General features: G+C 41.8%; 6 protein-coding genes, 3 long non-coding RNA genes and 4 pseudogenes across 78 annotated transcripts in view; 6 read left to right on the top strand and 7 right to left on the bottom strand.

Annotated features, from left to right (window-relative positions):
- The window catches only part of Tcf7l2 (transcription factor 7 like 2), a 188,100-nt gene extending 81,726 nt beyond the window's left edge, over positions 1-106,374 (bottom strand). For 7 of the 45 annotated variants that reach the window (XM_046449744.2, XM_046449751.2, XM_046449749.2 and 4 more), the window contains exons 1-5: positions 105,648-106,374; positions 105,320-105,386; positions 104,998-105,122; positions 93,062-93,130; positions 30,111-30,212 (exon numbers count right to left, since the gene is read on the bottom strand). In XM_046449744.2, coding sequence (XP_046305700.1) covers positions 30,111-30,212; positions 93,062-93,130; positions 104,998-105,122; positions 105,320-105,386; positions 105,648-105,836 — 552 coding nt within the window. In that variant the 5' untranslated portion in view covers positions 105,837-106,374. The remainder of the gene's footprint in view (positions 1-30,110; positions 30,213-93,061; positions 93,131-104,997; positions 105,123-105,319; positions 105,387-105,647) is intronic. The other 38 variants (XM_046449753.2, XM_058581310.1, XM_046449756.2 and 35 more) reach the window with 9 other exon arrangements.
- A 39,219-nt stretch (positions 106,375-145,593) lies between these two features.
- On the bottom strand, positions 145,594-175,378 carry LOC124096556 (uncharacterized). Of its 2 annotated transcripts, none has more exons than XR_006852889.2 (3): positions 175,019-175,378; positions 153,952-154,093; positions 145,594-145,786 (listed from the first exon to the last, which is right to left on the bottom strand). It is a non-coding gene; the product is annotated as an uncharacterized LOC124096556 (long non-coding RNA). The 2 variants fall into 2 exon arrangements; XR_006852890.2 differs by lacking the exon at positions 145,594-145,786 and adding an exon at positions 152,125-152,356.
- An 18,829-nt stretch (positions 175,379-194,207) lies between these two features.
- LOC124096159 (large ribosomal subunit protein uL22-like) lies at positions 194,208-200,257 on the bottom strand (annotated as a pseudogene).
- A 28,886-nt stretch (positions 200,258-229,143) lies between these two features.
- Vti1a (vesicle transport through interaction with t-SNAREs 1A) lies at positions 229,144-572,443 on the bottom strand. 6 transcript variants are annotated; one of them, XM_058581306.1, is made up of 10 exons: positions 571,953-572,443; positions 561,084-561,142; positions 557,106-557,216; positions 506,321-506,398; positions 499,916-499,936; positions 495,203-495,287; positions 375,156-375,226; positions 374,423-374,484; positions 295,013-295,172; positions 229,144-230,364 (listed from the first exon to the last, which is right to left on the bottom strand). In XM_058581306.1, exons 1-9 carry the CDS (start codon positions 572,044-572,046, stop codon positions 295,031-295,033), a joined length of 723 nt encoding a protein of 240 aa, XP_058437289.1. In that variant the 5' UTR covers positions 572,047-572,443; the 3' UTR covers positions 229,144-230,364; positions 295,013-295,030. The 6 variants fall into 6 exon arrangements, with proteins under 6 accessions (XP_058437289.1, XP_058437291.1, XP_046305771.1 ...); XM_058581308.1 differs by lacking the exon at positions 295,013-295,172 and having other exon boundaries at positions 374,412-374,484; positions 571,953-572,434; XM_046449815.2 differs by lacking the exon at positions 499,916-499,936 and having other exon boundaries at positions 571,953-572,432.
- LOC124096201 (uncharacterized) lies at positions 319,041-321,939 on the top strand. The gene is made up of 3 exons (XR_006852807.2): positions 319,041-319,218; positions 320,689-320,795; positions 320,929-321,939. It is a non-coding gene; the product is annotated as an uncharacterized LOC124096201 (long non-coding RNA).
- On the top strand, positions 429,635-430,277 carry LOC124096324 (phosphatidylinositol-glycan biosynthesis class F protein-like; annotated as a pseudogene).
- A 1-nt stretch (position 572,444) lies between the features above and the next one.
- Zdhhc6 (zinc finger DHHC-type palmitoyltransferase 6) lies at positions 572,445-588,991 on the top strand. 6 transcript variants are annotated; one of them, XM_046449810.2, is made up of 11 exons: positions 572,445-572,625; positions 573,676-574,156; positions 575,781-575,872; positions 576,933-577,092; positions 578,596-578,757; positions 580,800-580,853; positions 585,071-585,238; positions 586,174-586,215; positions 586,900-587,045; positions 587,137-587,183; positions 588,382-588,991. In XM_046449810.2, the coding sequence occupies exons 2-11, from the start codon at positions 573,890-573,892 to the stop codon at positions 588,483-588,485; spliced, it is 1,242 nt and encodes a 413-aa protein (XP_046305766.1). In that variant the 5' UTR covers positions 572,445-572,625; positions 573,676-573,889; the 3' UTR covers positions 588,486-588,991. The 6 variants fall into 6 exon arrangements, with proteins under 6 accessions (XP_046305766.1, XP_046305765.1, XP_046305767.1 ...); XM_046449809.2 differs by having other exon boundaries at positions 572,445-572,687; XM_046449811.2 differs by having other exon boundaries at positions 572,445-572,765.
- Positions 588,992-590,403: 1,412 nt separating this feature from the next.
- Acsl5 (acyl-CoA synthetase long chain family member 5) lies at positions 590,404-631,560 on the bottom strand. Of its 7 annotated transcripts, XM_058581304.1 has the most exons (25): positions 631,406-631,548; positions 616,618-616,706; positions 616,094-616,189; positions 615,112-615,167; positions 614,739-614,923; positions 612,309-612,417; positions 608,263-608,327; positions 608,046-608,147; positions 606,051-606,150; positions 605,096-605,274; positions 604,262-604,294; positions 604,122-604,173; positions 603,288-603,361; positions 602,880-602,957; positions 601,626-601,760; positions 599,121-599,255; positions 598,563-598,658; positions 596,500-596,572; positions 596,141-596,229; positions 595,734-595,850; positions 593,432-593,575; positions 592,495-592,596; positions 591,919-591,990; positions 591,399-591,545; positions 590,404-590,690 (listed from the first exon to the last, which is right to left on the bottom strand). In XM_058581304.1, exons 5-24 carry the CDS (start codon positions 614,892-614,894, stop codon positions 591,405-591,407), a joined length of 2,052 nt encoding a protein of 683 aa, XP_058437287.1. In that variant the 5' UTR covers positions 614,895-614,923; positions 615,112-615,167; positions 616,094-616,189; positions 616,618-616,706; positions 631,406-631,548; the 3' UTR covers positions 590,404-590,690; positions 591,399-591,404. The 7 variants fall into 7 exon arrangements, with proteins under 7 accessions (XP_058437287.1, XP_046306519.1, XP_046306513.1 ...); XM_046450563.2 differs by lacking the exon at positions 615,112-615,167 and having other exon boundaries at positions 614,739-614,793; positions 616,099-616,189; XM_046450557.2 differs by lacking the exons at positions 616,094-616,189; positions 616,618-616,706 and having other exon boundaries at positions 631,406-631,557.
- Positions 631,561-643,352: 11,792 nt separating this feature from the next.
- On the top strand, positions 643,353-708,613 carry LOC124096368 (guanylate cyclase 2G-like; annotated as a pseudogene).
- Positions 662,270-662,905, bottom strand: LOC124096592 (methyltransferase N6AMT1-like; annotated as a pseudogene).
- Positions 708,614-711,237: 2,624 nt separating the features above from the next.
- Tectb (tectorin beta) lies at positions 711,238-725,875 on the bottom strand. The gene is made up of 10 exons (XM_046449708.1): positions 725,800-725,875; positions 725,008-725,198; positions 723,706-723,848; positions 723,529-723,601; positions 718,144-718,247; positions 717,928-718,011; positions 716,543-716,705; positions 715,069-715,141; positions 713,943-713,975; positions 711,238-712,910 (listed from the first exon to the last, which is right to left on the bottom strand). The coding sequence occupies exons 1-10, from the start codon at positions 725,873-725,875 to the stop codon at positions 712,861-712,863; spliced, it is 990 nt and encodes a 329-aa protein (XP_046305664.1). The 3' UTR covers positions 711,238-712,860.
- Positions 714,990-760,553, top strand: LOC124096152 (uncharacterized). 2 transcript variants are annotated; one of them, XR_006852791.2, is made up of 4 exons: positions 714,990-715,409; positions 745,643-745,959; positions 748,465-748,603; positions 759,691-760,553. It is a non-coding gene; the product is annotated as an uncharacterized LOC124096152 (long non-coding RNA). The 2 variants fall into 2 exon arrangements; XR_006852792.2 differs by lacking the exon at positions 714,990-715,409 and adding an exon at positions 740,355-740,608.
- Positions 760,554-771,270: 10,717 nt separating this feature from the next.
- On the top strand, positions 771,271-841,793 carry Gpam (glycerol-3-phosphate acyltransferase, mitochondrial). 8 transcript variants are annotated; one of them, XM_046449876.2, is made up of 23 exons: positions 771,271-771,506; positions 785,320-785,693; positions 807,329-807,428; positions 808,406-808,536; positions 810,489-810,611; positions 812,942-813,015; positions 815,230-815,343; positions 817,881-818,027; positions 818,833-818,929; positions 819,544-819,680; positions 822,761-822,860; positions 823,172-823,384; positions 825,180-825,293; positions 826,413-826,498; positions 827,235-827,350; positions 830,057-830,127; positions 831,056-831,320; positions 831,855-831,997; positions 833,153-833,230; positions 833,872-834,012; positions 834,950-835,139; positions 837,390-837,448; positions 838,086-841,793. In XM_046449876.2, the coding sequence occupies exons 4-23, from the start codon at positions 808,435-808,437 to the stop codon at positions 838,200-838,202; spliced, it is 2,487 nt and encodes an 828-aa protein (XP_046305832.1). In that variant the 5' UTR covers positions 771,271-771,506; positions 785,320-785,693; positions 807,329-807,428; positions 808,406-808,434; the 3' UTR covers positions 838,203-841,793. The 8 variants fall into 8 exon arrangements, with proteins under 8 accessions (XP_046305832.1, XP_046305831.1, XP_046305836.1 ...); XM_058581302.1 differs by lacking the exon at positions 771,271-771,506 and adding an exon at positions 784,015-784,168; XM_046449875.2 differs by lacking the exon at positions 785,320-785,693.
- Positions 841,794-1,153,433: the final 311,640 nt, after the last annotated feature.

Below are 1,153,433 nucleotides of genomic sequence, written 5' to 3'. Positions count from 1 at the left end.
TATCCCAAGGCCAGGATGTGTGTTGGTACCTTCTGCTTAAGCAGTGCAGAAACAAGCGCGTTAACGGGGAGTGCTTCCCCGCGTTTATTCACAGCGGGTTCTCTGAACACTCGTCCTCCTTGGAGAAGGTTTCTGAAGAAGATAAGACTGCGAGGAAGACTCCACCTCCTCCAGCGTCCTCAGCCCCAGTCTGCCCCCTGACCCAGAGGAACCCACACATGTTGGGTCTGCACTGGGGTGACCCAGCCCCGTTGTCAGGGTCCCCCGGGGTGCCAGGCTGACCAGGACATCTCCATAGGGTGAGCCAATAAGCTTGGTGGCAGCCAGCTCACTCAGGATCCATTTTGCTGTCTTGGGCCCAGTTCAGTTTAAGTCCAGGCACCAGCAGGGTCTGGTCCTGTGCCCACTTCCAACACTGATTCCGTTCTTGACTACTGGGGCCCTGGATGGGGAAAGTGAGATGCTCCTTCCTCCGGTGAGCGAGCCAGGGACAGTGGACAGCCAGCGAGAATAAAGCCAAGGATTGGAGCTCCCCTGGCATGGCTGTCAGCATCAAGGAAACATCAGTGCCAAGCTGCCCTAATGCACCCCCACAGCAGGAAGTGCCCATGGGGTGAACATCCACTTAACCCTTTCCCTACCAACACGGGGCACCAGGCAAAAGGAAGGAAGCCCTCCGCCCAGTGCTAGGTCCAATCCACCATGCATCCTGCTACCCATGCTAACAGGGCTCGCGGCTCCTCAAAGGGCCAGCATGGGGGAGGGGGATTCGATCTTCTGGCTTCTTGTAGCAACCCAGGGTAGTAAAAGAAAGCAAAAGGACACTGAGCCCCAGAAGGCCAAACAAAGAAGACAGCTTGGTCAGAATTCCCTCAAAAGTCCCTCACTGTGCTAAGAGAAAGAAGCCACACCCTGTAGGCCACACACCTGTGGTTCTGTTGATATGTAAGATAAGGACACACAAAGCCAAGGGGACAGAAACTGTTAGCAGTGCCTAGGACTGGGGGTGTCAGGATGCGGAAATGAGTGCTAATGGACACAGCCGGGCTTGTGGGAGGATGGAATGTTCCAGCATTGACTGGGGGATGGCTGCACCTCCCAAGTACTATAGCCAGCAAATTGCATGCTTCCAACCGGTAAACTGTACAGCATGTGAATCACATCTCAATAAATCTGTTGTTTATTCATTCATGGACATTTTTAAAGCCACATCCAGCTTTAGCCACAGCACATAGCACTTTCACCCTCCCAAGGCTGAGTCACCTTTAAATATCATCTCTTGGACTATAGTAAAGATCACCTAGAAGGTAACTGGGTAAGTAGGAGACTCCAGGGCACAGAGAGATAGTAGTATCTACTCCAACATGTCCCAGGATTACCCTGAAGGACACACATAATGAGCCCAGCCCACAGCAGGTGCTGCGGAGCACAGATCTCTCTCCAACACCGTCCCATGTAGGGAGCACCAGGCAGCAGGACTGACAGACTCACCACTGTCCAACTGAACCCTGCTGCTCCTTTCGGCATCCTTTCTCATCTTCAATATCAAAACACTGATCAGAAGTTTGACAGATTATTTAAAAAAAAAAAAAAAAAACAAGATTTGGGAACATTACAGAAGCTGCCTCTTCAAGGGACTGTCCTGGAAATATGCCACATAACCATCCCTGGGGTGCTGCCCTGGGCCAGGGGCCTTGTTCTCCAGGTGGGCCAGAGCAAGCAGCTGGAGGAAGATGCTCAGAACTGCATCAGACCCAGGGGAAAGCGGTGTTCATGATGAGGAAGGAAATACTGAGAATCCATTACACCAGAGGAAGGCCCAGAATACTACATCACTCACTGATGACTACTGAATCAACTGGATTCCTGCTAATTCCCCTACTGATCTCCTGGACACCACCCTGTTATGTGATCCAGTAGGATCCCTCCCTCCTAGCCCCACTGGCCCAGGCAGAAATGGCACCCAACTCAGCAGGGCCAATTAGAATTCTGCCCTGGAATTTTTGCTGAGTGAACAAATGTTGGTTTCTGCCAACTCCCAGCTGAGGTAGCCCATGACCCTACCTAAGAGCTATACTAAGAAAAAATAAAGACAACGTGGAGAGAGAGGACACACGCTTAGCCACTACCAGGCCTGATGTCCCTAAAGGGGACAGCATTTCAAGTGACCCTGAGGGAACATCCACCTCTCTCTACCCTTCCCAGTAGCTAGTTATCAGAAGCAATAAACTCCCCTGTTCTATTTAACCTTGCCCAGGTTGGGTTTCCGACTCCTGGCACCATACAGTTTCATTAGAAGAGTTTTTTTTTTCAGGTTTTAAAGAAGAGCGGAGGGGCCGCCACATACAGTAACTATTTCTTGTCATACAGATAATAAGCAATGGGGCCAAAACCCTTGGCCTTCCTACACCTCCAAAGCCTTGGCTGGTCCATTCCACTATTCTACACCAACCCACCACTCCTACTAAAACCCTGTGCCCCAGGACAGGACCCGGGGCATTCAGTGAGACCCTAAGCTGGCCTCTTACAAGACTGCACAGATGTCCCCAAAATATGCAGGTGCAGATTCAAGCAAGTCAACTGCAAACATGGCCCCTCTGCCAAGTAAGCACCAAAATGAGTGAGCATGGACTCCTTGTGGCCTATGTGACAATGGATGTACCTATCTCCCCCAACCAGGCTCCTCACATATGCTTTTATCAGTAGATGTGATGGAACACAGTCTCTACACTGTGGAACTGAATGCCAAAGACAAGGGAATACCACGCCCTTTCATTTCAGCAGAGTTCAAGCTCAGAACCTAAGTGACCACCCAGCAAACAGACCTCTCCAGCACAAGGAAGGTCACCAGAGCGTCCCATCTGGAGTTCAGAAAGACCTGGTTTAATAAGGGAATCTCACTGGGCTGACCAACTGGCCCTTGCAGAGTGAACAAATAGGCATGAGACCCCGGCAGGGACGAGTGGCCGCCAATACCATGGCCCACCGCCCCCAGTGAACGGACTCCGTGCCCGCTGCATGTCGACCTCTTCTGAACATTTCCTAACTCGGCCTCTAAATAACATCTGGATGTCGGTGGCTGTTCATATCCTCCTGGAAGGCTTGACTGAGGCAAGCAGAGAGAAATACTTTCTGTTCTAGACACAGTTATGGTTTAAAGCTAGGAATGTCCCCTGAAAAGCTCATGTGTTAAAAGCATGGTTCCTAATGCAGCAAGGTCTAGAGGCCAGGTTTTAGGCAATGATGAGAGTTGTAACCTCAACGGTGAGTTAATTCATTTGATGGATTAAAAATCTAAATTGACTACTAGATGGAAACTATAATCAGGTGGGGAGTAGCCGGAAGTAGGTACTGGGGCCATGTGCAGATGGGTCACATTGTCCCAACGTCTCTTTGGCTTCTTAGCTGCCATGTACTGAGCAACTCTCCTCTGCCACACCATTCCACCATGATAGCCTCAATTCACCTTGGAATGAAATCTCTGAAACCATGAGACAAGTAAAACTTTTCCTCCTTCGTTCAAGTTGTTCTCGTCAGGTATTTTGGTCAGAGTGATGCAAGGTTCACTAACACAGAAATGCTTGCTCCTGAGCTGCACAGTGCACACAGAACCACGACCCCTTTCTAAGGGCGATCTGCCCACCTGGGGCCCTCCAAGAAGCAGTCAGCCCAGGTTCCTTTCTCAACCAGGTGACAGCCCTACGTGCTCACAGGACCTCATCCAAGGAAAGCCAGCCCAAGGCTTCCCGGTGGTTGTGACTCTGCCTGGCCAACAGAGATGAGGGGGACCAAATTCTAATCCTTAGTTTATTTTTTAAATTAGAAACTACAGAAAAAAATTGCAAGCCCAAGGTAAGAGATATCTTGAGGGAATCCGTGACGTAAAAAGGGCCAAGGCAGAGCATGAGTGGCCACAAGGGTGCACAGAGACAGGAAGTGAGGACAGAGCACAGCAGGTGACCTGCAGGCAGGGAGGTGGCGAGCAGAGAAGGCAAGAAGTGAAGAGCCCAGCAAAACCCAGTCAGGCATGGACGGGAGAGTGAGTAGTAACTGCCTTCTCCTGCTGCAGGCACAGTCCCTGCCTCTGGGCCTGCCGGGGCCAACGTGCCATGGCCCCTGCTCTGAATTCTTCCTGCATCTGTCTGTGAGAGGACTAGCACAGTGGCTGAGAGTCTCTTTCCCTGATTCCTATGCACCGTATGATAAACTCCTCGTGACCGTCAGGAACTCATTTACATCCCTCTCTCCCAAAGGCCCATCTTGCATCCCCTTTCCCAGAATCCTGGATCATCTGCAGAGGCTTCTGGGTAACCACCTTTCAGGTGGGCCATCTTTGGCTAATTAATTCCCTGAGTGGGGTGTCTGCAAGAAGCAAACGAGTGGACAGAGTCCTTATGTACTAGAGTTGTTACGTATCATCCGGTCAAAGCACTTAGGCCAATATGGGAGCTGGTATGAGCATCACGAGGCATCTTTTTATTTAAAGGATGGCTATATCTAAAATGTTTTCATATGGGAGATTTAAAAAAATAGGTCTAACAAGGAACTTAATACTTTAAAAAACAACAATCTCTTAAAAGGGACTTCAGGGTCCAACTGAAGTTCATAAAGATATATTAAATGTCACGGAGGAAGACTGTACCCAGTTCAAGAGGTAATTTTTAATGGATACCAAGAGAAGGAAAATCCTTCTCTTAAGAAAATCACACTCAACAATTTTAACGCTCTATTCATTCTATTTTCCACCTTGTGGTCATTGCCCAAAAACAAGGGTGAAAATTTCTCTAAGTTCTAAGGGACCAAAAAAGATCATACCATGCCTTCTTCCCTTTTCAAAATATTTTTCTCCTGAGGGGAAACATGCCAAGACTTGTCCAAGGTCATACGGTGTTTCCAACAGCTCTAACAAGGGCTCTGGCTCTTGGGGTCTGAGCCCAGGACTCACTCCTTTTTGCCCTGGAATTCAACTTCCAAGACACCAAAAGTTTTTGTAAAATCTAAACATAGTTATATCAAAGGCTAGCACTATTCCTCATGAAATCTAATAGAAAAACACACTGCTTCTCAGAAGCTGCACCAGAGAGCCTTGGCAACAGAGAAAAAATTATGGCTGAGTGTTTCTAGGGGGAAGGAGGTACCAAGAGGTCTGTGGATAATAAAATCACTTCCAACCCAAACTGACCCACATTTAGAAGTCCAGATCCAATTAATCTGACATCAGTCAATTCTGTGCTGCATTCCAAGCATTTGAGAACTTACTTGGGTTGAGTATTACTAGAAAATTCTGCCAGTGAGTGGTCTGCAGTTCATTTCTTCATATGACAGCCTCAATGCCCAGAATCCCAGTCCTCTGGAAACCATCCTACAGGCTCTTAGCTGGTGGATTTAGTTCAAGGTCCTCAAAGTATATATCATTGTCCAATTCATATAATGTGTTAATGACCATATGCTATTATGTTGATTTATTCAAAACCGCTCATAGCAGGAATGCAATTCTTTGGACAGTTTTCAGCTATGGAGTTGAAATTCAAATGCATCACGCTTTACAGTGAGGTTAATGTGTGGTGCCCATTCTTCCCAACAGAATACACAGGAATAGCAGTTCATTAAATGCTCAAATATCGCCTTCCAGTGAAGACGCTGTATTCATTGTTCCCATTCACCAGCGGCCTAGCTTCCTCCTGATGGGAGATGGGCTAAGGAGAGGCTGCAATGGGGCATGTTTTCAATGGTGTGCATCCACCAGGACCAGCAATCTTCTGAAGGGTCGAAGACAATGTGAAAATTGGACTGGCAGAAGAATCTCGGGCTGAAAAGTTGGTCAGTGTGATCTCAGTGCTCAGATCTAACCACACCATGCCTTCTGACTCTGGTTTGCTATTCCACTTTCAAAAGCTGAAGAATCTGGTCCATTTGGATCCTGATCCCATGTGGGCTCCAAAGTGAGTTTGGGAGCTTCTTGCGTAGCATCCTTTTGAAATCTAAAGCTCCAAACAACATGGCTTTTAATCAAAGTCTGCGTTCACGCAAGCATTACCTCTGCCATTCCAAGACTCACATTACCTCTATGAACTTACCTTTCTTAAATTTAGATGCAGAAGTGGATAAAATTTGACATTGCCGTAGGGTTTTTTTTCTCCCTAAAAATTTGTTATCGGATTAAAGGAATATTGTACAGTTCATGATATTAAGAAAATGTAGTGTTTTTACACCCCTGGCTGCTTCTTGCCTTTATGTACTGAAACAAACTAAATAAGAATGATCATAGCCTTCTGTTGGTGCAAAAGACATATCGTTTGCAAAGCACTCCAAGTATTCACAACAAACCCCTCCTAAACATTGAGCAAGCAAAATGAAAAGCAGTTCTAGAAGGAGTATCTGGTACCAAGGTGGCCGCAGCATCTAGAAGCTAAAGCTCTGCCCCTTCTAAGCAGCAGGTCAGGGAATCTGCTGGACTTTTCTTTCTGTACAATGGGATGATGAGGCCATCTTTCCAAAAGCCCCTCCAGTCACTGCATGAACATGTGAGGACATACGAAGGCAGAGCAATGGCAAGAGCCATGCGCATGGCGGGGCCTGCTGCTCAGCAAGTCTGGCTACACACTGGCACCTCAGCAGAACAATCCATGCGCCTGCCTCGGGAAGAGAAGAAATTTCATTTTAAGAAATGACAAAATATTTTCCCAGGCCCTCAGCTGCTTCATTAATGCTTGCCTTATTTGGGGAAAAAGAAAACTGGCTGAAGCATCCATGGTAGTTTTATATGCCGTGAACTGGCAATGTTTTGGAACAAAAAACAACTTTTGCACAAGGGTACTTACAGCATCATTATCGCATTTTCCAAGCCCAGCTACAGTGTGTGCCAGGGACAGGAGAGAGCAGAGGAACAGTAGTACCTTCACTGACGGCAGGGCTGAAACAAGGGGGCTTTAGACTAAATCTTGGTCCGTGTGCACATTTATGGCAAAATAACCCACGTGCATTTACCTTATAAAAGTGTTACAGGTAGGCATACTTATGTAATTTATTTAATGTTCTTTAACATCCATGCTTACTTGGGTTTCATACAATTTATTAAGTTTTCAGTCTGGCCTGCAGAAAGGGGAAAAATAGAAGCAGATGTGAGCCTACTGCCCCCATTTAAATATTCACCAACCTCCTGCAAAGAGTGGAACAGGCTGGAAACTACCTCTGCGGCCACCCTTCAGAGCCAGCCCTGGTCTGGGCCCTTTTTCTCACTGAGGAGGCCCATTTCTGACAGGTATTAGAGTCCTTGCAGCCAGTAACCAAAGAACAAAAAATCCTCAAGTACAAAAATCTTGGTGTCTAATTAGAAGCCCGCTACACATTCCAAAGGACACAGTCCCTCTTGCAAAGCAAAAAGGGACAGGCCCAGCCAGACTCCAATAAGCCCTTAACAATCTCCCCATATAGCAATAAACACCTCCCCTTCCTCCCAGGTGTTCCCTAGATTTGTCTATTCCAGGAGCCCCCCCTCGGCCTTTCAGGAATCTGAACCCCTCTAACCTGCCTGGATGACTGACACACATGCCCCCATCCAGCAAAACACAGGCACATGCAAGAGTGCACACACACGGGCGCCCATGAAGGGACACACCTACCCCAGGTATACACTCATGCAGAGGTGGGCTCACATGCACACTCATGCAGGGACATGCTTTTCCTCCACTCTCATCTCTAATGCTCGACCCTTCTATTTAATATTTACCAAATCTCTTGGCATATTTCCCTTTTCCTAAATAAAAACTCTTTCATTGCTCTTTTCTTGGCAACTTTTTCTTCCTATTTCTTTCTCCACCCTCTGGCCCCTTGGAAGAGAATCAGAATCAGCCAACTGAGGGGTCTCCTGAGAAGCCACCCAGGAGAAGGTAGGGGGTGAGGATGGGGGGCAAATTCAATAGCTTCAAATGACGTTACCAAAATGATGCCCCATCCAGGGTCGAGTTTCCTTCAGCCCGAGCCAGTGCTTCCCCCCTCGCCCAGGGCTCCCATCTCGTCCTCTCTCTCCCTCACTCCCTCCAGCCAGAGCAATGGCCCTCCCAGGGCTACAACAATCCATTCACCAATACACACAGCACTGGAAAATGCTGTTGCCTCACTGTTGAAGAAAGAAACCGGGAGGAAACGAGGAGCATGTTTTTTGGCTCAACATGAAAGCAGTCAAATAGCTTGGTTTGGGCCCCTGACGCCAATGACTGTCAAACAGAAGGATTATTAGTGAATATAAGCACTAAGCTTATCATCTAAGGTCAAATTTACACCCACAAATACTACCACCCTAACATAACACAGGTAGACCCCTGGTGGGGCAGAGAACGGAGTCGTGAGCTTAGAGCCTCATCTTGAAGTACAACTTAGGAAGGCCACCTCCAGAGAGAGGAGAGAACTGTCTTTACCATGAAACACTGTCCTGTCTGCAGGCTCCATAGTGGAGGAGGGGAGAGGCCGGAGATGCAAAGTTCACAGGTCAGAATTTGCGGGTGCACCCGTCTTCCTGGCGGTCAATGAGAAATTTTATGTAAAGTCTCTAACAAGTTCCGCATGGCTGACAAGTGTCTATCTACAAACGCACACACACATTCTTTCTCTACCTTTGTGGCTGCTGGTGCTTAGGAAAAAAAGCATCACATACAGTTTATTACTCAGTAAAGACTAAACATGAAACCCCCATTCATTTATTAAGACCCCAAACTGTCCCAGGCAGAGGTTCCAGGGGGGCCATACAGACAACAAAGGCCTGGCCTCCGGGCCTCGGTTCGACTCCTTCCCCGTCTTCTACACACACCTAACGTGCGCTGCACTGGGTTGAGTTTTACCAGATGGCAAAAACGACATAACCTGGCCTGGAAAAATTGGACTTTCTGAACCATTATCTGCTGTTGTCACTTCCTCCCCACTCACACACCTCCCCCAAAGAAAGGGGAGATGAACGACCACAAAACAAAGCACTTTGGCCAAGAGAAAGCCACACACAGAGGATTGTGGTTGGGGCATCGAAACAGCCCCCCATCAGGACACTGTCCACTGTGATTCTGCTGGGTCTGGCGCAGGCTGGGGTTTGTAGGGAAACACACGTGCTCCTTCCTGAACCTAACACGAGGCAGTGGTAAGCCCTTCAGGGCAGAGAGGCAGGTTGAAAGTAGCTGAGCGCAGCACTCCGCAGGCCGCCTGGCTTCTGGTCCAGAGGGGAGGCAGCCAGTTTCAAGATGTGGCACACTGAGGGAGGAGGGCTGGGCGAGCACATGCACCCAGCAGGGCCTCCGGGTGGTGGCTCTGGACTTCAGCCTTGAAAGAGGCAATAAATAATGACCGACCGAGAGGCTTGGTGTCAGTCCCTGCTTTCTTCCCTGTCCGTCCCAGCTCCGTTTCAGCAGTGGCGTTTATTTAAACTCCCCGTCTCCACGCCCTCCTCTCCCCCTAGCAAAAGTTTGCTAAGAGAAATCTCGTCACCTTTTGTTAGCAACAAAACAGACAGATGTAGAAGGACAGTGTTTGCCTTCTCCCTCTTATTTCCTCATGTCATACTTCTGAAGCTCTCTCCACTTCTAAGTCACCAAAGAGTCTTTGAGAAGCATCTTCTTGCTCTTGTGAGGGAGAGACTGGAAACACTGGGACTCTCGAGAGGGCGAGCACGGCCAACTTTTAACTCCTGAGCAGCTAGTGCGAGCGCCAGCTAACAAACTGGGGATTCCCTTTGCCGAGAGAAAGATCAGAACGTGAACTGTGCAGTTCCAGGGGAGGATCAATAACCGTCAGAGGGAAAAAGGGAGAAAAAGCAGGCACTTAATTCACTGCCCTTTCATCTCCAAAGAAGAGCAAATTTCCTAGTGGCACAGCCTTCCTGCTCCTCCACAGTCTTGTCCATCTACGAACGCGGGAAACATTTATGACTTGGACCCCTTCTCCCTAATACCTGAGTATATTACGAACATAACCATTAGTACCTAGATACAAGAGGGAAACAGGAGACTGAGTTGGACAAGTCCTGGTGCTGACCCACCGTGTTGGCAAAGTGCATGCTGCTCCCCGAGATGAGGGAGCAACAGAGGAAAGCAGTCGTTTATCTGCTGAGCAACCCACAGAGAGAACGAGCAGGCTTCAGTGCAAAGAGGACCCCAGGGCACACTCTGTCCCGGAGGGGCGGACAACACTTCTGTAACCCAGGAGTCCTCTATGAAATGACTGACAGTCACAAGCCCCTACTCCACTGGGGACCATGCCAAGCTTCAGCCAGGTAAGAATTTGGCCATGAGGTAGAGAACTTTCCAGAAGGATGAAGGTGGAGATAAAGCAAAGACAAGGTGGTGGTGGTGGGGGGGGGCGAGATTGAGTGCTGGAGTGGAGTGGGTAAAAGAAATGGAGAAGGAGGGCAAACAGGTAATAGAGCTGACAACCGAGCCCAAGACCTCTAGAGTTTGTAAAGCAACCAAGGAGCTTCAGGCTGCCGCCATCAAGACCTCCCAAGCAAGGGGAGACCTCGCCAAGCCATGGCTCCCCAAGGGCAGTACTACACCATCTTCACAGAACAGCAAGCAGCAACGGCCCAGCACAGGGCCGGGAGCAGCCAGACCCTGACATTCTGGGTGGCGGATTTGCCTGGGGACTCAGCTCCCTTCGGTGACACTCTTCCCTGTGTATTTTGGGTACTTTGTGATCACACAGCGTACCAATTTACGCTTCCGCATCTAGAAACACAGTCTTCTGGGAAAAACATGCTCTTTTCGGTATGGCTGGGGAGTTCTGCCATAGCTTGTAATTTTGGCTAAGGAAGTGACTTCCTGTCTGACAGGAAGCAGGAGCCAAAGCTGACTTCAGCTGCCTGCAAACCTCTTGCTTAAAAGCTAAACGGAGAGAAAGCCTGAGTTCCCCGAGAGAAGACAGTTCTTTATCAGGAAGCCAAAGCCCAAGTCTTCCAAGAAGCCAACCTCTCCCCTGACCCCTATTTATTAAAACGAGTTTATCTAACAAACAACCCAAGTGCATTCTGTCCTGAAGAAGTAAGCCTGGTCTCTGCTTTTGAAACAACACAGCCCTTTTAAAGCTTCTAAGGACATAATTACAGTTGAGTTTTGAACTTTGCCCAGATAAAGGCTGATAGAGCAGGCTGCGCTGTTTGTTTCTCTAATCGACCAAGTTCAAGTGTGAATAGAGTCCTGGCCTTCCTTTGTGCCTCCAGTTCCCTTTAAGACAAAGTTGCTCTTCCCCCTTCCCTTAGCACCAAGTGTCTCTCTACAGGCGGAGCAGAACCCTGTTCTGTTTCGTAAAATTCCAACCACTTGATTTTCATTCCATTGGGGCATTTTTTCAAAGGAACAAACACTAGCGGGATTCATCAGCTCAAGCTAAAACTTAAAAGTGTTATTGGACCTCCCCCCTCTCCACTTCCTTTCCTAAGCCCCAGTGTCCTATCCACCAGGGCCAGATGACCCATGCACAGCGATCTTTAAAAACTGACGAAATGCAAAGCTAACATCCAAATTTCAAAAGCAATGTCTTGCCGCCCCTTACACTCACATACACACCCCAGAAATAGTGTCCAGGAACAGGGAGTTTATAGAACATAATTAAGGAGCAAGCAATCTGCTCTTCTCTTATCACTCACAGACATGTTTAATAGTGTCTGAATTTAAAAAAAAAAAAAAATGCAATTTTCTGTCTTTCTTTTTCCCTCTTGAAGCAATTTCCCAGCCAGCCTCGGGCAGTAAACAGTTAATATTCCACTCTCCCCTGCTGCCTTGAAAACCAAGGAAACAATTGAGACATTGTCCAGTGAACAAGACTCCCAGGGACTGACATTTTTGTTTATGTCCCAGTTCTCAGACTGTCAATTTCCACCAGGCACGTTAAAGCCTGACCCGCACCAACACGGTCCACCGTGAGCTGAAAGGGCTCCGCTTCATTTATTTTATTAAAGCTTCGGTGTCTGTTTTTGATTCAAACTCCAAATCTCCCCGCCCCCGCCTTTTCCCCGGAAAGTTGCCTCCTAACTCTGAGACTGTGTTGCAATTCCTTCTTGGAACGGGTTGCCAAGAAAAGTAACAAAATATTTTTGAATACCAATGTTTGCATGGTTCAGCCAAAAAGGGTGGGGGGTGGGAGGAGGTCCTGGACAAGTGGCCCAGCCTTGAAAGTCGTGTGTTTTTACAGAGTCTCGAAAATATTCCTCTGAAAAGCATATAGGCGAGTGGGCACCTACGGTGACCGAATGTCCAAACTCTGGCACTCGGGAAGCATTTCAAAATCCACAGCTGACTCAAAAAAAAAAAAAAAAAAAAAATCCAAACTTCAGGATTAAAAACAAAAAGGGCACATCAATATTTTCCTCCCAGTGATGCCACTGCCCGATGACCCGTATGGACCACAGCCCCAAAGCTCCCTCCACATCCTGTTTCCCCATTCCTCGCCATCGCCCCCCCCCCACCACACACACACACCCTTTTTGGGTGTGGGCAGCAGCATGACTTTGCAAGTTTGGGGCCCCACTCTGACATTTCACCTCCATGAAAAGCATCACCAGGGGTGAGCAGTGTCCCGTGCAGAGTGGGCGTTAACTAAATCACACCCTCAGTGGCGTCCACGGGCAAAGACCCCTGCAAGCGAGCACCTGAGGGACAGGCAGCAGTGCTCTCCCGCTGCTCCTGTCCAGCCCTGTCCCTCTGTGCTTGGGGTCTCTCTTCCCCCTGGTGAAGCCCACCTCAAGGAAGGAAGGGAGGGACAGAGAGAGGAAGGGAGGGAGGGAGGGAGGACTGATGCGCTCTTCACAAGGTCCCCCACATCTAACACCTGGGACTCTCACAGGTAAGAGGACTTGAAAGCCATGTGGTCCAGCCCTTTCACATGACCTGGCCAGCACGCCAAAGGATGCAGCAGTACTCCGCTGCCCTGGAGGACCAAATTCAAGTCCATGCCTCGCCAGGACTTACAGCCAAACTGTAAGCCCTGTTTTCCAGCCAGCCATCTCCATCTTTCTTCCCCCTCGCCGCCTCGGTGCTTGGCCCCCCTTCCCACTGTCTTTGTTTGGAACTTAGGATCCCTCCACCCCCTCAGACCCCCTCAGAGCCTCCTCAGGCTCCCCCAGCCCAAGGCCCTCAGACTCTGACACAAATGGCGATACTTTTATGCCATATTTGAATGCACCAAGGCATTCTCTTCCCTTTCCTAAAAGGAAGCCCCGTTGGGTAGGCAGAAGTTGTTCCTGACCCGGACTAGAAGGAATCTGAGGACCAAAGCTAAGACTGGAACATTACAGCCCGGGCCTTCTTCCCCCTTCAAGTCCCTAACAAGCCAGCGGGGGGCTCACTGGAGCATCAGCTCCTTCCTGCAAGTGTCCCCTTCACTGAGGGTCACATCACACCTCAGGCACCTGCCATGGACACTGGCTTCTCAGGTGACCCTACCTAACTGCCCAAGTAAAACAGACCCCGGGCCAGCATCCCTGGTCTTACTGTCCACTCTTTTCTCAGTTGCTCGTATCATGTCTAAAATGGCCTTGTCCACTTTCTGGTGGCAGAGAACACAGGCCACTCACTGAACCATACAGCCAAGGTCTAACTTTCCACCTCTATCTTTCTGGGCCTCAGTTTCTTTGTCTCTAAAATGGGAATGATGCCTACACTCTAAAGAGCGTAAGGATTAACAGCTCTACGTAGAGTCCAGCACACGTGTCAGTGGTCAAAACATTACTTTTACTTTATTATGTATTAATTTATGAGTTTTTTCATGTTATTTTTCTGCTTGCTGGTTTCAATCTCAGTACCATCCTTCCCCTCTCTGCCTCCCAAAGAATGGAAACTCCATGAGGACAAGAATGTTTCTTTTGCCCACTCATCTACTCCCATCCTGACTCCTCCTGGGGAGGAGGGCAGGAGGCCAAGGGGAATGCCGGCTTTGCAGTTGGGGTGACCAGTATAATCCCTCCACTGTGATCACCCGTCACAGCAGCCTTCCTCAGCAGACAAATAAAACAGATGTGCATTGCAAGGAGTGCTCAGTGGTCCTCGGACCAGGGCCTCTGCAGCCCTGGTGGCCTCCTTCCTGGAGGCTGCAGAGTTGGGGAGATACTGGGAACCGCGGCCAGGCAAACAGCCCCTGCCTGCCCACCAAGCGTCCTCTCCTGGCCTGCCCATCTGAAGTGACGACGCTCTGCCAAGTGGCAAATGAATCATGTCAGACCAAAAGCCATTTTAAAGTACACTTCGTAAAAAACCCGAGCTAGAGCACATTTCATTTATTAATTATGCCATGGATTAGGGATCAAAGTGGTAGAAATCTCCGTGTACTCAAAATAAATGGCTTTTGTGGTTACCTAAATCCTCGGAGTCCCCTGGAATGTAACTCCTTAGGCAAAAGCAGCTCCCCAGGCTCCTTGCCTCCCTGTCAGTGACACAGGGGAGGCTGATTACTCAGCATCAGACCCGCATGATGCAATTATTTGTGCTTTTAACGTTCTAGTTCCGTGGAATATAGAACTGCTCCTTTGAACTACCCTCCTAGTGATGGGTCTTTGGTTTCTATTTTTGAATCTCAAACTCAAGCCCTTCCCCTTCTCCTTGTCCTCCACCCTCACCTCTCTTCCTTGCCAATTAGATTTGAATTATAATTAACAGAGAAAGATGTTGGACTCAAATTCCAAATAACTTTCAAGAAGGATCTGGGGCCTGGTTCTAAGCACATGGGCTTTGTGGTCAAAAGACACGGATTTCTATCTTGGCTCTGCCAGTTGCCTCCTAAGTTATATCTGGCTTCGTTAAGCTCTGGTTTTCTTATCTCTAAAATGGGGATAAAGTCACTTACTTCAAGAGGGACTGTTGGAAAGAATGATGAGATAAAACACAGAAAACTGTCCCTGAGTCAGGGACTCAGTACCTCTTCCATAACATCCAGGAGTGATGTATTATCCCTGCACTTCCAAATTTTCTAGCTCTATTTCTGCATCTTACTCTAGGTGGATTGTTTATAAACATATTTAAATCCTAGTTTAAAACTAACACCCTGGCTTAGATTTCTACCAAAGAAAACCAATCTACACATGTGGCTATTACAGAACAGATGTACAAAGTCAGGTTCCTACACCAGATGTTTGCAGAATCTGGAGCCACTCAGAGTAGGTACCAAATGAAAGCACAGAGGAAAATATTGATGGTTTTGAGTTCATTAAAATCCCAAACTGCTTTACTCAAAAACCCATCTATGCAAAGTTGAAAACCATCATAGACTAGGAGAAAGTATTTCCAACACATATAACCAAGTCTCCGACATTTTTGGCCAAAGAAATGTAAATGAGATGCCACTGCACACCTATCAGACTGGTAAAAAAAACTTAGGTCTGGCAGGACCAAGTGTTGGGGTGATTATGGAAGAGTTTAAACATGGGCAACACTAGTACTCGTTGATCAAACTGTCCTGCGGAGCTCTGAGGATGCGGGCTAAAACTTGCAAGCTATGCCCTACCAATTCCTCTCCCTAGAACAGATCCTACAGAAACACACATGCATACACACACCTGCCCAAGGACGGTTACTGTAGCACAGTTTGCACTCTTACAACTGTAAGCAACCAAAGAACCATCAATACAGAACTGGAAACTTGGTCTATTCACACGACGGAATAGTACATACCAGTTAGGTGGGTAAACTAGCACTGAAGAAGAAAAGCAAGCTGCAGGATGTACAAAACATGAACCCTCTGCCATAAAAACATCATTAACATGAACTAGAGTATGTTATACATTCATGCACCCCCACACACACAAACACGTATGTGAATAAAAACCTGAACTGAGGAGACACCAAAATTGTACATAATAATTGCTTGGGAAGGAAAACCATGGATGCACTAAGGAGAAGATGAATAACTGTTATGTGAGATGTGTTATGTTGTCCTTGGTGCCTTCTTGTGTTTTTTAATTTTAAAAAGAGCTAGACAACAGTCTCACCTGTCCAGGAGGATAAAAAGAACACGCCAACATAACCATCTACTAAACTCAGGAATCCCACCTTGAACCTCTCTCACCAAAGCTGCTGGAGAGACCAGGATACAGACCCTGTGAAGGGGAACCACCAAGCATCCAAATCTGTTTGCTTCCAGGTCAAGGAGTGAGAGGCACAGCACACATGGTTGGTGATCTGAGAAAAAAGCTCACAAAAACCTCAGTCCATTGTGACTTACCAAAAAGATTTGTAACTTGCCCACAAGTCCGCAGACAGGGACCCACAGGCGAAGGGGGAGGTATAATTTGGGGTAAGTGGAAGCCTGCAGTTGATAAGAACCTCCCTCCACTGTTCCCGTCCATTGCTGGGAGTTCACACCTTTTCCTCCTAGGAACCCACAAAGCCTCACGCCCTCAACAGGAACTAACAGCATCACAAAAGGCAGGTCTCCAACATGGGCAGCCCCAGGGCCACCCATCTGCTGTGATGCCCAGGAACTACCCCTCGCTGCCTGTGTGCTCCCCATGAGGCGCCGGGAAGCCGTGGCCCTGGCCTCTGCCTCCCTGCAGTGTGACCTGCACGATCTCCCCAGCTACACCTGGGTCTCCTCATCTGTGGAGCGGGAGTGACAGGAGCTAACTCAGTGTGGTGAGGATTCAGCTGGTGGTTATTTGAACTGCTTAGAAACGAGCCTGGATCCAGGGGCTGCTCAGTGAACAGCCGGCATGACCATGATCTTGCAGTTACCTCTCTTCATTTGTCAATGCAGCACTTCAGCTACCATTTACAATGAGGGCTTTCTACCTCGAGATCTTCCAACACGCAAATTCTGGGATGAAGTCTAATAGAAAGGAAAAATCAAGAACTGCAGATTTAGCACAAGCAAGAACAGGTCTTGAATCTGCAATCTGGTGGTAAATGAGGCTCCGGGACAAAGCACAACAGAAAATTCTATGAGACCTTTAGATTCTGTTCTGACCTCTGGTATCACGGGCCTGGGCCCAGCAAGATCCCGACAGTCCACACCCTTGCTCCGTATCCAGCAGGTTCTACTCTGCCAACTGAAAACCTGGGGAGGAAATTCACACAGGCATCCAGACACCAGAACGCCTGGCCAAGCCCAACCCTGCTGGCCTGTGCACGCGGTGCGGGCCATCCCCGGAGCCCCAGCCCAGCTCCCCAGGGCCAGTGGCCCGCCCTCCCTCTCCCTGACCAACGTCCTCCCTGCCCACTCACTCATTCCACACAGACGTCCAAGCACACACTGGCTCACTGTGTACCCCGTCGCCTCTCCACGGGCTGCAGTTTTAAATTATTTTCTTGAAACTTAACCATGATATTGTTGGCATGATTCCTGCGCTTGTGTCTCACATCGTGTGATAAATAAATAAATCAGGTCAAGAATCGCCACACTTATGTACCAAACACAATGGAGGAAAAAAATAGTTGGCTTTTATTATAGGGGGGGGGGAAGCCCTGCCATTCCAAATTAAAAATGTTCAGATGACATTAAAGTCACCACCCTCTTTAGAAACACCTTAATTTATATATATATATATATATATATATATATATATATATAAAATGAATTTTAATTGAAGGGTGGGAGGAAAGGAGAAATCACTCCTGAGACCCGAACTGGCAGAAATGTGTACACCATGGGCGTCCACAGGAGCAACGAAGTGGACTATGACTGCATGTCACACCTGGCTCACAGGTCAGGTCCCCAAGACACATCTCACACGGAGAGTAAGGAGACACCCTGCCCCAGAGGAACCGAGGGAGAAATCAAGACCGCATGTCTCGATCCTGCTGCTTATGAACCAGGTTCCTCTTTCTCAGCACTTCGTTTGGGACAAGTTTTAAAATGGCAAGTGACGTCTCTCGTTCACGGGGATGGCTTCATGAGACAGGACTCTTACAGACCCAGTAGGGGGCTCAGTTCCTGACATTTTTCACAAAAAGATGAACAACCCGAAACAAAAACGACTGCTGTGAAACCTCCACTGTCCCTCATGCTCCTCCTTTACCCTGGGCAGAAATGACTCTGTTGATGCATCCTTTCCTGGGGAGCTCTGACAAGGCCTCAGAATCTCTCTCCACACACAGCTCCAAGCAGACATGAACCAGTGTACAGTCTAGGTGCAGATGCTGGATCAGCTCAAAGTCCTTGGGCAGCCCCTTGTAGTTGCAGGACCATTCCCATTTACGTGGGCTTTCATGGAAAATGGGTAGACTCTTCATCAAATAGTAAAGTGGTGATAACAAGTCAAATAGAAACGACTGCATCTCAGCCTGCCACCGATTATTCATGATAAGAAAACAACGCTTCTAAAATAATACAAGTAAATGTTCCCAAGGAACAAAAATAAGAGCTTTAGGGCAAAGACGAGTATGTTATGTGGGATCCAGAAAAGAAAACTACAAGAAACTAAAAATATGAAAACAGGAATTTCATGAAAATACCTAAAGTTCATTTTCAAAATTCCCCATGACCGCAGAAGCAAATCATGGAAACTCCTTTTTTCACACAAGCCTCCCTTTACAGATGATTCCTGGGAGAGGATTATATGCTATGTACCCTCCTTACAGCAGATTCTCAAGACTAGCAGGAATCAGCCCATTCTTAAAGAAGGTGAGTGTCTTCTGCCCATGCCGACCCCATTTATAGTGGCAGAAGACTCCGTTCACGCCTTAGCACTTTTAGATAAAGAGAATTAAAAATCCAAAGGAAAAAACGATTCTTTTTTAAATTTTATTTTACTATATAAGCCTAAGGCTAGGAAAACTGTACTAGTTAGAACTCCTTTGGTTGTGACAGAAACCACTTCCAACTATTCACAGTATTGGCTTCCTTGCTGGATGGTCCAGGACGGGAGCTGGCTACACAGAGATCAATGATGCTATCAAGGCTTCCTTTTAAATCCTCTGCAAAGGAGGGTCCTCTGTTGAGGGGTGAGGGGCATGTGTCCACAGAGACTAGCAGACGTATCTGTGTGTGCATATGAAGGTAGTTCAAAAGACCCCTCCACATAAAGACTCGAAAGTTTATATCATATGTCTGCCCCTTGCCCAATCACAGGCCCATCAGAACCAAAGAGAACTGGGGGGGTGGGGGGGCCGCCACACATCATCACAGTGAAGTGGGGAGGGGAGGTTGCTATTAGCAGGGGGTTAAAAAAAAATGGTGCAGTGATAACAGAAATGCTTCTACCAGTCAAATTTTCAACCTCTGAGTGGTCACTTCTATTCAGCCTTGGTCCTGTTGATACTGCGTTTAAACATTCCCTTATCTGTGGGCTTTGGTTGAAGGGGGCTGTTACCTCTTTCAAAAACACCCTTCTTTTTCATGAGCTCCAACTGAACCACCCTAAAGGCTTCCCCAGAAGCCCTTCTGCCCAGCCATATTCTCCTTCCATTTAGAGAATTTTTTCAAATTTTATTTTCTGTCTCCACCCACATCCCTGAGGAGTTTGAACTGGCTGGGGAAATACACCACTCTCAGACCTCAAGGCCATCTGAGTCACGCCTAGGAGCCACAGAAAGGGGAGGAATTAGAAAGGGTCCCAGCCACAGGCCTTGATAAGGGGGCCCACATGGCCCAGGGACCAGAGAACGGGCCAGGCCCAAGACTGTGCTGCAGGCTTTCTCCACCTCCTTCCTCCTGCAGCCTGTTCAAAGGCACCTGGGCAACAGGTACCTTGTGCTCTCAGAGGAAGAAGGACAAGAGGCCTTTGCCCCACTGAACTTGGACACAGGGTGACCCCTAGCTCCTTCGTGCCTGCTACACAGCTGCAGTGACGCAGCTGATCACTGGCCAGATCCACCCGCTATGCGGGCTTGAGCTGGAGAATAGATTACATCACTCCGCCCAGAGCTTGCAGCAGCCGGACACTGATGATGGACAGTGGTGGGGGCGGGGGGACGGCTCAGATGTGAACACTCAGGACACCTGGGTACTGCTCAAGGTATGATGGCCAAGACGCTGGCCACATCTCACGCAGTCTGCAGGGCTCCAGCCCACACCAAACTCCAAGCATGACCAGTTTCTGGACTTAACTGACCTGCCTGCTCTCCATCGCAGCCCTGGAACCTCAGAGTCCCACCTGTCAATCAGGTGACAGGGCGGTGTCTGTTCATAGCTGCTCTGGGTCTCTTTCAAGACAGAATTTCAGTAGACGATACACCTGTCTAAGGCTTTCAAGGTTCACCACGAGTGAGGGAACAAACTGTAGGGACCAAGGATGAACGGTGGGAATTTATAAAAGTAGAAGTAAGTAGACTCACAGAGAAATCTAGTCCCACACTGAAGTAAGAGAGGAGGTGAAAGGTCAGATCAAGAATGAACTCCAAGGGGCTGGGGCTCGGTGGCAAAGCGCTCACCTCGCACATGTGAGGCACTGGGTTCGATCCTTAGCACCACATAAAAATAAACAAATAAAATAAAGGTATTGTATCCATCTAAAACTAAAATATTTTTTTAAAAAAATGAATTTCAAGGTTTGGGGCCCGGGCAACTGGTAAATGCTGTTCATCTTTCCTGAAGTGCTGAGCACAGGAGGTTACAGGTTTGGAGGTGTGGAGAAGGTGGACATAAAGAATTTGATTCTGGACATGCCAAGTTTCCCATCTGTTTGGCATCCAAAGGAGAGTGGACCTGGATCTCAAGGGAGTGTGTGGTTGCAATGAAGACCCAAGTAATTACCAAAATACGGTCAGTCTATAAATAAAGACATTTAAAAAAAAAAAAATACGGTCAGTCTTACCTGGAAATTCCTGGGCAACTTGGCCAACTGGTTAGGCATTAATAAACTTCACCATAAAAGAACCCACAAGTCCCTCCCATTGTAGTTTCCAGTTTACCAAGAAACAAGCCTAAAATCCAGTAGTTTTCACCTTCTATATTAACTTATTAAAAGAAATGAGAATCTGACCTTCAAGCCATTGATAAGGCAAATACAAAACAATTCTATAAACCCTACTACATTGGTTAAATATAGCCATTTCCCATAATCAATAACCAAGTTCTGAATTTCCCATTGAGTACCCTCTCTAAAAAAGAGTCCAGAGATCTTAGGAGGCTGAGGCAGGAGGATTGTGAGTTCAAAGCCAGCCTCAGCAACTTAGCAAAGCCCTAAGCAACTCAGCAAGACCCTGTCTCTAAATAAAATATAAAAAAGGGCTGGGGATGTGGCTCAATGGTTACATGCCCCTGAGTTCAATCCCCAGTACAAAAAACAAAGACTCCAGAGGTCTCATCCCAGAAGTCCCAAAGACCAAGCTACAGTGGCCTCCCCAGAGTCTCTGTGACCACCTCCACACAACACAGCACTGCTGCCCTGACTGGACATGCTAGGCAGTGTGCAGGAATGGATAAGGCGGGTTATCAGGTTACTGGCAAACCATGCCCAATGTCATAACCCCAAATCAAGCTTCTCCAAAACACTATACCACAGCAAGAAGGGGACCGACACGTGTCCACAGACTCACGTCGATGAAGCTGAGTGAGAGCACAATACGGTCATCATGGAGCCACACTCATTCCAAACAACAAAGTTAGCTCCAGTCCCTTGCCACAAACGGGCGGGGGGCACATGCAGAGACATCAACTGGGGTTCCTTGGCTTCAAGAAACTTCCACTCGGGTTGGAGAAACAAGTGAGCCCCAAACCCAACTAACAGGCAAGACAAGAAACAACAAGCAGGACAGAAGGAACACTTTTGTTTTATTTACTGGAAAGATAAACACAGTGGAAACCATGAGTTTAGCTCTAAGCAGATCCATGTTAATTTAAACCAGGCTCCCACGCTTGGTAAACAGAGCAGGTGCTGAAACTCAAACAACTTTCCAGAGTGGGTTCCAACATTGTCGCTCAGCTGCAAAGACTGCAGGGAGGTTGCTCCTCCTCTGGGAAAGGAAGGGCTGCAAACCAGAGGTGGAGACTCCTCTGCTGGGCCCCACCCAGGCTATGTTAGGCGAGATCCCTCCTGGCCAGCATCTCATTAAACACTCAGTGAAACAAACCTCGGTGACTCCCCGAGGCACACAGGACAAGCACCAGGAAAGGGTGGGGAGAGGCTGATGTGAAGCTGAGGTCTCTTCTTCAACACAGGAAGGAGCCAGTGGCTCTCTGCATAGTGGGCACTCTGCCCCAGACGCCTAATCCGGGTCACATTCCTGACCTCGCTCACACACAATAAGAAAAAAATATTTTATCTGAAAAAAACTTTTATCCGAAATTATTTGCAGTTTTTAAACAAAGGGTACACTCAGTATCTAAAATAACCCTACAAGTACTGAGTACATTCAGGGTCTAGGGTACATCCAAAGCATGCTGCTATGCTATGAGTTACCTAAACTGAATATGGTTAATTCTGTGAAACAGCAGAACATCAGCCGACTTTAAAACCTGCTAATCATTTAGGAAACAAGCATTTTGTTTGCCTACCTTGCAGGTGAAAGGCCTGGGGAGGCTGACCAGATCAGCTGGGTGGCAATGGGTTGGGTCTCTGTTGGGGGGGGGGGGGGGCAAAGTAGAATTAAGGGCTCACCTCTCCAGGGAAGTTTGATCTTTTTCTCTTGTTAATGCCCCAGAAATTCACTGTCTTTTGTTAAGATTATTCCAATCATGGTAAATCTCGCGTACTACCGACAGTTATAAAAATGGAAACATTTCAGCAGGAAGAGGCTTGCGTGGAGACAACACCTGTAATCCCAGAGGCTGGGGAAGCTGAGGCAGGAAGATCACAAGTTAGAGGCCAACCTCAGCAACTTAGTGAGGCCCTTTGCAAAATTAAAAATAAAAAGGACTGCAGGTATAGTTCACTGGTGAATGAACAATCCCTAGTACCATGGGGGTGAACTTTCCGGAAATAGTTTGCGACTATGTATTTAAAAAAAAAAAAAAAAAATCCGACTCTGTTCTTCACCTTTTTTCCTGGGAAGCTATCCCAAGAGAATAACAAAAGGCAAGAGGGAGAGAAAGATTTATGCACAAAGAGATGATCAGCGCAGGATTATCCAGAACAGCAACAAAGGCAGATAATCTAAAGGCCAACAATATGGCATTGATTAAGTAAATTGGGGTGTAATCATATTATGGACTGTTAGTGGTCATTAAAGAGCCTTAAGAATTTTAATGACTCGGGGAAGTGCTTATTAACTACAGTGATTTTCATTTTAAATAAATTCAAGACTAGAAATATTGAGCACAATTATGAGTTCAAGTATGTTAAAAACAAATAAATATTAATATATTCAAAGGAAAAGGCCTAGAAGGAAATTTACCAAATTATTCCTAATGTAATCTGAGTAGTGAGATTATGGGCTGTTTTCCAAACTGTCCACAATGAACAAAGTTTATGAATGAAGAACACCATGTTGATTTAAAAATTAGTTTCACCTACCTTAGAGGTAGAATGTCTTAATCAAAAAATCTGCTATTCCACTGCTGAGCTAGTTTCAGGTATTACAATCGCGGATGACTCTCTGCAGACAACTTGGCGATGGAGGGGTGGGTGTACAATAGCCACCTTCAAACAGTCAAGACATGTAAGGGGAACACAGAAAGGCGGAAGAGAACACCAACCCACGAGCACCCACTTCCAGGAGCGCCATCTCAGCTCACTACAAAGGCAGAACTCCAACAATCCACACAGCGGCCCCTGACCCCACAGTGGTCTCCACAGAGACAGGCTCCCCTGTTCTAGAAGCTTCCAAGAACAGCCAGAATGACGGTCAACTGCCTAAGAGTGATGAGACATAGGAGGGATGCAGGGAAAAGAGATGGTGTGGGGCTTTAAGGCCCTGCAGATGTGGGTCTGATCAAGAGGGGACACAACCAAGGTGACAGTCCTTCTTGACAAGGTCCTGCCACCACCCCAGGAGCTCAGACCTCAAGAACCCCAGAACCTCGCCAGAACAGAGCTACTGTGGGGACAGGACACTACGGACCACTGACTCTGGACCCCACAATGGTCTAGAGTCCACTTTGGGGTTTACATTATACAATGATTCCATCATCACTTTCTCCTCTCCCCACCACCCCCCCCCAAAAAAAAAAAAAAAAAAAACTCAACCTGGTTGACTGACTCTCCATATTAGGACAACTAGCTCTACTTACAACAGTAATAATATTTTCACAGTGCTCACAGGCTGGCTTTATGTCCTTAAACAAAACAGACAACCTCGCCACAGCCCTGTCCGTGAAGTGAGAAAGTTCTGACTCAGCTGCCACCAGGAAACACACGCTGAGAAAGTCCGCCTGAGTCACGGAGAAATGAATTTTTAAAAAATAAAGAAATATATAAAAACAAGGAGAGTTCATACATATGTGGCAGTGGTGATGGAGACAGGCCATGCATGCACGCACAGCATTCAGGATGTCCAGTATAGGTTTACACTCTCAAGCCCTGCCCCTCACCGAGGATGACACTCCGCCTTCCCACAATGTGTCCCTGAGCCATTTGTAGAGTCACAACACCTACAACCCAGAAACCAAATCCCAGCGAATCTTGGGGATATCCCAGAAGCTACCGTCTTCTTAAGCCACGTGGGGCCTGGATGGGTGGAGACTCCCTCTGAAGACCCGCTGGCAGCACAGGGCACGCCACACACACTTGGCTCTAGAATCCCACCTACTTGTCTACCAGCCATCATGGCGGTGGGTGAGGGGGGGTGCTCAGAGCCATCAGGCTGAACCCCACTGCACCCAGCTCCTCCTCTGCAGAGTGGCAATAATGCAACATCCATGAAGCCCCCAGAACAATGCCTGCCTTGGAGGAAATGTCACAGGCCCCCTCACTACCATTGGGATTACTGCCTTCACTTTCCCTCAATGTCCAGGAGAGGTTTTGCACACCATAAGGAATCACTATTTGCAGAATCCATGAATGAATCTATAATCAATCCATGCAAATACCACAAAAGCACTCCTACTCCAGCATTCCCCCTTGGGCAACGGCAGGCTCCCATCACTTGGCTTGCTCCCTCAGTGCCAATACCTAAGGCACCCATGGGTTCTGCTGATGGTCCCCAATGTGCTCACCTTCACCTCCCCCTCACCCCACCAGGAGCTCAATATAGCCACTAAGACAGGTTTGACAGCCAAACCCCGCCATGACTCCCCAGTGGTTAGGATCAGATGCCAGGTCCTTGCCATATCGCACCTCCACCCACTCTCCCACCCCACCCACCCTGGCCATCCCACCTGACACTGCTTATCACTAAGCCAACTCTTTCCTTTAGAACCTTCATATGCATTTTTCATTTGGCCTAGAACAGTCTTCCACTCTTACCCCTTCTCTGGCCAACTTCAACAATCATTCAAATACCATTTCTAACTTTTGTTTTTAACTTTTAGTTGACACATAATAATTATCTATATGTATGTTGTACAATGTGACATTTCAACACATGTATACAATGTGAGGTGATGAGATAAGGGGAACAGCATATCCATCATCTCAAATGTTCATCCTCTATTTGTGTTGGGAACATTCACAACCCTGTTTTTGAAAACTGTTTTGAAATATACAATTAGTTCTTGTCAATCATCATTAGCCCACTGTGCCATAGAACACCAGAAGACCCACCAACCCCCCTCTCTGAAACATCCCTTTCTCATGTAGCCACCAAGGCACAAAATCCCCACGTACATCCCAGTCACAATTAAGTCTCCCTGGTCACCTTGGACAGCCCTCTACTCCTTCATGGCACCTGGCACAGCACCTCCCACTCCAGGAGGGGCTGCCCTGGCTTCGCCAGCCCTAAAGCAGAGCCACCGGCACATACCAGGTCCACACAAGCATCCAGTGGGGCAGCACTGCATGCATCTAACTCTTCAGAAACAAAAATGAGAGGTTCCTCCTGCCCTGAGCTTACTTGAAAACGCTCAGCAGGCAGCAGAGCCCCATCCCGGGTCTTATTCAGCAAGCTGTTTCCTAAGAGCCTTCCCCTGGCGTTCAGCATTTAAGCAATAACAACAAAAAACTTGCACCATCGCCGTCTGCGGCTATCTTCCTCAGGATTCGGTCTGCTCTCCTATCCCACACTTCGATGCTCATTACACAACAAAATGCCCGAGACAGAAATTCTAGAAATCCACCCCAAGGTGAAATTTCACATCGACTTCAAAAGGAAACCCCCAAGATAAATTGTAAAAACTTTTGAAGCCTTTTGCTGGTTTGTAAGATACATACTATTCCAAAATACCACCATTTTTGGTCCAGAATCTTTTTTTGCCAAGTACAAAGGAAGTTAAATGAAAAGTCTTTGTACACCAAAGACACCAGAGGTGGTACCCAGGGAGCAGCTCCTAGCCCGCAGCTTACCAGCCGCTGGAGGTGGGTCAGCCAGGTTCCCACCACCACTCAGCACAAGCCAGGCCTGGCCCTCAGTGAGTGAGAGGCAAATGGGTCAAGAATTAAAAACACAAGTTTTGAAATACCACAAAGAAATGGGCTAGTTAGGGGCTGGGGATGTGGCTCAAGCTGTAGCGCGCTTGCCTGCCATGCGTGCGGCCAGGGTTCGATCCTCAGCACCACATACAAACAAAGATGTTGTGTCCGCCGAAAACTAAAAAATAAATATTAAAAAATTAAAAAAAAAAAAAAAAGAAATGGGCTAGTTATATGAAGTAGAAAATGGGATGGGGCAAGAAGAGGGATTTGGTGGACACAATATCTTTATTTTTTTTTTTTTTAAGTGGTGCTGAGGATGGAACCCAGTGCCTCACGCATGGTAGGAAAGTGCTCTACCTCTGAGCCACAACCCCAGCCCCTTGAGAAGAGGGATTTGAAATGTGATGCCAGAGGGTGGCGACTTCCCATGCAAATGCTCTTTTCTTAGCCAGCCAATCAAGACATCATCCATCCCCAGGGAATGATTTCCTCTCTCCCCTGAACACAGATCAGCAGTCCCCAGATTACAACAACCAGTTTCTTAATTTAAACACTGTTGATGGGGCTGATGATGCAGCTCAAGTGGTAAGGTACTTGCCTAGCATATGCAAGGCCCTGGGGCACATCCCCATGTCTGCTAAACAAGCAAACTGCACTTGTTGAAAACATTTATTGTACATATCAATTTTTTACAATGAGGTGGCCCACATATCACATGGAAAAAAATCCAATCAGATTAAAATATTCCAACAAAATGTTTTGAATTCCCATGAGGATTCTGCCCTGTACCGGGTACTGGAGAAAGTTATTTTGTTAGCCTGTAATGATTACTAACAAACCCCGAACACTTCCTTATTTTCAAAAAGAAACATTAGAAATAATTATGAAACAACTTGGCTCAAAAGTTACAATAAATCCAAATTTCATAGAAATTAGGAAGCAACCCTTAGATGATTATTTTGAAACAACTCTGGCAAAACACTGTGATGTGACAACATTCTGCTTAACAGAATAGAACCCAACAAGTGAAGAAGAACCCTGTGTGTCTGGAGAAAACTTAACCAATTGTGACTGAACCTCAACCTGAACCAGACCTGAAACTGCGCAGACTCCACTGCGGCAGAAGCCGTGCTTCAGAGAGATCCCTTCACAGACAGACATTCTGTACCTGCCCAGGTACGCTAATGACTCCCTCCCCTATGTCCAGAGAAAAAGTAATTATATAATCATGTAGTCCCAAGGAAAATGGATTCCCCAATCCCAAAAATTACAGGTAAGCAGAGAGATGAGGAGGACAACACCCCCAGTCTCTTCTGCACACTGCTTTCCCATCTCCCTCTAACTCTCCTTGCCCAGAACTCCCTCTTCTAGTCTTCCGTTGTCGGGTGAAGATTGCACAAACACAGACAAGGGTGACTCTTGGGGCAATAGTCACCTTTCACTGTCACAACAAGCATTACAATCTCACAAATCGTCTTTTGTCCAAACTTATGGCTTTTCTCCTCTCCCCAGGTCCCAGAGTACACTATCCTACATCAACGCATACCCCTACACAATGGCTGGTCCTCAAGTCCCCAAGGGCACAGCAGGAATCATGCAAGATCCTGTACCCGCTGCCAGCTGTGGCTCCTTTGGACAAAGGTCCCCATCTCAAAGGTGATGTGCGCTCCAAAGTGGTTGCTATGGTAAATGTGCCCTGCGTTAAACAGCAGAGTTGAAAAGGGCACCTGAGTCTCCACTCTGCTCCCCTTGCCAAAATCTACATTAGTTCTGGAAAAAATGTCCTACCATCTTGTCCAGATCGTTAATTTCCACATGAGAAAACCAGGTTCTGAGGACCTAAGTAAGCTGCAGCAACTGTGGTGGGACTGGGGGAGACCGGGGGCCACCGGCCCTCTCCAAGCAAACAACCCCCACTCTCACACAGTGGGCTGCCCACCACAGAAGCTTCCCACGGACCTGCGACAACCACAAGGGGCTGCGTCCACTCTGAAACCACTCCTAAGACCTGAATCTCCTTTGCACACTCAAAGACACAAAGGCCCCGGAGAGATTATAAAGATAAGGTCGTTTCTCTAAAGTTAAAATAGGTGGGAAAGATCCAGTGAGCATTTCTGAAAGCAGAGAAATAAATTCCAAAGCCTGGTACCACGCTGGGAAGCCCAGGGAGGCAGGAGAGGGGGAATGGGCAGGCCTCCTCGCCCCGCCTCTAAGACTCTAGGACGGTCACACTTTGAAATCTCTGTACCTTAATTCTTTTTTTTTTTTTTCTTAAAACATGGTATTCCATTTTCCAGGAGAAACCTGCACCAGTACCCCAAGCCATTGACTTCTTTACACCTCTGTCACTGTCCCTGCTGATGATCCAACTTAGAGTAAGTGCAACAGGGCCAGCCACGGAGACTGACTTTTCCCTCTCCCTGAAGGGAATGCACCACAAAGCCCAGCCAAGGAGCCGAGACCTGGATTTGGTTCTCGCTCTGCTCCTAACTCGGTGTGTGACGTTGGGCAGTTCACTTAAGGCATCTCTGGCCTCAGTTTCCTCTTCTAAGGTCAGGCAGGGCCTAAAATGATCCAAGGTCTCCTCTAGCCCTGAAATCTGGACATTCTAGGAGCATCCGTCACTGTTGGAGGGAGAAGGGAGAATCTGGCAAACGTCATCCTTCTTCCTGCATGAGGAGCTGACGTTCTCACTAATTGTGACTCAACATGCAGCTTTAAAAAAACTGTTGTGATGGACACCCACACCACAGAGGTATAACTAATTAAATAAGATATACTCCAGCACAGCAAGCCACAAAATAAGGAGGCGGTTGGCCTGCAATTTGACACAATGCATGGTAAGATTCTACGACTCAAGAAAATTATTTTGCAATTTTTAGAAATTACAAGAAATAGAGAGGCAGAATATAGTAATGAGTAACATTTTGCAATGCTTTAATAAAAAATACATGAATTGTTTCATGATTTGCCTAACTCTACCTGTCGTGGATTCATTACAAAAATATGTCTTTCATTAATTATTTCAAAAGTCTGAAGTCCAGCTCATGATATAAATACATAGAAGGGAATAAATATTCTAATAAGGCTGCACTATCTTCTCAAGAGGTTAATTTACAAACTTTCAGAGCCTACAAAATTCTAAGAAAGTGCATTAAAAATACATGTAGACACACACTGTATGTTGTAGTCTCTTAGTACTAAAAACAAATGTTCTCCATGTCAAACCCACACGCTTTCCAAGCCATGAATTAAATTTAATTTTAGCCTAAGTTCATTCCTGCTCTGGGGTCACCATCAGCCAGACAGCTGAAATTTCCTAATGCTAGTACAGAATGTTACTTTTCAACAAATGTTAAGATAAATCATGGGGCACTGGGATTGGAGAGCCTCAGGCCCAGGGTACCTATCCTGATGCCCTCGTACCTACCCTGCCTCCCACACTGGCCTTCCTTTAGACTGCTGATGCCATTTCCAGTTTCCCCAACCATGGTGACTGTGTCCTACTAACTGGAGCCCACGAGACTATCCTAACCCAATACGTGGAGAAAAGGGTAAGGAAAGGACTTGGGAAATTTCCACGTAGGTTACGATCAATAAGAGCCATCAGCAAAACTAGGTACTTCATAAATTTAAACCATAGCCATTAAAAAAAAAAAAAATTAAAGGAAGAACTGACAAACAAGGCCTGTTACCACCAAGAGACTTTTCGTCTTTGTCCCCCAGTAACGGAGGCAACTGTCTTTGGGGGATTACTTACAACGATGTGTGCTGGTGACGGTGAGCGGGCGTCCTTGAGGGCCTGTCTGCTCTGAAGGCTCCCTGCCTGGACATCAAGCAGTGGCCATTTCATCTGGAGATACTGGAAAACCAGAAACCATGAATTAAAACAAAGAAATGCAAAACAGCTCACATGAGCAATAGCTGTTCTTCCATAGGTCAGAAACTGAGGAACTTTTAAACACATGCAAATTACAACAAAAGAAAAAGCATGCAGTATCAGAAAGGTCTTCCCTGGAGCTGAAGGTTCAAATACTGATCACTATTGCTATAAACAACTGGAGTTTATCTTTGCAGTCAAACTACACGGTGGCTTTGGATAAAATGGGTCCACTGATACCACCTTAATTGGGGGGCTGGTGAGGGGAAGAGGAAAGAAAGGAAGGAACACAGAGTTATCCCAGAAGAAAAAAGCAAATCTCAAGCCAGAAATGTCCTAGGACATTTCAATTCCAAATCCATTCTTTCAGTGACCTTCATCATTCAAAGACCCCATCTCCTTCAATTTAAAGAAAAGCTGAGCACATATGTACAACTGTCCTTCCTGTCGTAGAAGCTGCTTCCTAAGAGTGACACAGAGTTCCTCAACCAATCCAAAAGCTTGTAAGACAAAAAATATTTCTCGGCAACAGATTCACACCCAGAGAACAATGTAATTTACATGCCCATTTCAACTGACTGCCTAAACAGGCACAGGTTCACCAGAGAGAAAAATAAAGTGATGAGCCCATTATGTCCCTCCCTGCCTTTTTCTGAACTATGAAACGGATAAATATACTGCACAAGCAAACCGTTTCTGTCAGGGTGACCTGAGTGATCAACTGACTCCATTCCTAGATTTGTTTTACAGTAAGGGAAACAAAGTGAGATGCCTGCCCAGTCCCAGAGATACTTAGCACATGTTTAAGTAATTCCCAGGCACTTGACTTGTCCATCTCGACAGTTTCACTCAGGAAAACTTGACAACCCAACAAAACTTATACATGATGCTTATAAGGACATTGGGATCAGCCTCTAAGGGTTCAAAGGCCAATTGGCCAATGTGTCAGATAATGTGAGCATATAATGAGCCACCTTTAACACTTCACAGACCCAAAGCAAAATAAGGAGCTTTTTTAAATATTCACTGCCCAGCAACTTTTTTTTTTTTAAAGAGGAGAGAGACAGAGAGAATGAGAATTTTTTAATATTTATTTTTCAGTTTTCGGTGGACATAACATCTTTATTTTATGTGGTGCTGAGGATCGAACCCAACGCCCCATCCATGCCAGGCGAACGCGTTACCGCTTGAGCCACATCCCCAGCCCAACCCAGCAACTTTTATTCAATGACACTGGTGACTGGTGTTCAATCCAGCCTTCATCTAGGCATTACGGGGATACAAAGACGCCTGCCCCCAGGGAGTTTATCCTGCCTGAGGGAGCCACAGCTCATGGGTAAGTCGAGGCAGATCACTGGGAAGCTGCTCGAGTATCACCAAGAGGAATGACAGAATTTCTGAGAAGAGACATAGGAAGGCTGCACAGAACGAATCTTGATAAGAGAAGGAACAGCATAGAACAGTCCAGCAAGAAAGGACTACACAAACCCCATGAGAGAGAGAAGGGTGAAAATTATCCACAGGCCAATCCAAGACTTCTCAGAAATACAACTGTGGGGCAAATTAACACTGAACCCAGTAATCCTTGGTGCTGAAGATCCTAGACTTGAGCCACCTGCGTGAATGCAGTTGATTTATCCTGCTGACACCTACACAGGGTAACTGCATCTTCTACAACTTCTACCGAGAAGCCTCGGCTGTGAAGGAACCTGGCTCTGTGGGTAACTTGACTCCAGACCTTGCACTAAATCCCTGGTACAGGTCTCTAATGTTGGTCTGCAAGGGGCTGACCTGTCTGTGATGGCAGAGTGGGTGGACGTCCGCCCTGAACACTGACTGTAGGATTCCAGTCCCCCAGACAGTGAGTCCCAGCAGGACCCTCCCACTTGTCCTTACAGTCCAACCATTTCCACATGCCAGTGTCTTTGGGACCAGTATCACCCGAGGAGAGAACCACTGAAGCAAATGTTCCCAAGGTCCTTCAGCCTATACCGGAGCCAGAGGCGCTGGGAATCTGCTGTGCCCTGTCTCACCCCCACTGCTTCCCATTCTCACTTGCCACATAAACACACAGGCTGCACTGGTCAAAACCACTCAATAGAGTCATTTCCTTGAGGCCAACCAAAATGCACACCCGCCGACACTCACCTCTCCATCTCACAAAAGCCTGTGAGCCCAAATGCAAAGCTGGGCGGACCCACCTACACCCACACCTCCTGCTTCTCTCCACAGAGAAGGTGAAGTGGGTGGACAAGCTTCAGGGTCCACCATCTGCAAAACTGATTAGATTGCATTCTAATACGGGCTCCACAGCATCAGGAAATTCAGGCTTGGTTTAGGTGACAGACCTGCCCCAAAGACCCCACCCAGGAACTGTCATGCCCATAATGCAATATTAACGCGGAGACTCACAATTCTTATTTTACATAAAAGCTTCATTGTGTGCCATATCCAATCTCCATAGGCTACCTGCACCACATATTTTTATGAGCCTGCATTTCAGCGCTCTGAGCCTACAACACACATAATTTTCAATTATGTTAGGGCAGCCCAGGATCACTGCCTATATAACATTACTGGTTGGAGGAAATGAGACTCGGCCCTGCTGCCCAGAGAGAGCTAACCGAATCCAGATGGTGGAGGAAGACAGCCCTGGTCCCGCCGACTTGCAGGGACTCCACAATGACAGCCCCAAACTCTCCTACCCGGTGCAATTTGATGCCACAGAACAGCTGGGCACCCACAAATCCCTGATCCTCCCTTGACTCTTAACTGGCATTCGGGCTGACAATGCTCCTTTTGGGGAAGTAAGGGGTACAACAGGAGTCTTTAAAGGAAGTTATTATTAACCTCCTCCAAAAGGAATGGGTTCCCCAGGTTCCTTCATCTTCTACAATTGGTCCTTATTAATGGGGAAAATAAATAAATAAAGGGAAGAAAAAGGAAATTAGGTACGATTACAGCCTAGAGGAAAATCTCTTCCTTCCTGGAGACATTAAACAGCAGGAAATTCTATTCTGTTGGGTCCTAGAGGAAGACCTGGAGGAGGAGGCATCTCAGATTTACAAAAGGACTGGAACGTTATGCTACATTTTCCCCAAAGCTCGGCTTCAGTTTTACATCCTTTTGGGAAGGTTTTTAAAAAAAGGGAAAAAAAAGTTCCCACCATCCCACTATAAAAACAACACCGGGCTCCAGCGCTCTTTCTCTTAGGCTGCTCAACGTGGAAATTATGAATTGCCTACAAAAACATTAAGCTTTTCAACAAACGGCAATCAAATGGGGCTGTGGGAATTCTGACATTGAAAACTGTTGAAATGGAGTCTGCTCGGCTTTCATTTCTTTTTTTTTTTTTTTAAAGTCCATCCTGGCTTAAGCATTTCATCCTTTGTTTAATAATCATGTTCTGATCATAGCCCATTAGGGTTTTCCCCCAAATCATATTTTATGATATGTCTCAGGGAGCTTAAGTTAAGCTTTGGACCTGTGGGCAAAGTCTCCAAATATATACAACACCCAGGGCCTGACAAGAATCAAAGTGGTGGAAAAGCCTGTTAAATTGTCAGCAAAAGAAAAAGGTGAGCGTCTGATTTCTTCCCCGCCACCTCCCCCAGTTAAAGGGAAAGTGAAGGCGGAGGAGGCCGGCCTTCAGAATGGAGGCTCACTGGGGGAACAGGTTAGCAGCAGTCAGCGCCTACTCGGGCTGCCTGACCCAGCCTGTCCCCACACGGCACCTGTGTCCTTTGGAATCCTCCGTTCCTGGAACCTGGAACCTGCCACCTGCAGGTGCTACTGAGGGTTTCAGGCTTTTGTGCAAATTTCTTCTCTAAACAAACAGAAGAACTCAAAGAACACGGATGGCGGTGGCAATGACAATGACAAGGCTGCCGGGAAACTTGATTGAACATCAGCAAGGCTTCCCGGCACAACCCTTTCAGTCAGTCCGTTCCACAGATGGACAGGCCAGTGGGGACTGCCCTGTGTTTGCTCAGGGCAGGGCTGGCACACTTCTCCTGTGAAGCGCCGATAGTCCATATCTTGGGTTTTGAGGTCCACGCCACCTCTGCCATGACCACTAGGCTCTGCCACTGGTAACTCAAATGCGCCCCCAGGCAAGGCATGGGTGTGCTGTGTGGTGGCTGTGCTCCAATCAACGTACTTAAGGACACTGAAATCTGAATTGCATATAATTTTCCTGTGTCAGGAAATACTATGCCTCACTTGATTTCTTCAACCATTTTTAAAGTAATAAAAATCGCTCTTCCCTCGCAGGCCATGCAAAAACAGGTGGCCAGCCGGCTCTGGCCTGTGGGCTGGGGCTGGCCATCCCTGGCTTAGAGAAGGAGTCCTGCCAGAGAGGCTACGGCCCTCGCTGGTCCTTCCGTTCAGACAGCCGAACCCAAATGAGTAGGAAAGTGGGTTCAACGGCCTGAAAGCAACATTTTGGACTCAACCACCCCTGGCAAAAAGGTTTGGGGGAATAGCCTGGAAGATTCCAAGCCCTCTGGCCGAGACAACCAGTCACAAGGTCTAACCACTAGACCACAATCTCACCGAAATAACTACTCCTCCTTTCCAAAATGGAAGTTTTAGAAACCCCTGAGCAATTCTGACTGGAAAGGTTCACGTGTTCAACAGCTCTCATCCACTTTCCCAGGGGACAGTGGTGACATGACATCAGATCACCCCAAAACAATGGCAAACCAGACTTCCTCAAGTCTCGGGGGAAGCAATCCCAGAGTTGTGGGACCAACTGTCTAGGCTCAGAAGCGCCTCCCTCCAGAACTCTCCGATAGGCTGGGTTAAAGTCAGCCACCCACAGAGGGCATCATCGGCCAAGGGCTCGTGGCCAAAGGCAAGCAGAGTTCAAGGTGGGAAGAGGGACAGCATGGGGTCTGAACAGACTGTTCGATGCAGGTAGGGCTGGTCTCTTCCAGAAAACCAGGTCCTCCAGGCAGCCTCCCAGCCAGGGAGAGTGAGCTCCTAACCTGCCAAGGACAAACATCAGTGCCTCTTCCACCCGCTGTTTCTGACCAGGGTGCTTTTTCCTAGGAAAATTCATTTTACAGGAAATCAAATTACTTGGATGCATCCTCATGATGGATTTCCACCACTGAGTCTTCCTAACGCACTAGTGCCAGAAAGTTGCTTCATTTCTAATAACGGGAAGTAAAGCCTCTGCCTATACACCTAGCCATGGCCCACTGTGTCCAGTCTTTGGAATTCTTTCCCCTTTGAATTGGCTTGTTCCTGCTTCACTGAGGGCCACTCACACCAACTCTGGTTCAAATACCCAGCACAGAGGGAAGAACTAGATTACGCTTTTCACATCACTCCACAGCACCTAATACAGGGCACGAGAAGAAGCCACTCACTGCAGGGAGGAAAAAGTAAGAAAGTAGTGTGCTCACGTACCCAACCCAAGAGCAGTCACACACTGTTGGGACCTCTGATTGGAGGAGCACCCAAGAGACAGCACACTCACCGGACTGCAGGGAACAGGCCCGTCTCTTTCTGAACCAACTTCATTTCTCAGAAATAGGACACAGAAAATCCAGCCCATCTCCTTATAAACAAGTAGTTTTGCTCTCAGGGATCATGAAAAACCCAACTTATACACAATAGATTAAGGAATTGTGGTCGATTTAATATTCTGTTCTACTCTCTTTCCAAAAGTTAGCACTGATCAAATATACTAATGCTGAAACTATGTGGCACTACTGCAAAAGTCCTTTCAGAGTCCTGCAGGATCCTCAGGGGCATCATCACAAAATCTATCTGACCAACCTCCCTGCAGATGCAGAAGGTACAGGAGACCAGGCTGCCTTGTCCTAGGTGAAAATATACTCCAAAGAAGAAAAATTATTCTTTGGAAAAATCCAGATAGGTTCTATTTTAAAAGGCTTTATTTGCCCATGTTGCATGACTGCAGCTTAGAAAAGGGAATATATGATTTCTGGTTGTTAGGATTTAGCTTAAAAGAGTATGTACTACCAGTTACCCAGGAACAAAAAACCATGGGGTGGGGGTGGGGGGGATCAGTATGATCTAAGGGTTAGGTGCTGCTTATTTGTTTGGACTTTTTTTTTTTTTTCTTAAAGAAAGCACGATGTATAGGAATCCAGAAAAAGTCGCCTTTAAAGTCCCTATCCTATTTCTCATATAAAAAGAATATGGTGGCAGGGTGGGGGTGGGGGTGGGATCAGGTATCTGGGTAAAACAATTGAATGGCCTCATCCTGTCTTCAGGGTCTCTCATTCTAAGTTTTAAGTGAAATACCATATTAACCTTTTTCTCATAAGCCTTTTTCATCATAAGGATCTAAAGGGCCCTGACAGTAACACTTCATATTTTGAGAGCATCTTCGAGTTGGAAACTACATTCACAATTAACTCTATGAAATCACTGAGTAGAAAGTAGAACTAACGGTCCAGCAAGGAAGAAACTGAGGCCAGTGGAGCAGGACATGGTCTGCCTGAGGTGGCAGCCCAGTGCCCAGGGTTCTGCCACCCCCCACCCCTTCCTACCTCTCCTGGTTAGGTATGGTGGCCTGAACACATCCAGTGAAAGTGACTCTAGAGTGAGTGAAGGGCAGGTCCCGCAGGATCCCCAAGGTAGTATACATCCCTCTCCCACATCTATCATCTCTGCCTCCCTGGTCTGTGGGAAAACACTGAATTATTTTCTGCTAAGGAAATTTTTCCACCAGAGCTACTGAGGCAACTAGTAGGAAAGAGGAGACAAAGCAAAACGAGCCCATCACTAATAAACAAAAAAATCCAGTGACCAAAATGTGGAATTCGCCGTTCTTTACCCTGCCTACCATTCCCCAGTCCTGGCCCTGAGCTAGCTTCAGGTCAGGGAAGCTAAGGTATGGCTACAGAAGGGCAATCTGCACAGAACTTCCACTCACGCCAAACTGGGTCCCAGACCTGCCTCCCTCCTTCTCTTGAAATGATGACCATGTGGGCCAGGTGTGGTGGCTTTCATCCCAGGGACTCAGGAAGCTGAGGCAGGAGGATCACAAGTTGGAGGCCAGCCTCAGCAACTTAGGGAGGCCCTGTCTCAAAATTAAAAATAAAACAGGGCTGAGGTGTAACTCAGTGGCAAAGCATCCCTGGGTCAATCCCTAGTACCGCCCCCCCCCCAGCAAAAAAAATTTATTCCTTGTCCTGGGACAGCACAGTGGGGGTCTAGAGACCTATTTTCCAGGCCCAGCACCGCCACTAACTGGGCCCATTACTCCTTGTCTTCACTGTGCAATCTCTTCCCCGCTCTGCACCCAGGCCTACAGCAGGAAATGGGGGAGCATGATCTGAAAATCCCTTTCTACTCTGACACAGGGGTCCCCGCGGTACTTTCTTTTTCGTTTTCGAGAAAAAGGAAAAAGAAGTTCTATTGCTTTGCTAGCAAAGGAGAAATAGAGGGAACCTCCTGTCCCAAAGGCTGTGACTCTCTGGATCAGGAGGGACACGGAATTTTTCTAGGGTTACATTCCAACAAGGGGTCCCAGGGCGCCCTGAAGGCTGTTAGGATTCACTGGTTAATTTGGGGGACATTCACTTCCCAGTCCTCCTTCCTCTAGTGGGTGTGTTCAAGGGCAGTTAACTAGGGGAGGAAAGATGACACTGTCTCCATAAACTGGCTGGGGCAAGGGCTGGGGTTGGGCTCAGAGGTAGAGCACTTGCCTTGCATATGTGAGGCACTGGGTTCGATTCTCAGCACCACACAGAAATAAATGAATAAAATAAAGGTCTGTCAATAACTAAAAATTTAAAAAAAATAAATAAATAAACTTGTTAGGGGGAGAGAAGAGAGGAAAAAAAAAACTTTTTTTAAATAATCCTTAGAGCAATGAGGGCAACATTCAGAAGGTGAAGGGACCACTATTACATTTCCCCACTGTCAACTTCCACCTTCCACTTCTATGGAAAAGTAGGGGATGGTATCTCCAAGTTACTTCGTGCTGAGAGAGGGTAAAGTTGGGGGAAATCGACCCAAAGTCCTTGTTTTCTGTCAGGTGGGGCATGGACAGTTAAGGGTACTCAGCATCACAACAATCCAGAGGTCCATGGTGGCAGTCGGCAGTGACTGGACACGATATACATAAGGCAAGGTTTATGCTTTAATTACTGAGCTGAAGTCTAGCCTCATTTGGAGCCATTCTAACATGGAATAAGGTGGGGGGCAGAGCCTTCTCTCAGGTAAAGTGGGGTTCTTCACAATAACACATGACATCATTACATCTTAGCAGGTCCAAGTGCAGCCAGAATTAGACAGGCAGTCAGTATCCTCCGTGGCACTTTCTAATAAGCAGATGTTCTGCACAGGGGAGGCCAAGGCCTAGAAAAGTCACCTAAGACACAGTCAATGGGACAAGAAGCTAATGAATGGTACGGGGACACAAACCAGGGAGGCAGAGACAGTGTAAAGAATGATTTAATTCACAATGATGACATGATCCCACAGCTCCCAAACCTCGCTGGCTGGTTTACAAGACTTTTATCCTCATCAGCTCCGAAACTGCTTAATCAAAATATCTGAGAGTGGGCCCACCTGGCGGGTGGGTGGTGTCTATTCCCCTCCACCCCCCACCTCACCAGGCAACCCTGAGGACGGCTCATTACCATCAGCCACCAGGGCTGGGGCAGTCATAATGAGTCCGTGGAGTTTGTGTGGATGCCATCTTACTTTCTCAGACTCTTTTCAACGTCTAGACTGACTGTTGAGACATCCTTTAGAGGTGGTCTGAGACAATTAGCTCCAAACCCATCTTAAAACAGAAGAAAGTGAAGAAGAAGAAAAGTGGCTTAGCCACACACACAGTCACTGCTGCTTCTGAACCAGAATGTAGGACTTGGGTATGTCTACGTGGACCTTTTTCATCTACCAGCTTTCTGAGAGTTCCTGCTCACTCCATGTGAACCCAGAAGAGTCTGAGAGGGACACACAAAGGGTGCCCAAGCAGGAGATCACAAGAGCAGGGCAAAGAGGAGCACAGGGCCTTCTCTAAAGAACAGGGTGGCTGCTAGGAAGCTAGCCTCACAGTTCCACTCCATGGTGACCAAAGCAGCCCGAGACCAGCCATCTAGGTGTCTTCAGGCAGCCCCAAGTCTGGGCCCAACACAGAGGCCCGGGTGTCCAAGTCCCTAAGCCAGGGGTCAGAAGACATGAAGCCACGGAAGAACCGGAAGGAGGAGCCCTGCTTCCCATCTTGTGCCAACAGTGACCCTCTTCAGCCTCCAGACAGAGCCACGCAAGCCCATGCCCCAGGGCCCCCTAGCTGGTGACAGACAATGAACATCTGTAAGGTACTATAGGAGTCTCCCATGAAGAGGTGGACTAGAGACCATCTACCTTTAGGAAGAGAAGAATTTATAATCTTTCATTCTAAAATCAACCATTGCAGTCAGCATACTTATGAAAAGGCCCATGCAGTCAATCTAACTGGAATGTTTTAGCTGTTACTGGTGTCTCCACGGCCTCTGGAGGTAGAACAAGGTATCCACAAACCTGAGATGAGCTGGAACACAGAGCAGCCTGGGGAACAAGCATGAGAACCACCCAGGGCTTAGCTGAATATGGGGTGTTCTTGGATAAGAAAGCCCAAGTCTTAACTGATGGCAGATAAATTAAATGTGGCACTTCCACAAAATGGAATATTATTCAGTTAATAAAATGAATGAAATATTGACACAGCTACATCATGGATGAGCCTTGAAAACACTAGGCTATCTTTTTATTTATTTATTTTTTCCCCTTGGTACTGGGGATTGAACCCAGGGGTGCTTAACCACGGAGCCACATCCCAGCCCTTTTTTATATTTTATTTAGAGACAGGATCTCTCTGAGTTGATTAGGGCCTCACTAAGTTCTGAGGCTGGCTTTGAACTCACGATCATCCTACCTGACCCTCTAGAGTAGCTGAGATTATAGGCACGTGCCACCGTGCCCGGCTCACTATGCTGTCTTAAAGAAGGCAGACGAAAAACCTCATGTCATGATTCCTTTTAAATAAAATATCTAAAATAAGCAAATCCATAGAAGTAAATTGGTGATTGCCAGGACCTGAGGGAAAGTGATGGAGAGTGCCCACTTTTGGGAAATGAGTGATGAAGTTGTACTGGGAATAGATAATGGTGATTTTGCACAATCTTAAAAATATTTGAAAAAAAACAAATCACTGAATTTACATGTCAACTGGGTAAATTTTATGGTCTGAATTATATCTCAATTAAAAATGACTTTTCTTAAAAAGAAGGCACCAAGTCACCAGAAGGTTACCACATTCACTTAGGAGAGGAACACCACATATACATAATTCCATCTGGAATGTCACGATGCACAGAGAACCCAGGCACTGTTCTTCACAGAACTGCCCTCCACGGCTTCATGGGAAACGAGCAATTTCCAAACGTGGTTCTGGATCTCGGGGAGGAATAGCTACAAAGGCAGGGGAACTCTAGGACCTCAGGAAGGGAAAAAGAGTGTGGTGCCCCCTGGATTAATGGTACTGAGGAGGGACTAGAAGTGTTACGACTGCTGTCAGGGCCCACGGCCAACAGCACACAGAAGGCCCATGGCCCTGAATCAACCGAACCACAGCCAAATCTGAATCCCAAATCCTAGAGTCCCCTCCCCTGTCGGCACCCCAGTTCCTCCATCTAAAAACTGGGCATGAAAACCCACTTCCCTGCAGCCTCTCAACTGACTTCCTCACCATTTATTCAACCTCAAAGAATAAACCACGCAAATGAAATAAATGAGAAACTCGGAGGAGGCTGAAGGTAGTTGCCATCTGCTGTTTCTTCCTTCAACTACTTGGGGGATTTAAAAGTCAGAAACTTCAGGTCTGTCTTGGAAGTGGGTAGGGATGCAGCCACCAGGTGACCTTTCAGAGGTACGAAGTCTGCAAGTAACGGGGTCCTGACGACCTAGAAGGGTTATTTTCAATGCAGGAATTATCTGAGGCAACTGACTTTCCAAATTCCTTCCCATCTCCATGGCTGGGAGCTCTCAAGATTGGACTCTCCCTCCCCACTCCATGTTTCCCCCCTTCCCAGACAAAAGACGAGCGCCGGCCCGCAGTCCAGAGCAAGTCCAGCTCCAGCTCCAGCCACGACCCCAGCTGCATCTTGCTTTTATTTCTTCTCCCTTGTCACATCTGAAAGAGGTCAGTGGCTCCAGCAAGGTCTCCCTGGCCAAATTTTTATTGTCAGACTCTAGCTGTGACAAGCAGGTGGAGATGCCTCATCACGCTGCACCCGGGAAGCCGAGGGGTCAGCAGCGCCTCTGGTTAATTTTGCTCGGGGAGAAGAACCCCCAACCCGGGTGAAGGTCTCTGCGCCGCTGACCTCCGCGGGCCCCACCACGACCCCCACCACGACCCCCCTGAACACTCGTCTTGCGGCCTCAGCCAGAAGCGGCCTGCCACTCAAGTATCATCTTGCTGTAACAAATTACTCCTAACCCAGGATTATGGCTCTTTCCAAATCCCTCCTAGAGAGCAAGGAAATAAACATTCTCTCCCAGGACTCTGCCCCAGTTGTTCCCCCTGTTGGTAATCCCTGTCTCTATTTGCTTCTGCTACAAGCTTCGTCTGGGAGGTCTGCTAGACCATTCCGGCCCACTTTGCTTTCAGGCGTAAGCTGAATGTCTCAATTGTCCATTAGGCACAGTAAAAGATGAAGGCCGGCTTTCTGTCCCAAGCAGCCTCGCACAATGGTCCCCTTTGCCCGCACGCTCCGCTCCTCGTCTGACTGCAGACTCCACTGCCCTAATCCTAGTCACTCAAGAAAGTCCACACCCCGAATTCCTTCCCACTGTTGCAGAGGGACCAGCGAGGACAGGTCAGAGGGAGTTGGGCAGCGCAGGCTTGGGGCTTCCCTGGGACATGGGGCTGCCCCCAAGGGGTGGCATAACATCTGGGGGGAGTCACACCAGGAGTGGCATACATCTGGGGGGAGTCACACCAGGGGTGGCATAACATCTGCAGCAGAGACACTGCTCTGCCCCCAGATCACAGCTTCCCTTAATAAACTAGCAGGAGATATTTCGAGCACAATAAGATCATTTGGGGAAGGAAATACAGTTCCGTCCACTTCCCAAGTCTCCTCTGAAATACTTCGGAAACACAGGGCTGTTTTGTTATTTTTTAACTGTATACACAGCCTGACAATATAGGCCAAGAAGCAAGAAGCAGAACAATGGATGTTATAATCAAAGAGGGTGATTTAAGGAGATAAGATCTCAGGTCTGTTTTAAGCAAGACTTTCTCCCTAGAGAGAGAGAATGGTGGCCAGCACACTCCCTGACTCCTGACAGGCTGAAAGAGAAACTTCCTGAAATAACCAAGACTTTGGAAGAAAAAAGACACCACCTATCAAAATGCAGACACCAACTCAAATGTCTGCTTAATGAAGCAAAAAAGGAATAGCCGGGTGAAGGCATCGAGCTGGCCGACACCACTAACCGGGTGCAGGGTGCGACCCTCCTTGCTCCTCTCAACTGTGGGCCCCGGCTGACCAGTCTCTCTTCTCTTCTCTTGCCCAGGCCCCAGTGCCTCTCTAAACCAACTTGTTCTCTGCTGCTGTGGTTTTGGTCTTTACTAGAACTTGGCCCGGGAAGGAACAGTAATGATCTGAAGCTAACCACGCAGTCATTAGTATGTCATCCGGACAGGCAAAATCAATTCCAACAGCATCAAGTTGGGTTGCTCCCTCCCCCCAGGCCTGCTCTATTAATAGCAAGAAAGTTTCCCAGGCTTCAGTTTATTTGTAATCCCAACCAGCCCTGACCACAGGACCTGGCCATCTGCACTTCTAGAGCTCCCAGGGATTTGGGAGACAGAATCTCAGCTCTCCATTTTTTGATAGTAGTGAAAGATGTGGAAAGAAGCCTGGGCTTACAGGAGAGGAGATGACTCAGCCCGAACAGGGCCTGATCCCAGGAAAGGCCTGGGTGGCAAAGGCCAAGAACCAGCTGGTCTCTTTACTTTACCCATCTGACCCCAGCTCCTGACGCTCTTCCAGCCTGAGCCAATCCCACAGGTCACCACCTTCTCTGCCTCATAGAGCTGGCCGAAGGAAAGTTCTACAAGGAGCAGATTGCTTACAAATAAAGGTGAAAGCTCCCTAATTTTGACCCTGGTGACACAGTAGAGTACTCAAGAGCACACACTAGGGGCAAGAATGATTGGGGTCAAATCCAAGATCTGCAGCTTGGCACTTGGACAAATGGTGGCACTTCTCTGTGCCTCTGGACTCTTGCCTATAAAATGAGGCTGATAACATGGGGATAGTAACAGTATACCCTGCAGACTGCAGCAGTCAGGGATCAGGGGTCTCCCCACTATCACTTAAGCCCTGGGATGTATGGGCTAAAAAAAAAGGCTTACCTGACGGGGTTTATGTTCAAAAGCAAGCCACCTCCTTGCAAGGAGTTAAGAGGGAGAAGGTAAACGCAGCATCAGAGGCTGCCAGGTGGGGCACCCAATGACCCACCATTCTCGTTCACATGCAAGTGGGCAAGTTGGAAACCATTCCTTTGGGCATTTTAAACAGATCCTTCTTCCTGTCTTTCTGTACCCTGGAAGGGGCTTTGCCGTGAGAATTCAACTCCAACTGCCTGAAGTTTCCCAAATGCCTGAATGAGGAAAGTCAATTTAATGAGGTCTCTGCTGGAGAAAAACGGCATGTGAAGCCCAATCCCTCCTCAGGCACAGGTGAGCATCAACACCCCAACCGAAAGGGCTTCTGGAGTCAGACCGGCTCACTCTACAGACACAGGGCACAAAGGAAAGCACATGCTGCTGCGACAGGAAATCGCCACCTCAGCACATTCCTGAGTGACAGTTCACACCAGCGTGCCCAGGAAATGCCCCAGAAGGTCTCTTCGCTCAGTTTCCTTGGACCACTGAGCCCCTTCTGGGTTAATGAGATTCAATGCCAGGAGGACCCAAAGCGGCACATTGAGCTCTGTGGGCCCCGGGCACTCCGGGCCAGCTCAGACCTGATTCCCATCTCAAGCTCCGCAACTCCATTCACTCAACAAGATATTTATGGAGGGTCTAACACAGGCCAAGTGCTAACTTCCAAAAGAGCTGGGTTCTTCCAGAGAAGATACGAACAGTCCAGAGAGGTAGGTAAGCTTGGATAAACGACCTCACCTCCTTAAGCACTGGTTTGCTTGTCTGTAAAATGGGAATATAAACAAAGAGCCGTCTCTGAGTCCTTGTAAGGATCAAAGGCCTGGCGTGGCGCCTGGCATATGGTAAGTGCTTAGTAAATGCTAGCTATTATATTATTAGCTAGCTATTATATTGTTATTAATATAATGAGTATCATCAGAATAAAAAACCCCTTGAGTTATTGTAAGATTCTAAATCATCCAAAGAGTAAATCCCTAGATAGGTACATTGTATAGTGCTTAAAAGGAAATGAACACTTCGGGCTAAGTAAAGCAAAGTGACCAAACACATTCCTACTTAACCAGCCTCGGGTTCGTCCAGCCCGCTCACCCCCTAGCCTTCTGGTTAAGTGGAATTTTCCTGTTACTCCATTTGGGCTCCTCCCAGGTGCTCAGCCACTCAGTGGCCGGCCCAGGGTTCTGAGTTCTGCCTTCCCCCACAATGGGTTCCTACCTTAGAGATGTGTTTTAAATGCCCTTAAGGTTGGCCCTTAGGTTTGCACACAGCAGAGAAGCTGGCCATGAGCACACAGTAGGGGGCACACATTGGCCCCCAGAGCAGGGTGCTGCAGTGCCCTGGGTCACACCTGGCAGCATCTGCTCATAGGCTACCCAGAAACCACACAAAATCATTGTCCACAGGAGGTTTTGCAATGGGCACAAAATAAAAATGAAAAAGAAAACAAAAATCTTGGAGAAAACCTGCTGTTTTTCTCCCAAGCCAGTGTTGATTTTTTTTTTACTCCTCCTCCTTCAGAAAGGCCAATAAGACTTAAACCTAAACTCTAGAATCTGTTAGAAAGATCGCCTAAAAAAGGGTGAAAAGTTGGGAAAAAGGAATTCAGAAAACTCCCCGGTGCCCCTCGCTTACCACTGTAAGGCACAAAAACAAGGGTCAGCCATCTGGCACCGGATCAGCCCTCAGTTCAGGCCAAAGACACCGTGGGTTTCCCCGGCGCTGGCCCTGTTCTCCCAAAATGAGGAAAGACAAGCCAGGCTGAAAACCAGCCAGGAGATAGGAAAGGGCCCAGAGTGAACAAACACACATGGGGACCTCGGACGGAAGAGTGGGGAGGCAGACCAATTTTTGTGTTTGAATCCCAGGCACTAAGTACTTCCTAAGAGAGCTGGGCAGGTTACTTAACCTCTCTGAGCCTCAGTTTTCTCTACGACAAATGGGAGATAGCAACAACTCGGGTTGTTGGAAGAAGCTGAGCCATGACTGCAGGTAGCAGTGCACATAGAACCCAGCATTTGTCAAGAGCTCGGGAAATGTCAGCTCTTAGGACACTGTCACTGTTATGATTAAGTTGATCTTTGCTGCGTTTGGTGACTTTGACTATAATGTCAGGAAACGCCTTTTGTCATTATCCAACAATGCAGCATGTCACCACAGATTTATTTTCTAGGAGGCAGACATAAGAAGAGAAGCTCAGCAGTTGAATCATCTACTATTTTATACTTCATATAGAATATTTTATATTTTAATTTTAATTTAATTTTAATTTTAATTTACTTTAATGTTAATTTTATATTTTATTTGCCCTCTGATATTCCACCCATTTTTCAGATGCGCTTTCAGGAAACTTCATTAGGCAAGAGCTCAGACAACTAGCCCAAGGTCACAGGGGTTAGAAGTGAAAGGTATCAGCTCAGGACATAAGCTCACCTCTCTGTGCCTGTGCCAAGCACCTATGGTTTCTTTGAGCATCACTGAAAATTTGACAAGTATATATTGATGCCAGCAAGTTGCTGGGTACCAGAGACAGAAGGAAACGATCACAGGACCTAAGAGGCAGATGACCTGGATGAAAGACCCCCAGGTCTCACCCAACTTGCTCCATGAAAATGAGCAGAGCTTTGGTCTCAGTGACCCTCAGTTACTGTAGAAGGATGTCCTGTCACTCCACCCCAATAAGGTGGACGGGAAAAGTCCACTAACCCACATCTAGCTAAGTGGCAACCTGTGACAGGGCCTCAGGCGTCCACACTATTTCCCTCCCGTGTCCCCTACACCATCCCCCACTATTACCCAGAATAAAGGTAATAGTGACTTCCCTTCAGAGGGCTGTGGTGACGGCTAAATGCAGGAAGGTGTCTGAAAATCACTTCAACTGTAAAATATCGTGAAAATCCAGTTGCTGTTATTACAGGGATGCCCGCCTCTGCAGGCCAGGCCAGGCATGCCCGCTCCAGAGGAGTGCTCCAGCCTGCGGTGGGAGGGAGCACCGGGCAGGGGCTGGAGGAAGGCGCAGCGGGGAGCTGAGCCTTGGCAGGAGGGAGGACCACACGGCACAAACCAGAGCCCACACACGCGGCAAGGGGACGGGGCCTTGTGCATGCTCCCAAGATGGCGCCTCAGCCTCCTCAGCAGCCGGCCCTCTGCTGCCACCCTGCTCCTCCCAACCCTGCCCTACCAGAGGCCTCCCCACTGCCCGGGGCCTTACGGTAGGGTGACCAGGACCCAACGGTGAGCAGAAAAGCGACATTGCTGCCCTCGCTGACCTCATTATCTTCAGGCCCAGAGGATTCATTAATTAAGACAACAGCACACACACTGACTTCTAAAAAGCTTCCCCTCCGGCCACAGCATTTCTCAATAAGAGGCATCCATCCACTCTCCACCTGTTACTCCTGCTTTTAAAGAAGGGCAAAGGTGACATTTCTGCACGCCATCAGCTCAAAGGTTACAACAAAGAAAGCAATGGAGGGTTCTGGGTTGTCAAGTTTCTGACATAACGAAAGCCCACTCCCCTGGTGCCGTCCATAACCAAACTGTCAGGCCAAGACAGTGATGGTTGACTTTCATTAAAGGGCAGGTGTCTGGCTAATGTTCACGTGACCAAAAAAAATGCCAACATGACCTCATGGCACCTGAAAAATCAGTACGTCCAAAACACTCACCTGTTTACTGCTTCAGAAAAGGAAGCCAAACAAATCTTGAACAGTGCTTTTCCCTGGGTGGTGGGATTACAGACAACTCCTTTGTTTACTTTCTAAAACAATATTCTAATTGGGGGGTGGGGAAATGGTTGAATTTACTTTTCAGTAATGGGATAAGCATAATCTACACAGGACAAAACAGGTGAAAGGGGGCTACATTTAACTTTGGCTACAGACACCGGATGGGCCAGTCAGTTGGGTGGAGGAAGCCCTCTGATCAAGGGGCACCTGCTTGCCCAAAAGGACCCACGGGCCACCAAACCCTCACGTGAGGCTTTCACACAGGGCACATCCCTAACAGAGACCTGGTTTGACTTTATTTGACTTATTCCCATCAGGCAAGCAGAGCCCACTGCAAACCTGGCCCCGCCCTGAACCCCACAAGAACCACAGCCCAGGCATGTTAAGAGACTCCTGCTCTGTCACCACAGCATGCCCCAAATATTTCCTTCACACCACTGGTCCACAGTCGAAGGCGTATCATGTTCCTACCCTCATGGGAACTTTCAGAGAGGAGAATGAGGACGCTCTGCCAGCCGGCACCACCTTGCTTTGGCCAAGACAGCTGCAATTTCACATGCTGGGTCCCACAGGCACCAAAACCTACCAGGATTTGTCCTCCCTCTTTTCCCCGCCACTGGACACTGCTCCCAAGTCCGCCACTCACCTGTAATGCCTTTATTCTCTTCCATTCTCACATCTGCCCCCCAGAGCCATGTCTAGCTCCCCTCTTTCAGTTCCCAGCAGTGTACCTGGAAAACACTGGGTGCACAGGAGTACACAGAGACCCCAGCCGTCCATCCCCGTAAGAGGGTGCCAACATAGGCTCCAATAAAAGAAGTCAAGGAAATGCCTTATAGTGGAATCTGCTCTGTCTCTGGCCAGTGGCCCTGTCACCCATCCTCATTACCAAAAATGCCACCACAGGCTTGAGAACACCTTTTGTTATCCATCCTAGCATTCTCTAAGCCCAAAGGACAAAAATAATGCAGCCATACTGAGCAATGTCTCATGCCTGGAGGCCCAGAGACTCGGGAGGCTGAGGCAGGAGGATCCCAATTCTGAAGCCAACCTCAGCAACTTAGCAAGAATATCTCAAGATAAAAAAACAAAAAAAGTCTGTGGGGACAGTTCCATGGTACAGTGAGTGCTTGCCTAGTATACATGAGGCCCTGGATTAGATCCCCAGCACCGCAAAAAAGAACACAGCAGAGAACAGGCAACAGACCCCACAGAGGCAACTTCCACCCTAATAAAGGGCAGTCTTTACTGTGTGCCAAGCTCTGGTCAAATGTTCTGCAGAGTTCATGTCATCTTCACAACCACTGGCAACATAAATATGCATTAGTTGTGGCACATGCCTGTAACCCCAGCAGCTCAGGAGGCTGAGGCAGGAGGATGGCTAGTTCAAAGCCAGCTTCAAGAAAAGTGAGGTACTAAGCAACTCAGTGAGACCCTGTCTCTAAAGAAAATACAAAATAGGGCTGGGATGTGGCTCAGTGGTCGAGTGCCCCTGAGTTCAATCCTTGGTATGTGTGTGTGTGTGTATCTCATACTGTTAACTCAACAGTCAGGAGATGAACTCGGGAGATAAATTACTCAATGTCTCTTAATGGCCATAGTTCCTCTGTCATCCAGCAATCTGCCCACTCTGCAGTGAGCACCTCAGGCGATGGCTGCCTAAGTATTCCCTTCTCAGCTCTCACCAGTCTTCTCAAACACTAAATCTCTTCGTTAGCACAGAAATGCATTTTAAAGACCACAGGTCTACATTTTAACCTCTCTGGACCTCAGTTTTCCCATCTGTAAAATGAATATTTCAGCAGCGTTTGCACAGCTGCTGTGAAAAGAGACCCAATTAATAAGCCCAGCATAGGAGTCAAAAAAAAGGTGTTTTCTGTCCATTTTCTGAAAAATGGTGACCCGGTCACGAATGCTTAGACATCCCAATAACTCTACATTTTCTTAAGAGGTTCTCTCTGCAAGGACCAGAGAGTTTCTCCAGGGGCCAGCATCCCCCTCAGGTTAACTGCAATGGACCACATCCAAGAGTCCCCTACACCCTCATTCCCAGCCTGACTCCAGTCAGGAGCAAAGTCCCTGCAAAATTTTGCATGCAGACCTCAGTCACCACAGTAGGGCTCACAGAGGAGACAGTGTGGGTGGCTGGAAAGTACACCGAGGAGGAACTAGGAACAAGCACGCTCAGCCCTTGCTCCACTGCTGGGTAATTCCGCTTCCCCGTGGGTGAAATGGGGTCACGCTGCTCCGCCGACCACACGGGATCCCGACCACACGGGATCCCTTGCTGGATCAGTGGCTCCTGGCTGGGGAATGAAATCACCAGGAGATTTCAGGCCTCTCCCAGGTATTACTGCTGAGCGGGGCTAGAATGGAACTCTTCACAGTTCAGGAAAGTATTGCAACCAAAATCCAGGGTGACCAGGAGAAATGGCTGGGGACAGTAGACATACAGCAATTTTTGGCTTCAGGGCAGGAAAAGGATATAGTGTCACGGGCTATTCCACATTAAGAGGGGACAGAGAGTAGAAGGTGATATGCTGGTGTAGGGGGAGGACAGGGACATCACTGGTACAAAAATCCCCTCTACTTGCTGGGACTCCTTACAATCTGGAGGAGGCCTTGGGAAGGGGTCAGTGGTCCCGGTTTCTAGCCTTGGGGCGAGGACACCATCACACCTATAGGGCAGGTTGTCGTGGGCTGCGGGCAGCACTGCAGCTCCTGCGCCCAGGCTGTGGAGACCCAGTTTGCAGCAATGACACTGAGGGTGCGACTGTTTCTGATGAGCTTGTGAGTGGGGAGTGGCCTGGCCCCACTGCTTCCTGTCCTCCCTCTCACCACGAGGGCCAATAAAATAGACCCCTGGCAGCTGTGGGTTCAATTCCAGGAAGGAGCAGAGAGCTGCCGCTGCGTCTCCTGGCTCTGCCAGAGCTTCGCGGCACCCTCCTTGGATGCCAGGCTTTATAGAGAGATGGAAGAGCGCGTGCTGAGACCAATGTGAACCAATCCGGAAAAGTCCAGAGGACTCTCCAGGACATTTGGGTCCTCGGGAAGCACATTCATTAAATTTAGTAAAATTTATGTTAAAAGCAAATACACAAAGTTTGGTTTTATTGTGTGGTGCGTAACCGTCAGGTGAGCAGGACTGACCATAAACCCCTAAGCCCAGTCCCACTGGTCACCACGGCATGACACTGGTCAGTCGTGGCTCTGACATTTCACTGATTCCACTCCTTACCCTTTCCTCAGTCTTGAATTTTAATAAAGAAAGCCCATCAGGCAGAAAAAGACCGGCAGAGGCAGGACGTGCTCACTGCCAGGGCCCTGCACTCCTCCACTCTGGCCGGGGCTAATAACAAGTAATAATACTTTGCGCTTCTCTGGTGCCTTTCATCTGAGGATTTCAAAGTGGTCTGCAAACATTAGCTAATTATTCCTCACAGAATCCTGGGAGGTAGCAGAGGAAAGGGACAGACACCAGGAAAAAAAAAAAATTCAGAATCACTGATGCCCAAGGATTCCGAACTCTGGAGAACCAAGCCACTCACCAGGGTCCAGGGGAGAATGTACTCAAGTCAGGAGTAAGGCTTAGCACTGGGCATCCTCAACTCTCCACTGACATCATCAGCAAATGCAACTCCAAGTGCCAAGCACAAACTTCTGTTCTACAAGCATCACTGGCCTTGAAATTCAGCCTTGCACAACTACCATAAGACAGTCCCGGTCGGGTAGATGACCTTATCATGGCACCACCCTGGTCCCAAAGTCCCAGACTGGGCCAAAGGTAGGAAGCTTTATAGTTATGGGGTCACAGAGCTTTGGGAAGAGGATGCAGAGTATGGATATACTTCAAGATTTCATCACCCACATTTCAGCTGGATGCCAACCCAGAAACGAACCGTTCCCTGTCTCACCACCCTCCCCACCAAGCCCAGGCTCTTGCTGGTGCAGCCCCTCTGTGCACACGTCCGTCCTCACATGCTGACTCAACTCATTTTTGCATCCCAGTTTCAGCAACACATTTACAAGTACCAGAAAGAGCTGAACGTACAGGGAGCTTTGGTGGGTCAGCACTTGCCAATTCTCACAAATTAGTCGAAATTAATGACTAAGCAATGAATTGTAGAATTTTAGGAAGAAGGTTTTGCTCCCTTCCAACACTTAAAGTAACCCCAAAATATGCACAGCAAATATTCCCTACATAGACTCTCAAGGAAGTGCAGAAATGAAGAGTTCAGCCAGGCAGGGGGGGCTTGTATGGAAATGACAGGGTTTCCAAAGACCTGGATACAGGTTGATGGACCTCTGCTGGCTCAACACCAAGCATCACAGAAAAGAGAAATTTCAGTTCTAGGTTCTGAACAAATTACCTGTAATTCCAAAGTTCTGGGTCTTTCCTAAAGGGCTCTACACTCAGAATCCTGACTTTGTTCCCTTTCCACGGCCTCCCAACCCCAGACCAGCCCTTGGCCCACTGCAGGCGCTCAACAAATACCACTCACTCAACGAATTAAAGAAACGGTTGCAACGCTTTCTCAGCCGGGTTAAAATCTGTCTAAGATTTATGAATAAACCAGTTGATCTCAGGGTGAAAATTCCACCAGCCCTACTCCACCCCTGAAGGCAGCACTGGAATCCCCTAGGGACCCTTTAAAACTACTGGTGCCTGGTTCCCCGTCCCCCAGACAGTGTGACCTCAGTGGAATGGGGTGCAACCTGGGCATTAGGCTTCAAACTATTCCCAGTGATTCTGATGTAGAACATAGTTTGGGAACCACGGAAAAGCCTCATACTCAAAGTGGAGCTGCAAAGAGCTTGGGAGAAATGTGGGCTCTCTCAACTTGAGAACCTGACTCTTGGCCAAAGCCCAGAGAGGCATCTGCAGCGCACTGAAGTCAAGGCCCTTCACAAGAGAGCCTCGGACACCTTTCCAGCTTCAGAAACATCTGGTCACCCGCCAGAACTCAGCCTTTGCCCACACAACTTCCTCTACCAGACACCCATTCCTACACTCTGAATGAAAATGGGTTACTCATTTGACAAGGCAGGAGCACACAGGTACCAAGTGTTGTCCAGTCTCCCAGGAGCAACAGATCTTCCCAGAACCCCCTTCCAAGCACTCAACCACTAAGCACTCCCAACCAAAACTGGGTTCCTCACGGTGGACAATGACAATGACTCCATAAGCAGATACACCCAAGTTCAAAGGTGACTTCCGCCATTGACTAATTCAATGGCCCTGGTCAAAGGACTTAAACCTCTCTGGGTTTCAGGTGTGTGAGCTATAAAATGGGGACAGGACCTTCCATCTCCCTGTGTGGGAAGAGGTGATATATGCGGCACCATCGGAGGACACCTGCCGGGGAATTAGCACAAGAGCCTTGGAAAGCAAATGGCTCAGGTCTTGCGATCCTACACTGTAGGCAACTCAGACTATGGAGTCACTTAGGGATCTTTTAAAATTACTGATGCCTGGGCTCTAGGACTGTTATTAAAGCTTTCCAGGTGACTCTAAAGTGCCACAAGTGGGAGGAACCTCTGTCCTAACTCACGGCACGTAGGAGACATCCATGAGCAGGAGCCACGGTCATAAAGAACAATTCCTAAGAGACACACCCTTCACACCAGAACCCCTGACCCTTTACCTGGCTGCCCCACCCCAGACAACCTCCCTGCCCAGCAACCCAGAAGTCAGCTTCTGGAGGACACTGTAGGAACATTCCATGCTCTAGCCCCCAGCCAGCTAGGAAGAACATAATGGCCCACGGGTGACACACAGAGATATGGTCAGATAGTCAGCCAAAGGTTTAAAGCTCCCAAGCTAAGCTCATCCTTTATGGTCTCCTTCATTATCCCCCACCCAATCCAAAAAAAAAAAAAAAAAAGTCAATCCCAAAGAGCTGGTCTGGGGAAAAATCTTTCATCTCTCCCTCAAGGCTCCCCCAGGGAGACTCAACAGGTTTTCTTAAATGTATGAAAGGCTCTGTCCAGGAATGCTCTCTCTAATTTACCATCCTCTAAGGAACATGAAGGGAGAAACTAAACAAATTTGACAATAGCCCTTTACCGCTTTAAGCATGGACAAAAAGAAGCCCACGCCAGGAGTGTCACCTGAGCACCCAGCTCAAAGGTTGGGTACACGCTTACACTCCTCCCTGGGAGCATTTTAAGGGGGTCACTGACTCAAGGCCCGTGGGTCTGCCCAGAAGCTTTGGTGGCCCCTACCCAAAGACTGGCATCTTGTGTTTCCCAAGAATTTCCAGAAGCCCACGCCCCTTGGTGGCAAGAGCAGCCTTTCCCACAAGGCACCAAATGGACACGTCTAATGAAGGCAGTCAAGGCTGCAGGGCAGAAAGCCTAGAACCACAGAGCTCAGCACCAGCCACTCTGATCAGGAGGTAGCAGGTATTTGCTGAGAACTTTAAGGAAGTAACTACACTCAGGAAGAAGTGCCCAGTCTAGGTTCACCACCCCAATGCCAGACCAGTGAGAACCAGGAAAACGGGGGAGACTCTGGGGAGGCAGGTGCAGACCCACAAGGTCCACAAGGGTGGACTCATCAAACGTCACCATAAAACAAGGTTTCCTCCAGTCGAAGACCACTCTGGGAGCTGGGATTTGAGGCCACTCACAGTTTGAGCAGTGGCTTACTGGGCTTAGTGGTCAGTTTGCCTCAGGAAGATGAGCAAGACATCACCAGGAGGCATCAGAGTCCCAAACATAGGTCCAAAGAAGGCAAAGTCATTTACCCACTTGAGAAGCTGCCAAGCACCTACTTTAAATGGTATAAGGAGTTGCTCAACTAGTTTCAAGATTATACGAATGTACATTAGGGGGAAAAAATTGCACAGACCAATGGTTTCACAGGTATTAAGGCTTACAGCAACACTGAGTAAAAATAAATGAATGAGAGTTAGGCATGGTAGGGGCCAACTCTACAGTACCAGCTACTCAGGAGGCTGAGGCAGAATGATATCATGTTGGAGGCTGGTCTGGGCAATGCAGTAAGACCCCATCTCAAAATGAAAAATAAAAAAGGGGTTGGGAATGTAGCTCAATGGTAGAGCTGCCTGACCAATGTTCAATCCCAGAATAACAACAACAACAAAAAGAATCAGGGTTTGCCAGTTGGCTCAGGGGTAGAAAGCTGGTCTAGCACATATGAAGTATCAAGCACTGGGTTTGATCCCCAGTACTACAAAAATGAATGAATGAATGAATGTTTGAATGCAAACATTCAAATAAATAATAAATAATAGCACAAGTGGTATTCAGTTATGCCAAAGACCACAAAGAGGGATGCTGGAGAAACCTCACTCAAGAAATCCAGCGGGAATTTTGACCACGCACTACTGACACCATCAGGTCCAAAGACCCTGCAGAAAGGAGAGCCCAAAAGCTGTGGCAGAGACACAGGTGAATCGGGCCTAGAGCAACGGAGCGCAGATCTCCATGCTGCTCAGAGATGGGGCAGGTGCCCAAGGACACTCTGGAAGCACACCCAAAAAATGCTCATGGCAGGTGTGGCAAGATGGCCATCCCTAATGAGTCGTAAGCCCCGCAATGTTGGAGCTGACACTCGAACGCAGCTTTGGAGGAAATTCTAGAGCAAGAGCACTACGGAAAATGTTAAATTAAACCACAAAGCTCAGCAGAGACCAAGGAGAGAGGGCTGGTGGCTCATTTTCACTTTCACTTCCGATGCAATTGGCTTTCCAGCTCCGAGGCCTGAGGCCCTCCCCGTTGCTGCACACAACTGCACACGACTTCCCGAAGCCCCGAGCCAGGCTGCCCGCCCGCCCCACCTTCTTCGATTCCATCACAATTCAGCAACACCCAGCTAAATCAGAACGGTGGATGGCACAGTCTCCAGAAGAAAGGCGGCGCGCGGCAAGCTGCAAAGTGCCCATCACACGGGGATCCCTCCCTTCTCAGAGCCGCTCTCTGGGCTCCGTCTCTCCTCCCTACACCCAACACACACCTTCTCCTTCACACCTGGAGGGAAGGGCAGAAGGGGAAAGACTGGGCAAATTCATTGCAAATGTAAATGAAGCCTGATTCCAAAGTTGGGGTGCATTTCCAGGAAAACAGGCCAGAATGGCCATGTTTACCCCGGCCTCGGTGATGCTGCCGCAACCCAGCACAACCTCCAGTCAAGCTATTAACTTGAACGTTGAACTTCACAGCCTGGCTGTCTTCCTCAGCCTTCCTTTTGATGTTACCTCCAAAGCAAAAGATCAAAGGCTTTGAGTGTGGTGAGGGGAAGTCCCAAGCTCTTAGCCTAGCAGCCTGTGATATATGTTAAAATCCTGGCCAAAAGAGAGCAGGCAGGAGTGGGAACAGCTCCTGAGAGGCCTGAGGCAGGCAGGCAGCATGGAGAATGAGGCCAGGAAGGAATGAGGTCACCTAGGTCACCGGTGACAGAGACATCAGGGGCACACAAGGTGCAGGCTTGCAACACACAGAACCCCCAGAAAGGAACCGCCTTGGTAGGCATCGCATGCCCCCACAAACCTCAAAAGAGGCAAGTGGTACTCCATTCGGCCCTTCTCCTTTACAATGAACCCCAATCTATCCTCCAAGAAACCTGGACTGGGCATCCACTAGGTCACTGGCACTGACCCTCCACTCTAGGGAGAAAGCACTTGTTAGACAAATAATCACACCAGATGATGCAAATGACAGAGGTGCCAATGCTGCTGGGAAAGTCGGGGGGGGGTTAAGCACAGACCCAGCCCCCGGCTGCAGCTGGGAAAGAAGCTGTCCCCTGGAGGTTGTGGATGAGAAGAAAAAGAGTAGAGGGAGCATATGTGTGCAGGGGCCAGCATACAAGAGACAGGAGGAACAGGAAAGGAAGGGTCAGTGTGGCCAGGGACCCCACAGGGCTTCCAGCTACCTGCTTTTGTGGCCTTTCCACCTACAATTCTTTGGCACCCAAACAAGCTATAAAAGCATTCTTATGAAGAAACATCCAAAGACTCCAAAAGATTGTGCCTTGAGGGGGGTGGGAGGTGGGGGCTTGGAGCATGTAATTAAAATGCCTGTGATGATTCCATGTACCCCAGGCTCCAGAAGAGGAAAAACCAGCCTCTGGCAAGGGGCAGGAAGGTCCTTTAACCTGACCTGGTACTGGTTTCCCGAGGGTAGAGTAGAGGTGTGACAGTCACCGGGCGGGGCCCTCAGGTCCATGCACTCTGCTGTAAGTTGGCCTCAATAAACCAAGAGGAAAGAGAGAGAAAGCATTCCGTTGCTGGCACCCTGCTCCCCTGTGCTGAGCTGCAGAGCTGGCTCCAGAACACCACACGGAACCAACCCTCGGGCCCTGCTTGTTCTCACCCTGGAGAATGGACTGAGATACAAAAACTGAGGTTTCAACTAAGCAAACAAACAAGCCTATCTCTAGCCCCTTTTAGAAACAAAAATTTGGCTAGAGGGATAAAACACAGAAATTCTTGTGGGACTCTCATTATGGACAGAATGTGCTGTTTTCCCAAGTTGCTGGCTCTCCTGAGTTCTATTTTATTTTTTTACAAGAAAACTCTCTAAGAGGAATCAGAGACCCTGAGGGCCAAATTTATCCTCACTCTGCAAATCCAGCCAATTCTGTCTCTAGGTCACTAACAGCTGGACTCCCCACCTGTCAGGGCACCACATCCCCGTTGGGCCCCTTTTCTTCCTATCTTGCCCCTTTTCTTCCCATCTCTGTGGATGCCCTGGAACAGTATTTGGTTGTTACTTTGCAAACTGTAACAACTACATTCTGCATTTAGAGAATTACAATGGGGGGGGGGGGGAACCTCTGACACTTAAAAGAACAATTCAGAGAAAAGAGCCACCAAATCATCGAAAATCCTTCCCATCCCTCTGCATGATTTTCCTTTCTTTCCTTCTCAGTCCAGGCAGGTGCCCAGGTCCCATTGCAGACCACTGCTCTGATCTCACTCCAGTATAAGAGTAGCAATTCCATCCCAGACCCTTGAGCAAAAACGGGGGAGAGGTGGGCAGGGAAGGGGAGATCACCAAAGCAGGATCTCAGGACCAGCAGTTCAGAGGCACCTAGGAACCAGTGCATTCAGTTGGAAGGTCACCAATTGAATGTTGATGCAACATGTCCTCACATTTTCAGAAGGCAGACCTGAGCCCTGTAGACCATACCCAAGATGAACCTTGAAGTAGAAAAGGACATGGATCTGGCTGGTGCACTAATCCTCTTCCCCAGTTACCCACCAGCGGCTGGAAGCAGAGACAGATCTCCAGTCCATCCTGAGACCCAAGATTGCCTGGGACATCACCAGGAACTGAACTGTGCCGTGACACCTGGGTAGCAGAAGGGTCCTGTAACTCACACACTCACAGTGCACCACCAGAATGATCAAGCGGTGCACTGATCAAGCCGTGCACAGTGCCCACCTGAGTGCTACCAATCTCATTTGCCCATCCAGTCATTCATCCATTCATATGTGTTTGACCCAATGCGGGCCAGGTGCTAGAACTGTGTCCCCTGCACACACCCCCTGCACCCGCCGCAAGATGGCATTCTCAGGGATCCAAGGGGAAATTAAAGCACAGAGCTGTGCCAAGACCCAATCCCAAGAACATGCTTGGATTCAGCATGAGAAATTGCATGTGAACTGTCCAAAATACCTGGTGAATCACAGCTAGAAGAGAAACACCATCTCAGGATAGGAGCTCCTGTTAAAAGGCAGGACTTTGCAAAGGGGAATTCTTTCACTGCATCCAGCTGCCATCTCTGGGTGGCGACCTACTGGGACCCTATTAATCTCTTGGTCTGAAGAATGATGCAGGGGCCTTAAAGTATTACCGTCCATTGAGCTTCACATCCTGCAGCAGAACGACTGATTAATGAGCCAGTTTAAACTTCCATATCATCAGCAGCTCTGTCACAGCTTCCCAAAATATTAAGGCAGCACCCCCCCACACTGTGGGTTCACTTTCCAGTTTCAATTACCTGCAGCCAACCAGTGTCTGAAATATTAAATGAAAAATACCAGAAATAAACAATTCATAAGTTTTAAATATCTTTTATTATAGTATATTATTAGTTATTATTACTAGTTATTGTTAATTATTAGTTATTGTTCTTAATCTCTTACTGTACCCTAATTTATAAACTGAACATTATTATGGGTGTGTATGTGTAAGGGAAAAAAACAGTACAATCTAAATATACGGAGTTTAGTACTACGGATGGATTCAGGCACCCCACTAAGGGTCTTGGGACATCCTTCACAGATCAGAGGAGCAGCTGCAGAGCTCATCTGGAATCTACAGGCTCCATATATCCTCTGGCCCTAGGTGCACTGTGCTCCTTCCTTCCAGGACTCCTTGGTTTTACTCCCACAGTGGGTCCCACTGTACTTCCTTGCCACAGCACCCTGCCAAGAGCCTTTCCTTCCTACAAGCAAAAGGCCACCTTCTCTCCAAGGAACTGATGAGATCTCTTATTCATGAAGGACAAACTCCCAGGCTGATCTTGGGCCACCAACCTGTCCCCACAGGCCTCTCCATCTTCCATCTGGAAGTCCCATGGTCAACTCAGCTTGGCTTCAGTCTTTCAGCCACAGGGAACCTAAACTGCATCCGAAGGTGGACATTCTCCAGGTTCCCCACACAAAAAGTGCTCATCCATGGTGCCTGTCACCTGCCCATATGATGGGGTCCTCCAGCTTTGCCCCTCCAAGTACAACCTAAAAGGAGGTACTTCACCGCCATCTTTTGGGAGTGTCCCAGTCAAGCCCTGACACCAGCTGCCTATGGGATCTCAAGCAAGTTCCTAACAGAAACCCAGGTTCCTCGCCTGACTGTAGAGGCTGAAGAAGGGACGGCTGCTGGGCTCAGGGGCTGACACAAAGTAGGCCCCCTTGACAGATGAGCCCCTTTCCTTTCCTTTGCCCTCCCCCCGCTTTCCCATAAAGCATGTGCAAGTAACAAGAAGCAAGGCTAGGGCTGGGGATGTGGCTCAAGTGGTAGCATGCTCGCCTAGCATGCGTGGGGCACTGGGTTCGATTCACAGCACCACATAAAAGCAAAATAAAGATATTGTGTCCACCTAAAATTAAAAAATAAAAAAAAAAAGAAGAAGAAGCAGCAAGGCTAAGAACAATGGCTGGGAAAGGGAGCTGGGAGGGGAAAGAGGGCAGCCATTATTTTAAGCCCAAAAGTATCTCCAGGAGAGACTCAAGTGCAATCAATCACAGAGACCGTTCCCCAAGCCAGGCTTTGGCTCTGGAGACAGCTCGCCACCAAGCAGTCACTACTGGTCCCACAGGGGTGATTGGAAACCAAGAGTCCCAGCAACCAAAGGGTCTACGGGGGCAGGTAGGTGAGAGCCACCAAGTAAGAACACCAGAAAGAAGCTCCAAGTCAAGACCTGATCACACACGGGCCTCAAGAAACAAATGTGTGCTCAAAGAGTAAAGGAGAGGGGCGGCAGAGACAGGCCCTCCTTGGAGAAGGCCGACGTGCACATCCAATGTGGAAGAAAAGCTTGTTTTGTAGATTACACAGTAGAGACATTGTTCACAAACGCTGTGCCCACACATAACCAGGGCCTGCCTCTGGAGATTACATGAGTCTCCCGTGAATTGAGATTCTAAATATCAATTAATTTCTACATTTACTCATAAGAACCACTACAGATTTTAATTTATATATAAATACATACACATAAACTGAAGAACACAGGCTCTAACATGAAATTTACAAACTTGAAAAAATGTATAGGTTTATTTAAAGGCAGTTACCTGATGGGATGGTGAACTCTCAATTTCTCCAACATACTCTCTTCCACCAACACAAAGGGAAGGCAGAATGTGATTTCTATTTTCTTTTATATTTGTTTTCCAAACAGAAGGTCTCAAAACAGAAGAGGAAACAATTTAACTGAATTTCTAAATAAATCAGACAAAATCCTTTCTTCTGGTGGCTCTGAGATGTGTTCCCCAGGCTGACTTGAGTCCTGATGCTCCCAGGAACCAGGATCCGGGCATCCCCCCAGGGATCACGGGGCAGCCAGAGGAAGTTTCTTTACCAGATGAAGAACAGAGAGATGCACACCCCAGCAAAGCACTAAGCCAGGCACCATAGCACTGGCTGCATCTGGGGCTGGATAACTCAGTATCTTTATCTTGGGGGCCTGTCCTATACACAGTCCTGGTCTGTGCCCACTAGACCCAGGAGCAGTGCACAAAGACTGACCACACTAATGATGGTCTCCAGACATAGCCAAATCACCTCCATGTGAAAACCACTGAACTTGGACCAGAAGCCCCAAGGAACACCAGCGTCCCCAGCCAGCTCCCCTGATGGCCAGCTCATCTGGCACACAACAGGCGCTCAAGGACCAGTAACAGAACTGAAAACATCTGGCTGGGGCTGCCACCTGGATGCCGTCCCGGACCCCATCCAAGGCTGAGTGCAGCTGATGGGTTTCGTAAGCCAGGCATTCTTCGTCCTAAACACAGGAAGTCAGGCAGTGGAACCTGTCATCCCATTTAATTCTCCCCCACATCCTCAGTGGTAGTACTGTCGTGCCACCTTACAGGTGAAGAAACTGAGGCTCAGAGAGATGCCAGGGCTCCCCTCAAGTCTCCTAGCTTCTAAACTGCTGGGGTCCGACCTCAGACCCCAGTGGCACACCAACAATCACAAACCAGGCAAAGCAAGTGGAGAACACAGATTTGGAGGAGGAGAAACAGGACTCAAAGGGTCTGGAATTCTACAGTAAATTCCTTGAGAGTAGAAAAAACAAACTAACAAAAATACTTCAGTGAAGTCCATCTCAGATTCAAACCTCTTCTGTTTAGTCTTCACTCAACACTCAGAAGACAATAAAAACTCCTTTGCTAACAACTAGTACCCTGGAGAGTGACTTGGTCCTCAGTGAGGGTGCACCCCCACCGTACCCTATATACACTCCTCCAAGTTTTTTTGGTGGCACAAACCAAGAAGGCTACAGGGACTCTTTCAGGATCTGCTAACGTGCTGCAGAGAAGCATTTAGATCCCTCCTCCCTGCACAGCAAAAGAAATAGGGGAGAAAACACTGAATGATTGAAAACTCAGCGCTGGAGACTGCGCTCGCTGGCCCAGCCAGCCTCTTCCCAGAATAACCCACCAGCCAACAGCACTGACTCCCAGCTGGCCGGCTGGGGTGCTACTTACCCTGCAGGCATTTTTCTTCTTTCAAAGTTTCTATTAACTCCCCACTGATGTGCCCTAAAAGAATTTTTAAGGGCCTGGAAACACATAAATAAAATAGTCTTTGTTGGAGCAGCACAGCCAAATGAAAGCCTTTCACCTGTAGCAGTGGTGATAAAAGTTTCAGGCCTCACTTTCAGAGGAGCCATCCGAAGAGCATGGAGAGCCCGAGTCCTCAAAGCGCCTACAGCAACCCTGCCCTCCAGCTGGCACGTTCCACATCCAAGGACAGGGACACCCACCTATGCGCAGGCTGCTGGGCACCTTCTGCCACCACACCTGCCCTCTAGGGCACGCTGAGTCCCACCCAGCCCTCCAAAAATACCAGTCCGTCACACTTGCCAAAACCCAATTCACATGGAGTCGAAGATGAAGCCGAATCCTCAGAGACCATGGCTGAGGGGCCTGGTGGAAGGCCAGGAAGCAAGTGGAGAACCCAGACGGATTTGGAGCAGGAGAAATAGGACCCAACCACACTGAATACCCAGAAAGAAAGCAGAGGTGCCTATCCAACCGAAGGCAGTGCAGTCAGCCTGCAGGTAACTGCATGGGCAGAGGCGGGCATCCATGCGGCACGCCCGTGTACTCAGCCTTCTAACAGAGGACTTCCTGCCTCCCCTCCGGGCCCGAGAGATGGTTTGCCACTGGTAAGACAACAACGGCACTGCCAAAGGCCATCCTGAGCAAACAGCACGCTTACACTGTCCAGGAAAGCCATCATCCTCACACCATTTGGCAGATTAAATAGCTCTGGCGTCTTGCTATGAGCTATTCATCAAATCCAGGCCACCGGGTAACTGCAGGATCTCAGGCATATCACTATGCTCTCTGGGCCTAAAGATTTCTCGCCTTTAAAAAGAAGAGACTGGCTAGATTATGACGGATTCCCTCCCAGTCACACAACTGTGTACAGGTGCTCCTTGACTTACATGATGTCTAAAATGATTTCATGCTTCACTAAACATCATGGCTAGGCCTCGCCTACCTTAAACACGCTCACAACACTTACATTACCTATAGTTGGGCAAAAATCACAAAGCTTATTTTATAATCAAGCTTATTTTATAAAACAGAGCTGAGTATCTCGTGTCATTTATTGAACACTAGACGCAAAGCTAAAACGGTTTGCCAGTGGCAAAGGCCTATAGTTCTAGTGACCCACAAAGTAGAGGCAGGAGGATCCCAAGATTAAGGCCAACCTAGGCAAATTAGGGAGACCTCGTCTCAAAATAAATAAAAGGGCTGGTGTTGTAGCTTAGTGATAGAGCACTTGCCTAGCATGTGGCTTCAATCCCTAGTGCCACCAAAGGAAGGAAGGAAGGAAGGAAGGAAGGAAGGAGGGAGGGAAGGAAGGAAGGAAGGAAGGAAGGAAGGAAGGAAGGAAGGAGAGAGAGAGAAAGTAAGTTAGTTGAATGGGTATGCTTTTGCACCACTGAAAAGTCGAAAATACCCAACCCTAACCATCAGAACCCTGGTGGGTCTGCTTTCTCTTCTTCTTACCAGAGCTCAGCTACCATGCTCTGCAGGCAGCCAATGAAATAAGCAATGTGGCCACCCTCTTACTGAGCAAATGCCCATGGCCCATCCCAGAGCTTTCAATATCCTAAAGAGCATGTGAATTTTTCTAAGAGGTGACCATTTGAAGCATCCACTGAAAATACTTAGTGACAGAACTTCTGGAGAAAACCCTCAGGACTAGTATTCTGGAGGACATATACAATGACTCCCTACCTCATTTTACGGATGAAAAAACAGGCCACAGGGAAGGGATTCCAGCCAGCCAGGAGTAGGTCCCACATCTCCTAACTCCAGGCCAGCTTCTCCTGAATCCAGCCTGATGCCTTTTGAATTTAACAAATACAGACAGGTACTTTTAGACCGACAGGCCATGGCACATGCATACAGTCATCTGGCGTTTCCCAGAATCCCCACAGTTCCCCAGATTTGCAGTCAACATCCATCAGGTAGAACATTCTAGAAATGGAGAACCCCTGAGGCCAGGACATTTTCTACAAATGCCTTACTGATGTGTCAAGTTATCAAAATATTCAGTCCACTCAATTTTTCATCTTTACCGAGAGAATAACTAACCAACAATCCCATTTACCCATAGTCAAGCCTCCTCCTCCTCCCAGGAAGGGAACGGAGATGAAGCTCCCTGAGAAGAAAGGCACCAAGCTTCTCCAAGGTACCGTTATTATACAATAACGAGGGCTTGTCACCTTGCCACAAAGACAGCAGCAGCCCGCTGACTTGCTGAGGCCCTGTCTCATCCACAAATCAGGGCATGGGGCTTCCAAACAAGCCACAAGTCACCGAGTCACCAAAAGGCCACCTACGCAGCCATGTAGAACACTGCCAACAGTCCATCAAGCTAGTCTGGAAAGAGGGCTCCCGGGCAGCAAGGACCCCATTGCCTGGAAAGTTCCACATAAACACAGAAAGACCAAAGCTCACTTTGAGCTAACAGAGGACCCAGAATCCATCCCAAGCAGCTACCAATGGAGGGGGCCTGGGAAATAATCCCGCACTGCTGAATCTCTTCATTTGATGGAGATGCTACAGTTAATGACACGAAGCTATTCAAAGGCATTACCAAATTTGAACATTTTTGTCACTGGGTATTGTTCCCAGTCTGCAGACAGAAAAAGGAAAAATGTATACTGGTGAGAGAAAGTGCAGCAATAAGCTTTCAAGCTTCTTCTCAAACAGGCCTGAGTCCAAAGCACTTCTCACCTCTCCTAGCTGTGTGACCACGACTAAGGCCCTGGCCTTCCCTGGACCTGTGACACCTCATGTGGAAAACAAGCAGGCCTCGCGCCCCAGTTAGATTGCATCATGTCTGCAAAGCACTTAGTCCGGTAACTGCTCCATAAATGACACTTGTTTTAATGTGGAAGCAGGGAAAGTCCACAAAATTTTCACAATAAAAAAAAATGAGTCTTCCCATGGGATTGGCAGAGACTTCAAATCGGCACTGCTACCTGATGGCTGCCCCTGCTCAATCCCTTTTCCCTTTCCTTTCACTAGTGTGACTTTCCAATAAAACCTGTATGTGTCTTAAAAGGAAAGGGAGTCTTTACACTTTTTTTAAAAAAATAACTGGAAAGTTTCAGTCCAACTCCATTCAAAAGAAAAACTGAGGTCCCCCCTCAGTGTGCCCAACCAAGAACAGGACTTGAGCTCTGGTCTCCTAGGCCGAGGTTATTTCCACCACCAAAGACTCTTCCCCACTCCCACCCCACCCCCAGCCCTGCCCTCTGCTCTTCTAAGGTAAATCAGGAGTATCATCACAATATCTCTCCTTTTTTTATAAACTGTCAAAGCAACTGATTCATTGTCTCCTCCTTGGCGAACTGCAATAACTGGAAATTAGAATAAACTGACAGAAGGATCATGTCAGGTCTCATTGGATTATTGTAATATAACAACAATAAAAAGTCTCTGATAAAATCATTCAGCCCAAGAGGTCACCCCACACCTTCAGGGCAGCACTAAAATTCATCAAGTAGGGACCTAGCCTCAACAGGACACACAGCTCTAAAGCAAAGAAACGGACATGCACTGATTCCGCTTGGCCCCAGTCCTGAGAAGTGAAATGCTGGAGGGTAGCAGGCACCTCCCTGAGGAGATGAGGCAGGCACCCTGGGTGGCGATCATTTGATGGACTCTCCCCTCTGGTCTCTAGGGAGAGGGCTGATGTCAACACTTTCACGGGAAGGCAGCAGCCAAGGAGCCTCTTGTCCCTTTTCTGCCCTTTTCCGCCTATCAATAGATGGCATCTGTGACTCCCACTCAGCCTGGTGTTTCTCAGCCTTCAACCTGCTGCCCTTCAGCTGATCAGGAGACCTCTCAAACCCTCCAGTAATGCTCTCTGAAATTTCAAAACCAATGATCACGGCTCCAATCAAGACTTGCCCAAGTTCTCCGTCTGCCTTTTCCGATGCTGATGATGCACCTGCAGTCTGCCTGCCCTGACGCCTTCAGGAGACTCAGACTCGCACCGAGGCCAGAAATGCCCTCCCCAGCTGTGGTGGTCGGATGGAAGATTCTCAGACTTCTAAAGCTAAGGCTAAGTCACCCCACACAATGGGGGACGCGGGGGTGGCCGTTTAACTACAAAAGCCCTGACAAATATTCTTCCAGACCCTGAGACACCCACGGCTTCCCTGCTTTATGGGGAACTGGACACTTGAGCAGGAGGGTCGCCAAGCTCCTCGGAACCTCCTGAAATTCAGCTCTGCTCACCACCACCACCCACAATCATCACAGCAAGATCTTCCTGTTTTTTGTGTTTTATCTTTCCCCAAGCTGAATATCTCTGAGGAACCCAGGGTCTTTCCTTCAGTAGGAAGACAATGCCCTCAAATTGCCCCTGCAGCTGCAGAAATTCCTAGGTCCAATCTGGACCTAGGAATTCCAGGTCCACTCTGTGGGACTTTCCTAGCCCTGGCTCAGCTTCTAGGCAGCCATGACCTTTGCCTGTCTCAGTCTTGAGTCCCTGACCTGAAGGCAACTGTCTCTCAGGCCCCCGTCAAATGAAAGTTTTGGACACAGCATGCTGAACACATAGTACCTACTGTCTTGCAGCTCCGGAAGGGAAAGGTGGGTAACCAGGGTCACCAGTGAGCACGGTGGCCTCCACCAAGGTCCTGACCAAAGCTTATGTGGTTGTATCCCGCTCAACACTAAAGGCTGCAGCTAGTACACCCTGGTTAGCCATGGAGGCATCAACATTGAGGCCCCTAGGGCCCTGAAGGTTGGTTCTCCACAGAGGGCCTCCACTGGCATCTGGGGCACGTGCACCACTATGATGCCCCTTTGCCAGGCTTCAGGTGCACATGGCTGCAGGATTTCCCTGGGTATCACTGGAAACAGCATCTTTTCTTGGTGCTGTAAGAGCTACCCTTGACAAAGGCCCAAATCATTTTGGGTGTCATGTCCCAAAGGGTCACCCTCCTCCCAGTGCCATGATTCCCCACACAGCTTACTCCTTCCCTGTGGGGGGTGGAGCCCTGTGGGCTCCAGAGCCAGGCTCACCCCTGCCTGGCCCACTTCCACGCCAGCAGAATGGGAGTCCGTGAAATGAATGCCTACCTCAGAGGACTGCTGTGAGGTGTAGATGAGGTCATGAATACGAAGTCCTCAGTGCCCTGTGCTGGGCACTAAGTTTTCAAGGTGTTTAACTATTTCTTCTTGAATTCAGGGGGAGGAAGAGGAGGAAGAAGAGGAGGAATCTCAGCTCACAGACATTCCCCGCTACATCGCCACTTAAGTTAAAGACTCAATAACTCATTCAATTACTCACAAATGTTCCTGGAACCCTGAGATAACAAGGATCAAGTCATGAAGAGACGATCCCTCCCCTCATGCAGCCAATGTCTGCGTGGGGAAAGGGAAGAGACCGTTGAAGGGCGATGTCAGGCACCATCAGTCCTCTGAAGGAAACCCAGGAAGCCCAGGCAAGGTGTGACTCAAGAGCAGGATGTTTCTGAGCCAACTTAACTAACACATCAGGCAGTGGAGGGCTTAGGAGAGAGCAGCCCACACGTGGACACAGCACTCTAGCTCACCGCTCATTTTGAACTGCCGGGCTGCCCCGTGATTTGCCCAAGGTCACGTGGGCACTCAGCAGGAGCCAGCACAGGCATGGTCTCTGCACTCCCAGGTTATTCCTCCTCCTGCCAGCGCCCAGGGAACAGCACCAACTAGGACAGCCTCACTCCCGCTGCCATCTCCAGGGCTGAGAAACAACCACAAAACAGCCAAACTCCTGCCACTGTCAGGGGACCAGAAATCTCTCCGCCCCGGCCTCTGTGGGTAACCATGAGCTTCTGCTTGGAAAGAAATCTTAAGGTCAAACTCGGCCTACATTAGGAGGGTCTTCTGCATCCCACCCTCAAGTCCAACCTCTCACGAGCCTCCCACTTACCTGCCGAGCCTGGGTCTCTATCTACATCCACACAGAAGCCCAGGCTTCCCAAGCAGAGCGAATACGATGCCCATGAATTATTTCTGGTCCACTAGACCAATCCCACACGTCCCTTGTCTTTTTTCCCCCCTCAGCCATGGGGAAAAAGGAGAGAAACGGGAAACACCAGTTCATGAAAGAGCAGGTTGAGATCCCGTAGCCCGACTGAACGACTCTGAGCAGAACCTTCTCTTTCCTAAAAGCTACTAGGTAGCCAGTGATGGATCCCAAGCAGGAGAAGCTGAGACAGAAGGATGGCATGTTCTCAAGGCCAGCCTCAGCAATCTAAGGAGACCCTCAGCAACTCAGCAAGACCTTGTCTCAAAAAAATAAGAAGGACTGGGGGTGTGCCCCTCGGTTCAATCCCCAGTGCAAAACATAAGCAGCAGCAGCAGCAGGTCCCAAGAAATGTGGTTCACTATGGGAGGGAGGTACGCAGGAGGTGGGGGATCTGCCCAGTTAGAACAATGGGGAGGGTGACATTTCACACATCACTTTTTTTCTTTTCCTTTTTTGTTTTTAAGTTGCAGATGGACAGGATACCTTTATTTTTTTGTTTTTGTTTTTTTAATGTGGCACTGGGGTTTGAACCCAGTGCCTCACACATGGTAGGCAAGTGCTCTACCACTGAGCCACAACCCCAGCCCATGTGATCACTTTTTTGTAACCCACAATCTTAACACTGTCTCCAGCAAACCAAGTCATCCTTTGCTTTTTTGCCTAATACAATTGTGCATCGCAGATTCCGCGATTTCAAGTTTGGTGGCTCCTCAAAAAGTTAAACATAGTTCTCATCACCAGCAATTCCACTCCCAGAAGATATGAAAACATTTGCAATATAAAACGCTGAGCACAATGTTCACAGCAGCACTGTCCATAACAGCCAAACGATGAATAAAGAGCACACAGTATATCCAGATAACGGAGTATCATTTGGTAATAAAAGGAAACCCAGGGCGGATACATGCTACCACATGCATCAACTTTGAAAACAAATGTTTAAGTTGAGTAAAAGAAGCCACACACAAAAGACTACATGTTGGATGATTGCATTCAAATGAAATGTCAAGAACAAGCAAATGCACAGTGACTGCCAAGGGTTGGGGGCGGGAGGGATGAGAAGCCAGGTAGTACTGCCCGCCGCACATGCTGAATACACCGGGAATCACTAAGGTGTGTACTTCAAATAGGTGAACTCTGTGGTTTCTAAACACCTCAACAAAGCTTTGACTTTACAAAAGAATAAACCTGAAGTTGTGTTTATGCAGAGGTAGGCATGGTTCTTGCTGGTCCCCCCCACCACCACACACTTTTACTGTAGCATCAATACACGAACCAGGTTTAAAGGGCTTGGTGGGACAACTTGGTGAGTTAGTTCCCAGGGAACCTCACCATCTAGATCCAGAGGCCAATGCGAAGCAGAGGCAGGAGACTGTCCCTAGAAAGAGCATCCTGATGTTGATAAAAGACACTTCCCACAAGGCTCTGCCTCACTGCATGGGTGGGGACAGGACTCAGGGTAAATCTCAATTTGGAGGGACATGACCCAGAAAGGCAGAGAACACAGGAAACACCACAACCCAGGATCTCCAGAGGGCTTAGCTTTGGGCTCTGGTCTTCAGCAGAGGCTCCCAGGGCCATGCAGGGAGCCTTCCGTCAAGTCTTCCTGCTTATCCTGAGCCTCAGACTCTTCCAGAAGCTCCAAGCACTGGCAGGGATCACGCAGCATTAGCACCCGGCGCCTCCAGCCCCTGCAGGCCTTGCTGGGCGGGCTGCGCTCCTTTTGGTTCCAGAAATGTTCGCCCAGCGCTCAGGCAACCGGCAGTGAGCTGGAACTCGAACCCAGGAATCCCAACACCCACAGATTCTCACCTCCAGCTCCAACAAAGGTCCCTTTGTCCTGTCTGGGTGTCTCCCAGAGGGCAGGAGCGGAGGCGAGGCTGGTGTGTGGAATGGTATCCACGCTACCGACGTGCACTTTCTGCCTTCCAGGTTGCTCAATCCCACTGCCCAAGGGACAGAAGACACAGCATTCCCTGGGCTTGGCGTGGGGTGTCCTGCGGGGAGTCGGGCCCTCACCAGTCACACGCCTGCCCCCTCCCCAGGCCTCAGCTCTCTGAATCCAAGGCCTGAGCAACAAGGCTGCTGGGAGTCTGCATCCTGCCCAGGCAACAGCACTGGGAATGAACAACGGAGCTCTTGTTCAGACACGCTTTCAAGCCCGTGAGGTTACCCTCTAGAAATACGGCTCCATAAATCCTAAGCCAGCCCCTGTGGAGGTCTATATGCAGCCCAGCTTCCGGCACCATGCGCACCATGGCGCACCCCACCCCTCCCGGGCCCTCATCAACACCCCTCTTCTGAGCAGTTCACTCCACCTTCACCCTGAGGTTTCCTCAGGAATCAGACACACAGCCCACAGGCCACTAGTGTGGGTTGGGAGGCAGAGCCCAGGGGTGCCCTTCTCCCTCTAAACCCCCTCCCCAAAGAGCACAGGGAGGGAAGGCGGGCGGTGGCTGAACTGACAGAGGCCTTCAGCTGGAAAATGGCATCCTGCACCAGCTCTGCTTCAGAGGTAACTCGGGCTGGGGCACAGGCCACCCTGAACAGAGACCACGGCCCTATGACAGCGGGCATCTGAGCCTGACCCCCTGTGGCAGAGGGAGAGACTTGCTTGGGGCTCTCTTCACCCTGCCGGAGGGGCTTGCCATCTTCTGGGGCACACACTCACACCACACTCAGGATGTGCAGCACCATGCAAGCAACGTCTCTGTAGCACCCAGAGAGGGAAACAGAGTCCCAAAGGGGTTGTGGAAGGGGGTGTGCCTCAGTGGTAGAACACTTGCCTAGCATGCATGACGCACTAGGTGTCATCCTCATCACTGGAAAAGTAAGAAAAATGCTGGTGTTTTGAGTCTCAAGGTGCTAAGGGAAGCCAGGGGCCACAGACTTGACCCTCAACTTGGCACATACCGTCCACCTAGCAAGAAGGAACCCAGATGGTTCCTAAGGGTTTCCAGAGAAGGCCGCAGAGCTCACCCTGGAGGGGAGGCTCAAAAGGAGAGAGACAGCACCAAGCCATCAAAATGTGGGACTCGGAATCCTACTGACCAACACACAATCTGAGCAGTCGCACACTGAAAAGCCCGTCTCTGGAACATTTCCCCCTAGAAGGCTTCCATCCAACTTTTTCCCACTAGGCACTCAAAACTATCCACGAAAATAAGTAAGGAAACATCACCCCATGTTAAAGGTGAGAAACCAACTTGGAAACGTGGGAGACCTTGAAGCAGATTTACAATCACCTTGAGGATACAGAGACGGTGGGCTGGCGGTACAGGGTCGGGGAGAAGAGGGGCAGAACATGAGTTTTACAAACCTGAACTGCTCTAATACCTGATGGATGTATTAAAAGTTAGAGGAAAAAATATGTGAATGTGTCTAATCTAAGTTATCCTGGGACTTGGCAGGAGGACAATCAGTAATAAAGCATTCCCTTCCCCATTGCTGTGTGTCCAATTCCATGGAGAAAGAACTCTGTTAGCCACATGCAGGAGTCCTGAGAGACAGGCGATTGTTTTTACATTATTAACAGTAATGGGGACGTACGGCCAGGAATAATCATCTCTGCATCATGCCAACCTGGACTTTCATTTCACTGTATGAGCTGCTGGGCATCAAAGCCAACAGTCACAGAAACGCTCAGGGAAAGAAGGAGGGGGGAGGAGAAAGCCTGGCCTCATGCCCACCCCCAACCCCCCACCCCATCCATTAGAAAACATATTTCTAAATAAATCATGAGGAAACCCAATCTGCAAAATATTCTGTCCTGCTAAGGAAGCTGAAACACCCCCCCCCCACAAAAGACATCATCACACACACAAAAAAAAAAATTTAGATCTCCATCTCACCAGTTCATCTACCCCACCTTGGTCCAAATTAAATGAAATGCTATCACACTGCTGTGTTTTAAAACAGTGTCCGAGAAGGTAGGAAAGGTTACCCACAGCAAGCTAGGACTGCCATCCTCACCATAGCAACGCGCCTATTTATAATATGGTCTACCTGCATCAAAGGCTCTGCAGACACTCAAGGCAGGCCTAGCGCTGCAGCCGAGCCCAAGATGAAGCCGCCAACTCTCATGAGCATGTGAATGAAGCACTGCCAATTACATTACATGCCACAATTATTAGCATTGACTATCAATTTTTTTTTCTTTCTACTCAAGTTAGAGTAGAGGAGAAGATGAATTAAGACAGTTTCTAGGACATAGTGGAAACCCAACATGTGACTTCCTAAGTGCTTTGGCCATTTTTTTTTTTTAAACTGGTAATCCAAATGCAGAGATGGAAAGGAAAGGATGCTAAAGAGAGCCAGACCCGAGGCTGCAAATCCTCACCAATGTCAGCCTGACAAGGCCTGGTGAGGCGCCACGGGTTGACATGTAAGGCCTCAGTCATTCCCGCCAAGAGGGAGAAGTTTTAGAGGACCCCAGAACCAGACCCACACACTAGGCCTGGGAAAAGAGAGGCTTTTGTTTCACCCTCTGGGAGACACCAGAACCCTCATCTGATTACTGACTTGCAAAAATATTACTCTTCAGAGTCCCTAATTTGGAAGGACAAACCAAATTTCCAACAAGTCCCAACTGCAGTCTCCCCTTCCCACTTGCCTTCCCGGATCAGTGAAGCGACCACACAGCACAAGAGGGCCAGCATCAGACAAGGCCCAGGTGAACCTCAAGGTATCCATCTACTAGTGATGTATCCTGGGGCCAATTCCCCCACGCTTTTGAAATTCACGTTGTTTATCTGTATAATTGGGTTTTAAGTTGTTTTGAGCATTAAGCTGAAAAATATATGGAACGATATAGAAACTGACACATAGTGAGAGCTCAAAAAAAATACCTTTTCTTCTTGGTTTTTTTTTTTCTTGTTTTTTTTTTTTTTTTTTTTTGTGGTGGTGGTAGTACTGGGGATTAGAACCCAGGGCCTTGTGCATATAAGGCAAGTACCCTACCAACTGAGCTATAATCCCTAGCCCTACTTTTTTTTCTTGTTCTTAAGATTATTTCTGGAGTAATAATGATTGCTGAATAAACAACGCCTAAAATCCTACATACAACAGAACTACAAGAGAATCTCAAAATTATGAGACTCCCCCACTCGCAACACACACTTTCAAATCTGGTGAGCCTCCAGGAGAGTAAGCAACTCAACTGGACTACCCAAAACGGAATCATTAATGGTAAGCAGGCAGAGAGTGAACCATTATTTTCATTTAGTGAAACAGAACAAAGACCAAACGCATCCCTTGAACCAAAATGATTGATACAAAAGACAGAGCTTTAAAAAAAAAAAAGGCCATGGGATTCATAGTTCAAGACACCCTCCTCTGCCCAGTGTTTCTTCTCCCAACAGACTATACATTCCTAAAGGACAGGTATTGTGTCACTGTACCTAGGCATCCCCAGGACAACCAATACACTTCAGACCCTGAGCAAATATTCCTTGCTAGTAGGGGTTTTTCCCCACTGAGGCATTCTATTTGTACATGTGTATTGCATCCCTAGAAAAAGAATCCTGGGCTTGTTCCTCCTGTGTATCTTCATCTAGCTTCTTTGTGGCCCATGATGCCAGCTGGGGTCAGTACAATGGAGCCTAACTGCCTGGACAACAGCAGAATATTCTGCCATTTTACTAGATTTTTGAACAGCACATCAAATCTGCAGCTGATCATTTCACACCTGTTTAATCTGCCCACGAGGTTCACAACAACCTTCCCAGCTCCATGACCATCTATGATTTCAAATTGACCAATGTACCCAGGCTTCATTATCACAGTTAGAAACCAGAGGATGATTCTGGCACACAATCCAGTAAGAACCTGGCACTTGCCTCTCTATTTCTTTTCTCATTTGTCCAGAGTACCAGGCATTGCTGATACACTTGTGAGCCTGAGCCAGAACACTCAGGTGCACCATCACATGGGACGGAAAGATGGCGAAAAGATGTGTCTGTTGAACGCATTTGAACAAAGTTTCAGCTTCCTGGAAACTTCCCCATAGTGGCTTTAGTTTTTTTTAAATAAAAGCAAAGGATACAGTACTATTTCATTTCATTGTCACAACAAGCCTTGCAGACAGTTTCACAATGCCCATTTTATAGACAAGGAAACTGAGGTTTAAGTAGTATCCGCTCAAAGTCATATGCAGACACTAAGCAGCAAAGCCAGAATTCAAAAATGGGTCTGACTCTGGAGTCAAGTTCTTAGCCAATTCCTTATTCTTGTACATGTGTATTGCATCCCTAGAAAAAGAATCCTGGGCTTGTCCCTCCTGTGTATCCCATGATGCCAGCTGGGGTCAGTTGATATTTCTCTTGGTATATGAAATGTGTCTGGAATAGTTCTTACCTATTAGTAGAAGCTCGGGAAGTATTTTAGTAGAAACACATAAGAATAAGCAGCTCAGGTTGTAGCTGCCAAGGCTCACAAACACCTGGGTCTACCATAGCAGAGAATGCTTCCACCTTTAAACTTTGCAAACTATGTAATTCTTCACTTCAAACATCATGTGTTTAAAAAAAAAATTTTTTTTCAATGCACCAATACCCGTAAGAGGAAGCCTATAAGCAAAAATCGTGACATGAACAAGGCTGGACTTGTTCATCTCCAGGTATTAAATTATACTGAACTAGAAATTTCCAATCCAGGGATCCAGCACCCTCAAACCAAGGGAGCAGGAACAGGAGGTTGATGCAGCTCCCTCCCATCTGAGCCAAGCTTTCAGACATGACACTTCCTCAAAATCTTCTGGGGGAGGTAAGGGGAGGAACGCAGAAAACGCTCTAATACATCCTGTTAGCCATAGCCAGAGCATTTTCCACCAGAGAAACACCAAGTGCAACAACAGTGACTTATAAGTGTGCAGACCGATTATAGCTTTACTTTCAAAAGAGCTTTGATTGATCTTTTTTGATAGACCTGAAATAAATTAAACTAGATTGACTCACTTGAGAATGGACTCTAATCCCTTAGTCAGATCCCGGAGAACTCAAACCAAACCAGCTGTTAATTTAGGCTTTATAAGATAAAGCATGAGAAATCCAAGTTGATGTACCCCAGAGCAAAGCTTACATCATCTCTGCAAGCAATCAACCCACCGCTTCTTTCAGGAACTAATCAGTTCTTGGGTAAGTGGGTGCCAAGCTTGTGCCCTCAGTGAAACCAGCTCAGAGAAAAGAGGGAAGACAGAACATCTCCTGACTCACTCCCCTGAGCAAGCCCGGATCCAGCCCAAGACATTTCCATTTTGCTTTCTGCGAATCATCTGTCTCCTGTTCCATAAAGAGCCTGATGGCTCCAGAGCCCAAGTACCCAGAAATCTGTCAAACAAGAGGAAGCCACTGACGCTCTCGATGTTTCTTAAAAAAAGGGGAAGGTAGAATTACCCAGGAAAATATTCCCCACTACTATTTTATTCCCTCATCTTTGAAGATCACACTGTACACTTTATCATTTCTTCTGGGTGCCTTTGATTTGAATGTAGGAATCCCAATGCTTCCAAGAGACAGCTGCCCCCGGCACTAATAGAGTTAATAAGAATACACACACCCACGTGCACACACACCCACAGGCCTCTTCCAAGCCAAACCCCGCTCACAACCAGATACCCAGCCCAACTTGCGCCAACGTTTTTCCAAAAGGAATTAATGCTTCCACCCCAAGTGAAGGTGAGCATTCTTCTCTAAGGGGACCCCACCCACCGCCTCAGCCCAGGAGGCTGCAGCACTTGGGGGAACGGCGAGGCTGCTAGCCTCCTGCTTCTCAACAATGATGTCTCATAGAGCACTGCTTACTGAACATAAGGGGATCAAGAACCGAAATCCAATTTAAGGAATTATGGTGCCTTCAGACTGTTTTTCCTCAACGATGAAAAAAGACAGGCATGTTGTTTCTGGAATTAAGCCAGAAGAAACTGATCCTTGTAGTAATACAAGAAAAAAGAAAGAAATCAATGTATGTGTTTATGTTGGGGGAGGGTACAGCTCAAACACGAGTTAAAACCTGAGTAGTAAATGAATTTGTTTCATTCCATGGAAGGATCCTGAAGCTCATTTCAAAGCGCTATTATGATATCCACCTGACGAGCAGAATGTGGCTCACCCCCGCTTCTGAAAAGCAGAAGAAATTTAAACCAAAAAGGTGGACATAACAAAATCAACCACAAACCGTGCCCACTTGTCCTTCATTAGTACAAGGATGGTCAGAGGTACCCAAGCCACTGTGGGAACCAGCCAGGCTCACAGCCATCTGTCCTTCCTTTAAATAAAACAATCTACTGCTGTCTGGGCATGCAGGGCACTGCGCCACGGCTGTACACGTTGTCCACTTAATCCTGAGGTTTCACCCCCATTTTACAGGTAACACTGAGGCTCAAGGAGGTTAAACAACAGGCCAAGGACCACACGCCATCAGTGGACAGCACAGCCTCAAGTCCCCAGGCCTATCAGACTTCAGTGCCAAGGGGGTACCTCCATCCCAGAATGCCTCTGTCACAGCAGAAACTTTTTTTTTGGGCGGGGAGGGTCACCCAGTGATACCACTGAGCCACATCCTAGCCCTTTTTTACATTTTATTTAGAGACAAGGACTCGATGAGTTGCTTTAGGACCTCTCTAATTTGCTGAGGCTGACTTTGAACTCACAATACTCCTGCCTCAGCCTCCTGAGCCACTGGGATTTACAGGCAAGCACCATCGCTCCCAGCATACAGCAAAAACTCTCAACACCACATGGGCCACTTTTCTGGCTACTAATTGGTCTTGCCACCACATACATCCTGTGGGGGCATTTCACAGATGAGCAAACCTAGACCTGGAGAATAATCTCTCCACAGCCACAACTGGCAGATGTAGGCATGTTCAGCGCTCCTGGGCCCTAACTCCAATTATTAAGCCTCATCCTCTCCCGTAATTAATTCTTCCCTACGCCATACACAAAGGAGAGGTTCTCCCCGGAGAAAAATATCTCGCCTCACCGAGTGCTGCCTGGGGAAATACTTTTGTTGGGGTGTTAATTGGAGGGGGGGTGGCTATTAGATTAAGTAAATTAAGACATTTCTGATAGGTAGGGAATAAATCAGCACTTAGAGGAACTAACCAATTAAAAAGGTACATCGGCCCTGGCTGAATAGCATCCCCCAGGCCAGGACAAACCAGTGTTAGAAGGAAGGGAACCGCAAGCAACTTCCTTAGCCTAAGGCCCCGGACACTACAGGACAGCCAAGGCCCCCTCCCAGCCGCAGCTCTCTGATTAACAAACCCTGCGGAAGTGCAAGTCCTTTTGCAATGAGGGGGCGAGGAGGGATGGGAAGGTGGAATCACATTCGTCTATTATTTTATGCCTCCCCAGGCCAAGAGCGGGAGCGTGGGGGAGAGTCCACAGCATGACGGCTTGCTGACACCTCACATTTCACTCCTGCTCTTTTTTATTGTGGCCTCTGAAAAGCTAAAGAAAGATAGCAATAAACCCACAGATCTCAAGGCACTGTGTTTTAATTCAGCCTTCTGCAAATGAGGAGGGTTGAAGGCTACCTTCTGGAGCCAGGAGGTGGTAAAGAAACAACGGCTGCCTTCAAGTCACTGGGAGAATCGATGTCGCTTCTTAACTGGGAATCCATCATTAGGGACAAGCTCCCCGTGCACCGTGCACCGCCTGAGTTGGCTGGACACTCACTTCTTGCTCAGGAGAGCCCCATCCAGCTGACAGGCCAGCGCTTCCTCCCCTCAGGGGGCAGCACCCGGAGACCCCGAGACAGCCAGCTTCCAATCACAAGTCCCCAAGGTCTCTTGGCCCTGGTAACCAACTAGCAGGCTCCTCTCTGAGGCAAATTGGAGGAGGATGGGGCAGTTACACGCTTATTACTGACTGAGACAAACGAGAGCCTGACCATGGCGGCCCAAGGAAAAGTCCCCTAAAGAAGTAGTGTCACCAAACTCACGACTCTGCCTTTTAGATGGGAAAGGATGACATTTTAAGTTTTTTGTTTAATGAAGTTCTAAGCAATAGAAATTGGACCAAAGAAGACAGCAGACACTATGACCAAAAGGCCACAAATTCCTGTCTTGCTGTCACTAATTTCATGCCCATCAGAGGCTGAATAATTCCAAGTCCAGTCTCCCCTCTAGGTTTTTTGTTTTTGTTTTCTCCCCTCCATGGGGAGATAAATTGTCACAACGGGACCTCTTTTGCCATCACTCTCTTCAAAAGGTCTTCCGGCCTCCTCTCCTGCAGGAGAAATAACTCAGGATTGGATTCCTTTGTGAGGTTGGGGACGCGGGCAGGAGAGGATATGCAGTACCATGTCACCAACCTGCCACGGAAGTTTTCATGAAAACGGTGCCACTGGGACACCCACCGTAAACCTTCCTTACGTGCCAGGCACCAGCCTAGGCCCCCGACTCCATCTCACAATGACCTGCAAAACAGCCAAGTCCCTGGTGGAACCCATTTCTCACAGGTGTGAAATGGAGGCGCAGAAGAGTGCAGCGATTGGCCCCCTTTGAAATGTTCGGCATGATGTGTGTTTTTTTAAAAGCGATGAAAATGAAATACAGAGTAAAGAAAGTTCATGCTTCCCGGGGAAATTCTGACCTGGAAACCAGTTAATAAGGAAAAGCCAAAGGAGACCACAGGAGAGCAGAGGACTGGGCGCGGTGTACAGAACAGGAAGATCAATCGGAGCTGTTCTAGATGTTTTCACATCAGTCCTTAGAGCTGTTACATAAGGAATGCTGAAAGACAGAAGAAGCCCCGTGGAGAGGCGTGTGACAGCCGGTGGCTCTGCTGCCACTTGCCAGGGTCCCCAGGCCCCTGGGGAACACCATGCCTGGACTGGCTTGCCTCGGTCCTCCACTGGCCAGCAGCCCTGGTCAGCCTGGTTCCAAAGCACACACATCCACGGGCTGCAAAGGGCAAGTGGGAACCACAACCCTAACGGAACCAGAAGTCAGACCGAGAGATAAAAAATGCACTCTCAGGCGAAAGCAGCGATAACACAACCACGAAGGCCGAAACCAAAGCCATCGCTGCTTTGCATGTGGTGTGTGGTTTTGAGTGTGCACTGCTTACGTGTCAGGTCACGGGCTCCGGTCCCACTGAGAGTCACTGCCCTGCTCCTCGAACTATGCAAACCAGGGTGGCTGGGGGTTGCCACTCCCCCAAATTGCATTAGGGACCACCTAATGACTGTTGCCTTCTCAGAGACCAGGTGGGATGGCGGGTACCCAACCCAACCTGCAGGAACAACTCTCTGGGTGCTCTTCCTGAGCCACCCTAAAATGACAAAAATCACAGAAGCAAAACTGTAGGATTTATTTTCTAGTGGATATAAATTGGCAAATTTGAACAAGTGAAAAGGGACCCCGGCAGGCCAGGCATGGTGGCACACACCTGTATTACCAGCAGCTGGGGAGGCTGAGGCAGGAGGATAGCAAATTCAAAGCCAGCCTCAGCAAAAGCAAGGCAATAAACACCTCAGTGAGACCCTGTCTGTAAATAAAATACAAAATAGGGCTGGGAATGTGGCCCAGTGGTCAAGTGCCCCTAAGTTCAATCCCCGGGTACCCCCTCAAAAAAAACGGGGGAGGGGATCCCAGCAAAGCAGCTTTTTCCTCCTTTTTGTTTGGGGGGGGGGGTGGCAGGGTGGGGGCTGAAATTCTGCTCCAAGGAAAGAGGCCCCCACATCCCTGAGGCTTTTTCCAAGTCAAGCCTGAGCCCAGTTCCAATACAAATTCTAATACACATGGCTTCACACTTTGGTCTTCTGCAGGGAGACGTCTATCATCTGGTTTCATTATGACACTGTGGCTAGTGACAAGTTTCAAGACAACACAAACCAAATAAGGGTGCCTAAGACACACTGGTGGCTTGGTAAACAAGTCCTTCGCTTAAGGACATTTTTAAACCACACTTAAGTCTCCTTTCAAGGGAAAAAAGGTCTAAACACATTAATTAACAGGCTGCTCTAGGAATCATGAAGAAATAAATGCTGCTGGATTCCAGAATAAAAACTAAGCAACTGAAAACCAGAAGGAGGAAGCGGGGGAGGTTTGTTTTTTGATTTTAAGGATAAGAATCAAGTTCAGAACTTGGTGACTCCTGGAACAATTCTGCATTCAGCCTCATGCATTCCACACATCAGTCAAGTCCCCATTTAGATACCTCACTGTTTTATGTCTGCATCTCACTCCGTCCTAGGTCTTGATACATGTCTATATCCTAAGGATTAATCCAAAGAACAAAGGTTCCTCTTTGCATATGACAGCAAGATTTCAGCTTGGCGATAGTTCCAGAAGGCAGGAAGCTAACCAGGAAAGACACCCAAAGGGCCCTAAGACTCACCCCCAACACACAGAGCCCATTCCAAGCTGCAAGGTGGGGAGTCACCACCTGCCCAATTCCCATGTCTGACCCCACCCTCAGGAGTATAAATCTGACATCCACTTTTTTTTTTAGATATTTATTTTTTAGGTATAAGTGAACACAGTACCTTTATTTTATTTTTATGTGGTGCTGAGGATGGAACCCAGTGCCTCACGCATGCCAGGCAAGTGCTCTGCCTCTGAGCCACTGACACCCACTTTTGAAGCAAAGCAGACAACAATCTCTCATCAAACTCACTAAACACTAGGGCTGCTGTTTCCTTCAGTGCAAACATCTTCAGATTCCAAAATGCATCCCTGTATGTTCCTTCCCAGTTCATTTAATGACCCTACTTTCTTGTTCCTAAGGGATTCAGGGGTCTACCATGGGGCAGCACAAACTGAGGGGCATTTTAGTGCACATGTTAAGTAGATTTTCTCAAAGTGCTTTACCTACATTCTACTGGTAAGTAGACTAGGATATCCCAATTCATCCCAAAGTTCTGAAATGTTATCGTTGGGTCTCACATTTTTTTTTATTATTATTATTATTAACCCCTTAGTGCTTCTTCAACTGAATTTAACCCCGAGAAAATTAGAAAGTAAAATCCCACCAAATTTTGCCTCTAGGAGAAAAGATTTGCCCAGAACGGGCACTCACTGTACACCATGTCCCCCTTCATACGATGAACAGTCCCCCAGTGGCAGAATTCTCAGGGCTTCAACCTCCACTTACATCGTGAGATTTATGGGGGCTGAGGCGAGAGTGCAGAGCCATGAACCTCCCAACCGCCCATTGCCAAGCTCCTGACACATGCTGGTCTTTAAAGTTCTCCTTTCAACAGCAGTTTCCAAGTCCAGCCCATTCCACAAAGAAAAGAAAGAAGAAAACCCCCAAACTAAAAGAAAAAAAGCAAACAATGACCACTCACACTGGGTGCTTCATCAAGCTCCTCCCCAAAATAAAAGGAGGCTACCGTCATCTAAGGACATCCTTGGTAAAAATCATAAATCTTTATGTGAAAATCACAGAAGTCCTGAGAACGCAAGCCAGGAACGAGCGCTACGTGACACTGCGATACGAGGTCCTTCCATACCCCAATGAGCTGGAATGTGGGAACACACTGGGTCCAGGCAGGAAAGCTCCCTGACTTCAGGCCCCTCTTTTCATTTACCTCACCCATAATGCACCTACTGTGTACAAGGCTGAGCCACCAGTCCCTAGCTATTCTAAAACTAGAATTTTCAATTAGACGAGACCTTCCAAACTCTTGCAAATATGCATAATAGACGTGTCAGAATAACCATCGTACCTTCCTGCTTTCCAAGAGAGAATCAAGTATCCCAGGACATCAACTTAAATTGAGCTACCCTCTGTCTTTTAAATCACTCTTTTGCTTTCTAGGCAGAGCTTTGCTAGGCCTGTTCCAAGACCCAGAAGAGCCCACAAGGGTTACCAGGGGCTGGAAACACCAGGAACCTCAAGTTTCCTGTGCGCCTCAGACTGTGCCTGGCATCTGGGAGCAGCGCCTCTTCTCCTTCCTGCTTCACATGTTTCCCTTATTGGTTCATTTACACAACACGCTCCCTGCGTGGCAGTCAGTACATCGTTTTGTCATTTCTGCCTTTCCCCGCCATTAGTGCAGGCTGCCTCCCCAGAGTGGCTGCAGCACCGGCACATCCCTTTCCCCCAGTGGTCGCCCCTTTGACTAATGTTCACCAACACTCATACATCATTCCCAAATTGGTCCAAATGAATTAAACACAGCTCTGCTTAACATTACGAGATTTAAATGGATTTTCTCTCTACAGGTCTGCCCCATAATTGGGTTTATCCATCTTGTTGAAGTACAGTTTACACTTGCTAACATCACGCCAATTCAAGCTACATTTTCTGCTCCAGTGGCAGGAGCAAGGCAGATTTGTCATCGGATCATAACAGGTAATTCAAACAACAATTAGTTTGATGACGGCCCGTATGTCAATGTCTGCTCCCAGCAGCCTGGCTCACACCGATGCTCTCTGTTCCTCAAGATGAATTGTCTTCACAATTCTTCAATTTCAATCATCAACAATGCTTACTGAATCAACTGAGCGACTCCTGACACAGGCTGTCTTCCCTGCAGGGCAGTCCTACCAAAGCCACAGTGGGAAGGATCTCCTGCTCCCTTAGGATGGGCCACAGCCACACCACATCCATTCTCAAGCCTTGGAAAATTTCCCAATTTTCAACTAAAGCCATTTAGGCTGGTGCTTCATCGCAACATCAAAATTCAGAAAGGCACAGAGTTCGGGAACAGAAAGCAATGACTTGGTGCAGGCTCATCCATCCACAAGTCGGAAAACCCTTGTTTACACGTTTTGAAGTCCTCTGCAGGAATGATAGATAATCACATCAAAGTCTAAAACATGTGCTGGGTGTGGTGGCGCATGGTCACAATCCCAGCTACTCAGGAGGATCAGAAGTTCAAGGCCAGACTGGGCAACTTAGCAAGACCCTGTCTTAAATCAAAAACCCAGTGGTAGAGCATCTCTGGGTTTAATCCCCCAAACCAATGGACAATACTATTTGCTATTTAAAAAAAGAATAAGAATAAGAATATCACCTTTAAAAGCCAAATAACCTCTGAGCATTATGAAAGCTGGAAGGCAATCATACAAATATAAAGCAGTTCAACCACGTCCACTGGTTGTTTGAGCAATGCCACAGGCATTAAGACAGACTGCAAACGCTCAAACCCTGAAACCTGGAAAACAACATCAAGTTGACAAAAGAATAGAACATCCTTCTCAAATAATTTGGTGGAGTGCCCAAAAAACAAACAACAACAACAAAAAAAAAAAAAAAAAAAAAAACAATTATTATTACTGACCTTTTATGTTGTGAAAGGAGCTGGGGTTTTTGTTTTTGTTTTTGTTTTTGTATCTTGTTTTGTTTTGGGAGAAGGGGGGTACCAGGAGTTGAACACAGGGGCACTTGAGTCACATCCCCAGCCCTATCTCAGATTTTATTTAGAGACAGGGTCTCACTGAGTTGCTTAGCACCTCATTGCTGAGGCTGCCTTTAAACTCACCATCCTCCTGCCTCAGCCTCCAGAGCCGCTGGGATTACAGGTGTGTGCCACTGAACCTGGCAGCTACTTTGTGTGTGTGTGTGTATGTGTGTGTGTGTGTGTGTGTGTTTGTATGTTGCTAGGGATTGAACCCATGGCCTTGTGCATGCAAAGCAAACATTCTACCAACTCCAGCTATATCCCCAGCCCAGGAGCTGTTTTTTAAAAAATTCAAAAAGAACTTTCTAGTTGTTGCCTCTGATACACCCCACTCAACCTCTCTTCTGCCTACAGTCATGTATTTAAACACACACCACTTGATGAACAGCTACTATGTCCTAGAAACCACCGCATGTGCTACAGGGACATGAAAAGCACATACATGAGCTATCTCAGCCCTTCAGAAGAGCATACATTTTATTTTAATGTAACAAGAAGCCAGTCTCAGTGGTACTTAGGAAATCGAGGCACAAGGATATCAAACTCAAGGCCAACATGGACAACTTAGCAAGACCTGTATTTTTTTGGTTTTGTTTTTTAGGGGGGTGTACCAGGGATTGAACTCAGGGGCACTAAGCCACTGAGCCACATCCCCCAGCTCCATTTTGGGTCTTATGTAGAGACAGGGTCTCAACTGAGCTGCTCAGTGCCTCGCCGTTGCTGAGGTTGGCTTTGAAATCAAGATCCTCCTGTCTCAGCCTTCCCAGCTGCTGGGATTACAGGCGAGCACCACTGTGCCCAGCAAGACCTGTATCTTAAAAAAAGAGGGGTGGGTGGGACTGAGGATGGAGCTCAGTGGTAAAGCACCCCTGGGTTAAACCCTAGCAGAGCAAAAATAAATAAATAAAAGTAACAAGGACCAGGCAGACATTTCTAAGTGACATGAGAGAAATGCAAACAGCTACCAACAGTAGTCATAAATCTTTGTTACCCAGCAAAGATAGTCCAGGTTATCAAATTTATCATGTGTGATGTTCCTGACAGCAAATAAAAACTACACAATGCATATCAGGATAAGGCATGCTCTAAACCTGCAAGCCAGCACTTCACAGTCCCCGCAGGGAAAGCGGCCACTAAGCTCTTCCCTGCACCATGGCCCTGCCCAGCTCATTACACCTTGTCTCATCTACCCACGACCCCTCCCCATCTGAAAACAGGCACTACCCTTCTCCCCATTTTGCAGATTACGAAACAAACTCAGCAGAACTAAGCCAGAAACCCAGGCTATCTCCATGAAAACAGACGCAAAAACTGAACCACCCACCTGGGTCCAGGAAATGCAAAGGTACCACCACCACACCATTGGGGGCAGGGCAACTCCTGACACTGTTCTACAAAGCCCGCAGCTCCCATCCAGGGGTCATTGTGACCCCCAGAGGAACTGGACAATTTCTAAAGGCAATTTTGGTTGTCACACTTCTGTTGGGTGCTAGTAGAATCAAGAGGGCAGAGGTCAGGGATAGGGCTACACACACCTCCTTTAGTGAACAGGACAGTTAGTTCCCTGCGATAAAGAACTTACTCAGTCCTAAACAGCACTGAGTAAGTATTGAGGCCGAGAAACTTCCATCAAGCCATCCCACCCACCCACAGCTCTACCAACCAATGCAAACACACATCACTCGACAGAGAATCACGGTGCATGTACCTAATGCACCAGTGGTTTTAGTGAAACCCTCAGGAATAATGTGGTCTGCTGCCATTTTTATTTAATTGAAGAGTATGCTGAGATTTCAAGGTAAACCGGTTTTTAAAAAAGAAGAAGAAAAATTGCAGCCACTTATCTGTTTGATCAGGGTTTGATACCATCCAACCAAATCAAACTCCAGAAACAAATTAAGTGCTAAGCCTGATAAGCCTCCAAATGTCAGTCATAACCCATTTAGAAATTTCTGTGCTCAGCTAAACAGCCCCATGATTTTCAGGGACTTAATAAAAAGTAAATATTATAAAGTGGAACTTACAAGTTCTACTAAGAAAACACAACCAGCTGACTGCCACTCAGCACTATGGCCCAGGAGGGGCACACAGATGGCGGACAGACACTCCCCCTGACCCTTACCAGCCCTCTCCCAAACCAGGCAGGCTGGTTCCCACCAAGCCTTAACATGTGGAAAATGAAGAGATACCTCTCAATACATGCAAATACAAAGGTACAATTAGAGCAGATTTATGTTTTAAAATGACATGAGCAAAAAACGGTAAAAACTAGATTGCTTTATTTCATCTTGCCAATGCAAGACAACTGCTGGTGGCTTAGACAAGACACTAACTTCTACTTAAAAGATGGAAATGACCAGGAGGTGGACTCCTGGATTCTCAGCCTGCCCTATTTCCGCCAAGATGTGGGACCTTTGACAAACCAATCCACTTCCCTGACCACTTCCCTGCGCCCCAGTCAGTTTCCTGGCCTAGCAAAATGCATTATCTTTGCTGCACTCCAGAGGAGTCTGGGGCATATGCATCCGCACCTCCTGGGAAGCTTGTCACCTGGGAAGCTTGTCAAGAAATGCAGAAGCCCAGGCCCCACCCCAGATCGGCTGACCCTGGATCTGCGATTAGGCATGACCTGCAAATCTGAGCCACAGACTCCCAGGCTCCCTCCCACTTCGGGCTCCTACCCTGGCCTGAATGATACCAGATCCCACTGTCACTCACCGGTACTAACCTAGGCCACCGGGGTGTCATCCACTACCTGTTCATAAGTGTTCTACCACCTGAACAGACACAAGCCATCCTTCAGAACAACGGCCTCTTTTGACCCCTTAGCAAAGAAAATTAAAGAAACCAACAAAAAAAAAAGGCCTTGCAACAACTGCCCTCTAAGGAGACACTGAGCAGGGAAGGGTGCAGACTCCCGGATGCCCCAAACTGGAGTTCCCCAGGATCACCGGGAAAGCATTGGCCAACCAGGGACGCAAGGACCAGCCCCCAGGCACGGTGAGCCAGTTTTCTGGGGCAGGGCCTGGCCCTGGGCATTGCTCAACCTTCCCAGGTGACTCACACACAGCCAGAGGTGGGAACCACGGTCCTCATCGAGTGGTCCTCCAAGTGCTGTCCCCAGAAAAGGGTCCTTAGCTTTACCCAAAAACTCGCTAAAACCACAACCATGGAGACCTACCCTAGGCCTACAGAACATGAAAGAGCATGGGACAGCTACATGCATCTTAAACTCCCAGGTGCCTCTGGGTTCAGAAGAGGCTGACCTACAGGATCCCCCTGAATGGAAATTTCCAAGGAGAAGAACCAGGATTCTCTATCTTTGAGCAGTTACCAGGTGATTGCTAGTATATAGTCCAGAAAGCTGGGTAGCAGCCTCTGCCTAGGCCCCCCTGAGCACTCTCACTCGGAGCCAGGGATGGAACCCAAGATCTCAGGGATACTAGGCAAGTGCTCTGCCGCTGAGCCACACCCAGCCTTGAGCTGGCAGTCCCTCTCCACTCACAGGCCTCCTCTGAATCCTAACTGACCTTGGACAAAACAGGTTTCTTCATTTACAAAACTGAGGATAATGGTGATGATAACAGTAACTACCCTTTCAGATTTCCCTGTGTGTCATAAAGAATCAATAAATAATTCACATAAAGTACTTAATATCAGACCCAATGCATCAGAAGGATTCAATAAACATAAGCTGCTATCATTAACGGTTGCTATCGCCTCTGACCCCGAGAAACCAAACGCTCTGTCCACGCTGCTCCTCACCAACAAACGCCTCCTCTTCAGCTCTGCAGAGTAGCTGGCCGCTGCACATGAGCACAGAGAAAAGGCCTCAGAAAGCCCAGCAGTCACTTTCCCATTCAAAATGAGAAAATGTCATCCCAATCCAGGACCTGCCAGGCCTCAATTTTGATTCAGCAACTGAAAATGGATGAGCAGTCAATAAACGATCAATTGATTGATTTCAGAAAACTCTAAGGAGGCCATGCGCAACCTTGAGCCGGCTGAAAAATCAAAACCGTGAATCACAAAATACCACTCTTGGACTGTGCCAGAGACCTAGAGACTGAAGGGGTGGGGTGTTTAAAACTGGTATTTGATGGGCTGGGGCTGAAACTCAGTGGAAGAGCACTCGCCTAGCATGTGGGGGGCACTGGGTTCAATTCTCAGCACCACATATAATAAATAAAATAAATAAGGGGCTGAGGTTGTGGCTCAGTGGTAGAGCTCTCGCCTAGCACCTGCTTGCCTAGTACCTGTGGGGCCCTGGGTTCAATCCTCAGCACCACATGGAAATAAATAAACAAAATAAAGGTATTTGTCCATTCACAACTAAAAAAATTTTTTAATAAATAAATATGAAGGGCCAGGGGTGTAGCTCAGCGGTAGAGTGCTTGCCTAGTACGTGTAAGGCACTGGGTTCGATCCTCAGTACTGTGTAATTATAAGTAAATAAAATAAAGATATCACGTCCATCTTAAAGAAGTGAAGTGTGCTGGGCATGGTGGTGCATGACTTGAATCCCAGCAACTCAGGAGGCTCAGGCAGGAGGATCACAAGTTCAAGGCCAACCTCAAAGAGCTGGGGATGTGTCTCAGTGGCTAAGTGCCCTGGGTTCAATTCCCCATACTCCTCTACAAACAGAAGTGAAAGTTATATATATGGTGGTTGTTACCCTTCACTAGAGAAGCTGGACAAAGCCCGTGGATGCCAGTAACTCACTCAGGAGGTTCACTCAATTCAGCAGCAGTGACTTTGTGCCTAATTGTTAAATCCATATTCAGAACCCTCATTCACTAAAAATATGTAGTGTCCGTATGTGTGCCAGGCCCCTGGAGATTCATCAGTGAGCAAAACAGGTGGAAATCCCTTTTCTCTCAAAATCCAGCGATGTTTCAAATGCCAGTTTTATTTATTTTTATTTTTAAAAATATTTTTTAGTTGTTGTTTAGTGCCTCACCATTGCTGAGGCTGTCTTTGAACTCGCGATCCTCCCGTCTCGAACTCCCGAGTTGCTGGGATTATAGGTGTGCACAACTGGGCCCAGCACTCTTCAGTTCTTTAGGGAACGTGGGAGTGTAACCTCAGAGCCAGAGCCTAAAGGGAAAGCATGGGGGCGACCACACCTAGAACTGAACTCATTCCTGGGAGTCCCCCATTCAGCCCAGATCTGCAAATCCTCATGAACCCAGAAAGGCCAGAACTTGGGGTGGGTGAGAAGACAGGCCCAGAACACAGAGACCACCATCATCAGAAACCCAAAGTATGACGCAGCCTGGCAAACACTGCCACCTCTTAATTAAATTTTGGTCAAATCTTCTGGTACTAATCTCTGGCCCTATCCATCCTATTGGCAAAGAGAGGAACTCAGCTGTAGCACCTCTCAAGTCTTAATGACTTTAAGATGTGAACAAGACATCCTGGTCATGTCAGGAATAAGGGATCAACATGGCACAATATTTACCCTCCAGTTTGTACCTCCTCTCCCTGGCTCCAAAAACCACTCAGTCTCCAGAGGAGAATCCTGGTGGCCCTGGCGTTGGAGTTCTAGGACCAAGCAGGAATCTTACAGGCATAAGGACAAGAAAGCAAGCAACACCCACTGCAGAGCTGCAGAGTCTCCACCGCTCAGCTGTGTAAACAAATAAAACGGTCCATTTCTTCTGGATCCTCTCCTGGTTGTCTTTGCACACACACACGAGCACGCATATGCACACGCGCACACACAAACCACATCACATCTTAGAAGAGAAACAACTAAGAAAGGTCTACACAGTTTGTTTTTGCTGCTTGAAGTTTCTCCCTCCCTAAATCACATCTGACTTAGTGTTAAAATATCAACCTCTGGCCAAAATACTCTTAAAACAAAGGCTTAATTGGTTGAAGTAGCCCTTCTGAAAACCAGGGGAAACATCTTCTGTGGCTCTTGACCTTGATTACAACACTTCTCTTGGGGTGGGAATCATGATGATAGCAGGAGCTTTGGAAGAGCTCCCTTGGGGCAGGCAACAGAAATGCCTAAACACTGAGCTACAGTCACCTGCAAGGCCTCCCCTGGGGAGCTGTTCTATGGTGTCTGCAACCCAGCCTGCTCCTCCTCTTCCCAGTGAAGGGCGATGGCGGGAGGAGGTCCTGAGGGCTGGAACCAGAGGCCAAACTACGTGAAGGGCCAGCAGTGAAACGTGGGCAAACTGGCCTCCGATCACAACTAGATACTTCTATTTCCCCCCCCACCACATTCCACTCGCATACCTAATAACTCTGCTAGTGCGTCTCAATGACAACTGTCCAGTGTTCAGACCTCTCTCAAAAGATAAAACTCAAAAAAGCTAAACACATATACACCCCTCCATCTTTCCAAATCCACTCCTGGTGATTGGTGATTGGTGACTGGTGGAAAGGAGGCACGGGGCGGGGTGGGGGGTGTTTCTAGACTTTATTCATACTAGCAAAAGCCTGGAAGTAAACCAAATATACAAAAACAGAGAAAGGACAGACGCATGGGGCATGTTTGTACATGGAACGCTACGTGGCAATGCAAAAGGGCAAGTCATTGCCACCCACAATGATAGGGGTGTAACTCCCAGGCACAATGCTGCGTAGGCACAGGCACCAAACACTATGTTCTGAATGACTCCATGTACATGAAGTCAAAAACCAGGAGAGACTAATCCACCATTAGAATTTTCACAAGGGGCGGGCACCGTGGTGCATGCCTGTGATCCCAGAGGCTCGGGAGGCTGAGACAGGAGAACCCCAAGCTAGAAGCCAGCCTCAGCAATGGCAAGGCATTAAGCAACTCAGTGAGACCCTGTCTCTAAATAAAATTCAAAATAGGGCTGGGGATGTGGCTCAGTGGTCGAGTGCCCCTGAGTTCAATCAGGAACCCTCTCCCCCCCACCCCCCACCCCCCAAAAAAAAGAATTTTCACTGGAAGCAGGAAAAAGGAAGAAGACAGATGACTGGGAAGAGAAGGGAAGAAGGAGACTTCTAGGGATTTTCTTTACCAGATGTCAGAAAACCCAGCCAATGTTTGCTTTTATAAATAAAGTTTTATTGGCACATGGCCAGACTTCATCCTTTATGTCTATCTTCAGATGTTTTCAAACAACAAGAGCTCAACTGAACAGTTGCAACAGAGACCATATGGCCCAAAAAGCCTAAAATATTTTTTTACATGGCTCCCTACAGGAAAGATGTTCCAACTCCAATCTATATATTGATCTGGATGTTAATCTCGTGGACATTCACATGTGAAAGTCTGTCTACCACTCTATGAAGATCTGTGTATGTGCTGTATTCATATTCCCCTTCAGTGATACTTCCAGAAAGTCAGGGGGGCTGAGAATGCAGGTTAGCATGCACAAGGTCCTGGGTCCAAACCCAAACCCACACACACACACACACACACACACATACACACAAAGGCGACAAAATTAAATAGCAGTCTTCTTTAAAAGCCCTTTTAATTTTCATTCCAGTTACATTTGTTATTCTTTTGGGAGAATGTGCTCGTTTATATTGCCCTTGTCTTTTCAAACCTAAAGGGAACTAGGAGATTGTCAAAAATGGGGGGATCCCAACAAGGCAACTGAGATCAGCTCCAAACCTATGAGCGCGCCAGGTCTACCGAATCACTCAGAGGCCATTCATACAAACGGTGGACTTGGCCAGTCCTGAGATTACAGGAGGGACAGGAGGGAGAGGGGGTGAATCTCATGTGATGCACGGTGTCATACTAGGAGGCTATTTTAGGATACAGCTTAGGAGAGCAGCATGCCCAGCTCCAGCTGAAATACAGTATGTATTAAGGTGAGACAGTTCAAAGTTTCCAGGGAAGAAAATTCCTCCTGACAATCACATTGCATTTAAGCCCTTAAGTGAAGAATGGGGTGCGGGGAAGAAGTATGCAAGGGGTGCCCGGGAGGGGCGCCACTCTGTCTTCTCCCCACCCACCCTGCGACCAAGCTGCCCTGCGACCAAGCTGCCCGGTGTACTCTGGGAACAATTTCGATTTGTCTGAGGTTTCCCCTTTATTTTTCCCTTTGCTTCTTTTGTTTGGTTTTGGCCATTTATCCTTTGATGATCACACTAAAATTACAGCTCGATGCCATTTGGCTGGGCCTCGTGCTGGTCTAGCAGACACTGAGGGAGAATGAACACTGAAAGCATGGTGCTGGGTCTCTAATAAAACGTCCCTCTGTTTGCCCACATGGGCATCAAGCCTCAGCAAATAGAAGCAGGGGAGAACAATACTACCTGTTCATGGAGGAATAGTGATGGTTTCAGTCCTCCAAACAATGAGCTCTGTAATTTACTCCATCTTCCTCCTGAGAAAGAGCTTCACATGGCCTGCACCGTGCCAGGTGGTTTGGAGAAAGACGAACTGCTCGGCCAAACAAGGGGCACTTCAGCTCCGGGTGTAAAGATTCAACAGCTGGTCTGGTCTCGGCTGGTCTCCCAGTGACATGGCCCCAGCCAGCCTTTCCACACCAAGATAAGGATCACTATCCTATTGGGCCTCCACAATTCGTAACCCCCCGGGGAACAGGATTTTCCAGCAATCCCAGAGATGTAGTAGGCCTCAGGCCACCATGGGTTCACCCAGTCACCAAGAGTTAGGGTCTGGGCTTGTTCTCCAACCAAGCCTGCCTCTAAGCCATTTTCTGAGCGCAAGACGTACTAGGCCTTAATCAAGAGAGAGGAGGGTCCAACAGGAAGTGTGCCAGCAAGAACAACTGTACCATCGCCTTCGTGCCAGTCTTGAAAGTATCTGCGGGTGGAGGGGTAAAATCAAGAGTCGCAATTTCCCCCTAAAACACACAAACAGAAGATCAGCAGCACCACCACAGAAGTAATCAAAATATTTTTAAACTAAGTTACTGCAGCCTTGAAAGAAGTACAAAAAAGACCAGGAATCCACCAAATAAAAATGTCTGCTGACTCATACTTTCCACTGGGGGAAGAAGTCCATGTACCTGGGGCAAATGGCTGAAGTCTTATCGAGGAAGATGCAGAACTTGAAATAGCAAAGCTACAAAGAGGTGATGTGGTAGGAGGTGGGAAAGGCCACACACACCCCACACACAAGCAAGCAGACACACACACGCACATGCACACACACAATCTGCAAAAGCTTGCTGTGGGAACAGGGGCAGCGGGGCCACGTGGCTGATCCGCCACACCACATCAACTTACAAGCAGAGGAAAACCCAGACACAGCCTTCCAACTCCACACAAATGGCTCCGAAAGCCTCCCTTCCAAGGGTTAAAACAGAACCCTCGAGAAGTTTTGGTACAGCCAGTTACACCATGAGGACATCCACCCTAGCAAGGCCAGGCAGACAGACGAAAATCCTATTAGTCTGCCCCCCCCCCAACTACTGCTGTTGGCTTCAGTTCAGCCCCGAGTCTATATTAGTCTGTGATTTGTTTAGCCTTTGGATTTAAGAGAATGGAAGTACTACGTGAGCAGGAAACAGGACACTCATCAGAAGCTGGGATCTGTCGCCTCTCCCTCCCGGCACTTTCAGTGTCATATATCAACAGGCCCAAGAGAAATCAACATTTCAGGATGATCAGGTCAAAAGTGATATTCTTAGCAGCACTTAACATGATTTTGATCCCCCGGAAACAACTCTCTCTGGCTGTCACACGGCCTCCTCTCCCATCTCCCCACTGAACTCTTCCCGTTCACATTCTGTCATCCCATTTCACTCTCAGTTCAGGATCCCTCCCCTGTGCAAAAAGCAGTAACCAAGTTGGGGGGTCCAGGTGCCCACCATGGCTTATCAGGACATCTTAACAATAAACACAGGCTTCTCTTTCTTCCCATATCTTTAAATCATTTTAGCAGCATTTCTTCTATTCTTCTTTCTTCTTTGCTTCCCACCTCCCCCAGGGATACAGCCACCGCCACCACCACCACCACCACCAGTACCACCACCACCACCACCACCACCACCACCATCATCATCATCATCATCATCTAGGTGGGGGAGGGACAGAGAATAAAACACACAAGAGACCTCCATATTGACAATTCAAGCTTCAGAATCTCTTGCATTTCCTACCTGAATTGCAATCTGGTGCTCAATCGTTTTGTACGCAGAGTAATGTGTGCTGCCGGACTGAAAATGGAGCTGTAGAAAGAAACCAAATCAAAGCGTTCTGCTTATGTCACAAACTACAAGAAAACATCTTAAGCAGTTTATGAATAGCAGACAAACCTTCCTAGATTGAACTGAAGCCTTGGCATTCAATCAAGACCTGTGTACTTTTATTTGTTGCTATGGATAAGATGATCATACTAATCTAAGGTAAAGTTTAAAAAAAAAAAAAAAAAAGCGCCTATTCAATAAGCAAAAAGGGGAGGAGGGGGCAGGAGTGAGAATCAATGACATGAAAAGGGAAAACTGATGCCCATTAAGACATAAAGGAAGCCAGTGTGCTGAGCAGGAGGCTGCAGAAAAATTGACTGTGTGCTGCAAAAAGTCGTCAGGATTGCGACACAGAGGCAAGAACACAGACAGGAGAGAAAGGATCAGAAGCCACAGACTGCAGCAGGTGGGAGCCCCTTCCCTACTTCCAATAACCGGGCCCTGGCTCTCCAGCACAGTTCTCTTTCTGGGGAAACAAACGTGTCCAACAGAATCAGGGGCCACCTGATGACGCCTTGCACATTCCTTCACAGTGACTAGGCCATCCAGGCCATCCCTGCAGCCTCCGCTCTAGTAATCCACACTCCCCAAGAGGGAACCAAGCCTGCCCAAGAGCCACTGCATTCTAAGGACCACCTACTGGTAAGTCACTGGCTCATTCAGATCCTCCAAGGCACAAGGCTCAAGAGGGGCCCCAGCCTCTCTCTCCCTTTACAGCCCTGCAGACCACCCATCACAGAAGGGGGTTATCCCAAACAGAAAGGAATACCAAGATTCCTCACCCAATTCCCATGTTCCCAAATAATACTTGTTTATCTCAGGATCCAACCAACTGAGAAAACAAACAGCATCTGCCGATTTATTTTATAAACAACACAATAATCACTAAAGGATCAACAGTTATCTAAAAATGCACTTTAATTTGCCATAAACAAACAGGAATCAGATGATCTCCTGAAATCACCATCACCAAGAGGCAAATCAGTTGCATCTCCAAAGAGACCTGCATTAATCACAGACCAGCCCTATCCACAGCCATCCCTGGCCACAACAGTGTTACTATTGCCAGAGGGCTTCCACCTCACTGGAACAAAAGGTGGGTTTCAGGCTCAATTAATTTGTCATCTTGCTCCCTGAGAAGGGGGGTGGGGGGGGAACCCAGAGTCCACAGTTTATTTTTTTTAAGAGGAAAAAGAATTCACGTAAGAACTTTTGAGCTCAAAAATATATACAACATACTAGTGATCAAATAAAAAATAGTGTTCAGTCCATACTGCTCATGTGATAAGGCTGATAAGTATCCATTTTAGGATAGAGCACTCTTCAATATATACAACATACTAGTGATCAAATAAAAAATAGTGTTCAGTCCATACTGCTCATGTGATAAGGCTGATAAGTATCCATTTTAGGATAGAGCACTCTTGAGAAAACTTTATCTGCTTCAAATAAACAAACAAAAACACTACATATATAGTTCTCTCTCAGAGTGTGTGTACCAATGCAGATTAATCAAAATTTTTAAAGGCACGAGACAGAAAAATAAAAGGGGAAAAAAAAATCCCTATACCTGTCAAAGCAGAGCAAGAAAACATACTCCCCAAAACAACTAAAGGTGAACAATGAGCAAATAAATGAAGACAAGCCCCACAAGCACAGAGCCCCCCCCCCCAGACAGTCCATCCAAAGAGGACTGCTAGAAGAGAAAGATGAATCTGCACCCTTTGTCCCCCTGCCCTTTTTTGTAAAAGCTGCCAGTCAGTAAGCGGAGATTGCACTAATTACTGTGACAATTCTGCACCATGTTAAAACAACTTTTGTGACTGGGACAGGTCTCTCTCTGCGAGTTTGGAATTCTTGGCCAGAGAGCCGCGCTGTCTGAGGAGGTGCTCCTTCCTAAGCAGGGCGAGCAACACTAACAACCTGTCCCTCTTTACAGTCGGTTTTATTCTCCTCCTTTCCAAATGCCTGATTCAGAGCTTAATGGAAACTTGTCCAAGCTTTTCTTCCCACAAATCCTGCGGAGCCCTAGGCAATCTGTACTCAGGGTAACCACAGGAATCTTATATTGTCAATTAAAATTGAATGGACACCTGATAACTACGGGTATGTCGTGGAAAATAATTTCATACAGTCACAGTCTTATGAATAAATTAATGAAACTGTGGCTAAGCCAAATTCAATTTTCACTTGTCCAGTGCTGTTCTTAATCCTGGCGCTCATCACCATCCAAGTAGCTCCAACCATCCTGCAGAGAATGCAGCAATTAAAAGAGTAAAAATGCAGCTCCAAGTTTCTTAAAGCTCTAGCAGGGAACACACAGGACCAAGTTAAGTTCACCTTCAACTACACACACAACCAGAACCCCACCCCTCCCGAGCAATGCACCTTCCCTGGGGTGTCCAGCAACAGAGAAAGCCCTAGATCAGCTCACTCTGTGTGTCTAAGTCAGGTCTTCAACTCCCAGCCGAGCTACACCCCCTGCAGCCACTGCACAGCAAAGAGGGCTTCACATTTTCTCCTTCTCCTTTGGGTTCCCACCCGCTTTCCCCCAAAGACACTTTTGTGCAATGTACCCTTGAGCTGTTTTTGCCTTCCCTGTGCAACAAAAAGATGTTACAGACCAGCTTTTTAAGACAGAATATAAATGATGTAAGTATAAAAGATAAAGACCCAGTTAAAAACCTGGCACTTAAAACCGGCCTGATCCTTTCTACCCCTCTAGAAGCCACCATTAAGGAGAAAGCAAGAGCTGGTCGTGGAAGATGAGGAGAGGTGGAGAGATCCAGAACAAGAGGCCTAAGGTCTCACCTCCTGGGACCCACCTGGGCAGCAAACCTGGAGGGCCCCAGTCATGTCCTCCTCATCCAGCAACTGTGGCCACTCTAATCTGGGCACGCCCCACACATCCTCACCATGTGCCTCCCTGAAGTGCTCAGGAGTCACCAAGGAGAACTCCGGGGCACTTTCCTTTCAGCCCTGCACTCCCATTGGGCTCTCCCTTCCTCAGCCCTGGTTTTCAGGGGCCAAGCCCCTCCTCCCCATTCTACCCACCCAGCAGCCCCAGACTCCCTCCACCTGTGCACAGGAAGAGCCATGAAGAGCTGGCCACATCTCCCGACGAAGGGCTTCTCTCCTTATTAACAAATCTTGATTCCTCTCATTTTACTTCCAACCACTACTACTGCCTCTAGATTTGATGTTTCAGATACAGGACATCAGAGCTATGGAGATGGGGGAAGAGGAAGCAGCTTCTTCAACCACAGGAATCTCATTCTCCAAGGCACCACAAGAAAAACTGAAATCCTACTCTAGTTTTTCCAGCACTGAGTTAACTTCCAGAGGGAGTGAAGATTACTTTTTGATGCCTATTCATTCCACCAAATTGGTATGAGGTGGAACATGTGCTTTATTTTTTGGTTTTATGAATCACCTAGCTTTCTCCTCCATATGAAAAAATTAATAGATCCATTTCCCAAGCAGATTTGGTTTTCTTGGCGTTTTTTCATCTAACTTTCCTCTTCTACCCTCTATGAGCCACTTGAGGTCTAATTTCCATGGCATTAGCTTCAAGGAAAAAAAAAATACTTCTATTAGTATATCTTCAGACCTTTTCTAGGCTATCAGGACATTTCAGGGGGAGCTGTGTGGGCACAGGCACCCTAGTCCTGTGCTGAGAGCTTTTTTCCATGTAATGGGAAGTAAACTTTTGACCAGGACTTTGTGACTGACTGTGCCAAGGGAGACTCTAACTTCAAGAGGGAAGAATGCGAAACCGGGATTTCTCATGGGTCCTTAGGTTTAAATATTCCTGCAAAGATCTAGGCACAAGAACATTTGCAGCATCCTAACACAACCAGGGAACAATGGCACCTCCTTCTCCCCCGGCCCCATTCTCCCTTCAGAAATTCTGCTTCAACAAAATGCATGCCCTCAGACACAAGAACAATCTCTCCTACTGTCTCAGTGTTCCATCAAATGTCTATTTACCCTCATTAATTTTTTTTTTTTCTTTTCCTCAACCTGAAACCATCAGCTATGAGTCAGAGAATGATCATTAACTTTTACAGCATCCATACATATCCACCTACTCACATTTGGGGAAAAGAAGTATTGACTTGCAACACTGCCTGAGACCAAAATCCTCTAAGAAGCAAAAAGGGATGGGGGGGGGTTGGGGGGGAATCACTTCAAGAAAGTTTTATCTACAGGTCTACAGGGGATGTTACATTCATTGTTTCTCCACTTTGTGCTGCAATCCTTGGCAAAAAGAAAAAGAAAAGGAAAAGCTGAGATTGAACCAAGCAAGGGCGGTAGGCATCTCTGGGTTAGTTTTTGAGAAAAAACAATGGTTTTCTTTAAACATCAAAACAAAATTAAAAGTTCTGAAAATTGGGAGGAAAAAAAAATAAAGTGAATTGAGTTTCCTGCTCTTGTATGAAACACATTTCTAGCATATAAAAACACGTGGGCTGAAGTGCTGAGACATGTTCTTAACACAGCATTTTCCATTAAAAGTTGCTACACTAACACTCTTAAAATGATGCCCCATCATTACTCCACTTAGCAGTCACAGCCCTGCAACTCATAACGAATTAATTTGCATTAATGTGGGTTTCATGTGTCCTTCCCTGGGCATGCCATTGTGATTCAGGCTCAGTAAAACTGACATGACAATAACACAGTGCCTTTCATTTCACTTTCCAAAACAAACCAACCCACCCAAAGACCTACACAACTCCTCTCGATTTTTTTAAAGCATTTTACTAATATATTTAGTACATCATAATTGGCCCAGCACGCAGGAACCTAGTTATCTTCTCAGTAAATATTTATAGCATCACTCTTTCCCATTCATTCTGCATTTTCTTAGAGAATCTCACTGTAGCCTACATCTGCAATTCATTGACTTTACAATTTACCACATGTTGGGATGGGAGAGGTCTTAGCTCCATTTGAATCACTACACAAATATGCAAGTGATTTATCGGTTTCAAACTGAAGACTGCAAGAAAGGGACTCCACTTTTCCTGAACATTACTTCTTCTGGCAGACCATGAACAATTACAGTTCGTACTAATTAAGCTCTGTAAATGTGCTGTGCCCTGCTAATGCCTACCAGGCCTCAAATTTATTTTCATGATGCCAAACTTTAGCGAGCAACGTTAACTCCTTCGGAGCTGATGCCATGTGCAGCCAGCCACCCCTTCCCCTACAGTCCGCGCTGTCTGGGGCCACTTCATGATAAAAATAATAAAATATAATGCGCTGAATTACCGACCCAAAATCAGATGTGCCTAAGGAAGAAAAACCTATCCTGGGAAAACCAAGAACACCGTGGCTGATAACCCGTTCAAAGATCCCACAGCCTCATCTTTGTAATGAGCTGTTAAGGGATTCACATCTATCCCTGAGGGCTAGTAAGTTTCTGCATTCCATTGATTAGAAAATAAAACCTTTCAGCCTGGGTCTTTAAGTTTGGGTTGGATGGAGGGGAAGGATCCGGCCAGGAATGACAGGGCCAGCAGCTCCCCTCGCTGCTCAAGTCACACATACACCCGATTCCCAGGCCCCCCTCCACCGTGTTGGTCTATTTGCGACACACACACCAGAACAGCCCACTTCTAAAACCTAAGTTAAAATCGGCAGGACAATCAGCCTTCTCTCTTAGCCGGCTCTCACAGATAATGCCCCAGCCGGACCCCCCACCTCCAGACGCTGGGGGCAAGTGATAGGAAACATATTTATTGCCAGTGAGAACACTCTGGGTGGGGAGGGGATTGGAACCAATCTCTGCTGAGCAAAGCAATATAGTTTTTAAGAGCGCCTCCCATGGTTCCTCCAGCCCCTAAGAAAACTTTTAGCCCCCCATTTCCAACAAGCCATTCCCCCATGCCCTGAGTCTTTGCCCTACCTCCTAGCCCTTTTTTAATCAAGTCAAGCCACCCCCGGCTACAGTTACTTGCCTCCTCCTCCAGATACCAGCACACCCCCCACCCCCGAGTGGCCCTCCTATGCCCAGCGTAAACTAGGATTTTTTTTCCTTGCCTATTAAATTCTTTTAATCCACTCTCCTCACCCCCCCGACTCACTTTGCTGAAACCCTCGCATTCACTTAGAGCGCTTTGCAATGTGTGTCTTTTCCTTCCAGCTTGGTGGAACATCATATAAATTAAAATGCAGTCTCCTATATCAGGTTTCCTTAAGTATTCTGGGAAATATGCACGATATAGGCAAAGGAGTCTCCAAAAAAACTGGGGGAGAGGGGATTAAGAAAGAAAAAGAAAGGAAAAAGAGGGGTAAAACCAAAGAAAGGGGGGGAGGCAAACACGCAGAGAACTTTGCTTTTGGAAAAAAAGCATTTGTACAGAGCCCCCCAGTGAATTTCCATCCCTCAAAGTCCTCTTTATAAACGTGTATAACAATAGCCTAGAGGGAAAGTACAGGTCAGCTGCCAAGTGGGGGGGGGGGGGTCTTGTGTCCGGGAAACTCAGATTGCAGGGGTGGGGGTTGGGAGGGGGAGGGCGGCCTTTGTGATGCCCCCCCCCATCTCGTTGCTTATAATTAGTGAGAGAAATTTGAGCCACTGCCAATGTCTGTGGACCTTGAATATTATAAGGCCAACGTGGCGTCAAATATCTTAACATTCATAAGTGTTATGGGCTGTAAATAAAGCCTGTGGATTTATGACCCGGTGTGCTTGCCAGCAAAGGACTGGGGCACATTTCTTTCAGCAGACCTGTCGAGGTGCGAGTTTGCCTTTGGTTGTAAAATTAACCATTTCCTTCACAAATGTGCTCAATTATAAGTCCAACTTGAAGATTTATTCACATGATTTCCAATATTTACTCCCAGAAGAAACTCAGACACCCACGTCTCCCACCACCACCACCCCCCTTCAAAATGTAAAGCCCTGGAAGAATCTGGTTCATCCTCCCCTCCCTTTCAAAAAGCTGAAATGTGTCACCTCCAAAGAGATATACATGCGGTCAAAGATATTATCTAGTTCCACTTACCAAGACTAAAAAGCCTACACCTACTTCCTTGGAAAGGGCTTATTTATTTGGCAACTCCACAATTTAAAAAAAAAAAAAAAAATCAACAGTATATCGCTCTCTGCCTGAAGTCTCCTCCTCTCCCTCAATATAATGTCATCTACTTCCTGTGTTGGAGAGAGCATTTGCTAAATCCAGGTTGTCCCATACTTAACTGCCAATAAACCAACTTCCACATAACTTCCAGACAGCTGGGGAAAAGGTCCTCGGAGTTTTAGTCATGGTCCAGAAACACGCGTCCACACAAAAATTTGCAGCTGTCCTTTCTCTACAGTGCATTTTTAATGTGATTCGGAGGCCCCTGTTGTGAAACATCTGACAAAATGCAAAATCCTCTTAAGATACCTTCCAGTTTACCCACTGCGAGTGTGTAACAGAACTTGCACCAGGATTTCTCAATCGAGAAATCTAGGCACTTTTTACACACACTCGGGCACCCCGTGGGATGTTAGGAGGCATTCAAATCCTGGAAAGACTGGGACTATAATCTTTAAAGCGCAGCCTCTGGTGCAACTATTAAAATGCTAGCTTTCTAAAGCAAATATTTTTTTTAATGGCGTGCAGAACTGCGGCGCTCCTGCACCGCTAACAGAACAGCATTCTTGATCTGTAAGCTCCCGGAAACCTTCCTGTAACTTTTTCACAGCTGGCTAAGAAACAGCTGACCGACTTCCAGCAGGGACTCTAAATGAAATCCCTATCAGTAAAATTAAAATCCAGGTGAAAAATTCCTAGCAAGAACCAGGATTGTTTTCCTCAAAATCTCTTCATCAGAGATGGGGGCATCAGCCAAAGCTCCTGGCCCCTAAGCAGTGGGTCAAGTTTCCCAACACTTCTCCCAGATAAGCACTGTCAGGCTCCCAACTGCTCTCAGAGTTTGTTGCTGGGGTTTCAGAAAGCCCGAGTATCCACAAACTGCACAGCGCTGGCACATTAAATTTATAATCATTCAAATATGACTTATTGGGTGAATGTTGAGCCCATAATCCATACTGCAGACATTAAACCCCAACCTATAAAGATTAGCACAGAATTAATACTGTTGCATTGAGATTGAAATCTAAACATGTTCGCCATAAATATTTCTGAAGGAGATGAAAAACAATTAGCATAAATACCAAAGAAGGGCAAGAACACCTGTTCTTTTTCAGGGCGATAAGCATTTTATTGTTCTCTATTTAAAATGTAATGACCTGTGTAATTACAGTAATATTACATTGTTATGTAGGGGCTTGGAATGTCACACTTTGAAAAGTGTTGTCAAAACAATCAGGGGTGAAGGTGGGGGGCAGGAAGACAACAGGGAAGGACCAAAATTAACCCTTCACACTCCTAGGTCTCAATCTTTTGTATCAGGAAGGATTATGTTGTTTGGGCGAGGAGAAAACATCCATTTTTCACAAGCCAGAAAGAGAACTTGCCCAGCTAAATAAAACCCCAATGAATAGGCCCCTCTTGGTTTCCTTTAAATGCTGAATCCCAAGTTCAAAAATGAATTCAAGATAAATAAAGCAGCAGCTTATTTATCTGCTCAACCTAGTAGCAAATAGCTCAGCTGAAAAGCAAATAAGTTTGGATAAAAGAAGATGCAAGAGTTCTAATAATCGAATCCTTCAAAAGAAATCTCAAACCTAACCGGAATTTCCACTACTATAGCCCTATTTCTTGTTGGCCAGGAGGGAAAAAGAAATGGAAAACTCTTTCCTACCAACTCTACTGTGGTAACAGCATTCTTATCTGTAGTACACAAATGTCACCACAGTTCTAATATTTGCAGTTCTAACCCTTCCCGGCTCCTTAACTAGACCTCTCCTTAATGCATTTCTGTATCTGAATCTGTCTTTTTAAAAGCCATTCCTATTACTGTATCAAAGACTAAATTAATGTTATGAGGAAATCTTTGTCCTTTTAAAATAAAATTATTACTATCAAGCTTTATGGCGTCGTCAGCAATTAAAGCATTATTCTTGAGATAATGTATTATTCATCATAAGCCGATTTAATGGTACTCCTAATTCTTTACATTCTTAAACAGAAAAACAGAAATCAGAGTTCCAGAGAGTGTGCTTTTTAAAGGATGCAGTTGCTTTACAGGTATGCTCCTAACTAATAGAAAGTGTAGTTAAAAAAAAAAAAAAAAGAAAGAAACACCACCAACGAGGAGGAAGGGAAAGAGGATCAAATATATCGCTAATTTGTCTTTACACCTTGCCCTCAAAAACAGACCCTATGTAAAGCGCCGGAGAATTTCAGATGAGCATGGAATGACCACTCTCTTGCCTATAGATTCCTCCGCAGCTGTATCAAATCTGGAATTGCAAGCTGGCCCTCTGATCGAAGATGTCAAGAGTGACACACAACAGCCTCCCGTCCTCACTTCCACTGCTCCCCTTACCGGCCTAAATAAATAACTTTAATTTTGGAGCACATAATCTAACCCAGGTAACAGAGAGGAAGGAGGAAGAGGCAGTGTACACAAAGATGTCTGCTGGTGTTTGACATGCAAATACTAAAACTGCCTACTGAGTTCAGAAATGTCCTCTCAGACTCAATCTGATGTCACAGCACAAGGCCACCCGCTATGTCCACAATTAAAATGACTAGATGTGTCTATTCCTATAATGCCCACAAAGGGGACCAAGGTTTGGGAGCCTTCCTTTTCTCACCGGGAAATAATTTATTTGCCTTTAACAATTTCCCCGTTTCCTAATTACAGCACTACATCACTCTTCAAGTTTTAGGCAATGGCATGGCAAGATTGCCAGGGGTCACAGACATGGAGTTTGAAAAGAAAGCCAACAAGCGCGCCATCAAGGCTCAACATTCAGATGGTCCTTCAGATGGCTAAGTGGATTTTAAAATAATACGAAGGAGGTTTCCATCCTCGGGAGGAGGGGAGGAGAGGAAGAAATTCCCAGGATTACTTTGGAATGTTGCTTGGTCCAGTTTGTTAGCACAGGACACTCCGATTCTGAGCTGAATAGTCCCTTTTAAGATGCCACAAGCTCCCAAGAAAAATACCAAATAACCTGACTGTGTTTCCCCTACATTGCAAGCCAGAGCCTGGCCCAGCAGCCTGAAAGAGCGGGCCCTACAGGAGGAGGTCGGGCTGAACCACGCTCCCAGCTTCCCAAGCATGCAGAAGCCTGGGCGTAAGAGAGGGGCAGGTAATTATTTCTTTCCTAGCCATAAAAAATGACCGGTCTAGCATGCCCTTGCCATTCTGCCAGGGCCCCCCCCCCCCAAAAAAAAAGAAAGAAAAGAAACAAGCCAAACCCGATAGTTAATATTTTAATGCTTAAAAACACTTGTAGATCTGATCAACTCCAGCCCGGCAAACCCTGGGCCATGAGCACCATATCCACTACTGCTCAACAGTGGGTGCATTATTTCAAATTGCCATCTCGAGTTACCGAAAAAGAAAAAAAACAAAAGTACTGTGTGTAAATAAGGGGTGGGGGACCAAACCAGAAAAGGTGCAAAATGACAATTCCGCGAAGCCGGGAATAAACACATCTTGCGTGTCTAGAGATGATTCCTAATCCAGGCTTTTTAACAGAGTGGGATGGGGGAGGGGCTCGGGATGAGGGCAGGGGGACAGAGGCCCAGTGGGGGAGGGGATGAGCCTTTCGAACAAATGTCAGCGGTGAGTGCCCGACGCACGCTGCAGGAAGCGCCCCGGGAGCCTGGCACCCCGCGCTGCTCCGGGGCCCCCTAAGTTGGACGGCAGGCCATCAGCGGCCCACTGTCTAGAAAGAGACACACCCCTGGCCTCTCACCCCCTGCACCCCTTGAGCCCGCGCACACAGGTCTCTGGCCCCCCGAGGCCCACCGAGGGCCTTTTCAGAAGCTGTCGAGAGCAGACCACACTCCACACCTCAACCCACCAGATTTCCCTAGAAACACATCAGGTCCACCCAGAGGAGGCCATCTAGGCTACACACAAACCAAGTACCCTGGCCACAAGGGCCTCCCCACCCCGCACTGCCCAGTCACCCGCGCGGCCCGGGAGAGTCGCAGCCAGTGCGCCCTTCAGCCGAGCCCGCCTCGGCACCCAGAGCGCTCGCGGCCCTACGGGTGGCCAAAAAAAAGGATGCCCAGAGCCCCCAAGTGTGCGAGGGGACCAGCCTAGTGTGACCTTCCAGGGAAAGGGGGAAGGAGGGCAGAAAGTCAGTGATCTCCACTAGAAAGCTAAATAAACAACAGCCCGAAAGAGAAAGCCGAGGCGCCTCTCCAGGGCCACGGGCACTGCGCGCTCGCTAGTTCTCAAGTGCAACGCCTGGAGGAAAATGCACTCGCTACCCCGCGCTGCGGGCACAGCCCGGTCACGCCGGGCCCACCAGCAGCAGCAGCCAAAGGGTTAACCGGGGAAAGCCCAAGACACCACAGAAGAGGGAAGAGAGAGAGAGAGAGAGAGAGAGAGAGAGAGAGAGAGAGAGAGAGAAAAGAAAGAGCCACACAGTCAGTCATCTTCCCAGGGTGAAGAAACAAACACCACCACCAAAGGGGGGGGATCAGAGCGCACAAAAAAGTTCTTCTGATTTTTCCCCCCCAGCCAAGCCCTGCTTGGAAAGAAAGGGCTCCCCAACATCGCGAGGCAGCAAACTGAAAGCAAGAACATGGCGAAGTGCAAACAAATCCAGTCCACAAAAGGCAGAAAAGTTTGGAGAGTTTCGGGCTGCCTGGGCCACGAGCGGGGGAGGGGAGGAGGCGGGAGGAGGGGGAGGGGAGGAGGGGGCAGGGCAGGGCCGCATGCGGGGCCGGAGGGCGGGGGCCGGGCGCGGAGGCACTTACGGTTCGGGCGGTGGGCGAGAGCGATCCGTTGGGGAGGTAGGGGCTCGTCAGGTCGGGGATCATGATGAAGGGGTAGCCGGGATACGGTGGCCCCTTAAAGAGCCCTCCATCTTGCCTCTTGGCGGCTAACATGGCGGGGCGGCGAGGGGACGGCGGCGGCCGCGCGGAGCGGGAGAGAGCGAGGAGAAACTTTTTAGAAAGTGCCCCCAGGGGCCGGGCGCCCCGGCAGGGCCGGCGCGGGGCCGGACCGAGCGGGGCGCGGGGCCCGGCGCGCAGGGCGGCCGGCCCGGGGGCGGCTGCGGGGCGCGCGGGGCGTACTCACCTTCTTCCAAACTTTCCCGGGATTTATCTCGGAAACTTTCGGAGCGAGGCGGAGGCCGTCTTTCCGCCTTCCCGGAGGGGTGGAGGTGGGGAGGGCGAGGGGCAAACGCCACGCAGAGGGGGGACGGGGGGAAGAACCGGCGGGGTGGGGGGGGGGGCAGAAAAACAGGGTTACAAGTTTTTGCAATGGTGGCACCGCACGCCCAGCCGCCCGCCCGGCCCGCGGCGCCCCGCCGCCGCCCCCGGCCCCGCGTTCTCCCCTTCCAGCCACCTCTGCCCAGCCCAGGAAAGAGAGAAAAAGCCCCACCAGCCCGAGGGGCTTTTCCTACCTCGGAATCGGAGGAGCTGTTTTGATTCGTTTCTGATTCATTGACTAGAGACGATTTGACATCAGCTAAATCCCTCTCTGCCGACGAGTTTTCGGAGCTCTTCTCCTCCTGTTCGCCCTCGTCTTTGAAGGAAATCAGTTCGTCGTTGGCGCCTAGGTCATCTCCTCCACCGCCGTTCAGCTGCGGCATTTTTTTCACCCACCAGCAGCAATTTTGGAAGAAAAATGAAGGAGGAAGAAAATCCAAAAAAAAAAAAAAAAAAAAGACCCAAAAAAGTTTTGCCCCCCCCCAAAAAAAAAATATTGCAAGAAAAAGACGAGTCCAAGGTGAACTTTTTTTCTGCTTTGGGGTCTTTCTCTCCTGGGGAGGGGAAAAGAGGGAGGAGGGGAGGGGAAGGGGGGGAGATCTTCTGCACGCGTGAGTTTGGGTTTCTTTTTTCTCTCGTTCCCAAGGATCCGATCAATGTGCAAAAAAATAATAAATAAAAAAGGGGGGTAAAAAAAAAACACCAACAACAACAAGAAGTCAGATATAAAGAGCAAAGGGGGGGGAAGCCGAAGATACAGGAGGAGCTCGTGCCGCTCGGATTTGAGTGAGTTGAAGTTAGACTGAGAGCTTTTCAGTTCAAAGGCGGCGCTGATTGACAGATAGAAAAAGGGGGATCGAAATCCGGAGGAACGGAGTAGTCTGGGAGCGGAGATTATTGACAGGGCGAGAGGAACACACTCGCCTTAATGAGATGCCGGGGGCGGGGCCGTGCCGGTGACGTGTGCATAAATAAACAGCCGGGGTGGGCGGGGCGGGGGCGGCCAACAATGATCCTTTCGGGCGCCGGGAGAGGGAGGAGGGAGAGGAGCGGGAGGAGAGGGGCGGGGGCGAGGGCTGCGCGGGAGGCGCGCAAGGGGGGAGCGGCCTGCGCGCACTGCGCGAGCCCGGGAGTCTGGAGGGTGCGGGCGCTCGCTCCGGGAGGGGGCGGTTGCAGAAAGACAATGCGGAGCGAGAGAGGAGGGGAAGGGGGTGGCGACCAAGGCAGGAATCCGAGCCGAGCAAGGCGGAAGGAAAGCCCACTTGGGGGGCGGGGATGGGGAAAGGCCCAGAAAAAGTGCACTTTAGAAATAGTAGAAATAAGTCTTAGGGAAGGGGCGAAGGAGGCGAGTGCTGTGGGCAAGGAGAGGGGGGTTCTTCGTGATTAATCCAGCAGTGAAGTCAGCTGCCCCGGGAAGGCATGTAACTGAAGTGGTCAAAAGCAAGGATCACCCCTCCAGTTGGAGAGAGCTTGGGGAGGCAGAGGGGCTGGGCAAAGTTCCTGGTCATCTACAGTGAAAGAAACTATTAACCCACGACGCCACCCCCCTCTTTTTTGTTTATTAATAGTGAATCATTTTGTTACATGCAAAGTCCCACTGGGATAGAGATGCCAACATGACTTCTTATCCAAAAAACAAATAATGTAGGGTTTGTCAAGAGCATTAAAAAATATCCTTAAGGAAAATAATATGATTCTTTTAAATGTAAAGTGCCGTTCTTTTTTCGACTGACGTTGGAGGTGGTAGGAAATGAGCTAGGATTCAAAGTCCTTTCTGACTTGGGAGGTGAAAAGTTTGGGCGTTAACAGCGCCAGGGAAAATAAAACTGAAAGTTCACCAAGCCCTGGGGTTAGTGGGGCTGGAGTCCTTCTCCAAGGGGGTCTGAAATGAAGTCCCTAACGACTGACGGAATAATCAAGATGTAGATAGTCCTGGCAGGAAATTGCTCACCAAACCCATGCTGGAAGACCTCAGGGAGGAGGTGGGAAACCTGGGAAGAGAGACCGGTATTTGTTGATTGTTCGGCTCTCTCCAGGGGAGCAAGTTGATTTGCTACAAAATGGGGAAAGGAATTATGTTAAAGGGGAAGGCCCAGCTCCCTTAGCAGTGTTCCTGGATGATGGAACAGAAACATTGGTTTTCTTGCAAGTATCCAATGAGAAGTGGACCGGAAACTACAGCATGAAAAGGGAACAAAAAAGGAAATAAATAAATAAATCCATAGGAATTAGCAAATTGCCCATTAGGAGCAACCTTGTTCTGGAGTCCATAGTGTATTAAATTATCACACCCTTCCCTAAAATAAAAAATAAATAAATAAACTCACCTGTTCTTCAGTTGGCCCATCAGCACCTACATTTCCAAAAGAAAGCAAAATTCACCATGTAATATTTAGAGAGTTGGGGTTTCAGCAAAACTGTTTTATAGGCTAAGGTCTCAGGAAGAAGACTACTAAAAATAATGATACCAAGATTGACAAGGCCAACGAATTCCCCTGCACTGGAAAAAAAATTCACAACCACATTTGCACACGAAAGAGTAAGATGCTGGCAAAATAAAAATGGGTTGGGGGGAGGCAGAGGAGAATCACTGTAACTCCCAACTTTAATATTAATCAGAAAATCAGAAGTAGAGTGAGAAGGAGTCTGAAAAGAAGTAAAACAAATGTGTACATTTAATCAGACAGGATTGCATAGGATACAAAGCACAGGGCTAATTAGTCTCAGCAGGTAGGAGTAACCTTCAGAGTTCATAAATAAATAAGGCAGGCACAGTGTCTAAGAGGGAGAGTGGAGACAGAAAGGGGATTATTTCAAGACACCAAGTAAAAACATGAAGAATGAAATGCTTCACTGTTAAATCCATGTACAAATGGATTTAACAGTTTCCTTTTTTAGGTCTTTTCAGGTGGGTTGCCTTTAGATTTACACATTTAGCAAAATGACCATAGCTTTGCACACTTGGTAATTGTCACCTGTATGCTTGTTGTGCTAAGTCTGTCTATATACAGTGTAGACTTTCCTAAGGCCTGGTTTAGGGGCTTATTTACTTGAACTGGAACACATTTATAGTAACTCAGTTTTATGGCAATTTCTTTGTCCTGTGGGGTAGGTTTGTTGTTGTTGTTTTACTCTAACCCTGATCTGAATTAAGTTGGATAATGAGGTCTTCTGTGTCCCTTACGGGACTACCTGTATAATAAAAACTCATAAATATATTGAATAGAAATTTTAAAGAGTATCTTGATTGTTTCTAATGTACTGGCCTGCATTTTTATCACATGTAAATACTAAGGGCTTTTTTCCAGTGATTAGAAATCTCATCCTTTTTGGCATATCCTTATTTTTTTTCATTCAAAAAGAACTCTTGAGTCTTGCCTTCCTTAAATCTCTGATTTAATTAAGCAATTAAAAGTTATTCTATGATAGCACATGTGCCACATTTAATTTTATTGCTTTGTGCTATAAAAAGGCGTGGGGAGACCAGCAAGATCTCAGAGGGTCAATAACCCCTGATCTCTGGAAGGGCTTATGGGGATGCCCAGATGGAGGAGGAGGGGGGCAGGATTGGAACTGCAATTGGCAGGAAACAAGGTAATACAATATTTAAAAGAAAAAGAAAAAAAAAAGGGTCAGGTTGGCCCACAATGTAGACATGTAATTTATAGATTTGGTGCGAAATCTTAAACAACAGTTGACTTTTATCCAAGTGTTGAGGCAACTTCTCTCTCTAGGCACTGACAATTCTTGGTTTATGAGACCAAAAGTTCTGCCCAAGTGGCAGAAATTCTAAAAACAGAAGGGGGAAAACAGAGTGGTTCTGATGTTAGCCTGGGCCTCTCAAGGGATTCTGGCACCTTGGCTTTTGCATATGGGAAATGGACAATAGCCTGTGAAGCAGCTGTACCTTTCTCCCATGGAGCCCCTTCCTGGGGAGCCCAGGTCCCTCCGCCCCCTTTTCTCCTCTTCTTCGTCCACTACCCCTTTTTGCTTCTTCACTTCTGTAGACTCTTCCCCATCAACCTCCTTCCCTTAAATCTCCCTCTGTGGAGGTGTGTTGCTATTAGTAACCTGCATTTTACCTTCAAAGGTAAGGGAACAGGTCACTGTCCCAGGGTGTATGTCCTTCCTCATCCCTATTGGTGAGTCTGAAAAGGAAGTTAGTTCATATCGGTCCCCTTTCAGGTATTGGTCCCCTATGAAGGACATTATGGTGGATATTCAAGGCCCATTGAAATACTGGAATGGGTTTGCTGGGGACTGTGGAGATAGGCTGCCGTGTGCCGTGTGTCCCGTGGCCCTTGGTCTGGTCTTACCTGGAGGGGAGAGTGGTTGGACTGGATATTTTCTTGGGTGCTTTTGAACGTTCAAGGAGTCTGATTCCATAGTCTCCTCCCACACCCCAGTTATGTCTGAGAGCTTCACAGCACACCAGCAAACAAGACAAACCATATTGAGAGGTTGGCTTTGGAATTTAGGAAGAACAAGGAGACTCTGCTTAGATTTATCAGAAGGAGGGAGCACGTGTTGACAGCCATATTCAGCTCCCCCCAACCACTCGGCAAGAGTCTCCTAAATTACCCTTGACTGTGATGTGTACATGCATGCTAAGTGTGTGTTTGTGTTCCTGTGTGATTTCCCTTTAAAGATCCAGGTTCCAAGATGGATGATCTGTTACCCACTGTGTTAGACTTATCTGTGCAGGGAGCGAGCCTGGCTGAGGGAAGCCAAAAAAAGAATCCAAAAACACAAGGAAGCTATAAAATGGGGAAATGTTTAGAACCCAAAGTCCTGATTCCACTGGGAGATTTTCTGTTTGCTTTTTGTTCTGCGTGGGTGATGGTTCCTTATTTGGACTTTGAGGAAAGCTCCTCCCTTAACCAACAAAGCAACATTACAAATTAGACACCCAAGAGTTTTTAGTTTTAGCCAGAGGGAGGGGTCGGCAAAAGGGCCCACTACATAGGCGTCCTTTTCCTCCCCTCCCCAAAAGATTCCATCAAGAGACTTGAAAAGGCACACACCCACCCGTGGAAACCCTGAGGAACAATCGTGGGTTCTGATGCTTCTCTGAAGCACCTGGCTTGATCCTGTTGCTCAGCTAACAGCAGGTCCAGGCATTAAAGTGACAATAATGCCTGATGATCCAAGGGTTAATGGGGAGATGTACACATCTGTGCAGGCTTCGTCACCTGCTTTCATAAGCCGATCACTACTGCAATAGGCATTTGTGACAGGAACAGCATTCGGAAGACATAAGTCCCCCGTAAATATACTTTTTCCTATTGACAAGATGTCTTTTAACCCTAATGGTAATGGAAGAAGGCCAATAAATGAAACATTTACTGCATAACTTGCCTTATTTTGGGGTGGTGTACGATTCCTTTCTTGCTGTCTCTAGAAGATGTTTTCAGCCTAATTTGCTCCCTAGAAATTTCCTTGCTACAGTTATACATCTATGACATTTTATTGCCTGAAGCCAAGTCTGCATAAGAACTTTCTTAAGATATACTTATCCTAATGCCAGGCTACAGGATCCCGGCTGCTTTTTTGCTGAATTATTTGTGCTACCCTGATATACAGGGCAGAGACTTCCTGATAGTCATTGCCATGGGGTAGGTCTAAATGTTTCTGAGAAAGGGGAAAAGGCAGGAAAAAGGTGAAAAAAGTTTCATCTAGGTTGATTTGTAGAAGTCTTTAGAATTAATAATGGGGTATTATTTAACATATTAAAATGCCGGAGGTTTTCCTTTCTTTCCTTTTTTAAAGTATCTTCAGTGACCCCCTCCTGTATTACAGAGCATCTTTGCCTACTCAGGACCCATTGCTATGTTCAAAAACATCATGCATACCAATGCACCTTACACAAAAGCAGGGGCACTTTAAATTGAGGTAAAGACCATGTCAGCCAGCATTGAGCAATCTCACAAGGTGGCTTATGTGTGTTCAAGGGACAGAGCAGGTGAAATTTCAGGAGAGGACAATGCCATTGTTCCCTCTTGTAATTTATCTAGGTGTGGGCTGACACACCTGCTTCAGACCAAAAGCATTATGGGATGGAGGAGGCGAAGGATCCAAGGAGACTCCCAGGTCCAGAGTGGGAAGAATTCAGGTTTGGTCACCCTAGGAACCCACAGCTGTGTGAGTCCCTGTGTTCTGAGGAAGGACTCCCTCTATGCTGATCAAATCAATTGAGACTGGATTAAAATCAATAGCTCTTCCCTCCTCCCTTGCAAAACCCCAATTATTTCTGTCAATTCCAGTGGTGGGAGTGGATTATGTTTCCTAAGGAACACTCATTTGGATGGGGCAAAGGAAGCAGGTTAAGTGAATCAGTTCTGGAGTCCAGAGTGAGTCTGGATCTCAGTGTAGACAACAGCCTGCAGCGCCAGGTTCAGCAACAGAGAGATGCTTCCAGTTGACTGTCATCTTGAGCAAACTCAGCTTCTTGGTAGCCTCAGGGCGCACTGTAAATACCTAGAGCAGGAGAGAAATCATTAATCGTTATTTCTTAAAGGCTCCAGGATGCTGAGAGTGAGAGGTTATAATGACCCCAAAACCTCATAAGGAACAGAGGTACCCTCGTGGAAACCTGAGGTCTGAACGTGTGCGCTCACCCAGATTCAGCCATGCTTCCTAGGGATGGCTGAGGTTCCCCGGGGTCCCACGCCCTGAATGGAGAAGAACCCAAAGAGGTCCCACTGCACCCCTCTCCTTTCAGCCAGCCCACCCTCAACCCCTGGTGGCAAGGGCTGTGGCCCTATCAGGAAGGGACAGGGCATTCCTTAGGGAAGGCCTGGACAGTCCACCTTCCAGCTTTTCTTCTTTGAAGGATCTCACACCCTCTTTTACCCAAGAAGTCTCTTTCTAGGGGCTGGGGCTATACCTCAGCGGTAGAACACTTGCCTCACACATGTGAGGTACTGGGTTCGATTCTCAGCACCACATAAAAATAAAGAAAGATATTGTGTCCATCTACAAAAAAAAATTGAAAAAAAAATCTATAATATGATCTGGCTTCGAGTCAAGTTGTTGCTTGTTATAAAATAACATGTACTTCAGGGCTCTCTGATAGGAAAAGGTAATTGTTCATTAAATACATTTGAAAGGATATATTCTAAAATATCAACAGCACTTTTTTTCTCCCCAGATGATAGAATTTGGGGGAATTTTTACTACCATTTTCATATTTTCTGTGTGTGTGTGTTTTGTTTTTGTTTTACAACTAGGCATGAGTTATTTGGTTATCAAAATGACAACAATGTATTTAAAGAAAGAAATTCTTTCTTCCACCTTCTCTCTTGTATCCATACCTACTCAGGCTGGGGATATTTCAAGGAGCCATTGCTAATGGGGCACCTACTATGTAATTTTAACCTCTTTTTGTCAAACTGGCTTATACTTGATTTTCTAAGCACATGGATTGGTTGGGGTAGCTCAGTAGAGCATGTTTGTAGCAGGCTGAAAGCCCTGGGTTCAATCCCCAGCACAAGAATGTGCCCATGTGCACACACACACGAATGACAAAAGATTCAATTTCATTCCTTCAGTATAAAATAAGCAATGGCCAGGCACAGTGGCACACACCTGTAATCCCAGCAGCTTGGGAGGCTGAGGCAGGAGGATCGCAAGTTAAAGTCAGCCTCAGGAACAGCAAGGTGCTAAGCAACTCAGTGAGACCCTGCCTCTAAACGAAATACGAAACAGCGCTGGGGATGTGGCTCAGTGGTCAAGTGTCCCTGAGTTCAATCCCTAGTACCAAAAAAATAAAATAAAATAAGCAAAGAACCTCACCCATGGAAAATATGCTTGGAAATCTGCAGGCAGATTTCACACAGGAACATCCACCATCCTGCAAGGGACTGTCCTACAGAGCCCTTTTGCACATATATTGTCTGCTTGCTATTGCAACACCTTATGAAGTAGAAAGCAAATATATTTATCCTCGTTTTTGAAAGTAAGGAAAGTGAGGTTCTTTTTTTTTTTTTTTTTGGTACCAGAGCTTGAACCCAGGGGTGCTCAATCACTGAGCCACATCTCCAGCCCCTTTTTATATTTTATTTAGAGATAGCTCTTGCTGAGTTGCTTAGGGCCTCACTCAGTTGCTGAGGCTGGCTTTGAACTTGTGATCCTCCTGCTTCAGCCTTCTGAGCTGCTGGGATTATAGGCGTGCGCCACCGGACCCAGAGGAAACTGAGGTTCTAACGGTTCTCGTGTCCCATAGCTGGGATGTGGCCAGGCCAGGACTAGAATTCAAGTTTACTGACTCCACCTCCAGGTCTTTTGAAGAAGTTACTGGATCCTAGTCAAGTTGACCACAGAACCAGACTTGTGATTTTTCTGTGGCATTCTGGGAAAAAAATATTAATATATTCCTTTAAAGAAACTCACACCCAGCCCCAGCTACATTGAAGAGTGATAACATTGGTCTTCTAAGTGCATCTGCTCCTCCCCACCACTTACTGCTTCTGGGATATCCTGGGCTCTTCCCCAACTTACTCCCTGTCATACCCCGCCCCCTGAAACAGTCCCCTCTACACCAGTTTCTCAATCTCTATGCTTATTGATATATTTTTATTGTAGATAATCACAATACTTTATTTACTTATTTTTCCTGTGGTGCTGAGGATCTACCCCAGTGCCTCACACGTGCTAGGTGAGTGCTCTACCACTGAGCCCCAGCCCCAGCACTATTGATATTTTGAATTGAAGAAATCTGTGACATGAGGACTGCACTGGACCTTGTTGGACACCAAGCAGGGTCCCACCTGTCAGTGGGAAGCCCCCCTTTGCTCATGACACTAAGAAATGTCTCTGGAGGTTGAAGACATTGTCCTCTCTGGGAGACACTGCTCTCTGTCCCCACCTCTTGGAGAAGTCTTTGGACTTACTCTGGTGACTCAGTTCTGTAATAATGAGGGACCCTCATCCCTTCTCCCCAGCCCCTGAGGTGCTGTATTGGAACCTGCTGGGGAGTTTCCTTCCATGATGCCCCCACACCCCTTGTTGAAAACCTCTGCCCCATGAAAGGGGCATCTTGACCTCACCAGAGGGTTTAAATCTTAGGTTCCCTTTGTGCGGATATGTGCCCTTGTGTCCCTTCATAAACATTCTCTCTTCTCTCATCTGTAAAATGGGGATGTGGTATCTACATGTGAATGGTGTTAAGAGTCAGGAAAGAACCCTTGGAAGGAATTGTCTTGATCATGCCGTGCATTTCAGTAGGGTAGGTGCCCTTTCTTGCCTTTCTTGCTTTCCAGGGGTGGGGGATGGGATACCAGGATTTAACCCAGCCCTGCACCCTGAATGGCCCAATGAGCTTTGGCTTTTACCACTTTTTCTTCCTCCTACTTGTTCCATCCAGAGGTAAAATTTTTCCTTATAAAAAGGAAAGAAGAAAAAAAAAAATCCATAATAGTGACTACCAAGTCCCAAAGACAAGCTGAGCAGTTGTTCCAAGGATCCTTTAGGATCTCTTTGAGGTGCTGTCCTTCATGAAGGGGACCACCCAGCCAAAGAGGGCTCTATCCCCTTCCTCCCTCAATCCCCAAAGGCAGCACACAGAATTCAAAAGCCCCAAGGCTTCCTCTTGATAAAGCCCTTTGCAAACACTGATTAAGCAAGAGCACCTTCCTGGCTTTCAAAAAAGAGACAACTCAGTGGCAGAGTGATTTGCCTCTGGCTAAAGGGGAAGGAAAGAAGGAAGACTGGGTCAAAACCAAGAGCAGAATTCCAGGTAACAGTAGTCCAGTTGAGGCCACCACTGCTGAGTGCGCTGGGCCAGATGGCCTCCTTCGGACCAGACATCATCTACTTTTACACTTTGAGGGGAGGGGGTCAGAAAGTCTTTGAGACTCTAAACCGGGCAAGGTGGCACATGCCTGTAATCCCAGTGGCTCAGGAGGCTGAGATGGCGAGTTCAAAGCCAGCTTCTGCAAAAATAAGTGAGGAACTAAGCAACTCAGTGAGACCCTGTCTCTAAATAAAATACAAATTAGGTCTGGGATGTGGTTCAGTGGTCGAGTGCCCCTGAGTTCAATCCCCAGTACGAAACAAATAAACAAAACAGCAACAACAAAAAAAGGAAGCCTTTGGAGAATTTGAGCTGGGTGGAGCCTAATTCACCAGGAAAATGCACGGATGCCTATTTTTTTTTCTTTCTTTCTTCTTTTTTTTTTTGTGTGTGTGTGGTGCTGGGTATCAAACCCAGTGCCTTATGCATGCACTCTACCAACTGAGCTATATCCCCAGCCCCCAGATGCTTACATTTTTGCAAATAATTTCTAGAATCTTTATGAAAATTTCCCCCTTAAATAGTCACAAGTGAAGTCTTACGTGTGTGGAGTCTTTTACAATTTAAGAAGTACATTCCATTACCAAAGACATGGGGCGTGGTGATCAAAGGCAATGGAAGGATATGCCTTTGAACCTGTCAAACCCTCTCCCCAGCTGGGTCATCTATCTGCAAGGTTTCTAAACTCCCAACACTTCTGCTTTTGTTTGCATAGAATGCTATTAGTATGAGCTGGGGCTATAGCTCAGTTGGTAAAGTGCTTCTTTCACATGCACAAGGCCCTGGGTTCAATCCCCAGCACCACAAAAAAATAAATAAATAAAATGCTATTAGTAGAAGTAGCTCTTACTAAAATTATTTCCATTACACAGATGGAAAAACTGAGACTTGAAGAACCTGACCAAAGTCACTCAAGTCCATAAGAGTTGGAAGTTGAACCCAGGACTCATGATTCTTCCTATATTGCTCTACTTAAGTTCTAACACTTTTTGTTGAAGTATAACATTCAGGTTGTAAAGTGCTAAATTTCAAACACTCACCTTGGTGAATGTTTACAAATAGACACACCCATGTAACTACAATCTCTAGCATCAGGGTCACAGAAGCTATGCTCATGTCCCCTGAAAGACAATATTCCCTTAAACTGGGGTTGCCAGATTTAGCAAATAGTGATGAGTCTTGCTTATTCTTGTCTAGCGTAGGAGTGAGTCAGTCATAAGGTATTTTGGTTCTAACTTTTCTATGTAACATTAGGTCTTTGAGGTTCGACAAAGTAATGGTAGTTCTTTTTCATTGCTGTATAGTATTTTGCTGCATAAAATGGTTACATAAAGGTATAAATATATATGTATGTTTGTGTATACAAATACACACATATATACAATGAATGTAAATTCACTTATGCACACTGCTGTAGGCAAAACTCCAGGTTGTTTTTAGCCAACACTAACAGGGCTACTATGAATAGTCTTGTACTTGTCTCTGTTAATAATGAATGCATTTCTTTTTTTAAAAAAAAAATATTTTCCTTTTTTTTTTTAAAGAGAGAGTGTGAGAGAGAGAGGGAGAAGAGAGAGAGAGAGAATTTTTCAATATTTATTTTCTAGTTTTCGGCAGACACAACATCTTTGTTTGTATGTGGTGCTGAGGATCGAACCCGGGCCGCACGCATGCCAGGCGAGCACGCTACCACTTGAGCCACATCCCCAGCCCCCAAAAAGCAATTTTCTAAACAATTTAGTATCCTGAAAAGAATTAGATATAATGAAAAGGAAAGGTGAAAGTAAACAAACAGATCTGTTAACCACATTTTAAAACAACCCTCAACAGCTGTTTACTTAATTTAAATTAAATCGTTTAAATCATGTGAATAATTTAAAAAAATATTTGGATCCATTTTTTCATGAGCGCTCCTCATATATGATATATGGACGTACGCACATACAGACATACAACACATAACACAAGTGTGCACACATAAGACAATACATACAACACATAATAGTAAAGGCCTTGTAGCTTTTCACAGGTGAAATCTCCATTGCAATGTTTAAAAACTCCACAGTCAAAAAATAGAACTGATCAGAAAAACATTAACCTAGGTCTGTATGAGCTCAAAAAACAAAATAGAACTTCATGATGTGGGAGAGGGCAATAATAAAATAGATATTGAAAAAAGCATCCTGGTTACCTCCTGAATTTGACTCTTCTTTTGATATCCCATCCTTCTTTCTGTAACTTGCATATGGGTCTGAAGGTATTCCCACAAGCAAGCCCCAAGGTTTTTTACATTTGAAATAGGCCTTAATGGTGTTCATTATTCATTAGCCTCCAGGTGTGGGAGAACCACTGTTGCAAATGTAAGGATAGCCAAACTGGAGTTCTGGATATCAGCTGTTATGGATTTGAGCCAAATCATCTTCTTTTTGGTCTGTAGAAATAGCATTTGTTAGTCTCTCTGGAATCCAAATCGGCTGTTCTCCCTGTGGAAACAGACCCCCGACTCCAGACAATCACTGGATCAGGACCTTTCCATTGTCCTGTTAGAATATCCTTCCAAAGTACCTTGGGCTTATGTACATTTTTTGGACACATATGCCTTTCCTCAGCACTAAGCCCTGATGAATCCAAATTTAAAAAGTTTAGAGTAAAAAGTGTTATTTTAAGTTTATCTTTGGGGGATATATACCTCTTCCCAATTCCCTCTTTTTGCTTTAATAAGTACATTTTAATAGTTTGATGAGCTCTTTCAACTATGCCTTGTCCCTGTGGATTGTATGGAATTCCTGTTAAATGAGTAATGCCAAATAATGAGCAAAATTGTTTAAAAGAGGTAGAAGTATAGCCAGGGCCATTATCTGTTTTTAACTGTTTTGGAATGCCCACAGTGGCAAAATTTTGTAAACAATGAGCTATAATGTCTTTAGTTTTTTCTCCGGCATGAAGGGAGCCCATCAAAAATCCAGAAGAAGTATCAACTGTAACATGCAAATATTTTAATTTTCCAAATTCTGGCAAGTGTGTGATGTCCATCTGCCAAATATGGTTAGGTATCAATCCTCTAGGATTGACTCCAAGATTAACTTGTGGTAAAAAGGTCACACAATTTTGACATTGTTTTATTATTTGTCTAGCTTGTTCCTTAGTTATTTTAAAATGCTTTTTTAAAGTATTTGCATTGACATGGAAGGATTTATGAAAATTTGTAGCTTCTTCTAGCTTAGAAAAAAATATGTATGTCATGTAGTTTTATCTGCTAAATCATTGCCCAAACTAAGGGCTCCAGGCAATCCTGTATGTGCCCTGATATGTCCTGTAAAGAATGGATCTTTTCTGTCCCAGATTAGACTTTGTATAGTGGAAAACAAAGAGAAAAACAGTAGAGGAAGGGGAAATCCTACCAGCATCTTCAAGGGATACTATAGCATTAACTATATACTGACTATCGGAAAATAAATTAAATACAGAATCTTTAAACATCACAAAAGCTTGTAATACTGCATTAAGCTCTATCTTTTGAGCTGATTGTTTGGGTACTAAAAATGTAAAAGTTTGATCAGGGGTAACTACTGCTGCTGTACCATTATTTGACCCATCAGTGAATATATTTGGAGCATTCATGATAGGTGTTTTTCTTGTCATTTTTGGAAAAACTACAGGATGCGAAGACCAAAAATACAACAAAGGATTAGATCATAAGTGGTTATCAAATGAAACATTAGATTTGCACATGATTATTGCCCAAGTATTTAACTCATTAGCTAACTCATCAATTTGATCCATAGTATATGGAGTAATAATTTTATTGGGAGAAATTCCAAACACTCCCTTTGCTGCTTTTATTCCTTTGAGTATTAATTGTCCTATAGCCTCAGGATATCTAGTAAGAATAGTGTTAGGAGAATAAGATAAATGTATCCATAATAATGGACCTTCTTGCCAAAATACTCCTGTAGGAATATTTTTATTGGTAGTACAATAAATAATAAAGGCAAACTTATATCAATTCTATCCAAATGCATATTTTCCATATATGTTTCAATGATTTTTAATGTCTTTCTTGCGTTAACATGCGGGGTGAATTTGGATCTGATGGACCTTTTAGGATATCAAATAAAGGTCCCAACTCTCCTGTTGGTATGCCTATATAAGGCCTTATCCAATTTATGTCTCCTAATAACTTTTGAAAGTCATTAAGTGATTTGAGTTGATCTACTCGTATTTGAATTTTTGGTGGATAGACCATGGTTGAGGATAATAGAACTCCTAAATAATTAATTGGAAAATTTAATTGTACTTTATCTATTGCTAACTCTAGATTATAATTTTTTAATAAGTTTGTAAGTGTGGCATAACATTCTAGCAATGTGTTTTTATCTTTGTGTGCTAACAATACATCATCCATATAGTGAAATATTTGTACTTGAGGATTTTGATTTTTAAGTGGCTGGATTGCTTTGTTAACATAAATTTGACACATAGTTGGGCTGTTAGCCATCCCTTGAGGGAGTACTTTCCATTCATATGTCTGATCAGGACCTTCATGATTCAATGCAGGGACAGTAAATGCAAAATGTGGACTATCCTCAGGATGAATTAGAATTGAAAAAAAAAACAATCTTTAATATCTATAACTAAAACATACCAGGTTTTTGGCAAAGCAGACAATTGAGGAATCCCTGATTGAGCAGGTCCCATAATAACCATCTCGTTATTAATAGCTCTTAAATCTTGCAATAATCTCCATTTACCAGATTTTTTTTTTGATGACAAAAATGGGAGTATTATAGGGAGATACAGAAGGTTGTATATGTCCCTCTGCTAATTGTTGTTTGACCAGGTCATGGGTTGCTTGTATCTTTTCTTGAGTCAGGGGCCACTGAGGAACCCATACTGGTCTTTCTGATTTCCAAGTAATTTTTATTGTCTCAGTGACCTCTCCTGAAAACCCAATCCATGTCTATCTATTTCTTGATCTATTTGTATTGGTGCCACTATACTTTGTCCTTTTTCTCTTAATCCTTTTCCTTTCCTAAAACCTTGTCTAGCCATATTAGTGGGCACATTTGAATTGATGTTATTTGTTAATGTCAAACCTAATTGATCTAGGACATCTCGTCCCCATAAATTTATAGGAAGATGATCCAATACATATGGCTGTATAGTTCCTTCACATCCTTCAGGATCCTTCCAATCTAATACCATTGCACTTCTATGGGGATTAGTTGCCACTCCTAGGCCTCGAAGCATTTGAGTGGCCTGTTGTAACGGCCAATGTTTTGCCCATTCTTGATGAGAGATAATGCTAAGGTCTGTACCTGTATCCAGTAGCCCATTAAATTCATGTCCTTGAATATTTAGTTTTAGCATGGGGCGAGAATCTAAATTTAAAGAAAGCATAGCCCAATCTACACCTGTGGAGCCTAATCCCTGGAACCTCTTTCTGTAGTACAACTGGAAAATTTATCATGTAGGCTGGGCATTATTAATAACTGTGCTATTCTATCTCCTGGTGAAATTACTGATATACCTCTTGGAGAACTGGCTATAAATTTTTATTTCACTTTCATAATCAGGATCAATTACCCCAGGACTTATCATAAGTCCTTTTAGAGTAGAAGAACTGCGTCCTAATAAAAAGCCTACTGTTCCTTGGGGAAGAGGTCCTTTGACTCCTGTGGGAATGATTTGAACTCCCATCTCTGGAGTTAGTACTGTTCTGGTGGAGGCGCAGATGTCCAACCCTGTGCTCCCTCTGGTTTGTCTAATGAGGGATCTAATGGATAATGTATCCTGGGCACTACCCTAATGGTGTTGCTGGGTTCCTCCATTGCCCTGTATATTTGTGGTCGTGGGCCCCAGAGCATTGGGCACCCCTGTCCGTTTTTTCGCAATGGAGCCCAATGTTTTTCTCCACGATATCGTGGGTAAACACCTGGTCTTTGTCCATTTTTTGATAACGGAGTACCCTCTATAGTGGTTTGAGAACAGCATTCATTAGCCCAATGTCTCCCTCTATGGCATCGTGGGCAAATACCCGGTATTCTACCCCTTTGATCATATCCAGTTTTGTTAAACCCTCCTCCTATGGAGCAACTCCTTCTAAAATGTCTGTTTGTCCACAATTGTAGCATGTTTTTGGCCTGGTACCTAAAGCCTGTTGTGCTGCAGCTGCCAAGGCTTGCCCTTGTTCATTAATGTCTCTGCATAATTTAATATATGTGTTTAAATCTTCATGTTTCCATGGTCTAATGGCCTCCCTGCACCATCTGTTTGCTTGTTCGTAGGCTAGTTTTTTTATTAATGGCATCGCTTGTTCTACATCCCCAAAGATTCTGGTAGCTGTTTGTATAAGCCTATCTACAAATTCAGTGTAAGGTTCATTAGCTCCTTGTATTACCTTAGATAATTGACCTTGTAAATCTCCATGCTCCTGTAAAGTTTTCCATGCCCTAACCACAGCTGAAGCGATTTGTGAGTTCATGGCAGGATCATATCTAATTTGTTGCGGCTGACCCTCATAAGGTCCCTCTCCTGATAACATATCTAGATTTCTCTGAGGATAACTGGCTGGTGCATTTCACCTAGCCGTCTCCATGCAAAATTCCTGATTGGCAACCTTCCATAACAGATATTGTCCTCCATTTAGCACAGCTTTGCACATACTAGCCCAATCTGCTGGTGTCATGTTCAAGTTGGTAATGGATTTGACCATACTTACAGTGAAGGGTGCTTGAGGACCATAGGTTGTTGCAGCCTCTTTCAGCTGCTTCACTGTTTTGAAATATAAAGCATGGTAAATTCGATGCCCTCCTGCCTCCTCAATTACAGGGCATGCTAATCTTTGAGGTCCTGAATCAGGATCCCATCTATCAACTACAAGGGTTGAGGGCCACTCAGCATATGTTGTCTCCATATACATAGATGGAGCTGTTGGTTGGACACCCACGCCCTCCCGTGATAGAAAGGTGTTAGTAGCAACCTCCCATTGTAACTTCTCCCCTGATAGCCCTTCCTTCTCTAAACTTTCTTCCCCTGTCTGAGTTAACTTGAGAGACTTCCTCTTTTAAGATGTCTTCTCCTAGACTAAGCAAACAAGATCATACCAACGTCCATAATGGTAATGTGCCAACTGGCAGAGTTCCTGGGCTTTCCTTTTCTATCTTTTTTAAATCTTCACCATGATGGTTCCATTGTGATATATTTAACAACCCCTCCTTAAGAAACCATGGGCTACTTTTGTATCGTATCAACGTATGCCCTGACTGTTCTTGGTTTTACTGGAGTGCCTCCTTCCTCTAGCAATTTACTTAAAACTCTTTTGGTTTGTTTTTTAGTAATTTCTGATCCCATATTTCTGCTATAAAGATAATGCAACCCAACAAGATAACACAAAACAAAACCAGAACAAAAATTCGTTGTATCAGTTTTTATATTTTCTTGACATGTGTGTCCGTGGTCTATCTCTATCTCTTCCTCAGGGCCAAACAACTTTTCTAGCATCCTATTTATTTCTAGGGGCAGGCAGCTTGAAACAGAAATGTAACAAATCAAAAGAAAAATACACTATCTCTTAAAATGGTCACCCATCCTCTCGCCCTGCCCTCAGGGGCGAGCAGTTTACCTTATCACTTATCCTCAGGCGTTCCCCTCACTGGCCACCAAATGCCACAGTCTGGGTGGGCACAAATAACTGGGAGGTCATGAGCCACTTCTAGGTTCAAACAGGAACTACTTTATTGCCCGAACCCAACGGGAACTCTCTAGAACCCCACGGAAACTCCACAAGAACTCAACAGGAACTCAAAAGTAGCGGGCACCTGAGGTAGCAGGAGCCGCCTTATTGCTGGACCACAGAGGTTTATATACACAACTGAATACACAGCTTGTTTCAACTTAGCATCATCCAATTACAGCAATCAGTCATTATCTTAATAATTATTCACAGCTTAACTTAATTATCATCATCTTAATGGCTCACTCCCAAACACTCCTTCTGGCAAAATGCCAGGCGCCATCCCGACTTGGCTGTGGCTCTCAACAGAGGCTGGCTTGGTGCGGTGGTGCACACCTGTTAACCCAGCTTTCTCAGGAGGCTGAGGCAGGAGGATTGCAAGTTCAAGGCCATCCTCGGCAATTCAGTGATACAGTCACAACTTGGCAAAACCCTGTGTCAAAATTAAAAAGGCCAGGGGCGGGGGGTGGCTCAGTGGTGGAGCAACCCAGGTCCTGTCCCCAGTAAGCAGGGGGTGGGGGTGGCAGAGGCTGGATTACTTGTGAGATGCAGGTCCCTGTGCCAGGTTAGAACCTACATTCCAGTCAAGTCAGAGGTAGAAAAGATGCCATTGCCCAGTCACTTGGAATGACAGCAAAATGTCAATAATAGGGTAAATAATAAATTAAGAAGACCTGATTATATCATAACTGTCCTGCTTTTGGGCCTTCTCTACCTCTTCCAATCAATCATCAATTACCTCAGTAACACTCAGCTACTGATTCTGCAGGCTGGGAAAGTGGTGTAGATTTTGAGCAAAGGAACAGCAAACTGGGTTTCAATGTCCAGCATCGGTCCTCTGGAGACCCTGGGTGCTGATTCTAGATCATTCAGCAAGCCCTTGGGCTCTTGAAGGCCGCCGGCCTCTTTCCTGGCTGCCAGCTCCCCTGTTGTTGGCAAAACCAGGCCTCTCAGGACTTCTGTAAGAGAGATGCCCCACATGGGGCCTGGCAGCCCATGTCTGTAATCCCAGCAGTTTGGGAGGCTGAGGCAGGAGGATTGTAAATTCAAAGCCAGCCTCAGAAATTTAGTGAGGCACTCAGTGAGACCTTGCCTCTAAATAAAATATAAAAAAAGGTCTGAGGATGTGACTCAGTGGTTAAGCACCCCTGGGTTCAATCCTCAGTACCAAAAAAAAAAGGTGAGAGGTGCCCTAGCCGGTGCGGTGGCACAATCTAATCCACCATTAGAATTTTCACAAAGGGCCAGGCACTGTGGCACATGCCTGTATTCCCAGCAGCCCAGGAGGCTGAGGCAGGAGGATCTCAAGTTCAAGGCCAGACTTAGTCATGGTGAGGCACTAAGCAACTCAGAGAGACCCTGTCTCTAAATAAAATACTAAATAGGGCTGGGATGTGGCTCAGTGGTCCAATGTCTGGGAATTCAATCCCTGGTACTAAAAAAGAAGAAAGAGAGATGCCCTAAGCTCTGCAGGAGATCTCCGGGGCTCTAGCAAGGGCTTGAGCTACCTACTTCACTGGCTCTGCTTGATTTCTACAAGATAAAGACCTCACCTGGGGGGAGACTGCTCTCCCTGGAGGCAGCAGGGTGTGGCTTTTGCTATGCCTCCTCCCTGACACTTCTAGGTGTCCTCTACTGGGAGGAAAGGAAGGCTTGAGATCTGCTTTGAAGAGAAGGTCAAGTGCCGGAGTGTGCATACCCCCTTCATCCTACTGAGTCACCCCAATACTTACTCCCAGGGCCCCTTGTTTTGTTTAATAAATTTGGAACAGTTCACCCACTAAAGTACCAAAGGGAAAATAGGTAATTTTTTTTTTCCAGTGCTGAGGATCTAACCCAGGCCTGTGCCTGCTAGATAAGCCGAGTATCAGTGTGTATCAGGGTTCCACTGTGTTACATCCCCAGATCTTTTAAATTTTTATTTTGACAGGGTCTCACTCAGTTGCCCAAACTGGTCTCAAATTTGATTTTTTTTTTTTTTTTTTTTGTGCTGGGGATCAAAACCTGGGGCCTCATTCATGGTAGGCAAGCATTCCACCACTGAGTCCTAGTCCCAGCCTTAAAATCAGATTTTTTTTTTTGGAGGGGGGGTTAGGGAGGAGTACAGGGGACTGAACCCAGAGGTTTATGCACACTAGGCAAATACTCTCCAAACTTGAGATCGCATTGCTTCAACCTCCCGAGTACCCGGGAGATCTGCACCATCATGCCCAGCTCTGAGTGCCATTTTTGAGAAATTAACTGAGGACCCTCTACCACAGATTGCTCCAAAAGGGCTTCCAAGGTATCCCAACCCGATTGTGACAAAAATGTTGCCTCTGTTTTTATTGAGCTCTCAGTGAAATGTATCATTCCCTGTTGTTATAAATGTGGACCACAAATCACAGTGAGTTTAATATGGCTAGAAATTACAGCTATTTTCATGTCACTTTGTAAAAGTTATGGATACCTCAAAATAGCATTTACAAGCTGGGCACGATGGTGCACACCTGTTATCCCAGCAGCTCAGGAGGCTGAGGCAGGAGGATCATAAGTTCAAAGTCAGCCTCAGGAAAAGTGAGGCGCTAAGCAACTCAGTGAGACCCTGCCTCTAAATAAAATACAAAATAGGGCTGGGGATGTTGCTCAGTGGTCGAGAGCCCCTGAGTTCAATCCCCAGTACCAAGAAAGAAAATAATAGTAATAATAATAATAATAATAATAATAATAATAATAATAATAAATTAGGGACTGGGATTGTGGCTCAGTGGTAGAGCAATTGCCTAGCACATGTAAGGCACTGGGTTCAATCTTCAGCATCACATAAAAGTAAATAAATAAAATAAAGGTTAAAAAAAAGAATGCTTTTTCTTTAAAATAAATAAATAAAAAGGGCTGGGGACATGGCTCAGTAGTAAAGCACCTCTTTACTCAATCCCCAGAGACTGAAAAAATGATAAAGAAACATGTAGATTATTATATCACAACTTCAGTTTTTAAAAATATGTTGATAGTTACATTTCAATAGAATTGGGCTCTTTCAGGGCCTGGAGTATAGCTCAGTCGTAGATCACTGACCTATCACACTTGAGGCCCCATAAGGCCTGGGTTTAATCCCCAGGGTGTGGGGTCAGGGGGAGAATTGGGCTCTTTTGTAATTCCTTTTTCTTAAAAAAAATATTTTTGCTGTTATCATCTTTATTGAAATATAACTGATATACAACAAACTATCAGCTATTTAAAGTTGTTATGGACCCAATTAAGTTTTCCTCAAATTCAAGGACTGATGCTCTGACTTCCAATATGACTATATTTGGAGATAGGGTCTTTACGGAGGGCATTAAGGCAAATTAGTTGAGCCCTACCCAAAGAACTAATATCCTTATAAGAGGAAGAGACACTAGGAAGGCACACACACAGGAAGGGTCACCTGCAGATCCAGCAGGAAGGAGGCTGTCCACAAGTCAAGAAGAGAGGCCTCAGGTGGGGATATAACTCAGTTAGTAGAGAGCTTGTCTCACTGAGGTTCACAAGGCCCTGGGTTCAATCCCCAGCCGCTGCCTCTCAAAAAAATTTTAAAAAGAGAGAGAGAGAGGCCTCACCAGAATCGGATCCTGCTGTCACTCTGATCTTGGTCTTCTAGCCTCTTCAACTATAAGAAGATACATTTCTGATTTTTTTTGGCATGGGGGCCGGGGGCGGGGTGGGTTCCAGGGATTGAACTCAGGGGCACTCACTTAACCACTGAGCCACATCCCCAGCCCCATTTTATATTTTATTTAGAGACAGGGTCTCACTGAGTTGCTTAGCGCCTTGCTTTTGCTGAGGCTGGCTTTGAACTTGTGATCCTCCTGCCTCAGGTTCCCAAGCCACTGGGATTACAGGTGTGCACCACAGCAGCAGGTACATTTCTTTTTTAATCTTTCTTTTTAATTTTATTTATTTTTTTAGCCAGTTCATTTCTAATATTTAAGGAAATCAGTTTGAGGGTTTTTTTTTTAATAGCAGCCTGAACTGACTAATACAAAATGTCCAATTTGGTGAATGTAGACTGAGCATGCACCTGTGAAATCATGACTACAATCAAGATAAGGAACATTTTCCTCACCCTCCAAAGCTTCCACCTTTGCCCTTTGTAATTCCTCCTCCTACTTCTCCTTAGACACCAACCCCCAGGAAGCCACTGAGCTGACTTTTGTCACCAAAGCAGAGTTTCCGTTTTCTGGAACTTCATATAAATAAAATCAAACTGGATATACTCTTAAAAAAAAAATCTGGGGTCTGGCGCCCTGGTGCACACCTGTAATCCCAGCAGCTAGAGGCTGAGGTGGGAGGATCACGAGTTCAAAGCCAGCCTCACTCAGTGAGGCTCCGTCTCTAAATAAAATACAAAATAGGGCTGGGGATTTGGTTCTGTGGTGGAGTGCCCCTGAGAACAATCCCTGGTAGCAAAAAAATAAAACAAAATTTTAAAATCTAGGGCTGGGGATGTAGCTCATCAGTAGAATGCTTGCTTAACATAAGCCACGCCTTGGGTTCAATCTCTGGCAAAGGTATGCACACACACAAACCTGAATTATTTCAGCATTATGATGATGATGATGATGCTGCTGCTGCTGCTGCTGCTGCTGCCAGGGATTAAACTCAAGGGCACTCAACCACAGAGCCACATCCCCAGCCCTATTTTGTATTTTATTTATTTATGTATCTATCTATTTATTTTGTGCTGGGGATTGAACCCAGAGCCTTGTGCATGCTCAGCAAACACTCTACCAACTGAGCTGCCCTTGTATTTTATTTAGAGACAGCGTTTCACTGAGTTGCTTAGCGCCTTGGCGTTGCTGAAGCTGGCTTGGAACTTTCGATCCTCCTGCCTCAGCCTCCAAGCCGCCGTGCTTAGCATTTTCGGCATAATTATTATGACATTCACTCATATTGCTATGAGAATTAATAGTCTATTTCTTTTTTTCCTGAGGGATATTCTATCATATGGATAAGCATCGATTTGCTTATCCTTTCACCTGTTGATAGACATTTATGTTGTTTCCAGTTTCTGGTTATTATAAATAAAGCTGCAGGGAGTCAGCCTGTATGTCTTGTGTGGACACATGCTTTCACTTCTCCTGGGTAATTACCTAGACTTGGAGTGAGTAGGTCAGATCGTCATTCCCTAGCCCAAAGAATGTAGCTTAGTGGTAGAATACTTAGACCCTGGTTCAATCCTCAGCACTAGGGGGAAAGGGGAGGGGGGAGTTTGGTTTTAGCTTTTTAAAAAACTGCCCAACTTTTTTTTCCAAAGCAGGTAACACTGCCATTCCCATGAGTGAGCAGTACCTATGAGCTGCCATATCTTAGTAGCTTTGGCGTAGTCAGCCTTCTTTGTCTTAGACGTTCTAATAGGTGTGAGGTGGCAACTTATTCTCTTTGGGTTTTGCATTTCCCTAACGCCTAGTGACTTTTTTTTTTCAATTTTTTTAATATTTATTTTTTTTTAGTTTTCAGCGGACACAACATCTTTGTTTGTACGTGGTGCTGAGGATCGAACCCGGGCCGCACGCATGCCAGGCAAGGGCGCTACCGCTTGAGCCACATCCCCAGCCCCCTAACCCTAGTGATTTTAAATTTCTTTTCATGTGCTTTTGTACGATCTACAAATCTTCTTTGGTGCTATGGTTGTTCCAATCTATTCATTGTCAATTAGATTGCTTGTTTTCTTATCATTGGGTTTGGGAGTTTTTTAAGGTGTTCTGGAGAGAAATCCTTTATCAGAGGTGTGACTTGAACGTATTTCTTCCCATGTGTGGTTTATCCTTTCATTATTTATCTTTTCACTGTTAAAAGATGGTATTTTGGTTTTTTGCAGGACTGGGGTTTTAACCCAGAAGTGCTCTACCACTAAGCCACATCCCCAACCCTTTTAATTTAATTTTTATTTATTTATTTATTTTTGGTACTAGGGATTAAACTTAGGGGCACTCAACCACACAGCCAAATCCCCAGCCCTATTTTGTATTTTATTTAGAGACAGGGTCTCACTGAGTTGCTTAGTGCCTCACCATTGCTGAGGCTGGCTTTGAATTCGTGATCCTCCTGCCTCAGCCTCCTGAGCCACTGGGATTATAGGTGTGCACCGCTGTACCTGGCCCCTTTTTATTTTTATTGTGAGACAGGGTTTTGCTAACTCACCCAGGCTGGACTCAAACTTGGGATCCTCCTGCCTCAGCCTCCTAAGTGGCTGGGATTATACAGACATGTGCCACTGGCTTAACTGTGTGGTTTTTTGTTTGCTTGGTTTTTTTTTTTTGTTTTTAAGAGCAGAAATTCTTTATTGAAGTTCAGTTTATTAATTTTTTTTCTTTTGTGGATTGCCTTTTTCATATCAGATCTAAGAAATCTTTGCCCAACCAACACAAACATAGTTTCCTATGTCTTTAGAAGTTCTGTAGTTTTAGCTTTAACATTTAGGTCTGTGACCAATTTTGAATTATTTTTTTGCATATCATACAAACATAGTATGGATTTATTAAGCTATTTGCCCCTTCATACAGATATCCAGTTGTTCCAGCATCATTTATTATAATTTCCCTTCTGAATTGCCCTTGGTTTTATGTGGGAAATTAATTAGTCATATATGTGTGAGTCTATTTCTAACTGTTGATTTTCTTCTATTGGATTATTTATCTGCCTTCACACCAACACCATACTGTTTTGATGTATGTGGTTTTAAAATAAGTGGTGCACGCCTGTAATCCCAGCAGCTCAGGAGGCAGGAGGATTGCAAGTTCAAAGCCAGCCTCAGCAACTTAGAGAGGTGCTAAGCAACTCAGTGAGACCCTGTTTCTAATAAAATGCAAAATAGGGATGGGGATGAAGAGTGTCAGTGGTCCTTGTACCCCCCCCCCCCGCAAAAAAAGAAGAGAAGTCTTGAAGTCAGGTGGTACAACTACTTTAACTTTGTTGTTCTTTTTAAAAGTCATTTTTGTTTTTCTTGGTCTTTGCATTTTCGTGTGCATTAAGAATCAGCTTGTCAATTTCTGCAGAGCAGTGTCATGGGATTTTTTTTTTTTTTTTTTTTTTAGTCGTAGGTGAACACAATACCTTTATTTTAATTTTATGTGGTGCTGAGGATTGATCCCAGTGCCGCACATGTGCTAGGCGAGCGAGCGCTCTACCACTGAGCCACAACCCCAGCCTCCATCATGGGATTTTAATGGGATTGCATTAGATTAGGATTCAGCAAAAATTTTTCCAAAAATGGACCAGATAGTAAATATTTTAGATTTTTTTTGGAACCATACAGTCCCTGTTTCAATTACTCTTCTCTGACACTGTAGCAAGAAAACAGCCCTGGGCGACACAGAGACATGAGTGTGACTGTGTTCCCGTAGAACACTATTTGTAAAAACAGGTTGCAGTGGGGATTTGGCCTCCAGGCCCTATCCCTTGCCTGTCCCTGATATAGTTTGGTTTGGGGAGACCTGACCATCTTAACAAAATTTAGTCTCTTTATACATTAGCCTGGTAAACCTCATTACACTCACACCTGCTTTCTTTTCTTTTCTGAGAATTGAAGTCAGGGGTGCTTTACCACTGAGGTATGTTCCCAACCCTTTTAATTATTTTATTTCAAGACAGGGTCTCCCTAAATTGCCCAGGCTGGACTCAAACTTCCAATCCTCCTGAGTCTCTGGGATTACAGGCATGTGCCACCATGCCCGTCTCCTCACCCACCCTTTGTGTATTGTAGTTTACCACCACAAATTTTACAAATCCACAATACATTGTTAGTAGTTTCACTTGAAATATCCAAAAATATTTTAAAGATATTTATATAATAAGGGAAAAGTCACATAGCTATCCATGAATTATTGTTTTGTTATTTTCAAAAATTTTTTTTAGGTTTTTGGTACTGAGGATTGAACCCAGGGGTGCTTCACCACTGAGCCACATCCCCAGCCCTTTTTTGTATTTTATTTAGAGACAGGGTCTCACTCAGTTGCTAAGTCCCTCACTAAGTTGCTGAGGCTAGCTTAGAACTCAGGATCCTCCTGCCTCAGCCTCCAGAGCCACTGGGATTCCAGATGTGTGCCACTTTGCCCAGCTCATTATGTAGATCCAGATTTCCAACTGATAAAAATTTCCTTTTGCCTGAAGGACTTCCTTTACCTTTTCTTGTAGTATGAATCTATAGATGAGGAATTCTTTTAACTTGTATGTCTGAAAAAGTATTTATTTCATTTTCGTTAAAAAATACACCTTTCGGGCTGGGGTTACGGCTCAACAGTAGTGTGCTCACCTAGCACGTGCGAGGCCCTGGGTTCAATCCTCAGCACCACATTAAATAAATTAAATAAATAAATTAATTAAATAAAGGTAATGTGTAAACTAAAGAATAAACATTTAAAAACCCACACCTTTCTTTTTAGAGCTGTGTCAGTACATAGCCAACTCAAGCAAAGGTACAGATGTTGGACCTCCTGCCCGCCAGGCATAGCCTCTGGCGCTATCAACATCCTGTAACACAGTGCTACATTTGTTACAATTCACCAACCAACGTTGACACATCATTACCGCCCTGAGTTGGAGTGTAGGGTTAGGATGCACTCTCCCCATTCAATGGGACTTGACATATATAATTACATGTATCCACTATTAGAGTTTCAAGTAGAATACTCTCACTGCCCTAAAAAGCTTCTGTGTATCACCTAGTCATCCTTCCCCCCTCCTCATCCCTGGTCCTTTTACTAAAACTGCAGTTTTACCTTTTCCTGAATGTCATATAGTTGGGATCATATCTAGGTAGGCTTTTTAAATTGTCTTCTTTCACTTAATAATACACATTTAAGTTTCTTCCATGCTTCTTCATGGCTTCAGAACTCTGTTTTTTGTTTGTTTGTTTGTTTTTGTTTTTTTGGTACCGTGGATTGAACTCAGGTGCACTCAACCACTGAGCCATATCCCCAGCCCTATTTTGTATTTTATTTAGAGACAGGGTCTCCCTCAGTTGCTTAGCACCTCTCTGTTGCTGAGGCTGAACTTGTCTGTCTCGGCCTCCAGAGATGCTAGGATTATAGGCGTGTGTCACTGCGCCTAGCCAGAACTTTGTTCCTTTTGGTGAGGAATAGCATTCTGTTGTCTCACTGTACCATAGTTTACCTATTCACTTTCTAAAGGGCATCTTGATTGCTTTAAAGTTTTGCAATTTGATCAAAGCTACTCTAAACATTTATGTGCAGGTTTTGGTGTGGACTAAAGTTTTCAACTCGTTTGGGCAAATGCCAAGGAACATGATTACTGGGTTGGATAGTAAGAATATGTTTGAGGGCAGTGGTGCACATCTGTAATTCCAGCAGCTTGGGAGTCTGGGACAGGAGGATCACAAATTCAAGGCCATCCTCAGCGATTTATCGAGGTCGTAAGCAATTTAGTCAGGTCCTGTCTCAAAATTAAAAAAATAAAAAGGGTGGGGTGGCTGGGGACATATCTCAGTTGGTAGAGTGCTTGCTTCACATGCACAGGCCTGGATTCAATCCTCAGCACCACCAAAAATAAATAGATAGATAGATAGATAGATAGATAGATAGATAGATAGATAGATAGATAGATAGATAGATAAATGGAAAGGGCTGGGAATGTAATTCCATGGTAAATTGCCACCAGGTTAAATCCCCAATGCCCCTCCCCATCCCCAGCAAGAGTTCTGTGAGATCCAGGGCTGTAACCTAGTGGCTCAGGAGACTGAGACAGGAGAATTGTGAGTTCAAAGCCAGCCTCAGCAATGGTGGGGCACTAAGCAACTCAGTGAAACCCTGTCTCTAAGTAAAATAGAAGTGCTGGTGATATAGTTCATTTGGTAGGGTGCTTGCCTTGCATGTTCAAGGCCCTGGATTCAATCCCCAGCATCACAAAAATAAATAAAACACAAAATAGGGCTGGAAATGTGGCTTAGTGGCCTTGAGTTCAAGTGAGAACTGAGTTCCATTTAGTACCAGTAATGAATTAGAGCTCCTGTTGCTCCACAGCCAACATGTTGTTTATTTTATTTATTTTAATGGTGCTGCAGATAGAACTCAGAGCCTCCTGAGTTCTCATGCTCTACCACTGATTGCATCCCTAGCTCCTAGAATTTATATCTCAATCTATAATTCCCTAATGACATATGATGCGGAGCATCTTTTCATGTGCTTCTTTCACCACATTTGATATTGTCGAGCTTTGAATGTCAGCCATTCTAATAGATGTGTAGTGGTACGTCACTGTTCTCACTTTGCTGATCCTGGGGCTCAATCCCAGGGCCTGTACACACTAGGCATGCACTCTACCACTGAGCTATACCCCCAACCCTGTATTACTGCTTTAAAGCAATTTTATTAGGATGTGCCTTAGTGTGATTTTATTATTATTTCTTATAATTGGGGTTTATTGAGCATCGTGAATCTTTGAGTTTATATTTTTTAATCAAATTTGAAAAAGGTTTTTTTTTTTTTTTTTTTTTTTTTTTTTTGGTACTGGGGATTGAGCCCAGGGAGGGGCTCTCAACCACTGAGTTGCATCCTAGCCCTTTTTTATATTTTATTTAGAGACAGGGTCTAGCTGAGTTGCTTAGGGCCCTTGCTAAATTACTGAGGCTCTGTTTGGACTCATGATTTCCTGCCCCAGCTGGGATTACAGGTGTGCACCACCATGCCCAGCTTTAAACGGGTTTTTTTGTTTTTGTTTTTGTTTTTGTTTTTTTAGCTGTACATGGATACAATACCTTTATTTATTTGTTTACTTTTATGTGGTGCTGGGATTCAAACCCAGTGCCTCACACATGTTAGGCAATCAGGCAAGCACTCTATCACTGAGTCACAACCCTAGCCCCTTGAAAAGGTTTTGACCATTACTTTTTTCAAATATTTTGTTATTTGAGAACTCTAACTACACATATTGTAATTGGAAGCTGAAGTTGTCCTAGAGCTGAATTTTTTTTTCTCTGTGATACTGGTAGTTGAAGCCAGGACCTCACACATGCTAGACCAGCACTCTACTACTGAGCTACATCCCCAATCCCTTTTATTTTATTAGGGTCTTGATAAATTGCCCAGGATGACCTCAAATTTACAATCCTCCTGCCTCAGCTTTCATAGTTACTGGGATTACAGGGATGCTCCACCATGCCCAGAATCCAGGGCCTTGAGCATGCGAGGCCTTTTTCTCGTTGTGTTTTATTTTCTAGAATGTTACTGCAGCATTTATGAGTTTATCGATCATTCCCTGCAGTGTGTAATTTGCTGTTAATGATACCTAATGTATTTTTCATCTTAGACATTATAGTTTTCATCTTTATTTATATGAAACTTTTAAAAATCTCTGACGGTCTACCTAATATATTCCCTCTAACTTCTTGACTATAACTGTTTCAGTGTCCTTATTTATGGTTTCTATCATTTGGGAGTCAGTTTTGATTGAGTGATTTTCATATATATCAGTTTGGGTTGTGTTTTCCCGATTTTTTGCATGCCTGTTTTTTTTGTTTGTTTGTTTGTTTGTTTTGTTTGCTTGGGATCAGGATTTCATGATTTGGCCCTGGCTAGTCTTGAACTTGTGGGCTCAGTTGATCCTCCCTCTTCAGCCTCCTGAGTGCTGGGACTGCAGACATGTGCCATCAGGCCCCACAGGACTCATGATTTTTTATCACATGGCACACATTATAAATTTTACCTTTCGGGTGCTGGATATTTTTGTATCCTTACAAATATCCTAAGTACTCTTGAGCTTTGTTCTGGGACATGTTTAAGTTACTTGGAATCAGTGTGGGGTTCAGACTTATTTTTAAGCCTTGTTGGGTATAGACTACAACAGCATTTAATTTGGCGCTAAATTTTTCCAACAATCAAGATAAAATCGTTCTCAGTACTTTACCTGGTACACTGTGGATGACGAGGCTTTCTACTCTGCTTGAGGAGAACAGGAACTATCTGTCCCCTCCCCCCCAGCCCTTGTGAGCTCCAGGAATTGTCCACCATTCCTTTCAGATGCAGCTTGTCCTGCCTTTGAACCGTTTCCTCACCAGCCCTTGCTGATCTGAACTCAGCTGAAGAAGGCCAGGGAGCTTCCCAGATCTCCAGGGCTCTCTTTGTGAGCATCTCTCTTCTTTGGTATCCTGTTTTGCAAATTCCAGTTACTTGGGTTCCCCTTCTCCCCAGGTTTCCCCCCTCATCAGCAAGACTGCCAGTGTCCTTTCCTTGAGCCTCAGTTTGGAAAAATCCTCCAGGCAGTAAGCTAAGCAATATCAAACCTAGTTTCTTTCTCATCTCTTCGGATCACTTCTTTTTGATAACCCGTAGACAATGCTTTGGAAGCCATTGTTTATAATTGCTTTATATGCTTTGTCAGACTTCTTTGTGGTGTATGTTTGGTACGGGGGGGTGTTGAACCCACGGCCTTCTGCAAGTGCTCTACCACTGACCTGTAACCTCATTCTTTTTATTTTGAGACAGAGTCTTGCTAAGGTACCCAGACTGGCCTTGAATTTGCCATCCTCCTCAGGCTCCTGACTAGCTGGGATTACAGGAATGGGCCACCACACCAGGCTCTGCCTGACTTTTTAGTTGTTTCTGGCAGGAGGGTAAATCTGAGCCCTCCTGCTCCATCTTGGTTAGTAGTAAGTCTGCAGACAATCCTGTCTTACAACACGACACTCCACTTATCTTATGGAAATTCTATTGAATGCATTTAAAACAAAATATGGACCCTGAGGACTCTGAGAAGGTGTCCATACCTTCACCAGAGGGGACCGTGACATGCACAAAAAAGCTCAAGCACCCCACTCTTTTCCAGAATGCACAGATTTTCCCTGGGGCAGACAGGACAAGGCCTGTGCTACTTTTGGGCAGTGGCAGAAACTGTGGTCGGTTGTGGTATGGACAAGAACATAAGGTGGTCACTGGGAGCCTGGGCTCCGGGGTTTTCCTCTGAAGGAGACACAGTAGGAATCCGTCTCCAGGCGGCACCCTCTCTTGTTGGTTGCTTCTTGCAGAGAGGTGAGCAGATCTGCAGGTTGTGGCAAATGTGTCGCGCAGTTTTAATCTCACAGTGAACCTAATTATTAACCTTTTTGTTTCTTTCTCCAGGCCCTTCTTGGAAAGCCTTCCCACCCCCACTGCAGACTCTGCCCCACTTCCCTCTCCTCCATAATTAGGGTTTACACTTCCTGAACCTGAATGCCTTTGCCCAAGCGGGAATCTGCACCCCCGCCGAGCACGTTTGTTAATCCGGGTGCAAAGTCACAACAGGTTGGAGGTCCCTGCCTCCTGGGACTGACAAAGGAGCTGGGGGTGGCTCCACCTGGAAACTCTCATTAGTCCCATATTTTCCCTAGTATTCCAAGTTTTCCCTAATTCCTTTTGTCAACTGGAACTACCTGGGCTGCTAGGGAAAGCAAATGAAATAAACTCATTAGCATTTGTGAGCAGGTCCTCGGGAGGGGAGGTGGGAGGCCGGAGAGGGAGAGGGTCGGATCCTGCCCTAGGGAAAGCAGGGCCACAGGCCCCGAGGCCTCCAAAGCCAGCCCTGGGCTTACGTGCATTTTTCCATTCAGTGAATAGGAAACCTGCTGCATCTCAGCCTCTAAAAAGGCACTGAGGGGAGACACAGTAAAACCGAAAACTCTGTAGAAGCCTTTCTTTCTTTTTTTTTTTTTTGCCTTGGTACTGGGGATTGAACCCAGGGGCGGCTCTACCACTGATCCACATCCCCAGAGCCCCACTCCCACTTTATTTTTTACTTTGAGATGGGGTCTGGTTAAATTGCCCAAGCTGGCCTCAAACTTGGGATCTTCCTTCTGCTCCAGGCTCCTGAGTTGCTAGAGGCAAGAATGCACCCCTGTTCCTCCTTACTGAGCCTCTTTTTAGGAAACTTATTACCTAATTGAGATATTGATTGTGTGTGTGTGTGCGCGCGTGTGTGTGCGTGTGTGTGTAAAAGAACACAAAACTACACGCAACTATGTATATACACATATATATGTAAAATATAGCTTTTTTTAATAACGTTAAAAAATTTTTTTTAGTTGCAAGTGGACACAATACTTTTTTATTTTATTTCTTGTGGTGCTGAGGATTGAACCCCAGTGCCTCACACATGCTAGGCGAGCACTCTTCCTCTGAGCCACAACCCCTGCCCCTAAAATATAGCTTTGATAAGCTTTGAGAAAAAACCAGAAAGCATAAACTAAGGGGCACTTGCCTGGTTAGGGAGCTCAGAAAACTTTGCAGGGGAAATGACAACTTGGCTGAGGTGTGTGGGATAAGAAGATTTTAATTTAATTAGAGGAGGAAGAGAAGGAGTGTTCCAGGTAGAGGAAACAGAACATACAAAGGCCCTGTGGTGTAGCAAAGGTATGTGTAACAGACTGGGTTTTCCAACGATGGCTGCATCGCTGTGAATACCCCGTGGCTCTTCTTACAACAGACGCTACACTGATTCATGGAAAGGTGAAGGTCTATGTTTTCTTCCTTTTGACCTAGGTGGACCTAAGTCTGCAGATACGATGCTAAATCTGAATATCTTCTGCTAGGTCTTCTTGGACCCTGCCACCTTGCCGTGAGGCAGCCACACAGCCATGTGGAGAAGCCCCAGCTGACAAAGGGCATGCCCTCCAGACACTTGCAGGAAAGGGCCTTCGCATGACTCCAGCCGCAGCCCGTGAGCCACAGCAGCAGACGCCAAGCGCAGCAAACGGTGCCCAAATTGCAGATTAGTGAACAAAATAAATAATGTCATCGTCGTTTTAAGCCATTAATTATTGGCACGGTTTGTTCTGTAGCCACAGATAACAGTGCTGTGGGAAACCACGAGATGGCCAGTGGACCCCAGCAGAGACTCCGGAAGTGAAAGGGGCAAGGGCTGACCCAGAACTTGTAAGCCCCTGGAAAAGGCACCCCTCAGGGCAAACAAGGACCCCAGGCACACATCTTGGCTGTTGGAGTGATGCAGGGTTTCAGCCCTCACTATGTCCTAACCCAGGACTCTCCACCACCATGCTTAGGGTCCTTGCTGGATCACACAAAGCTCAGAAGTGAAGTTGGGATTTTGCTTTTCCAGGAGCCATGGGGGCCCAAGGAAAGGGACCAAGCCTGTGAATCTTAAAAATTTGGGGGGATTCTGGGGTTGAGCCCAGGGGTGCTTTACTGCTGAGCCACACGCCCAGCCCTTTTTATTTTTTATTTTGAGACAGGGTCTCCTCTAGCTAAGTTGCTGAGGTTGGTCTTGAACTTGTGATCCTCCAGATGTGTGCCACTGTGCCCAGCTTCATGTTATTTTGAATTGACAAATAATAACTTTGTGTATGTGTAGTTATTATATATATATATATATATATATATATATATATATATATATATATATATATGGCATGATGTGATATTTTACTAAATATATACATTGCAGAATGTCAAATCAGGCTAATTAGCATATCTAGTCTCAAATATTTATCATTTCTTTGTGGTGAGAACATTTAGAATCCTCTCTATTAGCTATTTTGAAATATATGTTACATTGTGGTTAATTATTTTCACCTTGGCCTACAATAGAACCAGAGCTTAACAACAGCTAATCTAATGGAAATTCTTTTTTCACAGAATATCCAACCCTTCCCTCTCTCCACTCTACCCCCAGCTTTTGGTAACCACTTTTTTTACCCCATGAGTTCACTTTTTTTTTTTTTAAGATTTTATATATAAGTGAGATCGTGCAATATTATTTGTCTTTCTATGTCTGGCTTATCTTACTTAACATAATATTTTCTAAGCTTATTCCTATCATCACCAAAACCAGAATTTTCTATTTTTTTTTTTTTAATTTTATATATTTTGGTACTAGGGATTGGACCCAGGGAAGCTTTATCACTGATCCACATCCCCAGCTCTTTTTATTTTATTTTTTTTATTTTGAGACAGGGTCTTGCTCAATTGCTTAAGGCCTTGGTAAATGGCTGAGGCTGGCCTTGAACTTGCAATCCTTCTGCCTCAGCCTGTGGAGTCACTGGGATTACAGGTGTGAACCACTGCACCTGGCTGATTTTTCTTTTTAAGGCTGAACAGTATTCTATTGTATATATAAAGCCACATTGAAAATCCATTCATCTGGCTCTGGGCACGTGGGCACATGCCTATAATCTCAGCAACCCAGGAGGCTGAGGCAAGAAGATCATAAGTTTGAGGCCAGCCTGGGCAATACAGTAAGACCCTGTCTCAGAATTAAAAAAAAAAAAAAAAGTTGTGAGGATTTAGCTCAATGATAGATCATCTCTGGTTAAATCCTTAATACCAAAGGACAAAACAAAAGGAAAACAATCTACTCATTTCCATCCGTGGGTGAACATGGAGGTTGAGTCTGTATCGTCTATTGTGAAGGATTCTGCCTTGAATGTGTCTTCTGTGTTTCTGCTGCTGTGAATGATGTTGCAGACATCTCTTTGACAGGTTGATTCCAGTTCCTTTGAGTATCTACCCAGAAGTGGGATTGCTGGATCATATGATGATTCCACTTTTAGTACTTTTGTTTTGTTTGTGGCGCTAGGGATCTGACCAGGTGCCTAGCACATGCTGGGCAAGCCTTCCACCACAGGGCTACCTTCCCAGCCCCCAAATTCTAGTTTTAGTTCTTTGAGGAACTTTCATTTTATTTTCCAAAATGGCTGTGGCTTTGCCTTTTCAAGCCCTGGTCTGAGGCAGGGTTCTAACTGAGTGGCCCAGATACCGTGGGCTCAGGTTTCAACAGTTCCGTTTGCACCTCCTCCTGGCATCCTCTCTTCCAGGCACCTGAACAGGTACCAAGGATGCAGACGGAGTCTTCCACCTCCAGCAGCGTGGAACCTGGAGGTCTTGTGTTGGATTCGTTAACAGAGACACCCAAGGTATGCATCCAGGCAGACACTGAGTCTTTTCAATGGAGGGCAGAGGTTCATTCCAGAATGCTGCCATGCTCCTAGCTTCCTGAAAACCCATCAGTTGTCATTACGTTTTGTTTTGTTTCATTCTAACACTGAGAGGCCTTCCTCACCCCTGTCCCCAGCCTGGCTCACTGCACTGGGCTATCCCACACAGGTGGCCCTCCTCTTGCAGAAAGTAAGAAGCAGTGCTGGGTCTGGGGTTGTGGCTCAATGCTAGAGGGCTTGTCTAGCATGTGTGAGGCCCTGGGTTCGATCCTCAGCACCACATAAAGACAAATAAATAAAATAAAGGTATCGTGTCCATCTACAACTAAAAAATACATACATTAAGGACATTTCTTTTTTATTTAAATAGTTTATTAGTTGTTGATGGACCTTTATTTATTTATAGGTGGTGCTGAGAGTTGAACCCAGTGCTTCACACATGCTAGGCGAGCTCTCTACTGTGTCACAATCCCAGCCCCAAGAATTTGCTTAAAAATAAAAAAAAGCAGCATGCTTGTACTTAGGCCCACTGTCCCTCTCCTTGGCTCTCCTGTGTCCTTTGTCCTTCCACCTCTGTTCTTGCTTCTTCTCCCCTCCCTGTCACTCAGTGCCTTGTGTTTACTCCGTTGGGATCTTTAGTCCCTGGGTATTCAGGGCTGAGGAGGCAGCTGGTCCTTGGGTGGCCTCAAGACCCTGGCCGGAGGAATCCTGCGGCTCCCATATCCTTGAGTTCTTCCTTACTCTGCAGTAACAGAAATCTGAGGATGTCCAGGACCAAGAAAGTCTAATCAGAGCAGACTGTGCCACACCAACAACTCCCAGCTGATGGGACACAGAAAAGCATAGTCGGCGAGCTCCAGGGAGCACTTTAAAAGAAGTGAGCCCAGATTATTTTATAATCCCACACAGGACCAGTGGAACAGAGAAAGAAGCAAGCAGACGCTGTAACTCCACTCCTACTAGCTGTGTGACTTTGAACAACATTCTTAACTTTTCTGACCCTCAGTTTTTTTTTTTTCCTGAAAGGAAGGTGATAGCTGTGCTCAGACCATGGAGAAGAAGAAATGAAATGATACCAGTAAATGCAAGCACAGTGCCCACCCAGCAGTACAGTTCCAATAAACAGGAACCATCTAGCATCATAATCGCCACCACCATCACAGGATTATCATCCTTTTCAAGTTCATATGTTGTGAACTTGCACCCACCACTATTGATGAAAGGCTTGCACCCTACCACTGTTGATGAAAGGGTTAACACCCTGGAATTGCCTTCCTGTTCCTGGTAGAAAGCAGCTTGGAGAGCTGGATCAAATGATTTTTCTTTCCAAGCTTGAGGTTAGGGACTCTGCCTGGCCCCACCTGCCCCAGAAAGGGGTGGGGAGCCCATTCAAGGAGGAGCCAGGTGGAACTGGGGTTTCTTTCCTTTGCTTTAGCCCAGTTTGTTTTGTAGTCCTTTGTTTTCCCAAACAAAGCAAGAGCAAAACTTGTAAATACTACAGCTGCCAACTCAGGCTACGGTGATGGGCCTAGCAACTTCCACCCCAGAGGGCACAGCTCTCCATCCCCCCAGGACCATGGCAGCTTGGCCTCCATTGCAGTAACTAGTGCCCAACAAATTAAAGGAATGAATGAGTGAGTGGGTGAGGGAATGAAGGAAAGGGCTCCTTTCAGCTCAGACAATCAATTGTTTGATTCTATTCTTTTCCCTTTTCCGGTTCTCTTCCTGCTCCACCAGACTTTCCTCCTTCTCTCCTGGGGCTAGGTAAGGGCTTTTATGAATTGTGTCATCAAGGGCTATTTGCCCCAGGCCTGGAAAACCAATCTATTCAAAGAAAATGGTTGGACAGGCACCCACAGGATCATGCCAAAGAAACGATACTAAATATGAACAGCTCTATACACAACTCTTCATGCACGACTCAGTCTCTGTCCACTGAAAATGTCAAGGAACATACCTCGTGAGGGAGACAACCTCCTTTCTTAGGCTGCAGCCTCCGACAGATTATTTAAGGTGGATATAGAAGGTTCTAATAGAGCAACTAAATTCAGGATTTGTCTTTCTACCTCTATTGAGGACTCATGTCTGGGGCCTAAGAGATTAGAACATTAGGAAAGATCTGTCATGAAGTACATCAAGCTGCCTTGTTCGACAGCCAGATTTGATTTTTCTTTTCTTTTTTTTTTTTTTTTTTTGCCTGAAAAAGGGAAAAAAAAAAATCTCAGCAGGCAAGCAGTCAAATGTAGTGGACATGGCTCTGGTTCCTGAAAGCTCTGGCTTAAGCAGCTTCCTGGATGTGGAATAATGTGCTTTGGGGAATGTATTAGGCTGCTCCCCTTGTTCCTTGGTAGCTGCTCTAGATGTGAATTATGCAATTCACAATTGATATGTTAAGGGTGTTAATGACCCCTGTCTGCTCCTTTGCAACATCTGAACCATCTTCTTTATGCTCAGGGCTACATGGCTCATTGTGTATGGAAATATCCTCCTCCCTTAGAATGAATATAAAAACAGCCAAATTAAGTAGTCTACATAACATTTAGCCAGGAATAACACAAACTGGGAATCTGGACCTGCATATCCTTCATATATAAAATGACTGTAATGATAGAAACAGGTATTTTTAGTTTTCAAAGTATTTTCACATTTCATCTTTGAGTGGTAGAGTGCTTGACTAGCCTCCATGAGGGTGGATCCCCAGCATTGCAAATAAAATAGTAATAATGATAATAGTAGTAGTAATAATAATAAATGATGACACATATTGCCAATTAGGGAAAAGAAAACTGATGTCTAAAAAATGCAAAGGACTTGTCCGTGAGAACTGGCAAAAGAGCAGGAACAGAAATGGGCCACTCCAGATGTCATGCTCTTAGCTCTTAATCTGATTTTTTTTTTTTAATCTAAATGCAGAAATAGAATTCTTTTGGGGCAAAACATGAGTGTAAGGTGGGTGTGACTACCACCTGAGAAGCTTTGGCTCTGGCCTCTAGAAATTCAGAATACTGGGCCAGGAATCTGCATGTTTAATGATCCCCCAGAAGATTCTTTGGACCACATTTGGAGAGGGTTAGATAGTAGGTCTTTTCTTTTTCTGGAATTATTTAGGCCATATCAAGAATGTTTAGCTACCTCTTAGTCTAGCTCCAGAACAACAAAATCAACTTTGAAAATCAAAGCTTGCTTACTCCTGAGATTTTTCCAGCAATTCATAGGTAATGATATCCCCAAGAAAAAAGTAGGCAAATGCCAGCTTTCACCTTATTATTGTACTGGATTGTCTTACAGGAAGGGAGGTAAATCAGAGACAAGGCTGAACTCCAGCCTGAACTCCCTCCCTGGGAAAAACATTTACAAACATACTCTTCAGAATTCCACTGCAAACCACTGAAATTTCAGACTGTCCATTGAAATATTGAGACTTTTGGTGAGAAAATGCCTGAGGTTTTTTTTTTTTTTTTTTTTCCCCTCTAGTTATGCTGGAAAATCTATGGCCAGATGTCTGTTTTCAGCAAGCAATGGTGAACCCTAGAAAGTTGAAGCTGCTGTGGATAGGAGTTACTAATTTACTAGATCAATTACCAACGGGTGGTGATGGTCAGTCAAGAGAAATATGACAGCTAAATTCCACTCTGACTCAAGCCAGACATTTTTACAGGCATCATTTCGAGGAGCCTGAGAAATTTTGCAGTTCCACTTTTACTGACTCATAACTCCCTTCTCAGTTACCCACCAAGATGCCTTGCACATCATCAGCACAGGGTTCCAACTCTGTTCAATAGTTATCTTAAATCAGGTTACTGTGTTCTCTTAAGGTACTTAAAGTGGCAGCTATACATATGTAAATAAGCCCCTGTTTGCTGGGTAGAGGTAATTCTCAGCCCTGGCCTGTATCAGAATCACCTATGGAGCTTTTAAGAAAATCCAGATGCTAGGGACCCACCCAGACCTGATGACTCAGGACCTCCTGGGATGAAGCCTGACTATTTGTCCTTCTTTTGTGTGTGTGTGTTTAAAGCTTCCTGGGAGTCCCCACCCTCCCCCACCCCTGCCCTTAACCTCTTGATAATGTTTCTGTTCTTCCTTTAGAGTAATAAAATTTGTCGTTTGTGGGGACCTTTCATGGGCTGGGGGCTTTGTCTACAACACACCTAATCTTTCTGGCAATTCTGTCCGGGCGGTGATTATCTTGCACATATTAGGAATGAGGCAACTGAGGCTTAGAAAAGTTTCAGCCGATTATCCTACATCACTAAGTCCAAGTCTATGTTCTTTCTATACAAAAATCCATCATTACTTAAGAGGCTCTGTGTTCAGCAAAACGAGTTACTTTGCTCAACAGAGTAGCAGAAACACCTGTGGATATTTTTCTTTTTGAGAAAAGTCCCAACCCTCCTCCTCTTTCTTGTCCTTTGGGGGCTCAGATCGCATTTCTGTAAGGGCATGTTCTTGGAGTCGCTAGCTCTGGCCAGCTTCCCCTCCTTTGTGTCCCCAGTCCACTCCATGCTCAACAGGACACGGTTCTGTAATTGTCTAAATCCTCCCAGAGCCTGGGGAGCCACACTCCCTGCTCCTTCCCTAGCTAGCCAGCTGGTTGAGGACTTGGGTCATATAAATGCTTAATAAATATTTGTTGAATGAATGGATGAATGGACAAACAGATGGACAGATGGATGGATGATCGATTGTAGTTTGAATTAACTGGCAATGGCGAACAGGAGGATAAGATGAAAGATTTTGGAATAGAAGAGTCATTTTAAAAAGTCTATGGAATCCTGTTAGTAAAGTGAGTCAAGACTCACAGCAAACAAAATTTAGGGCATACATAGGCAGGATGCCTCTGATGTGCCCAGGAGAACATCTAGTTAGGAATGAATGAATGATCGCCATATCTTGTTACAGGACCACAGAAGTAACAATGCTACCTTGGTTTTATACAGTCACCCCCCCAACCCCGCCCCAAAGAGGCTAAATCACTCAGCAAAGGACAGAGTTCGTCACTTCTCATTTCAAAGAACTTTCTCAACGATCTGGTTATGTGGAGTCTGAAAAGCAAGCAAGCAAATGGGAGAATAAAGACTATCTGTTTGACAGAGTCGGAAGGTCCCTCACCCTATTGCTCCACGGTGGTTGATATAAAGAGAAAAGGTTTTGAAATCGTGGCTGGTCTTCAAGAGCAACAAAGGGCATCTTACAACACAAAGCAGAGCATCAACAGCACAACCCAACCAGGAAGGTAGCATGCGTGGAGACAGGGAACATCAAGGGGTCTGAAGGGTAGCGGAGGAGGAAGCTTCTTGGCGTTGTCCTCCAGGACGCGGGTAACCTGTGTACAAAGAGGAGCCTCATGATATTATGGGCTGGTCTTCAGGAGCAATAAAAAGCAGTCGAAGAAAGTTTCGAACACAGTACACCCCTCCCACCCACACACCCTCTTGTACCACACCATTCTTCTTTCTCTCCTTCTTTCCTCCATACTGCAGAGCCAGGAGTCTGATGTAAGATTAAACCCATTTTGAACATCAGAGGGAACCAGGCCCCCCCAAACCCAGAACATTTTTTCCCTCATTACCACCTCATTAAGATGCCCCTAAGGTCCTTACTCTTTATATGACGATATCATGCAAAGAACAGGTCCCGTATGCCTGCGATGAAGCATGACTGATATTTAAGACCAACAACTCAAGAGCAGTTGATGGCTTTTGTGTTTATTCAGAGTGGCACTTTTACGTGAGACCGTAAAGTGGCGAATTTCCTACACAGAGCCGTGAGTGTGCGCGTAGGGGCAGGTGGTGTGGAGGCCAAGGTAGCACAGGGGAGCTCTGAGCTGGCCCCCAGCCGGGCAGCAGTCTTCTAGGACTTCCCTGTCCACGGTGGAGCTCCTGTTGCCAGATCCCATGGCCGCCTGGGAGAGAAGGAGGAAGTGAGGTCAATGAGGAAAATAGTCAGATAGAAAAGCAAATTGTCCCTGACAAATGAGTCACATGCACTCTAACCAGCTTGTTCTGAGAAAAGGAAGCCTTCGTTACTTGAATTTAACCTCTGAGATTCCAAGCACTGGGATATTTAGCGGATGACCCTTGGTGTAGTAGTGGAAATATTCCCATCCACAGAGGTATACTTTGCACCCAGATTTATTAACCTCCAACTCATCTGCCATTTTGATCTTTGGAAGGGAAGAAAAAGGATGATTGTGGCCAGGTGTGGTGGTGCATGCCTGTCATCCCAGCGGCTTGGGAGGCTGAGGCAGAGGGATCGAGAGTTCAAAGCCAGTTTCAGCAACTCAATGAGACACTGTCTCTAAATAAAACATAAAAAGGCTGGGGATGTGGTTCAGTGGTTAAGCTCCCTTGGGTTCAATAGCCTGTACCGAATAATAATAGTAAAAACAATAATAATAATGTGGCTCAAGTGGAGTGAATGTACCACTTAATTTCCATCCACTTTAGCCTATTTCCAGATGTGGGTAGTTCGAGGTTCCTTAGTCTTATTAACCGCGCTACATAAATGTAGCTTCAGTCTCCCGTCTAACTGGATTATGGTTCTTAGATTTTCTTCTTCTTTTAAACAGTTTTATTGAGATATGATTTACACACCACCTAATTCGCCCATTTAAAGTGTACAATTCATGGTTTGGGGTGCTCTGTTACTAATTTCAAGAAATCGTTTCTATATTTTCTGGTAGAAATGTTAGTATTGCTATTGAAGAAGGAAATCAAATTGAAATACAGAAGGAAATGTTAGAAAGACAAAAGGAGAAAGTATGACAGGGACAGAAGGAAGACTGTCTCTGGATTTCTCAATCTTTTAGGATTCAGATACCAGCAGGGCTGGGCTCAGGGGTGGAGTGCTTGCTGGTGTGTGCAGGGCTCTGGATTCAATCCCCAGCACCGCCCCCCCCCCCCCCAGCCAAAAGACACCCCGAGTGTGGTGCTGGAGGAAGAGAGCAGAATAGGCTGTATGGATGGGGGCTAAGAAAAGCCTTGTGATTGGCCCTAGGAATCTCAGACACCAGGGTTTCCTGTCACCCTGCGGAGCCCTCTCCTGGGGGAACCAGGCAACACGGTGACCTGAACCAGGGGCCAATTTTCAAGTCAGTCCTTTTCCTGCTTCTCAAATGGCAGCATTTAATGAAGTAAACTTTTTACGGAGAACTTTTTTTTTTTTAATGAGAATTCAGAGAAGTTTCTGGATTAGCTGAGAAGTATGAAAGTATTTAACCTCCACTCAGCAAAATGCCTTTTATTAACATTTTTCCTTCTACTGTTGCTCACAAAATCGCACTTTCTCCAACATGCTCTCCATCTGGTGTTTGGACCTGGTTATAGGTTATAGATTATAGGCAGACGGTATGGATCACGGGTACAGCGTACCCATTGGCCTGGAGCTTGATTTAAGGACCAGAGGATTTTTCAGGGCGAATGACTGTGGGAAGGAAGAAGAGCAAAAGGTCCTTGCTCCATGAGTGACACAGTGGCTGCTCAGATGGCAGCAGAGGTTGAGGTTGTGACCCTCTCCACAACCTCCACCCTTTGGGAGGTGTGATCCAGAATGTCTTCCATGAATGCCACTGATAAGGGGCTTTTTGAGGAGTGGAGGAAGGGAGGAGAGTCAGACAGAGACACTGCAAGTCACCAGCATTGGTCTGGACCTTGATGTCTATTTCTGAAGTCAAGGAGATGCATGGAATAGACAGGCCGGGGAGAAGCGAGCCCTTGAGATGGGGTCTTTGGCCTTCATTTCAGGCCTGATTCATGCTCTGGGGTTATAACACCCACAGGGCCTGATGTCCTGTCTGTTCTCAGAGCCTCTGGTGACTGGGGCATGCCCACCACACCCCCACCTGCTACCCTCCACTCCTGGAGGTGGGGCTAGCTCCATATTAATAGTCCCGGGTGGCTACTCCGCCCAGGAGGACAGCGTGTACCCAGGCCTTGGAGCACACTGAGTGCTGTCTGACTAGATGTTCCTGGAACATTCTGCCACAGTCAGGCAGTGCAGGAGAGAAAACCAAAAACACCCTGAGCTCTCCGAGGAAGAGGGAAAACCAGATCCGAAATGGAGGCTCCCATGAAGTCACGGTGGGTGGAAGGGCCAACCTAATCAGAGGACAGAGGAGCCCAGTGGAGCCTTAAGTCATCCTGGGAGCGTGCTGCTGGTGCCCACCTGAGGGCTGTTCCTCAGAGGCTCCACATCTGCGAGGCCCTCTATCTACACGCCACAGCCTTTCACAGTTAGTAAAGTTGGTTAGTGAGACTTTCCCAGTAGGTACAGGCTGCCTGCTGCGATGTGAGTGGGTTGTCTTAGCCACCATCTGCCTCAGTTTCACTACTTGCTAAGTTGGGGAAATGCGAAATAATACGACTCACCTATTAAGCACCCGACTTTTCTTCCATTATGCTTAATAACATGGTAATGAAGAGCATGTTTTTCTTTTTCTTTTTTTTTTGGTACTAGGGATTGAACCAGGAGCATTTAATCACTGAACCATATCCCCAGACCTTTTTTTATATTTCATCTAGAGACAGGGTCTTGCTGAGTTGCTTAGGGCCTTGCTAAGTTGTTGAGGCTGGCCTCGAACTTGCAATCTTCCTGCCCTAGTCTCCCGAGTCCCTGGGATAACAGACGTGTGTCACCGCGTCTGGAAAGAGCATGGGTTTTTTTAAGGTAGACGAGTTTGAATTCTGGCTTTGCGGCTTACTTTGTGCTTTGGGGCAAGTGTGTTGTTAACCTCTCTATTCTTTAGATTCCTTAGCTGAAAAGGGGACCAGCTCACACCTCTGGCTTCACTGCCTCTTTGATAGGAGTCAGCCGACCTGTGTTCAGGTTGGCTGCCTTGTGGAGAGTTCCTTGAAGGAGTCAGCATGACACTGGGTTCTCCTCCCCTACAAGTGCTCCATCAGTAGTGGCTCTGATGGCTTTCTGAGCACTCTCAGGGCACCTGGAAGCTCAGGTGAAACAGATTCAGTTGACAGTATTTCATACCTTCCAGGGTTTTGCAATTTGGTTGAGAAGACAGACTATTAAATCATTAGGGAGAATGATACACATACTTTCCTGCAATTAAACCTCACAGTGTGTGGTTCCATATGTAAATACTGTGGCCCTGGATCTTCATGGAAGGAAAGAAGATAACAGAGAGGGAATGGGTGGTGGCACTGGGAGGATGATAGGCATAATCTGTTGATGGAGGGACCTTAATGATGATGCTCAATCGGTGGCTGGAGAAGAAATCCTTGTCTATAAAACAAGTGCCCCTTATCTTCTTTAGATGAGCATTTTTTTTCTTTCTGGCACTGGGGATGGAGCCCAGGTGTGCTCTATGACTGAGCTACTCGTCCAGCCCTTTCTATTTTTTATTTTGAAGGAGGGTCTTGCTAAATTGCCCAGCTGGCCTTGAACTTTCGATCCTCCTCCTTTTTTTGGCACCAGGAGATGAACTCAGGGACACTCGACCACTTGACCATATCCCCAGCCCTATTTTGTATTTTATTCAGAGACAGGGTCTCACTGAATTGCTTAGCACCTCGCTTTTTTGCTGAGGCTGGCTTTGAACTAGTGATCCTCCTGCCTCAGCCTCCCAAGCTGCTGGGATTACAGGCGTGCACCACCACACCAGCCAGCCTTTGACATGAACTTGCAGTAGCCATTCCACCTCACCTGCAAGGACTTTCCATTCCATCATTCAAATTCCAACAAAACCCTGATACCAGGGATTGGAGAAGACAAACCTTTCTCTGCTTCCCACCATGAGTATAGCTTTGCTGGGGGTACCCCAAACTCCCCTCCAAGCCTTCTTCCTTGCTCATCTGTTCATTCACTAGGATCACAGTCCTGTGTCCTGCTGCAGAGAAGTGTAGACAGGGCCACGCTGTCAAACTGCTTCCAGTCTAATCAGGGGAGTGACCCTGGGATGTGGCTTGTCTTGCTTCTCTTCTGTTCACCGGGCAGATCCTCTGTGTGGTTGCATTTATTCTTGGTATACTTATGGGACATTCTCACGCTTTCCAGACGTTTCTTTGATGATTGAGACACAGAGTATAGATCACAATGAGTTTCCTATCATTTACATCATTTCTGGGGGTCCTCTGATTGATCTAGTTTGACAGGCAGGGAGGGGGCTGAGGCTGTAGCTCAGTGGTAAAGTGCTTGCCTCTTGTGTGTGAGGCACTGGGTTCAATCCTTGGCACCACATAAAAATAAATAAAGATACTGTGTGTTTATCTACAACTAAATAAATATTAAAAAAAGAAAGAAAGAAAGGGAGGTATTTCTGTGACTCCCGTTTGGCAGACAGAGTCTCACAGAAGGATGCTACCTTGCTGGAACGTGAACTTTTATTTCCTGGCTATAAGTCAGTGACACTGGCTACATTGTCACCCTCTAGCGTGCTATGAAGCTCCTTGAAGGCAGGGCCTGTTTTTACCAACCCTCTCTTGTGTTACCTACATTTAGGCAGGGTGTGCTGGTAGATGGCTAACAGAGGAACTCAATCCCTGATTTGTAGTGTTTGCCAACTTCTGTTGTGTCAATACCCACATTGGGGCTGATTTCAAGCTACCAATGTGACGTCGGTCACTTGCAAAAACCTCACAGCTTGTATAATGTAACATTTGGGGTCTGCTTTTGCTTGGACTAGTGTAACTCCTTCATGAAATAAACTGAAAAAAAAAAATCCATAAAAAGTTCCTGGAAATATAATAATGGGCACTTCTGAGCTGATATAAGCTTGTTCCACACACCAGTTTGCTAAATGCCTTAAATATACTGCAGAGATATTTGATCAATCCAGAGGTTATGATATTCCTCCATCCAAATTCATGTCCCCTGGGGGTAGAAGAAGCCTGTCCCAGTTGACACTGTTGGATGGAAGGATCTACAGGACTCAGTTCCTTCCGGACCTGCAGCTCCCCAGAGGCCAAGCAATGTTGTTGGTGGAGGTTTCTGGTTCTGGCAGACGCAGAACGGGGAAAAGAGATTTAGACTAGAAGGATTTGAAGACTATGGACGAGAAAAGGAAGGAGAAAGGAGAAAGGGAGGAAAGAGAGGGTGGAAAGAAAGAAGGGAGAAAGGAAGAGAAGTAGGCTCATAGGATGGGTGTTGATGGAGGGAGCCTCTCCTGTGGTGGGCACCTCCAGTCCGGTGCCTAGCACATAGTAGGTGCTTGGTAAGTATTGGTGGTAAAGACCCAGTCATACCCTACTTCTGCATCTGTGCCTGATCTTTCCTCTCAATGAGATTCTGAGATCTCTGAAAGCAGGAAACCACATCACTCATTTCTGTGCCCAGGATATCACTGCCTCATTCTAAAGTTCACAGATATTATTTCTGACTCTTACTATGACAATGTTGCAAGGAAGAAACAGGCTCATCAAAATCAAGTACCTTGTTCAGACTTGCCTAGCTATTAAGGGCTGGGGCCAGGATTCAAGGCCTCTCCGCTCTCCCACGCCACCTCTGAAGGGATCAGGAATCTTTCTGACAAGTAAAGTGTGAATTTGTCTTCTTACCCAGAGAACTCCACTTCCCTTCTTTTCTTCAGTAGCCGTTTTTCACAGGGGCTCAAAGATAAATGTAAGAACATTGATACAAGCATAAAACACGCATTCTGCAAACCTCAGCCTTTGTGCCTTGAATATTAACCCAGAGAGATCATGAAATAATGAGGCTTCATAACTATCTACTCAATTCCAGAGAGCACGTCTCAGGGAGACAGCAAATGCATTTTCAAATTTTGCCATGGTGAAGATTATGACATATTGTTACTTATCAACAACTCTAGGAATTTGGTTGTAGTGGTGCGTGCCTGTAATCCCAGTGGCTGTGGAGGCTGAGGCAGGAGGATTGCAAGTTCTCAGCCAGCCTCAGCAATTTAGCAAGGACTTAAGCAACTTAGCGAGACTCTGTCTAGAAATCAAAAATAAAAAGGGCTGGGGATGTGCAGTGGGAAAGTACCCCTGGGTTCAATCCCCAGTACAAAAAAAAAAAAAATTCTGGGAGGGGGCTATTGCCAACCCCTCCTTACCAGGGGGGAGAAAAACCTTGAAGCTCATGGAGGGTAAGTCATTTGCTTTACCAATGGAGTACCCCCTTATCCTAAATGTTTGATAGCAAAACTGTTCTGAATTTCATATTTTTTTCTTGAGAAAAAATTTTTGGAATATTTGCATATATGGACTAAGATACCTTGGAGGTGGGGCCCAAGTCTGAACACAAAAGTTTATGTTCTATACACACCTTATTCAGGTAAACTCAAGGTAATTTTATCCAACGCTTTCAGTGAACCTGCATTTTGCCTGTGACCCAGTGCATTGGGGCAGCTGGCAGATAGGAATTTTCAATTTGTGGCTCCTGTTGGTGCTCAAAGAGGTCCACATTTTGGAGCATTTCTGATTTTGGATCAGGGATCCTCAACCTGTATTTGCAGATCCCATGACGAGGACTTGGGAAGAGTTAGCTCATCTGGGAAGTGATCCTGGAAGAACAGGGAGGGAGTAGGGAAGGGAGAGACCTTGCAGGCTCCGCCTGTGGACTAGTGTTGCTTAATCCTGCTGGACGTTTTGTGAGGCTCCTGTCGGGGTGCCATCTCTCTCCCACAAAGGGATGAGGAAGCTGAACTGCTTATCCACCGGTCACTTCCCTCTTGGGGGGAATGTCTTCTCTGGGGAACTCAGGTTGCCCTGCTCAAGGGCTGAGCAAGCTCCCTGAGTCCCAGAGAAAGTCTGGGTCACAAAGCAGAAACCTGGGTGCTTGATGGGAGATGTGTCAGCAGAAACAGGGAACTGTAGGTGCACTTGAAGGTGAGCCACGGCAATATGGGGCACGTTTGCCCAAAGTCAGGCTGAGAGTTGGAGGAGCCAAAACTGAGATTCTAATGCATGTTGATTTCATGCCAAGACTCATTTCCTTCCTATGATATCAGACACTTAAGACAAATTAAGGAGGTAGAATCCGTAGACCTTGGAGGTAGAATGGGTGGTCTGGTGAGAAGGAGCAATGGTCCAAGATGGGGCCCAAGGTTCAGGCTGATTTCATTTGGTGGATGGGGTTCAGTTATTGCCTGAGAAAAAGAGTACAGACCCCAGGGGCAAGTGACTCTGTGTTTGTAGGAATCTACTTTAACTACCCAGAGCACCACCATCTTGGCCACATTTATTTCTTTTTAAGAACCCAATCTCTTTATTTCATAGCCCAAATCCATGGACAAGAACAATAAGCCCAACAGGAGGAGCTAGTCCCCAAAAGCCTCATGGGAGGGAAATGAACTAAGAATACAGGCCTTCCTGGGCCACCCAAGCCTCTTTTGAAGTGCTCAGAATAGCCAATTATGCAAAACAAAACAAAACCTAGCACACACACACAGTAGAAGTCCAGGACTCTGTTTCTTAGGGCTCCTTAGCCAAAGATGTCGCCTTACTGTTTTAAATGGCGCTGTTTGTTTAAGAGAAGAGCAGGTGTTCTCCTCATTCACACCAAACAAAGCCGAGCCCTGGCCTAGGCCACTGGGGGCGGCCATTAGTGCTGGAGAACGGGGAAGGCAAGGCTGGGCGACCTTCAGTGTGGAAATAGTTCTGTTTGTTTGTTTCTTCTTCTTCCCCCCCCCCTTTTTTTTTTTTTAGTCATTTCTTTTTAGCAAATCCATTGGATCGGAATCTCGGTATCCAGATTAAAAAAAGGGAAAACTGAAATCGGAGGAAAAGCCATAAACATGTGACAGCTCCTTTGACCTCCTTGCCCCATCCCCGCTGACCCCTTGGTCATTGTCCTCATCTGCCGTCACCTGTCATTGCAGGCTGGCACTTTGAGCTCTGGGCCTGGAGAAGCCCAGCTGGAAAGGGGCCACCTAAGGGAACATTTGCCTCACCTTATTTGGATGAGCAGACAACAGGCCCACCTCGGGCACCCCGAGAGTCAGGACCCCCACTCCAGAGTGACCCGTTCAGACAAGAGCTGATGCAAAGAGCTTGTCCTTGGCCCCACACAGAACCAGCCTCCCATCGCAGCTCAGCAGCTGCCTAGCTGTGTGGCCTAGGGTGGTCACTCCCCCTCCTACTGCCTCAGTTTCCTTACCTGTTAACCAGTGACGATAGCATCTACCTCCCAGGGGTTGTTGTGACCGAGGAAGCTCAGCACTTCTCAAACAACTTCATCTCAGGATTCCTGGACACTCATGAAAGTTTTGAGTGTGCCAAAGACCTCACCTTGGAAAATTCTAGAAAAGATATTCATGGGTCATCAAAGTGATGACATCGCCATGGGTCATATATCCTCTAGAAAATTCTATTGTACACTTAAGAAAGAATAAGTGGGCTGGGGATATAGCTCAGTTGGTAGAGTGCTTGCCTCATATGCACAAGGCCCTGGGTTCAATCCCCACCAACCCGCCCCCCCCCCACACACACAAAGAAATAAGTGAAAAAGCAAATAATGCCTTAGTAATATTATGAAGAATCATGAAAAAAATATTTTCAGTGCTGGGGATATAACTCAGGACCTTTTGCATGCCGGGTAAGTGCTGTATCATTGAGCTACATCCCCAGTCCCTAACACTTTTGACATTGCAGACACACTGAAAGGGTCTCAGGGACTTTGAGAACCAGTGTACCAATGCATGCGAGGTCCTTAATGCCTAATGCATGGTAGGTACTCAGTTCAGTGGGAAGGGTCGAGGGAGCTGGCATTTCTGGCTGTGTCTTGGGTCAGGTGCATGGGTCTTGCAGACTTGAAGTTGTTGGGTAAATACCAGGTGGAGCACATGTCAGAAGGTTGGCTAGCTGGATCCTCAGAGTGCAGCCATGGGGAAGACCAGCTAGAAGCCGGACAGGCCATGAGGGCCAGTGGGAGGTGACAGTGGGCAGCACTTGCCAGCCTATTCTCAAGTTCCTGTTGTCACTCAGAAGATGGCGATTCATGCAGTTTAAGCCAGTGCATGTGAGTCACATGAAGCAAGTTGGAAAGAAAAGAAAGAAAAAGAGAAAGAAAGGAAGAAAGGTAGGCAGCTAGCTGCAGGATTGGAGGGCCTCTGGCAGAACCCCATTCCCTTGTCCTGGACAGCAGAGATTTCATCTGTGTTTCCTCGAGTGTAAAGCAGGGACAATGTTACCTCGGATTGGCTGTGAGGGCCAAATGACACAGCATCCTTAAGAGGGCAAATCATGCAAAGGAGGGGTGCCGTCGATCAACCCCTGTTTATAGAGAGAGTCTCTGTCTGTCTGCCAAATTCAACAGGATGCTTCGTAAACATTCACTGCTGTGTCACTGCGGATGCCTTCTGGAGGGCACAAGTAAAGGGATGGACCCTGGCCCCGAATCCGTCTTGCTGCCTTGTGGGGAGGGGTCTGTGCTGTCCCCTGCAGCCGAGGCGGCTCCTGGATTCCAGGGCTTTCCTCCCTGTCCCTCATGCAGAGGCCAATGCTGGCTCCCAAGAGGGGTTGGGCCACAGCAATGTTAGGCCACCGGTCTTTGTCATCAGTCAAGTGACTTGGTGGTCCCCAAGGGCAGAAGCCCACTGGTCCTAGCAAGGGTGAGAAGTGCTGTCATTAGCACCTGATGCAGGCTCAGCAGCACAGGGAAAGGCCCAGCCAAGGGCACCGCTGGCTGTTAGGTTGTGGATGGAAGTAGGAAAATAGAAAGAGGAGCAAGAGCCCAACTTCCAAGACCCAGAGTGACCATGCTGGTGTGCAACGGCCCCTCCTCCATGGGCCACGCTTCTGTGAAGCACCAGGCTGCATATCCCAGTGGTCAGCACAATTGTCTGCAAAGGTCTAATGCGCAAGGATTCTAGGTTTTGCAGGCCACAGGGTCTTTGCACCTCAGCTCCTCATTTATAGCACAAAACATCCAGGGATGATAAATAATTCAATGAGGGTAGCTGTTTTCCAATAAAACTTAGGCCTGTATTTTTCAGATAGAGGTCCACAATTCACAGTTTGCCGAACCCTGACATATGCTATCCTGGTGACAGTGGTGCAACAGCAGTTTCATTGACTCCAAACTATAGTGAAAAAACCTGGCTCAGAAAGGTTAAGTAATTTGTATGAGGTTACACAGCAGCTAATAAGCAAACCAACATGGAAACCCTGGTTTGACTTCAAAACTGATGCTTCCGTCATCCCGACAGGCCATCAGGCTGAGAACATACTTGTGGTTCGGGGAAGCCCTGCAGAGCAATTCTCAACTCTCCCATGAGGCCTGAGAGCCCTGTCTTCCTGTCCAGGACTCTAAAGGAAAGCTAGAGGCCACAAACTGTTGTCACTCAGGCTCCATGTCTTCCAGGGGAGGTGGCCTGAGCCGAGGTGACAGCCCAGGCACAGCCAGCATGACTGGGCTGGAAACTGGCCTTGGCACCAGCTCCCTGGCGCCCAGTTAAACTTTTGACTTTCCAAATTAGAGAAGTTGAAAGTTCTGCTGGGCAGTTCTATTTATTTATTTATTTTTTTAATGGGAAACTTTTGTTGTTGTTGTTGTTAATTATTTACCAGAAATGGCTCTCCCTGCCCCCATCACCCGAAATTATCTTCCCTTCCATTTCCCCTCTCCCAAGAGGTCTCCAGAGCTCCTCCTCCACACAAAGGAAGGTAAAGTGTGCTGAGGGACAGAGAGGGGGGACTCCAGACAGCTTGAAGGCTGTCCCCTGCAGGAGTGGCTTCCCATTGGCCAGCCCGGCTCCCGGGCATCTGATCTATAATTCAGCCACGGTCTCCTCCCACCCAGTCCATCTGTTATCTCCCTGTATATATTGACTCTTTTACCCCAGAAGCTGCCTGGGATCCGGGTGGGGAGCCTGGCAATCCCATTGTCAGAGAGGTTAAATATTAAGTTGGGCTCAAAGTTTGCTCCTGCCCCCACCCTCCCTCCCTTGAATTCCCTTCTGGCCACACCTCCTTGCCAAAGCAGGAGGTGCTAATGACCTGATTTACATCTGTGTAAATCTGAGCCGGGACACTAATGAGGCCTGAAGTGGCTGGAAACACCAGGGTGAGCTGGCGGGGGCCTGGTGTTGGGACACTGTGAGCGGAAGTCCTGCTGCCGATTGCCCAACACAAGCCCTGGCAGAGACACAGGAGCAGAACTCCAAACCCAAGCCCTGCCACCGGGACGGAGGTGGCAGGAAAGGGTTAAGTGAGGGGTAGGAGACCCCTGTGCCACCCCTGTTCCCTGGAAACACCTTTCTCTTCCTTCCCAGGGTGCAGGCGCTTAGCCAGTGCCATACATAACTGATAGAATCAGGAGGCCCTGTTTCCGAGCTGGTAATGACTGTGAATACTCACCTCATCACTGGCAAGGGCAGAGGACACTGGTCTGGGGTCACCGAGCGTCCACCTTTGTCCCCACTTCAGAAGCCGGTTGTGGAGCAGTGGCACCCCAGACTGATGGGGACTGAGTTTCTGTGGCACAGCTTGCTTAGTCACTGTGTGGCCCTGAGTGTCAGCCTGCCTTCCCAAGCTTGCTTTGCCATAGGGATGGTTATAATTCTCTCTCTCTCTCCAAGTACAGGGAGGGTCCCAGGAGCTAGTACATGTGGGTGCTTTGCGTGATACCTGGCACCCAGATGCTCAATCTTTGTTTTAAATTAAAAAAATTTAGGCTGGGTGCAGTAGCACATGCCTATAATCCCAGTGGCTTCGGAGGCCGAGGCAGGAGGATCACGAATTCAAAGCCAGCTTCAGCAAAAGCCAGGTGCTAAGCAACTCAGTGAGACAGACCCTGTCTCTAAATAAAATATAAAATAGGGCTGGGGATGTGGCTCAGTGGTCAAAGGGCCCCCAAGTTCAATTCCTGGTACCCCCACCAAAAAAATCATAATTGAAGCATCTCAATAGAAAATATTTGTGGGATATAGTGTGATTGTGTGATTGTGTGTGTGTGTGTGTGTGTGTGTGTGTGTGTTACTGAACCCAGGGCCTCATGCATGCTAGGCAAACACTCTACCACTGAGCCACATCCCCAGACCACAGTGTGATGTTTTGACACATGTATACTATGTTTAATACTCTTGTTCATTTATTGCTAAGTTGATGGCTCTAAAAGAAAAAAGGCAGGAGAAGGAAAGGATTTGAGTGAAAAGGGACTTGAGAATTTAATACCACCCAGTCCCAGGCCCACGCAGTCTGGAAGCCATCAACAGCAGCCAGATTTGGGGCATGCTCTTAGTTTAACCTCTTGAGCTCAGTTTCCTCATCTGCTAAAGGGGACTGTGGGAGATGCTTATTTCCCGCCCTGTAGGCTGGAGGTGAGCTTCCTTTGAGGTAAGGAATGTGAAAGAACTTTGGAACCCATAATCCCTTTATGTGGTAGTTAATTTCATTTGTCAACATGACTGGGCTAGGAGATGCCCAGATAGCTGGTAAAACATTAGTTCTGGGTGTGTCTGTGAAGGAAGGTGTTTCCAGAAGAGATCAGCGCTGAGTCAGACTTGGCTGGTGAAGTGAGGCACGTTCACCCTCTTCTCTGTTTTTGTACATTGGAGCTCTTGGTTCTTGGGCTTCCAGTTTCTGACCAGTACTTACACATTAGCTCTTCAGTCTCGGCCTTTGGACTCACACAAAAACAATACCCCTGGTTTTGCTGGTTCTCCAGTTTGCAGACAGCAGATTGTGAGATTTCTCAGCCCCCAGAATTGGGTGAGCCAAGGCTCATGGTCCTCAGTCAACCTCTCCCCACCATCTTCCACATATACATCTCCTACATTTCTGAGTCCCTGACTAATACATTCTACAAATGCCATTTGTAGGGCTGTTAAGGACATTAAGGCGGCACATTCCTGACAATGATGATGGTGGTGACGCTAATAACAGCACAAAGTCAAATTTCTCCAGGGACAAGAACTGCACCGTCCCTGTCACCCTCAGTTCCTTCCCCAGGCAAGCACAGGTGGAGGGCTTGGGACTGGGGTTCACACGCACATCTGAACCAGCTCTGTGTAGTGGGCCGGCACCAGCTTACAGCCACACGACAGGCCAACCCAAAGCCAGCAAAGACCTGTGCTCCTTTCCCAGGTGGAACTGCTCCTCTCACTGACCATCTGTCATTCCAGTCCCTCTGCCGAGGACCTGTGCCTCGGACGTGCTCACAGAGGATGGCTGAATGAACGAACGAACGAACGAATGAATTTGCCGTTACCAATTCAGCTCCCCCACAGAACCCTCAGCCACATATTGTCCTAAAATAAGCTTCCTTTCTACTATAGAAGAAATATTGTTATTATTTGTCATCAAGTTTTTAAAAACAGCCACCAATGGGCTGGGGATATGGCTCAGTTGGTAGAGTGCTTGCCTCGCAGGCACAAGGCCCTGGGTTCAATCCCCAGCACCAAAAACAAAACAAAAAAACAACAACAAACAGCCACAAAAACTGTGATACTCCTTCCATGGAGAGGGAAGGCTCTGTCCCATCCTCTTAAACTAGCAGCTACTCAGACCAGAAGAAGTGACATAAATGAAACCTTGTGACTCTGTCCCCTCGCTCTCTGCAGAGACAAGGCATGCCCCCTGAGTCTCTCTGAATTCTTGGCCACAGACTCTTAGTAGGTGTGGTTTTACAGTCCTACGTTGGACCGTAATGGTGACTGGAATGTCCTTAGCTTCTCTGCAGCCAGCCGATCTGAGCTGGAGTCAGTCTGGGGGCAGAGTTCAGGTGTGGATCGCTCACCACCCATCAGGGCTGGGACTAGGGTGATGAAGGCCCAGTGCTTCAGGCACAGCGCTGAAGGAGGCAAGCACTCTCAGGGTCATGGAGTGCAGGGTGAACCTTGGGCACCAGCGCCTTCCTCACATTTGCACCTTGGATGCTCTTCCTACATCAACTTAGCCCCAGCCTTGATTCTTGGAGACCAGTAGAGTGCCAGGTCCATGGTAGGCACCCAGTCAGTATTAAATGGATGAATGAATGAAGGTTATCAAATAGACCCAGAGTTGGGCATGATGGTACAAGTCTGTAATCCCAGCCATTTGGGAGGCTGAGGCAGGAGGATCACATGTTGGAGGACCATGTGGGCAACTTAGCAAGACCCTGTCTCAAAAAAAGGGGAGGGGCTGAGGATGTAGTGCAGGGTTAGAGCACCCCAGGTTTGATCCCCAGTACTTAAAAAAAAAAAAAAAGAAAAAATTCCCTGACATGCTCTCCTTCTTGGGATGGTGATGGAGTGACTAGTCCTAGATTGGAGGCAGAGGGGTGTGGTGGATCTGAGTCCTCCTGCCGTAGCTCGGTTGCCACGGAACCTGGAGCAGGTTGCTGAGCATCTCTGAGCCTGCAGTAATAATACCCGCCCAGAGGGTCATTGTGAAGAGTAAAGGGGACGCACCCACATGAAGGACCGGTGCTGGCACCCCGGACATGTCCTTTCTCTTCTCCCTCCCTCTTTCCTTAAACTAGGTGACAATTCAGCAATTTCACCAAAACCACTCCAGGGGAGTCATGGTTTGGGGAGCCTTGGTTTTGCCCAGTAAGAACTTTACTTCCACTTGTTCAACTTGTTCACAATTTTTCCTTTGCAGAAGAGAGGCAGGATGCTCTAGTCATTTGAATGACAGGAAGCAGAGGCAGTTAGGTATGGGTTAAAGTCCTAGTCCTCTGCCACTAACTTACTTAAACTTCCTAACTTGCCTAAAGTGATGTGAGCAGAACCTCATACAACAGTTGCAAGCAAGAACCCCAAATCTCAGGGGCTTAACAGAGTGGAGATTTAGTTCATGATCATGTTACCCGTTCAATACAGGCAGATTCAGCATGTGACCTTCTGTGTAGTGCCACCATCTTCTAGGCTTCAGGGTCATTGGGCAGAACCCAGACGAGAGGCATTGAAGAGGAGGTTTTTTTGTTTTGCAGTACAGGGTATTTAACCCAGGGGCACTCTACCACTGGTTTACATTCCCAGGCCTGTGTTTAAAACAATCTTAAAATTATTTGGAGACACAGTCTCATTAAGTTGCTGAGGCAGGCCTCAAACTTGCAATCCTCCTGCCTCAGCCTCTTGAGTAGCTGGGATTACACCCGTGAGCCACTGTGCCTGGCATGAAGGGGAGATTTCTGGGGCCTTGGCGTGGAAGAGGCACAAGTATTTCCCCTTCAGTTCCATTGAGAGGAAGCCCGCCACATGGTTTTGCCAAACTGCAAGAGAGCGTGGTTCAATTGGATACTCAGGAAAAAAATATGACAGTCTCTGCCATATTGCCCCAGGCAGATGAGGATGTCTTAGACACAACAGGGGGTCTGCTGGGAGATTTAAGTGAGATGATGTGTACACAGTGCTTGGCACAGATGCTGCCCCAGAATAAGGGTTCAATACATTGGCAGCCACTTGGGTCACCTCTGGTGTGTGTGTCACGTGCTCCCTCTTTGCTGTGGAGGAGAGTCAAGCACACAGGGTGGAGGGTGGTTTGCTTCCTGGGCTGGGCAGAGGCACCAAGCACTGAGCGAGTATGTGGTACTTCACGAGCTAGAGAACACGGAGAGGGGAACAAGAACCGGTCCTGCTCTCAGAGTTCTTGCTCTTACTCCATATGGCGGAAGGACCTGGGCCCAGTGCCTGTCACTCAAGTAGAATTTGCCGTGTCCAGAAGGAACTCCTACTTAACTTTTGCTAAAGAGACTGGGTTGCCATTTGGAGGGTGTGACATCTGGGCTACCCCAGGAGGGTTCCAAAAGGTGCGACAGAGGGGAAAGGTGTTGCCAGGGGAGGGGCCGCGTGAGGAGAGAAACTCAGAAACAGACTGGGGACAGCAAATGGGTCGCATGTGAGCATCAGGAGGAATAAAGTGGTTACCAGCAGCAAGGGACGTGGGAGATTTGTGTGCCATGAGGAGAAATTCTGGCCTTATTTTGTGGGCAATGGGGAGCCATCAATGGTTTGGGGTTCACATCTGTGTTATTGTGGATGTGACACTGGGTACGGGTACCGCCGACGTCCTGATCAGATCCCTAGGAGCTAGGGGAGACAGGTCTACGTTTCCATTTTACAGATGGAAGAAGTGAGGCCAGAAGTGGTCTAGCCCATATCGGAGATACTTCCTGGCCCTGTGTCACGGAGGCAGTAAATAATCTCACCTGCAAAATCAGCGGATGGGATTAGGTACCCTTCAACACCTGCCTCGGAGTTGCTTGGGTTTTCATTCAACAACGCTGTGTAACAAGGTCTCCTAGGACCCAGCGGCACCCACACAGGTGTGTCTATTTCCAGCTCACATGTTTGTAGCCAGGGTTGTGTGAGTTGGCTGAGGCAGCCCTGCGTCAGGCAATGACCGACTGGACCTGGTTGTCCCTAATGGGTTGCTGTCACAGAGAAAACAGTGTTCCCTGCCTACACACACACACACACACACACACACACAGTACTTGGCCAAGACACAGCTTAAACTCCTGGACCCACCCGACACACACATTAACTGGGATTATTGTATTTCAAGTCTCGCCCTGGTCCCTACTGGCGTCAGCAGGAAAGACTAGCTCTGCCATTTGAAACGCCCAACTGCTACCTTCCCTCGGAAATCAAAAGGCAAATTACCTTCCTTTCATTAATCATCTCTTTTCTTACAAGATTTCACCTTTTGTTTTTGTGCACTTTACAAGGAAAAGGTGTGTTTTATGCTGTGTGTGGACTGCGGCAGCTAAGGGAGCCCTTTGATTTTTAAGTAAGAAAGTGAGTCTCGCGTGTGCAGAGAAGGCTCCAAGAGGCTGGGGACAGTACCTTGAGGTTCAGGCCTTCCCCCAGCGCTGGATCGGAAGGATTGGACTGAAACTTTAAACATTTTGAGCAATACCTAGAATATGTATAATTTATAAGCCACACACCGTTGGCTGTCAAATAGGCGATTGATCTGACTCGGATCTTGTTAATTATCTTCCACATACATTATGCCTTAACAGATCTTCAGTATACTGTATATCAATATTAATAAGATTATAAAACACTATTGATAATTAGGAACAGAAAGAGACCAGGCCTTTGATTCTGGCTCTTACAAATGCTCCTGCCTCTCTCCAGATTAGAACGCGGCCACTTTCCATTTAATAATATCAGATCAGAACAGCCATGTCCTAAAGAGGGTCATTAGAAGACCGCTAGGATTTGCACCAGGATGCAAGGGGCTATTTGAAAGCGAATATGGCAGCATCGCTGATGTGTGAGAAATTTGTGTCTCTTGTCCACAGGAGGCCTAATGGGGTGGGTGGAGTTTAAGGGGGAGCGGAGCCCACTTTGATCAGCCAAATTCCTCATTTTCTTTGTCCAGACTAATCAGATTGGTTTGGTTGTGCAGGATATTCACCGGGATGGCATTTTATCTTGATTTCTTCAATTGATGAAAGGGGGCCCCGTGGGGAAGACAGAAAAAGGGGCTGGGTGAGATTCAAGGCAGATTCTGAGCCCATCCCATTTTGGATGGCACTTTATTTTCTATTTTCCTTCTTCGGAAGGGCCTTGTCTTTTATGTTTTTGTTGGGTTCACAAACTCATTAACATCAAACAGGCAGATCTGCCACTAACTAAGAAAACGCAAGCAATCTCCCATTATAAACAGAAAGCTTGAAGCCCGGGTGCTTCCTCCCTGGGGCCCCTCACCTGGCTGAGGAGGGAGGAGGACGGAGGGAGAAGGGACACCTCAGGACCTCTGAGTGGCCAGGCCTGCAGTGTTCGAGTAGGGATCAGTGGCTTCAGGCCTGCGTGTGCATCAGAGTCTCTGGGGGTGTTTAAATGAAACCCACAGAATGCCTGGGCTATCTTTTCGTGTGTCCAGTTTTCACATTTATCTCTCTTTCCTTTGCAAATGAAAAAAAAAAAAAAGTACCCAAACTGTTTTAATAAAAAATGGCAACTCTCTGGCTCACGCAACCGCAGTCCAGGAGGAGATCATCTGGCTTCTGAGGGCGCAACATACAGCTAGGACCGCATTTCCACTTCTCAGCTCAGCTCTCTGGTTCAGGCTCCCTCGCAGGCTGACTCAGTCACGAGATCACAGGTGGCTGACACACCACCCACCTCACGCCTCTGACTCCATCATTGAGGGAAGGCAGAACGTCTCTTCCATGAACTCACATGGAGGATACGAGGGGGAGTCCCAGGAGCTGGCTGTCATGTCTCTGGCTCTGAGTTTGTTATCTGCCTGTCACCCGACCAGTCATTCTGGCTGGGGATGGAGGAAGCTGATTGGCTTAATCCCCACCCCCCCACTAGCTGCAGGTGGATTCAGTTTACCCTGACCATGTGTCTGAGAGCAGAGGAGAGACACAGTTCTAAATTTCAGACACCCTTCCCAGGAGGAGGAAAAATAGATTGTGGGGAGCCAATCCCAGAGGTCTACTGTCCCCCTCTCCCAAGTGACACTGGCATGCCCACAGTAGCCCTTCTATCTGGTCTTCTGGAAGGAGACCCAGAACAATCCATTTAGAGTTTCATCTTAAGGATGCACAGGGCATCATCAAAAATGGTTCCTCATGGGGCTGGGGCTGGGGCTGGGGCTCAGTGGTGGTGCACTTGTCTGGCATGCGTGGAGCACTGGGTTCAATTCTCAGCGTTGCATATAAATAAATAAAATGAAGGTCTATCAACAACTAAAAGGAGGGGAGATCCTTTTGCAGCCAAATTAAAAAAAAAAAAAAGGTTCCTCACTTGCTGGGCATGGTGGCACCCACCTGTAATCCCGACTTCCCAGGAGGCTGAGGCAGGAGGATTGCAAGTTCAAGGTCAGCCTTAGCAATTTAGTAAGACCCTGTCCCAAAATAAAGGGGAGGGGGTAAGAGCTAGAGGTGGAGCTCAGTGGTAGAGTACTTGCCTAGCATGCACAAGGCCCTGTGTTCAAACTCTAGTAAAAGAAAAACCACACACACACATACATACAAGGCTAGGCATTTAGCCCCTGGTAACCCTATCTGGATACCCTCATTTATTGGAAGCCACAGAGAGGAAGCACGTGTTTCAAAACACCAAGCATGGTAACACATGCCTGTAATCGCAGGGATTCAGAAGTCCGAGGCAGGAGGATTGCAAGTTTGAGGCCAGTCTTGGCAACTTATCGAGACCCTTTCTTAAAATGAAAAAAATAAAAAGAACCAGGGGTGTAGCTTTGTAATAGAGTTCCTGAGTTCAATCCCCAGTACTCAAGTAACAAAACAAAATGTGGGAAAAGCAAGTGTGTGTTTCTAAATTTTTTTTTTTTTTGTAGTGCTGAGGATTGAACCCAGGGCCTTGAGCATGAAGGCAAGCACTCTACTAATGGAGCTGTATCCCCAGCCCAGTTTCTAAATATTTTATGAGTTTGTCCAGTTGGACAAGTCTTGAAGACAAATCCATGGCCACCACAGTCAGCAAACAATCTTTCAGTAACCAAAGTGATTCATTTAAAAATTAATTAAAACCTTCCATGTCCTAGCCTCAGCAATGTGCTTATTTATCATTAAATTTCTCTCTAAAAAGGATTTAAAGTAATTAAAAAATATATAAAACTGATCAAAAAAATAAAAACATAATAAAGACGTGGGAGCAAAAGAGGAATAAGATACAATAAGAGGATGTCAGAGCAAATTTTGCATACTGGAAGGACTAGCAGTATGTCTAAAGGTGGTATTATTAAATTTACTGCAATTTGAACTTCCTAGTAATAAAAGCAAAGAGGTAACCATGCAAAGTTCCAAAATTTACATTCGCAGGAAAAAATATCTTTTAAGTACCCAGATGGCCCAAGATTAAATCCTGGTTTTCTCTCATCCTTGCTTTGTGGCTTGGGCTCATTGTTGTTGTTATTTTTATTATTAATCTGCAGTACTAGAGATTGAACCCAGAGCCACTCTACCACTGAGCTGCATCCCCAGCCCTTTTTATTTTTTATCTGGAGACAGAATTTTGCTAAATTGCTGAGGCTGGGCTTGAACTTGCCATCCTCATACTTCAGCCTCCTGAGTTGCTTGATTATAGGTGGTCACCACCAAACTGGTCACGGGACCTTATCTAACAGCTCTCAGCTTCAGTTTTCTTACCTAAAAAATGGGATTAAGAGCCTATGAGTTCACAGTGGTGTAAACAAACAATTATAAAAGGGAGAGGATGCAAGCCCTTCCTTACAGCTCAATTCCAGGTCTCAGTGTTGAAGGAGAGATGGAAATAGAGCCAGCATTTGCAAAACAGGAGTGGTCCAGCAAGGCACATCAATCCCTGCCAGAACTGGGGGGTGAAAGCAAGGTGAGAAATAGGATATATAGGTGGTCTCCAAGAATTTTCCCACAAGTTACTTATCAGTTACAAAGGGAAAAACAGTAACTCTAGAGAGAGCTGGCAAACACCACTTTAATCAAATGATCAAAGCTGACATTCCCAGTAATGATCTCTATTGACATCTTGTACTGACTGATAGGATGCTCTGAAAAGGTCAGAGCATGACTCTGTTGGTATCCTTGCCAAAAATGCATAACCTGAACCTACTCTTAGGAAACATTGGACATCTCCAAATGGAAGGATATTCTACAAATTTCCAGTTGGCCAATACTCTTTAAAATGTCTTGAAAGGAACCTAGATGTCAACTGTATGCCGCAGGAAACACTGAATTCTGTCTTGGAAAGAGTAGTACAGAAGCGATATAATCGGTGAATTTTGGGTAAGATTATCCAAATTATTATTAGTTATAATAATAATTCTATTCTAATTAGATTAGAATTAATACAGAATAGAATAGAATTATTCTATAGATTAACTAAGTATTGCCTCCGTGTTAATTTCCTGGTTTTGACCAGGAAATTATTGTGATTGGGCAGGATATTGACATTTATGGATTTTTTTGGGCAGCAATTTCGCAACTTTTCTGAAAGCCTGAATTTATTTAAAAAATGAAAGGTTAAATAATGATTTAAATGGGGTATAATAGATGGTCCTGCAGAGCACTGCAAGGGACACAGGCAGAGAGGGTGCCTCCCTGCATCCTCAGGGCGGTGAGCTCAGAGCAGGCTCACTCTGGTGGGGCATGAGGGTGAATTATTGAAGGCCACGCCCTCGTAGTGTGAGGAGGACTAGTGGGTCTGCAAACAATAAGGGCATTATTATTGCCAAGGGGAGCTCAGGTAGGATGTGCACAGCACGAGGGAGAGGAGTTGGTTCCACTCCAGGAATCCAGAGCTGCCCCAGGTGATCCAGCGCTGCCTTTCTCACCCGCAAGTTCCGTATCACCCTGAATCCAGCTCTTTGGGACAAGTGACTTCGTCTATACTGATGGCACCATGGTGAGAAAACTCGAGGCTATGGGTAGGGAATACCTCAGTGCACACCTGGGACAGGGACATCTTCTGGATCCTTGAGCGTGGTTTCCCAGAGCTGAATGGGACAGATGCCAGAGACCTGGGCTGGCTTGCTGTGCCTGTCAGATCCCCAGATTGAAGAGATGAATGAATTAGCGTGATAACTGTAGACACCACCTGGATCCAAAGCTTCCCTAGGGCCAGGGCCTGAAATGTGTGCTAGGGAGAGACTGGAGGGGAGAGGTGGGAGGTGAGGCTGGTGTGTGGGTTCTGACAGGGGAAGAAGGCAGTAAACCGTTCCTTGACCAATCCCAGAAGGCCGGAGGAGAAGGCTGGGGTCCCAGGAGTTATGGGCAGGAAGAACAGGCTAGTTTGGTGGGTTCAAATCTTTTACTTGGTGGAACAAGACCCCAGTGAGGGGAACTCTGACTCAGTAGAGCTCACAAATGGTGGAATCTTGGGCAGCACCCCACCTAGCTGGAAGGCTGGCTCCAGAGGATTCATGAAGCCATAGAAACAGGTACAGAATTGGGGGCATTTTCTTTCTGAGGGAGATGGCTTAGAATTTTTGTTTTTGCAGTTCCAGAGATTCAATCCAGGGCTTTGCACATGCTAGGCAAGTGCTCTGGTACTGAGCTACAACCCAGCCTTTAAAAAAAATAATTTATTTTGAGATGATTTCTCACCAAGTTGTTTGGGCTGACCTTGAACTTGCCTCAGGCTCCTCAGTCACTGGGATTACAGGCATGCACCACCCCGCCTGGTGATGTTTCATAGTTTTTCTCTAATTCTCCATGGGCTCTGAGGCTCCCTGCTCTCAAAATGGTAAGACGCAGTAACTACCTTGAGGGAGAAAGACCAAAACTTAATCCAATCAGTCAGTTGCCAAGGAGACTTCTCCGGTTCACTCTAACTCCTGACTCATATGAAGTTAAACTTTCAGAACAGCACAGAATCTCTGGGGGAATGTCTTGATGGATGGTGGGACAAGACAATGTTCAAAATTTTTATGACAACAGAGACCATGGATTGCTTGTGTCCCTCAAAGTACAGTCAAAGATCCATGGTTTAAGTGGTCCTCTGCCTACTTGAAGGTACAACAGAAACCTGCATAGGGTTCTCCCTGCCATCCCAATCCCCTCTATTAAAACTGATCTTGCAGCTGGGGTTGGTGGTGCATACTTATAATCCCAGCAACTCAGGAGGCGAAGGCGGGAGCAGGATCACAAGTTTGAGGCCAGCCTGGATAACTTAAGAGAGACCCTGTCTCAAAATAAAATAAAAAGGGTTGAGGAGGTAGCTCAGAAGTAGAGTGCCTCTGAGTTCAATCCCTAGCACTGCAGAAACAAGCAAGAAGCTCACCTTGCACTGGGTGCGGTTGTAGATGCCTGTGATTCCAATGGCTCAGGAGGCTGAGGCATGAGTTCAAAGCCAGCCTCAGCAACTGTGAGGCGCTTAGCAACTCAGTGAGACCCTGTATTTTGTATTTTATTTAGAAACAGGGGATGTGGCTCAGTGGTTAAGTGCCCCTGAGTTCAATCCCTACTACCAAAAAACCTCAAAACAACAACAACAACAAGAAACAAAAAATTGACCTTGCCTAGGCACAAATGACCTCCATGTTGTTAAATCAATGGACATTTTTGTCTTTGTCTTTGACATGCTGCTGTTGAGGTACTGGTACTTGTTCCCTCTTAAACTACTCTTTCCTTGTGTATTAGTTAGAATAATTCATTAAAAATGTAGAACGCTCAGCTCAATCTGGGTTAAAAAGCAGAGGGGATTGATCAGTTCATGTCAGTGAAAAGCCCAGTGGTTAGTAAGCCTGGGGTCTTGGTTCTGCAACCCCTGGACTGGCCTCTGGGAGGTACTGGCTTTGTCTGTAATCTGCTTCCCCTTTTGGTTGTTCAGTGACTGCCAATAGCAAATCAGCTTTTTTAAAAAAATTTTTAATATTTATTTTTCAGTTTTCGGTGGACACAACATCTTTGTTTGTATGTGGTGCTGAGGATCGAACCCGGGCCGCACGCATGCCAGGCGAGTGCGCTACCGCTTGAGCCACATCCTCAGCCCAGCAAATCAGCTTTTTAAGTCCTATGCAAGGGGAGAAACAATCTTTATCTTTGGACTAATTGGACCATCCTAAAACAATTCCTTTGGCCAGAGGAATACCATATGCTGTTTGGGTTAGATCTGGACTATCTCAATTAATTGATATGAAAGGGGCTGGAATTACCCCTGCAGCGAGGAATGAGAGGGATTCCATCCAAATCACAAGGCTGAGAGACAGAACAGATGTTGGAGAGATGGTCACAATGTTCCACTCCATGGCTCCTTTCATTTATTTTTCCATTTTGCTCTCTGCTTCTTATCAGTGCTTCAACCCCTCCTTCTCTTCTACTCAACCCCTAGATGCTTAACCTGTGTTGAACTTCCCATTTTAAGTTCTTAAGTTCCTTGTTCTTCCTCTATCAAATTACTCACCTTCTTTTATTAGAATTTGTGGACTGATAACTCTCTTCCTTCTTAGTCTAAGGTCCATGAGGGTAGAGTGCCTGAGTGTATTATTCACCCTGCCATGTATCAGAAGGCCTGTGAGACAGACCAGGCTCCACAAGCAGCTTTGTGGTGTTGAATAATGATTCAACAATCCACTATACTAGGTAGTTTCCTTATTGAAGCTAGTAATATAACCTCCATTTTACATATGAGGAAATTGAGGCTCATAACTGTTGAAATGTTGTGAAGAACCACAGCTGGACTTTTTTCTTTTTCTTTTGTAAGAGTTGGAAAGAGATTGAAACTTGGGCCTCAGACATGCTAGGCAAATGCTCTACCACAAAGCTATAACCCTGGCCCAGAGCTGGACATTGAACCATCAGTTGATCTCTCCCTAGAACTCACATTCTTTCTGCTATGTCCCCCTCTGTGGTGAACAGAAGATTCCAGTCTCAGAATGTCAGGTCATTCCTGGTAGAGGTTATCTGCAGTTATGGGAATCTCAGATCTTTGTTACTTGCAGAGGGTGCTTTTCCTCTGGCCAAGCTTCTCCCAACTTTCACATTATCCTTATCCTTTTTTTTTTGCACTAGGGATCATATCAGGGGTGCTTAACCACTGAGCCACATCCCCAGTCCTTTTTATATTTTAAGACAAGAGCCTTGCTAAATTACTTAGGTCCTCACTAAGTTGCTGAGGCTGGCTTTGGACTTGCGATCCTCCTGCCTCAGCCTCCCAAGCCACTGAGATTATAGGCGTGCACCACCATTTCCGGCTTCCCCATCCTTTTTCTTACTGCATGGACTGGCCCCAGTGTCCTGTGTAGGATGCCTTAGGAAAGGCTGACAGGTTCAGATGAGGGGAGATGTTGGCATTTTGAGAATTTTAATAATATTATCGGCCTTTTCTAAAGTAAGACATAGCTCATTTAATCTTCAAAGCAACCCAAGAGATAGATAATATTATTTTTCCCATTTGAAAAAAATTGGGATCAGAAAGACTACCTTGTCTAAGGACATAAGAGTTTACAAATGACAAAATATTGATTTGAGGCCAGGCAACCTAAACTTGAGCCCATGGTCTAAATCAAAAAGCCATAATTCAGAATGAAAGGAGTGAAGGGTAGGGAAATAAATGAAAGCAGCCTGGGCTATAAGCTGCCTCTCAACCTTATATCACTAGGTGAGAAACGACAAACCACTATGGTTGGCTTGGTTTTCATTAAGCAAAAATTTCTGTTTCTGAACTGGCTGACCTAGCATATTTTCCTCTCTATCAGCAGTAACTATTTATGAAGCACTTACTATATATATGCGAAGCACTGTGCTTTGCCAGAGAGGGAATGAATGTCAAGGTAAATAAGGCGCGATCCCTGCCGGCAAAGAACCCTACTGCAAGTGAGGAACCCACACTGGCTCATGGAGAGGAGGAATTTTCAGGATTCGATGCCACAAAAGTCCAACAGATAATTTTCACTCGATGTGCAAATGAATTCAGGGGCTTGGACCTTGTCATCGTCTCTGTTTCTGTCCTGTCTCTGACTCTGCTGCCACTCTTTCCTTCCTCAGCTATTCTCTGGTGTGGCTCGGCTCCTGGCTGGGTCACTTCCGTATGGTGGTGGCCCTGACCGATTCAGAACCAAACCTCTGATCAGAATGGAAGGCCTGATTGGCACAGGTTACACGTGCTCTTCCGAAGACAGGGGAGAGGTGAGACAGAGGTGGTGCCTTCAAGCCAAACCCTTTACCAGAGAAAGGAGTGAAACCTGGTCTGGAAACAGTGCCACATGCCCTCCATTACAGTCCATGTAGCAAGAAAGGATAGAGTGAAAGAACTCTGTCGTGATGAGGCTGTGACCTATCTGGACGGGGGCAGTGACACCTGCCTGTGATTGCAACGACTCCAGAGGCAGGAGGATCGCAAGTTCCAGACAAGCCCTGAATGGAATCCAGAGGGGGGTTTTCTTGGCTTGAGCCTTTCAAGGGTGAGAAATACTCTGAGTCACTTCCATTTTTGAGTTTTTTTTTTTTTTTTTGGTTGTTGTTTGTTGAAAAATATGAAACAATGGCAAATAAGCACAAAAAATTCTTTTCTCTTTTAATTCTTTACATTTAGCAAAGAAACACTTGGACACCCTGTCTCCAACACAACCCAGGCAACTGTGCCATTCTCAGACAATCAGAGGGTCAATATGCTCCTGCATTTCGCTCAGGCTGAGTGGTCCAGCCACAGCCACAAAGGGAAAACGTAGATGCAATCTCTCCTTCCCCTGGCCAGAGTATCTTCATGACTGTCTACGGAGGTGAGTTTAGATTAATACTAACAGCTTGTGCTAGTGTCCCTCCTGCTCCACACCAGCACTGCTCTGAGCCTGTTAGAGATCTCAACCCTGGGTGAGCTTTGGGGTGAGCTTAGGAGAGGTCTCTGCGGGGTGGGGGACAGGGTCTCCATGCTGCTGAACTCTGGGAAACATCCTCCACATCAGAGTCCCAGGAGATGATGCCCTTGAGTTGTTCAAGACAAAAAGCCTGTGCTCCCAGACATGTGGCCCACCACAGCAGTGTGATTCCCAAAGAAACGGAAGAAAATGTCCAATCCCAGCAGGCTTATCTACTCCCAGAAAAACAGTTCATCAGCCCTGGTTTTTGCTGAAATCACCAAACTGCAGTCCTCCGGGGATTTAGTTTTTGCTAGTGTCAAGTGTCAGAAACACAAGTTGGCCAGGAGTCGCCTCTAGTAAACTAGTCAACCTCCAAAGATGTGGAATAATTACCATAGTTGACAACTCTAACACAATTCTTCACCATAAACAGAAACAGAACACATTCTATGCAGTAGAGAGACTCTGTTCAGAAGTATTTGCACGAAGATAGTGTGTATTTTGGAAGGAATTCCTAGAACCCCTTGGTTTAAGCAAATCCAATAAGCAAAAAGCTGACTTTATACAAAAAAAAAAAAAAAAAAAGGCTAATTCAGGGGAATTATCCACTTTGCAAAATAATGCTTCACTTTACAAAAACATTTCCCTGTGGTATTTCTGTCTACAGGAGGCTCTTGTTAGCATGTTTATAACTTGAGACCCTTTTATAAGAATAGTGATAGCCTCATCACTTTTGGGGGCACTCCTGGAATGGGGAGGATAGCAGCAGGACTGGGAAGTGCTCACAGACCAGGCCTGGGACCCCAGCTGCTGTCAACAAGGACCTTTTGTCTCCCTGCAGATCCACACTCCAGAGTGTTACCAGCCAACTCCCCCTGGCTCCTGGGAGACAGCTGTGGGGCAGGGATACCATTATGGATTTCATAAGAGGGAGGGAAATCCCAGCTCTGGGAGATGGAGTGACTCATCCAAGGTTACCAGCAAGTCAGCGGGCAGGCGGGGGCCCTCCCTGCTCCTGGCAGCCCTGCCTAAAGTGCTGTGTATTTTTAAATGCCTAGAGGATCCTCCCTCCAAAGCTCAATTCCCATCTCTTTGAATGTGAGCTGGACTTTAGGGACCTGCTTCTAACAAACACAGAATGGAAATGCAGTGACTTATAGTGGAGAGACCCCACAAATACCACCTTGACTAAGACTGGCATCAAGGTTAACATCATCAGTAATAAGACAGGTTGATGCCACGTGCCCCTGATTGGATGCAAAGAGCAAGACGCACTGCCTTCATGATATGCTTCCCAGACTCCTTAGTCTCAGTTTAATGATGAAACATCGGTCAACCCAAGATGAGGGACGTTCTACAAAACACCTGGCCACTCCTTTTCAAAAGCTGTCAAGGAAATGAAAGGTAATCAGAGTCTTCATTATACAATAACTACACAATAGCTGAGGATATGCTTTATTACCCAGTTGAGTATGAAACCTATGTTCTGTATGGTTGAAGTAAGTATGCATATGATTTGCATTGTCCCTAATCTTAAGAAAAATTATGCATTCTATCTCCAGTATTTCTAAATAGATTATTCACATTGAGAAATTTCAAAAAGAAAAAAAAAAAGCTGTCAAGGTCATGGCAGTCCAAGAACTTGTCACAGATGGGAGGAGATTAAGAAGACAGGACAACTAAATGTCATGTGGGGTCCTGGATGGGATCTTGGAACAGAAGAGGGACATTGGTGGAGAAACTGGGGAAATCTGAATGTCTGTAGTTTGGTGAGTAGTTTGCACTCATGGTCAATGTCAGTTTTGACAAATAGACCATGGCTATGGAAGGCTGAAGGTATGTGGGAAGTCTGTGTGCTGTCCTCCTGACTCTTTTGCAAATGTGAAATTGTCTTCAGCACAAGCGTCTGCTTTTAAGCAATCCTCTACTCCTCTTCTGTTTGGGAAGGTGGGGCAGCATCGGGGCTGGGCTGCACATTTGGCCAGTCTGGGTAGTTTCTGAGGAAAGAACAATGACATATTCCCCAAATTCTGCAGAATGCGACCCCATTGCCCCTTTTCTGAGATCACTCCTACTGGAGTGTGACAATACCCAGGAATGGAACTGTGTCAAACAAGGCCAGCCAGACAGCTTGGTCTGCAGACTGGGAGGGAAGCATACGTAGGCTATGGGAGCTGGCATACAGGGTGCAGGGAACTTCCCAGAATGATTTCCAGGACTTTGAAATGAATGACTTGAGAATATAAAGTTAATCAATTATAGCCCACCCATCAAACTTATCAACATTATGTACACAGCATAGCCAAAAAGAAACGCCGAGATTATATGGGAGGGAAAATCTGCGTTTCTCCCCTACTCTGGCAGTCTCCAAGGAGGGCCACCATAGATTTCTTCTCTCCAAGAACATGCACACATCAAACAATCATCACTAGGGGGATTGTCTTTCTCCTGTCTTTGAATCTGGGTTGGCCTTTGACTTCCTTTGATGGATGCAGTATGACGAAAGCAATGTCATGCCAGTTCTGCGTCCAGCCTGTAAGAGTTCTGGCAGCTTCTGTGTTCTCTTTTAAAGTCAGCTTTCACAGAAGAAAGTCCAGAACCCCGAGACCACCATATTGTAAGGAAGCCTGAGGTAGCCCTAGGGAGAGGCCACGTGGAGGAACAACCCAGTTCCAGGTAAGTACGGGAAGTCCTGGACTTGCCAGGCCAGCTTAGCTGCCATTGGAACTCGGCTGAATGAGTGACCTCTGCTAATGCAAACAAACACAACCAAAGCAAAACTAGAAGACTCATCCCACTGGTCTATCGAACCCACACAATCATGAAAAAGAAAGACTAAAGCATTGCTCTTGTAAGCCACCAAGCTTTGGGTTGGTTTGTTACATGGCAATGGGTAACAGAAGCACCCACTGACTTGCTGTCTCCTGTTATTCAACTTCTTATACATTGCCTCATACATTTTAATATTTTAACCTTAACACATCAAAAGGAGTTGTAGAATATTTCAGACAGATATTAAAGGAATTGGAAATCAGACTTACTTTACTTCTCTGTCTGCTCTTAAACTCTATCTGCTTCCCAGGTCACTCAGAATAGAAGACAAGCCATCAATATAGCCTGTAAGACCCACATGATCTGTTCTCCACTTGTTGCCTCCCTGATCTCAAGGCCTACTTCTCTTGGCTTTTGGTTCTATTTGAATATGCTGGGCACAGGTCACCTCAGGACCTTTGTATTTGCTGTTCTCTGTGCCTGGAATGTTCTTTCTGTAGAGAATTTCATGACTTGCTTTCTTACCTCCTCATCTTCACTCACTTGTTACCTTGTCAATGAAGTCTTCCCTAACCTGGTTTAAAATTGCTCTTCCCTCCTTCCCTAACCCTCTGTATATCTTGCCTTAATTTTTCTCCATAGCCCTATTATTAATTAACATGTAGTGTGTTATGATTCATCTTATTTGGGGGTCATCTTGCTTTAGTAGAACTAAGATAGCAGAGTTGGTTGGTACTTTTTTTTTTTTCTTTTTTAGTATTGCCATAAATCTAGAGTTAGAATGGTGTGTGGCAAAGTTGGTGTTCAGTAAGTCTTTTTTTTTTTTTTTTTTTTAAGGTGCTAGGGATTGAACCCAGGGCCTTGTGCATGTGTGGCAATCACTCTATCAACTGAGTTCTATCCCCAGCCCTGGGTAAGTCTTTATTGAATGGGTGAACAAGTTTTCTCAAACCCAAACCCTTAGATCTGGTGGTTTCAGGCATGATGCATGGACAGCCTCCCCTACTGGTAGTGTGTGGCATTGCAGTTCATTTCTACTGGACCACAGGAAGCATCACCCAGTGCACTAAAGGAAAACGGTGCCTGTAGGCTGGAGGTCCACCAACTCAATGTTTTAGGCTATGTGGGTCATATGATCTCTATCACAACTGTTCGACTCTGTCACTCTAGCGTGAAGGCAGCTGTTAGCACACATAAGCAAATAAGTATGTTTGTGTTTCCATGAAACTGTGTTTATGAACACTGAAATTTGAATTTCATATCATGGTACATGTAACAAAAACATTTTATTTTTTTTCCTCACCATTAAAAAATATTAAAGCCACTCTTGGCTTGTAAGCCATATAAAACAGATGGTGGACCATCTTTGGCCTATGAGTTGTGGTTTGCTGGACACTGCTATTGACAATCTCCAAGTGACCCAAAGTATGGGAGAAGAATTCAATTTCCAGGGCAAATAGCCACAAGACTATCCATTTTTAAGGAAGTATTATTCATAATGTGAGTTGATGAATATTCATAGTGATTTCTGCATTCCAGGCACTTTTATAGCCAATGCATGGGTGGAAAGTGTCAGGCAGGGGCCAAGTGAAAAGAACTAGTCCTTAAAATCAGAATGCCAAATGCAGTAACCGATTCATGCTTCCTCCCTGCGAGAAAGAGACAGCAATCGTGTGCGGGATCAGAGGCATGCCATCCCAGGTGGGGGACACACAGGAATCAGACTGATGGGGTGCTGAAAAGGGAAAGATTGTGAGTTTATTCCTTAATAGGTCAATTTTTTTGGAGGGGTGGGTGGCTAATGGGGATTGAATTCAGGGGCACTCAACCACTGAGCCACATCCCCAGCCCTATTTTGTATTTTATTTAGAGACAGTGTCTCACTGAGTTGCTTAGTGCCTCACTTTTGCTGAGGCTGGTGTGGAACTCATGATCTTCCTGCCTCAGCCTCCTGAGCTGATAGGATTACAGGCATGTGCCACAGTGCCCAGCTGCCAATTAGCTTTGCTGGATCTCATGGTTGAAGTCTGTGCCCTTGGACAGAGAGTTATTGTATGAGTCAGGGTTCTCCAGAAACAAACAAACAAACAAAAAACCCAAAAGGATATGTATTAATTATAAGGAAATGGCTCACATGGTTGTGGAGGCTAAGCTAAGTCCCATGATCTGCTGTCAATAAGCTGGAGATCCAGGAAAGCTGGTGACAAAAATTCCAAATCCAAGTCCAAAGGTCTGGGAACCAGAAGAGCTGATACTGTAATTCTATCCAAGGATAGAAGATGAATGTCCCAGATCAAGCAGTCAGGCAGAGAGAGTAACTCAACCTTTTTCTACTTCTGTTCTATTCAGGCCGTCAATGGATTGGATGATGCCCAGCTACACTGGAAAGAACATGCTGCTTTACTGAGACCAATTCAAATGCTAATTTCTTCCACATATACCCTCACATACAGAGATACTGTTTAACAAGCTATCTGGGCATCCCATAGCCCAGTCAAGTTGACACCTAAAATTAACCCTTGCAGGTACAAGTAAAAACCTAGTGCCTTTCTGACCACAGGGGAGGCAAGCCAATTTAGGAATCCAAATCAGATAGTGTTCATGTCTCTGGATATGATGCTTATTTGTATCAACTTGCATATTTAGTGTGTGTGTGTGTGTTTTGAGAACATTTAAGATCTACTCTCTTGGCAAAGGTAATTTTGATTTTATAAAAATGCAAAAATGGCTCAAAATCATTTGGGGAAAAAAGAAAAAAAAAGATAAGTACAAGCTCCCCTACATCTTTGCCGCCTCCCTTTGCTCTTTATATCGACTTCTTGTTCTTAGTGCTGCTTTAATTTTAGCCCCCTTTTAAAAGAAAATTATTATTTTGCACATTGATCAGATCCTTGGGAGTGAAAGAAAAAAAGAGCCCCAAACTCACATGTAACCTCTTCCCCTCCATTCTCAGGAGAAAAAGACCTCAAAGCAGAAAAACAAATAATAATAAAGTTAACAAAAGAAAGATAATCAAAATAATCCATGTCCTCACCATCAAGTATCATTGTTAAAAAGTTTTTCCTCCCACATTTTAAAAATCAAAGAGTGTCTTACTATATACCACCTCTGATATTTGATTATTCCGTTTGTTAATATCTCTCTGACACATCTTCCTATGCTAACAAATACAAATCCGCATAGTAGCTTTTAATGTTGCTGTATGTCACACACACACACACACACACACACACACCCCTTTGTATTAAAACCATTTCCTCCTTGGTGTACACTGAGGTCATTTGTTGCTGTTATAATTATACAATAAACAGGTATCTCATGCTTTTATTTGATTGCTTCCTTTGGATAAATTACTAGAGGTAGCATTTCTGAGGCAGAGTATAGTTTGGGCTTTTTATTTATATTCTCACATATTTAAGGCTTTTTGTGTATATTGGCAGGATGCTCTGTGGTCAGGTGACAGAAACTAAGGCTGTGTCCAGTACACCAGGAACACATGGGTGCCTGTCACTCTATTCCTCACCAATGTCCGGTCTTCACTTTTCTCTTTGTGGTACTAGAGATTTAACCCAGGGACACCCCACCACTGAGCTACATTCTCAGTTACCTCCCTGTTATTTATTTTTTTGGTACTGAGGATTGAACCCAGGGGTGCTCAACCACTGGGCCACATCTCCAGCCCCTTTTAAAAATATTTTATTTAGAGAAAGGGTCTCATGGAGTTGCTAAGTGCCTCATTAAGTTTCTGAGACTGGCTTTGAACTCGCAATCCTCCTGCCTCAGCCTCCCAAGCAGCTGCGATTATAGATATGGGTCACTCTGCCCAGCTAGTTGCCTCCCTTTAAAAAAAATTTTGAGTGGGCGAGGTGGAAGGGGGTAGGAAAGATGGTGGAATGAGATGGATATCATTGCCCTACGTACATGTATGATTACACAAATGGTGTGACTCTACTTCATGAACAACCAGAGAAGTGAAAAATTCTGCTCCATTTGTGTACAATGATTGAAGAGCTTTTTACTGCTATGTATAACTGATAAGAACTAATAAAAATTTTTTTTGAGACAGGGTCTTGCTAAGTTGCTGAGGCTAGCCTTGAACTTATGATCCTCCTGTCTCAGCTACACAAGTTACTGAGATTACAGGTGTGCGCCATCCCACCTGGCAGAATATTAACATTTTTATTACCTTTGCCAATCTGATAGGTAGAAAATCCAAGTCTTGTCATTTGATTTGTATTTCCTTGATCGCTAGGGAGGTTAACTATTTTTAAAATGTTGGTTGACCAGTTTTGTGAATTTATTTTTTAACTTCATTATGGAAGATTTTTTTAAAAAAATCACAAAAGTAGAAGAGATCCCTGTGGTCACCCACACCTCAACATTTATTAACACATGGGCAATTTTTTTCACTTAGCTCTTCCTACTTCCTCCTCTCACACATAAAACCACTAGATTATTTTTAAACAGATTCCAGAGATCATATCAAGGGTATATTTTCAGTATATATTTTAAAAACAAAAGGCTTCTTTTCCTGTGATAGTATAACCAATAACATTATCCAACATGAAAAATACAAGGACTTATTAAAATATCAGCAAACACACAGTCAGTGTTAAAATGTATCTGATCGTCTTTCCTTTTTGGTGCTGGGGCTTGAGCCAGGATCTCATGCATGCTGTGCTATGCTTGTATCCTACCACTGAGCTGCACCCCCAGCCCAGCTCATGTTATTAAAATTTTTTAACAGTTGCTTGTTTGAATCAGAATTTATATGAGGTCCACATGTTTGCATGTGGTTGGTACATCTCTTAATTCTCTCTTTGTGTTGAGGTGAAATTCATATATAATGTAATTACTATTTTAAAGGGTACAATTCAGGGGCATTTAGTGCATTCACAATATTGGGTTGGCACCACGCTCTCTAGTTTCAAAACTTTGTCATCACCCCAGAAGGATACTGTGCTAGTAGTTATTCCCTACATCCCCCCTCCCTCCCGCCCTTGACAACCATGGATCTATTTTCTGTCTCTGTGAATTTACTTATTCTGTGCACAGGTAGCTTAAAGTTTCAGCAGCTGAAACAAGGCTCTGAAGTAACAGTGACAGAAGTGCATCTCTCCCCTGTACAGCCATGAGGGCCTAAGCAGTCCATGGCATGTACAGGTGATGTTGTGCCAGAGCCCTTTCCCTTTAAGGCCACAGACTGGCTGTTCTCGCATCACTCTGCTCACCTCCTGTTGACCAGAACTTATCACAGGGTCACACCTAGCTGCAAGGGAGTCTGGGAAATGCAAAGTCATGGTTCTATGGAAGATGGTGGGGGGGGGGGGAAGGTAATGAAAGCTAGCAGGTAAGCCCTGTTAAGGTCCCTTGGGTAACTGAAAATTTTTGTGGTATTAGGGATTGAACTAGGGACACTCTACCATTGAACCCAGGGACACTCTACCACTAAGCTCTACCCCTAGACCTTTCCCTTTTTAAAAATTTATATATATATTCACACACATTCCCTTCCAGGTACCTGTTTATTTATATATATTAAAATATATAATTATTATATATATAATAATTATATATATAATTTTTTTCAAATAAGATTATATAATAAATATAAAATATAGCAAATTTTTCCTAGAGCAATTTGGCTTTTCACATTTCAATCTATCATGGACATCTGATGTCAGAATATAGTATCATTCCACCATATGAATAAATCTTAATTTATCTAAACATTCTTTATCGAAGGACTTTTTAGAAAACTACTGTGGTATAAAATTTGACCTTGTTGAAATAAATATCTAAGTGAAATTGATGAGCTCTCAGCTCTGACTGGATACAAAATAGCAAATCCAATGGTGGCCATACTACGTGACCAAAGTCGTCATCTATGTTCCTGGAGGCGGGGGTGGGACAGTTGATTTAACTAAAGAATCTCAACTTTCTCAGAGAGGGATCCAGTTAATAATCAAATTGCTCACATTTGTCTTGCACACTCTGACCTTTCTCAGCATTTGTGATATTATTAAATCCTTCTATAGTCTTGGAAGAAAGTAGGGCATCTTTTATCATCCCCAAAATACAGATGAAAGCAGAGTCCAGAGTGGGAAACGCAGATGGGAGGCTGGCTGGTCAGGGCAGACCTCGGAGAGACCCGGAGTGCCCCTGCTTCACCCTCATGTTCATGGGGGGTCTGGCTCACCACTGGTGGATTGGACTTAGGCAGCCAGCCCTGGATTTTGGATCCTAAAGACAGTAACATAGACACTCGTGAGCCACTCAGTTATCTTGTGGCCCTTGAAGAATAATGCACACTGGCTAAGAAGAAGGGACTCCATCTGATGTGTTAGTCAGATTTTTGTCACTGAGATCAAAACACCCGAGAACCATTTAGAGGAGGAAAAGTTTATTTTGGCTCCTGGTTTTAGAGGTTTAGCTCAGGTTAGCTGACTCTAGTGCTCTGGGCCCAAGTTGACGCAGAACATCATGGTGGAAGGGTGTGGTAGAGGGAAGTGGCTCAGCTCCTGGTGGCCAGGAATCCAGGATACTTGGTGAACTAAGCTCCATGGCTTTCCCACCTCTGCACTGCACATGGGTGACCCAGCCTGGACACGAACTGGACAAGAACCAAGCCTTCTGTTCCAGGACTCCTGGCTGCGTGTCACTGATGCATCACAGAGGTGTGATGGAAGGGAGAATCCACAGGAGCAATGTGTTCAGCAGGCACGTAACCTGGCATAACCCAGCAGCCCTTTGGGGAGGAGATTGGAAACAAAACTGTGTGCCTTCTGATCTAGAGAAAACCACAAAAGAGAGGGGCAAGTCTACTCTGAGACTCCTCCCTTCCACCTCACCCCCAAATCATGCCCAGACACAGGGTTTCTGTGGCTCAGTGGAGGTGTGTGTTCATCACTTGGAGGCAGGTGGCATGGTAATGGGTGCAAAGCCTGAGGAATTAGAGACGCAGGGTTCAAGTTCCTTCTTCTCAAATTCCAAATGCTCTAGGTGATCCTGGACAGGTGTTGAAACTATGTCTCAGTGACCCCTTCTCTAAAGTAGGAGCCATCGCTTAGTTGGGAATATTGCATGAGAGAGCACAGTCCAAGAACTGAGCCCAGAGCGGGGGGCAGAATTAGGGCTCCACAATGGTGTGGTGTTTATTAGCCATAAACCTTTACTGAGAACCTACAGGGTGCAAGCTATAGTGCAGGTCCCAGTGGGTGACATAAAAATGAGAAAGATACAGTCACACCTTGTAGGAACTCACAAACTAGTTGGGGAGGGATGGGCAAGGCAGAAACTACTTAAAAAAATTTAATTCAGAAGTCTTGTACATGAGGGCTGGAGCTCTGGTTGGAATAGATACCTCGTATTTCACATAAGCGTCTTCTGATGTACAGAAAAACACAGCCATGATATTCATCACCCTGCAAACACCTTCAGGGATTAAAGAGAGTGATGTACCAGAAACACCACACACACACACACACACACAAACACACACACAAAGAAAACTCGGTAAAAACCAGCAAACCAAACCATCTAACCCAAACTGTTTCCTAACAGTAACATTGACAAATTAGATTTGCAGATTGCAGATAGATAGAGCCCTTCAAAGCCCCAGTCTCTTAAAGGGCTCTTTGGATTAGACAAACTCTTCTCAGGCCACATCCTGTGAGGCCATGAAGGCCAATTATGACATTCATACTATCTGGGATCATTCTTCTTCTTCTTTTTTTTTTTGGTACTGGGCATTGAACTCAGGGGCACTCAACCACTGAGCCACACCCCCAGCCCTTTTTATATTTTATTTAGAGACAGGGTCTTGCTAAGTTGCTTAGAGCCTTGCTAAATTGCTGAGGCTGGCTTTGAACTCGCGAGGATCATTCTTTTTTTTTTTTTTTTTTTTAATATTTATTATTTAGTTATAGTGGGCACAATATCTTTATTTTGTTATTTTATTTCTATGTGGTGCTGAGGATCAAGCCCAGTGCCTTATGCGTGCTAGGTGAGCTCTCTACCACTGAGCCATGGCCCCAGCCCAAAGGATCATTCTTGATTTTGGATTTAGTGGCAAAGATTGATCCAATCAATGTCCCACATATCGTTAGGCGCAATGAAATTAAAAACAACAAAACTCCAACATCATCCTCAAATATAGGGCTCTCCCTCCATTAGTAAAGCACATCCCCCGTCCATGCTCAGCTTCAATAGTCTACCTACGAAAATGAGGCTTCTCCTTGCCCGCCTTGCTTTCATTATACATTTATTTATTTCCTTATTTACAGTTCTGAAGATTAAATTTTGCATGTCTTAGGCCCTTTTTGAAGTTTTATTTTGAGACGGGGTCTTGCCAAGTTGCCCAGTCTGGCCTGGACCTTGTGATCCTCCTGCTTCAGCCTCCTGAGTAGCTGGGATTACAGGGGTGCACCACTGTGCTCAGCCCATTCCACATTTAATCCTGAATTTGGAGGTGTGGTGTCTGGACCGTGGGGTCCTGTTGCGTTCTCTAGAGGTGCCCTGGTTCTCGAAGGGGAGACGACGGCTGTGCCTCCCTGTGTCTCCCTCCATCCGCTCCTGACTGCACACTGTCTGGCTGCAGGGGCCCTCTTTCCCCTTTCTCTGGAAAGCCAGCTCCACAGGGCAGGAGTTGAGCCATCTTTTACTTACAGACACGCCCCTGTTATCCTGTTCATAGATTTCCAGTGACCACCTTGCTCATGTGACTTAGGGCTATCGTCACAGAAACACACTTCTAAGCTCCTGATCAGAGCTCCAGAGCTGATGTGGTCTGGGAAGAGGAAAGAGACCTTGTGGAATGCAGCCGTGCCTGGGGGAATGGGGGATGGATGGGTACAAATGCAGGCTTGAGACATTCAGCTTTTGGAAAACAGGGGCAGGAGCAGATTGTTTTGAGAAAAGCTGAAAACCAGTAAACCCATCTAACCCAGATAGGTTCCTAAGAACTCACGAAGATAAATGGACCAGTTAGGGTGAAAGTGGGGTCCTGGAGCAGCTGTGGGATTCCCAGAGTTGCCGAATGGGAGAATGGATTTTTCTAGTACATTAGCCAGGACTTGCTCTCCCGTGACAGTGGCCATTTGCTCAGGACTCTATGTCAGGCCTGCTCTAAGGGTTCTGTGTGCTCTATCCTACTGAATTATTGATTCTGAGATGTCAAAACATTTTATCTATCATTAGTCTGTCTGTCCATCCATCCATTCAGCAAACATTTACTGAGCAAGTACTAGGTCTCTGGGAGACTGTGATTAGACTCTCCTCCTCATCCCCTGTAAACAAGCAGTCCCCGCCCAATGTGATAACGTAAAGGGGACTGACTTTTCCAGGAATGTGCCAACAAAGGGTCCCCAGTTCCAGTCCCACCTCCCACCTCGTGAGTCAGAAATTAAAACTCCTTCATTAATCCCATCTTAAAGTCCCAAACAGTTCTCTGCTTCACGTGGTAATAAATATTTCATGCCCAATTGTGCCGCGTTTCTCGCTGTGTTTATTAAATGGAGTTTCTCATAATTCCAGTTATTCATTTTAATAGGTCAGGCCTTGGCTGTGATTTAAACAGACCGCTGAGGAAACAGCCGTGGTTAAACATTGTAACAATATGGATTATTAATTTAATTGGCCGGCTATTACTTGTTTGGACTCTGAGCTAACACATTTAGTTCAGTCTCCAGTGGCCCATAAACCGCAAAGGTCGTGACTTTAACATTCAGAAGAATGGGAAAAAGGAATGGAGGCTGAGATGAGGAGGAAAAGTTCCAGCCCAGCCCCGGAAGGCGGCGCGGGCAGCGCGGGCTTGCTGGAGGCAGAGCAGGGCAGAGGGGATTCATCTGCTGACTTCTCATTAAAGCTTCCTCAGCAACCGCTGTCTGGGCTGGTGACTGCCAGGAGCCAGAATTGCACTTGGATTTCTGAAAGGGCCCAACCCGTAGCTATGGCGATGGGACACCCCACCCCGGGCAGGCCTCGTCTCTCTGGAAGTCCCAGCCACATGGCAGGGGTGTGCGGTGGAAGGAGAAGTGAGCCGGCAGGGAGCTCCCGGTGCAGCTGGATCCACAGCCTCCCAAACACAGCAGCTACGGATGACGGCCTTCCTCCTGTGCGAAAGGTCCTGTGAATTTCCAGACACCACCCAGTGTCTGCAGGGGTCTCCAGGACCCCGAGATCTAGAGGAGACCAACCCAGACCTGAACTCCATGACCTGTGGCTGTCCACAGCCCTCCCTTGAGGGTCTGCATGTTCCCAGGTGAGCTTCCATCTCTAAGCCAGGTTCCTGTTTCTGCTGAATGGTTCCATTTATAGATGGAGTTCAATCCTGCTGGATGCACCAACCACGAAATCCAGCCCCTGTGCTGATCTAACACAGCCCGGGCTCACTGTAGGCGCACTTGAGAGGGAGGGGCACTGGACGGAGGGCCCCGGGCCCCGTGGAGAGCAGAGGGCTGCCTCCCTGCAGTGCAATGGGAAGGAGGATGTTCAGGTTCACTGATGGCTCCCCGGGCTCCTGGGTTCCCCCTGCACAGGTCATTCCCTGGGCTGCCCTGCGTTTGGATCTTCCAGTTCCCTGCTGTCTGGCTTTTACCTCTGTTCCCACGTCTCCCTCTAGAACAGCTGTTCTTAATCACGATCCGTAGACTTCCAAGATGATCCACAGGGTCTGTGAACTTGGATGGGAGGAAATTACTTCTTGATTTTTGGTAGCCTCCAACTGGATTTAGTATTTCCTCTTGTGAATGGAGGGGAAAAAACACAGGAGTGTTAGCTGTACCTGTGATTTTTGTCACCACGAGAAAACTGTTTTTTTTTTGTTTTTTTTTTTAAATTTTCTTTTTGGGAATGAGTCCGGGGGTGCTCTACCACTGCGCTATATCCCAGTCCTCTTTTTTTAAAAATTTTGAGACCCCTGCCTCAGCCTTTAGAGCTTCTTGATCACAGGTGTGCGTTCTCAAGTTTGCTCCAGTGAGTTTCTCTTGGCATTACTGTTATTGCAGATCTTGGAATATCATGAACTTTGCTTTGGAACATCATGAAGCCCTGCTTTGACATTACGCTAGTTCTCTGCTGGCCCCGGATTGCCATATTTCTTCCTGCCTGCAGGCGCTTTCTGGACCTATCTTGCCAATTCTGGAGAAACCCTGGGCCTCCAAGGTCTGCCACCAAAAGGTGAAGCTGCAAATTCCCACAATTGAGGGTCAAGACCAAAACCTTGGGGGGTTGGGGTTCCTTGTAAAACAAGCTGTGGACTTTTAAAATGAATTTGCAATAATTTATCTCTGTGAATCAGGATTCCCAACCCTTGAAGTCATTAAAATAAAAACAAAACCCAGTGTCCAGGGGCTGGGGATGTGGCTCAAGTGGTAGGTAGCGTGCTCACCTAGCATGCATGAAGCACTGGGTTCGATTCTCAGCACCACATAAAAATAAAACAAAGAAATAAATTAAAAAAAAAAAAGAAAAAAAAGGACACTTCTCAGAAGAGGAAATACAATCAATCAACAAGTATAAGAAAAAATGCCCATCATCTCTAGCAATCAGAGAAATGCTAATCAAAACTACTCTAAGATAGCATCTCACTCCAGTAAGATTGGCAGCCATTATGAAGACAAACAACAACAAGTGCTAGAGAGGATGTGGGGAAAAGGGTACACTTGTACATTGCTGGTGGGACTGCAAATTAGTGCAGCCAATTTGGAAAGCAGTATGCAGATTCTTTGGAAAGCTGGGAATGGAACCTCCATTTGACCCAGCTATTCTTCTTCTCGAACTATACCCAAAAGACTTAACAACAGCATACTACAGGGACACAGCCACATCAATGTTTTTAGCAGCACAATTCACAATAGCTAAACTGTGGAGCCAACCTAGATGTCCTTTAGTGGATGATTGGATAAAAAAAATGTGGCATTTTTACACAATGGAATATTACTCAGTACTAAAAAACAATAAGATCATGGCATTTGCAGGGAAATGGATGGCATTAGAGCAGATTATGCTAAGTGAAGTCAGCCAATCCCTAAAAAACAAATGCCAAATGTCTTCTCTGATATAAGGGGGGTGACTCAAAGTGGGGTAGGGAGGGAGAGCATGGGAGGAAAATTACCTCTAGATAGGGAATAGGGGTGGGAGGGAAAGGGAGGGAGAAAGGGAACAGCTAGGATGGTGGAAGGAGAGGGTCATCATTATACAAAATACATGTATGAAGATGTGAATTTGGGATCAACATACCTTATATACAAACAGAGATAAATAGTGATATAAAGGTGTATTAAGAATTGTATACAAAAAATAAGAGAGCTCATGTATAATGGCATAATTTGGTGTAAACATACTTTATATACAGAGTTACAAAAAATTGTGTGTGAATGGATAGTTATGAATGTAATGCACTCCACTATTGTCATGTATGTAAGAAATAAATAAAAAAGGAAAAATAAATAAAACAAAGATATTGTGTCCACCGAAAAAACTAAAAAATAAATAAAAAAAACCCCCTAGGGTCCAATATTACAAGCGCTGCCTTTTCCAAGACAAGCATGTTGTGTTGACCATGACCAAGTTAAGAAGCAACCATTTTCACGTGGATGTGTCTTTTGAAAATGAAAGTTAAAGTCCCTTATGTTTTAAATGTATTGATTTGTTACTTAAATTAGTTTTTAAGTAGTACACAAATTACAATTATTAGCCGGGTGTGAGGGCACACACCTGTGATTCCAGTGGCTTGGGAGGCTAAGACAGGAGAATTGTGAGTTCAAAGCCAGCCTCAGCAACGGTGAGGTGCTAAGCAACTCAGTGAGACTCTGTGTCTAAATAAAATATAAAATAGGGCTGGGAATGTGACTCAGTGGTAAGTACACCTGAGTTCAATCCGAAGTACAAAAAAAAATCACAATTAAAAAATTTTTCAAAATAACAGCATTCTAACATAATCCACATTATGTGTAACATACATACGTGTGTGTCACATAATGATGTTTTGGTCAATGATGGACTGCATATATCCTAGTGGTCACATAAAATTGGATTGCCTGGTGATGTTGTAATCATTTTAGCTTGTGTAAGCACACTCTGTGATATCTGTACAACAATGAAATCGCCTAGCCACGCACTTCTCAGAACATGACCCCATCGATATGTGACTTATGACTGTATACACACCTTTCATACAGTGAGTGTGTGTACATACATGTACACACATATACATGTATACTATTGGAGAACCTTGACTAATATAAAGGATTCATATAAATTATGGAGGAAAGTTGGAAATTGGCAGGAATGCTGTAGGCAGCATTATTTCTAAGAATTTAGGGACCCATGCCGTCTTTTCATGTGTGTATGTGTGGACAAAGTCAGATTACAGCAAACATCCCAAATATCCTGGAGAGGAAAAAGAAGTCCCAGATATGTTGCATAATGGAAACCCTACAGAGTTCTGAGGGCACGAGCATTTTGTGCTACTTACCTGTTGCGGGTTTCCTTGCTCCTGCTTGCTGTCCACACGCCCGCACAGTCCCAAGGGGAAGGAGAGGACTTTGACTCCAGGACAGAGACCAATGGCCAGTATCCTGGCTCTCCAGGGTGGAGATGGCAACTGAGCAGAGAGAAGCCTTCAGACTCAGCTGAGATTCCAGTTGGAGGAAGAGGAGGAGCAGGTGGAATGAATGGGGGCCTCTCTGCACTTTATATGGAAAAACTAGATGCAGCTGGCATACCCATGGATGCAGACTCCGGAACAAATCCTAGCAAGATGTGTGAAATGATTTCAGACTCCCTTGAGAAAGACGGAGGGAGACCCCTTTCCCTGAGACCCCATCCATACCTTACTAAGTGCTAGGGTCTAGAAGGTGGGACTGTCTGGCAAAACCAAGCCTGGCCCCTTGCTTCTCAGAAATTGTCCACCCCTAGAAATCCTTCCAGAGAGAGCTGGAGTCAGTGTTGATAAAAGGCAAGCCATTCCTAAATTCATGATTCTCGCCAGGGGTGGTGGCACATGCTTGTAATCCCAGCGGCTCTGGAGGCTGAGGCAGGAGGATTGCGAATTAAAAACCAGCCTTAGCAACAGCGAGGTGCTAAGCAACTCAGTGAGACCCTGTCACTAAGTAAAATACTTAGGTGGGGGTGAGTTCTGGGTCTAAGCATAGAAACGTGTGGGCTAGCAAATTGGAGAAACTAGAGTATCGGTTAGTTTCAGCACAGAATTGCTGACACAGGGCATTTCTAAAAGTGAAGGAGCCAGGTGTGGTAGCATCCACCTGTAATCCTAAGGGCTCAGGAGGCTGAGGCAGAAAGTTCAAAGCCAGCCTCTGCAACTTAGCAAGGCACTTAGCAACTCAGTGATACCCTCTGTCTAAAGAAAATATACAAAAAGGGCTGGGGTTGTGGCTCAGTGGTTAAGCACCCCTCAGTACCAAAAAAAAAAAAAAAAAGCAAAGGAAACTCGCCTTCTAGGCAAGCCTGGTCTGTCCTCAGTGCATCCTTTAGCCTGTTGTAAGAGGAACCTGACCAAAGCAAAGGTCTCTTTGGGCAGTGGCTCAATAAGGAGCTACAGGCAGCGGAGAAAGCAGAATGTGGTAAAGCCCAGTGAGGTCTTCATGCTCCCCGAGACTGGGAGTTGCTGAGGCTCACTGCATAGGAAAGGTTTGATGCTGAGGCTGCATTAGGAAGGTGGACTTAAGAGAGGTGGATAGTGGGGGAAAGACCCCCCCAGTGAAGTGGGGCAACTGTGAGTCCAAGATAATGAGTGGGTGTGAGCTGATAGAGACTGGCTGAGTGTGGGCCACTGAGGCAGATGCTATGGATGTTTCTAGTGTGAGTGTTTGGCAAATGGCAGAATATTGAAGGAATCAGGAAAGCTGGAGAGGAGACAGGGTTCAGGAATTTTGAATACACCGAGTTTGAGATAAGGGCTGGGGATGTGGCTCAGTGGCCAAGTGCCCCTGAGTTCCATCCCCTGTACCTCCTCCAAAAAATTCGCAATTCTCCATATCATCCCTTTCCACTTGTGTGATGTGACGGTGTGCGCACACGTGCTGTGGCACACACTGGTTAGAAGAACAAGCCAGGGCAACGAACGACTGAGTTCCTGCTCTGTGCCAGGCAGAGAGGGGGACACAAAGATGAACAAGCAATACCCTCGCCCTGCGGAGGGAGGCCCCAGGCGGACCAGAGAAATGGGCGTTTCAATAGGTGTTTCAACCTTGAGCCGCCATTTTGTGGGGCCTATTGCCTGGTGTCTCTCAGACAGTGACCGCCACTTCCTATGGCCTGTACTGTTGGCATGGCCACGCACGTCCTGCCCATAACAAGCTTCAGAAAGACTCTGGGTTTGGCCATCTCCAGGTGTTTATTTGGTTTTTCCTAGTTCTTGTTTTTTAATTGGTTTCAGATGTGAGTACCCAATAGAGGCCCTGAATAAATAAAACAGATCATAAAATATGGCCAAGCAAAATGGGCACGAGTAATCCCGAGTGCATGGAATGCACTTCCAGAAGGGCTCATAAATAATGAGGTGGAAACAGTAGTCTATTTTCTCTTTAATGGAAAGCCAATTAGGGACCCTCTCTGGACCGGTGGCGGGAAGGAGCCAGATCCCTTTGTTCTGTAATGAGGAGGTGGGGGCGGGGAAGCCTCTGGTCACTGGGCCTGAGGAGAGTGGGGGAGCAGGAGCTCGGGGCTTGGCCTTCCACACTGGTGGGGTTTCCTGGTTGGTGCAGGAAGGTCTTGAAGCCTGAGCTGGCTTGGGACTAAAAGCTAGCAGAACTCTTTGGAGGCCCAAAGCGGGAAGACTCCCCGGGGAATCACAGAATCCTGTTGTTGCTGATCGATTATTGGCTCCTGTCCTGCCTTCAAGGAGGCCCGAGGGAGCACCCTGCCGGTACCATTAAGGCACCGGGTCCCATCAGCCCAGTGAATCTTGTCCCTCCTATGCCTCCGGCTTGCCCGTCCACTTGCCTTCTCAGGGTTGCAGCGTCCTTCATGTCCCTCCCTGCAGAAGGTTCTCCTTCCCCTGGCAAGGGAGAGTGCCCTCCACCCTGTGAAGGCGGGAAGTGGGAGACAAAGAGGGAAGGTGACTTTTCAGAGTCACGGAGCTGCTACGCAGCAGTTTCAGAAATCAGTTCTCTTCCCTCCCCCGTGCCCACCTGGAGACTCTAAGTGGTTCCTGGTGGCCTCAGAAGCATTAGCGATGCTCAGAATAGAGTAGAGTAGAATGGTTAGGGGCTTTGGAGTCTGGGGGGCCTGGATGAGTTGTTTTCTTTTTCTTTCTTCTTCTTCTTCTTTTTTTTTTTTTTTTTTTTTTGCAGTACCAGAGATTGAACCCAGGGCCTTGTGCTGAGCTACATACTCAGCCCATTTTTTTTTTTTTTTTGGTACTGGGGGTTGAACCCAGGGGTGCTTAACCACTGAGCTGCATCCCAGCCCTATTTTGTATTTTATTTAGAGAGTCTCACTGAGCTGCTTAGCACCTTGCCATTGCTGAGGCTGGCTTTGAACTCGCCATCTTCCTGTCTCAGCCTCCTGAGCTGCTGGGATTATAGGCATGTGCCACTGCACCTGGCTCCTCAGCCCTTTTTTATATTTTATTTAGAGACAGGGTCTCCCTAAGTTGCTTTGGCCTCACTAAGTTGCTGAGGCTAATCTTGAACTCTTGATCCTCCTGCCTCAGCCTCCGCAGGCACCACCAACCCCGGAGTCTAGTCCTTTTAAATTTTATTTTGAGACACAGTCTGGGTTGCCCATGGTGGCCTCGAACTTGCGAGCCTCTTGCCAGAGCCTCCTGAGGAGCTGAGATTACAGATATGAACCACCCACCATGCCTGGCTTGGATGAGATTCTTGACCTCCTCCCTTCGAGGCTGTGTGATCTTGGTCAAATTTCTTAATTTCTAAACCTGTGTCTGCATTGGTAAGATAGGGCTGCTGAACTTCCTCTCTGATAGGGATCAATAAAGGGCAGTGGGACCCCAGGTAGTTGTTATGAGAAGACTGACAGCCAGCCCTTTGGAAGGAAGAGCCCCTTGGTTCCTCATGGAGCCACCGTGGGCTTAGGAGCGTCACTGTTTCTGCTCCCTAAGTGGGAACAGTGCTCTCTGGAGACGGGGCTCCATGGAGTGTGAGGGGGACAGGCAGGTCCAGCCACATCCATCTCCAGGTCCATGCTGCCCCTGGTGGAGGGGAGGCTTGAACCTGAGGATGCAGCCGAGCCTCCCTGGGGGATCCGCGGATCTTCTGTACTCTCCAGGGGCAGGTCTTCTCTTGCCCATCTTTCTAAGGTGGAGTTGGTGGCACTCTCACAGAGAGGGGAGGCCAAGCAGGGCACCAGCAAAGGGCCACAGCTGGAGTATGTGCTGCTTTTGACCCTCGCGGTGAGTTTCATAGACGTGCTGCTTCTCCTCCGTTGACAAGGACAAGCCATCCCTCACCCTCCCGGGGGGCCCCAGGAAGTTCTTGAAAAGCAGAGATCTGAGGGGGAGAAGAGGAGGTCTCAAGGGACTTGACCCCCTGGGGCCTGTCCCTGCCACCAGTGTAATGTGGGCACATTTGGTCAACATTTGCATGACAGGGCTGGGGATAGAGCTCAGCTGGTAGAGTGCTGGCCTCGCAGGCCCAAGGCTGTGGGTTCAATCCCCAGCACCACGAGGCAAAAAAAAAAAAAATAAAAAGTAGTGCAGGTCCCTTGCTCAGCAGGGCAAGGAAGGAGGGGTGGAGTGTCTGTGAACTCAGCACGTCACCCCTCATTCCACAAGGTTTGTCCTGCTCTCTCCTTTTACAGATGCAGAACCTGGGTCCAGAGGCCACGGAACACACCCGCTCTCGCACCCTGCAGCTCTAGGAGTTTACTTGCAGAAACACACTCAGAAAGACCCAAGAGTAGCAGAGCAGCAGGCCTTGCAAGACCAGGATGTGGTCAGTTTGGGGCTAGGGGGTGGCAGGAGCTCACAGACAAGCTCACGGAGAGGACTGTGGGCAGCATGAATGAGCTTGAACTTGTCACCCCTCCTGGAGGAGAGCCGATGGGTCTGGCTGGGCCGCCTGGCCTTACCCTGGGCAGGGGACATGGCTCTGGGAAAATCAGTCCTTTCCAGTCAATGCAGTGGGAGAGGAGCAATTCCCATAGAAAACCTGGGGCACTGTTACCAAAACCAGGGGGAGGGACCCTGTGCTAGCCAACGGGTAAGTAAAGGAGATGAACACTGGTCCCAGCAGGTGAGTGGCACAGCTGGATTCAAGCCCAGGTGAGTGACCCAAAGCCCATCTGGGCCCCACTGGTGCCCACACGTGGACCCTCTGCCTCCAGGAGTCCTGACTTCTCTGCCCAGTCTGGCAGCTTCCTCCTCAGTGGGCCCCGTGATTCTGGCACAGCGTGGGAAGGGTCATGCCCTGCTGGAGAGGAAATCTCTGAAGGGGGCAGAGGAAGGGGAAGCGAAAGAGATACAGAGACGATTTAAGAGCAAGAGAATGCCATGGAGAAGTGGGAAGGTTCTGCGGCTTTCTCAACGTGGGAAAATGATAGATCACTAGGAAGTTTTCTGGGGGAGAGGAACAGACAGGGACCAAACGTAGGGAAGAATGAGAGAGAGGATCTTCTTTTTTTCTTTCTTTTTGTTCCTGGGGACTGAACCCAGGGGTGCCTTACCCCTGAGTGACATCCCTAGCCTTTTTTATTTTGACACAGGGTCTCGCCAAGTTGTTTAGGGCCTAAGTTTCTGAGGCTGGCTTTGAACTTGTGATCCTCCTGCCTCAGCTTCCCCAGCTGCTGGATTACAGGTTTGTATCACCTTGCCCAGCCACTGGGGTCACCTTAATCAAAAAAAGCTGAGTGGGTAGGGATGCAGCTCTGTGGTAGAGCACTTACCTACCATGCTTGGGGTGCTGGGTGTGATCTCCAGCACACACACCAAGAAAATAACAACAACAACCACAACAAACAACCCCAAAATACTAAAACCCAGGTATACTTTCTCTATTACTCAAAAGAATTTGAGGTGTCTTAGGTTATAGACATTTAACCAGTGAGAGGGTTAAACTACAAATAAAGGATTTATTTTATTTTATTAAATAACTTTATTTTATTTATTTATTTTTATGTGGTGCTGAGGATCAAACCCAGAACCTCACACATGCTAGGTGAGCGCTCTATCGCTGAGCCCCAGCCCCAGCCCTAGAAATAATGGATTTAAAGAAATGTAATGAAATATAATTAAAAACCTGCATTTGGGAAGCTTGAAGTTTAGCTTAGAGCTTCCTAGCAGCTGTGAAAAGGGAAATATGATGGATTTATAATTTTCATTGTTTCATAAAAAGAAGTGAATCTACAAGTCAGAAAACATAACTTTTTCCCCTAAATTATTTAAAAAATCAATTCCGCTGGACATTAAATAACCAATGGAAAGATTTTTCCTCTCTAATTTTATTAAGCATGAGAAACATCATATTTAAGGCCAATGTCATGTGAATTTTGTGGAAAGTAAAGCGTTTCCTATCAAGTGCCCCCCAGGGCTGAGAAGGCCAGCCCATCTCTCCCATTGCACCCCTATTATGCAGCCTGGGCCTACTTGCCCTGAGACCCCGTCCATGCCCCGCATCTCTTGGCCTCCTTTGTGGACTGGCTTTGGCTGGTTGGGGCCAATTCGTGGCCCTGGAGGGAGAGGGAATGTCATGAAGAAGGGGTCCTGGGTCTTCTTCCCCATCCTCTTCTCCCCGGGCAGAAGCTCAGTGGCATCCTGTTTCCTCTGTGGCTTCAGTTCTTTTTTTAAATGTATTACTACTTTTATTTATTTATTTATTTTTAGTTGTTGGTGGACCTTTATTTTATTTATTTATATGTGGTGCTGAGACTCGAACCCAGTGCCTCACACATGCCAGGAAAGTGCGCCACCCCCGAGCCCCAGCCCTAGCCCGGCTTCAGATCCTGTGGTCCTGCTTTGCTGGGGTCCCGGGTTCACCCTGGTAACCCGCCTCTTCCTGTTGGCCTCCCAGCCCAGGGTGCTGATGGCTGCCGACAGGGCCCATCCTTCCGTGTCTCGGTGCCCCGCTGTCCTCTCCGCTCCTGCATGTTCTGCAAAGCCGACCACTGCACTCAGGTCCCTTGGTTTCCAACCCTCCTGGTAGAGTCACCCGGACACACTCCAGGATTGGAGTTCAGCCTGAGCCCAAGGAGCCCAGGTTGATGCTTCTTACTCCCCAGTGAGAGCAGCCACGTTCAGCTCCCAGGCAGGCCCACCTGAAGGCAAGGCCAAAGCATGGACACACAGACCGGCCTGCGTGAAGGACAGACAAGGAAGTCCTTTCTGGGCAGGAGACAGAGCGTTCCAAGGTTTGCCATTTGCTGGGAGGAGGGCAGGTCAGAGGCTCATCGGGACGCTGCCTTAGGACTCAGCTCTTAGGACTTACTGTGGCCTCGAATCCTGGGGGACTGAGAAAAGTGGCCTATTTGACCCTGGCCTTCAGGGCCACCTGAAATGGTTCTGGGGAACACCTGGGGCTTTCAGGATTGACACAACATCTCCCAAGTGCTGCTGCAATCCGAATCCCTGGTTTATTGTAGTTTCTGTTTGCAAATGCAGTCATTCATCTTAAAAACTTTCTCCCACTAAAAGCAGAGGGTGAGGGAAGGGTGCCCCGAGTCTGGGAGGAGCCCTTACTTGCAGGGCTGGGAGGGAGTCTGACTCACCAGGATACAAAACAGACTCAGGGAAGGTGGAAGGTTATTTGAATCTATTGGTGCTTCTTTGGAAAGCTGAGGAAAGAGGCAGATCCAGGTTTTGTAGCTGGCTTTGTGGTTGTGTGACCAGAGTCCAGGGCTGGCTTTGTGGTTGTGTGACCAGAGCCGTCCCCCAGGGCCCTGCACTGAGAAGGGCCCTGGACTTGGTTTAAGGCTCTGCTGTCGCCACTTTGAAATTCTTAATTGTTTTTGAACAAAGGGCTCCAAGTTTTTATTTTGCACTTGGCTGCACAAATTATATAACTTATCCTGAATGAAACACATTAAAAACAACACAACATGATAGATATAAAATTAGGTACCAAGCCTTGGAATTGCTACCTAGGGCAATGAGGTCCCTGCAGAAACTAAAGTTTCAATAACTCCATAGAAAATTTGCCTGTGGGGGTGGGAGCAAGTCACTTCCATGGTGGTTTTCAAACTGCAGTGAGGGAGTCCTGGGGGCTTAGTGGATGGGGGTGTCAAGTGGACCCATTGCTGTCCCTCCCTCATCCCTGACCTTTGCCATAGCTCCACTTTGTTCTGAATTAGAAATTGTGCTTTGGCTTTTTTTTTTTTAAGTGTCCCATGACTCACATAGTTTGAAAACCACTAGTCAGACAAACCACATCACATCAACCTTTTTGTTGTAGAGAATTTCTTATTTCAGAGGGCCCCAGGTGACCTGCTGACCTAGGGTGTCTCCAAAACCAGGTAATAATAGGCCATGCTCTAATCTAAGGAGACTCCACTGTATTTGTAGAGAGCTTTGAAATGTTCTGGGAAAATAGCTGATCAGATGTGCAAGGTATTATATTCACGGAGAGAGAAACCCTCCCAACTCTTTATAAAATGGATTAAGCCAGTTTCTAAGGGCTGCAGGTTTGTGTGATCTTAATCCTGCTCCTTACTCCTGATCTACCACCCTCCTCTTTGTTACCAGGCTGAGCACCTTCCCCGGCAAGGGCCAGGACTCCTTCCGGGCAGCCCCTGCTCTTCCCTGCTCTGCCCTGGGGGAGAACTAAGGGATGCCCTTGCCTTGGTGCCCACCCCACCAGAGCTTGCCTCTTACGTGGGCACAGTGCACATCGACAGGCGAACTCTGAGGACAATATGGTAATGAAGCCGTGGTGCATTCCAACTCGGGCTGGAGCAGCAGATGGGCGGAGTGGTGGATCACAACCCCACTCGATAGGTGACAGCGTATCAGTCAAATACAGTCCACCCAGGTCTGTGTTTCTGTCAGTCCCTCTTAGCTGAAGTTAAAGTGACAGGAAAGACCCCAGCTCTTTGCAGAGAGGTAATGTCTACCTCAGGGCTGCCCCCTTCAGTGGTCACTCAGAGCCCACCATAATCAGCAGGTGGGTTTCTAAGAGAGGGCTGGCCCTGGTGGCAGGTGTTGCCATCCTCGCCCGTGTTGGTCAGTGCTGGAGGGTTGGTCCATCTCACCTGCTGAGGAAGGAAAGGGATTGCATGGGCACTAGCACCCAGAGGGGCCATCTCCATGATGGACCTCAGGACTGACACCCTTGCTGGGTGTTCAGGTGCAGAGAGCTTTACTCAGTTTTTTCATGTGCGAAGATGGTTAGAAACATTTTAGTGGGGAGCGGGCCCTGGTTGGGCACTGCCCCCTCATCCTTGCTGATGCACAGCTTTGGGGGGGTTGATTTCTGTTTGTCCTTCCTTGGTTCTGTCTTGCCACACTGTGTACAAAGACTCACAGAAATCCACCAACTTTGTGACAGGTCCCTTACGGCAGGCCTCGTGACTCTAAGCCCCAGTTATCATAGCCGAAGAGGATCAAGAGTCCTGGCTTCCATTCCCCATTAAGCCCAGGCGCCTGCTGTCAGGAACTGCATGCAGCAGGTCAGCTTTGCTCTCTCTCTGTAAGGAGAGTGGACTACGGGCTGCCAACGTTGAAAAATGAGCGCTCGCTCTGCGGTGGCGAGTGAACTCTTATTTACCCTTCAAGACGCATCTCCCTGGTCACCTTCTCCTGGAAGCCTTCCTGAAACTCCCAGAAATTCTCATTTCCCTCTTCTCTAGGGCAGTCCCTGGGCTCCATATGTACTTCTGTTTCTGCATGTATCACAAGGCATCAGTATCATTTTTTCTGCTTACCTGATGTCCCTCTCTGTGACCACAAAGCTTTCAAAAACATTCACTGAGTCGAATAAATGACTTGCCTATGGAATGAGGTCATAGCTCATGTCTTCATCTACAGAAAATGTACGATTTCCTACAACTGCCGTATCTGTTTCTCAGCTTATGGTACTGAAGACGGGTACATCTCTCGTTTCCTCTTTACGTCTCATGAGACTCCCCGAGTGATGGAACTCTCCTCTCTCCAGGGTCTGGCCAGGGTACCCCCTCCCTTCACGTTGACCTCTCCAGGGCCTCGTCTTCTCTTGCCTTTCCTGCTCACTGACTTACCTGGGACCTTGAGATACAGCAGAGAGATGCATGGAATGGTGGTCTTCAAAAGGAAAATGGTTGGATTCTAGGTCTTTCTCCTTCCAGAAGGTCCCTTGGTTCTTGTTCAGATTTGCCTACTTCATCCCCAGAAATCTTCTCCGGATGCGAGAGGAATGGAGGGGTAAATCCTCTGAGGGTTCATATGACCCCTGTTCCCCTTCCCTGCGGGACAGTGGGTGCCTACTTGACTTATATGTACCTTTGAACTTATTTTTTCCTGAGTAAGTCCTGCCCCAGGAGGATTTGCCCTGTTCATTTCCAGTCACATGAACAGCTGGTAAGAATTTTAACTTCCTCCCTGCTGTTCATCCAAGGTGAAGGCATCCGGTCTCTGCCCTCATGGAGCCGCTACTCTGGCGTGGGGAAGATCTGGCGAGATGGAGACGGTCATTCTTTCTGCTTGCTTTTGCCCCACTCTTTGCAATTTGAGGCCTTCTGCTCTTCGGAACGCATGGGGTGTGAACAGATTGCTTGGCCTGTGTGGTTTTTTTGGATGAGTAAGTAGCTCTGTTGTCATGGCGACAGCGTCATCAGGGCACTGACAGGGATGGCCCCAGTCATCCTTGCTCAACCCTTCATGGCTCCAGCTCCAAGGGTTCTTGATGGAAGGAGGAGACTGAAGATCAATGGCGTCCCTTGTCTAGGGTTCACAATAGCTAATTAATTAATTACACCTGGCCACACAAAGGGCTGGTGGGGCAGGTGCTCCCAGTGCTACTCCTGCCAGTTACAGAACACAAGCAGCTGACAGGGAAGGGGTTGGAGGGCCAGGTCACAGTCAGGAAGAGCCTCTGCAGAGAGCCAAGTCACAGGTCGGGGCCAGGTATGGGAGTGCCGCGGTTATCTCTTGTTGTGAACAAAACTACCCCAAACTGTAGTCATCTGCCACGAGCACTCTTTCTCAGATGTGGCCCTCTGAGCTGGGCTTGGCTGGTGGTTCTTCCACTCTGCCCTGTGTCTTCTGTGGGAACATCAAGATGGCGGCTTTACTCAGAGGCCTGAGGCCTCCACTGGAGGACAGGCTTAGTGTCAGTGTCCAGGAGATTCCTGGGAAATGTTTAACGGTAGAATGGATAACTGAGTGTCCATAGAAGCCTGGAGTCTGTAAGAGAGAACAGCTAAGATACCCATTGTAGGTCTGGGTCCCTGGCTTGGTGAATGGTGGGTGTTATGCTGGGAAGAAGTGTCTCAGGAGAATTAGGACAGAATGGCCCCCCAAGGACATCTAGATGAGGTCTGGGGCCTGGTCTTCTTTCCTGGCAGCAAGTGGGCACAGTTGGGTAAAGTGATCCGGTGTCTCTTGTCATCTCAGGCACGTGAGATAGGCCCTCCTTAGACCTGCTTCTTAATTACAACAGGGATTTCATTCCTGTTTTTCCTTGCATTTCTGGTTTTGCCTATAGGACTTTCAAAATTTTATTTATATTTATTTTTATGCTGAAATTGATTCCTGTGCCCTTAGTTTTTGTTTCTTCAGTTTCTTCTGGGATATCTTTCTCTTCTTGACAACCTCATCTTCTGGCTTCAGGAAAACTTGTTCCTTTTCAGTGAGGATCATCTCTATGTGGCAGGGGGAGCTCCCAGAGGGATCAAGTGTGGGGGCACTTCTGCTTGGTTCACCCAGGTGTGTTCAATGACCAGAGTCTCTATCGGGAAACCCTTAAGTTTCAGCATGACTCTCTTCATTTTTCAGTGAAAAACGTACAGTGAAAATTGAGCACTCTTTTAGGGCCTCTGATTCTGTCACCAGCCCCACTGTGTGGACTGGGCACACCTACCAACTCCACCACTGTAATGCCAGAACGGCACACATTGTTTCTTTAAAGTGACATTTTTCAGTCACTTGATGGCTTTTTAGATAGGCACGCCCCCCCCCCCCCCATAGCCTGGAAAGTTTCATGGGTGTTCTTAAAGTGAACACCAAGATGTGAACCTCTGGATTTGCATGATTTTGTGGGGTTTTCTGGGTCCAGAGAGTAGCGAACCATTGTCACAGATCACTTCTGACCCTTTAGAGGGAGAGGAAGGAAGTAATTGAAATCTGGAAGGGATGGAGGGAAGAGATGACAAAGAAGAGAATCCAAGGTTTGAAGAGAAGTCCTGGGGCTTCTGGGCTGCCTGAAGAGCCCGAGGCCACTTGGGAGAAAGGCAAAGACCGCAGCTCCCTGGAGCGTCAGGGGAGAGAGAGGAAGGCTGCCCCAACTGCCGGGAGGCTCCATGAACAGTCAAGCCTGCCGAGGCGGGCAGACCCTCAGCTGTGAAACAGAAGGAGGAAAATGGATCTGGAGGAAATAAATTGCTGTCAGCCATTCCTCTTAAGTCTGTGGGATCCTTGGAAGCAGAAGGAACCACCCCCAGGATGGTGGCTTCATCAAGTGCCTATTGCTGTTGTAACAAAATTCGCCATAAATTTACTGGATTAATACAACCCAGGTTGTAAGGTCATGATTCTGCAGGTCAGAAGTCTAGGTGAAGGTGTCTGCAGGGTGGACCCTCTGGAGGCTTCAGGGCACCACCCCATTCCTTCCCCTTCTCAGCTGCGAGAGCTGGTCCCCTGTTTCCTTCCACGAGAACTCTCGAGATTATACTGGGTTCAGCCAGATAATCCAGGATGATCTCTGGTTCTCAAGATACTTCATGTCTGTGGGGGCATGGTGATGCACCCCTCTAATCCCAGCTGCCCGGGAGGCTGAGGTGGGAGGATCCAAAGTTCGAAGCCAGCCCAGGCAAGTTAGCGAGACCCTGTCTCAAAATTTTAGAAAGGGCTGGGGATGCAGCTCAGAAGTACAGTGCTCATGGATTTAGTGCCACAATAACAACAACAACAACAAAAATCCTTCACTTAATTATACCTGCAGAGTCCCTCTTCCCATATAAGGTAACATATTCACTGGTTTCAGGGATCTGGGTATTTTGAAGAGACCATTATTCTATCTACCACAGCAGCATGGAAGTGGGTGGCTGCCCCAGCCTTGAAAGGGCCAGACCGTGAGCATCAGGGCCCTCTGGGAACCTGAGAAGACTCAGGATGGAGCTCAGGTCCCCAGGTGCCACACTGAATGGGACTCAGTCAATCACCATTATCATTATCCCCATCCTTCTGTGTTCCTAAGACAGGAGGACACCAGTGTTGTGTTCGGGAGCCTGATATCTAGCAGCTTCCACTCCTCCTGATCTGCTGGGATGAGGGCAGACAACCCCAGAGAAATCAGTATTGCTGCAAGACCTTGAACCGTCTCCCTGGGGCTCAGCCTTCAGATGAAAGGGCAGAAAAAGTTTTGTTACTTTTATTCCTCTTTCCAGTCTTGGGTTTGAATCCAGAGCCTGGCACATGCCAGGCAAGCAGTCGACCACTGAGTTACAACCCCAGCCCTTTTTATTTTATTTTGAGACAGGGTCTGAATAAGTTCGCTCAGGCTGAGTTCAAACTTGCAATCCTCCTGCCTCAGCCTCCAGGGTAGTTGGGATTATAGGTGCTTGCCACTGCACCCTGCAAGGTTTTGTTACTTTTGATAAACATAAAACCCTAACCCTACAGAATGTTTGCATTATGCAAAACCATAATGTTTCTGTTTTTAAATACACAGTTACAAGACATAGGCTTTTGCAATACTATCCTTCCCAGAAGGTCCAACAACATGTCATCTGGTGGATCTCCCTGAACCAAAGGCCATCTAGGGTCTCTTCCTTATCTTTTCTAGAACTGCACTATTCAATATGATAGCCACTAGCCAATGTGGCTACTTAGGTTTAAATTAGACGTTTTGTTGCTCATAGTTGCCACATTGCAGATGCTCAGTTGCTTATAGTATTACACAGTGCAAATTATTCCATCCGGCACCATAAGGAAAGTTCCATCGGACAGTGTTGTTCTTGTAGTGAGTGTGTTGGTGCCCACCCTCCTGGCTGTCCAGCTGGTGTATACCTCAGTTACTTCCCCACCCTTCAGGCCATGAAGTCTCCCTTTCCCTAAGATGTTCCTAATTAGAGAACTTCTGGGGAGATGGCATGTCAACAGGAGCACCAACTGGACAGAAAGTTCTAGAAACAGGATTCGTGCCTCAATACCTGGGGAAAAAGACCTCAAAGGAAACGGAAAACACATGAAAGATGCCATACTTATCGAGGGTAAACTCTTCTGTCTGCCAGGTACATTCCCAACATGCCAGGCTCTGGCCCTCTTCTCTAGAAAGGACATCAAGGTCTCCACTTCTGCCCTTGGAAGCAGCTCTGCCCTGGGGGAACCTGTACTAAGTGCAATGGCCCTGACTTTACTCACCTCCTCACTAAGGCACCTCCTCCAACCCCTCCCTCAGTGTCCTAAGAGCTCCGTCCCCAAGCAGCTCTCAGGAAAGGGGAGGCCACCCCGTCTCTCATATGCTGGTCATTGTGTCTCCTAGGGCGGGGTGGTTAACGCGCAGGTCAGTTCTGAAGGCATTCCTCTGGAGCTGGGCTTTGGTGAAGTGCACGCAGCCTCCTTACACGCGGGAGGACAGGTGGATTTGCTAGTCACACACTCCGCCCTCTCCAGCTACCTATGCCAATCCGGACCAACCGAAGGGAGAAGGCTCTGCCCCTCGAGCTTCAGCTGATTGGCAGGTGAGGTTCGCGCATGCTCCTTGCCAGCCTGGCCGGGGCCTTCCTGTGCTGAGGCCGCAGTTGGGTTGCTCCTTATAGCGCTATGGAATGATCTCACTAGTGCCCCATCTGCCACCAGAGAAAGGCCCAGGCATGGGCTTCCAGCCAATTCCTTCTCAGGAAGCCCGGAGGGCCCAGCAAGACCCGAGGAGCAGAATGGCGTATTCTGATGTCCACTCTTCAGATATGCTCCTGTGGAATCTGTCCCTTCCCTCCAGCAGGGAATAATGGAAGTGAACTTGTCATTTCCCTGACTGGTCATATTTTACGCCTGACTCAGAGTCTTCAAGCTAGTATCATAGGGAACCAAGTGAAATTGCAGCAGGAAGAGGAACAGAAAGGTCCTGATCCCCCAAGATGGAACTCCAAAGAACATTTTGAGCAGAAAAGTCTATTTGAATGGTTCCTCCTGTCTTAAAAAAAAAAGCAGCAATAAAAACACCATACAGTCATTGCAATATCATTAGAAACAAAACAGTGACAACTCAAAACAGCATGTTCCCATGTCCCAAAATGTGCTGTGTAGCCCTGGTGAGTGGAAAGTGTGAATACCTCTCCACTCCAAGATGTCACCATCTAGATTTTCTGTGGCTCAATGTGCTTTTCAAACACACTGCTATAAAGCAAGTAACCCAAGGTTTTTGTAAAATGGGGAGATTTACATATACTTTGTCTCCCTCTTCTCCTTTATATGACCCCACAGCCTCTCATCCTACAAGAATGAGGCTTTAAGCTTAATGTTCGAGTTCAACTCAAGTTTGGAAGTTAAGATGGAGACTTTGCAACTTATTGCTGTGGAAGACAGGATGGAGACAGGAAGGGCAGAGGGAGTGGAGAGAGAGGGAGGGAAAGGGAAGGTGGGAGGAGAGCGACAGAGACAGGGAGGGAAGAAGAGGCTTATGAACCAGAGGGGGCACAGTAAGCAGTACCAGGAGTGCTACATCTGGAAGTAACCACAGAGAACCATCTTTTTCTTTTCTTTTCTTTTCTTTCTTCCCCCTCTCCTCTCCTCCTCTCCTTTCCTTTCTTCCTCTCTCCTTGCCCGCCTTCCTCTCCAGGACCCCACTGTACCACATACCCAATCCAAGGATCTTTCCTTTATCCAGAGGTTCTCTGCCTTTTATTTGTTGATTTACAGATGCTCTTTGTCTTATTTGGTGTCACATTGCACTGGACCCATTGTAAGTTAGAATATTGTAAAATGAGAATGTATAAAACACTCACTGCCAACTTACCAAACATTCGAGCTTAGCCCTGCAGTACTTTGTAGAGTTTCAGTTGTTTACCCTCAGGATCAGGGGATCACGTGGCTGACTGGGAGGTGGGGCTTCTGTCACTCTCCAGTGTTGTGTTGTACTGCATGTTTTTTTTTTTTTTTTTTTTTGAAACAGGGTCTTGATATGTGGCCCAGGCTGACCTTGAATTCCTGGGCTCACATGATCTTCCTGCCTCAACCCCTCAAGTCACTGGGACTACAGGCATGTGCTACTGTGCTCAGCTTTCATACTGCATATTGCTATCCTGGGGATAAAACATCAAAAGTGAAAGCAGAGTTACTCCTGAATATGTATCACTTTTGCATCATTGTGAAGCTGAAAAAATTGGAAGTCGGATCATCCCCGAGTCAGGGGTTTGTCTATATTTATTTTTGTAGAAGCAGAACAAGTGACATCTTAAGCAGGAACACAATATCTTAAACAGATAACGTGGGGCCTCCCAGAGCCCCTGCCTTGGTATTCTCTCACCTTCCCTCTCCAAACACCCCAGAGCTCCACAATATACAGCTTCAAACCACAGATCTAACCCAACTCCCCATTATGCCAATGAGGAAACTGAGGTCCAGAAAGGGGAAGTAATTCATGGAGAAGGGGTGGAAGGTTTCTCCAAGATCATGTGCTGTGGCCTGGCAGAGACGGCCCTAGGAACTTAGAAGTGAAATGAGGTGAAAGGCAAGGAACCATGGTGATGGTTGTGAAAGAGATGATCATGAGACGACCTTGAGGAATGTGAATAGATGGATTGTGAAGAGCATGGTACCAGGAGAGGCTGGAGACCCTGCAGTCTCCCCAATGTCTTTTCCCTGCTTCTCACCAGCTGTTCCACTTTTGGGGTGCTTTCTCAGCTCAAGACTTGTAGGGATAATACCCATGAATACTCCACCTATGAATGATTACAACTTACACACTTGGCTCAGGGGCAAAAGGAACAAATGCAAATAGCAATCACTTTAATCATCAGCTTAGGGCACCAGAACAAATTTATTGCATACCATTCCCCACTCTTATTCCATACCCAGGACAGGCATTACTAATCAATTGCGGCACTTTTCCCTGCTGGATCTAAACAGTCTCAAAATTATTTTTAGGCAATCATTATTAGTTAATTAAGAGCTGGTCCTTAAGATGAAATCTCCTTGTTCTTCCTGGTTTGTGGCCTGCTGATTGATTGTCTGTTGTCCCTTGGCACTGCGGCTGCATGCTTATACAGACTATAGCTTAAGGGAGAAGACTGAAACTACATTTCCCAGAATCCCTTTCCCTGTACAGCTCCAAGCAAGATTCTGCCAATAAGAAGCATTGCTGAGAAAACTGGGAGGTGGAGGAAGAGAACCCAGGCAGCTCAGTGCCTGGGCAAAATTCAAGCCTTTGAAAATTGCATGGTGTGGTGCCTTGGCGGCTGAGGTTGGTGGCTGCAGTGATCGCTGAGATTATGGGTCCTCTGCAGCATCCACCTGAACTATAAATCACCTGCCTCTGGTGGCTGCTGGCCTGAACCCTGCTCTCCCAGCCGTCCTAAGCAGTCATTCAAGTGTCCAATTCTCTGGATCTTCTGGAACCCTTCCTACCTGAAACACCTAGAATGGCTTCTGTTTTCATGACCAGCTCTCCTGATGGCTACAGGAAGGCAGGGAATGAACTTAGCTGCAAAATGGATATCTCCCACCTTGCTGAACAGGAAAGGTGGTTTGTTTTTGCTCTTCTTGTTTTTCTTTTTTAAAAAATATATTTATTTTTTAGTTGTAGTTGGACATAATACCTTTGTTTTATTTATTTATTTTTATGCAGTGCTGAGAATTGAACCTAGGGCCTCACACTAGCTAGGCGAGTGCTCTACCACTGAGCCACAACCCTAGCCGGCTCTTCCCGTTTCTTATGTTACTTCTGTGGTCCACCTAGGGACGGATTCCCAAAGAATCAGAATAATGGCATCATAGAATTTGGAACTGGGAGGACCTTTGTACAGAAACAAGTTGGTTCTTTCCATTTTTTTTTTTTTAAAGTGGGAAAAACTGAGGCCTAGAGAGAAGAATTATTTTAGTTAGTTCCAGAGCTGGGGCTAGAAGCCAGGCCAGCTGACATGGACCCAGGGTCTCAAATAAGGGAATTCAAGTGAGCTTGTGAGGCACAGCCATGCTGAAATGTGCCCCATAGCAAGCTGACTGCTTCAGTGTGAGATGATAGATACCTGGTCGTAAAGGGAGACTGAGGTGAGTGGGGTGATAAAATGTGAGTGGGGGATGCAGAGAGGGCAGGTCTCATGAAAACCCGAGACTCTGAAAACCACATTGCACTATTTTTTTTTTTCAGTATTGGGGATGGAACTCGGGTGTTCTACCACTGAGCTGCGTCCCCAGCCCTTTTTATTTTGAGACAGCATCTTGCTAAGTTGCCAGGCTGGCCTTGAACTTGTGATCCTCCTGCCCTAACCTCCAGAGTAACTGGGATTACTGGTGTGCACCACCACACCTGGCTCCAATGCCCTCTTCTCAGCTCTACGATGGAAACCCCATCACTTCTCTCCATCTGGTAACAGCCCGTTCATCTGAAGTCCTTGTTTCTGTATCCAATTATTGAGAAACATGTCATGAAATTGAAATCAACTGTGTTGTTTTTTTCCTTACTGTAATCATCCCTTGTTTCCATGGGCCTTGTGGGCTGCATCAGATCAGCTTCCTGGTGGCAAGGCACTGATGGGGGGGAGGAGGAGGGACTGGGAGACTATTGGGGAGCGACAGGATTGCCAGGATGGCAGGGAACTACGCTTGGGAGCTGTGCTCTGGACAGTGGATGCTTCCGAGTCTGGGGGCCCACTCCCACTGCCCCACTATGGGGTCCGGAACCCCTGCTGGTGCTGCTGCCTTAGAAGTGGCTGTGGCTGCTGTGGGCACCACCAGAATCACCTCCGCACTGCCTTCCTAGGTCTACGTGGGCATCTGGAGACCAAATGCCTGCTTTCTCTGATCTCTGGCAGCTAGAGGGTCCTCTAGAGGGCTCTGCTGGGCAGTCACATGGCCCAGGCCCATCGCAGGTGCCATGTTGGAGGTGTGGCGTCAGAGGCCCCTCTTCTCTGTCAAGTCTCACCTCCTTTTCTTTTTTTTTTTTTTTTTTTTTCAGAGTAGAAATTAGAAGTTTATTAAAGGACAGCAGAAAAGACTTCTCCCGGAGGAAGAAGGGGACCCAAGAGGTGGAATCCTCACCTCCTTTTCTCCAAATGCCTGAAAGCCCACATTAAGGTGGTTTCTCTGGACTCAGCGCTTTGCTCCTGTTAAAGGATAGAGATGACGTCTTTGCCGGCTTTCTCTCTAGTGTGGGTGAACAGCAGTTGGGTTCTGGTACAGAACACCCCAGTGCAGCCGTCTTACACGAAACGCTTCACTAGCATCTTTGGGAACCACACCTTCTGGCGGAATGTCATCTACCCTGTCAGCCCCTGGGGTAGTAACCCTTGCTTCCAATCAGGTGGGAGCCTTCTGGGGGACAGGGTCATAGCCACGGGTCCCTGAGTCCCCCAGTTTACATCTCCTGTCTCCTAGGAAAGCTAAGGTGAAGATCATGCCGCTGAAGAGCCACAGCACATCCGCCCCAACTGTTTTCTGAGCCTTTGGCAGCTTGAGGTGGTGCTGGCTGAGGCGGGCACACACTCCTGTGTCACCTCAACTGGCTGCCAGTTCCTGTTTCAGGCACCTTTCCTAGATGCCAGGCATCTAACCCAAATTAGCTCCTTCAGTCATCTCTACTAGCCAATCAGACAACTGCTGCCCATGGCCCCCAAAGCCAGTGCGGGGCTGGGATCTGAACTCAAGACGAAGCTAGGCCCCTCCCCCATGCCACACCCAGGAAATAAAGTTCCTCAGGGGTCCAGGTGTCCCCAGAACATCCAGTTCTCAGGGCACCTCTACCTGGCCGACCGCTCAGGGGTCAGACACTCGTGGGCAAGCAGGCTGCCCAGGGGGTCCGTCAGTGGGCAGGATGGAGGCACATGACCTCACTGGAATGAACTGGGAGCTCTGGGACACAGGGAGCTTCTCACCCCCTGAGCTGTGAACATAAACGAAGACTCCAATGGCTGCCAGGAGCAGAGGCTGTTCACTCTGAGCTTGTCACAGGGGGAGGAGGGGAAGCTCCGCAGTGGGGGAAGGGAGCCTCAGGTGACGGTGGAGGTGCTGGCCTGGGAGCTGTGGGTGGGCTGGCCAGAAGCAGGCAGACCACCCGGTTGGTTATGCACCCATATCTGGCTTTTTCGGGTTGCCCTGGGTTGGAAGTAGTGGCCGGATTTGGGAAGCTGTCAGTTATTCGTCAATCAGTTATTAATCAAGGTCGTCAGTTATTCATCAAGTCCTGGCTATTTTGAGCCAATTCTTCCAGAAGTTGTTGTTTGGTTCCCTGGATTGTCACTGACCATGGCAGACTGGTCTCCCGGAAGTCGGCCAGCAGACTGGCTTCCTGGCTGTTTGTTGAGATAGAAGTTTGCTGCAGGACTTGGGTCAAAGATCTGTTCTTACGCCAGGTCTGGCCACTGTCGCTGGTGTACTCGGCCTCAGCGTGCAATCCCCAGGGCAGCCCATTTGGCAGATGAGGCAACGGAAGCCCGAGGAAGTCAAGTCATTTGGCCTGAGCGCCTCAGCTGGACTGGGTTGGAGAAGCTAGGCTGGCCTCATCCATGCCAGGCAGCCTCTCACTTCCAGGCCCATCCCTGCCGCTCTCCCCCTTCCCAGCCAAGAGGATGACGGCATGGTCCCCATCCACAAAACAGTGCCCGCAGCGTGATGGGAAGATTCCTGGGTCTGCCCAGCCAGCAGTTGGGCCCTGATCTCAGGTCACCCTCTGGGGAAGAAGGGGCATGTGGGCTCATCCCCAAGAGCCTAGCTGTGACTCTGATTTGGCCCCTGGTAGGCACTCATGAGTAATCTGGACCTGCCCTCCTGTGGCTGCTGCTCCTCCTCTGAGACGGTGCTCCTGCTTCTTCCCTGACCCATGAGCCAGGGACAAGGTGACCTGCTGAGCTTCTGTGGGGTGAGCTGGGTAGTGACTCAGCAAGTAGCCATTAGCTGAGAAGTTGGGGCGCTCTCAATAACATGTTCCCAAAGCAACCACAGGTCAGATACAAGATGAACAGGTCGCCTGTCCTTGCGGCCCCTGGTGCAACCCTCAAAATCTGCATTCCCATGGTCCACGTGCCAGAGATGCCAAAGTGAGGCTCAGGGTTTGAAGGAACTTGTCTGAAGCCCTAACCAGTGAGAGGCCCAGTGGGGACGGCCCCCAGATCTGCCTGTCTCTGGCTCAACATGCTTCCATGGCTCCGGATCCCTGTGTGCAGGGAGCGGCCCAGGACCCGAGGCCTGCCCTCCTCTGCCCTGCCTGTCCCCCAGCATGGCCCCGTGCCCTCATTCTGCCCTGGGAGTCCCTTTTAACATGATGTCACCTGATACCCACGGGCAAGCAGCAATGAGAATGGTCTCTGGGCTCCTCCCTTCCTGTCCACCTCCCCTCCTGCCCTGTTACTGTGAAGGGGGAATTCCCAAGTGTCCCCCACACAATATCGGACACACTAAATACCCATTAGTCAGGGAATAAAAATCTGGATTGTTCTCAGCTGTAATTTCTACAACATGTGTGACATAACACTGTGCTGTTTATAAGCATTTTTTTTTTCAATAACTCGATTTGCTTCCTAGCAGGCAGCATGTCCTGGTTGGGCAGCGTGACCTGTCAGGGCAGAAGGCTCTGTCCCAGATCTCTATGGCTCCTGGCAGCTACCAGGAGGCCTGCAGTCCTGTCCCAACGGCTCCCTGGGCTTGAGCTTCACCCCTTCCTGCTAGACCTGGGAGTGGAATGGCAGGGCACAGAGGGGCTCTCATGGGGTCTGCCCCAGCCCTCTAGAGGTCTGTCCCTACCCACTCTAGGCTGGTCCAGCCCCCTGACTGCGATGTTCAGCCCCGTGCCTGGGCTTGGCATCTGCAAGGCTTGTTCCTCAGAGCGGCAGGACTCCCGGGTCCTGGCCTTAGTTTCCCTGTCTGAAAACGGGGAAGGGGAGTTCCACTTTGAGAATTAATGGGATGATGCAGGCCAAACCCTTGTCCCCAGCTAGATGGGCTCTCCACACCCTGCACCCACCATCCAAGGTGCTCCCTCCCTTCCGCTCTCCACCGCCACCCTCAGATGGTTTATTCCATGACTACACTGGAGCACCCCAAATTTGGATGGTTGACTTGCCCCGACTGCTTCAAAGACAAAACACCTGCAAGTTCCTCCAAAGCCCCCAAATGCGGGTTCAGCATAATCTGTGGCAGGGAATTATCTGAATGTGTCTAGGAACAGGGTTGCCCTATGTCCCCAAGACTAGCAATTGCTCCTGGGGAGCCCTCCTGCCCTCACCCTTCCAGGCAAAACCTCTCCTTTTGCAGATCAGCAAACAGGCCCAGTGGGGACAGGAACTTCTCAGTGTCACACTGCTAGGACAGAGCCAGGAGCAGAACCCCAGGTTCCTGAGGCCCAGGGCGGACTCTGAGTCAGCTGCAGCTCTGATTCAGGTTGTGGAGGACAGTCCCCTCCAACACCACCCGGAGACCAGGCAGCTGAGGAAGCACAGGGCTTGAGGCCTTCGGGACCTACCTTAGTGGGACAGAAATGGAGAGGTGTCTTTGTGATGTCTTCAGTCGCCCCTTGGCCCAGTTCTTGGTCTCTTTCCCTCCCACAGCAACTTTTATGAGACCATCCACCCGCGTGGAGGTAGCAACTGATAGCAGCTACAAGTGTGGTGTCCCCTTTAACCGAGGGGACAAAGTCAGCAGGGTGGCGTTCTCTCCCCTCCATGTCCCCTCTACACACATCAACAACATTTCATTTCATAGCTGAAATTTGACTCCTATTTTTAAATTTTTGTGGTGCTGGGGATTGAACCCAGGGCCTTGTGCATGCGAGGCAAGCACTCGACCAACTGAGCTACGTCCCCAGCCCTGACTCCATTTTTAGCCAACCAGATGAAGAGGGGAGTTTGAGCCATACCACCTGCAATCTGACTCCAGTCCTGAAGCTGCCTTAGTTACAACAGAAAGTTGTGAAGAGCTGGCCGTGGGGGCAGAAGGAGGAAGGCCGGAGTTCTCTTCTAGGATATCCGGGAGGGGAGCATGTGAGGCACGTGAAGCGTGAGAGAGAACAAGAGAGGAATCAGGAGATTGCCCTTCTATTCTTGGCTCTGCAGTGAGCTGGCTGGGTGTCTTTGGGCAGGTCACTTCCCCTCTCTGAGCCTCGGTTTCCTCATTTTCTATAACCAAATGCAGAATCTTCAAAGCTTTCCGTTTCAGTACCAAAGAACCCACACAATTCTAGCTGGGTTTCTGGTTGTGAGTGAAGAAATCGAAGACTGGGTTTCATTTCGTAACTTGGGCCTCTCAGAGCTTCCTAGCTGGGAAGCTTCCTAGCTTCCTTCACTGATGAAGCCACACTGCGAGTTTCGGGGAGGTGGCCAGCAGCCCGGGCTACCAAAACCTCACTGGAGAAGAGGACAGGGCCCGAACAGGCCAGGCCAGAGGACAGCTTCCTTCTCCCACCTGAGGGCTGTGATTGGTGGCCCACTTCTGAGGTTTACTGGGAGTGGGCTTCAGCCTTTGCAGCTCCAGTGTCATCAGCTGCTGTTTTTGATCAATGGGAAACAGTGAAAGCAACAAATAAGAAGTCCATTTGCTAGCAATTTCAGTCGTTTGTGGCATTTAATTAGCATAATTGACCTGCACTGGAACTTTTTCTCCACCTGAATTTAAAAACACATCGTGCCCTTCCCCCACCCCCAATACATCTGAGAAATTTTCTTTTTTTAATGAGGTTTTAACTAAAGCCCAATATCAAAACACCATATAATACTTTTATCTCATTGAAGACATTTGATGCTTATTAAAATATTATTGCTTTAAGGCTTATTTTGATTTTTTGCCCAAGAGTGTGTGCCGAGCCTCGCTACTCGGATAATAACAAAGAAACCTTAAACATGAAAAAACACATGAAAGGTAATATGTTCCCCATTAGTCCCAGTATCATTTCCCCAGGATTACTGCTTTCCAAATATAGCATTAGTTTAAAAATAAAAGGCCGTTTACAGTAAGGGGACACTTGGTACTACTTTGGAGCACGTGGGCTCTCTAAGGGGCTTGTTCACCAGCTTCATTACGCAGGAACTGCAGGGGAGAGGGCTGACTTAAAACTCCCAGCATGCCTCCTCCGAGGCCCCCCAGACGGGCCACCTACCCTGACCCAGGGCCCGTGTCTAACAGGCTCTTAATTCCTCTTTCAGAACTGCTTTTCCATGCACTGTTTCTTTCAGAGATGAAAACATTTTGGAAACTGACAAGTAATCAATCGGGCGCCACCAGGGAAGAGAAGCGACATCTGAACTCTGCATTCTGGCCTCACAGGTGGGAGGGGGTGTGGCTGCCACCCATGCCAAGGGGGTCCTCTTGGGTCTGGGAGGTCTCTTTTGTCCTGGGAGATCCAGGGACAGCAAACCCCAGAGGACATTTCTGCTGGTCAGGAAGTGCAGGGGCCCTAGGTACCAGCTTGGTTTATTTGAACCAGATGTGCAAAAAAAAAAAAAATATATATATATATATATATTCTTACAGATAGCTAAAGTCCACTTGCAGTTGGATGAACCAATCTAGCTAGGGGACAGTGCAGGCACGTACATAGAAGGGCTCTCTCAAGTGGCAGCGAGGGCCACTCTGTTTGCTTCCACGGGCTGGCCTGTGTTGAGCACCCACCGGAAGCTGCCAGCCGGCTGAGGGCCCCTGAAGAGACTCATGTTGCACGTTTGCTATTTTGGTTCAGCAATGCAGGCCCCTTCCGATTTCGGGAGCTGGCCTCCTGGAACTCACCAAACGCCCAGCTCCATGAGGCCCTGGAGAGCCAGGCAGGGAGTCCAGCCTGAAGGGAGGGACGAGCTCCCCTGGTTTCAAATCCCCAGCTGAATGCCAACCATACCTTGTTGTCAGCGGGAAGAGGAAGATCAAGAGGGAGGCATGGACCAGAATGGAGGGCCCAGCATGGAGACGGTAACAAGAGCAGAAATTTATTGCCCTGAGGTTTGTGTTCTCCCCAGAGGCAGGTGGCACTGTGTCCTGGACCGAGCCTGCCTCCCCAGCCTTGCCTTTGCTCCCAGGGAGGCTGCCTGGCCTGGGGCCAACCACGAGTTGCTCAGGGCTGGGGATGGAGTCCGTGCTGGTTTAGGGAAGCATCCCATTGGAGGGTCAGAATTTGGACCTAATTATCTGACCTCATTCGGTTATTGCTTTGGATGCTCTCAACTCCCTCAAGCCATGAACTGCTCGCCCTCCTTGGTAGTCCTGGCTGGCGCAGTGGTGGCTCGGGGGACGAAGCCGCTCACTTGGATGGAAGGATTAGACCCTCTGGATCACTTGGAAAGATTGGAGGCCAGAAGAGCGGGGCATTCGTAGGTGGCTGTCCCTGGGAGAACTGTGAGAGATGCTCCCATTTAGCAAGAGCTTCCTACCGCCCAGGTTCCCAGCAAAGAGCATCAGGGGGATTCTGTCTCTCACTGCAGCCCAGACTGGGTACATGAGCAAGGAAGGCTAACGGGGGCGGGGAGCTCGGCTGCGGGGCTCTCCCGTCTGCTGAGGCTCCATTGGCTGTTGAGGAGACTCTGGCAGGCTCATGGGTCTCAGCCTCAGCTTGAGTGCAGGACCTCGGCTCCCACCGCTCACTGGCTCAGGGGCCTAAGTTGTCTACTGAGTCAAAGCCCCTTGCAGGGGGCGGAGGTGGAGTTGGCCCTTTGGGACAGTGCTTCCCTTGGAGTCACTGTGATTCCTTGGGAGACGAAGATCAGCATGACAGCGACTAAACAAGGCACCACAGGTTCAGAGTCCTCTGCCCCAGCACTTGTCCCCAGGAGAGATGGAAGGCAGCCTCAGGCGTGATTCCTGCCCTTGGGGGACACAGATGGCTCAATGGTTCAGAGAGCAATGATTGCAAAGGAACCTCATCTGAAGGAGTTGAGATTCCCCTTGAGCCTGCGTCATTCATCCACGTGAAGGAAGGCACCGTGTCCAGTGCATCCTGCGGGCTCAGAAGCAGAGCTGGGGCCAGAACGCAGAGGTCTCCATTCTCGGGCCTCCCACTGACTCCTCTACCCTACTCTGAAGTGGCTGGTGAGACCGAGAGGACAATAGTGGTCTAGGAGACGCCTTGGGGATCTGGGATGTGGGTGGCTCTCGGGGGAGCAGAAGCAGCTCCTGGGAGTGGAAGTGAGCAGCAGGGACGGGGAGGCTGGGTGGAGAGTGGATGTCACCCCCAGTCCCCCAAGTCAGCCCTGCCTGAGGAGGAGAGGCCACAGGGAATGCTGGGTGGAGGGGATTCTGAGGACTGAAGAGAGCCGGGCCCAGTGAGCAAGTCTGTCAGGAGCAGGGAACGAAGTGGTCTCCTGCTGCCTAAGGGTTTGTCCCCCTGACAGACTGAAGGAGGGCTCTGGTCTTCCTGAGCTTTTCATGCTTACGCAGGCTCAACTGGTGCCGATGTCAGCAGATTTCTGCATCTGTTGCAGGGACCCATCACCTGCCAACGCCCCGCTATCCGTCCTGTGTGGGGGGCAGTGGGCCTGGGAGGGGGACAGCAGAGCTGCAGAGTTCCACAGGCCCACAGAAGAGCCTAGGGTCTCTTGAGTTGAGAATGGGCTCCAGTGACCACTGCGTGGGGACCCACGTTTCCACTGAGTCATGCTGTTTCAGACTACTCACCATAATGAGTGAGGGCTTGGGACACTACCCACCCAGGATAGCGAAGAGGACCACCTAAAAGTCAGAGGTCATGGCTTCTGACCTAAGCTTTGGCTTTAAAAATATTAAAAATTCCCCTGGAATTTCAGGTTAGTGTTGTCCTTCATTCTGAGAATGAGAGAAGGCGAGAGGGGCCTGGCTGAACCCCCGGGCCGCTCAGCAGGCGGGCAGATGGCAGCCAGGCTTTTGGTGAACCGAATGGGGCACAGGCACCGCCGGAATGCAGGGGTCACCTGGGCTCAGGCAGCGTAGGCGCCCCTACTTCTAAATTCCATCCAGGTCCTCTCCAGCCAAACCCAAACCAGAGGCCCTGGTGGCTGGTGGCAGAATTCCGCTTCCCCTGGTGGAGGTCCTTTCCAGGTCTGTGACTGTAATCTGACCTACCAGCGGGCAAGGCTTTTGGGGTTTTGAACTTGCCCTACATCAAACACGCCCCCTCCTCCACTAGGGAGAAAACCCCAGCCACTCGGCCGCAGACTCGGCGGGCATTTGATTGTCTAGAACACATCAAACGGCCTAAGTCTCCCCTTGTAAAAGTTTTACAAGAAAATCATTGAAGACCAGCCGAGCTATCCTTTTTCTCTCCTCCTCCTTAAATTCCAAACCTGAGCCGATATTCTCGATTCCCACACTTTGGTGTTGGCCAGCGAGAGCACTGGGCCGGTGAGCGGGCAGCGGCAGGAACCTCAGCCCCTGGATCATTAGACTTGCAGGCCACGGCTTGTGGGATCTAGTGATTTGGACATATTTTATTTAACCAGCTTAGTAAAAGGTAATATTCAGCAGCTGTGATCTATAGCAGAATTACAATTTTCAGGGTCAAGGAGGGATTTTGATATTAGGAGGTTGGGCAGAATTGCTATGAAATCTCATGAGCTGTCTTTAAAAATAAATGAGAAAATAGGTTATCCAAGAGTCATTGTAAGGGAAAAATCAATAGGCAGTGTCTATTCACTTGGGCTATCAAAATCCTTGAAATTTGAACAAAAGTTTCACGTTTAGTGTAGTGTAGGTTTTGAAATATCAGCGCTGGAGCTCGGTGGGTACAAATTCATTGTGCTGTGCATTCAAACGAGGTGAGCCCTGGGAAGTTGTTCTGCTCCCTCTTAAAAGGGGGAAGGTCTTGGTGGCCAAATAAGATGGGTAAAAAGAGACTCCTGGAGAGAACCATGTCATCCAAGGCGGCAGTCTGGCCACAAACAGGTGAGATGCACCAAGTGCCAGGGTCACCGTGCAGGTGTGCCCATGGCTCAGCACCTCTTCACCACCCTTCCTCTTGCCCAGGAGGATGGGGCAGCCCATGTGCCTCCCTCATTGGGTGGGAATAAATAATAATCAATGCAGAACCTCCTGGTGGTGAAATTTTGGCTGAGCAAGTTGACTGGAAAGACAGAAGAAGTCGCACATTTATTTACTCGTTTGTTCACCTATTTATGAAAAGTGTCCATATTAAAAAATGCATATGAGCTGGGCATGGTGGCACTGGCTTGTATCCCAGCTACTTGGGAGGCTGAGGCAGCAGGATTGCAAGTTTAAGGTCAGACTGCAATTTAGGGAGACCCTGTTTCTGAATAAAATTCAAAAGGCTGTGGATGTAGTTCAGAAGCAGAGTACTCCTGGATTCGATCTCAAGTACACAGAGCAAAAAAAATACCCGGGTGAACGCGTTAGTATGTGCTGTGATAAGAAAAAGCGAAGGCTGACAAAGAATCAGGTGGGTCTTCCTGAGGTTGGGGGAGGGCTTCCGTGAGGCTTTCCTCATGGTGTCATTCAACCCGAGACAGGAAGGACCGGCAAGAGTCAGCCAGGGAGAGGAAAAGGGTGTGAATCTTCCAGGTAGAGATTCTGGGGTGGAAAAGAGCTTGGAGTGTTAGGGAAGGAAAGGAGGTGAGGGGTCTGGGTCTGGAGACTGGGACAGGTGTGTCAGGCTGTGGCGGGGTGCTGGGAGGTTGTGGAAGGAAATCCAATTAGAAGGGTTAAGCCAAGTCAAAGGATTTTGAACCAGAAGTTTCTATGATCTGACTTTTATTTTCAATTTGTCACCCTGGCTATTGTGAGCTTGGACAACCTGCTGAGTGTACCTGGGGACCCGGTGAAAAGGCTCTTCAGTGGCCCAGGTGTGGACTAGGTGAGTGGTGGGAATGGAGCAGAGTGGGCTAGGACCCCACCTGTTCCTGGGGGGAGTGCAGGAAAGTTGCTCCTTCTGTGCTTTCCTTTCACTTGGCAGTGGGCTGGGGACACAAGACGCCGTTTTTATTCACTGGTGGGCTTTCTCATACGACCCCTGGTCTAGAGCCTAAGGCCGCAGCACCCGTCATCACTACGGTAATGGATTACGCTGAGACCACTCAGTTATGCTGGGGTCAGGTTCCATACTAAGTCGAGTGCTGTGTGCAGACCCAGTAGATACTCTTACACATCTCGTTTTCCAAATTTCGGTGGAGGCTAATATAAATTCACTTGGAAAACATTATATCATAGCATTTATCATTTCTCATAGTCTCCATTTTCTCAACCGACAGATTGTTTAAAATGTTTCAAGTGGTCCTAGAACGTCCTTCAGGGTGCCATAGGTTTGGCATGGAGAAGGCCAACGCCAGTCCAAACACTCAGAGCAACTCCCCCCCCCCCCCCCCCCCCCACCCACCCAGGACTCTGAACTCCTGGGGCCGTTAAGTGCCAGGTGACTTCTGGGCCTTTCTCTGCAGCCTTGAGCATTGGGAAGGGCAGGGATTCTCTCCTGTGGTTCCCCATTGCCTCCTGATCCCTGATGCCACATGTGACATTTAGTGTAAAAAATAGTTTAAAAGCATTCTTAGAGGGGCTGAGGTTGTGGCTCAGAGGTAGAGTGCTCGCCTAGTGCGTGCGAGGTCCTGGGTTGGATCCTCAGCACCACATAAAAATAAATAAATAAAGTAAAGGTATTGTGTCCAACTACAACTAAAAAATAAATATTAAAAAGAAATTCTTAGGGGCTGGGATGTGGCTCAAGCGGTAGCGCGCTTGCCTGGCATGCACGTAGCGCTGGGTTCAATCCTCAGCACAACATACAAATAAAGATGTTGTGTCTACCGAAAACTAAAAAATAAATATTAAAAAATTCTCTCTCTCTCTCTTTCTCTCTCTCTTAAAAAAAGAAATTCTTAGAATGTATATTTTAGATGAATAAATAAATGAGAATTTTGTTCCTATTTGTACATCCTTGAGATATATGAAGCCCATCATCATGAGAAATCTTTTCAGAACTTCATTCAAAACCTTCCTAAACATCAATGCCTCCCTCTGACAATGTGTGCTGCCATGTTGTGATCAACAGACTCAGTCACAATGCATGTGATGGGGATAGGTTAGCACATGCTCGGTGGGGCTCTCCCTGGGCTTCCTCATGGAACCTTTCTATTGGTCTTTGGGTTGAGTGATATTTTCTCTGCAGCCAAGGAAACTGAGCTTCAGGGAGGAGACTGGTAGGTAGATGATCCAACCTCACCAGAGAGAGACTCGGAGCTCAAAGCCAGTCTGTCTTCTCTCTGGACATGCAGTGCCATCTCTCTGGACAGTTAACAGAAAACAAACAACAAAACCTGTATTCAAAACCAATCTTGGCTGGTGTGGGAAACTGAGGCAGGAGGATTGCTTGAGTGCTGGATATTGAGGGCTGCCAGGGCAACATCATGAGACCTTGTCTCATAAAGAGAACAAAACAAAACCTTGAACATGATCCTTCAGAGTTTTGTTATTTAAAGAAGTGACAATGTCTCCATTCACAGTAGAGAAACTGTGGCAGAACACTGAACTGAAGATTTATAACTACCCTTGGATTAGAAAGGGAATGGAAGTAAGATAAATAATTCAAATGCAAAAGATGGGCTCAGCAGACTTTGGAGTTAGGCATTTTATTTAACTGATCCAATAATACAAGGTAGTTCAGGAAACAACCATCAAAATGTATTACTTGTACTAACAACATGTAGAACCACATTTCCAAGAAATCTAATGAAAATAAATGCTGAAATAAATTACTTTGTGGAATATAGCAAATAAATAGATTTTTACAAACAATCTCCCTGGGAATACTAGAAAAAATGTGAGGGTTCTGGGGCAAAAGGCATTGTGGAGCTGAGAGACAATGGAACTCGAGGCTAATGTCTGAGCGAGATGTGAGCAAGAAGCGCACATTAATGAAAACCAGCAACAGAAATTCCAGCTTCCCTCCTTCCACCCCCTGGGTTTGCGGAGTGATTTCTCCCATCCCTGCGACAGGCTCTGGGCACGGCTCCTGACACCCCAGGCCTAAGCGGTCCAGATAATGTAATCGCAGCATCATTAGGAACCATGAAATTGCAATTCCCTGGGGAAGAAGCGCTATCACCAGTTACACAGAGAAGAGCGATTAATTAGCGGATCTCAGTTTAACGTGACTGTGTCCTACACGGGTTCTAATCCCACGCTGGAGCAGCTCTCAAGCCTAATGAATTATCTTTAGGAAGCTGAGCTGGAGTTAGGAGATATTACGCAAAATGTAATATGGGAAAGAAGATAAAAACCCCAACACATTAACGAGAGACAGAAGGAGGGAGAAGGGGGGGAGGGAGAGATAGAGAGAGAGAGGGAGGGAAAAAGAGAGAGACTGACCATCTGATATTGGGGAAGAGCCAAAGAAACCAAATAGGGATCACTGAATTTTTCCTGATCCTGTAATGACACTGCTGAGTAGGTAATGCTGTATTTGGACTCCACTGGAGGCAACTTGGTCTACACTGACTCATTCACTCATTCCATAAAGCAGCAGAACTTTCTGCAGAATGACACGATGCTACTTCAGACCCATTTAACCTTGGGCAGTTGCATCCTTGAGTGTCACATGAAGCGGACTGAAAGCTGCACTTGAAACCCTAATGAATGATAGCTTAGAAAACAGCTCCACATTGGGGACACGTTCTTCTGGGAAGTGGAAGTGGAATCAAAACCTGCACCACTCCCAAGCGGATGACACCTGCCAACACACACCTGGCCGGCACCCAGCCTCTTTCATGTTGGCAACCTTGGATCGAGCTCCAACATCCTGACATCATCTGGAAACTGAATGGATGGGTGTGGAGATCAAGGATGGGGTTTGCAAATTGTAAGGCCTCAGTTTTTGGACCAGATGAGGACTTGATTTCATAACTCTCTTGGATTTCTGAGTTAAATTGAATCTCTGAGTGCTTCATACCTCTATTCTGAGGTACCTGAAAAGACGGGGGCCTCAGTTTTAGAACATATTTTCCAGGGGGAACACCTTGGGTAGAGACTGACTTATCAACGGTGGTTGGATCTTCATGAGCAGGCTGAACTTTCTCTGGATTCCAGTCCAGATCTCCTTTTAAGAAAAAGGGCCTTAACCCAACTATTGTGTCTAACTATAATGCACTAATACCAGCACAAAAAAGGAAAACGGAGAGAGGCCTGGTGACTCCAAGGTGGAGGACTGGCCCCATAGACTACTTCCCCGATCTCTTCCATGGGTCTTTCCATGAGCATGTTCCTAATGTGCCCAGTTGCAAGGAAGGGACAAGGACAACATAAGGGTCAGGCCTACTGATAGGGAAATGTATGCCCAAGAGGGAAAGTGACTCATCCAGGAAGGACTGGCTACGTAATTTGTGGGACACGCTGCAAAATGAAAATGTGGGGCCTCCTGTAAAACAGCAAGAACCTCAGCGCCTTCCTGCTTTTCCCTGGGCTCTTTAGACTCGTCATGGTGTTTTTAATTTGCTTGTTAAAGCTCTAAGTTAAAATTTTAAGTTATTAGCATGACTCTTACCGCTCTTCTTTACATTGTGCAATGCCTGTTTTAAGTGGAAATCTTGGAATATTTAACACCCGATGGAGTTGCATGCTGTCTCCAGAGGGTGCCAGGGGCTGGCCAGAAGAAACATGCTAGACCCAGGAAGGTAGGTCCTCTCAGGTATGGAGCTGGCGAATGGGGTCCATGAAGAGCCTTCCAGGGGGACTGCAGGCCCTCACAGGGGCTGAGCTAATTTGGGCATGCATAGCATTTGAGCCCGGTTGCTGATTCTTTCCTGCCCATCTCTGGACCAACATGTTGTACCCCACACCTAGGGCAGGAGGTTGAACCTAGCATCTGCCCCTTTCACAAGACCCCTGCCCAACCCACCTCAGATGGGCAATCCACAGGGACTCTGAGGACACACTGGCTCACTTCCATCTGGTCATCCTGTTGAATGTGCCATGACAGTGACAGCTAGGGTGGTGACAGCGGCCACAGTGCCTCACTCCAAGATCCCAGGGCTGTGCATGCCCGACTTGATCTTTCACCCTCTCTGTGCCTGTTGGAAACAGTTGCTGGGCAGGCGCAGGAAGACAGAGGCTGAGCAGCACTGGGGCTTCAGGGAGCAGAAAAATGAGACACTGAGACCTGGACCCCAGAAGTGAGATGGTAGGAGGCTTCAAGTCCCCGTTTCCTGGCCCACTGTCCCACTGGACATCACTTACAAGCACAATTACAAAGACAAAATTATTAGGAATTTTTGGATGGGACTGCAGAACATTAACCCCCAAGCTCAGAAGGGGCCCCTCTGAGCACGGGTCATGTGACTGCACTGATCACACAGCTGTGACACCAGTCCTACATCCAAGACCACACAGAAGCTCAGCATGTCAGGTTTCCTCATCTTCTGGAGGGGTTTGCACACCAGAGGCTGCTGTGTGGATCCTTCCGTCCCTACTGGGTCAGGAGCTTCCCCTTTTTTCTTCTACCATGGGTGATGGGGACCTGGCAGAGACCTACCTTCCTGGGAGTCTTTCCAGTCTAGCTTTCCCATTTGTGGGAGGGGAAACCCGCCCAGAGCAGGGTGTGACCTGCAGAGTCCACATGTCAGAGACCTGGGACCTGAGGCTGACTTGTTTTGGCAAAGACCAAGGCCTCATGAGACTCTCTGCCAAGCTACTCCTGGGTGAAGTCATCTTCAGCCACAACCACCAGGGGCCGAGAGTCTTCTCAGGGCTCCACAGTTCTAAAGCAGCATCCCCTTAGCATAGGTGGCCCAGAGTCTCTGGGAGTCCCCAGGGGCTCAGTGTTGGGGTGGGGGGTGTTTATTACTTAATCATTTCTCACAGTGTCTCCTGGGGGAGTAGAGAGCTAGCGATGGTGGCTGAGAAGATATCACAAGAAATGTTTTCCCAGGATGAACCTGGGAGCTCAGCCAAGGAGAGACCCAGGGCATCCCTTGCTCCCTCAAGGACTTGACATTCAGGGGGAAAGGAGCCACGGCAGACAGGGATGGAGCTGAGCTTCCCCGTGGCTGTGGGGAACTTCAGCACCAGGGGTGCAGAAGCCAGCACTACCCAGGCCACCAGCCCTGTGGCCCTTGTAAGCCTGAGAAGGGTGGGTGCCCTGACCTGGGGTTGCTGGGAGGATGGGCGCAGGAGGGAAGAAGCTTCCTGGAGCTGAAGGCCCGGAGTCCACTGGTGGCTGAGTCACCGATTTGCTGAGAGGTCTTTGGCAAGCCTCGTTCCCTCCCTGAGCCCATTTTTCTATCTGAAAACAAGTAAGTTGACTAACATGACCCCTGGTGCCTGCCTGCGCCGGGTTCTGTGCATCTGCGCTCCTCCCACGTGAGAACTGTTGTCAGGGTGGCTGGGAAGACGGGGATCATTTCCCCATTTCAGAACCCTGCTGCAGCCAGCCCCGTGGGCCTCATCTCTCACACTGGGGTTCAGACAGGCCCAGCGGAGACTGCAGCACGCGGCTGCATGGCTGGGATGTCCAGCTCCTCCCTGCTCCCAAGCCACGTGCTCAGACATCAAAGTTTCTCTACCGTCTTGGGGGAGGGTGTGTGTGGGACAAACCAGCCCCACACCCAGATCTGGATTTGGCTTCAATTTCCCCTTTTGGTATGGGGACCAGGGAGGAGAAGAAGGAGAGAAAAGCCTTTGAAAATGTCTCTGGCTGCATTTCCTCCCCCTCGCTGCTTGCTGCTCAGCATCCACCTTGCCGGCTGCGCCCCGCGCGACACTCCCGTGGTGCACCTCTTAGCCACTCGGCAACTTTTTTCCCTTTTATGATATTTTGGGCTTCTGATTGCCCGCCAAGTCAGACCTTTATCATTTAACAAGAAGGAGAAGAAAAAAAAAAAAAAAGCCCTGTTCCTCGGCATCTCGTGGGCCAGTCCTGAGTGTGGGCCAGTGCTGATGAGAACCTATGTACTCGCGGCCACCGTCACTGCTATCATCCCTATTCATATCCTCTTTTGCAAAGGCAGTCCTGGGAATTGCAAAGAGAAAGGGACACTGAGCACTGTGTCTGGAAAGGGCTTTGTATTGACCTCAGGGGCAGCCGTGGAGGGCAGCAGAAGCAGGGTCTCTCAACCTGATTTTGAGACCGAGAGTGACCTGTCCAAGATCAGAAAGCAAGTCAGGACACCAGGAGTGAAAAGGCTTTCTGACTTCCGCACCCCAGTGCAGCGAGCCTCTGACTTCCTATTTAATTTCTTCGTTGTGTGTCCTTGGGGCCTGGAACACAGTAGATGCTCAGTAAATATTTATTGACTGGATGAATAAATCTGAATACACCTCTCCTCCACCTAGGGAAAGGTCTGATGATTTTGAAGTCTTATCAGGACTGTGGTGAGCTCACTAAAGCCACCTGGTTCTCCTCACTCTAGTGCCTTCCCCTTTTAGAAATGCAGAGGAAGTGGGAGCCAGGAGGGGTGGGGTGAATGAGAGGAGATGCAGAGAGAGGTTCTGTTCACCAGGATGTCCCCTGTACCAAGACACTTGAGGGAACAGTGTGGGAGGGTCTGTTCAGGGCATAAAAAAATCCGTTTGGGGCCTTTCCCAAATGCCAATTTATGTAGCACAGTGACCTTGGGCTTCCCTCTCTCAGCAGGGCTGGGGCCAGACAAGGCTGGAACAGCTCAGTGGGAATGATGTGCAGGACCCAGGGTTACCTGCCTATCTCCACTCTGACCTCCCTGCCTGCCCCCAACCCTGCTCCACAAGGACACTGTGGTGGGACCTGCCCAGGGGACCTCTGCTGCTTGGCAGAGCCCATTTTCTGACCCTGTGATTGTCCAAATGCAGCCCTGGGCACAGCACAGTCCTTAATAACTGGGCCTGATCAGGAGTACGTGGACCTGTAGTGCAAGGTCCCGGTGACCCTCCATTACCTAAGGCCGCTGAGACCCAGAAACCTCCAGGGAGCTCGTCCCAGGGAGCAAGGATGCTTCTCCCAGAAACCACCAAGTGCTCCCTCAGGTGGTGGGTCCCCCCTTCCCCAAACTCATAATCAGCTCCCAAGGAAGGGTCAGATGTTTCACCCAAAGAAATCTGCAGCTGGTGGGATGGGAGCCGCCCAGGGAAAAATGAACCTGCATTTCTCTAGCATTAAAAGCCAGAAACTAAGCTGGGCTCAGTGGTGCACGGCTGTAATCCCAGCAGCTTGGGGGGGCTGAGAAGAGAGAATTGTGAGTTCAAAGTCGGCCTCAGCAATGGCGAGGTGCTAAGCAACTCTGTGAGACCCTGTCTTTAAAAAAAATACAAAATAGGTCTGGGGATGTGGCTCAGTGGTTGAGTGCCCCTGAGTTCAATCCCCTGTACTAAAAACAAAACAAAACAAAAAAACTGGAAACCAGAGGAATGGATCTTTAGGGGTGAGATTTCAGGTGTCACTGTGCTGGGGCCTGCTGACCTCACGACTGTGTCCCTCAAGGGGCTAAGGCCTTGATGACTTCCTGTGTCCAGAAGAGATGCAGAGAGGGCAGGGGACGGTTGGGTCAGTATTAGTTAGGGAATGGGGTGGCAGGATGCAGTCTCTGCTGGTCATGGGCCATGGCAGGCACTTCTCCACTGAATTCAGCAACAGTCCCCCAGCCCCCCAGGTGATGGCTGCACCACTTGCTTGGCCCTCTCCCTCCTGATTGCGGAGGGCAGGGAAAATAACTGGGAATTGCAGCACGATAGGCCCAAGGGCTTAGTCCAAAGCTGAGTGCCCAGAAGGGCCCCTGGAAGTGTCAGCTGACCATGCCTCTGTGGCCTGGGTCCTTGGCAGAATCTTCTGGAGAGAAGCTGCAGCCGGAGGTTGTGTTCATTCTCAACTCCGTGGGGCCTCGTCATGAAAAAACATTTCTAACTTGGGTACCTTTCCTGCCAAAATAAGTTAAAAACAAAAAAGTTGCGGCAATGAAGCCGTGCTGAGCCAGAGCAGGGCCTGGCTCCCCCCACCCCCACCTTCCCGGTGCTGTCCCCTCCTGAGCACACCTGCAGGGGGCGGGGAGGGGCGGGGCGGCTGGCTCCAGCAGTCCTGGCCCCAGGAAAAGCCCAGGCACCAGCCGATCAATACGGCTGCGGAGCCGCTGAGCTGTTATTCACGCCAAAGGGCCTTGTTTGGATGGAGGGAAGGAGGGGGCACGGGTTCACGGAATCAGAGTCCAGAGCTCTGCTTCCCGCATCTCCCCCTCTCGCTGGGCCGCCTTCGTTATTTATGTAGCAGGAGTAAGAGGCGATTCAGGAAGAGGAAGTGCTTTCCCCACAGCTCTTCAGGAGCTCCTGCAGCTGCAGACAGGGGTGGTGTGTGACCTGGGTGGGGACCCTGTCATTCCCCTTCTCTGGCTTCTTCTCAGGTGCAACAAGGTGAGGCCAACCTGCCTGGGCCCCTCCCTCTGGGCTCTTCACTGGGATGAGCCTACAGCCACCTTCTACCCCCTGGTGGTGAGGAGTCCCTTGTCTTCACCTGTACACCCTCTGGTCTCACCCCATTTGTCCTGCCATCTTGGTTTTGCCCTACCTGTCCCTGGTAAACTGGCTCTGCAAAGTTCCCATTGCCACTGACCTTGGACCCCAAGGGAGCTGGTAGCTTCTCAGTGTCTTTCCACAGCACTTCCCTGTCTATGTCACTGGGGACTGCTCACCAGAGAGCCTCCTGTCTTCTGGAAGAACGGTTTCTGCTAAAGTGTGGAGGTCGTCCTGAGGGAGGTGGGTCATCATGCGGTTAATTGGTCTGGACTAAAATGGAGCTTCCAGGTGCTCCAGACCCCAGCAAGTCCACCCTTTCTGTCTCTGTAGAGATCAGGCCTCACCTGGCTGCTGCCTGCTGGGCTGGCCCAGGGCTCCTGCAGGACTCTCTGTCCTCAGGTGAGTGGTGCTGAGACGCTGTACTGAGCAGGAACACGCACCCCTCATGTAGTCACCTAAGGGTTCTGGGGATGGAGAGTGTGATCAGAAATAGGATGGGGAAAAGGCATTCCCTGATCCCGAGCAGAGCAGTCTACCCTGAAGTGCCCATGGACCAGGCCTCTGCGACTGGCTCTGTGCTTGATGTCAACTCATGGAAGCTAGCAGTTATGGCACGAAGAATTGCCACTGCCTTCTGCTTCGGAGACCATGATGGAGCTTTGTCCCTTCTGGGCCCTCAAGCTCACAGCCCATGGAAGAGCCAATCAGTTCAGCAAGGGTGAGTCACAGAAAGAAAAAAGGGTGGAAGGTCAATCCCTGCAAAGTGCTGCTCCCGTGCCTGTTAGGGAAGCAGTGTTTGTAATGAGCTCGGGTTGACTAGACAGAGGCGCCAGGACTCCCCACCACGGCCTCACTGCGCGGGCCACGGAACACACACAAGTCCTCCTGTAAGACCGCTCTACTCGGTCTCACTGTAGGCCACAGTCCTCCAACCACACACTCAGCTAAAAGGGAAGGCAAGTGGCCCACGGACTCACAGCAGTTCTTTTGAAACTGGCGCTGGCCACAACCAGCCGGCCATCCTTGGTGCTGGACTTCCCCTCCAAGCACACGTTTCTCCCAAGAAAGCCACGCTGGCTCCCAAGCACAGAGTGGCCCGCTAGGCTAGCAGTGCACACCAAAGAGACAAGGAAATCATCGCTTGTAGTTAATTCTCAACTACGTAGACAAACCGCCATAAATATTTATGATGGGAAATTTCATTATTTAAAAATTCTACTCTAAATTTCCAGCTAACTCCATGAAGAATGCCTGCTGACCAGGTTGCAAATTAAGAACAATTATTTTTCTCTTCTGCATTTAAATATAACTTACAGCTAAAGTCATTTAAAGGGGGTTAACATCAACCTTAATTAAATATTAAAGTGTGCCTGGACCTGCCGCTATTGTTGCCCCTTCGAATAAGATATAACCTATTTTTGACAAGTTTTCATCTTTCTCTGTGGAAGACGCTACATGAAACCAAATCAGTGGCAAAGAGGAGAGTAATGAATAATCTATTTCATATTCCAACAGTACCCAGAGCTCGGAGTGGAAAAATATTCAGTCAGATGATGGCAAGAGGCTGCTGAGGTACCACATGACACAGCTAATGTTTAAATAATAATAATAAAAAAAGCGATAAACAAATCATTAGCCCTTAACAGTTGTTTAATGCAATTTGTTAATGAACGTAATGTGGGGACTAATAATGAAAGAAAATAAAAACGTCTAAACAGGCGCCAAGTTGCTGGCGATGCGCAATTATTTCCTTGTCAAGTTTTTATGATTTAATGAGCCCCTCTGGGACTGACGGCTGTCAGTCAGTCGTGACTTTTTGACACCATTACAACTTCAAATACAGCAGCAGGCAGGCTGTTTTCCTCGGATTTGAAATACTGAAATGATCTGACAGTTTTAAAGAAAAGATGTGCAGGGAAAAAAAACGGAGAGAGAGAGGGGGAGAAAGACAGTGGCTTTTCCTTTCTTTCTCCCCCCCCCCCCTTCTTCCACGGGTTGGTAATCTCTGGTTGCTGTTTGGTAATGAAAACCCAATCACCGAGGTCATTATCTGATGAGGTTTTTGGAACAGGCAGCCTTTTTCCCCCTCTTTATTTCTTTACTTAATGATAACCCTCAATGGGCCTGCCCCGCATGGGACGGCCAGAGCCGCACAATTTTGTTCACCATTAATTTCAGCCTTTGAAGCTCAGGGCTCAGAAGCAGTAGCAAAGCAAACCCCCCACCAAGCTGGTTCCAAAATAAGACAATCCAGCCTGCCTGAAACAGAATAGCAAATGGCCTCCCAGCCCAGGCCCGGCCGCTGACGTCAGCCGGCTGCATTTGTAGGCTTTCGCCTTCAACACGGAACATTTAAAACTCTTTACAACTTAAGAGACTTTAATTAAATTGCTTTTGATTCTGGAGCAGGGTAGCATCCGCTTTATTTATTCTGCCAGGGAAACTGTTTAGTCTGCATGAATTTTATATGGCCAGGGCTTCCTTCTCTTCTTCCTCCTCCACGCCTTCATCTTCATCTCCCCTCCACCCTCCCGTCAAGCATCATTTTTAACAAAGGCTGCCAACTTTGGGAGTATTCAACAATCACAGTCTACATATTAGGTGCCTAGAACCTGACCTGCTTCAAACGTGTGGACTGTCTTCCTTCCCCAGTGTAGCAGGAGGGAGGGCATGCACCTGGCCTCCCTTGGGGCCCTTTGAGTCTCCCTTGCAGCATCCAGGAGGGCCAAGAATGGGCACAAGGGACCTTCACCAGCTTCCTCACCAAGCGCTCGCTGGCCTGGTCTAGGTGGTTGCTGTGGAGGGGGTTTGGTGGAGCTAATAGGTCGAGGGTTCTCTGTTTATATCAATCCCAAGATTGATCTGGGGCAGACATAGGACATGGTAGGGAAAAAACATTGAGAAGTGAGCAGGGAATGAGCTCCTTCTTTCTCATCTGCTTCAACAGGAACACAGGGATTCAGTGAAATACCTAGGAGCCAGCGAGTAGAGGTCATCAGCTCAATCTTGCTCGCTAGGTGGCTGTGGCCAGGGTGCACGGAGTGTGAAGGGTGGGGGCAGAGGCGCAGCTCAGACAGGTCACGCCCTTCATTAAGGTCAAGTGGAGTCACCAAAGGGTCCGTGCACTTCCCAATGATCCCTGTTCCAGAATGAGAAGGGGTTGTGTTTCCTTGCTCTCAATAGTTTCTTCCATGTGTTGGGAACATCCAGAATTGGGATGTCAGGATGAGAGATCCTCGCTGAGATGGGTCCCTTGAGCTGACAGGAACAGCAGCACAGCTTCCTGCTCCTTTGCTGTCCTACTTTGCTCAGCCAAAATCCCATCCCATCCCTGACATGGAGGCTGCAGCTTTATTTACACAATACTAAATGATTTATCCGAACACATGCAGGCCCTGGCCCGTTTTGATAAATATGATTCCTCTGGTGGGTTGTGAAGTCTGCATTTCCTCTCCAACTAATAGCTCTCTTCCGAATTGGGGAAAAATATCAAGTGCCGCCTTCGGATGATCTTGATCCACGAGCACAGGCGGTTAGCATGTTTTATGAGGAGAACAGGTTTGCTTTTCGAGGATTCAAAGCGTCCAATTATATTCAAAAGATAGTAGGGACCCCATAAGTGCCTATGAAGTCTTAAGAAAAACACATTTTGCTTTATGACTAGGGGGAAAATGACCTCAGCTTGGGCAACTTTTAAGCTCGATCACAAATGAACTCATTTTGAACGCAATTCCCGGTTACCTCAGAGAGAAAGAAAAATCACAGAGCATGTTGGAGGTTGGCATACAGTGAATTCAGGAAAGGCTTTACTAACATTTGTTGGTAAAAAAACCCAAGTGGTCCTTTTGTAACTCTCCGCAATCCCTCATTCTTTGAAAGGAGGTTAGTGAACATTTTCCACAAAGTTTATTTCTAGTGGATCCTCCTATAGGACTCCCCCAGATTTATAACACATTGGAAATTTCACACCGACAGTCATGTTCTTGCTCTTACTGAAATATTCATGTTCTCTTTACATACTGGAATGGATGTGGAGAGAACCTTGTCAGACCTTTTGCATGTTTGAGGGCTGCTTTTGGCAGAGCAGATATTAAAACTGAAAGGATACAGAGATGCTTACACGGGTCAGGGAAGATGAGGTCACCATTAAATACTGTGCCAGGGTTCCTTTTGCCAGCAAATTCTGGGGGTCAGTGTGATTTGGGGAAGGCAGGGAAATATTTCTTGTGGCTAGTAACCAAAGTTGAGAAAAGTAGATATTGGGCAGGTTCAGCAAAAATATTCTTGGGTTAAAAAAATTATGCAATAGAAAAACAGGGAAAGTGCTAAGTCAATTTCCTGTACAAGTGACATTAAATACCTTCCTTTGCAATAAAAGTGCTCAGGCAGGTTGACTGTATTTGTTAAGCCTGAGAAGGGACAGGGCTGGCTTGCAGGAGCTGGGCCCTGGCCCTGGCCCCTGGTTTTCTTTGCATTTTTATCCTTGGACATCATAGAAGGACTTTTTGGTGACAAGAGATATGTGACAGACAGAAACTCTAGTGACTGACTCATCATGCCCTCTTCCAAACCATGACCCCTCACATGTCCGCAGGGTAAGGAAGACTGTCACCAAGGTTATTTTGGACAACAGATGACATTACCCAAAGGCAAATAAACATTCACCTTTGCCTATAAAAGCAAATCTGGGTGAAGACAAATCTAGAAAAGGAAACCAACCCACATGCAAACAGGAATAGAAAATATTTTTACACTCTTTGCACTTTAGCTGAACAGTGGTGAGGGAGAGAGAGGGTCACCCAGGGCCTGTCAGCGCAAAAGAATGATTCATGTGACCATTTTGTCTTAATTACTCAGAACAAGCCTCGGTTGCTGTTTATCAAGGGAGAGCTGATACATCAGTGTCCTCGGACAAAAAAAGTGACCGCTGTCAGGATGGTGACGACCACGATGATTCCCAGGAGGACGAGCAGGATGCGGTTCTGGATGATTCTGGGAGAAAGAAAAGAAAAACAACGTGGCAGATGAACGGAGGGCATTCCGACAACCATCAGTCAAAGACCAAGTTGGCTAATGAAACCGTAGCCTCGCAGGTCAGGGGCTGTGTGTGTGTGTGTGTGTGTGTGTGTGAGAGAGAGAGAGAGAGAGAGAGAGAGAGAGAGACAGAGAGAGATCAGGCAGCTTTGGTTCTAGGAACAGCTCCAGAGCGCTTGTCACACGGCACTCTGAGAAACACGGCAAAGTTAACGCGAGTCAAATGGCTTTCTAGGCTCCGAGAACCATGTAGTCTCTTTAAGTGATCAAGGGCCCCAGGTGAGCTTCTCTTTTTAATTTAAAATGTGAGACAAGCCTCATTTTTTTTTGCACTGTTTCTCGTGAAAGGAAGAGATTCCAAGGAAACATATGTCAGTAAGGCACTTACCTGTGCAAAAATACCTGGGGAAAAGGAAAAGAGAGACTTTGCAAGAAAGGACAGGATTAAGAAGCAAGTGTCAAACTTGCAGCTGAGGCTGTGAAACCGGCAGCTGAGGCTGTGAAACAGGCACCTGTCACCGTGGCTCGCGCTCCATCGAGCCAGGAGGAAACCTTACGTTGGCTCCACAGCGAGCAGAGGCGGAAATGAAAAATAATACAAAGTCCTTGAGGTGCCTGCCGCGTGTCTGTGGGTGGCCCTCACCTCCCGGGATCGTCAGCTGCCTCGGTCTGGCCCTGCTGAGCTGACCTCAGAAGGAGCAGCGAGGACGTGGCTCCCGCAAGCCTGCAGAGAGCTTCCGATGAGGTTGTTTCATAATTTGTTACCTCATTCGGAGAAAAGAGGTCGCACATCAGAATGCTTTGTTGAGACTTTCAAAGGGAACCTAGGTCAACCAGCCTCGCCCACGCTTGCTCGCACAGAGCCACACAGAAATAGAAACCCAGAGTGGCAGCCGTCTAGCGGGCCACCCACCCTGCTTGAAGCCCCACGCCAACTCTGCCCAGCAGTCCCGCAGCTCCAGGGGTGGGAAGGAGGGCTGTGCCTCATTCCAGATGCCGGACACTGGACAAGGGTCCTCTGCAGGGAGGACCGTGGTGGGACCAGGCCAGGCCTCCAACTGAAAGGGACCTACTCTTGCTTTGTGTCATCACAAAGAAATCCTGGCAGGACATCTGCAGTCTTTTCTAGCATCTGGAGGTTTTTCTTGGAAGAAGGATGACCCCAGGTTGGAGCACGGGCAGGAGTCCTGCTCACCACCCCCTGCCTCCCCACATCTAAACGGACGGATGGAAACTGTCACATCAGAGCGACCTGCTCCCTTGTGGCCCCTAACAGGACCAGCTCCCACTCCTCCTGACAGGTTACAAAATGATCACATTTGCTGACACGTCTTCCGCAAAACTGCCTTAGTACCTCTGTCCGCTTTCCTCGCAGGAGATGAATGGTCTGCTCTGTCCTCATTTATCACGCGAGGCTCGCTAAGATCTGTCTCCCTCATTTCTTCCCTTCCCCACAAGAAAGTCTGCGCCCCGACATTAATTCTTCTGTGATGACAGCTAATTCGGACTTAACAGGCCATGTTTACTCACGAGGAGGGAAGATTCTCCGTCCCCCAAATAAGTAAATAAAAGCAGGGCTCCGCGACTTATTGAAGTGAGGCTAATTATGAACACTGATCGGCGCTACTTGGTGGCTTCATTTAAGACTCAAAGTGATTTTTCCCCCTTTTCTCTGCAAGGGACAGAAGCCTTCAGAACAGTCCCTCCACATCCCATTTGCCCGAGCTGCTGTCAAAATCTCTATTTACCACCGTCACCCGCATCAGACTTGCAAAGGAAATCAGCAAAATTGAAACTCAGCAGTGAAACAGATTAAAAACATGAAAACTCTTTTTAAATTCTGCCGTAAGTAATATACAGTAGTGTCTCTGGTACGGCTTGGTTGACAACCATTTTATTTGTGGGTTGAGGGCCCCAAGGCATCCATGATGCTAATTTATAAAGGATTAACTGTGGGTGCTACTTGTTTAATCTGAGGCATGGTTAGGAACCTGAACACAAAGCAATCCCTAACTTCTCAGCTCCTCCTGGCCTTCCTAATTGGGCTTCTCCACTGCTTGTGCATCCACAGGGACTGCCGGCTTCCTGTCACCACCCTCTCTGCTGCTTCTGTGGACCTACCTGCAGAATTCACCTCTGAAGCCTCAGCACACCACACGGTGGTTGATACTCAGGGATTCAAAAGAGAACTGTCCAAAGAATGCTGGTGGAAGGAAGCTGCCCCTGGTGATCATGATGATCATTCCAGGGCAGTGGAGAAGGGAGCTGAGCTCCTTCAATAGGCAGGAAAATGTAATGACGTCTGCATGGAAATGGTACGACCAGCTCCGCAGATGGGACTGTAACCATGGCGCCTTCTCAGAGACAACTGGGTCTTTTCCCTGAGCCCAGGAGAAGGCCTGGTCCTTAGGACCACAGGTGTGTGCTGCTGAGGAGGTTTCTTCCCAGGGAAAGGATTCCAGATACTGGGGACAAGGGGGACCAAGGGGCAGAGAGAGTTGGAACAGAGAGGGTGGTTAAGGGAGCATGACTGGCCGGTCATCAACCCAGCTTTGGACCTCGAAAGGGCTGGGCCTCCTGAAAGACCAGAAAAGTGAGCTGTGAGGGCACTTGAGAGGACACATCTGAGCCAGCTGTGAGGGAGGAAGCAAAGGTTGGCAGTGGTGGCCCCATTGGTGACCGAAGCCCAGAGTAATTACAGCCGTGAGCAAAGCAGAAAGGAACAGTTTGGAGAGAATCCGAAAAACAAGCCAGGAGAGGGGCTCCAGCTAGAGAGATCGAGAAACTTCCTCCTAACTTTGGGCAACGGGGCCTTGATGTTCAACTAGGTCTGCAGCAAGCAGTCTTAATCTCCCTTTTGAAAATGCAAAGTGTGTTTACCCAGTAAATAATTTAAGAAAGAGTATACACTTGAAAGAAGACATCCATTGAAACAGCCAGGCTAAATGCCTCCAGGCAAAAACTTGTGCATTTGCATGCTGCATTCTATTAAGTGAGCACACTGTGGCTTTAAAAGAATGCAGAGCCAAATTAAAAGGAATGTGGGCCCGAAACATCAAAAATTCTCCAAGTTTACATTATGAATCACAGTGCTGTTGATATAAGATGAATTAACCATTTACTTTGAGGCTGAACTCACAAAGTACTATTGAAAATACTGATCCCCGTGTGGAACCCAAGGAGCGGTTAATCTTTCCATTGCCAGTCTCCTCCCCTTCTGGAAAAAGGCTCCTGCGTGTGGCAGCCGGAATCAGAGACTGCTGCTTCAAGCGGAGGAGGCAGGCGGGCCACCTGACACGTGGCCCTGCTCGAGGAGCGAGGAGCGCAGGGATCCCGATCCCACTGTAGCGGGTGCTCCTCACAGTCCCCAGTCCCCCTCCACTTGAACCAGACGCTGACCTGTTCCTTGGTGCGAGGTGTGGCATGGGACTTGCTTTGGTCAATAAAACGTGGGCAAAAGTGCAGAGCATCACTCTCAGGAGGCACCGGAGTTACTGTAGGGCTGGGCCCTCCAGTGGCTCTCCCCTTGTCTTCTGGTTTGGGGGTGCTATATGCTCCAGAGAGCGCAGTTGCATGTTGGTGAGATCCCTTTTGCCCAGGATCCCCAGTCTTCACATGCAGGAGCACCAGTGAGATGTGGGGGTTGTTTGTTACTGCAGCATAACATCAACTATCCCAAGTGCTCCTCTCCTCAGATGAGAGGAGCCTCTAGCCAAGCCCGGTGAGGCTCTTGCTAATGTATTCCAGAAGCTAGGAATGATGAGGGTTGACTTTTCTTTCCCTGAAAGATAGGTTTTTGCTTCTCGGTTTTCAAAAGCTGGGATCCTTTTCTATCCACTTGGTCACAACATTTCCCACATGAGGTTTTCACAAGCCCCACTGGGCATTCTGCTTCCTGCGGGTGGCAGGTATACACTGACTGCATTCATCTCTTCTCTCCATTCCAAACATCCGATGCCATCCTTGGCTCCTGGACTGGAGCTGGACCTCCCTAAAAATGGCAGTACACTCCATGCCCCTGGCCACAGCCAACTAGACAAGGAGTAGGCTCGTGACCTAAGCCAGGCCAACAGAGTGAAGCTCAGCATTCCCTTGCTGGGAATGCTAGGTCATCTGGGCAGTTTGGTGTGTGGATGTTAGGTCTGGTTCTGCGGCAGCTATTTTGTTCCCATGAGGGAAGTCAACCTACGAAAGAAGTTGACTCATAGAGGGCAAGAGAAACAGAATTCCATCCATGAAGACACGGTGACCCTCATGGTAAGACAATGGTAAGCCATCCTTCCTTTGAACTTTGACTCACATGAGAAATTTAATTTCATTTTTTCAAGATTGCTTGATTTGGGTCTTCTATCATTTGTGACCAAAAATCATTTTTAGGTTGAGTCTCCCTAATTCCAAAATCAAGTCTTTTATCTGTGGCATATTTTCCCTACCTTTTCCAAGAACAGCCCAATCCTGACCCTCTCTCTTATATTGCATCTGTCTTACCACTAAGCTAACCCCATGGTGTTATGATTTCTGCTTCTGTAAAGTTTTCCCCAGTAAGAAGTGAGTCTTGCATGGGTTGGCATACATACTCTCAAAAACAAAAACAAAAACAAAAACAAACAAAAAAAAGCTTGTGTTGGCACCATGACACATGCCAGTAGATGCCAGTAGTCCCACCTATTTGGGAGGCTGAGGCAGGCAGATTGAGGCTAGCTTGGGCAACATAGAGAGACCTGCTCTATGTGGAAATTGGGAAGGGAGTCTAACTGTCCAGCTGCATACGCTCATCCGGAGGTCACGTAGCCAGCGCTCTCCGGGTTCCTAAGGGCTGCAGGCCCAGCATCAGGATTTAGCCTCCCTCCCTTCCATTGAATATTTTAGCTCTTTCACAAGCTGCATCCACTCACTGGAGAGAGCACGTGCTGTATGGCAGCATCCTGTCCTGCCGCTGCCTCTGGCCTGGCTGATAGGCCTTGAACTATGATGCCCTCGCTTTGGGGTCTGCTAGCACAGCAATAGCAACTGGGACAGCCAGGGATATATTCTGCGAAGAGAAGCCTACAGCCACCTCTCTGGTACTTTCCAAGACAAAGTGCTCTAGGTCTAATTCCACATCAGTATTTGCCAGAGAGAAATGAAGAGAGGAGTGGCAGGAAACGGCCCATTGCCATAAGCCTTGAATGCCAACGTCTACTTCAGCATTATTTTCAGGCTGGGCACTTGAGTTAGGTGGTCACCATGCCACTGGTAATGTCCGCGGGGTCTTCTGTGTCTGTGTCCGGGAGGTGTCCTGGATCGCCCAAGAACTCAGGTAGGGCCGACTCTGCTCTGGTTCCACAGGTGGACACAGGATCCAGGTAGGCCCTGCCAATTACGGCTCTCTTCTTGCAAAACCATTTGTTCAAAAATTGGCCTGCCACCCAAGCCACAGATTCCCCTGGGGAGTTTTCCTGGAAAATCAAGAAAAAAGGTACAGTAGTCTCTTCACGGGGTCTGACCGTGGGAGAAGTGGAAGCCTGGAGCTTCTGAGGGCTGTGCCTACCCCCAGGCAAGGGGGAAGCTGCCTCCTGCCAGGGAACTGCAAAGCTGAGGGAGGAAGAAAAAGAGACCGAGTCCTGAAAGTGTCATTTGAACTCTTGGGTCCTGCCATGTGCCTGACACCTGAGGAGTCACATTTGAACTTCCCAGTTACAGGAGTCTGACAATTCCCTTTTGATTAGAGCGGGTTTGGTTGGGAATTCTCTCACTTTCAACCGCACTGATTAGACTGGGTTGAACAGTGTCTCTCCAGTTGTCCACATGGAACCTCAGAATGTGACCGCATTTGGAAGCAGGGTCTTTGTGATATGATTCACTAAGTCTTGAGAAGAAATCAGCTTGAATTTAGTCTGGCCCTAAATCCAACGACTGGTGTCCCTATAACCAGAGAGGGCACAGACACAGGCAAGAAGGCTTTGAGAAGATGAGAGCTTGGAGTCACATTGCCTCTAGCCAAGGAGTGCCTTGGGACAGGAGACCCTTAAGAGGCAAGGAAGGATTCTTCTCCTTGGAGAGAGCATGGCCCTGCCAGCTCCTTGCCATCAGACCTCTGGGCTCCAGGACTGTAAGAGAAAAAATCCATGTCTGTTGTTTTAAGCCACTTGGTTTGTGTGCCTGGTTATGGAGGTGCCGGGAAATGATCCACGGAATTCCTGGAATCAGACCAGCTCATCAACCTGGTGATTTTGTCTTGGGCTTCATGGTGACTGTTTTTCATATCTCCACTCTCTTCCCCATTGCTGCATTGTACCTGAACAGCAGATCTGTACAAAGTCCTCCTCCAAAGGACAGGACAGTCCCACTTTGATCCCTGGAAGCTTTGCAGACAGCCGAGGGGCTCACAGTCTCCAGGAGCTGTTGGATCTTTCATCTCCAAGTAAGAATTTCCACTCATGAGCCTGGCATAAGTGGAGCACATTTGTAGTACCAGCTACCTGGGAGGCTGAGGCAGGAGGATTGCAAGTTTGAGGCCAGCCTGGGCAACTTAGTGAGACCCTGTCTCAAAATACAAAATAAAAAGGGCTGAGGATGTAGCTCAGTGGTCGAGTTCCCCTGGGATTAATCCCTAGTATTGGGGGGAACAAGAAGAGGGCAGAGCTTCCATTCATAAGCAGAGCAGGCAGCTTCCCAAAGCCAGGAGAGAGAGAATGGAGGGGGCATAGTCCTCACACTCACCCCACAAGACTCCTTCCCTGGAATAAGCCATTAAAATAGGAAGGAACCAGATGTAACTCTGGGCCAGTGTTTGAAACCACCATTAGCCATTAACAGTCTACACTTGCTGACACCAACTGAGATGCAGTCAGTGATCCTGAAGCTGGGGTGGCGGGGGGCAAGTGTGGGTAGGTGGTGTCATGGCAAGCTCTTCAGCAGGGAACTGAGCAGCCAGGTGACTGTACCTAAGCCCCGGCACAGCTAGGTCAGGGGTCAGGTGAGGACTGCAGCAGCTTTACCCTGTTTCCAAATCCCTACTTGGTTTAACTTTTCCTGGGAATAGATAGAGTAATATCTTAGTTTGCTGCACTGCCATAGAAAATTCCACAAACCGGGTGGTTTAAGCAATAGAAAGGTCCTGCCTCTCAGTTCTGGAGGCCTCAGGTCTGAGATCAAGGTGATGGTGGGTCATCCCTCACAAGGGTGGAGAGGGGAACCTGTTCCAGGCCTCTGCCTCCGCTCCTGGTGGTGTGGCAGCCACCTCTGGGGCTCCTTGGCTTGTGGGTGCATCTCCCAGACCCAGCTTTCCTCTTCACCTGGTGTTCCCTCTGTGTGAGCGCCCGTGTTCATAAGGAGAGCAGAGGTCCTGGATTAGGGCCCCTCCCTATTCTAGTATGATCTGATCTTAACAAAGAGCCTAAGAAAAGTCCCTCGTTCCAAATAAAGATGTGGTGATGGAAATCAGGACTTCAGCACATGAACTGAGGGCAGGGGGGAGACACAGTGCAACCCTAATAAAAAACACTTGGGCTTCGTGGACCGTCTGTTGTATCACTTGCCTCTGCCCGTGCGGTAGGAAAGCAGCCTTGACAATATGTAAATAATAAGCACGGCTGTGTTCCAATTAAACTTCACTTACAGACACTGGAATTTGAATTTCATGTAATTTTCACATGTCAAAAATTTTTTCTTTTGAATTCTTTTCAAGCATTTAAGACTGCACAATCAATAGCTTGAGGACCACACAGACACAGGCGTTGGGCTAGATGTGGCCTGCTATCTGCGATCTGCCCACTCCTAGTCCACGCCTCAAGCTCCTAGGGGCAGGCCCTCCTCAGTGAAGAACGTGGTGGTCCCTGGACACCGCACAAGCAGCAGGAGCAGTGCAGAAGGTCTGGCCATGTCCTTCTGAAGAAAAAAGGAAACCCAGAGTCCCTGTCTTATGGGAACTTATGGTGTCACAATGAGCAATCGATGACAGAGCCTGACAACAAAGGCCGTATTTTGGGTAATGCCAGGGCCAGGGCAATTGGTTGTGTGCCCACCAGCCTGGGTTTGCCTGGGCTGACCTGGAGCAAGTCACTCTGTGACACTTAGGTTTCAGTTTCTTCCCAAATAATATCAGCCAACTCACCAGCACCCCAGGGAGAACAGAAGTAGCTCATTAAAGGTGTTAAAGCCCCCTCAAAGGCAAAGCCTTTTCCAGGGTGTGGTGGGGAAGTGAGTCTGTGAAAGGAGATGTCATTTCAGGGAAGGTGAGAGGCACCAGCTGCCAGAAGCCGGAAAGCTGCCTGGGAAACTTCCAGTGCTGGTGGGGAAGGTGGAGGCAGGAATCCAGGAAGCCACAGCCTTCCCCACCCCGCCAGACTCCTCTCCCCCACAGGCTGGTGTCTATCTGGGCCTCGTGTTGACAGTCTCCCCAGCAGGGCTAAGCCTGCCCTCCAAGGTGGTAGCATGAACATCAAAAGGGAAGGGAGGGCGTCCCATTGGCTGGCTCAGGGACACCTCCCCGGCCTGGGAAGGCAGCCAGCGAGTACCTGTCAGAGCCCACTGATAAGTCCGATGGGTTTTGATCAGTGATGTGTAGTTACATTGCACTCTGCGTTGCCAAATGTGTACATCAAATTTCAGCCTGGGCACCATGGCCACTGCCATTCTTAAATATGGACTCCACAACAGCAGGGGGCCTGGAGAGCGGCTTTGCTGGCTACCGCTCTCAGATAGGATCAAGGCAGCTCGCTTCCATCAAAGGACTTGGAAAGAACTTGAAGAGAATTCAGTAACGATGCTCTAGAAATGCAAGGTGGACTTGGAAATCCCTCACAGGCTTGCAATTGCTACAGCTGGAAAGGTCTTCATGCCCAAGCCCAGATTCTTCATGTTAGGGTTAAGGACACTGAGGCCCTGGGAGGTGAAGGGATGGGGCCCAAGGCCAACTGTTTGGGGGTGCTGCCAGGTGTTCTGGCCTGCTCTTGGGTCACTGTGACACTCATTTTTATCCGAGTGGCCAGTTCCACTCTGAATGCCTGTATCTGATGGCAATTGGAAGCTGATCCACAGTCCCCACCTCTTATTGAGCTCAACCCAATCCCACTTCTGTGTACCAGGAAGAGGGGGCATGGCATGGCTGGGAAGAGTGGTCCCCAGAACACAGAAATTCTCCTTTTTCACGAAGGCAGGTTATTTAGTCTAAGGATGCCCCTCTTCTCTGCAATGACCTCTTTCCTCCTGTTTTAGTGCTAACATGTCCTTTGTTTTATGAAGTGATGGTGATAGCAGGTGGCAGGTTTCTTTTTCCATATCCTCGCTCGCACATGAGAAATGTACGTATTCCTTGGAAATCACTCTTTCTTACTTGGCAAAATAAAAAGCGGACAATCTGCCATCAGTCTCCTATCTTAAAAAAAAAAATCCCAATGTAGGAAATCTGGAAGTTTGTGAACCATAGAACTAGATCATCCCACTCGGCTCCACTACTTCTGTGACTCCTTGGGCTCATCCAGTGTGGCGCCCATGCATGATGGCAGTGTCAGCTACAGTGACAGCCATGGCAGGGGCAGCAGCTCCTATTCCCTGGGCTCTGTGCCGAGCCGGGCTCTGTTCTGGCACTTTGTGCGCTGTGCTTCACTGAACCTGACCAGGTGTTTACAGAAAGGTAGCGGAGGCCCCAACCTCCCTCTCCAGCCTTATCACCCCTGCAGGGAACACAGGTCAGTATCTGTGTAACCCACGGTCCTGGGCTTTCCACCAGACTCTCCTTGGTTCTCTGAAGGATGAGTCTTTGGCATCTTTCTATTCTTCTCCATAGACGACATGATTGGGCAAGGATGTCTGTTGGGTGGTATAGGTTGAGTATCCCTCACATGAAACGCTTAGGACCAGAAGCATTTCAGATCTTGGAATATTTGCATGGATTTTATGGTTGGGCATCCCCAAATCCAAAATGCTCCCAAGCCTGACACTATGTGAGTCGGCACTCAAGTTTTGGAGCACTTTGGATTTCAGACGGGGGAGGCTCAGCCTCTAGTATGGTACCCTTGTTATCCAAAGCCAGCCAACTCTGCTCAGCGCCTCACGAAAACACAATATCAGTATTCACTTTTTTCATAGCTTTGGCTGTGTCCTTTCAGCTTTCTAAGGCTGATCTTAATTCTAACCTTAATTGATCTCTTGCAAATGAATCAAGGGCACTTGAGAGTCAGGACAGGTATGTTGAAGACTTAATTTAATGTATCTGCTACACAAAAAAAGAAAAGTGGATGAGAGAAGTGAGCAGCCTTGCCTCGCTGTGCGCTCTTAGGAAAAGACCAGGTCTCTGCTCTCATTTCCCCATCTAGGAAATCGCTCCCCAGCCTGTCAGCGTGCATGTGGGGAGCAGTGCAGCTTCTAGGCAGTCTTAGCAAGGGACTGTCCCTTGGTTTGGGATGTTGATTGCACAATGATGTTATGTAACCTTCACAATGATCCTTATTTATTAGGACCCAGATTTGGTGGCTCAGGCCCACCCAGGGAGAAGGCGAAGCCCACCCTGGGGGTGGCCCTGGTTCAGCTGTTAGCCAGGTCAGACTGTCGGGGTGTCTAGGCCAAAATAAGCGCTACCTTGCCCCCAGTTCAGGAGCTTTTCACCCTCCCAGCTCTGCTGGGTGTTCCCTGAGGGTCTGACCGAGGGGCTCCCCACCCCCACCAGGTCCCAAACCTTTATGTGGAGCAAACCTTTTGTCCTCCTGAAGTAGCAACCTCCACACTCCTCCCTGGCTGAGGATCCTTCACCTTCCAGAGGGGCCATGGAGTTCATTGGGTGCAGGTGACTGCTGCCCTCACTGGGGGTGACAGACTGCCTGAATTCAAGTCCAGGGTCTGTCTGTCACACACAGCCATGTAACCTTGAGCAAGTTATTTTATTATTTCTCTGACATTATGTCCTTTTGACTGCTTTGGTGTGAAAATGCTGTCTGATTTATGGAGTGATGGCAATAATAGATGGCAGTGTCCCCTGATGGCCTTACATGGATGTTGGAAATGCATTTTTATTGGAAGTTGCTCTTTATTATTTTGCAAAATGAAATTGGATTATCTTCCATTAGTCTTCTATTTTAGAAAAATATTAATACAGGAACCTGAGAGTTCCAAAGAGCCCATGTTGAGTGCCTGGCGATAGTAGCTGCTCAATGAATGACTACAATAATGATTATTACTCCATTACTATTACTATTTACCAATCTCCCCACGGCAGTCCCTGAAACTCTGTCACACTTGCAATAGCTCCTTCACAATCTTAGATTGACTTTGCACACCCTGGCAGCACCAATCAGTTCTGTGCAGGTGAACCCCAGGTTAACGCCTCCTGGGAAGGCTCATTACCGACAGAAAAGTCAAATGGCTGACTCAATAGTTCTTGAGTGGGGGTTGGGGGTGTATCAATCAGACAGTAAGGTCCCCAGGTTTGTGCAGGTGAATCCATGTCACCTGCTGGCCTGGGAAGGGCCATGCTCCTTCTCTATGCAAGGAGAAAGCCCTGTGAGGGTGCACAGATCTAGCCTGCGGGTTGTAGGCAGCAGGAGAGCAGATGGGGAGAAGTAGGGTGCTTGCCCTTTTTAGTTATTTATTAAAGAATGTTTTAATGTATCTTTTTTGATTGTTGATGGACCTTTATTTTATTTTATATGCGATGTTGAGAATCGAACCCAGTGCCTCACACATGCTAGGCAAGTGCACTACCACTGAGCCCCAGCCCCCGCCTGCTTGCCTTCTTCCAACCATGGGGCTGCTCCTAACTGCTGCTGGGACTCAGAGCAGGCTCAGAGCCTGAGATATGATTTGCCAAGAGAAGCAAGAAATTGTTTTCCCTCTGAAATCTCCTGTTTTAAATGCTGGTAATTAAGTCAAAGTTTTCCAAAACACTGGGTGGCCAAGCAAAGCTCATCTGCAGTGCAGCCTCACCCTGAGGCCTTGTCTGTGACCTCTGACTGAAAGAGAAATTAAAAGAAAAGGGAGGTGGGGTGTGCATCCCTGCCCTACCCGACCCGGGACTTGGAGCCCAGTTCTCCCGACCCTGCGGTTCTCAGAAGTCTAAGGTTTGGCCTCTGCGTGGGCATCAATAACCAGGGTCCACACCCAGAACATCCAACTTAGCCCATAACTGATTCCTAACCACAAGGTCAAAGGCCAGCTAGAGGTCAACACGGTCACAAACCAGCTTATGCTTGCATTCAAGGATGTTCACAAAGCCACGAGAAGCACAAGCACAGGTCAGGACTGGACTGCACATCTGCAGCCCCCTGACCTTCGCACAGTCTGAGGCTGGAGAAGCCTGGCTGGGGATTCCTGAGGAGGATGCTGTATGTTTTGTATGTAATGCATTGAAAGCCAGGAGGCCTGTAACGGGAAACAAAGAGGTCTCTGTTGCGGGTGAGTGGCAAAGAGAGGATTGTGGGATTGCCTCTACCCACGCTGGTCGAGATCACGGGAAACCCAAGGGAACGTGCCTCAGTTTCTCCATCTCTGAGATGGTAGTAAACATATGAGCCCCAGGCACCTTAGAGGATGGATCCCAGGACCAGGCCTGTGGGCTTGTTAAAAATTACAAAAAAATCAGCTGACAGGCGCACAGAGGCCCTGAACACTCTCTTCAGTCCTTTACTTACTGCAGTGAATAGGAAAACCAACCACAAATTAGGAGGGATCTTTATAGGGGCTACGGCAAAAGGCAGCCTGAGTCTTGCAAAAAAGGAGCCTTTACTACCCCTTTCCTGGGGCATTGTCCTCAGACTGACTATGGGTGGTGAAATTTGACCCCCTACTGGCTACTGGATGACAAGATGGCCCCTTGCTACTAATGTAAGATGGCTGCACTTTGGGCAGTGGGTGGGGAGAACAGCCTCCAGCTGCCTCCTGCTACAGACTTGTCCAAAGTCCAGCTGAGAGAAACAGTGTGGGCGAGGAGCCTGAGAGCTGGCCATCCATCTCACCTCCCAGAGAGGCTGGCGTCTCCCTGGAGCAGGGAACCTGGAGCGTCACACCTGATACTTGTCTTGTTGTGCTCTCAGCTGGCCTGGCTAATACCACTGGCTAGACGGGAAGAGGCCACCCCGTGGAATTCGTGTCTTCTGCAGGGATGCTCCTGGGCACACCTTTTATTACCCTGCAGTCAGGTCTCATGGGAAGGCCTTCTCTCTTCAGGCAGGAGGAGGAGCCGAGTTTTGATCTCAGGGACACTGGCTCATGCAGCTGGGCCCACTTTCCTCTTCAGGTCGGCTGCAAGAATGCTGGAGATGAACTCGTGGTACATGTTTCATAAATGCAGACTATTGCACAGTGAGCGCTGGTGGCCTCTGACTTCATTTTGGGTATATACAATCTCACTGTGTTGTAAATGTTTAGGGAAATTGCCGTAAGTCCTTTTAGGACCAAGTAGGTGCATACATAGGCACTAAGAGAACAAAAGCAATTCCTATTTTCCTGGGTTGCCTGCTTTCATCACTCAGGCCTCAGTTTCCCCCATACCCTGAACAATTCTGTGCCATGGGATACTTAGAAGATGTTTGCACATTTACCAAAACAAAAGGGCATGTCCACTTTTTTTCTTGAATCTCCTTTCATGGCCAGCACGGGTGATTTCCAGGACAAATTAAACTTGGGACTGGGACTGGGGGCTGGGTTCCTCCCTTGGCCCACTGTGGTGGATGGTGGCCCCTTTGTTTGGGGAACTTACAGCCATCATCCTAGCGCGGCTCTCTCCTGTGGATGCTGAAGGCTTTCCCAGACAACGGTGGCTGCAGATACTCCAGCCGAAGTGTTAGCATGATCATGGCCCCTCCTTGAACAATCTAAAGTCTATTTCTCTCTGTGTATATTTGGTTTTTCAGATGCTTTAAAGCCTGGAAAACAATTGTAGCTGAGGCCATTTCTGAGATGGCACTAAAAGAACCTACTCAGAGACAGATAAAAATAATGAGAATCTTTCTGTCAGGAAAGATTTAGAAAATATCACTGGCATTATTAAAATTTAATTTTTTACTCGGCTTTTTGGTTCCCCTTTCCAGTGATAATGAGCAGGACTGCACACCTCCGCCTCGCTAGGACTTGTTTTGTGCAATAAATTCAGCCTTCCAGTCTGAAGACATTTCAGACAACAGTTTTGACTGCTATAGGCTTATTTTTTACCCTGTGCTGTGCTTTGAGTCTTTCTATAAAAACCAGTTCATGAGATAATTTTCCACAAGGCCAGTGGAACTAATAAAAATCAATTTTGCCCAACTGGTTCAGAGAAATCTTAGGTAGAGCCGAGACAGAACTACAAAAAAGGGGGAAGGGGAAGGATCAACGTATTCACTAATGGTTTACTTGACAGAGAACTATCACATTAGCTGACAGGAGGCTCTTGGCTGTAGGAGTTCTCCTTTCAGTGGGTACAGAACATCTTTAAAGGGTCCAAGAGGAGCACTTCGTCCCAGTGGTTGAAGGTACTCAAATGTAATCATTCTTCCAAAGAGTAGCCCATGCCCCGTGGCAGGGCTGACCTGGAGCTTGAGGGAGAAGCTGGTTTCTGGGCTGGATTTCACGTGAATTGTTCCTGCACTGAAGGATCAGTGGGCCAGGAGCACCTTGTTGCACTTGGGCATCTCAGGCTCCCACCCCCAGGTGCTTGGGAGAAAACCCAGGACCTCGTGCATGCCAGGGAAGTGCTGCTGCTGAGCTCTACCCCAGCCCACACCTCAGGTTCTTGAGACATTCTCACCCCACCAGTCTCATACTGTCTGTCTGATGACAGATGGCTCCTCTTAAAATCAAGAAGTAGGAGCAGAGTGTGGAGGTGGGCAGCACATCTCTGATGCACGCGCCTTGACGGTACATATTCTGTTAGTCTAAAACACTAGTTGGCATGTTTAAGATCAAACAGAAAGCCTTTGCACAGAAAGGAAAAAAGACTGGAAGGAAATGCAGCTGAGTGCTAGTGTTTTTTGGAGGGTAGGGTATTTTTTTTTCTTTCTATCCTTATGTATCTGTATATTTTCTTTACATTGTTACATAAATAATAACGATTCTTCAAACTGAAGCTAAACTAGGAACTGAGTAGACTGAAAAAAGAAAAATAGGTTGATTTACTTATAATGTTATAAGAAAAAGGGAACTTATAGGGAAAAGAAATGCAATGGTAAGAATTTCTTTAAAAATATTTTTTGATACCTTTTACCATCCTAACAACTTCACACAAATTCTTCTTACATTTGATTCTCCTAATGAATCTATGACAAAGGCATCAATGTTCCCACTTTCTGGAGGAGAAAACTGAGACTTAGGGAATTAACTTGCCTAACATCACCAAAACAGAGTGGCAAAGTTGGTCCTCATCTAAAATCAGATCCAATTTCGAATGCCAGGTGATGAGGAGGAGAGAGATCAAGTGCATCCTGCTCTCTAGCTTCTGCTCCAAGTGCTGTCACTCCAGGTAAGGACTTTGTATTGATGAAGGAAGTCAAAGATGACAATATCCGTCCTTTCCTGCACCTCACAGTTCCTGTGATGTTCAAATTAGATCACACACGTGCAAATAGAGGAAATCCAACATTCTGCTTAAGATATGGTGGTATGATAATATTTCATTTAATACTGGTGAGTTGAGATTTGTCACAAATGCCATTTGGGTGCTGATAATTTTCAAAGAAAGAAAGCACTCATTTAACTATAGTAAGATGTTGAACAAATTTGCTCTTAATGATTCTGAAAACATCAGAATCATTAAGGGTCTGACCCTAGCCTAGCCATTATTAAGACCACTTTTCTTGCCCATAATACATTAGGTAAAAAGCAAAGGTTGCAATTAGTATGTACATTATAATCCTATTTTTACCGAAAGAAAAACCTGGAGAGAACACAGCGCACTCGGAGAAAAATAACACACACTTGCCATTGCAGTGACGTCACACGACATCAGCACCTAGCTGAGGATGCCCTGATTGTTTGCACAGTGGCCTGAGAAGAGAGCCGTTGCTTCTACTGGAGCGTACAATCAGTAGCTTAGCAGAAAAGTGCCACCCTGCTTGTAGAAACCAGGCCCAGGTCAGATTTCAAGCAGTGCCACCAAGGAAGCTATTTTAAGTATCTGATTGTATGCGTAGCATCTGGCATTTTGCATACTTCATTTTTATGACTCTAGCGTGATACATGTTCCACAAGACAAACAAACAAAGGAGGGATTAGTATGGTACAGTGCAGTCATGTCGAATATTCCCAGTATAGAAACATTATAATATGCCCTAGAGATTATTCCAGGGCCAAGTAAAACATTACCCAATGCAGAGAACCTTGGAATGGGGACTACTTAGCAGTGAGAACAGGGATTTACTTCATTTATTAGGCCGTACACAGCCTCAGATGCTAACAGGCACTGATAGGAAATGCCAACATTTCAACTTAAATCAGACCGGAGCCCATAACATCGACACTCTGCCTTTCAGCGCAAGATCACAAACAGCACAAATCTGGGCTTCTTCCACTAATTGGGGAGGTTTTCTAATTTGCTTATGATATCTGCCTCATGTCGAGCTAATCTTCCTCCGGTTACCTCCTAACGCTGTCTGAAATAATCCGCTTACTCCTGGTCTGTCTGCAATACTTGATATCAAATAACACTCACTTCCTTAACACAGCCACAGCCAAAGGCAGCCGCAGCCGGCCCTGGGCTTCTGCATCACCGAGTGTGCGACAAGGACTGCAGATGCCTCTGCAGCCCTAAGCCCGGCAAGAAATAAGGGTGCAGCGTAGGCAGCTGAGGAAGTTAGAATATATGCAAAACAGCACTAATTATTTGAAAACATGGAGACAATTTTGCTTTCTCAGAGATGTAAGCAAGTCAAATATTTCAGGGTGTTCACTGGCCTGTGTAATTATTAGTTCAACATCCAAATTCAGTTCAAAAAAATTTTTTTTTCTAAATAGAATCCTTAACCTTCCCTCCTTTTAAAGACATATAAACTGCCTCCGCCAGGAGGCTTAATTGATATAGGTAGACAATGCAATCTCAGTCGTATCATTGCCTTATCTTGATTCAGTTTTAGTTTTTCGGCGGACACAACATCTTTGTTTGTATGTGGTGCTGAGGATCAAACCCAGGCCGCACGCATGCCAGGCGAGCGCGCTACCGCTTGAGCCACATCCCCAGCCCCTTGATTCAGTTTTAATGTGTTAGATTTCTGGAAGGAGTAGGAGAAGCAAATGTTTTAATTTTCACAAAGCAGAATAGCCCAGAATCCTAATGCTCATAAGCATACCATAGGGGTGTGTGTGCTGGAACCCCAACACACAAAAGCAGTGCTGGGGGATCCGAGAGTGGTACCCCAGGAGAGGCAGGCTCTGGTCCTGGGGGATGGTTGCTTGGCTGTTACGAACTTAGGCAGAATGCTTTCTGCTCCTGGGCCCCCACTTCTTATCTGCAAAAATGTTGTGGGTATACACAGATCAGGGGATTTCTAAAACCCCTTCACTGTGAAGGGTCTACTCTTGTTAATAGGGGGGTCCTACTCCTTTCCTTATAAATGTGTTTATTCAAAACAAGCAAAATCCCAGCATCTCTTTTCCCCTTCTATGCAACACATTGTATTTGAAAGCAGTTTCCTCACATTTGCAGAGGTTACTGAAGGGGGAAAAAGTTATATTGTTTAATCCTACTTTACAGGAGTTTGCTCTTTTATTAGAGAACAGACTCAGAACAGTGATCAGTAAGGTTTACGTACCCAAAGTGGGAGGAGGGGTGGGGGGAGGAAAAAAGAGGCTGCCTTCAAGTGCCTTGTGGAAATGTATAAAACAAGCAGCGAGATAGTCCTTTGCCAAACACTGTCATAAATTTTTTATTTGGCAGCTAACATTCTCACTAGTTTTCTTGGCAGCAATTGGGACCTTTAGCAAGAAAGGTGCAGAAGAAAAATACCTTGTTTAGAGATGTTTTCAACACTTTCTGGGATTTTTCAGAACTTCTGCCTGCAGCACATTTTTACAACTACAGTCTCCAATCACCTGATGAGTGGGTGGTGGGGTTTAAACTTTTTTCTTTAAAAAAAAAATAAAAGAATATATATAGAGAAAGAGAACAAGCAGTGCTACCCCCTCTGGCCTTCCACTGAGCATGTCTTTCTTATTTTTCATGGTAGGTATTTCTGATATCCAAGCACTTAGTCTTCTCTGTCTAGACAAAAAACTGAAAATAATATCAGAATGTACCTCTTGTTGGGCCTGATACTATCTATATTGTATTCCCATATGACAGAGATGAATGAAAGCGAAACAGGCTGATGACTAGGGCATTTTTTCTTCAAGAGTTCTGCCAAAAACGGGTCCCACCTGTTGTCCTTGGGTCAGCTAATGGGCAAAGAGCTGCCCTGGATTGGAAGCTGGTGGGAGCACATGCAGAGGAGACCTCACAGCCATGCCTCCACGTGGAAGGGTGGAACAGAAGCCAGTGGAGAAGCGCAGTATTCACCTCCGGGGCACATCTGGGAGGAGGGGGGCGTGGAATTCGGGGAAATAAGGAGCCCAAATCCATAAGGGATGGGGATGAGGTCTTTCATGGCAACTACATCCTAAACAACACATAAATACTTGCTGCAGAACAGCAAAAATCCTTCCCCGAGACTTCCAGCTATGACTGAAGAGGTTGGCAAATTCACTCTCCCCATAAGAAGTGTAAAACTGGATACCTGTCAAAATAACCCTTTCAGGGCTCTGCATAATGACCAAAGGGAAAGAGCAAATTGAGAAGTGTTTATTCGTAGGAAGCTGGCAGAACTTTTGGTAAGAACATCCCCACCTCACCCCTCAGCTGAATTGGCTAGAATGATGGTTTTACCAGGGTGGGGATGCCAGGGGAGGCTGAGCTGATCTGGAGTAGAGGGTAAAACCCACACTCAGCAGCACCCTCAATGTAAGTAGCAAACTCATGGGAAAAGGAATGGGGACATCCCACAACGTTGCTCGCCCCAGGTCGCAGGGCTGGTGGGGGTAAGTGACAGACCAACCAAGAATGTGCTGGGAGGTCCTGGAGGTGAGCGAGCCACACAAGTGCCAAATGTGCTCTCCCATTGACTGGGAAAATGTGACATGATGTGGAGACCTGAGAGTGGCCAGGCCAGACCCCCAGCCGGGCAGGCCAGAGAGCTGGGTGAACTCTGGATCTGCTCCTCAGCTACACAGAGATGGCTTGGCAGAGGATGGAAGCACTGCAGGTTCGAGGTTTTTGAGTACAACCTCCGCCCAGTCCTGGGCTGACCATTCAGCTATGCACACAAAGGGGCTGCCCTCGGAAGCCAGGCTCATACAGGGCAGAAAAAAAAAAAAAAAGGAAAAAGAAAAAAAAGTGACTCATATTCAGGGGAAAAAAGCAGCTAGGAGAAACTGATTCTGTGTGACTGGTGTTGGCGTTAGCAGATAGAGACTTCGAAGCAGCTATTAGAAATTTGTTAAAAGTAAAGGAAACTCTGCTTAAAGAATTTAAAGAGATTACAAGGACAATGCCTCAACATATAGGGAATCTCAACAGGGAAAGAGGAACTATAAAGAAGACTAAACGGAGGTTCCAGAGTTGAAAATACAATAAACCAAATGAAGAGAAATCAGTGAACTTGGAAATGTGGCAGTAGAAATTATCCAATCTTAAGAGGAAAAAAAATGAAAAAAATAAAGAGCCTTCGGTAGAGGCTCCCTGTGACAATATTAGTAAACCAACATATGTGCAGTGAGAGTCCAAGAAGGAGAAGGGAGAGAGTGGCGGGAAAACATCCTTGCTGAAATATGGCCAAAAAAGAAAATCCTGAAAGCAGTAAACTCATCATGTACAGGCAAACAATAGATTGATGGCTGATTCCTCATCACAAACAACAAAGGAGAAGATAGGGGAGAATGACATATTCAAAGTGCTAAAAAGAGTGGGGTGGGGGAACCTGTCAACCAAGAATTCTATGTCCAGCAACACTGTCATCAAAAGTGAAGGCAGAGCTGGGCCTGGGGCTGGGGCTGAGCAGTGGAGCGCTTGCCTAGCATGTGTGAGGCCCTGGGTTTGATCCTCAGCACCGCATATAAATAAATAAAATAAAGGTATTGTGTCCAGCTACAATTAAAAAATATTTTTAAAAAATGCAGGCATTGCTGGGTGCAGTGACTCATGCCTATAATCCCAGCGGCTTGTGAGGCAGGAAGATTGCAAGTTCAAAGCCAGCCTCAGCAATTTAGTGAGGCCCTAAGCAACTCAGTGAGACCCTGACTCTAAATAAAATATAAAAAAGGGTTGGGATGTGGCTCAGTGTTTAAGTGCCCCTGGGTTTAATCCCTGGTTAAAAGGAAAAAAAAAAAGGCATAAAGACTTTTCTAAACAGAGCGAGAGAACTGTTTTGTGAAAGGTTTTGCCTTGTCAGTAACACTAAACAAAGTCCTTGAAGCTTAAAGGAAATAATACTAATGGCAATACAAATCCACAAATAAAGGAAGAACACCAGAAATGGTAAATATATGGATAAATATAAAAAGTTGTACAATAAATATTTTCTCTTTTCTTCCTTTAATTTCTTTGGAAACTCATTAGATTGCATAAATGATGATTATAATTTAGTATTTGGTTTATAACATGTATTTATGAGTCAATCATAGTATTAAAAATGGAGGAAATTGGCTATATTGGAATACAGTTGCTACATTTTATTAAAACTAAGTCAATATTAACTTGAAGTATATTATGAAAATTTAAGGTATACCCTGTAATTTCTAGAGCAAAGATGAAGAAAAAAAAACAACCAGAACTGTAGCTAAAGAATTCAACAGATGAATTAAATTGATAAACAAAATGTGGTATTAAAAAAAAAGAGGGCAGGGGTTGTGGCTCAGAGGTAGCGTGCTTGCCTAGCACGTGTGAGGCACTGGATTTGATCCTCAGCACCACATTAAAAAAAAAAAAGTAAAATAAAGGTATCATGTCCACCTATAACTAAAAACAAATAAACAAATATTAAAAAAAAAGAACAGAAAATGAGAAACAGAAGAACAAAAAAGACCTGAGGCATGAAGGCTGAGTAGGGTTGCACATGCCTGTAATGCCAGCTACTCCAGGGGCTGAGGCAGGCTGAAGTCAGCCCAGGCAATTTAGTGAGACATTGTCTCAAAATAAAATACAAAGGGATGAAGATTTAACTCAGTGGTAGAACTCTTGCCTAGTAGGCAGAGACCCTGGGTTCAATCCCCAGTAGTATAAAAAAGAAAAAAAAATTAAATGATAATGGATTAAATGATCAAATCAAACAGTAGAGATTATGAGACTATAAAAACAGATCCAATTTTATGCTATCTATATAAGACAGATCTCAGATTTAAAAGCACATAAAATTTGAAAGTTACAAGATGGAAAAATATATACCATGTAAACAATAACCCCAAGAGAGCTGAAGTCTTTATATTAACATCAAACATAAACTTTGATGAGAGCTAGGCCAGGTAGCATGTGCACGTAGACCCAGTTACCCAGGAAGCTGAGGTAGGGATATCACTTGAGTCCAGAAGTTCAACACTGGCCTGGTCAACATAGTGAGACCTTGCCACAAATACAAAAACAAATAACAAGAACAAAAAGATCTGTGAACTTTTAGATGAGAAATATTCTTAGAAGAATATTCTTAGAAGGACATTTTGTAAATATAAAAAGTTCAATACATCAGGAAGATATGGCAATTATGAACAACATTTATACACCTAACAAATCTCAAAATATATGAAGCAAAACCTTTCAGATGAAAAGAGAAACAAAGTTCAACGATTGCACTTGCAGAAATATGGCCAAAAAAGAAAATCCTGAGCTGCTGGGATTACAGGCATTTGCCTGTATATTTCAATATCCTATTCTCAGCAATTGACATAATGAGTAGATAGAAAATCAACAAGGCTCTAGAAGACTTCAACACTATCAGTCAACTTGACCTATTCAATATTTATTGGAACTTCCACTTGATGACAGCAGAAAATACATTCTTTTCAAAAGAACATGCAATATGCCCCAGTACTGACCACATAGAGACCAATAAATTAAAAAGAGCTGAAATAATAAAAGTATGTTCTCTAATTATAACAGGATTATATTAGAAACTTATAGTAGAAAGTAATTTTGAAACTTCCAAGCTTTAGAAAATTATGTAACACACTTCCAAAGAACCCATTTGTAAAAACCAATCACAATAAACAATTTGTAAAAAAAATCACAATTAGAAAATATTTTTAAATGAAAAACAAAACAATAATTATCAATATTGTTGGATGCAATTAAAGAAGATCTCAGAGAGAAATTTATTTGCCTAATTACAAAGGTCTCAATCCAATAATCTAAGCTACTGCATTAAGTAATTAGAGTAAATTAAGCCCAACACAAACAAGGGGGAAATAGAGTAGTGAAACGGAAGAAAGAAAGCAATAAAAAAAAAAAACCAATGAAACCCCAAGTTGACTCTTTGAAATGATCAACAAAACTGATAAATTTTTAGCTAGAATGACTAAGAAATAAAGGAAGAAGACCCAAATTACCATCATTGAGAATGAAAGGGGAATGTCACTAGTGACTTAACAAAAAAAAAATTTTTTTTTTTTTTTGGTGGTGCTGGGTATTGAACCCAGGGCCTTATGCATGTGGGGCAAGCACTCTACCAACTAATTTAACAAAACTTAATAAAATTATAACAACTTTATACCAAAAATTCAGGGATTTAGTTGAAATACACAAATTCCTAGATATACCCATATTACCAAAACTGGCTAAAGAAAAACAGAAAATCTGAGTAGAACAATATAAGCAAATAAATTGGATTCATAATTTAAATATTTCCATAAAGAAAAGGCTAGAACTAGATGACTTAAATAATGAATTCCATCACATATTTCAAGAAGTAATCATACTGATCCTATACAAACTCTTTTAGAAAATAAAGTAGAAGAAAATACTCCAACCCATTCTATGAGGCCAACATAACTCTGATATGAAAGCTAAACAAAGAGATCAGAAAAATATCCATCATGAACACAGACATCAAAATCACTTACAAAATATTATTGAATTGAGCTGGGGCACAGTGGCATATGCCTGTAACACCAGTGGCTCAGGAGGCTGAAGCAGGAGGATTTCGAGTTCAAAGAAAGAAAAGTGAGGTGCTAAGCAACTCAGTGAGACCCTGTCTCTAAATAAAATACAATTGGGGTGGGGATGTGACTCAGTGGTCAAGTGCCCCTGAGTTCAATCCCCAGTATTAAAAAAAAGAGTTGTACTAAATCTCAAACTGAATCTAGTAAAAGGTGTATACAACATGAGCAAGTAGGACTTATCTCAGTAATGCACTGGTTGGTTTAACATCTGAAAACCAATTAATGTAACACAACATATTAACAGAATCAAGGACAAAAATCTATGTGATGATCTCATCAGACACAGAAAATATATTTGGCAAAGTTCAACATCTACTTAAGATAGGAACTTTCAACAAACTCAGAATAAAAGGAACCTTCTCAACCTACTAAAGGGCATCTATGAAAAGCCTACAACTAACATCATTTTTAGGAGTAACAGACTGAAAGATTTTACTCCAAGATTAGGAATAAGGCAAGAATATCTGTTCTTACTACTCCTGTTCAACATCACACTAGAGGTACTAGCCAATGTAATCTGGCATGAAAAAGAAATAAAAGGCATCTAGATTAGAAAGTAAGAAATAAAATTGTCATCATTAGCAGATGACATATTCTGTATGCATAAAATCCTAAAGGACCTTAAAAGAAGCTACCTGAGCTAATCAATGAATTTAACAACGTCACAAAATACAAGAATATAAAAATATCAATGATATTTCTACATACTCACAATAAACAGTCTGTGAATGAAATTGAGAAAACAATGTAACTCATAATAGAATAAGAAAATGTAAAATTTAGGAATAACTTTAACAAAATAAGTAGAAGGCCAGCTGGGTACAGTGACATGTGTCTTTAATGCAGAGGCTTGGGAGGTAGAGGCAGGAGGATCACAAGTTCCAGGCCAAACTTGGCAACTGAGTGAGACCTTGTCTCAAAAAAAAAGAAAAAAAAAATGCCTGGGGACGTAGCTTAGTGGAAGTCTCCCTGGGTTCAATCCCTAGTACTAGCACTGCGAGCAACAATGATTAGAAAAAGGTGGTTTGGATCTGAAATCTATAAAATATTACTTAGAACTAAATATCTATCTAAATGGAAAACGATTCTATATTCATAGATTGGAAGATTCAATATTGTTAGGGTAACAATTAACTGTGATCCTTATCAAAATCCAGCAAGCTTTTTTGTTTTAGAATTTGAAAGAGAATTCTCAAACTTATATGTAGATAGAAAGAATATTAGAATGACCAAAATAATTTTTGAAAAAGAGCAAAGCTGGAAGACTTAGTCCACCTGATTTCCAACTTAGCTATTGTAATCAAGACTGTAGTACTGGTGCAAGGACAGATATATAGGTCAAGAGAACAAACAAATTCTAGAAATAAACTTTACATTGATGGACAGTTAATTTTGGACAAAGGAATCAAGATAATTCAATGGTGCTGAAAGAATTGGAAATCCATATTATTTTTTTTTTAGTGTAAATACACACAATACCTTTATTTTATTTATTTTTATGTGGTGCTGAGGATCAAACCCATTGCCTCACATGTGCTAGGCAAGCGCTCTACCACTGAGCCACAACCCCAGCCCCTGGAAATCCATAGTAAAAAAAAAAAACATTTTTTTTTAAGTTCATACTTAGACCTTTATATATAATACAAAGTGAGCTTTGTATTATATTTAAAAATTCAAAATGGAACATAGAACCAAATATAGAGGCTGAAATTACACAACTTCTAGAAGAGAACTTTCTGACCTTGGGGCAGGCAAAGCTTTCTTAAAAACATAAAACATAAAATAAGAAAAATTGATAAAGATAATTTCATTAAAAGTGGAAAGCTTTTGCTTTTTTAAATTCACCATTAAAAAAATAAAAAGCAAACCACAGATTTGGGGAAAATGTTTGAAAACCATATATCCAATAAAAGACTTGTACCCAAAGGCATAAAAATAAAAGCTATCAACATTTGATAACTAAGATGACAAAAAAACCTAAAAGTCCTACAAAGAAGCTACCTGAGCTAATCAATGAATTTAACAAGGTCCCAAAGTATAAGAACATACAAATATCAATAACATTTCTACAAATAACATCTGAAAGAGCTAGACATTTCACTAAAGATTAAACACAAATGGAAAATAAGCATATGAAAAAATCATCAACCTTATTAGTTATTAGAAAAAAGCCAATTAAAATGAGATAGCACAGTACACCCACTAAATGACTACAATACAAATGACTCGTCCTGCTCCATGGGGTCCTTTGACATCACTTGTGAGTATGTAAAGTCACACAGCTGATTTGGAAAATAGTTTGGCAGATTTTAAAAATACTTAAACAAGCATGCATTATAATGACTCAACAATTCTACTCTCAGGTAGAGGTGGGTAGACACACAAGAGAAATGAAAACGTATGTCTTCATGAAGATTGTATGCCCATATTCAGAGCAGCATGCTCACTATTAGCCCCAAACGGGCAACAATCCCAGTGTCCATCAACTGTTGAATGAGTAAATAAGATGTGGTACCTCCAAACAATGACTACTACTCAGCAATAAAAAGTATTACATACTACAGTAGGGATGGACCTTAACAACTTTACTGTAAGGAAAAGGAGGATCACAATCTGCAAACAGGCAGGAGGGAACATTCTGGGATGACATAACTGTTTTAAAATCATATCACAGTGATGATCATATCTCAATAAATTTACTGTAAGTTCTTAAATCGCATGCTTACAATGGGCAAATTTTATGGCACTCAAAAACTTCAATATAGCTGTTGAACAAAAAAATCTGTAGATCAGCAACTGGCCTTAAAAAAAAAAAAAAGAAAGAATGCTTGGATACCTAGAGAAACTGCTAGCAATAAAGTAGTAAATTCACGGTGGGTAGGGCTGGGGCTCAGCAGTACCACACTTGCCTGGCGTGAGTGAGGCACTGGGTTCAATTCTCAGCACTGCATGTAAGTAAATACAATAAAGGTCTATAAACAATGAAAAAAATTATATATAAAGGTCTATGAAACAACTAAAATATATATAGTAGTAAATTCACTCTTCCAGATTGAAGCAATCATCATGCTTCTTCCTCCTCTGGTAATGGCAGTCTGTCTATTTCCTTTAATCTGTAAATATCAGATTTATTTGTTTCCTTGATTGCATCCTCTATGACATGGAGTTGTATAAGGTCAATGCGCAAGTCTGCCTTGGTCTTTGTTATATTCCTTTACCAATCCCAGGCACATTATAGTTATTAATAAACACTTGACGAATTGGGCTGAGGATGCAGCTCAGTGGTAGAGTGCTTGCATAGCATGTGCAAGGCCCTCAGTTCAATTCCCAGCACCATGGAAAGAAAAAATAAATTGGTGAATCATTGAATGATATAAAGAAAGTTGAGAAATGTTTGAATTTTCATAAAAAATTAGCATACTCATATGCCTGGATTATTAATGTAGTGTAGCAAAATTCATATACCATGTGCCAGGGATTATGTGCTTGATAAAGGGAATAAGATCTAACAGACTGGGTTCCTGTCCTGAAGAAGCTCATAGTCTAGTGGAGGAAAAGACATGGTATTGTTCCATCTGATGAGCAAGACTGGTCCGGGCCAGCCTATAGCAAGTCTGAACAGAGGAGGTGAGAGCCGTGGTGTGCGCCCAGAAGAGCACAGGAGATGCTGCTGCAAGGTGAACTCATCTGCAGCCCGGGTCACCATTGCCTTAACACATAACAATCAGCTGCTTCTCCATTCAGATAAGTGTTGTTTTGCAATTATCAGCCATATGTTAAGAAACGGCCTGAAAACATAGTCCAAGGACTCTGGGGATCCCAAGACCCTTTTAGTTACTCATAAACTCAAAATAATTTCTATAATAACAGTAAGATGTTATCTTTTCCATTCCCCTTCTTCCATGTGTGTGCAGGGAATTTTCCAGAGCACGTGGTCATGACATCACAATAGACTGAACGTAGAACCAGATACTGGGTTGGGCTGTCCTCCATAAAGCCAGACACTAATGAAATGAGCAACCAAGTAAAACAGTTTTGTTTTGGAAAATGTAGTAAATTTTCATAGACATGCTTTCATTATCATGATTGAAAACTGAATTAATGTTTAATTTTTTGTTTAAATTTCTAATATGATAAATACTGATGTAATCTACATAAACAAGAGTTCTTTGAAGTTCTCAATTTAAGAGTTCAAAAGAATTATTTAAATTTTCATTAAAATTGAGCATACTCAATGGAGATCCTCAGAAAACTTGGAACAGAACCGCCATTTGACCCAGTTTTCCTATCCAGTTATCCCCTATCAGCACTCTATAATGATGCGGCCACATCAATGTTTATAACAATTTAATAGCTGAACTATGGAACCACCCAGGTGTCATCCAAGAGATAAATGGATAAAGAAAATGTGGTATATATACACAATGGAATATTACTCAGCCATAAGGAAGAATGAAATTGTGGCATTTGCCAATAAATAGATGGAACTGGTGTCTATCATGCTAAGTGAAATAAGCCAATCTCAAAAAAATCCAAGGCAGAATATTATCTCTGATATACAATGCTAACACACAATAAGTGGGGGTGGGGGAGGGAAGAATAGAAGTTCACTGGATTAGACAAAGGGGAATAAAAAGAAGGGAGGGGGATGGGAATAGGAAAGACAGTAGAATGAATCGGATATAACTTTCCTATGTTCATGTATTAAGACACCACCACTCTACTTCCACATCATGTACAATCACAGAAATGGGAAGTTATAGTCCATGTATGTATGATATGTCTAAGTACACTCTATGGCCGTGTATATCTAAAAAGAACAAAAATTAGCAATGCTCATGTGCCTGGATTTTTATTATCTTCAGTGCAGCAAAATTCATGTACCATGTGACAGGCATCATGTGCTTGATAAGGAAATGAGACCTAACAGACTGGGTTCTTGGACAGCACTGACGCGATCCACATCAACAAGAGCTCTTAAACTCAGTTTAAGAGTTCAGAGGGGTGCTGAGACCAAAGTCTGAGAATTGCCCACTGTTCTAGGGCCAGGAAGGAGGAGGCATTTGGGTCCTTCTACCCACAAAATTCATGGCAAAACCCAAGATGCAGGCAGATCCCTTGGACATTGAATGGTATTTATATAGAATAAGCCAAGGCCACAGAGGTCCATGGACACTTTGAAAAATATGTGGGAGGAGTTCACCGTGGAGCAATCTTGGAAAGCTCTAAGTCCTGGGACTGTATGAACTGGGCCAAGTCTCACCTCAGAAAGCAGCAGGGCTACGACGGCACCGGGACACTCCACCTGACCCCAGGTATCAGGGCTGCACAGATGCATGATGGTGACAAGCACCTTGAGACTTTATAAGCAAACCAGGCCAACAGCACAGTGAATTACATGAAGTTAGTAACTAATAAAAAAACTTATTCCCATTGCTAAAATACTGATAGTAGAAGGGAATACGTCCAGGCAGAAAAATTTGGATCAGTTTATGCCAAGAGAAAAGACTGGGCAACCTCCAGAGAGTGGAAAATCAGAGTCTGAAGTCATGCAGGGGGCCAGAGAACTGTGTGACCTTGGACAAACTGCCTACCTCTCTGAGCCTCAGGTACCTTTTCTGTCAAATGGGGGTAATAACCATATCCATCTGAGAGGGTCAGAGAAAGAAGGAAATGAGGTGAACCACAGGAGCTGATTGGCACAAAATGACCACTCTGAAAATAAGCTGCTAGAATTGGGATTTCTGAAACTGCCCCATTGGAGGGCTCTGGGGCAGGGTCTGCCATGCTTCAGAGCTGCCTTTGTTGGGGAAGGGCGCCTGCGCACCAACGAGTCCGGCCACTCCTCTGACCATGCGGCTCCCAGGAAATGGCTGCCTCTGAGAAGGCACTTAGTCTACACGGGGAGCCCCTCACTCCCACCTAAGCCTCTGCCCCTCTTTCTTCCTTCACTCTGGAGGGTCTGGCTTATCTGGAACACTGGCCTCTGTGGGAACACATCATCTCTCTGCTTATATTCTGGGAGCAGAGGTCTTTTCTGTATAACTTTACAGTCAAGAACAATGAAAAGACTAAAATCCAAAGCCAACAGGGGCCAAGGGATCTGCCTGCATCTTGGGTTTTGCCATGACGTGAAAACACATGGCTTCAGACTGTAACATGAACAGCCCTGAAATCTCTCCAGGGTGGAATCCGTGTTTTCAGCAGAAATACTTATGATGGACCTTTTAAAAAATTGGGGGGATTGTGTTAAGTGAAAGTCAAGATAACCTTTCTCAGGCATGCTTTCTCCTAACGCTCCCAAATCTTCTCATTTTGCCTAGGGTAAGAGCTGGATTAATGCCTGAAAACAGGGGAAATGTCTATTTTTCTCCAACCTCACTTGAATTGGGCACTCTTGGGATGAAGGGGAGGTTTGCCATTTGTAGACAAGAATGAAGCCTTTTGTGAACAGTTAAGTACACCACCGACTTGCTTTAAAAAGTGTCAAAGACTATTTTTGGTGAACATGTGGTTGGCTGTGCCAAATTGAAACATTGACTTATCGCCGGATTTAGCATTAAAACATTAGAACTTACAATTAAGACTGCTCTGTTTACTCCAGATGAGTTTGTCAACGTGCTGCAAATATATTTATGTTATCATAATAAAAGCAAGAAATAGGCAGAGTGATTTTTCTCACTGCTGAAGGCCACACTGAAAAGCACTTCAGGATGCTGAAATTTGAGCTGCCCCTATCATATAGGCAACTACTGTCCCCAAAGAGCAGGCGCTGGGCGTAGCTATCTTGGTGCATAATGGGTTTATTCTCATTCACAAAACAGAAATGACTTTATGACTCCAAAGTAAAACTAGGATAAGAAATACTCTGGCAGATTTGCTACAGATGTGGTCTCCGACACGTACACATGGGGAATCTGCTATTAATCACATGTTACGATTTGAACATTATAAAGTACAAGGCAGACAAGCATTAAGTTCAAGGTCTGAATTGATAAAAAAAAAAAAATGAGAAGAGAAAAAAGCTCAGTGTGCCTGTGTCTGCCATTGTGTAGAAACGCATCGCTTGAAAAGATATCATTCATCCCTTTCCCGGTCTTGCCCCATTTTATTTCAAGGTTGGTCTGCCTTTTGTTTGCTCCCTTTCACTCTGACACAGATGACAGCTCTTGGGAAGAGGCAGCCCTTGGGCTGTCCCCCTCGCTCGCCGGACTAGGCCAGGAATGTGCTTGTTCGGCATTTGCTCAGGAGCTCGGAGACCCAAGGGCCCGGGGGACCAGGAGAGCAAGGAGCACATGCCAGAACTGGCGCGGCACCTAGGCACTGCAGGCCTTTGTCACCACCTGCCTCCAGGGTTAAGGTGGCCACGGTAATTATGCCAAGGCCATGCATTACTCTGACAAAGTAATCCATCAAATTATTTCTCACAATTTCAATTCTCCCCTCGAATTTTCCTTACCTCCCAAGCCAGCTGGATATTATATTACTAAAGCTGTTGAAAAGGTGGAACTCTAGCCGTGGAGCCAAAGGCCACGGCAACTATGCGATGCATAAATTTTTATTGTTTGCTCAGTATTGAAATCTCATTAGGGTCCATAATTCATCTGAACACTGTGAACATTTACATCTGTTGATCATGAGAACCTGGAAGGAATGCACACCTTGGCTAACTTGTTTTTGGAGGAGGCTGTGTGTGTGTGTGTGTGTGTGTGTGCTCGCACACATACGCACATATGCTCATATGTTTTCAGCCCTTGAACAGCTATGGTTTAAATGTCTCTTACTCAAACCAATTTCCAACTTGAATTTAAATATCCCAAAGTTGTTTTCATTTGGCAGCTTTCAGACAAAGACTCGGTTCTCTTCGAGTCCAGCTTAATCAATGTTGGAAAATTCCACTCATTGCACGTTGGCCTTAATGCAGTTCTGCTGTGTTAATTACATCAGAATTATCCCAAAGATTACACGCCTTTCATTCAATGTATATATGTTTTTGTCTTCACTTAATTATGGCTTCAGGATCTACTGGAGAGAGGAAATACAACCGTGACTGCTTCTGGGTCCTGGGGATATACAGATTTGGGTCCATATTTGAGTGTGTGTGTGTGTGTTTAAACCTCTTTCCTACTAAGTTCTGCCCTTTGGGACTGGTGGTATTTTAATTTATGGGCCTCTTAGCCATACCATGAACACTGCATTTCAAGGGTGATGATCACCGAATCACAGAACTGGAATTGGAAGGGGAAGGGGCCTTAGGGGCCATCTAGCCTGGCCAGCCCTCTTCCCAGCAGGAATCCCCCTGACAACACCCCCGACAAGTGGTCCTTCAGGAACGTAGCCATTTTTGGAATGAACTATGGCAGCAGCTGAAAGGCTCTTAGCAAACGCTCCCTAGCAGTTCAGCAGAGATGAAGAATACTGTGTCCCAAGGGAAGTCTAGAGGGAATCTAGGTGGACCACATGTCATTACCCAGACTGGCATCTGGTGAGGGCGCCAGCTCTAATGGCCCCACTGTAATTCCGGCTGATGGCAGTGACACCTGCTGATGAGAGTCTTGTCAACTACAAGCTGCTCTTTAGCAGGACTTCACTAATCTGCTGCGACGGGAAAAATCAGATACAGATGTTTTTGCTCAGAAGGCCTTGGAAATGCTGAGGTCCTATCTGCTCCTCAAGGAGACAGGGCACGCCCTTCCCACAGGAAAGAGAAGCCAAAGGGCCTCATCCAAGTGTCATCGCAACATCCTGTCCTCCAAGCTGGCACGTGGTTTTAGTGTTCCACTCTGCCCAGTGCTCTGACGGCCTTGGCACACAGCTGGGACAGCTGGAGATGTGGCTCTGGACACAGGGGGTCAAGTAGGCCCCAGAGCAGGGCCAGGGGAGTGATCTGGCTCCAGATGGGAATGTGTTGAAGAGCAAAATCAGGCAGGTCCCTGTCTTCATGGAGCTTCTAGAACATAACAAAATGGTCACATGCACCTGACTGACACCTTCACGCAGTGCTGAGTGCTGTGAAAGAGGCTGATGTGACCTATCTGTCTAGTAAGACCAGGGAACATCATCTGGAGCCAACAACTTGCCGTGCAGTTGGACAGGTATGATCAGCAGCTGCCAGAGGACTGAACTTGTCTAGGGCACGGAGAGGGCTTCCCTCAGTGCCAATGATGTTGAAGCATGATTGTTTTCTTTAGGTAGGTGGGTGTTCTACCAACGAGTGCCTCAGCCCTTTCTATTTTATTCTGAGGCAGGGTCCCACTCAATTGCCCAGGCTGGCCTTGGACTTGAGAGCCTCCTGCCTCAGCCCTCCAAGTAGCCGGGATTGCAGTCGTGCACCACTATCCTCAGCTTGAACTGAGGTCTGGAGCATGCGCTGCATAGGTAAGAAGGGTGGGAGGGTGATTGGGAATGGGAGAGATTCCAGGCAGATGGCACAGCATGTGCAAAGACCCTTTATTGGAAGTGGCATGTGGGAGGAACAGAGAGTAGGCAGTGAGCCTCGGAGAATGATGGGAGTGGGGTGAACTGCAGAGGAAGCCATGGTCAGGCCTTGCCACCTGGTGAGACTTTATCTTCTATTTAGTAGTCGTGTGGCTTTGAGGAAATTGCTGACTTTACTGATGTTTAGTTTCCTAATCTATAAAATGGGAATGACAATGAATGCTGGCTAAGGCCCACAGAATGGTCTGATGAGATCACACACAGTGAGCTCTTACAGTACTACCTGGGACGTGAGCCACACTTGGGAAATGCTGGCTGTTATAGAAAAGCTCAACCGGAAGTACCTTCTGAAAGAAGGCAAAGGAGAAAACCGGGCTTACAAAGACTTAAAAGTTTGATTATGAAAAGTGTGCACACTACGAGCAAATTACAACAGAATTTGCTTGATTCCTTTTCTGCCAAGATCTCAGTGATACCCAAATCTTCGATTATCAAAATTCCAGGCATACAAATAAGTTTTAAAAACAATTAACACTGCAGTTCAGAACTGAATAAGGAATAAAGAAAGAGCTTGCAACAGAACATTGGTTTATGAGAAATCTAAAGAACAGGGAGCTCTTAGCAACAATAGCACATTGTAAATGAGGAATGCGGTCATACAGGGAATGGGCGTGTCTATAAACTGCTAATATTGAAAAAAATTTCTCTCTCTCTAATCTCACCTGGTGATGGCAGGAATCATTCAAATGCCTATTTTCAGATTATTCCTAGCCATAAAATGTTAGACACACAAAAAAACTCTAAGGTGGGCTGGGATGTAGTTCAGGGGTGGAGAGCTTACCAAGCATGTGCGGAGCCCAGGGTGTGTGATTCCCAGGACCAAAAAAAAAAAAAAGAATTAAAAAGTAGTGATGAAAAGCATGTGCTGGCTGGAATTGCTGGAGCTGACTCGACTATCAAAGACCATGTTTACTGAGATGAACATTTGTTTTGAACAGTGGGTGAGCATGTGCTATCTATCAGACTAAGGGACATTCTCTAAATTCAAGTCTAGACTATTTGAAAAAGCTGAAAAGAGGTCCGGCTCCTATACCCTTGGCCTTCTGCGTATGACCCACAGGGTGAAAAAGAAAGGACAATCTCTCTTTATGTAGATGCATTCACAATAGACTTGTTTTATTGGTCGCAGTTATAAAAAAAAAAAATCACTGTTTACTCCTGCCGTGCTTATCTCTGTGTCAAAATCTAGTCTCCCTTAAAAACGATAACCCAGCGACCACTGTTTTACAAGCTCACACACCACTTCCTTTGACTCCTCAGCATCCAGCAAATACACACAACTATTGTTTTCAACTGCTTATCCCTCGTTTGTTCCATCGTGATGATGCTGACTATCCCCGACACTTAAGAAGAACACATAATACCAGAAATATCTGGCCTTCAGATATTTCAGTCTTGGAAATCCTGAGATGAGATACTCGTAATATCATCCAAAAGAGCTGTGAATGTGTGACTCCCCTTGTCCCTTTTCAAGCTGTGATAGGCAGACGTGAGGTTTCCACAGCCACCCAAACAAAAACATCATCTTTGTGAATGTGAAAATGCTCAACAGATCAACTTAGTGTATCATTTTCTTCTTCTAGGGAACTGTGTTATCCAGTTTCTCAACTTCCCTTGCAAGTTTCTTCCCTCTGCCAAAGCTTATCAACTCTTGGGTCATCTAGATATGTCACAAAGTACTCGATCATGGAGCTGAACCTCAGCAGACCCGACAGGAATTTCTTCATTCAGACAAAAAATGGAGAAAGCCACTTCAGGGTCCCAGCAGCACGAAGGCTCCCACCTTTGCTCATACGGGGATGTTCACACTGACTGAACTCTCAAATATTTCCTTCCCTGGAGGACTGAGAGCTAATGGAACCCTGCCATTCTCCCAAACCTTTCATTACGGTGACTCACACTCCAAGTACTTTTTAAAAAACCCTCCTAGGTTTTCTCTTCTGCCATAGATTTGCCAGAGATTCTTTCCATAAAATAGGAGTGAACAGGGAAAATTCTTAGCACTGTATAGAATAATTCTTTTAAAAATATAATATCTATGGGTCTGGGGCTGTAGCTCAGTGGTAGAGTGCTTTCTAGCATGTGGGAGACACTAGATTTGGTTCTTAGCACTGCATATAAATAAATAAAAGTCCAAGAACAACTGAACAATATATATATTAAAAATATATAATATCTGTGAAAAAATTTGCATTTGGTCTAGATTGGGTCATCTAAGAGTTTGTGGCTGTTACTGGAGAATTGGTTCACAGCTCACATAACCACAATCACCACCATCACTTATCAGTGGGATGAGTAAGGGTGATAGCTAATGGTCTCAGCAAAAGAATCTGAATGAGCGCTCAGAGGCACCAAAGCTACTTTGTGTTTCTCTAGGTCAACAACACGGAAACAATGCCTTTGGTATTATTAAAAATGAGGTGGTGCTGACCCAGGCAACTTGCAATTCCAAGTCATACATCTGAAAGTTTACCTTTGTAGAGCAATGTGAGCTTGACAAGGCTATTATGGGACCTGCTATCATTGATACTGTCTGTTTGCTTCTTTGGAAGTTAAAAGACAATATAGGCAGAATCTGATTTAACTTTAGCACTTCCTGGATAAGGGACCAGAGGACAATGCCACAGTGTTCAGAAAACAGAGACCTGTGGAGACCGGGTAGGAATCCAGAGCTCCCATAATCCTGGTCTCAGGATGGCTGGTCCCTTTCCTCGAAGGAGTCTCTCAGTGATGAATGTCAGGCTTGGGGTCAGAATGAGCTCATCATCAAGAACCACTGGAGACGGTGTCTCTACAGTGCAGGTTTTACATCCAGAATAAATGCTTTGGGTGAAATCTTGTTTTTTACTTTATAGCTCCAGAGATAGCCTTTCCCACAATACTCTATGTCAAAGATTCAAAGAATAAATCTTCTGTGCAATAAAGGGCTTCCCCATGGCTGTTGCCACCCTCCCACCTGAAGAAAAGGCATTTATTTGTTGGTGATCAATTTAGTACCTTAACTGGGGGTCAAAGGTCCTGGAGCTTCCTGTGGTCGACCTGAGAAATCCATCCCACCTCGCAGTCTCAAACACTCGGTGAGGGGTGCAGGGAGGCGGGAGACTGCTCAGCGCCAGTCCCATCCGGGAACCTGTCTCATCATTCTCTGGTCCTCGCCTTACAGAAAACAGGTTTCAACCTTGAGGCATGGCGAGGATTCTTCAAAAGGCAAAAGAGTGACAGGAATTGACATGGGCTTTGATTTTGCTTCCTCTAATTAAGAAACCAATCATGAGGTATATGAAGTCAGGGTACTGAACTTCTACCAATTAAGAAAGAAGAATTTTGAAAGATGGGAGCTTTGGTTTCTCTTTCTAAATGAGACTTAACAACTTTGAGAACTGGGTGCGGTGATGCACGCATGTCATTCTAGCAACATGGGAGGCTGAGGAAGGTGGATCACAAGTTTAAAGCTAGTCTGGGCAACTTAGTGAGGCCCTGGGCAACTTAGTGAGATCCTGTGTCAAAAAATAAAAGAAACTGGTGCTGTAGTTCAGTGGTAAAACATTCCTGGGTTCAATTCCCAGGACAAAAAAAAAATAATAATAAAAATAAAGGAAAGAAACTAGCATTTAAAGTTAATTAAGTTAATTAGTCAGCACTTCTCAGGTTTTAGAAGTGAAAAACAGTAATACTGGCTTGCTTCAAGGTAAGCATTCACCTTTCAGATGCTGTGTGTGGAATGCATTCTGGGTCTGGGGTCCTAGGGACAGTGCCCTGGCCAGCACCTCACACAGCTGCTTGGCCGGATGGATGACAAACAGCAGCTGGGAGGCAATCTCTGTGCTTATAACCATCTTATTTCTGGGACTCAGACCAGAACAGACAGCATAGTGCTGAGGCCCAGAGCCCGTACTCCCTTGCACCGGCCCTGCTCCTGAGCTCCCCAAGGTTGCAGCAGATGTTAAAAACTAAAGTTGAAACCTTTAAGCTGTAATGAAGGAGTTCACAGGGTTCATAATCCCAGTACCCCACCCCGATTCTCCAGCGATCCCGCTGAAAGCTTTCAAATAGTCCTCAGCACTAACACGGCGCAGCGCGTGTTGAACACACTGATCTGCCCATGATTACCCTCGGCTGCTGTAAAACAATCTCACTCCTCCAGCGAATGCAGGCTGCGGCAACAATGCTGTTATTGACTTGTTGCTCCGGCTCTATTTAGTTATTACCCTCGGGGCCACAATCAATAGACTTTGCACCAAGTCAGCCTAATAAATCCCAGGCTCTCACTGGAGGTTTGCCAGGAATGGCAAGAAAATCTATGGCAGGGAAACGCTTAGAGTGCGAAGACAGAGAAAGCTGCACTGACAGCCGTATAAATTAATTAACAAGGAACTGTTTATTCTTCTAAAAGATCAGATTGCACATTTGTCATCATTGAAGAAGGCACAGATAGACTATCACAAAATTATCTGGTGATATTTAACACCCCGCCCCCCGCCCCGCACATTCGGATATACTCACACAAGAGAGAGACCCGCGTTCTAAGGCAAGTGTTTCCTCCTTTATTACATTTTCAGTTACTCAAGATATAAATTTGCCTTCTTAGCACTACTTCTGGCCAGTCTATTATTTCCAGCTTATTTGGACTAATGCAGTCTGCCTTGATAATTCTCCTAAGCTTGTGAGCGAAATCATCAACACGATACAAATAAAATGTCGATCATTAACGTTGTTGGGCTCTGGAATTCTTTTTTTTCCCTGATAGGAATTTGAATCCTGCTCGTAATTCAGCAGTGGAGGGGGAAAATGCTTTAGGTGATAGAAAGAAACACTAAAAGGTCAGAGAAAGTAAAAGTCAGATTATTTCAGATCATTGCAAAGGAATTCTAGGGTAGTTCTTTATTTAATAAGCAGATGGCATGTAGATTCAGTGGCAAAGGGCCCAGGACCCTGCTCTTAAGACTCATTGAACTAAGCGTGGGCAGCTTGGGAACAAGACCATCTTCTACACACTGAGAACAAACTTGAGGGATCTACAGGAGTCTTAAAGTCTATTTGTTAAGCAGTGGTACCTTCTAGAATCTTCGTGCAAAACTTTTTTTATCCTAACTTTACTCATGCAAATACAGAATCTATAATTTGGTGGGAAAAGTTCTTTTGAAATGCTAAGATTCCAGAGGCTGGAGATGTTTGAAACAGTCTTTAAGCAGAATTGCAAGATCCACCTCAATGTCACTCAGCTGATCGGCCAGCATTTGGTGAGAGCTTATTGGGCAGGAGGCCATCCTGGCAGTGACACAGGCATCACTGTCCCCAGCGTGGAAAGTTCCTTTCACTGCTTTGGTCTAGCCTGTGGTATGTCTGCCATACTGCATGCTGACAAACTCCTGGGAACACAGAAGGACATGGAGATCCCCTCCAGCATGTACCCTCAGCTTGGCAGGCCCTGGGGAGGGGGCTCCTACATGCACTTGTGTGAAACCCGTTTTATTATGGGACTGCGAATTGGGTTGACCCGTAACTTCCTGCCTCTTATAAATGGTTTCCAGGTAATAAATTGACTGAGAGACTTTCATCCATTGCTATTATCTCCTAATAGTGTACATTAGGCCTGTGTGCCCTTTCTGCTAATCAGGCCAAATGTATGTCCTGAATAGGTGCATTAAAAATAATGGCAGGACTTAAGATCATCATCCCAAACTTATTTCTAAATCCGTGCCATAAGGTCGTTCATCCTCAGCTCTCCCAAGCGAGACTTGGCCTTCTGCTTGGAGACCGTCATGATCACAAGATGCAGAGTTCATTTCCCAACTCCTATCTAATTTTTGAGGATAAAACCAAGGTTTAGAGGACCAGTGGCAGAGGTAGGCACTGATCAGACATCTTCTGGCCTCCTCATTTCAGCTGGGCTGGAACATACCTGCGGGAAGAACCTTCGACAAGATGCAGAGGCCCCTGCCTCGGCCGCAGCCTGTCTTGGCTTCCCTCTCCCCGCTGGATGGCTCCTGAGCTGCTTTTCTGGGGCCCTGGGCTGCACATCTGGACGCTCGGCCTCTTTTGTGTGATGCTTCCGTGCATCCCCCAGGTCGGATGTCGGCTGAGGCACACAGCGTCAGGGCCCAACAGCATTTGTGCCGTGTGCCCTACTCTGCTGCTGCCTGCTGCCCTGCCCTGGCCAAGTCACTGGGGGTCTCAGATCCCTGGCTGACTTCCCTGCTGCGTGAGGGAACTGGTAGAGGGTTCTGAGAGGACTTGTGCTAGTGGTTCCTCAATGACTCTCCTGCACAGTCATGTTTGCATAGCTCAGCTGGTGCCTCCCGGTGTTTTCATGGCCACCAGCTCTCCATTGCTGTCCCTGGTCGGGCACAGAGGCTGGTGATGACACTGTGCCTCAACCCCAGGGCAGAGCACTGCTGGCAGCAACCTCAGGCCGGGACAAATCTCCAATCCCCTGCATGTCCTCTGGTCCCCCTCCTCCTGCATTTAGGCCGTGCTGGGCAGGCAGTCACTCCATCCCCGGACACGAGCCTTCCTTGCGTCCTTCCTTGTAATCACAGTCTCCCGCCAGGCACCGGAGACACCACTTGTAACACTGAGACACCCTGAGGCCTGGACACCTTCCAAGCACTGTCTCTCGAGTTGCAATCTTTTCTGAATCTTCCTGTGGCTAATGATCTGGATGCAGGTATGGGGTTAGCATGGGACAGTTTATGGGACAGGTGTGGGTCGGAATTTTCTGTTGTGCGGAATTCCAGGGTTCTGGCTTTTAGGATCTGATGCAACCGACACATATTAGCCTTTAGCTTGATGGATGGTAGAATCAGCAACAGAGGTGAATGAGAATGAATGTATTCTGCACAAAAGATACCAGGGGTGTGCTTTCCTGAACCCTGGGAAGCTTTCTTAGGTCCATCTGACAGTACTAGAAACTGGGTATCAGTATCCAGCATTAGAGATAAGAAAACTAAAGGTCCAAGAGGGTAAGTGACTATTCTAAGATCACACGGAGGGCCAAGAATCATCTCTTAGCCTTGTTTTGTGTGTGTGCATGTGTGTGTTTCCTGTGGTAGAGGTGATTGAACTGAGGGCCTCGTGAACACTGGGCAAGTAATTGTCCTACCACCAGCTACATCCCTGGTATTTTTTGTTTGTTTTGTTTTTGAAACAGGGCCTCCCATGTTACCCAGGTTGGCTTCAAACTCCTGAACTCAAGTGATTTTCCTGCCCCAGCCTCCTGGGTGCTGGGACTATGGGCATGCCACTGTGTCTATCCAGCTCTGAGACAAAGTCAATAGATAACAAAGTCAACTCTCTATAACATCCTACTTCTGCCCCAAAGGCCAGGAGGCAGCAGGACAGTAAGAGACAAATTAGGGTAAGTAAACCATTTCCCCATTGGTCATTTCATCTGCTAAATGGGCTTTTAAGAGCTTTTGAACTATGTGCTGAATTCCCAACACATGGAAGTCTAATTAAAGTTTGAAGAGATGGAAGGGCTTATTACCATGTTTTCATCACTACACGCTGAATAGATGTAAATTCTTGTATCATACTCCATAAAGACAATAAAATGTTACATTCCAACCAAAACAAAGAAGAAAAAGGGAACTGGACTTCACAGCTTTGCAGACTGGGGTTTCTGAAAGTGGAAGTGCTTTCCTGCTCCCTGCCAAAGGGCTGCTGAGGTGCGTCTGGATGAATGGCCACTTCAACCCACAGTGACTATTCTTCCTTCAGAAACATGATCGTACAACTAGATGTCCACAAGCAAAAGGAAGAGTGTCAGACCCCTACCTCACACCATAGACAAACACTAACTCAAACCATAAAACTCTGGGGGGAAAACACAGTGATAATTCTTTGTGACCTTGTTTTTAGCAACAGAGTTTTAGATATGACACTAAAAGCACAACAACCAAAGAAAATAAACTGAACTTCATCAAAATTAAAAACTTTTGTGTTTCAGAGAATACTATCAAGAGAGTAAGAAGACAAGGTAGGTACTGTGGTATAGCCATGCAACTTGGGAGGCTGAGGCAGGAGGTTTGCAAGTTTGAGGCCAGCCTGGGTAACTTCATGAAACTCTGTCTCAAAAAATGAAAAGGGCTGGAGATGGAGCTCCACAGTAGAGGGAGCCTGGGTTTAATCCCCAGACCAAAAGAATAAGGAGGAGAAGAAAGAGAAGGAGAAGAAAGTAAGAAGAGCTGATTGGGAGAAAATATCTGCAAATCACATACCTGGTGACCGACACATATCTAGATTATATAAAGGACACTTATAACTTAAAATAAAATGACCTAATTAAAAAGTGGGCAAAGGAACTGAGTAGACATTTCTCTTAAGACAGACAAAGAACCAATATGAAAACATGCTGAATGTTTAATTAGTCATCAGGGAAATGTAAATCAAAGCCACAAGGTGAGATCACTTCTCATCCAGTAGGAGACTGGAATCAAGAAGTCACACCATCATGAAGTGCAGAAACCAAAACCCTCTTACAGTGCTGGTGGGAATATGAAGTAGCACAGCCACTTTAGAAGACAGTCCCTTAAACAGTTAAACATGCAGTTATTTGATCCAGTGATTTTGCTCCTAGGTACACACCCAAAAGGAATGAAAACATATGTCTGTACAAAAACTTATACATAAACCTTCAGAGCAGTAGTATTCACTACTGCCAAGATGGAATAGTCCCAAATGCCTGCCAGTTGATGAACAGATAAACAAAATGTGGATATGGTGTACTCAGACAGTGAAACATTATTCAATCATGAAAAGGAACGAAGTATTCTCCCAGGGAACACTGGGTAGTTTAAAATGGAGAACCTCAGGCACCAACTTCTCTAAGGCCCCTGAGCTACATTATGGGATGGCAGTGTCTGCATTTGAACCCAGGTCTACCTGCCTCCAGAATCTGTTACACATGGTACTGTGCTGGATGTGGCACCACGTGTACTCACAGAAGCTTAGTTTCCTCTGGGGTGGCACACACCTGTGATCCCAGTGGCTTGGGAGACTGAGGCAGGAAGACTGCAAGTTCAATGCCAGCCTCAGCAACTTAGCAAGGCCCTAAACAACTCAGTAAGACACTGTCTCTAAATAAAATATAAAAGAGGACTAGGGGATGTGGCCCAGTGGTTAAGTGCCCTGCAGTTCAATCCCTGGTAGTTTTAAATAAACTACCCACAGTGTTCCTGGGAGAGCCAGAAGTCTCTAGAGAGACGTTAGAAACTTCTTTAGAGCAAGGTCCTGTCTATCTGCTTTATTTCTAAAACAAGTCATTTAAAAACGAGACAGTGCATGATTTCTTCCTGCAGCTGACACTTTGAAGCTCATCTTTAAACCTATTTAGTTATGAAAAACACTTTATGGCAAAGAAACCTACTTGGTGAGTTTTAAGGAGGTATTTCTACAAAGGTGACAGAAATAGGGTGTTATGGTGTCAATATGCATATAAAACATGGCATAATGAATCCCACCATTACATATAATTATAATGCACCAATAAAAATGGCAAATGGTATTTAACCATGAATTACTTTTCTTTTTAAAGAACATTTGGAATTAATCTTTCTGGTTCATGAAGTTACATCTTTTTGCCAAATTTTGTTTTTGCGCCAAACAGGACACACACTATCTAAAGTTAGCACTTTGAAATGGTTAATATGTCTTTCTCTGCTACTAACTTACTGTGTGATCTTAGGCCAGTCACTTGCCCTCTCTGGGTATCAGTGCTCTGTTGGAGTCCAATAACTGTTTGTGGAAGAAAATTGTCAAATGCGTAACATGAGTGGGCTGGATCAGATCAGAGGTTGCCAGCTGGCAGCCCACAGCCGTATTTTGCTTGCAGATGTGTTGGTTTGGCTTGCTCAGTTTTAAATTTTTTTAAAAAATTCTTGCCAACATTTACAAATGAGAGATTTGTAATGCAGAGTGTGGGCATTCTGGAAAACCTGGCAGATCTGACCCCAGCAGGCCCACATTTCCCTAGGCAGCCATGGGATGGATTCTGAGGAGCCTCTTGGTGGGGCACACTCTCTGGTTTCCCTTGACACTTCTTGCCTTGTCTGACTCACCTGCTTCCCCAGGGATCTGAGTGAGCCACCTCTAAACTGATCCTCCCAGATTCCTGCATGTTTTCCCAGGCCATGTTCTGAACTTTGCAGTGTTCCAACAGACAGGTAAAACTGCAGGAAGACATCTGGCTCTTGCCACACATCTTTCCAGATCCTACACAGAGCAACAGGACCTGGGGTTGGTGCCAGGCCAAACAGCAAGCCCTTGTGAATCCACTTTGGATTCAAATCACATGCAGAACAGGATCTAAGGGGGACATCCGAGGGCATCTCCCCACTGCTTCGCCTTGTCCAGGACCCTGGGCTCACGGATGGGTGGGCACCCAGGTATGAGGGAGGAGGTTGAGGCTGGCAAGTCTTCCATGGCTTGAAGACAGGGAAATTCCACGGTTTCATCTAACATTCCAAGTGGACTGACCTCCACATCAACTTGCTTTCTTCCTTACGAGAATGAGGGCGAACAGACCATGCGAATTAAATGGCATAGCCTTCCCTGACTGTCCCAGGGGAAACAGACTACACACCCACCCACCCACACACACACAGCTCAGTCGCCAGCTCCGTCAGCCTTACAGTGAGGCCCTGAGTCAGTCACAGGCTGCGCTCTGGTATGGCCAAGGCCTGGGTTCTGCACACTGAAGTCAGCAGGCTGGGGCTGATCTGGATTCTCATCATGTGGATATATTATATTTAACTGCGATTTTCAGCTTTCCCTACTTCACACAAAAATGATTTGGAGTGTGCACGATGTTTCTGTTTCCCAGCCCTCCCAAGTTTTCTCTTTTCAGAAATGGGTAACTGTCAGTCCTACAAGGTGGAATTACTTCCTAATGTGATATTCAAAAAATTCTTACTTTGAAATAATTTCAAACAACAGGAAAGCTGCAAGAATAATAGAGCGAGCTCCCATCCTCTCCACCGCATCACTGATTGCCATTATTTTGCCCTTAAGCTTTACCATTTGTTCTCGCTGCATAGACACTGATGGCACGGGGCCCGCCAGAGTCAGCGCAGACCTCTCGCCTCTGCCTTACCCTAACACACTCACCAAATCAGGAAATGCAACCATGACCCAGTTCTCACACGGAATCCAGGGCCCTGGTCTAGTGATCTTCATAATGTGCTTTTCTGCTCTCTCCCATCCTTCCCTGTTCCAGGATCCCATCTAGGAGCACGGACTGTTTTGTTTTCTAGTGGTTGTGCCTTTTGACACAACCATTTTATTCTGAAATCGGAATTGATTTTTAAAGATGCTTTCTCTATGGTGTTAGACAACCACAACGGACTGAAGAAGAGCACAGAAACACCCAGAAAAACAAAACAAAAAAAACAACGATATCCTGGCAACGTGGTGGGCGGTCCTGGGGAATACCAGATGTGGCGGGCTCCAGCAGTTGCTCCAGGGATTGCATCATCTGCCTTCAGTTGAGAAGGCACACTTGCGAGGCCAAGAGTCTTCTATTTTGGTGTCCAGCTTTCTTCCAGAGACAACTGCCCTGTCCTGCTCCCTTGCCCCAAGCCTCTCCAGAAAGAGCTTTGTACAGCAGTAATTACATTTCCAGGGTGGCAGAGTGGCTTTCCCCAGCCCTGCGTCTCACAAAGCATCTAAATCATTCCATTATACCCTAACAATGGATCCTCACACTTGGCAAGCAATTTGTTTTAATTATGGAAATCACTTCATTCTCTTTTCAAATATCTGCCAGGGAACTATAAGTCACCACAGGTCAAAATAGGATGTGGGATATGCTGGATGGGGACAGAGCGGCTAGGGAGGCCTGGCTGGTCCTGGAGGTCACCTATCACATGGGGTGGCGGTGGAGAGGGAGGCTGGGGCCCAGAAGTCCAGGGAAGGGGTGGGAATGCAAGTGAGGAGGAATGTTGGACACTGCTATGGCACGTGTCCCCATGGTGTGGCACAGGCATGATGAGATGCTGGGGGACAACAGGCCCCAGCAGACACCTGTCCTCATTCCACTAGATGCCTGCAGCTGCCCTATTTGCTTTCTCCTTTGCTAGACTCAGGAAAAGTACCAAAAAGTCACCCACACACCTGCAAGTCACTTCCCCAAGGTGCCCAATGACAAGACTGCTCCGAGAGCTGGGTGTGGTGCTACATGCTTATAATCCCGGTGACTGGGGAGGCTGAGGAGGATTGTAAGTTTGAGACTAGGCCGGGTAACTTAGGGAGACCCTGTAAAAAGAAAAAAATTAAAACAAGCTAGGGATGCAGTCAGTGGGAAAGTACCCTGGGCTCAGTGTCACACACACACACACACACACACACACAAAGACTGATCCTGGTAAGGGGCCGAGGCCAGATCATTCTGGGTTTTCCACTATCTCACTGCAACTTGCATGGAGTTTGTACTTAAAATAAGTTAATTAAATGTTGCAGATTTTCAAATGATTTTAAAAACTATTACTTTTTCACTGTAACTAAGAAAACTGGGAGAACACAGGGAAACCAGACAAAAGGAAGGGGGGAAGAAAATCAGGGAGGTGGGAAGGCAGGCAGAGGGCAGGGGAGCCCCGGTCGCTGGAAGCCCTCAGCAGACCGACCTGCGCTCAGGGGTTCCCCTGTCTGTGTGCACCATGCGGCTAGCTGATGTCTGCACGTTTCTAGGACGAGGACAATATACTGTGCACAATGTACTAGAACTGTTTCTCTACTTGTGCTTTCGATCTGTCTGATTCTACTTCACACTTAGCACTGAACAGGTGCTTATTTTCTTTTAGGCATAAGTCTACAGTTAGGGTTTGCCCCAGGTAAAGAAGGGACTTGGGGGAGCAAAAGAATCAACTGCTTAAGATATGGTTTCTGAGCTTAGACCACCTAATGCAAATCCCAGAATCCCATGAAGGTGGCCCTCTGTTTTACCACCTATAATAGGAGATGGAAAAATGTGTACTCCAACTGGATGCAGAGGCACATGCATGTAATCCCAGGGATTCAGGAGGCTGAGGCAGGAGGATGATAAGGCAGGAAGACCACAAGTTCAAGGCCAGCCTCAGCAATTTAGAGAGACCCTGTATCAATAATAAAAGGCCTGGGGGATGTGGCTCAGTGGCAGAGCACCCCTGGGTCCAAGCCCTAGCACCATGTACTGTACACACACACACACACACACACACAAATTTGTACCCAAAGATGATTGAAAGAATTAAAACAACATATTCAAAGAGCTTAGTGTAGTTCTTGGCTTATAACAAAGCAATTAATAAATATTAGCTATTGTTACTACTATTATTATTTCGATGTGTATTGAAAAGTCAATTTTAAGCCACATATAAGGAAGCTGATGGAAATAATTTCCCTTTTAAAGACTAAAACTCACATGGCTAAGAAACTAGTAGCTTTTAAACTCTGCTTTGAAGGATATTTAATATATATGGAGCAAGATTTAAAGAACTAACACCTGAATGCAAAATTGCTACATCTTTCGCACTAAATCACAGCTGGTGTGGATCTTGTCTGATTTCATTTTTCCCATCACAGTTTCAAAGAAAGAAACCTTTGGCTTCCATCTCATCCAATTTACCTGCCACTAAGCCAGTCTCACAGGTCTTTAAAATGCTTATGGACACTAGCACATTTGGGCCGTTTCTTCCTCTCCCAGCTGCCTAAGGAAAAGGTTTAAGAAGCAGCACACAGAACATGTTTTCCAACACCCCTCCTCTCTTCCTTACGGTAGGGATCAAATGGGACATTTTAGTTTTATGGATGTCAGGATCCCTCGAGCATTTTTTGTTAACTAGAAGCAAATATTTTTCTCTTTTTGAAGTACACTAATTTTTTTTCCCTTTCAATGAGAATATGCTTCATGATTTTCCTACTGACTATTAATTTGAATGTGATGGTTTCCTCTTCCAGTGAGGTTCCTGAGAGAAACCAGGAAGTGAGAACTACCTGCAGCAAGAACCTCTTTGTAATAATTAAACCTAAAATTATGCTCGAACCTAATTTTATAAGCCAGATCTTAATGGCAAAAATATAAACAATTCTGTAATAGTTATCTTTGTCTTAAGTACTAGCCTCCATCTGTGGAGCTTTTCATTATTTATATACAGTTTATATACTGCATTCATTGCTTATGTGGTAGTTAATTTTTAACTTCTATTTTTGTTTCTTTCTGCAAAAGATTTTCTTTACCGCTCAAGGTCTCCCTTCATGCTTAAACTTGACAAAATGCCTCAGCATTCCTCAGTATGTCATACTCCACCTCCAGGTCTGGCCCTGATCTCACATCACACTCTCCTTCTCCTCCTGCTCTTCCAGACATGCTGGACTGGGCCCCTTGTCCTCTGCACACTCCCTCCCACCACAGGACTCTTGCACAAGCTCTTTTCTAGGGCAGGAAGACCTTCTCTCCCCAGCTTCTTCTGGAAGGCCTTCTCACCCCAGCTCAAGCACCTCTTCTTCCAAGGCCTGCCTCAGCCTCCTTGTGGAGGTGAAGTCCCTCCACCAGAGGGTTCTTACATATGGTCTGTGGGCCAGCATCATCAGCATCATCCAGACAAGATAGAAATGCAAATTCTCAGATCCCACCCAGACCTAAGGAATCAGAAGCTCCAATTTATTTAAACAAGCCCTCTAGGAGATGCTGGTGCCTGTTGAAGTCTGGGCATTACTCACGTCTAGTCCTTCTGCACCATGATGCTCGCCTTTGTGAGATTCCCCACAATCACTCTCAATTTGCCATGATGACTTGATCCATGTCTGTCCCCTTGGCTATACTAAGGGCAGAAATGCTTAGACTGATATTATGTATTTTTTGTTCATTGTTGTTTCTCCATTACCAAGCAGTATTTGCCCATAATAAGTGCTCAATAAGACATTTTCAATAAATTAAAAGTAAACAAATCTAATATTTAAAAGGACAAATATATTGTAATAGAATAAATGGGTTAAAAGTATGAACCAATAATTCATAAAGCAGGCAATAGGAGTGGTAAATATTTTAGCATGCTCAACCTCAACTAGTAAAATAAGGGGGTGTCATTTCCCCTCACTTAACAGGTTAGCAAAGATGAAATGAAATTAGAATACCCACCCAGGGCATGGGGACAATTGTTGTTATAGGAATGTGGGTCTGTGCAGTTTTTCTGGAATGCAGTTTGGCACCGTTTCAAAAATTCAAAATGACCCAGCAATGTCACCCTTAGTTGTCAGCAATAAGGTCATATTAGTCCATGTGCACACAGGTGTATGGATGCACAAGAGTGTATATTACAACACTGTTAGTAGCTATATAGTTTTGAGATAATGTGTGAATATTCAATAGAGATTTATATAAGCAAACTGCATTCACAATACTGAGTACCACATCCTCAACAAAAATGATGTTTAGATGAATAAAGTGATGTGAAGTAATGATTATAATAGTAAAATAAAAAGAACCCTCACCTTAAAACATGTGTATCTATACATGCATACATCCAAAGAAAAATGTCTAGAGATACATTCAGCTAAAGAAAAGTTCATGGTGTGAACATAGGTGATGTTTTTTTCCTTCCCAATTTCCTATACTTTTCTTATTTTTTCAATGCATTACTCTGAATAATGTAAAAAATTAAAATAACATTTTAAACACCAAGCTTAGCTTAAGCAAAATGTAACTAGGATGGGAAAGTACTTGCTAAAAACAAAACCAACTTAAGATAATTTGCAAAATGTGACTCTTACATTATTCACTCATTTGGATTAACCATGCCACAAGTTGTCTCCATTCCCATAGACAATCAAGAATTGCCTGTATGGGGTAGTCACGACACCCCAATTGGAGTAGGGGCAGAGCAGAGCCGCCACCTGTGCCCGAAAGGTGGGCAGATCTGCGACCGACCAGCGGGACAGGCCCAGTGGCCTGCCAGTACGACAGACACGTCACCCCATTTGGAGTAGGGGCAGAGTAGAGCCACCGCCCGCGCCTGCAGGGTAGGCAAACCTGCAACCGACCGGCGGACCAGGCCCGGTGGCCTGCCGGCGTGGTACACTCGTCACCCCAATTGGAGTAGGGGTAGAACAGAGCCGCCGCCAGCGCCCAGAACAGGCCCAGTGACCTGCCGGCATGGTAGCCACGACACCCCAATTGGAATAAGGAGAGAGCAGAGCCGCCGCCCGCGCCTGCAGGAAAGATATGCAAGCAGTATGAAAAGACAAGGAAAGAAAGGACCACAAGCAATGCAGGTCAACGCAACTTTAGAAGAGGTAACAGCTGCAGCAGATGGAATGTCAGATAAAGAATTCAGGATATACATGCTTCAGATGATCTGGAGTATCAAGGAAGACATTAGACAGCAAAATCAGACAATGAAAGATCACTTCGACAATGAATTACGCAAACAAATCCAGGAAGCAAAGGATCAACTATACAGGGAGATAGAGGTTATAAAAAACAAACAAACAGAAATCCTAGAAATGCAGGAAGCAATAAACCAACTTAAAAACTCAATGGAGAATACTACCAGCAGAGTAGAACACTTAGAAGATAGAACATCAGACAATGAAGACAAAGTATTTCAACTGGAAAAGAACATAGCAGCTCAGCAAGACTGTTAAGAAACCATGAGCAGAACATCCAAGAAATATGGGATAACATTAAGAGACCAAACTTAAGAGTCATTGGGATACAGGAAGGTACAGAGCTCCAAACCAAAGGAATGAGCAGTCTATTCAATGAAATAATACGAGAAAACTTCCCAGACTTGAAGAATGAGACAGAATCCCAAATCCTAGAAGCCTACAGGACGCCAAATGTGCAAAATCATAAGAGATCCACACCTAGACACATTATAATGAAGATGCCCAACATACAGAATAAGGAGAGAATTTTAAAAGCTACAAGAGAAAGGAAGCAGATTACATTTAGGGGTAAGCCAATCAGGATAACAGCTGATCTTTCAAAACAGACTCTGAAAGCTAGAAGATCCTGGAATAACATATTTCAAACACTGAAAGAAAATGGGTTCCAACCAAGAATTGTGTATCCAGCGAAATTAAGCTTCAGGATGGAAGATGAAATTAAAACCTTCCACGATAAACAAAAGTTTAAAGAATTCGCAGCTAGAAAACCATCTCTTCAAAACATCCTTGGCAAAACATTACAGGAAGAGGAAATGGAAAATAACAATGAAAACCAACAGTGGGAGGTAGGACAGTAAAGGGGGGGGAAATCAAAGAGGAAAACAAACCATGTTTAGTAACAGAAATAAACAAATATGGCTGGAAGAACAACCCATATCTCAATAATAACCCTAAATGTTAATGGCTTAAACTCACCAATTAAGAGACACAGGCTAGTAGAATGGATCACAAAGCAAGACCCAACAATATGCTGCCTACAGGAGACACATTTGATAGGAAAAGACATACATAGGCTGAAGGTGAAAGGTTGGGAAAAATCATATCACTCATATGGACTTCGGAAACAAGCAGGAGTGTCCATACTCATATCAAATAAAATAGATTTCAAGCCAAAGTTAATCAAAAGGGATAAAGAGGGACACTACATACTGCTTAAGGGAACCATACACCAACAAGACATAACAATCATAAATATTTATGCCCCAAACAATGGTGCAGCTATGTTCGTCAAACAAACTCTTCTCAAGTTCAAGAGTCTAATAGACCACCATACGATAATCATGGGAGACTTCAACACACCTCTCTCGCCACTGGACAGATCTTCCAAACAAAAGTTGAATAAGGAAACTATAGAACTCAATAACACAATTAATAACCTAGACTTAATTGACATATATAGAGTATACCACCCAACATCAAGCAGTTATACTTTTTTCTCAGCAGCACATGGATCCTTCTCAAAAATAGATCATATATTATGTCACAGGGCAACTCTTAGAAAATATAAAGAAGTAGAGATAATACCATGCATCTTATCTGATCATAATGGAATGAAACTGAAAATCAACGATAAAAGAAGGAAGGAAAAAGCATACATCACTTGGAGAATGAACAATAGGTTACTGAATGATCAATGGGTTATAGAAGACATCAAGGAGGAAATTAAAAAATTCTTAGAGATAAATGAAAACACAGACACAACATATCCGAATCTATGGGACACATTTAAAGCAGTTCTAAGAGGAAAATTCATTGCTTGGAGTTCATTCCTTAAAAAAAGAAAAAACCAACAAATAAATGATCGCATACTTCATCTCAAAATCCTTGAAAAAGAAGAGCAAAACAACAGCAAAAGAAGTAGAAGGCAAGAAATAATTAAAATCAGAGCTGAAATTAATGAAATTGAAACAAAAGAAACAATTGAAAAAATTGACAAAACTAAAAGTTGGTTCTTTGAAAAAATAAACAAAATCGACAGACCCTTAGCGATGCTAGCGAAGAGAAGAAGAGAGAGAACTCAAATTACTAGCATACGGGATGAAAAAGGCAATATCACAACAGACACTTCAGAAATACAGAAGATAATCAAAAACTATTTTGAATCCTTATACTCCAATAAATTAGAAGATAGTGAAGGCATAGATAAATTTCTTAAGTCATATGATCTGCCCAGATTGAGTCAGGAGGATATAGAAAACCTAAACAGACCAATATCAATTGAGGAAATAGAAGAAACCATAAAAAGACTACCAAATAAGAAAAGCCCAGGACCGGATGGGTATACAGCAGAATTTTACAAAACCTTTAAAGAAGAACTAATGCCAATACTTTTCAAGCTACTTCAGGAAATAGAAAAAGAGGGAGAACTTCCAAATTCATTCTATGAGGCCAACATCACCCTGATACCTAAACCAGACAAAGACACTTCAAAGAAAGAAAACTACAGACCAATATCTCTAATGAACCTAGATGCAAAAATCCTCAATAAAATTCTGGCGAATCGGATACAAAAACATATCAAAAAAATTGTACACCATGATCAAGTAGGATTCATCCCTGGGATGCAAGGCTGGTTCAATATACGGAAATCAATAAATGTTATTCACCACATCAATAGACTTAAAAATAAGAACCATATGATCATCTCGATAGATGCGGAAAAAGCATTCGACAAAGTACAGCATCCCTTTATGTTCAAAACTCTAGAAAAACTAGGGATAACAGGAACATACCTCAATATTGTAAAAGCAATCTATGCTAAGCCTCAGGCTAGCATCATTCTGAATGGAGAAAAATTGAAGGCATTCCCTCTAAAATCTGGAACAAGACAGGGATGCCCTCTCTCTCCACTTCTCTTCAACATAGTTCTCGAAACACTGGCCAGAGCAATTAGACAGACGAAAGAAATTAAAGGCATAAAAATAGGAAAAGAAGAACTTAAATTATCACTATTTGCAGATGATATGATTCTATACCTAGCAGACCCAAAAGGCTCTACAAAGAAACTAATAGAGCTAATAAATGAATTCAGCAAAGTGGCAGGATATAAAATCAACACGCATAAATCAAAGGCATTCCTGTATATCAGTGACAAATCCTCTGAAATGGAAATGAGGACAACCACTCCATTCACAATATCTTCAAAAAAAATAAAATACTTGGGAATCAACCTAACAAAAGAGGTAAAAGACTTATACAATGAAAACTACAGAACCCTAAAGAGAGAAATAGAAGAAGATCTTAGAAGATGGAAAAATATACCCTGTTCATGGATAGGCAGAACTAACATCATCAAAATGGCGATATTACCAAAAGTTCTCTATAGGTTTAATGCAATGCCAATCAAAATCCCAAAGGCATTTCTTGTAGAAATAGAGAAAGCAATCATGAAATTCATATGGAAAAATAAAAGACCCAGAATAGCAAAAACAATGCTAAGCAGGAAGTGTGAATCAGGCGGTATAGCGATACCAGACTTCAAACTATACTACAGAGCAATAGTAACAAAAACAGCATGGTACTGGTACCAAAACAGGCGGGTGGACCAATGGTACAGAATAGAGGACACAGAAACCAATCCACAAAACTACAACTATCTTATATTTGATAAAGGGGCTAAAAGCATGCAATGGAGGAAGGATAGCATCTTCAACAAATGGTGCTGGGAAAACCGGAAATCCATATGCAACAAAATGAAACTGAATCCCTTTCTCTCGCCATGCACAAAAGTGAATTCAAAATGGATCAAGGAGCTTGATATCAAATCAGAGACGCGCCGTCTGATAGAAGAAAAAGTTGGCCTCGATCTACATTCGGTGGGGTCGGGCTCCAAATTCCTCAATAGGACACCCATGGCACAAAAGTTAATAACTAGAATCAACAAATGGGACTTACTCAAACTAAAAAGTTTTTTCTCAGCAAAAGAAACAATAAGAGAGGTAAATAGGGAGCCTACACCCTGGGAACAAATCTTTACTCCTCACACTTCAGATAGAGCCCTAATATCCAGAGTATACAAAGAACTCAAAAAATTAGACAATAAGAGAACAAACAACCCAATCAACAAATGGGCCAAGGACCTGAACAGACACTTCTCAGAGGAGGACATACAGTCAATCAACAAGTACATGAAAAAATGCTCACCATCTCTAGCTGTCAGAGAAATGCAAATCAAAACCACCCTAAGATACCATCTCACTCCAGTAAGATTGGCAGCCATTATGAAGTCAAACAACAACAAGTGCTGGTGAGGATGTGGGGAAAAGGGTACACTTGTACATTGCTGGTGGGACTGCAGATTGGTGCAGCCAATTTGGAAAGCAGTATGGAGATTTCTTGGAAAGCTGGGAATGGAGCCACCATTTGACCCAGCTATTCCCCTTCTTGGTCTATTCCCTAAAGACCTAAAAAGAGCATGCTACAGGGACACTGCTACATCGATGTTCATAGCAGCACAATTCACAATAGCAAGACTGTGGAACCAACCTAGATGCCCTTCATTAGACGAATGGATAAAAAAAATGTGGCATTTATACACAATGGAGTATTACTCTGCATTAAAAAATGACAAAATCATAGAATTTGCAGGGAAATGGATGGCATTAGAGCAGATTATGCTAAGTGAAGCTAGCCAATCCCTAAAAAACAAATGCCAAATGTCTTCTTTGATATAAGGAGAGTAACTAAGAACAGAGTAGGGCTGAAGAGCAGGAGAAGAAGATTAACATTTAACAGGGATGAGAGGTGGGAGGGAAAGGGAGAGAGAAGGGAAATTGCATGGAAATGGAAGGAGACCCTCAGGGTTATACAGTGGAGGGGGTAGAGAGAGAGGAGGGGAGGGGAGGGGAGAGGTGGGGAGGGGGGAGGGGGGATGATGGGAAAGGCAGCGGAGCACAACAGACACTAGTATGGCAATTTGTAAATCAATGGATGTGTAACTGATGTGAATCTGCAATCTGTGTATGGGGTGAAGGTGGGAGTTCATAACCCACTAGAATCAAAGTGTGGAATATGATATGTCAAGAAATTTGTAATGTTTTCAACAACCCACAATAAAAAATAAAAAAAAAAAAAAAAGAATTGCCTGCAGCTGGCTCGGTGACTGATACATCAAGTACTGCAGGCACTGACTGGGATTAAGTAGCTGGTTACTGATAGCAAGCATGCAAACTGCATCCAAGAATTGCTGTCACAGAAGAGGAAAAATCCCTAGCCTCAACTAAGAATTCTAGAAGGTTCTGTGCCCATGGTGGGGAGCAAAAATCTCCATTGCTGCAGGTTGGGCATCAGTCTATTGGGAGCTTCTAAGTAACTCCCCGGGATGGCAGAAACACTGTCATTGCAGGCATAATTGCAACTATTTAAAATCCTTCCTTCTAATTCTCTCTTTTCCTCTCCCTGAAACCATACACATCCTTGGCGCCGTTTTCCAGAGAGAGTGCCGTGACATGAGTCAAATGGAAAAACCTATGGAGATTACGTGATGGCTGTAAAGGTCAACGTGCTGGCATCTGAATACACATTCTTGGTGTCACATGCAGAAGGTAGTAAAAGGGTGAGGTTGAAGGTCGAAGGCCTCAATGACCTTGTGGCCTAGTTTAATTAGTACCGGAGAGCTATATTGAGATGAAGTTTAAGCATAGAAAGTTGTAAATAAAGAGAATTTGTATCAATGTCATACTCAAAACTCCCAAACACAGGGCTGTACCGTCTTATAACTTGGAGAAGCAGTGTTCCCACAGACACTAAGCCATTAAATTCACTTCTCAGCACAACAAGGCAGGGTGACAGGCTTTTAGCACAAACATGCAGAAAAAGAGCTCATTTCAGCCTCATCGCTTGGCACAGGTGGGCGTGTAAAATTATGCTTGGTGTGAGGTTTGTGACAGTGGCTAATGGTACATTCTAAGACTACCAAGGGGCCACATGCTCAGTCACTGATTCTCTATGCACCAAACTGGCACTGCTAATGGGTTTCTAAACCTGGTGCCAAGTGGCAAGGGATGTCAGGGTACAGAGTTTTCAATGCCTAAAGGCAGGAACTGAGGCTATGCAAAAACATCCTCTAGCTACGACTCTTAGAATCACTCCTTTAAACTAGCCTTGCCCTAGATCTTTTGGTGAGGCTGGGCTGGATCACTGAGATTTAAATGTCTTGGTCCTTTCCATGTGTGTGAAATGTGGCCCTGTCACCTAAAGAGAACTATTGCCTGAACCCTGTACTTAAATCAATTCTGGAGGCAACTAGAAAGCAAAATGAGCCACAATTTTAAGTGAAATTTTTTTTTCATTTTTCAGGCAATAGTGATAGCCTCATCTTCAACAACTCTCTTCCGGGTAGATATTAATGAGAGATTGGAATATAGAAGCTAATGACTGCATATCCCTTGCATAATTACAATGACCCATAGTCCTTTTTAAATGCCAAATTAGCTGATTAAAATTAGTCCCGTTGAAGTTATAACATCCTAATTCAAATCTCCTGCTCAAATACACTTGCAGGGCCTATCTACATTTAAAGATGGATTTGGCAAACTCAAAAAGCACCCAGTTCCTAATACCGGGCCAAAGTCATTTCAAATTCATTTTAAGAAGACTTAACTATAGCTCCCATTCCAATTGGTAGGAATCTCTCTTGTCCTGTTTCTGGACTGCGCTCTGCTTTCCATTCAGGGAAAAAAAGAGTTCTCAGCCTAGTTTTGTCAACTTCACCTCTGATTTCACTGTTGAAGTCTTTTGGGACCCACTTTTCAGACCCTGTAGCTATAGAGGTACCTCTGGGACACTGATTCCAACATTCCTGTGAGCCAACTGCACAGAAGGTGGCTGTAACCCTCGCAGCTGCAAGAAATAGGACCTGCAAAGCATTCTTAGGACAGTGCTTGGCCACCCCTCAGCTGGAAGCACATATCTATAGCTCTGGAACTTCCCAATCCATTTATTTAAGAAAGACAAAAATAAAATCTAAAACTGTAATATACCCAGTGCAAACTGTCAGCGAATAGCCACTGAACTTCTCTGGAAAGGAAAGCAGGAGAAAATACAATACTGTCCGGGCCAGGAAGAGTAGAGCATTCACACTAAGAGTTCCCTGAGATCACAGAGTTGATATTCAGAAAACGAATAAGAAAGTTTCTTATAATAACTAGACTGTTGCATGTGTGCATGTGGAGAGGGTGGGGAAGGAGGAGGAGGAGGAGGAGGGAAAGACGCAAGGAGAGACCAAATGCTGGTAGGAAATAAAGCAAGAGAATGAACAATTTCTAAACTCAATTGTGTAGCACTGAGCTTATTTTTCTAGCTTATAGGATTAAAACTGGATTTCAACCTAGAGGTAACACATTGCGTTGACATTAAGAATAACATTGGGCTGTGTAAATATTTTTTTAAAGAAAATGTGGCATTATTAGTGAGAGTAAGACATAACCGTTATGTTTAAGAAAAGAAAGCCTTTATTTGTTCCCATACAATCATAACTCAATCAGCCAAACAAGCCCCCCCCCCCACCCCACCCCCAGGCCACTGTAATAATGGGAGTTCTGTATAAGCTCCTTGTTTGTACAAAAGCCTGATGATATTGTCTTGGGGGTAATCCTAAAGCTGTTAGACTGAAATTAAAACCTTTCTTACCAGTGGATCTGTGTTTTTAAGACAGCTCTATTTAAGAGGGCCACGCTGATCACACGAAGAGATAAGCCCTGCACAGTCTCCGGGTGGTCGCTTCAGTAAACCTGGGCACGGCATTGTGACTTTCTACTTTTTCACCTTACAGAAGAGCAAAGATCTCGCCATCACTTTGTTAAAAAGCAGCCGATTCCCCATACAGTAATGGTGTGCATAGGCCTGAGTAAGAGGTGGATTTAATTTTTTTCTTGACTTTAAAAAAGATGGGGAGGCTCGGGATGGAGAATGGTGAGTTTGAGCCCAGCCCAGGAACACAGCAAGACCCTAACTCAAAATAAAAAATAATAACTAAAAAAAAAACCCCTTAAAACTCACATACATAATTGGTTCACTTACCACTAAAATAGAAGCGGACAGACAAGGAAGGGTTTTATGGCCTATTTCTGCATTCTTAAATGGAATACAAGCTTAAGAACATGGATTATCAGACATTTGGATTTTCCCCACTTTTTGGTTTTTCTTAAAATCTCATTTCTGTCCCCACCCCAGCACACACACACGGGTAATCCACATATCACACACATGTGTCCTAGTGAGGAGACTTAACACCATGTTTTAGAATAGAACAGGTTAGTTTGAAATTGTCCAAACACCTGTTTCACCTCCCTAGATTTTCTTTCTCTGTGCAGACACTCATGTGTTTCACTCATTTGAATTGTCAAGGTCTCTCCTCTTTATTTCTGGCTCTCTGCAACCCAGGCTCCAATACTGCCCGTGCAGTTCTCATCTGAGCTGTGCCGCCACTTCATTTTGGTTGGTTTGCTTGACTGCAGCATCTACTTCAGTCACCATGTGCTCTCAGAACAGTGGGGTTATCGGACCCCAGGCACCCTGAGTTTTCTGACCTAGGCTGCCTGGGAGTGCAGGAACAGTGAGGAAACTGGGCCATTTGTGGCATGGGTACTAGAGGAAGGGGATGGGCAGGGACAGATGGGACCTTCTGGGGGCGTTGAGAAGCATGAAGTTCCTTGAACAATAAAATAAAATTCCTTCATACCTTGTGCAGGTGTTACGGTTGACCAGGAGGATTCCCTGAAAGCAAATGACTCTTTGCAATCTTAAGACAGGAGAAACAAGTCATCTTTTGGAGAAGTGCTTTGCAGCTGAACTGTGTCTGTTGTCTGTTTCCAACAAAAATACTTTCTAACGCAGTGTCACTGAACATAGGTTTGGCAGTGCATGTGAACTTAATACACTCGGCGAATCAGAAATGGATTTATGAAGTTTATCAGCAGCTCAAAACACCAGACTTCAACAGTGGGAGGAAAGTGATCCACCCGTACGATTTGAGTTGAATGAGCATTTGGCTTTAACCATAGCTAATAAGTGAAATCTAAAACCTAGTTTTCCATCTGAAGATCTTTGGGGTCCATTTTTACACTAGCTTGATCAAACCAGGAATGGAAGTTCAAGCTGCTTCCTCCAGCCCTGAGGGTCCTGGTGTTTCTCAGGTCACACCTCTCCACATCAGTCTCCCTCCCACCTTAGCTTAACTTGGCTCCCAACCAAGGATGCATTTCTACCAATCAGATGCCACTGTACAGCTCCTCTCTGGGGGTTGGCAAGGGGGGCGGAATGGAACGCTTGGGAGGGGACCTGGCAGGAGACCTATCTCTGAGACCACTTTCACAAAACAGGGACTCACTTGTGTGCTCAGCTGCAGCCCAGATGCAAGGCCAAGGGAGATGCCCTGTGCTCTCATGTTTTAGAGAGAAATGGCATATAGGAATGATGAGAACTAACAACTACCAAAAACATTTATTAAAAAGTGGCCCCTCATTCGATGTTCACAACTCCTCCCTGAGGGCTCTTCTATTATTATTTTCCTTTAGAGGAAGCAGACTTAGTAAGCAAAGCATGGGACCAAGGCCACAGTGGGAAGGGCAGGCCAAGGTTTTAGCAACACCTCTACTCCCACTCTCTTGCTCTGGCCCACTGTATGTCCAGCATTGTGGCTGTGACCAGCACTTCCTCTTGCAATACTGGGTCCTGCACACCTTGCCCTGGAATCGCCTTGAGGTATATTTTAAAAATGCAGATGGCTGGATCCTGCCCCACAGGTTTTGACTGAGCAGGTCTGGGATGGGGGCCAGGAAACTGTCTTTTAAATCTGTACCCAGGTGAAATATTTGCAGATAACTGAACTTGAACTTGAGATGTGCAGTAGATGTGGTGATGGAAGATGCCAGGACTGAGCTGGTGGAGAAAAAGGTGCTCCTTACAGATGCTCAGGAGAGAGCGCAGGCTAGGGGTGTTTAGCAATCCTGGTATCATAGGACTAAAGGTTGGACTGCCTGGCTCAAGCCCGGGCCCCCATTCTGCTAATTCCCAGGGAACTCCCTGGTCTCCAGATTTGTTCAGTTAAAGTGCCGTCTCACAGCTGTACTTTGTGTTGCATTATGTAGCTTTTTAAAATTTTACAGTAAGTATTGCATGAATGCTATTTACATATAAGCGATTGTTCTTACATATAAAGATATTTAGAGTAATGTTATTTATGATGGTAAAAAACTGTAAACAAACAAAATATCCAGCAATGTAAGACTAAACTTGAGCTGGGGATGTGCTCAGTGGTGGGGCATGTCCTTAGCATGTATGAGGCCCTGGGTTTGATTCTACGCGTGTGTGCATGCACATGTGTGTATGCATACACATACAGACACACAGGCTGGTTAAACTGTGCAGACATTCTAAACAATGGTTGAAGCATATTTAATGATATGGAAAATGTTCACATTATGTCAAGTGGAACAAGTAAACAATAATTCTATTTATATGATTTTGTAAAGAGCGAAAACAAAAGATTGGAAGGAAATATATCTGAATGTTTGAGTGGGTACTTTTGGGTGGTCAGATTACATATGATTTTTATTTTCTTTCTCTTTTTTTCTGTATGTGACTGATTTTCACCAAGAAACACAATTTTCTTATTAAAAATGTCATTAAAAATGTAGCAACAAAGCAAGAATAAAAACCAAAGCAAAAGAGAGATGCTGCTTTTCCTCTAGGAGCAAGTTGGAAAATGGTCAAGTTGTATGTCAGTAATGACCCTACCCTCCCACCCATGCTCTTGCTGCACCTTGACCTTGCCCCTCCCAGCTCTCATCATGTAGCGATTCTGCATCATTGAAGCTGTGCTCTGACTGCCTCCCTGCTAGATGGTGAGGGAGGGGGCCCTGTCCCTCTTGGTCACGCTCGTACCCACAGCATCTAGCAGGGAGCCTACACTTGGCTGCTTCTCAATAAATATTGGTTGCACGAATGAATGAATGGTTAGGTCTCTCCTCCCCAACTAAGCTAACGGTGCCTATAAGGTGGGGCTCATGTCACACACAGGATTTCTGAATTTTCTTGAACACTAGTGTTGGGCATATCAGAGGTGCTTAATAAAGGCTTGCTTTTCTGAGGGGATCACGTCAAAAGGAAGCATGCCCACTGAGCAGAGCCAGCCTCCTGCACATGCTTCCCCTAGAGTTCAGGTGCGACTCCTGCCTAACTGTAAATGCTGTCTGGAACCGACTCGCTGATTTTATTTGCTGAGAGAAGCAACTGAGATAGCCCCGGATCCTTATCTGCAAAAGCAGTCGTGCTGTAACACACTGCTCCACCCCACCTCTTTTGGAAAAAGATTGATAAGCATAATGATGATGTTTTAATGAGCTTAATTGCACATTCCTTATGTTCTTGCAGAGTTGCCAACCGGCTACTTCAACATCCAGCAGTTTGCTTGTAATAACTTCTCCCCCTTCCTTCTGCCAGGGAGCGTAATTATTCTTGCGGTAATCCCGTACTTCAGCCCTTTCTCCCTTGCCTTCCCCCACCCTCTCTTTTTCTCGCTGTTTTTTTCCCTTTCTGGGAATTACTCTAAATGGGTATCTTTGAAAGGAGGGTGGCAGGCTGCTTTTGGTACAGTACTTACCAAGAACCCTTTCATCAAAGAGGCCCTTGTGAGCATGCTCTGGCTGCGAGCCAATCAGATCATCTCGCTGTCTGTTTCTGAAGAAACTCGGGCCCTGGTATGCAAGTCAGGCCAGGCTGCAGACAGGCTGACTGCACTCCCAGGCCAACCTGTCTTAGTTGACTGAGAAAATGCTGAAGGGAAAATTACCTGTTTGGCTCCAGACGGAATTAACATTTTTTTTATATATATATACACAAGTATGTTTATTATTTTTTGTTTAAAAGCGTTTGCCTATCTAATATAGTCATTAATGCTATCTGGTCAGTACTTGAAACATTTTGAAATATGTGCAAATGCAATAAGGCTACAGGGCCTGGAGGCAAAATAAGATGAATTTTCTAATTAAATGACTGAAAACAGTTTTGGGATTAACAAATGGCGGTTCTGTAATCTGTTTATGGGCACTGTTCTGTGCAGGGACATTCGGTCCATGCACAGGCCCTGGTGGGCTAGCAGGATCTGCATAGCCAGTGTTCCTGGCCCTCACTATCCTTCACATCACACTGCACTTCAAATCAAGCACTGCAGAAGGTCATGTGGCCCCAGCCTTGGCAGAAAATGGCCTCTTCCCAGAGATAAGTCAACTCATCTCTGAACAGAGTCTGGGAAACCTTCTCTTGGAGCCCAGGCCCCCAAATCTTTCTTATGAACACATTTTTGATATTTCCAGAAAAAGGTCATAGTTGAGAAACAGATCTTATAGTTTCTATTTGAGGAAAGTATTATGGTGTGTCCTTTTCCTAAACCATTCTAGATTGTTGCCTTCCTCCTCCTCTGAAACCCAGGTTTGTGGATGCTGCACTTGCAGGGTGTTCCCTGCCTGCACGCCCGGGGCCAGCTGCAGGGGACTGAGAGAAGACATGGCTTTGGTCCTCAAGCACAGGGTCTAGACACCTTGGATCTTCCATCTTAAGTGATTTCCTACAGCTCTTGGTATCTGCAGAATTAGCTTGAATGCTTAAAAACGGCTCTATATATCTGAAGTCCAAAAAATGACACCATGTATAGTAGACGGAATTATTGTGACATGTCCTTTTTCTTGGTACTTTTCAGGATTCTCTAGAATTGTACATTGAACTTCTAGTCTTTTTTTTTTTTAAGTGTTTTTTAATTGTCAATGGACCTTTATTTTATTTATTTATATGTGGTGCTGAGAACCGAACCCAGTGCCTCATGCATGCTAGGCAAGCACGCTACCCCTGAACCTCAACCCCAGCCCTAAACATCTACTCTTAAAGATATAAAATATGCTATTATAAAGAACCTTTCTGGGAGTACTTAAACAGGCACATTCCAGAATTATATACAGAATAAATCAAGGGACAATGGGCCAGACGATCATCAGTAATGGTAGAAAGAAGTTGGAACTGAAAGAGGGGAATTTTAATGAACAGGGTAGCTTGAGAATCACAGCTGGCTTAGGCTAGGTTCCTCGAGTGTTACATCAAGTAATAACAAAAATATAACTATATTTTTACATATGAGATTTCATAACTTCCTGAGAAGTAAACAGTCTCTTCCCCATTATTTGTCCCCTCTCAAGGAACATCTACATTCTTACTTTGGGCTCAATGTTTTTGCAAAGTTTCCTTCTTTATGCAGAAGTGCAATGTCACAAACAATGCCAGCCTGATTTGGTGGTCCAGCTCACATGCTACTAGAGAGCCAGGGGCCACACCCAATTGCAGTGAGGTCCCTCCCAGGCCCCTAGATTCCTGCTTGTGCTGTATACAATGTTCTTACAATTTCAGGCTTGTCTGTGGAAAGGATGCTTGGAAATTCTCTGACGGTTTGATTCACTGTGACCTAAAGGGTTTCTTCCTAGGAGGCTTTTCTTTCTTTTATAAGCCCCACAAAGTCATGGATGTAGGCCGAAATCGAGGCCTTCCTATCCACGGAGAGAAAGAAATTTAAAATTCTTTTCATATAAATATATTCACAGAGAATGATCCTACTTTTCTCCTGGCTACTCCCACTCTGGGCAGGCAGAACATAGACCTGGGGGTGGGGAGAGTCTACTTTTGTCTTTGCAGTCTTTTTTCCCATTCCAGGGGAACACAGCTAATTCTCAGCACCAAATTGTACCTCTGAATGGGCAATGAAAAAAATGATGAAAAAAATTCTTTGCCAGTAGTGCACCTTGCAAGCTAAAAGACCATTAGATAACAGTAATTATAGGTTTCTTCTCAAGAGCAAACAATTACCCTAGTGGGAAAATGTCCACTTTTTAAACACAATAAACTCTTTCAAGGATTTGCATACAGTCCACTACTCTTGAGAAAAGCACCTTTGGGAAAAGACCCAAACCCAAACCAGACGAAATCCCTTTCCAGAGTTGAGCAAAGTGACTTGGGGACATGTGTTCTTTCTGCTTTGGGGATTAAGGGCTCTATTATTATTATTGAACTCAAAAGAGAGAATTTTCTTGGTTATTTCTCTCATGTATACAAACCTGGCAAAGGAATTCATTTTTTATAACTATTTAAAATTTTTTTTAGTTGTAGATGGACACAATATCTTTATTATTTATTTATTTTTTTATGTGGTGCTAAGGATCAAACCCAGTGCCTCACGCGTGTAAGGCAAGGGCTCTTCCACTGAGCTATAACCCAGTCCAAGGAATTCTTTTTGTAAAAATAAGTTGTTGAGTCTAAGAGCTGACAATCTATTGCAATTCTGTGTATTATGTGCACAACGTCCATATATCACCATCTTCTGAGGGCAGCAACTGTTTTATATCATTTTATCCCTTAAAAATGATTTTCCCAATGTATAAATAGCTCTGATTTAATTTGTGAGAAATTTTATGTAAAATACACATAAAATTAGGTTTTGTCTGACTTGATTTATACAACGTGGTTTCAGAGTCTATAAACCATAGAACTCTATCTTACAAAAAAAGGGCAATTGGAAAAAGAAAAGTCCATGTAAGGAACCCAAGGGACCTAAAAGAAGCCTGAGGTGTACCCAAGAGACAGCTGAGCATCAGAACCCCCATGTGGTGGGTTTTAAGGTAAACAGCAGGTCACCAACCAGGCACCAGGGTCCTTTCTTCCCAATACTGTACTGGGATAGAGTAATACAGAAAATAGCCCATGGTTTCTCAAGAGGAGGGACACTGAGTCTGAAAGCTGTTCATCTACCTAAGACAAACGGGTTTTCTGAAACCCCAACAGCCGAAGCAGGGAGAAGATACATTTATTTAAAGCATATTCCCCCCAAAGAAGAATCATACTTTCTGCATTTTCAAAGATTTCTCAAATTGCACAAAGGTCAGAACGAGTGAGAGCAACAGAAATGCAGTGGACAAGACCTTCGAGTTATCCTTTCAGCAACTGTGGCTGGTGAGACAGATTTCTCTGTAATTAGGTATCAGCTCTGCTTCCGAGTAGTCAATAGTGTAATCAAAATAGCACGGCCAGGAAAAGAGCCAGAGGAGGGCGGGAGGGCAAAAGGGAGTTAGAGAAGCAACAAAGCAGGGGGCCCAGTGAGCCAGGCTGGACCCAGCCTGGTGGCTCCTGTCAGCATGGGGGGAGGAACTGCTCATTAACACCTGCAGTCTTTCCTGGCTGCACATTCTCATGGCTTTCCTATGTCTGCTTTCAGTTTACAATTATTTATGTTACCCTTGTACAGTTGTGTCTACACCATGACTTTGGCTATTCTCAACTTGAGATCTACCTTCCCTGAGTTCTGAATTAAAAGAATGCTATTGTTAAGGAGATGCACCCCAACATTTGTCATTACTCTCCTGGAACCTGATCGAATAAGACCAGGTAAGCTGCAACGATGACAGAAAGCTGCTCATTCTACCACCATGAAGGCTCACAGTTGAGCACAAAGGGTCTGCCACCTGTAAGGATTTATGTAGCTCAAAGGGATTGTATCACAAACAAAAGTAGCGTGAGAGCAACACCTTACCTTTGCAGGCATGAGGTATTAGATCCGTCCTCTCCGGTGGCTTGCTTCTTGCCCTATTCTAAAATGCATAATATCTGCTCTGCACGATGGGAGTCCCAGACTCTTACTCCATTGCTTCTCTTCAGTGGAGAGATGTACAGTGCTAGTTCTTTTATTGGTCCTATTTACAAAACAATTATAATTGCCTCTAAATAGACTGTAAATTTTAGAAGAAAGAGATTAACATTTTAATGTCTTAGATACTCCCCTGTGGTGTGCAACAGGGTGCTGAAGAGTTGGTTGGCTTTACAGTGCCTCCTCCCTAGCTCTCATGGATCATGATGATAAATAAGATAACACCTCAGAGGAGAGGTGTGACTTCTATACTTCTACAAGGACATTCAGAGCACACAGGGATAATAAGCCTGTTTCTCTGCCCTCTTGCCACATATCAATATCTCTCTTTACCTCTTAAAAATTTTAAAATTTCTCTCAAGCTGCACCTCTTACTGCTACATAAAAATTCTTAATGTTATTGAAAATTAGCATCAAGGCTTTACCTAATAATTGCAATCACATTGTTAAAGAAATAAAATAAAATAAAATAAAATAAAATATTTCCCCAAATTCAACCTAGGTGTATCTTGGGCACAGCATCTACCAATGTCTGAGGCCATGAGTTCTAACAGGAGATACTTGGGCTAAAAGTTCTTACAGCAACAATCTTGCAAGCAAGGGGATCTGCATAAGCAATGTTAATGTACTACCAAGCAGGCTGTCCTCTAGTGTGTAGGGGATCACTTCAGGGAGGGGTGGACTGGACAGAAGGCAGTGGCTGATCACCTGGTGTTCAAAATGATGGCTTGTAGTTCATGCACCAACAGTGGACCACAAGCCCACAGGTCTTTCCTTCCTCTGACCCTTCCTCTTTAGGTGCAGGCTACTTTGCTGAGTTTTCTTTTCCCTCTCCAGATTGTCCTTGACGGGCATTACAAGTGGACTTAAGAGCAGACACCAATGCTTGTGCAATAAAATAGTAAGAGCTGGCCTCCCCAGGCTTACTACTGAATGGAGTAAAGGGCAAGGCCCTGGCAGAGGTACCTGCTCAAAATTGGTACCTGATAGGTACGGCTCTTAACCTGTTTGGGATTTGATCATTTCACACTGGAAATACAGAACTGCAATGAGTTTTCCTCATAAACTAGGCAGAAATGCAAATTACTGTACTTTGGTACTTTGAAAAGCTTGGATTAGATGCTTTAAGATAGGACATGCACAGGTTGGTTCAGCCGAGGCTGTCTTCTTCCTGCTAGGTGACATCTGGCCATTTTCACCCTGCTCAAATCTGTGACCATCTGCTTCTATAGGCATCCTGGCTTCTGATCTGGAAGCAAAGGTGCCCCTGTGGGGTCTTTTCCTAGTAATTACAGAGCACAGCCATTTTCTCTATGTGAGTAGCTAACCAGTAGGCAGTTAATTATTGAGTACCTACTGTGTGCATGGCAATGCGAGCTGTGAGGCTACAGAGATGACTAAGGTACACTCCCTGTCCTCTGGAAGCTTGTTCTCTGTTCATGCCTGGGCATGACAGCACTCTCTCTGCTGAAACACAGATCACACACACAGCAAAACTATCTTCAGTTCTTAAGCAGAAGGTACCCACTTTATTAATTCATTTGTCCTTCCCACAAAAGATAAGCACTTCATACCCAACACCAGTTTGAACACTGGTATTGTTCTACAGGATATGAGAGCTTCAATAGCCACCATTTACAGTTCAGACAGATAAGGGAGAGGGGAAACAACCCAAATCCAGGAGGCAATATAAAAAGAAGAGAACAAAACACATGTTCATACACTCACCCTTAAGTACAGGGGAAAACCAATTGGGAAACTTTCATTTTCTTCTTGGATGTGTATTTCAACAATCCTGTGTGATACGTGTCTATGGAAACCTTTGTTATCTCAAAGATAGTGAGGTACTAAAGGCCTCTGTTGCCATGGAACAGCAGTATTTGCTTTTTCTTCTATTGCACAATATCTAATTATAGAGACCTTGATAAAATTATGCATTCCTAAACACAAATTAAGGCCATTTTACAGGAGCCTTCACTTTGTCAAATTTCATTAAAAAAAAAAAAAAAAAAGATCAGGATGACTTTGCAGAGTCATAGGGGTAACCAGATAAGATTCTCTAGAACCTCTAGTTGGAGCTGCAGAAGTGTCCTAGGTAAAAGGGGCATGCCCGTTGTTCATTCATCCACTGAAGCCCGAGTTGAAACTGTAAAGCCCTTTTCACCACGGTACTGCTGCTGTAAGATGCATAGTTAAAAATCAGTTTCTTTGTTTGCTCCCCAAACCCAGTGATGGATTTAATAGTGCAGAAGACTGAACAGTTATTTTGAAATAACATGTTGCAAATACAGTTGGTACTTACTTCCCATTTACCCCTAGTTCTAGGTAACCTCTAGCCTGAAGCTGGGGTATGTTCTGTCCCTGATTTTATACTTTTACTTCATATTTATGTCTCTATAAGCCTGCATAATACTCTACATGGAGTGTTTTGAAACTTATCTTTTGAATCAATGCAATAGTTATTTTATAACTTATCCTTTCAATCAATAAAAATAATAGTTTCAAATTGTGCATATGTGCATTTCAGTTGCTTCTACATTTCTGCAACTCCAATGTTGCTATGAACATCTTGGTCTGTGGCATCTTACAGACCAACTGGGACCTGTGGGGATTTTTCTTAAGGTCTTCAGACTAGGATATTGCTGTTGTTTATGAGAATCAATTTCCAGGTCTCTCACTTCTTATGTGTATTATTTGTTAAAGCCAATCTTCCAAGAAGATTTCTGTGCTCCAGGCATGGTAGAGTTCTTCACCCCTCTCCTTCCTCAACTGCCTTCTTCCACTTTACCAAGGTGCTCTGCCCTGAAGTGCAAAAACCTCCACAGAACCAAATGAAAGGACACTCTGAATTACTGCTGCAAGGAGTTGAGGGTCACAGAGCCAGCCCAGAGCCTTCAGCATGCTTCTCTCTCACACAGACTCTCGTCAAGGGAGAAGTGTGGGGTTCAGCCTGGGGTGGGGGTCTGAATTCAGATAGGCAGATGCCCCCTGATTAACAGTGGCTGGCTTAGTAAAAAAGTGATACATATTCAGTACAAACAATACTCTGAATTTTGATCTTTCCCTGGACAAGCACCGTGTGGTCTGCAGCCTCTAGGCAGCCACGTGATCTTGAGGAGCAGTGGCTCACACTCTACCATGCACCAGGTGGCTAAGCCAGGACCTCTGATAGGATAGGTGTGTCGAGTGCATTTTTGACTTAGGGTATTTTCAACTCACAATGAGTTTATTGGGAGGAATTCCATTGTAAGTCCAGGAGGATGTATACTCTAGAATGGCGTGGTGCAAGTTTTGAGAATCCCTGACCATGACTTTTCCATCTCCTGACTTATTTTCAAAGAATGCAGTTTTAGGGAGAGAATCTTGTGAGGATGGAACAGAATGGTAAGAAGTTCTGACCGCAGTGGCACCTATGTCTGACAAGTGACAAATGTGTAGAGTGACTTGAAGCTCTGCACTCCATGCATCTGCTTCAGTCTTCTTTTCTAGCTTCCCACCTATCTTATAACTAGAACAGAGGCGATACCGTTGTCTTCAGGCTGTGAACTAACACATTTATCCAAACAGAAAAAATGAAGTCAGACTTGCTCCGTCAGAAAATCAGTCTCCTTCAGTTGTTTTATTTGACAATGAAGACTGGTTTGACTAATTGAGTCACATGGTGGCTGTTTCCATAAGTTGAATGAGTAATTTATAAGGTCATGATAAGAATTATTTAAAGCATATAAAATCATTTCCTAAAAAATATTCTATAGGCAAAGATGAATCAATGTGAACAGTATTTCTTTTCTCCTTCTTTCCAAATATATTTAGTTAAAGTGCCTCAAAACCCAAAAAGAATAACAGGTATTGTTTGTGGGAGAAGTATGTACAAGTGTCTATTCGTGCAGGGCACTTCCTGCTTTCAGAACAAGCATCAAAGAATCTGTGGGGCGGTCTCCCTGCATCTCTGCAGGGGAATGTGAATCTGCAGAGAGACTTGATTGGCTCAGGTAACACAATCATGTATGTTCTGTAGATGAGTCAGGAGATGTATGAATACAAGAGTAAATTTAAATACCTTTTATTGTCCTACACAGAAAAATGTAACCACCTGAGAGAAAAGGGCACACCCTCTCTAGACGTCAGTCTTCTCAGTATAATGTTCAAATGCAAGCCCGAGTCAGGCAGGATGATTAAACTGACACGGTGTACCTGGGTATACCGGGGGAGGTACCTGTCTGCTTGGGTGACATGGCTCTGAGGGGGGCATGTCAGTGGCCTACAGTGGAAGGAATTCTAGGGCAGGTTCCACAAGTAGCTTAGAGACCTTTGGAGAGTCACTTTTCCCCTGGACTCAGTCTCTCCACCTAAGAAATGAGGGTTGGAGCCCACATTCTCCCGGGTTCCATGTGTACCTCAGCCCACCTCCCCCTTTGCATGTTGCTCTACAAGCCCAATGCAGGGCCTACCCTCCAGTGCCCTTGGTATGGGCACTGGATTGCCACTGTACCTGCCAGCTGGGTCATGTGCATACTGTTAGCCCTCAAGCCGGCAACACCATGGCTCTGGCTACTGAGCAGTAACCTGAGTTTGCCACACTCTTCTCTCCAGTACTTTCTCTTATGCCACCCCAGTCACTAGGCAGGGGAGAAGAATCAAGCCCACATCAAGGGTTTCAGGGACCAATATTTATTTTGCTCTCTGAATAATATTCATGTTTTATTTCTGATACCCTAAGAGACAAACAAAATAAAGCAATTATAGCTCATGGGGGAACTTGTGGCAGAGGATAAAAAATAGCCCTTGTTTGCTTTATACACATTATAGAGGAACATTCAGAGGGCACCTCAGGTCCCGCCTGCCCCCTGCCTTTTATGGGAACTGTTCAAAGGCAGGGTAGAATCCTGTAGAAGCATATGGGATAGGATGCAGGTGGAGCTCTGGATCAGTAGGTGAATGTGCAAGCTTCCAAGCCTGGCTGCCTTGGTTCAAATCTGACCTCTGCCACTTGTTGACCGTGTGACTGGGCAGAGCATATGACCGAGCCTCTCTGAGCCCCACTGTCTTCTTCATCTGTAAATTGAAGCCTCAGAGCTTCTTGGGATTAATTGAGATAAGCAATAGAAACATACTCAACCCAGGAACTGGAGCATAGGAGGAATGAGAATATTGTGATTATTATATTTTTATCATACAACCTTCTATTTCAGGCACATGAGAGCGATTCCATTGACTTCTTTAGTAGGAAAGTCTAGCAGATAAGAAGTCAAATCCATCATTCACGATAGCAGTCAATGTTGAATTTTCTTTCTCTCTAGGATTTTTTCCCATTATAAAATGGGAAGCTAGGTCAAATTTGCTCAGTTAATTTTGGCCTGAGAGGTGCTCTTAGGACCCTCCACATTTGCCTGTAAGGTCAGACTTATCAGTTCACGCTTGTTAGCGTGAAAAACTCCTTTCCTATCACTGCTCCTGCCACTTCCCTTATCCTGTCTTTCTTCTGGAACAAGTGGACTTGCAAGATATTTCACTCCCTGTTTTGGCAAACACACTTGTTCTGTGAGAGAGAGTTCCGCCCATGTGTACAGCCGTGGGCTACAGACATGGGAGGGTTTATCAGACAGAAAGCCTTTCTTCTGCAGGTGCCAGGGCATTGAAAGCAGGGCCCCTGCTGGCTGTCCCCTTCTAATTAGGAGTGCCCCACCATTTCCGAGCTGTGGCTCTTAGGGATACCAGACTAAAGCTAAGAGGACTGTGTGTGTTTACTGGTCCTTGGGGTGGACTGGGAAATTTCCCAGCCAAATGATGAGCAACAGGCATTCTAACATGGGTGGAACTGAGGCAGTAAGCTTTAGTGTAGAATTACCTGAAATTCTGCATCATGATAAATTTATTTCACACAGAAGTTAAATTCCAGAATCTTAAAGTCGTTCCAGCAGTGCTCAGGAACAGAGCAAACCTGTTCGGGGGTTTTGACGTCCATGTCATGTGTGTACGTACTGCCAGTGTTGACCAATGGCCAGTGCTATGGCCATTAGCCAACTTACTAATGACCAATACCTCAGGTCTAAGCTGGGACAGGGAGGGAAAAGGTCTTGTAAAATACGTCATAAATTAGCGACATTAGATAAGAACTAGCTAGGCAGGGTGGCGCACACCTGTGATTCCAGAGACCTGGGAAGCTGAGGCAGGAAAGGCTAACTTTGGCGACTTGTCAAGACCTTGTCTCAAAATAAAAAATAAAAAGGGTTGAGGATGTGGGTCAGTTGTTAAGTGTCCCTGGATTCAATCCTCAGTACCCCCAACCCCTCAAAAAGTCCCCCCAAGACCTAACAAACCTGGGCCTCTAAAGACTGGGTTTAAACCTTAGCTCTGTCACTTGCTACCTGAGTGTAAGGCATTATTAGAACTACTGTTTCTTTCTACTCTGACTCCCCTTTGCCTTACAATTGATAGATCTTATTTTTAGAAAGTATTTGAAAAAATTTTACAAAAATATTTGACCAGTAACACACTTGCTACCTTAGGTGCTTTAGTGTCAGTTCCTCACTTGATGGGTCCTTGGAAGAGGCCCTAGAAATATGTGAACTATCCTTAACTCAATTTCGCCTTAGCTGGGACCCCAAATGCCCCTGGATAGGTAACTCTGAATGTGGTGGGATTCATTTACATGCTCACAGTCATCCCTGTGTTTGATTAAATTACTGCAGCCGTCTTGGGCTGAAAATGGTCACCTCTCCTAGTACAGGGACATGTAGGTGCAGGGATGAAGTCCTTATCATGATGCGAACCCCTCTTGAGTGTGAACCCCTCTTGAGATAAGTGGGTGGCAGAAAAACCAACTATATGAAGCCAGAAACTAGCCTGCAGAAAAAAATTCCAAACCCTATGGTTCACACATGGAAAAAAATTGATGTTTTCATTTGACGACAACCTTAAAAGTTTACATTATAGTAGTTCTTCCTTATCTGCCATTTCAATTATTCAATGGTCTGAAAATATTCCATAGAAAATTCTGGACATAAACAATTTATAAGTTTTAAGTAACTTATTACAGTATATTGTTATAATTGTTCTATTTCATTATTTGTTGTATTATTAGTCTCTTACTGTGTAGGAAAAAACATAGCTTATGTAGGGTTCAGTATTGTTGGGTAATAGGGTTGGTATGAATTGGGGGTCTTAGAATGTGTCCCCCTATTGATATGGGAGTGTACTCAACTAATATGGAACCAAGGAGCAAAACAAGTTTAAAAAAAACTCTAATAAAAACATGTTTTGATCAATCAAATATTTCTCTATTCTATCCATAAACAATTTTATAAAAATCATTGCTATATATGAAGAAATGGTCAAAAATTTTGCAGTCAAAAATATAGAGTTAGGTAGACACAGTATCTATATTTTATTTTATTTTAATGTGGTACTAAGAATCGAATCCAGTGCCTCAGGCATGCTAGATGAGCACTCTACCACCAAGCCACAATGCCAGCCCTTATATGTGTTTTAAGCAATTAATGAAACTATGTCACTTTCTTGGACTTGGTGACGTTTTTAATATTTGCCTGATTCAAAATCTTTGTTGTGCTTCCTTTTCTTGACCTAAATGTCAATTTTCATAACTTTGAATTCTACTTTTTTTTTTTCTCAGAGGGTACCTCTAGCTTTGAGTCCCACAAAACTGGATCTGCCCATGGACAGCTCATCATTTCTTTCTTTTTTAATATATGTATTCTTTAGTTGTCAATGGACCTTTATTTTATTTATTTATATGTGGTGCTGAGACTCGAACCCAGTGCCTCACATGCTAGGCAAGCACGCTACCACTGAGCCCCAGCCCCAGCCCCAGCCCCCATCTCATCCTTTCTTTAGGAAGAAATGAAATAAGATGTGTGCAGTAAGTACCGAGTGGGCTTCTGCACCACAGTTGGCTGGCAGCAAGAGTGCTGCAGGGAACAGTACCGACACACAGTTGTGGGACATGTCCAAAGTGCAGCAGTGGATGGACACAGACCATGTCCAGGCACGGCACGGGAAACTTGGAAGGAGACCAGAACTGAATCTGGATCTTTACCCTTTAGAAGCATCATGGCCAAGAGCATGTGAAAAGCACAAGGCAGCAGGAGCAGGAGGATCTGCGCTGCAAGAGGCCAGGAGAGGGTAGTGAGGTGACAACAGCCATGGCACACAGCCCTGCCTCGGGCCGTTCCAAGACCTCTTTGCCTAACCTCTACCACCAAGCTACCAACCTGCACCACTGTACTTCTGCCACCCCTGACCAACCTTGGGTCTGGACAGGGTCTGGAATTGAGAACTTTGGGGGTTTTAAGAAGGGAGAGCAATGCATATGTTATGTGTTCTAAGTCTCCATTGGGAATATGAGGCAGCACCCATCAAACACTAATGTTTTTAAGGAAATACAAATGTAAATATTTTAAATTTTTAGTCAGATTTAATTGTAACCAGATTTTCTGTATGGCTGTGGCAAGAAGTTGGAGGGTGAAATGGAAGGTATGGGTTCAAGGCAGGGAAGGCAATTCTGAGGCTTATACCAATGGCCCAGACAAAAGAAGTGAGCTGGATTCTGGTTTCCTCTGTAATGCGCAAGAGATATTTGTCTCCCCGTGATGAGGCTGACTCACATAAAACTGTCATTTTTATAGGTTGAAAATAATTGAATATTGGTTATTTCTTATGATTCAGATATTTGGAATGTTAAAAACACAAATAAACAAAGGAAGGCCCATTCTCCCTCCCTGTGAACACATCCCTTTCCTCTCACAGGGGAGGTCCCAATAGTTGGTCTGGATTTCTTCAGGATGCTGCAGACTTGGTCTGATGAACATCTCTGTAGGTGTAATAGGGACTTCATTTGTTTTTGTAAAATATCAATTCAGCTTTTGCTGAAAAGAAGGATGTTCATTATGTGATGTCCTATGTTTTTAATTTATGTATACAACAGGAAAATTTAATTTTTAATGTTTTAAGAAGGTACTGTCTTAATAGAGAAAATTAAAAGGCAGCAAAAACTTTTTCGAAACCTTCACTGAAACCCGGCCAGCTGGGGAGGAAGTGAAATAAGAGGGGGATGTTATTGTTAATAGTTAATGGTTACTGAGTATCGACGACTTGCAGGGAGAAACCGCACTGCAAGAGGGATTAGCTCCGGTCCTTGCCCAAGCACACAGCCAGACAGAAAGTGGAAGGCAAGCCCTTTGTTATGAGCACTACAGACCACTGGGTGAAATAATGAAATAAAGAAAAAGATTACTGCATGAGTCATCTCTGGAAAGTAGTAAACATTTTAGGCTGATGAGTTTCATCTTATGTAAGAGTTAACGTGAATGAAGATGATTTATAATGGGTCTGCACATTGTTTCAGAGGAGCATCCATAGACCTGATGGGGGGGATGCTCCATTTAACCTCTGAGTCCTAACGAGGCTCTGTTTTCCAGATGAGCTCAAGGCTTGTCATACGCTAGACCTGGAAAGCATAAATGGTATTATCTTTGTATATACAAATAAAAATCAATTCATTTTCCAAATGTTTAACTCATTCAGGAAGAGACTCACAAGAATAGATCCCAGCTAAATCAACCATGTTAGCAAATCTCCTTCTGCTTATCAAATCAGGATATATTAGGTTCAATAAAGGTGCTTGACTTATAAATCTACAAATAAACAGCAATTTTCCTGAAGAACATTTTGATTCATCATCTGAAACTGCAATTCCTGTTCATTTTAGTAGCTTTTTTGTAACTTTTCCTTAAATAAAAGGAAATACTACATCTGTAAAATAGAATATCTCAATAAACTATATTCTCAGACTATAAAAGGATTACACTGTCTTCCTGTGAAAATGATCATAGAACAGAAGTGCTGACTAGAAACCTTTTCTCCATTATATTTTTGAAGAAATACCAAGGACTGTATTTTCTTACAGACTGACATCCTGAAAGGAGATCCACCCGAAAGGTAGAATTAAGCCTACTTGTCATTCATGCAAACCATTTAGCAGCCTCTACTCCTGGAATATTTCAAGCCACTTGTGAAACACATTTCAAATCCAGTAGTCTGCTCACAATACAAGAGGGAGGAAAACAGGTTTGGGTTTCTTATATGCCCTGTGAATCCACATCTCCAAGCTGTGTTGCAGTTCCCACAACCACTTCTCCAGCTACCCTGATAATCAGACCTGGCTAGGAAGGTTGGGAAACCGGGGTTCCGTATCAGGCTGTTTACTTAACACGTGTCACATCTAAAATAAGGATTGCTTTAGCTGAAAAAGCAAGTCATTTATAAATGTGCATTTATAAGGGCAAAAGTCAAGGCAACTGTGCAAACCACTTGTCAACGTATTTAGAGGAAATTGTGTAATCAACTTAACATACCAGTTAGCCTTTACCTGCAAGGTCAAGCTCAGAGTTCCTGTATGTCACCACACTAGCCTATTAATCACTCTGCAGGAAATTCCACATTTTTCTTTAGATTAAACTATAGAAAGTGGAGTGGGAACAGAATCTAGAGAGGATTTCCTATTCGTTTCTTTGTTTCCTCTGACTTGCCTGATGTTTCATGATTTAATTTTTTTAAAACTTGTCTGCTACAGAATTTAAAATAGGTTCAAAATGATATATTTCAATATGTACCGCTAACGGGCGTTTTATAACACAAAGGTAAATGTAGATATTTGATGGCTGGATGCCAACTTACTGCTGTAGATCCCTACCAGAGATAGAAAGCATTGACACTGTCAAACAAGTAACAGATCTTTCATTCCAGAAAGAAAGAAAAGGATATGAGCTACTAAATTTAAAACCATTTCCCCTACTTTTTCATGTTGTCAAGAAAGTTCAGAAGAAATATTAATTTCAGGTATTTTTAAAAAAATCATTTTCCAATCGCTTTTTAAATAAAATTACCAGAAAATATCTTCATTTTTAAAACAGCATTATCGAATTATGATACATACACCATGCAATTCACCCATTCAGAAGTTTAAAATTTAGCCTGTTCTGGTGATGCATATCTGCAATCCCATGGACTGGGGAGGCTGAGGCAGGAAGATCACAGGTTCAAGACCAGCCTCAGCAACTTAGCAAGACCCTGTCTCAAAATAAAATAAAAAGAGCTCAGATGCAGCTCAGTGGTAGAGCACTTGCCTAGCATGCCTGAGGTCCTGGGTTCAATTCCCACTATTTGTCCTCTCCATAAAATCAAAACAAAACGAAACCCCATGTCCATTACCAGTCCCTCTCATTTTCCTTCAACCTCTCCAGCTCTAGACAACCACCAATCTGCTTTTTGCCTTTGCAGATTTGCTTGTTCCAGACATTTCATACAAACGGAGTCATACAACCTATGGCCTTTTGGGCCTGTCTTCCTTCACTGAACATATTCCCCAGGTTCATCCACGTTGGATTTCATCCCTTCTTATGGCTGCATAATATGCCACATTTATCCATTCAATAGAAAATGGACATTCAGACTATTTCTACCTTTTGACTATTATAAATAGTGCTGCTATGAATTTTCATGTGTGGACATAGGTTTTCATTTGCCTTAGGAGTAGATAACCTAGGAATAGAAATGTTGGGTCATATAGCAACTCCACATTTAATATTTTAAGGAACTGATGAATTGTTTTCCGAAGTAGCTATTCCATTTTGCATTCTTATCAGTAGCATACGAGGGCTGCCATCTCTGCACATCCTTACCCACACTTGTTTTTGTCAGCCTTTTTTATTTCCTAGTGTGTGAACATGGCAACTCACTGTGGTTCAAACTTTTTTTTTTTTGGTGGTACTGGTTATTAAACCCAAGGGCCCTCTAACCACTGAGCTACATCTTTCCTACCTCCCCATCCTTTACCCTGTTTTTTAATTGAGACAGGATCTTGCTGAGTTGTCCAGGATGGCCTGGAACTTGTGATCCTCCTTCTCAGCCTCCTGAGTTGCTGAGACCAGTAATGAGGGAGGTGGGACCACACTGACTTCAAGTATCTTTTTTTTTTTTTTTTTTTAGTACTGGAGATTGAATCTAGGGGTTCTTAACCACTGACTCATATCCCTAGCACTTTATATTTTACTTTGAGACAAGGTCTTGCTGAGTTGCTTAGGGCCTTGCTGAGTTGCTGAGGCTGGCTTTGAACTTGCAATCCTCTTGCCTCAGCCTCCGGAGCCACTGGGATTGTAGGTATGAACCATTGCACCCAGATCAAATATCTTTTAAGAAAATGTTCATAGGAGGATTTTTGCTCTGCTTTCTATGGTCAGTATTAGGAACAATTACTTAATAGTGTGGCACTGTACAGCAGACAGGATGGAAGTGGGTGAAAGAAATATACACCTGGTAACAAGACATGCAGGGACTTGGGATGATGAGGCCTTATGTTAAACCTCTCTTGTTCTGAATTTTTAGACATTTAAAAGTATAAAACAAACCCTCCCCAAATAGCATTCAAAGTTGTGATTTAGTTTGGTTGTTGTTTGATATTTTCTGTGCATGATTTTACTTTCAGGAGGATACATTCAATCTTAGTTGCAATATGTAATTAAAACAAAAATACTAATCTTGCTTCTGAAGAGGCATTTACTGCTACTGTTCTGTTTGAGTAACTTCCATGCTTATGTTTCTACTTTCTGGGGGCTTGGCCCCAGCAAGGAAAGATAATCCTCCTTTGTGGACATTCCCACAGTTAACTCCACACACATCTGGATGGCAGTTCAATAGTCCACTGTTATTCAAACAATTTGTAATCACACATACTGTGTGTCAACTAACAAGCCAGGGTGTATGGCTTTTCAGTATTCCGTAGCATTCAGCACGCACAATTTACAAATAAAATAAGAATCTACAGTAGAGACAATGGCACATTCTTCCTTGAATCACTGAGTGAAAAGAGCGTCTCTGTTGAAATACAAGACGGCGCTTGTTATTTTGACGGTAAATGAAAAAGAGGTTTGGAAAACCATATTTCATCTGTTAATTCTCTTAGCATGGGAAAGTACCATATCTGTGGCATTGAAGAATCTGGGGCTGCATGTTTCTTTAAGCTGAGCTTGAGTCAGAGATGGCCAAGTAACCACCAACAGCATGTCTGATATGCAGCTGACCAATTCCAACAGCCTTATCCCTCTAGGTCCCAGTGGGCTGCAGAAAACAGGGACGATGGCCAGATTCATCATGGTCATTTGTTTCTCTCATTATTTTCAGCTTGGAAGATGGAGGGGCGGAAGAGTTGAGTTCAAGCCCCCAAGTGGCTGATTAACAATTTTGGAAACAAAGGGTTAGATAAGGCCAGAGGAAGTGCAGTTGAGCTTGTCCTGAGAAGGAGGACTGGGGACAGGCTCTTCACACACCCGTGAGTCCCCAGACTTATGACAAGGTGGCAGAGACAGCAGTGAGGAGTGATCAGTGTGGGACTGGGAGGTGTCAGGAAACGCAGCCAGGCGCAGCTGGACGACATTCCACCTGCCCCGTCTGATTGGCAGCATGGTGGCCTCTGACCCCAAGGGGCTGTGCGCCCCACTGGGGAGCCAGCTCAGGCCCTCGAACGGATCATCTGGCTGGGTTGCTGCTGAATTCCTTAAGATTCAGGGACCAGATGATCTGGCCTTTCTTCTCCATGAGGGCTTCTCCCTAGGCTTTCCCTACTGGCTTTTTGCCCACAACACCATAACTTGACTCTCGGGCTCTGCTGGAAGGTTCTTAACAGAGGACAGCCCTCCTTCCAAGGTAAACACAGTTCTGTCACACTGCAAATGCAACGACGTTGTAAGAAAATAACCATTAAGATCCAGGTGGCTTGTGAGAGGAAGAAACTGTCACTGTATAATAGGTCATACCAGGGAGAAAAGATTAGTTTCACACTGAACTTCATGTCTTCACTTCTCTCCACTCACAAATGATAATATTAATAAATAGTTCAGTGTCTGCTCATTTCTTTTCCAATTTGTCAGGCATTTACGGAGAACCTATTATGTGCCAGGAACTGTGCTAAATCCTGGAGATATAAAGAAAAAGGAAGCAAAGTCCCTTTCCTCAAGGATCTCATGGCCTTGGAGGAGAGCCAAGTCTGTACAGAATAGTCTAGAACATGACTGGTGAATGTGACACAGAGGAGAGTGAGGAAGTGCAGAGGAAAAGATGGCTGCTCTGCCTGAGGGCTTGGAAGAGCCTCACAGAGAAGGTGACGTGCAAGCGGGGCCCCATGAGGTGAGTGGGCTCTGTCCCGACGAAGGACGCCCAGGCTCGGGGACCCTCAGGGAGCTTGTCAGGGACTGCCCACCTCACACGTGGCCCAGTGAGGCCTCCTGTTGAGATGAGGAACCCACTAGCTAGAGACCAGGAGAGGAAACTAAACTCCTTTCTGCCCTCCACTTTCGGTGTGCTGTTCACCTGCACAGTTGACAGGGTCAGATCTGGACCACGCTGCCATGACCCATCCAGACTCCATCAACCAGACAAGTACTAATCTCTGGCTGCCTGTGGACTTGGAGGACCTAGGGGTCCAGCCTGGATCTGCCCACAGGGGTGGAACTCCACCCTGGCTCTCTTCCTCATGCCCACTAGAAGGCACTGAGACCAGGGCTCAAGTAGCAAAGCAACAATGAATTGGAAAAGAAGAAAAAAACTGAAAGAAAAATGACTCAGCAACTGAACAACATCAATTTATAAATATTTTTTGATCCCCAGAAGTATGCCCTAAAATGAAAGGCGGCCATAGCCAGCTTCAGTTTTCCAGATCACTGGGGTCTCGGAGACCTTGACAGTCATCTTCACATGGATGGAGTGCTCTTGTTCTATTTTGGAGGTACCAGGGTGTTTCACACACAGAGGCTTTGCCTTAAGATCACAGGGCTGGATTAAGACCTTACACGCTGTCTCTGCCACCCCCTGGGAATGCAGGCTCCTTGCTCACAATGTACCTAAAATACCACATACCCCATCTGAGGCATCCAGGGAACAGAGGATGGAGAGACTTGTACAATTCAGCCTTATTATCTTGCTAGGACATTTTCATCATTTTTAAAATCTATTTCCTTATGGAACAAAATGAATAATTCACATCTCATTGGAATTTCTCCTTTTAAAAATAACTGTCAACTATTTAGTGGGTTTTTCTCTTGATCATTTGTAGGATAACAGAGTTCTGGGATAGGAAGGGACTACACAAGCCACCTAGAACCACAGCAGCACTGAAGGTTGCACCAGCTCTGAGAGCATCCTGGCAAGTGCTGTGTGTGTAAATACTTTTGCCAACATCAACATCATCTGTCTACTCACTTCCCAACTGAGGCTGCTCTTTTAGTGAGAAGGGTCCAATATGTGTCCAGGTAACTTTCAGCCACTAGCCCTGCATCAGGCCTATGGGTCACAGAGAAAGGTCTCCTTCTTCCACAGAACAACCCTTGTGAAAGTGGAAGAGAAATTGTCACACAGTGCTTCTCACCATCGCTCACCTCTGAATGCGCCCCAATTTGTACAGACGACCCCACTTCTGCAATTTAGATTAGACTTAGGTTTCTTATCAAAAGAGCCACTTTTAAAGTTATGCCTTGTCTTTTTTTAAAATAACTTTTAAAATTTTTTTTAAAATTGAAATATATCATTGTATGTTTTATCTTGTACAATATGATGTTATGGTCTGTCTGTACACACACACACACACACATTGTAGCATGATTAAACAGCTAATTAGCAAATGCATTTTCTCACATGATGTTATGAAGTATGTACAGACATAGAAGAATAGGTAAACTTAACTAATACTTACGTTCTCTTACATAGTCTTGTGATAGCACACAAGTTCCATTTTCTTCACATTTTCAATAATACATTGTCATTAGCTATAGTTACTTTGCTATACAGTATATTTCTTGAAATTGTTCTTTCCACTGACCTGTAGAATCCTTTGACTAACTTCTCCCCATCCCTCACCGCCCATCTCCTCCCCAACTGCCTGAGCCTCTAGTAATTACCATTATACTCCCTACTTCTATTAGATCAATAAAGTTAGGCCTTTTCCTAGCCTCCAGTTCCTGTCCTTCTTGGCTGACTGACCCAAACAACATAACTTTATTCCTTTATCCCATGCCTTTCACCTGCCACCCACCCACCTGCTCACTTGTCAACCTGTCTACTCATCTGACACTCAGTGAGGACTAACTATGTATCAGGCACTATTCCAGGGACCAGGGCAAGAGTAGTGAACAAGATTGGCACAGTGTCTGTCCCTGTATGGCTTATAACCAAGTGGCAGGATCTCGGAATAATCAAATAAATAAAGAGAATAAAGTATAATATTTTAGGAAAGGTAGACTGGGAAACACTTTCTGAGGAGTGACATTAAACTGATAACTGAAGGAAAAGGAACAGCTGGCCAAGTGAAGATCTGGAGGAATAACCTTCCAGGAAAAAAATAATCTTATAAGTATCTCTACCTATCTATACCTTTATACATATAAAATTATATTGTTTTAAACTCAACCATTCTAAATAGAGTTATTTGTAAATTCTACTTTACCTGCTTGGAGCAACCCCAAATCAAATTCATCAATCCCTGTCTCTGCGGTCCATAGAATACGTTGCTTTTCTGCAGAATTTCAATTAAAGAAGGTCTGGTAGTAGTTGCAGTGCCATGGGGGACTCAATGACCATACTGACAGAATATTAATTTCAACTAACTTGCAGGATTTCTGAGTAGTTGAGGAAGAACAGGATATTTAACGAAAAGCCAATTCACATAACTCAAGAATAGGCTTTGTGTGTTCTAACCAATTAAACCTCCTCTAGTTTTTAACAGCTTTGTTTATGAAGCCCATATTGAAAATTAAATGTTTATTACAATTTTTTGAAGGTGAGGTATAGAACTTGGCACAGTATTGATTAATAACTTGTGGATGGCTGGTGTGAGGAAACCAGTTTTGAACCCAACTGTAAACAATGCATGGGGCAGAGTGTTTCAGCTATTTGTATGCTTGGGGCTTGCCAATTTGTAATTAGTTGCAGATTTTCAATTACTTCTCAGCAAACAAAACAGTTTTATTTGCGTTGTTTACTTGGCATTTAATTTAAGAAGAATCCAATTGACTGTTTTTAGAGACAGATGAATTAGGAGGGTTGGGATAAAATAAATAGATACATTTTGAGTAGCCCTACATCTGCATTTTTGTTTTGAGTGAAACAAATGTACAAAACTTGGCCTAAATTCAATCAACTCTATCACACAATCTCAAAATGCCTCCTGTGCAATTTGTCAAAAAGAAGATTTTTGGCAACTGCATATGAAACTCTTGAGATTTGTAATGAAGAACATAATCAGAGAGAGAGGAAAAAAAGCAAAGTTGCATTTTCTGCTAATTGAAACTGGTAAACCACTGTGGGTAACTTAAATTCAAGAGAAGATCAGAATTACTATTTTGAATGTTAGCCCCTGTTCTGTGCTTCACACTCGCTCTGTCCATGACTGGGGGCTCCTTGCAGGCCCTCAGTTTTTTTCTTTGGAGAAGAAAATTCCAATTGCTCAACAAAATATTTACTGAGGACCTACACAGTGGTTAGTGCTAGAGATGGAAATGAAGAAGGAAAGAAATTGACCTTCAAGAAGCTCAGTTTTGGTGGAAAAAGGATAGAAATTTAATTAAAGGTGAGCTACAGGCAACAGGGGTAAGGAAAGCGCTGGAATTAGAAGGGAGGAACTCGCTCTGACCAGTGGTGAGGAAAGAAGGTAAAATGTAAAGGACTTAAGGGAGGAATGGATTCTTGCAGTTGGGGGAAAAGGAAGGATATTTTGTGGTGAGGGAGTAGGATACAAAAAGGGACACCACGTGTCAGAGCCCCAGGTTTGATGTGGCTGGATCTGGCACAGCCAGTCAGATGAGGGATGGGAATGAGGTGGAGGGCGTGGTGCGGGTGCAGGCGAATGGCAGCTGGCAATGGCAAGGAGCCTGCACCCTATCTGAAAGCAGGCAGGAGCCCCTGGAGAGCATGAGGCAGGGCAGGCAGCCATAGGGTCAGATGGGTCTGCACTTGAACAAGACCATCTGGGGAATGAACGGTGTCTGAAAACGGGCAGGAGCAGTGGAGCTGACTGGGTATTTCAGAGGTGGAATCCACATAACTTAAAAAACAACTAGTCAAAGGAGTGAGAGCAGAGAGGAGGCCTGTGATGACATCATTCAAGTCAGAGAATGTATGAAGGAAATAACTGACAGGATGATAAACACACACACACACACACACACACACACACACCCCAGAAATGCCACAGTAAAGTATTACAGCAAAGCTCAAAAACACTATGCTAAATGAAAGAAGTCAGCCACAGAAGGTCCCATGTCATATGACTCCATTGATATGAAATATCCAGTGTGAGTGAATCCACAGAGACGTGGGCTGGGGCACTGGGAACTGCCACTTAACAGGTTCAGAGCTTCCTTTTGGGGTAAGGAGAATGCTTCGGAACTAAATAGTTGGAGGAACTGGTTGGATAACATTGTGAATGTCTTGAAGGACGAGTGGTGCACTTCAAAATGGTTAACTTTGTGTTGTGTGAATTTCGATTTAAAAAAAAAAAGCACAAAACCAAACAAGTAAAATAAAAACAAAAAAACAAAACCAAACCCCCCCCCCCAAAAAACCAAAAATAAAAACAAAACCCTAAAACACCACAGCAGCCCATGGAATCTTGGATTCCAGAGCTGCACAGACCAAGAATTTCCCCTTAAACCCAACTGATATCAGCGCAGAGAGGCCTGGGGAAGGCACGCTAGTGCCCATTTGGTGAGCATGATATCCTTCCCTCGAAGGTCTGGGCTGGTGCCTACTTGGGAATGGGCAAGAACCTCATTCCTTGTAGGTGTACCCTCTAGTTGGGGACCTCCACCTCTGCTGTATCAAACTCTGGCTAACCTAGTAATGTGAGTAGTTGGTCTGGGAGGGAAAGCAGCAAAGCACACAGAGAGGAGAGGGGAGCGGGGCCAGGAAACAGTAAGAAAAACTTTCTGGCATTCATATTGGTCATCAGTAGCCCTGGGGGAATAAAGGGCTCCCTGATGCTCAGTGCATCATCAGGAAGATTAATTAACATTTGTAAAGGCCACACACAATGTGAAAAGCCCAGTAATGGATCTCCAAAAGCTGGAGTCCCTGTTTTCCAGAAGGGTCATGAAACAAGGAGTGGAAAATATTCCCTAGAAGACAGGGCTGGATGACCTCGGCCATGAAGAACATTGCAAAGAAACGACTGGGCTTGTCTGGGATTCTCTTCATTCTCAAGTTGAATCTGATCTGACAGATGTGGTGAGTAATTAAACCCTTGTCCATTCATAGTCTGAATGCCTGCACTGCACAGAGAATGGGGCAGGAATAATGAGAGGCACAGCCCCTCCGGGACTATTCAGGAGTGCTCAAATTTGCATGGTCACATGAACCCGAAGGAAGTGGATTATGCTGGCCCGGCCAGGAAGTGGAGACCGCCAAAGCTTTCTGATTTGCATAAATCATAGGGCTGGAAGGCAGAGAGGCTTAAGGGCTCTTGGAGGAGGCCAGCTGTAGCTGCCTTTCCTTGAATCCAGCACACTGCTGTGGTTAGATGCTGCCTCAGAAAAGCTGTAGAGGTAATTTAACTTGTGATGTCATTTACTCAAAAAGTTTTGTCAATATATACCCTTGCCTTTCCAAACATGTGATTTTTTTTTTTTTAACGAGTTGCTGCATAGTCTCCCAGTGAATGGTTTCCTTTAATTACCTCAAAAAAAAAAAAAAAAAAAAGGTGATCTGGTAAAGGGTAAATTCATTTTATTATGATTACTGCTGTCAAATAATTTCTAATTGTGTGACAAGTTGCTTAAGCAAAGAATTGTCTGTGGCATTAAAAAGTAGTTAATGTCTCTCAGAAAGGATTATTTTCTTTTTAAGTTTCAAGTGAAGGCTACTGATTAATTAATCCATTTACATAAAACTGTCTTAGATGAGTTACCTGCAAAGATAAAGCGTGAAATCTATCCTGTTATGTGGAATGAACATATAGAGGTACTCTACCAAAAGCAAATAGAAGTAATCAATTAAAAACAAATGTCAAAAATTTCATTGTATTCTATGTGATATGGGCGACGTCACTGACACAACTGAGTAATTTCCTTAACTGGGCCTTCCCATCTATACTTGCTAGGGTTTGGATATGAGGTGTTCTCCCAAAACTCTTGTTAATGCAGGAATGTTCAGAGATGAAACGGATTGTGAGAGCTGCAACCCAGTTTGAATGGACTGACTGGGCAGTAACTGTAGGAAGGGGTATGGCTGGAGAAGAGGGTCATGGCGGGGCTGGGGGTCGTGCCCTGGAAGAGTTCATTTTCCTCGAGGCCCCTTCTTCTCCCTCCCTGCTTCCTAGCTGCTGTGAACGGAGCAGCTTTCCTCCACCACACCCTGCACCACGACGCTCTGCCTTATCCTGAGCCCAGAGCAATGGACTTGGCCGACCATGGACTACACCTCTGGAACCATGAACCAAAATAAAATTTCTATCCTCTAAGTTGTTCTTATTTTGGTCACAGCAAAGAAAAACTGTTAAAAACACCAGTTTTATACAATTTTCTTATGGAAAGGCATGTAAAATTACATGGTGATTTTAAGAGATTAGGTGCACATGTCCTTTCCATTTGCCGCCTACATGTGGTTCACTGCATGTTACCTCCCGTGCTGGCAGGTACCAGTTGACCAAGTTGGGCTAAAGTCTTCCAACTTTTGCCCCCTTCAGTTCTGCACGAGTCCTACCCTGACACAGTCATCACAGACCTGGAGTGCAACAAGGGAGGCAGAGACTTACTCGTGAAAAACTGGAATTCCTTGATCACTTTAATATATATAATTAAATGGAAAGTATGCATTACCCAGACTAATTATATATAATTTCTTGGCATTAGGTATAAATTATTCAGACTGTACCCAGGGGGAGGGGAATAAAAGGATTCTTTATAGCAGAATTTTCATTGTAGAACCCATCTCCAGCAAATCCCTTCTTCCTAGCATCTTAAGTTGTCTTCAGTGACTTCAGTCTGTTCCCAAGCCGAAGCTGTGCAGCCATTTCTGCAGTAGGAATTAGTCTTTTCAGAGCTACTGACTGGATTTATCACATAAAGTGGTTAAATGCGATGCTGAGAAGAGTGGAACAGAGAGAGAGAAAAGAGGAGAGAACAAAGATGAGGAGATGGAGAAAGAAGGAAAAAGAGAACTAGGGGGCAGGGGAAAGAGCTTCCGCTCCCCCTGTGTCCCAGCTGTAATAAACAGGAGGAAGAAATGCCTGGTCTCAGTCTCGGGGACTGATAAGAGATGACAGGAGTGCCCACATATCACCTGTCAAAGGGCTCCACGTGTCGGTGAACTGGCAGGAAGTGAGAAACTCTGGTTCGCTGGCCCCTCACCATCCCTCACTGTAAATGAATCAAAAGTCAGAGCAACAGTCTTTATTTTGGACTGACAAGTTCAAGTTGCAAGGTGACTATCAGTTGGCAGGCCCTCTCTCTAGTTCATGAAGGTGGCAGAAAGAAGGGATTATCGATCAACTTTGGGAGGGACATTCTCATTAGCAGAAATGGAAGACTCAAGATCTAACAAAGTCCTTAGGAATGCAGAGAATTGAGAACCACAGCATGAAGGAAATCTCTAGTTTGTGGGTGGCTGTTCTCTCTCTCAAAAGGCCCATTTCCACCTTTAAAATAAAGCAGATTGCTGGTGCCCATGGCACAGGCCTGTAACACCAGCTACTGAGGAGACTGAGGTAAGAGTATCATAAGTTTGTGCCAGGCGCAGTGGCTCACGCCTGTAATTCCAGCAGCTCAGGAGGCTGAGGCAGGAGGATCACGACTTCAAAGCCAGCCTCAGCAAAAGCGAGGCACTAAGGAACTCAGTGAGACCCTGTCTCCAAATAAGATACAAAACAGGGTTAGGGATGTGGCTCAGTGGTTCAGTGCCCCTGAGTTCAATCCCAGGTACCACCTCACCACCAAAAAAACAAAACAAAACAAAAAAACCCAAAATAGTACTGCAAGTTTGAGGCCAGTCTGGGCAACTTAAGAAGACAATGTCTCAAGCTGAGGAAAAAAAAAAATACTGGGATGTAATAGAATGCCCTGAGTCCAATCCCCAGTACCTTAAAAACAAACAACAACAACATCTAAATTACCACCAACAACCTCAGATTGTTCACGTGTTCTGAAGAGCTCAGTGAGATCTGGACAGAGAGCAAGGACCACTTTTACGTCCTTTTGCTAAGGAATCTGCTCTCCTTTCTAGTCAGTGAGACCCAGGTCCAGAGACATCAGAAAGCTAATCTAGGAGATGCTGCTGGGGAGAGAGGTCCTGATGTTGGGGCGTCTGAATTCAAGATTCTTAGGCTTGGCTGTTGGCCTTGGAACTTTCTGGAAGTATCAGGTTTGCAACTCACAGAGTTAGAAGAGTCTCCAGAAACACAGGACATTAGCATGGGTAGTATCACAGTAGCCCTGAAGAAAACTACATTGGCTCATTTTAACTGCAGTTCTTGCTGTGTACATACCACGGGAGGTGCAATTTCTAAACCGCCTGTGATTTGTTCGAGATTCCTTGGAATCCTCATCTATTTGTGCTGTCTCTTGTTACTTTGGTTGTGTATTTTGAATCTACTGAAATTCATGGAGGGAAAGCCCTCCTAAGATTCTCCATGAAGCTACAACTTCTTAACTTCATGTGATCCTAGTTTTTTCAATTGTAAAACTAAGACAGTGATTTCTAGCTTTTGGAATGGTTGATAGTTAATAGGGAGCACATTGCTTGGCACAAAAAATGCCCCCAACAATGGTAATTACAATTACTAATACAGGAAAAGAGGTGAGAGTGTTTAAGGCTGTGAAAACCACTTTATTTTCCAATTTTTCTTCCCAGAGGTTTAAACTGTTCAGATCTGTTTGCATTTGTTTTGGTCTCTGCTGATAGCAACACATTATTTAAGGAAAGTAATCCAAGAGAAACAGACGCTCCATGTCACTGACCTCTTCAAGTGACACCTTTTTCATTAATTATTACCCTTCAGTGACGGCTGTGGCCAGTTTCTACTCCTTCTACAGCTTCTGTGAGTTCTAGGGCAAGGGGTCGTTTGGAAACAGTTCTCATCAAGGAGCACAGGACTACACACACACCCTTCGTAAACTTTTAAGAGAAAAAAAACAAAAAACCTAAAGGACAGTGTGACTGCTGAGAAGTTGGACAGACCTATTTCTCAGGCCAGCACAGCCACTTAAGAGGGGCAGGATCTGAGTCAGCTGCTTCCTGCCTTGCAAAAGAGAATAATAAAAACACTGATCTCTTAGAGCTATTGTGAAGATTTGGGAAAAAAACCCCACTAATATAAAGTGCGCAGTCCCATGCCTGGTACATGGAATGGTTCCCGTAATCAGGGGCCAGCTTATGACTGCGAAACTCCCAGATTGGAGGCGGGGCATTGGTGCACGCTTCATGTTACACATTGGTGGAGAACATCTGGGTTAAGTGGAGCCCCTGCTCACCCCTAAGTATGACTATTTTCTTTTCTTCCACTTCAGGAAATTTGTTTGTACTCAAAAATAGTCATTAAGCTGGGTGTGGTGGCACACACCTATAGTCCCAGTGATTTGGGAGTCTGAGGCAGGAGAATCACAGATTCAAGGCCAGCCTCAGCAACTTAGCAAGACCCTTAAAGGACTGGGGATATAGCTCAGGGATAGAGTGCCCCTGGGCTCCAGCCCCATTTCTGAGGGCAGGGGACAGTCATTAAGCTGAGCCCTTGTGTTCACAGGGGTGGTGACACCTGGGGTTATCAGTCCTTTTGTTTGTGAAGACAAAGGTCACATGGGATTTCAGCAATTGTGCATGTTCTGGGTCCACAGATAGTGGACAGGCTCCATAGTGTCTCAGGTACAGTGAGTTGGACAATGTTCTTTTTATGAGCTCTGCAAGCTGTGTTGATCAGAAGGGATGTTAAAAAGCAGTCGTTTCCAGACATTTCTAGTTCACTTAGTAGTTGTTGATAAATGTAAACCAGTTGTTCTGCAACGGATACCTGCACACCCTCAACTACCAATTTCACCAGCTGTGTAAGACATTCTCAATTTTTCTTCTTTTATTTTTAGCAGATTATGTTTTGAATTGTATTCAATCAAAAAAAAAATAATAATAAAAGAAAAGAAAAAGAAAAAAGAGAACAAAGAAGGAAACCTGTCTTTTCATGCAGGGCTCCAGAGAATCTGAGTTGTCCTGAGGTAAAATCCCTTCCTGTGATAAGTGAGACAGCTGATGACTTTTGAGTGTGCACTGTTATCCTCTCCCCCAGGAGACACACCAAGTTAGTGCAGCCCCAGCTGCTGGGTGGAGCAGGGCATGCTGGGAGTGGGGTATAGACTCACTGGGGCTAGGGCTGCTGAGATAGGGGAGGCAAGGTACAGACTCAATTCCTTATGGCAGTTGTTCCTCCAGCTGCCACAAGTCTCGAGAGCTAAAGGTGACTTTTCCAAAGCCAGTTTTTATTTATTTATATTTTGGTACTGGGAATTAACCCAGGGAAGATATGCCACTGAACTACATCCCCAATCTTTTCATTTTTTTGAGATACTGGGATAGTCTTGCTAAGTTGCTCAGGCTGGCTTCCAACTCGTGATCCTCTTGTCTCAGCCTCCCAAGTCACTGTGGTCATAGGTGTGTGCCATCACACATGGCAGTAGTTTTTTTTTGTGTGTGGGGGGTACCGGGGATTGAACTCGGGGGCACTCAACCACTGAGCCACATTCCAACCCTGTTTTGTATTTTATTAGAGACAGGGTCTCACTGAGTTGCTTAGTGCCCCTCTTTTGCTGAGGCTGGCTTTGAACTCACAATCCTCCTGTCTTAGCCTCCTAAGACCCTGGAATTACAGGCGTGCACCACTGCACCGGGCAAAAGTCCAATTTTTAAAAGACAAGATGTTGGATTCCTTCAAAGAACAAATTTTTATGAACTCTGAATCCTCAGGGAAGGCAGAAAGAGAGGACAGAAAAAGGTGGAAGAAAGGAAAAAACAGAGAGTATATGACACTATCTTTCCCCCCCTTTCATTTATATAATCTTATTTGGAAGATGAAACACATTATTTTCTTCCCAATGGTGTCATGACCACTTTAGTTTTTCTGTTCTGAAAATGGACGATGTTTGTTACTATGCTTTGTTATTTTACACAATGTGTATATGGACTCTTGGAATAAGAGTCTCAGGACACCTATAGTGAGGATCAGCAACTTAATGTTATTCTACTTATTCCCTATTCTATGAGAAACATTTTCTTTTCTTTCTTTCTTTTGGTACTGGGTATTGAATCCAGGGGCACTTTACCACTGAGCTATATCCCAGACCCATTTTTTATAAATTCATTTATTTATTTTTTAGTTGTAGTTGAACATAATACCTTCATTTTATTTATTTATTTTTATGTGGTGCTGAGGATCGAACCCAGGGCCTCGCACGTGCTAGACGAATGCTCTACTGCTTAGGCACAGTCCCAGCCCATTCCTAAAACTTTTTATTTTTTATTTTCAGACAGGGTCTTGCTGAGTTTCTTTGGACCTCACGAAGCCCAAAATGATGAGGCTGGCCTGGAACTTATCATGGTCCTGCCTCAGCCTTCTGAGCTGCTGGGATTACAAGTATGTGCCACCGTGCCTGGCTCTATGAGAATCTTCAGGGAAGGCAATAACTGCTTAGAATTATTTCGTCTCATACTTTCTTTTGTAAGTGACTTCAGCTTCCTAGGAATTATCAGAATTCTTTTTCTTGCAGGCTATCATTTGTGAAACAGTATGGCTCCTCCTTTTGGAGGGCAATCAAGGCTCTGCCTGGATTCAGTGGAGGTTCATGGGATGCCTCCATGTGCCCTGCTCCAGGCGTGCTCTGTGGAGGTGTGCAGTGGAGGAAGCCAGGCAAGACCAACATGGCAGTAGGGTGGATGAAGGCATCCTGGGTTTGACTGCTGCTGCTTCTCAGACCATCTGAATGAAGGACAAGGTTTTGTTTTTTCATTTTTGACTTGTTGAGGGCTGATGAGGGGTGCTGTTTCCATGGCAAGTATGCAGCTCCTACAACATGCACTTCACCAAGAACTTGACAGCACCCTAAATGGCTTGGGCTCTGTTCTATGACAGAAGTCCCCTGACATGTCCTTGGACAATAAGGCAGCATCAAAGTGATAAGCTTTTTAAAAAAATGTTTACTCTTTTTTTTTTTTTAATTTTTAAGGTGTAATTGGACTCAATGCCTTTATTTTATTTACTTGTTTTTAATGTGGTGCTGAGGATCAAACCCAGGGCCTTGCACGTGCTAGGCGAGCGCTCTACCACTGAGCCACAGCCCAGCCCAAAATGTCTACTCTTAATGTGTGTACTGATGATGTCATAGACTGACAGGAAATAGTTGATGGATTGGAATCAGGAGTAGCTCTAAACTGAAGGAGAAAAAATGTTCAGTGCAGTGATCCACAACTGGTACCCTGAAGGGATCAAAGTGGCACTGAAGATCAAAAATAAGAATGACGGGGGCTGGGGCTGTAGCTCAGTGGGAGGGCACCTGACTAGCATGGGTGAGGCGCTGGGTTCGATCCTTAGCACCCCATAAAATGAAACAAATAAATAAAGGCATTCTGTCCATCTATAACTACAGAAGTAATAATAATAATAAAAAAAAGAATGGACAGACACATGAAATGGAGATAAACCAGGTGTTTCTAATGATGTACAAAAACAAACAAGCCTCACTGGTCATTTTTGGAGGTTGCTGGTACAATTTGATGTTCTAAAAATTATTAAATAAATATATAACCACTTATGCTGCTTTTCTTATATGACCTATATTTCAGAGTACCCAAATAGTTGATGATGGTGAGTTTTTTTATATAAAAGAATAACACTGGGCTGGAGCTGTAGCTCAGTGGCAGAGTGCTTGCCAAGCATGTGTAAGGCACTGGGCTTGACCCTTGGCACCACATAAAAATGAAACAAATAAAATAAAGGCACACTGTCCACCTACAGTTACAAGCAATTAAAAAGAAAAATGCTAATAAATGCAGAAAGAATGACAGGAAACAAAAGTCACCACACCACAACCCTCAATGAGCATAGGCATAACCAACACAATGACTACTAAAACTATTTGATGAGCAGGTTGATAGAGAAGGCCATATGGATAGTCAGGCTGACCATAATTAAACCCACTGATCAATGTGTTTGTGTGTGTGTGTATATAGGAGATAGCCAGATGCTGGGGATTAATTCCAGGGTTGCTCTATGACCGAGCTACATCTCCAGTCCTTTTTTGAGACAAGTGTCTCTCTGAGTTGCACAGGACAGCCTCAAAATTTCAATCTTCCTGCCTTAGTCTCCTGAGTAGCTGGGATCACAGCTGAGAGTCAACATGCTTAGCTCTACTGATCAGTCTTTTTTTTTTGGTACTAGGGATTGAACCCAGTGTTCTACCACTGAGCTACTTTCCCAGCTCTTTTATCATCATCATCATCATCATTATTTTTGAGAGAGGGTCCAGCTACGTGGTTTAGGCCTTGCTCATTTGCTGAGACTGGCCTTAAACTTGCCATCCTTCTGCCTCAGCCTTTTGAGTTGCTGGAATTATAGGCATGCACCATTGTTCCCAGTCACTGATCAATTTGATGTAGGTAAAAATGATTCAATCAGACACCATATGCTTCCTGATGAGATAAAACTGAACCTGCCTCTCACTGAGTCATTAGACCTAACCACTAGTGTACAGGAAATATGGAGGAAAGAGGAACATGTTAAATAGCACCATGAAGATGCAACAGGCCAAATCCATAACTTGGAATTTTTTACAGGACAATATGTGATTTATTTAATAAATAAATACAAATAAAAAGGAGGAGAATTTGTAATAGATTAAAAGACACTTTAAGGATAGATCTACCAAATGCAACAAGTACACCTTATTTGGATCCTGACTTATACTACATGTTTATGGACATGTTTAAAATGATTAGGGAAAATTGATCCTGAATGGGTTTGCAACTATTCTTAAATTTAAGAAGTATAATAAAGGTACTATGGTTGAGTTTCTAAAAAGTTATGCCACATGTTTTGGAGACACATACTAAAATATTTATAGGTAAAAATCAGGTATCTGGGACTTAGTTTAAATTACTTCACAAAACAAAACAGAAAGGACAGAGGGAGATAAAACTTTGGTAGGTATTGAAGGTGGGTGTTAAAGAGGTGTGGGGGGGTCACTACACTATTTACTTTTCTCTGTGTGTATGAATTTCTGGGGGGCTGCTTTAAAAAAATGAAAGGATCTCATTTCTGTGAAAAGGGATCTCACAGAAAATAAAGCAACAAGACAGGCCAGCGGATGGAAACATGATGCTTATCTACTGAGTCGCCGATTTAGTGCCCTCTCTTGCTCAGGCATGGGGTCTGAGGGAGGGCAAGCACAGACCACGGGAGGGACTTCCATCTCTCTGAGCTCTGTAGGGTTACTAGGTGCCTGGCAACCCCATAATCCCAAGGGAGGTTGGGAAGCTTTCTGAGATGGAGATTTCCAGGACCTGCCTGGGAGAGGCAAGAAAGAGGATCCCTGCCGCAGCACAGTGTCCTCTTTAACCCCATTCCCAGGGAAAATCCCAAACAAGAACCAACAGAACCATGCCATCTGGGATTCTCTAATGTACATCTGGCAATGTGCCATGGCAAGTACCTTGGAACTGTGGACATGGGGCATATTTCAAGGCCACACACATCTTTTATTCAGTGCTTCATCATCCCACATGTTATTAATTCACTTAAAGAACTATACTAAATTTGACCTTCAAAGGGAGACGGTCAAAAGCAATAATGCCATATTTGATACAAAAATGACCTTATTGGGACCTGTAATATCTCCCTGCCAGCCTTTTTCAATTAAATGACCACAACTAGCAAACAACTATTAACATGGGGACTGTGTGGGATACAAAGATATGCAGTGTCTGCAATGGTGAACCACAAAATGCTTGTAGAGAAAAAAGGGAGGGGGATTCATATAAATTCTTGAGACAAAGATGTTATTCAGTTTTGCAATCCTTTGAGCTGCTGATAGGAATAGTCCACAGTTTCCACAATTGTAGTAAGTGGATGCCTTGATAGGATGTTTGGGCGAAAAACCTTATTCTAGCCTTGTAATGTCCACACTTGGCCCAAGCACAGAGAATCAGGGACTCTTGTTACTGAACCATCAGTGGTTAGGGCAGCTTCAAGCTATTCCTTCATCAACTGAAAGTGAAGTAGAAACTAGGCCTAATTGTGCTCTTTAATTCTCAATTTACTTTTTTTTTGAAAAATTTTTTTTAGATGTTGATGGACCTTTATTTTATTCATTTATTTATATGCGGTCTGAGAATTGGACCTAGTGCCTCTCACATGCTAAGTAAGTGCTCTACCTCTGAGCCACAACCCTAGCCCCTCTCTATTTACTTTTGCACAATTAGCCATTGCTTCCTATTCAATAGCAACCATGCCCTCTGAATCACAGGTCTGGCCAATCAGTGGGGTGGGCCATCTGAAATTGAGATTGGCCTGAAGGCTCAGGAGGTCAGCCTGCCATAGGTAGTGCATGCCTTTCCCAGTTGTTAACCAGAAATCCAGCATTCGACTCTGTGCAGGGACCCTGGCTTGCAGAGCTCTGGCCCAATCTTTCTTTAAAATTAAGTGCTGGAGGAACTTTCGGTTACCTGACTCAAGTCTTGGCTCCTTGAAGAAAATCTGGTTCAACCTTCCCCACTTCACTGGGAAGTTATGAGGAACTGAGCTACTAATGCTGCCAGGTTCTTAGCTTTAAAGTAAGGCCAGGTCTTGTTTGCAGACCATTTTTCCAATACTGTCATCTAGAGCCACCAGACTGTGCAAATAACCAGGATTTCTCTCCTCTATCTAACCCTGTCTGTCCCTAGCCCCTGATCTCTCCAGCTTCCGGCAACCACTAATCTAGTCACTCCTCTAACATCAACTTTTATAGATTCCACACGAATGAGATCATCAAGTATTTTTCTATGAGTCATTTACTTGACTTATAGTGTCCCCTAGTTCCATCCATGTTGCTGCAAATGACAGGATTTCATCCTTTTTATGGCTGAATAGTATTCACAGCCCCACCCTCACATTTTCTCCATCTACTCCTCAGCTGATGGATATTGGGTGTTTCCATTTCTCTGTTCTGTGAACAGCGCTGCAGTGAACATGGGTGTGCAGATGTCTCTTCAATATGCTGATCTTCTTTCCTTTGAACATATATATGCCCAGTGGCAGAACTGCGGAGTCACGAGGTAGTTCTATCTTGGGTTTTCTGAGGAGTCTCCACTCTGTTTTCCGTCATGACTGTCCTACTACCTTCCCACCCACAGGGTGCAAGGGGTCCCTTGGCTTCACATCCTTGCCAGCACTTGTTATCTTCTGTCTTTTTGATAGCAGCCATACTAACTGGAATGAGGTGACATCTCATTGTGGCTTTTATTTGCATTTTCCTGACGATTGAGGATACTGAGCATTTTTTCTTCTATCTATTGACCACTGTGTGTCTTCTTTAGAGAAATGTCTATTTGGGTTTATTGCCCACTTTTAATTAGTTTTTTTTTTTTTTGGCTATAGAGTTGAATTCCTAATATATTCAGGATATTTACTGCTTATTTAGATATAGAGTTTGCAAATATTTCTTCCTGTTCTGTAGGTCGTCTCTTCACACTGTCGATTGTTTTCTTTGCTGTGCAGGAACTTTTCAATTTTATGTAATCCCATTTGTCTATTTTTGCTTTTGTTTCCTGTGATTTTGGGGTCTTACCTAATAAATCCTTGCCTAGTCCAATGTTATAAAGCATTTCTCTTATATTTTCTCCTAGTAGTTTCATAGTTTTGGGTCTTATATTTAAGCCTTTAATCCATTTTGAGTTGTTTTTTGTGTGTGGTGAGACATAGGGGTCTAGTTTCATTCTTCTGGACACTCAATTTTCCCAGCACAATTTATTGAAGAGACAGTCTCTCCCTGATGTATGTTCTTAACACTTCTGAAAATAAGCATCTGCTTTTTTTTTTTTTTTAAAAGCTCCCCAGATAATTCTCATCAGCAACCAGAGCTGAGAACCACTGGGTTAAACTGACAGATGTGCTTCTAAAGTGCTTTGCAAAAATGAGAAGTCAACTTAGAATTGCTGTGTATTTTCTCTGTCTTTTGGATAGTCACAAAGGGCAATGGCATGTTGAAGGCTCATATTCAAATTTATTTGGATATAGAACCCTTGTTGTGCAAACCATCTACAAACAAAGATAGGAAATGTGATCCTAACCATCTGAAAACCAGTAATCCAGGTTGATAAATTTGGTTACTCTCTTTTAAACAGAAAAATCTGTACAGGATGACAGTCTATAGGAGCTAACATCCCTTTCCTCAATAAGGATACAGAGGACCCTTAAGTCAGTGTACTCTCTTAACTAGGAACAAATATCCACAATCTCATGTTGGAAGGAATCTTAAATGCCATCTAGTAGGACTCCTCCCTCCCACCTCCCCCTCCCCCACCCAACGTAGAAATCCCTCCAAAAGCACCCTCCCAGCTGGTCATTCCACCCCAGCTTGAACAGCTGAATGACAAGAGATCTCACTCCTTCACAAGACAACACATTTCATTGTTGGGAGATCAAGTCTTCTTTATATGGGCTCAAAATTAGCCTCCCTGGAACTTCTACTCATCCATAGCTCTGTTGTTGTCTGGAATGGTGGCAGAAAGTCCCCTCTTCTCTCAGATGAGTATCCTTCAGCACATCATTAAGGCAGAGTGTGGTGTACTGGAGGAAATGCAGGACTACACAGAGCCAGAGCCAAGAAACTTGGATTTGAGGTGTATCTCTGTCTCAGACTTTGTGATCATAGCAACGACAGCCCTTCAGGCTTTACTTTCATCATGAGTATTACAAAATACATAAAAACAAAGACAATGAAAAACTGGAATAATTGTGAGCATCAAATTAAAAGTGTGAGTCAAATGCTTTGTAACTGAAAAGTAATCTACAAATGTTAAGTCACCCTATGAGTAGTACTTTAAGGTACAAAATTTTTATATTTGAAAAATTCTTTGGTCAGTTGAAACATATTCTACTTCCAGAAGCTAGATATAGTTCTGTGGCTAAATAAGTGTGCTAATGATGCAAGTGAGTGCTCCATGAGGCCAGCTCTCTGTTGCTTCAGTGACTTAGTAAATCAGAAAGGGAAGTCTTGCAAGCTGGGTGTGAGGGTGCATGCCTATAATCCTAGTGCCTTAGGAGGCTGAGGCAGGAGGATGGCATGTTCCAGGCCAGCCTCAGTAACTTAGTAAGAACTCCTCTCAAAATAAAAAGGGCTGGGGATGTAGCTTAGTAGCAGAGTATTCCTAGGTTCAATCCTCTGTAATAAACAAACAAACAAAGAAAAGAAAAAGAAAAAAGAAAATTTTGCAAGATGGTATGGGTATCAACATGCTGACGCTGCCTTTGGTCTTTAGACAGAAAAAAACAAAAAGACCAAAGGCCTCAGAACCAAGAAGGCATTGGTTTCGAATTTGCCACTCATTATGTAGGTGCCCTTAAACAAGCTAGCTAAAATTACTTTCCCCTACATATGATACTAATCTTACTTGTGCCACTATCAGGATTAAAAAAAACAAAAACAAAAAACAAAACAGCACTAAACACTGAAGAGCAATTTTTTTGTGTGTGTACTAGGGATTGAACCCAGGGCCTTGCGCATATGAGGCAAGCACTCTACCAATTGAGCTATATCCCCAGCCCAGTATTTTTTTTTTTATTTGTTAAACAGTAAATTTTGTTTCAATTGCTGGCCATTTCCACTATATATATATTTTTAAATCTACAAGAACCCATTTGAAAAGTGCTATACTCCCTCTAGATAAACAGTATGTTAGGCACCTAGACTCCATATGGACACTGTTCCAACTCTGTCATTAATTCTCTGTGAAATCCATACATTTCGCCTGTTAGACCCTTGATTTCCTAATTTGTCAACCGAATTAGTCAGACAAGCTGATCTTTAAACCTTTCTCTAAATGAGATTCTGGAACTGTTAATATCCACATGGCTAAGAAAACTGACAGAAGACTTCAGAAGTAATTTGTTTCCTGGGAACAATTCAGTTATTCCATAATCCCAAAATAATACTATTGTAAAAATAATGCCTTCAATTTGTAAATTTGTTTGAAAATTACTCCCTTTAGGAGGATTTATTTGATTCTAACTTAGTTCTGCCAACCACATTCCTGAGGTGAGTGAACCTCAGGAATCTGTAAAAACTGAATAGAAACAAGACATTTCTCCAAAGAGGAAATATAAAGGGCCAATGAGCACATGAAAAGATGTTCTCCCTCATTAACCACGAGGGAAATGCCAATCAAAACCATGATGAGAGGGCCATCCTACTTGGATGACTACAGTAAAAAGACTGACAATAACAAGTGTTGGTGAAGGTCTAAAGAAGCTGGATCCCTACACTTGGCTGGTGGGAGTATAAATTAGCAGCTATGACAGAAAACCGTTGGCAGTTCTTCAAAACTATGCTTTCCAAATGACTGGGCAATTGTATTCCCAGGTATACAGGAAGGAGAAATGAAAACATGTCCACACAAGGAGTTATATATGAATGCTCACAACTGCATTATTCATTATACTCAAAAGGTAGAAACAATACAAATGTCCATCAGTTGACAGATATATGGCTGAATAAAATATGTATATCCATAGAATGAAATATTATTTGTCAATGCAAAGACATGAAGTCCTGATACATACTGCCACACAGTGAACCTTGAAAATATTATGCTAAGTCAAAGAAGCCAGAAACAAAAGACCACATAATACATGACTCTGTAGCTCAACATGGTGGTGCACATCTATAATCCCAGTGGCTCAGGAGGCTGAGGCAGGAGGATGGCAAGTTCAAAGCCAGCCTCAGCAACTTAGAGAGGCACCAAGCAACTTAGTGAGACCCTGTCTCAATATAATAAAATAAAAAAGACTCTGTTTATATGAAATGTCTAGAATAAGCAATTCATAGAGACAGAAGGCAGATTAGTGGTTGTCCCACAGTAAGGAAGTAAGGAATGAATACTAATGGATATTGGACTTCTTTCTGGGATGATGAAATGTTGTAAAATTGATTGTGGTGAAGGTTGCACTTTAAATGGGTGAATATGTCAATCATATCTCAATAAAGCTGTTAAAAAAATCTCAACAGAAGCACATAGTCATTAAACCATAAGGAGCAATGATCAGTTCAATTTAAATTGGGCTGCAAAGAACATATTTGTATAATAGTATTTTGTGTGAATAATTGTTTTTATATGTCCTAATGCTTCAAACTCACTTTTGCATTTGGATCATTTTTCAAGGAGCAGCTGAAATTTAAGGAAGTAAATAATAAACAAGGCTACTGTGGCACACAAAATCTATTTCTTTTATTTTACTACCTGAGGACTGACTTGGCGGTGTAAAATGCCATTTTAAAAAACGAATGACGAAGTCTGAATGAGAAAATGCATTTCATCGTGAAAGATAAAAGTCTTTCCTTCTCTACAGTGAATACAGGTAATTTCAGAAGCAGCAGCTCCTAATTATTCAATGTTGAAAAGCTAAAAAAAGGTTCATATTGAAAACAGTGACCTCCAGTTTGCTCTGTGAATGAAGGCAGACACAAATTCTCATTTCCCTGGAATCCTGCTTGATAAGTGAGTTGGGGAAAGCAAGCATTTCTTCATTACAGCGCAGACGACTGTTCATTTAAATAACAATAACCTGCATAAAAGTCACAAAAGCATTATCTAGCAATTCTTCTGTGTTGAAATGCATTATTAGTGCTAACAATGCCAAATAGAGTAAATAAATGACTGTCTCCTTATTTTCGGCATTCTTCCTGATTACTGAGCCTATGAAAGGAAGCGTTATTATTACTGGTGCATTCAACACCTTGGTCAATACCATGTGCTTGGATAACTTTTGAACTGGAAGGGATTTGAAAATCAAGTTATGTTCTTTTCTAGGCTATCCAAGGAGGGGGGGACTTCCCATATCTTCCTGTCTCTCTCTCTCTCTCTCTCTATGTATGTATATACATATACATATATATTTAAAATATATTTTAGTTGCCAATGGATTTTTTTACTTTATTAGTTTATTTATATGTAGTGCTGAGGATCAAACCCAGGGCCTCACGCATGCCAGGCAAGTGCTGTACCACTGAGCCACAACCCCAGTCCCTTCATATATTTTTAACAGAAAATATTTGAATAACTCAACTTCTGTTCATTATATCTCTGTAAAAACTGAAGTCCCCATTAAAGATAGCACACATGCAAGAGAACTTATTAAAATTGTAGAAGCCAAATCAGTAGTTTAAATCCAAAGATTTCTTACCAGAAACATGAAAATGTTTCAGATTTCAAAGTTCCTTGAGCTCAGAGTTTTAGGTCTTTCTTTAACTTTCTCTTTTTTCACCTCCTGAAGTACCTAGTATTCCATCCAAGGCCATCGACCAACCTGGTTATGAGAGCTCCATCAATCTCCTGATTGAGGGGGAAATGAAAGGTGAACTCATTCATTCCCGGGTCTCTAGTTTGGGGCATGTAGGGTGATGTGTCCTGCAGCAATAGACAAGTGGGAGGAGGCAAAGAGATCTGAGTGGAGACTTGAACCAATAATACGTAGGCCACTTGGAGCCAGTCGTTCACACCATGCCCTCTAGACAAGCAAATAAAATTAATCATGGAGACTCCTATTAATCAACAAGCAATGTCCTTCAGTCATGCTTTGGAGCTTACCACCTCTCAAAGGTGCATCAATGTTCCCTCAGTGAAACCTCTTGATTTTCCCTAGAGCAGAGCTCAGGGCAGCCAGAGGCACCAGGGCACTGTGATGAAGTGGCACTAGGCAAGAGCTGTCCTCTCACTCCCACCACACTGTGTGGATGGCTCTGGCAGTGCAGCCATGAGGGGCTCATGAGAGGGTAGGGAAGCTACACCCTCTCTGGGCACCACCTGGCCCCGCCCCCGGTTCCCCTCGCCTTTGCTGCTTGAGTGTGCAGTTCCTGAGCACCACACTGCTTCAGTTCTTCCAGGTCCCTGTTCTCTTCTCTGGCTAACTCATACTCGCCAAAACTCAGGCCAGGCATCGCCCACTCCAGGAAGCCCAACACAGCTGTGAATTCCTGTGTGCACCTACTGTTAGGTTATATCGAAAGGTTCGATAAAATTTCCAGGAATGTTTTCTCACTCAATTGCATAATGTTGGGAGAGCGACACAAATTGTTTTATTTGCATCTTGACTACTTGGGGCCCACCATATCACAATAGCTGAGGCTCAGTAAAGGTCTGTGGGACAGAAGTGGACAAGTCTAGGCAGGTGGCTTCAGAGGATGAGTTGGTAACAGTGACTGTGTGTATTTCAGATATTCTTTGCTCTGGCATGATCTCAACTGGAGTCTCTGTCCTGTACACTACCAGGAGAATGCTTCATCAGAATTTCTTTCCTGGCACCTTCCATCACCTTGGGCCCTGGGGACCCTGAAGTTCTTTCTTGGACCCAGCTTTTTCTGCCTTGGCCTGTGCTTACTTTTGTTCCTATTAGGTCCCTTTCTGGATGGGCTGCTCCAAGCTGGCAGGTTCCTGGGCTCACTTACATTCTGAGTGCTGAGAACAGCACTATACATCCTTGGAATGCGGTTGGTGGAGAAGGCAGCTTCCACCTGTCTCAGTGCACTTACAAAGTAGTTACTGACTCTGAAATCTCTGCCCCGGGGTGAGTGACTGCCTCCAACGTGTCTATATCACACTAGCTTTAGAGAGTGCAACAGGTGACATGAAGATGCACTCGTGTGATTTAAGGACAACCTGCCAAAGTCCTCAGAAGCTTACTGTGCCCTTGAAGTAGGCCATCCTCAGGAGCTGTCGCATCTCATCTACCCAGCAGGTGTGCACCATCAAATAAATATCATAAAATGTCTTCCAGCCAGGAACAAATATTTGGCAAGGAAAAGAAAGTACACAGGCTCCCTGACCATGGTGTTCTTGATGGAGGGCGTGAGAGGCCGTTTTTTTAACATATGGAAAACAATGCTCTTATGAATCAAGGTTTCCTGCCCCTGTCTATCCATCTGCCGTATTCCCCCTCCACAACCCCAGAAGCTTCTGAAAGAAACTAGTCTCAATTTTACAATTTCACTTACAGAGATTTTAACAAAGAGGATCCCTTAAACATAGCACAACAACAACAAAATTTTTTTTCCATAAAACTGTGATTTTTTAAAAGACAACAGTAATGACAAGTGGGCTAATCTGGTTTGCTGGGGACTCTTCTTCCCACCCCACTGCAAGAGTTTAAATTACTCAGCAGTGCCATCTTCCTTCTGCCTGCCAGAAGGCTTAGGAGACAGAAAAATTTAGTACTTTCAGTATGATTAGGGAGAACTTAATAATATTGGTACAATCTGTTCTTGAATATTTTTTTTTTCTTTTTTTTTGGGTAGAACTAGGGATCAAATCCAGGGCCTTGTACATGCTAGACAGTAGCTCTACTACCAAGCTACATCCTCAGGCCTTTCAATTTTTTTTTTTTTTAAATTTTGAGACAGGGCCTCACTAAGTTGATCAGGCTGGCCTTGAATTTGTGATCCTCCTGCCTCAGCCTCCCAAGTAGCAGAGATTATAGGTATGTTAATAGCACCTGGCTTGAATAATCTGGAGGCTCCACCATCATTACATGTTCAATTACCAGGTATCATTGGACCTAAATATTAAAACAATCATTATAAGGAAACACAAACCTGTGGCTTAACTCTGACTTCAAAGTTATGGGTACAACTTAAAAGAGGAAACATATGGATTCAAACATGGGTAAGTTTTATTTTTAATTTTAAAAACATAACTTATAAACCCTGAAGCCAATGATAATTCTGAGAACCATGAATACAATGCATATCACGAGAGACTGGAAAAGATAGTTCAAACTTATTTCAAATTGTGTATATACTTCTACAATTTTTTACACACATGAAGGTTACCCTCTAAATGTGATGGTGGATTTTGTTAGAACAGTGTTTTCTGATCTAACAGTATTTTCCAGACCCTGAGTGGGCATTTACTTTATGTCAACTTTAAATTGGTCTTTAAAAAAAAAATTCACCTTATTCCAAACAATAATGTCAGTGAAATCATGGTTTCAGGATTTCTTAACTTTGTTCCTTTGGGGAAAAGCTAGTTAAAGGGAAAATTACCCATTTCAGAAGAGACATGACAAGGTTGATCCTCATCTCTGAGAAATGTTGAAATGTTGACTAAGTACCTACTATGTGCCAAGTCCTCTTGTAGTTTCTGGGTTTACAGCAGTGAGGCGAACACAATTCCTGATCCTATGGAGCTTACATTCAAAACAAGGAAATGACAATAAGCCAGGAGGCACATACAGGTGGAGTGTCTCTTACCTGAGCTGTGTGGGATCAGAAGTGTTTTGGATTTGGAAATATGTGCACATATGTAATGAGATATTCTGGAGATGGGACCCAAGTCTAAACAGGAATTCATTTATGTTTCATGTACACATAGACTGAAGGTGATCATATATAATATTTTTAATGATTTTGTGCATAAAACAAAGTTTCTTGGTGTAGAATTTTCCCTTTATGGTTCCATGTTAGTGTTCAAAAAGTTTCAGATTTTGAAGTATTCTAGATTCCAGAATTTCAGATTAGGGATGCTCAACCTATCATATAATCCCAGGTAGCAAAGTCAGTTCCAAGAAAATACAAAACAGGGGAAAGACATCAAGTGATGGGTGGAACATTTGAGCACCACTACATATCATTACATAGCACAGAACACTGTGGACTCTTCTAAGCAGAGGCAAATGGTCTAGAAACCTGTGCTATTTCCACTATTTTTTGTGAGGGGGGGTACAGGTGATTGAACTCGGGGGCGCTCGACCACTAGCCACATCCCCAGCCCTATTTTGTATTTTATTTAGAGACAGGGACTCACTGAGTAGCTTGGGCCTTGCTAAACTGCTGAGGCCAGCTTTGAACTTGTGATCCTCCTGCCTCAACCTCCTCAGTTGCTGGGATTATAAGCATGTGCCACGGCACCCGGCTCATTTCCACTCGTACAACACTTAACTATTCTTCAAGATTATGTCTTCACATGGTTTACTTCCTCAGACTGCTTTCTCAGTAGGAGAGATTACTGCCTCTCCTGGGCTGAGTTTTCACTGGGGAACTCATTTCTGGAGCAGAAAGGCCTGGATGGGGTTCCTGAGGGAGATTTAAATATCAGAATGTGGTTAAATGTAATGGTACATGCCTGTAATCTCAGCAATTCTGGAGGCTAGGCAGGAGGATGGCAAGTTTGAGGCCAGCCTCAACAACTTAGTGAAACCCAGTCTCAAAATAAAAAATCAAAAGGAGGGGGATTGCAGCTCCATGGTAAAGCCCCCTGGGTTTAATCCCCAGCGAGTGCGCGTGCACACACATACACACACACACAAACAAGCTGGGTGCTATGGTGTACACCTGTAATCCCAGAGGCTCTAGGGTGGCTGAGGCAGAAGGATCGTGAGTAGTACAAAGCCTCTGCAGCTTAGTGAGACCGTAAGCAACTTAGTAAGACCATGTCTCAAAATAAAATATAAAAAGGGCTGGTGAAGCATCCCTGGGGTCAATCCCTGGTATAAAGGAAAAAAAAAAAAAAGGCCAGAAGGTGACTAAAAGTGACAAGCTATTTAGGACCACTGTGGCTTTTTCTCCTTATTGAAGGTGGGAGAAACTGGTCAAAATGCTTTTAATGTTTCTTAAAAATCTGATTAAATAGTTGACTGAAAACATCATTGATAATCTAAATGCAACATCAATAGAAGCTCAGTCTGATTCTAGAAAGACTTAATGTGACTTCATATGGGTACCTGTGCTCTTGTTGGCTGAATGTGGGATGAGAACCAGCTGGTATCAGGCAAGGACTGCGGTGCTCTTAAGGCAGAAGGGCCCAAGGAGCTGCAATCCTCGCTCTGAGACTTGATAACCATGTAATTTTGAGCAAGTGATAAACTTTTTTAAGCCTCAGTTTCCTCATCTATAAAAATAGTAATGCCTCCCATATGGGTTTGCTCTGAGGGTCAAATGAAATTAAATGAGATCATAGTGATTACATAGCACTTAGCATTTAGTGCTCTTAAAATAAATGGCAATTAAGATGACGACAGTAATCTTGATAATGATGATTTAGAAATCATATACAAGGTTCTTTAGTTCTGAAACTGAGAAGGAAAGTCCTAGCTTCTAAATCCCTAAAAGGGTTAAGTAATAAACAATAGCTTGGCAAGAGAATATTAGAACTCTAGTGGTGGGTGTCATCCAGCTGAACCAGCAACTCAGCCTCAAGTCTACGAGGTCCAGAATGGGATGGACAGTGGGGGCCACTCTGGGCAGTCTCCATAGACATGAAAATACAAACGGAGGTTCCCCGAAGCTACCATGGGGGTCTTAAGACAGGAATTGAAGGCCCACCAGGAATCAGGCGATGTGAAGTCAGTGAAGTGTGTCCCCAGCGTCCTGGGGCTGGGTTTGGAGGCCTTCCCACATTTGCAGCAGCTTGTGCTCCATGCAATTTTAAAGGTACTCAATATCTGCCAACCCAAATTTAAAAACAACAACAGGAGAGCACATCCTGACAGTCTGAATCCATTAAATCTGCATATAGCACAATGAGATGTTATGTAATCAAAATCCCTTGAACCTGCACCAGTCTCCATGGGCAACAGAAGCAAGTCAGTTCACATGCTTGGGGGGCGGGTGGTGGAGAGTGAAGTGCAAGTGGAAAATCGGGGTGGGCAAGTCAGTCCTGATGCACAATTTTCCTTAATAGGGTATGTGCTGCACGTAAGCAGAGCTTCTTTAGGAAAGGAATGCCTCTCTACCCCTCTGAATTTAACCTATTCTTTTCCCCTTGGGGGTACATATTTAGCTGGATTTGTATAACCAATGTGTGTGTGTGTGTGTGTGTGTGTGTGTGAGAGAGAGAGAGAGAGAGAGAGAGAGAGAGAGAGAACAATTTTTATCAATTACCTGGATTCTATCCTCTAGGCTACATAGAGTTGTTGAGTCCTACTGTGGGTCTACCAGAGTAACAAATCCTCATGAAGATGAGCATTTCCAGGAAAACTGAATTTTTTGACTCCACAGTTTCTACTGCATATACATGTGAGGTCTACAACATCTTTCTGTCCAGGTCCCATAAAAGGAAATTTGCAAGAGTAAATTTTAGATTACTGTCTGGCTAGCCCAATATAATGTGACACCTACAACTTGCTAGCTTGGAGGGAAGGTATGAAGAATGAAGACACCAGGGAAGATGTCCCTGAAGACGACAGGGCAGTGTGTAGGTCACAAACAGAAAAGCTGAGTGGCAATGGGGAGATGTAGGGGTCATGACTAATTCGGGTGCTCATTCAGATATGGGAAGAGCAGTGAGGGGCATGAGATCTGTGCCACAACTTATCTTCCTGGGCAGCTGCGAGGAGCCATCAAGCAAGGCTTGTAAATGATTTTTACTGCCTGAGACTCTCAATGTGTCAGGTGTCTCAGCTGGAGAATGGACAGTGAGCTGATTAGGATAAAGTGGGACAAGGATTAAAATAGAAAACCCACAGAGGAAAACTGGATTGTAGGAAAGACTGAGATGGTGCCTGCTGCGTGGTTTCTCCCAATCTGTAGCCTCGACCTGGTTAGAGTTCATTTTCTGTTCTTGTCCCAGGAGACACAATCTGTGAGCCGTGCGTGGACCACAGAGTAGAAAATAAATGACTCCACCAGTAATCACTTGGTTGGCTTATTCTCCTTGTTGTTCCCCTTGGGATACAAAGTGGTTCACATGAACACACACCCACCATGTGTGGAGGGTCGCTAGTCTTGGACTTGGCTAGCTCTGGTTCTGGTGCTAGCTTTGGCATTACTCCCTGTGTGGCTAGGAAACAACCTTGAAGCTCACCAGACCAGGGACAGTGCATGTGGGAGTGATTTATCAGTAAGAATTTGCCCTTCAAATGCCAGGAGTGATTATTAGTAATAGGAATGCTTTTTATTTGATGGACAAAACACAATAACAAAGACAAGTAGGAATAAAAGCATGAAGTTCATCCTATGTTGACATGACTCCCAAACCTTAACAGTGGAAAGTTATTCTTTTAGTAAGCAAAGCCACAATCAGATCCAAAACGGTACACTTATTAAACTGAAAATGCTCTAAATTGCTCCTTGGTAAGGGCTACTCTGCACAATCTGATCATTTGGGATTTCATCAAATTAATGTCACCAGATATGCCTTATAATTAGGATAAAATATTTGAAAAGTTTAAAAATGAAGCTATTCATTAACTCATTGATTTTTCTAGAGATTGGGAGACTGAATTTAAATGATACCCAAAAATATAACTAGGTGTGTTCAAAGATAGAAGAATGAGTTGCAGGTCTCTAAGTGGAAAGCAGTGGTTTAAAATGCTATTACTATTCAGATTCTCTGAGAACATTAAAACTGCCCATTAAATAAAAATCTAATAATTGGCCCTACTGAGTTGTGACATTTTGTAACCTGTACAGAAATGCAGAAAATTGTGGAAGAAAAGTTCTTTTGAGGCAGAATTTGATTTGCAATGTAAAATTATCCCACAAGCCAAGGTCTTCACACACACATCCACAAAAGAACAACAACACAGCCTGACTAATGAAGCCAAGGAAGCCTCTGGAAATCAGAGCTAAGGCTATGGCTCCAGACTCCTAAGGTAAGTTAGGTTACTGCTCTGGAGAAAATTAGGCAACTTCATGAGCTCAGAGTAAACCCCAGCTTAGAATTGGTCTCTTGTTGGATACTACCTAAAAATACAATCAAGTTAGATCATTCAAGCCATTTGCAGTTTCCACACTTACTCTGTAATATTGCTAAGTGAATAGAATTTAAAGACATTAACTGGAAGACAATCAATGGTTTCAAATCAGAGGACTAAAACTCTCACGGGCCAATGCTGACCAAGCAATTTCTATGTGCATGTGTCTCTGTCAAGGGCCAGTCAAGATTCAGATATGAAAGATGTGCTTCTTGCTGTCAAGCTACTGTGCGTGGGGTGACTGAGACAGGTACCGATAAAACCAGAGTGTAAGGCATCCTGTGTGTCCAACAGGAACAGGACAGTCACAACAAGTGGAGTCCTTCTTGTTGGACGGATTTGGAAAATGTGACCTCTCCTTCGAGCTGTAGAAATGAAATGGGTAGGACTGAGGGAAGACGCAGAGGTAGATGTCCAGGATGGGGGAATGGTAGGAGTGAGATAAGAACAAGCAGCACTCTGGGGCCCGACACAGAGGCACACTCCTGTATTCCCAGCAGCTCGGGGAGCTCAGGCAGGAGGATCGCAAGTTCAAAACCAGCCTCAGCAACCTAGCAAGGACCTAAGCAATTCAGAGAGCCCCTGTCCCTAAATAAAATGTTTAAAAAGGGGCTGTGGATGTGGCTCTGTGGTTAAGAGTCCCTGGTTCAATCCCTGATACAAAAAAAAAAAAAAAAAGAGCAGCACTCTGGGGAACCGGGCAGAGTTTAGTCTGGCTGGGATGCAGGTAAGAGAAAGACCGTGGCAGCAGAGGGCAGAAGAGACTGTGGACACAGGGAACTGAGAGCCAGCAGAGGCTTGCAGAAGGTGCCAGGGCCACCATTCTGTTAAAGACAGACACTGTTAGGGGCGCTAGGTTGAAAATCTTCATGGACATATTATCTATAAAAATATAGGGCTTGAACATTCTACCCCTTTCCTCAGGTGTTTTCCTGAGGTCAAGCAACCAGATCCTGAGAAAAGAGGAGACGTGCACACACATAACGAACCACTCATGAGGAAGAAATGGGGACGATGAAGAAATGAAGGCAGAGAACAGTCAGGAATTAAGGAGAATGGTGAGCAAGATGAAGAGAAGACGCTGGAGAGAGGGTGGCCTAATCCAGAACATGATGCGGGTCGGGAAGGGGATGTACAGGGTCCCTCTCACCACCCTGTCCCAGACTAAGCCCAGGGAAGTCTTATTACAGAGATTTGAGGGCCTACAAGCCATGAACAGGAAGCCACTGGCCACTATGGTAGTGGACAAACTTACTAGCTGTGGACTTCTACCCATAAACCAAGAACTGCTCTTCACGTTCTCAGGAGAAGAAAACTATTAAACAGATACGTAATGTCAAGAGGCAATGTTCACAGCAAGCTGTCAAGTGGGTTCAAGTTTGCATGACTCCATTTTTGTATAAGTGAGTAGCATCTGTTGGTGTATTTGGTCACCAGAAACTGGATTGCTGAATGGCAGAAACATTGAAGTCTGCCATATTAGGCAAAAATTTCCTTAATTCTTTTTTTTTAAAATTTTTTTTGTAGTTGTAGATGGAGAGAATGCCTTTATTTATTTATTTTTATGTGGTGCTAAGGATGGAACCCAGTGCCTCACACCTACCAGGCAAGCTCCCTGACACTGAGCCCGGCCTCATCCCAAATTTTCTCAATTCTTTTCTTTTTTTGTAGAGGGGATTGAACTCATGGGCACTCAACCACTGAGCCACATCCCCAGCCCTATTTTGCATTTTATTTAGAGACAGGGTCTCAATATGTTGCTTAGCACCTCACTGTGGCTGAGGCTGGCTTTGAACTCGTGATCCTCCTGTCTCAGCCTTCCCAGCTGCTGGGATTACAGGCGTGCGCCACTGCGCCCAGCTCCAAATTTCCTCAATTCTTAATGGGAATATATAACTCTTTTCTGTCAAAAATACTGCTTCATGCTTCAATTAGTATGCAGAACACATCCCTTTACAAATGTCTCTGATAAGAAGAATAACTAAAACAAAGAATCTTGTCAAAGATGTAGTTGGCACAGCATAAAACATTAAAGATGAGTGTTCCACTTTATCACTTTTAGGAAACGGTCTTCTATATAAAGAACACAAGGGGCTTTACTTGAAAAAACAGAACACTCCCAATACACAAACATTCCCAAGCTTACATTAGCTCTTGTAATCAATGTAACTTGTTTACACAGACCTGTTACTCCATATATAAATATGCCCAGTATAAACCATGAGTACTGTATAGTGGGGCACAGAGGAGGCCCAGTTTTTTCAAAAAGCAAATTTTATATTTCAAGAAACCCATAATAATATAAGTACCCTAGCTGTAATCCTTTTGACTGGGCAGATGCATGCCTGTAATCCTTTTGACTGGGCAGGCTGAGGCTGGAGGATCTCAAGTTCAAAGCCGGCCTCAGCAACTTAGCAAGGTCCTAAGCAACTCAGCAAGACTCTGTCTCAAAAAAAAAAAAAAAAAAAAATTAAAATGAAAAAAAGAGCTGGGGATGTGGTTCAGTGGTTAAGTGCCTCTGGGTTCAATCCCTGGTTGCAAACAAACAAACAAACAAAAACCTCAGGCAGATTTTATATTTTTTGCTAAAATATACCATCTGCCAAGTTAGGACAATAACTTTAAAGATTTAATTCAAAGTAAGAGTAAATAACAGACAGGTTTCTAAAACTTAAAAACCACTAAAATGTTCAGCTAGCAGTATGTAAACTATGCACAGGAAAAGAGGGAAGAATACACATGAAATTGTTAATAGTGGTTCAATGGGGGATGAGGCTTAAAAGGAGTTTCATTTTGTTTTTTATGCCTTTCTGAATTTTGAAGATATTCAATGTAAATATGAAAGTAATAGTTTTTAAATGTTTGGCTTCTATTTTTTAATTACAAGTAGCTCAACAAACTCACCATAGTTTTGCATAACAAATTATGGAAAACGTAACAAAAATAAAGTCCTCTGAAGCTGACTGAAGTGGGAACAAGATGGCAAACATGGCCATGGGTACACAGGAGACCTTCTCTGAAGAAAGGTGCGTGGCTGCTTGTCTGTTTCCAGGCTGACCCACAGGGCTAGGTGTGGACGTTGCATGACAGGGAGGCGTGAGAACAGGGCTCCCAAGAACACAGGAGCTGAAGTAGCAGGGGGAACGAAAGCCGGGTTTCCTCTGTGCACACTCCAAGGGTCAGAGTGTGACAGAAAGGCCACATGTGGCAAGGTCAGAACCACTCCTGAGCAACTACAAGAGAGAAGCCCCAACCAGATCCTTCCACAGGACCAATATGTGTGCACATAGGGTTCAGTGTCCCCCATGTGAAATGCTTTGGGAACAGAAGTGTTTCAGATTTCTAAGTTTATCAGATCTTGAATCTGCATAGACTCACAGGTTGAGTGCCCTTAATCCAAAAATCCAAAATCCAACATGCTCCAAAATCTGAAACCTTTTGAACATCATACTGGTGCTCAAGAAGTTTCAGATTTGATAACATTGTTGGATTTTGAGTTTTCAGATTAGGGATGCATGCTCACCCTGTAGCTGTCTCTGTCCTACTTTAGAGATTGCTTTCTTTTCATCTAGTCTGTGTGGCAAAATACAGAAAGTACAGAGACCGAGGTAGGTAAGACTTCCTAAGAGCTCTGCACCATCTGAAACAGGCATTAATGGTGAGGCACAACAGTTATTTAATTAGCACACATTGATTAACTTAACCCCATGTAACCACTGTCTTCTGCTACTGCTAATTTTGTTTTTGAAGTCAAATGAAATAAAGTAGCTGAAGAGTAATTAAATGTGTCCAGTCCCTTCATCCCTAGGGCTACAATGACTGGGTTGCCCTCCACTACTGAGGTTTTCTGAGAAGATGTGGGAAAGGCTTTGAAACAACTCAAAGGCATGTTCTCAGGAGGTGGTGACTTCACATTAAAATCTCTGATATGAATGGGCCTGTTAGCACTTTCTCTAACGATGCATGTGGGAGAAGAGTTGAATTTGTAGCTGTTTTCAAATATTAGTAACAAAAATGACAATGTTTAATTGAAAAGCTTATTATGGAAACAAACCCTACTCTATATTTGCAAAAACAGACCTAACACAAAAGGTGGTAGATAGAAGTTTTGTTTGTTTTTTCCAGTACTCAGGTGCGCTACTCACTGAGTCATACCCCTCATCTCTTTTTATTTTTTTTTATGAGACAGGGTCTTGCTGAGTTGTTGTGGCTGGCCCAAAACTTGGGATCCTCCTACCTCAACCTCCTGAGTCACAGGGATTATAGGCATCCGCTGCCACCCCTGGCTGTAGATACAAGATTGAAGCATATAAACTGTAGGTTAGCAGTAGTTTTGAAACTTAAACATTCATGCACACAAACCAAAATACCCCAAACACAAAAACCTAAAAGCAAAAGAAAGAAAACTTTTTAAACAGCAATGATTACAGACATGCCCAACTGATGAACAGATGGCATGCAGCTATACCCTAGATCAAGTCCTGCCTGTGTGGTCTCTTCCTTCTCCTTAGCAACCTATAGGTGGGTGGGCACAATTTTAGGGTTCTGGGAACATAATTTGAGAGTCACTACTTTATGCTTCCCTGGGGAATACTGTGCAATGGCTCATTCCACAGAGATTCTGGTTCTTTTTAGCAGCTTTGACAAGTAACACTAGAGATCTAAGGTCTACGTTCCCAAGATTCTCTCAGAACCAGGTTCTAGATGTGGCCCAGGTTCTGCCAAACAGATGCCTATATAAAATTTGGCAAGTGGATGTGATCAGTGGGAGGCAGCTGTGTGTGTGGGAGGGCTGTATTTGGTTCCTCTGGGACAGCTGTGGCAGAGATTATGGAGTCCAGGTCCTCAAATCATGGGCACCATTCCAGGTATGCCTGAGGCCTCTCAGAAGAGTCTGATGCTGCTGTCATTCAGGGCTGGGTAGCTCCTGGGCTCCCCAGAGAGTCAGCAAGCTACACCAGTAAATCTCTTTCTCATGAGCTAGATGATTCTGTCCCCCTGAATCTAAGAACACTGGCCAAGGCAGAATCTAAAACAGATCCTAGTTATCTCATTACCTCATATGACGCACTTCCCCCGCCCCCCAACCTTTGTATCCCTACAGAACCCAACACCTCTTGTCAGGTGGATACTGAATAAATGTTAATTAAATCATACTATCACACTACTATGACCATAGCAGTATGCTAGATTAACTTTGACTTAATTCATACTTTAATACCTACTAGGTAATGAGACAAGATCTAAATGATATAGGTAACAAACATCTCAATAAGCCAGGGGTTGAATGGCTATAATTTTTGACTATGTTCATTTATCTGGGCAAAGCAAGACATTAAAAAGAACCGTCTCAATTTCTTATATGGAGTGAAGGCAGAAACAAGTCAAAGCTATCTTTAAGATATAATAGAAAGTATAGGAATGGAAATTATTATGATATTTAACAATGAATATAAATTTGACCACTGTAGGGTGACATGCTTAATTTCTATATCTTGATGAAAAATATAGAAAAAGAAAAGAAAAATGAATATTTTATTTTAAAAATAATAAGCTGTGATATATACACACAGACACATATATTTATATATATGTAATTGAATTGGAAGTAGTCAAATATTTAGATTATACATATAACATATATATAATCTAATATTCAGGTTATATAATTAATACTTAGATTATATATAGTTATTAATAGATGATTTATTATACAAGTACTATACATTTATATAACAGTCATATATTAAATGATTATTTTTATAATATACAATGGACAGACCTCATATGCTCCCCTTTCTTTTTCTTTCTATACATTGTAATATACATAACTTAAGTACTTAATTTCTCCTAATACAAGTTTTCTTAATTTAGAAAATACTGTTTAAAAGACATTCTCTTTCTTCTGTTTTGTACACAACTTTTATTTCATTTTCCATAAGTGGTTAGACAAAGGGTCAGATGATAACTTTAAATATTTAAACTGGTCAATGACAGTCAAGTAGCCAGGAATTTCTTGGGTTTATTGTTAAATATTGATTGCCTTAGAGGTAACCTCAAGTACATGGCACAGCTTCCTAATGAGTTATTAGTTATGAAACTATGAAGTAATTCTGAATTTTAAATATGACTGAAGAACAGACTGGTGTATAACAAATTAAAAGCACCATAATTACACAATATCATGCAATGCATTAGACAGTCACACGGTGCACATATCAAAAAATACATTAATAAAACTAACATATTAATAACACTCTAAATCTGGCCCTTCAAGACCTCAACACTAATTGGAAAGAATTTTGACAGAACATCGTGAATAACTTTCATTATCAGTTCTGGCAAGTTATTTTTTTTTTTAGCTACCTAAATAATTCCTAAACTCCACAGTGCATCTAGCAAAATCTAAGATCTGAAAAATACCATTAGTGAGGATGAGTGAAGCAGCAATGCTCAAATGCCACAACATGAACTTGAATTCCTTGGTGTGATGTAAATGGTATGTATGTAGTGTTTCATTTTCCTGTATTTTACTCTCATGTTGTTCACTTAAAATATACCACAGACTTACAATTACATATACATTAATTATAAATATCATGCAGTATATGCCGAATTTAAGGCTGCATAATCTGATCACCTTAAAACCTCTTCCCAAGATGTGATGGTTTGGTGGATTTCATTTCTGAAGAAAACACTTACCAACACATATCAAGGGCAGATCAACCTCACAATGAAAACACACACATTGAGTAGGAAACATCATTGGTTAAAAGCGTAAAAGACATAATTTTGCCTATAAGATATTACTTTGGAAATCAAAACAGATTTATTCATTCTTTTTTCATTGTTATTAGAATTAAAGATACTGATTTAGAAAAAGAACAACAAAATCACTATTACGTTTAAAACAGGAAGTGTTAAGCCAAAAGGGAAGCCCAGAGTTGTCAAGCAGGCACCACAGAAAGCTGGCTGACACACTGATGCCCGTTTTTTTTTTTTTTTTTTTGGCGGGGGGTGGGGGGTGAGGGTGGGGGGACATGCTGGGGATTAAACCCAGGGTCTGGTACATGTGAGGCAAGCATTCTACTAACTGGGCTATACCCCCAGCCCACGATTCCTGGTTTTAATACTGGATTTGGTTCTATTAAAATTCTCCCCTTGAGGTGAAATGTCTGGTACCTGTCTCTTTTTCACAGATGGCCACAGCACCATGTTTGTTGATGGCTATTATTTTGCAAATACCTAGACTTTAACTTTCACTAAAATGGAAGGCTTGCTCAATAAATAAACAACTTGCTTCAGGTCATAAAGTTAAATATTAGAAAAGCAGGAAGATACTACAGCTCAAGTTGGACTGCTCCACCTTTGTCCCCACCCCAATTCCCCTAGACACAGAGGCCTTTGCTTCCTGGTTCTTTTAAGTTGGGGTTTCAATGGACAGACCTCATATGCTCCCCTTTCTTTTTCTTTCTAAATGAAAAATTTCACACAATAAACTCATGAACATGCTGCAACAGTATAAATTAAGTTTATGAAGGATGTCCTTCACTTATTGCCCCTTTCTTTCACACAGTGATATTTGTAACTCACTAGCTGTAGGATTTCCAAAGCTGAGTGATTTGTAATGTAATACTTCTAGAATCTCTTGAGTAATTTCAGCATTAGTTACTAATAAAAGTTGGCTCTCTGCATTGCTTAACCTTGGGAACATGAACCTTTAAGACTTAGAGATCAAATACCAACATTCCCCTGGGACTGCTGTGCACATCTGCATTTCTGGACGTAGGATTTTTTTGTTCCTAATCAAGTATAATCTCACTTCATAACTTCTGCTTTTGGCTCAGTGCTACCTAGATTTTCAGGCAAGCAAAGAAATGAAGGCTGAGGATTTTGTGCTTAGAGGTTTGGAAATTTGGCAAATACTATATTAAAATACAACTATTTGATCTTGAACCTCATCATGGTGAAATTCAGCTAAAAATACAAAGAAACCAAAGTGAGGCTTTATATATTCCAAGTCTGCACCTGCATTTTAATGTTGCCAGGTATTTGTACTAACAATTCTGTTTTCAGGGTAAAACAGACTGAAGAGCCCCCAAATTTCCCTCTGGGATCTTCCAACCATTTGAAGTAATCACCAATTCCCACTTACATCTACCAGTCCGCAGCCAAGGGCTGCTATTCCTGGCTGATTCCGTTATGTGATTAAATGGTCTGACCGTTAGTCTCTGCATTTGGGTCCAAACCAACACAACATGGAAAGTTAGTTGGAGGATTTTAGTCGCCTTTAAGTTCTCTTTAAAGGCAGCTATGAAGGTAGCTTGAGTTATTAAAATACAATTATGAAAAAGGCTATTCAGACTCACCAAATGGATATAGTTTGCTTAATTTTGATCTGTTAGTGTCCAGTCAATGAGGGAGAATTTATTTTCAAATGATTTAGCATCCTCTAAGACTCTATGGAACCTTATAGCCACAGAACAGAAATGATTCTTATAGTCCCATAATTGTGAGCACAAGTTATCTATAAAATAAAAATTCCATGAAGATATAGCCAGGGCAGCACAATTTATGGCCCTGCATTTCACCAAGATGGTGCTGCTGACTAAACCTGGGCTTCATATATAAATGTGTTTATATTATAACTCTTACTTCCTGTTATATTTATTCATTTTAAAATGTTGAGAAAAATCACCAAGTATCAAAACCAAGAATGATTAGGGAAAGGATATCCTTCATCCTAAACTGCCTCATCCAATAGCTGTGGTTTGCCTATGAACTCATTTGTTACTGCTGGTTGGGAGCCAATATGTGTAATGGTTAAAGTATGGCTTTTATTTAGAAATCAGGCTTACATTCAAATTCTAGCTCTGCTATTTATTACTTCTCTGACTCAGAGTGAGTTTATTGTGTTTTTAGGCCTTAGTTTCCTCACCTGTCAGAAGTGATGTTGTGAAGATTAGGAGGGATGATTTAGTGTAAGGTGCCTAGTACATACACAGGCCTCCATGAATGGGAGCTGCTTTCCATTTGTAAGTATCTTTTCTCCTCTGTAAGCGCTTGAGTGGGAAGGGATACTTCTGGTACTCCCTGTATGTCTTATAGGATAGCCATGTAACAGGGCAGGGAAACACTGTTTTAGATGTCAGAGGACCAGTATGCAACATCTAGTCTCATTACCTTTTATGTGATTTTTGACAGAGTTCTTAGCTATCTGGGTTTTATTATGCCTATCCATAAAATGGGGAACAGTGTTTTATTTCCCAGTAGTTCTAATAGGTATCAAAAAAGATATGGATAAGCCGAGCGGGGTGTCACATACCTGTGATCCCAGCAACTTGGGAGGCTGAGGGAGGACTGAAAGCCTGAGGACACCTTGGCAGCTTAGTGAGACCCTTTCTCAAAAACAAATAAATAAATAAATAATAACCACTCATCAGCTCAGCAGCAAAGCACCCTGGGTTCCATTTTCAGTCAAAACACCCCCAACCCCTCCCACAAACATATTTATATAAACATATATATAAATAATATTTTATAAACCAAATAAAGTGCTGTTCAGATTTAGTTTACCATCACCATTTTCTTCTACTTGAGTTAGAGCTGAGGTTTTCCCTGCGCTCGGCCATCTGAAGGTTCGATAAGACAGCTAGCTGTAAACTAGGAGGTGGTCCTTCATCAGACACTGGGTCTGCCAGCACCCTGATCCTGGACTTCCCAACCTCCAGAACTGTGAGAAATAAGTGTCTGTTGTGTGGAGTGACCCAGTCTAGGGTACTCTGTGATAGCGGCCATTGACGGTCATCTAGGAGTCAGAAACAGGAGGCGACAATCACCTTGCCTGATGTGACGGCAGCTGCCATCTGTGCTGAAACTACCAAAGAGGATAGAAGAAAAATGTTAGACCCTCATTCTACATCTGGTGGCAGTGTAGGAAAATACAAGTGGACAGTCATGGTGGAAAACAACACTTTGTGCTGAAATAGCTGAGAAGACCACCGCTTGATGAGGTGGACACAGAAGCCCATGGCCATGGTCACCTCCATGAGGATTCCCTTAGATGTACTAAGGAAACCCAAGAGTGCATGTCACCTAGCAGAAAGAGCTCCGAGTTTCTAAGGCAGCTATCTTTGAATGCCACTAACCAATGAGCCTTTAGAAAATGAGACCCCAGATAATACTCCGCCTGTGTTCACAGAGTCCACAAAGGGTGTCAAAGCATGTGTTCCAGCACATGTGAACAAAGAGCATAAAGATGTGCGAGGCAGTGTTAAAACATCAGTTTGGACATGTGTTTAACCATGTGTGAGCAGAGGGTGCTGAGCCATGTGGTATAGCAAGTGTTAGAGCATATTCCATTACAAATGTTTCTCATTTGGGAGCTTAAATTATTTTCTGCCTAATCCAGTGTTGCTAAGCAATAGCTCTGTGTTATCCTAACTCAACACAATAAGTTTAAAAACTTAACAAAAAAGCTGAAACTAGAATTATTTTTCCTATCTTGATTTCACCATGAAGAATTTACATTATAGATGTAAATTTTCAATAGTGCTCTTCTGTTAGTAAAAGCACAAACTGGGGTAATGCTCCGCATACAGGAAGGCAGCAGAGATGGGTGAACCACTGTCAGCATGGAGAGACAACATGTAGTGTTTTGGAAGACGTGGTGACACACTGCCCCATTTCAAGGTTGACAGTCCACCAACTCAGGGTCCCTTGGCCACAGCTCGGATTCTGCTTTCTGTTTTCAATTTTAAAATATGCATACCACTTCTTCTAGAGAACAGGGATTTCTGAGAGTTCTTATTGATAGTAAAATGTGACAGAGACTGGCTTTAAGGTATAGCTGACATTATTTGCTAAATATTTTAACTTATGAATCTGTATTGCTGCTGGAGGCTTTCATTCCAGAGCAAATGACTCCTCTTAGTTTAAAGTATAAATATACAACTTCAGATATCATTTTTTTAAAAATGAAAGTAGACAAAAATCAAAATGTGTTGTTGATACATTTCTACAGGGTGAAGAAAAGAATATAAAATAAATATGCATATGCTAATATAGAGAAAAATCTTCAGATAGCTGCTTTATTTTCTTGTTATTAAAAAAAGCTATAAAAAATAAACCAGTAAACCTATTTAAGCCCAAACATTTCCCCAGTAGTAGTAGATATATAATCAAACATTTGTTTTAAAGAATATGAAGAACAAAAGAAAAGCAAAAGATCTACAAATCTGTATTTAAATTCCCTTTCTTATGCAGAACTAATATGGTGTTTTTGATTCACTAGAATAATTTATGTATAAATACTATTTAAGCATACCTAGGAAAATACTTTTTATTATTCTGGATTAAAAAAAAACCTGATATGACCACTAGAATAAAAATATTGCCTTCCCAACCACCTTTGCCTTGAGATCATGGGATGCTTTATTGAAAACTGGCAAGAGAGAAACAAACAATTAAAGCCAGTGTCTTCTGCCAACACCCTAGCAGCAGAGGTCACAGGATTTTTGAATACTTATCTCTTTCTGTTCACTTGTGTCACTTAATGATTTGTTCTTGCGCTTCAGTACATACTCCAGAAAATACAATTCCTCAGCAGATAAAGCATGGCTTCTGGCTTCCGTGACCTGACTGTGCTTAAGCAAATCTGGAGTGCACGCTGACAAAGTGGTGATTATTATTGTTGTTTCTTGAAGACTCAGTGCAAATGAAGAAAACCAAGAAAAGAGGTTCTGACCAAGGGAATAATAAAGGAAAACCGCTCAGGGCCTGTGCTACAAAAATTAGAAAACATCCCATACATGCCAAGGTAAAAACTATGAGGATGACAGCGTGTCTGAGCGCTCAGATCCAGCGAGAATGGTTAGTTAGTCAGGTGAGGTTATCAGAAGGCCAGGAGTCTTGAGTGGAACAGCACCCCGGATTAGGGAAAACAGAAGATAAATGGCCCTGATGCAGACACAGACTTTACGATAATACATCTGAATTTCCCTGGATGTGCCTATTTGACTATATGTAATCATCTCCTTTAATTACATTTCTCTCTGGACATGGCATACTCAGTAAACAAAACATTCTGGAGGCATGGAAATGGCTCTTTCTGTAGAAATCCCTCCTGAGAGCATGTTGTACAATGTTATGTAAAGTAACCTGGTACTTAGCAAATCTTGCATAACAATTTGCACTTCTAGTCAAACTTTGCAGAGCACAGCAAGAAATGGTTAGAAACATAATTTTGGCTTCTTCTGCTTTCCATTTTAAGTAACCATCATTAACCTCAGGGGATGGGTCAAACGTGGTGAGAAAGGGCTCCTGAGAGAGTAGATTTCCCAGTTTCACAACCCTGGGTGTTTTGCTCTAGCGCTGCTGGGTGAGGGGCAAGCTGAAAGCAGCCCTTGCCAGTGGGCACATGGTGGACCCCCACAGTGCATCCCCTGCCTCGAGCTTTGAACCTTTCTTGGAATGGTCCTGTCAAAGATTCCAGAGTAAGAAGGAACTGAACATGATAAACAGGCACCATATTTGCCAGTGAGTATGTTTAAAGCAAGCTGGAGAATTTGAACAAGTTGAACATCCCAAATGGAGGCAAGGCAACTGCCTTTTGAAGTTGGCACCCCTTTTCCTTTTTATGAACAAAACCACCATAGCAATTATGTGAAAAAGTAAAATCAATGCAAAGAAACAATTCCTTTTATCTCTTTCACCTAAACATTGCAAAAAGTGTCATTTAAAAGCTCAAGTAAATTAGATGCTTTTTATGTATTTAAACACATATCTTTTTTCTTCTACTGGGCATAGTTTCTTACTAAGCTTACAAAATTAATCAACACCAAAATAAAAAAAAATACAGAATTCTTAAAGTGTTTTATATAATTAAATGCAAATGCTTCAATGTGAAATGAAAACTGTAAACACCATGCAGAAAAGTTCAAGGTAAGCTCTATGTTAAGAGAAATATTTCTCTAAATTGGAACTTTTCATTCTTCAAAATGCATGAAAAGATAGACCTTGGAAAAATTTCATGTGCTACATTTCTTGTATGATTTAAAGGAAATCCAGAAAGTAGAAAATGAGCTTATAACTTTTAGTCAATTGGCTGGGTGTGATGGCTCATGCCTGTAATCCCAGCTGCTAGAGAGGCTGAGGCTGGAGGATTGTGAATTCAAAGCCAGCCTCAGCAACTTAGCGAGGCCCCAAGTAACTCAGTAAGACCCTGTATCTAAATAAAATACAAAATAGGGCGGGGATGTGGTTCAGTGGTTGAGTGCCCCTGAGTTTAATCCCTGGCACCCCCAAATAAATAAATACATAAAAATTACTTTTAGTCAACTGATTTACTCTGGAATGTTGGTTTTCTTTTTCCTTTTTTTGTGGCACTAGGTATTCATTCATCATAGCCTTGCACACGCTAGACAGGGCTGTGCCATTAAGCTATATCTCCAGCCTAGCTCTGGAACCTTTTCTTTCTGAGAGCAATTTCTAATTAAGAATTTTTTTTAAGATTGAATTTTCTTTTAAGAGGGTTGGAAGTAAAACTTTATTTAAAATAATGAGATTAACTTTGCCATTTCCAGACATTAGAAAATTTTCTCCTAAATGTGTTTTTTGCCAGGCTTTTACTAAAATGCATAGAATTGAGTTGGCAAGGTTTACGTAAATCAAAGTCAGTGGGCCACCTGCTCTTTTGTGCATTAGCCTGCCAATCCACCCTTCCATTCATCCTTTATCCATCCACCCATTCCTATACTTCTTGCATGTCCATTCTGTCCCAGGGACTAGCAGGCACAGGGGATCCAAAGCAGAATAAGTTTCAGTTTCTGCCCTTTGTAGTTTACATTGTGAAGGTGATCCAAGATTAGAGTCAGGTCAACTTTTATTTTATTTTCAGTATTGGAGATTAAACCCACAGCCTTGCACGTGCTAGGCAAGAGCTCTACCACTGTGTTATACTCCTAACCCTTATTTAAAAAAAACAAAACAAAAAAACAAAAACTATTGACATTTTGAGTCATTCAACTCCCCACCTCCCACATACTGGGGAATTAAATAAATGAATTCTATTGTATAATAAAAAGTTTCAAGGGCTGGGGTTGTGGCTCAGTGGTAGAGTGCTCGCCTAGCATGCACAAGGCACTGAGTTTGATCCTCAGAACCACATAAATGTAAAATAAAGATATGTGTCCACCTAAAACTAAAAGAAAATAAAAAAAATAAAAAAGTTTCAAGGGGTAGAAAATAGGTCTTGCTTCATTTATGTTTTGGTGCTTAGTTATGTTTTGATTCCATGTTTTTGTGCTTAAAAGTTTATCAGAGGTTAGGAATCAAAGTGAGAGAAAACAGCCAATATTTGTATTTGCTAATGGTATTTTGCTTGTGCTCATGAGGGAGGCATTCATTCATCAAACATTTATTGGATGTATATTCTGCACCAGCTCACTGACAGGGTGATGCAGAGATGAAAGCCAGTCCCTGCCCTCCAGGGTCTCACTGTCTAGTGGGGAGATGGGCAAGGAACCCGACAAGGACAACACAGCCAAAGTTCCCACCGTGCTGTGTGCAGCCACTGGAGGGGCAAGAGCTGATTTCAGGCAGCACGTGGATGGTCACTTTTTATTTAAAATAATCACTAATACCTTAAACAGTTTATTTCAGATACTGAATAGTATATTTATTTTAAGGTATGAAAAAATGCTCAGCTAGTACATTAAAGCCATGATTCCATGGGTACTTCGTGTGATTATAAAACTAAAGAAGATACTTAGATATAGATAAAATAAAGTGTGTCATTTTAAGAAAAAGGACAATGTAAATGTTATGCAGAGATGGCCAAAAAAACAACAAAAAAATTTTATTATTATTATTATTTTTAAAGTTGTACGCCTCAAATTGCTGAAGCTTGGGAAATAAGGCAGCCAATTAAATAACCAAAAGAGATGCCACGTTACAGAGGCTGGAGTCTGGCTGTGTGTCCCAAGGTCAGCACTTCCACGTAGGAGGGAAAGGGAGGGTACACGTGTCCTGGGGGCTCAGGGGTTTCTAGAAAGAGGAGACTAAAGGAGAAGTTGTGCTGAAAAGCAGTCACATCTATTAGGGTCCTTCATGGGCAGAACTAGTGAATGCCAGGTTTGGATTGGACATCAGAAATAATCTGCCACACTGTCCACACCCTAGGGTACTGAGTTTGTGAACCAAGGAGCGTAATGGGCCTGCGCTCTTCCGAGGTGTTCAGTTAACATTTAAAAGACTAATGAAAAGCCATATTCCAGAGGCGGCTAGACATGGCTGTGTTTATCTTATTAATTAGCTACTCTTAATTAGCATATCTAATAATGATTAATTAAGACATTAGAAATGGTATTGGAACTATGTGGACGGGCTAGAAGCAGTGTCCTCAGCACTCCCCCACCATGTCTGGAAGGGGACAGAATCTCAGGCCCCCTCAGCCTCCCTGCAACCGTGTCCTAGACTCAGGGTCTGGCTCTGTCCAGGATCCCTCTGTTTAAAGGAGAATTTTGTCATTAGCTGTGACTAGAAAGTTAGCTGACTCTTGTTGCTAGAATATTCTCACATCAGCCTCAAGTAAGTCTTTCACACAAGTGGCTGTCAATGCACTCTCCCATCAGGAAGGAGGACAGGGACACCACTGTGCCTATGGGACAAGTCGGTGACTGTTCCCACGCCTGCTTATTCACACAAAGTCTATGTGTGGCAGAATTCAGACTGAGATTTGCCTTCATTTTGACACATTACTTGGGAAGCGGGCACAGCCCTCAACTACCTCCAACTCATCTGTCTCCAACTGTCTACCAGGAAGAACCTAACAATTGTGAAAAACCAAATTTGTTTGAGTCAGAGCTCGGCTACATTGCTCCCTTAGAGAGGTTAAGCACTTTGTCCAAAGTCACACAGGTGGGTTTAAAGGAGTTTAAAATCTGTATCTTTCCTGTCCACCAATGGTTGTTGACTATGGAGACTCATTCCAATCATTTATGGGACTTTTAAATAATGCACATGTACACATGTAGCCCAAAAGATTCTGATTTCATAGGAAAGCTAGAGTAAGCTCACAGGGGTAAATGTTTTCTAAAAATTTTCACAGTGACTCTGCTGAGTGTGCATTCACATATATGGAGAATCGCCAGCTACAGCACAGATGTTAGAAGGTACCCTCCACTGCACATTTTCTATGGGCCCAACCTTCTCATAGACGTCTGTTATTTCATTTTTAGAATAAATTATTGAATAAAGTATCCCTAGGATTTCACAGATGAAGAAACTGACACATAGAGAACCCCAATGTGATAACGTACAAATGGCAAGACATTGAGATTTGTTTAGCCTAAATCTTCCTGTGCCCACAGACCTGCTATTATCCATGATATCCTGCTCCATAGAAGGAGACAGAAAGTTGCTCAGAAGAATTTCTATGGCTGAGGCCACAAACCTACAGGTGACAGGTGGAAAACGCAAGCCAGCAAAGTGGATCAAATAGAAACTGGGGTGAGGTGGAGACCAGATGCCCTTTTAAAGGGTTCTGAGTTGTTGGCAGCTATTCGGAATGCTTTAAGAAGAACTCTGCAGATCAACTGAGACTCTAAGAGAAATGTAAAATGGTTCCCCCATTTTGGAAACCACTTGGAATGTTCTTATAAAATGAAACATATACTTGCCATATGATCCAGCAATCCTACTCCTAGATATTTATCTAAGAGACATGAAAACCTATGTCCACAAAAAGACATGTATACAAATGTTCACATCAGCATTATTTGTAAAAGTCCCAAATTGGAAGCAATCTATATGAGCATCAACAAGAGATGGATAAGTCGTTTGCAGTATACCCCAACTCTGGAATATTACTTGGCAATTAAAAGGGATGAAATACTAATGCACGCAACAACATGGATGAATTTCAAAAGCTCTGAAGTAAGTGAAAGAAGTCACACACAAAAGGCTACTGACAAATTCCATTTACAAGAAACTCTACAAAAGGCAAAACTTTATAGTATTAGAAACAGATCAGGGGCTGCTTGAAGTGGGTGGGGGAAGGAAACTGAGTGCAAAGGAAATGGTGAAAATTTTTTAGAGTGAGGGAACTGTTTCAAATCTTGATGTGTCACGGTGATTACACCACTGTATACTATCACCAACATTCTTCTAACTGTACACTTAAATCAAGTGAATTGGATTGTATGTAAATAATACTTTTAAAGAACAAACAAGACTATACAGATCCTTAAGATAAAAAAATTCTGCAGGCTGCTTATGGCCCACAGATTTGTAGTTTTCAACCTCTGGTCTCAGTAGAGAGATTCCATGTTAGCTGTCCCTGAAGAAATGAAAAAGATGACAAGAAGTCATCCATCATCCCCACAGGCTGGGCCAGAAGGATGGTGAAGCTTGTGCTTATCCCCCTCTTCCAACTCCGTCTCCTCCGTCATCAGATGCAAAACGCTCCCATGCTGCCCCCTGGCTGCCCAGCATCCCCTGCCACACACCCTCTTTCTGGAGTCATTCCCAAACCACTGTTCCCCTTAGTCTCCACCCAACCTCCTCCCCTCAGGAGCAGCCCTGCTCTGCTCCACAAGGGGCAGAGCACTTTCACCTGGGTAACATGTGACCAACCAGGTGCTGACACCTGGCAAAGACCTGCATGATCCTCAGCCCAAGTCCAGTCTTGACCTTCCAATCAGGTAGGGAGTACTTTGGGGGAAAGGTGGCTATTGCTGGAACCTACCATAGATATCCCCACTTCAGAGTGACTTTCCTGGTTTGTTTACACATGTATTTCATCATCAATATCATCATTAAATACCTTAAAATTAATATGTGCAAGTGATCTGAATGGAAAGAATGGAATAGTCCAAATAAATCTCAGAGCCTGAGTGTCCAAGCTCAGTGTGTGCTTGAATATATGCTAGAGGCTGCCCGATTTTCTGAAAGACAAATGAACACTAAGCACACACTGTCGGGCTCGCCTGCGACTCTATAAATTAACTGTAATGATTTAAAAAAAGCCAACTAACTACAATATCAAATCGATGATAGTGGTGCAGGCTATAATGCTAAGCTAAAAACAAAAAAAGCAGAATGTAAAACTGTGTTTACACTGCATTTAAAGGTACATAAAGAAAAATGCCAATATGTGAATTAAAATAAAAAGTAAAAGATAATTGCAGGTTTATTGGGTTACGATGTTATGATTTTTTCCCTTTTCTTTCTTCTTCTTTTTAAAAATATAAATATATTTAGTTGTCAATGAACCCATATTTAATTTATTTATTTATATGTGGTGTGGAGAATTGAACCCAGGAAATGCTCTACCACTGAGCCGCAACTCCAGCGCTTTTTTCCTTTTCTTTATAAAATGTTTCCTTTTGCCTTTCCGGTACTATCTGTATAATAAAAATCAGAAGAAGAAAAAGAAATCTCAGCGATCCACCATCAGCCCCCACCAACTACTGGAAGGCCGCCCTTCCTCCTCCAGGTGGACCAGAATGGCTGCCAGCAACATCCGATTTCACCAGCCCTTCCTTTAGTATGCTGCTGGAGACAGCCCCTTCTTCCTCCAAGACTGGCTGTGTCTCCATTTGTAAATGGAAATAAGAAAAGTCAGGGAACCTGATGAAGAAAGCAGGTGCGCCCAGAGAAACAGTTCCAATGCCAAGGATGACTTTCATTCTGAATATTTTTAAAAAGCGGTATCTTGACAAGACATATGGTGAATGCATTTTTCCCCAAAGCAAAACTGGGTTAAAAAATTCAAGTCCTATTAAAGAAAAATTACTGTTAAAAAAAAAAAAAGTCGTGGCACATCCAGGCTAGTTTCATCCCTGTGGCGAAGCTGGATTTGACTCCAGCCCATCCAGGCTCTCTGTTGTGTGGACTCCTACAATTCTCTGTTATGTAGCCCTAGATCCCCCCACCCCAAACCCCCTTCACCAAATGTCAGCAAGCAATCTGAGTATGTTATACTCAGCAGAGCTGAGCGAACTGGAAACAGTGGTGCCCAAACAGTATCTTCAGACAGTGAAGACCGTCAAGAGAACAGGCATTTTGGGATTGCCTCAAAGGTAGAGATAATCCCCCCTTTTAATGGAGGTCTAGTCTGCCTGCACACATAACTTGCAGTGTCCTTCAGAATTCCTAGAAAAACACTCTGAAACCACTGAAGGGCAGGGGAGAACTTGTGAAAGAAACATATCAGTGGCCTACGTGAAAACTACAAAATTACACGAAAACGACGCGGTCCTTTACTAGGGTTCTTCCTGCCCAGAGCACATAGTATTCATTCAAGAAACAATAATGAGGGTGGGAAAAAAAGTGGAACCTATTTAAGCCAGTTTCATTTAGGTAAGCTTTTATCTTCCCAGCGGAGGATGAGATGGAAAGGGGCTGGCAGTTGGGTACAATGGCAAGCATGCCATGAGGTGACCCACATTAACATGGGAACATCTGGGAAAAAAGGCAGAAGTCAGAGAGTTGACAACCAGCTAACCTAAGTCCTGCCGTGCCTGCCTTGCAATACGTGGTCTTCCTTCCTAGTTCATGCTGTTCCCTGGAATCCCTACCAACCTGCCCAGGCAAACCCGACCCCTTCTTAAGGGCTATTACAAAAGCCACATCTTCTTCAAAACCTTACTCTGATTGCTCCACACTGGCAATAATCTCCCAACTTTGGCTTCTGGTCAGCATTTATCCTTAATTAGCATTTTCCTCGACACTCTCTCTGATTAGGATGTGAGTTTCCTGAGGGCCAGCGTACCCTCCATCCCTCCCTAGCCAGCCAAGTGCCCTGCACTTGTTTGTGGAATGAAATACTAATTTCCTAATAAATGCTTCCCAGGATAAGAGCATTAATAGGAGGAAATCAGTTCCTGTAGGTGAGTCACTTTTATTGTTGGAGGTCAGACTTTTTCCCACAAGGAGCAGAGAAGGGAAATGAAGCATACAGAGATGAATGAGGATGCCTGGCCTGCAGGAGTGGGCTTGTGTGAGGCTACTGGGCTTTGAAAAAGAGCAAACATGGCTCATCTTCAAGATCCAACCACAGACTCCATCAGTGAACACAGATGCTGCAGTCGACTCTACCAGGCAGTATTTGGAACGGCCCCCTAAATCCTGGCTCACAATTTTACTTAGAGGGACACTTAAACCTCAAAGAAGACTCATCTGAAGGAACTGGCACATGGGATTTCATTTTCCCTAAGGCTTCCAGGCCTTGTGTCAGTAAACCATCAATAATTAAATAGCAACAGTTATAACAAGACCACCCAGGTATACAGGCCCAAGGGTTGAGCTATAGAAAAGGTTTGTATGGCCCCCTTATCACAGGCACTTTAAAAGATCACCCACAGTCTCTAGTTTAAAATGGTGTCTGGTCCACAACTCTTGATGCTGTTATGTATCAAAGTGCCCATTAAATTTGAATGAAAAAATAGAAGATGATGAAAATTTACACCACCAAAACTTATGCCACAAATTGCAACAGTCTGGAAGGATTTCCTACCACCACAAAAGGTGAACTGGGTTAAAAAGTATAAGCCATCATCTACCTTCCACAAAATCATCTACATAATTAAAAAATGCAAGGTTTGTAATAAGCCCAAATTAACAAGCTTGCTCTCTCCTGAGCAGATACAGCAAACTAGGAGATACTTGGACTGTTGCATTCATTCCTTTTTCTTCATACTCTTCAACTTGTTTCTTTTTTATATGAGTAAGAAACTGGAGTTCCCAGTAAAACAATAAATCGATAATGGGTGGCTGCGGGGTAGGTAATGACAAGATGCACTGAAGTCTGTCTGTGTGCGGTGGTGGTGGAGATGTGAAGGAGATGACAGGTGTATGTACAGAAGTTGGACATTTTTGATGCTAAACTCAAGTTGAATAAAAAGTCTCATTTTATTCCAGTAAAGATAGTCTAAAGACAAAAAATTGGTATAGAGCTCAACATGTAAAACTGACATCCATTTGCAGTTCCAAGGAGAGGTTTTGAAAAGTACCCAAACATCAAACAACAAGAGGATGATGGAAAAAAAGATACTATAGAAAAAGAGAAAGAAAACAACATACTGATTATCTGGGGAAGCACACAATTCTGAAAACAACAGTCACTAGTATGGCAATATGTAAAAACGTGGATGTGTAACCGATGTGATTCTGCAATCTGTATACGGGGTAAAAATGGGAGTTCATAACCCACTTGAATCAAATGTATGAAATATGATATGTCAAGAGCTTTGTAATGTTTTGAACAACCAATTAAAAAAAAAGAAACCCAAAAAATGTTTTTGAAAATTGTTTGACATCCTCAATAAGAATAAAACCTTAAAAAGTGAGGGTATAAAATTGTTAGATGAGAACTTCTGAGATTTAAAAAGGATAAAGATGTAAAGATGAAGCAATGGGTTTAGGGAAACCAGTAGTGCAACAGCAGACTTGATATTCAAGTAACTAGCAATAATGAATAGAACAATGCTGTAAAGAGTGGGATCAAAGACGCTGGAAATAAAACAAAAAGAAAGAAAAAAAAGATTTGAAAATACGACAGATGTGGAAGATTATTTTATAAAAGAGAGGTCTAATGTGAGACTCATAAATGTTAAAGAAATCAAAAAATTCAAAACTGAAAAAGTAATCTAAGACACAATGAAAGAAAACTCTCCTGAGTGGTAGAAGGAAGACTTGAATTTGAAGATTTAAAGTTCTTGTGATGCATGCAAACTGAGGGAAAGACTGTCATATCTAGAAACATTCTGACAGACTGTTCAATTTCAAAGATTCATACAACCCAAATAAATAAACAAAACTAAAAACCCATGATTAGAGTATCATAAATTAGTCTACCCTCTTGCTACTTTGACACGCTATAGGCCTGAAGACAATAGCTCAATATCTATGGATTCTTAAGAAATGAAGGATCTAAAAGTATTATACCCAGCTCAAATACATAGATAGATATGCATACATGTCATGTCTATCCCACATATGCAACTGGTAACAATTCTTACATGTGAACCAGATCACATACAAATTCTTTATTTTGCTTGAAAAAGTCACTCGAAGGTATATCCCAGATGACTATACTCCTAGAAAGCTAAGAACTCAAGAATTGGGAAGTCATATATGAGATAGCAACTATGATCTTCAAGGGTGACACACTAAGAAAATAATATAATCTATGAATGAAGATACATAGCATCAATGAATGTATGGCTGTAAGTTAGGAAAAAACACTTAAATGTTTTAAATAGAATAAATATGTCTATGAGAGGATTTTAAATATCCATTGTAAATAATGATTATAAAAATTTTTGATAGTGTGGGAAAATACTTTCAATATAATATTTTTTTTGGGGGGGTTATATAATGCAAACAGCAGGCTGTAAGGTTATATACAATGTTTATACATACAATACATACAATAAATAGAAAAAAGCCAGATTAGAAATATGCTAAAACTTTATTACTGTCTTTAGCTGGTGTGATTATGAATAATTTTCTCCATAGTTTATGTTTTATAGAACAAATATGATTTTTTTTTACAAATATGATTTTAAAAGAATCTTCCCAAATAAAATAAAATGTTAGGTGTATATTCATGATGATATTGCAGGAAAAGAAATCTTTCTGATGTCAGCACTTTCTGCCCAGTTTCCTAAAGACCACTCTCATGACTTTTGTGTTCCAGCCAATTACCATGATTACAACTTCAGAGAAGCTCCTTGAGGACAGGACCTTTCTATGTCTTATACTCTACCAGCACCTGGTCCACTATTTGGGAAGCTGCAAGAAATACTTGGAATGGACAAATGAATAATAGAGGATGAGACTACCCCACTTTATAGGTACAGTTTTTGTTAAAATGATCTACTGCATTCATCTAATTTTTACAGCATCTCCAATGTTAAAAACTATAAGGATGCTGTGATTCAAGAATTCTCATCACTCATCATAGATCGCATGTTTCATGGAAAGCCAGCCAGAGCCAAAACCTGGTGCCATGTTTTTATTTCTCTTTTTCCATTTCAAAAGAAAAAGCTGTAGTTAATTCTAATTTTCCTGCAGGCAGAGGGAAAGAGAACTTTTTATGTGTGTGAAAGAATGGCACACCCCCCAGCCATCTGAGGACAGTTCCTCCCAGGAACACCTGTTTGCTCCAACTGAAGCCTGTCCAAATTGAGTCCTGGGGATCAGGAGCATGCTCTTCAATGTCCCACTATTCTACAATATTTATTCCCCACCTGTCTGATGGCTGTGATAGCTTGGGAATGCTCCAGCCAGGGAAAGCTGTTTCTTGGCCCTGACATTGCAGAGCTAACAGCAGCTAATGTTCACCCGGAATCAGGTCTGGGTCCAGTTGCCCTTGAGTTAAAAAATGCTTCTTCTTTTCATAGTCTACCAGGCCTAGCAAAAGTTCTTAAAGAGGAAGAGTTAAGTAATTTTTCAGCTTCACATTAATATGTTACAAAAAAAGAGTACAATTTACTTTCAGTCTTTGTTTCTTAAAGCTAATTTACCAGTTTCTCACTCATATTTAATATTCACAATTCCAGTCATATTAAGTAGATGCCTGACACTAAACATAAAGATTGGTAAATTAATTTATCCAACATGAAAACTGTTAAAATCCAGAGATAAAATGCAGTAAGAACAATCTTAGACACATGATTTAACAAATAATGCAGGGAAGGAAAAAGAGATGCCCACATCAAACTCTAGTGATAATAGTAAAATAATGTCTTATTTAAAAAATTCTAGTCATGAGAAAACTGTACATTTGAAAAGCTTACATAAAGCCTTATAAAATAAGAGACCTTTTATCTTCTCCAGATCCATGGGCTTGAAAATACTTTATCTATGCAATTTCAAGGCACATAAAAACCTCAGTGAATAAATAAAATGTTCTTTTTTTCTTTATACAGAAGCTTTAAAAATTATTCATATAAATAGCTTGGCCTTGAACAAACAGATTAAAAGACCTAAAAGGCTATGGCTTCAGATCATGTATATAGAAGAGAAAATGAATGCTTTTCTTTATTGGCTGGGCAAGTTTTCAACTAACTAAATTTCTATAAGCCATTTGAGGAGAAAGATTTAATTGTAATATATAAAATACTTCAGTATTTTAAGTGATATACTTATCAAATAAATAATATGCTTTAATAAAATAATCCACATACTATGCCAATGTTCTTTGTATCTATTTATGAATCATATGTACAGTATGGTCAATATGCAGTATTATTTCAGAGGCCATCAAGTTTTCTAAACATATAATTTTAGTGAAGTGTGTGAAAATTCTCAATATTTTTCGAACACTTGAAAAAAGTTTTTCATAATTGCTTACAATTAGAACTATTAGGTGATTTCAAACCTTTCTAATTTGCTTAACAAAAATTTAAACTCCATCACAAGTTTAAAAATATTCTCAATAAGTTTAATTTAAGGTGAAGGTAAAAGTGAAGCTTTGGCCTCATGCTAAGTTTGGGAGTAAATCAGGTTTCAAGTTGCTAATGTCCTGTGTTTCTTCAACTCAGCTGTAGCCAAACAGCTCTACCACCACCTCCAACAGTCAAAATATTGGGAGCTATTACCTGGAAGCTGCTATGAAAAGGGAAAGGAGAGACTCCATATGTGGGTTAAGAATCAGGTAGTAATTTTCAGGCCTGGTGGCCATCTGCCATCTCACCTGCCTACCTAGGCCCCAGGAATTTCTTCCTGTAATTTCCTAGAGCATTGAGTTCTCACTTATGTAGCACAAGTTTCTATGCACTGCTGTTTCTTAACAATGTATATAAACCAGGGCTGGGGATATAGCTCAGTTGGTAGAGTGCTTGCCTTGCATGCATAAGGCCTTTGGTTCAAGCCCCAGTATCACAAAACAATAACAACAACAAGATGTGTAAACTGAGGCTCCCAAATTAGATATTCAACTACCCAGGAGTGAGATTTTTGAATCTTAGATGCCTACCATATTCCCTTATATACAATAAACATTGAACATTTGCTACTGAAAATGTTAATGCTGTCACTGTTAAGATTCTGCTAAGAACTCAATTTCTATGGCTACAGCCAAGGTAATTGTCCAAAATTTCCCCTACCTAGGGGAAATGGCCTTGGGCATGACGCAACTTCCATAGGTCTCTATAACTGCTATGGTTTCAGCACATCCTTCAAAAGTTTGCGAGTTGGAAGCTCTGTTGTGATATGCTGCAGAAAGAAGACCCTCACAGATGCTGAGTCTGTGCTATGCTCTAAGACTTCTCACCTTCCAGAACCATATGCTAAATAAACTTCTATTCTCATATACCCAGTCTCAAGTATTTTATTATAGTAACAAAAAACAAATAGATAATAACATCAGGTAATCATGACACTACAATTTCACAGTGTTCTTATGAAGATTACCTTAAATGCAACAATGTGTGTTTTGTGACACCATAAGGCCCCATAAACATTTTAATTGCTATGATTGTCTTTAAGGAATTGAACCTTGCACATAGTAGGGCCTTGCATATGGTAGGCAAGCACTCTACCACTGAGCTACATCACCATCCCTTTCAAATTTTGAGACAGGGTTTTGCTATGCTGCCCAGGTTGGTCTTGAACTTGCCATCCTCCTGAGTTACTAGGATTACAGGTACATGCCACTGGGGTGGGTCTTTATTAAAAGTCTTACTTTTAATAAATGATCTGATTTCCCGAGGAAGGCATCCCTGCATTTTTAGTTTTTTATTGAACTTTGTGGACAAATTCAAATTCTTGTATGGTAACACATTTCAGATGAGCTTGGAAATAATTATTTAGCCAGGAAAATGGATACTGTTTTTTATAATGTCTCATTTTTTCCAATTTTTTGGGAGTTGATTATAGATTCTTTTGAAAATGTTATGGAATTTTAATGGAAATTCAGAGACATGCAAATATACATATACACACAAATTTTCAGAAAACTCCAGTGGTTCAGACTCTGTGAAGCCACCCAGGAGAGGAAGCATTGCCTTATGGCTTGAGTCAGAGATGTGGTTTCATGAAAGCACTTGGAGACCTGATTGAGACACTTTTAACTAATTGGGGATTAAAAAGTTGTCAGGTTTTTTTCCTGATCATAAGATCATTAAGGTATTAGTAGATGGAGAATAGCATGACTTTCTCCTAGATAAACTATAACTGTAGAGGAAACTGGTGTGTTTCATAATTTCAAGCCACCTCAACCCTCTTTCTAAAAATGTTGTCAAATTTACTGCTTTGGCATTTTTCCCATTGACATTCCTAAGTTAGTTCTAAACTTCATCACATAACTTTGCAAAAGAAATCACTAGCCTTTTACAAAAGAATATCGGATTAAGACAAATGATTGGGCCTCTTTCTATGTCACTTCTGCCTTGTCAAAAAATGCTAGAGACAATTTCAAATGAAAACAACCTCAATTAGTGCTTGCAATCTAAAACACTTTAATTCTACTTTTGGATATTAAATATGCTCCTTAACAAACGGTGTTGGTAATTTTTTCCCCATAAAAGCAAAGAATTCTTTCTTAATACCTAGATGACAAAGTCTCAAGTATACACAGTTGTTTCCTATTATGGCTTCCCTGGAAAACATTTCTGGGAAAGTACAATTCCCAGCCACTTACTTTGTTTACAACAGACAAAACTGCTTGTGTGGTATAAATAGGAGTCTGTCCTTAAATGCTGCTGAAAAATAAAACACAACCATGAAAAGGAGCCATTTCCTGCCCTAAAGGTGGCTTAAAAAAATTCTTAGCTACTTTAGGAACAGCACCAAAGCATAAATAATAATTATCAATTGCCACATAATAAAAGACTAATTTTATAGAAAAACAAAAACAAAAACAAGCCACATATTCCAGAGATGCCCTCAGATTGTCGGCATTAGGTTCCTTACCCAGCAGGATGATGAAACCCCCCTTTGTCCCCTGCGTTTGTGATGTATATCTATAACTCCTTCTTTGGGCAGATAAGCCTCGCCTTGTCTCTGGAACTGCACTTTTAAAAGCAGATTCACAGTTGTTTGACTTTTGATCTGGGGAGCAGCTAGCCCCGACCACCTGCACTGTGCGGAGCTGTTACTGAGCTTGCTTTGTCCCATCTTATAACACAGCCAGCCTTTTAAAATTGATGTGTGAATACGCTAATTTACAATGTGAGCGTTCAAACAAAAAAATATGGTGGTGGTAGTGGTGGTGGCGGCGGCAGTGGCAGCAGCAGCAGCAGCAGAAGGGGGAGATTTGTGAGGGGAGAAGCCCTAACCCTCAATTTATAAAGTTCAGCTATTGTTCACTGCCTCTGGCATTTAATGAAACAGATGCGAAAGGCCTCCCTCAACTTACAATGGAGCAGACAGTGGTGTGATGGTGCGGGCCTGGAATTGTAAACCGTTGTTTGGTGATGGTGTATGCTAATAAATAGCCATTTACAAGGGGGGCTGAGGGCTCCATTACTTGTTTATAAGGAAGGCCTAAGGCTCCTTGCTTCAGTTAACAGTTCAAGGCTGTGTTCAAAGGAGGCATTGATGGTGAAGGTAAAGTGCTCCCTCTGCACATTAAAGACTGGCATGTATCCTGGGGAAGAAAGGAAGATCATAAAAGAAAGGTAATTCAAGAATTAGGTCAAATTGTGGCTCACAATCAAGAAAACTATAAGATGCTTTTCTATTGTGATTAAATAATGGACAAGAATATTCTCTTATTGTGAAGCAACTTTTTTTTTTTACTTTGTGGTGCTAGGGATGGAACCCAGGGCCTTGCGTATGCTAGGCAAGTGCCACTGAGCTACACTTCTAGCTCAGCCGTATTTTATCCTTGAATGAACATGTTTACCTGTATCCAAACTGTAATAGATAATAACCTGCAGGTTTTCAACTAAATGACATGAATCTAGACAGCAACTTTAAAATTATTCTCAGTCATTCTTCTGAAGATTAGTCACTGATGAGGCTATACTTGGGTAACTTGGTCCTTTATACAGATATTAAAAATCCATCTGGAACATTCCTAAGTAACATCTGTGGTTTTCATTCGCCCAGTGTCTATTCACCTCTCTGGTGAAAGCTCTCAGATTCTTCTGAGGGAATTATGCTTCACCCATTCTAAGTCTATTTGTCCAATCCCAGCACAGGGTCCCTTGTCTACAACATCAGATCATAGATGAATAAGGTTTTTATACAACCTGAACCAATCAGAATCTGTATGACTCCATGCTATAATCTTTGTAGGAACTATTGGGAAGGAAAAAAAAATGCTAAATTCAATGGGTGTCACTGAGAGGCTGGCAAAGCTTTGTTCTGACAAGAAGTCCCTGACAAAGGACAGAACCCATACACAGAGATCCGAGATGAGAGATGAGAAAAACAAGGCCCAGCCCTGATGACATTATTTGAGCCCTCAGATTCCACTGCTTGAAGTCACTGCTATCCTTGGTCTACTTGGTTACATGAGGCAGTATTTATCTCCTTTTATGTATTGCCAGTTTGATATGGGTTTCTGTCACTTGCATTCAGAAGATTTTGAATCACAAGTGGAAAATGGACAGCATTATATGTAGAAGTAAGAGGTGAAGCAAAGTAATAGAATTAGTGAAGAGTCAAACTAGCCTTGGAGATGGGAAGTAGTCGGCCTTGATTGGGGTCTGCTGTCTGTCCAAAGGTAGTAGCAGTCAATAAGGCCAGAAGTCCACAGGCAGACATTGGAAATGGGACCAAGAGGACATACTTGTGTTAGCAGGTGATGGGAGCCATGGGAGGCTCGTAGGCAGGGAAGAAAATGCACTAGTTTTGCACTATGGAAGACAGACTGGCAAACCGTATTTAGAAAGACAAAAGGAGGAGAAGAAGCACAGAGACCAATCAGGATGCTTGTCTCTCTGACAGTCCAAGTGGGAGGGAAAGCATCCATGCTGGAGGATGCTTTGCTCCTGGGGAACTCTGAGTGCTCTGGGGAGTTGCCGCAGAATTGCTGACTGAAGGTCCGAGACAGAGGGAGAATGGTGGGTCCCTTTCAGACACAGAGACATCAGGAAAAAATGGGAGGATTTATTTTTATTATTAATTTTTTGTTACTGGGATTGAACTCAGGGGCACTCTATTGCTGTATATCTCACCTATATCCTCAGCCCTTATTATTATTTTTTAAATTTTTATTTTGAGACAGGGTTTCACTAAGTTGCTGAGGCTGCCCTTGAAATTCCAATCTTTCTGCCTCAGTCTCTCAAATTGCTGGGACTAAAGGAATGTGCCACTACACCTGGCTTAATTTCTCATTTTTTGAAACTTCCTAGGAAACTCTGGAAATGGAAAAAGAATCAACTTAAAATTCACCAACCTAAAATAACTATTAACATTTTTATTTTAGTCCTTGCTCCCAGGCCTTTTTCTTTCTCAAAGTAGTGATGATAATAACTACTGTTCTGTCATTTACTGAAATCTTATTTTGTAGCAGGCACTATCATGTGTACTTTACATGTATTGACTAACTTTTGCGAAAACTTACAAAGTAGGGACTACTATCATCTCCATTTTATAGATAAGGAAATTGAGGTACAGGGAGGTGAGATTCTTACCAAAGGTTAATGGCGAGAAAGCAGGAATGGGGCTCCAGAGCCTACCTCCTACCTATAGGGCATATGCCTCTTGGTGCCCATAGAATGGTGGGCAAAAGAAAACTCCAATGAGGATAAAGCTCCAGGTGAAACAGAGTTAGACATAAAAATGAAATTTCCTAACCATGATACTTGCCAAACACTCGAGGTAAGGATAGTAGAGGCTTTCCAGCTCCTTGCTGGTTTGTTGGTTCCAGTTAATGCTCAAAATCAAGCCATTTCTAAAGGATTCCTCAAGAAGACCCTTCTCGGGACTCTCCTTGCACCCACAGCTGCAGCCCAGGGCCTCCAGCCCATCCTAACAGTGGGTCTCCTCGTGTTTATTCAGCACTTTCTGAACCCATCTCCTGCACCGGCCAATTGGTCCTCTGATACTGTGAGGGGTCTCAGACCAGTATAGCAGGAGAACCAGGCCCTGGGGGTCCTGAGGATACCCAGTGACAGCTCCCTACAGTGCTGCATACAGTCCTCAGGAAGGTGAACTAACACACCAAGAGGCTTGGACCATGGCTACTAGCCAAGAGGAGTCCGAGAGTATACAACAAGTCCTTGGATTCTTGAAGGCCAGAGGACAGTGTGGATTCTGGATCTCCTAGAGCAGTGAATCAGAAGGGGGCATGGGAAGGCACGAACTCTGGCACACATTGCCACTGCTGAACATTTTTTCAAGTACTTATTTTGGACCAGCTTAAGGAAAGTGTTTACTACGCAATTATTTCAGAAGAAAGGGAACTGCATAACAGCATAATAACAGTAGAAGTTAGCAAAAACAAAAACTCCGCAGCTCATCCCCATTCCTCTCCTCACTGGTCAGCGAAAACTACTCTCACTTAAGCAACCTTTGGGAACCTCACGGAGTACGTTTGAAAGAATGTACTGAGTTTGTATTCTGACTCTGTCTTGCTGTGTGGCCAACTCCAGATGGCTTACCTAGCTTCCTTAAGCACAGTTATGCTCATCTGTAAAATGGGGATGACACTGCTTCCTTCATGGGGTTAGGAACTGGGTCATAGGTGTGTAAAGCTTCGCTTGGGGTCAGAAATGCACTGAGAGATCAGTGGAGGCAGATGGTAGTCTTTGGTGGCAGGGAGCTTTAGATACTGCATTTGACTGGTCTATGTTTCTGATTTTTATTATTATATTTTTAGGATGGGGTCTCATAATGTTGTCAAGGCTGGTCTTAAACTTGTGGGCTCTAGTGATCCTCCTGCCTCAGCCTCCCAAGCAGCTGGGACGATAGGCACATGCTGCTTTGCCTAGCCAAAATCCTATGTAGAAAAGCACAAGGATATTATTAAAGAAAAATATAAATAAGGAAGTACAGAATTGTTGTTTAATTTGGCAAAAGCATCATCCGTGTTGGCCTTGAAGAGGTCCAAGGACAAAGGCAATGAGTCAAGGCTCTAGTAATAAATTGAGTCACACAAAGAGGACCAAGATTAAAAAAAAGATTCTCTCTATAGCATTAATCTAGCTTAGCTCCTAACTCTGCTAAGTCCAAAGAATCAACTGCAATTCAACGATTTTACTCTGAAAGAACTGTGCTTGATTAAAAGCTGAAAAATGGTTTAGAGGCTGAGACCTTGCTACACTACCTTCAGGTCAGGACCCGTGCTCAACACTAGTCAGCTATGCAAGCCACGAAGGAGGAACAAGATGAAGAGAAAAGGAAAACAAGGGCTGCAGGGTAGCTCAGTGGTAGAGCGCTTGTCTGACATGCTTGGGGGCCTGGGTTCAGTCCCTGGCACCGGGGGAAAAAAAAGAAGAAAATGTGCACATATGAACACAAGGCTCTGTGAGAGAAGGGGCCTTTTCAAGGCATGAATTCTGAGAGTAAATTTTCAAGGACATTTTTTCACAAATCTTGAAAACTCTGTTGAATTTTAGCCATTGTCATAAGAACAATTAGAATATAATAAAATGTTTCCTGAGCAAAATGGGGTGTGTGTGTGTAGAATGAAGTTTCAAAGAAGCTTAAGCATCTAGTCACGGCCTATTTACGAATAAGTCTGTTTATTTAAAAATATATATTTGTATGGCTTACAGATCTGCTCTGGTATTTCTGTTATACTTTCCCTCTGGAGCCACTGACAGCACATTTCACTTTTCCAGATGTTTTACCTGTCATTCTACCAAAGCAACAAGACCACGTTTAAAACGTAAAATGTGATAGCAATGTTAGCTGGCAATTATTCCCCAGGTTGACTCAGAAGTCACTCTAACAAAAACACACATTAAATAGTATTGTATGAACGGTGCTAGCGAGGCCGACTGCATTTACTACGGTTGGCTTTGTTTGTATCACAGGTTGGTTACAAAAGACCTCTCAGAAGCAACTTATGTTAAGAAGTTACTGCACTCATGCTGCAAGGATAAGCGCTTCATTTCTGAAGGAAACACTCTGATTTTGTGTGTTGAAATAGTTGAGGAAGAGAGAAAATTATTTTACATTGAGGTCACCATTCAGAAAAGTTTTTTTTTCCAAATATATATGCATCATATGCAAAGCAGTCCATAGTGAAGTTCTAATATGCTCTCCCATTTATGTTAATGGAGCTCTCAATTTATGAATTTGTTATATACTTGAGGACTCTTTTAGATACTTCTAGAAAAAAAATACAGGATTACTGATTAATTATTAACTACTACTAGAGTTATTCAGAGGTAAAAGGAAATATAATCATAAATGATTATTTCCGTTTTTTTCTAAGAATTTTGAAAATCTCTATTTTCATTTTCATTGATTGCCAGCCCAATCTGATCTAATAAGGCTTCCTAGTCAGATACGTGGAAACACACACACACACACACACACACGCACATGTGAGTGAACGCAGTACACAGGTGAAGAGAAACTTGGGAGCCTCCCAGGGATCCTTGCAACACTTTATGACAACCAAATGTAATAATCAAGTTTTGTGAGACTCAATGAAAAATCCATTTCTTGGCCCCAGTTACCACACGGATGGTCATTTGTTTCAGAGCCATTTTCATTTGATCTGAATTCCACTCTATTTAAACTGTCTACAGAGTCAGGAAATAAACACTTTGTCCCTAGGTGGCTCTCCTTCTCGTGTCAAGAAGAAAGAAAAATTACTTTCTAGAAAATAAGCTATAGGCTTTATTCTGATGTCAGAATCGACCAATTTTCTCCTTTGCTTTCTTTCTTTTGGTAACATAGTGTAGTTATATAAAAAATAATTTCTTTTTGACTAAACCAGTTGCTATTCAGTAACCTAGATATGGCTCATAGTTTAGTTCCTTTTAAAACTTATTTGTTATGATGCAATAAATAATTTCCTATTTCCCTAATTTTTTCTCAAACATGTGGGTTTCAAAGCCATTCAAATCACATTTTGTTTTGGTTGGTTTTTTTTCCTTATGAAAACAGATGATCAGCAAGGATTAACTGAGGTTGTAGAATCCTTAATAGCTTTCATGAGATTTAGATAATTTTGTGAATTCCCACTGCACACTTTTATACACACATAAGCACTCTGAAGGCAAAGCTAAATGTGGTTTCATCTCAGGATCACTATGCCTTTTATTACAGGCATATGGGAGGAAGGAAGAAGGGAAGGAAGGAAGAAAATGGATTTTTGCCTCATTTGAAGTTAACAATAGATTTAAAAAGCACAAGTGTTAGATGATTATTTAGTGGCTGCTAGATTTTAAAAACTTAATTTTTGTTGCTTTCTTATTTTGGTCAGTGTCACAAATGATCAAGTGGTCATATACACAGACTTTGGCTCAGAGTGAACATGATTTCACTTGTCTTCATAACTGACTGACCACTACAAGTGAAATGAGCCAAAGGAGGGGCTATGAGGTACCTTTTCTGTTCATTTCACAAATTTAAAAACCTTGAAGTCTAAAAAATTTTAAAAATCCCCAAATCTTTCTTTCAAATAAAGTAATTCCTTGCTTTGGTATATTATATTTATTCTCAAACACAGAACTTAGCATATGAAAATAAATAGGCTTATGTTACTTGCAGGTAAATATTTACACTGCACAGAGAGGACACTCAATTCTTTTACACATTTGTGAAGGTGACATAAGCACATGATTCAATATTGTGCTGTTTCTTAAATCATAATCACCTGTTGACACACAATGTAGCTGGACAGTTTGGTAAGAACAAGAATTCTGGGAATGTGGCTTCTTCTTAAATAAAACCCCCACCAGTGCTGGAGTGAATGCCACATGAACAGGAGAGAGGTGACAGAGGGTATAAAATAAATAAAAGAAGTGAAATAGGGCTGGGGCTGTAGCTCAATAATAGAGCATTCACCTAGCATGTGTGAGGCACTGGGTTCAATTCTCAGCACCATATATGAATAAATAAAATAAAGGTCCGTTGACAACTAAAAAATATTTTTAAAAAAATGAAATAAAAGACTTTGGTATATAAGTTCTGGTTCTACTTCTCAAAAGACTATGTTTTCGGGAATAACCCAAATAATAAAGTAAAGAAGCTGGTTAGTTTTTTTCATTTTTCCAAAGTCCTAAATAAATTGTGTCATGTGGGATAGCAACTAGAAACAAAACCAAAACTACCACTATGCAAAGACTCAGTCTGGTTACACCACTGATGAAAAGTACCTGGGAATCTTGGCAGATATCAACATTCTAGCTTGCCTACTGAAAAACATTGTCACACACACACACACACACACACGCTGGTGGACTTAGGAGCTTTGGCTCAGACAGAGCCAGGTGATGTCCATTGGGCATTTTATTCCTGTGAGTTCTCTACAAACATCCTGAGAGGAGATAAGTCTAGATTGACTGAGTCTGCCTACAAAGAGAAGCCCAAGTAGATTTCACCAGAGTAATTTTCTTCTGCAGGCTTCTGAGCCATCGCATTAGTGCCATGTCCCCACAGAAAGCCCAGTTGAAGGTCGCAGAAGTCGTTTGTGCTGCACCCTCTCTAAATGACTTGCAAATTTATTCAAACACAATATGAGGGGATGCTTTATTTGTTGAAATAACTGTCTGCAGTATCCTGCACTAAAGGGTGAGGTACATCAAGCAGAAACATGGACAGAAATACATTGGTTTAGAAACCCATAAATCCTTATTTGAATCTGCCAACCTGAAAGCCACAAAGAGCTTGAATAAACTATTTACCCTAAATGCTACATCTGATTAAGCCATACCATTAAATGACAGCTGAACTTTAACATTAATATGATATTATTTAAATAACCACATGATTTTTTTACACTAAAAATGATGAATGATTTCTGGACAGCTCAATTGACATAAAGCAGGAGGACTCTTTAATGAGATTTGACAAAATGGAGACATATGCAGAATATTCGTTACAGCTCACATCGCAGGGGCCCTCCCAGGAAAGCAGTGAAGGTTTTTTCCCTTTCTTTCTTTTTTATTGTCTTTAGGCACTGAAGCATTCCTTTCAATCACCAGTTCCCTTCTCTGTAGGTTTTGAGCTTTTCTCAAGTCATTTACTAACTATTCTTTTTTTTTTAATATTTATTTTTTTTAGTTGTAATTGGACACAATACTTTATTTTATTTATTTATTTTTATGTGGTGCTGAGGATCGAACCCAGGGCCTCACATGTGCTAGGCGAGCGCTCTATCGCTGAGCTACAGCCCCAGCCCCATTACTTACTATTCTTGATCAGAGAATTTGGTGGTTATGGCTCTGAGTTGGAGCAGTGTGTCCAGGGAAAGAAGGAGCAATGTGGACACTAGGCTGGCAGTGCACAGGGGACTTTGGGCTCATTTCTGATCAGGTTGAGAGATCACATCAACTTTTATGGCAGAACAAATGTACATTGAATAGTTTCTTATACAATAAATCTTCAACACAAGAGATAATTTTAGCAAATTACTGTATATGGATACATGATCAGGGAAGGCTTTGTTATTTTGAAATTGTTGTTTCTTCAGTATCAACTATAATGAAGATTTTCTTCCTTAACATTCCAATCAAGCTCTCCTAGAGATCAGTTACAATATTCGTGACTCACTTTTCCATTCACAGTTCCAAATGGGCATCGTGGTGCCAGATGATACTCTTACCTGGTAGATCTCAAGTGGAAAATCATTCCATGCTGAAAATACTACATAGAACATGACCAACTCTGATTCATTTCTCTTTTTTATACTCTCCCGAATATTTTCCGTCAAAGTTTAGTCACACACAGAAAACATAAAGATTTGTTTGCTAGCACACATGAATTCAGATTATTCAGATAATATTGACATTTTATAAATCATCTTGAATTATATACATTAAATAAAAATGTTTCCCCAAATGGAGTCCTTTTAGAGAAATGAAAACGAGGCAAGAGAGAGCCAGGCTGAGACCAAGTGAGCTCCTGCCGACGCAGGCTGCGCTCCCTCCATCAAAATAGAAAATAAACTCAGGCTGCTCCTGCCATGGGGCCTTCCTCAGGCTATGAAAGCATTCTTCATGTCTAACCCTAATTTTTCCATAGCTTGAGGTAACCCCGCTAGCTCAAGCCTTCTCTCTAATAGGAGTTACTCAGTATGTGTCCCTGTCCAAATAAGAGTTACAATCAGCGCTCTATTATTTCAAAAGTGTCTAGACACAGGGGAAGGGAGTAGAAGCTTGCAAGCCTGTAAAATGCCTGTTTGCAATTAGATAAAAACAGCAAAAGAGACAGGAGAGGAAGGTCGGTCCCTACCTTGCTCTTACCTTCGCAACATCCCCGTCAGAATCCTGGAGCTCTTCCCCAAGTTTGCATCTGTTTCCCGAAGCTAGGAGGAGAAGAGCAGCATTAAAACTCAACTCAACTACAAATGATTAGATTATTTCTAAAGTACATGGCGAGCAATCATTTTCTATCATTTTATTTCACGATATAAAAGCCAAACAATAAAAAATGTTTATATACACAGCACAAATACATTTATGACACTTATGCAAACTCTGAGAATTCTTAGATTTAGAAAGTGACATGTGAGAAGTGATGTCAGGAGCTCTAAACTGGATACTTGAACTGGATATAAAAGCAAATGTCTCAAAAGCTGACAAAGTTTAACATACATCTGGTAATTAATCTCTAATGTACAAAATGTACAAACTCCTAAAAATATAAGTGGGAATAAATGAAGCAAAGAGGGCGGAATCATCAGTATTTTTACTGAAAGAGTGACATATTCCAAAATCCACCTCAATGACCTTCTTCTCAGCCAGAGGGCTAAATAAAATCCCCCTGTGGGCATTCCAGATGGGGAGAGTCAGCTGCTTTGCCCCTATCTGGCACTCTTCCTTTTCCTCCTACTAGACGTTATGTTCCTTTCTCCCTAGTCACTTCTATACGTATGTACTTATGTCTATGTCATGGTTCTGTCTGTGCATGTCCGAAGGACCTTCTATGTCTTCCCATTTATTAGATATGTAGAAGGATAGTGTCATTTGTACTTACTCTTTCCCGTGCTCGTTGTATCTTTTCTCTGTCATGACTGAGGTTTTCCAACATCTCCTGGCCGATTTGTTCTATTGAAAAGAAAATGAAAGTCAGGAAACACAACTTGGGGTGCATGTGAGAATAACCTTCTGTAGTACCAAACTGAAAATGGAGGTAGAATTAAAGCTGAAGCAATGTCCATTATATATCAGACACACATTTTAACTCAGGTAGAGTTGAAAAATATAAATAGTATTTGGTAAATTTACCTATCTGGAGTATGATTAGATACAAGTTATAATTCAACCTACAGGAAGGACATAACCAACACAGCAGTAATGACTTATTGGGGATGCAACTTGCACAAGGCCACTCCAACAAACTACTGGCAAAATTGAGGAGAAACCAGGTACAGTGGTCTATTATTTTGTCACCCGGGAGTTTGGCCTTTGGATTTTATGGGCAAAGGATAATGTTAATGATTCCGCTCCACCTTCCCTTCATCATGGTACTGCTTTGCCTGTGTAAGTCAATGTGTGTTTAGAACAATTTTGATTTCAATGTATTCCCCTGGCATAGGTGGTCATATGCTCACCAACTGTAGCTTGTTGGTAGTGGAACTTTTGCTAGTTTTATACTCACCTAGAGGCAAAGACTTGTTTAATGTGTTATTAGCTACAATATATTCTTTTTTTTAAAAAAATATATTTTTAGTTGTTGATAGACCTTTTTTATTTATATTTATTTATTTATATGTGGTGATGAGAATCGAACCCAGTGCCTCACACATGCCAGGCAAGTGTGCTACTGCTGAGCCACAGCCACAGAACTACAATAGATTCTTGAGTCAAGTCAAAGACAGATGCACTCCTTAACAAGTAATTGAGGAGAGCTTAAGACAGTGTTTTCACCCCAGAACTTCCAAACATTTAGCTAGTACTACAGCTCAGCACATTCATTAAAAGCCACACTGCTAAGTTCCAATGAAATCTTTCCTGGTCACAATCATCTCATTTGGTTGGCACTGCAGTCTCTCCTCTGACTGTAGACCTTTCTATAAGACAGTAGGTGTGTCCTGACCTCACAAATATCCAGCTGCCTTCAATAGATTTTTTTTTTTTCAGAGTCATCCTCTATTAGCTGGGAGCTACCTTATTCTCTAAAAGAATGCCGATCTGCCTTTCTTAGGATCCTGGCAGCCTGTCTGACTTCCTCATCAGTGTCTCGCTCCCACTCACCTTTTTCCCCTCTGGTATTGTCTCTTTACCCTCCCCAACACAGCACTCATCTCTGGCTTATCAACTTACGCAAACGTTCACCAAGCACCTATTACAATAATAGCAAGTAATTTAATAAAGTCATCAGGACATCCCCATGGTACTTAATTTGGCTCATGTATTCTCACTGACAATCATAAGAGCAGTGACCAGGCCAACTGAGAGCCTGGCTGTGAACCTGTGCTGCTGGAGCCTAAATCCCAGTGTTGACACTAACCGCATGGCTTTGCCTTAGCTGGCTAGCTGTGTCATGTCTCAGTTGCTTAATCTCTAAAATGAGAGAAATACCCACAGCATTATATCATAGGGTTAATGCAAGGGTTCGATAAGATAATCAACACAGTGACTGGCCCATAACAACAATAAGCATTTATTGAATGATGATGATATAAAACAATCAATGGCCTGTGGAGACCCGCTTCTACTCTAGTTCTGTTGGAACTACAATTTTATTCATATGATACAATGTTTGTACTTTCTCACAAATTTGATATTATAGTCAAATAAACTAATCTGAGTAAAAATGTGGAAGCTCTAGAGTATCATACCGATGCACGACATTTTAAGATTCAAAGCACTGAACAAATAACCATCGGGTCCCCACCCTGTGCTGGGGTCTGGCCCAAGACAAGTCCTAGCGTCTGTACTCATGAAACTATGCTGGAAATGAAGACAGCACAGAGGAGTGTTTTAGCTGAGTCTGTATTTCATGGCATATCAGAAAAAGACAGTTTAATACTTTCATGACAGAAAATCCAACTAATAATGGTTACATACATAATCATAAATATATTTTTGACACCACACAAACTCTGAAAATTCTTTCCCAGTATATATAGTACATTCCCAGTAAAGTACCTTCTCTTAGATTTTTTTTTCTTTTTAGCTCTTTAGTATTAACTTCATACAAATTTAAGAAGATAACGGAAATAAGAGTTGAACTTTTTTCTTTTTTTTTACAATAAAAACTACAAATTTCAAATTTGTCATGCTGTTTTTTAAAAAATATTTATTTTTTACTTGTAGTTGGACATAATACCTTTATTTTATTTTACTTATTTTTATGCAGTGCTGAAAATAGAACCCAGAACATCACATGTGCTAGGCAAGCACTCTACCGCTGAGCCACAACCCCAGCCCTTGTCATGCTGTTTTTATTGCTACATTGAATTCCTTTAATCAACTTAATATAGCAATTTTAATTACTTTTTAACTTAAAATTTCCAATATCTATGAGCATCATCAATCTTGTCATTATTTCAGCAAGATACCTCCTCTTATCAGGATTGACATAATAATATGTAATTGCAAAGAAATAGAAGACAGATTATTACTATTGTGTCTGTGGCCAGTGTAATGTCCCAAGTAAGTATTCAAGGAAAGAATTAACAAATGAAGTCTATGGAAGGTTTGCAGCCTCTTCCTGCTCTCAATCCATGAGCTAGAGAAGGGATACTGAAAAGTAGATAATAGAGCCACAATTCTATCAGACTTGCTGGGGAAAAGCCCCTAACTGGATCTGCAGTCTAGTGAAGAAATCAATGGAAAAAGAGGATGGCACTGGAGAAGATAATGCTAAGTGAAGTTAGCCAATCCCCAAAAAACAAATGCCAAGAATGTTTTCTCTGATATAAGGAGGCTGACTCATAATGGGGTAGGGAGGGGGAGAATGGGAGGAATAGATGAACTCTAGATAGGGAAGAGGGGTGGGAGGGAGGGGGAGGGGGAGGGGGCAGGGGATTAGCAAGGACGGTGGAATGTGACAGACATCATTATCCAAAGTACATGTATGAAGACACGAATTGGTGTCAACATACTTTATATACAACCAGAGATATGAAAAGTTGAGCTGTATATGTGTAATAAGAATTATAATGCATTCCACTGTCATTTATTTTTTTAAAAAAATCAATAAAAAAGAAATGAAATAAAATAAAATAAAATGACTGATTTGTAAGGAAAAAAAAAAAGAGGCCAAGAGATGAGGCCTGTTAGGAGTCATAAGCTATTCCTACAATTACACTGTTCCCCCAAATGGTGCGGCAATCCCAGTATTCACCTTATCTGGCAAGAGAAGAGATACTGGCAAGACCGGACACATTTTGGTCTTAACACTGAAATACCATGCATTTGTTGGGAATTCTTTTCTCATTTATTCCCTTCTACTTTTCATTTTAATGCTCTAAAAAAGAAAATTATTAAACAGATAGATTAGAAGTGGTCATTCCTATGGAATGAAGAAAAAATTCATATAAAAAGAAAGTTATTACTATTTCCTCATTACATATCAAGCAAAGCAAGATGACAAATGACAGATTTTTTTTGTTTGTTTGTTTGTTTGCTTGTTTTGTGGTGCTGGGGATTGAACCAAGGGCCTCATGCATGCCAGATGGGTGCTCTACCACTGAGCCACATCAGAGGTATGACTTTTATTCAGACTATCATTGGTCAGACTAGAATTCAACATTTAGGGATTATTTCATTAATAAGACAGTTAGTAACATTGTTAGGTTTATTTTTTCTTGAATAATTTAATACATAATCACTACCCAAAACACTCATAAACAAAGAACACAAGCTCACAGGCCTAAACCTACTGAGTCAAAATTTTTAGTTCTTTGAACTTCCATAGGTCCTTTAATGGGAACAGCTCTACTGCATCTTTTGAAATAATCTGAGATATAATAAATTTTACAAATACTATATTTGATGACCATAAGGATCTTACTGTGATTTAGAAACAATGGAAAGCACAAAAGAAAACTAAAACTAATCTTTGTATGCTGGAATTCTACATGTCAGTATGGCATGATAAATGAATTCCTGGAAGGAAGAGTTCCTTCCTGTAGTTCTATCCTTTCCACAGAGGTCCTGGGAATTATCCTGGGAGTACAGCATTCAAACACATAAAATGAACTGTTGTTTTTACAATTACCTACAATCAATCATATCCTTGGTCCATAGCCCTTTTTACAGGGGCACATACTCGAAAAGGGTTTTTGGCCAACATTTCTTCTCTTCCTTCATGTTTTGGAAGGTGTATACAACAGACATTCAATAGTTTCCAGTTCCATAAAGGAATTGAGAAGGGAGCAGGTAACTACCAACCTTGCAAAATGCTTCCTGAAGCACTGGCCTGCCATCATAAAACGAGACAAGACTTAGTTTAAGAAAGTGTGAAGTAATACAAGTTCCCATCATGTTGTACATACACTTATATGAAGGGGAAGGGCCTCAAACCCAGCTCACCAGAAAATGCCCCATCTGACAAATTCAAAACATAAAAACAAATTTTAGCCATGATATTACAAACAATGCACTCTCCACAAGATACTGATTATTCCTCAGCAAAACTGTATTTAACTTTCTTTTTAAAAAACTTGTTAAGAATGTGTTTTCCAGCTGGGTGTGATGGTGCATGCCTGTAATCCCAGTGGCTCAGAAGGCTGAGGCAGGAGGATCACGAGTTCAAAGCCAACTTCAGCAACTGTGAGACGCTAAACAACTCAGTGAGACTCTGTCTCTAAATAAAATACAAAATAGAGCTGGGGATGTGGCTCAGTGGTTGAGTGGTCCTGAGTTCAATCACTGGAATGTGGTTTCCAACAAATTATTTTAGAAGGCGAAGGCAGCCAGTTGAGTCTTCTTTACAATGTTAGGAGAAGATAAGGCACTGGAAAACTTCATAAGAATTTTAGGAGTAGGTGAAAGGTGTTCACAATTACCAAGCTACTGTTTGTATGTGGGGACCTCTTTGAAGTACAGGAGTGCTTGTCAATACCATAAGGAGCTGTTCTGAAGCATGAGTTTTTGTATGTGGATGGCAGAACACCAACCAGATGACAAACATGAGTGATATTTCCTAACAATTTGAAGTACTCAATTCTGGACATGGCTTGGGACCTTTTGACCATTCCCCATCTAATGGGGGTGGGAGGAGGGGCTTGCTGCTTTGGAAAGCAGAGACTGTCACATAATGGCTTTCCCAGGAGGGATCTGCTTGCTGAGTGGCAGGATCAGTCACTGTCATTGAGCACCCCCCTCTGGGCACTGACTCTGGTACCACATCCTAAGTCGACAAGTTCTCCTTAGCAAGTGATGTAGCGCAGGCGTGGAGTCTCTTGAGTCCCTGACAATGGAAAGGTGGGGCAACACAGAGTTCTTTCAGCAGCTTCCATTATTTGAAATGAGACATGTGAGGAACTTCTGCTTCCAGTTAGGATGTAGAAAGCACACAAAAGACCACTCCCATGGAAACGAGAAAAACCCAGACAAAATAATGACCACACTTTTCTGGGGGAAGTCCAGAAGATGCAAAGAAGCTCTGATGAATTCTAGAGACAGACTAGCACTTCAAATGTGGGCAAAGAGTTGGGGCAACTTTTACACCTGAGGGCAAGTGCTGGGTCTGAGCACAGTCTGCCTTAGAGAGAATCTCAGAGGAGCAGGGAGTCAGTCAACCTGCACAACAACATGGGCTGACAGGACTGAAGGGAGTTTAGATAAGGTCTGCAGACAAAACCACACTGCTTGGTCTGAAAATTCTCCCTTCATCCCTGTATAAGCCAACCCAGAGGCAACGGAGGAGAGGCTGGTCCCTAAAGAGAAATCAGATTGCTACCCATTCTTATGAAGCCTGTCTTCCATGACACTGTCAGAGTTGAGTCTAAATGTGAACCAAAAAATACCTGAAACTCCCAGGTCAAACACTGATTTTTTTTTTCCCTTTAACGTAGCACAAACACAGTTGGGAGCATAGTAATCTCAGATAAATGCAATCTAATGAGAGATTCAGCTCAGTACCAACTCAATTTTTGGAAGAATCTGATCATATCATTCTTTGAATACAATATAATATAGTGATTCCAAAGGAAACTAAACCCAATATGCTATATTTCAAATTCTGCTATTCTATTTTTTTCTGTTTGTTATTCTGTTTCTATGTGTATTTGAAAATTTATTTTTTAAATTTGTTCTAATTAGTTATACATGGCAGTAGAATGCTTTTTGACACATTATAAATGGAGTATAGCTTCTCATTTTTGTGGTTGTACATGATGTAGAGTTACACAAGTCGTGTAATCATATATGTACATAGGGTAATAATCTCCGATTCATTCTACCATCATTTCTACCTCCATGACTATTCTTTATACAATGTCTAAAATGTCAAAAATTACAGGACATGTAATAAAGTGTGGGGGGATAATAAAAAGAAAACACCACTTGTACAAACAGATCAACTGACCCTAGTCAATAGAGTTAGCAAATAAATGTTTAAAAATGATGATTCTGTGTTAAAATAATTTATAGGAAAAGGTAAATAAAATGGTAAAGAGATGGATTTTTCAAGAAAGAATACGAAACTCTAAAAAGAAAGCATATGAAATTCTACAATGAAATAAGAACATCTGAAATGAGTTAACTGGATGGACCAAACTGAATAGCATTCACTGTAGTAGAAAAGCTCATGGAACATGAAGAAAGGTTCATAGAAATCTTTCAAACTGAGCTGGGTGTGGTAACGAATGCCTATAATCTCAGCAGCTTGGGAGGCTGAGATAGGAGGATTGAGAATTCAAAGCCAGCCTCAGCAAAAGTGAAGGCACTGAACAACTCAGTGAGACCGGTCCCTAAATAAAATACAAAATAGGGCTGGGGGTGTGGCTCAGTGGTCAAGTGCCCCTGAGCAATCCCTGGTACAAAAAGAAAGAAAGAAAAAAAAAAGAAATATTCGAAATTGGAGAGAAAGGGAAAAACAAAAACAAAAAACACCTAACAAAAAGAACATAGCATCAATTATTGGTTAGTAAGAAGTGGTCTTTCATACACATAATTAGATTCTCAGAAAAAGAGATTATTAGAGACAAAGGTTGAAGTAAATATTTGAAGAACACATAACCAAAACTTTTCAAATTGGACTAATTTTAAAAAAGTCAACCACTGATTAAAGAAGTTTAACAAACTCAGAGCAAGATAAATATAATGAAAACCACAATCAGTCATAGTCAAATTTCTGAAAACTAAAGCTAAATAAAAGTGGGAATGATAAATAAATAAAAGAGGGAAAAGGTGCTATATATAAGAGAACATGGACAAGAAATTTCATCAGAAATAATGTAAGAAGAAAATGGAATGCTTCAAAGTACAAAAAAGGAAGAGGGAAAGAAAAAAAAAAAGATTACCCTTGTATTCCACATCCAGCAAAAATATTCTTCCAAAAAAAAGGTGAAATAGAGATTTTTCTTTTCCTTCCTATATTGGGTATTGAATCTGGGGTCACTCTATCAATGAGCTACATACACAACGCTTTTTACTTTTTTTTAAATTTTGAGACAGGGTCTCACTAAATTGCTGAGGCTGACCTTGAACTTTCAATCTTCCTGTCTCAGCCTCCTGAGTAGCTGGGATTACAGGTGTGCGCCACCATACCTGGCTAGGGATTTTTTACAGTTGAAAAAGAAGAGAATTATCCAGCAGAACTGTTATGGCAAATTTTAAAAGAAATTCTTTAGACTGAAGGAAAATGAAGTATAGTAGATGGAAACATGGATCTACAGAAAAGAATGATTAGCATTAGAAACAGTAAGTCTGTGGGTAAACGTAAAAGTACTTCTTTTTCTGCCAGGTATGGTGGCTTAGGCCTGTAACCCCAGTGACTTGGGAGGCTGAGGCAAGGAGTCTTGCAAGTTTGAGGCCAGCCTCAACAACTTAGTGAGACTCTCAGCAGTTTAGAAAAAAGACTAGGGATATGGCTCAGTGGTAAAGTATCCCTGGGTTGAATACCCAGTACCAAGAAAAAACAGTATTTCTTTTTCTCTTATATTCGTTAAAAACAATTATTTAGCCACAAGTGGTGGTGCATGCCTGTAATTTCAGCGACTCAGGAGGCCGAGGGAAGAGGATTGAAAATTTGAGGCCAGCCTCAGTAACTTAGTGAGGCCCTAAGTAACTTAGTGAGACCTTGTCTGAAAATTAAAAATAAAATAAAAAGAGAGCTGGGGATGTGGTTCAGTAGTAAAGCACCTCTGAGTTCGATCCCTAGTACCAACCTCTCCTCCAAAAAACCCAAACAATGAATTGAGGAATTAATATTAAATTTAAAAATTTTAAAAAGAACATATATAGCAGCAAATATATGAAAACCATAGCACAACAGATGGAGGCACAATAAAGAGAAGTACACAGTCAGCTCTCCACATCCCCAGGTTCCACATCTGCACATCAAAAATACTTGAAATAAAGATTTGTGTCTGTACTGAACATGTACACTACTTTTCTTATCATTGTTTCCCAACAAATAAAGTGCAACAACTATTAAATAGCACTTACCTTGTACCAGGTATCATAAGTAAACAGAGGTTATGTAAAGCATACAGAAGGATGCACAGGGGCCATATGCAAACACTGTATTATATGTAGAAGGCACTTGAGCACTCACAGATTCTGGATCTGTGGGGGTCCTGGAACCAATCCCAGTGAATCCTGGGCACCACAGGGTGACTGTACTGTTGACTGGCACTTAAGTCATATGGAAAACGTCATCATATTTATTCAAGGTAGGCTGGGATGAGTTAGGGATGGAAAGTGTGATCTCTGAGTTTCCTTGCTCAATATAGCATCCACTAGTCACCTGGGAGTATTTAAATTAAAATTAATTAAATAAAATTAAAATTTTAGTTCCTCAGTAGCACTAGCCACATTTTAAGTGTTCAGTAACTATGTGTGGGTATTGGTTGATGAAGAAATACATCCAGAAAGAGAACGAACTCCAAATTTCCCTGATCTTAGGACTCACTTGAAAGAAATGAACTATTCACTTGGGTTAAATATAGAAAAAATACTTCCCTTCTTTAAGCCTCAGTTTCCTTCAGCGTAAAATAAGTCTTAGCAGGGTGATCTGAGGTGCTCATTCCGGCTCTAAAATACCAGGACTCTAAATGCTTAGTGCCTCTTTTTTCTCCATAAAGTATATAAGCCACTAGAACAGGAGGACCAAATCAGGATCACAGATGTATTTTCATTCCCTGTCCCCAAGACAATGTTATAAGAAACCCCCACAGCAATCAAAACTGAGTGCATTTAAGCAGGTCATATAGTTTCTAGTTTGCCTCAGTCTTCAACATTCAACTGTTTCATACAGTAGTGTGCCTGGCCTCTGAGGACATTTGCATTTACTATGTACTATGAAATATTTACAAGCACTCTGATGATGATATTATTAAAGACAATTATACACTCATATAAACTGAAGGTAAATGTATGTATGCTTAGAAAAATTGCAAAAGAGTGTGCAGGGCCTGGGGTGTGCGTGTGTGTGTGTGTGTGTGTGTCTGTGTGTGTATTTAAAAGCAATTATGATTTAACATTACTCCTCAGCAGCTGAGTATGTTTTTTATTTTGCTTTGAGATGATCACATCTATCATTAAGCAATTAAAAAAAATCATCAATGCTACTTTCATCAAAGTCATAGTAGCAGAACCTCCCCTTAGTTACCTGGTTTGCTGCAGATAATTAACAAACACTATTCCCAGAGTGCTCAGACATCAGTCAATGAAGCTGTGCTACCAATAATGATGCTCTGGAATGAGCAGGTACTATGTAAATTGAGGTTGTTAAACAAAAGGAACCATGTTAATTACAGCTCCATTCAAAAATGAGAATGAATCCGTTCTATTCTACGAAAAAGACCAGAACAGCAGGAAGAAACATCCCCTTTTCACAATTCAATAAAGAATGTACAAGCCAGGAGATGAAGTAGTAGAAAACCTGAATGGGCAAAACTGTCAAAACACATTCCAAAGGCTCACTTGTGGAATTTACCAAACACGTATTTACTTAATGGACAAGGGAGATGTGTTCTTCAATGAATCACTCATTCTAAAAAAAACAAAAAGTGCTGCAAAGTATTGACAAGTGACTGGACAGTAATTAGAAAGCCTTTTTAGAAATCATTATGAGCTGAATCAGTCACTGTCTGTGCTCTTAGTGAACTCTGTACACACTTCCATCACTGAACGTATAGCATTCTAATTATATGCATACTCGAGAAGTCACTATTGGGTAGACTCCAGGACTTACGTAGCTAGCAACCATGTTTTGTTTTATGAAACATTATCTAAAGAATTTTTTGAACCAGTTGGCAATAACATAAAAACTTCTTAAGTGGAAGATTTCATACAGAAAGACGAGTTTCCAGTTTCTTTTGAGACTTGGACTCTGGAAACAACGAGTTCCCACTCTTCCTTGGCCAGAGGGCTAGAACTGAGGGCCACCTCTTCTCTTCAGGGCAGTGAGTTACTGACCAGTTGGCCCCTTCCTCCTTGGCTTACTCCACTCATTCTTGCTGCCTGCTTGGCTCTGGAGGACTCAGAGCCTGTGACTCCCTGCTCACATGCCCTTGAATGCAATACTTAGAGAGGCCAGGGCTTCTTCCTCTTAGTGGATGTGCAGCTTTAAGAGGTAGGCCTCACATGCAGGTGCTCAGGAAACTTTGGCTCATGGGAATCACTGAATTTGGAAATATGTCTTCTACAAATTTATAAGAGAATCACAGATTTTTGTTTTGTTTTGTTTTGCTTTTAGAACCAATGTAGACTTCAGAAGTAATTGCACAGATGAGCAAACTGGAATGCAGGAAGTGTGTGTGTGTGTGTGTGTGTGTGTGTGTGTGTGTGTTGGAGGGGAGCACCCAGATTCTGTTGCTAATGACTGACAGAGATGCAATCATGGACTAAGTCTCTGACTCCTTGGTCAGTGATTTTCATAGTTAAAAAAGAAAAAAAACAAACAAAACCCAAAAACAAACCCAGAACCACCACCAAAACCCCCCACAAAGGTGCCTCATTCAAAACTCCTCACAACGTGGGTGCGAAGGCATCCTAATACTACACAGTTAAAACTTCACTGCCCAAGAATGGCCTTTGCAATATCGTAGACAAGAGAGGGACAGGACGCAGCCTCCACATTCCCATGTGAGGATTACAGCCTCTACAGATAGTCTATGATTTCAGGTTCTTGAATAAAACAACTTTCTGTGTCTTAGAAATGATAGAAAGGGCAAAAAAGTGCCAGAAGGACTACAAATCTTATCCAAATTTTGTGACTTTGATATATAACTTTTTTCTTTTAGAAAATGAGTGGTGGGCCCTCATACAGGCTGAAATGCCTATTGTACTGTGACTGTCCATCTGGGCCTTTCTCCACTCTATTCATAGTAGCAAGTCAATCTATTGTTCTTAATAAATGAATCAGAGGAGATAGCAAATTTAATCCATTTGAACTTTAATGTCTGGCTTCTTTTACTTAGCTTAATGCTTTCAAGTTTCATTTACCTTGAAGCATGCATCATCCTTTTTTATGGCTGAATGATATTTCATTGCATAGATACCACATTTTGTTTACAAATTTATTTTGGGTATTTTGGTTGTGTCTGCCTTTTGGCTATTTGAATACTGCTGCTATAAACATTCTTAAGCAAATATTTATCCAATTTAATGTTTTCAATTCTTTGGGCTCTATGTCTAGGAGTGGATTCCTGGTTCATATGGTAGCTCTGTGTTTAATTTTTTGAGGAGCTGCAGAACTACTTCCACAGGGGCTCCACCATTTCCCATTACCACTAGCAATACATGAAGGCTCTAGTTCCTCCACATCCTTGGCAGCATATGCTATTTTTGTGTTGCTTCTAGCCATCCTAGAGGGTGTGAAGTGGAACTTCATTGTGGTTTTGACTTGCATGTCCCTAATGATTAATGATGTTGAACATCTTTTCATGTGATTATTGGCCATTTGTATATCTTTGGAGGAAAAAAAAAAGCTGGGTTTTTGTCATTCAGTTGGAGGAGTTCTATGTATTTAGATATTAGAATATGTGATTTGTAAATATTCCCCTCATTTTGTTAGTTGTCTTTTCACTTTGATAGTATTCTTTGATATGCAAAAGTTTGTGACTTTGATAAAGTTCAATTTATCTATTTTTCTGTTGTTGCCTCCAGTTTTGTTGTCATATCTAAGAATCCCTCACTACTTCCAGGCCTTGACGATTTATGCCTATATTATCTTCTAAGAGTTTTATAGTTTTCTGTTTTAAAAAATTTTTACTTTTTTTCTCTTTTTTTTTGTAGTTGTAAATGGACAAAATGCCTTTATTTTATTTGTTTATTTTTATGTGGTGCTGAGGATCAAACCCAGTGCCTCACGCATGCTAGGCAAGCACTCTGTCACTGAGCTACAGCCACAGTCCTATAGTTTTAGTTTTTACATAAAGGTCTTTGATCTACCTTGATTCAATTTTTGTATGTGAAGTGAGGCAGAGGGCCACAGAGCTATTTTTGATTCATATTAAATATTTAGGAGTGATACATAAGAAGTTATCTTCTTATACTTTTTATATTAAAAAAAAAAGACTGAAGTTTTACCCAACTCAAAGCCTGGACAAACGCTCACATAGATTTATAAAGTAAATAATATTATGTTTCATTAAATATTTCTTCATGTCCTGACATTTCTGAGTATTTCTAGATACCTAGATTAAGACAGGAGGAGGAAGCATGGATAACTGAATAAATGGGGAAAAAGTTGTTGAGCCTGAAGAAACACAGGACTGTGGGTACAGGCAGAGAAGAGTCCTGGTGCCTAAACACTGCTGAATTAGAATGCTAAGAGGCACAAAGTGTTGACCAAAAGGATGGTAAACATTCAAGGAACAGTAGGCAGGACATCTGTTGAAGACAAAAGGATATAATTAAGGAAGTGAGAAGACTGACATTAAGGGTGGCTTAAGAAATTAGAGAAATGATTAAAGTTTGGGGAAAAAATTCAGAGGCACATGTCTGTTTCTTTAATTTCCCAATAAAATGTCATTTCTTCTATGTACTTATCTAAGCCCAACACCAAGGTCAACAGATAATGTGCCATACATGCCACCACGATTAATACAAAGCAGCTCTCAGACACTAACTACTAATTCATCACAGAGCCCAGAACATGTCTTGCAACAGACCCTCTCCTTGAAATGCTCTAGGCAATCAACTCCAATTGACCAGAGTCAGCACAGTGGATAAGACCTATTTGCCATCCTCGATCTGCAGCACTGGGGTAATTTTTTCAATTGACAACAGAAACTTGACAATTGATAATTTCGTCAATCCTTCACTTTTCTGTTTCCAAGTAGTGTTTCTATTCTTGAATTTTCTGCATTTATTTGCTTAAAAAGTATGAGTGAGGGACTGAAATTTGATCACAGTCTATGGCAAAGATTCTCAATTGGTAGAATGAATGCACAAGAATAATTCAAAAAGACTTTATTGTAGCCTGGCTAATAGAATCCCTAGCGGTGGGGTCCACCTCATGTACTCACACTTTTTCTTAAGTCATGTGAAGAACCTTGTCCTGGACCACTGACCTCCATTCCTCTACATTCTCTAGGTCCACATACTTGACTTTGACGCAGAACTTTATCCCTCTAATGCTGGGCCTTTGTATGCAAGAAGTGTTTCTATGCTATTTTAGTCAAGCTGATTTGAAGCATTCATCACATCTCTTAGTTCATTCTAGCCAAAGGCTTCCATCACACTTCTTCCCCTTCCTAATTAAAAAAAATTTTTTTGACAGTACGGGGAATAATTCATATGAATTACAGAACAATGTAATCCATGTAATACACATATATTTTTCTTTGGCCTGAATCCTAGGAAGTCCCAGGTGAATCTGCATCTTGATTAATAAAGTATTTCTTTAGGAGTTCTTCAAACACCTCCCATCACCACTCCTCCCCACGCACACATGTGCACATACATACACATATTCACACACCCCTCTTCTTACTTATTGGCTTCTGTCTTTGGTGCTAGGTTAATTTTTTTTCCCCTGTTCTTGATAGACCACCCTGATATTCTATTACAAGATATTTCAAGACTGTAGAAGTAGGTGGTACATAGGTTAACCAAGAAACAAAAGCAGGCCAGATAGTTAAAACACAGATTGCTGGGCCCCACACTCACATTTCTAATCCGGTAGGTCTGGGGTGAGACCCAAGAAGTTGCATTTCTATCAAGTAGCAGATGCTGCTGCTGCTGCTGTTGCTGCTGGTGGTGGTGGTTCCCTGGGACTAGGCTTTGAGAACCAGTGTTCTGCTGACAAAGTAAGACTGTGAAACCAAATCCAACCAGCAGTCTGTTTTTGTAAATAAAGTTTTATTCACTCTGAAACACACATGCAAGCCAAATAATACTAAAATCTAAGGGAATTTATGCTATATCATAAGACGAAAAGATGAAGACCTTTTATTCCTAAATAACTCAAAAATAGAGAACCTTATGTTTCAGACAATGAAACTTTGAGAAGTAGAAATTAACAAAACCCTCGTGAACAAATGGAGAAAATAATATTAAAAAAGAATGGATGACTTTATGCTATATTTTGGCAGAGTTTTAGGGTGATGTGACTTTAGTATTATTTCTAAATCTGAAATTTTTGGAGGTGAGAGATCCAAACTGAGCCTAAATTATTGTCCTCCTTAAAAAAAGGAGCTATAGATTTCCTAATATTCATGCTATTCTTAAGATATTAAAGAAAAGGCTAAATAAATATGGATTTTGATAATCTAGCTCATCAGATGGGAACTTCTGGTCAATGTCAGGTGAAGCACTTTAAAGAATTATTCAGCTTTGTAAATTGAAATATCAGTGTGACCTTAGAAGGACAGTACATAAGCAAATATGCACTTACAGACTTCTTTTAGTAAAACTCCAAAAATATATTACTATTGTTTGCCTTTCTCAGCAAGCACTATGGCATTGGGAGTTTCTAAAATACAGAATAAAACAAAGCCACTATTGTTTCTAAATACAATAGAGAATTTATTAGACTTCATCAGCAACGCTCTATGTTGAACTTATTAGCATAATTCTAAGAATTTTTAATTATATCTGAATAGGCTCTATTAGGGAATCACTAAAATTGAGTCTTTTACCAAACTTCTGCATAAAAGTATTAACAAGCTGGGATGGGACTTTTTGTAGGGGAAAAAGGCATGCAGGTTTAAACCCTTGGGGATGAAAAAATGAGTTCATTCATTCAATGTATATGCAACAAAAGTTTATTGCTTACAGGCTCTGTATAAAATAATGCCATGAATGTTTCCCTCCAGGGAAAGTGTTTTTTTAAATTGTATTTATTTATATATTTTTAAATAATTTTTGGCTCTGATTTATTGATTGCTTCATTTTATGCCAGTCACTATGCTAAGTACTTAATGGACATTGCATTGAATATTCACAACCACCATATTAAATAAATTATTATTAATCTCAATTTAATACAAGGAATATGAGGTTCATGAAAGATTAAGTGATTTGCCCAAAGTTGGCCAGTATTCTAAACCCAAATCTGATCCCCAAGCAGATGTTTTGGCCACTGGCGTGTTCTAAGTTCTCACCAATGCCCAATATCATGGGCATTCTGGCTTAGCAATTTGGAGCTACTCTTTGGACAAACACTAACAAAAGAGGAAGCTAGGACTTTTATGTCTTCTTAAGTGTTATAAATCAATTACAAGGACAGAAGTACAAGCAAAAATGAAAAAAATAAGAAATAATTCCCTTCTACTTGGAAGAAAGAGAAGCAAGGTGAATTTTCTAAGGCCTGAGACACTCACACATCGTCACCCACCTCCCAAGCCCAGTTGGCCTATTTTCCCACCTCTGTTCTCTAGCTTCGGTTTTAGAGCACCCAGTTCTCTGTCAAGCATTTTCTGCATTTTTCTGAGACCTGCACCAACAGCATACTCACTGAGACAAGGAATAACTGCCCAACGACAAGCACGTAATGGTCATTTCTGAGATCTGCAGTGCTGCTCTGCTCTGCTTTCACTCACCCTGGCTGCACCACCTAGTGAATATCTTCATGGTCAATGTGGGTGGCAGGCTTTGATTTCACTGAGGGTTTGTCTACACTGAAGTTCAGATACTGTTCTAACTAAGCATTGACCCAACCATATCCGAGCCCCTTTACCTTGCTTTTGATTTCCAGAGTTGTATTTCTTTTTCACCTGAAGTAAAGATACCCCATCACTATAGAATTCTTGACATTTTGCTAATGCTCCTCTGTAAACATCCTGTCAGTTGCCATGGCAATTTCTAAATGGTAAGAGACCAATAGAGGACTGTGCTCCTTCCCTGTTCCTGGCCAAGGCCGATGTCCTAGAGAAGTTTCAGATAATATGACAGACAATAGCCCAATGGCTAAAAATTTTCCTGTGATAAAGTAGAAATGAATAAAGTGGAATTTCTTAACTTTCTATTTCAACCTTTTCTTTCCTGGAAGGTCCATCCTTGGAAGTAGGAAGGCAACTTGCTGTTCAAAGTCCATTCACTTCCTCTGTCCTACTCCTCTCACTGTCACTATAATGGAATACCTGAGATAATTACTTTATAAAGAGAAAAGGCTTATTTTCCCTAACTGTTTTGGAGGTTTCAGTTCACAATCAGGGACATGTGTTTTTTTAAGTCTCTGGAGGGGCTGCTGTATTAGCAATGGCAGAGAGTGCACAATGGAGCAAAATACTCAGCTCATGGCCTGGAAGTAAAAGAGGAAGAGGCCCCAGCTCCACAGTCCTTTGAGGGGCACACTCCCAATGACCTAAGGCCCTCCTATAAGGTTCCACCTCCTAAAGGCCACCTCCCTAGTGACCAAACCTTTAACACAATGGCCTTTGGGGACATTCAACATCTGAACTACAGCATCCTCTTAGATATACAATTAGTGTGGGCTCAGTTTTTTAAAGTTAGCATCATTATTATTTTAACATGTCTATCAGTTTAACCTAAAAGGGACAGGGTTCATCAACTCCGAGGGTGGCTACTCCATTAACAGAGATGAAACCAGTATCTTTTCTATCTAATTAAGACATTAAGATATTACGAACTATTCTGTCATAACTAAACTCTCATCCCTAAACCATCTATTAGAACACTTAAGCAAAAAGGAAACTCTGATGACAGGACTGCTCCCCCATGCTAACTTTCTGGAGCCAATAAGGACACCACCTCAGCTCAGTGGAGGAATACAGAACACGCCTTGAATGTTGGTTCAGCCACGGGTAGTACTTCACATTGCTCAACTGGAGAAAGAAAAATAATAACCTCTTCAAATCAAAGAAATAATTTACAAAAGAAAAACTGGGAAAAAGAGTTATTTAACTTATCAAAGCAATGATTCATATAAACCAATGAGAATAATATGAATCATAGGTTAGAAAGTCAGGACTAGCAGAAACACAAGAAAATACCTTCTATGTATTTAATGTAAGTCAAACTTCAGTAAACAGCAAGAGGTAATTTAATCTGAGAACTCTTTACTGGGAGGACATATTCTGTGTAGAGGCAGATGGTCTTTCCTATTGTAGCCATATTTGAATTTATGGAGACAACACTTGAAGAGATCATAAGAAATCATCTGAAACCTCCTCAAGCAGAGAATGTGTCTCATATATCTGTAGGTTCCCCATTGTGTCTAGCATGTTGCAGAGTCCATAGTAGGCATTAAATTAATATTATACATGATATAATAAGCCACACTTCAAATTATTGATGCCAATTCAGTTTGCAGGACTGATACAGCTTGAGGATCCAGATGATAACAAAATAGAACGAAACTTCTTTTTTCACACAAACAGAAAGCTCAGGAAGCTGGTGAACAGCTCAGCAACCTAGAAACCGGCTGTGTGGAGCACTCTTTGAATACGAATTAGCAGTGGGTAATGGCAGCATATTTATGAGGTCTCTTGCCGGGTCCTTTCCTCCTGTGAATGCTGTATAATTCATTGCGCGCGCCCTGACCCCAATGCGCTCCTGTTCTGACAAATCATACTTGATTAAGACAAATCTTTATTAGTTAGCTAGTCAACTTCCCCATTTATCACTGGCAAATCCCATTCTCCTCTTCGGGTTCAGGAAAAGTGACTGAAGCCTTAACTGGAGGGAAAAAACCCCACTCAACTAGACAAAAATAAAATAAAATAAAATATTTCACATATACAGAAAATAAAACCAGAAACCCCAAAGTCTTAATAGATGATTAAACAAATTATGTAGTAGGTATATCTTATACCCACTGACAAACTCAAATTCACTTACTACACATTTCACCCAGGCCCAGGAATTGTTAATTAAGTCACCTATTTAGAAATTTTTATCTCCTGCTAAACTTATGTTCGAAAGTAAAAATGCCACATTTAAAAAAAACTGTGTTACAAAGTTGAAGCCTCACAGTACTGAAATAATAATAATAATTTAAAAAAAGACTGCTGAGTAGATAGAATGTTTAAGGCCCCTACCAAAAACGAAACAACAACAACAACAACAACGACAAAAAAACCCCAAATCTTTAAAAATGGGAAATAAGACAAAATGCATTAAAAATTATTCTTGCATTTTTAGTACCATAGGAAAATAACTATTTTTGAATCATGTGCTATGTATTCACGGATTTCAATGCTGGTTTACCCTAAAGATGATTTAATGTATTTATAATGGTTGATACTCATTTCAGAATTTAGTGGTACCAGAACTGTTCTCAGAAATATGACAATGAAGCTATCAGTAACAAAGAAGCACACCATGTCCTAGGACTGCCACTGACTATAATAAATAGCATCTTCTGACAAGTTTCAGAAATTCTCTAGTTTCATGGAGGTAGGCTTTGGCACAAACCATTAACTTTCATTCCTTAGTGAGAGCAAGAGAGAGCAAGATGGAATAAAAATAAATATTGTTCAAGTTGATTTTCATTTCTCAAATTTTTACTCTGTGTCTTGTTTTAATGGAGAAGGAAAATCCTTTTAGCTTTTTCATAAGAAGCTTCCAAATAACTCAAACATGTAACTAATGTGTAATCTCAATATTCCCTTTTAAATCAATGCAAAAACAACATGTAATTATCTAAAAAAGAAAATTTCTAAGTGAGATCTTATACACTGTACACCGGTGATATACATATCTACATATAGATGAGGGGAAGCCCACTTTTAGTCTTGACAACTTTAATGAAATGTCAGTTAATGCTATATGATATATACATCATATATTACCTTAATGATGTCCTGAAGTATTAAATGGAAGGCAACATTCAAACACATTTTACATGTTGGGGCAGTTTTCCTTTTGCCAAAATTTCCCATTTAGAAAATGTGGATACATCTTGAGAAATGAGGTCGGAGCTTGGTATGACAGACTTCAAAAGAACACCTAGTACAGTGGGAAATGGTGTGTTGATGATTTTATAAGCAGACTGACTATGATTATATCTATGGATTCAGAGGATCACGCCTGCACAATCCCTCCCCACTCTACAGGTCTTTCATCATGATCTCAAAGCACTGAACAATTATTCTGAAAGTGAGAATTGCCATGGTCCTGATGGAAAAATCTTTATTTCATTTCGGGGGTGGCCTGGAGAGTTCAGCAGTTTATAATATGCCCATAGAAGTAAAAGAAAAGTTTTGAAGTCACTTTCAAGAAAGAATCCTATGGATTCTTTACCTATTTTTTCCCCCTTAGAAATTCCCAAGGAGAATGAATCCTCCCCCAAAGTTTAAGCAATCTGCCCATGAAGGCAAAATTTAGGTCATAGGTAGGATTAGAATTCAAGTCAATAAAATAATTTTTGAGAGCCATGTGGAGGAGCTATGAGGATATAATAAAGAAAAAAGTGTGTCCCAACATCTAGCAGCTCAGACCCAAGTGGGATAGAGTGACATGAAAATCACCACCAGCAGGAGAAAGCATGAAACACCTCACAGTGCACACAAGAATATGTCACTGACAGATCAGCTAATGTAATAACACAGTCCTTTTCATAAAATTTCTCATCATCCTTGCTAGCCACTAAGAAGGCACATTTCCTGACCCCCACCCAAGCTTCCTGCCCCCACACTCATGTGAATCTGCTTCACAATGATGTTGACATCTTTTGATATAATTTGAAACCTCAGTGTCTGGGGCTGGGGTTGTGGCTCAGTGGTAAAGTGCTCGCCTAACACATAGGAGGCACTGGGTTTAAACCTCAGCACCATATAAAAATGAAATAAAGATATTGTGTTCACCTATAACCAAAAACAATAAATAAATATTAAAATAAGTAAATAAATAAAACCTCAGTGTCTACTGACAACCTATGGCTGATACACTACTGTGGGCCCACCTTTCTTTTCAAATCTTACAAGACAAAGTGAAGAAACAATGCTTCCTAGTTGGTTTTCTTTCTTTTCCTTTCCATTTCTTCTTCTTCTAGCAAAATTTACTGGTAACAATATTGAAAGGCATCTGATCCAGCTACTCCCAGTTACAAACATACATCTATCAAGTGACACATAAATCAAAGTAAACGGCAAGAAGACAACTCCCCACCCCTGGCAATACTTTGGCATCACTTAACCAAAAAAAAGCAGTGTATTGCTACTTGTTGTTGTTTCTTTTACACCTAATGCCTGGCACATAATATAATAAATACTTCCTGGATGGATGGACGGTGGAAATATCGATTGATAAAAAGTAGAAATGTAAATAAACAAAAGTAAAAGAGGCATAACACGAAAAGCGAGAAAGTCTAAAGGGTGAAGGTCATAGAGAGACTTATTTAGAGGGCTAGGCATGTATCAATAGAATTCTAGAATTGGGAGGGATTCAGAAGTTATTTATTTCACTTGGATTAGGTCATATGGAGAAAAGGGGTTTTTCTAAATGGCATATCTGGAAGAGTGTGGATTAGAATCCAGACTTCCTAACTCCTCATTTTATATCCTATATATCAAACAATACACAAGCAGGTAGTTCAAGACCATGTAATTAGTGTGGACACCTTCTTATTAGTCAATGATGGCCCTGGGGCATGGCTCCTTAAAATAGCCCCCGCACTTCTGCAGTCGTAGTTGAAATGCCAGGGAGGCTGATCTCTACCAAGAAGAATCCTATATATCATTTTAGTGATGCTATCTGAAAGCAGTCAGAAATACCAAATACATACCCATTTATATCCTATAATGAGTAACAGGGTTAAGACAGGTGGCAAAGGAGAAGACAAATGTGCTTTTCCCCCATAGTTCACTTATTTATAATCTCATTGAATTCTGGGAAAAGAATTCAAGCAAGGTATGCACTTAGCCATGGTAAACCGATTCCTTATTCATTCAACCAATATTTACTGAATGCTTACTATGCACCAGGACAGGAATATAAAACCAAATATGACATCAGAGGATCATAGCTGGCTGTAAGACAAACAATGGTTCTTTGAAAAGTGGAAGTTAAAAACATTTATTACAGAATGCATTTGATTGAATTGTTTGAGGTTACTTCCTCATCTATACATTTTAAGAGAACAGGTTCGAAGGAGTGCTGCCAACTCATTCCTAGAAAGCACAACAAATATCAAGTAATTGTTCTGCTTTGTGGCCATGTCTGACTGTGATGGAAGCAAAACCATTCCTTACCACAGTTTAATTTTGTCATTGTGTTGAAGGTTGGAAAATCAGTATAATTTGATATTCTAGTGCAAAACAGTTGGGAGAGAAACCCAATTCTGCTGCAAATTTTCAGAATGTGTTAAAATTGATGTCAATGTCTCAGTAATTTCGCAGTTTAAAAAACAGTTAGAAATGTAATGACTACACTACACTTGATTAAAGCATTTACAGCTCTAATCAAAAACTGACAGCAAGATCAAAGATGTTAACTTAAATCTCTCCTCTAATTATGTTTAAAATGCCACACCTCAGGCCTGTCTCTCCTCTTCTTTTTCAAACCAAATTCTGCTTAAGAAAGATCTAACACTTCTTAACAGTTCATTATCCAATAAAACTATTCAAAGCTTAAAAGCAATCTACACAATTAGTCAGGACCTCAGGGAGTCCACCGGTAGTCTTTATTACAGGACTTCATATTAAAACACCTTAATTATATTTGTCAAATGGATTTCATTAAAACCCATCGTCACTTTAATTTTCATATTTTGACAGTGCTGGCATAGGCATTATTACCACCTGCCAGGCTAGGAACTACAACAAAATTGTCAAATTCCTTCAAATCCTATGCAGTTTCTTTTGTACCTGCTTACAGTTTTCCCTGTGTGGGGAAACTATCACAATTAGGAGAATTAAAATACCCTGACTTAAATTCTACTCTGAATATATATGTTCCTTGCAGGTGCAGGAAAACCAAACTCCATCCGTGCCGGGTTGCCAGGTGCACTTTTGCAGAGAGGATGATGCACACACTTTGCAGTGCATCTGAATAGCAAAGCCGAGACATCAAACAGAATGCACTATGATTCAATCACATCACAACCATCAGGACTTGAAAGCCAGGACATTTTTTTTTTACCTCCTATTCATTATGCTGCCATATTTCATAAAATATACGGTGTTCCTGGCCATTCACTTGAGATTCAATTGTATTTTCATTTGCCACTGCGACTTAGACTATTGAAATAGCAAATGGAAAAAATACATATATCCTTTTCTTTCTTGCTATGCAATCTTCAATGTCAATAGTGTTATGATGTTTACAGCTGTTCCCTAATTCAGTTAGTTATGCAACTTTAGGAAAATGGAGGTGTGTGCACTAATAAGCAAAGCATTTTTGTCTGTTTTCCTCTGGATTTTCTAAGTCTTTGGCAGCATATGTAATACAGAAAGAGAATTTCTCAATAATCCTCCTTTTAGATTGTGTACATAACATTCTATTTTTCAAGTTATCGAACATAGAACAAGAATAGCAAAAAAGATAGACATTTTTTTTTAACCTAAAAGACTCATAAGATATAACAAAGGAGAGAGGTTTCTGGCTTATGTCTAACACACTTCAGGGCTTTGTACAATGGTCTCAAGAGTAATAATCACCTTGCTTTATGAATACTTTAAGTCATGGTAAATGGTCTTGGATTATTTTCAGTAGAGCTGGAATTTTAAAGATTTACTTATAAAATCACAAGACATTCAAAAATCATAAATGATCACTGACTTATATGTTTCAAAATTTAATACAATTGAAATAGGAAACATGCTCAGAGTATCATGTGAAGGGAAAATGCATTTAAATACAGTTTCAGTGTTATTACCGCCTGGAAGCCTTTCATGGTCAGCTCTGAGGGCAACGTTTCTCTCTCCCTTGGACTCAGATCTATTCATCATGTGTATCACCACTGGGGGCACATCTCCCCAGCCTGGTGTTTTCTTCTTCCTTCTATTTCCCAGAGCCTATCAGAGTGCCTAGTACTGTGTATACCATGTCTGTCTACTAAAAAGTGACTGACAGGCCTCATGTGTGCCTTCCCCATTAGACTGTAACAACTCCTCCAAAGCAGGAGATGTCTTATTAATCTCCCTAAACATGAAGCCTCATAGATGGTAGTCATCTGGTGCACACACACACACACACATGCATAGAGTATATTTGTGAGGGTGTGTGTATGTGCTGATATGCTGAATTCTGTGAATCCAAGATTTAGTTTTAAGAGTTCCGGATTTCATAAATTAAAAAACATAAGAATTGTCAACTCCTTTTAAAATTTTTATTAAATGTTACTGTAATCCTGAGCCATGAATTTTTCACATCTGTCCCACCTTTTCCTTGTTGGCCCTTAAGCAACTCTGCCTGGGATGGTGATAATGATGGCACTGATGGAGTAGGGATGTCAGAGGAACACAACCTGGACATTTTGCAAGGAGCTCCTCAGCTGCTGGAAAGTGCATTCCATTGCAACCAGTCAATAATTTATCTGAAACCATTATTATTAATAATCACAGAACACATGGATTTTCCTCATTAGGAAGAAAATTGGAACAATCTACTATTTTAGAAATGTTCCTAGAGGGACACTTCAAAAATGAGGCCAGATGTGGTCTACATTCTGGAATATTTGAAGTTTATTTGACATAAATAGAGGCCTACAGAAACCCTGCTGACACGAAAGTCACAAGGCACATATAAGTTTATGAATACTGCATTTATTATGTTTTAAATGCAATACATGTTAACTTGCGCTCAAAGACTGGTCTTGGTTATTTGAGAATCTTTCTATGTTAATATTGTGCTACCAATTTATGCTCAGTGGCATCCAAGTCCTGAAGGTCACTCACAGAAGCTAGTGCAGTTCCCCTTTTTGTTGCCTATTTGTGTGCAAGTGCAGGAGGTGGCCTGCAGACTGAACACTCAATGTGAGTTACACAGTGGACTAACACAGGCCAAATGTGGTTTGTAAAAGTAAGCACTTTGGGCAGAATGAAAATACAACCGGGCACGGGGCAAATCTAGTAGTCTCACTGAAAATGTGTAATTAGCGAAGGCGGAAAGTGCATCTAGAGGGGACAGGGCTACTGCAGAAGATGGATACAGAAGACATTTAAGAGTGACAATCTGTATGTGGGGCTTTGGTGGTGAGGTTGAGGTCCTTGCCAAATGCTGCTGGAAATTTCTGCACAGGACTGTGTCCACACCACCTACATTGCGGCTCTACTCCTTGATAGGACCAGCTCCCCTCCTGAGCCCATATCATCATGCACATCATCACCTGGTCCTTTGCTATGGCCTCTGCAGTCCCTCCAAATCCCCTATTTTCAGCCCTGGTAGGGGTCCTCAATCTTTCTGCATTGGACAAAATAAGAAAGTGGTTATTCGTATTTTTCTCTTATCAACAGCAAGCTTGGCATGTTGGAGGAATGGGGTAGTAGGGAGGTAAAGTGGGACATGTGGGATCACAGGAGCCTGCAGGAGGACTGGAAGGAGAGTTGCAAAGGCTTTCGAAGTGCATGATCAGAGAGAAAGCCTGAAGTGCCCAACTGACAGCTCAACAAGCCGACTCAGATACTGCTTTTTCCAACTGGAGAGAATCCGTGACTTCTGCCATCTCCGCCCCCACTGCTGCCCAACCCCCCTTTAGGATGATCACCTTGAAAAAAAAAACTATTGCTTTTTCTGTAATAGTCACAAGACAACAGGGCAATATTTACTATACTTTGAAGTTGTATAAAAACAGCCAACCATAAAATGCCTGATTTCACTGTTGCTAGAAATAGCAACTCATTCCTTCATCTTGAGTAATTAGGATGCTAAATCAGTGTTTGTCAACATCTTTCTGGAACCCAGACAATCGATGCCGCCAAGCTCTGTTTCTGGACTGAGCCCTGTATTTTGCATTCAGACTACCCTCAGGGCTACTACTCTCTCATACACAAAAGAATACTGATTCTCTTTAAATAAAACAACACCTGCCTAATTCAATAGTTGCCAAACGATAGGCCAGTATTAAAATGCTTTAGCTATATTTTTCTATTGGGAATCAACACTGAAGCCCTTAACACAGTACATGTCTATATCATTTCAGGGACTAATAAAGGCGAACAAATCACTTACAAAGTGGGACAACCTGATCCACTTAAATATTTATCTATAGAAGCTGACTTTTTTTTTTTTTTGGTTTTTGTTGCTGCTGTTTGTTTTTCTTGAAGTGATGAGATCCTCCTTACTCACCTCCAGGCTCTGAACAGTCTGATCCCCCAGTGAGCTGGTCCACACAGTCTCCATTAGAAGTAGAGGGCGGAGGAGGAGGAGGAAGGGGAAAGCTATGGGCAACATAGGACTTTGGTTGGATTCAAAGCCTGAATGCTGTCGTTTCTCATAAATTGGGCAGTTTCTCCTTTTTTTTTTTTTTTTAACCTCCATGTTTTGTTCCTAAAATAGTAAGATTTTATGCTTCACAGGCAGATAATATTTTAATTGCATTGATAGATACTGCTGTTTGAATATAACATCTCTAGCATGTCTGTAGTATTTTTGCAATATAGACACAAAACAGATTTTAATATGTTGAATTTTAAAATGAACATTTAAAAATTATTTAGAAGACATTCTCATATTCTATCAACTTAATTCTTTGAGTAAAGAAAAACAATTTCATCTTTTAATTTTAATCCCAAATGGCCTTGGATCATTACTCTTCAAAGTCCCCAACAGAAGGTGGAAGGCAAGGCTCATTCCTAATTGCATGGTGAAGAAAAGCTGTACAAAGAAGTTAAATTATTTTTCTACTGTTATAAGTGAGTCATAGTTATGAAATGATATTTTATCTCCTGGTTTATTTTTGTTTTCAAAGCAAAACACTAGCATAAGCCATATGCTTATATTTTTCAGGTATAGGGCCTGAGAGTCAATGAAGATTTCAAATAAACATTTATCTTAATGGCAAAAACATTCTGTTAATACTAAGATGACCTTTGTATTTTAATAAAATTCTCTATATTCCCTACAAATGTTTTCAATGTCAAAAAGCTTCTTATATTCCAATATTAATTCATAGGTAAATGGAATTTTTGTCAGGCCTTCAAAAACTAAGTTGATTATTTTTTCAGGCTGTTCTGGGGCTCTTATGTGTCAAAAAGTTACAAAATGTCAGTTCTTAAACATTTCAATGCATAAGGCAGTTCCTGGCACATGGATTGTTGTTAAATTTCATTAACAGTTCAGTCATGAGAAGCTTCTAGGTCTGAGTATGCTAAAATGATGATGCTAACATGAGGAGGGAAATACAAACATGTTCAAAGACCTACCCATTTTGAGATTTTTGAAAACATCACTGTTACAGAATAACTATCCAATTAGTAATTGTCTATGTGATTCATCAAAAGAATAAACATCAGAATATCAAAGGCTCCTATAAGTCTAAAAGCTCAGTATTTAAATAATATTTTACTTTTTATAATCATGTCAACTTTGATTACTCATTTTACATTGCCAATGAAATTTGGTAATAAAAAGGGAAAGCCTTAATTGAAATGCTTGTAAAATCCTCTTACTTGGAGAGTTTGTGTGAGTTGATTAATTAAGAGACTTTCACAGTTTTCATATTGATTGCCTTTGTGTTTCTGAACTTTCTATCTGTTGTTCATGTGCACAGTGAAAGTAAGAAATTCTCATATTCTAGAACAAAAATGCAGGGTTTGTTTGGCTAGAACAAAATGCAGGGTTTCTCACACAGGTTTCCACTTTGATAAACTCAGTGTTTTCCCCTCCTTTTTTGGAGTATGTCTCTGTTCTCCCATTTTGTAGAGACAAACAAGGCTTTTAATTGCTGATATTTTTGCCTCAATGTCATGTTTTGAGGATGCAAAAATCTATCTAATACTGTTTATTTCATCAAACTGCTTAAAAACACAAATGAAAAAAATAAAGAAAACCAACCTATTTTACTAAGACTAAGCTGAAGGGCGATGTTAACATCTCTATGTTAGATCTCTGTAGTAGAAAATATTAAAGGAATGGGAATTTTCTGCTTACATTTGGCTGTTAAAGTACATTGGTGCTATGATTTTTTCCTAATGATCATGAGAAAGAAAAAGGTTTGAAATAGAGGAGTTCAGTCTACTTTATAACAAAGTTAAATGTTTCTCTATAGTATCACTAAAAAGCATTTTAAGGAACTTTATATAAAAAGTTGCATTTCAAAATGATGAAAATAAAATTGATCTTTAGTGTTTTTGATTAGTCTTTCCTCTTTCTGTTCAGCACTTAGGATGCTATTAAAGGACAAAATAGCTACATATTTAGAGTGTTGCTATAAGATAAAGGAACTAAACTTTTTGGATGCCTTTATAAGATAAAGTTACACATTTCTAGTTTGTTTGTTTGGGAATTTTCCCCTATACCAGACAAGATACTTCTCTCTTCTTTTGAACATTTCAGCATATTTGTCCAGCATTATTTTTTCATTCTCTTTTATCCCCGGGGCTCTCAATGTTTAAATAGCTCCCTCCCATGTAAAGCTTTGCACCGATATCGATCAGCCTAGGCTAGAAGTTACTATGAGGCATTTTCAATAATCAGCCCAGCTGTTCAGAGAGCTTTTTGAATAAAACCCTTAGGTAAACAGCATAATGCACTGAGAACTCTCTGCCAGCACCAGACCTCGAAATCTCAAGGATTGCTCCTAATGCTTCGCCAAACAAAGACCTTAATTCTGATTTTAACAATGGAGGCTATAGGGTAATTCAAACAAATCCCATCTTTGATTCACATATGTAGAGACTGTAAGGGGTCCCCCCCAAACATGCTTGCATATCTGATTAATTCCAGAGCGTTGTGTGCCAAGTAAACCATTTCTATGGGGCCCCAAAAGCAACTGTATGCAGGAAATTTTCCAGTGTTCCCTTTTTACTCCTTAATCCTAACATTCAGATTTCAGTTTATTTACTTAGGTCTTTTAGGCCAATTATATTACCTATGTTAATGTTATATATAATGTGCAACAAGGAAATAAAGGTGTAATTATGTATTTATAATTTCATCTTACTTTATAATTTCATCTTTTCGGAGAATTAAATACTGAAAAAGGAAAGAGACTTGGACACAGCAGTCCTAATGATGACTTCCTGCTGATTCACAGCAAGGAAGCCTTAAGAGAGGCCCTGGAAACACAGATGCCACCGAGGAGGGAGGAACAGCTCCAGGTCTCCTCGAAGTGCATCCCATGACAATGGCACCCTTGATGGGGGAGAATAAGCATTGTGAAAGAAGTGTTTCAAAATAGAAAACAGCTTTGAAATCTGGTGAGCCCCAAGTTGCTTTGCTTTGAGAAAACAGAAAACAAAACCAAATAAAAGTTCAGCTTAAACAATTTCTAATGTTCCTATTGAAAATACTCAAAAAAGTCAGGTCATTTTTTTTTTTAAGTTAAATTAAACATATTTGTTTGGTTAAGACTATCCTGAGATGCAGTGAGTTGATAGAGGTCTCTAGGTGCCTCCAGGACCAGCCTTCCCATAAATAAGAAATGTGAAAAGCTTTCTCTGGTTAATGACCCACTCCAAATTCTATATCCAGGACAGTGAATCGGAGTGAGCTTGTTTTTTTGTTGGTTGGTTTATTTTGCTTTGTATTGCTTGCTTGTTTTTTCCTTTACTTTGGGAGAAAAGAATTGGTCTCCAGTATTCAGTTTACAGTGATGATACCCTGTGGCAAAACCTCAAAGAACAAAAGACATGGTCTCTACCATCCATGGAGTTAGTAACCTATTTGAAATGAGGGGACTCCCCCCACCCCAACACATCGCCCCATGGTATAAGAAAATTAGCAGTGACAATAGGTACAGATAATAATATAAGTAATATTAATTGTAATTGTGTACCCTTATATAAATTATCGATATTAAAAACAAATCTAAGACATGAGTTGATTAGCTCATGATCCTTGGTCTACAAAATGCCCTTACATAAGGCCTTATCACATTGAGAAGATGTTTGCAGTGAGAAAGGCTGGCCTGACCTCTTACATAAATGAGTTTGTGTGGAGAATCCACTGTAAGCAGAACATTTCTATCCTTTATGTCTCTCCCCCTTGCAGATGCCACTGCCTCATCCCACCCCAGAATTATTGGCAGTTCATGTTCTTACTAGTGTTTCCTCCCTCGCTTTTCTAATTTACTTTGAGATCCTCACTCACTATCACAGGCACTTTTCTTTTTTCTTTTTTAAAATTTATTTTAATTTTTTATTGTTGTCCTTTTAATATTGGAGACTGATTCCAGAGGCACTTAACCACTAAGCTACACCCCTAGCCCTTATTTTTTTTATTTTGAGACAGTGTCTCATTAAGTTGTTTAGGGCCTTATTAAGTTGCTAAGGCTGACCTTGAACTTGTGATCTTCCTGCCTCAGTCTCTCCAGTTGCTGGGATTATAGGCGTGTGTCACCATGTTTGGCACTATCATGGTTTTTAAATATTATCCCTGTTCTTATGATTACTCTATTAACCTATTCCAGGCTTTATCCCCTATTTCCTGTTACATGCTCAATATTTCACTCTGGTGGTCTCACAAGTCTCTTAAAATTCAGTAGGTATTAAAAAAAGTTATATGTGTTACTTCTCATACAATAAGAGTGGGCAAATCAAAAGGGGTCTCTTGGGACTGATACAAATCAATTCATTTTGAATCTTCCTTTTACCCTCATTGTTTCTCATTTTAAAACAGTCATCAGGTTTTCTCAAATCAAGGCAAAAGCCTCCTAACTAGCCTCCTGTCATATCTCCAATCATCAATACATCTTGATCACTCAATCCTTTTAAACTCATTCCAAAATAGTACTCTGGCAATGCTTACCAAGAAAAATATAAGCTCTAAGCTAGCCCTCAGAACCTTCCAGAATTTATATCTATGTACTCCTTCAGGCTTCTCTCCTAATTCTCTCTGGCATGCCTTCTAGGCTGCAGTCCAGGGTTTCTCAACATTGGTGCTCACTGAAGTTCTGGGCTAGATAGTTCTCTGGTGCATGAGAAGGTCTGCCTCATGCATGCAAGGATGAATTGCAACATTCTTGGGCTCTACCAGTAAGATCCAGTAGCAGCTTCTCTCCCCCAAGTGTGACAACCAAAACCATCTCCAGACAAGTACTAAGTGTCCCCTGGAGGAAAAACCAACCCTGGCTGAGAACATAACTCTTAGTCAGGTTGCACTTGGCCACCTCTGAGACTCTCTCACGTGGTTTTCTGTCTGAATGACTCTAACAATCTCCACTTCTTATAATCCTGCTCATTGCTCATGGTTCATGAAATGCTGTGTTAGCCATGCATGCTGCATTTGCCTCTGGAAGAAGGATCTCTTTTCCCTCAGATTCCTAAGCATTCCATCTTGTTTTAATAGGATTTAGGTGCATGAGAGCAAAAGCTGCCTGAAAGCAGGAATTGTTTCATCATTTATTGCCCCAAATTGACTGGTATTAGGAATGAGGCCCCCAGCTCAGCCTTTTCCACTTCACAGTCACACACAGCAACAGGGCAATAACAACTGGCAGACTCAGCTTCTCCAATGCACCATGTTTCTCTGCCTATTTTAAAGGGTAAGGAAGACAGAACAAAACTTGACCACCCAATTTAGGGTTCACTGCATCCCGCATAAAAAAGCAGTCAGACTATGAGGGAGGCGATGGGCAGGGATTGCGAGTTGATGGCAAACTTAATGAAAAGCAGACAAAAGAGCATAAGAAGGCTTAAATGCCTTTTCAAACATGGCAGGGATATAAAAAAGTCATAAGAAAGTTTACAATAAAGAAAAGAATGTGGAAGAGTGAGAGTCAAAACAGATAATTACATAGAAGGTTTTAAAATAGCTTGTCTAATGGAGATGCTGAGTGATGAAGACAAACAGCTTGCCAAGCTACCTGGTCACAGGGACATAAATCTAAAAAAGTGGCAGACTCTTGAAAAGGACAGATCAACTTAGGTTTTAAGAAAGAAAACATGAGACCTGTGTATAGTTGTGTGCATGTGTGTATGTAAGGAGTCTGGGAGGGACTTGGATGATACTGATAAACTTTGGAGTAAAAACCATCTGTATTATCAAGTGACTTAAAACTCGAGGCACAATCCAAAGCAAGAATTAAATAGCACAGCAGAGTCTGGTCAACACTAGGCGAGGGGGTGCCTTCAGGGCAACACATGCTACTGCTGGGACACCGACCCAAAAATGGACAATCAGGTTCTCAAAAGAGATGAGTCACCCACAGGGTCTCTGTAGGACCAGTCTAGTTTCTTAGCCTTGAACCAATGTGGTCTTGCCACAGGCAAGGAAAACGTTGCTATTCCACAAAGTCAATTCCCAAACATAAGCCACCGAAGTATTTTCTCAAGCAATAAAGACTGAGGGAAAATAAGACTGAGGAACAAAAGTGAGGACACGACGGAAATCTTTAAGTGGCCCGTCTTGCATAATTATTTTCAATAGAAGAGGAAAAACACCCCATCACTCTGGAATAAAGGTAGCTGGAAACACCACTAAAAATGGAAGCCTGGAAAAAACTATTTTCTAATTCTGAGTTAATTAAACTGCTAAGTGAAAGTGCTTATGCCTGTCAGAGAGTCCATCTTAAAACTCGAGGCTCAATCCAAAACAAGAATTAAATAGCACCGCAGAGTCTGGTCAACACTAGGCGAGCGGGTGCCTTCAGGGCAACACATGCTACTGCTGGGACACCGACCCCAAAACGGACAATCAGGTTCTCAAAAGAGATGATCCACCAGTCCATGGAGGATCTGAGTGTGGTTAAGATGGGAGAGGCATTTGCTAAAGTGTGGCTAAGGAATCAGGGTATCTCTCTCAGGAACACATCTGTGTAATGCCCGTCTTCTCTGGTAGAGGTCTTCCACTGGGGGCAATGGACCTTTCCCCCAGCCCCTCCTCGACTTCCTTTCAGGCTCCCTAAGTATCCTCTTGGTTCCAACCCTTATGTTTTGCCTGCTGTCTCTTTCGATGTCTGAAGACCAATTATCTTTCTCGGTAGGTAATACGGGGTCCCCTTCACACTCACATGTGGCATAGGTGGGGCAGAAATGGGAACTACAGCTTTCCCAACATGCTTAAACGAGTAAGGCAGTGCTCGTGTGCACAATGGAGAATTCAGAGGCTTCCTCGGGGGTTTTTGGTGAGGGTTAAAGCAGGATGAATGAATAAGGCCTAGCACATGGGGAGTGCTCAGTGAGCAAGAGCTCATTCTCTTCTTACTATTTCTCTGTAAGTCATATAGCCCAGGATCTACTATATATTCTGATGATGCTGAAGACCCAGAAAGTGGCTTTCATTTCTATTAGACCCCTTACATTACAGGTATTTCTCAATGTCCCTTGGCTGTGTTAAAATGAAATCCAAATCTACAAATGTATAGAATTTTTAAAAATTCAAAATGATGCCTTAAATGTAATATAAAGAAAAAATATACCAACAGACACACCTAAGTAGGTACATATTTGTACCCAAATGGAAAATCAACATGCAAATTGTTTTAGTCAGCTTTTTTGCTCCTGCAACTAAAGGACTCAACCAGCACAATTATAGAGGAGGAAGAGTTTATGAAGGGCTTATAGTTTCAGAGGTCTTAGTCCTCTAGGTGACGCTGAACATCATGGCAGGAGAGGGTGGCAGAGGGAAGCTGCTCACATCATGGTGATCAGGAAGCAAAGAGAAATTCCACTCTCCAGATACAAATATATACCCAAAGCCATGCCCCAATTCCTACCTCCACCAGCTATATCCTACCACTTCAGTTAATCCCATTAGGGATTAACTCACTGATTAGGCTAAGGATATAACCCAATAATTTCTCCTCTAGACCTTCTTACATTGTCTCATATGAGCTTTTGGGGGACACCTCACATTCAAATCATAACACAAATCAATACCTGAGCATTGAAATGACAACTTGAATGCTGCAAATGGTACTACCATGAACATTGTACTTGCTAAATTTTCTTCTGTCCCTCTTTCCTTCCCAGTCCCCTTACAAGTGGAACCCTGAGTCTAGGTCTAGCCACTGGGCTGTAGTCAAAAGTGAAGTGCCTAATTTTTGGGGTGAAAGCGTATAAGAATAAATGCAGTCTATCCCTGGCTGAGATGGCTGCCAATAACCTCCATGGTGCAGCTCTATCAGTCCAGATCCCTGAGTAACTGAACAGAGTCTATGCCAATGCTAGAATGGATTTTTAACATAAAGAAACAAAAAACATCCTAGTGTTAAGCCACCAGGATTTGTAGGTTAATGTGTCACTGTAGCATAATCCTACCTATTTTATAACAGTAAACAACTCTTTTAGAATATACTCAGCTGGGCATGATGGCACACACCTATAATCCCAGTTATTCAGGGGGCTGAGGCAGGAGGATCGCAAATTTGAGGCCAGCCTGAGTAACTTTTAATTTGAGGTTCTGTCTCAAATTAAATAATAAAAGGGCTAGGAATATAGCTCAGTGTTAGAGCAACTCTGGGTTTCATCCCTAGCACAGGGGACCCCCCCCCCCCAAAAAAAAAAAAACCCAACAAAAACAAAGACACAAAAACAAAGATATACCCTGCTTTTGCACAATTATCACATACTTGAAAAAATCAGAATATGTTAAAACCATGTCAAAAATACTTGGTGTTCACATGGAAAACGAGGCTCACATAAGTATAAACAGAATGTTTGTCTAAGTAAATGACTAGCAGGACATTTGAGAGTCTGTGTAGGACCAGGGACTGTGTAGTAAATGATTGTACAATATATTGCAGATGCCTATTGTCCTTGACTTACCACAGAAATAACCAAAATGTTCAATAAAGGTTCACCAGTTCTCCTAGGGAAAAATAACACCCCAACTGAGATCCACTTACTTAGAGAAAAGATCAACACGGACATGGCTGGCAAAGTTACACATGGTGGGATTTCATCAATAAGTGGTTCATAGATTACAGTGTCTTAGAATGCTGAACTATTTCATATATATTGAAAAATAGGGCTGGGGTTGTGGCTCAATGGTAGAGTGCTTGCCTAGCACATGTGAGGCACTGGGTTTTGTCCTCAGCTCTGCACAAAATAAATAAATTAGTTAAAGGTTTACTAAACTAAATATATTTAAAAAAAAAAAAACAGGTGAAAAAAAAGGGTTCTATGGTGACAAGTTGGGAAACACTGGGCAGAGAGCACAGCAGTATTTTCTTTTCCCTATGCTTTCAAAAATATAAGTGTGTGTGTGTGTGTGTGTGTGTGTGTGTGTGTATAGTTGTTGATAGACTTTTATTTTATTTATTTATATGTGGTGCTGAGAATCGAACCCAGTGCCTCACTCTCACACATGCCAGGCAAGGGTTCTACTACTGAGCCACAGCCTCAGCCCAATGCTTTCTCATATTATTGTTACAAATATCATTTTATTACTTTTCATTTTATGGTATTGTGTAAGGAAGTGAATGCCATAAATCCACAATGAACCGAATTTAGTGGTGACGATTGTGGACTGAAAAAGATAATTCAGTTCCCTTGAATGGGGTAGAGTGATTTTCTATCCATCAGCTAGTACAAATTTGAGTCTATGTTCTGCTGAACAGAAATGTCAGCACACTGGAGTCAGAAGAGCTCATGTTCGAATCCTAACTCCACCACTTAAGAGCTAAACAATTATAGCAAGTGATTAAAATTCTCTCAGCTTTGAATTAATCATGTGAAATACTAAGTAGAAACTAACTGCAGTGATACAGGTAAAACATCTCGAATGAAACTTGATTCCACACTAGTAAATCAACCTAAGCTCCAGTACAGAAATGTTCTATTTTCCTGGAGCACACTGGTGGTACCTAAAATTCCCTTCAGAGGGTTGGAGAGGCGACCCAAAGCAGGCTAGGGTTTTTTTCTCTGAAGCAGAAGACATATTCAGCTCAAGGAAAGAATTTCAGAGTAAAGATTTTCTTTGTTCTGTGACTCCATGGGATGCTCTGTTGTACTGTGCAGATCAGAAAGTGGGAGTGTTGGGCAGAATATATTATGCATATGCATGTGTTTATAAAATAACAAGTTCTCTAGAAGGGAACTCCTACATAATCAAGTCTGTCAGAAGAAAGACTCTCTGGAACCTTCATCTTTTGATCAATTAGGAACTAAGTGGGCATTTCAAGAAAAAACAAACACCTTTAGGCACAATTAATGTGTTTCTTTAATATATTATGGTCCTTCTCACCTCTATTCTCGGTTTTAATAGTATAAAACAGCATTTTTGAAGAAATATTGAAAAAAATTATCTTCATTCGAAAACATCATAGTCACACAACTGTGTACTGTACCACACAGAAGGACTTATGAATTATATATGGCATATTTGGGAGATCTGGCATATATGTGGATGGCATCACATGGGATTTATCTGTATCTTAACCTCCAAACTGGTGAGTTATTCATTTTTTTTTTAAAGCAAAACTGCTGATTGCAGTCACTTGGAGCTCAGAAAACTTAACATAATGTTGCTTCAGCCATTCCTGAAAACTGAGGGCAAGTCAAAAATTTTAATTCTAAATTGCGGGCTGGGGATGTGGCTCAAGTGGTAGCGTGCTCGCCTGGCATGCGTGCGGCCCGGGTTCGATCCTCAGCACCACATACAAACAAAGCTGTTGTGTCCGCCGAAATTAATTCTAAATTGCTGCAGAGTCTTATTTTTGAATATCAATTTCTGCATTAATAGCACCCATTCCTAAATTTGAGACTGTTATGCAGGAATCCAAATATAAGAAACCCTTTCCTAGGGGAAGACTAACTGGAGAGAAAGTTCAACTTTTGTTTTTTGGTACTGGGGATTGAACTCAGGGGCAGTGGACCACTTAGCCACATACCCAGCCCTATTTTGTATTTGATTTAGAGACAGGGTCTCACTGAATTGCTTAGTGCCCCACTTTTGCTGAGACTGGCTTTGAACTCATGATCCTCCTGCCTCAGCCTTGTGAGCTGCTGGGATTACAGGCATGATGCACCACCTCGCCTGGCAAGGTTCGACTATTTATTTATTTATTTATTTTTTAGTTGTAGGTGGACACAATACCTTTATTTTGCTTATTTTTACGTGGTGCTGAGGATCGAACCCAGGGCCTCGAACATGCTAGGCAAGCGCTCTACCACTGAGCCACAACCCCAGCCCCAAGGTTCAACTTTTAAAGATTCTGTTTCCTCTTGATTCCAAGGAGGGAAAAACCCAGATAAGCTTCCACTTAAAAGCCAACAATTCTCCCTGGAGCTCTGTGGTGGTAAAATAGGGAATGGAAAGAATGAAGGGACATGAGAAACAGTGTGGGAGGAAAATCTTTTTCTCTGTGAAAATTCAAAATTCCCTGAGGGGCCTGGTAATAACAAGGGGTGAGAGAACTTTCTGGCAACTTTCCCTAAGAAGGGATGTGAATCCTGAATTCAAATGCTACCCACATAGAATCAAGAACTATCCCAAGGCAGGCACAGATATAGCCAGGATGACAAGCACACACCAAGTGTCCAAGGGTGCTGGAGTTTTCAGGGACACCACTTGTAACCCTAGATGCATTCACTGGGCAAACAGTCTTCATAGCACATGTCAACTCAATTGGCCAAGTGGGGAAAATCTGCTGAGTTGTTTACATAGAGTGGGTAACAAGCAACTGAAGGTGCTACGGGAGGGTTAATGGGCCGGCTTTCAGATGAGAAAGTTGTGTATCAAAGAGGGTCAATAGAACTGGGTAACCCATAATGAAACTCTAAAACTACCGTATTCTATATGTGGTACAAATACGTACACTGAAAAAAATCAACTAATACATCCCAGAAGGTCAATAATAGTTTTCTCTGTATGATATGTGTTTATCTGCCTTTTATAGCTAAGAAAAAAAGGTTTAAATAAGAAGATCTTACATTTGAAAGCAAAAATACAGACTGGATCAAATACTTTTTGATAAAGAATGACATAAAGACAGCAACACAGAAGATTAAATGCATGATCCAATACTAAGAGAGCAGACAACATAAAAATAAATGGACCTAAATTGGTCACAATGCTATGAATGAGAACCAGTGCTTAAGTTGACTGGAATAACTTCTTAAAAGGCAGAAAACAGTAAAATATAATATTGTATAAAGAAGACTTGGTTTAGAATTTTTTGATGGCCCAATTTAAAATTCAAAATGGTTAAGTAAACCTTACCTCTATCTGCATGTGAAATTAATTCATTTTTGAAAAGTGACTCTTTTACTGATACTTAAAATAATTCCACTTTGTAACCAAACTGTAATATTAATCCTATAATACTTAAACATGAACATTATGATCTGTAGAATTTTAATGCAGTATTTATAAATATAAAGTGTCTAGTAATATGTTAATGGTTGCATTATGACATAGCCATAGTATGAAATATAAGTAGTCGCTAAAAAAGAATAATTTAGATGCATATATAGAAATGTATACAGAAATCATAGTTGAATGGAAAATGAAAAGCACAGAACAGTACTCAAAATAAAATTTAGTTTTCTTAAAAGAAAAAAAGCATGGTTTGTATACACAGAGGGCTCATAGCCTCACTTCATTCTGGTCTCTGCCTAGACAACATCTCAGCATCTCACCCTGATCACCACATCTAAAGGAAAAACCCCTGATCTTTTTTTTATACAACTTTATGTCTCTTTATAGTATGTATCAGAACCACATTCCAAACTACAATTTCACTGATTTATTGTCCCACTATTGGAGACAATAGGTTCTACGAGAATAGGGATGTCATCTGTTTGGTCACTGGTGTTTTCTCAGTAGCATGTCCTGGCACAAGAAGATGCACAAATACTTGCCAAATGTATGAATAAGTAATAAATATAAACATGCACACAGACACAAATGTGTTTATGTCTGTACACATTACATATAAATATGTACTTACATATAGGTAAACTATACAAATACATGGGTGAAAATCCCAAAGCATACACACCAACTGTAGCTGTAGTTAGGCAGTGGGAGTGGGAGAGATGGATGTCTAGAGGGAAAGCAGAAGGCCCCTCTACTTTTTATTCTAAATTCTTCTATGTTATCAGAATAATTTTCAATAATTATGATAGAATTAAAAAACAAACAACAAAAAAACCAATTGTCATATAAGGAACAGGGTTTGTTGAATCTATATAATTACTCTAAAATCTGTCTGATGATAATATTTCAGTATTTCCACATTCGTAATCGAATCGATCAACTGAATATACTTTAAACAATTAAAATTTCATTATCATTACGTTAAGCAGTAATTCTTAAACTTTAGTGTGAAGAGAGCATCTGCCCAGCTAAATAAATAGAATCCCCAGAGATTTCAAATAGAAGTTGGATAGCAGGAATTTGTACCAAAAAAACAAACAAACAACAAAACAAAACAAAACAAAACAAAAAAACAAACAAACAACCCAACCAACCAACCAAACAGAAAAAAAAAAAAAACCACACTCAAGGTAATTCAAAGTCTACCATTTGAGAAACTGGCTCAAGATAGAACTGAGACAGAGAAGACAACATATTTAACGAGGACCAATTATCTGCCAGGCAATTATGCGTGATAAACATTAGATAAGTTTAATTAATTGGCTATTAGTGGATGAAGATTTCAGCTAGCTGCATTTGCAATTAATTTGTAAGTTGTTAAACGCTCTAACAGTCTGAACAGAACAAAACACCTTGGAAGTGAACAGTTATGATGCAGGCTTTGTGGGCCCATTTATGTGAAATTTTAAATACTGTTACACTTAATAAAATTATTCCATTATGTCTTCATCTGTTTATATGGGAATGGCGAATACACAGTATCTGAAGACAAAGGTCAGAGCACATCCCTGGTATACATTAAGATGGGTGGACCACCAGCTGAAAACCTTGGTTTTAGTTTCCTTTGGCCATCATGTATGCTGCTTCGCCAGGCCTCAGTTTTCTCCTTTGTAAGCAGCTAGAGTTGGCTTTTAGATCTTTTCTGGCTCTATCAATCTATTTTTCCAACACAGACTCATGTAAGCTTTTCCTGTATATTACACAAGGTACTTCTGATGTGGTGTTTACATATGTAATGGTGGCTGTTGCACTTTCAAAAGTCTTTTTTTTAATATTTATTTTTTAGTTGTAGTTGGACACAATACCTTTACTTCACTTATTTTTATGTGGTGCTGAGGATCAAATCCAGGATCTCGCACGTGCAAGGCAAGTGCTCTATCGCTGATCCACAAACCCCAAACTATCAAAAGTCTTAAACACACATACACACATGCACGTGCACGCTGTCACAAAAGTTACACCCAAGTCCAACATGTATTCAGCCTTATTTTATTATAAAATACTCATTAAAATAAACAATTTCAAGAGTCTAAGTGAAAAAAATTTGGGGATTATTAGGCAGAAAAAGTATCAGATACTGCTGACTCACAGACTTAAAACAACAGCCACAAACTAGGGATAAAAGGCTTCGAGGCTGTCAGTTATTTTAGTTACTCTAAGATTATGTCTGGAACTTTTATCTTTTCTGCTATTATACTCATATTTCACCTATAAACATTTTTCCTAATAAGAACAATTTAAAAAAAAAAAAAACGAGAAAGCATTAAAAAAAAAAAAAAAGCCCTCCCAGGAATCCTAGAAGTCTCTAGGTAAAATGAATTACCAGTAAATATATCACCACCCACGAAGATTTCAAAATAACATCTTGAGAACAAGGAGACACAATGGCTCATTTCAAACATTTTTTCCCTTCACATTTCATTCTAGACTAATCAGGGGGCTCAAACTGCCCTGCTGCCAGAATAATCCATATTCCATTTAGTGTGTCTGATGATGGAGAGGAAGAAAATGAAACAAATGGGATGCCTCAAGAGGACGACAAAGAACAAGATCACAAGGACAGTGACTGCTAATTAGCAACATATTATAAATATGGGTAAATGCACTAGTCTTTCAACTCTCGAGTCCTGAAGTTCAGATCTTAGTCGGAAGTGAAAATGCATTTGTCAGAACCATGCTGGTCTCTTTTCTCAAAAGATGATGGACAACTGGGAGCCGAGGCCAAGGCCTGTGCAGTCAGATCTGCTGCAATGGGTTTCACTGCTTGGCAGTCAAAGCTGCTGCTGACCAGCGCCTCCCCATGTAAACTGTTTATGATCAGATCTCAAAATCTTGAAACAGTCTGTTCTTTCAGCAGAAGCAGCTTGCTCCCTTTCCCCCACATAGTGCCTAGATGGGGAAGCGGAAACTGGGAACCCTCACCAGCAGTTTTTTCAGCCCCTCCTGAAGCATTGAAGATTCTGTCTAGACCAGAGGAATCCTACAGGAATGGATTATAAAACTCCTCCAGGCTTGAGGAGTAAGTCCCAGTGCCTTTTGGGAAGTAGGATATAATTTATAGCCGGGATCTCTTGTTCTAAGACTGTTGGGGAGAACATCCCCTTGGTCACACAGGAGCCAGCCCTGTAGCTGTTTTAAGAGAATGACAGGATCCAAAGAGACTTCTCAGCCAGCAGGCTGAGAATAATGGCGAGGTATCGAGCAGCCCAGAGGAAAAGAGAAGATTCAGTGTTCTGGCCAAAAAAGAGAGTTCTTTTTAATATTGTTTAGAAGAAAGAAAAAACATATCTACACACACACCCTGATTTTTTTTTGGCTACTCTAATAAAATGGGAACATGGTGTTTTTAGCCTTCTCTTAAAAGCCTCTAGCTTGTCTCTTTCCTGTTGGATTTACAATGCTAAAGAGCAAAATCCCAGAAACCTATTTCTGTTTACTTAAGAAGGATAAAGTGTTACCCCAAAACAGAGGGACCTTTTACAGAGATTGGAAAACAAATGGTTTAAGAGCATTAAGATCTACATATCTCTCATGCCAGCACATTTAAAGTCATCAATCAAGCATAATCCTGAGCATACGAGGTGCAAAAGTGCTAAAAAGGCCCCATTAAAATCCAAGCCTTTTCAGGTGTACCACCCAATCCTGAGAATTATATACACAGCAGAAAGAGCTCTAGTTTATACACACAATACCATTAGGGACAATTTATCATGTCTTTAAAAGTGATATATAGTACATTGTGAAATTGCTTATTAACTCCAGAAATAACAAACCAGCTTGTCCAAATGCACTTGAACACCCATAATTGGAATTTTGAAAACTTAAGTTAGAGCCTATTCTTACTTGCACAGCTTAAACTTTTGGCTAATCTACCCCTTAACTTGTGCTTTGGATTTTTTAGTTCAGATTTTTGAACCAGCCTTAAAAACTACAGCTATTTGACAAAAAGTTTCAGGATGTCCGAAAGAGGTATGCTACACCAAACTCTTAAATGAACAGAGAAATTAGAACTAACTAACTTAGGTTAAAAAATCTAAATTATAGGAATCAATCATTTTATCTTTCAATTCTTATTTTGTTTTAGAACATGGCCAGTCTGCACTCATTTCCTGATTTTCCCTTGGTCCCTTAAAAAGAAATATGTGACTATTTTTAGTTGAGACTCTTATACCTGGTTTTATTACACTTCATTTTTTAAGATACTATTTATTCTATAAATATAAAATTTCATACATAAAAATAGCACTGTTGGTCTGCATTAAGATTTTCCAAAGCCAAAGCTAAAAAGTGCATAAATAAAAGGCAGAGGAAGCTGAAGTACAGATCCTGTTGCACGGTTGTGCCTTGTGCCAGGTAGGGTTAAAACCTACAGAAACATCTGTACCTGAAGTCTCTTTCAGAAGCACAGAGCCCAGTTTCCAGTTTGGCTTTTAAATATATTGATTGGCTTTCTGCATTTTGTGGCACATTTCTGTACTTACATTTTGATGGGATAACTGTTTCCCTATCAGTGGATTAACTACCTGCATACAGAAAAAAACCCCACCTTTTTGTTTCTTAGCAAGTTGACCCAGCAGCACAATCAGTACCAGAGCGAGAAAAAGTGCCCAGGTCTCACTCCAGATCCCCACTCCCGAGCAATGCAGCACCGAGAGACACGGTAGGCCAAGAAATGCGTTAGACACAAACCTACTAAATGTACCAGGTATTTAAGGAGCATGAGGCCTGGAGAATGAAGACAAGTGTACAAAAAAAGGTGTGTGGGGAGGCTAACACATAATACTGTGCACTTGGAGTGGTCAGATCCACATGGAAGAGTGCAGACCATGAAAGGTGCTGCACAATGGACAATTAAGGGTGTAGGCTGAGGCCACGACTAGACCAGCTAAGGAAGACACACATAAAAAAGGCTCCTGGGACAGACCCAGAGCCAGGTAAGACACAGGGGTGCTCAGTGAAATGATGTATATGAAAGTAAGAGGTAGTATAATGGGGTGGGATGGCTCTCAGGTCAGGGCAATCTAAGTACAAATTTTGGTTTTCTTTTGGGTCTGTAAACTGGGGAAAGTCATATAATTTCAGGTCTTATTTGAAAGATGGAAAATAATGACGATCTCATTGGGATGTTATAGGAACTATGAGAAACACAAGTAAAAACTATTTAGGAAGTGTACCCTAATCCAACATTTTCCCCAACTTGTTTTGTGAGATGTTAATAAGATGAACAGAATCTGTGACCAAACACATTTGAGCAACTCTTCATTAGACAGTTAAAAAGGACTTTTCTTCTCAGAACCATTTCTATGGTAATGTACAATCTGACCGTCTAAGACAGGAGTGCAATGGCAGCACAGGGACATGTGACCAGGAAGCCCTCTTTTGGTGGGACACCTTCTGCAGGGAAACACACTTTGGGAGACAGTGATGAGTCCTTATATGGTCAGTCTACTTAGAGTTTATTGGTGAATATTGAAACAAATGACAGTTACTGAAAATTACCAAAACAAGACGGAAGAGAAAAGGCCATTCCCAACAAAAAATTTTCATCTTTGAACAATAAATAGCAACCAATAGGGTCTCTGAAGTCTCTGTCCATAAAACAAGGAAAACCTACAGTGCCTTATATAGACCCAAGTCCTGGCCGACAGGCAAGACTTCTGTTGGCCCCAGCCCACCGCACGTGTGGCTCATCTGCTTCCCAAAGCATACTTCCAAAGCACTTCATGTTCCCAGACTGTCTCTTTTCCCAAGCATCTCTGAATTCTCCTATCCCTCATTCCTTGCTTAAAATTCTCAGTTCAAAACTGACCCTCAGCTGAGTGCTGTGGTGCATACCTGTAATCCAAGCGACCTGGGAGACTGAGGCAGGAGGATCACAAAGTCAAGGTCAGTCTAGGCAACTCAGTGAGACCTATCTTAAAAATTATAAAAAGGTCTGGGATGTAGTTTATTGGTACAGTGCCTGTGGGTTTGATCCCCGGTGTCACAAGCACACACATGTGTTTATACACACACACACACACACCCTACGATTTGACCCCAACCAGAAATCCTCCCAGTATTCCTCAACTGAATCCATTTCTTCTTCTCTATGGTCAATAAGTAGTTTGCACTTTTGCTTTAACCATCAGCTTAGCAAGCAAGACTTCTTCTTTTATCCGCTAAACAAAACCCCTGGAGAGCAAAGTCTGTCTTTCCTCTTTATATCTCCACAGTGTCTCCCACCATAGAAGTAATAAAATGCTTGTAGGAATCAAATAGTTTGAATGATCAGTAATGGAAATACTGCAAAGAGCCAGATACTATAGGCCAACAATGAGTTGCAAATTCTATTAAAGTTCAATAATAATTAAGTGAAAGGAACAACATGCACTGTTATTATTACACAAAGTTATTTAGCAGGCCTAAAAACATAGTGTGCTTCTACCTATCACAAAGATTTCCGCACTGTTGCCAGAATTACTTTAGTGGAGAGTTTTAAAGGTCCTGGGAACACTTCCAGATTGTTGCTGAACAGTTTCAAAAATCAAAATACTATTCAAAGGGTCAAGACCTTCCCAGGCACCTGAACAGCTGTATTCTCTGTTCCACAGTCCATTCACTTATGTCCTTCACCAGCTGGGGTCTCCTCCTACTGCACCTTTAACTTCCATCCACCCACAGGATCCATTCTGCTACTCACTAGTTGGCAAACAAATCACTTCCACTGAAGGAAAAAAGGTAGACAGATCCATGTACATTTTATCCCAGACCCTACTCACAAGGAAGGAAGTTCATTAAAGTCTCATCTAGCAGGCATTCTTCCCCCAGCTGTGTCTAGTCATGAGCAGAATGATGATTATGTGCATCTGGGCCAAACATTAAAGTGAAAAGCTCTGTAAAAATTAGGTATGGTTTGGAAATAAGAAACAAACATAGCCTGTATATTCTGCAGGAACGACATTAAAGAAGCACCAGGCCAGCCCTGGAGCTTGGGGGCCTCCCAGGTGGAGGCAGCAAGTGGTTCAAACAAGAGCTGTTGGAAATTCGGTACAGCTCCTAAATGCGATTTGAGATCCTGGGGCCCACATTTTCCCTATCCCGGGAAAGCCCTCCCACCCCCAGCTGCATGTGCTTACGCACACAGGCACTTGGGCTAGAGACCGTCATCATTATCATGTCTCCACTTTCCACATTCATAGTCCCAATAAGTACCCTTTCCACTGCTTCTCCCCAAAGAACCATTTCATTCCAGATGCAATGGGCTGGCTCAGACCATGCATATACTAATTCCTTCAATCATGAGAGTCAATTGGAAAAAAAACCCTAGTTGAGTTTGACATGACATCACCAATAAGACAATTTTTCAGAACCCACTGCACTATAGGCATTAATTATTTTAAAAAACCAAAAACAAAACCCCCAAAGCCCCAAACTGTGTTTACTAATGTGCCAGGCAGTGTTCCAGAGGCTGGATTTACCTTTCCTTAGAGAGTCCTCCAGACATTTTCTTATCTGACAGCTAATTAATACTTGGCTCACTGTCACAATGGGCTGTGCAGAGCAAGCTCACCTGTGTTACCTCAGTGTCTTTCCTCTAACCCATCTTCAACCTCATCTTCTCTCAGTCAGCCAAGCAGAACTGCACCCCTGTTCTTCCTATGCTTCCTATCTCCTTGCTGTTCCTCTGGAATGTCCTGAGAATACTCAGCTAAGGTGGACTCAGGAATGTACACAGTGCCCTCCCAAATCATAGCACGCTTACTCCACTTTACCAGTAGTTTAAAGCTGGGCTCAAAAATCATCTACTTCACAAAGTCTTGTCTGAGGACCCACCCTCTTTTCTCTGGATCAAAATTTTTCTCTTCACAGTTGGTTGATTGTCACCTTCTGTCTTTTACAACTTTTCAAGCTTCTGATAACTATCTGCCTGTTGTATTATCATCACTATTAGACTCTGAGAAGGTGAACACTGGGCCATGGCTTCTCTCATGGCTTTCAGCCTGATGAGGTCGATGGTGACTATGGGGCACTATGCTAAATGTTACTTCTCACTTGATTTTCACCACAGTACAAAGTAAGTACTACTTTTATTGCTATATTACAGATAAGAAATTGAGATTCAGACAAAGTAACTTGCTCATGATCACAGCTGCAAAGTAGAAAAGTTAGATCTTGTACATCTTTTATTAACTATACATATTTTAGTTGTAGATAGACACAGTATCTTTATTTATTTTTATGTGGTGCTGAGGACCGAACCCAGAGCCTCACATGTGCTAGGCAAGTGCTCTACCTCTGAGCCACAACCCCACCCCCAGATCTTGCACATCTTTTGTTATGTTCATTTCCAGGTAACTTCTACAGTTGTATGTGGTGCCCTTTATTCTTTGTTTCAAATTTTTTGACTGTTACATAGAAATGCAAGTAATTTTTTGAATTCAGAAACTTCATTTTTTCTTTTAATGGTTACACTTACAATTTTACCATGCATTGAAACGAGTTTAAAGTTAATGCCTTTCCTGAAAATTACAGGTGCTTAGAATATCTCAACTCTGATCACTCCCCTCTTAACTTCAACAATTAGGCCAAGAGCAAGAACATTTCTATTATTTCAAACATCATCTTTCCTCAAACTAGTTATTACTATTATCTCATTTATTCATTTTTTTATTACTTGGGATCAAACCCAGGGCCTATCACATGCTAGACAAACCCTCTACCACTGAGCTAAACCCAACTCCTATTGGTATTTTTAATCTAAATTATAAGTGTAAATCTTAAAATACTTAAGATTTCATTTGATTTAGTAACTTCTTGTTCACTTTTTAGTCTTACTCTTTTTGTTTCCTTTTGAAGTAATTTCCCTCTTTTATGAAGTACAAGTTTCTTTGGTGAAATATCTATGGATGGCAATATCAGTTTGTATTTCTCTAAAAATGTTGCTTTGCTCTTGTTATTGAAAGACGGTTTGCTGAGAAGACAGTTCTAGGCTGGAAGTTATTTTCTCTTAAATCCTGGGAAGACATCATTCCACTGTCTTTTGTCTTTGATTATTGCTAAGATACTTTTAATTAACTTATTGCTTGCTTCTAGGTGATGAGTCTTTTATTTCTGGCTGCTTTTATTTCTCATTGACTTTGGTGTTCTACAGTTTCAAAACAGTACAACTAGATGTGAACATCTTTGTATTTGTTTTGCTTGGTCCATGTTGTATATCTGGATTTTTGTCTTTTTCCACATTTAAAAAATTCTCAGTTATTATTTTGTTTTCAAATATTGCTCCTCTAAATTTTACCTTCTGGGACTCCAACTGATGTCTTTGGATCTTCTCATTCTTCCTCCATGTCTCAACATGTCTCTCATGTTCTCAATCTAATTTTCTCTCTGTGCTGAATTCTGTATAATACATTTTCCAATTCACTAAGTATCTTTTCAACTTTCTCTTGTTTGCTTACAAACCTACTCATCCAGATTTTAATTTCAAAAAGTTCTATATGGTCATTTTAATAGTCAGCTATTGCTTCATCATTCACAAATTCCTTTCTTATTTTCTGCATACATACATATAATTATATATAATTTTTAAATTTTTTTGATGATTCCAACATCTGAAAATCTTGGGAAATAAAAATGTGTTGTTTGCTGTTAAAGTGAATTCTCATTTATGGTAATTTTCTTCTGTGCACTGTTTGGTAAATTTTTTATAACTTTTCAGTTTAATCTGTGGGAATCCAGAGAGCCTAATTTAGGGAGACTTTCCTCCAGAAAAGCATTTGCTTACTTTTGCTGGAACTCAGTAGGTATGATTTACCCAAGACTATTTTTACCTTCTTCATGTGTACTGGCTAAATAGAAGTTTCAAATTTAGCTGTCCCATTATGTGTGTGTGCACGACGTGCATGGGCACGAATGCAAGTGGGTGTGCACTTCTGTACCTTAGATTCTCAATTGCAGGGCTGAGGGTGGCATTGGTCCCAGAGAACTTAGTCTTTGTATTCGTGTCTAGCTCACGGCTCTCTAGTCTGGCTTTAGCTTATTGTTTCCCTCTTTTTTCCTCTTTTAGATTTCCCTCATTGTCTTGAAAGGCCTCCAGTGCATCAAATAAACATGTTTTAGCTTATCTAATTTCCAGTTATATATAGATTGAGACACCTCTTCCATCTCAACTAATGTAGCATTCATTTGTTTTGGTATGAAAGTTCTAAGATTTTCATATAAAATAAAATAAAATCATTGCCATTATCTTCACTGTTTTCTAGAGTCTACATTTTACTTTTATTTATGGAATAACACACTGTTAGGTGGCAAGCCACTCAAATGACTGTTTAGTACAGTGCCTTCTCTGGAGGCATTATATTGGTATCTTCAGCTGGACAAATCCTTGTCCCTTGGAGCTCTCAAATGCTGAAAGACATTTAACATTCCTGGCCTCTACCTGCTAAAGTCAGGTAACTGAAACAATGAAAAATGTTACTAATTTCCAACAGCTTCCAAGGTTGAGAACTTGAATTCTAACCTTCTCATTTTTCAGATGGAAAATGCCCTTCAGATAAAGAGCAAACCCAGATATGGCCACGAAGAGGCTATGATGGCTGCCTTTCTGTCTCTGGGTGCATACTACCAATTCTACCTCATCCCCTAAGCTCCAGCCACACTGTCTTTTAGTTCCTTAATATGCTATGCTCTTTCCTGCCCCAGTGGTTTTGCATGTTCTTCTTTCTTCTTAGTGGACTCTTCCCATTGCCCAGCATTCCCCACCGGCTTTGTGTACTACACTCCTACACATCACAGATCACCTAGCATATATCACCTATTTGGGAATATTTTCCTGACCCTTAGCCTAGGACCAAGATCCCCGTTACACACTTTAACAAACACCCTTCTCTACTTCAGTCAATCCATTTCATATGGTTTAAAATTGTACATTTTAATGGTTATTTCCACCACTAGGCATGAAAGTCCATGAGGGGTGGGGATGTCTATTTTGTTCAGCACTGACTCATTTGTACCTAACAAGCATCTGCCACTTAGTAGGGGCTCAAAAATATTTACTAAATTGATGAACCTAAAAAGTCACTGGTGTGGGACTTATCCAAATAAGAATGTGGTTGCTAGGAAAGATTAAACTGAATACTCCTTCTATGATGTTCATCAGGACCTGGGGTACAAAAGAAATATTCATAAATATTAATTTATATAGACTCTCTGCTGCCATTTATTCTCCAAATGGAAATCTCTTAAATCTGCAGTATCTCAGGCAAACCCTGCCCTGCTAAACTACTGTGACAGTTGGTTCTTGCAAACAATTTTCACTCAGGACGTTCAATAACTTCACATTTAATACTAATATACATCTCCCAGAAAGCCAATATTGTGGACTGCTACACCATCTTATTGGAAATCCTTAATCTATTGCCAATATGAACTTTGGATAATTATGGATTTTTAAGTTTTTCAATTAATAAAATCAGCAATGATCCTTTGGCCCCATATTTTGGAAGTCTGAATTCCATTATCTGTATACTCCATCCGTTTCCATGGATTGATCATCAATATGATGCTATTTAAAAACTACTTACCTATGCTGGTGGTGTGCTTAGGAAAAAAGAAAAAAATACCTACATACTTTTTGTCTCCATTCTCATCTGTGAAACTGACCTTGCTTTCTGCTGAGAACCTTGTGTCTTGCCACAAACCTCCCAGTATTTACAGTGTTGTGATTTCTGTCACACTGTGCCTTGTGACTGACAACAGCCTCTTGGGTTGGCAGAAGTTCACAAAATGACCAGGCCCATAAAATCTCCACGAATCCTTCAAAACTCCAGCTAGTTCCATACCGACCTATACACTCAAGTACACAAGGAGCTCTTTTGAGTGTTCATTAGTTATCAGAATAAAGAGAAAAATGTCTCCAAAAGCTTCTTGCTGAATTTTTTTTTTTTTTGAGAATTCCCTTCAAAAGGTAATTGCTCATAAGAGACTAACTTGGCTGACAAGCTACCCAGCATGAAGAAGCCACGGGTGGTCTTTTTGTTTTTCCCATAAACTTATGGTAAACCACAAAATAGTGAACCAAATATAAACTGGTGCTGTCTACACTCCCCCCACCAAAAAAAAAAGTAGTACAATTCCATTCTCCTTTCAAAAAAACCACCACCTTAGATGCCAAGGGCATGAGTCAATGACAGACTGTGAAGAAGGAAGCACTTCAACGTTTGATAAAGCTGGACGGCTGCTGCTCCTCTACTCTTAAAAGACCTAATGGCAAACTGCTTTGTAAGACTCAAGACCAAACTTGGCACAGGTACAAAATGTCAGTCGGGCTGCCCATAATTCCCTGTTTTAAATAACACACTCAGGTGTTAACACATTTGGGCATATTTGAGCACATTTCCATGAGTAGAGTCAACGTAGTGGAACCTAAATGAGTTCCTTCCTTTAAAACCCATTTCTCTTTGTAAAAAGTTAAAATAGCATGCACATACTTTTACCAAATGAAACATGGGTTTCTGAAGAGAGGTGAATGAGAAAAAATGGAAAAAGGAGGGGGAAAAAAAAAAACAACAAAAAAATGGTTAACAGGAGGCTGTTGCGTTTCCTAAGCACAGCAATATGAGCTTAATTGAGGCTGACGCATGACAGACTCGCATGTACAGTATCGCCTGGCTCTGACTGAAGCTGCTGACAGAGGGTAAATGGTGCACGGCAGCGGGGCTTGCCCTGGCCTGGCATGGCCACGTAGGGGCACGGAGCCTGTCAGGAGATAGCAGGAGGGCTAATGAAGGGCAGCCCTTGTTTTTAAAATTCTTCTCACTTAGTTTTGGATCAGACTCTACACCATGAAGCCTTCTCAACCTTTTAGTGCTCAGTTAAGGATATGTGACACTTATTTAAAAATTAATGCATTCTAATCAATTTAAAGTTAGACAGGGAAGACTCTGCAAAAGAGGGGAGACAAAAAGAAAAAAAAAGGCAGAAGGAGGTGAGAGAGAAAAAGACCAAGAGAGAATGAGCTCTGTGTATATGGAGGAAGAAGATGGAGGGCATAAGAAACATGGTGGATGAAGTTAAGTATTTCTGGATATCTTTGGAGAAGGAATTTTGTAGAGATGCATGTACCAACATAAGAAGTCAAGGGAGAGCAGAAAATACTCTGTATTGTTTTTTTTTCTAAAACATTCTTTGCATATTCTCTCAATAATATAAAAATTCTAAGAAATAAAGGGTGAGAAGATGAATGCAAAAGGAAATTTTTAGCAATTGTAAAAAGCACATAATTGAAACATTTTGAGACTCTTTCCATCAACAACTACAAGACTATTGTGTATCTCTCATCATTAAAACATTCTTTTTATTTCTCCATTAGGGCCAGCCTTTTAAAAATGACTGAATGAATATGTATACCATGTACGTATACATGTGCTTTACTAGAAAGAAAACCCAATATTTGCTTGTCCTGTTGAATAACTGTTAATACCAAGGAAAATTTATAAAAAAACATCCATTATACATAAAACAGAAAAGAAAATAGTTATTTTTCTACCTCACATCAACATTTGTGAAATGTTCAGCTTAGATATTGGTAAAAACTGAGTACTAAGTGTCTGAACACATAGGCCCAAATATATTATTTAATTTATTTAATTTTTCCTATACATTGTCAATATAGGAAAATGCTTCATTGCAAAATTTTATTCATGTTTTAGGTACCTGAACACTACACATATGACACCCACATTTTATTGGTTATTGTCTACCCAAGGCTTGTTTTAAAAGATGTCATCTTTACTGTAACTAATGGAAAGGAGGAAGAAATCACTCTATGTTAAATGTACAAGGGGCCATTTGCAGGTAAATGGATGGAGTTGGAGAATACCATGCTAAGTAAAGTAAGCCAATCCCCCAAAACCAAATGCTGAATGTTTTCTCTGATATAAGGAGGCTGATTCCTAATGGGGATGGTGGGGCACATGGGAGGAATAGACAAACTCTAGATAGGGCAAAGGGGAGGGAGGGGGAGGGAGAGGGCATGAGGGTAGGAAAGATAATGGAATGAGATGGACATCATTACTCTAAGTACATGTAAAAAGACATGAATGGTGTGACTCTATGTTGTATACAACCAGAGATATGAAAAATTGTGCTATATATGTATATTTTGAATTAAAACACATTCTGCTGTCATATATAACAAATAAGAATAATTTTTTTAAAAAAGATTACAAAAAAAGTACAAGGGGCCAAATTTATATTATGAAAATTCAGTTTAAGTGATACTGAACACTGTTGTCTGTTTCTGTTAACCTTCACTGAAGCCATGTTGATCTTTCTCACCTCTCTGAGGACAAACCTCTCTCTAATATTAGAATGTAAAAGTAGCCATATTTCTAATCACATGAAAATTTTGACATTTGAGTTTTCAAATTTATAATAAAATGTTTTTTCTATTTTAAAATAATTTGAGTTTCTATAAGTTTGTACCCAAATAAGAGTAGCTTTTTGCTGGAATGGTGGTGCACACTTGTAATCCCATTGGCTTGGGAGGCTGAGGCAAGAGGCTTACAAGTTCATATCCAGCCTCAGCAATTTAGCAAGGCCATAAGCAACTGAGTGAGACCCTGTCTTAAAATAAAAATAAATAAATAAACAAACAAATAAATATAAAGAGCTAGAGATTTGGCTCAGTGGTAAAGCACCTCTGGGTACCCCAAAAATGCCCCCCCCCCAAAAAAAAAGTAGGGGAAAAAAGCGCTTTTTAATAATTACCTTTCTGTACAAATTGGCTTTACCAAAGACAACAATCTGTCAGATTTAAGTAAGCTTAAGTTACTCCCACACAGCCCCCAACAGATTTGGCTTTTAGATACCAAAGATATTAATTTGGGTGCTGACATTAAAAATTAAGTGTTTTCTGGTGACATCATTTTGACTACTTCTAAGTAACTTGAAAAACTTTCCACTGTATCTCATATTATTTTTATAACATGTATTGAGAAAGGTCATGCAAAAGTAGATTTCATACAAATAACCACAACAGGCTGCTAAATTACCAGGGAGCTTTCCAGAAATTTACCTACTGCAAGCCTGGACACTCAATCCGAACATCTAATCCTTTTATGAGTTACAGCTCAATAGCATGGTTATGAAAACAATGAAGAACAACAGGGTGCAGACAAAAGGCCCAGAAGATCCATAGCCTGTTCTGCTCCACCTGCGTCTGACAAGACAGGAGGTCTTATTTGCAAGTCACTCCTAGAACCACTGGATTTAGCCAAACCTGGTAACACCATTCCACTATTGTTGCTTGTTGAAGATTGGTGTTTGTCAATGTCACCGTGCTGGGACAGCTCTAATTACAAATGGCTGGGGCTGAAAACAGTTCTGGGTTTCTTGACAGTTAACATAAGGAAATTTAGGAAGTGGGCTCATTTGCCCTATTAAGAAAAATGCAAAAGCCAGTGTGATGACAACTAACATTTTCAGTTTTTTTTTGTTGTTGTTGTTGTTGTTGTTGGACAGTCCAGATGATCTAGATTCATCCTAAAATTCAGAGGAAGAAAAGATCTTACACAGACATTTTGTCACAAGTGCTGGGTGATAATCTACTGAAGCAAAACAAATCTACACAAATTTATTTTTCCTTTTGATTAAAATAATCTTACTCATTATGTTATAAAATTAAAGTCAATTATTTAAAAGAAATTTGGGTAGGAGATAAAAATCAAACTGGAAGACTGCAAACTTCCTTTCCAAATTAAGAATTCTTTGGCTTTATGCCACATTTTGCTTGGGAAATGCTTCTGAAAGGAAAGTGAGATTGTGAGGCTCCTGAGATTATTGATTCGGGAGGCTTTTACCTGGAGCAACGCCAGCTAATCGATGGCCCCTTTAAAACTCTTAGAGATACTACTAGGGCTGCCCATGTTTTCCAGAGGCTTGGCCACAGTGTGGTCCCAAACACATGATCCTGAAAAAGAGAATGACTAGAAAAGTATGCTTTCCACCATTCTCCCGGAACAATGAAGATGACTTTAAGCAGAAAAATATTTCAGCGCACCTCATCTAAAATTTATGCTACATGTGTACTGTAAGTGCTTAGTCTGGCACCTCTCAACCCTATATATGTTTGTGAATTCAGCATCTGTGAGAAAGTCTGGCTTTATTTTTCTTTTCTTGTGTGTTTAACACAACTTTTCTGCAAATATTTTACCTAAAAGCCAGGGTATAGGCAGAGTGCAGTGGCTCATGCCTGTAATCCCAGCTACTTGGGAGGCTGAAGCAGGAGGGTTGCAAGTTTGAAGCAGCCTGGGCAATTTAGTGAGGCCCTGCCTTGAAATACAATAAAGCTGGGATGTAGTTCAGGGATAGAGTGACTGCTTAGCATGCACAAGGACAGGGGTTTAATCCCCAGTATCACAGGATAAAAAGAATCAATCCTGTGAGGGTCATGGCAGCCTGATGCACTTAGAGCGTGAGGCAGTGCCTCCACTTCTCCTGTGCGGTCAGGAGAGTTATCTAATGACCAAAAGAAAAAAAAAAAAAAAAAAAAAACCAACAACAAAAACCAAAAACACCATGAAAAGTACAGATATCAAGAGACTACTGTATACCCATCTTTTATGCATATTTTCAATTATTCTACGCATCTTCATTCCATGAGTGTTCTTGGAGAACTTCTCAATATTGGAAACACACTTGATGTGGTTGTACATCTGTTCTGTTTTTGGAACTGCTGTCAATCTAGTATTATATCTGGTAGTAAAACCAAATGTATCCTCTAAAAGAAGTTCACTATCACATAAGGTTAACCAGAGTTTTGAAATGTTGTGTCTACTTTCTTATGTCTTGCTTTTATTTCATGTGATTTTTGTTCTATATGGATCTATATGGAGCACCAGGAATAGAGTTGGTGTTGGAATCAATTTTTTTTTGCAGTTCTTTTGTCTACTTTTACTACTGTACCTTGTTTATATTTGTTAGGATCAAATCTCAAAGCATGGCTAAAAGTTTTCAGTAAAAATAGAGTTACATCCATTTGGGAGTATAGTCTCCTGATCACTACAATTTCTAGTTTTGTAGGAGCATGGCTTGGAGCATTTCCTATTCCTCTGGACTGGGAAAGACCATGGCAGGCATGGCTCATCTCCTGTATGCTTGGAGAGACCTTTGGCTACATGGCTGGCCTTGTTATTTCACCACTCTAGATATACTGGAATAGAAAGCAACTTATGTACAAGAACAATTTATTAGAGCAAAGGGAGAAGACATTTCTTTGTGCAGATTTCACAAGGACTGTGCAGAAATGTGTGAGGTCAAAGCCAAGTAGTTCCACTTACAGCATTGTTGTTTTATGTGTTTCAACATGATGTGATTGTAGCTTTTAAAATCATGAAACCCCCGAGAGATTGTACCTTCTAATTGAAATAAAAGTATTTATAATAATAATAAAAAATAAATAAACTCAGGGTGTGGCCTTTAATAATGCCTGGGAATAAACTGCCATTACTCTGCGATGGGAAGCCCACACTTCTCCATCCTGTCACGAGTGAGATTCAGGGTCCCATTCAGGTGTGAATTGCTTGAGCGCTTCAGGGCTTTCACTAGTGAGCCCCCTTCCACAGGGATTTGGAACTGTCCACGAGGCACTACTGAATCTGCCAAACAAAACCTAGTGCAGTTGATTCACCAACATGAGGTTCATTTTTTTTAATTGAGGGGTGATGATATGTAGGAAAGATGCACACTAGGTGATTGCTTTAAGCAATTCCATGTCAACAAAGTAGAAGAAAGTCTTTAAGAATTAGAAACACAGGCTCTAAGCCGAAGTAAAAACATAATTAAATTATTAAAATCTGTCATACTATTGAACTATCTAACATTTATTGTCTGTCTACTGTACACAGAGTATTTGATTCAAGGAGGGGACTTCAAAGTCAGTAAGATATGATTCCTGTTCTCAAGAGTTTATACTCTTAAATTATTTTGGAGTTCTTTTCATCATTAGCATAATTGTTCTATTTGATTTTTTGTAGTGCTGGGATCAAACTCAGAGCCTGGTGCTTGCCAGCCAAGTACTCTTCCACTGAGCTACACCCTAGACATCATTAATTTTTAAAACTATTTAACAACCCCCCCTCCCCAAAAAGTTTTTGTATATTTCTAATGATCTTGTTCTAAAGCTGAAGCTACTTTCATTAATTTAATGATTTTAAGTGTTTATTCAATATTATGTACTTCTTTTTCCTAGAGTAAGTTATTATTTTAATGATTTTTCCTTCAAAGAGCAGAAATATACCTCATTATTTAATCCTTCTCCAAAACATGTATGCATCCAGCAGATTAAGCAGCATAGAATAAGAGGAACTTCTTAAAATTCACTGGTATTTAAATAAGATTCACTAGGTCCTAACCTAACCACATATACCATCTTTTTTTTTTTTTTTTTTTTGAGTTAGGGGTCTCAACTGTATTGTCCAGGTGGCCTCAAACTCCTAGGCTCAAGCTACCCTCTGGTCTCATCTTCCTGAGTAGTTGGGACAACTGGCGTGTACCACCACACCAGTTCCGACCCATTTTTACTAGTGAACATTTTGTTAAAATGATTTTCTAAAGTACAAATATTTGAGGGCATAGTAACTGCAAAAGTGTCTACATCTGTTGGTAGGATAGCTACACCAACAGATAAAAGCTAACTAAAGCTGAAGGAGTGAAAAATCATCCTGATCACCCAACATCAGTTCGAGCAACTCAGAAGTAGTAGAACACAAAATAAGAGGTGTTAGAAGAATTTATTTTCCTGACTAAGGAAGGTCAGATATAGTGCATCAGAATGCTGTATCTTGAGAAAATCATTATTTTAAATGCTGAGATTCCAGTGAATAGAATAGTTTTCAAATATTAAAATCTCTGTGGTAGGCTCTGACCTCAGAATAACAAGAAAATGGCAGGCGCTTATTTTTCCACACATAAAAATGACACTTATTGTAAGGTCATTATATAAAAGGCCCATTTCCCCTTCATAAAATAAATAATTATACCACTGTTTCAATATATTTGCCAGCAGGTCTACATGTGGTTTAAGTGGTTATTTCAATGACCTAAATATAGAAAAGAACTAATACCTACAAACTTAAAACTATGGTCCAAGTGGCCCGTAGCTCTTGTGTATCATTTTTCCTTGGCAGATCATTTACTCAGTCTCCTCTAGTGCCCTGTAAGTGTTCTACTTATACACATGGCACTTTTCTGATCACATCTAGAGGACTGCGTGTACTTTGTTTTAAATATTAAACAGGGGTTTTATGTATGCATGTAACTGCATTGTTAATGACATGGGAATCTACTGGAAAGATACCTTCTTTAAGACCCTCTAAGAGGGGTTAAAGTGAAAATTTTGGGGCCAGGAGGTAGAGAGCTCACCTAGCATGTGCAAGGTCCTAGGTTCAATCCCTGGCATCATGGTGGGTGGGAGAGAGGGAAAGTTTCAAGGAAGGAAGACATGGGGAGAGTACTTGCCATTACAGAATGGCTTTACTGTATAGGGCTGCCGCAGTTAACCTACCAGAGGGCCCCCAGTGATCCCCCTCCCTGGGAATTCACACCCTTATACAGACCCTCCCACCTGTATCAGGGTTGTCTATGTAATCGAAAGAGCACTGGGGAAGTAATGGTATGTCTAGAAGCAGCCTGGTGTGCAGAAATGTGCCCAACAGTTCCAGGGAAGGAGGGGTACAGCTCGACTAAGTCTGGAAGCAAAATAAGTGGAGTGTCTAATTGTTTCCAAAAGTTTCAAATCCCGAAGAATACTCAGAGGCATGTCCATGGGCTACAGGTAAACACACATAATTAGCAACCCCTTTCATTCCGAAAGCTAGATTTTTTCTTTTATTGAATCTTCAATTTACCCGTGAATAGTCTATAGGCAATTCCCCACAGTAAAGTACTGTATCTGGTGTGATATTAGGTTAGCAACTCCAATAGGGCTTGTGATCAAATAAACCTGTGAGTACTGCCCCAGTCCTATATTTGTCTGAATGTGAGAACCTATGGAAGATGTGGTTGAAGACATGTTCCACCCCACGGGCATCCTGTTGTGAAGACCCAGAAGAAGAATGACACTCAAAACTTGAGGCTAAGGAAAGCTGTGCTTTTAAAACCAATTTGTGTTTCACCTGTTGGATGTTTTGATGCTTATAACTGACTAGATTTTCCTCTTTGGCCAAAGGAAGTTCAGAGCAAATTTGTTTGGTACTGGGGGTTGAACCAAGAGGCACTTTACCAATGAGCCACATCCTCAGCCCTTTTTATTTTTTGAGACTGGTTCTCACTAAGTTGCTTAGGGCTTCACCAAGTTGTTAAGGCGGTCTTGAACTTGCAATCATCTTGCCTGAGCCTCCCAAGTCTCTGGGATTACAAGTATGCATCACCATACCTGGCTAATTTACTTCTAATTAATGAATAGGGCCTTAGTATATTTCTGACTATTTTTAGTTTTTATTTTTCTCTTTGCCCTGATTTTCTCATATACTTGTTTTAATCCTAATGCACCTTAGATTTGTTCTAGAACCTAGAGAAAGCAAAAGTGTAGAGAGAAGATTACACAGTGAGTCACAGGAAGAAAGAATGGGATAGAGAAACAGAGATAAAATTCATTGAGAGCTAGTTTGTTTAGGTGTTGTTCTAGCCCTGAACATCTACAACCCCTTTGCATGCATCTTCTTAACAACTCAAGGAGTCGTGAAAAATCCTGTTCTATAACCAAGGAAAACTGAAGTATAAAAAGGTTGAATAACTTCCCTAAGCCACCATAGCTAGTTGGAGGAGGCAATGCTTGGATTCAAACCCAGGCAATTTGGCTCCAAAGCACCACTATGCCAAATTAATACGTGGATTATAGGGTTCGGCCTCTGTCTGATATAGTTTACTCTTATCCTTAAAGCAGTAGCTAACCTCCAGACCAAAATAAATAAATAATAAAATAAAGAGTTTATTTCTTAAGCATGTGGGTCTGACACTGGCCGTCCCCATCCTAAATGACAGCACACTGGTCAACAGGCAAAGAGCTCAGAGGCAACTGTGAGCCTAAAGGGTTTGACCAAATTGCTTTTTTTAAGGGGGAAGAAGTCATGAAGTCTTTGTGACTGTTACTGGTGTTGTCATCTACCAACATTGATGGTTTTTCTCCTTTATAGGTAATTAGACACACAGCAATGCTTTATATGCTGACACAGGCTTGGGGGAGGAGGATAAGGTGTTGGGGGGTAGAGGCTGGTAAGATGGGTGACATAAAGCAAGTCTTTGCTACCTATTCAGCTAGTCTGAAGATGTAATGCCCCCTTTCACTGCCTGAGAAATCTGTGAGCATCTCATGCTACAGGAAGGGGTTGGAGAAATTCTCAGGACATGTTTTGAGATTCGAAGTGTGAAGAAGTCAGTTTGAAGTAAAATAGTATTTAGTTCCAGTGGTGGTGTGTGTAGTGGGAGAGGTATCTGAATGAGAAAAATTCTAGCTGGTGCACACCTGGAACCCCAGCAACTCAAGAGGCTGAGACAGGAGGATCACAAGGTGAGGGCAGCCTCAGCAATTTAAGGAAATCCAGTTTCAAAATAAAAAATAAAAAGGACAGTGGGTGTAGCTCAGTAGCAGAGTGCCCCGGGGTTCAATTCCTAGTACTGAGAAAGAGAAAAAGGAAAAAGAAAAATGCTGACAACAAAGAAAAGTACTATTAATAGTGACAGGGCTAAAAACCAAAACACAAAACAAAATAAAATTAAATAAGGACTTCTTATACTCAGAAAAATAGGCAATAAATGTTACTGGAAAATTAAACAAAACCCTTCATACTTCTGTTATACATCAGTGGTCAAGAACAGCTCCGCATCCTTGGAACCAAAAAGACTTCAGTGGGACAAGTGTTCCTCAAAGCCTTTGCAATATAGGAAACAGGCTCTTAATCTTATTACATTGTCAACAAGTTCCCTGTTAATCAGTGTCCCAGTTCTTCTGGGCCTAGCCTGTTATGCTTGAGATTACATTCTACAAGGTCCAAATCAGCTTAAGCAAGTCATTTCCCCCTTGTATGGCTGAGTTTCACAGCCAGCATGACAATGCTCCTGAGGCAGAAGAGAGCCTCATTAATTAGCAGAAGCCTGAAGAAAATACACTGCACATTTATTTATTGGATTAAAAATTTTAAAAACTATTAACAATAAACATTTTTGACTCCAAATAACTATTTAGTTAACATAAAGAATACTCTAATCACGAATTTGGTTTAAAACATGTAAGCAGCACATTTATTTATCAAGCTATCTCGATAATATTGTCAAATAGTTCTTTGTGACCAAATGATTTTTTAAAAAATTGATCCTTGTTTGATATGTTTCCATAAAGGTCTTTCTCTAAAGCCATATCTATCATGAAAAATCATGCAAATAACTGTTTACAAAATTAACATAAATATTGATGTGAACTAGCTTGAACTCTGCTGTTTCACTATTTGACATTTTGACCACAATTTCCCAGTATATGCATCCCTTATAAACATATGTTAGTATCTACTTCTGAAAGCCTGACTGATCGTAAACACTCCTGTCAAGTCCATCAGAATGTCTTATAAATACATTGGTGCCAATATTTCTTTATTAAAAACATAGTCAATTAGAGTTTTTCTTTTACTTGAGGCATTTTAGAATTTATCATCAAAGCAATCAAAACTACTTTAGGGTTTAAATGGTTTGCTTTGATAAGTTTCCATCTTCCTTTATTTTTTGAATTATTATTGTTTAAGCCCTGCATGGTTTTAGTTCAATTTTGTCAAACTTTTGTACGTCAACTGCTCATTTTCAGCAATACTCAGGATATGCTTCTGGCCATTTGTGGACCTGCATAAACAAAAGATTTCAGAAAAAAACAAATTTCATTCATTCATTCAGTGAACATTAAGTCCCGGGCACTGGGCAAGGTTGAGTCAGAAGATGTTCCTCCCATTCTTAATGGACTTTAACCCCAGCGCGCAGAAAAATATGGCCTGGATGTTCACATGTTTTCTTAAGAATTTATGGAAATGCATTGTTTTTAATCTGTATTTGAATAGCCTCAGCCCATCAAAGGACCCTAATTTTGATTATCTAGTTCTCTCAAAATCTAAATCCAATTTCAGATGTGTTTATTCAGTTTCCCAGAGTCCTTCAGAAACATTACTCTTAAAAAAAAGATAAAATGTGACCAGAGCTGACAACTGATAGCGGTACCTTGTGGCACAGGCTGCTTCTCTTTTCTGGCCTTAGTAACAGCATCTGGGGCTGGGGATATAGTTCAGTTGATAGAATGCTTGTCTCATATGCACAAGGCCCTGGGTTCAATCCTCAGCACCACAAAACAACAACAACAACAACAACAACAACAACAACATCGGACACACAGAATCCTTGTTTCATGATAGAACAGGAATTGAATTCTATTGCACTTCAGTTCAAAGGTCAAGGGTTATGCTCTGATGAGGCATGGAACAACTAATGACCGACTGCTTTCCCAAGAAATAGTAAATAGTGTTGACAATCATGGAGTATCTGGTTAGCACCAAATAAACAGAGCAAATGCATTTATAAAATATCCCTATGGAAATAGATGTTTAAATTCTAAAAAATACAGTCAATGGTTTTTGAGTCAGAATTTTAACCTAGAAATTTCTGAATGTTAACAATATTGTTTGTGCATAGCAGACATGCCAACTGTTTTTTTATTGAACTTCAATATTTACTGTCATTGGGGCATTATTGACTCTGGTTTCTCTTTGGTCAATATTTTCCTTCAGAAAAGCACCTTGGACTTTTCTGCCTCTGTACCTTTGTTAAAGTAGTTCCCCTTACCAGAATGCCTTTTCCTTAAGTTTCACAAATCTAAACACTATTCACTGTCCGGAACCCAGACTAACCCTCACCTCCCCACTTCTCAGCATCTACTACAACATGTTGTCAGCCAACATTTACTAAATTTCACCTCTTTTATTAGATTATAAATGTTTTGAGGGCAAGCAAGGATTGCACTTTATTATTTTTGCATTTTCAAAGATTTAGCATGAGGAACTGCACATAGCAGATGAAAGACTTTTAAGTACATATCTACATACGAGTGATTGCAGATAATGGAGATAACTCACACCAAACATTAAATTTAAAACATCTGTAAGATTCATTCATTCATTCATTCACGATTTTTTGAACATTCACTTTTTGTACCAGGCACTGTTTTAGGTGTTAGAGACTAAGTACAGAACAAAACAGACCCGATCTTATAGACTGTAAGGTCAGCTAACGTAAAGTGCAGGGCAAGGGGAGAATGAGTCGGGACACTAGTTTAGGAAGAGCAGTCAGGAGGGAGCTTTCTGAGGAAGTCACACCTGAATGATGCAGTAAGACCCTTATAGATGTGGGGAAAGAGCTTCTGGCAGAGGGAAGAACAAGTACAGATCCTGGGGTGAAGCTGTGCTGGGCATCACGGAGGACTGGTATGGAAGAGTGGTGGGAATTATGGTTGGAGGTATAAGTAGCCAGATAATGAAAGGACTTGTGGTTCACAATAAAAATTGGATTTTTATATTAAGTATGATGGAAAGTCATTGGACAGTTCTGACTGGAGGGTAGTTGATTCAATTCATGCTCACAAACAGAGCACTTTATCTATTAATAAGAATAAAAAGGACTGTACTGGGGGGCAATCATAAAAGAGAGAGCAATTAGAAGACTGGCATAGCACCCAGGGTGGAGGATCAGAGTGGTAACTGGGTGGTAGAGGCACTGATCCAATTTGAATGAATAAGGGCAAAGATTGGCTGTAAGAAATCCAAGATGACTCTAAGGTTTAGGTTTGAGCAAATAAATGGAAGGTGATACTACTAACTGAGATGGAGGACCCTGGAGGAAGAGCAGAGAGTGGGGAAAGCAATCAGCATCAAGTGCACGTGTTCAGTAGGCTGCTAGAGGTTTCCAAAGTAGGAAATAAAAACTTGAGATTTATAAGGTTAAGACTAACTGGTAAACTCTGAAGCCCACTTACGACCTGTTAAAGCATACTATATTTTAAAAATAAAGTTACTGTCAGACCAACAGTGATGCTGTCTATCACACCATTGGTGACCCTAATCCCAGGAGCATAAATATACATGCATATTTTGAGTAAATTTTAATCATAAAAAGGATAAAGTATATTCTACCATGAATTTTTCAGCAAATAGTCATGTGAGAGAACATGTATGTTTAATTTCAATATCACTTCTGCCATTGAGTGTTACATTGCGTGTCTGTGATTTCTTCTTGAAATCCCAAATGCAGTCAAGTTTCCCATGTAACTGAAAGCATTACCTCCTTACTACGTAGCCATACTTCTCTTTATCCCTCATCCCTACTCCTAAGCTATACTGCATAAAATCTTTAAAGAATAAAGACATATTTTATACTATCCTGATCAGCTCTGTGTTTCAGAGTCAATGTAAAAGCCAGTCCAAGATAGGTACCTATTCAATATATGTCAGATGTACACGTGGTAAAGGAAGATCAGGGAGACTTGGTAAATCATCATATTTCCCCCCCGGTAATATAATTATCTAGTCCTACCCAAGTCTACAACTCCCCAGAGATTATCTTAGAGTGAGGCTGTCAACAACAACATCATCATCATTAAAGTGAGTGGGAACTCTGCCTGTCCCAATAGAGATGGGCCAGCCCCAAGCACAACCCTAACACAGTCAAATAAGGAGAGGATACAGTCACAGGTGACCAGAGGGCAGGATGGTAGCAACAGCCTCCTCACTGATCTTATCTTCAGCCTCTCTGTGTTGACACCTTCTATGTGTCACTGTTGGACTGATTTTTGATCTTTGTGAAACACTGTGTATTAGTTTCCTATTGCTGTGGTAACAAATCACCACAAATTTAATGGATTAAAACAACACAAATGTTTTCTCATTTCTCTTTTTCACAGGTAGGAAGTCTGAAATGGGTTTGACTAGGCTGAAAATCAAGCTGTTGCTCAGGCTGCCTTCCTTCTGAGTGCTCTAGAGCCGACTGTTTCCTCTCCATCTTAGGCATCCAGAGTCACCCATGTTCCCTGGCTCAGGGCGCCTTCCTCCATCCTCAAAAATAAGTAGCACAGTGTCTTCAAATTTCTTTCTCTGTCTGATCCCTGCTTCTACTGCCACCTCTACTCTGATTCCCTGGTACTGGGAACTGAACCCAGGGGTGATTTACCACTGAGCTATATCCCTAGCCCTTTTTATTTTGAGATAAGGTCTTGCTAAGTTGCTGAGGCTGGCCTCAAACTTGCAATCCTCCTGCCTCAGCCTCCCAGGTCACTGGGATTATAGACATGTGCCACCATGCCTGGCTTTCTTTTCTTTTATAGGTCCATGAGACTACACTGGGACCACCCAGATAATCCAGGATAATCTTCCTATCTCAAGGTCATTAACAACCATATCTGCAAATCTTTTTTTTTTGCCATGTAGGTAAAATATTTACAGGTTCCAGGGATTAGGATGATTGCTATGTTTGAGGGAGGGATATATTATTCTAGGGACCACACAGTTTTCAAACATTTCATTCTCAGAAATGGTTTGTGACATGGTAATTAATGACTAAGGCTCTGTAGGGTCAGACAGTCCTGGACTTAAAGTCTGCTTCATCATACACCAGCTGTGTGCCCTTGGACATAGTGGTTTTTTTTTTTTTTCTTTCTCTAAACCTTAGTTTCTGATTCTATAAGATGAGGATGATAATAACAGCATTTACTTAACAGATTATGAATGCAAAACATGCAGTGACATTTATTTTAAAAATATTTACTGAGTTGCCCTCTCTGTGTCAGGCCTTGTGCTGGAATATAATCATGCTTTTTATCACAGCAAGTTTCTGATACTGAAGGCTTTCTACAAAAGCCTTCTCCTTTCAGAATTAATATTGTCAAAATGGCCGTACTACCAAAAGCAGCATACACATTCAATGCCAATTCTCATAATACCAATGAGGTTCTTCACAGAACGAGAAAAACCCCCAAAACAGTTCTAAAATTCATTTGGGAGAATAAAAGACCTGGAATCGCCAAAGCAATTCTAAGCCAAAAAAAGCAATGTTGAAGGCACCACAATACCTGACTTCAGATTATACCATAGAGCTACAGTAACAAAAACTGCACGGTCCTGATGTAAAAATAGACACAGAGATCAATGGTACAGAATAGAAGACACACAGACAAACCTACTTATCTACAGTCATCTGACTGTTGACATAGATGCCAAAAACATACACTGGGGAAAAGACAGCCTTTTAAACAAATGGTGCTGGGAAAACTGTTATCCATGTATAAAAGAATGAGTCTAGACCCTTCTCTCTCACCCTGCACAAAAATCAAATAAAAATGAATCAAAGACCTAGGAATTAAGACAGAAACTATGCAACTCCTTGATGAAAACATAGGTCAACACTCCAACATATAGGCATAGGCAAAAACTTTCTCAATAGGATCCCTAAAGCTCAGGAAATAATACCAAAAGTTAATATATGGGATGGCATCAAATCAAAAGTTTCTGCACAGCAAAGAAAACGATTAAGAATATGAAGAAAGAACTTACAGAATGGGAGAAATTCTTTGCTAGCTATTCTTCTGACAGAGAATTAATACCCAGAAAATACAAAGAACTCAATAAATTTAACACCAAAAAAATAAACAAACAAATAATCCAATTAATAATGGCAGTCATCAATAATAATAAATGCTGGAGAGGATGTTGAGAAAAAGGAACACTTTTACACTGTTGGTGGGATTGTAAATTAGTACAACCGCTATGGAAATCAGCATGGAGGTTCCTCAAAAGACTAGGAATAGAACCACCACATGACCCAGCAGTACATTTCCTCAGTATATATCCTTAAGAATTAAAGTCATCATACTTCAGTGATATATGCATACACCCATGTTTGTAGCAGCACAATTCACAGTAGCCAAACTATGGCAGCAGCCTAGGTGTCCATCAAGAGATGAATGGGTAACAGAATGTGTACATATACACAATGGAGTTTTATTCAGCCATCAAGAAGAATGAAATTATGTCATTTGCTGAAAAATGATGAAATAAGTCAAACTCAGAAAGTCAAGGATTGTACATATTCTCTCATGTGTGGATGCTCGAGGGGGAAAAAGGAAAAGAAAGCTATGGGGGAAGGAGATTCCATGAAAACCAAAGGGAGATGGGCAGAGTAGAGGAAAGGGACCACTAGAGGGAGGAGAGGAGAAAGGGGAAATACTGGGAAATGATATTGGCCAAGTTATATTATTATATTGTGTGCATGTATGAACATACAACAACGAATCCCATTATTATACCCTACTTTGTGTAAACCAGAGAAGTAAAAAATTGTGGTCCATTTGTGTACAACAAATTGAAGAGCATTCTTCTGTCATGTATAACTGATTAGAACAAAGAAAAAATAAATTTAAAACTATAAAGAAGCTAATAAAAGTACATGATCAATTAATAAAAAAATCCCACTATCAAGTTCAACTATAATGTACCAATTAAAAAAAAATAGGAGGAGGGGCTGGAGTGGGTAGAGCACTTGCCTTGCAAGTGTGAGGAACTGGGTTCAATCCTAGCACTAACCACATAAAAACTTTAAAAATATTTAAAAAAATAGGGGGAGGGAGCCTCCTTCAATGCTTGACTGCCCATTCATTGGGCTTTCATCATATATTGCTCTGTTCTGATATTTAGCTTCACACACATATATGCCCCAACTATACTGTACTAGAAGATTCGAGAGAGAAAGATCTTCTCTAAGTCTTACCTCTATTTTAAAATGAATAAAAGCAAGTGAGTCCAATCTGCCTACAACCTCTCCATCCAACTCCACAGAGAAGTGCAACCTAGCTGCCAGTTTTCTCTGCCCTAATATCCTCTTAGCCCAATCAGGCCCTATCCTCTGGATTGTTTCCTACCTCGCTCAGCCTCCTCAAGTCCCAAATCCTACTCTCCCAGATGCCTCTCATTTCAGGCCTTTCTCTCACTTTTGTTTCTCAGGAAAGTTTGTGGAACAGTGACTCTTGCTCTGGGTCTAGACCCACAAAACACAAATAGTAACTGGTATGGAGAATGGTGAGTGGAACACTGAATGGGGGAAGGAACAGATTAGAATCTTACTGTAATGTGGCTTCTTGTTATTATTACTGTAAAGTTATGATACAGATGGGATCTTTCCCCTCAAAAATAAAATCACATCACAAAAGAAAACTGTAGGAAAACTGGATAATCCCAATTCACACACGAATGTGCAGCAGGTCTTCCTTTACACACCAGCATTACCCAGGAGTCCTACAGCATATAGAAAATCAATCATGAGTCCAGGATATTTAAAAGAAAGGGATCTTTTCCATCTGACACCTAATGGTGGCAGCAATAACACAAAATCAGCTTTTAAAATTTGTTTCTCCATTGTTCTCCATTATTTGGGTCTTTGATGTATTCTACATTATGAGCTATCAAAGCAAAGTAGTACATCCAAGGTAGGGAACACCTCTAATGAAGGAAGCATTAAAAGGTTATACTTTCCCATTACCTTTGTCTTCTTTGCAAATGGTTTGAAAGGTCATTTTAAAAATAGCCCACAAGGCTACAAAGGCCTCTAAATATTTAAATAACACAATAGTTTATTTTTACATAGTGTTCTAAATGCCTATCACAGAATGCTTCACAGAAATGTCAGTCAAAGGCTAAAGAGTAGAAAGACAGACTGAAGAGTAAAAGAAGAAAAACAATGAGAGATGGTAAGGAGGAGCTCCTTCACTACATGATGCAGAAACTTGCTGCCTGAGGGACAATATAACCATGTGCTTTAGGTAATCAGAGAGACCCATAAGGAAGACAGCCAAAGATCAAGATCACAGAACTTACTGGAAGAGAACTGACTCAGAAATGGTCCTGGACCTTTAAATGCTGGTCTGATATTGTCACTCTGAAAAAAGGAAGCAGAAGAAATCACTTTTTTTTTTTTTTTTTTTTAGCATTTACTGTGTGCCAGGTCCTGTGTTCACTATTTTGTATGACACCTCATTTAGCACTCACAGATAGGATTTTCCTTTTAGTATTTATAGACCAAGAAATAGGGCCCTAAAGAGGCTTAATAAACTTCCTAAGGTGAGGGTAGTGGGGAGGGAGGGAACTAGATCTGTCTGGTTCTCAAGCCTCCAGTTCAAGTTCACTTCAGAGAATGAGAAACAGACAACAACCCAATATGTAAACTATAAATCCCAATGGAATTAGAAGAAAAACATGAGCTGTTTCTGGTAGAAGGCTTTTCTGAGCATAAATCCAAAGGGAAAACAATAAGAAAGGAAAGATTTAATCATATTAAATTAAAAATGTTAATCAATACTTGAAGAACAGAAGAAAAGGTTCACTGACAAACCTGAGAGGAGAATGCCACCAAGAGACAAGCAAATGGGTCACTCAGAAGAGTGCTCACCTTCACCAAGAGGAAAGCAACACAGAAAGGATTGATTTTTAAAGAAAAAAATAAACAAAAGCATCACAACAATGAATAAACATAAGAAAAAGTATCATAGAGAAATGTAATAAATCATACTTTGTGCTCAGTATGAGCAAAGATTTAGGAAAAAGGAAATCAAATTCATGTCTTCTTTTTTTTTTTTGAAGGACAATTTTGTACACTATATTAAAAAATCTTGAAAATATTCATGTGCTTTCCTCAGCAATTCCACTTTGAAGAATTATTAGCGGGTAACCAGAAATTTATGCAAAGAATTATGAACAAGTATCTGCATTGAAACATTAAATAGTTTAAAAAGTTGGTATGTTCAATACTAAGCATTAGAATAGTTAAATTAATAAAGGATTTGATTAAATAAATTTATGATACATTCACAGAATGTTTTTCAAAGCATTTGATAATATGGAAGAGTATTCATACTATACTAATTTTTTAATGTAATCTTTTAAAAAAAGATACACATTTCAGGGGTTGCAAACTTAAATGCTTATAAAGGATGATAGCAAATGTGTGGAATGAAAAACGTTTTAAAAACATTGTAAAAAATGGAGATGAGTGTCATGTATAAATATGCTCACACATGTTTAGAATGGCTGGTTGGACAAGTAACTTCTTATATTCTTTGTGCTTCTCCATTTCCCCTAAATTTTCTAGATTAAAAAAACCTTTACTTTTATAATTAAAAAAAATCCAATAACTGATATGAGATAGGAAATAAAGGGGGAGAGGGAGAGGAGAGAGGGAGAGAGGGGGATGGAGACAACTAGCCCCAGTCTGGGTTGACACAGAACCACTGACACCAACACACTCTAAAGAGGCTCTTAACCAATTTGTAGAGCTCTCTCTGTAGAAAGAGACCTACCTCACTGCCTTCACTTCACAGCCCCGGCTATCTTTTGGCCACTAATTGTAAAAATACATAGAAATGGTAAAGCAGTAGTTTCCAGTCTTCACTGGCATCAGGAATAGCTGGAAGCTTAAAAAAAAAAAAAAGTCAATGCCTATACACTGTCCTTGGAGATTCTGATTCAATTGTTCTGGGATGGGACCCAAACATCACTTATATTTAAAAGCTGCTTGACTGACTCTAATGTTAAACAAGGGTTGGAGATTACTGGTTTAGCTTAAACTCTTGAGTGTAGCTTAATTTCTCCTCTCATTGCATCATTTGGGAAGATGAAGATCATCTTTGCTTTTGGAATAAGATGTGTGTATCTCCTTCTAATATCTCTTTGAAAGTATTCCTAGGCTTTCTCTCGTGTAACCTGAATACTCTCGATTGCAATTGTCTTTCTTCAGATAATACACAGTCCTGTATTCAATACTCTTGATTATAAGCCTTTATAACACCATATTCTTTTCCTTTGTGGCAATGGCCACAGTCTAATTTTCCTTTTTCTGCAGGTACTTAATTAATGTCTTCCTTTCCTCTGGTGAACTATGAGACCTATTAAGGTAAGAACAACATCCAGTTTTATTTGCGGTATATCCTCATAATTTGCAATTGCACAAATGTATACGAGTACTGTGTCTAATCATTTTTAGATTACCTGATGACATTCAGAATGCCATATTTTTGGAATCAGGCACCTTCTATGTGGAAAGCACTACATCAAGTAATAGGTGAATACAAACCAAAGCACAGACAGATCGCAAGTGCTGTAATTTGACTGGGGAGAAACTCATGCAAACAGGTAACCGAAGCACAATGTCTAATGAAGAAGTGACACTTCAGGGGCCTGGTGGTATCAACTGATGGAGGAGTGATTTTTTGCAGAAGGCTTTATGGAGGAAATTTCATTTGAGGTTAGCATGGAGGATGAATAGATGGTGGTTGCTAGAAAGGGTAGAGAAAGAGTGTTATAGACCAATGTACTTATTCCCTGTTGCTGCTGTAACCAGTGACCACAAACTTCATGGCCTTAAACAACACACATTTACTAACTCACCATTCTGGAGGTGAGAAGTCTAGCAGTCACTGTTGCTTCCTCTACTCTGGGTCTTATGAGGCCAGAATCAAGGACCTACCTATGTCATTATTTCTGAAGGTTTTGGGGATAGATCCACTTCTAAATGTATTTAATGGCCAAATTCAGTTCCTTGGGGATGTAGGACTGAGATCTCTGTTTCCCTGCTGCTTTTCGGAGGCTTCTCTCCCTTCTTAGGTGTCTGCATTCCTTATTACTTTGTCTCCTCCATCTTTGAACTAGCAATGGTATGCTGAGTCTTTCTCAGGTTTCAAATTTCTCCACTCCTTCTGCAGAATCTCTTCTGCCTCCAGCCAGAGGAAATTCTGTACATTAAAAGATTCATGTGATCAGATTAGGACCATTTGATCAATTGAAGAAAATCTCCCTATCTTAAGGTCTGTTACCTTAATTACATCTACAAAGTTGATTTTGCTGTGTGATATAAAATATGCACAGGTTCCAGGAATTAGGAGATTTTGCTAACTGTGCTCAGTAATCTGTAGGATAGCCAGCATGAAATAGTTGGAGCAGACTTGGAGGACCTGGGGAGAAGCTTGAGACCCCTGAACAGCAGCCTGAGATGTCTGAATTTTATCTTTGCTAGCAAGAGGAAGTAAAGACTCTAAGAAGGTAAATCCCATACACTAAGAAATACAAATTGTTTTAGAAAGGTATCTTGTGGAACATAGTCTGAAAATTCAATAGGAGGACCATTTCCTGCGCTTTACGCACTGTGCTCCTACCTAGGCAGCCCACAGCGGAGTCATGCCAGCCATGAGTGTGGCTATCTTACTACACTCTAATTATTATCCTGGATAACTCTTCTGTTCTTGTTTTCAATTTGTGCTAAACACACACACACAGAGAAATAGATATTTTTATGTATGCAATCACTATTCTGTTTTCTTCTTTAAAACATTCTTTGATTCACTAAATGTACATTTCCATTATTATCTATGAGTAATAAAAACTGCTTAATATCAACTCAACAATATATATAAACTTTTGTACGGCTATCAACTTTCACCTCTTGCTAAATATCAGGAAACACAGCCAAGACTCAAAATATCCCTAATAGAGATTAGGAGAGAAACATCTGGGTAGAAGAGTAAGCTATGTTCAGTTACTGAGCTCACATTCTGAGTACAAAAATATTGTGTCGTGAAAACTAGAAACCTGCACTTAAATAGCACCCTAACATTAAGGTTTGGCCCTTCAAACCCTGTACACATTAAATCTATAAAAAGGAAGAAAACTATAAATCATCATCTTTAAGGAAATGCACATTGCAATTCTCAAGAAATAAATTCAGGCTTTCTTAGTATAAAATTTTCTCTTGTCTGACTTAATACTTGTATGTGTAGTAATCAATGCCCTTGTCAGGAACTTAAGATTCCTATGTCAGAATACTCGCTTAAATCCCTGTTCTACCATTTTCTAGTAGTTTTACCTTCAGCAAATTATTAAAGTCTCAGTGGTCTCCTTATTACAAATGGGGACAATAAAAATATCTATCCCCAAGAGCTGGTATGAGGACCTAATATGTGTTGCATACTTACAATAGGGTCTGAACATTGTGCATGCTTGACAAGTGTTAGCTATTAATACAGCTATTATTTTTAGATATGTCAGATGTTATTCTCTGCAATTCACTTCTCTTCTCCCTGCCCCCCACCCTTGGCCCCACTTCTTAAGAGGAAAGAAGTTTTAGTTTTATGGAGACACACCAGTTTCCAGACACAAGACAAAGCAACAATGAAGGTACACACGTTGAAGATCTTTGCTTCTTTGGAAGAAGAGCATTTGTATCTTTACTGTAAATACTGGACAAAAGAAAAGCAGGAGCAGCCAAGCGTTGAAACGTGGAGAAAGTGGGGATAGAAAATAATACTGATGCTTTTAACTGAAATAAATACCTCCACCCCTGCCAGAAACTGTGTTCTGCAAGTGAGTCAAGGTGTTGTGAGAAGTAAGAAAGCTAGACAAGGCCTGGAATAAAGGAGCAACGAGATTAAACCGACTCATGACACGGTGATGACGCGCATGAATGTTAATGCTACTTGGTAAGAAAAAGCGGTGGGCACATGTCATACTGCATTAAAGGCCCACACAAGGACAGCCTAGGTGAGGGAGAAGGCCTTGCAGACGTAACAAAACCCACCTTTCCTACACTACTACTCCCCACCATTTGCCACCTATAGCTCTGAGACTAGGGACACAGCCTGCCTTCAAACCTTGTGGAGTGAGACACAAGTCTTGTCCTTTCTACTCTGAATTTCTAAGAGGGTATTATTATTTATTTCAAAAGAAAATGCATGGGAGTGCCAAATCAAATGGATAGACCTAATTTTCAAACGTGCTACAATATATTATTTCCAGACTTCACAGAATGACTTCAAACATTCAACAAGTAGTACTTCCCCTGAATACATAACCCTGATGGGATTTATTATATTTACTGGTTTTTGTACTGACTTGTTTTAGAAGTTAGTCATTTCCAGGTCATTTTTTTTTTCCCAAAAAGGGTAAAAAAAAAAAAAAAACAAAAAAAAAAAACAACTTCATAATGATATAGCCTAAATTATAACCATTTTAGACACTCTAGAAAAACAAACTCTATTTTATTGCTTTTAGCTCCAGGCCACTCATATTTCCTTATATATTGCTGTTGCTTTTGTATCTTTTCCTTTTCATGAAGTTAAGTTCAACGCAGAGACACTGAACTCACAATTGCAGCTCAGTTCAAGTTAAAGACACTGCACAGCTCCTTTAAAAGCCCCATAAAGGTTTCTTTACACATTTTCCCATCTTAATCCACTTCATTTTTCTTTCATGACATCAGAGCAGCAGTGGTTTTTGATTTCACTTCATTGGGGAAGAACTGACTTTTAAACCTTATTTTTCTAAAACCAACAAGCACAACTGAAAGATAGAAAACCTCTTCTTTTGATTAAAACAATTCATTGAGAATGTGAGAAAGCATCAGAAGCACTTAAAACAGTTGAAGAATTTGCAGGGGGGAAAGAAGGAAAGGCAGACGTCATCTTCTGCCCTAACAAGGAAGGGAAAATAACTTCTGGAAAAATTCTGCTGCCGTTCTTGTAATGCTCTGTGAAGTCTAACTACGCCATCTGGATTCTGATTCCGACTCTTAGTTTATCTGTACATTTACTATTTAATATTTAAATTATGGGACGAGGCCTAGATAATATGTCATTTCAATTAGTTCTCCAAGAAAGTGTAATTTAGAGACATAAATGTCCAACATATTCTGTAGAGGAAACTTTTGATATCAAAATTTAGGGAACTCCATGTAACAGTCACTTCACTTACTCTCCATAAAAACTGATTAGCTTTCTCTTTTCCCCCCTTTATTAATGTACAACAGCAGAGCTAGCTCCTTGTCTCTCAATATTCTTGCCAATTTCTTTCTCTTGGTCACAGTCTGTCTGTCTATCTATCTATCTATATAATTTTTTTTTTCTTGTGGTGATGGGGATTGAACCCAGGACATTGTGCATGTGAGAAAAGGACTCTACCAACTGAGCTATAACCCCAGCCCCCATCTTATATATTCTTTATGCCAGTCTGCATCCCAGCCTTTAATCTGGTATTGTTTAACTTTCCTTACCCTATGTTATAAACTCTGGAGGGGCAAAGAACACACAGATTCTATGTGTTCGAAGTCATAGTAACTACTGCCCAGGTACGTGCATGGAAAGTGTACATTTGTTAAGTAAATCTTTGAAAAACAGTGTTTACTCAGAATATTTATAGAGCTAAGGAACCCTAAATATGTTTTTAGAAACACCACAAACAGAAAAATAATAATTTCCCACGAATTTTTATCTAATTCAAGTACTCTTGCAACAAGTGACTTGAATGCCTATTAACAGGAATATGTATCCCATATATAGTGTCAGGACCCATGAAGACATACAAAATGCTGCTCGGATCCTAAATCTAATGTCTAAGGAATGAGAGGCAAAGAAATGAAAATGTGAACTCACATATATAAATGGATGGTGCTAGAACAAGCTAAGTTTATGGATATGGAATTTCTGAGTTTAAATTTCAAGGTCCATGAAAGAATAAAACATGTTTGCTGCTAAAAACCACTGGCCATTTTTAGACAACTAAATCACCAGTGGTTACCCTAAAACTAAGTGCCATAATAATAGGATGTGTAAAAAGGAGATGTTGGAAATGAGAAATTGTGAATTTGTTGACTTTGGTCTTTTTTACCATGGCTATGAGAGTAACTGTTTTGACTTCCGACCTTGTTAACCACAATTGTTTCTAAGGAGATTGGCTAGAGGAGAAAGAGTGGACAGAGAAAAGCAACAGGGACAGAGAAAAAGAAAAGAATTAGAGGGACAGAAAGAGATAAGGAAGTTGATGATAAAAGACTGAAAACAAAATTATTATTTGCTTTTGGGCTTCCAGGTCCTATGCAATCTCAAAACTATCCTTTATTTTATTTAGTTGAAAAACCAGTGTATTTCTATTGGAAATAGGCTTTATTCAGAGCACTGCAGAAAAAACAATAAAGAAAAAGGTTGTTATCTTTTGCACTGATAATGCTCATTTATTGCTATTCATTTTTAACTAATCATTTAAAAACTTCTGCTTCCCACTATGATTATACATTTTATTGGCATTATTAGCACATCTAAAAAACAACTCTGAAGCAGGTTATTTCTCATTTTAAAATAAAATGAGTTTATACCGATAACACAAAAGGTCCAGAATAAATAGCAACCCAGGAGGAATACAGAGAGCTTCCTTGAATGCTTTTTTGGCTGCGAAAAAGAATGTTGCCACAAAAATCTGTTTTGCATCATCTAAATGCTTGAAACAAGAACACATAATTTAGGAGGAGGGAAAAAAAAAAAACAGTGACTGCCACTTAGCCATAAAGAGTAAAGTCGTGTTGGAAATAGCTTTCCTGTGATATTTTGGTACATTTCTGTTTTTTTTCAGCAATCGACGTAATTATGCGGTTTGAGAGGGCAGTGTTTATCCACATTACCATTTATACACCATATACAAACAGAGGACTAGTCTCCAACAGTCTGATGAGCACATGGGTTTGTGGCCACATCCTTGACCTCAGCCTCTGAGGAAGCCCAGGTGGTTTTATCAGAAGTAACTGCAATCTTTCAGCTGGAGAATACCGATCTCTAATTCAGCTCTATTTATCCAAAATAACCAACACTTTTCCTACTGATACTATATTACAATTGTAGAATACTCTTTATGTACACTATGTCAATATGCCAATTCTTTCCAAGGTTACTGACATGATACACAGAGGAAGAGGAGGTATATATTTCATAATTTTTTAAAATTCCACAATCTTGTTTCTTTGTACAACTTGATGCCATATGTAAAACCCTATTTCTTTCCCCATGGTCACTCTGTGAACTTTGGAATAATTGCTGGGAAACAGAAAAGGAAGTCTTATGCCTATAAGAATATTCAAGCTTAGCAAATCATTGCATATGTTAGGATGACTCTAAATGCTAACTTTATTATACAGAAAGTTCTTTCATGAAAATGACATTCTTGCTTCAGTTGAGAATGTTCAGATGTCAAAACTGGTGCAAAGAAAAGTAACAAGCTGTAATAGCTGTTCTGTGCAGCAGAAGTACAAAATCGTGTTTTAAATATCACACAACTGCGTCTATTCAGTTAGCATCTTCCTAAGTGGCACGCCTGTTTCGTCGGGCTGATGGCCAAAGCCGAGCTAAAGTGATTCAGAACAGTGGCACACCTCACCCATTCATGTCTAGTACTGTCTGCAACACTATTTACACAAGTTAAGAGATGTGAACTGACATTGTGCAGCATACATTTTCTTCTGTGTGGCCCTTTATTAAAACTGGGCTGGTTCCCAGTAGCATTATATATTCTACATAAGTTGCTCCACCCTTAATAAAAGACCTAGTCATGCAGTCCTTGCTATTAAAATGATTGGTGGGATAAAATGCAGATACTATTCCATGATAGATTTCTAGAATCTTTTGACTAATTTTCACAATTCTGTTTTTAAAATTCATCAAATAATATTATAAGTATATCATGGTTACTTTGCTCCAAAACACTATAGAATTAAATGTACTAACTTTTTACATGCATATCCATTATCTCCCTCCCACCCTAACCTTTCTCTATATACCTCATTCTAAGTCACTGTGAGAACTATGGAATCTCCAGAGGCTCTGTTTCCTCATCAGTTGACTGGGGATAGACATTCTACAAATTCTCCATGAGAAAATGCTTCTAGCATCTACTGTAGTAGCATCTGGCCCACAAGACATAGTCAACGTCCAACTGGAGAATCTCAGTTTATTGTCAGTCATGATTTAATTGGGACAGAAAATGAAAGCATCAGGACGAGGAAGCTGCCACTGCTAATAACACATGCCTATGTTGTCTGGGCACAGCTGATATCACAGGGGAGTGAATCCCAGTGGTCAGCTTGGCATCTTTCTGGAAATGAACCTGGAATATGTTATTATCTTAGGAAACAAAAATCCATTAGGCATGTTTGGTTCTTTTCCACAGGTTTATACTCATTCTCAAGCATCTCTTGGTAGCACCCTGGGAAATGGCTAGACTTCACAAGTTTGCAGGGAGGCAGAGAGAAAGTATGCATCATAAATTCTTACTACTTATTTCTGTTACCCATCCTGATGCCAAAGTTTAGTCTTAATTACAGAGACTGGTAGTATCCTAGAATTTTCATATCAGTAGCAAAATCACCCAAGATATTAAAATACTACTACTACTACTACTACTGTAAGGAGAGAATAAATAAAGGAAAAGGATATATAAGTATATGTCCCTTCTGAATCTGTGCTTACTTATATGCTCTTTAAATATATTGTACACTCTAAAAGAAATGGTTTGCTCAAATGAGTGCATTTGCCTTTACGCCAGCTAGATCTGAACTTTGACATGGTGTGTTTTACATAGGAGAAGACAAGAGTACATTATATGTGACTACCATATGACAAGGCAACTTTGACTGGGTATTTTGAAAAAAAGCTCTTTTGGCAGTAGGAGAAAGTACTGGCAACGTGCACCAACATAACTCGTCTGTCACTTTAAGAGCTGAAATAGGAAAACCTGTACCATTTTTGCACTTTTGTTCATTCTTTTCAACTCATTCTAAGTTGCCCCCTGGGAGTTAGCCCTCCACCAAAAGTCTCTTTCTGTACACACCAGCTCTCTCTATTAAGCGTACCCACCCCTGCTCTGCTATAACACTGCTTCCTTTGTACTTGCCTGGTGAACTGACCAGCCATACAGTACAATGGCCACAATTACTAAATTACACTGCCTGTCACTGCCTTTTGTATCACACCTCTAACAGGTGCCATTACCATGATAGGCAAATTGTAATAATCCATTCACAGCATCCACAGCCTTAATAATGTATTTTTTTTATTTTACATAATCTGTGTGTGAATACCACAGGCATTTGAATAGTTAGTAAATACATAGGACTGAAAGACTGAACTGCATGGAATGCAGCTACCAACAAAGGCGCTTGGGACAACAGACCTGAATGCAGCCACATTCCTGATAGAGCGGACATACACATAAATACACCCAGTGCAGGAGTGGCCTCCACACTTGAGAGTTTTTTAAATCAAACTTGGGGACCCGAGAGAGTGAAAGACAAGACATTACCAAACTGAAATGGTTATCTACGCTGAGAACTACATATGGCGTGTAGGTGAGCAAAGCCGTACAAATCCTCTGCTGTTATTATCAGCAACCAGGGCCAAAAGCACAAGAAAATCATGAAAGCGCAAGTTGAGCCACGTAAACTCTCCTCTTGATCACTGCTTATCCTTTCATCATTTCCCTTTCCCTCCTTTATCTCCATAAGATGCCTACATGCATAGAGGACATGAAACATGAAACTACTTAAAACGCTTCATGAAGAGTTTACCGACTGCTCCAGCGTTGAATACACATATCAGCCAGACTGCCTCCCATCCAGGGCATCACAGTCAGCAGAAACCTGAGTGGGATACTGATGGAGCTAGAGAGGGCCTTGTTTTTCTGAAGGTTGTCACAGGAAAGACACTCATTGGTATCCTTTAAATTCTGGCCCATGATGGAGGTTTCCAGCTGGACAGCCTCACAGGGATTCATGTTTACAACATGATGATGTCTACACTTTTGAAAAGTGACTAAAAACACTTTCAAGCACAATCATGTGTAAGAAGGCATAACTATTACAGAGAAATGATGCTTAACAAAGTTTAAGTATTGCCTTGTTAAATTATAATAAATGAAAGAGGGTAAGGGTTTCTGAGTTTCTTTTCAATCAAAATCACTTTGGAGCCAAAACTTTTAAAAACCATTACTTCTATACCACTTAAAAGGCAAAGGCATGCCTTCAATGGTTTAAATAAGCAGTAAATAATGTGACCCTGGGCCGGAGATGTAGCTCAGTGGTAGAGCCTTCACCTAACATGTGCAAGGTCCTGGGTTCAATCCTCAGTACCACTAAAATAGTTCTTTTCCTTTTACTACTAGTACTAATATCAAGAGGCTTTGCAATCAAAAGGTCCAGCAATGGCTTCAAAATTTCCATACTTAGCAGTAACTTTGGGGGCTGTCAAGATGGAATTAGTATATTTGGCATATAAGGAGGACAGGAATTTTGGAGGACCAGAGGCAAATTCTATTGACTGAATATTGGTGTCCCCCTAAAATTCATATGTTGAAACTCTAAATCCCCAAATGATGGTATTTGGAGACTGTGCCTTGGGAAGGTAATTAGATCATGTGAGTAGCATCCCCATGATGAGATTAGGGCTTTTATAAGGAAAGATAAGAAAGAGTTTGCTTCCTTTCTCTCTCACTGCCATATGAGGACAGAGAGATTCAATGGCCATCTGCAAGCTAGAAAGAGGGCACTCTGGTCTCAGACTTCTCAACCTCTGGAAATGAGAGAAATTTCTATTGTTTAAGCCCCCTGGTCTGTGGTATTATGTTTCAGTAGCCCAAAGCAACTGAGGCAGAAATTAGTAGTGAGACAGAAAGGTGTGTCACAGAAATAATCTTGAAGCATCATTTACCTATCAAGCTCAGCCTATTTTTTTAGACAGTATACTTTTTAAAAATATTTTTAGTTGTGCATGGACATAATACCTTTATTTTGTTTATTTAGTTTTTTAATTTGGTTCTAAAGAGCGACTCCAGTGCTTCACACATGCTAGGCCAGCGCTCTACCACTGAACCACAACCCCAGTTCCCTTAGACAGTATATTAAAGATACACCAATTGTATTTTTTAAAAATGTGCATATTTGGGTCTGGGGATATAGTTCAGTTGGTAGAGTGCTTGCCTTGCATGCATAAGGCCCTGGGTTCAATCCTCAGCACCACCCCCCCAAAAAAAGAATTGTGCATATTTAACTTCTTCTTTCCACAAATTAAGTTATGAGAACATCAGTGGAGGTGGCTAGTGTTTCTCCCTTTCCAATACGTCCTTTCAATATGGAAACTGACAAAGCTGCACTTTTGCAGTATAGACTCAGCCCCTGATCTGTAAATCTCTGAAGACATACATGGAAATTCCAGTCTATACATCATCATATCATCATTTATCAAGAGCTGACTATGAGCTCTGCACTGTGTAGGGTTTTACATTATCATATCTAATCCTTCCATCAAACTCATAAGGTAGGTACTATTGTTATCTTAAACTTGCAGATTAGAAAAGGGAGGCTGAGAGCCTAAGTAACTTGCCCAACTTATCAAAATCCCAACAGAAAGCAGACCACACACTCAAATTAGCAATTTAAGCAGACTTTAACACAGTATTTAAAAGGCCTAGGAAACCACAAGGCCTGGCACAACAGCTTCGGGCAAGTAACAGTGGGCAAATTACCACTCCTAGGCTTGAAGACAGAAGTAGTTACCAGCACTCTAAAAGAAGGACTATGCAGAAAGAATGAACTCCTTCAGGAGGAGAACAGGGAATTCAGACCTGTACCTCACTTGTCTTCCTCGTGTTCTATATCCTGTCAGTTCTCCTCACTGGGTGAACTGAACTGGAACCTAGAAGTCCTGGGGGGCCTGTTGGTATGGTCCACACAAAGTTGATCTTTCTAAGAACTCAGCAGGGTAGACATGGGGAGAAAAAGTTCCTGTCCAGCATGATCCACAGTGTGTAAATGCCAGTAAGTCCTGGATTCAGGGCCTCATCTATTACTTCAGGCTGAGCTTTCCTAATCAGAAAATCCAAAACCTGAAATGCTCCCCAAACCCAAAACTTTTTGAGCACCAAAATGATGCCTCCAGTGAAAAACTTTATACCTGCTCTCATGTGATGGACTGCAGTCAAAATTCAAGTACACTAAAAATATTATATAAAATTACCTTTGGCAATGTGTCTAAGGTATATATGAAACAAATGAATTTCATGTTTAGACTTGGGTATCATGCCCAAGATACCTCATTATTCATATATAAATATTTCAAAATCTTCAAAAAAAAAAAAATCCAAACTCTACAACTCATTCAAGCTTTTTACACTCTCTTTCAAATAGTTCTGGTCCTGACCATTTTGAATAAGGAATACTGAACCTACAATAACCAACAATAACCAATCAGGCTACATACTTCATTCTAAGAAGTCATGTGCATTTACAATTCCAGTACATAAACTCTTCTTTTTTTTCAAAATGTCTTCAAATTCTCAAAATTTCCATTCAGTCATTTGGATTCCCAAATTCTTTCACTCTCCCCCCTCCGTTCTCTATGCACACTGTGAAATGTCAGTCACCAACCCCTCCCTATTTTCTTCCTGTCCATCTTCTGATCTGGCTTTCCACTGCCTCCCCATCTGGCCCACCTCCCACAGCTAGCCATTTCAACTTCACACTCAGGGCTATCCTACACTCAACTCCCTCTTTGTTCTCCTGTCATTCCTACTCTGCCAGTTCTCAACAGGCATCGACTTTCCACTGTTTGCTTTCTTGGCTCCTACTCCGGGTTGGCCAAGCAATCCTGGGGAGAACTGTGAAACCACGCTATCCAGCCTACTACAAATTCATGCTCCCTAACCTCTACAGGGTCTTTGCAGTGGTTCAGCAATTTCCGATCCAGCTCATGCTGTGCTGCTTTGACATTTGCTATAGCAGGTTCCAAGCTTTTCCCACCCTCTTTCTAAGCCCTTGATCTTGTTCTGCACCTTCAAGGAGTGATCTGGTTTTCTATTTGGAATCCTGATGATCCTCCAGAAGTTCTCCTCTTCTCTATTTCAACATGATTCACAAACTACTCATCTTGCTCTTCCTTCACCTCTGATTCAGAGGAAGTGTTTCTTCTTCTAAGGTTCATTTTCAACCTGTTCTGCTGATTCCATCCCTACACACATCTTCCAGGTCCTGAAGTGATCAATCAGGCTACATTTATGCTGGCACTACTACCTCTGTGCCAGGTCCTACTTCTAGGCTCTCTAGCTTCAAGTGAAGGAAAAAATATTTAGTCCTCATCCTTATCAAGAATCACTTTTTTTCCCCCTAGCCATTTTCCCTAAAAAAGAGAAATAGAGCTAATTTTTCCACAACTTTGACTCCTTAAAGCCACCACTTTTTACCTGTTTGAACCCTCTGCAGGTCTTCCACCATGTTCGATTATTCTAAGTTACTTCTCTTTTCTTGAAAAAATTTCTCCTTTGGTTTCCATGATGCTGCACTGCCTAGAGCCATCTACAAACCCTCTTCAGTTACTTTCTCTGGCTCCTGTTCCTCCTGCAAAATGCAAACTTTTCTCAGGGTTCTGAAGCTTTCTTCTTTCTTTATAAATGTTATCCTTGTGATCTTCTTTATTCCCCTTGCTTAAGTATATTTCCATAAAGTAATATTTATAATGTGACTTTAGGTGGTACATGAACTTGTTTTTTTCTTGGGTACTTTGATTAATCTAACCTCGGGCAGTGTCCATTGAGATGTACCATCTTTTATACAGGAGACAGAAAATGGCTGACAAGACACAATGCTTCATCACTTAAAAAAATGTTTTTAAACTTATTCAAAGAGTTCTTTTGACTCAAAAAGATTTTTCTTATTCATTAGTCTCTGCATATGTAAAAATGAAAATATAAGCAAAAAAATTGATTAAGGTTTTCCTAAAATTTTCTCACATATCAGTGTCCACTTCTGAAGCAATTTTCAACTCAGTCATCAGTGTCTCCTGAACTATCAAGAGCATTAGGGATGTAGCACCTCTCTGGGATTCTTTCCCATGTTGCTGATACCCATTCTGCATGTTTCCACGTTAGTGCTTTCTTGGTTATGCCAGAAGGTAAGATTTTCAAACAACAGTTACAACTCATGTGCTGACACAGCAAAGGCATCACTGGCTAGCAGAGTTTGTAAGATGTCACTAACTGTAAAATACCCTAGTTTCAGAAATGTTGAATTGTGACAAGATATACATCTTCCAACCAGGATGCTGCACTGCCTACAGCCATCTAAAAACCCTCTTCAGTTACTTTTTCTGACTCCTCTTCCTCCTGTGAAATGCAAACTTTTCTTATCCATTTATTTTAGGTGGTACATGAACTTGTTTTTTTCTTGGCTACTTTATTCTTTATCCATTTATTTTAATGGGTATTATAAAACTGTAACCATTGTATAAAATCAAGACTTCATAGATATTGTTCAAGATGTGGCTATGCTTTTAAGAAACATGTTAATTTAAGTATTTTAAAAATATTAATTAGATTAGAGCATAAGTGTTGCTCAAATATGGCAAAAAGCTTACAAGTAGCACTTAAGACGCTAAAGCTTGGAATGCAGAGATCCCAACCCACTGCCAGGATGATTCACGTCTGCATATCCAGTCATCACCTCGTTCCGAAACTTCAACCCCAAACTTCCACCTGCCTGCTCAGTAGCACTCGGGCACTTTGCTGAGGCCTTAAACTCAGTATCTTCCCAGACACATTTCTTCTCTGGATTTTCCTTTACTGTTAATGCACACTGTTAACCAGGAACCCTGGAACTCTTGGCTTTCTGGCCATCCTCCTGTCACATGTGTCCCCCCTGCTCTCACAGCTGAGCTGTGCAGTGCTGGGTCTCCCTCAGCAGTGTCTCTCACTTTGCTTCATTACTGCTTTCATGAACCAAATTCAAGTGCCAATTTCTTCCTCTGTGACCTGCTGCCAGGCTCTTCTTTAGGATTCTTTCTCCTCTGAGCTGTCCTAGGTGTCACTGGCCAGACTCCTCACAATCATTTTCAGGTCACTTCTTTGACTCAAGGTTCAAATAAAATAAGAAGAAAGTTCTTTGACATTTGCATAGTATTTTCAGACCTTTTCTCAGCCAGTCTGAGAGGGAAGATAGGCATTATTAACAGCATTACAGAGAGGGAATAGAGGATGGGAAGAGGATTTGCTGAAAGTCAAACAGTGAATGGATTTGCATTATGCCACTTGTAATCTTGACTGGAAGACAGTTTGGTTGATTCACCAATGCATGTATGATTCTATGTCTAATTTAAATCACAATTTTGATTAAATTATGACTCAGCTTCAGTCTTTTTCTGTTTCTTTCCCTCACTATTGCCAGGTTCATGTTCCTTCAGTACAGGTCTCATGATCTCACCCCCACTTCACAGACCTTTAATCAGAAGCTATTAAAATAAAGTGAGTAAACTTTTTACTAACTGTGCGTTTGTGTACAATGCTGTCTCCACAGGGGATGGCTGCTACTGTAACCTCTTCTGTCTTCAAGGTCCATTCCAAATGTTATCTTCTTTATAACTCCAGTCTTAGTGCCTCAAATTTCTATCACTTTTGTTTCTTTCTTTTTTGGTAATGAGGTTTGAACTCAGGAGTGCTTTGCCAGTGAGCTATCTCCCCAGCCCTTTTTGTTTTTTTATTTTGAGACAGGGTCTTGCTAAGTTGTCCTAGGCTGGCCTTGAACTTGTACCTTAGCCTCCCATTATAGACATGCTCCACCACGCCCCAGATCAAACCTCTGTCACTCAACTCTTTACCAAAGACTATTTGTGTACCACTGGTGGTGGTGCACAAAACATTTTGTTTATACAATTACTTATGTAGTTTGAAATTAGGAAAAACTGAACTGGCACATCTAACTCATGGTTTCACGTAGATCAAGGCTGTATAATGAAAAAAATTTTAAATGTTGTTATTGGTTGAATGTTTTTATCTTCCCCAAATTCACATATTGAGACAGTCACCCTCAATGTGAAGGCATTTTAAGATGGCGACTTCAGAGGTGATTAGGTTTAGATTACACCATGAGGGTGAGGTTTGTATGACAGAATTAGTGCCCTTATAAAAGAGGAAGAGAGAGCAGAGCTCTCTCTCCTCCATGAGAGAAAAGGCCTCTGTCTGCAAGTTGAGGAAGCTCATTACGACCAGGCACTGAATCTGCTGGCACCTTGGTCTTGGATTTCACAGGCTCCTGAACTATGGGAAATAAATGTCCATTGTTTAAACTACTCAGTCTACGTATTTTGTTGTAGTAACCCAAGCTAAGACATATGTTACATAAATAAAGTTACACGGTAGTTCAAAGATGAGAAAAAAATTGTGACTATGGTTCACAAATTATGAATATTTGGAAATTATTGCCTTATAGCATTTACGACGTTATGTCTTAGTAAAGTTCTTTTGCATGTTTTATGTTTCTATTAGAATACACAAGATGGAAGTTAGAGCTAAAACTTATTTGTCTGTGCATTCCTAATAGAAACTATTCTGTGACCTTTAAATAGATTACAAAATCAATTTAGAAATCAAGATTGACATTTCTGTTTTAAAAAACAGGATTAGGACATATTGGTGTACATTACCCATAGTTCAAAAGGGTAAGTATTGTTTTATGAAACATCTCAGTTATGTGTGAGCATATACATATATGTGTGTGTACATGTACATGTGTAATATAGATTGTGATGAGAAAGATATCCTTACTATAGATCATTATAAAAGTTTTTTAAAAATATGGCCCTGACATGTATAGCTTAGTATTGCATATATATTATGCACTAAGATAAAGGGTAAGGAATACTTCTTCATCTAGGTACCAGAAAGCATCTTGTTTTTTAATCTTATTCTGATTATGAAAGTAATGTCACATTAACATTTTCTCATACAACAGGATGTAGGTATACATACTTATTAAGAAGACTTCACCTAAAATAATAAAATTATATTAATTTAACAAAACAGTTTGGGTGTTAATAATATAAACTCTGTCAGGCAAAAATGACTTAAATGGCTTCAGTGCTGCCTATAAAATAAAAAAAAAAGCAATGAAATGATTTAATGAATGTTCCCTCATAAATTATAAAAAGAACAAATACCAGAATGTCATCTGCATGGTTTAGATCTGAAGTGTCCCCCAAAAGCTCCTGTATTAATATAAGAATGTTCAGAGGTGAAAAGATTAGGATATGAGAGTTGTGGCCCTATCAGTTCATCCAAATTTCAATGGACTGACTACGATGAAACTGTAGGCAAGTGGGGCATGGTTGGAGGACATGGATCACTGTGGGTGTGTCCTGGTAGGGTGCATCTTCCCAGTTCCCCTTTCCCCTCCCCTGCTTCCTGGCTACTGTGGATAGAGCAGTCTCCTTTGTCACTCCGTCACAATGGTCTACTTCACCTTGGATCTGGACAATGACGCAATGGAGTTGGCCAATCATGGACTGAACCTCTTAAATCTTAAGCCAAAATAAACTTCCTTCTCTAAGTTGTTCTTGTCAGGTGTCTTGGTCACAGTAATAAAAACTTAATTAACAAACAATTCTTCAAGTTACATATTAAAGACTAATTAATTTCATAAAGTAAAAGGTAATTTGGGTCTGTAAGTACTTAATCAATTGCTAATTTAAACAAAGGTGATATTAATTCAACTGGACTATAAAACAAACCTAGCAGGTTTCCCTATAGAGCACACATGGCAGGGATTAAGAACCACCAAATATTCTCGAAGACACATGATGGACATGAACAAACATTTACTGAAGGAAGCAAAAACCATCGTACCTCTGGTCATTATCAGAATCCACTCTTGTAAAGACAAGATAAATATCATACTATTTAAATACACATGAAGAAAATCTTCATTTGTTCATTTATGACAACACCTACAAAAATGCTAATAAATGACTCACAAATTAGCCCTATCAGTAAATCAGAAACTTAAATGAACTATATAAATACCTAACTTGGTTTCCAGTGCCAGGGAAAATACATCATTAGGTGAGATAAAGAAAAAAGATTTTAAGGCTGTGTAAGCTGAAGAGAAAAACCAATCATTCATTCTATAGATATTTATTTAGTGCCTACTATTAGCACTAAAGGAAAGACCATGGTGAGCAAGGTCCCTGTGGTCTGGAAATTGCATGTTAGCAAAGCAAAGTACAACAATGATTTGGACTCTCAATCTTCCTTTGCTGTTAGCTGATTGTGTAAACATGGTCAAATCACTTACCATATAAGGGTCTGCATTATTTCATGGGTTACAATGAAATAGTTGAGATAAACCATTTCAAAAGAAAATGCAAATGTCAGGGTTCAACAGTGGGGTGGGGTTTACCATTCAAAAACAGAATTGAAGCACACTTGGGAGGCTGAGGTGAAGCAGGATGCTGAGGCAGGAAGATCTTAAATTCAAGGTCAGCTTCAGCAACTTAGCAAGACCTTGCCCTGGGTTCAATTCCCAATACTCCTGCCCACAAAACCTGGAAAATTCAAACAATTCAGTAATAAAGTCTACTACCAGCAAACTCAAATTCATCTAGCATTTTCCTGGTATACTGAGGAATTCGCACAATCAGATCAAGACATTGAAGTGTTCTCTGCCCGATATATCCCTCTACACTGTACTCACTCATTTAGTTTGGTCTTGACCATTAGATTTTTTGTTGTTGTTGTTGGGGAGGTACCAGGAATTAAACTCAGGGGCACTCAACCACTTGACCACATTCCCAGCACTATTTGAATTTTATTTAGAGACAGGGTCTCGCTGAGTTGCTTAGTATCTCACTTTTGCTGAGGCTGGCTTTGGACTCCTCATCCTCATGCCTCAGCCTCTCAAGCTGTTGGGTTGTTCATTAGAGTTTATGCTCTCTTTAAAAAAAAATTAATATTTATTTTAGTTGTAGATGAACATAATACCTTTATTTTACTTACTTTTATGTGGTGCTGAGGATTGAACCCAGTGCCTCATACATGCTAGGCAAGCACTCTACCACTAAGCCACAACCCCAGCCCTAGAGTTTATGCTCTTATCAATACATAATAGAGTACTTGTCACTTGATAGATCCCATCTATCACTTAGTATACAGCAGAAACTTTAAATAATAACCAGCCAAGCAAGGATTTTTAAAAAAATTTTTTCAGGTATAGTTGGACACAATACCTTTATTATTGATTTTTATTTGGTGCTGAGGATCAAACCCAGCACCTAGCAAGTGCTAGGTGAGCACTCTTCCACTGAGCCACATCCCCAGCCCCCCAAGTAAGGTTTTACTGAGTTAATATTATAGATGGAAAAAAAAAAAAAAAAGAAGCTCAGAAAGCTCAGGAAAAAAAATAAAAAAAGAAGCTCAGAAAGGTAATCAGTGATTAGCTCAAAGTTACATAGCTAATGACAAAGGAAGCTAGGATAGAAAGAAGCCCAATATTTGGTTCCAAAACCCAGTCTCAGATGGGTGTTTAATAAATGTTGGTTGAATTAGGAATGAATGAATATTCGGCTTTGTGATAGTGGCTCCAAAACTGTGATCTGTAGAATGATGATGGTTCAAATTCTAAAAATAAGAACAACATAACAGGTTTTTCCTAAAACTAAACATACTCAAATTAGGATAATCATTTATTCTGAGATACAAATGCTCAGTTTGTCATTAAACTATTTTTTCCTTTTAAAGTGATAGAATTAGTAGAGGTCATTTCTTCTGTCCTCTTTATTTGCTTACTTAGAACAAAAAACAGCAACCAATCATGTGCCATTCCTTAAATTCATTTCATTTGATTTTTTAAACTTTACCTGTTTTTGAAATTCAAATATTTAGAACCATTGATTTAGGGTACACAATGAGTACTACATCTTAAGTAACTCAGAAAAAAAATGAAATTAAAACTATAGTATTTACTAGAAACCTGCAGAGATTTATGAGAATGAATAGTTACATTCAGAAAAGAATCTATTATTCTAATAGTATATTTTATCATATGCTGAGGCTTCCAGAGAACATTGTTAAAGGGCAAGACACTCCCTATAGAAGCCAATACTATTAGTCTACTGTTAGACCACTACATTTTCAAATAGGCTATTACTACCTGAACATATAAGGTAATATGTTCTTAAGGATCCCTTCACAACTAGATCTTGGATGTATATACCTCAACTAATACCCATTTTTGTTGCATTACTGGACTTGCTAGAAAAATGGGGATCTCCAGAACTAGGAGAAAGCACAAAATGAATAATTTCCCTAAAGCCTCACAGATAGTAAATGGTGGAGTTGGAAATGAAGTTTGGATCTCTTCAATTTTGTGGTACTTTCTGATATAGTATTGTTTTCTTCATTTTTTTTGGAATCATGTATTTTCACCAAATGTGCAAATATCATTATTCTTTTATATCTAATAATGAATCAGTGGCCACTGTTAGGCATTTTTCCAACAAACATTTCCTGTCATCAGCAAGAGTACCTGACTGTAGGGCACTGGGCAGGGAAAGGGAGATGGAGTTCTAAGCCTTGCTTCTGACATCCAAGAAGTCAAGACCATTTCAGGTAATGGGCCAGATGGCCCACAAGTAGAAGAACACAGGTAGTGAGCATTAAGGACCATGAATGGAAGTTACTCCAGGGGCTAAGAACTTTGAGCTAAATGCAGCCTCTAGTCACACCTGTTTGTGCAATTTTTTTAAACACCAAATATTTTTAGATGGGGGTGTGTTCCCTCAAGGTCAGCAACAACTCACACCACTTGCTACACTGCTGGTGTGGATCATTTAACATTTGAATAAGTCATCCCTGAATAAACCTAAAGCAATGCTGGAGTTGAGTTATTCATTTATCTAGTATCATGATAGTGTTTCAGGAAAGAGAAGTTTCCAGATAACTGAAGCTAATTTAACTCTAAGCAGCAATCATTTATTTGATTAATTGATGAAAATCATCTAAAATAATACCATTAAAATATATTTCATTTGCTCCTTAAATAAAGAATAAATAACATTTCATTTTTTTAATTGACCTAAAGTTATTCATACAAACACTCTGTACTAGCCTGTTTAATGATAAGTCCATGGCTCTTTCTTTAAGGGTAATTCTCTTCCTTACTTGAACCCTTTTGCAGATAGCTGAGAAATAAAGTAAGCAAACAAACAAACAAAACCTTTTTAAGGATTTAAATGTGGAAATAACATCAACATTACCACTAGCACTTAAACCTTTCATTGAGAGCTTATCAGGTACACACAATACATCATTGTCTTCATTTTATTTAATGATAAAACAGAGATGGAGAGATTAATGAGTTTCTCCAAAGTCACAGAGCTAGTAAAGTGGTAGAGCAGGAGGTAAGCTGGGCGCTAACTCTAAAACGCATTTTCCCAAGCACAACCTTCCAATGTTTGCTTTTGCTGTGAGGTTTTCGGTTGGTTGTTTTTTAAAGCACGCTGGGGTACCACGCTGGGATAGCTTTCCAAAGTTAGTGTTGTCTTCAAAAGAGAAACAAGTTTCCTTATGATGGGTCACTGGATACATGGGCTATTACTATTTTTTTCTGAGATTATAAACTTGGAATAAACAACAACAAAAAAAGGTTTTTTGTTTTTTTGGTTTTTTTGGTACCAAGGATTGAACTCAGGGGCATTCGACCACTGAGTCACATCCTCAGCAGTATTTTGTATTTTACTTAGAAATAGGGTCTCACTGAGTTGCTTAGAGCTTCACAGTTGCTGAGGCTGGCTTTGAACTCGCGATCCTCCTACGCCCCCCAATCCCCTCGGCCTTCTGAACTGCTGGGATTACAGGAGTATGCCAGCTAAGAAAAGATTTTTTAAAAAATATTTATTTAAGTTGTTGATAGACCTTTATTTGTTTATTTATTTATTATTTATTCATAAGTGATACTGAGAATTGAACCCAGTGCCTCACATATGCCAGGCAAGTACGCTACCGCTGAGCCCCAGCCCAAGCCCTAAGAAAAAACATTTCAAATGCAGTTTGGAACAAACAAAGCAGAATGGGGAACCCATAGGCTTGGAATTTCTCATATGTATCCATTCAGTGTTTCTGAATCAGCAACTTAGTTTCTCAATTTCAATTTCCTCACATGTGAAATAAAAAATATCCCAAGCCACAAATAGAATATTTGGAAAATAAGACAGGAATAGCCCAGTCCAGTACTCATCACCTTGAAGATGCTCATAAATATGAGCTGAATACTTGCACCCTTGTTGTAAAATGAGAGTAAGAGTGCTCAGGGTCTCAGAGCTAAATGAAGCAATTCATGTAAGCTCTTTAAACGTGGTGCCTGCATCTGTGTTATTAAGGAACTGTCCAATAAATGTTTTCCACTACTGTTATTATTAGCTGTTATTACTCTCTACTCTCTTACCTCAGTTCTTTCACCAGTGAACTAAGAAAAAAGGAAGTTGGAAATATCTGAGACAGATGACAACTTCCATGAGAACTTATATATTGACTTCCTTTATGGACTCTAGACGGTGGTGAGAAAACCAACATGAAAATGTATCTGGTAGGTTTTAGACACAGCTCAGTGGTAGAGCCCTTGTTTAACATGCACTACTAGGTCCTAGGTTTGATTTCTAGCACTGTTTGACCCCCCAGAAAAATAAAACAAAACATGAAAAACAAAAATCCATCTGGTATTTTAGCCTCTTCAGAGAAATGTACTGTTGTATGAATAATATTTTACTTTAAAGTTTAAACATTTTATTTAAATACTCTTGTTTTCTTTCATTAAAGAAGCTTTTTCCCCCCTCCTGTCTCAAAATATAGATCATTTACTGAACTGTTTTTTCTCTTTCTTTTCTTTTTTTTTTTTTGTGATGTGGGGATCCAACCCAGGGCCCTGTACATGTGAGGCAGGTGCTCTTTCCACTGAGCCTCACCCCCAAACCTCACTGAACTTATAATACGTTTTATACTAATTTATCCAACTGGAAATTAGAATATTCTAATATCTAAAGTATTACAAATTCCAGGCTCAAGCTTCATCACTCCTTTACTATTGGAATGGCAATATTAAGTTTATTTCCTTTCTTTCATTTTCTTTTCTAAAGAAAACCTTGCTTTGCTTTTTCACAGGGGAAAAAAAGGAAGGGAACAGGGAAACTGACCTTAAATATGCAACCTTCAGGCAGCTATCAGTTTCCAAACTCAATTTTTTTTTCCTGTTACACAGCCAGAGTATGTTGGATTCCCAGGTGTATGCTTTGACTTCATTTCTTACAAGAGATAAATTCATATTTTAATATGATGCTGTTCAGGGCAACATATGACTTTATAGTTGAAAGAGGATGAATAAAAATTTTTAAAAAGCCACATGACCATGTGAAATACTATGTAGTATAACTCTACAGGAGAAATCCCCTTAATTATATATTTGTGTCTGAGCACTAAAAAATTCAGGGACTTGGTACTAAATGGACATTACAAATAAGAGACTTTTTTTTTTTTTCTAGAGGAAAAAAGACTTTACAGATAGGCAAGTAGAATTTCAAAGTATGGGTTCTCTTGGGTTCTATTAGCTTCATACATGAGAGCAATAACCCTCAGAAGTTCAGGTGCTTCAAAAGCACCTGAGTTACTGCTTTGGAAAGACAATGCCTGAGCCACACTTCCAGAGAGCCTAACCTGGTCCATTAGTGTTGGGACACAAGAAGACTCATTTTTAGTAAGTACTCAGGTGGTACGGATGGAAGGTTTTGTCCACTTTCAGAATTATGTGCTTAGCAACATTATGTCATGACATTTTTCCAAGTTTACCCTGGACACATGCTGTGCTTGTCCATGTCATTCCCACTAATGCACATCTATCTACCTGCAGCACTAGATAACAATGCTTTGGGAGTTGGCTCCACAGAGGGATCAAAACTCCATCCCATCTCCATCTTTTCGAGTGATGTTCCAATTTAACTTTCAGTTCTATTTTCTATACAAGAAGCCATTTGAGATAACTGAACACATCTTTAGCATGTAATAATGCAAAAAAGTAAAGGATTTGACTACATATGGCCCTTCGTTGAAACTGGTAATTTAACCTCTTGGCACCTTGGTATTCTTATTTTTTAAATGGGAACAATAGCACCTACCCACTAAGATAATTGTGAAGATCAAATGAAGTGAATGCCGGGATCACATGAGGTAACAGATGGCTGTCCCCTTTTCAACAAATCTATTTGGGTTTCTAGAAAGCATATAATTAACTTATTTGAGATTTATCTCTTGAGTGGGTCTACTCCATGACAGAGAAGCACAAAGATAAAAAGGTGGTGGAAGGAAAGTTGTAGAAAGCAGGAGGAAAAGCATGAAGCCTTGAAAATCTCCAAGTAGGTAAAATATGACCATTAAATGAATTTCAAAGCAAGAACATAAAATGGTACCTGGTAATTTTTAGCTTTTGGGATAAAATTATATAAGATAAAATTGGGGATCTTATTTAGAACTTTCCAACCTTTCAAAGGAGATTTATTTGCTAAACACTTCTCTGGGAGCATAGCTACACAAGGCAGCTGATATAAAAAGCAGTTCCATCACATCTTGGTGCAAGTCCTCCCAGAACTTGTAATTTGGTGCTTATATTTGAAACCACATACCTTCTTCCTCCTCTGTCCATTGTATCTTAAGATGTATAGCATATTTCTCTTATACCTAATTTCAGCTGCTCTGAAAGAGCAATGATATATCACCTTGGGCTTCAAAATGGATTTTGAGTATGTTACATATCCTTATTTTAAGTAAGATGATCAAAAAGATAATTGCCCTGTTCTGCCTCTGTAGACGTGTGTCCTAAATACTAATTCTTTGTACTCCTCTTCAATTAAAATGGCCCTTTCTACAGAGTTCCAGGTAATTTAAGAGAGATGTGGACTACCATACCCTCGAGAATAACTGTGCTATAAATCAATGGTGACTCGTAGATTTGGACAGGTCACCAATATAGCACTTGCTGAGAACCCCAAATCATACCACACAGGTACTCTACAAATAAGAAACTAACGATGTCAATTATCCCAGTTGGCAGATTCCCAATCTAAAGCAATCACACTGCTAATGCTTTGATATCATTATGAGCTATCAGAAAAAAGACTACATAAAATATACTAAGAACAAATACATATTAGCCTAATGCTATAAATTTCAAATCACTTTGTTAATTCTGACTTATTCTTCTTCATAAAATTAAGGTGATACAACTGTAAGCAATAATAAATCTTCACATCACAGTAGTCTTTGTAATGAAAAATAAAACTGCCTTATACTTATGTGAATTTATAAAAAGGTAAAAACTACACCCCTAACAAACCACACTTTATAAAGTAAATTATATTATAGCATCTGATATAAATATTATAAGCTATAAAAGGGTGTTTTGCCAAAAAAAAAAAAAAAAAAGCTACACTACAGAGAACAGAATTTTATTAGTTCCAAATAGGTTTTTAAATGACAAACTTAGATTGTAAGTAAGGACTGTCAGCAGTAAGGACAACGTGGCCCCAGGATAACAGTTGGGGAAGACCTCCCCAACACACAACTGGTTGATGTCCTTTGTATAAACTGCTCCCTGAAGATTCACATATATAGCAATGGCGTGTTCACGAGGTGGTGTTTATGAGCAGAAGCCAGTGAGGACCTGCGTGCTAGAATCCAAGTGAAGGCACACTTGCCAACAACACCAGTGCCTCAGGAACTTCTGCCACTGGTTAATTATAAATCTCACTCACAGATTTCTTCATTAATAGAGAAATGCTCATATTTCTCAATAAGTTACTCTAAATCAATAAGAAAACAATGATTTACACAAAGTGGATTTATGAAAAGAAATGCTCTCAGAATGATCTGTTTTTAGAATCTGCCAATTTTTAAATCACAAAGATCAAAGAATGGCATTTAAATCTACATAGAAAGTCAAATTTTCTCATATATTTAACAAAAGTATTTGATTATTCTTAAAACTTGTTTTCCTATACACAAAAGCTAAGAAATATTTGAAATGAAATGTAATTGAGCTGGGGTTGTGGCTCAGAGGTAGAGTGCTTGCCTAGCATGCGTGAGGCACTGGCTTTGATCCTCAGCACCACATAAAAATAAAATAAAGATAATTATGTATACCTATAACTAAAAAATAAATATTTAAAAGAAAAAAGGAGAAATGTAATTGAAATGTTATTTTAAATCTATTATTTTAGTATCTGCTTGAGTCAAAGTGTGAAAATGCAATAAAAACATTATTGTAGATTTTTATATGTTAACTAGTCTAATTTTACTTCCAGAATTACACGATGAAAATACAGTGTGTAACAATAGTAACAAACTAGTTCTTACCTAGATTTATTGAAGTTTCAAATCTTCCATGAGATAAGAAACAATACTCATTTCAACTTTACAAATTTCTTATGCAGATAATGTTAAATGGGAGATTTTCATGTAAAATTTGTAAGTACACATTATGTCAACTGTATCTGACACTTTAAGTTATTTTACTATTCATCTTTTAAATGACATTAAATTTTAAATAATCAAAAATACTAAAATAACTTTGCACTCTAAAGTTATAAATTATGTTTTCTAAATGTATGTTTTTCTTATACATTTATTGCTATCTGTAGGGAATATTAAATAGTAAAAACTTAAGTGTGTCGTTTTGAAAGCATTAAATTTAAAATTATAGAATATCTTACAAAGTACAAAAAAGTTTAGTATATCAAAAATGTGCTCTTTTTTGCTAAAATAAGTGTAGTAGTAAACACTTTAAAAACTGATAGTCCTCTTCATTTCCATTTCCTCTACATTTCCATTTCCAGGCACTTACTATAGGCAGCACAAGAAACATTTCCTCGACTAGTGGCTCAATGGCGCAGCCTATGTGTAGAAAAGTATAATACAATGTCAAGTGATGTGGAAAAACTTCTAGTCCTGTGAATAAGGGCTTAAAAATACAATTGTGAAAAATAATCATGAAACAATTTAGTTTCTACTGCATCGTGACTTTCCTGCTGTCTGTACAACCATTTAAAATAAAATAAAATACAAATAAAACATAAATTTAAAAAGTCTTTTTTACCAAACATGAGGCATTATAGTTTTCGATTGGTTTTAAGTGGCCTTGGAGTAAATTTTAAATCTTTCTGTTTCCTCCACTGCCAAAAACCCTGAAGAAGCACAGTGTTTTGTGGCTGAATTAATATTTTCAATAGTTGTCTTCTGTCAAGTTAATACATGACATTGGATATATAATTTCTATAAAATAATCTTTCTGGAAAAATACCAAGTACAGGCCATACTACAAATTCTAAATTGGAAAAATCATTATAATTTAACAACTGTGTTAGGCTGATTAAGTAGGGGCTCACTGTACAGGTGACAGGAAAGCTGAATAAAACCTGCTCTGCTTCCTCATGTCTGAATTGATAAATACATGAGCCTCCATAAACTTCTTCCATCTATACACACCTCTTCAGGAAGTATAGAGGGGGAGCTGTTTCACTTCAAGGCAGCATAGAAGATCATCTCCCACAATTTTTTGAACATTAACATACAATGAGGTTATATAAATATATAAGCATATATATATTTAAAATTTTATACTGGCCCATTTTCTCAAAAAAAATTGAGAAAAATTCATGGACTGTTATAAAATGTGAATAAAAATAAGTGAAAAAAAATGTGTTTTAGAAGTGCAACAAAAACCACCATTCCATTGTATACAATTCACTTTGCTGTTATTTTTTGTAATCGTCCCTTTAAAAAGCCAGCCATCATACAGGGAAGACCTTTCTGCACACCCCAACTTTCCTCCCTTCATGCAGAGCTGGCTACTAATTCTAACAGAGAGGAGAACTGTGTTCAAAATTCACACTCATTCCTCTTCTCCATTATTAAAAAAAGGGTGACCCTGTAAATTTACTCTAGCTGTTTCAACACAGAAGAAGTGCAGTAACTCGGATGGCCTCTGTTGCAAATCGGGTGCAATCAGAAAAACGGCCTTAGTGACGCTACAATTTACCGTTTCAACTTCTCAATATGAGATTTTTAAAAAAATGTACTTCAGTCACACAGTAGAGGTCTGATCAACCTGACACTGACCACAGAAAAATAAACTCTCAGTGAACACAAGCACAATGTGCTGAAAAATTATTTCTGTTTGGTTCACTATTACTTTATCTTTCTGTTGCTTGTGGTATAAAGAAATCAATACAATGTGGACCCAAATTAAAACAAAAGTCACTCAAATGTTTATTTTTCTCTGTCATTTCCAAATGACTTGATTCAAAAAGCTCTTTTCATTCCATAAAAGTTGTAGTTGCAATTTTTTTCTTCTCTCTGAAGTTCAGGTTTGTTGATTGAAAGAAACTCACAGACTATTTTCAGAATGAAATTGGGATTTTTCCACTCACTGTTACTTCATGAACCATAGAAGTTTTACAGTTCTCCACGTTTACAATGAACGTTGATGCCTCTTGCTTTAAAATCACGTTCTAAATGTTGTGTCAACTGACAAAAATCAAATATTGTGAGCAATGAAGTGCTACCTTACACCTAGCCATGAAAAATAAATCTTATTATACAAAACCTACTCATCGATATTCTCATGTAGAATCTATGCCAAGGGATCATTCAGCTTTGAAATAGAGAAACATATATCCTAAGAATAACCCCATGGAACAAATTAAAATTAAATTTGCCAGTGATTTCTACTCCAGTAATTTCTCAACTTAATTGTGTAAAAATATATTGCTGCTAATTTGATGTTAATAAATTAAGACCATTAGAGACAGTCTTTCATTGTTGGCCTTCAACAATTGTCAATGACACTATTTTCTGTTTGCATTTCCTGGAGCGTGTTAATGTATCTTTGTTTAGGCCCACAAGTCGAATGGTCAATGTAAACACAGTCAATGAAACACCAGGTCTGGAAAGCAAGTCTACTGAGAGGACCTATGGAAAGACCATTTGGTCTACTGCCAAGTATGCAATAAGGCTACAGCCCTGAAAGGCTACTTAAAAATTTTTTCATACGATGAATGAATTACTCTTTAAAATTCTCAAAATGCTTTGTTTTGCATACACAGTCTATCAAGGAAGAAGGTGGTCTGCAAGATGAACTCAGTACCATGTGGGTTATAGTCTTTGTTTGCAGTCTTAACTGGGGATTGTACCTTAGCTACCGTAGTTCAAGCGTAAAAATACTTTGTCTGTAATACTATATACTGTTGCCAGTGACCCTCTAAATCCTTGAACCAACTGTGTCTTCTGGTGTCACAGAAGATAATGCCAATTTATTGCAATGTGTGGCTTTTTTAACTGATTAAAATTAAGCCGTAAGCACGTGACAATGGAATTAGCACATTTAGAGGGTCTGTTTTCCCACATCCCATTTTGTGCTGGGGCGGCTGGTCCCTGCAACTCTACGCGGGTGCAATTTTAATGACTTTGCTGGGTTTTGATGTTCTTATGAAAAAAGCACGGCTTGGTGTTTGTGGAGAAGGTAGATATGGGGGCTGAAGAGCTGTGATTGGGAACACAGTGACATCGTTTCTGTTTTCCGATAGGATCGGTGTCATTTTCCTCTCAGCGATAAGACGCTTCCACTGACAGTGCCCGATTAGGGAAAATTTTATTATAAAATTCACTTTTATTGAATGAGGATAGAGTGATAAACAGTTCAGCCTCAGGGAAGGAATAGGAACAGATTTTCCCCCTTTTCAAATTCCACCTTTTCCCTCCTTCTCTCTTCCTCTCCTTTAGAAAGATGATTGTGGTTTAGTTATTATTAATGGTATAAAAGAACTCCCACAACATGTGATTGCTATGATAAAACTATTTGAATTAAGAGACACTTAGATATTGTTATAAAAGAAAATTTATTTATATGCTTTTATATATATATATATATATATGTATATATATATGTATGTATTAATGCATGCACACACAAAACACAATCCCACATGCAGACAGACACACACAAAGTCACACACACACATTTTCTATAAAAGATAATATTGCTTTCTAAACCCTTTCATTTCTGGAAGTTATAGATGGGAAAGTATGACACTAAAAGAAAATCAAACTGAAGTAATATGGATTCAATTACCTTAAATATACTCACATTTCATATCTTAAGAAATAAGCATTTGCCAAGCAGAACTGGAAGGTAAACATTAAAAAAAAAAAAAAAAACAACCCAAAACCCAGAATTGTGGCCCCCTGATTTGAATGCTTCAAGGAAAAATATGGATTGTTTTAACATAATAAGGCAGCACTGCTTCTGAATTTTGGTAGTTTAATAATGATACTTCAAACCTCAGTATAGTAAGTTGTGTCTGTAGATGAGAATATTTAGTGGTGTTGGAAAATTCTACTACATTACAGAGAGAGTTCAATGGTAGATTTCTAAATTTTTGGAGGGTACATGTTGATGATAAAACCAACTCAAAAAATATTTCGCTATTGATGGAAAACCATTCTGAGGGGAAAATAAGAAAGAGGAGTCTTTAGTTTGTAAGTCTTCTGTATATGTTTCTAGGGTCTCCTTAAATTCTCTCTTTAAAGACTTTTTTCCAGAATGGTTTTTCAAATGCTGGTTCTAAGAACATCTATCTTGGCATACAATTCATCTATATTACTTCTAATGGAATTTTTTAGATACCCATCATCAGTGAATCATGTTAAAATAACTTATTTCCATTTGAGTTGAACTTCTAAATTTAAAACAAGGTAACCAAAATTCCAAAAATCAATGTGATGAACTGATGATACTATAACTTAATGTTGATTAATTTAAGTATCGGTTATTATCCTTGCAAGCAACTGAGTATAAATGGTAATATGCTTCACTCATGAGATGATAAAGTGGAAAACAGAGGTTCACACACTGACAAAGCCACCATTAGCAAAGGTCTTTCGTCCAACCACTTCTCCCCATGGCCTTTGTTTCAGGATTTCAGCAAGATAACATTATCATACAGCAACTTCATTTTCACTATTAATTTTATAGCCTAAAAACAATTACGAAGATAAACTTCTGAAACTATAATTACTAAACAGTGAAGAAGAAACAAAAGCTCAACAACTGAAGTATGTAGTAAATTAAACAGGGAATCCAGATTCATTATTGACTTAGAATCCTTACCTCCAAATGCTTATTAGTGAGTATGCACCAGCTGCCTGGTGGACTAGCTTAAGTATTCTTTTCATAATTATAACTCTGCAGAGTAAGATGTAACTGACTTTAAAACAACAATATTTTTAAGAGAATTTCTTGAATGCATTAAGAATTTCAACACAATAAGGAAAGATAAATCAAAATTCTAAAATGTCACAAAGCCACAATATATCTTCTTAAAGGTGGTCTGGGAAACAACTATAATTATTGTAATGTTAAAGGTTAGTGGGAAAGTTTTTGAAATAAGCACTTTTTATCTACAGAAATAGCTGCCTATTTCTTTCAATCATGTAACAAAATGTCCCTCAGGTAGCTTACATTCTTTTGGAGAAGATAGGCAAAAAAATGAGTCATGGATTATCAATGAGGGAGGGGCCTTGATAAGATGGGAAGAGAAGCCAGCTTTAGATAAGAATGGTCACCTCTGAAAGATAACATTAAGCTAGAAACCTGAACACTGAGAAGGATCTGGGCCAGTTCCTTACTTAAAACAAACAAACAAACAAACCAACAAAAAAATCCAAAACAACCAACCAACCAAACAAAAACACATTGTGTATGTATCCACATATCTTTTAAAACAGATATTTCTGGAAAGTTGTATCCTTTTACTAATTAAAGAAAAATGATTAGAATATTAAAGATTTTCTTGCTATTTAGATAACAAGTCCAGTTATAAAATACCTCCAAGCAAAGAACCCTAGTAGAAAATCTCTCTATATTAAAGTACACCTATTACGAAGCATCTCTGACCCTAAACTTTCCAACAACTCAGAAGGCCTTTCAAGGTCAAACACCCAATGGACCAGTCATTGCTGCAGTTATCCCTGTTTTGTCCATGAGAATTACAAGGGACAAACTGGATGGTACCATATCATGTGTCCTAAAAGCAGGACACAGTCACACACGTGCGTGTCCACCTTGGCTGATCAGCACAGTATAAAATGGAACATCTTTTCTAGTTCAGAAAACATTATTAGCCATAAATAAATAAATAAATATTCCCCGTGGAATGGGAAAAAAAGAAAATATTACTGTCTACCTCTCCATAAAGTTTTGTTTTTTTCATAGGACATATCCTGAAGGCATACTCCAAATCTGGGGAGCACTTATACCTTTCTTTCCTGTCACAAGCAGCACCTAGAAAGGCTGTGTGCATCTGTGTGGACAGAATTAACTTGTACTGGAGTGAGCACCAGTCTTCTAAGAGGGCTACCTGATTGGTCAGTGGAAAATGGATGAAGAGAGCAGGGAAGAATAGCTGATGAAGAGATCATCCAGTGGGAAACGGGGCTGAGCAGGACTGCAACACTGGGGGTGCACATAGGGTGAGGGAAGAAGGGGAAGGCCCCTTTCTGTGGTTGCATTTGAAGTGGGAAGGAGGCCTGCAGTGAGCAAACTTCAGAAGTCAAGAACAAAAGGCCAGGTTTTCCCTTACACCAACGCTCTACCTTTTTCTCAATACTGATGAGATGATGAGGTCTCAAGCTGAAGCCCTACAGAATTATATTTTGACAGTCCACATTTATTAGTCAGGTTTATCTTCCAGATATACAAGGCAAGGCATTCATTATTGTGCATAAAACAATGTTGTGAAGTAATGTTACCAATCTGTACCTGGGGAACATTTAGAAGTATCGCTCATTTATTATTCAATCAGTGTATATCTGTAAAACAAATATATATGTCCATAGAAAATCTTGAATCACTTAACAAAATAAAAAATTATGGTCAGTAATCATTAATATAGCGTAAATCAATTTACACATTTTTCCCTATTTTTTAAAAGGAATAATTTGGAGGACGGTAGTTCCTAAGCTGATGGTGGATCTGAGGTTGCCAGTTACGGGAGCACTTAAGCGCCCATTGGCACAGCAAGATTCAAAGCCCTGGTAGGCTTCAAAGAAACACTTTTTTTTCTTCTTCTAGAACTCTTTGCTTTCTAGTAAAGCTGCAACCACAATGTTCTCTCTCTTAATGCCACCATAAAAAATCAAAACACTTTAAAACAAATTGATGTACTCTTTAATACAGTCATCACATCATCACAGGACCCTTGCACCCTGCATGGTGACAACCGTAGGGATGCATACCACACATCTCTGTCTTTGTTGCCTGCTTCAATGCTTAAAGAAAAATTGAGAGTGTGTGTGTCTCTCAATTGAGATATGGGCACCTTTGATTGACAAGACCTAATCAGCTTATCTCTACACTAATAAAGTTGGGGCCTGTGGTGCTGGTCTATGCCCAGCACCAAGTGAACTTTTACTAGCCAAAGCCTCACGGGCTAGGTCGCGGGCTTTGCTTCTCTAAACTGGTTCAGATCAATTCTTAATGGGCTATTTTCATCCTGATAAACCTCCATAGTCTTCATTCATGATGGCCTTAGAGGCGATTTAGCTGGATGAATTGCCTAAAGTAATGGTTACACAATAAGTCTATGGTAAGTATTCATGCACACTGAATCAATAAGCTATCTTTTCTAACTTCTCTGAATGAAGTAAAAAGTAACTTCTGAAATATTATTTTCCTTTTAAGTGATTATTTATTAAAGAGGGTGGCTTTTTAAAAAAAATGAAGAATGACAGGATCTTCTCATATTAGGATAAAATAGATCCTTTTATTAATTTTTGCTGTATAATACTATCAGATTTTAACTCCAAGACTGACATAGCTATATACTGTGGCTCCACTGTCTTCACTACTCTGGCACTTACTTGTACTAGACATGCACTGAATATACCCTGATTGATTGACTGACTGACTGATTGATGGGAATAAAGAACACAAGGCCAGGAAACACACAGGAGTGAAGTTGGCAATGAGGGTGGGGGTTTAGACAAATACATGCACATTTTCTTTTTCAACTTGATTGGTAGGAGGCCCTTTCAAACCAAGGACCTTCCATCTAATTCAAGAACAATGTCTTTGTTCTTATCTGTAATTGCTATGTAAAGACTAAACTCAACAGCTCAGATCTGAATAAAATTATTAAAGTACCAAATGCTTCTTCAACCACATGATGGAACCCTGCAATAGATGGAACCCTCCCTACGCATGTGCCAGAATGAGAGTGAAATACACAGTGGACATTTTGATCTTCCCTTTCATATGCAGTTATCTAAAGAGAGATAGACTGACTGGATAAAGCAAGCTTTATAGAAAGAACTCCAGTAGTAGAGAAAGTTTTTGAAATGATAACAATTGTCCAAGTATGAATGAATACCTATAAGTATATATACCATTTGTACCTCCCACCATATATAAATGGTCCTTAAAACTATTCAGTAAAGCTGCTTTCAAACTGCAATATACTTTGTGTACTATAATCACTTGCATAAAATGAGGCTATTTTAAACACATTCCAAAATGAAGTTTTCCACAGATTATAGGAAACCTTCAGCAATATTTTTCATTCCCATTGTAGTCTTCATGCTGTAATTGCTTTATATAAAATCCACTCCAGCCTTATCACTCAATATTATCTTTACTGCTGAACATCGGAAGATAATTTTGCAATAAAATTTAATTTACAGAGCTTATTTTCCACTAATCTCCTAGCAGAGAAAAAAATGAAACATGCCAAGGTACACACTCCAAGCTATGACCCTAATCGTGTTTTTTTTTTTTTCTGCAATAGCAAGACCCCCAAACATGTCAATTTTATCATACTGAAATGCTGACATATTTTAATTGTCAAAACTTTATATCCCAGAAGAGAAAGTAAAATAGGCTATTAAGAACATGTATAAAAATAAGACTCTTCAAGTGATAAGGGTCTCTTGGGGAAAGCTTTTGTTTTGCAAGATAAGAAAGAAATTAATACAAAATATGGTTCCAGTGAAGGTATTTTATTCAAACTACTAGTATCGTCAATAATATATGAGATTTTAAAATAAAAATTTTAAACCAGTAACGATAATTAGGGACTAAACATTGAGATTCATTTTTCTGTGTAAAATGACAAAGTCAGGTTTGCCATCCCTAAGCCTCATTCAGATTTCAAACTTTAAATTTTAAATATAACCAATGTCATGCAAACTTTGGAAGAGTAAATGAATAGTAGAAGGTCTATTTCTAAAGGTATTTGTTTCTGTTGGTCATTTATGTCCTAGAAAGCATTCATCTCTTGGAAAAAGGTGGCCTTTTTTAAAGACTGAGGTCTCCATGACAATTAACTTGTATCACAAATTAAAGTAAAACAGAAGTCAAAACACTGATGAAAAATGAAATAGTGTCATTTTTGCAATGGTGCAAAAATACTAAAAAGAATTCCCATGAAAACTCAAATTCTTTATTAAAATGGTTATATAATTTCATAAAAATGAACAACCATTAATGGATTGAGACATTTAATGCTTTATGCCTGGACTGAATGAGACCACTACTCTCTCAATCAGATTTAAATAACTCTGACTCTTTTTCAAAGTTACATCATAACAAGGCCAAACTGATACTGAATCATTTATGAGGTTTTTGGAGTTGAAATATCAGAGTCATATATGTGCAGAAGTATTGTTCTGACATTTGAATTTTAGCAACCAGCAATTCTGAGACATTTCAAGTTATGCAAAACTTGACATTTCCACGTTAATGTACAAAACAATGATGATGTGAAAAGCCACTTCTCTACCAATACTTTAAAACTTAAACACTTAATAAAACTTGAGAAGCACAGGCTTCTAAGATTTGGAACCACACAAGAAGTCCTCACCTAAAAAGCTTTCAATGTTCATCCATGTGAATAGTGTGTGCTACACATTCCTCTACTTGGATCTTTTTCATTTACACACAAGAAAAGCAAAACCTTATGAACCCCTTTCAGACCACAACTTTCCAATTTAACTTTCTTTTAATTTCTTATATGCAATGTAAAATTATTCCTGCCTTGAGTTATTATTTAAAATTGTTTTTCGAATGTTAATTGCTACATCAAATAAAATACAATTAAGTATACTTCACATTCCTGAATAGCTTTTCAGACAGATGTACTTTTCTAAGAATCTTTATAAAATAAATCCTTCATGAATGACTGCCTTAAACAATGATTATGTCCTTAAATATCAAAATTTAAATGTTGATCCAGACATGATGTTCTCTAGCAGGAACAGGAAACATTTTTTGTTGTTGTTGTTGTTGTTGTTGTTAAGGCTGAAATAAGTAGGGTAATAATGAAGAACAAACTGTCTAACATTTTCAAGCTGCAAATTAACAAGCAGATATTGACTTTTCTTTGAGGTCAATAAAGCTCTTTATTGATCTAAAAAGTTAATACCAACTAAGGTCAATATAAGATCTCAGGTGTCAACAAATCTGTATTGGAACATCACTTCCTTTCACATATAAATATTGCTGAAATGGGTACAAATGTGTTTGGATAAATCAGAAAATCATCATTATGAAGACAGAACACTCCAAAGATATAGGTCAACAAGTTAAAGACAGAGTGCTTTAAAAATCTGTTGCTATAGAATTTTTGAGACATTGACCTTTAGATATAAATCCTACTATTACAATGTAGGAAGTTAAAGAGAAACAAAAATAATTGATATTGACATATGAAATCTCATGCATGCATGCATGTCTGTGTAGGTGTATTTGAGAAACTATGATCTGAAATAATTTTTGGCACTATTAAACCTAAAGTTCTTTTTTTTAACTGTAAAATTAAACAGTAACATTTTAGAAAATCCAGAAGAAGAAAATTATCTATAACCCCATTATTCTTATATAATAATTTCTATTATTATCATAGGTCTATTATGCTTTTCTAGATCTAAAAAAGGAAAAACATTGTCATTCTTCTGTTAAGTAAAATATTCTATTTATTTCTGCACACCTTGAACATGGGGATGAACCACATGAATGTTGGGACTTGTGTCCCTATATACATCCAATACTTCCTGGAGTCATGAAATTGAGGAATTTATTAGCCTGTTCCTTCCAACAGCCAAATAAAAGTTCATATTGTTTTTTTTTTTAATTAATGGAAGAACATAGGAAAAGAGAGGGAGGCTAGAAGGAAAAGGAAGAAAAGAAGCAAATAAATCTAGAACATCTTCTAGTGCTACACTTCTGGCAAGATGCTTTCACATAGACATAGATCCTATTAGTTACTGAAAAGGACAAGTTATCTACAGGGATAGTAAAAAGTTAAAAAGCAGAGGCCAGGTCTGCAACAAGGACAGTATAATGGTATGTGCACTCAAAATATGAAGAAGGCTGTGACTGCAATGTATTTTTTTTTCTCTCCCTCCCTCCCTCCCTTCCTTTGGTGCTAGGGATTAGACCCAGAGCCTCATACTTGCTAGACAAGTGTTCTCTCAGCTACATCACTAGCCCCTGTAATGTATTTTTTTTTAAATCAACTTTTCATTTTAGAACAATTTGGGATTTATAGAAAAATTATTCTCATAGTACAGGGGGTTACCATTTACCCTTTTTATTAACACCTTAAATTATCATGGTACATTTGCCACAATTAATGAGCCAATATTAATACATTATTAACTAAAATCAATATCTTCCTCATATTTCCTTAGTTGTTGTCTAATGTCCTTTTTCTGTTTCAGGATCCCATTCTCGATAACACATTCTATTTAGTCACCATGTCTCCTTAAGTTCCTGTTGGTTGTGATAGATTGCAATGTACTTTCAGCACATGCTTTAGAAATGGCATGTATAAATTTGTGAAGGTCTAAAGATTGTCAACACTTAGACAAACACATGCAGAAGAATTATCTTTTGTTACAGATCTAAGGAATATAAATAAATATGAGAAGGGAATAAAGATAAATGCCTGGTAGAAAAGAAAGCAAATAATATTAGACTTCTTACTGTGTCTATTAATAGAACATAGACACCAGAGAAATAAAGTCTCATTTGTCACAAATTCTGGAAAATTACAACCTTGCCCTGCCACCCATCTATTTCTTCCTATTATGTTATTAATAGGTGAGGTTTAAACTGATTGCTTATGAGGCAATGAAGTAAGCAAGAAATAAACAGCTTAGGTGGATCAACTCCTCACCTGTATGTGTTCTTCCTCTTATTTAGTACAATACTGAGATTAGAAAGTGGTTGCCCAGTTGACACTATATATTCTCACCCCCTTGCATCTAGGGGGCACCATTAGACTACATAGCCATTACCAGTGGACTGTAGGCAGAATCAAGTCAACCTTTAAAAGTGGGTGTGTCTTCATTCTCTTTTTGCCTGCCTGCTGACCAATGTAGAGACTGCAAAGCCAGTGGAGAGCAGAGCCACAAAGGTGGGAGAAACCTGGGTTTCTGAGTCACTACATGGAAGGCTGGCTGCTTACTTGGAATCCTTGCATAGACTGCTCCCAGACTGATAAATAAATATCACTATGTCAAGCCCCTGGAATAACTGGAGTGTGTTATAGCAGCTAGTCCTACTATGCAAACTAGTACAAGTGGAAATTCATGTTTCCTGAGCGCGGATGATAGACTTAACACTGTGTGGGAGATTTATATATTCACCTCATCTATCTCTCATCATAACTTCCACACAGGAGACCTGTGAGGCTTTTATATATTAGGAAGGTATGAATCAGAAAGGTTATTGATCTTGTCAGAAGTCTCACAGTTATTAAATGGCAAGAGTAAAACCTGGACCTGTTTAAATGCAAAGTTCCAGGCACATTCCATTTTGCTTGACTGCAGGTAAAAAAAAAAAACAGGTGATCTGACTTGACTCATGGATTAAAAAATAATTCCTATGTATTTTATATGTGTAATTTCTTTTTATACTCAAAGAACTGCACAAATTGTACACGTGTTCTCCCAATTTTTTTTAATGTGAAAGACATGAACTCCCAACTTACCAGGGGTGGGTGTGAGACAATTAATTTGTTAGCATTTTTTTTTTCAGATCGAGTCAATGCTATTCAAAAATGAGGAAGAGAAAGATACACTCCACCTTTGTAACCTGCTGATAATCTTACAGTGTTTAATTTGAGCACAGTCCAGCAACTTACCGAGGGCACGAAAGAACTGTTGCTCCACAAGGTTTACAGTTAACAAAGGAGAGAACAGAAAGACTTACTTGTTCTCACAACAGTATGAATTTAAAGAACTATATGGGGTGTGCATTCTACAGGAAGCCCAAGTAGGAAGAAAAATGAAACACTGTACCTTGCACACAGCAATAAAAATGAGGGGATTCATTGTAGTCAGAAAATTCACAGCTGGCAGGCAATATCAGTAAGGCAGTAAGATATCTGGCCCATCTTCATGCTTACCTTTTGGAGTCATAGTGTTAAAAAAAAAAAAAAAAAGGTCTTCTTTTCATATTAACAAAGTCACTCCAGTCAATCTCTTTAACTTACGTACATGAAAAATTTGGATGACTTTGTAAAAGTCTGCACCAGCCAGAAAAATTGGTGCATCCTTTAAATTTGTGCAGCCTTCTTATGACAGAATTTATTTTTTGCTTGTTTGTTTTAATAACAGATCCCTATCATCAGCAGATGTGCATAGAGCTCTGAACATTATAGATCATTCAAAGATATGTTAATGAGGAAGAGAAAAACAAGAAAAAAATCCTGATTCCTTTATGAAACCAAATTAAAACTTAACATCCTTTCTGGTTTGTGAAAATAGATAGCATTTGGGGAAGTATCAGGGGATCAGTTTATTCAACCTGATCAAATAATTTCCATTTCAGACACATTACTCTATTGATAGGATATAGTAAAGATATAAAGACAGTCTGAAAGGGGATCAATAGCTACTTATGCCTCCCATAGGTATTTTGCCAAGATATTCCAACTTTTTAAAGGAACCTTATATTCTAATTGCCTAGGACAATGACAGGATTTGTTCCTTCCTTAATGACGCAAAATCTACTTTCCCTAACAGGTGGGTTGATTTCTCCTCCATCTTACTTCCTCATGCAAATTTTGCTAATAATAATAAGGCAGCATTTTTTGTACTATATCAAAGATGAACTGCTGCCCAGTCCAAGTCTAATGAATGCAATTTGAATTTCTTAGGGCTTAAAAGTTATTTGTTGAATAAATGTTAAGGTTCCACTGTGCTCTATTTAAGTGCCATGCACTGAAAATGGAAATAAAGAAAATTAGCGCCACTGTAAAGGTGTCTTGTGTGAACAAATATCGACCTTTCAACACAGCCCAGTTTCTTAGGCAGTGAAAGCGGCATGGAGAGCCATGGCAGGACTACCCAACAACAGGCTTTCTTTTTCCTCCAAAGGGGACAGTTTTAAAAAGCTTTTTTCCTTGTCTGGCTTTAGGGTGGTTTCTTCCTCTCTTTAAATAAATAGATATTTATTTAACTATGACTTAGAGTTTATATCTTAAGATGCAAAAGGGCAACACAGTGCCATACATGAATGATGGCCCACCACGACAGCCTCTTTGATAATGACTTTACTTGGAAAGACGTCTTCTTCAATAAAAAATTATTTTTTAATGTTAACTTTGTTCTCTTGTGGCAACGTTGGAAAACACTGTAGCCCAACAGGAAATACAGACGAAAGCTTCAAATGTAGAGCACACAAAAAAAAGCCATTTTTAAAGCTCATGCCCATCAAGTTTCCCACTTGATATAAGTCGTACACAAAGTCTTAGTCCAATGCGAACCCATGCTGTGAAAATTCTGAAGCACCCACCTCAGAAAATTCTGTTAAATACATAAACACTGCTGAAAAGAAAACTTCTGGGCACTAGAAGTCAGACTCAAAGGGAAAATAAACCTGATTAAAAAAAAATCCCAAAGAAAGTTATATAAGTACAGTGCAACAAGGTCATAAGCTTAACTGTCCTTCACTGCAATATTTGAAAGTAAATTGGCATTTTAGCCATCTGCTTTGGTCGTCCCTCTTTTTCTCAGCTCACAGAGAGGCAATGGAATAAGGATGGCTTCATGTGTACCTTACAAACCAACTGGAAAAGTGACAGGCATTATGGGGTAAGACACCTTTAAAAATGAGTATAATACTTTTAATGGATTAAAAATGAACCCCATGAATTCCCTTGGACCACCTAAGGAGAGGTTTTCCAAATAAAGTTTAAATGACATCCTTTTCTTACCATTATGGAGCTCACCAATATCTCAGAGAACCTCACAAAGTAAATTTAAGTACAGATTAAATATATTCTTTAAGAGCACCCCAAATGACTACTTCCTCTTTTCTTTCCAGAACAGAATCAGAACTTTTAGAGATAAGACTTTAATAGCTTGTAATTATAAAATAAGTGACAACTACACATTAAAAATGACTTTTTTTTTTCACACAACTGGGCAGACTTAAAAATTTACAGAACATGGTCAAATAATAATTCTTAACATTTAAAAAATACTATTCAAGCAGAGACATCCTTAAAATTCTGAAAACATCCTACTACCCAAAATAATGAACAGAGAAACTTTTGTAGAGGTAATTTTCTGTGTCAAAAATTTTAGGAAATTTCTCCAAAATACCTATGGTTAGATCAAATAGATGGTTAATAGTGACTCAATCATATAAATCCTATTTTCTCCTCCTACATTGAAGAATAACAAAGTGTTGTTATTATTTCTGCAATAATGTGAACATGGCAGATGGCAGTGCCTTTCTGAATTAGGTAAATAAAATTACCTATGCTAATAATCGATCAGTGTTGATGGCCATAACATTCCGTACTTGGATAACCCAGGATTGTGATACTGGACTTGTCTTGCCAAATTTGCACCCTGCATTGCTCAACAGAAGTTTGTTAAATGAGTGAAATGTAATATTTACCTTCTTTCATATCATATTAAACTTCTCTCACCAATATTAGAGAATGGGAAGTTTATTCTTTGCCAACTTACAACAACTCTAAGGGCAAGAAAAACACAATGAATACTTTCTTGGATATATTCTCAAGAGTCTTAAAAATGACTTATTAGTGCATAAAAGGAGGGAAATTCAAACTCTGGTATTTCCTGCAGCAGATGCTGGTTCAGTTTCAAGCTAGCTTACAACTACTAAAATAGTTTTATGCATAAATTTCTATTGTTGTGCACTGTTTTACCCATTAATCCTTTCTGTTGATTCTAGATTTGTATTTTGAATGATTTGTTTTTAATTAAGCTATTACATTGTACCTAACATAGGAAACATTCAAAATATTTCTTAAAGAGGAAAATGAGAGGGGAAAAGAGGAAAAAGAAGAGAAGAAAAAGGCTATAATGAGGAGGAGGCAGGAGAAGACAGTATCAGCATATATGGAGGAACTCCTGAATGGTAAAGAAAATGACTGACTTTAAGTGTGGTAAATATTTTGTCTCAATGAATATTTCCATTCTATAGTGAATTGACTAAAGAAATAATAATTAAGTGAGTTGAAAAAAAGTATTGAGAAGCAAAAGATAAGACAGTGACAAGGTTGCAGTATTGTGCTCTTATATCCATCATCTCTGCATAGTCTTATGAATGGCTCAGGAAAACTCCATCAGCCAAGACTTTGACACAAAAATAAATGAAGTTATTTTAGTCAGCTTTCTGTCATTTGGACAAAATACCTGAGATCAGCAACTTATAAGGAAGAAAGGGGGTTTTGTCATGGTCTCAGTGGTGTTCAGTCCGTGGTTGCTTGGCCCTGTTGCTGTTGGGCCTGTGGCCTGTTAGAACATCAAGGTGGGATTGCCTGGAAAAGAGAGCCGCCCACCTCACAGCAGTCAGGAAGTGGAGAGAGAGATTGGACGTGGTAGGGTCCCCAAATCCCCTTCAAGCGTTTGCTTTCAGGGATCTGACTTCTCTTACTAGGCCCTGCGTCCTGAAGGTTCTACCACCTCTCAATAGTGCCATAGGCTGGAGATTAGGCCTTTAACACAGGAGCCTATGGGGGATGTTCAAGATCAAATTATAGCAGAAGTCACCCCAAATTTTAAAAGTATTTACACAGAGTCTTTAAAAACTTCTGAACATGAAGCACAGTTTAAGTTTTAAAAAAATGATAAGTAGATACCACTACTGATTGCTTTTCCTGTGAAAACTCTTAAAAAAAATAGGTACAAAAAAAGTGATGTAAATGAATTACTCAATTCTCACCAAAATGCTATGATTTAAGAATTATTTGTTTTCCAGAAAAACTCCATGTTTCTCTGGCTAACATTATTAGGTAAAATTAATTCAAATTTTGATAAGCAACCATAAGAACAAAAATAATCTGAACATATCATGTAAAACAGGCAAGCAGAAGTATATTCCTAAAATGGAAAAATATCTAATGCTTAACATTAGATAACTATAACAAAGCACTGAAGTCTTAAAATTAAAGTGAAATTTCTACTTTTACTTTTCAAAAAGAGATAATCTTCACAGAAAAGAAACAGGACACCCAAGGGAACCCTGAGTCAGAGATGTAAAGAAACTCCTCTTATCAATTCTATAACAAAGTTCACGTAGAAAATGTTTTCCTTTATGCAAGGAACTTATAAAATATACAACATTGGTAATATTCTAATTGAGAAATTTTATCTTTCCATTTCCCTAATAAAAACAAGTTATTTAGGAAATTGTAATTAATATGGCCTTAAAAAAAAGTAAATAGTGTTAAACATAGGCATAAAATTTGTTTTAACAAAAATAAAGTGGTAAAATGAGTACCATTACTAGGTAGATTACTAACAATTCTAGGTATCATGTCATGACTATTCATATTTTTCTAAATAAGTAATAAAGCAATTAATACAGTCCCTAAATAAGACCATCATCATATCCAATGTCACAAATATTTAGATTAACAGATACAATATTACATAAATACATATTTATTATTCCATAGGGAGTATAGGTATTAACTGAACCTAGCTAGCTGAATTAGTTGTTTGTTTGTTTGTTTATTTATTTATTTATGATGGGGATTGAACTCAGAGTTGCTTTCCCACTGAGCTACCTCCCCATATCTTTTTATTTTTTATTTTGAGACAGGGTCTCACTAAGTCAAATTGCGGGGCTTTGCTTGGAACTTGGGATCCTCCTGCCTCAGCCTCCCAAATTGCCAGGATCACAGGCGTGCACCAAGGTGCCTGGCCAACCTGCCTAAATTTTTGTGCATATACTTAAATAAATATATTCACATGTATACGCAACTTGATGAAATGATGTCTGTCCAGTTCACATAAACATAGACTAAGTGCTAAGACTGCAAAGTAAGCATCTCACTCATTTCAATGTGCACATGAATCACACTTGATCCTGTTAAAATGCAGACCTGATTCAGTAGATCTAAAGGGGGACCTATATTGTCCACTTCTAACAAATTCCCAGGGGACACCACTGTTGCTGGTCTTGAACCCCACTCTGAGAAGCAAGAAACTAACCTATTTCTTCTTTAGATGGATATAAAGTTAACCAAAATGACAATGTATGTTTATATTCAGAAGCTTCCTGCAGTTAAGATGGTTAGACAAAAACAAAATATTTTTGTGAGGCAATTTGCAAAACCCATATATATAATTTTAGTATGCTTTTCAGAAACTCTAAGAAAAAAGGTATCATTATCAATAATGTATTATCATAAACTTGGTTTCCAACCCATATTTATAATCATAAATGTTCATTACTGCCAGCTTGATGGTTTGGCCACAGTCTATGTGTAAATCCTTCCAAGTACAAAGACTAAAAAGTTTCCATTTGTTTGGGGATATCCTTGAGGAAGAATTTTTTTTTTTGGCAACTCTTGCCAATTATTAAAAGAATCAATAATAAATTTTAAACTCCTTGTTCCTGAGGACCTTTTAAAATGCTTATAATCTCTCTTGCATCTTCCCCACCAAATACCTGCATCAGGAATTTCAATTGGCAAAAGGACCCGGACCCAATCTTGGATTATTATTATAATAAACCTCCTAACCTGTCTTTTTGTTTCCACTTCTCTATCCCTCAACCCGTACAATCCCTTTTCTCCATCATTCAGAAGAGGCCACCTGCCTGCCAAGAGTCCTTCAATGACATCACACTCTTAATAAAATCCAGACTCCCTCCCATGCTTCATCGCTCCACAAACGTGCACACTGATTCTACCCTAACCATGTGTCTCACCTCCTCGCTCCTAACACTCCTGCCATTCTGCTCATCTTTCTGTTGCCTGGAACATCCCAAGAACCTTCTCATTTCAGAGTCCATGTACTTGCTCTGCCTTCATCCTGGAATCATCTGCCCCAGATTTTCTTCCTGATGGCCTCTTTACATTATTCACCACTCAGTTTATACATAGGGCTCTTTTCTGGGGGGGTCCTTCCTGAATAGCTGACCTAAGGAAGCTATACCATCAGTACCCTTTAAGACTCTGCTTTACTTAACCACTACATATAATGGTCTGTATTAATTTTTAAAATGTCTACCTCATCTTGCCCATCCTCTTCCTGCAATATGTAAATTGCCTGAGAACAAAAAACTTACAGTTCTTGTTTACTAGTGTATCCTTAACACATGGCACATGGTTTTTTTTAATAGTTTAACTAAATTATGGAAAAAGAAAATTAATAGATATAAGGACATGATATATTTTGACTACAAGAGATCACTTCAGAAATCTAGATATGTGGAACCCATTCATAGTTTAGTATGGTCTACTGGATAAGAATTAGATGGCCTTATTCCACAGCAGCTGGGGATGGGAGCAGCAGCCTTGTAATCACCAGAGGGAGGGAGGAGGAGATAGTGCTCAGAAACTTCCAAGGCTAAAACACAACTTCATGCTAAACATCAGGCACCACGGTTCCTAGAACATCCAGGGCCAGCACCTCAGGATGTCAGGATGTCCCATACCCACATCAACTCTGCCTTTATGCCCCCTTGTACTACCTCCAAGTTTTCTAAGTGTGGTAAATAGCTTGACCTTTCTGTACTCTGCCTTTCCATCTGTAAAAGGGATGTGCGGAGCATTAAACAGACAATGGGTATGGAGTACCAGGAACAGTGTGGCCCATATTAAGTGTTAAATTATCACTGTATTATTTCTCATATAGCCAGTTGTCATCCCACACAGGGTTCTAGGTGAAGGATGGAACACCTCCTCTTCACAACTAAAAGGCGGGCAGAAGGTTAGCAAATGGCCAAATGGGAAGCTAAGGCTAGATGGCTTGCAATATCTCCCAAGAAAAAGATGCCAACATATGAGGCATAGGTGCTCAGAGATGGCAAGAGCAAGGTCTGTAAATGGTACAGATCACAACTCAGGGATCTGAGACTACTAAAATGTAAATAGACTCTCTCAGAGCCCAGAGATGCACTGCCAGGTGAACCAGGACCCACTAGAGTACAGGACAGGATAGTCATGGGGCACTTCAACTCTCTGTTTACATATTGAAAGGAGACAGAACTGCACTTTTGCCCTCACATAATTTCTCTTTCAGCCTATTCTTTTATGAATCATATGATTAGTTTTGTGCCTATTATAATTATGCAGTATTTACTTCACAGGAGAAAAAGAATTGTAAAACAAAGGGCATATGACCCACAGTTTTAAGTACTAACTCCCTATCTCAAATAAAATGGATATCTCAAGACCTGAAAGTCAGACCTGACTACCACTAACTGAAAAAAGAGCCAGTTTTATACTGAAAGATTATAGGACAAGAACTTACAAGAAATGGCACACTGGATCAAGCCAATGGCTCACATAATCAGCAGAGTATTTGGTCTATGATGGTGGCTCCCAAGGCAGCTTTGTTAATGAGCATGATAGGTCTTCATAATGCCAATTTTATGTTGGAATGTCCTTAGCATCAGATCTTTCATATCATGTACTCTTCTAACTGTCCCTCCTTTATTAAATAAAACTGTTCAATTAACTTGTAATGGCATCAATTTTCTGAAATAGAAAGGGATTTATGAAGGAAATTTGATTGATATTAAACTCGATGCATAACTGGATATAAACTGCACTTAAAAATAATCATGTACTCATTCTGAATGTGTGTTCCACTGCTCAATACCTGTTCTTGAAGAGACAATAACTATTTGTCAAACTCTTAATAAATGTCAACAATGAGCTGGGCATGGTGGCATATGTCCATAATCTCAGGAGGCTAAGGTAGGAAGATGGCAAGTTCAAAGCCAGCCTCAGCAACTTATCAAGGCCCTATCTCAAAATAAAAAATAAAAAGGGCTGGAGATGTGGCTCAGTGGTTAAATGCCACTGGGTTCAATCCTCAGTACAAAAAACAAACAAAAAGACTCAAGAATTTTAGAAGATGAATTTTATCATTTGGTAGGAAGATATCAGTGATCAAAATAACATATTCTGTTATCTTCTAGCCTATCCTATTTCTGTATTACTTCTTTATTTTATTTATTTATATGCGGTGCTGAGAATCAAACCCAGTGCCTCACACATGCTAGGCAAGTACTCTACCACTGAACCACAACCCCAGCTGTATATTACTTTTTTAAAATAAAATTTGTCATGGTTATCAAGTTTTTTAATTGATTTTTTTTAAAAAAAATGACAGCGGAATGCATTACAATTCTTATTACACATATACAGTACAATTTTTCATATTTCTGGTTGTATATAAAGTATGTTGACACCAATTTGTGTCTTCATACATGTACTTTGGATAATTATGTCCATCACATTCCACCATCCTTGCTAACTCCTTGCCCCCTCCGTTTCCTTCCCACCATGGTTATCAAGTTAATAAATAGAAAAGCTTATATAGATTTTTTTTTGTTAAAATCTCTGCCAATTATTTTGAAAAAGTTAATCACTTTGGCTGATAATTTTAAAATGATCAAATTTTTTCAGAGCCCTCTGTACTTTTTAAGAGCAAGGCATGCACAAATACATGAACACACACACATATGACCTTATTTTACTTTATAACTACCTTATGTGGTACACAGAATCTAGTGTCAAGTTTCCATTTTGCAAATATAAGAACAGAGGTTAAGTGATGCACAGAGGTTAAGTGATTTCTCAAAGTCAAGCAGCTGAGGAATGATAGGGTCAGATGATAGGGATTTTCTCTCTCTAATCAGTACAATAATTCTTAGATTTTGTGGTCAAGTAGAATTTCAAAAAGTATCTGAAGAACCCAAAATAGGGTTGCAAACTTAGTTATTTTTCAGGTATTGTGTGTGTGTGTGTGTGTGTGTGTGTGTGTGTGTGTGTATGTAAAAAACTTCTACCTACTATTGCCATCATGTCATAAAACTGTCATTTTTTATTATCTACAATAGGAAAAACATAATTCTAGAAAAAAAGTGTTATTCTTAAACTAATAAAATATGCTGTATGGGCAAGTCACTACATTCTAGTTCTTTTCTCATTTGCTGTGGATTAATGAAGATCCACAGTCTAGAACTAGTTCTCAGACAGCTTACAATACCTATAAACTATTTGCCTTTTGTGCTGTATCCATAGTCATATTAGCTCTTCCATGTCTTTTTCTTCTTGTATTTCATTGTCTTTAAGAAAGGTATCAATAAGCGTTAAAAGTTTTCCTTTTGAGGGTTGGGGGTGTTGCTCAGTGGTAGAGTGCTTATTTAACATGAATGATGCCCTGGGTTTGATCCCCAGCCCAAAACATTAAAAGAAAAAAAAAAAGAAAGAAAGAAAAAGAAAAAGAAAATAAATTAAAAAAGAAGGAAAAAACTTTTTCTTTTGATGAGATTGGGTGTGTACGGCCACAGACAAGCTTTTCCTTTTGAAAGATGCTGCTCTGTACTCTTACTGTAAGAAAGTGATGAGTATCATAAATTTACGTATAATCAAAACAGAGCTGTAGCTTGACTAAGTGTGACGAAGGAGAGGGCTGGCAGCAGGTAGTGTGGATGCTACGTGGTACTCCACACAACGCATGGCTTCCACGTTATTTTAATTTAAAAAAAAACATAGGGAAAGTACTTTATCCAAGTCTTCTCACTTCTCACTCCACTTTCAAATCTATCCAAGGAAATGAATTAACACAGTGACTCCTAGCCAGGCAGAGGCTGTGCCGCATCTGTCCTTACCTCCAAAAGGTCTGCTTCTTACTTCATTCCCAGATTTGGTTTATATTCTACCCCCAATTCCCAAGCCCTATAACAAATAAACTTCTAATCTTATAAAACCTTAAAGTTAATCTACCATTGTACTCTACATACCGTTGTATTCATACTCTACAAGGAATAATTATCAAATCCCATCCAATCTTACATCTATGATAAATGTGTGGTCTTTTGGTATTTGTAGTCTATGATGACTTCCTTCAGCTTTGGGAAGGAACTGCATGAATAGTATAGTGAAAGAGAAAAAGGATACTCAACTATGTATCCAACCAACCAAATCATGCCCTGTGATCAGTGTCACAACAAGACTACTTCCAGTCCCAAACCCAAACCAGTTCCATGGGGAAAGCAGCTCATCAATGTATGTTTTCATCAAGGAAGATCCCCTTACTGATTATAATGTTCAACAGAGGATAGTCAAAGAAGTAGACTTTTTCCCCAATACATTAATATATATAATTTTACTCATAACACGAAATTTATTTACATGGGATAATAACTGTACCCACCAAAAGATGGCACAGTAATAATAACATATTTATATATGCATTTTATGACATATAAAACATTTTATCAAATACCATTATTTCTTAGGAATATTATGAGATGAGTGAGCTGGGGTTGTGGCTCAGTGGCAGAGCACTTGCCTAGCATGTGTGAGGCACTGGGTTCGAGTCTCAGCACCACATATAAATAAACAAATAAATAAAATAAAGGTCCATCAACTAATAAAAATATTTTTAAAAAAGAGAGTATTATGAGATGAGCAATGATATTTACATTTCATTGAGAAACTGAGGCTCAGAAAGGTTATGTGATTTGCTCAGGGTCACACAAGCAAGAGAGCTAGAACCTAAGCCTTATCCTTTGACCTCATGTGCAGGCTCTTTCCATTATTTACATCCTTCCCAAGAAGAGTCATCACTAAAGGTGAGCCCCCAAACCAAAAGAACACACAAAGACTGGCTTTTATTCCAGAGCTGTCAATAAGGACTGTAAGGACAGCCCCTACTATTAAGTATCTGGGGGAAGTGTGGGTTTCTTCAGTTTTCTCACCATTAATACGATGCCAGTGCTATTTGTGTACTTCCTGTTCAGTGCCCTAGGATTCATCACATAAACCAACCAATCTGGCTAAGAGACCCATGAACCCAGGGCAAGAAAAACAATGGTCATTCATAAAAGAAATTATTTGAAATCACTTTCATCATACATGTTCTTCCAACATAAACATTTTGGCAACACCGAATTTTTAAATAATTTACAGAAATATTTACGATCACATATTTTTGTGATTTATATGCTGGCAAGAGCTATTGAAAACATACAAAATAGCTTATTATACAGTCTATCGTTCACAAAATAAAATAAAAAAGGGTAGCCAAATAATAAGAAACCCATAATCACTAAGGTGTTCATGGATATTTATTTACCATGTAAAAATACTCATTGCATGAAACATGCATAATTAAAAAACTTGTCTATTTTAAATAAACTAGTCTTAGAAATCAAATTAGGACTATGATTTCTGAAATTAATAATTACTGTTGATTGAAACCAAAAGTTTAAACAGTATTAACTAATTCTAATAAGATTATCATGAACATTAGCCTTGCTGCTTACTATAAATGTTTTCTTTCATATCTGATTATAGGCTCTGTTTGTGATTAAAAAAAAAAATAGGATCATTAGGAAGCATTTCCAATACCAGGAAAAATAAGCAAAGTAAACTAGGTATCATTATTTCTTTGTCCCAAGTTCACACCATTTAGATTGATTAAAATGTTAATTTTTACATATGTGAATAAAACGTAAAGGAGTAGACAACTGGAGATTGCACGGTGTGCTAGCAATCATTGCGGGTGGGTAAACTGACAACATGTAACTGCATATTAAGACAAATGTAGAATTTAGACAAAGTATTCCATCTCTTTTCAGATGTATACTTTTAAACCTCAGGAACTGTTTTCAGTAGATGTCATGCCTTTTAACTTGAAAAAAGATAAGCGCAAATAAGCTCCCAATTGTCTCCCCAATATGTAAACCACATCTCGGGCTGCTGTCTCTGCTTCTCCTTTGAAGTTTCCCTGAAATGTCATGTGTTGTGAAGACTGCTGTGCATAAGCAAGACAATTTGCTCACTCTCAGAATTCTTACCGGTTTCCACTGCTATTTGGTACCCAGCCTCTAGTCTCCGTGATGACCTTTCCAGCCTCTCTGTGTTATCGAGCAGATGTGCCCTCTGAAAAAGAAAAAGGGGGAAAAATCAGACGGCCGTCTACAATGTTCTTTTTTTGCCTTTAAAAAAAATAATGCTTTTGTATGCCCTAACATTTGCAGGGGGGGCAGTGTGGGAATTGTCACAATCTATTATAGTTAATTTTTGGTAAGTCTTTCATTATAGGAACCACGACAATGGACAAATTTCCAATCAGTCATATATGGACCATCCACTTATTTTGTTTAAAAAGGAGACTCATGTTGAAAGTGGCCACAATGAATCTCATTCCAAAACACTGAGGAATGTTATGAAGACTAGAGTCAACAGGATCTTTTCTGTTTCATCAGAGATGAGACACTTGCACAGATCTATGATCCCAATTTGTTTATTTTTTAATAAAATGCATCATTTCAAAAACCCATTTATTCCTTTGATTCCTGCACACAGTAATTTTTAAGCAAGAACTTTATTTTTAAAGGACTGCTCCTCAATTTTGGATGTGTAGCAAGATGCCATATAGAACAACATATGCTACTAAAACAGAATACTAAACAGCACTTCTAGTTTGAAGACAACTTGGGGCACCCACCAAGAAACAAGAGACACATGTTTCTCCATTGCACACATGTATAAAACTGTGGGTTTATTCCCAAATACATGGCACTAGATTGAAGGTGAACTTTTCATATAGAGTGCTTTAGACTCTGAACTAAAATGACAATAATTACATGCACCTCTTTTATTTATGATAGGGAAACCAGGAAATTTCTCCCAAATTCTCAGCTTTCTACGTTGAAACTGTTATTTTCTTTTTATTTTTTTTAACCATACACTAGATCTATTCAGATTGCCAAAACAGATTTATAAGCTAATGATGGCTGTGAATGAATGAGAATATATACAAGGGACATCAACATATATATGTCTAGACACTTAAGAAATATATGAATATATACCTGTGTATTTGTGTGTGTGTGTTCGTTTATACATGTATTTGTATAAATTAGTACTTTCCCCCTCAAATCAGTTTTAGCGTCTGGTCAAAAAGAAAGCAAAAAAATGCAATCACAACTACAACTTTGTGTTGACAGATGTCACTTAAAATTGAAGAAATGCTTTCTAATAATAATAAAAAAGGAGGTGCCACACACATTATCTGAGTGGCTGTCGAGCGAAATGATCTACCTTGCTCTAATGAGCCCCCATGGATCTTGGAGATGCAAGCTGTATTGACATGCACACTTAAGCTAATACACCTAGACCAGTGCCTCCAAGCTCTAGCAGCCAGGGATGCTGACAGAATATCTCGCTTCCATCTTCAAAGAAAGGAAGTGATTAGTATGTTATCATTACCATTCAAAACGTGATTTCCTTATTCCCTCCCGGCATAGGTGACACATCTGAGATGCGGCCAGACGTTAGAGGCAGCTAAAGCCACATCAAAGCTTTCCTTGAAATTTTTTTTGGGGGAAGGGGGGTGGAGAGAATCATTAAAACAATGCATTTAGAACAGACAGATAGGACCTGATGTGAAGGTCAGGAAGCTGCAATAGCAGTCTATAATAATTAATAGAGTCATCTAATATACCGTGCAGAAATTAAGAGAAATATTGCCCCCTCCCACTGCCAAAAAAAAAAAGGTAAACTAAATAAATAAAATGGAGGATAGAAGGAAAGCTTCTTACATCATGAAATGACAAGTCACCGAAGGCTGTAATTGAGAAAAAGAAGAGCAAGGGAGCTCTATGTGTTTGGCAGTGACGACTATTTTTAAACAAAATTAAACACTTCCAAAGCTTGTTAAAAATAGCTTTATAACTCCTAATTCTCCCTACATGCAGGTTCTGGGAGTAAGGATTGCTCTTCTCTCCTCTGAATATTGTTTTCTACCTTAACAAAAGATTTAACTTCAAACTGGTGATTCTCTAAAAAAGGTATTAATCAGATTTGTGAAAGCAGATATAAGGTTGAATTTTAATCAAGACTAAGAAAAGAGGAACTTTTTTTGTTCATTTTCAAATTAGATGAAATCCTAAATTAAGAGAAAACACACAGCTACTATAGATTAAAAAACTATAGGTCAATACTGGAAATAGACATTCTTACTTATACGCTAATATATAATGTAGGAAATAAAGCATTTAAATGTAGAATGTGTTTAGGATTCTATATCCATCCTGGGAGCAGAATTTCTCAAAGAACTTTAAGAAATGTATATTTCCAAATAATGGGAGTAACTCTTCTTGGGGAGGGTTCAGTTTTATCAGAGTAAATCTGTACTCAGAGGACTATCAGTTTACCAGCTGCTTTCCTGCAGGATCTCACTTGGAGTTTTGGAATCTCTTCACTTAAGTCAAACTAAAACCAAGTTCTTATAACAGCTGTGCTATTTACATTGTTCCCTTAGTTGTACATTGCCCTGGTCGCTGTAAATGAAAGGAAATACACTACAGTGGCAGCTGATGCTTTCAACTTGCCCCCACACTCCATCCCAAACTCATTCTCTCACCCACTTCTTAGCCCTTTTCAAAGCAGGTAAGTGAAGCTGTGCAGGAGCTTCAGACGGAGCTCAACTTGTGTGAGGAGCTGCGCAAAGTGGAGAGCTGGAGAACGCAGGATTCAAATAGCTCGGCACAGCCAACGCCAGATCAGCTCCCTCTATGCTACAGCCCTGCCTCCAAGCATGCCCCGTTCCCAGAAAGAAGCCCAAAAAGAGCATCACAAGGAAGGGATAGGGCATACTTTGCTTCCAAACACAACAAAACATCATATTTTGTAGCAGATGGGTGCCTGTCTTCTTAGCATAGGTGAAAGTAAGAAATCTGGGATAACATTCACTGTACTATTAGAATCCCGACTGGGAGACAATCACTTCTGAGCAAACCATATGCCAATTTAGTGTCATCACCATAGTCTAAGTCTATAAATGTCAGTGCTACATCCATATCAAAGAATTTGTAGAATAATATTTCAGAGTATATTATGCTATTACTTGAACAATCTAATTCTTCTGATTATAATTTTATTATAGAATACAGTTTTTCAAACATGAACTCTATACCATGGCTGATGAAACTGCTGCTTCAGGGACAACAAAAGAAGCCACTAACAATAATATATTTTAAGAGAAATGCAGACTTGATGTTTTTAGCTTTAGGAATTAAGAACTCCAAATACACAGCATTCGAGCTTAACAGAAATAAATCGTCTCTCAAAAATGCTGCTTGTAATAAGACACAAGATTTTATTAATCATATTCATTGCTTAAATTTGGGGGCAAGAGCTTTGTGTAGTTTCTTCATATGGAGGTTTTCAAGTCTATTGGTAGTTCTGTCATCATTTGAAAATTCAGATTCTTTACTTAATCATGAGAATATGCAAATATATACAAATAGATATGCTATCTTGCAGGAAAATAATAATCTTCTACATAATAGTTAATTATATTCCTTTGCTAGATAATCTCCTTTCTTGTAGAAAAAATTTAAAAAAAAAAGCAAGAAAGTTGGTGAGTGTGAGGGTGTATTTTGGGGCATATTTTCCCCCTTCAGTTTATATATCATCATTACTTTTACTAAGAAAGGACAACATTAAGGCAATTTAAATCAGAAGAGCTGTTGAAAACCAGTATCTACAAAATTCCAAGTTAATGTTTGCATCACCCAGAGAATGATGATCTACAAATATAAAGAATTTCTGGGAAAACCTCAATCAATTCAGTCAATCTAAATTTGAAAATAATTCAAAGTACACTGATTATTATAAGGAATTAGGCAATTTCTAAATGGCAAAATGGTCCATTATTTTATGTCTTGATACAAAAATAACAAAATTCAATCTAATTAAATAAAAAAATATAACTACCTTTGAAAAAGAATACCAGAGCATATTTGATATGTTTGGCATAACTGAAAAACAAAAACACCAAGAAATAAACAGAATCATTCAGCATTCCTCATTGATATAAGGATAAAATTATTAACATTGCTGCAAATATCTGCTAGTCCACAAAATAATTTGGGGCTGCATTATGAAACCAACTTACAGAAAAATGAGAACTCATTTAGGTACTATTTCCTATAAAAAGGAAAGTGTTTAACAATGACGTGAGCTCTGACTAGTCTTAGGTATCTATGTATACGGACAAGTAGGGCATTTATAACATGTGTGTTTCCCCAAAAAGGATAATAGATTCATGGTGTCTTATTTTGAACTTAAGAATTTTGGGTGAGGGAAAGAGATTATGTAAGAACAAAGTTTCAGTAAAGTAAATTAGAATATCAGGAAAAAAAATAAATCATATTAACTTCTCTGAGAAGTTAATAAATAAAGCAAACTTGAAGTTGGAGCCTAAAATAAAATTATACTTGGTGCAAATATATTCCTTTATTATTCTTCCTTTTTTGGCCTTTAAAATATTAACTTTTCCCCAATGTCAACAATGATTTTTGTAATAAGCACGATTAGGATATAGTAGATTTTTAGAAGATAGTTAGAAGAGAAGATTTTTGGACAACAAAATCAATAGTGTTGCTATGTATAGATTGCCCAAGAAAAATGAATACAAAGATCTACTTCAGATTTAGAAAATCAATTTTATAAGGAAAAGTAGAATTTAAGAAAAAAAAGGGAAGCTAGAAAGTACTTACCTCTTCACGTAATTTTATCAACTGCAACATGAATGCACAAAAAAAAGATAAAAAGGAAAGAAATGGCAGGAAAGAAAGATCAGTTGTGTGACAGGGTACAGAATTAACATTGACAATTTATCTGTTTACATGTTTAGCATTTAAAAATCACAGACAAACACATTAAAAGAACCTAAACATAGACTACATGCAGAGTTTTTTGAACGAATAAAGATCACTTTCTCACACTGTCACATTAAACAAAGAGAATAGTGTGAAATTCTCTTTTAAAGCACATCTAAGACACCATCATGAAATAAAGGGGAACGACTTCATAGAAGTCTATATTATAAAGAAAGAAAACAAGTTTACTGTTCCTCTCTTCTAAGAATGTACCACTGAAGAGGTTTTGTATATACAAGTTTTCAGGATGTTTCTCTATTTGGAAACTTGACAACTGATTTCAGATTTACCAACAAATGAAAATGATTAATAGTTCATGCTTTGGTTCTAGTAAGGATCTAAAACAACAAACTATGATGTGAATATCATATGTGAACCCACTCTAGTAATAGGATTGTATTTAGAGGTAAAATTATTTTAATTCAGAATAAAGTATGCCAGTATAGATAATACTTATTTAGGACATACATCAGAAAATATTCCACTATCCTAGAACTATTGTATGTATCAGTCAATTTTTAGAATTTCACTTTGCTTAAGAGACTACTGCAATCAAATGGCATGTTTTCATTTTAATTCTTTCTTTCTTTTTTTTCCAATTCTTTTCATCTTGTAAGCTGGGCTTTCTTAAAGTAATGAACTCTCTTACTTCATTTGTAAATGTGGCTTCATTTGTAATGTACTCTGTTTCACTAAAGTATAATAAAAAAAAACCACCCTTCACTTGTTAGAAAATTCTCCTGTGACAACATTTTAATTCTCCTATATAGAACATTTTTCTATCACTTTAAATATAACAGATAAAATTTTACTTAACTTTTTAAAAGCTTGAAAAAAAATATAATTACATGACTGCCTCATTCTGTGTGTGTGTGTGTGTGTGTGTGTGTGTTGCTACTCTAAACCACAATATCACTGTATAGTTGAGATGACAACCTCAGTTTCTGAAATGAACAGAAACTGATACCTATGTTGTTACAGACTATAAACCACATTCTAGGTCTGAAATTTGCATCCTCAGCAATTCAGGTCTATAACTGATAATTTTTAAACATCTAAATATCTGTAACATCTGTTATAACACTTGACATATGCAGGCCAATAAATTAAACTATTGCTTTGGGAGAAACGTGCTATGAATTGCTCACTATAAGTCTCTTAGTCCAAAAGTATCATGTTTACTATAGCCTGGAATTCTCAATGCTTAATGCTGTTTTTGTCTAGAAATCCAGGCAGGCAACATACATTCCAGCTTATTCTGTTATTTTATTTGTTATAGAAAAAGTATTTCAAGTACTAAAGAATGAAATTTCAAAATTGTTGAAACACTTTATAAAGAGGGTAAACGATTTATTATGTAATATCTTACTGTGTATTCAATAAAAATGAAAATTTACTATCATACTTTCAAAATAGACAAGAAGTTGTCATTATTTTTAAATACACTCGTTCTCTCAGCAGCTATCCACTGTGTACCAGTAAAGCATCTCATCATCTCACATGGAAAGTTAAAATTCTTCCACAGAAGAAGGGAAATTTTAAACTAAGACACCTGGCCTATCACATATTGGAATCTTTTTCTTTGCTCCTTGAACATCATGGGAGAAAAAGGCAAACATTAATTCTCAGAAAGGGGCGATCTGGGAATTGATCGCACAGCCCTCTTTTCTTTCTGGGGGCACCATTCTTCAGTTGACTATGATACTTAAAGGGCCAAAGTTTAAAACTACTCCTCAGCAATAGAGACCATTTGGGGCATGCCACCCTGCCATAATCAATGAGTGTTTAAAAATGCTACCCATTTGTTTTTTCAATAGGTTCCAAACAAAAAACGTTCTATCTTGTTTGTGCTGCATGGCTGCATTCAGGCTCCACACCGGATTTGTAGCTAAGCTAGGTAATGGGAAGTTTTTTTTTTTTTTAAATCTTTTTTTTTTCAGTTAGGCCGAGAGTTATGCATTCAAGTAAACAAAAGATGGTCTATTTTTGAAAATTAATAACGAACGCACAGGCTAGAGTGTAAGTACTGATTTCGTATTTTATCGAGCTACTAGCTCCATCATAGGCGACATGAAAGTGTGTAATACCGCAATGTTGAGTTATGATAATCAACATTTTTTTGAAACAAAAGATTTTTTTTTTCCCTCCAATGCAGAATTTGATACAAGAGGTAATCTGTTCCTTTGTGGGCTGAAAAAATCTGGTTTACGCTGGTTTGAACCAGTGGAATCTCTTGTGGTTAAGCCTTCTGCTGTGACTAAAATCAAACCTGCACTGCAGAGCATGCGAGGGTTCATGCGCGCGCGCCTCTGTGTGTGAGGTGCATCACGTGACCTCCAGAACTACCGAATTTTTTTTTTAAAGCTGATAACACGACTGCCGTCTCTGTCCGCATACAGATAACGAATAAATGCTGAACTCTATTAAACGCCCTTTACACATTATCGTGGGTCGAACACACAATTTTCTGAACTTATGATGACAGTCTATTTATTTTGCTATAAACCCTCAGCACGTAACGAACAGATTTGTGCCTGGTAATGATCTGCTCTGCCAGGGCTATATGAAATGATACCGACCTTCTTTAGATCTTGGGAATTAAATTGACCGACTTCACCCCCTGGTATGTAGCTGAAGTTTGACACACTTTATGCACAGCAAGCCCAAATCGGAACTTAAGAGAACCTTGTATTAAAAAATTAAGCAATCATTATCTGCTAAATATTGCTTTACCACAAAATTTCCTCATGTTTAGAGCTGTCCTACTCTTCATATATTTTTGAATCTTCTGCTTCGGATTTACTCAAAATTAACAATCAATATAATTTTGCATACGGTAACTGTGAGACTACTAAGTTCAAAACTAGAACTTAGACGTTTTATTTGCCCCATTATCACACTCCACTATGAAAGGCTTTATGGTTTCATTCTATAAATTGTTTTTTGTCCTTTTTTTGGGACAGGTTCTTAGGAAAGGAAATCAAGTTAAGAAGTATTTAAGGTGTCTCTCTAAATGTAGCATCACTACATTCAAGAACTCAACTCTCAGGGAAAACAACTGTTGTTATATTAGATGGCAAATAGGATATTTTAAAAAGACACAATAATAATGCTTATGACAGAAGCCCTTGGAAAGCTGAGAACCCAACAACACTTCAATTCTGTTCCTTTCTTATAAACCAAAAGAGCTATATTTGATTGAATGAAATAAGTGTAGATCAGAAATGAACTGATATGAGCAATTAATCTGTAAATAAGTGAAAGTGTGCATTGTATGAGGGACTTTAAAGATACATTTGAAAATTTCTGAAATGTTGGCATTTCCAATAATGGCAGAAATGTTTATTATATACTTAAGAGTAAATTAACATAATTTATAGTTAATTGGAAGGTTATAATTATATGCTTAAACAGTCAGGGTCTAGGTGCCTAAAACCCTGCATTACAAATAGCCAGAATGAGAAATGATAGCTTCTGCATTCATGTTTGTCCAAATCTTTACAAAGAACTCACTATGTAGGCAGTATGTGTATGATGCATTGAAAATAACTAGTCAGTATTTCTTTCACCTATTTGCAATCATTGCTATTGCTTCTTATTATATTTTCTGATGTATATATTTTTAAATGACAGATATAACCTAATTTCAATAAACAAATACTTTTTTTGATACTTTTGTTCCATTTTGTTTATCTCTAAATTTTACTGTATATTGAAAGTTTATCATAAATACATGAACAAGAAGTTCTGAAAATCAATTTGTCAACAATTAAAAGTAAATTTATTTCTAAACAGAAACTATTTTCTTACATAAATTATTGGTAATCACTCCTAGAAAAAAAGCTATCTTCGTAGTTTCTGAGATACCAATTTAAAATATTTTTTCTTCAGAAAAAAAGCCTCTATTGTGATTATTCAGCCTAAATAAAAAGTGGCAAATAGGATATTTTAAAAAGACAGAATGATAATGCTTAAGACGAAGCCCTTGGAAAGAATAAAGTTATTTTCAAGTGACCATACCTAGTAAATGATGCGCTTTACTTTCAGAGATTTTAATTCCTATATTATAACAAAGAGCCACAAAACAAAATTGAATGACTTTATCATATGGAAATTTTCCTACAGTTGCCACAAAATATCCCCAAAGCGTGGTCTCTTTGAACTTTCAAGCCTCATTCAAATCTTAAACTTGAAAGTTCACATAAATAATAATCTATCAGTTATATATCCTCATGGTTATAACTTATCATACTCTATTTATTAAAGTGACAGCTCCTTACAACTAAACTCCAGGTTCTCCAAGCACTTTCAGAATTTGTAAGTTTGACTTACACAAGTCCAGGGGAAATCTCTGCATAATCACTTTAAAGTGACAGAAATTTAATTTGCAAAATCCAGAAAAACATTAACTCAAATGTATTTTTGTGGAATATTTTTCTTTAGGCATAAAAATCATACTTATAAGTATGCAAGGCAAATATTTTAGGCACATAAAACGTCCATTAGGAGAAGTGAACATGCTTTAAAAAAAGGGATTCCTGTCACAGAACTACAACATTCATTACAATGAAGGAGTCTGAGCTAGACAGGAACACCCCCTTCCTTTCTATTTCCTCTACTTTAGGCAGTAGTTTCAAATGAGGGAAAGATCTATAGCTTTTTAAAGAACTGACATGGGAACTATGCGTTCACTTTTTTTTGCAAAAAAGATAATGCTTTTTTGCAGTAGGTAGGAGGAAAGTTACTACTCATTCATTTCAAGAGGTATGAGCAATCTAAATCTCACTTTTAAAAAAAGAAGAAAATATTTTTCTCTCATCCTCACATTATTTAATCTATTATGAGTAAAACCCCTTCATCACATCACCCTTTTATGTTTGATGTGCTATTTTTTTTCCTTTAGCTATTCTCACATTTCAATCAGGGAAGCTGAAATCCCAAGTCAAATCTGAATGTGTTTACATGTCTGAACTCAAGCTGATACATCCAAATAGTGGAGGAGTTGAGAAATTCACCAAAACAAACATCATCAGCTCAGTGATTCCTCTCCTGTTTTTCTGGTTTTGTGTGTGTGTGTGTGTGTGTGCACGTGCGTGCACAGAGGTGGGAGTGGGGTTTTCCTCACAAAGCAACATCCCTGTTTACAATATTAACATTACAGTAGCTAGGAATATAGTATCAGCATATATGGTGATATTGTATCAGCAAATATAATCTATTTGAAATGGTAAATACAGTTATGCACTTTTTTATAATGTGTATTGATATGTTGTTTAACTATCTTATTAAAATTTCAGTTTCTCCAGTGAATGATTTATGTTCAGTTTTATTCAGGCAGAGTAGAGATCTTTATCATACTTTCCAAAATAACATTAATAAACACATTCAAGTCTTGCTTGTGAAGTTTCCTGTCATCATTCCGTCTCTAAATCATCTTTACATTCTTTAAATCATCTCTACACTCAAGTTTTGAAACATTTTTAAAAAGTCATATATTATCAATGTAAAATTATGAAGTCTGTAGTATTAACTTAAAGAAAGAAGTAGGACATTAATTAGACTAATGACACTAGAATGTGATCCAATGAGAACTGACAGCCCAAGTTGTAAGGCTCTTTTAAGAAGAAACTATCTTACTTTTTGTCTACACAGATCTTAAACTGCAAAAAAAGACTTATCCTATTATTATTATTATTACTATTATTTGACAGAAGCAAGATAATATTACCATTATCTGGGTATCCAAGTTGGCACTGGTACTTAAAATTTGCATTTTGGTGAATGTATTTTTAAGAAGCTACACAATAGGAGACTGAGCTGCGCTGTTGAATTTTGAAAGCTTACTTTCATTTGTTTTGCTGCAAGTGTTGATTTAATTATACTGCATTATTATCAAAGCTGTATTATGTACTTTTTTATTCCTTTTACATGTGTTTGAGGTGAAGACCTTGGCTTTGTCTGCAAACAGTGTGTTTCAAGTTATTCCTTAAGTACTAAATAATAAAGAAAAGAGAAGAAAAGATTTTTTAAAAGATAGCAGACAGTGATCACAAGGTAAAGGGTTAAATGTAAGATCTCCAAGAAACATTTTGAAGTTGATTAAGACTCCAGCTTTGCATTAAACAGTATCGCTTCCACATGAGTTGCTGCTAATACTGTTAAGGAGCAGCTTGAGAGCCCAGTGTGCCTGTGACCTCCTTCACCCTCCAGCCACCCACCGGGCCTTCCTGATTAGCATTCTACCTGGTTCTCTGAGGAATTCCCATCATCCCCTAGGAGCTCATTCCGAACTTCGTCACTGTAGGCGATCCGTGACCTTTTCTATAAAACAAAACAAAAAGGGAAAGAGGAGAGGAACGTTAGAAAGTAAAGGCTTCGAAGCGTTATGGTATCAAGGCTGATCATCTCAAACCTCGAGAGCCCCCTAATGGAAACCTATCTATTGGCGAAAATCTGCAAACCAAAGTTGCCTAAAGTTCCTGAACTTGAGTAATTTAATGTAAATAAGAAGTTTTAAAAAATGTCAATAATGAAAGAAAACTGCATTGTGCACATATTCTATTAATATTCATAAATGGGTTAGAACTTGTATATCATTCTGTACATCAACATTCAAATAAGACTACTAAACTGAAAGAAATGGAGCTAAATAGCTGAATATTTATAAACCTTAGATTGTAATTTTAAAAAACTGTATATTGTAGCAGGAAATAGACTGTATAATTTAGAGCTTTTAAAATTCTAATTCTATGATAATAATTATATCTCAAATTTTACTCTGGAATCCCTGGCCTCACACATCTATATTTCTTTCTTTATTGTGATGCTACTAACCAGAAAGAGAAGGATTTTAAAACTTATCCCCTATCCAAATAATAATTTAAATATCTCCAACTTCTCTATAAATTATGGCCTAATGAAAAGGAGTATGTGTGTGTGTACACAGCCTGTGTCTGTCTGGTAAAGCAAATTAAAATTTTCAATCCCAGTAAATAAAGGCTAGTAAGCTATGAGTCAACCTTTCACAATCCCAGTAATAAAGACAAGTGGGCTGAGTCAATGTTTCACGCACTGAAACTTTGTTTTACAAGAAATCTACCTGCACTTGTAAAGTTGGAGCGGCATGTCTGCAAGCACATTAATTATCTAAACGTATATACAATTTGGAAAAGGTAAATGACTCTGAAAATTAGTTGTGAAACTATATATGGTCCTCAGTTCCTACAGCATCTTCACTATTTCAGACCCAAATTCAGATTTACAAGTTACTTTGTAAGCTTTTCTGCTTCTGAACTAAACAAAAATGATCAGTTAGAAAACAGAGTCATCTCTTTCTCACTTGAATCTACACTTTGAGACATAAATTTCTTACCTGTTCAATTGTGGTCTGAAAAAGCATTGTAGTTGAAAAGGACTATCCATAATCCATGAGCAGAAGTCAACAATAAGATTTCCATTACATTTTTAGACTAGTGAATAAGTAACACTGCTTGGCCACATAGAGATCATAACACCATAGACATGAAATCATATCATACTGGAATTTAAAAGGACCTTAGACAAGAACAACCAAAGGACTTTTTCTCAATTTTTCCAAGAATGGCACATAAGAGAGAATTTAGTTCATTACATACTATTTAAGACTGGGGGCTTACAGTTCTAGCAGAGCACAATTAAAAAAGGCTCAGTGGAGTATAAATAAAATAAAAAAACCTACAACCCCCCTTTTTAGGGAAAAAAAAAAGTTTCATGGAGTTCTAATAGTATGGTCATGATCAAACTGAGACTAGAATTTAGGAGGCCTGTTTAAAAAAAATAAATTGCTCCCTATTCTATTACCCTATGGAAAGACACAGGGGAAAAAACAGCACAAGAATTGCAAAATGTTTCAGTATAAAGGAGATGGTGGCATCCCCTTCCTGCCCTGAGTCTCTGCTCCAAGACTATCACAAACATACACCTTTGCACTCACAATAAATATGTAAGGAGGTAAACAAAACTACCACAATATTGTGGGGAGGACAAATTAGAGAAGTTGCCATTAGCCTGAGATCAATAAAGACAACTATATCAGATCTCCTGAAAATTAGGAGTGCCCCAACTCATTCATCTATGAACAAACCTGACATTTTTATCACCACAAGCAGCATATATTAAGGTTGTGTCTCTTATTGTATTTACTGAAATTACTATTAATTAGTTATTTCTATTGACTTTATGCAGAATTGCATTTTAAAATGCTAAGTTACAAGGACAATCTACTTCATGGCTTTAATACAACATTTAGACCAAGCTAAAGCTTTCTTTTGCCCATTTGGAGATCTCCAGTATAGTAGTTTCAAACTAGCTAAGCGAAAGTATTTTATGGTATTAAAGGGAATCAGAACCTTTAAACAGGCTGTGGTATCAGAGCTGCCTTTTTAATTATTCATTTCATCACTATGGGGGACTAAAACATTCCGCAGTATGCAAGAATATCATATGGAGATTGTTTTTGTTTTTTTCCTTTTTTCAACAAAATACCAACAAATTGGCATAGATTGTTCAATTACATTATATCTTATTTTGATTTAATATACTAAAAAAGAGGAAGAAAATTACAAGTGTGTATCCCTTAAATATCTAATCTTGTTTTGGTTAGATTGTACTGCAGAATGTACTGCTTTTGAAAACCAGCAATTAAGAGCATGCATGCTTAGCAAGAGGAGACCTAAGGATTATCTGCAGTTGAGGGGTGGTCCCTATCAATGTCATTCTTTACCACTGGGATGGTAAAAACTGGTCATTTGGATGGCTTTTCTAGATGTAATTAAGCAAATGATATGCTGAGTTTAACAAAGTATTCTCGGACAGGATTGACTTTTCTTAAAGAAAAGACAACTCATTTCAAATATCAAAAATAGTTCTACCCCTTGGAAATGGCACAGTAATGCTAAAATAGAACTCTTTTCACTTGAGTTTTGTCTTATAAAAATAAAACAAATCATTACTTTGTTTTATTAATAATTATATTTTAATGCCCAACATTGGTTATTTTCTTATGTTTTCTAATGGTTTAAAATTTTCAGTAAACAGATTGATTGTATGTAATCAGACATAATTTAGCCTGCAAGACCATAACTAAACTAATTGAAAAAAAAAAGGCAAAATTCCTCTGAATGACAGACTGCTTATTTTAGGAATAATTTTCCTTCAAAACATCAATAAGTTCTGCTATCTTTTATGGAATTAAAAAAAAAAACCTCATGCTACACTTCTGAGTATCTAAATAATATTTTAATTTAGAGGATTCAAAGTTAATGAAACTGAAATCTCTGTTGTATCTTGATAAACCTAACTAAAATATTTTTACTTCATTATCAACAGTATAAAATCTGTACTTTAGCCAAATGCAAGCATGAGAATTTGAGCTGGAAATGTCACACATTCAGCTACAGTTTGAAGGAACCCAATTCATAATGCATTTTATAAATAGTTAATGACTTCTATACATAAGCTAACCAGGCAAATCAAGAAATTGTCAACATTTTTAGTCTTAGTTGTCAGTTCCCACTGTCTACTGGTGCTTTATATGTGGCTCTGGAAAAGACAGAAGCTCTATGCAGTTTGTAATCTACTTCAGTTTCTGGTCTATACCATAAGGGTGAAAAAGCTTCAACTGCCAAATCTCTCTCTCTCTCTCTCTCTCTCTCTCTCTCTCTCTCTCTCTCACACACACACACACATACACACACACACACACACACACAGGTGTGCACACACACAGAGTATTAAATACTAGAACATTTAGGTTTTACTTGTATGCTTATGTAAAGCTTATTCTTTCTGACTTTCATGGTGGACTAGATACAGTTGGTTAGAGAATCTACAGATCATATTGGACAAAACTATGAAAAATTAACCATTGATTGTGACCTAACTCTAAGAAGTTAGATGCACAGTTTCAATGACTATTTTAAACCCATGACAAAAGCGAGTCTGTGGTTATAAAAGCAAGAATTTCAGATTCAAAGAGATTGTCAGTTTTTCACCTCATATATGAATAGGATTTTTGCATACCGATTGGCTGATTTTCTTAAAGTCAAGTTCAAATAGATACACTTTTCAGGTCTGACTGGAAATTTGGCTTGAAATAATCTATCTACTTGACCCAAGCCTTAACATTTCCCAATTGAGCTGAATGTGTTCATGGACAGTCACTGCTAAATTAGAGACAAAATGAATTAACTTAGCTTAAATTAATTAAAACTTGTGACCTGTGGTCCTGTCTCTTGTATGATTCTGTATGTGAAACAGGGTATATATAACCAGAATGAGGATTCTAAAGCCCACCACAAGCAAAAACATAACAATGAAGTTGGTTTATTACTAAAGCGTATATGAGAATTTAATTTCCATGGCGTGCACATGGCAAAGCAATTGCTTAAATTGCCTCACCTGGGAATTTAATACAATGTTATCATCAGACCAGCCACATTGTAAATAGATTTATAATGCTTTCCATGTGCTGTTCTCTGTTGCATATGAATTAAGTAATGATCTGGTATTACAATAAAATCAGCTAGTTCCCACACCTGGCAGACAGGATATTTCACTAAATTAATACCCATACAGCCACATCACAAGGCATGGAAAAGGAAAGCATCTCGGAGGCATTTGACTTGAGTTTTACCTGGGAAGTGAATACTCCCTGGCCATGTACAATGTCACTGCACTGACTGGGCTGCTCAAGACAATCTGTTTCTAACATCTGCATCACAGAATTAAGACTTACTCATTCCCATTCAATTTTAGCCTAGTTTCCTTCATTCAGGACTTTAATTAGTAATCAGGGATCTGCAATATTCACAAACACCAAGAATGCCCTTTATTCTAATCTATGTGCTGCAGACAGCCAAATAATTGATACAAAGTGCAGTTTGGTTTTGGTAAGTAATGAAAGAACAGCTTGTCCTACTTCTCAATCAAATTGGTCTATCGAAGAAATGGTTAATAGATTTCTCCGTAGTTCTAAAACAAATTACACAGTCTGGCCAGACTTTTCCATTCCTTCTACCATGTTTTTCAGTCCCCATATATTTAATAATGCCCAAGGTTACCAGGTGATACATCTATTAAAAACTGCTATGCTTTCATAGCCAAAGAATTAAACTGCTCCTGTTATAATTAACACTTTGGGATAACTACAGAATATGGTGAAATTATATTTATTAGCTAGCCATATAATTTCTGGCATTCATTTCTTACCTAATTTTATCTGGTTCTAATTAAATAATATCATAGCACTATAAGACCCAGATGGCATTTTCAAAATGTATCTATCATTGGCACCAAGTATTCCATTTTTAACCTCAAAATGACTTACCAATTCAGACAAGAAACTTACATTTTGGAGAAAAATAAATAAAAAGGAATTTATGAATTCTTGCTCATCACAGTACTCCCTGTACTCTATGAAGTTCTAGCAAAAAGGAATTTAAGTCTAAAACTATAATACTATATCACTTAAGTAAAGGCAAAGTAAACTTTTAGGTAAATGTTTGATGCCTAGAAGTTGTTACAAAGAAAAAACATAAGGCACTGAATGGAAAGAACAGAATAGAGATAACATTTCAGTATGTGATCTTGGTCAAATTGAGATTTTTGAATATCAGTTTTCCTGTCTCTAGAATAGTGGCTAATACTTATTTCCTAGAGTTGTTGTGAGAATGTAAATATTATGAACAAATATAAACCTATCCTATAAATTTGGCTGTTAATCTTACAAATCATGCTCATCTGAATATTAATTGATAATATTGAAAATAATGTAATAAGCCAGTACATATATATATGGATAAGAGTATAAGTGCATCCTTCTTAAAAAATGATTTGCCAATATATACCAAGAATAGCTTTAAAAAGTCCATGTTATTTATTATTTAACCCAGTAATTCTGTAAAATTGTGTCTGTCCAATTCCTTATTTTATGGTGCTGCAATTTTTGGATGGTTTCCAATAGTAAAAACTTCACTGCATTTCTTTAATGTTATCAGAGAAAGTGAGTTCCAACATGTTTCTTCTAAGTATCATTCCACTAAACATGGCTTGCTCTTACTCTAGAGAGACTGTTAAAGGTCAAGTCCATTCGCTGGGAAGTGCACATGCCACATGTCATCAATACTGTAACATTAATAAAGGAAAATATACTTTCTATCTATCATAAGTCTGTGGCCCATGGACCATACCCAAGCCACCTGAGAGAAAATACTAACATGCCCTGCTGCCAAGCTACCACCAGAGATGCAAAAACAGGCTAACATGAGAATACGAAATAATCCATTGTTGTATGTTGTACAAGAAAGAGAGACTTGACATTTTTTTAAAAAAAGTTTTTCCTTATCATAAGCACTGTCATTTATTATTTTTGTTTGTATTTTCAAACACATTTGACATTTTTGAAATGGATATTTATTTTTTGGCTGTAAATAATGAGATAAATCATACCATACTGCCTCTTAATTACTTTAAAAATTTAATTACACATCATATGTGAATATTTATATACATATGATGAGGTTATATGTGTGGACACGCATAGGGACTCTCACAGACCCATGTGCAATCCATATGGAAAAAGAACTCCATTTATGTTGCAAGTGCTAGAACAGATTTTTATTTAGACTAGGAACTCTGACCACATTGCTGCTATATCATTTAATGATTTATAAAACAGAGAGCCAGAAAATCGGGTAACTGCACTTCTTCATTTCCTCTCCCTGAATTTCTAAATTTTAGCCTGAAGTTTAAGTTTAGCATTAGTGTTTCAAAATGCATCATAAGTTAGCTAGTATCATGGCCCCATTTGTCTGCATGTGCTTGTAGTTTATGACTTTTGACACTGCTATTGAACAGTGTGTCTGTGTCTTAAATCATGTTAGTTTGTCAATCAGCAATTAAGTTACTTCATTCAGAAAATCAGCTCATGATAGAATGCCCAGATGTTGTTGTTAGCATCTGGAATAGTGAAAGTATGCTATGGAAGAAATCTAATTCTTTAAAGTCTTGCTGAATGTAAAATAAAATAACTCTACAGACTCTACTTGAAATAATCAAAATGTTTACTATTTTGTTTGTTAATGATATATAAATGTCCTACATACTTCCACTGTAAAAATAATACTCTGATAAATGAATGAATGCTATGTACCAGATGCTTGACTTGTATTTTAAAATTACTGAACTGGAATATATCAATTAATGTAATTAATTCACATAATTCTACTTTCCCTATATAACCGCCTAGTACTGGGAAGGAAAAGTGATAATTCATTGAAAAATCTGTGCATAGCCATAATTTCGAGAACAGATCCTGAGGATTCTGTAACTGACACTGAGGTATCACACGAGTCATCACCTAGATCATGCTACAGATTCATAGATGAAGGGTTCTAAACCAGATGAGTGATCTACTACCTGAGGCCATAGGGTGAGGGAAGAACAAGGACACAAACCCCTTCACAATTCTGTGTTCTTCACTTGACTATGCCACCAAGACAGGCTGGAGTGGTCCTACCTTCATTTTGCAAAGCCAAGGTTGACTATGCCATTCACCCAGTTCTGTGAATGTATCAGCTACAAAGTTAATTAGCTTCTTTTGTTTCTGATCATCCTCCCTCAATAATAATAACAGCAGCAGCAGGAATAATAAACCTTTACTTATACATTATTTTTTGACATTGGAATACTGACTACAATAAATTTTAGAATTCAAGGATGGCAAATGCTTAGGTAAAATGTTTTATTTGATAGAATAAAACGTTTGATTTCAGAGGGTGAGTCATAACCACACCTATGGATGTTAGATGGTTTTCAAGATTAATCTTCAAAGGCTGCACTATAAAGCAACAATAATCTACCTACATGGCTTAGAGAAAAGCCACACAGATTATTAAGAAGGGTTAAGAATTTCCTGCTTACCCACTGGATCTGCTGACTGTCTGTATGGTTAACTTAAAATTCTATACTGGAACCAGCCATTTCATAGGCAAACAATTTTTACAGCTTTATTTACCCCTGAGACTTACTTTTGGACCCATGTTGTGACAGATTAAAAAAAAATTAAGTAGTATACTATGCTACAGTGAAGTTTTAGTGTTCATAATTCAGAGATGTAAGATGTCTTCTAATGCTTTATGGATACAGCCAGTAAAGCTGTAATGCTTAGGCAATAGGAACAAACCATTTTAGCCCAAATTTTCAGTGAAAACATTTTGAAGGTGACTTTTATAACAGAGTGACCCAAAATAAAAATATAATAAATTAAGTATAAATATTAATACCAGATTCATAAATACATAAACATGTTCATCCTAAAAGATTCTCCATTTTGAAATGGAAAAAAAAAAAAATCCTGCCTAGCCAGAGGCTTTACTTTATCAATTAAATGTTCTTTGTTCTGCACCTTTAACATTTCAGTCCCTATTTGTTCTTTCATTCAACTTTATAAACATTTCTAAGTGTATCAACCTCTTCATCCTTTATTTCTTAGCAGCTGTTTTTTTTTTTTTTTAATAAATTAATTAGGTTTTTGTTTCTTTGTTTTGGCACTGGGGCTTGAACCCAGAGGTGCTTTGCCACTGAGCTACATCCCCAACCCTTTTTTTGTTTGTTTGTTTTGAGACAGGATCTCCCTAAGTTGCCCAAGCTGGCCTTAAACTCGAGATCCTCTGAGTTGCTGAGATTACCAGTGTGCACCACCCTGCCCAGTTTAGCCAAGCTTCTTAAAAGAGTATTTTACATCACTAACTCCACCTATCATGTTCCAGTCACTTGTCAACTTATTACAAACTGCCTACTCTCCTATTGCTCTTTAGGTCTCCCCAGGATCATCAATGATTTCCTAGTTGTCAAAATCACTGACCACATTTTTTAAAATTAACTTTTTATGATAGTTACAGATTTATACAAAAGTTGCAATGATAGTAAAGAGTTCTCATATAACCCACACCCCGTTTATCACAATTAGTGAATTAATCATTAATTATTGTACATTATTATTATTATTAAGTCCATCATTTTCTTAGATTTCCTTAGTTTTTAACTAAGGTTCTTCTTCTGTTCTAGGATCCCATCCAAGATTTTGCAATATATTTACTAGTCATGTCTCCTTATGCTGCTCTAGGATTGTGATGGTTTTCTCAGACTTTCTTGCTTTTGATGACCGTGACAATTTTGAGGAGCAATGATTAGGTATTTTGTAGACTGCCCCTCAATTGGGATTTGTCTGATGTTTTTCTCATAACCAGACTGGAGTTCAGTGTTTTTCAAAGGAAGACCACAGAGGTGAAGAGCCATTTTTATCACATGATATTAAGGTTACATACTATCACCACTGCTTATGTTGACTTTGGTCACCTGGCTGAGGTGGTGTTTGTCAGATCTCTCCACTGTAAAGCTCTTTTCCTCTTCTGTACTGTACTTTGTGTGGTTCACATTTAAGGAGTAGGAGTTATGATCCATCTCCTTGAGGGCAGAGTATCTACACAAACCATTTGATACTCTTATGCATGGGAAGTTGTCTACTGATCATTATTCAATTATTTATTCATATCAATATGGATTTATGGATGTTTTTATACTTTGGATTTATAATCTAATATTATTTCATTAATTTTGTTGCTTAAATTGTGTCAACTTTGGCTCTAATGATCATATTTAGTCCTTTTCTTCAACTTATCTCTCCATATCATCTGACATTACCACTCACTTTCAGTGCCACCCTCCTATGGAATTCCCCCTACCTCTGGTCTTGCCTCAGGCTCTTCAGTGTAACTATTCTCTTAGTCTTCCCAGGAATGCTTATATTCCCTAGGTATCCTTTCTTGGTCCTCTTCTTGCTCATCTGAAAGATATCATCTATTCCCATCATTCTAACTAGCACTTAGAAGCTGGAATATTCTACCCACAAATCCAATTCCTATGGGAATCTTAGCCTAAAGGTATCTCAGACTTAACATAGACAACAGGGGTATTATCTTGCTTCTATTTAATATTCCTCCTCTGTCTTTCTCTAATTTGAGGGATGGTATTACCATGCACATGTTCTCCTTAGACAAAAACCTAAAAAGTATCCAACTCTCTCCTTGGGTAAAGTTCTTCAATCAATCAGCAGACTTTACCATTATTTTTCAGAATATCTACATGTGGGCCCTTGGCCATATTTCTAAGATGTTTGTTATCTTATGCATTAGTCCAATTCTTTTCTCATAACTGTGGTTACCACATATTTGTCCTTCTTTTTATATGTGAATTATACTTGGGAAGCACTTCTGCAAAAAGACCAACATGTTTTAAAGCAGAGATAAATCAATAGGTATAAAGACTCAACTCCTTCAGCTCTATCTCCAGCAAAATATCAAACCTATGAAAGAATCATCGCCTAAAGATATAACTTATTTTAGAATGGGAATGTTAAAATAGAAAGTACATGCATTCAACAAAAGCCAATATACTATGGGAAAATGCTAAGCAACAGAACCCTCTCCAACTTTATATGTCAATACCACATTTCTCTTTAATTTAAAATATAGGCATATTTCATATCAGCTATTTTATTATTCTCATAAGTTAGATATCTCTATTTTTTATTATGCAGAAGCTAAAAGACCACCATTTCAAACGAGATGATGTGCATGCATATTTCTTTTTTTCTGATCTGTGGACCTGAGGAATATGGATTACCTCTGTTATCTGCACGAAGAAGCTGTGCTACAAGCCTGGCATTCAGTTTGCTTTTATCTCTGAGACCCCAAATTGTACTGTTAGGCAACAGAGGGCACTTATCTAGATTGAACTGTCATACGAATAGATTTTTGTCAGCCATTCAATTTGTATCGGGGAACATGCCAACAAAAACAAAACCCAGCAATTTAAAACAACAAACCTATCCTCTACTGACAGGAGCAAATTGGTGTATTTCAAATGAATAAGAATTACTATAGATTGCATATCCTACATGTGGGTGCTTCAGAAAGAAAAATCCTCTTGGACTAATATTGTCTAGTTTTCCTGGCAGTCACATAACATTGAACAAGCACACAGTGAGCTAAAAACTAATAAATACAAAGAAGAAACAATGACAAATAGAAGTTAAAAGTTACATGGACAACGAGGCTATCTAATAAAGTTCCAGGTCAGAATTCAGTGGCTATGTGGAAAAAGTTAGCATGTGTTGTACTTTTGTTTGCTCTCTGGCCCATGTAAGCCTTCCAGCAAGGCAGGGAGTATGTCTGCCCACAATGAGTAGTGACATCATTCTCCTTGGACCTTACTGACTCTGTCTTCAATACCCGAAAAACACAAACAAAAACTTTAGTGAACTGACCTCACCAGAGCAACACTACACCTCAGACTATTTGAAGAACTATTCAGAGTAGATCTATTCAAAGTTGCTATTAATCTTAGATATCACCAATGTTAATAAATGAAGAAAAATATGGCAATAAAAATCTTTACAATTGAATATTGATTTTCATATCTAAAATTGATTTACACATCTAAAATTATTTAATATATTTCCCTTTATTATTTTTGCTGAGTCACATCTTCATTCTGGAGCTGATATAGCTAATTCTACAGTGAAATTCAGTCTTGGCTGACATTTATGCAATCATAAACTACTACAAGGGAAATGAACAAATAAATTAATTCAGTTCTGTGATTCCAAATTAAGCTGAAATAGAAAATAAATAAACTTACAAGCCAAAACTTCAATTGAACCCATGTCGTTTTACTGGATAGAAATTGAGTAAGTTCCATTGTTTAAATGAAAATATTTAGAATCTGAAAATGAGTTTTCTTCTATCAAAATTATTAACAAGAATTTAGCACTTTGCAAAATTCTGTAATATGTCCTATGGCAAAGCCATTATGTATTGTAGCAACAGGTACTTATGTCAAAACTTAAAGCTTCATTAAAGAACAGTCAACAAAAATACTCTATGTACACATATCTCTCCCTAAAGATGGTTAAAATAGATGAGGACAAAAGCAAGGTCAAATGTAATGCTTCAAGCTACCTCTACATTTTAAGTAATATAGTAATGAGATAATATTTTTATTTTGAAGGGAGTTATAAAACTACTTGCAAAGATGCATGATTATGCAATTTATACTTATTTGGCTCAGAAAAAATATATAGAAAGACTTACAGAGAGGACTGGGGTTGTGGCTCAGCGGTAGAGCACTCACCTAGCATGTGTGAGGCCCTGGGTTCGATCCTCAGCACCACGTAAAAATAAATAAACAAAATAAAGGTATTGTGTACAAAAAAAAAAAGAGAGAAAGCATGCACAGATGATAAAGCAAGTAGAGCAAAATGTTAATAATAGGTAAAAATATATTATGTTCTATGTACTATTCTTCAAAACTGTCTGGAAGTTTAAAAGTATTTCCAAATATTACATTTAAAATAATTAAATATTTAAATATTAGTGGAATAAAGGAACAGAAGTTCTGGTAAGCTAACCTTCAACAAGTAGTTAATGTCTGAGATTACGTGAATTTCAAATGAATCCTTGATTAGATAGCTAATGTTAAGCAAAAATACAATACAATTTTCTTTCAAATTCAGACAATTTAAACAATTCATTTTCACCAAATATTATGGTGTATTCCTTTTTTTTCAGTAAAAATATGGGACTTTATTTAAACAGTTAAAAGTTTTAGTTTTTAGTTCACCCCTTAGTATAGATTCAAATTTATCCATGGTCAGAGAAATCGAAAGTTATCAATACAAAATAAAAAATAGGGCTGGGGACATAGGTCAGTGATAGAGTGCTGCCTAGCCCTGGTTTGATCCCTGGCACTTCAAAACAAACAAAAAATCAAAAACCAACCAAAGAAAGAAAGAATATTATGTAACATTTAAATAGTTTGGCAATAAAGTGCAATTCTTTTTCTCCATTTTATTTTATAATAAAAGATGTGAGGACAGTGATTCTAAATTAGATTGCTTAACACATAATAATATATGATTTATTTATTTATTATTTTTCAAAAGTTCTTAGAGTAACCCAATAAAAATCCCCCTGGAGAGATATAACACGAACCTAAGATCTTTTACCGTGCTCAGAGGTCACTCTCTAATGTTCAAGAATGAATACAAATTTTCAGGTAGTTAGACAGAAGCCCACTCAACTCTGACTTGACTTGGCAACTAAGGCATTGCTGATCTGTCTAATTTTGACTGTGATAGCACTGGACAGGAACTGAATGTAATTCTGGTCTCTGAAAAGAACACAGCCAATTTGGGTGCTCTATAAATATGCAATAATAATAGGACCTCAGGGCTAGAAGGGACCTTGAGAGTCCTCTAGTGTGCCTTGCTCTCTTACATCATCCAACACCAAGTGCATCTTACAAAGACCTTGAAAAAGAGGTCCTTAACTTCCACAAAGAAGCTTACCAACAATAACTGGTTACTGCCGGGAATTATTTCCCTAAACTGAACTTAAATCCACAGTACTGTAGTTACACATACGGTAGAGACCAATACACAGCTGCTGACCATACTTGGCATAATAGCTCTTCACAGACTTGAAGACACTTAACAACTCTACAACTTTCCATTCAGGGAAAATGATCCCAGGACCTTTCTTCATCTGCCTAATTTTTCAACTCTTTAATCATCTGAGGGGCACAGCCCAGAATTTTTTTCTGAATTATCTTTAGGCATAGTAGTCCCAATTAGATGCAGAGATAGACAAAAGATTCTTCCAGAATCTCAAAGTGTACTCAGTCTAACTCCTACTATGTAAATTTCAAGGACAGTCCTTTTTCTGTTCTTTCTTACTTCTGTTCTGAATAGTTTTCTATCATAAATGCACATTAATGTGTTTGGGGTATGTGTATGTGTGTGTGTATAGTGTGGGTATTGAAGGCAGGGACTTTTGCAGGCTGGGCACCTGCTCTACCACTGAGCCACGCCTGACTCCCCCCTACACACACTTTTTAAATATCTTATTTATTTATCTATCTATCTATCTATCTATTTATTTATTAGTTGTAGTTGGGCACAATACCTTTATTTATTTATTTATTTTTATGTGGTGCTGAGGATTGAACCCAGTGCCTCGCACATGCTAGGCGAGTGCTCTAATGCTAAGCCACAACTCCAACCCCTAAATATTTTATTTTGAGGCAAGGTCTTGCTAAGTTGCACAGGCTAGCCTCCAACTTGTCATCATCCTGCCTCAGTCGTGCACCACCATGCCTGGCTCATGGTTTTGATAACATTTTACTAGCTTGATACTCTACTTTTATATAAAATATATAACATACAATAAAAATTCTGAGGCACATGAAAAGGAAAAAATAATGACAACTTACAGTAAAGAAAAAGAGGAGAGAATACGTCAAACTAAAATTCAATATCCTGTGTATATATCATTCAAAAACAATGGTGAAATAAATAAAGGAAATTTTTGGTCAGGTAAAGGCTGAAAGAATTCATTTCTGACATTAATTCCCTGAATGTTAAAAAGGGATCTTTAGATTGGGAAGAAATAATGAAAACTGAAATTTGCATGAAGGAATAAAGAGCTCCAATAGGAATACATATTTGGGTATACAGGCTTTAAGCACATGTCATAAGGGTCACAGCATATGTAGAAATAAAATATAAGACAATAAAAGTAAAAGGAGGGGACAGGTAAATGAAATTCTACTGGGTAAGGTCTTATACTGTCCATAAAGTAATATGCAATTGTTTGAGAATTATAATACCCTAAAGATTGACATTGTAATCTCTATATAAACCAACACAAAATAACATGAAGAGTTATAATTAAAATGTTAACACAGGAGATGGAACCAAATACTGAAATTTATGTGATTTACCTAAAAGACAACAAGAAATGAGAATTAAAAGAATAAGTGCACCACAGCGTATGCCCAGCTACAGGGGTCTAGTGTATCTGATAGAGTAGTATTTCAAAAAAAAAAAAAAAGAAAAGAAAAAAAAATTGACCAGTAACACTACTATTAATTAACTTTTTACTGGAAATACTAGAAAACATATTAGGAGAAAAAGTTATAAGTATAAAATTGGGAAGGAAGAGGTACAACCATCACTACTTATAAACAATATATCTCAATACTTCAAGAAAATAAACTGAACTGCAAACAATAAGGGAATTTAATAAGGTAGCACGTTACAAAATTAAATACAGAATTTAATTCATATATATAAACAACAACCAGTCAGAAGATATGGTCAAAGAAAAGTTCTTATACAAGGCAAAAACACAGAAGTTAAAATGACCAGGAATAAATTTAACTTATTTTATAATCTTAAGATGTAGAAAGTATTTGAAATTATGATCCTAGATGTAGATCGATAAAAGATTGATACATTTTATCCATATAAAAATAAAATGTTTTGAATGACAAAATTTAGAATGAAGATAAAATAAATTTAATATTTGACTAGGCCAAACCAAAGGGTAAATGATAAATTGGAAAAAAACATTTGCAAATTCCATTTTTAGCAATGGCTAATCTTCAAAACATATACTTAAAAAGCCCCTAGAGATTAGTAAGGAAAAGATAAACATTCAACCTCCCCCCACCACTCCACAAAAAAAATAATTAGCAAAGGATAAAAAGAGTTCCTGAAGAAACATATGAAAAGACATCCCATTTCACTCATAAAAGTTAATGAAAACTACAATGAACTACCCCTTTACTCCTATCAGTCTGATCAACATCCAGAAGTATAATACTTCATTTTATAAGTGATATGGTGTAAGTAATCAATACTCCCATGCACTGACAAAGAGAGTGTAAATTAGCATATCTCCATAGGGGCAACTATGAAAGGATTATCAATATTGTAACTGTATACACTTCTTAAGATCTTGCTCCCATAAGAATTGACACAGTTATTCACTTTAGCACCATGTACAGTAGCAAAAGCTTATTTATATGAGATTGACTATATAAATTTGGTAAATCCAAACAATGGGATACTATTAAGCTATTCAAACAAAAGAATTAAGAAGCTCTTCAGTATTTACAGTACTTGCTTTCTTTGGTATGGTATGCCATTTTGTTGTTATTATTTAAAGTGGGGGTATATATTTGTATTTGCTTGTTTAAACATAAAGAGAATCTAGAAAGGTAAATCATTAAAAACAGTAGTTATCTGGGTTGAAGATTTGAGAGGAAGGTGAAATGGGGAACTGGGATAGGTAGCTTGTAGAGGAGAGGATTTTCCCTATACATCTTTATAATCTTCATAATTATAATCATCTTCATTGTACCAGCATGAAAGTGTAGAAATTGAAGTAAATATCTACTTTAAATATCTACAAACTGTGCTCAACACTACTCTAAATTCATGTATTATCCCTTTCAAGAAAGAGCTACATGCTTACTTCAGACATTATTTTAGAAAACAAGATGTAGTAAGTACAACTTGACGTACCACAAAATTAGGTTTACTTGGGTATCAAAGATCAAAGAAAGGAAGGAACTACCTTGGTTTGATCAGGCCAGGAGTGGCTTTACAAAGAAGAGGATTGAGCTGGGGCATAGTAATGAGTAATCCATGAAGCAGATAAGGAAGAGAAGCAGGATTCCAGGAGAAGGAAGCAGTGTATATAAAATAATGAAGACCTAAAACATGATGCCGAGCATTATAAACAGGAGTACTTTGGCATGTCTAGACAGAGGGTGAATGAAGAACTGCATGAGAAAACGGTAGGAACAAACCAACATGCTCAGGGGAGTCAGACCAACAAAGAGAGTCAAATAGCAAGCGGCTGTCGGGACCCACATAAAAATGCTCCACTGTGTGGGAATCCACCACTCAGATGTAGCTGTGTGATCCAATCTCTCAGCTCTCCCAGAATTTCAGGAGAAGCCTGAAATTTAGAGATCGATATACTATCTCTCAACCTCTTAATGTTGGACACCAATTTCAATATATCAAAAACACTACAAGGCTAAATGATATCATATCTTTTAGCTGGATTTGACTTGTCGAGTGAAACTACTGAAACTTCTTTGAGTGGGTACCAAAAAGTAACAAAAACAGGAACTTGATCTAAACAGATTTACATTCTTAGAACATTTCCTGTATACTCAAAGTGAAAAACAGAGGGAGGAAGACCAGACTGAAGGCAGAAATCTCAGGTTCGCTCTTACAGGTCAAGCAAGAGGTCATGTGATTCTTATTTAAGAGAGCAATAGCAAAGAGGGAGGGAAGGAGATTCTGGAGGTGGACTCAATGGGACTTAAAGACAGAGAGAAGTGGGATAAAGACAAAGTATGGAATGGCTCCTAGGTTTCTCATGTGGGTAACTGAGTACAGATGCATAAACAAGCATAACCAGCATGTGCACCGACCAACATAATTAATTCAAAAAGAGGAATTTGTATTAGAGAAAAGACAATGTTCAATGAATTCAGGTTTAACATTGTATTTGAATGTCTATAGGCCTGACATACAGGCAATGGACAATTTTTGAAAATTGGGTACAGAGTACAAAGAAAAAGCCTAGACTAGATACATGATTATAAAGTCATCAACACTTAGGCATTAGCAAAAAGCATGGGTATAAGTACAATTAACCAGAGAAAATAGAGATGACAAAACAGCAATGTGAAGAGACAAACATTAAGAGAAAGGGAGAGAAAGAATCCAAAGAGAGAGCCAGAAGAGACCGGGGGAGTGTGGTGCCCAGTAAATCAAGGCTATACAGAAGAAAAGTAAGAATGAAAAGTAAGATGCAAACTGGAAAAGGGTCAGGTGTGATTTTAGCAAAATACTTTCAGAGGTATGATATCCATCATCGTTGTAAGCAATACAATATAAAAAAAAGTTAAGCATCTTAATTTTTCTTATAGATATTTTTTTTTAAAAACGCATCTCCCTTCCTCAAAATGTTGGGATATTTGTAGAGTATAGAGACCACATAAGGCACTTTTCTAGTTATTTCTTCATTTACTTTAAACCTTTGCTGACAGCCAACAGATGAATGATGGATTATGCCATTCCTCCAGTCCCCATTTTCTTTGGACAAAACTCTACTGGATAACATTTTGGTCCCTGTGGTAAAAATAGAAAAATTCAGGTGGAGACGCTTACGAAGGAAAACATTTATTAAAGTGACAGGTACCTGAATAGAGCATCCACCACTTGAAGCCTCAGCATTTCTAAGATAATTACTCATCTGAATATGCTAAACTTGGAAGTCACATGAACAACAACAAAATAAAACAAAAATGATCAAAACTCCAACTGTGTCCACTCAATCTTTATTTGTCTTAAGCCCCATATGAGTAAACTCAAAAAACAGCTAATCAATAGTTGGGTGAATATATCCCACAGGCTTTATTTGTTCTTTTCTGCCTAGTTTAAAAATAATTGTAAATTATAGTCATTTTGCTCTTCTAAATAGCCATACCATATATATATAGATAGAGATATATGTGTGTGTGTATATATATATATATATATATATATATATATATATATATTCAAAGATTTACAGAAACATTTAGAAATTCTAAAAATAAATCAATTGGCATTGAGTTCAATTGGTGGTGGTGAGAAAGTTGGTTTCCAATGTGCTTGGATTCTATGAGTGAATCAAGTAAGAGGTAAAGCATACATTTTAAACACAATGGATCACTTTTTGTGATCTTTACAGGACAAAACATCATTATTTACTAGAATTTTATAAATCATATAATAATGGTACTCTGAAATTATAAGGGTTTTTGAGAACTTAACCTCTTCCCCTTACAGATGAGGAAAATGCAAACTATGATCTAATAAAGCAGAACAATTCTCTGGGAAGTAGAAACTTGGATGTTCTGCTGATAAAGGCCTGTTTTGGCCAAAAACTCAAGTTTACTCTAAATGCTTGAACAGAAAGCATTTCTATGGAGAACATAGAAATGGAGAAACTATGTCCAGTAGAGACAGGACATATCAAGGAACATCAAATATTTTGAATCATAATGGAAAGTATTCAAGGGTGATCAACAGACTATTTCATTCTATTTAATATAAGCAATGGGGGGACTGACTGAAATAATGGCATGATTTTTTTTGTAAGAACCATAAATTTTAAGAGAGGTGAATGAAATACATTTTATCCTTTCCCATGTATAAAATCAGTGCTAGTTTATGTAAAGATCTACATTAGAGATGAACTTGAACCTATTTACAAATTCATCAAGATTTTCTACAACTGAAAAATACAATCTTGGTAAGCCAGGGTGAGTGTAACTGAATGGTGTCACTGAATACACTGAATAATCAAAAGCAACTTGTGGGTTTACATCTAAGAAGTCTTAGGCCAGAGAAACTTTCTCTCTAAGGAAGTTTGGCCTAATTTAAATTATGCTGTATCCTGGAAATTAGCAAAAATTATTTAAAATTCAACCTAATTTGTGTCAGAAAAACAGCTAATATATTTTTTGATCTAACTACATATCATATATTATTCTAAGAGCTACAAATATGCATGTATGTACACTAATTTATCCTACACAGCAATCCTAAGAGGCAGATGTTATTATTATTCCCATTTTATAGATGTGAAAATGGAGATGAAATAAGTAACTTGCCCAAATTCAAAAAGCTAAATGTTAAAGCAAGAACTTAAAATAAGGCGATGTTTCTAAGGGAAATCCCTTAACCTAATTAATCTAATTACATGTATTCAAGCGTTTTCTTCTTCTTCTTCTTTAAAATATTTTTAGTTGTAGTTGGACACAGAATATTTTATTTGTTTATTTTTTTAATGAGGTGCTGAGAATTGAACCCAGTGCCTCACACATGATAGGCAAGCGCTCTACCACTGAGCCAAACCCCAGCCCCAAGTGTTTCCCTTCTTGTATTACCACCATCTACCCCCTATTGCTAAAGCAAGAATAGTCAGCTTCTTTTTTTATTTTTAAGGCAATTTATGTTAAACATTATGCCAACCGACAACTGTATTGGCTGGAAATAAAAGAAGTATAAAGAACTCTGCTAAAAACAATTTTAAGTGGTCATGACCACATCTTCTCAATAGTATTCCACTTTGTTGAAATGTCCTCTTTTTTGAAATAGTCTCTTCTGTAGAGATGATCTACCTCACTTTGAACTTTTTTTCTGAATTCAATTCACTTCATTCTCTACTTGAACTCTAATACTATACTTCCTATGAGCTTGGTCAAGAACCACTTCTCTTTCTCTCTCCTCCCTAAGTATTCTCACCTCTTTCTAAAGGTTTAAATATTATATGCTCATGTCAATCCTGATCTAACTCCATTTCTCCCCTGAACTAAAAATTGACTAAATCCCACTGTCTATTTATCTCCACTTGGGTGTCCCATAGATATTTTAATTTAAACCATCCAAAAATCAATTATTGATCCTACAATCACTATTCCTCCACTAGACAAGCAAACAAACAAAAAAACCAACTTGTCTTACCCTCAGTTTTCCCCAATTCAGTAACTGGTACCCTCTATTTAAAAATCAGTTATTCAAGCTACAAGCCTAGGAGTTTATCCTTGATTCCTTTATTTTATTTTAGTTTATCCTTGATTCTGAAAGAGAGAGAAAAGGAAAATGAGAGTAAGAATTAAGAGTTACTGAATGCAGGGCAAGGTGAACAGTTGATTGCTGTACTCTTCTTCCAAATTTTCTATATGCTTGATTTTTTAAAAAATAAGGATGTATGAACAAACTATTTTAATTAAAAACTAAATTTACAAAAAGCCTTTGCTGAACTGTTCTTTGCAATGAAATGGACATTAGCATGTGGCTCTTGCTTTGAGCCAATGTTTCTAAAGTAATAGCACCAGGCAGAATGGGCAGGCCTTTTCACTCAGAAAAAATATACTTCCAATGGCTTGTGCATTTCATACACCCTTAAAGATTACTGAGACCTTAACACTTGACTTAGTGGGGAGAAAACAAGCAAAAAACTAAAAAGCTCTGAGTCTTAGCTTCACAAGTCTATTTTCAAATTTTATTACAGTCCAGCAATATTAATCTGGAAAGTAATATGGAAAATAGCCATGAGTTTAAATTTGAAAAGCAGCTGGTAGAGGGAAATACTTATCTTAGAAAGGAAGAAAGACCTCACATCAGTCATCTAAGCTTCCACTCCAAGAAGCTAAAAGAATAAATGGGACAAAAGGCAATAAAGATCAGAGTAGGAATCATTAAAATAGAAAATAGATAAATAATGAATAATTTCAAAAGAGACAAAAGATTTTTTAAAAAATATAAAAAAGAATTAAACTTTTAGCTAGATTGACTAAGAAAAAAAGAAGACACAAAATTACCAAATCAGAAACTAAAGAGGGGATGTTGTCAAAAAAAACCCTAAAGAAATTTAAAATATTTCAAAGGAATATTATGGGGAATTTATCATTATTACCTAATTATTACCTAATTATCATTAGGTAAAGGGGACAAATCACTAGAAAGACATAAAAATTGACTCAAAAGGAAAGAGAAATATAATATACCAATAATAGTCTGTTACTTTTTTTTTTTTTTTTGCCATGCTAGGGATGGAACCCAGGCCTGTGCATGTTAGGCAAGGGCTCTGTCATTAAATCACATCCCCAACCCACAAAACAAGTAAAGAAATTAAATTAGTAAAATGATCTTTCTACCAGGCAACAGCAAAAACAAACCCAGTCCCATATGGGTTCATTGTTGAATTCCATCACCATTTAGGGAAGAAATAAAAACTCTACACAAAGTCCTTTTAGAAAGCAGAGGAAGAAACAGTTCCCAACTCATTCTGTGACCTAATCGTGCAAATGCAAGATACAGATTTGACAGAAAAGCTGCAGACCATTACTCCTGGTAAACATAGACATAAAAATCCTGAACTCAATAGCATACACCCTAATGTATGTAAACCAAACACAGTAACAAATGAAAGGGATTATATAAGATGAACAAAGTGGGACTTGATTTAGGAATACAAGGCTGGTTTAATATCTAAAAATCAATTAATGCAGTGTATCCCATGAATACAATAAGGAACAACAACAACATGATTATAACAATATAGAAAGAATATTTGGTGAAATTTAACACATTTCCAATATAATACAGATTCAAAATATGTCACAGATAATATATTTTACGTAGAAAAATTCCAGAGAATCTACAAAAAACCCAACTTGAATTATTAAGTAACTTCAGCAAAATTCCATGTACAAAAATCAATTGTAGTTCTATGTAGTAACAAACCAAAAATAAAATTAAGAAAATTTTCATTCACAATAGAATCAACTAGATTAAAACATTTAAAAATAAATTTCATAACTGAAATGAAATACCTGTAAGCTAAAAATTTTTCAGAAAACATTGCTGAGACAAACTAAAGAATGAATTGAAAAACTCAATACAGTTGAGATGGTAATTTCTCCCATAATCAATTTATATTGTTTCTATTTAATGAACTCCTATCAAAATCTCAGATTTTTTTCACAGAAATTGAGAAGATGATCCTGACAGTTAGATGGAAGTGCTAAGAACCTAGAATTAACAAATGATTTTTGAAAAAGAACAAAGCTCAAGACTTATACTATGTGATCTCAAAACTTATTATAAGCTAACATAATCAAAATGCCATGGTACAGGCCTAAGGATAATATTCAGATCACTGAAACTGAATCAATAATCCAGAAATAAAGTCTTATATTACTTTCATCTTATTTTCTATAAAAGTGCTAAAGGAATTCTTTGGGGAAAAGGACAATCTTTTCAACAAATGATGCTGGAACAATTGGCTACCCACATGTGATAATAATAATAATAATAATAATAATAATAATAATAATAACAACAACAGCAACAATAATTGAGATTATTTACCTCATACAATATCAAAGAAACTAACTCAAAATGACCATAGACCTAAATAAAAGCATGAAAGCTTTTATAAAACCCAAGAAGAAAAAAAATCTTTGTGCCGTTTGATTAGGCAAAGATTTGTAAGATACAACACCAAAAGTACAATCCATTAAAAATTAGTAAATTCGATGTAAAAATGTAAAATTTTATAAGTTCAAAAGTCATCATGAAGAAAATGAAATAACAAGCTACACACAGGGAGAAAATATTTATAAATCATATGTCTGATTTGTCCAGAATACACAAAGAACTCAATCACAAGAATATATGCAATAACAAATGAGCAGACAATTTGAATAGATATTTTACCAAATATATACTAATGGCTAATAAGCACAAAAAGAGATGGTCAATATTGTGAGTCCATATGGAAAGGCAAATTAAAACCACAAAATGTCACCATATGATCGAGTAATCCCACTACCAAGTAAATATCCAGAAGAAATGAAATGGTATGATGAAGAGACATCTGCTTTCCCGTGTTCACTGCAGCACTATTCACAAGGGTCAAGAAATGGAAACAAACCAAGGGTCCATCAACTGATGAATGGATAGAGCAAATGTGATACATATACATGATGGAATAGTATTCAGCCACAAAAGGATGGAATACTACCATTTACAACAACATGGATGGAACTGGAGGTCACAGTAAGTGAAGTAAGTCAGGCACAGAAAGACATAATTTCACATGTGGAATCTAAAAGATTTGATCTCATAGAAGCTGAGAGTAGAAAGGTTACCAGAGATTAGGGAGAGTAGAGGAAAGAGAGGAATAGAGACAGGCTGATTAATGGACACTAAGTTATGATTAGATGAGAAAGAAGATCCAGTGTACTACTGCACAGTAGGGTGACTACCGATAATGGTAATATACTGTATATTTTTAAAAAGCTAGAAGAAAGGATTTAGAATGTTTCACTATAGAGAAATGATGAATGTTTAAGGAAACAGATTTGTTTATCCCAATTTGAATATTACATAATGTATATCTGCATCAAAAAACCACATGGTATCCCATAAATATGTATCATTTAATATACAAATTAACAATTAAAAAGCAATCAGAAAAATATTAAAAGGGGAGGAAAAACTACAAGATGCTGTTATATACCCAGTAAATAGCTACAATCAAGGAGACTGACAATATCAAGTGCTGACAAGGGCAGAGAGAAACTGGAACTTTCATACATTGCTGGCAGAACATGAACTGGTACAATCTCTTTAGAAGTAGTGTGACAGATTCTTTAAAAGTATACCTGTAACCCTTGCAGCTCTGGAGGCTGAGATAGGAGGATTGTGAGTTCAAAGCCAATCTCAGTAACTTAGTGAGGCCCTGAGTAACTCAGTGAGACACTATCTCTAAATAAAAAACAAAAAAGGGGTGGGGATGTGACTCAGTGGTTAAGTGTCCCGGATTCACTACACAATACTTAAAAAAAAAATACACGTAACATGTGACCCAGCAATTTCACTTCCCAAGAGAAATAACACTCTGACACACGTTTCCACAACTGGATTGCAATTAAATTTTGCACAGCAGCATTACTCATAATAGTAATTATCTGAAATTGATCCAAATGTCATCAAGTGGTAGACAGATAAATAAAATGTGGCATATGCCAATATACTGAACTATTAATAATAAAAAAACCTACTAACACATGCTACAACATAAATAGACCTCAAAAATACTATAGTAAATGAAAGAAGTTGGACATATTATCTGATTCCATTTATTTGAAATTTCTAGAAAAAGCAAAACTTTAACACAGAGAAAGCAGACCAGTGGTTGGTACATGGCTGGAATGGGCATGAGGTGACCCCTGAGAAATGTCACACATCTGGGTGAGTTCCGATGGCATATTGAAGCAAGATTTGTTTGGATCTCCTAGGTTTAATGAAATATATTACTAAAATTTATATAACCTTTTTCTTTTTTGCATTTTGTGATGTGATTACTAGAATTACTCCTGCTGAATAGGACTATTTCCATTGGGTTATTAACATTGTCAGGAATAAGACCAACCTTAAGAGACACCAAGTGAAATTTAGAAGATGGCAACACTGATTACTAAACTCAGAAATGCTTGGTCAACCAGGATAAAAATAAGTACAACATGCCTGTCTATAGGATGTATACCTAACAGTGGTATCGCTTGTCAGGTTGCTTATGCCCATATAGAAGGGGGTGTGATAATCTGCACAGCACATATACATGAACTGCGAAAACTGGTGTTGGCAAAAAACTCTATTGCAGAATACTCTACACCGGCCTGCTGCTGGACCACATGCTTCTCAATAGCTTTGGCAGGTCAAGATCTCTGAAGGCATGTTGAGGTGACCAGAGATGAATACAATATGGAGAGCACTAAGGTTAACAACCTTCACCTGCTATTTAGAAGCAGGTCTTGCCTGAATTACTACTGGCAATAGTTTTGGGGATCCTCACAAATGATTCTCAGCAGCATTAGTCATAATAGTAATCATTCTAAGAGCAAGGAATTTAATGCAGAAGTAAATCAGAAGCATATCATGGGACTGAACATTGCAGATTGTATGTAGAACCTAGTGGAAGAAGATGTAGATGATCACAAGAAACAATTCCCAGGCTGGAGTTGTGGCTCAATGTAAAGTACTTGCCTAGCATATGTGAGGCACTGGGTTCGATTCTCAGCATCACATAAAAAATAAACAAATAAAATGAAGGCATTTATGTCCATGTATAACCAATAAAATTGTTTTGTTTTGTTTTTAAAGAAAGAAACAATTCTTTCAGTGCAAAATAAACATCGTGCCTCTAGGAATGATAGAGGAACAAGAAAGCCCCTTGTACTACAGGAGAGAATGCAGACTATTAGAAGAAACCTAAGATGGAAGTTAAAAAGAAAACACAGAGCCACACCAAAATATCCTTTCCTAAAAGAAAGATCAGGTAGCTCAAAAGAAGACAAACTTCCTCAGAGCTCAGTAGCTGGCTGCTGAGAACTAAACCAAACAACAATTTTTGATGAAGATTTTTCAGACAAAGACAATAAATTTGTTGATTAAGCAGCTAAAAATAAAGTTACGTATTCGACTACCATTATATTTTCATTGGGCAGTGCTGTTCTTCTGTCTTAAAAAGAATCATAACATCTCAGAGCTGAACATAACCTTTGGAATTAGGTAATTCAATGTCTTCATCTTACAGATAGGGCAACTGAGGTGGACAGGAGAGAGGGAGGGAGGGAGAAGGAAGAAAGGAAGTGGGGGACAGGGAGAGAGAGACTTACTCATGATGAGTCAGGTCCCCAGACTCCTGCTGAATAGGACTATTTCCAGTACACTTCCTCAAGGATTGTTAAAACAAAAAGGCTCTATCATCTCCTCTCAAAATAGAATGTTTAATTTAGTCAACTGGTACTGAAATATGTACTTTTGATAGAGTGCATTTTCCCTCTAGGATGTTCTATGTAAGTCTCATGCCTACAACTTCGCCTGAGTTTGGTGCCATACACCCAATGTACTGCCCTTGGTGTTATAAAATAAACCAAGAAAAATAGAAAAAGATCAAATCACATATTCCACTTTATACTAAGAGAGGTTATATGTCAAAGGCCACTCGCAGAAACACCACAAAAATAAACTTAAGGAGAAAAAATGGGTAGAGAAGGGTAGACAGGGGTTGAAACACAATGAAAATAATACTTTGTGTTCCTATTTTAAGTGCCTTTCTCAATGCTATATGCATAGCAGCTAGAGGCAAGCTGGAAAGCAGCCAGGTCCTGGCTGCCAGCAAAAATTTTGTCACCTCCTTTGAACATCTGAAGTATGTTTACCCAATAGATTTCATTAAATTACACTTCCATTAGGAAGCATACAATGTTGATACTCATCTCAAAGATCAAAGGGATCGCTAAGAGGCATGTCATCCTGCTCCCCAGCTGATTGCTATTTCTGGGCCAATCAAGGAAAGGAGCCAGAACAATACTTAGTTAAAAAAAAAATTGTAGCATCTCCCCAAGGACTATAGACTAAGAATCTGCAGCCCCATTATCAAAATGAGCATATCATTAATGACAATACACATACAGTGAGTTATTTTAATACAACTCCTACACAACAAACAAGCTGGATTTGGGTCATTAGCTGAATTTGTAAAACAGTATTTCTGAGGGCTGAAAAACTCTTCAGTAAAAATACAAAGTTTAAAGATGAAGAAAGAGACCTATTTACAAATGCAGGACTGAAGTCTAGTTTTTATTTCATTATGACTTTAAACAAACCAACAGGTGAGCTAAACTGGATATGGCTGATTTAATTACTGACAGGTTGTAAGACTTTTTCCCTCTTATTTCATTAATTTTTTTGATGGTGGGTTTAACAAGAAACACTATTAAAACATTTATTTTAAAAGGCAGAAATGATTCTGTCTTGGGATCTAATGATTTATGATGAAAACACTTAATTTCCAGGAAGAAAGGACTCAAAGGCCAAAAGAAACAAGATTTGGTCATTGAAAATTAAGAAACATAAACAAGTCATCTCAACTGGGGATAAAATATTTTAGGTAAGTTTAGTGGAGAGAGTTTTTAAAAAATGGTACTGAAAAAGGCCACAAATCCCAAATCCTCTATTTGGCATTAGAAAGGTAGTTCAGAAACTGCTCGGTTTTCTGAGCCTGATTTTAAGTAGTAGGAACTCTTTTTGAGTTTTATTGTGAGGAATTTGCTGCAAATGGGATAAAAAAGGCAAGTTTCAGGCTAGTGTTCTTTCCACAAGCCCTGGTGAGAGACAAATCACCTGTCTACAGCCATAACCTACAATCTAGATTTTAGCTGCTCTCTTTCAACGTGTAGTCGACCTCTTGGTTACCCATATTTGACACATCATATGAACTCTAATTATCTATCTTTTGCAATTAATCATCTGACAATTACATTTCCTGCACTTATAAGCATCCAGCTGGGAACTGAGTTTTAATCTGAGAGAGAAAAAAAGAGATTCAGGTTTCTAACAAATTACTTCTAATTAACCAGAACCTTTTTTAGTCATCCCAATGTAAAGATGCCTACAGCTAATCAAAGAATTTATTGTTTGCATTCTTAATGATACTTTAAAATTTCATTTAAATTTCCCCAAAGAGCAGTTCTGGAAATGTATTTCACTAATATTACCTAAACAAACATTCTGTTTGGCTGTATACAAAGTAGTGGGGGTGGGGGGTCCTAAGGGAAAGGAACTTAAACTATAACCAGAAAAAGCACCAAGCAAAATTTAATAAAGCAGAGATTCAAGGATTATATTTTCAAAGTGGAAGATAAAAGATACCTTCCAATCAGTCCAGGTAATTGACAGAGGTGAGTCATATGAATTTTAGAGCTGAGGAGAACTCAGGGATCATCTATTCCAGGGGCTCTCCAAGTGTGGTCCTGTGACAGGACCTCTTTAGAAATACATAGCTCTGGTCTCTTCCTGGGTCCCTCCTAGTCCTTATGAATCAGAAGCTCTAGGGTAGGCCCAGCAGTCTGCATATGAAACCTTTCCAGCTATTTTGAGATCCTCCTTCAAGTCTAAGGACTTTGACTCAGACTTTAAGAACCACTTGAAGTGGTCTAGTCTAACCATTTCAGTGTATAGATGAGGAAACTGAGTTGGAAGAAAGATTCCATAAGTAAAAATTTAAAAAATGACTTCAGAGAACTTCCTCTTATTTTTTCCCTTTTATTTAAAAAAGAAACTTTGTTGATAAGATAGATAAGAGACAATACTGTGATCTATCAGATAACTTCTGGGACTCCTAAGCCTTGAGCTCTCCAACAGCTCTTTGCTTTCATGGTATACATATGGGTTTTTGAAATCTAGAATACATAGGCATTTCTAGATATTGGTTGTAAGGTTTCCTGAAATATAGTAGCCCACAAATATTGAACCAAGAGGAAATAAATATCAGAAAAATGAGATAAAGTCAGTCTTACATGACTTAAAATAAGAGACAACTGTAAGAAGTACAATTTATAGACAACAAAGTAGTATTACACGCACTAAACATAGCAAATATTTCTAATTTCTAATATTTCTAATACTTGCTCAGCCACTGATCAGCTCAATGACCTGATTACACTCCCATTAACTTATGACTTTGGATCTGGTTCTGGTTAACATGGGATAACAAAGTCCTGTATTTTAACCAAAAAGAATACAGGCATTTTACTAAAACTCAGGAAAACTTTGCATTGCAATGTATGTTTCATAAGACAATCCAACTTGATTCTCACCACAGAGAATAGCTAAATGGACAATTTCCACTTTGTAGAATATCATATTTGATACACTTATGTATCTATTCATTCACAAATATTTACATAGAATTTAGATGCTCTTAACAGCATGATAGGTCACGGTTGCTGTTTTAAAAGAATATAATGTAATTGGAGCAACAAGACTAATTGTGAGTAGAAATAAAGAAACTATAGGGCAGCATAAGGTTTAGGACCTAACAGTACAGATACCAGGAGAATGAAGAATGAAGTAGTTAAAAAAAAAGTTAGAATTAAGTTGGAAGTATGTATTCTGATATTATCACAACATTGTTTAAGTTTATTATCATTACATGATGAAATCTGATTAAATAAACCAAGTCATCATACAGAGTTCTTTGAATGTTTCTTTGTATAATTACCACTTTGTCTTCTTCAACAATCTACATAGGCAGAAAATGTAAAGACTGTACTAATTAATCACTACCAAAATAGTCATATACATTTAAGTTAAATTTGAGATGACAGCCAATTTTTAAGTTTAATAACTTGGTCAAAAACATTTTCTTCCTTCAGGTAAATATGTTACAAAAGATATATACAGAATACAGGAGATGGCATCAGTCAGGAAAGACCTAGATTAATGATTTTTTAAATCATACTGAAGGCCATTAGATTTCAAGTAGGAGGAGAGAATTTCATACAGAATAGCATGTATAAAGGCAACCAGGTAAGAACAAATGAATCAACTGTACAAAACAACAGCACATTAATTTGATTATGGACACAAATAAGAACAATTGAAACTCGTGCAAAGATGTGGCTTGGGGGTGAGGGAGAAACAGGAGTGAAATGAATGCTAGAATGTGAAAACTGGATTTGATCCAGTTGGTAATGATATACCCTGCATGCTGCTCTAAGACACAGCATTGTAAAACCACCCCATTAAGTTTGTTAATTCTAGCTCAATGTTTGTCAACCCAGGTGCAGAACATTCATAAGATATACATGCCAGGGGTGGGGCTGGGGTTGTGGCTCAGTGGTAGAGCAGTTGCCTAGCATATGTGAGGCACTAGGTTCGATTCTCAGCACCACATAAAATATAAACAAATAAAATAAAGGCATTGTGTCCATCTATAACTACTAAAAATATTTTTTTAAAAAAGATATACATGCCTACACAATCCTCCTTATTCTTAGATCACTTTTCCCTTTTAAAAAGTGGCATTATATCTAACCAAAATATCACTGTTTTAACAGACACGTTATAATGCACCAATGTGGCAAAACCAAGAATATGCTACAAATAAAAGAATATGGATATGGAAATTCAGAAATGACTGTGGCCTAGATATTGGCCAATGGTGTCACCAAAAAAAACCAAAACCAAAACAAAAACAAAACCCAAAAAACAAACAAACAAAAAAAATCCAGCTCTGTGTATGAATGTAGAAACTATGGGATCAGGGTCTTTAATATGAGTGTGTTATTATAGGGAACATTATGGGCTCTTTGTCTTTCAGTCAGGTACATGTATATTATTTAGACCATAATATTATTTCTAATGGTTATTGGTTGCAATGCCTATCAAATAATAATATCTTGGATTCAAAGTTGTCCAAAACTCAGACTTCTAAGACTAGTTTGGGATCTGAGCAGAACACCATACTATCAGAGACAATGAGTAAATAAAAAGATATCAAGGCTCCACCACAGAAGGCATTATAATAAGAATTTCAGGAGAAATGTTTTTTCCCATGTATTTTCCAAAGTATTTTCATGATGTATTATTTCATAATTACCCTTACTGTGTGGTAGATAGAACAGACCTCATTATTCCCATTTTATAAATGAAGCCAGATGCTTGAAAACATAGGTGACCTGTAAAAATTCTCAAACATGTCAGTGGCCAAGGCAGGGCTAAAATCCAGGCCTTTGAGCTAGAAGTTCAGGGCTCTCTGTCCTATTACTGTTCCATATGAGCCTCGATCAGTCCAAAGTTTTTTTTTACAGTGCTACCTGGCCTTCTCAACTGTTCAATCTTGGCATAAATCTCAGTGTGCCAAATGTTCTAAAAATGCTTTAGCATAAACCATGTATAAGGCAGAGAGAGGGATTCACAACATTTTCCTAAGCTCGTTTATTAACCTAAGACACTTTGTATAGGTAAAGAGAAGGATGCTACTAAATAAAAGATTCAAGTCAGCAAATGAACATGTAAAAACATACACAAATTAGAAAAATGCATATATTTATGTAGTTGCAATCGTTTAAGTCAGAGCTCCACAGGAAAAAAACTCTCAAGTGCAAATCTTACTGCAACAGCTGCTTTCAGTGGTACATGAAACAGTAAAGATAACAGGCTAAAAAATAATATAAAACTTTGAAATAAAGTTAAAAGATACATGTAACTTAAAACTAACGTCTTTTTCCACACAGAAAGGTTAAATTGTGAGATTGACATTTGCATTTGTTATGTTGTCAACGCTTTCTGTCTATCAGCATGTGTACAAACAATATCTAAAGGTGTCATCTGCATACTTTTACCAAAGAAGCTTATGAATAGGGCCTGTCAGTACATTTTAACACCCTTCCAAAACGTCAGCTTTCATCAGATATGAACACAACATGTTTAATTTATTAGTTTGGTCTTAATATAAAAGTTGACAATCATATGTCACTATAACTATTGATAAGGCAAATAAGAACTACAGGAAAATGTCAGAAAGTTATTGAAATGTTTGCTGAAATCCCACATCAAATTGTGTTTATCAGCCCTTTCCTAGCAATGAATATGTCACATTCTCCTATACGTGGCCATTTTTGGAAAGATGGACTCAATGGAGCATTTCAGAAACTTCATTCTTTGCCATTTTAATTCCTATGTCTGAGAAATTTAAAAGGAGTCAGAACAAAGAAAACACACATTGTAACACATGGCATTATTATTTTATTCCTCTAAAATTAAAGAGAAGTTATGCTCAAACAACAATTCATAGTAGATGCAACTTTTTGATTGGAATACTTTGGTGTTGTGTGCCTATCATTTACTATAGCGATTCTCTTTGAAAAAGTTTGTTTTAAAATTATACATTCTGGGGGCTGGGGTTGTGGCTCAGCGGTAGAGTGCTCGCCTAGCACTTGAGAGGCTCTGCATTCAAACCCCAGGCTCTGGATTCAATACCCCCTCCCCACAAAAAAAATCATTTATTTATTTACATAAATAAATAAATAAAATAAAGGTATTGTGTCCAACTACAACTGAAAAATAAATATTTTTTTAAATATACATTCTAGGTCTTAAAATTAACTTAACATGCACTTATTGAACATTTACTATGTATAGCATTAATTTTATACAGAAAACATTAAGTGGAAGAAAAAGAAAACATTAAGTAGAATATCCACTCTTCTCTCTTGATCTTATAATTGGTTGAAGTAATAAAAATAAGCAAGTGAAAATCATGTGAGCTCTGACATAGAAACTGTGTAAGTTTGTACAGGTTACAAATATAAGTGCCAAGGTGAGTGGAAAGTAAAATAAATCTATCATGACAGGAAAGATAATTAGAAAAGACTTCACAAAGGAGGTGAATAATGGTCTAGGGATTGTAAAAATGGAGACATATCAATATGAGATTAATAGATTAAGTTGAGCCAAAGGTTCCAAAGCATACTGATTGTCTGAACTGCATATAGAATAATTTTAAAGCAATATGAAAAAACTTACACCAGCTTTGAAATGCCAAGTATTTCAAAATCATTAAACAATAGAGCTCACTGACCTTAGAGAGCATGGAAGCTGACCCTTGCCTTATACAGCTGAAGAAGCTGTGACACAGTGATATGCCCAATGCCATGTGGCTAGTTAGTATTAGAGCTGGCACCCAAAGCCAGAACTCTTGACCCTCAATCAAATGTGCTTTCCTTCAAGTCACACTGCCTTTCTTGGTCTACAGCCTATTTGAAATAAAGGTAGGATGGTTGGTGAATCAAGGAGTCTTTAAATTCCATACACTGGATCAAGGAGACTTCAGTGATTCTTTAAAGATAAATAATGCCAAGATACAGTATGATTTTAGTAGCTTTAAAGTCAGTTACTTTTTATTTTAAGTGTTAGATCCAAATTATGAGACTTTGGAAAAGTGTCTTAGCTTTTATATAACCTCATATGTCTGAATTACAAACTGGCCATGAAAAATAAATGATATACAACATGATATCTAGCCTGTTCGAGGCCCTGAATTTCTGTCTCTCAAATACCTGTCAGTGATTGTTCTAGACTGAGTGGCTCTCAATCAAGGGTGATTTTTCCTCCAAAGAGATATCAGGACTACTTGGAGATATTTTTGGATTGTCACAGCTAGGGGTCTGCTGGCATGTAGTAGGTAGAGGCTTAGATGTTGCTAAATACCCTACAAGGTAAAGGACAGCCCTCCATAACAAAGAATATCTGCTCCAACTTTCAATAGGGCTGAGGTTGAGAAACCTTGCTCTAGACCACAGAGCAAGAATGTCCATTACTAGTTGTCAGTTAAGAGAGAGATCACATCTTTCCTGTCCTAAAAGATAAGCATCCTGAACTTACAAAGGATCAGTATTAAGGTGGAAATGCATTTAATACCCAAGTTTAAGACATGGAGCACAAAAATACAATTGTTAATATTCCTTGTGTCCTCCTCCTTTTTTATCCCCCTCCCCCAGTACGAGGGATTGAACCTAGGGTGCTGTGCCAACTGAGCCTCATCGCCAGGTCTTTTAATTTTTTTTTTTTTAAATTTTGCAACAGGGTCTTGCTAACTTGCCCAGGCTGGCCTTGAACTTGCAATCCCCCTGCCTCAGACTCACAAGTTGCTGGGATTACCACTGTGCCTGGATCCTCCTGACTATTTGCATGTGACAGCAACACTGAAGCAGCGTAGAACTTCATAGATTTTTTTTTTTTTAATTGGAGGGCTGGTAAAATTCTTTAGGCAAATTTGAATTTAATGACAACATCCATCTGTACTTTGAGATATTGCTTAGTTATTGCCTAGATTCCAAAAAGCCATGAGAAGATCTGGGTATAGCAGGAGCAGGCAAGTTGCCATTCAAATACCTACAAACTGGCACCAGAGGCTGTTGCTGCTGGCACACTCACATTCTGGAATGTACCTGGTATTTTTTCCTCCCTTTCTCGTAGGCTTTTGTTTCCCCCATTCCTACTTCTTTTCTCTCTTCTTTTCCCTGCTGTCGGTGCCTCTTGTCACTTGCCAGTGACAGTTGTTTAGCCCCAGTCATGACAGAACTCAAAAGACAAAATGCCTTGATTTGGTGGCAAGGTTTCAATGATGCTTTGGGGGAGAGAAGAATGAGAAGTCCGGATGTGCACGTACTTTAATTTTCCCTCTCTAGGTTCCATCCACCCTTGTGGGAAAAGGTTTTTCCGAGACGTATCAAAAGAGACCAAATTTTGAAAGATCTTATCAACAGCTGTTCATAATCTGTGACAAAATACTATTTACTAATATTTTTAAAAATATTTATAATTTGCTGGGTTTTAATAAATTTCCTTTTAGAGTAAAAAGTAAACTCAATGCAAAGCAATCATTTAAATAAATTTGGTCTTGGAAATTTCTCTTGTAAAATGCCACAAAATGAAATATTTTAAATATCAGCGTGAACCACAGTGCCATCTATGGCTGTTTTCCACTTGATTTAGCGAGCACAATTTTACTACTTTAACAGTCCCTAAATAGAAGAGGAAGACAGAGGCCCTCTCAGATATAAAAAGCATTGACAATAATTTCACCCAGATTTATATCTTCCGACACACATAAAAAAAAATACTTCTTTAGAATCGACCTTGGGGGTAGAACAATTAGTTTAAAAGAATTAAATTTGTATGATAAAGACATCTTGAAATTATATACTTTCCTGAGGACAACCTCTCTGAATGCAAAGTCTACAGAAAAATAAGGGACCCATAAACCATACTATCCCATCAATATACTATATCAAAACCAATAAAACTAAGAAAATAACAATTATTTTGCTATAAGAAATGTAATAGATTTTAAAACACTAATTGTTTAAGACACAGGATTGTATTTTTTCTCATCTCTTTTGACTAAATACCATTCAGAAATAACTCAAAAGTTATTTTATAATTTAAAATTCTAAGTAGCATTTGATATGATGATCATAAGATTTAAATTTATATCATAAGCTGTGGGTAATGTTAAATTAGAAATTTTCCAACCTGGCCACAGAAGGAACTTCAATTTTCCCCCTAAACAAGAGACAAAAAATCCTCGAGTCATTCTGCCATCAAGGTGGAAGTTATTTTCCCCACACCAATGCACAGCTATCATCATTTGGAACCAAGTAGATTTTCTCTCTTTCTTTCTGTTCCAAATTCACTCGGCTTACTGCCAAGAGAAAATACAGACACAGGGGAGGCAAAGAGCAATTCTGTTAAGATCAATGAAGATGTTGGCCATAACAGAATCCTATTTATCCATCACATCCGTACTTCTTTTTCTCTGATTAGAGATTACTAGCAATTTCTTGACAATTCTTGTACAAAATTAAGTTACAATCAGTCTTGCAAGACTTCATAGGGGGGAGAAAAAAGTATGTGTGTGTGTGTGTGTGTGTGCGCGCGCGCACGCATGTGGATAGTTTTTCCTACTAAATCTAGAAATAGCAAATATAGAATCAATGCTCTAGCCCCTTTTACATATATAAAAACTCTTATATTTTTCCTTCTTACAAGAGAGTTTATATTCCTGTTTCCAAAGCAGTTAAAACTGCAACAGCAAGTTTAAAAACAAAAATTCACATGAAGATGTTCTATTAGCATTGACTTAAGATAGGAGGTCAAAGACACAGTCAGTGTGCAATTAAAAGCTGAGGGTTTTGTTTTGTTTTGTTCTAAGCTTGAGTGAAAATTTAAAATATTCGTTTTGCCACCTAGGGAGAAAAATTACTTATGCATGGCTTCTCAGTTTTCCCCAACTAAAGCTTATCATAATACCTAACTTTATACCAAAAGGAAATTAATTTTTCAAGTAACTTGATACAAATGTGGGACTTTGTCACTTTAAGATAATGGATTTATCAACTTTAAAAATTTAAGATAATAATAAGGATTTGAAAGTATAAAACATGAAAAAATTAAATAGCACTGCAATTTATATGGCAGAGAGAACTTTCTTGTTAAGCGTTTCATTCAGTATAAAGCCACCATATTTCTCAGCAAACATGACCTTTCAATAGCTTCTAATCACAAATGAGGAAAGGGCTTAGCTGTACCACTTAACCATCAGGGTTTTGCCTAGCTCTCTGGTGGTTTCCCACGCTCTGGTCCCATAGTTCCCAAACTCTGCTGCACAGAGAATCACTTGAGAAGCTTTATTATAAAACAAAAATAAGCAAAAACAAACAAACAAACAAAAACCCTCTCCTGATGCCCAAGTCATACCTTATATTAATTAAATCACAGTATCTGGCAGAAGCAAAGGCATCAGGATTTTTTTTTTTAAAAGATCCCCAGGTTCTAATGTACAATGAAGTTTGGGAAACAAGCTCTATCTCCACCTTTTTTCTTCTTCTTTTTCAGTGCTAGGGATAGAACCCAGGGGCTTGAGGGTGCTAGGCAAGCACTCTACCACTGAGCTATACCCCCAGCCTGGCCCCATATTTGATACTTAGAACAATTTCCAACATTTGATCTTTCCCCTTCCTCCTTTCCTCTATTCCCCAACTCCCTTACTTCCTAGCCCCTACTCTGTGTTGCCTCATCTGCCTCTGTTCGGGCCATTCATTCAACAGGACTACAACCTTTTTCTCTCAGTTCCTCCTCATCCTTCAAGTCTCAGTTTGGATGTTACCTCCTACAGGGTACCTTCTGCACAATCCCCACTTCCTTCATACCTATACCTAGAGAAGATGACACCCTTTGTTTTCATGCTCTATCCCATCAGTATCAACATAATTCAGTTTACTATAGTATTGTAATTATTAGGACTATGAACTCCTTGGAAAATACATGGATTCATCTTTTGACTTCTTGAACAATATTTGGTGCCTAGAAGGTACTAAATACGTTGTTTATAGTAACCTATACTAAAACAACAACGAGTGATTAAAAACCACCAAAATTAAAACTAACTTTGATGAAATTAATAGAAACAACGTTGAGTTTGAAAGTTTTATTCCTCAGCTTCATCTGTACATTCACTTAAAATTAATGATATCTGTTTTACTAATGAGATCCAAATTTAAGCCATAGTACTTTTACTTGTGCATCACATTGTCTTGTATATGTAGGCATATTCTAGATCACATTCCCAGTATATGACAATCTTTACAACTTTTAAATTCGGTAGCTATTGGTTATTGTCTTATGTATGCTATAGTCAATTCCTGTGGTTATTAATGATAATATTTAACAGATCATACACAGTCTTCTGGTCTCTGTCCTCAATATGATATATGTTGGGCCGGGGTCTGACCCAGCCAAGATTACAATTTCTAATAGTTTCAGTGAAGAGTCAGTTATTAGAACCTGGGTAAGGAATAGGGAGGAAAGCCAAAGTAGTTCAATGTGTATTTTGAACTCTGGATGAAAATTCAGTGCAAACACAACTCTAAGTAATATAATACATGTAATAAAGTAATATATAACATCATAATTTCTCTACCTCTAATTCTGACTCTACTACCACAAGGGCAAGGAGAAACCTTGCTTGTTGTTACTATAGATTAATTTCCAAGATCTCTTTTACAAAATGAAACGTACTTGCACACAAAAGCAATCCACCTTAGAAGGTCATACTGAAGAATAAGATGGAAGATTTCACATTTCAATTATTTGTGAAAGCTCCTGCAGTTAACTCACTAAAGCACTGAGGAAAACAAAAGTTTACACTTTTAGGAAATGTAAAGAATCTTATGACCTTGAGATACTTTAACCTCTCACCATCTCCAATTATAGGATTACTATTTGTTCATAGGAAAATCCCTAATTAAAATTAGTGCAGCTCTCAGTATGTTCACATTTATTATCTTTTGGGACCTTCATATTTCACCATTTGGTAGTCAGAGTTCACACTAACATTACATTTGCAGATCAGAAAACTGAAGTGGAGAATGAATAGGCACATGCCCGAGGTCCTAGGCCTACAATTTTGGGGTTTTTCTCACTATTTCATACTTGCTCTCTTGGAAATGTGGTCCATGATTAAATTTAGCTCACACATATTATAAGAAAAATCAGGGATTAACCATTCCTGGTAAATGTCTCGCAATATTTACATGATATTTAAAATTTTTAAGTATAAATAAAGCCTTCAAACAGGAGCCCCAGTTTCGACTGCATTTGGAATGGCTAGAACTGAACTACACTCTTTCAAAAAAGTAGAAAAGTTTAAATTCATTGAAATGAAAACTATAAATCTTCAAGATTCTAACCAAAGAGATGGTGATTCTCTCCTTTCTAAGCTTTAATTTAAATATTACCCATAGATAGGAGAAATGTATTCTTACTTCAGTTGAAATTTATTTGTAGAGCAGGTTTATCAAAATAAGAAAATAATGAAACAATAAAAAGTTACTTTGTGAAGATGCAACATTCCATCAAAAAAGTCAAAGGAATGTCAGATAAGGAATTTAAAAGAGATTAAGAAAGGGCATCCTTATTTTTAAGTACAGAATACAGTTTTTAAAAACTTGTTTCATTTCTGTAATTAGACACTTTGCACCAAGGCCAGTGCAATGTGTCTTTCCAAAGGATAAAAATCTGACATTCTCTCTCCATTTTTGGAATGCAATTACAGGACAAATTCTTCATAACCAACAAAAGAAATCTCAGTTTCACAATGATTTCCAAGTCCAAGATAATGAAAGCTTGGTTAAAACAATATTTAATAGAATCAAATGCAGAATGAGAAAATATGGGTATTTCCTTAGAATCTTCCGTGTTGGGACTTCACTTGTGGTAGCTTTTGTGTGTTTGCAAAGACATGAGGATCCTGAAGAAAATAAGATGCATTGAGGATGGGGTTATCTTTCTCAGGGATTCCTAATGTGACCACACTTTAGCATTTCAGAGGCATTTCTAGTAAACATACTTAATTCATGATCTGATGAACTTCTTAAGGAAAAGCCGAAAGAGAAATTTGACTTCATATTCATTATTTGGTTTTCCTCTTACATATGATTTTTCCTTGGTAACTAAAAGACAAAAAAATCAATGCAATTTGAGTAAAAAGTGGGACTTTCTGTATGTTTGGTCCATTCCTTGTGAAGCTTAAGAGGATTGAAATCAACAGCAAGGTCTCTGATTAAATTGATTCTAGCCTACTTTAACTTCTTGTACAGGCAAAGTTTAAAACAGGGGACATAGAAAAACTCTTCAACTACTATTAGTTTAAAAACCTTCAACCTAGAGATCAGATCTGGCTCTGTCTTTATCACAACTAGCTTCTAAAGGCTATATGCTAAGTCAAAAGTTATCTTACCCATCTTAAGTTTTGTTCTCAAGCTCCTGAAAAAAGGCAATAATTATGGCATAAAAAATAACTGAAGATTTATGAAAAAAGAAATAAGTCAGAACAATAATGTATCATTTCAAGTTGCTAACTTTGGTTTAGCAAAGCACAAAACTGGCACTCTTTTTTTTTTTCATATATAAAACAGTTTTATTGAGGTATTTCACAGGCCATACAGTTACCCATTTGAAGTGTGCATTTTGATAATTTTTAGTACATTCTTAGAGTTGGGCAACCATCACCATAATCGTGTTTTCATCACACTAAAGACGAGCCCTGTAATCATTGCCAGTCTCTATCCACTCTCCCCAGCTCTCCCATCTCTAAGCAACCATTAATCAACTTTCTGTCTCTATAGAATTCCTATCCTAGAAATTTAACACAAATCATTAAAATACGATTCTCCTGTTAGTGGCTTCTTTCACTTAGTGTAATGTTTTCAAGGTTCATCTATAATCAAGCACTATGAAGTCATAGAACTTCATTCTTTTTTATTGCCAAACAACGCCATTGCCTAATATCATACATGGTATGTCTGTTTCAAACTTTATTTATCTATGCATCAGTTGATGGACATTGGTTGTAGCCCTGGGGCCTAAGTATAAGGTGTCTAGCTCAACTGGTGCTGTGACATTATACAATTGTGAGTTTCAATGCTCCTAGAACATAAGAGGACAATGAGCATGTGCCCACTGGTTATAAAGGGAGTCACCACCTCGAGGCCTTTGGCTCCTTCAGCGACTTCACTACCCTACGTCACGATCTCCCCTTTAATGTTGGATAGTCATTGGGAGAGTAACTCAAAAGTACTTTCATAACAGGCATTTCATTTAAAAATCAATTAGCTACTTTTCCTTCCAAGGAACAGTAGATCATATGTGAAAAATGAGCATGATTCATAGGGAAACCAAGTAAAAGTACATAGTACTTTCCCAGGGAAATCAAACAGGGGTCCACAAAGTTGACAGCAAAGTCTCTGGCCATATATTTGCAGAATACCAGGCGATTTTTTGACCATGGGACAGTTTATAAGTAACCAGTAAAAAGTTTGCTATTTAGGAGCAAACAATTTAACATTAAAACAGAGCCAGCTTTTTGACGATGGCAATTAGCTTCTTCATGTTCCAAACACCAAATAACATTTTCCCATTAATTTTTAAACCGATGTGGCTTTAACTTAAAATAAACTGTACATCAAAAGAATGGAAAATAAACAGCCAGGAACACAATTTGACGAATTGGATTTATTTAGTTTATTTATCTAAACAGGGACCATTGGATCTCTTTAATAGGCTGACAGTTGCACTGGGCTGGTTAATAAAACATTCAACACAGTGTCTTCAGCCAATATAGAAATGCAAATCCCATCAGAAATATTTTATTCATGAGGCAGTAATTTCAGTTACTACCATAGTTTCTTTTTTTAAAATGGCACTCTGCAAACAAACAGTGCCATCTAGTGACTAATGATAAAGCCAGATCTGTCACAGGTTGATAATTTATCTTTTACAGTAGTACCTGTTTTTATCTTTTCTCTTTATTTCCTGGGTAAGATCAAAGTAGTTAGGCAAAACAAGCAAACAACAGAAAAGTTGAGTCATTTATAATCCTGCTTAGGATTATAGCAGAGACAACTATTAAAACCAATATAGGATTTTGTATTACGTGTGCATATATGAAGAAATTTAGCCCTATCCCTGGAAAACATACACATTGCTCAGAATACTCAAACTACTAGAATACTATCAATTCATAACAATATTTTGACCCTCATAATATAATGGCACCATAAATTTAATTCCAATGATTAAAAAAAATGTTATCTTATGTAGGAAAAAATTTCAGTTAAACTGCAAAATCAAATCTAAAATTTAACACCATTTTTTAAAAAAAAGTTTATATCAACATGAATATGTAGGGTGCATATCTATCTATGTCAGCACACACTTCAACTATGCCATGACAACAGTGATATAGAAGTTATTCTTACAGTTCATAAAACTCTTCAGTAGCTCAAGGCAATGGTCTCTGGCCCAAAGCAGTCATCATAAAAACAGTCACACTGGAAGAAAGTGTCAAAGCTTCCAAAGTGAAGAAAATCTGTTAAGACCAATCTCAAATTCAGCCCATAAGACTAACAATAAAATATTTAACACATACTACTGTTTCGTTCAAGCATACACGGTGGGGAAAGGGTCAAGAACACAAACCTGTTACAGCCTTTTGGAGAAGACCAGCATGACACACAAGCACAGAGCAGCCCCCAGAAGGCTGTGACTGCAGCTGAAAACAGATTTTCGGTGTCTTCCCTACCAGATTGGTCTATTTCCTGTTTCTACCTTTGAAATTAATGGGAGCTCTGTGAGTAGTTTACCAAGGTCAAAGCCTGAAATGAGACTCCTATAAACAAAGAAGGCCAACTGCATGATGATTTTCAAACAATTTTAGCCAATGGTGCTTTAATAATGGGGAACCATCTTCTTAATAAAGTGACTGCACACAAGGAAAATCATGTGTGCATTATTTAAAATATTTATTTAAGATAAATAAATATATATATGTATATGTATGTGTGTGTGTGTGTGTATATATATATATATATATATATATATATATATATATATTTAGATAAATATAGCAACTTCCTCCTTAAAGACCACAGTCATATCCAAATAACTGAAAGAAATATTCTTCCATTTCTGATTAAGGAATGTTGAGGATATAAAATGAATTCCAGGTTAGACACAGAGAGGCATGCACATCTGCTAGCTTTCAAAGACTACTATGTATCTCTTGGAAAAAGAAATCTCAGTTGCATTTAATTCTAGAGTCTGTAAAATCCATAATCTTAATAATAACAATATATTTCTTTCATAATTGTTTGAGGATTAAATGAGTAATGCACATAAAGTACTTAGTCCTGCTGTACCTCTGATTTTTATGTATTAAATCACTTTCTAACACAGAGAAGATACAGAGAAAGAGCAAAAATGATCTGATGAGCCACAATAAAAATGTAGCTCCAAGAATATTTTTTTAAGAACTATAAAACAGTTGATAGTCTTTGACTTGTTAACCTGCCTTCTGAGAAATGATCCTGATTAAATAATCCAGTTCAAATATAGTCACTGCAGCATAATAAATTATGGAATGAATAGAAATATATTACGATTCAACAAAAATTGAACATTACGAATGAAATATTATGCACTCATTAAAGTGATAAAAAGTCATAAAGTGGAAAATACTAATGTTAGAATGATAGTTTAAAAAAAGAAAAAATGTTCAGTAGCATCAATATATAACATAAAACAATAAATTATGCAAGAGAGAGGGAATGGAGAGATTGGAAGGAAACAAATGAAATACAAAATGTGGTTATTTTGAAGTAATGGGTCTAAGGATACTTTTCTTCTTTCTACTTTTCTTTATTTTCAGAAATAAAGAAAACTTTGTAATTGGCAGATATGTTTACATAGAAATAAAAAAGTGAACTTTGAAATAATGGCAGGCATATTAATTATTTTCAGTGAGGGAATTTTCTTCCTGAGATGGTTTTGTCCAGTCTGGCTTTCTCATTTCTTTTTAAAATGCACTTAGGTTTCTTCAAGGAGGATTAACTGATGCTATAATTACCACATATCACCACTGAGACTTTCGAAACCTCTAATCATGCTTTCAAGTTTTCCTATAACTTTCACAGAAATAGAAGTAAAATATCCCAGGAAGCACAGGAAAGAAAATGTCAACAGAAGCATCAAGTTCTTGACCTTTTGACGAAAATCAGGGTTTAAATTCATCATTCTCATTCATACTTCTTTAGTCTCAGACTTAAAAAAAAAAAAAAGACAGTTACTAGCTTCACTCATAAACTCAGATACTCAAGTTGTCCATTCACCTGTGATGAGAGAGAGTACAGGTAGTGGCAGTAAAAGCTTCAAGCTGTTCCACAACATCCTTTGAACCCTGACCTAAGGGACCAACTCCGGCAGTCTGTAGGTAGTTGGATTTCTAGGACCATTCAGCCTCACTGCTGAGACTGTCAATAGAAGTGCCATTCTCTGATGTAGACAGCTCTGCACTAGGAGCTGGTCTAACAATCACATCACATAACTTGCCAAATAGGAAAAGGACAGCATTCAGGCACCACTGACCTGGGATAGAAGTGAACTTGAGACAGGGGCTAAAAAGCTCCACTTCTAACATTCATTATATTCTAATCCTCCACCCTTCTGTATGAGTGTCTTAAAGGAACTTCAGCTTTGTTACAAAAAAAAAAAAAAAAGAGAAATGTGCAACTACACAAATGAACCACAAGATGGTGCTAGCATCACAGTACAATATCAGAGATGCGCAAAGCATTCAACATACCACGTCCTCATAACCTTTGGGACCTTATCCTGGTACACCACTTATTTGTTCTTTCTCTTTCCATTTACTGTGCTTTGGTTACACATTTCACACATGTTTAGATGTTTTTTGTTTGTGTAAGCTCAGGGATTTTTATTTATTTTCAGTTTTATTTTCTTAAGAAACAATAATCTTAGACTTGAAAAAATCCTTAACTCTACTTGCCCCTTTTGGTTGCTTCTTTTTTCTGAAATGTCCTGGTATCACCAAGCCCTAGCAAAGCTCACACCAACACTGAAAAAAATTAAAAGTGAAGCTTAAATATATGAATTCTAGCTTCCTAAAAAGTTGTTTTTAAAACTGCAAAGAGGTTATTAAATACCTTTTTGTGAAAATCTGAAATTTTGAAAATCCTGCAAAGGATCATAGAGCATAGATAGGTGCTTAGATTATACAGTTCTGGTTCTGGCTCTAAACAGCTGTCTGCCTTTAAAATAAATCAATGGTTTCTCTCCCCACCCCCTGCCCACTTGCTCATCTAAAGAAATAAGGTGACTGGATTTGAATCTTCTGTAGCTAATACTCCTGTCTCAATCTGAGATTACAGGAAGTAAAAAATGAGCAAAATTAATCTAGGGCCAAAACTCAAGAAGAATCACACAAGTGAATAAAATAATCAGGAACAGCAAAAGTTGCCGATACAAATGGAAACGTTACCTTTCCTTAACCTCCCACAGATGAGATTAGAAATTACTGCCTGAATTAAAAAAATATTTTAAATAGTTATTTTAATCAGTTAAGAATTAAATTATAAGTACAGGTCCTTTTTAAACTAGACTATTATTTTTTCATTTTCAAATTATCCACACAACTGTCCTCTTAGGAATTAAACATTAAAACCATACTGACAGTCAGGCACAGTGGCATACACTTATAATCCCAGTGACTTGAGAGGCTGAGATAGGAGGATTGCAAGTTTGAGATCAACATTGACCACTTAGAAAGACCCTTTCAAAATAAAACTTAAAATGGGGTAGGGCCTTGAATGTACCTCTGAGGTAGAATGCTCCTGGGCTCAATCCCCAGTGCTGCAAAAATCAAACAAACAAACAATAACAATAACAAAATTCCCCACTACCCTGAACTTTCATTTCTAGCTATGGTAACTGATAGAAGACTAACCCTTAAACTTCAAACAGCAGACAATAAAAAGGGACAAAATGTATGAAGCAGTTGTTTCAAAAGACAACAATAAATCATGTAGAATGCAAGAAGAGAAGAGAAATACATGAATGAGCCCCACAGTGACCATGGCTCTCAGACTGGAGGTACTTTTGGGATAGCAACAAATCCCTGAACATAGGAGACAGACACTGGTGTTTTGTACTGCTGAGGTGGATGAAATTCATCAGGATTATGGTGAGAAGGGAATCATACAGAGAAGGAGCTCCAGAAATCTACACCACAGCCTCCTCAAGTATTTGGCTGAAAATGAACTTGCACATGCAGTGGGTAAGACCCTGTGAGGTCTCACAGAAAACAGGTGTTGGGGGGATATGGATTAAATGGAGACTGCCTAGGGCAGGGAGACAAAATTCTAACTAAGAGGAGAGAGCACTCTCTGAACACTCCAGTGATTCAAATGGAGCCCAAGAGAGAATATACCTTAAAAGTAGAGCTACCCTAGACATGCCCTAACAAAGCTTAACAGTAAATTCTGAACAGATCAACCTGATCCGCCAGTATATTATATAACCACTTGGATAAAGCCCAACATTCTCTGAATCAGGCATTGTCAATAGGGGCAGAACAATGCCCAAGGAGGCAGTTTCAGTCAGCTTTACATCTCTGTGACTGAAGGACCTGAAAACAACCTAGAGGAAAAGGAGTTCATTTTGGCTCATGGTTCCAGAGGTTTACTCCATGGTTGGCTGAGTCCACTGCTCTGGTCCCAAGGTGAAGATTATCATGGCATAGGGGGTGGTGAAGGAGCACTGCTCTGTTCATGGCAGCTAAAAAGCAGAGAAAGAAAAAGGGGCTATGGGGAATGTACCTGCCAGGGCACACCTGCAGTGACCACTTCCTCCTGCCATGCCCCACATGCCTACAGTTACCACCCAGTCAGTCCATTCAAACTAAAATCAGCTGATTAGGTTAACAGTTGTCAGAATCCAAACACTTCATCTCTGAATACACTAACACAGAAAGTTTTAGGGTATACCTTATATCCATAACAAAGGCAAAAACTGGTTCTTCAGAGGATAAAAAAATCTTAGCTATCACAAAGTTGTGTGGTACTCCAAAGGGCCACTGTACATGAATAGATGCATAGACATAAAGTATATGTGTGGGGCCAAATTTCCTCAGGAGAAGAGAGGAATAATTAAAAAAAAATGTCTGAGTTGGGAATGCAGCTCAGATTCAACCACAACACAACAACTATGCACGCGTGCACACAAACACACGAAATAACAAAAACATGTCTTAAAAGGTAACTTACAGGGCAATAATGAAAACAAGGTTGAAAAACACTATTTTTTTAATATTTAATTTTTAGTTGTAGTTGGACACAATATCTTTATTTTATTTATTTCTTTTTATGCGGTGCTGAGGTTTGAATCCAGGGCCTCGCATATACTAGGAAACAGAAGTAGGAAAGATTACTACGATCAATCATGCTGAGAACTACAAAGGCTTCCAGTAGGGACAATGAATGTGGGAGATATTTAAGGGGCAGTACTGCTAATTCTCGGTGACCAATTAGATGTTCAATATTATGGACAGGGAAAAATTTGAAGTAACTCTGAAGGCCTGCTTACAGAAACTGGATGTATTGCTTGAGGGACCCTGGAGTTGAAGTGCACAATACACAGTAATAAGTATGAATCTGGAGCTGTGGGGAGCCTGAGCTAGAGGTGTAGGTTAGCATAGATGCAGTTAGTGACACCAGGGAGTGGAGGACGGCATGCGGGGAAGAGAGTAGAGTGAGTGGAGATGGCTGAAGGGACCACCTCTGCTGTTCTTTCTTGGAACTCAGTGTTTCTAAGTATAGTTATATCACTACAAGCAGGTTATCAAATATTTTTAAGAAGATATTCTCCATTCCTTTTTAAAAAAATACTCAAAAAATAAGAATCAAGACAAGGGAATTATGTAAAGATTTCCTACACTCTATTCAAATGTCTCATAATATGGGATGGAAAAATGAAGAAAGTTGTAAAACGGAAGTCAGAGGATGACTCACTGATCCATGTGCTGAGACTGTACCTATAGTCCCAGCTTCTCTGGAGGCTGAAGAGAGAGGATTGCTTGAGCCCAGCCTGGGCAACATAGCAAGACCTCATCTTCCCACCCCCATCCCCACCCTCCAAAAGGACCAGTTGCTTCTCAAAGTCGTCCAATGGCTTCTCATCAATCTAGAGCACAGGCCAGGACTTTCCCATGGTCTACCTCCTTCTACAACCACTTCACCCCTCACTTCAGTCACAAAAAACACCCTAACAAAAATAGCCACCATCACCTGCTGGTCATTCTTTATCCTTTACTCTCTTTATTTTTCTTTATAGCATTTATCACCATCTGCAGTTATAATATAATATGAATGTGCTTATTTGTTTATTGTTTTCACACTGGATTTTCCCCGCCACTAGAATTTAAATTCCATTAGAACAAGTACTTAATCTTGCCCACCACTGTCTTCCAGAACTTATGACAGTGCCTCAAACATTGTAGGACTGGAAAAAGTTGTGTTGAAGGAAATCTATATTCAGTCTCAACCTCTTGGATCTATCATGTGTTAATGAGGATAACAATCCATCTGCTCTTTCTACCCTTCTACCATGGAATGAAATACTACATGCTGAAGTACTTTACAAATTGCAAAGCAGTGTACAACAGAAGTGGTAATGAGGTAGAGATGTTTCCTGACACAGCAGAAAGTTGTGATACCCCCCACCCCCACACACAAATATTTAATGACAGTCTAGAGAAGAAATTTTAACTTCATTGTTGTTCTTTTTTCTTTATTAAAGAAAATATAGCTAAGAAAGAAATACTAATCCAAGAATGCAATTTCCAAATATCTAAAATAAAGTAAAGGGCTATAAAGGAATATATTTGGTATTAAGCTCTATGGGAAACAAAATAGATTGAACATTGAGTTAGATGACATAATAATCCACAAAAATAATTTAACTTTTGAAAAAAAAATTAAGAATAAAGATGATAACTAAACTATTATTCTGGGCTGAACACTTATCTTCCTCAAATATCTGTGTCAAAATCTTAATCCTCAGGACTGATAGTGTCTGTATTTGGAGACAGGGTCAGTCATCAAAGAATTAACTAAGTTAAAATGTGTGGGTCTTAACTCAAAATTACTTGTGTCCTTACAAAACTAGAACACAGACATACATGAGTAGACGATTGTCTGAAGACCAGCAAGAAGCCATCTATAAACCAAGGAGAGAGGCTGCAGGTGGAACTACTGTAGCCAACAACACCCCAACCTTGGACTTTTGAGAACAAGCTCCAAGCTTCTCAGACTGTACTTCATTATGGTAGCTCTAGTAAGCTAACACACTTCGTTTTTCTAGAATCCAGAAGGAAAATTTTGGGAAAAGCATGCCATAAGAATGAGATAAGCAAATGAAAATAATCCTTATAAATGTTTTAATATTACTTTCATCACTTTTATTAAACGTTTCGTTAACTTTAGTTAGAATTTTATAAGTAGAAATTTAAGGTGTCAAGTTCCTAAATAAATCCAATCTCCCCACTATATCTCATATTCTTGCTGAGAGACACCAACTTTTCAGAAAGCACTTGAAAAAGGTTTTATTTACTACATAGCACAGAAGCTAAGAATTTACATTTCTTTTCTGAATTCAGGAACATCACGGATTCTAATTTTCAAAACAATCAATAGGAGCCCAGTTTAACAGGCACTTACTTGTATTGGAGCGAGTGCTATGGTTTAGATCTCAGATGTCCCCCAAAGACTTTCATGCTAAAAACTTGGTTGCCAGTCTATGGCACTACTGGGAAGTGGTGGAACCTCTAGGAAGTCGGAGGAAGGAAGGAAGAAAGTTAGGTCATGGTGGGGCAGGATAGCCCTTGAAGAGAATATTGAGATACTAGCCCCTTCCTATTTATTTCTTTGCTTCCTGGCTGTCATGAGGTAAATAGCTTTGCTCCACCACATATTTCTTGCCATGATTCTCTGCTTTGCCACAGGCCCCCAAAAAATCAAGCCAATCAATTGTGGACTGAAACCTCTGAAATTATAAGCCAAAATAATTTTTTCTGGTAAGTTGATTATCTCAGATATTTCATTATAGCCACAGAAAGCTGACTAAAACAGTGACTAAGGCAGTCCATTGAAACTTCTCAGGAAATATTCATTAAATATCCATGAAATAAACATACAAAAAAAGTACAAATCACCCTATTTCCAGACTCATAGAGAAATTCCATTAGAACAAATACTTAATCTTGCCATTGGCATTGTAGTGGAAAGATTTATTGCACTTTAGAGGGAAAGATCCTTATAAATTCTTGACTTTCCTTATGAATTTGTACCCCAGATCAAATCATATCCACACCTGATTTATGTATCAACACATAACTTTTGTCACTCACTGGTGAGACTCAGATATTTTCTCACCTGCATTTTTTTTAACATGACTGATATGAAATTTATTAACTGAAATTCTAATTTCCTATGCCAGCCTATAAAAGAACATTTAGTTATCATTCACAGTGTTTTACAAATATTTTTATGTGTGTCTTTAAAAATTATTTTTAATTGTGGTAAAATATGTAATATAAAATTTGCCATCTTCTCCATTTTCAAGGGTACAGTTCAAGAGTGTTAAACACATCCAACTGTTGTAGTTGCTCAACTGAATGTTTCATCTTGCAAAACTGAAACTCTATGCCATAAAACAACTTGTGTCCCTAGTGACCACCATTCTACTTTCTCTTTCTATGAACTTGGCTACTTTAGATACCTCAACAAATGGATGTTTGCAGTATTTGTCTTTTTTGTGACTGGCTTACTTCACTTAGCATAATGTCCTAAGATTCATCCACAATGTAGCATTGTAGAATTTCCCTCTTTTGGAAGACTGAATAATATTCCATTGTCTGAAGAAACATGTTTATCCATTCATCAATCAGCAGACACACAGCTTGCTTCCACCTTTTTGCTGTTGTGAAAATGCTGCTATGACATGAGTGTGCAAATTTCTCTTTGAGATTCTGCTTTACATTCTTTTGGAAACATAACCAGAAGTGGGATTTGCTTATCTGTGTCTTTTCTACTCTATTTATTCACAACTCCAACATTGTCTTTAAATTTATATTCTTAAATTTGCTATAATCTGGGTAGAGTTCAAAGCCAGAAATAGAGGAAGAGAAAGACAGATGTTCTCATGGGGCAACCAATATAAAGGATCACTTGTTTAAATTATTAATTTAAAGTAGTTCACTTTACCTTTTGCAGGGAGGGACATAATATAATCTTTTAAGTCTCTAATGAATCTACGGAGATTATGTCAGAAAAAAACACACAAAGGAACATGCATTCAAAAATAGGGGTAACTCTCAGGAGACTTGGTGCCCTGAAGTCCATCCCTGGCACTGCATCTAAAAGGCTACATACTCTGTAAGGCCAGAGACTGGGTTTTGAGTTCTAATAAATACTAAATACCAATAAATACTATCCAAACTCAAAGAACCACATGATTAGGATTTATTTGTGAGTCATGAATCCAGCACACCTGGAGTCCCATCATTAGCTATCTCCACTGCCATTTTAGCTCTCTAATTCATACACATGAAAGCTGCTCCTTGCCTTTTGCACAAGTCCCTGGAGATGATGACTTAACACTGATTAAGGCAGAGGGAGGAAAAAATACGTGAAATTCAGTTTAAAAACCAGTAAGCATGACAAAAGATGGGATTTAACTCACAAAATCTGTTTCGAGTTTTCCCATTTCTTGCTTGTAGCTTCTCATTCTGTTGCTGTACATTCCTCGACTTTGTGGTGGTATCTCTCGGACTTCCAAATCCATCTGTTCAAGCTAGAATGGAGAGAGAAAAGCCTGATTTAAACCATATGCTTACTCTTTATTTGACCAAACACTTGGAGCTGAAAGGATTTCATTCCAAATCCTCATTTTAAAGTTGAGGAACTCAGCCCAAGGTGCTGACTGCCTATGATCAAATAACACTGGAACTATTTTTGTGCTTAATTTTCATTTAGTTCAACAAGCAGTTACTCAGTACTTGCCAAATAACAGAGTGCCAAGCTGCTTGCTTTGTCAAGAATTTCCTTTAAAACATGTGCATTAATCCAAACATTCTCAATAATTTGATTTTAATATCCTTGGGTTAGCCTCATCATTCAGTCCAACCTGGTCTGGTCTTCAGACTATAAATCTCCAGAAGGATGGAAAGATAAACCAAATCATTATTTCCTGAAACATCAGTCCAGCCTTAGTCACTGGGTATCATTTCCTCTGGAAAGTCTTTTCTGATTAGGAAAATCACACACCAGCCTCATGCCTCATACTTTACAGCCACATGGACAAGAGGTTAAATGGATATAGTGATATACTAGATTACACAGCACTCGCTGAAACCACAGCAGGGCACTTTATAACATCATAGAACACTTTGAATATAACACATAAAAGTTTAACGGGTGGCAATAAAGACATACCATGATGGTTTAGAACATGGGCTCTGTAGTGAAATTCTTGTGTTCACATTGTAGGCCTCACTACTTACTAGTCTTAGAAACATTAAAAAAAAAAAAGGATTTTTAACAGCTTTCTGCTTATCTTTCAATTTCTTAAAACAACCTCTCTTTCCTAGGGTCTGTGAAGATTAAATGAAGTAATTCCTATAATAGTTTTAGAACAGAGTCTCTTACTTTATAACTAGATTAATGTTAACTATAGTAATGATGATTACTGACGATGAAGAAATAGAGCAGAGGTAGCTTACTTGTACTTGGCATTAAAAAATAAAAATCAACAATAACAAATTGGCCCAAGCCATTCCTGGTAAATTTACATGCAAAAATGCTGCAACGTATTTTGCTTTTAAAATCATTCTAATGTTATTTCCACAAATAATATAAGTTTGTCACTGAGCTACAAAAACTCTAATTGTCCAGAGTTAAAGATGGAATAACTATACTAGAATATAGATAAGCCCACAAATCATATTTCCATTAGTAAACTTCAATTTTTATTAGAGAAAAGAAAATATTAATTAGTCTTGATTTAAACAGTAATCATTTAAATTATTGACATGTTCCAACTTAATTGTGAAGTATAAACAAATTAAATCATACTTGGCAAGGCAATTATTTAAAGCACTTCTCTGAAGTCATCCTTAAGTACTTAGTTCTGAAAAGGTGAATAAGATCATAGAAACAATTGCAAAAGTACAGATACATCAAATATCTGAGAAATTAGGCACATTTTCCTTTAAGACATTTTACAAGAACATTTAAGATGAAGTTCAAAGTAGGTAAGGAAAAAAAAAAGGAAATACACAACAAACACTTAAAATGAAACCAGGAATAAGTGTAATGTGCATTTTCCCCATGTTGTCACAACATTTCATGTGGCCAATGCACAGTGTTCAACATAAGAGTTAAAAGATATGCAGTGTCTAAGATACTAATACAAAGCAATTGTTCAGCAGAAACAATTCTAACAGTCAGATAGAAAACAAGTTTTCTTTTTTTTTTAATGACTGTCCTTATCTACAGGACAGTATATAATATAACCAACAATGTCTTTAACAATGATGTCATCAGAACTAAATTAACAGTTTTCTGATCATTTTAAACAAACAGAAATACGTATCTTAGACAAAAGCCTCTATTATTAGAATAATAATAATAATAACTAAATAATTAACTATTATTTAGTTAGTAATAACTAAAGCCAGCTTATGCTTTCTATACGTCTGTGGTAAAACCTTGGTCATCAGAAGATCAGCTTTCCATCATTAGATAAACAGAATGTTTCCAGGGTAAGGGCTATAAACCAAAACACCAATCTTTTTTTTTTTTTAAATGCATTTTATGTTTTTAATATCTTTATTTTTATTTATTTATTTTTATGTAGTGCTGAGGATTGAACCTAGGGCCTCATATGTGTGAGGCAAGTGCTCTACCACTGAGCTACAACCCCAGTCCCAAAACACCAATCTTGATGGCAAAAAACCTGCTACTGAGAACTCAACAACAGTATAAGAAATCAATGCAAGATCCAAAGAATTTATCAGTTGTCAATTCATAATTATCTTACCAATCAGAAAGAAGACATGTCCTGATTCCTTGCTCTGGCATATAAAAAGCTAGTCTTTTTGTATGAAAGCTGTCAATCATGACAGAAGCAGTTGAATATAAAAAGAAACTAAAGTAAGGAGAAAAATATTAAAAGAACACTTTCAAAAGATAGGCAAAAGGTAAAGCTACCCTTATAGAGGCAGTAACATCAGCCTAAGGAGATAGTGAGAGCAGCCAGCAGAGTCTAGAAGTAGACTATGGGACACGGAAAGCATCCAATATTCTGAAAGCTCAAAGAACCACTGACAGAGAAGATGGAGCAGCAACTCCGCAGGTCCATGCCTTAGTACTCAAAGACACAGAAGAAATATCTACTGTGCCACTGGGAACAACTGCTTACTCCTTAGAACCTCCCAAGGCTGCAGCCTCTCATGTATGGTCCTGTTAAAAAATACTTCTATGTCAAATAGCATGGAAGATGCTCCAATCTGTGGCTAATCTTTGAAGTCCCTTCTTAGAAATTCATAATGTCCTTAAGCTTACCTAAATGTCCAAGAAAGCTCTGTGGAAAAGCAACACCTTTATCTAACACACTCATTTGGAACCACAATACATAGAAACAAATTGAATCATATTTGCAATACTTGGCATTTAAAGCCCCAAATTGGGAAATAATACTTTTTACCTCTTTTTTTTCCTCCCTAACTTATGGATTTATTTCCATGAAGAAGTAGTCAATGAACCAGACCTTGGGTTTAACATATTTAGATTCAAATCTTTACCACTTAACAAGGTGTTGGGTCTCAAACAAGTTACTTAAACCTCAGTCCCAATCTTCAAAAGGTGGTAAGAAAAGTATTGATAATCTCTTATGCTCCAATTTAGCTTGCTGGGTGTGTCAAAAATGGAAGGTTCTGACCAGGGCTATCTTTCAATATTCTGTTCATAGGAAATAACCTTGAAGGAGGAAATAATGTGTTTTCTCTAGGACAGAAAGCAGGTGTAAGCAGGTATGCTTCCTGGCTGCTATAGAGTGGCTTGTTTCCCAGGCTCTGAGTTCCTGTCCTGTACAGTATTTTATTTTGCTTGTGTAAGAAAATATCTGTGCTTACCTGCATCAATCCTGTGGGAACTGGAACTCAGAGAACTGATTGAACCAGGTTGAAACTCTGGCAGCCATTTTCACTATGAGTGATAAAAGTCTTTTGTCTCTGACTTAAAAGTCTCATGTCTTCTATAAGCTGACAAGTTCACTCAGGTTAAAAGTATGGGAACATCTCAGACCCTTCATGGTTTTTGACAAATAATTCTTGTGACTCATGTTTTTTGAGAAAATTAAATATTATAAAGCAAGATGTACACTTATGCCAGTGTCTGGTACCTAGTATGCCTTGATCAAGGATTAACAATTTATAGCTCTTATGAAAAATATGAAGGAATAAACACTAGAGGTTGACACTTAACAGATCATGTTCATTAAAAAGAATAAAATCTTAAGAAACTATTAAATTCCCTTAAATTTAAAAAGTGACAAATTGTGAATTAAAAACACCAATCAGTAACATTTCACACTTCCACAATGCATAAATGAAGCTAGAGGAAGATGTGTTTCCAGGACTCTGTTACAGTCTCTACATACCAGTTCTTTGGCCTCTTCAAGCTGTTTTTCCACATTTGCAACCATTTGTTTCTTCTCATCTAAAACAACAACAACAACAACAAAAAAAAAAAAAAAAAAAAAAAAAAAACATCAACAACAAGGAATTATTAAGGATCAAATACATTTAATATTTTGGAAACTTCTATTTTTATATATCCTTTTCCTTTCTGATCAGATTAGAGAGTATAGGCAAATGAGCATAGCATTCTTCAATAGGTTAGAAACTACATTAAGCCATTGACTCTGGGTTTTCTGAAAATACATAATCTTACGGCTACCTAATTGTTAAAGAGATGCCATACATTTTTTTTTCCTTTTTTGGTACTGGGGATTGAACCAGGGGAGGGGGGCTTTACTGCTGAGCCACATGCCCAGCCCTTTTTAAATTTTGAGACAGGGTCTTGCTAAATTGCTGAGGCTGGTGTGGAACTTTCAATCCTCTTGCCTCAGCTTCTAGAGTGGCTGAGATTACAGACATGTACCACCATACCCAGTGAGATGCCATACATTTTTTAAAAATATTTTTTAGTTGTAAATGGACACAATATCTTTCTTTCTTTACTTGTTTACTTATTTACTTATTTAATATGGTGCTGAGGATCAAACCCAGGGCCTCACATGTGCGAGCGAGGCAAGCACTCTACCACTGAGCTACAACCCCAGCCCAACATGCCATACGTTTTTAAGGAAAACTGAAAATTATTTTGTTCTTTAGAATAGGCTATGTCAACAACAGCAGATTTAGTGGGGGCCTGAAGAATTTACAAAGTTATAAATTTAACACATTGGGAATAACTGATTTATAAATATACTTTAAAAGTCCCTTAGCAAAACACTTCCTAAAATGGGCAAGATTTTAGAATCCTTTAAATATTACACTTTCAGTAACATAAGATAGGGCATATTGGACTGGAGATGTAGCTCAGGGGTAAAGTGTTTGCCTAGCAAGGCCCTGGGTTCAATTCTCACACACACACACACACACACACACACACACACATGCACACACAGTTAAGAACAGGGCATAATAGAAGAAATATTTGAAATCTGGGCTACTGATTCTAAATCCAAAGCTTACTCAATGGTTGTAGGATCCTAGACAGGAGATACACACACACACACACACACACACACATCTATCTATCTATCTATCTATATATATATTTTAAGACTCAGCCTTGTACTCTCTAAAATGGAGATTTTTAAAAAATCCACTGGCTTATTTTTAGTTCCAATAAGTTTGATGCAAATGAAATTATTTCTAAATTGTGAAGTGCTAAGTCAGTATGTGGTTTATTTAAATTTGACCACTAATTATAACCTAACCATGATTCACTTCTCTGAGAGAGACGTGGCAGATCATTTCAGAAAACCTTCCCATAACCTATTCTAAAATCAATTAGCCCATTTGTTCATAGACTCTGCTAATCAAGCTTATTGAACATTTATGGTTTTCTGCCTAGCACCTTTCTCTTCCCAGGCAACAGCCCCACCTCTACCAAGCAAATGAATGAAAAATGCTGTCTCCTTATATAATCCTGTGTTCTGTGGCAAATTAAAGACATCTCATCTTAGCTGGACTAATCTTAGTATCTCAATCCCCTGGTCACACTTGTCTGTTGGGCAGGCATATGATCCCAGGGAACCATCAAGTTTCTAGAGCAAGAGGAAAGTCTTTTCTTCTGTCTTAGCAGTGACAGAAGCTGTTGGCATCCATTGGTCTATCTCCAAGAAGAAAGTGAATATGCACTGACTGGGAATGAAGGCAGCATTTAGAAAGAAACAAAGCTGACAGAGATAGGTATAGTTAGTTCCTGGTGCTGAATACTTGACTTAACCAAAATTTGTTTTCTTGTGACAACAAATTTCTATTTAAAATTGTGTTCATGTCACTGGGAGTGGTGGCACATGCCTATAATCTCCAGTGGCTCAGGAGACTGGCAGGAGGATTGCGAGTTCAAAGCCAGTCTCAGCAACCAAGCAAGGCCCTAAGCAACTTAGTGAGATCCTGTCTCTTAAAATAAAAGGAAGGTGGGATCTGGGGATGTGGCTGAGTGATTAAGTGCCCTTGGGTTCAATCTCTGGTACCAAATAAATAAATAAATTTGTCTATTTCACATAGAATTTAATGAGACTAATTCAACTAACTCAAAAAGTCATGAGGCCTGAAAAAGGTACAATATCTACTAGTTGACTAGTCCTTTCAGAAAAGTCAACCCTACATGGGACAGCTTTAGTAGAAATTATCATTTTACTAAAATCGTAATTAGATTTTGCTAATTCCAAACCCTTCCTTTTGTTAATCCCAAACTGTGGGGATTAGAGTAGCTGTCACATAAGGTATTTTATGTATACTATAAATTTCTCCCTAAGAAAAATATAAATTTGGAATTAGAATTCAACCTGATTTTTTCCCTCCTTGAGAAAGATAAATCTATATATGACTAGATTACAATTTTAATATAAGTCTAAAATTTATCTGCTTCTGGCCCCTCTAATCCCTCTAACATCTGTATACAGTTATAGAATAGTATTGTATTTATATGAGAGAATAGAATACAAAATAAGACAAGGCAATCTTGAATCAAGAGTGAAATTATATATTTACATAGCAGAAGGAACATCTTGTTTTAAGATAAATATTGTTCCTAATTGTTAAGTTGTTGGGAATGCACATATCATGAACTTCCAGGACCAATACACAGCACATCAGTTTTTCTCATTAACAAAATGAATCAAAAGAACTTCCCTTGACCTTCACATCTCTTTGCTGCTAACACTTCTCCCCATCATCCACAGCCCACATTTCTGAAAGCAAAGGTAGACGGTTCCCTTCCTCATCTCCCCCTCCACTCCCTATAATATAGCTCCCACCCTCCTTGTTCCATTGAAATGGCTCTCACTGGGATTCATAACCTTTCCCTTATGCAAATTAATAGGCATTCTTGGTCCTATTTTTGTTTAATCTTGTGGCTCCTGACACTCTGCTACTCCCATTCTGTAACTTTCTCCTTTCATAATACCTTCCATAACACCTAATTTTGTGATTCTCCTAAATGCTCACTTCTTGCTCAGAGTTCTCTGCTTAGCTTCCTCTGTTTGAGCTGATCTTTTCAACTGTCAGTATTCCTTGGAGTTCAGTCCTTGCTTATCTTGCCTTATAGTGATCATTTGCATCCCTGGGAATTTCATCAATTTTAAAATGATCATATTATTTATTTATGATCCTAAATTTTTACCTTTAACCTTGAATATGTATAGAACTGTTTTAATCCCAATGCTCATGTCCAAACTACTATTCAAAAACCATCAGAAATCACCAAGTCTCTGAAGCTTTTCTTAACTCAACAAGAGTTAATCACTATTTTTTTAAAACATAAAACAACTATAACTTTTACATAATCCTAATAATTCATTTCTCACAATAACAGGTCTGATTAGCCTTTAGGTTTGGGGCTCTGAGAAGACAGGAGCCATATCAATCACCTTTATTGTCCTAAAATCTAGTCATGAGCCTGGCATATATAATCGGTTCTCAAAATAAATAAATAAAAGATGGTGAATTGAATAAATAAATGCAGGACAGTGTAAGCATTTACAAAAGAAGCTATGCCACCAACAGCCCTGGTTCTCTGTCTCCATGTCTACCCCCCTTCACCCTTAATCTTCCTAAAAATGTGGCTTTGATTGGATCACTCAAGCCTGTAGTCAAGGCCCTCCACAATTCAGATCCAAGCAACCTTTCCAACTTTATTTCTAACCACAGGCTTTCTAGGATATAATTATATAATAACTATTCATTACTGCCTAAACAAACCTCATTTTTTTCCTTCTTGAAATGTTTGTTAACTTTGGTCAAATGCAACAAAACTGGTTTGTCTAACATAAACCAATGGGGGATGATTTATTAGAATAATATATAATGATTCACCTCCATATCTAGTACCAGAGTACAAGGTAGAGGCTCACTAAATGCTTACTGAAAAAGGAATCAGTCTTTGCAGTTAGCAACATAATTATTGCTCACAGAGAATTTAAGCAAAAGAAAAACTGTATCAGTGAGGACTGGAAAATCTTCCCAATTAAAATTGCAAGTTTTCCTTTCTGAAAGAAATAGTTAAATTGGAATGGGGCCAGAGTAACTCAATTAGATCATTTTTTTTTAATATAACCACTTCATCATGGTACTGTCAGAAATAATGATGGAACTGAGATCATCTTTGATTGCTCTCTGTAGTGCTCACCATATTTTTTTACAAAGAGAAGAATTTAAAGGGTGAATATTTGGAGGGAAAGCATGTGGAAGAGAGGAAATGAGAGATGGGCTGAATTAGATGACTGTGGAAACATGTAGCAATACTTAGCATCTATAACTTCCTGGCAGTATTCACATGGAATTCCTAAGACAGTTTCATTCTGCCTACCCCAGGCTATATCCCCTTTACAAATGGTACATTCCTAGAAGTTAGACTTTTTTTTTTTTTTTTTTTGTAAGTAACAGTTACTGTTAAGGTGCATGTTCAACATTATCACAGTCATTCTCATGCATTAAGCAAATTCAGAGAGATTAAATAATTTCTCCAAAGTCAAACAGCTAATAAATGGAAGAGTTGGAATTCCAACAGGGTCTGTTTTTCTAAATCCAACTTTTAACCTCTATATGTATTACATAAACTATACTAAATAAACAAACTCCCTCTCCTTTTCATTTTCTTTCTTTCATTTATTTATTTATTTATTTAGCATATAGGCTTGTCGAGTTCTGAAGTACACTCAAGTTTTAGCATAGTATGATCTTTTCTAACGCACTCAATATTAACAAAGTCCTTAGTGATGAGAAAAAACACACAAATCTTGGCATAGTATATGACTCTCATTGTTTACAGGAGTGCTTACTCAGTATTGAATTTTCCCAATGAAGTACAATGAAAGTGTCAGGGCTTATTTGAATTCAGTTACTGGTACCTGTCTTTGTGCAAAGTGGTTATTTTAAAATAACACTGGCAGCAGATATTATGTACTGAGAAATGTGGAGTGAGTCTGAGAGAGACTCATATTAGGGAATGTAAAAATGTATATATTACTAATGCTACACCATGTAACATGGCACATAGTGGTTCACATTAAAACAAAGCCATTCAGAAGCCATTCTAGAATGATCCATTTGGTACTGGCTTTGAGTGTAAGACACTAGTATTAACTCATGTTTAACTCACTATCTATACACACATATACAAATATTTACAGGCAGATTTATATATATGGGTTAGTATATACATATGAATTTCTTTGCTCTCTCAGCTGAGAGTCCCTAAAAGCAATGAACACACCGGGTAGCAACAAACACACCTAGTGTCCATATCTTGATTTCTCTTTCTATTCTTCAGTAAAAGAAAACAGGCCTCCTTGGAGAGAATCTGAATCTAGGACTGAGAAAGGCCATCTACTGGAGTACCTCACCACCTCAGAATAAGAAGGTGCTAAAAACAAACTCCAAATGGCAAGGGTATGTCAAAAGAACACAAGCCAACTAAAAAGTTCCAGTGATCAAAGATGGAAGAATTTGGGAAATCCAGTAAATAAATTAAAACTGAAAAAAATATATATATCTCCCTGAAGTATAACACAACGTATAAAATAAATATCTATGATTCTATAGTGACATAAATGACTGAATAGGGAAATTAATGGAGATGAGAAAACCTCTTTCATATAGAACTCCAAATAATTGAAGTATATACTCAGTATTCAAGGGTATAGGACATATAACTCTACTTCCTAGGTATAAGCTTTGAAGGTAATTTCCTTCCACATAGTATGAAAACTAGGGTAGGAGAAACCTGAAAAACACTCTCTTGGGCAGGTGATCAAAGTTAACATGAGTAGTGATAAGTTGAGAACACACTATTAAAACAGTGGGATGAAAATGATGCTTTACCTCTATGGTCTTCCTCTTCCAAACCCCAAACCCCAGTCTAAGAATGAGGGGGGAAATGGGCAAACCCCATTTGGGGAACATTCTACAAAATTTCTTACTAGTACTCCTCTATACTGTAAAGTTATTAAAAACAAGGACAGTTTGAGAAACTGTCATAGCCCCCTCCCCCCCCAAAAAAAGCCTAAGAAACTATGGCTACTAAATGTTTTGTGGTATCTTGGATTGGCTTTTAGAATGATTAAAAACAACAACAACAACAACAAAAACAAAACTAACTAACAAGATCTGAATAAAGTATGGACTTTTATTAATAACAAATCAATATGGGGTTATTAGTGGTAACAAATTTTTATCAAATTAAGGTTTTAATAATAGGGGAAACTAGTCATGGGGTATATGAGGAGTCTCTATATTTGTGATCTTTATGTAACTTTCAAACTGCTCTAAAAACAAAAAGTTTAGGGCTGGGGGCAGTTGTAGCTCAGAGGTAAAGCATGTGTTTAATATGTTCAATCCCCAACTCTGCATATTTAGTTAATTTTTTAAACATTAAAGCCATTAGGTGGACTAAATTGTTGAAGGGTAGGTAATTCCCCTGTGATTAGAGGGGGTGGAGGGAGAGAGAGAGAACGAGAAAACACACACAAAGAGATACAGAAATACATACCCACATATTTATTTATGTGCACAAATACATACACAAATATTTATTTATATATGTGTATATATTATTCTAAAATGAATAAAAACCCATAAATGCTTCACTGTTTAAAAAGTAAGATGTAACCAGGCCATCAGTAACATCCATAGGCTGTTTCCCTGCATACTGAACTGAAAAAGTTGGACTTTGCCCATTAACTCATGAAACTTCGAGGTAGCTAGTTTCCTGACCAAGGGCAAACTACGGTCACAGTGAGTTTCTGAATCAGGACTGGAGCCATCCCTTCAACTAACTCCCTGGAGGAATAAACATGTAATAGAAATCATTATATGCAATTTTAAACTTTCTAGTAGGTACAATTTAAAAAATAAAAATAAATAATTTAAAACTAATAAAATGTTATTAGTTTAATAACATATTTTAGTTATAATAGTATTTAACCCAATATATCCAAATTATTTCCCCCTTTTAAATATGTTATAATTAGTTATACATGACTGTAGAATGCATTTCCAAATATTATCATTTTAATTTAGCTACATTTCCAATACTCAATAGCTACATGTAGACACTATAGCTCTAGAGCCACATATATTTTAAGCAAACCACACTATTCATTAACAAAAACATACTCCTCTAAATTCTCTCCCTACATCCATCTTGCAACAGAGACCATCATGTAACAGGGTTAGAGCTACATTCATACATGGTTATTTAGATGGTCTCCTAAATGCTCCAGAGCTCGAAAAAGCTAACCCATCAGACCTGAGCATTTCCTTCTAGAAGATTCGTGTTTTTCCCATTACTTTGACTTCTCTCACTTGATTCCCTCCTTGATATTCTGAGTTTGAAATCTAATTTTTCAATTTCATATCCAAAAGCCCCTGATCACTCACTTCCCTTCGAATGTAAGTATTCATCAAGAGAAATAAACTTCACTCTAGGTTAAGCACAGAAAGGAAGCAAGAATTGAGGTACAAGATTCCTTTAAGCATACAAAATTAGGGCTAGTGTTGTGGCTCAGTGGCAGAGTGCTTGCCTTGCATGTGTGAGGCACTGGGTTCAATTCTCAGCACTGCATATAAATAAAAAATAAATAAGATCCTTCAACAACTAAAAAGAATTTTTTTAAAAGTACAAAATGACAAATTCTGAAAAGCTGGGTTCTGTCCAATTCTACTTGCTGTTGTTTTTAGCAGAAGCAGCAGTAATATCACTTCTCTACAGGGTTAGTTTATCACATACTTTCTCTATGCAAGAATGGTGCTAGTGTGTTACATGCTTTATTATTTAATTTGATTTGTAAAACACTATGTGGTTTAACTATAACCCCTCTCCTCCCATTCTGTAGACAGAACAGGCAGGCATATAGCAGTCAAACAATTTTAACTGATTGCACATCTACTAAGTAGCAGAACTGGAATTCTAAATAGACCTGATATAAGTAGTCAGTCTCAACCACTTTGGCTTAATACTTTCTTGTTACATTTCTGACCACAGCCACGAAGTGATAAAATTTACAGAAGACCAATCGGATGGAGAGGTAAGGAAGTACTTGCAAAATAAAACTTACAAGATCTGTCAAGACACCTGGTTGATGTAACTGTACCTGGGATAAGTAGTTTCCCCTTAGGAATTTGCTCCCACACCAAAGGAAAAGAACTCCACAATAAACTATTAGTTGTGGTTTCTGCACATCAATCTTCCTGAAATTTCCACTGAACAGTAATGATTAAAAATCAATTTTCAAATACAATGTCTTAAGAATATTAACGGACTCACCCATATCAACAGTCCAATTACTAAATTAGTTAACATTCAAACACTTAAGTCTAAGAGCAAAGTTCTTTTATTGTTAAAAAAAATTACAAAGTAATAAAATTTCTTTTAAATTTAAGTTTTTAAATGTTCAGTTTTTTCTATTCTCTTTGGAAGTAACACTAATACATTGTACATCCATAGCAGACAATAAAGTTCATTTCAATAGATCCTACCCACTCTTCTTCAGTTTAAATAAATTATTATATTGGAGAATGAACTGCTTTGGCTTAAATGTTTGATTCAATTTTTAATCTTCTTAACTCAAGTGAATATAGTTTATCTCTTCTGGGTCAATTTTACCTGAGCACCACAATCATTAATAATGGGGGGGGGGGGGGGGGGGGGGGGGGGGGAATATAATCATTTTTAATCATTTTGGGTTTTCCATTATTATACATATTAATTTCTATTAGTCCATAAGATACATCAGAAATTCATAACTACATAGAAATACTTTTAATCTTTTTATATTTATCAATTAGTTTATAAAAAGAGCAAACATAAATCATTAATAAGAGAGAAACCACTGCATCCTAAACTTATTTAGTTATTCAAATAAATTCGCATTTTTCCAGTGCCTGCTATATAATCTCCTTTCAATTGAAATGTAGCTGCTGTGTTTGGGCCTTACATTATACTACAGTTAAGGAGTAGTATGGCTTTAAGTACTTAATTCATACGTTTCCTTCTATGTGGTAAGATTGTTACATTAGAATAAAATGGACAAGGAAAACTCATTAGTAACAAAATCTGTTTCCTTGAAAACAGTTTTTACAACTTTGCACCCATGGATGACTGCTACTTTGTAAAACAGTTTCACAGTAACAAAGCTATTAGCCCAAAGAAATGTTTCTATTGCTAAAACCATTACAATAAAAAATGAGCAAAAACCCAACTGGAACCACAAGTCCTGATATTCTGAGGCTCTGGGACTCAATTCAAAGGAAGTAGTCTCCAACAACAATGACAACAAAATTAAGATGATCTTGGGCAGTGGAGAAAAGTAGAACTGAAGAGAAGAGACGAGGTGATGTATCGTGAAGTGATGAGGCATCAGCCACTTTCTCCACAAAAATCTCAGGCTGCAGAGCTCGGTGGTATATGCTACCTTGGTTTTTTCCTCTTGTTCCCTTACTTGAACTCATAAACCTCCTTAAGACACCATTCACTTCCTGCAGAACTAACTGGGACTTCAGGAGATGAGTGGGGTGTAAATTCAGAGATCCTGGCTTCAAGCAAATATCCCTATTAACAGAAAACAGGTGGGGGAGAAGAAAAACAGGGAAATAAAGGAAGAAAATTATTTATAAACACAAAGTTTTCTGGGAAACAGGTAACGGGAAAGAGGAGTGACAACTTAGGTCCAGGAGAAATTATTACTATCATTAAGGATTTGACTGACAAGGTCTAAAAGTGAAGTTGCCCCCACTCTTCAGATTAGTGAGTATCCTCTTTTCTATACTGTATACTCCAGAAGGGGTCAAGTCCCACAGCCCAATGACAAAACTAAGCCAAAAAGTAAAAATCTTATCTGTAACTAACTACTCAAATTAAATCTGTACTTAGAGAAAGAGATATCCTAAAACAGTATCTCACACCATAAGTCACAAAATATAGTCATCTACTCATTCACATAAACATTTGCTAAGCACTTAGTAAACCCATGTGAAGGAAATCAGACACAGCTCCCATCTTCACATAGTTGACAATCTAGCAACCAAACAAAATCAAAAACAACTCCAGATGGGAGATGTAGAATTTTTAAAGTGAGAGAAATTATCCTCACTTTTACAAGAAATGAGGATAGAGGTATGAAAATGCTAACAATAATAGCAGCTAACACACCAAGAAATGGCTTTACATGTATTATATCATTTAATCTCTGCAACAACCCTATGAAAGAGACAATTCTCTGCATTTTACCAAGAAGGAAAGTTGTGAGAAGTTAGGAAACTTGCCCAAGAGACAAGTGGCCGAGTTGGGATATGAACTCAGGCATACTGGCTCTGAACTCTACTCTGCCACATATTATAATAACGTTAGTATTCCTAATACCACAACGCTGCTGTATATTACAGATCCACGATCTTGGTACTTTCGGTAATTTTCTTTGAATACTCACATCTTCATATTACAAAAAAAAAAAAAAAAAAGACTCAGAGAAACATTTCCAAGGGTACACAAGTTACAAGGCGTTGGAGTAGGAATTTGAATTCAGATGGTTCAGATTCCGAAGGTTTTTTTCGGCCACCCTTCAAATCAGTTTGGAGTCTACCCTCAACCAAGTCAAGCCCCGTGCCCCACTTGGGCCGCCAGCACTGCCCACTCCAGGCTCGTGCCTGCGGGACACTCGCCCAGGCGGCGTTCCACCGCCCCCAGCCTCCCAACTCTCCAGGCCGCCCCCGCCGGACTGGGGCAGGGTTCTCACCAGGCGGGAGACGGGGGACCCTCGAAATCTTGCTGGTGATCTCTGCAGTGAGCACCGCGAAGTCCTGCTCATAGCCTTCGAAATCGGATGACATGGCAGCTCCGGAGTGATGGACCCGGGCCGGAGCCTAGGACCAGTCGGGGGGCCGCGGCTTAGGGACCCCTGGAGGCACCCTCGAAAGCAAAGCGGAGAACCGGGGACAGCTCCCAACCCAGCTGCTTCCTGGTTGTTCTTCGCAATCTCTGTCCTCCGGAAATTGGGCTGCGTGCGCCTTTTATAGTCCGCTCGGGCTTCCAGATTAAGAAATTCGCCAAGAACATACGTCCCAAATAATGTACCCACAAAAGCACACAAAAACATGCGTGTTCTAAAGGATCACTGAAAGTATTTCCCCTCCCTGCACGTTCTGGGAAACGGCTCGGGCTCCCCAAGCTGCTGGTCAAGAGGCCTGCTTCCCGGGGGAAATTTGATACGGCGAATCCCCCGGAAGTGGCTGTAGCGGAGACTGCGCAGGAGGCCTGCGCGGGAGAGTCGCTACGGGGGCGCTGGTGGAGAGACGCGCGGGTCGGAGAGGGTCCCGCTCCAGCCTCTGGCCATCAGGATTTGCTTTCTGCTTGTTCTGGATAGAGGTGCCCATGATGGAGTTATTCAAGGAGGAGAAAGTCTGTTCAGGGTGAGCCCAGGTCACCCCGGAAATGCGATGGCCGAGGACCGGGCACCAAGGACTTGACGGAGGTGGGAGTCAAGGCAGGGAGCGCCACGATGATTTGGGCGGTCTTCGCTCCACCCGAGTGAGGCCAGAATCTCCAGAAGGTTGAGACCCACCTCGCTTACTAGGACGTTTCTCCCCAGAGTGAGGATTGCTAGACGCTGTGCTCCATGACATGGGCGGGAAACTGAGGCACGGGGCAGCAGCATCCGCCGTGTAGGAATCTGTCGCCTCTATATCCCAGAATCTCTGCTACCCGTAAATCTCAGCTCCTTTCTCCCCGCTCACTCCAGTCAGTCATAAATACCGTCCTACGAACCTTTCCCGCCCCAGCAGGAAGTTCTTTTCGTCTCAACTCTTCTCATTTATATTCGTTCTCATATTACTGTGTAGTGATTTTTCTCTCTCTCCTTTCCTCCCTCTCCCTGCGCACTCCCTTTGCTTTCACTCCTAATCCTTAACCTTTGGCCGCAGTAGACTGTTAATGTTGGTGTTTGGGGATAATTGCAAGCAAATGTGAGCCAAGTTTGGTTCACGCTTAATTCCGAACTCCGAAAGAGGCATCTTAGAAATCCCTGAAAAGTTCGCAGACTTGGCTTCTATTCTGCGCTCAGTTGTTAAATACTTGTTACTTTGGTTTAATCACTTTATCTCTCTAAGCCAATTTCTATTCTGTGGGACAGAAGAAAGGAAACTGGATTAGAGCAGCTCTAAGGCCCAGCCTTCCCAGCTCTAAAATTATTTGCCCTGGCACGAAACAGTGGACAGTCACAGTGCCCTGACGAATTGAGAGCAAATAATTAAAACTGTTTTGGAAACATATCCATTGTACATGCCATTCAAACTTGAATTGTATTTTGGATAAGTCAAAAGTAATTATTTTTGACATTTGATAAAATACTCATTCTGTTGTAGAGAGAGATTGTTATTTGGGTGATTTATGGAGTTAACAAATATGGTATTATAATAAAATTTTTTTCTGAACTTTCCCATTTTGTTTTTTTTTTTTTTTAGGTTGGGTTTCAAACCAAGATACTGGATTCTCCTAGTTAAAATAAAGAACTCTGAGCGCTTAACACTGAAAATGGCATAATCTGCATTAACGTCTCATAACTTGATGGCATGACAGTTAAGGAACACACAGAGACTTGTGGCATGTGGAAATGTGTGCACAGAAAAAGAAAATCTGTAACCCTTTTGAAGTAGGAAGGCATTCTTCTTCACCAAAATGGGTGCATTCTGCTCAGTTATCAAGTTTGAGAATCTCCAAGAATTAAAGAGACTCTGTCACTGGGGTCCCATAATAGCCCTTGGTGTTATAGCAATATGTTCTACAATGGCCATGATTGACTCTGTGTTGTGGTATTGGCCCTTACATACAACTGGAGGAAGTGTGAACTTCATCATGTTAATAAATTGGACTGTCATGATTCTTTATAATTACTTCAATGCCATGTTTGTTGGTCCTGGCTTTGTCCCTCTGGGGTGGAAACCGGTAAGAAAGATTTCCTTTTAACAATGATAATTTGTTTTTACTTTTTGCCTAATCTGCCAACCAGTAATATCAAACATAGCCTGTTGTTTATTCTCGTATTACTCCAATTGCTCACTGATCATTTATTCTCAGAGAATTTATTTCATATCTGCTTGAAAGTAGTGATCTAAATTAGCTTTTCTCAAAGCAATTTTATTGAGTACTCATCTACATTTGAAAAAAAACATTGGGGTGGTGGTTGAGTTCATGGTGATAAGGAAACACAGCATATCATATACCCCTCTTATAAGTTCACCGTGCAATTTGGCTGTAGATTTTTTTTTTTTTCCTGTGTAATACGTTAACATCCCTCAGAACTAAGAACAACACTTAAGGAGTTACTAGTTTAAAATCATTGTAGTGAAATTATAAACATTGGAAAATATAGTAAGAATCAATTTATAGCTTCTTAAAAATTGTTAGATTGTGCTTATGAATGTCCACGTTTCTTGCTGAGGGATGTTACTTAGTAGCTTCTAAGAAGTACACAATCCTGTCTCTACTGAAGACCTACTGAATCAGAATCCTCATTTTAACAAAAGTCTCAAATGATTCTTAGGTATGTCTAAAGTTTGAGAAACAGTGTATTCTGTGTGCAGTGTGTTATTTGAGAAGGGTGAGACAGTTCATATTCTGAAAAAATTTATAATCTAGGAGGCAAACCAATGCATTGTGCAAATTACTAAACTATAAAGACAATGTGATGAGTGCTCTTGAAATTAGAAGAACTGAACACTTTCAGCTGGGGATCTATGAAAGAAGTGAGAGTTTGCAGAGTAGACAAAGAAGAGGGCATTTCAGGTTGGGGGAACAATGGGGGCACATATTCAGAAACAGCAGACAGCCTTGTAACTGGAAAAAAAGATTATGAAGGTTGCAGATAATGATGAAACCAAGGTAGCTCATGGGAGGTCTTGAATATATGAGATATTCTTAGACCATAGAAAGTTTCTAGAGATTTTTCAAGCAGCTCTGACAGAGTTATGTATCCAGGAATATTATTTTGACTATGTATTTTGAATTAGAAATTACAGTCAAGGAAACTACAAAATTATTAAAATGGAGAGAGATGACTTGTAATATCAAGAAGGGAGTAATTTCAGAAAAACTACCAACTCATGCTCAGATCTCCCTCTAAAATACCTGCTAAATTGTCAGCTACCTTTTTCCTAAAGTCTTCCCATTTTGCTAAGATTTGGGGTAAGTGGAACTCACTAATGACATTGGATTTAGGTGGAACATGGGGAAGAAAAATTAAAAATGACCTCTGGGTAATTAGGAGAGTGAAGCAGCTCTTACCACAGATTTGTTATTTTAAAAATATTTTAGCTCAGATAAAAAGACTACAAATATGTTGAAATTCTGTTTCTCCTTTATGCTGGGGATGTAGCTCAGAAGTAGAATTTGCCTGGTACGAAAGGCCCAGGTTCCATCTCTAGCACCACAAAGAAAAAGGATTCCATCCACTTCCTATATCCCATGAAAGAAATTCATACTCTAAGGAAAGCATTTATTCACAAAGCTTGACTTGTCATTACTTGAGATCAAGTATATAATATATTTTTGTTTATATTTTGCTGCCAAGGAAAATTCTCAAGATAGCATGTATCTCCAGTATTGTAAAGTCTGCCAAGCATACAAGGCACCACGTTCACATCACTGCAGAAAGTGTAACAGGTGAGTTTGTCATTGGGAGCTGATAAATTTGATTGTTGGTCTTTTTGTTGCTGTTGTAGTTTCTACCACAACTATAGAAACTAGTTTTATTCTCTGCAAGGTGACCACTATATCAAAAATTTCATAAAAATGCTTAAGTATATATAGTCTCCATTTAATATTTGTCAATCCAGATAATGTTTTATTCTTTTTTATTACAAGTAAAAAACCACTTTTCTAGAAAAATATATTTTCTTTCCCTCTTGCCCTGCAAATGTGGAATAAAGAGCTATGCCTTTAGCTTATTTCCATACCAGGATTGTGTTTGTTAACTGTTGTCTTGACTGACTTTAGAACGTTCTGAGTCTTAATTATAGCCTTCTCCTTTTTCCATTACTTATTGATAAAATTTTACTCTTTATATAGATCTTGTAATATCAAAAGCTTAATGGAAAGAAAACTAAATCACTATAAAAAATATGAAATAAGCCAGGATTTATTATAGTGAACAGCTAAATCCACTGATCATTGAGAAATTTAGGGAGCCACCAGAGACAACTAAAGTTTGATTTGAAGCCAGGAAATTTTCCTTTAGCACAATTATAGAACAGAAGCACATTAAGACTTTGCTTATCTGAAGTATACTGAGAGAACAGGAAGGAAGGAAGTTATAAGTGTCTGTCTGGGCTCATGAACCCTAGTGGAGCTTTATAAGTGATTTTGTTTAGTCACTATTGTACTCTGCGTCAATCACTGCATTTCCGTACTAGAGAAAAACCAGAAACCATGCTCATTTATAATGAGCCTCTTGGTGGGCCTCCCAGCTCCTTTAAAGAAAGACACTTGTAACAGACATCTTTTCCTCAGCAGCTGTTATAAATTTGCCCTTTCTTGGGCTGTTAAGTATTTAACTGTCCATATTGTATAACACCTCATAAATATTTCTCTTTTCCATGAAATATAATTCCCTTGTGACTTATGGACATACTAGATTCCTAGTTACTTGATTGTTTGAAGACCAAAGTAATTTAAAGTAGAAGGGATTTTCTGCTTCATGTTTCATGTAAATTTTTCTTGTTAGATGTGTGATGAAGATGGACCATCACTGTCCTTGGATCAACAACTGTTGTGGTTACCAAAATCATGCTTCCTTCACGCTATTTCTCCTTTTAGCACCACTGGGTTGTATTCATGCTGCTTTCATTTTTGTTATGACTATGTACACACAACTGTATAATCGGGTAAGTGACAATGTTTGTTATAATATCAGTCATGTCAGATTAAGTGGTAGTTATAAGATTGTTTAAGAAGTTCCTTTCAGAAATATACTGTCTGTGATTTGGGTAGGAAACCAACTTTGCTTTCTCTCTCAATCAGTTACTGTTTAAAAAAAAATTTTAACTTTAAGATGAAAAATTATTTTGTTTTGGAAACTTACCTTATATACTCTACTTGAAGTTGATAATTATTTTAGTACAATATACATTATTTATTAATTTTAAAAATTAGTACAATATACATTATGTATTAGTTTTAAAATTAATAGTGATAGTAGGAAAAATGAAAGGAAGAAAAAAGAACAAGAAGAAAAAGCCACACTAGTACTTTCTGTTTCCTCTTTGTGTGGCAGGTTGTAGTTCTTTTGTTATTTTTAAGGGGGAGGGTACTGGGGAATTGAACCAGGGGTGCTTAACCACTGAGCTACATCTCCAGCTCTTTATGTTTTTTATTTTGAGATAGGATCTCACTGAGTTGCGAAGGCCTACCTTGAACTTGTGATCCTCCTGTCTCAGCCTCCTGAGCTGCTGGGATTAGTTTTGTTCATTTTTAATTCCATTGCCCTGAAAGGAGCAGGCACACACCCTAATATATGAATAGATTAAACCAGTAACAGTTTGAGTTGATTTATGGGAAAGTTGTCATGAAGTAAAGTTCAGAGGTCACAAATATAAAGCCCTAAAGAGATCTGGAAGAAAACAAGAGACACAGGTCTGAAGGGACTGTGGCAAATGGGAGGATACATGTCATTGACAGAGCGGACAACCTGTATTTGATTGTAGCCAGTTTATGGTTTTTGAGAGTCCTAGCCCAGTAATGCTAGATCTTCTAATTTTTCAAGAAAAATCTAAGAGTTTGAATTTTTATGTGAAATCTCCTAATTTTAAATGTTGGCACCTAACTTCTGATAATTTAAAATATTGTACAGACCAGATGTACTCACACTCTGCAGGCCTGCATTTTACCAGCTCTTGACCACTGAATGTGAAACATGACAAAAGAAATAGATGAATGCTGGGCTATCTTTGCTGCTGTGGAAAACACTGGAAAGACAGAATAGTAAGCAGAAGGCAGGAGACAGTTATAGCTTACATGGGTGTCTAATGTTTTCTGTGTATATTCATATTTATGGGGTTGACCTCTTTCTAAGGAAACAACAAAAATGGTAACATTGACGAATAAGGAAGGGGCTAGGGATGTAATTCATTATTACCTAGTATGCCCCAGGCCCTGGTTTCAATCTCCAATACTGAAAAAAAAAAAAAAAAGAATACTAAGAATGATATACACATTGGTATGAGCCCAAGTCACAGAACTCATTAGAAACAGTTATGTTTGTTGTATTTGCTTTGGTCACAGGGTCGATTATCATCTTTTTGATCATGTTGTTTTAAATGTTACAGCAGAGTATGAGCAGTTACCACAACCAAGCATTTCGAGTGTGTTGTCGTTGTTGTTATATATAGCTCTCCTTTGGGTGGAACACAGTAAAGATTGATATGAGTGCAGCCCGGAGAGATCCTCTTCCAATTGTTCCATTTGGATTAGCTGCATTTGCTGCCACCTTGTTTGCCTTGGGATTAGCTTTAGGAACAACCATTGCTGTTGGGATGTTGTTTTTTATTCAGGTAAGTTTCTTAGTTATCTCTGGCTAAAAGTTGTCATGTTATTGTAATGAGAAAGAAAAGTCTACATTTGAAAAGTATGCTGTATGAGGTGGACATTACTTTTGCTTATTCCATATGGGTAAATAATTTAATCATCTCTATACTAGTGATAATAATAAAAATTTTGAAGTAATTTTTGCCAGAATTTCTAGATAATGGATTTAATTTGTGAAATGCTAACCTAGAGTGCCATAGCTCTTTGTAGTTGAGAAAGTTCTTCTCACTTTACAGTCTTACTTGATCTTCATATCACCCCTAAAAGAAGTTGATAGAAGAATATTACTGTCTTCTCTTTTACAGATTGAATCTCAAAAAGATTAAATGACTTACTGAAGATTACCCTTTCATGTATTCAGTAAACATAATTATTAGTATTATTTCATAATAGTATATATCTAATAATAATAGTAGTCATCATGTAGCTAACACTTTTGTTGAGCGCTTACATGCAAGGTGCTTTGTGTGTGTCAGCTCCTTCATAACAACCCCGTGAAATAGTTGCTCTTTAATGCCTACTCTGTGATGAATTACACTGCTAATTTCTGAGGTTGCAATAATAAAAATTAAGAGGTTCCTTAGGGAACCCTTAGTGAACTTATAATCAGTAGTAAACAGCTAATACGGAGTCATATGTACATCATAGATTTATGCACAAAGTGCTTTGAGAAAACAGAGGAGGAGGACCTGGCTATGAAGGGACCAAAAAACAGTTATTATGATTTTTATTTGCTTAATTTATTTATTCATTGAAAGCCTACTGTAGGCCAAGTGTTTTGGTAGACCTTTGGAATATGAGAGGGACTCCTGGTTCAGAGTTGTTTTTTGATGTGCCTTTCAGACATTGTGAAGGCACAAGCAGACTTCAAGGAAATGCAAAATACAGATTAGAACTGCTGGGCCTTAGAGCTTTGATGCATCATTCAACCTTTTTTTGAACTCCTGGTTTTAAAATAAGCTGATTTTGATTTTACTTCTTATTTTCTATTAGCCTGGAACCATATTCTTTGAAAATTTTTTTCTTAATGCCTGTAATTTAAAATCATATTAGAAAGCTGAGCACAGTCTCATACACCTGTTATCCCACCTATTTGGGAGGCTGAGGCAGGAAGATCACAAGTTCAAGGTCAGCTGGGGCAACTTAATGAGACCCTGTCTCAAACAAAATTTTAAAAAGGCTGGGGTTGTAGCTCAGTTCTCATCAGTATGTGTTAGGCCCTGGTTTTGATCCTCAGTGCCAAAAACGAAACAAAACTATAACAAGAAATATACTAAGATTCTGAAGTATAAAAACAACCTGAGTGGAAGTAGTCATATGTAAGAAAATGAGGTAATAGAATAAAGACTGTATACATTTAGGTAAGCAGAATATCTGGAATGAGTTATTTTTAATTGTTATAAATACATTAGTCACAAATATAAAATTCAAATAATAGCAAAATTTAAGGACTGATTGAATTGATTATACCCATGTTTTTTAATACTCTAAAAACTTGGTCTGAAAATAGTACTTAAACATGAATTTTAATTAAAATACGAGATTCAGATTTGATGATGGATTGGTATGATCGTTTTTGTGGCAAGGTATTGTTGTGCAGTGGTTAAGAACAAGTACTTTAGAAGACACACGCCTGTAATCCCAGCAGTTCCAGATGCTGAGACTGGAAGATCTCAAGTTCAAAGTCAGCCTCAACAAAAGTGACTCAGCAACTCAGGGAGACCCTGTCTCTAAATAAGATACAAAATAGAGCTAGGGATGTGGCTCATTGGTTGAGTGCCCCTGAGTTTAATCCCTGGTTAGCCTCCTTGCCCCCCCCCCAAAAAAAGGAACAAAATTTTTAAAGTCAGATGGGCTATGTGCTGTTACTTAACCTCTGTCATCCTCAGTGCCTTTATATTTGGAATGGAGCAATAAAAGCTATCTCAGAGAATTGTTATGAAGATAATAATCTTAAATAAACCAAAGTCACATTAGTAAATTTTACTGTCTATCATTTAATTTCCAGATGAAAATAATTCTCAGAAACAAAACCTCTATTGAATCATGGATTGAAGAGAAGGTAAATTTTAATGATTTTTCCTCAATATAAATAAAGTACTGTTAACAGTCCAGATTAAGTGCCTAAAAGTCAAAACTTGGCAGCCAAATGATTTCTTTAAATTATTTGCCTGCCTTATAAAAGATGAATATAGGAAACATTTCCATTTATTTCCATCTTAATATAACTCCCACAAAAATATGTTTCACATACACTTGAGTTGCTAAAGAGGTATATAAGCCACATATTAAACCACCTGATCATTATCTCACACTAGAGGATAAGGCTCCCCATTTGGAAAGGTGCCAGAAGTGTTTTAGACTTTAGATGAGGCTTTGTCACAGACCTCAATACACTCTGTCCCTTGTGATTCTAACAGAAGGCAAAACCCCAAATACCTGCAGGGGACATGCAGACAACTTAAAGAAGGAGGTCCACCTTGTGTATTAGAAAGCTATCTGACAGACAAAGCTGAGTGTTGCCATAAGGGAATATTTGTCAATATTGAAATATGTTCTAATTTTTTTCCCAAGAAGTTAGAGATCTTGATGTTGTGAGAAGTCGTCTAAGCTTTCAAATGCTAACAAGCAATTCCAATTTAAAAAACCCTTTGTGAGCCAAATAAAAACCCAAATTTATCTGTAGGATATATTTAGTCCCCAATAACCAGTTTGTGAACTTCAGTTTACAGCAGCAATTCTCAAACTTTTTGGTTTCAACACCATTTTACATTTGTCATAATTGTTAAGGACACTGAAGAGCTTTTGTTTATGATGTGTATTAAATTTATTGATATTGCCATATTTTCTAAGAAAACTTTTAAATATTTATTATTTCATTTAAAAATAATGAACCTATTATATTTTAATAAAAAGTAATGTTTTGTATTTCCAAGTGAAAAATGGGAAAGAGTGACCTTGTTTTATATTTTTACAAATCTCTTTAATATCTGACTTATCAGAAGGCAGTTGGATTCGCACATCTACTTCTGTGTTCAGTCTGTTGAGATATGTTACTTTGAAGTTTATGAAGAAAACCCAACCTCATACAGATAAATAGGTAGAAAAGGATAGAATATTTTAATAGGCCTTTTAATGATATTAGATATTCTTTGATCCCACATTAAAAGAAAGTGACATTTCTTTTCAGTAAATTTTTTGTACTTTTACATTAAAATTCATTAGCCTTATCTTGCTCTGCAAATGGTCCTTTTACAAGTTTGTGGCTTTGCATAATATCATGCTTTGGTAATTTGGAAAAACACTGGTTTACTGGGCTGTACAGGTCTTCCAAATGTTCACACCTTTCAAATATCACATTCATTCATATCACTATCAATTTCATGGGAAAAAAAAATTTAAATTTTGGAAAGCTGTCAGATTCATAGTGATAGGTACGAGTTTTCTAAAATTCTAATTTTCACTTGAAAAACTTAAGTTTTTCAATAGTAACCAACTACTGTGAAGTGACAGCCTGACTTTGTTCATTTTTGAGAAAGTATTTATGAAATACCAGAGTCTGAGTAAGCTTAGTTTGTCTATTGATTACTGATTCTTTTAAGTAAAAGTAGTGTTATGTGAAAAAAGCTGGGTACATAGCTTTTTATAGCTCACAATTAAACAAGTGTTTCTCTATGGATAATTATACTACTTTGGTGGGCTTTATGTATCCTTCCCATTTTGGTATATAGAATATTAAAGGGGACATCTACTTGAGAATTCAGATTTAATAAAAATAATAATTTTTACTGCTTCCTCAAGAACATTCTTACATAATTTTTTTAACTGTAAATATGTTTAGTCATCCCTTGATATCTGCCAGGAATTGGTTTCAGGATTCTCCCCAAAACCAAAATGTGTGGGTGCTGCAGCACCTCACATAAATGACAAAGTGACATATAACCTATACATATCTTCTTGTATACTTTGAATCATCTCTTGTTTACTTATAATACCTAGTACAATGTAAATGCTATGTAAATAGTTGTTACATTGTGTTGTTCTGTACGTATTTTATGCAGATGCACTTTTTTAAAAAATATATTTTCATTTTGGTTTTATTATAGCAGTACCCTGCTTCTTGGTTTCAATATCTGTATTCATTATCTAGTGCTACATATTAAACAATTCTTTTTAATGTCTTAGAATTTAAAAAAAAAATATATATATATATTCTCAATTTATGGTAGAATCCACAAATGTGGAACCTGTGAATATGAAGATATGGAAGGTTGACTCTTGGCAAAGAATATGTATGGCTACTGATAACACTTTATGCCACTATCTTGTTCCTACTAAGATGCCAACAATTTTACCCCCCATTGCAAATGCCAACACAATGAAAAGACAAATAACATCTTAGTGTTATTATGAAAATAGTTTGACTTTACTGAACACAAAGAAAAGGTTTGGGGGACACAAAGAAACCTACAAAGCAGGCTTTGAGGACCATGGATGTACAGGTTTAAGTCCAAGTTCCTTAGTTACACATAATAAGACTTTTCATGACTTCCCCTTATCTGCTTCTCTCCTATTTCCCGCCCTCTCTACTCCATCTCATGCTCATACTTTGTACATCTTATGCTTCTGTATCTATGCACATAGTGTTCCCTCTTCTAGACTCTTTTCTCTCTTTTATCTGATTTCTTGTCCCTCACATCTAGTTTAGGTATCATTTCCTCCAAGGATACTTCCTTGACACTCTCTAAACTTGTTCCCTTTTCCCATAGCAGCACCACATACTACTGTCATCTTTTACACATAATATGTATAGAATCTCAACTTCATTGAGTGCTTCTTTTAGGCAAAGACATGTCTTAGTTATGTTTGTAAACTACAGTTATCTTTACTAGTCTTCCTTTGTAAATAGCCAAGATCTCTGTTTTTGAAATTCAGTTCATTTTAAACTAAAGGTTTTGTTTATAAAAAGGGAAAATAAGTTATCTTTTGCTAACTGGATGAGAGCAGATTTATGCAATTCAGTAGATTCATGTTACAGGAAAATTAACATTCATATCACTTTATTAAAAAATAGGAAGCTTATGCGTAAAATAATGTTTCTTAATAATCAGGTATTTCAAAGTATCATTTCTAGTAAGGATAACAAATATATAGACATCTATTATATTTTTTGCTAATGACCAAATCTCTCTAAAAAATACCATGCCAAATCTAGAGTTATTTGAAAACTGGCACTTACCAGTGAGTAAAAAATTTGAGTAAGTGAACATATTAAATTTATGGAAAATGTATAGAATTTACAAGAAACTAAAGTTTACACAAGTTTCAATATGGCTTACACTCATTGGAATGTAAAAACAATGTGTTTTTATACCACTAGGTGTCAGCAGAACTTAAGACATTCAAAGCTAGTTTATTTCCCTAAGTTAAAGCCAACCATTTAATGCCTAGAATTTACAAAGGAAAAAAACTAGAATAAAAGTTATACCACCTAAATATGCATAATACATAAATGCAAATGAGTGTGTGTGTGTACACATATATATGTCAATGGTATATATATAAAAAGAAAGATCTGCACATACCTTCTGGTCTTTAGAGAATGTTTTCATAAAACAATCCTGGCAACCTGGGAACTGAGACGGAAATACTGAAAGTTCAAAGCCAACCTCAGCAACTTAGTAGAACCCTGTCTCAAAGTAAAAAATAAAAAAACTGAGGATGTAGCTCAGTGGTAGAATGCTCCTGGATTAAATCACCAGTGTCACAAAAAGCAAAAACTGATTACTCTCCCTTGTCACACCCTTCCTGGTCATTCCACAGGTTTCACTGAGATCTGGAATAAAGCTCTGCATTTGGTGCAGCCTATGAGATAGTTAGATTCTGAGTCAAATAGTCCATCCTAAGTAAACCCTTACTTTCTCCTGAACCTATATGTGAGCATCACTTCTTTTTAACCTGTCTTCTTTGGTGCTGCTAAACAACTAGAAACACTTAGGCTTTTCTATACATGGGATAAAGTTAGTCAACTCTTCTATTAAGCCTTTTCAAATGCTTATTCCTAAAGGAAACTCTGAGTAACATGGCATCTAGGTTGGTGTTCTAAGTCAAGTTCTTTCTCTGTTATGATAAAGCTGTCTTATGGGTGCACTACATTACAACAAAAAGAAAGTACTTGTAAGGATAATATAAATTTTGAGGAAAAGTATTCTCAATAATGTATTATTGGAGCCACTTAAGACAGAGGTGTCTGCCATTTTGTATCTTTGTTATCCACAGGCTAAAGATCGAATTCAATATTACCAACTAGATGAAGTCTTTGTTTTTCCTTATGATATGGGAAGTAAATGGAAGAACTTTACACAGGTATTTACATGGTCGGGGGTCCCTGAAGGAGATGGATTGGAGTGGCCTGTAAGAGAAGACTGTCACCCGTACAACTTAACGGTGAGTACATTTGTTCAAATAGCTCTTCCTTTTTTGCCTCACCATGTGCCCCTTATTCCCCTCAATACAGTGACATTTTATAGTAACATAATAATGCAAATGTTTTCAGTATGTCAAAATGAATCTAATACTAATAAAATATTCCTTTATCATATCTCTTAACTCCTGAACTCTTCAAACCTCTGTGTGATGAAGTCCTGATTCTTTAACTTAGTTTTACAAAACCTTACCTAAAACTGTCTTACAACCAACAATGTCATATGAACTCCTTGTATATTCCTGCCCCCTAACATTGCCCACACTGTTTTGTTTCTCTCTCAAATGACCTCCTCTTTGTCTGCCATTAGGACCAGTTCCATATAGTCCAGCCTGCCCACTCCAGACTCATCTGCATTGGGCATTAGTCATCTAAACTACCTTATAGCTTATGAGGTCTCACATTTTATTTATTCTCATGTCTTATGTCTTGTACTTAATTTGACAAGATTCTACAATGGAAACTATGTTACCTTTACTTCCTATCATGTCTAATATGGTACTATTTAATACTTGTTGATTAAGGGCAAAAAGTGAGTTATGATAATGACTTAGTTGAACCTCTTGGTAATAAGTTCTGAAGTTTGTTGTGTCTAAAGAATCAGTGAATTTCTGTCTTTGCTTTGGGCACTGGTCTGGAAGAGCAGAGGACATATCTCCTGGTTCCTGGGCAGTAGTGGGTACTGCAAGAATATAGATGGAACTATCAGACTGAATTCTGAGGAGAAAACCCCACTCTCAGCCTCTGGTTCCAGCCACAGGCTTTTGTTCCTGTGCCAGAAAGACGGGGAGCCTTTAAATTGTCAGCTATATGAATTAATGCTGGAAAGTTGGGAGTTTGTAGGCTGTTTTTCAACATTGAGACAAGAGCCTTAAGTTTTTCCTTTTCTATCTTTCAGATAGAACAATTGAAACAAAAAGCAGATAAAAGAGTCAGAAGTGTAAGTAATTCTTTATTCTATTTTCAGGCTTTATATTTCTGTAAAATTTTCTTAATTGCCCTTCAGGAGACACCAATGGTTGGATTTCTTTAAATAATACATACTGTAATACGTTTGTTGAAATTTGATGTTGTTCAATTTTGTTTTCATTTAAACAGTATGCACTGCAGGTTCAGAGGGAACTTATTCAATTTATATTGCTAACAAGGAAAAATAGTTGTCCTCAGTATGGCTTGTTTAGGTGAAACCCATTCTTACAACCACGCTGTCATATTCGATGCCACTAGGCACATATGGCTATTTAAGTTAAATTAGTTAAAATAAAAATTTAGTTCTTTATTGTACTTGCTGTGCACATTATGAGTGCTCATAGCTATGTGTGTCTAGCAGCCACCCCTTGAATACCACAGATGTACAGCAGATAGAAGATTTCCATCATTGTTGGAAAGTTCTCTGGTTGGTGCTGTACTGGAATTTAATTCTTAGCAACTGTGTGCTTGAAAGGAAGGGTAAGACAAGCCGGAGAACTAAACATAGCACTTGCCTCCTATGGGGGAAGATGAGTGGGAAACTGGGAGGGAAGGCTTGTCTCTCGATATTTTGGGTCTACCTTTAAAAATTTAAATTCAAACTTGAACTCAGATGAATAAATACTCAAATTGTTCTTCTTACCACTGATAATAGGTTCGTTATAAAGTCACAGAAGATTATAGTGGTTCCTGTTGTCCTTTGAATAAAGGAATCAAAACCATCTTCACAATCCCTTGCACTGAAGAACCTCGGATACAGCTACGAAAAGGGGAGTTCATTTTGGCCACAAGAGGGTTACGGTAAGCGATAGAGAAGTACCACATTTCTTCCTTAATGACAAAATTGACATCTAACCTAAAAAATATAAATTTAATCTTTTAAATATTTCAGATACTGGTTATATGGAGACAAGATTCTTGATGATTCCTTTGCAGAAGGTAAGGAAGTGGAAGGGTACGTTTAAAGGACAAGAATGCTAGCAATGATTACAAATTTTACAAGAATATCTTTTAAAAATAATCATATCAAGTGCATTTGGGGAATTGCATAGAGAGGCACATGATTAAGCAATAAAAAGAAGCCTCTTCTGTTTCTAGATAGCCCTTGTAATGATCAGGTCTCTATAATGACAGCTAACACTAGAGCTTTCAATGTATCAGGTGCTTGTATAAGTGCCTCAGCTGAACAGTATTAGAGTTCCCAACAGACCTCTTAGGTTATGTTATTATTTATATCTTATTCGTTAGGGAACAGAAGCACAGAGAGGCCAAGCAATTTTCCTACAGCCACACACTAAAAACAGGTGGAACCAGGGCTCAAACCCAAGCTAACTCCAGAGTCTGTAAGCCCTGTGCTTCATGCTCCCACTTTGAATGAATATTCATCTTATTTTTATAAAAATAAATGAATTGAAATTTTGTTTTCTTCTTTTAGAATTGTTTTAATTCTTCTAGAATTGTTTCTTTTTCTTTTTTCTATTTTTTTTTAAAGAGAGAGAGAGAGAATTTTTTTTAATAATTATTTTTTAGTTTTCGGCAGACACAACATCTTTGTTTGTATGTGGTGCTGAGGATCGAACCTGGGCTGCACACATGCCAGGCGAACGCGCTACCGCTTGAGCCACATCCCCAGCCCTAGAATTGTTTCTTTTTGAAGTAAAGATCAGCTGAGGATGCTTTTGAAAAACATTCAGTGTTAATTATAGATTAACTCCATATGAGAGGTTGGGCAAACTTGATAAAGAATTTCATATGTTAGAAAAAGTCTAAGAAGAAAATTCAGAGGCCCTAGGGAGCTAGTTCCCCAGGACGGATGCAGTGTGACTGTGTCAAAATGCCTTTCATAGTCATATAACGTAAGCAACTGCCCATATGGAAAAGGCCATGACTCCAGTTAAGTGGTCTGGAGCCACATTGGCCCTTTTCCCAGATAATGGACTTTGGGGAATATCTTTTCAACTTGTCAGAAGCATTTAGGAGCCATTCTTTCTTTTCCCTTAAGTTGTACTTATAAATGCCAGTGGAGGGGGGCGAGGCTAACAAAGCCTTATTAACCTGAAGTAACAGGATTGTTGATTCCCGTAATGTCATTGCAGTACATCTGACTAGTTCATCTCAATTTCATTTTCTTCCTCAGGTGTTTCAAGAATAAGAGGATGGTTCCCTAGAAACTGTGTGGAAAAGTGTCCCTGTGAGGCTGAAACAGATCCAGCGCCAGAGGGCGAGAAGAAAAACAGATAGCCACTGTTTAAATGAAATTATCTTTTAAGTCTGCTTCATTACTTGAAAATTATACACATTACTAAAACATTATGCAATGAGCCTACTCTGGTTAAGGTGTTCTTTTCCTCAAAGGTGCCCTAGTGCCATGATTTAAATATTTTTATTACCATTTTGAAATGGAGAAGCCATTCTGCATATGCCTTTGAATTCCTGCCTCTTTTCCACCTCTTCTTCCTCCTGAAAGGAGCAGAATTTCACCCAAGTAAGTTAAATGCATTTTCTCTAGGGTGTTTTTTTAATGCGCTGCGCACTCTGGACCTCACCTGCAGATATAGTTCCCCCTTTGCCAGGAGATCTGCATGTGATCATTTTATTTCCCCCTCAGTTGATATTTCTTATATAATATCTTAGATACTATAGAACTTAATTTGTCAAATTCAATATAAGCTCAAATTTTGTTACCTGTCTTTTAATAATGCAGATTTTGTCAAATCAAATAAAGATTGGTGGATGTTCTGTATAAATCATAGTTTTTACTTAAAGCTTTTTGTGTGTGTATGCTGACTAAAAAGGTTTATCTTTGGTCCTCATGAACAAACTGCCCTGCTACCCTGTGAAAATGTGGCATCTCAAATTAGGAGTTTTAAGACATGACATACTCTCCTCAATGTGTGAACCCTGTTGATGGTTTATGGGATCACAGCACGCTAGGAGACTTCAAACCCAGTGACATCAAACTGCTTGTCAAACTTGACTATATCAAAAACTGAAGCTTGTAGAAGTGGTGGAATCCAGGCTGCCGGACTTGGATGCTTAATGGTGGGTTTATCAAAATTTCTGAGTATAATTACAGAAGGAAGGAAAAGGCCTACTTCTTTTGACTTTAGTAAACTCGTCCATTATTAATTCTTTCCAAGGTTGGGAACCTGAGGCTTTGGGGTCAGGCTTATAAGGGAGGTGCACTTGAGGATTCAGGGGTGAGTGAAACATGACTGCCTCATTGTCCTGAGGTGGGACAGACAAAATATATCAGAGTTTTTTATTATGAAGAAGGGGACCATCATGAGTTGACAATTAAAGCAGATGAGGAAGCAAGTCTTGTGCCTCCAGGAGTATCTGCATTTTAGGCAAAAGGGACAGGAAGAACACAAGCAGGGGCTGGGGATGTGGCTCAAGCGGTAGCGCGCTCGCCTGGCGTGCGTGCAGCCTGGGTTCGATCCTCAGCACCACATACAAACAAAGATGTTGTGTCCGCCGAAAACTAAAAAATGAATATTAAAAAAAAATTCTCTGTTTCTCTTTAAAAAAAAAAAAGAACACAAGGAAACTGGAATGTGCCTGACATGTTTGAGGAACAGAAGAGTAGCCAGCAAAGGTCAGCAGGGGAAGAAGGGGGAAGTCAAAGAGATGAGAGCCTGCTACACCACAGAGGGCCCTACAAGTTAGTTCCAGCCTTCCTTTTGGTTTGGATATTCAAATATAGACATTTCTTCAGCTTTTCTAAGCCCAATGTCTAAAAAGATCATCTAAGAATATTCTCCTTAACTATAGTTAGAGGCCAGAAAGGAACTCTAGTTAAGAAGAGTACAACAAAGGTGGCAAAGGAGAAAATATGAATTAGTGCTTCAGGTTTGGGCTCAGCTCGTGTTTTATTACAGCTATGGGATAAGGCGGACTGGTCTTCTCAATTTACTTATCAAACTTGGTTGCATACTAGGATATCTGGAGACCTCTTAACAATCCCCATGCCCCAGCGGTACCCCAGGCCACCGAACTCAGGGTCCCTGGAGCAGTGCCTGGGCAGTAGTATCTTTTCAAACTTCTAGTTAAATCTAGTGTGCACCAAAATTTCAGAACCATTAGTCTCAAATTTCTAAGTGGTCCTTGTTGAAGACAGATTCTCATCAGAGCCCATGAGGCAACAAACACAAAAATCTATGTATCTGCAATAGTTTATTTTAAAGAGTACATTTACAGTTTATTTTAAAGAGTACATTACAAATGCTGTCTTGGGGTAAGGTACAGCAGGAACTGGAGTCCAAGAGGAAAGATCAGTTGATTCCTTCACAGAAGATAAGCCTGTCATATGGGCGTCACATTCACTCATAGAGCTTTGTTCCCAGTGCCAGGAGAGTTTTATTCAGTGCTTGCTTCATTTCCTGGTAAAGCTCGCTGGACATACATTTCAACTCCTTCCCCCACAGCTTCCAGCTCAGCAGCCAACTGTAAGGAAAAGATTTAGTCACCAGCTATCACTGTAGATTACACATTTTTTTTGTAGACCAACATTCTTTTTGGACACGTCATAGGCCTAATTTCTAACTATATCTAACTAGAGAATTTAGGAAATTCTCGGTATGATAAACTTTTCCCTTGTGAACACAGACTCTAGGGTATACAAAGAAGAAATTTGTCTCAATTATGGCTAATATGAGTGACAGGTTAAAACTTAGAACTTTAGGTTTTGTGGAGTAACTAGAAAACATGAACTGTAAACAGTTTATCAGAACACAAAGATCTCTTGATTTGAACTTTGGAGGACTAAATAAGTGCTGGGCCTGCAGGCCGTCTAGGTTTTAAGATAATAGAAAAAAAACTTTGCAAAGGGTCGCTTTGACCTTTGAGCTACTGACCACCAATAAAAGTGGCATTAAGGTTAGAAATGATGAGGAAGGGACAAAGACCATGGACTGGGTCCTTGAAGAAAGGCATGTTGCCTGCAGCCTTGGTGCCAGCAATGGTTAAGATGGCAGAACAGTACTTAGTTCAGCATTATAATTCTCCTAGTATTAAATAACAAGTTATGTTTGAGAGTTCCATAGGTAAAACAAGAGGGACAACAAAATGAATAGAATAATTTTTAATCCACCTTCTCACCAGGCAACAAGGATTGAGCAGGCAGATAGCTCCAGGCCCCTTTAGCATAAATACCTTCATCTACTCCTTGATACTCTCATAGAGGCTGTCAATTTGGGTCCGAAAGTATTTGGAGAGCTCTACTCGTTTTGCTTTCAGCGTTGGTGTCAGGAGGCCATTTTCAATGGAAAATGGTTCTGGATGAACAAAGATGTTTTTGACCTAGAAGATGAGATGAGTACACACATACACATTTATATTAGTGATCGGGACTTTTCTGTGCAGCCCTGAGTGGTCTATGAAGAACTTCAAAGACTATTTCACAGTAACCCAGGCCCATTCTCATGCACTTATAATTTGGGAAAGAAACGAGTAGGGAGACTGAACAATGTACAGCAAAAAGGAACAGCACAAGTACCTAAAAAGATGGGGGTTTGAACCTGGGGCCTTGTGCATGCTAGGCAAAGGCTCTACCACTGAGCTACACCCCTAGTCCAGGAAATTATGTATTCAAATCCCACCAAAAATAGAAACTTAAATAAAACTTTCTAGCTTGACTTGTGAGACCAGGATAGCATCAACAGTAGGTACAGACCTGTTCAAAGGATTTAAGTCCACCTTCTTTCCCATTTTTATGCAAATCTTCTAAAATGGCTTCCTTTAAAATCTAGGAACAGGAAACATCACTTAAAGCATGACCAGTTGAAAAAGAGTTTAAATGAAAGGCTAAGCATAAGCCAACTCAAAATGCCTATAAAAATTGATCCAGATAAAAGCATGATATAAAAGTATGTATAAGCACATTGTGTGCCTTATATTTATAAAAAAAAAAAATGAAAAGAATGCAAATCTAAATGTTAATGGGTTTTCTCCGGATGGCACCTTTTTCTTATTTTCCCATTCTACCCCCCACCCCCCAACACACACATACATACAAGGAATATAGTGCTATAAAAAGAATTTTGAGTTTTGGTTTTTAAACTCCCTTTTTATCCCACAATCAAATAAAACTATTCAGTCTATTTGGGCTGCAGCTCCCTGTCACAGAAGCATGAAGAGCCTGTTCCTACATTCAGAATGAGATGAGATTTGGGGTACCCAGCTGGCAGAGCCTCTTCTCCCTCACAGTGAGCCCATGGATATGCATGAGTTCTTTCTAAACAACACTTACTTGGTTTTGGCACAGTTCTTCAAGAGTTCCCTTAACCCCAAGCTTGGCTGCAAATGAGGGAAGCGCGTCTGGATCAGGAACTACCACTCCTACTAAGAATGACTAGAAAAGAACCATGAGGTGCAAGTGTGTGAGAGAACAAGTGTAAGGGTGTCCCCCGGGGGTAGAGAAAGCAGAACCTACCATTACAATAGATCCTGCTCTCAAACTTCAAATTCCGTACCTCTTTTCCTTACCAATACTTCAAACTCCCATGGACATCTCATCCCATTTCCCCACTCAGCATATCTCATTACAAAGACATTCTATCCGAATTTGATTCTTCAAAAAGAGGTGGTGTGGTCTCTAAGCTTAAAGAATCTCCAGGTCAATACCCACCCCCAACTCCAAAGCCAAGTTTAAAGAGTTTTTTGTGACAGAACAAACCAGGGGAGTGGAAATGAAGTGCACTCATTTCATCATGGGATAAAAGCTACCCATGAATATAGCTGTTTTAACAAATTGACTGACTTCTTATTTTTACAAAGTCCATCATAGTTTCAATTTTTTTTCATATGTATTGTCTCACTTGAAATTCAGAAAGTAGCTTTATTTCTTTAGTTTTAAAAGTTAGGATCTTCTCATCCTAAATCCACTCATACAAATTTCCTGTAGCCACAGCTGGGCACGGTGGTGCACACCTGTCATCCCAGTGACTCAGGAGGCTGAGGTAGGAGGATTGCAAGTTTGAGGTCAACCTTGGCAACTTAGCAAGGCCCTCAGCAACTAAATGAGACCCTGTCTCAAATTAAAACAGATAGGACTGGGGGGTGTGGCTCAGTGCTTAAGCACTCCTGAGTTCAATCCTCAGTACTAAAAAGAAAAAAAAAAAATACTATAGCTACAGGAACCAGCATAGTCTGAGCTTGAAAAGCCTATTTTTAAAATGGTCTGTTACCCGTAAACTGTCCCCATGTACAAAAATTTGTAACACTGGTCTACTCCTGATGTAGATGTTTTCTATCTTCTCTGGAGCAATGTATTCTCCTTGTGCCAGCTTGAAAATGTTCTTTTTCCGATCAATGATCTTCAGAGTTCCATTCTGGAAGAGGCAGATAAAAGCATGAGTACTGTGTTGAGCCACTGGGGGTGATGTCAGTGGGAAGGTTGAGGAAGTCACAGGAGGGAAGCGCGCTTTTTTAAAGCTGATTTCTCTAGAGACTTCTGAGAGTCTCTCATTTCTCTTTCTTGGCTTTGGAGGAAGGAGAAGCATCTTCCAGCAAGAGCCCCCTCTACACTGGAGAGTCAAGGGGCAGCCTCAAAAAGAGTCACTGGCCTGTTGGGATTATGCAAATGGTGCCTCAACAAATAAAGACATTTTGAAGCTGTCAATCTTCTATAGTTTAATTTCCAATTATTCCAGCTCCAGGACTCTCAGGAGTAGGGCAGGAGTTATCTTTACCAAGACTTTTGAATTCATTTGCTCTCCCCCCTTCCATAACGCTCTATTCTGTTTCCCTCCTGTTCTGTCCAGGAGCAGGCTGTACTAGGTCAAGCAAGTCACTAATTGGGCTTGTTGGGCAGAAGCTGGGCTGAGGAAGGCCCTTTGACCAGCCACCTCAAGAGGTGATTTTCAGCTTCATTTCTCTAAGGAGCTTATGTTCTTAAGGATTTGATATTGTAAAACTGGGGCAAGTGGCAAGTATAGTCCACATGATCACACTGGAAGTAGGACAATAGGCTGAACCCTGCAATGATCAATGAGGCTGACTCATCAGTTCAGCCTAACATTATCTGAAAGTGACTAATAAAGAGAAACCTTTTATAACCCCAGTGAGGGGTACATATCTATTGCCTACATCCTATTGCCTATTACCTACATTCCTATTTAAAAAGTGTTCCCAGCTCTAATAATAAGTTCCTTATTAGAGTTGGGAACACTTATTAAATAGGAACATATGTTAGCATTATACTATGAGATCCCAAACTATGAACTACATCATTAGGACCATGTTCTTGGAGGTCTCATTGTTGAGCACTCTTTGAATCTTACTTAAATTTTGGTTTGTTGACATAAAAAAAAAAACCCTCAAACAATCCAATCAATAAATGAGCTAAAGAGCTGAACAGACACTTCTCAGAAGATATACAATCAATCAACAAATATATGAAAAAATGTTCAACATCTCTAGTAATTAGAGAAATGCAAATCAAAACTACTCTAAGATTTCATCTCACACGAGTCAGAATGGCAGTTATCAAGAACAGAAACAACAATAAGTGTTGGCAAGGATGTGGGGTAAAATCCATTGCTGGTGGGACTGAAAATTGGTGCAACCAATCTGGAAAACAGTATGGAGATTCCTTGGAAAATTTTCAATGAAACCACCATTTGACCCAGCTATCCCACTCCTCAGTCTATACCCGAAGGACTTACAAACAGCAAACCACAGTGACACAGCCACTTAAATGTTTATAGCTGCCCAATTCACAATAGCTAAGCTGTGGAACCAACCTAGATGCCCTTCAATAGATGAATGGATAAAGAAAATGTGGTATATATACACAATGGAATATTACTCAGCATTAATAGAGAATAAAATTATGGCATTTGCAGGTAAATGAATGGAGTTGGAAAATATCATGCTAAATGAAGTAAGCCAATCCCATAAAACCAAAGGCCAAATGTTCTCTCTGATAAGTGGATGTCTCCAATGACAAGGGATCTGTGCCAACTCTGAAGTCTAGGATCATCTAACCTATAAAAGAATCCCACTTTTCAATTTTAGTCTGGAAACAGTACCTGTACCATTAACTACTGCTAGCATTGTATTTAATAAGGAATTGGGAAAGAAGAAAATCTTCAACTCATATGGGTCTTGGTGTCTTCTATAACATTGTGGTCAAAATAGCAAAAGTAATCTGGCCTAGAGAAAGAAAATCTCTCTAGCTTTGGCAGGTCTGAATTACATGTTAGCCTACTTCCTCAGGATTTTATATTACTGGTCCCTGGAAAAGCTATGCCTAGAACACAGATCTCCCAATTCCTTGGCCAAGCTCTTTGAAGGTTTTTTCTCTTTATAGTAAAGAGGAAGCCACAAGCCAGAGAGGATACACACTGTTTCCCTTCTAACAGCCTCAGCTAAGTAACCTTCTTGCGTTTCTGTCTCTCTTACAATAGGCAGATTGCCACCAGCGTCTCCCTAGATTGCTCTCCCTGGTGCAGTAGCAGACTCTCAGAGTTAAGAAGAAATACTTACTGGAAGCCAGCGACCAATGTCTCCAGTGTGAAGCCAGCCTTCCTTGTCCAGCGTTTCCTGTGTCTTCTCAGGGTCCTTTAGGTATCCTTGGAACACATTAGTGCCCTTGATGCAGATCTGCACACCAGACAGAAAGAGATTGTAAAATAGCAAAGTTTGCCACTCTCAGCAGGGCGCTTTATGAAAACCTGCTCCCACCTTAGTCCTCTGATTGTTTTCACTACAGTGGAAAGAACACCATGTTTTAGTCCCCATTGTAGGGAATCGAAAAGTGCATCTCAGATATTTAATCCCTGATAAAGATCTCAACGGAGCCCAACCCAAAGCTGCCCATAATTCTGTGCTCTTTCTGATCTGAACCTCTCTACCAATCATGATTCTCTGGCTATAGGGCATGACCTACCCACCTCTCCTTCATTGTTTGCTGAGAAGTAGTTCATGTCTGGAACATCTTCCAGCTTCACATAATTGCAAGCCACAGGGACACCAACGTGACCTAGAATACACCTCTCTGAATTAGCTCAGAAACCATTAAAGTGATAATCCCAGGCATAGTTCTGAGATATTGATGGATCAACTCTAAAAAAAAAATAGGACTGAAAAATCATCCGGTACCAAAGCTGAAGTGTCAAAACAGGCAAGCTGGGACCCAAACCTTAAGTTTGCATTTGCCACATTGTTTTGGAGCATCAAGATAATCTGAACTCCCAAGTCTTCATTCAGTTGGAACTCTTCTCACTTTCTGCCCAGCAGATGGAGGGCCTACCTGATGTCCAGTCCCCAGGTGATGTGATTGTACAGCCAGCTGTGCATTCTGTTTGACCATAAGCTTCAAACACCTGGGAAACCCAACAAGAGCTTTGAGACTTACTCAAGGTAAAGGATGAGCTAGCCACGCCTTATGGCCAAGACCTGAGGAAAGCAAAGTTTCTAAGTGTCAGAGGTATTTAGTCTCTTAAAAACTAGATAGGAAGGTATGCCCCAGCTATTAAGTCTTTACAACTGAGGGCTCATTCAAAAACCAAAAAGGTTCGGAAACAAACCAAAGTATGGAAACTGAGTAAGAAATGTGGCATTTCAAGTAGGTGGGAAAATGCAAATTATTTATTAAGTGATATGCTACCCAGTGGTACCTGGATTTGAACCTGGACAATGGAACACCATTGAAGGAACTGAAGAAATGGAGCAGCATTATTAAAGGAAAATGGCTCTGGCTTTGATAAAGGACGGGGGTTGGCAAACGTTTTTCTGCACAAGTAAAGATATTTTCAGCTTTGGGAGCCATCTGGTCTATGTCTCAACAACTTAACTCAGCCAGTATAGCACAAAAGCAGTCATAGGTCTTACATAAATGAATAGGTATGGCTGTATTCCAGTACAATGTCATTTATAAAGGTAGCCAGATTTGGCCTGTGCTTCAGTTTGGCCACCCTTGGTACAGAAGATAATCTTGACTGGAGAGAGAATGTGGCAGGAAGTAAGCTGATAGGCTATTGCAGTGGTGGGTGTGGCTATGATAGGCAGTGTTGGTAGAGATAAGCAGAAAGGCTTAGAGAAGACATGTCTATAAGTGGGGGTGGAAGCAGGATTTTCTGGTCTATTTGTCTCAGAGGTTAAGGGAAAGGAAAATGTTAAGAATAGCCAAAAGGGTATCCATTTTGATTGTGGTTTTATGGGCAGGGACATTATCTATGAGGACAAGTCTGTGCCTGTGTTCTCTTTTGTTCATGCTGTGCATAAGTGGTTGAATGAGCAAACTAGTTATCCGTTAGTGGGGAAGCAACTAGACAGTATCCATGCCCAGTCCCTTTACACAGCCCAGATGGGATAGAAATGGAAACAGAAAAACTGGAAAACCATAAGGTTGCCAGAAAATATGGGTGGGAAGAGTCTTTTATGAAATAATGGGGATTTAGAAAGTTCTGTCTAAGCAATTCAAAAGTCACACATTGTAAACAACCAATCTTATCACTTAAACATTTGAAATAGTAATACATAAGGCAAAAAGAAAAAAAAAATGAGACCAGGAAAATATTTCTCTTACGACAAAGATTAATCTTATTATCATATGAAGAATTCTTAGCAGCATGAGAGAGAATCAACCCTTTGCCCATTTTTCTGAAAAAAATTAATAAAGGGATTCATGAAAGAAATTCAAATGTCAATAAGCAATAGAAAAGATGTTCAATGTTAATAAAAGAAATATTGCAATACGTTTTTTTTTCATTTTGAGATCACTAATTGGCTAAGGTTTAAATGAAAAAACCTGTCTCTAGTGAGATGAGATGCAGGAAAATGAGGCATCTGGCATTATTTGTGAGAATATATATGAAGGACAAAATCTTTCTGGAGGTGAGTTTGATTATATACATTAACATGTAAATATAGGTCTATATAGATGTAGACGCCTGCACTTTGATCCAGTAATTCCTACCTGCATGGATTTAAATTGACAATTGCATAAATACTTAAGAATTCACATGCCTTTAGCACTTTATTGATTATAACAGTGAAAAAATGGTGAGCAACTCAAATGCTATTAATAGTAGACTCGTTTGAGTCATTCAAAGAACTATTGTAAAACCATTAAGACGATGTGGCTTTTTATTTGACAAGGAGCAATTCTGATAGGATAGTGTTAAAACAATATTCTAGAACCCAGATTCCATTTAGGCAAAGATTTCTATACCCAGATGCATAAAGAGTTGACTAGTCAGATGTTTTCTTTTGATTTTGAGATTTTTGGATGACTTTCTCTCTGGTACATTTCATTGTGTTTTCATTTTTATTTTAGTAGTGAGTTCTATTTGTGCAAAAGCAAAATCTTACCGGACATCCCATTGCCGCCCGGAGGAATGTCAAGACCGAAGAGGAGATGGGGGCAGCTCCAGTAATCAGGACACGAACCCTCCCACCAAGGTTGTCCTGTTCAATAGAAACAAAAGATCTGCTGAAACCTTTCTATTTGGCTTCAGTTTCTTCCAGTGTAAAATAAGCATAACAGCCTACCCAATGTTGTTATAGAATTAAACACTTAGATTATGTGCATTGTGGAAAAGCACCAAAAAGGTTAGCTATTATTGTTATCACCATTCAGGCCAGAACCAGAGCTTATATATATTTTTAAGTACCTTAAATAATTTGTATTTTGGGGTCCCCTGAATTATTCATAATCTCAACAGACCATGCAGGAGAATAATAGAGAATTCTAGTACCTACATAAAATCTGTTTTATTCTTTTTGACCAAATCTCTTTGGTGGCAAAGTTGTACGAAAGGAATATAAAAGGTGAAGAGTCTTGGTTACAGTAATGCTCAAACTTGAGAGGAAGGACAAAGTGTGCTGAACTCTATTTTCTTGGCTCTGTCTAGGACCTACCCAACTTACCTGGATCTTTGAAAAGATTAATTTGTCCCATATACTATCACGCCTGATTATGCCATTTTTCACTTCATTGAATTTACTGGAAACAGCTAGGTTCAGCAGGAACTTCTTCAGGGGGGTCTTGGCTTCATTTTGTACCTGCAGGGTGACAGCTCCTTTCAGTAGGACGTCTACCAGAGATACTTACTAAGGTCATTAATAAACCATAGATGATGCCTTCTAGTTTCATATGTAAGTGTCCCATGTTCATGAACTGGGTTGCTAAATAACAATGAGCCCAGAGAATTACAGCCACACTCAGAAAGCAATGAACTTAGTATCTACATTCAGAGCTCTGGCCCTCCCAGATTTCTGGTCCTTGGTAAACAACTTTCACAACTTAGATAAGCCAAAGGTGATCAAGAAAGACTACCTACAAAGTCACTAGGTTAAAAAAAGAGATTAAGAAGTAACTCAGTGGGTACCCCTCTAGAGCTTTTGATGTAGCAGATCAAAGAAGGGCTAAGGATTCTGACTTTTAAAAATAATACCTCCTCTTTCCCTTCCCCTGCCCCTATGATAGGTTTACATACCCTAATCTTGGACAATTACCATATTTCTCTATTAACAAAAATGCCCTGAGCCACCGAATATGAAATATAATTCTCTTTGCTACTTAAATGGTTTCTCCTCATTGACCTTGACCATTTGACACAATTTTCCCAGCTCACGTTATTTCCCTGGTCTTCATGGTAATAATATAGTCCATCCACCAGACTCCTACCCTAAGAAGAGTTTTCCCAAGTGGCTCAAAGAAACTCCTATATTTATGCAAATAACTCCTGACCTCCATATGCCAGCCTTCAAGATTTCACTGTACAAGAATTCAGATTCAAGAAAAATCCAGTTCTTTTCAGTTGAAAATTTGAAGAAGATCTCTCTAGCCATCTTCTATGTTTATGTTTCTGTTTTTGGTCTCCAACAATCAAGGTTGTTCATTCTCTCCTTCTAATGCAACTTGTGCTCTAGGCTCTATTCATGCTTATAACATTATCATTTTACCAAGATTTCACTTTCTCCAAGACTTACAATAAGTGCTGCCTGCACTGTCTCTGAACCATAAGAGATTTCTTAAACAGTCACACAACTCACTCTTTTGCTAACAAGACACTAACAAAGACTTAGAATTACAGATTTATGTTAATAAAGCCCTCCATTTAAAAAAATAAGTTCTAGAAGCAAATTGTATGTTAGGTATTACAATATTATAACATACTATCTTTCTAAAAAAAAGTCCAACAACAGAAAAACTATAACAACACAATCTAATAATAACATAGTATGATGAAGAACAGTTAGAATTGTTAACAATTCTGTTATAGATTTGGGCTTTCGATGTCCATGCACGCTGCTCTAGAACCATGCCTGCTCTGTACCTGGCACTCCAGTTTGGCCTCTGGTAAGAGTCCAAGAGTGATTGGGTAAGTTGGGATCTCAGAAGTAGAGTCCAAAGCATATGAAAATGGTTACTTATTATTTCCACAAGACTATGGAATTACGAGAAGCTTTTATACCACCTGTCTTCAAATCCCAGCTTCAATGGCAACTTGGAGAAAGTAGTCAATCCAAGACTTAGGTGAGAAATACATAAGATGATCTTAGGACATCAGAAAGCAAGGAACCTAACAAAGACTACTGGAATCATGTCAGAAGGACACATGAGCAACTTGATAGTGGTTCCCAACTTCTAAGATGGGACAATTTGAATATCAAAAAGAATGTCTAAACAAATATGAAAATCATGAATTCATAATAATACCCACACAAAAAAACCTTTCAGTGATCACTTTTGAAGATTGTTGGGACAACAATTCATTATTCTGAAGACAGATTAATTAAAGGAAAGAATTAAATATTTGCTAAGTCTTTGTGATGAGATCTCAGCTAATGACTTCAGGAGAAATGATAAAATTAGAATTGGAAGAAAAGATCACCTTTTGCAAACCCCAATGAGCAGTGATCAATGACAGCTAAAACAACTATGTGACAGTGTGATTCTGCCCTTTTTCCTCCTTAGATGTGCCTTCCTCTGGGCAAGTTCTTTAACTTCCAAGGCTCAGTTTCCTCATTATCAGAAATAGGAAGAAATGTGCTTTTCTGTCTTGGTGAGGATTAAATGAGAGAATGCATTTGAAATGTATATTACAGGGCCTGGTGCCTTGGCAAGAATCTCAATTACAAGCACATATAAACCAGAGTAACAACTTCCCAGTAAGTTGGCTGAACATGAAGGGGCTCCCCAAGTCTGAGTTGAGTACCTCCTCAGATCAGTAATCTTATCCAGAGAAAAGGGGATTTCATTTATTGTGGTTTCTCATAGCAGAAGTTGCAAGTATGGCGTTAAACAGATACTTGAAGACTGGGGGGTGGAGGTGAAGCTAATTTCTTGATATTACGCAGTCCTTCAGAGCCCTAGCATGGGCCTAGATTACAGATGGTCTCTCCATCTCAGAGCAAGCAGGTCAGTACCTTATCATAGATCCTGTTAAGGAGTCGAGGCACTGTGGGAAACACTGTAGGCCTCAGTGTCTTCATGTCATCAGGCAGCAATCGGATATCTCCTTGAAAGAACCCAACTCTGGCTCCACAGGAGTAAAGGACAGCCTGAAAGCAGAACCAAAGAGGAGGCTCAGAACACAGGACCACTTTCAGTCTTGACTGGGAATGAAGAAGTGAGAATGAGCTGCTGGGCACATTTCTTGGTACATCACCCCTGTCCAGGACTCCAAGAGCCTCCCCAAGAAAGAATGGAAGCTCACTTCTATTGAGGTGGCAGGAAAGATAAGACAGACTGTGAATCCCAGGTCCTGCCCCAACTCCACCACAATTCTGTGCAACAGCCCAAAATATCATCCTTCATAAGACAGGGTTCATTAAGTATCCCTAAGAAAAACTGTCAAAATGGGACGTGCCTTCAATTTTAAGACCACCCCTGTTTCAGAAGTGTCAAAATATTTTAAAGGTTCACTAGAATCAATTTTTAAAAAATCAATCACATGTAAATGCTTTAGTTCAACCAACTAAATCTCATCTTTTGACATTTTATACATCAACCAACAATAAGGTGGATGAAGAAATATGGAAGAGGGGAGCAGAGAGGAGGTTTTCCCACCATACCTATACCTATGCTTTTGAAAGGTCAATCAACCAAATCAAATCAGCCTCAGAATAGCTGAAAAAACCCAGAGTCCATTCCCAGAAGGCAGAAGCACAATGTTCCTCGGCACCAGTTGTGCTGGTGACACCATCTTACACACTCAGATGTGGTGTGAAAAATCCCTGGGGACATCTCTCATCTCATCTGGATCAAAGATTCCTTCCCTGACCCTCTATGGGGAGGCTCTTCTTCTCTAACCCAAGATCTTTTTTTTTTTTTTTTTAAATCTAGCTAGTATAAAGTAAAAAGGGAAACACAGTATCTCATGTGTCAGCTCAGAATTCAGGGCAGACATGCAAGTCCCTGATGGGGATCACTGGACTCATACCTTATGAAGGCAGAAGCAAGGACGAGCCTCCTTGGGCACATGCAGGCTCAGCAGAGGAAGAGTCTGCAGGGGGTCAGAGGTCCTGCCAGGATTTGGACTCAAGTGAGCCAACTCCCTCTCTGAAGCTGACACAGTTCAGAGAAGGCTGTAAGTGCTGCATCGCTAACTTGGAATATATGTGGGACCAGCAAGTCAGGCCCTCCTTTTCACACACATGCTAGGAACATAGGACACTCACCTGTACAACCCTCTCAAACATATGAGCCAAGGGCAGATAGGATATGGTCACATCCTCTGGTGTGGGCTGGAAAATATGCTGTAGATCAGGGGACAAAGAGGAGCAGCAGTGGATTAATGCCAACTTTCTCGTCCAATGGAGATTTAAAAGCTACCCCCCTTCTTGGGACTGCCAGAGCTGCACACTGTGTAACTCTAAGAGCTGCTTTGAACTGCGTAGAGAGTAAGATTTGCAGTGATCCTAAAAGACGAAGGCTTGAAAACATAACTGCCTTGCAGATAAAGGCTATTCTCAGGCCTTTAACCTGATCCCCCCCACCCTTTTCTCTGTCTCTTCTAACTTTAAGAACAAAAATCTTATAACTGGTTCACATTTTAATGAGGGCTTCTTTTTCAAATGACCACTGACCTCCAGACATCTGAGAAAAGCAGCAGCATTTGAAGCAATGTTTTCATGGGTTATCATGGCTCCTTTGGGGTCACCTGTAGGAAATAAGAGGTGCAAAGAAAGCCCTTTTATGTAGCTAATAGGTAGCTTTTGGCCTTGAAAGCAGCTACATTCAATTGGTTCTGTTCAGAGAGCCAGGAACTTTTCCCTGTCACTGTCTTTTTGTGGATGTATATGCCTCTGTTTAGGAATGATGAATGCCCCAGAGAGTCTACTACTCAATGCACTGTTGACCTTCTACTGCCATGAGGGCAGAGCCACGATCTCAGAGAGCGACACGGTTGAAAAGAAAAAATCAAGTAAATCCCTCCAGTGCTGTTCATATGTCTGAGACTTCAGATCTAACAATATTACCTAATAGTATTGCTATGACCCTTACAAACCAGGTATCCTGGAATGGATGTAACTGTAGACCATCATGGGCTACATTTAAAATGATTAAGCACTCTACTAGCTGGGGAGATGTCAGGGAGGAGTACAGCCCATTGTGAAAAACTGTCGCTGAGCTACCCCGATGGAATGAATGAAACCATCCCAGTGGTGTCTAATAAAGAGAGGTTAGAGGTTGAGGGGAAAAAATAGACTTTATGAAATCATCTTTAAGGCCCCTGACATCCATAGAATGTAAACACCTCCATGTGTATTCAGTGAAATCTACTCACTTTTGTTTGATTTTTTTTTTTCTATTTGGGACTCTACGTTCAAAACACTTGGACGTAAGAACTAAGGATGGGGATGGTAGCCCACCATGCTTCTGGCTGACCAGGGACCCTGGCAGGACCTTGTGGCACTGACCTGTGGTTCCACTGGTAAAGCAGATGATGCTTAGGTCTTCTGGGTTGGGAGGCTGGAGGGAGAAGCACAGGGGCTTAGTCTACCATGAGCTTTGAGAGTGGACCATGGCAAGACTCAAATTCAGGCAGGAGAAAACTTACCACTGGTTTTCTGAAGGTTTCTTTGCCTAGATTCTACACGAACAGGAAACAGAGAGAGAGAGAGAGAGAGAGAGAGAGAGAGAGAGAGAGAGAGAGAGAGAGAGTCATTGGAACAGACTTGTGACAAATGCAGCCCTCTCTTTCCCTTTCCCACGAGAACACTCTATAGGAATATAACCAAAATTCCAACCTGGATGGAACCCAGAAGCCAATATTCAGGTACAACGGAAGCCCCAGGAAGGAACATGAAGTTTCTTCAGAATATTGACCTAAAGAGGGCAGATCCTGAATGTCCCAACTTCCAACCATACTCAAGATTCAGACATCTAGGACCATAACTAAATCTTTGAATAATAGGAATAATTACCCATGTCAGGGCATAAAAAGGGCTGATCACTTCCCTGAGTAATTTACATGTGCTCATTTGACTTTTTAGCACCCCTGTGAGGTAGGGCCTATTTTTATCTCCATTTAATGGGTGGAGAAAGGGAGGTATGGAGTCACTTGCCTAATGTCACCTAACAGATGTGGAGCTGGAACATGAGCCCAGCAACCTAGCTCCAGGAGCCACATCCTTAGCCATTGCTGACCTCTCGATCCACACATTTTGCTTAGAAGTCTGTGCAAATGGCCAGAGAACTTTCTCCTCCTTTGGTGTAGGTTTCTGATTGGTTTTGAAGAAATTATTCTTAAAGCTTCTGAGCATGAGTCTAATTGACTCCTCAAATACCACCACCCTATGGAGAACGGCAGCCCTGGCTTTGTGTAGATGTTCCTTAAGTTGCTCATGATGTTAGAGCAGCCTACCAGCTGCAAGCTGCTTCAAAATCCTACCTCAGCATCAAACAGGGAGAGGAGCTCGACTCCACACTGCTCTCCTCTCTTCTTCAGCTCGTCATCAAAGGGGTCCATGAGGATGATCATCTTCAGGCCTGGGATGAGGCCCTTTTCCACATTCCCTATTAGGACTGAGGCTTTTTCTGGTGTGTCACAGATGACTGTGGGGATATTAGCTGAAAGCAGAATTAGAGGCAGGGGTCACCCTCCTGCTCTGCTAAGTATCTGATTGTCTTATGAGAAGAAACAGATTTTCAAAAAATTTCAAAACTACTAGATTCCCCAGAGAAGATTATATCAGCAAGTCAGATTTAGAGAGCAATCGCTGAAACATTCCACTGATAATGAATGAGCTGCACTGAAACAGAGACACCTAGTTTTCCTGCTTGCTGCCAATACATGGACAGCTTCTGAGGAGCCATGAAATTCCTTCTACTTCGGAAATCAGTCAGACAACATGTATGGATAGCTGAGGCAGGATCCTGTCCACGGGTTTTATTTTGAGGAGGGTGTAGGAGAGAAAAAAGGGGGAAACTTTCACTAGACAAGCATTGCTTGATTCTTAAATGTTGGCATTTTTTTTTTGATACTTGTTTGCAAAAATAGAAAGCTTCTTTGATGTCTGTTGTTCAATCTTCTAGTTTTGTGATAAAAAGTAACATCTTGGGTATATAAAAGGGCTGCTACTTTCCCATTGAACATGGACTTGTTTAACCATGGCATTTTTCTTTTCTTTTTTTGTGGTGAAATTGAACACTGGGGCATTTTACCACTGAGATATATCCCTAATCCTTCCTTCAGATTTAATTTTAAGACAGGGCATCACTCAGTTGTTGAGAGTCTCACTAAGGCATTTCAAGTCTGCTAAAATAAAACAAAGCAAAAAGTAGAAATTGAAGAATCATTCAACATTGGGAAAGAATGAAGATGTAACGTAATAGCAAACTTTTACCCTTGTTGACAATATATATGATGGCTTCTGCTCCTAAGGTATCATACAGGGGGACTGCAACCAAGGAGTATGTGTAACAAGCCAATTCGGAGATGACCCACTGTGGGAAGAGAAGTTCAAGTAAGCCCTGGACATTGACTTTGAGAAGTATTTAATTCAGACACTCAGTCAACAAATGCTTATTTGGTACATTTATGTAAAAAAGAAAAAAAAAAGAAGAAGAAAAGAACAACTCTGTGGAGTTAGCCTTAGAGACTGTCACTGATACCGCTATAAATTATTTAGTTAAACCAGCAAGATAAGATGGGTACAGAGGGGCTGGGGATGTGGCTCAAGTGGTAGCGCGCTCGCCTGGCATGCGCGGGGCGCTGGATTCGATCCTCAGCACCACATAAAGATGTTGTGTCCACCGAAAACTAAAAAATAAATATTAAAAAATTTTCTCTCTCTCTCTCTCTCTCTCTCTCTCTCTCTCTCTCTCAAAAAAAAAAAAAAAAAAAAGATGGGTGCAGAGAACCACAATATGAAGGTAGACCACTATTCAAAGACAGAGTGTGGTCCATTGCACCCATAAGAGGCAGGTAAAGCAGAGATCACTTCAAGGTCATGGCTATCTGGGGACTGCTTTAGGGAAAGAGATGGAAATTGGACAGAATGGTAGAGGGCTGGAAGGGTCTGGTTATGGAGATGGAGGAAGAGAATGCATTCAAAGAAGGGGATGAAGAAAGACAAGAGGACATGACATAGTGTGTCTACATACTAGCAAACATGAAGGGTGACAAGGAATAAAATTGGAAAGATAGGTCAAAATCTGCTAGTGGTGGCCCTTAAATGCTGGTCTAGTATGAAGGCTGATTTCCCCCCCCCCCCATATACTTCCCCCAGATTCATGTTGGAGCCCTAACTCTCCCAGTATGACTATTTGAGATGGATAATTACCTATAGGAAATAATTATGCTTAACTGAGATCCTAATAATGCAGCCCTAATCCAATAGGATTGATGTCCTTGACAAAAAGAAGAAATAGCAGGGATGCACATGCACATGCACAAAGTCCATGTGAAAACACAACGAGAAAGTGGCCACCTGCAAGTCAAGAAGAGAGGCCTCTGGAGAAACCAAACCTTCCTACTCCTGATCTTGTGTGCTTTATCGCAGCACCCTACCAGATGAACACACTCTGCTTGGTGTTAAGTTCCTAAACTACAGCCAAGAACCCTCTTACTGAGGCTGAATGTAACATGCCTGGAGAAGGTAGATTCACCATCAAGTACAGCCAGTGCTTTGGGGGATGAACCTGAAACTCTTGCTAAAGCAACTGGCTCCAGCAAGCATATCAACCACACAAAAATTTTCCCTGAGGACACTGGGCATAATGACTTCAATGAAACTTGGAGATAGATTAGTTTAAATCATCTTGATGTATAACATCTGTTTCCAACACACCACAAAGACGGCAATGGGCAGACTCGATAGTGATAGGTGGGTTGGTTAACCAGTTTGAATACTGGTCAAATGTGCAAATTGTGGTTCTAATACTAACACATCCCTTTCTACAACACCTTTGAGATTGGATTTGGCAGTCCCTCATAATGTCCTTATTTTCCTCATATAATAATCAGACTGATTTAAAATGATCCATGCTGCACTAGGAAATAAAAGTCCAAACACCCAGACTAGGGCACTGGGCATTCAATCAGGAATTAAGGAGGCTCTGAGTCATAGCTCTTTCAGACAGAAGAATAAGCAGTATAAAATTTTAAAATAGTTTTGGTGATCCATCAGCAAGTGACAAAGCTGCATTGGGGGAAAATAATTTTCTTTATTTTAAGTGACCATAAGAGAATTAAACTTCTGAACTCAGCTACTCAGTTTTATCTAAATTTAAAATAAATCTGGGAACATCTATCTACTTCCTAGAGTAGTTATCTCCACTCATCCAGCTCAGCCAGGGGAGCAGTGGCATTAGGCTATGTTCAGTTTCAACATAGTTACCTCTGGCCTATTCTGAGCAAAGATGCCAACAAATTGGTCTGGTGCTGGCTTATATCCTTTGTGCAGGAGACAGGAGCCCAGGTACTCTGCTCGATCAGATACCTACAAAAGAGAAGAGAGGAGAGACAGAGAAAGAGAAGAGGTCAAGATTAAAAGACTAAATTAGCTCAGGATATAAGAGCAAAACAATCTTTCTAAAACCATGGGCCTGACTCACCTGTTTGTAGGATAGCCACTTATAGGGCTGGTTTGGTTTTCTGTATCCCAAGCAGGGTCCATTGTCTAAAAATAACATTAAAAAAAATCAACTCTATTTGCAGATGACTTAGACCAGAGAAGATAAAGGGGCATCCAGAAGAGAGAAGGCATGAAGGATAACTCCAGCAAGAATCTGAGCTTCTCTATATGTCCAGGAAATTCAAAGGCAGTGAGTACTTGTTTATCAAAAGCAGAGAGTCCTAGAAACTACGTTTAAAACAATTAGGAAATATTACAAAACATTTGTAATACTATATGGCCTAGTCCACATAATGTGGCCAAATAAAAGTCTACAAGTGAACACCAACATCCAGTATTGAATAATCTTGGATTGAGTTTCCCTATAATAAAAGAAATATATGCTTGTAGCCAGACACAGTGGCACATGCCTGTAATCCCCGTGGCTTTGGAGTCTGAGGCAGGAGGATCAATTGTGAGTTCAAAGCCAGCCTCAGCAAAAGCAAGGCGCTAAGCAACTCAGTGAGGCTCTTTCTCTAAATAACATACAAAACATATCTGGGAGGTGGCACAGTGGTCGAGTGGCCCTGAGTTCAATCCCCAGTACCACCCCCCAAATATATATATTTGTAAAAATACAGAAACAATTCAAATATGAATCTTCATTATGATCACACAAATACCATAAATTTCTTTCACAGTTCCTTTGCATAGTGTTATAGTTATGCTCACTTGCATATTTGGAATGAATAATTTGGTACCCTTTCTTTCCCGGTTTGATATAAATGTTCACACATTACTTCTCTGTAGAGATTTCAATGTCAGTTGGATGAAGTGCTCTGCTGATTTTATCTCATTGTGGGTATTTAGAGGTCATTTCCAAGTTTGATAATACAACAAATATTTTCAAATTGATAAATTCAAATTTAGAATGTTTTCTTAAAACAGTCCCCCAGAATAAAATAAGTGGGTTGGGAAGAGGAGAGGGGCTTTTGTCACCTGGCATCACACTTTTTGGTGGAGTAGTTAGGATCATTTACTTTTCTCCCACCAATGACATATCAAGTTTTATCACCCACTCACAGACAGTAAAGAATATATTTTAAAAATGTTTTTCTGGTTTGACCAGTTTGAGAAGTTAAAGTCTAAGCGTCATTTAACAAGCTAATGAAGTGACCATAAGAGAATTAAACTTCTGAACTCAGCTACTCAGTTTTATCTAAATTTAAAATAAATCTGGGAACATCTATCTACTTCCTAGAGTAGTTATCTCCACTCGTCCAGCTCAGCCAGGGGTGCAGTGGCATTGGGCTATGGAAACACTGTAGGTGGCTGAGAAGCCGCCACATCTAAATTGGAGGGGAGCCAAGTTCTTAATGGAAAAATAGAAGGGAAGGAAATTTTATATAGAGGAGTTAGCCAAATTGCTGAGAGGAATTCAGGTCTTGCCAAACGGAAGCTTTCAGAGGAGGGTTACTAGGAACTCAGGAGCAAATAAATGAATCTCTCACCCAAGTGACGGAGGGAAAAAGGAAGGAAAGCAGGAAAGAGATAGCCACTCTGATTAAAGAGATATAAAAAGTAAATAAAGAGACTGTCCACAGGAAACATTGGTACTTTTTTTTTTCCTGTTAAACAGCTGCATGAAGGCCCCAGAAGTTAAGTCTCAGGCTGTTCTGTTCCCTGAGCTAGCAAGTCATGACCAGCCAGCCCTTTAGAGCCACTGCTCCCTGGGGGTGCATTCTGGTGGTCTACCAATGAGCTTGTCTGTCCTGACCTTAGTCACTACTGAGAGCTGCTGTTTATTGAATGTTTACTGCATGCCAAGCACAGTCACTCTTTTGGTCTTCCCAGTGACTGTCATCCCCCCAATTGGTACTAAGAATTATGAAGGACTGGGGCAGCTTCCTCAGGCTTGCCCAGTAAGCAGTAGAGCTGATGAATATGGAAGAAGTAGACTACGTCTCCTATCGCTTCCTGATAAATGCAAATACTAGGAGAGGCCCCTGCCCAAGGGGCAGGTCAAATGATTGGTACCAAAGGGCAACAACTCAGGTCTCATTAAACTCTGCCCTAGTCAGCTTTAGCCCATTAGCCCAACTCCTGACCAGGCAGCATAAGCCTTTGATTAACGTCACCCACTCACAACTTCTGGACAAAGTAGCCACCCTAAGCTAAGTAGGATTTAAACTCTGATATACAGAATTCCCCTGAAGCTTTGTATTTTCAACACACCCTGGGGAGTGTCAGGTCTCACCATATAGAATTCTGACCCAGTGGAACCAAGGTGAAATCAGAAGATATATTAATTTAACAATATCCCCAGGTGATTCTCAACATAAATAAATTATTGGCTAGGAGTTAAAAGAATATATTCTGTCTGGTTGTATTCAGCCCTAGATGAAACCAGAAGTGTCATTTTTTTCTTTTTTTTTTCTCAGAAATATCATTTTTCTATGGAAGCAGCCAAATCCCTTTTCATGCCTGTTTACATAAGATATTTTACAGACATAGTTTGGAAAGTAAAAAGAGGAAAGAAAGAAAAAGAAAAAAAGAAATCATTGATTAATTGATTGATTGATTTTGAGATTGGGTCTCCTTACATAGCCCAGGCTGGCCTCAAACTTGCGATCTTCCTGCCAGCCTCCTGAGTAGCTGGGATTACAGGCATGTGCCCCTCCCCCTCAAGCCTGGCTTAAGAACCATTTTACTATTACTGCTTTAATTTTAATTTAGCTAGCATTGAAAAAAATCCTAAATGAGGTATCTCATGTGCCCCATATCACATTTTAAATGACTTGTTTGGGGTTAAAATGATAACACATGCTCAATGAATAAAACCAGAAAGTCCCAAAGGAAATCCTGCTATTTCAGCCATCTTCTATCTGCAGTTGCCAGAGAAGGAAAGAAATTAAAGTTCAGTTTGGTTTGTGTTTTGTTATTTGCTAACAAACAAATGAATACAAAGTGTAGCCCCCTGTGGAGCCTTCAATAGAAGTTTTCTTTACAATTAAACTTTCACTGTCTGGAGGAGTAACTTTTTAATCAAATACTTGAAAGCTGACCTCAAGTAGAACAATTTAGTCATACAGACTTAGATTTCAGTATCAGCTCCAACATTTTCTAGTTCTATGACCTGGGGAATGCCCTAGAAACTCTGAGTCTTCATTTCCTCATCTGTAAAAATGGGGGTGACAGTAGCCTGATCCTGAGAGTCGAGAGAAGGTTGAATAAATGATACATGTGTAGTACCTATTGCTATTGCATAGTTAGCACTTGATGGGAGTTGGCTATTAACATCGTCACAGTCATAGTTATCAGGCAAAAGGGAAAGGAGGGATAAGAGGCCACCTAAGCAAACCTATACCTGGCACAATGTCACTTAGAAGAAAAAAATGTATAGAGAAAGCTGTAAGCCAGAGAAACATGGATGCCTAGCATTGTGTGCAGTGATAGAGACATAAAGGCTTGATCTGCTCCAAACAAACTTATCAAAGTTCATTTGGTATTGTTTCCAAGAAAGCCCAGAAAAAAATGCTTCCTGTGATACTCAGAGTGGCAGTGTGGGCCTGGAGCGTTGTATTGGATCAATGACAGGTGAGAAGTCAGGAGTCCTAAGAGCTAGTCCTGACTCAAACGTTCCAGGCACAAATGCAAGGAAGTATGTTCATAAAAAGCATATTCCTAAACAAATGTAAGGTGCTGGCGAGTTCAGCAGAACAGTGACACATCATTGTCCCAACTCCTTAATGACAATATGGCAGAAAGATTTCTTCCTGTGTTATATGAGAAACAGATTCAGAGAAGCAAAGTGCCAGGTTATACAGGTGGAAATGAAAGAAGTGGGTTGGGTTTCAACCATCTGCCCTACACTGTTTCCAGCATACATCTCGATCCTTTGCTAATGTCGCCTGTACTTCATACATTGTGATTCTACTTGGACTGTGGCATCCAAATAGCTGGGGTTTTAGAAGTGAGACAGGGAAGGAGAAGGTAGGCAGAGTCCACCTCAGACCCCACCAAGTGAAGCCAGACTTCCAGGCTTACCAGACACAGCGAGTCCTCTTTGGAAAATTTCATACACCGTCTTGGCATCTGGGAAGTAATAGCGCATCAGCTCGTTGTCGTGCTGGTAACTACATTTGTGTGCTCCTCCCTAAGACACAAGACAGAATTGAGGCCAAGTCCAAGTCTTTCATTCCAAAACCTTAACGGATTGAACTGAAGAGAACATAAATGCTGATTTTTGAGGTCATGGGAATGTTCCCTTTACCATTCAATCAATGTTTTGATAATCTAAATAAAGATTGTCACAATTATGTTTTGGTAACCCCTGGCATGTATGTGAATGCAAAGGCGAGATGATAGGCATGGTTTTGCATCTTTAAAAAAAAGTCACACCAAGTTCAAACATGCACTAAATGCATACTATGTGTTCCAGGCACCACACAAACACTGGAGATGAGAGTTAAGACAAAAGAGTTTCCCCCTCGATTACCACAAACCAGGGTTTGGGGGATGTAATTGGGTAAGAAGGGAAAAACAAACTGGAATGTACGTGTTGTAATGAAAACACACACACAATTTGGGAAACAAACAAACAATTCTGTATGAAGCAGAAAGGTAATAGAAAAGAAAGGATATTTTAATAGAGACTTTGAGGATAACTAGACATTGACCAGTCACCTGCAGTTTGGATAAGGTAGAGGAGAGAAAGAGGAAAGATAAATCAGGGTGAAATTACACCTGAACTAAGACATCAGGGCCAAAAGTCACACGCAGAGTCTGATAGGCAGCTAGAGAACATGGTGATGGAGAAAAAGGGAGCAGAGAGGGACCCATCTATAGATACCAGATGGAACTTGAGGATCAAGGCCATGTGCGGGTACGCATGCGGGAAGAGATGTGCAATAGAGACATGCAGATCTTGAGTGACCAGAGCAGCAATGAAATTGGAACTAGAAAGTCAGAGGCAGGTGTCACAGTCTTTAGGAACATTTTCAAGTCATGGCGGATATGCTTTCTCAGCTATAAGGGCTTAGAGAAAGGATTGGCGGATTTCAATCTGTGGGCTGAATCTGGCCTGCCATTTGCTTTTATAAATAAAGCTTTATTGGAACACAGTCAAGCTCACTTATTTACATGTCGTCTGATACTTTCACTCCGGGAAAGTATTAAGTACTTAAGTGCAGCATTGAGTAGTTACCGAATGGGCTGGCCCTTACAGAATGTTTGCCAACCTCTGCTTTAGAGGAGTCAAGGCATGCTGAGGAGACCCTAGGAAGAGGAAGGGAAAGAGCCTGAGTCGCAGAGGAAGACTTCCTTGGAGTCTGGAAAACACCTCATGAAGGGTATTAGAAGATAAGGAGGGGGAGTTGCAAGAAAGAAGTGTCAAGTCAATTGAGAGGAAGGATGAAAGAGGAGCCATTGACTTTGGAGGGTAGGTTAGGAAGACCCAGAGCTCTTCGGAGGAGATGAGAGTGATAAAAGGTCAGTCTGGCGACAGGGTGAAGTTCAGAAGAGGAAATGGGCAGACTGCTCCTAAAGTACTCTGGTGGGAAAGGGAAGGGTTGAGGGGAGAGGGCAGCCTGAAGCAGCAGGGTAGGGAGATGGCAATGAGGCCCTGAATGTGGAAATGTACCAGAAGATGGGGGTGGGGAGCCTTGAAGTAAGATTCCTGAGTGGATGAAAGAAGACTGTCCAAAGAACAGAAGGAGTCAGTCTGCAAAGGAGCGGGAATGCTTTTTTTTTTTTTTTTTTTTCTCTGAAGAGGGTGTATGATAAAAATGGACGATGCTATTCATAGAGGCAGAAGGCAGAAAAGATGAAGACAATATCCTTGAAGCTTTCAATTTGCTCAGAGATACAGCAGAAAGCCAGGTATCCTACTGAAAGCCCTGGGGAAGGAGCCCAGTTCAACTTCTGCCAGTGTTAAGAAGAATGCATATTAAACTCAAAGCTGGAATCAACTCCAGGAAATGACTTCTTTGCCACTCTTAAGACATTTCTATGAAAATGTCCTTCCGCTCCGTCATCTACACCAATGACGAGCGAACTTCTCCTATGCAGCTAGCTAATGAAAAGGTGGCCTTAGTGGAATATATATCATCTGTCCTTTTTGTTTGTTTTTTTTACTTATCCTTTTAAGCATGTGAAAATTATTCTTGGATTGCCAGTTTCACAAAAAAGGTCTATTTTGCCCAAGGGCTATATTTTGCCAGCCTTTGATCTAGTTTGCCAGCTTTTGATCTAGATTACTGGCCTCCCACAATCAAGCTGTGGTTTCATTTTGTTTCAAGAGGAAATGTGCTAGTATTAGAAATTTAAATTTGTAGATTGTCTGTTGATCAGTAAACTCTTCACTTTCCCAAGCTACATCGAATCTCTGTCCCCTTTCTGAGTGAGTTATCCCTAGGTTTTGATTGTCGTTTGTGCTTGATTAAGGTTGACAAACTATAAAGACGACTGGAAAATTACCTCGATTCCCACAGACTGATTATCCAAGTCAATGACAGGTAAGACTGGTTGGGGTCTGTTGATCAGCCACAGGAAGATAGCAGCTCCGAACGTCAGGAGGCAGATCAGTGCAGGGGTTGGCAGTGGGGAAAATAAAAAATTAAAGATAAAAAGCATCTTTGTGAATAGCAGCAGGAAATTCAGACCTTAAAAAAAAAATAGCGAGAAAGAAAAAGTTAGAGGAAGTGGCAGTATATTTTTTTACTCAATACTTCTGTTTACAGAAGTTTCACACACATACACACGCACACACGCACACACACACACACACACACACACTCAAATTCTCCAAATAGAGCTAGATCTCTCGAGTGGCTTTGCTTCCAATATTTACCTTAGTAATGTTGGAAAGAATAGAGTGTGTTCTCCACCCCGGGCCACTTGACTGTCCTGGCACAAGGCAGAAGGGATCAAAGGAAACCAGTTAATCATTTCCCAGGCAATTTTGAGAAATGACTGCCCTTTTACTTTTGGCCCACAGAGTCCAGAGAAGGCCTTCTGGACCCAACATAAGCTGGTAGAGAAGGGTGCACCAGGCAGCCTTCCCAGCCCAGCCCGATAGAGGGTCAGGAGGACTCTTCCCATTGGATTTCCCCGGTATAAACCAAACAGAAGAGCAGAGCTCCGGAGAGGTGACGTCATAGGTTTTAGAAATAAATCATTTTGCACTACGGACGTTTCCTGTTTGCCAGATATGCCTTGCATATTGCTTTCTCTTTTTGAGCGTCAAGAGGTTCTCTGAGATCAACAGCATTACAATTTTCTGTGTTCAATATCCTCTGCCCTGGGGAGCCCCAAGGAATCAGCTTTCCACGAGGCAAACGTTAGCCAGTACTCAGAAAGGGTGCTGGCAAGTGGACTCAACACAGGGCAAGCCCTGAAGATTTAGAACAGGAAAAGATCTCAAGGAACTAAATCCACAGAAGCTTCCCCAACCCAACTTGTAGTTCCCAGCCACATTCAGCTTCAAACCATTCCAATAGGAGGAACTAACTTTGGGGCACGTCCTAGGAATATACCCCTGCTGTTGTCTCATTACTTTCAGTCTTGGTTAGGATAAGCATAACAGCAAATGAGCACTGACCGTGCCCAGGGACTGGGCTGGGGCTTTTGCATGGTTCAGTTCATTTAATTCAGCCAATGCTGTGAAGTTTTATTTCACAGAAGAGAAAAATGGAAGCTCCCAAAGGATAAAGTGACTTGTCCAAATCCACACACTATTTCCCATTGTGGCTTCTCTAGTAAAATCTGTAAGATTACAACTAATTGTTCAGATAGATTCTAATCCCAGTGTTCAAGGAGTCTGAATTTGGCACCTTACAGATGACAGCAAATGAAGTTCACCACTTGCATTCTTCAAGTTCACGACAACGCTTGGTGGAACAATATTTCAGAGAAGAGGCCAAACATTCCTACTCAAAAATCAGAAGAGCAAAACAAGCCCAGTAAAAAGTTTTATCAGATCAAGATCATAACTGCCCTTAGAGCTTTGGGAAAGCGGCCACTAGCTGGCATCTGGAAACTTCTCCGTAAAGGGAAACACTTCACTCTAATCTAAGAAAAGCCTTATTAGGTCTACAAATTTTGTGGGGCAGGAATTTTTCTGCCCCTTATTGGTTATTTCCTGACTTGGGGGTAGTCCCTTTCCATTTTGTAAAGGACACCTAAACTCCCAGAGACTGGAATGATAATCCCCACCTCCTTGTTTCCTTCCACATTGCATTTGGGGGAAGAAAAAGAGGGCAAAACAAAAGCAAGGACCCCGGGTGCTGGGTTACATAACAAGGGCACTATTGTGATCACTGGGCAGGAATAGGACAGCTGGGAGTTCTTGTGGTACCTGGACTTGTAGGGTGGAGTGGCACTCTAGGAGGCAAAGCATTCAGGAGACAGCGTACAGGACACCATTTTTAGGCCGGCCACTCCAACCTGGGAAGGGGGACAGCCCCAGTGTAAATTGTGACAGAGTAAGAGGGAGTGCCAAAGGAGAGAAGAAGTCTGCTTTGTACTCGGCCCCCCATCCCTCCCCACAGGCTGGGACACTGCCACCAGCCTGGCGAGATCTTATCATCTGGGCTTTTCCCCTCGGCCTCTGTCCCACCTGCAAATTAAGGGATCCTTACCTGTACCCCTCTTCTCCACTATGGGAACAAGTTGTGGCACCATGGACTTCTGCCCTTTCCTCCAGATGGCAAAGTTAACATTTTAATGGGGGGGACTTCATAAGATCTTCAGAGTAGCTTCTAAAGGTGAAGCTTCTCTTCATTAGTGGTGAAGGGGGGCGGTAAGAGGGGAGGAGGAAGGGCTAATAACCTGGCAGGTAACCCAGTGGGATAAAAAGGACAGAGAATCCTTGACTGGTCTCAAGGGGGCACCTGCTGTCAATCTCAGCTGATTGTTACCACATAGTCATGTGGGCCAGGGTCACCACATTGTCAGTTTTTTTTTTTTTTCCCTAGATAACCCAGAGGACTGAATATTGTAAAACCTCAATTTTAACTAGTGGCAAGTTTTAAAAGTTGGGAGATAAATAAGAACATATCTCCCTGTTTAATTTGGACCATGTTCTGTCAATTCTTGACTCTTCCTTTTACACAGATTTGGGTCCTATTGTCCACAGAGAGAGCGAGACCGACCACTGCATTACGAAGGAAGGAGAGATTTACAAGTTTCAAGACCCCAGTTTCATGAGAATGAAAGGACTTGCCTGCATCTACAAGGGATTTTATTTGTAGAAGATCTTGAAGGCTGTATTTATTTCACGACTGTGATAGCTTACTCAGTTTCCTATTGCTGACCAGTTATCCAATTTGAGGAGAAGATGAACATTTTAAAAAAAGTGAAATAAAAATCCATGTACTAGAATTATACTAGAATTAACCAGTGTAAAGTATTGAATTTGGAAGTATTTTACTACACTTGTGATGTATCTGTTCTTTGAAGAAATGTCTATTTGAATTCTTTGGCTTCTTTAAAAAAGGGTTGTCTTTTTGTTGTGATTTGTGAGATTCCTTTCTATACTCCAGATACTAGAACCTTATCAGAATATTGCAATGTTTTTTTTTCCCATTCTTTGGTTGTCTTTTCCCTATTTTGAATGTCCCACATTTTTAACCTTATGACACTAGCACTAGAGAGGATTTTCTTTCTTTTTTTAATTATTTTTATTTTTATTTTTTTAGTTTTTGGACCTTTATTTTGTTGGACCTTTATTTTATTTTATATGCAGTGCTAAGAATCAAACCCAGTGCCTCACACATGCTAGGCAAGTGTTCTACCATTGAGCCCCAACCCCAGCCCCTAGAAAGGATTTTCAACCACTTCATGTGACTCTGTCACTCTTTAAATGGGAGAAAGTAAAGGCATGAGGGCAGGTGGGACCCACAGGTCACAACATTGCTGGATGGGGACACCCTGATACCATTCTAACCTTCAGAATCTGGGAACATTTCCAGATTTGCTTAAATAAATGAGGCGGGAAAGCCATGCCCCTCTTGTCATGTGTCCTGTGTGACTCAGATTACAATTCTGGTTCTTGGGCTCCACAGAATCTCTATCAGAAGTTGGTATGATGGCATTTCCTCTTCCCTTTATTGTTACGCTTCATTGGGGGGAAAAATGGGGAAGAGAGAAATGTGATGGTGGGAAAGAAAAGAGGAAAGGGTTCTGTTATGCTGTGTCTGGGAGCTCCCATCCCGGTCTCCGTACATGGCTGAGTGAACTTGATGCACATTAGGATGACCCCAAATGCAAAGCTTTTTGATGTGTTGGTAGCAACATGCCTTTGCTCCCGCAGCTCAGGAGGTTCATCATCAGGGCCTTCTCGGGGGCATGGATGGCCATAGCCAGAGTGACTCATTTCCTGGCTCCTAGCATGTTTTATTTCCAAGCCAGTCGAAGGACACCTTCCACCTCCACACCTCCCCACAAGCTACCGAGATCAGTCTTGCCACCTAGATTTTGACCATCCCCTATTCAGCTTTGGATTTTGCTCCTTTGTGAGTTCAGGGAAGCATTTTCTTCATTAAATTTCATTTTCTTTGAACAAAATCCCTCAATGGTGCTTTCCATTCTTCCATTCAAGTTTTTGGCCAACTCTGTTTATTGCTATGAATTATTCAGACTATCCCTATAGGCTAAAAATGAATTTCTTTTGGTAACTCAGTCCTTTTAAAAGATGGTACGATCCTTGGGTATTTATCCACAAGAACTAAAGTCAGCATACTACCGTGATACATGCATACCAGTGTTTGTAGCAGTGCAAGTCACAAAAGCTAAGTTATGGAACCAGCCCAGGGGCCTGTCAACAGATGAATAGATAAAGAATATGTGGTATATAAACATAATAGACTTGACTCAGCCATAAAGAAGAATGAAATGATGGCATTTGCTGGCAAATAGATGGAACTAGAGACCATCATGCTAATTGATGGGGAGGAGGAGGGAGGGAAAAGGGAGAAACTGTGGAATGAAATTTACCAAATTTTGCCATGTACATATATGAATACACCGTGGTGAATTCCTTCTTTCTGTATAACTATAGAACATCAATTTTAAAAACAGGGTAAACAGAAGGAACCCAAGTAAGATAGAGGAAGGGTGTCAGGGGAAGGGGGAGGGAGAGGGCACCAGGAAGAGGAAGAGGGAAAGAGGAAGTACTGGGGACTGTAATGGAGCACATTATATTCCATGCATGTATGATTATGCAAAACTGAACCCCACTATTATATATAACTAGCAGTGTAAGTCACAAAAGCTAAGTTATGGAACCAGCCCAGGGGCCTATCAACAGATGAATAGATAAAGAATATGTGGTATATAAACATAATAGATTTGACTCAGCCATAAAAAAAATAGATGGTATTTTTGCTATAGATATTCTACTCAGAGACTCACCTCAGAGTCTGTGTATTTTCCCATCTCTTTGCCTGGAATACTGTTCCCCAGATCTGATATGGTCGTGCATTCTTATAGGGCGAGGTCTCACCTGAAACCTCACTTCCTCAGAGGTTTGCTCTCTGCTCACCCTATCAATGCTGCCCTTTCCTCTTCTACGCCTATCACAGACCTGGCTTTCTCTCCTCCATGACATCATTCACTGAAATAGTCCTGTTCTCCTTATCATCCATCATCCCTACTGAACTGATATTCTAATTGTTTGTTTTGTTTACGTGCCTAAGCCATGCCTGCCATGTAATAAACTGTTAATAAGTGATTGTATAATAAATATTCTAGATTGGACTCACCCCCCCCACACACACACTTTTATGTGGTATTGTGGATTAAACCCCCAGGGGCACTTTACCATAGAGCCACAAACCCAGTCCCACGTTTTTTAAGTCCCACCCCCCATCCCGAAACAGGGTCTCTATGTTTCCCAGGCTAAAATCTCAAACTTAGAATCCTCCTGCCTCAGCCTCCCCAGTTGCTGGAATCACAGGTGCATGCCTCTGCACCTGTGTAGACTTGTCCACTCTAAAATACTTGAGTTTAACACATTTTACCTCACCTGCAAACTCCAAAATCTTAGACCATCAAAAGTCACTCTGGGACTCAGTGGTAGAGCACATGCAACCTGGGTTTGATTCCATACACCAAAAAAAAAAAAAAAAAAAAGTTACTCTGGCCAATCCTGAGATGGGTCCTCCCAAATCAATATTTGGAAAGGTATTTATTGATTTATGATTAGTAGATGCTGAAAAGAATGTGTTTCTAATACACATCAAAGACCACTCAGGATGAAACTTCCTCTTCAGACTTGGAAGAACCAGAATGAAGTTATCTGCATTATTAAATGGGCAGAAAGTTCTAGCCAAGAAATAAACCATTCCTGAGTTTCTGGAATTCTACAGACAACAAGGCAAATTATCTTTGTTTTAGGTCTGGAGAGCTAATTATTTTCTGTGCAATAAGGATAAATTATAATTATAAGCATTTTTAAAAAAAAAACAACTGCCTTCTAGAAAGTGGCACAAGCTCATTGGATTTAATTGGTTTCTTTACTTTCGTGTATGTGTGAGCTCATCCTGTGGTGACAGAAACCTCATTAAAAGGGAGACCAGAGTCCCTAAATTTTCATACCTAGTGATTCACGCATTGTTCCACACTAGGTGTTAGGAGGCTGCTTATGAAAGTTTGGTTCTCTTGGCTGGGCCTTCCATGTCTAACCCAACCTCCATTGTTATTTTCCTTAAAATCCTGCCACCATCAACTTAGTCTTCTATCTCAATCATCAGCCACATAGTCCATATTTCTGGACAAAGGGATGGCAAAATGTCAACAGGAAGTTGCAGGCCAATAGCATCCCAAGCATACCTGGAAGGACCTGATAACCTTGTCCTTCATGGGCAATGAAGGTGAGCCAGGCATGTGTTCTGTTGCAAGATCCTTCACCCAGTTTCCTCAGAGCCTGGGGGCCAAGGGCTTTTTAAAAAAACATTTCTTAACACCAGCTTACTTTCCTATATCACAAGTAGTTATCTTCTACCAGGGAAATAAAAGATAAAATAAAAGATAACATGATTTCAGACAGTAATCCTTTTTCACAAAATGAAGTCAGAGAAAGCCTGCTCAAAATTTCTTTCTTATTCCCGAAGAAAGAGAATCAGAGATACCTAGGCTATTTAAAAGCATTCAAAAATCGAAAACAGCTCAACGTTCAGTCAGAGCTGAGATGAAAATCTGTGGGCACATATTCCACTTCAAATGTAAAATCAAATAACAACAAAGCAACCGATAAAACCCCAGAAGGAAATAAGGTGCAATTAATGTTGTTTGTATAATGACTGAGATAATTCAATAAGGTGGCCAGGTGCTGAAACTAGCACTCAGGAAGTCAATAGCTTTTCTCTATTTCATACAAATCACTCATTGGAAAATATGCTGTTCGTATCAGTGTATATAAGAACAAATGTATAAAATCTATATTAAAAAAAACCTTGAGGTCTGAAGCAACTATGACAATGCTTGAAAAATGGAAGGATATACGTGAAATAGTCACATCCCATCTCCCATACACTTGATGTAACTCTTATTAACACCAAAAGGATTTTCTTGGGAACAACAAAAAAATTAAGTCTGATATTCACCAAGAAAAATGAAACAAAGAGAGTCAAAATAAATAATAGAAATTGGAAGGTAGCAAATGAGCAAACATCACCTGATTTGCATATTTATTATAGAGATATAAAAACTTCTATTGGTCATGAATAGACAAATCTATTTAGCAAGATAATCCTGAAGTACACCTAGTAGATACTATTACCATATACCAAATTACATTTTGAATTAAAAAAAAATCCCTTACAATAAATGTATTGAGACAACTGGCCAATCATTCAGAGAGAAAATAAATAAAATTTTTTTTTTGGTCTTAACTTCTGCAACAAACGTAAGCGGGAGATGGATCAAAGACTTAAATATAAAACAACAAAAACTGTAAAAATATTTGGGGTCAAAAAAAAAACAGAGAAAAAAGTTTTTTTTTCATAATGTTGGTATGGGAAGATTCAAGACAGACATAAAAGCTAAACTCTAGAAGTGGAAATGTTGGCGAGTTTAATTACCAAAGAGTTTTTAAAAATATTTGCCTTGCAAAAAAGATACCAGATATAAGGTCAAAAGATGAACTGGGAAAAATATCAAATGTTCCAGAAAGGCAAAAAAGCTAATTTCCTTAATAAGGACTGCTTAGATGTCAATTTAAACAAAATATAATCCAATAAAACAGAGGCAGAAGGTATCAACAGAAAGTAAAAAAAAAAACAAAAAAAAAAACAGCTACTTAAAATTAGGGAAAGACATTCAAGTTTGCTTACAGTTTTTAAAAATGCAAATTTCAATGAAATGCCTTTACCCTATCTATTAGATTAGCAAAGATGAAACAGTGCAATGTTAACTGTGGAATAATAAATGTGGTGCAGCCACTTAGAGATGTACCCATTGGCCTCTACCACAATTAAGAATGCATGCCCTACAACATAATGATTCTACCATCAATTCATCCTGTAGAAAGACATCAGCTCTGTAAAATGCATCATGTGCCATATATAAAGTATTGTTAAGGATGTAGGCTCTTGAGTCAGAGTAGTTGGGCTCAAACCCTTCTTGACCATCTGACTCATAACCAGTGGTAAATATCCTAACCTCTGTGGTTTCTCATCTGCAAAATGGCCATAATAAAATCTTCCTCATAAAGCCATCACTATGACTTAAGGAATGCGTGTATGTGTGAAGTGCTTAGAACTACACATATCAGCTGGTCTCAGGTCTTAGCTATGACACTTGTCATCATTAAAGCTATAGGATTATTGGGAATTGCAAGAGCCTAGGAAAGCCTGCCTGTAGGTGGGAAACCAAATAAATTATAACCCTTCTACATAATGGAAGTCTTGGCAGGCAAATTGATTTATATGTACTGATAGAAGAAGAGCTCCAGGATCTATTGCCAAGTAGGAAGGAAAAATATGTGGACAACTGTATACAGTTATGCTCTCAATTGTGATGAATCATGAATGCATTTGTGTTTCTGAAAGGATAATCCTCATAGGAAAAGAAAAAAGGAAGAAGAGAAATCAGGAATGTATTTTCCAGAATGTTTGGAGTCTTCGATCAAAAGATATAAAAGAGCTTGACTGTGTATCAGGCATCATTCCTGGAGCCTAAAATACAGCAGTAAAAAGCCAGCCCACATGGGATTATCTTCTGCGGAGAAGATTGACAACCAAGCTTGGACCCCAATTCTATTGTTTGAGAATTATGGGACAGCAGCAATAAGGCAGAGTAAGGACTGGAGACATAGCAGGTAGGTGAGCTTTCATTAGGGAGTTACGATAAGGTCTTATTAGCAAAAGTAACTCTTGATAGTATCAAAGTAACTCTTGATATTAATTCTTGTTTAATCTGAAATGTGTTTTGTTTACCAACCCATAATAAATTCAACTCCATATTATCTTACCTCTGACTCAGACAGATCACTTAGAAAGTTCTACCACCTGGGTTGGTGCATTTGATGTGAACCATGACCCAAACCACAGTCCACATACAACCTTTCCAAGTGCTCAAGCTATTGTGTAAAACACATCCCAGCTGCAGCAATCCAGCCTGAACAGCAGCTCTGGGGGTGGAAAGCTTTTTCATTCATTTTTCTAACAGATAAGGAACCAGAGCAAAGGTGAAGCTTGAGTCATAGGGTCAAAGGGGCCCTGAACATGCATCTTTCGACATTACCTCCAAGTAGCTGAGAACAGAAGCTGGTGTTTGAACCTGACCTTTGAACCTATAGATTGTACCTTCCCAACCACTCACCAGTGCCTGGGCACTTAGGCCACCACCACATGTTAATCAGGTGATGAGGCACAGGTTTGCTCTCTTCACCCAGGGCCCTGGTTCCCAGCCTTCTCTGAAGCACACACATCCTGTGGGACAAGCATGTCCCCAGGCAGATGGGATAATGGCCTCCTTGTCATTTCTACAAAGACTCCACTTGCAGGCAGAGCAGGAAGACAGCAATACCAAAGGGAGCCCTGTTAAAACCCTAGCGGGTAGCTGAGCAGTAATCTCCATACCATGGAGAAATTCACTCTGATTGTTTAAATAATTAAAAGGAAAATTGAAAAGCTAAGTGATTAACCTCCCGCATCTCTCTCTTCTAGCCCAATTGCTAGGCTGAGCCCAACAGCTCCAATTTGTAAGACAGTGGCAGAGAAGGGGTGAGATTTAAGTTTGGGATGGTTCCCTGGCTGCAAGCGGACACTCCATAATGAATCATTCAGGAACTCAAGCACAGCCATGGGAGATCTCTCTATTGCTGAGTTGCACAGGAAAAGCGACAGGAACTAGAGCACAGGAGGGTTGTGAAAAATGAAGCCGGATGAGATCTTCCTCGGGTTTGGATCTCATCGAGGCGTCCTGTGATTCTGTGGACATCTCTGTGACAACAGGCCTCCCTGTGCTGTGAACACTTGAGCAGGGAGGGTGTCCTAGCTTCTGGATTCCAAGTCACCTAGCCTAAAGCCCAAGGTACAGTGGGAACCCATGGTCACTGCGTCACCTCCTCCTTTTGCTTACCACTGGCAAAAGTTCAGAGAAAGGCAACTAGGGAGGGGAGCGCATTAGAGGAAACTGGTCGCAGAACTCAATCCCACAAGGAACACAATGTGTCTCAGAGGGAGACACAGCTGAATCTCCCTCAGGAATGCCACAGACAGGGGCTTCACACCAGTAGGGTCTACACTAAGCTGCTCCACCTAAGTGAGGTCACTCACAATGCATGCACTTGGGCATGAGAGCACCTACTACGTGCCAGGCAGCATGCGCAGCTTAGAGAAAGCACACTTGGAGTCCCTAGTCTCACAGGAGATAATGTCAATTCCCAGGCAGTCACAATATTTGGAGATGAGTGCTCTGTGGGATGTACCTCAGTTTGTGCAGCCCTCGGTAGACTTGAGAAATATGTGTGTGACGAGGCATATGTACCTTCTGCCCTTTCAATGTACTTATGCAACAAGGCAAACAAATATCTTGCACTTATCTGTTCAGCACTGTGCCACGTGTTGAGGGACAGACAGAATATACAGCTCCTGACTCTGGGGGCTTCTGGATCTATCTTAACAGGAAATATACTTCCAGGATGGATCAGTGTGTGGGATGAGCTTATACGTTTGAAGAAGGGAGAGGTTAATGTAGGCGGGAGTAGATTAAGATAGCTGTATGGGATGCTAGAACCTCAAGGATGAGTGGTCCCCAACCTCCTGGCTTTATAGCCAACGGGCTCTTTTCCAGGCGCAATCAAAGATGATGATCACACCCATGTCAACCAGTGTCACTATCACCAAATCATTTTCCCAACTGTAGTCTGTGTCTTATCCACCTTTGTGGAGAGACCAGTCATCCCATTCAGTTGGTTGAACCAAGGTGGACAGGAAGGGAAGCACTCAGATGTGGCTAGAGGCATGAATGGAGGAAACACGGGAAATTTGGTGAAGAGTTATTTCTAATGGAGGTGGAGGGTCTGTCTTTAGTTGAAAGGGATAAAGAAAAAAAGGAGAAGCCCCCAAGAAGGATGAATGAATGAGACAGTATCTGAGGCCTGGTGAGGTCATTGTACCCTGGAGTCAGTTTGAATTGCAAACACCAAGACACTCGAGGGAGTCAAGTGTTGGCCAATTGAGCTGAGTGATATTTACTAATTCATCCCTGGTTAAGTCAAATACCCAGGGTCTCTCCACTCAGGCCATTAGCATAGGGGTGGAGCCACCCATGGGGTGATGACAGGAAGTGACAAGTCCCTCTGGCTTTCAGTTTGACACAACCTACCTTGATCCACCACTGTACTTCAAACCAACCACAGTCCAACAGCCCCACCCTGAGGAAAACCTTGTCCAGTTGAACACCCCCAAAGGGCATCTCAGACCTCTTGCTGACCAAGCAGATGATGAGAGATCCAAGGTAAGGAGATCCAGTATCACAGGTCCCCTGAATTTGATAAGAGGGTCTGTAAAAAGATAGGCTGGACAAAGTGCTAGGTCCCCGTCAGCTCTGCCAGGGTAAAGACTGAATGAGGCAAGAGGTTATAAAAGAGGCCTTTCGCCCTCGATTCTCTACAGAATCAGTCCAAATGCTAGTTGTGCCAGACCAATGGTCAAGAATCACTACTCAAAGTATAAGCAGTGAGTTTAGTGCAAATATTCTCTTTTCCAGAGGCAAACTGTCAAGGTCATCACCTCTCCAGATACCGGAGCAATAGCTCTATCACTTACCAGGTGTGTGAACATGGGGATAGTTACTTGATGTCACTGAGCATCAGTGTCCCTCAATGGTACATAGAGGGGATACGGTGTGTATAGTATCTGGTATATTATCAAGCACGTGGTTAGTCCTCAGTAAAGAGTAGCTTTCTTTTCCCTCTTCCATTTACCTTAACTGTCAAGTCCTTGTCAATATCAGATATTCTGTTATGAAGATGTTCTGGAAGTTAAGAGAGGAGCATGGTCATCACTCCACTTACATGCAAAGGTCTAAACAACTCCTCATTTCTATTTAAACAGAACACTTCTATTTGGAGGAGCCATGGCCTATCTCTGAGCCACGCCTTCCTCTCTTTCCTGCATCCTCCCACAAGCCACTCAAACCTCATGGCTCTTAAAATAGATCAACCCAAGAAGAACAAGAGATCCACGGTCAGCTCCGCCAAAGAGGGTTGACACTGTGGCCCGTAACTGCTGTATGTGGGTTGTCTGTCCTTCCAAATTCCCAAAACTCATTTATTCAACCATCAGGAATCAAGAACCCAGGAAGTGCCAGGCCTGTGCCACGGGGAACAGCAAATGAGAGAGTCCATTTCTGATGACAGGGTGTGAGGTTACGGAAAGAAGAAACAGACCTGGACGCTTTTGCAGTGGAATATCTGGAGAACCCTAATGGCTGCCTGAGCGGCTGGAGCCAGCCTTGCTGATCAGGGTACGGCCAGGCCTATGAGACAGACATGGCAGGCATTGCATGCTAGGTTTCTAAAAAATCGCCAAGTCCTTGTTTGGGAACTCACCTGCCCAAAAGGGGGACTGTTTTCTTCCTCCCTCCCTCCCTCCCTCCCTCCCTCCATTTTTTTCCTTCCTTCCTTTCTTTCTTTCTTTCTAATTTACATAACAACAACAACAAAATCAACCATTTTAAGGTGAACAGTTCAGTGGACTTAGTACATTCACACTCCGGGGCAACCACCAACTCATCTAGTTCCACAGAATCTTCATCACCCCAAAAGGAAACCCTGTACCAATAAGCGGTCACTCTCCATTCTCCATTCCTCCCTCCCTGCCCAGTCTACTTTCTGTCTCTATAGAATTAAGATGAGAAGATTTCAAAAGATTTATTTCTTCCAGTTTCTTATTCTTCAGCCTGTGCGTGAAACTAGACTCATTAGTAATCAAGGTGCAGATCATCTTTGGAACAAAATGAGCCAGAGTTCAAATTCCACCTCCAAATGAGCCAGAGTTCAAATTCCACCTCCAATTGAGCCAGAGTGTGAGTCTGTTTCTAAGCCCCATTTTTCTCACCTAGGACATAAAGTATCTACTTCACAGGACAGTATTGAAAATCAAAAGATAAAGACTCCATAGAACACTAAGTATGGTGCTGCCCATATAAAATGTTGGATGAATGGTTGTTGTAATATTTATGGTTCTAGAAAATAAATATCAGCTTGAAACACTTAACAAATATGTGAATAAATGTGTCCAGACCACCACACATGAAAATTTTTTTAAAAAATTAAAATTGCTAGGAAATATGAAGGAAGGATAACCTTGTATGTGAGCAGATAAAGAGCAATGTTTTAGCATCAGTTTGCCTGTTACAGTTTGATAACTTGCTTGTATGTGACCTTAGGGAAGTTGCTTCATCTCTCTGAACCATTTTACTTTTTTAACCATAAATATGGCTAAACAATCCATCTCAAAACATTGCCTGTATGTGTACCTACTGTGTACCTGTGACTCCACTGCATGTATAGTATTTAGGTAGAAAATGCTTTGCTGATATTGGAGGTGTCTTTGCCCTGGAAAATTATGATGTGATCTTGGAGAAGACTCTTTTTGGTCAGGACCTAGCCAAATGCTTGGCTAATACATTTGATTTGATCTGGATAATGTTCCTTTTCCTTTTAAAAATTGATCTGCATGTTTATCTGGGGCCTGCCTCCTCGGAATTTTGCTAGCAACCCTACCATCAGCACCTGACCACATACCAACCACTATCTAGGTACTATTCCTTTCACTATGCTAAGCCCAGAAGTGATACTCAAATACCTGTCACTGAGAGGGGACCCACCACAGAGTGACTCCATGCTAGAATATAGAGGGAGGGATCAAGCAAAATCAATTATTTCACTTTTATTTGTTAATACTAAATTAGCCTTTATTATTTTATTTTATTTTTCATTATATGTTATACTTTATTTTCTTTCCTTTTTAACACTGTGCTTCTGTTTATAGAATACCAACCAGCTACACTTTGGAGTTTTCAGGTTGATAAACACAGAGGGTAACTAAGGTCTAACTGCAAAGCCCCTTCCTAATACTCACTCCCTGAAGATCCTTCCAGTTCATCTTAGGTCTAACCTGTGGTCCTACCCCTGAAAAGAAATCCAACTTTGTTCAGAAACTGCCATCAGTCTCTTCCATCTCAGTAGTCCCATTCATCGGCTCTGACCATGAGAGGGAGTCAAAGGCTGATGAAAAATGAGGGTGACCCCAGCCAGCCACAGGGGAGACATGCCCGATGCTCAGGCCCACTAAAAGAGGGGCAGGAGGAAGTCTCGTCCATGCCCCCGACTCCCCTTCCCCTCACCCCTCCTGAAAACAGACGGCTTAAAGAGAGCATGATACGCACGTGGGACAGAGCAAGCCCGGAGCCCAAGCTGCTTTGCTGGAGTTGGGGGCCAGGATGCCCCCTGCCACATGCTCCCAGGACCCCTTGCTGATCACACCCCTAGATGTCCCCCTTACCCTGTGAAGGGCTGAACGTCTTAGTGCTTCCAGCCAACGGGGCTTCCTGGGTCCAATTTCCTCCTGTCCTGTTCCCTCAGCCCTGGTTCCTCCAGGGACAGGGAGGCTTCAGAGCGTCCATGCAGGCAGGCAGCCTGGCTCAGAGCACCCCCAGGTCTGCCCTGTCCCGAGCCGTTCTGCGTGGGGCCATGGCCGGCTTTCTAACGTGCTGGGGACTTCACTTCCTGGTTTTTCTTTCACAACTGAAAGTGGAAGCGTTCTGAGCAGGAGGAGAGGAGCCGCCAAAGTTACCCTGGCTCGTCTTCAAAGCCTTTAACCCCAGCCCCTCAGGGCTGAAACTAAAGCCAGCTTGCATCAACGCAATTCACCCTGTCCCCCGTGACTGTCTCTCAACTAAGACGGAAAAGCCAAATTAAAACGATTGGAGGTGCCCCCAGAGGACAACGAGTGTCAGAGAGGCGGAGGTGACGTTGTCCCTGCTAAATTTGCAAGACAGAAAAGTCCAGCTCCGGGAATCTCCCCCCGCAGATCCATCCCGAGACCTTGTCACCCCTTGCTCCAAGTTACCCCTCTCTCCAGACCCCAGAGTTGCTGGCCTCTGTCCCCAAAGCTGTTCCCACAAAAGCAGCAAAATGAACAAGCAAGGCGAGGATGACGGGGGCAGGGAGCCACTCAGTTGACATGGTTCCTTTTCCTCTGTCACATCGGCTCAGCCTCTTGCACCTCCAAATTTAAGTGAAAAGTGCACTTGGCCACCTCTCTGACTCCCCAGTATTACCAGGATGTATAGCAGTCTCCTTTGATTTGCTTAAGGCTGTGGTAGCAGAGCTGCCATCCCCAGATGTGGGAGCAGAAATAAGCTCTCCTATCCCTTCCCACCTGCTCACCCCACGGGACCTTACAGACACTGCAGAATTAAGCAGCATTTTCCCAGCCTTGATCCTTCCAGGAAGGCTCACGGGAAGTTCAGTGGGAGCCTGCTCTACACTAAATCTAGATTAGAATTTTTTTACTCTCAACAGAGTGGAGTTTCTTAAAGCCCCAGATGAAAAAATCCAGGGTGCTCCGTGCTACGATCTCAGAGAATATAAGGTCTGGCCCCTTGGCCCCGCAGGAACCCCTTTTGGACAGGGGAGAAAGTTGAAAGACAGTCTGCTGGCATTTTGTCTTGGAGGAATATTTGGCCTTAAGTTTCAGGAGCTCAGATTCCTCCAGAGGAGTGCAGTGGATAGCAGAGTGAATGTCAATCCTCAGTCACTAATACCACTGAGCTCCTCTCCAGGCCTGTCTTCCTTTACCATCCAGAGGCAGGGCTCAGGGTCAGCAGAAGAAAAAGCCTTATTAAAAAAACAAAACTGATTTCCTCCAAAATGGAATGCTCAAGTTCAGAAAGGTCTGTGTTTCTCCAAAGTCTCATCAGCACTGTGTTCCTAGCCAATCCTCTGTACACAGGAGTGATACTCTTGAGATTCCAGAGAAGAAAGTTTTGACAACACACAAGAATTCTGCATTGTAGAGCAGGCTACAGAGACAGATTGATGAGGATTCAAGTCCAAGCCACACCACCTCCTCGCTGTGTGGCCCAGGCTGTGCCACCTCACTACGCAGAAATGTTTAATCTGCCTATGAAATGGGGATGGCACCATCGACCTTACAGGCTACTTATTTTACCATCTTTAGGATGGTCCCCTGTACTTAATAGAATGTCTGCAAAGATTCCCTTCTCTTTCTCCCTTCCAAATGAGAATCTCTAACATCAGCAGTTGGGCGAATAGCCCTTCTACTCAGGCAGGGACAGAAATTTCTGAATGGAAGATGAAGAAACCCACATCCTGGTTTTGTCTTTAACCTCTAAAGGCTTTAATTCTGTTTTAGTGCACTTACTGGAATTAATGTTTCCTTCCAATTCTTTCTGCTGCTCGCATGATGTCTCTGCCCCTTTCTAATTGATTTTTATTTCTTTGCTTTCCACACAAGTCAGCAGAGATGACTACTCAACTGAATGTAATTTCACATGATACAAGAGTCTTACACTGAGAATGGACACATGTCTCATCTTCTTCCCCCAAATCCCCTGCAGCCTCACTAGAGACATAAAACAGAGCAGGTAGGATTGTTCCAGCTTACCTTGTAGGAATACTCTCCCTTCCCGGGTCCAGGAAATGCTCCCAATCACAGCTGGCTGTCTTGGTTCAGCACCACATTCAGCCGCCCCTTCCCTTTCCACGGCTCCAGGGACTGGGTCACATCTGAAGCCACCGTATCCTGTCCTGAGAGTGTCCAACAAGCTCCCTGGAACCTTTGAACCTGTTGCAACAGAGGTCCAAAGGTAGAAGTTACCTGTTCAAACACTCGTCGTAACTTCTGACAGAAGTGCAGAATTTGGCAAACGGTTAAAACAAGGAATTGTTATGCAATGGACTTAAGAGGAAAAAAAAAAGAAGAAGAAGAAGAAGATGACAGCCTTCAGCTCAGAAAGCTAAAGTTGAACAAGACATACCTTTTGCAAAGCCCATACTCTGGGGGAAGAGGAGGATGTGAACAAGGCTTTGCATTTGCTTTTCTGGTACAATCTTTGGGAATGAGATAGGAAGAGGAAGGTCTAGATCACAAGAGGAAAAAAGTACTCCTTGAGTTTAGGGTAAGAGAAAATAGAGAAGCCACTTGAATTGGCTCCAGCTATACCATTAAGATTCAGACTATTAAGATTCAGACTGAGCCGAGGTCTGCATTTGGAGATCAGCCTTTTCCTAGAGGGACTAGTGTCCTCTGCAGGATGAGAACATCTGCGAGACAACCAAATAAGCTGAGTCAGTCTGAAGTCTCTTGCGAAGACTGGGAGACAAGTTTCAGTGTGAGAGCACAGAATCGTGGGCACAGCCTGTACCAACCATGGCCTAGCAATGCCACTGGATGAAGTGGCATAGCTGTCACCTCATGCTGCAGTTTATCCTTTTTCCTTTTTCCATGTGGAAGTCACTAGTCACTAGTCTCAATTTCAAAGTCATTAAGATCACAAGGCATCCATACAAAACAGAAACACTGCCTGGAGATGAAATAAATCCTGCAGACCATGTGCACCCTCTCTTATATAGGTGGTCAGTGAGGTCTTTTCAGGTGCAAGAAGTCACTGAAATCACACAACCAGGTAGTAGTCAACCCAGTCCCTGATTGAGGGGCTACAACCACTGAGGTGCCTTTGTCCCTCTATGGTGCTGCCCTGTTGATCACTGTACATCTAACCCCCTGCAGGCCTCCAAAGCCTGAGCACTCTTTGTGTACCAGGCCTGCAGAAATTCGGAGCGTGCTGCATTAGGTTTCCTCTTACTATCTTTGGTCAGGTGGCCAATATCTATGTCAGAAGACAATACCACTTCCTGTGAACTCCTTCAAGGAGTGACTAGCATATGAACACAAAGGTCTTAGGCCAGATTATTCAGCTCTCCAGTGCATTACTGTCAAAGGTCACCCCAGACCCTCGTACCAAAAAGGAAAGGGCTTCTAAGAAGTGACTGAAGACAATGAAATTCTATGGGCACTGGGGGCCTGAGCACCACTGGATTGGACTGTTGCCAGGTTGTGTAAAGTCACAACCCCCAGACACTTTCTGGCACCATATTTTCTAGAGAGCAAGATGCACCAAGCCAGTGGATCCCAAACTGCAGTGAGTGTCACAGTGCCCTGGAGGGCTTGTTACAACAAAGTTTGCTAGGCTGGTGCCAGTTTCTGGTTCAGCAGGTTTGAGTCAGGGCCTGAGAATATGCATTTCAAACAATGCCAGGTAAGAGGGTATTGTTATTCTGGACCCACACTGGGTCCCCACCAGGAGCATCATTGTTCCACGCTGCTACTCTGCCTTAAATGGGCCCAACTACTGAAATGTCAAAGGGGATTGTGTTTGAGGTAGACTTGGCTATGGTGACCCTGTAGTTGGGAGGACAACTTGACATTCAGTGGAACTTATTATATGCTGAAGGAGAGAGGTGTTATTGAGACCAGCCGGCAGGCTGAGTCCCAGAGTAATGATTTGGCACCAGAAAGAAGCACCGTCATTCACTGACCTGTTTCTCCTCTACATAAATATAAACCAAAGCCATATAGTATCACAACTAGGTGTGTATGGGTGTCAGGCATGTCACTTGACCTAACAGTCTTCACCTCATTCTTAAGGGTACCCAAGACTCCTAAAAGGAGGTGAAGCAGTTGGCTGCAATGCTGCACTGACAGTGGGAGAGGCGAGTCCTGAGCCCAGGTCTGCAGCGCCCAGCAGGCTGTGCCTCGGTTCCATAAGCCATTGTGTCCTGCAGCACTTCTCTTCAAAAGCCACGTATTCCATCACACTTCTTTGCAACATGCTTGGTTCCTCCCTCCTTTCCCCCAATTATATATATTTAGAATCCAATAATTTTTTTAAATTCCCTTTCAATTTGAGCATTCTATAACCTCTAAAAAGTGCAAGCCTCCTTTTTCTTAGGTCATTTGCAAGTGATGTGCCTGAGGTGTGAGGTGTCTGACCAACGGCCTCCATTCTGACACCCTCCTACAGTAAGCTGCTTGGAAGGGCAGTACACCCCCTCCCCCTTGAGCCACATTCCATACACAATAGTTCCAGAATACTAGAGGCTCACATTCCAGAGTCTTGTAACATAGCCTGGAGGTAGCCAAGATACCTCTTGGGATAGGGGCTGGCAGCTCTTTAGAATCAAAACAAAAAAACAAACAAACAAAAAAAAACAAAACAGGTTTCCTATAGGTTTTGAAAGCAGGGAAAGAGACAATATAAGCAAGCTGACTTACATACACCATACAGCTCCTTCCAGTTTATTAAACTCTTCCAGACTCTCAGCACACCTGTGAGGTGTTAGTGGGGACAATACCTTCAACAGCCAAACCTTCAGTGGCTGGTGGGAGCCAGGCCCTGAGAAAAGTATCACACTCAATCAGATTGTGGTTACAGATTGTGAAAATGAGAAAGAAGAAGCCCAGTGAGGTTCTGTCACTCTTTGGAGATCCTATAACTTGGTAATGGGGTGATGGGGGTGGTAAGGGTGGTAGGGTCAAGGATAATTTCTTGATAATTCCAGGCTATTTTGGAAAAGCAAGTGATTTTTATCTTGTTCCCCCCTAAGTGACATTCTTTTTTTTTTTTTTGAGAGAGAGAGAGAGAGAGAGAATTTTTTAATATTTATTTTTTATTTTTCGGCAGACACGACACCTTTGTTTGTATGTGGTACTGAGGATCAAACCTGGGCCACACGCATGCCAGGCGAGCGCGCTACCGCTTGAGCCACATCCCCAGCCCCCCAAGTGACATTCTTTATGGAGTAGAGTTGTTACAGAGCAGGCTGGGAGAATAAGTCCTAGTGTTATTTAAAGATTTTAGAGGCAAAAAACCACCAGATTTTAGAGTTTTAGAGGCAATTTCTAGACTCTAGAAAAGGCTGAACCAATGAGGTCATTATAAAGGAAAATGAAATTTCTCCTTAAGAATCCACCCTAGGAATCTAAAGGATTCACCTTAAACCTCTAGATTCTCTGCTTTAGAGTTTTTTCATTGGATTCAGATTACAGAACAACAAAAATGATGGGGATCATTTCAGGTGAAGACAGAAAAGAGAGCTGGGACAAGAAAAGGGAAAGCATAAGACATCACAGTAGCTGTGACATGGGGTGTGGGGGACACTGATTTAGGAAGGATTCAAGGATTCAAGGCTGTGTTGACGGCTGATCCAAGTCAGGCAGTGTGGCCCAAGAGGAAGGAGAAGCAGAGCCCTAAAATCTCTTCATGTTGACTCAGCAATGATGGATCAGAAAGAGAGGAGGTGAGATGGCCCTCCCTGGGGTTTGCTGAACATCAGTGCAGAGGTTATAACCACATGAAGTGGGCAAAAGTAACACTGCCATGAACTGACCTTTAGCTTCCCATATGGCAGGGCTGACTCTGACACTTATCCTTCCACTGAGATATGGAAAGGAAGGAAGGGGCAAAGTTCCTTGAACTCTCTCTCAACAAGGGTGCCATAATTGGCCATCAAAATTCCATCTTCTTCCTGGTTCTCTGATATTTCAAAAAGCTAATGGCATTCAAAGTACAGCTTCATGAGAATCAAAGGTTCTCATGCCAGGTCCTCTGAAGGCTTTCTAGATGATCGTGACAGTGAGACCTTACCATAATGGTGGCATCCCTGTGCCAAGAGACTTGTCTGTAATATCTCATTTAATCTCACAGCAACCCTAGGGACAATTTATTGCTGCTCTTTGGAAAAAGATGACAGACTTTTCTTGGAAGAAGAGGCCAAGGAACTTGCCCAAGGTACAGGCTAACAGTTGGCAGTCTCGGGGTCAGATATTGAGCTCAGGTAGTCTCGGGTCCAGAGTCCAAGCACAAATCCATGATTAAGCACCCTCTACTCCATGACCTCCTTGAGATCGTGGGTATTTATGTATGCATTTGTCTTTAGAGTTTTCATTTGTCTCTTCAAGAAAATTAAAACTGCTTGCTCTAAGGAATAAGGGTCCAATACTAGCCATATGAACCCAATGCCAAAGGTGGAACAATAGCAGCCTTCCCTCTCCTTTGAAGAATCCCCCTCATTAGAAAGGTTTCCCATTGGCCTGGGCAGCCTTCCCACATAAAACCCTTGCTTCACCCAACTGGAGGGGCCAATGTACCACATGTTCTAGCTAAGAAATCTCTCCATTCCCAGGTCTTTCTTCTTAGTAGTGCCTACAGCTCCATTGTTGGCAACCATGAACTATGGGAGTTTCACAGAGCTCAAGGGGGAAGCTGACTCCACAGCTCAGTTCTGTAGCTGCTCTTTTCTCTCACTGACAGTGATAGCGCAGGTATGCATGTTCTTGAGCTACTCTTACTCATTCTCTGTGGGAAGGAAGTGTTACCCAAGCATATGCACTTAGTTTACAAGAATGATATTTGCACAGATTGCAATAAAACGTTTCCCCCAACCTCAGCCACACACCTCTGCTTTCCCAACGTGCATATGTGTGGACACACACACACACACACACACACAGCAAATGCCTTGCAGTCTTAGAGCTGAGCCATGGCACATGGGTGGACCAAAAGATACTGATCTACTTTCACATCAAGGGTGGCTAGGTGAATTCATGGACAGTCTCATCTAAGGTTTTCATTATGTCATGTGATATTATAATTCTCAGTGTCTTGGAGTGAACAAGATTGGAATATATGACACAGATGACTTGTTCCATTATCAGTAAGAGCTTCCCAAGGGCAATATCCAGCAATCCTGCATCTGGGTATGTATCTAAAGGAAATGAAATCAGCATGCAGAGGAGACATCATCTCCACTCCTCTGCTTTGCAACATTATTCACAAAAGCCAAGATATGGCCGCAACCTAAGTGTCCATCACCAAACAAATGGATAAGAACATGTGCTGCAGATATGCAATGGAATACTATTTGGCCATAAGAACAAAATCCTGTCATTTGTGACAACACAGATGAACTGGGAGGACATCGTATTAACTGAAAATAAGCCAGGCACAGAAAGATCAACTGCAGGACCTCATTTATATGTACAATTTTAAAACATTGAGCAGGGAGCAGAGGAGGGGAGATGTTGGTCCAAAGACACACAGCTAGACGAGAGAGAGAAGTGCAAGAGATCTATCGTATAGCATGGTGACTACAGCTTATGATGACATACTGTACTTCTGATAAATGCACAATGGATGCCAATTGTTCCCATCACCAAAGTGGTAACTATGTGAGTTAATGCATTTGTTAGTGGATTGAACTATTCTACAATGTATACACGTTTTAAAACACCAGGTTGGACAGGATAATGCATAGAATTTTATCTGTGAATCAAACTAGAAGAATCAGATGGAAAGTGTAAAGGTCTCAAGAGAAGCATCAAGCTAATTCAATTCTCAGAACCTTCAACAGCCCGCATAGGAAACTTCAGTATTGCCAGGGATTCAAAGCAGCTCAGAGAGTAAAGATTTAGATCTGCATGATACAGTACCATTACCACTAGCCACATATGGCTCCTGAGCACTTGAAATGAGGCAAGACTGAATCGAGATGTGTTTAAGTGCAAAATACCAAATCTTGGAGTCTCAGTGGAAAAAATTAACATAAAAACTCAATTTGAAAAAAATTGATTACAGATTGAGACAATAATTAGGATATAGTAGGTAGTAATCCCATTGCTCCTTTTACTCTTTTAAATGCATCCGCCAGAAAGTTTTCTATTTTTGTTTGGGCAATGATGATTTGGAAGACAAGAGTCCTTTGATTTATAGAGTATAAATGCAAGGTAGTATTTCCCAGTGGAGTGACAAGCATATTATAGCTGCCCCAGGTAAATTTTTTCTTTCCAGTGACCAGCCAGAGCTTATCATCCTACCTGATGTTTCACAGATTTTTTGTATATATATATATATATATATATATATATATATACACACACACACACACAGGTATTATGACAGTTATATATATATACATATATACATGACAGTTACATATGTGTGTGTGTGTGTATATATATATATATGTAAAATTAATTTAAGTATATTTTAGAGGCTATAATTCTGGGCATCTTCAGGAACCTGTGGCTGTGAAGTCTTTTACATGTTCCTCTGGTCACCATGGCAGCAGCAATTTGTTCCTTTGGGTTAACAGAGCGTCCATCCCACAGAGTTCATAATCTTCCCGACTGCAATACCAGGCCCTTATTATAGAACTGCTGCTGCTCATGGACTGTCACCCCATGCCATGTACCAGGTTGTGTGTTCTACGTCTACTACTCCGTTTGATGCTCACATAGGGTCATCAGGGTAATTGCAAATGAGGAAAGTGGGATTTAGACAATAACTATCCAAGCCAGCTTCAGCCTCATTTCTAAACCTGAGCTCCCATCCTTTCTGCTGCACTGCTTCCCAAAACCCCGGGCACTGGAAAGCAGCGGCTCCCGGCAGGAGGCAGGAACGTGCACGTTTTGAGGGGATGGCAACACCTCGCTCCTCCCCAAGCCTCTAAGAATATCATCTCTGCTTTTTGTCCTTGGTTCCCCAGGGAGAGCTGCCCTCAGCACTGGGCTGGAGAGCTAGCTGGGAGCCTTTCACACAGGCGGAGAGGAAATGCCAGGAAGTGGGAGGGCCTCTGGTGTCTCCAGACAAGAAGCTGAAGAGGGTGGAGGAGTCAGAAGGGACATCCTGCCCCACTCTAGATAGCTGCCCACTAGAAAGAAAGGCCAAAGGCCACTCCGGGTGACACACAGATCACTAACAGGCACAGATGGACAAAAGCATAGCATCACAAGAGGCCGATGTATAGGATATATTCTATTTGCTCAGTATTTGTGCCACTGTGACAACAAAGGAATTCTAGGAAAACCTAAATTGTATGGAAAGTAATTACATCACTATCAATCACTAAGAATCTTTGAATACCAAGTACCTGGAGCAGGCATACACCTCTCCTCCCTTCTACCTTCTGAAAGATTTTGCTCTTCATGCTAGAGTTTCATGTGAGAGGAGAGGAGCAGTTATCAGAGAGATAGGAGCAAAACTACAAAGTAAGCCTGCACACCTGTAATCCCAGCAACTTGGGAGGCTGAAGCAAGAGGATTGCAAGTTCAAGGCCAGACTCAGCAACTTAACTAGACCCTCAGCAAGATCCTGTCTCAAAATAAAAAGGACTGGAGATGTGACTCAGTAGTTAAGTGCTCCTGGATTCAATCCCCAGAACTCAAAACAACAAACTAACAAAACACAGGACTATGAAGTAAATATTAAGAAAGCTAGCATTTAGACCAGACCAAACTATTAAACTCCAGGTTTAGCTTGCCAGGAGAAACTTATGTTGAAAGTATTGACTACAAGACCCAGATTTTCAAGAGCACCTGCTCAGGTTTCAAAGGCTCATTCCTTGAATAGGTGTGAGAAGCACAGGGTAAACATCAGATGGCTGAAGTATACAGGAGACAGGCCGGGCCCCTGGGAGGAAGGGATTCTCTATCCCATGCACAGGTCCTTGTAGAAACATAACCTGACCTTATCAGTCAGCCAAGGTCAGTGTCTTCCACGAGTAGTATGTTCCTGTGGTTACCTAAAGGAGCAGGCTTTGAATCCTGAGGATTCATTTTGCTGAAGACTTCCCAATTCAGGCTTTATTCTACTTCCTAAGGCTTCTGGAACCTTTGCTGAGTGGAAACCTCATTTTCAGAGACTGTGAACAAGTATTTGCAAGAAGACACAACAACAAAGTCTGAGTTCACACCCTGACAGGCAATAGCCACTTTTACCTGCTTTTATTTCTGGAATGGTGAGTGCAAGATGTGCTCTACCTTCAGAAGCGCTCCTGTTAGGAAATGTGCTGTTATACATCCCAGCCTGACACCTGATAGTACTTAGTTAGGAATCTCCCCAGGTCCTAGTATCTTAGGGCAAGAAGCTGGTAAGGTCAGAGGTCCATGTCCTCTGTCCTTCCCCACTTAACTGTCAAGGAAACTGAGGCTCAATACTGTCTCATTGACTCAGGAGAGCCGAGGGAACCATGCCTTTCCCCAGAACACACCAGGAGATGAAAGGGTGTGCTGGTTACCTTTGCCTCTTCCTTAGACCATTACAGAGTCCTCTTAGTGTATCTTGTCTCAGTCCAAGTAGGCCACACACCTTTTTCTGCCTCTCACCTTCTCCAGTTCATTTAACTGCCAGGTTTCCACTATGATCAGGCCACTGATTTACAAAGGGAGGCCAGGGGTAAGCAGGAAGAGAGGTTGGGCAGCTTGGAGGCCTATTATCATGGTAACGGCTAATCTTATCTGGTCTGGATTCTGAACAGCTGGCCCTAGACCTGGTTTATGGCCTAAGCTGGTCAGCATTCAGGAAAGCATAAATCAGCCAGAGAGCCCTCCCTGAATCCAGTAGCTAGGTAGCAAAGGCCTAGCTCCCTGACAAAGGAGCCACCTCTGAACCTCCTCTGGCCAAGCTCAGGCTATGTTTGTTCTGAAGTATCCTCGGATGAAACACGGCCTCCTCCATCAACCACTGTGGTATTGGCAATTTGTAAGCATAAGAATTTCCCAGAAGGGAAGAAGACTGGAGAAGAGAAGTGGAGAACAGCAAGACCCCTCTGGCAGCCACAGTCCTACAACTCCCCTAGCCTGGTTTTAACCTCAGGCATTTCCACTCCAGCCGATCAAGCAAATTGCACAAATTGGGCCTGTAACTATGGCAACAGTTTCCAGCAGAGGATGACCATTACCTGAACTGCTCCATCTCTGTCTCCCTCCTCCTCTGAGGGCAAGGTGGGGGCAGGGGGGAGTGGAAGGGACTGAGCTCAGCAGAGCGCAATTAGGGCCCACAGAGGTAAACCAGGTGTCTAGAAGCAGGAGAGCCCAGATCAGCATGGGGTGCTCCAGACCTGAGGACTCAAGGCTTAATTAAGGAATTGAGTTTAACTCCCTTTGATTTTACTCCACAAGTGCAAGTCTGTAGGGTTTATTTTTAATCAAAACATTCAATTTCTTCCTTAGAGCAAAGACATTAAGACAAAAAAATATATAAAATTAAAGCAAATAAAATATCCCACCCCCATGATTCCCATCCCCTAAAATAACATTTTAATGACTGTGTGCTATTCAATTATATAGATTTGTTACATATTGTTTATCCAAGCCCCTACTATTGGCTATGAAGTTATTAGTTTATGGCTAATACCTGAGTGTTAGAAATAAAATTTGATTCTATATGATCATATGATCTTATTTGTTTAGGATAGACCCTCAAAATTAGAATTTCTGAGTCAAAGATACACATATTCTTAGGGTTTGTGAATGTGTATTGAAAAACTGCTATCATCAATCCTACTAGCAGTGTACCTCTGTTTCTTGAATTCTCACACCAACATTGAACATCATTGATATTTTCTTCTGCTTTGGCCATGCTCACTTGTAAGCATTTGAGAATACAAAATGCTTATTACAATTAATATTAATCTGTGGGCTTAAAGGCCCAATGCGGTTAGATCTGCAACTCCATGAGACCCACACTGTTCCTGGCTTCAAAAATTCTCATCAGAAAGGCAGTTTGAAAACACTAAGAATCAAAGATCATCCAGAGTGGGGATACAAATTTTAAAAGCTTGTATGGTAGGGGAAGAGGGGACACCAAGGGTGTAACAATATATTATCTCTAGTATCCTAGGTTTGAGACCGTGGCTTTCCAATGACACACCCATTAACAACCCTCCCTTATTGAGTTTCTACCAAATGTGAGAGACTGTGCTAATTATGTAATCTCATGGTATCTTTGGACATCATCTGAGCGGGTGTTATTATGCTCATGGTGAAATGGAGGAAACTGAGGCACAGATTTAACTGATCGCCCAAGGTCTCACACATCTGATAGAATACTGTGGATCTTTCTGGCTCAGGTGTCTATCTGTGATTAGGACGAGGGAGTGTTTGGACTCAGGATTTTGCTCTAAGCTGTCCTAGTAGAGGAGGGAGAGAGAGAAACAGAAGCTCAGGGAAGCACCAGTTATGGCGAATTTGCTTTGGAGAAAACCCCATATTCCACAGGTTTAGGAATTTCCCTCTGAGATGAGCCAGAGCTGAGGGTCTGGATTCCACCTGGGGGGGGGGGGCTTGTAACTGAAAGAAGGTAATTAGAGAATGGCTATTGGCTATTTCTTCCCTTCTCTCACTTCAGACAATCAGGGTTTCTCGGACCTTAGTGTCTAGTGATAGATGATAGGAATCTAATCAAAGTAGATTCCCAGATCCACCAGAGACATTCTGGTTGAGAGGGTCTGGAGCAGGGCTCTGGAATCTGGACTTCCAGGAGAGACTGGTATACGTAGTTCCAAGATGAAGTTTTGAGAACCACAGCAAGCTTACTAGGTATTAAAACACCTAATCCTGAGGTGATGTGGGATGCCAGCACCTTTCCTAACAGAGTGATTTGAAAGAAAGCCCGGGGTGGGTGGGAATTCAATCCTCCAGATGGATGTGGATGTGCCTAGCTAATGGCTGGGCCATCTTACCTGAGGGTGGCTGTGACCTCCCAAGAGACCTTTCATTCCTGCCACACATCAGACAATGAAGAGCTGCCCCCAGCTTCTTGCCCTGATCTATGTAAATGGAGAGCTAAGACTCATCCAATCCATGGGACCTCAAGCTCAGGTGAGGGAGATGGACTGCCTGCTTGTTAGTGGATTATCTTTTAGACATTAGCTCACTCATTCTAGGAAATATCCCTATAAGATGGATTCAGCAGGAGATAATAATTGTCATTACTTCTAGCTACGCCCCTTCATCACCATCATCACCATTACCACCATAACCATTATCAAACCTAATAGTGATGAAGCCTGGCATGGTGGTGCATGTCTTAATCCTGGTGATTTGGAGGCTAGGGCAGGAGGATTACAAGTTTGAGGCTGACTTAGTCAACTTAGCAAGACCCTGTCTCAACATAAAAAAGGGTCTGGAAGACACTTCCTCCCCTGGGGTTCAATCCTCAGTGATTTCTTAAAAGTAAAATCCACAAACTAACATTGATGAATGACCCTTTGCATAGGCATTGTACCAAGGACTAGATTTGGACGGCTATTTTAATTCTTACCATATCACTTTGAGGAAGACCTCATTATAGTTTGTCCCCATTTATAGATCTCAAGTGGAAGGCACAGAGAGAGGAAGTAACATGACCCAGGTCACATAGAATACAAGCACAGGCCATCTGGCTACATTTGGGTGGGTCCTATAACTCTTATTTTACTGGTAGAGAGGGACAGAAAAATCATGTCACTTGCCCAAACACAAAGATTATCAGTAGTATCACTGGATCAATGACCTGAGTTTGCTGACTCCATGCTCCAGCCTTTGTGAAAGACTGCTGCTCCTAATTGTTAGGACAGACTCAGAAGCAGGGGGTATCTGTTAATTAACAGCACTGGAGAGGAAGCAAGTTGTGGGCCTCAGGGGATTCTGCACTATCACATGGGTTCCAGGAACGAGTGGCCAGGAGGCTGAGCCTCTCAGGGTTCTGCGGTGTAACATGGCATCCTGGACTCTCAGGACAGGTCCCAATCACCCACCAGAAGCTGTGCTCTGCTAGGGTCTGAATGCCATGGTGATCACCTAACAATAGGACCGATGCTCTTTGCCAGTGTGCTGGGGACTTGCCTTGAAGCTGCCAAAATCACTGTGGGCTTCCATGCCCCCTGGAACATCTCCCATCCATGCAGTGTGCAGAGGCTGGGGGCAGGCCATGGACAAGGTCAACTCAGAGCCAGTGGGTCTGGGAAACTTCAGCTGGGAGTTCACTTACACCAACTCCACCTGCAGTGCCAAGGAGTCCCTTGCTCTTTTTATCAACCGGGTCCGGGGAGGACGCATTTCTGCCCTGTTTGAACCAGCATGCCCTGGAGCAGCAGAGGTACAGTATACTGTCTACTGGAAACTTTAGCTCTTTCCATTGCAAGAGGTAGTCTTGACGAATACAGCATAGATGTGAATAATCTCTTGGCAAGGATCATGTTATTTTACCAATAGCTGTGTAGTTCTTGGAAACCATTTTTTTTTTAGATGTAATTAGAACAGTTAACATTCTCTTTTTAAAAAAGCCTTTCAAATAAACAATTGTTAGTTCTCGTGTGCTCTTACTCTGCCTGCTGATTGTTGATAGGTGGAACTTGGTGCTGTTGTTTATGACTGCCTTTATTCACTTCAATGTTGTCAGACACATGGCTTGGAAAAACTAAGAGGAAAACCAAGGCGTGATTTTTTTTTTTTGTTGTTGTTGTTTTGTTTTTGTTTTTGGTACTAGGGGTTGAACTCAGGGGCACTTGACCACTAACCCATATCCCCAGCCATATTTTGTATTTTATTTAGAGACAGGGTCTCTCTGAGTTGCTTAGTGCCTCGCCATTGCTGAGGCTGGCTTTGAACTAGTGATCCTCCTGCCTCAGCCTCCTGAGCCATTGGCATTACAGGTTTGGGATACCATGCCCGGCAAGGCTTGGTTTTAAATATAAAGTTATCAACTGTTTGAGCAGGTTTTCCTCTGGCGTGTGTGATAAGCTATTCAGGGATGATGCAAGTATTTGGAAGACTGAAGTATGACAGATTGCTTTAAACTCAAGAAAGCAAATAAGGAAAATGAATGCTTTGTGTTTGGTTAATGGAATTAGCTGGGTTGATCTCCTCAGGTATCATGACATCTGAGAGATGTTGATGTGCAGGGTGAATAGGAAGGAGCTTCACAATCTCATTCCCCTCCATATGTAGAATTCTCAGTAGTTGGTGCTGTACAATTAAGTTCAAGTTTAAATTTGCATCTTGGTGTCTCCTGCAATTCCCCACCTGACACATTTCTAATTGTCCAAGGTCTACCCATTCTTCAAAGTCAACCTCAAGTGTCATAGGGCTTTTCTTCAGCAGCCCCCTCTCCCTTCATATCCCTAATTCCTTAATTATTACTTTTCAAACTCCTATAAATATATTGTCTATAAATTTTGGAGGGTATATTTAATTCTAGAACTATCTTTTCTATATCTTAGTTCCTGTACCAGTCCATAAGCTCCTTTAAGAACAAGTTCTCCAAAGTTCCTTGTGAATTATGAGATCCTAAGACAAAATATGTAAACAGAGAACAACAACAAACAAAAAAAAAGAAAGAAAGAGTGACTGAGTAGCTATGAACGTGGGTTCTGGAACCATATTGCCTGAGTTTCAATGCTTCTGCACTATTTGATGGCTATATAACTGATCTCTGCATCTCTATTTTCATCCTTAAAAAAGTTGAAATAAAACACTAAGTTTTTAGTAGAGTTCTTTGCATATAGTGAGTGGTCAGTTAACTCTTGCCTTTATATCTCTGGTCCTCTTAGGAACTGCATCTACAAATTGGTTCCAAGACATTCCAACATTCCAAAAGAGAGGGTCCAATAAGACCCACAGACTTCCTGAATCTGAGGTTTATGCAGATACTTTACTTTGAGGTTTGAATGTTGCATCAACTCTATGGCGAAAAGATGTCCTCTTGGTTTCTTTCAAGAGTGCTGGTTTGCTGGCTTCTGAGTAGAAGATCCGTGTTTGACTTTGTTGGATCAATGGCCAAGTTGAAGAGCCATTTTTTGTATGATACTTGCGTGAGACTTGTGCCATCCAAGCAGGAAAATGGTGACGAGCTTCAGAAAAGGTCTACCTTTCTGAAGGTTTCCAACCTAGGTCTCTTGTACCTAGGTTGGAAACACATTGGGTTGTTTGGATGCCACTCTGGACCTCCTCCTGGGATAGTGGGAATGAGCTATGGAGGGTTGTAGAGATGAACTAAAATCCCATTTCACCATCACTGCCAGTATGAGACACACCAGCAGTAACCCAGTCCTCCTTCAGGAGGATCTCAGAAGCATGTCACCAGTCGCCAGGGGAAAGTAGGAAAGAGATTTTCTTTGCTTATATTCAGAGCATCAAATAGGTTGGGCAAAGTTTTTGAGTACAATTAAGAACTCTTCACTTTGCCTAAAGTGCAATCTCAGGTGCTATAGTGTAAGTTCTAGAAGTATATTCCAGGTAAGCCGGGTCCTGGACTTTGATAGCTGTTCAGAGCATGGGCTTTGGAGACAGACACACTTAGCTTTGATTCCTGCCTCTGACACTTTCTAGCTGTGTACTCTTGGGAAGTGTCTTAACCTCTCTGTGCCTCAGATCTCTCACCTGTAAAATGGAGACCACCATCCTATCTCTCCTCTAGGAAGGCAGGGATTAAGAAGGGTCGCATGTGACACAGGAGCAGTGCAGTATCTGGACAGCAGGTCAACATAGGGCAGCAGATATTTTTGTGGTGCTGCTTAGAAGACTCTCTTTCCTAGCACAGGTTAGTCACTGACTCCTTTCTGATCTTCAAATAAACTAAGCTCTTATGGCCTTGGGACTGTGGGATTTGCTTATCCTTCTTCCCAGAGTGCCACCCAATGCCACACCCCACCCAGCATTCCTCTTGCTTTCCAGATGGGTCCAGCGCCCACCTCCTCAGAGCAGCTGTCCCTTGCTGTTGATGCAGAGCTGTTCCCCCTCCCCCACTAATGAGAGGCTTATTTGAGCTCTTCCATCCTCTGCTCCGTGAGTCCCAGAGGGCAGGGCCCTTTGCCGGGCTCACTGCGGTCTCCATGTGTCTTGTCGGACACATGACTGGAGCTCAGATAAATACATTATAAATTACCTAATTTCAAAAATAAGCCACTACTTCATTTGTGTGTCCCCAGAATAAATGATGATGTGCTTGCATGGAATGAGAATACCAGGGCTACGCCCACCCCCGCCCATTTCAGCCCAGAAAGTCTGAATGTTCTGGATTCTAGGTCCTCTGTGACCTCCTCTGAGCCAATGTGAAGCTGCTGAGTCACTGACAAGATCTTTTGTTTTGATATTCTGAGTCAATTAGATGAAAGAAACTGACTCACAGAAATAATCTCAACGCATTTGGACTTGTGCATTGTACAGGTGGAGACTGCAGCAAAGGCTAATTTCCACGAGGCAACAGCTGCCGAGTTGTATGTTGCAGGCTTGTTTTAAGAACTCTATGTTCTGGGACTAGTTGAGGAGCTTCTATTTCCTGAAGCACACTTAAGGAAAGAAAAAGATTGTGTCTGCTTTGGAGTGGCTTTAGGCTAGGCTTTCAAAAGAGAGTGGTGTGTGTGTGTGTGTGTGTGTGTGTGTGCACGTGTGCGTGTGCATGATGCAGCTGGCCAACTCTGTCTTCCCTTCCTGTAGTTATCATCTTTATCTGCAGCCCAGAGGATGCAAAAATTATTCTGAGGGCTGCAGAGAACCTGGGACTCAGCACTGGAGAATTTGCCTTTATTATTTTGCCACAGTTGGAGGTAGATGCTGACCAGCACTCAGTGGCTCTGATAATGAGAATGGAGTCCTTGCTATGAACCAGGATGTATTAGTTCACCAAATACTACCACCTAGAAGGTGGGCACTCCCGAGTCCTCATCTTGAGATGAGGAGACTAGGACTGAGCTGAAAGAATGTACCCAGAGTTCTTTGTAGAGGCAGTGAGAAGCTGTGCCCGGAGAAGCCAGTGTGGAGCCTGGCTTCTGCACCAGCTGAATAACTGTCATTTCTATCAGGGAAGTGGGACCTACCCAAAGGTCTGTCAAACACATGTGGCTCTCGTTTCTTATTCTTCCACAGCCACCTCCTGTGTCCTTGAAGCACATATAAATGCCTGGAGAGAGCAACATACTAGCCCACTCAGGTAATTCTTAGTAATGGCTAAAGCCATTACTAAGTGTATTGAGTATTGTTACACACTTGGCATGCATTGTTGAACTTGATATTCCCAGTAGCCCTGTGAGGCAGCTATTACATGCATTGTTGCACTTGAGGTTTCCAAAAGCCTCAGAAGAAAGACACGATTAACACTCGGACTTACAGATGAAAAACCAAGGCTTAGATAAGTAAGGTAGCTTACCCTAAGAAGATCTCAGCACTCCCAAGTGGCATAGCTGGGGTTCCAAACTGGGTCTTTTGCCCTTCACCCCCCATAGCTGTCTTATGGAGTATTTGTGAGGTGTCTGGCTGCTTGGTATATTAGAATTCATTTCAGCTTACAACCACCCTATGGTGCAGGTATTCTTTTTAGTCTCATTTTATAGAAGGGAAAACTGAGTTCCTGAGAGGTGAACTGACTTGCCCAAGGCCATACAACTAGCATGCAAGAAGGCTACTGTTCCACCCAGTGGGCTGGCCTCGGGGTCTCTGTGTGTAAGCACCACACCATACTGCAGGCAGAGTCTAGAAATGCCACTGGACTTCAGCTATGGACACACTGTATGCTGTTCCCAACAGTTTTGCTTGCTAAAAGGAGGTTGTTTTATATAATCGAGAAGCTGACATTGGGCAAAGGAAGTAGAGGGAGATGTATAATAATGTCCAGGATTTCTCTTTCTTTATCAGGAAGTATTTCAGATGACCAAAAGTGCCTCAGATTTCTTTGGCTGGCAGATGGAATTCTAAATACATGCCAGGCTTTCCAGAGCCTTCTCTTGCCTTACCTTTTTATGCCCCCAATCCCTGCCTTCTCTTCAATTTTCCCCTCACCTCTGCCTTCAGGGAGAGCACAAGAGAGGTGGGGATGTGCCAAGTCTTAGTATTTCAGAGAAGTCGTTCTAAACTTCCCTCTCTCCTGTTGCTTCCCCCCAAAATTTGAAGATCAATCCAATTGGTTTGTAGTAGCAGGGAGAGTCTAGAACTAGGACTGGGGTTGTGGCTCAGTGATAGAGCACTTGCCTGCCTAGCATGGGTGAGGCACTGAATTTGATTCTCAGCGCCATATATAAATAAATAAAATAAAGGTCCATTGACAACTAAAAAATACATATGTAAAAAAAAAGGACCTAGAACTAAAAAGGTACCACACAATGTCCATGCAACTGAATTCAGGCTGCTTTTAAAAAGAATATATAAATCCATTCTATGAAAGTGTTCCCAATGTAGGTTAAAGTAGAAAAAAAGTCAAGCTGCAGAATGATAGAATAGTGCAATAGCATATTCATAAACACACCAACAAGTAGACACACACACACACACTCTCTCTCCTCTCTACGTGCCTGTTTTGTTTGGGTAACTCTCAGTGCAGGATGAGAGGAACTAATAGGAAAATTAGGAAATACACAATGAATGGCTATGCACTAATAATAATAATAGTGACAATCACAAAACACCAGTTACCAACAGAATATTGGAAATAGAGGATCCTAAACTTTCCAAACTTTTGTACTCATTGCTGTTGGGTAAGCTTTCTGCTCTGCCTCTTAGCTGCTTGATGCCCCAGGTATGATTTTAATTTATGTTTTGGCTTTGCTTTCTTCCCACAGCTTGTATGCTAACTAGAAAAGGGTTTCCAGTGATTCCAGCAATTCAAGTTCAATATGGCCTTATACTCAGTTCGGCTGCACAGCTTATTTCTTATAGAATGGTGACATTAATTTCCTTTCTTTTTAGGAAAGTGTTTGGAAAGATGTATTATCAAACCAGAAAGTGAAGTGCCTCCCAAAGACCTATGAATGAGTATTTCTCATCATGCTCAGCTCCCATGGAGAAGGTCCCGGAGACAGTGGCTTCTGGGAGCAGGTCTACCAGAAGCTGAGGAAGGTGCCCTTCCACAGCTCCAACTCCTTGGAGGAGAAGGTCTGTTAGGGCCTCTGCACTGGGCCCTGCTTCTCTTTTGACCATACTTGTGTTTGGTTTCTGCATTTTCCCCTTTTGTGTCCCCTCTTCTGCCCAAAACACATACACACACACACACACACACACACACACACAACTTCCCCTCTTCCACAGCCCCAGATAAACAGTGGTTTGATGCTGTCTTATGAAATCCATGCTCCACGCCACAGAGGGGAACACAGGTTATGGGGTGAAAGGCCACTGGCCTTGGTGTCAGAGACCAGGGCTTCCCCCATCTGCTTCTGCTACTTACTGACTGTGGGACCTTCTAGGGTACTGCTTAACCTCCCTCCACTGTGTCTCTTCACCTGTAAAATGGGACCCTAATGACATCTACTTCCTGGACTCTTGTTCTGAGTGTCCAAGAACATGCTACATGGAATGGCAGAACAGACACCAGTGGGTGCTCAGGCCATGCCAGTTTCTTTAGCCAGGAGGAGAGCACAACCAAGAGCCAGGATGAACAGTGAGACATGTGGCTAGGACAAGGCAAGCAGAGGGTCTGGGCCAGCGGGGAGGTGGTCAGGAGAGAGGAGTCCAGCCAGTGGGAATCTGAGCATGTTTTCTAACTTGAGTGAGCCAGGTGGCTCCCACAGAGGAAATTTTACAGAAAGAAGAATATTGGCCAGAGCCAGAGCTACTTCCAGTGGGGGGCCTTTGGTCAAGCTGAGCCCTAAGGTGACAACCGGCCCTGATGGCAAGGGGCTTGATTAGGAAATGAAGGAGCCAATTATGGATCCCAACACAGAAGACAAGATGATTGTTATGGTTTGGATGTGAGATGTCCCCCAAAAGCTCACGTGTGAGAGAGACAATGCAAGAAGTTTCAGAGAACTGATGGGGTTTTAAGAGTCTTAACCCAATCGGTGCATTAATTCCCTGAGAGGGATTAACTGAGTGGTAACTCAAGTGGTAGTGTGTGGCTGGAGGAAGTGGGCATTGGAGCATGGCTTTGGGTATGTATTTGTATCTGGCAAGTGGAGACCTCACTCTATGCCTACTGATCATGATGTGAACTGCTTCCTTCTGCCTCCATGATGTCCTGCCTCACCTTGAGCCCTGAGGAATGGAGCCGGCCTTCTATGGACTAAGATCTCTAAACCTGTGAGCCCTCAAATAAAATTTTCCTTCTCTACCATTGTGCTGGTTGGTTCCTTTGGTCACAGCAGTGAAAAAGCTGACTAAAACAATGATCAAACCACTATGTGGGAGCAGCCTACTGTACGTCAGCCCTGTACTGGCTGCTGTGGAAGGGTGCCTGCTCTCAGTAGGCACTTATAAATCATTGGCTAAACCAGTGGAAGAGAATATGCATCTGTGTGGCCTGCAGGAACTGCAGCAGCTAGTTCACCAACACTACCTTGTTTAGCTCTCTTCCCCATTCCCTCCAATGGCAGCTTTCTCCCCCTTGTAGAAATGAGGGCACTGAGACTCAGGTTATGGAATTACCCTGGGTCTCATAACCAGGAAGTACCAGAACCAGCCTGGCTCCAAAACCTTTTCTCTTACACATGAAAGACCACGGCCTCCAGGACTATTCCAGGAGGGTTGTGTGATCTAATTGGGAAAACCAGGCTGTTGAGAGCCACAGCCGAAGGGGTCCCAGCAAACTTTCAGACTGCCAGCTGATGATTGGCTCACAGTGGCCCCAGCAACTTCTAGCTGATTGGCTCCTCTGCGGTGATGCTCATTGGGCTGTTTCCCTGCCCTTTCAGACCATGGAGCTGCTCATTGGGGGACTTTTTTGGCTCCACCCATGCGACCCAGCCAATCGGCCTCAAGAGCAGGAGGATTGTGGGAGGTGCAGAGGCTGGTGATTGTGGGAGAGGCTGGTGGGAAGCTGGTGGTGGCAGTTGGGCTCTGAAGGTTTTTCCTGAGGAGCTGTTTTGTTTGGCGTGTGTGGTTCTAAAAATAAAGTTCGTTTCTTTTGACAAGTGGCTCCTGAATTGTGCCCAGCCAGACTGCGGCATTTGGTGGCCCGTACGGGGAACGACTGAGGGTAAGTGATAAGGTAACTGCTCGCCCCTGAGGGCAGGGCGAGAGGATGGGTAGCCATTTTAAGATCCAATTGCAATGGTACCAACCTAAGACAGGAGGCTGACGCCTTGAGGTCAGCTCATCCGATAACGGGTAAGGACCATATGTACTATTGGACAACCTAAGGCAGGCACGGTCCCTAAGCCACATGCTTGTTGTTTAAACAGAGAGGGGGAGATGTTGAGAGCCACAGCCAAAGGGGCCCCAGCAAACTTTCAGACTGCCAGCTGATGATTGGCTCACAGTGGCCCCAGCAACTTCTAGCTGATTGGCTCCTCTGCGGTGATGCTCATTGGGCTGTTTCCCTGCCCTTTCAGACCATGGAGCTGCTCATTGGGGGACTTTTTTGGCTCCACCCATGCGACCCAGCCAATCGGCCTCAAGAGCAGGAGGATTGTGGGAGGTGGAGAGGATGGTGGTTGTGGGAGAGGCTGGTGGGAAGCTGGTGGTGGCAGTTGGGCTCTGAAGGTTTTTCCTGAGGAGCTGTTTTGTTTGGCGTGTGTGGTTCTAAAAATAAAGTTCGTTTCTTTTGACAAGTGGCTCCTGAATTGTGCCCAGCCAGACTGCGGCATTAGGCTTGGGAGGAAGGGTGCAGACTGGGAAACCAGGTTAACAGTGCAGGTATGGGTGACCTCCTCTCTCTGTAGGACGGATGCAGAACACGCGCTGGTTCCGCTGCACAGAGGCCATAGGCCCTGGCACTCTGTGTTTGCTCCTGTAGTTGAAGATGAGCCCTTACTCTGCCTAGCTGCACAATGCTGACTTGCTGTACGCACAGATGATAAAGAGATAGTCCAGGTCAGGAGAGAATTTCAGGATGGGTGGCAGCTGGTCAGCACCCCAAGAGCCCATTACACTGCACTTCAGGGGGAGCAGCCATGTGCTGGGGGTTTCTGGACTCAGGCCCCAGTCCCAAGGGCTTTGAGATGCTGGGTATGTGATAATGGGCCTCCTGAGGGGTCTGTCTCACACTGAGCTTAGATTCAGCTTTTTTGTGGAGATTCTAGTCTTCTGCGAGGGTGGTTGAGGTTAAAACCTCACAGCTGGCTCAGGCCACTCATCATGCTCTGTCTAGAGGCTGCCCAGATGGAAGGAGGCTTTTGGGGTCTTTATCCCCACTCCTGGGAAGTCTCTCCCTCAGCTGCTTTCTCACTCATCCTTCAAGAATAAAACTTAACAATACAAGGCCTGTCTCCAGGGCACTGTGCATAGCAAGATGGTGAGGTGTGCTGGAAAGAGCAGTGCACTTGGGGCCGGGGTGGCCTGGTTTGTGTTCTGCCTCTGATTCCTAGCTCTGGAAGGCAGACTTGGGGGACACTGACCTTCAAGCCCCACTTGTTAGGAGTGAATGACGGGTGCCCCCTCTGTAGGGTTAACTGGGACTAGACCAGTGAGATCATCGTGACTACAGTACTGGGCACTCAGTAGGCATTGCTTAAATGGTGATCTTGCATCCAGTCCACAGTGGGACCAAAGAACAATCAGTGCTTTGTCAGAGCATGTGTGCTAGTTTGGGTGTGGAGGAGTTGTACCTTATTTACTCCTCTGACATCTCTGCTGTGTTCCTTTGTGAGCGGGGCATAGCACATCCTAAGCAAGGGCAAAGAACAAACCAACCAGGACTGAGCGACCTGCCAAACCCAGTCGGGAAGGGCCCACCTGAGGACAAAGTTTGCAAGCCTATATCCTCGGGGTCTGGCTCCTGGAGTGGAGGAGCCATCTCTTGCCATGTGGCCATTTGGCTTTCTCTTGTCAGGTCTGATTGTTTATGGGAAACACAAATCTGAGGTTTTATATGAAACTAACTGGAATATGCTTGACTTGTTTTTTTCTTTTTGAATTCTGGGTGGGCTTCCCCAGCATAGGCCAAACAAAATATGTCTGCCTGCCCAGTGTGGCCCTGAGCCCCAGCAGGATGCCACTTCTGAACTGTCTTCTTTCCTTTTCTGTCCCCATTGATCCTGTCTCAGCTTCCTTGAAATGGCAAAGACCTTGCATCTGGCATTTGATGGGGAAGGGGATTCTGCCCATCTGAGCCTGAGCAGGCTGCCATTTTGAGCAACAAGTTCCTCTCTGTCCTCCTTAACTTGTGCGATCTTCTCTCTTTCCAGGAATCACAGGCCCTGTGTTTGTGAACTCCCAGGGAAAAAGGTACTTGGATCACTCAGTCTATGTCCTACAGGAATTTGGAAATGAGTTCCTTTTTTCTTCCTTTACTTCATTATGATTGCTTTCAGAAAGTAATCAGGTACTACAAGACATTTCTGCAAGTTTAGCTCATGTCAGGGGAAGAGCCCTGGGAGGAGGAGGGGACCAGGGAGATCACCTTCTTCTGGGAGATCAGTTTAGAATTTAGTCCCTAGAATCCCTTACCAATATCTGGTGCTCTCTAACCTCATAAAAATAGACTTTAGGCCTTTAAGATGATTTGCCCTGGATTGTTCATATAGGTTGGCCATTTTAGCTTCCAGAGTAGAATGCAGCACCCCTCTATAAGGGACCAGGCCTCCTCTGATGACCCAGCCAGAGCCAGTTCCCATTGCCCATTTGTCTCTGGGAGAGGCACTGGCTTAGTGGGTGATGGAGCACAGCACCCGCTGCAGGGATGGGCCCCTAATCAGCCAGAAGCTCACCTATTACAGCCTGACTCCCAAACAGATTTGGACATCAGAATCCTCTGACATCCTGGGCTCCCAGAATGCCCTGGAAAAATCCATAGTTTTGTTCTCTCATCTACAGATCAATGAGAAAAGGAAACCTAACACTTAATTCTGTTTGCCTCTCACTGCCACCATCCCCAATCCAGATTCCATTTGAGAGGTTTTTTCCTTTACTCTTATGGAATGTTAATGTACCCAAATGGGCCTACCTAGAAAACAAAATTACCATGGCAAACCAAGTCCTCAGAATCACAGGAATGGGCTCACTCCACAGAAGGGACAAGGCTAGGGTTTGTGAATGTCAAAGTGCTATATAATAAGATTTGTCTATATCAAACCTGGGGGCAATTCCCAGCAACACTGAGAATTGGTGCATTAAATCTAAAGAGTGTGGCTTAAATCAAAAGTTCAAGTTACATATTCTGCCAGGCAAAAGGATATTGCCATCATGAATTAGATACCCAAGAGCTGGATTTGAGGAGTAGAGGGGAGATGAGAATTTTGGTCCAGTCAGAAGAGATGTGAGTAGTATTTTTTTTTTTTTAACAAATAATGTGTGTTTCAGTTGTTCCTCTTGTACACGATGTAGAGACAAGTAGGATAAACCTAGTCATCAGGACACTTGTGTTTTCTTTTTCTAAAGACCATTAAGGAATTTCTCCAACATTACTTGGTCTTATGGCTCCCTCCCTGAATTCAGACCCAGCTGTGGATTTTACAAGGAGCTCTGCAAAACAGAGCCTACTTTAACAGGTTAAGTGTGGCTGCTTGGAGAAAAATCAGGAAAGATTTCTCTATAACGGGGTTTTTCAATAACAGTAACACCTTGCTATTTTAGGCTGGAGAATCTGTGTGTGTGTGTGTGTGTGTGTGTGTGTGTATCTTTCCTGTGCATTGCAGGATGTAGCATCCATAGCTCCCACCACTAGATGCCAGAAGCAACCCTGTGGTTGCAAGAACCAAACATGTTTCCAGACATTGTCACATATCCCCTAGGGGGCGACATCACCTGCCTTGCCCCTTGAGAACCACTGCCCTAGGGAAATCTGGCTCTTGAGATTTGAGTCTCAGGAACTTCTTTTGTAGGGAGGGAGAAGGAGCCTGGGTGGTGGAGTGTGCGGAACAGTCAAGGGCACAACCCTGGAATTAGATGGATCATGCTTGGAGAACAGCCCTACAGAGAACACAGTGCATGTTTAACAAAGGTGGGGATGGTGGTACATTATTTCCCTAAGATAGACATTTCCATGCAAAGAGGGAGGTCCCTAGCAGGGCCTTCCAGGCCCCTGCCTAGCAGGGCCAGACTGGGTCAGAGATGTGCCCCTTTCTGCTCTTAGGCAGGCCTGAGTAATGACGGTCTCCATTCTCCAGGTCTAACTGTTGTGAGTGTCATGGTGATACTCCTGAGTACTGTCCTGAGAGCTGCCACCCTCAGTCTGGTTTTAAGGATGCAGAGGGGAAAACTGAGGAGGCAAAATAAAGACATTGGGTGGCAAATTAACTATGTTAACATCACCATCCTGCCCCAGATCAAGATGAGGCACTTGGGACCCAGATGTCCATTTGCCTTTTTTTTTGGAAGAGACCTCATTCAGGAGCTGATGAGAGCAAGGGGCTGGCTCATTTATACAGTGTGCAACTCATGAGGTCCCCAGATCTGACTTCTGGTTCAAGGTACTGAATTGCTGAATACTTCTGTCACCTCCCTGAGGCTCAGTTTCTGACTATTGAAAAATGATCTGTAGTCTCTGAAGTTCCCTTCAACTTTATTACACTGTGTATAAGAAACACATGTACTGCTCAAATGTTGAGGCTGTTTCCGGGGAGCATTTAGTTATCTCCTTTAATCTAGTGATGACTAGCATGGGAAGGCTCATTTGCATAATAAACACTTCATGACCATAAGCAGAGTGCAAGGCTTGGGGAACTCCACAAATGAGATGCCTTTAGAGGAAATCAGATGTACAGAGAGGTGTCTCCATGGGGGTGGTGAGGCAGAAGCCTTGTGGGGTTGGGGGCATGGGGACTCAAGTTCCCAGCTTCTTGAAGGCTTCAGGGAGGAGGCAGTATTTGGGAGGAGTGAGTTTGCTACTGGTGACAGGGAGAGAAGTTACATAGGCTATGCCAGGATGTGGGTGGCTGAAGGCTGGAGAACTTGGCTGGGACCAAGTCAGGAAGGTTTCAATGCACAAAGTAAGACCCAGAGATTGGGTGTCTTTACAACTTATTTCCAAATGTTCTTGGGGATTTAGAGTCTCCCTTTTCCCTCTTCAATCAAAATAGCTCTGTTCTGATTTGCTTGACTTCTATATTAGGGTTCCAGGGAAGATTCTTCTGGGAAAACAGGGTTCTTGTGCTTTGAAGATGTTCTGCAGATGTTGGGAAGGCACTAAGGGATAAATACAGAAGGACCCCAGGTTGATTTAGGAAAATGACTCTGACTCCACCTTAGTTAAGTGATATACCTAGAACTTGATTCTGAACAGACTGAGAGTCTGCCCTCACAACTGGCAATGTCCATACAGACACCAAGAGAGATGCATGCATCAGGTAGACACACTCACACTATGGGATAGAAATATCAGAGTTCAAGTCCTGATTCTTCCATGTATTAATTGTGTGACCTTGGAATTCACCTTCCTAATCTATGAAGAGCACAGCTCTTTCAGTACTTGGCCATGCCATTGAGAGCAATGGAATCACATGTTGTTTTGCAGCCACCTGGGAGAGGCACACCTGTGTCAAGAGGCAACAGTAGTAAGGCATCTGGTGGGATGAGTTCTGCTGACCTCAGCACCTTTGTCAAGAGCCTGGGGGCAGGGAGAGTTGTGGGGAGCTCTTTTATGCCCCCAGTAGGGCTTTACCAGGTATTTCTTGAGCCAGGTGTCTTTATGTAGATCTTAATGAGTATTTCTGCCTTGTTTTCCACATGAACTCTTGGTCAGACAGGACATCCTGAATAGAACATTCTCCAAGCAAAAGCCAAGGTGGTCTCTGCTCTCCAAACTGGTGCTTCTCAAACTTTAATGTGAGTACAAATTACTTGGGGCTGTTAAAAATGTGGATTAATGTGTACAAATGTTATGTGTCAATTTTCAAAAAATTTCCTGCTTTTAAAAATGCAGATTGTGAGTCAGTCGGTCTAGGTTCTGCATTTCTAGCAAGTTCCTAAGTGATTCCCTATGCTGACTTCTAGATTAGACTCTGCTCCGTCCAATAGTACTTTCTGTGGTGATGCAAAGGTCCCAAATCTGCACTATCCAATATGGTATCCACCAGCCTCACGTGACCATTATTAAACATTAGTGTGGCTGGGGAATTGCACTTTAAATTTTATTTAGTTACAACTCATTTAATTTTAAGTTTAAATAGCCCCATTTGGCTAGTGGCTACCTTAATGGACAAGTATACTCCTAGAACATGCATTATTCCATTCCCTGGTGCTTTAATGAGACTCTGTCACGGGTCTGGGTGCTTCTGCAGTGTAAACAGTGGCAGCTGCCAAGGCTGGGACACCATTCCATTCCCACCTTCTCTCTCCCTCCCTTCCACACCCTGGACCTTAAAAGTCTCCTGTGCTTAATAAGTCTTTAGAAATTCAAGTCCCCTTGGGGGGGGAGTTATATAAAGAAAAAAATTCCATGTATTTACCTTTTAAAAATGGAAGTCCTGGAGAGTAGGGGCAGAAAGCTCTATACAAGGGAAGATTCGTTCATTGCTGTAAACATGGGTTAGGAGAGATTAGAGTCAATACATTTGTATGCAACTGAATTTATTTTTCTAAATGCTTACTTACTTGAGTTTTCAAACTACAAAAATCTCCTAGGATATTACCAAATACCCTACGGACCAGATGAAATTGTATGTTGTGGTCACTGGCCTTTTAGAGAAGGAAGCCAGCAACCTGAAGCACATCACTCATAAATCTTCCTAAAATGGTCTCTTCTTCCTTCCCTCAACCCCTATCACTGTATTCCTCACCTCTATGGACTATGTTCGTATTAGTGTCCAAATTCTTTAACAAGGGACTCAAGTCTCCTCATGACCTAGTTCTAACACAGTTTCAGAAACTTTTTGTTTCTGGCCTAAATACTATGCTTGTCCGGTTGGTCTTGCTGATCATGCCATATACATTTCACCTTCTGATAATGCCATGCCTGCTCCGCCTTCCTCACCCCATGTAGAACCTTCTTATGCTTTGGGGTTCAACACCAGCATCACCTCTTCTGAGAATACTTTGCTCTATCCCATAGGCATCCTTTCCTCCCTGGAGCTCCCACTACAGTCCTGAGTCCTGTGTAGTTACCCCCACCTAAAAGGGACAGATCTGGGTTGGCACAGAGCTCATACTGTACCTTCTTCCACCTCAGACCTACCCCAGTATTGTGTTTTGTGATGGCTAAAAGCAGACACAATAGGTAATACTCACCGTAAGATATTCCATCTATGAAAGCTTAATATGTGCCTGGCATTGAATTTCCAGTGTTATGTATTTTAATTGTTTTGACCCTCATGGAAACTCTATGAGATTTTTAAAGCTTGAAGAAGTTCCATTCAGTGGGTGGCACTGGGTTTTGAAACAGGTATCTGACTCCAGATTTACATTATATCTTCATCTCACCTGAATGATAATGGGGCAATACTGTATGATAGAAAAAGTATAGTCTTGGAGTTAGACATTTAAATTCTGGCTGTATTACCTACAGTGTGCAACCTTGGACACGTTTCCTAACTTCAGTGGTCCCATCTGTAACTGGGGTAATAATTCTAACTTTCCAGCTAATTGACTGCTGGGTAGCTAGCTCAGTGTGAGATATAGCACAGTGCCACCAGAGGGGTTGATAGAGCAGTGAGAAACTGAATTGTTCCTCCTGTAGGCAAATCTCTTTTTTCAAGTCTTCCTGATCCTCCTTTTGCCCTCTGACTGGAGTTGTTTTGGGATCATCCTGGATTAAGAACATTCCACTTTGTCTCTGATTCCAGAGAAAACATATGACCATCTGCTATGTTGGTGACCAAGCAGAAGCATGGGATAGGAAGCTGACTGCGTGGCAGGAACTCCAGCTGGTGAGGCCCCTCTCTGTGCCTTCTCTGAATGTGAGGGTTATTCTCCATCCCAGAAGAGCAATGGTGGGAAGCTACTTCCCTTAACTTGACCTGACACCCCTGCACCCTGACAGTCCAGGCCTTGGATCTTAGACCCTTGGCCTGACCCAGGCACCTAAACCCTGGCTTCCTCCCACCTCTGCCCTCCCCACTTAATTCTTTCTGACCTTAATTCTGGCTCTCACCTTTTCCATCTGTGATGGCTGCTTACCAACTTTGAACCTGGACCTAGGAGGGAGTTTGACTTCTTACTCTGTATTAATGGCCTGTCGAGACCCACACACTGACATTGGCAGCTACAAGCAGAAAGCAAGGCTGGCTGAGGTCACACTTAGATCCTGTCCCTGGCTTATTGGTTGAAGGCCCCTGTGGATTTACCTCCCAGCTCTGCCACTTTTAAGTTACATGATTTTCAATAACTGACTTCCTCTTTGGGGGGGCATCCATTTTCTCATCTGTAAAACAGGAGTAGTAACAGTTCTCATCTCACAAGGTTTTTATAAGAATTAACTGAAAGTATATAAGGCGCAGTCCCTCGCACAAAGACTCACTTTATGTATGTGCTGTTTTCACCATTATTTCCAGATGTGTGAATTAAGGCATGAGAACATCATCCCCTTCTTTGGTATTTACAACATCTGTATTGTCACCCAGTATTGCAAAAAAGGAAGTCTTTTTTTTTTGGGGGGGGGGGTTTGTCCTATTTATTATTAGTCTGCCTCTGCTGAGGTCACCCTTTGGTGAGCCTTCACCTGAGACGCAAATATTTTCATGTCTTTTGCCCATTCAGGCAAGTGTATCCACAAACCTCTTCCCCAAATGTCTTTGTCACCAATTTTCCAATCATGACCCTTTCTAGTCCCTAACCATCCAGCCAAACTAAGGGTCACAGCTCATGAAATTGAATATAATTGCATATCTGGCCGTTTCCCCTTCCAAGTAAAGTGAACAACCCGGTGTGTTACTTTGAGCTTTATTAGGAGGATGTCCCTTCACCGGCTGTCCTTTAGGGATGTTATGGAGAGTTCTTCAGCTATCCAATTTGGGGTAGTGCCTGCAGTCATCTTCCTCTGTCAGTAGATCACAGGGGGCTGCCCATAGGAGCAGGGAGGGAGGGAGAAGGCAGGAGTGAGGAAAATGGGCCTTTGGAACACTTCCTCATGTAACTTTCTTCAGCCTTCAGGGCCTGCTCAGGTCCAAACTTGGGTATATCACTTCATTTGATGATGGAGTGTTGCTGTGCATGCCAACTTCATGGTTTGGAGGATCAGACAATACCCATTTCAAGATGGGTAGCTCAATTCCCATGTTAACTTAGTGACCTATGGTTAACTGTTAAGAATCTACTAAGACCCAGTAGCAGGCCAAGAGCTCTCTCTCAAAACAAATAGTTATTTATGGCATTAGCAGTCTTGCTCCAAAATCTTACAGGCCTGAAACTGGAACTCACCCTTAGGGGCCTGCCAAAGGTCTGTATAGCATTTCTATCTGCCAATGACATTTCACCACTGGATCTGCTGGATAATATGGCCTGAGTGGCAGGGCAGCTTCTATGTGGCCGATATAAGTTGCAAAGCCTTTTCTTGTTCTGAGTCCAACTCAAAGCTGGCAACTTTTTGGTCACTTGGCTGGAGTAACACACCCAAATAAGCATTTGTTGCCTCTAAAACACAAGGAATCCACTAAATGCTATATCTATTTCTTGGTTGTAGGAGCACTTAATGCAAGAACTTATCCTTCATATTAGAAGGGATGTTTCAGTATGCCCCAAACCATTAGACCCCACTAATTTCACTGAGGTTGAAGTCCCTTGAAGTGTTATTAGATTTCCTAACTTGTTACCAATAAGTCTATGGAATTTGCTATTTCTTGATCATTTGGTTCAGTCAGTATCATGTCATCAATGTAATGATGGATAGGGAAGGTGATCAATATCCCTGCAAACTAAATTATGACATAAGGCTGGAGAGTAGATAATACCCGAGGTAGGACAGTGAAGGTGTATTGCCAGCCTTGCTGGCTTGAAAACAAACTATCTCTGGTGGGTTTTTAATGGATAGGTATAATGAAAAAGGCATTTTCTAGATCAATATTGTGTAGCAGGTACCAAGTGATGTGTTTATTTTCTCCAGCAATGAAATCCCATTTGCTGCATCAGCTGCGATCATTTGTTTAAAATCATAATAATCCATAGCCATTCCCCAATTTTATTATTGTAGGGGCAAATACAAAAACCACCCCCAAACAGTAGAAGTTCCTTCAATCTCACCTATTATTTGTCTTCTGAGGCTCATATACACATACAAACATACTGTCTCTATTGGTTTCTTAAAAATATACACACTGGGGATATAACTCAGCTGTAGAGTGATTGCCTCACATGCACAAAGCCCTGGGTTCAATCCCCAGAACCACACACACACACACACACACACACACACACACAAAAAACCCAGGTAGGATAAAACTGATCTACAGCTTGCTCTTCTCATTCTATAGTACAGCATGAACCCCTTTTGATTTAGCATACAGAGACCTGACTCATGTTTAATGGTTGCATGTTCAGTGAAATAGATACACTGTAATTTATTTGAACCAATCTCCTTCCTGATGGACGTTGAGGTTGATTCACTGTTTTGCTAGTAGAACCAAAGCTGAAATGAATACACATTAACATGTAATATAAATATAACCTTTACATATAAAATGCAAATTATAAACAAACATATCTACCTGCACATGTGTAACTATTTTGGTAGTCTTGAATCCCTGGTTAAAGGGAATGTTCCATCTTTCCATCTCTCTCTCTCTCTCTCTTTTTTTTTTTTTTTAAATGACAAATTTCCAGTAAAATTCCTTAACCAAGGAATGACTTCATTTTAAAATATGCTGAATGCATTCAGCTCACAGAATCTCTTGCATCCTGCAGGTAGCTCTTGGTCTATCAGGACTTGGTGAACTCCAGAATGGAAAGAGTTTCTTGGCCTGCCTGTCTGGAAGGTTCAGTGGTCCCTTTATGTCTTCAATGTTTTCAAAAACGTCTTCTGGATTATTTTCTTTTATGGTAATTAAATAGGATCATCCTCCTGGGGAAAGGAGGGCTGATGCTAGTGGAAAGAATCTGTCCATGACTTCTAAGCCATTTCTGCCACCAGTTCAAGCTGCTTCTATTCTGTGACTTCCCACCACTTTGGGTGAAGTCACAACACAGGGGGGAACTGAACACCAGAAAAGCAACTTTTTCCTTCAGTCTTGGTAACAGGCCTTTGATCAACTCTGTAATTACTGATTGAGTGTGGACATTGTTACAGCGTGCTGTTTCCAGGGTACGAGCTGCTGCATCAGGGTTGATATCAGGGCACAGGTACACAACCTGAGGTCCTATCTTAGAGCTAGGAGTGCAGATACCACGCCAGACCCTGACCCAACTTCAAGGCCTACTTCCACTCCCGCCAAATCAGCTGCCTCCGCCTGGAGCGCATCCAGCAGCGGGAACGTGTCCTCCGCGGGCCGGACCGTTGCTGAGCGAGCTGGGCCCCACGTGCCTGTGCAGCGGTCAGGAGAACCTCGGTGCCGCCATCTTTGACCTCTCCTTCCGATACAGAAAAGGAAGTATTGAGGTAAGCAAAACGGTAAATCTCGGTCTGATCAGTGCCTGCTAATAGAGAATCCCTAGTGTTTTCCCTTTTTCATCCAAGGACAGTCCCTCCTCTAGTCTAACTGTAAGACCTAGTTATCTTGTTGGGCTGCCTGTGGGAGCCAAATGAGCGGAGAGTTGCCAAGGGTCTGGTTAGGATTGATCTGGGTGGACATTCAGGAGCTCGTTTTCTTCTCCCAAGATGCCAGGCTGCCCCTGAATTGGGTTCCTGGGCCCTTGTCCCCGTGGTATGTGATAGTCAGCCTTATGTCACGGGCAGGCAAGGGTTTGTGGACCTTTTCAACCTCAAGTCAGGCTCTTGGTATCTCCTGGCAAGACTTCCACCCAGGTTTAGTGTGTTCTGCCTCCCATCCTATTAGGTCTGGCCACAAAGATCAGACACATTAGACTTAACTCTGTTTAACCAAAGAAGCTGGCAGCTCCAACTTGAGTCACTGGTGATATTTTGAATATGTTTTCTAGGATATTTTGAGTAACTCAGATCATGAAATGGATTGAACATTCAAATGCTCATTTACATATGACATAGTAGCCAAGGTGAGTATAATGTTATAGTGTGTTTGAGTTGTCCTATGTCTGGGATACATTTGAACTATAATCTTTACTGAAAATTCTTGGCCTCTTCAAATCTCTTCAAAGGGATTCCAGCTCTAAAATCTACAACTTAAATATATTTTTTCCATTATTTTCTCTTTCCCTAATCCAAGCAAATATGGAGGAGAAAAAGTATTTTACATTGAAGTTGAGAAGACTGCTAGGCTTACCTAATCAGGAAAGAGTAGATTTTAGGATAGAACATTATATCCCAAACAGAAGGTAACTACTAGACTGTGAATGAGGCTGGGTCAGGGGATTCTTAATAGTCTTTCTTCTCTCTAATCTCAGAGTCCTTTCCCCAGAAAACTAGGATTAGTGCCACAAAGCTGCTGACCTGACAGGTGGGCTATGGACATAGATCTGAAAGGGTATATAAATAGGTAGAATCTTTATTTTGGTAGCGGGGGACCGAGGTGGCTGCAAAGAAAAGAAGAATAACAACAGCAACCGTAACATATATAGACCCATTGGAAATTGTAGCACACCCTATAAGTCCCTGCTACTCGGGAGGTGGAGGCAGGAAGATTGCAAATTTGAGGCCAGCCTCAGCAACTTAGTGAGACCCTGTCTGAAAACAAAATTTTACAAAGGGCTAGGGATGTAACTCAGTGGTAGAGCACTGGCCTAGCATGTGTAAGGCTCTGAGTTTCACCCCTGATGGGCAAAAAAAAAAAAAAAAGTACCTATTTTGGATTTAGGGACAGACACATTCTATACTCTGTTAAATCATTTAATTCTCAAAACAAAATCTAATGTAGATCTATTGTTACTCCTGTTTCTCGGGTGGGAAATGAGGTGCAGAAAGTTTATATAATTTGCCCCAAATCTCATAGCTACTAAATAATGGAGATAAGATTTAAATGTAGGCATTTCGAGTTGTGTACCCTTAACTACTATACCATGCTGCCTCTCTGTAGGCACAACTTGAGATTACTTTTGTATTTTGCAAGAGGGAGAAGTCAATCTCACAACTAGATGCCCGTTAGGGGCTGGTGGGGATGATATGAAGGGAGGTGGAGGAACCCCATACCTTCCTGCTGTCTGTCACAAAGGAGGGGGCATGCAGAGAGGTCACAGTGATATCCAGAAGCCCAAGGTGACTCTTTGTAGGCATGCAACTGGTGAGGAGTGATGGGGGGGGGGCAGGGTGAAGCTGAGAAGATTAGCTGGGAGTGGGCCATGAAGTATAGACCAGCTACCTCAACCTGGGCTAATGTCCACCCATTCTTTCTATGTTGGCTGTGAATAGTTTCCCCATTGGAAGGGACAGAGCTAATGACCTGACATGGGTCCTAGAGAGGAAGCTCCTAAGACTGACAGGAGGGTAGCAGGGCAATGGCTGGTCATCAACCATGTGAACAGTGCCACCACCAACCAACATTTGCATCCATCAACCAACAGATTCCTGTGGAGAAGACCCTTTCTGGGTGTTGTAAGCTCTGCCCTCCACAGAATTGGGAAATCTACTCACCAAGGGCCTCTGCCAAGCCATTTCTCCTCTCAGTTTTATAGGTCTAGAGGAAAAGTTTGGCCTGGCTGACATGAAAGAGCTTCCTTTCCTCAAAGATTTCACTGTTTTTTGTTTCTAAGAAGCTGAGTCTTATGGCCTGGTGAGACTTTGATTTCCCAGGCCTTCGTGGGAAGCCACTCTCGTTGGAAAGCGAGGTAGATGAACAGAAACTTTGCTGTTATTGGTTCTCCGTGGACACCCCTGGACCACCACTGTTATCACTGCATTCAAACTCTAATGAGTGTCTGTGAAGGGTTTGTTCAACTTTGGGCCCTTTTGCAGGAAGAAAAACATTTGTTTCCAGCTTTGAATGGCTTAATATTTAGCTAGAGAAAAGGAAAAAAAAACCCCACAGTCTGGAATAGACAAATACAATCCATTCTGTGCAGTGAAGTGTTTGTCAGTGGGGGGATCTGATGTGGCATCCTTTCCCACCCTGGCACCTTCTCTCCTCCCCTTCACCTACTTTTCCCTTCCTGCTGAAACTGGACTTTGAGACCAAACGTGGTTCTCTGCTTCTGCTGGCTTATGGGGCCTGTGCATACTGAGGGCCTCTGCCACCAAGAAAGCCTGTTTTAGTGAAAGTAGCTAATCATAGCAGGGTGTGCCTGCTGGTGTCAGCTAGTGGGTCACAGCCGGCAAAGCTGGATTCTTCTCCACTCCTAGGGACTGGCGTGTTGTAGCTCTCAATATTCCAGCTCTGAATGGGGGCTATGCCCTTCAGTGTTGCAATGAATCCCAACACTATTGATTAGCCCTACAATCCCATTCAGGCCTGCGTCATTTCCGTTTTCCACTGCTTGTGTGGAAGCAGGAATTTGAGGTCTTTGGTTTGTGGATGTTTGAAGGTTCAAGGCTGCAGCACTCTGTGGAGCTGCTGTCAGCCATGGGCCTGGGCTGGGTTACCACAGGGTGACAGCCAGTGTGTCCTGGCTTGCTGCATCTCAGACCCCAGGCTGCATGGCAGGCTCCATGCCCCACCTGTGCTCTAGCCCACCCATGGCACCTCTCCACAGTTCTAGGACAAGGGCTTGGCTTCACCACCAAACCTAGAGAAGTATCCTAATCAAATAGCTGGCAGCATTTACGATGGATGTGAGCAACATGACAGATTTATTGTGTGAGTGTGAGCATGAGCATTTGGCTTTTAAGAAGTGTTAACACAAAAGTTTCTCTGGAGAAGTGTTGGGGTGGGTGAGAATGTCTCTTTGCAGGGAAAAATATCATCCAAGGTCATCACCTACTTGAGGGTACCAAGTATACCTTTTCTGCATGCCAGAACAGAGGGCAGTGTGACATCCTGCTCTGGAGAGATTTCTGCCTCTTGAAATGAAATGTGTACATCCTGGCTGATATGAAGAAGTCTCCATGACACAGTGGGCTAGGTCAAAGCCCATACAGGCCCTTCAGGGCCAGTTCCCCTGCCAACCTTCTTTGAAAGTGGACTGTGAGTGACAGAAGATGTACTGAAGCCCCATAGAGCTTTGCCCTGGGTCTGGCCTGGGACCCTACTCTGTGGGTCAGATTGTGCTTTTGACTGTCACATACCAATCATGAAAATAAGTCTTCTCCTTATGATGATTTGACTGGTGCCTCCTCTGTACCAGATTGCAGAGAGTTTCAGAGATGCAGAAGACTGTTGATCCAGTGCCTAACTTGGGTTATACATGATTCCTGGCATGGAAGGCATAGAGAGAAGTAAGGCTTGTTGTCTTGTCCCCAAGGAGCTCTACCCAGTAGGGTGAACCTGGGAAGAGGTGTGGAGAGGGTAATACCTGTTGTTGAGTTAGGGAGGGCCCTTCAGTTCTAAGTAAAAGAAGTCTTGGTGAATGTCAAGGACAAGAGACAGTTTGGCATGGGATTTCTCTTGGGTGTTTGAACCATGACTCTTAAGGCCTGGTGACCTTAACTACCCTGAGCTTCAATTTCCCTGTATGTAAATAGAAATAATGTGAATCTCCAACTCACAAAGTTGTTGTGAGGACTAAGATCCATTAAATGCTTAGCACCATGCCTACCCCAGTAAATGTTATGTTAGTATTAGCGGTAACCAGTCTTGAAAATCGGGATCAGGTCTTCATTCCCCAAGGGTTGAGATTAAATACCAGAGAAATGACAAGGCAAGAAATGATGATGATGATGATGATGATGATGATGAGAGAGAGAGAGAGAGAGAGAGAGAGAGAGAGAGAGAGAGAGAGACACACACATACACATTCCAGAGAGGTGGGAGCCCAGAACTGGTGCCTGAGGGAGTGTCTTGCCCCTTTATAGATTCCAAGTTTCCTTTCTTATCTTAACTCTTCCTCCTCTGATCTTGCCTAGTGGTGAACAGAAGACAGGAAGAGAACCAAAGTGTGGATCCTTACCTTCACCCAAGGCTGTTAGCAACCAGGTGATGGTGCTGGGGAGTGTTATCTATCCATTTCCTTTTCTTTGATAATCATTTACCTGTTCTTTGCCCTAATCTCATTAGCCTCCCTGATTAAGGGAACCCTTACTGCTGTAAGGGGAAATGGCTGAGGACTGCTCTGGCTGCTTCAGGCTGAGATTGGTGATGTGGGGCCAGCAGTTTGGGTTTCCCTTTTAGGAATGTTTTGGGTCAGTTGAGGGATCTGTGGCAAAAGTCTGGTTTGATAAGAACAGGCTATAGTCATCTAGGAGGTGGGAGCTTCTATGAGAGAAACAAGACAGGAGTACTGGAATGAGATTAATACAACATCAATGTTGTAGCATCTGGAACATGTCAGTGAATATGAGGATGGTGATAGAACCAGGAGGTGCAAGAGCTAAGCACTTATTCCCATGACAAGGCAGATGAGGATATGGCCTCTATTTGGGAATGTAAATCTTCAAGGATATTTATTACATTGTCTGAGTTCTCAGGAATGTAAACTCAACATTTTGTTTTTATAATGTCACAGATGCCCCCAGAAGATAAAGTTAAGATATTTAATGTTATGTGATTTTTGTAAAATACCTTTTTATTGGCATATCTCTGTGTTTAGTAGAGATTCCTTTATTTCTGTCAATTAAGGCTGGAAAATAATACTTGCAAACACAGATTAAGTCTGCCTATATAGGAGGTTAGGAAGATTTGTAGGCCTTAAATTGACTAAAATAAGTTTCTGACTTTGATAGGCTTTTGATAGTTATTAGGCAATCCGGTCTAAGAATCCCTGTTGGATAGCCTATATAGTCTTTCTTATGCTTGGTGAGGCTGACACATATGTTCATCTCAAGTTACATTGAAAGAACTATTGTCTTTCCTTTTAAATGTCCAGGTATATAGCTGTGTTTTGGTTAAAACTTGTTCTAGTTATTCAAGACCAAGCTAGTCAAATTGACCTTGTTCTTATCTATGGTTAAGAGTTGCCTGAGTTTCTTCAAGGGGTCACTTGAGGAAAAGTGACCTCCTAGCCTCCTAGCTCCTCTGGTACCATCTGCTTATATAGGTCAGAGTCTTGTGGGCCATGTGGCTTCCGTTGGAGGCATCAGGGATGTTTTATCTCCAATGACATTCCTCTTAGCAGCATGTGCACTGATAGGCTTTCTCTTCCCAAAGGTCTCATTGATCCGTGATCAGGAAGTCAGGTGGCCCAGAGTTGCAAAGCCCTTAGAAGTACTGTGGTTCCCTGGGTTCGAGCTGACCTCAGAGGGCAAGAGCCAAATATAGGCTATTTTTTCTCAGCACTTTTACCTCCTTAACTTTTGGTTTTAAACATCCAGCAAGCCAGTTTCTTCAGTCTTAAATAAGAATATTGGATTTTAACTTTAATGTCTATAACTTTATAGTTATTTGAACCTTCCTTTTAGTTGGGGTTGGTATTAGTACTGGAAGGTAGCCTTACATCCTGTCTGTCCTATAGGCGATACAGCCTGTCATCTCAAATTAACTCAGTTTGTTATAACTAGAAGTTGTACGTTTGTAAGGCATTAACAGAAAATAGTTATAAAGTTTACAAGAAAAATATAAAATGAAATCATCAAAAGTAAAAACCTTTCTTGGTTCATAATAGCTATGATAATCTCAAATCTTTACTTCAAACTTTGGTTTGAAGAACACCAGCTTGGTAAAATGCTCTTCTAAACCTTATATTTTAAAGACCTGTACACTTGGAAGATATGAATACATATAGTGTACAAAGAAACCAATAAGTGCACCACATTACACTGATGTTCTTAAATTAACCAAGTTTAGATTTTAAAGAAAAATTCAGAATCTTTAGTGTAGTGAAAGTGTAATCCTCTAAAAATAACAATAGTTGTTTAATCAGAGTTGTATGAAATCTAATTCCTTTGAGACTAGTTTCTCTAAAGAATAAAACTTAACAGACACAAGAAATTACCTTGTTGGATAAGAGCAGATGAACGTTTTAAGAAATCGTTGTTACTTTAACATATAGAGGATTAAACTTTGGTTCATATCAGTATATTCATGTTTGACCTTAGGAAAAACCTTGAAGAACTTTAACTGAATGAACCAATTGTAGTCAAGTTAGTTACACACAGCATTTTGAGATTTACCCTCCACAAACTCCTGCAAATAACTAGACATTCTAAAACTTTTATTTTACTACACAAATGACTTTTGCATGGAGAAATATTTATTTTTTCCTTCTACTTTCATACTAAAATATATTTCTATACCGAGAACCTTCCTATATCACCTTTCTAGCTGTTGATCCCTTTTAAAATTCACATTTTGAAACAATGCTTATGAAATTTCTGAATTTAGATAAATTAGTCCACTTTAATTAGGTGAAACACTTTTTTTTATAGCACATTAATGGAAACCCAACTGAAACATTTTATACTCTTTGTATGTAGAATTACATGGAATAGAATCTTAAAACCTAAGTAACCTTGGTTTTAATGAAAGTACAGAAGACACAAAGACAGTTTAAAAAACCTCTATAGTTGGATAAAATAAGACTGTTCACAAAAATATATTAATTTAGGCATGCATGATCAAACTTGAATTCACCACAAATCCATGAGCTCAAAAATATAGAATTTTTTAAAAGGAGTTTTAAAATAATAACATGGCCATAATTATTCTAATTATAACATGGCATCAGAATATCTTCATCAGATCAGAGTGCACTTTGGATCATATTAATATCAATCCAGACATTTAAAGAATGTGAGAGTCCTGAAATCCTCAGGGAAAGATTCTCAAGGTAAAGAAGACTTGTATATATGAGATCATTCCATTTTTCTTCCCTGTGATGTAGCATTTAGGGAAGAACTTGTTACGAAAGCAGGTGGTAGAGTGCAAGAGCAGATAAGATAGCCAGTGGCTTGAATTTAAAAGTGACACCTCTTTTTACCTTTGGTCTCAAACCAGTTTTGGATAACCACCTCTTAGGTTACATTTCAGATATAAGCCCTGGAGAGCTAGAGATCTGGTGGAAGGCTAACAAGTGAAGGAAGCTACTGTTTTGAGCTTGAGAGGCAAAACCCCATGCTAGGGCATTTTAACCATTTCTTTCTTTTGTAAGCTGTGGTGCTATAATTTATGTTTCCTTTGGAGATCATTTTTCAATCCCCCAGTCTGTAATGAGGCCAGGTTTGGATGCAGGAAATTATCAGACATCTCTTTTTCCAACTGTGATTAGGTCATTTCCCAGACCTGGCAGCAGAAGAAAATGAGGCTCTTTTTTGACTGACTGTGGGTCAAACTTCTCCCAATTTTTCAGTATTCGGGCTAGCGGTGAACCTAGCATAACTGTTGAGAAGGCAGCTCCCATCTGCACCCATTATGTTTGGGACATCTTCCTAGATGAGCTTCTGAAGGCCAGCAAAATCCCTGTCTCTCACCACCTGGTTCTGCCAGATTTATTGCTGCCTCACTGTCAAGAATAGAGGAGGTCCTTCTTTGCTGCATGACAAAGACCCTGGAGGATTCAGACTTAGAGGCAGATGACTGATCTCTTCCTACCTATAAACTATAAATTACCAAATGTGATGACCCACAGGGGGTAAAACAAAACAAAAGGTGGGAATATTCCTCTCCTTCATGCCCTAAAGGAATCTCTGGAGGATAAGGAGGGCATCTAGTGGTTGCTCAACGTCCTTTTCTGGGAGGAGTGAATTGGAAACACCTCCCTTTTTGCAACCAAAGAAACTCACAGAGCACAGAAACAACACTGGGGAGAATGCCTATAGACTTGTAAGGGCTTGATGTGTGAATAAAGGGCGCCTAGGCATTTCCTAATGAACCATTCCATGTAAAATGTCCCTAGAGTCTGATCAGGGAGGGGAGGGGAGCTTTTGGGAGGAGTGAGCATGAGAGAGCGCAGTTCAGCTCACACAGAGGTACATGTCATTGGAGCATTCGTGGAGCACCATTTCATAGACCAGTTGATGTAAGATACCCAGTTGCACCTGTTGTGAGAGGAGGTTGGGGGAGAAACCTTTGGGATTCACTGGGGAGTTGCCACAGCCAGAATCTCACAATTGTTTCTACCTTTTGTTCGTCTCTGTGCGTACTTCAAGGCAAACTAGGATTGAGGATTCTGTCTTCTGATGCCAGACACGCTCAGAGGCTGATTAGGACAATGAAAAATGGCTTTGGCAAAGCCCAACATACCTGACAAAGAGGACAGGAGCAGCTGAGCCCATGAATCCTCTCCCCAGAGCCTTGTAGAATGGCAGCTTGCACTAACTTCGTTTAATTGGCAAACAGGTGCCCATTACTGTCCTATAGAAAGAGAAAAAAAAAAAAGAAGGCATATCTCAGAGAGGTGTGAGGTGTGGAGGAGTTTATCTCAGTGACAATTCTGGCTGAACCTCCAGCCAGAATTAATATCCGTCTTGAAAACCGGGTCCTTGACCCCCTGAATCTAAGATTAAGCACCCAAGATGTGCCAGGCAAGAGCATAGAGTAAATTTTATTTGAAAGAGAGAGAGAGAGAGAGAGAGAGAGAGAGAGAGAGAGAGAGAGAGAGAGAGACCTCCAGAAAGGAAGGGGCCCAGAATTGGTGCCCTTGGGAATGGGGGTGTCTTGCCCCTTTATAAGATTTTAGGTTTCCTTTCTTCTCAAGCCTACATGACCAAAGAGCCATCCAGGGGGTGATTACTTATGTTGGAAAATTCGATCCTTCCCCTTCCCCAGAAGTGTTAGCAACAACTTATTTCCTTTTCTTTGATAATCGGCTGTCTGTCTTTTGCCCTTGTCCCAGGTGGTTGGCAGGCTGGCTAGATGGGTTGAGGAGGTAGAGTGTCTAGAGCAGTGCCCAGTACATATAATAAACTATAACTATATATTTCTGTTGTCAGACAGCATATAAACACCTTATTTTTGTATACTGGAACATTTGTATCTAAAAGTTTCCACTCGTTTAGCCTATTTTAATCCTGTATGTGGAATATATTTTACTCATGATAGAAAAAATGTACACATCGGTTTCACATGTGTTTTCTTTGGACCAAACTACAAATGCATTCTGCATAACACCTGCCCCCTTAATTTACAAAGCTAAGACTTTAACCTTGGGAAAACAAACAAACAATTATTTGACATAAATTGTAGTAAACAGATATGCTTCTTCCTCAAGGTCATTAGCTTTACCACTGTGGGAGTGGGAGGGAGTTCCACTATCATCAAAATCTGTTTTGGATACCATTGCTCTTTAACAAACTGCCTAAAAATTAGGAGTGAAAAATATTGATTGAATTATGGTTACGTGTTCTGTTGGGTCAGAAATTAGGACAGAGTACCCAAGGGGTGGCTTGCTTCTGCTTCATGTTCTCTGGTATCTTATCTAGGAACACTCAAAGACATGAGTGGGACTTGATGGCTGGGGAATAGAATCATTGGAAGTCCCCTTCACCTGTCTGGCACCTGGGCTGAGATGTCTTGCACACCTGAAGGTAAATGAATCTCCATCTACCCTGACTTAAGGTGTGCGAGGATATACAGTGAGCAGTAGAGGGGCGCACAGTGGTTCAGGCCTTGGAGAGGATGTCTGCTGGGCTCTGGCCCTTGCCTTGAGGCCTCTTAAAAAATGAAACAAAACAAACAAACAAACAACAACAACAACACACACACACAAACCTGTGTTTAAAAAAATATCTTTGAATGATCAATTTTATTATACAATTTGTGAAAAAAAGAAATTCAGACTGAATTTCTCCCAAAGCATGGGAGAAAAGACAAAGAGCAGGGCAGGGGGAAGTGTCCCAGGGAGAAGTCTCTTTAATGAGTTCCTCAGGCAAAATTCTCTATGATGTGTCTTTGCAGGTGGGGGCAGAGGAGACCCTGGTGGATGCAGATGCGCCCCTGCCTGGATCAGGAGCCCCTCAGCACAGCTCCCACCGGCACTGTGATGTCAGCATCCCCAGGGCTCAGGGTCTTCTGGCTGGCTGTCAGTTCTGTCTGTCTGGCTGGGCATTTCCACTGGAGCCACTCTGTTTCTGGACAGTGGCCCACAGAAGCAGGGTATGCAGCATAGCTGCCGGACGCATTTGGCGATCCTCCTCCTCACCCTCTTCCAACCCCGGCTGCTGTCCTGGGGTTGCCCTGTGGAGGTCCCTTGGGGGGATGAGTGGCTGGGCCCAGGGTGAGGCTGGGAGGCTAGACTTGGTGGGGAATGTCCTCATGGAGGAAGCGGAGAGGGATGGCGGGCACGTTGGCACTTCCTGCAGGCTCACTAGAGCACTTCCTGGGGCAGAACCTGGGAGGATCTGCAGGCCTGGGCCATGCTTGGGCTTCACCTGGAGTGCACGGGCCTCCCGCTGGGTTCTCTGGTGCTTGAGTATTCAGTATGTGGCCATCTCCTCATCAAATTTGTGACTGGTCATGGACAGCCAGTTATGATAGGGGTGTTAACCCATGGCTATCAGGATGTTCATAATGGCGGGATCTGGGAGTTTGGGGAGTACCTCAGGAGGAGGACTGGGTAAAGCTTGCTCACCCTGGCTTAGCCATGGGTGCCCCATTACCTGGTCTATGGTGGGCCTCTGCGTAGGGTCCTCCATGAGTATCTCACGGATGAGGCTCTGGGCTCCCTCGGAGACAGGGGAATGTCGAATGTTCCCTGCTTGATCAGCTTCTTCAGCTGCCTATTGCTGCTTGCTGCAAATGGCCATCTCCCTGTGAGCATAGCATAGAGAGAGGACCACACCCAGGCTCCAGACATCTGCCAGGGACCCCTCATATTCCTGCCCACAGACGATTTCAGGGGCAACATAGAGGAGAGTGGCAAAGAACTTCTTCAGCTTCTTCCCAGCTGTGAATCTGGTGCTCAGGCCAAAGTCGATGAGCTTTGCGTTGCCGCTGGCGTCCACCACCACGTTCTCAGGCTTCAGGTCCAGGTGCAAGATGCCTTCTGGCAGGATCTGCCTGAACAGTCTGCGGGCCTCCTCCTCCTGCCTGCCGTCAGTTTCTGGGCCCAGGTCTCATAGTTGTTCCCCTCCTGTGTGCTCCATGATACGGTAGATATACTCATTGGTCTCAATGATGGGAAAGAGCTGGATCACATTTGGGTGGTCCAAGTCTGCCATCATTTCCGGTTCAGAGAGGAACAGGGAGCTCGAGCTACTTTTGCCAAGACCTTTACCACAACCTCTGTCCTGGTGAGCAGAAGGAGGGCAAGTTTCACCCGAGCGAAGCCCCTTGCCCTAATGTCCTACAGGACTATATAATATCTGTGAAGACAGCCTCACAGCAGGAGCTCTGCCCTTGCAGCGCTACACTACTCTCACTACTCTGATTGCTCATCCTGAACTGGAACAAGGATGCTAGCTTAAAAAAAATAATAAAAACAAAAACAAACAAAAAACAGAAAACAAAAGCAAAAAAATAAAAGGGAAAAAAACAAGTAAAAAACCCCAATATCCAAAGACCACAACCACCAGCCACCAACCACCAACCACCACCAAAGGTACTATCTGGGAGTCCAACAGGTCACCACCAAAAGCTTCCTGTACTTAACAGGAAAAAAAACCCAGCTGTAGCCACTCTGGTATGTACCTGCAGTTTGAAATTCCCTCGAAATGTCTCCTTGTGAGGTCAGAACGAGAAATAACCCAGGCACACTTGGGCCTAACCTCAGTGGTCATCACATTTGGGTCTCCAGGACCTTTCCCACTTTCGTAATGGGAATAAGAAAGGACTCTGGAAGGTTTTTGGCTTCAGTGGGTTATGGGGGCCCATGTTTACTTGTTTAGAAATTAAAATTTGTAGGATACTCAGTGGTCTTCATTTTGAGTCTGAAAATCTGTAATATCTTTGTAGCTTTGAAAGACCTCATCATATCTACGCCCAAAGTTTCTGCTTCATTGCTGCCCTGAACCAGGTAGCTTTATTCCACAGGGCCCTTTCCCCATGAGGGGTTACCTGCCCTCTGGCAGAGCCATGGAGTCAGCCATCTAAGAACTGAGTCTTCTGTAACTGTTAGCCCCAGAGAATCTTTTCCTCCTTCAAGTTGTTCTTGTTGGGTGTTTTGGTCACAGAGACAAAAATAAAAATAAAAATAAAAAAATAAAACACAGCCATACATCATTGTACCCATGTTGAAAAAGGTATGTGTGTGTGTGTGTGTGTGTGTGAGTGAGTGAAGTGCTGGGAACTGAACCAGGCCCTTGCATGTGCTGGAGAAGCTCTCTTATGTTGCACATCCCATCCCTGGGGCTGGGGTTTCCTGGACTAACCAGCCCTCAATACTGTTACATTGAGGCTGAACTGTCAACAGGAATTTTGGAGTGAAACACACATTCAAATCACAGTACTCAATAAACAAGAGCCCAAGGAGATTGTCCCCACTAGATGTGCCCTGTGTGAGGGGAGTCCCTCAGGTTACACTGAAGGACATTAGATAGGAACTCAGATCTTGATGAAGACAAAGTTCTCTGATAAAAGCAAATTCATGACAATGATAAAATCTAAGGCTAATTTTGTTTTCTATATGATGTAAGAATACTATATCAAAACACCCCAATTTTATTCTATTGTATTGAATAAATACCATACATAACACTAACATCAGTAACGGAGGGGCCGGGGTTGGAGAAGTACTGTAGCCGCATCTGTACAGTAGTGATGTCATGTTGCTATGGGTTCACACCAGAGCAGCATCTTTTTCATGTGTAGTGGAATCCCCATGGGAACCACAAAGAATTGCTTGTAGAGCATACCCAAAATGGGAGGTAAAGGAATTAAAATGTTTCACTGCAATCATCAACTAAATAGGAGGGAAGATAATGAAGCAAGTCATATTGAATCAAAATTTATGCTGCTCTCCTAGTAAGGCATGCTGAACCAAGGGCCCTACCCTGATCTCCTTAGAACAGAAGCTACACCAAACCAAGGGTTCTGCCCTGATCTCATAGGGACACAAGCCTCACTGAACCAAGGGACCAGCATGGATCTCCAGAGACAGAAACTCCTCCAGAGAGAAGGGCACTCAGAGCTGGTGCCCTTGGGAATGGGGGTGTCTTGCCCCTTTATAGATTTTAGGTTTCCTTCTCAAGCCTACATGCCCAAAAGGCAGGAAAAGAGCCATTCAGGAGTGATTGCTGGTGTTGGAAAGTGCAATCCTTCCCCTCCTTTGGAGGCGTTAGCAACCTAGTGATGGGGAAGTGCTATCTGCTCATTTCCTTTTCCTTGATAATTAACTATCAGTCTTTTGCCCCTGCCTCAGGTGGATGGCAGGCTGGCTGGGAGGATGTAAAGTGTCTAGAGCAGTTTCTCATGGATTAAGCCAATTTTAAGAGAGGACCATTGGCGCTGGCTGGACCAGTGGCAGGGAAACTGCCTAATGTTCTGAATGTTAACAGAAACCATGCTCTCTTCAGGCAAAGCAGTTGGGCACAGAATAACAGGCCACAACTGGGCAAGCATGCTGAGAGCAGTGACCCACCCCCAACCTCCATCTCCCCCACAGCACTCCTTCCCCTTAGGATCTCGTCCACTGGCCTCATGCTTTTCCCAGAGTGCAACAGTTTTCCGGAAAGACCCAGAGTCAGGAGGAAAGCAGCAGTTTCCTGTGGATTCAGATTGTTTGAGACAAGTTGTTTGAGGCTAAAGGACTCCTGTAAGAGAGTCTTCCTTAGCCTCATCAGGGGGTTTTTAGAAAATAAGGTGGGTGGATACCAGGACCGTGGGTCACGGTATAGAGATCTTGGGACTTGAGACCCACTGGCATCAGGAGGTGAGTAGGAAGCAATGTGCAATGGATTCTGATGACACCCTGCATCCTCTCTAGCAGGACATCAAATAACTCAGAGTGACCCAGGAGCACCAGAGGTGTGTCCTGGTTCAGCTGGTGTAGACTCCTGGGACTGGGTGTCAGAGGTGGCACCTCCTGCCCACCCTACCAGAAACTGAGGTACCTGAGTGTTCTGTAGGCTATCAGCTGTGGCCAGTAGCCCTGTGCTCACCTGGATTCACAACACCTCGTCCAATGGCCCCAAATATCTTACCATATAAGAAGAAAAGGATGAAACAACCATCTCCCCTCCCATAGCATCACCCAGCAGTAGCTGGCAGATGAGTCATAGCCTTCTTTTGTGTGCATTGCTTTGGATAAAGCAGGGCCTTTAGCTAATCTTTGTCATAAGACTCTACCTTTATTGAGCCCTTATTACATTTTACACATTAGAAACAACGTGCAGTCTCTTTTTTCATCAATGTAACAATCCTGAACTTAAGTATCAACTATCCCAAACATCATTAATGCTAAATATTTATTGATTTTTAATGGTGACAGATGAGTTTAGAAAATACTGATAGTCTAAACAGTGATGCAAATGGTAATTCTCCAAGACAAAGAGTCCACGTAGAAGAATTTTCCAACTTACTTAGTCATATAGTATCTTGGAGTAACTGGTATTTTAAGGAATGAAAATTAAAGCTTAAGGAGATGATATTTAAGTGAGTCAACAGAAAATGTGGTGTCCCATAAGGAATGGTCTAAGAAGCGTTTGGAAATAGGTCGAGTTTAAGCCATCATGAGGGGACTCATGGCACTGTCTTTGAAAATGGATGCTCATGATACACAGGGATGGCTAGTGATTCCTGAAGATAGCTCTGGTTTATTCTTAGAAGAGTGGTATCTTCTTTAAAAACTCTTCAAAGAAGACTGCTATGATATCACAGGAACACAGAGCTTCATCTGCATCACATTCCCAGTCACATGTGCAAGATAGAAAGATGCTGAGCCACTGAGGTGTCCCCAGGTTGCCCCTCTGCTGTGTTCATCTTCTCCAAGAATGTGGAAGGCTCTTTCCTGCATGCAGCATGACATGGAGCCCAGGACCAAAGCCAGTAGGTATACTGACACCCCAGGACCCGTACAAGCTGCAGTCTAACCCTTACTCAGTTTGTTTTTCTAAATGTCCATCCTAAACACACCCTGCTTGGCTTTTCTTCTTCTGATATCATCAAAATATTTCAGTCCATTTTTGCAGCATTTAGACATCTTTTATGCAACTTTATGTGCATTCCACCTAATGCCTTGGGACAACTCCCATTTGTGATTAAAATATCTCACATCTTCTTAACACTGTAGTGATTCTGATCAGATTAAAATGGAACATATATTTAGGACTTGTGACAGGCCAGGAAGGAAATTTCTTTTCATATCAGGTAACATAAAGGTAGCCTTAGTTAAACTTTCCTAAAACCAGGGCTTCCTTTGAAAATGGTGTAATCATGTTATTATTAATCACCATTTAATCATTAAATTATATGTGGGTGAACATTTGTGGGATGGTGGCAAGCATTGGTCTGAGTAATATCCAATTTATGCCTTAATTTGAGCCTTTGGTCCTGTCAGAAGGACCTACTACTGCCCAGGGTTCACATTTGTGAGAACAAGGCACAAGGAGGTTAAACAGTGGAATTGTTGCTCAGACAGCCTCGCTTCCTAGTTTCCAGTGTTAACAAGGATTTCTCAAGAAACAAAACCTTTTACCATTTTTAGAGCTTAATTGCCATTTCTAAGACCATGAGCTTGATAAGCACACAACATTTTCAACTGAAATAGCACACAGCCCATGACAGGGCTGCTTTCTTACTACCTCTTCAGGAAATCCTTGGAAACATTTTGCTATGCACAAAGTTGATTAATGGAGCCATGGTATTATAACACTAAAGTTTTGAAACTATACAACTTGGGCTTATATAGAATGCTTCCATCCCAAATCATTACCAAAATGCTACAAAAACTAAAATTCTCCCAACTACAGTTTGCACATTGAGAGCAATTTTCTGGATAAATTTTACTGGGCAAAATCTATGTTATATGAACATAAAAATACTTATTCTTTTATCTCCTGAAACTTACAAATAATACACATGGTTAAAACAGCATGACAAAGTAGTTTTACTTTAAAGTCTTTTTCTTGGCTCAAGGTAAAAAAAAGGGCAACCTATTAAAATGACATAGGGCATATCTTTTTTATTTTTTATTTTTATTTTTTAAAGGTATCAATTTCTGACCACAAAAGGGAAGGTCATGAAGAAGCTGTCGGAGTAGCTCTGGGAGTCCCAGAGATTCCAGGGCTGGAAGGTGCAGGAAGCCTCCTGTTCTAAACTGAGTTTTTGTTTTGTTTTTATGTGCACTTCACTTTACAAAATTCAGTTTCAATAGAACCCAAAGATATGAGCAATTCCATGTGGTACACTAGAGCCCCGAAGTGATTTCCTTATATGTATACAAGCCCACTTGAACTTAGGGGCCCATCCTGACCTCTCTATGAGGACAACACTGATTCAAGGGCCATGGTAAAAATCAAATTCCTGAACATGTCAAAACTTTTATGCTATAAGCACTTCTCTTTGCCTATGAAGACTCTTAAGTGAAAAGAGGGACTGGATCTTATTTAATTTTGGCTGACCATTGTCTAGTACAGATATTAATGCCTAGGAGTTTTTCACTTAATGTTGCCTAATTGTTTTTCTGGCTGATTGGCTGGGTGGGTGAATGGATGGACAAATAGACAGATGGACAAACTAGTTGTTGGAGGTATGGATGAATGGAAGGAAGGAAGGATGAACAGTTAGAGGTATCATTTGATACCAGTCTTGAAAATTAGTATTAGGTGGGTTCCCACTCCCCTGGTATTAGGATCAAACACTTGAGAAATGCTGAGACAGGAGCAAAAATACATTTTATTTAAGAGACAGAACAGACAGTATATTTTTTTAAGAGATGAGAGATGAGAGGAGAGAGAGAGAGAGAGAGAGAGAGAGAGAGACTGCTCCAGAAAAGAGGGAGCCTTTTAGATTTAATTACCCCTTTATAGATTTCAGGTTTCCTTTCTTCCCATGTCCCCTCCTCCTCTTATCTTGCCTACACGGTGTCCAAAATTCAGGAAGGGAGCTGCAGGTTGGATCCTTCCCCTCCCCAGAGGCTGTTAGCAACCAGGTGATGGGGAGTGTTATCTATTTCCTTTTCTTTGATAATCAGCTACCTGTCTTTTTCCTCAGCCTCACTATCATAGCTAGTACTAAAAAAAGTTCATTTTCTTTTGGAAGTCTCCCACCAAACCTATGTGTCTGCACTGTCCAAATATGGTAACCACCAGTCCTAGGTCATACGTATGGTAATGAGTCCTGGAAATGTAGCTACTGCAGATTGAGATACGCTACAAGTATAAATTTTACACTGTATTTTGAAGACTTAGTAAAAAAAAGCATAGAAAACACTTCACTAATATTTTTATGTTGATTATGTGTTGAAATAAAAATTTAAAACTAAATATATTATTAAATTTTATTTTTCCTGTTTAAATTAAAAAAAAAAACACATATGATTTATGTATCTATTGGACTGTGATCTTAATAATTAACAAGAACTATTTATTATCAGTTCATTTAAAAAATATTAATATTAACTCCATTTCCAAGGGGGAAAAATGAGGTCACCTGGTCAAACTGGTAAGAGGCAGATTGGAATCTGCAGCCAGTCTATCTGACTGTGTCTTTGTTCCCTGCTTAACTCCCTCCCTGCTAAGTACTAGAAGACACAGAAGTAGAATCCAGAGGTAGGAGTCCTGTGAACCTTCCAGAAGTTTCCAGTAGGGTAAGAAACAAAGCTGGCAGATAGGAGAGAGACCTGCCCAGAGTGCCTGAAATCCATCAGATAAATCATGAGTCCTCTCATTATTCTATTTGTTCTCTGACAATACATTTAGAAGTCAGTCCCATTAAGATAGAAAATAAACACAGACAAGCCTGCCATCTTTTGGAGGGACAGCATTCCTAGGATGCCAAGCATCCCAAAGCATGTTGTTTTTGCCCCTGTGGAATGGGCTCTGCTAATATTCCAGGATGTGAAATGTCTCCTGCCTGGGCAGGGCCTGGCACTAGCAAGGGCAGGAGAGAAGCAGAAAACTTTGTGTGTGAAGAACAGTCCTGTTGAATGGAGACGTCTCTGTGCAGTCAGAGAGCTTTGATTAGGTCACAGGTCTCATGGGACTGCATGCTTGGAACTTAAGGCCTGTTGGAGTCTCACTGGGAAAATTTCAGAGGCAGCTTCAGTCGGGCCCCTCCAGGTGTGGCTGAGTTGCAGTGCCAAAACAAGATTCGACTTTTCCCTCCCCCAAACAAACAAACCACAAAGGTAAAGGAGCACAACATGGTCTCCTGATTTGGGAGGCTGGGTCAGGGTGAGGTGGGTGGTGTATCCACTCTCCTGGGTGTTTATTTATTGCTTTGTGAATCAGCCCATATTTCCAACGCAATATTGGCCTCAGGGCTCAGGCTAAAGTAGGTCCAGACTCAGCTTGTCAGCACTGTTCCAGCTGGTGCCCAAGAGGCCCAAGGTGCAATAATAGTCCCTGCTCCTGGGAGCAACAACCTGCAGGGGACGTCCCCCTCACATTCCTCCTTGCCTCACCCTCCAGGGCTGCCTAGTCAGGCCCTTGCATGACCTCCCTCCCTCTTCTCAGGTGGCTTTGGAAGAGTGAGTGTGCCTTGACCCACCCTCCTCTACTCAGGACACAGAAAGCAGAAAACCCTAGTGATTTAGAAGCGCCTGGGCTTTGAAGGCGATCTGACTGGGTTTATGTCTAGGTCTTTCCCTGACCAATTTAAAATCCCGAGTTTCCTCACTGTGAAACAGAATGATCATCTTTGTCTCAGAGAAGGATGAATGTGATAACATGTATAACGTGCCTTGCTCAGAGCCTGACACGATGTGCTCCAAGTAAGATTTATTGTTATTTATTTGTGCATTACAAACCCATATTTCAATATGAGTTTCTCTGGGAGAGTGTATCTGAAAGGAAACACTTGTTACTCCTCACTCTGTCCTTCACAGGCTTCGGGTAGCTGGGAGTCGGTTGAGGTCCCAGGTCCTGTAGTGTGATTTCCAGTCCAGCTTCATTACTGCCAGCTAGGTGAACTGGGCAGGTGAATTTCTACATTCTTTCATCTTCTCACATGGAAGATGGCAATACCCCTCCTCTCTAGGATCACTAGGAGGACTGCGTGAGTTAGTTTAATGAGGACCTTAGATTGGTACCTGGCAGAGTTTAGCACTATAAACAAAACAAAACACAAACCCAATATGTCCCTTGAGAGAGGCATTGTCATTTTTACTCTTGCTTTGACACCTCTTAGGGGAAGTGGGTGTGAGGGGGCCCAGGCCACACAGCTAGATGCGGGTGAAAATCTCCAGGCTCACCCTGAACCTGGGGCATGCCCAGGCTGTTGGTTTTCTACCAGCTCCCATCAGTGTTCTGCAAAGGAATGATTCGGAGATTCCAATTAAAGGTCCACACAGCTCTTACATCAGTTCCTAAAAGTCCTCGGAGCTGGAAATGTTGAGTAAATATTATTTCAATGCGTACTCAGTGAAGCCATCAAAGAAGGTAAGGAAAACCAAACAATATAAAATAGAGTCCCCCTCGCTTGGCTGTTACAGGGCTTCTGAAAGGCAGTTGGCCCTGTCCCCCTTGGTCTTCATATTTCCACAGCTAGGTCTGGGACCTCTGGAGGAATCCAGACATCTGTTTCTCCAATCATGTTTCTAATGTGATTGTTTTCATTGTCTAAAATGATCCCTTCTCCTGCTCATCCTCCTAAAACAATGATTTTCCTCCTCTTCCCCAGACCTTGCTTTGAGGCTCTCTCTGTTCATGGGAAGGCCCCCTGCACAGTTCCCCTCCCTTCCTGAATGAGTTTCCTCAGCCACCAAGCCTCGCCTCTGCAGCAAAGGTCTGTAGTCCAGGTACTCTCTCTCCCACATCTGTAATTTGCAGCTAATGTCTGATCTTGGGTCTGGGATCCAAGCATTGTGTATTTGTTCTTCATTAAGCTCCCCAGAAGATTCTAATGTGCAGACAAGTTTGGGAATGCAAGACCAGGACCAATCTTTTCCGACTGTCATGTGCATATGAATCCCCTGGGACTCTTATTAAAATGCACAGTCTGAGCCTATCTGGGGAGGGGCCTGAGATCCTGCATTTCTGTCAAGCTCCCAGGCCAATTTTAAGCATCTGGGAAGTCCCATCTCCCAGATGGGAAAATCAAGAGCCAGTGAGGAGAAATGACTTGCCTGAAGGGACTTGGACATAGGTCTTCTGATTCCAGTGTTCTTTTTGTGTTTTTCATAAATAATAATAATAATAGCATATAAACACTAAGAACATGATGAATGACAGAAGAATTTTTTCAATATTCTTCATTTTATTGCTTTTTCCTGAAAAGTGCTCAAACAGGACCTTTGGGTGTGTGTGATAACGTATAATTTATAATATGTTGGTAATAATTCTTAGAGTATTTCTATATGATTAATAATCTTTATATCATATTTTGGGATGGGGTACCAGGGATTGAACTCAGGGACACCCAACCACTATGCCACATTCCCAGCCCTATTTTTGTATTTTATTTAGAGACAGGGTCTCACTGAGTTGCTTAGCGCCTCTTTTTGCTGAGGCTGGCTTTGAACTCATGATCCTCCTGCCTCGGCCTCCTGAGCTGCTGGGATTACAGGCATGCACCACTGTGCCTGGCTCTTTATCACATTTATATAGCATTTTATCATAATTTATTTTGGGTACTTACTTTGCGTCATGCACATGTCTGGTGTTTCTTTTTGTACTCTTGCATTTAATCTCCATGGCCATGCTATGAGGTAGGTATCATGGTCTCTTCTATTTTTAAAAGAAGAATAAGGCTTATGGGCATAAAATAACTTGCCCTCTGCTAAGTGGTGGAGCTGGGGTTTGAACCCAGGACCTGTCCACAAGGTTTTATTTATTTTAAGCAAGTCTTCCTTCTTGGTTCCTCATCGAGGAGCCAGAAATAGTTTTCTCCTCCTGGGTGTCTCCCCCAGCTCGACTCCAAAGACAAGGGGCTGAGCTTGTTGGTCAATAGAGGGGCACAGAGATGGGTACATTGCCCTGCCTTGGGTCAGTCTGTCTGTGTTTCTGTTTGTCTGTCTGCCTCTGCTGCTTTCATCAGTGCCCATGGGCACCTGCTCTGCCTCATGTGCTCATGGTCACCCCTGCAGGGTACGCTGTTCCTCCACAGGAGTGCACTGGGGGCCCACAGCAACCTGAAGCCTTCCAGCTGCCTGGTGGATAGTGAATGCAAGTGAAGCTGTCAGGATTTGGGCCATGTGAGCTGCAGGACAGCTGGACATACAGAACACATGGCAAGAAAACCACCGGGGCCTTGGGTAGCCCCTGCCGATCCTGTACCACTGAGTGGTCGGGCTTTCTTGCCCTGTCTTTGCTCCTTGACGCTGTTTAGCTGCCTTCCTCTCGAGCTGACGGTATGGAACCATCCCTGATCCATTCACCCAAGGAGAACGAGGGGAGAAAACCAGTTCTACCAGTGGCCTGAGCTGGTGCTGTGAGGTCTGAGGTAGGAGACCGGCTCCTGTCCTGTTCTGCTGGGCCACCTGCAGCTGCCTTTGCTCCTCTTTATTTCTCTCTGTCCCTTCCTGGGTTCTCCTGTGCTCTCAGTGTAGACCATCAGATCTGCCAGGCAAGTTCAGTAGTTCTCTGTCTTCTTAGTGACTGACCGGCCCCGCTCACCAACCGAATCAGAATATCTGGAGATGGCACCTAGACGTATGGGGTGTTTTGTCAAAGTTCCCAGCTGATTCTGAAGAGCATATCAAGGCAAGACCCATAGCTCCAATTTCATATGAGCAAACAGAGCTCAGTGACTCTCCCTACGTGCCCAGAGTTGATTGAATGCCCTTGATCACATGGAACCCAATGTCCTCAGGCCAGCCCCTCTCTCTGCTGGAACAGCTTACCAGCAGAAGTTTTTCTGTAAGAATGGGAAGAACTTTCTTTGCCACTGGATAGGATGGTGTCTTATAGAAAAACCAGGGAGAGTTTTTGCTTGCTGGTAGTCACTTCTGGTTCCTCACTCCCTGATATATTTTATTTTAAAGACAATAAGCTATAATGATATAAGACTATAGACCTATTGCAAATAAAAAGATAGGTAAAATATCCAGAGTAGAAAAATCTATAGAAGCAGAATGAAGCTGGGCACGGTGGCCCACACCTGTCATCCCAGAGACTTGGGAGGTTGAGGCAGGAGGATTGTGAGTTCAGAGCCAGCCTCAGCAACTTAGTGAGGCCCTAAGCAACTCAGCAAGACCCTGTCTCTAATAAAATATAAAAAGGGTTGGGGATGTGGCTCAGTGGTTAAGCTCCACTGGGTTCATTCCCTGGTACGAAAGAAAGAAAAAAAGGAGGAGAGAGAGACAGAGAAAGAAAGAAAGAAAGAGAAAGAAAGAAACAGAATGAATATGATGGTTACCAGGGGCAGGAGGCCAGAAGAGACTGCATTGATAGGTAAGGCATTCTTGTTCTGGGTGATGGAAATATTTTGGAATTAGAAAGAGGCTGGGGGCTGGGGATATAGCTCAGTTGGTAGAGTGCTTACCTCACATGCACAAGGCCTTGGGTTCAATCCCCAGCATCATCAAAAAGAAAAAAAGAAAAAAAAAAAGAGGTGTTGGCCAAACATTGTGAAGGTGCTGAACACCACCAATCATTCACTTTAAAATAATTAATTTATGTTAAGTGGATGTTCCCTCGGTACATGAGATTTTACAATTGTAGGCAATTTGGAGAAGGAAGAAGAACGTGGAGACCGCCTGCCACACCAGGGTACTACCCTGGAACCACACCAGCTACCACTCACCTGCCGGGGCGCCTCCTTCCTGGCTGTTTTCTCCATGCGCATCCCAGGGACCCTGTTTGCTCTTCCACTCAGACATGGTCTGGGCTGCCTTCTCAGGGTCTGGACGCTGTCTTCTCCCCTGTCCTTCCCCCAAGGGCTTTTGGTATTGCAAGTCTGCTCTCTCTCCACGCAACACCCAGGGCCTTGCAGAGCTCACTGGACAGCCCCGAGCTGCCCAGAGCTCCCCATTGGGCACCCCAAGGGCAGACGTACAGCTCTGCCATTCTCCTGAGGGACCTGGTCCACCACTAGGACCATGCGTCCTCTGACGACCTCGATGAGGCACCCTATGGTGAAGTTGGGAGAATTTGCAGGGAGGCTTGGGGAGTGTGGGTTAGCTTCAGAATGATTGTTTTTTTATTAATTGTTTTATTAATTTATAATTTATTCCATTTTTTTTTCATTTAAAAAATTTTTATTTTTTTAATTAGAAAATGAATTAAACATTGGTTAAAACAAATATCAAGTGACTCACAATCATATGTTTGTGTGTACCAGCTGCTAGGGGGACCCTGCGGGAAAATGGGCCATTTTTCTACTCAAAATCCTCTCTGGCTTCCCATCTGGGAAGTTCAGACTAAATCCTTCCCATGGCCTGAAGCCATCAAAGGCCTCTAAATACCTGGCCTAGGTGGCCTTTGGTGTTAGTCCCCTAGGGCTGCCGTGATGATTACTATAAACTTGGAAACTTGAAATAAAAAAATGTATGCTCTTGTAGTTCTGGAGGCCAGAAGCCTAAATTCAAGGTGTCAGCCATGCTCAGCTCCCAGCAGGAGCTCTGAGGACGATTCTGTTCTGTTCTTGGCCTACTCTGGCTTCTGGTGGCTGCCCTAGCATTCCTGGGCTTGTGGCCACATGGTCCCAAGGCCTGCCTCTGTCTTCACATTGCCTCCTTCTCTGTGTACTTATCCTCTGTCTCTTATAAGGACACTCGTCATTGAATTTAGGCCCTTGTGGATAGTCCAAGATGATCTCAACACAGATTCTAAATTATTTCTACAAAGACCTTTTCCCAAATAAGGTAATATTGTTAGATTCTGACATGGGCATATCTCTTTGGGGACCATCATTCAACCTACCACCCCTTTCTAATTCCATCTTCCATGGCTCACCCCTTTCAGTCCCACTAACCCCCTTCATGTGCCTCCACAGTGCCAGACACATTCTCACCCCAGGCCCGTGGCACATGCTGTTTCTGCTGCCTGGACAGTCCTCGCCTCATATTCCTATATACAAATCGGCCTCATTCTTTCTTAAGAACTACAAACGTCTTCATTATGAGATATGTTCACGCATTATTCACTGATACACATTTTGATTGCTTCCCATTTTTGGCTTGTACAAGTTTCAGCAATGACCAATCTTGTATTTTTGCACATGAGGCTGAATGTTTCTGTAGGATAGATTTATATCCTATAAAATGAAAGAGATAAATATATTTAAAATTTGTAATAGTGCTGCTCCAATGTCCATGTACAAAGGATGTGTTCAGGCTTTTTTTTTTTTTTTTTTTTTTTGCTGTGTTGCCTCTTAATAAATGCTGATGCCTGTACCTCAGCCCTGGAGATTCGATGTCGTTGCTTCCTGGGAATCAAGGTTTTAAAAGTTGCCCAGATGATTCTAGTAGGTAGCAACGCAGGCTGAGAACCCCTGTCTTGGGCTGGGGTGTGCAACTCAGTGGTAGAGTACTTGCCTAGAGGCCTTGGGTTCCACCTCCAGCATTACAAAAAATGAAAAAATAAAAAAGGGGTAACCTCTGCCTTGGAGAGGGGGTAGGTGTGTAAGCATATGCACTTTGTGTGTGTATGTGTGTTTGTGTGTGTGTGTGTGTGTGTGTGTGTGAGAGAGAGAGAGAGAGAGAGAGAGAGAGAGAGAGAGAGATCCTAAGTAAACCCAGCCCATCTTTCACTCTTATTTTCCTTTTCTTTTTCTTTTTTCCCTTTTCTTGTCTTGGCAACCATTCCTAGTTGATCCCCATTGGCTTATCTCAAGTCTCGTCTTTAAATCAACTCTTCCCTGAAGACTTAAAGTTAGGAGGCCCTGTGTATCTATGCAGTTGCTTTTAAACCAGATTCCAGTTTCTAATTTGTGACTAAATGAAATGGAGGTAACTCAAGATCCAGGAGCATCTGACTTTGGAACGATTCCAGTAAACCAATGTGGACGGGGCCCACATGTGATCCCTAAGCCCAGATCCCATCTTGCAGTTGGGGTCTGAGGGTGGGATGGGAGAGTTCAGTGGCCAATCAGTACTTTCCTGCTCAGTGTGATCCTCTCAGTGTTGAGTGAGATCCAGTCACATGGCCCTGTGTATACTCGGTATTGTAACAGGAAAAATACAGTGTGTCCTTAATTCATGGAAAACACAGGTCTTTTATTAACTTCCTATACCTCCCTACAAACAAACCTGCCTCCAGGAACTGAGTAAACATTAGTCCTTCATGCACAGCAGGCCAGTGGTTCTCAAAGTCTAGTAGGTGTCAGAATCACCTGGCGGCTTGCTCAAACACAGGGTGCTTGAGTCTCCTGGTCAGGGTCTCTGACAAGGTAGGTCTGGGCTGAGGCCTGAGAATGTGCATTTCCATCAAGCTTCCAGGTGAGTCTCAGTTTGGGAAGCACTGGCCTTGGTCCTCCTGGTCTTTGGACCAACCCATCAACTTCATCTGGGAACTTGTCAGAAATGCACATTCCCAGGCCTTGCTCCTAATCTGCTTTGCTGGAAATGTGGGGGTGGGCCCTGAGATCTGTATTCGAACCCCCACCCCACCTGATGTCCATTGCCAAAGGAAAAGAAAGGATACCGAAATGAGTACTAGACTGTTGAAGATGATAGGTGGGAAACATCTGGCCACATGTCACTAGGTACAGGCTCATGTCCTCCAAGGAGCATGGCATGGATTGGCTCTCAGAGTCCTCTATCATTTTATCGACTCTCCTGGCGTTTCTTAGAGCTAAATTCAGGACGACAGAAGATGATTACTGTCTTCTGTCACCAATGCCATTATTGTCCCTTGAGTTATGCTTCATTAGAAAGTAAAACATAATTTTCCAGAGTACAACTTTACATATATTTTTTTCAGAATATTTTTAGGCCTTTACATATAGACTTAAACAAAATCATCTTTACATACCATCTTGATATATATATATATATATATAAATTTAAAATATATAAATATTTTATATGTTATATAAATACATATATAAATAACATTTAAAAATATGTATATTTTAAATTATACTAGTAGATGGTCTTCTTTATTTGGATTTCCTTAGTTTTTGCCTAATGTTCATCCTCTGTCCCAACATCCCATCCAGGTACCCTATTGCATTGAGTCTTCTTAATCCTCTCTGGAGAAACTTCTCAGACTTTCCTTTTCTGATGACCTTGATATTTTTTCAGGAGTACCAGTCAGGTATGTCTCTCTCCTTTGGGATTTGTCCAGTTTCCCCCAGCTCTCTCACTGGGGTTCTGTATGTTGGGAAGAAGACGGTGGGGGTACATTGTCACTTTGATGGTATCACATCAAGGGCGTGCCGTGAACAAGGCTGTCGCGGTTGATGTTGACCTTGATCACTGGTTGAGGTGGTGCTTGTGGATTTCTTTGGTGTCAAGTCACCCTTCACCGGCCATACCGTCCTCTGGAAAGGAAGCCACCACGTGGCCCACACCTGAAGGGTGAGGCGGGAGGCAGAGTACCTACCCAAATTATTTGAATCCTTCTCTCTGCTCCGTTTATCCATTTTTCTCAATTATTCATTTCTATCAAAGTGGACTCATGGATATTCTATTCTTGGGTTATAATCTCATCTTGTTGCCCAAACTATTCCACCTTTGACCATCCACATTCCAGCTGGCATCTGCGTCTCTTCCACACAGAGCCTCTGCGGTGGGTTCTGTCTGATTCCTGAGCGCATCCCTACTTTCTGCTTCTACACAGGGCTCCTGGCTCCTCTCCTGTATCCCCTGCCATAGTACAAGAAGCAGCTGATTCTTCAAAGAGCCCTGGTTTCTGTTGTTGGAGGACAGTTTTAGAAAGACCTGAGACTAGTGTGCCCAACACTCCCTGGGGAGTGTTGTGGCTTCTAGACTCTGTCACTAGACAGTGCAAGGAAACATGTGTATGTACAAATGAATCTAAAATTATATACACAAGTGCGCACGCACACCTGCACCTACATTAAGCTAGCTGCGATTTCATCCTGGCATCTGTAAACTAATCAATAACCACCATGGTTCTTTCTAGCACCTGCCCCCCTTATCTGTAAGCTCTGTCCCCAACTGTGAGAATCCTGGCTCCCCTCATCTGCCATCTGTTACCTATCTGTTCAATCCCAGTGTGTGTGTGTGTGTGTGTGTGTGTGTGTACAGTGGTTTAATTGTGGGAAATTAGGATGCAGCAACTATGAATAATTCCTGACTTTAGTCTTATAATCTTACATCAGAAGTTATGGAGGTCTGTACCTCCCCCACCCCCACCTTCAGTGATCTTACAGCATACAATCTAATACAATTGAATCCTTTTATCACTGTCTGAAGTCCATCTCCAAATCTTCTAATTTTCTAGTGAATATTTTTAAAAGTTTGCATTCCTCAAGGTCTACATTGTGTGTTGTAAAGTTCTATAGGTTTTGGGAAATACATAGTGTCAAATCTACCATTGTAGGATTACACAGAATAGCCTCTTCATCCCGTAAATATGCCCTGTACTTCACCTATTCAACTCTCTCTCCGCCCCATACTTTTGGCAACGTCTCTGATTGTTTTCTGTCTCTATGATTTTGTCTTTTCCGTGTGTATAAATAAAAAAATACAATATATAGTGTGGTGAAGGCGATCCCCGACTCACTGTCTTGACAGGGTCACAGTGAGAAAAAGTGTTGGCAAAGCCGCTCTCCCACTGTCTTGACAGGGTCACAGTGAGGATGAATGCTGGCAAAGCCACGCTGGTTGGTGGGAAACCGAAACCATGAGACCCTTTTTTATGTAATTGGGACTTTTCATTTTCATGCTTATGTTTCTGACAGGAGGCATGAGTATGTTAAATGCCAAACAAATTGAATTTCAGATGGCTAGAACATAACAGGTAGTTCATGCCTTGGAGGCTGTTCTACTACCCCTCAGCATATCAAGGACAAAGTAGAAGGCTGTTCTTCTATCTCAGTACATTGTGGACAAACCTGATAACGGACAACAATCATCCTTTGAAAGGTCATGAGAATTTTAGGCACCACATTGATTATATCAACTAGAACCCAAGCCCACATTTCCGGCCTCTTAGAAAACCTAATCAGTATGCTTATTTTACAAAGTTCACCACATGCAGTCTCATTTTTACACTTGGGAAAGTTAAAACATATAAAGATATATTTTTCTCTTTTTATAAACCCTTTCTTACTTTACATAGGGATATATGATGAGCATAGTTAATATTGGTGGAAAGTGGATTGATGTTTAGAACTTACTTTCTATTGAGAAAGATTATAAAGATATGAGAACTAGTGTACCTTGACTGAGAAACAAAGAAACTCTTTGAGAAAGTAGCTCAACCAGTTTTATGAGAATAAATTTAGGAATTAATTAAAACAGCTTTATAAGACACAGTTTTAGAATAATGTTAGAAATATTATTTTATTTAGATTCTTAAGTTTAGAAATTCTTAAGTTTTTAGTTGTATAGGTTTCTGATATGTTTTAAGAATGATTCATAAACTTTAGGATATTTTAAATATAAGATTTAAAGGGGCCTTTTTAGATGGGAATTTTAGATTAGAAATAAAGTACACGTGTACTTTAGGTTAATGATTGGTTAGGAGACTTAGAGTCTGGTTACGTAGTTTGGCATTAGTTAATAAGAAAATAACATATCTTGGGAAAAATAGTAAATCTTGGGAAAATCTGAAAAATGTAAATTAGTGACGTATTTTATTAATGATTCTGTACTTTTAATAATTATATAACTGAAGGACATATCCTGGAAAAATGTAAATTAATGTAACATTTTTTGTACCCCCAATCATGGTTAAGGAAATGTCATGTCTTGGCAAAGTTTTAAATTATATAATCAATGATGTATTCTGAATCCATAATGATGAGAAAAATTGTAATAAAAGATGACCCAGAGAAAGCTGCATTAGCTCTCTCTCTGGAGATTGATCGAACGGAACGATTCCTGTCTCATCTTTTCGCCGACGCCACTCATCCTTCAGGACTCCCTGGACCCCGCTAGGGCAGGACCCCGGCAATAGTGTTTTAATACTGTCTTCTTTTACTTAGTAACCTACATTTAATATCCATCTATATAGTTGCAAGTACTGTAATTTTTATACCAAATATGTGTACATTATTCTCAAAATTTGGGTAAATGGCATGCTTAATAAATGTTGGTAGACACCAATGAGAAAGTGAAAAAAAAAGTAGGTTTACAAAATTGAGTAGAGAGATGAAACATGGCCGTAACATTTATTAGTTGTTAAGATTATTTTTATAAAACATATCATATGGAATGCAAAATTGCATAAAGCACACTTTGGGAATTTCCAGCACCAAATGCTTATTTATTCCTGAAATCATATAGAGGTCTGATTCACTTCAAGAAATGCTCTACTTAGAAAAATCTTGACTTAGAAACCAGTTAATTGCTGGGGCTGGGGGGGTGCCTATATGTTTTCCATTAGAATTCTTCATTTTCCAAGGGAATTTATAGTATTTCTATTAAAATATCCAGATTTCTCAGGAATATCTCTCTGTTCTATTTCTTTAAAATTCAGTTTGTGAATGCAAGAGCACAGCTCCTGTTTAAAGGGAATGCACCAGGTGGCCAAGCTCAGGCATCAAGTGATTCTAGATCCCACACAATTTCCAGGAGTCATCAATGAATCAAAGACCCTATGGCACCGGTTCCGCATCGACGTTCCCTGCCGGAGGAGAAGGGTGATGAAAAGGTCATGGGCATGGTGAGGGCATGTTGGGATGGTCTCCAGAGAAAAGGCCTAGCTCCCCGTCCATCAGGAGAATTGTAGGAGAAGCTACAGGGTGAGTTAGATGTGCAATGGGTGATTTTTCCTAGTTGGTATACTGTTAGGATTAAAACCAATAGCTGTGATGGGTTCCTTGTCCCTCCCTTCCCCTCCCCTTCTTCTTTCCCACCCTCCTCCCTTCCTCCCTCCCTCTCTCCCTCCCTTCCTTCTCTCCTCCCTTCTTCATATATTGACTCAGTGCCTGCCACACACAAATCACTGTGATAGGTGCTGACAAGAGTGGAATGAGGAATTCTCCCTTTATTTCATAAAAATGAGCCAGACATGAATAATTCCACTGCCCTCTGTTCGTTTTAGACATCACTAATCAATGAAGGCTCTCTTTCCCAGGGAGTTTTGACATGACCTCAGAATCTTTTTCAGATCAGCATTCCAAGGATTGCACCTAATCAGTTGAGATTGGATTATGGGATAAAAATTTTTCACCAGTTTAAAAGTAGTTTGTTCATTTTTAATTTTGGTGGTGCTAGGGATTGAATCCAGGCCTTGCACATGCTAGGCAAGTGCTCTACCAATGAGTTACACCTCCAACCCTACAGTAAGGTTATACGTGCAACTCAAATAATTTTCTCAATAGTAGCTTCCTTCACATCAGATAATTGTATCTTTTATACATTAAAATGTCACTATGTTAGAGGTAGTTTGAGCAGCTGGTAGAAGGAACCTGGGTTGGAGGTCAATTGTCTGCTCCTAATTTGGCCATTTAGCTATGCATTCTTAACATAATGGCCCTTATTTTGCATTTCCCAGATCATAATTGTTTTTTAACTTCCGAATTTTAAACATTATTTAAATTGATTTAAAATTGATGAATGAAAAAATTTTATATTCATGGTATAAAATGTGATACACACACATACACTTGTGGATAATTAAATGAAGCTAAATAACATAAAGATATGTCTCAGGTCCATTGATACGTGCTTACTCAGAAAATATGGCCCTGATGTTAAGGCAAGTCCATTTTCTGAGTCTTAGTTTCGTCATTTGAAATGAGTAATGTTTAGATTCATTTACGCTTTCTCTGAAGAACCTTCTAGAACAAAAATCTATAGGATCTAGATGTGCCCTTTTACGTTGGGGAATCTAAAAGGAACGACCTGTCCTGACATCTACAGTTTTCAGTTGGCCATGACCCTGGCATGGAGCATGCTGGGAAGTTGGGGGAAGGCCACTGGGTGCCAGACTCACCTCTAGGCACTTTATACACATAAACTTCCTAAATTCTCAGAACAGACATGTGAGCTATTTTTATTATCCTTTCTTTTCAGATGAGTAAACCGAGGCTCAGATAAATGAAGAATGAGGCTGGAAGGGACAGGCTCTGTCCTGTCACGTGGCCTCATGGCCATTGTCCATTGGGAACCATTAAGTAGGAAAACTTAAGGGTGAGAAGTGTTTTCTTGGAGCATGTAGCTGGGAGCTGTGCTCCACTGTGCCTGTGGTTCTTGGAAGAAGATGTTAACGTCTGAACTTTTTAAAAGCCATGTGAGCATACCAGATAGTATGACGAGCAGGCTGGAAGAGTATGCCGACCCCTGGAGGAAGGACTGGAAGAGAGGACCGGCCAGCTGATGGCAGAGAAGAGGAGGTGGAGAAGCTCCTGTCTACAATACTGCCCAGGCTCTCTAGAGCATTGAGGGTCTTGTCAAACTCAGAGAGCAGCAGCAGCATCACCAGGAGGACCCACTCAGAGGGATTATTTCATTTGTTATTTTCCGAACAGGATGTCATTTTCTTCTAAAAGAGATCAAACATTTTTGCGTGCATGTAATTGATACACCTGGTTAAATGAAATAGGGGCAAAACTCTCTGGAATCCATAGGAATCACGAATAGAGTTCTTTTAGATGTACAGGATGGTGAGATTCACTGTGGTGTATTCACATACGCACATAGGAAAGTTAGGTCAGATTCATTCCACTATCTTTCCCTAACCCATCCCTCCTACCTTTCCTTTTGTGTCCTCCGTTTTTTTGTCTATTCTTCTTCTTCTTTTATCTCCCCCTTTTTTGGATTGGATTATCTTTGGTGTATCAGAGGAAACATTCTACCTTTGACTTTTATATGGAAGATGCAGCAACAAGAGAGTGACCACTAGATGGCGCATTGGTTCCACAAGTCCAGAGCTTGTACCTCCAAATCTTTTTGCAAGGGTGACTTCAGGTTCAAACATTGTTTCACCTTCTGTTTTCACCTATGCACTCTGGAAAGGTTTGGAAGAAGCACTTGCTGTTAAAATTCCTCTATATTTGTATATCTTGAACTACCAAGCGGGGGCTGGAATTTGAATGTGAATAACTTGAGATTGTTTGATTTTACTGGTGGACTGGTGAGTGATTACATTTGCACCACATCTGCAGAGCAAGGTCCGCTCTATAACCTGTAGGGGAAAATGAGATGCCCTTGGCAAGAAAACTCTTTGTGTAAAGGCATCTATGTGACCTCCACTACCCAACGTCTCCCCTCAATTTATATCGTCAATTAAAATAGATCTCTAGAGAAAATGCAGGTGGAGAAATAAATGGATGTCAAAAGAAGTCTAGAGAGTAGATTTTGGTAGCCACAAATCTAGCCCACAGAATCCAAAAGCCCTATGAGGACAACTTTGCAGTGATTTGTGGGAGGTGAGATGAAGAAGATCCTGCTCAAAAAAATTAAAGCTCTTCAACAACTTGTACAGTTTGTTTGATGGCATCATTACAACCTACAATGTGTGAAAGGTGAGACAACTTGCTCCTGGTTGTGAAGCCTTAGCTGCTCCTGTTGCTGGTTTGTCCTGTGCATGATTGAGGATGGGCATGCCTTATGCTAGCCAGGAGGGAGGCTCCATTCCCACTGGCAGACCCTCTCAATTCACAGCCCAAGCTCAATATTTCGTTTCCGTTCGTCCTTTTGCAAAGGGTTTGATTAGTTTCAGTGCCATGTGTTTGTCAGGAATCCCCAGTTGTGCCCTGTGTACTTCCTTGGTTTGGTCTCATGGTGACCGTATTTCTAAAGAGGCATTGATCTTCTGCGGGCTAATTCTGCCCCTCCCTCCTGAATTTCTTTCCTCCGGATTCAGAGGCTCAGACCTGCGCTCCTTTAGAGGCTGTCTTTTGACCAAAGTGTTACTTCTGATGTTAGGATCCTTAGCAATTCAGAGGGAAGATCACTCCCAAGTTCAGACCATCAGATTGGACCTAAAGGGGAAGTGGCAACAGTTAACCTGCCTGGTGCTACTCAGGGCGAAATCTGAATATGTCCTGAAGTGGGAAGCAGCTGAGGGGAGGACAGCAAATCCAGCCACCATCTGGCTCCTCCAGGTGGCGCTGCTGATGCTGCTTTCTGCATTTTCCGACTTTTTGAATGGGATCAATTGTGGCTCCAGGGACAGTACTGTGTGCTCGTGGTCACACATATTTGGTGGGCAGCTGCAAGGGCATCTACTAAGACCATGATCCCAGGAGAGAGCCTTTTTCCATGGTCCTGAGACCAGTAAGATTTGGGGACAGTGTGGTCATAGCCACACTTTGCTGAGATGATAGGTCCTCCATGGTTATCCCTGAACAGTCCCAACAAGAGAACCTCAATACAATCAGTGAATTAATCCCCTGATGGCATTAATCGAGTGGTAACTGAAGACAGATGGGATGTGGCTGGAGGAGGTGGGTCATGGGGGGTGTAGCTTTGGCATGGACAGGACAGCCTTCCAGGACACATCACGCACTCTGCCAACAGAACCAGACCACCCTGAAGGCACCCACTGGAGTTTTCCTCTTAAAGTGATCTTCCCAATTTTGCTTTGCAGGGGCTAATTTGCAGCCACTTTATATTTCTGCAGGATGCTCTCATGGTGGGGAGAGGCTTCCTAGAAGCAGGTGGGACTTGTCCAAAGTTGACTTTTTTTGTATAATTTGGGGGCCAACAGGACAGAGGCGTTTTTGCTGCCAGGGCTAATGCCTGAAATTCTACCTTTCCCACATCATCTTTGGATTCTGCTGAATACAATTGTATCTGGAAAGGGTTGAAGCTTTAAGCTTCTGCTTCTTTATTTCTCTATTACAAATGAAAGACTGGTTTATCAGGAGGATTAGGAGAGAAGGAACAGATGGGGGAGACACAAGATCTATATGTGTATAAATAAATACATTTTATATAGTATATGGCGTGCGCGCACACACACACACACACACACACACGTAATAGTCCTGGGTGGGCTGAGGACATTTCAGGTTGGGTAAGATAAATTCCACTTGATGGACACACCTGACTTAATCCATCAATACGCAGCTGCCTGTCCAGCTGGTTCCGGTCTTGGGTTGGGGAAATATGGTCACCCATACTGTCCAATTTCAGAGGCAGATGCAGCGGCTGTGAGGAGGGCTCAGTGGAAGGAGGCTTTGTGGAGAAGCAAGGCAAGGTGAGGAACTGGAAGAAATGCTGGTGCTTGGATGGGGCTGAAGTCAGCAAGAGTGAGGTTCCAAGGCATGGTGCCCCAAGGGGGGGCTGGTGACAAGGGACTTGGCCTCTGACCCTATCACCACCTGCGACCCACTGTCTCCCTTGTGAAAAACAAAGTCTCTTTGTTACTTTGTTTTCAGGTTGAAAATATTGGAGATGCATTCATGGTGGCTAGTGGACTTCCCATGTGCAACGGAACCCGACACATGCATGGGATTGCCACCATGTCTCTTCCCTTCCTTAGTGCCATCCTCCACTGCCAGAGTGGGCACATGCCTGAGGAGAAGCTCAAGCCCTGGATTGGCCTCCACACAGGGAGTCAGAACTGATGGCAGGTGGCCTTATGGTCCAGGTATGGCAGCAGGGAGTTCTGGCCTCAAGTCAGAGGTCTAAGGCTTTTAGGAACACAGTTATTGAATGGAGTTATGGTTGGATGTGAGGTGTCCCCCCAAAAGCTCGTGTGTGAGACAATGCAAGAAGGTTCAGAGAAGAAATGATTGGGTTATGAGAACCTCAACGTAATCAGTGAAATAATCCCCTGGTGGCATTAATTGAGTGGTAACTGAAGGCAGATGGGATGCGGCTAGAGGAGGTGGGTCATGGGGGGTGTAGCTTTGGGTGTATATTTTGTATCTGGAGAGTGGAGTCTCTCTCTGCTTTCTGATCGTCATGTGAGCTTCTTCCCTCTGCCACTCTTCCACCATGATGTCCTGCTTTACCTTAAACCCTGAGGAAGGGAATCTGCTGTCTATGGATGGAGACCTCTGAAACTGTGAGCCCTCAAATAAACTTTTCATCCTCTATAATTGTTCTGGTCAGATCTTTTAGTCTCAGCAGTGAAAAGTCTGACTAAAACAAATGGTAACAACTTCAGGGGAAACAAAAGATTGACTTGTCTTTGTATGTGTGTTTCTGCTCAGCTAGGTTGCTTGGTGAGAATACGGGCCACAGTGACTCCAAGAAGTTGAGTCAAATATAAAGAGAACAAAAACCAGGACAGGAACCCCAGGCTAGCTTTTTCTCCTTGTGTCTGTATCAAGTGCCCTTTGATGTGTTCCATTTGGGTCAAACTCATGGGCATGTGATCCCTACTAGGTTTGATATTCTTCTATCTGAAAATTCTTCATACTCTTTGAACAAAGGGTCCCATGTTTTTATTTTGTGTTGGGACCCTGAAATTATATAGCTAGCATCCTTGTCCTTATCCTTCAAGTCTCAACTAAATGAAACCCAATCTCCAAACAGAATTAATTACTCCTGTGTTTGTACAGTGCAGGTTTTGTTGACATCTCTAGTGCATGAACAGTGTGGTCATTTATTGATGATGTCACTTCCTGCCAGAAGTTTGTGGGTTCTGTAGTTTCCCCCTTGTAAACTCTAAGAGGTATTTCCAAGCTCTGTGCCAGAGGGCACTTAATGGATGTTTGTGAATTGCCCTTGTTGACCTGATATACACTCAGGGGTCCAGCCCATTGGCCGTCCCCCCTGCAGATGATGTGGTGGCTGGCGAGGTGGGAATCACCATAACCAGATACTGTCTGTTTGGAGACACCGTGAACACGGCATCCAGAATGGAAAGTAGCAGTTTGCGTGGGTATCATGTATAGCACTCTGTGAACACAATATGGCTACCCTCCCATCCCCTATCGTTAATCAGAGGGTATTTTTAGAAGACTCATTTGCATTTTGTCTCCTATTTTCCATCAGGAGGAGAAGGTCATTATCCACTTAAACAACACTGATCGTGAGCTGTATAAACAGAGTTTTGTTACTGTGCTCTCACTGGAGCTATGTAGACACACATGGCGCCCCTCCAAGTCTTACCATTTTAGATGGATACACATATAATAAAGTCATTTAAATGAAGAGTAGGAGTTGGAAAACTTTTGATGAACAGGGCCAGACAGTAAATGTTTTTCACTTTACAGGCTCAAAATATTTAATTCTGCTGTTGGATCTCAAAAGTAGTAATACAAGTATGTGAGCAAATGAGCATAGCCATGTCTCAGTAAAACTCCATTTGCAAACACAAATGGTGGGCCAGATATGGTCTATGGGTGAGATTTTGCCAATATCTGATGTATGTTCTTAGTGGTGCAGAAGAAATTTATGATGGGGAATTCCAGGGAACAAAGGATTCTTTTGCTAGACAGTAATTTTATTTCATTGACTGTTAATAGACACATGCATGCCACTTACCAGTTGAGATATGAAAAAAAGAGAATTACTTAGTGATATTAGTGTCAAAGAGTTTAGGTTAACATTGTTTTGAATTTATAGATTTCCCACAATATAAAAACATACATATATACACACATGCATGTACATGTGCAAATATTTTCCCCTCTGATTGTCTAAGTTAATAAACCAAGTCTCAAATGCAGACTTAAACCTTTCTCTTTGATGGTAAAGAAAGGTTTTCAGAAAAAAATTGGAAGGTGTCTGTTTATTTAGTCTCTAAACCTGGTTCTAGCAGCATTTTGGAAATATGTCCCAGCTCACCCTAGGAAGTCTGAGGAGCCCATTGAACCTCTATCCATGGTTCTCGCCAATTTGTATACTGAGCTAGGTCTTCCTTTGGCTTCTAAGATGAACGTGCTAAAGTTTGAGCAGCATCCAATAGTGTCCCATCAATGCCTGGCTGGTTAGGGCTCCCAGGCCAAGTGTTTCATATTTTAGACAATATTTGTGCTTTGTTTATTGTGATTCCTGGGGCTCAAATATTTCAAGTAGTGTGGTTCTCTCTTCAAAGCAGCTCCACTCCACTGACAATCCACTGACAAGGTGCTAACTAGGCAATGATTGATTTTATGGCAGCTCTATGGATCCATGTTGCTTAGAGTACTGCAGATGCCTTGCTGGCAATAGGAGGCACAATTTGCAAAAGAGAAGCACTGTTCCAGTCAAGGTAAGGCCAGGCCAACTGCGTCTCACCTTCCCAATTTGAATTCCTGATGGAGCTGTTGAAGAGTATGGCAGAATGAACAAGTGTCTGCCTAGTGGTGCAGGAGAACTCTTAGATCTCTCTGGAGACTCTTAGAACTGTAGGATCTCCTTCCTTCTGTAAGGTCTATGCAGTTCCCTCAAATAGTTGAACACAGAATGTCTGACAGCAGTCAGCTTTGCTCTCACGTAGACCAAGGCTTATAGGACGCTTACACTCTCCCTGCACAAATGGGCTCTCAGCGTCCCCTGAACAGTCCAGTGCAATCTTCCACACACAGCAACAGCCAACATAAGCCTGGAAATCACAAGGTCCACACTTCCTCTGTGTCCCTTTACCTGACTCTGAAGTGCCCAGGCAGAGGGGACAGAAGTCAATTGGTTTGACCTCATCTCTCTACATTTATAAAGGCTCTTTCTTTTTCCTCTGCCTTCTCCCTCTTCCTGGCCTCTCTCTATCATGAAGTGCACCATGACACTTTCTCATCCTTCCTTCAGGATGGCCCTTTTCTGGGCCGGGTGTTGAGAGCCACAGCCGAAGGGGCCCCAGCAAATTTCCAGCTGCCAGCAAACTTCCAGCTGCCAGTTGATGATTGGCTCACAGCGGCCCCAGCAAACTTCTAGCTGCCAACTGATTGGCTCCTCTGTGGTGATGCTCATTGGGCTGTTTCCCCGCCCTTTCAGACCACAGAGCTGCTCATTGGGGGACTTTTTTTGGCTCTGCCCACGCGACCCAGCCAATCAGCCTCAAGAGCAGGAGGAGTGGGGGAGGTGGAGAGGCTTGTGGGAAGCCGGTGGTGGCAGTTGGGCTCTGAAGGTTTTTCCTGAGGAGCTGTGTGGTTTGGTGTGTGTGGTTCTAAAAATAAAGTTCATTTCTTTTGACAAGTGGCTCCTGAATTGTGCCCAGCCAGACTGCAGCATTTGGTGGCCAGTTCGGGGAATGACTGAGGGTAAGTGATAAGGTAAACTGCTCGCCCCTGAGGGCAGGGCGAGAGGATGGGTAGCCATTTTAAGATTCTTCTTTTGTTTTGTTTCACTTTTGTTTTAAGGTGCCTGTCCCTGGAGATGTGTAAGATGGAAGAAAAACCGCTCACATCTGAGGAACAGATAGGGAGAAAGGACGGATGGACATTTCAGGAGGATAGAAAGGCTATAATGATTTTTTGTTGTTCCAATTTTGTTTCACTCTGTTTCAGTTTTGTTTGGCGTTATCTTCTTGGGTTGTATTATAGTTATAGTAGAAATATTCAAGTAAAAGAGAAGGTCTCTGGAGCTAGTCAGACAGAGAAAGAAAGTGTAGAGCAGAAAAAGCCATCAGGGGGAAAGTTACAACAGGAGACTGCTACTAACACCTTTCTATCACCAGAGGGCGTAAGTGTCCAACCAACAGCGCCACCTCTACAGGAGACTGCTACTAACACCTTTCTATCACCAGAGGACGTAAGTGTCCAACTAACAAGGCCACCTCCATATGCTGGGAGGCCCCCAACCCCTGCAGTTGATAGTTGGGATCCTGAGACAGGATCTCAAATATTAACATGGCCTGTATTTGAGGTAGGAGGGCAGCAAATTCACAATGCTTTAAATTTCAAAACAGTGAAGCAGCTAAAAGAGGCTGTGACAACCTATGGTCCTCAAGCACCCTTCACTGTAAGCATGGTTGAATCCATTAACAACTTGAACATGACACCAGCAGATTGGGCTAATATGTGTAAAGCTGTGCTAAATGGAGGACAATACCTGTTATGGAAGGTTGCCAATGAGGAAGTTTGCAAGGAGATGGCTAGGCAAAATGCAGCAGCTGGTTATCCTCAGAGAAATCTAGATATGTTGTTAGGAAAGGGACCTTATGAGGATCAGCAGCAACAAATTGCATATGATCCTGGCATATACGCACAAATTGCTGCAGATGCGGTTAGGGCATGGAAGACTTTACAAGGACATGGAGGTTTACAAGGTCAATTATCTAAGGTAATACAAGGAGCTAATGAATCTTACGCTGAATTTGTAGATAGGCTTATTCAAACAGCTACCAGAGTTTTTGGGAATACAGAACAAGCAATGCCATTAATAAAACAACTGGCTTATGAGCAAGCGAATCGTTGGTGCAGAGAGGTCATTAGACCCGGAAACATGAAGATGTAAACACATATATTAAATTATGTAGAGACATTAATGAACAAGAGCAAGTCATGGCAGCTGCAGTAAAACAGGCTTTAGATGCCAGGCCAAGAACATGCTACAATTGTGAACAAACAGGACATTTTAAAAGGAATTGCCCCATAGGAGGAGGGTTTAACAAAACTAGGTATCAAAGGAGTAGAATACTGGGTATTTGCCCACGATGCCATAGAGGGAGACATTGGGCTAATGAATGCCATTCTCAAACCACCATAGAGGGTACTCCATTATCAAAAAATGAACAAGGACCAGGTGTTTATCCACGATATCATGGAGAAAGGCATTGGGCTCCATTGCCAAAAAATGGACAGGGGGGCCCAATGCTCTGGGGCCCAAGACCACAAATATATGGAGCACTGGAGGAACCCAGCAACCCAATCAGAGTAGTGCCCAGGACACATTGTCCATTAGATCCCTCATCAGACAAACCAGAGGGAGTGCAGGGTTCGACATCTGCACCTCCGCCAGATCAGTACTAACTCCAGAGATGGGAGTTCAAATCATTCCCACAGAGGTAAAAGGACCTCTTCCCAAAGGAACAGTAGGCTTATTATTGGGACGCAGCTCTTCTACTCTAAAAGGACTTATGATAAGTCCTGGGGTAATTGATCCCGATTATGAAGGTGAAATAAAAATTATAGCCAGTTCTCCAAAGGGTATATCAGAAATTTCACCAGGAGATAGAATAGCACAGTTACTAATAATACCCAGCCTACATGATAAATTTTCCAGTCATACTGTAGAAAGAGGTTCCAAAGGATTAGGCTCCACAGGTGTAGATTGGGCTATGCTTTCTTTAAATTTAGATTCTCTCCCCATGCTAAAACTAAATATTCAAGGACATGAATTTAATGGGCTACTGGATACAGGTGCAGACCTTAGCATCATCTCTTATCAAGAATGGCCTAAACATTGGCCATTACAACAAGCCACTCAAATGCTTTGAGGCCTAGGAGTGGCGACTAATCCCCATAGAAGTGCAATGGTATTAGATTGGAAGGATCCTGAAGGATGTGAAGGAACTATACAGCCATATGTATTGGATCATCTTCCCATAAATTTATGGGGAAGAGATGTCCTAGATCAATTAGGTTTGACATTAACAAATAACATCAACCAAAATACACCCACTATTATGACTAGACAAGGTTTTAGGAAAGGAAAAAGATTAGAAAAACAAGAACAAGTTATAGCAGCACCAATACAAATAGATCAAGGAAAGGACAGACATGGGTTGGATTTTCAGAAAGGGCCACTGAGACAATAAAAATTACTTGGAAATCAGAAAGACCAGTATGGGTTCCTCAGTGGCCCCTGACTAAAGAAAAGATACAAGCAGCCCATGACCTGGTCAAACAACAATTAGCGGAAGGACATATACAACCTTCTGTATCTCCCCATAATACTCCCATTTTTGTCATCAAAAAGAAATCTGGTAAATGGAGATTATTGCAAGATTTAAGAGCCATTAATAATGAGATGGTTATTATGGGACCTGCACAATCGGGGATTCCTCAATTGTCTACTTTGCCAAAAACCTGGTATGTTTTAGTTATAGATATTAAAGATTGTTTTTTTTTTTTTTCAATTCCAATTCATCCTGAGGATAGTCCACGTTTTGCATTTACTATCCCTGCACTGAATCATGAAGGTCCTGATCAGAGATATGAATGGAAAGTACTCCCTCAAGGGATGGCTAACAGCCCAACTATGTGTCAAATTTATGTTAACGAAGTAATCCAGCCACTTAGAAATCAAAATCCTGAACTACAAATATTTCACTATATGGATGATGTATTATTAGCACACAAAGCTAAAAACACATTGTTAGAATGCTATGCCACACTTACAAACTTATTAAAAAATTATAATCTAGAGATAGCAATAGATAAAGTACAATTAAATTTTCCAATTAATTATTTAGGAGTTCTATTATCCTCAACCATGGTCCGTCCACCAAAAATTCAAATACGAGTAGATCAATTCAAATCACTTAATGACTTTCAAAAGTTATTAGGAGACATAAATTGGATAAGGCCTTATCTAGGTATACCAACAGGAGAGTTGGGACCTTTATCTGATATCCTAAAACGTCCATCAGATCCAAATTCACCCCGAATGTTAACGCCTGAAGCAAGAAAGGCATTAAAAATCATTGAAACATATATGGAAAATATGCATTTGGATAGAATTGATATAAGTTTGCCTTTATTATTTATTGTACTACCAACAAAAAATATTCCTACAGGAGTATTTTGGCAAGAAGGTCCATTATTATGGATACATTTATCTTATTCTCCTAACACTATTCTTACTAGGTATCCTGAGGCTGTAGGACAATTAATACTCAAAGGAATAAAAGCAGCAAAGGGAGTGTTTGGAATTTCTCCCAATAAAATTATTACTCCATATACTATGAATCGAATTGATGAGTTAGCTAATGAGTTAAATACTTGGGCAATAATCATGTGCAAATCTAATGTTTCATTTGATAACCACTTACCATCTAATCCTTTATTGTCTTTTTTGTCATCGCATCCTGTAATTTTTCCAAAAATGACAAGAAAAACACCTATCATGAATGCTCCAAATATATTCACTGATGGGTTCAATAATGGTACAGCAGCAATAGTTACACCTGATCAAACTTTTACATTTTTAGTACCCAAACAATCAGCTCAAAAGGTAGAGCTTAATGCAGTATTACAAGCTTTTGTGATGTTTAAAGATTCTGTATTTAATTTATTTTCCGATAGTCAGTATATAGTTAATGCTATAATATCCCTTGAAGATGCTGGTAGGATTTCCCCTTCCTCTACTGTTTTCTCTTTGCTTTCCACTATACAAAGTCTAATCTGGGACAGAAAAGATCCGTTCTTTATAGGACATATCAGGGCACATACAGGATTGCCTGGAGCCCTTAGTTTGGGCAATGATTTAGCAGATAAAACTACACATGACATACATATTTTCTCTACACTAGAAGAAGCTACAAATTTTCATAAGAAGTTCCATGTCAATGCTAATACTTTACAAAAGCATTTTAAAATAACTAAGGAACAAGCTAGACAAATAATAAAACAATGTCAAAATTGTGTGACCTTTTTACCACAAGTTAATCTTGGAGTCAATCCTAGAGGACTGATACCTAACCATATTTGGCAGATGGATGTCACACACTTGCCAGAATTTGGAAAATTAAAATATTTGCATGTTACAGTAGATACTTCTTCTGGATTTTTGATGGGCTCCCTTCATGCCGGAGAAAAAACTAAAGATATTATAGCTCATTGCTTACAAAATTTTGCCACTGTGGGTGTTCCAAAACAGTTAAAAACAGATAATGCCCCTAGTTATACTTCTACCTCTTTTAAACAATTTTGCTCATCATTTGGCATTACTCATATAACAGGAATCCCATACAATCCACAGGGACAAGGCATAGTTGAAAGAGCTCATCAAACTATTAAAATGTACTTATTAAAGTAAAAAGAGGGAATTGGGAAGGGGTATATATTCCCCAAAGATAAACTTAAAATAACCCTTTTTACTCTAAACTTTTAAAATTTGGATTCATCAGGGCTTAGTGCTGCGGAAAGGCATATGTGTCCAAAAAATGTACATAAGCCCAAGGTACTTTGGAAGGATATTCTAACAGGACAATGGAAAGGTCCTGACCCAGTAATTGTCTGGAGTCGGGGGTCTGTTTGTGTGTTTCCACAGGGAGAACAGCAGCCGATTTGGATTCCAGAGAGATTAACTAAGGTCCTGACCCAGTGATTGTCTGGAGTCTGGGGTCTGTTTATGTGTTTCCACAGGGAGAACAGCAGCCGATTTGGATTCCAGAAAGATTAACTAAAGCAATTTCTACAGACCAAAAAGAAGATGATTTGGCTCAAATCCATAACAGCTGATATCCAAAACTCCAGTTTGGCTATTCTTACATCTGCGACAGAACCAGGATGCTTTTTTCAATATCTATTTTATTATTACCCTTTCCCACATCATGAAGTTCTATTTTGTTTATTGAGCTCATACAGACCTAGGTTAATGTTTTGCTGATCAGTTCTATTTTTTGACTATAGAGTTTTTAAACATTGCAATGGAGATTTCACCTGTAAAAAGTTATAAGGCCTTTACTATTATGTTATGTGTTGTGTGCACACTTGTGTTTTATGTTGTATGTTTGTATGTACGTATGTCCATATATCATATATGATGAGCACTCTTGAAAAAATGGATCCAAATATTTTTTTTTTATTCACGTGATTTAAATGGTTTAATTTAAATTGGGTAATCAGCTGTTGAGGATTGTTTTAATATGTGAACAAAAAAGGAGGTTAACAGATCTGTTTGTTTACTTTCACCTTTCCTTTTCATTATATTTAATAATTCTGTTCAAGATAACGTAAATTGTTAAGAAAATTGTTTTCTTTTAGTGCCTTCTGGAATGTTACATAATTTTTTTCTTTAGCCATTATTGCCAGAATTCCTATCTTCATCCCAGTGCCGGTGAAGACAAAGATAAAACCAATCTACAGCTTCTGCAATAGCCATCACTGAACTGCTTGCAGAACTTGCCTGGACTATGTATCACTTGTATGCATTGTGAACTCACTTGTATGCATTGTGAACTATCTGTTGGTGCAGCAACTTGTGATAGTGTTGGGGTATTTTTGCTGATGGTGTCACCAGCGGTACAATTTTTCCAAAAGGAGCCGTCAATTGGCTTGGTGTATCTTCCTCCCTTCTGCTTGTCATGGTCGTTCAGCTAAAATTTGGGGGCCAACAGAGGTGAGGCAAAGAACCTCACCACCCCCCCCCCCCGCTGGTACAAAGACCTATCCACAGGTGTGGCTGTATGCTGGACCGGTAGTCAATGACAGGTAAGATCCAATTGCAATGGTACCAACCTAAGACAGGAGGCTGACGCCTTGAGGTCAGCTCATCCGATGACGGGTAAGGACCATATGTAGTATTGGACAACCTAAGGCAGGCACTGTCCCTAAGCCACATGTTTGTTGTTTAAACAGAGAGGGGGAGATGTTGAGAGCCACAGCCAAAGGGGCCCCAGCAAACTTCCAGCTGCCAGCTGATGATTGGCTCACAGCGGCCCCAGCAAACTTCTAGCTGCCAACTGATTGGCTCCTCTGCGGTGATGCTCATTGGGCTGTTTCCCCGCCATTTCAGACCACAGAGCTGCTCATTGGGGGACTTTTTTTTGGCTCTGCCCAGGTGACCCAGCCAATCGGCCTCAAGAGCAGGAGGAGTGGGGGAGGTGGAGAGGCTTGTGGGAAGCCGGTGGTGGCAGTTGGGCTCTGAAGGTTTTTCCTGAGGAGCTGTGTGGTTTGGTGTGTGTGTTCTAAAAATAAAGTTCGTTTCTTCTGACAAGTGGCTCCTGAATTGTGCCCAGCCAGACTGCAGCAGCTGGGGGTGGGGAGGGAGCAGGTGCTCCTCCTCAGGAGTTCTCAGGAGAGCTGGGAGATGCACACATGGAAGTAGAGGGCAGCCATGAAGACGCTGGGCGTTTGGTGGTGTGGAGATCCAGAACAAGCAGCAGGGAGGGGTGGTCTTGGCTCCTGGTTTGCTGTTCCCAGGCAGCCCCTTCTTGTCATTCTCCAACTGCTTCTCTGCCTCCCTCAGGGCAAAGGAGAACAAACGACTTTCTCGTTGAAAGGCCAAGAAGGCTTCGCCAGTCCACTCCCCGGGTTTACTGAGCAAGAGGCTCAAGTTCCAGAGATCTTGTGAGGTGAGTGTTTTCTTTCAAGATGTTTGTGGAGTCACAGGAAAGTCCCTGGGGACCCTCTGCAGGTTCCCCCTAATATCCCATTGCAGAGGTACAGTTCTGGGGTGTTGAGACAGTCTCCCACTAGGGGGCGCTATCCAGCGAGCCTCCTGGTCCAGAGGATGAAGTGGGTATTGTGAACTCATTTCATGGGAACTGCCAGTGAACTTGTTCAAGATGCCAGAGATTTCCAGTCCATTAATTTGTGAATTTGCAGTAAATCCATTTCATTCTGGGAGAGAGTAGGGAGAGGGTGAAGCTTGGGGCCACAGCCCCATATCCTTCCCTCTTTGACTGCTCCTAAACTTTAGTGCATAACCTTATCAGCTAATCATTTTGCCTGGAGACAGGAGCCCAAACCAGAAGAACCTCAGAATGTCCAGGGTAAAAGCTCTGCAGCATGAGCAGCCCTAGAAACCCAGCAGGGATGAAGCTATTACAAGAAGACAGGCCCAATGTAGTGCAGGGAGACCTGGTCCTGATCCTCACTTCCTCTAAGCCCCATGCTCACACAGATAATGTCCTGTCCTCAGTTTATTGCTTAATGTTTTTCCTATTCACTGAGCAAAACCTCTTGCAGACAAGCCTTGAATTTTAAGTGGAACTTTTCATTCATTTATGAAAAGTTTAATTGAGAAAAAATTTTCAGCAGAGATGAATCCATCCATTCCTGCAATGACTATTTTCCTTTCCACATAAAGGACAGTCAGGGTTCTGGTTGTCTTATTTGGTAGATTTACTGACCCACTAATGCATTCCCAGTGCTTTTTTCTTCAACTCTTGCAACTCCTCACATCCACATAGCCCCTGAATGTAGCAGAGCAATCTGAATGAATTACCGTGTTTAAATCCTTTCCAGCTGAGCTCCCTGTGACTGAAGAAGTGAGAACCATTGAGACCAGTTACATTTTTGTTCTGGCTAGACCTCTGGGCTGCCTTTGTGGGGATATTTTGGAGTTCTGTGTTAAGAAATACACTATCTTTGGACTTACTGAGGACCTTTGATGCTAAATTTTACAAAAGATTTGGTGGGATTCTTGTCTTTCTTTAGGAAGTGGGACTCAAAATCAGATCCAAGGAAAGCACTTTCCCAAATAAGCCACTTATTTTTTAAGCTCCTAAACATTCCCATCTGTGGTATTTTGCTTCTTCCCAGAGGCAGGCAACTGAATTCTATGACCCTCATGGATTTCATTCCCATAATGCAATTCTGTCTTAATTGTAATTGACTCTGCTTCTCCCCCAAGGCCCTCTGGATCAAGGAGTGACAGCGTTAGAAGGAGGAAGGAAGAGGGTGTTTATGTGAGGGAGCTCTTCACCTTCTATGGCAGCATGGAGGCAGTGGAGTAGAATGGATCTTCTCATGTTCCATGTCTCTTTTCTTGATAGGATCATGGCTTCTGGACACCAAACACTCATTCAACCATAAAAGGAAACAAGTCAACCTCTACTATGAGGCCTCCTCTTGGAGAGGTGGGCTAGTCTTCATCTACCCATTTGTCTGTTCATTCATCTCTCAATCCGTCCATCCTTCCTTCCATATGAACATTTCATTCACTCAAGAAACATTTATTAAGTACTTACTCTATTCTGGCTACCATGCTGAGGGGGGCACAGGAGAATATGAAAATTTCCTTGACCCTTTGCTTGTAGTTTAGTTGGGACAAGGAGACATAAATAATAGTAGTAGAATATTAAGGATCAATAGAGCTATGAACTAAAGTGAAGGGATCAAGCAATTTAGTAGTGTTACATAAAAGGGCATTTGAAAATGATATTCAGATATAGGGATGGGGTTGGATAGGGTAAGTTTCCATTATTATCCTCTTTGTATTTGTTTGAAGGACGTGTGTGTTTATTTCCTTCTAGCCCTAACCTACGTGCTTATAGACGTTATATTCATATATAATAAAAATGTTGTTAGTTTGCCTCTTCTTTGAATGTTATAACATAAACATTTGGTGGCCAAACTTATACATACACACAAAAAAATGCATACACACATGTACATACAGAACCCCCTAGACACACACATGTGCACACACATACATGCACAGCGTGTGTGGGGGGGGGAGAGAGAGAATGTTTATGGATCATAACTAGGAGTTTTGATAGGCTCAGTTTCCTAAAAGCTATATGCAGTGTTTTTTGTATGTCAATCAATGATACCTAAGAATATACTTTTCTCCCTCTTGATGTGTTTGATGTTGAGCACTAATGAGAATTTATGAAAGATTGTTTTGAGAGTACCTTCTGCTAATCACTCAACAGAAAAGTTAGGAGACAGCATCAGGGAGTTAACTTTAGTCAAAACACATCCAGTTGATTGGCAAGAGAGATTAGTGCTTCATGGACAGGGATGACCAGAGAATCATCTTCACCAAAATGTTAGTTATGTGAAATGGCTTCACCTCCTTGCACAGAAAACCCAGTAGTGGAATGTTTCAAGTGTAAATGAGGGAGAGAGCAGTTGAAAGTCTGTGGTATATACATGAGTCTAAGGAGCTCCTGGCTGTAGAAAACCCTGGGAAGGTTGAGGAATTGGCTCTCAACATGATATATCAACACTGCAAACTGTAGTGATAGGTTATTTATCTTAAGGCATTTCATTTATTCCATAGCACCAGGTAGAGATACATGATCATAAAACATAATGATAAAATAAAACCAAACTAACACAGCATTGTTTTACTCTGACATCAAAGAATATGAATCTGGCTATGAGTATGCTATTTAAGTTATTGTTATATGCTATTTACTAGAACCAATAAAAATATGTCTTCTGTCCTTCTTGACTACAAAATACTCTGAATTTACAGAAGGAAAAGATCCCAAGCTGTCTGGAACATCAGCTTTGAGACCAAGTTTGAACTTGAGTCATTTTACTCTAGCCTATTGCTAACCAAACATGTACTTCAACTCTTGAGAGATCTGATGAGTAGTTTAATTTTTGAGTTCACCCAAGTTGTACAAGAACCATCAAACTGCAAATCTCAAAAGTTCTCAAATACATTAAAAACGGAGAGACAAACAGGTGTGTGTTTTCAAATTGCAAGCCTGCTAATTAAATGTGATTAAGAACTAAGAGCTCAGGCTTATCCTATTAGTTCTCTTCCAGGGTTGGTACATTCTGTTTTTATTTTGGTGACCAAAGTAAATCATGGATACTGGCATACTCTGGATCACTGAGGTGGCTGCATTATGAGATTGCCACGTGATTTCATTGGCCATATTTGCATTGCATTTCTGATTATTTTAATGGTTCTATTCTGATGATCCTAAGTTGATGAGATAAAAACAAAAGTATATGGATTTGAACATCTTAAGTAAAGACTAAGTGAAATCAGTCCATTCTGTACACATGAAGATTTCTTAGAGTCAGTGAAGAAAGATATTGAGGACATGGATGTCACAAGGCATATGGGAAGTCAGGTTGTCACCAAGTACAGCAAACCTGTGTGTGTGTTGGGGGGGGAGGGGTTGTCCTATGCCTTTTGTAGTTTTTTTCTATCAAATTTCTAATTTTCTTTTGATGTTAAAGTATATATCAGCTACAAAAACAAGGAGTTTATACCTGTCTAATGTTTACATATATTTAATAAACCCTATAATTAAAACTAGTTAGGTTAGTACTAAGAACTTTTAAGGATCCATTTCCTTCCTATTACTTATAAGCAAAACTTTGGTATTCCACTCTGATTCCTACATGGTTATTTGAAAGATTGCAACTCCCTGCCTGCGGGCTCAGCTCTGGTCCTTGGGTAGAACTGCCCAGTCTCAATGACAGAGCCCCTTCTGGCGAAGCTGGCTATTCCTGTGCATTCCCTATTTAGCATTGACTTTGTGGTTAGGCACTACATGGTCTTCAAAATGCTCAGCTGCACTTGGTGAGTGTGCCAGTCTCTCAGAATTAAAATAGCTTTCAAAGGAGGAGGGCCCTGCACTCTTGACTGGAGTCTGAGAAGACTCCTCCCCAGCTGCAGGGGAGGGACTGGCGGGATCTAAGGGCCACTGAAGTAACAAGAGGAAGTGGGGGCACCAAAGAAAATTGATCGCTGAATTCACAAAAATTGGAACACATATTTGGCAAAGCGCTGGTCTCTGCTCCCCGACAATGTAGTCTTCTGTTTGCTCTTTTTGGCAGCACAAAAAACGAGTTTGTCATCGCTGAGGACGACCTGAGGGCGGAGCTGCAGCTCCAGGCTGACTCCTACAACAGGGCGCAGATCCCCAGCATCACGACGAGGTGGCGCATAACATCTGTGAACCAGAGCAGGCGGGGGGGGGGGGGGGGGGGGGGGGGGGGGGGCTCTGAGACAGAGGCCTGAGGGCAGGAGCAGCTCAACCCGCTCTAACCCGAGGAGGGCCCAGCTCAGGGGTCTTAAGTAGGTTTGCATAAAACTCCAACGTTTTACACAGAGTCATTTCTGTTCCTCTTTTGGGGATTCCGCAGCTCACTGTTATCGGTACAAAGAACCTGGCGGATGAACCTTCCATCCTATGTGATGGAGCATTTCCTTGTAGGACCTTTGCCATAGAACTTTCTCTAAATATGAGAATCTAGGATTGGAGTCTAAAAAGTTGATTTACACGATTTTCCTGTAACCGTAAGAGTGAAGTCTGCACCTGCAAGTTGATTACTAAATGATCTCCTTGCAATTACCTCCTTCTCATCATTCCAGGGAGATCTTGGCTCATAGCTGAAATGGTTCTTCCTCTTAGGGCTTCCCTGCCTGCTCTTTGAATCACGTGCCCCCAACCCCAATGTACTCCACACATATTAGGAAGGGCGAGGGTCTTACCTGTCATGTTCACTGAGTTGTCTGATGCCCTTAGCTGTCATTAAATAATCCATACAACCTCAGGTACGATAGGGACAGTGATTAGCCCAATTCCACAGAGGAAAAGGTATGGAGGGGTCAGGTCATTGCCAAGGTCACTCAAGTAATGAGGGGCAGAGATGTAACAGGGACTCAGATATTTCTTGAAAGAACAGATCATTAAAAACGGTGTTCTTCAAATGAAGGAATCCAAGCAAAGTCACCTGGTGATGACTTTATTGAGACTTGGGGGATTGGGTTCCAGTCCTGCTGTTACCCAGCTCATTCATCCCTTCAGATCTCAGCGGCTGGTTGGAAAAAGACCCCTTAACCTCTGCCCGTCTCTGCCCCATGTAATTTTCAACTCTAAACGTTTTTGCTGGGGCCAAAGTTAAACTTCTTCTGAAACATCCATCTGCTTTACAAAAGTGGGCATTGCCTTGGCATTCCCCAAAATGCCTCTTTTCCTTACCTGAGAAGCTATGGAGACTCCATGATCCCCTGCCTGGAGTGAGTGAAGAGAGAGAACGCAGGTTTAAGAAAAGACCATGGGCTTTATGTTTCTGAAACATAAACCCAACTGCATCTCCGCCTCCTTTAAACCCTGAGCCCCCCCCCCCCCCCCCCCCCCCCCCCCCCCCCCCGCCTTTAGGGCAAGGTCTATGCTGAAGCTCACAAAGGCTTTATCTCACACCATTTTCTCCCAGGCTTTCTGAGGCAGGGGCTGGTGAACTTTTCAGGAAGGACCAGAGAGTAAATATTTTCAGCTTTGTGGGCCAGTCTCTATGACCACTAATCCACACGGTCAAAGCATGAACACAGCAGTCCACAGTACCACTTCAGTGAACAAGTGTGTCCCTCGTCTAATAAAACCTTGTTTATAAATACTGAAATTTGAATGTCAACTAATGTTTATAGGTCATGAAATGTTGTTCTTCTTTTGATCGTTTTTGGAACCTCATAAAAATGTTAAATTCTTTTTTTGGTTTGCAGACCACACATAATCAGGAGGAAGCCTCGGCTTGGCTAGACTCTCAAGTATGGCTGCTATGGTGCCCAGTCTCCCCAAGCGTCTTGTTCACCCTAGGTCACACTACCCTCAGTCCATCATACAGATTTTCAACAGAGGTCTTTCATGAGCCCTGGACTGAGCTAAATCCCTTGCTGGATACTTCCTGGCACCCCTGCCCCTCCACAGGGGTCTTGCTCCTTGCTAGATGGAAAGTTCCTTGTTGGTTCTGTTTATTTCCAAAACTCCAGTGCTAGAAGCTCAATAGAGGCTCATTGACTGGCACCTGACATGCCTAGAACATTCTCTTTCCTATTATTATTGTTCTCTGCATGTTCTAGTCAGAAGCTCAGCATTTTCTGATTCCTTGGGGCCATTTTGGATTTGAGCCATCGATAGAACTTTTCAAGGTACTCAGCAAACCTCAGCTTCTTGGATTCCCATCCCTCCCCCCACTGGAAGACTGGAGGAGCAGGTGAGAGCTGTGTCTACAGGCACACCTGGTTTGGCAATTCAGTCAAAATGCTCAAACCGGCTGTGCCTGTGGGCACAGCCCAGAGTGCGCCCAGCCAGTGGGAAACAGGCTTACTCCGCAGGGAGAGCTCCACCACCAGCACGCCCCCAGTCTGGTCCCGGAGCAGGCGCTTCCGTTTGTCGCAGGTCTGATGACCCCCGAGAGGAAGGATGAGAACAAAGGAAGGGAAAGAAGAGGGAATTAGAAAAAGAAAGAAAAAGAAAGTCACCAACTGGATGGAGTAAAAATTCTCCAGTCAACTCATACTAGTTGGCTTATATTTATTTATTTGTTTTAAATAATTCTGAGAACCCAGGAGGAAAGCGTCAGTAAATTAAGAATTCAAGTTGGAAGAAATCCTGCTTGGTCCTTTCTACCACACGTGGGAGGAGTGGACCCACATCTTTTGATAAAAAGTGAGTCTTTTACTTACAGTTATTGTAATCACAGTGACTGAGGACACTTGCAAAACATGTTCTTTTTTAATGTGGTGTCAATATTCAGCCTCTGATCAATTGTAAAATGTTTCTGTCAGCCTTTCCCCAGTCCCACACCCTCTGGCTCCTTTCCCTTTTACTATCTGTGCTCATGGATGACCATCTTCTGTCCAAGTGACTCAATGCAACTAGAGATCATAGCCTTTCTTTCTTTCTTTCTTTCTTTCTTTCTTTCTTTCTTTCTTTCTTTCTTTCTTTCTTTCTTCCTTCCTTCCTTCCTTCCTTCCTTCCTTCCTTCCTTCTTTCTTTCTTTCTTTCTTTCTTTCGATTGAACTCAGGGCACTAAACCACTGAGCCCATCCCCAGCCTTTTGTGTTTTATTTAGAGACAGAGTCTCATTGAGTTGCTTGGTGCCTCGCTTTTGGGAGGCTGGCTTTGAACTTGTGATCCTCCTGCCTCAGTCTCCCAAGAATGCTGGGATTACAGGTGTGCAAAGATCATAGCCTTATTTTTTTAGTTCCCTAGACATTAAAGACAGGCAGCCTCTTTGGAAACTCTGAGACCTCTAGTCTACATAGACCAGAGAGGCCAACAGTTTAGGATTCAGCACTTTAAGTCTATAAGATGGTATTCTGAAGCAAGGTGAGCATCAGGTTCACCTGATGGCCTGAATGCACAGATGGCTGGTCCTTCCTCTCAAGGTCCCATCAGCTCTCCCCCAGAATTTCTGCAGCATGTGTCTGAAGACTGCCCAACTGAGACTAAAACACCCCTGCCTTTTGAATTTTGTGCAGACCTTGAATTTCCCTTGTACTTCAGCTTTTCCAAAGCATTTCCATGTCTGTCAGTGCCTTACATGGTCTCTAAAAGGGGACGGGCCGTCACTACTTAGATGAGAAAACTAGGCCCAGGGGCTTAAGTGACACTCACCAGACTGGGTAGGTTGTCGGAGGCAGGTGGACGGGCCTGGAGCTTCCACCCTACTCTGGGCCCATTTCCCCAGGAAGCCTTCTGCACATATCCTACTGCCAGTTATGACTTCCCAGTTCAAATCCAGCTCCCCCAGTACCCCACCCCCACATAACATTCTCCTTCCCAAGAGGGCGGCTTACCACTGGGCAGGAGAGCTTCTCGCTGTCACAGATGAATGTCTCACAGTGTAACCAAACCTTGGAGAGTTTGGGGATGTTCTGGAACCGGAAGGCATTGAACTGGAAGGTGGCCCTGTGATCCTTCCCATTCTCGTGCACGAGGACCGTTTCATCTGTGGGGCAGCTGATGCACATGGGGGAAAGAAGACCAAATGTCACCTCAGGGAGCTCCAGCAGGGGCTCTGGACAAAGTTACACACAGTGTGTGCAGCGCTTTGTCCTTCCAAAGCACTGTGATAGGCAGCACCCCACTTGATCTTCACAGTTAATGAGGTCAAGCTGAGGGCCTATAAGATGGGTTGGATTGTCCCCATTCTATAGGCTAGGTACAATAGAGGGGAGTGGCTTATGAGAAGCCATTCACCTGGTGAGTCACACCCTTGTCCTAAAGAAATGAAATGCCCAAGAGATAAAGTCCTCCCAAGGACTGGGATGTGGCAGACCCCCAGAGTAAAACACCCCAAGATAATGACCAGGGCACTGGGAGCAGCAGTTCCCTGTGTCACCACAGACATCTAAACTCAAGGCATATGTCTCTGTGTCTATGATGAGATTTTTGTCATTGGAAATTTGAATTTATGTTCCACTTTTTAACTTATATTATAAAGTCACCTTTGTAAATATGTGGTCAATTTTAAAAAAATGACTAGAAGAGTAGCATCTAATTGTGTCGTTACTGGAGTAGAGGCAGGACCTAAAGAACGTCACCTCCGAGGGGTGAATGTTGTACCTTCGTATCTAGACCAAGGGTCAGAGCTGGTTCTGTTGGTGGTGGCTTCTGAGTAGCAATAGAGCTGTGGGCATTTTCCAAGTTATGAAATGAGATTCTTTCAGGATCATTTGGTCAGTAAACCCGAGATCCTTGTATGAACTCAAAATGTGAGACCTTAAAATAGCTCTTTGCAGCTCAAGTGTAAGCCAGTGGAAAAGAGAGTAAGTAGAGCTTTGTGGAGGGGGAACCCAGAGGGCGGAGAGTGAGCAAGTCTAGATGCTTTGGCACTGCTGCCTCTTGGCCGGAGCTCTGGCACTTGCCCCTCAGTGACAGCTACCTCTTGTTGGTTGAAGTCCCCTGGGAGCTTTCACACCATCACTCCACGCATCTCTGTCCCCACATCAGGTCTCTGTGGGAGATGGGTGTGCTGTTTCACTTGTGCTCATGTGCCCAGGAGAGTCCCTGATAATGTATCTGCTCTAATCCCTCCGAGAGCTCTTGAAAACTAGGGTTTCCTCCAAAAGATACCAATGTGAACTAAAAGTATTTTCCCCAGCTATCCCAAGCCAGAGCAAAGCAGGCTGGGATACTCCTAGCCCCACCATCGGCCCTGACCCTAGACAATGGAACCTACCCCTTGTTGATCAGTTGCCACTGCAAGGGATACATGAAGTCAGCAGAGGGTGTGGCCCAGCAACTGTTCAGGACCACTTTAAACCTGGAAAGAAAGCAAAATGGTATCACTTGGAGCTACAGTCTTAGGCTTAGAAATATTTGGTGTTTGGAAAGTCTCTGGGCTAGCTTTTCCCCCTTTATACTTAAGAATATAAGCCTAAAGAAATGTACTTACCTAACACTTAATCCTTTGGCTTCTACTCCTGCAAACAGATCTGAACCAATCTCAGATGTCTCCAGGACAAAGGGCGCTTCTTTCTTCGTAGAGAACTTGGCATTCTTGGGAAGGAAATTGACATCAGGCATTATGACCTCTCAGACTGAGAAGCTGGGTCTGGCAGGAGCAGATGAATTGGAATGGGATGGGGATGGTAATCAACCCCAAAGAACAAGCACAGGAGACCACATAGCATAGCACAGAAGCTGCCCCAGCTACGATGCTGGGGCCATCTTAGTAGGAGTGAGGACATCCCATATTCTAGATTTGCTGGTCATGGAGAGGCACACGCTGTACATCTCATCTATGCCAACAAAATTTAACTGATGGAAACAAATCGAATCCAGAGATATTAAGGTGCTGTGTTTGATGAATCACCCAAAGACCAGAGAGACCGAACACATACAGCCCCTCTCTACCCTTGCTTACCTTCTTGCCTGGGCAGATTTCAGCCTGAGTTAGAAAGTTTATGATCTGATTCCCAGTGCAATTAACAACAACAAGAAGATGCATAACTATCTACTATGTGTCAGGGATTGATCTACAGATTTGGTTGGTTTCTATGTCAGGATATTTTGTATGGTCAGAAATATTGGTAAACAAAGTCAAGATCTGTCTGATATTCTAGTAGAGAGAGACAGTAAGTAAATTGTATAGTATGTTAGAAGAGAACACAGTATGCTATGTAAAAAAAAACTATAAAAATGGTAGATTAGGGTAAGGTAGATTGAGAACATATGGAAGGACAGGTTGCAATTTTAAATACTGTAGGGAGTCTTCACTGAAGAGGAGATATTTGAGCAAGACTTCAGGGAAGGGGGCCATGCAGCCATCTAGGGAAGAATGTTTCCATTAGGGAAAAAGGCCCTGGGGCAAAGATGTGGCTGCAAAGAGGTCAGTGTGGCAGATGCCCTGAGCAGGTGGGGGTGAAGGCAGAGGTGGAGAGAGGCTCAGCGGGGGAAAAAAGATTAGAGAGGCTACAGAGGAGGATGGAGGAGACTGGGACCTCAGCTCTGAGTGCAGACAGGAATCACCACTATGACCTGAGCTTAGAGGCAGCAGGTTCTGATCATCAGCCCAGTTGTGTGGTCTATACCTGGCATCTTCTTAGGCAGCTCTGGGTGTGTTATCAGGAATAACAGCAGTATTTCCAGTTGACTTACCCAAAGGAGGGTGACCTCTCCATTCTCTGAGTCTTGGACTCATTTAAATCTACTAACAACCTGGCACAACACTCTGGATTTAGTTGCCAGAGACGAAATCACTGGATGGAAGAACAAGAATCCTGGGGTAACTTTAGCTTCCATCCACTAACTTGGGACATTATGGAACAGAAACCCAAAGTACATACCAGGGTACTATTTAAAAGATTGAGTTTCAAGGGCTTGGAGCTTTGCAGAACTGCAATCTGTAGGCAGTAACAGGCAGAACTCACTTTCAGCAAGGATATCTAGTCAAAATGAAATTTTACCCCCTTGGGGTCAAACACACAGGGACTTTTATGTTAAGACTCAGAATCTTTCATCTTTGAAGACCGCTTATGTTGTTTTACTGATTGCAGATCCAGCCGAGGCCTCCTAGAATCCGTCACCTAGAAGTCAGAGGTTTCTCTTCCATTTGTCAGGTTCCCGCACCATTTCAGTGGTTGCAAAAATTAAATTAGAATGTTCTTAGTCATAAATGATTCATCCGCTTAACATGCATGTTGAAGTGGCAGATTTACAGTGGCTTTTTATGACCCGTGTTACTGCCTGAGGTTCGCCATATTTTAAGAACACATTTGCAAAGGTGGTAACTGACCCAGGAACCACAATATAGTTGCTAATCTAGTCCTTTCTTTCTTTATAACATGAAAATTATGGATCTGTCCCAGATCTGTCCCAGTCCTATAACAATACAGGACTTTGTTTTGGCATCCCTAAAAACATAGAAATACTGCATGAACTGCTCATCCATCCAACAGAATGGAAGAACACCTTGAAAATCCACGCCATACAGTCTCTTCCCCTGACCCAAGGGCCGAATCACAACCAGCTAACTGTACAAGATTAGGTGCACCTGATATAACAGCAGTTCACATGGGAAAATTTAGGCATTTCTTCCACTCACAAGCTCAACATGAAATACAAGAAAAGTACAAGAAAAGTGTTCCAAAGTTAGATCCTAAGACATGTTCATAAAGTCCTCCAGAAATTAGAAGGTCACCTCTGACTCACCTGGCCCCACATTAGCCTGACAAGGTCCACTTTTTTCTTTTATTTTTGGTACCAGGGATTGAACCCAAGGGCACTTAGCCCCTGAGCTACATTCCCAGCCCATTTTTTATTTTTTATTTTGAGACAGAATCTGTCTAAATTGCTAAGGCCTCACTAAGTTGCTGAGGCTGGCTTTGAATTTGTGATTCTACACTTTTTGCCTCCCGAGCCTCTGGGATTATAGGTGTTTGCCACCATGCCCAGCGGTCTGGGCTCTACTTTTAAATAGCAGCATTGACCAATTGAACCATACTCAGAGGAGATGGTGAATGAACTATAGTGAGAAGGTGTTTAGCTTGAGGAAGATGAAAGGTATTTGAAGGACACAAAATAATTACATGGTATTATTCAGGAGATAGAACAAATGGGCAGGAGTTCTGTGTATCAGTTTTCAAATGCTGAATTAAAATGAGAAGACCCAATTGCCATTATCTTTGAAAGAGGCAGAGAAGCCATCCCTCACCAATCTTGCAGAAGTGTTCTGAACTTTGGGTGGGAGGTCAAGGTTGATTGCTTTCTGACTCTGGGAATCTGTGATTTTTAGCTTCTGTTGCTTGCATTTGTTTAGAGCTTTTTCATTTCTCTTTGTCTAACTAAGAATTACTGTTTTGATTGAATAAAAGTCAACCCATTCCCATACTACTGACATTGATATTCAATGCCATAGAGGTCACAATAATAGGAACCCTCAGAGATTCCAGGTTAAGTAGGTTCAAAGTCTGCAATCATGAGAATGGCTATTTTCTTGGGCAGATACCTAGTGCCAGGCATGGTATTAAGTGCTTCCTAAACATTATTTCATTTAATTATCATAATAAACCTAAGGGCTAAGTGTTATTATATCCCTACTTTATAAATGCAGAGATAGAGGCACAGAGAGGTTAACTAACTTGCCCAAGGTCACAAAACTAGTAAACAGTGGAACCAGGCTTCATACCAGTGTTCTGATGGCACGGTCCATTTTCTTAACCATAGTACTAGGCTACTTCTGTAAACCAACTTCCTTCATGTTGGATTGGGAGTCCAAATAACTTTCCGCTGGGAATACCAACTATGGGTTCTTGGCAAAAGTGCGTGGAAGGGGGATGGAGAGGAAAGAGAGAGGAAGCATACTGAGTAGAACTAGTGCTTTTGGAGTCCAGCATTTGAAGTTCTTGGAATCCTAAGCAATTAGCAGTGCGCCAGTTCCATTGTGCTATCTGGGGCACAGCTCAGCTTCTGGTAATTTGATGGAAATGTATGCAAGGAACACTTGTTGCTTCAGAAACACACAAGAACGCTCTCAAAGAGGGGGGAAAAAAGAGAGAGAGAGAAGAAAACAAAAGCACACAGGCCAGGCATAGGAAACCAAGTCCACAGTGGGAATATTCATTAATACAAAACCTTCTCTTTGCTGAGGTCTGTCCTGCACAGGTCTTGCTGGGCCCTGGGGAGGCTTTAGCCTCATTTCTACAGTAGTTCAGGGAGGGATCCCATTAGTCTACCCCTCCAGCAGAGAGGATGGTCTGTCTGGCTGAGGCTGAGAACATACCTCTTAATTCTTTTTTTTAAAGGAGTAAGCTCCTTATAGTTCTATGGTTTGATATTTTTGTCTGAATCTCGGCCTAACATGGCTGATAGTGGGTGACATTTTCAAAAACCCCGGTGTCTCTCTATTACCAACTGTTGTAAAACCTTCATCGAATCATATCTATAATTTTAACTTGTTAAAATAACAATTATTCACTTCCGGACAGGGACTCAATAGTAACGACAACTTGTCATTAGGACGTCCCCTAAGACTGTTGTCAATGTGTGGAAGCCCATTTCTTCTCTGGACAGCCTTCATCAGTCCTACAGGATTTCCTCATCCTTTTGTCACCCTGGTGGCCCACACTTTATTTATCCCCCTGATGACAGGTCAAGGCACTGTAGGGATTTCTGATTCTCAGGATCTAACCACTAGTGGTGTGTGGCCAGGGGCAAATCCAGGTTTTAGGGGACTTGAAGCTTACCCTGTTTGGAGAGTCCTCTTTAATAAAAAGATTCGAAAAATTGAATCCAAAATTAGACACAGGGCTTGACAAGGACTTGTGTAGTGAGGGGCCCGTACACTTAAGCTTCAAGCCCTTCATGGGGGAGTCCACTGAAACCACAGCTGTAGACTGGGCTCCTCCAAAGCACCCAGGTGACCTTGGGCAAATCATGTCCTTCTTTTCTGGGCTTCAGATCCTCACCTGTACAAGGGACTGGGTTATTCTAACATTCTTCTGATTCTCAGTGCTGAGTTTGGCAGGATTAAGAGCCTTCTAGGAAGCAGGTACAGCGAGTTCTAAGAGTTCAAAGTTAATAGAGTTCCAGGCAGGAGAACTTTTCTTTTGTGAAATAAAGGGGTCGGACGTGATGTCCTCTGAGAATGTCTTCCAGCTCTATGTTCTAGGTCAAGGTTTCTGTGTCTGCTGCGTCTTCCTATAGTCAGCTGGCCGTTGTCTCCTCTGTGTGCATTTGTCTCACCAGAAGTCACCTTCTAAGCAGGAGAGCAGCTGAGCTGTGGCCATGGCATATGTAATTTCTTTGGGGCACTTTATTTTGAGGGTTACCAAAGTGTGCCTTTAACTTCAATGTCAATATAGGCTGCAGACCCAAGTTAGGTAACGAGGGAACTCATGTACTGAAAGCTAAGTAGCAGAGGGGAGCCCTAACTCTTCTCCTCAGATCTGTTAGGAAATGCTGTCTGCCAAATGCTTTAAAAAGAGCGAGATTTTAAATATAAATAGATCTCTGGAGTAGGCTATAATGGAAACCAATCTCGATTAAGAGTCGGATATGGACTGTCTTACCGTCTTCTGACATTGCCTCAAGCTTCTCACCTGTGAGGTGGGAAGGTTGGCCTTACCTTTGTGGCACCTTTTAGCTCTTCTATTCCAACTACGAGTCTGACTTTCTGCTACATTTACTCTTTTAAGAGGTTGGAAACTAAATCACAGCATATGTCTCAACTTCAGTTCTCAATGGAGCTTTGCCTAGAGCCTGGGCAGAGTGAATCCTGAGCAAAGGTCCCATTGTCTCCTGGAAAGGCCACAGGGCAGGAAAGGGAACCTGGACTTACAGTGTAGAAGTTGAGAGACAATTGGCTTTCAAAAGTGCCCATGCTCCCGTTCTTCACATGAACAGTGGCCACTCTGAAAAGGGGAGAGAATTTTGCATAAGGACTGAAACACGCCTGGTTGCTAGGGCTGCAGCACACACCCAAGCAGCAGCCCCCCCACACCGCAGAGCAACCTACCTCTGGTCAAAGGCAGCCTGGTTCACCAAGTAGGTGGAGTGGTAGGTGCACGAGAAAGAGTAGTTCACCGGTTGGTTCTTGATGACCACTGTGCTGTCATTAGAAACGATGTGGCTGTAGAAGTGGTAGATGGGGGGCTTGTACTAGAAAAAGGGAGAAGGCAGTTAGGGTGGCCCTGGGCCCCCAGGATAAGGGTGAGAGTTCTGGGAAATGCACATGAGGATGGCTCCGAAAAAAAAAAGCCCAATGTGGGGACAGCAGTATTTGGCATGGATGGTAGAACTTCCTGTCTGAGTGTGAGCTGGTAATTTTCATAAAGAATTCTTGAGTGCCTTCAACTAAAATGGTTTAGAATAATCTAGGTTGATGTTGTATGCTTTAAAAAAAAATCCAGAAACCCATTGGGCTTCTGACCAAAAGAAGCTGCTCAAGAATGCCTACTTCTCAGCATCAACTTTTTATCCATTTCACTTGTTAAAGTGTAATAAGTGAATGTTTTCTCCCCTCTGCCATTTCTAGAACATTACTGTCTCGTTCTGTGCATTTCCTTTTTTTCTAACAATAAGCACGGTTTCTGAGATTCTTTCTTCTGGCATGTTGGACTCTAAAATCACATAATATTAGATGCTGGGACCCACAGATGGATAATCATCTTTTGGTCAAGGCAGCTGAACCTCAACAGGAAGGTCGGGAGACCTAGCCTCCTTTCATGACTATGTCCCTATTGGTTCTGTGGCCTTGAACTGTGGCTTTATGGAGGTATCAGATTTCTCCTCTGTCATACAAGGAAATTTGGCAAGAGAATGTCTGCTATTAATTCCATGATTCCCTGTCTTAGGTACTTCATTTATATGGCCCAGTTGAAGATTGTGCTATATTCTGTTCACTCCTTTAAAATACTCTCCCAAATGCATTTCATTATCACTTCCAATTCTTGAAGAAAGGATGGTCCATTCCTCTGCCTGTCCAACCCAAGAAGGACAGAGGCTTGGGAGCATAAGCTAAGAATTTGAAGTGAGTCAGAAGTGGGAAATGTACTTTGCTCTATGCATAGAGGGGGGCCTTGTAATCCCAGCAACTTGGGAGGCTGAGGTAGGAGGATCACAAGTTCAAGGCCAGCCTCAGCAACTTATCGAGGTCCTAAGCAACTTAGTGAGATCCTGTCTCAAAAAGAAAAAGAAAAAGAAAAACAACAAAACTATAAAGGGGGCCTTGTGCATGCCAGCAACAAATAAGGAGAATAAAGCCAAGTCATTCTCAGGCTAGTTGCCTGATCTTAAGAACAATGTGGCTTAGCCTTACCTCAGACTGGGTTCCACAATAGGACTTGTTTTTAGGTGATAAATCTGGGATGACAAATTGGTAGTAACCACCTTCATGGACTCCATTGTAACACAGTCCCCCAAGGGCCAGCTGATGTACTTCCCATCCGTAGGGACACTCAGGGATTTTGGTGATGATGGTTTTGGGATAACAAAACACAAGAATGACATCTGGAAGAACACGCACATGGCTTGAGTCAGACTGGGTCATGGTAACCACTGACTTTAAAGAGCCGTGGATCCCAATCACCCCCTAACACGCAGAGCCTGTGATCAAAAACATCTTCCTTGCTGTTCGTTAGCATCCAGTATTTTCCCCTAAATTTCACTAAAGTTCTACTTTTAGAGTTTATTTGATAACTATACTGTATTAGTCTATTTAAAATTGGTTCATTTTTAAACTTTTGTTTTATTTTAAAAGGACCGTGTGAAATCACAGATTAGAATACACACACACACATATAGCTGTGAAAATGAGCACATACCTTAAAATTTTTAAATGTTCATTTCATGTAAAATATTGTAAAACGTTGATTTGTGGCACAGGACAGATATTCAATAGTCAAAGAGGAAAAAAAAAGGTTGGAACATTCTCTAATGTTAGAAAAGTCAGATTCCCCCAACACTTTTGCTTCCTGCTGGCCCTGAGGGGCATAAATGCTTTCTCTTGTCTTTGCATTTTCCAAACAAAGACAACCCTCAACTCTGATCATTGCAAAGGAAGATTCAGGAAACTTCCTTTTCCAGGAAGATGGGTGGATCTGAGGCATACCTGCTTTATTTGGAGTGCATGATCTTGCGGAGGCTTCTGCAAAGACAGCCAACAGGACAAAGGCCCTCATCACCATTGCTCCTCAGAACCTGGCCTTTGCAGATGGCCAAACCCAAGTGACCAAATGGTTATGGTCCTTCCAGAGCTTGGGCCTCGATCGTTCTAGGTCAGAAACACCAGCAAACAGTTAAAATCAAGAGTAAGAACAAAGCAGCCCACACATTGTTGGAGGAACTGTTCACAGGAGGTCAACGATGCTTTCCCCAGCTCCTGATCATCTTCCCTTGTCAGCACAGAAAACATAAAGTGAGGCTCATACCACTGGGAGCGTCAATGACACAGGAGGTTGCTCATGTTCCCAACTGTCTCATTCTCTCTGGACTGTGGATGCTGCCTCCCAGATGCTCCCCAAACCTCCAGCCCCAGTCCTAGTTCCAGTTTATATAGCCCGAGGGTGTAAAAGAAACCGGCTGCAGATAAATCACAATGAGCACACATTATCCACTGTGGTGGGAATAAAGGAACCTTGCACAATAATCCAATGGGAAGCTCAGTTACCACTTGAGCCTAATTTCTTTTACTGCATAGAATCAGAAACTTTTTTTTCTTAACCATTTCAACTAGGGCTAGAATAAAAAGTTGATTTTTCTCCTAGTACAAAAAAAATAACTCAATTGGAGGCAAACTCTCTCTACGCAGTTCTAGGTGTCAATTTTATTTCTTTTACATCTTCGTTTCTTTGTTTTATTTCTTGCTTTCTTATTTTTATAGATAGGTGAATTAAACTTTTTTTAAGAAGACACAAGTCCAGCATTATTACATTTGACAGGTAAGGCTGTATTACCTATATAAACTGTTGTTGATGTTTCCAGGCTTCAGTAAACCTAATCCTACTGTTTAAAAAAATTCTTTTTAATATATTCCCTCCTCCACCTCCCTTTTCAGCCCATTCAGGAACGAATAGGCTAAGCCAGGTCTTGGAGGCCTCCACCGTCTTTTTTTTTTTTCCTATTTGACTATTGAATATCTATCCTGTGCCATAAATCAGGTACAAGATTAGGCTGTATTAATATGAACATTTTAAAGGTTGTTTTTCTCTAGTACTTTTTAAAAAATGAACTCTGATGTCTAGAATTTTATCTTGAAGTACAGCTTTAAATTACACCCTCCAGGCTTCCAAGCCAGAGCAATGACATTGAAAGAAGGAACTTAGAAAGAAAGGTTCTCCTTAATTGAGTCCTTAGTCCCCAACAAGATCCCATTGAAAACAACAGGAAGGATGCTCCTCCTATGAAGTCTCCAAATATATTATTGGGGACACACATAATTACATGCTTCAAAACTACTGGGCTGTATCTTATAAGCAATATGCCTATATAATGCTGTAGAGATAGCTTATGTCTTCAGAACATATTGTTAAATCAATGGTATGTCTTATAATAATGGTGTCAAAGAATTAATAGCCATATGGCAAGCCAGACTCAGTTTCCTTTTCTATATAATGGATGCTATAATCCTGGACTAACCTTATAGACTAGGAGAGCCATGAGATCAAGCCTCTTGTAAACTGTAAAGTACAAGATAAATAAATAGGTTTATATGAAAAGATATTTAATAGCTTTTGATAATATGTATTTGTCACATGAATTGCATTTCTTTTCCTTAGATCTGCCACAAAGTGGCCCATTGCAGACTTGGGATTGATACAATGTGAGACCTATCTACCTTGCATGATACATATGTGATATGCTTTGTGGCTTTTAAAAAATATGGGCTGAAAAGAGAGGTGGAGGAGGGAATATATTAAAAAGAATTTTTTTTTTAACAGTAGGATTAGGTTTACTGAAGCCTGGAAACATCAACAACAGTTTATACCGTTCTGCATAGTTCATTACTGAGCAGAAAAAGGACTCACTTCTTGGGCATAGCACTAACTCTCTGTGTTGTCTCCCCTCCCTTTTATTAAGCATTTATTGAGCCTCCGTGGTACACTAGGTACTAGATGAGGCCCTGGAAGTCACAGGCGGCTCAGAAATTGATTCTTTCCCTGAGAAACTAGGGGGAGGGCAGTAGAGAGAGTGACAGGAGTTTGCACAGGAGCCTGCACCAGGAAAGTGGGATGGGAGGAGGTAAAGAGAGAGGATGGGAGTGCTGGATGGAGGAAGGAATGAATAGGCTAAACCAGGTCTTGGAGGCCTAAAACAGCCCTGGTGCACAGATTGGATTATTTTGACATTAAACCATCATTGGTCACTGACAATTCAGTATTGCTCTTCAGTGGGGTTTGGGATCCTTGTTCTCATTCCAACTTCAAAAGTGTACTCCTTTTCAGCCAACCTTGACCCAGGCAGGTAGGTCATTGGTAACATCTCCAGCCTGGAAGGTGAGAGTTCATGTAACTTAAAAGGTGGCAGTGGAAATTATTGCCTTTCCTGTCTCTAGTGGAAATGTCTGCTGCATGCTGGAAGATGCTGCAGGGTGAGGCTGAGCCATCGCACTCTGTCATCTGCCCAGAATCCACTCCCTCACTGTGGCTCCTCAAGCAGACGACTTAGGTTCTGTGAGCCTAAAGTTCCTCTTTTAGAAGATATGGTCATGCCAATGATGCAGTGTTACTCAGAATATTAACAAATGGGATATTTGTTAACATTGTTAACATAGACATACTTTCTTTTCTTCCATCAAGGTAAGGCACCAGGAAAGTCTTTTGTTTCTATGCTGAGTTCTACTTAGAAAATCCAAAACGGGGAGCCTATTGGGAGTGGAGAGCACACACTATTGCCATCAGTGCTGGATTATCATGATTTACCAGAACTTGTCAATATAAACATAGGTACTAGGATTAGAGGTCTTGGGAATGTTACATTTCCAGTTCTGTGATCTTGGGCAAGAAACTTGAACTTTCCAAGCCATTAGTTTCCAAATCTGTAAAATGGGGCTTCCCATCTCTTATGGCTCTTACACGGACAGAATGGAATAAGTCACAGGGATTGCTTAGCGCAGTGCCTGGCACACAGTAAGCAATGAAGATTCACTATTACAGAGTGTGTTCCTCTAAGGTCGGCATCCTCAGGCTGGGAGTACATATCAATAGTGTTCCCTTATGAATCTGGGTGTTTTCTAATGGTAATAGTTGTCCCTTTAGAAGCCCACTCTAACAAAAGAGCAGGTGCTTTTGATTTCTAGAGAAGCCCAATAATGATAAGAGCCTGAGACAAAACGATCTCTCCTACAATTTCTTGGAGGGTAGGTCCAGCTAACAATCAGGTACATGATACTCCTTTCAAGGACAAGCTGAATGAAGTTGGGGAAGTGGATTCAACTTTTGTGGAGGCTGGTCTCTAGATGTTTAATTTGCATAAGAAAGAGGATGGGACAAAGTGTACTTGGGCCCAACAGTATTTGATACTTGCTCTGATAAAAGACAGGAGGCTTCTATTTTTTTTCTGGTAATTACCCACCAGTCTGATGCCCCACCCAGTCCCCTTTCTGTTTTCCAACACTCCTCTGCCTTCCTGAGATGAAGATGGAGGAAGAGGGGCGCCACTGGAAAATAGGATCCAAAAACAAAGTCTCCAGCTGAGACCATGGTTATTTCTTCAAAAACATATACGTAAAACTGATCAGAAGTTCTTATCAATTCTAGGATTTTGAAAGAACCCAGTATAGAGGCTTTTATGGAAGAGTCATCAAAATATGAGCTGGTTTGTCCTGCATCTTTGTTCTGTGCATTACCAAGCAGCAGATGGTACCTGCAATATTTGAAGGTCCTGAATGATTTGTGAAAGCTTCCAGACACAAAAGGGTCACAAAATTCCAATCAACATTTTCATTTGTAGCTCAGAAATTATATCTAGGTGGTGAGTCATATGATCAAGAACACCAGTGAACTCACACTAAGGTAACAGATGAGACTTTAAAAATAAAGCTAATAAGCATTCATTAAAATTTCAAAAGCTGCTTTAGTAACTGATTTTTTTTAAGGCAAGCTGTTTGGGTTCATTAAATGTTGGATTTATTAAATGGACTATTGTTTCCATTAAGATTAACCCTCCTTCCACTTTGTGGGAGGCTCTGTTTGCAAATGAGCAAATCATCCAGGTTTCAATGGCTCTTGCCTCAAGGTCTCCCTAGGAATGAACAATTCTCCAGAGAAAGTGGCAGAAAGTACACTCCATAAAGCACAATGGAGAAGTAAGAAAGATGTTCTGCAGATAGCCAAATTCCGAGCCAGCAGCCCCACCTCCCTCTCCCTCACCTGACCCCACAGCCACACCAGCCTTAAAGAACCACAGTGCCCCAGGAAGATCAGCCAGATCCTCCAGGAGATCTCAGGGTCTTCTCTGGAAGGGAACAAAACCTTCCTCCTCAGAAGAGTGGGGCCCTCAGTATGGTCTCTCATGACCCCATCCGCCTCTGCCTCACCTGTCTATCACCCTCTTCATCTCCAATGTTAATCAGAAGGCTGGAGAACAACAACAATGAAAAGCTACTCCCCAAAACAAGAGTACCACCCTAGTGCCTTTTTTTATTTTTTATTTTGAGACAAGCTGACCTCAAACTTGGGATATTCTCCCTCAGTCTCCAGCATCTCTAGGATTACAAGCGTGCACCATCATGCCTGGTTCAAATCCATTTTACACAGCAAGCGCATTTCTTCTTGCTTGAACTTTTGTAGTATGAGGATTTTCATCTTTTGTGGATAATACCATTGTGGGTTTTCTTTCTCTTTTTGGTAGATTAGCATCACTTTAGTTGTAGAATTAGAATCTAAGATTAGAGAAACAGTCCTCTGGATCTGCAGAAACTGGAACTCACTGACTCTAAAGTCCAGGACTGCTTTTTGTCCCCAGACTCCATGGGAAGCCCTTCTTAATCCCACAAGTCACTCCTGGATTTTTCCTCACGCTCAAAGTCTAACCAAGTCAGATATCTTTGTCAACATGCCAGACAAGAGGTGAGATTATTTTTCTTTCACGTCTGATATTTTATTGTGGAAGGTACAGGGAGTTCTCAGCCAGCCAGCAGGTAGGTAGAAGGAAGAAACAGCCGAAGAAAAGCACCCATGTAACCATCTTGATCACCACAGACTGGGCAGGCTCAGCCACACTTCTCTTCACTTTGTTCTCGAATGCCCACATGTTCTAGATGAATACCAGAGTCACACATATTACCACTTCTCTCTTCTGCATCCATGTCAGACATCACTAATCTATTCTCCATCCTTGCCAGACATCACTAATCTATTCTTCATCATGCCAGACACTCTTCTCTGATCTCCAACATGACCTCAGAAGCATTCTCAACACTATATTGCAAACAGATACAATTAATCAATTGGAATCAACATATGAGTTGAAACACATTTATTATTCCTATAGTAAGCAACTGTATTACTTTTTTTCTCTCTTTCCACATTTTTCTTTTTCACTGGTGCATTATAGTTGTAGGCCTATGGTACTGCTGTTTAAATGTTTCTGAAGAGAAGTTTTTCCCACATGGCATCAAAGGGGTTTCAGAATAACTGTAGTGCATGCATTTGCTAAAGTTTCCTTTTACTCTAAGAACCAAATTGCGGGTGGGGGTAAGAGTGTCTTCAACGTCCTGCAGGTCTATCGCATTTTCCTTGAAGAATGTGTGCTTAAAACTGTGATTAAATGTGTTTTCAATGATCTTACTTACCAAATTCTGGATAGTCCTATTTTTTGGTTCTCCCTGACCTGCACCTATGGGTGTTGTTTGTTGCATACACAGGCAGAATAACATGTGATACTTCCGTATCTATTTCCCATGTCAATGAAAAAAATTGTTGGTTTCTGACTCTGAAGAATGGCAATGCTTGTGTTAAGCATTTCTGGGAAGGTTGAAGACTTGGGGAGCTAAAAGTTAGCTTCTGCTGTTCATATAAAATAGGCACCCCAACTTTCTTTAAAGACTAAAGGCAATAGTTTTGATGTTGAAAGCAAAATCAGACTATAAATTATAGCAGAATTTCCATTACATCATCTGTAATTCATTATTGATAGAGGAAAATATGAACGCCAAATTTATGGTAAACATTTCTTCACATGGTAATGATTAACATATAAAACTTTTCTGGTGGATTGATCAGCCTTATGATTTCTGAAATGAAGTTTTTGCTGGTACAGCCTGGAGGCTTAACTAGAGAGAAATAATTAAAATGGATCAATTGACCAATAGTTATAAGGAATATAGCAAAATTCTGGAGCAATATAAATATGTACTATGATCTCATTTACCACCCATTTTCTTCAAGCCACAAACTCAGTGCTATGATAGGCCCGATGGGTAGGATATCAAAAGTCCTAAGCCAGTGGGACTTGGCTCTGGGCTTCTAGGAATTGGTACTAGGAATGTTAGGTGATTTCAGAAGATTGCAGATGGTTGAAAGTCATTACATGGAAACCAGGGTCTACACCATATTGGAAGTCATCGATAGAAGACATGAACAGTGAAGAAGTGGTAAGGGCCAGTGACCTACAGAGTATGGGTGCTGGATACTGGACAATGGGGATTTCTTGTTGATAATTTTAAATGTCAGTGACTGTTATGGTTTGGAATGAGGTATCCCCCCCAAAGCTCCTGTGAATGCAGGAATATTCAGAAGTGAAATGATTAAATGATGAGAGCTCTTGGGCTGGGTGTTAACTGTAGCCAGGTGGATGTGGCTGGAGGAGGTGGGTCACTGGGGGCATGCCCTGGCAGGGTCCATTTGCCCTATATCCCTTCCCTCATTCTTTCTCTCTGCTTCCCAATTCTGCCGTGAGCTGAGCAGCTTTCTCCTCTAGGCCCTTGCCCCGTGGTGTGCTGCCTCACCTTGGGCCCAGAGCAATGGAGTCAGCTGTATCTGTACCGAAAACCTGAAACCGTGTGCCCCAAGTAAACTTTACTTCCTCTAGGTTGTTCTTGTCAGGCATTTTGGTCATATTGATTAAAAAGCTAACTAAAATAGTAGTGACTGAATAGCATCTCCATTATCCAGACAATTCATACCCATTCTTCAAACATAAGCACAAAGCTGCCACTATTTGAAACTATCTCAGAGTTCCCTACTTCCGGGGACTTGGAACTTTTCTCAATTTGTTACCAACATCTGCTATGAGTCTGCTATGTCTATGTCCTGTCTTCCTAATTAACCCGAAAACCTGTGTGTCTCTGAATTTCTCATAACGCTAAAAAATGATTTTTTGATTGAGAGATTATTGTGTTAGATTCTGTGCAATAGTGGATGGGCAGCTACCTAGCTAGCTAGATTCAAAGTCCCAAATCTTTGGCTTAATATGATAGAAATTAATTTTCTACATGTGAAGTTGTAAACAGGGCTTCCCTTGGTCACCCAGGAACTTGAGTCTCTTGGATTTTCTAGGTCTGTTTGCTGGATCCTCAGAGATCTCTATGAGTCAGCACATGGTAAAAAGGTATGGAGGATCTCCAATCTAAAATTTTACCACCTGGGAGTGGTACACTGATTCCATTAGCTGGGACTGAGTTATATGGTGACAGGTAACTTCAACTCTCTACCGAGCAAGAAGAGGAAATGAGTTCTGGTGAACAACGATCTACATACTGTGGGGTCGGGCTCCAAATTCCTCAATAGGACACCCATAGCACAAAAGTTAATAACTAGAATCAACAAATGGGACTTACTCAAACTAAAAAGTTTTTTCTCAGCAAAAGAAACAATAAGAGAGGTAAATAGAGAGCCTACATCCTGGGAACAAATCTTTACTCCTCACACTTCAGATAGAGCCCTAATATCCAGAGTATACAAAGAACTCAAAAAATTAGACAATAAGAGAACAAACAACCCAATCAACAAATGGGCCAAGGACCTGAACAGACACTTCTCAGAGGAGGACATACAATCAATCAACAAGTACATGAAAAAATGCTCACCATCTCTAGCAGTCAGAGAAATGCAAATCAAAACCACCCTAAGATACCATCTCACTCCAGTTAGATTGGCAGCCATTATGAAGTCAAACAACAAGTGCTGGCGAGGATGTGGGGAAAAGGGTACACTTGTACATTGCTGGTGGGACTGCAAATTGGTGCAGCCAATTTGGAAAGCAGTATGGAGATTTCTTGGAAAGCTGGGAATGGAGCCACCATTTGACCCAGCTATTCCCCTTCTCGGTCTATTCCCTAAAGACCTAAAAAGAGCATGCTACAGGGACACTGCTACATCGATGTTCATAGCAGCACAATTCACAATAGCAAGACTGTGGAACCAACCTAGATGCCCTTCAATAGATGAATGGATAAAAAAAATGTGGCATTTATACACAATGGAGTATTACTCTGCATTAAAAAATGACAAAATCATAGAATTTTCAGGGAAATGGATGGCATTAGAGCAGATTATGCTAAGTGAAGCTAGCCAATCCCTAAAAAACAAATGCCAAATGTCTTCTTTGATATAAGGAGAGTAACTAAGAACAGAGTAGGGTCGAAGAGCATGAGAAGAAGATTAACATTAAACAGAGATGAGAGGTGGGAGGGAAAGGGAGAGAGAAGGGAAATTGCATGGAAATGGAAGGAGACCCTCAGAGTTATACAAAAGCACATACAAGAGGAAGTGAGGGGAAGGGGAAAAATAATACAAGGGGGACAAATGAATGTCAGTAGAGGGGGCAGAGAGAGAAGAGGGGAGGGGAGAGGAGGGGAGGGGGGATAGTAGAGGATAGGAAAGGCAGCAGAACACAACAGACACTAGTATGGCAATATGTAAATCAATGGATGTGTAACTGATGTGATTCTGCAATCTGTATATGGGGTAAAAATGGGAGTTCATAACCCACTTGAATCAAAGTGTGAAATATGATATATCAAGAACTATGTAATGTTTTGAACAGCCAACAATAAAAAATAAAAAAAATAAAAAAAAATAAAACATATATCTAGTTTTTTTTTTGGAAAATTTTCTGAGGCTAGTTATTATTATTATTTTTATATGCAGTGCTGAGACTCGAACCTAGTGCCTCAGGCATGCTAGGCAAGTGCTCTACCATTGAGCTACAACACCAACCCGAGAAAATTTTTTTTTCTTCCCATTTTACAGATAACTAACACTTGGGAAAAGTAAGCCACTTGCTGAGGTCAGTGCTAATACTTCCATGGTTGTCTGACACACTGTATTGGCTTATTAATTTAGTTCCGTATGTTATCCCATCATTTCTATTTCTTGTCACATTCTTACTCAGGATTTAAAGCATCCTAACTGGCCTGCAGCAATAACCCCAAGCTGCTTTTCTGGATGTCAGTTGACCAAGCAAATTATTGACAGAACAATCTTCTTAAAAGATAGCTCTGACCTTACCAACACACAGCCCGGAAACCTTCCATAAAAGCTCAGTAAATATTTGTTAACAGACTTCCTTACAAATAAATAGTAAAGGCCTTGGCCTGGACTCAAGGCCCCTGATGGAGAATTATCTGGGAACAATGTGGCAGAGCACACTGGATCCCAGAGTGTATTAACACTCTGTGGGGAAGCCCCCGAAGAAGGTTGTGTTCAAAAACATTGCCTGTGGCTTGTCAAAGGGTGACTTCCTGGGCTGGGGATATAGCTCAGTTGCAGAGCACTGGCCTCGCATGTGGTAAGGCCCTGGACTCAATCCCCAGCACTGTCAAAAGAAAAGAAAAAAAAATAACATCTTCTTTCCTGATCTTGTTCTGAGAATGGTTAGGTATCTTATTCAGGTACAGTCACACACAGGGCTCTCTCAAAGAGGAGAACAGTCAGTCACACATCTCTTCTTGGATCCATTTATTCATACCACCCTCTGGATGTGGTCAAGCAAAGGGCCACAGAGGATTTCTGTGCCTGTGGAAGAATTCTAATTAATTAATCCAGTGATTTACCTGAAAAAAACTAGTTTATGCATAATGGTGACAGCAAGTTTCCAATAAGGAAGGACTTTAAAGTAGCAATCTATTTGGAAAATGGGGCATTTGAGGGATTAAGGGCAACTTATGTAAGATTGACAATAATCTTCATTGTTCATTTGAGGGATTGAAATGGTTCATATGGATTATAGAAAGCTGAGGTTGCCCCAATCCTCCCCACTTTTTTTTTTCTGTACTGTCCAGGATATCAGTGCTGAGATGTCTGCCCTCCTTCTCCATCACTCAGTACTCCCACCTCTTCTAGAAGCTTTGCTAGTGTCCACCAAAAGCCACCTCCTGGCCTTGGACTAGTAGAAGAACTGAGGACACTGGGGTAGTATCTCTGATGGCAATTGAGTATGCAGGGACCCACTCTCCCTTTCTGCCCTCCACTGCTAACCTCTAAGGAGCGCAAACTGTGAGGATGGTGGGAACAGGGTTCAGCGTAAAGACTTCCCACATGTAGGTGTGGCCTGGCCTTCTGACCCAAGGCAGGTAAGCCTCAGACCTCTGGGTACTGGGTTCCAGACTTGGGGACGAGGAAAGACACAAAATAATTTGGGTTTCTGGTCTGGATGTGTCAGTGTTTTTAAGAAGTGGCAGGGACTTGGGTGATTATCTGGCTCAGCTGAATTGACTCCTGTTGCCTCTCAGCTCCCTCATGGGTCCTTCTTTCATTCCCTGGTCTAACTCCACGGAGAATCTGATTGGCCAGCTGGCCCCTATTGACAGAGCTCTTTTACCAGGCCAGCACCTCAATGGTGGTGAACCAGCCTTTAAGGGGACTAATCTCTGGTCCAATCAGCTGAGTTCAAGCCAGATAAAGTTTGGCGATGGTATATAAGAGCATTCTGAAGAGAGGGATGGTGATTGAGGGAAGTTTTTAGGATGGCACGCTCAGGACATCTAGACAGACCCTTTAGTGACTTGTTTTTTTTTTTTTTTCCCCATCGGCAAAACAAACATGTCATTATAAAAGATTTTTAAAATTTGAATCACAATGATAGCTTGTAAGCTATTTAGTGATACTGGAATTCCAGCTGATAGTTAGCAACACTTACCTTGTTGGTTCCGTTATAAACACTTTCTATACATGGACACATTTATTCTTTTCCTCCGACTTATAAGGTAAGTATGTACTATTATCCTTAACATATAGGACATTAAAGAGGACATTCTAATGTAGAGGACACTGAGACACAGAGAGATTAAGAATCTCACCTATAACACATAGCTGGTTAAGTGGAAGTCTGACTGTGACCCTAGCCCGCGAGGCTCTGGGTTAGTGCCCATGTTTAGTAATTCAATTTGTAAAGTAAGAAGGAAAGCAAAAAGCTTTGTAGATCTTGGCAGCAGAAGTTACTAGCTAATAATTAGCACAGTGTTTGGCAGCTAATAAATATTCGTTAAACAAATGAAATAAGAAAAATGAACAAAAATATAGAACCCTTGAATTGAAAATACGTAACTATTCAAGTATTTATTCATTTTTCTAATAATCTTGTTATCAACTATAGATATCCAAGTCAGTAGCATTGATTAAACTTTTTGATGTCAGGATTTCTTTATACTCTATTGTTGAAAAGCTTCAGTTTATGTGGGTTATGCCTGTTGCTATTTAACTATATTAGAAATTGAAGCTGAGAAACATAAAAATAATGATTTACGTAAGCATAAAAATACTAAACCTATTAACTGCTAATGTAAAAATTTTTAATAACAATATTGTTCCAAACAAAAATTTCATGAGTGATACTATTTTATAAATATCTTTAATAGGAGACAATTAGATTCTTACATGTTTTTGCATTCAGTATTTTGTGATATATTGTTTTGATCAATGTACATGAAGAAAATGTGACTTCACACAGGTTAGAAAAAGTTGGAGTATTTTGCTTGTTGCGGTGGCGCACGTCTGTAATTCCAACTGCTTGGGAGGCTGAAGCAGGAAGATTTCGAGTTCAAAGCCAGTTTCAGCAAAAGCGAGGCACTAAGCAACTCAGTGAGACCCTGTCTTTAAATAAAACACAAAATAGGGCTGGGAATGTGGCTCAGTGGTCCAGTGCCCCTGAGTTCAATCCTTGCTACCTTCCCCCCTCAAAAAAAAAAAAAAAGAAAAAGAAAAAGAAAAAGTTGGAGGGTTTTAATGGACTTCTGGGTAATTGTGTATATTCTTTTTTATTTAATAACTACCTCCAAACTCAACAGTTTCTTATAGATCAGTGATAATGTAGAATCTGAAAACATATCAATGAGCTTTCTGTATTCTATGACACTAAAACCCATTACTTTTTCTCACATTCTGTTGGATCTTTTATTCATGCATGATTTACATCAACACATGTTGGTCTTTTGGAAAATATTGGTTTGCTGGATTGTGCAAATTTTCTGAAAGTTGATGTATTTCATTAAAATCTTGAACAGTCACATTTCTTAATTTCAAAATCTCATCAGAAAATTCAATGGGTATTGAGAAACTGTCAAGATCATGGTGATGGACACAAGATTTGGGGATTTCTACTTTTCTAATGGAAGTTCAACTTCTATCATTGGCAACAAGCATGGTCACTTGCCACCTTGTATTACAGGCTCATTTTGTTCATGTTAGAGAAAATATCTGTCAAAGATCCAAATCAGAGTAACCATATTTTGTTAATAGTTCATGCAAGTAAACATGCTGTTTCAGGAGAAAGTAGTCAGTTTCCCTTTTATTTCAAATGATCTTGCAATGGAAAGGATGATATGAAAGATGAACCTGATATTATAATTTGGATGTAGTTCTTTTTTTCTGCAAGATGAGCATGATATTACACTTTGGGTATAGTTCTTCATGCTTTCTAACCTATTGCATGCAAGATTTATATTTAAAAGTTATGTGTTCAAGAGTAGAGATCTATTTAAATTGATAATTTTTGCTGCTTCATTAAAAATATTCTTAAATGAAAATGGCTTTTAAAAAGACTGCAAGTGGGTGACTTTGGCAAATTTGACTCCTGTTGTGGTTTGGTGCCACTGCCTTGATTCTTATTAAGGCAACAACTGTTTTAGCCAACATTGCTTTTGCACTATGAGTGCAAATGTCTGCTCACTGGGGCAAAAAAAAAAAAAAGGCAAATAATGTCATTATTATTGTGAAAGTGGTTTAACTTGCTGAATCCCTGAAAGGATCTCGGTGACTCAAAGAGGCCTGAAGATCATATTTTGAGGACTGCTGGTCCAAGTTAATTACAAAAACAAACAAACAAACAAAACCCTCTTGCATTCTTATTTTCTAAGCACTTTGAAGCTATCTAGTTTGTCCTAATGGTCATGTTATGATTTCATGTTGAAAGCTTGTCTCTCTCACCATGCTTTAAGGCTGTGAGGGCAGAGCACCACGTGTCTGGCTTACTCACAGTTGAGTTCCCACTACCTAGCCTAGTGCTTGGCATTTAACACTGTTTGCTAAATGATGACATAAGTGTGCCGATTGCTGTCTGAGTTTCTAGCTAGCTGGGAGAATGCTTCATAGCCTTGATACACGAGTATGATGCAATTGTTTCAGTAAGGATAGGGTGACAGGGACAGAGAGGTGGGAAGCTGTGTGCCATGGTTAGGAGCCCAGGATAAAGGTGAGATCAACACATGAAGGGGGTTAAGGAACTTAACACCAAAAGGACATTTAAACCATTTAGATACAACTTTCATCTAAATTTCTACATAAAATCTTTTCATCTGGGGCTTCTTCTGGGTAGGTTCTCAGGGACTCACCATGTATGGGGAATTGGGGTCTTATCTTGTCACACTGCCAGCTATTGAGAGTCCATTATCAAGAGTCTGGGTGCTAGAAGAGTCCCAAAGTGCTTTTGGCACCACAGATTAGACTTTTTGATACTAACTTTGCTTTTAAATCATACCCCAAATCATCCACTAACTCTATCTGATCCGCCGGGTCTGCTCATGTATTGGGAAACCTGGTGAATGCAAAAGAACATGAAGGAACCCACTTGCAGGAGAAATTTAAGCCAACCCCTTTCCACCTGTCACTTCCAATGTTGTGGGACAGGTGTCTTTCTGGTTGCCATCTCATTTGCTTTTGTGTTTGTCAATACAATTGATTTAGTGATTTTGTAGTCACAGAACATTTCTCCCTCTCACTAACAATTCACAATTGAAGTGGCCTACAAGCAGTGATCTACTAAACCAATAGGTTGGTCCAAATTACGACATTGATTTTGGGGGATCATCCAGGATTGTGCTCATGTATGCACAGCTGCAAAGTCCTCCCTGGGAGGACATAGTACAATGATTTTTTTTTCCTTTTGAAAGAAAAAAAAAAACAGAGTAATCAAGTAAATGGAATTTGAGCAACTCGTGAGCTGCATGATCAGGTCTGCAACTTTCCCCAAGTATTGCAAATGCTGGATAGATCTGTGCTCTCCTGTCCTGACCTCTGTGCTCTATGGCCTTTTATGAATTACCTCAGACCATTTGCATTAGGTTGGCTTCTGTTTTGAAATCAATTCTCAGTTCTCTTATAGCTGGATTTAAAAGCTATGAAAATTGATCCTCACTAGCAGATTAAAGAGATGGTTAGAATCAGTAGGAAATCCAAAATTTATAGTTCTGTGCTTCTCCAAGATAACTATGCCTAACCATGGGTTTTCCTCAAAGAGGAAGAGGGCAATGACCTGAGAAAGGATCTGGGCTTGGGAAGCTCAGAATCTCTTCCAGTTCTGGTTCCACTCTTAACTCATTGTAGGACCTTGGTCAAATGGCTTTGCTTCTGTGGTCTTTCATTTCCTCCCAGTTCTTTATAAAGTCCTGGTGAACTCAGAAGAGAGATTTTCAAAACAGTGTTTTGAAAAATTAGAAGCTGCATATCAGGATATTACATATAAGGAATTATGCCAGTGACTACGTAAGTATGTGTCTACCTATCTGTTTACTTCATCTGTTGCTATTAAGCAGAGAGACAAATGGGGAGGTGGAAGCTGTGAAAGCATTTTCAAAACTATAGGGATACCCATGCAGGGCATTATTAGAAATCACCAGGTCTAATAGTGAAGCCGGCCTTGTGGCTGGTGGCAATTTTATCTTGAGGAAAAGCTGCGTTGACCATGATTTCTTGGGTGTGCAAGTGGGGGTGGTCCTTGAGTTGAGACCTGAGTTATGGTCTGTATGGCTCACATTAGGCTGAGACATCCCCTTAGGTTCTTAGCAGCCTCTACCAATCTTCCTCTCATGTTTCCTGCCCTCATCCTCCCACCATTTTGGTTTTTTCCTTCTTTTCTTACTACAGAAATAATTGATCACTTTAGGAATATTTAGAAAGGGTATAAAATATTAAAGAAGCAGAGACAAAGACAATATCCCTTCCCCTTGAGGCAACCTCTATTCAAACTTTGACCTGTTTCCCTTCTTGTATTGTTGTTGTTGTTACTCTTTTTAACTTTGCATTTTAAAACCATGTTTGAGTGCTTATTGCTTATGAAATTTTGGTACCCTGCCACCCTTGCTTCTGGCTGCAGTGTGGAATGGCCTAGATGATCTTGGGGATGGATCTCAAGGCTTCCTTTAATCCCCAGGTCTGCTAACACTTGTCTAGAATAATTTCCCCAATATAACTTCTCTTCCTTATATTAACTTCTTCTCTTTTCACCAGCAGTCGGCTCTCTGTGCGTGAATTAGGACATGCATGATAACGAGTGCTTTGCTCTGTGGCCCATTGACTGGGCTCCATCACTGGCTATGGAACTGGGTTCCACAACCCAGTCCTTACTGCTTGAAATTCAGATTCACATGACCAAAAAGAACAAACAACTCATGTCTTGGACTTTAAGGATCACCTATAAATAGCTTAGGCTTCACATAGTTAATAGCAATAATGGAGGAGGTGTAGTAGTGTAAAGCCACGTGTGCTGGCCAAATGTGCCTGTCTGCCACACTGTACGAGAGACAGTTGAGATCGTCTCAGCTGTCCTTCTTGATCTTCTCCCAAGTGGAGTTTTCAGAAATGGAGCCTGGGAGAATCACCTCACTTGGCCTTGTTGCTATCCATGGTAGAAGTCTTTGTTTTTCAGTTGCTGAAAGGGATTTGGGTGGGGTTAGCAGCAATGTGACCCATAAGGTACCCACCCGAATCTTTCTTCGGGGCCCAGCAGAGATCCCCTATCAAATGGCTATTGCAAAAAAAAAAAATGCAAATGTTGACCTCTCTCCTCCTCTCTTGAGCTTATCCTGAGTGGAATCGGAATTCTCTTCTCCCCATCACTCAAGCCTGTGACTTCGTGCCAGGTCCTCTTTTTCTGTACACTGAAACCATTATCCTATCGGGCAATCCCCATTTTTTTTTTCCTGCATTAGTGATTTCAAGAGAGCTGATAGCATCCTCCACGGAATAGGACTCATTGTCCCAGGACTTTTGGAACCCATATTAAATAACTTCGAGGTGGCCCTTCAGAGGTAACTTACACATGACAAGTGAGAGAAGGACAAGAAAGTGGCTTTAGGAAAAAGAACAAAGTCAAGTCAGTGAATGCTGAAGCTGATTTTGGCTCGGGTTTCAGCTAATCCTGTACCACAGACAAGGCTGCAGCGCTCCCCAGCTCTGCCTGTGATCACCTGCCCACTAGTTCAATGGAGGGAGAGAGGGATTTTCATACTTCAGAAAAGAGATTCTAGGGGAGACCTGGTTTTGTACAACCTTTCTGTCACCAAGAGCCGGTCACTCCCTGGCTCAAAATTTTCATTGGCTCCTTAGGATTTCCAAGATAAAATCGAATTTCTAGATACCAATATTTGGGTGCTCCAATGATCTTCTTTAACTTATGCCTCCAGTTTTATATCCTTCATCGCCACCCTTTTGCTGGATTAATCACAGTCTTTCCATCATGTTCTGTGGATTGGTACCTTTCAAATTTGCCCAAGTGTTTCCACTCTGCCTATAATACCTCTCCTTCACCTCTGTCTTTTCAGGTTAATTTTTCACTACTTACCTAATCTCTAAATATAAGACAGCACTTCTGTAAGTCAGAGGTTGAGAACTGGTAGGCCACAGGTTGACTCAACCTGTTTCAGAGTTTTATGAATTTGAGACAACATTTAAAAATTAGGGGATTTCGCATAAAAACTTAACCGTATGTTGATCTGGACAGTTGGAAGCCCTAGCAATGCTGTGCCCACACTCCTACACTGTGGTGGGTGGTTGCTCCTGCCCCTGTGGGCAGTTCAAACAGTGTCCAGCCTCTGAACCACTCCCTGAGAATGTTTCTGCTTCTTCCATTCACACTTCCTGCCTGGACCCTGTGGGCATTTGTGCTTCCGACTAGTGCTTTAAATAAAATAATAATACTTTACAAATAAATAATAAATGAATAATTAAAATACACACACGCACAAAGTTTTCTAAATAAACAAATCAAAATGCTGCCCAGAGGAGGGCAATGCTGAGAGTGGGGGCTGTCTTGGCTCTGATCTTGTGAAAATGGAAACAGGTGGGGTGCCACAGCACTGACCTGGGGTAGACAGTGAAGGATGAGATGTGGGTGGGGAGACAGAGAAGTCAGAGGCCAGGCCCAGATTTTCATGCTGAAATTAGCAGTACGGAGCTGCCATTCACTGATGAAGAGAAAAGCAGGAGAATCGGCTTGGAAGGGAATCCACTGCTTGTTGTGAGCCTGCTAGATTTGATGTTCCTAATAGATGTCTCTTATGAGTTGAATTGTGTTCTGCCAAAAGACACTGAAGAGCTAAACCCTCATTTTGAGGTTCTCCTGTCTTCGCCACCCTTCGTCTTATGACCATTTGAACCCAAAGCTCTGGTTCTTGGCCTCAGAGGAAGTTCTGGCTTCAAGGCTGAACACTGAGTCTCACCCTTGGGCTGGAGGCACACCAGACTGTGACTTGGCAGAATGTAACCAGTTAATGGTTGTGACAACCTTCAAGAGGCCTTGGGACACGTACTTTGGGCAGTTGTCCTAGGTGACCTTTTCTGGTGATTTTGTTTATAAGAAACTGTGTTGCATGGAGGGTTGGAGAGAGAGGAAGGAACCAAGGACTGCTGAGTCTCAAAAGTTGCCAACCAACAAGGGGGGTTATTTATCAGAACCTGCCTAGGGAATCTGCTTCAGAGGGGCTGGTGAGGGAGGAGCCCTACGTAATCCTGGGGGGCACTCTCTGCCTCTCCCCAACATAGTGGGTGGTGTGATTGGAGGGCTGCCCCAGACCCTGGCTTGTCTCTCTCTGTGTCTCTCTGTTTCCCCCTGTTGGAATTCAAAATTTCTACCCGCTTCCACCCACAGCCAGTAGGAGAAATACCCCTGTGCCTTCCTCTTCTCCTGCTGCCCTCCAGTTTCCAGTGTTTTCCAAGGCTGAAGGTCAGTGGGAGTGTCAAGGACAGCCTCTTGAAAAGGTTAAATGTCACACAAAGTCAACATGCCACTGAAGGGCGGTGTAAATGTGTGTTTGGGGGCAGGGAGCAGGCAACGCAAGAGCTGGGGTCTCAGGGACGAGTGGGCAGCCAGATCAAAGAAGCCCAAATCCCTAAAGAGCTCATGTTGTCCTTCTATTTATCATTCAAAATATAAACACGCAGTGGCAAAACAGATATCAGGAATCCAAAGCAGTTCTGAGTTTTTATTGCTGTTTGGTAATACAAAATAACAACTCTTAAACAAAACAAAAAAACTCTCTTTTGGAGATGGAATGGGGGCTGGGGTTGCTCCTTTGGCTCTTTGCAGTTGGTGAGGGAAATCATTCCTGCAGTGTAGGAGCCACCTGGCTTTCTTGGTCACCACATCCACGTCTGATGAGGAGCAAGTCACTTTCTCTCTGAGTCTCAGGTGTCTCATTTGCCAATGAAATTTGGAATGAAGGTTCTTTAAAGATATCTCCATCTCTTAGAGTTGACATTTCATTGCTTCACAAATAGAACTGGTTCTTCAACTTGTTTTGAAAGGTCTATCTATCCAGGAGTCTGTGCTATTTCTCACTGAAGAATCTATCAAATATACACCCCCAAAGCAGTAGTATTTTGTATGAGAATCACTTGGGCTGTCTGCAAGCCTTTCTAATCTGCACATGTTGGGGACATGAAGACTAGGAAGTGTAGCATGGAGACCCAACAGTAATACACTAGGCTGTTTTTTCCACCCCCTGCAAATGGATACAGTGTTAGGGGGAAAATGTGTGAGAACATATGGAACATTCCATTCTAATGTCATCTGGCTCCTGTCCCACCACATCAGAGCAATTCTGTAACACTGAAAGCTTTCTTCCCAGAGGCTTTGTGTGGCTTTCTTCTGTCTTCTAAAACCTCCCCCTTTCAATCACCAGAGGTGGTGGTCAGCACAGGCTTGGCTTGCTCCCTCATCTCCCTTCGGCCAACCCCTCTCTTCTCTTTCTCAAGGCCAAAACAGAGAAGGGTCTATAGAGGCTTCAAACAGAAAAGCTCTTTTCAGGGATGGGTGGGAGGGGAGGGGAGGCCCATGGTAAAGTAGCTATTTTCTAGCTTCTGAAAGTCTTCCGTGTTGGAAAAAAAATGTGAGAAACTGGAAGAAAGACAAATGGGATTTTTATCAGATTGGTACAGGCAGGGGAAGGGGGTGGTGTAGACATAGGTGATGGACAGAGCCGAGCATTTCCTCTTGGCTGGTTTTAGGAGCTCCTGTACTCTGACTGCCACTAGTTTTTCAGGTAGGTTGGGAGGATTAAAAGAAGCTGGGAGTTAATGAGTTGATTTAATTCATGGGGAAGCTCATTGGATGCTGAGTGAAAACTTTTCACTTCTACATGACACCATGGTGAGGCACCCTCTGCACACACCTCTGCGACTCTGGAGGAGTGTGGTGGCCCTCTTGGGGTGGTCAATTCTGAGGTCTTAAAAACCCCCAAGGAGAATGCTTTCTTTTTCTTATTGGTTAGAAATAAAATTAAACCTTCTTTCTGTAAACAGACCACAGCTGAAGATATTCTGAGGACTTTGAGAAGACAGAGATGGTGACTGGTCCCTAAACTCACTTCCGGCTCATAAATGGGTGATGCCTAGCCTGCTGCCCCTCTGAGACTCTCTGTGAGGACTGCCTCCTGGATCTGGCCTGGAAGGGCCAGTTTTTGGTGGAGAGGTCTGTGACTGGCCAGCATGGGCTCATGGAGGGCGGAACTCACCCCACCAGCACCTGCTCCTGAGGGAATGGACTAATCCTCAAATCTGGCCTAAAGCTTTCAGTTAAATCCTTTGTCAGATGCCAGCCAGTAAGTGATAGGACACAGGTGAGGTTCCTGGTGTGGTTTAGCTGTGGCTTGGATTCATTTCCACTTCTAGAGTAACAGAACTCTTCTTCCTTGGTTGGGCCTCATTAGTGGCTATTGCACTCTGAGGCGAGTTTGGGGGCTAAACTGGCAAACATTCTTCCCCTTAAAAGTCACTTCTGGGTGTTACCAGTTGTGGAGAATCATTTCAGGCACGTAGCAAGCATCATCTCATTTCCTTCTCAAAGCAACCAGTGAAGTAGGTATGTCTATACCCTTATTTTCCAGATGAGGAAACTGAGGCTTAAGAAGTTAGGCTGATGAATGGTAGTTCTGGGATTATAGGGTCAGATGAGCCTGGCTTTACAATTGCCACTTTTACCCCTATTGTATTTTTCTTATCTGTAAAATGAACGGATTAAATGGAATGTGCAGTTGGAAGGAAACCTCTGGATATTTTATTGATGAAGAAACTGAGACCCAGGCAGGATTCAAAGTGGTGAAGAGGATGCCACAGCCAGGAAAGGTGGCGCACGTCTGTAATCCCAGCAGCTTGGGAGGCTGAGGCAGGAGGATGGTGAGTTCAAAGCCAGCCTGAGCAACAGTGAGGTGCTGAGCAACTCAGTGAGACCCTGTCTCTAAATAAAATACAAAATGGGGCTGGGGATGTGGCTCAGTGGCCAAGTGCCCCTGAGTTCAATCCTTGGTAGCACCCCTTACCCCCGCAAAAAAAGGAGCATGCCAGAGTCCATGTCCTCGCTGATCCTCTGCTTGCTCTGTGGCTTTGGGCAAATAAGTTACTGCCTCCACTTCTTCATCTGTAAAATGGGATGATAGTGTGAGACTTGAATAAAATAACCCTTATAAAGTGCTAAACACAGTAAAGATGATTTATATTTGCCATTATTGTTGATAATAATAAAAAATTGGAAATAAATTTCCAATAACATCAGTTACATAAATTATATATACATATACCCATATGTACATGTTGAAATATATGTAACTGCATAACTAAAATATACAATTTACTATATATATGTAATACAATTCAATGAATACAATAAATTACTAGAAATCATAATTATTTAGTAATGTTTAGTGAAAAATAGGCTACATAAAATTGTAGACAGTATGATCCAAAATTTAAATTAGACACACTACCCATCTACACTTACACCAAAACACTAGCAATCAGTGATTATCACTAGTATTCAGTGATTATCTCCTGGAGAGGGGATTATGGGTCATTTTCACCTCTGGTTTATATTTTCCTGCATTTCTTCAACTTTGGGCAGTAAAATGAGTCACTTTCCAAATGTAAGCAGTGGCCAAAAAAAAAAAAGAGTTTTGTCATGCTTGATGTTTACTTGATTTGTGACCTTTCTTTCCAGGGGAGCATTTAGCTTCTGAGTTTCCTTTCACACACTTCGAGGATGACCTGCCCACTCTCTATCTGCCCACAACATCATGAGGGCGCCTGCCTCAGCCCCCGGGGATGTCCACAAGGGCCTTTCATCCTGGGCATGAAATGGAAATGTTCCCCCAGGACCACAGAGCCCTGCAGCCTGGCGCCAGGGAACACTCTGTCAGCTGCCCTTAGCTTGCTTGCTTTTTGAGCTAATTCTTTTCAAGGTGAACTTGATTTTTTTCCCTCACTGGATTTTATATTTTAATTCAGTTACTCCTGTCTGGTAGCTCTGGCTGTCTTGCTTGGAGAGGCGGGCTTGTGGCTGGCACAGATACCCAACCACATGAGATTTGGGGGATGCCATTCCTTAAACTTTTCTAGCTCACAAAACTTTTCTAGGTTATGCCCCCTCCTCACTTTGGTGTTAAAAACCCTCAAAATACTGTGTCACCATAATATTTCTGTGTTTGTTTTGATAAAAGCAAAAATTAAGGTTTTATATTGCCATTTAAAAAAAACATAAAATAGATTGATTTTTAAAAGTTGAAATACAATGTCCATTTATGATGAGCTGACTTCTCCTGGCTTGGGGCATTCCTGGTTCTTGCTGTAACCCGAAAGTGTGCCTATCCCTCCCTTTGAGATACAAGGGTTTGTACCTGCCTAATTGTATCCTTAAGGTCTGAAAGTTCAGGGCTGTCCATTTCCTTCAGATTTCCCTTGGTGGTTGCTAAAGGAGGAGAAGGCCAATCCTTTCTGTCCTTCAGAGAGGAAACATCTGCAAAGAAATTTTCCCTGATAATATTGATGATTCTTATGTAGCAAGTTTTCAATGCATTATTTTGCTAATCATTTAAATATAAGAATGGTTTTGCTTATTATTTTCTCCTTTCTCCATCTTACTAGACTCTCTTGCAATGTAGCTGAAAGCTGAGCTGGTGCCAGGAGGAGAGCAGGGCCATATCAGTCCTGCCAACACAGATCTAATCTGACCTTTTCATGCCAATAGTCAGAAATCTGAAGGCCAGAGAGAGTAAATAGGAGAAGGATACTAGAATTCAGCCCTATACAAGACTATACAACCCTTTCTACCCTATGCCTTGTTTAATCCTCAGAGCCTGTGAGATGAGTGTCACCCCCATCTACTCAGTCAATAAGCAGAGTGAGACCTGCTTTCCAACCAACCTGACTGTGAAGGATCTTTCCACCCACATTGTGATTCTTGACCTGAATATACTCTTGATCTGCTGGGAGGTAAGACATAGGAATTTGTGACTCATAATCATCAAAGTGTTCATGCCTAGAAATAATTAAATTAGAAAGAGTTTCTGTTGCTCACTTTTGTTGTGGTTTGGATAGGGTGTGACTCCCCAAAGCTCCTGTTTTAATGCAGGAATATTCAGATTGGATTGTGAGAGCTGCAACCTGGTCAGTCCATCCTAGTTTGAATGGGCTGAGTAGTAACCATAGGCAGGTGGGTCACGATTGGCAGAGACGAGGCACTGGGGGTGTGCCTGGAAGGTTGCATCTTTCCTATGGCCCCTTCCCCTGCTCCACTCTGCTTCCTGACCAAACCAGAGCTTCCCTCTGCCGGGCCCTTCCCCCATGATGTGCTGCCTCACTTGGGCCCAGAGCATTGGCGTTGGTCAGCCTGCAAAACCTTGAACAAACTTTTCTTCCTCTAAGTTGTTCTTGTTGAGTATTTTGGTCACAGTGATGCAAAAGCTGACTAAATCACTGCTTTCTTTGTGGCAATGAAAGGGGGGACATGGGGGTAAGACAGGAATATAGGTGCATCGAGGGATGGATGGAATGGTATTATAAAGAAAGTTCTAGAACATGTCATTAATATAACATTTATGTATCTTCATATTTTACCTTCCTATTTGTTTAAAAACTCTATTCTCCCAGGAGAAAGTCATTTGTCACATGGTTGTAGTTGAATATATGTTGAGAACTGGCACAGACCACCTTGCTTTTAGGGACTTAACCTAAAGCTGGTTAGTAATAACTCTAAAATCAGAATTCAGATATTTGTTCCTAGTTGAAAATGGAAACATTGCCACTTTTAAGATCTGGCCTTTTTGTATTGTCTTAAGGGGGACATTACTTGGGAAGAAGGACTTGACCTCTAAGGCTTTAAGGCCAAGGAAGTAGTCCTTGTTAACTGCTTACATCAGATGCCTCTCCTCCTTCCTTCCTCCATCCACAGAGCAAGTTGAGCCTGAGAAGGTGATCCTTCAGCCTTTGGAGCAAGTATGAATGAGCATCTGCTGTGCACTTAGGGACTGGCTTTGAACTCACTCTGGCGAAAGCTACAGATCCCCAGGGCAGGCAAATGAATATCCTCCAAAACATTTGCATTCATTTTTAGGTTGTTACTGGGCCTGCTGAAATCTCTCCATTTAGGTCATGGGCCCCAGGGGAAGGACCTTTGACCTAAGTATTAAACCTTGAATCAAACAGTCTCTGTTCTCAAGCCACTCACCACCTTTGTCCTTGATGCTCAGCCCTCACGCTTCACAGCCTGTTCCATTTCAGGACTGAGCAAGAGTTACTGAAGCGCAGTGTGCTGCTGTCACGGTCCATCCTCGTGCCATCTGCAGGCAGCCCATCTCCTCTCAAGCATTCATGAGAAAGGCTTTATGCTGCTGGGTGCCGTGCTACGGGAGACACAGAGACACATCCCACTCAGCTCTTCCCCAAGGTGCACCTTGGCCACTGGGAATTGTGGACAGTGATACATAGGTGTCAATTCAAGGCCCTGTGAGTGGCGTGGCTAATGAGGGTCACCAGTGTGTGGAACAAGAGAGCACCTAGCGGGTTCAGGGGGTGCTCAGGTGAAGGGAGATGGAAGTGAGCCTGGCTGCCAGCTGTTGCTTTCTGTGAAAGGAACTCAGATGGGGTAATGGGGACTCGGTGCTGTGTAGGTTAGGTACTCAGATAAGGTGGGCAGTTAAACTGTGCCCCTAGGGCCAACCACCAACATTACCAGAAAGAATTGCAGAGTTGAGGGAGGAGGGGATCATGGATAGGAACTATTGCTCTACTAGTTCCTGCCTGGTTCCTCAGAACAGTTCCTTAATTTCTCTGAGCCCCCATGTCCCCATAGGGTTGTTGGAAAAAAAATTAGAAATAAGATATAAAATAGTGCAAATGTTAGTGCTTAGCGAGTGAAGACTTATTAGTTGTAATCCCTGAAAGAAAAAATAAGTTTGGGGCCTAGGCAATGTTAGTGCCTCCAACTTGGTCCATGTCTGTCCGGCATTCTTGGGGAAGGACTCATTCCTTCAAACCCATTTCACTTGACAGTTCTGCAAAGGAGGGAAGAGTAACCTGAATTGAGCCCTTGTCCCTTCACTCACCAGCTTGAGAAAGTTACTTAACACCTGATTTCTCAGGTTCCTCCTCTATAAAATGGGGATATCAAAGCTACGTCATAGGGCTGTTGTGAAGGCTAAATGAGAGGATATATTGCAAAACAAAAACAACCCAAATCCCATTGTTCATGATCCACAAAATGCCTGAGGATGCCACAATGACCTGACCTAAACTATATGGACCAGGGGTGATACCTGGAGACAGCAAATGAGAGCAGATGGAGTGTCCTCTCTTTCCCTGTGTACTTCGGAATAGAACTCTGAAGAACACATAAATGAGAAAAAAATGAATGTTTACAAAGAGCCTGTTCATTTCATATGCAGCTAGCCCCAAGAAGCTCATAATCAGATGGCGCTAGGATGTGACAGCTGGGGCTTCTACACAGGGGAGAGAAATGGAGAGAGGAGACGGGGTGAAGTGGAGATCGAGAGAGGAACCCTGCGTCTCTCTAGCATCTCCGTGGAAGCTCAGCATGTCATGGAACACTAACATTTTCAGAGCAAGAAAAGAGAATATGGAAATGATTAAATAAATTCTTCTTCTTTTTTATTTTTAATGAGGAAATTAGCCCGGTGCCCTGACACATGCCTGTCATCCCAGTGGCTTGGAAGGGTAAGGCAGGAGTACCCCAAGTTCAAAGCCAGCCTCAGCAACTTAGTGAGACCCTGTCTCAAAATGAAAAATGAAAAGGGTTGGGGATGTGGCTCAGCGGTTAAGTGCCCTGGGTTAAATTCCCAGTACAAAACTAATATTAAAAAAATAAAATAAATGAGGCAATTGGGGTAGGCCAACTCACAGTATAAAGCAGAGGGACTAGATTAGCATTTAAGTCTCTTGAGTCCTTAATCTAGCCTGTCCATTTTACCGTTATTTCATGTTTCTGTGTGTGCTGGGGAATCTGTCTAGAGAAAAGAAATCTGAAGAGGAAAATCACTTTTGAATCCATCACTCAAGTGAGAGGCTCAGGGATCATTGAAAATGTAGTGGATTTTCCATCCTCGCTCAAATGACGGTAATACTTGATGGACTTTGATGCTTTGATGTCCAGGTAATGCTTTGATGTCCAGGACTTGATCTTCCAGGGTCTTAAGAAAACAGAGCCAGGTAGAGTTTGGAAAAAATTGATTTTCATATGAGCAAAGAATGCGTTGCCACAACTGAACTTTGCCTCTTGGATGTTATTAGTTTTGGGAGATGCTGCCTGGCCTCAGAGCCCAAGTTAAACTTGGACCTGGAGCTATGTCCTAATAGGTCACAAGAGTAAAGTACAGCCTAGATACATACGCTGTGGTAAGACACATACCAATTATTCATTCAGAACCTATGTATAAAGAGCTTACTCTATGCTGGGTTCTTCCTAATGGAGGTAGATGGAGCAAAAACAAGTAACCAAATATATAGTGATGATAATAACTATAGAGAAAAAGAAGAAGAAAATAATGAGAAGCTCCAGGGATGGGGATTGGGGATCATAGCAGGCCTCCCTGGGAAGGGGAGCTATTTACACACTTAATATCTATCCTCTTAAGTTTTTAAGTGTGTGATAGTGTTGTTAACTGTAGACATAATGTTACACAGCAAATCTCTAGGACTCCCTCATTTTGTACAGCAGAAACTTAATATCCATTGCACTCAGTGTGCATTCCTCACCACCCCTGGTCCCTTGAAATCTCCTCCTACTTTGTTTCTCTGAGTTGGACAGTTTCAGGGACCTCATGTAAATAGACTCTTGCAATACTTGTCCTCCTGTGTCGGGTGTACTTAATTTAGCCCAGTGTCCTCCAGTTTTATCCGGTTGTTGCACGTGACAGCATTCCCCTCTTTCTCTGAGGCTGAATTATATTTAATTTCCTGTGTATATTACGTTTCTTTGTCCATCCATCTGTTGATGAACATGTAGGTTGTTCAGTATCTCTGCTATTGTAATGAATGCCTCAATGAACATGGGAGTGTAGATATCTCTGAAAGATCCTCATTTCAGTTCTTGTGGACTATATCTAGAAGTGAGATCACTGGATCAAATGGTAGTTTTTTTTTTTTTTTTTAAGAAGGCTGTTTTCTATAGCAGTGGTATATTTTATATTCCCACCAACAGCCCATGAGTGTGCCAATCCCTCCACATCCTTGCCAACATGTGCCCTTAGTGTTTTGATAATAGCTATTCTAACAGGCATGAGCTTGTAGTAGTTCGGAGAAATGTCTGTTTGAGTCCTTTGCCCCTCTGTAAATTGAATTATTTGGTGTGTGTGTGTGTGCGTGTGTATGTTTTCCTTTTGGCTACTGAACTGTAGGAAGAGAATGGTTCTCCTCACGGGCAATGGCTCCAAGGAGGTCAGAGCATGGGCCAGAGTGACTACTGTGGGGAAATTATTTGACGCAGAGGGAACAAGAAGCACCATGCGTTACAGGATGGATCCTGCCTGGGAGGTGGAAGAGTGGGGAAGAGGCCTGCGTAGTTAGTGAAAGGGACTGGACATGAGATGAGTCTGGTGCCAGGAACCAGAGCTGAGGTGGGAGGAGGAGTCTGGTGCTGGTTGTACTTTGAAGGTGACTTCACAACAACTCATTCCATGTGGTTTTATTTAACAGACATGCATTATGTGCTTTCTACATCCCAGGTAATAAATACAGTCCAACTCTGGCATACTCATCCTGAAGATGGAGTGATAAGAAAAGTAAAGAGATAACTGCAATACAAGGTGGTGGCAGATAAGTAGCAGAGAAAGGAACATGTCACCAGTGCTCTTGTGTGGGTCAGGGACAGTGGCAGGCTTTGCTGACCTGGCATTGGCAATGGGTTTTCTAGAATGGACAGGACTCCCAGCGTCTTTTTATTGTTTTAAATTTTTTAAAAATATATATTCATTGCAAAAATATTTTAAAACACAGAAAGATACAAACATACCTCTCCATAATCCCATACCCAGAGATAGTCAATAATTACGTTTTATTTTCCTTTCCATTTTCCCTATATTCACAAACAAAACAATATAAAATTTGGATCAAACTGTTTCAAAGATTTATATTATCAATTTTCATTGAACAAATTGTGAGCTTTTTTCCTAAGAGGACATAATCTTTGACATGTTAATGTTATTTGTTGCCTGATTATTCAGTTATATTGTACCAGGAGTGATTTAATAATATCTTATTGTTGGAAACTTGTTGTTTTCATTTCTTGACTGTTACATAGACCCACATTGACATTCAAAAATGCTCACCTCATTGAACACTCTAATTCATAAATCTTTGTGCATATTTCTGATAATTTACTTATAATAAATTATTAAGCTAGGTTTATTAGATCAAAGGGTATGTATGTAATGTTTCTGAACATAGTGTGCCTATAAATCAACTGCCTTTCAAAAAGTTGTAGCAATTTATATGTCCAAAATAAATCTAGGGGTGTATCTCTTTCATGGGGTGCTGTGGCAAAGGCCTGCAATCCCAGCTGCTCAGGAGGCTGAGGCAGAAGGACAACAAGTTCAAGGCCAGCCTGGGTAACTTAGCAAGACCCTGTCTCAAAATAAAATAAAAAGGGCTTTGTGGCTTCCTGTGTAAGGCCCTGGAAAAGAAAAAGAAATGTCCAGATTGAAAAGTTTTGAAAGAATCTCAGTTTTATTTCTGAATCGGTTAGCTTTTGCTGCATAACAAATCATCCCTTCTTTAAAATATAGTTGTTTTGTGAAAATGATCATCTCTGTAACAAACAACCTGTGGGTCTGCAATTTGAAATGGACTCAGTGAGACAGTTCTGCTGCTCTCAGCGGGGGTCACTCACTCATGCATCAGTGATGAGTGGCGACCAGCTAATAGGCTTTATTCTTGGTGTGTGCTGGTTATTGGCAGCAAGAGCGGGGAAGTTTTTGACTGGATAATGTGCTTCTCAAGGTTCATCAAGCTACCTTGGGCTTCTTCACATGGTGAGGAGGGAGTTCTGAGAAAAGACAACCCCAGCACAAATATTTTCCAACTCTCTATCTGTATCACATATGCTCCTATATCCCATTGGCTATTGGAGTCACATGGCCAAGCTGGGAGCATGCCCACAGTTAGATGGTGAGGAGGTGTGCTTAGCCAGAGGGAGAGAACTTGTGACGATTTTTGCAATCCACCATGGTTATTAAAGCAAAATAGAACAGGACCAGATGTTCATCTAACAGTTCATTGCATTGATATCTTCCTTCCTCATTGAATCCTCACAACTATCCCGGGAGGTAAGTGGAGTAATCTTTATTTTAGGGCTTGAAGATGTTATCAGTCGAAGTTCTGCCAGTTCTCCAGAACTTCTTTAAGACATATAGTAAGAGATTTATTGCAAGAGATGTGTGGTATGCCCTGGGGCTGTTTTTCTGGAAGGGCAGACTGGGACTCTTAATTCGAAGAGGGTCTACAGGTAGAGAGTTTCTTCTGCTTTCAGGAAAATATTCATTCTGTTCTTAAGGACTTTCAGCTGGTTGAATCGTTCTTTAAAATCAATCAATTGGGCTAGATAGAATATTTGCTTGCCTAGCATGTGTGAGGCCATGGGTTTGATCCCCAGCACCACAATGATTGATTATGAACTTTTATCTGCAAAATGCCTTCACAGAAACATCTAGATTGGTGTTTAATGGAATAACTGGGGACTGTAGCTTCGCCAAATTGACACATCAAAAGATCATCACAGGGGGGCTGGGATTGTGGTTCAGTGGTAGAGTGCTTGCCCCTAACATGTGAGGCACTGGTTTGATCCTCAGATCACATAAAAAGTGAATAAATCAAATAAAGGTATTGTGTCCATCTGCAAAAAAATAAAATTAAAATAAAAAATAAAAGATCCACCACAAGCCGGGCACAGTGGTGCATGCCTGAAATCCCAGCGTCCTGGGAGGCTGAGGCAGGAGGATTGCAAGTTCAAAGCCAGCCGCAGCAACTCAATGAGATCTTGTCTCTAAATAAAATACAAAATAGGGCTGGGGAGTGGCCCAGAGTTCAATTCCAAGTACCAAAAAAAAAAAAAAAAAAAAAAAAATCATCACAAGAGAGCTTGCAGGTGTAGCTCAGAGGTAGAGCACATGTTTAGCATGTATGAGGCCCCCAGGTTCAATCCACAACACCAAAAAAGAAAGAGAAGACCATCACAAGGACGCAGGAGAGATGAAGTAATTTACCCCCAAAACACCCAGCCATTAATGTGGCAGAGCTGGAACCAGAAAATACGACTCTGATTTTGGAGACCTGTGTATTATTTACCGCTCTGATCCATTTTGGATTTGATTTGCATCTCTGGAATTATTAATGATGTTGGGATATTGCATACATATATTAGGCATATAAGTATTATTTTCCTTTGCAAATGTTTCATCCTCACTGAAATTGGGCTAGCATTGTGACAAGTGGAGATGTGAGGAGCCCCTGGGAAGAGGCAGAGCCCTTTAAAAAAATTGGTACTGGGGATTGAACCCAGGGGTGCTCTATCACTGAGCTACACCCCCAGTACTTTTTATTTTATTAAAAAAATGTTTTTAAATATGTATTTTTTTTTAGTTGCAGGTGGACACAATACCTTTATTTTACTTTTATGTGGTGCTAACAATTGAACCCAGTGCCCCACATGTGCTGGGTGAACGCATTACCACTGAGCCCCAGCCCCAGACCCCTTTAGCTGGGGTGATGTTTCACTCAGTTGCCAAGGATGGCCTCAAACTTGGAATCCTCCTTCCTCAGCCTCCCAAGTAACTGAGATTAACAGGCATGCATTCCTATGCCTGGTGCCAAATCCGTTTTTAAACACAGAATTAGAAACTGATGGGTATGTGCCCGAGTGTATTAAGTACTGCGTGAAGCCCAGACTCCCCGCATGGCACCCACTGCCCTCTGTGATCATCACACCAGCCCCTTCTCCCTTTGCCCATATAACCCTGGCACAGGCCACATGAACTCCTTCATCTCCAGACCTTTGCACATGCTGTTCTGAAGGCACAGTTCTCTGCCATCTTCCCTTAAGTAACTTCCTTGGGCTTGCCTCTGCCATATTGAGGTCTCTTTCATTTCCTACACCCCTATTTTCCTGTTCTTCCATGTCTAGCTTAAGCTGAGATTTCTCTTGTGTTCTCATTCACTGGAGGCATCTGGCTTGAAGGCTAGTTTGAGGAAGCTTTTGAGCTCACAGTGAGTAGAGAGAGCTGTGAATGTTCACTGAGTTTGCATGGGAAGGAGCCGGTGGGTATGTGCCACCAAGCCTTTGCCATCCCTGATACAATTCTCCCCACTCCTGGCTTCTCCTTGTGAACACCTCTGACTGCTTCTGCTCATGCTGATCTCACCTTCTCCAAACGCCTTTGTGTGGAACTACAGCCATCCAACTTAGCCCAGGATTGTCCCACGATTGCATTAGGCACTCTTTCTGTCTCCTTGCCTAGACTGGGAGCTCTGAGAAAACAGAAACCTTTTAACATAACTCTCTTTGTGCTCATCTAGCAGGGCATGGAAATAGTTATGCTAGACGGATGCATGGATGCTTGCAACCCTTTGCTTTGGTACCCCAGCACCACGTAGAAGGCCACTTGCTCTTGAATCCAAACTGTTCCCTTTAGCCTCTGAGTCCCTGGGTGCCTGGGCTACCTGCTTGGGCTTGCCTCTGCCACTCACCCATTCGAGCACTCCACGATAGCCTTCCTGTGCCTTAAATGACCACATGGCTCCTTCCTTCTCACCATTCAAGTTTCATTCAGATGTCAGTCTCTTAAAGGCTGTTTCCTGGCCACCAACCTGCCCGTTTGTCACTCTAGAACCCTACCTCCTTCATGTTCTTTATAGCATATTACTGTTACCGCTGTTGACCGGTGACGAGTCCTTGCTTCCCCAATGTTGAAGAATAACACCAGAGAAGCACGCCGAGGCAAGGTCAGAGTAGAAATTAGAAGTTTATTAAAGGACAGCAGAAAAGACTTCTCCCGGAGGAAGAAGGGGACCCAAGAGGTGGAATCCGTGGAAGTGCGGTTGTTTCCCCTTTTTATAGTTTTGGTGATGGAATGTAGGTGGGAAGGCCTGAGGGGTGGGACACAGGTGGGCCAAAGAAGTAATCTGGGCAGGAAGGACTTCATTAACATTCCTCTGGGATGGGCTATCTTCAAATCTGCTGGGACTTTTGGTTAACATTTCTTTGGGATGGTCTTTGGGCCTAGGGCTTTTCTCAGGACTTCATTAACATTCCATGAGTTGTCCTGTGTTTCCTGTGTTTCCCGGAATTCATTCTCAACATGGCCTCCATTTTAGATCTTACTCAATATTAGACCTGATTTACCTAACTGCACTGACTACCTAATTTTAAATCTGGCTTCATTACCATGTTCTGAAATTACTTATTGATGTATTTTCTTTTTTCCCCTTATTCTCTGCCTCCGTGACCTCCCTGACCCCCAAATATAAACTCTCTGAAGGCCAAGTTTAGTCTGCTTTGTTCCCATTGCATCTCTGGGCCAGGTACTGTTGCCAAGTGGACAGACAGAGAGACGGATGGGTGATTGAATGACAAGTGAATGAACACTTGGGGAACTCCTTTTGCGACTGATCTAGTAGGAGGACCCTTTTCACAAAGAGTTAATTTCCCGGGCCCTTGAGGTTATTGGTTTTTCAAATTCAGAAGAGTTGTTATAGATGGACTCAGAATGTTTGCTGGACAGAAGAAAGAGAGCGAGGAATTGAGATTGAAAGATAAAGAAATGACGGCTGGGTCTAGGTGGGGACTGGGCCACCTGAAAGGTAAAGATGCCATCTTCCTGCTCTCCAGCTTCCACAGCCCTTAGAAAGAAGGGAGGCCATGAAAGGGTCCCTTTGGCCACGTTTCCTGAAACAATGAGCCACATTTCACAGCTGCCTCACCAGAAAGGAACAAACAGCCCTCTATCTATGGCTCTGAGCTGTTGACTTGAGAATCCCCTGAAGAATGTTAAGGGGGTTTAATGTTTCTCAGCAGAAACTACCTCTGCAGAAAGGAAATGGGGGGGGGGGCATGAGGGGTGTTTTATCTTAACAAACAAGGCCTTTTCCTCAGTAGATTATTCTTTCTCCCTCCCTCTCTCTCTCTCTCTCTGATTTTTATTCTCAAAGCCTGTTTTTCAATTTATGCTCAAAAGACTTGACCTCCTCTGGTTGGGGGGCTGCTCCAACCACAAATTTATTTCTAATAGATTATTGTAGTGATCAATTTGGAAAATGCTTAAAAAAAAAGGAAGAAGGAAGAAAATGAAAACCGCCTGTATTTGCAGCACTTGGAGACAACTCTCCAAGCTTTGCTTCTTTAATATGTGTTTATGAAAACTGGGAGCGCAACATGTACACTGCTGCGGCACTTGACCGTGAACATTCTTAAGAAAGCATCTCTTTTGTTTTCTTGTTATAAAGGAATACAACTCTTTTACAGAAAATTCAAAAGCAAAATAAAAGGAAAAAACAGCACAGAAATAAAAAAGGTGCCTATATTTTTGCCATGTGGAGATAATTACTATGAAGTATGTATATACGTGTTCCCTAAAATATATTCTTAAAAATATAATCATATTTAAAGTCATTTAAAAAGATTAAAAAAAAACCCACAGGATCACATTGAACATTCATCAAGGCCAAGGAAGCAGGCTCTTATAACCATGTAAAATCAAGTAAATTTCACTTATTGTGTGCGTATTATATGATGGGTGGGTGGCAGATGCCAGTGGTCCTGTGAACCTATTTAAATCACTTCCTTTACTCAGGAGGCTGCAGAGTGAAAAGTGCTCTAATTCCTTGCAGCTGGGGGTGGCCATGTGGTTTGTTCTGGCAAATTAAATGAAAGCAGGTGTTTGAGGACGTCTTCTCAAATAAAAAGACAATAACTTACGAAGGAAGACTTTACCAATGAGAGAGTGGGGGGGGGAGGGAGAGGGGGGGTGGGGACTTTTGCCCTTTACCCACTTCTTTTTTTCTTTTGCTTCTTGCAGTGTGGACACGATGCTCAGGTGTCACAACCATTTCGGAATCACAGGGACAGAATCCGCAGCAGAGGATCAAGCGTGGTTTCCGTGGCACTTCTCTAGTTATGAGCGATCCACCTCTGTGGTTCTTGATGAGTGTCAAAACTATGCCCCCTCCTTGCTGAAGCCACCAGTTACTGACCTTCTGTTCGCTGATGGTAGATTCGTGGCATTTTATCCAATCCAGCATTATTTGGGTCTGCCCTTTATTTCTCCATGCTCCAGGCCAAATTATGGACTCTCAGTGGAGAACTTCTGGGGCCATGTTCTCAAGGACAGGCCTGACCCAGCAAGGGGCCTGTTTCAGAGGCTCCTCTCAGTGGGGGTTATAGCGTCCGGCTGTTTTCACTGACCTGCTTTTATCTAGGCTGAGAAGCTTCTCTGTCCTGAGGCTCCCTTTTGTGACTGCTATGGTTTGGGATGTCATTTGTCCCCCAGGGGTTATGTGCTGGAGGCCTGGTCCTCAGTGTGGTGGTGTTCAGGTGTTGGGACCTGAAAGCGGAGGGGCCAAGTGCAAGGTGATTAGGTCACCGGCTGCCCCTTGAAGGGATTAATGCTCTTCTTGGGGAGTTGGTTCTTGAGCGACTGTTGTTATGAAATGAGGCCACCCCACCCACCTGGTCTTTACTGCAAGTGGCTGGCTTCCTTCCTACTTCTCTATCATGTTATGATGCAGACAGGGGCCCCCACAAGAGGCCAAACAGATGGCACCATTTGGTCTTGGATTTTGGCCTCCAAAACGGAGCTAAATAAACCTTTTTTAAAATACAATGCTCAGCCTCAAGGATTTTGTTATAGCAACAGAAAACAGAGCAATAAAGTAAGCCAATTACCACCCTCAAGTCAAAGACTGAACTGAATACTCCTTTGTATCAATCCACAGCACAATGCATTGTGAATTTAACTGCTCAATAAGTGTTAGTGGTTTGATTGTTTGCCTTTAACTCCAAGTTATTAGTTATAGAATGTATAAAGATTTCTGATAGTATGGATTTTAGACATTTTTATAGAATGCACAAACACAAAATGATGTTTATTTTTTAAAGTACTAGGTCAGAACTGTCAAAATGACACTGGCATGTTCTTTGATTGAAAGAATATTTTCAGCTGTCATCCTTCACTTAATTATTGTTATTAGCAACAAATCTCAGTCTGAGGGTGAGATGGCAGGTGGGTACCAGGGATTGAACCCAGGGGCACTCAATCACTGAGCCACATCCCCATCCCTTTTTAATTTTCATTTTGACAAGGTCTTGCCGAATTGCTTAGGGCCTTGCTAAGTTGCTGAGGCTGGCTTTGAACTTGTAATCTTCCTGCCTCAGCCTGCTAGGATTACAGGCATGCACTACTGTGCCCCAAGATGGCTTTTTTTTTTTTTTTAGTTATATATGAAAACAATCCCTTTACTTTTATTTATTCATTTATTCAGGTACTGGGGATTGAATTCAGGGCACTGAACTACTGAGCCACATCCCAGCCCTATTTTGTTTTTTATTTAGAGACAAGGTCTCACTGAGTTGCCTAGCATCTTGCTTTTTGCTGCTGGCTTTGAGCTGGCAGTCCTCCTGCCTCAGCCTCCCACGCCACTGGGATTACAGGCTTGTGTCACTGTGCTTGGCTACTCTATTTATATTTATGTGGTGTTGAGGATCGAACCCAGTGCCTCACATGTGCTAGGCAAGCGCTCTACCACTGAACTACAGCCCCAGCCCACAAGATGACATTTTGGAAAGAAAGGTGGTGTTTGGAAAGATCTGGACAAGATTAGTGAAAAGGCAATGGTCCTGCTCATGTTGTCTCATCATGATCACAAGTGGAATATGGTCAGTTAATTGAAGTGTACATTCCTGATTCTTGTAATCAAGGGGTTGGTGTTCTTCCCTATCTGGATGGGCTGTGGGTCAGCAGGCAACCTCATGGCCAGGTAGACAAAGAGGAAAGAGGGCAGTGTAGTTGCCCAATAAGACTTCAGGACAAACTGATTGGACTTTTTGTGGTTCCAAAAGCCACTAAGTACTTGGCATGTAGTTCTCCTTGTGTGAAATTGGGTAATGGCTGGGGGTGGGAACAGGGAACCTTGACCTCTGCTTCTCAATTGGAAGTCACAAGACATTGCTCAAGGTGTATCTTGAGCTTGTCCTACTTCCTGAGAAGATCCATCTTCAATGCCAGGGACCAGCGTGAGGAGGGAGAAGCTGTTTACGAAGCCAGTCTTGTTGGCTTCTTCCTTCTGGAGGCCCAAGGGACAGAAGTCAAGGCCTCCTGGTGACAACAGTAGCATGATGGGCTTTGGACCTCAGGGTCCAAATCAGATAAGTCACTCAAGCAAGAGAAGGATGAAGATAGCTAATGGGTGGGCTCCAGGATGAGGAGGTCCTGGCAGGGAGGTACAGCCAGATAGAGGGCTCCAGGCTTAATGGGAAAGAGAAGAGAAAAATCACTGAGCTGGTTAGCCACAGAGACATGTGTACGTAAAGAGGTAGTAACAGGCTACCAGTTGCCTGTAACTAATATGGAAACGTCCATGAGAGGGAGAGTGGGGTGCCTGAGGTTGCAGGATCCAGAGTGCCAGGGGGCTGCTTTACCACATGCCTGGTGATCCTTCCCCAGGACTTTTCTAAGCCACCTTTTATATTTCCTATGGAAAATGGCTCCCACTCCCCTTCAGCCTCGGTGTCCTGACCTCAACCTCGGTTGTCTGCGTTCTACAGACAACCCCCCCCCCCCCTGTCCTCCCAGGTCCTCCTGGCTATAGAAGAACAGCTATCACATGCTGGGAACATAGTAGGTGGTCAGATAGCATCAGCCTCCTCCCTTTTTCAGCATCTCCTTGTTCCTAGGGGAGAAGAAACTACCACGAGGAAGCAATTGGTAACCAGAACTTTTGGGGCTTTGCTTTGTCTCTGCTATAAACCCTGGGCCTGGCGTGGGATCTGGCACATAATAGGGGCTCAACACAGCTTCCTGAAAAACTGAATGAGTACCGTGGGAACAATGGAGTGATCCTCAGGGCAGTCAGGGGCCGTGTCCCAGAGACATGGCCTCTTGTGATTCCTTTGCTTATTCATGAAATGGATTTAATAAATACTTACTGTGCCAGGCATTCTTCTAGATGACAGGGACACTGCAGGGAGCAAAGCAAAACCTGCTCTACTCCTCCTCAGGCTCCCCAGCCCGTTGCTCCTTAGAACATTCTTTTCCCTTTGCTTCCCCACATAAATATCCCGGGAGTGAGATCAGGCTGAAAGCCAGCACAGCTGGGAGGAGGAATTATGGGTTGAAAACACATGTGGTGACCTGGGTCCAGGTGGCTCCAAACCTGGAAACATTTGAGCTTCAGTCTCTGACTTTCCAGGACTTGACTCAGTGCTCTACCCTTGGGATTTGGCCTCCAGGAGACAGTGGCCCGTGCAGAGTCATTAGGTGGGTTTATCTACTGCTGCCCTATCCTCAGGGTTTTTAAAGTTGGGGACAAGTTGGTGGCCATGCATGTAGTGGGGGAACCTGGACAGTGCTGCTTTGTGAGAAGTAGTACTCATTCCAGACTGGAAGTGACATCTGTTCTGGAGCAGGGTCCACCCTGTTCTTGAGGGATCTCTGCAAATTTTCCTTGTTAGGCAGTGAGGTTGGTACCCACTGTGCTGTCCTGTAGAGCCGGACACTGCTGTCCTCCCACTCCAGCACCAGGGAACTCGGCCCATTTTCTGCCTGGTGGAAAAACAGAGTGAACAATTATCTGTTAATACTAAAAAACAACGAGTCCCTACCTTCCAGGAGACGAGAAAAGTGTTCTTTGGGTCCACTCATTCCTATTGCAATAAATCATCATGATCATTATGTAAAATATGGCTTAATTTATTTTTGTTACTTTCAAATTTGATTATAAATGGATGAATTTTAGCTCTTGATCATCATGACTGGCACTGAAGGAGAGCTTTATACATTTAAAATACTTGACTGAGTAACAATAGCCTCAGTTTTCTCAATGGGGAGTTATGGGAACTGGGCAAGATTGGGGAAACTGGTAGACATCACTGCACAAACCTGCTGAATTTGATCTGTAGCCCTGTGTCAGGAAAGACTCAGAGGCGACCTCTGAGCTCTACAGGATGGTTTCCTCATCAACTGGTCAAGACTGCCACGAATATAAGAGGAAGGATCTGGGTATCTGGGACCTCAGGACGCCCATTTTCTTTTCTAGCCATAAGATTTCATGACTCTAGGGCAAGGGACAGTAAAGTACAGCCCTCCAACCAAGTCTGGCTTACCATCAATTTTTATTTAAATAAAAGTTTGTTGAAATAAAGTCATATTCCTTTATGAATTATTTTTGTTAGCTTTTCTTGCATTTAATGGCAGAGTTGAGTAACTAAGATAGATAACGTATACCTGCAAATCCTAAAATACTTACTATTTGGCTCTTTGCAGAAGTTTACCAATCTAGTTTTACAGCAATTTAGGGCAGGCAGTTTAAATATATTTATTTATTTATTTATTTATTTATTTATTTTCATCCAATGTCTCCATAAAGGAAGGAAGAGATTTTTAGTCCTGTTTTAAGAATAAAGAAAGTGAAGGCTCCATAAAAAGGGCTTTACTCCAAGTTATAAGGCCTGATCTAACTCTGTATGCAGGGCTCCCAAAGTCCCCAGGTCATTCCAACATGGTGCATGCCTTCAGCTAGAACATTCAAGTCTGATGCAGAAGAATTCATTTTGTTTTAGGACAAGAACTTCACACCAAGTCTTTATATGTAAACCTAGAGGTCAATAGAATTGGTTTTATGTGAGGAAAGGGAGCTTGGAGGTCCCTGGTTATCAGTGACATTCAGTCACATCAGATGTTCAACAATCTGAGTCCTCCAAGAAGCAGATGCTAAAGAGATCAACTGGGAGAGACGCTCGTGAAGAATGTGGGTGAGGAGCAGAGTGGGCAGGCCTTGAGCCTCGGTGTAGGTCTGAGCCCTGTGAAAGGAGAGGATAAAGGAAGGATTGGGTAGGAGGAGCCTCAGCCCACAGGGAAGGTGGGAGGATGTGTCTGCCAGGCTGATGGGGGGAGCCCCAGGTGGCAGGAAGGGCTGGCTCTGTTGCCCCATCAGGCTCAGCCACTGATGGGGAGCAACATGGGGGAGCGTGGCCTTGGCAGCAATACCATGGTGGATCCAAAGGCTCAGCCCTGAGAGGCCATCAGCCATCTATGCTTCCACAGCGGGTGCTCTTGGGGGATCTGGCAGTGCCCCTCTGACTGTCATGGTATGCATTATTGCCCCACATGCCCTGGGCCAAACTCTGAGCTAGTACTGGGAGCTACAGAGATTTAACAAACACTGTTCCCATCCCCAGGGAGTTCATGATGGAGTGGCAAGAACAAACATACATACCTGAACAAGCAAATGTGTGTTAATTAATGGCAAAAGCAATAATAAAAGGTAGGGGGTGGGGTTGAGATTATTGGAAACAACGTGTGCCAGTGGTTCAAAGAGGGTACCCGGGAGGAAAGCTTGGGATGTTCCTATTTGACACTTGGATGGGCATGTGTGCGGGGTGTTCTGCAACATTTCAGCCTTTCCCATGCCCACTTGGCAATCACTGAGTATCTATCAAGTACAAGGCCCCAAGCATGCCAAGTGCTGTGATTTATATTAGTGAATCCTGGATCATAAACAGCCTTATGATGTCGGGGGGCTTATAGATACTGATGAGTCATTTTACAAAAACAAATATATAGAAGTTTGTGTGCATTTTTGTGGGACTCTTACGCCTGCTACTATTCAGGTGCGGCACAAACAACGGGTAAACCATTTGTTTAGAAACCATACATTTGTTAAACTCTGAGATGTGTAATGCTAAAGTAGGAAGTCTTTTATTCCCATTCATTATGAAAAAGTAGACAAAATGCATATAGGAAATATGAACAATATAGAATTATGAATCACATAATGGATCCTGAATGTACTCATTATCTAGCTGACGATGATCGACTCATGGCAGATTTTGTTTTATCTTTGGCTTTCCCTACCTTTTCCCTCTTATATTATTGTGTTGCTAATTTCTATACCTCATGTGCTTTCACTGGTGAATATTGTGGTATGGACTTCTGAAGGATAAAGACACTATTTAAAAACACATCCACAGTACCACTGCTACACAGTTTACCTTCCAGGGACTAGCTTTCTTCTCTATAAAATGGACATAATGGTACCAATTCTGCAGGATTCTCAGCTATATTTTACATAAGTGCTTAGCCTAGTATGAAGTCATAGTTGTAGTCTCTCTATTATGATTAAAATTCATAAAAGGAATTCTGAATTAGAAGGGTCTAAAAAAATCTGCATTTTGACAGGGTATCAAAGTGATTCTGGTACAGATGGAGCCTGGACCACAACTTGAGACACACAGTTCTGGGGTATACAATGATCAATTAGAGCTATCTTTTAAAAACAGAATTGAATCAAATCATCCCCTGTGGTTTTCCAGAGCTTTCAGGATGCACTCTGATGCTTTATCTTAACACCCAAGGCCATTTGGGACCTAGAGTCAATGACTTTCAGATTTTAGTGTGCATCAGAATTACTTTGGCAGGGGTGAGGGAGGTCCTGTTAAAAATGCAAATTTCTGGGTTCTATCCCTAGGGTTTCAGGAGGGTCCCTAGGAGTTTGTGCTTATTTAGATCAGAGGATCAGGAGTCCTCTGATCACACTTTGATGACTCCAGACCTAAGGAAACAAGAGAGACAAACCCACAAGCCACCTGGAGGACGGATTATCACAGTTCATTTAGAATCTTTGGTCACTGAGCAAGACTTTGTAAATAAATGCCTGCAAATGAATATTTTGTCCACATCTGAGGGCGTAAACTGGCAACCCACAGGCTGAACTTATCTTTCAAATCTGTTTGGGTTTTTGACCTTAAAAGTATTACTTTCTTTGAACACTTGCCAAATTAAACAAAAAATGGAGATTCACATTAATCCATATTTCTAGTCTCCCTTTAAGTTAAAAATATCTTTCTACATTGGGCCTATATTCTCCCATGGCAATATTTGGCTGGGTTGAGAGATGCCCTTTGTTGGGATATGTACACTTTATTTGTCTGTTTGTTTGTTTTGTGGTACTGGGGATTGAACCCAGGGCTTTGTGCATGCAAGGCAAGCACTCTACCAACTGAGCTATACTCCCAGCCCCCCAGAATATGTACACTTTATTAATCACAGTTCCCACTACTCTCCATTATTACATTTAATCCATTTTTACCCTTCACATTATCTGCCTGGTGGTAAGATGTGTTTGAATTTGTGACACATTGGGCAGTCTCCACATTCAGTTGACAAATGTGTATGTTTAAGTGTATGATCTGACAGTGCTGATCTAGCCCAAATCAAAAACAGCTATTTGTATGTTTATGACCTGTACATCAATGGGCACCCTTTTTGGGTGCCCCCATTAATGGAAAAACTCTTCTCTGAGATGAAAGACCCATTCCTGGGAAAGGTCTTCAGAAATGCTTGCAATAGGGTAATTTCCTTGGTCACAGGAGCCAATTTCTCCATTCAGGCATTGACATACAATCAGAAGCCCACCATAGGTCAGCTGTCCCAGACCTTTTAGAGTCTTAAGGAAATTAAAACTAAAGCCATTCGTACTGCCTCTGACTGCAGCAGAACACACATAGCTAAAAGCAAGATCCACATGTAAATACATGTGCACACAGAGATGCATTCTCACAGGTGTGTATGATCTAGATGCATGGATGTTGTATAGAAATCCACAATTTTGGTTCTGCTAGAAAAGTCACCAGAAAATGGGAATAAGTGGCAGCTTGTAAGACAAAAAAAAAAAAATCTAAGAATTCTCTTATGAGTAGGAGTATAAAGTAGAAATGAAAAGTTCATGGGCTTCAGAGTCAGATGGCCTTCAGGTTAAGTCCCAGCTCCACCACATATTAAGTTGACTCTGTGAACTCAAGTTAATTGACCTATGAACTCCACTCTTTCATTCTCTGAATTAAGTATACATAGACCTTATTCTGTAGGGTTTTTATGAAAAGAAAATGTGACCAAAAAGCATCAATCCAGGACCTGGCCCATAGTAGCTTCCAAGAGCTGTTGTGGTTTTTTTTTTTGTTGTTGTTGTTTGTTTGTTGTTCTTTGTTTTGTTTTGGGTTTTTTTGTTTGTTTCTTTTTTTTTCCTTTATTCTGGGCTGAACCTGTTAATCTGCACTGGCCTCATTGCTCATCCTGAGGCATGCTACTCCCTGTTGCTGGGAGTGGGGGCCGATGAAAAAGTGTTCTCTGATTTTCCAGAAGTGCACTTTAGAGACAGCCCAGACAACCGTGGGGCCTGGAACAAGCTTGGAACCACTTCTTACCCTTCGAGAGCTTGTATAACTTTTTCTCACAATGATTTGCCAGATGTGTATAAAATTCTGAAAGTCAGGAGCCCAAACAAATGAAAGGAAAATCACACAGAATTGACATGATTTAGGTGCAATGAACCAAGATCCAGGGGCTGTGAGATGCCTGGTGGTCCCAGACCTCCAGCACACCCAGGCCCTTGCTAGCCATTCCATCATCCCTCCTCCCAGGTGAGAAGCACTTTTCATTGGAAGTGCCATCTCAGAGGTGACCTGTGTCATTGACCTGTCACCTGTGCCCATCGGGCCTGCTTGGCTTCCTCTCTCCCCCATGGAGAACTTTCTTCCTCTTCTTCTCTGGTGAACCTCTGCCAGGGATACGGACTTTGGGACTGGCCACGTGAAGAGAACTGGAAGGGCTCTCCTGCTCTCAGTCACCATATCTGCTGTCTCTGATTGAATCTTCCCACACCATTCCACCCAGCACTTCTGCTCAGATTATTGGTCAAATGAACTCAAGGTTGGATGAAATGTTCCTGGCCACAGGTCCCACTGGGATCCCGGCCAGTCTGACAATGGAAAGTTCCCCAGAGTCTCTGTTTTCTCTTTTGCTTGTCTGCTTCCCATAGCCATCTTTCCATACATCTTCAGATTTTCACATTCCCTGACCCTTTTCCCAACCCCTGCTATTTATGGAGCCGTCCCCACCTGGCCCACATTGACCTGCAGTGACTCAAAGCAAAATCCCCCTTCCTCTCACTAAAGAACCAAGACACCTGGAGAGGCAACTGCCCTCGGTCAATTGCTAGGAAGAAAGAGAGCCAGTCTGCCCTGACTCTGGGACTCAGGCTGACCTGCCTTTGAATGACCGTCAATGGCCAGCTTACCAGCCCTGTGCCTTTAGATGCAATATAGAATCTTTCTGAGCCTATGTGAACATTTTAAAATGTCAGCAATAACAACTACTTGTTGGCCTAATCGTCCTTTTAAAACTTTCTTTCTTCTTATTTTCTCTCCTTGAACTAGCATCCTGAAAGCCAAGCCTGCATCTGTCAATAAAAAGCTGTCCTGTGTGAGCAGAGCTGGCATAGAAAGTCCTTAGGACTTACTTCCAGCTTCAATTCCTAACCTGGTAGGTTTTAGCAAACTATTCAAACTTACTGATTTTCCATGACCTTCTCTTTGAAATGTCAAGAAAAAGAGAAACCTTCCTCTTACTGTGGTTGTGGGGAAGATTCAAAGTGCAACTGTGCTTTATGTGCCAATGTCAGGCTCAGCAACCTCTATGCTATGATGATTCCCGGCTGGAGAAGAGGCACTTCTTGGCTAGCTAGCTCTCTCACCTGCTTGCTTTCTTTCTTGTTTCTTTGCCGTGGGATGCTGAATTTGTGCATAAAATGGAGGAGAGTCCGTGAACATTCCTTACATCACTATTCATAGAAGCAAAAAAGTCTAAATGAGTCAAATGTTGATCAGGGGGTGAGGGGATAAACAAATTATGGCATGTTCATACAAAGGAACATTTTTCAGCAATAAAAAAGGAAAAAAGTGAACCTTGAAAACCTGGTAAGTGGACTGGGTTTGTAGCTCAGTGGTAGCTCACTTGCCTAGCACATGTGAGGCATTGGGTTTGATCCTCAGCACCACAAAAAATTAAATTAATTAATAAATAAAATAAAGTTTTTAAAAAACCCTGGTAAGTGAAAGAAGCTAGTCAGAAATTCATTATTTATGTTCCATTTACATGAAATATCCAGAATGAAATATCCAAATTCACAAGGACACAAAGTAATATCAAGTTGCCTAGAGCTGGAGAAAAAAATTTGTTCAGGGTGGGGGGTTGATAATAGGAGAGAGGGATGGGGAGTGAGTGCCAATGGGAAAGGGATTTCTTTTTTCTTAATATTCTTTTTGAAAATATTCTAAAATTGATTCTGCTGATGGCTGCACAATTCTTTGAATAAATTAGAAAGCATGGAATGATTCGTATCAAATGGGTGAATTGTATGGTATGTAAATTATATCTCAATGAGCTATTATACATTTTTAAAAAAGGATTTAGAAACAACTCTGATGTTTCTTTTCCTTTTTTCCCCAGTGCTAGCCCTGCAGGGAGTTCTCTAGGAGAATGTTTAGTTAGGCTCAGCTCTCTGACTTGGTTCACTTCCTGTCCACTACTGCAGCCTTGTTCTCTTTGGACAGGCCATAACTTCATGACCTGCCCCCTTCATTGGCCCCTGCCTTGGTTCCACTGCACCAAAGACCCCTTTACCTCCTCCTTCCTGTGCTGTGGTCTTTTCCATGAGGGCAGGGAGCCACGGCAGGTTTGACTCACTTTGTGCCTCTAGTGATGAACATAGTCTCTACTATAAGAAGTGTGAAACAAATGTTGAATGAGTAATTATTTATATAACAAAAGTGTTCTTAGGTTCCTTTAAATATTGAGCTCTAATATACCAACTTAGGGTTTATTTACAGCTTCTTGGGGCCTGTAGCAGCCTACTGGGGATCTGGGGTTTTCTCCTGTATTAACCGTAGATAATAGAATTGGCAAGACACAGAGCCACCTCCAGGCCTGCCAAGTCCCCAGAACCTACTGTCTTCATAACAGCTCTTCCAGCCTAGATGAACAATGATAGCTTTGGAAAGGAAGAACAGTTGGAAAGGATGAACTACAGAAGCCTAAAGTAACACTACACATAGGAAAGTCGCTACAAACAAGAAATGGCACATAAAGCCTTTCCAACATGTGAGAGCCAGTCCCTGGGGTTTCTACAACAGGGTCATGGTCATGGAGCTGCACATTTGGTGTTAAATATGATGACCTCAGCATGGGTCAGCTCCACTCCAGCGTCCCTTTCTGCCTGCAGTGAGAACCCTTGGAAAATTGGAAGGAGCCAGGCTGGGAGCCTAGAGCGTCAAGGGGCAGCTCAGGATGCTAGCTGCAGCCTCTGGGCCAGGCGCTGCCAGTGAGAATGAGGTTACTGAGCCTGGAGCTTGACTCCCCATTTGAAAAATGCCCACCAGGCAATGCCAAGAAGACACCACCCTCTGCATCATTAAATTACAACAAGCCCTGAAACTCACTCCAGAAGCCTCGGTCTGCCTGGCCTTGTGGTCAGTTGGAAGCATGTGATTGGCTGGCTACGCTCAGCCTAGCAGGCCTTATCTTCAGCTGGTTATTATTTGATGAAACGGCCTTCCTCCTCCCATGGTGTTTCAAAACTGAGCTGGGAGTATTTACTGCGGCCAGGGAGCTTTATCTGAGGTTACTGCAGAGCACCCGGAGTCCCGTGAACAAGACAACAGGATGCCAAGGAGGAGCTTTTAATTCATCCACAGCCTGGGGGCTATCTTCTCCAGAGCCTGGGTCAGCTCTGTGAATCCACTGGTTGGAAAGAATTCCTCAAACGCCAGAAGTTGAGAATACAGGTATTTAAAGAATTTGGGAGTGGAGAGCCCATTTCCTAAGATGTCCTGACATTGGAGGTGGGGGTTGGATGAAGGGCTGGGAGTGAAGTGGAACACAGGAGAGGGGAACACAGGTGGAGGAAGCAGGTTGAAGGAAAGAGAATTCAGAGCCTTGGAATTCTATGGAAGGACAAAGGTGGCTCCTGGTCATGACTTGTTTGTAGCTTGTGAGAGGTTGAAGGATGTCCATTTTGTAGTTCTCACATCTACATGTGTTTGCTCCCCATAACATTCTTCCTGAAGTCTAGCTACTCTTTGGGCTTCCATGTAATCCCTCACTCACTCTCAGAAACCCAAGCCCTAGAGAGAAATTTGGATACTTATAAGAAAAAAAAGTCCAGTTGCTTTAGTTTGAAACACCATTGAATCTGATTTGCAATTGGGACATGACCTTCAAAGGCTTTGCAGGGTGAAACAAATTCTTCTATCCATTCTTGAGATATGGGAGGAGAGTCCAGCACCTCACTTCTGAGTTGTTTTTTTTTTTAACCACTTTGCTTAAGATTTGCTTTTGATGTGTGGATTCCACTTCTATCTCCACCATATCCCCAACTCAGTGGGGGTTTCTGAGCTTGGATTGGGCAGACAGCTTTGTGCCAAAGAACTTCCTGCTACAGGTAAAAGCCAGGTTCCATGTTGGGCGTCCAGGAATGGAAGGAATTTAACTATCTGGAATGAAGTTGAAAGATGGACTTTGTCTTTCTACTAGTTTTGGCTGGAGGTGGCTGGGGAGGAGAGGATATGATGTAAACACACAGAAAACAATTTTATTTTAGTGTTTAAAACTCTGGTGGGAAAGAACGCTTTTATGGTATATTGGTGTTCTTAAAACGGATTTCCCCCATCTTTGTAGGTTAAGAGATTACCATGCCAAAAGCACTTCCTTCTCTTAGTTCTGTTGACTGTCTTCATCCCCAGGGATTTCCACTGTATTGTCTTAATTCTCAAGCGTTTGTATCCAGGTTGTCCCTAGTTTGTCAGCTACAGTGGGAGGAAACCATGGCTCTGTCCCATGTGGTGCTCCTTGGATGGAGGAATTTTTTTCCTTCTCACCATTCTGCAGATTCCCAGGGAGTTTTCTCCATGGAGTCCCATTGGACTTGCTAAGATTATCAGAGTAATAGGTCCAAGAAGTTCATCAGAGTGGATCCCCCTCCCCTTCATGATTTTAAGAAACATGCTGGGAGGTGGTGGGGGAGACAAGTCACTGCAGTGGGTTCCACCTCCTGGACCTCAATCTTCTCTGCTCTTTGGAGCATTTCCTCCCTCTGTCACCATCTGGATGGTCTGGGTCCTGCCTGCTTCTGCCACCTCCCTCACCCTTCTCCCTCTCCATCTGGCTGTATGGGCATTCCTTCAGTTCTTTTCACCCACCACAGCCAGATGCTGGAAACTAGCCTTGCCTGGATGCTGCATCTCATTTTATCCTTTCTGCTTGGATTGTTCTCCCTACTCCTCTGCATCCAGGTCTGGCCAGGTCAAGAGACTAATCAGCTCTCTCTCTGAGTGAATCTATTTCTCTGCTATGAGGTTAGGATCCCCTGAACTCCCCTTACTGGACCACTACTATGTTGCCTTGTGATCCTGAGTTTCTGACCCATTACCCGCACTAGACTGGCAGCTCTGTGAAGGCAGAGATCATGTCTCACTTGCTAGCCAGGCCCTGGCAGCCCAGCAGTGTCTGACAGCAGTAGACTTTTACTGGTTATAAGAGCTAACATTGATGGAGTGCCTTCTCCTTTCTCAGCACTCTTCTTGACTCAATTCCCACTGCAAGTTGGTATCAACCCATTTAATGGATAATCAAACTGTAAGTTAGCACAGTAAATGGCAGACCTCAGAGCCTACGCTTTCAAAGTGCCACTGGGGCTGAATGAGCCAATGAAAAACAAATGAATGATCACAGGCTAATGATGGGAACATGGTGACTCTCTCACATGCTGGGTGAGACCTCAGCTGAGCCTATGAGCGCCAGCCACTTGCCAGACTGGGAACTCGCATGGGAGGCTGTGCTGGTGAGTGGAATCCTTACCTGAGATGCATTCAATGCTCAGCTCCATCCCCTTCCCCATGGGCCTCTCTCCTGCCTTTGTAGCCAGCTGTAAGATCCCACAATGTCTCCTAAGACCCCTGGAGGCTTCAAATCTGCTCTTGAAGGAAAGGCTTAAGGCAACTAGCATTGCCTGGGAGCTCACTGTGTCTCAGGCACATGCTGTGCTCTGGTGGATCTCACTTATCCTCCCTAAGATGTAGAGGGCAGGTTAGCACCACTGTCTGCATTAGATCACAAACCTAGACAAAGAGAGCAGAAATGACTGGCCCAAGCTGGTAAGCGCTAGAGCTGAGACCCAGGATCAGACTGGTCTAGCCTGAAAACCCTTGCCCTTTCCATGTAGCAGGGCTTACAGGAGACCCTTAACCTTGGACCCAGTGCATCCTGGTGACTGGTCCCTTCTGTATTCCTGTCATACAGGTATTCCTGCCCCTGTGTCTGCCTCCTTAGTCACTGAGTGGGGACTGCTTCCCTGTAGTGGTCCTGCCCAGACCCCAGAGATAGCACCTGTGCTGGCTGCTGGTGCTTGAGGGTGCACACTTGTGCCTGCCTCAGCCAGACCAGGTGCCTGCCTTCATGATGACCCTGGTCTAAGTGGACCTCAATCCTAAAGGGACACCTTCCTCCTCTTCCTCTCTCAGGGAATGGTTATATTTATAAAAGCTTTGGTGAAACTGCCCAGTTTAAGGGGCTCTCATCAGACTGTCATTTTTTTTTTTTTATTAGTGACAGAGCATGGAGAAAAGGGCCACTTGGACCCACAGCTGAGTCCTGACTTATCTACTTATTATCTAAATGCTCAAGACCCTACTTTCTTCATCTGTGAAATGGGTGTGATACTTCTCTCCCTGAGTGACTTTGAGAATAGAGATTCTGTGGTTGTACCTACAGCATGTAAGGCAGAGAAAGCATTTGCCCTGTGGAAGTTACAGCTGAATTGGCGACAGGTATTAAGAGTATCACACAAATAAGTAGGTCATTCCCTCTGTCAGGAGAAAAAGCACAAAGAACTTGATTCAGATGGGGGCAGGAGCCAGTCAAGACAAGGCTTCATGGTGAACAAAAGCAGTTGAGCACCTACCGCCCCACCTCTAGCAGAATGCAGCAGGGGCACAGCGTGTGCCAGCCTGGCCAGTGACCTGCTTTCTCTGGGGCTCCGAGTCTGAGAACAAGATGAAGGGGTTGTCCTGAATGATCGCTAAGCCTGAGTTGCCCATCCCGGGCACCACGTGATCCCCAGCACAGGGCAGGAGAGAGCCACGTGACTCCCTGCTTAGGGCTTCTCTCACTGTTTCTGCTGATGGAGCAAGCCTGGGCCCAGGGGGAAGAACTGGCCTCTTCTCCTTTTGTCCAGCACCTCCTTCCTCCTTCCCCTACTGGGAAGTGACATCCATTTCTCTGGGATCTCTACTCTCATGAAAAAAACCCTTTGTGCCTTGGCAGGAACTGTGTCCTTCCTCCCCGAGTCCTGTGTGTGCAGCTTGGGTGAATAACCCACCTGGGGCATTGTTCTCTGCTGGCCTAATTCTCAGTACAGGAAGACTGGGAGGTGAGCAGGGAACTGAGGGTTTGGAGATGCGCCCGTGGTTCCTTGGCTGCCCATGAGTGTGCGCACGGCTGCCCACTCAGCCTCCCCCAGGAGCACCGTGTTCCCTTTGCCACTGCCCACAGTGTCTTTTGTGAGCTCTCAGGCCAGGGCGGTAATGACAGCTCTTGTAAAGAACTGGTTAGCATTTTTTCCAGACAAAGCCACAGGCCCTGGAAGGTGGTGGGAAGGCTTAGATGGGAATGAGTGATGAAAGGAGATGATTAGCCTCAGGCTCCTGAAAGGACAGCAATGTTAGCATCTTCAGTTGTCTTCCACCTTGCCTGTGGGGGACCCTGATCCCTTGACCTCCAGAGCATATCAGCTCTTTCTCCAGCTCCTCTTCTCCACCTTGGGCCTCACTCTTGCCTCAGCTCTCTCTGGGAATTTCCTGCCAATTACTTGCAGAGCACAGGGTTTAGGGGGACCTCCCAGGGACACTATTGTCAGTCAGTGATGCCCCAGTGGAAAAATAATTTGGGAAGACAGGTAGTGCGGTTGAGATTTCCTGGCACACAACTCTTCTCCACTTATATTCTGGATTGGAAGACTCTCTGTTGAAGGGGGGGACGCCCAGGATTGGACATTGAGAAGAGAATGGGGATGTGCCACAGTAGAACACTAGGCTGAGCCAGGTGCCACGGCTTATGCCTGTAATCCCAGTGATTCTGGAGGCTGAGGCAGGAGTATCACAAGTTCAAGGTCAGCCTCAGCAACTTAATGAGATCATTTCAAAATAAAAAGGGATGGGGATGTGGCTCCATGGTAGAGCACCCCTGGGTTCAGTTCCACTTGGAAATGCTCTTGGTCTGGTGGGGTATGTACCACACACACATACCCCACCAGACCAAGAACATTTCCAAAGAGACTGTTTTGAATAGGAAATTATATCCCAAGGAAACTCCCACCCCAGGTCAGAAGAGGAAAATGATAGTAGATTGCAATGGAAAGCGCACCACTTCCATTTTGATCCAGGAACCATAGCTTTGCTAACCCCACATTGGTGGGGTCAAGCTCTCCAACTGCCAGGAGCGTTTCAGATATGGAATGGGGCTCCGGGTGTCATGCTGAGCCACACTAATGGGAACTCCCCATCATCATTCCTGGGCTCTCCAGCAGCAGGCAGGCACCCTTTCCCCCAGGGGACTTGCCTAGGGAGCTTTGCCCTTGGCCTTCACCAGGGCCCTGCACAGCTCACGTCAAGTGGCAAGTGCGGCTGTGTATTGGGATTCAACCTCCTGCCAGAAACCAGGTTGGCAAACAAAACAAAACAACAAACAAACAAAAAGTACCCTATGGGATCTTGAAAGACTGGGGCATCCATTTCCCGATGGGCTGGACTTTCTCTGTGGGGGAGGGGTGGTTGCTGTGGAACTTAACCCTCAAAGCTGCTGGCAACACTGTCTGTTTGTTTCTTGAGTCAATTACAATTAAGTGACTGTGAGAACAAGGGCCTGGGAAAATGGGAAGCCCTGGGAGCAAGAGCTCTGCTAAGACTTGGCAATGAGAAACTCAGGGACCAGGATGCAGCGGGAGGCTGGCTCCTCTCCCTGCACTGCTCCCACCCAGACCTCTGCAGGGAACACAGAAGAGGAGCTGAGTTTTTTGCAGCAGCCTGGACCCCATCAAGCTCTCCTGGGGTGCATTTAATTATCTTGCAGGGTGATGCTCCGGGGAGCTTGGTAGGTAGGGTGGGAACACTGACCACACCAGGCAGAACAGCACGCACTGCTAGGTGATAGAGAATGTGCCCTCTGATGTTCAGATCCCCTGGGTCTGTGAAGCAGTACTGTGTGTCCCTGGTGCTTTGGCATGGCTCCTTCAGTGTCCCCTTGCTACACCACCATCTCTACCTCTAATTAGCTCTGTGAGTCTACAATAAGGCACAATTGCTACTCTCGAGAAACTTACAGCCCAATCGAAGGGATGGGGTGACAGGGTTGCCCTGTGAGTGCCCTGCACCTCTCCCTGGCCACACTCCCCTCTCTGTAATGTTACACTCAATGGCCTGTTTAATTACCCAGTCCTATCCCCTCGACCCTCCCTGTCCTTGCCCTTGTCCTGGAATACCTTCTCATTCCCACTGGGTCTCAAACCTAATTTATTCTCCAGCCAGCCCCAGTGGTTCCTCAACACTCCTGGTACAACATTTTAGATGGCATGGCTGCTAGTCTGTCGAGTGTTTTTCCAGTTTAGAGTGACATAAGATCTAAGGATAAAGTTGCCAGTTTCTTTTTTTTCTTTTGGTACCAGGGATTGAACCCAGGAATGCTTAACCACTGAGCCACATCTTCAGCCCTTTTAACATTTTTAATTTTGAGACAGGGTCTCTCTAAGTTGCTGAGATTGGCTTTGAACCTCTGATCTTCCTACCTCAGCCTCCCTAGCTGCTGGGATTATAAGCGTGCACCTCTACCTCTAGCAAGTTGCAAGTTTTTAAGACAGCTATACATAATCAATTGGAGGGATTTCCCTTTGTTTCAAGAGTCTATCTTTTCTGCTTGTTGGGATGTTAAAGCACTTCTTTCTTTTATCAAGTGATGGTGTTTGCCAATTGACAATTTGTGTTTAGTTTAATACAATGGGCAGAATTTCAAAGTTGGTCTCCCTTCTTTATTGCATTGAGATAGCTCAGAGTCTGAACAGTCTTGGCTAACAATCAGCTTATCACTGAAGCTAACCCCCATGTCCAAACCCAACTTGCCTTTGCGATGTCTTTCATAGTTTCTGATTTCCCACTCAGTAGTCGTAAGGCTGATAGATTCAAATTCTACTCATTTCCCTAAGATACATAGCTAACTGTGGCAGCCAAGTCCTTAAATAGAATCTGTTGTTCTCTTGGTGTCACAGGCTCCTGTATGTTTAATGCCTCAAGTATCTGCTTTCTGGGCCAGAGTAATGAAAATATAAAAGGGAATTATCCATCTCAGAGAGCAGTTGCAATGGAAATAAAAGCCATTCGTACTCAGGGTTATCAGGATGTTTAATTTTTCATTGCTATTTCAAGATTAAAGTTGAACTTCAGAGTAGCGTTAACTCAGGTCACCAGCTTCCACTTAGATGCTTAGAGACTGCTGTAAAAGATGCCATACCCTGGCTTGGGCAGCCAAGATGTAGGGCCCTCTTTCTATCTGCCTAGGTTAGGGAATCTTAGGGTCATGGGTCATGGGAACTGCTGTGTTACAGGACATCTCAGAACACATCTGGCTATTCTGGTACTTTCAATATTGTCAGGAAGAGTTGGGTGGTGTCTCATGCTTGTAGTCCCAGCTTTGCGGGAGGCTCAAGTGGGAGGATCCATTGAGCCCAGAGTTGGAGAAGAGCCTGGGCAATGTAGAGAAACCTTGTCTTAAAAAAAAAAAAGTTAGGGTCTAGGACATTGGAATTCCACAATGCTTGGTGGATAAGAGAAAATATCTACCAGGCAAGGCCAACCCAATCATCTAAGTGGTGAAGTCCAAGTTCTTGAGCTATAGTTGGAGGTTTCTATGTTAGAAGTTGTTTAAAATAAGCAAGTCTTGCTAAGCTTAGATATGTATCTGCAAGGAAGGTTTTATTTTGCCCACATTTGCAATGTTGGCTTTGCTCTGTGATGGTAACTGCAAAGAAAATATCTCATGCTTAGACTGAGAGCTTCATGAGGCCAGACACGCCTCCTGCATGGTATTGGCACATTGTCTTCTCTCTCTGCCCCTCTCTTTCCTGGGACCTGGTCCATTCCTTTGCACAAATGAGGCCAAAAATGGTTGTTGGTGATGCTGATAATGCAAATGACGAATACATTTAGAGAGAACCAGAGAACTGCCAGAGAATTTCTGGCAGTTTTTACTGTGACATAATATGATGTATAATTGTTCATATTTTAGCTTCCCAATTTAGTTATTAAAACTTATTGGCTACATTTGTTTGGTTTGCAACCCTAAGAAGAAGAAAGGGGGGAGGATGAAGCTTGTAGGCAGCAAAGGCCTCCAGGTGAGAGCTCCATGTTCCTAGTTTTGGTGGCCTAATCCCCTGGAACCTACTACGGCTGCTTATGCAGAGCTGGTCCAGGACTGGAGAGCCACAGGCTTGGTCCATTCAGACTTACATAATTGTGCATGGTTTGCCTGGGCCCTTATGGTAGCCTGATCTTTCCTGCTGAGCTCACCCCTCTTCTAGCAGGCAACTCTCTGTCTTGTTAGCAGCTTGAGTCATGGCAAGCACATTGTAGAAGGCTTTGGTATGTTTCTCATCATGACTGTGCCATCATCCAGATGTGAGGCCCCAGGCAAATCACTTTGTCTGGATCTGGGTTTCTTCATTTGTAGAATGTATTGCATTCGGGTCAGAATCTCTCAACCTCTGGCACTATGAACATTAAGGAGCAGGTAATTCTTTATTGTGAGACTATATTGTGCATGGTAGGATATTGAGCAGTATCCTGGCCTATATCCACTGGATGCCAATAGGACCTGTCCTCTCCCTTGTGATAACCAAAAATATATCCAGACAGTTCCAAATGGCAAAATCACCCTCTAGTCAAGAACTTTGGAATCAGATGATACCTACCTCGGTTTAAGAAAATACATTAAGAGATGTTAATGCCTCCTATTTTATTAACTTTCTACTCTATATTAGACACTGTATTAAATTTTGCAGCTTAAATATCTATTTACATATATCTTATTGATAAAATGCCATCTTTTCCATGAAAATCTATATTAGGGCACAGGCCAGGAGAAGAACTGAAAACAAGTAGAATCTCTGGATTTTTACTGGATTGTATCTTTGGTTTCCTCATCTGTGAGACATCAGTGTGTGTATATGTTGGGGGGGTAGCTCAGTGGTACAGCATTTGCCTAGGGTGAGTGAAGCCCTGGGTTCTATCCCCAGTGCTGCCAAAAAAAAAAAAAAAAGAAAAAATCACCTTTACACATTATTGACAAGACCTAGTGCTCAGTGTATAGGAAAGCAACTAGATCCTACTAGAGATTCACTAATGTTAAACGTGCTCATTTTTTCCCCTTCTTCTTTTCTCCCACAGCTGAGGGAATACAATCTACGAAAACAGTTAACTTGCCAGCTTTGCTCTGCCATCTCTACCCATCTACCCATCTTATTCCGCCTGCCCCCTGCCCTCTTCCTGGCTAGGTCGGCACTGATACCTCCTCTTAACCCCCCCCCCCCCCCTGTTTGTTTTGGAGAGAGATCCCAAATCTTTTGTGTCAGATGGTTGATGTGGGCCACCCCTGAAGGGGATTCTCCAGCAACCAGAGCCTTGCAAATCCCATCCTTTGGTCTGTTTGCTGTGTACCACGAAGACAAAAAGAAGCCAAGGACAAGGGAACGCCTACTATGTGCATTATCAGCGTTGTTCCTTGTAGGGCACAGATGGGCCAGGAGTTTTATCATGTCCCCTGGGCTCTAAGTGTCTCTCCGGCAAAGACCATGCCTTGGATGTGCACGGCAGCTGCTGTGCCAGCCAGGGCCTCCCTAGAAGAGGAGGTATTTGATAAACTGGCAAGGTGGGGGATGTTGTAGCCAACTGGGAAGTCCAAGGTGTGGAGTTTGAAACTGATTTTTCCTTTCAGGCCAAGACTTGACTAGGGTTGCAAGGAATGTGAAGAATATATTCTTAAAAAATTAGGCTGTGTTTTCAATCCCAGCTCTGCCAACTATTTCCATGGGGAAGCTTGTGTCTCCCTCCTGAATTTCAGCTGTCCACCCTATCTGAGAAGTCTGAGGTCATAAGGGCCTATCTTATGACCTCTTTTCAACTAGTTGGGAAGTTGTGAGAATCCAGTAATAGAATACACAGAGAGCACACAGTATCTACCACAGTCCTGCTAGATAACCAAGAGCTTAACAGAAATCCATGAAGGTACATCATCTTAAATATTATCTATCAACCCTAATACATATAACAGATGTCTAACAAACTACAAAAAGTTTCTTTTTCATAAAGAAACAGGCTGAGGCCAGGACCATGGCATATGCTTGGACTATCTAGCAACTTGGGAGGTTGAGGCTGGAGGATCTCAGGTTTGAGGCCAACCTCACTTAGTGAGATGTTGTCTTAAAAAAAAAAAGCTGAGGATGTACCTTAGTGGTACAAAATTTTCCTGGCATGTGTAAGGCCCTAGATTAAATTCCCATACTGTGAAAGGGGCACAGGGTGGAGGGAGAAAGAAAGAAAAAAGAAATAGGATCAGAAAGAGGAAGAGACGGAGAAGCATCCCAGGTTCTCAATGCTAGTTAATGTTAGAGCTGGGACAGGTACTGGATCTCTAGAGTTACCAACAGATACTATTTCTTCCATGCTCAGGCTGCCTTCCTGCTCAAACATTTAAAGGTCATATTTAGCAAATTGACAGAAGTTTAAAAAAATGAGACTTAAGAACCACGTGCAGTTTGCAGAGGTAATCTTGGTTGGTGGCTCTTTCCAGTGGGACCCTTCTTTCAGGGTAAGAGAGCAATGAGAATATTCTCTATTCTCTAATATGTGTCTAGTTACTAGGGCTACCTGGGGAAAGGAAGTTTCTAATTTTCCCTCTTAGCTAGATGGAGCAGGAAGAAGAGACTGTTACACACACCACACAATCCAGACCCCCTCCCACACCCACCCAGGACCCCAAACCCTGCTGTACATCCTGCTACATACCACATGTGTGATCCCCCCCACATACACACATACAGGAAATTCAGTCTCTCTCCAAGCATAGTGCCCAGAGGAGGCTGGTCCACACTAGCCCATTGCTTACACATAGCCAAGCACTCTAAAAACCATCTCCTTTGCCCCTTGGTCTCCTACCTTCTCCCTGTTCAGCTCTTGCCTCCCAGCCTGCACCCAAGGGACTGGGGAGGTGGTCTTCTGCTTTCCTGCTGATACCCAGTCTCAAGAGTCACTCTCAATCAACACACAGCACAATTAATATTCACATTCCCAGTTCCATTGCAAGCCATTTTTCTGGGCTGACCCAGACCTGATTCATGATCTGCCTCACACCTCTGGCCAAGAACTCATGAATTTTCTGGAGAGGGAGAGCCCGAAGCACCGGGCTTCCCACGGTGACTTCGTGTGCTTTCTCCTTCAATGCTACTTGGGGCCTTCTTGGGATGGAGTTTATGCAGGTTTATTAGGATGTTGGCTGGTGAGATCATGTGTAATTTTAAATATAAATTTTAAATATAAATGGAACCTTGGTTAAAATGGAATAAGTTATTTGAATTAAACTCTACTGAAGTCCAGACTGATGGTTATAATTCGGTCAAAAGGTTATTGAATCAGTGGAGTCATAATTCCTATCAGAACCCCCTCTTCTATTTTGTCTCTTTAGCTTAATAGTAAACTATTCAAAGGCAGTTCACCATGTGCAGAGCACATTTAATGCTTTTTTTTTTTTTTAAATCCTCTATCCTCCCCATTTTTAACTCCTTCCTGGGATAGTATGTATAGAATGAAAACTGAAAGGAGGAATCGGCCGGCTCTGTCCCCAGGGCCAACTCCTGCCCACCACCTGTTTGGAAAATAAAGTTTTATTAGCACACAGTCCCAGCAATTTTCTCATGTACTGCCTCTGGCCTCCTTCACACTGCCATAGGATCAAGTGTTTGTGGCAGAGTCCAGAGGGCCTGAAAAGCCCAAATTTTTACTAAAAATATGCCGACTCCTGATTTAGAGCATGAGTGTTAGAGTCGGACACTCCTGGGTTCAAATCAGGTCTTGGTTTCTTGTTAACTGTGACATTGGGAAAGTGACATAACTTTTCTGTGAAACCTAATCAGCAGCACAGGAATAATGAATAAATACCTCCCTCGGAGGGTTGCCAAGATCTCAGTGAGACAGCATTCATTACAAACCTACAGCCCTGTGCCTGGCACAGATCACCTGCTCACAAAAAATGGCAGCTGTGGTGGCGACCATTCATCCCTCCAGCTAACAAATGCACAAACGTGTATCTAGTGCTTCCTCTGCTTGGCCTGGGTCTCTAGCAGGGAATGACCTCAGAAAGCTTCTGTTCTCACGAAGCTCACCTTCCATCAGGCAAGGACCGGAAGAGAAATCAACAGGTTATTTTCAGATAGTGTTAAGTGCTATAAATAAAATAGAGTGATTTAGGAGAAAGGGACAAGGCAGGGGAGAGAGAGTCCACTGGATCTAAGAGCTAAAAATAAGAATGAATCGGTCCCACAAACATCTAAGAGAAGGAATGTTCCTGGCAGGAGGGACCATCAACACAGAGGCCAGGGATTAGCTTGGGATGGCCCAGGAACAGTCGGTCGGCCTCGGGGCCTAGGGCAGAGAGGGAGGAGGCAATGGTCGGGGATTGAGGGAGAGGAGGAGGTGGGTCTGAGAGCAGGTCAGAGTTTGTGGCCCTGGGAGGGGGTGTTCCTCAGAATCAGGGGCATGAAACTCGGTCCTGGGCCTCACTCTGCCACTTTCCTTGGTGGTAGGATCACTCTTCCTCCTTGGTCACCCGTGGAAACAGGAACGAGCAGAGGTGCCTGAGAGCCCCGTCAAGGTGGCAGCTCTTGGCAGCAGGAAGCCCATCACGTGGCCCTGCTGCGCTCAGCTACCTCACGGGGCCTTTTTCTTCACAATCCCTCAAATTCACTTGACTGATCTTTTGGCCTGTGCTATTAGCTCTTTGAAATTCTTCCTTATCAGGAGCCTTTAATGCTCCTTCAGGTAGAGCACTTAAGGTGGAAATCAGTTCACATGATCTTAAAACCTCCAATAAATTTCCAGCCACATAACACCAGTCAGATCAACATTTTGTTCCTGCGGTCACTCTGAATTCATGGCTCATTTCCATAATTAGCATTTCTTTTATGTCCAAATCATTGAACAGGCGTGAAGAGCCATAGTGATAATATGTTACCTGTTTGAGGTTTAAAAGAAGGCCTCCGATACCATCAGTTACTCTAACTGCCTCTAGCATTGCTAATAATGGCCTCAGAGTCTCCACCGTGGCAAAGCACTACTGCATACTTGGTTCACTTGAGGTAAAACTGTATCTTTGTTTTACCAACCTTTGTCCTTTTCTTTGTATCCTCTTCATCTTCCTCCTCCATTATCTTCATCATCCTCAAACCCCTTTGTTGGAAGTACATAGTAGTCAGTTTTCTATCACTATAACAAAATACCTAAGGCAGGATTATGTTATAAAGAAAAGGGGCCTAATTATCTACAGTTCAGTCCAGGGGCTGTGATGCTGATTTTGTCTAATTCTAATCACTCCCAAAAGCTCCACCTTTAAATACCATGGTTGGATCAAGTTTTCACCCTTTTAATTCAATGAACATATGACTTGGAAGACTAAACTCCTGCATAAGCCCAGGGGACTTCCATTCAAACCACAGCAGAAGCAGAATGGAGGATGTAGCTTAGTGGTAGGTCACTTGCGTAGCACACACAAGGCATGAGTTTTATCCCCACTGCCTCATGTATCCTGCTCCCACAACCAGAGCAGAAGTACTTAGCTCAGTAATAATTAATTCTTCCCTTACAATGTGTAAATGTGTGTTTCTGCCTCATCTTGCTTTAGACAAGATCCAGCCAGGTGGCGCAGAGCATGCCTGTAACCCCAGCAGCTTGGGAAGCTGAGGCAGGAGCATCTCGAGTTCAAAAAAGTGAGGTACTAAGCAACTCAGTGAGAAAGGATAAAATACAAAATAGGGCTGGGGATGTGGCTCAGTAGTCAAGTGCCCCTGAGTTCAATCCTGGTACCAAAAAAAAAAAAAAAAAAAAAAAGGAAGAAGAAGAAGAATGAGGTCCAAATGTGGCTCTCTCCCAAGCCATGTATTCAAACACTGATGCTATCACAGGGGTTCTCTTGATGCTTTGAGTATACCCCTTGTGGCTTTGAAAACCTACATTCTCCCCCCAACCTTCCTCTCCCTTATTTTCTCTTCCCTGATCTTTTCCCTATCCTTCTCCTCTCTGATCTTTTCCCTGGTCTTCTCCTTCCTAATTTCATTTTCTCTGAATCATCTCTTTCAACCCCCCCCCCCCGCCCCGTTTCTGCTGATGGGAAGAATCACAGCCTTGGGGACAGGTGTTCCCTGTGTTTCTCCTTTGCTAGCAAAGCAACAAACCATCTTTTTCCCTTTTCTCAAAATTGTGTCCTCATTATTGGATTGGCATCGGGGACAAGGACAGAGCTTTCAGCAACAAAATTTGGTGACCCAGATGGGACCCAAGAGCAGCCCCTGCTCAGCTTTCTTGGGAAGATCTGTACTCCAGTGACCTCCACTTCCAGGCTGAGGACACAAGGTGGCTGGTGAGTTAGTGAGAGCCAACCGCTGGAGACACTGGAGACGGTGTGAGTTTGCCTTGGATGAAACAAGAAGAGCTGATCTTGTGAGTCAAGGGAGGGACTGAGGGACCATCCCAGAAGATGCCAAAGCTCTTTTTGCTTTGGGGAACTCCCGCCGTCTCTCCCTGAACTACACAAGTTGCTCCATCAGTTGCTCTATTTGAGAAAGAGGAAACTGAACTCAGGAAAGTCAAGACATCCTTGGCCATTTGGTAAGTCCCTCGGTGTGCATGCCGAGACCCTTGATTTGATACACCTAGTTCCTCTTTCTGGGGACATCTCTGGAGCCAGTGGTGTAGGAGTCATGGTTAAGTGGGACTCGAGAACCTGGGGATATGTGCTCTCTTCTGACCTGTTCTAGGTTCTCATCTGTTTGTTGACCTTGGGCTTGGGAATTCCCTCTGGTTGCCTGGTTTGTTTGTATCTGCTACTGCCCCTTTTAAGACATGGCCAGTACTGCATTGATTCTATGAGTAGTCTCTTAGGAAAGATCTTGGCTGGTCAATTTAAGGGTTCCTATCTGTTGGCCATGGTTTGGGGGCTCCTCTCTGGTTGTTTTTCTCTGTTTCTTTTATATACAATCTTGCAATTGGAGTTGGCCTGTCAGAGGTAAAGGGGGCTGAAGAAGGGGCCAACTTTAAGTGTCTAAGATAATGTTTTACTGTAATGATCTGACTTTTACATAGCTTCCTAGATTATTATACAATTTGCAGTTGGAGTTGGTCTGTCATAGGTAAAGAAAGTAAGAGAAATTTGTACATGCAGTTCTGTCTGTTTTAAAGGTTCCCATCTGTCAGCCCTGGTTTTGGTGATCCTCTCTCACCTGTTTTTTTTATGTTACTGGCTTTTTAAGACATGGGCTGTGCTGTGTTGATATTATTGGTAGTCCATTGAGCAGAGAGATCTTAACTGCATGGGCCACCTATAGGGATAAACCTGTTTAAGAGAAAGGGGGTTTATTGTAACACAATCTGACCTTTAAGTGTTTTTTTCCTAGATTATTATACAATATTTTATTATTATTATTATTATTATTATTAGTTCTACTTAGTTGTACGTGACAGAAGAATGCATTTCAATTCATCGTACACAAATACAGTGCAGCATTTTAATTCTCTTGTACACGGTGTAGAGATGCACCATTCTGGCAATCATACATGTACCTAGGGTAATGATGTCCATCTCACTCCACCATTTTTCCTCCCCCCATAACCCCTCCCTATCCTCCCCTTTGCCCAATCCCAAGTTCCTCCATTCTTCCCATGCCCTCCTCCCATCATAGATCAGCATCCACTAATCAGAGAAAGCATTCAGCTTTAGTTTTTCGGGATTGACTTACTTTTATAAATATAATATTCTCCAATTCCATCCATTTACCTGCAAATGCAATAATTTTATTCTCTTTTAATGCTGAGTAATATTCCATTGTGAATATATATCACACTTTCTTTATCCATTCATCTATTGATGGGCATCTAGGTTGGTTTCACAGTTTAGCTATTGTGAATTCAACTGCTATAAATATCAATGTGGCTATGTCACTGTAGTATGTTTATTTTAAGTTCTTTCTCGGTATAGACTGAGGAGTGGGATAGCTGGGTCAAATGGTGGTTCCATTCTAAGTTTTCTAAGGAATCTCCACACTGTTTTCTGAAATGGTTGCACCAATTTGTAGTCCCACCAGCAATCTATGAGTCTACATTTTCTCACATCCTCTCCAACACTTATTATTGCTTGTGTTTTGATAACTGCCATTCCGACTGGCATGAGATGAAATCTTAGAGTAGTTTTATTTACATTTTTCTAATAACTAAAAATGTTAAACACTTTTTTTTTTATATACTTGTTGATCGCTTGTATATCTTCTGAGAAGTGTCTATTCAGTTCCTTGGCCCATTTATTGATTGAGTTGTTTGTTTGTTTGCTATTAAGTCTTTTGAGTTCTTTAAATATCCTGGAGATTACTGCTCTATCTAATGTGTGTGTGGTAAAAATCTGCTCCCATACTGTAGGCTCTCTCTTCACCTCAATGGTTGTTTCATTTGCTGAGAAGAAGCTTTTTAATTTGAATCCACCCCATTTATTGATTCTTGATTTTATTTCTTGTGCTTTAGGAGTCTTGTTAAGGAAGTTGGGGCCTAATTCGACATGATGAAGATTTGGGCCTACTTTTTCTTCTATTAGGTACAGGGTCTCTGGTCTAATTCCTAGGTCCTTGATCTAATTTGAGTTTTGTGCATGGTGAGAGATAGAGGTTTAATTTCATTTTGCTACATATGGATTTCCAGTTCTCCCAGCACCATTTATTGAAGAGGCTATCATTCATCCAATGTAAGTTTTTGGTGCCTTTGTCTAGTATGAGATAACCGTATTCATGGGAGTTGGTCTCTGTGTCATCTATTCTGTACCACTAGTCTACATGTCTATTTTGGTTCCAATACCATGCTGTTTTTGTTACTATTGTTCTATAGTATAATTTAAGGTCTGGCATTGTGATGCCTTCTGCTTTACTCTTCTTGCTAAGGATTGCTTTGGTCTCTTATTTTTCCAGATGAATTTCATGATTGCTTTTTCTAGTTCTATGAAGAATGTCATTGGGATTTAAATAGGAATTGCATTAAATCTGTATAACAGTTTTAGAAGTATGGCCATTTTGACAATATTAACTCTGCCTATCCAAGAGCATGGGAGATCTTTCCATCTTCTAAGGTCTTCTTCAATTTCCTTCTTTAGTGTTCTGTAGTTTTCATTGTAGAGGTATTTCACCTCTTTTGTAAGTATTTTATATTTTATATTTTTTGAGGCTATTTTGAATGGGATAGTTTTTCTAATTTCTCTTTCAGTGGACTCATCACATGTATAGAAATGCATTTGATTTATGGGTATTGATTTTATATCCTGCTTCATTGCTGGATTCATTTATTAGTTCTAGAAGTTTTCTGGTGGAATTTTTTGGATCTTCTAAATATAGAATAATGTAATTGGCAAATGATAATAGTTTGAATTCTTCTTTTTCTATGCATATCCCTTTAATTTCTTTTTTCTGTCTTGATTGCTCTGGCTAGAATTTCAAGGACTATGTTGAATAGAAGTGGTGAAAGAGGGCATCCCCGTCTTGTTCCAGTTTCTAGAGGGAATGCTTCCAATTTTTCTCCATTTAGAATGATATTGGCCTTGGACTTAGCATAGATAGTTCTCAAAATGTTGAAGTATGATCCTACTATTCCTAGTTTTTCTAGTGTTTTGAACATGAAGAGGTGCTATATTTTATAGAATGCTCTTTCAGCATCTATTGAGATAATGTCTTGTCTTTAAGTCTATCAATGTGATGTATATTACATTTATTGATTTCTGTTTGTTGAACCAACCTTGCATCCTGGCATAAACCCCACTTGATCGTGGTGCACTATCTTTTTAATATGTTTTTATATGCAATTGGCCAGGATTTTATTGAGAACTTTTGTGTCTATTTTCATTAGAGATATTCGTCTGAAGATTTCTTTCCTTGATGTGTCTTTGTCTGGTTTTGGTAACAGGGTGATGCTAGCCTCATAGAATGAATTTGGAAGGGTTCCCTCCTTTTATATTTCATGAAATAACTTGAGGAGTATTAGTATTAGTTCTTTTTTAAAGGTCCTGTAGAACACGGCTGAGAATCTGTCCAGTCCTGGGCTTTTCTTGGTTGGTTGGCTTTTGATGGCATCTTCTGTTTCCTTGCTTAACATTGATCTGTTTAAATTGTATATGTTCTCCTGATTCAGATTGGGTAGATCATATATTTCTAGAAATTTGTGGGGGTCATCAAGATTTTCTATTTTTTATTGGAGTATAAATTTTTCAAATAGTTTCTAAGTGTCTGTTGTGATATTTCCTTTTTCTTCATGAATTTTAGTAATTTGCATTTTCTCTCTTCTTCTCTTCATTAGCGTGGCTATGAGTTTGTCATATAAATAATTTTATTTATTTTTTCAAAGAACAAACTTTTTGTTTTGCCAATTTTTTGAATTTTTTTTGTTCCAATTTCATTAATTTTGGCTCTGATTTTAATTATTTCCTGTCTTCTTCTACTTTTGGTGTTGATTTATTCTTTTTCTAGGACTTGGAGATGTAATGTTAGATCATTTATTTGTTGACTTTTTCTTCTTTTAAGGAATGAACTCCATGCAATGAACTTTCCTCTTAGTACTGCCTTCATAGTGTCCCATAAATTTTGATATGTTGCATCGGTGTTCTCATTTACCTCTAAGAATTTTTTTATCTCCTTCCTGATGTCTTCTGATATCCACTGCTCATTTAATATCATATTATTTAGACTCCAGGTGTTGAAGTAGCTTCTTTTTTATTTTATCATTGATTTCTAGTTTCATTCTATTCTTATCTGATAGAATACAGGGTAGTATCTCTATTTTTTTGTATTTGCTGAGAGTTGCTTTGTGACATAATACATGGTGTAATTTAGAGAAGGATCCATGTGCTGCTGAGAAGAAGGTGTATTTGCTTGATGATGGATGAAACACTGTTTAAGTCTGTTAAGTCTAAATCATTGATTGTATTATTGAGTTCTTTAGTTTCTTTGTTTAGTTTTTGTTTGGAAGATCTATCCAGTGGTGAGAAAGGTATGTTAAAGTCACCCACTATTATTGTGTTGTGATCTATTTGCTTCTTGAAATTGAGGTTTTGTTTGATATATGTAGATTCTCCATTGTTTGAGGTATAGATATTTATGATTGCTATGTCTTGTTGATGTATGGTTCCCTTAAGCAGCATGAAATGTCCTTTTTTATCTCTTCTGACTTACTTTGATTTGAAGTCCACTTTATCTGATATTAGAATGGAAACCCCTCCTTGTTTTCATGGCTCATGTGAGTGGTATGTTTTTTCCCCATCCTTTCACCTTCAGTCTGTGGATGTCTTCCTATGACATGAGTCTTTTGAAGGCAGCATATTGTTGGATTTTTAAAAAAAAAATCCAATCTGCCAGTCTATGTCGTTTAATTGATGAGTTTAGGCCATTGACATTCAGGATTATAATCGAGACACAGTTGGGATTCCTGTTCATTTTGGTTTATTTTTGGTTTCTAACTTGAGTTGGTTTCTCCTTTGAGAGGATTTTCCTTTAGTGCAGTTCTTCCCTTTGCTGATTTTCATTGTTGTTTTTCATTTCCCCCTCATGGAATATTTTGCTGAGACTATTCTTTAGTGCAGGCTTTCTCATTGTAAATTCTTTTAATTTTTGTTTGTCATGGAAGGTTTTTATTTTATCATCAAATCTGAAGCTTAATTTTGCTGGATATAAGATTCTGGGTTGGCATCCTTTTACTTTCAGAGCTTGGTATATGTTGTTCTAGGATCTCCTGGCTTTGATGGTCTGGGTTGAGAAATCTGCTGCAATCTGAATTGGTTTCCCCCTATATGTAATCTGAAATTTTTCTCTTGTGGCCTTTAAAATTCTATCCTTATTCTGTATGCTAGGCATTTTCATTATAATGTACCTTGGTGTAGATCTGTTGTAATTTTGTACATTTGGTGTTCAATAAGCCTCTTGTATTTGATTTTACAATTCATTCTTCATGTTTGGGAATTTTCTGATATTATTTCATTGAAGAGATTATGCATTCCTTTTGTTTTGTGCCTTCCTCTATCTTGATAATTCTTAGATTTGGTCTTTTCATATTGTCCCATAATTCTTGGACCTTCTGTTTGTGGTTTCTTACCATCTACACTATATGATCAACTTTTTTTTCAAGATTATATATTTTGTCTTCATTGCCTGAGGTTCTGTGTTCCAAGTGATCTAGTCTGTGGTTGATATTTTCTATTGAATTTTTTATTTGGTTTATTGTTTCCTTCATTTCAAGGATTTCTGTTTTATTTTTCAAAGTCTATCTCTTTCTTGACATATTCTTTTGCTAACTGTATATCCTCTCTTTTCTCTTTGTTGGAGCAGTCGATTTTTGCTAGTATTTGCTCTCTTAATTCATTCTTTGCTTTGCATATCATATATATATATATATATATATATATATATATATATGTATTATAGATGGACACAATACCTTTATTTTGTTTATTTTTATGTGGTGCTGAGGATTGAAACCAATGCCTCACACATGAAAGGCAGTTACTATACTGCTGAGCCACAACCCCAGCCCCTTTCATATCATTTTAATTATGTACATTCTGAACTTCTTCTGTGACATTTCATCTACTGTGCTGCCAATGGAATTATTGTATCAGCTTGGGTTGTTTCAGGCACTTTCTCCCCTTGTTTCTTCATATTGTCCATGTGTCTTCCTCTCTAGCAGTGTGGATTCCAGGCATTACAGTTTCTACCTTATAATCTTGTAATGTCCCTGCAGGCTACCAGTACTTTGCCTACAGGAACCTGGATGATGGTCTTGTAGGTTCTGGCTGTTGTCACTAGCTGGAAAGCTGCAGGGGAAGTCACCCTACATATTGGTAGATGGGGCACAGCTCCTACCACGCATGAGGGTCACTCTGCTCCTACCACACGGTGGGCCAGGGTCATGGTCATCTGCTGCTCCTCCTTCCGTGCAGCCTGGATTATTACACAATCTTGACATTGAAGTTGGTCTGTCAGGGGTTAAGTATATCAAAGAGATTCTATATGTGCAAGCATTTATGCAGTTGCATGATAAGGGTCTGAACTGTCAGGAGCTAAGTTGAAGATGCCAAGAGGCACTGCCTCTGGTGTGCAAAGATATCAGGATACCAGAAGAAAGGGTTAAAAAAATTTTCAATCTTTTAAAACCAGTGCTGGGACTCCCAGAACTATTTTTCAGCCTGGCCCCAGGTAGCCACAGATCATCTCACTGTGGGTAAAGGACACCAGACCTAAACTGTGAACACCAGCCCTAAACTGTGATTTTCCTGGAAAAAATTCTGGAGTTTCATCAGATCACATTCTTTGAGGCCAGAAAGTTAGGAACTACTGCTTTACCGGCTTTACTGACTTAGTCAATAGTGTAGTTATCAAAGAAAAATTCTATGCAAGTTTATAATTGGAAAGAAAAATGTTGGGGTTAAAGCTAGGGAATACTATGATTTAAAAATACCCCCTTTATCAATTATCCGTGAAATGGTACTAATATCTGGATCAAATAAAACCTTCCTCCTAGACATTATTCCAAGAACTCTTATGCTAATTGCAAGTGTCACAGAGTATCTACCATGTGACCCAGGCACCCTCTCAGTGCCTTACATATCTTAACTTTTAATCCTTATAATACTATAAGATAGGTACTGTTATTAGCTTTGTTTTATAGATGAGAAAATGGGGCACAGAGAGATGAAAACCATGAATTGAGTTTACATACAGCATTACAAGACCCTTCACATTTGTGGATGATGCAGTTTGTCGAGCTGTAATTAGTGGTTCAGAATAATTATCATTTGGACGTGTCTGAACAGTACCCATGTTGTAAACTTGAAGCACATGCCTAATTATTAACTGGATTCCTACACATGCTACCTCTGGTTTTGTGAATAAGAGAATTTACCAGGTCATATGCAGAGGGGAGCCAGATCCCAGCTCTGCTTAATTAGAATTTGGCTGAGTTACTGTAGTTAAAAAAATGAGGCTACTAATCAACAAAGTAACTTTATTTTTCTAGCCTTTATCACTATGAAAATAAATTTACTCTGGGTACATTAGGCATGTCTGTAAAGCTGAAATTCAACTAAACCTTATCTCTGGGAGGTTAAAGTTTCATGCATTCCAGGATTTACTCCCTTGATGGGGCTTTAGATATAATTTACTCTTTGTCTAGAATTGTGTTTATTCAACAGCTAATGAGCAGGTGACCTAGAAATTTAGATGGACTGTTTTCTAAGGATGTCACCTATAACTCACCTAGAGAAAAATCAACATTACTGATATTAATATTTACTTAACACCTCCATGGCCTATAGTGGTTACTAGGAATTCTCTAATTCGTGTGTGTAATTTATGTGTATCCAGTGGTTTTAGAGATGAAGTAGGAACATTGGCCAAAATGGAGAGCCTCTGGAAAAAATTAACTACAGTGTTTTACCATCTCACATTGCACCTAGACGTGCAGTGGGAATGCAATGCATGTGTCATTCATCCTAACACAGCAAGGGATCAAGCTCCACAGTCCATCCAAGAAGTGGTGTGCAGGAGGAAGCTAGAGAAGAAATCTCACCCCAGGGTCTGGGTTACGGAGAGCCTGTTCTCTCATTCTTACTTTCAGGTGGAGATTATTTCTGTAGGATGATGATGAATGCCTGCTAGAATAGACATGGTTAAACCTCAGTCAACTGAGTTTTGACTTTATATTCAGGTTTTGTTTTATATCAGACAATTTAGATAATTGGAACTGGGTTGATAAAAATTTTTACTTTGGAGATATTTTCTTTGGGGAAATTTGTATGTTAAAAGTCAAAGGCAGTTATACAGAACGTGTTTAGAACACTCAAGAGAATACATTTTCTAAAAGAAAATCTTTGGGCCTCTATATGCCCTTGAAAGTAATAGAATTAAATTTTGTTAAAAGTATTCTAGAAGTGAGCCTTAGTTGAATTTAGGTTAATCTTTCTACTAATTAGACTGAATGGTGAATGACTGAGGTTCTAGTTTACTTTGCATTTAGATATTTCCTCCCTTCCTTCCTTCCTTCCTTCCTTCCTTCCTTCCTTCCTTCCTTCCTTTCTCTCTTTCTTTCTTTCTTTCTACCAGGGATTGAACTTAGGGGCACTTGACCACTGAGCCACATCCCAGCCCTATTTTGTATTTTATTTAGAGACAGGGTCTCACTGAGTTACTTAGCACCTTGGCATTGCTGAGGCTGGCTTTGAACTCTCCGTAGTCCTGTCTTAGATTATTTTTTTTTTCCTTTTAAAAAGAGACTGATCCTGAGGGAGGAAAGGTTTTTAAAAAAAGCCTGTCCCCAGGCATATCCAGCTCTTTTTTTTTTTAAGAGAGAAAGAGAGAGAGAGAGAATTTTTTAATATTTATTTTTTAGTTCTCGGCAGACACAACGTCTTTGTTTGTATGTGGTGCTGAGGATTGAACCCGGGCCGCACACATGCCAGGCGAGCGCGCTACCGCTTGAGCCACATCTCCAACCCCTCCAGGTCTTTCTTTCAAGTGTTTTCAAATTCCTTCCTTCAAGTATGCGGGCACATGTGTGCTTCCTCCAGCTTCTGTGCTGCCCAGTTGACACTGAGGCATTCTTCTCCATGGTGGCAGTCACACAGAGTGCATCCCCACCATGTGTTGCTGGCCATCACCAGAGATCTGGGCTGCTATTCTCCTTCACAGTTAATGCTGTCCCCTTGATTCTGACCCAGGGTGTGGATGGGAGTAGAGGACACCTGGGAAATCTGATGCCTTCCTTTGTCAGGCTTGGGTATATGACCACCCCAAGATTCACAAGGTCCTGAGTCCCCCAGTTCTGTGATTTACATATCCCTCCTTGAATACTACCCTTGGTCAGGCAAGTTGGCAGTTGTAAATACCTTCCATATTCTTCTTCATTATGTAGTTGTATTTTAGACATTTGACAAACAGATATTGAACATCTGTTTTGTTATTGATCAAGGCACGATTCCATGCTAGGAATGCAGGGGAAGGGAATGGGGGAAATCAAGAACGACATTTAAGAGGGAGAGTTGTAGAATTGTTGCCAAAACCTTGGTCCTTGTCCCTGATGCCAATTCAATACCAAGGATACGGTTTTGAGAAAAGTGAAAAAGGTAATTGCTTTTCTAGTGAAGGAGAACACAGGGGACTCCTGTCCCAAAGGCTATGATTCTGCCCATCAACCAGAACAGGGGGCTCTTAAAGAGGTGACTCAAAGGCTACATTCCACATGTTCTCTGTTGGGGTTATAATTCACTTGTTAATTTGGGAGATAGTCATTTCTGAGATCTTTTAGAACCATCCCCAAAGTCTGCATCACTTCATTCCTATGATGAGTGTGTAATTAGGGACAGATAACTTTGCCTAGGATGGGGAAGGAAGATTAGGGAGAATCAGGGAGAGAGGAAGAGAAAGAAACATGTCCATTTAAAAAATAAGTTGCAGTGGCAAAGCAGCAAGGGCTATATTCAAAGCATATCGTGGACACTGCTACAGAATGATTAATTCTACAACCAAGAGCTTTAATGGTAACTGTGATAAATTCTATGAGAGAGAAGCTTATGACTTGGGGCCCAACTTCGTCTGAAGAGTCAACAGAGGTTTTCAGGAAGAAGTGAGATTTGAGTGGTGTTTGAAAGCATGGATTGGAGACAAGAAGGGAAATAGTCGGAGAGACCCTTGTAAGCAAAGAAAGCAGCCTGTGCAAGGGAAGGACAGACCTCTGTTTCCTGAGGAACTGAAAGCAAGGTAGGGTGGCTAAAGTCAGAGAAAGGGTGTGTAGAAGGAGATGAGGGTGGAGCAGACTGTGCTAGGCATTAAAGACCATGTTTAAGACTTCAGAGTTTGTCCTAAAATCTGTAAGAAGCAATTGTAAGGATTTTAATCAGTTGGAGGGGGGAGGAGGAAGAGAGGTGGGGGTGTTTGGCATGGTCCATGCTGCATTTTCAACTGTGCCAGCTGACAAGCGGTAGGGCATGTGTGGAAGGGTGGTGGGTGTCAGAACTAGACATGAGGTGCACACAGAGTAAGCATTTTGCCTCCTGGGAAAGATGGCGGTTTGGATAAGAGTGCAGGTGGAGAGGGAAATGAGTGGATGCAGGGCTTAGAGTGATTTATAAGGTAAAATTGCTGAGTTATTCTGGATTTAATGTGGGAAAAGATCCAGAAGGGATATGGGAAAATTTCCCGAGTTTCCCATGTGCTAGGGTGAGAGAATAGGGTGAGAATGAAGGAGGACCTGGAGCCAGTAAAGGATGCCAAGAAAACAAAACATCTAGGTGGGTAGAAAGAAACGCAGGAGGGCATGGATCGTGAAAGTCAAGGAAAGACCTTGCCCCTGATACTCAGAGCTTGGACTTGCTCAGTAAAATGTCAATACCCAATAATTTCACATCGGCTTATACAACAATAGGAAAGTTCTGGCCACTGACTTCTAGGTTAGAAGTTAGGGTTAGGGTTATGTGAGGGTTTCTCTTCCAGAAGACAAGATACTTAGTTTTCTGTACCATTTGTGTCAGCATCTCGGCTCCACCAACCATCTTAGACTATATCTTCCAAGAACCCATGGTGATTTTCAGGGATGTGGTCCTAAGCAATATTTAGGAACAAAAGGTCTTGCTAAGTGACACGCTGTCTTCAGTGATGCAATCCTCCTGAGCACAATGAAGAAAACTCTCATGATATCATACAGAGTAGCCTGGCTTGCTAGAAATTCCTAAATCTTTTCCTTTTAGATTAGGGCCTTTGCTTTCCCTCAGGATTCCTGAAAGTGTCCCTGAGGTTGTTCTGATAGTCATAAGTGCTGTTCATAAATGTTTACTTATTTTATTATGAATTGTAGACAGGATACAGAATGGTAGGATTATAATTCCTTACCCACTTGCTTTACATGATTACTTTAGCTGGTGAAATGTGAGTGGAAGTGATATGTAGATTAAGAGCAAGTGCAGAGTTCACTATATTCCCTTTTCACAGCCTTGGCAACCACAGAGGACATGTCAACATGTTGCTTCTTTCAGTCTGGTTCCCTCAATGACCTTCATAAACAGAGCCGCTATAATGTTGGCTCTGGGGTTGTGGCTCAGCGGTAGAGGTCGCTTAGTATGTGCGAGGTCCTGGGTTTGATCCTCAGCACCACATAAAAAAAAATAAATAAAAACAAAGGTACAACTAAAATAAATGAATATTAAAAAATAATAATCTGTCATTATCCCATAGCATCTGCAAGAAATAAACTTTGTTTTCTTAAAACTCAGAGATGTTTGTTACTGAATCATAACCTAGCCCATCCTAACTGATCTACAGATGTGCTTCCCAGAAACTCCCTTAAGGGTTTGTGTGAGTTTCAATGGTTTTAGGATAAAATGTTTGCCAGGATTCAAACTCAAAAGAATAGGATTCTCATCCCCCCCCCCCCGCCCCCGCCAAAGTTTCTACAAGAAGTGAGTTTTCCAAGCATAGGGTCTTGGCAGCCTAGCCCTGAGGGATGCCAAAAACACTATGGCAGCATCCATAGCAAATTCTAACAGCAGTGACAGTAATAGCTATCATTTAGCAAATCTTACCATGTGCAGGTACTGTGCTAATTATTTGATGTAGGTTATTCTCTTTTATCTCAAAATAACCCAATAAGTAAATGGATATTAGCAAATCTATTTTCAGAATGAGAACACTGGGACTCAGATTAAATATCTTCTCCAATGGCTAGCCAGAAGCAGACCTGGGATTGGAAACAGGTGAGCTGGAGGCCTAGCCTTCACAGAGTTCGCAGGCATTCTGCTAGGAGGACTGGCTGCTAGTAGCTCAGTTCTTGAGCCACTGTCCTCTGTATGTTAGTGCCCTCGGCTCCTCAGGAGAATGAGTCTTCGCAGTGTGGTCTGTTTCTTTAGGTTTAGGATCTTCCAGCTCAGCCCTAACTAGCAGGCTCCCTCGTAGGCTGGCCAAATGACATATCACTATGAGCTTGTTTGTGCTCCACAATCACATTGATCTAAATTCAGACTGGCATTCTGCCACTAGCTAGTTTCATGGGAACTTTCCAGGTTCCTCAGTTTCCCAATCTGAAAACTGGGAGTACCAATAGTTGGTAATCCATAGGGCTGTTGGAAGGATGGTTCCGGGTTTGCCTCTTTGCCTCCTGACCCACTCTCCAATCTTCCCTGCTCTACTGTATGTCTGGGGGCGGGGGTGACCCTATAAACTCATGCCTCAGGCTCCCTTGATGCTTGTTTTGATCAATAGGAAGGGTGGATCAGTAGTAGGAGGGCAGAAAGAGGGTAGACCCCTCTTTCTCAGGACATGACTTTGAGGTTTAGGTTCCTCCTGGACAGTTCCCTGTCCTTTGTCCCACTTGGCTTTGTCATTGTAACCCAAGGGGGAGAGTGATCTCGGGTTGTTGCTATCTCTGGGTTGCCTCATGGTCCCCTTGTGTCCTTTCATCTCTTCCATGACCTTTTTCAATGGTTCTCTGATTAGAATCCCTCAGCTGAGCTGTTTGGCATGGGCTCTGTTTTCCTGCGTGCTCCTGGCTGACAAAGGCTTGCTTGAGATGATGCCTATAAATTACTTACAATAGTGCTTGGCACATGCTAAGTGCTGGACAAAGGGTTGCTCACCAAATGGACTTCCTTTCTGCCTACATTCTCTGTTGCCAGTTGCCCCAGGGCTGACCCTAGGTAGGCCCCTGAATCACTGTCCACTTCTCCTTCCAGATTGATGAAGAAGCACCTGGGCTTCTGTTCCCTGATTCCTCCTTATCTAATCTTACAAAGTAAAGGCTATGCATATCCCTCCATGACCTTTATGTCACATGCTACAGTTTTATTTTTATGAACTTCTTACTGTGGCTTTACAAGTCCTGCTTTATCTGATCTACCTTGGCTTTCCCCTTCCTCCCTCTGCTACTTTTCCTTTTACTCAACTCCAGTTATCCTGGTCTTTGCTCAATTCTCACTCTCTGCCAAGCTCTGTTCATCCTCTGGGCTTTGGCATGTCTGTTGGCTTCTTAGAGAGTCCTTCTCCGGACTCCTTCCATGGAGAGGCCCTTCCTCACCACTTTAAGGTCAGTGACCTCTGCTATTCTCTGTGACAGAGGCTGTTTGAAGTCCTTGTTTAGCACTTTTCTTCTTTTTCTTACTTGTCCCCATCTTTCCTCCAGCTGTCCATTTCTACACGCCATAGGCCATCAGACTATCAATTCCACAAGGGCAGGGTCCATGCATAATCTTCATCCTTGTATCTTCAGAAATTAGCAAGGTGCCTGGTATGGATCAGGCTCTTGGTCAGAGTGTTGGGAATGGGTGAATGTTGTTGAATCAATCTGTCTTTAAATACCTCTTGTCAAGTTTCCCTAGTTATCCAGTAGTGATAATTTGGGAGTCTGCCCCCTGCCCCTTGCCCCAGGTTTGGCTCTGTTCAGGCTGGTCTTCATCACTGCTCCTTGCCAGGGCCCTGCCAGACACATGAAGCTCCAGTCTCTCGATGGAATACCTAGCTACTGTGAGCTAGGTAGATCCAGGGAAGGCCCTACTTCACATGTGAGGGATCTCACATCCAAACCACAACTACTCCTCAGCCCTGTCCCCTTCTTCAGGTCTAGGCCATGCAGATTCCTACCTGCTTCTCAGACAGCAATCTCTTTTGACTTCAGGGCCAAACAAAGGCTACTGACCCCAGGCAAACAATTTCTCATTTTTTGGTTTTCTATCACAAAATGGTTGTTATTTGCAAGTACTCAAGCTCCCTCAAGGGCTTAATGGACTTTTGGATTTAAAGCAAAGGAGCCTAGCTACACTCCTGAAACAAGGGAAAATGGCTTTCATTCCTTAAGAATGAGCTAACAGATTAAGAAAAAAGATATATTAGCTAGTTTCTTAATTGCCCTAAATCCATACCCTGCCTGAGGCACCACTGGTAGCTAGAAGCCCAGAGTTCTGCCCAGTTCCTGCTGTGCTTCCTTCCTGGGAGGTGAGCCTCATTATATACCCCATCTGGCAGGTGGTGCCAGCACAGATCTCCCCGAAGTCTGAGGAGCCCTTCCTGCTTGACTTGGGGATATTTGATGACCACCTTGAGGGACTGTTGCTCCAACCTGCCTCTTCACAGGGGCCTCCTGTCCCAGTGTGCACATGAGTTAGATGTGGTTGGGTTCATTCTTTGGACATTATGTCTTACCACAATTGGCTTTGGTACGAGGGAAATTTCCTCATCTTCCGTTTTGTTTGCCCAGGAAGTTTATACTATTATAAGCCACAGTTCTATGTACTTTAGGACTTGGGAGAAAATAGATATGTAAGAAAAAATATCACATATTGTAGCATGAGAGCAATAACTCAAGGCTGAGTGAGTAGTTGTTTGGGCTTATAGGTTGGGCACACTCTTCATGGTGCAGGATTGTGAATGGTTCTGCTTTCTATAGTGGGCAGGATATTCATTATTTACTGTTCTGAACTATTCAAATTAGAATTAGAATTGTTCAAATTTGATTTATGATTATACACACACACACCAATACACATATTGGTATATATACTGATTGATGTGTGTGTGTGTGTGTGTGTGTGTAAGTAACATGGGTTGTCCAATTTGCAGTCCAAGTATGGGGTGCAGTTATAGACATTTTCACTCAGTACCACACCTAATATTCCAATCATTCTTTGATATCTCTATTTTAAAGCTTAATATACTAATAAATTTCCTGATGAAGCAGCTTTCAGTAAAAAATGGAGCCTTTGTTCTGCCACAAACATGGTAAAAGAAAGCCAGAGAAGTTCCAATCCCTTCTGATCTAAGGTCCTTTCTAAAAGATAAGGTTTCTTTGCATTGCCATCTCTCAGCATGGCGTTGGCAGGAACTATTTCTAAGCTTTCTCTTTATTTTTTTCATATTTTTGAGTCATTCCGGCAGTAAGATCTGTGCTCAAAATTAAGTATGATTTAGAAATGCTTTTGCATGAGAATCACAGAAGACCAGATTCTAGTGGCTTAAATAGGTAGAGAGTGCATAAAATTCAGAGGTGCATGATCGATGATGTTGGTATGGTCATTGTCACACAGCAAGAGGGGAAGAAAGTGAGAAAGCAGCAGTCAGTGACTGCCGTGTCTGTTCCCTTTTACTTGGAAAGAAAAGTTCTAGAAGTCTTCAAGTTGGCCTTTCTCTTTGCCCAGAACTGGGTCATATGACTGTTCTGGCTACAGAAACAGCTGCAATATTAGGGAAAAAGAGGATCACCATTGGCTTAGATACCGTCACGCATTCTTTCCTCAGAGCTAGATAGGAGATCACCCAGAACAAAATCAGAGACAAGGAATAGGTATGGGGCAGTAAATTCTCAGAGACTGCTCCAAATCAACTAGTGGATTCCAGAATCCATAGACTGAAGAACTTGCTGCTGGTTTTTGTACCTTTTTGGAAATAATTATGAAGCAGGAGTAAAGTAAGTATGCGAGACTGCAAAATCTGTGGAGGAAAAACAAGAGAGAGAAAAGAATTACAGTAGATGGGGTAGAGAGAGAAGATGGGAGGGGAGGGGAGGGAAGGGGGGATAGTAGAGGATAGGAAAGGTAGCAGAATACAACAGACACTAGTATGGCAGTATGTAAAAACGTGGATGTGTAACTGATGTGATTCTGCAATCTGTATACGGGGTAAAAATGGGAGTTCATAACCCACTTGAATCAAATGTATGAAATATGATATGTCAAGAGCTTTGTAATGTTTTAAACAACTAATAAAAAAAGAATAACTGACAAAAAAATCTGTGGAGGAAGGGACTATGCTGTCTTGTTCAATTGTTCAATGTGGTATCTACAGAGTGATGGACATGAAGTAGCTGTTTCATTTTTATTGACTACATAAATAAAGCAGATTAGAGAAAAGATGATGATAAGAACATGGGTCCAAAAAGGATAAATCAATCAGACTATTGCCTTTAAAAGATTTTGATAGACTAATTGTTATATTTTACGTTAAGAACCATCATACTGACTTAACCATTTGGATTTTGACAAGTCAAATTAATTAACAAGATTATTACAGAGAAATGCTACTACACAAATGTGGATCTGTAGCAACTTGAACAGGTGTGCCAGGATAAGTTTTGATCCATGAGTCTGGATCATTCTAGAAGGAAATCTGTTGAAGACAGTGACAGTTATTGGCAAGAATGAGTTGAATGGGTTTAGTATGAGAACAGTGTAGCTCAAATCCCTTCTCTACTACTGTCTATCTTTCTTAGACTTTGTGTTATTGTCATATATTTTATTTCTAAAAATGTTACAAAACCTCACAAGATATTGTTTTTAATTTTGTTGTACTTGTCTTTTATAAAGTGTTTTTAAAATAAGAAAATTATTTATTTTCATATTTATCTATTAAGATCTCAAATTCTTTGTATAGATTCCGATTTTCATATAATAGCATTTTCTTTAACTTTAACATTTCTTTTAGGGGGAGTCTTCCAGTGATGACTTATTTTAGTGTTTGTGTGTCAAAACATGTCTTTGCCTTATTTCGAATTATATACATATATATCCATACATACATACGTATGTATGTGTGTGTGCCCTTGTGTGTGTCTGAATTTTATATTGATTTATTTTCATTCAGTACTATAAAAAACTGCTCCACTATTTTCTGGTTTGCCTATTTCTGATGATAAGTCTGCTGTCACTCTTATCTGTTGTTCTTCTATACAACAATGGCTTTTTAAATCCATGACTGCTTTTAAGGTTTTATTGCTGACTTTAGGCAATTTGATGGTGATATTCCTTGGCAGAGTTTTTTCTTCGTTTTTACTTACATTGTTGAGTTTCTTGCATTGTGAATTTATAGTTTTCATCATATTTAGAAGTTTTCCTCCATTAGACAATTATTTCTTTCTATTCTCCCTCATCTTTCTCACCTCATATTTTCCCTTTTATCCAGGGACACCAATTGCTTGTAATACTGAGTTAACTGATACTTTGTTCAATTTTATTTTTGCTCATTTTCTTCCCTCAGTGTTTCATTTCAGATAGTTTCTATCATGACATTTTTAAGTTCTTCACTCTCTTTTGGTAATGTCTAATCTTCTCTTAATCCTATACAAATGTGTATGTGTGTGTTAAAAATATCAGATGCTAATTTCATCATCTCTAGATGTTTGGTTTGGATCTATTTAAATAAATATTTTCTTTTTTATGTACCATGCTCACTCAATGTCTTTCCTCTATTTCCTTGAACATACTGAATATAGTTATAATCATTTTCAAAATGTCCTTATCTACTTAATTCTATAATCTATGTCATTCCTGGGACTCTTTTAATTGACTGATTCTTTTCACCCCTCTTCACTAGGCTGGAGGCAGAAGCTTCTTTTTGCATGCCTGGTCATTTCATTTTGATGCCTCTGTAAATTTACTTTGTTGAATACTGGATATTTTTGATTTCCTATAAGTGTTCTTTATTCTGGATTTCTCTTTGAAATAGTTTGAACCTTTTGGGGGCTGACTGTTATGATTTGTTAACTAGGATCAGAGGAGTAATTATTGCACGGTTAATTTTGTCCTGCTACTGAGGCAAGACCATTTGCATCATGAATTATGAGGGTTTTTTTTCCCAGCCGAAATACCAGGTTGGGCACTATTCGTGGTCCTGTATGATCACTGAGTATCTTTATGTTCTGACTTGTGGAAACAGGAATAATTCCCTGCTTTGTGTAAGCTTTGGCAATGGTTCTCTCTTCTCATTTATATGTTCTTCCCCAGCCTATATGCTAGTCAGCTAAAGGCTGGAGCAAAGTCTGCACATCTCCATGGTTCCTTCTCTCTTTTTCTTCTCTGATACTCTACTTCCAGCTTCAGCTGCTATAGCCTGCCTGGTCTCCCAGTTCCATCTCCTTAATTGAAGGAGGTTTTCCTGGACTCTCCTCTCTGCAGCCTGGAAACTGTCTAGGTGATAAACCAAGGCAATCATAGGATTCAGCTTACTTGTTTCCCTTCCCTTAGGGACTGTGGTCTCAAACAGATCCATGATGCCTAATGTTTGAAAGCCATTGTTTTATATTTACCTGTTTGTTTTGTTTTTTTTGTTGTTTTAGGCAGGAAAATAAATTTAGTCCTGCTGCTCCATATTGGCCGGCTAGACTAGATTACAATAAAATTATTGTTCTGTTGATAAAATAGATTGCTGAGGGTGTCACCTGTTTCCAAAACAATTCTCATTAAGTAACCTGCAACACCTAGCATGACAATCCACATTTACAAGTAGAGTCACCCTTGTGCAATGGTTGTTACAGAAGAGTGGCCTACAAAGGAATTTTAGGTAAGACAATCTTCCCTTCTGGCTTACATTTTGAAATTCCTCTGGTGCTTTCTTTACTCCATTTCGTGTTACTTTCTTTTTAGCAATGATTCAAACCCTAAGGCTTTTCTTTCTCCTCCCCCACTTTTTTCAGGGACCAATAATCGGCATATAAAATTCCATGAAATTATGGGATTAGAATTCATCTTATTCTAGTTAATATACAGTATTTAGCCTTGAGCTTGTTGCTAAGGTACAGTTGGGGTTGAATAAAAACAGTCTTTTACCTCAAGATTGAAATATTTTAAAAATATGAATACACATTCCTGCTGCTTTGGGTTGTTTCTTTTAAAAAATTTTTTTGTAGTTGTAGATGGACAACATGTCTTTATTTTATTTGTTTATTTTTATGTGGTGCTGAGGATCGAACCCAGTGCCCCACATGTGCAAGGCAAGTGCTCTACTGCTGAGCTACAACCCCAGCCTCAAAGGTTGTTTCAAAAGAGAATAATATTTGCATTTTCAGATAGATTTATAAATAGAAGCAGAGAATGCAAGAGGAGGAATTCTTGTTTTTCTTGTTGCTCAGTTTCAACAAGTGTTTACTGAGCACTTTATTATACTAAAGTATTATAATATTAACTAGGAGACTGAGGCAAATCATTGACATGATTAATTTGTAATCTTATGGAAATCTGACACAGATTGATAAAGACCCCAAGATATGCCAGAGTAAATTTATGAGATTTGTTTCACAGGAAGTGTAATCATTGAAGGTTGGAGTGATAAGGGAAGGATTGGAGAATTAGTTCAGGAAAGAATTATAGAATTTGGGGTAGAATGGTGTGAGCAGAATGAGGAGCATCAGTGCCCATGGCTTATTTAGGAAACATCAGAGAGGTAGGGGGGTCCTGATGGAGAGCAGTGGGAGAAGTAGAGGCCCCCTCTGGGCAGGCCATAATATGCCAGGTTCAGACATTTGGACTCTAGGGAGCTGTGGATGTTTTTTGATTGGGGTTGATGTGCACAGAGATTTGAGTATTAGAGCTTGTGTGTGCAAGAGGGACAAGTGGCTTGAGGACAGAGACTATGTCTTAATCATCTTTGCACTTCCAGATTCTAGTTGTTTGTTGCTTGAGTGCAAGTAAAAGGTTATCTTTTTCTTTCTAAATTGCTATGCTCTTGATAACCATTAGCTTTACCAATGGCATGACAAATATTGTGAAAGAGCCTTTTCCTGTTCAGTGTTATTTTGTTTAAACAACTCAAGTAAGCCAAATTTTGCTTCAGATTTCTTTAAGCTGTCTTTTAAAAAAATATTTTAATAGTAAATTGACGAATCAGAGTTATATATATTTGAGGCACAAAGTGATGATTTATGAATACAATGGGAAGTAATTAAATCAGGCTAATTAACATACTATCACCTCAAATACTTACCATTTGTGTGTGTGTGTGTGTGTGTGTGTGTGTGTGTGGTGAGAACATTTGAAACATATATTTGAAAATCCTTCGGAGTGTAATACTATGTTCACCACTCTGTGCAATACATTTAAAAGGAAAAATGTATCTTTCTGCCGAATGGAGCCTTTGTATCTTTCAAGGTTTATTTTCTTTTTTCATTCTTCATTTTCCTTCTTAGAGGCTCAGCTATTCTCACAGAAATTATACAATGTAGCCTTTTACAAATCCCTGCCTCTCCCAAATTAAATTCTGCATAGTCTTACAAATTGCAAGAAAGGGCAGTTCACCCACACACATACATGAAACCATACAACCCACCCGCTTCCCAACAGCTGGGGGTGTCCCCTGATTAGCTGAGTTCCTTGATTTGGATGAGCGCGCGTGCGTGCACGTGTACACTCACACACACACTCACACTCTCACACACTCACAGCCCCGGCAGCGCAACCATTTGTTTAGGCACGCTCGACTCTCGCGTGTCCAGATCTCACTCTTGGAGCCACTCGCAGTCACAGCACGTGCGTAAGGCCCTCGGGCCAGCCCGCAGCGCTCTGGCCCGCCCCCTGGCGCTGGCCGCGGGCAGCACCCACCATCACGTCACTGCTGCGCGCCGGGCGCGTCATCAGGGCGCGACGTTGCAGCAGGCTCTGGCTGAGACTTGAAGTGCAGGCAACTGCAGCAGCTGGAGCCAAGCTGCGGGGTGGAGCAGCTGGGGCGGGAGGGCTACGAGAGGCTGCTCGGCCGCCAGCCTCGGGACAGGTGCGTGGTCGCCCCTCTCCCCGGACCTAGCACAACGCTTGCCAGTCTCCGGGAGGTCTGAGACCCCGTCCTCCTCCCAGCTCCTGCGTTCTCCCTGAGAAATGGGCCGGGCTCGTGCCGGGGAGGGGTCAGCACAGTTCTTCCTGGGAGACCAGGCTGCGGCACAGGGTCCCTGCGGGGGAGAAAGTCCTCATGCACTCAGTGCCCTAAGCACCTGCTGAAGAGGCCGGGGTCGCCTGCCATCCCGTCAAGTGTGGACGTTGAGGCAGCCGGGATGCTCAGAGAGCTGCTGGCACTGGAGGTAATCCAATAACAGCAGCCACCAGTGATTGAGTGGTCACTGTGTGTCGCACACCGTGCTGGACGCTTTGTGTGTGTGATTCAGTCTTTCTAGCAACCCAAATTAGATGGTATGGTATTATTCCCATTTTCCAGATGGAGAGACTAGACGACGGCATAGAAGTTAACTAACGAGACCAAATCCACACATATGGCACGCAGTGGGGGATTTAAACATCAAAGCGGGCCATCCTGCCCCTGTCCATTACAGATTCTCTGGTTGACTCGCCTCAGCCTAGCCTCCAGACGCCTTTAGGATCCTTTTTTTTAACTCCTTGACCTTGGGTAAACCCAGTGGGGAGGGAGGAGGAACATAGCATGGACTTCATATTAGCACTAGTCTTTTTCCTCTCCTCATCTCCTGATCACTTCTTTTCTCAGGCAGCTGCTTGTTCTCTGGTTGTGTGGACATTCTGCAGAGGAAACTGATAGCTGAGTGCTGAATTTTTCTTTTGTATCACAGAAGAATTTTTCATCCCAGGTGCATTGCTTTACTATTCTCTCCCCTGGCCTGTTACCTTAGATAGTTCCATACATTATATTGTTAAGGGCATGTGTAGTTATTTTGAGGATAATACTAATTGTAGCAAATATATATGTGAGTTGTAAAGAAATCAGAATATGTCTTCTAAAGAATATTGTTATCTGGAGGTGATCTTTCAGGATTTTGGGGGGAATCCTCTAAGGCCAGATGAGAGTAGCTAAAAGCTGAAATAGGGAATAGATATTAAGTTAGAAAAATTTTATATTTTACGTTAATATTAGTGAATGTTTTCCCTTAGGATAGGAAAAGCCTTGTTGAAAAGGATGAAGACTTATAATTTGGATATTCCTAAATGGTGTCTTTCCTTTACAGCTTTGTAAATGTATTAAAAGTGGAAACATTTATTTTAAAGCATCATAAGAAATTAAGACGCTCACTTCTTAATTAAGAAGCTCACTTTAGTTTAAGTGGGAAACTTAAAAAGTGCTATAATTGCCTTTATCCATTTTACATTACATGGTAGGTGTGAGTAAGAATTCCCAGCTTATAGTTTTAAAAAATCTTGTGTGCATACATGTAACAAGTTTAATTAAAACTAACTCATGCCTTTGTTCTCCCAGGAACCATTCAATTATTAAATAAAATGAAATAATTATTTGTTGCATACTTGTAGTAAGTTCTTATTTACCCTTGCAAGTAACTGTTCATAACTGTTCTTTTCAGAAAGTCTGTGTATTCAGTATTCAGGAAGTCTTAGGATACAATTGTTGATCCATGCCCCATCCTTCCCTGCTGCAACAGTCAGGACAGCCTGAAAATATAAACACATCAAGGGCAATTTTTACCCTGACTCAGCAAAGAAGCCCACCAGTTCATTGGATACCCTTTTATGGAACAAAATAATGTAGAAGTCAGTTTTGAGTTCTTGTATTTATTTTCTAGATTCCTCTTTAAAAAGGTGTATATTTTTCTAGCACATGATTTGGGAGCTACACTTTATGACATGGATGAATCTGCATTGAGCCTTGGCACAATAGATGTTTCTTATCTGCCAAATTCATCAGAATACAGCCTTGGTCGTTGCAAACACACAAGTGAGGAATTGGTAAGTTTAAGAAAAGAGATAAATGCATTCAACCTAAGAATTCTCATTTCAGTATTGTTTATGAATAAAGAAACATTGACAGCAACAAAATATAAAAATAGAGACTAATGACTACAGAAACTAATTATTAGAATTTGTGTTTACAAAGTGTAGTAATACTTAACATTTTTTATGGTATTATGAAAGAAAAAATTTAATAGTTGAAATACATTGATTATATTAAAAAGCAAAACATTTGCCTAGGGAAGATCCTAGTAGTTATTTTGGGTAGTGTAATTAAAAGGATTTTGTTTTCCTTCTCTTGGTATCTACTTTCCATAAGTTGTATGTAATAAGCACAAATATTATAACAGAAGTACATTTAAAAAATTAAAGATAGGAGATTGTATAAACCCAGTCTAAAAAGCCTACATATTCTTTTATTATTTTCTCTATTTTAACATAACATGGCATATTTTAAATATAATTTCAAACAGTATCTGCCTTATAAAAAGATGTTTTTCTTTGAGTTATTTTTAAGAATGTTATACAGTGAAAATGTACATGGTGGTAGATGCCTATAATCCCAGGTATTTGGGAGACTGAGGCAGGAGGATTCCAAGTTTGAGGTCTACCTCAGCTATTTATCAGGACACTGTCTCAAAATAAAAAAAATGGGGGCTGGGGATGTAGGTTGGGTTCAATCACCAGTAGCAAAAAATAAAAATAAAAAATAAAAAAAATTATGCAGTGAGATTTGAGTAAATAATGAACTCAAAGAGAAAAAGTTTAATAGTAGAGTAGGGTTTGACCCTAATTGAGACATGTAGCTATCATTTAAATATCAGGCATTAAACTCTCTTGATAGATAATTAAGTGTTTTTAAGTTTTCCATTTAAAATGAAACATTCTAAACCATAAAACAACTTGTTTGCTATGTCAGGCCTGAGGTTTTATTGTGGGAGGAATGTGGATTGCCAGCATAGGGATCCAGGAGTCTGATTTGTTTATCCTGTTGTCAAAAGTCCCCCCCCCCCCTTTTTTTTTGTACTGGGGTTTGAACCCAGGGGTATTCTGCCACGGAGCTATATCCCCAGTCCTTTTTAGTTTTTGTTTTGGGATCTTGCAAAGTTTCCCCAGGCTGACCACAAACTTGCAATCCTGTACCTTAGCCTCATGAGACGTTGGGATTACACATGTCCACTGCGAAGCCTGGCCAGAGTCCCTTTGACCTTCTACAACTTTGGTTTTTTTGATCTACATTATTTAAATTTTTTATTAGTGATGTTAGTTATAATTTTTAATTTTTAAGTGACAGTAATTATGCATGTTCATGGGATGCAGTGTACTATTTCAACACACAGGTACCTATTAATCAGTTTTTCTTTACTGTCCCCTGCCCCAGCCTTTCCATCCTGGTAACCACTCTGTACTCTCTGCTTCTTTGAGATTAGCTCTTTTAGCTTGCACATATAAGTGAGAACATGCAGTATTTGTCTTTTTATGCCTGGCTCATTTCACTTAACACAATGTCCTCTAGGCTTATCCAGGTTGCTGAAAGTGACAGAATTTCATTCTTTGTAATGGCTGCATAATATTCATATATTCATATATATATATATTTTTTTTTTTGAGAGAGAGTGTATTTCATATTTTCTTTATTAATTCATCCATTGATGGACCCCTATAGTTTTAAAATTTTAGATGCTGCATTGAATATGCAATGATTGTTAGCAGCTGTTACTGTTCTTAAGTAATCAACTTTTGTTTATGTGGCAAGCTTTCTTCCAAGTGTTAATCCTTAAAGGGAAAACCATAAATGAAAAATCACTACATAAGACACATAATTATACTACCAAGAGAGAATATGTCATAATTTTCTGTTCTCATGGAAATATCTTTGTTTTAGAGATCAAGTAGACAAGTATAGTTCTCTTGCCATTTAGACTCTATTTTTCCTTAATATTTATTAGGGTGAGTGTGGCTTTAGACCTACCGTCTTCAGATCCGCAACCTTAAAATGGAAAGAAAGCTTAATGAGCCGGAAAAGACCCTTTGTTGGAAGATGTTGTTATTCTTGCACTCCCCAGAGCTGGGTAAGTACATTCCTGCTTGTTGGTCTTTAATAAATAGAGTGAAATTTGTGACAGATGTCCAACTTTGTGTGAATTTTTATTGTTCGGTTTTAATGGGCTTAACTCATTTTGAGTATTGAGATCCATGTTTATTAACAAAATATTATATCTAAAGAAGTTGACTTAATTTTTCTTTCACTATTTAATAAATATTGGTCCTATAGTTAATCTAGTCACTATTCTTGTTCTTTTGACATTTTAATATAATTTTAGGAGGAAATCTAGATCTTACTTGGACTCTTCCAGGTTGTTGGTAGGAGCATTGATATACTACATTCCAGTTATTGAACTTTATGACAACATTAAAATTGTAGCAAGATGGGAGTGACATAATGGGACAGAATCAGAAGTTGAAGCTGTGGCTTTGCTCCTGGCCTTGGCTAAATTTCTGTTTCTGAGATCTGTATGTTGGATTTATGATACATGCAGTCACTAAAATGTTAGGATGAAGATTCAAGAAAGAGTGTGCTTGGCTTTGTTTTTTTGTATTTTAGTGGAAAAAAAAAAATGTAAGCCAGGCAATACCTTTCACGTTCTAGTATAGTATTTTAGAAGTGGGGACTGGGTGAAAGGTAGAAGGGTGAGCTAGCCTGGGAATGTAGGTCTCATGTTACTGTGCACTAAGACAGTAGAGTCACCTTTTAGAAGGTGTATCTGGATGGTAAGCTCTCCCTGCCACTTAAGTTCCTGCCATTTATAGAGGTTGCTTATAACCTGTGTGAATAGCTAACTGTGCTGTGTGAATTTTCTTCTCAGGGTTGGCTTGGCACAAATTAGAATCCTGAGTCTGGTATAAAGGGATTTACTAACACTGGAGTGATTTGTGTGGGTTCAAGCAGTTCACATTAAATGTTCAGGTCTGCTCAAGAATATCTCCTTATAAATATTGCTGCTTCTCAACCAAGTGCCTTATTGCAAGATTTTGGTAGAATTAAAGGCTCATGGAAATTTCCAGTCTAGAAGACAGACCAGTTCAGATTCATAGGATAGTAGAAATAAAGATTTAAAGAGAAGGTCATGTGTATTTTCTTTTGAGAGCTGGAATCTCATCTAAATCTAATTTTGAATGCTTATTCAAAATAATACCTTAACTACAATATTGGACCAAAACAATACCTTAACTATAATTTGCAGTGTGTTCTTAAGTCAGAATAGAGTATAATAAACTACTTGGTGGTTAATGATGGTGTAGAGTGAGTAGATGGAAAGAATATATAGGTAATCAATTTTTGCTGAACTGATGAAGCTGAACTTGATCTTGGATTCATTACCATATTTATTTAAAATAAAAATTTGTTTGAAAACTTTTATATTCTAGTTTATATTTTTATTAACTTTTAAATATTTGCTATAAAAGGAAATTCTGTTTTTCTTTTTTCTTTTTTTTTGTGGTCCTGGGGATTGAACTCAGGGGCACTTGATCACTGAGACACATCCCCATCCCTATTTTGTATTTCATTTAGAGACAGGGTCTTACTGAGTTGCTTAGTGTCTTGTTGTTGCTGAGGCTGGCTTTGAACTAGTGATCCTTCTGTCTCAGCCTCCTGAGCCACTGGGATTACAGGTGTGCATCACCTCACCGGGCCCTTGTTTTCCTTTTCTTTAAAGAGGTTTGACTTAAACATTTTTTACATATTTGGTTGAGTGTATGCCATGTTGTTTTAGCATTTATTTGTGGCATATTTACCTTTTTACTCACATTGGTAAAGATACAGACTTTATCTTTTCAACGGAGCTGTCTTTGGATTATTTTTCAGGAGCACCTGTACAGAGGGTGACCTGTAGATGTGCATTTTCTCATAAGTGACTGTCATTTTAGGGGACCATAGTTTTCAAGATCTAAGATGAAATCCTAACCTCCCACCAGTCTTAATTTTCTAACTTATAGAAGGGGGGTAATAATTGTTATGTTTTGGGAGATTTAGTAATCTAACGATTCCTGCTTGGTACTTAGCATGGTTCTTTTGTATTTTGGGAACAGTGAAATCCCTGACTTCCCTATGAGTGACTTATACTATCTGTAACTAGCTCTTTTTTTTTTTTGGATGGAGGTGAGGAATGGTATAGGTAGGAAAGAGGCACTATTTCCTTTGGTTTAAAGTGTTAAAAATAAATATTTAACTTGACTTTCTTTGAAGGCTAGAGTACTTTTCAATAAAGCACATTTTCTCCTTTGAAGCAGTACCTAATTTTATACTTGAATTTTAAAGTTCATTAAGAACTGGTACTGTGAGCTTTTCACTGTCAGTACAGTTGTGTATTTATGACCACATTTATTTTGTTTTATACAGGAAAAATTTTTCAACCCCAGTATTCCATCTTTGGGTCTACGGAATGTTATTTATATCAATGAAACTCACACAAGGTAAACAGAATTCTCTTATACTGCTAATGAATCTCAAAAGAAAAACTCCATAATATACATTAACATACTTTTAGGTGAATTTATATTTTAAAGAGTGAATTGAACATGAAATTTTTTTTTGTTATTGTTTATTTTTGTTTGTTTGTTTGTTTTTTGGTACCGGAGATTGAACTCATTTGTGCTTTACCATGGAGATTTATCTCCAGCCCTTTTTATTTAGAGGCAGGGTCTCATTAAGTTGCAGAAGGTCTTGCTAAATTGCTGAGGCTGGATTTGAACTTGGAATCCTCCTTCCTCAGCTTCCTGAGTTGCTGGGTGTGTGGTTATCTCTTCTAGTGTTCTTTAACTTATTAGTATACTAATTTTTGCATATGAAGTGTGCCAAAATGTGAGAAATATTTGGGAAGAGGTATAGGTTGACTGTCTTAGCTATTGTCACCATGTAATACTTCAAAAAAGTATAAATTATTAAAATATGTCAGTCTGTAGAGTATTAGAAGATACTTTTCTCTATTGAGTAAATCTTCTTTGATTTATTTACCTAGGACATTTCAAATTCTAGGTACATGAACACAGGCTACTAAGTGCCAGAGAGAGAGAAAAAGATATTTGTTTTCTATGAATCCAGGTTATAGGATAAGAAAGAAGAGTTGGAAGGTTAGTAAATGTCTATAAGGCAAGAGATGGAATAGCCAAACAAAACTAGCGCTCCTTGCAATTCTAAGAGTAGCCACTGAAGTAGATAAGTAGACTCAGCTGATGAAAAATGTTGAAATTCTATAAAAAATTAATGCAAGAAGTCAAATATTTACTTTTGAAGCCTTTCTGATATTACTATTCATAATTAGATGATAAGCTCATACATGAGAATGGTAATACCTGCATATATATTAAAGCTTTTTTTTTTTTTTAAATAGAACTAAAGTCATAGTTCACACATGTATTTTTCCCATTCAGAGCTACTGTTTTCTCTCTGTTTAATTTATATTTATAGGAAAGAGGGTGGACTCTGGACCATCGAAGCATTTTTTTCTGGGTTAAGATCCTGAGATAAGGAGCATATTATTTTCTTCTTGATGTAAATAGACTTTGTACATATAAATTCAAAAGGTTTGTTTATTGCCCTCAGTTGGAAGCAAGTTAGGAAAAGAGTATTGGCTATATTGATTTGGCAATACGAAACTATTCAGTGTAATAAGCTGCCTGTATAGATTTTTAGTTAGTGTTATATGAAGCAAAATGTAACTGTCTTTACACATACATATGCATTTATGCACACCTACATATATGTACTTGCTTACTCACATATAGTATTTCTAGTCAGTTGAAAAGGAAATTCATTGAGACTCTATATTCTAGTAATAATTCTGAAAATGCTTACTGAAAGAAGACTTCAGAATGAACACTAAAAGTACTGGGCTACATTTTCACAAGATTGAGACAAAGTTAAAAAAAAAAAAGAAAAAGAGGCATGAAGAAGAGAAGAAACAGTGATTGATAAACACTTTTCTTCCTAATTATTTTTCCTCAAGTGAGGGCTTTTGGTTCTTTATAGTATAATGAATTCTTATTTGAATTCTTTTGTATATATCACTATGGAGGAAATGATAATGCAGCATTGTATGATCAGAAAAAAAATAGTTTCAAATCGTTACATGGTGAAGACATGCATAATGCTTATTCTGAAAATCGTGTCCCCATCCCTTCATCTCTATTCACCTCATCTAAATACCTCGTAGTTACTGTCACTGACCAAAATGTGCCCTGTTTCTTGGGCATGTAGAATATGAGTACAAATATTAATGTCTATGTTAGTTATGCTTGACGTCTCTCATCCTATCAGCTTTGTTAATTCAGTTTGAGAGTCAGTGATTTTCTTAGAAAAAGTATTATAATAATTAAAAAGAAAAAACTTCCAAATTTTTCTTTTCATAGCCAATAGATAAAACTATAAGCTATGTAGATTACCTGCTTAGTAGCTTACATATATTACATTCAATGTATTTGCCATTTATTGGTATTAATAAAGTCAAATTTTCTTTTGTTTTAATATTAGAATTATCTTCAGCAAAGTAAGACTATTCAAGCATTAACGCTAAGGAAAATTTGTTACAGGAGAACCTTAACTCTGGAATAGGGGACATTAGGCTTTGTTTTTAATAGGAGAAAAAAACTTCTGGAGTACTTTTCTTCTAAATGGTTTTTGCATTGCAGGCACCGAGGATGGCTTGCCAGACGTCTTTCTTATGTCCTTTTTGTTCAAGAACGGGATGTCCATAAGGGCATGTTTGCCACCAATGTGGCTGAAAACGTACTGAATAGCAGCAGGTGAGGGTGGGGACACTGTTGTCAAGGTGGGGAGAGGCAGGGGTGTTTGTTGGAATGAGAATGGGGAGGTAGGTCCCTTCAGTAACCCTTGATTTCTCTGGGACTTTGTCTTGAGAAGTGTTTGTGTTTTCAAACTTTAAATGTTAAGGAAACTGAGGACAGATGGGAGAATGGATGGCTTTGGTGAACGGTGCCATGGAGGAAGAGCAGTCCAGTTTTAGGGATTAATACTTAATGAGTTTCTATTACATGCAAGGCAGATCATGAGTCACTGATGTGGTTGACTTATGGGGTTCAGAGGTGCCAATGTTTCCAGGACTCATTTTCTGTAATATGAATGCCAGGGACCTTGTTTTATAGTCCAAAGAGAAGTGAGTTTGATATTTTTGTCAAACAGTTATTGAGTACATGGGTGTGAATTATTGAAATGGAAAGTCATTGGCAGGAATCTTAAGAAAGGGGCTGGAGCTGGAGCTCAGTGGTAGAGTGCTTTGCCTAGCACATGTGAGGAAAGGGGTTTGATTCTCAGCACCACATGTAAATAACCAACTAAATTAAATAAAGATCCATCAACAACTAAAAAAAGAAAAAAACTTAAGAGGAGTTTTTGCTCTCAGAGGAGCTTGTAAATAGGGGAGGCTGCCTTAGACCCAGAGTGAATAGGGAGGAGGGGCAGGGCAGATTTTTCCCTCTATTCCAAAGGCTTCCTGAAACAGACTGACAATAGACTAACAGGAGAAAAAGGCATGTGGGTTTATTAATGTATATTGGACATCACAGGAGGGTAATTACCCAATGACCCAGCGAGATTGAGATCTTCATGGGGAGAGAAAGGGGGATGTGGCAATTTTGAGTATAATAAATGACATTTAGGGGATTGTTAGTATGTCTAGAGAATAGTCAGTAGCTTGGGACAAACTGCCTCTGGTCTCTGGGAAGTTAGGTGCAGGGCAGAACTTCACTGGAAACAGTGTCTTATGCATATAGCAAGACACATAGATAACCTGTGGGAGCTACCCTAAGAATGGATCAAAAGTCTGTCTGGACATGGTGAGGACTCCCAGTCTCCTCTGGTGGCTTATCTTCCCTGATTATTCAGTGAGATTGTTGGGGAGGTTTAAAGACCATTGCATTTCTTTTGGAAAAAAATTTCTTAGCACTTCTTGGCCTTTTGGCTAACATCAAATCTAGAAGTTTCTTCAGTCAAATAAGGGAATTCTAGAGAACCCCTCCCTATAATTGGATCAAGAAAGAAACAAAAATTAGGAAGTACTTGGTCCTAAAACATCTTTCAGGGGCTTCTGATTGATTTTAATTACTCAGCGTACCAAAACCATACTTCGGCATATGATTTTCTGAGCCCCATCAGGGGAAGTACATGTTCTAGAATATGGGAGAAGGTTAGGCTGTTCCAACTCATTGGGGTGGCCCATTGTAGAGATCCAGTTGGATTTGGGGAGAAGGAAATGGGGTGGGTTGAAAGGCTGCTTAGAATTCCCAAGGGCCATTCATGGGCCCTGTGGTGTGATTATTAAAACCTCAGCCGTGTTGGCATGTAGTAAGTACTCAAGAAATATTTATTGGTTGTATGAGCAAGTGGTTGATAACGGTGATATAATAAACACATTAAAAACTTGTGAAGACATTCCTGGCCAGATGTAAAAGATGCTATTTAAGGAATAGACTGGATGTGTTGGGTCCTTAGAATCTTTTCATATTAATGAACTATGAGACCATTTGGAATTTTTCCATACTCCATTAGTCTTAACTCAATAGCAACGGTAAGAGAAAACACAAGTATTTGAATCTCTGTTGGATTATTGTATATTTTCTAGTTAAAAACTTCAAGTTTGTTTCATTCCATTTGTTTTAATTAGTAACTGGGATATTAGAAATGGTTTAAGGAGGGTTAACCTCATGTTTCTTTCCTAATCATGTGAAGGATTTATAAAACTGGATTAAACTTTTCCTTTCACCTCATTTTTTTATTGCTCAGTGCTATGTTGATCTTGACCTACTCCTTTTAAAAATTATCAGATTGATTTGAAAAAAATTTATAAATATTTGTCTTTTTCTTTGTACTTCCTAGAGAGTTTTACATATGGTTCTATTAATGGGGTACTAATATAAGTCAATAGTAAATTAGGATTTTTGAAAGAAAAATTGCACATTACTTTGGCAATTTGTGTGTGTGTGTGTGTGTATGTGTACGTCTGAATTATATACCTACAAGGAAAATATTCCTTATTCTCTCTCTCTCTCTCTCTTTTTTTTTTTTGCTAGAGTGTTACTTTTGTCCCTCATACCAAAACTGGAACATGAAAATGTACAGTTGTTACCCAGTGAATTCTTAAAGTCTCATTGATTTAGGAATATAATATCCTTTATTTTTAACTTGAGCATATTCTAACTTCAGCTTATTCTTTCTTGTTACCTCAGGTTTTGTGATTCATCGCTGTAGTTTAGGCAATATGGAATAGGCAGTGAAATGTAATATGATACCAGTTATATTGTCTGTCTTTCCATTTTCAAATCAGAGTACAAGAGACCATTGCTGAAGTGGCTGCTGAATTAAACCCTGATGGTTCTGCTCAGCAGCAGACCAAAGCCATCCATAAAGTGAAAAAGAAAGCCAAGAAGATCCTTCAAGAAATGGTTGCCACTGTCTCACCTGGGATGATCAGGTATTAACAGTGGAGGCACAAACTTTTACCCGGAGCTAGCCTGTTTGAGTGAATAGAACTGAACCATTGGATTCTCCTATCCTAGTATAGTGCTGATTGAGCACAAGATATTTTAATATATTTTTTTAATGTTTATTTTTTAGTTGTAGTTGGACACAATACCTTTATTTTATTTATTTATTTTTATGTGGTGCTGAGGATCAAACCCAGGGCCTCACATGTGCTAGGCAAGTGCTCTACCGCTAAGCCACAACCCCAGCCTGAGAAGATATTTTAATGTATTTTAATGTTAAGTCCAATTCTTTTTTATATTCTTATTCAGCTTCTGTGGGAAGTAGCACTATGGTAGGCTCCAGGGTGTCTTAAACTCTGCTAACTGAGAGCAGCCATTGCAGTATTTCTGATACCTGTTGTCCTCGACTGGTTATGAGTCAAGTCTCACATGCATGTCTCAAGGGAGAGGTTTGTGTGTGTTAGAGGGACCATTCTGCTCATTATATATTAGCTTGTTTATTTACCTTTAAAGTATGCAGTGTTATTAGAGTGAAATATGATTTTTATTCATAATAAATAAATTACTTCTTTCAGTAATATGTATTTAAAGTTAGCTCACTAGTTCTGCAATTCAGATACATAGGTGTGCACATGTACACACAAAGCCATTTACAAGTACTCATATAAAAGGTTGTAGTTCAGAAACCAAAGTTGAAAAATGTCACCTATAATTATAGCTGACATATAAATCATATTTATATGTATAGGTAAATGTATGCCTATAGATTTACCTTTTTGTTCTTTCTTTCAGACTTACTGGGTGGGTGCTGCTAAAGCTGTTCAATAGCTTCTTTTGGAACATTCAAATTCACAAGGGTCAACTTGAGATGGTTAAAGCTGCAGCTGAGGCAAGAATTTCTGTGAATCTGTTATTCTATTTTCCTCTTGTTTATAGGTTGTGACTTTAGAGTTCTTTGGGAAATACTCTCTGGTATAGTATCATGCAATTCAACCCAGTTGGAAGGTTTCCCTTTTGTGAAAACTGCAGTGGCTGTGTATCTTGGTGGATGTGGGGTAAAGGAAGACCTACCAGCGTACGTAGGTTTCCTTTTGTAAATTACCTTGCAAAACCTAAGAGTCAAGTGGAACAATCCCTATTTTATAATAAGGAAATAGAGGCATAGAAAGAAATCACAGATAGTAAGGGATTTAGTTTAGGATTTCAAACCAAGCCTAACTCCAAAAACTTATATTCTTTTTACATGCTTAGGCCTGCCTCTCAGAGGTTCAAGTTGAATTCTTGATTATGCCTCTCCTTCCCCTAGCTCATTCTGTTGTTATAGTTTTTCTTCTATTTAGTAAGTCAGTATTAACTTGAAAGAAGTTCACGTTCTTGGAAAATATTTTTAAAGAATGAGTCACTGATTAGCCAGTGTTTGAGTGCCTCTAACCAAATATGCAGTTGCAAATTGTAATTGAATTTACATTTCAATTTTAAATTTGACATTTTTTTTTCTATTAGACGAATTTGCCGCTTATATTTCTACCAGTCCATAGATCCCATATTGACTATCTGCTGCTCACTTTCATTCTCTTCTGCCATAACATCAAAGCGCCATACATTGCTTCAGGCAATAATCTTAACATCCCAATCTTCAGGTAAGTTCAGCTTAATTTGAAATTTAAGTTATTCAAAAGATCGTGTTTTGAATTTTTGGTTGTTTTTTTTTTTTTTGGTGTGTGTGTGTGTGTATGTGTGTGTACCTTTTGATGCCTCTTAAGATGATATTAGCCTTTTTCCTTTTATTAGTATAAAAAGTAGTACTTGCTTATTGTGTAGAATTTGGGTAGTGCAAAAAAGCATTATGACCATCACCATGGTTTATGTATTTTTTATGGATGAACTGTGAATACTTCAATTTGACAGGCAATATTTATCAAGTAAATAAAAGGCAGTTAGAAAGGTAAGATAGTAGACAACTATCCCAGGCTTGGCAGTAGGGAGGTGAAGTGGTGGTATAAAGGTAAATGAGAATAATCATACCTGAGACTTTGACCTTACAGAGCAAAAAACATGTAGAAGGAACAATACAACATGAAAGGTGTTTTTTAGAGGTTTTCAGGAAAATGAAGTGTATCCATTCAGAGGAAACTGCTGTGCAAAGACAGAGAGAGTCAAGAGCCTGGTGTGGTGGAGAGGTCATGGACCATTAGGGGAGGTATGAATATAGGATGCCTGTGGAAGGGTCAGGCTGGAGCTTGTAGCTGCATAGGCAGTGAGAGCTAGATCCACACGAGTTCCAAGGCAAGAGTCAAGAGTCCACTATGAGCCTTGGAAATGACATGTTCAGATTTCATTTTGAAAGATCATTCTGAAGGAGAAGAAGTTAGATCAATTCTGATTCTGTTATAACAATTTGGGCAAAATGTAATGAGGGCTTGAAAGTGTAGGAGTGCTCTTGAAATGGAGGGCATAGATTTACAGAGTACTTAGTAACTTGAATTTACAAGACTCAATGATGGTTCAGATTTGGGGCTCAGTAGAGGGGAAGAAGCTGGTAGGGGAGATTTCTGGGTGTTTTCCACCTAGGAAACTGGAAAGATAGTGGGTCTGAACACCCATGAGGAATTGGTGAGGAGTTGGTTGAGCTAGTTTGAGAAACTGAACTTTTAAACTTTAAACAAAGTAAGGTCACCTCTGTGAGAAGAGGGTAGGTAAGAGGAGTATAAATTTATAGAGAGACTGGACGAGAAGTTGGCTGGCAGGTTTTGCAGGTAGAGCCTCCTGGGTGGCATTCATTACCTTTGTGTGCTGTGAATTCTGGACCTCAGCCCCATGTCAAGGAGCTCCTTTCTAATCCCATGGCTCAGTGTTCTATAGGTTTTGAGTTCTGTAGCTTGTCAGTTTCCATTGATGTGACGAAATATTCTGAAATACTTGGCTCCATTGTGTCTGGGCTTGTGGTGAGGGAGTACCGCAGGGTGTGAAGGTGTGATGGAGGAGAGCTGCTTACCTCATGGCAGCCAGAAAGCAAGAGAGAGGGAGGAAGAATCTGGGGACATAATAAAGCCTTTGAGGGCATAGTCCCCAGGACTCGCTTTCTACAACCAAACCCCACATCCCTAGAGTGCTGTCACACGGGGAGTGAGGCTTTAACTTGAGCATTTGGGGGAATTTAATATCTAAGTCATGGCAGTGGCTGTGTGATCAGCAGAAGAGGAACCATTCACTAACGGTATTTATCCAGCTGTACTTTGGGCAAAAAGTGAGTAAGTCACACATCATTACCATGCAATAACGTGGTAATATTATATTATAATACAGTGGGAGAGGACCCTAAAGGGCAGATATGGTTTCTAAGGATTAGAATACCTGTTTTGACTCTCCAGAGCACTTGAGTCCCAGTATCAGAGACCCTGGGAAAGGGACTTAGAAAGTCATCAGAGGTGCCAGAAGGCAGTTTCAGAGTGAAGAGGATTATTCCACCGGGCCTCTAGAGAAGCCTTGCCTCTTGTAATCAGAATAGCTCACATGCTGATTCCCGTTGTGTCTGATTCTCAGCTAGGATCTTGAGAAGTGCTTAATAAATACTTATAATTTCTCATAAATGAACCTTCCTGTTCACAAATTTGATGCCAGTCATTGCCTTGCCCACCCTTCCTTCACACATAGCCCAGTCTGTTTATGTGCAGCTTGCTTTTGTTGCATTCTTGTCTACACTTCTCAGGGTGCAGTATTTTTGTGACTGGCTCATCTCATTCATTTTGAATTTATTTTGCAAAGTTTTAATTTCAACAAGTGATACTAGGGCTGGAGTTATAGCTCAGGGGTAGAGTGTTTACCTAGCATGTGTGAGGCACTGAGTTCTATCCTTGGCATATAAATAAATAAAAATAAAGGCCATCAACAACTAAAAAAATGTTTAAAAAATAAAATAAGAGTGATACTAAGCTTTGGCAACATTTTACCTTGGCCTTCTCATACTAACTGTGGAGGATAACACAAATACAAATAGCACTTAATATAGTGTCACTCTGTTTAGATTAATATAGACATTAATGGTTCTTTTATAGTAGCATTGTAGTATTTGAAAAGAATAGGAAGAGGCTTTGAGTTCGGGAAAGATGACTTAGAAAATTTCAACTTTATGTCAAAAATTCATCTATTTGTAGAAAGAGACATGGGGCTGTGAACAGAATTGTTTTATTCCTGCGTATGTGTAAATAAAGTCAATTTTTGTTTCATGTTTTATAAAGGTGATTATACTCAGTTCAGTTTAATAAAATTATCCTTGTATCAAGGGAACCTGTTTAAGCAACAATTACTTGAGAACATTTTCCCTGAGGGACTATGTTCATTTTGTGAATTTTTATAAATTTGCCATGGACAAATTTCAGTATGTCTTGAGACCCTGGACAGAGTTTTAAAATTTAGAAGTATCCTATAATCCTTTTATAATCTGTGCCATCACCTTTGCAAAGCAGTATATCATGAAGTTCCTTTTGGTTTGTAACCAATGTAATAGACCTTCATCACATGCAGCGGTTGTCTGCAGGCTGGGGAATCTTGTGAATGATGAAGTGTGTCAGTGATGCGGAAGGTGAAAGACTGCCTTTATCTGCCTGGTCACCGCATATGTGGCTTACATCAGATTGCAAAAGTTTTGAAGAAACTTGGAATTGGAGTATTCTTTTTATAGTTTTTCTTATAAATAATTCATGCACTCTTGAATTTATAGTACCTTGATCCACAAACTTGGGGGCTTTTTCATACGACGGAGGTTGGATGAAACACCAGATGGACGGAAAGATATTCTCTACAGAGCTTTGTTGCATGGGGTCAGTATGATCTGTAATTATCCTTAAGCCATCATGCCCGCTTTCACAGTGAAAGGAAGAAGAGATTGATGGAGCTGAGATTTTAAAAAACTGTTCTCTGAATAATTTGATTATTACCTAGGTATGAGTCTGATGAGTCTAATCATCAAAATACAGTGTTGGCAATGGTGCTTTGCTATTCTTGGTGTGGGTAAAATATTTTGTTAGTAGTGAAAAGATAGTTTTTTCTATATTCTTAAGGTTAGTTTTTCTTATCTGAGTCTCAGTTGAGTGGTTTTGAACTCATGCTTTGCTTTCTCTTTATATTTCAGCACATAGTGGAACTACTTCGGCAGCAGCAGTTCTTGGAGATTTTCTTAGAGGGCACACGCTCAAGGAGCGGGAAGACCTCCTGTGCTCGGGCAGGACTCTTGTCAGTGGTGGTTGATACCCTGTCTACCAATACCATCCCGGACATCTTGATCATACCTGTGGGAATCTCCTATGATCGGATCATTGAAGGTCACTACAATGGCGAACAGCTGGTAAGGGGTCTGCCTATACAAAAGTTACCATCACTTTTCAAGGCTTGCTTATAGATTTAAACATCAGCATTTAGATTTGCTGTTAGGTATTCCCTGACTTTAGAACACAGTGAAACATGGTTGGAGGCATGCTGAGTAGCCCTCATCCACTGTGTCACTGTGGGGCAGTGCTCACATGGTGTCATTCTGCACTTGGAGGAAATGGCATGACCAGGGTGTTTTGTTTTGTTTTTTAATTTGTAATTTTTTAATTATAGTTGGACATGATACCTTTATTTTATTTATTTTTATGTGGTGCTGAGGATGGAACCCAGGGCCTCGGACTTGCTAGGCAAGTGCTCTACCACTGAGCCACAACCCCAGCCCAATGACCAGGTTTTTCAGTGATGGCTTTGGTCATTGGGCTGGAAAATAGAAGAGCACTTGCCACTGGCTTGTCATCTCAATTGGTGGCTTATCTGTGGTTTGCTCTCCCCAAGGGCCTGCCGTTTATTTGCAGATTTAGTTATGCCTGAAGAATTGGTGGGATCATATTGGCAAAACAACTACAAGTTAATTTGTGAAATGGCAGCAGGCTTTTTCTGTAAACTTTTTATTGAAGTATAGTAGTTACCAAAGAGTGCACAAAACATAACCATGTAGATTGAATTATCACAAAGTGAATACAACTAATAACAGCACCCAGATGAAGGAATAACATTATCGGGACCCCAGAAGTCACCCTGTGCTTTTCTTATCATTAGCCCCTCAAGAATAACTACTTACCTGATTTCTTACAGAATAGATAGTTTTTTTCCATTAATGAGTTTCGTATAAATGGGATAATACAGTATGTGTTCTTTTTACATCTGGTTTCCTTACTCAAGTGATTCATCCAAGTTGCTGCACATAGTTGATTTGTTCTCATAGCTCTAGCTCTGTAGTGTCCCAGTGTATGAATAAACCATAATTTATCTATTCATGCCATCATTCTTACACAATTCTCTTGGCAACCATAGGTATTTATTTTGTGTAGTATATGTTAGAGGTGGAACTGGTAGGCTATAAAGTACGTGTGTGTTCATTTTTAGTACTGCCAAACAGTTTGCCTTGATGGTTTTACCAACATACCCTCCTGTTGGCAGTGTGAGAGTGCTGGAGGAGAATAGTCTTGGTCTTATTTAGTGTGGAAGCCTTGGGTAAAATACTTTCTGCATTCACTGCTTCAAGTATGTCACAAGTTTAAGGACACTTGACAGTTGCAGACTTTAAAAATTAAGCAATAGACCTGGATTGTTATCTGACAGCTTTCTTCTTATGCTGTCAGTCTCACTCTTGCCTGATGTCAAATAAATGCTCAGGAGGTGCTGCCTAGGTGAATAATCAGCTCAAAGGCCACTGTGAGGCTGACTGGCATTTAGTTACCTTAAGTTAGGTATTCAGACTCTGGGATTTGGTAGACTACTCTTAAGTGGCCTCTTTGACCTCTTATCTTTACCTGTGAACTTGAGTAGTTTTCAGGGTATTATATAATTTTATCCTTCACCAATTTGCAGCTGTATTTTTTGTGAAGGATGTGAACGTTATATTAAATGAACTAGTATGAAATGTTTTCCTCTCCCAGCGATGCGCCTACTTCTCTTGGTATCTTTGAATACTAAACACTTTCTGACAGGTCTCAGGTAATAACTTATTTTTCTTTATTATTGTTTTCTCTTTCAAGATGAATCTCTAGTATCTATACAGAATTATTCTTTGGAAAACAATTTGTTAGCTTTACTTCTCACCATGTTATCTTTTCACCACTGGAATTTAGGGCAAACCTAAGAAAAACGAGAGCCTTTGGAGCGTAGCAAGAGGTGTTATTAGAATGTTACGAAAAAACTACGGATATGTGAGAGTGGACTTTGCACAACCATTTTCCTTAAAGGTGAGAGTCTGTGGAGTGTGAAAGCATTGGCCCAGAGGTAGATAGTCTGGGCTCTCATCTGGCATTAACACCACCTCTGTGTACTCCCGGCCTCTGATTCCTCTCCTGCAGGAAGGATATGACAAAAGTAGCATTTCCTAAAATTTCCCACCAAAATGTGCCTATTGACACAGGAGAATGTCTGTCTTTGGGAGGTAACAGGTTCAATGTTGCTATTTTTTAAAAAAATTAATTCATGAGAATCCTATATATGTCAGTATTCTATAGTTTAAAATTGCATTTAGGGAAAAGTTTTCAAATTTTTCAAATTTTTCAAAAAAAAAACAACAACAAAACTTTCCCAGTGGGTAAAAATTGACAGTTAGTCTGTATGCTGCTGAGTGGAATTCAGTACCTAGCTATCTCAAGGGGACTGTTGTCTTCATTAACAGTCTGGGACTGCCAGTTCCCTGAGGTCTTGCTGTTTAAAATTCCTTAGATTTTCAGATTGGTATAGAGGAAGAAAGAGATGGGGGAGGAATCCGGGGGCAAGGAGCAGGGGTGTTATATATCTCCTTCTTTTGTACTACTTTGGCTCAACTTTAGAAGATTCTAAATGCTGTGCCACATACTTTCTGGTCTTAAGTGCTTTCAGCTCAGAGGGGCCTTGTCATTTCTTGCCACTTTATTTTTTATATTTTTAAATGATAGCACAGCTTGTTCTTATGATTTGTTTTTGTTTGAGATTCTTTTGTATTTTATGTGACCTTCAGGTTGCCAGATTTCCTTCAAAAAGTATGGTAGTCTATTATTACTATTTCTCATTGGAAATGTTGAATGATTTCCATGACTATCTGAAAAAAGTTAACATTTTCCCTTTAGTTCTTAAGTGATTTTATTTAAGCATCATTCTGTCCTTTGTATTTTTAGTTCTTAGATTATATGTTTAATAACTTTATGAATCATTTTGGACTTCCAAAGACAGTTTCAGTACAGGAAGTATTCCCATGCTCTGTAGTATGACACATTTTTTTTACCTTTGAGGATCAAAATGTTTTATATGTTGATAAAAAAGTGAGACAATGAGAGTTTTGATGATAGGTTTCTTTTCTTTCTTTTCTTTTTTTTTTTTTTTTTAAGGAATATTTAGAAAGCCAAAGTCAGAAGCCTGTATCTGCTCCACTTTCTTTGGAGCAAGCCTTGTTACCAGCTATACTTCCTTCACGGTAAGATTTGTGGAAATGTTTTTATATTAACTACCAAATAACTATTATTTTTAACATTACATAGAAAAATGTTAACTTTATTAAGAACATACTGCTGCTTCTTTACTTGATTATTGTAACTTTTCTCATGATCTGATAAAGAATATTGAATTGTGTTTTTACATTAGTTTGGAGGCTTTTATTTGCATGTGAAATCTTTTTGATTTTGTGAATCATGTACAAGTTCTTATTTGATTTATGCTTTTGAATATTTGAACTGAATTCTTCTTGGTAGTAGTTTAGGTTGTGCATATTGTACATAAATGAACCATGTGAAAGAGTTTTGCTATTTGAGTTTTACAGAATTCAAATTTAATTATAGCTTCAAGAAATCGAATATTAAGCCCTTCTTTTAATATGCTAAAATTTTGGGTTTTCAGACATGTTTTAAAACATGAAATTTTGCTTTTTGTGCTTTGTCTGCCAGTGGGTTTTGGAAGTGATGTACCAAAAAACTGTTTATAGTCATAACTAAATAGCATGTTTTGTCCAAGAGATGATACTAAACATAATTAAGTATATTATGGAGGAAAACAACTCATAAAATACTCTTTTTTGTGGTTTAAATATAAAGTGTGTAGTAATTTGAAGTATTTAAATTAGATGTAAATTAGGTTTAATTTATAGATTAGTCCTATGTTCTTTGCCTTGTAAAAGAGTGGGGCAGTGGAATGCTGATTTAAAAAAATCTTTTCAGACCTAGTGATGCTGCTAATGAAGGTGTAGAAATACCCAGTAATGAATCCAGGAATGCAGCAGAAGAATTCTTCCGAAGAAGGTTGATTGCAAATCTGGCTGAGCACATTCTATTTAGTGAGTAGAATTCCACACTCTAAATCTGTGATTCAGATCTGGCACAGTGCGGTGCAAACCTTACAGGTTTTGGAATCTGCTGAGGTTGTAGTTTCCTCTTCCAGGTCAATTGCCTAATTCACAGGTAGTGATAGGCAAGTTATTGAAAAGAAAGTGATATTGGGGGGATTTGAGGGAATGTGAACAAATTATTTGACTTGGTGTCTGATAAGCAGTGGTACTCATGTTTTATTTCTTGTGCTTTTTTAAAAAGGTTTTGTCAAAATGATTTGTGGCCTGTTTTGCTCATAAATGTGTTTTTGAACTAGTTTATGATGCAACATCTAGGTTTATAGTTGCATATTCTTTTCTTCTCTGATCCCATGGGTATTTTTATTCAGTAAGTATTGAGTGGCTATTTCACATAAAGGTTTGCTATAGCTGCATGGAATACAAATTGAATCATTAATGGTTCTGTGCTCAAAGAGCTTCTGCTGTCTCAGTGGAATAGTTGTATACAAATACTTGAAGTCATAGTGACACTGAGTAGCATTAGAGCTCTGGGTATTATGAGCCTCCCTTACATTCTAAGTTGCAGCATTGTGTACTCTTTTAGAGGCTGCTTTAAAAACCGGAGACAGCTGCTGAGTGTAGTGGCACATGCCTGTAATCCCAGTGACTCGGGAGGCTGAGGTAGGAAGATCACAAGTGTAGGCCAGCCTTAGCAACTTAGCAAGCTCTAAGCAACTTAGCAAGACCCTGTCTCCAAATAAAAAGGTCTGGGAATATAGTTCTGTCCCTGGGTTCAATTTCTAGTACTGGAAAAAAAAAAAGTCCTCAGTCAGCACCATGGTGTCTTGGTACTCAGACCAGCAGGATCTCCTTGCTCCTTCTGCTCTGGCTGCTCATTTTCCCACTTGACTCTGGGCCAGAGGAGTTTCCTTCCTTCTTCTTTCCCTCCAACCTTCCTTTGGTGCTGGGGAATGGAACCAAAGGACTTCACACATGCTAGGCATGCACTCTACCACGGAGCTGTATCCCCAGCCCACAAGATCCTTTCTTAAGCACAGCTGATTATATGTCTCTTTTGCCTGAGATTTGGATGCAAAAAATAATACATCCTAATTTTTGAAAAGTAAAGGTGAAACAGATAGCAAAATCCACTATTTAAGTAACTAGTGGCATTACTGTCTAATCTCTAAAGATATTTACAATTTTTTACCATACTGGTTTTCATTTATAACATTTATTAATGTTTTAAAGAATTCTTTTTTAAAATATTTTTTTAGTTGTAGATAGACACAGTACCTTTATTTCATTTGTTTTATTTTTATGTGGTGCTGGGGATGGAACCCAGTGCCTCACGTATGCTAGGCAAGCACTCTACCACTGATCCACAACCCCGGCCCCATGTTTTAAAGAATTCTTTATAAATACTCTTTTTAATGACTGTAAATATGGTACTGGACACTTTTTAAAGTCAACACTAGGGACCAATTGTGAGTGACATGTTCATGAATTCATTGTTATTTGTCATACAACTTAGATTATATTTTCTTTTTTTTCCCACATTTTTTATTGGTGCATTAAAGTTCTACATAATAGTGGAATTTGCTGTTACATATACATGTACACAGTATAGCAATATAATTTGGCCAGTGTCATTTCCCACTATTTCCTCTTTCTCTCCCTTCCTACCTCCCCCTAGTTCCTTTCTTGTATTCTACTGACCTCCCTTTTATTTTTATGAGATTCCTCCTCATTCCTTCATTATTCTTTTTCTTACAGACTATATTTTTATTTCAAAATATTCCATGGATGTTCACATAATTTTCTATAAATCAAAATGTTGGGTTATATACTATAGATATTTTCAAATATATTTCTGTGCCCTTGCTGCCCATCTCTGGGCCAGGTTGAGGGGCCAAGGGTATAGCTCAGTGGTAGAGAATTTGGCTCAGCATGTACAAGACCCTGGGTTCAGTCCCCACCACTGCCCCCGCCCATGTTTAGCCTATCCCCGCAAAACCCCCATTCCCTGCCAAAAAAAAAAAAAGGAATAGACTCCTCTGGGCCAGTTTGAAAAGAGGAAATGAAGATACATTGAGCTCCTGTTACCATGAGTCCTTGCCAGACCATCATTTCATTCTTTTACAGCCCAATGAACTAGATAATATTTTGCAACTGAGGCTCAGGAATTCTGTTTCATTTTCTCCAAGTCATGAAATTAGTGTAGAAATTAGGATTTGAGCCCAGATTTTTCTGACTTCAAATCCAAATTTTTCCTTTTTCTATACCTTCACTCTAACTTGGTGAGTATGTGCAAGAAGAGTGAAATAGGGATGTAATTCTAAAAGACTGCGGCCAGGGACAAGTCAGGAGATACACAGGGGGTATCCCATAGAACTCGAGAACAGGCTCATACTCTGGGTTTTGGTATTTCAATAAGGGTATCTCTTGGTCATAAGTATCCCAAATCTTTTGGCTGAGGTTGAAGGTGGACCTGTCTTAGGTGGCATTATGAATAATGATCTCTAAAGAGGCTCCATTTTACCAGAGCATGGTGTAATGCTACAGTTTCCTTTTGGTAAATCACAGTTATAGGAAATGTGGCAGAGAGCTTTTATAGTTTTAATACCTTTGTTTAAAATTAAGGTGCTTTTAAAAAGTTTTAGCTGTATTAAAAAAAAAAAAAGTGCAACTAAAGCTTTTGTGTTTGCCTTCCAGCTGCTAGCAAATCCTGTGCCATCATGTCCACCCACATTGTGGCCTGCCTGCTGCTCTACAGACACAGGCAGGTATGTCCATGATATCACCCACAGTTCAGTAGAAAGCCTGCGAAGCTTTTATCAGCTGTTCAGAGGCATCTTCAGAATAGATTTGGCCCACTCCTGGCTAGTACTATGAGATAAACAGTAAAATAAGTTAGGGACCCACTCCAAGGGAGTTCCTAAACATGGTAAAGGAAGAATCTACATAAAAGAAAAGTCAGACTACTTAATGTATGCAGTAATAAGATATTCTTTGAGACCAGGCTCAGGGACACTTGCCTATAGTCCCTATTCCTTGGGAGGCTAAGGCAGGAGGATTGCTAATTTTAGGTCAGGCTGGGTGAGTTCTTGTCTCATAACAAAAAATAAAAAGGTTTGCGATATGGGTCAGTGGTAGATATTCTTTGATTAAGATGGTTAATGTAAATAAAGTATATTTCATTGACTTGTGATATGTTTTCTGATAGTGAATGATTTCCAAGTAATCTGATTTGTATGTTAGGGCCCACCCTCTGTCTTCCCACAGTAGACCTGTCTTAACTCTATGATAGGATAGACCGTGACTGGTCCATTCAGTCATGTTCTCAGCACCAGGCATGGTGCTGGTATGTAGCCTCCAAATAAATGTTTGTAAGACAAATATTTAAAATGAAGGAAATTCTTTCTCAAAACTGAAAACTTCTTACCTTCAGACAACTTTTCCTTCCCTTTGTGATCTCACATACTCACTCATTCTAGAGTGGTTTCTGGCATGTGGAGTACCATGTCATTCCTATAGGACCAGCTTTTTAAGCAGTTTCCTGACTGGCTCTGTATTGGTGATCTGGGTGTTTTCTGTAGGTCCCAACAGCAAGCTGTGGGAAGCCAAAGCAAGAAGAAAATCCTGGGAATATTGGCCTCTTGGCCTTTTGGAAAGGATATTTTCCCTGTCTTGAGATCATTTCTCTGTCTGTAGGGAATCAATCTCTCCACATTGGTGGAAGACTTCTTTGTGATGAAGGAGGAAGTCCTGGCTCGTGATTTTGACCTGGGGTTCTCAGGAAATTCAGAAGATGTAGTCATGCATGCTATACAGCTCCTGGGAAATTGTGTTACAATCACACACACTAGCAGGAATGATGAATTCTTTATCACTCCCAGCACAACTGTGCCATCAGTCTTTGAACTGAACTTCTACAGTAACGGGGTGCTGCATGTCTTCATCATGGAGGCCATCATAGGTATGTCAGGCCCCGAATGCTTTTAGATATTTTCTTGGAAAGTACAGGGCCTAAAACACATAGTGGCATCTACTTTGGTTAGATGATAGCCACTTGTTGGAGAAAATGCATTGTTATATTTTTAATTTCCAAATCTCCTGCCATGTCACTGGTTATGGCCATAGCAGGTATTTACTGAACCACTGTGTGTGTGCTGTTTGCTTATCACTGTGGAGGGAGTCAAGTGCCTTGCTGTCTAGGAGCTAAAGCTCTAATTGAGATGGCACGCACAGGGCAGTGAAGAGAGTGGAGGGCTTATGTGATGGAGAGAGTGCAGAGGAGAAAGAGCAGAGGCGACTGAGCCCTTGGGGATGTCTTTCAGTGTTAAGACCATGTAGAATCATAATAATCAAATCCTGTGGGATTTTCTCCAGTAAAAGCAGGCCACTGTTTTTGATATATTAACACTTAAGGAGATCTGAGTTATTAGAGCCAGGTGAAGTTTGTCTTGGAGACCCCATGCGGGTGACTTCATTCTTACTTTTATGTCCCTAGCTTGCAGCCTCTACGCGGTTCTAAATAAGAGGGGCTCAGGAGGACCCACAGGTGCCCCCGGCAACCTGATCAGCCAGGAGCAGCTGGTGCGGAAGGCCGCCAGCCTGTGCTACCTACTCTCCAATGAAGGCACCATTTCTCTTGTGAGTGAAGGCTCTTCATGTTACCTGTTTTCTTTTGAGCATTTGCACAAAAACAAACCACCTTTGTTTTTCTCATAGAAAACTTTTGGCCCACTGTTGCAGCCTTCTGTTCACTCCTGCCGTCAGTGACCACCAAATCAATGTCATTGACCATCTTGGTTTGAGTGTGGCTCACCTCCCCAGTGAATCCTTTGTGCAACTACAAGGCATGGGAGGACAGATTGCTCCATGTTTGTAGTTAGACCCAAAGTGACTGAGTGATGTGTGAAAGGGTCTGAGTCATAGTTTGTCAGTAATTAACACACCCACATGTAGATGATGGATCACAGGTGATAAAGAGTGAGAGAAACAGCCTTAAAAATCATCTGTTTGACCCCCTCTCAATTTACAAATGAGGAAACTGAAGCCCAGAAGTAAAAGTTAGCATTTATATTATAACCTGGCACTTCTAGATATTTAAAATGAGACATATATACTGAGCCATAAATATTTCCTTCTCAATCAAGTACAATTCATATTTTATTTGTATTCTAATATCTCTTCCCCTTATATGAATAAATCTTGGGACATTTGCAATTAAAAGTATTTTGAGTACAGCTCTTCTGTATGTTCTCATTTTGTATCATTGATTGGTGGTTCTGTTGGGGAACCTGTTTTGCATGAACTTTGGATGATGTGACAGGAAAGGTAGGGACAGATGAGAATCTTAAGATTAGCCTCATCCTTTCCCAGGGTCTTGTCATAATACTTTGTTTCCTCATTCACTACTTTTGTGAACATTCTTTGTTGTAAGATGGCCTATCAGAGAGATTGTCTCATAAAAGACCAAGAAACAGATGGTGGGGACCAAGACCCTACCCCTCAGAATAGGGCTTGCTCTACTCTGGGAGAGGACTGAGTTCAGGAGCGCCCTCTGCAGGTGGTTTCACATCAGGAGTGCCCACCAGCTAGGAAACTAGGTCTCTCTGGCTTTGTCCATGACCAGGCATTTATCAACAGGGTGGACATTAGAAATCACAGGACTTGCCAGGGGAGTGAAGTAGGTGATAACATGGAAGGATTTGACAGCTACTTTGTTCAGTGTCTTTAAAAAATATGGAACAGTGAAATTTATGTGTGTAAATAAGTTTTTTGTTGTTGTTGTTTTTCCTGCAGCCCTGCCAGACTTTTTACCAAGTTTGCCATGAAACAGTAGGAAGATTTATCCAGTATGGTATTCTTACAGTGGCAGAGGTAAGAGGAAGAGCCTTCCTTTATTTGTCTCTTGAGTTTCTTGCTCTGTTTCCTTACCTTTTCCAGCAATTATTTATGCCAGTATTTCTATCAGTAATTTTAACCAATAATTACATTTGCCATGTAGTCATGTCTAGGTGAAAGAAGAGAAACATAAAGATGGGGAGAATAAATGTCTTTTTGAATTATTTAATATTTTGCTTTCTTTTGTGTAAGTGCTATTGTTTTAAGGCATACCTTGACTTGATTCTGTGACATCCAGAAGTTGCATTCTAAGATGCGACACTGTACATATCAGTGTGCTTGTAGCTTGCATATGTGCAATTTTCTCTTGAGATTTTAGTTTTGGTGGCTTTGGTGTAGAGGGGAGGGCCTGGGAAAATGGAAGTCAATTTAGAAGATGGAAGAGTATCTTCATTTGCTCTGTCTGGTAGCTCTTTCCCAAGACCCTACCCTTCTCCTTCCCCTGCTATCTCCTGAGTGATTTTTGATTGGAGAGGGAGGTAGACTGGTGTTAGGAAAGGCTAAACAGAGAAGGGGCAGGAAGGGACTGAGAAGAGGACTGCCTTCTCTGGTCCAGCTGGGCAGTTACTTGGGTACCTGGGTGTATTTTTTCACTGTTGGTGGTTTCCTTGGCATAGCAAGATGACCAGGAAGAAATCAGTCCTGGTCTTGCAGAGCAGCAGTGGGACAAGAAGCTTCCCGAACCGTTGTCTTGGAGAAGTGATGAAGAAGATGAAGACAGTGATTTTGGTGAGGAGCAGCGAGATTGCTACCTAAAGGTACTTTGGTGAAGAATTGAAGGGAACATTACAGTGATGAGTTGAGGTTCATATTGCAGCTAGGTAAACTAAACTCTGGTAACTCGTTTATATTCTAAATACTCACTAGCCAGCTCCATCTAGTAAAGACACCTAAATTGCTCAGTTTGGGGATTGGTAAGTAGAAAAGGAACTAAGAGTTGAGAAATCAGAAAGAGGAAGACCAGGGGGGTCCCTGTCACTGCTATCTTGTGAAATCTACAGGCACATTCTTGTTCACCCATCCTCATACCTACTCCCCATGAGGCAGTATTTTTTTTTGCCAAGTGACATTCAGAATTTCTCTCTCTTTACATTTAGATATTACTAGTTTGAAGATAAGGCAGTGATCTTGCTTGCACACTCCAGAGGGGCTCAAATCAACCTTCAATTTTGGGTGGGTGCAGTGAGAACCTCCCGGGCCACAAAGCTCCCCATTACTGTGCCCATCCTTCCCCAAAGTGCTAGTGCATGGTGAAGTCCTATGGGGGAGACAGAAAGTGGGACCTGGGAAGGACTGAGATGATCTCAGTAGTCTGACCTGATGGCCTTTTGTCACACTCGAGTGACTGTTGAGTCCAGGCTTTAAACCCCAGAGGGCCCAGCCTCAGAACCAGTTGTTTGCTTTGATGACAGAATGTCATAATTGTCATTCAGTTATAAAAATTGCTTCTAGGGACTGGTTAGTGAACACAGCCTCAAATATTATAAAAGTGAAAGATTGCAGTAAAGAACACATTTCAGAATCAGTTGTTTTTAACAGAGATTATCTGCATGACGAGTATTCTCCTTTTATATAGTGTTAGTGGGAGGGGCCATCTTTTCAAGTTACTCTTTTTTCCAAATAAAGTCCTTGTCAGCTTGCTTCACTTCTTCTGTCCCTTGTTGGAGCCTTCATTTTCTGCTTTTGTACTCTCAGGTGAGCCAGTCCAAGGAGCACCAGCAGTTCATCACCTTCCTACAGAGACTGCTTGGGCCTTTACTGGAGGCCTACAGCTCTGCCGCCATCTTTGTCCACAACTTCAGTGGTCCTGTTCCGGAGCCTGAATATCTGCAAAAGCTGCACAAATACCTAATCGACCGAACCGAAAGAAATGTTGCAGTATATGGTATGTTAAATCCCTATTTCAACTTCTTTTAAAAATTAAAAAAAATTCATTGGTGCATTATAGTTATGCATAATAGTGCAATTCACTGTTCTATATTCATTATATGCACACATGTGATTTGTTCAATTTCATTCTCCCATACTTCCCCCCCGCCCCCCAGTCAACCCCTGGTCCCTTTTCTCTACTGGTCTCCCTTGTAATTTCATGAAAACCACCCTTCTACCCAACACACTTCTTTTTTTCTCTCTACCTTTCACATAAGAGAGAAAACATATGACCCTAGACTTTATCAGGTTGGCGTATTTCGTTTAAAATAATGCTTTCAAGTACCATTCATTTTCCTGCAAATGATATAATTTCATTCTTTGTGGTTGAATAAAATTTCTTTATGGATATATAGCACATTTTCTTTTTCCACTCATGTGTTGACAGATGCCTGGGCTGGTTCCATAGTTAGGCTGTTGTGAGTTGTGCTGCTGTAAGCATGGATACGCATGCATCCCTATGATATGATATTTTAATTCTTTAGGATAACTCTGAGGAGTGGGATAGCTGGATCATGTGGTGCCATTCCTTTTGATAAAATGCCATATTGATTTTCACAGTGTTTGTATGAATTTATAATCTCACTAATAGTGTTTCTTTTTCCCCACATTTTCTCCATCATTTATTATTGTCCAATTTTTATTATTGTTTTATTATTTTTTAAATATTTTTTTATTTGTAGATGGACACGATACATTTATTTTATTTATTTTTATGCGGTGCCGAGGATCGAACCCAGTGCCTGATACGTGTTGGGCAAGTGCTCTACCCGAGAGCCACAACTATAGCTCCTTGTTGGCATTCTTGACAGCTGCCATTACTGCAGCCATTGATGAAATGAGAGTGAAATGAAATCTTGGTGTAGTTTTGATTTGCATTTCCCTGATTGATGTTGGACAATTTTCATACATTCTTTGACTATTTGTAAAACTTTTAAAATTTTTATAGAAATCTGCTTATTGTAGGAAATTGGAAAAATATAAAATTATCCTGACCTGTAACTCAATAGATTATTACAATTATTTTCTTTGGTATGTCATGTAAGTTAGATGATGCAATAATGTACTCTTAAATCTGGCTTTTTTTCACTCAACATTTGTGAGAGTCATACATGTTATATGTAGTTTGACTTATTGTCATGAAATGTTCCATTATTTACCATACTTTATTCATTCTACTGTTGAAAGATATTTGCATCATTTGCAGTTTAGAGCTACCTTGCATAGTGTTGCTGTGAACATGTTTGAATGTCATTTGGGGGAGCATCTATGATCATATATATGACATACAAGCAGGAATAGAATTGCTTGGTCACAGGCCATGGGTATGTTCAGCTTTAGTAGATACTGCCAGACAGTTTCTAAGTGTTGTACCAACTTTCCTTCCTCCCAGTAGCGTGTGTTTCAGTTGTTCCATGTCCTGCAGCCCTTGGGGTTGTCACATCATCTCTCTCTCTTTTTTTTTTCTAATTTTCTAATATTTATTTTTTGTAGTTATAGATGGACAGAATGCCTTTATTTTATTTTATTTTTTATGTGGTGCTAAGGATCGAACCCAGTGCCTCACACGTGCTAGGCAAGTGCTCTGCCACTGAGCCACAACCCCCGCCCTCATCTCTTATATCTATGATAGGTGTGGATGGGGTAGGGGTAGCACTTCATATGGTTACAGTTTGGAACTGAAACTACTTAGAATCAAGTTTTAGAGCCAAAAGGTATCCAGAGATAATCTCATTCAATCACCTCACTTTATGAATGAGGAAACTACCCAGGATCATACAGCTAGTCAGTTAATGGACAATCTTGGGTTTAGAATTCTTGCTTTCTGATCTGTAGCCTGTGCTCCCTCTGGCTGCACAGGTGTGTAGGAACCATCTATGCAGCACTGTGTAGTTTACAGGAATTCTCACACATTATCTTGTTTGAGTCTCACAGAGACCCTGCAAAATGGATACTTTAGGTATTGTCCATCCTTCCTTCTCTTTTCTCCCTCCCCGACCATTTTTCCCTAATAGATGATAGAATGGGTTTAAAGAGACCACAGATCATCTGGGAGACCTCACTGTTGCCAGTGGCAGAAGCGGAGCTGGCAGGTCTGCGGCTTGCTGTGGCCCTCCCTCTGCCCCCACTGCTTTCTTACTGCTGGCCTTGGGGCTTTATGTCCACTAGATCTAAACCCTGACAGGGTCTTATTGTTTCTCTACAGCTGAGAGTGCCACCTACTGTCTTGTGAAGAATGCTGTGAAAATGTTTAAGGATATTGGGGTAGGTATCCATGTTTATAAAAGCTGTGTTGACATTGGCTCTCAAGATCTAGTCTGTTTGCACTATTTGTATTGGGAGCGTGGCCCCAAGAACAGCTGCTTCTGCTGGGTTGACTGGAGAGGCATTTCTGGGGATGAGTGCTGGGGAGGGACATGGCGACAGTGAGACCCATCAGTACAGATTCATTTGCATGTCCCAGAATTGTGTTGGTTTCATATTCATTCCCAAACTGTTTACATATAAAGATATCAGAGCGTTTCAAGATGCTCCTGTGAGCTCAGCCATTCATTTAATTCCACATGGCTCTCAGTTTTTTCCTTGTGTTTTTGCTGGTCTTGCTACAAGTCTTCTCAGGCTTTCCCTTGGTCTCATGTGGAACATGAACTCCAGGGGCATCAAGTGTCTCTTTGTAAGGGACGGTGTGTGACTTTGTTCTGGCTTCAGTCATAGTGTATGATGCACTGGTTGAACTGTGTCCCCAGCCTCCTGCCTCATGTGCACCTGCACATCCTCATTTATTTAAATCGGGACGTGGTTTTAGGTGCCTTTGCTGCCCTTTGGGGTCTAGAACACAGGTCAGGGTTGGTGACAGATATGCCCTCCTTTGCCTTTAATTGAATCTACACTTTCTCTTCAGGTTTTCAAAGAGACCAAGCAGAAGAGAGTATCTATTTTAGAACTGAGCAGCACTTTCCTACCTCAATGCAACCGGCAAAAACTCCTAGAATATATCCTGAGTTTTGTGGTGCTGTAGGTAACTTATGGCACCTCTGGCAAGTGAAGGGCTGGAGATGAGTCCCTTGCAGGCTCCAGCATTTGTCCTGAGAGTTGCAGGTGCCGTCGCGTGGCCGGGCCTGCCCTGCCCTGAGGTGACCTGGAAGACAAGTGCCTTCTCCCCTTTGTGGACCTGTGATCTTCCCAACTCTTAGACACAGCGGCCTATGGATAACACTCGGGGGGCCCTCAGCCTCTGTTGCAACTCATAATCAGTAGATTACTAGGTGAAATCTCAATAAATTATTTTGGAGTTTATTAAAGATTTACATTTTAAGTACAACTTTTAAGGACTAATTACTGTGATGGAAACAGAAATGTAGTTGTATTCTAGAACTAAATGTTGTATAGTATACATAAATAGTGGAGTAATTCATTCGTATATTTTCTGATTAATCGTTAATGCTTCCCTTAAAAATAATTGTCATCCATTCACTCTTTTCGGTTTTACCTTTGTCAGTAGTAACTAAATTTGAAACGGGAGCCCTTTCATCCCAAGTGCTTTACAGATGAGTGGGCTGAGGTACATCATACCCAGATATCACTGTGCTGTCCTCTGAGGTCAGATTTAGAAAACGTGTTAAGAGCTACATGAAAACAGACAATATTAGTTTAGGTCAGGAACTGAGATAATGCGATCAAATAGCCAACATCAGGAATTAAATTTAGCTGGCAAAATACAAGGTAAACCTGGCCAGAAAACTGGCACTGAAAACTTGTGCTCACATAAAAAAGTGCCATTGAATTTCAAATGACCAGCAAGTATTTAAAAACTTCTCCTGTTTTATGTCTGCACCCCTTCCCACCTCTCACAGGTACAGCTGTTTCTTCTAAGATCTCCAGCCAAATAGCACCTGCACTGAGTTGATTAGCTCATCCTGATGGGCTCTGTTAGTGCATGCTCTGGCTGCAGACTCCCGACCCAGGGCTTTCATGTATGCACACAGGTCGGTGGGTGGCTGGTACTTACTCGAGTTTGCAGTGTTTGAACTGTGCAGTATCTGCATGTCCCTACTTCTAGGTGAATAGCATTTATGGATTTTTACCTTTGAGAAAAAAACATGGTTTATATGCCTAAACCCTCTCATGCCTCATAGAGGCAAATAATTAATTATGAAAAATTGTCTGTTTATAATGGGTAGGTGCCTTTTTGTGAGCAGGGAGCATAATTAATTGTGATAATTATGGTGATTTCTTAAAGATCATGTAATGTTAAAAATTTTCCTAACCATTTATTGTCCCTTATTTCCATGATATTATGAAACTGAGTTTTTTCTGATGAGTGTTGCATAGATTCTTTGAATTTAGTATAAAAGTACTGCAAATTAAGTTTGTACTTTCCTGAACTTGGATTTTAAACACTAATAGTATTTCATGAGTATGTGTGCATTGGGAGAGGGAGGGGTATTGGTGGATAGTTCACATTCTGTGAAATAATCTTGTTTGAGAGTCAGCAATAATGCTAATGCTGTGTGATCTTTCACCATTCTCAATTCTGTACATAAATATATCTCTCCTTTATCTTGTAGAAACTCACGTACCATTAAGTCAGTCACTATAGCAACTGTGTGGCATGAGATGCCACCTTTTCACCTTCAATTTACTGAGTAGAATAGAGGAACACTTCTGGCTGCACTTGGGGACTACCCAGGGAATCTGTTCATTCCCTTGGATGGTCCTTCTCTGGGGAATCAAACACTTCACAAGTCTCTTCTTTTCCTATCCTCTAAATTGTAATTCAAGGATCATTCAACTTCTCTGTTAGTTGGCTGGAAAGTCCAGGCGGAGACTGGCTTTCCAGTGGATATTGCTGCTCTGCCTGTCACTTTTGCAAAGAGCTGCTGCTTTACCAGCTTGAGCAGAGAAACTATGGCTTCTCTTGCTTTATTTTCCCTTTTGGTTGGTTTGTTTTCAAGAAATTTGATCAGATGCTTTGGGGAATGCAATTTGCTATCTCTCTTGCCACTTAACTCACTGTGAGGATAAACATGCATGCTTTTATAATTAACTGGTGCTTTGAAAACCTTTTTTAAGGAAGAAAAATCTCAACCAAAGTTATGCTCATCCAGAGAAGCTGACCCTTAAGTTAATTTTAGCACAGCTCATTCTTTAGTGCCTCATTACTGGGGAAAAAAGATCACAATAAGGCTTCCAGATAGCTCTGTTTTGCTAATAGACACGTTCTCATTGTTTTCCAACAGTGGATGGCTTCCAAGTAAGGTTAAACCAACTAGGTGCTTGTAAATAATTTATTACAGTTTACTGTATTGCATTTCTATGAAACTGAAATGCATGCCCTTCAGGGGAAGACTGTGAGTCAAGTTTAAAAACAAATAACCCAGTAACAAGCAATATGAAACTGCACCCTATTTTTAAAAAAATAAGAAATTCAGAAGAAAGGAAGGAATTTGCACTGTCTTAAAATTCTAACAAAATGACAAAAATGTGTGTTAAGTGTAAAAAACTAGGAACTGAGAAGGCACTGCATCTTCTTCTTCAGACCTCTAAGTCTCACGGAGTCACGAGGGTGAGTAAAGAAAATATGTCCTAGGATGGCAGTGAATGGAAGCTCCGACTGTGGAGTTTCCTGCAACCTGGAGGGGCGAGGGCAGTGCCCGTAGAGTTCCTTGTCTTCTGAGGACCCTGGGAGATGTACCTTGGTGTTTTTTAGCAAGTGTTGCTGGCAAACTGTTCGATCGTGGAAACTTGTACTGCACCTGAGCACGGTAAGGGCTTGGCCCCCAGCAGTCTGTTGAACCTGGCATTTCCCAAACTCTTGACCTCAGGACCTTTTCCCCCTCTGGGACACCTCTGAACCTCTCACTAGTATCCTATGGAAAACATTTGGGAAGACACTACGTTAGGCAGTTCTATAAGGAGACAAAACACTGACGAACAGATGGCACCGAGGCCGAATTCGCATGCATTTTGTACCACCAAATGTTGAGATGAATGATGGGTATTTCCTCCCCTGGAAAGAATAAGCACAGAAAAATTGTAACATAGGTGGCCAGAGCTCTTTCCTTTGATGGGAAGATGAACTGTCAATGACTCTGGCTTTTTTACTGAAAGTAGCAGAATTAATACAAGGATTAATTGTGGGGAATGATCAAGGTTTTAATTCAGATCTAGAAGAAAACATCGCACAACTGAATGCAGATTTTTATCCGTAGATAGTTCCAGTATTTAGAAATGTAGAACCTATTGAGGTTTATAAGACTTACTATGGGATGTAAATCTGTTTTTTAAAATACTCTTTTTAGGAACCTGGAGTTGCCACCTGGCATTTTAGTTTAATACGAACTAATGATTGCTTTGAAAGAGACTCTTCACTTTATTTCTAAACAGTTAAAGGGCTAAATGTCTTGATGGAAGGGGTTAAAGTATTGCCTGTTGTACAAAGAAATGCTAGATTGTTGTAAAAAGAATTGCTATAAAGTATTGTAAAGTAATGCTGAGTGATTTTGTGAGTGAAACTTGGACATGTTGATTGATTGTTATGCCTGATAATGTGTTGTGAGAAGCACAGAAATGTAGTTTTGTTTTAATAAACAAAAAAAAATGAACCTTATTTTTGATGTCTTGGCTTTGTAGTTAAACGTTCCCTAGGCAATTCATTATACACATTCTTCTTGTTTGACTTTACATAAAACTTTATTAATGTTTACAGATCTAATCTGACATAAATTTATGAGCCCACAGTTCATGATTTTATTAACCAAGATCTCTTCACATCTGATCGACACTTGGAAATAGAGATATCTACCTCTTCTTAGCTGTGGCTTACCTTTTATTTGGTAAATTTCACATCATATATTTTTTTGGTTTCTACAAAGATTCTATTAAGCTTGGTGCTTCTTGTCATAAGTTCATAAAAATCACACTGAAGTGTTTTTCTCACTAGTTTATAATTAGTTGGTGAAAATATTTTTTTTTTGACAAATAAGAAAAGTATTTCTTTGATCATAGCATAGATGTTTTGTGGATCCTTTGAAAACACAGCTTCTCCTTAAGTATATTCTCTGAAAATGGTGGTGAACATGTGCCTGATGGTGGTGTTCCTGCCCTTTGGTGTGTGCCCAGCTATGGAATGGACTAATGCCTGAGGCCACCTCTCCAGTCAGCCTTTGGCTCTGACTTTGTCTTACCCCTTCTCATTTCCTGTGTAATGCTGCTGCTGTGACTGCCCTCACTCTTTGGTGGTCATTCTCTCCTTGGTATTAGCAACTCTTGGCTGCTACCATAAGTTACCTTTTCATAAATAAATTCTTTTAACTTTTATAGCCTCATGGATATTAATTTTGAAGCCGAATCTCTGGATGCTTAGCTTATTTTAGTCCTCACTTAGTCTCTTTTTTAAACCTTTGTCATCTTCTACATGCCTCACTAATAAATTGCTAACATACCTTTTGGACAAACCAGGTGTGTCTTTGCAGTTTCTGTCCATGACATTTCTAATGTGGATACAGCTTCTTTAGTTTTCGTGTTATCGTGTTCCCTGTTATCCTCCCTCTGTCTACCCTTTGGACTGTGACTTCTCTCCTTTAGATTCTTCTTGCCTCCCTTCCCTCGCCAGGCAATCTTAGTGTTATTGCCAGCCTGCTGACATATTTTTTTTTTTTTTTGAATTTCAGTTTTATCTAAAAATACCCAACTTTTGCTTATTGGTGTAACAATCTATGTGGATCAAGTCTATTGCCATAAGTTTCCAGGTCATTTCTTTCTTGCCAGCTGTCAGCTCATGCCTTTTGGCCTAGAAAATAGAGGCAAGAAGGAGCAAGTCCAAGATACCAGGAGATTGAAGGCAATCCACAGGGGAGAAAAGGTTGACCTCGTCATCTGACTTAAGTATGATTAGAGACAGGTAAGTCTTTGATGAGGGCCACTGGGCGATGTTCAGCCAGGCCATGGCAGCAGTCAACCTTTGATGTCTGACTCATTGCCACGTCAAAGTTAAGGTTGGGACAAGTCAGAGTTGGCCACTATCAGTGGGCTTGGTGCCAGTGTAAGAGCTACCTATGATGCGATGAAATGATTAGAACCAACTCAATCTCCAACTCAGGAGAAGACACAAGAAAGGCTCAGGAAAATAAAGTTCTTTTCACTCACACATGCTAGAGACAAGGGGCACAGACATACCACATGGGGTCACATGGAAAGGCACCAGGGTGGCCTGCGGACAGAAGACGAGAGCAAGAAGTAGCTTTAGACCTGGGCCTTTATTGGGGTTTCTGTGGGCAAGGCAGAGTAAACAGATCAGGATTTCAGTTTGAAGCATTTTGATGGTTTGAGTTGGCGATTCCAGGTGTACATGGAGGAGCTCTGGCTTTGGGATAATGTTTCAGAGGAATGCTCCAGGCTGGGTCTTTTGCTGTCTCTAAGAATTGGCTAACTTCATTGGAATGGTTTCTCATCCAGACAGAAACGTTTTTTATGATGACAAAAAAATCACCGAACAGAAAATACAGCTCTGGAAAGGACTTCCGTCCTTTGTCGGAAGGACGGAAAATTTGGGGGCACCACCAGTATTCTGCCCCCAAATTTTACAGAGAGAACTGCCCACGCTCACCCATAGGTAGGTAGAATTGAGACCCCCACTTCAGTGAATGTCACTGAAGCGAGCGAAACGATCAGCTCCATCTAGTGAAGGAAAGATCGACCATGAGTTTACGTGGAGCTGGCAGGGTCCCAAAACAAGTGCTAGATACAATCTGTCTAGGACTTCCCTGTGCCCTGTAGGTAGGTACTATGCACTCTGCACCCGTCAATCACGCGCTCTGGGATTGGTACCAAGAGCCCCGTGTCACAAATGGCAAAAGGGAGACTCTGGTGAAGTAGTTCAGAGAAGATTTCTGCCAAGGCAGAGCTCAACTTTGTTCTATTTATTTATTTATTTATTTATTTATTTATTTATTTTTCAGGTTTTTTTTTAAATTTTTTAATGTTGGTTGTTCAAAACATTACATAGTTCTTGATATATCACATTTCACACTTTGATTCAAGTGGGTTATGAACTCCCATTTTTACCCAATATACAGATTGCAGAATCACATCAGTTACACATCCATTGATTTACATATTGCCATACTAGTGTCTGTTGTGTTCTGCTGCCTTTCCTATCCTCTACTATCCCCCCTCCCCTCCCCTCCCCTCCCCTCTTCTCTCTCTGCCCCCTCTACTGTCATTCATTTCTCCCCCTTGTATTATTTTTCCCTTTCCCCTCACTTCCTCTTGTATGTACTTTTGTATAACCCTGAGGGTCTCCTTCCATTTCCATGCAATTTCCCTTCTCTCTCCCTTTCCCTCCCACCTCTCATCCCTGTTTAATGTTAATCTTCTTCTCATGCTCTTCGTCTCTACTCTGTTCTAAGTTACTCTCCTTATATCAAAGAAGACATTTGGCATTTGTTTTTTAGGGATTGGCTAGCTTCACTTAGCATAATCTGCTCTAATGCCATCCATTTCCCTGAAAATTCTGATTTTGTCATTTTTTAATGCAGAGTAATCAACTTTGTTCTTGATCATTGTGACACCTTCCCTCCTGAGGTTTGCAAACTCTGCCTTTGTCCTAGAACCAGAGGCAGAGGCATAGGAGGTTAACAGCAGGGTGGAAAGTACCGCATCGCCACAAGATGGGAAAGAACAGTGAAGAATGGAAGCAAGGAGCTTTGCCGAGTCCCTCTGAGACTGGTAGCAGGAGATAGCCTTTGAGGTTGGAAAGCGCTAGGATGTGCTGCTGTTCCTATTGTTGTGGCATAGAACCCAACTTGGCAATCCTTAGCATATGCCAGGTACCATGTGGCTCACTGGTGGTCCTCAACAACCCCCAAAGGAAACTATGCTAGCAGTGACTCAAGGTCATGCTGTTGGCAAGCACTGTGACTGTTTGCAAACAAAACCTTCAACCCTGGGTTTTTGCAAAGCCTCATTGGAGGTAATTAGCATCCCTACTGGGTCCACATCTGAGAGAAAAATCATGTGACATCGAAACCCAGTCTGGATGTGGCACATATTTGGAAGGTGTGGAGCCCAAAGCAGGTTTCTCTGGGTTTTGAAGACTCCCACCGTGTGCACTGAATTGGAAAATGCAGTTGTCTCCGGTGGCCAGTGACAGAGGTAGCAGCGCCACCCTGCCCTCCCACACTGGGTGGCTGCCTTGGTGGCCCCTGTGTCTGCAGTCAGGAGATAGCCTTCTCCTCCAAGGCACCAAATGAAAAAGCCATAGGCTTGCAGCATGGGATGGCCGTGGTATCAACAGGGTCACAACTACATAATGCTTCCCGTCCACACGCTGCGGGCCATCATTCACAGAGAATGGCTTTCCTCTCTGGATCAGAAATTTCTTCAGACTGTCTTGCAGGAGGCTCCAGCCTCATTAATTTTCCCCTGTCGAGGTTCCCTTTTATGGCAGCCACAAAAGAGGTGAATTAATTTGGAAAGTACGTCTAAAATGGGCAATGGAACACAATCACTGTTTTTGGTCAGGATGAAATGACCTTTACTGCCAATACCTTTGCATTTGAATGTTTTCCTATAAAAATTCATCGTGCTTCTCTACCATTGGCCCATGAGAGTCAGCTTATATCATGTGCCCATGGTTGCTGTTTAATTCAGTTTTGTTGACAATAAAATCTTGTTAGCACCCACAAAGGTTGGGAGAGCAACTGTCAGAAAGGGCGTTTGGGTCCCATGGCACTGTGAGGAGCCAGCACATGGTGGACACTGAATATGGGGTTACTGTAGTGAGGTTGAGCACCCGGAGACAGGAGGCACCTTACATCAGATACATTCCTGAAGAACTGTATTCAACTGTATTCAAATTACCAAATAATTTTAAAGGACTAAATGTTGTGTTATTTAAAGTAACTCCCTGGCAAGTTCTTTGGTGATATGAAGCTCTTTGAGTCTGTAAATGAAAGTAGACAATTGGTTATGCGACTTTGGGCAGGAGCTCGATCTCTTCCTTTTGTAAATTAGGGCTCATAACAATGGCCTAACACCTATCATGGGGAGTGTTGGGAAAACCAACTGAGCCAGAGAAGGTGCTTTGAAAGTGTAATTTATTCTCTAAGTGTAAAAATGGGCTTCTGACATTGTATTGGGCTTTTGTAGTAGATTCTGAAGCGTTCTACCTGTTTGCGCTCGGCTACCCTGGGCCAGAGTACCTGATACCTGTCACCTGTGGCCACCCCTCTTCCTGTGTCTGCCTGCTGATATGGATGTTTTTAGACTCTGCCCAAAGGGTTGAGGATCCATAATCCATGGTGACCCTCCACCAGTGAGGGGGTGGGGACCAGGGATGAATAGCCCAGCTCCTTTGCCCCTCAGTGGAGCAATTTGGAGAGTTAGTTGGGACTAATCTTGTTTCCTATCAATGGCCCACTCATTACCACCCCTTTCTTGGTTCCCTGTTCTGTGTCTCCCTTTCCAGTGCCCTGCTGGGCCTTCTGATATCAAATGCACATAGATGACTTGCTGGCAAACTCTGGTCTCTGGAGCTGCTTTTAGGGGAACTCAAAGACAGTCCTCGTGACTATTCATTAGACTAGATGCTGATCTACAAAGCCACGTCAAGAGCTATCGTTTCCACAGCTGTTAAAGCTGTTCAGTTGGACTTAACGTCTGGACGTGATGTCACACCAGGTTGCAGAGCAATGAGAGAAAGCAAGTAAGCGAGAGAGAGAGAGAGAGAGAGAGAGAGAGAGAGAGGGAGGAAGAGAGAGAGAGGCCTCAATCCCCTCACTGCATCTTAAGATCTCTGTTAGAAGAATATCTGTAGACATTGACCTGGTTTCTTTGCTGGCCCCAGTGAGAAAGATCCACCTTCATGGATAGTGATGTTAAAATCGGGTGTTTAATGTCCAGGGAGTGTTACTGCTATCAACAACCAACACGGACAGTCAGAACTGAGCAAGGGAGACAACACAAAGGGGATGCCTGGCCCTCACCGTGGAGTAGCACTCCCAGGCCACACAGGACCACAGCCCAGCAGAGTTCTCTAACAACAGTGTAGTTGGTTGAGGCTGTGGGAGCTCGGGTTTGATGGAGGGTCTCATGGCAAAGAATCTTTGAGTCTTAAAGGAAGGGCTAGAACAGAGAGTAGGACAGGAATCCTTTCAGAATCTTACCTGACAGTTCAACAAAACCATTACAGGTTAATACACAAGACCAGCTGGTGGCCACACAAACCAGTGATCTGGAGGCTCCGGGCAGACCTGCCTAGCTTGGTAATGTGAATTTTCAAAGAAATGGAGTCAATGTTTAAGCTGTCAGAAGAATTTTCTATCAAATTCTAGCTCTTGTTAAAGCTACTAGAAGACCTGGCAGCAGCTGGTCTGCATCCTGCCTGGATTAAGGGTGGGGCACGTGCCTTTTCCCTTTGCCCCATTTGCACCTGCCCTAGTGTCCTTGGCATGAAGGCCAAGGTCAAGGACCATCTAATCACTGGTCTTGTAGAGTTGTGTCTTGTTTTTCAAAATAGAGAGTAATGCCTCTAAAATGATTGTCTTTGTTTAACTTAGGAGAAAGGATGTCATTTGAGTCTGCAGATGGGCAGTCTATTTTCCTCAGGAGAGAAGTTAACAACAGTAAGCACAAATTAATTGCTAGTCATTAAGGTAACAGCTATATAGGCAGGTTCAGCCACTTTCCATTTTACAGATGAAGAAACTGAGGCAGGAAGGTCTTGGGAAACTCCTCAAGGTCTCCAGTGAAGCTGGGAGCTGGGTGCCCCAACCCACTCTCCTCCTATCAAACCCAGGGTTTCCTGAACTTCTGCTGGATGTTTGGATTCCATGATGTTGGTGTGTGCTAAGTCCCATTTGGGAGGGGCAGGGAGAGAGGAAAGGACAGTGATGTGCTGAGAAGTAGGACTTTATTACTTTATTATCACCAAATAAATAAATAAATAAATAAATAAATAAATAAGGAAAGTCCCTTCCCAGTACCTGTGGTCTGCCTTGGGAGCTAAATGCACCCAACCCAGGACAAAGGGGCAGGGGGCAGGCTGGGGTCCACCAGCACACTAAGTTTTGAATGACGAGGTCTAGCGCTGGGTGTGGGACAGTGACCTTTCTACAGTGGCTCCAGGCAGATCTTTGTTCTCATGACTGCTGCCCCAGTGTGTATCACTTTGCTATTCAGCCTCAGACTCCAGCTAAGGCTGAGGGTTCAGTTTCTGGTGCACTGAAGAGTCATGTGCACTTGCGTTGGTCCTTGGTTCACTACCTCCACCTTATGGGGGACATGGCACCGGCAGGGCACACCTTAAATGCTTTCTTCCGCTCAGAGTTCTGTCTCCAGTTGTCCCAGAGAACTTGGTGCAGGAGCCTCTGCGTTTTCTACCTCTGCCTGTTCACTCCTTCCTCGACCAGCGCTATCCAAGCCACTGTGTCAGCAGGACCACCCGAATACAGGATTAGGCTGCGGGGCTTTCCACACTCCCCAGTCTTTTTGAAGGTCGTGAATTTCCAGATACAAACGTGCTTCAATCAGGCCCCATCGGTACCAGGAAGCAGGGTGGGGCACGCTGCGCTTTCCGGCTCTGACCACTAGGTGACGCTGGGACTTCATTAAGTGGTTCTGGACCCAGGACTGGGGTGGTGGGAGGCGAGCGTGGCCGCTGTTCCCGGACCTCGGGACTAGGGGGAGCGACTCCAGGGATACTCCTTAGCAAGGCGGCTTATCACCGAGCGCTGGAATGAGAACTCGGGATGATTTCTTCAGTGAAGGAAAAGGAAGGAAAGAGAAACGGGACAGAGGCGGGTTGGGTATAAGGGGCCGCAGTGGGCGTGGCTCAGGAAGCCCAAGGTTCAATGGGACAGGTGCAGTCCCTTAGCTGCCTGGCATCTGCTGTCTTAGGAGCAATTAGAAATGCTTTCAGGGGCTGCAGAGTGCGGCATGAGGGCATCGCTTTTCTGCTTTGCTCTCCGTTCAGTGGTGCCCTGGGCACTCCAAGCCCACTTGGTCTTCACTGGGCACAGGGTCTCTTTTACTGCCCTTTATATGGTCCACCTGGATCCCTGTTCACTTTTGAAAAGTGGGATGCTAATGACGTCAGGAGTCAAATAGTGCACAGTCCTACTTTCTTGAATAGGAGTAAATAAGTGCCTCTCCCGTCATCTAGAAATGCCTCCTTGCTGCCCCTTGTCACCTTATGGGAGCTTCACTCCCAACAAAGACTTGCCCAGCTGTAAACTGAACTGACTTCCTTCTGACGAAGCTACAGAATGATCAGACTTAAAATTAGTACGTACAGTGTAAATTGCACACACAGTGAGATCAACAGAGTGAACTGGGGAGGACCACAGGGAGAATGTGTAACTTCGTGTCTGGGATCTGTGAGAAGACCGGGGACGCTGAGGAGGGGTAGGGGAGGGACCCTGGGGCTGGTGGCAAGAGTCCTGTGTTCCGGTTGTGGTGTAGTCCTGAGCCTGCCTGGGACCTGCAACTCTTGGCTCACCGCAAAGGGAAGAGACCCTGCCGCGAGAGCTCGGAAGGCGCCTAGGATAAACGGCGTTCCATCCACTAGAGGGCGCCAGCGCCCTGCAATGCGGCCGGAGTTGCTGGAGGGGCTTCATAGTGTGAGAGGTTTGCGGTGTCTCAGGGACCTCCCAAGTGCCATCATTACCTGGAATCTACCGCACTGCAGCCCCAGAAGCTCCTTCCCTGTGCAACTCAAATGTGGCTGCTGTTTCCTTGGGCATCTCAAAAACCAGCTCTGACCACCCCCCCCCCCCCCCCCCGCACTGCCAGCCTGACCTCTGGGGGAGCCAGGAGTGGGGACCTCTGGCTAGGCAGGGCCTGGGGACTTTGGCTGCTGTGGTTCTGTAGCCCGGTCTGCCTGCAGGAGCCTGTGTGTCTCTATGGCCTCCTCCCTGAAGGTCAGGTTTTCTGGGGGAAGACAGTGTGGTTGTCATGGGCACATTTGTTCCTTTCTGCCCCTCAGGGTCTGGAGCAACCCAGCAGTCAGTTGGAACTCACTGAATCCACTGGGCCTGTTTTCCAGAACCAGGAAACCAACCCAGGAAGCTGGCCGTGCTCCCAGCTTCCTGTGCCCTTCCCCCAGGCTGTTCTGGCCCAGGACAGGGGAAGATTCTGCCCACCCTGGCCCTGGGCTGTGGTCCCCCAAGAAGCTCCCTGGAGGAGCCCCCAATAGCTGCTGCGAGCCTCTGTCCAGACCCTGTTCAGCCACAGCCTTCCTGGCCTCTCGGCTGGGTCCTGCTGAGCCTGTGTGCCCCTGGGTCCAGGGAGGTGTTGACAGTGGCAGGCGTTCTGCAGGGATGGAGGCAACCTCTGCACGGGGCTGACCCGGGCACGGGCTGCACCAAGTTCTTGCCAGGGGTTCAGCCCTACTAACATGGGCTATGGACTGCCGGGAGGTTGTGGAACCTCATTGCCAGGCTGAATTTTCTTCTCCAGCAGGTAGGGTCCGCCTCTCCTCCTGCAGCCAGAGGAGGCAGCTTCCTTGCTGGCTCCTAGTGGAGTTGGTTTGTCTGAATGTTGATATATTGTTTTGAATGGCATTGTGGGTGATTTCCATCACAAGAGCCTCAGAGATGAAGTTGTCCAGAGCCTGAGGTCCTTGTGCAGAGTGGGGTGGAACTGCAGGGCGCCTAATGGAGAGGGGAGACCAGCAGAGTTGACATGGTGGTGCCTCAAAGCTGAGGACAGTGGTGTCTGCTGCAGAAGCTGCTTCAGGCTGGGATTTGGGGCAGTTCCTTTGGGGCAGGCCACAGCCCCATGTGATGAGGATAGACAGAGGACTGGTGTCACAACAAGGGGGTTGAAACCAGTGGGCAGCAGCCAAGGGTTGGATTTCCATTCAATCTGTATCAGGGTGTGTCATGAATAAGTGTGATTTATAGAGGAGGGGAGGCTCAGAGAGGCTGATATTCTTGGCAGTACCACACAGCAAAGCAGAGACAGAATGAGGCTCAGAAGCCAGATTTTTGCAGCTTATCTTTGATTTTTTTTTTCTTCTGTAAATAGGACACCAAAGATCTGGAGGTCCAGAGTTCATTCATTCAGCTAAATAATATTTACTGAGAGCTTAGTGCATGCTAGGTGCTGGGAACAGCTTGGAGAGTCCTCAGGGATGTCCAGGCAATGTGGGAAGCAGAGTGTCAGGGTGACTCAGAGGAGAGGCCTACTTCTACCAGGTGGGAGATCAAATAAGCACATATTAAGAAGCAAATAAATTAAAGACAGAACAGGGATGGAGCCCTTACTAGACCCTAGTCCCTGTAAAACAAGATCCCTTACTTCTGAGAAGACTGAGGGAGAGCCAGGAGGGTTCTGGAGCCCCCAGGTGGTCACTGGCGGAGCTGGGAGTCTCCTGGGCAGAGGCCTTTTGCTTTTCCTTTAAAAAATTCCCGTTTATCATGGAAAATTCCAAACACGTACAAAAGTGGAGAGGAGCCACCCCGCTATCCTTCAGCTCCCGCAATCGCCAACTTAGGGCCAATTTCGTTCCAGCTATCCCCTCCCTTCCCACCCTGGATTGTTTCACAGCAGATCTCCCACAGAATATCATTTCATTCATAAATATTTCAGCAGGCAGCCCTAAAGGATAATGACTCTTAAAAAAAAAAACATAATAATCACAGTCTCATTATCACACCTAAAAACATCAACTGCAATTCCAGCCAGTGTTCCAAGTTCAATTGCCTTCTTTTTTTTTTTAAGTTGGTTTTTCCAAGTTGAGTTCCAAATTAGAGCCACACATCGCATGCAGTTCGGTCTTCTAAGTTTCTCTGTAGCTGTCATTTCTCTCCCCCTCCTTTTCATCCCTTGCCATGTTTTTGTTCAAAACATGTGGTCCTCTCTTTGTGGCTTCCCACACCTGGGGCTTGCTGTTGGCATCCATGGGGTCCTGTCTAACACGTTCCTCTGTACCCTGTCTTTTCTGTAACCTGGAGTGAGACTGAAGGTTTGAACAGATTCAGATTGGAGTTTCTGTGGTGCACATTTTGAAAGCAAGAATCAAAAGGCAGCTTGCGGAGCGTCCTGTGTGCTGGTGTCTGTGTGTACACACACGTGCCTGTGCCCACCGGCTGGCTACCCCTCTCTCCTCTGAGGGCTTCCTAAAGCCTGTGCTCTCCAGTGGCCACAGGCTCCTCTTCCAGGCTTCTTGTCAAAGAGCAGGCAAGGAGCAAATAGAAAGTGTCCCCCTTGTGGAAGGACGTCCTCCCAGATGCTGTTGGAAGAAGCCTTCAGCTGGGATGAATTCTTGTTTGTTTTCCCATTCATTTATTTGTTTATTCTACATTCTCTCAGATATTTGTTTTTAATTTATTTAATTTCATTTATTCTAATTAGTTGTATAGGACAGCAGAATGCAATTCAATTCATATTACACACGTGGAGCACAGTTTTTCGTGTCTCTGGTTGTGGGATGGAATTCTTGTTGGTGCCTCCTTCTGTAGCAGGATGAGCCTCTGCTTCCACTCAGAAGTTCCCGGGGTCTGGCACGGAAACTGCACTGACAACAGTTTACCTGAGTGCCGACCAGTGCTCCCCCAGGCACACCTCGGGAACAGGGCGAGTGCTGGGGACCATCTGGAGTATGGGTTTGCTCTGTGCCTCTCTGAAAGGGTGGAAACCACTATGTAAGCCAAACACTGAGACGGAAGGTGTCACCTGCAAAGTGGAGAAAGAGGCCAGGAGGCTCAACCTCTAAGACACTTGTCCTGGCACGGGAAATGTTTGCTCTGAGTCCAAGCAACTGGGGAGCATTCTTGCCCCTCCTCTGTATCCCTCCCATCCAACCCATGGCTCCTCGTGTCCATGTGAACCCCCAAACAGATCTCAAATCCACATCCTTCTCTCCACCTCTTCCAGCCAGCCCCAGCCTTCAATTGCTCCCCCTGCCCTCCCCTCCTCCTGTGTCCTCTCTCCCCACTTGGATCCCCTCCTCACACTGCTGCCAGAATCCTGCTCTTAAAACATCCATCCCATCCCACTCAGTCCCTACCTAAGATGCTGCAGGAGGTGGAACAGCGATGTCCTAATATTTGCATCTGCCCAGAACCTCAGAATGTGATCTTAATTGGAAATAAGGTTCTTTGCAGATATAATTAAGATAGGCACAGAGAGAGGAGAAAGCCACTTGACGACACAGACAGTGATTGGCATGGTGCATTTGTAAGCCCATGAATGAAGGGATTATGGCAACCACTGGGAAGGGATGCAGAGGATTCTTCCTAGAGACTTCAGAGGGAGCAGAGCCCTCTGCATGCCTTGCTTTCAGACTTTTAGCCTCCAGAACTGGGAGAGAAGGAGTCCCTGTTGTGCTAAGCCTCCAGTTGGCGTTGCTTGGCTTTGTTACGGCAGCCGCAGGATTTGAACACAAACCCTTAATCAATGACATTCAACCTTGGACCTAGGATGAACCCTAAAACCATTTGTGTGGCCCACCAGGCTGAGCATGGTCCATGCCCTCTGTCCTGTGGCTCCTGTGTCATGTTGTGTCAGGCCTTGTGCTTCTCTGCCCCGCAATCATCCATGGTCCTCACTTTAGACATCAGTTTCCCTAAACAACCCCATTCCCCATCCTGCTTTAATCAGAAATAGGGCCCCCCTGTTATTCTCTCTTCTGCTATTCTGTGCTTATCTTACTTCATAGCATTTATTGCAAGTTACAATTTTGAATAAATTACAGGGCCTGTTCCCTTACCCAATCATGAGCTCTTTCTGGACACACAGATCAGGCTCTTAATACCATGTCTGGCACATAGTAGGTGCTTAATAAACCCTGAATACATGAACTCCACATCCATACAAGTGAACATATTCCATGGGATGAGGCTGTGCAGAGGGTCAAACACAGGGTCAGTAGGGTGTGGGCAGGAGAAGGGGGCATGCTGTTGGGGGAGATCAGCAATGAGTGGATAGGGTAGGACGGGCTGATGAGGGAGAGCACCCCAGCCCTGTGTTTTGTTGTTAATTTGGAGGTGCTGACTGCTTGGCACCATGAACCAGGTGGAAGAGGCTGTCTCTGCTTTGCAATGAGGAGGGTCCTGAGTCTGAGCAGGAAAGGTGCTCAGCTCTCTGGGCTGTGATGGACATTTCTCAAACAGAGGGCACATGATTGTGTTTGACAAGAGCCTCAGCCCCTTTGGGCCAGGGACTGTGGTAAAGGACATCACCTAACAACAGAAATTTCACCACCGGCAGGATGTCAGGTGTCAGGCCGAGAAGGGACTGGGGGAGCATCTGCTCCAGCTGCCAGTGCACAGAGGGTCCACCCAGGCTGGCGTGAGGCCACTTGCCCGGTGCCCGCTGTTGGCATCCTCTTGGTGGCAGTGCAGGACAGAACCCAGCTCTCCTTGAATGGTCCCTACTTCCTCTGGTGCCCAAGCAGAGACCCAATGCCAGCAGCCTGGCATTTAAGGAAGCTGATCTGTTCCAGCTTGTGCTTAAAGGTCACAAAGGTGACAGGTCCATTTTATATAAAAGTTATACTTTTTAAAGCTTTCTAGCTTTTTCAGCAACTTAGGCAATGCTGAATAGGTCACTGCTGTCCCTCTGCAGTCTCTAATGCCCTTTGGGATCTTTGATGTCTGGGAGCTTGAGACAGACTAGGGGATGCAGGGGGAAAGGACACTCAGGCAGGGAGGAGACGTGTGACCTCAGTTACCTGTCCCGATTCCTATTTAGACTGTCTAAGCCATCCATGTTGGGCCTTGAAACCCGACCTGAGTTGGGCATGCAGTTGGGGCTTCATTAAGGCTGACTGAAGCCAGGGGTGGCTTGAGGGCACGAGGGTCAGCTGGTCCTTTTTGTGACTCACTGCATCTGCTGGGGCACCCTAGTCGCCTTGCTCAGGATGCAGCACCTCAGAGTCAGGAGGACTGGGAGTGCCTGCCCCACCCACCTGCCCAGCCGCAGCACCTGGAGTCTCTCCTCTCCTCCCTGCATCACTGTCCTTGGACAGGAGCTCCGGCTTCATCTCCGCGCACATCTCCAATGGCCCTGTCCTCCACCCTGGCCAGGCCTGACTTCTAGCTGCTCTCCTCCTTGTCTCCCATGCCATGGACCAGGGTTTGCCAAGCAACTTTGAAAAGAGTGTTACTTTTCAGCTGATAATCACCCAAATGATGCCTGTTCTTGTCTCGACACTTCAAACTGTTTGCCATGCACTTGAGTAGAGTTCTGATGCCTCTCAGGGCCACAGACAGAGCCCCCAGGTATGGGTTCCTGACAATTCGCAGGGTCCTTCAGAGCCTGCCCCCATCCCTCACCAGCCTCTGCCCCGTGTTCTGCTGCCAGCTGCTCGGCCCTGCACCGCGGGGAGGCTGTCTCTGGGCCTCAGGTACAGCACCTCCTCACTCTTCAAGTCTCAGCTTCACGGTGGCCTCCTCGGGGTTGTCCTCCTTGACCACCCTTGTAATGTGGTTGAGGCGGAGCTGACTGTGGCGCGTGCGCCCTATGAGCCACCCGGCCTAACGTCTTTCATTTTTGGTCTCTTTTTGAAAAACGTCTGCAGCTGCTTCCAGCTCAGCCTCCTGCTTGCTCTCTTCATGGAATTTTTTTTTTTTCGCATTTAGCAAATTTATTTATTTCCATATTTACTTTTTTGTCTCTCTTTCTATAAAAATGCAAATTCCCCGAGGGCCTTAATAGGCCACATTCCCAACTGTCTCTCGGTCCACGCCTGGGGGTGCCTTTAGGAGGCACTCGGTTATTATTTGTTGACCAAAAAGAGAAATAAATAAATAAATGCACGATATTTTCCAATACTCTCCTTAGGACTGGTAGAGGAATTGCGGGCAGATCAGGGTCTTTGGATCTTCTCTGTTTGGTCTGTTTGTTCTAATACATGGATGGAGCCCAGCCCTGGACCAGATGGGTGGACATTACTGTGTATTTATCTATATCACATCTTCCTTAAGGAAGGCACAGCTGGGCCCAGGCTCATCTTCTGTCTCTCTCCCATCCATACAGGCCTCCCGGCTAAGTTTTGGAGCCTGAATGAATCGGTTACACATGAGAAGAAATGGATAAACTTTTCTCTTGATGGTGAACAAGTGGAGGAGAGATGATCCCTGCACCCGGCATCGCCATCGAGTCCAGATGCCTCCCACTAGTCTTAGAAGTAGGTAGATTATGGGCTCTAGTTAGCTAACAGGGATTTATGGTGTGTTCTCTGGGATTTAGCTTCTTGGTCTGGAAATGGTTCCCCAGGACAGAAGGAGCGCTGCACCATTCCATTCCTGGGGCTCTGGCTCAAGTCAGATTTCCTGCGAGAGTCCCGCTGATTCTGCATCCCAGCTGGACCTGCTGAAGAACATTCTCTCCTGTATCTCCAATTCCTGGTGCTCAGTTCTGATTCAGATTCTTCCACAAACATTTGCTTAGTGTCTTTGGCAGGATGTGTCACATCTCTGAGGCCCGGTCTCTAACTTCTGTCGGGAGCCTGACTCTGGTGAGGTCCAGACAGGCCAGGGTCTATCACCTGCCGCCTCCAGAGTGGCTCAGCCTCTTGCTGAGCTGGAACAGATTCCTGTGTACAGTGTGGTCCCGCCGGGAAGGAGCAGGGAAACCGGCATCCTAAGTCCTGTCTTCAGAGTGCTGCCAAGAGCTTCTGGATTATACAGGGCAGGATAGAAGGCAGGTCAGTGGGCATAGCCAAGCAGAATTGTCCAAACCACCGTCTTGAGGATCATCATCTCAGGTCCCGTCCTCTGAGGTCCTACTGACTCCAGGGGAGATTGCTCTTGCTATGGTTGCAATTTGGTTCCCATCTTGGGATGATTATTCCTGCTTAACAGGGACAGCCTTGGTTCCCACTGTGGGGTGATCTGCCTGCAAGGTTCAATATTTCCAGAATCTTGAAAATAGTTATTCTTATCTCACTGTCTTCAGCCTTGAGGATGCATGAGCTAGGAGAAGCAAAATTTAGTACTAATCGACCTTTTATTACAACCTGTTTTTCGACAAATACTCCTGAAATGATCTATGTCTATGTGCAGAGTTGAGCAAGTATCTGACCCAAAGCTTCAGGTAGCAAAGGAGCTAGCCCCTGGCCCCGGGGAAGAGCTTGCTTTCAGCAGAAGCAGCCTCTAAGTTCCTGTTATAGGATCATATTTTTTAAATGCTCACTGATTTTTGTTATTGTCATTTTTTTCCCTCTCCTGTCCTTTTGTCTCCATTTCTGTGCTAGCAGGAAAGAGACAGAGAAGGAGCTCTGCAGATGGCTTTTGAATTTCAATAGCCTGGGCCCTTGGGGGACAGAAAGGACTCCTATAAGATGAGAATTATTTTGTAAAACACAAGACTTCTGAGAGCAAGACTGTCCTTCTATTCCTACTAGAAAAAGGTTCTCAGGGCTGCAGACAGGGAGGCTGTGTACACAGAGACCCAGGTAGAGGCTGGTTTCCTGCTCCCCAGGCTGAGAGCTCTGTGAGGTGGGAGGAGACTCATTCTGTTTTCCAGGGAGACAACAGGGCCTCTGAGAAGAAATGGCTTCTTCATGGGTCTCTATAAGGAAAGCCCTGGACAGCCTTGGTTTACCCTCAACCTCAAATGAAAAGTGCAGCAGCTGATTCCAGGGGCCCATGAGGTCAAAAGGGGCCCAGAGGGAGGAGTGGGGATCCCTCAGCGTGACCTGTATGGGTACAGGGGCATTAACATTGGGTGACCCTTTCTTCTCCTTGCCCCCACCAGAGCTCAGCATTATACTGGACTTCCTGAACCCCCTGGAAGACCTCAGGGGAAAAGGAGGGTGGACTTGAACCAGCTGATGCAATCCCACCACCCTGATCAGACGAAATGGAGTCTTTGATGCTTGGAGGATGCTGATTTTGTTTGACGGTGACAGAGCAGACTTGAGGTTGGGCCTGAGGTTGGGTCAAAGGGCATGGGGTTTTGAACTGATGAGAAAGTTGGTTTGGAATAAAAATGCAGAAGTAGAAAAGGAATGAGAAAGGGAAAGAGTGAATAAGAGAGAAATAGAGATTAAGGGACCAACTCCCTAGCCACCAGCAGCCCAGCTGGTGGGCAGCAGATGGGAAAGTAATGATCTACAGATCAGGTCCTGTTAACAAGGCTGATGGCAACTAGGAGAAGCCACCTGCAGCTGGCTTTGCGGAAAATCTGGCACCAGAGCATGAGGCTTCGAGTAATCTATCTCGGGAACCACTGAGCCATGAACTTGCTAAATGATGTCTGCTGGAGGCCTGCTCAGCTCGGGCTCAGCTGCACTGGTGGTACAATCTGCAAATGGAAGGCCAGATGGGGCCAATAGTGGTGGTGGACCCAGGGTCCCTTCACAGTGAACACATGTTGCAGCAGATGCCTGGGTCTGCAGCTCCTGGGATGGTAGAACACATGCTGCTGGGATGCCCGAGATGTCAAGAGGGGCATCTGTTCATGCTGTGCCACCTCCTTCCTTCCAGTGTCCACCTTGCTCTAACCTGCATCTATTATGATGGAACCTAGTGCTTCTGCCCACCCACTCCTGCTGGCCAGCATGAGGCTGGTCCACTAGGAACTGAGGCTGGTGCCATGGAAGGAGGTGAGAGGCATGGCATAGGGGGTGCAAGAATTCTGGGTTCAGATGGATGTGGACTTGAGCTCTGGCTCCACTTTTCTCTGTGTGACTGTGAGCAAGTCATTTGAACCACTGTTTAAGCCTCCGTTTCCTACTCTGCAAAGTGGGAGTTTCCATCTCAGACTGCCTTGGAGGATCACAGGGTGATATCCTGTAAACAGGGTATACCTGGTACCCAGGGCTACTCAGCAAGGCGAACTTCAACATCACATGGGTCTTGCACAACCCTTGTCAAATAACGGCCCAGCACGGGGGGACACAGGGGCCCATGCTTCTCTTCCAGGTGGGGTCAAAGCTCTCTGAGTCCTTGGTGATCTCATCTTTCCCTGCTTTTCACCCCCTGGATTTGTACTCTTTCCTCCTCCCAGGGCTGGCCTTGTGAGAGTCCCAGATGCAGGAGGCGGTAGAAGTGACTCTTCCCAGGCAGAATCCCATTAGAGGATTCCACATTTCCTGAAGCCCTGCCCATCAGAGCCAGCCTGTTACCAATTACGGTACCTTCCGGTACTTAAGTGAGGGCAAATAGAAAGAATGGGAGCCGCTGAGACTGCTGGGTCTCATGGCTTGGAAGGTGTGAACCTTGTTGCTCACAGTAAACGTTTTGGGGATGAGCTTCTCACCACACTCTCGCCTAGCACCCTCTCTTCAGGAGGCTCGTCACTCTCTCGAAGGCAGCATGTGGCATGAAGGTAGGAGTCCTCCATTATGCTTGAAAAGCCAACACCTGTGCCTGTTTCTTATCTGTGAAATAAGGGAGTTAGAACCTGGGACCTCTGGGATTAGTGTGCTACTACGTTACTGAACTTGAATGCTTGTAGGAGAAAAAAATTGAATCATCAAGATGGAGAGTACGCAACTCGGGGTGATGGTGACCAATCAAAGCTGGTTGGTTTTTGAAATTACTTCCTGGGAATGAACCATTAGCAAGAGATGTGGCTCTGTGGGCCTCTAAGAAGGAGAGGGCTGAGAAGTGACTCCTTTCTCATAATTCATTTTCATTCCAGAGATGTTCTGGATTGGGTGTAGTTGCATCTTTCCAAATGGCACTCAGCCTGGGCTTCTCATTAGAGTTTTCTGGGGAGCTTTTGAAAAATTTTGATGCCCGGGTCACACCTCAGAATCATTACGAAGGAATTTCTGGGAGGGGTGTGAGACATCCATACTTCGTAAAAATTGCCCTCGTGATGCCAATGTGTGGGTGAGGTGGAGAAGCAGAGCTCTAGACCAGCCCATCTCAAACTTCCATGGGTGCAGGAGTCACTGTGGAATCTCGTGAAAGTAAAGATTTTGACTCAGGCTGTAGTGGGGCATGTCTATGGGTTCTTCTATGGGAAGCATCCCAGACCACACTGCTTGGATGGGGGCTTGGATGGGGGGCTCAGCCACCTGGCTTCGCTGTCAGAACCTACAAGACCATAGGACCCTGAGGCTGCAGATAGCCATCTGGGAAACTTCTCTGCCAACCCTCACCAGCAGAATGGGCCTGGGAAGTGTGGGCGCATTGGCTAGAGAAGGAGGAACCCTTACGTGCTTGTTCAACAGCTCATTGGTGGAGAGAGCGTTGGTTATGGAAAGGATTTTTAAAAATCCTGACTTGAATGTTCTATCTTGGGGGTAGGGGACATTTCTTAATTGGACAGCATCTGGAGCTCTTCATTATGCTCTGGGAATTACCCACTCTGACCATTTTCTCCAGGCCACTGTCATTCTTGGAGCCTAAAGGTGGCCAGATAGTATCTTTGCCCCTATGACTGCTGAAGGAAGGATTTTTGACTTTAGCTGGGACAATTGGATGCTTTTGCCTAACATTTTGACTCGAATGATCAATCATCCAAAGGTGCGTGGACAGTTAGAGATGATTCAGGCAGCAGTGAGTATGTCTAGGCCCAGTAATGGTGGTGACACCAGTGGTGACCTGTGTCCAGCAGTGGTGGAAATCACTATTAGGAGACTGTCTTGGTTTGACTGGGCCAGGATTCTGGACATCAGGACATGATTGGTTTCAGGTGTTTCAGGATTTTTGTGGGCTACTCAATACCCTTCCAATGGAAGTACTTTGTGCTTACAGTCTTGATTTGTGCTGTGTGAAGTCAAGAATTTGACGGGCACACGAGGCTGTCATCACATAAATAACTCATGCAGAAAGCCTAGAGTTCCACACCCCACACAGGAAACAACCAATCAATGTGAGCTGTGTTCATGACCATGAAGAAGAGGAGGAGGAGAAAGAGGAAGTGGGGACAGAGAGAAATGATAGGAGGAAGAGGAGGAGTGTATGGTGGGGAGGGTGGAGAGAGCAAGGAAGCTGAGCCGGACAAGGTTCAGGGGACTTGTATTCAACAGAGTGGTCAGAAAGGCCCCTCTAAGGTGCACCATAAAAGTCGAGATGTGAAACTGTGAAGAAGCCAGCCAGGTGGAGACGGCTGAGGGGAAACCGCATGTGAGGAAGCCCAGAGGCAGTGATGGGGTTGGTGCATTGTGGAGATCATCCCAAAGTCAGCGGAGCAGGGACGCGGTGGCTGAGGGGACTGGGCAGGGCTGCAGCACGAGCCTGCGGAAACCAAGTCACAGTGGGTGCTCTGGGCCCTGGTAAGGAAGAAGCATTGGAACTAAGAGCTTTTGGTCCTGGATAAGCCTCTCCCACGCCAGTCTCCTCCCAGCTGCAGATTCCCTGTGGTGGACATCTAACCCGGGCCTGCCCTGTACTTCTGAAATGTCAGGTGGAGCTCTGGGATGGGATGAGCAGCTGCTTTGAAAAACTAGGACATGGGTGAAGCTCAGCTTGAGGGTGGAGTTTCCACCTCCTTGGATGAATTCTCCTTCATGGGAGGCTCAAATGCCCACTCTGTCCACCTGGCTGCAGAAGCCTTTCTTAGGACTCGGTAGATGATGCTGTGTTAACTAGGGACTCCAAATTTCAGGGGTTTCCTCCAGCTGATGTGGGTCTGGCAGCCGTCATTCATGTAGTAACTCAGCAAGTCTGGCTGCTTTGATTTTTGTGGTGTCACCATGACTTCCTGAGGCTCCTGGGTCCCTGTGGCAAGAACGAAGAGATGGAGGATGAAATGTCACTCTTAAGTGTTGTTCACAGTCCATTTGATACGCGTGAGCATTTATGCCTCAACACCTGCTATTAATTAGTCCTAAGATCTAGTTCAGTCTCTTAAGAGAAATTGGCATCAAAAGTCAGCACCTGAGCTTGTCACTGTATCCTGGTTACGTTTCATCTTAACTCTCTGAGGCAAGCACTAGTGTTCTCTCCATTTACTCTAAAGAAGTGGAGACAGAATGTTTTATTCTGGACTTGTGATTGCAAGTGTTAAAGCTTCAGGTCAATTGGCTAAGACAAAGGATTTATTTGTGTAAGTAGTAATTCTAGGGTTTCAGGGGCAGCTGATCTAGAGCTTTAATGATGTCATCAAGACTCAATTTTATTCCTTGGTTCTACTTTTCACTGTGTCGGTGGGCTCTTTTGATGTGGCAGCCACAGCAGCTTTAGGTTTATACTTTGTAAAGTAGAAAGAGATATTTTTCTGATCGGGGCTCTCAATTCAAATCCTAGGGTTGAATCTCTTGGTTCTAATTGTGAGTTCTGGGCCATGCTGATTCATCTGCTCAGATGGAGAGGTTGTAATGGGCTGACTGACCTGGTGGGCGACATGCTCACCTCTAGAATTAGAGATAGGTTAGTTAGGTTCATTTAGCTTGAAGGAAAATCATGGCTTTGTTACCCAGAGAGGACAAATTAGATGTTGCATAAGCAAAGAAACCAAGACCGCAGGCAGCCACTTCAGTAAGTTTAAATAATTTGCAGAGTTTTTATAGCCATTAAGTGGCAGGGACAGAATTGGAACCAGATTCTGTTTGACTCCAAAACCCAGAGCAGTTCTTTGGTTGCTGCTCTGGCAATGTGTGAACATTCTGCCACATGTCGTCCCGGGCCTGTGGTCAGTCTAGTGGAACCGAAGTCCATCCAGTGACAAGGACAGTCCCCCACATCCCATCAGCCTGGTCTCCTTTTGCAGAGTGCTCATGGGAGTGAAATGTGCCCTCTTCCTTTTAAGAAGAGAAAATTTCAGGCCAAAGTTTCCTTTCCCAAGGATGGCACTGTCTAACCTTGGCTCCAGCCATAACTTGCAGGGAAGGAATCCCCTTAATTTCAAGCATTGGTGGGAGGGAAGACCCCGGATGCAGGGACCCTTCCTGATGCCTTGAGGTTGACAGTGCACCAGCCCCTCCCTCCCATGGTTCAGGTTGGGATGCTCTGGGGCATCTCCATGGCCAGCTCCACCAGGACTGCACGTGTGTATGTGTGTGTGTGTTTGTGTTCTCTGTGTATTTGAGTGTCTATGTCGTGTGTGTATATGAGTGTGTATCTATGTTTGTGTGTCTGTGCGTATGTATGTCTTTCTGTGTGTAAGTGTGGGGGCATACTTATTCTCCTGTCTGGATGGTGGTCTTTATGAACAAAAGACATGTGAAAGATGACTGCCCTTCCACGTGATAATCCAAGCTGATCCCACTTTTGTTTTACTTGTTAAAAACGAGGATAGGAAGATACAAATATGGTCAATGGCCTTGTCCTGGCTGTTCATAGCTGACCGCCTGCCAGCTGTATCCACCTCTGGCCTGTGACCTGGAGCCACAGCTGCTCGGAGATGAGTAAGGAAGGCGCTCTTGGCTGGAAGCTTGTGGTTGGAAACCTTTCCTGCTATTTCCTCCTCAATGACCGAAAGACATGCATTGGTCTCTCCTGTCCTGCCGGAGGACCCCTCTCCTTTCCACCTTCTTCCACATGGCTTTCCCTCCTGGACTCTCCTTTTTATATGCTTTTGAATAACATGGAAGAGATAATGAAGAGACAAAAGTGACTGACAGGAACTTCACCGGGCATGAGGGTTGGACTGTGTGAGCTCATGAAAGGTGAGGGAAAGGCCCTCTGTGACCTTAAGCAGCTCTGCTGGACATGGCCACCCCAGAAGGTAGGTCCTGGCGACAGCCTGTGTGTGTGTGTGTGTGTGTGTGTGTGTGTGTGTGTCTGTGTCTGTGTCTGACTGCAGGGGGAGGGGTTGTCCTTTGGAGGATCTCAGGTGGGACCCATCACAGCACTAGTAAATTGTCACACCTATGGGACAGGGAGGTCCACCATCTTCCTCTTAATCCAAGAGGCCATTTGGACCATGCACTCCTTGGTCACATTGGCAAGTGGTCATCCCATTAGTGAGTGCTCACAGAGTACTCGCTTCATGGCAGGGTTGGTGCTGAGGGCTTTGCCTACATTATTATTATTATCATTATCGTTCCAGAAAACTTGTGATATGGCTTCTATTACCATTCCTATTAAACAAGTGAGAAACGGTTACATAATGTTTCCAAATCATTGACCTGGATTTAGGCTCTGACAACCTGGCTCCAAAGACCACCCTGTAAACCATGGTGCTACACATGTGTGTCTCTTCCTGGTAAATGCCACCTCAGTCTTGCCAAAACATAGGGAAACAGGATTTCAGGTAAAAAGATGGGATAAAAATAAAAGCACCCTTTTTAAAAATAATATATTTTTAGTTGTAGATGGACACAATACCTTTATTTTATTTATTTTTATGTGGTGCTGAGGATCAAACCCAGTGCCTCTCACTTGCCAGGCAAGTGCTCTACCCCTGAGCCACAACCCCAGCCTGAAAGCATGCTCCTTGAACTACAACTTCTTGACCAGGACCCAGGACCCATCAGCCTGGGTAGTATAGGAATAAAGTCCAACCCAGTGCAAGGACAAGGTGCTGCGTTTTGTCCATGTTCCACCCTGTTTGAAAAGTTTGGTGTGTCAGGGTCAAAGAGGTGGAGTAGGGCTCGGGACCTCTGCATAATCTGCTAGCCCTACTGGGAGATTTTAGAAGCTTTACTGTGAATTTTCACTAATACCACTGGAACCCCCTATGGGATAATAGGAACTTTGGGTTGGATTGGTGCTGTGAAGATTCGCACTGTGCTGGGCGTGGTGGTGCACATGCCTGTAGTCCTAGAGACTCGCGAGGCTGAGACGGGAGGATTGCTGAGTTCAAAGCCAGCCTCAGCAAAAAGGGAGATGCTTTATTTAGAGACTGTCTCTAAATAAAATACAAAATAGGGCTGGGGATATGGCTCAGTGGTGGAATGCCCCTGAGTTCAATCCCTGGTACCAAAAAAAAAAAAAAAAAAAAGATTCCCACCGTGCTTGGCTTCATTCTCTGAAGATTCACAAGTAGGGGAAACCGGAGCCCTTGCTTGGAGTGGCAATAGCTCTGTTACTGAGCACATTGCATTGCAATCGTACTTCATTCCTATGTGGACTGGAGGTAGGAAACGGCAGGAAGGCCTGAGCACCAGTGAACTGGAGGGTCTTGCAAGGGGGCTGCCAAAAGGACCCATATGCCAGTTTTATCTTTCTGTGGCTGAGATGTTCTTTTGCAGATAGCATTAGAGAAAGCAGTGAGCCGAGCAGGTGCTACTAGTGACTAGTGCTGTGGGGCAGGAGGGGACAGTGGCATCCAGGGCAAGCCAGTGGCAAGAGGGCCCACACGCTCTGTGGAGCACGGGAGTGATGTGCCTTGGAGAGTGTGGTCCAGCAGCGGGCCTGGGATGAAGGCGCCCATGGGGAAGGGCTGTGGAAAGAAACAGTTCCACATATGTGTCAGTTGGGACTGGTGCTTGCAGCTTAAATTGATTCAAGGAAAATAAAAAACAAAACAAACCAACAAAATAAAAATGAGTGTGAGTGTGTGGAAGGGGTCATTTATTAATGCTATGAAAAATTACATGAGGTCAAAAGGACTTTGTTTTTCTTAGTCTTTGGGCAGCACTTTCTTGTGCTGGTTGCTCCCAGGGGCAGGTTTTCCCTGCATAATGGTTCCCAAGGGTGCTCAGATTCCATCCTGTAGGGAGAAAGGCCTTTGCTTTTTCAATGGTCCAAGCTAAAGTCTTGAATTGGGCTTTACTGGCAGTCCTGGGTTCTGTGCTTCCCCCAAACTGGGGTTCAGGTCAGGCCCACCCAAGTCCATAGCCTGAGAGTAAGGGAGGGGCTTCACTCAGAGTGGGGGCAATCTCATGGGATCACGATGGCTTCAGATGGGCAACTTTCTGTTCTGTTGAATAATGATCTATAGTCAAGAGCTTGTGGATCACACAGTGGTCACCCAAAGTATTCTGGACCTCACATTTCCTTTCTGCTCTGTAATAAGCTTGGATTGGCAATTCAGTTCCCTGACAGTCTCATTCTAACTGGTGATTTTGGATTTTTTTAAAAAATAAGTTAGGAATACTGATAAATACAGTGTATGTTATAGAGAGGAACATAAAGTAGTATTCTTTTTCTTTTTTTAATGTAAGTTTCTTATTGGAAAGCCAGGTTTGAGTGTCTAAGATTTCCACCACCCAACAGGTGACACCCACCATTTCTTGTAACCTGTTGAGAGCCACAGCCGAAGGGGCCCCAGCAAACTCCCAGCTGCCAGCAAACTTCCAGCTGCCAGCTGATGATTGGCTCACAGCGGCCCCAGCAAACTTCTAGCTGCCAACTGATTGGCTCCTCTGTGGTGATGCTCATTGGGCTGTTTCCCCGCCCTTTCAGACCACTGAGCTGCTCATTGGGGGACCTTTTTTGGCTCCTTCCTGGCAACCCAGCCAATCGGCCTCAAGAGCAGGAGGAGTGGGGGAGGTGGAGAGGCTTGTGGGAAGCCGGTGGTGGCAGTTGGGCTCTGAGGGTTTTCCTGAGGAGCTGTGTGGTTTGGTGTGTGTGTTCTAAAAATAAAGTTCGTTTCTTTTGACAAGTGGCTCCTGAATTGGGCCCAGCCAGACTGCGGCAGTAACCCAAAGTGGTTATATACACAAACCCAGGGACAAGTGCTTCTCCATCCCCTCCTGCTGTGCTTCCTTCCTGGGGTGAGGCCACCAGATAGAAAAGATGATGGGAGGTAGGCATGCAAATGTCACATTTACTTAACAGAGGCTAGGATCACATCTGCGGACAAGGGACTTACAATCCTGAAACCTAAAGGTTGAATAAACTCCATAAACCCACTTGCTTTCAGTTTTACAACCGTAGATGTTTTCTTATCTTGGGTCCAGGTCACAAGCTCCTCCGGAACTCTAACTCAGATTTTCCCCGAAGGCGATTCAATAAGACCACATTTTGATCTTACCTAAATTTCCCCTTTTCTAATTGGGTTGTGATATTTTTATTCAAAAAAATCATTCCCAAGAGGAATTTGGGGAATTGAAAGTGTTGACTACTTAGTGGAGTCTTGGACTGACCCTCCCTGCTTGGTAGAACTTCCATGGAACTCTTTTTTCTAGAAGCCCAAGAACATAAACATTTTCTATCCACAACTTATTATTGCATCATTCAGTGTTTCCCCTGAAATGACTGGTGACACATCCAAGTTCTTTTGATATTAAAGGGGCATTAGATGGCTTTATATGGTGGTTCAATTTTTCAGAAGACAGATTTTCATTTCAGTGGAGGGGGTGGGGGAAACCAAAGATGTGACCCATATTGGACAACTTTAGTCTTCAAAAAGTCATGAACATCGTTAGCTATCAAGGAAATCAAAATCAAAATCACAGTGAGATACTACTTTGTGCTTATAATAAAAGAGATGGATGGTCACAAGTGTTGATGACAGTTGGGGAAATGGAAACCTCATAAATTTCTGGGAGGAATTAAAAAGTTCAGTGCTTTGGAAAATAATTGTGCAGTTCCTCAAAAGGTTAAACAACAATAATCAAAGACAGCATGAGACTGGCATTAAGAACAAGCATGTAGGCCAATAGAGAGACCTGCAATAAATTCATGCATTTATGATCAATTGATATTTAGGCTACCCAGAACATGCATGGGGAAAAGACAGTCTCTTCAGTAGATGATGCTGAGAAAATTAAGCACTGCATATTCATCTGCAGCAGAATAGAATTAGACTCTTACACCACTTACAAAAATCCATGTCAAATGGACTAAAGACTAAAGAGTTTTATGGTTTCAGGTTTTCCTTAAAAGAAAACACATGGGGGCTGGGGTTGTGGCCCAGTGGTAGATGGCTTGCCTAGCATGTTTGAGGCACTGGGTTTGATTCTCAGTACCACATATAAACAAATAAATAAAAGTCCATCAATAAGTAATAAAAATGGTTTTTAAAAATCTTGACATTGTTCTGGGCAATTTTGGGGAAGGGAAGTATGATACCAAAAACACAGAGATCAAAAGTAAAATTAGATGCATGAAGTTACATCAACCTAAAAAGTCTGCACATAAAGGAAACAATGGAGTGGCAAGGCAGCCTGAGTATGGGAGAAAATATTTGCAAACCATATGTCTGATTATGGGGTTAATATCTAAGCAAAACAAGATTGAGCGTAGAGTTTCCATGTGACCCAGCAATTCTACTTCTTGGTATATGTCCAAGAGAAATAAAGAGATGTGCACCCAAACATGTAGATCAGTGTTTATAGCAACATTATTCATAATAGTGAAAAAGTGGAAACGGCTCACACATCCTCGGTGTGAATTAACAAATTATGGTCCATCGATACAATAGAATACTATTTATCAATAAAAAGGAATTAAGTACTAATATATGCTACAATATGAATGAACTTTAAAGATACTAAGTGAAAGAAGCTGGTCACATATTAGAATATTCCACTTCCACGACATATCCAGCACAGGTAAATCCATGGAAACAGGAAATGGATTAGCCATTTCCTGTGTCTGGGGAGAAAGGATAAAGGACAGTGACTGTTTTGGGTGTAGGGTTCCTTTTTGAGGTGTTGCAAAATTTCTGAAGTTAGTGATAATGGTTAGAGAATAGACTAAAAACATCAAATTGTGTACTTTAAATGGGTGAATTGTACAGTACATAAATAAAATCTTATTAAAATTGATGTGTATTTGTGTGTGTGGAGGGAGAGAGATGGCTATTTGAATCTTGGGATGAGAGTGTTCAATGTGGAGAATACTCTCATGATTGCAGAATATAACCAAAAGGGGAAAGGAAATCAGTACTAACGTTACTTAACAAAAGGAATATTTCACCATTATTATTTGTTATCTCCCTGAGCTAATCACTTTTGATCATAACTTGGGTCTCTAATTCTGTACTAATTCATGAGAAGTTCTGCTATTGAGCTGAAAGATGTAACATTCTCAATTTCAAGGACAAATACGGAAATCTTGACTTTGGCAGTGTTGTTCCATGAGACCCTGCTTGCTGTGGAAAACGGGCAGGGCTTTTTGATGCTGAGGTACTGGGGAAGCATCTCACAGCTCAATATGGAGGTGGGAGCAAATGAGGCTGGGAAGGAAGGACAAATTCTCCCTCGTTTAAGATCTAAAATGTTATCGTTTATAAGCACAATTCAGAGTGCTTCATTATTCTTCATTATTCTTTCCTGGTGGGATGGCTTACGGGTGCTCCGCGCTCCTGGAGCTGTCTTTAGCTTTACTGTGGGGCCCTTCAGATTTTGGTGCAGGGAGACCAGAGGGAGCTTCTTGTAAACAGAATCAGAATCGGTGTCCTTAGCTAACCAAGAAGATAATGTCTGAGCCATCAAACAATTTGATGTTTGGGATCAGGCCCCAGCACCACGTCTGACACATGGTGGACACTGAATATTATTTTTCTGAATGTTAAATGTCAATTAGGAGACAGTGAGTTACACAGACAGGCACAGACCATTACATAATAGCAAGGGAAATGTTGTTCAAATAGCCGCATACAAATGTAGTTAAAATATAAAATACGTTAAGAAAAATATGGAGGGGCATGTGGAATTATTGACATGAAACCTCTGTAGTCCTTACCTCTGGCACCTATAGATCTCTATTAGGGGATGCATTTAGATAGAGAATTGGGTCACCCTAGCTGTTGCCCAGACTCAGATGTCCAGGACTAATAAATACACTGAAGGCTGCCTCCTAATTGAAGGAGGTCAGGGCAGCTGGACAGACCTTCTCTGGGACCATTTTGCAGGTAGAACACTGTTATGTGGCCACCAATTAGAGACTGGGGAAGCTGGACAGCAGGGAGGAGGGGACTCTGTGCTGCCTCCTTGTGGTGGAACTGGAGCATGCACCTTCTCTTGACTCTGGGCCTTTAAAATGTTCCTCAGGGAAAGGACATCCATGTGTCCACCTGGTTGAGCCTAGGGGGTCCTTTTCCATTGCTTTTGGTTTTATTGCTTTTGATGCATGCTTGTCGTAAGATGCTCTGCTGTGTGTCAGCCTGCTCTACGTGTCTCCACTTAGATACTCCGTGGGACCCTGGGATTTCCCCAGCTGTGTTTCCCTCTGTGCTCTCTGACCTAGAACTTGGCATCATTTGATCCCCTAGATTGGCTCAAGGGTCACCTCCTCTATGAGGCCCTTCTTGCTTCCTTTGTCCAGTCCCCATCCAAGATGAAACTCGCCCCTTCCTCTCTGTGGGATTCTACTGCAGCATGGTGAAGAGCAAAGGGCTTGGAGATGGAAAACCCCAGTCCACACCTTGGAATCGCTGCTTGTCCTTTGTGAGATGCAGGGCAGTCACTGGCCTCTGCAGGCCCCAGTCTCTCACTCGCTTCGAAAGGTTATAGCACCTTGTTTGCAGAATTCTTCTTGGGATTAAATGAGATAGCTCAAGTAAAGCTCCTGGTAGATAGGAAGCCCTCGGCAAATGCTTATTGAACCCCCAAGATGTTCTGAACAAGGTTCCACCCTAGATAGGTGATACCCCAGTGTGTCCTTACTCCTGTTTGTGCAATAGATTATGCCTGCTGAAGACAGCTTGATCTTTCTAAACTTCAGTTTCTAGAACAGAGCTGGAAAAATAGTAGATTCTTAATAGAGTAGACACAGCTTCCTGTGGTGTCTCCGTGAATCAATCTCAGGAAACCAGTTAAGCTGCGTCCATTAGTGGCACAAACGAGGGATGATCTCCCAGGAGGTGCCCTGGGCCTCTGTCAAAGGAAGATGAAGGCACAGTGCATCCTGCAGGCCGGAAGCAATCTTGATTTTCCTGACTTACAGGAAATCATCTCAAGTCATGAAATGGAATTTTAAAAAGCCAAACATTTTAAGAATTGATTATCCAAGAAACATATGCAAGGCTGGGGTCGTGGCTCAGTGATAGAGCACTTGCTTAGCATGCATGAGGTACTGGGTTCGATCCCCAGCACCACATAAAAACAAAAAAAAAAACAACTAAACAAATAAAATAAGGTATTATGTCCATTTACAACTTAAAAAAAAAGAAAAAGAAACATATGCAATACAAAGTATGAAGACCATTGTTTTATTAAAAGGTCATTGTTCAATTCACCTTTGATCAAGGGTGACCATTTGGTTCATGACATAAACTTTTCTAAATGTAGTAGAGATCGACCTCTTGTGTGGGGAATAAACCCCTGCCAGGAACATTACCAGTTGTCTGCTTTACTAGTTGTGAATAAAATGTAAACAGAATGACCCCACCATCTATTTATTTTCAAATAGAGCTGCACATTAAATCAGAAAAAATATATTTTATCATCTGGAAATTGTAGCGCACATGTTCTGTAAATGCCATGGGCATCTGCCTTTGAGTTTGGAGGAATGTGAATGCCACCCTGTATGTGGCCATAATTAAATGAGGTTTCCCTGACTAATGCTCTAAGTCACAATTTGTCATAAAAATCTAAAATGGTGGTATAGCATTCACTATTGATCAAATGATTGGTTAAAACAAGCAATCTTTATGAAATATTGATTGTTTTGTTTTGTCTGGAATTTTTTTTTTTATGGTAAGCTATCACTCTTACAGGATCGGTCCCCTTTTTAGCTCTTAGGTGTGTGCCATTTGAGTGGCATTTATTTCACTGGTGCAGTTTGGCTTATGAAAGAACATAGAATACTTGATTAATAAAGGGTTTCTACAGTTTTGATTTTTATTATGAATAGAAATTAGAAAAATAAGAATCAGTCTCTCTTTTGGTCAAATATTTCCAGTTTCTGGGTTTTTGCCCTCTTTCCCTTCATCTTCTATATCTGATGTCTTCAGAATCATAAAATGTTAGCTCAGCCTAGAACTTTGAAAGTATTATCAAATGGAATCTTCTGGAAAGATTCACAGCCAACTCTGGTGTCTTTATGTTCAGAGTTGGAGGCACTTGAGCCTAGCTGACTGCCTTGTGCCCAAGAAGACAAATGTTTGCTTCTTTCCTTCCTTGTCTCTCCCCACTTCCCTTATGAGAGCAGGACCACAGGAATTATTGTTCATCTCCCACTGCATTTTGCCAGTGAGCCTCTGTTGTGTGTGGTGAACTGGAGCAAATGAATTCTCTCCTGATATAAAGCTGATGACATGGAGCTAGTTTTGTTTTATTGAGTTATCCGTGCTGTTTGGCATAATAAGTTGTGTTGAAATACGTCCCACTTCTGTGCCTGCCTTTATTAGTTTGAAATTTGGGTCTTTTTTATTGCTGTAGTTGCTTAGAAAAGGTTTTAATATGATATGCAATTATCTCTCTGTCATGTTCACTTTGGTTTAATCGCCTATTCCGTATCATAATGGGCCAAGTTAGCAGAAGACAATGTCCTCTTGCCTAAGAGGACTATATTCAGGTATCTTGCACACGTTTTATAAATTATCCGTAATTCCAGACAATACTGAAACTACCAACTTCAGAAACAATTCCATCCCTATTCTCCCCAAACTATTTAACAACCTGACATCTTTCTACATGCCCAGATGAGTTTGGTTCAATTTTTCTTTCTCACTTTTATCATTGTTAGGCTGCATCATGCAATTCTGATTTCTGCCTTCGCATTTCCATCTTCTTAACACAGTAGATCTTTGGTTTTTGCAGATTTCCAAATTCATGGGATATACTATTTTCTAGAGGCCCTGAAGTTATTTTGTAGTCTTGCAAAGACAAGAATTAGAATCTTACCTCTTGTCCACGTCTATGATATGCTGGAGAGAGGGGACTTTGGCTAACATAGGCACCCAACCCTTGAACCATTGGTCCTAGGGGCACCTTTGTTAATCTTTGCTCATTTGTAAGCACATTTTATGGACAAAATGATAACATTACAGAGCTGTATGTGAAATTGAGGTTTGTGATGAGTTTGGGTGCCGTTTCTCTACCTTTTAAAAAATAACTGATACTTGGATGACACTCCTAGAGATTCTGATGCATTTGTTCTGGGGTGGGGCCTGAACATGTGTAGTTTTGAACCCTGCCCAGGCAATTTTCATGTGCTACCAGGGTTGGTGATGGTGGTGGTGGGGTCAATGGACAAGGACACTCTTACATCCTTCACAAACCCTCAACTTAAAGACCTTGAGTGATTTACCATTGTTACCAAGATAACAACCAATCATTTATTGTCCCCTAAACCAAAGCTTCTTCTGGTGCCACTTATATTTTCTTTGCCTATATCTCAGTCTTTTGTATATACTACGCTCCTTCCTTCCACCACCCTTGGATGTGCTGTTTTCATTGCCTGGAAAGTTCTTTTTAACCTCTTCTTCATCTAGTGAACTCCTATGCAATGCCTCAGAACTTCTCCCAACCAAGGTTTCCTTAGGAAAGGCTCCCCTAAACCCTGACTAGGTGAAATTCCACTACTATTCACCCTTACCCTTCCTTAGAGATCTCACCTTGTGTCACCCTGATCTAAGTGATTCTTTTTCTACTGCCCATCTCCCCAGCAACCCTGTAAGCTCCATGAGGGCGGAGACCATATTCCTTTGCTTCAAAACCCTCTTGCTGCACCAGGTGTGGTGGCACATGCCTGTAATCCCAGTGGCTGGGGAGGCTGAGACAGGAGGATTGCAAGTTCAAAGCCAGCCTCAAGTGAGACCCTGTCTCTAAATAAAATACAAAATAGGGCTGGGGATGTGGCTCAGTGGTCGAGTGCCCCAAAGTTCAATTTCCAGTACCTCCCCCCACCAAAAACCCCCTCTTTCCAGCATGATGCTCGCATCTAGTCAGTATTTAAGACAGTCACTGAATGAGTGAATAAAAGGTTTCTGTGTCTGTCATGTTGGCTACTCTGAGTAGGATTTCTGCTGAGTCAGAGCTCAATTGAATTTGTTAATTACTAATTAAATACTTTGCAGAACATTGTTCTAAGCCAGAGCTTCTCATTCTTGGCGCTGCTGATGTTCTGTTGTGGGAGAGGGGTCATAACCAACATTGGTTATTGTAGGCAACTTAAGGAATAGTCCAGGAGGTGTTACTATGACTACCTGATGTGTTACTATGACCACCTGCAGGGGCTTGTACTTTGGTAGTGGGATTTCATGGCAGTCATCTGTCTAAACTGAAGGACATCAAGGAACTTGGTCATTGCTCATCATAGACTAATATTCACACAAAAATATATATTTTGAAAATGAGTTCTATCTGGAGGGCTTTCTTCTATGAGTACCTGATGATTCCAGATTTAAGATTAAATAAAAGTAAGGTTGGTGGCAGTTGAAAATGACTTGGTGTCCTGGATGTGCACAGAATGTAAGCTACCGGCAGTGGGTGGTACACGAGGAGAGTGGCTTCCTGTGAGCTGCAGAGCCTCCCAAGCCAGAGGCTCTCTCCGTGTCTTTTTGGTAGTATCTTGCTCTTTGAAGATTTTCTGCTTAATTTGCTACTAAACTTGACCAATCATCAAAATGATAAGGAGAGCCTTTAAAAAGAGGAGATAGATGCCCGGCACCTCTCCTACGGGGATTCTGGCGGGGTGGTGGTGGTGGTCAGGACAGGAATCCAAACTTGAAGGGCCTCCCTCTGTGGAGCTGATGCTAGGTTCACCTGAGCCACAGAGATGCAAGCCACCCTTGACCCCAAGTGGCAGCAGGAAAGGACGGTGCATGGAGAAAAAGCAATGTTGATCAAAAATGCAAAGTTGCAGCTGGACAGGAGGAAAGAGCTTCAGTGACCAGTGTACAGAAAGCTGACGACAATAAAAAAACAACAACGCACTATATATTTCAAAATTGTTGTAGATTTTAAGTGTCGTCTTCACAGAAGAGCACATATCTGAGGAGACAGATTTGCTGATTAGCTTGATTTAATCAATACACGTTGCAAACATCAAAACATCACTTTGGATCCTATAAATAAATACACATATGATTTGTCAACTGAAAAAAAAAAGAACTTGGGCATCAGGCTCTATGATAAAGAGGCAGGTTTGGGGGTGTGGGGGGGTTGCTGCACTCGGGGAGAAAGTGACTGATGGTGGAGATGAGAAGAAGCAGCATGGGGAAGAAATGAGTGGCCGGTGTGTGGACCTGCCTGATGCAGGGAAGAAATGCAGAGAGTATTTAGGATGAGGACCATGCCTGCCGCATCAGAGGACTCCAGTCCCTTGTCACCCAAATCCCCTTGAATTATTTTGGCTGCTAAGTGGAGTCCTCACTCCCAGTCTCTCTCTCCTTCTCTTGCTCTGTCCAAATGAAATAATAAATCCAATATTTTCTTCATATTTTTATTTTGGGGAAAGAGAAAGCTGACGTGAAAAAGGTGAGTGAGGTGTTTTCCTACAGGCAGAATTTCTCTCTCTGCTTTGAAAAAAGTGAGAAATCAAGAAAACACTCACCCATAGCATCCCACTGGCATTTGGACCCCTCGGGGCTGGTATTGGGGCCAGGGGCATACACAGGGGTTTCGGGGTGTCCTGCTTTGTCCACGAAGGTCAATGTGGACCAAAGAGGGTGGACACAGGGTGGAGTAAGAATTGATCTTGGAGGTGAACTGTTGGGCGGATGCAGCAAAGCTTCTTCACACATCCCAAGTAGCACTTACACACTGTGGAACAAGTTCAATTTGCAAGAATCTGTTTAAAAGATGTCACCACACACGTTGGGGAAAAAAAAAATATTCTCGCAGGAAAGGGGTTAGTCATGTTTCATATTGCAGACAATTTGAAGGAATGGGATTTGGATTACTGGACATGAGTGCAATACAAATGTAATTGTTTGCAGGTAATTTGAAGAAAAATGAAGTGCGAGTGTGCTGGGGTTCAAGGACATCAAACAGTCTTTACGAGATGGAGTTTGGGGAGAAAACGCTCTTGGAAATGACAGTCTGAGTTTTGAACTGTCAGTCGAAGACTGGGTTTTTTCATTCTGGGTGAACTCTCTGTTCCTCAAGGGGAGAGCAGCTATTCTAAAAGCCCTATACCATTCAAGCATTTCTTCTTAGGAAATAAAGCATCCTTTACAATAAACTAACCCTTTACTACAACACACAATCCTGTAGAGTTTGTTTAGGATCTTGTTGGTGCTTAGGGTTTCAGCAATGATAATATTTAGCTGGGTGATATTAAAAGGCTGAAATTCATTTTTAAAAACATTTAGATATTAGCTTCTTCTGATAGCTCCAGTTCTGGGGATGGTTGACTCAAGTGTCAATTTTTATCTGTTGATGTGGCATTGAACATGTTTACATTGTACCTAGGATATTTAAATTGTGAGGAAAGAGCCTGATCAAGCTAGAGTCATAGCATCTGGGGAGCTGGGAGTGTGAGAAGCCACATAAGTGTGCAGTGGTTGGAGTTAGGGCCAGAATATACTCCGCCTGGCTTCCAAAGTAGTTCCACCACTTAGCAGCTCTGTTAGATGAACAGTGCTCCTAAATCTTTGGCCTTTTGAACTGCATCTTTGCTCCTCTGACAAGGGATAGTCTATTTGCCACCTAATGAATATGAATCTGAGCTAACCTTTTAATCTGCTCTACTCAATAGAATGCAAAGAAAGTGATATGTCCTCTGGGCACATTTGTGCATGTCTGTAATTCCAGTCACTCAGGAGGTGGAGGCGGGAGGATTGTAGGTTTGAGGTCAGCCTGGGTAACTACTTACTGAGACTCTGTCTTAAAATAAATAAAAAAGGGCTAGAGATTGTAGTTCAGTCATAAAGCATGCCTGGTTTCCAACCCAACTACCTCCCCCCCCCCCCAAAAAAAAAGAGGAATCTATGTCAATTCCAGGGCTAGACCTCAAGAGGTCTCGTGTACTTTGGCTTTCTCTTGGAATATTGCTTTTGTCCTGTGAACAGGCCAGAGCTTGCCCTTTGGAAAGACCATGCAGATGTTAGTGAGGCCCCTCAGCTACCAGGAGCCAATGTCCAGAAGCAGAGAGGCCTTGCCAATCTGTAGTTGGTGGCAAAAGCAGAAGGAACCAGACAGGACCTGAAAAAGTGTGCAGTTGATCTTGGCTCAGTTTTCAAGCTGTTGCAGGTACTTTTAGCCTGGTGGCGGCGGGCCTCTCCCTCAGTGATGTGCTCCCATACAGCTGTGACGCTTCCTGCACTGTGCAGTGGGGGTCATCAGAGCTGAGCTTTCAAAGCTCTGATCTAGCACTTTGTGCGGAGAAGGTGATTAACAAACATTCGTGGGACTTCTGGAAGGATTCACAGGCAGATGCAGCTGGGGCTGAGGGTGGAGGGGGCTGGGGAGCGGTGGCGAATCAGAGCATTAGCCTCTGACGGATGCTTCCCAAGGGAAAGGAAGGAGGGGAAGTCTGCAAGTCGGGGCTTTTCCTTCCAGTTCTAGGGAAATAGGAAGAGGTAGTGAGGCAGCTATGACTTTTCGAGGGGTGTCTGCACCCAGTTCCCAGAGGAGGAGGACCCTTGAGCCTCGGGCAGGGAGGTGCTCCATCTGTCTGCAGCTGAGGCTCTGCTTTCTCCTGCCTCTGTAGAATCTGAGCTCTCAGTATAAAGTAAAGCAATGATTTATTTTATGGAATTGAATGCATCAAAGTAGAGGAACATAAGATGGATGTTTACTCTGCAAGAGATGATGGCAATATTGGAAAATCTCACTCTATCAGGATTCAGCAAATCCAGGCACAGAAAAACATCTGCTCAGACCGTTAGAATTTCCCAGGGCCCTGGATGGACCAAAGGGCTGAGCACTGGAGGTTCAGAGAAGAGAGGGGAGTCAGGCAGTGATGGGCAGGCACGCTGAGCATCCGGGGACACGTAGCTATCCAGAGCTGCTGGCGACCCTGTCACAGCTCAGCTGTCCCTCTGTGAGGAAATACACATCTAGAGATGGGCCCATGTATCTGCCTTATAGAGCTATTGTTTGCCAAGCATGGGACAGTTGCTCTCACAGGAGGACCATGGTTGGGACTTACAGGGACATCAATACCAGAAAACATCCTTGCTGTACTAAGGAAGCTTATTTTTCTGCAGGGTTCTGTCCCCTGAATGTATTATTACGGTCACCTGGTACTCTAGAAAAAGTGATGTTTATCATCCATAGCAATTTGATTAAACCAGTATCTCTGAAGGTGGGGTAGAGACTGTAGTATTGGTGTATTGGAAATGTTCCCCAGAAGTTTCTAATGTGCAGCTGGGATTGAGGATTGATGACTTGAATGGTAAATACTCTTCCATATCAAATAATTGAAAAGGTAGGGTGGTGTTCTAGATTTGGTTAATTTATGACCGTATTTTTTTCTATTCATTGCCATTTTCTCCATGTTGGTTTTTAACCTTAGCTTCATAGTCACAAGATAGCTGCAGTGTAGTACCAGGCATCAATTCCTCATCAGTGGCATCAGGAGATAGAAAAGGGATGATTTCTCTCTCTTTATTTCCTTTTAGGAGTAAATAAAGCCTTTTCTGAAGTGCTCCAGATTTATCACCCGTTGTCCAGAAATGGTATCACTTTCCGAAGCTTAAACCAATCTATGGCAAGGATTGTGATTGGCCAAGATCAATTTGGGACTTAATTCCTGGGGTGGGAGAAACAGTCACTGACTCACCATGTGGCCAAGCAGAGAGTGAACCATGAACAATATTGGGATTTTGCCAGCAAGCACTGATAGGGTGGGAATGGCTGATGAATTGTATCTGGCAGGATAGGTTAGGCTATGCTGTGGTGACAAGTAAGCCCTGGCCTTTCTGTGGCTTAGTGCGACACAGGTTGACCTCACGCTCATAAAGCCTGATGCAGGTGAGTTGGAGACTGTCAAGCACCTAGTGACTTGGACTTATGTGCCCATGTTCCTGAATCTTGTGAGGTTCCCCATTTCACTCTGTGGCCCACTAAGGTGCCCTAGCAACAGTGGAGACATTTAGTTTTACTGCCTCAAGTCAGAAGTGACACATTCCAGAGATAGGAATGCTGGTGGCTTCTCACTGATGCATTAGAAAGATTTTTGTTTATAGATTAAAACAACAACAACAACAACAACACCTTTTAAAGATCCTCTGCATACCCCAGGGGCAGAGAATATGTAAACATTTGGGGTCATTGTTGTGCTGTTTGGCCCCCAAATTCCAGGCATTGCTCGGCTGTGCATTTGGGTCCTGATGTGGTGCTAAGTGATAATACCTTTATTTGGAGAGAAAAATGATGCATAACAGCCTTTCCTGGCCCCCTCTTGGCCTGGATCAGTGGCCCTAGGGATGCTCTTTCAACCCAATTAGTCACTTCCTCCTCGTCCTTTTCAGAAGCCTTCATACTGACTCACTTGTCTTTTCCAGAGGAAGACAGGTCAGGTTTGTTGATGAGTGCAAGTGTGTCCATCACAGGGGCTGTTAATGGAATTTTGGGGTCCAGAGGTTTTGGTATAAGCATCCTACATTAAAAAACTATAAATTCTCCCAGGGCAAAAAGTATGACTTATCCTCTCCATGGTACCCAACATGGTCCTGGATTTACAATAAGAGCTCTGTAAATTCAGTGCTATGGGAAATATGTGGACTGTGTCCTCTCTAGGGCAGGAAAGGTGCTCAGTCCTAGGACACATTTGTTAATGTAGAAATAAAGTCAACTTCACTGTGTCAACGTGTGGGTTACCTGTTTCATGGTCTTTTCAGATGGTATTTATCTTAGGATGGCTAGCATCACTAAGTACAGGTTTCCAGAAACTATTAACTGGTTTTAGAGCAATGTTGCATTCCTTTACTGAAGGTCATGAAAGTGGGCAGAATGTGCTGGGAGGGCTGAGGATGTGGCTCAGCGGTAGAGTGCCATGTCTAGCGTGCACACAGCCCTGGGTTCCATCCCTAGCATCACACATGATGCTGCTGAAACTCGGGAAGTAAACAACCAAAGACCATTTTCTTTAGTGGAGGGCCAAAGCAAACACTTGCATTCAATCTTCTCCTGCCAGAGTGCCCTCAGTTCTCACACACAGCCCAGGAACTCTTATTGTACCAAGGGTTCCAAAAGAAATGATCACCTGGTCTCATGGCACGTCATCACAGCTGTCAGAATAGAAGGGTGATTTCCACACAGTGGAAGCAGTCGTTTAAAATGAGCAATGTAGCTCTGCAGAAGAAAAGGCCATTTATAGAACTGCATGGAGTGTTGTCCCTAGGTGTGAGATGAGGAGGGGCAGGGAGGGGGGCAGGGAGATGTGTGCTGAGTGTTTATTTCAGTGGTGAATTAGAACTCGCTCCTGCCTTCTTGGAACTTGCCGTCTTGTGGAAGAAAGAAGAATCAATAGCAGTTGCTTCACACTGTGATTGACTGATGAGAGCACTTGGGAGGAGCAGGTATCCAGCGCTAAGCAGTCAATGAGGGGTTAACCATGGAGGACATTAATTCTATTATATCGAATTTCACCACAGTGTAATTTTCTGTGTTGTAAACACATCAAATCTTCATATCAAATCATATGATATCATTAACTACATAATATTCATAATATAACATGCAAATATTATGTTTATAATTATACACAATTCCATAATAAGTATAATAATGTCCAAGCCAGGACCAAGGAAGGTATATGAAAGGAGAAGAAAACTCTTAGATAAAAGGATCTGCTTATGGGAGATCTGAAGAGAAGCTGTGACTTCAGCATCTGAACAAAGCTCAGTCTGGCTTGTGGTTTCTTGAAAAAGGAACACTAGTACTTGTAGGTATTGAAATTTTGAGTTTTATTTGCTTTTTAAATTTATGCATATCAGTAATATATACATACTTCAAGTGGAAATACTGCATAGGGGAAAATACTATGTATTTATATTTGTTCTAAAAAACAAAGAAGGACAGGTTTTGCTGCCTGAAACACTTGGTTATGGGGTTTGGAGCTGAGTTCCAAAAATGTCAGTTAAATATCACTGATGCACTATGAACCAAATACATTGAGAAATCAGGAAATCACCCCAGGTTTTAGGTCACCAAAGGAAGGTAGTTCTCTGTGGTGAGTGTTATTTTAAAGGCCATGAGGAGGGACCAACTGCATAGATCCATTCTGCCTTTGATCCTTTCAGGAAAACACTATTCTGCAAAGATCATGGGGGAAGACCAGGTCTAGGAATTCATGGAGGCTTTTCAGTCCCAAGCCCTTAAGGGAGAAAAGTTATCCAATGTCTCTCTAACTTCTTTCTGATGGCAGGAGGAGCTCCGGTTCTTCCATTGCTAAAGACAGGCAAGGCTCGTCCTATTGTACCCCCATGATGGTGAGGGTGGGAAATAGGGTGAGCCAAGGAAACTGGGAGAAGGTGCCTTTATATGTCCTCAAATCATGATTCTCTGTGGACTCGCCCAAAAGAACTGGTCAGGAAGGAGAATGCTATTTGGGGACTACTGTTCCTTCATCTCATGAGCGCAACTCGTTTGAATCAAATTTTTCTGTATCCTGATAAGCTCTAGGGTGCTTCAAATATGAGCAACTACAGTATGGCATGGTTTAAGTATGGTAGTCGGTGGAATTATAAGGTGGCACAGGAGTTCAAGGAGGAAAAGCTAACCTAGACCAACTTTCTGGGAAGCAGTTGGCTACAATGAGGCATGAAGGGTGACTGACACTTAGCCAGGTACAGGGGGATGGGGAAAGGCTGTGGAAGGAATGGAGAGGGGTTGGGTAGGGCCTAGCATGTGCCATGAGTTGGGGTGTCTTGAGCAGAAGCAGAGAAGGCAAAGAGGGGCTGACTCCGGAAGCTCTCTTATGTTACATTCAGGAGTCTGTATTCTCCCCAAGGCTGTTGGGGAACTGGAAAGGGCACAATGAGACTTATATTTCAGAATCTCATTCTATCACAGGAGGAGAAGAGACAGCAGGCGGCAGGCAGGAAGGCTGGGGACAGATTGGGAGAGTAATGATGTGGCCAAGCCTGGGAGATGGAGGTTCAAGTCATTTTAAAAAAGCCAAAGTTCATATATCTGCTCTTTTTTTTCCTAAGGAAGTGCAATGAATTGAAATAGACTGGATTAATTTTTTAAGAGTGAGTGACTCAGAGAGGGATGGACAGGAACCAGGGCACCTTCTCTAGATGCCACAGGACCCCTGGTGATGGTAGAGCAGCCCCAAGGCCTAGGATGGAGGTAGATGCAGGAGAGTTATGACATTTACTTACAGAAAAATTGGCCTAAGACAGCTCCTGTGTTTCCGTTGCTCCTGCTCAGGGGTTGGGGCCACAGCCTGTCAGGAAGAGTTTCATCTAGGGATGTTGGATGACTGCAGTGGGCCCTGGAATCCATTTTTGCCCCAAGCACTGCCTGTAGGCCAAGTAAACAAATGTTTAGTGCGAAGGTAGGAATTTTCAAATGCATGTGATAAGTCATCATTTCTAACTGTAATGAATGCAGAGTCATTTGCTTTGGATTTTCTCAATAACATTAAAATCAGTACCATCAGATAGGGGCACTGAGAAGTATTTTCTTATAAAAATATCCTCGATACTTAAAAATTGAGAAGCACTATTTTGCAGAGAAACATGCTACCACAGAGTCTCAGGCCCATATGATGTCACCTGGTCCTGACGAATTACCTGGGCACAGCTTTGGATCCAACCAAAACAGGTGGTTTCAAGTGGACTTCTATGAAGAACAGGAACATGGTGGGTGGCTTTAATGAGGTTCAATGTCATGCTCCTTTGATTCCTCCTGCCTCTCATTATCTTGGTCAGATCTGGCATTTCCTCTGCCTGCAGACTGCAGTCTTTCTTGACAGCGTGTGTGACTTCACCTAACTAGGAGTTCAGAGCTGCAGACATTCAGCTACAATTTCACAGCAAGCCTGTGAAATCTTCTGATTTGATTTGACGATGGTACCAACAACCATAACTAACATGAAAATAATGTGAAAAACAAGAAGCTTGACATTTATGAGGCCTTTGAAAATGAGACAGTGTCTGTGCCAAGGCTGCCCAGTCCATTCTGCAGGGGCTGAATATGCAGATTAAGAGCAGATGGAGCCACCTGTTTTCAGAAAAGCAAGAGAGTCAGGGAGGAGAAGGTGAATCTAGCTTTGAGTTGGAGCAAGCCTGCAGGATTCTGCACTTCTCAAGCAGGGCTTCTCCATAGTACTGACTATTAGGATCACGTGGGGATTTCTTAAATACCATACCTAGATCCCTCCTAGAGCAGAACCAATCAAAATCTCAATAGTAGCTACAGCAGAGTGAAAGATCAAGGGAAGGGAGGAGAAGAAGAAAAGGAAAGGCACTGGGGAATGTCATTGATCAAATTATGTTGGGTGTAGGAATACAGCATAATGTACCCCACTATTATCCACATTTATAATGCACCAATAAAAAAGAAGAGAAAAAGAATACCTCAGGAGTCTGGCATGAGCATTCCAATCTTTTTGTATGTGTGTGGTGTTGGAGATTGAACCCGGGGCCTTACGCATATGAGGCAGGCACTCTACCAACTGAATTATATCTCCAGCTCAATATTCCAATTTAAATTTTTTTTTAGTTGTCAATGGATGCAATTGTTTGCTTGTTTGTTTATTATGTGGTGCTGAGGATTGAACCCAGTGCCTCACACACATGCTAGGCAAGTGCTCTACCACTGAGCCACAGCCACAGCCCACAATTCCATTTTTTTCCCTAACACTCTTAGTACATTTAGTCACCTAAATGAACATTAGTGTCCCATCTGTTGGAAGAAGAGATAGAGAGGCCCTACTCTGAGTTTCTGATTCACCATCTTCAGGCTAGGTAGTGCCTGGGAATATGGAGTCCTAACAAGTTCCTAGGAGCAGCTGCTGCCACTATTCCAGAGGCCACACTGTTCTAAGCTCTTAGGACACGGGCTGTCAGATGAGTATGGGCTTATGAGTCTACCTCATCAGGAGTTCAGTGCTTTCAGTTTCATTCAGTACCTGAATGAACTTTGAAGATAGATTCTAGCATATTTTCCTTGGATAGCCCCCATTCCAGAAGCGATTTCATGGACATCACAAATGGTTCAACACTCCTTCATTGCTTATGGTAGGTGGCATAACAAGAGGGCTACATATTTTTCTACAGGCACTCCATTCACTGGAGTCACATGAGTTTATCTTGTACTGCTTATGTGGGAAACTGTAACATTTTATCTATTTATCTATAACAGTGTTATCATTTGGCCACAGGTATTTCCTGTCCTTTCAGCCTTCACCAATGCGATGGGCAAGCTGGGTTTAGGGAATGGGATGTAGACTTGGTGTCATAGCTGTCACATTATATTTTTTTGATACAGCTGTTGAGTCAGGGTAGGGATCTATGTCACAGGCTCCCTCCATCAGAATAAACTGCTGTCTTCTTGTTACTCCCAGAGTGCTCTGTGCCATTCCAGGAGTCTTTATAGCATTTTTCTTTGGGTTATAGGTTCAGATTTCCATCATTATGACAAAATATCTGAAAGAATGAACTTAAAAGAAGAAAAGGTTTATCCTGTTTCAGTTTCAGAGGTTTAGTCCACAGTCATTTGGCCCCATCACTTTGGGCCTATGGCAAGACAGAACACCATGGCAGGGAGCACATGGTAGAACAGAACTCTTCTCTTCATAGTTGCCAGGAAGCAAAAAGAAAGGAAAAGGAATAGGTTTTATTTTATTATTATTATTTTTTTTGGTAGCACAGGGAGCTCTCTTAAGAGCAGAGAAGCTGGTTTAGCCATCTCTAAACCTAAGTGTCAGCACAGTGACCCACTCAAACAGTTGCTGGGTGGAATCCCCAGGATGTGGTGCAGGTGTTCCCAAGCAGGGCTCTGTCAGGACACCCCAGTCCTCACACTGAGCTCATCTTCCACAGGAGTCTTCTTTGAAGCCTCCTAAGAATGCTAATATTTTGTCTCATTTGGTGCAGGTCAGTGACATTTGTGAAATCTATCAAACCTTGGAAAGTTCAATGTGTTGAAGTTAGGTGATTTAATTAGACTTTTCAGACTCATAAAATGTATTCTGAGGACACAGTTTATCTTGGGGGGAGGTGACTGGATAGCGGTTGGAGTGGGGTGAGGGATAAAGTATCAGAAACCTCTGTATGCCACAAGGTCATATTATAAACACTAGTAAACAGTGACAGCCCTCAAGGTGTTGGCTTACTGTGTATTTTCTTCCATCTGAGCCAGGATTGTGCCAAAAAGTATTTTGCTTTGAAATTTGGCATTGAGATTGCTGAAACAAAAGGTCAGACTTTCTTAAAGATTGTGGCATAGTAAGTATTCCTTGGTTTAGCAAGAGGGTCAGCGTGGACAGCATGTCTCAGTCATCAAGGCTGCGCTGAGGACTCCCCCCCTCTGGGGCAGCCCAAGCTCTGTTATTCTAGACCCTTGTCCTTTGAGATTGGCATTTGGAACACACCTTGTCACAGCAAAAGGGAACATGAGTGAGGCAGACATTTCCCTGCATATCTTCATTACAAGGATGAAAGCTGTGTGCACATGCCTGCTCGTCACACCTGTCACTTTTTCTTCCTTACAAAGCCAGCTCCATATGCTCATCAAGCCACCTTCTCCCTAAGGGTGGGGATTTGCAGGGGAGGGGAGAACCTGTGTCTGAGCTCCATGTTGGGGCTCTGGAGGGTGGCCTGAGCTGGCAAGTGAAAGGCAGCTAAGAGAGGCGTGTTGCTAGATGCATGACTTCATCCGGGGTCTGCAAACTTGCAGGGAGGGAACGAGGAAGAGGAAGAACTAGGCAGGGGCAGAGGTGGGGGCTGTGGGCTAAAATGGAAAGTCAGATCTTCCTGCTTCCAAAATTTTTAATTGACAGATACTAATTTATTGGGTATAAAATGATGTTTTGATCTATGTATCTATTATAAAGAGATTCAGTCAAGCTAATTAGCATAGCCGTCACTTTAGCAAATTCATCCTTCTTTTCGGATGAGAATGTTAAAAATATAACTTGGAGTAGCCAAAGGCCAAGAGCTCCAAGACATGATTGTTTCTGTTTTCCATCATTAAACAATGCACCGCAGAAAAATTTCCATTTGAAATAAGATCAGCCAGGACATGACCTATTTTGGTCCTGCAAATGCTCCCTGGTTAGTGATGGTGGAGTCACTTGCACAAGGTCGCTTTGGGCACGGAGGGCTGAGTGAAATGGCAAAGGAAGCCTGATTTCTCCTCTTCAGTGGGTAGGTTAACTCTCTTAGTTGTTCTAGGCCAGCTCTGCCGCACTAACTCACCTCACCATCTTGCTTGACACAATCTTGCTTTCATGACACGAACCTGCTCCAAACCTCTGTACAAATAGGAGTCCTAAAAACTAGGTGAAGTGCTTAATTGTACAGGAGCTGGGTCAGCCTCCAACAAACATGGGGAAGTGTAGTCCTGGCATTGTCCTGAGTGGGGAAGAAGGAGCCATTTTTTCCATTAAGGATAAGATACTCTAGCAGGGGGATTCATGTAAAGTTTTCAGAATTCAAACTGAATGCACTTTACAAAACAGATTTCCCAAAGTCCAATCAGAAATGCAGGGAACTACAGATTGGCTATCTAATCTTCTCTATAAAATTTATAACAAAAGGGACTATCTCTTCTCGCCCTTCATTCCACTTCCAATGCTCCTTCTCAGAGGTGATCAGTTATCTTGGGTTTTTCTCCCCCATTTCCCATCACATGTCTACAAGTATATCTCTCTATTTTGATTCTTCAGTGTCAGGTATAATCTGTTGACTTCCTACTGTAGAAGATGATTCCATTCAGCCGTTTACCTTCTACTTCATCTCAGTAGTTGAATTTTAAAAATCCAACATCTGGTATTGACTTTATTGTGGATATGCAGAGTTATAGCTGATAACTTACATCTGTGCATGCATAAATATATGCATACACATCTGTTTGTGCACATGGTGTGTGTGTGGGGGGATTCTGTCCTGGAACCTCCCTTCATCATTTGAACTGTTCCCTTTGCCTGTTGCTGTGTCGGATCCTCTTTCCCTTGTTCCCGTGTTTGCCCATTTGTGGTTTGTTCTTTTCTTTTTTCTTTTTTTGCTGAATATTATCCTCATGTAGCGTCCTGAGAAAAGATGTGTTATGATTTGGATATAAAGTGTTCTCCAATAAACTCATGTAATAGATAATGTAGAAATATTCAGAGGTAAATAATCAAATTTTGAGAGTCATAACCTACTCAGTAGATTAATCCATTTGATGGATTCATAATTTGACTGGTTTACCAGGTGGTGTCTGAGGGCAGGTGAGGCATGGCTGGAGGAAATGGGTCACTGGGTACCTGCCTCTGGGAATTACGTGTCTTGTCCCTGGCTCTTCTCTCTGCCTCCCAGCTGTCATGAGCTGAACAGCTTTCCTTTCCCAGGCCCTTCTGCCATGACGTTTTCCCTTGTCTTGGGCTCAGAGCAATGGAGTGAAACCTCAGAAGCCATGACCATGGACTGAAACCTCAGAAGCCATGACCCTTTTCCTCCTCTCAGTCGTTGTTACTGGGTATTTTAGTCACAGCGAAGAAAAACTAATGTAAGGTACATGGTAAATATACCTTTGAAAAGTTATGGCTGAAGTGTTATTTTACCCTTCCCATTTGATCAATAGTTTGATTAGGTGTAGAACTCCACGTAGTAGTAGGTTTTTCCCTCAGGATGTCGAAGGTGCTTCCTCTTTCCCCCTCACCCCTTCCCTTATCACTGCTGAGAAATGTGATGCGATTCTGATTCCTGATCCTTGTCTTCTCTGGAAGCCTTTAGGGCTCATGCTTCATTCCCAACAGCACCGTGATATGTCTTCCATCTGTCTTTAGACTGTATTTGGACCTCAAAATTTCTGGTTCCAGGACATTTTCTTTAAGTAATGGTTTTGGTCATTTCCTCCCTTCCCATGATCCTGTTTCTAGCTCCTAGAGCTTCTATTTGTTGATTTATTTGGGTATATTATATTGATTTTTCTCATCTTTTTTTCCTTTAATTTTCCTACTTCTTTTGTTTTTTACTTTATGGGAGATTTCCTCGATTTTGTTTTCCAGACTCTTGTTGAAGTTTTCACTTTTGCTATCTTTAAAAAAAAATTCTTAATATTTTTTCACATTTGCATGTTCCTTTTAAAAAATAGCATGATGTTCTTGTACCCTGTTGTCATGTCATGGCTCACCACTCTGAGGATATTAATTATAGTTTCCTTTGGATGTTTTTCCCTGCTCCCTATGTACTCTGGTTTCTTTTTCCTCTTTGTTATTTTGAGTTCTGTCTTTCATATTAGACACTTTTCTCAAATGTTTGAGGATCCTTGGCTTTCTGCTCCGTTTTCTTTTTAACTGACGCATCTGAAAATGGATGGGGGGACTTTCCAATGTGGGCTTCACTTTGGGGGACTGTGGGAAGCTGTTGCAACTGTTTCAATATCTGGAGGTCAATTTTTTTTTTTTAAGTTTTGATTTTCCCCAGGAAAAAAAAAGATTTCTAAATTTCAGTCAGGTGGGTATAAACTTGACTGGGCATTTATGAAGAAAAGTAGGAAAGGGGAAATGGGGCTGAGAGTCTCCATTGACCATAGTGAGTACCTCATGGGCCCTCTGTGTTCCATGGGGCACCCATAGAGGGCACCTGACGTCCCTGTGTCCAGGATTTCTTTGGTTAAAAACACCTAAAACTCCAGTTATCTGTTCTAGTGGAATAGAGGTATTCGCTTGCAGCATGATCTGGGGTAGATAGAGATTCATGATTCTCCTTTTCTATTTCTAAATTCTGCTATTATCCTCCTTCTCTTTGTCTTGTTGAATGTACAAACTGTCTTTCAAATTCATTTATTGAAACTTTAAGGATTTTTTTTCTTTCATTTGATAAACCCAGGTACGTCACTGTGTTTGGTCTTCCGTGTGTAATAGGCTCTCCCCATTCTCATTCCCTTTATTACCGAGAAAACACCTAAGAGAGAGCAAAGAGTTTGCTCAAGGTCTTGTGTATATTCAGAGGAAGGGTTCTCACTGCATGTCTCTCAACATTATCCGGGAATATTTTAGTTTACCTCCTATGTTCCTGGTAAGTTTAGCTTAAGTCATACTGTAACTATAAGAGTCCTTTTAAAAAGCATCAATGAAGCTACTCCCATCATTATCAATAAAATATTTATTTTAAATTTAAATTTAATTTTATTTTTTGGATGTTGAGGATTGAACCCAGGGCCTCATACATACTAAGCATATGCTGTACCATTGAGCTACACCTGCAGCCCCCCCCAAATATTTCTTGATTTCATCCACTTAACCAGCCTTTTTTGAACACCTCACGGATTTTACCCTCTAGTAGGAAAGACAGATGTCTATCAAATGATCACAGTGAAATTTCATCTGCCAGCTAAGTGGCCACTGCACTTTATTTAACCTCTCCCAAGCTCAAGTTCATCATCTGTGAAACACTATTAATAACATGTAGGGATAAATGAGATGGTGCACGGAAAGGGCTTAGCACAATAAATGACCCACTGCAAGTTTTTGGTTACAGAGCTATTTTTTTTTCATTATTACCAGCTGTGAAAACTAAATGAATAGAGTTATGAGAGATTATAAGGGGTACCTATGTGTGTGCGGAGAATGTGTGTGAATGCAGAGAGACTGCCCCAGACTGGGACTCACCTACTGTGTTTATGAACCTACCGTTTACTGAGAGCATGCAGTCAAATGTTTAAAAAGGACCCCAGCATAAAATTTTCCAACAGACGGCAACTATACTTGATTTCAGGGTTATATGAATTGTGATTTATCAGGGAACATATTGGTTTCTATTTGCATTTGGGAATGGAGCAGTGTCTCTGATCGTGAGAAATTGTGCAATGTCAAAAGAGGTGTAGAACCACATAATGAAATTTTATGGGTTTGAGCAATGTGGCTATTAGAAGAAAAATGGAGACTTCAGGAAAAGGAAAGGCGATGCATGGAGATGTTGGGCACAGTGTTTTCCCTTGGTCAAGCTTCTGGGTAAAGTATTTGATTTGGAGGCAGGAGGGGAGAAGGTGTATCAATTAGCAGAAGGAAAGGAACTGATTTCTGAGTCTACCACAAGGAAAACAAAACTGAGACTCTCAAGTAAGACCTTGAGAGAGTGAGCCAACCATGGTCGTGAATCACACGAAAGGCCCAGAGGAGAAGTCAGGATCTTGGGGGAGAAGCAGAGTGAAATAAGGGCACCAGAAGAAGGAAATCATGGGCATCGTGCAAAAGGAGGGACCGGACAGAGGAGAGGGAAAAGAATGTACTTCTGGACTCTGTTTTGTCTGCAAGACATGGAGACCTAAAGAATTTTGAATTTGTAGAAATGTTTCTGGTTAGGGAAAGAATTATGAATATGTAAACACGGAAATATCTTTGAAATATAAAATGTAAACAAATCACCCTGGGAGATAGGTGCCTTCTCCCTGAATTTCCCTAGAAGGAGAAATAAATGAGTCAGGAAAGGATCAGAAGGAACTTGCTAGAAGAGGATGAAGTGAGGCCTCACCTGTCCCCATCCCTGTCCCCACCTCCTTGGTGGGGCTGGTTTACTTTAAGTAGCTTAACAGTGGCGACGGCGGCTGCTCTTCTTAATCTTCTTCCCCAGCGACTATTTTTCCTTTTATAGACTTTGCCAAGGCTTAGATCAGGCCCACATTCAGGGTGACATGGAGGTTTCTTGGCAAACACAAGTAATGACTAACACTTGATTCACGATGGTGGTTCCTTCTGGCAGGGAGGAGTGTGGATGGGGCAGAGAGTTGAGCTTCATGGAGATGCTTCCACACCTCTCTGGCAACTCTCCACTTCTGGAGGAGGTCTGTCATCTTCTGGAGAAAGTGACTTGAGTTCCTTAAGGTTTCTGTGGATGCACCACTGATGTGCTTTCTCACGACAGGTACTCGGGCTTTGTCAATCTCGCCTCTGAAGCGGTCATTAAAGCTCTAGAGCTCGGGTCTGGAATCTCAGATCTCCAACCCTGGAGCTCGCAGCTATACTCCTGGGGCTGGTGTGGAGCAACGTTGTGCAGCCTCTGGTTCTAGTCCCTTCTCCCAGAAGCAATGCTGTCAGTAGGCCAAGACCAAGAGCTTTGGAGTCAGAGAGTCTGGGGCTCAATTTCCAGTTGGGCTACTTCTCAAGTTGTCATTTTGGGCTTTTAATTCTTGGATCCTGATTTAACTCATTTGTACCCGAAGCACAACGATTCTAAGCCTGGAAGGGTGCTGTAAGAATTAGAGATGGAGGCACGCAATCGTCACTGTGGTAAGAATGCTAACAACTGACTCGGAGCTGGCCTTGCTCAAGAATCATTAACCATCATTAACTGCCCTGTTCGGATAGAACGCAACCTGATGAACATAGAGAGTTGCTCTGGTGAGAAGCAGCTCAATTATATCAAATTACATCCTCTGTAATTTGGGGTATCTACCTGTGCAACCTGTGTTTAGGGTCTTTCTCTTCCCAGAGCAATTTAATACCTATGGCTTGTATTTCTCGATGGACAGTTCTTTCATTTCACCTCAGTTTTGCTGTGGAAATTCAAAGGGACTGTCATTTACAGGTATAGGCTGCATTTTAAGACAGACAATTCCAAACACATCTTTCAATTTTGTAGAAAAATCTGTCTCCACAGGTTTTTTATTTATTTATTTATTTTTGTTCTGTGCAGTAACAGATCTTGGTAGAAACTTAATGTTATTCCTCTGGTTGAGATAGATGACAGCAATATTTGCATTCATCTGTGTCATTCTCAGGACCAGGAGAGTCCCTCAATGCCAAGCAATCCTGTGTGAGACTTTTTTAATGTTCCCAATGCTCAGCACAGAGATATTGGTTTGAATTTTCAAGGAGAGTCAATACCAGGTATGGGCCAGGTTCTGGGATGCAGCCCTGAATAAGACAAAAGTTCAACAAGAAATTGCACCAAGAATTAATTAGTATTGATAGACACAGAAGGAAAAAGAGTGGCATGAAATGCAAAATTAGGACCTAATAATGGCAGAATATTTGGGCTCAGGTGATTTTTGGAGGCCTGGCCACACTGAACTGTATCTACAGGGACTCTTGCTACCTAACCAGTCTCTATATCCGGAAGACCAGTGTTCGAGGCAAGGTTTATATTCCTGATAGTTAAGGTTGGCTGTATTCTCATGAGCATGTTTTAGGCACCTACTGCATACATGTTGCTTCATTTTTCTCACTGCAACCCAGTGTGTTTGGTGTAAGCCAAACCTACATTTACAGTATGAAAACCGAACTTCATAAAAATTACCGTGTGCCTAGTTTCCCATGGGTAATTATTGGCAGAGTTGGGAAAATGTCCCCTGATTCAAGCAGTCTTCTGTCTACAGTGATTTTCTTTATTTTTCAATATTTTTAGTAACAACTTTTTTTTTTCCTTGCAATTATCCCAATATATAAAGCTGTCAAAAGAGAGCTGCCCAGATTGAGCTGGGATGGAGGATCAGTCCTCCAATGGCTTGTCCCCCTCTTGGCCCTCAGGGAGCCTCTAAATTACCTTGGAAGGACCTAAGAATTGTGCGCAGCTTGGTTTTCAATTCAGGACTTCACACCATATTGTACTTCTCAGCTCACAAACCCCTGCAGCTTAGTTCCTACTGGATGAGCACAATTAAATGCCAGCAGTTATTATAGCTCTGTGACTGTAAGGGAGACCTCTCTAAACCCAGTTAATGAGCAACCCCTGCTAAATATTCATGAGCGTTAATATTGGCCAAATCTTAATCTCAGGCTCATTTGGAGTTTCACCCATGATGCTCCTCTGTAAACAAGGAGGCTGAAATGGTCAGGGAGGTACACCTGGCTCCCAGCAGGTGCGCACTAAGTATTTGTTGATTTGATTTCCTAGGTGAGCCTCAGGGGAGGAAATATTTGAGTGCCTATAATACAGACCATGCTTCTCCCTCTGGGACATAGCAGAGATGTGGTCAGTCTGGGCTCTGCCCCTGAAGACGTTACAATCCAATTGAAGCAGAACATGTGTGCTGAAACAATTAGGCCATCCTCTAAGAGGGAAAGCAATCAAGGGAAAAATCGTGTATTGGAACTGCTGGTGCTTTCAGAGGTCAGAGAAGAAAGATTAACGGGAGGCAAATGGAATCATGGGGGTTAACTGTGAAGCCAAGTGGCCCCTCTTGCTGAATCTCCATAAATTGGTAGGAATTAGAGTCTGAGAGAAAGGGTTCAAGGCCAGGGTAGTTGAAGGGAAGACATGAGGCAGGTATCAACATGGTTCTGCAGAGGGGAAGAAGGAGGGGAATTGAGTGCAGGAGAACATGTTGGGAGTGGGACAGTGAGGTGACACTGAGGGATCAGTGGGCGATTAGCCAGTAGGATACACCCCTCAGTGCAGGACCCAATGACACGCATGCAAAAGAACAAAAGGAATCATGGCTCTAGTGATTTGCCCAGCTCCCGAGAGTTTCAGAGTAAATGCGGTAGTAGCCAGACGGAGGAGCTATTGCTTGATATTATGGGTAATAGGAAGCCATTATAGGGTCCTAGGGGAAGGAGTTGTATTTTGGAAAGGTTACTCTTCCAGCATGCTTTTGAGAGAAGGGATGTTATTTCCCCTTTGCAAATGTCCCAAAGTTGAGCCTTCTGACGCTTGCTAGATGTTAGTCAGATTTTCATTACTGTGATGAAATACCAGAAGTAGGCTACTTTATAAAGAAAAGAGGTTTATTTTTGGCTCATGGTTTTGTAGGTGCAAGGGCTAGGGGTTCCATCTGGCAGAGACCTGAGGCAAGTGCAGTGCTGTGCATCACATGATAAGAGACAGACAGTTCTAATGTCTGTGTGGGGTCTCTTGCAACTTCTTATAAAGCCACCAGGATATAATTATGGGGGCTCTGCCCTAATGACCTTATCTAATCCCAATCACTTCCCAAAGGCCTTGGATTGTTGCCCTGATTATAATACCATTAATATAGAACTTTGGGGATTAACCACCTGTATAAATTCGGGGGACAGTTGTCAGACCATAGCACAAGCTCATGATGATGATCTAATGTGGAGTTGTTTTTATAAAATTCTTGACAATTATTTTTATTTAAGAGCAACTTCAAAAAAATTGTAAATTTAACCCAAATGCTCTTATGAACAGTAATTTGGTAAACCAGTAGAATTAATAATGTGGTAACAATGACGCATGGAGATGCCTCATTGAGATAACTATTAGCTAATATGAGTTCCTTCAACAACATTGCAATTGATGTTTTGCAAACACAGGAAGCAAATTCAATAGATCCAGCTGTCATATTAGGCAAATACCAAGGCTGACTTCTGTCCTGGTGATGTCACTTACATATTGATTTCTGTGACTAAGCAATGGAGGTTTACTCTCCGAATTTATTTTATGACCTACAGGCTGGATCTCCACAATTTAGAAGGAAGAAAAGGCTGGGTCCTTCAGATCAAAGTCTAGATGGGGGATGGAAATTAAGTGGAATTTGGTGTTTCGCAATTATCAGTCACTGTGTGTAAATCGTAACAATGATGAAATATGCCCTTTATCAAATGCTAAGCATTCAGTGAATTAAAACAATTTATATTCCTTATCTCACTGAATCCTAAAAACCAATCCATTGATGTATGCACTTTTGTCACCTCTATAGGTAGGTATAGGCCACTAATACCAAGCTAGGAAATGTTGGGACTCAGGATGTGAATCTGTATCTTGCTGACCAGATTCTATTTGTTTATGGTCTCTCTATCTTGATTCTCTCTTCTGATGATGGAGATGGAGACTGGGATTTCTGTGGCAAACACTTTTAGTCACTTACTACAGATAGTTTTCATCTGGGAAGGCAATGTACCCAGCCAGAAACCTTACTCGGACACCCTTGAGCCACAGTATGGCCATGTGATGTAATTCTGGTCAATGAGGCATAAGCTAATGGTTCTCACTGATTTCCTAGTATGGACACGGATCCTTCCAGCAAATTCCTCACTCCTATTCCTGTCTTGAACTTGGATAAAATGACTTGAGAGATAATAGCCATTTTGCAACCATGTGGGCAAATGTCAGATGCTAACATAGTGGAGAAAGAACACAGAATTAACTCAAGCCTTTGATGACTGTGGGAACTTGGCTCACCTACATCCTAACTTATTTTTATAAGATAAAATAAGCCATTTACTATTTAATCACATCTATTGCTTGCATCTTAAAGAAATCTTAATCAGTAAGGACTTTATGACACCTGATGTACACAGGGTCTTTCTATTGTGACACTGACACTTTGGGCTGAATAATTCTTTCTGGTTTGGGCGGTTTTGTGCCCTGTAGGAATTTCAATGGCATCTCTTGTCTCTCTTCCCACCAGTTGTGACAACAAAAAAATGTCTTCACAGATTGCCTAATGTCCCCTGGGGGACAAATTGCTCTACTTAGAGCCATTGCCATATATTGTTTCATTTGATCTGCTTAATGCTTTTGGAGGTAGGTAGACGTGTTTGATTTAAAAGAGGAGGAAACTGACACTTGAAAACATGAAGTGACATGCTTGGTGTTGCGATGTTAGCGAGTGAGGGACCTGGGATGGGAACTCAGGGCTTTGGCTCTAGGTTCAGAGAACTTTCCATTGCAAAATTTCTTTGTTTTGGGTTGAATGGACCTCTGCTTTAGAGGAAGCCTGATTGTCAAGCAAGCATTGTAGCTGGATAGGCAGCATGTCTGGTGGGCAGGGTCTTGTGCAATATTCTCCCCCTTGCTCACTTGCCCAGGAAGATGCCACACCATGTTTCACAAGACAATTCACAAGTGCTGATGTCACTGTCTCGACTGAAGTTCATTGCCCTTTCTTGTTTTCCAAAACCATACTGCTACTACCGAGCCAAACATTTTCCTCATTTTGTTCTAATGCCCTAATAATATCTTAGTCAATGCTTGGGAATTTCAAAAAGAAAAGTTAAAAATATTTCATTGGGTTGGATTCTTTTTGCCCCTGTTCCTGCAGCCAACACCCGCCCCTTGCTCACCCAGGCCTTGGAGTCAAAAGCCTCCTCTGGCTTCCTGGGGGTTTCTGGATTTCTCAACTGGGATGGCCCCTAGGTCTGGTCTCAGTGGCATCATCCTGAATTCCAATTCTGGGCCTGAAAACAAAAGAACGCAGACTCTTAGCCCATGATGAGCTGCCAGGAAAACTGCTCCTCAGTGGAAATCTGGAGCAGGGAGCGCCTCTTGAGGGAAGAGGATGTCTTCGAGGGAGCCGGGCTTGATCCACCTCCTTCAGCCTTGACCTTTGGCTCCAACTCATTTTTTTTCCAATGGTTTCAACCCAAAAGTTGATGTATTTTTAAAGTGCATCTCTGGTGTCTTCAGAGAATCCCAGTGAACTCCTCTAGACTTGCTTATAGCCACCAAAGCTGGATCCTATTACTACCTACCAGCCTCTCTCTATATCCTCTGAATTTATTTGGGGAAAGTTATTGAGTTGTTTATGAGCAAACTGTGAAATATTATTCTTGAAGAGTTGTTCACCACACCATCTCGTGACACTAAGGTAGATAGATGAGCATGCCCAAAGGGAGGTTTGTAAGAAAACAAAAATTTATTGGTGACTTAAGTCTCATTTTTCTTACTTATTTTTTAATAGATTTTTATTTTACTATATTGTATGCTGTCTTTGTCTCTTTTTAATGAGGGCAAAAGTAAATGAGTAGTAAATTTATGAACCTGATTTTGTGGAAACACAAACCCATCGCACCGATAGGGAATTGCAAAATAATTTAAAGAAACAATTATGGATCCGGCTCAATCTGTTAGCAGTCAGGTAGGCAGAAGATAAAGAATGCAAAATAATGCAGAAAGAGGAAAAAGCTCTACCATGGGAAGATGAGCTGTTTCATGGAGTCTTGGGGTTTATACCTGAATAGAATCCATGTATTTATTGATTGGGCAAATATTTGTTTCATTTCTACCAGGTGGAAATATTGGACACGAGTATTTAAGAATTGAAAAAATGGTGTTCTTTCCCTGAAAGATTGTCTGATAGGAGAGTGAGATTATAAAAATAACTAAATGTCTAGCAAAATAATGTAAAAGTGCAGAATGCTCTAGGAAGGTAATGGAAAAAAATTATCGGAAAGGGACAACTTAGATTGGGAACATACTCTGTACTTTTTATTGTAAAATATCTATGTGAGCAATTGAGATATTCCCCCACCTCAGGGGTTTCTACTTTGCTCCAAATGTTTGGAACATGTTGGGGGAGGGATACATTTTCTCCCCTTCCTACTTACTTTCAGGAAGAGGAAGTAAGAATTCCATCAATCCTGTAGAGCTTGATTTGCAGTGGGCCTCATTTCTCCTGCAATGTGTGGAGTAGCTGCATTGAGGAGGGGACAAAGGCCCATCTCTAACTCTCCTAGGTTCTCATTCTATTGAGATCTGGTTTTGAGAGGCAATATGATTTGGTTTTAGCATGTACTCAAGAGTATAGATGCAGAGTTTACCAAAGGCAGATAACATTTAGATTTTGGAAGGGATATTGGTAAGAAGGTCACATTCTGGCCTTGGGTACAAGCAACATTTGTGCAATGACTCTATTAACGAATCCTAGTTATCAATGATGGCTTTGCTGAATATTATCTGATATCCACTTAGCTCTAGACATTATATACAGAGAACATTAAGCACAATGTCTTGTGCCTGGGAGTCATTCAATGACCCTTTGACTGGATTTGAAATTGATATATGAAGCCAAACTAGAAAATCAAGAATCCATCCAAGTTGAGACCATGGAGTAACTGGCTGAGTCAATGGAAGGTTTTGTGGAGGAAGTCCAAAATGGAGTATCGATATCTAGGGCAGTCTAAGTCTCATGGGGACACTGGCATTATTGGGTGCTGCCTTCATTCATAGAAGCTAAATTGAGATGAATGTTAAAAGTCTTAGATTATGTTAGACTCACTGAACAGAAGCTTCTTTCTTAGGAGAGAGACTGGTTTTATTAGGAGAACATTATTTGAGTGGGGAACTGTGTGGTATAGACACGATGTGTTCCAAGAAGAGAGTGACCAGATGGTCTTTTTCTCCATGTTATTTCCAGTGTTTAGACCAGAGCTGTGCATTTCTCACTGCTCAAGAAACAGTAGGAGAACAAGTGTATAAGGGAACTCACAGGAGAATGCTGGGATCTTAAGTCAATGAAGAAGACTTGTGAAAGGTGGCACTTGAGAAAGTCCTTAAAGAATAAGTGGACTTTAAAGGTGAGGGGGGAAAAAGTACTTGGAATGGTTTACAAAGCTTCAGAAACATTTTGTTATACCAATTAAAGAACTGATGAATTTTATGAATTGCTTTGGATGTATTCAGCAATGGCTTTGACATCTCCTAAGAAGATGGTGGAGATAACTGGATTGTTCCTGCACTTTGTTCTTTGTCCATATAAAGTCATGTTTTGAATTTGGTATTTTCAAGGTTGCTGGTGGCAACAATACTTCTGGAAAGCATGTTATTTAGAATTATTTCTTCCTTCCTAAGGAAACTGGTGGGTTCATGTGGGAGGAAAAATGGCAAAATAAAGGACAAGCTTTGATGCATACACAGTCCCTCCTACAAATGCACCCGAGTCATAACTGAGCATTCACGACACTCTCCATTAATTTAATGAAATTAATTTTTTTCCATACACCACTTTCTATGCTGCAAAGCACTTTACAGTGAGAGGCAAATGGAGATAATGAGATAATGCTTTATGGAACCATGAAGCAGCAAGTTTCCTCTCATTAGCAAGACAGAAGAATATATTAAAAATGGTATGGATTAAAGAAAACCCTCAAATAGCAACCAGAGAAGAGAATGCAGAAGTAGAATGTGGCCCTTGAAGCTTTTTATCTTTTACTGTAAAAATAGCTCAACTTGATGGTGGGATTCCATGTGAGCTGAGCCTAGGGTGAGTGAACCGAGGGCTGAGCGTTTGCCCTTTCTAGAGCAAGTAGCCCATGGAAACTGTTCATCATCTCCAGTTGCTCAGTCATAAGAGAGTGTGGTAGATGGAAAGACTGTGATATTAAGAGTCAACCAAATCTGAGTTAAAATCCAGTTCTGCCATTCTCTGGCTGCCCACTTTGTCTATTGTGTGACTCAGTTTATTTATCTGTGAAATGATACAAAACCCATCTCACAGAGTTATCATGAGAATTAAGTTTGCAAATTGCTTTGAACTGCTCAGCATACAGTACACGCTAGGCAAATGGCACTTTCATCTCTACTTTTGTTAGTAACAAAAGGCTGTCAGGTTAGCTTATCCTATGGTTTAGATCCTTCCGGTTATAGGGGTGTGTGCATGCGTGCGTGTGTGTGTGTGTGTGTGTGTGTGTGTAGGGAGGAAGTTCACCAGGTGGTACAGGTTGCTGTCTCTAACATCTGTTGTTCCTTTCTCCCAAGATGCAGACTTCTAATTCCTATTTTATGCCATCTTCCCCTGAGTGACTTGGACAGATTTGGGTTGGTTTAAGTCCATAATGGTCCCATCTTCTTGACAATGACCTGTTTAAAAGTGGGCATTATGACTTTCCACAGGTCAATCTGACAAAAGGAAAAATTTATTGGGAGACTTTTGGAGAAGTTCTTTTGCCATTCAAAGGAGATGCATACAGAAGTGGTCCTTTTAGTGCTGATGTTAACGCATCTCCATGGGCTATGTGGAATTGCAGCTGCCATCTTGGGGCCACGAGTAAAATTAGCTCTAGATGAGCATGGGATTTAGAATCTGGGATTTAATGTTGGTGTTACCTGCTAAATTTGCTGACTCTGGTGGCCCACCATTAAACATTTATTATGGGAGTGTGCACATCAATTTATTGTTTTAGCAATGCGATTTGGGTTTTCTGTTTGTAGCTGAAGGCATCCTAATTCACACAAGAGGCTATCAGGGAGGGATCTAGAGTTTTATTCTGAGTTTAATTTTTCTTTAAGTTTAGAGGATGATCTTTATATTGCTTTTTACTGGTGCAGCTTTATCTGAAGTGGAATAAAAAAATAGGTTCCCATGTCAGCCTGTCCTAAGCTACCCTCTGGGGAAACTTTTTAGAAATTAGCACCTGTCTTGCTCCTATAAATAGAGAGGTGTCTGTCTGGGTCTGGAGGAATCATGTGCTGTTCAACTATAAAAGGGGAAGCTATGGATAGTTTGTGGAGCACCCATTCTATGCCAGAGTGCTCTCATGTATTTCAGTCCCTATGATAAGGGTTTAAAAGGATATAAGGTTGGGTTAATTGCATGTGAAGATGAGAAAATGGGGTCTCAGAAAAGTTAAACAGTTGGCCAAACTCTTCTGTTGTTAAGTGGTAGATCCAGTATAAAACATGCTAGAATCCAATTTCTATTTTCTAGTTTAAGAGAAGAAAGTTCAAGAAAGTTCAGGGAGTTATACAAGCAAATTGAATACCAAGATGGATCTAGGATCCAGGTTTTTAAATGCCTTGTCCTGAATTTCTTCAATTGCATAAACTAAAGCCAAGATTCTCTGATGCCAGCCATGAATAGATAAACAGAGTTGTTCATATTGAGTTTGCACATTCATTCATTAAGGATTATTATGCACCTATTATATAACCAGTGTGATGTGAGACATTGGGTATTTCAGTAATAAGCAAAAGGGGTGGTACCAGTTGCTCACTTGGTTGGGGCTAGTCTTCTGGGGTGTCATGGTTGGGACTAAGCCAGATGATGAAAAGGTTACAGGAGGTCAGAATATACTTTTTAGGGTTGCAGAGAAGGGAAGGACATGGTAGAAAAACCAGGCCTCGGATGCCTGGGGCCTGGGGGTCATTCCCCAATGTGTGAAGGTAATTCTTAGGATCTCAGGACATGATGCCTCTGTAGAGACACAGTGCTTTGTTTGGAGGCACATTGGGGAAGGACAAGGGCTGACAAAGTTAAAACAGTCAAACTTGAGGAGCCTATTGGGTTATTCCATTTTATCTTGACCCCTCTAGAAAGCCCTGGATATGGCCCTAGTGTTTAGATTACTCTGTATCTCAATTCATGGGAAATTTTGGGAAATGGCAACAGTTTTTCTTCCTTCATTGTAAATGTCCTTTGGCAAAATTTTATAGGCCTAGATATCTGTTTCAGTTGCTTTTTCACTGCTGTAACTAAAAGACCTGACAAAGAACAATTTTAGAGGGGGAAAGTTTTGTTTAGGGGATCACTGTTTCAGAAGTCTCAGTTCATAGACAGCAGGCTCCATTCCTCGGGGCTTGAGGTGAGGCAGAACATCATGGCAGAAGAGTATGGTAGAAGGAAGCATTTCACATGATAATGAGGAAGTAGAGAAAGAGGGTCCACTTGCCTGATACAAAATATATACCCCAAAAGCACGCTCCCAATGACCCACTTCCTCCAGCCACACCATAACCACCTTTAGTTACTGCTCAGTTAATCCCACTAGGGAATTAATTCACTGATTGGGTTAAGGCTCTCACAACCTAATCATTTTTCCTCTTAACTTTCTTGCATTGTCCCTCAAGAGCTTTTGAGGGACACCTCACATCCAAACCATAACATCTCCTAAGGGAAACCTATGGGAAGACTAAGAAGGAAAATAGTTTGCTTGTGAACCCGTAACAACCTGCTGTCTTCTGGGGAGTGAGGTGGAATTCTTGGTTTGTTGCCTTTCTAGTTTCTGTGGTATGTATACTCTCAGCATGACGGACTTCAGGCTAACAGTGTGATGCCAATCAATTTCCATAATTGTTAAAATTTAACCGTGGGCTCTTGGGAGCTGGTAAGAGGTGACTGTGGTATACCTTGGCTCCAACACACCTCCAGTAGGAGGCACGCTGGGCCACCATAGGTCCTTAGCTCCCTAACATCCGGAAGGGAGAGTGTGAGGGCCTCGGGTGGTTCTGGGGGTGGGGACAGAAGGAACTGGATGCTTCCCTTGGCCCTCCTGTTTACTTTCTCTACCTTTGAAAAAGAGAATTATTTTTAGTCATCTCCTCTTTTCCTACTCTCTTCCTTGGCAGTTTTTCCTCCCTTTTACCTCTGATTTAAAAAACAAAATTAAGAGCTTGAACAAAAATCTTGTTTTTTGTTTAAACAACAGATATATTTTTTTTCTGGCTTGTTATTGATTTCTCTGTTATTCCCATAATGCATCAAGTTAGAAAGAAGAAGTTGACTCCCCCCCCCCCTGCAAATAAAAACAAAACCTTGTGGGCTTTTCCTCATACTCAAATCCATTCCTTCTCAAGTACATTAAGAAGTGAAATGTCATGCACCTGGTTCTCAGGGCTGCCTGAAGAGGGTCTTCTATTTCCAATAGACTCTGATTTTTAAAGCTGCTCCTTTTTGGAATACGATTTAGAATTGTGTTTGTTCAGGCTGTAAAGTAGAACTGAGAATATTACAGGCTCCAGATATGAATCCTATTAATGAACCAGCATTTAGGAAGCAGAGCATAGCTGGCTTGGCTGTTACATTGCCTGTAGATTTGTCATCACGTTCTGTGGATCCTGTCTGATCAGAAGCTTATTTTAAATGAAAATTCCATGTGACTAAAGAGTGCAATTATTGGTTGCTATCTTCAGTGGACAGTTACAGGGCAGATTAAAAAAATGAATGTTCTTTAAAAACAATTAGATGGGTAGAAGGAAGCAAAAAAAATTTAAGGAACTGAAATAGAATAGGTTTTGAAAATTAAAAAGCATGTTAATTTGTCATTGTTGAGCAGAAAAGCCCCCACAGACGGGTGAGATGATCACCTGAATGGCACTGCTGACCTGGAGATGAGTGACTGCCATTTCTGTCCTGTCTGACATAGACAGGAAACATTTCCTAGACATCAGAAAGTCGAGGGTTATCATTTTACTCATGTAGAGTCTTTGCTAATAACCACAGTTGCCTAAAGATGTTAACTAAGAACATCTTGGGAAGAAAGGCAGAGGCAAGTTCCCATTCAGAATAGAGAGTAAAGAGTGAGCAAGAGAGGAAAATGTGAAAGAAGAGAGGTGAGGAAATGTTCCTGTCTAGAACTAGGCTTCCCAGGGGTACAGCTTAGGGGACCCAAGCTCTGGTCTTAGACATACCTGGGTATGAATCTTGTCCTTGCTACACCTTGTCTATATGATCTTGAGTAAGCTCTTAGCCTCTCTATTTCAATTCCTCCATCTGAACAATGGGACAAGGGCACTTACAGTTGTGGGAGAATCAAGTGAGAAAGTAATAGAACATATACATAGTACATGTTCAATAAAATGTCTTTCCCTTCCCTGGGGCTCTGAGCCACAATACAGGCACAGCTGTGGTATATGTGGCCGACAGTCTCATTTGGATAGTATTTCCTGCCACATTTGATGAGATTCTGTGGGCCAATTCTGATAACCTTTTGGCAGATGAATGAACCTCAGAGGATCTCCCATCCCTCCCAGTTTCCCTGTATAGGGAGGTCACAGATACCAGAAATCCTACCTGGGAGCTGGAGGGAACAACCCTGAGCAGATGACTGTCCTCATTATGAGCCAGCCCCAATCTGTGAATGGGTAAGAGGGGCAGGTGAAGGGAGTCCATTTTACTTTTTTGATAGAATTATCATTTCATTATTTTTCTTTATAAATGGAGTACTGACTCATATTTAGAAAAAGAAATCAGCAAACACAAAGAAGCCAAAAGAAGAAAATAAAAACACTCATAATTTTCCCACCCACATTAAGACAGTGTGTGATTTTTCAAACTTTCCGTTCTTACCGAATGATTTTATTTCCTTAAAAATTAGTTCTACTTCTTATTATAAACCCATGATTTTTTCCAATATAAACATCATGCTTTAATTTAAATGATTCAATATTCCCCACTTCCAGATCCTTGAATATAACTGGGGCAATTCTATGGCTAATTCTATGGTTTCCTGAACCAGGAGATTAAAAAAAAAAAAAGTATATCTTGGTTTAGGGTGTATTTTTCCAGGTCTTTCTCTTATTTCTGTGCCACAGTGATAATAGTTCCTTACTCTGGTAGTTAAAACCATGAATACTTAAAAATTTCAGTTTTGTTCATTTGTAATAAACGTGTATTTCTTTTTTAATAAAGAATATATAAAAAGGAATTAAGATCTACTTGTAAATTGTGTCCCATCTATACTAGAAATACAATCATCATGGGCACACATATCATATATTCAGATATACATTTGTATATATGTATGTTTTAAAATCTCTATAATATATATGAATGAACATGTGTATATATATATATATATAGTAGCAATATATCATGAATACATCTTCATGTCAAGTATATTTTGCCACATTACTTTATTGGTTGCACAGTAATCTATATTATTATGATCCCTACATTGTCAGGTATTTATTTGGGTTTTTCTCATGATTTTACTACTAGAAATGATATTCTATTGGTATTCTTTTATATACCCTTAATTATTTGATATATATCTTAAAAGCCAAGTAGTAGCGGCTGAGGTTGTGGCTCAGTGGTAGAGTGCTTGCCTACCATGAATGAGGAACTGGGTTCTATTCTTAGAACCACATATAAAATAAATAAAATAAAGGTCCATTGACAACTGAAAAAATATTGAAAAAAAAAAAAACCAGTCAGGTAGTAAGTGCATGTTAAAGGTAAAATGTATTCTAAGTTTCAGTATTGTGAAGGGTGCTTAAGTTCTCAGATTAGCTCACAATAGTTAATTTCATGCATAATGCAGTTAAACTAGGATTTTGGTATTATTGTATTGCAGTGGTTTCAACCATGTTCCCTACAACACCCCCCCCCAAATATGTTCAAGTCCTAAACCCCAGTGCACATGAGTATGACCCTTTTTTGAAAAAATGTCTTTGCAGATGTAATCAGCGACTGTTGTTTTCATATGAGATTTGGACATGGACACAGGGAAAAAGGCTGTGTTAAGATAAGTTAGAAACCAGGAGCAGTGGTGCCCACCTGTAATCTCAGCGTCTTGGGAGGCTGAGATAGGAGGATTATGGGTTCAAAGACAGCCTCAGCAACTTAGGGTCTCACTAGGTTGCTTATAGTCTCACTGTCTCAAAAAGTAAAAAAAAAAAAAAATGGCTGGAGAATGTGGCTCAGTGGTTAAGCACCCTTGGGTTTAATCCCTGTTACCAAAAAAAAAAAAAAAAAGATGGAAATTGACATTATGCTGGATGTCACAAGCCAAGGAAATTCACAAGGAGTATGGCCATGCTGACACCTCAGTTTCAGAATTCTGTACTCCAGAATGCGAGAGCATAAATTCCTATTTGTCTAGCCGCCCAGTTTGTGGTACTTGGTTATGGCAGCCCTTAGAAACAAATGTATGTACCTGATCACCTTTTGGAATTTATTTCCCCCTAGAATGAATAGTATAAAGAGCAATTAGATTGTATATATAGCCTTCAGAAATATTTAGTGGCTAATCTAGTTGAAACACAGCACTATAAACTTAAGCTTCATTTAAAGCAGTCTTCTAAGGGAGAGTGCCAGCTGCAAGCTAGCAGGGCAGCTCTGCCTTCCACACTCCAGGCGGGCAAGTGCGGAGGCAGTTCTTCCTGCTGCCGGCAGGTGTCGCTTTCAGCAGCAGGTTCGGAGGTGCAAAGATAAAACATTGACTCAGCCACCATTTAGTGCCCACTGTTGTGCACTAGATGGTGGCCAACCACGTGGAGACTGGTCCCATGTGAATGTGCAGTTCCCTGGAGGATGAGGGCAACAGGAGTATTGGAAAGATGGTAAAAGTGAACCCTACAAGATCCTCGTGGGGCTGCGCAGGTGGGCTGAGGAGTCTGGCATCAGAGGGAAGAGGGCAGAACTGGGGTCCTTTTATGGCATCAGCCTTCATTGGCAATACCAACCCCAGGGAGGCTCCCTAGAAAGGGAGAGGGATTCTGAGGAATGGAAGCACAAGGGAATCGGAGGCAGTGTCAGTTAGAAGGGAACCTGGAAATATAAGTCATTGTTGTTTGAGTGCCGCAGTCCGGCTGCAGCAAAACAACCAGGGGGGTGAGAATAACTTGTGTACATTGATACAGCAGGAGTGGAAGCCCTTTATTGCAGGACAGGAGCAGTATTTATACATTCCACACAGCTTATCTAATTAGCATAAACAAGATACATCAGTCAACCAATAAGGAATCTCCACACTTAATGGCTCGCTTTTGTTACTTCTCAAACCACTCCCTCTGGCATTTTGCCAGGCACCATCCAGACTTGTTTATGAACTCTAACATTCCCCTGGCAAAATGCCAGGTGTTATTTTGACTTGTTTACAGACTCTAACATTTGAGGAAGTGCATTCTGGGTATGTAGGAGACAGAAATTCTCTGAGAAATTCTCTTTATTTCAGATTCATCTGTGATTCTTGCCACTTTGGTATAATTTTTAGTGTTTGCTTCACCTTCTTTCCTGTTTGTACCAGACCAAGAAAACCAATCTGTGGTTCCAATTCTATCCATCTTTGGACCTTGAAAGGACCTTGAATCCACTTAATTGACCTAATCCATCAACTTAGTAGTAGAGGATTGGCAAAAATGAGTCCCAAAATAATGTCAGTGGCTTGCTTTGTGCTGAGGAGATTGATTTAATGTGGTGAATTGACGTTTTAGAGTCATTTTAATTTCCTTTATGTCCCATATGTTAATGATCAGAGGAAACAATTTTTTACCCAACTGAAATGGACAAAACCATATGGGAATTTCCAGGGCCAATTACATGGATATGGGAAAATCTGAAAAAGGGGTCCAGCCACTGACTTTAATAATAATTTCATTTAACAATAAAGCAAATGTAATTATCAGCTTAGTTTCCCAGAAAGTAGGATATTGATATTTCAAGGCCAAGGTAAGGACATATGATATAGACGATTCCTAGGCAACATTGAGAATAAGCTTAAACCTTTCCTGGAAATTATTCTCAGTTGCTGCATTTTCTGGTTTACTTGAAATACTAAGTGTCTTAAACTGCCTGAGCTCCAGTGCTGATTAATTTCCATAGCAAAGTTACTGAAATATGTGCAAATCGAATGCTTCGATAGCTCCTAGGCAGCTACCAAACCCCATCACATTTACACGTGAAAGCATTGCTCTTTATTTGAAACTTTTTTTTTTTTGTAGCTTTCTGTGTATTTCAGATGTTGAAAAAGTTTTGGCTGAACCTAAATCATGGCCTTCCACATGAATTTAGTTCTATTGGGTTCTCCTTGCCATTGCTACAGTGTCCTTTTGTATCACAAACATGTTATCATTTGTTTATCAATCTTTATTCTCGCTCAATTTTTAAGTTAATATTTGAATCATATTTTAAGGGTGGTCATGGGCATCCTATTATTTGCAATTTGTAATCCTTTCATATGACCAAAAAGGACTTCTTAAACTCAAAACCAAGACCTGCATTTCCATGAAGATAAGTGTGAAAGGTCTCAACAAAAGTTTGCGATGTTTCAGGTTCTTGCAGAAGATTTTATTATAGTGTTTTAAATTAAGCCTCCTGGAGACTTTCAATCTTCCTTTGATACTGGTGTCTTTAGCTAGGAACAGCTTGCCTTAGAGAACTGCTCCTACTCTGGAACAGCCCATTGGTACCGGAAGTGGCAGAAGAAGAGGATGCAGTTGAGCTAGGAAGTAAGATAGTGCATCATGTTACCTGTGTGGCCCTGCTCTCCAAGATAGGAGTTATGCACAACTCTGACTTTGCCCTGCCATTGCAACTTGCTGTCCAATGTGGTGTGACTCTAAGACACAGAAACATTTCTAGATCAAGGTACATTTGACAATAAAAAATTAAAAAAAAAAAGGTACATTTGAGATGGCCTGAGTTGAAACTCTGGCTTTATTGCTCATAGCTGAATGGTCTCAGATGCAGCTTAGGAAACATGGGCTAGGCTGCTGAGCCCAGAGGTCCCACATACAGTGACTTTGACAAGGTGGATGCTGTAATTGAATAACAACTTTGATGGGGAGGGCAGGGTTGGTATGGGGACTTGACAGCATTGGACACCAGGCCCTTTCCATCTTGGTCCTTGGCCAACCCTGACTTCACATGCCTGGCCAGAGGGGCCAGCCACCCTATTTGCAAATTCAGGCACAGATATGACAGGATCGAACCCAGAGCCTCACACATGGCAGGCAAGCGCTTTACCACTGAGCTACATCTCCAGCTCATACCTCCTTTATTTCATGAGCTGAAAGTCACCTCATCAACTACAATCTACTCACATGTTCATGGATATTACAAAGGGAGGCCTAGAGAACAGATATTCCCAGAGAAGAGGAAAAGAAAGACATCTGTGTGTCTCTATTGGGGGAGGGATGATAGAAAGGCATTGGCTTTCTCTGCCCCATTTCCTTATATCTTAGATTCCTCATATTTCAAATATGGATAATGCCCTCACAGGGCAGTAGTTCTGTATATTAAACTGGGGTTTTTACAGAGAGTTCATGGCATTGTCCCAGATGTTTAGCATGTGCTGAGAAAGATGAGCTGGGAGATACAGTGCAATGTCACCCATGGTTGTGACTCCCATGTGTCAAATGATGTGAAGTGTTCTAGGTATTCAAATGATGGTAGTCAGAGTGATGACTGGCAGGGTGGCACTGTGAAGCCATGCTGCGCAGAATGCTTTCTGGTCAGGCCCCAAGTCTTCAGGCAACACTGCAGAGTGGGTAGAGCATGGCTTCTAGAGCCACACTGCCCAGGTTAGAACCTGAGCGCTGTGCTATTTGAGGAAAGTAACTTCACCTCTCTGTACTCCAGTTTTCTTGTTTCAAAAAGGAGTATAAATGAGTATAGCAACAGCATCTATTTAATAGGTTTGTTAGCACAACTAAACTATTATTTATAAAATGCTTATTCCATCATGGAGCACAGAGAAATTGCTATATGTCAGTTTATATTAAATAAATAAAACTGGTACGCTGACATTATGAAGCTTTCCCTCTACTAGGTTTATCCAAAAGCGGGGTTGATTTCTTACTTGTTCCCTAGAATGTAAGCTCAATTCAGAAGGAAAACTTATCTTTTTGTTGGATGCCCAGGTCCTGGAACAATGGCTGGCACTTGTAGGCACTTGGTGGATCCTGGGTCCTGGAGGTTTGATGTTCTTAAGGGACATAACATGTATTGGAAGTGACCTGATATCCTAGTTTCTGTCGTATTGTCTGTTGAAGACAGAGAACATCAATACCAGGACCCAGCCATGCTCTGCAGGACGGCTGAGGTATCAAGCCTCTGGCATGGAGCAGGAGGAGGAATACTGATGCTGGGTTGTGAGTGACTCGGTCCCGCCCTCAGCTACCTGCAGGACTTGTGGGGGTGCAGGGAGGATTAAGAAAGCCTTAGTTTCTTCAACTGAACATAATATTTACCTTATTAGGCACTTTGAGAATTAAGTGTATGAATAATTAGAAATACAAGGTGTTCCTTGTATACCTCACATGGTGAATGCAACCTGTCTGTTGGGAAAGGGCCCTTGTGTGATGTGAAGGGCATCTGCATGGGAGGACACCGTGACCCATAATGTTGAGGAACTTGGCCCACAGGAGGCTGCCCTTGAAAGCAGAGAAAGGCCCTTGAGCTGGGCATAGAACTTGTATTTGATGAGAGGAAGGCTGCTTTTCACGATGTGAAATCATTCTGATCTTTAGGCTCAGCATTTGCTTCCAATTGAGTTGCTTTTTTACAACACAGGAAGATTCTGTGCTGTGCTGTATTCTGAGAAGGCTGGCATCTCCGTTTGGAAGAGATTGTGATGTGATTTGCTGCATACAGCAGAGGGTGAGGTAGCTGTATGCTTCTTGTGTGGCAGGCAGATGTGACTGCAAACTCTGGAGGCAAATGAAGAAACCCTGGGAGACAAATAGAGAAACTATGAGAAAATGTGGAAATGCAGAAAGGGGGGATGGGAAGGGATAGAAGATGGGGCAGAGAGCAAACGGGAGGGCTTGCTTTTAGTTTCCTTGCTTTCTGCCTCTCATGAGCTTGGATGGGACCTTGGCTGAATATTATTTCGGTGAGATTTGCTTCACCTTGGGGACACAAAGCCTCGATAACACACAGAATAAAGAAATCTTGTTCATTACAAATGGTAGAAGGAATAGCAGACTTTGATGACTTTAAAATCAATTCAGCAGAGATTGTTCCACGTGGGTGTTATACACAATGAAGAACAAGGACGTGACAAAACTCAATTTCTACAGGAAGGGAGGGAGCCTCAGACAGAGAAAACTATTTGGCAAAGTTTAATATGGGACCCATGATCCGACCAAATGCTCCTGGGTCAGGGTCACCTTCAGGACAGGTATCCTGTCAGGTTACTTTTGCTCTCTACACAAGGCTCTGTGGACTCACTATTTGTCCAAGGGTCTCCAGACCCATTTAATCCATGCTAAGCAGCAAATGTTCTTTCATGCAAATAACCTCTGGCCTTAACCATGCAAATATTATAGTGGCCTTCTGGAATGCTTATGGTAGAAAATTTTCCCATGTCAGTTGCAGCCTGATTAGAGAGGTGTTTTGGTGTTTGGCAAGCTCAGGTTGGGAAGGGGGGCTACTTTGGCAACAGCATCGTTTTGCCATTTCTAAAACTATACTAGGCAGGCAGTGACGACATCACTTACCAGCAATGCAAGATCTCTCAAAAAAAAAAAACAAACGTTGACAATCATGAAAGAAAATAAAGACATTGTACCTAAAACATGATTTGATAAGAAAAATAAGCCTCCATAAACCCAGGAGATGGGATTAGACACATATGTCAGCTAGAACAGCAAAATCGGTTTCTACACTTGTAACGAGAAGATGTCTTTCCCGGATTATGCAAAGAAGAGACATTAATTGGCTCATTCATTCGCTCAAGAAGGCTTTTAACTGAGTACCTTCTAGGTGCCAAGAACTGTGGCAGGGCTTTGGAAATTAAAGATGTATCTTGGAAATAAACCCTGCTCCTGAAAACTCTGGCTAGAGGGGAGGTAGAAATGCTAACAAATGCATGACATGAAATAATTGGTCTAGTGGGTTATGGACAGCAGAGAAAAGCAGTTCCTGGGAAAATGAGAGGGAAATTTGAAGAAAGCATCCTAGAGAGGATGTTTTACGTGTTCTTTCATTTTCTTTGTTTTATGGAATAAACATGATCGCCATCCTAACAAAGTGATAGGAATCTCTCCCTCTTTCTCTCTCTCTGTCTCTCTCCCTCTCTCTCTGACAGCAGTCTGGGTCCTAGAATTCTTGACCCTGGCTTCGAATAACCAGGCACTTAAAAAATACTTCTAGCAGTATGCAGTGAGTCACCTAGATGGTAAGGATTTATTCATTCTAAGAAAAACAAGGAGGGTACACTTCTTTCTTGTGGAAAGTTTGGGGGATGGAACAGGCGAGATGAAAAGAATCCAAGGCAGTGGAAACAGATAAAATATTTAATAACCTTATAAAGAAAAGGAATGGAAAGAGCCATTGTTTGGGAAGTAAGTGGAGATTTTAAATGGCAGTTTTATTACTTTCGTCTCTCCCAACCTCTGCATCTGATCTCAGCAGTGAACTCTGTGGGTTTTTTGCTAGAGGGGCCCAAGAGATTCAGCTTTCTGTTTGCGGTCACCTGAGCCCTGCTCTCAACCCTTGTAACTGAATCATATGTACCCAGAGGACAAATGGATTCAGGGGAAGGTACTTGTGCATTTATAAGGAAAGAGGACTGGGCTGCCTGAGGCCACTTGGAGGCAAAGGCCATCAAGGGGCAGGGCGGGAAGCAGCTGGCTGTCAGAATGCAGAGCCCTACCTTCCCCCACCCTGCCCACCTCCCTTTACCAGAAAAATACCACATTCAACAGGCAAAACAGGAGACAAGGAGATCCAACCAGCTCAGAGCACCTCTGTCAATCATGGAGAGTCTCAGGTCAGCTTGGAAGAGTATTCTTGGAACCACAGGAATTGTTCTCATCACTCTGCTTGTTATTAGCACTTATTACTGGACTGATCCAATCTCTGGGTCAAGTTGACTACCACCACCCCACCCCCACCCCTGCCAGAAGAAAAAAACCAAAACCCTAAGTAATCCCCAAACCAAGAACAACATCCAAAGAGAACTGTACTTTTTTTTGGTACCTGGAATTGAACTTGGGCACTCGACCACTGAGCCACATCCTCAACCCTATTTTATATTTTATTTAGAGACAGGGTCTCACTGAGTTGCTTAGTGCCTCACTTTTGCTGAGGCTGGCTTTGATCTTGTGATCCTCCTGCCTCAGCCTCCTGAGCCATTGGGATTATAGGCATGCACCACCACATCTGGCTAAAACTGTACTCTTAAAATAAATTTATACAGAGGACTCCAGAAGTCTAAATGCTGTCTTAAAACTGCAGTGACTTTGGAGACACTCTTAAAGTAAAATGATTGAAACCCTGAGATCCATATCATTGAGGTGGCAAGGGTAGAGGGGGGAAATCTGCCTCTGTATTCTGCTCCCAGGGAGGGGCAGTGGGCAGCTGCACACAGCAGGGCGGGGAAGCCTTGGAGCATCCCTGCAGCCTATGGCAGAGGACTATGCAGTGAAGTTGTCATATCCAGAGGTGCTTAGCTCCAAGGGACATTTTTTATGGGAATGGATAGGGAGGACATCGGTGATCGTGCTCTTAGGACTCTCACGCTGAGGCGGTGGGGTTCAAGCCAAGTTCACTTTGGTCATTAAGGACCAAGGAGCTGTGCTTGATATCTGTATTACATAAATAATTCCACTATTAGCTGTCTAGGAATCTAAGTCTTGAGGGGTTACGGGGTCATCTCTCTCTTACTGCTTAGAAACAAAAGACAGCTTGAACTCCTGGTCTTCCACATGGCAGATGATCAGTTCATGTTCTCATGAGCATCTGGAGGTGCACCACCTCATTCTCACCTGTCTCCCATTTACCCTTGTCCTGGGACAATTCTGGCTCTTGACCTAGATTCAAATTCTTTTGTTGATTCTTCTGTTTTATCCCTTTTCCCTCAAATGTGCCTCAAACCCTTTTTAAAAAATTCCCAGAAGCATCTCCAGCTCAAGGCCACGGACACAGCAGAGGAGGAATTGCCCACAGCCCTCACGGGCACCTGGGATCCCAAGGCTTTCCTGTCTACACGCCCCCCCCCCCTGGCCTTTCCCCATACTCAGGACCTTCTAACTGGCTTTTCTCTTCCCAGGCTCTAGCTCTGCTCCATTTGGGCTTTCTTCCTTTTCTTGCGGACCAATTCATGTCTTTCCATTTCTGTTTCTGGACGCCCCTCCCCATCTTCCTTCTCCTGGAATGTTAAATGAATTCATTTTACTCTGCTGATCATCTACCTCCCTTTAGTCTCCTCCATCTTCCATATCCTGCCTAGACCCCATCCTTTCATAACCAGAGTAGCCCTTCAAGATGGTTCTATAGAAAACAATATTTTCCTAAAGAGGAATTTTGCCACCAGATTTTAAGATAACACACCCTCACCCTGCTATGGTTTGCATATGGTGTATCTCCTGCTGAACTGATGCTGAAATTTAATTCCCACTATGAGATATTGAAAGGGTGGAACTTTATGTGACTTGGTGGGAACTCTGGGAAGCAATGAGCACTAGATAATGTCATTAGGGTGGAGCCTCCATGCTTGAATCCTGGTGGCTTTGTAAGAAGAGAAACAGAGAACAGGCACAGGCTTGTGTGCTCTTGGGCCAGGCTCTAAGTGTCCATGAGGTCTTCATGTGTTCTTTGGTCCAATCAGGTTATAGGGCCCCCTTTATGATGGGATTCCAGGTATCAGACAGCAGATGCCTCACAATCAGTATTTTCTGCTTCTAGAAGTCAGCTTGACCTAAATAAGGCCTGGCTTGTATCTATATTTTCTCAGCCTTGCTGAATAGAAACCTGACCTTGAAGGAGCTCAAGTTTCCTGCCTTTCAATTTTAACCTTTTCTTCTGTCTCACTGTGAGTGCAAATAAATCTCTTTTCTTTAAAAGTTGGCCTGCCCCAGGTATTTTGTTGCAGTAGAACAAAACAGACTAATAGCTGTTTTATTTCATGAAAACATTTCAATTTCTTTTTTTTTTCTCTTTGTAATCAGTGTATCGAGGAGATATCTCTACATTTCAGAAATTGTTTAACTTTTTGATACTGGTTTAAACGTGAACATATGATGACTTTAAAATATACAATTAAAGCTGTTCATCATAATATGCTATATTATCACATTAAATATGGTTACTGTGGAGCATAAGCAAATGATTTAAAGTGAGCCTGTAATAAACCAAAAGAATACCTTCTATATTATACATGCAAATTACTTCTCCATGTAGAGATCTATTCAATTTAATTTCTAAGTAACTCGGCTCTAGAAGTCACTATTCAAGGCTGATTTCTTAATTTAAGGAGGAGGCATAGAAGGAATGGATGGTTTTTGAGGACTTATGAAAACCAGATCATGGGCTAGTGATTTTTATGCATCAACTTATTTTACCCTGAGAAAGTCCTATGGAGTGGGAGTCATCATCCTGGTTTAGTGATGGGGTCAAATAGCATCAGGAGTGCAGAGATGCTCACGATCACACAAACTGAGGAATGGCACACTGTGAGACCAAGTCCAAGTTCTTGGATTCTGGATGCTCTGCGTCTCTCATTACTCTTCTTGCCTATAAAGAGAGGAGCTGGCCACAGGGGCCAAATCTATGGACTCCTACCTACTCTCCTTTCTCAGTGGCCTACTCTTCTTCCCACATGCTACTGAAGCACCTCTGATTCTTCCTCTGCTCCCCATCCTGATCCCTCTGCCCCCGGGGATCCTGGATTCTATCAGTTCCAACTGCAACCTGGCTCCTGATTCTGTTCTTTCCCACCCTGATTTGAGCCATGCAGAGCACTCCTGGAGCGGAATCGAATGTCCTCCACCCTCAGTGTCTCCACCCCAGCCCACTCTACACTTCCTCCTGATAGACTTGCTCCAGCATCCTCTGATGGGCCTGTGGTTAAGCACTGAGTTTCAAGTTAGAAAGATGTGGGTTCGAACTGCAGCCTGGCTTCTGATTGCTTGTGGTGACCACGGGCAAGTTACCTAAATAATTTGCCTCACCATTTTTCTTTTTCCATAAGGCCAATGAGAGTGTCCAACTCAGAGTTGCCCTAAGGGTTCTGTGTCATGTTGTAGGTGGAGGAACCAGCCCAGGTTCTGGTGTAAATAGTAAAGGGTCACAGATGTTAGCAATCAGCGTGGCAAACAACAGTGCTCTTGCTACCATCCCTCTTCCTCAAGTCCTTCACAGATGCCCACTGCTCACCAGCCCAGTCTCCTTGGCCCAAGACTCCAGATCTTCCACCATCTGTGATCTCGCCTGAGCTCTGCTTTCCAGTCTCATCTATTGGGCTGCAACAATACTGGGCTATACACCACTCCCTGGATGCAGCCCCTGGTTTTCAGCCTAGATAGTCACCTGCACCAGGAGAAAGTCTAACCAGGCTTCCAGGCCTAGCTCAATCATTTCCTCTGGAAACTTTCTGATCCTCTCTCTTCACCTCATCAGCGGAAATGAGCTGTCGCTAGCCTCTATCCCTTCAGTGTTTTGTGCATTTTAATGATCCACATCTTTTGCTACATCTAGGCATGTTCATTTACTCTGTTTCAAAATAAAGTCCCTGAAGATGGGAGCTTACTTTATGATGGGCAGTATCTAGAATGAATTTTAAAAATGGTCTGGGAGACCACGAGCTCTACAGTTCCCACTGTGAGTAGTCTAGTGTGGGCTTTCCCTTAACTCTCCCTAATAAAGCCCCACCTCCATTTTGTCTTTGACCACAGCCTCTCTCATTACCAAGAGGGACATTTGATCTTCCACATTAAGGTATAAATATACATATTAGAAGGACTCCCATTGTCTATTTGGAAAGTTGTCTCTTTCCTAATGTTCTCTAGGAGAGAGGACACAGAAGCACCTCTGATTCTTCCTCTGCTCCCCACAAAGTCATCCACTGGAATGCAGGAAGAAGAGATTAGCACTTCTCTGTATTTATCTTGAATATTTTCATTGCTTAATTTGTATTTTTTTGATGTATGCCTTAAGTTCATAATGCACTAAAACAGTGGCTCATGTGTACAATTTATACATAAACAAGTGTCTATTGCGTGCTGAAAAGGATGTTTTTTTAATTTATAGGATGCCTGATCAAGTCAGCCTAGAGGCCAAAGTCATCCTCCACTCTGCTACTAGCTGAGCAGACGGCTGTGAACACATTTCTCTTTGATCAAAACTCTAAAGTGGTGCTCTGATGTATGGCAGATACAGGGCACAGTGCCTCTGTGCACCCACTCTGTCAGCAGCCTGCTCTTTAAGGCCCTCTGTGGCCTTGCCCAGTCCACCTGGCTGATTTTCAACCTGGCATCTGGCACCATCTCCACATCCTCAATACTTTCCCAGCCATGAGCCTTTACTTGTGCTTGGCTCTTCATGTTCCTTTCCACAGGTCCCAGGATAACCACTTTATCTGCGTCTCTTCTCTATTGTGTAGTCTCATGTTTCCCCTTCTATTTGAATTATTATTATAAATGCCTTAATTCCCTGTTATGAACTCCTGTTCCGCACTCCTGTTTTCCCTCATTTCTTTTTTTTATCTGTTATCCTAGTTTCTGCACAAAATAGATGCTGAACATAACTTTGCTGAATAAATGAAATATATGATGTACAACCTACATCTTAATTCGTTCTTTCAAATGCAATCCAGACTAATTCATCTGTTTTAATCTAGGTCATCTATTTCTTCTCCATCAAGTCCTCACTTCTATCTTCTTTTGTTAAGTGAAGCCAACTAAGAAATGGAGGGGTGAATCCATACCCACTCTGTCCAGCCAGCCACCGTGCAGTGCAGCAAAATACGCTCTGCAACAATGAAAGATGTTTAGGATTATGATCTCGTGGGGGATAAAAGCACAGGGAAATCCCAGACTTGGAACTTGTGCATAACAAGCTTTTCAGTACAGGAATCCTGAAATCGGGAGAACGGTCTTGACAACACTTGGCTCAGAACATTCAACAAGTGCTCACTGTGATGGCTTTGTAAACGTCGCCCTGAGTGGGATGATCTAAATTACCCAGAATTCCCTTTTTGGAAACTTTCCTGTTAACAGTTGTTCACAGTGGTGAAGGGAAGCAGCAGTCCTTCGTAGCTTATGCACATGGTTGCTGATCAGCCAGTCCCCCTCATTGGCATGAAGCAGGAGCCCTGGGACTGCCCCTCCTCTCCTGACTCTTCCAGCATTAACTCTAGCTCCAGCATGTGTGTTTAGCTGGATGACAAAAGGGCTCTGGTTTCCTCAGTTCACCTATCCCACCAAAGTAAGAACTAGCAAGAGGTTTTAGTTGATCCTTGTGGGCTGGTTCCATTCTTGCTGTGGGTGCCAGCAAGCTTGTGTTCTCCTACTTCACATCTACCGTCCCTTACCAGCTTCCTGTCCTGGGGCTTCAATCCCAGTGTTAAATATAAAGAGAACAGCCTTACAGAGGTGTATGTATGTATTGCCAAGGGGTCCTGCTTGAACCATAGGGCCTGGCTGAACCTTTACTGATGCACTCACCTTAAGAAAGAAAGAAAAACTGGAAGAGCATGGATGGAGTCTATTATTCTATACATTCAAATATTATTCTATACATTGAGTGTCTGCCCCCAGGTGATGGGAGGAAGGGTCTCTGGTTCTTGGTCATCCTCACTACTTACGTGCCTCTTGGGGAGGGAGCCTTTTACCCAGCTCAGTATAGAAGTTCAAGAATGATTTTGGTAATATATAGTTTGCCTTGATCATTGATGTTGGGACCTTGTTCCTGCATAAGATGTGAATCTATTGTATAGATTGGGGGTACGGGGATGGAGGAAATGGGTGACATTCCTCAAGGGGAATCTGAAAAGTGAGAAGGAAATAGGGCCCTGGGAGGTAACTTAAATGAATTTGAATTAAATATGACAACAAAAAAATTTGGTCATGGAGTTTTTAGATAAAAGATCCCTTTTTATATTTCTATGTATATGAAAGCCATACAATACTATATTTAACAGTTATTTGCTGGAGTCCTTATTAAAAAGGATGAAATGTGAATCAGGATTGCACTAAAAGATTCAGGGCTGTGTACTTTCTAAGGTACAATTGTTAGTATGTTGCAGAGAATAAAAGGTTTTTTTTGACTCTGGCTTTGGAGTGCTTTGCTAAGTTCTTGCCTCCACTGGGAATATACTTTGCTTCAGAGAGAACAGAGCAATTGAAAACCCTGACAATATTTACGCATTTCCTGTTTGCCCTAGGGTGCCTGAGCTCACCATTAAAGTGATTCAATTGCTTAAAGGAGGAGAGAAACTCTGACTCCACAGCTTTACTTAATACTCAAATTCAAAGAAAATGGAGCTTTCCGTGATGCATTTTTATAATTTTTTTTTTTTGCAGAGATGGTACCCTCCACTGGACTCCGAGCTACCAGTGGAAAAGAGGCCTTGTGTACTGATGCCTGCCTCCTTGGCCATCAACTTGGCCATCAAGGTTTTGTTTTAAAGTTTCAAGAGGGTTGTTTTGGTTTCGAGAATGAGAGGACTGTGTGTCTCCTCTCATCTCTGACCAGCTTCTGAAGAGCAAGTCACTGACCTACGATTTTGGATCAGCCTAGAGCTGAGGCTCTTTTTGAAAGTCAGAACTTGGCCTGTGTCAGAGAGAACCCTGCTTGCCTGATTTAGCTTTGCCTGCTTGTCATCTCTTCAAAGTGCCTGGGATGACGGTGTCACGGTTCCTGGGGAGGTTGGGAATGGCGTGGGTTTTGGCAGTTCTTAGCCTCTAGGGACCTCTGCTGTGTCCTGTGTCAGGAGCTGCCTTTTACATCGCAGCTTGACTCGGGACCGACACTTCGTTGGGTGGTAGCTATGGGATAAATCATGATGATCCCAATGTTATGTATGAACGAATTGAGCATAAGTGGCATTTCCAAGGATACAGGCCTTATAAATACTGGAGCCAGAGTTCCGGTTCTGCTAGATACCAAATCTGTACTCTGAGCCTCCTCACTCACCACCTGCTTTGTTCAGAAAGTCTCCTTTTTTCTACTGCCTGAACTTGAACAGTGTGTCTGTTAAAAACAAATAACAAAGCCCTAGATCTTATTTCTGCTCATCTACCATGACTTCCCTCGAGCATTTTGTTTTGTGGCTAAAAAATCTGAACATGAGCATCTCGATTAAAGTGCCCTTGAAAAGATTTATTGGCAGATTGCTTTCATCTTGACCATAACTAATCACAGAAAAGGGAAAACAGGACAGAAGTGGCCAGAAGTACTTTTTGAAACACTGCATTTGGTGAAACTGGCACAGAGTAGCTTTTAAGAATACATTCAGTTCTTGCAAGCCAGCCTAGGGTCTAAGTGAAGTCAAATTTGCAATACAACAAAGGAGACATCTGTAAAAGTATCAGAAGAATCCTGCCATGAAAGAAATTGGGGGACGTGGGGGGTATTGCAACATTTCTGTACCCAAGTCAGTCGAAATACATGGAATTGATTGATAGGGATGCTCAGGTGGTAGTGATCATTCAAAGATGTGTCTCCTTCCTTCCTTCCTTCCTCCCTCTTTCCCTCCCTCCCTCTTTCCCTCCCTCCCTCCCTCTCTCCCTCTCTCCCTCTCTCCCTCTCTCCCTCCCATATGTATTGAGCTCATACGTCATGCTCATCAGTAGCTGATAAGGATCCAATAGTGAGCACAATACAATCCCTGCCCATGAGGCATGTATGCTGGTGGGAGAGATGATTGACAAATAAACCAACACATATACAATAGGTCAAATAGTAGTAAGCACCACAGTGGGAAAAAAAAAAGAAAAAAAGACCACATAAGTGGTTAAAGGGTGATGCCACACATCACCCTAATGAGGGCCTATCTGATCAGACACTTGAGACAATAATGGGATTAAGCCATATGGACTCCTGAGGAAAGGAAGGGTACTCCTCCGCAGAAGGGAAACCACGAATGCAAATGTCCTGAGGCTAGTGGTGCTTGTCATTTTCAAGGAACTGCAAAGAGACCAATGCAGCCGTGGTGGGGTGAACAATGGGAGAGTGGAAAGATGTAGAGTTAGAGGGATGAAGTAGATCAAAGGGGACAGAAGAACTCCCTTTCCCCGCCAGTGCCTATTAGAAACTCTGGTGATTAGCCCTCTACCAGTTTGGGTTTTCAACTAATCCTACAGGCTGAAGTCTGAGAATCAATGCTGTGGAAGATTGTTTTTTTTTTTTTTTTTGGACTTCATATTTGGGCTGTGCTACATGCTACTGAGGTTCTTGGTGGCCCTGAAAGGTACCAGCAGCTCCTAAGGTGATGTAACCATCTAATTTCAGCTACGGGTCTGATATCCCCTTTAGAAACGCCTCCTATTTCTTCCCCACATCTTGACAAAATCTCCAAGCTGCTCTCGCTTTGGCTAGGCCCTTGGACTTTATCTCCCAGACACCACGAGGAAGAAAGAAGTCGGACATAAAAGAATGCTTATTGTACGACCGAGAGGAATAAGATGAGGCAGAACTGTCAAAATGAGAAAATAGTGGTAATCTTTGGAGAACAGGGGTAGAGTGGGCAGTGGTGCCAGAGAACCTTCTGGAATGGTGCCATGTGGATGGAATTTACTCAGATGCACGGAGCAGTAAAATCTCATCAAACTGTATACTGAGATTAATGCATGCTAATGTCTTTTGACTTCAGTGAAAATTAGTCATAAACCTTCCAGTTTAAATGTAAAAAAATAGATATGTGATTGAACCCTGTTTAGGGCATTCATTATAAATGTGACCAAGGCAGCATATTTTGTTTCTACCAAGGGAAGATTTTCTAGCCACCAAGCTGGGTCACATGTGGTTTAGGAAGTGCGAACGTGAACAATTAGATGAAGAAGAATGAAACCTGCCTTGCGGTCCAGGCAACCTGAGGAAATATTGGCACGCCAGGCGGTTCCTTGGTTCACAGGCAGACATGTGTACAAATACAGTTCTCCACATTAGACCTCGAGCACTTTCAAGGGAATAATTTCCAAAGCAATTGCATCCTGCTGTTAATAGCCAATTAACAAGTGGGAGATAATAACTCTGTAGTTATATTGTGGGTAGGTAGAGCAATGTAAAGGCAACTAATTAACACCCAGTCTTTTAATGTACTAATTAATCTAGCCAGGCAAGAACAGTTTATTTAGAATACATGGAAGGCTCTGAATCCCCCCAAATTTTATTTTTCACCATACCAATAAATAATTGAAGCCCAGAGCTTTCATTTGTCCTATTCATCCTTCTTCTTTGATGCCACTCAGCTTTGAAGTACCATCCCTAATAGAGGGAGAAAGCTATTTATCTGTTTCTTTAATAGACTCATGAATATTTCTTTGCTGTTATTCCTAGCTAGCTCTTGTGAGTTCCTGACATTTCAACTTCTGTCTCCCAAGTCATTTTCTTTAGGCTTCTTTCAGAGAGCATGTTGTCTTTGGGCACCATATTAACATATATTACTTAGGGGTTTCTTAAGACTAGTAATGCCTAATTAGTCTGATGCCTTTAAAACTTTTGCTTCAAAATCACCTATGGAAGCTGGTGGTGAAATGCAGATTCCGGGGCCTCAGTTCTCATTCCCTTCCTTTCCAGTGATTCCAGTTGAGAAATTCAGGGTTGGGCCCAGAAACTGCATTTCAAATGGTTTTCCCATCCCCACATTAACCAGTGATTTGGAGGCAGATGGCCCTCTTGAAGAAATACTCCTGGTTAGACAACTGAAATATTTGGTAGCCCCAAATTTGTGACAGCATATGAGTTCCCAGGACTCAGGGGAAATAGGCCCTCTAGTGGAGTGCTATTTGATGCAACTTTTTTTTTTTTTTTAAACATTTTTTAATTAAAAAAGTTGTTTTTTCTAATTAGTTATACATGACAGCAGAATGAATTTCATTTCATTTACACAAATGAAGACAACTTTTCATTCCTAACTTTTGTGGAGGGAAAAGTCCCAAGATATTTCAAGATTCCAAATGCTTATTTCATTTAGCATAGTGTCCTATAGACTCACCCATGTTGCCCCATATGATAGAATTTTGTGATTGTTTTTTAAAGGTTGAATGGTATTCCATTGTCTAGATATACCACATTTTATTTATCCACTCATCCACAGATGGACACTTAAGCTGATTTCATTAGCAGGTTGACAATAGTGAATAATAATATTTCAAAATAACTAAGATTAAATTTCAAATATATCAACACCAAAATGTCAAGTAAGTGAGGTGATATATATGTAATCATCTTGATTCAATCACCCCACATTGTATACTTACATCAGAAAATTACATTGTAATTGATGAATTGCTATGTTTGGGATTCCCAATGTTCCCCATGTGTTGAAGGACTGGTCTAGTGTTCAGAGGTGGGCTCTTGGGAAGTGATTGGACTATGAGGGCTCTGATCCCATCAGTGGATTAAGGTTATAGTTGATGGCATTATTGGGAGATGGTAGAAAATGTAGGCAGTGGGGGAGGAAGTGGGTTCCTGGGGGTGTACCTTAGAAGGGTGTTTCTTACACCCAGCACCTTCCTCCCCTCGTCCCCTGCCTCCTTCTGCTGTGCTCTTCCATCTTGCTGAGCTGAGCCAGGTGACCACACAGCAGGGCAGGTTGACCCTGAACTGAAATCTACAAAACCATGAACCAAAATGAATCTTTCCTCTTGAAAGTTGCTTTCTCCGGTATTTGGTCACAGTGACAAACAGCTAATACATAAATGTAAAATAGTTATAAGTTGTCAATTAAAAATAATAGAAATTGTTAAAAATTTTAAAAAATTACAAATGCACATATTTGTTGCCTCAGCAGTTCCTTTCTAGAACCATCCTGCAGATATATTTAGAGCTGTGCAGCGTTGAATGTGTAAGGGCAAAAAATTGTAACATTGCTTCTAATGGCAAAATTCTGAGATTTCTTTGATTAGACAACTGTTAAATAAGCCATGATAAAGCCCTGATAGAACACTATTAGGCCACAGAAAACAAGGAGACTTTTAATATCCTGATATGGAACAATCTTCAAGATGTATTATTCAATGAAAAAACTAAGGTCAACATAGTGCATATAATGTGCTGCTATTGATGTGAACCCAAACGGTGGGGGTAGCGAACAAGAGTATTAGTGGCTGATATGATACAGAATATCTCCAGGAGGATAGATAAGAAAGGGACATTATTGGTTGCCTTTGGGAAGAGGAAACAGGGGTGTCTGGGAAGGAAAATAATGATTTAAAAATTGTGTATAATTTTGTTCATTTTATAATTTTGTCCATATAATTAAAATTTGAAATTTGAATTATATGAATTCAAGAAATGAAGTTAAAACAACAGCAAAGCTAGTCATCTTGGCCAGCTTCTTCACCTCTAATTCCAGGATTTCACATTATATCTCACAGACAATCCCAGAGGATTTGTGCCTCCCCCACATGGGGTGAGATCTCCCTTGCCTGGTCCTGGTCCTAATCTGGTCCTCATCATCCTTCTAGGGTTCTGTCCTCTTCCTTGCAGCCACCCTGTGTGTGAGCCAAGCCTGTGTCCCCTCATCTCCTGTTCCTCCTGCTTTTGCCTGGCGGCATTCTGAGCCCCTGGTTTTGAGCTGCCTGTGCCTGCTTCTCTTCTCCCACTGTCATGAGCTGAGATCTAGCCACACTCCTCCTCAAAGGCTTTAGGACAAGAGGTACAAGTGACACTCCCTTCTGAATGTTGGCAGTCACTCTTGCCTCTGTCCCTTGTTCAGCAGCTAATTGGCTGCCTTAATTGGTTAACTTTCCCTGTCTGGTAGGGGCTTGCATGCTCATTCACCATGTGCAGACATGGTGGGGTGTTTTCGTGGCTCCGGCTGGTCTGGTATCCTTCTGTTCTTTATGAAACAAAGGAAAAGCAAAGTAAAACATCTGCTAACCTCTGTCCAATAAACTGTCAATCAATCAATTACTCAACCAGTTTCTGACCTCTCATTTTTAATGGGAGGAGTAATGTTAAATGTTTATTTGCTTTATCGGGGGGTCCACTGCAGGATTGAACAGAGATATTTCCTGTTAAATACATAATTATTTCTTTTCAAACAAACAGTTTTTTTGGGGGGGGCAGTATTAGAAATTGAACTCAGGGCTTAGTATATGCCAGGCATGTATTTTACTAGTAGGCTATATCAGCATCCCAAAATAAATAGTTTTAAATTAAGGTGATGATATAATTTCTCATTTAAACTGGGGATAATTCTGAGAAGGAGGAAATGTGCTAACTGGATGGGACAAGAGCATCTTAGGTGAAAATCAAAACTCTTCCAAGGAAACTGGGATATGTGATTCTTCTGTTTTTTGACAGTTTCAGGTATTCTTCTTATAAGGGGACTTCCTTGGCCTTCCCTTAACTCTGGAGGGCTGTAGACCCCTCTTTGATCTGGGCACTTCTACCTCTGACACACACCACAGTGGAGGTGCCGAGGCAGACCTGGGGAGCCCAGCTTACACAGCACCCCAGGATGCTCATCCTGGCAGCTTTGGTCTAATTTAATATTCATCCAGCCACCCAAACTATTTCATCTCTTGAAAACAAAGACTTTATGAAAATAGAAATATCAAAGAGGTTAAGTATCTTGAAAATTTAATAGTTAAAAAACATTCATTTTATAAAAGCACATTGTGTGCTTTCTCTCTCTCTCTCTCTCTCTCTCTCTCTCTCTCTCTCTTTTTTTGGTGGTGCTAGGGATCAAACCCAGAGCTTCATGTGCACTAGACAGTTTCTGTACTATGGAGAACATCCCCAGCTCCATTATGTACATCTTAGTATTTGCAAGTGCTTTATTGACAATGTGCCCTAGGACCTCTGCAACATCCACTGGAGTCTTGCCACCATAATGAGGCTGATAGTAATGCTGTGCTTGGAGCTCAGTTAACTGCATCAGTCTTCAGGGCTCCACCTTCTCTTAGTCTCTTCTTTCCTTTTTCCCAATATGGTGGAGAAGCATATGGAGGAAGGAGAAATGGTTTGTGGCCTCAGAAGACTGGGGTGAAAGGGGCTCTCTGGCCTTGGACCAGGCCTTTTGGATTTGCTGGCTTGGTTCACACATGGCCATTCTGTTTCTATCATCTGCTTGTGTTGCTGTGCTGCTGTCCAGTCTTCATCTGATCCTTTCCAGTTCTGCCTGGGTCTTGCCTTGCTTTCATACTGCCTTAGATTCTCCTTGGCATCCCAGGACTAGATGAAACTCTATCAAAACCATTAATGGGGATTCCTACTGTGGGCATTCTTTTCCCATGTGTCTGGCCCTAACTTGGCAGGCTCCAGGCTGGTCTGATGGCTCTCAGCTAAGCATTCCCTCTGCATTGAAAATGTGAGAGCAAACTTGCCCTTCTGTTTGCTCAGCCTCCTGCTCTGCCTTCCTATGTGGAGACTCCTTGCACTGGTGCAGAGCCAGCCTGCAGGGAGACTTCCCAGGTCCCAAAGAGTGAGCTGAGCAAAAGGTTATCTGCTGCTGATGTACAGAGCAGTTCTCTCTTTTCCAGGGCTCTGTGCTTCAGGACACATCTGAAATTCTGGATTTAAGTCCCCACCCATTTTCCTTACATTCCCCTTGACTCACAAGCTCTCCAGAAAGAAACACTAAAATATAGACATGTATGCAGAAGGTTTATTGGGGCTCTTCTAGGAATCACCATCTGTAGAAAGCAAAGGAAGGGAGCATAATCAGGAAGAAAGGGAAGTTGTGCTCCGATAAGAGTTTCAATGGCTCCAGCAAGTGCTATGGGATTCTGAAGCTGGGTGTCCTTCAGAGTTGTCCTGAGTTGGAGCAAGAGGGACAAGCCTTTATAGTGCCCTGCTTTTACCAGTTATTGGGTTGGAACTTCCTGCCAAGGTGCACAGGCTGACAAGGGTACCTCTTCAGCTAAGGCAGTTTCCAAAGAACACTGACAGCCGAGGGCTGACTGCTAGCAGCACTCCCAGCAGTCGGTGGAAGAAGCCTTCCAGTCCCAAAGGGGACTCCGGTAAGACCTCGGTATCCACGGCAGATAGATATTTCCTTAATTTCTATGTCTTATCCTCCCTTGGCTTTCAGAAATAGACATTGCAGGTAGAAAGTTATATTCTTTACATTGTGGAAGAAAGTCTATGATTTAATATGTCAGGACTAGCCCTTCATATGGTAAATGGGAACTAAAAGAGTTTAGAAAATTGTTTCATTGTTAACAATGTCTGGTTTAGAGCCAATTATCTTGCAAGAAGATGCTATTTTGAATTAAAAAAGCTTAATTATAACCCTTTCTTTTTGCAGCTTTTCTGTAATAATCCCAATATCCCCAAAGCATCTGGTTAAATAATTTGGGCTAAATAGGGAGAAAGTACTGTATACAGAAAGACCCAAGAAAGGATCACAGAAGTATTCTTGAAAGTATTTGTGGGCTATTTCGGTCTAACTCCACAATACTACTTCTTTCTGGTTCAAAGCTACTTTTGATGGCTGGGAGGGGGCATGTTATTCTTATGACTTGTTATGTATCCTCTGATGTTTATAGAAGGATTTGTAAATGTAGTACCCCAAGAAATCTAAATATGATATTTTTATCTTTATAAAAACCCTTATACACTGGTGTTATAGATACGTGTGTAACACATTCCTCTTGAATTTAGCAGCTTAACAGCAAAAATGTTGCCTAGTTGCTGAAGGTCAGAGATTTGGGAGCAGCTTAGCAGGGTGATATATATGTGAGACATAGACATATGAGTGAAAGAGAACCTAAATGGCAAACCATAGCCACAGCCTTTTATGTCTAATCTCAAATGAGATATCCCATCACTTCCACTTTATGTGATTAGTCACAGAGATTGTTTCTGGCTTGAGTAACAGAAATTGGGATCCGGAGAATAATCTTGAAGCTGACTGATTCAACTGGCCATAAGTTCTTGGTACACTGGGAAAGATGTGGGTTCAAGACTCAAGAAAGAGATTGAAGAACTCCTTCCTGACACTTACTGCCTATGTAACCTTGAGTGAATCACTATCTTAGTTCCAGTTTGCCTATGAGTTAGATAAGGCTAGATCTGCAGAACCCAGGTGGGATCTACTCAGTCTGAAAGTTACATCTCCAGGACTACTGCATCCTCCCAGCTCTCAGGCTGGATGACACTCCTCAGTCAAACCAAGGAAATACAACTCCGGGTACAGGGACTTTTGCCTCCTCCAGTTTTTCAAGCTCAATATCACAGCAAATTAATTACTGCAGTTCAATTTTTTGAGCTGTGTTTGCCCTGGTCCCAAAACTGCCACAGGGGAAGAAACTGAGGACACCATTCTAATTTGCTGTAATCACAGTTGATATTATCATTGTTTTGAAGACTTGTATTTTCCCCAACAAAATGTCAAGCACACAAGGCAAATTTCTTTTTTCTGAATTTCTAGATTAAATATTTAAAAATACATGAGGGGTCTGGAAATAATTATCCTCAAAGTTGTCTGAAATTCATGCAGCTCCTAAGAGGTGACAATTGGCTTATAGATGCTACCAGTATAATCGTGTAGCGGGGGTGGGGGGACCCAGCCTTAAGTTCATTAAATGCTGAAATTTCTTAATAAGATTTAAGCATTGCTTTACCTGTATTGGGGCAGGGCATATGTTTTACTTTAGTTCTACTCAGATTGTTCTAACTAGTCAAATGTTCTTTCTTCTTAAATTGAGAGCTCTAACCTTTAATGCAAGTCATGATTTGTCAAAGGTTGTTGTGCATATTGTCCACACACATCCCTCTGGAAGAAAACAAATCAGAGACACATTTAAGCTTGCCAGATGGAGAATTTAGTGGGTGTTTTATTTATTTCTTTTTCTTTTTCATATTATCCAAGGATTTTTGATTTCCCAACTGAGTCATTGCAGCATGAATTCCCAAGCACATTTCAAACATAATTTGATTTGCATACGTGTTTCCAGGAACACATTCACTGGGTAAAGATAGCTCTGGTTATATGATTAAAGTTGGCATTGTACCTGAACACTCTTTCACACATGTAATATGCACATAAGAACAAGGGTGTTTTGAAACCTACAATGTCATTCTAAATGAAAATGTGCTCCGGAAATTAACTCATTTCTTGCGTCTTTTGATGCATATCTAAAGTTTAGAAGGCACTGCTGGAGAGTCCATTAATAATTTATTTTTCTTTTCAACTCTTTATGCACTTTTCCCCTTTAGCTAATTCTCCTGAAAAGTGTCTTTCGTTAAGAACTCGAAAGAATTCTCTTCTTTATACTCAGACTCATAAATATTTCCTTTTCTATTATCACACATAGTTGAAACATGTTTACATAAAAATTTTCCCCCAAAGGTATGCTATTTTATCTTTGCTCATGGAATGAAATGAAATTAAAATCTGTTATACTTTGAATTTCATGACTCGGGTCCCCTTATTAAAGGGAACACTGTTCAGCTTTTCAGAAATCACTTTAGTTTTTTAAAACTGGTACGTTAAAATCTCAGAATTTAATCTTTGTTTTACATTTGTTTTATTAAGATTTTTATATTAAAATAGTTATATTTATGAAAGAAAATTTGGAAAATATAGAAACATGAAAAAGAAAAGCATATCTGAATCATCCCTGTACTCAAAGGCACATACATGGGTATTTTTGTGGAATTTCTTCTTTTTCCCACATTTATAGAAATATTTCATTGGATATGTGAATCGGATGGAAAACCTGCCTGAGGGGAAGTCTTTTCCAGAGAAATATCTCGTCTCTAATTATCAGGCTTTTCTCAGAGCACCAGATAAGGCTCATAAAACAGTGTTTTTGTGGTTAGGCTTCATCCAGATGTAATCGTAATTGAACCCATGAGCTTTCCACATTCTACACACTCATTAGTGGTACCAGAGAATCAAGTATGATTTACTAGACGATTCTCAGGACCCTTGTGAAAGTTGGACCATATGCTGCTTCAGAATTCCATTAGCCAGTAGGCCAGGTCATTTGTACCCTGACAGAGGTCATTTTTCTTGACTATATTTTTTATCAATACATTTTCATTAATCTGATGTTTCATACAATACATATGGAAAAATTTCAGAATAATACTAATAAGTAAAATTGTTTTGCAGTTCTCTTCATCCTTTAGAATATATCTACTGAAAGCATAAAATTCAAATGCATTGTTTAAAATTATATGATTTTTTTTCCTCCATGTATTTAAATAAATTTGATAAGAGAGCAGAGATAAAGTTAAGATAACTTTTTGTTTGGATTCAAGTTCAGAATTTGCTTTTGTGGGGGCACTTTTGGCCTCTTTTTAAATATATACTTAATAATTTTTTTAAAAATTAATTTTATTACTTTTAATAAGAAGACCTTAGAAGATGGAAAGATCTACTTTGCTCTTGGATAGGCAGAATTAATATTATCAAAATGACCATACTACCAAAAGTGCTATATAGATTTCATGCAATTATGATCAAAATTGCAATGCCATTCCTCATAGAAATAGAAAAAGCAGTCATGAAATTCATCTAGAAAAATAAGAGACCCAGAATAGCTAAAGCAATCTTTAGAGGAAGAGTGAAGCAGGTGGCATCACTATACCAGACCTTGAACTACGTACCGATTAAACAGAATAGAGGACACAGAGACTAACCCACAAAATTACAATTATATTAGACAAAGGTGCCAAAAACATGTATTGGAGAAAAGATAGCCTCTTCAACAAATGGTGCAGGGAAAATTGGAAATTCATATGCAACAAAATGAAATTAAACCCCCTATTTCTCACCATGCACAAAACTCAACTCAGAAGGGATCAAGGACCTAGGAATTAAACCAGAGACCCTGTGTCCAAGAGAAGAAAAAGTAGGCCCTAATCTCCATCATGTGGGATTAGATCCCAACTTCCTTCATTAGACTCCTGTGGCACAAGAATTAAAAACAAGATTCAATAAATGGGATGGATTCAAACTAAAAACTTTCTTCTCAGCAAAAGAAACAATTTGTGAGGTAAATAGAGAGCCTACATCTTGGGAGCAAATCTTTACCCCTCACACATCAGATAGAACACTAATCTCTAGGGTATATAAAGAACTCAAAAAGCTTAGCACCAAACAACAACAACAACAACAACAACAACAACAAAACAAATAACCTAATCAATAAATGGGCCAAGAACCTGAAAAGAGACTGCTCAGAAGATGATGTACAATCAATCAACAAATATATGAAAAAATGCTCATCACTAGAAATTAGAGAAATACTCTAAGATATCATCTCACTCCAGTCAGAATGGCAGCTATTATGAAGACAAACAATAAGTGTTGGCGAAGATGTGGGGAAAAAAGCACACTCATACATTGCTGGTGGGACTGCAAATTGGTGCAGCCAATCTGGAAAGCAGTATGGAGGTTTCTTGGAAAATTGGGAATGGAACCACCATTTGATCCAGCTGTCCCTCTCCTCGGTCTATACCCAAAGGATTTAAAAACAGCATACTACAGGGACACTGCCACATCAATGTTTATAGCAGCACAATTCACAATAGCTAAACTGTGGAACCAACCTAGATGCCCTTCAATAGATGAATAGATAAAAAAATGTGGTATATATACACAATGGAATATTACTCAGCAATAAAAGAATAAAATCATGGCATTTGCAGATAAATGGATGGAGTTAGAGAAGATAATGCTAAGTGAAGTTAGCCAATCCCAAAAAGCCAAATGCCAAATGTTTTCTCTGATATAAAGAGGCTGATTCATAGTGGGATAGGGAGGGGGAGCATGGGAGGAAAAGATGAACTCTAGATAGGACAGAGGGGTGGGGGGGGGAAGGAAGGAGATATGGGGTTAGAAATGATGGTGGAATGTGATGGACATTATTATCCAAAGTATATGTATGAGACACGAATTGGTGTGAATATATTTTGGATACAACCAGAGATATGAAAAATTGTGCTCTATATGTGTAATAAGAATTGTAATGCATTCCACTGTCATATAAATAAAAAATTTAAAAAATTAATCTTATTATTTTTAATTTAAATCAAATTTATCCTTATTTGTTTTTTTCTGATTCTTTACTTGAAAGCCTTTATTCTTCAACTAGGTAGGCTAGTATTTGAGACAATTACATGTCAATTCTCAGGTATTAGTAATATGTCTATTCAACCACAAGAGCAAAGAAAAATGTGTTTTTTACTGCCCTATTTCCCTTGAAGTGAAATTATACAAAATCTTTTTCTTGGCTTGGAATGTAATTATTCAAGTTCCTAGGTCATTCTCTTACAGTCACTCTTCAATAACTCTGTTCTAGTTTGGTTTTAGGCAATGGAAAACTAAGACAAGTATTTAATTTAATTTATTTAGAATGCATGTTTTTCTTTTCAAAGTTGTTTTTATTAGTGTGTTACAGTTAAACATAGTAGTGGGGTTCATCGTGACGCAAGCATATATGCATGGAATATGATTTGCTCTGTTTCAGTGCCCAGTACTTTCTTTATCCTACCTCACCTCCATATCCCTGTTCTCCTTCCTCAACTCTACTGGTCTTCCTTCTATTTATTTATTTATTTATTTATTTTTAAAATTAATGCTTTATAGGTATACCTAAAGGTAGAATTCACTGTGATACATTCACATATTTCCATAGTATAATCTGGTCAATTTCATTTTTCAGTTCCTCCCTTTTCCCATCTCTCTTTTCTCCCTCTCTACCTCCTTCCTTTGCTCCACTGATCTCCCTTCTGTTCTAATTTGGATTTAACTCTTGGCCATCTTGGAGCACACCCTCAAGGAGTTTTCTGGACAAGGGTAAATTGCTGGTATAGTTTTAGAGCTGGCTAGGAAGTCCAAGATCAAGGTTTTCACAGGTGTCTGCTGCTGTTTTGGTTTGCAGACTCTGTCTTCTTGCATCCTCACGTCGCTGAGAGCAGAAAGGAAACCAGCTTTCCTCTCTCTCCTTATAAGGGTACTAATCCCAGCAGGATGGCTCCATTCTCCTGACTCTAGTCACTCTCAAAGCTCCACCTCCAAATACCATTACTTTGGGGACTAAGCTTCAACATATACATTTTGGGAGGGGCACAAACTTTCATACCATAGCAAGAGGAACAATTAATTTTGAATTCAATCAAAATGGTATCCAGAAAAAAAAATTCCCTTTCTTTTCATTAGTAGACCTGTATTACCAAAAATGTACATTATTGTTATTGTTATTTATTTTGAGTTTTACTAAAAGTTTATGGAAATTTGCGTTTTTTTCTTGGCGTGTAAGTGATAATGGTGATGAGAATCAGGACCCAGTTCCTTTCCCCTGGTGTGAAGATTGATCACTGGAGAAATGCTGAGGCAAGCATCGAAAGCAAGTTTTATTTAAAAGATAGAAAAGAGTTAGACTCCTCTGAAGAGAAAGGCCCCGAGCTGGGTATCGGAGGAAGTGGGGGTGTCCTACTCCTTTTCTACATTTTAGATTTCCTTGGTTTTCATGCTCTTTTTTTGTCCCCTTATTTTGCCTACTTGACTTCTGACCAAAAGGTGGACCAAGAGGTAGAGACTGAAGCCTCCCAGGCGTACAGGAAGAAAGAGAGCAGCCCAGGGGGTGTTCTTTAACAACTTCCACAACCCTGCAGGGAGGAACAAACCCACCCATCCAGCAGGTTGCTGTGGCAACAGATGGAGGAGGAGGGAGAAAGGCTCTGGAGGTATTAGCATTTCCTAAGAAATTCCACTGTCATATATAAATAAAAAAATTAATTAAAAATTAATTTTATTATTTTTAATTTAATATCACCTACACTGAGTCTCCTTTTGTACCCCCACCCATAAGTGTGTGTGTGTATGTATATATATATATATATATATATATATATATATATATATATATATGTCTTTATTTTCTTAGCCCAAAGCTTAAGTATATACTATCTGCCTTTCACATAAATGTATGCTCAGTGGTGCAGAGCTGTAATCCCAATGGCTCTGGAGGCTGAGGCAAGAGGATTGTGAGTTCAAAGGCAGCCTCAGCAACTTAGTGAAGCCCTAAGCAACTTAGTGAGATCCTGTCTATAAATAAAAAATAAAAATGGACTGGGGTTGTGGATTAATGTTAAGTGTCCCCTGGGTTCAATCCCTAGTACCAAAAAAAAAAAAAAAAAAATAGAAATGTTTGCTTAGCCCTTGCCTTTGCTTTGGAGGTTCAATTTTGAGTGTCAGAATAACTTGTAATTCTTTATAAAAATGCAGATTTTCCCACCCACAGGTTTCTAATTCACAAGGTCTGGGTTGGGGCCTAGAGAACTTGTGTTTCTAGCAATTTCAAGGTGAGGCCCCTATGGCTGCCCAGAGACTATACTTTGAGAATGACTACTTTAGACTACGATGGTAACAAAATGTTCAGAGATTGAGGATTTGTTTCTTGATGAATTCTCCTGTTAACATTTGGCCTGGAAGTTGGCCTTCTTTTGCAAAATTAAAAGTATTTGAAAAGATAGCTTCTCCTCCCACAAAGGAATTTATCTGAGTATAGATGGAGAAAGAAGAAATTTAACTCAAGCTTCACAGCATGTTTTTATTGAGTGTCTATTTCACAGTAGGCATCAGGACAGGAGAAAACCCAAGATGAATGAGAAATAGCTTCCACTTCATGAAAGTTTGTGGGACCTACACATGAACCCCGGACCTACAGCATGGCCCCTGCACCCAAGGAAATGATCAATGACAGCTCAAATTACGATTCATGGTGGCATAGAGGGAGAGGGACCTTTGCTTGCCCATCATAAGGGTTATGGCCAACACTCCTATAAGAAAGATAAAAACACAAACTAAAAAACACATTTTTTTTTAAATTAAAAGTTTTATGTGACTTGAGAATCTTCAGAGGTGAAGGCCCAAAGTTTTGGGGAAAATTGTCTATTTTTTCTCAATATCTTCATTTATTTTCTTGTGGTGCTGAGGATTGAAACCAGTGCCTCACACATGCAAGGTCGGTGTTCTACCCCTGAGCCCCAACCCCCAAAACTATTTTTATGCTTTGGTTTGATGAAGAATAGACAGTGATTGAACAGAAGAGAGGAATCTGATGGTAATAAATTGAGGGGGGAACACCAGAAAGGCCTGTCTTGAACTCTGTGTTGCGTTTCTTCCTAGTGGTATGGGGCTGGACGTCTGGAATGAGGGTCTTCAGAGGAGAAGGGAGAGGGAGAGTGCCCTTTCTTGGTTTTATGGCTTGTGAGCTTTCGGTTTCTATGACCCTCTTTGGGGATGGGAATTCTGGTTTCTATGACTGACTTCAGGGAAAGAAGGGGGTGGGAGGTAAGGGCAGGAAAAGGTTGGAGAGGACTTGCTTCCTGTGTCCTTGAATACAAAGCCCTGATCATGCCAAGGTGCCATACTTTGGGGGGATTGTTTCTGAGTGCCACAAGCAGCAAGCGACGGAAACCAACCTGAATAACCCTGAACAAAATGAGAAGCCACTGGAATAACGCTGAGTTCTTCTAGATCAAGGGTTGGCAAACATTTTTCGATTGAGGTCCAGGTAGTGAACATTTTCGGCTTTGTGAGCCATATGGTATCTGTCTCCATAGTCGAAATCGACCTTTATAATGGGAATGTAGCCATGGGCAGTTCATAAAGACAAATGCACATGGTTGTGTCCCAATGAAACTTCATTTACAAAAATAAGCTACAATGAGATTTGTCCCTTAGGCCCTCAGTTTGCAGATGGCCAGTTTACATAATTCAAGGAAATTTGAATGTCCAATTATACAAAACTTCAGATTTGCAGCTAGGTTCAGGAAGAGTTAGAACTTAGGACCTGGACCATGGCAGGACCTTCTCTCTTTCTCTGCTTTTGTTGTTTCAGTCTAAGTCTCTCCATTCTCAGTGTAGTTCAGGGCAGGCTCTCAATCGCCAAGAACTCATATCCTATACCTTCTGCTGGGAGAGAAAAGAGAAGAAAGAAGAGAGAGATGGAGGTACCCTGACTTCCTCTGAGAATTCTTAGAAGAAAAATCCCACAGAAGGACTCTGATTGGCTCTTTATCTTTATGTGTTTATCTATACATGTCTCTGATTTAGAAATCTTGGCTGTCTGTCTGTCTGTCTGTCTATCTATCTATCTATCTATCTATCTATCTATCTATACATACCAGGGATTGAACTCAGGAGCACTCAACCACTGAGCCACATCCCTGGTCCTCTTTTTTATTTTATTTGGAGACAGGATCTCACTGAATTGCTCAGCAGCTCGCCATTGCTGAGGCTGGATTTGAACTCGCGATCCTCCTGCCTCAGCCTCCTGAGCTGCTGAGATTATAGGTGCACACCATTGAGCCTAGGTTTATTTTTAAATATATGCTCCCCCCTTCTTATCACGTGGAGAAGGCTATCTAGTGTAGGCTTTTTCAAGGTGCTGGAGAAATAATAGACGACTACTTCATGCAAATCCCATGTCACACCTGATTCCATAGTCCAGGTTCTGAACTTCCATGTGCTCTGTCTTCTTCCCAACCACACTGTATATTTTTAATAACAAAATACCAGTAAGGGGAGGTCACTTCAGGCCATCAGGGAGTCGTCCATGTAGGAGTGACAATTTATTTCAGGAGTCTTGGGTTTCTGGCTGTTCTTTGTGGGAGGCGATTGTAGGGCTGAAATAGGCTGCCTTTCTACTTGCACATCAGAGAGATTAATAGCTATCCCAGTTCTCAAAAGAAACAGGAGTGCCCACAATCAAGCTCTCTTGATGGTCTGTCTCCTTGTCTTTAACAGCTTTCTCTGTCAGAGCTGTCCTCTCTAAATTGAGCCTCAATTCCTTCCTCTGCACCCAGAAGCTTTGTTCTTTCCCTGAAGCCAGTGCCTCAATTGCTCCCTTTCCTTGGGAAATAGCCCTTCATTTACTGGAGGCTTTTTTTTTCTTTTTCTGAGGGTCTCAAAGATAGCTGGGTGCTCTAGCTTCAATACAACCGGGGTTCAATAAGACTCCTAACGAGGGTGTGCTGCCTGAGCACACCTACCTGCTCCTTCACTCAGTACCACTCAGACAGGAAAGGGCCCAGGGGAAGACAGCCTTTTTGAATGTCTTGAAATCAAGGCCGTTCCCTGTGTTGCCCACCCAATCAGCCAACACGAACTTTCCCCCCTTGTGTTTGTGTTTTTAATGGATTTCTACCTCTTATGGAGATAGGAATTGCTATGGTGTGGACTTGAATGGATATATGTGTTATGTAATTTTCGTGTCTTGGGAAAAAGGCTCTGAAAACTCACTGTACTTAAAGGTTAAACCAGGACCCCATTAATCACCCTCTCCAAGGGGGAAAAGTAAACATTTTTGGTTTAGCTGAAAAAATTGAGGAGAAGGAAAAGGAAGGAAGAAGAGTTAAATGCCAAACCTCTGTGTTTATCTAATTGTAAATGTGAGGACGATTGTGAATTTTATTTCTTTCATCTTTCTTTTGGCAGCATCCTTTCTATGCAGCCTACAAGAGGCTTTGTTAAAAAAGCAGAATCAGGTATTTACTGGGCACCTTTGGAAGGCAATAGGTCATAATAGGAATCACATGAATTTGGCAATTGGCAACTCTCGGTTGAAATCTTACTGGGTTTTAGCAGATATGTAAAGTTGGGCTCTGTGATGAACCTCTCCAAGTCTCAATTTCTCACTTGACAAAACAGGTTTACTATATTAGGGTCTTGGTTCCTTAGTGAGGGCCTTAGAGACAACTTCTGAAGCACATGATCTAAGTAGTGACTCCCTTTACTGCTTATTATATCATGCTAATTATTTCCTTACACAGTTGCTTCTTTAATGATTTGCTGTCTATATGTCCAGAGTACAGTGTAAAATCCTTAAGGGAAATAATTTCACCTGCATTTTCCAATGCCGAAGACCTCTTAACCCAGATGTACTCTGCTTATTGTAAGCCTTCTTTTTTTAAAATTTTTTTTATATATTTATTTTGTAATTGTAGCTGGACACAATACCTTTGTTTTATTTGTTTATTTTTATGTGGTGCTGAGGATCGAACCCAGGGCCTCGCACGTGGTAGGCAAGTGCTCTACCACTGAGCCACAACCCCAGCCCCTTGTGAGCCTTCTTTAAATTTTTTTGTGAAACTAATGGTAAGATGAATGACTGGCTATCTACTTCATAGTTACTGTGATGGTAATTTCAGATGGTCTTTGTAAAGCATCCAATATAATGCTTAACATGCTTAACAGAGTAAAATCTTGAACTATATCTATGCATGCAGTTTAGTTACTGAAACACCAACATCAAGGTGGTGAGGTGGGCCATGATCACTTCAGTGTAGGTCAGGGCAGGTGTTGGACCCTAGAGAAATTTTCAGAAAGCAGGTTTATTTTAAGCAGGAGGGTCCAGATGAGCTATTGCCTAAAATTCTCTGGACCCTGAGTCTGGAAATTCTTCAAACTTTATACCCATTGTGTAAGTGTGTTGGGGGACTTTACATTTTTGTAGGCGTCTACATAATAGTATCTATCTATCTATCTATCTCTCTCTCTATATATATTATATATATATTATATATATATATTATATATATGTATATATTATATATATATTATATATATATGTATATATATGATTTTTTTTTAGTTCACAGAAAATTCTTTTTGTCCCATTTTTTAGATTAGTCAGAGAGTTTACAAGTTTTTCCACCAATGCAGAAATAACATCATCAAGTCTGCAGCCAAACTTGGCTTTTGCAAGACAGAGCAACTCGGTCTTCATAGAGAACAGGAAGTCCTAAACCACATTCAGTTATTTGTAGAAATTTTTGTTGATATTCTGTTAATAAGAAGAGTTATGGTAAGGGTCTATGGAGAAGCTTAATTAAGATCCTTTGGTAGAGGAGGGGGTGCCAGGACAACTTGAGTTCTAGAGGATGAAGTCCTTCAAGCATAGTCTCAGATTGGGACTAGGTAGTGTTCTCAAATTCAGGATTCTTAAGTTCTATGTACTTTAGAAAAAAAAATAGCAAAAATCCTAAATTTAACTATCCTAAAACAGGATGTGCTAGGAATCTTAGGACTGTTTATTTTAGACTGGAGTTAAACCAAGTCAGGTTGGTAATGTGGTACCCCTTGTTATCTCATGATGCTCAAACATGCCATTTGGTGGTTATCTGCATCTACTTAATTAGATGTAGAAAATTAACTGGGCATTATCAATGATTCTTGTTTAATGAAAATAATCTTTGAAACTTGGTGTGTGGGCAAGGTAGAAGACAATGAGAACTCTTCATGGTGGTGAAGAGATTGGAGACCTCTGAGCTCAATTGAGTGCTTTGAGTCACAAAGCCCTAAGGACTGGTTGATCCTGCAGATCATTGGGTACCTTGGGAGCTAATGAACAAGGGCTTCTGAGGAAGAATGAGCTAAGGAGGAGTATTTTAGCCGAGAGAATACACCTCTTTGCCTTTTGTCCAAGTTCTGTAAAACAACCCACATGACCCAGTGAATGGTGCCTGAATTTCCATCTTTTGTGAATATTTTTCATTTTGGTTGGGGTGTGTTGTTTGGTGGGACATAGATGACCGGAGGGGGCAAGTGTCGCAGCAGTTTGTTCTTGCCTACTCTCCAGCGGAAGTCTGAAACTATTCTTGACTCCTTATTGTGGGAAAGAAATAATGAAAGGAAAAAAAGAGAGAGAGAAAAGAATAAAATGAGATGAATGCTGTTAATATTGCAATTGTGGCCGGGGCATTACGACTTCAGTTTGTGAACACACGTCTCTGTGGGAGCTCAGGTAAATTCCCCTTTAGGAAACAAAAAGCTTAGAAATCCGTAGCTGGAATAGTTGGCTCTGTTCTCTCACAGATGTGGGGGAGTACCTAAACTGTGGAAAATTGCTTATTTGATGCTGGATTTTCCTTTCATTAAGAAAAGCACTGCCAAGATGCCATAGTTACAAAAACTATAGGGCAAGGTTAATCTTTAGGTGGGAATCTGCGTCAGTAATAATAATTCTCATTTTCCCTATCAAAAACAAACTTTTTTGTCATCATATTTAAACACAATGCCAATTGAGTTGTAGGGGGGTGTGTGTGTGTGTGTGTATGTGTGTGTGTGCGCGCACACACACAACATGACTGGCACTGCTTGATTGGAGTTCAAATATATCATAATAATCAAAGACACTTAGGCAATTTTTCTTCCTGTAAGTGATTTTAGCTAAGAAATCAACCAGAGTTAAGTACCGCATTTGGGCAGGAAAATAAGGTACTTTAGGATTTATTTGTTATATGCTAATATCCCAGTGAGAAACACATTTTCAGGCAAGGAACAAAGAAACAATAGATGTTCGTGAAAATGTAATTTCCCAGCAGTATTTTACAATTCAAAGTTTCAGTTTCTTTTCATATGTTGTTAGCAACAAACTTGGAAGGATTTTTTTTTTTTTAAGTGTGTACGGAAAGTGTTTGCTTCTTTTAATCTTCTGTTTTAAAAGTAGATACTGAATGATTGCTCCATATCCCAAGAGGAGATGAAAAGAGCAGTGGTTATACATCTTAACCTCTGGGGTTCTTATTGTCTTTCTGGACAGACAGGAGAGACACAAGCCCCAGAAATGATGTAGTTGGCGATGTAAGTCTTTCCTGAGAGAAGCTTTAGAGGACTGGGAATATGGCTATAATTTTTCTGCTCTATGTATTGGGCCTTCTGTGTGCTATTTCTTGGAACCTTCTTTGATCTTTCCTCTTTTAAAATTTTTTTTTTTTGTAATCTTTCCAGTGTATCTTTCAGTTTAAGAAATGTGATCTGCTATCTGAACACTTTCTCAAACCCTGGATCACAGTTCCCCTTACCGTTGTCTTTATCTATCTTCTAAAATTAATTAAGAAGCATTCCATCTTATAATCACATTCTCTTGAAACATTTTTGAAAAGATGTGAAATTATTTTTGCTTTTAAAGTGATTAGGTTCCCTATAATCCAATGTACTGGTTTTTACAATTTCTTAGCAATCATTGCAAGAATTCCTGAGCATGTGTTCATGCACATAAATAAATTAAAAATAAAAACCTAACCCAAATATTTGTTTCTAAGTAGACTGGGAAATTTTTAATGCAATTAAATCTACCTGACAAAAAGTTAGCATAATGTTAGACATTTAATTAAATAGTCATTAAGTTCAGTTTTACAGATTTCTTTTGAATTTAAAGCAATTTTTTTCCCCAACTCTCCAGCATTTCATAGACTCCAAAAAAATTCCTAGTCATTAGGCCCGGGGCTGGACTTCAAACGTGCACCAAGTAAAAAGAAAGAAGACTGTATTTTCTTTTTTTGATGAAGGCTAAAGCAAGAGTTTTGTTGCCATCAAAATAATATAAAATAGGGAGCCTGGGAGCCTTTATTCTTCCCCTTTTAACAATTTGTCCAAGTTCCAATGACTTACAACTCTCTTCTTTTTTGGAGGCATTGAGTTTGTGATTTCAAGCATGGATGAGGTGAGTAGCTTCTTTGATGTTAAATAGAGTGTTTTTTTTTTTTTTGAAAGAGAGGAGGGAGGGAGGGAGGGAGGGAGGGAGAGAGAGAGAGAGAGAATTTTTAAAAAATATTTATTTCTTAGTTTTCGGCGGATACAATATCTTTGTTTGTATGTGGTACTGAGGATCGAACCCGGGCTGCACGCATGCCAGGAGAGTGCGCTACCACTTGAGCCACATCCCCAGCCCAATAGAGCGTTTTCTTCAATGGCTAAATACATATATTTAGCTCTTATTGCAGATCATAAAACAAGTAGAGATCTAAAGTTTATTGACTACTTATAAAATTCCAGACCCATGTTAGGTGCTATATATAATACACACACACACACACACATATACACACATACATATCTACATACACACACATACATATCTGCACACACACACACACACAACTATGTGAGCTCAGTAGTTTTAAAATTGTTTCACAGATGGGGCAACTGGGTTCCAGAGATTAGAATTATATCCAGGGACCTGGAGCTACTAAAAGGGAACATCACACTCATATCATATAGATATTTACACACCTTTATAGTTACTTTGCTTCTTTTAAATTTTGGTTCAACAGTTGCTGATGTACAAAACTAATAATCATTCTAATGTTTTTTATCATTTTGCTCTTGGGTTTTCTTCTAGGTTGAGCATGTTGACAGCAGATGATGATAGTGTTATCTACTTCTTTCCAATCTTGGTATTTACCTTTCCCTCTGTTTCTTACTATATTACTTGAGTTCTGCAAAACAATGTGAAATAGAATTCATAATGGATATCCTTTCCTATTTCCTAACTTGAATGCAAATGCTCTTAGAATTTCACTATTAAGTAATTCTATTTGTGGTAGGATCTGGGGAGATTAGCTTTATTGCATTCAAGAAAACTCCTATTCCAAGTTTTCTGGGACTATTTTCTAAATATGAGCTAGGGTTGAATTTTGTGAATGCTCATGTGATTTTTTTTTTTTTAATCCCATGCATCTGTATGTCTACATAGCCTATAGAAGTTCAGCCTCAAATCTGGAAAGCTCAAATATTTGGTATGTAAGGCCTTTTGCTGTTCTAATTAGGAACTGACAATTAGGAGTTGGGGTTCCTGGTAAAGATGCTTCTGAAGAAGTAAAATATTTATTCACTTGCTTCGGTTTAAATACTTGCTTTGATTACCTTATTATGATGCTGTAAAGACAGAAGGACTCGGAGCTTTTGTGGATTTCATTCTGGACTCCATATGGTCTTGAGTAACATTTAACCTTAACAAGTAGGTCTTGTTTATTTTTATATGTCTACTTAGTAAAAGTGAAAGCAGAAAAATCAACCTCTTCCCTTTTCTTTGAGCTGGGACAGTGTCACAGCCATCAGGATGAAGCGAGATGACACCCAGTTTTGTCTCTTGGTACACTCCTAGTTTCTTGAAAGCCACCCCATCCCCAACCTAGATGGCAAGCCATTCCACCTCAGAGACAAGTCACAACAAGTCTCTTCTCCTGGCACTTTCCACTCAGGGAGGAGGGTACCCACCTATGAATAGTCTGATGTTTCAGGAGTTTCAAGAAAGGAAAGGCTCAACTCTCCTGGTGGTTTCTAAGCACAATTACAGTAATATGTGAGTTGATTATATTTCACCACTGGGCTCAGGGAGAAATCCTTTCCACTCCTCTTAGGGGCTCCGGGTGGTAGAAGCTCCAATTCTAGTTCTATTTCTCTCTCCTGGTTTCTCCAAACCTGTAACCTCTTCTGTAATAGGAAACAGTTGAATCCTGTAAGGCTTGGACATCCAGGCCCTGCTTCAGAGAGTCTCTGTGCCTGCTTCTGCCTCTCTAATGATGTCTAATGCATTTCTAGCCACTACCACGTTGAAGGATCAGTGTGACCTGTCCAGGCTGCCCTGCACAATGGAAATGAGGACAAGCGATATCATGATGAATTCATTTGCAAGTGAAGTAATACACTCAAAGCAGCTGTAGTGGAAGTAGGGGGATTTGTCAGTTTGTATGACTGAAAGTCAAAGGCATGAATAATCTTCATGCATGACTGAATCCAGGTGCTTAAAGTATGGCATCAGGAATGGTTGTCCCTCTTCTTCTGCCTGCCTCTGGAATGTTCTCCTCTGTGTTGGCTGTCTTCTTAGGCAGCTTCCCTAGGCTGACATTGGCTTGCATCATCAGGAGGAAGAGAGCTGCTTTTGCCCAATAATTCTACCTGAAGTCTTGGGAAGGTGCTCATTATTTTAGCTTGTATTACACACCCTGTGTCAGAAGGATCCTAACAAGAGACAGTTCACTCAAATTGGATGATTTAGGAAGATTTTAATTATGGTATTATCAAGTTTGTAGATATGTGTATGGAAACCATAGAGAAATGAGGCACCTGGGACCAAAACTCTAGGGTTCTGTTATTATGCCTAGATCTGGAAACAGAAAGAGCCAGAAAGCCTGGCCGGGACCTTTGGTTGAGGGCTGCAGCAGGCCATGGTGAACACATAGTTCACTCTCAACCACCTCCCTCCCTTGTTGCCTGTATTGGCCAACAGCAGAATCTAACTAGAAGCCAGAAGGTGAGGGCACTCATTGATGCAGTCCATATTTGTCAACCTCTTGGGGCACAGAACTGGGTAGAGAAGGGTGCAGAGTGGATCTAGACATCAGATGGGAGAAATCCATCCCATGTGCATTTTGGAAGCAGGTCCTGCGGTTATCTGACTGATTAGATCTAGGTGAGCTAAGGGTGAGGTCAGGCATTCTTCAATTGAATGAAGTGAGAGAGAGAAAGAGGAGAGAGGGAGGATTGTGCTTCCCCAGCTAAATATCAAACTATGTTACCAGAAAAAGCGGGGGGGTCCTGGCTGGAAAAAATAGCAGAGACTACCACAGGCAAAGGCATTCCTCTTGGCATGTTCATGTTCTAACCAATAGTGGAGACCCACCCATGTTTTTCCCGGGACTTTTCCCTGTAGGACTGGAGTGAGCTTGGATTGGCGGAGGTGGCCTGGCTGCGGAGGGTCAGCCTCCTCACCTTATGTGGATTTGGTCATCATACTCAATCGAAGGTTAGTCCCCTTTGCAAAGGTTCCTGGAAAACATGCCCCACATGCCTACAGCCTGGCCAGATCCAAAAGCTTCAATTTGTGTTAACCTTCAAATCCTCACTGACTTCTACCATGCCTTCCTTATTCTAGCCAGTTTGTGCTGTTCCTCCCTTTGCTTGATACCCAATTCTAGTTATTTCTCTACATCCCTAGTCCTAGATCTAGAAAACAATCTGAAACGCTGTTTTCAACTCTAGTGCTATTTGCCATTTTAAGTAACTAGGTTCAGAATCCCAAATGTCTGAAATAAAGCCATATTTTGGAGCTAATTGTCCTTTTAGGATGCTTTGCTGGTGTTGCAAGATGGAACTCCAGAGGCTCCAACTCTAAGTGGTTTCCTCCTCTTCTCATTACCACCCCCAAGTACTGTGCACTTTCCCAGAGCTCAGTAGATTATACCACCTTAGTCTACCCTGTTGCTATCTCTTGATGAGGAAAGGTGCTTCTGATGGTGACTGCTATAGAGTGACACAAGAGGGAAGGAAAACAGGAGGTGAGAAGACCAGGGAGAGAAAAGACTATCCTTTCGAACTTTGCAGAAGTGGCCAACTTTGATTTACTTTTTACCAACTTCAACCCTATCCCACTACCCATCCCTTTCCCTTTCCCCACCTCCATCAGGGGAGGAATTAATGCAAATCGTGCATTTCAAATGATGAGGAGCAATGGAGACAGCCTTTCTCAGGAAGACAGAAGAATGCCTATCACTGTTTATAGGCTGCTCTAGGTATGCACCTGTAATAGAGTCATAAAATATTCTGTCCTGGTAGGGAGCACAAGTACATGCTGCATTTGTTGCTATGGCAGCCTGGCCATTTTAATAACTGAAAATACAAGTCTTTGGCTTATCAGGCCTTCTCTTTATAGGACTTCAGCAATCTCTTTTCTTTTTCTGGGATTTTTTTTTTTTTTTTTTTTTGGCCAAGACCTGGGTCACTCCACTTGTGGTTTCCCTTAAAAATATCATAAGCTCTCTTAAACCCCATTTGCAGGAGTGAGCATTGGAGTCATACTTCCTAAGCAAGTGAGGCTTGGTGGCCTTAGGTGGGGGCTGAACTGCGCTCGACTCAGTTGCTTTATTTATGTCACGGAGAAAACAACCACATGATTGTGACAGTGCCATGAAGATTAAGTGAGATAGTGCAACTGAAGTGCAGAGTGCTGTGCTTGCATCTTGTCATTTAAAGGGAAAACATGAGCACTGGGGCTATAGCTCAGCGTTAGAGTGCTTGCCTAGCACATGTGGGCCCTGGGTTCGATCCTCGGCACCACATACAGATCCCAATATCAACAATATACTGCCTATGAACAATTTGTGGTTGTTAAGACATTTACAATTTAGTCTCAATGTACAGAAATGTTGGATTCAATTATTATCTAAAATATAATCAGTAGTTTTGTAAAAAAATAAATGTTTATAGTTTCTGACAGTGGACGATGAATTGGGGATGGGGCATAGGACAATATGCTGAGAAGGTAGGATGCAAGGATATAGAGTTAATATATCTTAAAAAGTGAGAAGGAGAAACCTAATGAAGAGGGTTAGTAGCAAGAAAATAGACAGGAAGTAATTTAGGGTAGACAAGTACGTGGGAAGACAGAAAGAGTACATAAAACAAACATGCATATGTATTTAGAAAAATACAGGATGTTAAAATAGTAAAATTTGGAGGGGGAAAGAAAAATGAAAGAAGAAAAAAGAAAAGGGCATATACAACACCTCTATATTATATCATTCAGATGACTCAGTCCTCAAAATCCTATTTCATGCAAAGTTCTTGGTTTCACATATGTTGGGGATGTGAGGGCCAGAGGATGGAGGGGTACAAGAGAAAGAGAAAGAAAAAAAAATACTCTAAGGAAGAAACCAGGATTATAGTTAGTTTTAGAGATCCGTATCTTTTCTCATTCAGTAGGTGGGGTTGTGTGTTGTAAGCTGGTGTCTCTGCCCTCAGGATGATGGCGGTAACCACTGTGTGAAGACTGTTCCTGGTGTAGGGTACCTGGAAGAGGGGAGAGCCACCCGCCAGTCCCTGCAGGGAGACTGCACCTCGGATCTCTTTTTGGGACCGCTCTTATGACTTGAGCACCTGGTACTATCTCCTTATATTGCCTGGAGACTTCCCAATTCCTGGTTTCTCTGTTAGGCTCCAAACTTTAACCCCGTCTCCTTGTCCCTTAGCAGTTCCCAAATGGGGACTTCTCATACCAAGGCTCACACCAGGTGGGCGGCACCCTGGTTGCACTGCACACCTGTCCAACTGAGTGCTGTCTTGTGTTGGGTAGTTATCTCTGCTGGGGAGAGGGGGAGTTGGAAAACTGTACCTGTACCTGGCCAGATGGAGTTCTGATCTGGGAGCTGCCCCCACCAAATATGGCAAGAAAGGTGAGCCAGGATGAAGGCAGTCTGCTTCCAGCGCTGGGGTGTCTGGTGAGGTGGGAGAAGCCAGGCAATAGCGTTGTGCTGTGGGTAGGTAGCAGCCCAGTGACCTGCGTGTGAATGGAGTGAAGTCTGAGAGATCTGCAGAGGTGCTGATAGGTGATTCTGCTGAGGCGCTTGTGAGCCCTGCATGGGCTAGAACTTCAAGCTTTGGGTTTCGGGAGCCAGAGGTCCAGAGTCCTACTCGAACGCTGAGGTTTGGGACCCTGTATGGGGTCACAGTGCTGGTGATTTCTGCAGAAAGCAGCTGTATAGGGGTCCTCCAACACTCTTAGAGATGCTGTATTCCGACTAGATGAGACCTGGGTCATGGAGCGACACAGAATGCTACCTCCTGCTGGCCCACCATTTTCTCTCTCCCTCAGCACCACATACAAATGAATAAATAGAATAAAAGTATTGTAAATTTTTTTTCTTTTAAAAGGGAAAACATGAGTTGGAAGGGATTTTCTAACAGGATCCAAAGTTCAGATGGAGCAAACGAGAAAATGCGATAGTTGGCCCTGAAAACATGGGCAGGAGTGATTAATCCTCCTCCTCCCCGTCATTTTTCCATGTCCTGATCTCGAGGCTGGGCTAACGCTCTTCTTTGGGCTTTCCGTTCTCTGCAGGCCTCCATCAGGTTTGCAGTGATAGTAGTGGGAGCCACGAGGGAAAGGCCTGCGGTTCTAAGGCTTCTTTGTGTCCCTTGAGGCCCCAGCACAACGTTTTACTCTTAGCAAATGATTGGGAAATGTCTGGCTATTGACACCTCCATGGGGAAGAGGCCTTTCCAAGAGAGAGAAGGCTCCTGAACATCTGGAGGTGGGAATTTATTTGGAGAGTGCTGATCTCTCCAGGAAATTTTCTTCCAGTCCTCTCTGGCTTGGTTTTTCCATTAGTCAAGGGTCAGTTACTAGGAATCACCCATACACTGTTAGATTTTGCCAACTGCCCCTAGCAGCCACTCAGGAGCTAGGCATACCTGCTCCATAGTGTCCTGTTTCATGTATTCCTCTCATCCCAGGTGGGACACTAACCAGGCTCAAGGAGGAGGTAGAAAAGAGAACTGTGGGACACCCCAGGAGTCCAAGGTTGTACTTTTCTTTCCTATTCTGCTTTTTCCTTTATGAATGCATTTTTAGTCAAGTAATGTATGCATATGGTCTGCATCTACGTATATTGAAAAACTAGTCCAGGCAGTAGATAAAGGCAGCACTTCTCTTTCTGAAGGTCATTGCTGTTATCAACCAGGTGTGCCTGTTCAGATGCTTCTATTCATTTAAATGCATATGCACACACAGGCGCACATACACGTTCACCAAGAAAAATGAGCATTTGTGTTTTGCATGTACTTTATTTAATAAATGAGAACTTTCTGTGTTTATCATCTTCCAGTTTGTTTTATCCCTTAGTTTTATACCTTATAAATCTTTCCATGTTAGAATTCAATCTTTTTACCTGCTATGTAATAGGGTTTCTTGGTATAATTATTCCATGGTTTATTTAATTAATCCCTTACTAATGGAGACTTGTTTCTTTTTCCCTATTACAATGAGCATTGTAAAATACCAATTGTTATTCATAGGTGCTTATTTTTCTCCAAGACAAATATCTTGCAATGGAATTCTTGGTCCTTACATTATGTATTATTTTATGTTGTTTGGTAAAGTTTTATGATCTTATAGTCAGAAATTTTTATGAGCTTTATATTTAGCAAGTTTCATAATTTTATTTGTATTATAAATAATAATTCATTATTCTATTGTATTTTATGATGGGTTAGCTTTGGTGTGTTGGAAAGCCATTGATTTTTGAGTGCTGGTCTTACTTTTGACCACTTTGCTGAAACTTTTTACAAGTCCTAAAGTACTCTTATATTTTCTAGTTACATTATTTTATTATTTGGAAACAATGCTATTTCATCTCTTCTAATGCTTATTCTGCATTTCTTTTTCTTATTGTATTTGTAATACTATGCACTTGAATTTTGTCCACATTTTCACATTCTAACCTCAGGGCAGAGCTATCTCACAGGATGATCCGAAACATAAAGATATACTGCTATTTCATGGCACTTTTCATGAGTATTTCTTTTTGCTATGAGAAATAGTTGGTGATTAGAAGAAAGCTAGAGCCAAGAAGTTGAACCTTCAGAATAAGAGGGATCAATGATATCACCCCAGTCCATACTGAAGGCCTGGAAACTCCTTGGAAAGTTACTGGTCAGCGTTCACTTTGGAAGGGCGAAGGAACTGGAGTCTGATGTCCTCAGGCGATTGCAGCAGCAATCAATCCACTCAAGAAGAATGGAGCTTGCCTCTGCTGCTGCTTCCTTGCTCTTCTAGCTTCTGTTACATCTAAGCCTCCAACCTACAGGACAGTACTGCCCACATTTAGGGTGGATCTCCGCCCTAAATTGTTGTTGCTCATGCCAATGGTTCCTAGAAACATCTTCTTTGAGACACGCAGAAACCTCCTAATCTTAGGCATCTCTCTCTCTCTCTCTCTTTTAAATAATTTTATTAGTTGTTGATGGACATTTATTTATTTATTTACATGTGGTGCTGAGAATTGAACCCAGTGCCTCACACATGCTAGGCAAGTGCTCTACCACTGAGCCACAACCCTAGAGCTTAGGCATCTCTTAATCCAATCAAGTTGACATTTCAGATGAACCCTCATTTCCAACTATCCGTCCACCCTCTTGGTCAACTCCTGCTGTGACCAGTGGCCTTTGTTGCAGGTGATGTCTCCAGTTGATAGTCATGACAATGGAGCAAACGCTGATCACAGGGGGAGCTACTCCACAAACTTGTCTCTTTAGCACAAATGTCTGAACTTTGGATTCACTCAAGCCAATGGTATGGGGGTGAGAGTGGCAGAATTCAATGTAATTTGAAGGTCAGGACATCTCAATCATGGATGGGATGTTGTGCTTTTAATAATAAGACTCTTGAGGGACACTGCACACCATGCCTCCTTGCCTTCCATAAAACACCTAAGTCCCTGTTGGCTTCGGAAATAGATGATGTTGAAGTGGCTCAACAGAAGTCTCCACAGCAGTTGGACTCTCATGTAGTACCTTGATTTCCTTGTCTTACTTATAGCCTGCAATTTTTAAAAAATAATATTTTACACAGGAAATCTACTCCTGGACTTAGTGAGAGGAAGTGACCAAACTCTAACTGAAACCCTTTGGCTTTAATAAAGTGTATTCTCTTGTCTTCCCTCTTTTTTTCCCCAAGAAAACTTTAAACTTTGAAACTCAGAAGAGAATGAGGTAAGGTTTTGGGTAAATATGCACCAAGATGAAATGACCGTGTGGGTAGCCTGGTTCTGGAACAGACAATCCTAATGATACCCCTCTCGTGGATTTCCCTTCTCTCCCTCATGTTCATTTTTTCCTGAGTAATGATGTTCTGGGCCCCGAGGAAAGTGCATGATGTTTTCTGTGAGCTGAAATGAGGTTAAAGTAATGAAATTCTGCCAACTAAACTTGAGAGGGAAAATACTTAGAAGCTGCTGGGACACAGTGGGTTCCTGGGAAAGTGGTAGGATATAATCCAGAAAGGACTTGGTGGCTCCTGCTGCGGTGGTGGTTCTGTAGGTTGCGGTTAGCAACCTTGGGTGGGTGTTGGGAAGCTTCCTGTTTGAAAACTGATCAAAAATGAATTTCCACAGGACCATCATCTCCATGAAGACAGAGCTGGGATCCTGTACTGGCTAAAGCATCCCTAATGCCTAAGTTACAAATCTCTGCTTGGTAAAAACCGGTTGAGTGAATCTAAGGGGGAGAAATCTGAGTGACACAGCAGGTGCCTCTGATGCCTTCCCGGGTCACTTTCCAGTGCCTGCAGCTGCTGTAGGCAATGCAGACTAGAGATGGGACCACATGAGCACACTGGGACAGCCCTGAGGGCTGGGCTGATGAATAGGTGTGGGGAGATGCACTGTCCTGTGTTAGGGGCATCTTGCGATGCCCTGTGGCTCTTGGCACCAGCCTCGGTAACACCCTGGTGCTAGATTTTCCTCCTTGTGTGCTTCCCTTCCTCTCCTCCTTTATTGGTGCTTTCTGAGATCTTCTGCCATATAATGTGCTGCACCCTCATCATGGGCTCTTTCTCTGCTTTGGGGGAACCCTAAGTGAGACAGATGTATAGGAAGGGTATGTTTGCATTTGTCTTTCCAAATGGTTACTGTCATGATTTCATTTGTGTCCAACCATGAGATACTCATGGCCACTCTATTAGGAGTTAGAGCACAGGCCCTGGGTCTGGTTATTGAGGTTTACTACTTATAAACTATGCAACCTGAATATGAGTAATGTGTGTGAGTGTAGAAATAGGTATGTATCCACATATATGTTATTTTCAGTACATTGAGATTTTTGGCATCTTAAAAACAAACCTCTCTGGCTAAGGAGTCCCCCGCCCTGGACTTGTGAGCTCCTAGAGACAGTCAGGGACTCGGCCAATAGCATGTGTTGGAAATACAAGCTAGCCAGCCCAGAGCCAGACCTCCTCACCTGCACAGGGGATGCTGCACCCCAGTGGCAGTGTTCCCCTATTCAGGTATCCCAGGGCCTGCTACCAGGCAACCAGAGATCTCCTTTATATTTTAGAGGCCCCTGAAATCATTCAAACCAGTCAATACTAAACTGTTGGTCCTGCCCTTTCTTTCCTTCCCTGTGGAAATCCAGGTGAAGTGTTTGGGTAAACCTGCCCCCATCCCTTCCACCCCTGCTCCTGCCCTCTACCTCCTGATGCTCTGGTGCTTTTCCATGTGACTCTGTGTGGTGGGCCATGCCTCCTGTCTCTAGGATCCGTGATTATAAAAGCTTTGTTTCCTGAGCTAATGACTGTGTCTATAGCTACCGACTGTGCATTATTCCCTCTTGTGGCTGCATCTAACCTAATCATAAAAGAATGTGAAACAGGATGGTCCTCAACCTGTTTGTGATTCATTTGTTCTTTTATGAAATGAAGATAACAGTATTGCTTACCAGGGTGGTTATCAGGGTGATTCAACAAGGGCCTGTATACAAATTCCTGGGGCCCCCTGCACATGCCAAGTGCTCTATCCATGCGAGCTTCTGCTAGGACAGTCACTTCTTCCACATCTCGCAACCAGCACGTTGGTTTCATACAAGAGGTTCATAGCATAGAAGTTAACTAGTGAGATCAAAATAAACACACAAGACTCAATTACCTTTTTCTTTGACCAGGTCCGAGACGGCCCTCCCTCTGGCTCTCGCCTCGAACCACCCAGTTGGGGCAGCAAGGCTTACTCAGGACTAGCAGGAGAGAGAGAGAGAGAGAGAGAGAGAGAGAGGGAGAGAGAACTCCAGGGAGTGGCCTTTTATTGGGGAACAAGAAATTCAGGGGAAAATTCCATCCAATGAAGGTCGAGGGGGGCAGTATTCCAAGGTCAGGGTCAGTGATTGGTCTCAGGGTCAATGGTCAGTCACACCCCCACACGGACAGGCTCTCGCACCTGGAGAGGGTGGGGATAGCTCCGACACAGTTTGGCCAGAACCCCTCACACCCAATCAGGGAGGTGCCCAATCACATGCGAGAATGGCTTCCCACAACTTCTCCTGGATTGCTACTTCCAGTATTCCATATCCTGTGGCCTCCGTGTGTGTTTGTGTCTCTCCAACCATACTCTAAACTTCCTAAGACCAGAACCTGTCTCTGTGTGTAGCCCACTGCACCCAGCTCTGTGATTGTCTTAGGTAGGTGTCCACTTGTGCTGTATAAATGAAAAAATGCCTTTGTGATGATTGGCAATGACTGGAGTCGCAGCTGCCTATCCTTAGAACTTGGGTGTCTGGAATCCCTGTCTTGCCCTTCAGAGGCAAAGACTCACCTCCTGGCCATGGACTTTGTTAGCAGGTTTCTCCAAAACAGCCTGAGATTGTTTAACACTCCCCTGTGGGTTCATAGCTGACCCTCAGGAGAGGAAGGAACACTGTCTGAACCAGGTTGCATTACAACTGGTTCAGAGTCCTTGGAAGTAGAAATTCATTTTGTCCTCTACTGTGCCCAGTGCTGTCCACTAACTAGAATTTCCTATGATCTTGGGAGTGTCCTCTCTGTTGCCCAACACAGCAGAAGGCAGTTAGTATCTTATTTTGTAGGGGAGGATACTGCAATATGGAGAAGTTCAGTAGCCAAGACGAAAGGATGGAGTTATACTTTAGTCTATTTGATTGCAGAAGTCACAATCTTGCTGCCATGTGAATGAAAGTCATTTATTAATAGAATAAACGTTTCTGGAGCATGTCTATGCCAGATGCTGCCCTAGTGGTAGGGATATAGTGATGGGCCAGATGCAGATCTACTTTCCCAGCCGGCTGTTGTCCAGTTGTGACTTATCCAAGAATGAGTTTTGGGGATGATAAACAGCTGGGATGATAAACCAGACAGTATTCTTTCCTCTCCTGAGGGTCAGCTATGGACCCACAGGGGAGTGCTAAACACTCACAGGCTGTTTATGTTCCCCTTACAACATCACCTTCTGGTTCTTAGAGATCAGTCTTTTTATTAGCATGAAGCATCTCTGTGCTTTAGCTTCCATCCAAGAGGAGGCTACCTAGGAGGTGACGTTAAAGGTGCGCCTGGGCTTAACTCTGGGAAGCATCTTTGATTCTTCACTGGGTTCTCTCCTCCCAATATATTCCCCATACAAGCTGCTTGTGCCAGTCATGGTGGTCTCTTCTCTCCTTGTTCTGTGCTTGGCTAACATAACCTGGTAAAGATGCCTAAGAGATGTTGAGATCTACTGAAGGCATCTTATGGATTGCCTGGGGAGGGGTGGACTGAATCCAGCAGTCTCATGAAAAGTAAACTTCTGTTTCCAGGTTGAGTTGCTTTTAATTAAGTTTGTTTGCTTTGGGGTGTGAGAATACGAGCTCTGATTTCGAATGCAAGTGTGTATATAGTTACTGACTGTGCATTTAACAAAGATCGATGTGTTGTGCATGTGTTGAAAGCCTCATTTGGGGCTGTCCAAATGTGTGCTCACTTACAGTATCTCACTGGACTCTCACAAAGCCTTATGAATAATTAGACCATCAGCACCATTTTTATAGTGTGGAAACTGAAATTGAGAGAGGTGAACCCTTGGTTTACTTTGTAGAGTTTTGGGGAAGAATAGGTGAAATTATGAATGTAAAAGGATGTTTGTAGAAGGCAAAGAATTATGTGAATGTTAATGTTTTCCAAGTTACATATCTCTTTAGTTACAGAGCTGGAATTAGACAACTTGCCTTTTGATTTCTAGACAGCACAGAGATTTGCTGTGGGATAATTGTAATGAGGCCCTCAGAACATTGAGGAAACTAATTACCATACAGGTTAACGCTGAAAAGCTTGATATTAAGCAAATCTACTAGTTCTTAATACTAAGTGTTTCTGGTTATTACTGTTTTAGAAAAAAAATCACTCAAATTTAGCAGAGTAAAACAACAGCTATTTTTACCAAGCCTACAAATCCTGAGGGTCAGGAATCCAAAAGAGAACATGATGGGAACAAACTGATCTGCAGATGTCCAATGCCTTAACTGGAAAGGGGCAAGGTCGGGGAGGACTTTACCACTGGGGGCTGGAATGATCTGAAGCCTTTTTCATTTGTGTATTTAATGGATGGACAGGACAGAGGACCGGGGAATCTTACTAAAGCCCTTATTTGTGGCTTCCTCAGGTGGCTTGGGCTTCCTTATAGTATGGCTGTCTCAAAATAATTTTCTTACATTACCATTCAAGTCTCCAAGTGCAGGTATTTCACTGCACAGGTCAAAAGCTGAATTGTCTTTTCACATCTGCCACACTCTATTAGTGACACAGGGGCCAAAATCCTATTTAACAAGGGAAAGGAAGACACCGACCCCAACTCTTAATGGGAAAGTGGTCAGGGTCACATTGTAGAAGAGCTTGTGGGGCAGGAGATGCTGCTGCATCTAAAAATACAAATTGCTCTCTGGCTTCCCCCTACACCCTTAATACTAATTCCTTTTCTTTTAAAGTTATAGAATCATGGGTACTTATGTAAAATTTTTCTAATTTTGTTTGAAAAGATGTGAAAATACAAAAGATCAACACAGACAAACATCAACCTTGTGGGCAAGAAAGGAAACGGAAGCACAACTTACAATTTTGAACAAAAATTATAAAATTATAATTTTGTCCAATTTCATAAAAATGACTTTTCTTAGGAGCTTGTCAAGATAAAATTAGTCACTGGGCTAAAGAATAAGCTGTCTCACCCATTGCTGGTTGAATTTATTACAAGCAGTTTTTGAGAGCTTTACTTGATTTCTCGGACCACAGCGGTGATATAGATACAAGATCAGGGTATTTCAGAGTGACCAGAAGCAGGCAGTGTATACTGTCACAAATAAAAACAGCCACTGGATTAAGCCCTTGTCAAAGCTTTGTTACTGTCACATATATGTGCATGAGAGCCAGACAAGAATCAAGTTTACTAAAAGATCTTTAGAAAGAGGATTGAAAAAAAAAAAAAATCAAAGTAACCTGAGGTGATTTCCCAAAGGCCAGGATTTTGTTTCAAAGGAAATGCTGAGATGCCTTTGATCACAGCCTTTATGTTCAGATTTCAAAGATATCATGGATATTTAGATCCGGTACACACATGCACTCACAAGCACTCACAAGCACACATATGCACATGTGCATGCATGCTCAGTACTCTGGGCTTAGTTAACATGGACAGATTAGGTTTATACTTAATTATGATTTTGTTTGTAGAATTGTTAGAAACCAGAAGGTTAGATTAAATAGAATGCTTGCAAAATTCCATCTCATTGGAAAACCTTTACTGAATACCTATTATGTTCAAATTTCAGAGCCCGGTGGGGACAGAAGAGAGGGGAGGCTGGAATCTTGCATTCTAGTGGGGGAGGCCTGGTGTACAATGTTGAGTTCTGTCTCGCTGACTGGGTATGTGTTTAATAAGATACCCTCTGGGAGCATCATGCCCTCCCTGGACATAGGCTGTCAGGTAAGAGTCCCCAGAGGAGACAAGGCACACACTGAACTTGGTGGTGGCTAGGATTCAAAGGTCGAGAGTGTGGGGCATTCCAGGATCAGGGCTGAAGGAGCAGAGAGTGGAGAATAGGGATGTATAGAAGTGGGGTAACAGTGTTTGTTGTGTACACCCCCCAGCCTCAGGGAGTCATGACAACTGGAAGAGCATGGGGGACCCTCTTCCAGAGAGCCTCCAGAGCCAGGCAGCTGGCTTCTCAGCTGCAGGCAGAGGGAATCACTGTGCATCTTTGTTTGAAAGTGAGGCTGAGAAGATTAGGTTAGGCATGTGACTAGCTGCCGTTGGGGCTGAGAACAATCCAGCCTGGCAACCTTAGCTTGTCTCTGAGGCCTGCCTTCAATTTTATTTTTGTTCCTACAAGATGACAGCTCCAATCAGGATACTTGGGATACTGTATAAATTACTCAGATCAAATTAAAGCCATCAGTCTCTGGGACAAGCCCAGCAGAAGACGGGCCAGCTTCTGAGTTTGAATCAAAGGAAGTGAGGCTTCGATAATGAGCCCTGCTGCTTGGGGAGCAGCTGTGTTCTAGGGGCCCAAAGCTTCAGCGAGTTTTATGTCTCTTGTAGCCCACAAAGCAAGGGGATGAAGTCTGCCTCAACCTCCACTTGCTGCTATCTGACTGCAAGTTGACAAGGGATGTAATCAGAGGAGTTTCTGTTCCTCTTTTAATCTAGCAGAATGGGGACAGGGAACAAAACATGGGAAAGAATCAGGTTGCAGGCCCAGGTGACATCTCTCTGGTCTTGCTCCTGTCTCCCTACTTGCTACGGATACTCAGAGATGCTTGTTAACCGATTGGAAAGACACAAGGGCATTAGCACATGCTCAGTATTGACAATTCAAACATGCCATCAAACATAGAACAGCATAGAAATGATGAGGAATAATAAGTATGCTGTTTTGAAGCAACTGTATCATAGTTTTCTCAAAAAGCAAGGGAAGTTATAATTTATTCATTTAACAAACATTTTTTTGAGCGCCTACTATGTGCAAGGCATTGGGCTGGGTGCCCAGGACAGTGAGGAGTCAGACAGGGGTTCAGGAATTGCACTGTGGAGCTTTGGTCGAGATGAAGGAGCTAAGCAGGGAATTCAAGCTGGCAGGTGGGACAGTGGACAGAGGTTACCCCAGTGGACTTTATTCAGCCTGAGAGTTCATGTGCAGAGACTCACCTTTGCTCCCTTTGTTCTTGGAGTTGTTTTGGGGAACACCATGGGGGGCGTCCTACAAATTGAGATATATAAGCTAAGACTTGAGTACTAATTCAAGTTAGTCTTGCAAATGGGTTACTAGGGAGAGGGGTTGTCAGTTGAGAGAGAGCTCAGTGTGCAAAAATCTGGGAGAAGAGTTAATGCTTTCATGAAAAAATAAGATACAACAACAAACAGAGGAGCCAGTTTTTGAGGGAAAAGGGCAGAAAGTGTCATTTGTCCTCTCCCTATTCTCTTCTCAAGGCTGCCTTTCAAAGATTCACTGGGGTCATTCAATCCACATTCAAATATCAAGATATCAAGACATAAGAGCGAATGGACAGAATGTTTAGGGCACACAAGACCAGGGCCCTGCTCCTTTTGCCATCTCCTCTTTGGTCTCAAGAAACCTGGATTTTGAAGGTGAGCATGGCTGGGCTTACATCCTGATTTACCATTGAAATCCTCATTTACTACCATCGTGACTTTGGGCACATAAAAGTATGCTTTCAGTTTTCTCATCTGTAAAATGGGATGCCCAAGACATCTACCACACAGAGGGTTTAGATAATTCCATGGAATAACAGCATGCTGTCCGCTCCATGCTGCCCTGGCTGGAGGTTACCCCAGTGGACTTTGTTCAGCCTCAGAGTTCATGTGCAGAGACTCACCTTTGCTCCCTTGGTTCTTGGAGTTGTTTTGGGGAGCAACATGGGAGGCGCCTTGGAGGACAGTGGGGTGGGGTGGAATGGAGACTGATGGTATGCGGTAGGCATCATGCTATTCTGGACCTTGCAGTCCTGGTGGGGGCCATGGAGTGCCCCATGCCCTGAAGGACTGTGTGGTCAGCCAAGGAAGGACTTCTCCGGAATGGCCACCAGTACCCAGCAGAGGCTCTTCTGCCTGCCCAGGCCCACAGCAGTCCTTGGATGGGAGCCTGCCGTCAGTGTGGGCCGTGCTGTGAGGGATGTGCCTTTCTTTCATAATTTCTGGTCCCATCACCCAAAACCCATCTTCCATTTACTGTCACAGTATTGCTCTGTTCTTCCTTGGGCAGCAAAGGAAAAGACAAACGGATGTTGTTTCTATTAAGGGTGGCTTGGATGCTGATCCCTGGCTACTTAGCACCTGGGTCTAATGGCTTCTTCCCAGATGCGGTCTTCTTCCTACCCTCTTTCTCTTCTTTTTTCCCCCTCTTCTCTCTCCAATCCAGTCTTTGCCACCATCTTTTATATCCCACCTGGGGATGACCATCTGTCTTTGGTGTAATGTGCCCCGGATTCCTCTAGTGGCCACCCCAACCCATCTTCCCTGAGCAGCACCCTGGGGTCCAAACAGATGGGGCCCAGTGCCTACCTCTCATGCTTTCTGAGCCCGCAATTTCATTTCTGCCAACCTGGGAGAATCCTGAGGTGCCGTGAGAGATACCTGGCCCCAATGTCAAAAGTCAACAAGGGCTGACATTTACAAGGGCTGATGAGGGTGTAGAACAACTAGATCTGTCACATGTTACTTGAAGTAGGGTAAGTTAGTATAGACACCTTCAACAACTTTGCCAATATTTATTAAAGTTCAATATCTGCCCATCCTATGGCCCAGGACTTCCATTTCTAGAACTCTATCTCAAAGAAATGAGTGCATGTGTCCACCTAAGACATGCACATGAATAGTCACAGCAATTTAATTTGAACAGTTTCAAACAGAAAGCAGGGGTGATACCTTCAACAGAAGACTACATATACATAAACCACAGCATATTCATATAATGTAATACCACACAGTAATGAAAAAGAAGGAAGGAATTATTACTGCATGAAGCAAATGCAAAGTGAAAGAAGCCTGATCAAAAGAGAGTACACAGTCATTTAGGTGGAGTTTGTAACAAGAACACCCGCTCTGTAGTAATAGACTAAGAACTGTGGTTACCTTTGGGTGGGGTATTGATAAAGAAGGAGCACATAGGATCTGTTAGGTTATGGGTAGAAGTTCAAAAATGAGCACATGAACTATTCATTTAAGATTTATATATTTTGTTGTATAACTTTGTAAGTTTTACTTTTATTTCAAGAGAAAGAGAAGGGGGAAAAAAGGTTCTGGATGAAGAGAATCCGAGATCTGGTCTAAAGATATGACCCTAAATTCCACTTCTACTTAACATGCTGATGAAAACCAGGGCCCATCACCCCCTCCCACCTCTGCTAGTACCTCCCTCTTCTCTCTCATATTGTTAGCCAGAGAAACCAGCCTCCTGGCATCTTAGAGACCCCATCCATGGATGGACACCTTCCAAATGCTTCTCCTTAGCCAATGGAGACATGGATCTGATTTCCTAAGATTCTGAGGAAGAAAGCTTCTCCAATAAGCCCAATTAGGTGACAATTTGCTCTTGTCTTCTTGGTTGATTTTAATACTCAAATTAAGATGGTAAGGTGGAATATTGTTCTGAGTTTACATTAACAAATTATCAAAGAAGTGGATATGCTTTCAGGTGGCATAATTATTATTAGTCTATGAAATGAGTAAAAAGAATTACTATAATATTCGGTTCTAGTCATGAAAGGCAGAGCTAGTGCATGGGGGCGCTATCATACATTGGGCCAAACTCTTTGTCCAGTAGTTTGGTAATAATTATCAAGAGCATCAAGGATGTTTATACTCTCAAGTCAATAAATTCTGCTCTTGGGAATCTATCTTTAAGAAAATATGCGAAGTACAGAGCAAAGATGCCCCGTTCAATAAACAAGAATGGGGTGAGTTACTTAGTGCTGCTTTTTCTACACACCCTGGATCCCATAGCTCTTCTTGCCATTCACCTGGCTAACTGGTTCTCGGAGGGGTCCCTGAGCCAGCAGCATCAACATCACCTGGAAACGTATTAGAAGCGCACATTCCCGTGCTCTGTGGGGGCCATCTGATTCAGAAACTCTGGGGCAGGGCTCTGCAATTTTGTATTTTTTTAACATACACCCAAGGGAGCTATGCTGTCTACTCAAGACAGAACCACTGGCCTCTTGGAGTCCCTGGACTCTTGATAAGGGCAGGAAATGGTAGGTGCCCTGTGTTCTGCTCAGTGTGGGCTTCTCTCTCTTTCCCCCAATTCATTAGACAAGGAGGCATCCACTGCTTGATTGCTCTGACTTATCCTCAGCGGTTCCCAGCTTCTGCTGATCCACATAATATCTATGAAGGGTGCTGGAGTGGATAGAACCGGGAGAGAAGAGAGTTCCAAGTACAGAGTACAAGAAAATAAGGACCATTTCTTGTCACCCTAAGATGTGACCTGGCGTACATAATGGCGTCGCCATGTCGATAGCACTTTTGAAGACCCTGGCACTTGCTCCTCCTGCTACTCTGCTGCAGGCTGAGCCCGTCCTCTGGGTAGGCCTGACCCAGGCAGGGGTGAGTCTTGCTCACTGGTTTGTGACAGTTGGAGGCCTCTTCCTGTCTCCGCCTCCTGTGATGAGCCTGGCTGCTTGTACATAGTAAATTGCAGGAGGCTGTCGCGCTGACAGGGACAAATTGGCAATTACAGCAGAAATCACTCTGCTCTGGACTTCTGCTCCTCAGCTGGCTCCTGCCAGAGATTTCATCAGCAGGTCACCTTGTTCAGAGTCAGGTGCTACTGGTGACTCCTCCATGAACCTCCTCGTCCCTCTCTCCCCGGGGAAAGATCAGTGCAGGCAATTTGCCAGCTGTCTCGCGGGTTCTCAGCCAGCTCAGCGGTCTGTGCTCAGGTGCATCTGGCACAGAACGTGGGACAGCAGGATCTGGGTGCTGGGTGGCCCAGGCATGCCCTCCCCGAGGTTCTTTACTACGCTCTGTGGCTGCCAGAGCCAGATTGAGGCTCCCAAGCACAAACTTAACAGGGTGATTTTAGCCTTGACAGTTGCCAAATAGAAAGGTCAGGGTGAGCGCGTGGTGTCTGCAAGTGCTGAATAACTAGGTAGGGGGATCCCTTGGATTTTCCTGCAGTCATTAGATATTTAAAGATGATTTCTTTTTGGTTTGTGGGTGTGAGCTTGGTTGTCTGCTGGGAAGCCTTATCTTTCACTAAAGTATCCACTTCTTCAGAACTGACCTTGATACAGACACATGGAGAGATTAAAATCAATAGAACTGGACTTTTGAAACCAGACTCTGCACATGTGTGATGTGGGGATGTGTTGAGATGCAGATTTTAATCCAACACTGCTAGAGCAGGGCCCGACTCTGGTCTTCTAGTAAGCTCCCAGGTAATGCTGGTGCTTCTGGTCCATGGGCCACTATCTGAGTAGCAAGAATATGCAGCAGGGATTTCCAAACTTACCTGTACATTGGGATCACCGGGGAGCGTAAACAAATATTGGCATGTATCTGACCCCCGTGGTTTCATTAGGGTGGGGTGTGGCCTGGACTTGGACATTTTAAGACTCCAGGCAATCCTAAAGTGCATACAAGCTGGGGCCACTGTCACGGAGGAACCCATAGAAGAAACAGCTGGTGCCTAATAGACTCATTAGCAGCCTGATTATTTGTGGGCCCGAGAGAGGACAGTGCAGCCTTTTCTGATGGACAATTTGTACAGGGGCATGGCCTGTCTTCCAAAGCTGGCTGGGCAGCAGAATCACTTGGGAGCTTGTTAACAATTTGGGATTTGGAGCATCATCCCAGATTTACTGAATTCCAATCTCTGATGAGGTCCTAGGATGCATATTGTTGACAAATTCCCCAGGCACTTGGGAACAGCCATCCCGCCTCTGACCTGGGCCCATCTAGGCAGGCCAATCGTGTCTCTGGGGAGTACTTCACAGGGGTGACTTTTTAACTCTTTCCAGCCTCCTGTTGCTTCGTTGCACTGGATATATCTTGTTTAAAATAGAGGCTGAAGCTGCTCTGCTTCTAGATATCTGACTGAAATTCCCATGTGCCACTTGTTCGTATGCCGATAGCTGGTGGCTGGCCACAGTGTGTGGGACTGAAATGACGTTGGAACCTGGGGATCAACCCAGCCATTGCTGGTGGACTATTAATGACATCTTAGTCTGGCCTCAGGACTTCTCAGAAGAGGTCACTGTCAACTTGAAAGAGAGAAAACTGAGGGTGGACTCCGGGCTCACCAGGAGGCTCAGCTCTCGAACCTGGGCTCTCTGCCTTTCTTGAGTTACCCTTTTTAACTCTGAGGGCTAATTCCTATCTCCTTTCTGTTCCTTCTACTTATTGACCTTTTTTTGAGGCCATCAAGTATTTAAAATGCCTATTCCTGAGTTATGGAGCAGAACTGAGGGATTTCAGAGCAGACAGGTCTCTAGGGGCTTTGGCATCTTTTCCAAGCCTTTGGCTTCCTGAACCTTCCTGGTTGTACCTTAAGCCTTTCTCCTCGGTGATTTTTGCCCCTGTTTCCTTTCCTTTCTTTTCCTTCCTTTTGGAACATACTTTTGCTTTTATCCTTGTGTTCAAATACTCCCAGTCTTCCAGCACTATACAAACTTCCTCTTTCTTGGTGAATCCTGTCAGACTGAAGTGGGTTTAGGACTTGGTATCGGAAATGTAAGACAGACCATTGAAAGACTAAGACGGAATTATTTCCCACTAAATGGGGAGCCCCAGTGAATTGGGAAACATGGCCAGAGCTGTGTGTAAGGAATATTGAGACTTAAAGCTAAGAAATGGGGACAGGTTGTGAGGGTATTGCAAAATCAAGTGGGGGCTAAATTATGAGATCCTCTCTTAGGGCAGGAGAAACTCAGAAGAGAGCATAAAAATGGATAAATTAAATAATATGTCAAAGCAAGATAATCAGCCATTGGATAGATTCAGTCATTGATTCTTTGAACACCTTCTGAAGGGACAATGTGTGTGAAAGGGCTCTCATAAATCTATCCTCTAAAGGATAGAGAAAAGCAGGATATTGCTATTAGCAGCTCATTATGGCTAGTAGCTAATAGCAATATCTACTGTTTATGAGTTCACCCAAAACTTGGAAACACTATTAAATTTAATGGTCATCAAGATAGGCAGATAAAAACAGAGGCCATGTTATCTATGATATAATGGGACAGGAGTTCACCAAAAGAAAGTTATCCAAATACCAGACTACTTTCAAGGCAATCCAAATTGGTCTGGAATAGCCTGAAAATTCTACTCTAAAATGGCACAAAAATGGAAGTTTCTCAAGTGAGTCATTCAGCAGGACAAACTGTTCTTTTTGGTTGTTCTACTCAAGCTAGTCTCCAGTCTCAAAAGTTTAAAAATACATGTCTGTTTCCCCACGGAGTCATCATCTGTAGCTTGGTACAACAATTTATAGTTTGGGTCCAGGAAACGACTTGACTCACCTATTTCTCCATTGGGTTTTTAATAAAACATTCTTAACATAAACTTTCAAATTGATGTCCATGTGCTATTTCCAACGGAGATGAGTACAGAAGACTCCCATTAAAGTCCAACGAGTTTCTCTCTGAAGCTGGAAGTATTATAAATGTTTTAAGGGAAGGGAATCATGTCCTAATCTTCCTAGAGTCCTGCCAAGATCCCAGTCCTACATCTGTCCCAGAGTAAGTGATGAATGCATGTTAAATTAGATGTCATCGTTCAGGTTAAAAGTAGGTGAGACTTGCTCATAAAGGTACCAAGACTTTCCAGTTAACACTAAGTTCCCAAAATACATATGAAAAGACTATGACACATTTAGAGCTGACTTGTGGTATCTGACTGATGCTGAAGAAATACACCACAAAGCCAACTCAAACTTTTCAAAAATTATTGCTCTCTGTAATGGAAAGACCAGGAATATGTTCAAAAATTGTTTTTCATTGTTCAGGTCTACTGGCTTCTGTGTTGACTTTATTCTCCTGCAGTGTCTCCTATTCTAGAAAGATGGTACCAGCAGTTCTAGGCCAACATTTCACAAACACCAATAACTTAGGATGAAAAAACATGCCTTCTAATTTTCTCAGCAATAATCTCAGATTGATTTCATAGTCTCTAATTGCCCAGGCTTGACTCATGGGGATATCCCTGAGCCAGTCAGTGTCACTAGGGCATACGAAAATCTCTTTTGCTAGAACTGAGTTAACCCTGGATTTAAGGGATGGGGCTAACTCTACTAGAACCACTGAGACTGAGAGCACAGGGAGGTGGTCTACAAAAAACAATCAACATATTGCTACTAGAAGGTAGAATAGATTCTGGAAGTGAAAAAAAAAGTAAATGCTCATTTAAAGAGGACTGACAATCACTGTGTGTGGGAGTTTGGAGTCTCATGTGGAACTTAGACTATTTACAGACATCACTACAAACTTAACACACTTGTATCCCACTCACATTTCTAAGTAGGATTCAGACATGGAAATCCACTTTCACAAACTGTTCAAATGCAAGGCACTTATTACAAAACTTTGCACCAGGGACTCCTTGATAAATGTTTGATCAAGTTTAAATACAACTTTCTCCATAGTTAAATACATCTGCCCTAACATTAACTTCATCTACTCCCAATTAAATGATTAAATTTTATAGCTACTTGGAAGTCAATAGTGCCTTCCCCAAATCCTTCTGCAAATACATACATTCTGAAGGCATATTTTCCATGGTAACGATTCCTTAGAGCAGGATCCCTGCTGGTTATGTAAGATTAGGACTATGTGCCTATTAGCACACCGACTGAGCCTTTGAAGTCCAGGGTTGCACTTGTTCTTTAATGCCAAAACAGTACCATGGACCACAAATGAGACACGCACTTTAGAAGTAAGGGGCTGCCCTCATGTACATCCAGGCATGATTTCCTGTGCATAGATGTGCTCCTTGCTTAGAGTCTTGGAATGGGTTTCCTAGAAGCAGAGTTGGGGGCAGGATTCTTATGTGAGTGATTTCTTGACTCATGGATGGGTTTTAAGGAGCCAGGGCTGCGGGAGGGAGGGAAAGGCGAGGACTAGGGAAGGACCCCAACAAGGATGTGAGTCAGGCTGTAGCAGGATGGTATAGAGAGCTCTGGGGTGTTGTCCCAGAGGGAGGTAAAATGGCCAGCCTTTAATACCTGGTATTGTTCAGTTACTGGCTGCAGAATTCTGCCCCCCGCTGGGAGCCTGTGTCTTGAGCCACATCCAAAGCATTACTGGCAGAAATGTTCCTGTTGATGGGATTAGTCTTAAGGGAAGGGTGGCAGCTGTGAGTCATTGGCAGCCACTGCTCCCATTTGGAGCCTGAGGTTGGGAGGTGGCACACCAGCCTATGGGGCATTGGGGGACGGCAACAGCAACTCCTACCATAGTGGTGAAGTCAGTCTGGGGGACAGTTCCCTTGACTCTAGAGTCACATTGACAGTGAACACATTTTGAACACACACATTTGTGGCTCCAATCCTACTGCAGGAGATCATAGGGCCACCTACCTCACTGTGGTTGTTGGCAGAATTGCACATAATTTATTACTTCACCATAATGCAACAAAAGTGCCTTCCCCTTGGAATGCTAGTAAGACATCCAGTGATAGTCACAACAGCTCCATCTTTTAAAGGAGCACTAGGTAGAAATTTATGGCTTGAATTTTAAGGTTAATGTGACTATAGGAAATAATGGGGGTTATAATCTAAGGTCTTTTTCTCTGGCTCGCCATTGGCATGTCTGGGTGGACAATGTAAAGGGGAAGGTCAGTTCTCAGTCACCATCAAAGACTAGCTGTGCTAATGAACTACAGTGCCTCGTTGTATGGAAGGGCAGCTCCTGAGGAGAACCGATGTAAACACATTTCATGTAAAAGATGAAACTGGACCCTCCAGAAAATATAGCAAGGAAGGAGAAACAGAACTACCTCACTCTGACAAAGAATCCTAAACTGGCTCGGGCTGAATTCAAGGACTATAGGATCCGCAGCCCTCTCTGGCTCTTTCTTACTGTGTCAATGGGAAACTTCTAGGAAATCGAGCAGGTTTTCAAAGCCATGTTCAGTATCAGGTTATAATGCTTGCAGTACAGGACTGGGGGGCACAAGAAGGAGTGAAGGACAGTTTCCTCCCCTGCCTTCATCCCTCTGAATCTTGGGCAGGGGGGCTGGTGGTGCATTGCCAATCGCATAAAGCAGCAAGAGAAAAATGTTCTGGACTTTCTAAGTTAGAAGGAAGACCAACTGACGTAATAAGGGCTGTTGCCTTTCATTTACAAATACTTATTCCAGAGAATGCTGAGTAGAGTTTTCTACTTTAAGTGACAGGGAATCTTTTGAAGCAGCTGGAGTATCATTATCTTATTTATGTGTAAAAGGATGAAAATTACGTAGACGAAAAGTTTACTTTTCTCAGGGCAAAATGTTCCTACCAGCCTGCGCTGTAACCCAATTGCCTCAGGATGGAGTCTTTCCTGGGTTGCAGAGGCAGGCCCCCCAGGAGCGCTCTGAGTGTGATCACACAGTTTAGATAAGGAAGCTAAGAGTTTGCTGTCTCCCCCCCCCCCCTTAGGAATGAGACACTGAAGTCAATGACCAAAGTCAAGTTCCCAATGAAGAGACAGCTTGCTTTAAGTTTGACCAGTAGGGACGGTGGAATCACATTTTACATCCTCTCTTAACCCCAACCCAAAAGAAAGTGACTCACCTGAGATCATATGACTAGTTAGCAGGAAGCAAATCCTGGATTTCGTTACTCAACTCGCACCCCCAGATTCTTCTGTGCTTGGAATCAGAAGGCCTGGTCACTGGTTTTCCAACCCTTGTCTGAAAGTCCCATTAATCAGTCTCAGATTCCTCATCCAGAATATGGGGATCAGAACACTTCTACTTACCACAGGGATTTGGGGACAGATGGGAGACATGTAAATACTATGGAAACTGGAAGGCATTATTTAAATATAAACATACTTAAGGGCTGATTTCTAGAGTACCACACTATCTCCCAGACTCCTGAAAAACTCTTCTTCTGCAGGATTCTCATCCCACTAGCATTCCTGTTGCTGGCTGCTTTTTCAGTAGGTAGACCTAGTTCCTTCTGATGGCTTTATGTGTTTGCAGACAGTCTTTGCCCTGCTGAGGAATGGTGTCTCATTTTGGAAAACTAGGTGTTTATTTCATGATGCATCAAAAGCACACAAGGAGGCTTCTGTATTATAAAGAGACAGTGAGAAACACATTCTCGGCAACCTGATTTCAATTTTTATGCCAGTGAGCGTAAGGAAAATCTGGAAATATTACATTGGATGGACATTTTTTTTCTATGGTTTCCCCTAGAAGGTATGCAAAGAAGGCCCAGCATTCTTCCTGTGTCTGAGAAGAAAGAGAAGCTGCCTTCTAGGACATGGTTTGGCTTCTCCCTCTTGCTTGACCTGAGAGTTAGCACAAGAATGCAGAGCTTCACCTCATTAATCAAGACTGTTCCAGGGAATGAAAACTTGAGCAGTTAGGTGCAGCCAATCACAGAGAGGGCAGGGGAAAGGGCCTTGGAGGCAAAAAGGAAACTTCTTCTCCATCAGATTACTGGACTCCCCTTTTCTCTTAATACTAGGGAGCTCAAAGCCAAATATAGAGCCTAACAACAGAATTGGCAAAGGGGATTACTATAGTTCAAATGCCCCCACAAAAACACAAGTTGAAATGTAATTCCCATTGTGAAGTACAGTCATGCCACATGACAATGAAGATAAGTCTTGAGAAATGCGTGGTTAGGCAGCTTTATCATTGTGTGAACATCGTAGAGTGATGTAGACCATCTAAATGGTTACTTAATGTAGCTTCTTGAGATGTGTGAGACTGATATAGCACACTGTTTTATAGTATTTTTTTCTCTGTAGAAATTTTTTTATATTCATTTTTTAGTTGTAGGTGGACACAATATCTTTATTTCATTTTCATGCAGTGCTGAGGATTGAACCCAGTGCTTCAGGCATGTTAGCAGAGCCACAACCCAACCCCAATATAGTAGTATTTTTTTTAAGAAATAAATTGAATAGTACATTCTAAATTAACAATAAAAGCACAGCATAGTAAATACATAGTTCAGCAACTCTCATTTATTGTTATTATTGTATATTATATACCATCCTCTATTGTATGTGCTATACTTTTATACAACTTGCAGTGAAATAGGTTTGTTTACACCAAAATCACAACAAACACATGATGGGTTGACCCATTAGTACACCCAAAATTTCATTAGAAGATAGGAATTTATCAGCTCTATCATAGTCGTATGGTACCAGCAGTATATATGTGGATCCTTGTTGACCAAAATATGTTGCATGATTTATTTAAAGGGTGAAAAATTAATCTGTCCATGGTATTTGGAGATAGAAATGTTGGGAGGTGATTAAGGTCAGAAGGGTAGGGCTCCATGGTGTTATTAGTGGCATTATAAGGGGAAAGAGACCCAAGTTGGCAAACTTGCTCCGTCATTCCATATGATGCCCTGGGTCACCTTGGGACTCTGCACCAGCAAGAAAAACATCACCAGATATTGCTGCCCAATCTGCATCTTTCCAACCTTCTAAACTATGAGCTGAATAAATCTTCATTCTGTATGAATTACTCAGTCTACAGTATTCAGTTACAGCAAGGGAAAAGGGACAAGATAGGATTAACTCTAAATAGGTTAAAGGCTTAAAGATCTGAAGCCATAAAAACCCCCATGAAGAAAAGATGGATAAAGCTCTTTGAGGTGGGGCTTGATGATGAGTTTTTGGATATGATACCAAAAACGCAGGTAACAAATGCAGAAATTAATAAGTGGGATTACATCAGATGAAAAAGCATTTGCACAGCAAAGGAAATAATCAAGAAAATGAAAAGAAATCCTATGAAATAGGAGAAGACATTTGCAAACCATCTATCTGATAAAGGGTTATTACCTAAAATAAAGAAATCACACAACTTGTAGCAACCAAAATAAAATTTAAAAACAAACAAACAAAAAAAACCCCAAATAATTTGATTGGAAACATTGACAGAGGAGACCTTAGTGTTCATTTTTTTTTCCCCCAAAGAACACACAGTAATGGCCAACAGGCATACGAAAAGGTGCCTCACATCAATAATCATCAGGAAATGAAAACCAAAACCAGAATGAGATGTCACATCACACCGGAATGGCCAGAAAAAGGACAAGAAATAATAAGTGTTGGCAAGGAAGTTCACAAAAATAAATCCTTGCACACCAATAGTGGGAGTGTCGATTGGTACAGCCATTATGGAAAATAATATGGAGGGTTATGAAATATTTAAATAGGCTGATATGATCCAGAAATCTCACTTCTGGGTATTTGTCCAAAAGAAATAAAACCAGTATCTCAAAAAGATATCTGAACACAGCATGCATGCACATGTGTACACATGTACACACACACACACACACACACACCACATATTGGAATTTTATTCAGTCATAAAAACCAAAATCCTGTCATTTGTGACAACCTAGATGAATCTGGAGAACATTATGTTAAGTGAAACATACAAGGCACAGAAAGACCAACACTGTATGATCTCCTACATGAAATCTAAGTAAAATTCAGAGCAACAGAGAATATAATGGTAGTTAGCAGGGGCTGGGGAGTGGGGAAAATAAGGAGATGTTGGTTACAAGGTATATCAACTCATTTAGAAGATAAATGATTTCCAGGGGTCTAAGGTATAGCTTGGTGACTATAGTTAATAATACTGTAATTTTTATAGATTGGAATTTGGTAACAGATATTTTAAGTGCCTTAACCATACACAAATACATACAAATGATAATTATGGTTGTGTTAAATGTGTTAATTTGTTGGACTGTGATAATCAATACACCATTGTTGAGAGCCACTCCGAAGGGGCCCCAGCAAACTTTCAGACTGCCAGCTGATGATTGGCTCATAGCGGCCCCAGCAACTTCTAGCTGATTGGCTCCTCTGCAGAGATGCTCACTGGGCTGTTTCCCCGCCCTTTCAGACTAGGGAGCTGCACATTGGGGGACTTTTTTTGGCTCCGCCCACGGGACCCAGCCAATCGGCCTCAAGAGCAGGAGGAGTGGGGGAGGTTGAGAGGCTTGTGGGAAGCCGGTGGTGGCAGTTGGGCTCTGAGGGTTCTTCCTGAGGAGCTGTTTTGTTTGGTGTGTGTGGTTCTAAAAATAAAGTTCGTTTCTTTTGACAAGTGGCTCCTGAATTGTGCCCAGCCAGACTGCGGCACACCGTGTATACCAAAGTACCACATCTTGCACACATAAATATATACATTTATACCTTAAATATATACATTTTTTGTATTTGTCAGCTAAATATTTTAAAGTAAAAAAAGAAATAGTAAAGGAGGCTTTATTATTTATTTATTGGAGTGCATTTAAAATTTCCCCTATGCCCCCTTGCTTTTTTCTGTCTTCTTCTAATTTATACCATCTTGTGTTTTATAATGTATTCTATTAAACTGCCATGAATCCCGTTGGGGACAATGTGCGGTATGGATGGTAACAGCTTTGAGTTTGGGCTGGCCATGCCTCCTTTCTGAGCCTGATTTGAAGTTGGCTAGAATCTCTTTGGGTTCTAAGATGCAGCGAGTCAATGAGTTTAATATTAAATTGGGAAGAAACAATAACACGTGCACAGCCTCAGACTCTCCGGCACTAAAGAGTGTGATACGGGGTAAATGGCAGAAAAGCAAGACTGACATTAGTGCTGGGACTGAATCTGATGTCCTGAGAGTGTTTTTTCACAGGAGGAAACTGAGACCCAGAGAGAAGTGCGTTTCCTAAATGCATGTAACGGATATTGGCAGCTCCAGGCTGGAATCAGGGTTCCTATATATGGCAAGGTCAGGCGTTCCCTTTTATCCTTCCCATCTCTAGCCAAGGTGAACAGGGGGTCTTAGCATAATAATACATCAAAGTTGCACAATGAGGGGTGGTCTATGTCAGTGAGAGAAAGACCTGTGTTTATTTTTTTTTTTTATACGTGGGACACTAATTATGTGAACATCCCAGACCCAACTGTAGCTGCCAAGGCAGGTTCTTGGGTGTCTGTGTGAAACAAGACCTGCTAATTAAGAGTGAGGATGCAGCTACATGTCAGAAGGGAATGATGGGCTTTCCACACAGGGGAAAGCTCCAGGTGACCCTGGAGGAGACTAGTAGGGGAAGCTGATTCTGGAAAGGAGAAGAAGAGGAACATCTGTTCACCCTTTATGTTTGGACTTTGTTGGCTGTGAGTAAGACTGGAATTCCCTGAGGATGAACTGAGACTATTATTAGCCTTTTAGACCATGGCAGGACAGAGTAGTTGAGATACCTTGAGTTTGTTCCCTCTCCCTCAGAGACTCTGCTCTGTGTGTGGCTTGGATTTTGCTAGCCAATCCAATGTGTCAATGCCAATGAACTCTAGGCCTACCCCACAGTTTAGTACACCTCATTAGCAGGGTAGAATCAGAACACTCTTTGACATTCTTTCTACTATAGTCTATGAAAGCCAAGCCCATTATCCGATATGACTTTACAAAGAAGATGAGACTTCTGGGGACCTGAGTGGACTTGGTAGAACTGATGGAAAGAAAATATTATTTTTAGAATTAGTGATTACCACCAACCACCATCCTGAAGCAACTTCCTCTCATTAATATATTTGGAGACAGATTCTTTGGCTCCAGTGACTTTTCAGTAGAAATGTCAACTTTGTCATTTTCCTCCTGATGAGTAGCATCTCTAATTACTAAGTATTTTGGAGACTGAAAATTACAGATGCTCTTTTAGAAATGCAACTTTAAAGATGATTTTGATGAAATTCCAAAGTCACTTATCCTACATGACTGGCTTCTTATTTTATGAGATTGAACAAGTTTCCCAGGTAGAGGCCAGAGGGAGTAAAACAGCTCGTCTTCCTTGCAAAGCAGCAGGATTTGCTGTTGTTGGTGCTACATAAGTTTAGAGAGAGGGTCCCTGGAGGATTCAAGACAATGTTTATAAAGATTCTTCTTTATTCATATTTTTCATATTTTAAAGGCATGAAAGCTACTTTTTGGTATAGTAGCTGCTATATTTTCAATGTCCCTTCCATATCTCATTAAAGATTGATCTCCATTATAACAGCATTAAGAGATGGGACTTCAGGAGATAATTAGATTATGAATGGATTGATGTCATTATCATTGGAATGGGTTCCCAATAAAAGGATAGCTTTAACTCAATTTCCCTCTGTCTCATGCATGCTTTCTTGTCTTCCCTTGTCATGATATAGCATGAAAGCCCTCGACCAAAGCTGGCACCATGCTCTCGGATTCCTAGCCTCTAGAACCATGACCAAATAAACTTGTATGGTTTATAAATTACCCAGCCTGTGGCATTCTATTACAACAGCAGAAAATGTACTAACTGACCATTACTAAAATGGATTGAGTAGCTCCAAATGCTTGCCAACTAGTTTACTTGGAATCTGCAGAATAAATGAATTAATGGGAAAAAAAAGCCACACAGAAGAAAAATCCATCCAACCTCCTATTTTTACTTATATGGGAGAGTTCTTCTTTTATTTCTATTTGAATTTTTTTTTCCATTTGTTTATTTAGGTACTGGGGATTGAACCCAGGGTCTCGTACATGCTAGCCCTTATTTAGTTTCACAATAAGAGAATGTTATCAGCATAAATTGCATAACCTATTAATAGGTCGTATTAGAATTGAAATCTCCAATAGTGAGCTGCTTACAGTACAAGAAAAGCTCTTATTCCGTGAGTGTCTGGCTGATGTCCTTTACAGCAAGCAGGTGACTTCAGGGGATAACATGATGAAAGTGATAGCAGGTGGGTGTCTAGGGAGCTGCTGCAGGAATGTGGAGTGAGTCCAGCTGATGCCCTTGCCTCAGCCCATCTGCACAGGTATACCTGGAAAGCATCTGGGGTTGCCAACTCCTTAGGGTTACTTTTAATCTTTCCTGAACCGGAGATTAATGCCATTGGAAATGGAAATGGTCCCATTTGATGCATTTCTGAGGCTTTGCTTGTTAGCATTCTGGGTGAACCTCTTAGATAAAATGCTCTTAGTGGGAAAACAGAAAAGCTGTTATTATGCTACCTTTAAACCTTGCTTCCTTTTCTATTTCAATTTAGAGATTTAAAATGCCCTCTTGTTCTTACCCCTTGGCTTGTTTCACTTTTATCTTGATAAAAGGAATAGCTGTTTAGAAGGTAAGACATAAATCAACGAGTGATTTCTCTTTTTTTTTTTTTAAGCATCTTCCAGTTCCTTAATACAGATTAACAAATGGACTTTTCTTTAAAAAACAATCTTGAGCATGCTTTTGCTTTGGGGTTTGAGGTAGAAGTCTAGGATAGCTCTGATGTCAACAATGGAGGAAAAAAAATCATTTGATTGTAGATCTGGGGAAGGTCTTAGGAATTATTTAACCAAATTATCATTTTGATAGATAAACAGTGTGACACTCAGAAAAGCCAGGGTATCTCTTCCAAGGTCACAACAACCATATGATAGTGGTACTAGTACACTTCTGAGCCGGTACCCATGTACCCACTGGCTCACGAATATTAGTTATAAATATTTATGGTCTTTTGTGGTTATATTTCCTCTCTCACAAACTCCTGGCCATTCCTTCAGTCTCCTTTCCCATTAGTGACTTTCCCACTTGTTTCTGTCTCTGTTTGGTTCTATGATCTCTGCCCTGTTCCTGACCTGGGCCATTCTCTCTGGTTGTGCAAGTCTGATACTTGCCTTGCCCTCTGATTCCCGGTGTCTGTGGTACCTCACCCAGGGGTCTCCTGCTCCAGTTCCAGGCCTGCAGAAACTAAGCCTACCCTATACCATCCTGGCTGTATGATGCAGCCCCAGTCCTGGATTCCCTCCATGACCCCATTCACTTTGGTTGGAGCACCTTGAGTTGGTAGCTGCTGGGACTTGCAGCATAGAAAAGACATTTCCTTCTCACTCCCTCTCATGTTCTGACATCCTTCATGACTTGCCATTTCTCCTTTGGAAATTTGATGAAAAGGAGCTGTGAGCAGGCCTGTCCTGAGAGAAAATCACATTAAGAGCTGCTAATGTGTTCCTGTGTTAAAATCCTCCCTGCAAATGTGCAATTTTAAAGGCCTTCTGAAAATTCCTTTAACCCGAAGAGTAATGTGGGTGATGAAAATATTCGGGGAGTTTGGAAGTTAGTGAAGTAAATGTGCCTGTTTACTTGAAGCCATCGGAGGCCCTCTCAAATCAACAACGCTTAACACAACTCTTCTATTCTTAGAGCAATACTTGGCTGAAGAGATTGAAAGTGAACTGACAAGGCCTGGAGTTGAGGCCTGCCTTTGCTCCTTGCTCCCAGGATAGGCATCTGGGTCCCCAAGCACCTCTGAGTGGTCACTTTCATGTTTGGTATGGCCCAATAATCAATGGTCCTCACTCACTACCTTTCAGAAATCCCCTTTAGCAGGTGGCCGTCTAGTCACATTTTCAGCCCCAACTTGTAAGATTCATATCTCAATCTTATGCCCTTGGAAGCATTATAAGCAGATCAAATGCCACATATCCACAGATCCACCTCCCGTGTCTTCTACCACTAATTTGCTCATGCCCTTACACATTTTAATTTGCTCAATTGAATCACCATACTCAGTCATCCAAGCCATGTCAATTTATTTAATCAATATTTATCTAGTACCTACTATGTACCCAGTTATAGAGATCATTTAAATCTTCTCTTGCATAATCAATGCATGGATGGTTCTACTTCCTCTTAAATTGGCCTTTTCTTCACTCTTCCAAATGTCAATGCCTTTATTTACTTTTATCTGAATTTCTGGCTGCTAACTGGACACTTTACCTGAAGTTTCTGATCCTTCTTCAAGACACTCTCAACATTGCCACCATGTTAATCTTCCTACATGGGTTTTATGACCATTTCTTTACAACATTTTTTGTTTAGTTTCCTATCCTTTATATGATAAAGTTCAAATTTTGTAGCATGCTCTTCATGGGTCTGGCTATAGCAACCCCATGCCCCCACCTTGTTCTGGATCCAGATTCCTCCTGGGGTATCTGATAGTCTATGGCACATGGCCTTGGCAACTTTGGGTTCGATCAAGTAATCCTTTGTCATTAATCCATTAAAAAAATATTTACTGAGAAACTGCTACCTGCTGGGCACTCTTTCAGGTGCCAGAGGAATAGCAGTCGATGAGGTCCTCAAAGTCCTTGACTCCTAAAACTTAAAATGTGAAAGAGAGACCAAAGATGAGGTGGAACACAAATATGTTTATATATTTAGACACTTTTCTAAAGGAAAAGATATGGTATCATATGGTCAAAGATATGGTAGAATAGGGAGATAAATGGTTGGTCAGGGGGTGACATTGAACAGGAGGCCTGAGTTGGCTGCATGAAGACTCGGGGCTGTGGTGTGTGCTAGCAGAGCAAAGAACAAACATCTAGGTCATAAGATTGGAAAAAGCTTGATGTGTCTGAAGAGCCTCAAGGTAAGCAAAGAGAGCAAAACACAGGAGTGATACAGAGAGAGATGGGAGATGAGGTGGAAGAGGCAGGTGTCTCAATCATGTAGGACCTTGGGGGCAGGGGAAGGATTTGAGTGTAATAAAAAGTCATCAGGGGTCTAAGGAAGGGAGTTCCATTCTGTTATTGAAGTTCTAGAAAGATCTTTCCCTCTGTTTCTGCCTGCTGAAACTCACTTATCTTTCCAGTTCATCCTGGGAAGCCACATCTTCCAACTTTCACTTTTCTCCTCCCAACTCCTGTGGGTCAGTTGGAGCCTCTGTTGCTGTCCCTAACATGCTGCCTTTCAACATCATGTCTACTTTTAATATGGTGACTACTTCCATGGAGTTTTTTTACTTTTTTGGGAGCAGTGACTTTTCTCCTCATCCTTGTCCTTCAGAGCCAGACACAGGGTGGGCTCAGGGAATGTCTCCTGGCTGATGAGATAAGCCATCTCACGATGCTTTGTAAGCCAGAAAGGGTAACCTCCAGCCGGAGATCAAAAACACTCAGAGGTGTGTCATGGAAGGAGGCCGGGTGCCCTTGATAGTCCCACAAAGATAAAAATCAGTGGCACGAGTATGACCAGTATTTACTCATCAAGCATTTATGTGAACACCTACCATGTGTCAGGGGCTCTTCTTCTGGAAATACACAGATGAATGAATGACCAGGCCTGCAATTGATCACCTACGAAATTCTAGGAGCTTGGTCCATTGGAGGAGCCACATACAGTTCAGGTTGTGAATGATGTTTAAGAAAATATAATGGTGCATAACCAAATCCAAGTCCCTTAAAATGTATTTTTAGCCTCTTTGAATATTTTGGGAATAGCACCAAATAAAAATTGCATAAGTCATGGGCCTAACTGCATTATAGTGACATATTGATAAAGATTTAGAAAAACGTATAGAAAAGAGACACTTATGTTTGTTTATTGTCCAAACAATTCATGACCATTATTCATAGTGTCCAGACACCGTTTCTTTAGCTTCAGGCCTGAAACCGTTTCTTTATATTCTTTCCTATCAAATCAACCATTTCTGGCTAATTTCACAACTACTCTGAGAGGAACACTTGTCAACCTTCCTATTGCTCGCAAACCTGCAGCTCTTTAGAAACTGTTGGTAGTGAGTCAATATGGACCTTCTGGCCTCTGTCATTCCTGTGGCTACTTATTTACTGCTGGCTATATGGTTACTCATGACACCATGCTATCCATCATGCTGCCTGTGAGGCTTGTCTTCCATGACTCTCAGATTGTTTCTGTGCTCTCCTGATGCGGACCACAGTGCCCATCTTACCTGGAGCATCCAGGAACAATGTGCATGGTCATTCATCTTCTAGTCATGCTAAGTTCACCATTCTGACTGCAACGAGCACAGAGCAACACATTTTCCAACTCTTTTGACATCTCTGGGCAGCACACGGCATTCCTAGAGAGTGATCTCTTTCAGGGTTGACCAGGACCTGCCCTTCCACACACTCCCATCAGTGGGGAGGACAACAAGGGAGCCAACTGGTAGACTGTAGATAGTGGCCCTATTAGTGTAAGGGATGTCTCTTTCTTGTCTGGCATGACTATGTCTCTACCCAAGAGAGTACAGTATTCCATTAATCAGAGGTAAGAGAGGATCATGGTGGGAGTGGGGGGCTAGAATTTATGGAGCAACAGTCTCAAAAGCTCATAGGAGGGATAGGTAGACGGTCTCAAATGGCCTGGAGCCTTTGGAAGAGGTATGGTGACTGCTGTGGGTTCCAGTAGTAGAGAGTGCTCAGGATAAAGGATGCCTGGCACCCACCCCCCTGCCCTGTCACCTCTGTATATCATGATCAAAGGGGATTCCATGGTGAGAATAAGCCCAGCCAGCACGCACCAGGCCCACCTACCAAGCTCAGCCCAAGAGTTTTCCATGGACCACTAGGTAGCCTGGAGTCCTGAACTCATCTTTTGTTTGGTGTGAGTCACTCAATATCAGTACATCAACACAATTCCAGTGGCCCAATCTTATGCTATGAAAGAAATATTCTGCCAACCACTGGGAGAGAACATCTTGCCAATTCTCCCTCCTAGAATGGGGGTCTGGCTCCTAGACCTGAGATTACCATATAGTTATGAGTTATATAGTCACTTAAGGTGTCTGGTTCACCTCCCGGGAGGGTGGAGGATCCAAGAGGACCTCCAAGGGAGCTGACTGGGGTCCACATGGGTCCTGGTTTGGCCATGAAACTTGCTATATTCCTGAACCAATTCTAGACATCTGAATGGAGCTCAGAACTTTTGAGAAAGAGATTCCCAATTGTGTCCCCTGGGTAGGGCCCTTGCTTGCTGACTGGAGGTGGTACTGTCTTAAGAGCTTTCAACTCTCCTTCATTTTACCTTACATGTAGACTTGTGTTTCTTAATCATGGCTTCACACTACCATCACCTGGAAAGTCTGTTAAAAATAGCCTGAGAATCATCCCTAGAAATTCTGATTTCAGTGGTCCAAGGTTAGAACTGGACATAAGACTATGTTAAAAGCATTTTGGGTAATTCTAGTGTTGCAGTCAGTTTTGAAAATTAGCAATACAGACAAGGTCTCATTGAGTGCCTCTAGGAGGCAGGCAGGGCTGACTCAAGGGTATGTGGGGAGGTCTGCTTTCTCAGGGAGGAAGAACTGTCCATGCTCAGGTAAGTGCTTTATAAATTCTTGCTGAGAAAGAGAACATGAAAATATTTGCCCAGTTCAGTTAGTTATATATAATATGGAGTTATTGCAAGTCTCCTAAGGAACAGACATTTTTGTCAGCTGTTAGTAATACAAGGACCAGAAAGACCGGTTCCTTTGCCTTGATTAGTTACTTCTCTAATGGAGGAAGCAGACACACCCATAGGCCATTTTAATGTAGGGGCAATAGGAGAACTTGGGTAAGTTTAGTGGCTCAGAGAATATTGAAGGATGAGTAAGATGGGGTTGGATGAAAATTCCTCTACCTAGTAAAAGTAGATGCTTAGCGAAGCATAGAATGTGTCTGGTACCTTGAACAGTTTGCCAAGATGGGAGCATCTGTTGTGAGGAAGCAGTGGAGAGCGATGAGGCTGGAGAGGGGCATGGGCTGCAGGCTGTGGGCGGCAGTGATGGCCATGCCCAAAGATTGAAGGGAGACACAGCCAACAGCATCTGACAGCAAGAGACTGGGCAGTTTTATTGAGTAAGAGAGCCATGGTTGGATTTGCATTTGGGATGGGAAGGGGAACTAAGGAAGAAGGGATTTGAGGGAGACAGTCTGGAGAGACCTGTGGCAAGACCTCTGCAAAAGTCAGGGTGGGAACTGATGAGGACCTGAGGCAGTGCTGTTTAGTGAGAAGAATGGTAGTCTGGAGCCTTCTGGGAGAATCTGTGGAGGCCACTCCTTTGGGGTGCAGTGTGTGACTGGCTTGGTGGTGAGGAAAAGGGAGGGACGAATCTGGAGGGACCAGTGTTTTGGCCTGAGTGACAGGGCGTGTGGCAGTGCAGAGAGCACAGAAGGAACAGGTTCTACAGGGCCTTCAGCCCTGGGTACTCGAGGTGAGGTCTTTGAGTGGCTCCTAAATAGAGCTTCCAGTACAGGCTGTGGGGTGTGAGGAAGGGGTGGTCATTGGGACTTGAACCTTTGGCTTAAGTGCCTGTCTCAGACTCAGCAGCTGATGAGGAATGTCAGAGTGAGAAATCCATTTCCTGAGAGGATTTCGTTTTTCCATTAAATTCTTCAGCATAAGGGAAACTTTTTTTTTTTTTCACTTCACAGCTCTGCGTAAGTTCTCATTATGCTATTGTGACTGATCCAAGACGAAGATTTTTCTTTACTTCTGTCCACTCATGTATGTACCCCCAACCCAATGCTATTTAAGGGGGAAAATGTGTACCAATTTAACGCCTTAGAAATAACTCATTAGTATTTTCATTAGCAAATGGGAAATTCCACTCTTTGCCCAAAGTTAATCACTTTAAGGTCCCGGATGATAATGAGTTTGTGTGTTACAGTGAGAAAGGAATTCCTGATAAGATACCAAGTACCTCTACCCCCACCCCGCAGATTGAAATGTTATTCATTTGTTCTCAACAGATCACACATAATTCAGCGTGGGAAGGAAATGAATTACTTTGGGCTGTAGCAACATATCAAGACAAAAATCATCTTTGATTTAAAAAGATAAATATGAAGTAGATGGTTTTTTACCAAAACACATACACACAAAATGATTTTGCTTTTGAATAAAACCCTAAAAATGGAACATTTGCTATTGCAGAAGAGATGGAGAATGTAAAATCTGTTTGAGTAAAAAAGCCACATGGAAAATTAAGACTCAAGGAAGACAGAATAAGAATGTTGCTCTTGAGAAACATATATTAACCATGTTCTAAATAAGGCACTATATTAAGAACTAAATCCTGAAGACATTTAGCACAGAGCCTCCACATCAGATGCAAGCTAAGTTTTTTGTCTTGGTTAGAGTAACTGGTATTTCTCATTCATTTCTTTGCCTGTTTTAATTTTACATTTGGTATTTATCATTTTTATTGATTTGTAAGAGCTCTTTCTATATGAGGGACGGTAAATCTTTAATAGTTATAAATTATGTGTATTTTCATATATATATATATATATATATATATATATATATAAATAAACATTCTCTTCAGTCTTTTAAGCTTTTATGATGCCATTTACTAGTAGGAAATCTATCATGTGTGATTAATAAAATGGCATTTCAGTTTTTTCCTTTTTATTGCTTTTCAGGGTTTTGTCAGGGTAAGGAAGGTCTTTTCCATCCAAGTATTACAAAACATATTTTCCTAGTGTCTCCTATGACTTTTATAATATTTTTATATAGTTTTTTTTTAAAAAAATAAACCTATTATTGGTATGTGGTACAGATACAGAAAAATTCACAGATCATGAGTGTCTAATTGGCCATTTTTAGTTTTTAAAAAATGCCTTTTTATATTTAACAAGGTATAATATATATACCATGCAATTTATCCATGAAAATTTATCATTCAGTGGTCTTAATATATTTAATAGGGTTGTGCAACTAACACCACAATTTTAGAACATTTTCATCATCGCAAAGAGAAGCCCGTTACCCACTAGCCACCACTTCCCATTCCCATCAATTCTCTAACCCCTGGAAACCACTAATCTATTTTCTGTCTCTATAAAATTTGCCTATTCGCCCCAGTTCACTTTTTAATCCATCTGCATTTATTTTTGTGTGTCATGTGGAGTTCTGACATTTTTTTTCCTCACGTGGAAAAAAATTGTCAATTTCCAATTATTGTCACATTGAGTGAAAAAAAAAAAAACAAATTAATAAGTATCCCAGGGAGTTACAGAAACTCAGAAATAGGAGCAACCACTCCTGAGTACATCGTTGGGCAAAGGCTGCCTGGGGCAGATGGCGTTGAGACTGGGCCTTGAAACACCAGTGAGATTTGGAAAGACGGACGAGGAGAGGAAGGAAGAGGAGGGTTATGGAAAAAGATGGAGAAAAGTCCTCATGAGCTCAGAGAAGTGAAGGAGGCCAGTGTCCCTGAAGTGGGCAGTGTGTGGAAGAAGCACATTACCTGAAAGCTGGAATGTAGCTAGTGTAGACCCAGGCTGCGCAAGTCCTTGAACCCTTCTCTGAGAAGTTTGTAGTTTATTTCATTAGAATTAAAGGGAAATTTGGGACTTTTCACAAAGGAAGTGAAACAGGAAGCTCTAGAGAGCATGAGGAGGTTTTGAACTTCTCATGTCTAAATGAAGAATCAAGAGCAATCTCTCCTGGCTCCTCTGTTCACCTTCTGTGGTTCTCACCGTTTGAGCAACCTCATTTACTGTGTCTTTATCCCTTTGTTCTTCACTGGGGCTTGGGGAAAAGGAAGGACGTGCCCCTTCTAGCTCTGTGTGATTCAGGGATTCCTAGGACAGGTGCTAAGTGGCATAGTGAGGGGCAGGCTCAGGACACAATAGAAGCAGATCACATTTGTCAATAATTGATGCAGTATCAAGTGCTGTTCTAAGTACTTCATGTGACATTACTAAGTTTCATTCTCTCATCAATTCTGAGAGACAGTTGCTGTTGATACCAAACCCTGCTACTAGCACGAGAACAGAGATCCAGCAGTTCGATGACACACTCACAGTCACACAGCCAGTTAAGGTGGAATCTGTGGAGGAACCCAGGGTTCACTCTTCATCACTGTGCTAGACTGCTTCTTTCACCCTGCAGATGTAGCCATGCAAATTCATAGGAAACATTTAGTTTCCTAAACACCTGTTACCTTATCTTGTGTCCCTGACAAAGTAAATGTGGCATCATATTTACTCATGAGTCTAATCGGTTTTGCTTCCATTCATTGTGTCTGCTCTCTTAGAAACAGGCCAATCTCACAGATACAAGTCTTTCTTGAAGGCATGCTTTGCCATAGCAATTAGGAATATTCCAGACTGAGGGTCCTTCAGCCCTGGTCCTGAAGACTGATAGCAACAATGGCAAAATGCAAGTAGCCCATGATGAGCGTGCCCTGAGACTTGTTTTAAACCACAAAATTCTTTGTTTGCTCCTTTGTTATTGCAGCATAACTTTATCTTCCCTGACAGATACACCTTATGAACTTTTTGCTTCAGCACTAAATTGACCCAAACAACTCTGCTTGGTGATCTGTGTTTTCTAAAGTGTCAAGTCACTCAACAAGTGCCCTCTTTTGTGCTTTTTAACCATTCTGTCTATTTTTCATGCAAAACCATAAGGGCATCAGAGTGGATCTGACTGAAAATGTGAGTCATGTACAAAGGCTTTATTGAAATTCTTTAAAGAGGGCTCATGGGCCTTTATCTATTTATATTTGCATTTCCAATAATTTTTAAAATAATAGTGGGAATTAAAACAGCTCCACCACTGAGCTATACCTCCAGCCCTTTTTATGTTTTTATGTTTTTTTTTTTTTTTTGAGACAAGATCTTGCTAAGTTGCCCAGGCTGGTCTCAAACTAGCAGTCCTTCTGTCTCAGCTTCTGAAGTAGCTGGGATCACAGGCTTGTGCTGCTGTACCCGGCTCTAACTGGATTTCTGAGGACTGATATTGATGAAAACTTACTTCCCTTTGTGTGTGGCTGATGTTTTAGCTGAGATTCTTGGTTGCTTGAAACAGACCTCCCTATATCAGGCAGCCATCAAGAGGGTGCCCAATAATGTCCACCTCCTATCATACAGCATGATATTTCTGGAATTGAGTTATTACAGTGTATGTCTGTCACCTTGGGTGGTCCTCCCTCCCTCCCCCACTCCCTTACTCTTCCCTCCTCCCCACTGTCCCTGGGGAACAGAGGATGTGGCCTGCCCAAACCAAAAGCACAGCTTGACTATAACTTGGGGAGACCTGAGTAACAACCACTTGGCTTAACCACTTGTGAATTCCTGACCCACAGAAACTGCATAAAATAATAAAAGTTGTTGTTTTAATTCCCTATATGTTGGGATCACTTGTTACACAGCAATAGATAATATACTTCCCTAAAACAGTTTAAATAAAGGAAAATATAAGAAACCAGAGAAATCTTACAGAGCCAAATTTCAGGAAGCACAGGTAGGTGTCTCTACATGGGGAAAGTTATTGGCCAGCGAAGGTCAGTCAGCACCTCTTTCTGGTGCTAGCTCTTTGGAGCAGCATGGCTTCTAGCAGCTGCTGTATTGTTTTCCACCTTTCATCCTTGTATCTTGATTTCTCTTACTTTCCAATAACATTGGTTTGTGTGGTGCAAGTGACCATGGAGTCATAGCTGCCCTTTTTCCACATGTTCTTGCTCCAATGCCCAACAGAGACTAGTTCAATCTCTGGGCCCCACAACATATTCTCAGGACAGAGTCTCCTCAATGAAGATGGCATCATGAAAATCAGCTGTGATAAGCAGTCACGTCACTAGGTACTGAGGGTTTCCTTTGCTCAGACTGGTGTTGGGTGCAGAGCAGGCTGAACTGTGTTGTCTGCAGGGCAGGCTGAACAGATGTTGGCTGCAAGATAGCCCACGCACTCAAACCCCCCTCTATCTGGTCCTTTATCACCTGTTTGTGTCAAGTCCTGCTCAAGGCTGAACACTTAACCCCCCCTTGGGCCAACAAGGCAGCTTGCAGACCCAGAGGCCCCATTAGATTTGGGCTATAAAAACTCCCTCCTGCCAGCCCCCCTCTCTCTTGCTCTCTCTCTCTCTTGTTCTCTTTGTCTTTCTTGCGCACGCGCTCTCTGTCTCTCTCTTGCTCTTGCTCTCTCCCTTTTCATCTCATCTCTTTTCTCTCTCTCTCTCTCTCTCTCTCTTTCCTTCTTTCTTTTCTCTTTGTTGCACTGCTACAATAAAGATCTTTTGGTTGCTCCGAGTGTTGTGGTCACTTTCCTTTCAACTGGGAAATGGGCCGTATTGGATTAGAACAGGAAGTGGCTATGAAAGCAAATTGATTTTCATTTGCCTGGGACACTAACAAATTATTAGCAAAAATGAAATATACAGGAACATGTTTTTTAATCTTGTACAAAAGGATCCTTTTGAAAAGTAAATGGTTGTCCTTCTCTTATCTGATTACGAAATCTCTTTTCTCATTTTCAGCATTTATGAAGTAGGAGCACACCTACAGTTTTATGCAACAATTACTATGCTGGTTAATGTTCTACCAAAGGGAACTTCGGGGGGAAGAACCCCATTTCTGTGTGGATACTTATAAAAACATGAAGAAGTTTGTTAGTAAAAATTTCATGTCTTAGAAGGCAAAATGATGCCGTCTACAAAGTAAGGGTCTTGGAATCACTAAATCTGGATTTGCACCCCAATTTTACAACTGAATGACTTTGGATCTCTCTGATCCTCAGTCCCTTCAGTAAAATGAATATAATCACAACCTCATAAGGCTTTTGTAAGAAATAGATGCACTGATATATGTATCATGTCTAAAACTATATCTCCCACATATTAGGAACTTGATTAAAGCTAGGTCATAACTATATTTGACAAGTATTTTCAGATATATTAAATTATTAAATCATTCATTGCATGCATGAGAAAATGGTAACAGTATTCAATGCCACTTCTTTTTCCTGGAATATTTAGGGCTGGTTTTGAGAAAAATAAATGAATCATGCATTCTGTCTCCAGTTCAATCATTTTTGTGATTCTGAAACAGTGGGTCTGGTGGGAACACCTCTGTGAGGTCAGATGGTGAAGTGCACCAGGCAAGATAGCTTGAGGCTCCGGGAAGTCCTTGATAGGACTCCAGGGCCTGTCCTGCCCCTGCTTGTCTAAATGCAAATTTTACTCATTCTTGCGGGGACCTTTCAGATCCACCTCCAGCACAATCCTTTTCAGATTCTGTCCAGTTTCAAGTGTGCCAAAGGGAAGTGGTGTCTGGGGACTGGTCTCTGCTTTCCTTTGCTGGCAATTGCCATGTAGCAACGATAAAGGTTCAGAAGGCAGCCTGCTCTGCTGTAGTAAAAAGATAGAGTTTGAGTCAATTGAGCCTGAGCACATCATAACTATTAAAATTGGGGCATTTTAGTGACCCTTTGCAACTCCACATCCTTATCTATAAAGGGAGATGGTAATCCCTACCTCGACCCATAATTGTGATGATTGGAAATTATAGCAGGGTCGGTACCTAGAAAACACTCAGTGAGTGTAGCTAAGGGTTTTCATTTTATTTTATCTAAGCATATCATTTTATTCAATAATTATTGAAAGACAAATTTGTCCTATCCTAGGCAACACTCTAGACACTAAAGGAGCAGACATCAGAGAACAACAACAACAACAAAAATGTAAAGTGGCCGGTCACATGGCACTTATGTCCTAAGTGCTGGGAGACAGCCAATAAACATGCCAGGGGGTGATAAGTGCAAGAGCAAGAGAGAACACAGGAACAGGGAGAGAGGAAAGAGATGGGCCACTTTATATAGAGCAATCAGGGAAGGCCTCTCAGAGAGGCCACTGTTGAATCAAAGGCCAGAACGAAGCCCAGGAGTAGCCAAGGTAGTTATGTTTATAAGCACTTCGGTGGAGGGAATTGAGAGAGCACAGACGTTAGAATGGGAACATGCTGGGGTTGGAGGAATAGCAAGGAATTGAAGGAGGGACCAAGGAGAAGGAGGGAAAGAGAGTGAGCAGATGGGCAGGGGCCACAGCCTTCAGGGTCTATCAAATAACATCAACTCCCGGCTTGGTAAGGAGCGATGCACTCGAGGGTTATTACAAAAGAAAAAGGGAGAATTGCAATAGGGAGGATGACAGGTCTTTGAAAGCATCTCAAAGGTGAGGCCATAGGGGATTGCTTTCATGGAGAGGGTCAAGGAAGCTAGAAAATCCAGGGATGGGAAGCGGGATGAAGGCGGGGTGTGATCAGACCCTAATTCAGAGCATCTTTTGCCCTGAGATCTGTTCTCAGAATGGGCTGATTCAAGCTGAGCCTGGACCAAAAGTCAGGGGCCTAGAGGAAGGAGAGAGAAACACAACCGGAGTTTGGTTACGTCCTATGGGTCAGTAGGGACAAACAGGGCAGCTAATCATTCACAAGGCAGAGAACAGAAGTTCAGAGGCTCTGTGCCTGGCTTTATTGTGGGTAAACAAGGGGCCTGAGCATCCAGGAGTCACATCTAAGTCATATGGGAAGAAGGGAGGGTCTCTGCAGGAAGCTGTTGGAACACACAGGATGGGGTCACTTCCTAACCTCCTCTGTCTTCTAGCATCACAAGGCCGAGGTCAAATTCATACTTGTCAGGCCTTTGGATTTTTTTTCTGAGTGAGACATGAAGTGAATGATATGTGACCCAGCAAAACCTTGTTTGTGACTTTAGGGTTTCATCCTTAAAGAGCCAGCGGTCCACTCCACTCAGAGAATGTATAACTTCTACTCCTGGTCGCTCCCGGATTCCTGCCCTCTGGCTTTACTCCTGCCAGTCCAAAGAGATCACTCCTACTAGGGTCACCAGTGGAATTTCCTTCACTTGAGTCATCCACTTTATGCTGATCAGCTTGTGTCACTCAGTAGATTTGGGAGTACTTTGAAGAAGGGGCTTAATGCAGTGCCTAGGATCTATACAGTTCCCCAAATATTGTAGTATGAGAATGTTTGTGATCTCCCTAGGAACCTCCCAAGTAGTTATATAACTTATCAAATTTGAATGCTGGTGCCTTAGGACAAGGAAGCACGACTGATGGAACAAGCCACGAGAAAGCTACTTTTATTACCATGCTTAATGTCTGAAGAGGTCAGCAAACTAAGGCCAGCAGGCCAACCCAGCCCATTGCCTGTTTTTATAAAAAACATTTTGCAGGAAGGCATCCAAACTCATTTATTTGTGTATTGTCTCTGGCTGCTTTCACACCATGGTGGGAGAACAGAGTAACTGCAACAGAGACTGGAAGGCCTGCAAAGCCTAAAATATTTACCATCTGGCTCTTTACAGAGTCAGCTGGCTCATGTCTCAAGAACCGTCTCCTTGCATCGTTGCTTGACTTCATTGTAATAGTAGCAGGGAGAACTTTATTACATAAATGTCAAGGAACTATTTTTATTTTTGATTAAGATTACCAGAGATTGCCATCGCCTGGTCCTCCCGGGGCCAGGATAATGTTCTAGTTTAAGCACTGTCTGTACTCTTTAAAGCGAGCCTGGCTTCTGCCTTGGTTAACCTCCACCTAATTTCACTTTTACTGGTGAGGTCTGTTGTTTTTTCAGGACTTTGCATCCTGGTAGATCTCTGCTGAGCACCCTGTCAGTGGAAACACCGTGAGCCTGCACTGTGAGCTGGGGCACCCCACAGGTTGTGCTGTTTTGAGGGCAGTATCCTGGTGTTGTGTTGTTTTGCAAAATTAGATACTCCTTTGCTGAAGACCTCATTCTTTTCTGCTTTATCATCACCCAATCATCTTTTACAAAATTCTTTTTTTTAACCTTATTGCACCATCTCAATTTTTTATCTTATAAATGCAAGGTATAGTGATTCTAGCATTTTATTGTAAATAGCAGCACAATGCACAATAGCCAAGTTATGGAACCAGTTTAGGTGCCCATCAACAGAAAAATGGTTAAAGAAAATAAGGTATATATAAGGTATATATATATATATATATATATATATATATATATATATATATATATATAATGGAGTTTTATTCAGCCATAAAGAAGAATAAAATTAAGTAATTTGCATGACATGGATGGGATTGAGACTCTGTTAAATGAAATAAGCCAGATTCCGAAAGTCAAGGGTCATGTGTTTTCTTTGCTATAGAAACTGGAGAGGAAAAAGAAAAAATAAAGGTGTAGAGGGCAGGTGAAATCTTATGAAAATTGAAGGACAATCAGCAGAAGAAAAGGACCAGGGGGAGGGAAGAAGGCAGGGAAAGGGGAACTACGGAGGAATGATATTAGTCAATTTCTATTGCTATGTTGTGAGTATGTATGAATACATAACAATAAATCTCACCAGTAAGTACAACTATAATGCACCAATAGAAATAGGAGAATGAAAGACATTTTGAAAAATACAAAAAGCATTTAAAGGAAAAAATGTCATGCATGCTCATATCTTGGCGCATATTGTTTTCATGTTAGGTATTTTTTTAAAGTTGGCATTGTAATGAAGATACCATTGTGTGAGCTCTTCTGTTTTGATACTGTAAACATTTTTCTTAGAAAACAACTTAAATTCAATAGGAGACATCATTGCTACTTGCTGGTCCATCCTAGCTCACCGTGAACTTCTCCCAGGCTGTCTGTTTTATTCTTAAATTTTTCGAATGTTGACAGTTTCTATTCCTCCAGAGCTGGATTTCTCAATCTTGTCACCACTAACTGTCTGAGAGGGACACTTTTTTTGTTGTGGGTGCTGTCTGTTCACTGAAGGATGATTGGCAGCATCCCTACCTCTGCCGGCTAGATGCCAGCAGCATCCCTCCCCTCAGTTTGTGCCAGATAAACATTGCTCCAGATCTTGCCAAATGTCCCCTGCAGGGGGGAAAAAAAAATCCTTGGTTGAGAACCACTACTCCAAATTATCTTCCCTTATGTTTTCCTTTTTGCATTCTTGGGTCCCCGGGCTCCTTACTCTCCCATGAATCAAAGAAAACACAAATATCTTGCTACTTTATTATTGTAGAACAATTGAATTTTGAAGCTTGATCTCATATTGGGCTCCTGGCCTGCATTTATACATCACTGAGGTGTTTATTTTGACTAAACACAAAAGCCATCTATTGAGGGCCTACTCTTAGCATTGCAAAGAATCTGTGGGCTTTAAAACCATGGTTCTTTCTTTAACTTATCCTGGACCAAATTAAAGTTCACCCTGCCAAGGTTGTGGCGTGTGTGTGTGTGTGTGTGTGTGTGTTTGCGTGTGTGTGTGTTTGCGTGTGTGTGTTTCTTTCATTCTTCTCCCTGCTGATTATTAAAGGAAAGGGCTTACTGAGAGGTTTCTAATGGTCTTTCAAACAACTCTATGCTTCTAATTAAAATTAAAATTTTGGTTGGAGACTTGCTACTTTAAGGAACATTTACTAAGAATGTAAAAATCTCCCATATCTAAAAATCTATCCCTTTGATTTCTTCTTTGAAAGATCCAGCTACATTTGATATTATTCAATTCTAGGCCCCTGTGTGTCTTCTTTCCATGGGCCTACAGCAAAGAATTGCTTTGGAATCTAGACCCCATTCCTTCGTGCACATTTCTTTATTTTGTTAATGTATTTCTGCTGGCAGGAATAATAAAAAAATTTAGTCAGAAGCTTTTAAAAGTGCATTTTCACAGTCAGCTACATGAAAGAGAAAAGGCTGAGTCAATGGCCAACGCCGTAGGATGCTTCCTGACAATGTGCAGCCTCCTTCCTTTGTCCTGTCTGAGCTTAGATAGCCTGAGTGGAGTGCACCTGCAATTCCCTTGGAAAAATGCCGTAGCAATTCAATACATGTCAGGATAGGGGTGGCATTTTCCAATTCACTTGTATTTGCTCCTTTCCTCAATTTCACGCTTTTATTCCCACTTACAAAGCTCCCTCTTACATTATTATCATTCCATTTCTTAGAAAAGTGAATCTGTGCATGATGGACTCAATTCTGCCATCTTTTCTCATGTCCACTTAGGAACAGTAGGCTCTATGTCAGTCAGGGCAATGCTATTTAGGAGATGCTGTATTTCCTGAGTTGTCTGTGCCAAAGCACGCCTTCCCATTCTGCCTAGAGTTCCTCATGTGGCCAAGACAGTCACTTAGCTTTTATTCCCCTGTCCGTGCCCTAAAAATGCAGACAAACATACTTTCCTTTTCCTTGCTGGGTACAGAGCAAGAGGAAGGAAATGTTTATAAAGTCTGAGAATGGAGAAGGTGAGATTAATCATGCAAGTTCTGGGTACCAACTGCTATGCTACGCTTTTAATATACACAATTTAATTTATCATTGTAACATCCTCTCAGGTTGGTTCTATTATTCTTATCCTTATTGAACAGGTTACATTGTAGGGATATGAGATGTATTAGCTAAGACATCTCATATCCCTACAATGGACTGAGCAATAAAAAGGAGCAAACTATTGACATGTGCTTTGCCATGAATGAGCCTCAAAACCATGATGCTAAGTACAAGAATCTGGACACAGGAGACCCCATATTGTATTATTCTATTTATACAAAATGTCCAGAAAAGGCAAAAAGAAAGTAGAGAAGTGTTTTCCAGGAGCTGAGAATGGGAATGAGAGTTCATATTGGAGGGACAGAAATGTTCCAGAACTCATTTATGGTGAGGGATGCATTACTTGGTGAAGATACTACACATCACGGAGTTATGCATTTGAAATGGATGATCTGTAAAGTAGACCTTAGTAAATTTTTAAAAAGCAAGAGTGTAAGAAAAAGAGTAAAAGAGAGTAAAAAAGAGGAGGGAAAGGAAGAAAGGAAGAGAGACAAGAGAAGGAAAGAAGAAAAGAAGAAATTTCACAGAATGGATCTGAACCCAAATCCAAACGCAGGTTGGGGCCCTGGAGATGCTGACCTTAACCACGCACTTCATTGTTACTCCTGTTCTGGCTTCTTCTTTTCTAATCCCTCATTTCCACTTTCCTCACTTTCTTCTGTCTCTGAAACCTAAAGGTGAGCTGCCCTTTGTCCACCTAGGGTCTGTTTGCCATGCACCAAGGAGCCCCCTCCAGTGAAGTGTGTGTGCACAGCCACCCCTGTTCTGGTGAATTTCTTGATGAGTTTCTTGATGTGGTCCATCTGAATCAAGTTTTGCTCTGCTTCTAGCCCAGTCTCACATTCTGAAATTGCAGATATATTTTGGCTTCCCAGGTTTGTCACTTGGCAATCTCTTAGGTGTGAGGTGCCCTTATTTTCTGCCACCATCTGCCCCTGGCTATTCTGCACAGCCACCTGGCTTCCAGGACACTTTGAGGTCTCAGAGTCCTGGCTGGTGCCTCTGTGTGGCCTCCAAGGACCTCTGGAGGGTAGGGTTATGACTTCACTAATTTTTCCCTAAGGTTATGGCCCACTCCTCTTCTGCATTCTTTTCTTTCTTTCAGTAGAGCCAACATGGAATTCCTTCCTCTAGATTATAGACTAATCCAGATAAATGCAGATTTCAACACGAAAAGATGGGCCATAAAGTCCATTTACTATTTTAAAGATCAAGTTTCTGAGATGGAAGTATATTAAATCTGGTATTATCCTGAGACAGAGAAAAGCTAGCATAATAAACATTCTTCAGAGGCCTTAATGGTCCTCATTCTGCCTGTTGTTAGTCAGGAATCAACTCGACCTAAACACATGCCAGCAGAAAAGGAGATTTATCGGCTTACATATTGAAAGGTTCAGGAACAATTGTATCCAGGACTTGAATAATGTTGTTCTATTGGACTCGCTCCTTGATATTGCCTCTGTTCAAGGACAGCCATTTCCATCCTGGTGGGGAAGGGAAAAAAAAGTCAGAAACTTGTCATTCCACTTAGGGCACTTTAAAGGAATGTGAAAATATTTAGGGGTTGAATGGTAAGAGTCTTCAATATATTTTTTTCCTTTTCTTTGACAATTCCTAGGCAAATAAACTGAGATCAGAAAAGGGTCTCAGGCATTTCTGGGCTGAAACCCCTTAGAGAAAAAGGCCCCAATTCAGAGAGAGCATAAATTGCCCAGGATAATAGCTCACACCAGGTACTCTTCATTTTGGTGATACTTGCTTCTAATGGCTAATGTGGGCAATGGGTGCTGTCGGTGTTAGAGCACTGGAGAATGTGCAGCCAGCTCAGACAGAGTCTGATTTTCCTTCTTTAATGTGAGTCACCATGAAATCAGTGGGAATTAAAAAGGCGAGGGGCGGGGCTTTAAAACTGTCATGTGGAGCTGAGCCCACGAGTCTGTGAAGGCACCATTCTCAGAGAGAATCTAGACATTTTTGGAGATATTCATCATGCCAGCCTTTAACACTGGCGATCAGCCTTGAAAAGACTTCTCTTATTGTGCTAATGCTATCACTGATTCTCAAGTGACACCCTCACAGAGCAGAGCTTTTGCAGAGAAAGTGGCTGATGTCCTGAGCAGATGTAATGTTCCCCCATGTGATTGAAATTGTCAACCTTTTCCATGTGACAAATGAGTCACATTTATAATGGAGAAAGGGGCACGCTGAGTTGAATAATGTGGCATTAATGATTAGCACTAAGGATTATGTCATAGCACTGATTTTGACAGCCTGGGTTATTATTTTTCTCTCTAAACAATCTTCTTTGTAAAGGCAATGGGCATCTACCACCACATATTCATTTGTCAAACTCTTTCCAGGAAGCATGAAAGGTTTTTGCTTCTTTAACAATGGGGGAATCCCAATGAATTTTCAAGACAACTGGATATATATCTTCAATCTGATACACTGACTTTAATATTCCCTAGAGATATCATTTATTTTCTGTAATATTGGTATTGCATCTGGACTTAACATTGGCCTCTCTTTCAGAACCACAAGGTTAAATTGAAGAGAAATCAATGACTTGAAGGATTTTGGTTTTGTTAGCAGAGGCAATATATGTGATGATGACTTATTTCTTGATTGGTTCAGAGCAGTACTGCAGTATGACCAAGGAACATGTTTCCAAACTAATTCTCCTCTTAGAATGCATGAACCTGGGCATTGGGAAAAAAGATTCTCTACTTTATCTTTACTCCTGAACTTTTCTGTATTTTATTAGCTGCACAATAGACAGCTTCCTGCAAATATATATATATACATACATACATACATATATATATATATATATATATATACATATATATATATATATACATATATATATATATATATATTTTTTTTTTTTTTTTTTTGTCGGATACAGTGGCACATGCCTAAAATTCCAAGGACTTCTTCAGAGGTTGAGGTAGGAGAATTGCAACTTAGGGACATAAAGTAAAAAATAAAAAGACTATAGATGTAGCTCAGTGTTGAAGTGCCCTGTGTTCAATCCCCAGAACCGAATATAAATATAGGTGGATGTGTTTGTAATTTTTTAAGAATTTGTATGTATGAATAAAAGTCGAGTTTGAATGTGTGTGTGTGTGTATGTGTGTGTGCCAGTCCCTTTTATTTGCTCCAACTACTAGTGATTTAAGCAATATAATGATGTTAGTTTTTCCTAAGGCTAAAATTAAGGAACATTCTGTCACCAAACCCCAATATCTTAGATTCTTGTCTCTTAGCCAGTATGATCCTTTTCTGTGGAATCATGTTTGACAGTTGGCTGCAGTTTCAGAAGTATAATGCACCTGGAAGGCGCTTAGGATATTCTGCTGGTAAAATGGGCTGTGACTGACTTATTTTGGAGTCTGATTTATGCACTTTTTAACCTAGCATGATGGTCTAATCCGATCCATAATGGAAAGAAAGGTCTCACTGGTCTCTTGTGGTGACAATGTCCTGGTGGTGGACTGCCAAATACATGGGGCCTCATCTCCTCCACCATGGCTGCTGAACTGGACTGTTGTCAAATGGGGCCACTTGGAGAGTGAGAGCATTCGTTCTGTGCACCACGTGGTGGCCATGGCCTTGGTGGGTGCTTTGAGGTCTGTGGGCAGCACCGGGGCTGAGGAGAGTGAGCTGCACGTGCGGCTTAGCTTCTGCCGCACACAAGATTCTCTTTGAGGTTTGAGAACCAAAGGGAAGTGGCTGGTGTGCAGCCTGTTGGCATGCTAAGCTTCGCGCTGTTTAACATCCTGTGCTAAAAGGGTGTTCTTTGAAGCAATAACCTTTTAAAATTAATAGTGCTGTCCCTGAGCAGCAGTCATTTTCTTAGAAATGTCACTCTTCACCTTTATTTAAATAATGCTGCGCTTTTAACGATAAAAGCACAAAGCTATCAAAGAAAAAGAATTTAAAATAAAAGAATAAAGCAATTTTAAAAAAAGCAGTGACTAGCTTACAAAGAGACTTTCCTCCATGAAAGCAAAGGCTTTCCCAGGCCTCTAGGGAAGGTGCACCTTGGCAGAAGGGAGGATTGCCTGGCGGGGAACTCCCTGGGGACAGTCCTCATGCTCAGATGGCCCAGGGTTCCTGAGGCAAGAGTGGCAGTACCTGGCTGCTGAGGATCCTGTCAAACCTACGGACACACAGAAGGGGCCTGTTTGTTGTCAGGGGACTTGGAGTGCACCCCAAAGGGCTGCAGAAGGTATTCCATTTGTCTTGGCCTTCCTCTGGGTGTCTGCCGCAGGGACATGGATACCTAAGGGTTAGGGGAGACTTCCTCCTCTTTACGGTTGCAGATTAGCTAATAGATTCTCTTATAAAGGCGATGAGTGAGAGCTCAGGATTGAGAGACAGACGTGAGTCAGGAGGGCTTTTAAACTAACTCCTTTTTATTTTTTACTCAAAATACCATGAAATATTGATTGGCTACTACTTGTACTGTTTCTTCTGCCCTAGGCTGATGACGGGAACACTTCCAGCCATTAGTTATCTCTGGCATCAGGGTAGAACTGATGATCCATCCTGTCTCAGGAAGAATGACAAAAATAGGTCCATCTAAGATCAGGCTCTGTGGATGTAACCCCCTGAGGCAACCCAACATTCTCTTTTAGAGTAGATAAACAACTACATATGATGTTTGGGGCACAAAGAGGAGAATATTTTTTTCCTTTTCTTTTTAAAAAATTTTCTTGATATGCTAATGGAAATATTTCTGAAGGCAATCTCGTCAATAGTCTCTTGACTTATAAAAAGGTACACAGTGCAAAGAACATTTCATACTACAGTTGCTTACTCATGTTTCTCTCTATACATACATGCATGTGAGCCCCATGTGTGCACGAGCGTGCGCGCGCGCACACGCACACACGCACACACGCACACACACACACACTTATCTCTTGAGAGTGCAGTGACCCAGTCTGGAAGAGACTTGCTCTCCAGGATGGGGAGTGGGTTATAAAGTCTGCTTTTCCAGTGGAAGGAAGGATGCTTACTTGGCAACTATTAGCTGGTCTCTGGTCTCAGTGGCTCTGATATGGAAAGAACAAATCTTGTGTCTCAGCCATCATTAATTTAGTGATTCCAAGGGTTGACATTTTGAGTTGGCCTGAGCTAGGCAGGCCCTGAGGGCTGTGCAAGGCTCCCTCACATGCTCAGTTCTCTGGGCAGCAGGCCAGCTAGGCAGCTTTGCTTCTAGGGGTTGGCTGGACGTCAGTGGGCTTGGGGATGGGGGTTGGAGAGCAGGGGGACTGGGGCATGGGTTTTTCATCCTTCATCAAGCTTGCTTGTTCACCTGGCTGGAGCCGGGTTCTGAGAGAATGGGGAAGAGGTACATGTGGGCATCTCTCAAGGCCTAGGCTCAGAATGGTCAATGCATCACTTCCATGACATTCTGTTAACCATCCCAGATTTCAAGGGTGGAGAAACAGACTGTTACTTCCTGTTTTTTTTTTTTGAGAGAGAGAGAGAATATTTTTTTAAAATTTATTTTTTAGTTTTCGGCAGACATAACATCTTTGTATATGGTGCTGAGGATCGAACCCGGGCCAAACACAGGAAAGGCGAGCGCGCTACCGCTTGAGCCACATCCCCAGCCCCAGACTGTTACTTCTTGATGGGTGGAGTTACAAATTGACATGTAAACAGCTCATACTGAAAATGTAAATTTTTAATATGTCTCGTTTTTTAATGTATCTATACATCTATGAAGCCATTATCACATTCAAGGCTATGAACAGAGTCCTCCCCCTAAAATTTGATGTCCCTTTGTCCTCTTCTCTTCCTGCCTGTTCCTCCACTCCCAGGGGACCACTGATCTGTTTCCTATATCAAACATTGGTTTGTACTTTTTAGAATTTTATATAAATGGAGTCAAATAGTAAACACTTTTTTTATCTGCCTTCTTCTCTCAGCATAATTATTTTGGAATTTATCAATGTCGAGTAACTTATCTATAGTACATTCCCTTTTATTGCTGAGTATGTCATTGTGAAGACATAATACTTGATCTAGTCACCTGTTGATGGGTTTGGTTGTTCTCAATTTTTGGCTATTACAAATAAAGTTGCCATGGTTATTAATGAATATTCATCAATCTTTGTATGGACATATTCTTTAATTGGTCTTAGCTAAATATCTAGAAGTGGGATGACTAGATTGCAAAGTAGGTTAACATTTGAATTTTAAGAAAACTCCAAACTATTAGCCAAAATGGTTATACCATTTTACACTTCCATTAGTCGTGTATAAGAGTTCTAGTTCTTTTAAATACAGTTGGAATGGGAGATCTTTTTGATTTTGGTTACTCTAATAGGTAAATGTGATATTTCATAAAGTTTTTTAAATTTGAATTTCCCTCATGAACCAATGATATTAAGTGATCTTTCTCATGTTTACTTGATTCCAGAATCTCTTTTTTTGGTGAGGTGTCTGTTCAAAATTTTTGTCCTTCTTTTGAAGTGAGTTGTCTTCTTTTTTTTTTTTTTTTTTTTTTTTTTTGAGTTTTAAGAGTTACTTACCCGTTCTGAATACAAGTCTTCTTTCAGGAATATAATTTGAAAATATTTTCATCCAGTGTGGGGGTTTTCTTTTCAGGTTTTTAACTGTGTCTTTTGACAAGCAAAAGCTTTAAACCTTATTGAAATCCAATTTACCAAATTTTATGGTCCTTTTAATATATCTAAAAACTGTCTTCTTAACTCAAACTCACTAAGGCTTTCTTCTGTTTTTTTTTCTATAAATGTTATAGTTTTTATTTTATAGTTTGTAATTTTAGGTGCTCAATTTATTTTGAGTCAGGTTTGAATACAGTATGTGGTGTGGATAGCCAATAGTTTCAATACCCTTTGTTGCAAAGATGATACTCTCTCCCTCACATTTGCTTGGCACCTTTGTTGATATTCAGTTGTCTATTTCTGTGTGGGTCTGTTTTAAATTCTGCTTTGTTCCATTCATGTATCTGTCCACCTTATGTTAACACCCTACTGTCTCACTGAGTAGAACTTTATAATAAGATTTGAAATCAGGTAGAGTTAGTGTTAGACCAGAACGCAAGAAAAGACCACTGACTCCAATTAAAATAAAATTAAAGCAAGCTTATTATTTCGACCGGCCGGGCTGCCTCTCCCTCCCAAAACGGCAGGAACAAGACAGCCCCCCACCTTTCCTACAGCCCAGCTTTATAGCCCAGAAAGTTACACAAAAGGGGGGTTACAGATAACAGAACTCTGACAAGCATCACACTAATGGTAGTTTAAATTTTTTTTTTTTTTTGCTGGCCCCAACATCAGAATTTATGAGGGCCATTAGAGCCTCAAGAGGGTCGTTGTCTGGCCAGGGAAGGCCAATATTTATGAGGTGTCACTAAGTTTCAGAGAGGGCTGCTATCTGGTCAGAGAGCCAGGCATGGGTGAGTTCAAGGCACAGGCAGGCATTCCAAGCAGGTTCAGAATTTGCAGTAATTTGTAGTAAAGCCGAAATTATCTTTTCATGGTTTTGTGGCGAGATGCCCAATTTTAAGAAAAGATCAGGTTGGGTCTATCAGTTAGTTCAACTTGAATCGTTTTTAAAGCCATGTTGTGTTCTTGTGACGAGCAGAACCTGGCTGAACACTTGAGGCAACTACTACAAATCTCTGGGAAGCTCTCTGGGAAGCTCTCTTCTCTGATACTCTGTCCTCTGAATTCCTGGTGCCCTGGTATCTCAAGACTCTCAATTCTGTCTCCTGGGCTCAGTGACCTCTGACCCCTGACCTCCAACAGGTTCCCTTTCCCTGCACTGTGACCTGCAAATGCTCTGGAGGCAGGATGCTGAGTCAGCCTTGAGACCTGCCTTATTTTTTCCTTGTCTCCCAATAGTTATTGACTTTCGTTTCCTGATGTCTGTTGTATTGTATTTGTATCATGGGAGTAAGGCTGTTACTCTATAAAAAATGAAAGCCACAAATACAGCAATTTTCATATGTAATCTACTAGAGGAAGTATCAGAAAAATTGGAGATCTTAACCTTTCTTGCTTTTTCTATGTTGACTTTAATCATTTGTGTTAACATCCACACTGCAATTTGGAAATAGTCTTAAGAGATTTGACCTCCCAGTGGCTGTGTCAAAGCAGAACAAAATTCAGCTGTTCCAATTCCCATGTAATTAATGGAAGCACAGTGTTTGGGAACGTGTGGGCATATGAGGAATCCTGAGAGAGCAGACACAATATATTTCCTACAGACGCTGCTGGCTGAGCTCTGTCAATTCTACAAAGCAGAGAGGGATGTAACAGTCTATTCTGTCTGAGGAACTGCAAATCATTCAGGACAGGGAAGTGTGTGTGGTAGGGAGGAGGAAAGAGAAATGAGGGGCAGAGTAGTGCTGTTAAAAAATGAGATTGGAAAATAGCAGGCAGAGTTTGGACACAGAGCCTCACATACAGTGCTATGGAATTTGGATTACATTGAGGGCAGTGGAGAGTCTGATGAAATTTAAATTTAGAGACATTTGAACTTTAGAAAAATTGTTCTGGCAGAAAAATATGAAAAATGTTTGTATGAGGTTTGGGTGTATTTATGTTACATGTAAGAGATTTTTAGGAGGGTATTGGAATAGTTTTGCTAAAGATACAGGGAAAACTTGAAGAAACAGCAGCAGTAGCCAGGAGGTTAGAGAAAAGCAAAGTTCAAGAGATGTTTTTTTGCTACTTTTTAAAAAAAATTCATTTTAATTTGTTATATATCACAGAAGAATGCAATTAAGTTCATATTACATTTATAGAGCACAATTTTTCATGTCTCTGGTTATACACAAAGTAGAGTCACACCATTCATATCTTCATACATGTATTTAGGATAATGATGTCCATCTCATTCCACCATCTTTACTACCCCCATGCCCCCTCCCTTCCCCTCCCTTCCTTTTCCCCTATCTAAAGTTTGTCTACTCCTCCCATGCCCCCCCATCCCCATTATGAATCAGCATTCTTATATTAGAGAAAACATTTGGCATTTGTTTTGGGGGGATTGGCTTACTTCACTTAGCATAATATTTTCCATTTATTTACCTGAAAATGCCATGATTTTATTCTCTTTTAATGCTGAGTAATATTCCATTGTGTATATATACCCATTTTCTTTGTCCATTCATCTATTGAAGGGCATCTAGGTTGGTTACACAGTTTAGCTATTGTGAATTGTGCCACTATAAACATTGATGTGACTGTGTCCCTGTAGTATGCTGTTTTTAAGCTCTTTGGGTATGGACTGAGGAGTAGGATAGCTGGGTCAAATGGTAGTTCCATTCCCAGTTTTCCAAGGAATCTTCCTACTGCCTTCTAGATTGGCTGAGCCAATTTGCAGTCCCACCAGCAATGTATGAGTGTGCCTTTTTCTCCACATCCTCGCCAACACTTATTTTTGTTTATATTCTTAATAGCTGCCATTCTGACTGAAGTGAGATGAAATCTTAGCGTAGTTTTGATTTGCATTTCCCTAATTGCTAGAGATATTGAACATTTTTCATGTGTTTGTTGATTGATTGTATATAATCTTTTGAGAAGTGTCTGTTCAGTTCCTTGGCCCATTTACTGATTGGGTTATTTGGTTGTTTGGTGTTAAGGTTTTTGAGTTCCTTATATACCCTAGAGATTAGTGTTCTATCTAATGTGCTTGTGGTAAAAATTTGCTCCCATTCTGTAGGCTCTCTATTCACCTCACTGATTATTTCTTTTGATGAGAAGAAGCTTTTTAGTTTGAATCTATCCCATTTATTGATTCTTGATTTTAATTCTTGTGCTATAGGAGTCTTATTAAGGAAGTTGGGGCTTAATACAACATGATGGAGATTTGGGCCTACTTTTTCTTCTGTTAGGCACAGGGTCTCCAGTTTAATTTGTAGGTCCTTGATCCATTTTGAGTTGAGTTTTGAGCATGGTGAGAGATAGGGGCTTAATTTTATTTTTTTTTGCATGTGGATTTCCAGTTTTCCCATTTGTTGAAGAGGCTATCCTTTCTCCAATTTATGTTTTTGGTGCCTTTGTCTAATATGAGATAATTATATTTATATGAGTTTGTCTCTCTGTCCTCTATTCTGTACCATTGGTCTATAAGTCTATTTTGGGCCAATACCATGCCATTTTTGTTACTGTAGTTCTCTAGTATAGTTTAAGATCTGGTATAGTGACACCACCTGCTTCATTCTTCTTGCTAAGGATAAGTTCAAGATATTTTTAAGAGATAAAGTTGGATAGAATTTTGCAGTTGAATAAATATATTTGGGAACTTGAAAAATATGAAGAATCAAGGATTACTCCTAGTTTTCTAACTCCTGTAAATGGGAGAAATTGAGCAAAGGGATACACATGTGCATGTGTATTAATACAATTTCCGTTTTTCTAGACATTTCTGAGTCTCTCAGGTATCTTTCAGTTTCACATAAATCAAGTCATACCATTTTTAAGCCTCTCATAATTAAAAAGTCCAAGGGTATGTTGTCTTCAGTCATAGCTGAATCTAGGTGTTCAGCAATTTGTAAATTGAGAGGCATTTTTTGTGTGTATATGGTGTGGTGGTAGCCAATATGGCTTCCCGTCTACCTGTCAAGTCATCTTAAGGGAAAGGGAGCACATTTTTACCAATGGGTCCAGGAAAAGCATTGGAACAGTCTTGCTGGATCTATCCATGTCATATTCTTTATTCTAAAGCAATCCTTATGTATAGGAAGATAGATTTTTCTGATTGGGTCATGTAACCTCTCCAGAAACTGAATGTGGTGTAAGCCATCCCAGAATTGCTCAGAATGAGTGAGATTCCCCACTCCCACAGCCCTACTTTCCCTTCCATGGAACACTAAAGTGCTGCAAAAATGGGAAATGGGTGCTCAGTGGGTGAAAACAACTCATGTCTCCTATAATTTACTTTTCTACAGCAGCAGCTGTGTGCTTGCTGAATGCAATTGCTTAACTCTAGCCACTCTTGAGCCTGTCTCATATCTGCTCCTCCTCCACAGTCACCTGTTAGTTTGTCATAAGGCATCGTGACCTCTTCAAGGAGGGGAGATTGATTGTGTACATCGTCACTTGCCTCCTACCAGTAGAGCCATCTTTAGTTGATTTTCAGCCAGGGAAAGGATCCCCCGTCTGCTTTCATAGTGTGAACTCGATGTGACTAATAAATGCCTCCTGAATAACAGTGTCCTATTGGTAATTATGTTTATGTGATGTGCATGGAAATGATCAAATTGCATGGTTTCACTGAAACATGGGCTGGTGGACCTGGCAGGCACATGAAGAATCATAATCATCTAACCAGCTCGCTCACGCTTTCTGGACCACTGTGAACGGGAAGTTTTTCTGCCCCACAGGAGAGCATTTTATTCAGATAATAATGCCCAATGCTTGCATGGACTGAAGAACCTTGGATGATGGTTTCTGGACAGTTTGGGAGTCACCAATCTTACCACCTTCATCTTGACAGTTGAGAACATGAAGGAAATTGACGACAAAGAGGAGCAGTTTGCAAAAAAGTCACAGAGTAAAGAACACAGATCACATGGAGCCTTCTTGCAATTTTGAGATTTTTCCACTGTATCAGGCCCAGAGCAAAAACAAATCAGTGCAAGAATGGGAATGGATGTGCAGTGGGTGAAAATAACTCAGGTCTTCTAAAATCTTACATAGATTTTTCTACAGTATCAGTGTTCCATTGTTAGTGATGAATTTGAGATTCTTTAAAATAATTCTGACATTTAGGAAGGAATTACTGGAATAGTTTTCAAAGAAAGTTGGATTCTTAAATTTTGTTCCTTTTATTCCCCCTTTCAGGGGATATTTATTCTCATTCTCTAGAACGTTAATAAGAAGGGAAAGAGTCTAACCCCTTATTCAGCACAGGTTCTGAAGTTCTATAATCTTTATGATAATCCTGTCAAATAGACTGTATGAGTCTCATTCTATACATGATGCAGGAAGCTCAGGGAGAGAAAGAAGATTGCCCACATTACAAAGCAAGTAGGGGTGGTACAAACTGATCTTTGTGGCTAGTACCTTGCCTTCTCTGAAGAATATTTTCTGTATGTAAGCAAAGACACTCCGAGGGTGATGATATCAATGGCTATTTATTTAACAGGTTGACAAAGCAAAATGCTACCAATAACAACAATAAAATAATGTGCTGCAATAAATCCTTTATGCAAAGGATAAACACCTTGACTTTCAGACCTTTCATAAGAACACATGCTGATTTTTTTTAGTATTTGCCTCAGCTTTCTAAAGCTGGGATCAGCACACTGTAGCTTATGGGTCACATTAATCTGTTATTTATTTTTATAAATATATATTGTAATGGTTTATTGGAAGTGTCACCTTGATATGATTAAGAGATGCCCAAGATTTAGGAGGTTTCTGGGTGTCTCAATGAGGGTGTTCTAGGAATCGCTGGTATGTGGAATGGCAAACTGAAGCGGAGACCTGCCCTACGTGTGGGCAGCACCATCCAATAGGTTGGAGGCTTGGATGGACCAAAAGCTGGAAGAACCAGGAAGCAGCAGTGGCATAGCAAGCTCCATTCTTCATGAGCGTTGATTGATGCTGTGATTCCTGAAGACACCACACTCCAGCTCCTTCACTCTAACAAAGCAAGCTCTGACCAGTGACTCTTCAGGGAGTTTCCAGGACTTCAGTCCCAGACTTGGGTGACATCATTGATTTCTCTTGTTCTAGGCTTCTTGAACCTACAAGCTGCTGGTTCCTCTAGTTTTCCGTCCTACAGATGACCACTGTGGGACTATCCAGCTTCTGACTGTATAAGCCAATCTAATGAACCCCCCTTTTATAATCATACCTACATATATAGCCTGTTGGTTCTGTTCCTTTAGGGAACACTAATAGATGTATTTACTGTAGAACAACCACATCCATCCATTTACATATTTTCCACGGTTGCTTTTGTGCAATGGATACCATTTGGTTTGCAAAGTCAAAATATTTTTATCTGGCCCTTCCCAGGAAAAGTGTGCTAACCTTCCTATACAGAAATGGTTTGCAGACTATACCCTCCTGAGACCTGTTAGTTCACTGAGATAAATCTCAAAAACCTCTTTTACTGGGGCATGCATGTCAGTGGGCAAGGTTCTAGGGGGCTTAATTTACTTCAAACAGAGAAGGTCTGCTTTCATCTCTATTATACATTGTTTTTTTTCTTCACAGTTAGGTCAGGGTGATGGATGGGGACTGGAGAGAGGTCAGATTCCTGGAGAGTTCTGTAAATGTTTGTGTAACTGCTGACCCCTGCAGGAAAATGCAGGTGCCCATGAGAAGCAAAACTGAGAATTTGAAGCTTTATTTTCATGTGGGAAACAAAAATTCTGTCTATGGCAAAATTTTATTTATCTGATGAATTATAGAAGAGCTTACAAGTGGAATTGCATTAGGTATCTTACTTAAGACATGTGCTATCACATGTGCTATCTTTTGTCAAAGATAAAATAGGTCTATAAAATAACCTGTCACAGTTAATATTTTTGGTTGTAGAGAGTTTGGTGAGGTACAGGGTCACTGGGGCATATTAACTCCTACAAGGCGACTGCTACTTACCAAGAAAACACAAACTGTATTTTTGTGAGACTGTTTCCAGGTTATTAAAAAAACACCTAAACTTCTTTGTTTAATTGGTTCTAACATGTCCTTGATATCCAATTTGAGAAAAAGAGAAGCTCTTTGATCATTTAAAGCCTATTTTAAATTTAAAAAGGAACTTTGGCAAGGTAGTGAATATCAGCTAACGCTTCCACTGACAGTATTTATAAAGTTTTGGACAAACATTAAACAACATATAATTACTTGTAAGCACTATGGAGTAACCAATGTAGGCAGAAATTGGAGAAAGGATTTAATCCCTAAAAGATGAAAACTGCTATGGGTGAAATACACACGTATGTGGCTTTTCTCTTTGGGTCTCCTAGTGCATCTATCATGATGTCACTAGAACTGAACCAGAAAGGTGCAGTGTTACTGGGTTGGCATGTTACAAGCAGAATTCAGAGCTGCCAAGATAGTTAGTAAATGAGGGAGGATATTCCAGAATGGAGAGAGGAGCCTCTGAATACTCATGCAAACTCTGCTTCCTTCAGAGAGGAGAGAGGCAACGTGGTGGGAAAGGAGCGCCCTGGGAGCTTTGGTTGTTCATAGTTTGCTTCTTAATATAGGTCTTCACTGTAGTCATGTTAGTTTCTCTCTGTAGACAGTAAGCATTACATCGTGTACTTTTTTTTTTTCCTGGTACTAGTGTTTGAACCTACAGGCACACTCTCACTGGGCTACATCCCTAGCCTTTTTAATTCATCTTGCTAAATTGGACCTCGAACTTGTGATCTTCCTACTTCAGACTCCCAAGTAACTGGGGTTACAGTTGTGTGCCATCCCAACCAGCCATACTGCACTTAATTAAAGAAAGAAAACCTCATGAAAATGCAAATGGACCTCATGGAAAATGAAAATTGATTCTCATCTCATGTCAGTGTTCTTTCCTCATAGTGATAATAATGAGGATAGACTATGAGTAGTTGAGAATTTTCACAGGAGTGAAGGTATATTAGTAGAAAGCAGAAAATTGGAATTTAAGGGAAGGTGTCTAGGATGAAATTCCCAGGTGTCAGATGTCACAGGCACTCTGGAGGTCTGGTGTGCAATGGGAAGAGAGTTCACATAAAAATGGGAGGAGTTCCTGGCATTCACTTCCTCTCAGGTAAGTTTTGTCTTTTACTGCTTTGGTTTAAAAAGATGCTTTCATACACTAAGGCTTAACGTGCTGCCTTGTAGGGGCAGTGCTGCACATGGCTGGGAGGGTCCAGAGAAATCCAGGAAAGACAAAGATCCTCTGCACCATGGGCTGGAAAGAAAGGGCAATTTCCATTCCTAGGTTCCTTTCAAGCTCAAGTTCAAAACCAAAGTCTGGAGCTTAGGCAGAAGGGACATGGTAATTTACCATTTTGAGAAAAGAAAGTATACAAAGTAGGGAACTGAGTGATTCTAGGCAAAGAAACATGGAGACAAGGACCAAGACTGAGGAGCCTGAGATCAAGTCCACATTAACAATATTAGCAATATCTAATGTTTATGTACTTACTTACTACACAAACGTTTTAGGTACCCTTTAAATATTGTGCCTGGATCCCCTCACTACATCTTTGGAAAAACCTCTATGAGGTAGTGTATTAGACAGCTTTTTCACTACTGTGACCAAAAGATCTGACCAGAACAACTGTAGAGGAGGAAAAGTTTATATGGGGACTCATGGTTTCAGAAGTCTCGGCCCCTAAACAGCCAGCTCCATTCCTTGGGGCAAGTGAGGCAGAACATCATGGGGGAAGAGTGTGGCAGAGGGAAGCAGCTCCCATGATGATCAGAAAGTAGAGAGAATCCCTCACCAGACATTAAATAGAAATCCTAAAGGCATGTCCCAATGACCCACCTCCTTCAGCTACACCCTGCCCTGCCTTCAGTCACCTCTGAGTTAATTCTATCAGGGGATTAATTCACTGATTGGGTTAAGGCTTTCATAACCTAACATTTTTCCTCTAAGCCTTGCGTTGTCTCACACATGAGCTTTTGGGGGATACCTCACATTCAAACCATAACATTCTGCCCCTGGCCCCCAAAAGTTCATGACCATATCACAATATAAAATATATTTTGTTCATTTCCAAGAATTCCCATAGTCTCAGCAGTTCCAGATTGCTCAAAAGTTCAAGTCAAAAGTCTCCTCTGAGACTCAGGGAAGCTCGCATTTTGAGCTACTGTAAAAATCAAAAGTGATTTACAAGTATCAATATATAGAGGTAAAGAGTAAACATTTCCATTGACAAAAATATGGGCATAGAGCTGCGATCAGGACCTGAACAGACACTTCTCAGAGAAGGACATACAATCAATCAACAAGTACATGAAAAAATGCTCACCATCTCTAGCAGTCAGAGAAATGCAAATCAAAACCACCCTAAGATACCATCTCACTCCAGTAAGATTGACAGCCATTATGAAGTCAAACAATAACAAGTGCTGGCGAGGATGTGGGGAAAAGGGTACACTTGTACATTGCTGGTGGGACTGAAAATTGGTGCAGCCAATTTGGAAAGCAGTATGGAGATTTCTTGGAAAGCTGGGAATGGAACCACCATTTAACCCAGCTATTCCCCTTCTCAGTCTATTCCCTAAAGACCTAAAAAGAGCATGCTACAGGGACACTGCTACATCGATGTTCATAGCAGCACAATTCACAATAGCAAGACTGTGGAACCAACCTAGATGCCCTTCAATAGACGAATGGATAAAAAAAATGTGGCATTTATACACAATGGAGTATTACTCTGTATTAAAAAATGACAAAATCATAGAATTTGCAGGGAAATGGATGGCATTAGAGCAGATTATGCTAAGTGAAGCTAGCCAATCCCTAAAAAACAAATGCCAAATGTCTTCTTTGATATAAGGAGAGTGACTAAGAACAGAGTAGGGACGAAGAGCATGAGAAGAAGATTAACATTAAACAGGGATGAGAGGTGGGAGGGAAAGGGAGAGAGAAGGGAATTTGCATGGAAATGGAAGGAGACCCTCATGGTTATACAAAATTACGTACAAGAGGAAGTGAGGGGAAAGGGAAAAAAATACAAGGGGGAGAAATGAATGACAGTAGAGGGGGTAGAGAGAGAAGAGGGGAGGGGAGGGGAGGGGAGGGGGATAGTAGAGGATAGGAAAGGCAGCAGAACACAACAGACACTAGTATGGCAATATGTAAATCAATGGATGTGTAACTGATGTGATTCTGCAATCTGTATACGGGGTAAAAGTGGGAGTTCATGGCCCACTTGAATCAAAGTGTGAAGTGTGATGTATCAAGAACTGTGTAATGTTTTGAATGGCCAACAGTGAAAATTAAAAAAAAATATATGGGCATAGAAAGAAGGGATAGAACCAAAGAAATTCTGAAATCCAGCTGGGCAAACAAGTCCTGTAGCTCCACGTCTGGCATCTGGGGCACACAGCATGGTGATGTTATATCCAAAGGGCTTGTGTAGATCCACCCCCGTGGTCTTGTTGGTTGCAGCCCAAGTGACCTTCTGTTGCCTTCTATTAGATCAATTTCTGCAGGATTGCTCAGTGGGCATTCTATGGTACTGAAATTTCTTAATCTCAGGGGTCTCCACTGCAACTTTGGCTTCCTCCTCACATTTCCACACTTTGCCCTCTCAGGGGGTACCCACAGGGATTCCAACCCTGCTGCATTTTGTCTGCACTTTCCCAGGCCTTCCTTTGAAATCTTGGTGGAAGCCTCCAAGACTCCCTAACTGAAGCCTTCTGCAATCCTGCAGAACCAGCACCACGTGGTTGATAGCAAGGTCTGCTGTCATCTCAAGCAGTAATCAAGCATCTAGGAATCATATCTGCAGTAGCCTCTGAATGCCTGGGTGGTTGAGCACATTGCAAAAAAACTTACTAGGTCTCCTTATGCAAAAAGTATGCTCCACTGGTCTCTTCTCAAAAGTATTTTTACTTTTACTCCCTTGATCTTTAGATGGATACATCTTGGAAATTCCTGAGATGCCCTTAAGTCAAATTTCTTAATGTCTTTGGATAAAGTCTTTAGCATTTCTTTAGTGGCAGTAAAGTAACAATTGAAACTACCTTAAGCCCACTTTTACTCCCACTTTTTAAATCTTTCTGATCTATTTTCTGCTCCTGAATATCACAATAAACTTAGCTAAAAGCTTCTAGCAATATCCATGCCACTGCCTGAATGCTGTGCTGCCTAGATATATCATCCACCAGATTAAAATGTTTATCACTTTTAAAATCAGCCTCACAGAAAGTCTGAGACAATTTCTCAGCAAGATGGCATGCATGGCCTCTATTTCAAATACCAGTGTCTTCTTTTGCCTCTAAAACCTCATGAGCCTTTGTCTTCACTGTCCACAGTCCTATTGGCATTTGGTCTTCTGAACTCCCACCAGAATTGACCAGTAAGCTTTACTTCAACAATCTAAAGCATTTCTGGCTTGTACTTCTAAACACCTCAAAATTCCTCTCCAAAATTCCAAAAAGCTCCAAAACTTCTGAACCCCATGGTCAGGGTAGTCACTGCAATGACCCCACTCCTGGTACCAATTTCTGTTTTAGTTAGCTTTATTGCTATTGTGACTATAAGACCTCACCATAACAATTGTAGATGAGGAAGAGTTTATTTGGGGGCTCCTGGTTTAAGAGGTCTCAGTCCAAAACCAGCTGGCTTCATTCCTCAGGGCTTAAGATGAGGCTGAATATCATGATGGAAGAGTGTGGCAGAGGGAAGCAGTTTGCATGATGATCAGTAAGCAGAGAGAGAATCCACTCCCCAGATACTAAATATATATCCCAAACACACACCCCCAATGACCCACCTCGTTCAACCACACCCTACCTGCCTTTAATTACCATTTAGTAATTCCCATGAGGGTATTAATTCACTGATTGGGTTAAGGCTCTTATTACCCAATAATTTCTCCTCTAAAACTTCTTGCATTGTCTCTCACATGAGCTTTTGGGGAATACCTCACATCTAAACTATAACAGATACTGTGATAATTACCATTTAATATATGAGAATCGGAGGTCAAATTCATGCAGTAATAGGAGGTAATGCTGAGACTACACTTGAGGCTATCTGACCCTAGAACTTATATTCACCTGCATACAGTTGTCTCAGTATAATGTTAAAAAATAAAAGTGGCTGTGGCTGGAAGCTGATTCCAATTCATGATCAGTATGTTCAGGATTTGAGAGTCCAGAGAACAGATTTAGGTTTTCGATCAAATGCCAAAAGCCAATATCTGCTTCTGTGACTGCTAAGCCTTTTGCCTGTGGATTCTGAAATTATTGCAGTAGGCAATTAACACATAGCTGGGGCTCCTCCCTGAGCCTTGGGAAGGACTGATAGAGGTGTGGGATCCTGAAGATTAAGTATTCTTAGTGCTAATTGGCTGCTGGGGCTGTGTATTTGGGGAGGTCACATAATTTTACAGTTTGTGAGATGTTTGTTAAGGTTTATTTCTTTATCTAGAAGAGAACTCTAATAACTAGAGAATATGTGCTTTGGTTTCCTTATTTTGTTGTCACATAATGGGCCCTCTTTTGTGTGTCAGAATTCTAGGCTGAACTTCTATTTTTTTACCTTCTGTTGGAGACATCCATTTCCCATTGGGAGTATAGCATTCAGAATCCAGCAAGGAAACTGAAGACCACCTAAGTCTTTCAAAGAGAGGGAAGTTAATGGAATTTGTCAGCCAGAAGGTTCTGAGAGCTCCTTCCAACCTATGGACAAGAAATTAATTTAAAAAAATATTCAAAAATAACTATGGGTAACTGGCAGAAAGATCAATAGAAGGAAGAGAACAGGGGATGGGGAAGGGGAAGGAGAGATACTGGGGTCCTAATTAAAAATGCTATACTCTATGTTTGTATAACTGTATCAAAATGAATTTAATTATATTAAAAAAAACAATTAAAAAAAGAGATAGGTCAGTGGAAACAGGAGCCTATTTAGGAGAAGTCACCACCCTATAGGGGTTCCCAGAAGGAGTGAGGGCCATGAAGGAGGAGCTTTCTATAGAAGCTGGGACAATGAGGTGGGGTGGGTGGTCAGCCACTTGCAGAGTGGCCACTCAAGGTCTAGAGAGAAAAGTGCTGGCTCCTCCCCTCCTCCTACCATTCAATTTTTTACCAGTGCCTTTTACCTACCTACACCCTATTGGCAAGGGAGGCTGCAGGGTGTTTCCTGCCACACAGCATAGAGCAAAGATTGGAAATAGATCCGAGAGAGACAAATCTGAGCATGAGCGACAACACATTTCAGGAGTGGTAGTTACGGAATTGTGTCTCTTCTTATCTCCAGATTCATTGTTGAGGTCCTAACTCCCAGTAGCTCAGAATATGATTGTCTTCAGATACAGGGGTTTAAAACAGGGAATTAAGTGACCACAAGGTCTTTAGGGTGGGCCTAGAGGAAACTGGATCCTTACGGTTCAGAGCAAAGACCATGTGAAGACATAAGAAGACAGTTACATGTCTTCAAATGGAGAAAGGCCTCAGAGGAAATCCTGCTGACCCTTAATCTTGGACTTCAGCCTCCAATATCACAATGAAAGAGACTTTGGTGCAAAAACACCCAGGCTGCAGTACTTTGTCATGGTAGCCCTGGTGAGCTAACACCGGGAGGCTTGGCATTCTGAGATAGAACACACTCTATCATTGCCTCTGAAGATTGCTTCAACTCTCAGTGATTAAACTTGATTCTTTCCAGGTTTTTTCAGATTCTCATTTGCAGAACCCAGTTGGGTTACTCCTGCAGATGGAAATCTCATCGATTATCATTTGATTTTCTTTTTTCTTAAAGTGCTACCCCCCCCACGCACAGAGTATATCAATTAATTATTTATTTCAAGACACAGCCCCTTATCTGTGGGCCCAGGGGGGGGAAAAAAAAAAACAACTCTTTTTTTTTTTTGTAGCTGTCACAAATCCTATGTGGAAATGGTTACATAATAAATAATTCCCTCCAGACCAGATGGCAATTGGATGCTTTAGAGGCAAACTGCTACCTTTTCATTTTCCCTTCGCTGCACCACAATTCATGTGGATCAGGACAACAGGAGCAGGAGGAAGAACATTCTGCATTTTCTCTCCATCTGTTCCTATGAGGCCAGAGTGATAACAATGTGGTATTCACTGCAGGATGACAGCACAGTCTCTAGACTTGGACCAACAGAATCCTATTTTGTAATAGGAATTTATACTGCTAGACCCTGGAGGGAAATGTGGGAAATTCCACGGCCTGAAAATATGATCACTGTGTCTAATGCTATAGTAAATAAAACATGGTATCCAGCCACAAAACACCAGGGCTCAAGCTTGGCTCTGGGACTCCCCATCTGTGCAACCTCGGACAAGTCACCTCTCATTCTGGAAGTGAGTGTCTTATCTGTGCAATGGGGGCAAGACTTGACTTACTGATGTTGGGTCATGGAATTGATCAATAAGGTACTCTGTGAAAGTGTATCTAGCTCTCCATTAGCACTATGAATGTGGAAGTTGAGATAGTTATTTTGTCATGATTCCAGGCTATAAAAGTCAGTGTGCAGTTTATGATTAAATGCTTTGGCTTCATCTCATAGTAGAGGCACTTGGAGGGGCTAAGGCAATTTAGATGATAATTTCCCCCACTTACAAAAATGCACACCCAAGGTACTTCTTGAATAATTTATTTGAATATTGTATTATTTATATAGCAAGATAACTTTTTGTCAACTTTATCGAGGTATAATTTACATACAATAAAATTCACCAATTTTAAATTACCATTCTATGAGATTTGACAAATGTATGCAGTCAAGAAATGGCCACTACTATTGGCAGGGTAATCTTTGCAGACAAGGATTTAAGATTCTCTTCCTTTCTATTTTCCCAAATGGGTGGCAGGCTCTGGCTTCCCAGCTTAGGGGAGGTTTGTGGCTGTTCAATGTCCTATAAGATTCATCTCTTCCCGATTTTGATTTTCAACATCCTCAGCCATGGAGGAGTTTATAGTGTTCTGGTGGGGAAGAAAGGGAGTGCCCTAGAGGTAAATGTGAGGACAATGGTGGAAATAATGATAGTGAAGATGATCAGATGCCATACCCCAATCTGGGGGCTGTCATGTCTATAGTTTTCTTAATCCTTATAACATTCTAAGAGATAGGTTCTGGTTTTGTTCCCATTTTGAGGATGAGAAAACTGAGGATCTTATCTGAGAGAGAAGTGGAGACCCTTATTCAAGATGAGCTTTATCATAAGTGGCAGATCCAGAGCTGGAACCCATAGTCTGGTCTAGACTCTAATATATAAAGATAAAAGGAGGAGATTTTCCTGAAACTAGAAGTTTTCCTACAGTTTTCTGGAAAAATGAGAGAGACGAGCCATATTTTTTTGCAAGCTGTGGAAAGCAAACCCTGGGTGCAGCAGGGGAGAATGAAAAGATCCAGGCTAAGAAAGGACCTTATGAATAGGACGATGGCTCTGTCAGGACTAACCAATGTGATGGACACTCTTCTGACTGGGGTTAGGTAGGGACTATCCTTTACCCTTGCTTGCACGAGGGTTCCCAAGACTGATGGAGCAAGTATGCCTAGTTAGCTCACTGGAGAAAGTATTTAAATAGTCTTAATCTTCATGTGTTCTTGAAATTAAGTTATTTATAATTAAAAGTATAATTTCTCTTTTTACAGTGCTTTGGAAAGAGAAATTGGTGCCCACCAAGGAAATTCCTGAGCTTGATTAGCACCCCCAAAGTAGGATTCTTCTGCCCTAGAACTATCATTTTTATCAAAGTCTCCTCCATGAAATGTTAAGGAGGCAAGAAGGACAACAGGGAGGATGAACTCACCAAATACATCATAAAACAAAACCAGAGAGGAGTGAAAGTGTTAAATTCTTAATTTATCTTATTGCCAGCAGTTATCTTCTGAATTTAATCTAGGGGTTAAAACATCATAGGAACCATTAGAGATGCTATCACTCAGAGTTTACATAAAAAAACAATATAATAAATTACAAATTTTGCTATAACATTAAATGAACAAAAAGCAATCCTAAAATACAACACTATCCTATCATTTGCATGGTTAAAGTTATTCTGCTCCTCTTACACCTGGTGGTCCAACCTGGAGAAATTTCTTTCCCTCTCTCAGGCAGCACCTACAGGAACCAGTGGAGCCCCACAGGCACGGGATACACCCACCAAACCAAAATAAAACCACAAAAACTCTGGAAATTAAACTTTCATTGGAAGGATAGCCTACAAAAGTTAGACACATAAGCAAAATCGAAACCTCAAAGTGTGACATCCTGCTAAAATAAGAGATGTAAATGGGACCAGAGCCTGCTTACATACTAGACAAAATGTCTGGCTCAAAATTGGAAGTTGCCCACCAACCCAAGAAATGGTACTGGAAAAATTGGACACCCATAGACAAAACCAACCAACCAAACAGAACAACAATAAAAAAGAAAAACAGAAAACCTTCCACCTGAATTTTAGAGATTATACAGAAATTATAGATCATGAATTTACATGTAAAACATAACACTAAAAATGTTAACATTTTTAGAAAAGAGAAAGCCAGAGAAAAATTTCAAGATTTAGGGTTGAAAAAAAAACACGATCCATAAGAGGAAAAGTCTGTAAATGAGACCTCATCAAAATTAAAATCTTCTCTTAAGAGAAAGGCTCTGTGGAGAGGACCAAAGTACCAGCTGCAGATTGGGAAACACTATTTGCAAATCACATATACACAGAGAACTCGCAAAGCTCGACAGTAAGAGTAAGCAAACAACGCATTTAAAAAATGGACATAAGCCATGAAGATGGCTGGGGTGAGACACTGGGTTTGAGCCTCAGCACCACATAAAAAATAAAATATAATATAATAAAGGTTAAATTCCTAAAGAAAGAAAAGTCATGAAGAAATGTTTCAGTGAAGAGGATGTAATCATGAAAAACAAGCAAAGAAATAAACGTTCAATATCATCCATCAAGTCAAATTAAAACCACAGTGAGGTAGCACCACAGAGCTATCAGGTTACGATTTAAGAGCAAACAAGCAGAGACACTTATAACAGCAAACATCCTCAAAGCTGCAGAGAAACCAAATCATTCATCTTACTCATGGGAATATAAATTGGTCCCACCACTCTGGAAAATGGTTTGTCATTTTCTTGTAAAACTATACTATTACTATGTGATCTGGAAGTTTTAAACCTGGGCATTTATCTAGATAAAAGGAAAGTCATATTCATGTAAAAATCTATACACAAATGTTAATAGCAGCTTTATTTATAATTGCTGAAAACTGGAGTAATCCCGGGTTTCCTTTAATATGTGAAAGGTTAAACAGATCATGGTATGCTATAAAAAGATCAGCACACTGAGCATAATGCTCAATAAAATCAAGGAAAAAACTGTTAATACACTTAACTATTTGGAAGAACCTCCAAAGAAATATATTAAGTAAAAAAACAAAAACCCTCTAATATCCGAAAGTATTATTGTAGAATTCCATTTATGTAACATTTGTGAAATGGCAATATTTTGAACATGGAAAATAGACTAATGGTTGCCAGAGATTAGGGGTGGAGAGGAAAGTTATGGGTTGAATTTATCTCTGTAGGCCCTAATGCCCAGTAACTCAATGTGTTCATATTTGGGGTCATTGCAGATATAATCAGTAAAGATGAGGTCAGACTGGAGTAAAATATATCAGTTAGCTGATATGACTTTTTTGGTATCCTTTGAGAAAGGAGACATGCATACACAGGGAGAATACTCGTGCAGGTGAAGGCAGAGACCTAGGAGCTAAGGAGTGCCCTAGTGCCATTGGGGGAGGTAGCAGATAGAACAGATGCTCTCTGAAACCGCTGAGAAGGAACCAGCCTTGCTGACACAGGGATCTTTGATTCCAGCCTCCAGGATTGTGTGGCAATAAATTTCTGTTGTTTAAGCCAGCCAGTCTGTGGTGCTTTGTCACAGTTATTCTAGCTAACTAATGCAGAAGCTGAAGGTGGAAGGAGAGGAGGGGGTTGCCTCTTGAAGGGTAGCCTGAGAGAGCCTTGGGGTCATGGAAATGTTCTGAGTCTTGATTGTATCAATGTCAGTATTCCTGATTATGATATTATCACATAGTTTTGTAATTTTACCATTGCAATATCCTGGGTGAAGAGTACCCAGGATCTGACCATATGATTTCTTACAACTGTAATCTACAATTAAAAAATTTAATTAGAAAACACATATGAGCCAGGAGGATTACATGTTCAAGGTCAGCCTCAGCAACTAAGCAGGACTTTTTCTCAAAATTTAGAAAAGAAAAAGGGCTGGGGACGTAGCTCAGTGTAAAAGTACCCCAAACACCCTTGGGTTCAATCCTCAGTACCAAAAACCAAAATAAAACAACAAAACACATATTAAATATTTATACTTGAGAGGAAAATTTTAGTCATCGCTCCTGAAAAATACTTATTTTTCCAAAATGATTTTAGGGGGATGTATTAGCAGTGGCAGTGAAAGACAGCCTGGTCTCTAGTGTGGGTCTAGGAGGCTCATAGTCGGGACACGGTTGAGACAAGTCCCTTGGGGAGTGAGGACAATAATATCCTGAATGTAGAGTCTTGGCTTGGTGAGAGAAAATATTTAAGACTGGAGCAAAGACATACTTTATATTGATTTTCCCCTGCGTCTGCCTCCCTGGTGGAGGTTTTGAGGTATTAGGGCATTGCCATGTTGCATCTCCTCTTGCCACACCCTGCTCCTTCCTCCTACTGTGATAGAGATTATTTCCATTTTCAGCCCAGCAGGGACTCTGGAGTTCTCCCAGGTGTGGAAGTGGTCTGCTTGTTCATCTGCACTTAAAGAGGCCAAAGGAGTTAGACTAGGGGGTGGGGGTTATGTGTGTGATTTGAGACCAAGAAGGGGCAAGGGATGAGGATGTAGAATCCTGTCCTTTTAAACAACTTCCTTCTGTCTTTTGCCTTTTGTGCCTGAAGCTCAGGCAGTGTTGATTCTCTGATTATAGGCATATACTTTTTTCCATTAGCAAACTCGAGGAGCTAAATGAGATAATATGGCAAGGCAGGGGCATGGAAACAGGCTCAGAGAAGACCTATTTTCAACAGTGTGGCTATTAGAAGGGGCCTTAGTTTTGTAGGCTGAAGATTCTGTATTTAAACCTCCAGCTCTGACACTTAGCAACTCTAAGATACATTTTTTTTTTTTCAGATTTGAAGCAAGCTATTTTTATTTTTTTCTATTTTTTGGTACATTATAATTATAATTTTTCTGCAAATAACAATTTTTTTCTTTATGGCTGAATAAAACTCTATTGTATATTTATACCACATTTTCTTCATTCATTCATTGATGGACACCTAGTCTGGTTCCTTAATTTGGCTGTAGTGAATTATATTGCTATAAAAATGGGAGAGCATGTATCACTATAGTATGATGACTTTAATTGTTTAGGATAAATCCCAAGGAGTGGTATAGCTGAGTCATATTGTGGTTCCATTTCTAGTCTTTTGAGGAATGTCCACACTTATTTCCATAGTGGTTATACAAATTTAATAATAAAACCAATAGTGTAAAGGTGTTCCTTTCCCCCCACGTCCTTTCTAGAATTTATTATGTTTTCTTGATAGTTGCCATTCTAACTGGAATAAGATAGAATTTCAGTGTAGCTTTGATTTGCATTTCCCTAATTGTTAAAAGATGTTGAATACTTTTTCATATGTTTGTATTTCTTCTTTTGAGAAGTGTCTGGTTCATTTTCCCATTTCTTGATTGAGTTATTTGGGGGTTTTTGGAGGCAAGTTTTTGAATTTTTTATGTATTCTGGAATATTAGTCCTCTGTCAGAAAAGTAACTAGCAAAGATATTCTCCCATTCTGCAGTCTCACATTTTTTTTTTTTTTTTGGTACTGGGGGTTGAACTCAGGGGCACTCAACCACTGAGCCACATCCCCAGCCCTATTTTGTATTTTATTTAGAGACAGGGTCTCACTGAATTGCTTAATGCCTTGCCTTTGCTGAGGCTGGCTTTGAACTCACGATTCTCCTGTCTCAGCCTCTTGAGCCGCTGGGATTACAGGCATGTGCCACCACACCCAGCTCAGTTTCACATACTTAATATTTCCTTTGCAGTGCAGGAGATTTTTAATTTGATACCATTCCATTTAGTAATTCTTGATATCACTTCATGAGCTTTAAGAGTCCTATTGAGAAAGTCAATGCTTCATCCTATATGTTGGAGTGTTGACCTGCATTTTATTCTAGGAGTTGCAAAGTTTTTGGTCTAATTCCAAGGTCTTTGATCCATTTTGAGTTGACTTTTATATGGAGTTTCTCAGTTTCTGTGACTTCTAAAAGGCTTTCTTTTCTCCAAAGTATGTTGTTGGCACCTTTGTCAAGGATTAGATGACTGTAGATGTGTGAGTTTGTCTCTGTTTCTTCTATTCTGGTCCATTGGTCTATGTGTCTATTTTTATGCAGTACCGTGTAGCTTCTGTTACTCTATCTCTGTAGTATAGCTTGAAGTCAGGTATACTTCATGCTTCTAGCATTGCTGTTTTAGTTTAGAATTACTTGGGCTGTTCTAGGCCTTTTATTCTTCCAAATGAATTTTAAAACTATTTTTTTAGTTTTGTGAAGAATATCTTTAGCATTTTGAATCTATACATTGTTTTTGGTAATATGGCCATTTAAAAAATATTAATTCTGCCTACCCATGAACAGGGAGATCTTTCCATTGTCTAGTATCTTCTTCAATTTCTTTAATGTTCTTTAATGTTTCTTCAGTGTTCCATGATTTTTCATTATAGAGGTCTTTCACCTTGGTTAGATTTATTCCTAAATATTTTTTGAGGCTATTGTGAAGGAGATTGTTTTCCTAATTTCTTTTTCTATGCATTTATTATTGGTGTACAGGAAAGCTACTAAATTTTGCATGTTGATTTTTATATCCTGAAAGAGTTTGTTGGAAGGATTAAATGTGATAATAAGTTCCCAGAGTGAGCACTTAAAGTTTTAGTAAGTGCTCAATAAATGTTCATTTTCTTTCTTTCCTCTCTCCTGGAGAGCTGAATTTGGAGCCAAATGATATTACTCTCTTGAGCCCCACTGAGAAGGAGTCCTGGTTCAGATGAGACACTAAGTGTCTTGGTTGTCTACTGTTGCATAAGAAATGATCCCTAAATTTAGTGTCTTTAAACCGAAAATACTTATTGTTTCTCAGTTTCTGTGGGTCATAAATCTGGGTGCTCCTGTCAGGGTCCTTCACAAGGCTTTCCTCACAGTGTCATCCAGGCTGAAGTTTCAAATGACAGGGAAAAAGCTGCTTCCAGATTTGCTCACGTGGTTTGGGCAGGATGCAGTTTCTTATGAACTGTTGGACTGGGGTCTTGAGTCCTTCGTTAGCAGTTGGCCTGTGACCTCCTTTCATTCTTTGCCCCACATGGACCTGTTCAAAGGGAAGTTCACAACATGGTAACTGGATTCTATCAGATGGAGCAAGCAAGAGAGAGGGCAGGAAAGAATGAGCAAGACACAAGCTAGAGTCATTTTGTCAACTCATGTTGTGTTCTAGTCACTAGATGCAGATCATTATGCCCATCCACAAAAGGAGGGGATTCTACAAGGACACTGTGTTAATCAACTTTTTGCCCTGTGACAAAGTGCCTCAGAATAATGACTTAGAGGGAGAAAGGTTTATTTTAGTCCACAGTTTCATAGGTTGTGGTCCGTGGTCTGGGACATCCATTGCTTTAGGGCTGAGGTGAGGCAGAAACATCATGGCAGAGGGTGTGATAGAGTTGAGCTGCTTACCTCACGCCAGCTAGAAAGGAGAGAAAGAAAGAAGGAGAAAAAAAGAAAGGTTGGGACAAGTTATGCCCTCCAGGACACACTCTCAGTGACCTACTTTTTTCTAATTAGGTTCCACTTCCTTAAAGTTTCCATTTCCACCTCCCAATAAGATGATCAGCTATAAACCCATCAATGGATTAACCCACCGATGAGGTCAGAGCTCTCGTGATCCAATCACTTCCCAGGAGTCCACCTCTGACCAATGCTGCACTGGGAACCAATGTGTCTTTAGCACATGAGCCCTTGAGGGACCAAAACAGGTTTAGTATTAGGAGGTGGGAATCCCTAGAGGCTCTATTAAAGGCTTCCAACCACAGTCTACCCTCTGGACCCCAACAACCCACATCTCTATCACACACAAACTATATTCTCCCTTACCAAGGGCTCCAAGTGCCTTATTCATAACATTGAGTATAGTTCCTCTCAGTATGAGGTTCTGTGCAAAGAGCTATCAGCTAGCTGCCCACTTCCGGGCACAGAGAGGTGGATCATCAAATGGGTAAAATGTGAGGCAAAGAGCATTGACTCATCTCTGGAAATTCTGAAATTTCCTGTGTGGAAAGTGTCCCAAGCTTCCTAATTATGCTTTTGAGTACCAAACTTTAAAATCTCCATGTAGAAACCATTCTTGTCTTAACTCAGAGGAGAGTGTGGCGAGGTGGAGTGAGCAGTTGAGGGTTTAAATTATGGCATTGCTCTGAAGTCCTACTCAGTCTCTCTGTGCTCAGTTTTCTTATATGTAAAGTGCAATCATACATTTCTCTCCCAGGTTGCTAGGAAGATGAAAAGGAAAAGAGATGTTACATGTAGAGCTTCTGACAAATGACTGGGGACAGGAAATACGCAATAAAAGTTAGTTCCTTTCTGTCTTCAATTAATTAGTGAATGAATAAAGCCATCTGATGGACCAATTTATAAGAAGGTCATTGGAATGTTAACAATTGGTTTTTATAGGCTTAATATAGCTCCAGTTAATGGCTTATGGATTCCTGCATGGTCAGGCTCCATTGGAGAAGTCTATTAAAGCAGAAAAGAAGGAGTGGGTGCCAGGCAGCCTCAGGGCCAGATGCAGAGCCTTTCTGAGCCAGGCTGGGCACTGATGCACTTTCAAGATGTCAGAGTTCTTGTGCAGTCTGAGCCTCTGAGAGGTAGAGGCCCTTCCCGGTGGCAGCTTTCAATGTTGAGTGGCAATGATCTCTGAGAATGGATTGTTTCTCCTGGTTCTGAGGCAGTCATCTTGAGAGTTGGTGTAAAGCACAGCTTCTGGTACTGATTTCCTAGGGTTGAATCTTGGCTTTGCCATCGACACTAGCTCTGTGACCTTGGACAAGTCACTTGACACTTTTCCTTCTTTGCCTTGTTTTGAGTTGTAACAGTGTCTCCCTCATAGGGTTTTGGTGAAGATTGAATGAATTAATTTAAAGGAAGCAATTAGAACCATGCCAGGCAAAGTAAGCATTATATAAATGTTGTCTGTTGTTGTTATTATTTTAAACTTGGGAGAGCTGCTCAGCCAGAGTTGGCTACAGTCAGCTGTCTCGCCCTTGAATACTCACACAGAGGACCCTGGCAGGAAGCTCCTGGGGAATGAGCAGTGGTTTATTATATTATACTCAATTATAATAGTTTCCAATTTATTGAATATAAATAGTACCAATCCCTATACTTGCAGCATTATTATGTAAGAATCTAATTAGAAGAGAATAAAGAAAAAGAACCACTTAAGTATTTGAGAGAAAGGGAAGGTAAATTGAAGAATTGATGGTAGAAGAAGAGATGAGTATGCAACATAGAACATGAGGTGACCCTGAGATGGCTCATGGCAATGCAGGGTAACTGCAGGCCACAGGATGGAGATCGTAGAGTAGGATCTAGAATTGTGGTGAGATTATTTGGTGGGAGCATGGGCCATGACAGAGAAGCCACTGCAGGGATGTCACCAAGTCAAAGAGAAAGAGAATATCATGGTTTCTTCCTTCTCTCATCTTCCAGTCTCCAGTGGGATCTACCATTGGCCAACCTAGCCAGAGGTCAGCTGATGCCTCGCTTACAAAATAGACCTATGGAGGGAGGGGAATAGACTTGAGGAAAAGAAGGCCCAGGACTGGCACACAATGTCACTGCCATAAACATACAAGGCAGGCCTTTTTATATCCTACTTTAGAGATGTAGTTATTGTGGCTGGAGGAGATTCATGATTCAAATATTCATAGCTGGTGAACTGGCAGAGGCAAGAATAAAATTAAAACTGGCCAAACTTCAAAATCCACATCTGTCTTCCACAAGGATGTACCCAGACTGCTGTGCCCACATGTGCTTCATGCCGAGACATGTATGGCTGGTGGGGTCCCTGTATAAAACTCCCTCACTGCACTTGGTTGTACTTGGAATTCTCAGGCCATGCTTGTTTGACTATAAAGGATATTACTTTAATAGCAATTCTGCAGATGCTGGGCGAGAGGTGGGGAGACCCAGGAAGCCTAGAGCTTTCTAAAACTTTACACCATAGCTAGGGCCTCTACCACACTGGGAACCAAGCAAGGCACATCAGAAACACACTGAGGAAGCTTTACAAACATTGGAGATCCTGAATCAGATGAGCTTCAAGGAGCTCAGGAATTCAAGGTGCATGTTTTAAAAGCTTTCTTGAGACTTGGAAGCCCAGCCCTGACTGGTCTCCTCTGGTCTTTCATCATCTGCTCTGATGGCCTGCATGGATAGTCGAGATTTGCTTTGCTCAAATTAAATTAATCATTAAAGGTGATGTTAACATCTTGGCTCTTTCAATGTCTGGATTGAATATAGGGGGAGACCAGGAGACATTTTTGGTCCCAGAACCCTACAAATTGCCTCACCAGCATAGACTAGAAGGAACTGTTACACACTATTAAATAGTGTTTGAAAGGCAAACAGTCAACACTGGGCTATCTTTGAAGAAGGAACTCTCTGTCCTATTTACTCTTTGCTGCTTCTACTTGACTTGTCAGCATTTTATATGTGCTATAGGAGTCTGGCAAGGCTCTCCCTCTGTCACGAGGGGCTGCTGGGAACACGAAGCTTTCTCATGCTCTCCTTCTCCAGTATGCAAACTTTGTGGGCTAGTCTGGTACTTTCTCAGGGCCAAAAATTCAGGTACACAGCTTGGATAATAATTCAATGCAGGATTGCCTCTAAGTAGGAGTTGTGCCTAGAGATTGTTCTATAAGATAAAGAAAAGTATTCTGGGCAGGTCTCCAGGACTCAGCATCAGCACAGGACACCTGGCTGCTGCCCACGCGCAAGACTTCTGGCCGCAACTCCTGGGTGGATCCCCATCTACCAATGTGGGGCTCCCCCAATCTCTTCCATCTTGGGACACTGCTATCACTGTCATAGTCCCCTACACATGGGTAGCCTGTACCTGGGGACACGCACAGGGTCTGGAGATAGCTGCCAGCCACAACATTGCTCACCACAGACCTGCATCTCTGAACAGGTTGCCCAATGCCAGCACCCGGCCCCACCTGACCCTACACACCATTGCTGAAAGCAGCTGCCTCCATCTTGGGACATCTTTGTAGCCATCTTTAGTTGGGGCAACTCCCTGCTTGGGACACCAACTGGGGCTTAGAAGCAATATCAAGTTAACTATAGTCCCCAACTCCCCCCTCTCTCTGGCAGCCACTAACCTGGCACAGTGCTTGAGGCTACAGAGGCAGTTCATAGGTCACAAAGCCTGGCCTTGAGCTGCCCAATACAACAACCCCCAGAGCACAGACCTCTGGAGAGAAAGGTTCCTGATTGGGAAACAGGAAGGGAGGGGGTAAGTAAGATACAGTTAGAGACTAAATTAGAGACCAGGAATTGCCAGGTCTGCAAGCAAAATAAGGAGATAAGACCAGGTGTCCACATCATAGGAGTGGTCCCTAAAGAAGATCCTTGGGGTGCAGTCTCCCATCGGGGACCAGCAAGTTCTATACCTGACCTCCAGAAGCTCTGCCCCCAAGACCAACCCTCCAACCCTAATAACCTTCACCATCTTGAGGGAGGAGATACCAGCAAACAACAGACAACTCCACCTGTTAGATGAGAAGAGAAGCAGGAAATATACTGATCTCCAAGAAAAACAATCCTTGTATCTTCCTTCGAGATTGTTTTTTACTCTTTTTTCTCTCTCTCTTCTCCAATCCTTACATCCCCAATATTTGTGAAACCAAGTACTTTTCATGAATTAGGCTACTGAGAACTGGGATGTCTGAATAGTATTTTATAGTTGTGTTGTATATTCTTTTATCTCCTATTTTTACATTTTTAATTTTTTTAACATTTATTTTTGTTTGTTTTGTGTACTCTTTTATTGTTTTCCTATTTACTTGTCTCCCCGAAATTATTTTCTCTCTTTTCTCCTGCTATTAGCCAACTTCTTTAGATTTCTCTTTCATGCTTTCTAAGATCTAATAACTCTATATCCTCACCTCCTACCCCCTCAACATCTCATCCTACACCTCACCCCTGGTTCTCTGTCCACCATTAGAAACTGTAGACACTTTTGCAAACCTACTGTTTATATTGTAGATAATAATTGAACTCATCATTTCTGAATATAGAGTCAAAACCCTAAATGTCTTAATAGCAGCTATTTGGTTTAAGGCTGTATATTGTTTGTATTGAGATCTGTTAATATTGTTCTCCCCCTTAAAGGAGAGATATTGCAACCCTGCAGAGACACTGTAAGCCTATAGGGTAAAAACTGTAATGCCTCGAATTTGCAGTGCTAGAAGGGAAAACACAAGAACCACATGAAAAAACAAAGGGAGAAAGTGCCCCCAACAAACCAAGATATTAGAATCCATGGCCAGCACAGAAGAAGAAATGACAGAGAAGGAGTTCACAATGTACTTAGTTAAAATGTTCTGTGAATTAAAGGATGATATAAGAGAGCAAATACAGACAGCAAATGATCATTTCGAAAAAGAGTTACATAAGCAGGAAGCAAAGGATTACTTCAATAAGGGGATAGAGGTTCTGAACAAAACAAAACACAGAAATCCTTTAAATGAAAAAAACAATAAACCAAATTTAAAACGCAATAGAAATCACCACCAACAGATTAGAACACTTGGAAGACAGAACCTCAGACAATGAAGACAAACTACATAATATTGAAAAGAATGTTGACCACACAGTGAAGATGGTAAGAAACTCTGCAGAATGTTCAAGAATTATGGGATAAGACAAAAAGAATAAATTTAAGAATAATTGGGATAGAGGAAGGCATAGAGTTACATACGAAGGAATGAACAATCCATTCAATGAAATAATATCAGAAAAATTTCCAAACATGAAGAATGAATTGGAAAATCAAATACAAGAGGCTTACAGGACACTAAATATACAAAATCACAACAGATCCACACCAAGGCACATTATAATGAAAATGTCTAGCATACAGAATAAGGAGAGAATTTTAAAAGCCACAAGAGAAAGGAATCAGATTTCATATAGGGATAAATCAATTAGGATATCTACAGATTTTTTCAACCCAGACCCTGAAAGCTAGAAGATCATGGAAATAAACAAATAAATAAATAAATAGCTCTGAAAGAAAATGGATGTCTACCAAGAATTTATATCCAGTAAAATTATGCTTTAGATTTGATGACAAAATAAACACCTTCCATGATAAACAAAAGTTAAAAGAATTTACAACTAGAAAGCCTGTACTACAGAACATTCTTGGCAAAATATTCCATGAGGAGGAATTAAAAAATAACAATGAAAATCAGCAAAGGGAGGTATTACACTAAAGGAAAAATCAATCTAAGGAGAAACCAAGTCAAGCTAAATGCCAAAAATAAACAAAAACGACTAGGAATTCAAATCATGTTTCAATAATAACCATGAATGTTAATGGTCTAAACTCACCAATCAAAAGACATAGACTGCAAGACTGATTTAAAGAAAAGACCCAGCAATATGCTACCTTCAAGGGACTCATCTCATAGGAAAAGACATCCACAGACTAAAGGTGAAATTTTGGGAAAAAACATCCCATTCACCTGGACTCTGGAAATAAGCAGGAGTTTCCATCCTCATATCCATTACATGTATGAAGACATGAGTGATATGACTACTTGTGGGTACAACCAGAGACATGAAAAATTGTGCTGTATGTGTACTATGAATTTAAATGCATTCTGCTGTCATGTATAACAAATTAGAAAAATTAAATAAATTTTAAAAAATTAAATTTATTCATTCTAAAAAAAATGTATTCCAGACGACACTCTAAAGGTCTCAATTCTGAAAGGACTTTAGACTAAATGTAGTTATGGTTTGATGTGAGGTGTCACCCAAAAGCTCATATGTGAGATAGTGCAAGAAGGTTCAGGGAAGAAATGATAGAGCCTTAACCCAATCAGTGAATTAACCACATTTTGAGATTAATTGAGTGGTAACTGAAGGCAGGAGGAGGTAGGGCATTGGGGGTGTGCCTTTGGGGTATATGTTTGTATCTAGAAAGTGAAAATCAATCTCTCTCTCTCTCTCTCTCCTCCCCTCCCCTCCCCTCCCCTCTTCCTGATCATCAAGTGAGCCACTTTCCTCTGCCACACACTGCACCATGATGTTCAGCCTCACCTTGAGATGACCCCCCCCCCCAATCAGAGGAATGGAGCCTGTTGCCCCTGGACTGAGACCTCTGAAACTATGAGCCCCCAAATAAACTTTTCCTCCCTAAAATTGTTCTGGTCGGATTTGTTAGTTACAGCAGTGAAAAAGCTGACTAAAACTAATGTAATGAGCTTTAAAATATTCATGTAAATTTTCACCCATGGCCATTCTGATTAAATCAGTCTGTGGGATTGGTTTGGGCATTGCTATGTTTTCTGAGCTTCCTAAGTGATTCTAATTAATTAATGAATGCAGAAGAAACAAATGTTGTGCCTCCTTGTTTTATAGTATTATGCTCTTTGAAACCAGGCAAACCTAGCTTCAGATCTGGCATCTAGTGCTCAAGAGCTGGGTGACCTCAGCTACTTAATTTCTCTGTACCAGTGACATACCAAATGTGTGTATAGGTAGGCTTGGGTTGAAGGACTAAGGAGAGGAACCCACCCTTGATATTATCACTAAAAGGTTGCGTTGTCTTTAGAAAATTTTAAACAACAGAAGTGAATAAAAGTCAATTAAACTTTGTTTTCACCACACACTAGCAATTTACAAAAGGTTATAGTATTCCCCCATCTGTGGTTTCAACTTCCTCAATTTCAATTACCAATGGTCTGAAAATATTAAATGGAAAATACCAGAAATAAACAACTTAAAAATTTTAAATTGAATGCTATTCTGAGTAGCATGATGTAACTTCTCACCATCCCATTCTATCCAGACAAGGAGAAGAATCATCCCTTTGTCCAGCATATCCATGCAGTATGCACTACTCACCCATTAGTCACTTAATAGCCAGCTCTTTGTCAGATTGACTGTTGGGTATCTCAATGCTTTATGTTCAATTAAGTCTTATTTTTACTTATTAGCTGATCCAAAAATGCAGGAGTGTGATGCTGGTAATTTTATCCCGGTATATCATTATAATTGTCATTGTTAATCCCTTATTATAACTAACTGATGAATCAAGCTTTATCATAGGTATGTGCTGCAGTCTGGCTGGGCACAAATAACTGGGAGGTCATGAGCCACTTGTAGATTCAAGCAGGAACACACTTTATTTCCAAACCCACGCGAACTCTCCAGGAACTCCATGAGAGCTCAACCATCACCATCCTAATGGCTCGCTGGCGCCACCTCTCAACCACTCCCCCTGGCAAAACGCCAGGCGCCATCTCGACTCGGCTGTGGCTCTCAACAGGTATGTCTGAGTAGGGAAAAACATAGTCTGTCTGGGTTCTGTATGTCTGCAGTTTCAGGCATCCACTGGGGGTCTTGGACCATATCCCCTATGTATAAGGGAGACCACTGCAATGATAGGATATTCTTCCCCACAGGACGGCTCTCTCCATCCACACTTCCATCCTACAACCTTGGTATGCCACAGAACTTAAGTCCCTCACCTGTAAAGTCGAGTCAACTATAGATAAAAAACCTACTTCATAGGGTTCTCATCCTAATTTAGAAAGAGTGTATGTGAGCCATTTCCTGGTCACTATCCTCTGTGGCTCTCTAGACAGATTATCTGACTTAAATCATAGCTCTATCATTACAAAGCAAGCTATTTAGTCACTCCCCCTAATTTTCCTTACCTGTCAAGTGGGGATGAAAAATTATTATTTCATAGTGCTGCCTCATTGATGAGTTAATATGCACCAAGTGTATTTAATCTTGCTTGGCATATATTAAGCCCTCAAGAAGTATTAGCTATTGTTACTGGCACATATTTATTTGCTAGCAATTATTGTTTTATAGCTAATCAACATTTTCAAAACAACTATTCTTTTAATAAGTTCTATTTTTTTTCTTACAGATCCAAAATATAACATTACCCATCCTATAAAGATGTCAAAGGAATGAGTTCCCTGAGCTTCTCTTGCTGCTAGGTTCCTTGCCTATTCTAGAAGTCTTAGGCTTTCCCTTCTTTTCTCACACAATATCTATGCTGGAAACAGGACTTCTCTGTCCACATTTCAGATAAGTTATGCTGGGGTCCAGGCACCTGACTTCTAAGTGAGCCATCATTTCTCTAATGCATGATGTTGGGAAAGAAAGTCAAAAGACAGTATACCAATGGATATGCAATTTTGGCAAAAGATAAAATTTAGATTTATGAATTGCCACGTCACTTGATTTTACCTACCTTAAGAACATTTCTTGAAATAATTTAACCCTATTTAGCACTCAGATGCACCATGCCCTCCACATACATCATCATATTTAATTTGCATCACAACTCCCTTAGGAAGATTCTATATCTGTCTCTGTTCTACAGGTGAGGAACAGACTCAAACCCAGGTCTCTGTCTCTCAAATCTATGTACTTAATTGGCACCTACCATTAGTGCATGTAAACACGTGGCTTTCTTTATGGTGCATATGATCTTCAGGGCCATTTGTTGGTGAATATATACTTAGCCTTGTGTGCAGTCTAGAGATACAAAATCCACTGAGTTATTTCTATTTACAGAATTATTTCCATATTTATTGTTTATTTTACACAAAACTCATAGGTGCCACTCCTCATAAGAGCAGGGTGTCCATATGTAGCCTCACCAACTTCATTGGGCAGTCTCCACGTCCTCTTCTGAATTGGAGAAGCCCATTCTTGCCAGCCCCATACTTGAAGCACCTGGGCATCAACTGGCACCTGGCATATACTTGCTGTTCTCAGCAGGATCTGGTCTTGCATAGTCCAGCTCCCATCAGTATGTGGAAAAATTCCCTCTGGTTGATGCTTCTGTTGGAATCCATTCTTGGCTGGAACAATGGTCTTGTAACTTTCCATCTCTACTTACAGACCCTCTGCCATTTTCCGCCATATATTGCCTTTCCTCACAGATTCATTTGCATGAAGCATTAATTTTCTAACTCATTATCACAGTGGCCATTACAATTACAATTGGCTTCTTAATTCATAGTTACTCTAATCATCATGACAATTATGGTTAATTCACAGCAGCCCTTATTGTTATCATTATTATTCATTTATTCAGTTTCATTTTTAATATAATTGTGGCTTAAGCCAGGGCGCCCCAGGCCTCCACAGGGTAAGGACACACTATGCAATGCATGCTATCAAAGTAGCATGAGCCTCTTTATGGAAAAAAAAAACCACAATATTATAATAATAAAAGAAGTTGAGAAGAAAAAAAAGTCACTCCTAATTTTACCACTCTTGCAAAACTGTTTTTTCTCATGTTTCTTTCTAAATTAGTAGAATTTCCCATGTTTATTTCTAAATTGCTATAGTAATTACAGTGTGCCTATGATTTTGTATTTCTTTCAGTTCACACTATACCAAATACAGTGTTGTTTTACTGTTCCTATGAATTTTACCTTAGATTAGAATTTGAGGCTCTAGCTGAGTGACCTGCTGCCTATTAACACAGCACTGAAGCTATAGCTGAAAACAGTTATCCTGAAATTCTAATTACATTTTTTAAGATACAGTGATAACAGTTTGTAACTTTTCCTATCTAATGAGGGTTTTGTGTGTGTGTGTGTGTGTGTGTGTGTGTGTGTGTGTGTGTGTGTGTGTGAGCCATCAATGATAGCATGGAGATGCAGATACATAGCAGAGATCCCAGACAAGGGAGCTCTAATCTCATCAGTTAGCAAATTTTGACTCCAAAGGTCCAGTATCTCATTCTTTGGGACTGAAAAACTTGGTAGTTGAGACTCCCTTTAGAATCTGATATTTCTTGGGGTTACTAAACATTCTAAATTAGTACTTTAATTTTGTGAGCTAGAACCCCCTGCAGAGGCAGGGGGAGCCCTGTAAGGCCACATGGGCCATTGTGCTGGGCCATCCCACGTGTGACAGCCTTGAAAATGGCCAGCATTCTCTAACGTTCTCATTACCAGGCTGAAAGCTTAAAGCCTACATGTTTATAAAATGTCAATCTTCTGATTTCATTGATTGCAAAGGACAATATTGAACTTTCAGGTAAATTTAACAATTTTTAAACATCCTCTGTAATTTTCACTACATTCATATAACTGTTTTATTTTCAGATACTAGTAACTAGGATGTCTATGCAGTTTGGTATTTTGCCTTTTCACATGGCTACCTAGAGCCCTGACTTTCACTTTTAGCATCTGCAATATAGTGCATTAAATTAATGTTCTATAGCATACTAGTTTATCCTGTGGTTGGACATTCAGGTTGTTTTACTATTATACATAATGCTGCAATGTTCAATTTTAACTAATAATCATTTTTTTTTCTTCTCAAATACTTCTTAGAACAAATCCCCAGGAGTGGGATTATGGAGTCATAGGAAATAAGCTTCTTAAAAGTGCCTGAAGCATCCTGATGTAGCTTTCTGAAAGAGTTGCAACAATTTAGCCCTCATTTTTTTAATATAGCAAATATTTTACTTATATTTAGGGTAGTGAGAATATCAATTCTTTAAAATCCTAGAAAAGTAGATGAAGGGGAATTTTGTAAAATGAAAAAAAAAAATATCGACGTGATTTTTTTGAGCAAGTGAGAGCAATCATTCATGATTCCCCCCCCCCCTTCCCTTCCTTTCTCAAGAGTTGCAACCATGCCCTCAGCTTGTGTTACGAATCAGAAGAGAAGAAGGGAATGAAATGGAAAAGGAGAGTAGGAATAGCTAAGATTGATAAAACACATTACCATGTAAGGACAGATAATCCTAAATGAAGTTTAACAGCAGTCTTATAAGACTAAAGGATAAATATTACCCCCATTTTACAGATAATAGAACTGAAACTCAAAAAGTTGGTGACTTGGCTGGAGTCACTGGCTGGTTAACAACCTAGCTGAAATGCTAAGTCCCATCTATTGGTCTTCTGACCCTAAATCAGTACTCTTTAGATGCACAGTTTCTGTTTTCCTAAAGGAATTTTACTTAGGAAGTATTCATAGAACAAACTGGGGAAGTATATCGTTAAGAGCTGATGTCTATGATAATGATATTAACAACAACAAAACGAGCTAACATATATCCAGTGTTTACTATGCACCAGGAGAGTAGATTATATTGTTTAATTCTCCTGGTAATCCTACCAAGTAAGTACTGTTATCATTATACATGAGGAAATGGAATCACAGAGAGGTTAAGTAACTTGCCCAAGATCACAGAGCCAGGATTTGCAGCCAGGAAGCCCAGCAGTGGAGTTCATGTTCTTAATACTGATGTGCAAGGGAAGTTGGAGCCATGAACCCACTGTGGGACCTTGAACACATTTCTTAATTTTGTTCTTAGCAAAGCTCCTTCCTGGCCCTGAGAAGGGGTCTTCTTCCATCTGGCGCTGGTAGAAGAAGTAGCTTTAGGTCTCTGCCTGCAATATCAAAAGCTGCTGCTTTGGGCATGCAGAGGCAGTGGACTGGTGCTTCCCTGGCACTTCTGAACTTAGATTGTCTACTGAGTGGCCTGTGGCAAAAATAAAAGAGGTTCTGAATTCTCTTTGTTCTCCCTTTTTATGTTGCCCAAAGGAAAACCAAAGCAAAAATGCCCTTTGAAGCTGATTTCTATATGAAAAGGTAAATAGAACCCTTTGCATTGGGAGACTCCAGCCGTGGGGAGGGAACAGGATTTCATAAAGCTGCTCTGTTTACCAGCCTGGGGATGCTGCCTGGAAAGAAGGGGATGCAGAGTTGGCCACCAGAGCAAATGCATTACATTTCTTTATCCTGTTCACCAAATTCTGTTCCTGACAGTTTCCATTCTTTTAAGTCGAATGAATGAGATGCTTTTGAGCATCCTCATAATAATAAAGATTCAATTAATATGCTATTAGTAAGTTTGATTGTTGTATTCAGGATGGCAATGGACACACTGAATTGACGGGAAACTTATGAAGAGGAGAAAAGGAGCCACTCTGGGAGGGCCACTTGTGCAGCACCCTATGAGATTTTAGAACTTATTTTTCCCACCCATCCCTCTACCTCATCCACACAAGTGTGCTGTGTATGCGTGTACACATGTATCCACTCCTTTGATGACAAGAATGGTTTTGGCAATCGTTGTGGTCACTGGTTATGCTAAAATAATGACTATTTCAACAAAATATTCCTGTGTCCAGGGCTGATCTTGCATCTCATATTGTGATCTTTGGAAACCTACGACACATGCCCTTCATTCTCATTTCCCCAACTTCCAAGAGAAGAAAATGTCCCAGTTCCCACAGGCTTTGACTTGGGGACTCTGTATTTCTGATTCTTCAGTAAAAGGCTTTGTAACCTGGTGAAGGAGGGAAACGAAGATCGAAGCCTAGTGGACCCTCTTGAACAGTGTTTGGTTTGACTGGCACAATGCATATGAAATATTGAAGCTCATAAGATTTGACATGAGAGAGTGAAATATTAGCTTTTCTTGGGAAGCTGGATGATCTGACAACAGGCAATGGTCTTTCCATTTGACAGCATGTTATTGTCACTGAACAGAAGAAGCCACGTCTTTGGGGTTTGCATTTGTAATGACTGATTTAAAGAAGGTAATGATGGAGCCTAGAATTCTCTGATCTCATTGATCATCTGTCCTATCAGTGTCCTTCTGGACCATAGATCAGCTAACTGCCTGGCATTCCTGCCAAAGGGTGACTCTAGACATCCAGGGCAGAGGTGGTGTACTGGTAAAGACACGACTCTGTTGTCAACCACTATGTTGGGTATGCCCACATATGATCGCTGCTGCCCAGTGCTGAGCTAGGCCCAGGAGTATTTGTGTAAGAATCATGGTCGACCTTTTAGTGAATTACCTACCATTTTCTTGACCATCCATGACTTGGTTGCCGAAATGGTTTGCATTATCGACACCATATTTACATTAGTTGTTAAGGCAAATGATTTTACCCCATGTCAACGATTTTTTACTTTCCTCCTTGTGAAAAAATACAGCTTTAGCACGCTAAGACACAAAACAGACACTTCACCCCACTCTTGCCCTCCGTAGCTCCAGCCTTTTTATCCCCAGACAGGTTTGATATTCAGGACTGGACAATTGGGGGAACATCTCTTGGGTCCTTCTCCTCTTGAGCTCCAGGACCACTCACTCTCCTGTTTAGTACAAGGAACTCTATTAGTTTTTTTTTCCTTAATGCTGCTCTGATGCAATGCTTAGAGACATTTGGAGATCGGATGCCCCTTTTTGTTAGAGTTCTCTTTCCCAAGTAATGATGGCTGCAGCCAAGTGTTTCTTTATCTGGAGTATTTGGATAGTCATAGAGGAGTAAATATTTCTAATTTTTTCCAGAAAACAGAGCAGACTATTTCCCCTTCCCTCTGTATTCAGCTTTTGATTCATTGAGAGTTTAACCTCAGATTTGGATCTGGTCTCATCAGACCAAAGACACGGAGGCTGTTCAAATGCAAATGAATTATCAGTGGATGATTAGGTTGGCTTATATTCACTAATTACTCCTCCAACTTTTCATACCAGATTTTTTTCACTGGGTGGCCAGGATGCTTTTAGAAAATTCTCTAAGTGAGTCAGGATGAAGGCATATAATATAGCAGATAACAGCCTTGATAGCCCACTTTAAGATATGCCTCATTTTTACTAAGTCCCTTTACAACTTCAACAGTGAAACTCTAGGGCCAGAGGTGAGGCTCCCGGACCCCTGGTATTTACCACATCTTAATAGTCTCTCGCCCACTTCTCAAAATTGGGTTATACCTCAGGACAGATGTCTCAGTCTCTTCCAACCTGGCCGTGTGTGTTTTACAAAGAGAGTGGGGTCAATGGTTCCTGGACAGATTGAGGAAACAAAACCATTGTCAAGGCCAGTGCCTTCTTTTCAGGGGTTCTCTGTTAATTTGCATCACATTCACTTCACAGGCTGCTGGGTCTTCAGATTCCTACCCTTTGAAACCATAGGATACCAGTGAGTGAGGAACTGGTTATACATTGGCTAAGTTTCCAACTCCAGCCTGATGAGATCTGCAAAATTGATTGGGGACATCACTTAGAAAATCTTATCCCAAATAAATCTTAAAACAGGCAACATGTTTCCAGTATGGCTCAATTTTGATTCATGTTGCAAACTTGGATTGCACAGACACACCTGGATTGACACTGCACCTCCACCGTGCACCACAATTTCCTATTTCAGATTGTAGATTGAAACGCACCTGCACAGCTCACCTATCTGACGTGAGTAGTGAAAATGACTTGCTGCATGCATTCTACCCATCTGGGTAAAGAAATTAAATGGACACCTGAATGTGAATTTTACAGACTCCATAAGCATTATCTGTTCAAAATAAAACTTGTTTTTCTCCTCTAAACCTCCTTCCTGGTGGTGTCACCTTCATAAGTGGTGGCATCTCCCATCCACATTCAAACTAAAAGTCTGAGTCACCTCCACTCACCCCTCCCTGTATTTTCCACATCCAGTCGAGTGCCTTGTCAAAAGTTCTTCCTGAGAGTGCCCTATAATTTGATTTCTCTTTTCTATCCCCTTCTTGGGGTCCTCTCCAGGAACCTGAGCTTTTGGTGGCTTACCTCTTTCTCTATCGGCTGCCTGTTCTACCCTAAACTGGCCACCAACACCATGCTTCTCAAACAATGGAAACAGCTTGAGTGGCTTCCTGTCATCTAGGGAATAAAAGTGCCAGTACATAAAAAGGACTCAGCCTTTCACAATCCCACAGCAATCAACATTTATGGCCAGCATTTTCTCACTTTCACTGTGGGATTGAGCCATAGTAAACTTGCTCTTTCAAGTTTCCAGGCCTTTGCAATGATCTTTTACAAATAATCTTCAAAAGGGGGAACACTCACTTGCAAAGGCTGACAGGTCTTCTCATCTAATTCTCTGGAATGGGGTATGCAATTAATTTCTTACTTGCGACTTCTTACTTACTTACTTTTCTAACAGTCTGTTTTGCCCAATCTATACTGAAGGCTGTCCTGTGATGCCTGTATTTTATTTGTCTTTGAAGTGATACTAGAGCCAGAATTATCTTCTTTTTTTCCCCCCATTTTGATTGGAAGAAACTATAGAATTATGAGCAGTATCCTCGGGCATCAGGAACCGTTTGGCCTAGTGGTTTTCAAACTTCAATTTGTAGTTGAGGCTATGGAGAGTTGAAATACAGATTGCTGGTCCCTATCCCCAGAATGTCTTATTCAGGAGGTCTGGGATGTGGTTGGAGAATTTGTATTTCTAACCAGTTAAGCTGGGGACCTCACATGGAGGAATACATCTTTACCTGATGTTTGCCAAGATCAGGAGGAAAGATGTGAATGCTGGGAAGACAAACACCTTCTGGGTACGATCTAGGGGTAAAACAATATTTTGGGTCTGTTTCTCCTGTTTATGCTAATGGATTATTATAGAGATAGGAAGGAGGAAGTATGTCTCTGGAAAAGGACTTGTCCCTATAAACAACGGTGTGACCAGTGTGCATTTTTGTCACACTGAACAACTTTCAAGTCCAGTTGCAGGTGTCTCCCTTTTCACAGGCCAGTGTTCCAGAGTCTTGAGGCCCGTAAATATCCTTTAGGAGCTGGTGAGCCCTGTAGCTCTCTGTTGTTCTTTCCAGTGCCTGGGTCCCCGGGAAGGCTGTGCTTATCAGGGTGAGTGCTCTTAGGAGAATTTCTCCTCGCCTGAACTGTACCTCACCAGCACACTCTCAGATCTCTTTAAGATAGCTCCAGTGTCTTATGAAAATCCTTCTCAATCTATCCCAAATAGCTGTTTATTCCTGTGTGTCTCCAAAGCCTGTACTCTACGTGACTCCAATGATACCACAGTGATTTTGTCTGATAATTTGTCATCTTTGTAATGGATTAGTAATTTTAGGACAGGTGTGTATATGTATGCATGAGAGTATAGCTCATCTTTTTTTCCCCCTTAAATTCAATGAATATGAAAACTGAGAGGATGAGCCCTATTTCCTCATTTCAGGTGCTTACATCTTGGTTTGTTAAACAGGCTTGAGGCCCTTCCAGGTGGGCATTCTATGTTCTACTTTCTCCGACTCCTTCTCAGCTCATTGCTGAGCCCCAAATTGAATATATTATCAGAATTTCTAAAAATTGAGGATAAATTGGTGTTCATCTGCTTCTAAGAAATGGGAGAGCCCCAGTGAAGGGCTTCCACTTTCTACCTACTTCTTACAGAAACCAGATGGAAAAAGCTGCCTGGGGCTTCAAAGTCAGACTTGACTTTGGGAGATGGATGACAGTATTCCTGCACGGCTGTGAAAGTCTCTAATTGAGATGACTATGGCCTTTGAAAGATAAAAGAGTCACTCTTTCTCCTGGAATTGCCATTGCTGATAATAGGCCACGCTGACTTCTTCTTGGGCTTTTAACTTCATCCTCACCCTGACTCTGGAGCTCTTCGTTTGGTCTGTTTGATTTAGTTACAGGTCTTCCATGAGAGCCAGAATGGATGGGAGTGAGATTAGGTGGGATATGAACATCTCTATGAAGGAAGGGGTGAGGACTTATTACCCTCTATATCAGCAGATGTCAGACACCCTGATAAAGGCTAGAGAGTAAATATTTTAGGCTTTGAGAAGCATATGGCCTGTGTCTCGACTACTTCACTCTGCCACTCTATGAGAGCAGCCATAGAAAACATAGAAATGAATAAGCACACTTTTGTTCTAATAAAACTTTATTTACAAAACAGATGGCATGTATTGCTATAATATGGTGACTTTAATTCTTTAGGATAAACACAGAGGAATGGTTTGACTGGGTCATGTGGTGGTCATGCCTAGTTATTTGAAGAATTTCCGTAGTAATTGAACTAATTTACAGTCCACCAATAGTATAAATGTGTTCCTTTCCCCCATTTCCTCCAGCATTTCCTATTGTTTGTATTTTTGAGGACTTGTCATTCTGACTGGAGTGAGATGAATCTCAGTGTAATTTTGATCTGCATTTCCCTAATTGATAATGATGTTGAACATTTCTCATACATTTGTTGGCCATTTGCCCATGTTTATAGCAGCACAATCACAATAGCCAAACTGTGAAATTCTCCTAAGTGTCCGTCAGTGGATGAATCGATAAAGAAAATGTGGCATATATACACAATGGAGTTTTATGCAGCCCTAAAGAAGAAAAAAAATTGTCATTTGTAGGGAAATGGATGGAACTTGAGAACATTATATTAAGTCAAATAAGCCAAACTTGGAAGGTCAAGGGCTGTATTTTTTTATTTTTTCATATGTGGAAGCTAGAGAGGAAGAAAGGAAAAGAAAGGTAGGGGGATCTCATAAAAATTGAAGATCAGAAGAGTAGAGGAAAAGGAACAGTGGGGGGCAGGAGGGCAGGGAAGGGGAAATACTGGGGAATCCTATTACCAAATTATATTATTGTGTCATTAATGAATATGTATCAACAAATCCCACCATTATGTACAACTATAATGCACCTATAAGAAATAAGAAAACAAACAGATGGCAGGCTAGATTTGGTCCCCAGACTGTAGTTTGTTAAGTCCCATCCTAGATCCCCAAAACTTTGGGACTGAGGCTGCCAGGGCTTCCAACCTTAAGTTGCTTTCTACAATAACCAGAAAACTTAGGGTGACTCGACAAATAATAGAAAGTTTCTACTTTTACATTAATTATTAATGAAGCTATCTGCATGCAAATCAGGAGAAACAGTTTGGTCCCTCCTGCTTTGATCCTGCTGAGGTTGGGATTTGGTTTGACTATGTTGCTGGAGGATTTGTGTGTCGAAGTTTCCTTACTGTGAGATATTAGGAGGGTGGGAACTTAATCCCACAGGGTGTGGAGAGGTGGGGCTTTCGGAGGTGATTAGGATTAGATCAGGGTGTCACAGTGGGGTCCCAGGATTGAATCCTGGTGGTTCTATAAAGCTAGAGAAACTAGATGGCAGATAGACACACTCACTATGTCTTACCATTGAGACTATACAAACTTCACATAAACTTAGTGAAGCCATTTAAACAACCTGCAACTAAACCTCAAAGAAGACTCATTGTTTTAGCAAACTTACGCAACTTAAAGAGAACTTATCTCTAAGTAAAAATATAAGAAAGGGCTGGGGATGTGGCTCAATGGTTTAAAAAAACCTCCACATAGGTGATCTGAAATTATGGTCACAGACAAGACAGACATGTAGTTGTAATTCATTAAGTAGAGACTTAATTGTCGTATGCTATGTTGGACTGTGTGAGAAGAGGGGAATTAGATGAGCCTAGAAAAAGATGCCCTGAAGTGTGTGAGTGCACTGAGTATGATCATAGGACTGATGTTCACAGATTCTATGAATTATCATAATATGAATTATAGCTTCTCAGTATGCAAGGTGATGGGTTTGATAAGAGGATGTTATTTTTAATAAAACGTGGTAACTGCTAAGGGTAGGTTGATGGCTAGAAATGTGTACCAGCATGAAGGATTTAAGGTTTGAAGTAATAAAGATAACTGCTGCATATTTAAATATGCCAATACGATGGGCTTCATCCTCTGCAGTGATCGTTTCAGCTCCATCCCCAAGGGGCAAAATAAGTTGATACCCTTAAAACTTCCTGAAAGTACTTACTTTTGCTTGGTGGAGATGGGATGATAGTCACTTTAGTAGTAGTTGTACCAGTCACAGCCAGTGGTGAATAAGGGAGCCTAGCTGGTGGGGGACAGCCCCCAGGAATGCAAGAGCATGGAATCCACTCTCTCCTGTTGTTCTTCACCTATTCTACCAACACTGGAGATGGGAGTTGGAGTGGATGACAGTATCTTGCATTGCTATTGAGCTAAAGCCTTGCTTACTAGAAGGCTGGGATTCAGAACTGGTGGACATTAGCAACAAAAAGTGAACACACTTGATCCTACATTTTCCTGCATCACTTAATACAAAGAATGAGTCCTCAGCCTTTCCTCATTGGAGTCTCCTTTGACATTTCATGCAGATTTATCTGCAAGAAGAGAATAATTTGGCCATATTTGTTTGAGACTTCCAGGTCATGTGCCATTTCTAGTTCTCATCATATTAACAAATCACTTGGCCTTTGGCTGTTACATTAGTCTAGGTTAATGAGAGTCAACCCCAGATGATTGGCTCCACTCTTGCTGTGCTCACAAAGTCTAGATTCTGAGACTTCAAAGGCAAATGCCAGAGAAAAGCCGTGATGAGTCTGCCAAGGTAATTGACTGCTTTGGAGTCTTTGAGCAGCTGGCCAGTGGGGTCTCCTTGACCTTGCTGGGCTCAAGATACAACATATTTTAAAGTGGCCTTTTCTCCAAAATAAAACCATGATCTTTCTTTGAGGTTTAGTTCCAGGCCATAAAACTCTAGTCTTTATAGCCTTAATGCTATTGTTTTGGTATAAAAAAAAAAATAGGTCTTTAAAAAGTGAACTTGCATGCAGATCATCTGTCCATGAAAGAAGCTGCTCTTTTGAAGCAAGGCTGAGACCTGCAACCTTGGCCTGGTAGGACTCAGTGGGATTCTATTTGAAGATCACATCTAACCCATTTTAAAGGTTGGGGTGGGAGGAGTTAAGGTTTTTATTCAAAGCTTCTACCATCCCAGCTTTAGATCTCTGCAGAATACAGACATAGAGCCAGCTGTTTTACCTTTATTCTGAACGAATGCCACACACTGAAAAGTTCACAGAATGTTCTGCAGCTGGCATTGTAGAAAGAGTGATATTTAATCAACACGATGGCTTCAAGAGTGATGATAACTCTGCCTTCCTGTGTCTCTCCACACCTCATTGACTCTTCATCTCGTAGGATCTGATTTCAGAACCCATCTTGTCTTCTCTGCCTTGGTCTTTTATTTTCTCTTTCTCTTTGTTAAAGGCCTTATGACTGAAAGTGTAATTTTTCTCCAGGCAGCACAATGTCATTTCGGCATTGTTTTCTATAATTTATATAAATACTATTTTCTGTGCTAAATTATTTAACTCTTAAAAATGGGAAATGACATGCATTACCTAAAAAGGGCTATATAAAACAAACTATGAGCAGCACACAGCGAATTTCCTTGTAGAGTTGAGACCAAAGCAAAATGTCAGGGATTTCAGGGTCTGGGAAAGAGGGCTGCCAGCTTCAGTCTGCTTTTCCAAATCCTGCTTGCTATCTTTAAGCAAATCATCAGACCCAGGAAAAGAGGGAGGAGGCACTAGCACTAACTGGGTGGCTTAGCTATGGGGAAGAAAGGGATCAGGAGTGGCCCTTATGACAAAGAATCCCTAATTTGAAAACAGATTCTAGTCCCCAAAATTCACTTGTAAGGTAAATGCTAAAATGTTGGTTTCCTTAAAGGAAAATAGCAAAGAAACATTATGCTTCATTTTTGCCTTGTCAACTAGGGAGCTCAATCAAAGAGCCATTCCCTGGGTTATAGCTATGTGTCTCTAATTTCTGTCTGTCTTCACGTGGCCATCTTTCCACTGTGTGAGTCTCCTAGATATCTCTGGATGGTCACATGGCCTTCAAATTCATTGTCTTTCAATGGATTCAAGACCCACACTATCTAGGATGAGCTCATTTTTACTTAACTAATTACATCTACAAAGACTCTACCTCCAAGTAAATTCACATTTTGAGGTCTCAATTGGACATGCATTTTGGGGGGGCTACTACTTGACGGATAGCATTCATGCTAGCTCATGTTGTTTTTGCAGTATCTGTCAATATCTGAAACAACTGGGGTATTGATTGTGTTGTTTGTCTACTTTTGAGGTTTTCTTCTGGCCTTCCCACAGTGACATACTTGAATATACTTCCTGAGAACGAGGACTTTTATATCCCATGCTATATGCCTGGCAATTATCAGGAACTTGAAGATGCGGTGTTCAGTTTATTATTTAACTGACTCAGAGTCCAGTTTTCATAGCTTAACCCTACAACCGCATGCTTTCGCTTTGCTAAAATGTTTTTTGAGTTCTCTTATTCATCTACAGCTGACTACCTAATGTCCTTTTTTGGGAGAAGAAGTGGAGAAGAACCTATGGACAAGTAAAAGACTGTTGTTGGGAACCACTGTGTACTTTCCCTGATACATAATGTGATGAATAATGATTAGATTCGTTACTATTAAAAGCAATCACACGTGTTCATTTAAAGAAACCAATGTTTATCAATTACCTTACAAGTGAATTTGGGGGACTTGAACCTGTTTTTGGACAAAGGATTCATAAAAGCCATACCTGTCCTCTTCCTTCCTCAAAACTAAGCCACCCAGTTAGTGCTGTCTTCTGAATCACACCCTTCCTGAAGCCCTTGGCACTGCAGTTAGCATATCCTCCTACCTGAGTCTCTGGAAGCCATCTTTAATGAAAGGAGCCTGAAAAGTGATACAAATGTAGCTGATATCACAGTTGACACACTTATTTAAAAAGAAGTCTCAAAGAAAAAAGTAAGAAGTGAGAGGGAGGGTGTGAGACAGGGCAACAAGCAGAACATCTGTTGTCTGTGCTTCTTATCTAGTTAAAGAGACCATCACAGGGACCCATCATAGAGAATATTCTAGAATGTCTTTCAGTATGACAGCAGCTTCTTTCCTTAAGATCATTCCACTTACATCTTTTGCCTCCTTTTTTAATAGATTGAGAGCACTTAGGTGTGGAATAGGTGAACTATCCAACTTAAATAACAACCCAAGATCCCTTGCAAGAGGCCATGTGATTGATTGGCAGTGACCCATGCTGAGTTCATGTCAGGAGTTCACAAGCAGTTTCAGGGGCTGCTGAACATCTTTCTGGCAGATGACATCACCTTCTGCCAGGGATAGTCACACTAGGAAGTAGACTAGTAGCCTTCCTCTTTTGACTGTTGGTTGAATATGCTGGCAGATTCTGGGAAAATTTATTTCCTCTTTAAAGCAGAAAGAAGCATGTCCCGTGGACCTCACAGACAGTCAATGAGATGCAGAGTGACTGAGTGCTGGGATTTGACAGCCCCAGAAGAACACAGTGTATTTCCTGTATTCTTGGAAGCAACCAAGCAAATCCAGTAACTTACCCCCTTACCCTTGCTAAAGGTGAGGTTAAGGGAAGCCGCACTAAGTTTATCTCTGAATTTGATGGTGGCTTGTTAAAAGGCATCACTTTTCTTTTTGCTGAATTTACTAATTAAAGGAACATGAGTTGTTTTAATAGATAAACCCCAAATTTTGCAGGAAGTTGGCCCAAGAAAAGTTTAATTTTGTTTTACATCAGTGTCCATAGAAGATTGGTTCTGGGCAGTTGACTGTCCACTTGTCATTCAAGGATGCTGCTCCTTTCAACAAGTGACCTCACACTCTCTGGGTTTGCAAAACCTCCTACATTCAGAGGGAGGATGGGGAAGGAGGTTGGGGTATGAAACATGGTGGCTTTTATGGACTAGGCCTGGAAGTGGCTTACCTCACTTCTACCATGTTCCATTGGCTGAAACTCAATCATGTGCCCACTTAACCTCAAGAGAGGCTGAAGTATGTAACATAGTCAGGTGCCCAGTAAAGAGAAGGACTGGGTGAGGGGAGCACCTGGCTACTCTGTACATGGCCACAAAGGGCCATGACCAGAGATGTTGACTTTCCCCCAGCAAGATGGCAGAGGAAAGGCAGACTTGAACCTCAGTGCAGGTAGACTCAGTGCGAAGGGTTAAAACTAGTGAGCAGCTTTGGGCCCATGTGCAGCACACTTCCCCTGAGCCACTCAGGGTTATTTTCAACTCCAGCCGTTTCTCAAGAAACTGAAACCCAGAGGACAGTGTCTACTCCAGACTACATAGCTAATTAGGGGAACTTTCTAAGAATAGTGTCAGTATCAAGGTAATGTTGAATTTGTCTCTCTCCTTCTCTCTTTCTCTCTCTCTCATACACATGTATATATATATATATATATATATATATATATATATATATATATATACACACACACACACACACACAGATATATACATACATGAATGTACTTCTATATATGTTGCAAATATAAAGCTAAATATTTTGAGAACTTACGTATAATAATAAATTTACTTTTGACAAATCACTTTTTTTTTAATTTGGCATTGCAATTAAGAACAGCTGACTCAGAGGACAAATTAAAAAGTCTATTTAGTTTGCCTTTGGGACCAAATAATAAAACCAACCCCAAACAAACTAAAAATAACATATTTATAAATTATTTATTAATTAACTCTCTTATATTCTGCCTATCATGTGCCAGACACCAAGAGTCTTGAAAGTATTTACTCCCTTAATCCTCACGTTAATGCTGTGCGGGTAAGACTCTTATTATTCTATATTAAAGATGAGAAATTGCAATCCAGAATGGTTGGGTATGTTGCCCATGGTCTCATAGGTGGTTAGTGCTAGAGCCAGGAATTGAGCTCAGAAAGTAGTTCCTGAGCCAGTTTTCCCTGATATTGTATTATTCAGCCCCGTATCAGATCATACAGAGGCAGAGCACATCTCAGAAGTGGTTGCTATCTATCTCAGGTGCACATGTTATTTTTATGTTTCATCTTCTGTCTCTGCTTTACCTGATGGCATGAAAACAAAAGAGGCTTCAGCTTGGCTGGTCAATCCACTTCTCTATATATGTCCAATAAGGGAGAGACTAATTGCTTTTTCTCATTCTAGGGTCTCTTCTCCTTATGTTTCTTTGGCCCAGTCTTGCCTAAACTACCTCCTATCCCTGAACCAATAGCTGGCAAGGGAATGGATTTGCATGTTTGGCTTATCTGCTAGTCAGACGTTTTGTATGAAGTACATGAGAAGGACCATCAGGTCTAGGGCAGATGCCGCATTTATAGGCACAGAACTCATTCTGATGCATTGGCTTATACAAGTGATGATTGGCAGTCCATAGTACTTATTTATAATAAAATGGTATTTTACAATGTTGGAGCACTTATATATATATGTTGTCTCATTTCCTAATTACAAAGTGAATGCGTTTTGTGATTCTTTTTGCTTAAATCAAGAAATCGAGATGCAGGTAAGATGTGTACTTCCCAAAGCCACACAGCTGGACAGTGTCTGAGCAAAGACTTGAATTCTATCTCTTAACTCAGTGCAGCTGGCTCTGAATCAACTATGCTGTGTTAAATAGGCATAAAGCCACACACACTAGAAGAAATCCTTGGATAGGGCAGGTATCTGGGTCACTTTAGACTAAATTTTATTTATTTTAAAATTTATATGACAGGGCTTAAACATTTTGTATTTCTCTCAATCCTCTTGAGAAAATTCTAACTAGATTTTTGCCTCTTTAGACAGAATGCTCTACTTTTTGCTATCCCTAAGGACTTGGGCTATTAAAAATTCCTAATGCTGAAAGCCTTTTTTATGCACAAAGAGAAAGTTTAGGAAGAGCATTACAGAAGCCAGATCTCCAGGACATGATGCACTTCCTCTGCAAGGAATTAAAACTTTTGGAACCTCTTTGTTTCGTTAAAAGTATAAGAACAAGCATTAATTAACAGGAATATTATTAAAATAATGCATAAAACATATCCTGCTGGTTTCTGGAATCTGACAGTCTTAATTTTTCTTTTCTTTTGCTCTATATGTTCTATAAATAGTATCCCAAACTTAACCAGCATGCCACAGAATTAATTCATTTGGGGGAACTAACTGTAATTACAATGGTGATGACGGTATCCTTTTAGAATTGTCTTGTTGGAAGATGTTGGTGCTTATGACTCAGTGAAGCAAAGTATGGGCGCACTATGGCAGTGAAGGGTCAGCATGTCATGGGCTCTGTCATGGCCCTTGTTAAGTTTTGTATTTAATCAAAATGTTAGAAACTGAGAGCTGGAAATATCTCACAATGCCTGGCACATTGTAGATACTGTATAAATTTACTGTATAAATGCTGAATGAATGAATCCCCACTCCTTACTAGGGAGAAAAGTAAAAGCAGAGAGGGGAACAGACTGATTCCAGTTCACAATGTTCTGTTGTGGAAGAACTAAGACCAAGACTCAATACTTAGCCGAGTCTAGCATTCATTCTATCAAGTTATTCATACCAGTAATGCAAAGCACATTATTTAAATAAAACCTGTCAAGTAGATATGCAGAGTTATAGGCAAGGTGTTCTTTACCTGTGTGGATCTTTCAATGTAGGGTCTGATTAGAGCGGCATGAGGATCACACCAAGGTTTAGGATTGGTGGGAGCAGCAAGGTGAGCTGATTTCAAGGATTCTTAGAGTGCAAACCATCTGTTGATGCTGTTTATTGAAGGGTTCTGGGAAGTTCTCATAAGAAGTCAGTAAATTATTTACCTGGCTCAGCATTGCAAACCATGCTTGGGACAACATTTACTCAATTTGGAACTTTCAACATAGGGAATACATATTGTCTTGTGCCAGGGCATTGAACTAGATTGTGGGGAGGCCAAAGAACTCGGGGTCTACTTTCAAAGGTCTACAAAGTCACATAAGGGACATATTGTGAGGCTTTCTCATCTATATAAACTTTTGATGGCTCCTCTTTTCTCTTCTTGTTGCTTGGTCCTTTACTATTCAAACATAAAACTAATGGTTTATGTTCCTACCAGACAAGTTTTCTGTTTCTTAGCCATCTCTGTTTATTGTCATCTCCATCTTCCTTCTCCAAATAACCTATGAAATAGGACTTGCTTTTACAAATGTCTGAGGGCATACCTGGGCACTATGGTGTGGACAAATATCCCCAAAGGTTCAGTTGTTGAAGGCTTGGTCCCCAATCCGTGGCACTATTGGATAGTAATGGAACCTTTGAGAGATTTACCTAGAGGAAGGAAGTCAGGTCACTGGGTGCATGCCAAGGGTATATTGGGATCCTTTCTTCTTCCTTTATTTTTGCTTCCTGATTTTGTGATGTTAGCAGATTTTTCCACAATGTGCCCCCAACCCACATGTCCCCTGCATCAAGATGTACTGTCTTTCCACAGGCTCAAAAGCAATGCAGCCAAGTGACCATGGTCTGAAACCTCTAAACCTGCAGCCAAAATAAACCTTTCCTTTGTAAAGCTAAGATAAACCTTTTCACTTTAAGTTGATTATGTCAAGTATTTTGTTACGGTAACAGAAAGCTGACTAACACAATGGGTCTTTGTGCCTGGAAGCTCTGTGCTTATGCATGAAAAATTGGTTACTTTTTCCTCTTCCTTCCATCACATTTTTCTGTTGTAACATGGGCCTTTAAATATCATGATGCAGGGAATACTCCAATTTGTAGCAACAAATTTGTCTGTGAACTTGGATCAGGAGGTTCAGAGCTGAAACAATTTCTATCTAGCTGGCACGAAAGCCAAATACAGAATGTTGAAATGTTTAGCAGGAAAACTCCTCCCAATGATCTCTTTCAGTGTCTTTAGGGATCAGATGAAGATACTGAGGCCCTTTGCACATAAAGAAAAAGCAATTTGTTCAAGAAAACATGTTGGCCTCTAACCTTGTCTAACGCAAATATTAACACTGACAAAGCAATTAAATTGTGAGGGTTTCTTATTACCTTCTTTACTGCTCACAGAAATTGTCATTAGTACGTGTAGTTATATTTGTGATTCACAGGATCCGAAAGAACAGCTTGAGTATAGACTGTGTTTTTCTTCTGAAAATATCAAACCAGTTTCAAGTCTTTCATCTCAGCTGACGGAACCTAGGCCATAGCATGCTCATACCAGCAGATCTTAAGAATTATTAATCAAATATTAACACATGTATTTATTCATATTTTACTGTACATATATTTACCAGTTTGTTCCTCTGTGATCCAACACTTAATAAGTTCAAAGAAAAAACTCTTGCGAGTAGCTACCCAGGACCAAGTACAAATTTCAGAAGGCAAAGCTGATTGTATTCAAAGTCTGCCCCTGTGACTGACTCAGCATCACAAACCATTCTTGGCACAATATTTATGCAATTTGGAACTTTCAAAATCGGGAGTGCATATTATTCTACCCACAGCTTGGTGGTGCCATGGCAGCGGGGCAGGTTGTGGGAAGGCCAGAGGACATGCAAGGCATGGTTTATTGGGGAAAGCTTATGAAATATCAGGGATTTCTTTAAGAAGAGTTTAGTGGTGACAGGCTGAGCAGATGGCACCTCTGTCCCTCAAAGGCTTTGCCAAGAGAACAGGCCCAGCGGCCTGCTGAGGGGCAGAGCTGCCCCCCACCCCCTGCTCCTGCAAGGTAGGCGGAATTGTGACCACCGACAGAAAAGGCCCACTGCGGGCCAGAGCTGCCAACCACGCCTGCAAGGTAGGCAGGCCTGCGACCCACCGGCCGAACAGGAGCAGCGGCCTGCTGAGAGGCAGAGCCGCCCCCCCCCCCGCGCCTGCAAGGTAGGCGGAACTGTGACCACCAACAGAACAGGCCAGACCTGCAACCGACAGACAGAACAGGCCCAGCAGCCTGCGGAAGGGTAGAGCCCACCCCCCCGCGCCTCCAAGGTAGGCGGACCTGCGACCCACCGGCAGAACAGCCCCAGAGGCCTGCAGAGGGGCAGTGCCGCTGCCTGCGCCTGCAAAGTAGGCAGAACTGCGACCACTGACAGAACAAGCCTAGCAGCCTCTGCCCGCTAGGGACAGAGCCGCCGCCCGCGCCTGCAAGGTAGGTGGACCTGCTACCGATCGGCAGAACAGGCCCAGCGGCCTGCCGGCGTGGTAGGCACATTGCCCCAATTGGAGGAGGGGCAGAGCCGCCGCCCGCGCCTGCGAGGGAGACTTTGCAACTATACAAGACCAATATAAATATATAGGGGGAAAATTCAATAGCACAACAGTTTCACCAAGCAGAAAGAAACGCGAACAGTATGAAGAGACAAGGAAAGAAAGGACCACAAGCAATGCAGGTCAACTCAACGTTAGAAGAGGTAATATCTGCAGCAGATGGAATGTCAGATAAAGAATTCAGGATATACATGCTTCAGATGATCTGGAGTCTCAAGGAAGACATCAGACAGCAAAATCAGACAATGAAAGATCACTTCAACAATGAATTACATAAACAAATCCAAGAAGCAAAAGATCAACTATACAGGGAGATAGAGGTTATAAAAAACAAACAAACAGAAATCCTTGAAATGCAGGAAGCAATAAACCAACTTAAAAACTCAATTGAGAATACTACCAGCAGAGTAGAACACTTAGAAGATAGAACATCAGACAATGAAGATAAAGTATTTCAACTTGAAAAGAACATAGACAGCTCAGCAAGACTGTTAAGAAACCATGAGCAGAACATCCAAGAAATATGGGATAACATCAAGAGACCAAATTTAAGAGTCATTGGGATACAGGAAGGGACAGAGTTTCAAACCAAAGGAATGAGCAATCTATTCAATGAAATAATACGAGAAAACTTCCCAGACTTGAAGAATGAGACAGAATCCCAAATCCTAGAAGCCTACAGGATGCCAAATGTGCAAAATCATAAGAGATCCACACCTAGACACATTATAATGAAGATGCCCAACATACAGAATAAGGAGAGAATTTTAAAAGCTACAAGAGAAAGGAAGGAGATTACATTTAGGGGTAAGCCAATCAGGATAACAGCTGATCTTTCAACACAGACTCTGAAAGCTAGAAGATCCTGGAATAACATATTTCAAACACTGAAAGAAAATGGGTTCCAACCAAGAATTGTGTATCCAGCGAAATTAAACTTCAGGATGGAAGATGAAATTAAAACCTTCCACGATAAACAAAAGTTAAAAGAATTTGCAGCTAGAAAACCATCTCTTCAAAACATCCTCAGCAAAACATTACAGGAAGAGGAAATGGAAAATAACAATGAAAACCAACAGTGGGAGGTAGGACAGTAAAGAGGGGAAAAATAATCAAAGAGGAAAACAAACCATGTTTAGTAACATAAATAAACAAATATGGCTGGAAGAACAACCCATATCTCAATAATAACCCTAAATGTTAATGGCTTAAACTCACCAATTCAGAGACACAGCTAGTAGAATGGATCACAAAACAAGACCCAACAATATGCTGCCTACAGGAGACGCATTTGATAGGAAAAGACATACATAGGCTGAAGGTGAAAGGTTGGGAAAAATCATATCACTCATATGGACTTCGGAAACAAGCAGGTGTGTCCATACTCATATCAAATAAAATAGATTTCAAGCCCAAGTTAATCAAAAGGGATAAAGAGGGACACTACATACTGCTCAAGGGAACCATACACCAACACGACATAACAATCATAAATATATATGCCCCTAACAATGGTGCAGCTATGTTCATCAAACAAACTCTTCTCAAGTTCAAGAGTCTAATAGACCACCATACAATAATCATGGGAGACTTCAACACACCTCTCTCACCACTGGACAGATCTTCCAAACAAAAGTTGAATAAGGAAACTATAGAACTCAATAACACAATTAATAACCTAGACTTAATTGACATATATAGAAAATACTACCCAACATCAAGCAGTTACACTTTTTTCTCAGCAGCACATGGATCCTTCTCAAAAATAGATCATATATTATGTCACAGGGCAACTCTTAGACAATATAAAGGAGTAGAGATAATACCATGCATCTTATCTGATCATAATGGAATGAAACTGAAAATCAACGATAAAAGAAGGAAGGAAACAGCATACATCACTTGGAGAATGAACAATAGGTTACTGAATGATCAATGGGTTATAGAAGACATCAAGGAGGAAATTAAAAAATTCTTAGAGATAAATGAAAACACAGACACAACATATCGGAATCTATGGGACACATTGAAAGCAGTTCTAAGAGGAAAATTCATTGCTTGGAGTTCATTCCTTAAAAAAAGAAAAAACCAACAAATAAATGATCTCATACTTCATCTCAAAATCCTAGAAAAAGAAGAGCAAAACAACAGCAAAAGAAGTAGAAGGCAAGAAATAATTAAAATCAGAGCTGAAATTAATGAAATCGAAACAAAAGAAACAATTGAAAAAATTGACAAAACTAAAAGTTGGTTCTTTGAAAAAATAAACAACATCGACAGACCCTTAGCCATGCTAGCAAAGAGAAGAAGAGAGAGAACTCAAATTACTAGCATACGGGATGAAAAAGGCAATATCACAACAGACACTTCAGAAATACAGAAGATAATCAAAAATTATTTTGAATCCTTATACTCCAATAAATTAGAAGATAGTGAAGGCATAGATAAATTTCTTAAGTCATATGATCTGCCCAGATTGAGTCAGGAAGATATAGACAACCTAAACAGACCAATATCAATTGAGGAAATAGAAGAAACCATCAAAAGCCTACCAACTAAGAAAAGCCCAGGACCGGATGGGTATACAGCAGAGTTTTACAAAACCTTTAAAGAGGAACTAATACCAATACTTTTCAAGCTACTTCAGGAAATAGAAAAAGAGGGAGAACTTCCAAATTCATTCTACGAGGCCAACATCACCCTGATACCTAAACCAGACAAAGACACTTCAAAGAAAGAAAACTACAGACCAATATCTCTAATGAACCTAGACGCAAAAATCCTCAATAAAATTCTGGCGAATCGGTACAAAAACATATCAAAAAAATTGTGCACCATGATCAAGTAGGATTCATCCCTGGGATGCAAGGCTGGTTCAATATACGGAAATCAATAAATGTTATTCACCACATCAATAGACTTAAAAATAAGAACCATATGATCATCTCGATAGATGCGGAAAAAGCATTCGACAAAGTACAGCATCCCTTTATGTTCAAAACTCTAGAAAAACTAGGGATAACAGGAACATACCTCAATATTGTAAAAGCAATCTATGCTAAGCCTCAGGCTAGCATCATTCTGAATGGAGAAAAATTGAAGGCATTCCCTCTAAAATCTGGAACAAGACAGGGGTGCCCTCTCTCACCACTTCTGTTCAACATAGTTCTCGAAACACTGGCCAGAGCAATTAGACAGACAAAAGAAATTAAAGGCATCAAAATAGGAAAAGAAGAACTTAAATTATCACTATTTGCAGATGACATGATTCTATACCTAGCAGACCCAAAAGGGTCTACAAAGAAACTATTAGAGCTAATAAATGAATTCAGCAAAGTGGCAGGATATAAAATCAACACGCATAAATCAAAGGCATTCCTGTATATCAGCGACAAATCCTCTGAAATGGAAATGAGGACAACCACTCCATTCACAATATCTTCAAATAAAAATAAAATACTTGGGAATCAACCTAACAAAAGAGGTGAAAGACTTATACAATGAAAACTTTACAGAACCCTAAAGAGAGAAATAGAAGAAGATCTTAGAAGATGGAAAAATATACCCTGTTCATGGATAGGCAGAACTAACATCATCAAAATGGAGATATTACCAAAAGTTCTCTATAGGTTTAATGCAATGCCAATCAAAATCCCAACGGCATTTCTTGTAGAAATAGAGAAAGCAATCATGAAATTCATATGGAAAAATAAAAGACCCAGAATAGCAAAAACAATGCTAAGCAGGAAGTGTGAATCAGGCGGTATAGCGATACCAGACTTCAAACTATACTACAGAGCAATAGTAACAAAAACAGCATGGTACTGGTACCAAAACAGGCGGGTGGACCAATGGTACAGAATAGAGGACACAGAAACCAATCCACAAAACTACAACTATCTTATATTTGATAAAGGGGCTAAAAGCATGCAATGGAGGAAGGATAGCATCTTCAACAAATGGTGCTGGGAAAACTGGAAATCCATATGCAACAAAATGAAACTGAATCCCTTTCTCTCGCCATGCACAAAAGTTAATTCAAAATGGATCAAGGAGCTTGATATCAAATCAGAGACACGCCGTCTGATAGAAGAAAAAGTTGGCTACGATCTACATACTGTGGGGTCGGGCTCCAAATTCCTCAATAGGACACCCATAGCACAAAAGTTAATAACTAGAATCAACAAATGGGACTTACTCAAACTAAAAAGTTTTTTCTCAGCAAAAGAAACAACAAGAGAGGTAAATAGGGAGCCTACATCCTGGGAACAAATCTTTACTCCTCACACTTCAGATAGAGCCCTAATATCCAGAGTATACAAAGAACTCAAAAAATTAGACAATAAAATAACAAAGAACCCAATCAACAAATGGGCCAAGGACCTGAACAGACACTTCTCAGAGGAGGACATACAATCAATCAACAAGTACATGAAAAAATGCTCACCATCTCTAGCAGTCAGAGAAGTGCAAATCAAACCCTAAGATACCATCTCACTCCAGTAAGATTGGCAGCCATTATGAAGTCAAACAACAACAAGTGCTGGCGAGGATGTGGGGAAAAGGATACACTTGTACATTGCTGGTGGGACTGCAAATTGGTGCAGCCAATTTGGAAAGCAGTATGGAGATTTCTTGGAAAGCTGGGAATGGAGCCACCATTTGACCCAGCTATTCCAATTCTCGGTCTATTCCCTAAAGACCTAAAAAGAGCATGCTACAGGGACACTGCTACATCGATGTTCATAGCAGCACAATTCACAGTAGCAAGACTGTGGAACCAACCTAGATGCCCTTCAATAGACGAATGGATAAAAAAAATGTGGCATTTATACACAATGGAGTATTACTCTGCATTAAAAAATGACAAAATCATAGAATTTGCAGGGAAATGGATGGCATAGAGCAGATTATGCTAAGTGAAGCTAGCCAATCCCTAAAAAACAAATGCCAAATGTCTTCTTTGATATAAGGAGAGTAACTAAGAACAGAGTAGGGTCGAAGAGCATGAGAAGAAGATTAACATTAAACAGGGATGAGAGGTGGGAGGGAAAGGGAGAGAGAAGGGAAACTGCATGGAAATGGAAGGAGACCCTCAGGGTTATACAAAAGTACATACAAGAGGAAGTGAGGGGAAAGGGAAAAATAATACAAGGGGGACAAATGAATGACAGTAGAGGGGGCAGAGATAGAAGAGGGGAGGGGAGGGGAGGGGAGGGGGGATAGTAGAGGATAGGAAAGGCAGCAGAACACAACAGACACTAGTATGGCAATATGTAAATCAATGGATGTGTAACTGATGTGATTCTGCAATCTGTATATGGGGTAAAAATGGGAGTTCATAACCTGCTTGAATCAAAGTGTGAAATATGATATATCAAGAACTATGTAATGTTTTGAACAACCAACAATAAAAAATTAAAAAAAAAGGCTTTGCCAAGCAGAGCCTCTGTCCCTCATGGTGCTTTGTCCAGTGGTGGCCAGCTAGATGAAAGACAGTTGTCCCTTCCACAGTGTCCTCAATTCCATGGCTGTCACCACTCAGGGAGGGGTTTTATGTGTTTGGCTGCAGAAGTGGTGACATCATCAGAATCAGCTTGTTTCTCGGGTGTCATCCCAAGGAGCCATTATCGTGGGGTGCATATAGAAAAGTGGCTTTCTACAGATAATACTAACTTGCCTAGTTCCAGGTGCCTAGGAGAAAGCCAGTGTTCTTCGAGGGATATCTGGATTTTCTGATCCAGATTTTCTTTCCATTCTTTCCTTAACTTGACTGGGTTTTGGGAACAAGAAGGAAGCATCAAGGGACATGGTATTTTACTGACCCCCCCCCCCACCATTCTTCAGGGATCATGTACACATTGAATGCATCACATTATAGAAATAGAAACATTAATTTCATAAAACTTAATTCCGTAACCCTTTCTTCAAGGGACTGAAGAAAACCAACCAAAAAACAGTCTTAGTATGTTCTAAAACAAGAAAGTCTGAAAAATTGGCAAAGAGAAACTGCCTGTCACTACCAGTGCATACTTGAAGCCTATGGAAAGAACAGCCTGGGAACCTTTACCAACAAAAGTGCCCCTTCGCTAGCAAAGATATTACTGAGGGCAGCTTAAGGCTGGGGTAGTGATCAAGGTAAAGACGTAAGAGATCATGCTGTTACTAGGACAATCTTACCACACCTGCAAGTAAAACCCCTACAAAGTGCACCCTCCAAGCATATCCATCTGTCCCTGATCCTGGACCCTTCATTCTCAGGCTCCACGTGGTCCAGCTTGGTAACACGTCATCCTGTGGCTCCTGGGGACTCCCAACCAGACCATATATTTCAACACGCTGAACATCATCAAGGCCCAGCACCAAGAAATGTTCCAGAAATTCTGAGATAGGATGCCCATCAACCATAGTAATTTCCTATTTAATAAAAGAGTTAATAAATGCTCAAAACCACCTGGTTGTAAAAAATAATCACGTCTACTTGCCACTTGGTTCTAATATTTGAATATTAATAGGCATGGCTTACAGATTGGAGGGATTATGGGCAACTAAGCATTTCTCATGAAGAGATGGCTCCTTGCTGTTTTGTTCTTTAAAGGTTGATACAGCAAGGCCCATGACATCAGTGAGTCCTTTTGTAAAAAGACTAGAACAGACATGACAGAGGATCTCCAGTTTCCCTTGTTTTTGACCCTTGCCTTTTTCCAAATTTCCCCTTCCCACCTTTTCTTTTTGTAGTTGTTGTTGCAGTTTTCTTCTCTGCCTTGAAACATAATTGAAAAGCTATAGAGACATGCTAAAACGGTTCTTGAAGGAAATGTTCTGACAGTTATCAGAACAGCATTGCATCAACCACTCTGAGCAAGTGGTACGAAGACTAGAACAATCTCTCATTGATCTAACGGCAAGTTTTACAGCGGTTAAAGACAAAACTGCTCCCCCAGCTCAACCACACAGAAATGTGTTCCTGTCTGCTATTCACCCTTTAAAACTGCAACTCTGCTTTGAATTGGAGAACGTCTGGTCTCAGGTGCTGTCTAATGTCCACCAGCTGCATAAAGCGTTTATTTGAGCCCTTTCAACTGTTTTCTTTTGACACTTTGAAATAGTGTCACTTCTAACTGCTAAGGATTAGACAAATACCAGCCAATCCAGAATTTCCTTGATTATGGCATTCAGTAAACCAGATAGTAATGGCCTCTTTGTTAGTTTCAATAGAACACAAGCTGCTTGAGGGCACACACAGGAAATTCTCATGTATTTCATAAAGAAAAGACTGAATGAACTAAGTTGTGTAATAATAAGCAATGATACCTTCTAATTAAACTTGCCTGATTTGAAGTCTAACTCTGCTCTTAACCCAACCAGAGCTCAGAATCTGTGTCAAAAGACCTTGTATGTGGAAAAATGAGGTAACTGAAGGGCTGCCAATCAGCACCAAAATCCAAGGAATTTCCATAATTCACTTGTCACCATGGATTAGATGGTATTAAACAAGTTAGTTACTCTTGGTCTATTTGAGCCCATTATTGCTGGACATTAAACCTGATAGTAACAATCTCACTTTAGGGCTATATTCACCCTCACCTGTCCCATCTTTTTCCTTATGGATTGTGTTTTCAGCTTAATATTATGGATGTTTTTGAACTTCAGCACAGACCCAGTGGTGTTAACTTGATAAGTGGTGGTTCTCTGGATAGATGAATGCTGACATTTCTCTAGACTGGCTGATTATTTGAAGACTCAAATCTCTGAAATGTGACTCATCATTCTTGAGGAAAAAGTCTTGATAGATTAATTTTATTAACCTTAGCTGAGACAAATGCTTCTTTCTTTTCTGCTTTCTCTATTGTATGTTAGGACCTTGACTTACTGAACTTGATGCTAACCTCCTAGATCATGGCCTCATAGGTATCCCTAAAGTGTTTGCTGAGTAAAGGAAAAGACAATTAAAATTGTCACAACATAAAATAAGTTCATAGAAATGAGGACAGGTGCCATGAGAGGTCAGAAGAGCAGCAGGGTTAGGACAATTATGTTGGGCACTCTGTTTCTTGTGTTCACTAATTTTCTTCTCCTTAACCCTCAACCTAACAGCAGAAAGAATCTTCAATATTATGGAAAACAGGATTTACCATTCTCCAGCCAATTCTCATGGACTTTAGGAATGGAAGGAAACTTATAGATGAAAGCCCCATTTTCTATGGCCTAAGTGGGACAACCCTAAGTTCCAACCAAGACATCCCCAGAGGAACCCACAGAGGTGAGCTGTTCATTAGCACACGCTGTACTGTCCGTCTTCCCTACCTTCAATGAGCTATTTGTATTTGAGTCCTTATCTTAGGTTGATTTCTCAGCAAACCAATACTAAGACACTTCAAATGGCCTCCTTAGTCAAAGAAATTCAGGAAGTATTGGGTTAAAGTTATACAGGTGTCTGCTTCTTAAAGTCTTTAATTTGTTCACATTTATTGTGATCTCAAAGGGAGGAGATTAGTGTGTAGTATTCTCAAACTTAATTAGGACTTTCTCCCTGCCACCAGTATTTTATGAAATTAATTTGTAAGGAACAAACTTGGGAATCTTTCTTCCGAGACATCCTGAAACCAACAACACCTCTTTATAAGAAACATTTTGCTTCAAGATGAGGAATTACTTAAGTGGATGAGGAATTTTTGCATTGCAATTATTACTTATGTGTAGTTTACATAACTCATCATCAGCACTTCTAAAAGGCAAGAAACCTGGAACTATTGTAAAGTTATAACTTCAGCTCTTCCTTGGTTGATCATCCTTGTTGAGCAGACGGTGAAGTCACTTCCATCCCAAGGACCTGCCAATTATAGAATGAATGTCAGTGGTGAGTGGAGTAACATTTTAAACTTTGTGGTTGTGATAGAAATACAAGACTGATGTTGTGTGTGTGTGTGTGTGTGTGTGTGTGTGTGTAGCTCTCAGAAAGATTAAGTGAAGTACTCAAAGCCATACCAGTAAAAAGTGACAAGTCTAGGGTTAAAGGTCATATCTCCTGCTTTCTACTCAGGCACTCTTTTCTCTATTTCACATTGAGTCTGTGCAATGCAGGAACGATGGGATTGTAAGAGAGATAAAATAGAGATGATAACGGTAAGAATCCTGGAGAATAACAGAGGTCAGGGTTCACGTCTGGAATCTTGCTGGGATCCATGTCAGAGGATCTTACCTTAGTATATCTTGACAGAATTAAGTCAGTGCTGACTTTCTCTTTCTGTCAGGTTCTTTCTTTTCTGCCTTATATACATTCTAGTAGCCATGAGGATGAGCAAAATTTCTACCCTGGCAATATCTTCTGTTACAACCTCTTTTCTCTATTCAATTATATCTGTCTGAGAAATCCAATCTGGGGACTGGATAAATGATTTCAGGAGAGGGTCTTGAGTTAAAACTGCTTCCTTCCTCTTGAGTGGGAGTGAAAAGGGTTTTGATTTACTTCTCAAGCATTTTAGACAGAGAAAGCTTACGGATCTAGTCAGGAAAACTAGGCCAAAGGTCAGATAGCTCCAGACTTGGGAAGAAAGAAATTCCTGGAGAATTTTCTAAAGAAAGTAGAATAGGTGATAAAAAGCTGATATTTGATTTTTCCCCATGGTTTGGAATTTCTGTGTCATATGTATTTGTGTTACATCACTACCATGTTCTAGGTCACTTAGCTTTTCTCCACCATTTATGGTTTTGAATACTCTAAAGATAATTCTGGGAGTCTGAGTCAGTGACAGATGGATTAATAAATCCTGGAAAGTAAAACAAAAAGAAAAACAAAGAACGAGTCACATAGAAACCCTGGTCCTTGGACTTGGGGCATAAGCTGAAGGTTCTTGGTTCACTTTGTGCCATGAGCTCCATGTGGCTCTCTTGGTGCACCAACCCTGGCTGTACACATCCCTTTCTATGTCATTCAAGAAAATATGTCCTGATGAAAAACAATTGATTTCACATTTAGTAATGTACCACTAATGTTATTTTAAATAAATATGTTAATTGTTATTAATAATTATTCCAGTACTAAAGACTCATCTCTGTAATTGCATGACATGACCTGTACATTCTCAGGAAGATTCCTCAACAGTGCTGTCTACCCATCACTCCTTTATATATAATGTTACTTTTTTTTACTCTGGCTACCTTGAAGATATTTTTCTATTGCTGGCTTTAAACAATTTTATTATGATATGCCTTGTGGTTTTCTTCTTTTTTGTTGTTTTTTATTTGGTGTGAGTGTGGAGTGTGTAAGTGTGTGTGGTGTGTATTTGGGATCTGCTGATATTCTTGGATCTATATGCTCCTATTCTCATTGAATTTGGAAAGTCTTGGATCCCTTATTTCTTTAAATATTTTTCTGCTTCTCCTCTTCTCTCTTTTGCGGATTCCATTTATGCATATCTTAGGTTGCTGGAGCCATGTGATGTAGTTCACAGATGCTCTGTCTTTAGTCTTTTTTATCTTTTCTTTGTGTTATTTTTGAAATAACATCCATTGTTATGTCTTCAAGCTCAATAATTTTTTTCTTCTATAAAGTCTAACCTGTCTTTAATTTTATTCAGCATACATATATATTCTAAACTACTCAGACATTGTAGTTTTGATCCCCCAAAGTTCAATCTAGGTCTTTTTTTTTTTTTTTAATCTTCCGTCTTTCTATGTTCAATGTTTTCTCTGGCTTCTTGAACATATGGAATAAAGCTATGCTGAGAGCCACAGCCGAGTTGGAATGGCCCCTGGCATTTTGCCAATAGTATTGGTTGAGAGGCAAGCCATTAAGATGATGCTGGATTGATTCGGTTGTATATTAGACCTTTACTGTCCGCCTCGGCCTGCTACTTTGGAGTTCTCGCGCAACTTTGGAGTTCTCGCGGGGATTCCCGGAGAGTTCCCATTGGTTGGGGAAGTGTGGGAGGAAGGATTTCCGGAAGGGGGATTTCCTGTTGTTGGTTCCTGGAGGAGCATCGTGGTTCGGGAGAGTTCCCAGGGAGCATGTGTGGAGTGTGCTGGTGGAGTTCAGAAATAAAGTTTGTTCCTGCTTCAATGGCTCGTGATTTGTGCCCAGCCAGACTGCGGCAAAGCTACACTAATTGTTTCATTTTTATTCCTTGTGAATTCAATCATCAGTTGTATATCTAGGTTAGCTTCTAATGATCATTTATTTTTTTCTTCTCATAAGATTTGTTTTTTTGGGGGAAGGTACTTGATATTGAACTCAGGGGCACTTGACCACTGAGCCACATCCTCAGGCTTATTTCATATTTTACTAAAAGACAGGGTCTCACTGAATTGCTTAGTACCTCACTTTTGCTGAGGCTGGCTTTGAACTCTCAATCCTCCTGCCTCAGCTTCCCGAGCCACTGGGATTAGAGGCATGTGCCACTGTGCCCAGCTTCTCATAAGATTTTAATAGATTAATTTTTATCCTCATGATGGGTCATATGTTCCTGCCTCTGTACAAGTCTGGTACATTTTGATTGGATAACAGATAAAATCTGGCATGCTGGATATATATATATATATTTTTGATCCAAATGATTTTTTTTTTTTGAGGTTTCTTTGGGGACATGGTAAAGTTACTTGGGAATAATTTGATCTTCTCAGATCTTGTTTTTAAGTGAATTTTCTCCCCATAATGAAGAAAAATCTTTTTGAGTACTCTGTCTGATGCCGTACAAATATTAGGTTTTCCATTTTGGTGGAAACAGGAACCATTTCCATCATTTTGAGTGGTACTTTCCTCAGCCATGATGGCTCCTCTCATGTGCTGATAAGCACTCAGCTGAATTTTCAAGGGGGAACTTTCTATAAATGTTCAGAGCTTGTTCCTGTGCTACTTTCTCCTCTGCAGTCTATAAGTCCAATTTACACTCCAGTCCTTGGACTCCCAGGACCATGTCCTAAACTCAGGAAGATACAAGCTTCCTCTGACATCCCTCTCTCTTCTGTGGCCTAGAACTCTCTTTAGGTGGAGCAATCGTAGAGCTCAATCATTCAAGTATTGTCCCTCAAGGACCGTTTTTCTTAATTGTTTCATGTCCAATCTCTTGAAATTTGTTGTTTCTTTTCTTTTCTTTTCTTTTTTATGTGGTGCTGGGGATTGAACCCAGGGCCTTCTGCATGTGAGACAAGCACTCTACCAACTGAGCTGTATCCCCAGCCCCATTTCTTATATTCCTGTATTTTATCTGTTTTCTTTTAAAAGTTATTCAGCAAGGAGACTAAGCTTGACCTCTGATGCTCCACATTTACCAAAAGCTTACGTTTCCTTTTAAAATGTTTAATTAAACTTCCTATTTTCATGTAGCAGTAAAAATTAATATCAAGAGATGCCTGGTACTCTTTCTTGAGTTCCCTCCAATGACAGCACATTGTAAAATTATAGTCCAACATCACAACCAGGATATTGACATAGTTACAATCAGGATATCCAAAATTTCCAAATACAAGGATCCCTCAATTTTTATTCACATCATACTTCCATCCTGCATTCCTCATTAGCAACCTTTAATTTGTTCTCTGTTTCTGTGATTTTGTTTTAAAAATGTTATATAAAAGGAATCATACAGTGAATGACATTTGGCGATATATATATATATATATATTGAACTCAGGAGCACTCAACCGTGGAGCCACACCTCAGCCCCTCTTTTAATTTTATTTAGAGACAGGGTCTGACTGCATTGCTTAGTGCTGAGCTGGCTTTGAACACATAATCCTCCCACCTCAGCCTCTAGAGCCTCTGGGATTATAGGCATATGCCACTGCACCTGGAGGGATTATATTTTGATGCAGGGCAATAAATGAGGTTGTGTGTATTGCTAATTTTCTGGTTTTTACTGCTGAGAAATATTCCATGGTATGGATATATCACATGGATTGTCTAACCATTAAACAGTTGAAAGGTATTTGGGTTATTTTCATTTTTTAGCTGTGTGAATGAAGCTGCAACAAATATTCATTGACAGATTTTTGCATGATCATAAGTCTTCAACTCATTAGGATAAAAGCCTCAGAGTTCAATTATGAGGCCTTATGGTTGTTGTAAGAAACTGCCAAGTGTCCCCATGGGTCATGTGTAAGAGATCTAGTTTTGCCAACTGTTTTTTATTTTAGTCTTTCTGATAGGTATATAGTATTTAATTGTGATCTTAGTTTGCATCTCCCTAGTGGCTAGTGAACATCTTTCTTGGTTTAATTGTTATCTTTATTTCTTTATACATACTTTTAGCAATTTCATTTGCTTATATGTTGTTATTGTATTCATGAGAAATATTTGTCTGTAGTTTTCTCTTTTTAAACTACCATATTATTATTGTCTGTTTTTTTAATCAGGATAATACTTGTTTTACAAAATGATTTGGGAAGGATTACATTCTCTTTTATTTTCTGGAGGACATTGCATAGATTTAGTGCTAATTCTTTTAATGTTGAATAAATGCTATGGAAAAACCATGGGATTTTGTAGATTTTTTCTTTAGGGATTTTTAAGATTATGTATTAAAATTTCTTTAATAGTCACAGGGATAATAATTATGTGTTTCATGTTGAGTAAGTTGTGGTAATTTGGTTTTTTTAATTAATTCATCCATTTTGTCTACTTATAGGTGTGGAGTTGTAAGTAGTATTCTCTTAAGCAGATGTTTTATGTGTAGTTCTTCAAAGCATTGATTCTTCTCCCATTGTTTCTGTTGTCATATTTAGGATGACAGACAATCCCAGAAATTTCCTGCCTGCTCCCAACTGGAGATTCAGCATCAACTTCCTAGATTGAAATGAATGACTGAAGTTCAGGGACCATTAGTGTGAATGATAGTTCTTTATCCACTAAGAACTATAAATTTGGATTAGTGAAAAAAAAAAAAAACCTTTCTCTGGAATAACTCATTTGGGAAACTATGGTTCACATACTTCTAAATCAAGTGGAGACAATATGTACCCCTCCGTGGCAACATGTCCACCCCTGAGAAGGGATGGATGTCTGAATGGACTGGGAGAACTGGTTGGAAACACTGAAATTATAGCAACAAAAATAGCATTTCTAGTCATTCCTTCTCTATGGATAACTAATTTTAATCTATAGCATCCAATAGGTGACCTGTGTTGGCAGACACTGAAAATAGGGAATTTAGGGATGGCTCTCTTTGTTGGCCGCCATCTTCTCCAAGAGACAGAAGGAAAGCTTGTCTGATGTCAGTGAAGGAGGCAAGGACATGCTGGGGGATTCAGAGAGTGGTAATGCTCAGAAACCATCACTATGGAGACCCTGGGAGGCAAGAAGGGCAATGATAACTAAATAGCCTGAAGAGGTTCTGGTACAAGTTACAGCCTTTTATCCTTACCCTGACTCACTAGCCTCACTTGAATAATCCATAGGATGCTCCCATCAGGGCTGATTATAAAGCACCGGAAGTGCATGTTAATTGAGGGAGAAGAGGGAAACAAATTTGTATTTTGACTAATGATCCAAGTTATCCAATTTCTTAAGAACTTAGGCTATTTTTAAATATTCCCATAAATCCCTAATAGTTACTTCCAAAATAATTTATTTCTAAGGCAATGGTTCTGCACAATAGACTCCTTTGGTCTGATGACTAGCTATGTGGCTCTACTTGGCTCATCTATGGTGCTCAGCTGGTTGGTCAGAAACTAGTTTAGTTGTTGCTCCGAACATATTTTATAGAGGTCATTAAAATTTAACTTCAGTCAGTTTTAAGAAAAGCAGATTACCTTCCATAGTGGCCTCATCCAAACAGCTAAAGGCCTTAAGATCAAAGACTAAGGTTTTTTGGAAAAAAAAGAATTCGGCCTCCAAACTGTAACAGAAATCCTACCTGAGTTTCCAGCATACTGATCTGTCCTACAGGTTTTGGATCCAAGACTGTAACACCAACTCTTACCTGAATTTCCAGCCTGTCAGGTTTTAGACTTGCCAGCCAGCAACCACAGCTGCATAAACCAATGCCTTAAAATAATTTTCTCTCTCTCTTTCTCAATATATATTTATATATAATTTATATATTATAAATTATAAATATATATCTATTATATATAATATATAAATGTATATGTACATACATTTATATGTATATATAATATATACATATAATAGAAAAAAACAGGGGAGCTGTTTCCACTCTCAATAGAGCACCCTTATTTCTCTGGAAAACCCTGACTGATATATTTGATGAGTCAAAAAAGAAAATGCAAGATACCTGGGTTCAGTCCTGGTGATTTGTGTTTGTGTGTTTTAGAGAATTTCCTTCTACTTTTTAACTGTTTACCTTCTACATCCTCCAGGACTATGCTCTGTTAATGAGAATTATTTTTTTCATGAATAGCATCCTTCCATTGAAAGTTGAAACTGGTGAATTAGAATCAAGGTTCTATTTCCCAAGTGATTCTCTGCTGTTTCTCTGTTAATAAAAAGGAAGTACTTCATCTCCAGGATAGGGTTGATGATATGATTCGGATGAGCTGTGGTCCATCCCCAGGAGTTTTGGAGGTGCTGGGTGCCCTCCATTCCTCAAGCTTAGTCTTGTGCTCAAGTGCCTTCTCTGCTTCTCAAGAATACAGCCCACTCTAGTCCACTCTGAGCTTGAGCTACGGACAGTTGACTCCTCAGCAGGAGAATAGTACTTCAAAACTACAGAATGAGTATAGAGCTTATTAGTGAGCAGGGAAAAAAGTGTTCCCTGAGAAGAACACCAAGAGCAGAGGATGTGGGTTATCAACTGGGATAAGGTGCCTTTTATCTGAAGAAGCGATAGAAAAGAGGCTGTTTGTCGCTGTTTTTCAACGTTTATTTTTAATTATGTTTGTCTAATGAAGAAACATAAAAGGAAGATTTTTTTATTTTTTTTTTTTTGCTCTTGTGGAATTGCAAAAGAGGCTGTTAGCAGAATTTCTTGTATCCTAATACCTGTGAAGGTCTGAGAAAGAAGTGTCAGACATGAAGCTCCTAATGAGTGCCAGGCATGTGAGGGGTGTGAAGGATGATTGGAAGGCAAGGGGAAGGAAAGGCCTCCTTTTGATTAGTTTACTCCTCTTGCCAAGAGGGAAGTGGAGTCCTAAAGAGAGGGAGGGATGCACTTCTGAGGAATCTTCCTGCTTCCAGCCAGAGTGAGGCATGAAGTCCTTCAGTGTGAAATTGCAAAGACCCCTGTGTTTTCATAAGCCCTTGGAAGATGGCTTCTTACAGCCCCTGGAGAGGAGAGGAGTATCCGGGGGATGTAGGGGAAGCTTCCTCTTTCTGTCCTTGCTTCTCAACATCTTCATGGACTCTGTTTGGTCTGAAGGCTGGGATGGAGAAGAGAATCCTGCTGATGCTCTTCTGTTCTGAGACGGGTGGTCAACGGTCAGTGAGAGCTGTGAAGAGGCCTAATAGCACACCTGGGTCCATGTACCTGGAATGCTCATGCTTTGCCTGGACCTGGGGATAATAGAATAGATAAAGAGGAATAAATTTATCCATAGACTAAAGAAGGAAGAGGAACTGTCTCTGTTGGAAGTCAACACAGTTTTTGATCAAAACAACTTTGATTTCCTCCCGGTAATATTAAATAGTGCTTTTAGCCCTTTATAATGTCTCTGTTGCCTCCTGATAGGTGCCAAATCTTGACAGTAAAAATATATAAAGAGAGAGGACAGGTCAACAGTTTTCTGGGAACCTGACTAGGGAAGAAGGGTGGGGAGGAGAGAGAGAGAGAGAGCCTTGCGTTGCAGCACCTGCTGATTTTTGTAGTGTAAAAACTTCCACCATGGCTGTTTCAAGATGTCAGGGTGATGTGATGGGCGTGGAATTTGAAAGACATGTAGAATGGGCAGGGAAGCCCTGTCACACATCACTGGCAGGAAGGAACAGGAATGCCAGACTCTTTTATCCCCAAATCTTCATGGAGTTTATCCCAGAAAGAGAGGGTGTTGGGAGCAGACTGCTCTACATTTATGTCTAGCTCCGTAACCTCTTTAAGCTCAGATATAAAACCAGAACATATGCAAATTTATTCAGAGCCTCATATTAGGGTGCTCAGTACAAAATAAATTCCCATAGATGTAATTTGTATTCCTTCTCTTAATAACGATTACTATTTCTGAATCGTATCACTTTTTAATATCCCCCTGGGCTGCGGGCTTTGAAAATACCACCCTGTGTCATGACGCCTTTGAGTAAATCCTTCAACTGTTGTGCACGGTAGCATTTAGTTGAGTTTAATCTCATTATTTTTGCGGATGTTTCTTGTCCTCTTACATCCCTTCTTATTCCTGCAAATAATCATAAACCTTCTGAGGCTTTCACAAGTTTGCTCAGAAATGTTCGATGATTCATGTAAGGGCACCCAGCAAGTACTTGGCAAAAGTAGGAAATCAAACCCAGTGGCTTTGGTGAAGTGCTGTAGAACCTGGAAAGTCCTGAGCAAATGCAAAATAGCATCGTGGTCACCCCCTTAGGTAAATCCATAGCAGAAGGGCCGGCCTGGGAGCTCTGGAGTTGGGCCAATTGGGCTTGAATCTGGCTTCCATTGCTGGCTGGTGGGGTGACCCTGAGTGAGTTACTGACCCATTTGAGACTCAGTTTCCCCTCAGCTGACCTGTTTATGGGTTGATAATGATTCCTACCTCATACAGGGGTCATGGGGTTTAAATGTAAGCATGGTAACTTTCTTGGCATGGCGCCTGGAGCCTTGGAAGTGCCATTAACAGCTGCTATTGTTGTTATTATTCAGTATTGTATTTTATCCTGTGTGAAATGCTGGTATTTATTTCTAATCAGGGCTTTCGAAAACAAATGAACCCAAAAGGGCACAGAGAGGACACTGCCAGAGACAATTTATGTCCCTTCCAAGGTTTGCATGAATGAAGCCTTGCCTGAGCTCATAGGAAAGATGGGACTTGGTAGATGCTGTGGCTGCTATCAACCTATAGTCATAATCTATCTGGAGCTTGCTAAGGATCACAGGTGTGTCAGACAGTGTGGCCCTCTTCTTCACAACAGCACCTGAGTGCTTGTGGTCATCCCCATTTATAGATGGACAATGTATCCCTTAGAGTGTTGGGGCACCTCCTCAGGGTCTCCCACTAAGCTAAGCGGGAAGATTTCAGAGTTCACTCTGCCTCCTTCTCTGTAGCTCAGTGGTCTAGGACCATAGTTTTTAAAGCATGGTGCCTGAAACCAGCAACAGCAGCAATGATCACCTGGGGACCTCTTGGATTTTAACTTGAACCTGGGGTAAGGCCCAGCAGTGTGGATTGTGTAACCCTCCAAGTGTTCTGATGCATCATGAGAACCACAGGAATGCCGAAGCCTCCTGGGGTTTCTTTCAACCTCTCCCCCTGATCTAGGTCTCCCAGAGCAGCTCATCTGGTGTAGGCGAGCTTCCTCCAGTGTGAGCGATGAAGCAGCCCTGGATCTCCCCAACCATTCCATTCCTCTTTCTAGGTAAATTCCCTGTAGACCAGGGCATTATGGTAATTAATTCATTAGAGTAAATTAACAGTGCTACTTACATTCTTAGCATGCACCTGGTGCCAATAGTGTTTTTAATTTTGCAGTGATATTTCCCCAAGATGTGCAGAGTAAACAAGGTTTCAACACTTATTTTCAACTCAAGTCCCTGACTTTGCTGGCAGAAAAAGAAACCAGGTTGCTACCCAACTACCAAATGAAGGACTGCTGTTACTAAAATTGCTGTCTATTCTCTCCTCTCATCTGAGCACAATACCAGAAACTATCTGATGTTAGATATATGATTTTCTTCTATAAAAATTAGTTCTTTTTTTTTTGACTTGCCTCTCAATTTCAGCTGTTTTAAAGTTAGGGAAATATGAAATAAGATATGCTATAGAAGACTGAATTTTGTGTCCTATCACAGGGAAAGATGGAAACTGGGCAAAATTGCCTCCACAATACTGCTCAGTAATATAGGATTTCTGAATAATTCATACTTAATTATCTTCCAAGAGAAAGGGGCTAGGGTTCTAGCATTTCCTTCCAAATTTGTGCATCTGGCAGATGCTGAGTTTGAGGGGGGCTGTCTGTTCAGGCAGGAGGCATGAAATGGTGTTATTTCTTTGAAAATTGTAGTCATGCAAAATTCAAGCATACAAGAAATGATTTGATATTTAAACTCACAGCCTGAGTTTACAGGAGGTACCTAGGCTATAGCTGCAGTAAATCGTTGATAAAATGGGATTCATTTCCTCCCATATTCTTTGTTGGCTTAAGCACTCTTGTTTATGCACAAAACATACTTAAGATGCCAGGATTCATGAGTGACCCATACTCCGACTCTATTCTCACCAACCAGAGCCTACTCAGCAAGCACTGGCTGTGGCTGAGCCTAGGGGATTGGGGAGGACAGGAGAGATAACTGGGGTGAGACTTCTGGGAAAGAGGTGCAGTTTGGCTCTGGTGTGACAAAATGAGTAAATTTGGACAGGGGATTTGGTATTTCAGTGTCTTGGTTCATTTTCTGCTGCTATAGTAAAATATCTGAGGCTGGGTGCTTTATAACCAGAAGAGGTTCATTTAACCCACAGGTTAGGAGGCTGAAAGCCCAATATTGGGAAGTTCCGTCTCTCTAACTTCTGATGAGATCCTTATGATAGATGGCAGCAAAATGGCAGGAGCCTGTTCAGAACAGATCACATGGCAAGACAAGAAGTCAGAGAGATTCAGGGACCAGGGTTTCTCTTTTTCTAAAAGTTTTCTCCCAAGGGAATTGACTGGACTCCCGTGAGAATGACACTAGTCTCTTCTGAGGGTAATGCCCACTGTGACTTAATTACCTTCCTCTGGGCCCCACCAGAACAACTTCACCACCTCTATGCTGCCACACTAGGGACCAAACCTCCAGCCCAGGAACCTTCAGGAAACACATTCAAACCATACTGCTCAATGTGCTTTCTCATAGAGTTCCACTGATTTCAGAGGGCATGGTGGGAGGATCACGTAAGGGTACAAACATAAATATGTTTTCAAAAGTTTAAAGTTCTAAACATGTAGTTGGAAAAAAGTTTAGTAAAATGCACATTCACAACCTTTTCCTGAACTCAGCGCTGCTGGCTTTGAGAGCATCCAATCTCTGTTTATTCAGTTCCTTCTTCTTTCTCTTTCTCTTGAGATGTGGAGCTCTGTCTCTGCAGCTAGTTCACAGGCTAAAAGGACAAAGGAAGGCAACCCAAATTCTGAGGTTTTGGAAGATTTGGAGGTGCAAGGGGAAAATTGTAGAGTTAAATGTGAGGTTCCAAAGGAGTAGCTGGGGTGCAAGAAAGGGAGAGAGGTGGAAAAGCACCGAGGCAACTGGGGGTGTATTATGAATTCAATCCCCTTTCATGTTCTTTAAGGAATAATTGGAAAAACTCTTCGAACATTATGCACATTAGATTGTTTCTTGGAGTACAACACCGTCTTTAAACAAGACTGCCTGGGGCATTAGCTTGTATCTGAGCACTGTTTTTTAAAGTGGTATTCCTAGTTGGGAATCTAGAAGATAGTTATTTATGGGGAATAGTTAAAGCTCAGAGAAACAAATGAAGATTTAGGGGGCTTTGGAAGCTCTGGAGGTACAAGAACAGGACCAAGAAGTCCTGCTTCCCCAGACTTATACACACACACACACACACACACACACACATAGTTGAAGGCCTTTACCTACATATAAATGAAATAACCTCATTCTAAGGAAAAAAAAAGTGACATTTTTATTTATTCCCCCTCACATGTAAATAAACCCAGTTGCAGAGGCATTTGTTTAAAAAGTCAGCAGTGGCTCTCTGGTGCTAGATGAAATGATCACATGCAGCTCATTGCTGATCCTGCCTCCTCACTCTTCCTGTCCTTGATTTCTAGGACCCTGCTGATTCAGGAGTTGCTGGGTCCCAGGGTTTCATCTGCTTATTCCTGCACTCCTTTAGTGAACAGTGCCGTCTTGGCCTCTGGTTTCAATGGGGGGCTACACATGGAGAACTTTCTCTTCCTTTGCTCCCTCCCTGAGCTTCCTCTAGAGGTCCAGGCCTGCCCATCCACAGATCTTCTAACCATCTCCCTCTGATGAGTCCCATAGTTGACATATCTGAATTTCTACTCTTCAACTTCCTCTCGAGTCTGCTTTTCCCTAGTGAATACAGAACTCTTTCCAAGCACTAAAATAAAAAATTTGGGAGTCATTCATTGGCCTTTCGTCTTTCCAACCCCCACATTTATGAATTCCTATCATTCTATCTTCTCAGCATCTCTCAACTCAATCCTGTCTTTCTATCTCCTGCCATGGACATTTTAGTTTTGCACCTTTTTTAAAAAACTGGAAAGGTTTTTTGATAACCATACTAGAGGCTTTTTCTATTTCTATTATTGCCTAATCCATTCTGCCTACTATCATTAGAGGAACTTTTTTTCTTTTTATTAGTTCTTTTTTAGTTATATGTAACATTAGGATTAGATCTGACATAATTATAAAAGCATGGAATATAATTTACCCTAATTCAGACCCCAGTATACTCCTTTCCCTCCCCTCCTGCCTCCCGGCTGTTCCCTACCCTCTACACCACTGATCTTTCTGGTATTTACTTAGTTTTTTTTTTTTTTTTTCCATTAGTGCCTTGTGGATATACATAATGGTGAGACTCATATTGGTGCATTCACATATGTACATGGGAAAGTTAGTTCGGATGCATTCCATTGTTCCTTCCTTAAGGGTCTTATCCCTCCTTCCTCCCCCTCAATCTCCTTCCTCTTCTTCACTGTTCTTTGTTCTATTTTAATGGAATCCACTGCTTCCCTTCCTTTTATTTTACCTTACTTTGGACTAGCTTCTGCATATGAGAAAAAACATTAGCACTTTGACTTTCTGGGTCTGGCTTATTTCAATAAGCATGATGATCTCCAGTTCCATCCATTTACTGGCAAATACCACAATTTCATTCTTCTTTATGGCTGAGTAATGTCCTTCATTGTGTATATGTACCGCATATTCTTTATCCATTAATCTGTTGATGGCACCTGGGTGGGCTCCACAAATGACTATTGTGAATTGTGCTGCTATAAACATTGTTGTGACTTCATCCCTATAATACACTGATTTTAGTTCTCTTGGATATGTACCAAGGAATGGGATAGCTGGGTCATATGGTAGTTCTAGTCCTAGTTTTTTGAGGAATCTCTATTCTGCTTTCCAGAGTAGTTACACTAATTCGCAGACCCACCGGCAATGTGTGACTATACATTTCCCTCCCACTTTCTTACCAGTATTTATTATTATTTTTAATTTTGATAATTGCCATTCTCACTGATGTGAGATGAAATGTAGTTTTGATTTGATTTCCCTAACTGCTGAAGATGTCAAGCATTTTTTTCATGTATTTGTTGACTATTTGTATTTCTTCTTTTGAGAAATGCTGTTTAGTTCTTTTGCCCATTTAATGATTGGGTTGTTGTTGTTGTTGTTGTTGTTGTTGTTATTATTATTAAGATGTGTGCGTGCACGTGCCTCACGTTTTCTTGACCCATTCATCTATTAATGAGCATCTGGATTGATTCCATAATATGGCTATCGTGAACTGTGAATTGCGCTGGTATAAACACTGTCATGGCTATGTTGCACTTTAGTGCATGCTGGTCTAGTTCTTTGGGTAAATACTGAGGAATGGGATAGAGGAACTTTTCTAAAATGTGATTTAAATGATGTCAAAGTTCTTCAATGGTTGAAATTGATCCATTGCTTCCGAAAAATGTTCATATCCTTCATGGTGTTCAAGATCCTTTAGCATCTTGTCTCTACATACATTTCTAATCTTTATTTTATCATCCTTCATTCCAGCCACATCACATTGGGCTCAGGTCCTAAAATGCTCATGCTCTTTGTACTCATACTTCCTTTCTCTAGGGCCCTGTTCTTCTGTGTCTTCCCCCATCCTTCCTTTGAGTTCCTGTGGCAATTGCCCATCCTTCTCTACTAGCAAATCTTTCTGCAGATCCTTGATAGACAACTGGTTTGTGGGTTCCCAAGAGATATTCTGCTGAATTCCATGCTTCTAGTAACTGGGGCTGTCGGGACATATGACAGACAATCTGCATATGTCTGTTAAATTGCAGGAGTGACCAGTGAGGCTGGCCGCCAATCTTTAAGGAGTCGGAATTCAGTCTGCAAGTGTATATCTTTTTTCCTTTAGTCCCTGAGCCCCAGTTCTCTGAGCTTTAATTGGCCACCAGCCACACTTTTGGGAGAATACCTGAAGGGCAGTATGGTCCAAAGGAAAGAATGTCGCAAGAGGAGTCAAGAAAAACACTGTCTGTTTTGCATTTTGATCACCACTTGTTATGTTACCTTGAGCTAAAAACCACCCCACCTCTATTCTTTCAAAGTTTATTTACCACAGTGATAATTCAAATAAATGTAGTTTTTTTAGGCTGTACATTTATCTGTAAATATAAGGGTTTTTTCTTTGTTTGTATGTTTTTGTTTTTTTGTAACTAACTGAGGAAGATCATTTCTAACTCAGCCTCAAGGAAGGGAATTGAAATTGCTGGGACTATGTGTCAGGGTCTAATCTTTCATTCTCTGCTCTGTGTTTTAGCAATAACAGAGGTGCATAGTTCCATGGTAGATAAACCAGTGGATAGTTCAACGTGCCTTTGTTTTGGAAATGTACAACACATGTGTTTCTTGCAGCTGTTTTCCTTCCCTGGTTATGTTTAGCACTGACCATGCTAATATGACTGTGGCTCCCTGAACTTCAATGCCAAGGGCACACAAGGACTGAGCAATGGAAACAGAGCTGTGTAGCTTCTGCGGGAAGAACAATAATGCTTCTAGAGGCAGAGGGAGGTTAATTGTGAAACCTTTTGAAACTTGTTGATTTCAACACCTGACAATTAGCTTGTCAGGCTGCTGGGGGCTCCAGGAAGGGATCTGACAGTTTAATGACACCTGGCAACTCCAGTACCACTCAGCTTTGCAGGGAACACTCAATGGTTGCTTGGCAGCTGGTGCCTGGACCAGGTAGGAGCCCTGCTAGAGTCTCCATTCTTTGGGAAAGTTGATAATTGAGTAAGGAGGCTTCTGAATGCTCAGCTGGCAGTGGCCCTCTTTATCCTGATTGATGCTCTCTGTGGCAGGTGTTATTATTATCTTTTTTTTTTTTTTTTTTAGAAAAATGACTGGTGGTGAGCATGACATCAAGCGCCAGGCATAGATAGGTGCTGCCACTCAGGGGACAGCTTTGGCTTAGAGTCAGAAATGGATTGGAATCCCACGATCATTTTTTGCATGATTTGGGGGAAGTGATTGCTTTTATTTGGCTCTTAGATTTTCCATATGTTAAATAAGGAAAACTGGTACCTACTTCATGGAGTTTCTGTGAGAACTAGATGAGATTAAATACATCAGTGTTTTCCATATTATAGGAGCTGAGTGGGGGAGAGCAAAATGAAATTGGATGGAAAGAGGCTGATGAACAACGATCTATAGTTAAAGGAATGAGAGGTGGGAACATAAGGTTCTCTAATTATTCAAGGTCCCTGATATTTTTCACTTTAATAGCCACAGAGTAAGGACAGATAAAACCATTTTGCCACTCTTGCCACCCAATGTTGTATATATTTATTGGGAAATTCATGAACTTTGGCTCTGATCTCAGTTTGACTCAACTCAGCCACTACAAGCTACATGTCCTTAAATAAATCACTTAATCCCTGCAAGTCTGTCTGTTCAGACGAAGGCAGTAATACCTTTGCATGCAGGGTGTTTGGGAGAGTTAAATGAGAAAATGAATGAGATGCGTGATCTCTGCCTTCATTAGTCCTGAGCTCATTTCAGTTTCTTTCCCCTACCCCATCCTTCTTGATAATAAACAGTGCAGGACCATCAGTCTAGTGCAGGTCCAGTGGTACCTTTTCCAATAGCCAAGATAAAGAGTAGCAGAGCATTGGAGCTGATTTTGGTCACATAGCTTATAGAGGCATGATACCTGGGTCTCATAGGGCCCTTGAAGTCAGGAATCATTTTTACAATCTGATAACCTTCCTTATTAAATAACCAATTCTTATTGATTTGATTACAGTGTCAGGAAAATCACCCTAGCAAATAAGAGTGGACTATGAGCTTTTGCTGCTCTGAGCAGTATTTCCCACTCTTGTTTTCCTTTTTGTGTAAAATGCTAACAAGGAGGACCAGTTCTCTGCTCATCACCCAAATGATTCAGTGGAGCCTGCAATGGCTTATCATCACGCTAAGACTGATATCCTGAAATGAATTTGTTGTAATTCCATAAACACTACAGATTCAGGAGAACTGGTTTCCTAAGAGAGCCAAAGGTTTCATTTCTTTATCACTTAGCACTGTGTTCATCCTGTTATCTGCCAACTGAAGGACCTTCACTAACTTCACATTGAGTGCCCACATTCAGTAGTTATGTGGAAACAGGAGCCAGAAGCTGGTTTCCTGTTCTCCAGAATCTAGTCCACCATGCTTCACTAAGCCCACATCTCCTCTCCACCAGGCCGGTCTCTCGTGGTCCTCTGCTCCTGCTATGTCTACCGAATGGTCATAGCCTCCCCCTTCTCCACATGGCAATCATCCCCTTCCTGCAACATTCATCTCAAGTTCTGAGATTGCTTGTTGCTTGAGTTTTACCAAATATATGGCTTTATTTTCTGGCGTGTCTACAGGTTGGATTAAAACAATAATTCTTAATAATTCTCTGGGCAGTGAACCACACAACGTGCTGCAAAATTCATGTGGGGACCAAGAATTGACTCTAGCCTGAATAAGTGGAATGTCTGGAATGTTTGGGAAAGTCTATTTTTCAAGAGTATGTAGATGCCATTGTGATTAATAAGGATTTAAAAAGTGTTGCTGAATTCATAGAACTTTTCTCATTCTGTATTTTCTCAGTTGACAGTGTGTACTTGTACACTGTTCGGGTAACCCGATATAAATCTGCTGAATCAAAAACAAGTAATTTCCTGATTCCTCTGAATAATAGTTCCTTTGACCCTAGTGACTCAAAAGTCAATATAGAATAGTGCAGGAGATCTATCTTCCATTAACTGTGTGTAATTTTTGGTGGATTACACCTCTCAGTGTCTGCAGTAAACATCTATTTATTTTGTCTCAATATCTCCTCATCTCTCTTCCAGGGTAAGTGTATCCTTGTTTACCTTTCATAACTTCCTCCTCTCCTCCAGCTCATGATTTTTGGGTTAGGATGTGGTTCAGGCTGACCACTGGTATGTGTCAGACCATGTATGTGAGCACATGGCTATATGACTTGGGTCGACCAAATAGGGTAAGCCTGGTGTGTGTGTGTGTGTGTGTGTGTGTGTGTGTCGGGGGTGGGGGTGGTTCTGGAAGGCAGAATATCTTTCTGTTGGAGTTCAAGGTTTTCTGTATATAAGCTGGAGATGCCAGTCATCTTTGTGTCTTCAGCAAGAGAATCTGAAACTAAGGTGACACAGACAGAGTCACATAGAATGAGGTGTTGACACATATGTGCTTGGAAACTGCGTGACCACTTTGATATAGCCATGTTGGGAGGTATCACCCCTAAACTTTTCAATTACTTTAATAGAAATTTTCTTTTTGATTAAAGCCAGCCTGAGCTGGGGTTTCTGTCACTAATATTCTGACTGATAAGACTTTGGTCCCTCATATGTAAAAATGAAGGGATTACACAGTTGAATTCTCAGGAGGTTACTGGTTTGAGAATGCATAGGATTCTAAAGTTGATTTTCAAGGTTGGTTTGCAGAGACATGAATACCCAATTACTGGATAAGAGCTACCAAGTTCTAGTAAGGTAATTAATTGATCTATTTGGGATTCTACAGTGAAACCTTTCGTGGAATCTCAGAATGCTCTTTGATGGAAAATATCTTTGAAGAGATGTCTCATTTTGCCCGGGAATTTTCTTTGAAATATAGATGGGGTGAGAATCACCTCATTTAAAAAAGATTTTTTTGTAAACACTCTTTCATTAGCTCCTCTGCATCATCATCATCATCATCATCATCATCATCATCTCTCTCTCTCTCTCTCTCTCACACACACACACACACACACACACACACACACACACCCCTTATAACTCTCATCCTGGGTGTAATGTTAGAAACTGATGCTATATTCTGCAGGGGGTGGTTTAGATCTGTAGGCATGGGTACCTATCTTGAAAGACTCTGTCTGAACTTGGTAATTGACAATTCTTTTTTTTTTTTTTTTGCTGCTCATCTCTGGAGGCTGAATGATTAAAAACATGAACTATACACCATCATCTCAAATAAGCTACACTTTTCCTTTTCCCCATGGCAAAAGAGATTCCAGGTGGCATAAAGAAAATTTCCAAATTCTATTTCAGATAGAGGGCAGAAAAACAAATGAAAGGGGAACATTTTTGGAGGGAACTCTCTGCTCTTTCACTCATGCCTGAGCTCCTCAACCACAGATATTATTTACAAGATCCTCATTTGACCAGACCTAAAACAAAATAACTATATACAAATCTGGAGAAAGTTCTCTCTTCCTTTCTAGTTTTCTCTTAGAGCGAGGACTCGATTATCTGGCAGAGAGCACAGCTTTCACTGAGAGACTCCTTGCTGCACTAATATCCAAGAAAAGGAAGCTCTGTGACTCTCGCTGCTGTGAGGAGACATGACAAAGCATCTTGAGTCTGGCATGTGATCTTGATGACAATTGTCACAATTATTAAGTGAATTCTCACATTAACCTCAAGAGATGCTTAACATGATGCTCATGTCGTAGGAAAGGAAATAGCCTCAGAGAGGTTAAGGTCTGAATTTGAGGTCAAAGGGTTAGCACAGATGCCCAAACCTATACCTTCAACCACCTTTACCTCCAAATGGACCATTTCATCATACTGTTTAATTATCAGGAAATGCTTCCCCCATTACAACTTTCATCTCTTCTTGGGGGAGGCCACCATTTTTTCTGCCTTCTCCTGCTTAAGTATCATTAAGGTTAAATAGTCCAACTGAGTGTTTACAATTACATTTAGGATATAGCATTAAAGTGATTATTTGCCGAAAGCCAATAGCCTCATAAAAGTCCTTTATGTGATACCACGAGACTCACTGACCTGCTGTTTTAAAAGCATCTCATTAGTAGAGCCATCTACGATGGTTTCCCACTATAAAAATGAGCACCATTAACTGGTGACCTTCTGAATGGATGAAAATAAGTTGTGGGATGAAAAACTTAATCTTACTAACCAGAGCTGCTGCTTTCTTTCTGATTGTGCAATGCAGATGGTAAGGTCTCCTAAATAATTGATTGATATCAAATGTTGGGATTGCTCCAGTAGATACTGAATAAAATCAGATAGGCTTCCAGGATTTTTTTTTTACATAAAGCAATTTTTTTATATTAAAAATCACTGAAACATGTTTCCCTGGGTTTCTGGAGGTTTCCACATCATCTCTCTCTCCCACTTAGGCATTCTGCACTAACCCTGGGATGGGCTCCTGACTGATTTTAAAGGTAGGAAAGAGACTGGAAGGATTTAACAGATTGTCCTCTTATCTGATCCATTCACAAGTGTCATGCTGCTAAAAGCTCTCAGAGAAGCAGCAAGGCAGAGAGGCTCATAGCTAGCAATCATGAGAGGTTTGGTATGGGCCAAATCCTGGATCAAAGATTTTATATGTTGTCTGGTTGAACATTCACGGTGGCCTGGCTCTCTGCCTCTATGTTGGCCAGGAAACCTCTCTGACTTTCAGATTTAGGATGGATTCTTTTTCCAGGATCCTCTCTGTCCATCATACAACTATGTTCATGCTTCCAAGACACCATGAATCCTCCTGCTAGGCAGACTCTGCAGTGGACAAGATGCAGTTGTTCATCTACAGGAGGGCCTGAAGAGAGAGGAGATTCAGGTTCAAGACACCAGAGCCCAGGGAGAATAATTAGAATTGTTATGTTGTAACTCAAAGTTATTTGCAGCTGTGGGAATGTTTCCCTAGCTGAGGAGTGGTATTTCCCCCAACTTCCTTGACTGTTCTTAGCTGTCCCTTAATATCCAGCTTGAGTGTCTGCACAGGTATCATTAAGATTAAATAGCATCAAGAAAGTCTAGGTTTCCTTTCTCTTGTCTTCCTTTAAGTATCCACTACTATGTGCTTATACAACCTCATCTTCAGATGAACAATATGTTGTCATGTGGGTAGCCAGATCCTATAACCACTCGCTCTCCTCCTCCTGAGTTTATTCCAGTGCCCCGTCCACCCAGGAGTACCTTGAGTGTTTCATAAAGGAACAGGAGAGAGTACAGAATTCTTGACTGATATTTAGAAAGTATTCTCAATTAATTTTCATTGTTTTCCAGAGCTACTTCTGTGGGAAGGTCATCAGCAAGCTAGGCTGCCAGCAAGGTGGTTGGTCTCCTCTCTGTGCCATTAGCCCTTGGAAATAGCTCTTCAAGGCTGAAGAAACTAAGCACTGCGATTTTACTCTGTTCAAAATGCTGCAGCTTGGGTTTCCCTTGGTTTCTGGAGCATCTTCTCACTCTCACTTAAGTGTAATTCCCTAACCTGGGCCCTAGGATGGGCTCCCAACTCCCATTTTAAGGCAGGAAATAAGAGGCTAGGAAAGAGGTAGAAGAGCTTTTAGATTGATTTTTTTTCTTTTTCAATTGTATGCTTCACAAGTGTCTCTTCCTGTGCCATGCTACCTCCAGGAAAAATTATGAAAGACATTGAAATGGGGGCTGGGACCTTAGCTCAGTGGTGGAGTTCTTGCCTAGCACATGTGGGGCACTAGGTTCGATCCTCAGCACTGCATAAAAAGTAAACAAATAAAAGAAAAAAAAAAGACAGACGTTGCAATGAGCAAAAGTTTACTTGGCATCCTTTTGATGAAATGTAGGTGATGTCTTGATGGTTCTTCCAGGGTTAACTGATTGTAGAGGGTCCAGTGCCTTTTATTGTCTGTTTTATAAATAGTCATTATTCTCCATTCCATAGAGAAAGAAGTAAATCTATAGAAACCTGATGGTGATACAAATGATTCTTAATCATAGCAATGCAGGTGGATTTTATTCAGTAAAGATGCATTTGATTTCCTTCCTATGGATTAGGTCAGTCTTGTATGTTTTAAAACAATTTACTTCAATGATCCTGAATGTCTCTCTCTGTCTGTTCTTTAGCTTCTCCTTTGGGTCAGTTATAACACCTTATTCGTTCTCTCATCAACTGGACTGAAAATAAAATCTTTGGTATGTGTTCTTTTATATTTGTATGCAAGTCATGACTTAATACTTGATTTAAAACACAGTTACCTTTGAGCACTCTCATACCCTATCATTTTGGTGCAGTAGAAAAGCACTTAATTCAGAGTCCCAATGACCAGGTTAAAATCTCTACTTTGCTGGGCTGGGGCTGTAGCTCAGTGGTAGAGTGCCTGCCTTGCACGTGTGAGGAATTGGATTTGATCCTCAGCACCACATAACAATAAATAAATAAAGATATTGTGTCTATCTACAACTAAATTTTTTTTTAAAAAAAAATCCCTACTTGGCCATTTGTTGGTTCAGTTTCTTAATTTGTAAAATTATTTTATTTTACTGCTCATGAGGCTATGACTCAGAAAGGACTCACAGGGTCTTGCTGACTTGAATGAAATAAACTGATACATTGGTCATAGTTTGGAATCCACCCCCTGGCAATGTTGGGCTGCTGAGGTTTGGGGTAAGTCTAGAAGACACAGAGACAAATCCAGTAAGTAGGAACTTGGAACATTTTATTATCCCCATAGAGTCGTCTGAATCCTCCATGGGAAAGAGCCATACAGCCCTCAAGTTCATAGTGAAGGAGAATATTTTCACTTAGGGTTGGGAGACTACAGAACCTGTTTCCTTTGATGTAGAGAGAGAGAGAATAGAATTGATGTCTGTTTTTCTTGAGTGTCATAACATTCTTTACTCTCTCTGTAGTAAACACCAACTCTGACCTTTTTTCTGATCATCTCAGACTTTCTTGGGAGCAAAGATCAGCTACCCAATTTTGAAGATCTTGTGTATCTCATCTCATCTTATGTTAGGACAAAGAGTAAAAATAGGGGAGGGGAAGGAGAGGTACTGGGGACTAAGTTAGAACGAGATATAGTCTATGCTTTTATAATTATGTCAAAATGGATTCTGCTGCCATATATAACAGAAGGAACCAATCAATAAAAAAATTAAATACAAAAATTGTAAGTAGGTATGAAGTATATGGTGGAATTTGAAATGGAAAAAGTCAATTCCCTTTGAGTATTGAGTATAGAGGGGAATCCAGAGCACCTTTAGGGCCTGAAAAGGTAAACATTGCAAGAAAACTTTGGAAAATAATCAGGGGACTCTAGATATTAGTTATAATGATTAAGGAAACAAAAGGCAAGTTTCTCTCCAGGTTAATAGGATTAATAGGAAATAGGAAAAGTCCTAAGTTCTCTTTGCCTGCATTGTTTATTCTTTTCTTATATTTAGCCGTTCTATCCTTCATATATTTGCTAAATTTATTCACACTAATATTTATTCATTTATTCAGCAGCTGAATACTAAGAGCCTTTTAATACACCAAGCTCTAGGTACTGGAGATAAAGTGATGATTCACAAGGTTCTTGCCCCATATGAGCTCAGAGTTTAATGGATTTATTTGCTCTATTTTATGGTCTTTTTCTGCTAGCCCTAGAGAATGGATTGAGGACTGTGGGACTGCAGAATGTTAGATGTCAGTTATGGTACAGGAATGGAGACATTTAGCATGTCTGGAGTAGGGTGTGAGGGGAGGGGGAAGCTGTTCTTCCCAAATCCCCCAAGCCCCTGCAGACAGCAGATGACCTGGTCTGCCCCTCCAGCAGGCCTGTCCTGCATTAGGAGGTCCAAGAAGCCTGTGGACCAGCAAAAGGAGGAGGGCTACAGAGAGCTGCAGTTTCATGACTTACTGTGAACTTTTGGTGAATTGGTTAGTTTCTCCAAATTTCAGCAGTCTCACAAAAACCCTGAGAATAGAAATGTCTATACCATATAATTATGAGAACTAAACCTTTGGAAATTTCTGTGCCCTGCCCAGCAATTAATAGGAGCTGTGCCATCATCACTTTCTATCTGCATGATAGACAAGCTCCAACCCACAACTGAGACTTGGTGGCCCGTGCATTTGGTTCAGTGTGTTCATCTATGCTACTTTTGTCTAAGATATTCTTAGAAGGGGATGCAATCCACCACAAAACTGTCTCTGATTGGTGTTTGATCCTTTTGGCAGGTGACACATCAGGTTTGCTCGTCTTGAGTGGGGGTAATGTCTTCCTTGCAGACTGTTGGTACCTGGCTGCATCCCTTCAGCATTCTGTGTAATCAGCACAGAAACTCCATGGCTCCTGAGGTTTCTTGCCTATAGATTTCTTTGGGTATGGAATATACCCTGCCTATAGGGCAAGCCAGATAGCCAGCAACCCTCAACCAGTAAGAAGTGTTGGAAGTTTGTGGATAAGGTCCCCCACCTTCTTCACTCATCCAAATGACAACTCTAAGTTGTCCTCACCATCTATTGGACAATGCCTAGTAGGATTGAGTACAAGGAAACCTATTTATTAACATACTCTTTCTCATTGGATTTCTTCCCTTCCCTCAAAGTGCTTTCTGACATGATCTTGTACCCAAATCCTTGAATCAGGATCTGATTTGAAGGAATTCAACCTGAAACCTTCCCTAAGGTAGACCAAACTGGGGAAGCTGGAGGAGCAATTTGGAACTTTACTCAAGAAAGGGGTTTACTTGCAAATGGAGCCTACTCATCTAAACTTCACATTTAAAGCAGCAAGGCTGGGGCTGTACACAGGAGATGTGGCCATGAATCAGACTCTAGACAGAAATGAGATTGGATCTGGTGCAGGTGGAGGTAATTTCAACTTGTCTTTATTGCCTGACTGGTATATGGGGCTATCAACCTGGGTTGAGAAAGGCAACCAGTAGTGCTGGCAGTAGGACTTTGGAAAGTGCAGCTGGGTGGTATGGCTTCTTTCTTGGCACCCTTCCTTCCAGGGGGAATAACTGTCCCTTTTGTCCCAGCTAGACAGAACAGTTGGTTTCTAGTGGTGGTGGTTGAGACAATAAGGACTTTAATATTTCATTGGCAGGTTCCATTCAGAAATGATGAACCCCTTCTCTGGATGAGATTCCATACAAAAGCTGCTAGCTCATGGGTGCTTGGGGACTACAGCGGATATTGAGATCTGTGCAGATAAATTTTTTAACCTTGATAGAGTCAGTGGGAGTTTAATGAGTAACCAAGATTATAGCAAAGGAGATAGATATGTAGGCAACCAGGAAATATAATTATAACATTTCTTTACTTCACTAGACTTGGGAAACCAGAGGAATTCAAGAGTGAAATATACTCTAGTTCAAAGAAATATATGGATGAGAAGGATATGGCTCTCACATTCTTCCCTATTTCCCCTCCTTCATCAAGAAAATAAAAATGAGTATTTTGGGCCATGATGCAGGAGGAATTTAATTGGGTGCTGATGATTCAATTTAGCTTGTAAATTAGCTGCCAGAGAGACTACAAGAACTCAGAGTACCAGTCTTGCTGCCTTTTGTTAACTTGTTGACATATTTGACGCCAATTAGATATTGATTTATGGTGCCACAGATGACTGGCTTCTACATAGTGCACACCCTTGAGAATGAGTGACCAAACTCGGGTCAAAAAAGGGATCAGCTAGTTTCAATGAAGTCATGGTCTTATTTCATCCTTTGAAGAAGCTCCATTACCCTATCTTAGGTGGCAACTCAATCTTTGTAGAAAGTGTGGTTTATTTGCGTATCCAAAACATACCTTGCCATTAAGACATGTTTTCAGATGGTGGACATCCTTGATCTGAGCAGAGAGGCCTGAGTCACTCAGCTATGAGATTTACCATAACCACCTCATTTAACCTTCATGACAATCTTATGAGTTAGATACTCTTTTTTGTTCCCCTTTAAGGTAGGGAACAGGCTCAAAGGTTAACTAACTTGTCCAAGTTCATACCACCAACAAAGGGAAGAGCAGGAGTTAAAATCCTAGATCCTGGTCGACTGACTACAGCTGACCACCCTGGCTACTCTTCCTATGCAGACTGTCATCTTCCCATTCTGTGTGCATTGGATATGCATTGGATATTTCCATTGCTCCCAACCTTAGAAACATAAAGGCATCATTGTTAAAAACCAGACAACTCTCCCTGGCCATTTTCAAGCTGTCATCACCTAAAAGACCTTTAGAAGTAAGACCGCCAAACTAAGCCACATCAGTTTTGAGTAAGCCCTTCTCGGGTGCATGTTGAATCTCTTTCCTCCTACATTTGGGTTCTTTCATAGTGGCTGGCACTGGCTGTGTTTCTGATAAGCACAACACCAGCAGCCTGAGGTGAGGGAGGGCAGCTAGAATCCACCATGGATCTCATGTATGGGAAGAAGGTGCACCCGTACATCTACCCCACTAGTCTCTGGGATGTACACATGAAGGCTGACTGCCCACCTTGCCTCCTGCTTTATGGAATAACACACCCACACAGATGCACTCATAATTCTACCCTTTCACAAGTCACCCTGCTGTACAGTAAACACATGATATCTGGAGGCCATGACTTCCCTGGTATCCTGCCATATTGGCACTTTACCTTTCTTCCTGGTTAAGCAAATTTGGGAAAGAATCATCTTGATTGTCAATTTGGCTTCTAATTACCAGAATGAGTCTCACTTTCCATTTATTAACTTGGCAACAAAAGTCACCAGAGAAAAGCCTGCCCCACCTATGACTCAGCTGACGTCATTCATCATTGCCTTTTTGTTTTAAGAGCATTCATCTAATAAACCTGACATCACTAACAAATTGAAAGAACTCATATCCATTCTCCTGGGGTCAGGACTCATTGTGATCACGACTTCCAAATATTTGAAATCCGGGTTCTTTCTTGAAGTGCCCACAGCTGTCTTGACCCCGACAGATGATTTACAGAATTCTGACCGGGCTTCAGTGAAGTTCACTGGCTGCAGGCTTTGTGTTCGCCCAAGTCTGTTTGATTTTCTGAAATGCCTGAGAGGAATAGTTTTGCTCCCCATATTAGAAATACAATGTTAGAATTAGGGGCAAGGGAATGTGTAATTTAAAAATGCCTTCTCTGGGTTTTTCAACCATAACCAGGTCAGTTGGTCACAGGATCTCTCTCTCTCTCTCTCTCTCTCTCTCTCTCTCTCTCTCTTTTTAAGGGATTGAACCCAGAGATGCTTTACCACTGAGCTACATCCCCAGCCCTTTTTATTTTTATTTTGAGACAAGGTAATGGCTTAGTTGCCAGGATGGCCTTGAACTTGTAATTCTTCTTGCCTCAGCCTCTGGAGTAGCTGGGATGACAGGAATGTACCACCATGCCTGGCTCATAACCGAGTTTGAGTACCACTGTCCCAAGGAAACTTTGACAGTATGACACTTCTCCCCTGTGCTAAAGTGGCATCATTCCCCATTAAAGCATGTAAAAATGTATTATTTTCTCACCAGATCATTCATTCATTGATTCATTCATTCATTCAGTTAAGTATTTTTTTTTTTGGCACTTGATCTAATAATTTTTGGGGATTCGGGTATGGATAAGATGGTCCTCACTCCCAAGGCTCAAACAGAATTTAAAGCCCTCATGTGTATCTTGAGAATCAGTACTGTAAAATAAAAGGAGTATCCAGTCTACTCTTTCATAGATGGCTATGTGATTAACCAAAATTGGCTTTGTTTGTATTTGTGTAAAGAGCTGAAAGCAAATGATTCATTATGGGTGATAGGATGACCAGATTCTATTTCTTACTGTTTTGCATTGCTCTCCAAGTCTAGGCTGGAGATCAAATCAACATATGCTCAGTCTCTTGAGATATTCCTTTTGGTCTAAAAGACAGTCTCCCCATCTTGTTTAAGGAAGTTTGAAAAGGAAATCTCTGCTTATTATACAAATGGTATATTCTCAGTTCATTTGTCACTAATAGAACATTCCAAAGACTGCTTAAGACAGCCAAGAGCAGAGTTGATTTTAGGCTCTAGGAAGTCTCATGGACAGCTTTGCATATGCTTTCCCAGTCAGGATATTAAAAACCAGTTCTGCAATTCTCACACCAGGTTCACACATTTGTGTGTCTACCATTCTCTGAGCTTTCAAGACATTCCAGTGCTGTACCAAAGGTACTGTCTGCCTCTATTCACTTAACCCTACACAGCTTCTCTGTGTGTAGGGAGTCAGTAGGTATCTTTGGCCCCGTTTTACAGATGAGATTACTTAGGTACGGAGCAACTAAGCCACCAACCATTAATTGTGAGAACCAGAATGGCAACTCAGATCTATTTGACATCCAAACTGTGAACTTTCCCATAAAGTGTCACCTTAACTTCATATTTATACACAAATGTTATATCTCCACTGCAGACGACATTGGATGAATATTTTCAAAAAGGGAATTTTAACACAAATTTAGGGCCAGTATTTAGGACCAGAATTTATAGTCAGAAGTATAATCTTTCATCTAAGGTAAAATAGCTTTAATTTATTAGAGTGCCACCTTTAATTTAGAGATAATGTACTTGAAAATTTCAAGGATGAACAATTTACAGTCTCAAATTTCTGAGGACCTGCCTTACCTAATATTTTCACAGAATAATAGTTCTCCAAATGGCACAGTTATTTAAACTTACAGTTTACTTCCTTTTGCAATAGAATTACAATAGGTCCCTAGTGAAGAATTTGATAAAAGCTATTTCCTGTTCACAGACCTCAGTCTAAATGAGAGTTTCAATTTATGTATAGGTACCTGGAACAAACTCTATGGTTCAGGTTTGGCTGCCCTCTCTTCTATTCCCCAAAAGATAACAGACTGTCATTTCTCATTAGTTGTTCCACTTAAAAAAATCTACCCCAGATCTCACTACCCATTCAAAGCTGAGTGGTCTTTCAGAGCCCTTAACTCAGATCTTGAGTTCTGTGATACCTTCTAACATGGTTCAACTGTTTGGTGTCTCTGCCCCCCTTTTTTTGTTATTTATTGGTTCTAATTATCTATGACAGTTGAATTCAATTTTATATAATGACTATACAAGCATGGAATACATATTATTCTAGTTAGGATCCAATTCTTCTGGATGTACATGATTGCCGCAGTCTGGCTGGGCACAAATGCCGCAGTCTGGCTGGGCACACAATCACGAGCCACCACACAGCTTGTAGATTCAAACAGCAACTCTTTATTCCCGAACTCACACCAGCCGTCTACAATCACGTTCTGGGGAAATCCACGTTCTCTGCCCAAAATCCACTCCCACTGGGCTTCTATCTCCCAAAAAATACTGTCTGAATCCCGTGAGAACTCAAGGGGAACTCAGGCAGCAGGATACGCCCTATTCCCAGCAGGAATAATCTTAAACCTGGAACGCCCTAAACTGGAAAGCTCTAAACCCAATTATCCTAAACCGGGAACACCCTAATCCGCCCTGGTCCTTGAGCAAGGTCACCTACATGCAATGTCACTGCAACATGGGGTACGCTGGCAAGGAAATTGTCATACCTACTTGGCTAATGGCTCCCAGCACATGATAATAGGATTCACTGTGTTGTTTTCATATATGTTCGTGGGAAAATTATGTCAGATTCATTCCACTGCCTTTCCTTTTCCTATCTCCTCTCTCTTCACTCCATTTCCCATTGTCTAACTAAACTTCTATTCTTCTCCTCACCTCCCCTATTCTTGTGGGTTAGCTTCCACATACCAAAGAAAACATTCAACCTATGGCTTTTGCATACTGTCTTATACGACTTAGCATGATGGTCTCCAAATCCATCCATTTACCTGCAAATACCATAAAGTCATTCTTCTTTATGGCTGAGTAATTGTGTGTGTGTGTGTGTGTGTGTATCACATTTTCTTTATTCATCTGTCAAAGGGCGCCTGGGGTTGGTTCCACAGTTTACCTATTATGAATTGAGCTGCTATAAACATTGATGTGGCTGCGTCACTGTAGTATGTTGATTTTAATCCTTTGGATATATATTGAGGAGTGGGAAAACTAGGTCAAATGGTGGCCCCATTCCAAGTTTTCTGAGGAATCTCCATACTGCTTTCCAGAGTAGTTGAACCAATTTTCAGTCCCACCAACAATGTATGAATGTACCTTTTTCTCCACATCCTCACCAACATTTATTGTTACTTGTATTCTTGATAATTGTCATTCTGACTGGAGTGAGACGGAATCTCAGTGTAGCTTTAATTTGCATTTCTCTAATTGCTAGAGGTGTTTAATATTTTTTCATATATTTGTTGACCATTTGTATTTCTTCTGTGAAGTGCCTGTTCAGGTTCTTTGCCCATTCATTGATTGAGTTATTTGATCTGGGGTGTTAAGTTTTTTGATTTTTTTTTTATATCTTGGAAATTAATGCTCTATCTGAGGTTCAGGTGGCCAAAATTTCTCCTATGCTGCAGGCTCTCTCTTTATACTCTTGATTAGTTCCTTTTCTGTGAAGAAGATTTTTAGTTTGATGCCATCCCATTTATTGATAATTGATTTTACTTCTTGTACTTTAGGAGTCTTATTAAGGAAATCAGTTACTGAGCTAATACGTTGCAGTGTTGGCCCCACTATTTCTTCTAGTTTGTGCAGGTTTCTGGTCTAATACCTAAGTGTTTGATCCACTTATAGTCATCTTATATCCCTTTCAACACTCCAGCTCATTACCGTCCAACAGAAATGTAACATAAGCCACAAATGTGTGCTAAAAATGTGTACCACGAATGTAACTTAGCATTCTGTAGTAGTCACACAGAAAGGTAAAAAGAAACCAGTGACATTCATATTAAATGCTGGAGAAACTAGGGACAGAAGGAACTTATCTCAACATAAAAAAAAGACCATACAACCCTAAGCCAACATCATACCAAACAGAAAAAACTGAAAGCATTTCCTCTCAAGTCAGGAGCAGGGAATGGATGTTCACACTAACCATTTCTATACAATAAAGGTCTCAAAACTGTAGCCAGAGCATTCAAGCAAGAGAAGGAAATTATAGGGATACAAATAGGGGAAAAAAGGTCAAACTATCTCTGTTGATGACATGATCCTATATCTAGAAGGCCCAAAAAACTTCTCCAAAAGACCTTTAAAGCTTAATAATGAATTTACCAAAGTAGCAGGGCACAAGATCAACATTCATAAATCACTAGCTTTTCTGTATTTCAGCACTGATTCTACTGAGAAAGATGAAAATCCATTCCATTCACAATAACATTATAATATACTTGGGAATTAGTATTAATTAATTAATGCTAACCAAGGAGGTGAAGCAGATCTATAACAAAAAATATAGAACACTGAAGAAAGAAATTGAAGACCTTAGAAGATGTAAAGACCTCCCATGCTCTTGCATAGGCAGAATTAATATTGTCAAAATGTCCATACTGCAAAAGCAATATGCAGATTCAATGCAATCCCCATCATAAATATAATGTGTTTACTAATGGCATTCTTCACAGAATGAGAAAAGAAATTGTCCAAAAATACATTTGGAAAAATAAGAGACCTAAAATAGCCAAAGCAATCCTGAGCAAGAAGCAAGATGCAGGAGACATCACCATACCTGATATGAACTAATACTACAAAGCTGTTGTACCAAAACAGCATGGTATTGGCATCAAAACAGACATCAAGACCAATGGACTAAATATAAGACACAGAGACAAATCCACATATGTAACAGCCATCTGATACTTGACAGATATGCTAAAAATATATGTTGTAGAAAAATAGCCTTTTAAACAAATAGGGCTAGGGCTGGGAAAACTGGACATCTATATGTAGAAGAATGAAACTAGATCCCTCTCACCCTGCACAAAAGTCAAATCAAAATGGGTAAAAGACTTGGGAATTAGGTGAGAAACCTTGCAACTTCTAGAAGAAAATATTTCAACATATTGGTGTGGGCACTGGCTTTCTTAACAAGACCCCTAAAACTCAAGAAATAAAACCAAGAATGAATCAATAAGCGTAAAAGCATCAAATCATAAAGCTTCTGCACAGCAAAGGAAATGATTATAACTGAAGAGAGATTCTCCCTACAGAATAGAAGAAAATCTTTGGTGGTTGCTCCTTTGATAGGGGATTAATATCCCAAATATACAAAGAACTGAATAAACACCAAAAAAAAAAAAACCCACCAATCAATAAATGGGCAAAAGAACTAACCAGCCACTTATCAAAAGAAGAAACACAAATGACCAACTAACATATGAAAACAATGTTCAACTTCTGTAACAGAGTAATGCAAAATGAAAACTACATTGCGATTTCATGTCACTTTGGACAGAATGGCAATTATCAAGAATACAAATACTAGGTGGGTCTGATGGCACACACCTGTAATTGCAGTGACTCAGGAGGCTGAGGCAGGAGGATCACAATCAAGACCAGCCTCAGCAACTTAACAAGGTCCTAAATAATTGAGCCATAAACTGTCTCAAAAAATAAATAAATAAAAAGAGCTGGGGATGTAGGTAAGGGTTAAAGTAACCCTGGATACCAAAAACAACAACAACAAAAAATAAAAATACAAATAATAATAAATGCCAGCGAGAATGTGGGAGGAAAGGAAGACTGACACATTGTTGGTGGGACTGTAAATTAGTATAGCCTTTCTGGAAAGAAGTATGGAGACACCTCAAAAAACTAGGAATAGAACAACCATATGACTCAGCTGTGCTGCTTCTTGATATTTATCCAAAAGAACTAAAATCAGTATACTATGATGATACAGCCACTTCAATGTTTATAGCAACACAATTCATAATAGCCAAAATTATGGAATCAGCCTACATGCCCATCAATAGATGACTGGATCAAGAAAATGTGTTACGTATACACAGTATGAGTTTTCCTTAGCCATAAAGAAGAATGAAATTATGGCATTTGCTGATAAATTGGATGGAAATGGAGAATATCATGTTAAGTGAAATAGACCAGACTCAGAAAATCAAAGGTCAAATGTTTTCTCTCGTATGTGGAAACTAGAACAAAATAAGGAAAAGAAGATAACAAGGAATGAAGATAGGATATCATAAATGTTTAGGGAAGATTGTGGAATAAATAGAAGAAGGAGATCAAGAGGGAGCAAAGAGGGATGGGAAGGGGTGGGGATGTGAAATCAATTTAACAACATTATGTTATGTGCATATATACACATACCACAGGGAATTTCACCTTTATGTGTATTTTGAAAGCACCAATCAAAAATAAATAAATAAATAAATAAATAAATGAAAGGAAGATCAGTAGATTAGAGGAAGAAGAATGGGGAGAGAAGAGAGGAAGAAAAGTCAGGGGGAATGAAGACTGAAATGTAGTAAATCAAATTCCAAGCATGTGCAATTTTGTCAAAATGAACCAAACTTCTATATATATAAACAGAATGCTCTAAAAAAGAAAAACATGTGGCATAGATCCTAATAATATATTTTGCTTAACCCAATATATATATAAAATATTATTTCCATATATAATCATTGAAAAGTTATTATTAAGATATTTTGTATTATTTGTTTATATGAAATCTTCAAAATCTGGACTAGCTATTTTCAGTATCTTTTTCAATTTGGATGATTCACAAAATGTTCAGAAGCTACATGTGCCTAGGGGCCATCATACTGGAGAAAACAGCTTGATTCTGACCTTCTGTGGCATTCCCATGGAATTTATCTTACATTCTGCTAGACATGGTGTTCTGTATGTGACGTGGTGATTTAAAGAATGGATCTGCGTCTTTACTAATTGTGTGACCTTAGACAATAATCAATCTCTGGAAACTTCAGTTTCTGCATTAGCAAGATAGAAGTATTTTTATGCAGTTTCTATTATGCTGGGCTTTGTGAAAATTGAATGAGAGATGTACATAGAAAAATGCACACAAAGCCTTGTATGTTTGTAAAGTTGTTAATAAACATGAGTCCATGAAGGCAGTGGTAACAGCAGTAGTATCTTCTTATCTTTGAATTTCCTGTACAAAGTCTGTCTACTGAAGGATCCTCCTTAAAATGTTCAAAGTTGAGACACTTTATTTTAGCAAGTATTACACAATATCATAGTCATCATTGCCAACTTTGGATTTAGGTACTGATATATAAGTTCTTTCCTCATTCCTATATTAGTCTATGAGCTTCTCAAGGAAAGAGATTCTCATTTTCCTCTCTCTCCAAGAACCTATGTCTACAAAGAAATAAAATTTTAGCCAACATTTATTGGACAGGCGAATGAGACTGCATCATACCAATATTAGTTTTTCATATGTAGGTATCTGGCCTTCCAAAGAGTAAGTAGGCAGATTCTGGAGCTGTCCAGTGGATTCATGAAACAAGAATCAAATTGTCAGATGTTCTGATGATTAGATACATTAGAGAATGAAGGTCAAGGACAGATTGACTTGTAACTGTGTTACCAGGGGCTTCTTTCATGAGGTGCAAATGATAGGAAACAGAACAAATTTGGGAGAAAATACTAGTTAGGTTTTAGACATGTTGGATTCAGGTTTTGGTGGCAGTTGGGTATTAAAGTTTGTTGCACAGGAGAGGAGCAGAGAATGAAGAATGGCCTTGTGGGTTATCCTACAAATGTTGTCCTTGAAATGATGGGTGAGGATGAGGTGCTAGGTTGATGACTTGGGCTGTGTTCTTTTCTTTCTGGGAGAACACAGCATACAAAGGATGGTCAGAGGAAGAAGAACATGAGACAAAGACTGAGAAAGTCTGAGGAAGTCCCCATATGAGTGAGCTCAGCACAGTCAAGGAAGAAGTTCTTCAGAGCAGAAGGCAGCAAACAATTTCTAGGTGGGGAGATTGCTACCCTAGGCTCCTACAGAGTCCAGGCAAGAGGGTGTTAAATGTGAATTCCTGGCTCTGGATCAACAGAAGTCTTCCTCAAAGGACCGATTTATTTTTCATCTTTACCTACCCAAACTTACCACTCTGTTTATGGTGAGTTTTCAGTTATTTCTGAAAGCATATTGCTTAGGTAGAGAGTATCTTAAGAGCAGGACATGATAAGACTGGGATCCTGGGACAGAGAAATAAACATTAGTCTGCATATTTTTCTGAAAGCTTGGGTTGGTTAAATTTGCAGGTAAATGGACCACATTTATTCCACTTTTTTGGTTTCTGATTTCTGAGTCTTATTTCCTCCTTCAGTTCCTTTCAATCTCTTGTTGCTCTTTAATTTCTGTTGCTCCAGTATAAATCATGGTAGTCTCTTTGCTGGATGGAGAGCCCAGAGAATTCGTAAGCTTCCCCAAAAGTGGAATGTTGGCTTTGATCAGTGTGAGTGATGCCTGATAGCTGCCCTATATGGAACCAGAATGGGTTTCAATTAAAGGAAATAAATTTATTTCATCTCCTGTTTGTTGAGAAAATATAGGCAAGGAATGAAATGGAGGCAAATATTAATTTGGTGCCTATACCAATTGTGTCAGAAGCTTTATGCTTAGCATTCCATTTGATTATTATCAATCTGCTCATGAAAGAGATATTACCTCTATTTTATAGATGAGGAAGTGGTACCTTAGAGAGATAAAATAACTTACCTAAGTGTTAAAAAGCAGAAGTCAGACTTGAACTTGAATCTCTCTGTGTTAAATGCTTATGCTTTGTCCAATACCCTTACCCAATGATGTTATCATTTTGACCTCACTGTTTCCTATGGAAAAATAAAATTTCAGGACAGATGTCTTTTGATAGAGTATTCAGCCTCTATATAAATGCAAATGTTGACTCCTCCACTGGGATTAGCCTGAGTCCTAAATTAACATGAGACCCAAGCAAATATATCCTGTTCATTAAAAGGTATGATGCTTTGTTCTTCCCTGAAAGGCATAATTTTCTCAGGAGTAGGCTGGGTCTGAGTTTATTTCCTTTGAGCATCTTCTTCTCAACAGGCTGCAATTTTAGATGTTTCCTGGGAACGATGATTCAGATTTCTGAGCTTACAGCTAAATAAGTGTCAAGCTCACAAACTGCAGTATCTGTACTCATTTTTACTGGTCTGAGGGTTTGGAGGAGTCAAGAGGAAGTAAAAACACAGCAGAACTTTTACATTGTGGCAATGTTGACAAATAAGTGTCTTAGAGTTCCTGGTCTAGGAATTTGCTCAGAGTGCCCAAGTCCTGGTGGAAATCCACTGGAATCTCCTTGTCATTAGCCTTAAGCTTTTGTTGCATCTATATGAGTGGATGAACCATGTGAAATAGAAGCCAGTTTTACACTGGGCCCTCCCTCCTCCTAAGGCGGTTCTTGACTGGTTGTATGTTCAAGTTGTTTAGGGAGCGTTAAAAAGTCCCAAGTTCAGGCCACTCTCCAGAACAACAGAAACAAAATCCCTAGGAGTTCAGACATCAGTATTTTTAATGCTCCCCAAGTGATTTTATGCAGGCAAAGAGACTCACTGGTCTTTGAAGTTTTAGGTTTAGAATAATGTTTTTTAACTTTGGCTGCACAGTGGAATAATCCAGGCAGCTACAAAAAATAAACACTTCCAGGTGTCCCCTAAGATTTAATTAATTGGGGCTTGAGCATCAATAGTCTTAAAGAACTTTCCAGGTGATTCTAATCTTCAGAGAGGTAATGGCCACTATACTTGAACTGAAAACTCAGTAGTGGTGTTCAGACCACTTCTCAGACCTGAAGGAATCTATGAATTCCCTGGGGACCTTATTAAAATTTGGATGGCAGGCCTTTACCCCTAGAGTCACTGACTCTGTCATCCTGGGTGGAGTCTATGATTTTGTCTTTCTTGAAAGCTCCCAGGTGATGCTGCTCAGTCCCCAGTCTATATAAATGCAAATTTCTATGAGCAGCACTGACCAAGCACCTACCTTACCATCTTATCATCTTGTTGGCCTCCTGGTGGGCTAGGTAAGATGGGAACACACTTTCCCTGTTCTGATGCCTGACAAGGTATCTCATAGTCATTGAGTAAGTGGACTACTTGGGAGTTCCTGAGTTTGTTCTCTTGTCTTCAATTCTTTCCTTTTGTGGGATATTGGCTAGGGCAAGGGAGGTCATTGTTGCTTCTTTAACTCTCAAATGGGAATGACAATAATACCTACTTCATAGAATTATGGTAAGGATTAATAGAAATGCTGCATATAAAGTTGTTGGTTTGGTGCTCAACATATCACGGGCACTCAATAAGTGCTAACCAATGTTAGAAATGCATTTCTTGCATTCTCAGGAGTTTTTATTTTTCAGTGTATTTTAGCCTTAGGCCCATTACTTTAACTATAACCTACCCGGAAGCATCATGTAAGTAAATTAGATGAGGTTAAATCCACTCTTGAAGCAGAGGTATGGACAACAGCATCTGGAATCCTGCCACTTCTCCCTAGTCTTCCACACCCAAGGCAGCAGATGTGCCCTCTTCTGTGAATATCCTAAATCTAGTCTGGCCTATTAATTTATTAAAAAAAATCTGTAAGGCACTTATCCAAGATCACAGAACTAGTGTTTCAGTCTACCTGAAACACCTTGGATTTCAGTAATTTCTCATTGGTTGTAAGTGACTAAAGAATAAGTCACTGAGGGCTACAGACTACTTGATTCATGTTCCTCTTAGGAAAGGGAAGCTTTTTTGTTAAGTGTGTTTTAATTTTATAATTAATTTACATTTGCAGTAAGAAAAATATTAAATATGGAGGAAAATATAAATTCCTCTCCTCATTTTTTAAGACTTTCATTCATTCCCAAGTTTTCAAAGTCAATAGTTTTTGGATGTTTGCCAGAAATTGTCTATGGATGTGTAATGATAACAATATAAAATATTGATACATACATATTTTTCTATGAGTGCAAACAAGCTATCCATCTTGTTCTGTTTCTTGCTTTTTTCATTTAATAATTCATATTGAAAATAATTCTATACTATATATATGTGTGTGTATAGAGATGTATGTGTATGTATGTATATATATGTATATATATTCATATATGTATATGTTTATATATACACACACACATATACACCCATACATATAACAACACACATACACATCTACCTTGTTTTTTAAAAATATTTATATTTTTAGTTTTAGGTGGACACAATATCTTTATTTTATTTTTATGTGGTGCTGGGGATTGAACCCAGTGCCTCATGCATGCTAGGTGAGTGCTCTACCTCTGAGCCACATACCCAGCCCCCTACTTTGTTTTTGTAGTTATAAAATATTCGCTTTTTAGCCTTCTCCCTAGAGATGGACATTAGTTTTTGTTTACTGTTCTAACTTCAGCTATGCTTACATACTTGAGTAACTATTCCCGGATTCACAGAAGTGGCATTTGTGGGGTCACTATATCTGCACATCCAGGGTTCCTTTCCTCCTGCTTTGACGCACTACACTGCCATTTTCTTCCATAGACCTGTCAGTGAGTCACCCTTGGGGACAAATAAAGGACTGAAATGCCAGACTGATTCCACATTAGCTTTTTCATCTTGGCCCAGCTTATAGAGGCAGAAAGTTTGGGTTCCAGCTGTGGGTATTTTGTTCTGAGGACTAAATGAAGCAAATGTTCTCTTCTCGATTCCCACCAGGGAACTAAACAGATATTTACAGACCCCAATTGCTCATGTCTTATTCACCTCCCCCAACCCCCATTTACTCGGGCTCCTTCAGCTAACCAGGAGCTCCAATGTCTCTTAAAAGGTACAAAATGATATTGCCTCCCATTAATAATCCTTTCTGCCTGCTCTGGGAGTTGTTCTGAAGATGGAGGTATCTGAAATACACACTCTGATCTATGAATTTCCTAGTGGACTAAGTTGTTCGGTGATTTTTCAGATGATGCAGCTAGAAGGGGAGAGATAGTTTAAAGCCGTGATTAATGCTACTGTGTCCCTGGCTGTCTTACTTCCTAGGCTCATCACTGTAAGTAATTACCTGCCTGATCCTGGACAAGTCCTTCTATTTGGCTCAAGTCAGCTATTGATCATTTATTTAAGAATTGCATACTCCAGGGAAGGTGAAAAAAACTTCTCTGAATTAATTTTTTGAACCCACTGTGGTCATGAATAAATATCTTTCATTTCAGACAATTTACATCAGCAACTGCTTAGCCGTGGGAATTTGTTTACCACTTCTGACCTGCTCCTCTGAAAATTGGTTTTCTAACCCTCTGTGAACAGCAGTTTTAAATTGACACATTACATTTACAAATTGTATTTGACTTATTGTCTCTTGCTTGGGATGTAGATCAATGCTTTGACAGAGGCATGCTGGTCTTCTAGGTCTCAGATTAGAAAGCTCTCAATGCTTGGCTGTTGGAAGCACACACTTATTGGTTAGAACTCTGGGTGATAGTTGTCTTTAGCAGAGGATGCATGCATGTGATGGTTTTTGAGCAAACATAGTTTGAGAAATAAACAAACAGTCCAAGTTGGACATTTTAACAACAGTTTGTGTTTTTTGAATCTTCCTAAACATGAATTTTTATGAGCACCAAAGTATGGTATTTAAATGCTTCTAATATTTAGGAATACTTCTAAATGGGCAGGCAAAATAAGACAGGTTGCCTTGAGAGAAAGCCCTCCTTATATCTTTATAGTGTACAAGTCCTTGTGTGTGGGAGGAAGGGGGTGGAGCACACACACATAGGCACATTCCTACCAGTTTTATGTCTGGCGATCTGAGCATTGGTATAGTCCTCTTAATCTGCAAGCATTTTCTTATTATTAGTTACACAGTGCTAACAAGTCTCTGAGGTTTAAAAACAATCCTTTTTGACAAGGGATTTGCTGCTACTTAGAAACATAATTCTGTACCACCACTGAACAAGCAGACCGGAAGCTTCCAAGTGTGCACCATAGAGATTAGTTCAAGCAGGTAGGACCACTATACCTGACTGTGGCATTCAATATAAAGCCAAGTTCAACACTGAGGAACTAAGGCTAAGTTACAACACTATGTTCCTGAAGTTATGCTTCTGAAACAACCCAGAGTAATTCAATCTGGTGTTTACTCGAGCTCTGTATTTAATAATTGAACTCTATTATCTGTTTGAGGAGTCAGTGTTCTATAGTTCTTTTGTGTTTTCTTGGACTCTCAAAGGTCACAGTCAGAATGCTATTAAGATCCTATTCTATAGGAAAAGCAAGATTGAAAATGAATTTTAGAGTTTCCAAGGGCATGATTATGAGGTCGGCTTGGCAGCTAAGGGGCCGTCTGAGTTAGGATATAGGCACAGCACAAGACTAGCAATATGGCTGTCTTTGGCTCATGTTGCACTCTCTGGTACTCTAATGAGTTCAAATTTGTCTATCTTCAAACCTCAAGGGTATGGTCAAGACCAGGCTCCTCTCTAGTCTCCAAAAAGTGGTTTGTGGGCAAGAGGGGAAATGGTGAGGGTAGGTTTCATCTACATGGGGCCCTAAAAGCACAATTATCTAGTTATAATGAGCATTAACCCTTGAAGTCCACACTTTTAAGGAAGTAGATTGAGAATAGAATAGAGAAAACATTCTTTGTGTTAACTTGGATTTTCCTCTGACCTCAGAGTGATGAATGAGGTAGAAAAAGTCATGCCTTCTAAGAAAGCTCTCAACTCTACTTTTTTTTTAATATAGTAAACCCTTTCACAACTTGGCACATCAAAAGAGAGACTAGAATATAGTAACAGTATGACTAAAAACAACTCCCAACAACTGTGACAAGAGAATCTGAGTATACATAAATGTATAAAACACATTCATTGAATGGCTGGGTGGGAATGCTGCTGTCCCAAGTAGCTTTGGAAATGAACAGTGTCTGTAAGATTAAAAGTAAAAGGAGATGTACACAGGTATGGTACTTGGCTTGATAAAGCTGTTTCTCATGGGAATATGGATTATGAATTCTGGTTCACTGTTGGAGTAGTAATTTACAGATAAGTAAGGGTGAGGGGGCTAGAATGATCCACTTGGTAATGGTGACAGTTGAAGATATCAGTGAGGACTCTTACTTAGCTTGTTGCAGATATGGAGAGTCGCATGTAGAAATACTTTTAGATATATGTATGTGTATGGATTTATATATATATATATATATATATATATATATATATATATATACACACACATGCATATTTATTGTAGTATCAGATGAAAGGGCCTATAAGAAATGATACCCCAGTAGAAATGAACATAACTATCACCCAGATCTTGGTTTATACTCTAATAAAGAGAACCAGGGATTCGTGGAGAAATAACTAATTCTAATTATGGGGCAGGAAATAGGCAAGGAGATTCTGGAACATCTTATAGTTTCAGAAAGGAAGGAAGTGCTAAAAAAAAAATCAATGTATATCAAAGGATCACAGTAACCAATTGAAAGATCACCCAATTCACAAAGCTAGAAAAAATGTAAGTAATAAAATAAACAAAGTAGTATTGGACTATAACACCAAAAATATAATGAATATCCATGAGTCCATTTTGATAGAAATCAACTTTCAAATAAATTGATAAATGGGAAGAAGTTAAATCTCTATGCAGGAAACAACAAATAATTTATGTATACTCCATCCTAAAGAGGGGGAGCCAAAGTTTCCCCTCTTTAAAAATAAGAGCTGTATATAGTAACTTTCTTTCCAAGAGTACAGAATATAAAAAGGGCTGAATGTAGAGCAACTTCACAATGGAGAAAACAAAAAAAAATGGCACTTTAGCTAGTTGATCAAGGTCAACATCAATTATCATGTCATATTGATAATATATATCTTTGATATGATATGATATGATAACAGCACTTTATCTCTGTGTTCTTCCCTCTCAAAACACATAACCCCAATCCAATCATGAAAAAACATCAGACAAATTCAATAGAGAGACATCTTTCAATATTGCTGACCAGTGTTACTCAACATTATTGAAGTCATCAAAAGCAAGGAAACACAAAGAAAATGTCTTAACCAAGAGGAGCCCAGAAGGGTCAGGGCAATTAAATGTAATGTGGTATCCTGAATGAGATCGTGGAACAGAAAAGAGGCATAACGTGAAAACTAAGGGAATGGGAAAAATATGGACTTTAGTTAATAATGGTACGTCAACATGGGCTCCCTAATTGTAACAAATGCATCACACCAGGTCTAATTTTCACTTCTGCTTCAGGTACCTCTCAATTCAGTTGAAGCTTCATTCAGGGACACGGGCTCTTGGAACTTCCACACCTTACTTTAGCTAGTCACCATGAAAAGAGGACAAGACACAATAAACACTTAAAAACTTCCTGAAAAATGAGGGTTACTTTTGCTAACATTTCCTTTGGGCAAAATGAGTCATATTTACTACACCTAACTTCAAGGGTACTAGGAAGTACAAATCCTCATATTCTTAGGCAAAGTAGACATATTTGTGACCAGCATGAAAGACCCCAAATTTTTGCATGTTTTTTCCAAAGCAATTCTGTAATTTCTCCTTATTGCAAATAAAGATTCAATACCCCACTCCTCAACTCAACACCCACTGTTTGACTTGTGCAATAGAAAAAGATGGAAGACAGTTTCTGCCCTTGAGGGACCTGCAATTTGTTTCGGGAAAATGAGATAATCACGCATGGACCCAGGAGATATCCCAAGGCTATTTAAAAACTTCACCAAATGATGAATATGTCTTAATTTATGCATTTAATTCTCAGAAGGTAGAGTTCCCTTTAAGCTGGGAAAGAATAGCTTTTTGACAGAAGATTTCACAAAAGAGTTGAAACTAACCGATATGCTGGGAGAAGAAAATGGCTTGAGAAGATGCCAGGAGCCAATAGCAGCATTGCAGAGTGCTAGGCAGAAAATGATGGCAAAACTACTCCACTCAAACTCTTAAATGTAAGACCTTTGAAATACTTAATACTTAATCTGCATGTGGACCTTGTCTGGTGTAGAGGTTGGGTTCTCAAAGGATTTCATTTGCTCTGGTGTCATTTGGAGACAATGAACATGCCAGAGAATGATAGCATGTATGGACAGATTGAACCAGACTATAGATCACCATGAATGTTGGATCAGGAAATTTAGCCCCCATCTAGTAGTGTCTAGGATGCTGCTTTTCCAATAAAAGGGGAGGAGACTACCATTTATTAGTCATTGTATAAGGCAAACTAGTAGATTCTTTAGATACGTAAAAGGATGTTTTGTCTCTACCCCTTTTCCTAGTAAGTCAAAGATTAATCTCTTTTAATGGGATGTGGAATTGATTGAAGTAAGATTAATGAAAGAGGCTATTTGGGAATGCCATTCAAAGTAGAAGAAGAAGAAGAAATAAAAACTTCCGGTGGGCCAAATAAAAGCCTCCAAAAGATGTCCCTGTCCTAATCCATGTGACTGTGGAACATTAGTTTACAAGGGAAAGAGAAACTGTGGTGGCAGAGGATGTTAAGTTTGCTAATGAGCTCACTTGAAAATAAGGAGATTATCCAGGTGGGTCCAATGAAATCACTAGGGTCCTTAAAAGTGGAAGAGGGAGGCTAAAGAGGAAGATCAGAGGCAGATGTGGAAGGAAGAACAGTCTGAGAGACACAACATTGCTGGTATTGAAGTTGGAGTAAAGGAGCCATGGATTGTGCGGTTGGCCTCTAGGGGTTAGGAGTTAGAAAGGGGCATGGAGTCTATTGCCCCAAGAGGTTCTAGAAAGGAATGCAGCCCTGTCCACACCTTGGTTTTAGCCCAGTGGGAACCATGTTTAAGTTCTAACCTACCAAACTGTATGATAGTATGAGTTCTTTTGAGCTACTAGCCTATGTTGATTTGTTGCAGTGATGAGAAACTAATACAGAGACACATCTCAACTCCAGATGTATGTCCCGTAGATGTCTGATCCCTCAGTGTTTTAAGGGACACCAAGCCCTTTACTAACTGAGGAACTGATGATTGGAAATAAGAAAAGAAGGGGAACTAAAGGGACAGGGGATCCACAGGAAGAAAAGAAAAAAATCAAGAAATGTTCTGAGAAGGTTGTTGCTCTTCAGTGTCTGTAAGGGAGTGTCCACATAGAATGGCCTCAGAAATGGAGACTGAAGTTCCAGCTCTAGTACAGAACTAGTGATGAGTTGAACAAAGAGGAGAAATGACTCCTAAGACCACATTTTTGTTTGTTTTTAGACTTTAAAATATTTAAAAGATAAAACTTGAAGTAAGACTGTTTGGAACATTATTCCAGACTATATCGGCATGCATGAACCACTAGTTGCAATAGTATTTGACTGAGGTTTCACATACATTTTTCTGTTAAATTCTTACACCAATTCCATAAAGTAAGTGTTGCTATTCTTGTGTTTTAGGTAAGTAGAAAGGGGCTTTGAGAAGTGGGGTGACTTGTCTTGAGTTCACACAGCTAGAAAGAAAAGAGTCTTCCATTCAAATCTGTCTGATTCGCAAACTCATCTTTCCTTTTAGCCTGAGCTATCATGTTCAAAGTAGTGGATTCAACATTGATATGTGGTTGGAATAGGAATATTCAGGGCATAAAGGGGCCATGCAGAGGGAAGTACTGAGAGTTTGAATGGGTGGTGAAGATAGAGATGAACTTTAACGGCTTATAAAGTAACACCAATGTTACTCGGTACAGATTGCTAATGGAGAAATAAGAGGGTCAAGGGGTGCAATAAGGTATTTCCACCCATTTCATGATGTCATATATTCTAATGGGCATTGAGAGATGTGTGATTGATCCTTTTAGGAAACATGTGACTCAAATAATGGTCAAAAGCCTGTGGGTCTGAAGATGTCTGTCTTTAATGGAGAGGCACACAGAACAGCAGGGTTTAGATGTCGTAACAGCCTTGGCTATTGTTAAAGCAAATGTTCTACTCATTCCCTTCCCCACTGCTTTCTTGATGCCCACTATGCAGATGGAGATTAAAGGAGTTCTTTCTCTTCTTCTTTCACTCTCAGGTTACAGGAGGCACCCCTTAAAGTTTTGAAGCAAACCCACAATAAGGGGGAGAGAGAGGAAGAATAGAAGTTCAGAGAATTAGACAAAGGGGAATGAAGGGAAGTGGGGACAGGAATAGGAAAGACAGTGGAAAGAATCAGATTTAACTTTTCTACACACATATATAAATACACCACTGTTAATCCCACTATGTGAACATAGAGACTGGGGCCCTAATGAGAATAAGATATATTCCATGCATGTATAATTATATCAAAATGGATTCTACTGTCACATATAACTAAAAAGAACTAAAAACAAAAAAGGTTCCTGTGCTTCTAGAAGACACAGGCTGACAATGTTCACTTGCCTTTTTTTTTTCTTCATAGAAGACAAGTTTAGGCAAGGTTTTCTAATTCCCTGCAAATAAATCAACGAAAGAAAATAATTTTGTTTCTAATCACACTTCAGTATCAAACGCTGCCATTTATTCTTTCTCATCTCAGCTATCGTGATTAATATTCACATTGGTGTTGTGTAAAAGACCAAGCTTACTGTGAATTCTCCAGCCATTTATGCTAATGAAAGTATCTCTTTGTATTGGCAGACGCATGAAGTATCAAGAGACACTTTATACTGAATTAAAGACGATTGGACTGTGTGTTTCAAGACTCTAAAAAGAACAATTATTAAAATGAATTATTCAATTAAACAGAAATATATATCTATCTTTAAAGGTTAGGGGTATAAGCAAAAGTCCTACTAGTTAGAATGGGTCCAATAAATCTGACCATTGTGGCCTCCTGTATTTTATGTGGAGTTGGGTGAGGAAGGTACAGGGAGAAACAAAAATGTCAGAAGGTGGTTCTGTCAAGTGGATCTGGCTTGTGATCTCGCCATTTCCTAGTAAAAAAGTGACTTCTTATCAGAGAATAAGCCCTCCGAAGATCTAATATTTTCCTAAGATAGTTAATGAACTTTTCAGAGGATATCTATTTTTTAATTCATCTAGAAAATCACCTGTCAATACTTTCTTCAAGAAGAAAATGATATGCCAAAGGAGAGAGCTGGAAGAGGGGACCTAAAACTCAATCGAAAGCAGGTCTCCTTGACCCAAATATTCCTTCTTCTAGGAAGAGTCAATGAAATGCATTGTTCAAAGAACCAGCATTATCCCTCGCTCAGGCCTCCCCTAAACTCTGACTGTCAATCCCTCTGTTCAGGTTTGAACTGACCTGCCCTTCTTGTTTTTCTTGTGAACCAAGGGATCCAGCATGTCCAAGGTCAACCGGCAAGTCCAGCGCCACCTGGCATGGAGCCTTGGCCTCCTGCTTCTGAGCACATTAGAGGTACAGTGCCTGCTGCTTTCTGCTTCCTGCTTGGCTCAAACCTTGTGGAACACACATTACATAAGAATGGAAAATAGCTAGGAGGAAGGAAAAATAGATTGTATTATTTTCAAAACCTCTAACCAAAAGTTTTGTTTGCTGTCTAAATAAAGCAGCCTGCTACGAGGCACCTGGAAAATTGGCATTTAGGATGCATAATACAGAAGCCAACATCTACTGCCTCGGGAAAGTGTTGAGTCTTAGGAATGAATTTTTCCCAAGTCAAAGTGTCTGGCATGTACCAGTAGATCCTCAATCAATATGGACAAAACTGGGTCTGATCCTCATCTCTGGAAGAATCCCATTGTTGGCCAGGGGATATATCTGAGAAGTTCTCACGTGATAGCTTATAAGATGGTTGGGGTCTTGTTGGTCCATTATCTCAACAAACATTCAGTTGGAGCATATTGGTCTTTGGTTTGGTTTGTTAAGTAGCTGTGGAGCCCCCATGTAGCCTCTGAACTGTACACACGCTGGGACACATAGGTGATGATATGCCTCTGTCCTTGAGGTTTGCTGAGTGTGTGATCCAAATGCACTGATAACTTGTTGTAGCACATTGATTGAGACTTCACCTGAGCTCAGTTTTGTTGCACTAGGCACTGTGAGAACTACAGCAGGGAGCAAGTACTTACGGTTTTCCAAGGCTATAAAACATATCCACATGAAGAACGAGGGCTGATCTATTGCTGATGTGTTTTTGTGTGGTGAGTGAGGCTAGCTTGGTTGCTGAAGAACTTCAGGGCGGGGGAGTTGAGGATGCGCTATGGTATAGACAATGAGTCAGGGAAGGGCTTTGGAAGACAGCCTTCCTTCTTTGTAAGACTAACGGTTCTACCTTTGATTTGAATATCCTTATTCCTGCCTTCTTAGGAACCTCAGACTGTCAGTTACGTCTTCCCACTCCTGGATATTTGCTTCCTTCCACCTTGGATTTTTCCCATCAGTATTTAAAACATACTTAAAAGCTACCCCAAGCCAGGTGTGGTGGAACACACCTATAATCCCAGTGACTCAGGAGGCTGAGGCAGGAGGATTGTGAGTTCAAAGCCAGCCTCAGCAATGTTGAGGCACTAAGCAACTCAGTGAGACCGTGTCTCTAAATAAAATACAAAATAGGGCTGGGGATGTGGCTTAATGATCAAGTGCCCCTGAGTTTGATCCCCAGTACCAAGACAAAAAAATAGATAAATAAATCTACCCCACTAGGAAAGAAAAAAAAAATGAAGGAGAGAGGAAGAAAACTGTCTCCCTATCCCCATTGTAGCCACAATCCCCACTGCTCCTTCTCACTTCAGCCATATTTTTGAGCAGTGTTCTAGGCTGTCAAACCCAACTGGCAACATATGGAGAGGCCCAACACAGACATTCCAGTAGATAGCCCCAATTGAGCCCCCAGCCGCAACCAGTGGCACCTGTCAGCCCTGTGAGTGAGCCATCTTGAGTGTCCAACTCAGTTCAGCCTTCAAATAACTGTAGCCCCAGCTAATATCTGACTGTAACAGCCTGAGAAACCTCAAGTGATGATTGCTGAGCTGAGCCCTTGCTTGGCAAATTCACAACCCACAAAGTCACGAGCAAAGTAAAATGATTATTTTAAGCTGCTACATTTGGGGGCTATTTGTTATGCAGCACTAGTAGCTGAACACAGTTGATGTAACAAATTCTCCTGGTTTGCCTCCTAAATCTCACTCCACTTTTAGTTTCTTAGGTTGGCTTACCCATGCCCTTCGTGGGCAGCCCAGCGGTGTCCTGAGGATACGGGTGCTTTCACATGGACTTCTAACTCCATGAATCCAGTTGCCCATTTACATATGGCAAAGGCACAACTCTACCCTTCTTTTGGTTCCTTGACTACACCATGTTCCCCTCGACTTCAGAGCTTCATGCACGCTCTCTGCTCTCCTTGAATGCTCCTCTGCTCTCCTTGAATGGTATAGATCCTCTCTTATCTTTCAGAGATCATGACTTGAGAAATGGTGCATCCTCAGAGAAGCCCTCCTGAAATCAGGTTCCTTTCTTGTGTACTTAGTAGTATTTACCTCCACTTTAAAATGTATATTTATCAGTGCTGTATTTCCTTTTAAAATTAAGATCTGGCTCCGGCACCATATATGGTTCATGACAGCAGAAATGGCATCTGAATTCTGTTCCCTATTTTTTTCCCCAAACCTAGCTCTTGCCTGACTCAGAGTAGTCACTTAATTATCATTCACTTTCCTATCCTCAAATGCAGTCTCCTTTCATCTATTCACTTATTCCCTCATTCAACATGTATTAATCATGCATTAATTAATCCTCAAAATTTGTGAGGTCCAAGCTAAGCACTTTGTCAAAGGCCTTTATCAAATGCCTCATGATGGCACTAAGGGGAGTGTCCTATCATCCTCATTTTGCAGTCGAGACATGTGAGGTACAGAAAGAGTGAGCACATTCTCTAAGAGCATCAGTGAGTAAGAGCAGAGCAAGGATGTGAACCAGGTCTATCTGGATTTGAGCCTCATGTTCTTGAACACTGTCCTTACAAGGAGTGGTGAGGGCAGGATCAGATGCAGAAGCATAACATTGAAGTCAGAAGTCACCCCTTAACTCTGCAGCATAAAGCAAAGGGTCCCCACTGATGAATTTAAAGGTAGGAGCAAGAGCGTCCTGTGCCCCCGTGAGTATCCCTGGCCCTCAGCATCCTACAAAGCCTAAACTTCCTTCCCATTGCCAACATGGCTCCTAGTGGGGCCTCCAAACACCCAATGGGTTAGGGTCTCATGTTAAGGCCCTAGCCTGCCTCTGCTGGAGCTTGGGGACTCGATGGAACTAGGGGATCTATCTGGGGAGTAACAGAGCCACTTTGTTGCCAAGGATGCCTGCTCTTTATTTGGTGAGCAAGATGCCTCCCACCTCTCATTTGTCAGCCTGGCTAAAAATGGGCTGCAGAGGGAGTGCTTCAGCCGCCCTGACCGCCTGGAAACGGAATGGAACGTGGAATACTTCGTTACCTTTCAGCGTTCACATTTATTCTGGACCTAATTATTGTTGTTGCCTCCCACTGCTCAGGGTTGAGCAGGCTGACAACTTATTATGGTCGCATCAGCCTCTTCTGTCACCTAAAGATGTGTGTCTGATGTGGCTTCCTAGGACTGAAGAGATTAATAATGAGCAGGAGATGAGTGAGGCAGAGCAGAGCAATGACCTCTGATTATGAAGTGTGATGTATTCGAAAGTTGCTTTCCAAGTGTGGACTCGGATATGACTTCCAAAGGGCGGGGTGGATTCTGAGAAAGGAGCTCTCAACAAATGGAAGGAAGACCATGGGCTCACCTGAAGGCAGTGCTTGGCACATGCTCTCACAGACACACTGAACTCCCACCTCCATGTGGAAAGGTTTGTTACTCTATGTCCCCTTCAGAGAAAATCAGCCCTTTCTTTACATAGCCACCATGCAAGCAGCTTTAAACAGATCATTCATGTAGAAATTACATAATTTAAATCCAAAACCGGGATTTTTGAGGATGAAAGAGAAGTTTGGAAGACATTTTAGCCATTTCTTACAAAACTGGACATAATCTTAGTGTATTTTCCAGCAATTTGTACTCCTGATATTTACACTGAAATGAGTTAAAAACTCATCTCCATGCAAACCTTATACACTGATGATTATAGCAGCTTTATTCATAATTGCCCAAACTTGGGTTCAACCATCATATCCTTCAATGGGTGAATGGATAAATAAGCTGTGATATTCAAGGGAATATTATTCAAGGGAATATTATTCAGCACTTAGAAGAAATGAGCTAACAAGTCACAAAAATTCATGCAATGACTTTGAAGGTAAATTGCTAAGGGAAAGAAGCCAATCTGAAAAGGTACACGCTGAAAGATTCCAAATAAATGAAATTCCAGAAAAGGCAAAATTATGGAGATAGCAAAAAATATCAGAGATTGCCTAGGGTTCTGGAGAAGGAAGGATGAGCAGAGAGAACACAGAAGAATTATGGAACAGAGAAACTATTCTATAAAATACTGTACTGGATATTACATGATGTTATATATATAAAACCCATAGAATTTAAACACAGTGAACCTTTATGTAAACTATAGACATTGATTGATATGGCTAAGCCAATGTTGGTTCATTGATTGTAAAAAATGTTCCACATTGATGCAAGAGCTGACTGTGTGTGTGTGTGTGTGTGTGTGTATGCGTGTGTGTGCGTGCGTGTGTTTCTTGGGACTTCTCTTTATTTTCCATTCAATTTTTCTAGGAATCTAAAAATGCTCTTCAAAATGAAGTCTCTTAAGTTAAAAACAAACAAAAAATATAATCCTAGAAATTCTACCAATGTGATGAGATGAGAATAATTTAAAAATCAATATATAATGTGGATATTATTACCTTTATTTGTAAATGGAAATATTCTTCCTAGAAAACACAAAGGGGATCAAACTGAAATAAAAATGAAATTAATATGAGTACAGAAAGTTGATTGGTTATAAATTAAATATATAGAAGTCACTTTACTATACACTAAAAATTGCAAAACTTATGTGAATTACACAAAATTAAAGATTTCATGCCCAATGGTCACTAAAAACAGAAAAATTCCATAAATAACCCTACCAAACACATATTTACAACCCATATGAAGGAACATTTTTAAAACTTCTAAAAGACATAGAAACATATTTCAAAAGATTAAGTAAATAAAACCTTTATGAGATGGGAAGTTTCAAGATTTTGAATACTATTCTACATAACTTTAAAGTTATAATAGCAAAATTCCAATTGAACTTTTTAAAATGTAAAACAAGATGACAAAATTCCTCTAGAAAAAAAAATTAAAAATTTAAAAAAGAATACAGACAAGTACATTTTGTTTAAAGAAAGAAACTATAAACATAATTGGCCAGATGATGTGTTGCTCTACAAGATATTAAATAAGGCTTATCAAGTAACAATAAGTGAACAGATACAAAGATAAAATAGTATTTAGTACATAATATGTGTAGCATTGCAAATCAATTGTCAAATAGACTGCTCAGTAAATAATGATCAAACAGCCGGTTAACCACTGGGAAAAGTATATATAACAATTTCCTGTTTTACCTAATAAACAACAACAAAAACAGAACCAAAATCCAAAACCAATACAAAATAAAACAAGCCACATCATAAAGTTTTTAAAGTTAAACGTAAAAAGAAAAGTAATAACAGAAGTTTAAGCAGAAAAATGTGTTTAAATGACTGCTGTAGTTCAGGAAGAGATTACTATATCTTCTGTGTATCAATGAATTTCATCTATGTATCTAAAATTAAAAACATAGGAAAACAGTTGTAGGGCACACAGACAACAACGCATTAATAAATTATAGTTACTATATAAGGAATTCTTATACTCCCAAACATAAAGAGTGGCAAATTCTTTCAGAAAATAGCATTGGATGTTTTTAAATTACAAAAATCATTAAAAAATGTATGGTACTCAGTATTGGTATATTTGTACTGGGAAATGAATCTGCTGTTTTTTTGCAAAACAATTTGTTACCATGTGTCAAAACTCTTAAAAAACACACAGCCTTTCACCAAGTAATTTCATTCTAAGAATTTCTTATGAAGACAATCTGATTTATAATAGTGAAATATGGGAAACTGCCCTGTGCTCAACAATATGAGATTTATTAACTCAATTATGATACATCATATCATGGAATATTTTTTAGCTTCTAAAATCAAAACTCTGAGAATATTTATGTTGGAGTAAATATACTCACAGTGTACTCTTAGTAAAAAGAAAACCAATTCAGAACTATTACAAATATATGAAGAATAAAACTTCAATTTCGTGGAGGGGAAAAGGGTATTTTTTGTGTGTGTGTGTGTGTGCATGCTTATATAGTCATTATTTCTTGGGTATAAGATTATAGGTGGGGGGCTGGGGTTATGGCTCAGCAGCAGAGTGCTCGCCTCACACATGTGAGACTCTGGGTTTGATCCTCAGCACCACATAAAAAAATAAATAAGTGAAATAAAGGTGTTGAAAAAAAAAGATTATAGATGGTCTTAATTTTCTTCTCTATGTTTGTTTTCCTCTCAAATCTTTACATTTTATAATCAGAAAAGAGACATGATAAGTACTACATTATGTTAATAATAATGCTCAGGTAAACTGAGCAAACAAAGAACTAGGGATTTCATAGTCACACAGGGGAAGTTGGAGCCAGACTCAGGATCCAGAGGCAGGTACATTCCAAGGGCAACTCACAGGGAAAGATGGGCTGGCAAGATGGCAGAATCCCCTGAGTTCTAGATCCTCCTCAGGCTGGGCTGGTAGATAATGAAAGAGCAATCTAAGTGGTCAATGAACCAAAATGGCAGCCAGAAATGGCCCAGGCACCTGTCCTGGCAATGGAGGAAATGCACCTGGGTAACAGGTCATAATAAAAGAAACCATAAAATTGACACTTGCAACTGAAATTAGTGTTGAGAGGTATCTATAAAACAATATATACTTTTATTAGCATGTTCAGGTTTTGGGCTTGGGAACCAAACTGCCTTGGTCTTTTGAAGATGGCTTTTGTGGAATGAACTCCAAGCCAGGCTTTGATGCTCTTCTTTCATTTATTCTCCAACTTTTCCCCAATTTTCTTTTTACTCCATTGTCTTTTCATTCAGTGTCTCCTTTCCCCCACCACTCCAAGAATACTAACACAGTGGAATGGAAGAATACTAACACAGTGGAATGGAACTGTATGCAAATACTAAGACAATGGTCTTGTCTGATTATTAAGTGTAAATAGACACTCCCATTACTACACTCCATTCCTACTCATGAAACTCTGCTTCTTAGTGTTGTTTTTAATAATGATGTCTTTTGGCCATTCATTCATTCATTCTTTCACTCAACAGATGCTTATTTAATATGCACTATGTGCCAGGACTATGCTATTAGAAAGCAATATGAGTTAATTTTTGTTCAGTCTAGTGGAACCGACAAATATTAGTCAAATAATTTTATTAAAGAAACTTACCTTTATTCATGTGTTCATTCCAAACATATTTAGGATATGCTATTCTCTTAACAGATGGAGGGATACAAAGGAGAGATCTGCATGGGTATAGCCCTTGAGGATGTTACAAGGAGCAGGTAAGCCAGGAGGTGAACACCTGTAGAGTACCTCCTAGGCACCAGAGCCCAGGCCAGGGGCTTCACAGGTGTTAGGTCGCTGAATCCCCATGATAGCCCTGACCTCATTTTAAAGATGAGAAAATCAAGGCTCAGATTGAAGGTGACCTGGCCAGGATTAGAATTGAGGCCTGTCCAACTCAAAAGTGTATACGTGTCAAAATTGTAACATCCTTTCTCCTTGTGAAGAAGTCAAAATGTAAGTAAGCTCCTATAGAGAATAGGATGAGGTAAAGGCTTTAAATAGCTATAATGGAGATTCATCACTATGTACCCAAACTGAGAACGTAGATAATGAAAGAGCAATGTCAGTTTGGAATCCCAAACTGAGAACGTAGGGAAAAGGAGGCTCCCAGCAGTTGCTCCTCCTGGAACTGGGCTGTGGGAGTGGGCAAGGACCCCTGTGCTAGTTCACAGCCTTCCTGGTTCTTCTCTGTCTACATGATCTGTCACATCTCCTGTATGGAGATAATTTTTAGAAAATTTACTCTTTCCATTGGCTTTGCCCAGGCTTGAAGGATCTGGAAATCAATCAAATTGTTAATGAGAAATGCAGAGCACAAATGACACTCTACTGAAGAATAACAAGGATGTAGATGTGGCCATATGTCAGCAAGCTTCACTGGAAGAAGCTGACTGAGGTTGGTGTCCTGTGCATTCCCCTCAAAGAGTCCCATTTGATTGGAAGAATTAAACTATAGTTTGTGCTTAAACGAAACCATAGTGTTTCCTGGAAAATCCCAACATTTTAAAATAATAATCTTGAAAAGAGAATCCAAACATCAGTGCCTACAAATGCTGTAATCTGTGTGTCTTTTAGACATTTAAAAACCACCCAGCTTTGTTAGCGGGAAATGCATCCACTAACATCACTGAATATGCAAGACTGTGTCAAGTCACAGCTACTGTGTAGGAGGTGGTGCGAACATGCTGCTTTTAGCACTCGGTCCACATTTATGGGCCAAGAATGAGTTATACAGAAATGTCTTGTGGAAGTGGCAATGAGAATTGTTCCTAAGAAGATATATTGATCTACATGAAACTCGGGGAAAAAATGTTGGTATGAAATTATATTTTTATTGTTATAATTTACATATAGTAAAATGCATGAAGTCAGCAGCATTTAGTTTGAGTGTGACCAAACCTGACAAAACTTTAAGTCAAAGTGCCTTAAACACCATAAGTTTCTTCCTTGTATGGCTGAAAGTTCTAGGGCTTTCAAGACTGCTGGATTCAGGGACTTGAGACAAATGTCCTCAGAACAGCTCTGCTCCTTTCTCCTTGTACCCCTACTAATTCCATTTTATATTTTCCTAAGCTGAAGTCCAGACAAAATTAGGACACTTTTTCTTTTTGCAGTGCTGGGGATTAAACCCAGGGTCTGGCACACGCGGGCAAGTGCTCTACCACATGAGGTACATCCCTAACTCAGACATTTCCTTTATTTAAATCATTCCAACCAAAGCATGTCTTGGCTTAGACTGGATGTCAGGCCTTCCCAAGAACCAATTTTTGTGGCCCATCTCTGGGCTGAAAGTAGAGTCTGTTTTATCTGCACCATATGCATTGGGGAAGAGGAAAATTATGATTCTAATACCAGAAAAGAGGACAATAATAATGCAGGACAAGAAAATCAATAAATGTCTACAAAAATTCAGAAGGAGACTTTGATCTCTTCCTGTGTGAAATGATGAAGATTTGATAATATTAATTAGCATAATCATGACTGCTTATTCAGCATCTGGTATATTCTAAGCACTCTACTGACAATCCTTATCACAACACCAGAGGTTAGATGTTTTTATGCCTATTTTACTAAAGATAAAACTGGAACTCTAAAAAGTTAAGTGAATTACTGAGGCTGCATAGCTCTCAAGAGGGCAAGCAGTGTTTTAACTCAGGTCTGTCTTGGGATCCTAGCTTTTCCCATTGTGCCTCTCTCAGTGAGCATTTCCTACTTCTGACTTGATAGAAAAAAAACAAGTATGTGTGCAAATGCTCAGAATGGAGAAATCAATGGATGAGAAGGCAAACTACAAGGGGAAAGAGGATGTCTTCCAAGTGAGCACCACTGACTGGGTCAGTATGGCCCACCACCAGCAAGTTTAGTGTTTCAGGAATAGCCCAGGATGTTTGTGTCTGGGAGACCCCACTTGGGGGAATCTGTGAAGTTGGCAGGAGGTTTTTCGATATCACATATTTCTATGGCTTTGTTTTCCTTGTCAAGTTCCCAACAGCTGCGGGACTTATTAAGCTCGAATCGTGTTGCATATTCATCAGATGACTTGTTAATCATCTGCCAGCCCCTCTGGAGAGCAGGAGTCTGGGAGCTGAAATGAAGAATAACAGACAGCATGTCCTCACCCGCTCTCTTGAGCAACGTGTTATTGGCAATTATATAAAAGTTTTCAGGGAAAATAGGTTTAAAGCAAAGGGAGAGTATGCTGTTGATAAATACAGCGTTCTTTCTTATCTATTTGCTTACTCTATTGCCACTAGATGGGTAAAGGAGGAATAAGCTCCAACTTATAGAAGAGAAAACTGAGGCCAAAATCATGAATAACGGCAAGCTTCAATGGGGGAAGCATTAGAAAGGTCTCTTGACCTTTCATCCATCATCCCAATGGTAGAGATCTTTCACCTGGGCTTTGCTGTCAAGAAGTTGCTCATTAAAAGCACATGCAATTCTCTAAGATGCATACCCTTTGTCTCCTCAGTTCCCAGATGATCCCAATTTCTTAGAATAGTGCCTGAGCTACAGAAGAGATTAATAAAAATTTGTTGAATGAATGAATGAATGAATGAATGTGTCTAAGTTCTCTAGACCTCAGAAGAACACTTTACCTATAATACTGAGGCCATAATAACCAGCAATGATATCCTCATCAAACCCTCCCATGGTTTCCCAGCACACGTTACTGATTCCCCAAACCCTAGTCAAGGACTGTTTTTGGCTTGTTGGCAGGTCATATAATGGCTGCTTCAAAATTGCCTCTCCTGTCCACTGTGATTTCCTTCACTACTTATCCTTAAGGATGGGTCCAGCCTTTGTATTACATCCTCCAAAGTACAGAACGAAAATGTAGGGGGATGCTACTATCCATCATGTCCATCAAGACCTTGACACAGTGAAGGAAACTACAGCTGACTTAACTTTTGTGTTTTTTCACATTAAATCAGTAAGGTGTTAATCCATATTCAGTAAAAATAAAGGCAAGACACACACACACACACACACACACACGTACACACACACAAAATCTCTTTCACCAATTAACTCCACAAACCCCTCCTATCGACTGACCTCAAGTTATGCTAATATTTGTATGTATATCCAATTTTTATTCTGGTTAAACCCCTAAAGGAAGAAATATTTATGAACTGTCTTTAAGGCTCCATGTATATGTATATGCACATATTTATACATATTTCTAAATCTAATTATAAATTCATCTAGAACAAAACTTTGGCTCAACTCCTCATTAAAGGATTTCTTAACATCTAAAAAGCTCATCAAACATTAGGCTTTAGGGGTTAAAGCCTTTTCTGCTTCTGATTAACTTTACTAAAAAGCCTCTCTTACTGACACAGCACTTAAACTTAGCAGTCATCCAGGCCTATTGAATCAGGAGCTCTGAGTGTGGGGTCCAGGGATCTGTTTTAACAAGCTCTCCAGATGACTCTAAACACCTACTCAAGACTGAAAAAATGAAACCAAACTTTTCTTTTCCAGTCCTCTTGATGCAGTAAAGCCCAGCTTTCACTCTGAGAACCCTCTGGTCTGTCGCCCTGATTGCTGAGAGGCTTCCAGGCTCTGATGACTGTCCATTAACAGCCTCCCACCCTGGTATGACCTGCACCCTCTCTGCTTGGCCTTCTGTCTGTCGTTTAGGACCTAGCTCTGATTTATCTCCTCCAAGAGTTCTTCTTCTTCTTGGTTAAGTGAATAGTCTTCAGCGGCAGGTCCTGAGTGGAAGTCGTGACTTATGCTCCAGGAAGATTGTTTTCTTGCTATATTTTAAATCTCTTATCTGTAAAATGGACATGGTAATAGCTCCTCACTGACAAGTTAATGTGTTATGTAAAAGGATGCTTATGTGAATGTAGGAAGCAAGCCAGCAGCTGTGTATAGAGCACATAGCCTAAAGTGATACCTTTGGCTTTTCATCCTAACGTGCCACACAATAAACCATAGATCAGGCATCACACCCTTGGTACACATTTAGATCACCAAGGCAGATGTTAAGGCTGATTCGAAATCTTTATGGCCAATTAAATTCAAATCACTGGGTAGATAGTTATGAATATTTTTAAAACTCACCAGGTGCTACCAAGTTTAGGAAACATCACTCTAGATTTCTTTCTAGTCTTTTTGTAAATGGAGTACTGTATTTGAATATAAAATATCCCTCACGTGTTGAAAGTTTGGTGCTCATTCTAGGATGCTTTTGTAAGGTAATGGAACCCCCTAGGAGGTGGGGCATATGGAAAGGAAGTCAGTTCACTCTGGGGGGTGTTCCCTTGAAGGGGAAATTGGAACCCCAGCTCCTCCCTTTCTCTTTTTGCTTCCAGGACTCCATGAGATGGATGAGCAGCTTCCTCTGCAATGCACTGCCGCCATGATGAACTGCCTCACCACAAAAGCAATGGAGCCAATCGACCATAGACTGAAAACTCCAAAACTGTGAGCCAAAACAAACCTTCCCTTCCTGAAAGTTGATCATCCTAGGTATTTTCATGGAAAGTTGACTAACACGTGGAGTGAACCATGCAGTTTGGCATCGTAGCATGAGACGGGGTTTTGTACTATCAAAGGCCAACTGTCAAAAGTTTTGTTGTGATGTGTGCCAGGAAGAATCTAAGTGCCAAGAGAACTGACCGTGGCAGAGGTCTTGTTGTTTTTCCCATTCCCAAGTCTAGAAAGGTATGTGGTTTGAACTCCGCAGTTGTTTGTTCCTGATGAACTAAATGAAAGAGAAAATAGGTTTCAGCTGGTAAAAGGGACATGCTAACAAGCTATTTAGAAAAGGTTTAAAGCTAAGAACAAGGGCTCTGAAGCCAGATTACACTGGTTTGTGGTCAAGGTCTAACATATACGATGTAAATTTGGACAAGTTACTTAGCTCTCTGTTCCTCAGTTTCCCCCTGTGTAAAAGGAAGCTAATAATAAGACTTACCTCTTGGAGTAATCCTGAGGATTAAATGCAGCAATACATGTGACATACTTAACCCAGTATTTGATATGTCTGCAAATGATACCTGTTACTATCATTTCTCCTTGGAGACTTGTACCCTGCCTCAGAGTATAACTATAGACATATGAACTTAGCTGGTGTGACTCTAAGAACTTTCTTGACTTCTCAGTTTCCAGGACTGGGTCAATAACAGCAGAGTGGTTTTATCTCGAATTCTGTGATGTTTGAGCATGTTTTTATTCTTCCTTCATACCCAATACAGTGGCTGACACAGAATAAGACTTAATACATGTTTAAGTGAAATAATGAAGGCGTGAACAAGCTGAACTAAAACAAACTACCCTCCTTTCTTAGACACTAGTGGTTTTCCATGTAAGAATTAGAGGAGGGAAAGGATGTACTTCAAAGGTAATTCCAGTACAGACAAGAATCAGGAGTGGGAAGAAAACCAGCAGCCACAGCACTTTATTGTTTAAGTCATCACAGTCATGCCTTGTGAAACTTCTGACACTGGCTTCCCAGAAGCCTGACTGTTTCAGATTAATTTTTTCCAGGCTATTAATTTTTTGTAAAACTTACCCATTTCAGCTTTTGTCATCCTCCCTAATGTCATCCTCACTGTAATCCATTTGGTTATCAAAGCGACAGTCCTAATTATAAGCTACAGTGGATCAAATCTCAAAAGGGACTCCACCGCAAGGTCTCCCACTGCCTGAACAGTCTTATGTCAGCACATGGCTCAGACACTGCCTGCTCCATGGAGCATCAGCTTCGCTTCCAGGCCACCGGCCGTAACCCCCTGCCTTTCATACTACATAGGTTCTGCTCAGACTAATGGTTTCATGCACCTCTGAAAGGAAATATTAACCTTTTGTGATACCTTTCCTCAGGGACTTGAGAAATCTAACTCTTATAGTTGGAAACTGGATATATAGTGATGGCAATAGAATGCAATTCCAGGAGACCATAGATCATAGTGGTTTTAGGAGAGGAGGCTTTGAAGCTCTCTTTGCTTGGGTTTGGAATCCCAGTTCTTCTTCTCGCGCAGTTCCGTAATCTGGAGCAAGGTAATAAAAGATGTATTTCAAAGACAGCTGCCAGTCCACAAACTATGTTGTTTCTAGGCAACAAGGAGAGGAGGAGCTTGCCCCAGAATGTTTATCAGCCATGTCCCTAAGGAGGCTCTTTGTTCTGCTGACTTTTATTTCTATGATACGACTTTCTCAATGAAGGAAGCAGTGTGATTTACATTCTAGGGTAAGCTTCCTATTCCCTCTCTGAGAGAAGAGCTCACTGAGCTCTTTGAGTAGCATTGATCTAGAGTAAGTCACTTAACCATCAGAGGCTTAGTTTCCTCATCTGTAAAGCAGGGATCATGATTCCCACTAATCATAAGACTGTTGTGATGGTGCAGTGAGATATGGCTGGCCACAGGCTTCATATGATGCCTGGTACAGAGCAGGCACTCAATAAAAAAGAGAGCTATTATTAGTCGAGATGAGCCAATCCTAATAGTTCCATAGGATGTTAACATTATTATCTAAAACAGTGACACTTGTTCAAGAAACAAAGTGTTCCATAGTCAAATACGTTTATGAAGATAATTGTGCTCCTAGGTGACAGAAGGAATTCATCCGACACATATGCCCAATTTCTGACTCTTCAGGCAAGGGGGTTCATTTATTTTTCAATCTCCAAAGCCATCAAACACTGTTTTCCATAAATATATAGAAAGTCTGAAGGCAGATTTTGTCCTGGGACTAGCTGTCCTGGCATGAGTAGACTCAGGACTCTCCGTGGCACCTTAGATCCATTCCCTGGCCTGCCTTTCTTGAGCATGACCCATTGTGTCTTTGGGTTTCCTTTGGCTGCAGGTGCCCTTCCCTCAAATTCTCAGTTGTATCTTCTTGAATCATTATGTACAATCTGGCAGCAAGAGCCCTTTACTTTAGTTGCAAGTACTCTGAGCATCTAAAGAGGACTTTGGGCATAGGATTCCAGTAAATAATATTTTAAGGGCCAACTGACCTGGAATAAGAAGAAAGTTCTTTTCAGGGACTTTTAAGTTCTTGGGAACAGAGAGATGCATGAAATCTCAAAGGGGTCACTGGAAGATATGTAGAGATAGATCTGTGCTCTAAACCAGCAACTTATAAATTTCATTTCTATCCGACAACTTTGCATAGGACTGTGTATTTCTCTTCTAGATTAGATCTATAATAATCAGAACTCTTTTGATTAAGCCAAAGTAGTATAAGCAAAGAAGGGAATTTGTTTATTTCCATAGCTTGGAGGGATGGAGAAGATAGATGCTAAATAGAGGTGTGACTGAATCTGTGATCCAAGCAATGTCCTTAGGGCTCCTGTCCCTTGGCTGTACTTTTTCTTCTCCTTCTCTTTGTTAATTTCATTTTCTCTTCCTGCCGATATCTTTCCTCCCAATAGCTGTAATCTGGCTGCCAGTAGCTTGAGTCCTATCCTTATAGCCTGAAATCCACACACGGAATAGAGAGCGTCTGTCTCTGAGCACCCAATTATAAAATCCTAGAGTCACCTGCCCATCTTGGATCAGAGCAGTGAATGCCTTAGTCCACCTGGTTGCTGTAATAAAATACTTTAGACTGGTAACAGAAATTTACTGCTTATTCTGGAGACTGAGAAGTGTGAACACTGGCAGATTCAGTGTTCCATGAGGACCCTCTGGTTTATAAATGGTGCCTTCTCACTGTGTCCTCAGATGGCAGAAGAGGCAAATAAGCTCTTTGGGTCTCTTTTCTAAGGGAACTAATCTGATTCTTGAAGGCTGTGCTCTCATTACCTAATCACCTCCTAAAAACCCACATCTTAATATGATTGCAGTGAGGGTTGGGTTTTAACATGAATTTGGGGGAAACACAAACACTGAGACCAGAGCAGTCAGTATTAATGATCAGCCTGTGTCATGTGATACACTACCCATCCCATCTCCCTGCTCATTCTAATAGCTAAGATACTGGGGAGGGAGGATCAGAAGCCTTATCAGAACTACCTGGAGTTGGGTAATGTGGCATTGCTCAAAGGAAGCGAGAGGCTATTAAAAATTCAGGAAGGAAGAAATGGGTCAACAAAACAAATGTGCATTACAGCACAGTGCTGGGAGAGAGCAAAGTCTAACAGAAGGACTAACCACAGAGTTTCAAACACAGATAGGGAGCAAGTGCTGGGGCAGGAACTTATCAAGGTCACTCATATTACTCAATATTGGTAACACCTTATCTTTCTAAGAAATTGGCTGTCTTGCCTATTGAAATGATGAGCCCACCCCAGTCAGAGGAAAGCCACAGTCCCACCTTTTCAATGCAAGCGTGCACTCACCACTACCTTGGCATTGCTGATGCGCTCCCTTCTCGTCCCTCTCATTGGCATGCCTCATACTGTGTCTGTCATATAATAAATGTTTAATGAATATTAGTATTTCTGTCATTTAAATGATTACAATAAAGTCTCACTGAATAATTATACAACCTAAAATTATAACTGTTCCTACTACCACACAAGGAAACTGAAGCCCAGAGATTTTGTGACTTGTGTGTGAGAGTAAACTGCATTGATTGGTGGGGTTGGTATCACCAGGCTTGTCTGACTCCAAAGCCTGAGTTCTGGACTCCTATTTAATTTCTTCAATTTCTGGTAGTTAGGAGATGAGAAGAGGGACGTATCATTCTTGACCCAACTCCAGTTCCAACTCCATAGCAGTAACCCATGCTACTCTGGCTTTCAGGCATTGTCTCATCATAATCATGAAGCATTTGTTACCCAAAGACCCCTTATTTAATTGTTCAGTCTGTTAGCAGAGGACGCTGTCTCAACATCCCAACCCAATCACATATAACAGAATCTCCACAGACATTTCTTCTCAAATACACATGTCACATCCTATTTAATTTGAAAGGCAGACACAAGATTGGGCTAGTTTTCAGCCCTCTCTTTGGTCCTTTATTGGTGACTTTTTCTTACTAATCATCTGCTCCTGGGATGTGGATAATTTCAGCATTACCAAAGCTGCAGGTTATCTCATTTCTGTGGTGGCTGGTTGCCTGTGCTTGTTCCCTTTCTGCCACCTGCCAAGATGCTCATCTTCATTTCATATTGAAAGCCTTGAGAGTCTTGAAAGAGGCAACGTGATTTTTAAGGGAAAAAAAAATGTAAAAATTCCCTCTGGTGGTGATTGTGATTTTTGTCCCTCTGTGTACTAGAATCTCGATTCTTCACTGATGTATATGTAGGTTTGGAAAGAGGGATCACAAGGCTTGTTAGTTTTAAAGTCTTTCGGTCAGAGAGTTCGTTAGGAGCCAGGAGTCTCTGTCCCAGGTCTCTTCTTTGGGGCTTCACAATTTCTTCCCTCCTCCTGCCTCCTTCTAGTTTCCTTCCTCAGCTCCATTAGCCTCTGTCATTTCTCAAGCTCTTACTGGAAATATGAGGATATTTCTTCTGCAAGGGAGAGAGCTTAAAATATAAGGACTTTTGCCCCACATGACAGGAATTTGCCACATGGGTCAGTTGCAGGTTGGTTCATTCAACAACTCAGGTTTTTCTTTCTTTTGTCCTGCTGTCTCTTTACTTTTTCTTTAGGCTTATCCTTTTAGATAGTAACCAGAGTCTTAGGTCTCATGAAAAACAACCACACTATATAAACTGGCTAACAGAGATGGACACTTTGGTGCCTGACTCTTCATCAGTGAGAGACACTCCCCTGGAAGCCTCTGCTCTCCACTTCTCAATGGCCAGAGCTGCCCAGCTTTTTCCTAAACCTTGCACAAGGCATGGAATGACCTTCACAACATCAGGCTGATCATGACTCATGTCCCACAGCCAGGGAGAGGCACCCCCAGACACATAACCATGTGTAGCGTGGAGCTAAACCAAAATCCGGCTTTTACTCCCCAAACTAGAAATGGAGATGGATTGCGTGATGCCTGCCTCAGTATCTCCTACGTTGACTCCCAGTTGTGTGGTTGGCCTTTGCTGCCACGCACAGGGAAGCACATCTCAATTATGTATCTTTGGTCCAGATTCCTTTTGAGACTCAGATGAGAAACTCTAAATATCTGCTTGACTATTCCATTTAGATACATGAATCTTCCTTTTGGATAACTGGTATTCCACCAGTTATATATCACGTAAACCATCCATAAGCTCTTTCCTAAAAAAAAAAAAAAAAACCTCACAAGCAGTGTTCATCTTCCCCGTCATTTATAGCACTGGGATCATGTTTTTGGAACCATCACCAGAGGTCAATCAAATGAACAGTGTCAGGTCAACATTCTTCATTCTCTGGTGCATGCCATGGGCCTCTGTTAAGGGTCATTATTTTTGTATGATGCTGTATGTGAGTAGAAATCCTCACTGAAGGGCCTGCATATACAGGAGGTCTTTGGTTTGCATGTATTATGGGACAAAATGTCCATACAAACTGAAACCACAAAAAATAATATTAATACTCAATGAGAAAATTTACAATTGTCCTGTGACCTTTACAAATTTCCATAAAAAAAATTGAAGCTCTCTTACTGTCACTTATAAATGTATAGGAAATGTAAAATAAATAATTAAACTAGTATTTATTTAGTACAGTGTTATAAAAATATTGAGAATGAAAAGGCTTCATTTCTTTTATGCAAACGCTGTAAGGATCTGTTTGGTGCCTTCTTTCTTGTGTTTGTATACGTTATAATATGAGTGGACATCTTTTCTGTACCTGGGTGGATACTCAAGCTTCTTTCTAAGTTTGACTTGGCTTCCAACATTTTGTTCTTTGTACTTACAGTGCTGTGAAATAGTTTCAAGAGGTCTTTCAATGTGATGTTTTTTGATGGTGCCAGTTTTTTTTCTAGGATATTTCTCTCCTTTTCATACCAAGCACTTTCTTCACAAATTATGAAAGTGTACCTTCTCCAAGTTCCTGTGTGTCTGGTCTCTCACATAGCAGCTGAGTGGCCATTCCCCATGACAGCTATTATACACCCTTAAGATTGGATTTGAATCTCACTTTCGGTATTTTAATTGGATTTGGATCTCACTTTCAGTGTTTTAATTTTGTTTCTTTGCTGCGCTTTCCTCTTTGTTGGCCAACTCTCTTTTGATTATCCTTTTTATAAATGCCTTGTGGGATCATCCTGGGAAGACATGGTGGTCTTTATGTAAGTGTTTAACCATCGACTTGGTCTACACAAAACATCTGATATGTAATGGCAACTATCACTATCATATGATTACTTAATGTAAAATATTTTGCACCTATCAGCTTATTTAATCCACACATCAGCTCAGTTCAAATAGTAACTGAGAAAATGAAGGTATTCAAAAATGTTATTTCCTTATTCTCCTTTCTACTTTAGCTTCCAACATGCACAGATCTCAGTTGTAATAATTAATCAGTCCCAAGTATTTAGTGTAGATGATTCTCTGCTCTAACTGCTATTCCTTTTGAGCATGCTTTAGGATTAGACATTTACTCAAATCATTTTGTAAATACAGATGGGCATACAAAAAAGTGAATGAATAAATAGCAATATTTCTACTTCAGTCTGTGTTGTGCATCCTCTTGTGCTATCCTTCCCTCTGACCTGGGAGCCTGTTATGACATGCAATGACATGTTCTGGCTTGTAGGGAGAATTATCTTGGAAACAGTTCAATTTGCCCTTGAGGTATTTTATTGATAACATGTAGTTGGCATGATGTCAAAAGATTGTAACTGTGATGTTTTATCCTCCAACTCTCCGTGGGCAGCCTAGTGTAAGTGCTGGTGTAATTTAAAGTGGCAGAAAGAATGCTTTGTATTTGCCAAAATGCATTCTGTTTATTCTTCCTGACTACACAAGAAGACCACCCTTTCCTTGCAGATATATTGAGATCATTTCTGGGTTTAGACCAATCACATATGAGAGGAACTGCCATGCTCTCTTTTGAGACCTAGTCATAGTATCTTTTGGTAAATTGATGAAATTCTGTTCCCATTTCCCAGTGAATATGTTAATACTATAATATTTCCATTATACCATTATTCCATTTAAAAATGATAATGTACAGAATACCAGGCTCTCTGAGTTATTACATGGAAGAAAATCAGAGGGAATTACCTGGACCTTCACAAGATTATGAAATGAGTAAGAAACCAACCTATGGCTAAGCTTCTGAGATAACAGGGTTTATTTGTTACTGTAGTGTTATTGTTTGGATGTGAAGTATCCCCCAAAAGCTCATGTGTTAGACAATGCAAGAAGGTTCAGAGAAGAAATGATTGGGTTGTAAGAGTCTTAAACCAATCAGTGAATTAATCCTCCAATAGGGACTTTCTGAGTGGTAACTGAAGTGGTAGGGTGTGGCTGGAGGAGGTGGACATTGGGGGCATGGCTTTGGGGTATATATTTTGTATCTGGCGAGTGGAGTCTCTCTCTGTTTCCTGATCATCATGGGAGCTGCTTCCCTATGCCACACTCTTCCACTATGATGTTCTGCCTCACCTAGAACCCCGAGGAATAGAGCCAGCCTTCTATGGACTGAGACCTCTGAAACTGTAAGCCTCCAAATAAACTTTTCCTTCTCCACAATTTTTCTGGTCAGGTCTTTTAGTCACAGCAGTGAAAAAGCCAACCAAAACACATAGCATAACCTATTCAGTGCTGACTAAAACATTTGCTTGCCTAACTTATGGGACTTTCATGAGAAAGAGAAATGATACTGAGATCATGTTAGTTTGTGGAAATGATAAGGGACAGATGGACTGAGTGGTGGGAACATAGGTTAAGGGAATAATTTTATAAAATGGACCCACTGTGCTGACCCCCACATGCTTTCTTTTTAAGAAGCAATTTACCTGAAGCCCTGCCTGACTTAAGTGGACAGCATATGTCACATTTCTTAGCAAGCTACCTGTTATCTGCAGGAGAAATGCAGGCTCAAAATAATGTTGATAAGAGGAACTCACTGAACTTTTTAGACAAAAAGGGAATGAAGGGAAGGGAGAGGGATAGGAATAGGAAAGACAGTGAAATGACATAACTTTCCTATGTTCATATATAAATATACCACAGTGAAACGCCACATCATGTAAACCAAAAGAATGGGATCCTCATTAGAAGAAGATATACTCTATGTATGTATAATATGTCAAAATACACTCTACTGTCATGTATATATAAAAAGAACAAATAAAAAATGAAAAAAAAGAAGGGACTCAAATTACCCTTAAGGGGGAGAATTTTGTGATTCTTTTCATAGACCAGATTCTGAAACTCAGGGAGATATGGATAATTCCTCCTAGCCATAAAATCTTGTTAGAACTGGTCAGCATGGGCCAATGTGATATAGAGTCATCAGGGCAGTGGGGACTTGAAAGTCTGATGTCATCCTGCTGTCAGTCAAAAGTCAAGAGGTAGACCTGGGTGGGACTCTCTGGAAACTTCTCTGGGATACCTAATAAAACTGGAATGTAGGAGAGGCACACTGTCCCTCTCCTCTCTGAGAGGACCCTCTCTCTCCCTTAAGAATGTCCCCTTTCCTCTTTCCTAACCTTCCTAATAAAATCATTCCTGTTACTCTGAGCAACTTATTTAAATTTTTTTTGACTTGATCTCAAGATTCAGCGTTTGAAGGGGGGCAGGCTTTGTACTGCCTCAGTTTCCTGGGAAGCCCCAGCCCTGTAACAGTAAATTGTATATCAAAGCAATGTGTAAATGTCTCTTGTCATTTGTGGAAAGCACGCAGGTTTGAAAGTCAAGAGACTAAGTTCTGGCCCGAATTTAGGGAAAGGCTTGCATCTCTCTTATCTCCAGCCTTGTCACCTATAAAATAATGGTCTTAATCCTTGTCATGACTACTTCTCAGTGTTGTTAAAAGATGCTAATGAAATCATGGATGTGTGAGAACTTAGTAAAGTTATGTCAAGTAGGAGGCACTGTAATTATTCCTCTGCAGCTTCAAACCTCTCCCAGGAAAACCCTCTCCACACAGAGGAGGGGAGCCTCCCCGCTGCCCTAAAGTGTTACTGTGTTTTAGAATGTCAGCACAGACTTTTGTTCCCCAAAGTGTGTGCTCAAACCGCCTGAATGCAACCCGGAACTCTTGGCAGGCATTTTCTGCTTGGAACAGCTGCTTGAAGCTGAAAATAAAGGTGCCTATGATTCTAAACACAGAATGTCTGCAGGGGGGTTGGGGACAGAAGCTTGCACAGACTTTCAGTCTCTCCTGAAAACGGTGAGGGACTGGGGGAGGGTGTGTGGACTGTGTCTGGGGTAAGAGGTGGGGAGGTCAAACTTCACTTTGGGAAGGACAGCTCATGGACCCCAGGAAGGCCAGGGCACCATCACTGGGCACATACCCAGCTGCCTAGCATGTCCTAGCGGGAACAGGAAGGCTCCAGGGTTCTGGGACGATCTATGGCTGCACTCTGAAACTTCTTTTTACCTGATAGCTGTATCAAACCAACCATAGGGTGGATTGTGCAGAAAATTATATTGTCATAAGGAAATGAGGAAACTGAAATGCAGTTGTGATGCAAAGTGGGGACACAGCGAGTGATTCACAGATAAGGTCAGAGAGGTCAAGGCCAACCCCACAGTACCTTACCCCAACTTTCTATCTGGGAACTCTGTTCCAAGGGGAGCGCGGTCTTCTGAACTACAGTGTGCACATTCATAGCTCCTGCTGCAGGTGAAGCACCCTCCTGAGTGCTTCGCAAGTATTAGCTCACTTATTATTCACAAAACCCTTTGAAATAGGTACTATTATTATCCCGTTTGATAAATGGGGAAGCCAAAGCCCAGACAAGTTAAACTCGAGAAGACAGAGAAAAATAGCAGAGCCAGGATTCAAACACAGGCAGCAGGATTCCAGACCAGAACACTGAACACTGAACTCTACCACCCTGCCTGGAAAAGGCGTAGAATTCTCATGTTACCCTTGGAAGTCCAAGGAACCTCCTACCCCCAGCATCATGGTTTGGATATGAAATTTCCCCAAAAGCTCACGTGTTCAAGGCTTGGTCCACAATGCAGTAATGTTCACAAGTGGGGCCTTTGAGAAATGATTGATCATGAGGGCTCTGACCTCATCAATGGATTTATGTACTGATGGATTCGTAGTTTAATGGGTTATTAAGAGGCAATTGGAAATTTAGGGGGTGGGCTCTGGTTAGAGGAAGTAGGTCACTGGGAGCTTGCCTTTGAAGGGTATATTTTTGTCTTACCCCCTTCTCCTCACTCTTTCTCTTTCTCTTTCCACCTCCTGGCCACTATGAAATGAGCAGATTTGCTCTACCACCCTCTCCACTTGATGTTCTGCTTTACCACAAGTCCAGAAACAACAGAGCTAAGTGACCTCCAACTGAAATCTCTGAAACTGGGGGCCAGAATAAACCTTTCCTCCCTTAAGCTGGCTTTTCTCAGGTGTTTTGTCACAGTGACAGAAAGCAGACCCATACATCCTGGGCTTCTCTGACTTGAATTTATCGGGTGAGAGTTGGCCAATTAATATCAAATTAAATAAGGAAGCTGTTTCTTTATTTTAAATATATTTTTTATTTGTTCTGATTAGTTACACATGCCAATAGAATTCATTTTGATCTATCATGCATAAATGAAGTATAACTTCTCATTTGTCTGATTGTACATAATATAGAGTTACACAGGCCATATAATCATACATGCATATAGGGTAATAATGTCTATTCATTTTACTATTATTTCTACTCCCGTGCTCCCTCCCCTCCGTTTACTCCCAACTGTCTAGTACAAAATAGCTCTTTTCTCCCCACCACCTTATTGTGAATAATATCTGCATGTCAGAGAAAACATTCAGCCTTTGGTTCTTTTGGGATTGGCTTATTTTGAAGGAAGCTGCTTCTTGGCCAGTTCACGTTGTACAAATATATGATTCTGGCTAACAGAAATTAAATGCAAATCCTGTTTTCCAATTCTGTGCTCCTGGAAACATGATCTCATAGAACTTACTGGGATTCTGCTGCAGAGAACCCCCAGTGCCTATGGCCTGGAAATCTAGCCCCAAGTGAACTCATTTCTTATCACTTGGTTGTTGGCTAAAAGAAATGTATAAAAAGGAAACCACTCTGGAGTGATGCTTTTGGTTTTGGGGTGTTAAGATTCATTAACATATCTTCATAAAAATGCATGTCTGCAGCCTATGTTTATCACCCATCACAATGCTTATATGCACCTCATTAATTACCAGTTGCCTTTAGGCATTTACTTGAAGACAGTCAAGTACTATGTAATCACATAGAGCTAACAAATTATTTTGTGAAGAATCTGGGAAAAGGAAAGTGTGAGATTAGCAATTAGTATTTGTGCCAACTTTCCTTGCTGGCTGGCTGCTTAACTTATAATGCATCAAGCACCACAAAACAACTGGGTCTCAGTGAGTCCTCTCCATAGAGGACATGCATTCCCCAGGTGGGTGTTTTCTACGGTGTTCCGTTTGCACTCCTAAGACAGCATTTAAAGTGCAGTCCACAAACCACCTGCATCTGAGTTACTTGGGGTACATTGTTAAAAGTAGGGGTTCCCGTCTGCAGCAGACCACCAAATCATATTTTATGGAAGAGAGGTCAAGGGTGAGCTGACTGCATGAACCATCTTAAAGTCACTAATGTAGTTACTTTCATTCTCAAAAGTGTTCTGATGTTAACAAAAAAACTATATGGACACTGTAAGCCTGAGATTGCATTTTAACACATGCCTCTGGTAATTCTTCTGCATATTAAAGTTGGAGAAGCACTATTCTAACTGTGGTAGGTAGATTGGATGAGATAGGAGTGTTAGTAATAGCGAGTTTGATAGGAACAAAAGCACTCTCAGATGTCATTTATAAACACTGTATTCTTACAAATATCACCTGTTTAAGATGGAAGGCTACTGCAGAGAGAAAATGTTCAAAATATGCTTTCTTAAATATTATTACGAGACTGGTTTCTCTGGCCTCAAACAGTCAGGAAATCTGGCAAACCCACATCAAAGAAGATAAATTCTATAACAGCAGGTGGGTCTATGCACAAGCCCATGAGCTTTCTGGAACAAGTCTCCAAGGAGAGGTCACTGTGAAGGGACCACCTAGTGTTACCTGCAGGCTGGGGTGGAGCTGAGGTCACATTTTTTTTACAAACTCCCCAGGAGGTTTTGACATGGGCAGTAGAGTGGGCAACTTGCTGGATGCTCTCCTCCTTCCCTTGTTTCTTACAGATTGGAAAGAAAGGTAAGCCATCCGTGTCACAAATAAGGACAGTCAGGATAATTATGAGTTGAGCATTGCCTGAGAAGCAGGCTAGATGTTTATTTCTGAAAACCTGTGTGGCATTTCGAAAGAATTCTGCTCATCGCTTTCTCCCTATTCTTGCAACCTAGCGACTTCAGTGGGCTGCTAGTCTCTGTGTGATGAGCTGCCAATGTATGACATGGAAGTGCAAAGAGCCCTGATTGATGGGAGATCACTCTCGGCTTCTCTGCCTACTCAGTGCCATTTGGACTTCCAGAAAAGCTGTCCCTATTGGGTTAAAGTAGTGCACATGAAAACTTCTCTGTGCAGAGGCCAACTCAGGTTTTTCCTGAGTCTGACTTAATTTGCTCCGTTTAGCTTAGAGCCCTGATGAGCATCTTCATTGTATAGTTCCTTTAAAGATCAAAAGTGTGTGTGTGTGTGGGGGGGGGAGGGTCTCAGGGATTCTGAGATCAAAGAGCCAAAAATAAGGGGTTCAGATCCAGCCAAAGAAGACCTTTAGTTTATCTTCATGAGCCTGCTGACATTTAAGTGTCTGGCAATTTTGGGTCATCTCCAAGTCACAGGGCCCATCCATCCCTAAGCAAAAGAGTTCTCATATGTCACTTGGAAGGGGGTGCAAGGTCTTGTTTCTTGAAACCTCAGCTTAAGTCCTGATTGCAAGCAGCTTTTCCTGATCAACCCAAGCAATGCAGGTACCTCCTTTCTCTCAAGTCATTTTTCTCTCAGAACTCTCCTATGCTAATGATGATGATGATAACAGTGTTATCCACCCCTTGGGGAGCATGTACTATGTGCCAAGCATTGTGGTAGGCATTTTACATAAGTCATGTTAGTTCTTGCCCTCCATCACCCATCTTCCCATACTGCTCCATCAATGGGCTTCCTTGCTACTCCTTGAGGAGAGCAAGCATCTCAATGGCTTTCCCAGAAATGCTGAAATGCCTATTCCCAGGTTGCTGTACATCTTTCTTCCTGGTTTTGTTCAGCTCTCTGCTTCAAATGTTACCTCCTAAGACAGTATCACATGGGCCACTCTGTAAGAAAGCACAGTCTGGCATTATCTCCTCAATCTGCCTAACCTTCCATCCTGGTATGGATGAATGCGGATGTATGTGCTCTAGCACACTGGTCTGTTGACATGTGTAAAGGCAATGCCACACTGTGGTTCAGGGCAAAGATTCTGGAGGTAAGCTACTTGAATTGAATCCCAGCTCTGACTCCCTCCTAGTTAAAATAACGGTTACCTTGACTGAATTACTGAAACTTTGTTTGCTTGAGTTACTGCTTAATATGGATTGTAGTTAATATATAAGAAGCACTTATCTCAAGTAGTTACATGCATGAGGCACTTTTCTAAGCTCAAGGATATTGTTGCTTTGTTCACTAATATACTCTCCTGACACTTTTCCCCCAGTGCCTGCAGCTGCTTAACAAATACTTGGCAAATGAATCAGTGAACAACAACACCCTGTCAGAATCTAGAGGTCAAAACCTAAAACTATGAAAATTCTTGAAGAAAATGCAGTGAAGATTCTTTGCAATATTAGGTTAGACAAAGATCTATATCACCGACAGAGTGGTCTATAAAAGAAAAACATAATTTGGACTTTATCAAAATCAGGAATTTCTGTTCTTTGAAAGTTACTGTTGGCATGGAGAAAATGTTCCAAAATCCCACATTTTTAAAGAAGTTACATCAGGAATATATAAATAATTCTCAAACCTCAATAAGAAGAAAACAAATAACCTAATTAAGAAAATATAAAAGTTTTGAACAGATGTTTCATATTAGGACATTAAAAACATGTACAAATAAACTCAATCTCAGTATAGTTAGGTATTAAGGAAATGAACATTACATTGTTAAAGCACTGCACATGTCTTAGATTCTCTAAAATTAAAAAGACAATAGCAACATTTGTAGAGATGTGGAGTAACTGGAATTCTCATACACAGCAGATGGGAATTAAGATATGTGTGTGTACACACACACACAGCACACATAGCCACAGATCACTAACAATGAATCTGAGTCCTCTGGGAGGTGTTGGTCTCATTAAAGGAAATAAAAGTGAAATTAAGAAAGCTAAAGTTTAGAAATTTTTATTTTCAACTCTTCCTTTCCATCTGGCATGATCAAAAATAAATGGGCTTCACTTATTTTCACATTTGCTTTCTAAAATTTTTTTTTTATCCTCCAAGCATCTTGCCTGAGCACAAGATGTTATTTTTTTCCAGCAGGAGGGCACACCTAGGAAGCAGGGCAGAATGTCTTTCTCCCTTTTCTTAAAGCCTTGGATCAGATTTTTTTTCTTTGTTCTTCCTTTTGAAAGGGAAAAGTATAGATCAATTACTTAGGAGGTAAGTCACTGGAGAGCTGGAAATTATAGGGAAACTGAGGGCTCTGTTAGGATCAAAATTCATGTATGGCTCTGAGTGCTGGATTGTGTTGGAAAGATGCCATGCCCTTTTATACCACATCAATGTCCCATCGGAAAGGAACTTTTCATTTCAGTCATGAAAGATAAAGGTGAGAGTACAGTTACGTGACTAACCTCCCAGTACTTTGTGCTGTAATAAGCAAGGGCAGCTAACTGCTAAGATGAATTTTTATCTGCATTGTTCATGGGAAACTGAAGTTACAAGGCCCATTACACAATAAGAAAGGTGGACTATCTGGAGAACTCTACAGGGAGAGCTCATCTGGTCCTTGATGACATTGAACGTGGTGCATCATTTCTGATTCTTCAGTTTCAGGGCTTCCAAAGGTCTAGTTGCTTTTTGTTTCCCTTTCTGGGGGATCTGTGTAGTCTTAGTCTACCCAGGGTGCCATAACAAAATGCCATAGGCTGGGTGGCTTAAACATCAGACATAAATTTTCTCACAATTCTGGAGACTGGAAGTTGACATTAGGGTATCAGCATATTTGGTTTCTGGTGAGGGCTGTCTTCCTAGCATGTAGATGGCCGCCTTCTCACTGTATGTTCACATAGTGAAGAAAGAAAAAGCAAGCTCTTTGTCACTTCTTCCTCTTTTCATAGAGATACTAATCCCCTCCTGAGGGCCCAACCCTCAGGACTTCCTCTGAATCTACTTATCATTTAAAGATCCAACCTCCACACACCATTACATAGGAGTCAGGGCTTCTCTGTTGGAATTTGGGAGGATGCAGTTAGACCATAGTACTGTGTTCTTGTTTACTATGTCCTTACAGCAAGCTTCTCACTGAGTTTGTGTGAGTGGTTTCCTGTTCCTTCCAATCCAAAGAACTTTGACCAGCATTGACAAACATCATAGTGCTATGTTGTACCTTTGAGTGTACAAAGTACTTGCATAAGCCTTGAGTTGATTTTTCATAGTAGGATTATGAAATAAGAATACTTGTTCTTTTTCTTTTTATTATTTTGGTACAACCACCTAATAAGAGATCTACCCTCTTTACAAAATTTTGAAGCATACAATATGATAGTGTTAACTATAGGTACAATGTTACATAGCAGATCACTAAAACTTATTCATTTTGTTGTAACTTAAACTTCATACCTGTGGGAACTGGGGGAAATGAGTTTTAGAGGAAGGAAGTAAATTGGTCAAGATCACACAGGTATTGAATGTTGGATTTGGAATTTAAACTTAGAGGTCTGAGATGATATTGCCATTTCCACTAGAGCTGAATTTGGCCTTCATTTTTAGTTACAGTATGGTTTTAACTATGGATAACAAAGGTTAAAAAAAATAAGTGACTTAAAGAAATTTTTATTTTGTTGACATACAGTTCTTTAGTAGGAAGTCCACTACTGGGTTGATGTTCTTGTTATCTATGGTTGTCCAGAGACCTAGGCTCCTTTGTCTTAATTCTCTGCCGTCCCTAGGAGGTTGCCCTGGCCTCCTGGTGCAAAATGGCTCATTTCCATGACCATGTTTAGATGCAGGGAAGGAGTGCAACTCACCTAAAAGTATGTATTCATGCAGTCACACAGCTTTCCAATGCAATCCATTAGCCACAGCACATTTACCTGAACACATCTAGTATCAAGGAAGACTGGAAAATATAATATTCCGAGCAGCCATATCGTTAGCTAATAATTGGAGTTCCATTGATATGGGTTATTTCTCAGAAAATTATGGATTTGGATTTATAATGAGAAGTCATTGCCTACATAACTCAAGTTCTTTCTGTTCTGTAATTTTGAGGACACATGTGGGTACAATAGTAAAATATCAGTTAAACCAGACTCTATCTTTTGCACTACAAGTGAATAAAATTTCTATAACCAGTGCCAAATACCCCAAACTGATAAGTTACAGTGCAGAGTGGCCCAGCCCTGCCATACTGAGGCTTCCTGTTGTTTTTTTCTTCCTTGATGAATGAAATCCTAAGAAACCCCAGATGTCTCACTTCCTCTGCTTCCACAGTGGTGAAATTAGAGGTTTCAGTTCTAAAGGTGAAGATGACAATGAAGTTCAGTCCCCAAGTGTAACTGCCTCTTTTGGCAAAACTTAACATCATGGCCAGCCACCACATCCTCCAATTTCCCTGCTATGAGTGTCATTCTGGAGTGGAAGGTGTTGGATGATGTCACTCACCCACTTGGGAACCGGGAAAAGCCTGACGTGCCTTGCAGTGGGCCCATCTGAGAGGCCTAAAGACTGAGAACAAACAGAAGGAAATTTTACAACATCATTTCTGAGAAAGCTCTCTTTCCTCTTTATTAGGAGACTGCTCTCCATGATTTGGAGAGCTGGTCCTGGAAGAACCAGCAGCTCTCATGGTTTGGCCTTCCCTTCTCCATAAAAGGAGGGCTGACAGCTCTCAGCCCTCTCCTCTGGCCCCCTCTGTGGCAATGGAAAAGTGGGAATATGTGTTTCCTGTGTCACAAAGTTGGCCCCAAGAGGACCTTGATCTCGTTGGCTCAGGCAGTAGGGGAACAGTGTGTGACACATGATTCAGGGTTGGAACTGTATCTCCTCCCATGACCCTGTGGCCATGCTTTCTTGCTGCTTTTGGAGCCAGCAGAGCTTTTGCAGATCAGAAACCCAGGAGAGAATTTGGACTAATTGATTAGCTTGGGGAAGCCCCTGTATTGATTTTTACAACCTCCAGAAATAAATACCATATGAATTTGACATGATTAATGTGGATGCCAATTCCAAAGAAAGCAATAAAGATTTGACACTTATTAAAAAGTGTTGCCAGAAAAATATGAGTGATCATTTTAATATAAGGACTGTATGGTGCAGTTCTTCCTGCTCTCCTTTAATTTCCCCACAGATAGACCACTGTGCATTGCCATGCCCTGGTGAGGCAAATAAGAAATTATACTTGGAATTAAATTTTAAAGAAAGAATTGCAATCGTTTTAATTATAAGTCACCCAGTGTGGGTCCCAAGCTACACAGTCTCTCAAGTCCTGATGAATTGGGGTGCCAGCCGTGGCATGGGACTGAGATCCAAAGCAGAGAATATGGTTTCCAAACAGACATTTTTGCCGATGCTCAGCTCCCATGGGAAAGAACATTTTCATTATTAATTATTCTTAAATGCAAAAGCAGGTTGAGAGGTTTTTTTCATTTTAGCATCCCCAGGCCTTCTATCTATGTAAATCCTATTAAACCCAATGGGATGCTTCTGATTAAAACTCCAAACTCTAAATCCAGAAGATGATCCTTCATGCATGTGTTGAAGGAGCCCCTGAAGTCTACTGGGTAAAGAACCTATATATTAAATAGTCATTAAGTTATCATCAGAACTCCAAAAGACTCCTCCAGCATATGTCTGAATCTCCACTAGGTACCAAGAATTCTGCAATAACTAGTAACCCTTTCTCCTTTGGGACAGTTGAAGTAACAGCTTGTCCTCCCATTCCTACACCTGTTCCTCCTACTGTGTTTTTAATCTCAGTTAATGGTACCATGACCTGTCCTTTTATTCTTCCCTTTTCCCTATTCCTGACCCAAACAGGCATCACTAATGACCTAGGCACCACTTCCTGCTGGTGACCTGCATATGACCTTTCAATGCCTTTCCCCCAGCTCTCCAGCCCAATGTCTTCCATGCTCAGGATTTACCTTCAGGGTGGAAATATTCTCCAGTACATTCTTTCCACCTCCACTTCACTGACTGGTCAGTCTTCTGGTGGATTCTGCCTTCTTTGTAGCTCTTCAATGAGTCACTGTCTTCCTGTCCTAATTGTTGCCACCTACTTAAAACCCTTCAATGTCTTCCTTTCATCTTTTGAGTCAGGTCCAAGCTCCTTGGCCTGGTAAGACAGATCTCTGATGGCACAGTTTCTCCTAACTCTCTAGCCTCACCTGTTTCCAGTCCTGTCTCCATACTGTCATTAAAGCCATTTTCAACTCACTATGGTTCTCTAAATTCAGCAGTTGTTTCAAGCCACTGTGCCTTTGCTTCTGCTGAGTGCTTTGCTTGGAACCCCTCTCCCAGAAACTAGGCTCCTTCCTTCCCGCATTCCAGCTCAGCACCTCTACGAAGCCCTTCCTGCCCCTACTCCCGATGGACTTACCCTCCCCTCTTTGAGTCACTAATATGTTCAGACTTTAATCATAGCATGCCCTCAGGCAAGTCCCTTTGATCCTCTAGTTAAGATGATGGCCACCAGATCTCACAATTGTCCAATTCCCCATTGCAACAGTGAGAGATGCAGGGGTAGCACTTTGCAACTGGGTGAATGTAGTATTGCCATCAATATTTTACCCATAGACTAAACAGACACTGATGATCCTTGTTCAGTCCATTTCATGAGAAATTGAAATGGTGATTTTCTACTTCTATCATTTTTACATTCATTAACTAGTATTGTTCTAAAAAGTAGGATTTTCCTCTGTCTCTGTTTCTAAATAATTGAGTGTTTTAAAAAGCATTCAGCATACTATAATTCTTTATCATTATTATTTTTTGATATTTAAATTATTCTAAATTTGGACAGTAATACCTATTCAAGTCAGCTTGTACATCCTGAGGAGGCCCACTTACACTTGAGCATCCCCTGGCCCAAGAAGTACCATATTCACCTCATATAGTCTTTTCTCCAGACCTAGATCAGCCATTTCTATGGTTGCTTTTAGTGGAAATGGCATTTACTGGATAATGTTGCTTCCAGGCCCTTACAGTAGACAGAGACAGGAAATACATCTTTTAAAAGATGATTTTATTTTAGAATTTTCCATTCAAATTTAACATGATTGACATTACACATTTTCTTATTTATTTATTTATTGGTACCAGAGGTACTTAATCACTGAGCCACATTTCCAGCCCTTTTTTATATTTTATTTTGAGATAGGATCCTGCTAAGTTGCTTAGGGCCTTGCTAAGTAGCAAAGGCTGGCTTTGAACTCACAATCCTCCTGCCTCAGCCTCCTGAGCCACTGGGATCACAGGCGTGTACCACAGTACCCAACTTTCTTTATCTTCTTTAATGTTGCATTTGTATTTCTTTTCTCTTAAACATTTTAGTATATCAATGTATTTATGCTATTCTGTACATAAAAGAGCTTCAGAATTACAATCCCATTTTAATACTTACAATAACCCTTCTGTATAATGTTCCAGGTCTATTTGCAGCTTTTAAAAGATAACTTTATTTCCAAGTAATTATAGACTCACAGGAAGTTGCAAAAATATACAGGGAGGCCCTGTACACCCTTTACTATATTTTCCCCATAGTTATATCTTGCTTAACTGATACTACAAAATTAAGACCTGGAAATTCATATCAGAACATTAGGCTCGGGTATTTGTTCCTTTTCCTGGTGTGTCCTTGCCATGGTTTGGATAATGACTATAGTCCTTTGGCAGCAACTCCTGTCGGGCCCTCTTTCATGGCACTAGATTTTACTGAACTCTGGTGACTCTGTTCTGGCCTCTTCAAGGATCCTACAGTCACTGAGGACCCCCCCTGTCTTGTTGGTTCCTGAGCCTGCCTTCACATCAGGAACTGGTCCCTTCACATAGAACCCACTGGGTTAGACCCTTCCTGTCTGATACAAGAGCTACCTCTGAGTAGTCCTTTGTCAGGCCACTGGTACTTCAGGACAGGGCACCCTATCTTGGAGCCTGACACTGTGCCTATTCCCCATGGAACATTCTCTATTCAAGGGAGTGGATGAAGTGGGCAGTTGCCAGTGCATCCCCTCCCTGTGAAGAATGGAATGAGAATGTGCTGCAGGTGAACAGTCTCCTGAGGAGGTGATCTAGGCTGGACCCCATCTGAACTGCAGAAACATAAGGGATGTTAGGTGTGTGTATGGACACATATATGCACCCATACATATACATACAAACACATACACATAACATGTATTCTAACCTTGCTTAGAAATTTTACTTTTAGAAAAATTCCTTAAAGTGAATTTCTAAGAAAGAGATTCTTTTGTCAAAAGCATAAACCTGTTCTTCTGAAATAATGGGCCGTATCTGCCGTGAAGGAATGGTGATGTTAGGGAAAGAGGTTGAGTGTGACCCTGTGGGAGGAGGAGCCACATTTTTTCCATCAGCTCATGATATTCTGGCCACTTTCAAGACCTGCCAAGGTGATGTGTGCAGCTATTTACTGATCAATAATCTTTGATATCTCTTGACTCATAATTTCAGCATATATTTATATATACTTATATATTTATATTTATGCATTCATATAAGTGGTATGTATTTTATATATTTATATATATTATATATTACATGATTTATAGTTTCAGCATATGTTTGCGAGAGGCTATTTCTTGTGTTTTTAATAAAATATAAAGCAGTTGGTTTCTCCAATTTGTCATTTTTTGTTTAATCATAAAATTTTAATTTTGCACATAAATCAAAGATAATTTCCATAATTCCTTGCAGCAATTCATTTGCAGGATCATTTTTTGATGTCTACTTTAATCTAAGCATGCATTCTCTCTCATGAGGCCCATTGGAATCCCATCAGCAATGCATGATTATATCGCATGTCCTTGGAGAAACGGATTGGGAGAATACTGATGGAGTATCATCGAAATGCTTAACTACCTGGATGATCTTTGACTCATAGACCGTGGGCGAGGTTCCTCGCTCCCTCCTGGACCTCTTTGTCCCTTTTTCTGATACCCAAAGGGATGTATGAGGAAAGGATACACCCCATTTTTTGCCCTTCTCAGTAGCACACACCTCATTCCTTAGAAAGAGTCTAGAAACCTGGATGTTGCTCTGGGTGTTGATTTCAGGCAAATTTAACCTCCATGATCCTCACTTCCCTGTGTGAAATAGGTATAATAATAGCTGCCTGGATACTTCTCAGGATTTTGGCAGGTTCTTAAGGAACTGAAAGACTTTAAAGTTCTTTGAAGTGTCAAAGAGCTGATATAAGTGCATTGTAAGATTTCAGCAAATGGATCTCCTTGATGAAATTGAATGGACAAATCAAAGAAACAATTTATTTATTCACTTATTTCCTATAGAATATGTCACAAATTGGCCCCACTTGTTATTTTAGCCTTGTGGGAGGGAATTCAATTTTCTTTCATTTTAACAAATTTGAATCAAGTACCTGTGTGTGCCAGGCTTAAATAGTAGCAGAAGGGATAAATGAGTAGTTAGTTCATAAACCCTGCCACTGGGAGCTCATAGCTGAGTTTGGGAGCCACCAGTAGGAGATGATGACCTTGAGAATAATCAGTGTATCTGCAAAGTAGTCTGGAAGCATAGTTGAGGGAACAACACATTCTACCCAGAAATCAGAATAGTTGGGGGATGGTTTTGCACTGAATGTTCTTTTATTCACTCACTTATTTATTCGACAACTCTTTCTTGGTCATTGTCTTTGTTTCAAGTACCTTTCTTAGTCCTGGGAACACAGCAATGAACAAGTCACATGGTTTTGTTTTTAGGGACTTACAGCTTTTGGAACAGACAAATAGTCACCAAACATCTTATACATATATAATTGTAACCTGTGTAAAATATTTGGAAAAAGAAGTCCAGGACTCTGTAATCCAACTTGACTTGGCATGGTGGTTCAGGGAAGGAAGTTGACCTAGCATGGTGGTCCAAAGAAGGCTTTCACTAGGATATAACAAACAAACTGGCTGAAATGTGAGGATTTGTAGCATAAGTGAGCAGAAAAAGACAAATACATCCAAAGACACCAGGATGTGGAACTAGAAGTTTCCCAAAGCTTCCCCAGTCTTTCTAAGGATTCATCTTATTTTCTACCCCTGTACTGTCATCCCTTCTCAGGTCACTGGCCAGAACAGCAGTGACCACCATTTTGGGGACATCCTGCATCCTTTACAATATGTTTCCTTTTATTAGATCCATACTGAGTTCTTTCCCAGAAAAGAAGAAATGAGCAGGAAGGTCGAGAAGAGCAAGAATTACTTCTCTCAGGAGAAGTTCAGGGCCCTTCTCTCTTTAATTGTCATGAATGTGATTCAGTTCAAGATTCTTAGCTCTCTTTTTGGTTTCCAAGTCTAAGCAGAAAGGCTTTGAGTGTGCTGCCATGAAGGAGAGATTTGCCCCAGATTGGTCTCCATGGCAGGGAAGTATACAGCATGTACCAGGCATTACTCATGTGTTTTGGGAACGTATCTCATTTAATCCTCAGAGTAACTCTAAAGTCAGTACTGTTATAATCCCCATTTTTACACAGGAAAGAGTGAGAATCAGAGCAGGTAAGCAATTTGCCACAGTCACAGCTGGAAAGGGGAAGAGGCAGACTTTGAACTCAAAAAGTTTGATTACAGATATTACACTCTTTACCATTGTTACCTGGGGGCACCTCACTACTGACATGGTCATGGAATCATTTCCTCTATATCAAATCAATTTTCAGCAAAGGAGAGGTGACTATGAGCCAGGCAGACACCTGCAGACTGACTTACTATATATCACAGTTTGGGTTTAGAACTCCTCTTTCTTTTTAAGACTTCTACCCATATCTTCCCTAACAGTCAAGACTACTTCTAGAATTAAGTAGAAAATTAGAGCTGGCTGAATTGTGTGCTGCCAAATGTACACACGGAAATAAACAGAAGGCATGGCGTGCATACTTTCCCAATTAGATGTAGAACATTCTCTCACCAATGGATTTGTAAAATTAAAGCCAAAATAGTGTAGGGATTTCAGATGCTTTTCACTTTCATCATTTTCATAATGTCCTAAAGCACTCGGTGTTTAGCTCATGTCTTGCATAATGTGGTCCTTTCTTCATGATTTCCCATTGCATCTTCCTGCAAAGAATTTTTTTTTACCTTTGTCTTGAAATCATGGTGCAGAGAATTATTACCTCATTAGCTGGAAAGATCTTGGCATGTTCTTTAGGGATAACACCTTTTCTAATTATTTTTTTCTGTCAGAAAATCATAAGGAGGCAAACACAATTGACTGAAATAAAAGAAGTTTCTAAGAGTTTGCTGGAGCCTTTTTAGTCAAAAGTGCTATTTCTTCTTAGGTACTGAGAGGTGTTGGTAAATGAATTCTACTATCTAGCTCAGAAAATAAATCAACTACCCTTTTAAAGTGCAACATTCAAGAGAACTTCAGGACCTATTGGAGTAAGGAATAGAGAGTGTCCTTAAAGAGTAAGCTGGTCCAGCTTAAATATATATTCTATCATCAGAATGTTGAAAGTAAAGTAGACATGACCTCAGGAAAGAAGAGAAAATAAAGGCAATTACATGGTAAGAATCCACCACTAAAAAAGTATCTAGAAGTAATTGATAGAAATCTGGTGGGGTCTTGGAGTTCCCTTAATTGTGAAAGGAAAGGAAGTCAGGGAACATTAACGTTATGTTAGCTCCATGTTTACAAGTTACAGAAGCAAGAACTACAACCACCATAAGAAGGAGTTTTTATATAAACAATATCATAATGGAAGTCCTAGCCAATGCTATAAGAAGAAGGAATAGAAGGCATACAGATTGAACAGGAAGAAGTAAAAATATCACTACTCACAGATGACATGATTGTCTACTAGAAGGATTCAAGGAATCTAAAAAACAAAACAAACAAAAAGCCTCCCAGAACCAAAATGTGAGTTTTAACTATATCCCAGGATGTAAATATCAACATATAAAATAAAAGTTGTTTTCCTATGTACTGGCAATGACCCACTGGAAAACAAATTTTAAAAAGCCCAAGTATTTATATTATATTTGTGAGAAAATACATATAAAAAATTAGACCCAAATACATATAGAAACATTGTTTTCATGGATCAAAAGACTCAATAAAATGTCAACAGGATGTCTTGTAGATATACTGCTAATTTTAAAATTCATATGGAAAAACAAATGAGGTAAAACAATGTTGAAAAGAAAAAGTAGGAAAATCTCTTGTTAATGTGTTTTAAAGATTACTATAAACTTATAGTAATCATGCATAGGAATAAACACATAAATTAGTAAAATAGAATAAAGATTCTAAAAATAAAGCCATACCAACAGAGTCAATTGATTTGTTTTTAATTCTTAAATTTTATTTACTTTTTGTGATAACAAGGATTGAATCCAGGGTGCTCTACCACTGAGCTACACCCCCAGCCCTTTTCATATTCTATTTTGAAACAGAGTTTGACTGAGTTATTGAGGATGCCTTTGACCTTGCAATCCTCCTGCCCCAGCCTCCCGAGCCACCGGGATTGCTGGTGTGTGCCACAATGCTTGGCCTTTTATTTTTGATTGATATATACACTGTACATATTGGTGGAATAAAAGGTGATGTTTTGAAACATAGCTACATGACCAATTGATTTTTGATGAAGATGCAAAGTAATTTATAGTGAATAGTCTTCCAACAAATTGCATTAGGACCATGGGTCATGCACATGCCAATAAAAAGAAAGAATTTCTTCCTAAATATCACCTCCTTTATACAATTTATGTCAAAATGAATCTTACGTATAGATGTAAAATCATAAACAAGCTACAGACTGGGAGAAAAATACTTGCAAATCACTATCTACAAAGGACTTATATCCAGGCTACATTACAAATTGTCAACTATCATCAGTAGGAAAACAAATAAAACAATTAAAAATGGACAAAATACTTGAAGAGAAACTTGATCAAAGAGGGCATACAGAAGGCAATTAAATGCACGAAAGATTCTTAACATCATTAGATGTTATGGAAATGTACGTTAAAATCATGATACCATCCTAACTCCTGTTAGGATGGATAAAATTAAAAACACTGATGCTACCAGGTGCTGAAAAGGACTCTCTTGGATCACTCCTTGGGATGCACAACAGCATAGCTACTCTAGAAGACAGTCATTGTCTTATAAAGCTAAACATACACTAGTGATATTACCCAGAAGCCCTACTCCCTCTGTATTTACCCTAGACATATAAAAAATTGTGTTTGCACAAAAACCTGTACACAACTATTCTATCATAGTGCAAACTAGAAACAACCTAAATGTCCTTCAAAGGATAGATGGGGGAATACAACTCAGAACACAACAGAATAAACTACTGATAGCTGCAACAACCTGGCTGAATCTCAAAGTCATTCGAGTGAGTGAAAGAAGTCAGTGTTGAAGGTGAGTTAGATGACTAATTTATGTGATGTTTGCTAAAAGACAAAATTATAATAACGGGAAAATCATCAGTGGTTCCCAGGTTTGAAGGTGGGAAGGATATGAGTATGGGGAATAGCATATGGGCATTTCATTGGGGGTGATGGAACTGTTTTATATCTAATTATGGTGGGCATCAAAATGATTCTCAGTCATCTGGATGATGGTGTCGTTATCAACCTTCGTGATACAGAAGAAAGAACTCTCAACTTGGGGGAAGAATATTGTTTTTGTTGAAGTTTGCTATTTCAGTAACTTATTTATGGTGATACAATTGCTCAAATTTGGGTATAGCCTTTTTCAGTATTATTGCTAAGGGTGTCTTTGGTCCCTATAACATACTTTTTTTTTTATTGGTTGTTCAAAACATTACAAAGCTCATGACATATCATCTTCCATACATTTGATTCAAGTGGGTTATGAACTCCCATTTTTTACCCCAAATACAAGTTGCAGAATCACATCAGTTACACATCCACATTTTTACATAATACCATATTAGTGACTGTTGTATTCTGCTACCTTTCCTATCCCCTACTATCCCCCCTCCCCTTCCCTCTCATCTTCCCTCTCTACCCCATCTGCTGTTGTTTAATTCTCTCCCTTGTTTTTTTTTCCCCTTTCCCCTCACAAACTCTTATATGTAATTTTGTGTAACAATGAGGGTCTCCTTCCATTTCCATAGTTTCCCTTCTCTCTCCCTTTCTCTCCCCCCACTCGTCTCTGTTTAATGTTAATCTTTTCCTCATGCTCTTCTTCCCTGTTCTGATCTTAGTTGCTCTCTTTATATCAAAGAAGACATTTGGCATTTGTTTTTTAAGGATTGGCTAGCTTCACTTAGCATAATCTGCTCTAATGCCATCCATTTCCCTGCAAAATCCATGATTTTGTCATTTTTTAGTGCTGTGTAATACTCCATTGTGTATAAATGCCACAGTTTTTTAATCCATTCATCTATTGAAGAGCATCTAGGTTGATTCCAAAGTCTAGCTATTGTGAATTGTGCTGCCATGATCATTGATGTGGCAGTATCCCTATAGTATGCTCTTTTAAGGTCCTCAGGGAATAGACCGAGAAGGGCGATAGCTGGGTCAAATGGTGGTTCCATTCCCAGCTTTCCTAGGAATCTCCATACTGCTTTCCATATTGGCCGCACCAGTTTGCAGTTCCACCAGCAATGTACAAGTGTACCCTTTTCCCCACATCCTCGCCAGCACTTATTGTTGCTTGACTTCATAATGGCTGCCAATCTTACTGGAGTGAGATGGTATCTTAGGGTGGTTTTGATTTGCATTTCTCTGACTGCTAGAGATGGTGAGCATTTTTTCATGTACTTATTGATAGATTGTATGTCCTCCTCTGAGAAGTGTCTGTTCAGGTCCTTGGCCCATTTGTTGATAGGGTTGTTTGTTATCTTGTTGTTTAATTTTTTGAGTTCTTTGTATATTCTGGATATTAGGGCTCTATCTGAAGTGTGAGGAGTAAAAATTTGTTCCCAGGATGTAGGTTCCCTATTTACCTCTCTTATTGTTTCTCTTGCTGAGAAAAAACTTTTTAGAAACCCTATAACATACTTGACAAAAACCCTGCACCTGAGCTGGGTATGTAGTTCAGTGGTAAAGCACTTGCCTAGCAAGTGCAAGGCCCTGGGCTCAATCCCCAACAGAAAACAAACAATAAAAACAGAATAACAACAAAACAGAATAACAAACAAAAATCTCTACTTGCTTCTGTTTACAGTCTCTCTGTTTGTGAGCACTCAGTCCTTAGAGCAGAGTTGATCTTCTTCCTTCAGTGCTTGCTGCAGAGTTGGAGTAAATGAATACATTGTTCCAATGACTTGTCCTACAAGAGTAACTTTCTTATTCCAGTCCAAAATGTAGTGCCTCCTGGGAAGCAGAATCATCAAACTGTAGTGGTACTCCAGTGTGCCAATATCAAACACTCCTCCCTCTATCCATAGCATCCTGGTATCATTTTTGTTTCTCACTTTTATGTATAGCATGCTTGAGGCTAAAAGCATAAGCAATCAGATGTTATTGTTCTGAGCAAACAATCCTTGGGGCTTAGTTTTGTTCTCTCCTGACCTCAGTCTGGGCTTCTAGCATCTTCCAGTACATTCAGAGACTTCTGCCTCAGCTAGGAACAGAATCCCTGTACCCAAATATCATCCTCAGCTACCTATTTAATTTCATGTCTCTCTCTTGGATTGGTTTGTGCATTGCAACTATTTAATGGACATACATATAATCCCACTAATAACAAGGGAAGGTACATCTAAAGGATAAGGTACTCTAGCAAACATATTCAGGGACCACCAGTTTTCATTTAAAAGAATCCTGTGTACCTTTTCTTTCCAAATTCTCCTCTCTTTCTTTCCTTTTTTTTTTGGGGGGGGGTGAGAAACTTAACCTCTGAGCCACATCCCAGCCCGTTTTTATATTTTATTTAGAGACAAGGTCTCACTGAGTTGCTTAGGGCCTTGCTAAATTGCTGAGGCTCACTTTGAATTCATGATCCTCCTGTCTCAACTTCCCAAGCTGCTGGGATTCCAGGCATGCGCCACCACGCCTGGCCCTTTCTTTCCTTTTCTTGAACTCCTTTTGAAATTTTTGTCTTTCTTTATAAATGCATCACAAATGATTCTGCCCTAAATGGAAAGCATTTTTGAGAAGTAATTGTTAATATCTTTTTAACAGCTGGTCCCCTTTGAAATGCTTCTTCTAAGATGGACATTTAAGTACAGCTAATCCTTGGGCATGTGCTAGCTCTTTAGTGCTTTGGAGAAAGATTAGAAAACACAGCGGGTGGAGAACCCTGCTTTTCTAAAGCTTGGCACTTCTACTCTCCAATGCATATTTTATCTCAGACATCTTTATCCCAAATTGAGGATTAACATCAGTTTCAAAGATGCCAAAGATGAAGGATAACCCGAGCTTGAAAAATGCCCAGGTGACTGGGCAGAGCAGCTTCATGGTCATGCTTTTGGAAGCTCAGAAAGTCTGTTTACTCAATTTAACAACCATGGCCATGATCCTGACATGAACTGTGTTCTATGCGTATGCTCAGAGAAGAATTTGGAAGTAATGCCTAGAGGGAGTGTGAAATGCATCTCCCCTGTTGGGTGGCCTTGCTGGGTCCGTACCCATGTGCTGGGACCCACTTTTTTTTTCCCCCTGGTCCTTTCAGGCTCAGTTGGACTCTGAAGCCATTTGTTGAAGGTTTCATTTTCTATTGAATATTAAACTCTTTTATAATCAGAGAGGAAACAACAAACACAGAGCCCCTTTGAACCCAGAAAATTTTTTTTTCAAGAGTATTTCTTCTCTAGGCCTTATTGTTGAACAGATAGCTTTAGAAACATTGCAATCGTTATTCACTATTGAGTGCATATTGCCCTTGTTTTTCTCTTTTAAAATGAAAGTCCATTCTTACTATGAAAATGCTGCCCACTATTTTAACAGTTCACATGATGCAAAGAGGTAGAAAGAAGAAGGTAGATAATCACGTAAGGGCATACCACCTGCAGAAAACTGTTTTCAAGAATAGGAAATTGTATTTAAAAGGCCATCCTGGATTATATGTGGTCAGGTGAGGGATATTGTGGAGGTGCTGGGTGCAGGAGAAGAATAACAAGTAAAAACTATCATTAAGATTTTTTTCCCCAGTTAAGAAGCAGCAAGTAAACCAAATGTCAGAGGAGAGGGGAAAGAAGTTCAGAGTTGAGGTGTGTGTGTGTGTGTGTGTGTGTGTGTGTGTGAACTTAGGAGGTAGCATGGGACTGTTGTGGAAATGGACAAAGAGGCACATCCAGACAGCAATTTCAGTGGGCACACAGGAAGGACCAGCTTGTGAAGAGAGGGCTTTTCATGCTACAGGCCTGATACAGCCAATAATGTCCCTGGGGCTAGTCTGTGTCTGCTCAACCAGAGTTTAAGCTTTATTGCACAGTTTCCCAATCAGTTTTTGTTAAAATCTGTTTATTGAAACCAGTAGTTAAATTCAGTGGAAACATTTCCAGATGGGTACGTCTATATCTACATGTGTTTGTGTAAACATGTGTATCTTCCACGACTGGACCAATGGACAGAGATCCAGATCTGTTACTTTGCTCTTTATTAGGGAAATAGCAAGAACGGCGGGTTTGTCAGCCTCTCCCTAGCATGTAGGTCGGACTGCGGCTTGCTTCACTCCCAATTAAGTCTTAGGTCTGTCTATTTGGGGTTAATTTTGAGTTCAGAGAGACCTGACAACCTCTTCTGCTGCTAAGCCCAGATGCTGGGTGCAAAACTATTGATCCATTATGGTTGATTGTAAGCCATGAACGCCAAGAAGTAGAAACCAGCATAGCCACTTGGAATGCCAAATAGGATTTATTTATTTATTTATTTATTTATTTTTATTTTTTATTTTTTTTCCCTTCCCTTTTCTGAAGAGGCCCTGGCTGCTAAGTCACAAGAAACATAATAAACACATCCACACCACAGATTGAATCAATTTCAGAGTCTCTGGTCTGTTTGCTGACTGGTTTGATTGCATTGAATTTCCTCAGCAGGTTGGGAGGGCCAATGGTGGCTTAAAGCCCCAAATGGCTCCTCACTCCTTGCATGAACGTCTCATCCTTTGTTTGTGACAAATCCAGTAAAGATTAGCTTTGTAACTCTAGGGAATGGCTTCTTGCCTGCTAGCTGCCCCCAGACAAATCACACCAAATCACCCTAATAAGCATCATTGCCAATGTTTCCCCTGGACAAATAGCTGCTTTTTGACTAAGCTTGCCTTTCAGGGTAAATAGTTAAAGATCTGTTTGCCTCATGTCATTAATGAGTTAGCTGATGAATAGTTCCATTCAATACACATATTTGCTGATATAGACAGTTACAAATGAAGGAGGTGGTTTTCTTTTGGAGTCCCACTTAATAATTTATGTTACTGTTGCTTGCCAAACAAAATAAAACCTCTTCATCTGTTTATCAAGAAGCTGAGCTTGCTTATTAGGCACACCAAAGGACAGTATTCTGACCTAGTTAGTCTGAAATCAGAGCTTGTCAGAACTCAGGACCAAGCAGACCTCATAGGATTGCCCTGAGTCCAGAAAGAACTAGTTCATCTGACCATGTGTGGCTTTCTGCAAAGTTCCCTCTAAAATGATAGAAAACTACATTTGAATTAAAAAAGAATAAGAACCATGGAGTGCCAGAGGAGGGGAAGCTCATTAAGGTGTGACCTTCCCAAGTTACTGATAAGGGAAGTTGGTCTAAGCAAAGAATCATGCCATTCCCAGGGTCACACAAATCTTCTAAGTGGGGGCAAAACAAGGGTCCAGACACCAGACTTCTAAAGCATGTGATTCCTGCCTTCCCATATTTTATATGAGTTCTTTTATATGAGTTAAGGAAAGGTCTCCACTAAGGACCTGGTAAAAAGTAAAAGCTTCATGGGAGAGAATAAACTTGAATGTCTTGCCCTTCCACTTAAGCAATTAATAAGAATGATTTTACCTGGGAAGTTACCAGAGAGCTCAGCCAAAACTATAATGTGGAGCTTCCCTAACTTCTGTTGAAATTGGTTATATTCCAAACTCCTGAGACCCATGCCAAGAGAATGCACCAAACTGAGGGAGCCCTATTCTTACGGAGAACCCACTTTACTGAGGAGCCTCCCTCCTTCCTGCAGCATGTAGCACTATCCACTAATCCTGTCCTTTAGGAGTTTTCCTATGGAATGATCCCTTAGCCTCCCTGATTTCCTCTTTCTGTCTTCTTTTCTCTCCAAATCAGACCTTGAAGGAAGCTACCTGGAGATCAGGGAGGAACCTTCTTGATGAGGGACATTTGGAGGAAACTCAGCACCATAGCATCTATTCAGCCTGGCTTTGTGTCTGTTGGCTTTGATGACTTTCCTGGTGACCCAGTCCCTAACCAGCAAGTGGAGAACAACGAGTCAGTTGCATATGGATTTCCCTCCACAGAGAATTCTGTAACTGGAGATCCGGGCAGTCCTGTCTCCTTGGCCCAGTCTGTCCACAGCTTGGAAGACAGATGGCTGAGGAAGATGAAGCTGGAGGAGACAAGTAGCTGAGCAGCCAGGAAGTTCCATGCAGGGAATGAAAAGGCAGATTTTAAGGCTAAATGTCCTTGGATCTTTGAGTCCAGGAAACCCAGGGCATGCTCAGCAAACACCAAAGGGAATTACATCTTTGAAGTCTTCTCTGATAAACATGGTCATTAACCAGAGAGCTCTGGGGTCCATCATAGCCATTCTTTCTATTGAGGTGCCACAGTGGCTTACCATGCAAAAGGGGGGTCAATAAAAAGATCAAGAAAAGATGGTCTGAAGTCAGTTTGGGTCCACCTGATTGCAGCTAGCCTTTCTGGAGAATGTCTTTTTTTGGGCAATTCTTGTTTCTAGATGAGGCAGAAAGACTTCAAGTTGACAGGAGAAGCCATCTGTTGGGGGAATTTTTTTATTATTATTATTAATATTATTATTATTTAATAATGAGAAATAAATGACAGACTCCAGAGGTTTGCATAATTCAACTGACAATCAATTTCTGCTTATAAATGCCCACCCGAGGTCAAGGAAGCAATATCGCAGTTACTTCTTAGTGGCTGCCTATTAGGGTGTTTTTTGTATTTGGTGAAAGGACAGAACAAATGCAAAAAAGGTTCAGAGAGTTTGACTTCTAATGGGCATGAGGGAGGGGAACAGGAAGCAGAGTTTTAAAAACTGTAATCTGGTTGGGTTTTCCAGAACATCTTATTTCTGATATGGCCAATTAAAGAATCAGTTTTGTTCCCCACATATGAAAGAAGAGAAGTTAAATATCTCTGTAAGGATGATTTTTTTTTAACCACAAAAATGCTATATACTAAACCATTCCACGATTCAGTGGCTTAAAAATAATTATCTATTGTCTGTGAGCATTGGAACCAGTTATAGGATGACAGTGGGAGTCCAGAGGACAGTAATTTAGGCTGGGCTGGTCAGAATGATTCTTTGGGTTCCAAGTAGACTCCCTTCCATATCTGGGCTTAATTACAGTTCCAGTATAGGATAGCTCAGCAGGGATGCCTGGATTGTCAGGGGTCTCTTGCTATGACTCTTACATGCTTTTAATAGGCTGGCTCAGGTACATTCTCTTAGCACTTACAGAGAAGTAAGGGTGAAGAACATGTGCAAGAGCTTCCACAAATTTCTGCTTACATTAAGTTTGGGTACTAAGTCACTGGTCAATGCAAGATACAGTTAAATTGAGAGTCCCTGTGGAAGGCACTCCCAAAGGCATAATACAGGAAAGCTATGAATTATCATCATTAATGCAGTCATTTTAAAACACGTCAGGAAAATCCAGCTTGATCATTAGTGTCACTGATGAATCTTTGCCAGTTTTAGGAGACTGATGACATTCAGACAATTGCACCCATGGGCAATCTGGTCTCCACTGCATTGAACATTGAGAAGTTGGATTTCCCAAGGGAAACCTGGTTCGTGCTCATTCTTTCTTCTTGATTTGACCATAATTGGCTGTCAGTCCTAACAGTAGCTTCTGGCTAATGGAACAGCCGCTGTACAGTCGGAGCTCAACTCCAGAGCTGTATATCGGTGGTGCATTCCAGAACATCTCTCACTGTGGGACTTCAGCTTCCTTTTACACTGTGTTTGAGAGAGAAGACAAATATGCCTAGAAGCCCAGAGGAGGAAGGAGACAATAGCTGGAAAGTGAGGGTAAGACTGCTTGCAAGTTCTCTGGAGACTGCTATGTGTGAAGTACCCCAGAGAAGGGATCATCTTTTATTCTCAGAAGAGTACCTCCTGACTCTTGCCCCTATTTAAGGCAGATGCCAGAGTGATAAAGTAGTTATGTTCTCTGATATAGTTCAGAGCAAAGAGCATAAAGATGGGAAAAAGAAAGGACTATTATTTGAATATTGAGGATTTGATGTCACTGGAGGTTCATAAATATCCTCTCAAGAATTATGTATTCTATACTTCTTTGCTTTATGGAAGAGGAGCCTAAAACTCAGGGATATAAAGAATTTTATATGTAAATAGATATCGGTTTGTTGTGGAATCCAGACCCCAGTCTCCTGTCTCCTGTCTCCCAGGTCTGAATTGGAAATGAATATCATTGTTGACTATTATGATATATAATGTCACTATTCATCCAATAATGACACTCAGAGGTAACAAAGTCTACTGAGATCTAGAAATGTTCAAATAAAAGACTGGAACCAAAGTATCAGGGAAGGATTGGGCTAAATGACCTCTGAGGTCCTCTCTAACCCTGAAATACATAGTCACAGTCCAGCTCTTCAGTTACATATGAGGCAACCAAGAGGAGTTAAACAAACAGTCTATACTTTGTTGACCTCAGAGACGGGGTATAAAATCAGGTCTTCATCCCTGGCCTTCCTCAGTACTCTGTGTCTTACAGGTATCTCACCTAGATGGGAGCCTGCAATCTGGAGTGTTTCCCATCTAGACTACCTTTATATTTTCTAAATCTAAGTGCTACCGAGCAGGAGAAAGGATTCTATGCTTCTCATTTGCATTTGTTGGATTAGTTTAAGTTGATCTAGGGGCCAGGAACCCATTGTTTAATATTTGCTGTGACATTTGCCAGAAACATTAAACCCTAGTTTTCAGATCATTAAACCAATTGATTTTTTTCTTCATTTTTTTTTCTTTGCTCATTCTCAGTTCCCTTGGAAGATACACCAAGAGAAAAAGAACTTGTGAAAGAATCTAACATCTTGTATTACCTTCTCAGATGATCCTCTTTTTATTCTTAAAATCAGTGCTATTGAATTATTCCACATAGTACCCTTATTAATAAAGGAGAGCACGTTCATCTTTCTGGAGGTCTGGGGACACAACTCAAGGATTCCCTAGTTACCTTGAAATTTCTTTGAAATTTAAGAAGAATTTCACATTCTGCTTTCCAACCCATATGTAATTGTTGTGTTTATTTTAAATGTTTCAAATTATATTCCATGAATTATAATTGAGGCTGCAGGAAGATCTACCATGTTTATCTTATGATATCATATCCCAGGTGCACTGCTATATATCCTCTGAGTATTATAATAAATATTTTTGATTAAGGAAGCATGACTTTAGATACCAGGCAGGGATGGATGTTGATCTTCCAAGTCTATTTCTGGAAACCATGAAATTATTGGAGGACGTATCCAATATCTGTTGACATTTAATCTCCCCAAAGATATTAAAATTGCATTCTGTCACATTAAGGAATGATACCTTTCCTAATATGTACCTTGTATGTGATGTCTTAGAATATTAAGTGCTAACATTTATTGAGTGTTTTATGCATAATATCGCTTCATCTTCCCAAAAACCCTATACAGTAAGGATACTATCATTGACTCCATTCTCAAATGATAAAATGGAGCCACAAAGAAATTAGTTACCTGCCCAAGGTCAAATAGCAAATAAGGAGATGGAGTTGGGTAGAGATGAGACTTATATAGCATAACTCAGAAACACCATGGTTTCTGGCTCTTCTCTGTGAGTTTCTTCCAATTCTCAGCAAATATTTGCTGCTCCAGTGAATATGCCTCCCTCCCCATGAGTTATTGTGCTAGAAGCAAATCCTGTGACTTCTACATCATAAGACAATTTGTCATTTCCTTTGCCTCTCCAGCCAGGGAGAGAACAAAAGAGCTCGTTGGCCATTTTCAAATATCTCCTATCTTTTTAGAAAGAAGGGGTAGAGACATTTGTATCACAAACAGAAGCAAATCAAACCATAACAAAAACCAGCACAGAGAAGGACAGACAGAAGCTCATGGGTATCACATTAATTACCTGCAGGGAGAAGACTATCAATGTGGAAAGACATTCTGGAGAGAGCCCCAGAAGCTGTGTCCACTGTTCCCTTGCTTTTGCCTGGGCTTCCTCCATCCGTTGGAACTCCTTTCTAGCTACTCTTCTCTCTCTCCTTCAAGATGCTCAGCTATGGATCCTGGCTGGGTCATGTAAGGATATTCTAACCTTTGGAGCAAGGATAGCACTAGAACTTTGATCCACTTCTTAGATATGCTTGTGTCCTCCTCCAACCCGGTACCCTTGAACCTGGGGATGTCTGGCATGTTTCCACGAGCACACCAGAGAATCAGAGAGCTTTGACTCTCTCACCTCTGGTCCTATAAGAGTCACCAAGTTCCTTATCATCCAACCTTGTCTTTCTTTCATTCAACAACACTAATTAAATCTTTATTATGTGCCCAACATTGGAATAGAAACTGGAGATAAAATAGTGAGCAGAACAATTATGCTGTCATCTGGCTGGGGCGGGGGGCGGGAGAACAGAGATAGAGTTAATAAAGAAAAAAAAATATGCAAATTTGAGCTGGATAAGTGCTCTGAAGAAGTTATGTGTCGTGATATTATGAAAGCATTTAGCAAGTTCACCTGACTTTATCTGAGAGGGAAAGAAAAGACTTCTGTGAAACTTATAGAATTGGATATAGGTAGTTGGGCGAAACAGAGAGAGGTTAGAATATTTCAAACAAAGGGAATACCATGGAATATCATGGAGGCAAGAATGAAAGGACACCACGTTCACAGATTATGTGCAAGATTTTACCCCAAGAGCATGGATAGCCACTGCTGTGTGTAAGTAATGGGAGGGGGCTGTGGATCTCAGGTAATCAGTTACAGCTTGCAAATATTATTTTGGTCTCAATTGTGTAGAAAATGAACAAGGAAAAAGGGCAGGGGAGAGCAGTGATGTTGATTAAGCAGATATTAATATTTTAGGCAAAGTAGCTTACATTAGAATATTGATTGTAGAGATAGAGATATGGATTGATAGATATAGGGAAATAAAATAAATAGGAACTGGTAATGGACTGATGTGGAAGAATAAAGAATGACTCCTAGCTTCTGATTTGCATAACTGGCTGAATTAAAAAAAAACATTCAGTGTTACAGAGAACACCGGAAAATGGCCATCATATTTAGTTTTGGACTGTTTTTTTTTTTTTTATTTGAAGCATTTTTGAGTCTGAAATGAAACTATATAGGCCATCAGACACATGGGTCTGTTCTAGGAGAAGAGGCTGAATCAGAAACATAAATCTGAGAGCCATTGGCATAGAGAAGATAATTGAAACTATAAACAGGGAGATTATCTGGGAAAAGAATAAAAAATGAGAAGAGAGTATGGAATTGAATCTTTAGGACTTCACATATTTAAAAGGTCATAAAGATGGGAGTATTTTCAAAGGAAGCTGACAAGTAGTCAGAAAGTCAGAGGAAACTCAGGAGACCAAGGTGTTATAGAAAACAGGAGGAAAGTCCTTTATGGAGGAAGAACTAGTCAACTGTGAAGAATGCTATTAAGTGATCAGGTCAAATGGTCCCTGGAACTTAGCACCTTACATGCATTGGCGCCCCCATGCAGTGCTGTTTTGTGGAGTGATGGGGATACATGTCAGAGTGGAGGGGATTGAGGAGTGTCTGGGAGATGAGAAAATAAATTCACCAAACTTAAGCATTTTTGAGGAATCTGGCTGTGAAGGACAGATGGGAGACAGGGTGGTAGCCAGAAAAACCCATGGAGTCATTTTCCAGTCTTGGCTTTAGCTCCTATTCTCACCTCTTAGTTGGAACAATTCTTTGCCTTCTCACCCCAGACCCTTGGTGTGTGTGTGTGTGTGTGTGTGTGTGTGTGTGTGTGTGTGTGTGTGTGAGAGAGAGAGAGAGAGAGAGAGAGAGAGAGAGAGAGAGATGATAGTTTTTATTCCTCCTCTGACTCTGTGTTTCTACAATTACAGGTAACTACCCTCCGCGGCCCCTCACTCTTGACCCCTCTCCCTCTGCCTTGGTGCCTGAAACATCTTCCAGACCCATCTAGATAATAGGGTTGCCATTAGCCTGATGTCCCTTGAGAAGGAAAGTGAAAGTGCTGTGGCTAGGATTGGATATATAGGTTTCATTAAAACAAAAACAACTCTGGTTATGCTTTTAGTGGATGAATGAGGGGTAGGCAGGGTTGGGTTGATCCCAGACCCAAATCCTTGGTCTTGCTGATCATCTCACAGCTGAAACATGTTGGGAATCATAGCTTTGAGGTAATGGAAGATAGCATTGACTGAGTTCTTAGAGTGGACCAGACACTGTCCTTGTTCACATACGTCATATTTTAATCTTTACAACTACAAGGTATCTACTATGATTGGCCAACTTTCATATCAGTGCCAAGTGCAACATTAGTTTTTAAAATGGCCAACTCCTGTTTTCCAGAAAAAGGATCTAAAGGGCAATGAGATAGAAATCTTGAGCAATTTCTTGAAGGTCACACAGAGCTAAGTGGTGGAATCCCTGGGTCTGTTTTGTCAATTCAGACTTTTGCTTCTCCCCACTCTCTCAACCCCTCTCGACCCCTCACAATCCCTCTCAAGCCCTCTCATCTGAGAGCATTGGATGCCTCATTTCCCTGAGATCAGCAGAGATTAAGTACCTACATTCCTGTGTTCAACCACAACAAGCACCCCTAAGATTTCTGATTTTTCTTTTTTTCAGCTTGATAGAGGAAGAAAGGTTTAGTGGGAAAAGAGCTGGGCTTAGGATCAGAACTAGATCCCAGTCGGATCCTACCTACCACTTGATAGCTATGGGACCCTGGAAAACTCAATTCACCTTTCTGAATTTCTACTTCACCAGTGGCCTCACTTGCCATTGGTAAATTGGAAATGATATCTACTGAGTGCTGAAGGTGGGCAAGACATGTCTATATCCATTACCTCTCTAAATCCTTAACCATCCCACAAATCCCAGTAAGGCTCTTTAGCATTTCCATTTATTAGTTGAGAAAATTTGGTTCTCCTTGAGGTAAACACCTGGTACATTTCTCTGGATATAAGCTCCCACCTGCATGTGGCACTGGCCCACATTCCTGTCTGCAGAATTCCTCATCCCAGACTCTTTCCAACGTTTTCCAGAGAGGTTATTTGGTTTCCAAGCCCTCTCTCCTCCCAGGCCAGCCACATCCTTCAATTCGGTCAACAGGTAGACAAGTAGCTCCTCTGTGCAGGAGGCTGCACCATTGGGGAGAGGGGATTCTCAGAACCTTTCGAAGCTGACATGATTGACAGCGGCCAACTGCTTGGTAGAGTTCTCATCTTCTCAAGGAAGCCATGTCATTCCTGCTCATTTGACTCCATCTCAATGTAGCCTATGCCTTTATTTGCATGTCTGCTGGGACTCCTGCAAGAAGGGAGTGGAGAGATGTGACAGTGGCCAGTTGTCAGGGAAGGATCATTAGCACATACTGAGGCTTTCTGCACAGGGCTCTATGTTGCACTAAGGGCCAGAATATTTGGTGCTCACTCAGGCATCCAGATGGGCCAAAGTCTCTACTCCATGGGCAGGATGAACCTGCTGATCATGGTTATAAGAGGTTAATGTGGTCATTAAAAGCTCAGTCTCCAGCAAGCATGACTTTCCAATGGTAAGAAAACAGGGGGCCATTTTATTGTGTGGCATTATCTTCATTGGGAAAAGCACTTTCATGACCCCAGGCTACCATCACCCTTAGAACAGTCAATGTATTCTTAGGCATGAGTGGTGGATGTTTTCTTCCTGAGCTCCTGCACTGGTGGGGTGGTGGCTTACTGGGAAAATCTTACCCGTCAGGCAGGGGCCTGCACAGGGTGTCAGGGGCTGCAAACTTCTAGCAGTTTCTTCTTTTTTCTACAGAGATCCTGTTAAAAACTGATGTTGCTTTCCCAAGTCCTTCCTGAGATCCTTCAAAACAATTGCAGGAAGAAATGTGTTGTTTGTTTGTTTGTTTGTTTTCTCAGGTTTTTAATTGTACAGATTTCATCTGATAGTATATCTCAAACCAAACCCTAAAGTAATTTTTTTAAGATTTTTACAGTAAGAGTAGAAGAGTATGTGCCTACTTTGGTTCTTCATTCTTACACTGAAGGTTGTGGCTTGCTTTAAAAATAAGTTTGACTTTGGCAGGGATTTCTAGCTAATAAGAATGCTAAAGTCCACATCAGTGCCAAGTGCAACATTAGTTTTTTAAAATAATGCAAATTTAAACACATTTAGGTGGAAAGACCCTGAAAACAAATGATGGGGTTAAAGTGTTATGTTGATTTTTCCTTTAAGCCAACTTTTCTGGGCATTTACAAATTGGTAGGAACCAAAGATGATATCAGCATTCAAAAGTGATTATCCCACCAGCCCAAACTTCTGCTGGAAAAGCAGGTTTGCTGAGAAAGCCTTATGGTGTTGCCATCCAAAAATTCTTCCCACCTGGAGGTGGCGCTATAGTCTGTCTCTGATCCTGCTTTATAGTTGGGCACAGGTGGCTTGCTTTGTTTTTTGTTTTTCAATGTAACTTAAATACATGTTTAATACTGAAGCGTCTTAACTTTATAGTTTCTTTCCCTTACTTTGCATATCTTCTCTTCTGCAATCTCCCATTTTCTTACTTTGTTCATTTTCCTTTCTTCCCTCCCTCCCTCCCTTCCTTCTTTCATATTATAACAAACTTTACTCTAAATTAGTTTTTTCTGACAGCAAAAGTCTTACATGACTGATGGTTGATTCTGCTAGAAACGTGCAACTACACTTGTGTTTGATGTTATTTTCCCAGTATTTTTCTCCACTATTTCTTTTCTTAAGTGTGCATAAATCCCAAGCTATAGTTTGGGATTCTACCTTAATATCAACATTATTCATTTTGGTAACTATGATTCTTTGGAGTAAATTTCTTGACTTTCTTCATGGGGAGATATGTGGTAAGCTCCCCCAACTCCTTCTACTGACTAAAAAAGAAAATTTTTTTCTAATTTTCCTTTCTTTTAATCTTCTCTATTCAGTCTGGGGACTCAGGCTGGGTATGACAGCCGGGGCTACTGTGAATGAAGTGATAGGGAATTAAAGGAAAATTGCTTGAAATCTTTCATGTTGTAGCTTAGAAGTAAACTGTTTGGTCAATCTAGTGTTCTGAAGAAACCTATGCTGACCCATGGAGCCCTGTACCATCTCCACATCATCCATCTTGCTGTCTTTTCAGGACATTTTTTGGCCCCTGTCATATACACATTTGAAGTTTATTCTATAACCAGGAC

Source organism: Marmota monax, unplaced genomic scaffold (genome assembly GCF_021218885.2).
Source record: "Marmota monax isolate L192 unplaced genomic scaffold, Marmota_monax_Labrador192_F-V1.1 WCK01_AAM20220418_F8-fsc00004, whole genome shotgun sequence".
NCBI classification, from domain to species: Eukaryota; Metazoa; Chordata; class Mammalia; order Rodentia; family Sciuridae; genus Marmota; species Marmota monax.
The sequence above is the reverse complement of the archived record's forward strand: the minus strand, read 5'-3'. Positions and strand labels throughout refer to the sequence as shown.

Excerpts from the sequence above, each read along its gene's own strand:
- Gpam (XM_046449880.2), top strand. The coding sequence starts at position 808,435 with ATGGATGAATCTGCATTGAGCCTTGGCACAATAGATGTTTCTTATCTG. Across the intron at positions 822,861-823,171 it reads ACAGAGCTTTGTTGCATGGG|CACATAGTGGAACTACTTCG; the intron begins GTCAGTATGATC and ends TTTATATTTCAG. Across the intron at positions 826,499-827,234 it reads CCAGCTATACTTCCTTCACG|ACCTAGTGATGCTGCTAATG; the intron begins GTAAGATTTGTG and ends AAATCTTTTCAG.
- Zdhhc6 (XM_046449810.2), top strand. The coding sequence starts at position 573,890 with ATGGGTGCATTCTGCTCAGTTATCAAGTTTGAGAATCTCCAAGAATTA. Across the intron at positions 574,157-575,780 it reads TCCCTCTGGGGTGGAAACCG|GAAAATTCTCAAGATAGCAT; the intron begins GTAAGAAAGATT and ends TTTGCTGCCAAG. Across the intron at positions 586,216-586,899 it reads CAGATAAAAGAGTCAGAAGT|GTTCGTTATAAAGTCACAGA; the intron begins GTAAGTAATTCT and ends CACTGATAATAG.
- Tectb (XM_046449708.1), bottom strand. The coding sequence starts at position 725,875 with ATGGTGATGAGGGCCTTTGTCCTGTTGGCTGTCTTTGCAGAAGCCTCC. Across the intron at positions 725,199-725,799 it reads ATGCACTCCAAATAAAGCAG|ATGTCATTCTTGTGTTTTGT; the intron begins GTATGCCTCAGA and ends GTGTTCTTCCAG. Across the intron at positions 712,911-713,942 it reads GAGTCTCCATAGCTTCTCAG|ATGTTATGCGCCACCTCGTC; the intron begins GTAAGGAAAAGA and ends TCTGGTTCACAG.
- Vti1a (XM_058581306.1), bottom strand. The coding sequence starts at position 572,046 with ATGTCATCCGATTTCGAAGGCTATGAGCAGGACTTCGCGGTGCTCACT. Across the intron at positions 557,217-561,083 it reads TTGAAGAGGCCAAAGAACTG|CTTGAACAGATGGATTTGGA; the intron begins GTATGTAGAGAC and ends TCTCCATTCTAG. Across the intron at positions 295,173-374,422 it reads CTGACGGGGATGTTGCGAAG|GACCAATAAAAGAACTAGCA; the intron begins GTAAGAGCAAGG and ends TTTTGTAAATAG.
- Acsl5 (XM_046450564.2), bottom strand. The coding sequence starts at position 614,894 with ATGCTTTTTATCTTTAATTTTTTATTTTCCCCACTGCCAACCCCTGCA. Across the intron at positions 604,295-605,095 it reads TCTCCCTGTTTGATGCTGAG|AATCTAGGCAAAGAAACCTT; the intron begins GTAGGATTTTGA and ends CTGTTCGTGTAG. Across the intron at positions 596,230-596,499 it reads ACCTGGGGACTGGACATCAG|GTCACGTTGGTGTCCCTGTG; the intron begins GTAGGCCCTCCA and ends GGTGTATTCTAG.